The sequence below is a fragment of the Ochotona princeps genome, chromosome 22, assembly GCF_030435755.1.
Source record: "Ochotona princeps isolate mOchPri1 chromosome 22, mOchPri1.hap1, whole genome shotgun sequence".
Lineage (NCBI taxonomy): Eukaryota > Metazoa > Chordata > Mammalia > Lagomorpha > Ochotonidae > Ochotona > Ochotona princeps.
In genome coordinates this window covers 32414854-33568286 of record NC_080853.1, presented here as the reverse complement: position 1 = coordinate 33568286, position 1153433 = coordinate 32414854, and the positions used below count along the sequence as shown (strand labels likewise).

At 41.5% G+C, this 1153433-nt stretch overlaps 3 protein-coding genes and 3 pseudogenes across 4 annotated transcripts; 4 read left to right on the top strand and 2 right to left on the bottom strand.

The window, feature by feature from the left end:
* Positions 1-188595: 188595 nt before the first annotated feature.
* On the bottom strand, positions 188596-238181 carry HAO1 (hydroxyacid oxidase 1). Its single transcript, XM_012929286.2, has 8 exons — positions 238045-238181; positions 230898-231049; positions 216371-216626; positions 207049-207224; positions 198851-198942; positions 191461-191619; positions 191284-191353; positions 188596-189115 (listed from the first exon to the last, which is right to left on the bottom strand). Exons 1-8 carry the CDS (start codon positions 238179-238181, stop codon positions 189045-189047), a joined length of 1113 nt encoding a protein of 370 aa, XP_012784740.2. The 3' UTR covers positions 188596-189044.
* Positions 238182-240922: 2741 nt separating this feature from the next.
* LOC101524118 (cytochrome c oxidase subunit 7C, mitochondrial-like) lies at positions 240923-241112 on the top strand (annotated as a pseudogene).
* Positions 241113-260888: 19776 nt separating this feature from the next.
* On the bottom strand, positions 260889-289504 carry TMX4 (thioredoxin related transmembrane protein 4). The gene is made up of 8 exons (XM_058679899.1): positions 289120-289504; positions 285414-285529; positions 281114-281159; positions 279472-279600; positions 277267-277312; positions 265865-265966; positions 262936-262993; positions 260889-261223 (listed from the first exon to the last, which is right to left on the bottom strand). The coding sequence occupies exons 1-8, from the start codon at positions 289299-289301 to the stop codon at positions 260889-260891; spliced, it is 1014 nt and encodes a 337-aa protein (XP_058535882.1). The 5' UTR covers positions 289302-289504.
* A 68219-nt stretch (positions 289505-357723) lies between these two features.
* Positions 357724-358086, top strand: LOC101517261 (large ribosomal subunit protein eL30-like; annotated as a pseudogene).
* Positions 358087-388279: 30193 nt separating this feature from the next.
* PLCB1 (phospholipase C beta 1) lies at positions 388280-1005070 on the top strand. Of its 2 annotated transcripts, XM_004593351.2 has the most exons (33): positions 388280-388418; positions 403961-404038; positions 604527-604595; positions 800900-801037; positions 820922-821001; positions 823244-823297; positions 824598-824673; positions 831181-831281; positions 833154-833320; positions 854724-854870; positions 865855-866012; positions 878043-878125; positions 884201-884285; positions 885506-885683; positions 889677-889744; positions 891895-891991; positions 893502-893586; positions 896254-896378; positions 897826-897980; positions 900385-900549; positions 902228-902327; positions 902716-902820; positions 904131-904240; positions 914181-914313; positions 916228-916281; positions 919776-919995; positions 930214-930394; positions 938438-938514; positions 938621-938710; positions 939131-939188; positions 940083-940169; positions 950347-950464; positions 1001950-1002082. In XM_004593351.2, the coding sequence occupies exons 1-32, from the start codon at positions 388320-388322 to the stop codon at positions 950443-950445; spliced, it is 3522 nt and encodes a 1173-aa protein (XP_004593408.2). In that variant the 5' UTR covers positions 388280-388319; the 3' UTR covers positions 950446-950464; positions 1001950-1002082. The 2 variants fall into 2 exon arrangements, with proteins under 2 accessions (XP_004593408.2, XP_004593407.2); XM_004593350.2 differs by lacking the exon at positions 950347-950464 and having other exon boundaries at positions 1001950-1005070.
* LOC118760202 (U1 spliceosomal RNA) lies at positions 751343-751480 on the top strand (annotated as a pseudogene).
* Positions 1005071-1153433: the final 148363 nt, after the last annotated feature.

The window sequence follows — 1153433 nt, the reverse complement described above, 5'->3', positions numbered from 1 at the left end:
TTGCTCCTGTGGCCCCCACTCATATTTCAGAATAAAACCAGATATCACCAACCTTTAGGAATTCAACAGGAAAATCACCTAAAAGTCTCAACAGCCACCCACCCTTTTGTTTCATGCAACCATTCCTTACATCATTTCAGCTGTTTGGCATGTAGCCCTTCTGAAAATGAGGAAAGTATGACATATCCCATGGATCTTTGAAATAACAGAGGAACGGTGGCCACAGAATCCCAGAAAGGTGCTTTCATCGATCTGGAGCATTCTGATTCCAGCACAGCGAAGAATATTCTTGCAACCAAAGTGTGAAGTTCTAAATGGACAAGTGCAGTGTTGTGCAAGTTGGAGTCAGGTATGTACCCAGGCAGAGTCCAATTTGATAAACGGGAAGGAGTCATAAGCAGAGCCATCTTGAATAATGTGCCAAAATGTTGTTTCATTAAGTGCCAACCAAACACAGAATGCCCATATTCTCATCAATCTAAGCAAATCTGAGCAACTACTTCAGTTTCCAACTAGAGAATTCTAAAATTTGTTAAGCTATGTTGAACTGAAAATGGCTCAATTTTAAGTCTCTGGAGTTGGGAATCCCACTAAGAAGTGTCAGCAGCCAGAATCTTGTGAATAGTGAAGTGTATGCAAAGGATCATTTCCTGCTGTAATGACAAGGTGTGGCTATTTTCTCATCCAGAGGTCCTGCTACTGCCTTTTCATTATTATTCAAGGAATCCTTTCTCATATGTAAATTCGATGGATGAACACTTAAGAAATTATTTGGTTTCATCTTTTGTGGACTATAGAGATTATTCCGAAAAATAAGCACACAAAACATCCAATATTGATTTTTTTCTCCCACTGAACAGGTGTTCATTCCTAGAGACTGCAACATGGAAATCTTGATACATATTACATCATCAAATAGTGTTGAATATTGGTCAGAGGGCATTGGAGACATTTGTATGGCTCTTCCAGCACATGTGATACAAATTACCCATTATGCCATGAGAGAACTAAATGTGAAGAAAGAAGGTTAGCATTTTTGCACATATCTCTACATTTTAACCATTGTTACGGTTATTTTTCCAATTTGCTCTCAGGTTCTCTTGAATTCTCTCAAGATTAGATTTGACACTAGTGTGTTCTTGTTTATTAAACCATGTTCATTTTTTTACATTTAGACAGTTTTCATCTCTCAATAGCTAACGACATCATTTTTGGCAGGAAGCACAGCATAGGAGTTGAAGCAATATGGATTTTATGCAAGGTACATTCAATACTTTCTCCCCCAAATTAGAATAGTTTCCATTCCAAACTCTGAAATCTTCCATTATTTGATGCAGTAGTAACAAAATGAGAGAGAGAGAGAGAGAGAGAAACTTCACATGCACCAAAATGGGCAACAAGAAACCTCAAGTTTATTTTCAGTCTTAATTTAAGACAGTCTTAATTCTCATTCTGAGCAATTTCTTCAAAAGCAAGGGCTGTGTACTTGATTTTGCCTTTATTCTTCTCAGCTGAATTCACTTTTGGAAGGGTCATTGCAATAGATAAGACAGTAGAAACAGAAAAGAATGCTGATAGACTATATTTTGTGAGTGTACATAGATACAAGTATGTGTATTGTGTGTGTGTGTGTGTGTGTATACATGTGCTTATGCACATAACCAAACTGCTTCCTACTCTGCTGTTTGCAGCTCTAACACTTGCTGTGTGGCTCCTGTGGCTGGCATGAGTCACAACTCCTCCTGCTACCACTGAGTGTTCTAGTTCAGGTTTTCCAAATTACAAGTCAGATCAGCACACTGGCTCAAGTCCTAGCCCTTCCACTTCCAATACAGCACCCTGCTAAGGCACCAGGGAAGGCAGCAGAAGATGGCCCTAGTATTCAGACCCATCATATACACCTTAAGGGAGCTTCTGGATCCAAGTTTCCATCTGGATCAGCTCTTTTGACAGAGAACCACCAGATGGAAGATCTGGAGGGGGGTCAAGTGGGAGTGGGGAGGAGGGCAAGGAGTCTGTCTCTTCCTTTCTCCCTTCTTCCCCATCTGTTTCCCTCTCCATATCTGTCACATTGTCTTTCAAAATAAATCTTTTTTTTAATCTGATAATGGTCATTTCCCCCCTAGCATTCTATAGATATACTGTCCTTCAGAAATTTACACTAGGGAAAAATTGGAGACTACAAATCAGAAAACAAACAAATTCAAGTAGAACAGTCTAGTCCACGAAGTATTGCACTGACCAAATGTGCTTATTATATATTTAAAAATCTTTCATCTAATGATATTTTAAAGAAGCACTGCATACTTAGACACATTTTTTAAATAAATTATATACTAAAACATATAAAAAATCTGGCAGTTGAGCAACATCTCAAAATCATGCAATCAATTGCTTTCATATTAAGCATCCATCCTTTTTGAATCCTAGATGATAGATAAATTAAAATGAAAAAGCAATGTCTTCTTCACCAGATAACATAATAAAACACTGACTGTAAGCCTTCCAAGTTCTTAAAAAAAATGGATACAAATATGAATTCCCGTCATCTTGGAGGACTTCATAAAGACTATAGATTCTATACAGGGAATAGGACAAGAAGTAGTTAGGTAAGAAAAAATAAAAGAAATAGCATATTGAAAGTCATGTATGATACAATTGAATAGGATTTGTTACATGGGAGGAAAAATGCTAATTCTTAGTGAAGAATTGAGTAGAGGGTCATATTTCAGATGGCTTTGAAACCCAGACCATGGTATTTAAGTTTTAACTGATAGGAAATAGAAACAGTTACAGACTTTTAAATCATTAAATGTTATAACAAGCATGTAGTTTTCCACAGCACCATTTTGTAGCAGCAGACAGACTTTGGGTTCAAACTCAGGAACTCAGGCTCAAAAGCCTGTTATTTTAGATTCTACTGGGTTGCCAAACAGGTCCTCCAATGATAAATACATTTGGTCAAAATAAATGTATCAATCATCAGAATTTGGATGATATGTTTCTTCACAGGACTTGCACCTGTGGGAACATGGAAGCTGATGCGTGGATATTTTGAAAATGATGCAGAGAGAAAGCTACAGATCTATATCCTGGTCATATTTGACTGGAGTTCCATGAGCTCACCAAGGTCATAGACCTGACATTGAAGGAATTTATCCAGCTGAAACAAAAAGCAGAAACTACGGAATTAGCACCAAAAGCCTGAAATATAACCAAACCCAGAGATTTCCTGGCAAGAACAAAAGGTTATGGAAAACTCATCTCTGCTTGTCTGGTGGAGTAAAACTTGACTGAATTACTAGAGAAGGTTAAAAAATTAAAATAAATGCTCACTTTGCAGGATACCTAACAAGGGAGTATTTGTAGGTTGCACCCAAAAGCAAATATGAGAAGTACATTTGATTCCAAAACTTTAGATAAATTATGAAACCACTTGGAGAATTACAGCTGGCCATTGGAGCTCTGTTTGGATCATAAACCAAGATATCCCGTTTGCCCAGTGCACACTGAGTTCTCTGGCCCTGTAGAGCATGCTCATAGGTCTGTGTCAATGATGGAGCAGAAAAAGCTAGACTGAGCACGTTGGCATTGCTTCGCCTTTGGCTAATTTTCTAATTCTTTCCACCATTTGTCTTATTATTTTTCTTTTTATTTTAAAAAAACAAGCTTATTATGCTCAAGTAAATGGAATAGGTCAGAATGAGTATAATTGCCAGCCTGTACACATTGGCCATTGTCTATACCAAAGTCAACCGTGCCATTTGTGTGTGAAACGAATGAGAAGGAGGAAATGAGCTTGAGAACTGCTAGCTGGAACCCGCATATACTTTGAATAACATGCTTTTCCCCTGTTGGATCACCAAATCTACATTTGTTAAATGACAAATGAATGAGAATATTTTCCGTTATCTTTGTGTCAAAAACTGTGACATGACCATTTTTATTTACTACCTTTCTGGCTAAAATTCTAGCACAACATGTGGGTAACTTCAAAATAAAGAGATAAAAAGTCTTGAAAACAAGAAAAGTTACCATTATGAGATCAAAAATACTCAGCAATATCTAGTATACTCTCACTGATAATATGTTAAGAGTGGCTGCCATTAATTTCTCACCCCAAACTGAAGTCTTAAATGCATGTTCATTAAAAGGCAGCATTTACCTGGAAGGTGCTGCTAGAGTGAGGAGTGAAACTTTTATTAGGGAACAGATCAGAGGATGAGTCAAGAATGAAAAAGAGAATATACAAGACTTCAGAAAAAAAATAAGTTCCACAAAATGAAGGTAATGAGATGACATTCTAGTAACAAGAGAGAAGGTGCAACAGACCTAGAAGATGTATACACCAAATGTAGTATTCCCCTAGTGTGCGTGCAAGGTGGTAAAATAGCAAGAAAATTGAAGGCAGCAAAGATGGTAAACATTGGCTCTCACCCTATTTTGAAACTAAGAAGTTAGATTGACAGAATTTTAAGAATGCTTGCCAGAGCTACAGGAGTTCTGGATCCCAGAGAGAAACCCTGGCACTCATAGCAGAGCAATCACATGACCATCACTGTGGTTCTGCCAAGTATCCCTTTCTGCCAAGTACAGGAACATCTCACACATGGGTCCAGACAGAAGACTAATCTTATTGTGTAGTAATAATTACCTTATTTAATTTTTCTCGTTAAGTAAGCCATTATCAGATGTTGTTTATCACCTTAAGAATCAAATGTTTATCAGTATCCATGAAGTACTATTCATCATTTTAAAAGCGCCTGCCATGGTAGGTGCTGAGACACAGCACACTGAGCCACTATTTGCAACATTCCCATTCCACATCAGACTGCCTTGCTAAAAATCTTGGCCGCTCCACTTCCAATCCAATTCCTTGCTAATGCACGTGGAAACGCAACAATGGTTCAAGTATTTGAGTCGCTGTAACCCATGTGGGAAACATGTGTGGAGTTCCTGACTCAGACATGGCTAATATGGCCACTTACAGACAGAACCAGTGGATGGAAGACTTCTCTCCACCATAAATGGTTCTTTCAATGTTGGCATCCTATGCTAATTAGTGTCCTAAGAGTCCACACACTGTGTAGGTGTTTTAGTTCCCATTATCTCAATGAGAGAAACTGAAGCTCAGGAAGCTTAAATTATTCCTCTGAGGTTATACTGGAATCAACAGCATCTGACTGAAAAAACACGTCACGGTTTTATGGGAGACTGCACATACTCCTTTCTAAAGATGTCATACTAACATTATGTTATTGTCAAAAGTTTTCACACAGTATAAACATGCAATTCATATTTTCACATACAAATTAATGTTTAAGTACAAAGTGGACTTGTATGTTTAGAAATGATAAAGTAGCTATTGTTGCAAATAAATGTTAGCCCATTCCATCATGGCCCCTCGTTTTACAATAACTAATAGATACAAATCATAAAGCATTAATTTTCATACTGATCTTTAAGAAATATCTGACAGATGCTGCTGCTCTAGATTTTCAGCAGGAATTCAATGAAAAATGCTATTATAATATTACTCATTCAATGATTGCAATAAAATTAATAACAAGTAGTCTTCATCTCATCTAATGTGCATGATGATAAAATATGTAACTACACACTAAGAAAACTATTTCTAAACTGATGTGATTATTATTGATTATTCTGGATGCTCAAGTTGCTGAACTGAGACTAATATTTCATCGCCAGAGTCATATTGTGATGTGTTCATATCTAGAAATATTTTCATATTATTTAATCTTTCAATGTAGAACTTAATGACACTAAATATTGATAGGCATAAAACTCTTACCATGCAATAGCCCACAGTATTGAGGTTTACTCCTAGCTCAACTACTATCAACAATTAGCTTTGGAAAACCGGACAAATTTATCCAATTGTATATTATTTTTTTCTGAAATATGAACATGTTGGAATACTCACCTGTTCATTGGGAACTTTTCTCTTTCAAAAGAAGAAAACTTTGCTTACACTGAATCCCAATAGAAAACATGTTAGTCTAGATAATGAGGAGTAAATTGATTGTAAGAAGTTCAATTACTAGATATGATCAATCCCATTTATTTTCTTTTCTTCATCTACAGGTCATACCTCCTCCATGTAGAAATAAAGATGGGACCTTAGTTTACCCAAAGGATATTATTCTCAGCGTCTATGGTTTTTTAAGTGAGAAAAAAATCTTTTCAAAAGAAACACATCAAAAGTCCTGAACTCAATGGATCTTATGCCATGGCTCTGATTGGCCAGACCTATCTCAATGGTAAGATGTGTTGTAAGTTCTCTATGAACCATAGCAAGACAGTGAAGGAGGAATGACATCCCTAAGGGAAGAACTTGGCACCACTTTCGTAAGGGACAGGGGCAATAAAAAAAATACACAATGTCTGTACAAGATACGATCTCATATGCATTCTCCAGCAGTCAATATTAAGTGTATACATTTATAGAATACTGCATGTCATACCATTTATAGTATCTGAAATGCAAAGCTATATGTTAAATAAATGAAATGCTCATTGTGGGAAGACATTGTATTAGAAGATCAGCACTGGGGACAGTGTTGTGACACAACAGGTTAGGTCATTGCCTGTCATGGTCAATCCCATATCAGAGCTTTGGTTAATGTCCCAGCTACTTCACTTTGGATACAATTCTCTGGTAATGTGCATGGGCAGGCAGCAGAGGAAGACCCAAGTACCTGGACCACTGCCCACTTGTGTCAGACCTACTTGAGACCCTGTCTCCTGGCCCAGATTCAACCATCACATCCAGCTGAATGAATCCAGCATAAGGCAGATGTTTCTCTCTCTCCCTCTCTCTTGTAACTTGTCTTTCAGATAAATAAAATGAAAATCAGTGCTTGTTTCATATCACTCAGTTTACATGGGTCTTTATTCTTACCCAAACGGAATTTTATTTATATAGAAATCTACTTTGTGAAGTATGTGCTGTGGATAGCTGTAAGACTAAAGGGCATGACAACCCTTTAAACTGACTGCAAGCTGTTTTAGGGAAAGTGTCATGTGGTTTTACAAGCAAACAGAACAATTTTGTGTGCCCTAGAGACCAAAGGAAAACTTGACAGACTAATGTTGCTTAAGCAGGGCCTGTTGTCAAATTTCAATTGCATTTAAATGACCTTTGTCAAATGTTTCCATTTTTAGAAAGATGAGAATCAATAAGAGAAAACGAAACCTTTGCTGGTGACTCCTGTAGATTGTTCCCTCAACTTTATTTTGTGCCCTGGCCGTGGTGCTGAATACTGGAGGGCCACAACTTGGGCAGGTCCAGGCTGGCCGAAAAGTACAGGTTCACATTGTGAATTTAAGATCATGACGGATTTTTTTTTTCTGAGACAAAGAACCAAGTGGTATGTCCTGTGACTTTACTGAAAAGGAGTTGTGATGTAGGATAGAGATTGAGTGGAAGGAATTCCACTTCACTGACTACATCAGGAGGAAACATTTGTTTATGCCGTTGTGTAAAATTATGTCTATTGCATCACACTAGCCATCGTTTAAGAACATTAAGTTAGTTATAGGACTAACTTGCAACAGCAAAGGAAAACATCTGTTTATTATCTTAATGAACCAAAAAAAAAAAAAAAAATTCTATCCTAAAGATGTAAGCTGTTCAAAGACGATATTTGCTTTTTGTTATTGATTTACTTTTGTATGTTTTTACTAGACCCTAGTTGATGAAATTTTACTTCACAAAAATGAAAGTGCCATTTTTTTGTTTGAAAGGATTTTTCTACTTATTTTCTATGACAGTGAAAAACTCAATATCTTCTCATTTCTTCAGTCATTTCATTTGTAACTTGTATCTGGGTTTAGGGTGATAAAATGACTAAATAAAGAATCTTACAATGTCATTGCTAGCATTTCATGCAACAGTCACTAAAGAAGAAATAGTACACATTATCCATCACAATAGGAATTATATACTTATATCAACTTTTAAAAATGAGAAAGCGCTTTTTTATTGCATTTCATTTTATGACATCGTTTCATAGGCTCTGAGGTTCCCCCAACCCCTCCCCATATCCTCCCCCCATGGTGAATTACAACACCTTATTGCAGTATTACGGTTCAAATCCAGTCATGCTTCTTTCATTGTGAGCATGTGCCATGCATAGAGTCCAGCAACTTATTGTCCAGATAAATTCAACAGTTTCTTGGGGAGACCATCTCTGGTCTAAAAGCAGAGCTAGCGGAATATCGTCCTGACCAATTAAAAGCCATAACGTAACATCAACAACAGTTTACAACATTATGGAGTTAATTGACATGGTACTGAGTGACTGATATGTTAGAAAATGCAAGTTCTGGGCCCGGCGGCGTGACCTAGTGGCTAAAGTCCTCGCCGTGAATGCCCCGGGATCCCATATGGGAGCCGGTTCTAATCCTGGCAGCTCCACTTCCCATCCAGCTCCCTGCTTGTGGCCTGGGAAAGCAGTCGAGGATGACCCAAAGCTTTGGGACCCTGCACCCGCGTGGGAGACCTGGAGGAAGAGGTTCCTGATTCCCAGCTTCGGATCGGCACAGCACTGGCCATTGCGGCTCACTTGGGGAGTGAATCATCTGACGGAAAATCTTCCTCTCTGTTTCTCCTTCTCTTTGTATATCTGACTTTGTAATAAAAAATAGATGAATCTTTTAAAAAAATGCAAATTCTTAACCACATCCTGTGACTACTTCATTGACATTTCAATTTTAGTTTATATGCAACCGGCTTCTATCCACCTTAAAATTGCTATTGGATGCTATTCAGCTGTCTTGTGTCTAGAAAATATGCTTCTAGAATTCCTATAACTAGAGTACAGTGCCTCAACATTCTAAAATAAGAAACATTAGAGTCTTTGCACAGCATGTTTGGATCACCAAGTTAATGCTTGAAGCCATTTTTTGAAGCGTTATGATTTGAAAAAAACAATAGCACTGGAATTTTATAGACTCACCACATTCTTCTGTAATATGCAGTGTGAACTGCAAACAACACTTGAAAGGGAATTTTAAAATAGAATATTTAGAACCTCTATATACCTAATATAAAAATGTATGAAATAATTCAACTAAGTATCCAACAGCAGAAAGATCATTGGAGAAATAGTATGGAAGTAATGAGGCAGGAGAAAGGCAGAATTAAAAATTAGATGTGTGAAATCATACTTAAGGAAGAACATTACAAATAAAGTTATTTGGTGCATTCAAAACTCTCTATTTAAACTGAAGGACCACATACCAACAATGAAATTTTGTCAATTTCATTGGATATGACACTACTTACATTTAATATCTATAAGCACAATTAATTAAGTTAATATTTAGTTGAAAAGAATATTCCATCCACATCGTTACCTAGCTTTGTGGCCATGTGATCTAGTTATTTTATTTCATTTCAGAAATATTTGCCAAAATTTTTTTCAAGTACTTTTATCACTAAACAAAAATGTAATTCTGTTGTCCACATTTTAAACCAGTGAATTTTATGAACTATAAATTACATCTCAACAAGGATTTTAAAAATATCTTTGTAGATTAAAAAATTGGTAGAATATTTATATGGAAAATTATAATAGATTGATGAAATAACTTGAAGATGATCTAAATTTGTGACAGGAGTTTCTACTTAATGATTTAAGAAGACTCAGTATATCAATTCTTCCCATCTTAGTCTAAAAATTCAGTGAAATCATTGCATAAAGTCATAAAACCTGCTTTCTGGGTGAATAGTGGCCAACAAATTCCAATATTTATGTGCAGGGGTTGGTGTCCCACCTCAGAGCATGGGTTCAGTCCATGTTGCTCTGCTTCCTATTCAGCTGTGTGTTTGTGCAGCTGAAAAGCAACAGAAGGTGGCCCAAGTACAAGGGCCCCTGACACCTACTTGTGGGACCCTGATGGACTTCCGAGACTTGGTTTTGGACTGACCCAGCCCTAGCTCTGTGTCCATTGGAAGAGTGAGCCAATGTTGGCAAGTCCTCGCTTTCTCTGTTCTGTCTTCCAAGTGCACATATTCTCTCTCTCTCTCTCTCTCTCTTTCTCTCTCGCTCTCTCTCTTTCTCTCCCTACCATTCAAATAAATAAAGCAAATTTACAAAAAGTGTTATGCAAAATGAATAATGAATTCAGCCAATGTTATAGTGAGAAATAAAAGCAAATGACTCACAGTAGAAAATAACAATTGACAAAAAGCTATTATAACTAAACCGCAATGTTATTAGAAACATAAGAGATACTAGAGAATGAAACAGACTATAAAACCAAATTAAAACAGCATTAATATGCACAATGGACTTTTGACATACATGAGAAGACTTCAATATATAAAAAATCTCATATATGGATATGATAATGAAATGAAACTTGACTTAAACTTCACACAAAAATGAACTCAACCACATGGCGCAATGGCTCAGTGTCTAATCCTGCCCTTGCATGTGCTGGGATTCCTTGTGAGTGACAGTTTGGTCCCTGCTGCTCCTCTTCCCATGCAGCTCCCTGCTTGTGGTCTGGAAAAGCAGTAGCGGATAGCCCGAACCCTTAGGATCCTGAGCCCTCATGCAAAACCCAGGAGAAGCTCCTGGCTTTGGATCAGCTTAGTTCTAACTGTTGCAGCCATTTGGGGAGTGAACCAGCAGATGGAAGGTCTTTCTCTCTGTATCTCCTTTCTGTATATCTGCCTTTCCAATAAAAATTCGTAAGTTTTCAAAAAAAACAAGAATAACTCAAAATTAATAATGTATAAGTAAAATACGACATTGTGAAACTGTCAGAAGAAACACACAGGAGATAATTCATGTGACTTTATTTGGTAGGAGTTTATATCAACACCAAACATAATCAATGAATGAAGAAGATTTTATTGAAACTTAGTCTCACTCTGTAAAGGACTCTATTAGAAACTTGAAAAACAAGTCAGTCTGTGAGAAAATAAGTCACAAATACTTATTGGAGTATCTGAGAGTTCAATAATATTCCTGAAACTTTTCTGTACAAGTACCACAAAATTTTTGTTTGTTCAATAAAAATGTAAATAAATTAAAATGAACAAAGATGTTCTTACAATTTTAAATCTTTTCATCAGAAAGCTACTACAGGTTTTGGGGAGGGTTGTGACGTCAGTTCATTGATAATACTACTGTATTTCTCTTTGAAAGGCTTAAATTCCACAATGCTAGTTGTGATTTTTCAAGTCATCTGCCAGCAAGAGATTTATTTTGCTATTATTCAGTTGTAAGTTCAAACACAAATTGACCATTGATAGTGATTTGCTGTGCCAAAAGTTATTTTTACACCTGGCATCGAATCAACAAGGCTAGAAGATTCTAAACTCATATAAGGCTGAATTTGTTTCCAGCCCATAAATAAGTAGACTTCGAAAACGTGAGGATTGTAATTTAAAAATACATATAAAGTATTTAATATGTGCAACAAACTGTTATGAACTAAATCAATTAATGTTCTCATGCAAATCTTCTGAGGTAGATATTAGTATTATCTACACATTAGCATTAACTTCTTGTTAGTTATAACTATAAAAATAGATATGTGTGTATCATGTATATATTTGTATTATTTATAATACATTAATTGCCATTTGAATTCACCCAGGCCCAAGTAGTTCATTTCCCAAAATGTCTTCTTATAAGGATGTTATGGTATGCCTTAATTGGAAATAATCTGTTTTACGAAGCTTGTAACAGTGATTTTTTTTCTCATTTTTAGCTTTTGTTAGCTGTTTAAGCAACTTTCAGAAAGTTAAGTTGAATTACTAACTTTCAAAGCAGACATCACATTGTTAGAACTCTCACCATCAAGATAAATAGATCCAATCACATTTGAGAGACATAATGCATGTGTCAAAATGACCTAAAAAGTAAAAATTTTACAACTTATAAATGTTCGAGTTAACCAACCAAAAGTCGCATGAGGCTAAGAACAATTCTCTATTAAACAGAGATCTTTGATCTGTGAGTTCACTCCCCAAATGCTTAAAATAGCCAGGACAGGGCTATTCCAAAGTCAAGAGCTCAGGACCCCATCTGGGTCTCCACGAGTGAATAGCAGGCATGCAATTATTGAAGCATCATCTGCCATCTCCCAGGATGTGTGTAAGCAGAAAGCTGGACAAGAGGCAGAAGCAGAGGAACCAGGACTTGGACCGGACATTTCAATATGTGACGTAGGGATTCAAACTCACGTGTCCAAACTTCACTCTTTTTATGGTTTTACATGACTGACTACCCTCAGATGAGATACAAAAAAAATACACTGTAGTTTGAGAAGAGAGAAGCATTCAGGTTAATCCATGTGCATTTCATGGTCACCTAGTAACTACATAAGCTATTGCTCATTAATTCCTGCTTCTAACTTGAATATTCTGGAATCAGATAGCAACAAACAAAGGACCACTCTTTATCTAAATACTGTATTAGGAACCAGTAGGTAAACACACCTCCCTTAACACTGGCATCCTGTATGCGTGTTAGTTTGTGTCTCAACTGCTCAATTTCTGATCTAGTGCCATCCTAACCCCTGGGCAAAAAACAATGGATGATGAGGAATATGTTTAAGGGCCTGCCAGCTAAGAGGGAAGCCCAGATCCCGTTCTTGGTCTTGCCTTTGGCCTTGATGGCTGTGGCCATCTAGGGAGTGAACCAGTGATAGGAGATGTTCTGTCTCTCTCTCTCCTCATCTCTCTCTCTCGCTTTCTCTCGTCCTCCCTCCCTCCAGTCTCTCCTTCACTCTCACTCTCTCCTACCCCCAAACTCCGATTTTCAAATAAATCCATTTTTAAAATTGTATTAAGGTTTTAGAGACTTTTTTTTCATTTTATTTTTGCTGAAATAACTCTTTTAAATAGTGATTGAGAATCTGTGGAATTTTTAATGTAATTCAAGAATGATGACTGGATAAATGAGAAACAAATTTGTATATTTTAAATTTTTATTGTGAGTGTAACTAAATATATTATTTTGCATTGCAAATATTAATCCGAGGAGAGGTACAACAGAAACTTAGGGAAAAAAAAAAAAACAGACTTAACACATTCTGCTGTATTTGCTTCAGTCTTTATGAAGTCAAGTCAACGTCTCACCATTTCATGTCCAGGTTTACTGTTATCTTGAAACTGATGCATAGCCTTCCCTACATGTTTTTCTAATTTTATCATATACATGTAAATATAGACACTGAGAACAGCCAATTTCTAAAATTTAATATGGTTGGGCCCGGCGGCATGGCCTAGCGGCTAAAGTCCTCGCCTTGAAAGCCCCGGGATCCCATATGGGCGCCGGTTCTAATCCTGGCAGCTCCACTTCCCATCCAGCTCCCTCCTTGTGGCCTGGGAAAGCAGTCGAGGACGGCCCAATGCATTGGGACCCTGCACCCGCATGGGAGACCCGGAAGAGGTTCCAGGTTCCCGACATCGGATCGGCGCAGCACCGGCCATTGCGGCTCACTTGGGGAGTGAATCATTGGAGGGAAGATCTTCCTCTCTGTCTCTCCTCCTCTATGTATATCTGGCTGTAATAAAATGAATAAATCTTTAAAAAAAAATTTAATATAGTTGTAATTTTACATTTGTGCCATTTCCTATACTAATTTAGAACTTCAAATGTATCCACACGAATACACTTAATTTTTAGAAATCATTTTAAGTATGCTAAAACTCTCCCACATAAATGGCTATTGTGTGGTGTCAACCATATCTTACAGACGTTTCATTGTGATAAGAGACTATAGCTTACTTGTGAAGATTTTTTTCTCTGTCTCTCTCTCCTGAGGATAAAGTTTGACTCTCCTTCCTAAGCTGTTTTGGAGTTTGGGATTACCAAAGATGTCCTGATGAGAGATGACTGGTCTGAGAACTGAGGCTTCCCCGCAGGCTCCTTCCATGTCTTCCTGCACGTCCCAGGGCTGTGTCTGCAGGGAGTCTCTTTCTGCAGCTCCAAGAGGCAGAGTTCTCTCTGAAGGCCAAGAAGAGAGTGGCGCATCCTTAGAGACAGGAGCTGGGCTTCCCACGAAACAGAATGCGAGGTTGCATCAGCAGGATCATGTCCACAAGCCTGGGACTTAAATTGTACTAATTTATTGTCACACTGAGTTTGTCTTTCTACTGATATTATGCCTTATCAACTCATGTACTTTTCTTTCTCATCTCCCTTTTCAGTGATCAATCTTTTTTAGAATTTTATTTTAATTTTTTAAAGATTTATTTTATTTTTATTGCAAAGTCAGAAACACAGAGAAGAGAACAGAGAGGAAGAACTTCCATCCGATGGTTCACTCCCCAAGTGACTGCAATAGTCATTGCTGCGCCAATCTGAAGCCAGGAGCCAGGAACCTCTTCCAGGTCTCCCACGCGGGTGCAGGGTTCACGGCTTTGGGCCGTCCTCGACTGCCTTTCCAGGACCACAGGTAGGGAGCTGGATGGGAAGTGGAGCTGCCGGGATTAGAACTGGCGCCCAAATGGGATCCCAGCGCATTCAAGGCGAGAACTTTAGCCGCTAGGTCCTGCTGCCAGGCCCTTATTTTAATTTTTAGAAGAGAAATGATGATAGAGGTCTGAGCATTGTGCCAATTTGCAATTCTTTGTTCTTGAAAGATTAAGTAGCATTTCCGGCACTGCTGGCATTTGGTTTTCTCCTTCTTCTTTGCCTTGTTCATTCATCTGTTGACCTTTTTCTATCAAATTATGGATTATTTCTCCTTGTTTCAGAGGAATGCATGATGTATTTTGGCTACTAAGCCTTTCACAGCCATGTTCATTGTTAATATCTTCTATCAGTCTGTGCATTTTAACTTGGTTCGCTGTGCTCCTTTCTTTACCCCCACAGAATTTTATTCTTTTTATTGTGATCGGTTTGTCATTCATTTCCTTCAAGTCTCGTACGTTTTGTCTTGTTCATAAAATTGTCATTCTGAACAGTGTTCCGGCTTTAGCCTCTAAGCCTATTTCATTGCAGTGGTCATTAAGGACATACTCATGGCTCCATGTTTCAATCAGTTACCCTGACACGAGGCAGTTCAGCTCATTTCCAGATCCTCACAAATTCTGGCCTGCATACTGAATCCACACTATCGTAGGTTAACTAATGAGTGCAAGTTTGTCATGCTTGCCAGTTTTTTTCTCTGCATATTAATGACATAGAAACACAGGGACGGAGATAGAGATGTTTTATCTGCTGGCTCACTTCTCACATACCCACAACAGCGGTGGCCCAGACTAAAACCAAGAGTCCAGTAATTCAATCTGGATCTCCTATACTCAGTCATCCGGCCATCACTTGGCCTGTCAAAATACAGCTTTGCAGGAAGCTGTGCTGGAGGCACGGTAGTTGGGAGTCTGAACCAGGCATTCTGGTGTGTGACGCAGGTGTCCCATGTAGCAATTTAATAGTGTCATTAAATGCCTATCCCTAATCTAACTTTAATTCCTTCTGTATTTCTAGAGTCTTCCTTCTGTTTCTGAATGCCATGCTCATGCAGCAATGCGTTTCAGCTAAAATAGTTGTGTGTTCTGTCTTTACAGTAGAGATGTAAATCCACATTTCACTTCTGGAAAAAAGAAAGGAGGGAGAATCAGGTAAAGGAAACGGTGTAATTCCGTAATTTCTCACACACACAAGGCAAAAGAAGGAAAGGAAATTGAAACAGGGTGACATGCAATTGCGTTAGGTTACAGGGAAGAATTTGCAGACTGTGAGAACAATTATTGGAGTGAGCTAGTCCATAAATCTTCTCCCACCGTCTCCTTAAAGGCTGTTAACTGCATCCAAAAGCCTACTTGTGAGGAAGCCCTAAGCTTCTTCCCGACCGTGTGTTTCCATAAAGCCAACTTTTCAACTTTTTTTATGAATAACTTTGTAGCTCACAAATTTTAAAATACAAAATGTAACTCCAACAATAGACTACCATAGATTTTTTTTAATTTCCCATTCAGGAAATTAAGTAAATGACTTTTGCTCTACAGAATATTCGGACTCAGTGCATTGTGTGAAAAGTCATTTTATTTATTTCTTTGTTAGACATGATTTCTTTCCCTTTTCTCACCTGTGCCTCTGTACCTGGGGTTTGGTGCCATGCCCATTGAGAATCCATTGTGACTAACAATGAGAATCTTTTTTTCTTTCAACTTAAGTTTTTTAGAAGAGTATATCAAATCCTGATTGTGTGTGGGTGTGCATGCGTGAGTACATTAACATGATTTACTGAGAGTGTGCTATCAGAAAACATCTGTAACCAAATAAGAAAAATAAAAGCATGAAGAAGGTATGCAGATGGGTGTTCCAGTTGAAGCCCACGCTCTGCCTACTGCCATAGGGGATTTTAATATGTGCACAGCACTCCAAGATTGTTTGTAACCAAAAGCAAAATTTGGTTTTATTCCACCCTCCAGACATCTTTCTCAATGACAATGCAACTACTTATGCATTGCTGAACAAAATTGTTTTAGTTGGCCACGGGGAAAGTTTGAAAAGAGAAGACAGCCATGAGTCATGAGCACCTGGCAGGTAAGTTTCATGGAAGTTACATGTAATCTTCATAATATATTCACAGCGCCTCCTGAGGTGCAGTTCATCTTTGTGTCACTGCACAAATGAAAAAAAAAAATGGATCTGTGTGTTTGGTTTCTGTCTGTTCTTTTCTTTAAGTGGACTTACCAGAATCAACAACATCTACCAACATTCTGAAGGGTATTTTAATGACATGTGATTATTTGATCACTACTTCATCTCTGTTTCTTTGGCTTTGCTATATTTCATATTTACTGAAAATAGCTGCAAGTGTGACTCTGAAGGTAGAAGGGGTGACTACAGGAGTAACTGACTTACCTTCTTGCCAGATCAAAACAGGCTCATGTTGAGGCCCCGCCTCAGCTCAGGACTCACAGGCCTGAGCTCTGGTCCTCCACTGCGAAGAAGCTGAGCTCCATCTGTGGACAGCATCACATCTGAGGATATCTTTCCTATGCGTAATGAAGAGAGTTACGGCAGGTGTTTGGAGCTGGGCAGAGTTAAATGTTGCTTTAACTCGTTTGTGCTACTATAACACAGAAACCAAGACTGGTCAATTTATGAAGAACAGAGATTTCTTAAGAGTTCTAGAGTCTGGGAAATCCATGCTGCAGCATGCCGTGGCAAAGGGGAAATGGGGGAGAAAGCAGGGACAAACGCACAAGACCAAACTCACTTGTATAACCAGCCACTCTCAGAAAACTTCTCCCGAATGCTTACAATAATTCAGTTGATAGTTAGATTCAATTAGCAATCCAGCCACCTCTTTAAAAATCCCACCTTTCAATATTATTGCATTGGGAATTAAATAGTCAATGCACGAAATACGGGGAACACAGCTATACCATAAAATGTTTGAATTCCTCTCACTGGGTCTCGGTTGTATGATTTAAAATTGCCAGCTGGATGAGCCACGGATTCTCTAAAGTATTTGAACATGAACTTCAAAAGAAGAGTTCATCAGATAATCCTTTACAACTAGCCCCTCATTAAGAGCTCACTAAATTATAGCTTTCCCGTGTTTCTTTTTCAGCAAGTCGTATCAGCCATGAGAATTCCCCTCTGTCTGTGACTACTAAGTCAACAATTTACATTCACAAAAAGACCATGAGGAATGGTAAAATGTCAGGCCTGTGGTTCTACATGCAAAGAAACGAAAACTATGGAGAGAGGACACATGTTTGCTCATTTCCTTACTCAGGCTGTACAGCTCTAGCCTCCTGAAATTCCTAAAACATCATGCACAAGCAAAGATTTTCTAAGTTTCCACATTCACAGACAATGAGGGCAAGGATCCAATATTCCACACACGAGCGCTGTAACATGAAATAATGTACGGAAATTACTAGCATTGCTGATGAACACTCCCTAAGTGCCCAAGGCATTTTACATTAATTTTCAGGTAATTTTTTGAGTTCATTTTATTCAGTCTACATCGTGGTACACCATTTGAGTAAGTTCATGTTAGATTTGTAGTTGACACGTTGTCAAAAAAAGTCCCATTGCACCATCTAGAAGAAGTGGAAAATATAAAAGACAAGCTTTATGCATTTTACAGAATTTTTTATTGATCTACTCCACATTTATTTTTTTGAATTGTCATTTCATATAGATTCTTCGATGGCAGTTTAACATGTTTGTGCTCAAAAGAATCAGGTGTTTCTGGGGCTTGTTGTTAAAGATAAACTGCAATTTCTACACTAAGAAAAACGGCTTTTATGTAGAAGAAATGGATACAAAAATGTATCGAGAAACATAAACGTTAATACTTCATTTGTGATCTCAGAATTCACACCCGAATTTCCTATATTCAAATTTCATTCCACCACCTGCTAGCTAAATGATATGAAATGTAGTCGGTCTCTCCACTCTTTAGTATTTTGGTTTAAAAATAGGATTCAGCATCTAACTCAACAGTCATGAGGATTCAGAAGAATACCACACTCAGAAAAATGCCTGAAAAAAAATAAAGAGTAGGTGTCATTTATCTGTTATTGGATGCATTATGTTACCGGACCTTCAAACCTTGTTTTGTGATATTTTCCTTATAATCAGAAATCAAAGACATCAGGCTTAAATATTTCCATGTACATTTTGGAATAGGTTTATGATCAAAGAAAAACAAGGTAGCATTTTGTTGCTGTTTCTTTATTCTACTTCCCAGCTCATTAGGCAAATAGAGAGTGATAGTCTACTCTTGTTAATTCTGGTGGAAGCTGCATTCTGATCCTTTGATATCGAAGATTAAAAAAAAAACATAATGGCAAGGCAATTGCTAAATAAATCTAATAATAAATAACTTCTCTTTTGCTTCCTACAAGCCACATAATCTTTATGACCCTCTCAACTGTTCACCACGAATTCTCAGGAGATATGCCAGAAAATTGCTCACCCAAGTTAAAAATAGGAAAAATAAGTTACAAGTTCTACTCTGAAAAAAATGCTGATTTTTTGTGTTAGCAAACTCTGAAGGGTGTTCTTATTCTCATTTTACTTTCATCTATTTGTTTTATTTATTTGAAAGGCAGGGAGATCCCATTGCTGAATCTCTTCCTTTTGAAAGTTCTTTCATTATAATGATCAGTGCTTTGCAACTTGCAGCATGCAGAGCCTAAGAACGTTTTCATTATTTGAATGACAAACATAATAACCTGTAATACTCATAACAGGTGCTTTGTTATTTTTATTAAGTTTTTTCTTTCTTCTGAAATGGTTGCAAATGGTATAGTACCTTCAGACTGGGTATCCTCGGGCTCCTGTTCTTTTTTTTTTTTTTTTAAGATTTATTTATTTTTATTGCAAAGTCAGATATACAGAGAGGAGGAGAGACAGAGAGGAAGCTCTTCCCTCCAATGGTTCACTTCCCAAGTGACCGCAATAGTCATTCCTCTACTTCTAAATTTTATTTACTTTGAAAGAGAGAGAGAGAGAGAGAAAGAAAGAGAGAGAGAGAGAGAGAGAGAGAGAGAGAAAGAAAGAAAGAAAGAAAGAAAGAAAGAAAGAAAGAAAGAAAGAAAGAAAGAAAGAAAGAAGAAAGAAAGAAAGGAGAGAAAGAAAGAGAAAGAAAGATTCCATCCACTAGTTTATTCTCCAGATTTCTGCGGCAGTCAGGACTGGACGAGACCAAATCCAGGAGCCAAGAGCTTCATCTGGGTCCCCCACTGGCTATTAGAACTGAACCACTTTGGCCATCTTCCGTTGCTTTTTTCCCAGGTTATTAGAAGAGAACTGTTTCAGAAATGAAGTGGCTGGAACGTTATGGGGGGCAACTTTATTCACTACTCCTCCACACCAGCTCCCACGTCAGTTTTATACACCTAGAATATATCCCGTTTGTGTAAAGTCGCATCAACTCTCCAGTGAAACTCCCTAGGTCTGGAAATTTTATTGAGTATTTTTGAATGTCCAATTTAATTCCTTAAGTGAGTATGCACTCATTCTGATTATTGCTTTCTTCTTAGCAGTTTTTTTAAGGAGTTTATCCATTTCATCTAAGTTGTTAATGTTAAGCATGAAGCTGTTCACACTAGTAACCAGATATTGGATATAGAATCTGTAATAATATCTATTTTTATTATGAGGTTGGTGGATTGTCCCTTCTCTCTGTTTCGTCAGTGTTGCTGAAACTTACCGGTTGCATGCATATTTTTTCAGAGACTGCCTTTTTCCGATGATCACTGCTTTCTTGTCACCATTTTCACTGTCTTGTGATCCTCGTGATTTCTTCTTCCATGCCTGCGCGGAGCTTATCTTTTTGCTTATTTTCTAGTTTCCAGGTCATATTATAATTTGCAACCTCCCATTGCTCTAAAATGCATCTTACATTGTGGTAACACAAGAACGACTGTTGTTTTATTACTAATAGCTTGATGGTACAACATTCTCATCCGTTTACATGAAACCCACCTGTGTTTGCTAAAGCCTAAGTGAAAATGCAAAGAACCCATGTTGTGGCATTGTGTTAGGCAGTCCAATCCACCCAATTCAACTTTGTAATTTCTGTATTTAAATGATTTACAATTAATTCAAAACTTAAATCTTTAGTTTTATTATTTATTTTTCTTTTATTTCCCACTTATTGCATTTCTGTGTTTCTTATCTTGAGTTTTGATTAACTAGATTTTTTTCCAAGGGTCTGATCATAATTATTGCTAGTGCATCACATATTTTCTCAGTGATTTCTATGACTTAACACGGGCTACTAGGATTAATTATCCACCGCTGTCTGTGAAACATTGGGATCTCTTTTTATCTGGATCTTGTTGCCTTCCCTGTTTTTAAGCACAGTTGTCTCAAGTATCAGATAATGTTATAAAAATGTTTGTTTCAGTTCTTCATAAAGGATTAATTTACACATGCTACCCCTGGGTGCCATGTATATCCATTAAAGGCTGCCGTGGGGATCTAAGTTGCTAAAACCCCTTCTCTTTCCAGAAAAATCCAACTTGTAAAATGTGGACATGCCTACTGCATTATGATATGTCTTAATATTTAAGTGAGATAACACATGCACAGGGCCTTTGAGACTCTCAGAACTCATGAAGTAATAGTTGTATTCATGAGACACTTGTTGGTCATAAACGAATGCCCCAAATAAATAGGCAGCAGGTTTTGTTGATTTTATTGACACAGTATGCATAGATAAAGCAGAATGAACCCATCTGTGAGCTTGCCAAGATAATTTTGCGGAGTGCTTAATACTTGAGTGCTTTGCCAAAACTGAGCTAACCCTACACAACTGAATGCTCAGCTCTCATTCAAGAACACAGGTTGGATGTAAGGAGGATCTTGCTGCGATATCCGTGACCCATTCATCGCCAGAGTTGACTCAGCTGATCTGGCTGGCTGGGTGAGTGTCTCCTTTCTCCCTCACCGCTCCATGTGTGTCCCTCCCACGCACTGGGCAGAAGATGATGGGTCTTCCCTCAAGGGTATACGAGCAGCTGTGCTTCCCCATGAGAACCTCCATAAATTAAAATATTGGTGTAAGATGGAAGAAAAATCAGGTTGTAAATAAGATATAGAATAAATAGATCATGATTTCTTGTCTGGTGCATCTGGAAAGGTCAAATATTTTTCATTTAGAGTTGGTCATAATAATCATAGCCCTCATTTCAGCAAAATAGTCTTACACAATGCTAGAATGTTGCTTCAGTTTTAAGTAACCCGAGAAAATATGTGAGTATAATAATCAAAAATTTTATTCTAGTGATAGAACTAATTTAAGATGACCCCAATCAGACGTCAAAAAGAAACACAAACTTGCTTACATGTTGAAGAGAATGGACTGCTTTAAAAAGAAGTCTACAAGAACAGAGCCTGATCCGGGGGAGTCAGGTGGTTTCCAAGAAAGGGGAACAAGGAAAGCAAATGGAGCAAGCACAGTCTCTGAGAAGAAATATGGTCTTAGCTGGGATTGGTCTTCAGCCTGATCCCAAAGGAAGCGGTGAAGAGTGAGGTGAACAGATGTGAAGCTTCCCATAGCACTGAGACAGGACTTTGGTAGCTTGTGTCAGAGATCTCCTGCATGGAGGGTAATTCTTTCATTTTTAAAAAATACGGATTTACTTTTACTGGAAAGGCAGATTTAGAAAAGACAGACTTTTTAAATGCTTATTTTTCATTTTTGCTATTATTTTTATCTTTTTCATTTTTTATTATTATCATCGTTTTATGATACAGTTCCATAGGCTTTGACCCATATATTTTTACAAAAGTATAGGTCTTCATGAACAGTCCTAAATCCATCTTTGCAGGCATGGAAAGTCCAGCATCCTGTTATCAAGATATATTTAACAGTTTCATTGGGAGTCCATCTTTGATCTGGAAGTAGAGATGCATACTGCATTGTGTTCTCACATCTAGATATGTTAGTTTCCATTGCACAATTGCTATACATCCCCTTAAATGAAAAACCACAAAACAAAATCCAATACAGGAAGAAAAATGGAAATTTACAATTCCATGAAGTTAAATAAAAGCTACTTAATGATTAATGTGTCAGTGAAGAAATGAAAAAGAAAATCAAGAACATTTTGAAGAAAATGATGTTACTGTATGACCCATGATTCAATGAAGAATTTAATATGATAAAAAAACACCAGGTTTGAAAAAATAAAACTAAACTCAAAAAAATCAAAATCCATTAGTCCACTTATCCTTGTTGGTGAGGTGTGTCTACTGTAGGAAACAAATAATGGGTTTTGTTTTTTTTTGGATCCAGTTGATTAACTTAAGCCACTTACGTTAGGGTTAATATGATTAGGAGGTAATTTGATCTTGTCGTTTCAGCAATGGATTGTTCATTGTTTAATTTAGTCTTCTATTAATATTTTACTAGCATGTCCTTCACATTTGCCTTTGGTTTTGATGGGTGTGATTCCTTTTTTCTGTCAAGAGAACATATTTAAGTTTCATTTGTAGGACAGATCTGGAAGAGACGTGTTCTTTGGACTTTACTGTGGAAGAATTTTATTTCATTTTCAATACAAAGGACAGCTTTGCTGGGTATGTTATTCTGGGCCGACAATTTTTTTTGTTTTTAGAATCTGGAATGTGTCACTCCATTCTCTTCTGGCCTGTAGAATTTCCTGTGAGAGGTCTCCTGTGAGTTTAATTACCATTCCTCTATGTGTCAGTTGATTTTTTCATGTGCATATTTAAGGATCTTTCCTTATGTTCGATTAAAGAGAGCTTGATGATCATGTGTGGTGATGAAGAATGCTTTGGTCAACCCTGGTGGGAATTCTGTGACACTCCTGGATACATTCTGGTACCCAATTCTTTTTCCATATTAGGAAAAATTTTCTCTAGTATTTCATCAAATACATTTCTAAACCCAGCTTCTTTTTCTGAACCTTCTGGAACTCCCATAACTCTTTTATTCGGCCTATTAGTAGTGTCTCTTACTTCTTGAATATTTTTCTTAGTTTGACTCAGTTCCTCTTCAGTGCAATTTTTTTGATTGTTTCACCAATGTGGCAAGAAATGTTTTCCGAATCTGAGATTCTTTTTCTGCCTCATTCATTCCATTATGGAGACTTTCCACTGAATTTTTAATTTGCTCCACTGTGTCCTGTGGGACCAGTGCAATGCACTGTGTTGGAAGTGAGCTAGCTCTCAGCTCAGTTCATGAGCAGCTCACTGTTGCCCCTACAATCTCAAAGCCTTTCCCACACTGCATAAAATGGCACCTGTTCTACTGATGGAATTTTGCTGGTCATTAGGTCCAGGGGTTACTCAGCCCTATTTTGGGTAGATCCTGTGGGATGCCACAATGGTGCAATGTACTGATCCAGAAATGTGTTCTCACCCAGCTCAGTGCATGTGCAGTCCCATTCCACAGCTTTTGCCTCCCTGCATAAATGGTACCTGATGCAGCTCTGGCGGATGTTTGGGCTATGAAATCTATCCTGTTCCCACACAGTACTTCTGGGACCTGCCGCTCAGTCTCTGCTCCTGGTCAAATCAAATAACTTAGCGGGACAGGCAGTTCTTGGCCTGGGTTCACCTGCTGAGCTCCCAGTGAGCTCTCCTTCCCACCTGGCTGCTAGTGGAGCTCCAGCCTCCAGTGCAGCCCAGATCACCAATTGCTGACTGTCACTGGGGTGTCTAGTCACAGCAGTACCACACCGCTACTTCCCTGTGAGTCAGAAAGATTTTCAAACTACTGGTTCACTCCCTAAAAGGCCACAACGGCTGGAGCTGAAGGTCATTCTCTGGAACTAGAAAAACTCATAATTCAGCTGCTCATGGCAGCCCATAATGATATCTATGGTAGGTGGGGTTAGCCTCACTTGCTTCCAAAGGGATTCGGGTAAGTGAAGAAGGAGGCTATGCCTACGTAGTCACAAAGCAGTACTCCTTATCAAGAAGCGTTGACTTTAAAGAAAGATAACAATAAAAGCAGAATAATATCCAAATCCTGGCCAAGAGAATTTGTGTTTGGAATTCTCAAATTGTGTGGAAACATGGATGGGGAGCTGGGGGTTATAAAGTTCAAAAAACAAGACATGCTAGAGACACCAAGCACCACTGTGTCCATGCTCCATGTCTGCACAGAACTTTTCAGGTTCATGGATCTCCTGATGAAACCTATGCATGGATTTTGAATTATACGTTTTTTTTTTTCCTCTGGACCACTTGGCCTCGATTTGGTCTTTACACTAGTAATGGTAATCAGAAGAAGAAGGAAAATAGCAAGGCAAGATACAGATCTACACTGCCAGAACAATTGACAGACAATAGTTGAAAGAAAACAGTCATAATTCATAATTAAAATCCACCAGACAAGTTATCTCTAGGGACATATTGGGTGGGGAAAGGTTTGACCAGCCATGAAAAAAAAATGGGGGAGAGGGCTGTTTTTAGATCTTATCTCTTGGTGTGCGCTGTTCTGCAGCTGTCCTCATCCTGCCCATAAAGAATAGTGGATTCCCACCCTTTAGGGAACATGATAGTCTCAGTTTTAACAGAACTGCAAGCCGTCACTTCAAACAATAGGTAGTGGTTTTGTACTTCTTTGATTAGATGCCACCTTCATTATCGTTTCACTTCTCAATATGTAGGAACAATGAAGACTAGCAATGTCTCATAACTTTTGTTCTCCCTTTAGCCTATTGTCCTTGCAAAATGTTGCCATATTTTTAAGAATGTATCCTCTGCAGTGGATGTTCCAAAACCCAATTTTAGGGGAAAAAATATCAAAGGTCATCAGAGGGAAGTGAGCTTTAATTGGGATCTGAAATGGGCTAGATATTTAATGATCATTTCCTTCCTAAGCGTAAACAGGCAGCAGGCTTTTCTTTTTATTGTCTTGCTGGCATAATATGCATCTATCATCATATAGGTGTCATAACAGTGAATTTTCTCTAACCGAGTATATTTTGGATAACCTCTTCCAGGTTTAGAAATTAAACTTCTCTTGCGTTTTATAAGCTGCCTTGAAGCCCATGTTCGGGACCACAGTTGTATCAAATACCTTTTATACTCTTTTTTTTGGAAGCAAAGCACAAGTCATACTGAAATTAATTCCAGAAGGCATTGCCTCTTGTAGCTAACCTGTTCTGATATTATCCCTGTTTCCTCTGAATGCTTTTCCTGATGTCCCCTTTCCACTCCAGAGATGTGCCAGTCCTGGCAATGAATACCTCCCGATAAGAGAGTTCTCACCTTCTTTTCCAAGTCATGCCCTGTGTTGTTTTAGCTTCTTGGCATCTGGAATGCTGGCCATTAAAATGGGAAGCAGCAAGGATGCCTATTCATCCTGACCTTTATTTAAGGATCAGTGAAGGGGTCCTTGTCTGGGTAGGAAGCCATCTATCTGCAAACAGGATGGGGAGAACTGATCACACACTGATACCCACCCCCTTGGACGGGCCAAGTGCAAATCTGGGAAATATTAGTGACTTGGGCAAGAAAGCAAACTGAGACGTTCATCGGATCTTCTTCACTGACTTAGAACCCAAGAGTAGATGTTCTTTCGCTGCTGTGAAATGTAATGACAGGGCGTCAGATAACCATGCCCAAATCCGGATGCTTATCTAAACCAAACCTGCCTGACTGGAATCCTTTTGACTTTCAAAAATAGAGACTGAATTCATGCAGAGCTCTGCTTCCCAGGCAAAGTAGGGCAGTTCCTGTGTTCAGTAAGGAATATTTCTTAAGAAAAGACTTCATTTCCTCCCCCTCCCCTTTCCTCCTGGTTAAACTCAGACCGCAAAGACAAATAGAGGTCTAACTTTGACTCACAAGAAAAAATTATACGGGAAATAACGAGTGGAGGTGTTGCAAAAGGAAGAAGTTGACATTCTGGGTTTCGCTGATGAATCTTCTATTATTTTGTATATCTCCTATTTATATCAGTTTCTGTTTTATTTGGAGGGGAGAATTTTTCATCTGCTCGTTCTATCTGCTGCAAAGACTGACCCTGGATTAATTGAAGCTCAATTTGGATTTCCCAGATAGCAGGCAGGGAGCTAAGTATTTGAATAATCATTTGCTGACCTTCAAGGTATACATCAGCAGGTAGTTTGGGCCGGAAGAGTTCTGGAACCCAAACCCAGGCACTCCTGTATGGCCCACTCTCATCCCATTTGGCATACTTCTGTTATTTGTTGAATAGAAGTATCCTTAAACAACTGGACAAGTCTGCAAATTTGTGGCAAGTTAATATTTTAAGATCAGAATGTTATCGTTTGTCTCTCAAAGGCAAGTGGTGCCTTTTGTTTCATGCATTCCTTTTCATTAATTCTTTTGTTATCTTCGTTCATTCCTTTCTGCTGAATACCCACTTGACTGTCTTTAGCTAAATATCTTTGTCTTTCAGTTATTCTCTTAAGAAATTTGGCAAATCTGTATGAACCCACTCTTCCAAAGGAAAAGATCTCTGTGTTACTTTAATAATCATGAGACAAGAAACTTTAAACTCATTATAAATTTCTAAGTTCTATCTGAAGACTATCAGAGCTCAGCACTGTTAAATATGAGAGGTAAATTTAAGCTGCAGACTCCCAGAATCCCACCTGTTCAGCACATAATAGTAGAGCCGTGGGCCCCACGCAATAGCCTAGCGGCTAAAGTCCTCACCTTGAACACGTGGGAAACCCTAATGGCCAGGATCCCATATGAGCACTGGTTCTCATCGCAGCAGCTCCACTTCCCATCCAGCTCCCTGCTTGTGGCCTGGGAAAGCAGTCTAGGATGGCCCAAAGCCTTGGGATCCTTCACATGTGTGGGAGACCCGGAACAGGCTCCTGGCTCCTGGTTTCAGAATGGCTCAACTCCAGCCGTTGCTGCCGCTTGAGGAGTGAATCATTGGACGGAAGCTGTTTCTCTCTGTCTCTTGTCCTCTCTGTGTCTCTGCCTTTTCAATAAAAATAATAAATCTAAAAAAAAAAATCGTAGAGCTGTTCCTTGCCACTTCAATGAAAGTAATGCTGATTGAGAGATCATTTAAATACACACAAATGGGAATTGTTGACTCCCTCTTTTATTTCTTCTCATTTTCTACATTACAACCAAATCCCACATACCCATCAACTGTGATTTATCATCGAAACCTAATGGCAGTCACTTTGTTGAAAACAAGTTCAGATTCTTCAGGCGATGTTGAAGAGCCTTTGGTTTCTGTCTAACTTTGGGGGTCTTACTTCTCATCTCTTTGCTCCATATTTCTGTCATTGACACTGGTTGACATTGAGGGCATAATCTTGAGCCTATGGAACTCTATGACGAAAAATATATGTATATATATTTTAAAGTACAGTGCTGAAAATTAACTGAGGCGGGGAAGATCCAATGGGAGATCACCAAATAGTGCAAGACTCTGGAACGAAGATAAATGCAACAGAGGTTAAAGAAACAAAAACAAAAATGAAAAACCTTTGTTGTCCACTGATGCTTCAAACCGGAATTCAGAGAAATAAAATATTAACTCCCAATAAATACATCTTGAGTTCCTATAATGATTTACTGTTTCTCCTGACATAATGGCAAAATTTCTGTTTAACCACTTTGCAACAAAATGGAATAAGTAGATTTGTAAAATGTCAATGATTAAAACATTATTTCTGAAATGATTGATCAGAATGTTTATGATGTAAAAGTGATGACGCATTATAATTTAATAATTATTTTTGTACTTCAGCGAACATTAGTATGTCATAGTAGAGAGTAACTAAACCAAGGAACTGAGGGGATTCCTCTCTGTCCATTCTCAAGATAGCAGCCAATCCCTGGGTTATTTCTCTACATTTTTGTATTTTCAATAACATACAAAAAAGCAAAACCCACGTGATTCCTTGATTAGCACTGTTGTAGGAAAAATCCCTGATTGAAAATGTTTCTAGTAGATATCTTTGCCTATAGTTGATAAATCCATTTGAAAATTTAATATGCTTAACAATGATAAAAAAGTCGAATATTACCAAAAAGTAATATTATGTTATATTACTCTATCGTCATTTTAAATACATTGTCTGCAATTTCCTCCATATCAGCAATGTGATATTGCTAGTTCTCACTATCTTAAGGAGATAACATAAATGTAATCTGGAAGCTTCTTTTTTTCTGTAAAATCTTAGAGTTTAATTATAAAGTTCTGCTATGAGAGGCACGAGAGAATACATATTTAAAAATAAAATCATAAGTTCAGTGCTTTTGACGAATAGCCAAAGCGTGGCAAATGGTAAATTTCATCAATTGCATCAGTTTTTTCTACGGAAATTTGGCAATATTCTCTGAAATCATCCTTTCCTCTTCTAGACAATCAGACATTTTAGCCAGGCTTTTGCGTGTATTGGCGTGGAGTGGACAAAAGCATTCTCTGCAATACTTGTGATTTTCTCTTTTTAAAAATTTTCACATTTACATTTATTTTTACTAGTACTTTTAGTTAGTGGTTTTCCCTGTTTTCTTGGCTTTGTTTCTTTCTTTTGAAGAAGCAGCTCTTGCATTGCTCATTTTGTTAACTGTCTTAATTCTTTACTCTGTTTTCTCTGAACCAGTGCCCACAATTTAAAAAAAAAAGAAACTCCCTGCACTGAATGATGACATTTTGAGTAATTCCATTTCCACTCTCTGATTTACTGAACAAAATAAGTACTGAGTTACTTCTAGTAATCAAGACTAAATATTTTCCTCTGTGAACCACTTTAATCATGACTGCTTCTTATGTGTAAACTTTGATAATAAATGTGACTATCATAAGAACATTTAATTTCAGATTTTTTTAAAAATTATTTATTTATTTTTATTGGAAATGCAGATATACAGAGAGAAAGATCCTCTGTCTGCTGGTTCACACCCCCAGTGGTCACAATGGTCAGAACTGAGCTGATCCCCAAACCCAGGAGCCAGGAACTTCTTCTAGGTCTCCCCTTTGGGTGTAGGGCTCCAAGGCTCTGGGCTGTCCTTGACTGCTTTCCCAGGTCACAAGCTGAATGGGAAGTGGAGCAGCCGGAACACAAGCCGGAGCTCATATGGAATGCTGGCACAAGCAAGGTGAGGACTTTACCACTAAGCTACCATGCCCAGCCCCTAATTGCTGATTTTTTTAATATCCAAAAGTTCATACTTTTTTTCTAAACTTTTTTTGTGTTGAATTTTTTTATTATTATAAATTTTTTAGACTTACTGCATTTTGAGACTAACTACATTATTGATTTTCTGGACTTAATATACTTTCATGGAATATCATTGAGATATTTGCATGGTTAATTAGCACAACAAACAACTTTGTAAATAATCCATGGGTACATGACAAAAAGGCACATTTGATATTTTTGGATCTGAATGAAGTGAGCAAAATTATCTCATGACTTTTTTTTTAATAACCCTTGTATGTGTATCTTTTGCTTTCACATTTTTGAGACGATATTATTTGGCTTATTAATTTCTTGATGAATATTCATTGTGATTCATGCCTTTTTAAATTTCCAAAATCTACCCCTGTCATCTGACTTTAACCAAACTTAGCACTATTCTCCAGGATTTTTTCTTTGTCTTTTTCTCTGTGACTTTGAGCATCTTCATGATTTTATTTTTTACCACAATTTTGCATGTATTTCCTATAAAGAAATTCTGCTGGGTTCTGAGTTTTTATCTGATTTGCAAATACTTTTATGAGAGTGTTTGTTTTATATTTTTCCTCGCTAAGATGAATGCATTGTCTTAGTTCTATCCTATCTATTACATCATACGACCTCATTTCTATTTTGAATGGTGCATTTGCTTTCTTAACTACTTGGGCTGTTAATTTTTCTGTAATCTGAATTGTTTTTGCTTTTGTATAATGTCAAAGATTCATAACCTTCAGTTTTTGTTTCTTATCATTTTCAGATGTGTTCAGAAAACACAGAGGCACACCTGCTATATTTAAAATTGAATTCGAGTAGCAATACTTACCTCTCTCTCTCTTTCTCTCTCTCTGTGATAAGTTGTTGAAAGTTCCTTAAAATGCATGCTTTGAAAGTTGTTTTTCAAAACCAGCAGAATAAACCTTACAAGCATGAGGAGCAGCAAAGATCACTGAAGACTCAAATTTTGCATCATATAGAGTATTTCTGCTTTAATTTTTTATATGTTTGTTAAATGTCCAATTAACATAAAAGGCGTATGACTAAAATCATTTTCACAATAAGCAATGAAGGGAATCTGAAGGTTCTCTTTTCTGTTCAGAGAGAAGTACAGACAAACAGAATATCACTTTAAGAAGAGGACATAGCTCCCGTGTTCCATTGTCTAATATGTTCTGCAACTTCATGATTCCAAGTCTGTAAATCCAGGAAATCAAACGGTAAATGATTGGTGATTTTAAGGTTCAATGATTTCAGTTCCATCTTGTGGATGCAAGTTATAATTATTAAATATGGTTCACTTAGAAAAAAAACAATTAATTTGAAGATGGAAAAGAAAATATCAGTTAATGTAAATTTAGTCTACATTTTTCTGGGTGTTTTTCAGACTTCATGGAAGGTTGAAGAAAAATGATCAGTTTTTTGTTTTTTTTTAATGATTATGCAGACAAGAGCTTCAGTATTTAATCATTCGTTCATTTACATTTACCAAAGACTTGCTATGCACCAGGAACAGGACAAAGGGAAGCCAAAAGATGAACTAAAGGAATATGCTGCCAGTAATTCAAGATGACTTGTTCATTTTTTAAAAAATTTATTTACCTGTTATTGGAAAGGCAGATATACAGAGAGGAGAGACAGAGAGGAAAATCTCTTCCAATGGTTCACTCCCCAAGCGGCCACAACAGCTGGAACTAAGCCAATCTGAAGCCAGGAGCCTCTTCCAGGTCTCTCACGTGGGTGCAGGGTTCCAAAGTCTTGAGCCGTCCTCGACTGCTTTCCCAGGCCACAAGCAGGGAGCTAGATGGGAAGCAGGGCCGCTGGGATTAGAACCGGCGCCCGTATGGGATCCTGGACTTTCAAAGCAAGGACCTTAACCGCTACGCTATCGCGCCGGACCCAATTTGTTATTTTTTCCTGGGAGAAACAGCATTGATGAAGATAATACAGAGCCTGGTGTGTGGCACATGGCATAAGCCACCTGTTCCCCTGGCATCCATATCTGAGGGATAATTTGAGGCCCAGCTGCTCTGCTTCTATTCCAGTTTTCTGCTTTTGTATCCGGGAAAGCATAAACAATGGCCCAAGTACTGTTATGCTGCCCATAGAATAGAACAGGATGAAGTTGCTGTCTCAGGTCTATCCCAGCCCAAAGAGTTGTTCCATTTTGGGAGTGAACCAACAGATTGAAGGGATGGAAGATTTCTTGCTTGCTTGCGCATTTTCTCTTTGTCTTCCTCTCTACCCTTCTCTGCCTTTGCAATCAATAAGCAAATTTTTAAACAAAGATGAAGTTCAAAACTCAAGGTGTCACTGGAGTCACACTCCCTTGGGAGCTCCGGGGAAGGTTTTGTCCCTGCCTGTTGCAGGCACATCACTCAAGTCTATGCTCACATCGCCTCCTCCATTCTTACCTACTTCCCCTACACCTGTTTGCTTTGAAATCCCAAGCATGGATTTTGAAATGATGTCATAAAACATATGAAGTGACAGATTATTTCTTAGCAGAGGGTTAATTTGTTTAAAGGAGACTAGATAATAGTTAATGATTTTAATATCATGCAAAAAATACGTAAACAATTTGGTTTCAGAAACTGAGGAATGAGCACTCTGCAAGATGCTTTTGTCAAACTTCGATGTAGTGATTGTCTGAAATGGTGAATGGATATTTTAATTGGAAGACAAGTTGCCACAAGGACATTTGGAGGAAAAAAAGCCTTAAAACTCGTTGGCTAATGGAATAGCAAATATAACCTAAAGAAGAATTCATGCTTGCCTATTAATCTATGTTGGGCATAAGAAGTATAGTAAGACCATTTGACAGAGATCAGAGAACTAATTTACACTTACCAAACACACCCACCTCAGCCAATTTTAAGCTTTCATAACATCACTGAAGCAGCAAAGACAATGTGCCCAAATATTCCTTTGAGGATTCGTAAAACAGGACCGTGGATACTCAGCATCCTTCTCTGCTCAAAGCCCACATTCCGAATGTAAACTCTATTGGTACAAGATCTGCAGCTGTGACTCGGAAAGCGGCATGTTTACTTGTGTGTTTGTTTGTAGCAATGATTGTTAGATAGTCTGACATCCACTCCTCAGTCTTACTGACCTATGTGTTGGTCATCTATGCGTGGTGTGCACACAACACACCCACAGGTGAGCATTGGACTGCACTCTTAATTCCTTTGTGTGTTAAAATGAATAGCAGTTCTGGAAAATGACCTTTCCTTCATTCTGAGTCCAAATTAGAAGTCATTTGCATTTATCATCAGACTACAACTGAAGAACCTAACCCTAGCCTGGATTTTGTTGCAAATGTGGTTTGCCCGATTTGAGTTGAAACCACCTCCCCCTAAGCTTAAGAATCTCAATTGAAGGAACAGGCATGGGGCTGGAACAATGTTGGTCAGTCAACACTCTCTCAAATTCTGGTAAGGATGAAAGGGTCTGGAGCTCCTTTTTCATTTTTTGTGACAGTTAAGCCCTGTTTTGCTTTGCTCTAACATAGATTTATCCTGGGGCCTGTTCTTTTTCAATGCAATCCACTTGACCGCACCCATCTGGAAGAGCCTATTCCACTGGTCAGGGTTGGTTTGGCTGGCTGCGTGCTGGTTGCTACATTCTTTTTTTAGAGCTTGCCAAATGTGGGACAACGGGTGTGTCTTGTTGACATCCTGTGGTTCATCAGATATGCAGGATCAGTGCAGGACAACCTCTGTAGCAGCTTGCAGCTGTGCTGGGAGGACCAGGTCGGCATGCCTAGGAGGAAGTTTGAACTCTGATTAACAGTAGATGCCTGACACCAAGGCAGAACAGAACGCACCTTGCTTTATGAACTGCAAGGAACCCTCCCTATCCGGTTTAGTGATGGATTGTTGTGGGTGTTTGCCAGTCTCTGCAGATTCTAATTTATTTCAAAGATAATGGTTATGCTACTTAGAAATTCAGATAGCAAAACACACACACACACACACACACACACACACACACATTTTCTCTCAGGCATACGGGGAATATTAGTGTCTAGTAATCTATCTCATGGAAGATACGAGGACATAATTGTGTCCCAGAGGACACAATTTTGGACTGAAGCAGGTGAGATTCACCAGAATTTTGTCACACAAATGTATCATCAGCCACACTCACACACATCATCTCCCCAATACAGATTTAAGGGAATTAATAAGTTCAGTGTGTGCATACATGTTCTCTCTCCCTGATGGTGAGAGTTCCTTCCCATTTTATCATGAAATATTTCAGTGGTTCCATGATCTTTCTCTCCGTGTGCCTGGACCTCCTGGAAGATCTGTGTGAGTCCACGTGCATGTTCATGTTTGTGTGAGCGTTTCGTTTCCAAAGACATCGCAGACAGTATCACCTCCTCTAAACTGAACAAATGAAAATGCTAGGGTATGCTGTTGATGCTATGCTACATTCTGGGGATTTTTTTGTATTGTTTATTGTTATTGTTATTTTCTATGGTACGATTTTGTAGGTTACAGGGATTGCCTCTTCTCCCTCCCCTATTTCCTTCTCCGTTCCCTTCCCCCACTCCCCTCTATATTGTTATAACAGTATATGTCTTCAGCAACAGTCACAAGTTCAACGATCTACTATTTAAGCATACCACGGCATCTTAGACATTGGCAACAGCGCAAAATCCAGTATCATATTGTGAATGTATATTTAGCACTTTCCTTGGGCGTCCTCATTTTATGCACAAGTACAGATGCATACTGCAATGTATCTTCACTTCCCAATATGCTAGTCTCCATGATCCAGTTCATCTGGCAGGCCTTCAACATAAAGGAAACATAAGGAAATACAAAATACAAATATAAATGCTACTTTCAAGCTAATGTTGATTTGAGTCATGGATATAGGTTAAAATGGTTCTTTACACCTTGTAAAATGGGCAAGTATTTATTCCAAATTTAGAGCTTAAAAATACTTGAGGGACCTTCAAAAATTTCATGGAGAATAGAATTAAGAGATCAGCTTACTCTGATGAAAAAAAAAATTTTGAAAGCCACATATGGCTTTTTTATAATATCAACATTGAGAAGGCTGCTCATATAATTAAATTTTATCCATGATCTGGAAATAGTGAATGCTTTTAACATGAAACATGTACTGTGGGAGAAACAGGGAGATGAGTAAGTCAAATATGATGAAAGCCTAAAAATGTATTCATCCTGGTGCCAGCTTCAGCAATGTGTTTTACCACTTGTGTAAACTTTATGTGGGTTTAATTTTTTCAAAATATAAATTTAAAATATGTTATCTCAAAGAGGAAGGGAGGAAGGGAGGGAGGAAGGAACAGAGGAAGGAAGGAAGGACAGAAAAGAAAGAGAAATGGAAGAAAGGGTGTTAGGAGGCAGAGAGAAAGAGGAGGAAATACATTGACTCTGTTAAAAACTAATTAAAATTTTAAAGAGAAAGAATGCAGTAAACAAAACTCACTCAGTGGTTCTACAATTTGTGTGGTTATGATGGGGTTGGATTAAAGGCTCGCATAATTTATAGCCACTACTCCCACTCAAGGGCAATGTAACACTCCAAAGGGATCCCAGAACCAGGACCAAATGGGCATGAATGGAAAAGTTGAAACAGAAAGTGTTAGGTTTTAAACGCACTTAAATTTCCTAAAGTTCTTATGTGATTACACGCAGCTAATGCCCGCAGCAAACTTCTCCATTCACAACGTTTGCCACAAGCCAAAATCCCAGACGCAACAAGGTGCTTAGTAGGTCCTTTATTCCAGAGGGTAGGAACGGGAGCAGGGATGGAGGGGGAGAAAACTGGAAGGGACACATCTCCTGCCATGGTGCAGGATGGGGGCTGCCAGGGCAGGGGAAGGGACAAGATGGAGGAGGATGGGGAAGAGCCAGGTAAGAAGGGAAGGGAAGAGAGGGGGAAGGAGTAGGGAGGGGCTGGACCCCCAGGACTGGGGACTGAGACCATCTGAGCCACAGGTAGGTGGGTGGAGACTAGGGGAGGGGCCAGAGATTGGGGAGTGGGATTCTCAGGTAAGGCGCCAGGTTACATCTGATTGGTGGATAAACAGAACGGTGGGAATTTCGGGAGCTGTGGGGAAGGGGAAGCCGGAAGGGCCATCTAAAAGTAGAATGGAACCAAGGGTTTAGAGAGTTGGGAATACAGCACTGAGTCTTGTGGATTTAAATAAACTATCAGGCGCTTAAGGATCAAGGCAAATTGAGACATTTCTCATCACAGCAGGACAAGCGGCACACCCAGAAAGCATGCTGCAGGAGATCCACGAACCTACTTAGAAGACCTACCATACCATTCAAACTTGTGCAAACGTTACATGAGTCTATTTTTTTTTCAAAAAGGATTTAAAAATCACTAACAGACAATAGCTATTTTAAACAACAAAACGCTGTGACAAATAGGTATGACCTAGTTGACCACTATTAGCTGATATCCTAGAACATATAAAATGAAAATACTACTAATGGAAGAAAAACTGTATTAGATAACTGTGGCTCAGAAAGAATGAGCTGCGCCCTTCAATGTGAGTTTTTGAACACTATCCAGTTTTGGGTTGAGTACCATTTTAAATTCCCTCCCTTGAGTCCTGCTCACTGAACAAGCTTTAGTTTGACCCAGGTGTGACTGTTTCTGGAAAGATTTTGTTCAATACCGTCACACTCTGTCATGGGTAAGCAAATGTGCATTGGTCTCTGTCCCTAAATTAAAAAGAGGAAAGAGATGCTTTCCGGATCGCACCTTTCTGCTTGCTTTTGTAATGCCTTTCCTTCTATTTAATAAAACTCATAGAAATCATACTGATTCCTCCAAAGAAAGACAAGCATGGAAAAAGAAACAGCTTCAAAGTATCACTTTTTCTCTCATATGGAAAGATAAGATGTATTTAAAAGGTGAAATTTTCATCACCTTATCTTTCCTCTCCTACTTACTCATACGTGTTTTGGAAATACATTCTCTGTGAATGTGTTCTGAGCTATTCCTGAAATTACACAAGTCTACAACTTTGTGCTATTTCAAACTTGAAATGGAAAAGGATAAAAAAAAAAAAAGCATAAACTTTGGAGGGAACCTAGTCTTCACTTACAGACGAAATTTAAAGAAGTAAGAGGGAGAGGTTAGGAGAGAAAAAGGGAGATGAAAAGATGGAGGGAGGAAAGAAATATCACCATGTTCTTACAATTTTATCTGCGAACTATACTGAACCTGTTAAAAGCTACAAAAACTAAAACCAAAATAAATTTTAACTTTAAAAATGAATAAAGTCTACAGACTGAAAATGCCCTTCTACCAATAAAAAAAAAAGGGTAAAGAATAGTTCCAAAAATATGACTCAGCCCCTCCCTGCAGTATCTCCCCAATCCTAAAGTGCAATCTTTCTGTTCCTCTGTGCACATTCATAAGGATTCCACACCAGGGCAGTTCTTATCACATCTGTGCAGTCTTCAAGGTCATGCCCCCTAGCCATTCTTCCCTGTCCCTGCAGTAATTTGCAGAATTGGGTGTAGTCTGGTGTATGCTTGCACTTTGTTATTCTCTATTGCAAAAGGTCAAAGTATCATATGGACAGTTTTAACTGATATTTGACTCCATTGAAATGAAAGCAACCTAAAATTGCATGTATTCTTCCAGCAACAAAGGCAGATACTAAGCCCAGGGGAACAGGCATGTCCTCCGATAAGATGCAGAAACTACTGTGACTTAGTCACTTGGTGTTCCATGTTTCAACAAGGTTCTCTGAGTCTAGAGAGCAAGATGAATGGTTTCCTCGTCAACTTCTGCAGCGCAAAGAAATTAATTCCTCCAGCAAAGTGTCAGGCTTCAGAGTGTATGACTAGATATGAATAAGATAATCAGCATCACTTGCTTTCGCCCTATTTGGCCACTTGCTACCAATAATTTCTCAACGTCTTTGAAAGTAAGATAATACCAATTTGGAAGCCTAACCATCTTATTAGCATCTTTCGGTAGGAACACACAATTTTTTGGATTTTTGGCATAATTACAAAGCTTTCTTGTATTTTTATAATCCAATATACTCTAACAAGTTGATGGGCTTTGACATGATTTTTAAATTATTTGTTCTTTCTCCTTGGAATGTTTACAGAGGTGCATAACCGACATCCACACAATAAGCCTCTATTTGTGAACACTAACAAGTACCAAACTTTGCAAACAAAAGTTGTGATGACACTGCTCACTGTGCCCAGGAGTTTTGTTCTGAACATATCTCACCAGAATAGGAGCAGTGGTGTTTCAGGCTAACCCTCTGCCTCTAGCACCAGCCTCCCCTGCGGGCACTGGTTAGTGTCCCAGCTGCTCCGCTTTTGGTCTAGCACCCTGCTTAAGGCCTGGGAAAACAGTGAAAGTTGGCTCAAGTCCTGGGGTCCTGTACACATGAGGGGAATCCAGAAGAAACTCCTGGTTCATAGCTCAGATCAGCTCAGCTCTGGCTGTTGTGCCTCGTTGGAGAGTTTAGCAGCGGATGAAAGACCTCTTTCTGTCTCTCCTCTCTTTTCCTCTCTGCCTTTCAAATAAAAAATAAAATAGATCAAAACAAAAAACAAGAGCATGAACCTGGGCCAGCACCGTAGCACAGCATATTAAACCTTAGCCTAAATCCCATATGGGTGGCCAATGGAGTCCAGGCTGCTCCAATTCTGATCCAGCCTTCTGTGAATGTACCTGGGAAAACAATGGAAGATGGCCCAAGTGCTCAGGCCCCTAAACTCATGTAGGAGACCTGGAAGATTCTCCTGTCTCCTGATTTTAACTTGCCTGGACCCCAGCAGTTGTCACCATTCAGATAATACATGATGGAAGATTATCTTCTCCCTCTCTCTCTTCTACTCTCTGTAACTATATTAAATAATTTTTAAAAATAAATATTTAAAGAAAATATCATGAGTCTATCTAAAGTCAGGTACCACATGTTGCTCATTTTCATGTCTGGTAGTATGCCCAATATACATACATATCAGACCTCTGAACCGCTGTGTTCTTAATTCTGTAAAAATATGTCTGTTGGCCATATTTGCTATCATAGCAGAGGGCCAGTGACTAGGGGGGACTTACTAAATGTGCATAATAAGTGAATGGTTCAAGTTGGTTAATTCATTAACAAAAGCAAAGCTGTCAACGTCATGGCTGCCTCTGTACATAAGTAGAAGGCAGGGCATGTTATGCACACTCAAAGGGGCTGTGGGAAGCCATTAAATACACACAGGGGAAAAGAGACTTGGGAAGACGGTTATTTGAGACATGCTGGTACTTTTCATACAATGCACTGGAGAAAGGATATAGCTGAAGCAGAAAAAGTTGAACATATCTAAGCTTAAAGATGAAAGAAACAGAGAGGATTTGTCTTATTGCAAGGGTTTCTCACTCATTTCCCAAATGGCACAGCCACCAGGTCTGGGCCAGGCTAAAGCCAGGACTCCAGGTAGGTCTCCCATGAGTGCAAATACCAAAATATTTGAACTGCCACCCACTACCTTTCCTGGCACGTTAGCTAGAAGCTGAATCCTGAGTAGAGGAGCTGGGGTCCAACCTGTCACCCCCCATGTGAGGTGGAGACATTGTAAACTGCTCTTTGTGCCACATTGCTTCTCTTGTTCATTCCATACAACTGATTTATATTACTATATATGAATTTTCTTCTTACTCCCTTAGTTGGAAACATTTAGCTATTCCCCACTTCCTAATACAGCATATTAACACATTAGAGAACAGCAGATATACAAGTAATACTCACTTATTCCTGAGTTCATCATGCCCAAATTTATGCCTGCTCTGTTCCTAAATAAAAAGCCATATTGGACTTTTGTGATGAAAAGCTATTGTTTCAGAGGCTACTACAGATCTGTACCAGCTACAGTCCTGTGAACTTCCTCAAGCTCAGCGATAAATAAAAGCATCTTTCAAAAAGTTACAGAACATAGAATCCGAAGATGTTTATTTTAATGAATTTCAAATCTCTTCCTGATTTTTCAAAATACACACATTCCAGAACGATTAGAAGATCCTTTGTATGCATAGATTTCAAAGTTATTTTTCACCAAACTTCCCACTGTGTTGCATTTTCTATTCATTGTTTTGAAGTACACTTGTGCCTCCAGCTCAGTAATTTCTGATTTCTGACTGAGATGGGGCCTCTTGAGGGAACACTGAGTGTATTAAATATACTCATAGACAGAAGGGAGTTTTTCTCCTTGATTGGACTCATCTGGGATTCGGCACTGGGCCTGGGAATGTCCTGCCACTGCTTCCTAACCAGCTTTCTGTGAAGGTGCACCCGAAGAGGCAGCAGGTGGTGCAGGCATCCTCAAGGAAGAACCAAATGGAGTTCCTGAATTTTGCATGGCACTGTTGCCTGTAGATGAAGCTTAAATCAAGGGGTGAGAGGTCTCTCCTTGTCTACCTCTGCCTCTCACTGTGCAGGCCTTATTTTATCCTTTACGTCTTTAAGCCATTTTGAGCACGCACCGCTTTTACTGTCAAATGTTTGCAAGACCAATGTGAAGTTTTTGGATGACATAAGCCTGTAAATCCTTCAATTCTTGATTGTTTGCAAAGAGCAATCAACACATTAAGATTTTAATTCTGGATGTATATATACTTAAACAGATTTTTTTTAAAAAAAAAAAAGCAATGCAGGACATGTATTTTAGAAGTTCAATGGAAACATGAGTGAGCTGAGTAGAAACACCATCTGAGCTGCCTCGCTGAGTAGAGAGTTCTTCATTACTGCGCCCTTGAAACCAGCTGTCTCTCGAAGGGGTCATGCTGGTTATGCAGGTGCACCTGTGAGTTGCAGCACACCAGCTCCTACAAAGAAAGAGTGAGATCCCAAGGCAAGACCCAAGATCCTTGATACAGAAGAACAGGTGCAGTGTTGCCTGAGCATCTGGTTACCCAACATTGTATTCAAAGGTAGGATTCTGACTCCAATCTATCCAGTCATAAAGTAAAGATGTCAGAAGCCGAGGCAAACAGGTTTGATTCAAAGTGTTCTAGTCACAACCTGTCTCCCAGTTCCTGCACCTGAACCAGCCGGTCAGTAATCATATCCAGCAAAGGAACATCTTGGAGATGGAGTCTCATGAATTGAGTGAGCATGAAACATGAGTGGTATCAGCCTGATTCTTGGTGGTCGTGATGCAGCTCAGCAGACACCTGAGCCACCGAGAGTTCAGAGCGTCTGACCGAGAAAGTCTGTAATAAAAACAAATTGACTTTCAAATTAAAGATCCAGGTTGAGATCAAAACTTCCACAAATAATGAAGTAGTTCAAAAGGAATAGAGGTTTTTCTGGGGTTTTGTTTTTTATTTTTGTTTGTTTGTTTTGTTTTGTTTTCCTTGCTGGTGAGATATTATGGAGATAGGTCAGTGAATAAGCATTGACCATCAAATCCTTAACTGAGTGGCTAAAACCTCGATTCTCTCCAGTGTTAGTCAACATCACAGAAGCTTCTGTTAATGGGCTGGAGATGATAAAACACTGAGAATTTACATTAGATAAAACCCTGCTCTTATTATATCGCTCCCTAAGAGCTACTTGGAGATCATCCACAAGATATCACATTGATACCTTATAATTACAAGCAATCTATATTCTATAAGAGGTAATATCTCAAAGGCCTATCTACTTGGACTTATAGTTTTGCTCCTGAAATAGCATGTAAACTCTCTAGGTGGTGCGATTTCCGAGATATTAATTAAACTTGGTATTAGTTTTAAATGAATTCATTCACTGAAGCATTTTGCATGGTAGTTAGCCAGTGCTTAATGTTTAATAATGATACATTTTTATTTATTTGTGTTTCACTGTGTGTGTCTCTGTAACTAAATCAATGCCATCTGTTCTGTGAAACAGCAGTGAGAAAATATAGCAAAATTTCAGTGAGTTCATTTTCGCCTGTATTATCCGAGAATTGTCAGATAAGCAGCAGAGAAACACACAAAAGCCCCTTTTGTATTTTTTTTCTAGATGAAATAAGATTCGCCATTCACCATAATCAGCGAGGCAAATTAAACCTTGAATTATGCCCAAAGAAGAGAAGGCATCCACCATAACTATTCATTGACTATGTTAGTGTTTTCTAAAGATCCTTTTAAATGTTTTACTCCACAGTCAAGTTAAGAAACAGAGAGAAAGAGAGAGTAGTTTACACTGACCGTGGAGCCAAGAACACATCAGCAAATTGTGATTGCTGACAACCTTGGCTAGCCTGCTCACAGCACCCATGACCAAGTGAGCCTGCCAGGGAACTCCTACAGCATCAAGAAGAAAAGTGTTAAGGCAAGATTTACTGTGACCAGATTATCTGAAATACTTCCTTTCCCTTCTTTCTCTTACAGCCCTTCTTTTTTTCCCATTAATAATAGTTTCTGAAGTATTCATTCTTACGGTGATAGCTGCAAACAAAATATCCACTGAAGTTGTCTAAGTTATTCTTTGGTGTGAAACCTGGAACATTTAAGCACCTTTCCTATGTCAGGGCTATTCGAAGCCAGCCAGTCATATTTATACTAGATCATCTCTTTTGTAAAAGACCTGAAGGATAAGTGGCCACAATTGGAGTGTGAATGGAACTCTAAGTCAAGAAAAAATGACAGCCAGCCTTGGCGCTGAAGTCACAAGGCTATTACAAAGATCCCTGTGATGTTCTTTTCAGGAAGCTTATGAAAATACAAGTATTTCTATGCAAAATGAATTGTTTTTTAACATGGACAAGGTGAAAATGCTTCTGACTCCCTGAAGGAGTCAGAAGGAGCCACTGTGATAGGAAGCCGGGCAGTAGAGGGTGTAGACAAATAGGAGGAAGGGTGTAAGGAGAGTTCTCTGCCACCTGAGGGCTTCTGAAGGCGTCCATCCTCCCCATGCTGCAGCCTTTTTAAACTGAGAATGAACTTGCTGCATGCTGCTTCCAAAACCCTCTTTCGATATCAGACCTTCCAGAGTGCCATGACTCATCCAGAGTCAATGACTCATACCATACAGGAGCAACAATCTCCACTGAATCTGAAGTACAACATGTGCCTGATACATATTTATGGATAATTGAAATGAAAGGCCTATGCCCAGTGACCTTCCAATTAATGTAGTAACTCTTCCCATATTTCCTTTAACATAAACAAAGATAAGTAAGCAGGTATGTGACCAAATCTACATGATGCAAAAGTTATTCTTTCCAAATGGAAAATAGTTTTGAATTTCTGCTAGTTATTTTTTCCATTCTCTATATGTGCCAATTATTCCTTCTATCTGCCTACATTGTCATAGTAAACTCTGAACATATGTTAAGAAACATTCCACAAAATACAGAATTACCAAGGCACTTTTGGGTATTACAGGAGTAAAAAGCAACATGGTCTTAAGACTGAGAAGTTAGCAATAGTGTATGCCTTCATCTGTATTCACAAGTCTGAATGCCAGGAGTAAAAAAAAAAATCTTATCCAGGTAATGATTAATGCCTGTTATCAAGTAATAACATAAATTTTCAATTTTCATTGATTCTTTACTTTTGCCATTCTTCAACAAAAACTCCAGTCCTTTTAAATATGCTCCAATCATTGCCTAAATAAATTCATCAGAACAATCAAGGTCTTTTAAAATATTTGTTTACATTTTTAAAATAGTATACACAGAGAAAGAGAGAGGAAGGGAGAAGAACAGAGCTATTTTACTTGCTTGTTTATACCCTAGATGGCTGCAACAAGCAGGACTGGGTCAGTCCAATGCCAGGAGCCAGGAGCTTCTTACAGGTCTCCCAGGAGGCCAGCATGGACCCAAATATTTGGGTATCTTTCACTGTTTTTCTCAAGCCATTAATTTGAAGCTGAATTGGAATTGGAGCAAGTGGAACTCAAACCAGAACCTATGTGGATGCCAGCATCAGAGGCTGCAGCTTAATCCACCTCACCACATTGACCCTAGCACTAAAAATTTTCTGAAAGTGTTGCATTTAGTGATTAAGCAAATCCAATGAATTGAGGACATAGTAAGCAGTGGACTCCTGGTTCTAGAATCTGTTCTTCTATGAGACTCTTCATTGGTCTCCACTAATATTTCTCAGCCTCCTGATAACTGATCAACCCAGATGCTGGGAGACCCTCTGGTGCTAAAGTCTATTCATAAGCCTGTTAGTGCCTTCTCTTTTAAGCCTATAGGTCTATTTTACATTGAAACATCACTTCAATCTGGAGAACTCAGATTGCCCTTTCCCAGTGGGTCACTGGCAACTTGTGTCATCATGTGCTTTAGAGGATGGTGAGCATTTTACCATCATCTTTAAAATTTACAGAAATAACTACAAACTAAACTAGCATGTTTGCAAACAGCAGCCTGACTTACATGAGATGCATTGTAATTGGAACACATCTTCTGTAGAGAAATTCTGATACTCTAAAACACAATATCTCCAGAAAGTAATTTTAAAACCTGTGGAAAACGACTAACTGGATTTTCATTAAGAAATGAGGAACTCAACGCATTGCGTGTTAAATTCCCTGCAATTCTTTGACAACACATTCAGTGTGTGATAAGGGGCTTGCGGGTGAGGCATAAAGCCTTCAAGGGCTTTTACCGTAATCATAGCTATATTGTCACAGCCACCTGAGAATCAGAGGTAGCAGAAAATTACAGCAGGTTATGTACACACACACACACACACACACAGCCAGATGTCTCTGGCTCCTTGGAAAGATCTAGCAACACTAGACTCAAAGTTTAGAAAGCTACTGATTTGTAGAATGCTTGTTTTAGAAATGTGAAGCTTCTGAGTACCCAACATCGTCAACACAGCTTTCAGCAATCTAACCCGCTGGTTTTATAGCCTGCCTCATCCATGTAATAACCTGAACTTAGGCTGCTATTATTACATAGACCTGTATACCCATGAATTTAGTATCATGAATTCAAGAAAATGAAAACCAAACACTTTTTTTTTTAAGTTGCATTTGAGGGCCAGAATTGTGCTTGAAAGTTTTAAGCTGCTGAGCATCCAATATGACCACAGATTGGAGTCCTGACTGCTCTGTTCTGTTCTAGCTTGTTGCAAATGTACCTGCAAATCTGTGGAGGATGGTCTAAATGGTGGGCTCCACTACCCACCGGGGACACACAGATGAAATTCTAGGATCCTTGTTAGGCTGAACAGAAGTGGCTCCTAAAGGAGTTGGGTGCACCAGAAGACAAAAGAACTTATCACAAGCCAGGAACACCTGGTATCCTTGGAACACCAAGCAGCAGACCGAGTCTCAATGCTTTCTCTCCTTGCTGCCTCCCTCCGGCCACCAACAACAGGCGAGAGCCTCACCAGCCTCAATGCTATCTTTGCTGAGGTCAAACAGACACTCTCATCCAGAAATGTTTCCAATGCCAAGTCTGCACAGAAAATCAACACCTGCCATGATCATATGTCAGGGTCACAAGCATGTGCAAACTGAGAAGCTGCCACCTTTCCCTATCTCGCACACCTAAAATGTGTAAAAGCCCAGTGCTGTACACCCTGGGCAGCCATTACTCTCACATGGTCACTTTGCCATCTGGAAGTGGTCCCAGGCTGTCTCCCACCAGGGAGCAGTCTGTCAAACTCTTTCTCTCTGCTCTCTCCTTCCAATGGACACCTCCCTTGTTGAAATAAAAACCTCCGGTGCGACTTACTGAGTCTGACCTTTGGGTTTGTGGTTCAAAAAGCTAACAATCCTGAATTCAAGTAAAGCAGTAGATGAAAGATCAGTGTGGGTGTGTGTGTGTATGTGCATGCACGTGCATGTCTGTCAGTTTATTCTGTATTTAACTCTGCCTTTTAAATAGTTTTTTCAAAAAATCACTGTACTGAACATGCACATTTTTTCCCTTATCGTTAGCCCCTAACAATACAGAATATTAAGAATTTGCATAACATTTATATTGCATTATTTGTTACAAGTAACCTGGTGATTTTTTAAAGGATGGAGCGGAAAATTGTGTAGGTTATGTTCAAATACTGAGCCATTTTATGGAATGGACTTGGATATCCACATTTTGGTATCCAGCATGGACGGGAGACTTCCATATATACTGAGAAACAAGCTTTCCATGTGTGAGTTTGCATATGTGTGTGTGTATGTGTGTAATTTGAATATGGAACTAAGCATCACCATTTTTAAATTTGTTTACCTAAATATTAGAAAGAACCCTCTTCTGCACTCCAATGGTCCACTTTTCCACTTTCCAAAACCTGCAAAACAGCAAAGTAGATGCAGAAAACAAGAACTGCAAACAGGTCAGCCATGCTTGAAGCAGCCCATGACTGGCATCATTTCACCCTGAAGAGTTTTCCTACACCTATCTGGAAGCGTTCCAATGCCAAGTGTTTTCCTGGTTTTCAAATTCACATGCTTGCCTAACCACCTGTGTATGCAATTGATTTGGTTTTAGCTTTGAGCCTCATCCTTGAACCAGAACTGGCACCTGCAGAAGAAAATACCAGGGATGAAAACAGACCATGCAGGACCACAAAATAGGGTAATATCCTCCCAGTGTGGTTCATATGGGATGCTGTTTCAAGGTGTGCATTTCATCTCACTAGACTTCAGACAACAGAAGAGCTAGACAAAAGGAAACCATGTGAGGGAGATGTATTTATATTGCAGTCTTTCCAACATTTCAGAAGAGAATGGTTTACAGATGTATACCCACCAATGACATTTGCACATCTATTGTTTTCTTAACCCCACTCCCCATCTTATTACACGATTCTTTTTGTGAAAAAGATTACAAACTGTCTCATGATTTTCTGTGACAAAGAGCACATGTCCTTCTGATTACAAGAAAAGCAAGATAAGTGGTAGGCGGGGCCAAGTGTTAATTTCAGAAAAAATGAAATATCTTCATGATTACTTAAGCATTTGTATTTTCATGCCATAAATTCTTGCTGTCTGAAGCAGACCACTTAACCCAGCCTTCGAACATCAAGCAGCTAATTTACACAGTTTTCTCACAGGAAACCCTCTACAGCAACAGAGGAACAGTAAGGAATTCCAACGGAAGCCCATCTGGACTTGTGTCCCTGGAAGGCAATTTCTTCCTAATCGTCCAATAATGAGTGACGCCATAAACATGAGCTACCTTCTCTTGGTTGTAAATTTCTAAGAGAATTTACCAATAGTTTCTTATTTTCTCAACTTTCCACAACTATTTTCAGTGACTTCAATTATCAACATTTAACTTACTCTGTCAACATTTAACTTACTGTCTCTACCCTATTATTGTCTCTCAAAGGATTGAAAGTGTTTCAAACTTGTAGTCATTGCTGTTGGGATTCTGAATCTGTCTTGGAAACCTGCATTGTGTTAACGTAGGCTTCTGGGTTCCTAATGATAAAATATCTTTTTTAGAGTGTGTTTGAGGAGTGGCTTTTCTGGTCATTTTAACTCACCACACATATGAAATATTTGAAGATTTTTTTCTTTCTCTGTCATTTTGCTACCTTAGTTCCCTTGTCTGGGTTCCTGTCACACCTTCTCAGAGAACCTTTAGCATATCTTATTTCATGGGGTCATCTTACCCCAACTTCAGTTCTAACAATCAATCCCCCTCTCCCATTTTATTTCATTGTAACATGAATTATCATCATACAGTGTTTGGACTATGTTTAATTATTTTAATTAACATTTTTACTTAGCATCTTTAATCATTTATTTTATTGAGCACTTGTTTGAATGTGAGCTCCAGGAGAGCTGGGTGGTCTACTAATTTGTCCACTTCTGTGTTCCTAGAACTTAGAATGGCACCTGTCTCAAAGTAGATGTTGAAGAAATGTTTGTAGAATGAAGGGTTAGATAAGAAGAGAAAACAAAACAAGACAAGGGTGTTGGGTCTGAAACCAGGAGCAACGTGTCACTGAGTGCTCAAATACATTTTTGCTTAATGAGCAGCATGTGGATGCAAGCGTAATAAAATTTTTAAAAATAAGTCAAATAAAGAAAAAAGAAATGAGGTTAAGTTTCTTATACATGAGACAAAGTCATTAGAGATAACTAAATCGGGGTTCTGAATGCTGGCTTTTCCTTCCAGAACAAATCGGCTAAACAAGAGAATAGATGATTAGCTCTCAGTTAAGTAACCATATCCCATATTGGCAGAGAACCTCAATTCAAGTCCTGGCTTCTTCTACACACTTCAAGCCAACACATATCCTAGGAAGCAGCAGGAATACATTCCTGATCCCCACATGAGAAACTTGGATTAAGTTTCTGGCTCTTGATTTCAGCTGGGCAGAGACCTGCCATGGCAGGTGATTGGGGAGTGAGCCAGCAAATGAGCACTTGGTACAGGTAACTTACTCCCTCTCTCTCTTTCAAATATATGTATTGTAAAAGGGAAAAATAGAAAGTGAAATGAGAGAAACATTTAATGATAAACTAATATTTCAAAAAAACAAACATGATTAAATGTACTTGCTATGCAACTTTTCTTATTAAAAGTGATTGAGACTAGATACATAAAGGAAACAGAAGAAACTCATTTTGTCATTTTACATCATAGCTTGTGAATATTTATATTACATATACTTATTGCATAGCTATAGGATCACTGTGCAATAAAAACATAATGTACATTATTCATAAATTTTTAAAGTACCCTTTTAAGCACTCAGTCCTCCATATCTCTAGGCCCCACATTTACAACGTCAACTATTAACAGAAAATCATGTTTTGTTTTGTTTTTCATTTATGCTTGCAATTGACCATGTCCAGATACTTTTTGTGGTCATTGTTTCCTAAGCAACTAGAAAACAAACTGTTTACATGGCATTTACATTACATCCATTATTATAAGTAATCTAAAGATGTTTTCTAATATGCAGAAAGATGAGTGTGACTTATATGCAAACACTACAGCACGTTGTTGAGTTCCAGATAATCCTAGGATTTTGGTATCCGCAGGATCCTGGAAGTATTCTCCAATGGATGCAAAAGGACAATGAAACATATGGACACAGACACACACATATACACAAAAAGAGAGATGAACCTCTATGGGAAAATATGAATACACAAATCTATTATTGTAGAAAAAAGTTTACATATTAAATGGTAACGGGCAAATGGCATTCCTTGACCTGTTAAGATGCCGGTTAAGGCGCGGTGGCCTAGTGGCTAAAGTCCTCACCTTACACATACTGAGATCCCATATGGGCGCCGGTTCTAACACCAGCGGCCCTTCTTCCCATGCAGCTCCCTGCTTGTGGCTTGGGAAAGCAATCGAGGACGGCTCAAAACTTTGGGACCATGCACCTGCATGGGAGACCTGGAAGAGGCTCCTGGCTTTGGATGGTTCAGCTGTAGCTGTTATGGCCGCTCGGGGAGTGAATCATTGTATGGAAGATTTTGCTCTCTGTCTCTCCTCCCCTCTGTATATCTGACTTTCCAATAAAAAAAAAATGAATAAATCTTTAATCGGTACCTGGCTCCATCTCCTGACTCCAGGTTCTGCTAATCCAAGTCCAGGGAGGCAGCAGATGATAACCCAAGTCCTTTAGTTTCTGCTACCTTTCAAGATCCTGGCTTCAGCCTGGCTCACTCTTAGCTGAGGTGGGCATATGGGAATGGGCCAGATGATGGAATTGCACTCCACTTTCCGCTGTGCCCCTCACAAACACACAAAACTGTTACAAAGATGACAAAACCAGTGTGGTGCAATTAGTAAGTTAGTGTGATGCTTTTTTAAGAAGATAAATTTGAACACACACACATGTACGCCTTTTCTTCCACCCAGAGGGCGTCTGCAAGTCCCCACATTATTCACAGGATCACTGATCCTAATCCCACCAAGCGTGCTTTTTCAAGCTATAACTTGTTAAAAGGCTGATTAATTTTTGACCACTCCTATTGGCACTAATGAGTCATGTCGGCAACTACATTACCATGAACCCCCTAATATTATTAAACCTTATATTATTAACCCCCTAATATTCTTATGAAGGTACTGGCACTGTGGCATTCTAAGTTCAACTGTGCCTAAAGTGCATGTATACCCATCGGGCACCGATTTGAGTACCAGCTGCTCATTTCAAACCAGATACCTGCTAATGTTCCTGAGAAAACAGTAAAGGATGAGCCAAGTGCTTGTAGCCCTGAATCCACGTGGGAGACTCTGAAGAAGCTCTGGTCCCCTGGCCCAGCCTCATGCATTGCAGAGTTGGTGAGTTGAGCAAACAGATACAAAATCTAGTTCTTTCACCTGTTCTCTCTCTCTCTCTCTCTCTCTGTCTCTCTGATTCTACAAAAACAAATAAATAAGATTTTGGAAAGATATGGCATAATAAATTATCATCACAACAAGCTACTATTACTACAATTCTTTATGAAGAAGATATACTCAAATTCTTTTTGATACTATATGGGAAATGAAACCACTGAAGTATTTATGCTTCAGTCACAGAGGAAAGAATATATGGAGAGCAAGAATAACTATAATTAGCAGTTTTTAAAGATTAGTTTTTGTGGCAAAATAACCTCAACATTGAGCCTGCTTCAATTTGCAAGTTCAAAACGAGAACCATTAAATTTCCCACTCACTTTTCTCTGGCAAATCCTGAATCCACAGATGGTACAGAGACTTGGGCATTCTAAACTACAGCATCTCTATTTATGATTTTGTCTTGGAAGTCTCTTTTGTGGTTAGACCACATTTTGTAGACTTCCGATGGCAGACCGAGAAACTGAGTTAAGCCAAGCAAGGGCAAGCCACATGAAACATCTTGAAGCCTGGAACAGACAACTGCCAAGAAGTGGGAAGAGACAATTTTATAGCTCATGGAGAAAATGGGGGCCCCACTCAAACAACAAAACATTAAGGGGCCATAAAAGTCAGTATGTGATGCTCATACAGGGCCAATATGGACCTCAAAGGAAACTTATTTACATGTAACAGAGAACTCGGAATACCATGTTTAAACTAGTCTTCATCAATAAGGGATGAACAAAAGCTGGTGAAGAATTAACTTGTCTTTCATTTTAAAAATTACATTTTTAATAAACTTTGAAATTTTGTTATGTAGCAAAGTATTTACAGAGCATTACTGAAAGATATGTTCTTTATTCTTTTAAAGAAATTTTCCTTGGGCCCAGCACAGTAGCCTGGTGGCTCACGTCCTCCCCTTGCCCATGCCGGGATCCCATGTGGTCACTGGTACGTATCTCGGCTGTCCTACTCCCTGCTTGTGGCCTGAGAAAGCAGTTGAGGACCTTGCATCTATGTAGGCAACACAGAAGAAACCTTGGCTCCTGGCTTTGAATAGACTCGGTTGCAGTCACTTGGGGAGTGAACCAACAAATGGAAGATCTTTCTCTGTCTTTCCTTCTCTCTGTTAATCTGACTTTCCAATGAAAAGAAATATGTATTTTTTAAAATTCCCTTGCATCAGCCATAGTCTTGTGCTGGAACATGGTATTAAAAAAAAAAAACTCTCAGCCATTAAAAATAATGAAATCATACCATTTGCAACTAGATGGTCCCGACTAGCCATTATGCTCAGTGAAATGAGTCAGTCCCAAATGGACAAATACCGTATGTTCTGTCTGATATAAGCAGCCTTCATGTAAATCGTAAGATCAATAACCTTTTCCATGCTGTTTTTGCTGCAACCCATGGGTTTTGATATTTTTGCTTTTATTTTCATTTCTTCCAAATAGTTTCTTTCCTTTTGTCAAATTCTTCACTGACTCACAGATCATATAGTAGCATCATTTCAACCAAGAAACTTTTCTGTTTTCTTTTACAGTTCTTTATCGACACATTTGTTATTCATATAGTAGTTATTCAGTGCTGCAAGTTTGTTTCGTTTTTTTGGTTTTTTGTTTTTTTGTTTTGCTTTAACTCCATACCTGTTGTTGACTTTGTTTCACGGTTTCTCATTTAAGGGAATGTATAGTGATGGTGTAATTGAGGCTATCATATCCAAATTTAAAGATACAATGCATCTTTACTTCCAGATAAAGATAGGCTCCCGATGAAACTATTGGCTATATCTTGACAATAGGTTGCTGAACTCTCTGGCATTGTCTGTACCAGAAATATCAGGACACACATAAATAACAGGCTGATGGACTTATAACTGCTTATGAAGGACTATACTATTGTAATACTATGGGGAAAATCAATCGTGGGGAAGGGAGTTTGGGGAGGTGTCAGGGAAATCCCAGACCCTATGGAATTGTACTGTAAAATTCAAAATAATTTTTAAAAGGCTCACAGAGCACATACATCATTAAAAAAACTATTTTTCATTTTCAAGTATGTAGGTTGTAAATTAATGGTGTTAGTGAAAAGTATAGCACCAAAGATTGAAATTATTTGTCAAGATGTGTTCATATTTGGGCTATTTGTTTTGTTTCAAAAGTGTTTTGCTTCAAAAAAGTATTGAGTCAGATGGTGATGTCAAGTCAAGTCCAATAGAAAAAAAATGGAAATGGTAAGCATGATCTTGTCTCTTTTTATTTTGAAAACAAGAAAAGAGAATTTATTATTTAAGACAAGATCAGAAAATTATGACTGATAGTCTAAGGTGGTTTATTGAAATACAACTCACATCATTGGTTTAAGTGTGGCCTACGACTGCTGGCACAATACGTTGGCAAAGTTGAACAATTTGAAAAAAAAAACACCTAGTATGGTTCAAAGATTTAATATCCCCCTGTCTATTCCCCACTCTTTATTGAGGAGCAAATAATTTATTTAAAGAAAAATACAAAGAACCCATTGAGTTGACAACAACTGTAGAAATAAAATATATAACAATTCACTCAAGGAATAGGAAGCCACAATCTAGATTGACCATTAGCAAAATCCTGACATTGTATTGAATTGGCCTGATATGTCTAGATACACTGAATAAAGACACATACTCTATACCTTAGAAAACATTACCCTAAAATTGAACCTAAACCTATAGCCAATAGTGGAGACAAACTTAAAATTAAGATTTATTTGGTAAACAAAACTAAGGAAGGACTGAAGAAAACAGAAAAAAAAAAAAAGACTATGTGCATTACTGACAGTTTAAAACAAGACTTTGGGGCCCAGGGCTATAGCGTAATGGTTAAGGTCCTCATCTTGCATGCACCGGCATCCCATATGGGCGCCGGTTCTAATCCTGGCAGCCCCGCTTCCCATCCAGCTCCTTGCTTGTGGCCTGGGAAAGCAGTCGAGGATGGCCCAAAAGCCTTTGGACCCTACACCCACGTGGGAGATCTGGAAGAGCTCCTGACTCCTGGCTTCAGATCAGCTCCCCTCCAGCTGTTACGATCACTTGGGGAGTGAATCATCAGATGGAAGATCTTCCTCTATGTCTCTCCACCTCTCTGTATATCTGCCTTTCCAATAAAAATAAATAAATCTTTTAAAAAAAACAAGACTTCGGGTTTAAACCCATGCAGATCAATAACAATTCTGAATGCAGATGGTGGAATAATCTTTTTAAAGGTAGCTGTTTTCAGACTAGAAACATGAAACTTCTATCTACTGTAAGTCCACCTTAGATAAAAGGATATAAATAGACTAAAAGGAATAAATAATACACCACACAAACATATATCGTAAGAAGGCTGGTTGGCTACATAGAGGATGGTAAGGTCGTATGAATACAAACTCTAGGTACATGACTGATACATGATATGAAATGAATTTCATATCATGTGTTTCTCTTTCTCTCTGTGTGTGTACATGTGTGTGCACATAATTTCACAGAAACAAAAATACACAGGAGTAAGAGAAAGCCAGCTTCTATTACTCTAAGGCACGTTAGGCTAGGGCTTCAGAATTTAAAGAAAGATAGTAGAACAGAGTCTGTACTTTTAAAAATACACTGAAGTATTTATGGGAAATTCTAATATTTGTTATCCACAGTATAGATAGGTTTACAAATTTGAGGAAGGGAAGTTGAGTGCCAAGCCAAAATCTGAACACATTAAGATGGTATCAATTTAAAACCACTAAGGTTAGAATTAATATTAATGAAGCATCTTACCCACCTCCTGCTTCCAGGAATAGTCACATACAGTACTAACGGAAAAACAGCTATCCATCCTTCCTAAAAACCTTCATTTTCAGGAAACGCTAATTAGAACATCAGAAGAAATTGTTTACTAGAATTTTGAACTCTTCAGCTTTTACTACACTTTCTTAGTTACAGAAATTTCCTGAGAGAAGTTGTGGGTCCCTCTCTGAATGTGACTCATGCTAACCAATGTGATGCCTGGATTTTGTGTGTGTGTGAGAGAGGAGAGACAGGGAGAAAATTGTGATGCCCTGCCGGACAGCATAGTCTAAGCATAGATGGAGAATGCAGGCTGGCAGGCTGTGAGGTGAGAATTCCAGTTCTGGCATTTTCTAGCCTGTGTGGTCCTGAGTACGTTACTATATCCCTCTATGCCTCAGGGCCATTTCAATGTAAATGGGGATGCCTTACTGATATTATAAGCAACAAATGGCACCATATTTTTAATGTACTTAATACAGTGTTTGACACACTAGAAGTTCAATAAAATTATTGTAAAAAATTACAAAGATCTATGCAATGTATGTATATTTCCTTTTTTAAACCTTGTGGAATGATCTTTTTCTTTCTCTTAAAAAAATCAGTTTAAAGGGGGATTTAAAATAGGAAACTCAAACAATGGCATTGACAATGGAGATGCAGTCTTGTAAAGTCATGGCAAGATTATTACTGAGTATAATCTAGGGAAAGACACATGCGTGTTTCGTTCCACGTCCTCCAGCCTGTGGGAGCTGCTACTCACAGGACTCCTGGCCCATGGGCTGGTCAAATCCATGCGCTTCAGGATGTCAGCTCTGCATCTCACCAGGGACAATCATGAGTACTTACATTTAGGCAGGAAAGCAAAAGGAAGAAGAACAGACTCCATTTCCATTGGTTGCTGACATTTGTGTATAACACTGAAAAATCAGAAAATACACATGGCAGAGGAAGAGGGCATACTGACTGTGCCTTCTCCTCCAAAAGTGACTGACTTTAGGGTGAAGTTCACAGTGAGGAAGAATAATATAAATGCAATTGGCACCATACTTAATATATAGAAACATTTTTTTCCCACCTGATGAAGACATAGGTATCCCATTGTGATTGTCTCTTCTGTCTAAATTCTCAGGCAGCCATATTTCACCAATCATGGCATCCCACGTGGCTACAAATCAAGATAATGAGGGAATGTACACCACACACATTGAGAATAAGAAGTTTGAATGAAAACTGTGAGGAGCACACACATGCCCTTTGTACATGCTGGTTTTAGGACCAGGATGTGTAGGGCACAGAGGTAGGAGATATTTTAAAATACAACAATTCCATGTACTGCATTGCTAAATAGAGTTTAAAAAATGTATCACCTGGCTTTTGGCAATACCTTTATATTTTGAGAAGTTGTGCTTCAAAGAATTTCAGTAACAAGTTTCTCTGGTTTGCAAAGAACAAATGATGGATTTGAAACCAAGTCAGTCACCAACCATATAAACTGTTACTGTTTCAGAGTAGGTGTCTAATCTTTATCTATACAGTGTTCACGTTTCACAACATGTCTTCTTGGACCAGTTGTGATACAGTAGTGTATATGATCTGGAAGAGTTGCTTCACAGCTATTTCTAGACCTAATGCCTTGCTTTAGGGTCTTTCGAAGACTTTGCCTCACTCAACCAGGACTAATGTTTCTCCTAGTGAAAAATCAAATGATCAGAGGCATTTAGCAAGTTTTGGAAATGTCTCTGAGAAAATCCCTCAGTTAGTTCCCACGTTAAGCTCTCACTGGTGTTGTCTGAACAACACGAAAGTGTTCACAAACTTTGTGAAAAACACAGAGTATCTGTTATTTCCATTTGTCCATAACATTTTAAAATCTGTTTCTGCTATCTTATTTTAGATAGCATAGGAGAGAGAAGGCTAGAGTTTCACAAATCAGTAGATACACACTTAAGCATTAAAAGGCCACGAAGAGGAAAATTACTAGTGTGTCATATCACTACTCTTATGTAGTAACCATAGCATGTATTAGCAGGAAAGATCATCCAATAAAGCTCTTTATTTAACTTAAAAAATTTTTAGCCTTTTTTTAGTTCTTATTATTATACATGGTATGGTTTTGTAGGTGTAGGGTTTTTCCTCTCCACTTTTTTCTTTCCTTGCCCATTCTCCACCCATCACTACCATTTCTGCTCATGCTGTTACAATTCTGTAGCTCCTCAGCAATAGTCACAAGTCCAACATTCAGCTATTGACGTGTTCCATGGCATTGTAGGCATTGGCAATGGTGGAAAAGCTAAGACCATATTTTTAAGGTATAGTGGGCGTCTTCCTTTTATTTGTGAGTAGAGATATATATACTACACCATATCTTCTCTTCCCAATGTGCCAGGCTCCATTATGCAGTCTAGTTTTGAGAAGATGTGGATATACATGTTTACCCATGTATCTACTGTCTTATATTTTGCATGACTGTTGCATTATATCAAAGAAAACGTGAGATTTTTTTGTGATTGGCTTATTTCTCTGAGAAAAAATGGTCTCCAATTGGAACCATTTTGTTGTAAATGGTTGAATTCTGTTCTTTTGAATGACTGGGTAGTATTCCACTGAGTAGATGTACCACTTTTTCTTTATTTATTCCCTTTCCAACAAGTGTCTGGATTGTTTCCATGTCTTCATTATTATGGATTATGCTGCCTTAAATACAGTGTTGTAGGCCCATTTAAATGGCACTTCTGAATTCCTTTAAAAATGCTAACATATCATTTTTCTGATAATGCCAGGATCAACTGTCAGAAAACCTCTTGGTTTTTTTTTTATACAATATGAATAGATTTCTGGTTCATTTAAATTGATTAAAATAAAATTGAAAAAGAAATACAGGGAGTTTCAAAATTCTAATATATAAGTAAATTTCACACCATGGAAACCTTTGGCTATCACTCTCAATTGTCCTACTTTACTAACCACATAACTCTAACTTTTGGAGAGAATATTCCTGACTCTCTATTTTACCAAAACAAAATGTATACTAGGGAATTTTATGGTATCACTGTAATCAACAGAGGAAAAAAGCAACATTCAATTTCAAATGTCTTCTGTGAGCTAATATTATATTTTATAATGTAATACAATTATATTTTACATCTGTACTCTCCAGAAATAAGGATCATGAAATTATAGAATGAAAAACAAAATAACTATTGAAGAGTCTAAAAGTCATGACCACGTGAAGAACTAGGAAATTGATCATCCTGGTCAACTGTTGAGTTTAGCCCCTTGGTTTAATGAACACAGATTCAAAAATCTGAAAATGCCCCCAAAAGATTTTTTTATGACAGCTACTTCCATCATCCCACCCCAAATATGTCTGAAAATTATCTCTGGAGTGCATTCACAGTAGTAATAAAGCAAAGACAAACAATTGCCTACTTATCAGCATTAAAAAGACTCCTCAAATGTTTTGAAAAATGCAGTCTTTGGGCTACCATGAAGTCTGTTGATTTACATCAAGGTGGACTGGTATTAAAGTTTTTTAAAACTTCATGTTGGTCAATATGAGAAATTCACTTTATTTATGAGTCTTAGGAATCATATGGGAGCAATAAGATTGATACAATGATACTTCAAAAAGTTTCCAACAAACGAAATTACCTTATGCAGATTTTTTGAAACCTGGACATCTTTGCTAATAGCACAAATTTTCCATGAACTTTTGAAAACACACTTACAAGTGTTCCTGTCATGTAGCTCTTGTATATACTGCACCCCCTCACCTAAAATCCCAGTAAATTGCAATGGACAAGTCTAAATACATTTTTTTCCAAAATCAGAATTATATATATTTGTTAAATTATGGGAAAGGTTGACTTAGTGGGCTTCGTCTCACATGAGGCTCCAACTGAAACCATAACTGACTCAAATAGGGAAGAGTCCTATCCTACATTTACTCTCCTCCACCCTTCCCTGTAACATCCTGTCTAGATACAAATGATAGCAGGTTGCAGCTTTTACCTTCTTATAATTCAACAACCTGCATTATCCTAGCCCTTCGTTTGCATTAGGAAACAGTGTCTTCATGAAGGCTTTGAAATAAAAGAAAGATAATTGAGAAAGGGCAAGCAGTTAGATCTCTTAGAGGAGCTGATTGAGACTATCCAGGTTTCACTGAATGGTCTGATGGGTGAGTACAAACATTTCATTATATACATAAGGATGTGTGCAACAGAAAGACCAAGTGAATTTGTCATGGTCACACAATAGATCTTATAGACCCATGACCAGCAAACATAGCACAGGATGAAATAGAAGGTGTTTTCTGCTGAGTCTGCTACTATGAAAGATCATTTAAACTCCATAAACAGATTAGCTATTATCCTGGTAATATAAACAAAAGGGTGTCATTCAAAAAATGTGTTCACTTTTAAGTGACACAAACAAAAAGACATGGGTACATTTTATAAAATCTGATTATTCAGTAAAGATCCCAAGAAAACACACACATCACTGAAGAATGGCAGTTATGTGTCTGGGCTTTGCATTTGCTTCTATATATTTCCCGGTTTCTTGCACTTGGATTATCAAAAGTTAGGCTGAAAATACCACAGAGAAAAGAGTTGCTCAAATTGCTGTCTTCCAGATGACAAAAATGCATTCAGTCATTCTGAGATATTTTCCTATTATGTGTGGAGGGATTGGCCAAGTACACAGGAGTTCCCATAAAATCACACCCAAAGTGCAGGAGCAGAGAGCCAAATGGGGGAGAAAAAACCCAGGGAGTGACATCTCCAGATAGTGGTTGAACTCAGCGCTGCCTGGCCAAATCTGAGGTTGTAAAAATGACACATCCACAATGAGGCTTTCCCTAATATACAGCAAGAAGAGAAGAGGAAATAGTTCTGCTTTTCCTTCAAAACTGTTTGAAATGAATTTCTAATTCTTCTCTTGCAGCCAATTACCTAATGCTGTGTAACAATCTACCATACACAGAGAGCTACAAAGCCACAAACGCATTATGCTCACAGGCAGGTTTAACAGCTGTGGCACATCTCTGCTGCATTGTGAATCTCCATACAGCAACACAGGTGGCTCTAGCTGAAGTGCACTCTTCCAACGCAATGTCTTCATGCACATACCTGCATCAGAATTGTGGTAGCTGAGGAATGAACTCAGCAGCAGCACTCAACAGGAATACCTAGATATGGTTTCCGTGGCCTTGTGGTTTTAGGTCAGCCAGACTTTGAACATGGTACCTCAAGGCAACAGAATGAATCTGATGAGTAGAGAAAGGCAGAGCTACATCAGTTTTTACAACACACTGTTGGGAGAGAGTGTATTCTTTTTTTTTTTTTTTTTTTTTTAGCTCCACATCACTTCTACTAAACTTTACTCTGTTGTTTGAGGCAAACACAAGCCCACCCAAATTCCCTGGAAAAAAGCATGGAGTCTGCTTCCATATAAACATAAAAAGAATGCATAGACCTTTTTTTTTTTTTTTAAACAAACACTCTTGGGCACAGAATAAACCAAAGTAAATAAAGTAGAAGAAAATTCAAACAAGAATGTAAGAAATAGGAAGCAATACTGGACAGCAGCACAACACTACAGCGTTGTGCATCCTGAATCATCGCCAAGTGAAAAGCACTGAATGTCTCACAAGGTCTGTAGAGCAAAACAATCATGGCTCCAACAAAATGTTCCAGCTTCCCAAAGACAAAGGAGGGATTATAGGGCAACCCTTTGCCTCCCCCAGCCATTAAAGAAGAAGATCATATACAAATTAAATGCAAATCTAGGTGAATTTGAATTTTGGGAGGGCAGTCTTTGGTTTGTCTAACACCTACACAATATTCAGCAGCTGCAATCTGCAGTGATGGCTGACTTGCATTTTTCAGCTGAAATGCTGTCCCCTCTCTCCAGGTATGGTGAACACAAACTGTTATTCAAACATAAATCTCTCTTGCTTCCTGCTGGCCCATCCCCTGTACTCTGCATATTGTTTCCTTTTGTTCTTCTTTCAATCAACTCACCCCCTGGCTTACAGACCTTTCTGTTTTTTCGGCTTACTTCATGGTGTTCGCCTCAAATTCCAGTGAAACCTTTCAGCCTAAAGCAGCTATTACAGTTTGTGTAGGATGTGGTGAGTGGAGCAGTGTTCAGTTACTGCTTGTAGACCTCCAGACCTCTCTGTGGTGAAGGGAGGAGGACCCTGGCCACTCTCTCGCTGGGACAGATGACTAAAGGGAGGCACATGACCCAAATTAGCAAAGGAAGGAGCAGGGACACATGGAAAAAATTTCCTTCAAACAAATAAAAGTTTTTTTGGACTCCTCTTTTATGATTCAACCCTTCTGTTATTCAGCTACAAGTTGGAGTCATAGAAAATACAGAATTGCTGATGAGTGGATGACCAAAATATCTAAAACTGAAATTTATCACCTTTGGGTGAAAAGCAAATAATATGAATGCATATTCAAGGAGTATCTACACACATTTATTACATAATGACTTGCAATTACACGGTCCCTGTGCTGTCCTCTATTTGGGGTTCTCTTTGGGTTAGCATTAAAGTTTTCATAACCGCAAGGCTTATATTTTATGTGCAAAAAGAAGGCTCTGGTGGCTGTCCATTTGTCCTCTGATTAACAACCACACAAAAATGTAGCAATAAGCTTTGCTAGGACACAACTTTCCATTCAATTATACACTGCAGGAAAACTGCAGATCTCACAGCCCGCTGCTGACCACCATGGCAAATTAAAAGTGTGTGGAAGCTGGCATAAAGAGAGTCCTTTAAATTCATGAGTATTTGACAGGTTTTGGTTTTAGGGAATAACTGTTCATCGAATTATTGGGAGAAAAAAAGAAGTTAATGATTTCCAAACGATCATGTGTTTCAAAAAAAATTTTTTTGGCGAAAGTACATTATACATCCAGCTCTCCGAAACACCGCATCCGCACAAAATAAAATATGTGAATCCTAATTTTGATGAGTTGAGCCCTCTGCTTCTGATCCAAACCCTAAGCCTTGATGTTGTGTGGCTAGTGTCAGAGGTAGTAACTGTGGTGGCCCGTTACTTCACGAGGCCGGGGGGAATAAGGCGGGAGGGTGGTACCATCTTCAACACCTTATTTTTGCCTTCGGCTATATGCTTTTTTACTTAAAAAAATAATAATAATACTTTCTTTTAAAAGTGATGACTTCACTTACTCAGATGCTCATTTGTTTTGAATATGAGCTTTCTAGAATAAGAATCACCTGTTTCAATTACGCTGAGGATGTAAAATATTTTGCACATGTCCCCACTCTTTAGGTTGATATCAAAAAGTCACGAACTGCAAGCGTAATTGGAGAAACTGAATGTGTGCATGTCCCAATCAAACTGAACAAAAGAGAAAAACACTAATGGGGTCCTATAAATGTCATGAAAAGGGTTATCTATAGAGGGGCTTTCATGATACATAAATTCAGGCAGCTGAGGACATTTGACACTGCTGTACCAGTCCCCAGTGACAGATCAGCCTCATAAATTCTGAGTGTTCCACAAGCACCTGATTCTCTTCTGCCACAAGCACACTTCACTGTTCTCTCAAACCCGCATGGGCAGAGCAGTTTGTGGAGTAGCTGTCGCAGTAGCACCTGCTTGGAAATACTCACATGGGACTGAACTCTTTAGCAAGGTTTTCAGAACTGTGTGTGTGTGTGTGTGTGTGTGTGTGTGTGTGTGTGTGTGTGTAGGCTCAAGTTGGGGAAGCCCTGGAACAAGAACTCCCTTTCACACCTGCTGTCTAGAGGAAATGTGTAAGACATCTCACACCTGCTAACTAAACAAAGGGTCCGCTCACCTGCAAACTGAGACAGACAATATTATATAAACCAAGCCCCTCTGTTAATGGAACTTTGGAAATTCCTGAGCTGTGAGAAGGATTAGTCCAGAAGCTGTGGTTACCAGGCAAGCTGAAGACCCAAACCACCTCGGAAAGATTCCAAAAGCACACTCTGCACCACAGTTTCAAAACGAAGCCAGTAATATTTTAATCTGCTTGCTACAAGAGCATGTCTAATACATCTCATCATGAGGCCAGTGACTTAGAGAAAGGAATCTGGGCTTTCCAATTTCTATCAGCTTTTGATATTGAAAAAAATAAACCAAAATTGATATGAGACTCGGTAGCCAATAGGAGCAGGCTGTGGGCAGACATCCAGCACTGATGGTGACGTAAGACCACGCCATGGGTTCTTAATGTCAGGCTTCCCAAACCATGTACTTGATGATATTCCACAACACTTAGAAAATCCCTTTTAAAATTACCATAACATTCATGGGGAAAAAAAATCAACAGAGCTGATCATTATCCCCAGTGGAGTTGAGGATTTGGGAATCCTGACTGCAGGTTCCGAAGTCACCACTGCTTTACTTCGTGATGGGAGCTATCAACAATCCTCTTAGGAGACTGTTCCCTTTTCCTCTGAATTAGCAGCTGTATACAAAGAAGTTCACGTGTGCAGCAAGGCCTGATAAAGCAATGGGAAATAAAGACAGATACATTTTAAAAAGTCATTCTGATTGTGAGGGTTGAACTTACTAATTTTTTTCTACAGTTGAACCAGTAATTAGCAGCATACCACCTCTGTTGTCATCAAATGCATCTGCCCCACTTGTAATGGGTCCTTGTGGTTAATGCAAAATAAGATTATGACTTGAAACTAACTCTGATGTCTCGACTCTTCCTTACTCCCACATAGTTATTCTTAATCTCAGGTAGGGGTAGCTCTTGTACTATAGCCAGCAAGAGTCCCTCTGTTCCTTTCAATGGAAAATTATTTTGGCTGGTATTCTTAAGCAATTCACCAAATGGGCCCGGCACAGTAGCCTGCTGGCTAAAATGCTTTCCTTGCATGAGCCAGGATCCCATATGGGCTCCAGTTTGTGTCCCAGTATCCCTGCTTTCCATTCAGCCTCCTGCTCATAGCCTGGGAAAACAGCAGAGGACAACCCAAAGCCTTGGGACCTTGCACCCATGTGGGAAACCCAGAGGAGCCTCAGACTCCTGGCTTTGGATCAGCTCAGCTCTAATCTTTGCAGTCACTTGGAGAGTGAACCAGCAGATGGAAGATCTTCCTCTCTGTATATCTGACTTTCCAATAAAAATAAATAGATCTTTCAAGAACTCACAATTTTTTTCCTTTGAGTGTTAAGAAATATTTTAGCAACAAGTAGTAGTTGGAGTATTTGAATCTATTCTCCAAAGCAACTAGCTCACTGCCTTCTGATTTCTTTTTATTGAATTTGGCCTACTGTATTCCCATTCCACCCAAAGTGGCCAACATGTTGTCCTTAGCACTGAATGCCCTTTGTTCCCAGGAGCCTTTAGGCCCAGGCAAGCCAGACTACTTAATCACCCTAAATATCCCTTCTCTTCTGTTACTGTATCCCCACCTAGGTCCCTTGCCTCCATTTGCAAACACACTCTTTCTGTTCGCTGTCACATCAATGCTCTGTTCTCTTGCTCTGTATTCTTCCCTCTCTCTCCACACCTTCTCTCCTGTTTCATTTTATTTTTTCCTTATCTCCATCCATGAACATCAGAAAGTGGTTAGTGTAAAAAGAGCCAAGTTAATTGTCAAAAAGGTTTTTCTGTTTCTTTAGGCCAAATGCTATGAGAGGTAGGAGTTTGCTGACTGGCAGGTAGCATGAGGGACTACAGGTTGTGAAAGCCAGTCCACTAAGGTAAATTGAGGGTGAAATGGTATAAAAATGTGGCCTGCACTTCCTAGACAGGGGCCTATAAGGTCAGCGTGCAAGCTACGCTGTAAGTCTCGGCTGTGTCCCTGATGTGCGTATCTCACATCTTTCTCTGCAGATCAGGGGAAGTAGAAGTGGAGCTCTGTGTTGCTCCCGTTCCAGAGGGTTTGTAGGAGAAAGCAGAACGAGAAGGGTCAATCATAGTCATTTATGCTTAACCTCAGTACCACAAAAAATTGTGAAAATGTTACAAACTATTAATCACTCTTTGGAATCAGAGAGAAAAATCAATCCTATAACTTAAATGGTCTTCCTTCAAAATTCAAGTGTTCGAAGTTCACGGTCAGTAGGGTAGTGTGAAGGAGGAGGGGCTAGAAGAGCTGATTAGGTGCTAATTATCTCCTCCGTTGGAATTGAGGCCCCTAATACAGCACTCTGTGCACCTGCCTTCTGTCCCACAGCCACGGACGGCAACATTCTCCCCCTGTGGAGGAATGTAGCAGCAAGATGGACTCTCAGAATCAGAAAGAAGCCCTCACCAGAAAACCAGACCACGTGTAATTTCATCTTTTTTATTCTTTTTGCCCCTAAAGTTTCTTTGCTTGTCTGTTTAGGAGACAGAGAGCATCAGTGAGAGAGGAGAAAGTTCTCCCATCTTCTGATCAACTCTCAAATTAGTCATGACAGCCAGGTCTGGGCCAGACTGAAACCAGGAGGCAGAAACCCAATCTTCTGCTGCCTTCCCAGGCACATTATCGGAGAAATGGCTCAGAAATGGAGCAAGAAGGACAGAAATTAGTATTCTGTTATCAGATGCCATATTGCAACTGGCAGCTTAACTTGCTGTACCACAATACAGGCCTATGGGCCATGATCTTGAATATGATATACAACTGTGAAAATAAATGCATGTTCTTTATAAATACCCAATTTACAAAATTTTGTTACAGAAATAAAAATGGACTAAAAGACTATTTTTGAAAAAAAATAATGTTTATAAGTATATTAAAATACACTTGAAAACCCCAAATAAGTTGTGCCAAAACACTACAGCAGAATTTCACATTGACTTTGTTTAAGCCATCTACTTTGAGGGACATATAATATCTTAATGAGCAACACATGCTGACTGAACATTTGTTCCCTCCAGTATAGAATAATACAGAGTTTGTGTGTGTGTGTGTGTGTGTGTGTGTGTGTGTGTTATGGAAAATATCAGAAGTTGGTGCTAAGAACTGACAATGCAATTTAAAAGCTGGGATATGCATAGGAATCCAACAGAGATCAACACAATAGGTGTGAGACCTAACAGTACCACTCAATAGATTGGATTCTCGTATACAGAAGAAAGAAGATTGATGTAGCCTAAAGAAACTTGGTACCAGAGCAAAATTTGGTATTCTTTTTTTATTATTATTATTATTTAATTTCATTAATTACATTGTATTATGTGACACAGTTACATAGATACTTGGGTTCTCCCACCCCTGCCCAAACCCTCCCACCATGGTGGATTCCTCCACCTTGTTGCATAACCACAGCTCAAGTTCAGTTGAGATTCCCCCATTGCAAGCATACACCAAACACAGAGTCCAGCATCTTATTGTCCAGTCAAGTTCAACGTCTTCTTAGGTATACCCTCTCTGGTCTGAAGACAGAGCTAGCAGAGTATTATCCCAGTCAATTGAAAGCTCCATCATACCATCAGCAAAAATTTACATCATTATGGAATTAATTGACATAGTAATGAGTAACCAACATGTTGAAAGTAAATACGAGTTCCCAGCCACCTTCTGTGACCACCTCACCTATACTTCAATTTAGTTTATACACAACATATAACATTCAAAACATAACATGTTATACATAACATCATATCATCTTAAATTAAGGCAAACATGTGGTATTTAACCTTTTGGGATTGGCTCATTTCCCTTAGCATTATGGTTTCCAGTTTGGCCCATTTGGCCACAAAGAACTGCATTTTGTTTTTTTTACTAGCTGAGTAGTATTCCATGGAGTAGATGAACCATAGCTTTCTTATCCAATCCTAGGAAGTTAGCAGGGGGAATCACAGTTCCGGACCTCTGGACATACTATAGGGCAGTGGTTATCAAAACAGCGTGGTACTGGCACAAAGATAGAGAGGAAGATCAATGGAGCAGAATAGAAACACCAGAAGGAAACTCACACAGATACAGCCAAATAATCTTTGACAAAAAGACAAACGACAATCCAGGCAAATGGGAAGGTCTGTTCAATAAATGCTGTTGGGACAACTGGTTAATAGCCTGCAGAAACAAAAAAATAGATCCACATCTCTCACCATACACTAAGATCAGATCTAAATGGATAACAGATCTAAACCTACATCCAGAAACCTTCAAACTTTTGGAAGAAAATGTTGGAAACACACTGGAACACTTAGGGGTAGGCCCTCACTTCCTAAAAAAGACTCCAAATGCAGTAGAAATCGAGACCAAAATAAACAATTGGGACCTCATCAAACTAAGAAGCTTCTGTACAGCTAGAGAAACAATCAACAAAGTAAAAAGGCAACCCACAGAATGGGAGAAGATCTTTGCACACGACATAGGTGATAGAGGGCTGATCTCCAGAATATACAAAGAGCTACAAAACAACCAAAATGTCAAAACAAACAAGCCACTCAAGAAATGGGCACGGGAAATGGGCAAACACTTCACAAAGGAACAAACCCAAATGGCAAATAAACATATGAAAAAATGCTCAAGTTCCCTGGCAATAAGGGAAATCCAAATTAAAACATCAATGAGGTACCACCTAACGCCAGTAAGACTGGCCCACATGAATAAAAGCACCAACAACACTTGTTGGCGAGGTTGCGGGGAAAAGGGATCCCTACTCCACTGCTGGTGGGGCTGCAGGCTGGTACAGCCTCTATGGAAATCAGTATGGAGAATATTCAAACAACTCAAATTCAACATACCGTATGATCCAGCAATAGCACTCCTAGGAATATATCCAGAACAATTGTTTTATGAGAAACCAACATGCACTCCTATGCTCATAGCAGCACAATCAGTAATTGCAAAATTTGGTATTCTTAAATGTTATCAGCAAATTCTCAAGAATATTATTGGAAGTATCAGAATACTGATAATAGTGTTTGGGAATAGGTGTGTGATGCAAAGTGAAGACCATGCTTGGGTCATCCTCATCCAGTATTGAAGCCCCAGCTCTGCTTCTGATTCTAGCTTCCTGCCAATGCACACTTCGGAAGGCAGCAAGTGATGGCTCTAGTGTGTCAGTCCCTGACAGCCAGGTAGGAGGTCTGGATTGTGTGCCATGCTTTGGGACTGACTCTGGCTCAGCCTCAGCTGCTAGAGGCGTTTGGCAAATGAATCAATGAATGCTGATAAACAGCAAAGCTTGGATCCAACACCCCTTCCCTCCTCAGAGCAGAGAACCATGCCACAGCAACCAAGAACACTGATGTTGCTACTAGCTTGTTAGACAAGGATACTCTGTGCTAGCATACCAAGTAATTCAGCTCTCATCACAAGCACAGAGTTGGCAAGAGAAAGGGTTCTAAGTGTCTGAAATATCATCTTATTAACATATCCTGGCCCTGACTGCACCAGAGAAGATCAATATTCGACCATGTAGCTTTAATACTCCACAGACAAAAGCTAAGAATTCCCCAGGGCAAAGTCATACAAAGCCTCTGCCAAATTGAAGACCACTGCCCAGTGCCATGAGAGTACCCAAAGGTGTCCACACCTGACCCTGATGCAGAGATGGCCAGTCTCACCATCCAACACTGCCTCTGCCTGCCAGTGTGCAAGCCCTGCTCAGCCCTTGCTCTAGTGTGTGATATGGAGTTTTGTAATAAACATTCAAGAGGCAGAAAACTTTGAACTCGATTGTAGCCAAATGGACTGATAAAAATAATTCAGATTTCTGTTATTGGTGATTTGATAGTAAATGATAGCACTGAGTGGCTCTCCTTTCATTGCTTATGCATTACTATGCTGCAGGCTGGCATTTCAGTATTCTTTTAGATGTTGAATCTCGATTGAAAACTCAAAGGAATAAATTAAAATATATGCTGTAGCGTTGAGTGCTATGATTTCTTAGAATTTTAAAAACATGATTGGATTTTTAAAAATAATTAATTTCATTAGTACTTATCGGGACATTCTTTCGTGTTTCAGTGCTAAACATAAAGACATGATACCCAGATAGATAGGCTCTTAGTGAAACTTAGAATCCAGCTACAATCCTTAGAGGAGAAACAGATGTTCCTAATCCACAGAGAAACATGCTGTGGAAAGCGTGGGTCTGCATTTCATGGGACAAGGCTGCAGGATTGGGAGGAGCAGGTGGAAATCCCATGGTTCGTCAACTATCATGAACATGGATTGGTAAAGACACGACACATTTATATACACCCATTGTATCTAAAATACATCATTCCTTTCCATAATGGTGGCAGGCAACAAACCACAGAGCGATGATCACAAAGCAAATATAGATGTTTTCAAATCACTGTCATGGAACCTATTTACAGATATATTTGATGTTTAACATCTTTTTTTTTATTTTATTCTTTATTGGAAAGTCCGATTTAAAGAATGAAGGAGATACAGAGAGAAAAATCTTCCATTTGCTGATTCACTTCTCAAGCAGCCACAACAATTGCTGCTGAGCTGAACTGAACCCAGGAACCATAAGCCAGGAGCCAGGAGTCCTAAGGCCTTAGGTCATCATCTACTGCTTTCCCGGGCCCCATGCAGGGAGCCGGAAGAGAAGCAGAATAGTTGGGATATACACTGGAACCCATATGGAATCCCAATATGTGCAAAGCAAGGACTTTAGCCACAAGGCTACTGAGCTGGGCCCGTTTCACATAATTTAAACTACTACAATCTATAGATGTTCTAAAGCGGTTACTGAGTTTCCCATCTTTAACCATTAATAAAGATGCATACACACATCAAAATTTGTTCTACCCAGTATTTCGGTACAAGTTGTTTCATCTACTTGCATTTCAAGCACAGTTTTGAGAGAGGGTCAATGATGTAATTAGATACCATATTAGGTGGTCCTGCAGAGGGAAGAATTCTTCAGGAGGTGAAGGGTAGATGCTCTGAGGGCTGGGAGCAATTGGTGGATTGTAAATGGAGGAAAACTGGAGGGAAGTCATCTCTAATGAGGAGAGTGGTGTTCCAGGAGCTGGATGAGCATGTGAAAAACTAGAGCTATGAGCAATGGGAGAGACAGAAAAGGGGTCCAAATCTTGGGACTCAGCCATTGAGAAAAGGAACAAAGGGAAGGCATACAGCTAAGTAAAGGAAGCAGTGGACAGGGTCTACGAGGTCTAGAGAAAAATGCAAAGGAATTTGAATTTCATCTTAAGATACTGGGTAGAAAATAAAAACTTTTTGGCAAAATATTTGAAATCATTCATTTCATTTACTAAAAAAATTATCCAAAATAATTCTCTTTTAATCTCATATCTTCAATGTTTGAAATAACCATGTAGAATGGAGCCCAACATTTCCTTGTATACATAGCATTTTAAAAAATTTTACTTATTTTACTTGGAAGTCAGAGTCAGAGAGAGAGAGAATCTTCCATCCACTGCTTTGCTTCCCAAATGGTCGCAATGACCAGAGCTGAGATGATCCAAAGCCAAGAGTCAGGAGCTTTTCCAGGTCTCCCATACAGGTGGATGGGTCCAATGACTTGGACCAGCTCAGCTGTTTTTCTCGGACTATAAGTAGGGAGCTGGATGGGAAGTGAAGCATCTGGAATAAAAACCCTTGCCAATATGGGATGCTGGCATCTCAGGAGGAAGATTAGCCTGCCTGACCTCTGTATGAAACATTTTGAGTGACATCCCCCATGATTGGTTTCATGTTTTTACGTCAAATTGATGCAGTATAAGCAATATTTCCTTTACCTGTAGCTGTATGGCTGCTCCTACCCACTGAGGCTCTCCGTACTCTATCTCCTTCCTCTATTCACATCAGGGGGATTCTAGCTGTCCTATGGGGAAATAACAGAAGGGACAAGTGTATTGGGAAGGAGAGTGTTGCTGTAACAAGATACATGATACTGAGTGCTTCATAAGGAGAAGTTTTCTCTAACTTAGAGAGAGCATGGCCTGCTCTTTCTGAACTTGGCCAAGGAATGGTATCCGTTCCTGCTATGTTAGGATCTATCGTGACCTATGCTGTAAATTCATTCTCTTCCCCAACAAGATGTCTGCTCATGCATTCCACTTAGTCCCAGCTAGCTTGCTTAGGTCTCTCTGCTTACATCATGAAATTCTTCCTTTCCCTTCCCCCTCCCTTCCCTTTCCTTGGTTTCCCTTTCCTTTCCTTCCCCTTTCTCCATTCCCTTCCATCTTTCCTCCCCTCCCCTTCTCTTCCGTCCTTCCCTTCCCTTCCAGTCTCCGCTATTAACTCCTCTAGCCAGCCACTCAGTGCTTGTCCACACAGTAAGCTCAACCCAAGAAGCCTTCAACATAAATGTTTTACTTGTGATGATGCAACAGCAATATTAGGAGAATTGCAAGCCTCAAAATTTGACCTGCATTCAATGCTTTAGCTTCCCTGCCTTTGTGGTTAAGGAGAAATATTACTCAGATTTCTACAAAGCTGAATGCTTTCTCACCAATTGCCTGAAAGGCCCACAGAATGCTATTTACATCAAAGCCAGGTTTAATGACAGAGGACACCTGGCCATGGCAAACATAAGCATCTCTCAGCTCCTCACTTCATTTGGCAAAAAGCTATTTCCATCTCAGCCGCAATATAACAAAGGACTAATTGATGGGAAATTTTTTTTCCATCTTTCAAAAAATAAATTGAGCCAACCCCACATGCTCCTCCAGAGGAATTAATCAGGGAATAGGAAATCTCCAAAGCCATTCTTAAATTGAGATTGAACAAAGCCCAAGAAGCAGATGGCTTTTCATCTGCATTCTTTAAAACCTTTAGCACTCTGCTAATTCCCCTACAGGAATGGGGGGAAAATGCTAAATGAATTGGAGCAAAACATTTCACCAGGTGTTCAGTTCCCCTAAGATTCCTTTTACTCTATAAAAAAATAGGCAAAAAGCAACAGGTATCCCCTCTACTGATATTATAATTACAACTGTACATGTGAACTCTTCCCCAAGGGCTCATACAAACCCTCTGCAGCATTGCTGACTACCAAATGGGGGAAGGGCTCTTCCTAATTGGTGCAGCTGATCACGGACAACTGCTCAGAGCACAAGGACTATGTCAACACACTCAAAGTCAAGTCAAGAATGAGGTCATTGCTCAAGCAAAATAGTAAAATAGGCAGCAATTTTGTTTTCATATATCCGGAGATTTCTGGGGCAAGGGCTGAGAAGAGAGGGCTGCATTATCCCAATAGTTGAGTCGATTGGTTTTACATGCAGATTTGGCATACAGAAACGTGGTGAAGAAGAGTCTTTGCCTTTGCACATGTCATATAATGCTGTCCTACTGGGGCCCCAACAGGGTGGGTTGCCAGGACTGATCTGTCCAAGTATACCTAAATACTACGTCCCATGAGAAGCTGGTAGACTTTTTTAACCGCATTTCTTTTATTTACCTTATTTTCAATTGAAAAATGAATCGTGATATTTAGCATATGTACAAAATGATTTTAGATACGAATATAATTGCAATGTCAAATAGCAAAACCAAACTCATTAGTTTGTGCTGACAAAATGGCCACGTGTGTAGTGAGAACTCTGAAGAACTACTTTTTTCATATATTTTAATGCTAAGATACTGATCACCATTTCATAACATAGATTTTTTTATCTTATTTCTTCTGTCTGCTTGAAACTTTGCAACTTTTCGCTGGTATTTTCGTCACCTTCCTCATCAAAGCGCCAGCCCCTGGTAACACCGTTGTGTCCTATATTCTAACAGAACTACACTCCCAGACTCCAATGTGGATGAGCTCATTTTCTCTTTGTCTTTCTGCGCTTGACTGAATTCACGTAGCATAACATCCTTCCGGTTCATCCATGTTGCCACAAATGACAGCATTTTCCTCTTTATGGCTAAATCATTTTCCAGTGTCCATATTTAACTCCTTTTCTTGACCTATTCACCTATTTGTGGAAGTAGATTGTTTCTTAGTAATTGTAATTTTAGTGATTATGGATAGTGCTGCAATATACAGATATGTGTTGGATACACTGGTTTCATTTCCTTTGAACCCATCAGGATATTTTAGAAGTTCATGGACAATAAAATTGAAAAGAATATTTATTTTGGTGTGAAAATAAATCATGCAAATTTTTGTAATATACAATTTCCATATATATAGATGATAGATAGATATAGATAGATGGATAGATTAGATAGATAGATAGATAGATAGATAGATAGATAGATGAAGATCTCCCATTCATTGGTTCATACTCCACGTTGTTGCAACAACCAGAGCTGAGCCAATCTGAAACCAGAAGCCAAGAGCCTCTTCCAGGTCTTCCACTCAGGTGCAGGGTCTCAAGGCTGTGGGCCATTCTTCACTGCTTTTCCAGGCCATAAGCAAGGAGCTGAATGGGAAGTGGAGCAGCCAGGACATGAAATGGTGCGCATATGGGGTGCCAGCGCTTTAGGTTCAGGATTAACCAGGTAAGCCACCATGCCTGCCAGACAATATGCACTTTCTAGGACATTTTTAAAGTACTTTCAAAAACCTACCTTCCAATGACTTTGTTATATCTTACGGTAGACTTATTTTTAGTTTTTCTGAAGAATCCCCCATACTGTTTTTCCACAGTGGGTGTACATATTTACAATCCCTCCTATGTTATACAAGGATCCTCTTGTCCACATCCTTGCCAACACTTGGATCTTCTTTGATAACAGCCTTGTAAACAAGAATGAAGCAATCTCTCAATGTGATTGCATTTTACATTTCCCTGCTGGGTAGTATCATTGAACATCTTTCAAATGCTTCAATAGTTTTTATTAGTGATACATTCTATTCATAGATTAGGCATATTAATTTTATTTTGAAATTTTAATAGCACTAGACTATTTGAACATGCATGTATGACTTTTTTAACAGTCTTGATTAAGCAGAAGTCAGTATATTCAGACTGAATCATACAAGGGAGGGTCCAATAGACTAAGAGAACTCCAGGATAACACAGCTCTCATAGAGGAAAATGATGATATATGGATTAAAATACATGCAGAGTAATTCTGGGATAGAGGTACAAAAGGAAAGTGAAACAAAACAAAACAAAACATCTGAAGCCATCAGACGCATGAATAAGGGGATTTGCCTTTGCATCACTCAACTCTATCCCCAAACCACTCCCAAAGCAGACCTGAGACCTGAAGCCCTCGGTGAGCTGCCTTCTTGCTTGCCAGACACCTGTCCATTAGAGTTGGCTGGCCTTGTTCCATGACACCCAGCCTCCCCAGTTGGCTCTACCCTGAACAAAGTTTTGGTAATGAAGTGGCTCACGTTTATTATGATGTAGATAAGAGGATTTAAGACTGAGCAGTTGTTTTGTTCCAGAATGGAGGACTTAACATGAAACTTTCAGGAGCAAAAGTTATGCTAGTATTAAATAAATCAGTGTAGTTTCACAGACACAAGCCCAACCTATTGGTTATGATACTCATTCATTCAGTAAACAGGTGGCAAATAGGCATTAAGGGTTTTATTCTCCTTCGAGGGAAACAGTCAAAATCTCCTGGTTGTGAGTCGGAGGAAAAGATGCAAGTGAAAACCAGCATAGACTAAATTGCCAATTGAAGCCTCCCTGAAGTATGAGTTTGGGAACTGGTATTAGAAAAATAAATGGATGTTCACTGCAAAAGAAATGACAAAGGGTAGAACTCTGTCTAGTGAAGCAAAATGGTGTAAGCAAAGACCCAAAGAGCAGAACAAACTCAACATATCTTGGCAATTGAAATAAACCTGTGTACTTCGAAGGAAGTCAGCAAAGAAAGAGTGACCAAGGAGGCACGAAAGGCTGGAGGGACTCCAGAGGCAGTGAAGGAGTCTTGTCTTGGTGTTTACCAAAATTAGGCATTGAGACCCCAGTGGGAGCTGATCCCAGAAATTACCAGCAGAGCAAGTATAACACAAACAGGGGAAGACATCTAACCAAGAATGGGACATCAGGGGTCACTGCTGTGGGACAGTAGTCACATCCCTTACTGGAGTGCCTGGTTAGAGTTCCAGTTACATCACTTTAGACTATTTGTTGCTAACAGGCACCCAAGAGGCAGAAGTGATGGTCCAAGGTGATGGTCCCTGTCACTCACACAGAAGACTGGATTGAGTCCAAGGCTGTTGTTTCAACTTAGCTCAATTCTGGGTTCGATAGGCACTTGGAGGGTGAACTAACATATGCAAGGAAAGAAAGTCAGGAATTACTAACAGAGATATATGTCTTCTAGGGCATATATCTAAAGGACAAGCAGCTATTATTCTAATCCAAGAGAGCAGGCTGTAATCTGTTTTCTGCCCACTATGCCATAGTGACATGAGGACATGATGGCATGGTCTACAGGCTTGGTTAAAAACTTCATCGTAATTGACATCATAATCCATGGGTGGAAACAACACCTTTTTATTTAACTTAGTCCAACTGACTGTTAAGTATAACAGAATTAAGTGTGAGTGTTAATTAAAAAAAAAAATGATGGGCCCAGCACAGTGGCCTAGAGTTTAATGTCCTCTCCTTGAATGCGCCAGGATCCCATTTGGATGCTAGTTTGTGTCCCGGTGCCCCCAGCTTCCATCCAGCTCCCTGCTTATGGCCTGGGAAAGCAGTTGAGAATGGCCCAAAGTCTTGGGAACCTGCACCCATGCAGGAGACCTGGAGGAGGTTCCTGGCTCCTGGCTCCTGGCTTTGGATTGGCACAACACTGGCAGTTGAGGTCACTTGGGGAGTGAGTCATGCGATGGGAGATCTTCTCTGTATCTCCTCCTCTATGTATATATGACTTTGCAATAAAAATAAATAAATCTTTTTAAAAAGGCACTGAAGAAGAGTGCAAAGTTACAGAATTCAGTACTGTCGATTATGTAAGCAGTCCCTCTTATGAAGATAAACACATATTTGAATAATAGAAAATAACTTCTCACACACCAGTACCAAAGATCAGATGTCCCTTTGGCACAGAAGAGCATGCTTTAGTGTGACTTCATTCTCTGATTTACATATTGCCTATTGACAGGGAATCCACTCCATTTGGGTGGCCAGAGCGCTGATTTTCCTGTTCATTATATATCAAGCCTTGAACATCATCAAATCATCTTGACCACTGAAAAGTGAACGTCTCCATGCCTTTTTGCTATGCAATGAGATGTGGATGTGAGGAATAACTTGGTCTTCAAAAATCTAGTATTATATAAGGGAAAAGGAGAAGCTGAAAGCTGGAAAGCAGACTTTTCTGAGTGTCTATTTTCTGGGAGGCTTTGATGGGCCTAGCAACCCTGCCCTGCAACTCCCAACATGCCTGACTCCATTTCCTGCCCTGTACCATTCCCCAGTAATTGTTTCCCAAAACAACGAGAAAGTATTTTTGCTCTCATGATAACTAAATACTGCTTTCAGAGAAGCTATGGCAATAACAAGGGTCAGTACAAGTTCTGAAGAAAAAGTGTATGAAACTTGGAGAATGATTTTGCCATGATTTATTTGAATCCATTTTAAATTTGGAAGCAGGAGTACATTAAAACTAAAGTCAGTATGAGGGACTTTTTTTTTTCAGAATTTATTTCTATTTTTGAAAGGCAGAATTACAAAGATGCTGGGTGGGGAGAGGAGAAAGAGAGATCTTCCTTCCATTGGTTCACTCCACAAATGGCCCCAACATCTGAGACTAGGCCAAACCAGAGATAAGAGGAGGGAACTTTCCCTGGGTCTCCCAATTGGATGCAAGAACCCAAATAATACTTAGTACCCAGTCCATTTTCCACTGATCTTCCGGCTACATTAGCAGAGAGTTGTGTAAAAAGTACATCAGTTAGGATTCAACCAGAACCCATGTGGGAATGCTGGTGCCACAGGTAGTACTTGTTTCTGGCTGCACCACAATGCCGGTCCCAGTGGATAAGATTTGTATAAACTAAAATTGAAGTGTAGGTGAGGTGGTCACAGAAGGTGGCTGGGAACTCGCATTTACTTTTAACATATTGGTTACTCATTACTATGTCAATTAATTCCATAATGATGTAAATTTTTGCTGATGGTATGTTGGAGCTTTCAATTGACTGGGATGATACTCTGCTGGCTCTGTCTTCAGACCAGAGAGGGTATACCTAAGAAGCCGTTGAACTTGACTGGACAATAAGATGCTGGACTCTATGTTTGGTATACGCTTGCAATGGGGGAATCTCAACTGAACTTGAGCTGTGGTTATGCAACAAGGTGGAGGAATCCACCATGGTGGGACGGTTTGGGGAGGGGTGGGAGAACCCAAGTATCTATGTAACTGTGTCACATAATACAATGTAATTAATGAAGTTAAATAATAAATAATTAAAAAAAAAAAAGGTTTGTACCACTGATGAATTTCAAAAGTCTATCGCACTGCCTTGGAAGTAGCCAATACCGGTATTAGAAATCTTAATTTTGTTTTAAGCAAGTTTACTCTGACTTCAAGAAACCTTATGCAATGTAATAAAATGCCCACTAATGATGAAATCCAAATTTTTGTTTGAGCATTTTGTAACTTGTGCTCTATAAGAAATTCCAAAAGAGCTACTTAACTTAAAATTCAAGAGATTATATATTTATCTTGTCAAGCATGAAGTGCTTTCCTCTCCTGATTTTTTTACACATTTAAGGTTATTTAATGAAAAATATCTCTGTTGGGACTGGTGTAGTGCTGTGTGTTAGACCACACCTAGTTTGCGTTCCGACTATTCTGTCTCTGATGCAGCTCTTGTTAAAAGCACCCTGTAAAGCAGTATAAGATGACCCGAGTGCTTGGGACTCTGCCATCCATGTGGAAAAACAGGTGAACAGCTAGGCTCCTGGCTTAGCGTGGTCCAGCCACAGCCAATGTGGCCAACTGGGAGAGTGAACCAGCAGATGGAAAGATGGAAATTCTCTCTTTCCTTCCCTCCCCTTCCATCCCCTTCCTTTCCCTTTCCTTTCCTCTCTCCCACTCATTCAAGAAAATAAAGCATATCTTTATTTATAAAAATAATATTTAGCTTTCCCCATAATGATGCATTGCAATTTCACATTTACTTTCTTTACACTTTATAGTAGTTGCACTCTTGGAAGCTGCTTTGGTTCCAATAAAACATACATCTGCTCCACTTAGTTAAATTATGAAAGTAAAGAATACTTGGAATGCTGCCAATTACTTATTTAACAAATCCTCTCCCAGGATGCTGTTTGATCTTAGGTTCTTCTCCTACAGAGGCCTAATACGTTTCCCCAAGAGGCCATGTCTTACGTCCCTGTCATCCTCTGCATCTGAGAGGTCCTCTGTTCTCCACACCAGCGTGTGGTCATGGATCATGGAAGTGGCTCTAACACACAGCAACTCATTGCGCTAAGTAAACAAGATGATGGGTGCTCCCGTTTTGAAAATAAATGGCCACCTGCTGTTTTTCAAATGTTCTTTATCTGTTTTGTGGGCAGATTATTTTTTAAAGAAACAATTGCTGTTCTAGACATTTGTGGATATTGTGTGGTTTTTGTGACTGACCACAAACCACATTTTTTACAAACTCTGGAGAGTTTTTACTGTCACTCATTTGGCGAGACTTTCAACAAACAAATTGTTTCAGAACATTGACGTCAGTGAAGTGTGGTGTGCTGGGTGATGAGATATTTATTTTACAAAGAGTACCCGACATATTGCTCACTCTTCTGCCAGAGCCGATAATCATTCTTACTGTAGTAGCTAACGAAAGGATATGTGAGAAAAATCTTTCCTTTCAAGAGGATTTTAAATTTCTCACGCATTCCAAATGTTGAACAGAAGCTATAAAATATTTGAATATGGAGAATGTAAAACTCAGACCTCAGTTAAGATCTTAAGATCCTGTATATTGTCCATTGAAAGAAAATTAAAACGCTGAAGTTAAAGTGCTTTTCATCAGACCTGTAATTATAATGTACTCAGAAAAGTCTTGGCTTATGTCTGATTTCATCTTTATGTCCACTTGCCTGAGGATACATCATGACTTCCATTTTACGTGTAAGGACACTAAATGTCAGATGAGGACATTGTATATAAGAGCCTTTCCACACTTGGAATCATTTGGAGGGATTAAAGATTCTGATGCTTTGGATCAGAAAGATATTTTGGATTATTTGTTTTAGAACATACCCAGGCTTTGAAACAGTTTGATATTTATTCGTTTATTTACTTCTTTGTTTCTTTGGCTAGAAGCACACCAGAGACACAATGATATCTTCCTTCTACCTGTTCACTCCCCAAATGTTGGCAACACCTGGAGCTGTACCAGGCTGCAGCCAGAATCCAGGAATTTGATTTAGTAGGCAGGACTTTACCACTTGAGCCATCATCCACTGCTCCCAGATGATGTTAGCAGGCAGCTGAGTGGGATGTGGAATACCTGTGACCTGGACCCACACTCTGTTGAGACATGCAGATCTCCTAAGCTGTGGGTTAACATGCTGCACCACAACATGCTCTCTGTACTTGGACCGTTTAAAAGAGCCCACAGTAGTCCTAATAAAGACAGATTTAGAGACCTGTTGATAGCAAACAAGAACCATAGCCTCTTGGATGGGAGTTCTTAGAAGTAATCAATAGTGTACCTTTCATTAAATATAGCTTGAGATATTAACTAGAACCTTCTAGAATTTCAGGATCTGTAATTCCTGTTCTCAATGCCAAATTTTCATCAGAGGGACATTCTTCTCATTTCAGCTTAGAAACTACACAAATATTTATTTCATGCAGTAGTACTGTCATGATACATGATGACAGTAATATTCAAAAGTAATTAGCCCTGACTGTGCGTGCATTTTAGTGCTTCCATAGCCTTATATGAGCATCTATTTACAATGCAAGGGTAAGGATGTGTCTGAGGCAGAAAGCGGTGATAAAATTTGCAGAAGGCATCAAAGATAGGTTTCAGACCTAAATCTTCTTGGACCTATGACCTATATTCTGGATCACCACATACAACATGGCATAAGTTTCTGTGCAAACAATTGTTTCTGCAAAACAATTCCAAACAGAGCTGAGTGGCACAGCTAATAGTCAACTGTCCTTGCCAAATTAATCATTTGGTTGTAAACATCTTTATTGAGGCCTGAGGCCTTCCTTCATTCTATCTCAAAATTGCCTGATCCTGTTTCCTGCTTTTCAAAATACATAATTTTTTCACTGCTGACCACAAATTCATTCAAAATGAAAGAGAAATAAAATCGATTCCCTGAAGTTACAGCCATATGGGATCTCTGTCACATACAGTCGAAATAATTTTTAAATGTATTTTTTTTCAATTTATGTGATACAGAAAGACATATACAGAGAGATAAAGAGGACGTTTCCATGTGCCCAATTCCCCGCAATGGTGCAGTGCTGCAGGCTACAACTATGAGTAAAGAACACAATCTCCACGTCTCACATGAGTGAGAACCCAATCTGCTGAATCATGCTTACTCTTTCCCAGGGTCTGCATTACCATGAGTCAGGAGAATGGCCAGGAAGTGAGCACATGCACTCTGGTGTAGGATGTGGGCCTTTTAACTGGTAGGTAAAACATCTGCCCAAGATCATTTTTTAAGTATGCACAGAACATAACATTAGATATAAAAAAAAAGTGGCTAGCCAACTGAGGGCACAAAACTTCATGTAAAACTTTGGGAATTATTTACATAGTAACTAACTAGAGGGCAATAGGCATCCTGTGAAATTCCCCAAAGTGCACAATGGATTTAAAAGCCTTTCAACTATTCCCTGTGGTTCATTAAATTCAGAAATGATTTTTTCAAGAAGCTATATCAAAATGTAAACATTATATCCTCTTTGGAGTTAGGTATTTGTATGTGTATTTAATATACCTCATAGTATCTGACTCAATGCATTTCAAATACTTTCAGATGTAGTAAGACAGAATATTCCCTATAATTTTTAAATTTGTGTGTGGACAAAATTCAATGACATGTGAAAAATTAAAACCATTCAGTATAAAGGACTCTGAAAGCATTGGACCATGCATTGTCTATTAAATAATATTTCCCTATGGAATCTCTAACTCTCATACCTTATCTAATTAGAAAGATGTACTGTTAGTAATTAATTTTACATGCTAAAGTCACAGCTTTATTTTTTTTCTTCTAAATCAATGAAATAAATAATAGCGTATATGAAATGATTCAAATCATTTGTGAGGGTTAGAATTAAGAAGTGAGTCTAGGGCACAGAAGATTAAACCCCTGCTTGGGATGGCTACATGTGCCACGTCAGAGGGCCTGGTAGCTCAGTGCTGCTGATCCAGCCTCCTGCACATGCGCCTGAAGGAAGCAGGCGATAGGTCAGATCTCTTGAGTTGTTCACAGCCACCTGGGAGCTCTGGACTTAGTTTATTGCCTTCTGGTTTTAGCCTGATTCCAGCCTCAGCTGTTGCAAGTATTTAGAAAATAAAGCAGTAGTTGAAAATTTCATTCTCTCTCTTTTTCTCCCACTCTCTCCTACCACATCACTCTTTTAAAAAGTGCAATGCATTTACTTACGAATGATTTTATTTATTTGTCTGTTTATTTTTAGGTGAAAGGTAGATTTTTACAGAGAAGGAGAGACAGTGATCTTCCCGCCACTGGTTCACTTCTCAAATGGCCACAATGACCAGAGCTGAGCCAATCCAAGGCTAGGAGCTTCTCCCAGCTCTCTCATGCAGATGCAAGGGCCCAAGGACCATCTTAAGCCACTTTCCCAGGCCACAAACAAGGAGCAGGATGGGAAGTGGAGCTCCCAGGACATAAACCAGCACCCATATTCAAGTTGGTACTTGTGGGCAGAAGTCGAGCATCATATACCACCACACCAGCCCCCACGTTGCATTCATTTTTATACCAAAATATTCTGAAATCCATTCAAACTAGCACAAAGAGTTCTCAAAAAATTGAAGAGAAATATTATGAAAAACATGCATAAACTGCAAAACAGTTTACAACCCCCCAAAAAATCATAATAACTGAGAACACATCTGCTCAGCATCTAAGCAAGGTAAGATATCAATCTGAAAAGAACTTGAGTTTTCCTGAAATTGCAGTAAGTGTAATCATGACATCCGAGCTGAAGCACTGGGAAAACAGCCTAGGAGGAACTTCTGGGGTTAATACCTCTAGGGCAATAGGCAGTTTCCAAGTGGATCATCCATTTTAAGATGTATTTAAGATGATGACAACAAAACCCCCAAGAGAAGGCCATCTATGTTAATTTTCAAGAAAAAAAATCGCATTCATACACTAAATGTAAAGGAACAGGATTAACACAGAGAAAGTAGGCAATTCAATACTTGGTTCAATTGCATAATTATGAATTTAAAATGCAGAGCAAGCTTTCTGTTCAATTGGCGCTGCAGTGTTTGCAGCCAAATCAGTTCAGCATGAACGAGGAAATCAACAAAAATTCTAAACAAGGGGAGTCAAAATCCAGAAGCACCTCCGTAAAGAACTGCAGCAGGACATGAAACACAGCCTTAGCAGTATGGTACCACAGACAAAGCACGGTTCAATTAGTGACTACCAAGAAGAGGAAGGGATCAGCCAAAGCGAAGGTGGATGAGTCAAGAGCAAATGCCTTGCCAGCAGGTGTTTGGGATGCTCAGAGCATTTTACTTGAAGACTTTCTGGAAATCCAGAGAGCAATAACATCTGCTGATAATGAAGCTTTGAGAAAATTACCTAAATTAGTTTTCAGAATGCCTAGCAAACGTTAACATGAGAGTATTTCATCATCAAAGCAATTATTTCATAAAACAAGGACAATTTTGTGAGAATTTGCATAGAAAATTATGAAGCATCTGTCTTGATTCCTTATGGATTCTTTTGGTTTCCTTTAAAAGTCTCTAAGGGACACCCATGTTTTCTTCAGTTATTAATGTAGAAGGGCTACACTGATGTGGTTAACTTCCCAGAACTCCCAGTTTCTGTAGTGACAAATGAAATCGCTGATTTTATTGCTTACAAGTGTGTTTTGTATTTGACAGTATTTCTATTGAGAAATAAAGATTATATATATATTTTTGTATCACTTTATTTGTTCTGGAAGCTATTTGAAGATGCCTGTATTCCCCCAGAAAACTTACAGAGGTTTTTGAAAGGTAGACTCCAAAAGTCATAGAAACTCAGAGATAAAATAATACTAGGAGAAAATACAATAGTCAGAGAAGTAAGAAGCAAAGACATTTACTGCTGGCTCTGCCTTCAAACCAGAGAGGGTATACCTAAGAAGCCATTGAACTTGACTGGACAATAAGATGCTGGACTCTGTGTTTGGTATATGCTTGCAATGAGGGAATCTCAACTGAACTTGAGCTGTGGTTATGCAACAAGGTAGAGGAATCCACCATGGTGGGAGGGTTTGGGGAGCGGTGGGGAGAATCCCAGTACCTGTGAAACTGTGTCACATAATACAATGTAATTAATGAATAAAAAAAATTTTAAAAAAAGAGCTCATGGGGGAAAAAGTAGATCACTAGCAAGCAGATGTATAATGAATTTGTTTCTACAATTCTTATTTCTTTAGTTTTTATTGGAACGTTAGAGAGACACAAAGAACACCATCTGCTTATTCATGCCCCAAATGTGTGCAGTAGCCAGGACTGGGGCAGGCAAAAGTCAAAAGCCTTGAACCTAATCCCGGTCTCTCACGCGTGTGGTAAGAATTCAAGTACTCAAGCCATCTTCTTCCGCCTCCCAGGAGGTACAGAACCAGAAAGTTGGATCAGAAGTGGAAGTAGCCAGATTTCAAACCAGACATTCTGATACGGGATTTGGACATTCAAATCAGCAATTTAACACCTGTGCCCCTCACCTGCCCATGCTAAAATGAAGAGAGTAAGAACATTCAGTTGAAGAGCATAAGGGTACTAGATGTTAATAAAAACAAACAATATATTTTGCATTGTTTTTACGATAAAGATAGCATTTTTACGAAGGAAAAAAAGATAAGGAGAACTAGCAAAAGCCAACCAGAATATTCTTTCACATTAGTGCATGATTGGAAGCATTTCAATTTCAGGGTGAAAACTTATGGCTCAAGAATTTTTTTTTCACTTCAACCACATCAGCATTCACTAATAAGGGCAGAGGGAAGTTTCTGGTCAATAAACAACTGAAGAACTATGCAACTCATTTATGTGTCTTGAAAAAAAAATACCCAAGGAAGTGCTTTACTCAACCAAGAAATGAATCAAAACCAAGAACTTAGTTCAATTTGAGGGGATGTAGAAACAAAAAGAAAAGGAATGGAGTAGCGATATTAATGTAAAATTTGTGTCTGAGTAACTGTTACAGGTATAATCATGAAATGGGAACAATAGCAAAAAGTAATCCTTAGATGGGAAAGAATATACTATTGGCTAGGTAACTAATGGTAACGTCCAGTTTTATTTAGTTCTTAAGATTTGTTTATTTTTATTGGAAAGTCAGATAGAGAGAGAGGAGGAAAGGCAGAAAGAAAGATCTTCCATCCACTGATTCACTCCCTAAGTGGCTGCAATGGCCAGAGCTGAACTGATCCGAAATCAGGGACCAGAAGCCTCCTCTGGGTCCCCCAAGTGGTACAGGATCCCAAGGCTTTTTGCCATCCTCGACTGCTTTCCCAGGCCACAAGCAGGGAGCTGGATGGGAAGCAGGGCCTCTGGAATATGAAACAGCATCCATATGGGATCCCAGTGTGTGCAAGGCGAGGACCTTAGCCACTAGGCTACCACACCGGGCCCACTATATTTTAATGTTTATTGTTTTCAAGGCAGTGGAGGAGGAGGAGGAGAGACAGAGCCAGGGAGCTCAACGCTGGGTCCCCAACGGGGAAAACAGTGAGCCAAGTACTGGATCCCCAAGTCCACTCTCGCAGAAGCTGGAATGAGATATGGAGCAAAGGACCCCAGGTTCTGTTCTGGGACTCTGGCATCCCAAACTGTGTCTCAATGCATGTGCCAGAAGCCAGCCTCATCAAGTGTCATTTTCCAGAAAACTGGGCAATGTCACTACTGAAAAAGAGGAAAGAAGGAAAGTATTCTAAATTTCCTTCTTATCCGATACTCTAAGCCAACTCTGCTCTATCAGTGTTTATTGATTCGGCTCTCCATTTGGCAAGTAGTTGAGAAACTGGAGTAATTGGCTCTGTTAAAAGATCTAGCGCAAAGCAGAGTAGAGATCAGTAACTAGAATGACCCTGCAATATCATGTTAGTGTGAAAATAATCAAATTACTACATACATGTGTGTATACACACATATATACACATATATACCTATACACACATTTGTGAACTTAAAAGAATTCAGGGGAAATGCACTATAAGCAATATTTTAAAATTTGAAGTGATAATATGACGTAATAAACATTAAAAATTATATAACTGATCATGAGAACGCTCAGTAAACACATAGATTTAATATCTGTTTAAAAGAAAGTAACTTACAAGCTGGCAGAGCAGTTTAAGCTGCTGGCATCTCATATCGGTAGTGGTTCAAGTTCTGGATGCTGCATTTCTGATCCAACTCCCTGCTCATGTGTCTGGGAAAACATCAGAGGATGGCTCAAATGCGAGGGCCCATTACCCATGTGGGAAACCCACATTCCACATGGCAACCCAGGTAAAGCTCCTGGTGCCTGGCTTCCTGATCCAGTCCTGCCATTACAGCTATTTAGGAAGTGAACAAGCAGATGGAAGATTTCTCTCCCTGACTGTCTCCATGCTACCCTGCTTAACTGTGACCCTTGAATAAGTAAATTTTTTTTAAAAGAGAGTGACTTATAGGTTATAATAATAGAATAGAATAGAATAGAATGACACAATTTTAGAAAAACAGTAGGATATGCAATTTATGACAGGACACTAGACAAATAAACAGCAAAGGCCATGAGAACTGTGAGAAAAAACGCAGAATTGCAAGGCAAAATAAATGAACTTTCTCCAAGATGGAAATTTGATATTTAAAAAACATCCTTCACTGTGAAGAAATTATAGTCAAACTGCTAAATATCTGGTAATATCCAAAATAAATTTCAAATTAAGTAATATTAACATGAAGGAGACCTCTCAGGGTGCCCATTCAGAGGGCACACAGCTGAGATCGGCGTTGTTGTCTTGGGTGAGTTCTGTTTTGAGACATGTTACTGGCCAGTGACCTTCAGTTATCTGTAATGTTGCTCTCCAACAGAATTAGACCCTTGGCTCCAGGAAAAGATCAGCAGGTTGATAGGGCTGTGAGGGCTGCATTGTTTGGGACATTTGTCTTCTTTTCAACTATCTTTGATCCGCTGTCTCAGAAATCAGAAAGCACAATTGAACTATCTCAAGACTCATGGTATTTGAAGGCTGTTTCTTTGAAGTGGAAATTGAAGGTCATAAAGTTATATCTCAGTTCTAACCAGATAACTTTCAAAAATAGTCTTTGAGAACATAAACAATGAACCAAAAGTCCTTATTAAACAAAAACAATTGTGTCACATTTCCTAAAAGTGATATTATCTCTCTATCTCTCTATATATGTATGCATACCTTTCACTGATAATAGCAGAAGGGTGGATTATTTCAATGTACTTTAAGGCAAAGGGTGGTCAACCAGACTTAATGTGGAGCTCATTCAATACGAGCCTGAATCATGCTATCCTTTGTCATGCCGCTGCGTCTGTCCCCAGAACGCTGCCAACGGAAGTAATGTCGGTTACTCCCAATGTTCTGGAATTTCCCAAACATGTTTCACAGAGCTCTATTTCCTTTCCCTGACTCACTAGTTCATTCATTCATTTTGCAGACCCATATCGAATACTTGCCATATACCAGCAGCTGCTGTACACAGTGCAGATCCAGCTGAGAACTAACGCAGTGAAACTGTCCTTATGGAGTTGATCTTGTGTTGAGATCTACATAAACCGGTCACTAAGCACCTGCTCTGGGGAACACAAATACCTGAAGTGGACATCAATTTCTGGAATTAGGGAAAGGATATACTTTTGAAGTGGTATGATGTGGGTAGGCATCACTCAGCAGGTGACATATGGACAAAGACTTTCAGACAGCAAAGCAAGGAGGCATGGAGGAGCAGGATAGATCTTCCCAGCTATGGCAGTGGCAAACAGAGAGAGTGTGAGAAGTGAGAGGAGGATGTTTAGGTGCTTGTGTGATATTTAAGGCCTTTGAGTCAAATTTTGAGTAACATAGAAAACTATTGGAACGTTAACAAATTTTTAAGAATTGACTTGATTTTTAACAAGATAGCTATCTCATATTGATCATAAACTACAGGAATAAAGATTGAAGTAATTTGATGCATTAAGATTATTACAACAATTCAACAAGATATACATTGCCTTAGGTTATGGTGTTAACAGCAAAACTACTAGAATGTAACACACAGTCTATATGTAGAATCAGAATGATTTACAAACCAATTGAATGTTACAGTCTAAGAAAAAGGGTAGGATGGAGGTTAATCCAATAATTTTAGCCTGAGCATTTGAAAGGTAAGTTTCATATTTACTTTTATGGTAGAGACTAAGGGAGAGACAGGTGTAAGAGATAGCTCTCCCCACTACTGGTTCACTCCCCCAGTTAGTTACCTGCCATAGCAAAGGCTGGGCCAGGACCAAGCTGACAGCCAGAACCTCAATCCAGATCTCCCAATTGGACAGCAGATTCTCTGCTGCTTGAAGCTTAGCCTGCTGCCTCCCAGAGCACACAATAACAGGAAGAAGGGTTTGAGAGCAGAGGATTTGGAACTAAAACCTAGGGATCAAGGCCTTGACCTTTGCACCAAAAACCAGCCCTAGAGGCACATACATTAGAGAGAAAATGGAGTTCAGTTTAGTCCCTTTATGTTTAATTTGTTTTTTCATAGAGATCCATAATGAGCAACCTTTATTTTGTTAAATATGTAAAGAGAAATGTCATGTAGCAAATTGATTTAGGAGGACGTACAGACTGGTAATGTCCATATGAGAGTTAGCCAAGAGATGGTGCTTTTGCTGTAAGGCTGGGTGAAGTCTCCGAGGGAGGGGTTGATATCAAATTTAAAGTTCAAAAACTGAGCTCCGAATTATTTACCACTGAAAGCTCAGGGAGATAAGACAGACAAGTCAAAGGCCAACTGAGGAGGAGAAGCCAATGAGTTAGGAGGAACCCAAGGGAGATGATTCCTATTCCAGCCAAGTGAAGAAGCAGTTCAAGATAGTGCCAGAACAGTCCACAGGTCAAACCAGTTGGAGGACAAGCATCAAAAACTGAGTTTTGCAAGATTACAAGTCATCGTGACCTGGAAAGGGTAATTTCAGTGGAGTGGTGAAAGGATAGTCTTGCTTGGAGGGAATCCAAATCAGAATGGGGAAAAGATTGAGACCATGGAGAGATAACCATTTCCAGAAATGTTGCTGTAATGAGGATCAGAATTGCGTTACAGAAGCTGGAAGGTGTGTGCAGTCAGTAGGGCATTTTTAAATGCTGCAAATGAGAGTATGCTTTTTTGTTGTTGTTTGAAGAAAAGATCTAGGAGAGAGAGTGAAAAAGGACGCAAAAGATGGAAGACACACTTGAATTTCACGTTTAGAGGTTTAATCAACTTTAAAAAGTAGAAATACTTGTTTCACAAACACAGAAAGAAAATCATCAGAAAGAAGGGGAAAAGTGTTGAGACTGGTATGTTGGTAATTGTGAAGTTGAGAAATTGGGTGATTTTCTACCTGCTTGCTTTTAATTTCTTGATGAAATAGAAACCAAAGGTTATAAACTGATTATGAGTTTGGAGACTAAGAAGAAAGAATAAGTTATGGATAGAGGTCTGACTGTTACGCCCAGTAATAGCCAATTTGGAGGTAGTGTTTACGCATTTAAAGTGAAACCCATCAGTGTGGCTTTGGTATTCCTTTTTCAGTATTCATTGGCATAGGTGTAGTACATACTACAAGAAAAGATGGATGAGGTTTTGAATAACAAAGCAGTCAATTCAAAAAAGTTAGAGTTGTGCAAAAGCATGTTATGATTGGCTATGGATTTTATCTGGATAGGAGAGCAGTGAGTGAATTTGTAAAATTATAAGATTGATGAACTGTAATGCCTAATAATGATCAAAGGATGATCAGAGCTTGGCCATTTTGCACCAGTAAGTGAAGAAGAAATAGTAAAATTAGAGAGTAATATGCACTGTGAATCCATTATGTGTAACAAACTATCCCCACAGTTTAGTTGTTTAAAACAGCCATTTAACGATTCTATCTTGTAAATCTGTGGGCAGCCTTTAGCTGGGAGGTTTTTCTACTCCACGTGGCTTCACCAATCCAATTTAGCTCAGGTCACGTGCCTGCTACCTTGGTGGAGTGGGCCAAAAGGCGCTGCACACTGGGACATTCTCTTTCAAGTAGTCCCAGGTCTTCTGGTGTATTCTGCAGAATGGGTGTTGGCCTTCTTATACGGTAGATGGTAGCTCGGCGCTCCAAAGAAGATGTTTTGTGGAGCATGAAGTGGAGGCTGCCAGGCTCTCCTGGCAGGTCAGGCGTAGGAAGTGGATACAGGTTCACCTCTGCCATATGCCCTTGGTGAAACCAGTCATAGGGCTTCCTGAGACACAAAGGAAGAGTCGAAATTCTTGGTGCAATTAATTTATATGGTCCAAGGCACTAAATTCAGGCAACTCTGAATTTTCCAAGCCATGGAAGTATTGAGTTTCCTGCCAGTAGGCTATGTCAGTCTTGCTAACTTATTTTAAGAAAGCACAACATTTGAGAAAGATGTAGTCTTCGTCTGAAAAAGCAGTGAGCTCACATTCCCTTTCCAAGGGTTGTGTACCTGCAGATTTAGCCAACTGGAGATGAAGCTGTATATTAAAAAAAAGAATAGTAGTGAACATATACAAACTTTTATTTTTGTCCTTGTTTGCTAAACAATACAGTATAATGAATATTTACATAGTGCTTAACTTGTGTTGCGTGTTACATGTAATGTAGAGATTACTTAAAGTGTACAAGAATATGTGACTGGATTGTATGCAACTAGAAGACAATTTGATATAAGGAACATGAACATTCATGGATTTTGGTATTGATAAACTTCCTAGAGGCAATGTCCCATGGAAACTATGGGGCAATCTTGGTCCATCTTATAAAATTGCTATTAAAGCTCATAAGTAACACTACATGTGCTTAAACCATTCTCATGTCTCTATATTCATTCATCAATTGTTTTTCCATACATTGATATTTTGTTGCTGTTATATTTTAGATTTATTTGCCCTAAAATAGAGTTTAATTCATCAGTTTTTCCATTCATGCATTGCAATATTTAGTATTTGAATTTTTACCTACTCTTAGAAGTTGCTAAATTAGACTTTCTTCCGGTATTTGATAGTTTACTTTAAAATGTCAACATAGAATACATTCAGAAAATTAACCTAAATTAAGATAAATAATTCAAGTATCACAAATAAGATTTCAGGATTAGAATATTGAGTTCTGCAGAAACCATCCTACAGTCCTCCACCAAGCACTAACCCTTCCCAATTACATACTCTCCCCTTCTGATGTCAGTCATTTCTTTTCTTCCTTGTAGCTTTGACACCTAAGCATGCATCTCCAAAAGTTATTACTGTTTCCCAAGTGTTCACATGTGCAGATGCATTTAATTTCATGTAATAATTTGCTTTGTATTTCTTATGACCTGCTAGCTTCAAACAAAATTGTGAAAGCCTCTCTAATTTTAATCATAGCTTTGGTTCATACTTGGTCACACTTGCATGTCTAACTTTAAATGAGCATATCACAATGCACTTATTCAGTTACCATCCACTGGGGCTGTGTTCATTTTGAGATTGTTATGAATAATAATATGAACTGTCTTGGTGCATGGGCTTTTGAAGTGGTATGAAAACGGAAGTAGGTTAAGCATCTTTAATGTGGTAGCTGAATATCAAATGCTGTCCAAATGTGGTTGTACTGACCAACAGGCTCACCACTGCAGAGTGAAAGCGCCTTCAGGCCTCCTGCAACAGCCAAAATGACGATGAGTCACTGTCATTTCATCCTCCTTTAGGTGGGTCACAGTGTCTCACTGTGGTTTTAGGTTAAATTTTCTCTGAGGGCGAAAGTCGTTAAGCACATTTTCACATGAACCAATGAGACACCACAGATCATTCTAATTCATCTTGTACACATTGTGGCTCTTTTTCCTACAGATGGGTAAGATTTTCTCTACAAATATTGAGGAAACAAAAGCTTCATTGAATACATTACTCTTTTTTCATGGCTAAATAAATATATCTTGCCTTTTTGCTTTAAAACCACACGTTCATTTGCAAAACTATGTATACATTCCCCTGTATTATCTTCCAGAACAGTTGATATGTTCCTTTAACAGTTGTATTCACAATCCATATGAATGTGATTATTCCTTGTAACACAGTTATGAGTTAAAATAAGTGATTTCTCAAACACATTTAATTGAAAAATCACCTTTTACATTCTTTTCTACAATAGCATAGATTATAATATAGGGCTTATAAAAGTAGGTATGTTTCTGGATGTTGTGACATTTGTATGTCTTTCAATCATGTTACTATAGAGTAAATGGTAAAACACTTAGAGCAAGTCTTTGCTTCTTGTAAAGAAGATCTCCCTACCATCTTTTTCTCTAAGAGGTTATACTAATTGATACTTCATCATTTCACATAAATGTTGTAATCAGCAAAAACAATTCTTACTTTTAATTGTCCATTTTGTTTTGGATTCTACTGGAACTCTTGACTGATTTGAGAATAGCTGATCCATTTATACACAGAATTTTCTAAATGTGAGCTTAAATTATTCTCTCATCTATTAGCTCTTTGATTCCTATCAGCACTGGTTTACAGTTTTGCATGGAGAATTCTTGTGTTATCTTTCTCAGCTGCTTTCCAAGGAGTTTGGCATTTCCAAATTTTGTAAATAGCAAGTTTTCTATTTCATTTTTCCATTTGTGTCTGATATAAAAAAAATGAGTTTGTAATGTAGAAATAGCGACCTTAGATCTAGAAATCTGAACTTGCCCAACAATCCAACTGATCAACCTTATAATTCTGTTGATTTTATACAATAAAAAATTACGCTATTTTCAAATAAAGACATTTTTATGTAGTTCTTTCAAATCTACCTTATTTATTCCTGTTAGTTACTTTCAGTGTTTCATGTTGAAGAAAACTCACGCAAATAGAATAACCATCTTCTTCTAGGTCCTTTCTTCCACCAATTCTTTTTCTTTCTCTTTTCTCTTCCTGCCCTTTTTTCCCTTCTGTTTCTGTTCCTTTGCTTTTCTTCTCTTTCTTTTTACTTTTCTCTTTTTTCTCCCTTCCTTTCTTTTTCTTTTTTCTTTGTTTTTCATTTTCAGCCCATATTACAAAACATACAGTTTAAAGATGTAACAATTTTTCACGATAGATGCGAAAGATGTCTTAGTATTTTAGGTGAGTTTTTGTTTCAACAGTATTTTATGTAAGATTTTCTGATTTCAACATAATACACTAACAACTATAGTCTACCCTTTTTCACTTTTTCCATTTCAACTTCTCCGGAATCTTGAGTTGCCTGTTCTTAGTTTTGTTTTATCATCTTAACTCTAGTCTGAATATCTGTGTCTTTGAATCACAGCAGATTTGCTTAATTCTTGCATTTACTGTTTGTGTTGATATTCTTGATTTTTCATTTAATTCCATTACAATGGTAACTCCTTATCTTACTTTTCACTTTTTATTCTTTATTTAATATAGATGAGACTTTAAATAAGCATATGAAAGACTTGGACAATGGCAGGGAAATTTAATCTGTTTGATCTCTTATCAGTCATGTGATTTTCCTACCTCTTCTATGACATTATAAATTCAGTGATTTGATATTTTAAAGTGACACAGATACTAAAACCAGGATGCAGTTTCCTTGTACTCACCTTGATTTAGAAGCATGTTGAGCTAATATTTAAATAACATTGCATAACCAAATTGTCACAAAGAAATAATGTAAGTATAAGCTCTCTGATTGAACATGAGGATACACAATGGTAACACAAATGTGTGACACAGGTATAACTACCTAACATCATACAAAAACCCTTCTGCATTGCAACTCAAGAGTTTGCTTTTCACATCTGCCATTGCAGCTAAGGCACTGGGGGGACCCAGGCTTCGCAAAGCAGATGCATCAATATAACTCCAAGTCATAAAAGAACAAAATGTAGAAGGAAACTCCAGAAAGAATCCATCATTCAAAGAAAGAGCTGGTGATTTTTCTTTAGGAAACTTCTAGTATCATCTCCCAGCATCCATGATACCAGTTAGTTTCTGGATCCCAGCAGTGGGTTCTTTGTTGTAGCAACACCCAGAGTATTATGCAGATTACACAGATATGCATAACTCAAGTATCTAACCACCTAGCTCTCTTCTACATTCTCTGATTCATCAAAAAAAATCTTAGTCAATATCATTGTTGTTTAGACACCGAAAATGGACAATGGTCCTGCCACTAATGGAAAGAAGAAGATAAGCAGCCTCTCTGGCATTTGTATGGAGCAGATAGGAAATTATTGAGGTCCTCTGGCCACCTCTGCATTTTACCTGTGCATAATGACTCTATACTTTTATACTCTGATTCAACACGCACTCATGCCTATGATGACTCTCAGCCATCACACAGATGTCATAATGAACATGCAGATGTTGAGTTCCACATGCGATCAAACCTTTCCAGAGATCATCGCTTGTACTGAACTCTACCCTAAAGTGCTCCATTTGTATATTCAGCTATGGCACAACCCTTTCATCTTTCATCTGCAACTTAATTCCCCCAAAATCTACAGCAGCAAGGGAGGGACGAGGCTGAAGCCAGAGAGCTAGAATTCCATCTAGATCTCCCAATTTGGTGGAAGGGAACCAATTGAGCCTTTGCTTGCTGCCTCCCAGTGTACACATGGGCAGGAAACAAAATTCAACGCGGAACACCTCAAACACAAATCAGGCATTTGAACTTGGAAGTCTAGTTGTTCCAAGTGGTAATTCAAGCTGTTGTGCCAAAAGTCTAAACCCTTAGGTTTTCAGTTCAGCTAAGAATTCAGATCATCTTTATTCCCATTATTTTAATTAAAAACAAACACCACTTCTCAAACTATTACTCCTAGTTTTACACAGAAGACAAAGCAGTTTAAAACGTGGGCAAGGGAATAAAAAAATAAGGTGGTGTAACTATATTCATGTTTGGCAGTAAGACCTCTTAAGATGAAGATTTATCAACCTTGGTACTATCAATGCATCCGAACACTTATTATTTTTTATTGTTAGTGGCTGTCCTGTGTAGGGTAGGTTGAACAGCCTCCCTAGAGTGCACCATGGAAACAAGTAAATCTGTATGCTGCTTGTGCAACTAGCAGCATCTCTACACACCACTAAATGTCTATTTTCTGCAGGGGTGGGAAAACTTTCTCCATTAGAGGACTACTGATGTAGGTACAAAGAACAGTGAATCTTTTTACAAGAACTCTTCCCCACTGCCTTAGTCACATACATTAGAGTTGCTGATAGTGTTTCACATAACAATTTCCTGGCATGTCAAACAAAATCCTACCTGTAACTCTACCACAGTGAGGGCCTGAATCTCTTAAGCCAGATTATGCCTCAGACACAAATTTTTACATCAAGCTCAGATTTATAGATTCTGCAGTGGTTTGCGCATTGCCCACTCTGCTTCTCTTCTGTATCTAGACAATAAATTGGTCTTCGTAGAAAACTTGCAGGACAGTATCAAAGGGCAGGGTAGTTGATGCTATATAGCAATGATCTCAATAACCGTAAAGGATACTTCCCTGCAAAGCAGTAGAAGAGTTTGTCACTAGAGGAAAACCCGAAGGTTCAAGGAGTAATGAAGGTGAATGTGCTGTTTAGTTCAGAATGCCGTTCTGTATTAGAATGAGACTCAAATCTGATGGACAATTCAAACAGCCTCTGACAGTACCTCCTGGTTTCTCACTAATTACAGATTCCCTCTGCCCCACCACCCTACAAAAAAGTAACCCTGCCAAAAGTGCAACCCTGCTGTAGCTACAGGGGATGAGAAGGAAAACTGACAGGGGGATGGAGAAATTCATGACTGACGAGCAACACCCCTGGGTGCTGACAAGGATATGTTTTTTCAAAGTTTAAATAAATGAATACTATTATCTATACCACACGAATATACTGAATACTCACATACACACATATATATTTTAATTTAATTTTTCTGCCTCCTCAAGCCACCTCACATACATATTTTCTTAAAAAGAAAAAAATCCATACACTTGGCGTGGTAGCCTGGTGGATGGGGTCCTCAGCTTGCACATATCAGGATCCAATATGAGTGCTCGATCTAATCCCAGCAGCCCCACATTTCATCCAGCTTCTTGCTTGTGGTCTAGGAGGGCAGTTGAGGATGGCCCAAACCCTTGAGACCTACATCCGCATGTGAGGCACAGGAGAGGCTCCTGGCTCCTAGTTTTGAACCAGCTCAGCAGCAGCCATTGAAGCCACTCGGGGAATGAATCAGTGGATAGAACATCTTCCTCTCTGTCTCCCCCTTCTCTCTGTATATCTGCCATTCCAATGAGAATAAATCTTTTTAAAAATTCTACATGCTTTGGAGTGAAAGTCTTGTTGTTAATGATATTTGGTTGCATGGGAGCACTGTTATATAAAATTATGAGTGGAAAAATCATTATTCATGTTATTTCAGGTGTGACAATGTTCAAGAGATAAAACAAATGTCTGAATCCATTGTCCATTCCCAGAGAAGCATTTTCAAACGCTTGTACAACTGTGCTCTTTAGTGCATCTCTAGACTGCTGAGGGGGGCTTCTATTGCAGCCATTTTTCTGACGTGATAGCAGGAGGAAAGGTGTTGAGCCCTTGGCTTTAGAAAAATGAGAACTACTTGAAGAAATGAAATAAACAAACAAGAAAACGAAATGAAATATAATATAAATGCAATCCAAAAAGCATGCCAAAGTTGGAGAATACAGCAATGAGACAACGTGAGGAGGAACAAAGGATAGTTCAAGTAATCAATAAGCTAAGCAGAGAACACTGTTAAATATGTTCCTGAATCTTCCTAGGAATAAAGGCAGGAGTTTTCAAACAATATGCTGCCCACTGAAGGAATGGTAGACCTCCTAAATGACACCCTCCATTCGAATCTGTGTACAACTTAAAGAACAGCTGATTTTCAATCTCTACAATCCTTAACATCTAAATTATACTATTACAATAAAATTGAAAGGAAAGATAAGGAAGACTGAGTAAAGTCAGATAAAATGTGGGAAAGTTCACTATTTCCTTTGTAGAGGAAAAATTTCTAGGTTTTTACCTTAATAAAAAATAGAAAATGAGTCTTAAACCACATCCAGTTATTGGTATCAAAATCATGAAGATGGATGGTCAGTATTAGAGGGTTCCCTGGAGTCAGTTTTCTTAACTAATCTGAATCTGTTCCCTTGCACGGAAAATGTCAGTCTACCAAAAAAAATGCACAAATTTATGTTATAATTAATATATGAAAAAAATGGAAAGTGATTAAGGCAATAAATGTGGCTAGAATATGAGGCATCTCATTAATCATAGCCCAGCCAGATCTCAACGTTAACAAAATGCCTCATCTTTAATTTCATAGTTACCTTCCAATCCAAATAGAACAAAACATACAATTAAGCCATTTAAAATAGTTGGATTAGGTCATTGGGTTTTTGGTCAAACCCTTTCCTTTAAAAGACAATGAATTTCTTCATGGGAAACTCCTGTTGGCAGGCCTACTTCTGAATACTGCCCACTGGTTTTTGGATCTTCCGTAAATGGGAAAAATTCCCAGTTGCCCCCTAAATAGTCATTTCTTCTTGAGGTAACATTATTAGAATATAAAATATATGATTTTCCACGGTTCCTAACCTTAGAAAGTTTCAACATTTCATTACAGTGTGTATACTTTTGTTTTGTTTTTTTGTTTTGAGACACAATTTATCAGAGAAGGATATCCATTTAACTCCTTATTAGCCAACAGTTTCTTCCATATGAGCATTTAAATTTAATCAAACGAGATTTCTCACGATCATCTGGTTATTCTGTTGATGTGATGAATTGCATTGATTTCCAAATCTTAAGCCAACTCAGGCTTAATTGTTGACCAGACCACTTTGGTCATTATATGTTTCCATATAAATCACTAGGCACTACTCTTTTAACAATTTGTTTACAATATCTGAGACAGGGATGAGTAAATAACACATGTAACACTACAACATATTTATAGCCTCCTAGATGTCTATAATTAATTTCAACATGTTAAGTTCACTGAAGGAGTCATAGAGTTTTCCTCTATGTTTACAGCACACTTGAACTACAGACTCAGTTTATAAATGGGCATGAGAATGGTCAAGCTTCTTTCTCTAAGCACTTTTTGAACAGTGTTTTCCATAAATGTTTGTATTTTACATATGCTCTCACATGTATTAGCGTAAAGTTGCTCATAATACTATGTTGGTATTTCTACAGTGTCGCAAGAATCTGGAAGGATGCTCTCCTTCATCTCCTATACTGTATCTTTGTTTCTGCTCTCTCCTCCACTGGTCTTTCCAGTTTAACTTGATTTTAATCTTAGAATCATATTTATGTTTTTCTGTTACTTTAGGTTTTTATTCCATAGACTGCAGATTTTTCTATATTTAATTATTGGTATTTTCCTTTTTAAGACTTGCTTGTTTATTAGTTTTAAAAGCAGGGTGACAGAAAGAAGGGAATGACAGAACCTTCCGTTCACTGTTCATTGCACACAGGCTTGCAACAGCCAGGGCTGGGCCAGACTGAATCAGGATCCAGCAACTCCATCCTGGGCTCCTTGGCCATCACCTGCTGGCTCTCTGGCACATCAGCATGAAGCTGGATTCGAAGCAGGGGTGGACAAATCAATCCCAGTCACTCAGATCAAGCAGGTAGAATCATTCCTGTGGCAGCACAGCCTACTGAACCACACGAATATTCCTATCTGTTTTTCCTGTTTGAGCTTAAAGGCTTAGTTTTTTTTTTCTTTGTACTATCATCTTGAGATGGCTTTGTGGATTCATATCAAGTGGCTCAACTTATCAAAGAAATATAATTTTCCTTTAACTATATTTGTATCTGGACCCGATTTGTTACATCATGTCATTTTCATGCATCTAAAAATAATATTCAAATTTCCCTCGAGATTATTTTTAACATCTAGATTTTTTAAAGAATGTTTCTTAATTTTTGAATTATGATTAATTTTGAGTTTAGTTCCACTTTGGTAAGAAAATATACTCTGAATTGTTATATTATTTTAAGTTTATTGATATCTGTTTAATGACATGATGTTTGGCTTATTCGGTGATTTTCAATGTCTGAGGGAAACATGCACACATATCAGTTGCTGATTTACTCTGTATTCATTACTTTGATTATCAGTTTGGGTTGACCAAGCGTGCCCCATAGAAACATCATATCCTTGCTGAAGAAGAGGTGGCAAGGTCTCTAACCATGATCACAGGTTGTTCCGTCACTCCTGCTCTATAAATATTTACATCAATTACTTTAAAGCAATTTGTTTTGTCTCATGCCTCATACAGCAATATTAACTTTATTTTTGTTCAATGTACACCTGAAATACATTTTCCATATTTTCTTTCACACTTGCTGCAAATGCTATATTTACTTCCTATCCTTCTTCAGTTTTTATTTTCTTTAAAGCAGACAGAGATATTCCATCTGCTATCTGATTCACCAAATGACTGCAGCAATCAACACTGAGCGAGACCACAGCCAGGAGCTCAGAATTCCAGCTGCATCTTCCACGAAGGTGGAAGATCCCGAATGCTTGAACCATCTCCTGCTCCGTCTCAGCGTGTGCATTAGAATGAGGCTGGACTGGAGGCAGAGAGGCTAATGACCAAACTGTTCACTTCACCAGGGTACAGGCTCCCATTCAGCAAAGTTAACCGTGAATCAAATCCCTGGTCTGAAAATGTATCCTTCGGAAGCAGCATCTTTGTGTAAATCAGAGAACTTAAGAACACTCACACTTCACGCGCCTGATATACTTGGATTTAAATGCTTTTGCTAGCGTAATATGTAGTTTCTCCAGTTCTGTACATTTGCACATGATTACCTTAATTTTTCAGTTTTTTTAAGAGGGGAGTGGTCTATATGAGTTTCAGGATTGCTGTATTTCTATGAAAAACTGTGTTGCAATTTGGATGGAGATTGCATTGAATCTATGTGTTCCTTTGTGCATCATGGATATTTTCAACAATATCAGTTCTTCCAATCCAAGAATTTTTTCATTGACCCTTTCACTTATTTGTGTTTTCAGTTACTTTGATCCATGGTCTATCATTTTAAACGTACAAACCTATCTTCTGTTTGGTTAAATTTATCCCTTGCTTTTGCAGCCTTGCAAATGGCATGGTTTTGATTGCTTTTTGACGGTTTGGTGTTAGAGTGCAGAAAAGAAGCTGTTAAACATCTGCATAGGTTTAAGAAGCATTTTAACAAAATGCAACAACAGAAAATGAAATCTAAAATCGTATCTCCGATGCAACTGGGATAGATGAAGTAGTCAGAACATGAAAAGGCATCAAACTCTACCATTAATTCTTAGGTGCGAAAATGATACTGTGACTGTGCTTTTGTCAATGATTTCAGTTCTTATTAATCAGAAAAACAGCAACTGGCACATTCATAGGTAAAATCAGAAGATGTTCAAGTTTTGATTTGAAATACTATAGTCCAGGAAGAAAAATTTGCACATGCACATATTTATGCACGGATTTTTGAACGAAGAGTAGAAGGATGATAAAATTCTGAGGTGTTGTAGAACCCAAGTCAAGACTCAAGGCAGAACACTGGGCCTTTTTACCTGTCAAATTCTTCCCTATTGCCTTGTCAACCTGCAGATAGTAAGTGGCTGTGGTTAAAGATTGGTCCACCTTGTCATTATAAGAATGTAACAGCTTCTTATGAATGCCCAATAAACAGTTTTTATTCTTCAAGAAAAAAATGTAAGCCCAATTTAGACTTTTTTTTTTTTTTTTTTTTTGCATGGGGAGGCTCTATTAAGACTCTTCGGGCCCAGCGCAATAGTGTAGTGGTTAAGGTCCTCGCTTTACACACACCAGGATCCCATATGGTCGCCGGTTCTAATCCCAGCGGCCCTGCTTGTGGCCTGGGAAAGCAGTGGAGGACGGCCCAAAGCCTTGGGACCCTGCACCGGCGTGGGAGATGAGCTCCTGGCTCCTGGCTCCTGGCTTCAGATTGGCTCAGCTCCAGCTGCTGCAGCTGCTTGGGGAGTGAATCATTGGAAGGAAGATCTTCCTTTCTGTCTCTCCTCCTCTCTGTATATCTGTCTTTCCAATAAAAATAAGTAAATCTTTACAAAAAAAGATTCTTCTGACACTATGAATTTTGATAGTATTGGTTGTTGTAAACAGAAGTGAAATGCATAGTCATTCATTTGAGAGACATCAGAACAATTTCTATATATGCCACAACAAATGTTCTTACAAAGCTTCAGCAACTAAACAACCTTGGACTTAGAATACATGGCAAATACCAAAGAGTGGAGAAAGAAGCATGAGTAAAAGAAGGTACAAACACGAAAAAATAAATCATTAAAAGTGAGACTGATAGCATCACTTGCATTCAGCGCATCTCATAAACATTATCAACAGTAACAAGAGCAACTTGCCAGCTATCGACAGATGAGGGTGGAAGCGCTGGTTTCCTAGCTCTACTCTTTGGTAGGGCACGCTACACTTTTATTCTCTTGTGTTAACATCTGAAATCTGCAAGACAAATGGGAGATTTTGGAAAGGGTCCTGTTGGGTGTAATTTTTAGATGTGGAAAAGATGGGTTGGATGTTTATTTTGTGTTAAGTAACATAAAATTGGCTAATGCTAAACTTCAAGGATCTAGTTTGCAAGTTATTTCATGTTTAGCTTGAAAATCCTGTTGTACATCAAACATTAGTTAATTATTCCAGGGGACCTTTACACAATACTGTTTTCCTTTAAAACACTGTCTAAAATATTAAATATTTACTGTTTCAAATATTTAGTTTCTGAATTCAATTTTAAATATAATTACTCATAAAACATTAAAGATTATGAAACATTATATAAAGACAGAAATATATACAAAAAATGTTCCATGTTCATGGATTGTGAGAACTAACATCATCAAGACATTCACACTACCCTGAACAATTTACCGATTCCATGTGATTCTACTTAAAACCCCAAGGACATTCTTCTCAAATCTAGAAAAGAATAGCTAAAACAAACTTAAGCAACAAAACTAGAGGTCTCACTGTACCAGATTTCAAGCAATGCCAAATTTCAAAATATAATGAGGGGAAGTTGGATTCAAAACAGCCTTGCCTTGTCACAAAATGGGCATATAGACCCATGCAGCAGAACAGAAATCTCAGAAACTAATTCACATGACTACTAATCTTCGAAAAATGAATTAAAATCAATCTTTGGACAAAGGATGATCTCTTCAAGTATCATTGCGTTCTGAGTAATACAGGTATGAAATGCATAAACTCTGTTGACTTTATACTAGTAAAACAACTACAGTAAATCAGTATATAAAATAGACTGTGGAAAGATAGAACAAACAGTGAGAATTTGTTGCTAACTTTCCCTGATAGTCTCCTGTATTTTTCCAAACACTTCCTAAGAAAATTGACAGGTATATAAAAATGGATCTGAACCAGATCATTGGAAAAAAAACAGTTTCAATGGTATTTGACATAAATGAAAGAATTAGAATAATATACTACCAGTGAGAGCAATAGTAATCAACCTGATGCTAGCTGGTGACTAACATGCCAAACTCAGATTAGGGAAGAACAAGAGCATGGTCTCTACGATGTTGGATTTGGGTCAAGTTCATGCTGTCCTCTCCCAGAAGGATGGAAACGGTAAGTCCATCCTGCTGGAGAGCAGTTCCGTTTTTCTACTGAAAATGTGGTTCATCTCCATGACCGTTTCTGAGAAAGGAGGGGCTGGGTGTTTGAGGAGCTGAAAACACAAGTCATTCTGGACCCAAACTAAATACAAACCCTAAAACAACGAGCCACTGTCTGAACGCAGGTCTTTTGGCTGCGTTAGTCAGAGTGGCACCTTCTCCTTTTTTTTTTTTTTTTGTAGCTGTCCTGAGCTGCCATGTCTGAGGCCAAGAAATAACATCCACATCCCTTTTAGAGGGCTAGGTGCTGGTGAAAGCAAAGACACAGGAAACTTTTTGTCTCTCTCTCTCTCTCTCCATCAGAATAGGTACAAGAACCTGGACCATGACTGGGGGGCATCATATGAATCCCCTCTTGCAGATCATACAGTAGCTTCAATGCTCATCGTCGTCCTTTGTTGCTGTACCGACTGTACAAACAGACCAAAGGATTTTTTGCATGCTCATTGCTTAACAGTCCACTCAAGGATTCTTCCAGGCTCCAAGCCTGTGGTCACAAGCGTCGGTAAGGGTTAGAGACAGTGTATGTAAGGCCTTAAACAAAACATGTGATCTTTGTCACAAACAACACATGAACAAGTGAGTGTAGCTTTATTTCAAATAAACTTTGCCGGCACAAACAGCAGTCACTGGATTTTTGGATTCAAATGTAGGAGGCTTGACTTGATCAGATTTGCTATTTCAGTTGACTGGGACCCAGCCTCTGTGTGTTTCTAGTAAGAATGATTCAAATGTTGAGCCTACAGAATTGTAAGTTTATTTGAGGACGGAAGAAGGGACAATCCAAAACTTTAGAATATTATTGCTTGGTATGTCTTTCCACCATTGTGGCTCTAACTTTACATGTAAAATCTTATTCTAATATTCCTTCCCTGATGGAAATATATATATATATAAATTATATATAATCACTTACATATATAATCATTTTTGATAAATCATATAAATAACATTAATCCTTGATATTTTCCATGTATTGCTTTACATATAAATATTTATAAATACACATTTGTATGACATATATATTTATATCTAACATGTTAATAACCTTCTGAATTTAAAATTTTTTTCTTTTGATTAGATCATTGGAAAGTAAAGAGACAGAGACAGAAAGCAACAAACAGACAAAGAGCTCCCATCCACTGGTTCCCTTGCCAAATGCCCAAAATATCCAGGGCTGAGCCAGTCCACAGCTCAGAGCCAGAACCTCAATCCAAGCCTCCCACAGTGCTGAGCCAGTCCACAGCCTGGAGCCAGGACCTCAGTCCAAGCCTCCCACGTGGGTGACAGGGACCCAGTGACTTGACTCTTCGCTGCTGTCTCCCAGGCACACATTAGCAGGAACAGAGCAATAAGAGCAGACCCAGGACTTGGACCCAGATACTGTAATAGGTACCATGGGTGAGTAACAAGCAAGTTAAATTCTAGGCCAACAGAGCTGCTATTACAGTCACCTTCGCAGTGAACCAGTGGATGAAATACCTCTCTCTTTCTCCTCTCTTGCTCTCTTATTAAATTGATCAATAAATGCTAGGCCAAATACTGCTTTTTCTGAAAGTTAACTACTGGACATGTAGCACAAACACCGGGAGAGATGCGTGGAAATCCTAAACGCTTGATGCTCCAGATTAAATGTTCATTTTGTCTAACTCATTTCCTCTGGTTCCTTCCACATGCCACATGCCACATTCCATCAGGGAATGCTGGGACACAGGCAAGTTCCCACGTCTATTGCCATGCTGTATCAGTCTGCTTAAGCACAGTTCCTTCATAACAGAGGTCTTTAAACATCTCCATCCTCCCTAAGCCTGTTCCCCTTCCAACCTTGCCCACAATGTGGTACTACCATTAGCTTGCTCCGCTGGTTCAAAACCTTAGAAGCTTCTTCGACATTTCCCTTAGCACCACCCCTAACATCCAACAAGCGGCTGATTCTCACCAGTGCTACTGACAGCTGTTTGTTACTGGGCTTCATTGTCTTCAGTTGCCTCGCCTCTGTAGTTCTCTCCCCTAGTCCCCACTTACCCCATGAATACTGCATTCAGCCACAGATGACTTTTCTTAAAGATGTATATCCTTATTTCTGATCTAAAAATACAGATGACTTTCTATTACTGGGGAAATAAGATCCCAAGCCAAGAAACCACCTAAACTACACATGCACACTCGCATCACTGACTCATTTCTACCATCCCTACGTCTATAAGTCACTCATTTTACACAGCCTTCTGTTAGACTACTGTATTTCCACGGGTTCCAACTCAGATTCAAGTCTTTCCAATATAATCACAGAAGTCTGTTCTTTTATCTTTCACTGTTTCTTTTTCAAATTAACATACTTACACTTCTTAGGAATTAGTCAACGGCAATGCATCTAGTGATGTAATCTGACAGGCTTGATTTTGCGCCCAAAGATGGACATACACCACTTCTGTGACATTTGCTAATTGACTACATGAACCTGCTCTATGTACTAAGCACAATACTATTTATTCTCCGGGTTTTGTAGGTTTAAAAATGGGTGAAACTGGTCTGAGAATCATTTGCAAAAATCTTATAACATCATTTCAATATGTATGAGTTTGCCTTCCAATTAAAATCATTTCATGAAGGATTGCTTTTGGCCTTTCAGAATCCTTTTTGGTAACAGTCTTGTGAAGAATTATCTACCCTCCTCATATCCAGTCTTGGTTAGGATCTAAGAACATGATCTCCTGGGCCATGATGGACAAATTGGATTTTGTTGTTGGGCTTTGTACCCCATATTTAGTAATTGAATGGTGATTGAGAAACATGATCATTGAAGTATGTTCATTCCAACATTGGCGTGTAGTCAGTCACTGGAATCCAAGAGCTGACTTACTTCTTATCCTAGCATTTTCCTTTCAGTTTTTCCTTCACTTCCACATCTTCCCATCCTGCTTTCCCAAGACCCTCTCTGATTTTCCCTTGTGCTTGAAATAACAGAATTAAGTTTTGTTACTTATAGACAAATAACCCTAACATAGCAGGGTTAACTTCCAATAACCAAAATGTGATGTGTAATACTTACAGATATTATGTTTTCTAGTATAAAAAATAAATAAATAAGTAAACTTACATTGCCTTTTCTACATTCACTTTTTTTGGAGATTTACTTATTTTTATAGAAAAGTCAAATTTACAGAGAGAAGGAGAGATAGAAAGATCTTCCATTTGCTGATTCACTCTTCAAGAGGCCACAATGACCAGAGCTGAACTGATTTGAACTGGCAAGCAGCTTCTTCCAGGTCTCCCACGTGGCTACAGGATTCCCATGCTTTGGACGGTGTCCAACTGCTTTTTCAGGCCACAGGCAGGAGGCTGGATGGGAAGTGGAACAACCTGGACACAAACCGGTGCCCATAGGGGATCTCGGTCCATGCAAGGCAAGGACTTTAGCCTCTAGGCTACCACACTGCCCTCCACATTGACTTTTTAAGGTTATATACTCAATTCCTTCATAAACCACAATTCACGCACACTGTGAAAATTAAATATTTACTCCTAACATAAGACAATTTAAAATTATGCAATATACTGTAAAAGTACATAGAAATCTGCAGCAACAAAGGAAAATTTAAGGAGACTGTTCACACAGTAATAAAGCCAACTGAAAAACACATTACTTAATTATAAGATTAATTCATTTGGAACATGTGATTTCTGGTCTAAAGTTTTCTACCCTAATTTTTCTTTAGATCTACCGGGGAAGGCTGGGTTTGTTTCCTTTCAATGAACCACAGCTCTCATCAAAGATTAATTTGATCTGAAGTTCCGGATATAAAATTAAAAATGCAATCTTTTTTGTGTGATCCAGTTAATTCTGATAAACAATGACGGAAAAAGTCTTGAGAACAATTATTATGCATGATACTTTGCACACAATGTTCCAATAACAGCTGTCAAGTACAGAAGGAAGTGCTCTAGACCTGAGAATAAATCCATGGAGTGTGAAGCCCTGTTAAAACAAACTCTCTTGAAAAATACTAGCACTCTACAATTATAGTTTCATCAAAATACAATAATGCCAAGAACACACCTCTTCCAGGTAACAAAGCTTAAATGCCCAAAGTGAAATTGTCAGGCTACTCCTTCAAATAGCATCTGTCCGGTAGGCAGCTGGATGTTTGAATTTGTTTCCCGTTTCTACTTGGTTAGAGCTCATGGGTATTTTGAGAATCAATGGGTAATTAGGAATTGAGTGCCAATTTAGTTATTTGATTTGGAAATCAAACCTTTGAAACCCTCAGTTCCAAATATAGGGCAAGGCCCTCCTATTATTGTATCCCAGAAACTGGTAGTAAGAACACTGTGAAAATATTTATAAAAGTTCGAGCCAGAGTCTCTGGGCTACAGGTGGAGGATACACAAGTGCCAGGAAAAGACAGACACCTGCTGTGTCCTTGAGTACATGTTGGTGCATCAGGAAAGTGCAGAATAGAGTCTGTAGTAACATAAATCCAGGAATAGATGATTATAAATAAATGACCATTTGGGGAAACCTTATTGAAAAGGCACACAAAATGTCCCTGACATTTAAGGAATCAAATCTGCAGGTCCAATGTAAGTTTCATGAAATGAAAAAAGCTTCTAGAAATGCTACATTCCTGCCCCAAATTGGGCATTAACACCTCATGAGACATTACTTCATCAGGCACATAGTTGGTTGCTCATCTTGGTCAGTTCAGCAGATCTTTGCAGAAGTCTATAGGTGAGCTGACGCTGTGCTTGCTTGAGAGTCATCAATCACCAACCTAGAAGTGAGAGAGGATCAGTGAAAATTCCATGAAAAGGTAACTCAATTCTAACTATTCTTATTAAACAGAATTGTGGAGGAAATCCCCATTTCTGCTGGCATTCTGGAACACTTTTCATGCAGGTGATCTGAAGACAACACTTAGAGAAACTCATGAAGAGTGACATCATGTCTCCATTGAGGGAAAAAAAGGAGCAGAGGGTTGTACCTAGAAAAAGAAAATGTGAAGAAAATTTACCTCTGGATGGGGTGGGGTTGATAGTATAGCTAAAGTAAGGCAGCCTCAAAAAACAGGGAGCGATGAGGTGAGTTCTGAAAGCAAGCATATTACAGAAAGTCATGAAAGAAAGCCAAAGGGAAGAGGAGGCAAGAGCACACAAAGAAAAAAAATCTCAGCATCCTAAAACTTAGCCTACCATCATTTCTGGGAGAGCAGCAATTTGGGAAGCATGAAAAAATTCCACTGACCGAGTGTAACTTCCTGGCAGCATCCCATCAGGTGGTTTAGAATCACTGTCTTGGGCCCGGCGGCGTGGTCTAGCGGCTAAAGTCCTCGCCTTGAAAGCCCCGGGATCCCATATGGGCGCCGGTTCTAATCCCGGCAGCTCCACTTCCCATCCAGCTCCCTGCTTGTGGCCTGGGAAAGCAGTTGAGGACGGCCCAATGCATTGGGACACTGCACCCGTGTGGGAGACCCGGAAGAGGTTCCAGGTTCCCGGCATCGGATCGGCGCGCATCGGCCCGTTGCGGCTCACTTGGGGAGTCAATCATCGGACGGAAGATCTTCCTCTCTGTCTCTCCTCCTCTGTGTATATCTGGCTGTAATAAAATGAATAAATCTTAAAAAAAAAAAAAAAAAAAAAGAATCACTGTCTTTACTAGGCAAGAGCTACAACCTGCTAGTCCTTGGTTCTACTGCGGAAGTTATCAACACACCTGAGACCAGTTTGGACCTTTGATCGATATTGATACCCAGGGTTTCTTATACAACCAAAGGGGTTGGGGAAGGATCTGGACTTTGGGCTTGTTCAAGGCTTCTAGCAAGAGTTAAAAGTAATGCTATGGAACTTCATTTTTTTTTCTTCCAACGTGTGGACATGTCAGGATTACCCAGAGAACTAATTGCAAACATAAGTCATTAGGATTTAAAGTAGGGTGACCACTTTTTAACCTCTGAATGTTTTGTTACTGTAGCCCAACTCACAAGCAGAGAACTGGCCCATTCCTTTACACCTCGATTTTCAAAGTGACTGTGACTCTGTACCTAATCATGCCCCACAGGCAAAGCACTCTTCAGCAAAGGAAACTTGGGTTTTATTGCTTGAGTCTTGGTTTAAGTGGGGTATTTGATAGCAGGTTATAGCCTGGTCTCACCTTGAAGAATGATGTAATAATACTACTGAGAGCGTCACTCCTTCCAGATAACCTACATCTAATATGATACAAAATCTACTCTGTTTTCTGACTGAAGCTCCTCTTCATGCACCAGTAGCCCTGTGGCAATAGTCTCTTCACAGACACCCCTGACAAGCTCTTTGTGCTTTCATAGTGGAGGAAATCAATAATAAACTGGATCAGGACCTCCACTCCCACCAACAGCCCCTGGCCATTTTCCTAACTTACATTAAAAAAGGAACTGCATCAAAAATTTACCTGAAAAAGGCAAAGTGGTCATTTCAAGTCCTTGTCTTGTGATCAGTAATTAGCAGTTCTGGAATGCTTTTTCTCATGGTCATATTAAATATGTCTGAACCACAGCCACCTATTCAAATCATCTCAAGACATTTCAAAAATGCCAATATCCACTTCCCACTTCAGACCATTCAGATAAAAATCCTGGAGGTTGCCTTCAGCCTCATCATTTTCTGAGTCTCACTGGTGTCCCTCATGCACAGGCAGGTTTAAAAAAATACCAGTGTCTTAATGAGCTGTTTATCAAAGTCTTGCATGCATTAGAATCAGCCAGAATACAAACTAGAATACAGACAGCTAGGTCAACCCCAGAGTTTCTGATTCTGTGGTTCTTGAGTCAAGATCCAAACCCTGCAATTTTGACAAGTTCCTGATTAATACTAAAGCCAGCACTTTTAGTAAAGGGGTCACATTTTGAGACACAAATAACTATAGAAGAAATACAGCACTCTACATTTTATATGTTTACAATTCAGAGAATTTGGGTTAATACAACCAGCCATCCGTAATAGCATTATAGAGGCTTTAATTTAGCAAACTAATGGAAATACCAATTGCAGTGCCAAAGAGCATGCATAAATGGCTTCATTTCCCTCCCAATTACACAAGAAATCCAACTCATAAACTATAACTCAGATGTTTAAACAAACCACTTATGGGGTACTTAGGTAAAACTGTGATTCTTGTAAAATGGTACAGATTGTACTCAATTTCATTAAGTATCCAGTTCATCACACACGGTTCGCTTGAACATTTGAGCAGCTGGAACATCCAACAGAGACTGCGCAATCACACAGTGATTAGCAAGAAGGCCAAACTGGAAATATTTATCTCTGCTGTTTTTATCATTCCTTAGGAAGGCGTTTTCTTCCAAATCATTGCAAATCTGCAATGTGTCAGCTGGGAGGCATCACACTGATTTCCTTATTTGATGAGCATATGTCTTAGTATTATTGTACCAAATCTGCCTCCCTTGTTGTGGCTTCATTTTTTGATAAGTATATATATATATATATATATATATATATATATATATATATACAAATGCCTATATTAAATAATACTTTAAACTTGTCATAGATGGATGTTGCACATCAGCTATGCACAATTCAGAAAACCCCCAAACATTACAAGTTTTCATCAATAATGGTGAATAATAGCAATCTATAGTAACTAAGAACTATATTGCAAAAAAAAAAAGCCCTAGTTACTACACCACATTACATGATGGCACATTGGGTCAGAGAACCCACACAAAAACAGCTCATGTTCGAAAAGTATGGTTCCATTAAATGTAGAATGCTAGCTGGGTTGAAAGGAGTTGTGCTGACCGCAAGGGAGGCAAAACAGAGTCACCTGTGATTCTGAAGATGTCTACATCTTTTTCCCCATAGAAAAGTGGATTTTTGTGTACAAAAGCAAATGTTAATTGGGCTTAAGTTTTCTACCATTCCTATGTTATAACTAAACTGACAATTCTCTTTGCAAAATTTCATTAATATGATTCATCAATTTGCGCTAGCTATTCTGGAAGCCCAATTCAAAAGTTGCCAGGAGGTTGTAATTCCGTAATTGTTTTTGACAAGCATAATATAGGAAATAGCTCAAAAGACTAGTTTACAAACTTCAATGTAAATGTAAAAGATTATTTATTTCCTCTTCTTTTAAGGTCCCAATAAAATAAGAGGAAGGTTAAAAATAGAGAGAGAAAATTAATCAAGGATGAAGAGGAGAGAAGAGATCTTTTGTCAATGCACAAGATCTCCACAGTTTTGACTGACAGAAAACAAAGAATAACTTACTCCACAGACTTAGAAAAATACAACCGAAGATCACCACAAAAGACACAGGAAAAGCTGTAAGGATAGTTTTCCCTGAAAATCCCTGGAAAGGCATTGCATTCAGAGATAGCAAAAGTAGAGGCTAAAGTGGACAAAAGAGGCAAAAAACAAAGTCAAAAAACAAAAGGCTTCCATGAACTAAAAGTGTGTTTGGGAATGATGGAGATATTTCCAACTCACATGCTTGAGGTAAATAAAAAAGTTTTGACTCTGAATGGAATGCAGGCTCTTGAAGCTAAACATTCTACCCTGAATCCTAATAATGCAAAGACCCCAGGACCCCACTGAAGGAAATAAAGTCACCAGTATACTTTAGTACCTAGTACTTCATATGAAATTGACAAATAAGGACTCCAGACATTGTAGTGTGCTCTCAGCTTAAACGAGAAGAATCAAAATAAACAAGGCGGGGAAAAAAACAAACCCCAGAAGATCTGGAAAATGCAAAATTCCTCAGAAATGCTAATTGATCTGTGCATTTAAAAATAGTGTTGTATTCATGTCACAAAAACAGTGTGTGGTTTTAAAAACTAAAGAAGAATCATTTTTGATAAATTAATCACCAAAAATAAAATTAATCGAAAGTAATTTCGGAAACTAATATCTCAGAAAGCACAAACAAAAAAAGAAAAAAATATGAAGCAGACAGTAAAAAAATGATGACACTAATGTGAGAAACTGAGTTTTTAGATTGAGAGAAAAGAGCAAGAAGGAAAATACTAATGCATGCGCACATACATATTGCGTATGTCTGTGTCATATTTAACAGAGATAGAGGACACATACTTCCATTAATTTTTTTATGTATATAGGAGAGAGAGAGTGTGAGAGTACACTTCCATCTCCCCATCTTCTAGCTCATGAACACATGCCCGCGATGTTCAGAACGACCCTCCAGGAGCTAGGCAATGGTGTGGTGTTGAATTTGAGACTGTTTCCCATCACACCAATCACCAGGTCAACATAGCCATGAACTTTAGCAGCAACACAGCAGAGTGCATGGCTCATGCGGAGTGACATTAAAAGAACACAGTCGACATCTTGTCCAAGCCAGTAGCCCTCAGAAAAATTCACTCCTAGCTCTGTGAGGCTATTTTATTTGACTTAGAAGTTACTCGGGGTGTAATGTGGTGTGGGGAAGCAATCCTCAGGCATTAGTGCAAACAGTAAGCAGAATAAGTGTCTGCAAGGAGCATTTTAATGGTTTACCACTAAATCATACCAACAAAGTGATAATCTCTTAAAACCATGCCTAACAAACAAAAAGAAAAGCAAGAACTTTTTAAAAATTAAGCCTAGAAGAGCCCACGTTCTCACACCACAGATGGCCACAGAATTTACAGGACTTGCCCAGGAAAGCAGCAAAAGAAAACAAGAACAGTGGTAGCATATTGGCAATTCCCAATAAAATGAAGAGTTGGCGTCTCGTTACAACCATGGACACCAGAGAAGAAATGGACTGATGGCCTCAAGGAGGTAAAAGAAAAAGACAGTTTACAGAGAATTATATACTAATGATGAATTCCTCTCCGACAGTGAAGGAAGACTTGAGAATGCTGTAAGGTTACTAAAATAAATAAATAAAAGCTGAGAGAATTTGTCAGTAAACCTGGCCTAATAGAAACGCAGCAGGAGCAGGCCACAGGCATTGAGGGTAGAGTCAACATGTGCAGTGTCAGCAGCCCATGTCGGTGCCGGTTGGAGTCCTGGCTGCTCCACCAATCTGGCTGCTCCAGATCCAGCTTTCTGCTGAAACACCAGGGAATACAGCAGAAGATAGCTGAAGTGCCTAGGCTCCTGCCACCCACACGGGAGACCTGGAAGAAACTCTTTGTTCCTGACTCCAGACAGCCCAGTTCCAGCCATTATGGCCAACTGCAGAGTGGGCCAGGAGATGGAACATTTCCTCAGTGACACAGTGATCATTTAATAGTGTGTTATTTAACTCCGTGTTGTTGTAAATTTTCATTTTTTCTCCCTGTTGCTGATTTTGTTTTATGGCTTTTCATTTAAGATAGTAACTGTATATGAGAGACTATCATATCCGGATATGAAGATACAATGCACTGTGCATCTCTACTTCCAAATCAAAAATGGACTTCCAAAGAAACTGTTAATGTATCTTGACAATAGAATGCTGGACTCTGCCACTGTCTGTACCTACAATGTCAAGATATACTTAAATATCATAATGATGGACTTATGACTGCTTGTGAAATATTATACTATTGCAATAATATAAGGGAAATCAGTGGGGGAAGTGGATTTGGGTAGGGGTAAGGGGAAATCCCAGAGCCTGTGAAACTGTATCACAGAGAAAAAAAAACTTCAATACCTGAAAAAAATAAACTGAAAAATTTAGCAACGGGCAAGAAAATATACCATATTGTTTTAGTTTGTATTTCGTTGACAGAACATGGGAACAATTTCTATTTTATAAACATTTATGGGTGATTGAATGAATGGATGGACATTTGTGTACCTGCGTTTTGTTTAATTAAAATAGTTAAGTCCTTTGTTCCATCCTGTTTGATAATATGTTAGTATTTTAAAACAATAAGAGGGCACACAGCTACACCCATATAACAGAAGGGAGATTGGCAGGATAAAAGGTGCAACAGGTAAATTAACAGGTTAAATTGATCAGATGTTTACATGAAGTGAAAAACATCAGAAGTGAAAGACCCAACAAACTGAAGGGAATGATGCATTTCCACCTTTAGACTCGATCAAGAAAGGACAGCCATGTAGACATGTGAATGAACATAAACGATATGATTTTGGACCCAGAGGACAAACACTCCAGAGCCCCTTCTGGAATGAGAAGCACAGGAATAAACAAAGTGGGTAAGTAAACCAGAAATGCTGGGGAAGCTCACACAACATCTTTAAGTTGTATGATTTGCATGTTAAGGGGTTCTAATTCCTGGGGGCTGTCTTAGGGAAAATAAATTCTGATTTTTTGCAGCCTACCTTGAAAGATGAACAGTGGCATAAGAAAGAAGGAAAAGAATGTCACATAGCGATGTTGCTTCTGAGTATCCCCCGTACCCATCAATCAACACACGCAGCACGGGTCTGAGTTGGTAACTGGGATATCAGAGTGTATGATTCAACTCTGGCTTTTCCACACATCCATTCCAGCTTCTGCTAATGCACCTCAGAGGTAGCAAACGATATTTCTGCCACCCGCATGGGAGGCCTACTTGGAGCTCATGACTCTTGGCCTTGCATTGGCCATTGCAGGCATTTGAGAAGTGATCCAACAGATGAAGGATTAAAAAAAAAAAATCCCTATACCTTGCTTTCTCTTTCTCTCTCTGCCCCTAATCCTTTCAAATAAGATAATTAACCTCCAAAAAATAAAAAGCCAAACAAGCAAGAAAATAGAGGCAGCAATATGTTGCAGAAAGTCAAGGCATTGACTGCAATGCCATCATCCCACACGGTTGCTGGTTTGAGTCCCATCTGCTCCATTTCTAATTGAGCTCCCTGCTATTGTCTGGGAAAGGAGTGGAGCATAGCCCAATTACTTGGTCCCCTGCACTCTTATAGGAGACCCAGATGGAGTTTCAGGCTCCAGTTCTCGGCTTGGCCAACCCTGGCAGCTGAAGCCATTTGGGGAGTGAATTACTGGATGGATGCTCACTCTCTCTATCACTCTCTCTGTCTCTGTGTGTGTGTGTGTCTGTGTGTCTCCCTCTCTCAATAACTCTACTTTTTAGATAGATAGATAAATAGATCATAAGTAAATCTATAAAATGTATTTGGAAAAGACTAAAAAATTAGACAGACGTATAAAATGATAGTGATGATAATATTAAAGATAAGTACTCAACATTCCCAAATACCATACTTTGGAGTGGTATTTCCTGAATGGTAACTGTCTTTCTCCTTTGCTCTTGCTATTACACCATCATCATTATCATCATCATCATCATTATCATCAAAGCAGCAAGGGAATGAATACTGTGCACAAGCCTTGGACTGTGCCCTATATGGTACTCATGTTAAATGAGATGTATATGCAAACTTGCTTCCTGTTAGTCTGCTTTCTGCCATCTCCATGTATTCTATAACTTCATATGGTACACCATAACTATACACTAAAAATTGACTTTTACATTTGTAATTGGATTTGTGTGTCATTTAAATTACAAAATGTTTGTCATCATTCTATTAAACTGATGATGAAATATAGCAAATGCACATTATTTTCAGTGTCCTCTTTTTTATTTATTCTTCCTTGATCCAAAATTAAAGGCAATGTAAAGTCACATTGATAACTTTAAGAAGTGCACCTAATAGCTCAAATATGCCATATGTTAGGCCAGATTTTCTAGTGATTTGTTGGAACCATAGGGGATGCTGACGCATGACAAAAGTTTAAAGTTGATGTAGCTATTACTCAGAGGCAAATACAGCCCCATAACATTGACAAAGGTTCAAGCTTTTCCAAAGAAGGTACAGAACAAATATATAAGCCTTAAAATGCTCTACTTTAGTACCACTACCTAGATTGCCAAAAAAATGATTTTGTGAACTTCAAAAAGATAGTCTTCATTGTGTTCAAGAAATTTTTCCAATACCTTGCACACTTTCTGAATTCAATAAACTTTAATATAAACTCATAATCCTGAATAAATATAAGCTATGAAAATAAAAAGGCAAACATTTATGAATATGACACTTTTCAGTATTGCTGAGTGAGCTAGAAGTGACAGAGGCAATCTTTATGGATTTCAAACTCCAGTGGTAAGAGAAAAATAAAGTGGTAAGACAGCATGAAGGTGCCCAGATTCCCTTGCAGGTGTCAAGGAAACATGGGGTGCCCAGCTTTCTTTTCCAGGGTCAACAAATTGCCTGTCCATCTCTGGGAGCCAATCCCAAAGCTATGTTCTATTGTCAGTCTTCCTCAAGTACTGCATTGGATGACAAAACCACCTTGTCCAACAGTGTGTGCCGCCTTCTTGGGCAGCTGCTCCATTAGCTCATCAATAGGTGATTATGAAAGCAAAGCCTCCTCGCCCTCGTTGAGTGAGCAGAAAGGGCCCTCTTAGATTCAGTTCTCTGCTGCTTCATTGGAGTAGCACCCTCCCATTGCCCGCTTCCACAAATGTTGATTTTGTCAGCATTCCCGGTCAATGGGATACTACCTGTATATTTCTGTCTCAGAGAACTAGCCGCCCAATATCCTATCAATGCTCCCACTTTGCCAAGCTCTGGCATGCGTGAGTCCACATAAGGCACTTCTGGTTTTTAGTCCAGCAGACATAGCTCTGCTAGCATTATAACTATTTTTTCCTATTCTTTCATGGCTGGGGCTCATTTACCTAAATGAATACTTCTTTGCTTCTGTCAAGCCAAGATGCAGGTTTAATCCACTCTTGTAAACCTTGAAGAACTGATTTCTTGTAGATTTACTGTGTCTCTCTAACTTTATTATGTGTTTCATAGATTGGTAAGCCCAGTCAGGATAACACACGTGAATAAATGATTCCTCAACTTCTCCGACATATTTCTGAGTAATTTTGCTTGGAAAATGCCTGGTAAAGCATACGTCCATTCAACTTCAAGCATTCAAAAGCAGCTGAAAGTCACCTAAGTGAAAACCTGACTGTGATGCTGCTTTTTAAATCAAAAGAAAGATTTCAGCTGCACAGGATGTGGCAGCTTGCCAGTTGTTTAATATCTGAGGGACAAGTCTACCGTCAGGAGCTTCTCAGCATAATTGACAAACCAAAGCCCAAAGCTGCAAGGTTAACAATCCATTTCTCTTTGGACACACAACTGTTATTGTGATAGTCTCCCTCTGTAATAAATCACTCTCTGAGCCATTAGAGGGCTGCTAGGCTTTTCCAGAAGACAAGCTACAACCCTCCACACAGCTGAGCTGTTAAGAACAAGGTGCAGGATGGGTTAACGGTCACACTGGTGCCATAATCATTTTTCTTCCTTCTTGCTTCTGAATCTGCCAATTCTGATGGCGTGAAGGCAGAGCGTTTGAATTCTATGCAGACAATACCACAGACTCATGAATTGGATCAGGAAATCAAACATCAGCCTATCTTTGGAAGGCACAGAAAGTTTGCAGAAGTTGTCATGTTATGTTTTGCCAGTCGTACGGTCTGTGAGATCAATCATTGCAGGAACTGGCCAGCATTGCTACAAACCTCTGGCATTCAGAGATGGAGGCTCCTCACTGTTGCCATCATATGTGCCTCAAGACACTCCAATGTTCTGTTATCAAAGGAGTGACAGAAAAGACAACCAGTTCAAAAGTGAGAAATGCTGATTTAAAAAGAAAAAAACTTCTAAAAGGAATATTATTAGTTATTTTATTTTGTATTCTTTACTTAAATAAAGAAAAAATATAAGCTGGCATTTATCATGCCTATGTCTTAATCCTTCATATGTGTGTGTATGTGTCTGTGTGTGTGTGTGCGTGCACATGCAATCTTAAATAATGCAATATTTTGTATATAATTCAATGCCTTGTTTATCTCATGAAAGAGGCATAAAAATCATTTGAAATTTTTTGGTGAAAATCATTTGAAATTTCATAATCTGTCTAAGTTTATACAATGAACAAAGTGAAATTACTAGGATTTAATGTGTGTTGTAATGACTTCAGATGGTGCCGGGGAGGAGGTGGCGAAGCCGCCACCTGAAGTGTGCTGACAACATATAAGGACACTGGGTGGAGGACAAGCTGCTCCCCACTGAGGCAGCCTCTTGCCTGTGGCCCTGCCGCCCACGTGTGAGATCCAGAAAATCCTGATTCCTGGCTTCAGCATAGACCTGAGTTAGCCACTGTGGACATGTGAGGGAATCAACCAGTGGCTGGAAGAATGTGTTTCTCTCTGTAACCCTTTTAAAATAAATAACTCTTCAAAAAAAGTATGATATTCCCACCCAGGCCCTAATTAACTACTCTAATCTGTCCCATCTTGCTAGTTTTCTTCTTTCCTTTTAATTCATGAAATGACTCATCCTGTTTCTATTTTTAACACTTCTTTTCACATGCTCACAGAGAGACACAGGAAGAGGTTTTTCCATAAACAGTGGCCAGGGCTGTGTGAGAGGTACAACCAGGAGCAAGGAACATTATCAAGGTCTTCCACATGGGTGGCAGGAATCCGATGTCTGAGCCACCACTCTTGTCCCCAGGAATCTGCAAGAGCAGGAAGCTGGAGTCAAGAACTGCAGCTGGAACTTAAATGTGGGATGCAAGAATATCAGCAGCTAAGTTAAACACCTGCTCTCAGTTTTCACTTCTTTCCTCAATGGTAAACTTCTCGACAGAGCTGTCTATTTATAAACAGAGTCATGTTATGTTCAAGATTCTAACAATGGAATACACCAAGATTATCCTACTTTCATTATTTCGCTCAAGGTTATTACACACAAAGAATTGTTGTACACAAATATTCATATACCACATACATGCCATTATTTAAGTCTGATTTATAAGGATTAATTAGTAAAAACCAAAGAGCACCTTTAAAACGTCAATAGCATTTGCAACCATTTATAAAGTGTGTGTGTGTGTGTGTGTGTGTGTGTGTATACATGTATCTATATGCAGGAATGGGAAATAACTCAAGATCACCAGGATGCTGCTTGCATGAAATTAATCGTAAATAAAAATGAAAATCATGACCATATCAAACTGCTTCATAATGATTAAAATCAAGAGTTTGGGGGAGTTTTGAAAATCACACATATTATTCCAATTCTCTTTTAGCCTGGGTGTATCCTTTGCCATGTAACTGCTCAGCCCTCACCTAGGATTGACTGATTTGTGCAATCCCTCATCTCCGGCTCTGTCTGTTGACTTGCTTAGGCCATTCTCATGTCACTAAGCGTGACTAGCAGAAGGCTGAAATGAGTTTGTTCCTGGGATCTTTGCCACTGCTACCAGACGATTGTTGAGAAAGTCTGTTGCACTTTGAATATAGATCAAACAGACCAAGTTGCTCTGGCTGCCGCAGGATACGTCAGCAGGCAACCAGGCAATCCTAGACAATGAAGTCCCCAGCCTGATTTTGCAGAGCCACACAGCCAGCTCTAGTAGACTTACCTCTAGAAACAAAAAACTCAAATATTCATTTCATATGATACTAAACTCATGTTACTATTGTAACACAGCAGAACATAAAAAATACATCTAGCATGGGAAGGGATGAGAAAGCAGACAGATGAGTGACTCCATGAATGATAGGAAACAGGCAATACAGGGGGTTTGGAATTTTTGAATATGTTGAATATCAAAGCTGCAGAATGCTAAAAAAAAAAAAAAAAAATCATCTAAATGCCCTGACCCAGAAATCAGTAAAGAGCTTTAGAACAACTAAAAACGTTAAAAGAACACTGGCAGCAGTTCCCCCCCCCCCCCCCCCGCAGAACAGCTCTCTAAGCCAGTCCTGGTGCTGGGAAGCCCGGCTCAGCCGGCACGCAGTCTAGCAACCTTCTTCGTCTGTATGCTCCCTGCGCATGGGTCCTTACAAGATTGTTCCAGGTATGCGTTTTTTCCTAAGAAAATGGATATCTTTCTAAATGTGCATTTATTTGAAAGGCAGAGAGAAAGATCGAGATGTTCCACTGGTCCATTCCTCAAATGCCCACAGCATCTAGATTAGGCCAAAGCCAGGACCTGGGAATTTCATTCAGATCTACTCCCATCACACCACAGAGAGAGAGAGAGAGAGAGAGAGAGAGAGAGAGATACCATTGCATCTGAACAATGGGTGTTATCTGTATATAATGCATTCAATATATCCAGTACTTACATATATGGTTAATGCCTAAAATTTCCATGAAATGCTTCGGAATTGGCCTTGAACTTTTCCATTTTCCCATTTCATAAAACGAAATATTTTCCTAGGAAATGTACAATTCCCCAGACTCCATGTAGAAAATCATTACCAAGCATTATCTTCAGCTTTTAAATGAGATCAACCCAGTATAAATAAATTAACCATGAAGTTTGGAACATATCAGGCAATTTTTTAAAAGTATAAAATGATTGGCTTATTGTTCCATCCAAGTCTTTGTTATGAAACACATTAGTCAAAGCTGGTTAAAATCATTCAGAGTATTTTGGCAATCTATTTTTTTCCTGCCAAAGTTTTCTTTGTCCATAAATGATGTGTTATTCCCTGCTGATTTTCTTTCTTTGCTTTCTCTGAAAATCCATATGGCAAACAGTTGAGAAGAAGTTCTAGAGCCAGCCCAACTGAGATCAAGAACATTGATGCTTTTTAAAGTTTCTGTTTTGTTTTTGCATATTTGAAATGCAGAAAGACACAGAAAGACAGCTCTTTCATCTGCTGTTTCACTCCTCAGATATTTCCAATAGTTGTAGTTGGATCAAATCAAAGCTAACAACAAGAAACTCAGTCTGTTTCTACCAATGGATAGCAGACACTCCAGTACTTAGACCATCACTTCTGTATTCCTACAGTAAGAAACAGGATCCTAAGTACATACATGACTTGACTCCAAGTGCTTTCAGCCGGGATGCGGGCACCAAGCACCTGCATCAGCAGGAACCCTACTACGACTCCCACCTGCGGACACTACGGCAAACACAGCGCAAACACAGCGCTTCACCCTAATGTGATGAAAAAAATTTGACCCTTAAGTGCTTTCAAATGACTCTTGTAGTTTAACATTTTACTTACAAAATATGCATAAAGAAGAATGTACTTTTAAATAAGAAGCCAGGGGAGAGATAAAATATTGACCTTGGCTACTAATTATCACAGGTCTTGTTTTGAAATTTCTGTTTCATATACTTTGTGCAAACTTCAAGGAAATAAGCAAATTATATAACCAATATTTTAAAAATAAAGTTCAAAAATAATCTAGTACCCAAAATTAATTAACAAAAATCAACAGCCATAGTGTATGCGAACAGCCCCAAGATGGAAAAAGACTTAACCAGCAAGATACCATTCAAAATAACAGAGAAAAGTATGAAATATCTGGGAATAAATCTAACCAAAAATGTAGAAGACTTATTTGAAGAAAACTACAATCTGCTTAAAAAAGAAATTGAACAAGACCTCAAAAGATGGAGTAATATCCCATGCTCCTGGATAGGTAAAATCAATATCATTAAAATGTCTATACTGCCAAAAGCAATATATACATTCAACGCAATCCCAATCAAATTGCCCAAAATATTCTTCATGGAACTGGAAACAATGATCCAAAGGTTCATCTGGAAGCACAAAAAACCACGGATAGCTAGAACTATCCTGAAGAACAGGAAGTTAGCAGGGGGAATCACAGTTCCGGACCTCTGGACATACTATAGGGCAGTGGTTATCAAAACAGCGTGGTACTGGCACAAAGATAGAGAGGAAGATCAATGGAGCAGAATAGAAACGCCAGAAGGAAACCCACACAGATACAGCCAAATAATCTTTGACAAAAAGACAAACGACAACCCAGGCAAATGGGAAGGTCTGTTCAATAAATGCTGCTGGGACAACTGGTTGATAGCCTGCAGAAACAAAAAAATAGATCCACATCTCTCACCATACACTAAGATCAGATCTAAATGGATAACAGATCTAAACCTACATCCAGAAACCTTCAAACTTTTGGAAGAAAATGTTGGAAACACACTGGAACACTTAGGGGTAGGCCCTCACTTCCTAAAAAAGACTCCAGATGCAGTAGAAATCAAGACCAAAATAAACAATTGGGACCTCATCAAACTAAGAAGCTTCTGTACAGCTAGAGAAACAATCAACAAAGTAAAAAGGCAACCCACAGAATGGGAGAAGATCTTCGCACACGACATAGGTGATAGAGGGCTAATATCCAGAATATACAAAGAGCTACAAAACAACCAAAATGTCAAAACAAACAACCCACTCAAGAAATGGGCACGGGAAATGGGCAGACACTTCACAAAGGAACAAACCCAAATGGCAAATAAACATATGAAAAAATGCTCAAGTTCCCTGGCAATAAGGGAAATCCAAATTAAAACATCAATGAGGTACCACCTAACGCCAGTAAGACTGGCCCACATGAATAAAAGCACCAACGACACTTGTTGGCGAGGTTGCGGGGAAAAGGGAACCCTACTCCACTGCTGGTGGGGCTGCAGGCTGGTACAGCCTCTATGGAAATCAGTATGGAGAATATTCAAACAACTCAAATTCAACATACCGTATGATCCAGCAATAGCACTCCTAGGAATATATCCAGAACACTTGTTCTATGAGAAACCAACATGTACTCCTATGTTCATAGCAGCACAATCAGTAATTGCAAAAACATGGAAACAACCAAAATGCCCATCAACAGAGGATTGGATAAGAAAGCTATGGTTCATCTACTCCATGGAATACTACTCAGCTATTAAAAAAAACAAAATGCAGTTCTTTGTGGCCAAATGGGCCAAACTGGAAACCATAATGCTAAGGGAAATGAGCCAATCCCAAAAGGTTAAATACCACATGTTTGCCTTAATTTAAGATGATATGATGTTATGTATAACATGTTATGTTTTGAATGTTATATGTTGTGTATAAACTAAAATTGAAGTATAGGTGAGGTGGTCACAGAAGGTGGCTGGGAACCCGCATTTACTTTTAACATATTGGTTACTCATTACTATGTCAATTAATTCCATAATGATGTAAATTTTTGCTGATGGTATGTTGGAGCTTTCAATTGACTGGGATGATACTCTGCTGGCTCTGTCATCAGACCAGAGAGGGTATACCTAAGAAGCCGTTGAACTTGACTGGACAATAAGATGCTGGACTCTATGTTTGGTATACGCTTGCAATGGGGAAATCTCAACTGAACTTGAGCTGTGGTTATGCAATAAGGTGGAGGAATCCACCATGGTGGGAGGGTTTGGGGAGGGGTGGGGAGAACCCAAGTATCTATGTAACTGTGTCACATAATACAATGTAATTACTGAAGTTAAATAATAAATAATTTAAAAAAATATAAATTAAAAAAAAAAAATAATCTAGTACCCAATCCTTGAAGCTAATATGTTTCAAACTATTATAAAGATGTTCAATGTTAAGTGAATGTGCTTTACATGTCTTAGAAACTCTGTATCAATATACATATATTTACTCAGGTTTATTAGAATAGCAGAGGTTGCTTAGTTTTTTTCTGCAACAAAATGAAATATCAAACTAAAGTTAGAATTTCTAAAATACTGATTGATATCAGTAACTTTGCTATACTCACTTTTATTAGTGAAGACTGAATTAGGGACATTTTATTGACACTTTTCATAGCCCCTCCCATAAACCAACAGCTACAGCAAAGTTCTCAGGTTTTAGCCAACTCTACTATTTTGTCAAGTATTGCTCTTGGAAAAATTTGCTTTAAGAAATTAAAAGACCAGGGCCCAGCACTGTGGCCTAGCGGCTAAAGTCATCGCCTTGAAAGCCCCAGGATCCCATATGGGTGACGGTTCTAATCCCGGCAGCCCCACTTCCCATCCAGCTCCCTGCTTGTGACCTGAGAAAGTAGTTGAGGACGGCCCAATGCATTGGGACCCTGCACCCATGTGGGAGACCTGGAGAAAGTTCCTGTCTCCTGGCTTCAGATCGGCACAGCACTGGCCAGTCGTTGCTGTCACTTGGGGAGTGAATCATCGGATGGAAGATCTTCCTCTCTGTCTCTCCTCCTCTCTGTATATCTGACTTTGCAATAAAAATAAAGTAAATCTCTTAAAAAGAGAAATGAAAAGACCAGAAGTTATGGCTAACAAGCCAACAATAAATATAACCTAATCACAGTTATGATTTCGAATGCTGGAGAGAAAAAATTCAATCCGTATCAAAATTGAGCAGAAGAAAAAGCTATTGAAATAAGCGAGTTCTTCCATTTCACCACATCCTGGAAGTGGTCTCACAACCACGGAACAATACTGAAAGTCCTAAATCTCCACTTGACCTCTTCTTGATGCCTCATCACAGCCACATGAGTGTGGAAACCCCAGCTGGTGTGGTCTCCATTCCCATCGAAGCACCAGTGTGAAGCTGTGGAAGGGAAGGGAAGGAAACTGTCTTGTCAGTTGATGAGGATGAAAAGTCTAGAACGCTTTCTGGCCTTCTTCAGTCCTCACTACGGTTTGAGAGTGGCATCATTAGTTATTCTTGTGGTGTATGGCTAGAAGTCATTGCAACTTTTTCTAGGTCCTTTTCATTGCTATTATTTAGTTATGTTTATTTATTTTAATAGCTAGGGCTGCGACAGGCTCATGCCACAAGCCTAGAGCACAGTTCAGATCTCCTACACAGGTGGAAAAGACCCAAGTGCTAGAGGGTCACTTATTTCCTCCCAAGGCACACTGTATCAGAAAGTGCAGCCAGTGAAAATCTGGAGCTCTGACACAGGATGCGTTTGTCCCCAAGGGTATCTAAGCTGCTCCAGCCAAGCAACCAGAACCCTTTTCTTGGTCTTTTGAACAAAGAGGAAAGTTTTATGAGTGAGAGCATCTTGTGTCTGCACTTCTTGTAATTTCGTTTTGTCCTCTCCGTCACTACGTCTTACACAAGGGAAGCAAAAATAAACACCAGGGAACTCACCACCAATTTTCCTTCATTCTGACATGGCAGCCTTGTTTGCACCATGCAGAGTCCTATTATTTTGGTTTCTGTGTAATATCAAAAAGTAACACAAAATATTGCTTTCTTAAAAGTTCTCTTTCAATAGAAATTAATCATCTTGAAAGCATTCAAATATATCCCTCCCCTGCTCTAAAGAGCAGAATGCATTGCTAATATATTTAAATAGAGAAATAAAATGTGCAGAACATTGCTTATCAGTATCTGAAAGTTCGGGCCACTTGTTGCTTAAATAATTCAGAGTTGCAATGATTAATCTGAAAATTAAGGAAACTATTTACTTTTGATGTTTCTTCTTAGTGCAATGTTTAAAACAGCAAAAGGTGCTTGAAATGCCACACTGATGAAAACATATAATGGAATCTTTCTGAGAAACTTTATCCTTTTTCCTGCAAGTGTCATTTACTTACTATTTAATTACTCTCATATTAAAATAGGTTGAAAGGTATTCTGCAGCAATACTGTCCCCTTTTCTGCCCTATTAATAATATCAGAAATTAAGTAGGTTGAGAAGGATAGCTAGTTACAGCCTCGCGGCCATCACTCTGAAGAAGGTATTAGGTTTCGTGAAAGCATCAGAACAGTCAGCTAGGAACTGAATGGATGCTTTGTAATGTATCAAAAGTGAAACAATAAAATCTACCCTGCACAACAAGAAAGCAATAGCAGCTAGAAGTCCCATATTTTTTATTTCTCCCCAAGTTCCCCAAATTGAAAATGCGGTTTTTTTTTTCTCTTTTGAAAGCCGTTCGCTGACAGGTGCTTCAACTGGCATTTTTAACCCTGCTTGTGGTTCCAATGAGTCTGATTGTCGTGTATTCATGTGTACTCTCTGATTACTTTTAAGTTCCTTACACTTCATACAAACTGAGAAAACGGTCTGTTTCTCAAATTCTATTCTCTGCTAGACTTGTACCTTTTGAAAACATACACCCCGCCCCCCCCACATGGAAATTTCTCCTACAGGAAATGGTCCTCTATCACACTACACTTCGATCACAATTTGATAATATTTCATGTGTTTTAAATTACATGTCTAAGTCCTTATTGATTTGTTTATATTTGTCCATAAACTATCCATTATACTTTTTATGATGAATATAATATGCATAAGAAAAAACATTAGTTAAAAGAGAAACAGATGAGAACATGTATTTGATTTCGATGCACAGCAAAAGACACTAAATACATACTGACAATAGAATGATGGACTCTCTGCCATTGTCCATTTCAACAATGTCAGGATTCAACTAAAGAGCATAACGACAGACTCAGGATGGTTTACTCTTAAAAATAAGATTCTGTTCATTCCCTAATCAGAAACTGCTCATACACAGAAATCATGCATGTACATATTCAATGTAGTTTCCCTTTTCTTGCAAACTGTGACCTGTTGGATAATTCTAAATATGTCTGAGTGTTTGTAAGACTTTCATGATTCTAGACAATGAAATGGGCTTTAAACAGTGCCAGAAACCCAATGACTTTTAGCTAACCTTCATCTCCTTGAGAAACCAGAGCCAGGGCTTTTCCTCCCAAAATATATTAATAACTTTCTCCCAAAATATAGCAATAACTTTCTGCTTGTCATTGATTTTTAAGCCATACAATCTCATTTAGTTTTCATTTGTTTAATCAGTAGCATACATATTTAAATACTTTCTAGGTTTTATGTTTTAATTCAAATCAACCTGTCACCAACAGAAAAATTTCCCTTGGGTGTAGGAAAGACAGAAAGAGAAGCGTAGAGGAAACACTAGCACCTTTAAACAATGATTTTAAGAAGTGTCCCTGAAAGTGAATTCACAGACATAGAATGGAATCCACAAAGTCTGTGTGAAAAACTGATTACTGGTACGAAAAAGCACTTTACGAAGTATAAAAGTGCTGGACTTTCTGTGCCTATAATGTCAGGACACACTTCACTAGTAGCATGATGGACTTATGACTATTTGTGAAGGAGTATGCTATTTTAGTATGAGTATGCCATTGTAATGCATAGGAGAAATCAGTAGGGGTGGGGCCTGGAGAGAAGGGGAAATCCCTGAACCTAAGGAACTATATCATAAAAAAGATTATTTTAAAAAGTGAGAGTTTTTTAGGTACAAGTGCAGTGACATCAAAATTCTACTGATTAATCAGCATTATGTAATTGCTTCTTCCTTCTTAATTTGTAAAAATCAAAAGCACACATATCTTATTTAACAATGAGCACAGAAATTTTTAAAGTGAATTTGTGGGGGCAGCATGGAGACATAGTAGATTAATCCTCCATCCAGAATCCCATGTGGACACCAGTTCGAGTCATTGGTTCCTCCACTTCTGGTCCAGCTCCCTTTCCCTGGCTTGGGAAAGCAGCAGAGGATGGCTTAAGTCCTTGATCCCTCTGCCCATGTGTGAAATCCAGAAGAAACTTGGCTCCTGGCTTCCAATGGGCTCAACTTCAGCCACTGTGGCCATTTGGGGAGTGAAACAAGAGATGAGAGATCTCTCTCTCTCTCATTTCTCTATCCCTCCTTCTCTCTCTGTAAAAACCTACATTTCAAATGAAAATGAGAAATATCCTTTTTAAAGGTGACTATTTATCATGTGACTACTCTGTCTTACCCCATTTGTTTAGTAACTGTTTTATCATTCTGTCCATCACTCCAACTCATTCACAATTAAAATGAAGACAGTCAACAGTTGTTAGATTATTCACAAAAGTGAGAAAGCATGAGACCACCCCTTCCCAAAGTAGAGCGATAGACAGGAAAATGCAAAGAATCACAAATTATTAGACAGAAAATCACAAGCAGTGACCTGTGCAGAAGGCAGCTTTGGGTTAAACAAAAATGAACATTAATTGACTGACTTCTTCAGGGTCAGAGAGGAGCAGACAGAATTCAAAAGATCCAGCATGACCCAGTCATACAGGGGCTCCGCATTTTTTTATTCTTTAAAATTTTGTTTTGTTGATTAGAAAGTGGTAGAGATCCAGAGAGACATCTTCCCATCTGGGAGCTCACTTTTCAAAAGGGTGCAAGCACCAAGTGTGGGAGTGCAGGGGTTAAGCTGCTACTTGGGACCTGCATTCCACATGGAGCCTGTTTCAGTCCTGGCCGCCCGACTTTAAGTCTAGCTTTCTTTCATGGCATATCCTGGGTGGAAACAGTAATACTTTGATGAGTCCATCCTCCGCTCACAAGGGATATACTTTCTGACTGCTGGTACTGACTGAGCCCTACTGATCTGCCTTTCAAATAAATAAAACAAGTAAGCTCAAACAACAAGTAAATGGATGGAGAAAGACATGGCATACTAACAATAACATAGAAGTTGCTATACCATTCAAGCCAAGTTCAGAGCAAGGGACATTAAGGATAGAGGAGCACTGACAATCATGCTAAGGTCAATTCTCTGAGAAGATAAAGGACTTTGTAAAACACACGAACACATCAAGTCAGCATGCAATATATGATATAAAACTGATATAAGGAAAGATAGATGGATCTACTAATACAGCTGAACACTCCCAACTTTCTCCCACCTTGAAAAATATAATATTAATTATTATTTCTACATAGTCAATAATTATAGAATAAAAGAAACAAGAATGAATATGCATAGCAGATATAAAATAAGTGAGAGCCTAGCTGAACTCAACACTCCATCAGCCAATGAACGGTAATGGATTTCTAGAGTTGATTTCATCCAGACAACAGCACAACATGTATTCTTCTGGTGCTTGCACTATCATTTGCCAAAATAGACCACATTCTATCATATGAAGCATACTTTAACAAACTTAAAGAATAGGAACCATACAATGTCTATTCCCACAACAAAATGAAATTAAGTTTAAAACCAACAGCGGATATACGTGTGTATATGTACATGTATTCATTTTTAAATGTTTCTGCTGTTTCTAAAGTCTTTCCCCAACTAGGCAGGCATGGTCAGACGAAGGCTTCATCAATCATCAGTCATCAAGATTGTGGGATGATGTGGCTGGCCTGCTTACTAAGTCACCCATTAAGGAATCCCTCCAGCAGGTCCAGTCTGACTTTGTGTAGTTTTTGCCATCACCTGGCATTTCAGATTACAAGTTGTGACTCCCCTGATGCTGGAAGGAGGATTGGAAGCAACTGTGTAGCTCCTGTTAGTCATGTGTTTCTATGGTTATTTGTAAATATTATGACCAACCTTAGTCAATATATGATGATTACAAATTATTCTTTTATTTCTAATTGCCAGGAGCTGTTTTCTTCCAGGGGTCATTTAGAAGGGCTTTCAAATTCAGTTGACTGTGATGAATGCAGCTTAACAGACAGAAAATAGTAATAAGGCCAAGACTTTGGCAATGAGTTTGAGATTCAGCCTTCAGCTTTCTGTGAGGAATGAGAAAAAGATGAATAAGAGCAAAAGGTAGCCCTTTCTGACCACATGTGATAGCCAAGCATGGGAACAATAACTCTCATGAGAAAACACTCTATACCGTGTGGACTCAGAGCCAAGCCAGCCATAACATGTTTCTTCTTTAGGTCTAAAGGTACACAGTCTAGGTTCTGGAAATTTCTTATATCAGACAACAAGAGTAAAGCCCACTCCAGCACTTTCAAGGCGAGGACTTTCGCTGTCAGGTCATCTCGACTTGGGACCCTGCACCCATGTGGGAGACCTGGAGGAAGTTCCTGTCTCCTGGCTTCGGATCGGCGCGCACCGGCCGTTGCTGTCACTTGGGGAGTGAATCATCGGAAGGAAGATCTCCCTCTCTGTCTCTCCTCCTCTCTGTATATCTGACTTTACAATAAAAATAAATAAATCTTGAAAACAAACAAACAAAAAAGACCACTCTGGCTACAGGCTCACAAAACAGGTTGGATGGTAAGCAAATACTGAATGGGGAAGATAATTCAGCAGAAATTTTGGGTAGAATTTATCAATCTAAATTTGGACGACTCCCCAGACTTCAATCAACCCAAGGCTCACAAAGCACACACTGGAACTTCAAGAATGTCAGATGAATATAGCAGAGTTAGTATGGTCATGTGCCATGAATGATATTCAGGTGGAAGATGGGCTGCATATATGGTGATGATCCCACAAAAGATTTCACCTGGTCACTTCCTACTTGACGGTAAGTACCATCCATGACATTTGCAGGTGGAGGGAAAGCAGGAGGAACTCCCTGTGGTCTAAGTAAGTGGCTGTGTTCTGAGACTTTAAAAAAAGTTCAATCCACACATTTCAAAACACAAGGTAGAACCTGGAGATGAGGAGAAAAGTAAGCAGATTATGTAGGCATCTGTAGGCCATGGATAGAAGTGTGGGCTTTGTTGTTGTTATCCTAAAAAAACTATTTAAGCAGAGAAATGACATAACTGGATTCTAAGGATTTTTTTTTAGAGATGCATTTGTTTCTTTGAAAGAAAGTGTATTAGAGAGAAAGAGAGAGAGAGAGAGAGAGATTGATCCTCCATCTGCTGGTTGACTCCTTCAGTAGCTGCATCTGCCCAGGCTGTGCCTGGCCACACCAGGAGCCTGGAACTTCACAGGAGCCTCCCAAGTGGGTAAACAGGCCCAGGAACATTGGTTATCTTGTACTGCTTTCCCAGCAGCATTTCATGTAAGGCCCTAACACTATTATACATTTATACCAATTAAAATAACCACACGGGGGCTGGCACTGTGGCATAGCACGCAAAGATATTACTGGCATTCCAAATAGACACTGGTCAAGTCCTCCCTGCTCTGCTTCCAATCCAGTTCTCCATCAGTGGCCTGGGAAAGTAGCAGAGGATGACCCAAGCCCTTGGAACCCTGCACCCATGTGGGAGACCCAGAAGCACCTCGCTCCTGACACCCACCTGCCTGGCTCTGGGGAATGATACAGCAGGCAGCACAATGCTTTCTCTCTCTGTCTCTAGCTCTGCTCACTCTACCTCCTTCTCTCTCTGTAGATAGATAGATAGATAGATAGATAGATAGATAGATAGATAGATAGATGATAGATTACTGTATATATATATATATTTCTGCTTTTCAAATAAATAACAAATGTTTTTAAATAAGCCAACTTTCTGAGACTTCATTATTTTATTTTTAAGTAGGTGGAGTGTTGAATCCATACATTGTCAAGGTAATCTATAGGGCACGCTTCTATGGCCTAGTAGCTAGATCCTTTCCTTGTAGGTGCTGAGATCCAAGTGGGCATCCTTTTGTGTCCCAGCTGCTCCACTTACCATCCAACTCCCTGCTTGTGGCCTGGGAAAGCAATAGAGGAGGCCCAAAGCCTGGGGACCCTGCACTTGTGTGGGAGACCCAGAGGAGGTTCCTGGCTCCTGGCTTCAGATCAGCTCAGCTCTGGCCACTCTGACCATTTGGAGAGTGGGCCAGCTGATAGAGAATTTTTCTGTCTCTGTTTTGCACTGTGAATCTGCCTTTCCAATAAAAATGAACATGTTTTTTCTTTTTTTTAAAAGTCATCTATGAAACAATAAACTGCATTTTAACACTTCAAAAAATATTATTAAAGAGCAAATTACTATAGAGAAGAATTCATTGTCATTTTAAAGATAACGTAAGGTTAGGTGAAAGAACAATTGCATCTATTAACTTGGTTAGGTAGATAAAAACCTTCAAAATTCAATAGCATACAGCAGCAAGCATTCATTACTAGTCTCAAATTATAGAGGGGCAAGGATTATCTCGCAATTGTAGTCAACCATGGTCATCAAAATTCTCGGATCTGGGATGGACTTTCTCCCATTGCTTTGGCAGGCCAAGCGAAGTTGGGTTTGGATGCGAAAGAGCCCAAGATTTCGTGTATCCTAGGATTTGAACAGCCACATTGCTGATTCTGCCACATTCCATTGACTAAAAACAATCATAGAGCCAGAAAAGCAGACAAATGGATCACATCTCTAGAAGGGAAAAGCTTCAATGTAACATTACAAAGAATATGAGAACAGTAAAAATTGAGACTACTTTTTGTAATTAGTCTCACGCAATTGAGAAAGGTTTCAATAAACATAATGAAAAAGAAGGCAACACATTCATATTTATGGTTGTAGAGAAAAAGAACATGGATGCGAAACTCAGCTTCGGGCTGGTGTGGTAGCCTAGCGGCTAAAGCCCTCCCCTCACATGAAACAGGATCCCATATGGGTGCTGGTTCGTGTCCCAATGGCACCACTTCTCATCCAGCTCCCTGCTCATGGCCTAGGAAAGCAGTCGAGGACGGCCCATGACATTGGGACCCTGCACATACTTGGGAGACCTGGTAGAAGCTCCTGGCTCCTGGCTTTGGATCAGCGCAGCTCCGGCGGTTGCAGCTGCCTGGGTAGTGAATCATGAGACAGAAGATCTTCCTCTCTGTATCTCCTCCTCTCTGTATATCTAACTTTCCAATAATAATGATAATGATAATAATAAACTTAGCTTTACCAGTTTATAAATGTTGATCTTAGAAAACCCACATTGACTTTCTACATATTCATTTTCTTATCAGTAAAATACATTAGAAAAGAGTACCCATCTGGCAGCATGACTGAGAGAATGAAACTACGAATCTAAAGCCTTTTCCAAAATACACTTTGCATTGTAAATAAGCACAGTAAGTGCTGGCTCTGTTATTTCATAAACAAAGGCACAAACTGGGCATTCAAGGAGGTGAGGAGTGTTCTTTGGCCGGGGTGGTAGGATCCATTCACAGAGAACAATTCAATGCCAGCAGACTTCATGACTCTTACAGTCCTATATTGGAACCAGAAGCCAATGGCTCTAACCATAAGCATCTATCATCCAATACCTTGACACCAGACCAGCTACACTCTCACTCCTTGGAGCATGCTGTGTACAACATGCCTGCTTCCAAGAGATAGGGAACACCACAGTAATAATTCTCACTCTTGGTCTTTTATCGCACACATACACACACACACACAGAGTGTCTCCTAGCGGCTGTCCTTTTCTTTCACATAACAGCACTTCTACAAATCTTTTTTTTGCGGGGGGGGGGGCTGAGGGTAGCGGGGGAGATGCTAAATCTGTATTCTAGAACTGCTAGGCATTATTCTGGAGACCTGAGAGCAGGAAAGGCAGATAACAGGGTGAGGAAAAAAGAACATGAGCATGAGAGCAAAGAAACTTGCTCTTCCGTGTGATGTGTGTCATCTGCCTAAACTCCATTACTAATAGTAAAGCTTGGGTTTATCAAAAGAAAGAAAATGAAAATTGCTAAGAATAAGTCGATGGGTCAGCATTGTGGCCTAACAGGTAAAACCACTCACTGCCCGTAATGCTGGTATCCCGTGTGAATGCCAGTTGAAGTTCCAGTTAACTCACTCTCAATCCAGCTCCTGGCTGATGGCCTGGGAAAAACAATAAAAGATAGCCCAGTCTGGTGCCCCAACAACCCATGTGGGAGATCTGGATGAATCTTCTAATTCCTGGCTTTGGTTGGAGGCATCTGGGGAATAAACCAAAAGATTGGAGGCTCTCACTCTCAATCTTCCTCACTCTCTTTCTCTCCCCCACACCCCTCTGTAAGTCTAACTTTCCAATAAAAAATAAATTTTACTAAAAGATAAATCAAAAAAGATACATGTCAATCAGAAAAAGTGAAGGATCCTGCAACCCTTTGGTAAAACAAAAGGATAGATGTAAACTGGCCTTCATTGTCGTCATTATGTGGTAATTAGATTTTACCCTTGTTCAGCCCAGCTGAGCACCACTAATTTGATTGGTATTTCTTGGAACGCACCAAACTTGTTCTCAAGTAAAGCCTTTGTTCTTAATGTTTCCTTCATCAGGAAATCTTTTTCCAGATGTGTGCTACTTCTGTTCCTCTTAGCCAAATATCGCTTTCTTAAGGAAACCTTCCCCCAGCCATACTATTTCTAATGCCAATCCTTTCCTTTGAATCATTCCCCATCTTCATTCCGCATGTAACACCAGATAAGCACATTTATACATTCAATATCTTTTAAGCTATAGGGAAAAAAGATTGTTACCCAATTCCATCTATTCTATATTCCTATTACCTAGAACAATGTCTAATATAATCAAGAGATGAATGAATTCAACTCTGCTGAAACTAGGTTGGGGCACTGTTACTCAATTATTTGATTGTTTTCTTTGGATTTCTGAAACGAAAGCTGTCTTAGTTTTCCTTTTCCATGGACACTTCAGCTGCTATTTCTAATTTCAACAGGAAGGGGATTACATTGGTGCTAAAGGCATAGTCAAAAATTGTCAGTAGTCATAATGAACAATTCAAGGTGTATTATAAAAAGTCAAGAGATGAATCTGTTGCAACAGCTATGGCCAATGGGAAGGGACATTATATATATATATATATTATATATTATTATATAATATATTATATTATGTATTATATATTATATTATATATATAATGACAATATAATATATATATAATGACAAAAGAAATTGAGATGAAGAGGGAATTCCTAGGTCAGCTGCCCAAGCTTTTGATAGAATGAGAGATGGGTAGACAAAGAAATGAGTGGGAGGACAAGATGCTATAGCAGTACAGCATGAGCACCAGGAGCATTTACATGAAAGTGTAGACAGGGATTATAACCAATGGCAATGAGAAGTGAGAGAGGCACCAATATTGCTTCCCAATTCTGGGGTGCGTGGGGTTGGAGAAAGGAAGCACGAATGCTGGGAAGGGGTCAGGGAAAAGTGTGCTCTCGGAGGGCACTCCTGGATACATTTAAGGCAAGCAAGATGAATAAATACCTTGGGAGAATCTCCTTTTCTAAATGATGTGGTTTTCAAAGTTCCTAAGAGTGCATCTTTTCCTGCCACCCAGCATGCATACCTTACTTATTTCATTCATTTCCTGCTATGTGTGTAGTCTCTGGCTTTCTCTCCAGCTTTATTTGCTATGTGCTCCCATCTCCTCCCCAACCTGAGGACAAGGTTTACTCGTAAAGCTCCCTATCATGGCTCCAACAGTGATGCCACAAATCCTGCTGTCTGACTACCCTCCACTGCTGTGATAAATGGCAAAAGAAAGTAGACAAAGACTCCAAACAAAAGGCGGAAAAAAAAAAAGCCATATTGTACTCTGCTCATGCAGTTATTGTGTTGTTCTGAATGATGTGCTTGAACTAGATTCTAAAACCCTAAGTGCTTTTGCACAGCTTATAAGCTAAAGTTCATGTGTGAGTTAGAGTCACATCTTCAAAAGGCTGTGAGGCTGAGGTACAGGGTTAACAATCCTTTTCGCTGTAACACTAGACTCACCATTACCCAGCGGAGGTTGAACTTGACGGATGAGTTTTCTGTGGTAGCCTCCGGACACTTAATCCTAGCCTGATATTGATGTGTTGAATTTATTATGGCTGAGTTCTGAAATGAAAAATAGCCATCTGTGGCACATGTGTGTGGTGTGTAGAATGGTAATGTGTGGTGGGCCAGACCCACATGAAGCAAAGGACATGACAATGAAGACAAGGCCTGCAAGCTCAACCCCCATACGAGTCAGGCAAGTCAGTCTGGAGGACACTGGGTCTGGCCTCTCAGCAGGTATCTGCTTTCTGAGACAACATGCAGCATATGAGGCACTCACTAATAATTTCTTCAATATACCTCTAGTACAGGTTGGGCAGTCTAAGTCTGGGAATGCACTTTATCTCAGTGAAACAGAAATCTGTTGACTACAACCAAATTCTCGAGGGAAGAAAAAAAAATCACAGGTGTCAGACAAAAGAAGTGGTTTCCTTTAGACTGGAGAACAAGACATCGATGACAGTCAGTGTGCACAAAGGTATTCTGTGGGATTTCCAAGTAGATGTGTGGGTGAAATCAGGGAAAGGTATATGTATATTTTGCAATCCCCCCTCCAAATAATAACACTTTCACTGCAAAATGATGCATTTTTATCGTTGGATAAAAATGTTATCAAATGTCTACTGCACACCAAGCCCTCTGAGCCTTCTCAATGTAACTATGGCTTGATCAGCACACTTACCAAAGTTGTGATCTCTCATTGTCTAAGTGATAGAAAATCACAAATACTCTGATTCACAAGAGAGTCAGTGTGTATTTACAGTGACATAACAGACAGCCAATGCTAATCATGTGCTGAGAAAACAAAAGTGCTACGAAAAACAATGTGCACAACAGTCTGCAAAAGTGTGCCCCAGATACAGTACACAATGAGATGTGCTTAAATTTTAAGGGATGCATATATATTCAGTACATGTGCATCAACTTCTGAAAACAAATATAGCTACAGGAATATTTTATCAGTAGCTATTTAATATAGGATCATGATTTAGTTTTTAGTTTGATGTTGGCAGCTCTCTTGACTTATTACTGCTTCGTTCATGTGATAATTTCCTGCAAAGAATGCATTCCCACCTGCTGTTTCTTTCCTGGAAGACTTTCCACAAACAGGACTGGGCAGGACAAAGCTGGGAGCTGGACTCCCAATGCCTCCCACGTGCACAGCAGTCATCCTATTCTTTGGCATGGACTGCTAGAGGCAAGCAGAGAGCCAGATATTGAACCCAGGTTCTCTAATCTAAGCCAGACACCTGCCCCAGCAGAATTTTGGCCTGGCCCAATAGCAGCTATTGCCACCATCTGCGTAGTGAACCAGAAGACAGATGGCTGTTTGTCTCTCTCTCTCTCTCTCTCTCTCTCTCTCTTCTCTTTGTAACTCTTTTGAATAAATATTTAGAAGTATCATATGTGTTCCTTTTTATATAAATAGAAAAAAGCAAAGAAAAGAAAACATGAAATCCAGCACCTATTTTACCCAAGCTATTTATGAATTCCCATCTGTGAGGGCATCACTACCACAATGTTTTGTAGTACTTTGGACACCAAGAGATAATCCTCATTGAGCTAATGTCTCACAGTGAAAACTAATTTCTTCTTTATTTTCAATTTCAACATATAAGTGGTGCTTCTTTTCACATGGAGGCCTCCCATTTTGGTCTAATGAATGGGAAAGGGATTTGAAACAAAACTAAATTATAAAAATGCAAAGACTATTCAATGGCCAACTGACAGATTCCATTTTTAAATGGGAACTTTGAAACTACTTTCTTCTTCTTTGGGAGGAGAAGTAGGTATTTACTTCGTTGTACAAGCAGTAAATGGCAGCCAGGAATCTGGGGTATTAGTCTGATTATTTCTAAAAGGGCACTAATCAATGTGAAGGAAGATAATGAAAGATTGAGTCATGGGGAAAATAAATGGTGGAAAAGGCAATTATTCACTTACCATTTCTATTTTCTTTCCTCGTAAGACAGAAGAAAAAGAACATGGGGAAATGTCAAGGAAAGATTAAAATCTGATTAGCTCCATCAAATATTTGGTTGCTTAGAGACTAAAAAAATAAGAATGTCCTACCCCAAGTGAAAAAAAAAAACAAAGCAAATCCTATGGAATCAAAGTCCTTCCACTAAGCGTTCAGGAGGGTAATTTATACCAGTAGGATCTCAGCACTATAATAAAAATGGGTAGGTATATTTAACAGTTTAGATTTGGAAGTAGAGATGTATCCTGCGATGGATCTTAATTCTCAGTAAGATAGTCCCTATTATGCAGTTAGATGACCACATTACATGCATGTTTACCTCTATATTTATTGACCTTGTATTTTGAATAAAGGTTGCCTTATATCAGAGAGAACATATGATGTTTGTCCTTTTGGGGTTGGCTTGTCTTGACAATAGGATGCTGAGTTTTCTGCCATTGTCTATACGTGTAACATCATGACAAACTTAAATACTAGAAAGATGGACTTACGATTGCTTTTGAAGGACTATACTATTGTGATAATATAGGGGAAGACAATGGGGGAAAGAGAGTTGGAGAGGGGGTTGACCCTATAGAACTACATCATAAAATAAACAACTTCAAATTTAATTAATTAAAAATAGGAAAAGAATTGGTAAATGAGATTCTACTAGAGGCACCATTGCAGATCTAAGTTGAATCATGGGGCCGAAGTCCTTTAAGTAGAAACAAGGCTAAAACTTACCTATAGTAGTAGAAGTAGAGTTAGGATATGTGCAGAAGCCAGGAGAACCCAAAGGGTATTCCAAACTTTAGTGAACAAATACGAGCCATAGTCTGAGCCATGGCCCTTGGGAATTAATCAGGAGCAAAGTAATGGAAACCAGCACACTTACACTGTCTTCCATAGTTATTTGACTTGACATTCCAGTAAGGGTTAGATCTCTATGAAGTTAAGGGTTAACCCCATATTCCTACAAGGAACAGCACTTGGAATTTTTCTGTCACCAAATAGCTGGTAATATATAAATATATATGTATATAAAATATATATAATAGATATTATATTATATATACAATATATAATATATATAATGTTTATAAATATATATATATGTGTTTATTTACTTATTACATTTCCAACAGACATTTCTACCCAACAAAACAAGCGCAGAAGGTTAAAATTGCCTGAGACTCTCATTTGTATGACTTTCACATTGTTTCTACACTGATAAAAACCTGCTTCAATCTCCCAATTTATCAAATTGCTTTAAGGTCCTTTATATGATCAGATTCATAATTAACAACAAATTACAAGTAATTTGTAAGCATATATGTCAGATAATACCCAAAATGTCCACGTGCTACACTAAAACAGCTGTATGTGATAACACTCATGATGGATTTCAAGAAGTCCCTGGTAGCAATACCAAACTTTAGAAGATATCAAAATGCCCTATCACCTTTGAGATGTTTGCTACCACTCAGTAAGGTTTATAAAGTCAGAGACTTCCAGTCACAGTCCAAGTAAGAGTTGATCTATACCAGTTTAAGTAAATACCCACAAGTTTTGGAAACTACTGCCACCAAAAGCAAGCTGCATGTCTCTGTTTAATGCATCTCTATGGGCTGCTGGATCTTTTGCCAATGCTAGAAGGCAGGTAAAAAATGATGTTAATAAGGCCTCAAGGTGCATCACAAGGCTTAATCCTTTCAATTGCTCTGTGCATGGAGGCAGTTGCTTTTATAAAGTTGAGTTAGCCTGTTAAGAAGTCCAACTCTCCTGAAGCAATATGCTGAAGGAAATGGAGAACTCACAGCACTCCAATGCGCTACTCGGCTTGACAGCTGCAGCTGAACGCTGAGCCAACGACTTGGCAACACCAGCCAACTTGGTGAGAGTCACCTCTGACTTGCAGCCCAGTAAAGTCTCCATGTGGTTATAGCTCCAGTTGGTATATAATTACAACCACATGACAATCCCAAGTGAGAACTGCCCAAACTCTTCAGGCTTCTAATCGAGAAATGGCTAAATAAAATAAAATCACTGTTAAATCTGACACATTTGGGGGTATACTTATGCAGTGACAGCTAATTGACATACCATCTGATCAAATCCCTACTCCAAGATGAATCTAGGATTGTATGACTATTAAAAGGGATTTCCATTTTACATGTTAGTTGGGTTTTGAATAACGTTATTTTATTTCCATTTTGGAGCAACTCTTCATCTTTCTGAAAGCCTCAAACAAATACTGCAGGTTGATCCTCCCTGGCTTATTAAACATAAATTTGGCCACACAGACACAGGTGCTCTGCAGGTGTCTCTTTGGTCTTTTCTCCTACCGGAGAACAACACCCTATATTTTCAGTCTTGCCTCAAAGGATATGGTCTTGGAACACTCTGCCTCCCTCTGAACATGCTCTAATAAGGAGCCTTATAATGCAAGTGATTTGACATTTTAATCCATAAATATCTCAGTAGGACAAGATCTGGGGAAACTGTATTTTCTATAACCACTATTGTGCTAGACACAGTGTTTCATTAGAGCAGCTTAAGATTGTGGTAGTCTATTTTCCTAACATCATACCATTGGCTTATTTTATGGCTGTCGTCAGATGGAAATCCTAGAACTTTGCCATCTGTACAACAGCCAAGCCAACTCACTCTCAGGTAGCTGACTGTCTGGACCTAAGCAGAATTCAAAACTTGCCTCTGCTTACTTGCATTGTTTTTGACCTGATGTGTCTGCCAGCTGACATCACATTGATTCTTGGGCCTGTAACTTAAAGTCGTAGTCGTACACATCCTCACTTCTAAGAGTCTACCAAGATTATCAACGTGCACTCAGGCAACAGGATAACAAGGCATCCTGGTTAATTTCCTTTAGAAAACTAGAGCTATTTACCAACAGACAACAGACATGGGATGAGTCTCAGCACCTCCTACTCTCACGTGATGATGTTCTTGCAATGAAATATGGTCAGCAGTATTGAGGTAATGGAAGTAATTGTTACCTATAGTGTTTTCAGTCCTCCAGGGATTCCAACAAAATATGTAATCATATGTATTTCAAATGGTTTATTTTGAATAATGTCAACTTCTAGAGCTAATCAAAATCACCACCAAAGATTTGTACCTGCTGCAGAATGTTGTATTAAGCAAGATTAATTAATTAATTTAATTAATAATGCCCTTGAAATGTCTTCTTGTTGTGTCTGAAAGCTACTAAAAATTTTCGAATTTTAAATATTTATCAGAAGATATTTTTTCTGGTATTTCTTACAAATCTAGAAGATAGCTATGTTACATGAGAAAAATAAGTGTATATTAAGTGAATTAACTATTTCAAAGTTAATGAAAGACACATGAATCATTCCATTTTCATGTATTATTTTCTTCATATAGTTTATCACACTATGTAATTAATTAATTATTCGATTTACTTGTAGTTCCATGTCCACCTCAGAGTAGAATTTATCTGCATTTTTAGTACTGTGTCCACAGCATCTAAAATTAATCCCAAGGCATAAGACAGCCCCAGAATAGAGACTTGTGGTAAGAATGAGGGAAGATATTTAGGATATGTAAGGCTTAGGTCTCAAAGTCATCCAATTGCTCTATATTTCTTCATGGTGATTAGTCTATCCTTTTCCTGGCTATGAAAGAAAAAAGAAGTTTTAGTGAACTTAACTGATACACAATATTTCAGTTTTCTTTTCATCACATACTAATGGGTCTCCAAGAACTACTTTATTTGCTTTTATTTTTATGTCAAATATTCCTCCAAAATGAGCTATTTGGGTTCCCCCAGAAGCCAAATTCAGGTGCCTGGCAGGAAATGCTAGGAGAAAGTAGTGATAGTAAGATAGGCAAAGGAAGAAACATTCAAAACATTCAAGAATGACTCCCTGAAGCTTCAGAAAGAGTTGTTTTGACAAACCTTGAGAGTGGTGGAGCAACATATTTCAGTGACCTCATTTCCAGCGTGTTCCCCACTTTCCTGAACAGTGCGATGTTCTTACTTCAGTCCTCCGGGGAGACTAAAATTTCTCTCCTGCAAGTCAACATATACTTAGATGAAACATCCATGTACATCTGACTGTTGTCTCAAAAAGAGACGCTCACTGCTTTAAGTTATTACTTTCTCTATGTGTCCATTGTCTTATAATCTGTTAGAGGAATACGAGACATGCCTCTATTTTAGAACTAGAATAGCAACATGAATACAAATGCATATCAAACACATAAAATGAGTAATAATTATTACTACTTTCATATTCAATCTTAAACAAAATAACTATTATACACTTAATGACACCAAATATGATTATTGTATTTTTATTGAAAATTAACATTTTAAAGCAGTATATAAAATAATATCTCATTTTATAAAACTCTGTGTGGATAGGAGCAATTTGAAACACTTCTAGGGCCCAGTGCTTTAGCCTAGCAGTTAAAGTCCTCACCTTGAACGCATCAAGATCCCATATGGGTGTGAGTTTGTGTTCTGGTGACCCCACTTCTCATCCAGCTCCTGCTTGTGGCCTGGGAAAGTAGTCAAGGGTGACCCAAGATTATGGGGCCCTGCACTCACGTGGGAGACCTGGAAGAGGCCCTTGGCTTCAGATCGGCTCAGCTCTGGTCTTTGCAGCCACTTGGTGAGTGAATTATGAGGCAGAAGATCTTCCTCTCTGTCTCTCCTGCTCTTTGTATATCTGACTTTCCAATGAAAATAAAATAATAAATCTTAAAAAAAACTCAGTTCTATAAAAACGTGTGTGTGTGTGTGTGTGCTAACGCAACTTGCTGCATCATAGGAAGTCATAGGAAATAGAATCTTGGTGAATTTTTCTACTTACTTGATTTCCTTTAAAAATACATTCTAATGAAATATTTTGTAAGTGAATAACATTATTTGTGTAATAATAAAACCATTAGTAATTTACATTGTTAAATGAAAAACTTTAGACATATTACATTCAGCAGTTGAACTGAACAAGAAATAATCTGCCCATGGTCAGCTGAAGAGCCACAGAGCCAGAACAGGTCCAGGGCCACTGCAGCCCACCAAGAGGAAGAGGGGTATACTCATAGCTGGAGAAAACAAAGTGACATAGAGCCAACAGAAGTGGGGTAGATAGCCTGATGGGTGGTAGTTCACCTCTACACTATTTGGACATTGTCTGAACAATTAGAGGCATATGATTAAGATACAATTACTTGTTATCAGGGTAGATTACAACCTTAATAATAAGTAAGATTATAGCTTACTATAAAAGGAAAAACTTCTGAAACAAACCTATACATATGAGACAGCTCTACACCAAATTGAACTCAGCTTCATAGCATAAACAGATACAAAACAAGGATGTTTGAAAGTGGAGGATTGTTCAGTTGAGTTTTTGTGGCAGCCCTGGTTGAACATTTTTGAAAAAAGTTTTTGTGACCATATAGATATCTATAAACATTACTTTCAAATCAAACATCCTATGTGGGCACCGGTTCCTGTCCCAGTTGCTTCACTTCCCATCCAGCTCCCTGCTTGTGGTCTGGGAAAGAAGTGAAGGATAGCACAAAGCCTTGGGACTTTGTACCCACATGGGAGACCCAGAAGAAGCTCCTGGTTCTTGGCTTTGGAATAGTTCAGCTTCAGACATTACAGCCATTTTGGGAATGAAACAATGGAGGTACTACCTTTCTCTCTGTCTCTCCTTCTCTGTGTAAATCTGCCTTTCCAATAAAAATAAATAAAACCAACTTTTTAAAGATTTATTTTATTTTTATTGCAAAGTCAGATATACAGAGAGGAAGAGAGACAGAGGGGAAGATCTTCCATCCATTGATTTACTCCCCAAGTGACTGCAATGGCCGGTGCTGCGCCAATCCGAAGCCAGGAGCCAGGAACTTCTTCCAGGTCTCCCACATGGGTGCAGGGTCCCAAGGTTTTGGGTCATCCTCGACTGCTTTCCCAGGTCACAAGCAGGGAGCTGAATGGGAAGTGGAGTTGCCGGGATTAGAACTAGCGTCCGTATGGGATCCTGGCACATCCAAGGCAAGGACTTTAGCCACTAAGCCATTGTGCCAGGCACATAAAACCATTTTTAAAATGCAATCACTAAAGTTCAACTTGACAAGTGCTTTCATTTTTCTTTCTGAAGTGATTTGATAATCACTAAGTATTACAATAAAGTGCATATTTAAATAAAAGTCAGGTTTCAGTGTTTAGTCTCCTCACAGTTTTCCCACCTATAGGATCTGAAAATCTTGAGTAAGAGAGAAGACAAACGAAGTGGTAGAAATTCCTATTAGTTTATTTCTGGTCCCCAAATTTGGCTATTTCCTTTGAATAAATAATTTTAAAAAATAAACACTAGAAACTAAGTAAATAAAAAAAAAGTAGCTGGATTGGTTATTGTTAACTAATACTTGATCCTCATTATTACAAGATTATCATAAATAACAGCAAAATCCCCAGGTACTAGAAATTAAAAATAGATTACATTGGTGGCAAATTATTTAAAACTTTTCCTAAGTACATGTTCTTGTGTGTAAACCCCTGACAATATTCAGAGAAAGAACTCGTATGGTGCCTGGAAAGCAGCTCAGGACGTGTGAGACAAACAATCATTCTTGGCAATAACTCAAAATTCCTCTCAAATTCCATCACAAGATGGAATCGAGAACATCAATTCAGCTCTACCTTTCTCCTACACCACCTTTTATGATAAGCGCCTTTGTGATTCTCCACATTCCTTCCAAGGCACGAATATCTGGGGGTAAAATGGGATGCACTTTGAAGGCTGGGCCTTTGGCCTGTAGATATTCTGCTGGAGATCCCCAGATCTCAGAGTCCTGGCTCGAGTCCTCATTCTAGCTTCCAAGGAGGTAGGAGATGATGATGTAAGTGTTTGGGTCCCTGCCATCCACATGGAAGACAGGTTCAATGGCTTCAGCCAAACCCCCAAGCCCAACTGTTGCATGCACTTGGACAGTGAACCAGCAGGTGGATAATCTCACCGTCTCCCTGAGATATTTTCCTCCTTTTTCACTCCCTCCTCCCTTCCTTCCTTACTTCCTCCCTTCCTTATCTCCCCTTTCCTTCCCTTCCTTCCTTTCTTCCATTCTTTGTCTTCTTCTTCTTTCTCTATTTCTTCATATGTAAAATAAATCAATGAATATAAGTGGAATTTTTAAATGGATCATGCCATAAATAAACTGCTCCCAATACTGAATTGTTCACCTATTCTCAGTTCACAATTTACAAATTAGAGCAGAATTTTTAATCACCTGCATATTATTTCCAGGAACTGTACAGAACTCCTCTGTCAATATGATGACCCTGATCTAGAATTAAATATAATTAAAAATCCAGTTCTTTACATATAGTTGTACTAGCTATATGTAAAGGCTCAATAACCAGCTACAGTTAGTGATTAATATGCTAGGCAATATAAATGCATAATTCTATAATTGCAGGAAGTTCCATGGAGAATTATTATTTATATATTAAACGTTATTCAATTGTTAAGATTTGTTCAATTTTTCATTATACAATGATTTCTGCGAGAACACTGAACACTTGGCTCGTAAGCCAGTCAGCATTTAGATTAAACTCTCCAGTATTAATTATTGCTATGTAATAAATCCTTTTAAATCTGATTTGCCTTCAAGCATTCATCAGTATGTTTTTGTGATCCCTGTGGGCCAGGAATTCAGGATGAACAAGACTAAATAGTTCTGGATTATGATGATCCATCATTAGGGATTCCTTATACAGTGGCAATCAGATACTAGGGGATCCCAGTCACCTAACGATATCCATTGTGCTAGATGACTCATTTTAAAGTTGGCTCACTGAAATGGCTGACAGGTGGCATCCCCTCCATAGGACTTCTTGAGCATCTTCACAACTGCAGTAACTGATGGCTGACTTCTAGTAGAATCAATGATCCAAGAGACTCAGACAAATGCTGTAATACCTTTCCCAACCTAGCCTTCTACCACACGCAGCGGGTTGCACAAGTCAGCTCAGAGAAATTCTATCTGGAGATGACAACCTAAGGGCTTATTAAGAGACACCTGCCATTGAGGACATCTTGGGGACTAGCCACCACGCTCAACTCAGAAATGAAAAGCATTCTGTCTCTGGTGTCCAGGCACGGATTTACCTACGGAGTTTCCCAAGAAGCTCTTTGTCTCATTTACTCCATAGCCTTCAAATGATAAACCCTTTCTTCCTGTAGCCTTTGCTACTTGAAGCACATAAGCACAAGAAACCTCAGAAACTTGAACTTCCTATGAATGATCTAGAAATCTTTTTTAAAAATGCTGATACCTAACTCTTCTCAGAGATTATAATGTAATTGTTCTTGGTGCAATCTAAACATTAGAAAATCGAAAAGCATCCCAGGCAATTGAAAACTAAACTCTTTGGAATGTTCTTTTTGAAATCTCTCTCCTTTTATTTCTTCAAATTTGCCTTACAATGTTTGTCTAAATTCTGGCTCCTGGTTTCTCAGCTTAGAAAACTCTTAACTTCTCACAAGTCTTGAACAATTTCATATTCCTTTTCAGTGTCTAGATGATCTAATAATTAAAGATCCAACTGCCCCCTGCAGACTTCCTCCTAACCCACTCCTCCCCCTAAAAATCTTCCCCAAGCCTGAGAAGAGAGCAGAACTATACATTCACTTCTGTCCTTGACTATGTATTAATGCAGTTACTTTTCTTGTTAATCGCATAAGGAACAGCACACCTTGTCAACAGGACAATTATTATTTACCAGAAACTGTGCAATCTAATCTAATGTGATAAAACAAGTCTGTCTCTCTAGTCTCTCTTATTACCACAACGTTGACCCTGTTTCTGGCATAAACAAATAAACAAAAACCAGCAGCCTGTTGGTGTTAAGGACATCAAACTCCTCCAAAACGTGCCTAATATTGTAAGAGTCATCATCACAATAAAGGTTTTACCCATACGGACTCGAGCTGTCCATCCCATATTCCCTTTTCAAACTCATAAATCGGTTCTCATGATGTCATCAACTAAACAGCTGTATGTGTCTAATTCCAACAGGTCTTTAAAGAAGAACAGCTCTAAATATCCATGGTGCTCAAAATCTAACATGCCTGGAAACTACCTAAGGATCATACTTAATTCAAATTCTGTGTCCAGTGTTGAAAGTGAGATTTTGCACTTCTGAGCTGGCCATGCAGCCAATGTCCAGGCCACACTCCAAGGATCAGGCACCTAAACAGTCACAGAAAAACAAGGCTCATGCCTGCAAAGTGCTTTTCATTTATGTTCCATGCTTGTCCACAAGATTAAAATCATATCCACCTTATTCAAATAATCTATGATATTCAAACAATTCGATTGCTCTTACGTTTTCAATTTCAGTGCATTTTGTCACAGAAAACATTCTGGGACTTTTTTAGATTACAGATGATTTTGTGAGACAAAAAAAAAGGACTTCAAGGTGCAAATTCTTAATGAAATAAAATATATACCAACAAACATTGTAAATTCACCACACTGCTTACCACACCAATCACAAATACTAAAGCCCACAAAATGAAATTCAATCTACTTTAGCAACCAGGCTATCTATTGCACAAATGTTTGTTTTTTTTAGCATTGTTATCATAAAACACTTGGGATATAACGCTTACAATACCCACATGACTCATGCCCACTGGTGTTTTGGTTACATGTTAGTTGATATTTAACCTATTAGCCAATATATTACTCGGGTCATTAGAATACAAGGGGAAAACTGGAATGTAATTCCTCCCAGTTATGAGGTGGAAAAATTGTGTGTGTAGTCTAATACTTATTGTTCTATTCATTTGAGGCATCCTCAGAGTTATCATAAGCCCTTAACCAGTCCCATAGATTCTCTTCAAACATAAAGCCAGCTAAAAGATCTTCTGGACCCGCTCCAATCAAATCATGCCAGTTTCAAGGTTAAAATTGCAGGAAGACTTCAAATAGTAATTTCTTTGAGTTAATAACAAGTCACGATATTATCTTTTTTCTTTTATCTTTTATAGTTACAGAGTAAAATTCTGCTTTAGAAGAAGGAAAAGCAAAATAGAATATTAAAAACTCTTCTGGCCAGTCATTCCAATCAACTGAAGCGTTGAAAAAGTGCATTTTGTACCACAAAGCTCTTTTAATGATTGAAAAAAAGGCACCAATCTTACACAATTTAAGATCAGATGAATTCTATTATTCTTGAAATTGTGTTGTGCTCACATTATTCCAAAATGTCTCCAGCTAATATTTCTTCTGCTTGATTCACATTTGAAAATTTTTACTCAAAAAATCACTATGAAAGCAGTTTTGTGTACAGTGTTTCACTACAGAAGATGAATTTTTAGAAAGAAACGTTGTTTCTTTTGCACTGATATTAGCTAGTCTAATCATGCAAGATTTTCAAACTACCAGCCTGGAGTAAGCAAATGCATGAGATGACGTTGCTACTTTCGGATACTCAGGGTTCACAGAATGTGATTCCTTCACAGAAGTCACTCTTACCACAATCTTTACCTTGGAAACTACATCTCAAGTGGAGATCAAGTCCTTCAAACAGCAGATGTTGAAATTTTAGTCCAACTCCATGGCAACAGTAGCAATGTTTATTATGCTACTTACCATTTTATAATAAACATAAGGAACTTTGGGCATAAATACTTGGCAACAATAAATTAGTTGCCCAACTGTAGTGACTGTTGTCCTTTTGGTTCCTGGGAAACCATCATGAAATATGAAGATTAAGTAACTATGCTCTCAGTTAGAACCTGGAATTAAACTATGTTTTAATAGGATGACTTCATTCACCTGGGAGTTGGGAGATGTGAATTCCTGACCTGTTTTGCCAATGACCAATTGTCTGGATCTGGATGGGACAATCAACCTTCCTGAATCTCCATTCATTTATCTGTGAAATAAAAAAAAAATAGTTTATTTCAACAGATCTGAATTCCTTCTCACCAAGAAAAAACATGAATTGTTGGTCATGTTATGTTTCAAAAGTAAATAAAAAAACTATATTCCTTCCCCATTTCCCTCTCTTTTTATTGTCTCATTCTTCACCAGAAGTTATTTGGAAAATTTCAGACACTAACTCTGAATTACTAAATAAATTCCTGGCTCCCATCCCAAAGAAATGGACTACACTCTAAAAATGTAGTAGACTAATTATTAGACAGCAAATATTTACTGAGAAACCTCTACAGAGAAAGAACTAAATACACAGAACTGATTAGTATTAACGGCACATTGAAAACTAGCTACAAAACCACTGGGCAGTGCTGCTTCCTATGTCTTGCATCAGGATTAATGATGAAGTTTGCAGGTGAGGTGTTAGAGAGTAGAGTGTGCTCCCAAAGAGCTGCTAACCCTCCATCTCAGCCTCAATAATTCCCAGATGGAAAGAAGAGGGACCACATCTAGTGAACACCTTACAATCATCAGACTTTCCCAAGGAACATTATATGAAGAACTGGGCTTCTCTCCTGTCAAACTTTTATTCTTTCTCTGTCATCCTCCTTCTTTTATCTCTTATAAAAACAATGAACTGGGACAGGCACTTGGTGCAGCAATTAAGTCACGACTTAGGATACTTGCATCCCATAGCAGAATTCACAGTCTGAGTCCCAATACTCTGCTTCCAATCCTGCTTCCTGCTCATGCACACCCGTGGAGGGAGCAGATGACTTAAGTACTTGGATCTTTGTCACCCCAAGTAGGAGACTCAATGGCGTTTGAGGCTCCTGACTCTGATGTGGTCTAACCCTGTCTGGGCTATTCCTAATTGTTGGGACCATCTGAGAAGTGAACCAGTGAATGGTTCACTTTGGGGGATGCACATAGAACATTCTCTCTCTTTCTCTCTCTCTCTCTCTCTCCTGTATGTATTTGTTTTCGTAATGGATGAATAGATGGCATTTGGCAGGTATTAAAATAGAGAAGCTCAAATAAAGCAGTAAGTATGTTGGTTGTTGATTAAACAACTCAGTACAATTTTAAAAGGAATGAGACTAAAAGAAATAAAACTGGAACTGAAATGGATTCCAGATAAATCAAATTACCAAAACACATTAATTCACCTGGTCCTATACAATGGATTATGGGAGTGATTAAAATTTCTTAAAACGTAATGAGGTGGATAAAAGTTCAAGTTTAACAAGTGTATATGTGACATATATGATCACACATGAAAGAGTCACACTGTAAACTATACTTAACTCAAAAGGTTACAGTGTAATACTTGGAGCTTCAATCAAAGAAATCACAGCGCACAGAGGTAAGGCACTTGGAGGGAAATGACTAATGTTTACTCACAAAGAGCCGAGGGGAGGGATATGGGGCTATACATGAGTAATGGAAGGAGAAATAAGAATAGGGATCACTCAAATTCATCCAGTATCTTTCCAAAGGGAGAGAACTTGGCTTTCACATGACCAGCAAGTCAACACCAGCAGAACCTCGGCCATCAGAGCAATAGCCAGGAAGCTACTGGAGCCACACTGAACTTAGAAACACACATGTCTGGGTTGCTGTGTTATTCCCAAGAAGTGTCGGTAGTCTTTTCCCAACACCTCCCACTGTGAGGAGTGGAAATGATGGTGACAAGGCCAGCAGCAGTGACTGGACACAGCAGCTGAGTCATAACATCTGGTGGGGACTTTTCTGCTATCACACAACCCAAGGGATTCTTCAGAGTCATGCTGGTTTCCAAGAGCAGCTTTTTCTACAGGACTGTGAAACAGCCTCAGAATCCCAGTTCTGGAGAAAGTGTGCCTGCATAAGTTTGTGTGTATACACACATGTGCATTTTCAAAGCAGGGATCAGACATCAAATCACTCGGCCTTCTGAGCTGAATGTTTTGGTGATGCAGCTTGGCACTGGAGCCTTCAACAGAGCTGAAGTCCACTCCTTCTCTTTCTGCTTCAGTTCAGTGTTTTGCTTGAATCTGAGTCATAAACTCCTTAAGCTGGCAGGAAGTGGATGGCCCGGCTGGCAGCTGCATCTCCCCCAAGCAGAAGGAGTGTTTGGCTGACACCTAAGCAACCTTTTCCATCCCCAGACTCGTAACAGAACCAACGAGCACTAGTAAAACAGAAGGTTGGGCTACACTCAGAGTAGGAGAAAAGAGAAGCCATCCTGGTGCAATCCATTAGCTCAGTCATGTTTTTATTTTTTAAGTGGCTAATGGCTTGTGGAATGACCTCAGCCATTCAACAAACCCTTCACATGCTCTATGTACATCCCCCATCACTGGTCGACAGGCACTCAGTAACGTAGCTCCCGCCTAGCCTCGGTAGATCTTTGTCATTAACTTGTGCTGATCCCTCCTACAGTCTTTATCTTTCTCTCTACTTCTCTTAAACCACATCGACTCCAACAGCTACACCAATGTTCTCAGAATTGGCTCTTGCTCATGGGCCACAAATAATAAGGTGTAATCTGAAGGATTCAAGGAAAGATCTCTTCCCTGCCCAATTCCCCTAGAATCCCTACTTTCCTGTGGTAGGAACAGTAAACTGTGATCAAAGAGGGAGGAAACCATGAAGCATTATCAACCACTGACACCACAACTCCAATTGCTTGTCAAGCTAACTCCAGTAAGGACACACACAAAGAGGGAACCAGATTTAGGGGAAGCAGTAGGAAAGTTAAAAAAAAAAAAAGGTGTGTGAAGATTGTACAGTGACTCCTACACTGTGGGTGACCGTGTACGCTGTAGTTGAGGTGAAGGAAAAGAGGCTGAGGGTCTGGACACCTGGATGGAGAAAATCTGCCAAAAAGAGCTAAGAGGTGTTGACAAGCAATGGCAGAATTTTGGAAAGAAGCCCTACCTCCTTCATGGCTTTTTCTTCAACCAACCTGGTTACTTAAGTTCAGAACTGAGCCTTGGCAGGCTTCCTGCATGCAGACCCCAATAGAAAAATTCTGTCTCGCCCAGTCCAGTGCCAACATTCCACACACCTATACCCTCTGCTTCCCATCTCCTCTTTACAACCTCGCGCCACCACTTGTCTTTCCCCTGGCTCTTTTCTACCGCATCCCCTCACTTCTGATATGTGACAAGACTCCCAAGCCCAGAGCCCCATGGCCTGTTTTCCACATAGTGTTCTGCTGTCCCTTCCTGTCTGCACCATTGCCAGTCAAGTACCTGCCTCCAGAAGGAAGTCTTCAACCATTCAAATTTAAGGGACGTCAAAACAATAAAGGACAAAAAAAAATTCGTAAGATATTTGAAACAGGTTCTGTTTGGAAAGTTACAGCTGGTGAAGGATGCGTATGTAAAATAAGATTTCCTACTGTCCTAGAGAGAACTTTGCAAAGCCAGCGTATTTCCTATATTAGAAATCTATGCAGTTTTGTTATGAATTAGGCTCTTTCTTTCCACAGACACTAGCTCTTTGTTTATTTCAGATATGAGCACTCCACAGCTGCTCCCTGGCTCAGTGTTTGCAACTTATTAGTTATGAGAGATAACATTGAATTACTAATATAAATAATGTGTTAATACTGCCACACCTGCATGTGTAAAGGGGCTTGGAAAACAGTCCCCAGACTTGCTTTAAAATGGGAATCAGAACGAAATTTCCATCAAGGCAATGAAGGCACACAACTCATAACCTCCAGGCTCTGGTAAGTCCATTTCTCCAACAACATGTGTCCTCCTGTGTTTCTCCAGGAGTACATTCTGAACATTTGATGATCAGGCTAGTTGACTCGATATTAATTCAATTACAATAGAGACTTGTGTGCTGCTGTTTGAACATCACTGATATTCTCTGAGAGCTTTGGTTTAAGAATATACAGGAGTTCTAGGATTCAACCACGAAACAAACAGCATAATCACAAACTTTGATAGGAAACAGAAAATACTGCAGCAATATCTCAATTCAAAGTACTGAGGGAAAGACCAAGCCAATGAAATGTGACTGGTAGAAGACTGGAAATAATACAGATCTGAGAAGCTGAATTCCTATTATGTCTCTAATTTGATGTACAGCTAAAGCAGATTAGGGTATTTTCTGAAGTCCCATACTATGAGATACTTTTTCCCACGAATGAACTACATTTCATATCCCTGCATTTAACTTCAGAGAAGTGTTTCAGTCAAATGAGCATAGCCTGTGCAAAAATAAACTTTTAAAACAAATCTGTGTTAACATTGTATTTCTAAATTTCAGGCTTATATAGTTCACATCCCATATTTTTTTTTTATTTTTCGCTTGTTTTTTTTCCTAAGGCAGAAAGAGAAAGACAAAAAGAGATTGAGACAGAGTAAGAGAGAGAGCCTGCTGGTTAACTCCCAAAATGCCACAGCAGCCAGAGCTAGGCTAGGACAAAAACCAACAGTCAGAAGCTCATTCTAGATCCCCTAGACGGTGTCTGAGATCTAAGCTTTTGAGCCATCATCATCTGCTTCCCAGGCTGCATATTAGCAGGAAGCTAAAGTCAGGAAGTGAGCCAGATTTTGAACTTACGCACTCTGATATGGGGTATGGCCAACTTAAGCGGGTCTTCAACAATATGTCAAATACCCACCTCTATCTGCCTCTTTGAAAATCGTGTCACACACACTTTTTAACTTTTAAGAGGCTCTTTGTGTGTGTGTGTGAGAGAGAGAGAGAGAAAGAGAGAGAGTGTGAGAGAGTATTTATAACCACTACTTCATTCTTCAAATGGCTAAAATAGTCGATGTGTTCCATTCTGATCTTCCACGAGGATGGCAGAGCCTGAGGACTGGATCATTTTGATCTTCATCCCCAAGTGCATTAGTAGGAGGCAGGTGTGGAACAACAGTAGAAACTTGAGCTAGAATTCCAATAAGGAATGTCAACATCGCAAGCATCAGTTTAACCCTCTGCACAACAGCACTGGATAGGACAGAGGACACTGAGCATTACTTAAAGAACAACAACAAACAAACAAAAATCTCCTTTCTAGTCTCAACCAGTGACATAAATACGAAAACCACGCCCACGGCACTTCCCTCAAGATAGTAAGAGGATATATCCTCCCACCTTCCTGACCACAGAGATTTACCCCACCCTCACCCTTCACTGCTTTATCCCTTAGTATGGCAACTGACTGCATATGTTAATCCTCGCCCTCCTCCTCTCACTTCTTGAGTCACATCCTTCAATAGCCGAGCTCTAGTTCTTCACCACCAATGCCAGCACTGGGAATATTCTGTTCAAAAGGCAAAAAGCAAAGCGTCAGAGCTCTGTTCTTCACATCTAAGACAAAGAGATATTGCCTCTACTGTCTTACTTTCCAAATGCCTGCAGCATCTAGGGTAGGGTAGGAACAAAACCAGAGACGAAAAACTCAGTCCAATGCTTCTACACAGGTGTTAGGAACCCAAATACTTAAGGCACTGCCTTCTGCCCACAAGGGTGTATATCAGCAGGGAACTGAAACCACAAGTGGAGCCGTGTGCTCCAAGGTGGGATGCAGGCAGCCAAACAGTCTGTTGAAGTTGTGTCAGGGTCCAGCACGGTGGCCTAGCGGCTCAAGTCCTTGCCTTGAATGCACCAGGATCCCATATGGGCACCAGTTCTAATCCCCGCCCTACTTCGCATCCAGCTCCCTGGGAAAGCAATCAAGGATGGCCCAAAGCCTTCGGACCCTGCACCCACGTGGGAGACCTGGAGGAAGTTCCTGGCTCCTGGTTTCAGATCGGCTCAGCACCGGCCATTGCGATCACTTGGGGAGTGAATCATTGGACGGAAAATCTTCCTCTCTGTCTCTCCTCCTCTCTGTATATCTGACTTTATAATAAAAATAATCTTTTTAAAAAAGAAAATAATTGTGACAAATATCTATTTCCTTTTCCCTTATATTTTATGACTTTTTGGTTACTTTGGGTAAACAAGCAAATATGATTTTTCCTAACTCATTTTAGCCAAGGAAAAGCAAAAGTTCTGTCAGCTCTAGATTCAACAGAAACTCAGGCTGTATTTGGTGAATTCAGTTGCCAAAGATTCATAGTTTCAGATACGTATCATGGCTCTTGTATTACCTAAATTGGATCTCAAAAATGGTCCAGGATACTTCATTATGCTTGGTGTGTCAAACACACACACACATGCACACACACACAAACAGAGCAAAACAAAAACCAAGCAATCAGATTACAAAATGAATAAACTTGAACAACATTTCTCAAAAAGAGGACATTCTAATAGTCAATTTATGTATGAAAAATTATGAACATCACTAATCATTAAGCAAAAATAATAGCAGATATAATGAGCTATCACCTCATCCCAATTAGACGGGTATTATTAAAAAGATAACAAATAATAAGAATTAGAATGTAGATAAAATACTGAATTTACAGTACTCAATGAAATACATAAGATTTTCTAAAATTTACCATGGGATGAACTTGATGTTGAATGGGTTTTCCCAACACGAGTTTGAAAGACACACTCCAAGCATGCTCACAGTAGGGTGGGCTATTATATGGTGTCTGATGATGGCATTTAGCCTCTCCCAAAAGGTATTAGCTTGTAGGAATTGTAAATACCACAAAAGTGGTGCTTTCCAATAAGAGGAATTTGTTTTTTTCACCGTTGAAGTTCGAAGTCATGGTGTCTATTTGTAAATACCATGTGATTGTCATTGTAAGCCTAATCCAAAGAACTAAGCTTCTATTTTACTCTGAAAATAAACTCTTAGGTATTTCTGTAATATTTGATGTAACACTATCAGCTAACAGGATTTTCTATGAACATAATTTCAAGCATTTGTTCTTAGTGATTCTTAAAAATAGTGCCAGGTGTTCAATTCTAATACACCTATAAATGACACTTGGCTGAGGAACAAACAGTATTTTTGCCACCTGTGCAGAAGTCACTTGAATGCCAAAAGGGAGAGATTTTACTACTTTATATGCAACAGAGAAAGAAAGACAGGTCTACATAGAATTATAGCTAGTGCCCAAACAGCATCAGTTATCAAAGTCTTCCCTGACTTCAGTAATGGTCAAAACGTAAGTTGTTTGACTTTGAATGAAGTATATCCACTGTGAATGCATATTTAGCTTTTCAGTAAAAATACATATATTTATATACACTATATACTCTCTGGGGCTTCTGTCTTCCAAGCTACAATTCCCTCTGTCTAGACAATTGCACCCGATTTCTGTACGTGGATTGACCCATTCTTTAATTCCCACATATCCAGCTACTCCACAGGTCACAGGCCCACTCTTGCATGATCAACATATTTGAAATTTAATGGAAAAACATCAGAAACTGAATCTTTGTAGCCAAATCCCACTAATGGCATCATCTGATATATGGTGCTGGGGTATCTCACAACTTTCCTTTAGCCTCCCATTTCCAAAGCCCGCAGAGGTCAATGTTGCTTTCATTCTTCAGAATACTTAAGTATTCTTTCCTCCTTCTAGTCATTTGTTTCTGTGGCTTAAGTCAGCCCCAAAGTTGTTTGATTTCTTTTCGCTTTGTTGGCTTGAAACCAAGATAGTCTTAATTAACACAATTCCCTAAGAAAAGTTTCAGAAGGACAAGAAATTAACTTTAATTGCCTCTGAAAAAAGATGAATGGGACCCATAGTCCTGGAGCTACAGAAGGGAACTTCCAGGATTACCTTACTCTGTACCTGTGAATTCTGTGTTGTTTTGATACCATTTAATTTGATTTAGGATGTTATTTTTATACCATGAGCATCTATTAATTACATGTTTTTCTCTGGTAGGATTAATGTGGGGGGTTTATTGTTGTAAAGGAATCTTGTGATAATGACATGGTAGGGCTTGACAGCTCACCTCGATGCCTGCTGTAGTCTGACTCCCTCATTCAGGCATGGACAAACTGAAACTAGAGTAGTTAGGAAGCGAGCATTTCCTTGTCAGCCCAACCATGTGGTCACTATTTTCAACTAGCCTAGACTTAAAGCTATTTTATTGTAGAGTGAATAATGATTTTATTTTTCAGGGCAACTCATTTACCAAGCATCTTCCTATTAAATTCCCGTTGTGTCCAGCACCTGCTGCTGCTGCCACTGCTGCTGCCATCCCAGTGGGTGATAACAATCCAGCAGAGCTGGAAGCAAGCTGAAGGCAACAAGCTTCAACTCAGCAGTCTAGAGCTCAGATGCTCCTGTCCACAAAATGATAGGCCAGAAGGGAGCCAGTTTGCTTCAGTCTCTAAACATGTAGAAGACCCCAGCTAGAAAGCACCTGTTCCACAGATATATGACAAGGAATGGAAGAAGCAAAGATTATTTTAAAAAAAAAGTTCATTTTGCCTTCTTTCCTTCTACATAATACTCCAAATTCACTCAGTTTTATAATCTTTCTTATTAGTCTATTCATTTTTTTTTTAAAAAAATGACATCTGATAGATTGGTACTGATCACTTCAATGTGGATTATCTCCGTCAGGCTGAAGTGATCTGGACACCCGAGCAGTTATTCTCACTAAAGGAGCTGGGGATTCTGATGCATCTGTAACCATTAAACTATCGGAAGTTACAAGGCAATACTCTGCGAGCTCCTTCCTCCAGCACTGCTGCTTACATAGAAAACAAATACAATCAGAAAACTTCTTCTTCTGCAAGAAAATTCGCCCAAGTCCCGTAAAATGGAGCAAATTAGCCAGCTGTGGAAATAATTCATCCTGGGAGGTGACCTCTGAGTGCTTTGTCAAGGAGAGAAAAGAGTGTCCTGTCCAGGAGGACTGAAGAAACCTGGCCCAGAGTGTCAGACTCGTAAAGGAGCAAACCGCGCGGTTGTATTTACCTTGCCTGGGATGATGTCATCGCGCTTTAGCAGCTGATGTTAAAGTGAGAATCAGAGTGTAGGAATGTATTCCTGCTTGTCCAGGACTGCCTTGAGAAGCAGAGCACCGCCTAGGATCCCACTAATTCTACACAAGGGATCACAGAACCCAAGACAGACAGCAGGTGTTTCCTCCATCCCTAAACTTCATGAAAATAAGGTCACAAGAAGAGAAAGATGGAAAAGAGGGCAGACAGTGGGAAAATGAGGGATAAAGAAAAAGGGGGAGGAGATGAAGAAGAAGCCTCCTCACTAACAAGCAAGCTTGGCTCTCCAGGGAGTCCTGCCTCTTCCTCCCTGACCTTCCTCACCTGTGATGGGCCATTTTAACTAACTGCTACAGACTGGAATAGCTTCAGGTGTGATCCTAAATACTGAAGCTAACAGCTCTGCTTCAAACACAAGACTGATTGTCCACCTCTTCTGGGATCCTGTGGTTTATCTGTGAAGTCTTGCCCCTCAGGAGCACTCCTGCGGGTGCCTGCTGTTTTCGTACTTGCAGGTCCCCTATGCCTTGCTTTTTCACCCTGAACCGTCTCCTTCTCTTAAGGGGAATGAAAAGCGTATGTTTCAGTCATCAGTCCATTTGTGCCGACGGGTTTCACTCGCTTTTAGCAAGGAAGATCTGCTGGATCTTTCTTCTAGGTAATCATGTGGACCTCTCCATCAAAGATCAATTCAACACAGTTCTAGTCAGATGGCCTCCAGTTCTCTTAGCACACCTGTCTGCCCTGCGTGAACAGTGAGCTCATACACAGGCAGTACCTTCTCCCATTCTGTGGATGCCGATCTCACACGTGCTTGCAACATACCCTTCAACATACTTGAAGTCATGAACAAATCAATCCTACCATTAGGAAAATTAACTCCAAGACTTGGCAATAACAACAAAAAAATTGTGTCTTTGCTGTCTTAATTCTGTAGATTCAGTTGTTTTGCAGTGCGAGTGATTTCTGCCATAGACACACAAATGAATTCTATAAATTTCTGTAAGTCAACATCTTGTCCTGTTTTAACATCCAGCTCAATGCATTGTCTATTCAAGAGTTTATATACTCTTAAACATACATTCATATTATATCTGAATGAATTACAATTTCAATGGTTTTGAAAATTATGTTTAACACCAGAACAGAACATCTTTGTACAACATATCTCTGCATGAACCACCACATAATATAGAGACTGTTTTCTATTAAACCATGTGACAGTTGCAAACCAATGTGGAAATGAAGTCAATAAACCTGTCAAAATGGCAACGCTAAATTTAGACACCAATGGAATAAAAAACCAAAACCCTTTAAATCAGATGATTTCCCAGTTTGTAAACACACTCACAGGTACCTCCATATTTACATCATATGTGTACACAAACAAAATGCACGTATATGTGTTCAATGTAACTGAGATATTATAGTGATATATTTTCCACTCCGTAATTCTACGTTTATAGGTTTCTGTGTCACGAGCCTACGTCACATGCTATTAAGCATGTGGTCATAAGGGTGCAGTGTTAGCTATGTTGCTTAACTCATTGAATCACTGTTACTCACTCGGGCCTGTTATTTGCTTTTCCATCATTCTCCCTACTGAAGTCCATGCATCATTCCTCGCCTCTCCTCACTGCCAGACATAGTCCCACTTAGTCAAGGGGAAACAGGAACTTCTCCCAATAAAGCAGTGAAGCAAACCACACTGAGAAAAAAAAATTTCCAGACCTAATGACCCATTAGTCATAGTCAACAGACGAATCCCTGACATGACTGACCAGGTAACTAGGTCAGGGAGCTCAAGGGAAGGGTTTACTAAGCCAGTTTAACATCTCACTGGGCATTCATCTAGGAGTCCTTCCCTTCCATAACCCTTATGGATGCAGATCTAACAAGATATGTGCATTAGGTCGGGCTGCCACATAATCTCCTAGCATGGGAACAGTCTTCCCTTCCCCAAACCCAGGAACCACAGCCTCAGTCTCCATTCATAAAAAAAAAAATAATAATAAATTAATCAAGATGAATGTGGCTCCAGAGTCATGCAGCTATTATCTGAGGCATGTGAGTTTCTCATGGAAATGCGCACACTTCAGAGGACTCGGTGTACCCCTCGCCCTATGATGGAAATGTTGATTCTTACTAACCAAAGGGCATTGCAAGACCACCAAGCTAGTACTCAGGGTTTTCCAAAGCAAAACCCCATTTCTTAAGACACATATTTCATATGATTAGAAGCCTATCCTCGTTTTCTCCGTTCCTTGGCTGGCATTCTCTGGAAGGGATAAAAATTGAAAGCATGTCCACATAAAAGTCCATAAAGAAGTATGTTTAAGTGTCAGATTAGAACTGACAAATGACAGGAAATGGAATTGGATGCCTCAGCTCAGCCCTGAACTTGCCTATTGTGCCCAGGGACCAAGGAGTCAGGAAAGAACTCTCAAGGTCAGAATGGGACATTTCTGTTTCCTTTCTCTGCTGAGATATTAAACTTCAAAAAATATTAAGTTGACAAGAAAGCCACAAGCACTCATAACCCACAGAGGTATTCATGTGTGTAGTTCTATGGCTTTCAAAGGCATGCTTCAAACTCACACTTTTTCAGAAAGAAATTCGTTGCCTTTGTTAAACTCCTTATCCAATATATCTATTTTCTGGCTACATCGAGTCCTTTTCCTTCACAATAACTTCAAAAGCAGAAAAAGGAAATATGTCAGAAGTAATAAAAAGGAAGAACTTCTTATAACAATCATCCTACCTGCTTAACTTGTAGCTTTCTTTTATAATGAAACCACTAACCTTAGATTCAAGTTTATTTTTCTTATCTAAAATGGTCTCCAACCTTAGATGCGATTATTATTCTCTTATTTTTGTTTTTCTAGTTTCTTCTTTGGAAGGCGGAGAGACACGGTTCCCATCCCCCTGGTTCTCTCCCCTCATGCCTGCAACAGTCAGGGTCAGGTTAGGATGAAGCCAAAAGTGAAGAACTCAGATAGTGTCTCCCATGTGGGTAGCAGGGACCCAAGTACGCAATTCATTATTTGCTGCTTCCCTGGAGATTCAGTATTAGGAAGCTAGAATGAACATAAAACCAGCACTTGTACCCAGCCACTTAGGGAGTCACCAGGTGTGCCCTTACCATTGCACCCAACACCTGCCCCAGGCATGGTCTTAAAAACTCTACAGTAACCAGACATTTCCCCAGCTTTTCTGCAGTTAGAAAATGCACCCCTCCACAAGGATGGACTGCCTGCAGGTATAATACATCCCTGCCTAGAATTCTTTCTCCTCCTTGCTGAGACAAACAATACATTCGTTGTTCGGACCAAAGTATAAGTTATATGGTGTACAACGTGGTTGTGAACCGTGATCTTGTTGAGGAAAGTGGCAAAGATGGTTAAAACTCCCAGTGCAACCTAACAGCAGGCCTCCTTGGAGGAGACACACAAGATTCTACTGACTCCAGGTCTGCGAGCGCTTCTCTGTGATGATCTTTATACTCCATGAATTGACACAGATGTTCCAGCTGAGTTTTTTTTTCTCTCCACTTAGGAGAAACAGAAGAGTTCTCTCCCAGTTGAATCTGCAGAGAAAGCCTGCCCCAGGCTCCTAAATAGTCCGCAGAACCCAACCTTGTTTCCTACTTCTACCAGCTTGTCTCTTGTTTCAAATTCCAAAGGAAATCCTCCTTACTCTTCCTATGACCAAGAAACACAAGGCCCTTCTTTCTAACTAATGGTAGGCGCAACAATGTGAGGTGAATATGAGTGGCATTAGGACAATCGTAGAGGTTAAGCAGAAAATAAGCTAGTGCCCTGTCTCCATCAGTGAACTACAAGCTTAAAATCATTTCCTGATTGCAAGGTAACCACTCACATCCCTTTTTTTCCATTCTTAAACACACATATCCTTTGCACATAGGCCTTATGAGAGGTGAGGTGGTTCAGACGTCCCCTTGAGATGCCCTTAAACCAGGTAGATTGAGTTCACATATCAGTTCCATTTTTCTATTCCAGCTTCTTACTAAGGTGAACCCTGGGTGAAAGAAGCTGATAGTGTCAAGAGCATGGGCTCCCGTCTCTCAGGGGAGAGTCTTCGGTTGAGTTCTGAGCAACTAGCTTCAGCTGGCCTTGTCTTGGTTGATGAGGGCATTCAGGAAGTAAAGCAACGGATGCAGAAAATGTCTCTTGGCCTCTTCCTGTGGGGACAACATTCCAATGTGGGAGCAGGTTTATTTCCAAGCTACTCCACTTCTGATCCAGTTCCCTGTTTATGGTTGGGGAAAACAGCAGTGGATGGCTCAAGTGTTTGGGTTCCTGCAAACATGTAAAAGACCCAGAAGAAGCTCCTGACTTCGGATTGACCCAGCTCCAGCACTGGTGGCCATTTGCCAAGTCAACCAGTGGATAGATCGTTCACTGTATCTCATTCTCTCTGTATCTCTGCCTTTCAAAACATGAAATTTCTTTTTAAAAAATGATGTCTCCTTCCTCTTTGTCTTTCAAATAAATTAATAAAAATTGGAGAAGGAAATTTAGGCATTTAGAATAATATTCTACATAACTCCTTTACAAATAGCTGCAGACTGCAGAGAATGATAAAAACTACCCAATAGCATGTCAAACTATAGATTGATCATACAAGTGATCATCAAAACTGGCTGAATCTTGAGAATAAAAAGGGCAGGACAAGTGTTAAACTGCAATGAACACAAAGACAAGAGAGGCAAATTGGGACTACAACAGGCTCATACCAAAGCTTTATTCATGTGGGTAACAAACAACCATAAATTTATCGGCCACCTGCTGATCTGAGCCAGGCTTCTCCTGGGCTCTCTAGGAATCCTGAGGCACTGAGAAGCTAGTGTGTCTAGGAAGATATTAGCTGGGACAGCTGTTCTATACTCTGTTCTCTCCTGTCTTCCACTGGATCACACCTCGCTTTGCACAGAGAAGGAGCAGAGTTTTTAGAGAAAGCAGGGGGTGCAAGGTTCCACTCTGATTTTCAACAAATTGTGTTCAGCAAAACAAGTCTCTAGGTCTTCCCCAATGTAAGAGCAGGAGTGGAGAATTAGAATTACTCTGCTACTTCTGTCATATAATCATAAAAAGGAGAGTGTAAGGGCTGGGACAGTGAGATCATTTGTGTCCTTTATGAATATATAGGAAGTTTTTTTCTATTTTATTTTCAGCTATTCTCTTCTCTGCATGTATCAGAAGAATGTTCAAGGAACTCTGTTTCTGAGTTTACATTAGACTAAGTGGGAGTCCTTTGGAGATTCCAGGAAACACATATTGTATCACAAATTGATGTGCTGCTAACCTGGTTGGATCTTTGAAAGTACCATTCAGAACAAGAGTTTCTCCCTTCTCCAGAAATTTTGGAAAAGAAGGAGGAGAATCAATACTTTCCCAGCTGATGTCTGAGGATGAGTTAGCACGGAGTGTTGCTTATCTTAGCCCTGCAGTAGTGGCTAAGGAAGTGGGTACTACATTGTGCTCCAACCATCTACTTGAGATAATACTTGTGTTTATGTTTAGAAAGAAAACTCTTCTGCCACCTGACCATCACATCGATAACCCTGCTCTGAGTTCGATAATACCATGGAGATAAAGGCTCAGTATTGCATTTTACTGAATTTTTTTCCCTTCTTTTCCTTTCTTAACCCAAGGGGGACTGTACCTAAGGGAAGGTATAATGGAAATGCAGCAGGAATAAATGTGTCCATAGGCAGAAACAGAGAGAAGAACATCCCCGTACACACAACACAAGGATGGGCTGTCTCATAGTGAAACAACAAGTAAGCCCCTACATTGTTGGGAGACACCTCAATGGCTGCATGGAGGACTTCTGAGGGTACTAAAAAGACACTTACTGAAAGACTGGAGAGGAGAACAATGGCGGGGTGGAAACCCAAATGCATCAAAACATAAAGAATTTTTTTAAAGAGAAAACAAAACAAAACTCAGAAAACTTGTGACTACAGTGATACTTAATGAATGAGCAAACAGAAAAAATAAAATGAAGAAAAACCTTCCTAGGTAGTGCAAAAGAAATTATAACTAATAAGGAAAAAGACACATAATTAAATCAGGCTAACATTAAAATGAGAATTTGTATTGAAAACATTTTTCAATCTGCATTGTGCTTCAGCACACTATTGCCTGGTCTCAAATTACTAACCAATGAACTGAAGAGAAAGAACAGCTGAGAACAGTAAAGAAGCCTAGTTTTCTCTCTATATCCCTTCCATTCATGGGGTTCTGCATGAACCCATTATCTGAGAGAAGAGGGATTTTACAACTGGCAAAATTTGGACAGGAAAAAAATGTCACCTTCTGAAGCAGAAATAATCAAGGCATACTTACACGGAGCTACAACGAAACCACTTCGAGAATTCTGAAGCAGGAAAGGAAGAGCTGAAAAACAGTTTGCAAACTCTGGACCAGGAGCTCGCTAAGCATCTCTTGAATGAGTAAATAAATGAACGAAATGATAATCTGTCACTTCACAAAAACTTTGCGTTACACAAGACTGAGTCCTTAATGCGATCTTCTTGTTTTCTGTTTGTACAACCGGACAGGGACTCAGGGCTGAGCCTAAGTCTGGTTAGAAAAGGAAATGGGAGAGAAGCAGATCTCCGTGTACAAGATGACGGCCCATTTGGCCTAAGGACTTTTTCCTGAGATCAATAATTTCTGTTTCATAATTCTTCATATTATCAACTGAATTATAAGAAACTGACTAGCTGGACTGGTGAATTAATGTGTAGTGGTTGGAGTGTTTAAGATGATATGTGACTTGCTTATCTCCTTTTTTTCATTTTCATATTCCTTCGTTTTCATCTGATTCTGAAGAGCTGCTGCTGCTTTCACAGCTGCTGTCCCTGCTGTAGTACTTCTGTTTTTCCATTGTTTCAGTGCTCTCGGGCATAGAACACAGTGGCTAAAATAAAGGATGATTTTGAAAAGCTTACTAACACAATTACCTGCTATTCGTGAGGCCCCTCCTTACGCTGGCAGCCTAGCATTGGAGGCTAGGTTACACTGTTGCTGAGCCTGTCACACTATTCACAGTTCTGTTTCTGCAAATATTCTGGCCTATATAATATAGCTCAGCCATGATAAGGCAACTGCTATTTCTACATGATTGAAATAAAAGCACCACAGTATTCATACATGGGGAAAACAAAGATAAAGGAAACCCATCTAAGATGAAAACTCTCTGGAACAGAAACAGATATTCTTCATTTCATACTTAGAGATCACTTGTCAAGACTTAGTGATATCGGGGCCCGGCAGTGTGGCCTAGCGGCTAAAGTCCTCGCCTTGAAAGCCCCGGGATCCCATATGGGCGCCGGTTCTAATCCCGGCAGCTCCACTTCCCATCCAGCTCCCTGCTTGTGGCCTGGGAAAGCAGTCGAGGACGGCCCAAAGCTTTGGGACCCTGCACCCGTGTGGGAGACCCGGAAGAGGTTCCTGGTTCCCGGCACCGGATCGGCGCGCACCGGCCCGTTGAGGCTCACTTGGGGAGTGAAACATTGGATGGAAGATCTTCCTCTCTGTCTCTCCTCCTCTCTGTATATCCAGCTTTCCAATAATAATAAATCTTAAAAAAAAAAAAAGGACTTATGATATCCTTTTGTTGTATCATTAAAATTCAGTCATAGAAAGAAAGAAAGAAAGAAAGAAAGAAAGAAAGAAAGAAAGAAAGAAAGAAAGAAAGAAAAGAAAGAAAGAAAAAGTCTTCAACCTAATCTACTCCAGATCTCCCAGGACCGTGTTAAGTAAACCCACCCACCAAAGCAATGGATAAAGTACCTCAGAGAGCTTGTGAGAGTGGAGTGGACAGTTACCACTGACATTGCAGTGTTGCCTGGGGCACTGGGGCACACACACCCCGTGTCAGAAAACCAGCTGTGTCAGGTCACAGCTTCTCTAACCCAGCTTCCTGCTGATGCACAGCAACACAGCAGGTATCAGGTTTCTGGTTAGGTTTTTGTGTCTCTGCTATCCAGGTGATAGACCGAACTGAATTCTAAAGTTCCGACTTTAACCTGGCTCAGAGTTGACGTTGCAGCACCTGGTGAGTGAAGCAACAAATGGAATTTCTGCTTCTATTTCTGTATCTGTCTTGGTTTCTCAGCACTTCGATAATCATAAATACTTAAAAAATGTCAGAAGAAACCTTATCAGAGCCACTTCAAAACTTTTGAGATGATGCCTGGCGAGTAAAACTCTTGACCTTCAAAGAGTGGGAAATGGGACAGCTGTGTGTTCGTCTGCGGGTTAAAAACATCAGTGAAGTCTGCTGGTCGCGTCTGGTCAGAGGCCAGCCAGACACTACCGGTTCCTCTTCCTGGGCACATAAATTCCAGGCCTCTGACTTTCTGCTTCTAGGCAGGATATGTGGCTGATTGCTGCCAACAAATGTAAGCAAAAGATGTTCTTTTTGGTCTAATACGGGGGTCAGAAAATCATGGCCAAATTTTGCCAATCATTTGTCTTTGTAAATAAAGTTGTGTTGGAACCCAGCCACCGCAATTTATTTAGGTGTATATGGCTTATTTTACACAAAGTTACATAATTAGGTAGACTTTATCTGAAAATAGGGGACCCATAGTACGTAAAATAGGTGTTATCTTTTGAAGAAAAAGAAATACCAGACTTTTTACATCAAAGTGTGGAAGAAATGATAGTGGTTACCACTTTCTACATTATTAGGATGAATTAGAACAGAATTGCCAGAAACCAATTCTTTTTTTTTTTAAGATTTTATTTTATTTTTATTGCAAAGTCAGATTTACAGACAGGAGGAGAGACAAAGAGAAAGATCTCCCATCCAATGATTCACTCCCCGTGTGATCTCAACAGTCGATGATACACCGATCCAAAGCCAGGAACCAGGAACTTCCTCCAGGTCTCCCACAAGGGTGCAGGGTCCCAAGGCTTTGGGCCATCCTTGACTGCTTTCCCAGACCACAAGCAGGGAGCTGGATGGGAAGTGGAGCTGCCGGGATTAGAACCGGTGCCCATATGGGATCCCAGTGCATTCAAGGCAAGGACTTTAGCCGCTAGGCCACTGTGCCGGGCCCTGGAAGCCAATTCTTCACAACTTAAGGTCTTCCTCCTATGAGAAAGGAAAACTACAACAACAACAACAACAAAGAAATGCATTTACATATATCAAGGCAATTAGCATCCTAGACACTCTGGAATGAGTTCTGGTAAAAGATGGGTAGATAGGTCTTAGAAAAATGGAAGGCAGCCTAGTGTTCCCCCTTTGCTTGGATTTGAAGTGTGACTTGGAGACATTCTAAGCACACGTCAGAAACAGAGTGCCCTGAATTCAGACACCAAGATAGTCCTCGCCTGCAGCGTCCTCTGTCCTTCACTACTGTGCCAGCTCCTCTTCACCACAAATTTTCTCCCCAAAATCTTTCAACTCCATCCTTTTTTTTTTTTTTTGCTTCTAGAACCCATGCAATTAACAGATGTTTTAAGGAACATTTATGATTCTGCATTTCAAGTATAATTTTACATTACTACTGTCTCCTACAAACCTTCAGGCCACAGCCATTTTGTAGTACAATTTCTACAAAAGAGGACATGTTCAATAAGTATTTTTTGAATTCATCAGATACTATTCTCTGAGTCAGTGGGTCACCCAAATGAGATTAACATCCCAAATCACTTGAGGAACATACAGATATGTATCCCAAGACCTTGCCAATCAAAATCTTCAGGAGTAACACCATGAACTTGTATTTTTCAGGAAGTGATAGTGGAGTATTGAGTTGGCTGGAATCAGAACACTTTCCAATTCCAGGAATCTAGTTGAACATCAGTCTTTTTTTTCCTCGGTGGCTGTTCTGGAGCCTCAGAAGTGTAACGGGAATGAGGCTGGAAAGGTTTGCTCGTTCATGATGTCAGTTACGGGGTGTCTGCTATGTTTTAAGCTCTTCTGTGGGTTCTGTGGATAGGTTAACAAATAACAATTACTTTCAACGGATAAAGAATACCTGTCATTGTGCATTTTGTATTCTGGGAGATAAAGCAAGACAAATACATAAAAATTGCACTACATTTGTAATGAATGCTGAAGAGAAAAAATTAAACCAAATACAGGTTAGGAAGTGTCAGAAAGGGGTCAAATTTGCAGGTGAGTGATTGGGTTAGGCCACCATAAGTGACAATAAATAAAGATGTAAAGGAAATGAAAATGCAAATCATGCCTTGGGAAACCATTAAAGAAGAGGAGCAAATGAACTGATCCTAGCACAGGGGCATCCCTGGTAACAAGAAAGAGGAAACGGGCCCAGTGCAGTAGCCTAGAGGGTAGAGTCCTGGCCTTGCACACACCGAGATCTCATGTGGGTGCCAGTTTGTGTCCCGGTAGCCCTGCTTCACATTCAGCTCCCTGCTTGTAGCCTAGGAAAGCAGTTAAGGACAGTCCAAAGCCTTGGGACCCTGCACCCGCAGGAGAGGCTGCTGGCTCCTGGTTTCGGATTGGCACAGCTCCAGCTATTGTGGCCACTAGGGGAGCGAATTATCGGCTGTAAGATCATCCTCTCTGTCTCTCCCCTCTGTATATCTGACTTTGCAATAAAAATAAGAGAAAGAAAGAAAGAAAGAAAGAAAGAAGGAAAGAAAGAAAGAAAGAAAGAAAGAAAGAAAGAAAGAAAGAAAACCAGGACTGCTGAAATGCAGTAAGTAAAGAAATGTGGGACCTAAAATAGAATGCAAAGGACAGAACCAAATGCGACCTTGCCGGCCATGGGGAGGGCATTGCTGTCTTCAATGCGATGTGCAAGGTCATTGAAAGATTATTGACAAAGAAATGATGAGATCTAACTTTTGTTTCATTTTAGCAAAAAACTGAGAGCTTTCATCTCATGGTTCACTTCTCAAATGCCCACAGCAGTCAGGGCTGGGCATGAATCAGTCTGAAACTGGAAACTTGGAACTGTAATGTAGGTCTCCCACGGGGATGACAGGCAACCAAACTGCCTGTGTCGTCGTCACTGCCTCTTTGGGTCAGCCTCGCAGGAAGCTAACGCAGAGATCAGACGCAGGCCTGGAATTTGACTGAACAAAATAGGCAAGGCTACGGGGCTTCACACCTGCCTCTTTCCTCTGTTTTACTTACTAACAGCATCATGGTGGATATCATGCTGACACGAGATTAGTAAGGGAATACGCGGTTTAAGCAAGGAAATCTGTTTGAAAACTGTTGTCTTAATTCCTATAAGAAATGATAGCAGATTAGATTCGGATGTAGCAAGGGAGGTGGTAAGATGTTTTAAGAATTTGAGTATATTTTAAAGGCAGAACCAACACATTTTGCTAGAAGTGACAATGAAACCAAAGTGGGGGCGGGGGTGTGGATCTCACTGCAGAACATTTGGCATTGTCATTTATCAAGATGAAAAAGGCAAGCTACCAGGTGAATTCGGTTGCTAATCAGGTCAGCTCAGGAGTTGTTAAGATGAAACACCCCCACACAGATCTAAACAACAATAGCAGTGGGCATTAGCTTGAGTCCTAACTTTGTGTTCATGTTCGTTTCATCGGAAGAACAGAGACAGAGAAGCAGGCAGACAGGTCCTGACTCCTTGGTTCCTTCTGCCAAATACCCACAACACACAGGGTTGAACAATCCATCCAGCTCTCTCCCACGGGCCCTTGAGATTCAAATACTTAAGCCATTACCTGCTGTTTCCAAAGTACACTTTAACAAAAAGCTGAAATCTGAAATGGGAGAAAGACTCGAACTCCAGTATCAGATACAGGTGTCTTCCCAGCAGGCTCCTAACCACTGTATCATTCCCTGCCCAAACTGCAGGAGTGTGAGCCTGCTGGTCTCCTTCTCAGGGAACCCCTCTGGCCCTAACTGAAATCTCCGTTTGCTAAGGAAAGGGCCAATTCTCTATGTGTGTAAAATCACTCTCACTCTCCAGTGAACATCATTACTACTGATGCCCTGGAATCCCTGGAGGAGGCTCCAGAAGGGAATTCCATTTGCCCACTGAAAAGCCAAGTGAAAGGAAATGCGCATGTCCATGACCCTCAGGGCTCTTGGGGCTGTAGGAAAGAAGGCATGACTTTTTTGCAAGTGAATACAGCAGCCTTTTTGGAAACTGTCCACAGGTGGCTAAACTTTTGAGAATTCAGCAATCATTAAATCATCGCCTGAGGCTATGAAGCAACAAGTCATCATACAAACCCACCTCTACCCTAACTACATTTTGTGAAGTTAGAGGGATGATGAGCTCAACCGAGATTATCTGAGCTCCAGGGGGTTCCTTTCGAAAACAACCAGGGTTCTTTCTTGAGATGCACGCCCCACTTCCATCCCATCCCACAACCACCAGCTCGGCCGTCCTCAAATCTCAGTAGAGACAGCTGTCACCACAAAAGTCATACTGGACTGGACCAGGACAGCCAGCTGGCTCTGTGATTCACAGACAAATTAACCTTAGGGTTTCATTATGGAGAAAGGGGCTTCCTAGCCTGGGTTCTTCGTGGCTGTCTGTATTTTTGTTCTTGGGTAAACAACCACCAACTCCAGTGTCCTACCGAACTATATTGTGGGCTTCCTGGGTTGCTGCCATTGCTTTTGTTTCCGCCCCCCATTGCCTTCTGTTATCAAAAACCTTTATCTCTTGACACGTTTTGTAGTGAAGACATATGCCAGTTTAAGTGACCCGACACCTACCTGGTAATTTGCTTCTCCAAGAGCAAGGAGGGTGAACAACTTTGGCCTTTCTCAAAGTACTGGCTCTGTGGAATTAGATGACATAATAGATTTCAGGAAACCAACAAACACATGTGTTGCAGCACAGCACCATCTACTGACCAGACAGAGAAAAAATGTCTGGGAAGAAGGGAAGGAAGACAGGGTCAGAAAGGCTGGAAAGGTCAGGGACCGGGCAGGGAAGCAGGCAGGAAAGGGGAGCAAACAGGGTTGTAGAGCTGTTAACATATTTCCACATTTTTATATAAACGGCTCAGAAAGTTTGGTGTCATTTCCTAAAGGGGTGAAAGACTTTCAGATCTCCTGTTAAAAAGAAAATTGCCTTTACATTTTCTTCCTTAAAAGAAAAAAAAAGTATTTATTTGAAAAATTCAGAGGTGCAAAAGAGAAAGATCTTCCATCCTCTGGTTCACTTCCTGCAAGGCAACAGCCAGGGCTGGACCACAACCTAAGCCAGGACCCAGGAACTCAACACAGATCTTCGACGTGCAACTCAGGAACAGGACGACGTGAGCCATCAACTGCTTCCTCCGCGGCGCTCATTTGCAGGAAGCTGATCCAGACCCCCTACCCACTGGGTCTGGTGGGTCCCAATTTGAATGGCCTGGAGCCTTGAGCACACCTAGAACTAGGATGGGGTGCAGGAGGGAACAAGTTGGACCGCATCACTAGCCAGTTCATACTCAAGCCGGGACTGAAGGCTGACTCCACAGCTGAAGTACCCACTGGTGGATGCCGAGGAAAGAACAGCCATGTCAATCTGGAGGTGGTGGCTCTCAGGTCCGCGAGCCCCAGGGGTGGGGGTTCAGCTTAAAGCTAGGTCTCCTGGCCCAGGTGTTAGGACCCATCTACATGGTGGGTATCAGGCCCGTGAGCTCTGGGGGTTGGGGGATTCGGCTTGGTCCTAAGTCTCCTGGCCCAGGTTCTAGGGCCCACCTACATAGAGGGGGTATCAGGTCCGTGAGCTGTTGGGATGAAGGGTCCAGCAGAACCTGGGTCTCCTGGCCCAGGTGCTTGGGTCTGCCTATGTGGTAGATGCTAGATCCATGAGTCATGGGGGGTGGGCAGAGGGGTGGGTCTCCTGGTCCAGGTCCTTTGGCTCTCCTGCATGGTGGGTGCCGAATATGTGAGCCCCAAGGGTAGGGGGTTTGGAGGGTCCTGGGTCTCCTGGCCCAGGTGACTGAGCCCACCCTCATAGTGAGTATTGGGTCGATAAGCCCCAAGAGTGAGAGATCCGGCGGGTCCCAGTTTGAATGGCCCGCAGCCTTGAGCCCACCTATGTGTTTAGTGCTGAACCTCTGAACCTTAGAGGTGGAGGATCCAGCTTGACCCTGGGTCTAACCAGATCCTGGCCCACCTGTGTAGTACGTGTCAGGACTGTGAGCCCCAGGCGTAGGGGGTCCCGCAGGGCTTAGGTCTCCTGGCCCAGGTCCTTGGGCCCCCCTGTGTGGTAGGAGCCAAATCGGTGAACCCCAGGGTTTAGGGTCCTGAAGGGGCCTGTTTCTCCTGGTCCAGATCACCAAAAGCACCTGAGTGTTGGGGGCCAGGACAGTGAGCCTCGGGGGTGGGGGTCTGGCGGGTCCCGGGTGGCATGGCTCAGGTCCGTGTACCCACATAGGAGAACTGGTCCTCCTCAGTGTAGAGGATGGAGTGCTGGGCGGCAGACCATGGTGCACATGGAGGACATGGTAGCTCACTGGGGCCTACAGAGAACATCTGGTACCACAGCAGAGGATGGAGAACAGAACATATGGACAACTACCCCAGCCAAACAATGACAGCAAATATCTGGGCGATTGGAGACTATAAAGGCGATGGTGTAGGTCAATGGACATTGGAAGGGATATTTCATCCAAAGATTGGCAAAAACTATCACATCCACCTGGGTAGAACCTGCAGAACATGAGTGTTGTGACTCTGGCTTGATATCGGGTGGCTTTTCCCCATTCTCGGGTACTGGGATGGTTGGGAGGCTGTGTGTGGCCTATCTCCCTTTTTCCCCCACCTCTCCCCAGAAATGCGAAGAAGGAGCAGGAAACTTAGAAACAATGATCATATCTGCTTCTCCCTACATCCTTTCCACCCTGGTCAACTATGTAAACATCATCTAAAATTTTTAAAAAGAGAGAATTAAAAAAATAAATATCAATGAAATAGAACACTGTCTAGACATGGAGACACTGTCTAGACATGGCTGCTCCAATTCCCATTCAGCTCCCTGCTGTGGCCTAAGAAAGCAGTCAAGGATGGCCCAAAGCCTTGGCACCCTGCATCCACGTAGGGGACCCAGAGGAGGCTCCTGGCTCCTGGCTTTGGATCAGCTCAGCTCTGACCTTTGTAGCCACTTGGGGAGTGAATCAGCAGACGCAAGATCTTTCTCTCTGCCTCTCCCTCTCTCCTTTAAAACAAGAAACTGTCTTTGCAGGAAGTAATTGGATAAACTGTAGCATATGAAATATTATGGAACAGACAAAAAGTGCAAAGATAAATTCGCCTGACAACAGAGCTGAATCTGAAGTGTATTGTGTTAAATGAAAAAAGTCGGTCACAAAGGGCTACAGATCGCATCGCTCCAGTGAATGCCATTCTGGGAAAGAGAAAATGGAGAGGGACAGGCAGCAGATCAGAGATTGAGGGAAACTAGATAACAAAGAGACAGGAAATTTTGGGGAAATGAAGACATGTTTGTCTTGATTCAGATGGTGATTCTATGACAATGCATTTGTCAGAACTAGAAGTATGGAATACAAAGAGTGAATGTTACTGCATTAAAGCAGTAAAATAAAAGTGTATTTCAATCAACAAATATGATGAAAATAATCTGTTCTCACACATTATTGACACCAACCAAGTTGTTTCGAAAATAAAACATTTACTAAAATAGCATGAATGTTTACGCCTGCTTCTAACACATGAAGCAACACATTCTCAATTGGCCTATATTTAGTGCAAGGTAAACCGTGACTTTACGGATATCTTCGGCATCATGACTGATCATGAAGGGTGGTTGGGCCTTGATGTCATGCGATCTTTGAATACTCTTCAAGTGTGAAGTTTCATGTGAAACACCTCTAGAAATTCTATAGCTGAGATTTCAAGCACAGTTCCAATGCTGACCGTTCTTTTCACCCGCCAAATGATATTCTTATCTGCCTTCTTATGACATCTTTGTCCCCAAAAGAGTTCAAATATTGCCACCTACAGGAAGACTACTTATTGTATGTGATTTGTCATACCAGCATCAAGGATCAACCAACCAAAAATGGGGGAGAAGCCACGAAAACCTCTACATCACCGATGGCCATCTTGCCACTGTAATATTTACAACATCAGTGATCTTATCATTGCCTTTGTTTAGATCATTCTCCAGCTAATATCGCTCTTGGATATTGGAGTTTATTAACAATTATTTCTCTTGTGTGTGTCAGTTAAGGAACTTGCTTTCAGCAGCTTATCATGGTAGGGAGTTACATCCTATCAGAAACCATGGCACACTCATATCAGAACATGATGGAAAACTCAGACCACAAGACCAGAGGCTAGATTGCCTAAATGGAAAATACATGGTTTGTAATGACAACAAATATGAATCCCTCAGCATTAACCTGTTTGATGATTAGTGACCATCCGTTAGCCAGTTCAGTTGAGGAATATGCACAGTAAGAGAAGCAGAGCTCTAGAGGTTTATAAAGTTTTCAGCTTTGTAGAATCTTGAAATTAAATTTGCAAATTGTTGTCAGTTTAGTAAAAAAGCAAAGTATTGTAGTCTCCATGTCCCTGTCTAGTCCTGAAACTATACACATTTGGAGGCAAACTCTAACTAGACTGATTTCTAACTGAAGTCATTTTAGAAATAACATGGTGATTGCTTAATTTGTATGGATTTTATGAAATAAAAATACTTTCAGCACTTGGTCTTGTTATTCCTTTCACAGAGGTTCATCATTCATTCACTCATTCAGCAAATCTTTATCGAATGACCATGATGTCCCAGCATCCAGAATCCTCACTGGTGCCACTCACTTGAGTAATCACGGTCATCAGTCATATAAAAGTCTGAAGTTACACATAAAATTACTTACCCAGTAGCTTAAATGCTTAGGTAAGGTCTCCCTCAAACCTCAAAACCTATAATAAAATGAGGGCTGAAATGTCACAAACCAAGCCATATTTTTGATCCATGCCATTTTTTAATATAGAGTTTGAATAAATATTATTCCTTTAGTATGCCACAAATTTACTTTTCTATGGTTTCAATGGTTCAGTCATAGTTTTACAGTGTTCAGTTTTAGTGAATTTGTCCATCTTCAACCATAAATCTTAGCCCCCAAAAATATTCAAAGTAAATAATTCAGAAATAGCATTCACTTTTTCCCCTGCTTGCTACTGTTTTCTTTCCTTTTTAGTTTAGATATCATTCCTCCCCAGTCATCCAAAGATCAACCTGATGTTTAATTGTGACCCTGACTTGAGCAATAGACCTGAGTGACGTTTTTAAAAACAGCTCCACCATTTAAAGTCATGACCCAAAAGCAACCAGATTGACATTTAAAGAGTTTAAGAATGACCAGAAAGCCAGAATTTGGATTGTTATTTTAGGTAAGCTCATCAATAGCATCAAGATTATTTATGTTCTATATATGTCCCTTTGATATTCTCCCAGCTATTCTTATAAATGTTTAGCGGAAATCATTCATTCAGGTCTTTGTTTCCTTTGGGCACAGGTGCACCATGAAAAGGAATATGAAGATATCTCTTCATATGAATATTGTATCATTTCAGACAAAAGTCCTCCAGATGAGTTGTCTCCATGAGGGTCTTAAAAAACTGAGTAAAACAACCAAAGAATCAAAGATAAAAAATGGGAATATATGTCAGTTAAATCTATGCACACTAAGTAATCCTTCCCTACCTAGCTAATGGTCTAATTTCTCACTCACTGTTCCTCCTTTTGGAAACCAAGAGAAACAGAGACCTGAGAAGAAGTCTCACGGTTACATTGATAAGCCAAGAAATGAGGATAAAAAACATGGAAATTTTCAGGTTCTGTCCTCTTTGCTTTGGGTAGTTCTTGTTAATCAAAGCAAAATAAAGATAAGGATTCTAGGAAGTTTGGACAGTGGTATTGTTTATCCTTATTCTTCATTATGTGTATGCAACATGCCTTCCGAATTAGCCATCCCAGCATCATGTGTAGAAAAGAGTATCTTCAAAAAGCCACTGACAACTCCTAGGGAATCTACAGAGATTTTGTTCAAGTCTGACTCCCAAATCTCACACTTGACTTAAGAGTTGATATCCCCATCACAAATTTTCTTGCAACTCTTGGTAGTCCTGAGACAGCACATCCTCATTTTTAAGACCCCTTAGGACTAAGAATTTTGTGGGAAGAATGAAAATGAATACCTTCCCTGTGATTTCTATAAAAATCTCCACAAAAGCCAACTTGTTTTTCAGTAGGTCTTATACGATAATGTCTGCTGTAGGAGACGTGACTGGACTTATTTCAGAACCTCTTGGAAATTCTCTGTCGTGGGTTCATGTTGTGACAGTTAACCCAGTGCACTCTCTAACACCAATTAATGGACAACCCTTAGCCAATATCTTACTGTACAAGGCTGTGAAAGTGCAGCTTCCTTGTTCCAAGGGTGGACAAACCATCATCTACAACTATGCCCCAGGGCTTCTAGAAGGATCTTGCTCAAGCTGGAATTTCCCTTGGCTGCCTCCATGGATTCTGCATGTGGTTTTCTCACTGTGATTTCCAAAGGCTTCCTCTTGGTTTTCCTTCCTGAAGCCCACATGCTCCATTGTCATCTCTGTGACAAGTTTCTTAGGATTCCCAATGAAGACACCTGCTTCTCTGTGGGTGTTAGGAAATCACAGTTTGCATCTATCAGTGAAATGTGCAAGGCAGCCACAAATTGTATTTTGGCCAAATTTTTGACACTTTTGTCCTGATCTAAAACTGACAATAGTACTACTTGCAAATAGAAAAGCTCTCTTACCTTGGTGAGTTTAGGTTTCCACAGCATGAGGTCAGCCTGAAGGCAGCATGGCAGCAGAAGACAACGGTAATACTTGTAGACAAGGACACAACAGGAGAAAAAACATAAATCACAACCAATCGTTTCTTCCACGGTGCAGCTCAAGAGAATTTAACTTCTAACATAAAACTAAAAGCTCTAGTACGTTTTAATGATTGTTTCGCTATGCCATTCAGGAGAGTTGTTGAAAAGGAGATTATTTTTATACAAGAGATCACCCAAACATTCACCAAAAAATGTGCATTATCTTCTAATTTCATTTTTTTCTCACACATCTTGAACTATCTTCATAAACTTCAAAATATCTTTTTTTTCTAAAATTGAACTCTACACAGCCTTAACCTGGACTGGAATTATTCTTTAAAAATATCTGTGTATATTAAACTCCCCTTCATGGATTTGCTCTTTCTTTGAACCATGGAAGTTACTATAAAATCAGGGGCAATTTGCAATAATTTGCAAAAAAAAAAAAAAAAGAGGTAGCTCTGTATCCTGTATATTTGATTTAAGAAATGGGTTTCCTTTTCAGGACCCCACGACTCTACACGGTTCACACAAAGTACGGGGCACTAATGAACAGGCCCTGCTTTCCTGTGTGGGGCCCCTACGCAGAATGACTTCATTCAGAGCTACTGCTCGCGCACGGAAAGTGTTGGTAAAAAATCCCACAGAGTTCAGACGACCTTTTCCTAACTTTTGTTTTTTTTTCCCCCTGTTTGTCTTTCGGGTCTAAGCCAGGGATAACATAAATATTCATCAGCTGATATTTGCAGTAGCTGTGAAGTTATGAATGAGGCCATGCGGCTTCCCTCCTATCCCCTCTGCAGAATGGCAGCTTCTCCACTCAGCTCCCAGCCAAATGACACTTTCCGAAATCCCCAAAGTGTACTAGTAGACATTTCAAATTCAGTCTTTTTTTCCCCTTTAATGCTCAAAGCAGAAATGCTGTCTGCTTAATGTTTATCCTGGGATTCTAGAAGAAGAAAAAGGAAAACATTGCTTTGCCAAGCTTTAAACTTTCAGATGCCTTGACGTAACAGGCAAATGTGTTAGCAGCTCAAAATATTGGCTATATATATCAAGGGATATGACTGTGGCGGGTTTCTTTTTCATGACAAACACTAGACAGGTACCTGGGGCATTTGTTGTGTGAAGAATCAAGAAAATAACCACAACTTCGATCTCTTTCTTCCGCCGTGTTAATTATCTGGACAGGTGTTACAAACACATGTTGGAAAGCACTTTGGAATAAGACAACTTCAAACAGATTCTCAATACAGAGATGTGAAAGCAGTAAAACCATGCCTGTCTCGGGGCCTGGGGTAGAGCTGGTCTTTCTGTAATCCAGCCTTCCCACACATCGGGGCTTTATAACACCTGGAATCTTTTCATCTTCCAAGCTATTACTTCAATAAAACTTTACTAGAATATGAGCTGTGAATAGAAGTAAGAGATTGTGTAATTAAACACAGGGCCAATCAACCAATCAATTAATCAACCCACATTGGTAAATAAGCATGAATCAAACATGTCCTCATAGATACAGGTCAAGTGTGTCAATGCATAATATTATTCTTTGGCTACTGGTCATGAGTGTGTTTTGTTCAAAAAAACATTTCTCTTTCCCTTGCCTCATATCTGTATTATGAATTAACTGCATAATTCTAGGACAAGAACAGGATTTGAAAAGCTGTACAATGAATGCCACATTTGGAAAAATCTCACATATTAAAAAATCTGAATTTTATAGCACAGCTACAGATCAAGACTGCTTAGAGGCACTTTTGTGTATGTTTTTCAACAGTTAGCCATCTCACTCATATTTCAGAGTGGAGGTCAGTGTCTATACCACCAAATCATAGAGACAAAGAGCAGGATCTCAGGTGCCTGCACAAAGACCAGATTGTAGCCTGGCAAGGAACCTAACTGGAACAGACATCCATAGCTGAGTTCCTGTGTCTGTCTCCCTCCTGGAGTCCAGCCTTGCCAAGCCCAGAAAGGGAGCCAGAGGCAAGTGTTCAACTGTACTCCCCCAGGCTGCAGCCTTTGCCGGAACAAGACCTGATGGGGAGCTACTGGAGAGAGTCAAAGGTAATGACCTTCTACAGGAAAACCAGACAGTAGACAGGAATGATGGATTATCACACAGACCCAGAGACCTTCCAGGGGCCAGCTGGTGTGAGTGCAGGTAGAAAAACATTTCCTCTCCCTCTAGTCTTTGCACCATACTGAGCATTCTGAACTGGAATGAGCAGACAGCAAAATTATTTGTTGATCTTCCCCAGTAAAATTCTTTTTTTTAAATCACAACAGATCACAATGTCAAAAAGTATTCCAATTAGATAGTCATCACTCCTGGGTTGTCAAGAGAGAAACATACCTGATTCAACAAGCATGTAAAATTCTGTCTTCAAATGATCCTATTTGAAGCTTGCACACAAATGAGCAGTGTTTTATCTGCTTAATTTTTTCTGTTGTTAAATGAATATTTATGTGTGAACAGCCACTACCTGTGTTCCTGTCTTCCTTTCATTATTTTCGCTTCTCTAGACAGATTGTGTTTTCCCCATGAATACTCCATCTTACCAAGCACAGAGCTAAAATTCTTACTAGTACAGAAGAATTTCAGATCAGTTGAGTCACATCAAAAGTTTAGTTCATATTGCACCATCCTCATGGCTCATGTAATTTATAATCCATCTGGGGGAGGTTTTAAGAGTAAACAGGATATTGTTTGCTATGCTGGGAGAATATTTGTAAAATGGGTAGGAGTCTGATCACCCTACACATGAATTCTTTTCTACTCAACCTCCCTTTTTATTCTCCATGCTAAGTCACTTTCCTATAAGAAGAGTTCATTTGAGGGCTAATCATAAATATGTAAAAAGAGAGACAGATCTTTCATTCTCTGGTTCACGTCCTCCATGGATGAATCAGGCTGAAGCCAGGAGTCTGAAATTCCATCTGTGTCTCTCACATGGATGGCTGGGGTCCAAGTACTTGGGCCATCTTCTGCTGCCTTTCCAGGGGCATTAGCAGGGAACTTTATCAGAAGCAGAACAACCAGCTATCGAATCAGTCACTGATATGGGATGCCAATGTTTCATAATGCCAGCCCCCAAGGGAAATAACCTTATGAGATCGTAACAAACCGAGGCCCACAGATTCTATTTTTAACTGATTAGAAGAATTCTGATAGGAATTCTGTCCGTCATATGACCCAGCTATTACTCTTCTGGGAATATATCCAATGGAAATGAAATCTGCATATGAGAAAGTGACCTGTAATCCTATATTTACAGCAGCACAATCTACAATAGCACAGACATGAAGACAACCCAGATGCCCGTCGAAAGAGGAGTGGATAAAGAAACTGTGGTACATCTACTCTATGGAATAACACTCCTCAACCACTAGAAAGAATGAAATTCTGCCACGTGCAACAAAATGGTCCCAGCTAAAGACCATTATGCTCAGTGATATAAGCCAATCCCAAAAGGATAAATACCATCCTTCATGTGAAATATAAGATCAACAGAAGTATAAGTAAACATGCATATACCTGTAGTCATCTAGAGGAATTATATAATAGAGAGCAACATATCAGGTTGTGAATATACATTGCAGTATTCATCTCTACTTCTGAATCAAAGATAGACTCCCAATAAAATGGTTAAATGTATCTTGCCAATAGGATACTGGATTTTCTGCCACTGTCTATACTTACAATGTCAGCCCACACTTAAATAGCAGAATGATGGACTTGTGATTATTTTTGAAGGACTATACTATTATAATAATATAGGAAAAATCAGTGTAGGGAGGAGAACTGGGGAGGGAGGGAGGAGAACTGGGGAAGGAGCGAGGGAAATGCCAGAACCTATGGAACTGTATCCTAAAGTAAATAGATTTTTAAAAAGAAAAGTATAAGTATATGCTGCTGAAGCAAGCATAGAAAAAAAGAAAAGTATAAAAGTTAATTCAGAAAAAGAATTCTAACATGGATTTGCACTAAGAAATCTGTAATCTCATATTAATCTTTGCTCTATGTTGTTACTAAGTTTATCAATTATGTGCAGCTCTGCTGCTAACATTGGGTAAATCATAAACTTTCTGGGTCACTTCCCTTAAGGTACACATGAAGGGATGCAATGGTTAGCATTTCTCAGAGAATTCTGCAGAACTCTAATTCTTTCTTGTGTTATTTGTATACACATATAAGTAACTTACAGGAAATACCTGGTTTATCAAAATAATTAGGATTTTCAATATAAAACTTAAGCTGCCTTAACAGGCAGATGTCAAACAATAAGAGAACTTGAGATTTACATTGTTAACTTAGGCACTTCAACAATAACATGAATATTTGAACTAATTAGTATACTGGTTTTAGAATAAACATTAAATTTCCATCAAATTCTGTGGCCTTGAATTAACACTATGCTTCTAGATCATGGATGTATGGTTGAGCAAACAGAAGCACCACTTACAGTGAGACTTAGGGCAATTTCATAGTAACTATCAAATTATCCAGTTTCCATGTGGTGCTGTACTCATCAGACACTATAATAGTAAGGTAGAAGAACTCCTACATTTGCTCCTTGAGTTCTGTGGCAAATTGGTTCCTGCACACCCCTAAATACCAAATTTCACAGAAGACCAAGTCATTCACATAAAACGGTACATTACTTGCAATTAAGCTATGCGTGTACTCCCGTATAATTTAATCACCTTACTGATCAATACAAACATAATGTAATTCTGTGTAAATAAAGTCATACTACCTAAAAATAAAGGTGAAAAAACTGTATATATTCAGTACAAAATATATTTTTGAAATATTTTTACCCCATGGCTGGTTGAATCCATAGATGGGGAAGCCTCAGACACAGAGGTGGCTTGTGTTTCCTAAACTTCTTATTTACGAAAATACAGACACTAACCCTCATTTAGTTACCAGGCTTACCCCCATACACCCACAAAATACAACATGCCAAATTAAATCTGAATTTCAATGAGCAAGAAGTAATTTTGATGAAACATATATCAAAAATATAGCATCAATGTTCTTAGCTATTGCTGTTAAACATTATGATTTAACATTTTCTCATTAGCACAATTCACAGCATTTCATATATTTGATTCTAATAATAGAATGCCAAAGTTGGTCTTTAAAAATACTCATAATATGCCTGAGAAGTTGTCAACAATTTTTAACAAATTTTTGTTGAACCATTACAATATTTTCATGCAAGGTGATGATACAAACAGTATTGGGAAGACAATCACATTATCTCTTTCCGTGGGCTTGATAAAACAACTTATAGCACCATTTCCTTATAATTTGTTACTATTGGTGTAACACAATGTTACGTTCATCCATGTGTCTACCTATCAGTGTGTAACAAAGTAGAGATCAACACATGTCAATCACAAGACTACAGCACATCCCACTGAAGACCAGACCTACAGTGAAGATGGTGAGAACTGAGCCCATGCTTCATAGTAGTGAAGCTTTTGTCTTGAACACTGTACAACATTTCTGTCAAGATAGTAAAGGAATAAGAAGGACATTAGCAATCGCCTTCTGTAAAACTGATATTGGAAGTTCCAAAAAAGGGGCTCTCAGTCAGGAAGCCAAAGGACTGACACTCAGACTCCAGTGTTCACCAGAGCATTTAGCCACTAACATTTCGGCAACCTTCAGAAAGTAGCAGGTCATATCCAAAGAGTCATGCCCCTTATCCATTCTTCTCATCCTCAGTATGGAACAACATCTATTGAGCAAGGTAAAGATATTAGAGGACGATGTGAATCATAAAATCAGGAAGGTTTGAGTAAGCAATAGGAAAGTGAGTATTTATTAAAATTGGTAGAGATCACATAATTGGAATTAATCCACCACCATATATAACTTAATTAACGTATTAAAGCACATTTTGTTATTTTGTCTCTCTGAAGCCTCAAAGAAGAAGCGTTGGGGTTAGGGTTAAGGTTAGGTTTAGGGTTAAGGTTAAGGTTAGGGTGATGGCCAAGAGGATGTGGAGCAGAGGGCCCTGGGAAAGGGACATTTCCAAGGGAAGATGGTTTGGACCATCGCCTCCCTTGCCCTTTGGACCACTCTGTCCCCGAGAAAGCCCTAACCACTGCACAATGTGTCTGGCTTTCCAAAGACGTTTCTTTCTGTGTTTATTCACTTGCATTTGCATCATTTTCTCCATCATTTCCCTGCCCAATAAAGGATGGCTAAGAGACGGCAAAAGATTTAAAGGCCGATCAAGCCATTCTGGATAAATTGTTAACAGACTCAAAATAAGATCAGCCAAGAAATATTTAGCCAGTAATAAGGTTTGGGGGAAATCTGTGGATTTCATTTAGATTGTGTTTACATGACAACAAAGCATCTGGTCAATTTAGTGAAAAATAGGCAAATTGTTCATGCAGTTGTTTAGACAAAACTCCAGCTGATTCAGGGATTGCCTTTTCAAATTTATAATTATGGCTTTTGTGTATACTACCATGTCCATGCGTCATGAATATTTAATAGTTGAATAAGCTATATGTGTGTGTATAGATAGATAGATGATCAGCATTTATCTGGTTCCTGATATTTCAAATATTATCTTTTTCGCTGAGATAGTGTCTTTTATAGATACACATTGGTTGGAAATTTTGGAGACAGTCAATTTGAAGCTTATTTGATCAAATGTTAGAAGAATTTCCCTAAAAATGCTTCTCCCTGACTACCATTTGAATGAGTGCATTAAAACAATATTATTGGAACCATAGTGACACCAAGAGATATGTTATCACAAATACAAGTACTCAGTGACTCTCAAAAAAGATCTGAGAGGTATTGCTTTTTAAACATTTAAACCATATTGTATACTGATAATATTAATGAATCTTTAAATTAAAATTTGAATCAAACTCCTTTGTTTCAAGGAAGGTTATTCTGGTACTTTTATCTAGAAATACTCCTCCAAAATTGAGTTTACAAATCCATGTTAACACAAGATGTGGAGTACCAACAAATGAAGAGAAGCCTTAAGAGTACCAAAAGTGCATTCTTGACTTAAGGAATGTTACTTGTTCATACGATAAACAAACTTGTGTTCCCAGGAATATAACAAAATTCCTTAGAGGAAAGCCCTTATAAGCATCAACTTGCTATCTAGGATATAGCTTTGTCCATTCTACCAAATATATTATACTATATATAACAAGCTCTGTTCATTATTCTCAGATTTCAAGACAAAAGCCATTAGCCAACATATCCTATATTCTCATTACTATTATTTTTCATAATTACATATGCATATGCTATTCCTTGTCACTTAGAAGGGCATAATTTAAAACTATATATATAATATATTCTATTCATTAGCAGTATTACTTTCCCACCTTAAAAATAAAAACTCACATTCATGATTATTTCCTCAAAATTATATGTTCACTCAGTGTGTGGGATGGACCATAAGTAGAACAATGCAGGAAATTCTTTGCAGCTTCCCAATAAGCTGTAATTTTAAAGGATTAATAAGAAAACAATATCATAATTTCTTTCCATTTAATTTTTAAAATTATTGTATTAACCATTCTATGTATAGTCCTCTTAAACAGTACAATTTACAAATTACATTATATTGATTACTGCAATGTATGTGCTTACCATAGGCCTATGAGTAAGGAGGAACATCAAAATGTTTGTAGAAAACAGATATATTAAATGAATTTATTTTGGTACCAAATATTTTTGAAATCCACATTTATAGGAGTCTTCAAAAAGTTCATAAAAATATATATGATGAAAAATATGCATGAATTTCAAAAATATTTGTACCAAGATGAACATTTTTTCCATGACCTTTCTACACTCTGCTGCAAGATTCTATTTTTCTTTTTTTATTATTATTAATTACATTGCATTATGTGACACAGTTTTATAGGTACTGGGATTCCCCCCACCCCTCCCCAAACCCTCCTCCCATGGTGGATTCCTCCACCTTGCTGCATTGCCACAGTTTAAGTTCAGTTGAGATTCTTTCATTGCAAGCGTGTACCAAGCATAGCATCCAGTATCTTATTATCCAGATAAGTTCAACAGCTTCTTGGGGAGACCATCTCTGGTCTGAAGGTAGAGCCGGCAGAGTATCATCTCGATCAATTAAAAGCCCCAACATAGCATCAGCAACAATTTATAACGTTATGGAATTAGTGGACATAGTATTGAGTGACCAATATGTTTTTAAAAAATGCAAGTTCTTAACCACATCCTGTGACTTCTTCATTGACATTTCAATCTTAGTTTATATACTACCGGGTTCTATACACCTTAAAATGGCTATAGATTACTATTCAGCCTGACAGCCATAGCAGATAGATTTTCTGACCTGTCCCGGATGACCACATAGCATAGCTGATCCTTCCGTACCAACCTTAAGTAGATTCAGTGAGATCTGTGTGCGTGTGTGCCCAAGGATGTGCTTCATACCTAGACTGATGCTATCCAACACATACCAACAAACTACACAAAAATTTTAAACATTTAAATGAATGGAAGAAAATGAAGCATGTCAAGTGTACAGAATAACTGACTCTGCTTGCTGCATCACACAACAAAATACACATTTTCATCATTATCAGAATTACCAAACATTCATGGAGTGGATCCAGTCTGGATAACTGAGGTCCTGAAGTTTGTTTCCATAGAACAACTCTCCAACAGCTTGTGAGAGTCATTAGGCTCAATGCTGTTAAAATACCATTGGTGAGGACAGCACAGATACTTAAAGGACAGGGTGAGTATTTACAGGAGATGTTCAGAAACCGCTAGGGGTTTCTGAGCTCCATTATCGGAACTCAAGGCCCTGCTCCACTCCCATTCCAGCTCCTGCCAATATGCATCCAGAAAGACAATCAATTGATAGTTTAAAAAACTACAGTCCCCTATGTTTGGTATACGCTTGCAATGGGGGAATCTCAACTGAACTTGAGCTGTGGTTATGCAACAAGGTGGAGGAATCCACCATGGTGGGAGGGTTTGGGGAGGGGTGGGGAGAACCCAAGTATCTATGTAACTGTGTCACATAATACAATGTAATTACTGAAGTTAAATAATAAATAATTAAAAAAAAAAAACTACAGTCCCTCCCACCCACATGGAAGATCTGGATTGAGTTCTACAATCCTCACATCAGCCTGGACCCATTCCTAGATGTTTTGAGTTAGCTTCCAGATGAAAAATTGTATGTGTCACTTGCTCAAAATAAATAAATAAAATAATTAAAAGGCAAATGTATAATTTTTTTAAAGAAACACAAAAAGGGGCCCGGCATGGTGGCCCAGCAACTTAAGTCTTCTCCTTGAATGCCAGGATCCCCTCCGGGCACTAGTTCTAATTTCGGCAGCCCCACTTCCCATCCAGCTCCCTGCTTGTGGCCTGGGAAAGCAGTCAAAGATGGCCCAAAGCCTTGGGACCCTGCACCTGTGTGGGAGACTTGGAGGAAGTTCCTGGCTCCTGGCCTCAGATTGGCTCAGCACTGGCCATTGCGGTCACTTGGGGAGTGAATCATAGGACAGATTTTCTTCTCTGTCTCTCCTCCTCTCTGTACATCTGACTTTGCAATAAAAATAAATAATAATGAATCTCTTAAAAAAAGAAAAAATACAGAAGGCTAAGTCATGAAAATATATCTTAATGACTGATTTGAGCTGCAGACTGGCTGAGATCTTTAATGTATACTTAAACTAAAAATAAAATACAGCATGCTAGCAGGGTCTTGTTTTAAAACTGTGAGACATGTGTCGCTTAGACAATATCTTAGCTAAACTTATGACAATTTAGAGATCGAAAAATAGCATTTTCAACCCAATTTTGTAGGATAAGGGACAGATTAAGCTGACATGAGGGTGGGAGGATGTAGGTTGGTCTTAGTTCTTTGCACTAAACTTAATGCCAGAAGAGGATCCAAACATCTCCATTGTTACAACATCTCCTTTTTGAAAAGACATAGGGCCTGGTGCAATCACTCAATGGGCAAATCCTTATCTTGTAACTGCCCGGATCCCATATTGGCAACAGTTCATGTCCTGGCTGTTCATCCAGCTCTCTGTTTACGGCTTGTGAAAGCAGAAAATACAGCCCAAAACCTTATGACCCTGCACCTTCATGGGAGACCTAGAAGAAGCTCCTGACTCCTGGCTTTAGTTCAGCTGAGCTCCAGCTCTTGCAGCCACTTGGGGAGAGAACCACTGGATGAAAGATCTCTCTCTCTCTCTGTGTGTGTGTGTGTGTAAATCTGATCTGCCTCCAATAAAAATAAATAAATCTTATTTTTTAAAAAGACATAATCACATTAATTTCACTTTTCCTGTTACATTCATGTAAAAATAATTTCAAGATTTTACTTAAATGTAATATATATTGTGCAGCCCTTTTTAATAGGTCCAGTTTTATCTGCTTACCCAGTCACTCTTTCTTGTATGTGTCGGCAATGTCTAAGTTAATATTCATCTACTACATGTAAGTTGATTCCTTCAGGGAAATCTGTGTTGTTTTTAGTTTTAATCTGGTGAACTGCTTCAAATCCTAAACTATTTTTACCAAAGAGTTCATTTTTTTCTTCTAAGATAATACTACAAACTTTAAAAAAAAAGTAGAACTAGCTAATGTTAGTAAGACTAGTTAGTAAGCTAATGTTAGTAAGACTAGTTAGTAAGATTTTCCTTGGAAGGTTGATTTAGCATTCATGATGTGGTCCCAACCTACTTCACTCAGGATGTTGATAATGGCCCAGGGAAGCATCAGTCACTTCTGTTCTCATTTTACATCCAGGAATCCAAGTGTTCTAGAGTTAAACAGTGGTTCACCCGGCTGAGTGCTCAGATCTTCAGGGCCCTACCCCAGAGCTTCCAGATGGATGAGCCCAGGCCTTCCTTTACTGAGGTCACTAAGGAAACTCAAGCTTGTATCATAGATCATCTTACCATAAACGACTGTAAGATCCCACTTTTAGAAACAAATTTGGCTTTTGGCTACCATGGGACATAAGTCGGCTTCAAAGATGGATGATCTGGCCACGGACGACAGGTGGGAACCTAAGCCAGGCTCGTTTCCCTGGGGAGGCTGGATGAAACGAACAGAGCAAGTCAAACCTGCTGCTCACTTGAACTCCTGCTCTTGTTCTGGCTTGAGTCGGGGTCACATAATCCTTGGTTTTTTAGAATATCCTGGAAAATGTTCTGTGGAACTTGTGCTTTTTATCAAAGTTCAGAAAAATAACAGTGGAGAAGCCTACAGGTAACTGGGCTATTAAAAGTATGTTTATATCCCCCAAGTAACCACGGGCAACCACATATGGGAGGATAGTAGATTCCTATTGCTCAAGTTAGATTTGGCAAGGACAGGAAGTTGCATCTTTTAAAATAGGTAAAATTTCCCATCGCATAAACATATAATAATAGTGTCCTATCATTTGGGTTAACATTTATATTATCTAAAATAAACTCTCATCCTGGTGTCTTTCTGTAATTGGCATATGACAGTGTGCACTTTGAAGCAAAAGTAAGCTCAGAAAGCAACCTCTGCCTTTACGTTCTAAGAAATCTCCAGACTTTCCTAAACAGACAAACTTTATTTTGTTGCTATGCAACTGACATGCAACACAATCCATCAGGCAGTAAATAAATTATGATTTTTACAATGAAGAAGAAAGTCTTTTCTCCCTGTTTCAGAACAAGCCACAACTTCCTTTCATGCAATCCTAATCCAGCACAGCCCTCTAAAGCTGTTTCACAAACACAATGTTTTGGCAAGATAAACAAGCAAATGAATAACACGGCCATGACACAGATGCCATTTGCAAGCTGCACGCTAAGAAACATCAAAACCATTGAATTTATTCCTACAGGCCTGGGAACCTGGGCTCTCCAAGCCTGGTGGAGAGAAGGAAGTTTATTTCACACCCACATTCTTTTAGAATATAAGCAAGCTTAAACAAAGGAGATTCTGACCATGTTTGTGAAAGGCAACTGTCAGTGCCCCAAGTCTCCCGCAGAAGAGCCACCCCATCCCTGGGGAAACATCTGTGAGCATAAGAAGTTTCAGGTCCTGAAAACCTGTGGCTCAAAGGCCACGTTCAGCCTTAACGTGACTGTACTCAATGTTCAAAATGGCAAATATTTGCCAATCTTGAAGATATTTACTAAAAATCCAGATGCCTCACTTTTCCTGAAAAATCATAAAATAATTCAAAAAGTGGTTTTTATTTCTTAGAAATGTAGATCTATGCTATAATGTTCCACTGAAGCGAAGTTCAAAGCACCCAAAGCCAACTGACGGAAGTGGACGTTAGCAAGGGTTTACTCATGGTAGAGGATGATGGGACCTCTCTGTATCTAGATCTGAGGAGTGTTCACATATATGTTATATCTGTAATCATTTATCCAGCTTTGCTCTTGGGTATGAGAAATTTATATACCCGATATATGCAATTTATATTAAAAAGGGAATTTGACAGTATCATCAATTGACTAAGGAGCAGCTGATATTTTCAGGGAGTCTTTCTGTGTCTAACCCACAGCTAACACCTGGCTCCATCAGGAGATCCAAAAGTCTGTTTGAACAAGCCAGATGGGTGATTCTGACACACACTGAAGTTAGGGACACTCTGTTGCTGTGAGTACATGAAATACCATCCTAGCAAAACAGAAAGCTTGTATTAAACCATCTATCCCCTGAGACGTTCTTCTACAACATACTGTAAGAAACCCCAGAACAGAAAATAAGTTGGCTGTCTCGATGAAATTCAATCAAATTGTAATTAACAAAACCCCATGAAAAGTACAAGCAGTCAACTCCATTTTTCTTTTCCATCCGTAAGATTCCTTTAGTTCTAGTTTTCTTACAGCTGCTTCTTGGTCACTCTTACACATACACACATACATACACAAACACTTTGTATCTTGCTGATGATAAACAATCAAATAAAGAATTCAGATATTTTCCAACTCCAAAGATATAAGTGGAAACCAATAATCAACAAGGTAGTACAGTTTAGGGGTCATAAAAATATTGGAAAATTAAGAAACAATTTCACTAATCCAAATTTTCACTGTCATTTTCATAAAATATCACCTGTTAATTTCCATTTTCTGAAGAGTTATTAGTATTTTAGCAAGCAACCATCCAATACCATGTATGACATGGTCAAAATAGGCTTTGGGGGTCCAGCACGCTAACCTAGCAACTAAATTCCTTGCCTTGAACTCGCTGGAATCCCATATGGGTGTCAGTTCTAATCCTGGCAGCTCCACTTCCCATCCAGCTCCCTGCTTGTGGCCTGGGAAAACAGGAGAAGATGACCCAGAGCCTTGGGACTCTGCAACCGTGTGGGAGACCTAGAAGAGGTTCCTGGCTGCTGGCTTTGGATCAGCTCAGCTCTGTCCATTGAGGCCATTTGGGGAATGAATCATCACACTGAAGATCTTCCTCTCTGTCTCTCCTCTCTGTATATCTGAATTTCCAATAAAAATAAATAAGTTTTTATTTTTAAAAATTGGCTTTTGTGAATTTCCAGAGCCAAAAACTCAATCCAGCTCTCCCAGCAGAGACACTGGGATTTGATCACATGAACACCACTTGAGCAGGAGTGAGAGTCAGAGACTGGACTGCAACCCTGACAGTTTAGTATGGGATGTAGACATCCTAGGCAGTGTTTAACTTGTGTAAAAAAAAAAAAAAAGAAAAGAAAAGAAAAAATACCCACCACCAAAATAGATAGAAGGAGCCAGCAGCCAAGGCATTTATGAATCTGTTTGGGGAATTGGGGAGGAGTTGTTTCTAATACATACCTATTCATTAATGTCAACTGAGAAAAAAATCACATTATGTGACAATAATATACCTTCTTTGCATCTGAAGAAAAAGTTAAGAGGCAACTATTCCTTTTCATCAGAATAAGTGTTCTTTCTTTGTCATAATGAGATAGAATTTCAGAGAGAAAAACTGCTTGTATGCCTGCTAATGTGTAGAAATGCTCCCGTATTGAGGGAGACAAGAAGAGCCTCAAAATCACGAAACAGAAATCGCACTGAAACATAATAGCATAATCATAGGTTAAGGTAACTATTATCCCCATTGTTTCACTTGATACCTCACAGTGTTTGAACAACCAGAAAGATGGTGAGAAATCTACCATCAGTTAACCTCCGATGATTCCAGTGCTTGGCTAGACATTGAGGAACAGGGCTTCATGAGCATACCCCAGCGCAGAAGCCAGCAAGCCGTATCTAGAAGGGGTTTCCATGCTTGAGACTTGAACATGGTGGTTACGGGCTTGAAATATTTGATCACTTTATCCGTGAGTTTTTGTTTTCAAACTGTAGTTCAGTGAGATGATGGACTATGTGCTGGGGGCTTGGAGCTTGCAGTATCCACTGTCCTGCCATATCCTTACCTTCCAAATCCCCAAATGAGGTCTTGCCTGCTGGCTCACCCAAGCTGCCCAGGGTTCATTCTTTTCCACCTCTGCCAGATCCTGGCATGGGCACAGGAAGGGTGGAGGCAAGTTCCAGGGAAGGACCCCAGCATCTGAGAGGGTACACCCTTACCCCCTGGGTGTCTCCACGACAAGGAAACATTACATTAAATACCAAGCACATCATGACAGATGAAGAGAAAAGTTGTAGGGTGTTTTTTTTTTCCTTGCTGTTTGAACAAGAGGCCCTTGTGGTCCTCACAAATAGTTGAACTGGCTCTGTCTGTGGCTTTAAGTGAGAATGAAGCAACAGGATTAAGAAGAAAAATTCCAGTGTAGTAGAATTAGCAGGGCATGTTCATGGGAACAGAGAGAATTCAGATCTAGAGATATCATTGGTTGAATCCCACATTCCTACAAACAGCACAGATGCATTCTTTTGAAAACGGTTTATTTCTTTCAGACACTAAATATTTGATTGGAGTCTAAACTCAGACAAGTAATATTGCTTCAGGTGATAAAACAAAAACCAAGTATAGAGAAAAAAATCACAATTTATCACCATCCATCCCAGTACAACCCAACACAACCTCCCCAGTGTCATAAGCCTAATGCCCCTCTTTCTCTAGGCATTCCTAGCAGTGGGGCCTGAGCTACAATCAAAAATTACTGTTTTGACTCTATCTAACATAAGGCCGGTAACACACAGTGAAATGATTCTCTTTTTACCTAAGTGTTCAGTACCTCCAATTTTACCAAAGAATATCTTTTGTTTTCCAGTACCCTAGCCTGCCAGAGGATGACGTTGTCTAAACACATTTTCAATGTTTTCTTTTTAACAGTTAATATATTTCCAGGATGCAAGTCCATTTCTTTCTAAAAAGGTTCCTAGGACACCCATTGAAAAGTCAGAAGCAATGAAGTTAAAGGGATTGCTATTTTGTTGGAGAAGAACGACACCCTTTGTATCGAAGTGGGGAATTACAGCCTGTGGTCAACCTCTGCACAGTGTCTCTTTGTCAAGTAATACATGCTGTAAAAAAAAGAATACAGATGGGAAAATATTGTGCAGTGTCAGATCTTGGAAACAGCCAAAGGATTTTTCCTCACCAATGTCTTGTCAATGACTTGCACATTCTGGCACCCTGAAAAAATAATGCATACATTTAATATGAAATGAATGCAATAATAATCAGGCAGGTAATCGTTTTCCCAAGGAATGTAAAACTTGACAAATGTAAGGTTTATGATTCAAGGTAGGCTTGCCAAATCTTATGTGGCAAGAGACCATTTTTATTACCTAAACAGTCCTTAACACAAAATGACTGGCACATATTTTTATTAACACAAAGAGTATATTCTTTCTGCCACATTTAATAGTGAGCCAGTGACTGAAAGCTCTCTTTTAGGATATGTCTGTAGCCAATTAGAATGCACAGGGAGGATTCACAGAATGGCATTCTTCTCCAGGAAGCTCTGCCTGCAGAAGTAAGAAGACCATTTATCTCGGGAGTTTCATCTATGCAGACAGCTCCATCATATGTGTCGCAGAAAATCAAATGTCTCTTACCTTCAAAAACAGGGTAATTAACTCAAGGCCATTCTTAACATCTAGAGGTTCATTCTGAGTTACATTCAAAAATAGTCGCTGTTAACCATGGCATGTATTCTTTCAATAAATATTTATTATTTTCGTGCCAGGCACTGTTCTAGACCCTGGAAACACTGTCATGGGGATAATAAAGAACATTGCCTCACTACTCTTCATTTTACAGGGTAAGACGACAGTATGTAATATATGCCATTTTTAAAATAACTCATATCACAGTTGATATATAGAAAATGACAGGTGCTGTGGAAAATAATAAAAGTAGGGATAGGAACTGAAGGTGAATGGAAGACGGATTAATTATTGTAAACAGAGAAGTCATTATGAGCCATCTTGAGAAAGTGCAATTTACATGAAATTTTGAAGGGTGTGGGAAGTTATTCACGCAGCTGTCTGAAGGAAAAGCACTGCAGGCACATAGAGTAGCCAACTCCAAAGCTGTAGGACTGAAACACGTCTGACATGGCCAAGCAACAACAGATTATACGGTGTGACCTGGGTGGCATAAGAAAAGGTGGCAGTTGTAGGAGTGGTGGTTAGAAACATAATAGGGGTCAGACCACAAAAGGTTGTGGGAACCATCGTAAGGACTTTGTTAGTTACTCTGAGCAGGCAAGAGCCACTGGAGGGTTCTCAGGAGCCAAGCAGCATGGTCTGAATTAATACTTCAAAGGAGCGTTCTGGCTGCCCCAACAGATCAGAGGTGGAAGCAGGCAAGGATGGAGGGGAAGACCCCAATATTCAAAAGGAGGGAAGTGGTGGTGACAAGGATACAGAGTGAGGCAGGGCAGCTTCTGAGAGGAAGGGAGAGGAAACTGGCCAGTGCGATGAGTAAGTGCTGTCAGATTCTGATTGATGACCAAATTCCTGGGAATGTGCGAATGTAACAGAAAAAAAAGAGAGTCAAGGGCAACTCAAGATTGTTGGTCTGAGCAACTGAAAATACGTATTAAGATGAACTGAGGTGGGGAGACTGCAGATGGAGCAGGCTTAAGAGAAGAAGTGAACAGGTATATTTTGGACAGAATTTGAGCTGTCATTTAAACATCCAAGTGCAGATGTTGACTAACAGTTACATTTATGTTTTAAGAGAAAACACAGGATACAGCATTTGTCATTAATGTACTCGGAGTCATCAAAATATTCTTAAAAAGACTATCAAAAATACAGGTTCAGTGACTTCTGCAGACATTGCAGACTGCAGAACTCCTTAGCTCACGGTGCTCTGCTCTGGCACTGTGAACAGGGCATCCACAGCCTAGCGGCTACAGTCCTTGTCTTGCATGAGCCAAGATCCCATATGGGTGCCGGTTCTAATCCCGGCAGCTCCACTTCCCATCCAGCTCCCTGCTTGTGGCCTGGGAAAGCAGTCAAAGATGGCCCAAAGTTTTGGGACCCTGCACCCACGTGGAAGACCCAGAGGAAGCTCCTGGCTCCTGGCTTCAGATCGGCTCAGCCCTGTCCATTGCTGCTACTGGAGGAGCGAATCAGCAGACAAAAGATCATTTTCTCTATCTCTCCTTCTCTCTATATATCTACCTTTATAATAAAAAAATAAATAAATCTTTAAAAAAATATGGAGTCCACAGCACACTGAGAATGCCCCCAAATGAATCTGTCTTATCCTCATTGCTACCTTGTCAGCAAGCGAACTTTAAGACCATAAAATCAAAGAGCCTTCCACATCAGAATGTTGAGCCTTACCACTCAGAGCCATAGCCAACCGGAATTCTTCCCTCAATATCTCCAGGACATCATGGACACCTTTTTCCCCCTAAGCAAGTGGAAAGGGAAAATGACTGAGTCAGTATCACCATATCCAAGTACTTATTTCACTGATGAATCATCCTGTTGTATACAGATAGATCTTTGTCCAATTACCTGGAAAGCTAATCCCCAAATAATTGGTCTCCCCACAAACACAGCCTTGGCACCCAGGGCCAGAGCCTTCAGGACATCAGTGCCTTTTCTCACACCTCCATCGAGGAAGACTTCCACCTTCCCTTCCACAGCCTCCACAATTTCTGGCAGAGCATCAATCTGTGGAAAGAAGAGATCAAGGAGGTGACACTGGACTGCTGCTGAACTGTTATTCGAAGACCACTGATTCACCCAACCAGGACTGAGAGTGCAGGAAGGTTAAGTCAGTTCAGGGCTACAATAAAATCATTTCTTTAAAAAAATAAAAATGAAAAAAAAGCCTAATCATTAAGAATGCAATACCTAAATTTGGAATTGGCTAGTTTATTTTCTTTGAAAGTCCAATGTTTTTCTGTTTCTAATCATCAAGTAAAAAGTTCATGCTTAAAAATTATGAACATTATTTTATAATGTTCTCTAGAATTTCACAAAGTTTATGAAATTAAATAAGCCGTCTTGATATAAATTACTCTTCTCATTTGTTCTGATTCATATTCAATTGATAAAAGAGCAGTGGCATATTGGAGAAATAATAGATTTCCCCATAAAACATACTTTGTATCTGGTCAAATGTTTGGTGACATTTTTCCTGGTTTTAAAGGCATATTATTACGTATGTATTTAATTAATTAAGAGATAGGTAGGCCCAGGTGAGTATCAGAGACTCCCAGAGGCACACAGACTCTGCTCTTTCAAATCACATTACTATTTCTGATCCTTTACACCCTCTGATTATACTTGCTTTCCAAGGAAACTGCACAGCTTTTCCCAAGAAAAGAAATCAGACTGTGTTTCTCTTCTTGACTGTGGCCTTGGAAGTGCCAATAACATACGAGCATGGATGATGGAGGGCTGTTTCTGGACACAAGCCTTTAGTAAATTCCTGTGATTCTATTTGGCTTTGCTTTCTTTGTCATTTTCCTTCAGAAGAGCATCCTCCTAAGTTACTGCCACGGGTGTCACACTCAGTAAGTGAGCCCCACTGGACTTGTAACAGGTAGCACTACCAATGAATAGAATCCCTATTGATATACCACAAGTAGACCCCACTAACACACCACAGGTAGACCCCCACTGACACACCACAAGTAAATTCCCATTGACACAAAGATGAACAGATTCCCATCGACACAATGTATCAAGGAAATACATGATAGTTGGTTTCAATCACTGAGTTCGGGTCTTTTGTTTTCTAGCATCACGAGGCAGTAGCTAATTCAATTGTTTAATTCGACATAAATCTTTGCATTCAAGAACAGAAACGTTTCTTGTAGGTGCAAACTGGTAGAAATGATACAAAATCACCCCTAAATGCTTAAATTCAAAATTAAGGCCATGCCTCATTAAAACTGCATTCCACAGAAGCTACCAGATGGTCAAGTGCACTTTTTCCAGGAATAATTGTGCTGATGTCACTCTGAAGCTTTCCCACTTCTCCCCTAAAATTCTAGATGTCAAACCTAAACAAAGTTTTATGTAAAAGACTGAAAACCAAACACAGCTACAAATGTGGAGGAAGTGAAGAAGGCAGGACTTGGCATGTGGTCCCTAAATGTTTGGCAGGTAATATGATTTTCCCCTTTTCCTTTTGGCTTTTCTGCCTCGCCAAACATGCTCTGGGTCCATTTACATATGTCCCTTTACATAGTCCTCCTTTTACATTCAGGCAAGTTACATCAACAGAAAAGTGCTACAATTTCCAAGCGATGAGTCAAGTCATAATTAAGCATATTTCCCTATTTGAAACCAGAACCAAAGAAAAATATTAGCTAGCTTGGATTCAGTATGATTTTCAAAGTAACACAAATCAGGTCGGTTCAGGTTATTTCCAAAGTCTAACCTAACCTAAAAGTAAACTAATATAGATACTTTAAATGTGAATCTTGGATTTTAAGCAGCTCAGATAGGAATTCTGTGAATGAGAGTGTTCTATCCATTGCCTAACTTTCTTAGCCTCTGCTTTCTTTCAGTAGCTGCAGTTCGATGACATGCATACTATGATTCTGGTCAAAACACACCAAAGACGTTCACTCTGGTGTGGACCTTTCCAGACTTTCTTGAATGTTATGCATCTCTAAGAGCATTTACTTCAACTGTTCTTTTCTTTATGCTTCTTTAGACAACAAGAAAACTCCACTGGAGTTTACCTGTAGCGAATAAGGTAGGACCCATATTTGGTATTTCTCACTCATTTTTCCTTATACTGCTTTATAAAGCACTGTGTTAAGGATCTAATATGTTTGATGTTCCCATATTAGATAATGTAAGAGCTATAAAAGTCATCTCAAAGATCAGACTTACAAAAACAATCTCCTGTCCAATTCCTGTTCAAGTCATAGTCTTTCAAAATGCTCCCTACTCACCACTCCACAGAGCATTATTCCCATCCCCATGGCACCCACTGCTATTTCCTTGATTTCTGACATTCCAGATATGGAATCCTTTGCTCAACACAAAGCAGTTGAACATCATCGAAGTCAGGTAGAAGGAGAACTGCTGTAATTAAAAGTATAAGAATCCGAGCCCAGGCACTGACCGTGAATCCTCTCCTGCTGTTCTTGCCCACACTATCCATCACAGTTTTCCAGACACCCCTGGGGAGTGTCTGGGAAGCACACTTTAAAAAATCACTGCCTGCCGCCCATTTCCATGATTGTTGGCCATTGCGAAAGTGGTTGCAATAATGTCCCCCTCTATCTTCACTGCCTTGAAACATTGTGAGTGGGGAGGCTGCTGTTTCTGAGGCCCAGCAACCTGAGCTGGGCTGTGACATGGGTTCCACAACAGAATGTGAAGGAAGCCTGCACTTGAAGAGGTTTTGGGTGCTCCTGAGCAGACCTGACGCCTCCCATGGCCAAGCCCAGCTAACGTGCTGGGAGATGCAAAACGACACAGGGTGGTCTGTGGAGGACTTCCACCCCAGGATGTCCTTTTAGGTTTGATGGCAGGACCCAGATAAATATGAATGGGCCCAGGGAAGGCCAGAATTCCCCTACCCCTAGCTGACCTCATCCACAAAACCATAAAATGAATAAATGGCTATTGATTTTTCAGTCAGTAAATTTCAGAAAGTTCTGCTGGACAGCAAAAGCCTGCGAATATATCAAATATTTATTGTAGACAGAACTGCACAGAATCCTTTGTAAAAGAAAAAAGAAAATCCCTTCTATCTCACCAAGCATGCTCAAGGACGTAAGAAACACTGACTTAACACCCCAAATACTTGTTCTATGTTGCAGTTGTAATTTTCACTGGGAAAAAAAAGCCATATTTTTTAAGCTTGAGGTAATTTGGGTTCAGTTAGCATCAAAATGAAAATATGAAACTACAAAACAATACTCAAGATACTCCCTTTAGATCTCAGTTTGCAAAACTCTAGTACCGTGGATTTTGGAAATCAATATGATTCTACAAGGTAACTTCAAAAATTTATAGAAATGGAATTACAGTTAAGACTATTTTGGTGCAAAACATCTTAAATGCATGTAAATGAGGAGTTTTCAAAAAGTTCATGGAATTGTGCATTATTTTAAAAAATGGTCTCCAAGCTCTTGTACCAAAATAAACTTTGAATTCAATTTCCACGACTTTTTGAAGTACTTTAATGCTAATTTTCTAATTTTTCAAGACCACTCTGAGTTGCGTTATTAACACATGATTGGGGCTTTGAGATGTAATCTTTTATTATTATTATTATTATTATTATCATTATTATTATTATTATTATGGAGTATAGCAGAGGCCTGGCAACCATTCTCATAAGCAATGGATTGAGATAAAATGAAGCTATGTTTTGTTTGTAAAGACATTTATGGTTTTATTGATTTGAAAGGCAAAGTGAGAGAGAGACAGAGAGAGAGACAGAGACAGAGAGATCTTCAATCCACTGATTCATTCCCCAGATGTTCATGGCAATTGGGGCTGGGCCAAGTGGAAGCCAGGAGCTCTTACATCCACACAGGCTTCCCATGTAGAGGTAGCAGAGGCCCAGGGACCTGTGCTGATGGTAAGGTGCAGAGGGCAGGAAACTGGAGTGAGAAGAGCCAGACTCCAGATCCAGACACTACCACACTGGAAGCAGGCATCACAAGCATCATTTGAAAAAAAAAATTTTTTTTTTTTGGCCAGTGCTCCCCGCAAGATGAACTGAACTTCAATCCCCGTTTGAAAATTCCTGGGGACAAGTATTTCTCCATGAAAGGGAACTCTGACTTATAGAAATGTTGAAGTCATATAATCCATCCACTTCAGTGCTACAGGCAACCCAGCACCCTAAAGAGGCCACTGCTTAAAAGTCTCCGTGACCGGCTTTCCCTCCTTCACTCCTCCAGAAAAGCAAGCCAGAGAATGAAGCCCAAGACTCCCATTTCAAAGCTCTCCCCATGACATCACACTACTTCTGTGGCAGCAGAAACTTGAAGACAACCATCTTCTTGTGGCATGACAACCTCCTTGAAGCCATCTTCTGCTCACCTCAAAGCCACACACATGGAGGCAGAGCTACCTCTCAACATAAAATGCATCCCTTCTCACATGGCCCTCATCATCAAAGACCTTAAAGTTACTCTGGAACATGCAGCAAAATCCAAGTCACAAATTCCACCAAGGCACACAGAATGCAGATGGCAAGGTCATTGTTTTTAAAAACAGTCTCAGAGACCTCAACTCAAAAAAAAAAATCATTTTAGATAGTTTCTATATCCCCTTGGCCAGAAAGAAATAATAAACTATACCATTTAGATGTTTTTCCCTGGAAATTTAGTTTGATTTTGGTAGATTTATATTTTATTTTCAGAAATCAAACTTAGGTTGGCCCACAGATTAAGTACGTCTTCATACACAAGCACGGCATAAATCTAAAAAATAAAGCAAAATAAAAATCATTGACCTGTGAGCAACTTCTCCACTCTGCTCAGAGGGCTTCTCTTTCCACCTCTATTGAACTGCGGGCCACATTTATTATCACCAGTAATACATGTCAGGGAACCAAGCTGAGTTGGAAAGGTCTGATATCTTGAAGTTTCATGAGCTTAAACCGTTGTGTTATCCTACAGTGTACACCAACATGTCTACCACTAGGGATGTAGGAACACTGAGAGCTGATAGCACCCATGGGTATTCCCCTGCCTTGGTTTACCGTGCCATGAGCAACCACACCATTGGTCTATGGAATGAGCTGAATCAACCTGCTGGTTCAATGAAATAATCATGCAATTGTACTTGGCTAACTTACTTGTTCAAATCTATTCCGGTTCCTTGAATAAATTCAACTTGTTATCCCATTGCAGCCATTCATAAAAAAAAAAAAATAGGTGGTTGAATGGTTCTGATCAAAGAGGGATAATAACAGAGGCAAGTTTGCCCTAGCAGTCAGATGTCTACAACCTACGTCAGAGTACCTAGGTCAGCATCAAATTCCCGACTCCAGTTTGCTGCTAGTGTACAACTCAGGAGAGAGCAGGGATGGCCAGGACCTAGACTGAGTTCGTGCTTCCCAGATCTTCGATTTGATCTGGGCCCTGCCTGAGCTAACCTGAGCCTCACAATCATGAACCAACAGATGGGGGGTCTCTCTTCAACTCTTTCTCACTCTCTCTTTCTCTCAAATTAATGTGAAAAAAAAATTTTATGAGGAAAGGAAAATTAGTGAGTTTATGGCCCCTTTTGGAGTGATCTGCAAATCCATCCACATTGTTTAGTAAATACAATTTTCTCAACTTTTTACATGACGCTGATTTTCTTAGCTCATGATAACCAAATTACAAATTATTACAATTTAAAGGGAATAATGAAGTCTACTCTGTGATGATGAAACTATGTTTTGGAGTACAAACTGATTCCCTCTGACTCTCTGCTGTCAGTTTCTCCCTCCGACTTTTCTTGGCTATTATTGTCAAGACCACCTGTTCAGTTTTCCAGCAAAACCTCATTTATGAGATTCACGGTTGGAATCTGACTTTGTGGCACAGGAAATCAAGCTGTCATTTGCGTCCCCAACATCCCATACTGGAGTGCCGGTGAGAGGCCAGGCTGTTCAGCTCTGACCCATGTCCAGCGGAAGGCAGTAGATCGCAACTGAAGTGCTTTGGCCTCTGCCAGCAACAAGGAATTGCATTCTTGATTCCTGGCTTTGGACTAGCCCAACACCAACTGTTGTGGGCAGTTTGAGGATCTCTTTTTTTGGTATGTTCCTCCCTCCTCACTGTCACTTTGCCTTTCAAATAGATAAGAGAAATTTTGTTGTTGTTGTTGTTGTTTTTTAAAGAACAAAACAAATATCCGCAGCTGCTGAATTCATGTGTCATTGATGTTGCAAATCCTATCACGCACAACATTCAAGAACTTCCTTCTGCATCCATCTAAGCGGGTGTTTTTCTCATGACCTTCAATACTACCAGACACTTCAAGCAAAAGAGACTACTTGATATAAGTACTACAAAAAACACCCCTCACTTGTACCTACTCCACCTTGAAGTTCAGAAATCGAAGAGTGGGATTCTGCATGAGGACAGAGCAGGCATGAAAATAGCTGCCACCTCGCTGTCTTGTATACAAGAATCTTGGCGCAGTCTCTCCATATGTGGGAATCACTTTTTAACGTCTCATCCATAACTTACAATGCCCCTGCTGGATCACAGATCTATGGAATCCATGCAAGACTGTGCATCAGTCTCCAGGCCTTTGATCCCCTTCTGGATCCCCAGTCCTTGAACTTGCCCCAAGCCTCTAACAATCTTGTCTTGGATCCTCTTGGCATTAAGCGCTCACTGCTGCATTCTAACTCAGGCCTACACCTTTCAGCACAACTCCGCTTGCTTTATATTTAGACACTGAATTCTGATTTGTCTAAAATACGGTACACATTGCATGAAAACCACAGCTACACGCTGGAATCTCCTGGATAGCTTTAAAAACCTTGGTGCCTAGGCTCTCTTCTAGAATCTCTGATGAACTGATCTGGGGTGCAGTCCTGGCACTGGGATTCTTTACACAATCTCAAACTCTATAAAAGGTTTTGTAGTTACAGCATTCTGTTCATGGCTTCGGACTTTCATGGCATCACCTTTAATAACTTTAATTTATATTCTATCTATGGTTCTATCTCTGGTTAAGATACATCCTCATAGTTACATTACTTGACAGGAACTCTGATAAGTGTACAAAAACATATTTATGAAGTTAACTAAAATTGAATTTATTAACAAATGTATATAGTTAAGTGTCACTAAATTTAAAATCCAAGAAATTATATATTACTCAAAAGCACACATGAAGAAGAGACAGAAAGCAATCAAAATTATGATAGAAACGGGAAATCCGAAGAGAAATGCCAGTACGCAGCAACACTCACGGTGGCAGGCACACCATCCAGTTGCCGAGCTCCGTGATTGGATACCAAGATCCCATCCAATCCGTGTTTCACGGCCTCTCGGGCATCATCACCTAGATAGAGTAAGACAACAATTTCAAGGGTATTGTCACATGGCTTTGGCTTTAGCGTCTGCAGGTTCATTGGCCAAGGGAGGCAAACCCCAAACTGGGACAACAGCTGAGGGCTAGGAATTCATTCCAAGTCTCCCCGTGGGTGACAAGTTCTTGGGCCATCATCTGCCAGCTCCTGGGGTTCACATAGCAGGAAGCTGAGATCAAGAAGCACAGCGAGGCCTGGAGCCTGGTCACTCAGGTGGGGGCGCAGGCATCCCAAGGCATACAGTAACCATTGTATCAACTGCCCATTCCAGCTCTAGTTTTCTTCTAAAATTATGGATATTTGAAAAGTGTTAAACCTCTCTATGGACTGAATGCTCTGTTTCCTTTAAGAAATAGTAGGTCAAAGCCATGAATCTCAAAGTGATGGGCTTTGAAAGTGACTCCTATGGACGGTTATTGGCATTAGATAAGTTTATCTAGGTAAGTTTATCCCTCATAACAGGACTTGTGCCCTCGAAAAGAGACACTGAGAACCCCTCTAGTTGTTTTTCTTTCCTTTTTTTCCCTCTGCTTATTTGAGACACTAGAATATTCTCAAGGTCATCAAATTTTTCGATTATTCTGCACAAACTATGGAAGTCACCTTCTTCCCTTCCTGGGGACAAAACCCGGGTCCTTGCGTCCTTCCTGCTCTGTTCTGTAATGGTTACTCTCACAAGGCCCAAGATCTGGCTTCAGTCTCCAAGGGCTGATTCTTTTCTTTCTGGGTTCAACATCCTGTAGCCTTGTGTATGTCCTTATTTGATTTATATTCTCATTTTTTGTAATACATTCCTTTAGGTTTCCTGCAATCAGGTAAACTTTTTAGAGCACCTGAATAACCTCTCTAGTGTTGGAATGATAACTGGATACTGGGTATAATACTCAAGTTTAGAAAATTCCTCAGAATATTAAATACATGACACCATTGCCTTCTGCCATCACTTGTTGACACAGACATTAATGTTGGTTTCACTCATATTTCTCTACAGGTAATGTATATATTTCCTCTATTTCTAACAGATAACTCATTTAAAATCTCAAAATAAATGTAATAAATTGTAATCTTTTTCCCAAAGACTTATTCACCAACACCCAAATATTTTATCTGACACCCCTAACAGGTGATTAGTGGACATTTTTAAGTAGTCTTCATGTATCTGATTCGGCTAATCATATTTTTCCATTTGTCTTATCACTCTTGTACATATTGAGAAACACCAACAACACGTGTTCAACCATTTTATTTCTAGGATCAGAAGGCACATTGTTAGAAATGAAAGTTCATTCTATGCTTAATTTTCCTTTAGAAAAGAAATGAATGTCATATATTTCATCACAGGGAGATTGTTTGCTGTACCCTGCTTTTGTTTCCATGGGAGATTTTATTTAGGCATAAACATATTTTCAAGTTTATCATTTGTTTTTTCTTGTTTTGGTTCTTTGCTTTGGGCTTGCCTTTTCTACAGATTTATCTCACACTTTCACATATGAATGTTTCTAATATGCTTTGTGATACTAAAGTTTCCACTTAAAAAAAAAAAGACTGAAGAGCTGCTATGAGATTCCTCGACTGTTTTGTAAGTCAATTTCATTTCTGCCAAGTCTTTGCTTGGAATATAAATCGCTTTTTTGGATCTCCCTGTGGGAAAAGGCAGGAACTGTCAAGTAAGAAAACGGGTGAACTCTGAGGTCCTCAGGTGTAGATGCTCCCACCCATGTGTCATCTCAGCCCATCCATCTGCTTCCTTAGAAAGGCCCAGGCTACTACTGTCTCAAGGAAAGGTGAATGCCAAGCTTTCCATTGTTGGCAAAAAAAAGGTGAAGAGTGGGCAACCTGGACAGCTGGCGCAATAGTTTCATAAAAGATTTTCAGTTAATCACATTGCATTCCGCAGCACCTTCCCAGCTCTAGAACCCAGAAATGTTATCACATATTTTACCACTGCGGCATGCAGAGTCCCTGAGAGCCTATTTTTAGGGTCATTTTCTTTGTATGCCCACCCTCTTTTAGTCTGTTCCCTTGCATTTTGTTTCTTCATAAGTTTGATGAAATTTCTTGAAATTTTCCTGTTGTCATGTCTGTTCTGTAGCTTTAATGTACATGGGGTCTTGGATTTGATGAAGGTTCATATACGGTCACTTTATCATTCTGAACCAGACGTTCAATGAATTACCTTTTTTTTAAGGATTTTTTTTTTTAATCAGAAAGTCAGATATACAGAGAGGAGGAGAGACAGAGAGGAAAATCTGCCATCTGCTGGTTCACTGCACAAGTAGCCGCAATGGCCAGAGCTGAGCTGATCCGAACCCAGGAGCCAAGACCTTCTTCCAGGTCTCCCATGTGGGTGCAGGGTCCTAAGGCTTTGGGCCGTCCTTGGATGCTTTCCTAGGCCACATGCAGGGAGCTGGATGGGAAGCTGATCGTGGGGATTAAAACTGATGCTCATATGGGATCCTGATGCGTGCAACACAAGGACTTTAGCCACTAGGTTACCACTCTGGACCCAATGCATTGTCATGTAAGACATACTTTGCAAATGGTTCTATAAAGGCCAGCATTGTGGCCCAGAGCATGAAGCCCCCACCTGTGATGCTGGCGTCCCCTATGGGTGCTGGTGCTTGCCCTGACTGCTGAACTTCCAGTCCAGCACTCTGCTCTTGGCCTGGGAAAAGTAGAAGACAGTACATGTGCTTGGGTTTCTGTACCCAGAAGAAGCCCCTGGCTCACCCAGCTTCAGTTTGGCGCAGCCCCAGCTACTGCTGCCCTCTGGGCAGTGAACCTACAGACGGAAGATCTCTCTCTCTGCATAGATAAAAGTCTGACTTTGATAGAAATGTTCTAGATATGTGAACACCCATATGATAACCAGCAACCATGTGTAACCATTGAATAAGTCAATGTGACGGTGTGAGTTCAGATGCAGAACGTTACTTTTATTTAATTCTAATTTACTTACATGGTTATATGGGACTACTGGTGCCTGTATGTAAAGTACTCCTCAAATTTCACGTTTGCATGAGTTTCTTTATTCCAGCGTAGAGATGCTATTGGGTCTATTACGCATAGATGCAGTATAAATAATATTAAACAGCATAAAGTGTTTAATTAAGCTAAGCCATTGGACCACTTGGATGGCAATCTAACATGGGCTACTCATTTGGAAAGCAGGAAGTGACTTGTCTTGTCACCACCGTCCTACATCAGCAAATGAGGACACCACCTAAGATGAGTTTGTGGATTAAATGAATGGGATAAGTGCCTAGCAGGTGCCTGACACATGTTGAGCGTTCTATCCAATATTAACTGTTATTGTTATTTTCATCTGGCGGATCAGGGAGTTTAAACTAGAAGATGAGTAGGCAGAGGAAGATGTGTTTGCTGGGTGCTTTTGGCAAGTGTATTTGTGTTCTGTTTATAATGACAAAGTTTCATCCTAGCAAAGATTACAACTATAAAGGGCAACCCAGTAGAGGTACATGCTACTTAAGCAACAATTTGTTATCTTCCTTCATTTTAAGTGGTTATTCATGTCCTCTAGGCATAGTGTGAACATAGTAGGAGATGACAGAAGGGTTTGCTCAAATGATGGGGTTATGAATTGCTAGACAAGCAAACACAGTAAGAATAACTTGCAAATTCCCCAGTTTCACATTATCAAATTGTTTTAATTCGGCATATTTTTCTTTTTAAAAATGATCTGTCTACTTATCTGAAAAGAACAGATTTCATGAATTTTACACAGAGCTTTAGAAAAATAATAGCACCTCTTTCGTTTGCTCCTTCTTCCCCACCCTCTCTCTTTCTTCCTTTCTTCATGTTATTTTAATTCTTGTGATTATACACTTCCAATTTATATTATAATCACAAGCTTAATCCTTCACAGAATAAAACATACAACATGAAACAGAAAGACTCCCATTCCTAATGGAGCAAAGACTATAAACAACAATCAAATCTCGCCAAATGGGCCAAACTGGAAACCATAATGCTAAGGGAAATGAGCCAATCCCAAAAGGTTAAATACCACATGTTTGCCTTAATTTAAGATGATATGATGTTATGTATAACATGTTATGTTTTGAATGTTATATGTTGTGTATAAACTAAAATTGAAGTATAGGTGAGGTGGTCACAGAAGGTGGCTGGGAACCCGCATTTACTTTTAACATATTGGTTACTCATTACTATGTCAATTAATTCCATAATGATGTAAATTTTTGCTGATGGTATGTTGGAGCTTTCAATTGACTGGGATGATACTCTGCTGGCTCTGTCATCAGACCAGAGAGGGTATACCTAAGAAACCGTTGAACTTGACGGGACAATAAGATGCTGGACTCTATGTTTGGTATACGCTTGCAATGGGGAAATCTCAACTGAACTTGAACTGTGGTTATGCAATAAGGTGGAGGAATCCACCATGGTGGGAGGGTTTGGGGAGGGGTGGGGAGAACCCAAGTATCTATGTAACTGTGTCACATAATACAATGTAATTACTGAAGTTAAATAATAAATAATTAAAAAAAAAAAACAATCAAATCTCAAGAGGTTAATTTCACTCATAGATTTTTTTTTTTTTGTCTGAATGAGAAAGTCAAAATGTTCTGACTTGGAAAAATATCCACACACCTTTTCTTTTCATTAATCCTTAGAGTTTCCTGGTGTGACATTCCATATATACTATTCCAAGCAGTCACTGGTCGGGAAACACAATAGACATTAGCACCATTTGCAATATTATTGCCTTATTCCCACAGTTTATTGCAAAATACCAATGCCAAATAAAAGTGTTCAAAATTTACCCTTATGCTCTTAAATCTTTGGACTCAGTGCCCTTTCTAAAGTGCTGGCTCAGAGGAGTTTAGTGATTATAACTTAACCATGAGGTGCTTTAAAAGTGTTTACAAAACCATGTGTTCTGAAATAAGTATGTATAAATTTCAATTTTTTGACAGAAAAAAAATCACTTAGCTCTTTTTTCCATAAACTTTTTGAAGTCTCCTCCACATGGAAGCAGTTTTGAGCACAATTCACAAACCTTGGATAAATATTCTTTGAAAGTGTCTTGAACAAATGTGTATATAAAAGGAACTAATTAGAGAATAACAACAAAGAAACCTCAGTGGTTATAAGTCAACTTCAGCTGAAAAGGGGGAGAAAAGAATAAAAAAATGAAGAAAGGAAAGAAGGAAGGACAGAACTAAAATGAATTATGCTTTTACTCATACCACCTATTTGCTTATTAGTGCGAATTCTGGCAAAGACCAGATTCTCCGATGAGTATGCTTAGAGCTGGTGCTCATGGGACAGAGTTTAACCACAGTCAGGGATTATAACCTGCATTCCAATTTGTGTTCACTAAAATGAAATTCTTAAAATGGTGGTAAGGGTAAGACATTTCATCTACATATTTCTGGTTGCTCATGACTTTGGTCCTGCAAACTTCTGGATTTTCTGGTAAAAGGAAAATGAAAGAGGATGGATGCCTTTCCTTCAATCCTTCTGAACAAAGACTTGTGAACTATTAAGAACTGAATCTCCCAGCACTGAATTGCCCACAGCTTCCCACTTCCAGACTGAGTATATGTGTTACTTAAGGTAGTTGTTGTCATAGAGATGATTCTTGTTTGTTAAATAAATAAAACAGATAGTTACAGAAAGTTAGCATAAACTCTACATGAATAAATAAGTTATTTCCTTTCAAATGTTAAATGCCCCAACTTCCCTTTGCTTTCGGAACTCTAGCTATATAGAGTCACATAATTTTCACTGAGGATCTGGCTCAGTAAACACTATTGTTATTCTCTATGGGCTATACATTATGAAACCATGTGGCAAGCCAAGGCAAATGCAGGTGGGACTCAAAATTCAGTAAATCTACAACAGGCTAATTTTTAAGTAGACAAATACATATGACCTGTAAATGGTTTTATAAACGTCAAAATGGCCCTTGGCAAACAAAAAGGTTGGTCCATGCCTATAGAACAACTTCATTTTCACCTGGGCATAGAGCTCCTCAATGCCTTCCCTAACAGCACTGTTGCCACCTGCATACATGACATTTGCTGTGCAAAGCATGATCTCTTAAAATGCTAATATGATAAGAACACTGACCTGAGGAAGAAATATCAGTGGTTCTTAACCACCTTCCCCTGTCCATTCTGGAGAATGATTTATATATTGCAGAATTTATTAGTCATAGTTGAATCATTCTGTCAGAATTTCAGTCTGAAGTGTACTCTGTTGATTTGATATCGTAAAAACCCAGCATTATATTTCAATTTGAATTGAAACCTTTTCTAACCTCCTGTTGTGTCATTGTTCAACCCATACTTTAAGCCATACTCATATAGATTTCTATCACATCTTTAACATGTAAAGTCTATTTGTATATATGTCTCCTCTAAGAGCAGGTTCCTCCTTGGGTAGGAAATTAAATTACTTTTTATTACAACTTGGGCACACAGCAAGCAATATAAATTCCTGTGGGACATATGAGGGAGTGAGTACATAAGAGGCAGATGGAAGAATGAGGGAATGCATGGGCCAGCATCTTCGGGCTGACGGTCTTTCGTGCAGATATCTGTATGTGGCCAGACGCGACTGCACTAACCATCAGGAGTACTGATACTGACGCAAGGAAGATGGGGGAAACTTGTTTCAGACAGTGTAAATCAGGACACATTCAGTGAATGACAATTCCCAGAAGTTGTGAGCCAGGATATTGACAAATAGGAAATAATGTATAATATTTTTAAAAGTATAAATCAATACAAATTTGGATATAAATATATTTCTATTTCCTACAACCCTTGTTGAGCTTCTTCTCTTACTGTTATAAGCTTAATTGTCACATGCATAAGTTTGAACAGTCAAAATAGCATGTCTAGAGCTTTGTAAGTAGGGGCCACTTGACTCACATGTGTTCAAATAAAACCCATACAGAAGCTTTGATGCTAAGTCACTGTTAGACTTTCAGACAAACAAATAGATTCTCTCCTCCCAGAATCACTCACTCAAACATTTCTGTTTTAAAAGAAATGTTTTGGGCAGTTACTGACATAACCATAATTTTTTCAAAAAATACATTTTCAAAGAAAGGAAAACATTTTTGTGGGTGGACAAATTTACACTCCAAGATTATTGTAATCATCATGTTCTCCCTATGGGATTTGAGTATGGGCAGATGCTGGGGATACAGCAAAGTTCTGAGATGCTCACCACTTGGTAATTGAGGATTTTACTCTCCTGCTCAGCCATTTTCTAGGGAGAAGTAATGTGGGTTTTTACCAAACTAAAAATTTAGTCATAACAATTTGTACTTGGAGAGAGGAAAAGAGAAAATGCTCTAAAACCCAGTCTAGTATAATACATTCTTGGGACTTCTCTTTCGTCTTGGAGCAATTGTCTGTGTCTCTCCAGCAAAGCAGTGAATTAATGATGTTGTAACAAGATTTTACTAAGCCTCATGCTTTAGTAACAGCTCCCAAAATAAGGCAATGGCATCCCAATACTTTGAAAAACGTTACCCTCTACTTAAGAGTTTTTCTGTTTCAGAATATTACCTAAGATGGACATGAAAGGCATTCGCTAATACTGAAAAAAAAATGAATATTGCAACATCTCTCTTGAACTCCATGTTAATTTTCCCTGATTAGTTATTTTCCTTTTCAAATAAAACCAAGGGTAGGTGTCCGGAATAGTGGTGATTTTCCCGCTTGCTCTGTGTTGGAGCAGCTCGTTTAAGTCCTTGTTCTGCTGTTGATGCCAGTTCCCAGTTAATGTGCACCCAGAAAGGTGGAAGATGGTGGCTCAAGCAGTTATATCCCTGCCACCCATGTGGGATACTTGAATTGAGCTCCTAGATTTCAGCTTTGATCCCAGCCAGGGGACAACTGGACAGAGGACAATTGAATCAACAAATGATCATTCTTATCCTACCGTGTGTGTGTGTGTGTGTGTACATGTGTGTCTGTATGTCTTCCTCATAAATAAATATGTTAAAAGCTCTATCATGACCCTATTCACATTTAATGATAAAGTCAATAAGGATTTAAGAAGGGAAATCAACAGACCTCTCAAAATGCCCTTTGCAACGATTGGCAGTGACGTCAGTTTTCTCAGCCATTTGATGTCTTCCCAGCTGATAGAAGGATCAATGGCTTTAGCCACATAAGCAGCAAGCCCACTGGTTTCTCCAAAATTTTCCTTAGGAGAAAATGCTAAATCACTGGTTTCAAAATTTTTCAGCCTGAAATAATGAAATACACACAATAAGAACTTTCCCGCAGTTAGACGCGTCTTTAAAATGATTTATTCAGTGATAAAACTTACTCACTTGGTAATGACTGGCTCTTCCCTCCTCAGCCATGGACAGTCATGCTACATGGTTTCATGTAGGACTTCAAGCTAAAAGCAATGGCCTCATGGTTTGATTGATCAGTAACATTTACTTTACATTCTACACTATGTCCATTTAAAAAAAAAAAGAAAAACTATCTGGCCATGTCAGAACTTCCTATTTTTAAGCTAGTTTATGGATTTAGATACTATATTTGATGCAATGAGAATTCATTACTAAATATTTGAATGTGCTGTTTAATTTAAAAAGGGCTTTCGTAGGCCAGTATTAGAGCAGCTTTTCCTTAAATAACTTTCAGAATGCAAAGTTAATACACCATGATTCTTACCCTACATAAAAATTGAAACAGAAGTATAGAACAAGATGTTCCACAGGGGAAAAGAAAGAAAACCTGATTTATGCTAACATCTGAGCCCCAAGGTAGGGTCTTGACTTCTAATTACATTCTCATAGATATCGGTTCCATTCAGACCATCTAACTGACCACAGGAGACCTACTTAATGTTCTTGGATAATAGTCTATGGCAGGTTGGAGCTGCAATACCAGGGTTATCACCTTCTGGCTAGTGTCACTATTGACCCTTGCTCTCCTGGTAGTAATCTGAAACAGGGAAGAAGCTAGAAATGTTTCCCAGCAAGTGAACTGCTAACTGCTGTGTTTCTCCACTCTGTGGATTTCTTCTGTCTGTGTTGAGTACTTACTCTACTTTCCCTAGTTACCCAGATGACTTTTATAAGGGCATGTGCATTCCAATGATCAACACCTTCATTTTGATCCCTAAGTTGCTGCCCACGTAACAACACACTAGACAGGGAAGTGTCTGGAGTGTTGAAGTATAAACAACCCAGCACCCTCACCTCTAGCTAAACTGCCTGCAAGATGAATCCTGCCTGACCTTTCAGACTTCTCAACCAGCACTAACCTTTAGTGCTGAAAAAAAGTTGGAATTTTGCTTGCTGCTTTTTCTGGCTTGCACTGTGTCCTCACTTCCACTACAAATGTTTCCTTCACTTTCCAACGAGTTTCTTACTCCTAAATCACAGCTGCTGCTGCCTTCTTCTAGTTCTAACTGTGCCTTCCCAGTTCAGCCTAGCTATTTCTTTAACTCACATTTAAGTAATTTTTTTGCTTGTTTTTTTAATTATTGGAAAGGCAGATATGCAGAGAGAAGGAAATACAGAAAGATATTTCACCGAATGATTCACTCCCCAAGTGACTGCAATGGCTGAAGCTGAGCCCATCTGAAGCCAGGAGCCAGGAGCTTCTTCTAGGTCTCCCATGTGGGTGCAGGATCACAAGGCTTTGGGCCGTCCTCTACTGATTTCCCAGGCCACAAGCAGGAAGCTGGATGGGAAATGGAACAGCCAGGATACAAACCATCACCAGTAGGCTATCGTACCAGGTGCACTCACATCTAAGATTTTGTGGCTGGCCCACCCTATACCTGTAATCTTTTCTTTTTCCTGAAGTTCTTAACATCCTTACAAGGTTTTGGCAGCTCCCCTAAATCAGGGCACAACCTTCTCTCCCCGAGCCTCTGACCACCAGCTGAAAAGATAGCCATTTTGACACACTATGCATGTGGCAGGCTTCCCCAAATCCAGCTGTGAATGTCACCTCCTGAAAAGCTGTTCTGAAGTGTGACAGTGACGTAGATGTACCTTGCTACACTGCATACTTTAAATGACCATCCCTGCCAATCTTCTTTTGAGGTTTGACGTTCAGCTGATATCTGCTCTCTGGCTCTGTGCTAGCTCTTTCTTCCCCCGAATAGACTCAACAACTGAACACAGTAAAGACTTCGGGACTGTGACTATTACAAATCCTTACATATATCCAGAAGTCTCCTACTAAACTATTTTTTAAACAATTTTACCTACCCTTAATGCAAAGCTATGTTTGATGGTTTTTTTTTGTATTTTAGTGTATTTCAGCTAAAATTTTGAATGATACAACTTGAGTGTTATACATTATCATAAGATGATGAACGTTGATAGTCCATGTAACTTAAAACCTTTGGCAAAATTTTCCCATTGGACAGTTATTCCTATAACTTAATGGATTGAGAAGCCCACTAAAGATTATAGAAATTCCAAAATCATTAAAGTTACACAGATGCATATAAAATTGTCAGTCTTTGGTATAGATTTAGCACAAAATGGGTGAATATTTTGTTTTCATCAAACCACTTATGGTTGTACGTTTTGTCATACACGTTGGTCTTTGTTGATTACTCTAACTTGAATGAACTCAGATTTCTGTTCAAAAAACATATACTGCTTGTGGAGATCATTCCATTACTTATACATGATATCAAATTCCAAACTTTTAAGTAATATTAATCATAAGGAAAAAGTCAGTCTTTTGATCACTTGCAAAACTGGGGAAGGGGGAGGGACAGGAAAAAAAATCTGCGTGCGTCTACTCTGCATGGCCCACGCCCATCCCAAACAAGCCACAGTGTTCAGCAGGGGTGAGGTGAAAGGGTGAAATGGATAGGGAAAAACAGAAACACGGATAAAATTATATAAATAACGGCTGTTATTCTTGGATGGTGACACGCAGATCAACACTTGAATGAATGTTGCCATACAGAAATCTCAGCGCACAATGAAGCCTTGTTGTTACCCTAAGACTTTGTTCAAAACCAGAAGCCAAGAAAAAGTTTTCAGATATCTTGACAGAGACCCACGACGGAGTATTTTACCAAAGGCTCCGAAAAAAACCTCATTGAAGGCTATTTTTATTCAGATTATGACATTTCTACCAAAAAAAAACACTTAAATCAGCTTCTGATAACCAAAGTACTCCATTTCCTAAGGAAACAGAGTGGCAACATCAGAATAATAACATGATTTCAATCAGAATCACAATCTGTTTAAAAGGAGAGAGACAGAACTCCTTCGTTATAAGTTACTCATTTTGCCCAGAATGATCTTTAAATATACTGTATAACCTAATACAGGAATTGATTTCATTTTTTGAAAGCCAGCAATGCAAAAATGGCAATACGTACTGAATGAAGTTATACATTATTAAATGAAAAATAATACTAGCAAATATTGAGTAAAATCTGACATTGCTTATTATAAATATTGACAATTTTTAATAAAGTCATATCCCTATGCTGGGGAAATAAAATAAAATAAAAAATGACCAATAGAAGCTACAAAATAATGATACAATACGAAAAGAACTTTAGAATCCATCTTTGGATTGGGGTATGGGTCACCAGGCTTCAAGTCTTTCTTTAGGAAAACAGTTAAATTGAAACCAAACAGTCACAAATTTTTTTCACCAATATGGCCAGGCAGTAAGAAGAAATGTTCAGGCAATGAACTTCAAGTTTGAGCCAGCATCCTGGTTCAACTTGTTTTGTGTGATATTACCTTGAGAAAATGTCACACGTTACAGTGTATTTCTATGATGAATCCAACAACTACAGATTGAGCACTTATTAATTGCTAATATTTGAGATATTTAGGATATTTAGAATTATTTTGAAAAAATCTCCCAGGATAAATACAACCAATAAGAAAACGATAACTGTTAAATTTAAGAACCAGAGAAAGAAAAACATTGCCAGGCAGAATTAGAGTGAAGTAAACTGGCAGAGGCTCCAGCTGAAATTGTAAATACTAAAGGAAGGTTGGCCTTTTCAGAAGCTATTTCAAGGGGCAATTGTTTCTTCTTTGCTATTGCAACAAATAACCGCAAATGGGAGTTATATATATAAATACATATATTTATACACACAAATATAAATATATACGTTTAGTCCAAGAAGGTTAATGCTGGACCCATGGACTCAAGTGATGTATATATGCATACATGGATGTATGCACAGATGTATATATACACACATACATACATATATTCTAACATATATACACTCCAAATTATATATACATATATGTGTGTGCATGCGCATATGCATATGAACACATATATTCAACATGAGCCCCGCTGCACCACACTCAAGGTGTCCACAGGCTGCGTTCCTCCTTGAAGTGCTAGTGGAGAATCAATTTTCTTCCCTTTTCCAACCTCTGAAGTTTGTCAGCCCTCTGGTTCCTGAGGACATCTCTCAGACCTCTATTTGTATCATCTTACCTCCATTGATTCTGACACTTATAACTCCCTCTTTTAAGGGTCCTTTTAATTACATGAATCCTTGTCAGATAAAACAGAGTAATTCCCCCCATCTCAAAGTCCTTAAATTAATCATTTCCATAAAGCCTATTTTCCATGCAAAATTGCCACACTTCTCAGTGTCAATATTTTCCTAGCCAAGGGACTGAGAGGCTACCTAGTCATATATCAACATCCACCAGTCTCTATCCCCTTCCTGCACCCCTCCCCTTGATCAAAGAAGTCTCCATTCTCTGCCATCCATCTTACAGTGCTTTCCCAACATGGACACAGGTAGCTTCATCCCTAGTGTGCCAATTTGAAAAGCAGCTGATGAGGTACTAACTGGGAATTGGGATGGGGCAGGGATGTCATAGTCGGAGGGAACAGCTGATGGCAAGATTCTGTTCTCCAGCCATGGTTGGCAGGAAAGCCAGAGTGGCAGGGCAGAGGAGTGAGGCTGCAGATGCTCATCAATGAGGCAGAGAAGTAATGGGGTCCAGCTCACCACAATCTAATGGGCCACTTTCATCATGAGAGCCCTGGGAAGGTGGTAGAGACCTACTCTGTGTTAGTGTGAGCTCTGTCTGCTGGAATGAATCATTTTGAGGCTTAGGACAGCATCAATGGGCAAATCACAGAAAGTGGAGCATGTTGATTTAGGCAAAATCAGAAATTGAGGGGTTTTCTCCCTTTTTAAATTTCCCTGGTTTTGCACTGACAATGCAAATGTTAACTAGGGGAAAAGGAGCATCTTCAGGGGGTTGTGGAGAAAACAATAGGTCCCTGGGGCCAGAGTTGTAGCTGTTGCCTCAACACTGTCATCTTGTATCAAGCACGGATTCAAGTCCCCGGCACTCTGCTTGCTATCCAGCTCCTGCCAATGCACCTGGGAGGCAGTGGAAGATGCACCAAGTATGTAAGCCCCTGCCTCCCACGTGGAGGACCCAGAGGGAAAGCCCAGTTTCTGGATTTGGCAGACAGCCCAGCCTGGCAGTTTCAACCATTTGAAGAGTGAATCAATAGACAGAAGACCTTTGTTACTCTCCCTCCTCACTCACTGTCACTCTTTGTTATAAACAAATAAACAAATATCTGAATGTCAGGAAACAAGGAAAGAAAAATAAAAAGAGGGAAGGGAGGAAGGAAGGAAGGAAAAAGAGAAAAAGCAAAGACACTCTTAAAAGTCCTAGGAGTCAGGCTGGTCAACTGGCTTCATTCCCCACTTCTTTGCAGGGCTGATGAGAATTCTTCTTACTCCCTCTCAGCTTCAGGAACTTCCATGCCATTTATAATGTACACTCATACATGTGTTTTGTATATAGACCAAGCAGAGATTACCGAACCCTTTAACTCTTGCTGCTCCCTGATGCCAAGAGCAGAACCCTCCCCCCAGTCCAACAGGGGAAGTAGCAAGGGCTGGAAGGAGCCACTGCTTTACTGACTCCTTCTCTTCTGGATTTCCTGCCTTCCCTGCCTGCCAAACCTCACTTCTGAAAAAGCCAGGCTTTGCCTTCCATGAGTCAGGTCAGCTGCGGAAAGAGACCGACTTCCTATGAGGCTGGACCAGATGAGCTTTTGGGGCACATGCAGCCTCGAGGGGAAGCCTGCACCTCCCATTGGAGCACCATGCCACGGAGAACTGAACGAGACTGCGGGACGAGGTGACCAACCAGAAGCTGTTGACTGCCCCGATATCTCCCAGAGTAAACAGCAATACTTGTGCACTCCGGGCAGCTGGGGTGCATCCAGGGCGGTGGGGGGAGGGGAGGAGTTGTGTTACTCATGTTCCCCACAGGCTGGATCTATTGCCCATGATGTGTTCATCTTGAAACGGGAGATGTGACAAACAGCGGGGCAATGGCGGCCACTCCTGTGTACATGAGCAGCTGAAAGGGGTCTTTGTTTCCCAGTCCTTCACGTCATCTGGGCAGGAGCCCAGGAGCAAAGAAACGAACAGGGGAAAGAAGCATATGAGCCTTCCAGCTCCTCCCGGAGTGCCCCAGCCAGAGGTTACAGCAGTGCCATCTCCCCATCTTTCCATACCTCTGGCAAATGCATTTTGCTATCCAGAGCAAAAGAAAAAAGAACGTTTCTGGAAAAAAAAACAAAAACTCCTTCCTGTAGATTTATTTCTAGTATTCTTATCATTGGTTTTAGTTAGTAGTAGGGGTGGAAATAAGGAGAGGAGGAAAAGGAATAGAAAATGACATTTCAAATGGCCAAGGAGAAATAACAAAGAATCCATGTTGTAAAAAGTTTAGATGCTGGGAAACTATTTCGGGAAGTCTTTAAAACAGAGAGGAAGGTTTTTGGCACAAAAGTTAAGGTTTCAGTCTCTGTCTGTGATGTCTGCATCCCATGTCCATGTGCCTGGATTGGAGTCCTGGCTCCACTCCCAAGTCTAGCTTCTTGTTAATGCAGTTTCTAGGATGAAGTTTTGTCCCTACCACCCAAGTGTAGAGACCCAAACAGCATCTAGGCTCCTGGCTGCCTCCTATCTCAGCCCTGGCCTGGCTGTTGCAGGCATTTTGGGGAGTGAATTAGACAATAGCAGGTGTCTCCATGTCCTGCTCAATCTGCCTGTCTCCCTCTCTCTCTGCCTTTAAAATGAATAAAATGATTATATAAACACTTTCAAACTACTGTAGTCACAATTGAGAAACAATGTAAATAGTTGTGAATAAATAGGAAATTTGTAATCATCTGCTTTCTGGTGAATTTGGCGATGTTTAAGATAATGCCAAGGGCTTTGGCTGCATTTTTAAAAATTTCACAGAGTGCTTGGGTAATTCTGTATCTGGGGTATGTGGGCTGTTTTATCAACAGATCTGGCAAGGAGAAGCTTTTCTCCTGTCATTGATCAACTACAGATAACAAATACAGAATGACATCCTCCACTCACCTGGAAAGAATCAGAAGGTGGCTTCCCAGAGCTAACGAACTCAGGGTTCAATAGCAATATTTTAAGTGTAAAAGTTTATGATCACAAAGGGAAATGCACAGCAATGTCACATGACAATTATGGGACACTGTGAGGTTACATCGGGCCTATGTGATGGTTGGGTTACCTTCCAGGGTGACTAAGAGTACATGAAATCTGCCCCCAACAGTCTCCTGTTCCTACATGGAATGCTGGTTTGATTCTGATTCTTTTAGTTCTTTAATCACTCTAGAAGAGCAAACAGAACTTGTCTACTGTGGTTTCCTTGTCTTTTGTCTTTCTTCAAACTTCCCAGCTCTAGTTGCTCCAGAACAATTACAGGGTAGGCAGAGGAAACGATGATCCATGTGAAATTAGGTCCTGGCTCCCCCAAAAAACCTCCTCATCTCAGTTACACTGCTGAATGCTCTGGGGTACCATTATCAAATGTCCTTTCAAACCAAGATTTTGATCAATGTTGAAATCATTTAGCCGTGAGGATTATCCCACATCTGTAATACAGGCATAGGAAAATCCCAAGAGCATATTTTGATGGGAATCAGAAGAAATTCCATGGAGACACAGGTTTACAGTATAGAGAGACTAGGGGTCTTCACAGTCGGCTCCATTGTGTTCCCAACTCTACCTCAACATGATTTAAAGGTAAAAGAAAACAATTCCCTTCTGAAGGACAGGCTGCATGACCTGGTAAAAACATTCCTGACTGGGCCCGGCGGCGTGGCCTAGCAGCTAAAAGTCCTCGCCTTGAACGCCCCGGGATCCCATATGGGCGCCGGTTCTAATCCCGGCAGTTCCGCTTCCCATCCAGCTCCCTGCCTGTGGCCTGGGAAAGCAGTTGAGGATGGCCCAAAGCCTTGGGACCCTGCACCCGCGTGGGAGACCCGGAAGAGGTTCCAGGTTCCCGGCTTCTGATCGGCGCGCATCAGCCCGTTGAGGCTCACTTGGGGAGTGAAACATCGGACAGAAGATCTTCCTCTCTGTCTCTCCTCCTCTGTGTATATCTGGCTGTAATAAAATGAATAAATCTTTAAAAAAAAAACATTCCTGACTGATTTAATGTTATTGGATCTATTGCTTTTGTTAAGGGGAATAAGAGAGTGAATGACTGAACGCATCTTAATCATGATGAACCTCTGAAAAATGGACGATGACCGAAGCGAGCAGAAGACAAGGGATCGAAGATGTGGTTTCTTTTATCTTTACCTTTCTTTTCTCTTTTTCAATCTTTCCAGCCCTTCTTTTTCCAACACAACTAAAAGTGAAGTTTGTGTGGGTGTCAAGTTGTGTCCTGTGTTCTGGCTTCTCCACTTCTGTTCCCTGCTGATGCACATGGACAGGCAGTGGATGCCCAGTGCTTAGGCCCCTGGAACTCACAGGGGAGACCTGGAAGAGGCCTCCGGATCCCAGTTCAGCCTGATCCATTCCTGGCTGCTGAGGCCAATTGAGAAGTGAACCAGCAGAGAGCAGATCTCACACTCTCTCGCTGTCTCTCCCTCTCTGTGTAACTCTGTCTCTCGGTTAAATACATAAATCTTTACTTTCAACAGACACAGAAATTCAGTCCCAGAATCACAATAAGAAACTACTGTCTGGGCTAAGTTACCTTCCAGCTGTATGGAAATTCACTTTTCAAAGCCCTGGTATATACACATTCTTGACTTTTGTAAATATACCAGCAATTCCTGTACCCATTTTACAGCTCCAAGGAAGGATACCCACAAAACAGGTATGCTTCCTGGACATTGTGTAGGTATTGAACAGTGACACTATCTATAAAATCCTAACTAGGACCTGTAGGTTCATGTTGCCAAGACTGCTTTCTTGCACACTTTAGGAGTCATGCTTTGCTAGAGGTTAACTTCTCAGGCACCCCTTAAAAAAAAGACGCCTTTGAAACTGGCTCACAAAAAAGCAGAGAGAATGAGCAAACAGGTGTAGAGCTCCCAGGATCAAGGTTACCTGAGTTGTGGTGGCAGCTTGAACCTGTTACGCACGTCGTCAAAGCGGTTGCCCAGGTAAGGGGTATCCACCGTCACAAATATGGCTTTATACCCCATCCGTTCTGCGCGCCTGACTAGCTGCTTGGTGACCTCCCGGTCCTTGTAGATGTACAACTGCATCCAGCGAAGAGCAGCAGGACCAGCCTCTGCCACTTCTTCAATGGAGGAGGTGGCCCAGGAACTCAGCATCATGCCCGTTCCCATGGACTGACAGGCTGAAAAAGAAAAGAGTTGATAAAGGCAGGCCAGCCTGGAACGTCTGCCTCCCAAGCCTTCAGGGTGTATCTCATTCATAGTGTCGTGATGCTTAGGTGGACGGTTTGGCAATATGAAGCTAAATCTTTTAAAAATTAGAAATATGTGTTGTCCTGCTAGCTAATTTTATGTGTTAACTCAGCTAAGCCATGGCATCCAAATATTTTATAAAACACATGTGCATGTTGCTCTGGAAGCATTTGTGGATAAAATTAATATTTGAATTAGGAGGCTTTGAGTAAAGCAAATTACCTACTGAAATTTGCATTGGTCTTATCTGATCCATGAAAGGTCTTAAGAAAAGGACTGTCCTTCCCCAAAGAAGAGGAAGAGAAGATTCTGCCAGCCGAGCGGTGGCAGACTTGAGCTATGACCCCAACTTTTCCCTAGGTCTCTGCGCTGTTAGAGACCTAGAATCTGTAGGTCTCTACAGGTGCAGAACTTAGCAGCCTCCTCAGTCACATAACTCAGTTACCTAAATCTGTATCCAGGGGGAGATGGGATGGGTCTGTTTAACTGTTGCTAGAGAATACATAGATACACAGATGCCATAGGCTCTCTTCTCTGGAGAACCATAAAGATTGCATGTATAAAAGAATACTCACATACATAGAATGATGTCAAAATGTACAGAACTATTTAAATATTACAAAACAGCATGCTTAGCAGGCCTCCACAATTGTATGAATGTTATTCACACTGGAATCGGAGCAAATTCAGTGCAAAAGATAGGTTGGATGATTTGGGGTGAGTTTAATTTATTATTCATTTTAATTTTAAGGATTATTTTTCTTTCAAAACTTTACTGAAGACTTATTCCACCATTTACATTACCTTTGAGGTTTTTTAGGCTATGTTTTTGCTCAATTACCTTAAGTGCACTAGAGTAAGATGGCAAGAAATAAGAAAAGGAATTAAAAACATTAGAATCAACAAAGCAGTTTTTAGGGAGCTAAAGAAAGCACAAAGCTAGGTATGCCTCCAAAAATAGGTAGTAACCTGATACTATGTTTGTGTACCACATATAGAATGTCAAGAATAAACATGTACAACTGACAGTTTGACTCAAGGTCATAGACTTGCAGGTACCCAGTATGGATCGAATGAGAAGAAATACAGCTGTCAGAGGTACATTCACAGGACGAAGCTGAGGTTCAACTGAGGGGCTCTTTTTAAAACTGTACTATGAGAATAAAAAGTCTCCACCTAGCTGAAGCATTCCCAGAGGGCACAATTCCCTACAAGAGTTGTGAAAACAGATTTCTGGGTTCCACCCAAGGAGTCTTGGACTCAGTAGACCTGAGTTGGGCCAAAGAATCTTTCTTTCCAACCAGCTTCCTTCCATAGGCTGCCGCTGTCAGTGGAGAATGGCACACCAACAAGCACACAGCATCACATTGTGCAGTTACATGCTGAGTTCAGTTGGCATTCAAACGGATTTTGCTTTTGAGAAATACTACTTCAACATGCCTTTGAAGGTATTTTCCACCCATGCTCTCCAGGACTCTCCAGCTACAGAAGACTTGAGCTGTGGGGCACTGATCGGTTCCTTTGAAAATGTCTGTCCTAAGTTCTCATGACTTGCAAAACAGTACTCCCAAAAAATCCCCACATTTGTCTTATAACACATACAAACATTTGGACTTCTGTATGACTTTCATTAACAACTGGAAATGTGGAAGATAATTCCACATCAGTCACTTTTATTTGGGGAGGAAACCAAGAGGCATTCATTGAGTGCTTGGGTCAACCTCCAGTATAACTGAAAACATGATGCCCTCAAGAGGATGTGACCATGAAGATCATACAGAGGTGGCACACAAAGTGAAAACTCAGTCTGTCTGATCATTTTTTCCAACACAAGGATCCTTCTAGAACTCCCAGAAGCCATGATGATTCTCTGACTCCAGCTACTGGCAAATGTACTCCCTCCCAAAGATAGGAAGCCCATAATCCCCAAAGAAGTAGGCTGTCTACGTGTGTGAAAGTTATCAGGCCAACATCTTTGGGAGGTCACAGAGACTTCAGATCCAGTTGGAATATCTGCCCAGCACCAGTGCAGTGTTACTGCACCACGAGGATCAGTCAGGTGACAGAGGTTCGGGGGGTAATTTGCAAAAAGGCATCATGTGCACTTGGCTCTAGCTCTGCCAACAGGAACACCAAGACCCACAGACAATCTCCTTGGCTCACAATCCACATCTAGAGATATTCCACAAAGAATACCAAACTTCTAGAAGTCACAGCCACTTTACTCAAACCATTGAACTTGGCAGAGGGTGTCAGCCTTCCGAACTATTCCACCCAAAGCACTTGGGAATGTACATCCAGCTGGAAGCCACTCCACAATGTTTATTTCCTCCATCTACCTGCTCTCACACAAATGTCTTTTGGCATTAGTGGTTTATTTTCCAATAATTCAGTCGTGAGGAACTGTAATTTACATAAATTGCCCCAAATACCAAATTGCCACTGTGAAGCTAAGTTATGATTTTTTTTGACAATGGAAACTTACTGATAATTTATAACAATTATTTCTAACAATAGTTTTTTGTTAATAAGATGAGCGAAGGGACCCAGGGATGTTAAAGAAAAACTGTTTAGAGAATCAATTAAAATTTGGCTTATTCCAATAAGGAAGAATCTGAGATTAAGTTTATGTATAACCATATAAAAATTATTTTCATTAAAATAGTGATACACTTCCATGCCAGTGCATAAACGGCCCTGACCTTGAGTCACCTCAATGTACAAATCTGTTTCAATGTGTCATTATTTCATTCCTCCCTCCAAGGCAATAGCAGACTTGACTAAAATCAGCAACTGGAACATTCACGCCTAGTAGGGCTCAAGGCACCCAACCATGTTAGAGGACCAGAGACCCGCGTGTAAGCATCTCTTCTTTCGTGGCTCTGGCAGCTTGATATTCCAAATATCAAGTTTTGGTTAATAGGTCAAGATATTCTTTTCTGACTCACAGCACTGTTTTGGAGACAATAATCGTAAACTTTAAAATTGTATACATGACCCAGCGTTAGCAGATTTTGTTTACAAGTTCTGGTTACATTTACTCTAATTCAGAGCTTGAACTCACAAATGATTTTGACATTCTTTTACTCTTCCTATACATGTTACAGAATGAAATTCTCATCTCTTGTTCTCAACAGTAATAATTGCCAAATTTCATTTTTAAAAGGAGGGGAAGAGAGTGGTCAGCTTTCAATATTCTTCCCCATTTGTGATTCTTTGATGTACGAATACTATACCATGTGTTCATCTTCACAACTCCTGCAAGAACGGAGCTTACTTCTGAGCTGGATATTGACATCCAAGCCAGACTGGACTCTTGTCAATAACAAAGCTTCCTAACACTGTTCTCGGTCAGCACATCCTATGGATAAAATATCCAAGTGCCTACAGCATTGATATCATGTGACAGCCAAGGGTTCTATTCCATTGCTTCTAGTCACCAGCTCTCTAACATCTGTAAGGCACATCTTTAAGGATCAGCATCTAAACTTACCAATACACACAAGAAGATGCATTCAGGCTTTGTTTATAAACAAGGGGCCTTCCAAAACCTCACAGAAAATGCATGTATGACAAAACTATGCAAGGATTCAAATTTTTTGCCACAATAAACAGATATTCTAACTCCATTTGTTTCATGAGCTTTCCGCAATACTCTTATAGTTCTTTCTATTCTTTACTTAATATCATTACTCTAAGGGAGGGGAATATGATGTACTTGCGCTATCACTGTCACTAGAAGAACCACTAGTCAGCTTTTAGCTGGGACACATTGAAGAGAAAGCGATGAACATGACCCAGCAGGTAACGCTGAAATGTCACAACAACAAGGTGAATGGACTGAGAACCAGAAAGTCTGCACTACAACCCCAACTTGCCATTTGTACTCCACCCAAAAATGGTTATAAACACAACTGCCCACTGAGCAGCTGCAAATGTCCGGCCCGTTAAGAACACTTCCTATGTAGATTATATGTGTAATCAAGACATTTAGCTAAGAGGGTGCCTGCTGCGTTTTGAAAGAGAATTCCCCATACCTATTTAAAAGTTCACAATTTTTCCAAGGACTGTTATTTCTTAACATCTGTTTGTTCCAGTTCTCTTATTTAAAACTACTCTGAATACATCTGTCTCCACTCTGTTCCAGTCTGTTTCTTACTTCCAACTCACTTCAGGCAGTCACCCTGCGATCTTAGAACGTCTTCAGAAGGGACTGATATTTTTACCACATCTAACACTGCGTGATGTCTGGGGGTATAAACTATGCCTTTGGCTGACAATCACTGACAACTCGCACACCAGTGTCTATCCAGTGTTTTTCAAGTTTTAATGAGCATACAGAGCACATGGGAAGCATTAACAAAATTCAGAATGTGACCCAACAGGGCTGCCATGGCTCCAGAGATCATAATTTCCAATAAGCTCGCATGTGGTGGTGCTGCTGCTGTTCAGAATAGTAAGGTAAATTCTTTCCCAGGGATTCATCCAAATCCATGGAATGTGTGTCCTCGCCTTGGTTCCAGAAGCACCTTGTATAAAACAAGAGGGAAAACCAAGCGGTGGTGATGGGGTGGGGTGGGGGCGGGTGGTGGTTGTCCTCCCTGGAGAAGCATGCAGGGACATGAACCACACGGTCTCACAGTCAACCCTCACTAGTCAGAAAATCAAAGAGTTGAACAATGTCGGGGCGGCAGACATTCAGCACATGTGAGTGTTGGCATGTGCATTTTCTAAGCTTCTTCTGTAATATTTCCCCAGCATCCTAGATTTCTGAAAACAAATCAAAAGCAAAGTAGGTCGCTAAACAAAACCAAAACATGAGAAAATGAGGAAAAACAGAAGTTGCCTAACCCTGAGAAGGCAGAATTTATAAATTACAGCAGAGCTTCCAGAAGTTCACGGTCAGATCCAACAATCTGGCACCCCAAGTAAGATACTGAATTCATCAACTAAAATTAAAACCCATCACGCTCTCCGAATTATAACACACATGAAAATGATGGTTATCCACAACTACCATCACCAGCACTTGAGCAAAGATTAGCCAACACATGAGTTATCCAAGAGGGAAGTATGTTATATCAACACAAATTCATATCGAATAAATCTTCTACCTGAACTAGAAGAGAACCACTCAGCAATGTGCTGCTTTGGGTTCAAATGATTTCTGTGAAAACAGCTATGGCAAAGGACAGTTGAGTTACTGAAAGTAAAGTTCTAAAGGTAAGAGGACTAGAGGATGGAGGGTAAAACACTCAAAGGGTTTTGTTTGTTTCGTTTCCGTTTGTTAGGTGCTTTTGATAAAAAAAAAAAAAAAGCATCTGCTAAACTTAGTCATCCAGACAGCTGCTCACACTGAAAATAATTTTGTTGAGAAAAACGAGCGTTGGCATCAGCACAGGAAGTCGTGCAGTAGGAACAACTATGTGATGACCCAGTACAAAACAGTCGTGTGGTTCTAAACTGGGGGCCTGACACACTAAAGTATTTGCGTAAATGTGCACCGTGGTGTCCCACGCTGGGGCCAGCTTTTCTTTACACTAGAACTGTCCTTATGCAAATTTGCTGACGACACAGCTCACATGGTGTGTGGAGGCCTGACATTAGAACTGAGCTCATCCAGAAACAGTTCTAAAGTCTGTGATCAAAAGAGGAAAAAAAAACCTACTTTTACACGAGAAATGCTTAGAAGTAGCCAAAAACAAATCTGAATTTATGATGGAGGGAACTTGACCAATTTAAGGCACTGCCAAAAATGGCCAGGAAACCAGAGGTAGCATTTCCCGTGTCTGCAGCTACATGATCCTGAGCGATCACACAGTCACTGTATCGCCAGACTTGAGTTCACTATGAGAACACACTTGAAGGAACAATTAGCTCTGGCAACATCCCTTCCTCCACCCCACTTCATCTCAGGAGCAGAACTCCCTAACAGACTAACACATTCACTCTACTGTGATTCTCAGGGTGGTACTCCGTCCATCCGTTGAGCTGCCACGTCCTGGAGGAACTAGCAGATCATACGAAGACCACACCACAGTGAGATGCCTTTCAGAGGTGGGTTGAGAAATACCAAGTTTGCTCACGGCAGCTTCAGTCAACCATGCACAGTCCAAGGGCCTCGCTGCTGGGCTGCACGGAGGAGATGCGTTCCCACAATCACTCCTCTGATTTTCTCATGCTTTAATGTGATCAAGCACACTTAGAATTCAGATAAGAAGCAATCGTACATTTTCAGAAAAGCTGCCCCACAGTTTAAAATTTTTATGCAAAATCCTAGAAATTGCATCTTTTGATGATGATCTATAACATGGCTAAGAATCCATCATTTTCATTAGACTGAAAATTTATCTTCATCAAAAAGACATTTTAAGGGTCAGCACAGTAGCCTAATAGCTAAAGTCCTTGCCTTGCACATGCCAGGATCCCATATGGACACCAACTCTAATCCCAGCGGCCCCACTTCCCATCCAGCTCCCTGCTTGTGGCCTGGGAAAGCAGCTGAGGACGTTCCAAACCCTTGGTACCCTGCACCCATGTGGGAGACCCAGAAGAAGCTCCTGGCTTCTGATCGGCTCAGTTCCAGCCATTGCAGCCACTTGGGGAGTGAATCATTGGACAGAAGATCTTCCTCTCTGTCTCTCCTCCTCTCTGTATATCTGACTTTCCAATAGAAATAAAATATTTTTTTTAAAAAAAGACATTTCATAGATGATATGGCATAAACGCCTGTATGAATAAGGTCTATAATATTTTAATACATAGGCATGTTCTATGTACCTGTAACATGTTTGGGGTATGTATACATGATTCTGTACACACACAAAGAGCATATCCACTGTTTTAGATTATGGGGAAAAAGTGCAAAACATAAAATTGAGTTGAAATTGGTAGAAATGGAGGTGAAAAAGGATGAAAACTGATCTCTTCTTACTCCAAAGTTAGCGCCCTTCCAAATTCTTAGCTCATACAACTTTGGATAAAGCTGCAGTGAATTCTGAATCCTTTGTCCTTCTTTACCCTCTGCTTTTGTTTATTTTCTTAAAAGTGGATAAAATGATAGGTAGATTAAGATAAAACTGGCCAGAGTCTAGTTTCAGACAGACTTAGGTTCAAATGCATCTCTAGCGTCGGGACTCCCCACCCCTCCCCTGCCCAGAGAAAAGGTGTAATTCCCACAACGGGTTCAACTTGAGGCTTAGTTACAGCTGTGCCAGGTCCTAGCATTGGAGCAAAGGCACAAAAGGCACTTTGCTCAACAAAGAGTAGAAGTTAGGCCAAATTGAGAATAATGAGGATATTTTCCTAGTAAATATGCTGAAATGTAGATCTACTTGGTCCCCAAGTGCAATACATAAATGCATAAATCAATACAACTTTCCGGAAGATAGCATTTAGGTTTGGAGTTGAATGGTCTTTGATTCAATGTTAAGGCTGGTCACTTAATCTTGGAAAATCCAGACAATTCCACAGCTAAAGCTCTCACCTACATCCTAAGTCAGCTCTTTGGAGTCTGTGTGGCTCTTTGTGGGACGGCAATCTGTTCCACCTGCACCTTAATAGGTGGTCAAGTCCTAGCTGAGGCGCAAAACTTCACTCTGGAATGTTCTGGCCTTTCAGGCTCAAAAGGAAAAGTGTTCAGTTTTAATGGTTTTATGGCCCATCAAATCCTGTGTGGTAGCCTCTAATTGCATCCAGGGGCAGGAATTTCTTTCAAAACTTTTTTTTTTTTTTTTTTTGACAGTTTAATAAGAATTTGCTAATATGCGGAGCATTCCTGGAACGCATTAGGGGAGTTTTTATTCTATTTGAGGTCCCAGCACTCCCTCTTGTGGCGTTTGTCCGCATAACAAGCCAGAGCAACAGGGTAAAATAATTGGTTCTCCGTTTTCCTAATTCTTTTTGATTTCCTAGGCTCAAGAGTTTAAAAAAAAAAAAATCTCCAAGAAAAATAAAATGTTATAGACACTGTGTGTAAAACAAGAGAGCTTGATACTGAGAATGTTATTGAACATCACGAGGCAAAGTAAGCATTTTATTGATTCTTTGGGAATCAGAAATGCTCAACTTACCCCGCAGATCGAAACCAACCCCCGAAATGACATTGTTTTATATGCTGTCAGCACTTATGCTGGCTACCACTGCCTCCAAGGGTGTTAAATACGTACAGCAAGGATTCTATGCTCTTCCTTAATTTAGGAAAATAACATTTAAAGGGGAAAAAAAGAGTCTGCTGGAACTTCAAATGGATGTGACATTATATGTAGAAGCATATGCAGGACAGTTCAAATATTATGTAACAATGCTGATTATTCAAAAATCAAATAATGTACCGCAATCACTCTTTTATTCATAATTTCACATATGACAAGCTGTTACCCCACCCTGTGGTGTCCAACTATTTTTCTACTGTTTTAAAGAGTTTCAAAAATGTCACTTTTTGTTTATAACCCAAGGCTCTGTTTATGTGTCCAAATTTTACACCCTGCTTGTATTTCTTGACGAGTTTCATATTCTATAGCTTCTTCCATCTTCTCAGAGTTAGAAGGATAAAATTGCAAGGACAGAGAATATTTTCAATTAGGATTCCAAGACTAAGAAGGAGAGTTTGGGATTCTTGCTTCAGCAGATGTCTAAAAACAGCAGTGGGGGACCAAGATACCGTGGAGCGCATCGCCTAACTGCTCAGTAACTTTGAACAAAGCATTCAGCCCCTCAGAGCCTCAGCTCCCACAGGAGTTAAAGGAACACTCGTGGGACTTTGAGGTCACAGAGTTTTAAGATCATAGTAGGCAGAGAAGATGAGTTCAAATTACGTAGCACACATTAGTTGCTGAATAAGTGATAGTCGATCTTCATTTTTTCACTAGGTTGGGGAGTTCCTGTAATATTTATTAAATGCCTATGTATGCTTTCTGCAAGTCCCAGAGGAGGAGAGCAGCTTCCTCTACCCCAGGAAGGCAGGATGAGAAACAGAAATCAAACGCATGCAGGCGTCCACGCCCCTGGACAACCTCTCCGGCGTTGGGATACAATGCAGTAGTAAAGAGGTGAGATTGCAGGGGGAAAAAGAAAGGTTTTTTGGTTTGTTTGTTTCTACACTAGGAAAATCAGTAAAGATCGTCTACTTCTGTTGGGAGTTTTCTTGTTTTGTTGTGGGAGCTCCTCCTGCCGGAGCAGCAGATCCGTCTCTGAGAACACTCGTTGGAAACGCCGCCCTCCCGGACAAGTCGCTACACGCCTGCATTCCCTCAACTCCCTCTGGAACAATTTCAGCCCCCTTGTGCAAAACCATGGTCTTGTTACAGCAGCTCCCTTTACCAATGAGCTCACGTAACCCTAGTGAGGGAAAATGACCTGCGACAAGAAGCCAAAGGAGCTAAGTGGTGAACTGACGCATAAATGAGATGCCCCCACCCCTGCAGCCCAGGGGACAGTCGGGAGTATTTGCTTTGGCCCACACATTGTTGTCCCAAACCATGTTTCAGAGAATTTTGATTTATTTGCTAACATATAAAAACAAGGGATTGTACATAAAAATTAAGATTTCTGGCTTCTCTTAAAATCTTTGAAGATTGGGCCACTCCACCTCCTCAGTCCCCTGGGAGGAGGTTCAGTTGCGACACAACCTGCCCCTTGGGGGTGCCCCTCACTATCTCAGAAAGACGGGAACAGAAGCAGGAAGCTCGGGGTCTCCCTGAGGAGCGCCCAGCGTTGTCTCCTTCACTTCCTCCCTCTTGGACATTAATGTTACAAGCCTGGCTCCCAGGAGGGGTGCGTGTGCGTGTGTGTGTGTGTGTGTGTGTGTGTGTGTGTGTGTGAAGTCCCTGCAATAAAGCCTAAGACTGAAGTTTTTCTAACAGAGAAAAAGGCAATTTTCATTCACACAAAGGTGGAAATGGAGTTCACCTTGCTGAAAGCGAGGGTTTATGTAGGAAATAAAAATGTAAGCCACTTAGGGCTCTGAAGGACAAATAAGAAACGTTTCTGGATGTTTTTCCAGAATGTAATTCAACAATACTCCAAGAGACCTTGGAAATAAGAGGTCTTGTTCATCTAGGGTTGCTAGATACATATGCAGGACCCCAAGACACAAAGTATTTTTCTGAAAACTAAATATTAATGTCCCCCCATATTTTACCTGGCAACCATCATCATTTTGAAAATGGCACTTAATTTTTACTTCATCTGCTTTTCAATAGTAAGATATAATGTCTATTTATTACATTTCTCGATATTACAATTTTTAGAAATTTTGCCCACATTTTAAGACACTGAATTTTTTCCAAACTCTATTTATGCACATTTTCCACCAACTTTTCTCTTATTAAAATTTAACACAGGCCCCAGCGCGATAGCCTAGCAGCTAAAGTTCTTGCCTTGAACACACCAGGATCCCATATGGGTGCTGGTTCTAATCCCGGCAGCCCTGTTTCCCATCCAGCTCCCTGCTGTGGCCTGGGAAAGCAGTCGAGGACGGCTTGGGACCTTGCACCAACGTGGGAGACCCGGAAGAGGCTCTAGACTCCTGGATTCAGATTGGTACAGCTCCGGCTGTTGTGGCCGAATTGCGAGTGACTCATTGGACAGAAGAACTTCCTCTCTGTCTCTCCTCTTTTTATATCTTACTGCGCAATAAAAACAAATCTTTTTAAAAATTCATACAGGTAGGTAAGGGCATGAACCTGGCGATTAAGAAGTGTGAAGTTCACATCAGCGCGGCGTAGTTCAGCTGCCAGCTAGAGCTCTGACTGCAACTTCCCACCACGACAGACCTCTACGGGCCACCGTCAGGGCCAAGGCGCATGCTTTCCTGCCACCCTCACGGGAGACATGGACTGAGCCCCGTTGGGAAGAGAAGCAACAAATGAAAGTTCACGCCCTCTGCTGCTCAGATAATGTAAATAAGCAGGATTTTAAAGAGTAAGGGAGTCAGGAAAACTGGCACAGAAACTTCTTTTTTTTTTTAAGATTTATTCATTTTATTACAGCCAGATATACACAGGGGAGAGGAGAGACAGAGAGGAAGATCTTCCGTCTGATGATTCACTCCCCAAGTGAGCCTCAACGGGCCGATGCGCACCGATCCAAAGCCGGGAACCTGGAACCTCTTCCAGGTCTCCCACGCAGGTGCAGGGTCCCAAAGCTTTGGGCCGTCCTCGACTGCTTTCCCAGGCCACAAGCAGGGAGCTGGATAGGAAGTGGAGCTGCCGGGATTTGAACCGGCGCCCATATGGGATCCCGGCGCGTTTAGGGCGAGGACTTTAGCCGCTAGGCCACGCCGCCGGGCCCAGCACAGAAACTTCTTACCCTGTCATTTACAACAAACACCACATGAAATTTATCTCCTTAGAAACTGGACACACGGTGGCCAATTATTTTCTAAAAAAAAAAAAAAAGAGGGGGTTCCATCATGGTCTTTTACATAAATGCACAGCTGAATGATTTGAATGTTGTCATGGAGACCGAGACCCTGCCATCCTCCTCCTCCTCACAGCTCGCAAAATTCGCCCCAGTCCATCTGTCCACCAATCAGATGTTACCCGGCATTCCACCTGAGACTCCCACCCTCAGCCTCTCCAGGGCCCCTTCCCCAACCAGCCCACTTACCGGTCATCCCTAGGCATTCACCTGCAGTTGCCAACCCCTGGGAGGTGCCCTCAATCCCTCCCAGTCCCCGCCCCCACACCCTGCGGGAGCACACGGACATAAAGAGAGCCCAGGTACCATTTCTCTCTTTTTCTCATTGCCCTCCCATCACCTCCACCTTGTTCCTGCCCCGCTGCAATAAAACTTCCTAAAGCTGTGTCTGGTGATTTTGGCTCACAGTAAAAGAACTAGGCAGCGGGATTTAGCTGTGCCTAATAACCTAAGAACTTTAAATGTGTTAAATAACTGAAATTTGGTGCCGTGACTCGGACTTTTACATAAATGTTAGCAAATGCACAGCTGCCTGCTAACGTCATCACATTATGGATTTTTTTTTTTCATGTTAGGGTTCCATAGGCTCAGCAATCCCCCCTCCACCCTCCCTCGCACCCACTATTTTTCCCCGTATTATTACAGGGGTATGGTCCTTCAGCAACAGACACAAGTCCATCATTCTGCTATGTAAACTAACAAGCTGTTGCCAGAAAATAAAATATCCAGTTATAATTTACATCTCCTTGCGACACTGAATATTCTACTGCTCATTGGCCATTTTAGAATGTTCATTTCCGAATTTCCGATTTATACCTCGCGTCCACTCACATCCTTTTGTCCTTTTTGTGTCAGTTGTTACAGAGACAAGACATTAACATTCTGCATATCAAATTCTTAGCCCCATTTTTTTCTTACTTTTTTGTTCAATTTGCCATGTGCTTTAAATGTAGGAATTGGAGAGCCCCGAAGTCTTACACTTTTCATGTGTTTACTGTTTCATTAAGAGGTTGTTGCTGATGGTGTCATGATTAGGAAGACCTTCCTAACCCAAGCTTAAAAAGCTAACTACCTACTCACTAGTTGTCCTTTGTCTTCTGCAAGAAGCTGTGTGTGGTCCTGGAATTACAAAAGCCTCCTCTGCCTGTCACCCTGTGACCCATGCCTGTGTCTGCCCAGCACACCCCGTTATGCAATTCGGATCTCCCTGGAAGAATGTTGTGGCGGGACATTTCAAGGAGAAGCAAATCCGCAAAGACCCGGAATTCCTAGAACTAGAGTGCTTTAAAGTAGTTTCAGTTCCTTCTGGCCTGCAGTTATTCCAATCCTAAGACAGTTGGAAATGCTCTGTGAAATTATGTGAGAAACAGAAATAATGGGTTCTTGCATTGTGCTAATCACCTTGCTCTGGGAGAATTACCAGGGCTCTGAGATGCGGGGGGGAGGTTGCCATTATCTAGCTGTGGCCCCAAGCAAGTCATTCCCAGACTTTCGTATTCTGAAATCCTGATGTTAATATTCACAATGAAATTAATGGCCATTGAGCTACTACTCTGTGCTGGGTACTTTCTGTGTGTGAGCTCGTTCAGTCCTCACAGTAACCCAGCGATGCAGGTACTGTCCTTGTCCCCATTTTCCAGTTGAGGAAACCAAGGCCCAGATGGAGCATCTTGGCTAGCATCAAGCAGCTGGAAGGGAGAGTAGGACATGCGCGCAGCTTAAGTATTCTGAGTGTAAGACACCATATCACTGGACCCGGTGTGATCGATCAACTGGTTAATCCTCCCCTTTGGAAGCGCTGGTTTGTGTCCCCAATGCTCTGCTTCCCATCCAGCTCCCTGCCTGTGGCCTGGGAAAGTAGTCGAGGATGATCCAAAGCCTTGGGACCCTGCATCTGCGAGGAAGACCTAGAAGAAGCTCCTGGCTCCTGGCATTAGATCAGCTCAGCTCCGGCCATTGCGACTGTCTGGATTGAGTCAGCAGATGGAAGATATTTCTGTCTCTCTCTGAAAATCTGTCTTTCCAATAAAAGCAAATAAATCTTTTTAAAAAGGGGATCATATGTGAAACATGGCAGCTCTAGAAGTAAAGATAACAAAAGTTCTCTGTCACGTGTGGAAGCTTATAAGTAAATAAATATTCTAATAAGCAAATGAATATTCTAAATACCAAATAAATGTTCTAATGAGCAAATAATATTCTAATGGACAAATGAATATTCTAATAAGCAGATAAATATTCTAGTAAGCAAATGAATATTCTAATGAGTAAATGAATATTCTAACTTAGAGCACAATATCCATTGAAATGCAGAATGGTTGGTTGACGGTACCAAAATATGCTTAGATAAAAATGCTAAGTTCTTGGTGTTCTCAGCACAGGGGAGGAAACAGGCTTATTGTACACGTATCATAGGAAGGAATATATGAGTATAGCTGAAGGCTCCAAACAGAAAACACTAACAAGGAGAAGAAAATGCTAATTATCCTGATTTTATCACTGATCATTGTATACACATTTGTTGAAGTATTACACACCACATGAGCAGATACAATTAAGTATTAATCTATTTTTTCAATGTACTTCTATCACTTGACAGGGAGAAGCAGAAGCATCCCCCATTTTCCAGTTCACTCTCCAATAGCTAGGATCGGGCCCCCACAAAACCCGAGTGCCAGGAATTCTATCATGTTTCCCCCAGCGGTGCTTGGGCCCAAGCATTCTCGTTGTCGCCCAGTGGCTCGGGCACCTTGGCAGGAAGGTGAGCACCTGGTTCTTACCTCGCACAGTGGCCAGCTCCCCGTCCTCGTGAGCCATGCACTGCATGGCCGTGGCCCCCACGCATATCGGCATGCTGACCCTCTGTCCTAAAACAGACGTAGACAGGTCTATGTCAGCAGCGTTGCGGAGCATCCGTGGATAAAGTTTCCACCTGTAATGAAAAAAAAAAATAGCCTTTCGAATTTCAAACTTTAACATTATATTCTATTTAAAATAAGAGATACTGTTACATTTTCCCTCTAAGAATATTAATGTATAAAACTAAACAAAATGGAGATTCTTTTGCCAAACTAAAGCTCTTCCTGCGCAGCAAAGGAAACCATCAACAACACACTGAGAAAGACTTACAAAGTTAGAGGAAATATTTGCGGGGAGCGAACCAGCAGATGCATGATCTCTCTCTCTCCTCTCCCAAAGTAAAATAAATGAATCTTTTCAAGACATTTGCAAATAAAAAAATCTAAAAAATATTTGCAAATCATCCAATCAGGGGCTAATAGTTAGAATAAATAAAAACCCAATCAACATGAATAAATAGCTAACTAACATAATTCAACTGGGCAGTTTATAGTCACAGACGATTGTCACAGGAAAACATGGAAATGACCAACAGGCACATTAAAAAAAACACTCACCATCATCAATGAACTGAAAATGCATTTCAAAACCACAATGAGACATCATCTTACTCCAGGTAGGTTGAATATCGTTCAAGACAAAAGAACACAAGATGGATAAAATCTAGTGGGGCTGGAGCAGAACCCTTGCAAACTGCTAGTGGGAATGCAAATTAATACAACTTTTGTGGGAAACAGTAGCGATTTCTTGAAAAACTGAAAACAGGGCCCGGTGCCATGGGCTAGCGGCTAAAGTCCTCGCCCTAAACGCGCCAGGATCCCATATGGGCGCCGGTTCGAATCCCCGCAGCTCCACTTCCCATCCTGGTCCCTGCTTGTGGCCTGGGAAAGCAGTGGAGGACAGCCCAAAGCCTTGGGACCCTGCACCTACGTGGAAGACTTGGAGGAAGTTCCTGGCTTCTGGTTTCGGATTGGCACAGCTCCAGCTGTTGCGGTCACTTGGGGAGTGAATCATCGGACGGAAGATCTTCCTCTCTGTCTCTCCTCTGACTTTCCAATTAGAAAGAAAGAAAGAAAGAGAGAAAGAGAGAAAGAGAGAAAGAGAGAAAGAGAGAAAGAGAGAAAGAGAGAAAGAAAGAAAGAAAGAAAGAAAGAGAGAGAAAGAAAGAAAAACTGAAAACAGAACAGCCACCAGACCTCTGACCTATATTCAAGGGAAGCGAAATCAATCAAAGAAAAGTGTGCACTGTCATGGTTATTGCAATGTTGTTCGCATTCGTCAAGATACGGAAATAGCGCCAACTCATTCATGAGCAGATTCTAAAAAAAAGGAGGCATCCAGACACAGCGGACTATTAGTCAGAGAAGAGGGTGAACTCGTGGTTTGCGGCAGGCAGACTAGAATAAGGTCATGGTGGTAGGTCAAAGGTGCCTCACGCTAGGAGTGACAATCGCTCCTCTAGAAATTCTTTTGACTAGGGGAATCTCAACTGAACTTGAGCTGTGGTTGTGCAACAGGGTGGAGGAATCCACCATGGTGGGAGGGTTTGGGGAGGGGTGGGGAGAACCCAAGTATCTATGTAACTGTGTCACATAATACAATGTAATTACTGAAGTTAAATAATAAATAATTTAAAAAAAAAGAAATTCTTTGACTACCCTTTTACAGAGCCCCTTTGCACTTTGCTCTTTTTCCCTTTAGCATAATGCATTTGCGTTTTATGCGCGTTATGGGAAGTATCAATTATTTATTTCTTGTTCTTGGTAAAATCATGTATCCCTTCTCGAGCTGAGTGACATTTGACGGGTTCCGGTTTGAGGCAATCGTAAACACAGCAGCACAGACACTCCCGCCCGTGCTTTTGTGTGCACGTAACTCTCATCTCACTTCCTCCAGGTCGCTTTGGAACATAGTGTATTAAGTCCTCGAGGTTTAGGAAGTGTGTTATGGCTACATTTTCTTCATTTCCTGTAGTAGACATTTGCTTCGGGCAACTGCTTTTCAAATTTATAATGTGGCTTCTTCAACATCCTCAGGTTAAATACTGTTTTCATTGAAGTGTGATAATGAGGGAATTTCGTGTGTGTGTGTGCGTGTGTGTGTTAGCTTAGTTGAACATTTCCCTGAAAGACATTTTTTTTCACAGAAACTAAACTGTTTCGCTTAAAGAGGTCTGGACCCCTGCAAACTATTTTGAAATGATTTTTTTCTGTAATTCTGCGTTGAAACAAACAAACAAAATATCCATAAACTAACCACCAAAAATCCCAAATTAAATTCACAGGAGAACAGTTCTCTTACTTCTGAAGAAAATTCATTCTGCCTACTTGTGTAAGTTTGTTATCCTTCTCATTAGTAACTGGTTAGCACTGAAGAAAATACAGCCAGATGCCAACGAGCATGATTCGGACATGTGCTATGTAGACACACATGCACACCCAACCAGCACCCGTTCAACTTGGCTTCCGGAGAAAGCCATTTCTTAGCAAATGTAGTGAAGGGTGATTTTGTAATGAGGTAATCAAAACAAAGGTCCTTCAGTGAAGCGTACTTCTTCGCAGTGGGAGACGTATATTGCCTTGTGGAGAAGCTAAGAGTCTGCAACCCAACCCTGCCTCACATAATAAAGTAGAAACATCCAGTCTCCGAAAAGCAGAACAGAGAAGTTTTACTGTGTGATTTCTATGTTATTCCTTTGAACATCATAATTGTCATTATTTCATGTCACACCACATGCTTGGCGGCTGGAACTTTTTTCTTCTCGCCCGACCCTCGCTACAAGAACTCTTTGATCTCCCTTTGGAAGGGGGAGAGGCAGAAGCCTTGAAGAGAGTTTTTATTACCAATCATCTCTAAGTGTTATTAGAATGAGAGGGGGGAAAAAAGGTTTTAACAGCAGCCATTGGCATGCCAGCCTCGGAAGGCATAAAACTTACTTGGAACTGAAGGAACAATGAAGGCTTTTATGGAGAGAACACAGAGAGCTGCAGCGCATCTGCTGTGTGTGTGTGTGTGTGTGTGTGTGTGCATGCGTGTGGGGGGATAAAGCAAGAGGGATGGTTTTAAATGTCAAATTCCTTTTTATTCAACCCAGCTCAATCCGGCCATCTTGACAGTATTTCCGTGCATGTCCACTTGGTGGCGCAGTCAGCTTTAGAACTGTGTGCTCCCGTTTCCTGTTTGTTTCATGCACTCGCCCATCAATAAAATTCTTAGGAAAACTTAGATTTTAAACAAAGATGGAATGATAAAATGTCGTTCTTTGAAGAACCCTCCACGTTTTGACATTTTCCAAACAGCAATTATCATACAACAAGTCTCGAGTTTTCCAAGCTCCATTCTATCCCACCTTAATTTTATGTTGCTTTCCCACAATCATAGGGAACATAGTATCTCTTCATAACCTTGCACGGTGTTCCAGGGAGACCTCCCAAGTGGAAATAAAAAAAAGATACGAAGACTGGTGAAATAGTTGAGCCAATTGAACAGTAAATCTTCTTCAAAATATGAGAAACAGAGGAAGTGATGTAAACATGAGGATCTGACAGGATTTCTGCCTAACACCCAAAAAAGGTGACAGACACGTCCCGCAGAATGAGGTGTTCTTTGACACCCAGGCATCCCTCAGTCACTAGATCACACCACGCTGAACCCAGTGAATTGAGGCTTTGGCAGTACGATGAGGCATCTTTTATGTTATAAAAAATACAGGTATCAGAACATTGGCATCAAAAGAAATTATCTTCCATTGTCATTTTTCACACTTTTTTGAACTACACTCCTCCCACACTGCATTCCACGCTGTGAGTGTTCACAACCACAGGCCACAGAAGTGCCCTCATTCACCTGGCATGGATGTACATCTCATGACAGCTGTGATCAACGGAAGAAGACTCCAGAGTGACACTGGTGACATTATTTTCCTTTTTCAATAGTAAATTGAGAAAATGATGAGAGTTTTCTTTGTTGGCTCTTTAAAAAAGAAACTCACTCATTTCCAGAAGCGTCACTAGGTGTAGTGACAGGCATGAAGGCCTACATCCTGAAATCCTGAGGGATTTTGGACATCGGTAATAGGTTCGGAAAACACCACAAAAGACACAAGGACCATAGCAGGGCACGCTACTTAAGCTAATGTGGAAGAGCAACGCAGCACTGTGCCTCTTCGGATCAAAACGCAGCAAGTTTGACATCTGTCCTGTCCTTGTCATGATCCCAACAGGAAACCTCAGGCCACTGGGTCATTCCACTTATTTGTTCTTTTGTAATTTTTTTGAAATGTCTCCAAGCAACCCTAGGTCACAGAAGAAGCCCCCACTCCAGAAGGGACAGATACGGTTGTCGGAAGTGAGTACTGAGATGAAAAATACATCACTCAAAGTAATACTTTGTTATACTTGATGGTAGAAGATTATACATTTGCTAAGACTGTTTGAAATATCATAATTTTGTGCCACAACGAGTTATCTGAAGCTCGTTGTTTACACTCTCTAGATGAATCAAAATGAGGAATTTCAGACTGATTTTTTTCATGCAGTTCCACAAAGCCAGGAGAAAATTTCTTGTAGTTCCACGTAACCCACAGAATGACTCAGGTTCCAGCAAATTACAAAGCAAAGGAATATTTGCAGTGTTAGATAAGAAACTCCCCTTACACTTGTTTCAATAAAAACACAAGTACTTGGGGCCTGTGCCATGGCATAACGGTAAAGCCACCCCTTGGGGAGGCCCACTGGTATCCAGTGTAGGTGCCAGTTCAAGGCCCGGCTGCTCCACTTCTGATCCAGCTTCCTGCGAATGCGACTGAGAAAGCGGCAGAAGACAGTCCAAGTCCTCGTGCCCCTGTACCCACGTAGGAGCCCCAGAGGCAGCCCCTGGCTTCAGACTGGCCCAGTTCTGGCCATTGGGGCCGTTTGTGCAGTGAACCAGTGGATGGAAGAACTCTCTTTCTGTCCCTCTCTCCCAGTAATTCTGTCTTCCAAGTATAATATGTAAATCTTTTTTAAAAAAAGGGAAAGAAAAGAAAAATAAAGGCAGTGTAACAAACTATCCCTAAATGACTGGGTATACAACCGAGATGGCAATGCTCAATTGATCACGATGTATCTTACATAAGCCATGAGTTCCATGTCACCAAGCCCTTGATATCATGCAGTGTGGCTAGGATTTCCACGGCTGTGGAGAGGCTCCATTTGTTTTTGCTTTAGCCCTCTGCTTCTTCTGTAGACCAGTTTTTGGGGGTACACTGACATCAGTTGCACCCCCAGATTTATGGAAGCTGAAGATCAATGTGTATGCATTGGAATGAAAGTTTCTTGGACAGAACTTTCTTGTGGGTCCCTAGTGTATTAGTATAGAGTGAAGTCCATGAACAGCCAGCATCGGAGAAGCAGAGTTATTGGAGAAAGAAGATTGAATACAAATGGGAACAGGTAGTCTACAGGGCAATGTTGAAACTCCAGCCACAGACCACTGTCCAGGGCCTGAAATGATCTTGTTTATAATAACCTATTTGGGTTAAGGTTTTTTCCTTTACCTTATTTAATATAGATCCAGGAAGTTGATAAGAGCAGAAAATTTTGAAGAGGCCTAAACTTTTAAGAGTTGATTAGAAAGGCCCACGTGGAAATGTGAAGCCCTCTACACTTTCTCAGCTTTCACTTCTATGAAATCCCCCCAACATTTGTTGAGCTTGTGTGAGTTCCACAGACAGCCCAAGACAACATCAGCACTAGTAGGCATTGGAGAATAGCTCTGTCCTTCATCCCAACACCATCCTGAGACACTTCCATGGATGTGAGGGAGGAGAATCAGAGTTGCTTGCTAGGGATCACCCTGGTTAGAAGGATTCCATTTCTCTGGAGCCAGTGTTGTGGTACAGTGGATTAACCATGCTGCCAGCATGTGGTTACTGGCTCATGTTCCAGCCGTTCCATTTCCAATTCAATTCCCTTTTAATGGTTTGCGAAAGCAAGGGAAGATGACCTGAGTGCTTCAGAACCCTGTCACTCGAGTGAGAGACAATCCTAACCTTCGTAGCCATCGGAGAGTGAATCAGAGGATGGAAAATCCATTTCTCTGTCTCCCATTCTGTGTGTGTGTGTGTGTGTGTCCCTCTGTGTGATAACTCTACCTATCAAATAAACATTTTAAAAAAAGATTTCATGTATCCTAGTTTAAATGAAGAAAGATAAGTTTGCTCTAAAGAAGAAATCAGGAAGGAAAAGTTTCCCTCTCACTGGATATTTAGTCCCCCCACCGCCACCACCTTTAATGAATCACTTACAAGTCCAATATTTGTGGCCTCTCCTATGGGCCATGAGTAAGAAGAATGAGACTAAAAAGAGTACAGTGTATTCACAGTCAGCCTTTCCTAGTCCAGCTAATAAACTGATCTTGCAGAAAGAATAGCCAGTTGAAGCTATTTTATTACAAAATAAAAACATAAGCTGTGACACACACCATCTTGTGTTTTGAAATATGAAAGTCACATAAACATCAGTTTGGAAAGAAATATGAAGGTCTTTGTAGGAGAGATGAAACGGTGGAGTTGAAAAATGAACGCTGCCCAGACACAGTAAAACCAAAAGTGGGAGTTCAGACAGCAGTGATCAAAATGAATGATAGGGCGGAAAGCCATCAGGATGGGACACTGCAGGCGACAATCGGCGTGGTTCAGGCAGATAAGACAGCTTGTATTTAGTACCAATCCCCCCACAGTAGAAAGACAAGCGGTCACTGTCACATTCAGAGAAAGAGAAAACACCGCCTTCCGCCTTTGTCACTGGTTTTATATGTAGCCAAACTAATTATCCTCACGGTCCCCAGGGAAGAAACAAACATGGGGTTGGCTTTTTCAGTCTGTTATTCAAGATTTCCAAGCTTGAAAAATACTTCAATTATTAAGATTCCAAAATTTCTCACAGCCCCGGGGACTGTTCCCTTTCTATTAAATACAAATGTAGGCAAACAACTCCATTCTGTTAACTAAGAGTAAGATCTTATTTTAGTACAATGCCATTATTGCGTATCTATAACATACAACTTTAACAGAATCCATTGTCTTACCTAGAAAATGCTGCCACATTATCAGCCAAGGTTTCCTGGTCATTTGCCCCAGATCTGTAATAGTCATAGATGGACTTTTGAAGGACCAGTTTAGCATGTTGCTCATAGTCATTGATGCAAACAAGTTGGTTTGACATTTTCATGGCTCACTACAACCCGACACTCTTGTCCCCATATGTATTGCCTTCTACACTCCAACAATTCCGTTACTTGTAAATTATTAATAGACTTTTGTCAAAGTTCAGATTTAGTTCCCTGCTGTTTATATAATATGAACAAACAATGTTTAGACTTTGAAATTTCATCTTCAACCCATTTGCTAAAGAGCACCATTTGCCAAAGGCCACCTGAGCCATAAAAGATGGACTAGAGAGACAGCAGGGTGCGCGGACAGGTGTCTGTTGTTTTAAAAAGGCAGAGTAATGAGTGAAAAATCAAGGACTTAAAGGGTCAAGATGCCCTTGTGCCACAGCAGAGTTCCTGGGTTCAAGTTCATGTACCAGCTCTTGAATCCAGCTTTCTGCTGATGCAGACGCTGGGAGACAGGGTTGACAGCTCCAACACTGGGCTCATACCACTAGTGGGGGGGCCCTAGGCTGAGCTCCAGACCTGGCCCAGCAAGACTCGTTGCAGCTTTTGTGGATTAAAACAAGATACATAAGTTGGCTGACTCTCAATTATTTTAAAGGACTAAGACAAGAACTTGAAAGAAACCACTCTTGGCTCCTTCTTCTCATGGTTGCACCTGTGCGTTTTGCTTGGTCCAGAATGGGCCTCTCAACTCATTTCCCTCAGTGTCTGGTCACATACTCTTCACATGAAAAGAGCTTGTGAAATAAGTGATCTATTTAGTAAAGACAAGGCAACTACTGAACACGTGATTCTACACGTAATCCATGACTGAGAAAACAACATCTTGGGCAGCCGCCGGATCTGAGTTCTGATCCAAGACCCAGCTGCTCACCAACTAAATTCCAATCATCTACACCAGTACAAGAAGCTTCCCTTAAACCTGAGGCCTGCTTTTCTATCTGCCAGCATGCTGAGAGGTATGCATTGAGGATCGCAGGGAGCAGTTTTGCAGCAGGATTTGCAAGGGAGATGGAGCACCACATACAGCCCTTGCATGTGAATGCTTGTGTCACAGTGTCCTTTAGGAAATATCCAAGCAATAGCAGGTGTACCAACAGATTCTTAGGATTCTAGAACATCATTGCTATTCTTTTTTAAATGAGTTGATCTTATGAGCAGCTCTATGATAGATTTGAAGTTAGGCCAATTTTTTTCTACATACTTAAGATAAACGTTTTTCTACAATGTCATACAGTCACATACTCAGAGCTCACTGACACCTGCTTTACAAAGCCCATGCTTTATACAGGCCATGTTTTACCCAGCTCCACAGAGGAGAAAGAACAGGATGTGGAACTAGAGTATTTGACAATGGATAAGAGGCCTCTACGGTTGTTTCAGAGAAAGAAAACAGCCCAAGGGAAAGCAGAAAACTGGAGCTCCAAAGAGAACTAATGAGTTAGTTCGACCTGTGGCCACAGAACACACACAAGGCGTATCAACTGCCACGTAAAATCCCTACTCTGCAGACATCCACAGGAGCAGGCCACATCCCTAAGCCCGTCCCTGCTGTCACACGATGGCAGAGCCACAGTCACGGAGATGTCACCTGTTTTCCACAAGGCTGGGTCAGCTAGAAGCCGGGGCAGAAGCTAAGCTGGTCATGCTCAAACTGGCACCAGAGCATGAGCATTGTACATGGCAGCTTAACCTGCTAACATGTAGTTCATTTGTCCATCTGAGTTGACTTTTGAATATGGTTCAAAATTACAGCAAGCTAAAAAGCATCCACACAGCAAAGACACAAAAGAAATTGAAAAACATCAGCAAGCAAATGGGCTGAAAAAGGGTTAATATACAGAGTGTGTGAATAATACAGACATTTTAACAGATAAAAAAGATCTGATTTAAAACTGAGCAAAGAGCTGAAGAGACATCTCTTTAAAATAAGATTAAGAAAGGACTAGCATGTTTATGACAAATGGCAGGCATCATTAATCATCAGCACAACACACTGTTAATCTATTACAATCAGAATGATTTTTAATTTTTTTTTACCACAAAAAAGGATAATAAGCAAGGTGACAGATAATTACTTAAATTTTAATTGTTACATAATATATACTAAGAGGCTTCAAAAAGTTCATGAGAATGGAATTAGAAGATAATGCGCATTTTCCCACGAACCACGAACATTTTTTTCACAGGTTTCTTTCCTTGTAAGGCAGAGTTATAGAGATAGGCGAGAGACAGAGAGAATCCCCGTCGCTCATTCCCTAAATGGTTGCACTGACCGGGGCTGGGCCAAACACAGGAACCTCATCTGGAATTCCCACATGGATGGTAAGAGTCCGAACACTTGGGCCAACTTTTGCTGGCTTCCCAGGAAAATTAGCAGGAAACTGGACTGGAAGTGGAGCACATGGGACTCGAATCAACACCCACATGGGATGCCTCAGTTGCCAGTAGTGTCTTGACGTGCTATACCACCACGCCAGCCTTGGGACAGGGGTTCCTATAGTACAAGCCAGTGCTAGCAGCAGCAGCTTTCCTGGGAACTTACTGGAGATGCGAATCCTTGGGTCTCATGCCATTCCTTCAGAATCAAAAACTTGACAGCTACTTGTGCTGTGACAAGCCTTCTAAGGAACACTGATACAGAAAGGTTTGGGCAAGAAGGAGCATAAAGAATTTTTGAGGGCCCTCACCTACAGGAAAAGACAAGTGAGAATAAGGGAGAGGCTTGGGGCGGCGCCGCTGTCTCTCCCTGCCTGCGGTCTCCCTGTTTCAAGCCTGCGACAGTGCCATGCTGGGACAGAGCAGCTGGAGTTGGATCACCTGCGCGGTCTGCAGGCACCACTACAAGAGGTCCAGGGAAGAATTTGCTGTTTTCTGTGGAAAACAAGTGGAGACTGCTGGCGATATTGACTTTGTATTTTGGGTCTGAATTTGCTATACCATTCTTTATTGTCCAGTATCAGCTGCTTAAGAAATAAGGTTCTTGAGGGCCTGGCGTGGTAGCCTAGCCTTGCATGTGCCAGGATCCCACATGGGCACTGGTTCATATCCCAGCGGCCCCACTTCCCATCCAGTTCCCTGCTTGTAGCCGTGGAAAGCAATAAAGGGTGGCCCAAAGCCTTGGGACCCTGCACCTGTAGGGGAGATCCGGAAGAAGCTCCTGGCTCCTGGCTTTGGATTGGTGCAGCAATGGCCATTGTGGCTCTCCTCCTCTCTGTATATCTGACTTTCCAATTTAAAAAAAAAAAAAGTTCTTCAGATGACATCATTTCAAGAGATGCAGTCTCTTTGGAAGATGAATCAAACTCTTGAACTCAGAGCATACCAGATGTGATTGGGAATAAACATCTGATGTGAAAAAAAAAATTTTTTTGCGAAACATGAACTCAGAAAAAATCAGACTTCCCCTCTCCTTCCCTACTATTGCAGCTTTACAGTTAACTTGGCGTACCAAGGTAAGCCTAAAATGTAGTCCCAGCATCATATGATTCATCTCTTGGTGGATAGAAGTATAGACATGGTTCCCTTCTAGAACCGCTTGTTTACTTGTGAAAATCACCTCATTTAACTATCTCACAGCCTCTCTAGGCCTCTGTTACATAAGACGCTAAACACGCACTCCATGGCAAAACAAGCTGAGATCTTGCTCAAGCTGCTAAAAGCTGCCTTTGCACACAAGTGCACTCTCCCACGTCCGACTCAGGGATTGGCTGGGAAGCACCAACGTGCAAGGTGACTGTTGGGTTCAGGCCCTCTCCGTCGCGTTGGGCAAAGCATAGGGTTGTTTGAAGTATTGTTTTTTTGTAACATAACTATTTCCATTTTATTTATAACAGACAGAAAAGTCTTGAATCTGCTGGTTCACTCCCCAGATGCCTGCCACAGCTGGGGCTGGACAACGCCAGGGGCCCGAGCGCAGCTCAGCAGTCACCGCTTGCTGCCTGTCAGCGTAGGTGCTATCAGAAAGTTGGACTCAGATGTGGAGCTAGGATTATAACCTAGACAGCCAATACAGGATGCAGATGTCTTTACTACTTTGTCCAACTCCCACTCCTTGTTTTATGTTTGTTCGTTTGATTTGATTTTGTTTTGTTTCATTGGTTGGCGGTTGTTTTATTTTTTTTAACACTGGACTCTGTAAAATTTTAATTTGCCTTCAATTCTCCTTATCATCCCAATAAAATCCTCTACAGAATACAAAACCCTGGATCCTCACAACCCTTGCGCATTCCCCAAACCACAGGCCCAACTGAGGAAGTCTCTTCTTTATCACAGGAGAAACTGAGGCATGACCAAAAGGAAGCTCTGCATGCCCCATTTCCTCGGCTAGAGACTTACTGTCATTGGTCCTCAAGACACAATCAGGACTACCGGATGGAGAATGTTTTATTTCTCCTTCGTATCAAAAGAGGCTTTGGAGATTTTAAATGGCCAATAGTGTGTGATGGGCCAACCTGGTCACTAAAGGAGACCAAGTTTTACAGAGTGAGATACAAGAGCATCCCGGACAGCAGAAACAGGGTCTCTCCCAACTGGGAATGCTATCTTACTGTGGTTTTACTTGGCATGCCTCTGGCTTCCTTGACTTTGAGCATCCCACATGTTTATTGGCCTTCGACTTGTCCATTCCTGTGGGATCTGTTTGGCCATTCTTCCTTTTTTGTGCTCTGGGCACAGATCTTGTTACACGTGTGCATTTCGGGTCCATGTTTACTGTTATTGTCTCCTCCTGCCAGGAATGCCAGTCATGGAAATGCTTGTCTCAGAGGTGCCAACCTCACGGTAAGCAGCTACACGCCTGCCTTCTTTCCTCTGAAGCTGCATGTCTTCGTTCTCTCCCTCCTCTGTCCCTCTTCTCTCCTTGATTTTCACTTCATTTCATCTTTTCTTCTGCCCTCTCCTCTTCCCCTGGTTCCTAATTGTATTATTCTTGGTTATTTAGACTTCCTCTCTCTCTTTCCACGTTGCAGTTAGATTCCAGCCCTAGACAGACAAGTTGCCTCTAGGTAAATGGGTTTTCTTTTTTTGGTTTGCCCACTAACTGTGTTGCTGCTCTTTGAGGTCCTGGCTTTGAGCTGGGATGAAAGGGTATACATGTGGCTACAAACTTCTGGGGAAAGCGCCTCCTTTCAAGATCTAGCACAGCAAAACTTGGCAGTCACCTGGGGTGGGTTGGAGGGAGAGATGAGGCGTGCAGACAACTCCCTTGAGCTTCCACTCCAGTGAGTTCATAGCCTTTGCAGTACTCACACTAGAGTGATGAGGTTTGCCTCAAGTTCCTTCAAGGTCCACGAAGCACTTAAAACTAGACCTCCTGTGGGAAGCATTTGACACAGCAGTTCAAAAGCCCCAAATTCCAGGTACAGGTGCCTGTGTTTAAGATCTGGCTCCTCTTCTGATATTAACATTGTTCATCTTCACCCTGGGAGGCAGCAGATAAGGGCTCAAGTAGTAGCCATGGGAGATCCAGATGGAGTTGCAGAACCCTAGTTTCAAACTGGCTCTGCCCAGCCTGTTATGGGCACATGGGTAGAGACACAGTGCATGGGAAGCTCTTTCGATTCATTCTCATTTTCTCTCTCTCTCTCTCTCTCTCTCTCTCTCTCTCTCTCTCTCTCTCTCTCTCCCTCCCTCCCTCCCTCCCTCCTTCCCTCCCTCCCTTTAGGACAGGCACTGGGTTCCACACATTTTGTTGGGAGGAATTCAGCTTTGGGATTTTCCCTGCTTCTGCTGTTCTCAAAGACTCTGGCCTGCTTCTTTGTTATTATGAGTATTTTGAAACTCATTTGGAAACATGTTCACATTTCAATCAACAACTCATGTTAACAGGACAGCTGATCTGACATAGTTTAGATCACTCAGTATATATATGTATGCAAAAAATATTTTGAACATTAACGACCGGTCATGACTCCTATACATAGGGATGGACTTTTTTTACTCCTTACATGATCCCGTGGTTCGAAGTGTGGCCCTACAGGTTCCGTGTTTCTGCGAAATCCTAAGGGGTAGGATCCTCGTCTCTCACATTGACACTCCTCAGGGAGGGTCAGGACTGGATCAATACCTTGGGAAATCTTCTCATTTAGTGCCATTTGCTGAGAGCTGGGGTTTTTACTGCCTTTCCATGAATCTTTGTTTATTTCTGAGTTCTTAAGAATGCCCTTTAGTTTCTGTTCATTTCGGCAACACATCGTAAAATCAGCTTGTAATATTTCCTCTCACATTTGTAGGTGTATTATGAAAAACTTTTTCACAAACTAGATCTTGTATTTCCAAAAACTTCAATTATGAGTCTTTGAGTGTGGGCTTTTTATTATATATAAATCTAAATGAATATAGTCAAATGTATCAGCAGTATCCTTGATGGTTTGTTTGTTGGTCTTATTTGGAAAGTTTTCCGGAGATCTTAGAGGCATTCTGCCATGTTTTCCTGTGTCTGGAGCCACTCTTGGTACACTGTGGCAGTCAGTATCCCGCCTCTGGATGTAACATGGGCCAGATACTTTGTTCAACAAGTTAATTCGGCTCTTCTCTGACAAGCACATGGTGAGGCTCAATGCTGTGCTTCCCTTATGCATGGGGCCATGTGGGATCTGGCCATTTGACCAGCAGTCCCTAATGATTTGTTAGTGTCTGACGATTGTCAAATCGAGGTTACAATCAGCAGAGAAACCACTCTGCTCTGCTCACAATCACTTTGCCAGCCTGGATCATGATGATAACGTCCCACAAAAACACATCGTTAGCAATAGTGCAATCAGAGAATGTATTGTTGTCATTCTAATTTGTAAAACACCCTCCAGTCTTCATAAAGATGCTTACAAATGTGCATCGAAAACTTTCCTTGTCATCTTATTTTGATGCATGAAGATGCTTTGTTCAATAGCATAATTACAAAACAAACAAATAAAAATATTCTGACTGTGTACCCCAGCCTTCCACATAGACATGAACCCCAATTGCTGCAGCAGGGTAGTGTGAAGGTGACTTTGGCTTGAGCAAAGGAGTCCTTGATCTTAGTGAACCCCTCCAGCACCTGTCAAGTTCCAAGATTCTTTGAAACGAGATCATTGTTGTTCCAGCTCTTTCCTTGACAAATAATAATAATAAAATGTAATGTTCTCAAAGTGTTTTACCAGATGGCAATAACCAATTTATAATCAGGAAGCAAAGTCGGCTTTTCCATTTCTCTGTGTAGAATACAAGTGACCTATACTGGGCAACTTATGGTAGAATACAAAGCGCAGGCACAATTTCAGGTGTGCAACCCTTGAACTCAATGACAGATAGCAATCAACTTTTGTGAAAAACAAATCACAGGTTTTTCATGGTCAGCTTCCTTTCCAAGCTGGCACGCGATGAGGAAAACCTTGTAGGCTATTCTGGTCTACGCCATACTCTGCTGTTGCAGCATTCCTGAAAGTTAGACGCATATGTGGCATGTCCTTAAGAATCCTACTATTCGATGGGCCCGGCGGCATGGCCTAGCGGCTAAAAGTCCTCGCCTTGAAAGCCCCGGGATCCCATATGGACGCTGGTTCTAATCCTAGCAGCTCCACTTCCCATCCAGCTCTCTGCTTGTGGCCTGAGAAAGCAGTCGAGGACGGCCCAAAGCTTTGGGACCCTGCACCCGCATGGGAGACCTGGAAGAGGTTCCTGGTTCCCGGCTTCGGATCGGCGCGCACCGGCCATTGCGGTCACTTGGGGAGTGAAACATCAGATGGAAGATCTTCCTCTCTGTCTCTCCTCCTCTCTGTATATCCGGCTTTCCAATAATAATAAAATCTTAAAAAAAAAAAAAAAAAAAGAATCCTACTATTCGGGCCCAGCAGCGTGGCCTAGCGGCTAAAAGTCCTCGCCTTGAATGCCCCGGGATCCCATATGGGCGCCGGTTCTAATCCCGGCAGCTCCACTTCCCATCCAGCTCCCTGCTTGTGGCCTGGGAAAGCAGTCGAGGATGGCCCAGATTTGGGATCCTGCACCCTCATGGGAGACCCAGAAGAGGTTCCTGGTTCCCGGCTTCGGATCGGCACAGCACCGGCCATTGCGGTCACTTGGGGAGTGAATCAGTGGATTGAAGATCTTCCTCTGTGTCTCTCCTCTCTGTATATCTGACTTTGTAATAAAAATAAGTAAATCTGTATTTTAAAAAAAAAGAATCCTACTATTCTTCCACATGAGAAGAATCACACACACACACACACACACACACACACCCCTAAACACTGAAAAGAATACAGTGAATCTACAACATACAGGCAACGAAACCACAGAATCCATCTTAACCCCGTGTCTTAACCCTGTCTACACCATGTCTACAGCTAGAGCAGTTGTCCTCTGAGGGATCTTAAGTCACTCCTGAAAACAATACAGGGATAAGCAACCTCTGGTATTTTCTCAACTTCCACCTTTTTTTCTCCTTTCCTAATCTCCTCTGTGAGACAACAGTCAGGCAACATCGGGAAACACGCCAGCTCATAGCCCGCAGTCCTTTTATCTTAATAGGATTTTCCAGAAATCATGTGGCTAGAGACCATACAAATTAGTCTGCTCCTGCAGCTGTCAGTAAGAGGAAAGTGTGTGTTAATGAAATTTCAGTGTTGATAGATTCCAGCATTTTCCAGAAAGGAGATGGCATCATTTTCAATGTGCAGGAAACAATTTTTCAAGGGATAGTCGGGTTAAAAAAACACAGGAAATATTAAGTGATAGAGTTTAAACTTTCAGTTTTTAAAGGCAAGTTATTTTTTTTAACTACTACTTCTAAGCACCAATAAAATGCAGGATTTTTGTGGTTCTTTCACTCTACAGACAGTAGCAACTGCTGAAAAAAAATCAAAATATATTTACATTAAGCCATTATTGCCAATAGAGTTTAACTAGGCTCTCAAAATGTTTGGCTACCTATAAAATAACCAGTACCTGGAATTCCAGTTCTCCCAGTAAGCCACAGGATCTCTCTTGCCTTTTTCCATTTCCCTTGACTGGCACACTCACACAAGGCAGCAGCGTCTAAAGTCGTTTCCCAAATTGTGTTCCATAAATCATTAATAATGTTCCTTTAAGGAAAACATCCTTAATATACATAGAAAAGCAATATATGCTTTAATGGAAAACTATGTCTGTTAGTATCACATCCTTCTGGGTTCTACAATCCTGTGCTCTCATTGTCCTTGAGAAACATTAAAGTTTTATAAATCATAGAAAATTTGACAGAAATACAAAATATATATTCAGTCCACAGTAGTAGTCCCACTCAGTGGTTTCATCTTTCATGATCATTCAACCAGGTGCTTAAGCTAAAACCTGGGGAACATGACTCATTGTTCTCATTTCCTCCCATTGTCCACATCTAATCTAACAGCAAGTCCTACCAACTTTCACATTAAATTAGATCTGAATTCCCACCAACACACAACACATGTATTTCCACCATCGTGGTCCAACATGTGATTGTCTGTCATTTGAACTGATAATCAGATGATGAATTCAAAAACTTAAGCCAAGTCACATTATGCTCTTGTTTTCAAACTTTCAATAGCTTTTCGTCACACTTAAAATTCATACCTCTTACCAGGGGATCTTCAGTTTTTAAATAGTAACCCCCTTCCCATTACACATACACAGAGACATGCAAGCACACACACGCCAACTCTATTGGTTTTAGATTGAAGAAAGCACACACACACACACACACACTTCATCTTCAGTTTTCCCTTTCTCATTTTGGCTTGAAAATGTCACTCTTATTCTAATTCCAGAACCTTTATAATTGTTCTTTCTTTCCCCAAGAAACACAACTGACTTCTGCAACAGACTCATGATTTTAAAGCTTTGTCACAGACTCATGATTTTAAAGCTTTGTCACATGCCATCTTCTCAGAGATGCTTTCTGTGACCACACATTTTGTAATGCTCTCATTATTCCCCATCCTGCACTTGTCCTGCTTCGTTTTCTTCACTGTATATAACAATTACCCATTTCCATGCCTACATTGTCATCAGGGAAAGTTCCAGAATCTGGTCACAGATCTACCATCTTCATGGTCAGATCTCACATGTCCAGCACTAAGTATCCCACCCCAGATGCTGCTGTAGGCTGCATGATATTGTTCTATTGGTATGTATGTTCACACTTCATATCCCAGAACCTTTGAGAATGCTCCAGCACTTGGTAGATTAGATTGCATTAAGATGTTTTGAGAGATTAGCCTGGATTATCTGGGTGGGTGCTAAATGTTATGATGAGGATTTTTTCTTAGTTCATTAATATATTTGAAAGGGAGAGTTATGGGGATGGGACACGGGAAAAAGAGAGTGAGAGGGAAAGAGAATTTTCATCCCTTGGTTCACTCTCCAGTGGCTGCAATGGACAGGACTGGGCTATAACTAAGCCAGAAACCTGGAACCCCATATGGCCTGCTTCCAGATCTCCCATGTGGATGCAAGGTTCCAAGTACTTGTGCCATCCTATGTTGGTTTCCTAGAAACATTAGCAGAAAGTCATGTCAGAAGTGGAGCAACTGGGACTAGAAGCTGCATACCTATGGGATGCTGGCATTGCACACAACTGGTACCCTGCGCACCACGATGCCTGCACCAAGATGGTGAGGGTTTACAAGGGGGAGTTAACATGGCCAGTGAGGGAAAGACAGTAACATGATGATGATGAAAGCAGGAGAGTAAAACAACAAACAAGGAACCAAAGAGTACCAGCTCCTTCTAGAAGCTGAAAAATCCAAGGAACTTGTCTTCCTCTACATGCCCAAGGCATAGAATCTTTCATCACTTTGGTGTTAGTCCCTGGAGACACAACTCCATTTTTATTTTCAGTTAATTTGAAAGGCAGATTAACAAAGGGTGAGAGGAACAGAGACAGACAGATTCTGCTCCACCCACCCACTGGTTCACCCCACAAATGCCCACAGTAGCTGGGCAGGGCAAGAGGACCACGAGCCTGGATTCTGTCCATGTTTCCCACAAGGGTGTCTGAGACCCAAGCACTTGGGTCATCACCTGCTGCCCCTCCCCCAATATCACACACAATAGCTGGACGCACTAAAAGCACTAAATGCACTAAAAGCAGTACCCTAACTCAGCTAGGGTGATGGGCATACCAAGTGGCATGTGAACCACTATGCCACAACCCTGTCCCTTGAGACTCATAACTTCTGACTTCCTAAGGTAGTAATTCTGTGTGGTGTGAAGTCACTACGTATGTTATGCTTTGTTACTGCATCAATGGCAAACTAACACACATGCATTCAGGTAGACAGTCACTTAATGAATCTATTCAAGGAAGCAAAGTAATAATAATTTGGAGGGGTCTTGCTGTGGTATAGCAAATTAATCCTTCACCTGCAGTGCTGGCATCCCATATGTGCACTGGTTCGAGCTCCAGCTGCTCCATTTCCAATTCATATCCATGCTAATGAGCTGGGAAAACAGCAGAGGACAGCTGAAGACGTTGGGCCATGCACCTATGTAAGAGAGCCAGAAGTTTCTGGATCCTATTTCAGACCAATTCAGCTCTGGCTGATGCAGCTATTTGGATGGAAGGCTACTTTTCACTCTGTTTTCTCTCTGTGTCTATAACTCAAGTAAAATAAACAAAAATGTCTTAAGGATTAATTATTCAGAGCACAGACTATAAACTTTTGGGTTAAACATCTCATTTCATCTCTTATGAGACGGTGCGTGTAAAGCACTTTATGTAACCATTACTACAAGAAAGCTCCTAACCCCTGGGTCTTACACCGTGGAGGGCAGTGCCAACCTAGACTTCCTGTACCCTGACTGCATGTTCAAATCACCGGAAAGAATCTGACACACTCCTGCTTCACCTCCGAACGGTATGGCCAGCTACATAACCGCAGGACCTCATACAAAGGAAGACTCCTTATCCACAAAGTATTGTCATTTCAGAACAGCAAAGGCCCAACATTGAAAACCAGCTGGAGTGTTTGTAAGGGAGGAGGCTGTACAAGTCATAGCCATGGCGCACAGCTTGACCGAAGGACTCTGAAAAACTGTATCTATTCTTGCTTCAGTGTTTACAGCCAAGTTACTCTGGGGTAAAATCAGATGAGAACCAGTGTCATTATCTAACAAATCAAAAACCCTATGCTGCATCTCCAAAATCTCTCACGTGACCTGTGCATAAGACAAAGTTGAGCTGATTGTTTACCATAAGAAGACTCATCACACCTTGGGTTGCTTAGCTGCATCTCCGAGAAAGGGGGTAAACTGTGATGTTTGCTGACATTGGCAAGTCTCCTTTTAAGCGTTTCTGACAGTAGCTGGGGCTAGGTGAGGACTGGATATGCAGAGGGCTCCAGCAGTATTGGATCAGTGCATGCAGCCGGAGGAGTTGTCATTTGATGCTTCGACGGACGATTTTTCTTGAATTTTAGCTACAGATTTTGTAAATCCAAGAAGTCGGCCCATATTTTTGCAAATTTCAACAATGAGAAGCTGTTGTAATTTCTCATGACTTTGGGTAATTTTCCAGAAGGAAAGTAATTAACAATGTTTTATTTGAATGGGAGACTTGCTTTTTTGAGTTGATAAGGATATAATGCTAGCAAAGCTGCCTCCCTGGGGAAATATTTACACATAAAATTAAATTGCATACAAAAATACATTAATCTTACACACCCTTTGCTGACAACTTATGATGGTGACACAAACAAAAACAAAAAACACAGAAGGAAAAGTCTTTGCCTTGCTGGAGCAGCAAATATGAAATTTTATTTTCACTACTTTCTTAAGGTTAACTTTTCATCAGACATGAAAAACGTAGCAGAATCAGTATCAGTAACTTGGGAACTTCCTGTATCTTTCACTCAGATGTGTAAGTTGTTAGAAAAAATGTTGGGAAAGGAAAAACATTTTATTTAGAGTGAAGAAAGCATCCATTTTAGGGAAAAATAGGAAAAAACTCAACAAAATATATCAGCTATAATTTATTGCTACCGCTGGCATGTGGGGACAATATTTTAATTATACTTAATGATTCCTCCCCAATTCCAGGAAGGAATAATAATGTTTTGTCCTGTTTCCGTCTGTCCTTCTCCATCATCCTAGTTCTTATTACAGATATTCAGAGCAGCCTGATAAGGAGGTGAAACAAAAGATGAAGTCCTGAGAAGTAACGATTGAGATTTGGCAAATATTTAAACTTGGAAGGGTGTGAACAAGAGCATATGGGAAAACAATGCAAAAAACGAAGTTTGTGTCAAGAAAGACGGGGGACTGAGAAAGAGGACGGGAATTCAGAGAAATAGAGAAATTATATCTCAGTTTGTTGGGCTGGTTTTCATGAACTGAAAATGAATTCAGAGAGCCCTGAATTAAGAAGGGTTACATTCTGAGAACCCATCTCCCAACCTCTGGGTTGTGATACCTAGCTGTATATATCTTGGATTAAAGCATGAACTAAATCAATAGTGCATTTTGTATCAGGTCCAGACTCAAAGGAATAAAGATGTGAGACTAAAAACAAATTCTTGAAATAATCCCCGAAATCCAGTTAGTTGAGATTTTGATAAAAAAAGAAAATAAAAATGAGGTGGTGGGGTCATGGGGTCAAGGGTTAAGGGTGGTGTTGAATAGCTGGTTCCAAGTTTGAAGTCGAACTTCGGAAGCAATACAGTGTACTAAAAGCAAGGTCAATGTCTTTCAAGATAAACTCCCCTTGTGAAAGATAACTTCCACGGTCATCCAATTATTAAGAAATTATATTTGATTCTTAACTGAAAGGTAGCCTCTTTCAATCCTGCTTGGAGCAGTCAAAAGTTGCTGCTCTGTTCCACTCACAGGGAACAGATTTATTCCAGAGGAATCTGGCAGCCGCCATGGAAGCCAACAGCAAGCAGACTTTGGAACAGTTGGAAGACGCTAACAACTCGCAGGAGTTTGAGAAATTTCTGGGAAGTATCACGCCAAGGAGGGGCCAGATCCAAAGTCTCCAAACTGTGACTTAGGCATTCCAATAAAATGACACAGAGATGCTTAGAGGGCTGAAGAACTCAATGCAATGCAGCAGGTGGACCACAAAGTCAAAGCTAGAAAAGCTGACATTCATGTTTTTCCCGAGAGGGTGCGTCCACGAACGGTAAATGGCTGGAATGATTCTGAGTGGAACACCTGCCAGTAGTGATGGAATGAGTCGTGGTGAATATCGTAGTTGGAGCTGAAAGGTAAGATATGATTTTTTCTATTTTAATTCCCAGAGCAAAAATCACCTGAATTTTCCCTGATGGTGAAGCTGCCCTAATGTGAGGCAGAAAAACAATGGTTTGCAATAGTCTGCAGGACCATGACATGGGGTTCACTTCAGAAGCCTCAGATTTATGGAGGTTGAAGTGATAAGCAAACGTACCCCAACTTATTGACGCCTTCTTACATAAGCATTAACAGGCTCCAACCAGAGACCCACTCAGGGAGAGTCGTTCCTAGAGACTGGATACCAGCTGGGCTCCTGTGATGAGATGCGGAAGAACCCAGCATGGCTGAGTCCACAATCACTCCCGCCTATCTAAGCAAACCTGGAGGACTGGACAAAGCCAATGCCAGCTTCTGTTGCCAAGAAGGGAACATCTAGTAGCATCCACCACAAGCATGTTCTACAGCCAATCATCCTTTCTAGCGTAAGGAACAGAGACTACGGGGAGGAATACGAAGATTCTTCATTATATGAAGAGGTGAGAAGAGTGAAAGTAAATCCTAAATCTGGTATGTTGGCAATCAGGGAGTTTTCCCATTGTCTGCTTCCAAAGTTTGTGGAGAGGTCAATTATGCATTTGGGCAGAACTCTGACATCTCCTTCTGCTAGAGTTGTCTGATGGAAATTCAGACTACATCCAGGAAAAAAAAGAGCAATCAGGATTGTAGACAGCAGCAGCTGGAAAGTGCAACACATACACACAGTTACTTCTGAGAAATATGTATCCATGTTCCTCTGCCCAACTTGTCTCCCAACAGGAAGAATTTTGGCAATGGCACTTGGCACTTACCGCTTTCCTGCATTGAGCAGAACCGTATGATAGAGTATCTATATCAGAAAGGATCTTCTGAAAAGAAGAATCTTTCCTCAGAAAGACTAAAGAAGGAGAGGCAGTGGTTGGGACAAAAGCTACAATTAATGTGCAATCTTGGAAATACTGTAGAGAATTTTTAGCAGTATTGTAAATAAAATGGGAAACACACCAGTTCAAGTCCCTGCTGCTCCACTTCCAATCCAGTTCCCTGAGAAAGCAGGAGACGGCTGAAGTGCCTGGGCTCCTATACACCCGCAGGAGACCCAGAAGCAGCTCCCCACTCCTGGGTTCAGCCTGGCCCAGCCACAGATCTTGCACAATCTAGGGAGTGAACCAGTGGATAGAAGATCTCTCTTCCTCTCTCTGTGTAACTCCAACTCTCAATTAAATAAATCAATGTTTTCAAAAAAAGTTACCTTCCTTAAAAAAAAATGACCTTCCTTGGGTATTTTATTACAGTCCAACAAATGAATGAGGGAGGTTTGGTTAAAATTGTCTACTGCTTCTTGATGGTTATGGAAGTATGCTGTGCTCCCCACTGCAAAGACAAGGCCTAAATAAGACAGCCAGCTTGCTCAGTTGACACCACCGTTGAAATCTATGCAGATTTTTTCCATTATATATTTTCCATGAATATTTTGAAGATCTCTCATATGTTTCTTTTTGGTGATCAAAAAGATTTGGAATATCGTGAGAAACATTTTGATATCAAAATAGTCCACAGAACATCTTACAAGTAAAATATTCAATAGGCTAGCTAAATAAAAATACTCTACATATGGGTCAGTAGTCTGGATAAACAGTGTGTTATACTCAACAATGAAACACTACACTATAAAAAGCACTGAAAAACTGACACATGAATGGACATAAAATAAGTTTTGAAAAAATACTTTTTTGAAAAAAGTGCCCTTATTCATTAGTGTTGTATGCTCCTTTTGTTTAAGTTTCCTATTTAATAACTTTACTTTCTAAAGGACTTAAGCAATTTTCATCCCACTCTGTAACGAGTAGTTTCCTTTTGTGATTTGCAATTTTTGATTTCAAGTTCACCTCAAACAGGGTTGTAGCTACAGAATTCGTTCGGTCACGGTGAAGGTGTTTTGCAGACTTTTGTATTTGCCTCTGCTTCTTCCCCACATGCCACTCCATTAACCTCCTTCTAAAAGGGTTCTTTTTGTTTAGAGCCTTGTAAGCTGACTAACGCACTACAACTTTAAACCCCAAGCTGCAGGAGACCAGGCCCATGAGTATGTCCAAGGGAAGTCTATTGTCTTTTAGTGCAGAGACCAGAACAAGGTAGATAGTTTTCTTGTAGTTTTCATGTGTTAATGACCCAAATTTTGTTTCAACAAGAAATGTACCTGGGAATTTTACTTCATCTCCATCTTTTCATCTTGCAACTGTCAAGGTGGAGCTTACTATACACTTGCATGGGCAATAAAATCCAGACTCTGGTCACCTAAGGCAGTAGCTCTCCACCACCATCCTTAACTCCACTGCAGGAGTTTTGTCTTACGGTTTGGGGTCCCTGTGAATTTTTTCCTATTTTATTCTTAGCTTGGCTGTTTGAAACAATGATGTAAATGTGTGTTACTCTACATCTCAAGTTTTTGTAGTATTAGGGTTTTCAAATCTTTTGTTCCTCAGCATTTCCAAGGAAGTTTTGAAAATGCTGGAGATTAAATTCCTTCTTGGGTGTTCATATCATGAGCTAACACTACCACATTAAAACCCTTCTTGGCATAATGCAAAAGATTTCCCCCGACTTGGGTTGGGTTTGGCCCTATATCATCTGTCTGCATTTAATGCATAACGAATTTTTCAGCCAGAGATAGCATGGCCTATTTCTTAGGGGTATGACTTTAACCTACAACACGGCTGTGTCTGAATCACAGGACCACTGCAGAGGGAGCCTTATCTCTCTGCAACACTAACAGATCTACTGACTTAAAACAAATGCCATTACTACACATTCAAAACACAGGAGAAACAGAGATCAACTCATGCTATACCAGTTAAAGGAGGCAACTTTCTCTGAAAGGGATTTCTACTTCTCTAGCCTCTGTGGAACATTCTGTAGCGTCAGATGACCTGATGTTACGCTGCCCAGAGTTGCTCATGGCATCATGGCAATAGGACATACCCCAGTCTTTCGCTCCGTGTGCTCCTGTAAACAAGCACTCTCATACAAAACATGAACATACATGAGGCACGTTTGCCTATTAGCAGTCCAGCTTTAACATCTCCCAGGAATGCTTCATTTTCTCTTCCTGACCGCCTGGGATGAAAAGGGCCATAGCCACCCTGGAGGCCATACACTGGAAACCAAAACACCCTCCAACCTGGTTCCCAGAAAAGCCGACACCAACCTAGCCACTACTGCCTGGGATGCCTGACTCGGACAAAGTGAAGAGTAATACAATTCTTGTTCTTAAAGCTTTCGATGTGGAGTTTGTTAGCACAGCTTGGATACAAAAAGCTCCTGTTCATCAAAGAATTCCTTCAACTGTGGACCGTGTTCCTTAGTGCCTTCCAGCTTAGATCAAAGTAGGTGCCTTTGCAGTACAGCACAGCTGACTTCAGAAACTGGAGGTTCTGCCATCACCGAAGATGGAGAGCAACTTGGGCCAGGCTGACAGAGAACGAGGCACACTCCTCTGGATGGGCAAACACCCCAGTTCACTCCCTGAGGCAGCAACTCGGTAGAAAATAAATGTAATCATTTCTGTGCCTTCCACAGGGTCGGAGGGGAATGTGGTCACATCCACTCTAGTGGCTGAGAGAGTTAGGTGTGGGAGACAACTCGGTCAGTCTACAATATCCTGGAGTGGCAACAGCACTAGCCCCCGGCTGCTACCTGGACGGCAGGCCAGGGACCTGAGAACCAAGTGCGGCGCGCTTCATTCAGTGCAGTCAGGTGCTGTGTGCTTCTCTGTGCAACACAACGGACAGCCTCTGCATCTGATGCTCATCCCTGAGTTGGGAGAAGGCATGCGGCTCAAGCCGCACCAGCCTGGGGGCAGGGAGGCGAACAGACAGGTGGAGGCTAAACACAGAGGAAAAGGATTTTTAGAAAATTCTTTTTGCTGCTCATGTAATTAGCCTTTGTGAAAAATTCATATGACATCAATACACCACTTTTTTTAAAGTATCAGTATCATTAGTTTAGATGAAAACCAGAAATTTACACTGAAATGAAAACATATAGGTCCAATGAGCACATACAGTTCTGTGAACAAAAGAATTGTAATTCAGGCAATATACTGCCAAAAACAGATTTTTGATTTCTACTTCTGGTTGCTGCAGATGCTGCTTTAGGAAGCAAATACATAGGAAAAAAATACATATATAGATATACTGGGCATTAACCCAGATTATTACAAAGACTATTAACAACATTGTAATGTATCACAGTACAAATAAAGTGGGCTTTTTTTTTTGTATAAAAGTTGCATTTCCATGAAGAAGCCATCTAATAAAAATCTGCTTAAACAACACCGGAGACAGGTCAGAGCTGAACGAGTCACAAATACACAGTACCATCGTCCACATCACCATTTTTGAGAATGAATCATCTCCCGGCCACGACCTGGGCTGAAGCGCTCAAAGGCCTTTCGCACGTCTTCCTGCTTTGGGCATGCACAAAGCTGTCCCCGCAGGCTGCATCAGACCTGCTCAGCTCACACCTGCCTCTTGAGGACAAGCCATCCACCGGTAAGAATGAAGGAAAGAGTGACTACACAAAGGTGCTCTTCCACTGACACAAACGGTTTACCGGCACACTTTTCAAGAGGTCGGTATGTTTGACATGATGAGTCAACCCCAGGTCTACTAGTGGCAGAAACAGCACTGCAGCTCTGAGCTAACCGACAGTGATCACACACAAAGAACACGAGCAAAAGCACCAGTCTCTGCCTCTAAGGCTATTTAGTGACATGTCACAAGTGCCCTAACTTTTCCACATTTTTAAAATGTTTTTTCTTTGGGCTGCTTAATGTTTTCCATCCTGTGAAGCAATAGGCCAGCGCCACTTCCTAGACTTCAATGTCAAACGGCAAGCGTTTGCCTTCCAAAGGATTTCATCATCTACACCAAAGGTGGTACAGACTGCAAGTTCAGAACACTGACATACATCCAGATCACATAGCAACGTCATAAGCTATCCAGAAGTTTGGACCATGCAAAGTCCAAATCTGGCTTTTTCCATTGTCAAAAGCCAAGTTGCTCTATCTAAGAATGCTTACCTTTGCAATAGTTATTTTGAAAATTTTTGTGCATATAAAGAGGACTATAAGGTAAAAACAGGGGTCATGTGCACAAGACGCAGTGCTAAATAACTACCTATGCAGTAAATCTCCAGCGAACTGAATGGGCTTTGTGCCTCACCCCATTCAGTTACTGTATTTCCCAGAGAAAGCAAGAAGTGAAACTGTCTCTATGTTGCTTCAGTGTAAATATATCTAATCAAGGTAGACAGTTTTAACATCGAGCACGAAATGAAAATAAAAGGAGCTTCAAACTTTCCTTGTCACGTGGCAAGGTGCTCCATTTCAACTACCCGTACATAACCAACCACTGTGCACCTCCATTCCAAAATCCACTTTTATTTCATAGTTAATTTCACTTCACGTACCTAGCATTCACTAAATACCTTTCTGTAATGAAATAACTGATGCTGCAATAGAAGGACACATGATTCCCCTTGGTTTTTAAAATCATGGTTTCTTTGTCCGGGTTATTTATATTAAATATAATATGCACAGGAAAATCCCATGAAGTCCTACCAATCAAATTTTAAGTTTAAATTACACACTGACCTTTCTCCTTGAGTTTCATACTCAGCAAGTATTGAAAACAAACTCAAAGCTTCCAATGGACATAAATTAAATGTGCAAACAGCAGCTATTTGTAAAAGCATTGCCTTTCGCTAGGGTGCTTCAAAAATAAAGGAGAAAAAAAATCTTTAAAAATTACCAATATTTAAACTTTGATAACTCCTGCTTCCCCAAAGATACTTTTTTCCATCTCCATTTAAAATCACGAATTGCTTTTTCAATTCTAAAGTTAGAGGCTATTTTGGGAACAACTAGAACTGGCACACATCTGACAGAGCGGTTAAAGTGCCCACCTCGCGACACCTGCCTCTCCCATCTGGGCGCCTGGCTTGAACCACGGCTCTGCTTCGGATTCTGCTTCCTGCTAAGGTGCACGCTGGTCAAGTGTCTCACTTCCCTGTCACTCACATAACAGGCAGCAAATGAGTCGGGGATCTGGCTTTCTGGCATTGTGGGAGTGAATCAGCATACAGAAGGGTTTCTCTCCACCTTTCAGAATAAAAATGAAAATAAAGACATTTTATGTTAAGCCTAGCAAAGTTGGGTGATCCAGAGCCCCAATCATAGTAATGTCAAATCAGGGGAAACACAAATTTGACAAGTAGACACTGCATACAAGTGATGGGAAATGTCACTGTGCGGCCCACAAATGTGCAATGGATGTTAATGCATGCTTTTATTTCTGTGTGTTTGAAACACAGATTATACAGGGAGAGAAGGAGAGACAGAAGGAGACAGAGAAAGCCGTTCCATCTGCTGGCTTACTTCTCAACGGCCACAACAGCTGGAACTGAGCAGATCCTAAACTAGGAGCCAGGAGCTTCTTCCAGGTCTCCCACAGGGGAGTAGCAACACAATGACTGGAGACAATGCCCACTGCTTTCCCAGGCCATAATCAGGGAACTAGATTGGAAGTGGGGCAGCTGGGACTCAAACAAGTGCCCATATGGGATGCTCTCTCTCCCTCTCTCGCTCTCTAACTCTGCATTTCAAACAAAATCTTTTTTTTTTTAAAGCAAAAGTAAAATGTGTATTCTTTATTCCTTCCTCCTTTGTAAAATAGCTTTCTAAATAATTAATAGTACATACTTAAAGTGTATAAGCAGAGATTACACAGGAAAGTCAACCTTGAAAAATTTCCCATGCCTTTGAACTTAGTTTCCTTTGAAAATTTTACTTCAGCAGATTTAAATGAAAGAAATTCAGCGACAGAAGGGCAGATCCACTTGACCTCTGACCCAGGGAAATGTGCTGGCATCTGGGAGGAAGAAGCACCCCTGAAAACAGTGGCACTCTGCATAAGGATGTGTCCTGGGGCAGGACACAGGCACCAGCCAGGGCTCCCCAGCTACAGCGCTGTGATGGCGTCAGGCCTCAAACCAGAGTGACACCGTAGAGGGCACAGCCACCGGCAACAGCTGAGTAAGCCTCACTGCACTGGGGCTAAAGACAGTTAGCTGGAAAGACGAACAGTAACCAAATCTAAAACCTTCCTTTGTGCAAAGTCTGCAGTGGTCTCATTTAACCACGGGAGGACACCCGGCACTCGTGAGCCCCATGCTACAGCTGATACCAGAAAAGCGTTATTTACACAGGCATATTGCTCTTTAAAGATGACAGAAACGTCTTTTGAATTTCATAAACCTGCACTTCTCATTATTCTGTCTGGACCCAAGGGACACAAGGTTGACTTTCAGAGTTTTCATACACTGAGAATCTAATTTTATGAATTTACCCTAAGACATAAATCAGGTAAGAGGGATGTGGACGGATGGAATTTTTTAAAGAAGTTGGGTTCTCTGGGTACTTGGAATATATTGAGTATTGAGAGATTTATAAAGATACAGTTCTCTAAGAGATTAGGGAAGACAGAAACAAAACCAAATCTTTCACTTCCAGATGCTGACTTCCATTAATATTTTCAGGAAAAACAGTGGTCAAGGAAATAAGAAATGGTTTCTCAATTATACTACAGTGGTGTAACAGCCAGGGAGCCTCTTAAAATAAAACCAAAACAACGCTATATCAAATTCACAAAAATACCTTGTCCTGGCAAGACTTTTGGCTTTAGAAAGAACACTGTCAAAGAACTTTTGGGGGGTAAAAATGCCATTTTAGTTCCTCAAAAGCAAAAGAATTCTGTCCTATAAATTCCCGATTTCCTTTTCAGTCTCTGAAGGTTACAGCATTTCATCCTAGATGCCTGGCATTCACGGCCTTGTGAGCTGTGGGCACTGACCATCAACACTCCTAAGTCAGAGTAAATGCGGCTGTGCAAGGCCGGCTACTGTCTGAATGAGCTTTGTGAAGACTCGGAGGAGCCCACAGGTCCAGGTGGGAAAGACGGAAACCCAGGAGCTAAGACATGACCTAACAAGGGAGACTGCGGGAGCCAGGGTAATTAACAAGCCCCCTCTCAAGGTCTCTCTCTAAAACAGTGTTTGTGCAGTGCAGTACCCAGGGTTCCTTCCAGGTTGGCAAAAAATAAATACTAGCAAAAAAAAAAAAAAAACCAGGAAGCAAAACCTCGGCCACCCGGTGAGCGTGCTCAGGAGTAAAGACTGCCCTGCCTTCGTTTATGGGGCTGGCTGCCTTGTTACTAGAAGGTTCCAATGAGGACAGGGCTGCCCCCTCAGGCCAGTGTCCCCCCCACCCCAAGCTCCCAGACACACACTAACACCATGTTGTCCTTCTGACGTCACCATTGGAAGATTCCCCTCGGGAGATATGAATCCCATTGCCTGAGATCACATGACCAGATGTCATCTTTTAAAAGAAAAACTAAGAATCTGGTTTCAACGGCAGACCAGAGGGAGGCTTTTTGTTTTTGCCTTTTTTTCTGCCTGTATTCACAGAAAGAGCATCATCACTCCTACGGCCGGCTTCTACGCTGCCTCAAGGCGTCTTCGGCAGCCTCGGGGGCAGGGGCAGGGGCAGGGGGCTGCTCAGCCGGCTCTGCAGGCTCCTCGGGGCCGCCCTGTCTCAGCAGCCCCTGGTCAGCTGTGTCATTCCTCTCCTCCACATCGCCAGCTGCGTGGTCCTCCTCCTCTTCCTCCTCCTCTTCGTCCTCATCGGCAAGGTCTTCCTTCTCTTCCTCGTCATCTCCAAGACTGTCTTTGTTTTCTTCTTCATTCGAATCCTCCTTTTCCTCCTCTGCATCCTGTAACTGTTGGGCCCTACGCGTGTCCTCTGACCTCTGATCTTGCTCTGCAGAAGACACACAGAATCATGCTCTAACTAGGCAGGGCTAAATCAGTGATAACACTGAGCAGGCGTGTGGGCGCCGATGAGAACGTGAGGGCAGGGAGTTTTTCTCTACAGTGAAGCTACTGTTTCACACAGGACAGATTCTCCGGGCAGTGCCCTAACCGCATGCAGGGCTTCTCCATGCATCCCTCTGGAGACCTGCCCAACAGTGTTGACTCTGGCAGACTGCGTGGGCACAGAGAGCAAAGGTTCCCTCATACTGTTTATTTTGTACCATGTGAAAGGCTCAGTGACCCACTAGTCATTGCAACTGGTTCAGAAATAAAACTTCAGCTGGGCCAAGCAGAGAGCCCCTGCAGAGCCCGGACAAGCAGCAGGGCTCTGTAGGGACTGGGGCCTGCTGAGAACCACTACAAGAGTCCTGTGGAAAGAGAATCCTAACAAATCATGTTGTGCTTGAAGCCAGAACATCCTGGTCTTCTCACACAGATGAAATTTTCATTGTTTCCCATAAGATGATTTATATTGAGTTTCTGTCATCTTTTTTAAAAAACAGGCCAATTTTAGGTCCAGCATGGTAGCCTAGAGGCTAAAGCCTTAGTCTTGCACAAGCTGGGATCCCATATGGGTGCCAGCTGTAATCTCAGCAGCCCCATTTCCCATCCAGCTCCCTGTTTGTGGTCTAGGAAAGCAGTCGAGGACGGCCCAAAGTCTTGGGACCCTGCACCCGCGTGGGAGACCTGGAGGAGGCTCCTGGCTCCAGGCTTCAGATCACCTCAGCTCTGGTGATTGCGGTCACTTGGGGAGTGAATCAACACACGAAAAATCTTTCCCTCTGTCTCTTCTCCCCTCTGTATATCTGACTTTCCAATGAAAATATTTTTTTTTAAAAAAAGAGGCCAATTTTGCCTCATAGCTTTGTTTGTTCAAATTTTTTTTAAAATTCATTTGAAAGGACGCTCTTCTAGTCACTGGTGCGCTCTGCAAATGGATACAGAAGCCAGAGCTGGGCCAGGCCGAAGCCAGGGGCAAGTCACTCCCCTGGACCGCCCACAGAACGGCAGGAGTCCAAGCATTTGGGCCATTCTTTGTTGCTCTTCCAAGGGCATTATCGGGGAGCTGGATCACAAGTAAAGAGCTGTGACACAAACTAGCGCTCCTTCGGGATGCAGGCATTGCAGTCAGAGGCTTAACCCCCTGCGCCACAGTGCTGCCCCAAGTTGTACCATTTTTAAGATTTCAAAGGATCATTACAATTCTTTAGTTGTTGTCATCTATGTAAGTCTCAAAGCTTCCAAAACTTCCACAGCCCCCGCTCCCCAAAAAAGATTATGGTTTTGCATAAACTCCCACGTGAAATTCAGGGCCACCCGCATGCAGAGGCAGTACAGTGCAGGACAACGAATCCACGACCAAGCCTGGCTGCTGACACACAGAAGACACAGCAGACGCCAGCCGCCCTCCTGCGACTCTCATTTCACTTCAAATGAAGAAAAATGCAACACAGCAGGGACGAATAACCAAAACCAAGCTTCTTACCTTGAGAGACATAAAAAAAAAAGCTTTTTATTCAATTCTAGCAAGAGAAGCTATCTTAACAAATTTGGTAGTGGTGCTGGTCTGTTCACCTAAGAATTCTACATCAGGAGAGATTTCAATTCTAAACCTCAACATTCCCAAAGTACGGTATTGCATGAGCTTACCATACTCACCAGAAGGTTCAGCCAGATCCCTTGGCACATAGAAACATTCTGATATTACCACCAAGATCTAGAAGGAAAAAGTAATTGGATAATGAGTAGATAGGACATTTATTACCAAAGGGCCTCAAAATTAGGCCTTAGCTTTATAAACTAGATATTCTTAGACAAATAATTAGGAGCCGGTCAAAAGTCTTCAAAAGGGACAAGGACATAATTAAGAATTTCCTACTTTTCAAATGTGACAGAATACAGGAAAATACAACTAATTTTTAGAACAGGGATCAGAAAGTCCAAATCTCCAGAGGCCACTCTAAGTGGATCAAGCATGTGTAAAAAAATAAATACTGACAGCCAAGTCTAAACAATGCTTTGGCAAACACTGCTTTGAACAAACTAAACCACTTTCTATACAGAGTTGCTTCCTCCCCAGCATCAGTGCATCAACTCTGAATAACAGGATTTCCTTAGCGTCCTATCACCAACTTCCCAAGAGCTGGACTGATAAAGTATCTCCAAAGATGGGTGTGAACTGATCCCATTTTAGACAGTGCTGCTCTTCTGATCACTTCTGCTACGCAAGCCACTTAACACTGCAAATCACCGTGTCTGCTGCTGCGACACAGCGCAACCAGGACCAAGCCCACACTCCCCAGAAGGACCCACAGTGGCCACAGTGATGAAACAGGCTGCGTCATGGAGCCAGAATGAGCCAGAGCCGCTTTCCATCTGTGAATTCTCTTTCCCCTGGAGCAACACACAGCACGGAGGTCCTGCGCTAGAGCAGGAGGCCTTCTTAGGAGCTCACACGTTCCTTCCGGCACCTGGCTCACACCAAGACTATGGCTTCCCTTTGAGTAATAGGCTTGCCTTTACAATAGGAATACCACTAGCACATTCGTGTTTTGCAGACAGTCTGAAATTTAAAATAATCCAAAGTGATAGACTTCTTGTTTCAGTTTTAAAACACCAAGTGAGTACTGTTTAGAGAGTTCTCACTACCAATATAAACATGTATTAATCGGCTCAATATTTGGGTTATTAAGTTCAACAAGATACCCTGGTAATATCTGAGGGGCAGAGGTCTTGCAAAAAAAAAAAAAAGAGAGAGAGAGAGAAACAATGGCAGCCTAGTTATAAAGCAATGTGGAATCTGAATCTCATGGAAAAAAATGAATAAAGACCTTTAATACTTAAGGTATAAACATGCTATTCAGGTCTGGGATGCATAAGGATCAAGAACAAACGAGAGCCTGCAGAAGAGCACCTAGGGCTCTGGGCAGAGTCAGGAGTCGGGAAGGTCTAAATGATACCACAGAGAATCCCAGCAGCCCTAGGAGGGGGAGAAATCCCTGAACAACCAATGTATGAGAGCCAGGTGCAGTGGGCCAATCGGCTGCAGGCAGGCTCCGTGGGTGGACTGGGGGGCAACACAAGCCAGCCCTTCCGTGTATTTAAACAGCAGGGAGGGAAATACTTCACATGGAAGGACAAGGGTTGAAAACCTTCCACCTTTAATGTGGCAGTCACACATTTACTAGCCATTCATACACTGGCAAGGGCTGTGCAGTAGCCTAGTGGCTAAAGTCCCAGCCTTGCATGCGCCAGGATCCCACATGGATGCTGGTTCATATCACGGCTGCTCCACTTCCCTTCCAGCTACCCTGCTGTGGCCTGGGATGCAGTAGAGGATGTCCCAAAGTCTTGGGACCCTGCACCCATGTGGGAGACCCGAAAGAAGTACCTGGCTTCTAGCTTCAAATTGGTTCAGTTCTGGCCGTTGTAGCCACTTGGGGAGTCAACCAGCAGATGGAAGATCTTTGTCTCTCCTTATCTCTCTAAATCTGACTTTGCAATAAAAATAAATAAATCTTTTAAAAAAGAAAACATTATTTTGTTAAATGCAATGATGTCAAATTCTTATAAAACAGCAGTCTGTGGCTCACTTCATCCCTTGAAAAGAAGGGCCTTGATTCTCTTTCTTGAGATCATGCTTGCCATAACCTCCTTCCTGAACTTGTTATTTGCATCTGTTTTCATATCAACTTACAGCACAGACAAGTATAACTGAATTTCTTAGAATTAAAGTCAAACTCAAAGATAAGACCCTAAGCTTCCTATTCTAAGAAGAGTTTCGCTGGTCTCTTTGTAGATTCACACTCAACTTGCAATGCCCATGGGTCCACCTGACTGCACCAGGGTATCATGAGCATCAAGTTTCTTTGGGTCTTTAGAGCTGTGACTTTGTTGTACCAAATTACAGCTGTCTGTAACATCAACTGCTATACTTTCACTTTTTGAAATGTCCATTTTAAAAGACTCTTATTTAGGGCCCGGCACAGTAGCCTAGCGGCTAAAGTCCTTGCCTTCAATGCACCGGCATCCCATACAGGTGTAGGTTTTAATCTAGTGGCCCCGCTTCCCATCCAGCTCCCTGCTTGTGGCCTGGGAAAGCAGTCGAGGACGGCCCAAAGCCTTGGCACCCTGCACCCACATGGGAGACCTGGAAGAGGTTCCTGGCTCCTGGCTTTGGATAGGCTCAGCTGTGGCTGTTGTGACCACTTGCGGAATGAATCAGCAGATGGAAGATCTTCTTTTCTGTCTCTCCTTTCTGCATCTCTGACTTTCCAATAAAAATAAAAAAATCTTCAAAAAAAAAAAAGACTTTAATTTGTCCATTTCCTTCAGGGCATCCTGATTTTTAAATTTAACCATCCGAGAAGTAGCGAGAGAGAAACATGCAATAATGCAGAAGCAGTGAGAACCCCAATTCTTGGTGCCCTCAGCAACTGCCCGTCAAGAGGCCAGGCCAGCAGCGCTGTCTCCCACCTGAGGGGCAGGGGCCTGTGGAATCAGCAGGCAGGAACGCTCTCTGCCACTCAGGCTGAGAAAGGCGACGTAAGTCATGTACAAAGACTTTCAGATTGGCATTCTCTCTTACCAGACCCATGAGAAGTCCAAAAGCCAAGGTTGCTATGATGAAAAAGAGGTAAGAACACCACGCAGGGATCCCAAGGGTCACGGTGAAATAATTGTGAAGATGCTGAAACCAGAAAAAAAAAAAGATTTCTTACAATAAGGACCAAAAAATTTGAACCACCTATTTTTAGCTGTAATTCAGTCTGCAATTTGTCTTTGTAAATGTAAGTTCCCACAAAGCTTTATATATTTAAGTTATTTAAATGAGCAAATCAAATTATATAACACTGGTACAATCAGAGTAGTAACCATGCGCAACCTTAGTAAGAGTTATATTTTCTTGCAATTCGTGATCTGGAAAAAAAGGTTTTAGAGGGCAAGCTTCTTCTGCACATAACAGGAGATTGTTTGGTTCCCCTCCTCCTAATTTTTATTCACAATATAGCATCCATCACAAATTATACTTCCTGTGTCCTTATCAATCTTAAGTAGAATTAACAGTTACAGACCCGAGCCATTGGAAATGTCTCCACAGTCCCCTTTTCTAATCACTCACTGCTCTCCCAGGGCTCATTCCGAATAATTACACCAAATCATTATAAACCCTACAATACGATATTAGTAGGACGGTTTTTCTGACTGATTCATTATGAGCAAATTTCATCAGTGTTTGAGAAAACATCCCCACTGAAGTGGGGCCCCTCGCCTTGCCAGGACCCTCGCCCACTGCCCCACCAGGACTGCTTGGAATGACAGACACTTGTAAAAGTGAGGAAATCTGAGATAGACCTTATTTACAATCCCAGTTTAGTCATCTGGTTTACATTTTAGAGCTGCAAAAATAGCCATTAGCTCTAACCCAGGCAATTACTGGCACAGGATAAAAATGGTTCTGCATTAAATATCTCTCCCAAACAAAGATAACGGCTAAATGACTTGCCTAGAACCAGGAAATCTAACTAAAATTCACTCAGTTTTACTTTAACAATTCCCAGAATTTCGATCACTCCCAGGGATTTCTTTGTTGCTGTTCATAGAACTAAACAATGTATTTTATTCTGGCATTATTCTTAATGATACACATAAAAGCTTGTTAGCTCTCTAGGATAATCTGAGATCTCCCTCCCTAAGATGTTTCTGTATTTATTATTGTTCTTTTCTGGGATACAGAAATTTTTATATCTAAAGGGTTCTCCTTCTCCCCTTCCTCTTCCCTTCTCCCTGGTCTCTCCCCTCTCCATCATTTCCCCCGTAATTTCTTTTTATTTTCACATGAGATAGTCCTAAAGATACAGCAAACACGGACATCTATAATCAAAGCATTCAATCTATATTTGTTGAAAAAGATATATCAAATGCTTAAGTTATTCACAGGAAATGTAACCAAACCTTGATTTGTAAAATTGTCAACTTCCTTCTCTGGTGCTCCTGTTCATCAAACTGTTCAATTGAAAGCTCAGATTGTGACAGTAATGCAGCATTCTACAAACCAGCAGGTGAACATGTTTGCCTTAATTTAATGTGATATGATGTTAAGCATATCATGTTATGTTATGGATATTATGTCATTTGTAGTATACAAACTAAAATTGAACTGTGAATGGGGGGTCACAGAAAGTGGTTAAGAAATCGCATTTATTTTTAACATGTTGACTGCTCAATACCATGTCAATTAATTCCATAACGATGTTAATTGTTGCAGATGGTATATTAGTGCTTTTATTTGACCGGGAAGATACTCTGCTGACTCTGCCCTCAGACCAGAGAGGGTCTACCCAATAAGTAGTTGGACTTGTATGGACTATGGGATGTTGGACTCTATGCTTGGCAAATACTTGCAGGGAGGGAATTTCAACTGAACTTGAACTATGGTTATGCAGCAGGGTGGAGGAACCCTCCATGGGGGGAGGGTGGGGGGGAGAATCCCAGATTCTATGTAATTACAACACAATGTAATTAATGAATAAATTAAAAAAAAAATCCAGCAGGTGAAAGAGGTACCTGACTTATCAAAAACAACTTTAAATAAACATTCTATATATTGATACCTAGTTCAGGAGATACTGCATCTGGGACCCATATTGTAGCACAGATTGGGTAAAGTTCAAGTTTCCCCTCTTCTGATTCAGCTACCAGCTAATCAACAGCCAATGGGAAAGCAGATAAGGATGTCCTAAGTGCTCGATCCCTGGCACCCATGGCTCTCGCCCGGCCTTGGCTGTTGGGTTGATTTGAGGAGTAAAGCAACAGATGCAAAACCTCAATCCCTATTTCTCCCTCTGCCTCTGGCAGAACAACGCCTTTATTTATTTATTTTGATCACTCAGTGCCACTACCAATATTAATGTATCAAAACGAAAATATGTTAAAAGGCAATTCACCACCATAGTCAGTCTACACCATTCAGACCCATGGATATATTCTGGAACCTTCTTTATGACTATTTGCTGTCTTGCTTGTGCACAGTGCACAGCTGGAGTCCCTCTGGACACTGTCTTTTGCCCTTCCTGCAAAATAAATGATGTAAGCAACCTTAAAGGTGATTTGCAAATTTCAGCAAACTACCTCCTTCCGATACATTGATACCTAATCCCAACATTCAAAATGTCCCCTTGTTATAAACGCCCCTTGAATCCTCATGTTTCAACTTACAGGGTTTATTTCAACTGCTCAGAGAAACCCTGCCATCTTGTGGTCTGTTCGGTAATTATTGCTAAAGACTCACCGATCAAGTTGTGTTTTCACAACTACAGACAAGAATGTTTATCCGTTACTTTCTCTGAATCCATAACAGCTTTCGAGTGTCTTATGTTAAGATTTGTGCACTATGTCCTTTAAGTTTTAATATACGTGTATCAAAGTAATTACTAATTAAAACTGATCTTAATTCCATTTTAGAAAAAAAATTGGGGGAGTGGATATTGCTATGTAATTGCCAGATAAACTGCTTTTATCTGTGGAATAAACAGATCCCTGGGGCCAGCTTTGTGGAGTGGTGGCTAAAGCTGCCACCTGAGACACTGTTGACTCATGTGGGTGCCAGTCTGAGTCCTGGCTGCGCCACTTCCAATCCAACTCCCTGCTAATGAACCTGACAAAAGCAGCAGCAGATGGTCCAAGTGTAGGGGGCCCTGCCACCCCTGTGGGGGACCTGGAAGGAACTCCAGGCTCCTGGCTCAGCCTTAGTGCAGCCTTGGCCTCTGCAGCCGTCTGAAGAGTAAAGCAGCAGGTGGAAGATTCCCTCTACTCCATATATTCCTTTCTCTGGTTAACTCTTTCAAGTAAATAATTAAAAAAGAAAAACAAAATAGAAAATACAGATCCCTGACCATCATTTCAGTACTATATGTGCTTATTACAAGGAAGTTGCCCACTCTGTTTACTGGAAATGTACTGAAATATCCTGTGGATACAGTATCTTATTATACCAGATTAATTCAAGGCAACTTGTGGCTACACAGAGTTGAGAACACCAAATGAAAACTTGAGAACTTTCTGACTAGACCACAGCTCCCATGGGCAGTACAAGAGCTGGGGCTGGAGGCAGGCCAGACCAGCAATCATTAGCATTTGTGTGAGCCAGGTCTGATGATAAGCCAGGTTGGGCAAGTTACAGCACCCGCTGGCACATGAGAGTCATGACGGGTGTGGGTCATGCCCAGGTGGGCTAGGCTATGACACCTGCAGACTATGGGCAGATAATGCCAGACTGGGTCAAAGTGTACCCACCAGTATGTGAAAGATCCAGAGCTAGGAATGGGCATGGATGGGGAACTTTGAGGACTCTCCTGCTAAGCTGCAGCTCCACTGGAAAATGTGAGAACCAGAACTGTGGGCACAACTGGGCTAGGTTCCAGCACCCAATGGTGCCCATGAGACCAGAATGCATCTGGGACTGACTGGGCTAGGCTATAGCACCCACCAGGTCACATAAGAGCCGGGCAAGCTGGGCTAGGCTATAGCACCCATTGGGAAGAGCCAGAATGGGTGAGGGGCAGTTAGGCTAGGCCACAGTATCTGCTGGTGAGTGCCAGGACTGGGGCACGCTATGTCAGGTTGGGCCATAGCACCTTTCAGCACTCACAAGATTCAGGGGGAAACTCAGGAAACTCCCCTGCTAGGCCACAGCTCCCTTGGGTGAACACGAGAGCTGGGGCAGGGGGCTGGGGACAGGCCAGATCAGGCTGGGCTGCAGTATCCCTTGGCATATGTGTGGGAGGGCCTTGTGGTGGGCCAGGCTGGGACAGTATACAGCACACACTGGCATGAGCAAGAGATAGGATGTAGGCCAGCTTAGGCTGAACAGCAACATCACCAGTTCACATGAGAGCTGGGGATGAGAGTTGGCCAGGCTGAGCTAGGCTGCTGCATCCACTGGCATAAGCTGGGACTAGGTGCAGGTCAGTCTGAGCCAGACGGCAGCACCTGCTGGCAAATGCTGAGACTGGGGGGCAGGCCATCTCAGACTAGGCTGCAGTACCCACTGGCATGCTCAAGATGCAGGGCTGAGAGTGGGCCTGGTTGGGGTCTATGGGAACTCGCGTAGTGGGTTGCCTTTCCTGTTGATGAACATGAAAGCAAGGACTAGGGACAGGCCAGGCTGATCACGTGGCAGCATCATCTGTCAGCCCACATGTGGACCGGGACTGAGCTAAGCTGCAGCATTCAGGGGTGTGTACAAAAGCCAGGTGGGATGCAGGATGAACCTAGTAGGCTGCAACACATGCTGGCACACACAAAAAACAGGGCTGGGGTGGGGTGGGCCTGGTGGGGGTACTGGGGTACCTGCTGGTGTGTATGAAGACCAGGCCTGTAGTGGACTGGGCTGGACTAGGCTGCAGCACCTAGGTCTGCATGAGAGATGGAGCTGGGGAAAGAACTGACCAGGTAGCTGCATCCACCAGTTTGTGCACTGGCTGGTGCAGGTAATGGACCAAACCTGACCCTGCACTAGCTGGCACACACACCTGTCCTACAAAACTCCTAAGGAAGAATATCAGGAAGAGAAGAGTCGCCACTACCTCAATCACAGGTGGATTTAATATTATTTATAAAATACACTTTGTTACTCTCCAGTCTTAACATTCATGGCTTTCAATCAAGAAGAAAAACAAAATTCACCAGAGGTTGTTCCCCTGAAAGATTTAATACATCTAATTATAGGTAAAAAGTGCCATATGCCTGCATCATTTCATGACAACAGCAATATTTAGGGAAGACAACTGGCATGTGGTAAATCTCAGGGAGGAGTACAGTCAGCAAGTCCAATACAATCTCGCTTTAAATATATTAATGCTAAATTTAGTTAGCAAAAGTACAAATATTGTACAATTGCCATGCATCTCTCTTCTTAGGCCTGCAATCAGCCTTGGTTAAAAAAAAAAAAAAGCTTGAACATTCTGTTACCTATTACAAGAAAGGAAAAGTAAAATAGTGAGGACAACAAGGATATTAACATATATAATAAAAGCGATCATCAAGCACATGCTGGCTGCCAGGTCCTGTTCCAAGGAGTCAGTCTAATGAGGACAGCTGAGGGCATCAGAGCACAGTGCAGAGACAAGCATCTGAGGTGGGGGAGTGCTGGCGTGCGCTTCTGCAAGACAGAACAGTGCCTCTCCGCAGCCGACCATGGAAAGAGACGACCATACAGAAGGCTGCAATCCTCCCACGCTACAACTGGTCACTCTACATCTTTGCTTGTTCTTTGTTGCTATCTTCTTTTTCTGAAACTTGTTACACTTCTAAGGTTGCAGCCTGCTCCCCCTGGCACCCTCTCCCTCCATCATCAGAGGCACTGTATCTTCTGTTCACAGCTACGCTGACTGCACTGCCATTGCACACTATCTAGAAATGAAATAAAAGCGATTGTTTCCTACAATTACACATTTGACATCAATGTGAGGATTCTAGGCAAATGAGAGAGCTAAATAAGCTAACTATACAGACACGGCAGTCTGCTTAGGACGATTAACCAAGTGACTCATTGTATGGTCAACAAGGCTGGACTACATCTAGCAGCTTAAGCTAGACTTCACAGGAAGTCAGGGATTGGGTCTCAACAAGCCAGAGATCATACACACTCTAAGACGGCAGGGCCAGACAACAGAAAACCCAAGGATTAGGACCTATCAAGACATATTAGATATATTAGAGTAAATATATTCGTGATACCTATAAATACCAATGGAATAATTCTCCAAACTAACCTTATTGTTATGTGCTCTACACAGGCTAATTTTAAATATAACAAGAGGGTTGAAAATGAAAAAAAATCTAGAAAATTGCTAAGAAAAATAACAGTATTTATACCAGATAAAAATTAACCTTATAAAATGTAGAGTATAATTATATCAATATTAAATTTTACAGTTTATCTTATAAAAATATTTTTATATTAGATAAAACTGTTTTTATAAAATGTAAGGCATAATTACATGGGTATTAACTTTTATAGTTTATACAGAATATATATATGTGCATCTATATATACAGATACACAGAAAGAAACTTAAAATACATGCACACATATCACACACTTTCTGTATCATGAGGAATCGATAAGAAGAATATTCAGTTATTCAGAAGCATCTAACATTGTATCTTCCAAATGATTCCCTTTTTACCGTTCACTGCATCCCTACAGAAGCCATCTGCGTGGCACACGATTGAGTGCAGTGCTTACAAAGGCAAAACACAGCCTGGCCTTGAAGTATTTCAACTGCCAAAACACTGCAATGATTAAATTCTAATAAAATGTTTTGAAAACCTGTCAATTCTTACTCAAATTCTTTTTAATCTAATAAAAGAATGGCAAGCTACATAAGTCCAATATATGTATGTGTATGCTATATATATATATATTTTTTTTACACAAATAGATATTTTTATATCATTTCATTATTTTAAAAATTAAGCAAATTGAATATAAAAAGAAATACTGCAACACAATACAAGCCATGATTGACAAATGCACAGCTAGAATAATACTGAACAGGAAGAAGTTGGAAGCATTTCCCTATGCTGTGGAACCATACAAGCATATTCAATTTCACTATTGCTATTCAATATAGTTTTTTTTTATTAATTATTTTGCATTATGTGACAGTTTCATAGGCTCTGGGGTTCCCCCCCACCCCTCCCCATGCCCCTCCCCCACGGTGGACCCCCCCACCCCGTTGCAGCATTACAGTTCAAATTCAATCAAGATTCTTCCCTTGCAAACAGATGCTAAGCACATAGTCCAGCTGCTCATTGTCCAGATGGAATGTACAGCTTCTTGGGGAGACTATTTAGCTGCGATCAACCCCTAGTGGTTTTAATATTTCTCTAGTTATGAATCACTGCCAGTCTCGCCACTCCCAGTTCGATGAGGTCGTTGTAGAGTTCACTGGTTGACACTGCCCATCATAGAGTCTTCATTCGCCCGGTTTTCGCTGCCAACAAATATCTGAGATGGTTGATTGACCCGTTCTGTCCTCTGTCTTTTCTTGGCTAGGGTTCTGAGTCCAGCTGGTCATCGCCACAATCAGCTTGTAGGTGCAATTCCTGGGCTGGTTTGTTTTCGGACTGTAGTTGCTCTGCAACCAGTGGGTGTTGCAGACTAGGTTGGTTCTGCCTAGCACATACTCGGCACTTGCGTCAGCCAGTGGAGGCTGCGGCCTAGTCGGGGCGACCCACAAAACCCCCACCAGACCCGCCCCCTATCCTGGTTTGCCTGTGTGTATAGCAGACTAGTCCAGTCTGTCCCACATCCCATTTAGCTCTTGTATTTGTCCCTGGGTTTTAAAGCTTAGTTCTGACTAACCAGCTCGGCCATCCAGCCCCCACAGATGTTGTTGGTGTCTAGCCACCCCAGCCCCCTTCCAAGTTATCATGTCCTCCCGCGAGAGCAGTGACCCGGGGGGGGGGGGGCACTGTTTCCCTCCTGGGTCATTCACTGTCCCGGTTTATGCACTTTTCGGGTGGTTCTGCGATTTGACTTGACAGTATTAGTCCCCAGAGCCAGCTTCTGCCAGCTGGTATAGCGGCTAAGTCCTTACACCCCGCATCCATTCTAATTTATGCTTGCCCCAGTAGGAGATAATTTGCTCAGTCTGGCTTTTCCCTGGTCTAGTTCCCATGCGGCACACAGGTGTTGTAGCCCTGCTTAGTGTGGTCTGTCCCCAAACCAGCCCACGCTCTTCAGTGGGAGTAGCTGTCCGGTGAGGGGACCAGCCCCTAAATTTCCATGCCGGCTCTGCCCCTCCTGGTTCTCACGTGTGCTGGTTGGGCGCTGCAGTCAAATCTAGTACCAGTAACCTCGCCCTGACATTCCACATTGTACGCTGGTTTTGTCGCAACCAAACCCGGCCCAACCCACACTCTGTTCTGGTGTCTGGATATGCCAGTGGACAACATGCACTGATTCAGCCTGGTCTGTTCCTGTCATGTGCCAAATGTATGCCCGTGGGAAATTTTCCATGGCCTATTCCGGGCTGTTTCCTATTGTGCTTCTTGCGCTGACCTGGAGGGTCTGTATCTTACCAGAGGAGTTGCCCAGGCACCTCCACATACAGATATTTCCTCACATTACCTTCGAAAGCAAACTTTCCCTTCAACAATCTGTGAAGACCATGATGAACTTCACCTAATCTCCTCTTAACCTACAAAACATATTTATCTCCTGACCTGCATTTCTCAAAGATTCTGTGCTAAGATCCTGCTGTCGGTGCTGCCTGACATCTATTCACCACAGTTATCTTATGACTCAAGCATTACAATTCTGCAAGCCAAGACAGCTATCTGGTTATACGACTTGGTCAACTTTAATGTCAACCCAGTTTGCAGTGCATAATGTTCAGCCCTCAGTGAAACTTCTCATCTACTTCAAGAGAACAGAAGGAAAACCATGTAACAGTCAGACTCTTTGGAGTGAGGGAAAATACTGCTTATTATTAGTTCATGTGGGAAACAATTAGTCCCTTCCTAGATTTGAATGCAGCTTGAATAAAAAAGATAGAATTCAAGCTTCAGATTAGCCACTGCTGTAAAAATCCAATTAAAAAAAGATGGAATATGTGTATGTGTATTCATATAACATTTATATATTTGTATATACATATATGCAAATGGATGTATAAGAGATTGTTCTTACTTTACCCCAACAACTATCAGTGTGCATGAGAATCCACACGAGCTCTTTAAATATTCCAAAACTAGCACAATGGCCTGTGACCATAACTTACAAAAAGCAACACTGGGACTCACTTATAAAGATTTTTTGAAATATTTTTGACCTATGTTAAATTTCAAAGCGATTTTATTAAGTCTGCTTGGCTTTGTTCCCCACTGTAGAGAACAAACTGTTGTGAGACATAATCAAGATTCTGTAAAAGCTCCCCAATGCACCTCCTACCTGCTGGAGCTCGCAGAAATGACTTAGTGAAATCAGACAGTCACACAAGCTAGAGGGCCAAACAGTTTTTCAGCATGTTTCCTAAAGACCAACTAGTAAACATTTTATTTGCATCAGCCACAGCTCTGTGTGCCTCAGTCATAATTACTCAACACTACCTGGTGTAGCACAAAAGCCACGGTGCGTAAGGAGTGAATGCAGTTGTGGTCTGAAACTTTATAAAAGCAGGTGGCTCAGACACTGTGAGTAGCTGGCTGACCCCCAACATGAGCCACTTTCAGGCTCAATGATCTTGATCTGTAATGTGGAGAAAAGGTGAAGTGAAGGACAGAAGCTCTTTTGTTTGGCTGACAGACTTAATGATCCAAGGGATTATGATCTTCATGCTAAGTTTCATCATTCTGATCAGTGTATGACTGTCTACACAGACTCATCACCTGGATCCGCACACCACAGAAGTGGGACTTACAGAACAAAGTGGAACTGTAAGTTGATGGAGGCCATGCAGTAGGTGTGTATAGCACGAAGGTGTGAAGAGAACAGCTCCCTGACTGGCAGGGCCCGGGGAGCTACCAGCTGCTTAGCAGGGCTAAGTGGATTCATCTCTGACCACCTTGACGCAGTTTTCACTCCCCTTCGCATGGACTCTCAACCACCCCACTATGTAATCTATTGAGGCATTGTCTGCCCCTGTGAGATGGCTTTTACAACCAACATGAGCTTAAGAGTTAATGTTACTGAGGATGTCCTGGTGAGTGGGCCTTTAACTACACACAGGAGTATAATTAACTCTGTGCTGTTTACCCATTGCCATAAAATCTGGCCCAGATATTTATCATGCTTTCCGGGGAATGGCTTGATAAGAGGAACTCTAAAGTTATCCTGTTACTGTGACCTTAAAGGTCATTCTGCTATGACAAAGAATATAGTTACTATGACTCTAAAGGCCATACTGCTATGACGAAGAATATAGCTACTGTAACCCTGAAGCCTATCCTGCTAAGGCAAAAAATATAGTTACTGTGGTCTTAAAGGTTAGCCTGTCCTTGCAATTCTTTAGAATATAGAAAATGTAGCTGTTTTAGTTGTTTTCATAAATTTTTAGCTAAAGGAAATATAGGGTGATTTCACTAACATCATAAAGAGATATTTTTGATTATTGTTTGATCACTTATGAAGTTGTAGAGCCTGCAGTTGTAGAGGAATGTAATGTTTATAACTTTTTGTTTTAGATCTTCATGTTTTTTCTCTCTTGATGTATTTCTCCCATTTAGTGATAGATAAGTTGTAGAACAAGAATTGTATTAGGAGTGTATTACTGCATAAGATGTGTTGTCTATTGAAAAACTCTTGGTTGCAACGTTGGAATGGATAATGCCTTGCCTAATACTGAAACAATTTGTAGAATTGTCTTTGGAAACACTCGCTCATCCATTGTAGAGTTGAAACTTAAATAGAGTAACTTAGCTCATTGCTAACTGCAATTCTTTCCGCCGTTTTTACCCTTGCTTTACTTGTTTGGTTAACAAACTGTGAGCTTACAGACCTATGGCCAACTAATGTCAATAACCCTGATCCCCACAGACCAAGGCCCCAGTCCTTTTAACTCATACGTAATTCAAGGTAGGGGTCTGGTTGACACAGATGGCGCCTAGGTTATAGCCCAGACCTGAGGAGAGCAGATGAAGACTGGCAAGCCAAGATAAGCAAGGAATGTGGAATCCTTCCTCAATCCTTCCTCAGGAAGTTGTAAATTGTGCCCCCCTGAAGCTGTGTTAATATGCCCCTAAGAAAAAACTTTGTACTGCCTCTGTATAAATAAAGCGGACAGCTTTCTCGCTTTGTCCACTACGATCAAGGAATCTGGTGGTCCGTCTCCTTTCTTTCTCTCTTCACGCCTCATCCACGCACCCTTCCCGAGCTCCGAACCTCGGCTGGAGCTGGACTCCGGCAGTAAGTATCTATTTTCCAGTACTTAATATATCTATATTCTTAGCCTGAAAAAAGTTTCTTCTGAGATTACTTACCCATATCTTGCCAGAGATGCTAAAAAGGCCAGCCATTCCAGACATCCTGAACAGAAATGAAGGGAAGAATCATACATCACGAACCTCAGGATTACCACTCCTCTCCCAGGTACACACAGTGCTGTCCCTCTGGCATTCACGGACATTCTTAGTTTCAATTTTGTGGACATAATCTGAATCACTCTGCTGCACATACATTCCAATTTTAGTATATGTGCTGTTGAAGCGAGCACATGCACATACATTCCAATTCTAGCCCTAACCCTAACCCTGTAGGGCTTCGCGGCGCACTCTTGGAAAACACCCAATGAACAATGGGAAACATCAAAGAACCAGCTGATTGTTCTGGCGGCTTCATAAGCCAGCCTGATTTGGACAGTCAGGAAAGCCCGGGCCTTATGGCAGGTTTTCCTTCTGTAGGGTCTGAGGAAATAGCTGACTGCCTCTCCCCTCTGAAACTTAACATCTGCATCCCCTCTTCCCGTCAGTGATCAGGCACTGCTCCTACGTCACTGTGAAACTAGAAGCCAAATGTACTCTTTTCCCCTCTCACCACCAAATCTGAGCCTGGTGCGCAACTACATCTGCCTGCTTCCATCACAATAGAGAAGGGCTGTGCGGCTCTGTTCTACCACCAGTTCTCTGGCCAGCAACAGGGCCCTGTCCTTCCCTGTTATATCCGCAATTCTCCCTCCCACTTGCTCAGGAGCGCAGAAACATGCTCTGCTCCTTCCTGGTCCTCATGTGGCTTTCCAGATATACCGACAAATTCCATCAAAAAGCAATCGGCACTTGCTCATTTTTCTTCCTCAGCAAGTGTGTAACCCATTCAAAGCTGCTTCTGAGACTAACTGTCCACATCTCAAACTAGCTCTCTTTATCTTTAATAATACGGGACACATGTGACTGCTTCCTCCCTCTCAAACAAAGTAAACCCTTTACTCAGTTTCTGGAAGCCTTGGATAATTATTCCTTCACTCACCTCCTGATCTGAGGGCAGCCAGGGATTCCATCTTAAGTACTCCTGCTCTTCTTTCCAGGTGTTCCCCTCCCTTCGGAGTCTAAACAGCCCCAATTTGTGTTCATTTGTATTCTCGAATTCTCCATGGAGTCGTTTTGTATCATGTACCCGAGCTGACATCCCTATTGCCTGCCTCAGGAGCTTACCATGTCGCACCCACATCAGTGACTGGATACAGGTAATTGATCAGTGATTGATACAGGAGTCACTAAGGATTCAAAGCAGGAGCCAGTTTTCACCTGTGAGTACTCAGCTTGTCTCCCTTCAAAACATCAACACTCATATATGCCACCCTAAAACAAGCTCTGATCACTGACTAGCCTGTAGCTTTTGCGTCCTTCATCTTGCTGCCTCCCTTTGAGTTTTCAGAGGAAAATGGAAGGCTCCTTTCTGCCAGGTTCCTTATTGAATTCCTAGCACTTACAAAACATGTGACACAGAATTAAGACACAAACAATTACACAAGGAAATGCTGGAGGTAAGCTGGTTTTATAGAAATTTGTGTATTTTTTGAGTATTAATATAGATAGCTATAGATTATTATATATGACCATAGACTATCTAGTCCTGCTATATTGCATAATTTGTTTCTATTTGAGGAAGGGTATTTCATATGCTTATATGTGCTCAAAATTAACTACAAATGACATTTTATTCAAAATTATAATCAATCGTGAGCACTGTTACTATGATTTAGACTAATTCACCTGAACAAATAAGATACTGCCTGCCATTGTGGCCAAATTTTCTCAGCAGTGCTAAGCTAAGCAGCTGGCAAATATACTATAAGACTTTATTTTTCACATCTGAGCCGACTATTCCCTACAATGACTATAATAAAGAGAAACTTTCCGAGCTTACCAATAAAATCAAAAGGAATAAGGAAGGGCAGATGGCATTTTAGATGACATACTGTTCAGAGAAAACAGTTGACATGCCTTAATGGAAAAGCTGGAGGAAAGGCTTTCTGTAACCTGTCCACACCTAACTACTTCACTCCCAGTACACTGAAATATGTGTAGGTCACAGGGTCTGAAATACTGCCAAGGCCAAGCACGGGCATGTGTGGTCTGGGTAGTTGGACGAGAACATGAAGAGAAGCGCAGGGGTTCATGAGAAACAGGCAAACCTGGCACCTCTTGTTTTAATAGCAACACCTTGTCATTAAAAAATTAACAACTTACGTCAAAGAAGCTGGGGATTTCCAGCCAGTCAGAGGCTCAACTGCTTGCCATTTCTTCTCTAAGATGTAATTCTGTAGGTCTTCAAAGATTCCTGGGCCCCGGTAACGGCGGAATATCCCATCCTTTGCGCTATAAATTATTAACACAAGTAGAAAATGAACCCATCAAAATAACAGTTTAGAGATAATAAGAATCAAAACAGCTATCAAGCATTACATGAATTTCACTTAAATGTTTAATTGGTTCAAAGGAAGAAAATTATGTGGCTAGGGACAAATCAGAAAGTGGGCATTATTTTGAAGCTGCTGTAAATGAAAACCTATATAACTAAAAAGCACTGAGCATTCTAGTACAATCTGTGATTCCAAATTAAATTCTGGACAGTGTTTTAGGTGCCAAATTACATTTTACTATTTTTGTTATAAGTTACTTTAACTTATATCTTACAATAGTAAAATAGCCATCATTACCAGGTTAAAAACGCTGTATCCACATTTCCCAAGTCATGTCTTCCCAGTCCGTGCTCCATAATCCAACATCTGCCTTCAGCACCCCACCTCATGCTCTGTAGTTCAGCTTGCCAAGGAAGAGCCCATGCTCACCTCACCATTTTCTCCATCAAACACTAGCTGCTCCACAAGAATGATGAGGATTCTCTCCCCATGACTGCACTCAACCTCTCTCCAGTGGCTCCTGCATGCCATAACCATGGGCACTTGCTTCTCATTGTCATGGGCACTGCCCACTACTCAGAACCACTGCCTTCCTGCTTCTACCTGGCTTTGGACATCTCTAGATGTCCTCCTCTCCTAACGACTATCCCTTCTCAGTCTCCTCCATATGGTCTTTTCTTGGCAGATATTCTAAGGCTGCTTAACCTCAAGTTCTATTCTTGGTCTTCGTAGGTAGATTTTCAGGATAATATTTCAACAGTTATCTCCCTAAATGCTGGGGAAATCTCAATGTGCATCTCCAGTCTAGATCTTTCTCCTGAGCTATTGATTCTGACATCAAACGGTAACTTACGCTTAGCTAGCATATTTGCCTATCTGATCTCCATTTCCATAGCTCATCTTATTTGGAGGCCTGCTCACAGCACTTACTAACTGTACATACTCTGTTGATAGCCAGTGAACTGACAGCTATCAGTCACCGAGCTCTTACCTCCTAAGTAGCTCTGGAGACCATTCTTTCTATTCTCTTTTCCTACGACCACTGGAGCCTCTCTCTGCTCCATCCAGCACAGCTGAACCGCAGCTGATGGCTGGCCCTGCAGCATTGGGCACTTCGAGTACACAGAGGGATCTCATGTTCCCTGGGCTTTGATATGCTTTCTCCTTTATCTAGAAAGACTGACCACCTGATGAACTGAACCCATCCCACCTTATATTACAAATCACTGCACTTTTCACTGTAACAGGAAGTAGTCATCTGTCCTCCCGCTCCAGCCTGATCCTTCCTGATACTAGTTCTCTTTCCACAGCACTCGAAGCTTCTCTCCCTTCTAACATATCAGGACAGACCGGTTTTTCCCTCGTACATCATGTTGAATGCATACTGGACATGGAAGACAACTCAGAATTCTCAGTGTGCATTAACTGATTTCCAAACTTCGCAAGACCAGAAAATTATTCAAACTTACTGAAAAAATGCTGGGAGAGTAGTGACAAAGAAGCGGCCACTGAGACCTACAAGAAATGAACACACACACACACATGTTACAAGTCAAAATTAGAGTAACCCAAGGATCTAAAACTCCAAGAACGTGCATCTTTGAGTTGGCTTACCTAATCAATTATTGAAATTGGTGTAATTATTGATTCAAGTTTACCAGATAATTAAACTTAAAAAAAATTTTATCCATCTTCATTAACCTAACATTTTTCAGTTGCTGACACACAACTTATGTTCAATGGTTACCTTGGAGTTTTCTGGCTTACCTGTCAATTGCAATAGAAAGAGGCTGAAATGACAGATGACAACGACAGAGTATACAGCTGGGTGAAATGCTAACTAGCCCACTTACTAGTTTTAATGCTGTGCAAAAATAGCTTAACACTTCTAGGCCTCAGTCGCCTGATGTGTAAAAAATGGATATATCAAAACCTAAAGGAATTATTCTGAAGTTAAATTAAATCATATGTGAAAGCACTTAGGAAGGTACCTGTATTAACCACTTGTAGGTATTACTATATAAGTTATCAATTTAAAAGAATAATAAGGAATATAAACTAACTGAAATCCTATTTGAGGCGGTCTTCAAAAATAAACGGACAATATATATTATAAAAAAATTACACATGGATTTCAAAACTTGTTGAACAAAAATTAACTTAATTCCAATTCTGAACAAACTGTTTTCAGTGCCATCATAGAGTCTGGCACATTTATAAAATCAGCCAAAAACTGCACACAATATATGTGTATAAGCCACATTTTTTATATCTGTCTTAGTAAATTCCTACTAACACTAAATTGCTTTAAAAAAAAACACAAATATTTTTGAAGATTTCTTTCCTATCACTGGAAAGACATGTCAGATTTTACAAAGAGAAGGAGATACGGAGAGGAAGATCTTCCCTGTGCAGGTTCACTCCCCAAATGGTCATGACAGTAGGAACTGAGCTGATCCAAAGCTAGGAGCTTCTGGGTCTCCCGCATGGGTGCAGGGTCCCAAGATTTTGGGTCACCTTCGGCTTCTTTGTCAGGCCAGAAACAGGAAGCTGGATGGGAAGTGGAGCAGCTGGTTCACACAAGCCGGAACACCCGTATGTGATCCCAGCACATGCAAGGTGAGGATTTAGCCAATGAGCCATTCCTTAAGCCCTAACACTAAATTCTAATACAAAGTATAAATGCTATGCTACCAAAAGACAAAGATAAATAAAACCTTCAGTCACTAAGCAGATATTTATGAAGATCCTTAGTTCCAGGGACTATGAAAATTGCTCAACACATAAATGAACAAAAATATAAGGCCTTTGTCCTCATAGACAGAACTTACAGACTCCTGACAGAGGGAAATCATTTTATAAACTAATTGTGATTATGGCTATGAAACAGGCACAGATTGTGAGACTAAAGTTGATCACAGACCTGTACCTGTTACATTTCTATAAATGATATTTATATGAACATCACAAGTGAGTAAAAGGAAGAAAAGCTAAAGAATTGAGGGGAATTCTTGGATAGTATGGAAAGAAAACAGAAATATCATCACTTTTCATCACTTCTACCTTTCTTACTGAAAAACCAATTGAACAAAATCAATTGCCATCCAAATCAAGGGCTCAAATTTTACATACCTGTGGTCCCTTACAAATTAAAACAGTGGAAGCTTTAAATAAAATGGATAATTTGTGGTTTTATATTTTGTAAGTTAAATCAATATTTAGTATAGTCATTGAGTATCCACAAAAGACGATCACTTTTTTTTTTCTCATGCCAACCAAGCACTCTCAAAACATCCCAAGGTTCTTAAAAAAATATATATAGTTCTTGGTTAAATTAAGTCAACGTCATAGGAGAAACAGTTGCTATATAAATGTGTCATTATACATTGAAAACAACAGACACACAGAAACACAAAGACATACATACAATCTATACACACAATAACATAAACATGAGGGAGACACAAGGGAGGAACAGTGGCTGGCTTAGCAGTTAGGATGCCCCCATCGCCTATCAGTGTTCTTGCGTCTGCTTCCTGGCTCCAGAGTCTAGCCGTGCAAACCCTAGAGAGGCGATGAAATAGGCTCAAGCACTTGGATTCTTGTCACCCGTATGGGAGACCTGAGATGAGTTCTCGCTCCAATCTCTGCTCCTAGCACTGTAAGAGTTGTTGTAGGCATTTGGGGAGTTTAGGCATTAAGCCAAGGATGGGAGCTCGCTTTGTTTCTTTCTCTCTCTTCCTTTCTCTGCCCATCCTCCACCCCAAATTTTTCTATTATTCTTTTATAAATGAAAATAAAGGTGACTTGAGCCAAGGTTAACTGAAGCCTGTAAAAGCACTCTAAAGGCATTTTCATCTGTAACACTGCTTAGATTCAACTTAGTAGGGAACAAAGGATCTTGTAACGCATTTCCTATTCCAAATATTTAAGGGAAAACCTACTGGTGGTTCTCAGTGTTTGAAAATTGTCTTGGGCCAGTGCTGTGGCATAGCAAATGCAGTGCTGGCCCCCCATAGGGCACTGGTCAAGTCTTGGCTGTTCCACTTTCAGTCCTGCTCATGAGCCTGGGCAAACAGTGACAGACAGCTCAAGTCCTACGGCCCCTGTACCCACGTGGGGTCCCAGATGAAGCCCCTGGCTCCTGGAGTTGGCCCGGCACACCCATCCACTGTAGCCATTTCAGGAGTTAATCAGCACACGCAAAAGCTCTCTCTCTAAATCTCACTTCGCTCATGCTGACTCTCTCACACATATACTCTCCTCTGTAATTATGCCTTTCAAGTAAATTTTAAAAATACTATTAAAAAAATATTATAGGCTTTTGGTTTAAAATAATCAGTACTGAGTGTATCTCATTTCTTTTCTGACTATACGTTCATATAGACTATTCAAAAATTTTACCTAACAACAGATAAAGAGTATAAGGGAAGTATAATTCATATTTAAAAATTTTTTAAATGGAGTGAACAAGTTAATGGAATCTCACCACCTGTACTCAGATTTTACTTTTATCATGTTATATGGAGGATTTCTAACAAATTTCTGACAGAGGTAAGATCATTGTGGATCTTTAACCCTAAAGAATAATTTCACATCTTATTTGCTTATTCCAAACATGTGGTGTTTCTTCTCATGGAAACAGAGTCACTATTTAACTAGGTACTCAAGCTTAGTCACTGGTGGTGACAGTATGAACCTGAGGATGAGTTTCTTAAACTCCCAGCAGCACCTCTGAAGTACTATTACTATGCAGGAGACTTGTCGTGGCCAACACTGCCATGGAGACTGGTTTTTCCAGCGTCCTGGAGCTGCAAGATGAGGCCTTTGAGACATGGCCTCGCTCAGGACTGAGTTCCTGCTCGCATGGGACTGCGTCAGTTACCGAAAGGTCGGTATGTCGCAAAGGGAGTCTGGCCTCCTCCACTCATTCTCTTGTGCCCACTGTCACACATCGGTTCTCTTCCACAAACACTCGTGCCCCCTTGCCCTTTCCCATCCAGCACAGCATTGCAGCCTGCAGCAGCATGAGTCAAAGTCGGCCTTTCTTCTCACAGAGTTCCCGGCTGCAGGTATTTTGTGAGATCAACAGCGAGGAAACTAACACTTGTCAGCAGGCCAGCTTCCAGCTTGCAAAAACACAAGTTCAATGTCACCATACAGCAGGGATGAGAATCATTTTTCCACAATATCATTTGTGTGACATACAAAATTACCAACTTAAAAAAAAATTAGCCTGCCATAGATCTATTGAAGTTTGAGTTCCACCTGCAGTTGCCCTGGGAGGGCTAGACCAAATGATTTCACCAAGGGCTAGATAGTCTCTATCCCAGAAGGAAATTTCTAAGTAATCCAGAGTCTATGTCACGAAAAAGGGGATGGGTCAATTGGGAAACTGCAGATTGAGAGAAACTAAAAGAACCTAACAACCTTGAATGAATTCTAATTAAAGAAAAAATCTGTTAGAAAAAATTAGGAAGCTTTTAGCACATTAGACAATTAAGAATAAGGTATCAAGATCTCTGAGACTTACTTTCCATGACTCAGCAAAGTAATCACAATATAAGTATGTAAATGCATAATAATGATGTAAATACATACATTTATATGTATAAGCACACAGCTACATAAACAGATGCAAATATGCCAAAATGTAACCTGTTGACTCAGGGTAACCAGATCACTGACTCAAGGTAACAGGAGCACTGTGCCCTCAGCGTCCTCATCTTTTGACTGTTTATGCTTGCAAGGAGTCCATGAGGACAGTACCCGGCTCTTGGATGACATCCACCTTCCCCACGCTGATCTGCAGGACCTCTCCATTCTTGGCGAACGTCTCCCACTCCGAATCCGTCTGCTGACAGGACGGACACCAGGGGGCGTAACTGCAAAAGGAGAACAGCCCATCAGCAAGGCAGACAGAACTGGACGCCTGCACATGGGATGGGGCTGGAGCTTTTTATGTCACTTGACTAGCATGTGGTTATACGAGGACACACCGGCACACGAAGGGCAACAGCCAGCGATGCCTAAGAGGTCACCCCAAACCTTGAAAAGCTTCTTGGCCCTAAACGCCTGTGCCACAGTGTGGCAAAGCATCAACGAGCATCTCTCGTGAAGCAGCACCTGAGCATCTTCTGACAACCGAGCATCCTGCTCTGCCCCACCTGGACTCTGCTTCCTTCAGAAGTCAGCTGACAAGCAGTCCCCAGAGATCAAGACTACCTCACCAGTCACTGCCTTCCCCGGGCCCCAAACCTGAACCTGACGTTCAATCAACAAGCAGGACAAGCCACCCACATGCCCTTACTGACTGGTACAGGTAAGTTAAGGCAGGGATGTCCTTCCAGAAACAGGAAGGACAGTAGAAGGACAACATCATAATGTCACATTTCTAAGGAACACGGGCTTTGTAGCACACTCCAGGCATCAGCTGGAACAGGAGCCTCCCAAGAAAAAACCAAGAAAAGCAGTGCTTTCCAAAGAGCTTTACAAAGTTTCAAAGAAATCTTTTCCTCTGGATATTAGTTAAAAGGTAGCAGGTCAGAATTTATCTAGTTAGATGTATCCACAGGACAGATCATAACGTGGGCCTTCATACTTCAAAACAACGGTGGCATTCTCTCGGTGGTATTCTCTCAGACTGACAGAACGCCAGCCATACAAGTGTTTAAAACAGCAAGAAGCTGCAGGTATCTGGAGGACAGGACAAAGCAGTGGGAATAAAGGAAGCGCAGAAGCTCCTTCCCGGATCAAACTGTCTTCCTGTCTCACAGAAACAGAAAACTTCTCATCAGCGGTGAAGAGGCAATGCAGTTCATCAAGCCAGCTGCAGTGACACAGCACAAGCAGGGACGACCACTGTGACACAAGGTACAAGGTACAAATGCAAACAGGAGAGACACTGAGCGTACAACAAAATTCAGTACACACTAAGTCCACAGACTTAATAAACACGTGAGTAGCAATGGAAGATGCTTTAGATCTTTAAAACAATTTCAGACGAGAAATCCCTCACTGCAAATATCGACTTTAAGAGATTCTCTCTTAACACAGAAGTGCGTTTTTAAAAGCAGAACTGATGTCGCAGCTCAAAGAACTGACCATTTGAAAGACAAAGAAAATACAGCAAATTAAATTTTATAATAGAAGCTTTTCCCGTCTCAGAGCAGACAAACACTGCTCCTTCAGAGTAAATTATCAATACCAATAATGCATTTTGAGGACTTTGTATTAGTTGGAATATGAAAGAAAAAACTCCCAGAAGAAAGGCAGCATATAAGCAAATAGGCAAAGGACTGTCATTCAAAGTAATGTCGAACTTTTAACACAAAACTCAGTAGCTCACCACTTAGAGAAGTCAATGTCTCAGCTACGGATTGCTGATAATCTCCACTTTATTACAGCCACGCCTCTGGAACAACGTTAACAGCTTAGGCAGTAGCAACACATTTTGTTTATCTCTCCTATGCAATTAGGAGAATAATCTGGTAGCCCAATTCCTGGAAATTTCTATTAGGCATATAGTGTTACAGAGACTATAATGGACCGCGTTGGATTAAGCTGTTGGATTTTTTTTTCCAAGGAGTGGTAACTACAGAACAACAACAAGAAACCAGTCCTAAAGCAGGCAAGAGCCACATATTTCTGCAGTAAAAGGATTCAGGCTTCAGCAGACAGAAGCAAAGTGGCAGCACTGCCCTCAGCCCTCTCCTTGGCAGCCTCGTGTCCACCCCCACTGCCTGCTCCTGAACGGCCCCACGCCCCCCGAGTGCACCCATGGCCCGCTGGCGGCACTGCCCAGCTTCTGGGACTGCGCCTTCCCAACGAAGGACCATAGGAACCATAGTCACGGGAGGTGTTGGCTGTCACTCATTTACACGCTTTGGGGGCTCACACTCACCAAAGCTCAAATGCTCTCAGCTATTTTACTTGAGATACAGCAATTCCAAAAGGAAGCACCAAGGTATTGACATCATTAGGCACAGCAAGGCCTTTGTGCCCTGTCCTAACACCACACGTAATGGGGAAAGCCAGCATCTCAAGTGACTCCCAAGTGAGTAAGCATGGCGGAAAAGAAACAAAAAAAAAAAACAACTCTTGCATCATCTGACAAAAGGTACAGCTTCCCTGTCCCTTCTAAATATTGCTCACCTGCTAATCCTACCCTAAAGCTCCTCTTGCTTTGAATGTTTCTTAACTGGAACCTGAGGGGCCGGTGTTGTGGAACAGCTGGGTACTAGTTCAGGTCCCAGCTACTCCTGATGGAGCTCCCTGACAATGGTCTAGGAAAAGTGTGAGGCTGGCCCAAGTGCCTGGGCCCCTGCAGCCCATATCACAGCTGTGAAAGAAACTTCTGGCACCTGGCTTTCATCATGACAAGTCCTGGCCATCGAGGCCGTCGGGGGTGTGAACCAGCAGATGGAAGATCTCGTTCTGCCTTACCCTCTCTCTCTTAATTATTTCAAATAATTTGTTAGGTGACGCAACTCCTGACTTTGAGCTCGTATTAAGGTTTTCATCCCCTATGTACCTGCCTACAATCTGAACTGAAGAAATCAACAATGTTGGCTTTAACTATGAGTCTATATTCCCCATGTGAGCTTCATTATCAAACAGCAATGACCAAAGAAACACATTTCCAGAAACCACAAAGAGACGCAGTCTCAACCACCATTTCTACATTCATATACATTTTTTCCTTAAAAAGCCACCATTGTGTCACGGTCCTGGGACTAACCTCTGCAGGGTCCACCTCCAACCTTCCTCCAAATGGTTCCGTCCTCCACTACAAATTCACTTTGCACTCCAATCAGCAACCTCCTTGCCTGCAACTACCTCAAAACTACTTTCCCATCTCCTTCAAGTACAAGTATTAGCCACCTCCTCTGGTAAAGGGGCAAGCCGTTAATGCTGTTCCAGAAGACCCTCACTCATTTAGGACATGTCCCCCCACGCCCAAAGGCCTCGCTCTAAAACTGTCACAAACATCAGCATTTAACTGCAGTAGTGGCTTCTACACAGAAGGCAGCCATGCTTGCGTGTCTTTCACAAGGCCACCTCGACGTCTTCCACAGGGAAACGCAAGTTATTCCACACCAAGTGGTCTGCCTGCCCCTTTCCGCAGCATCCATTCAGCAACCCCTCCCTGTGCTGTGCTGTGCTCTGCTGTGCCAGGGGGCAACAGCCCCTTGTCCGCCGCACGCACTCCCCACGTGTAAAAGCACAATTTTCCTGCAGCTTGGCCCCCCTCTGCCGTCGCCCCCTTGGAGAAGCTGACCACTCCATCCCCAAAACACTTGACTCCCCAGAAAAGCCTGGAGGGAGCTGGCCCGCAGCCGCGAACTCGGCGCCCGCAGCTGTCAGCGCCGGGGCCGGCGCGCATGCGCAGGTCGCGGGCCCGCGGAGGCGAGGCGGCGCCGGAGTTCTCGAACTCCGGGACGCGGCGGCAAGCGGGGCGGGCGGGCACACTCACAATTTCAGCATCCACTCGCCCTCCATCACCAGCGTCCAGTTGGAAGCGGACATGGGTTGGACCCGGCTCTGCTCCGCCGGCACCGCGGCCTGCTCGGAGCCTGAGGCGGCCGCCGCCAGAGCCAGCCAGGCGGCCAGGAGCGTCGTCAGCAGCGGGCCACCGCCGCGGCGCCCGCCCGCCATGTTGGCGTCTCCACAGGGTGTGTGTGTTTGCGTGTGTGTGGAGAGGGAAAAACGGCGGGGCGCCCGGCTTCTGCCGACCGACCGCCCGCCCGCAGTAGGGAGCCTCCGGAGGCCGCGCGGGAGGAGGTGCCGCGCCGCGCCGCCCCGCCCCGCCGAGCACCCGGCAGCGGTCGCCACGCGAGCCGCCGGCGCCGCCTCCGACCAGGCCCGGCCCGCGAGGCCACGCCCCGCCCGCGAGGCCACGCCCCTCCCCTGTGCTGCGGTTGCCCAGGGAGCCGGTTACCGTGGCAACAGTCGCCTCTTGCCCGTGCCAGCCGCGCTGACAAGGAATACAGGACCCAAACTTGTTTACCTTAGAACCTGCGCTGTGTTCCGAGCTCGGGGTCCTGGGAGAGATGCAAAGGGGACGGGACGAGGGGCTGGGCTGATGGGTCTTTGTAAGACCTGGCCAGTCCTGCCTAACCCACCTGCATTTCAATGGTGGTAGCTAGGGATTGCCCAGTAGGATGAATGTTTCATGAAACAGGAAGGAACATCTCGCGCATATATCCACGCAGCATTGCCTAGATGCAGAGCCTAAGTCGACCAGACTATATCACTGCATCTTCTTTACAAAAAAATGAGTTTAATTTTAATAGAAACCTTTTAAAAATAGGACTGACGGAAGGAGTCACATAAGGTGGCCAGTTACCTATCAAATCGTCCTCCCTGTTCTCAGCTGTGATGTTGTCAGATATAAAAGGGGAGAGCATGACTTTCAAATCTCTTTCCAGATACACATTCCGTGCACCTGTTGCCTGAGAGCGCCGAGCCTTTAGTGTGTGAGGCTGGATTGCAAATAGAAGGTGGGTGCTTTTCTGCAAAATACGCACTTTCCGGTGTGCTAAGCATGAAGCTGATTGTGGTTTACTGATTATGAAAAAGATGTGGTTTCTTTCCTGGAGTTTAAACAAAAAGCTGCACAAGTGAGAGTACGTCAGGGCCCATGAATTCAGTCTCCAGCCAGTAAGACAGAACAATTTTTACTTGTAGAGAAGATCTTACCTGCTTTAGGTGTCAGTAAGTAGTAGCTGAAAGCTACCCGTGAACCCAGCCCTGAGTCATCGAAGTCCAACATTGGAGGGCTTATCAAGTGTTGTTGTAAATTAAGAAAATGCCTTGGGAGAGATTAAGACTCATTGCTGCTGTGTGCACACCATGCCTACAGTCCGTGGGAAACATTTTACTGTGCTTACAAAAAGAAATGGCTCCCAAACGGGAAATCGTTGTTTTCGGGGCCACCATTTAGGAACAGGATTGGTTTTGAAAAGTTCTTAGGGTAGCAGCCGCTGTTTGGGAATTACTGGTTGTGATGAGTGTCGTCAAGATGTTAGGACTCTGGGTTCCAGCCTTAACTGGTTGTAGACAGGGAAATATTTATGGCTGAATGAATATGATGTCTAGAATTTGTTCTGAAAGACCCCAAAAATAAAATGTTGGTCGCAGAAGGAAGATGGAGGGAGTGGGAGTGGCACGAGTCGCTCTTGAAGCTAAGTTCCTCTTTCTGCTTTGTCTACTGTTGTGTTGAAAGTCAATGAGAAAGAACATCAGAGGCCCACCCTTGACCGCAGACACGTTGCTCAGACACTCCATGTGCCTCCCACTGACTGTGCACTCCAGCTTGCACTTTCTGGCCTGCAGAGTGAGAGGCCCGTGGGGGAGGCAGTGAGGAGGCACCTAGCGGGGGCCCAGGGCCACTGCAGTCAGATGTGCCCAGCCCCTGCATCCCAGCCCTGATACCTCCTAGGCAGGGGATTCGGGTACTACCACAAGTCAATATCAAGGGTCTCTTTAGTTGCAGATGGTAATACAGTGTGCTCCAAATGGTTTCTGTGAAGTAATGAAGGATTGCCCACCAAGCATGGTTGGATTCAAATGAGTGTATGTATTATTTGGAAGCAGCAACATACTGTAATGCTTCTAGGGTTGTTATTTTTTTGCCATGTTTAATGCACTTATTATTATGCTTGTGTGTGGTTCGCTCCCAGCTCAGCTCTGCCCACCTGACATTCCAGCCTCTGGTGTTTCAGTAACACAGAGTTCCTCCCCAGTGTCCCAGCACGTTACAGACTTTTCTGCCTCCTGACTCAGGTCAGAATACTCTTCTTCCTTGTCTCCCAGCCTCCATCTTGGCAGGGGTTTAGAACTCCAGCAGCAGGAGTTGCAGTCTCTTCTCAGAAGCAACAATGCTTCTGTACAACTCGGCATTTCTTCAGTATTGTGAGAGTTAGATGTAGTCGTCATGCTCTCCCCTCATCCCTTCAACCTACTAAAAATTCTTCAAAGTATAGGTCTTCACTTTATGTATCTCTGTGCATAACAGAACACAGGATGCATAGCAATAGTAGGGGCAGGCAGCTTCAGACCCAAACCCCCAACAAGCATGCTGCCTTTGTGTGGCCAGGCCTTTGTCTGATCATCTTTGGGTGTGGTCTGGGTCTAGTGGCTCATTTCTAAAGTATAGACTATGGAAATATCACTTCTGTGATCAAGTTATACAAAAAACAATAATAGCTTCCATTAGGCTGGGGCTGTTTCCCTCTGGCTGACTTGCTCTGAGATTCTATGCGGAGAGCCCTAAATGATAAAGAACTCAAGAGAAACTGTGGCTTCATTCTGGCACCACTTAAAGAGCTGATTCTTCAGGTAACCATTGATAGAAGTGAATCCTTGTCCAGAGCTGCTGAGATGACTAAGGCAATGAATGACCACCTACAGGGTCCTCCACCTAGAGCAACTATGAGGTAACCCAGTGTGGGTGGATTAAACCTCTGAGAGGCAAGATAAGTGGTTATGCAGCACTGGGTAGCTCACAGTATTATCATTTTCAAATTTAAAGTATGGATTTAGAGTTTTTAAATGATGAGTATCTGATACTAGGTGAAAGAGCTTTTAGTGTCCAATGGTAGCATTGTGATACAGCCATGGTTAAACAAAAATACATGGGTGCTAGACTGGACCCTGATGAGATGACGTCATAGAAGGGGAGTTTGGAAGAAGATGATTGGTCCACATGCAGCTGTCTATACTCCGTGAATGTGTTTAGTCAGTGAGTGGAAACAAAGGCAATGCGTGCATGTCAATCCCAGCTTACAGAATCAAATCGAAGGTGCAAGGTGCTCCAGTGTTGCTCCTGCTGTGCATATTTCAGGGCAAAAGTCATTGTTAAGGAATAGCTTGACTTGCTGAAGTGTCTCATGGAGAAGAAATGATCTGAATATATTCCTGGTTTCTCAGTGGACTTCACACAGACAGGTTTTTATTATAATAGCCTATCACATGGGCTATTTTCACATAACTATTCATCCAGAAGCTTCATTCCCATGGTCTCGGGGTTGAGGGACTCAGCTGCACTAGTTTTGTTTGTGTCCCCCCTCATCTAGTGGCAGCTACTTGCCGGCTGAGGCAAGAGCAAGCTACGTTCTTCACAGATACCTTGCCTGGCACCTGGCGCCAAATAGCCAGAGCAGCTGAGCACTACTCAGAAATCTCTGTTATCCAAGCAGCAAGAATTCTAAAAGCAAGAATTTCCAGAAGCTAGTATTTCTTTCTTTCTTTTTTTTTCTAATTTTTATTTTGAATCTTATGATACAATTACATAGAGTCTGGGATGTCCCTCCACCCAAAAGTCCCACCCTCTGGCTGATTTTCCCCACCTTGTTTCAGTAGTATAGTTCTTCATAAGGAGTCACGATTCCATCAGTGTGCCTCGACATTGCAGGTACAGACAGTGTCAGACAGTCCAGCTCTCATTGTCTACACATTTCCAACAATTTCATTGGGAGTCCATCCTTGATTTGGAAATAGGGATGCATATTGCATTGTGTCCTCACTTCTGGATATGATAGTCTCCATTACTCCATCACTATACATTCCAATTTGCATGATGGTTTCCTTATACTAGAGAGAACATATGGTATTTGTCCTTTTATGATTGACTTATTTCACTGAGCATAATGGTCTCAAGTTCTTAATGGGACCTGGATACACAGATCTAAGAGTGTCACTTTTGCTGTATGCTATCAGCAGTAACAGTCAGCCCAGATCCAGAGGAGAGGAATTCCTTGATAAGAATCCTCCAAATCAGTCTGCCTAAGCCAATGGCTTCCTTATCTCCCTTATTCAACTTAGGAGGAGCCTGGGGACCTTTGGGGGACCGGGTGTGGTATTCCAGAAAGCAGTCAGGCAGTGACTTCTCCTCTTGGACCTTTTCTGAATGGGCCTTGTGAGACATTTGTTTGGGCAAAAGGTTTCTGGAAATAATGATCTTTGATCTTTTGGGCGGCCAGATGGTTTGGAATTGTATGATTTAAGTATGCATGAGACTACAATTTTGTTTTGTTTTGTTATATTGGCTTAAAGAAGAGAGTAAAAGGCTATTATGAGACTTATGTAAGCAATTCTATCAGGATCATAAAACTATCTTTTGTACTTGGAACCTCTCTTCCCCTTAATTATGGGTATAAAAATCCAATTCACCATGAGAAATAGCAACTTATTCTTTTTTAACTTCATTAATATTATTGTTATTATTATTACTATTTTATGATACAGTTCCATCGGCTCTGTAATCTCCCATCCCCCTTTCCAAGTCCCCCCTACACACACACATACACACACATACACACTGATTTTCCCTCTATTTTTTTTATTTTTTTAAGATTTATGTTATTTTTATTGCACAGTCAGATATAGAGAGGAGAGGCAGAGAGGAAGATATTCTGTCCACTGATTCACTGCCCAGGTGAATCACTGCTGAGCCAATCCGAAGCCAGGAGCCAGGAGCTCTTGCGGGTCTCCACAGGGGCACAGGGTCCCAAGACTTTGGCCTGTCCTCAACTGCTTTCCCAGGCCATAGAGAGCTGGATGGGAAGGGGGACTGCCGGGATTAGAACCGGCACCCATATGGGATCCTGGTGCTTTCAAGGCAAGGACATTGGCTGCTAGGCCACCGTGCCAGGCCCTCCATCTAGTTTTATAATGTGTGGTCCTTCATGAACAGTCATTAAGTCCATCATGCTGTTATTGAAGTGTTTCCCCACATAGCAGCCATGGACAATGTCAGAGAATCCAGCATCCTACTGTCAGGACATATTCAACAGTTTCACCAGGAGTCCATCTTTGGTCTGGATATGCAGAGGCGTAGTGCACTTTGTCTCCGCGTTGTCAGTCTCCTCCCTACCTTTATCATACGTCCCCTTAAATACAGCTTCAAAATCGCAGTCCACAGCAGGGAGAAAAACAGAAAATTTACATCAATGTGAAGTTAAACAACATGCTGCAGAATGACCAAGTGATGAAAAACATCAGAAACCTTCTTGTGGAAATCGATTCTACTGCATGACCTGTTTAGCGCTGAAGAGATGACAGTAGAGAACACCAATGCCCATGAGATGAGGCAAAGACAGTGTTGAAAGGGACATTTACAACATCAGGTGTTTACAAATAATCAAAATGTGTCTTACGAATGATCTGTTAATGAATTACAAGGACTTACTTTTCAATAAGTTTCTTTCAAGACACAAAGGAATAGGAAGTGTGAAAAGATAAAATTCACAGCAAAAATCATTGGATTTGAAACCAAAAAAACTGAAACAAGGTCCCTAAGAAGATGAGCAAAAAACCCTCAGCCATATTAACAATGTGCATCACAAGAGAACAACTACTGAAAATTAGACATGAAAAAACTTATATTCTAATGGTAGACCCTTCTAATACATAGTTAGAGGCAATGGTTTTGATATAGTTGACTTGTGAGTTAGTTTTAAGAGGATAATTTATGAGAAATAAGGAACTATATAATAATAGGATGTAGAAACACTATATAATAGTTCTCTTATCAAGTATGGTAAAACCGGTATGGAAATATTAAATAATCTAAGCAATGTTGTAAAATTAGTTCATAAAGTAATAATAGTACAAGAATTTAATTACACAAACAGATTTGCTAAATGCCTTACAGGAACAAGAGGTGTAAGGGAGGATTTAAATAGGACACATTAAATGTCCTAGAACAGATGGTAGAAGAAGCCATAAGGGAAAGAAATGCATTGTACTCAGGCTAGAGACTAGGAAAAATTCCAGAACAAGATGTAACAAGGGTTATCTCTTGCTAAAACAAAATAAACTAGTTTTTTCCAAACTAGTAAGTGAACTCAGGAAAGGAGTAGCTGCACAATAGAGAAATATTCAGGGGCCCAGCACGGTTGCCTAAAGTCTTCGCCTCTCATCTGCGGGCATCCCATAGCGATGCCGGTTCTAATCCCAGCAGCCCCACTTCCCATTCAGCTCCCTGCTTGTGGTCTGGGAAAGCAGTCAAGCCTGACCAAAAGCCTTGGGACCCCATACCTGTGTGAGTGACCTGGAAGAGGATCCTGGCTCCAGATCGACTCATTCCCAACCATTGTGGCCACGTGGAGAATGAATCAGTGGATGGAAGATCTTCCCTCTCTGTCTCTCCTCCTCTCTGTAAGTCTTTCCAATAAAAATAAATAAATCTTTAAAAAGAGAGAGAGAAAAATACAGGAGTCAATTCTCTTCCATTCCATAGAAACAAAAATCTTTTAAGTTAGAAGTACACAAGACATAGGGAAAAAAACTGGAGTAATCGCTATGACGTAGATGTCAGTTCTCCCAAATTAGTTTATAAATTTAATGTGATCTCATTTTGAAAAAAATCTGCAATTTGATGGTATTCTAAATGTATATGTTCAGCTAGTGCTTCAGACTAGCCAACAGGTGTTTAAAAAACAGCAATGATGTAGGACTTGGTCATTTTAGCTGTTAAAATATGCTTGGAAGTTACAAAAAAACAAGGAGATAGTGGCTTAAGAAGAAGCAAAATGATAAAGGGTTCATATTAAAGCTCAAGGGAAAAAACTATATGTGTATTAGTGTTACTGTATGTTAGACACCATAATAACAAACTCTAAAACCTCAGAAGAAGCATGACTCATGAAATTTGTTTCTCTATAAAGAAAAATCTATTCAGAGATTTTCTATTCAGAGTCTCCAGGGAAGCTGTGCACTGAGCAGGGTCTACACAATACAGGCTGCTTTAGTCTTTGAGTTTTGCTATCTCAACAAAGGACCTTTTCCATGGTCATAGCAGAGATAGAGGGATGTAAAAGACTGCACAGAGCTTATTTCCCCAGTGCAGGTGTTATACGTATCAGTTAAGTCAGCAGCCAACTGGCCAGAAACGATGACACCCTGAGCAGAGGCAGGATTGATCTACAGAAAGTAAGCATTTGATGGAAATAATAGTATCAAAAACCGCCTTTTAAACTAGCGGGGAATATTGTCAGTGGTAGCACCTTATCTTCTTCATCAAGAGAGAAAACTACCCCTGTGATTAGTGGTACTCACACAGGAATTCCAGGTGCACATCAGTAAATATTTTCAGAGATTTGCTCTTTCTGGAAATAAGTTTCATACATATTCGTGACAAAATTTAAAATGCTCTTTGAAAAAGTTTTGGGGAATAATTTTATAATCATTTGGTGGGCAAAGCCTTCCTATATAACAGTAACATCAAAAGGAGACTGGGAAATTTGCTACACAATGAAAAACATCAAACAAAGCCCAACTGGACAAAATATTAATTATACAGTTTTAATGTCGCTGAAATTTAAGAATGTCTACAAATAACTAAAACAGATAAACCCAATAGGATAACAGAAAAGAACAAAAACACCTGCAAAAGAAGAAATAACAAATAGTATTAACAAACACCACCCTAAAGTGGTTGAAGGCATTGTAGAATCCCCAAACTGGGTCAGCTCATTCAACACATAGAAAGCCATTTGTTGACTTTGGGTGCTGAAAGAAAGTAGAATTTATTGCCAAACGCAGAGCAAGAAATCAGTTATTGCTTGATTCCTGGGCTCCCCAGGGAGTTAGGGGTGAAGATTCTTATGCATTGGAATTGGGACTGACGGCTGCTTGAATCTCTTGTGTCCAATATTGGTTGCTCAGTGGAGCTTACTGAGGGTTTGATTGCAATGGCAGATGAGTACATGTTGCTAATGCAAATTGCTTATCAGGGAGGTACATTTCACAGTTACTGATAACTTACGTGATGACTCCCTGTGATCCAGGCTAGGATTCTACCAACTCGGATTAGCCACCCCATACTGTAAAGTCCTTTGTGGACTCGAGTACAAGGACTTCCCTTTTGTACTTCTTGCTTCCCTTTAGCTTATGATTATAGTTGGTGTTTGGGAACCTGGCATGTGTGTGCCCATTTTTAAATAATACTAAGTTTTAACTGGAAGAGAGGGAGGTACTAAAGTTACTCTATAACAGTTGTGTGCTTCAAATGTGGCAAATGATCCATGAATAAAGAAAAACAACTTAATTGAATGAAAGTTACACAAAGTAACTGAATGTCTTTAGCAATCACCAGGCTCAGGAAGTTGCAGCATAACAACTGGTGCCTTCATTTGATTAGTAAATTCTGGTGGGCACATGTTGTGCATGGATCTTGTACTGATGCCTTGAGAGATTAAAGGAAGGAGGCATTAAATGATTACAAATTCACAAATAAGGTAGCTCTTGGAAACAGTAACAAAGAAGAAATGAGAACGTGTTAAATGAAAATATCCACATATAAGTGGGAATTTTAGAACAGGAAGGCTAAGAATATACCAGTTAAGATCCTGAATTTTAGAACTGCTTGGTTATACAGGAAGACAACTGTTGAAGAGATGGGACAGAGAAAATCAGGTGGCAAAAATGGCATGCAAGAAACTCAAAGTTTAAACTTTAAGCTGAAAAAAAAATCTAAAGCTTATTATCTTAAAAAAGCTATCTCTGCTTGTTTCTTGGCATTTGGAGATCAAAAATTCCTGAACTGTATTTGTGTACCTACCACACTTATTCAAGATTTATCTTATTGAACACAAGAAACTGGAAAGGAACACAGATGTCCATTGAGTTTACTTCTCTGCTCCAAAGCGATAAAACTAACTAAACCACCAGCTCTTGTGCATCTACTAAGAATTTACTTTGCTTTTTGGATCTCATTTTAGGACACGTTTCCAGATATTTCAATAAAAGATTTTTCAGCAGATTGAATAATCTTCAATAATTTCACTAGAACGGTGTTATATAAAAAATGCAGGAATTCCTTATTTTTTGCACCAGAATGAACTTAGCTTTGAGGCTAGCATCATGTACAGTGAGTTAAGCCTCTCTTTCCTAAGCCGCATCCCATCTTGGAGTGCCAGTTTGAACTCCAGCTATTTTACTTCCCAACCAGCTTCCTGCTAACGCATCTGAGGAAGGTCGCACACAATGGCCCCAGGGCTTGTGACCATGTCACTCATGTGGGAGACCAGGTTAGAGTTCCTGGCTTCTGGCTCCACTGGATGCAACATGGGGTTTATTCTTTCAAAAGAAATAAACATATTTCTTTTGAAAAGACAGCTTTTATTTCATATTATACAAGATTTTTGAACTATTCAAGTATTTCATATATTTCTTTTTTTAAAGATGTATTTATTTTATTACAAAGTCAGATGTGCAGAGAGGAAGAGAGACAGAGAGGAAGATCTTCCGTCTGATGATTCACTCCCCAAGTGACCGCAGTGGCCGGTGCTGTGCTGATCCGAAGCCGGGAACCAGGAACCTCTTCTGGGTCTCCGATGTGGGTACAGGGTCCCAAAGCATTGGACCATCCTCAACTGCTTTCCCAGGCCACAAGCAAGGAGAGCTGGATGGGAAGTGGGGCCGCCATGACTAGAACCGGCACCATATGGGATCCTGGGGTGTTCAAGGCGAGGACTTTAGCTGCTAGGCCATGGTGCCGGGCCCCTTCACTTGAAATTTTGACAATCAAAATTGAACGCAGATACGTATTAAAATATTAGCTAATGAACATATGACTTCAACCTTTTGTACTTCATCTAAAATAATGTTAGGTAATTGCTTGACACTAATTTTTGTGTTGCTGTTAAAGGTCAAAAAAACTGAAGATGTATTATTAATGGTAAGGAAAACAATATACAAATGAAGCAGAAATTGGTATTTCATATAAATCGGTAGTACAATTCACTATGAAAGCATTTAAGATGATTAGACTTTAAAATTGTCACTGCTGTAGAAGACAACTTTTGCAACACCATTTGTCCTATGCATTTGTAATATTTTTCTTGTGCTGCTAAGGATGTAACAACCCACATCTCACCGGTGGGGAGCTCTGACTAGATGAGTTTGCTGGTTCTCGTGGGTTTAGAGAATCATTCATTCCCGAAGTGGTTCATTCCCCAAGTGGCCACTTCCATTGTGTCTGATTCCAAAGTACCAATACCCCAAATGACCATTCACTAACTTGTAAGATTTCTGAAATTTATCAATGTGTTCTTGCAGTCCAGGGAAACCTGACTCTTGAGCAATACTGTAAACACTGGCAATCACATACTAATTTTTAAGAAGCATAGATTTATCTATTTTTATTAGAAAATCAGATTTACAGAGAAAAGGAGAGGCAGAGAAAAAAGATCTTCCAGACGCTGGTTCACTCCCCAAATGGCCACAAAGCCAGAGCTGAGCCAATCCAAAGCCAGGAGATTCCTCTGGGTTGTACACATGGATGCAGGGTCCCAAGGCTTGGGGCCATCCTTGACTTCTTTCCCAGTCCACAAGCAGGGAGCTGGATGGGAAGTGGAGCAGCTGGAAATCTAACTGGTGACCACATCTTTACTGGTGCATGCAAGGTGAGGATTTAGCCACTTAGCCATCATGCCAGGCCCAGCACACTAAACATTTAACCCTTAATTTGTTTAAGTATTCATGTCATGGATAACCAACTCTGGCATACATTTATAAAATATATGAATATCGGTGTGTTACATATTTATGTACTAGAAATAATATACTTGACTGAATCTTACCCCATTTATTTCCATTAGATTTCTTTGATCACTAACCAAAAACATATGCATTTGAGTGAATTCTTAAAAATAAATGTAACTGGTATTGAGTTACTGCTTGCATCTCTTTAGTCATATGCACACGCAAGGAGACACACACACTTCAATGGAGTTTTTAAATGACGTGATTTAGCATAGGTGCTCAGGCTGTGGTGGTGGTCCTATTTCCAGGATAACTAAGTGATGCCTTTTTCCCGTAAAAGATTTATGGCACTGCCTGATCACTAATGAATCATAATTTTTTTTTAAATCACATAAGAGGCAGCATGTACTTTAAAACATCTGTAATATTACAGCAGCACCGTATTGTCAAGTTTTTAGCATCTACCTATTTTTTACCAACAAACTGAAAATAGATTTCTCATACTTAAAGGATCAGAAATATGAGGCTAGTCCTAAAATATTTATTTTGAAAATAGAGCTATTTTCTCTACTGCATTTATTTTATGCTATGTCAGAAAGAGTATTTTCATCTAATCATGAAAGATATCTGAGGTTCCTCTCTATATAGAAGTATAAAAGGCTCATTGGATACAGAAACTAGAGGATGGAAGTGACCTTAAAGATTTGGATGAGTAGCTAAAAACACTCCTGGGAGAAGATTCACAGTGGCCCGACATGTGCTACTTATGGTAAAAGTTGGTAGCTTCAAGCAAAAATGATGTTGGAGGAAAAACTGTTTAGCTTGGCCTAGGATGCCAATTAGGACCCCACAGGCCACGTTGGAGTGCTTGGATTGGGTGGGAGGCCCCAGCTGTTGACTGCAGTTTCCTGCTCATGCATGTCCTGGGAGCAGCAGTGATGGCTCAACTTAGTTGGTTTCCTGTCACACTTGTAGGAGATCAAGAGTGAATTCCCACCTTGTAACTCTCTCCTTGGGTTAATGCTAAATTATTGGAGGAATTTGGGGATGAATCCAGAAGATGGTTGTTCACTTTCTGTCTTTGTCTGTAACTCGAATAATTGTGTGTGTGTGTGTGTGTGTATATATATGCACTATTGTAAGTACTGGTGGATCCTTTCATCAGACAAGTGCTCGTCCTGGCAGATGCTGCTGCCATGACTACTCATGTATGTGAACCTTGGATCGTGTCTATGCCAGTTGTTTCACCTTAAATATGAATGTGCAGGAATAGAATGTTATAACACAGAACAGGTGTATTTTCAGTTCTTTACCAGCAGAACGTAGAATCTGTTGTGTGACATGTTTTCTGATATTTGCCATTGTCAAACCTTAACATTTATCAATCTGGTTAGTCTGTAATCATCATATGTGGAGATTTTTAACTTCCGTGTATGTGATAATTAACCAAGATCGATAGTGTTTATAAATGTTTATTAACCATTCCACCTCTTTAATGAAAACCACATCAGGTCTTTATTCATTTTTTTTCCCTATTGAGTTCCTTGTGTGCTTTTTTTTTCCTTTTTGCTTGTAGAAGTTCTTTACATATTCTGGAAGTCACTCTTGACAGAGGATATGTGTTCTTTCTTTTGAAAAGAAAACATTGTTTATGTGAAAGAACTAAATGAAAGAGAGAGGAGGACGGGGAGAGAGAGAGATCTTCCATTTGGTGGTGATTTTTTATTTCCTTCAATTTAAAGTGCTATTTTAAATAGTCTATTTCTTCTCACTATTTTTTGTACTAAAAAACACACAACTTTTTTTTTATATATATATATATATATGAAGGTGTATGGTGAAGCCCCTGAGGCTGCGGCTCCCTGGTGCACCTGCCCCCGACTGTGGGTGTAACTTGTGAGCCTGAGGGAATATGCTCTGTGGTCAGGGCAAGTCATATAGGAAAAAGCCATGGGATTTTCGCAGATGTTATCAAGATCTCCAGTCAGTTGACTTTGAGTTAATCAAAACTGGATTTGTTTCAGGTGAGCCTGATGTAATTATCTGAAAGCCCCTAAAGGAGAGACCAAACTAACCTTGAAAACCACAAAGGCATACTGGGAAGACGGTTGGGCTCTGGCAGCCAAGGTCTCTAGTCTTCAGTGTGACAGATGTGCTGCATTTAAATAGTGAATTGCAGGCATTAGTTGGTAAATACTGCTTAGGCCTCACAGTCCAGATTTGCATGTGTTATATAGAGAAAAGTAAGAAGTGTATAAAATACCAGGCTCAAAAGTAATGTCAAAACAACTTTCCAGTAGGCATTTGGCTTGGAAGTTGAGGTACCAGATGGGATGCCTGTATCCCACAGCAGAGTGCGTGGGTTTGCTCCAAACCTTTGTTTCAGATTCCTATTCCTGCTAGGGGGCAGGGAGCAGAGGAAATAGCAGATGGTAGCACAATGGCGTGGGTGCATACCATACATGAGCTAGAGCTGGATTGAGTTTTAGGCACCTGGCCACAGCCTGTTGCAGCTCTGGCTGTTGCAGGCATTTGGGGAATAGTTCAGGGGTGGATAGTCTCTGTCTACCTCTGTTTCTCTCTCTGTCAAAAAAAGAAGAAGAAGAAGAAGAAGAAAGGAAAAGCGAAGATAGGGGAAATACATTTTAAGCAATGCTACCTGTAGTACTTCTTAAATCAAAACAAACAAATCAACTTTGTCATCCCATCCAAATAGCACATGCTTCAGAGCTGCTCTTAAGTCTCCCCCCACCTCCCCAGCCAGGTCACACCCCCGTGTGCCCAAAATAGAAAATCTCTTTTCTTAGTTCTTTGTTTCCTGTTTCTCTGGGCCTCAACAGGTGCACCTAAAGTCACAAACTCACAGGAGTAATGAGAGGCGAAGAGACTGTATGAAATAAAGTGGGCTTCACTTCAGCAACCAAGGAGAAATCCCAAAACTCATTCATGGGCCATGGGATTCGTTCTAAACATTAATTGACCACACCATTTTTAGACAAAACTCAAGACTTATGAACAGGACCCATTATACATAAATAGGAAGCTATTTTTAAAAGACATAGAAATGCATTTACAAAAATATTTTACATGAATTTCAAAAATTTATTGCATCGATGTAAGCTCATATTTTAATTCTATTTTTTCACAGATTGAGTTGTGCTCAAATTTGGTGATTCTTGTATTTATGAGAGAGTTTTTTTTTTTATGACAGTTTAGTAGGCACTGGGATCTCCCTTCTTCCTCCCCCAAATTCCCTCCCTTCCCCACTGTTCTCTATTCTTACAGTGGTGTCTTTTGTGAATTTTCACAAATCCATCATGCTGCCACTGAGGTGTCTCCCAACAATGTAGGAGATTATCAGCCATTTTGCTGTAATTCCATCCTTGTACGGCATGCATGGGGACATACTTCACTCTATTTCCACCTATGAACCTATCAATTCTTGCTACTCTTCCCTTATATATCCCCTTAAGTACAGTCCACCACAGAAAAAAAATGGTGAACCTTCATCCTCATGAAGTTGACGAACAGGTAACAAAGGTACCAATGTGACACTAGGGTGATGGAAAGGTTTCCAGCGTCTTCCTGTAGGAGTAAATGCCAGCTTGTGTGCCCAAGTGGCACCTAGGAAAGTACAAAAAGAGAGCTTAAAAAAAATTTTTCCTATGATTTGATTTTCTTTTCAATAGAACAATTTTCAATTTTGTAAAGAAGATTAGTTTTCTAAGAAACAGATTTTTATAAACTTTACTGTTTTTTATGTATCAGATTTTACATCTTTCAGAGTCATTTATTTCAAATCACCGTCTTTCTGGTGATTTACAGATGACTTTGCTGAAAGTATACTAAGTAAGAAAATATGTATGTGCAGTATGTAGCTCAGTATTAAACACATAAAAGGTGACTCAAAAGTGCAGCCTTAGCTCTTTAGCTGCCTTTGTAAGCTGTAGTCATGTAAATTTATCTGCATAGTTTTATCCTTTGTGTATGTCATCTTACTGGCACCTCACAGACTCAGACTTGTAAATGTTTAGCTAAATGTTTTACTAAAAAGAGCCCCATAAAATCAGTTGTAGCTCATTATCAGAAACAAAAGTTATGTTTCACTCTGTATCAGTAAGGGAAAGTATTTTCCAGTCTTTACAGTATAAAACTAGAATATATACAGAATCTTTTGTTGTTAAAATGGAATGCTGTTGCCAGAGAAGTTACGAATTCAGGAGGAGGTTAGAAGAGCAGTCAAGGCTGTCTTGAGTGTTGTGCAGCGGGTGCATCCACTGTGTGATGAGTAATTGACCTGTAGACCCAGGGTCAGCACACTGTCCTGTGTGTGTACATTGCTTCACTTCAAGCACTCAAACATATCAAATTATTAAAGCTATTAACGTACGATAATTTTGATCATATTAAAAAACTAGTTTATAACATAGCACATGTAAGATCATATCAGAAAAATGCGTATGTTTACTCAGTCACAGAGAGAAAGCACTTGGGCGTGCCTGCTTTTCTTATCAGAGTGCCAGTCCAAGTCCTAATTGTTCTGCTTCCAATCCAGCTTCCTGCTCATTTGTCCTGGGAGGGAGCAGGTCAAGTATCCTTGAGCTCCTGCCACACGTATTGGAGACCTGGATGAAGTTTCAGGCTCGTGGCTTCAGCCTGAACAAGCCCTGGCAGTCGCAAGCTTTGGGGGATAAACCAGAGTGTAGAAGATCCATCTCTCTCTTGCTGTCTCTTCCTTTTAAATTAAAACGCAATTTTTGGAAGGGTATACCTGACAAATTTCCTATTGTTTAATAAAATAGAGTGTTTTGTTGTAGCCAATTGTAAATAATGCTGTTTCAGCTGTAGCTTTCTCGTTTCAAAGATTTTATGTACTTACATATTTCTGCAGCTTTTCCTTGATGGCATTTAAGTTGTCTCTAATCTTTCACTGTTGTAAACAGTGTTACAATGAATAATCTTACTTACACACACTATTGCGTGTTTGCAAAACACTGTGGAATAATTTCCTAAAAGTTGAATTGCTGATATAAAGAAAATACGTATTTATAATGTTGACAGCCATGATTTCCCATATCAAGAGTACCTTATAAATGTTGACTCGACTTTTCCATTTCTGCACAAATGCCGATTTTAACATATCTCTGCCAACACTTTATTTGCATTACTTTCTGGTAAATTGCTTAGTGTAGAAAATGTAAAAGCCACATAAACAATTATTTTGTTAGTATTATGAATAAGTTCCTCATGTTTGGGCATTTTTTGACTTTGTGTTTAAATTTTTAGGTAAACTTGGAAAAAAATCATGTTATACAGCAATGTGTATGGTATACCGCTTGGTCTAAAAATGTTAATAGAATTTTGTATTCATGTGTATACATAAGAATTTTGTTAGAAGTTGATCTAACACCCAGCCTACCACGGGCCAGAGAGATATTTCCCAATATCAGGATACTCGTAGGGAGATCTCTCTCCAGGGAACACTCATAGGATTGAGAGTTCTTCTCCTGTTAATACTTAGTTATAGCCGAGCTGCAATTTTCTAGAAATCCCTGCCTCAACAATTCTGGACTCTAGTATCTTCCATAGGCCGTTCTTAAGGTGGCTACCCTCTGAGGGCATTTTAGGAAACTGTGTGTCTTCCTCCTGAAACGAAGCCCCACACTTGTCTTTCCCAGGGGGCATTTAGGGAAGTGAGGCAACCTAGCTGGGAAGAGGCTAAGCTGCAGATTTTAGACTTAATGTCTTTGTGGACCACATGAACGTAGTTACTCTTTTGAAAGTGATCAAGTAAATACAGTTATCTGACGCAAAGTAAAATCATGCAAGAGAGCATGCTATTTCCGGATTCCAGTTCTGTCCCTCTTCATGGAAAGTGCTGCTTCTATTCTGTACTTTAAAATCCTTTCCAATTTCATTTTGGTAATGGGGTATTTGGCACAGAGAACACGGGGATCGAGATAGAGGCTGTCACAAGATTAAAATCCTTTGGCAAAGATCAGTACGGCTCCTTGTGCTTGGTTTCAGTGACTTGTCTAATAAAAGTCTTATCTTTTCTCCTGAAGTATGTTAGAGCATTTTATGTGTTTTCCAAAGGTATTAGTCACATTGCTATTTTAAAATTTGTCCATTCTGTTTCATTGTGTTTTATGAATGAACAACCAGGCTTCAAGATGTTGCCTAATCTTTGTTGCCTAGTTGCCTCAAGGAAAACATAACTCTTATTTTTAATCTAATGTATGGAGATTGTGTGATCCAGTGAAGAAAGCCTGGCAGACTTAGGGTTTAGGCTATAGTCAGCCTGTCCCTTGTTATTTATGTGATTTCAAAGTTACTCAACCTCTCTGAGTTTTACCAATGTTGTTAGTTATATATTTACTATTTATGATTAAAAATTGAGATATTTTTAGGAAAACTTATGTTCTTTCCCAATCTAGTAAATTTGCATCATACTAAAAGGTGTCACAGAGAAAGCTGTTTCTTTCTTTACAATAGCCGCAATATCTTCTTGACTTTTGTTAAAATGAAAAAAAATCAGAGTACATGTTAGCCATGCTCTAATTTGGTTCCCTTTTGTTTACAGCCAAAAGTGTAATTAGATACATAACCTAGAGGCAGTAATAGTTGGCTTACTTCAGGAGACAATAAGCTTTTGATGACTTTCTGAGAATCAACTCATCCCAAGTGGTGTGTTCTCTGTGGGAGAAATGAGTTTCACCAACATCTTTGGGCACACGCATTTAGATATTCCCAGAAAAGATGGAAGAGTACTAGCCTGGAATGCCTCACTGTGATAGGATCTTGAGCCAGGTATCTCATAAAGTGATGCAAGGGGAAAGTTCTACAATTTTATTTGAAAGGCAGCATTAGATGGAAAGAGAGAGGAATCTTCCATCAGCACGTTCATGCCACACATGACCTCAACAGCTGGGACTAAAATCAGGGGCCTGACACTCCATCTGTGTTTCCCACATAGGTAGCCGGAGTTGTAGTATTTGGATCTCTTCTGCTGGTTTCCCAAGCAGGTACATTAGCAGGCTGACAGATCAGAAATGAAGCAAGTAGGACCTGAATCAACACTGCTTTGAGGTGCGGATCTTTTTTATTGTGGTGATTGTGTTTGTTGTGATGACAATGAAACGTAAGACTTGGACAATGGATCAGCTTATGCCTGTAGTATGAACATGCTGAGGAGAAAGTGATGATTTGTGTTTCTATGTGAGAGAGAGAGAGAGAGGGAGGGAGAGAGAGAGAGAGAGAAAAGCAGGTATTAATAAGGACTGGAATGTTGCAAGTCAACCAGATCTACCCAGGAATGCATTGGAGACAGACCCTTAGAAGCTCAGGAGTCTTCATTTTCAGGCAAGTGGACTGTCCCATTCCAGCACATGTGAAGGGGGGAGTAGCCCCGATCAGTTGTGTTAAACAACGATCATCTATTCAGCCAAAAGAGCACTGGCACTTGATGCAATTCAATCAGCCAAGTTTACATCAGTGCACAGATTATGCAGTCAAGTTAGTGGTGCGAAACAGACACCCATTGAGTTTAAGCATCGTGCAATTGAACCAGGCAAACAGATCTTTCTAATTCTACATACAGAAACCAACTTGGGGCAGTCATCTTACTGCATGAGCTGTCAAAGAAACACAAGGGCTCATTGTGCAATGGGATGGTTTCCTGCAGTAAGCACTCTCACTCATATTCCTGGGACCTTCTGAGAACCTGTTGTCAGCATGGTTTACTGTCTAGGCTGTCACATTGACAACTCCGATGCAATTTCTTAGCTAGCACTTTAAACTGTCCTTATTGCATTTGTGGATTCTCCACCTCAGCTGTACTAACATGTTGGATATTTTTGATTTTGATAGTTCTTTTTGTGAGAGTTTGTCTTGTGGATTTAAGATGTATTCGGCATAATTCGGCACCTGGTCACTGTGTGCCGAGTTCCATCTCTTCAGCCTTGAAAATCGAAACTGTCCACAAACATTGGGAAAAGATTCCCCGGTTGAAATACTTGTGCCGTTCCTGGCACCTTGACCCATTTGTGACACGCCAGCGGCGTTCACGATCAGTGCTGTCATCCCATTGGACAGCTACCCTGCAGAGCTTTTCAGGCAAAGGTTCTTAACTACAGAATAAGACCGTGTGTTTCCAAGTGCACTGGTTGATAACTAGGTGCCAACAGCAAGGGGCATTTAGAGCAAGCAAGCAGAACCGCCAATAGGTGGGTAAGCAGGTTCCCTCCTTACTAGGGGCCTCTGTTTCACTTTGTCAGCCCCATGCCCTGACAGAACATCACAGACTGAGTCGCTCATCTGGAGGGAAAGGAGTCATGTAATTCATAATAGTTTTAAAAATCATTTGCTGAAAAAAAAAAAGAGAAATGGAGCATTGAGGAAAGAAAGTCTAATGTTTGAACTTCTAAGTTTTTGGTTGGGCTAAAAAGAAAACATACTATGTATTTTATAGATAATATAGAAGATAGTAAACGAGTGTCAGCAGATTTTTTTTTTTTGCTGCTGTCATTGCTATTATTTTTTTGTTCTTGTTTTTTTTTTTTTTTTTTTTTTTTCGAGAGACAAACTGTGGAGTTTAAAGTATAGGAAAATCGAGCAGCCTTATTGGTAAGGAAAACCATAAGCACTGACACCAGCACAGAATTCAACTCCAAGAATGAGATGACTTGCATTGGATAGATGTGCAAACACACATTTTAAAACACAAATTATTCTAAAAGATTTATTTAACTTAAAAGGTAGAGCTTACAGAAAGAGAAAGTGAGAGACAGAGAAAAAAAAAATCATCTATACTCTTGTTCACGCCCCAAGTGGCCAAAACCTAGAGCCAGGAGCTTTCTTTGAGTCTCCCACTTGGGTGCAGATGCCCAAGCACTTGGTCATCCTCTGCTGCTTTCTCAGACACATTAGCAGGGAGCTGGATGGGAAGTGGAGCAGCCGGGACTTGAACTAGTACCAATATGAGACGCCAACATCACAAGTGGTGGCTTGCCCGGCTGTGTATGCCACAAGGCTATCTAAACTTCCTTGTTTTGATGTTCACTGGTTTTTCTGTTTGTGTTTCTTTTTCTGTTGCAGGATCTAATCCCAGATCCCACACTGCATTAGCTACTTGTCCATTTGGCTTCCTCAAATCTAAAGCCATTCCTCAGTCACCCCGTGGTTTCCATAGCCTTGGGAGGCAGGTCCCCAGTTGGGATTGATGTGATACCCTCCCTAGGAGAGGCAGGTCACAGAGTGATCCTGTGCGCTTCTCAGCACAGCACGTGGAGGGCTTTGCCATGAACTTGTGTCTTGTTATCCTGGAATGTTATTTTTACTCCCTGGCGACCTTGGTGTCTGCCAAGTTTCTGCACTGTAAGTTTACTGTTTTCCTTTCTGCATTTAATTTATATCTGGGGGTAGATTTGAAAATTATGCAGTACTTCTCAAAATTGGCCTGCGAAGTCTAGCAGTTGTAATAGGATCTGACCTGCAGCAATTGTTGCTCTGGTATTTGCATAGTGATGATTTTGTGTGTGGCCTTCATTCTTCTACAAGTACTGAAAAATGTTTGCCATGACTGATTTTTCTGTGACTCCTCCATTTATTCATTTATGCAATGGCTTAGTCTCAAATGTAGAAGTACAAGCATGTTTTCTTTTAGGAAACGGTTCAGTATTACCATTTTTTAATTCAATTGCTTGCATTGTCCTAGATTTGACTATTGGAAAACATTTATTTATTCATTTAAATTATTAATATGTTATTACACAGTTTCATAGATTCTAGGGTATCCATAGCCCTTCCCAAGACCCCTCCCACACACTGATTTCTCCTATATTATTACAATAGTATATGGTTTTGCATAAAGAGTCCTAAGTCCATCATTCTGCTATTTACGTGTATCGTGACAATGCAGATACAGACAATAACAGAAGGTCCAGCATATTATTGTCAAGATATTTCTGGACCCAGTGCAGTGGCCTAGCGGCCAAAGTCCTTGCCTTCAATATGCCGGGATCCCATATGGGCGCCGGTTCTAATCCCGGCAGCTCCACTTCCTATCCAGCAGTCGAGGATGGCCCAAAGCCTTGGGACACTGCACCTGTGTGGGAGACCTGGAAGAAGTTCCTGGTTCCCGGCTTCGGATTGGTGCAGCACCACCCATTGCAGTCACTTGGGGAATGAATCATCGGACAGAAGATCTTCCTTTCTGTCTCTCCTCGTCTCTGTATATCTGACTTTCCAATAAAAATAAATAAATCTTTTTAAAAAGCGTTAATTAAAAAAAGATGTTTCCAACACTTTCATTGGGAGTCCATCTTTGACTTAGAAGAAGAGATGCATACTGCATTGTATCTTCACATCTGGATAGGATAGTGTCTACCATAGAATTACTATGCATCCCCTTAAATGAAAAGCCATAAAACAAAATCAACAATAGGAAGGAAAAATAGAAAATTTACAACAAGATGAAGTTAAATAAAATGTTCCTGAATAACTAATGTGTTGCTGAAGAAATGAAATGTAAATCAAAAGCCTTCTTGAAGAAAATGATACTAATGTATGACCTATGACTCAGTAAAAAAAAATTTAATAAGAGAAAAACTATTTTGGAGAAATGAAGATAAAAACAAAAATATTGAAACCCAATAGATGTGGCAAAAAAATATTGAAAGTGCTATTGATCTTGTATTTTGTGAGAAGGTTGCCTTATATCGGAACATGTTATGTTTATCCTTTTGGGATTGACTTGTTTTACTGAGCCTAATGTCCTCTAGCTGGGACCATTTGGATGCAAATGGTAAAATGCCATCCTTTTTAATAGCCGAGTGTAGTATTCCATGTAGAAGATATACCACTTTCTTCAAAAAGTCAATGACAGCAAAACAACCCTGCGAAGATGTGGGTGAGAGAAATGAACATTTTTCAAAAGAACAAACTCAAATGTCTAATACATATAAAAAAATGGTCAGGCTCCCTAGCTGACAGGAAAGTACAAATGAAAACCGCATTGAAGTTCCACCTAACTCCAGTGAGAGTTAGAACTGCATTCAGAACTCTGTTAATATAAACACCTGCTGGCGTGGGTGTGAGAAGAAAGGCACCCTCCTTCCCTGTTGGTAGGAGCGTAGGCTAGTACAAGCACTGTGGAAATCAGCATGCAGAGTGCGAAGAGAACAGAAACAGTGACCCTGCGGTATGGCCCAGCTGTCCCACTGCTGGAATATATCCGTAGGAAACGAAATCTGCATACGAGAGAGGGATCTGTAATCCTATATTTAGGGCAGCACAATTTACATGAGCAAAGACATGGGAAACTTTCAAGTCAATACCTATGTCCTAACATGCTCACTTCCTTTTCCTGAATGTTTATTTTCTGGCACTAAAAGGGCTTCCTAACCCACCTTATATTTTATTTTCTTTTTTTTTTTAAAGATTTTATTATTATTGGAAAGCCGGATATACAGAGAGGAGGAGAGACAGAGAGGAAGATCTTCCGTCCGATGATTCACTCCCCAAGTGAGCTGCAACGGGCCGGTGCGCGCCGATCCGAAGCCGGGAACCAGGAACCTCTTCCGGGTCTCCCAGGCGGGTGCAGGGTCCCAATGCATCAGGCCGTCCTCGACTGCCTTCCTAGGCCACAAGCAGGGAGCTGGATGGGAAGTGGAGCTGCCGGGATTAGAACCGGCGCCCATATGGGATCCCGGTGCTTTCAAGGCGAGGACTTTAGCTGCTAGGCCACGCCACCGGGCCCCACCTTATATTTTCTTAAACAAAATCCTTTCTCACTTTGAAAATGCAGACTGGCAGGATTTTAGTGCAGTTGATTAAAATTAAGAGGATATATGCAAAAGCTGTAATTATGCCAAAAGAAAATGATCTCTAGAAGGAAGGCAGAGGTGTATTTGAGGATAAAATTGTGAGAGGAATGCAGAAAAGGGTAATGAAATTATGCAAATGAGAGGCCAATTTGAACATACAAGGATATTTTTAAAATTTACAGAAAATGGAGTTAAAATACATTTACTCTTTGCAAAAAAAATTAAAAGCAAGGTATAGTTTAATGTGATTTTTCCATAACCTGAAAATTTCTAATACTTGAATTTTTTTCCTTTTTTCTTCAGAGAGAGAGAGAGAGAGAGAGAAAGAGAGAGAATGAGCACAGGTTTTCCAACTCTTTTTTTCCCTGACAACTGTAGTGTCAGGCTTTGGCTAGCCATCCTCCATTCTCATTCTGGTTGTCACCCTGAAGGTAGCAGTCGTAAGTTCTGGTTCTGGACTCGAACAGGTGTTTATGCGGTGGTCCTTGACAGCCGAGAACGCCTGGAGTGGCTGTGCTTTTCTGCCCACGCCCCTGCAGCCTATGCAAGAGCTCAGTTCCAGATCTGTCCTCCCCTAGGGAGCAACGTTGAGCTCCCAATGACACACAAGTTCATCAGAAATGAAGCTGTGTTTCCACAGCAAAGTGCTATGGCGGACTCCTGTCCATGCGGAATCTTCGTGTAAGAACAAAGCAGCATCTCCAATCCCTGGGCGACATGATGGCTTGTTTACCAAAAGATGCAATGCCAGAACAATGGGCAAGCGTTTGAAAGTAAAGTTGGATTCCCTCCCGACACTGTGCCATCAACTGAGTGGGGAAGGGGCAAACAAACAATACTCAAGCACAAACCTTAAGTTGAAAATGGGTGTGTTTGAACACAACCAAATTGCGGGCCGGGTGCTATAGCATAGTGGTTAAAGTCCTCGCCTTGCATACGCAAGGTCCCATATTGTTGCCGGTTCTAATCCCAGTGCCCCTGCTTCCCATCCAGCTCCCTGCTTAGGCCTGGGAAAGCAGCCAAGGACGGACCAAAGCCTTGGGACACTGCACCCACGTGGGAGACCTGGAAGGAATTCCTGGCTCCTGGCTTCGGATTGCCTCAGCTCCAGCCATTGCGGTCACGTGGGGAGTGAACCATCGGACGGAAGATCTTCTTCTCTGTCTCTCCTCTTCTCTGTATATCTGACTTTCCAATAAAAATAAATAAATCCTTTTTTTAAAAAAACAGTTCCTTTGCAGCTTACCTTAGTCAAAGCTTGGAAGCAGTTAAGCACTTACCAGACATCCCTAGTTTATGACTATGAATACATTCAAATGCATAGGGAAATGGGAGAGCATCCCATAGAAAAACAGAAAAAAAATGAATAAACACATCACACTTGAATGTGATGTGTTGGAGGAAGTTCCTGGCTCCTGGCTTCAGATCGGTGCAGCACCAGCCATTGCGGTCACTTGGGTAGTGAATCATCAGGCAGAAGCTTTTCCTGTCTGTCTCTCCTCATCTCTGTATATCTGACTTTCCAATAAAAGTAAATAAATCTAAAAAAAATGGTTGCCTAACAAGTGGAGATATACTTTATCACGACAAAAATAAGATTCATGGAATGCAATAATAAAGACCTCTTTTTAGCAAAGGAAAAATACAAACAATGTAAAGTGTTAGCAAAGCTGCAGTGAAATGACACCTTCCAGCCCGTCACGTGGAAAATTGAGCAGCACAGTTTTCTGAACACAAATTATTCATTGCTTTATGAAATTATATGTTCTAAAATCCTGCAAAATACTCCTGAAAATATACACTCTGGAAACTGTTGCTTAAGGGTCATATACAAGAATGCTTAGCTATCCCAGAAACAAGAGATGTATGCAGCATATGTCTCATTCCCCAATAATAGTAGAATTCCAATTATTATTTTTAATTGCACTTCCATATTAGGTTACCTTATTTTCTTCCTTTTCCTGCACCTATAATGTCATGATACATATCAGAAAGTGAAGCCTGTTAACGGTGAAATGAATGACTATGCCATTGTAATAACTGGGGGACAAATTATGAGTGCCTGTCAGTCAGTATCCAGGGGAAAAAAACACAAGTCAATAATTATATATTTAAAAATGTAAAATGTAAAATGTCTGTAAAAACCAGAGGAAGAGAGAAAAAAAGAAAATGCTTATCTAATCGTTATTTGTCACTCCAAGACTAGGCAATCTGCTTGAATGTAACATGGCGAATGGAAATAAAATTGCAATGGATAGTGTGTAGGACTAGGGTTAGACATGCATAATTGCAACAGCTAATGGAGTAGTCTAAAAGACATTCCAGGTAATAAGTAAGGAACTGGATGGAACAGAATAAAATACTGCAGGCAGATGGGCAACACAAGAGAGGAACATCGCACAAAATAATGATCGTGTCCGCCAAGCAGAGTGTGTGAATGTTAGAACTCAGCATCCGGCTAAGTCAATTACACAGTTTTGTATTTTCCCCAATGCAGAAATTGTATTCTGTTTTTTATATAGTACGATCTGTCTTCACCCATCCCTCTGTATGATGAATAAACATTAAGGGCAAAGCAAAAGCAAATGTATATACTTTGCATGCCCTGTTTTGTACTCAGCAAATTGAACAAATATATTATTGAAAGGTGGGCTTTGTTTCTCGGTGTATTAAACTACCACTTGGGACCTGAATTTCAAATCGGAGTTTTCGGTGCTGTGCCCCACCTCCAGCTCCGCTTCCCATCAAGCTTCCAGCTAATGTTCCCGGGAGGCTTTGGAAGATAGCTCAAGTGCTGTATCCCTAACGCCCGCATGGACGGCCAACTGTGTTCCTGGCTTTAACTCAGCAAAACTTTAGATAGAGGCGTGAAAATCTTTCTCTCTGTGTGTTGGTATATGTGAATGCCTTTCAAAATTAATATATAAAAAGTTCTCTACTGTAGTGGTAGGCATGCATGCTTAGAAATTTCACAAGTTAGAAAATGTTGAAACATATTTATTCACCCACAAGGCCAGATTAAGGTTTCTGTGGCTCTCAAAGCTAAAATGGCATCTTATCAATAACGTGCTTAAAAAGCTAGAGTCAACTTATACTGTATTTTTTCAGTTAGCTCTTTTTCACTGGAGCCAGTCATCGCCGTGCTGATTGCTACCAAAATCAGAGAGGAGTATAGAACACAACTCCTATAATTTCAAAACGCTTAAATAACAATCATAGAAAATTGTTATCTGTTTATTCGAAAGAAATTGTTATAAACATAACTTGTGGAGCAGAAAACATCTGCAGTGTGCTGAGAGTACAATGGACAGTTTCTAAAGTGATGGTAGCTTGATTTTTGTCATCACATGGCCATAAGTACGACCACGCTTTATATTCTGTTGACTTGATTTCCTGTCATGCCTAACCTTCAGAAAGAGAGATGTCTAGAACTAATCTGCTAACTCCCTTCTGTACTCATTCTGCTGCACACTAGCCAAGAATCAAGAAACATCTTGCCTATCTTTCTGAGACGTGTACCCTGCTGCTCGGTTCTAAGCCAGCTTAAGATCTTGGCCACTAGATGGCGACAGAGCTCAAATTACACAGTTTTGCAGTGTTGAGATCTGTGCAGTAATTTAGTAATCAGGTATTTAAGTTGCTTATTTTAAAATGTTCTCTACTATTCACATTTTATCATGATTCAGATAACTATAAAGTGCTATGACTTCATAGAGAACAGAAAAGCTTCTCTATTTTGCGTCATCTTTAATATCTCACCTACACATATTATACGTTTAAAATATGTATCGTGTACATGCATCAATCATATAAACGCTAAGTGATATTAAACAAAGAAAAATTTAGTAATAACATATGTACCTTTGTTTCCTGTCATATCAAAAGTAGCAATCCCAACATTCAGCAAACATCAAGACCTCAAAAAGCACTTGTGAAATAAATAGACGTGTTTAGCTGGCTTTCGTTCTCAGTTCGTCTTGTCAGCGACATGGCATTTCCGGGGTGAGCCTTCTGGTGAAGCTGCACACTGGTGTCCATAGGTTTAGTGCCCAGCTCCGCCTCCTGAGTCCCGTTCCCTGCTGGTGCAGGTGCCGGGCAGCAATGGTGATGTCTCCTGCGCTTGTCTCCCTGTCACCTCCGTGGGACACCAGGATTGCATCCTGACTCCCAACTTCAACCACGACAGGCATGTTCAGACTACAACAGCAGAAAGGAAGTCATTCTCTGGCTCTCTCTGTTCTCTGATAGATTAAAAATAAAAGAAAAATTTTATATTTTTTTTAATTGCAATTGACTATTAAATGTCACACCAGTAGCAGGATTAAACATTTCATCATTTTACCAAGTTAGTCTTTGTTGTGTCTCTGAAAGCAATCATTCTTTTAAGGTTTATGTATTTGGTTTTTTTAAATACTTATTTTACTTTTTATTGGAAAGGCAGATATACAGAGAGGAGGATTCAATTCCCAAGTGGTCGCAGCGGCCGGAACTGAGCCAATCCAAAGTCAGGATCCAGGAGCCTGTTTCAGGCCTACCACACAGGTGCAGACCAGCTGGGACACGAACCGGCAGCAAATGGGATCTCAGAGCATACAAAGCGAGGACTTTAGCCACTAGGCTATCATGCTGGGACCAAGACATTATAAACTTCAGTTTCCCTGTCGTAATAATCAAAAACACAGAGAAGGAACAAACAACAACAGTAAACCCTACAGCCTATCGAGCACCTAAAGAACGAGGCTTAAAAATGCTCTATGGAATTGCTAAAAAGACAACATCTGCTTGGGGCCTGTGACTTACTAACCTGAGAAAAGAAATCCTTCAGCATCACTCGTCGCTCCTGCCATAAGTCAAGAGACTCGTTGAAAATATGAGAAATGTGCAGCATCTTTGGGCTAGGTTGTGTGTCTCCTATAATGCCGTCTTTTCCTTGGTGAACAGTCCATTTCCCATCGAATCCTGAATTGGGGATTTAATCTCCATGTGTGCTCAAATTCTTCTCACTCTTCAGATTACCTTTTGTGCCCAGAGAGGCCAGCAGCAGCTGCTGATGCCCCGCCCTTCCCTTGAGGACTGGAGTCCTGAGGCCTGGGGCTCCTCCTGGGGCCCAGGTGCTCAGTGGGTCCTAGCCCAACACCTTGCCTTGATTCCTGCAGCTGCTGGGGGTGACCATCGTCTCCCATCATTCTTTGCTCAGGGTTCAGTGGGTGTCATTTTCTGTCTGTTGAGAAACACTGCCTGATAAATCCTTCCTTGGCCTGAAGTGTTCTTAACATTTTCACTGCTGAAATTGGGACACATTTCTCATCCAGCATGGTATGATAGGAATTCATCCGGAGTAAACATCTCTGTTTACTCTGAAATGGAAATAAAAGACCATCCTAATGACAGAAGAGAAAAATCTCAAAGGCAAATTTAGCAAACATTCCAGTTATTTTTGCAAAGTGTATATCTTCATGCTACAGCAGGAACTTCTTGGAAATACAACTTAAATTGGATAGAATGTAGTTCAAGGATTTCAAACAGGGAAAGACATTTTTGGACGCTGAAACAGAAAACATCGGTGTCCTGCATGAGAGTCAAAGAAAGCTGGATGCGTTTAAGGAATTCTGGCCGCTGCCGCTTCCGTATGATTTGCAACAACCAGGCGTGTTTTAATGCCTTGCGTCTCAGGAATGGAAGGAAAGCATGTGGACATTTTCTTCTCCAACAGCATGACTTCTCCAAAGAGGAGCCGCAGTTTAGTCGGAATGGAGTGCTGTCAGAGGAGATTCAAGTTCAACAATTATTATTTACGTGCTTTGGGAGGTTGTTGGTTTTTTTTTCCTGTGACATTTCTCTACAAGAGCAGCAGCTACTGGAAGAGCTGGCTCAGTCTTATTCTGCTTTGTTTAATGAGATGTCCAAGCTTCCTTGTCTTATTACTACCTAAAAGTTACCATGGCTACTGCATTTCTGAAGATTCAAAAAAAAATTTTTTTAAATGAACATACTTTTACTGAGCTTATGTTTTTTAATCAGGTTATATAAACAGTGCTTGATGTTGAAAGTGAGAACATCATATTATATTGAAGAAAATAAAAAATTGCTTGACCTTTCACTATCCTGTTATTATACACTCATAGTCATTTTATGTAAAATTGGTGATGAGAATTTACTTTTTTGTCACTTTAAAGAACTCTTTGGCATTGCTTTGTGTGGGTACTGGTAGATTCAACAATCCCAGCTCTGGTTAAATGCAATGAACAAAACTGACCACATGCCCCAGGAAATACACACAGGGATGTCTCTAGTAGCCTTGAGGTTGGAACGGCATACTTGTCATCAACAGGAATGGAGAGAACTAACCTGTGGAATGATGCACAGTGAACAGTTATGGAGCACTTAGGAGTGATGGAACTACCTCTTGGAAACATAGCTAACATGACTGTTGAAGAAAACAAATTGCAAAGATGACTATAAGGCAGTTTAAATGGACGTGATAAAGAAGAAAAGCTAAGTGTTGCTTATGGCTAATTGCTTAATCATTAGACAAGAGAAAGGCATGAGAAAACATCATAGTTGTTTCCCGTCTCCATCATCCCTTCCTTATCCCTCTCTCCCTGCTCAGATGCTGGTGTGTGTGCTTCCATGGAGCTTGCACTGCTGGGAAACCATGCGCTGCTGCTGGGAGGCATGCCCTTCACTGACTGCCCCCGGGGCTGGACCTGCAGAGCCCATCTCTTTCCATCTGCTTTCCAGTTGCTACTGCACTCTTTCTGGGGCCTACCCTCTCCAAAAACCGACCAGCATGGGGAGGCCAGGTCGCCATTTGTACTTCCCACAAGACTCAGTAGACAGCCTGCTCACTCTGTTAGGTTGGCCGGGAATCTGGTCATAATCTAAAACTCTTTCCACCCTAACGGGCTTCCTTCCTTTTTTTTCTTTCTCACAGGTGGATTACACTCCCCTAATCTATTTTATTGTTAAAGCTTATCTGAACATATCTTCCCCAGGGACATGATAGAAGCACTTACCTTTCCTTTAAATACAAATTAAATACAAATTCACACATTAGAAAATTTAGCATTGTTTAGTTTACCAAACTGTCATATTATCACATACAACTCTATTTTGCATTTCTGACTTTACAAAATAACATGGATGAGTCTGGCATGCAGATTCAATGGATAAATCCTTGCACTGCATGCGCCAGGATCCCATATGGGTGCCAGATTGTGTCCCAGCTGCTCCATTTCCCACCCAGCTCCCTGCTTGTGGCCTGGGAAAGCAAGAGAGGACAGTCCAAAGCCTTGGGACCCTGCACTGATGTGACAGACCCAGAAGCAACCCCTGTCTCCTGGCTTTGAATGGACTCAGCTCCAACCATTGTGGCCACTTGGAGATGGAAGATCTTTCTCTGACTCTCCGTCTCTCTGCAAATTTGCTAATCCAATAGAAACAAAACAATCTTTAAAAAAAAAAAATAGCATGAGAATTCTTCTGAGGCCATCATTAGAGTTTAGTTTCCTTTTTTTAATGGCCACCAAACAATGGATGGCATATGTTTACCTTGGTTTCTCAATTCCCCACCGGTGGGATTCCCCCCCCCCCCTTTTTGCACTACAAAACACACTGTTAACATACTTTTATGCTCATTCTCAGGTAGTCAGTTTCTTATTTCAATAGGATAGATTTTCAGAAGAGCTTAGAAACAACAAGTGTTTGTATTTTGCAATAACACACTACCAACAGTTCGAGTCCTAGAGCAATGAATTCTCACACTGTGAAATACTCAGTTACGTGAAAATACTCAGCTCTTTTATTCAGCTATGGATAAACGTGCCCCTTTGTGTACGTTTCTGCTCGCTGCAGTTGATGGTACACTCATTGATTTTTTTTTCCAGCCCAAGAGTTACAAAGCGATGCAACTGTTATCTTTCAATTCTCCGACAGCTTGAAAAATTGAACACTTTCCATGTTTATTGTTCATTTGCCTTTGCTCATCTAGACATGGCCTTTTTCACATTAATAGTGTTTATCCTGAGTCTTAATCATTTGTACTATTTCATTGAATGACATAACAGCATACATTTTCTTCTGCTGTTTATTTTTTCATTATTCATTTTATTTTTGATTATGTTTACACAGTTGAGAGGGACATATGCCCGTCTGGACCACCAGTTAGGGTTGTTGGGAGGGTTTGAAGAACAGGGAAGTGGATGAGACAACTGCCCCCAGTCTTCTTTCTTCTTTCTATATCTGGGAAAGTCAGAAGAAAAGGGGCCACTCCCAGCAGCCCAACTGCATCAGTTCCCAGGATCCGGGCATGGCCACCTGATGTCATTCCAGGGTCCCTGATGTGGAGTATGTTCTATGGAGACTGTTAGTAGTTTTGAGATCTCCTTTCTGCCCTTTAAATTCTGCCTTTTAAATTACAATAATTTTCTAAGCATTTTTTTCCATTAAGCTTGTTTGTTTTTTAGTTTCTGGACGTATCTATCTCAACTTGTCTGGCTAAATATAAGGTACAATTCCAGTCTAACATTTCAGATGTACAATATTCCATGATCATTTTTCAAATGCATGACATGTCTCTCTCACTGTTTTCCATGTCATTCTTGTAATTCTTCACATTTTTTTTTTTTTTTACAAATAATCTGATACATCCAGGAGATGTCTGATGGGTTATATTCTCTACGTTGTTTTGTTGGTAGCAGCCTTAAAGTAGACTTCAGTATTTGAGAAGTTATACTTTCTTCTTTGTCATCATTTCCTGGCTGATTTTAATATTTCTTGCATCAGGTAAATTTGATCTTAGGACTTTGGATGGGATTTTACAATTCTTTTAAGCCCTTTAATTTTCTTTTTGAAATTATTTACAAATAAAAGTTTTGTAGATATTATCCATAAAGTGCTGATTATTTTTAGTGGTTATTCTGCTTTTTTTGTACTTAGCTATCTAATTTCCTTATTTTCAAGCAAATATTTGCTAAGATGCGTGACTATTTTGAAAATAGTGGTGTTTTGCTTTCTTTACTGGATTTACTAGATATTTCTAATAGCAAATGATAATAATAATAGTAAGCATCTATACCTTTTTTGCTTATTTTAATGGAGATAGAGTTAGTGTTTCATTAATGCAAATGTAGGTCCTTACTTCTTAAAGTTCTAGAAAATTAAGTAGCTCGTACTTTCTCCCTGTTGTATTTAGATTTGCATTGTGAAAAGCTGCTTAATTTTCTGAAGTCCCTTTTTAATGTATATTTGTTGTGGTTTTGTTTTCATTAACAAAAAGTTCAGAGATTTTTATACTTTACTATTTGTTTATTTCCAAAACTCATTGTGTTTCTTCTGTTGATCATTGTTTTTAGCATGCGGACTTCATGAAATGAAGAGGGGGAGCTTTATCTATCATTAAAGTTAAGACTGCTTAATTTTAATTTTATTTTAATGAGAGAGAGAAGGAAAGAGAGAGACTTTCCATCTGCTAGTGCAGTTTCCAAGTACCTACAACGGTGAGCCCTGGGGCCCTGGGCCAGGCCGGAACAAGAAGCTAAGAGCTTAATCCCAGTCTCCCATTTGGGCAGCGGGCAAGCAAGTACTTGAGCCATCACCCACTGCATTCTAGTATCTGCCTGTCTGTGCACAGATTTATAGATGCATAGATGTATTTGTAAATTAATATATGTCGATACATTGATAAATATAAGCTTGCAGTATGTTATCTGTCATGTTATTATGCAATACAAGAGACTCTTTTATCTAGTTATAATTAAGTTCTGGCATTTTGAATTGTTTTGCACACTTAGTTGCTATGGTCAGTCATTTGTAATCCTTATATTTTATTCATTAGTGTACTTTGATTGTATCTAATATCCCATTATGCTGCTAGTGCTACCAACTTGGAATTCTCTCTTGTCTACTAGCAATATTATAAAACTTGCATTAGTATTTTTATTATTGTTTGATCTACAGAAACAGTAGGGATATTTCTCCTCCCCTCTTCTTGGACCAATCTTTTTCTTTCTTTCTTGAGGCTTATAGAAATTTAGTGTCACAATTTAGAATTTTAGTCAGAATATGCCGCCCCGTCGGGAACTCATTTCATCCTTTAACTATACAGATCTATTTTTCCTCTACTCAGTACATTTTTCTCTATTACTTAATTGTCCTTTCTTCTCCATTTGTTCATTTTTTTCTCTGTTTTGAGTTCTTATTAATTGCACATTAGTTTCCTGGAGTTGTACTCCAAATTTCTTTTGGTTTACCTTAAGATTTCCAAGATTTGTAATTTGTTTTGCATTTAGGGATATTTATTAGACAGAATCTTCCTGCCTGATGTAATTGGTCTGCTATTGAAATATGAAATTTTTTAAACATTTGTTTTTGTTTCCGAAACAACTCTATGTCTTGCAATTGAGTACACTCATTTATTTATGTGCTTATGCATTCATGCATTGGCTCATTTTGTTAGGTAGTTAAGTCACCATCTGCTGTTTCCTGCTAGAAGCCACCTGTGCAGGATGCTCAGGCCCACTGCCTTCCCTTCAAACTTCACCTCATCCCTCTCTGCCCTACTTGTAGATGACTCACTCTTCAAAGAAGGTTCTAGAAGTCATTGCACAAATCTATGAGCTACAGGGTGAAACTTCATTCCATGTATACAACATGGAATGATTAACACGTGTACTTCATTGATTCTACCCCATAAAACATATGCTTAGAGCATCTTTCTTTTTTTATAGAGTACACACTAGGATCTTATGAACTGTAGTCCTCTTCAATATACTATGTAACACTAGGTACTATGTAACACTAGCTACTCCCTCAATCAACTTCTGATGGAGTATCCTATTTTCAAACTTCCTCTCTCCTCCCTATCGTCCTAATCCTTCAGTAACTCCCAGGCCATGTTCAGCTCGTTCTTTTTGGCTCCCACATAGGAGAGAGAAGATAAAGTATTTTTATGGCTGAGTAGTAGTTCACTGTGTGCGTGTCTAAATGTCTCACATTTTCCTTATTCACTCATCGAGTAAAGGACCCCTTATTTGTTGGTGAGGCTGTTGTGAATAGTGCTGCAGTAAGCAGAGCAGAGTAGGTATCTCTTTGATATATGAAGCCTCAGCTGTAGTAGGCATTTGATATCTGAAACATTCAAGAGAAACCATACTTACCAGTGAATTATCACAGCAATGACTAGTAGAGGATGGACAGCTCCCAGCATGGTTCTTGTCTTGGCAACCGGAGTCGATGAAATACAATTAAAAAGAAATGCATTGATTAGGAAGGAAATGAGAAAGCTGGCATTGTTTCCAGGTGCCCTCCTCTGCACCCCAGTGCCGGAATCTGTGTGTATAAAGCAAGAAATTGTTAGAAACAGCATGAGAATGTCTCAAGGTACTCCAATGTAAAATGGGTCTGAAAAATCTCTGGCAGCATCTCAGAGCGACAGTAAAGATCCTGGGACATCTAGGAGGAGACTTAGCTAGAGAAAAGGCCTGTGTGTGAGCAAAACATGCCACGTGTATGTAAAGAAAGACTTAGATGAGAAAATTCAACAGTATAAATACTTTTAGTTCTTCACACAATGACATTATAAATTTAAGCAACAATAAAACTTATATAAGTTTAGGCATGATATTTAAATTTCATTCAAGAGAAAAGAAATAAATGAGGAAATCTAAGATACTTTTAATAGAAAGCAAAGATTAGAATGAGTAACTAAAGTGGTCTCACACCAGAGCTTTGTTCTAAATCTTGTTATTACAAGAGTGTGATAATAATAGAAAATACAAATAAAGAAGTGGAAATAGACTCATAGATCAAGTGCAGACCTGTGTTCAATAGAAAATTCAGCAAGATTTACCAATAAAGATCATGGTTTAAGTAAGAAGGAAAAGCAGGGATTATTCAGTGAAATCTGCGGCTGTTAATTCTGAACAATGAACAAAATAAATTCTGTTCTTGTCTTTGTCTTCAAATTTGCTGCAAAAATGGCTCCCAAAATGCAGTCTTTTAAAGTTAGTCATTTTTGAGAAAGAGAGAAACAGAGCGCCTCTCTGCTTGTTCACTCCCTAAATGCTCACAGCAGCTAAGGTTAAGTTGGACCCAACCAAAAGCAGCAGCGGGGAATTCGTTCAGGGTCTCCCACATGAAGGACAGGGTTCCAACCATTTGAGATGTCTCCTGCAACGTTGCAAGGTTTGCATTAGCAGGAAGCTGGAATGGGGTGTAGAGTAAGGACTTGAATTCAGACACGCGAGTGTGGGGTGAGGCATCCCTGCCTGGGAGCCTCACCCCTGAAGACAGAGTCTGTTAGTACAAGTTCACGGGTGGGGGGGGGAGGGTGCCCTGAAGATCAACACAGGAGAAGGATGGGAGAGAAACAGTAGTTGCAAGAGGGAGAAGCTGAGCTGACACTGAGGCTCTGGAGGACTTAGCCAAAGAAATGGAAGCTGGAGGTCTCTTCAGAGCTGCACAGCACTTCATGTTGATACAATTGTTGCAATGCCCTTTACCTGGAGAATGCTCTGTGAACTTGGCCTAGGTGGCTGTCCCTGACTTCACAAAATGAATTACAGATGTATCTAAACTCATGTTGAAATTAATTGCAAGATGTGAATTAAAAAAAATAACACACATTATCTTAATGAAATGCTACAACGGATAAAAGAATTTGACAAAGATCAAGAAGACCTATAAATATATTGTAACTTAAAGAAAATCTAAGGACAGTTTGGGGCAAAATATTAATAATGTGTTTTTTCAATGACAAATTTACATTTTGTTGTCATTGTCGTTTTTCTTTTTTTAAGCCAGCGTTACAGAGAAAATAGAATGAGATTGCGAGAGAGTTCTTACATTTTCTGGTTCATTCTGCAGATGGCCACAAGGCCTGGGGGCTGAGCCAGACAAAAGCCAGGCGGTGGATCACATTGCGTGCCTTCCCCGCAGCTAGGGACTCTGCCATCTGTGACTGCTTTCTGGGGCATGTTCTCAGGGGGCTGGATCGGAACTAAAGCAGTCGTGACTCAAAGCTGCTCCTAGGAGGGATGCCCGCGTATCTGGTGGCAGTTGAATCCTCTACATCAGAGGGCTGTCCCCTGCACTGCATTTTAACCAGAATATGATGCATGGAATATTAAATTTAGACAGTAATTTTACTTCTATTTCCAATGGATATCCTAAATGTTATTTGAGTAGAGGTTTCTGTAGGCCCCTAGACTTCCCTTACCTGTATTCGCATTTAGGCAAAAGCAGTCATTTTAATCCAATTGAGTCAGCCCTTTGCATTTTCTTGCAATAAGGTTTATCCATTCTGGGCTTTCATGACTTCATTTGTGTTTTCTAGAACACCTCTTACCCTCTGGCCAGCTGTGGCTTCGGTCCTGTATGTCACAGAAGGAGGACAGCCCTACTCACCCAGGGATGAAATCTATCTCAGTAGCTTGTGCTCAGGCTCTTACCTTTGTATAAAGGAGAGTCACACATGAGAAGCTTGATGGCTCCTTGGAGACCCCTGCGGTCGGTCTTCCCAGCTCTGCCTCCAAGCCATCCAGTCATCTCTGGCCCAAGCTGCCAGACCACTGGTGGGTCACTCCTCAGACCCCTTCTAGGAGAGTCCCTCCTTGCAGCTGGTCTAGGCTCAGCAGGGAAAGGCTCCTAACCTCACCCTGACTGAGAAAACAGTCACTTTCCAAATGAGTCCTTTTACTTTCTTATACCTTCTGGAAATCTTGAGATGGCAGCAGACAGTAGTCCACTCCCTGCAATCAGCAAGTCAGCCTTATCCATGCCTTGTGAAGGGCCTGGAGAGGCCCTGGGTGCTTGAGGGGAGCCCCCTGGGGTGGGGGCACTAACCCCAGTTCCTAAGAAACACCTGGTAAACTCCTCCCCATCTTCTCAACTTCTAGTGGAAATGATTATCTATTTGTTTCAGGTCCAAATGTATTCTTTTTAAAAACATAACTGAAAACTGATTAGCACCAAGAACAGGTAAAAAAAAAAAACCTCAGACAATTAAAAAATTTTAAAAAACTGCACAATGGAGAGATGTGTGGATTGTACACAAGTCAATTCACAAAGGCAAATATCAGGGGACATTTAGATGAAGAATAGGTGCTCAAAGCCATTGATGATCTATAGAAAGGAGATCAACAGAACTCATTGGGCACATGAATTATCAAAATTTAAGATTTTGAAAGCATCTCTTTGGTGAATGTGGGAAGCGGATGCTGCCATTTACTACAGTGGAGATGGGAACTGGAAATTTGACGAGGACTATCAAAACATTGGAGTTTATTCAGCAATATAAAGTTCCATAGTTGAGTCTAGTGGAAATGATTACATTAGATACCAATTGAGGTACCAGCACTGTGGTATAGTAGCTGAGCCTCAGCCTGTGGTGCCAGCGTCCCATAGGAGCACTGATGTGTGCTCCAGCTACTCCACTTCTGGTCCAGCTCCCTGCTTATGGCCTGGGAAAGTAGCAGAGGATGGCTCATGTCCTTGGACCCTTGCACCTATGCGAGAGACCCAGAGAAAGCTCCTGGCTCCTGGTTTCAGGTCAGCCCAGCTCCAGCCATGCAACCATTTGGGAAGTGAACCAGTCGATGGAGGATATACCTCTCTCTTCTCTCTCCTTCTCTCTGTAACTTTTTCAAACAAAAATGAATCTTTTTTTAAATAAATCTAATGGTAAGTAAAAATGCATTGTGAGAAATCCAGAAAGTATATGCAGTTGTGAAAGATTTATTTTCATAACATTTGATTTGTGACTATCAAAGTCATATTTGCAATATGTGTTGTATCTGCTTTATTACAGTGAATGAATTATAATGGCAGAGTTAGAATGGCATTATTGTATATCCTGCTTCCCTAGTCTCATTAGGCAATTTCCTATATTCTTTCGGGATTAAAAGTATCAGTTAGAATGTAATTTTTACAATTAAAGTTGTTTCCATGGCCAGAAACAAAAATTTCTTTCCCCAGCCAGCTTATATTAGAGTCATCTTCTAATTAAGAGGTCTGCTCAGTCAGTCCGTTTCCTCTCTCCCAAGGCTGCCTAAGACAGTTTCAGCCTCAACAATTGTGCTTCTATTGTGGGATTCTGCTCTAAAGCTGATCGGATCTGAATGGTCACATGACCCCAGTTCTGTTAGGCAAAATATCTCTCCTTGGCATTCGAAAGTGCAGTTGGGAGGCATTGGAGAGTTTGTGCTAGTGGCTTACACAGAGCGCAGTAGCTGCAGAGACTGGGCAGCAGTTTGAGGTTAAGTGCCCCTAGCTAGGTCCAACTGTTCTGTAGGAGTGGGAATGTTAAAGCAGACACCTGAGAGAGAAGCTGAGACAGACAGGAGTCAGTCCAGTTCATAATACTTTGTGTTGGAAAAAAGCGTTTATCGGCAGCAGCCTTTACCGACGCTGTGTGCCAAGAACAGTTATAACCGCTTTACAGTCACGCACTGTCTTTCTCAAAGCTGATAGCAGCCAGATGGCCAAGCCCTCTTAGCAACCCTCTGTAGGATCCCAGCATCTACATCTGTATTGCCCTTGAGTAGGCAATAAAAAGACATCTTACAGCCTGAACCATACTGAGTGACTCAAGAGGTAAAGTTTGCTGGTTTTTTAATTTCAAATTTAATCTGTCTTTTATTTTCCCCCAGGTACTTATGATTAGAGCACAGTGCACCAAAGTTGCAATCAATATTATATATATTGTAATTCTGTTGCCCAACTTCTTCTAATATGTTTAATCTGAAATCATCTCGTGTTTTTTTCATTTTTTGTTTGTCTTTCTTTTTATCCTGTGACTGTGCACAGGAATCTACTGCTTTGTAACTCAAAATTTAGAGACTTAATGCCATTGGCAACACGGATATGATATTATAGGTCAGGAAAAATAAGACACCCTGGGGATGGCTTGATTTGCTTCACACTGCCTGATACCCAGCACTGGAATGGCTGTGGGAGCTTGGAACAGCTGGAGGTGGGACTCAACGAGGCTGCTTAATTCACACGTCTGATGCCTGGGCTGGGACAGCATTAGAAGTGTGTTTCTCTCTGATGAGCAGACACATGGAGCTGTTCACTGTGGCTTAGAAGTCCTCACAACATGGAAGCCTCAGGGTGGACTTCTCACATAACAGCTCCCAGCACCATCACGATGGTGTTATCATTTACCTTCACTCACCTGCAGCCTCTAGCTGACGTCAATTTTCCTGCAGTCTGGAGTTTTCCAGAAGGCCAGATACATGGATAAAACAATATGCAGGTTTTTTGTATTTGATTTTTGTCACAGTACATCTGGTGTTCCTTCCTGTTGCATTGATCGCTAACTCACTCCCTCTTATTGCTGAAGTCATCTTCTGTCGTATGAATGTGCCACCTTTGTTTTACCCATTTACTTGCCAAGGGAAATTTGGGTTGACTTCCACACAAAGGCTTTTTCCAAAAATAGCTGAAAAAGCAAAAAAAAAAAAAAATGAATCTTGCCATGGAGTCCTTAATTTCTGAACTCCTCTCACAGTTTCCAATCATTCTGAGCTTCTTATTAGTGAAATTTAGAAATCATCAATCAAATGGGGTAATGCAGGTTTGGGGTGAGAAACTATCTTTTTCTAGCAAATCATTTTCTTCTAAATCCTGGTAGAATGCAAATGTTCCCATTTCTCAGCCAGCATGTTTATGGCAAATGTTGCAAGTAACAGATGGCCTCATAACAACTGGATGACAAAAGGACCATGAGTGTGCAGAGCTTTTAGAAACTGGTCCAGGAGTCAGATAAGAAGAGGGAGCCTGTCTGTGGCTGTCTGAATCCTCTGTAAGGATGCTTGATTAGACGATGGTGGACCAATGTGAAGGATGGAAAGGCAGGGGCGGCAGGAGGTACTAAGGAAGAAAACGGGGATATGCCTGCCTTTGCCATGATCCAGCCCCCTCTGTGCAATAGTTCAAATTGAGTCATTTCACATTCTGTGCAGGCTTTCAATAGGTTAGAACTAATTTTAAATCCATTTAAAAATGAGCCCGTGTCAGCATTGTCTCCATGACCCTTTGCCTTTACAAGAGCTAAGAACAATGCTGCCGCACTAGCTTTTTCCATGCTATTGTGTCATTTGGCATAGAACAGGTGCGCCTCAGACTTTCATTGCCAACTCAACGTAATGTAGCTGCACAATTCTCTAATTTCACTGTCAAGGCAGCAATCTTTTCTCCTTTGTTAAACGGCTCTCAGAATCCCTGTAAGGAATGCCAATGCATATTGAACTTGAGGCAAATGATACCTTTGCCATTCCCACTACCTTTGAATATTTAAAAAGCAGAGATGAGCTCCTGGATTGAGTCTCAGGATGTGAAATTTCTCTGGTTTTGTCTCAGTAAATGTTTCAAAAAAAGAACAGACTTTTTAAAAAAATTCTTACAATGCTAGAAATACCAACTTGTATGTTTTGTTACTTTCTTTTTACATTTTAGTTCCTTTAAATCAATAACAATTCCTTTCTGAGAGAGCTTCCATTAAAAAGTGAAGTATCAACTTTGGCTCCATAGGCTAGTTGTCTTCCATTTCCTTCTTTCACTTAAATCCTCACTAATGCCGCTTTCTTAGTAACTCCCAGCAGTGCACTGGCCAGCTACATACCTGAACACAGATTTATTCACAGGTAACTCAGAGAGGACCACAAGACACACTCTTGTTTATCCAAACTGATTATTTGTGGACAATGATTTTCTAAACATATTATGTTGGTGTATATAAATAAAACACACATATACATTATAAAATAATGTAGTAAATATGAGTTGACCTCAAAAATTTCAAGGAAGGTGGAATTTAAAAATAAATTTATTTTGGTACAGTTTTTGGGGAAAATATCCGCCTTCATTTATCTGAAGGACAAAGATATTCTACCAGCTGTATCACTTCTCAAATGCCTGACATAGCCAGGGCTGGATCAAGCTGAAGGCTGGAGTGCTAAAGCCCATCTGAGTTGTGCATGTGAATTGCAGGCTCCTAACCTTGAGACTCAGCAGTGGCCTCCCAGGGCATGCGCATTCAGAGAGTTGGAATCAGAAAACAAGCTGGCAGTTGAGCCCAGGATGCAGGTGCAGCAGGCTGTGGCTTGACTGCTGGGCCAGAAACTGGCCCTGCTAAATGCTCTTTGAAGTACATTCTAAACTCTAGCAGTATCTATTTCCCAAGACATTTATAAAATATGTATCCTCATTTTTTTTTGAAGGCAGAGAGATGGAGACATCTTCTTCCATGGTCACGTTCACTCTCCCAAGTGCCTGCAGCAGTCAGAGGGGTCAGGCTAAAGCTGGGAACCACAGTCTCCTTCGGGGTGTGTCCTTTTCCTTATACTCAGTCTAGCTAGATAGGCAGGTTTTTATTTTATTTTGTTTTTGGCTTTCACTCACATGGTAATTAGAGGGACTTGAAACCTTTAAATTTTGCTGGCAAGTAAGTGTTTCAACTCATATAAGGCATTCCTAATGTGATTGTGGGAATTAGAGAATAATAATGGTATATACACACATATAACTGGATGAGGGAGAACCACATTGGAAAAAAAAAAAACTTGTGAAAACACTCACTGTGATGCCAAGCAGAATTAAAGAGTTCGACTAATATCATGTATTATTGTTGCTTTATAAAATTGAACTAATACCGTCAACAGCATAGTGCGAATCTTTGCTACTAAGAATTCTATTTCAAATCAAAATGCAAAAATACTGCTGAGTGAAAAATAAAGAATTACTTTGGGGCCCAGCATAATAGCATAGCGGCTAAAGTACTCGCCTTGAACGCGCCAGAATCCCATATGGGTGCCAGTTCTAATCCTGGTGACACTGCTTCCCATCCTGTGGCCTGGGAAAGCGGTAGAGGATGGCCCAGTGCTTTGGTACCTTGCATCCACGTGGGAGACCCAGAAGAGGCTCGTGGCTTCAGGCTTTGGATTGGCTCATTTCTAGTCGTTGCGACTGCTTGGGGAGTGAACCATCAGACAGATCTGCTCTGTCTTTGCTCCTCTCTGTATATCTGCCTTTCCAATAAAATAAATAAGTCTTTAAAAAAAGAATCACTTTGCTAGAACCAATAGAAAGAAAAGTCACTAAAACAGAAATAAATATGTGAAATTAATTAGGTTCTATTTTTTAGTGCAATTCACCTGAGGCTCATTTTCACAGTTATGACCATGAGTGTTTGTTGAGTCATGAAGAAGAGTATGGACTAACCTGGGCAAACTGAATTCCTAGAGTCACTGGATTGGCTTGGCGGAATGGCAACACCAGAAGTTTGTGTCTGACCCAAACCCTCAAATATTAGTAGAATTTATTGCAGTTGAAGACCAGAAGGTCAAAGCAAACAATTAAAATAATACCAACAAAAGAACTTATAAAATGTTGCATATTTAATGTCAAGGGATCTAAAGGTCTAGAAATAAAGACGTGCAATAGATGTGTGGAGGGATACATCCTGCAAAATTATGAAGGGGGGTCCATTGTGATGAATGCTGACTATCATTCTGGATTTTGTGCAGTATCCTTTCTGGAACTGCCAAATGATTCTGAATTGAGAAGTGAGAGAAAGTGTGCCATACTGTGGAATCACAGTTGTAGGAGGTGTGCACAAAATGCATGCAGTGGTTTTAGAGTTGAGAATAATAACAAAACCTTAAGGATTTGTAAGGGAAAATTTGGTATGAGAACTTTACTGTACTTGATAAAAGACAAAGAGACCATCAACTGGAAATATATTTTTGTGACACACATGATAAAACTTGAGAACTTGTTGGAAGAGGGGAGTTGAAAATCATACAAAGATGGTACTGAGGATTTTAGGCTAATGTTAGTACTTCCCGATTCTTAGAAGGATTAAAAGGACTCAGTAGAGACCCTATTTAGGAAAAAGATGATTAATTATTTTGAGAGTTCCACATGTTGATAGTTTCTTCTACTTTTGTTAACTTAATGCAGACAGCAATTAAAACAAATGAGAAGTCAAAGGAGGAAGCAATGTAGCTATAACTGAAATATTTACAGGAGAAAAGATAAATTACAGCAAGGAACAGAATGACAAATAGTTATAACTGTGGGATAAGCTGATAAGACAACCAAATTTGGACAGTGAAATGACAAGTGCAGACTTCAAAAAAAAAAAATCACCTAACTTGGCATAAAAGCATAATTAGCATGTACATATTTACTAATTACTATGTTAAATAATATAGACACATTCTCAAATTATTCTCACGCATACATATATGTATATATATTAAATTATGTATGCAATATATTTGTGTATTATGTACTGTATATAATATGAATTATATAATATAGATTATATAATTATATATTCTATATTATAGGATTATATTGTCTGTATTAAATTATGTGTGTATGTTAAATATTTGAATATATTACATATATATACATCTATCCATCTTGGCATATTTATTCCAGCTTAAAACAATTGATAAAACCATCAGCACTAGAATATGAGAACAATTGAGAGAAATCACAGTGCCTAATCTACATTCATATTTTCAGTGCTTTTAACATTGGAAGAGATCTACCAAATGCATTGTCTTCTTAAGTTATTCTTTTGTCACTTGTATCTTTTACTGTAACTGAGGCTACAAAACACAACTTAACATTACATATTTACTTTTGTTATTTAAAGGCAGAACTATAGATGGAGCAAGATGTAGACAGAGAGCAGTATTTTTCATCAGCTAATTTACTCCTCCCGAATTCCCACAAGAGCTGGGACTGGAGCAGGTCAAATCCAGGATGAGGAGCCAAAGTCTGGTCTCCCACATGTTTGTCAGGGATCCAAGTACTTGAGCCACCATCTTCCTCGAAAATGCGCATCACCAGAAAACTGGATGAAAAGCAGAGTCAGCCCTTGAACGCAGGCACTCCAGGATGAGATGCAGGCATCCCAAGCCAGGGTATAACCTGGTTACCACAACAGGCACCCCAAAGCATGTACTGAACAGACACAAATACCAGCGCCTCTCAATCGCTTCATCATAGTCATCCGGAAGCCCTCCTCTTAATTCACAGCAGCTTCTCGGTTTGTGTGCTACCTTTTTCCCTCCTCAACAATGACTACAGCCAAACACACCCATGGCTGTAAAACTTAACCTGCATTGCACTGGTGAGTGCTGTATCCAACAGATACATATCTAAGGAGAAAAAAAAAGTGCCTATTGCAACTTCAGCATTGCTCTGCTAACTATGAAATGCTAAATAAGCATTTCATGTACTTCCTTTAACTCAGTAAGTGAATTCTTTGTCTTAGGATTAGCCACCAATCCATGCTCATAACACTCCTAATTTTTCACATCATCAGAGCTTTTGACATCGTGTTCCATTTTATCAGGAAGGATGCTGAGCTCATAATATAATTATTTAGCTAACCTCCCGGTGAACTAGCTCTGCTGGCACTGCTAAAATTCAGGTGTACTCATGGTTTTGACTCATTTCTGCTTCTTGACTTCCATCTTTTAAGAACAGACCTTGTTCTCAAAAGTCGACATTGTGAACATATAAAATGTACCTTTTTAAAAGAAAATCCTACCTTTGCTTTTAACTATTATTTCCCATTCGAATTTGTTTGTGGTATCCCACACAATTCAATGCTAAGATGGGAGGCACCAAGGATAGTTTGTCATCGAGAGAAACTCCCTTATGCAATGTTGTCTCTCAAGATGAAACTAGCTGATACTTTATGTTAGTACCAGAAAAGTCCCCAGGATTGAAAGTTAGTATATGCATTCCCTCCACTGGTCTCCAACCCCAAAATATTCCCTACCAACATGTGAATAAACACCTCAACACTGTCTCTATGTTTTGATCTATTCTCTGTATATTAGAAGTGTTGCTTTGAAAACTCATTGTTGTGTGTGTGTGTGTGTGTGTGTGTGTGTGTGCTTTAATAGTACATAATTTTCACTTCAATGAGATAAATTCTTACTGGAATTGCGTATGAAACATAAATGATGGGGTTTCAAAAAGTTATTATTTGGGGCCCGGCGGCGTGGCCTAGCAGTTAAAGTCCTCACCTTGAACGCGCCAGGATCCCATATGGGCGCCGGTTCTAATCCCGGCAGCTCCACTTCCCATCCAGCGCCCTGCTTGTGGCCTGGGAAAGCAGTCGAGGATGGCCCAAAGCTTTGGGACCCTGCACCCGCGTGGGAGACCCAGAAGAGCTTCCTGAGTCCCAGCTTCGGATCGGCGCAGTATCGGCCGTTGTGGTCACTTGGGGAGTGAATCATCGGACAGAAGATCTTCCTCTCTGTCTCTCCTCCTCTCTGTATATCTGTCTTTGTAATAAAAATAAATAAATCTTTTAAAAAGTTATTATTTGGAAAATGGAATTTGAAACTAAGTTTATTTTACTGCAAAAAAATGGAATCCATGCACAATTGTTTCAGAATACACACTTTTCATTCGCTTTCTGGAGACTCCCCTCCTAAGTAACCTACAATGCTGTTATGTTAGTGAAATAAGGCAGAATGTTTCAAAATAGTTATTTGGAAGAAACCCAGAGCTTAGATGGACATTCTTACCTTAAATCACATTGTTTCTCTGCAATAGATTTCTGTTCCACTGTATTTCTAGATGTCTTGAAATATGTTTCTACTCTGAGAGAAAACAAAGAAAACTGTCTTTGGAATTCCTGAATAAATATGCCTTAAACAGAACTGTCCATGTGAAGGAGGAAAAAAAAAAAGACAGAGAAAGAGAAAAGGAAAAAACAGATTTTAATACTTCTCAACACTGAATTGTCTTGAAAAGATTCCAGCAATAGAAATCATAAAGCCATGAATAAGGCAGCTTACTAAAATTACTACACATGAAAAACTTCCTCTACAATATGTTCCAAATGAAAAAATATATATATTCATATTTCAACGTTAGTCATACATTCACTATGTAATCTGTTCCATTTTCTTATAGAAATGTCTTCCACAACCTTCAGAGCCTGAGTCTTTTTATACACTGTACCTTTAAGACTGTACTTTTAGTATTGGCTCACATTTTCAAAACATATGATTCAAATGGCCTGTAGGCACTTCTATTTTTAACATCACACTATGTATGTTATGGGCATACTATATCGTAAGTGTAATTACATGGGAAACACTGCAGTGTCCTGCTTAAAGAACTAGAAGTTTATTTCTTACTCTTCCGAAGGTCAAAGTATATTTCTCCGTGTTCTGTCGTTCAAAGTTTATTCCTCACTTTGATGAAGTTCTAAATAGGTTTCTCACTTTACTGAACACCGTAAGACAAATAAACAAATCTTTAAAAAAAAAAAAAAACTACCAGGGGGTAGTAGAGACGAAACACACTGTGGTATGTCTCCTAGTGAAAACCAATCATGTCACTAGAGTTTCCACAGGCTTTCAAAACAAGTAGCTGGCATGTGTTACTTAAGCTATCTGCACTGTATTAAGGCATTTGTTAATGGCTTTAGACGTGAAGAGTGTACCTAAGCCCATTCTAATTGTGTTCACAATCGTGCTGGTTGACTGAAGCTATGGGGAAGAAATTCCATGGCTCTGACTGCTGTGAGGCCACCATAGGCGCAGATGACAAGGTCAAGGACAGTGGAGAAGGTCCTGGGCTTTCAGCACTTCAAGGTCACATTGTCCACTGCATCACATTAGGTCGAGACGTTCAGACTGATTTTTTTTTTTTCAGTGTGAAAACCAAAGCAACAAAGCCACAAAATCAGTCTGTAACTCAGTAAAATGACTTTGCAGGGAAAGATTATCTTTAACAGGACATAAAATTTTAGAGGAAACCACAGGTTTTTAGTGTAATGTAATAGTTTCCATCTGTAGCTGGCTATGTAGAAACTTTTTGGTGGGTGGGCTATGAATGCTTTGCTTTAGAAGCTTTATATAGAGAATACGTGGCTCGAAATGTACTTGTGAATTTAAAAATTTTGGACATTTTACTTAGAAAAGTTTGTAACACTAATAGATGCTCATCTTGTCTTTATCTAACATAGGAAAGAACATGAGTCATGTTAAAACATGGCTATCGGGTCCCAGCAGAGCAGCCTAGCCACTAAAACCTTACCTTGCATGCCCCAGGATCCTGCATGGGTGCCAGTTTGTGTCTCGGCTGCTGTACTTCCCATCCAGCTCCCTCCTTGTGGCCTGGGAAAGCAGTAGAGGATGCCCAAACCTTGGGACCCTGCAATTGTGTGGGAGACCCAGAAGAACCTCCTGGTTCCTGGGTTCGGATTGACTCAGCTCTGGGCACTGTGGCCACTTGGGAGTGAACCATCGGACAGAAGATAATCTCTCTCTCCTCTCTGTAAATCTGTCTTTCCAATACAAATAAGTGAATCTTAAAGCAAATAAACATGGCTATCTGCTGGTTCACTGCTGAAATGCCTAAAACAATTGGGGTTTGGCCAGGCGTAAACTGATCACCAGGAACTCAATTTGGCTGCCCCACAGAGGTGTGACAGAGACCTAACTATTGAGCCATCACTTGCCACCTTCCATGATGTGACTTAGAGGAAATTAGAACCAGGAACAGAGGCCTGAGTCCAAACTAGAGACTTAACCACTAGGTCGGATGACTCCCCTTGGGTGTTCCTTTTTTACCGTCTTCTTTCTGAAAAAGGACATGAACCCAGCACAAAGGCAGAATTGCTAATCCTCCATCTCCAAGTGTCAGGATCCCATGTGGGTGCCAATTCCTGTCCTGGCTGCTCCACTTCCCATCCAGTTCCCTGCTTGTGGCCTGGGAAGGCAGTGGAGCATGGACCAACACCTTGGGGACCCTGTACTTGCATAGGAGACCTGGAAGAAGCTCCTGGCTCCTGGCTTCAAATTAGCTCAGCTCCTGTTGTTGCAGCTGCTTGGGGAGTGAATCAGTGGAAGGAAGATCTTTCTCTTGGTATCTACTCTTCTCTATACATCTGCCTTTCCAATAAAAATAAATATATCCATAAAAAATTAAGAACAAATAAGTCCGTAAGTCCTACATGTTAAATGTTATAAACTAATTTTTAAAAATTTTAAAGCAGTATACATGTATTTATTTGACAGAGATACAGAGTGTACCCTCGCTCGCTCGTTCCTTTCCTCTAAATATGCAGAACAACCAGTTTGGACCAGACTGACAAGAAGAGCTGGGAGAACAATACATTTCTCCCAAGTGGGTGACATGAACCTAGCTGCTTGCACTGTTACCACTTCCTCCCAGGGGCTGCATTGACAGGGGCTAAAATCAAGAGACAGAATCAGAAATCAAATGTAGGTGTGCAATGTGAAATATGAGTATCTCATCTAGCGTAAAAGCTTTCTTCCTGTTTCTGTTTTGTACAGCAATGTAAGTGGATTGTTTTTGCATGTCCCTGTTATGATTTCTCGATTAGAAGGAGAAGATCAGTGTAAAAATACAGAAATCACACCTAGGGTAGGATGTAGTTATTCCAAGAGCTTTTCCAGATACTAAATCTGATCTTCGATTAAAGCAGAGATTTCCTGAGGTTGGACAGTAAGCATATGTTTTACAGGAAGTTAAAGTGGATGGCCATGCCCTAAACTGGGAAAACTGTCATTCACTCACCAAGAAACGTTTTTGAGAATACTACATATATGCAGGAAAATGCACAAAACACTGCAGGAACAGGTATGGCTGGGCCATAACAGACTCTGGTGGATCCACCAATTCTCTGTTGACACAGTAATACTGCATACTAGTACTCCTCAACCTGGGTGGCATACAGCAGTACCCTTTCGACTAAAGTTTGTGTGTCTGTGACTTCAGGCACTCTGGTCTGATCTCGGTTGCCATCTCCTGGACTTCTTGATGTGTCTGAGGTCAAAGTATTGAAAAACAGGGACCTCCCTTCCATGCATTCACATTGCCAAATGCTGACAACAGAAACTGGGTCCTATCAAAGTCAGGAGCAAGGAACTCAATCTGGCTTTCCCACATGGGTAGCAGAGACTCAACAGCTTGAACTATAACCTACTGCCTCTTGGGATGCCAATTAATAGGAGTCTGGAATCAGAAGCAGAATCAAATATGTAACATCCAATATGGGATGTCCCAATTTCCTAACCATGGCACCAAATGCCTGCTGAGCTATTAAGGATGCACTGCTGATCTTGGTAGGACTCGGTCTTATGGGTGGAGCCTGGCTAGTTGATTTTAATGAGGCGTAGTCCATTCCTCAGTAGACCTCTCCAAGAATGGTCTCATTGCCTTGGAAGAAGCAAGTCCAAGAGCAAACCCAATTGCACAAGAGTCTTGAAAGTTTCAGCTTGTGTCCATTGGCAAAAAAACAAATCTTACATTCAATCACTGTGTAAAAATAGAAGAGTTTAACATATCACAAGGTAAAAGCCATGGATACTAAAAAGGGTTGAAGAATTAGGGCCACTGATGGCAATTTGGAGATTAAGAGCAGATCTGGGTAAACTCAAGCTCTGATGGGCTCATGGATAATTGAGTTATAAGCTTGAACAAAGAGGTGCATGTTAGAGAATTTCAATAGGATACAGCAGGGCAGAGACACGGTAGTAAAGCAATCAGTCAAGTGGAAATCTGGTATCAGTTTCACTCCAGCACTAATTTGCACTCAGGAAATGGCAAGAAGGAAGAAGACTGAAGGTGAGAGAAGGGATTATTTGAAATCCTTAGCTAAGGAATCTGAATTTGATCTTTAAGTAATAGGAACTTGAAAATTCGCAAGGAGAAGCGTGTCTTTCCTAGGATAGCTGACATTTCAGGTGGGTCTTGTATTGCTTATACAGATTTGCTACTTATGCCCAAAGTATTTATTAGACCTAACCAGAGCACCATTGCTACATAGAATTTCTTTCATTTTATATGATAGAGGTAGATGTAGTAGTTTGGGTAGCTACTAAGAGAGATCTCATGGAATTATAGTTTTAATAAGCTACATTATAATCTTAATTGTATATAAGACATCATAGGAGAAGAGTGTTAGGAGTAGAGTAAATACCATCAGACGTCTGACTACGTCCCTCTAGACTGCTGGCCTACTTCAAATGGCATATATCTGCAACAGGCTTCTGGAGGGCTCTCTCCAGTGTCCCTTCCAAGCTTCACTGATGTCTCTCTGTCCTTCACTGTCCATGCACATGGCAGACAAAGTTACAAGGAGTTAGAAATGTTGAAGAGTGAGTGGCTCATTGTTATCCCTTGAGGATTGATTCTTGCATTTGGCTTGCTTGTGCGTGTGTGTTCTACACTGTCCTTCAGAGATGCCTAGCCATGTTGAACTTCAGAAAGTCCACAGTGGTGACTTGCTTGGTAATATACCATCTTTTGGCTTCTCTTGTTCCACTTCCTTACTCCTGCACTGATAACTTCTAGATCATGTCCAAAATAAACTACCAGCTCAAATATTTATTTCTCTGTGTAAAAATATAGGAACCCAGATGAACACTAATTGATTCAGTGTTAGCCAGTAGTTATATTTGACTACAATTGTAGACCACACACATATGCACATATAACTTATAGAAATGAGTGGAGAAGAATCTACTATTCAACTAAGTCATAATTTTGCTGATTTTTCTCATAATATTTCTAGCACTTTATTTTATCCTTATCCACAGATTTGGAATAATATTTTATTTTATTTTATTTTATTTTAATTTAATTTTATTTTATGGTCAGTGATATTCCATGCTAGCTCATTGTAAAAAAGTTTGCCAAATTTGCTTTCTTAAACAAAGATTTATTTATTGTTGTTATATGTATTTTTTTATTGGAAAAAAATTTACAGAGAGAAGGAGAAACACAGACCTTGCATCTGCTGGGTCACTGCCCAAGTGGCCAAGCCTATCATAGCCAGGAGACAGGAACTTCTTCCAGGTCTCCCACACTGGCACAGGGTTCTAAGATCTTGGGATGTCCTCTACTGCTTTCCCAGGCCTCCCACACTGGCACAGGGTTCTAAGATCTTGGGATGTCCTCTACTGCTTTCCCAGGCCACAAGCAGGGAGTTGGAAGAAACCAGCCTTAGCCTCATTAGATTAATTTCAATTCCTTGTAATTGATATCCTTCTCAAATTTATGAGAATAAAAATTCAGCAATTACTTTAGAACCTAAGTTTTTTTTTTTTTTAGTTTTAAAGCAAGATTTATTAGAAAATTTGAGAAAAGAGGCTCCCATCCTAGTGACGGGAGGGGGCTCTGAGCTAGGAAGGACCCTCACCCCCTGCCGTAGTGGCAGGAGGAAAGAAAGAAGACCCATGTAAATGGTGGGGAAAGCACCTTTTCAAGTTTTACTTCAAAGGGGCTCTCCAAGGACAAAAGGAAATTCTTAGTCCCCCTGGTATCTGGCTTTGGGGCAAAAGACCAGACAAGTGTCAGACATAAGTATTTTTATGTCACTTTTTGTGCCTTTGTTCTGTGGCCAATTTTATGTATTAAGAAAGAAACATAAACAAATACGGGTAAACCAATTCTAGAAACTCTCAATTATTATCTGTTCTTTCTTTGCTTAAGGTCAAGACTGAAAGCAAAATGTCATTAGATCACATGGGAGTTTTCATGGTCATGAATGGCTTTGATACCATCTCACTAAATCATTCAACAGGACAATAATTCATACTTTTATCTGCTTCCACTACTATATCGTTTCCTTTATTTATTTGGCTATGTATTTGAAAAATAAATGGAAAAAAGCATAAATCATCAATGCATTGGAAGTATTTTCATGTTATTACTTACCGTCTGTAGAGAAAAATATGATATTACATCAAACCCACTAACTAAGGAAGTGGGCAGTTAACCCAGTGGTAACTGTTCAAGTGATTGGGTCTTGGTATCCAGGGTGGACTAGATGTCATTCCTGGCTCCAGTCCTACCGAACAGGAGCAATAGTCTCAGCATGGTCCTTTGGCAAAGTTGCTGGTTTGAGTTGTGAGGAATGACAGTCCAAAGGGCTTCCTGGTGAGTAGCGCGGGAAGGACATCCGCACCTACTACACTTGTAAATGATGCTGGAGAGTGATTGTCTGTAGGTCAATCCACATTCGGTGCTGGTCATGCCACATTGGTGGACTCTTTCGGGTAAGTGGAAAATCTAGCATGGCTGTAGTCTGATGTTCCATAATCAAGACTAATGTTGTAAAATAGGATTTCTATGAGTGGTACTGTTGCTCAGACTGACTGTATTCTACATGGTGCTGCAAATAGGATTATATCAAACTAAAACATTCCCACAAGGTACAGGAGATGACCAATTGAGTGATGAGATCACAAGCAGAATGTAAGAAAATATTTGCAAGCTGTGCGTCTCATGAAGGATTAATATCACCACACTTTCACTGGACATTTCATAGGAGAACAAAAAAGTTAAGGAGTTTAATTGGAAATGGAAACAGATACACATTTCTACTCTACGAATTTTTACTGATATTAAAGTACATTCTGAATCCCCAAGAAGGGTGATAATGAACACAAAATTACCATATTTAAATGACTGTATTATGTGGGCATTTTTTAAAGATTGCTGTTTCATGGGCTCACTTTAATATATTCTGTTATGAATTATTAAGAGAAAATGTATAGATGCAATTAACTTATTTTATAAATGTGAATTTATAATTTGAAATATGCAAATTGAATAAGTATATAAAATTATACCGTGCTATAACCAAGGTGAGTTTAAGCTGCAATAATAGATGTATATGAATATTTCATAATCTTACATTAAAGTAGTAAAGCTACATATAATCGTTAGTTCCAGAATAAGCACTTGCTAATCTACATTCACTTGTGATTTAAAGAAAATGCATTAAAAATAGAATACTTTTTGAAGTTCTGTCAAAAAATCTTGATCAAACACCAGTTTAAATGATGAAACATTTCAATATCCCCTCAAAATTAATTATAAGGCTCTCTATAGTCATATGCTTTCAATGATCATATTGGATATTTTGGCCAGAACAAAAGAAAAAGAAATGAGACCCATAAGCATTTAAAAGTAAGAATTGCATTGTTTTTTATTTCCATTAGATGTTCATTGCTGTGGAAAACATGAGAAATTCAAAGAACATTTGTTAGATTTAATAGTTTATGAAGATGTTTAGTCATAACTTTAATATAAAGTCATTTGCATATTTATATAACTAAGACCTAGAAAATGCAATTTATGAAAATATAATATACCATAACATCAGAGAGTATCACTTGCCTAGGAATAAACCTAATTGAATTATTTTAAGAAGAGAAATTTTAAATTTATATTAAAAGACATTAAAGAATATTTAAATAGATTTTCATTACCATCAAGAGTCAATATTAAGAATATTATAACAGACTTATAACACGTATTCTACAGATACCATGCAATTCTAATCAATGTCCCAATAAAGCTTTACTTGGAAATTGCAAAGATGGTGATACGGTTTAAAGAAAAATTTAACTGACCAGTAACATCTAGGACTTTTCTTAAAAATCAGCAGGGAGAGAATCCAGTCATGTTATGGAACAATGAAATTGAAGATGATCCCAGTGCGATGTGCGATGGCTGAATAGGATAACCCTCAACTTGCATATGCCGGGATCGCATATGGCCTCCAGTTCGTGTCCTGGATGCTCCACTTCCCATTCAGCTCCCTCCTTGTGGCCTGGGAAAGCAGTATAAGGTGAACCAAAGCCTTGGGACCCTGCCTCCATGTGGGAGACCTGGAGGAAGTTCCTGACGCTTGGCTTCGAATGGACTCAGCTCTGACTGTTGTCACTTGGGGAGTGGGCCAGAGGATGCAGGATCCTTCTTTATAAATCTGATCTGCCTTTCCAATAAAAATAAAAATAAATCTTAAAAAAAATTTTTACGATTTACTTATTTTTAATCTATCTGCCTTTCCAGTTAAAATAAAAATAAATCTTTCCAAAATGTTTGTTTATAAAAAAACTGATTTATTTTTATTAGAAAGAAATATGTACAGAGAGAGAGAGACAGAAGGAAAGATTCTCCACGGGCTGGTTACTCCGCAAAAGGCCACAATGGCTGGAGCTAAGCCTAAGTGAAACCAGAAGCCAGGAGTTACTTACAGGTCTCCCATGCAGGTGCAGGATCTCAAGGCTTTGGGTCATCCTCAACTGCTTTCCCAGGCCACAAGCAGGAAACTGGATGGGAAGTGGAGCAGCAGAGACACAACCAGGCACCAGGCACCCATGTGGGATCCTGGCACATGCAAGATGAGGATTTAATCTCTAGACCATCGTATTGGACCAAAAAGAAAAAAGTTTAAGACAAGAAAGTCATGACATAGGAAAGAAATATTAAACAAGGGCATTTTTCAGAAGCATGATGAGGTACCTGAATAAGTGAAGAGCCTTGGTTTGTGGGATGTATTATTTGAAAATAGAACTGGAAAAAGTAGTAAACCATTTGGAAAATAATGTAATTGGTTTCATATCCCACATCATATTAAAGAAAAAATAAACTGCCGTCTAAATCTTAACAGTTTATAAGGTGTAAGTAAATGTCAGCGAAAGAGGACCAAGGGAAATTCTGAACACAGGACAAAGGATGATGGTTACTGCTAGGGATGACCACTAAGGACTCAGTGAGAAGGGACCATCCTGAGATTCTTACCATTGGAGCACTGACTGATGAATATGTCCGATGTTTATTTACATGACAAACACAACCTCTCAAGTATGCAATCATCACAAGTGGGACATCGTGGTTGCTCAAGCTGCGTTCCTAATGCAAAAAGAGTATTACGTTTTGAAATAATCACATATCAAAGCATTACGTCTCAACACATGAATTTCAAAATTGTTTGCATTAAAATAAACTGGTATTTCCTTCTATTTCCCATGACTCTTTGGCCATACTCTAGTATAAGTAAAGCAAACAGCATGTCATAATGGTATGACCGTGAACTTCGGGGTCAGGCATCCATGGCTTTTCATGCTGAATTTGCTCATTAAAACTGATGAGCTCCATCCAATTTCACAAAAGGATTGTAAGATTTCCTTCCTCATCCCTAAAAAGTGAATCAATGTTGCTTTGGGTGATCTTGAGGTTTTAAAACAGGAACCTGAAATCACCAATGCCTCAAAGAGGGCAGGGACTGAATAGTTTTCAGAAACAATGTCCTACAATCATAAGCTTTTTTGGAATCTGATCTGCTGTCTCAACAGCAGATTTTTAGGTCTTCTTTCTGAAACTTTAGATCATTTATCATCAGGGGGATTTGGAAAATTAAGAAAACTCAGATCTCAATTTTTGCATGTGTGTATGTGTGTATGTCCATGTGCATGTGTGTTTGTGCATGTGCGTGTGTGAGAGTGCACACGTGTCCGTGTGTCTGTGCGTGTGTCCTTGGTTCTGGGCTTGAGGTACCTGCAGTGAGGACATGTGAATCGACATTGATTCCCCCCATCACTCATACATGAAAGTTAATATATCTCCCACCCTTGCCAACATTTGAACTTTAAAATTCAGCTCAAAAGGCTGATCCTCCACTTTCCAGGACCAGCATCTCACATGGGTGCCAGTTCATGTTCCAGCTGCTCCACTTCTGATCCCATTTTGAATTTTCTGGCCTGGAAGGGCAATAGAGTATAGCCCCAGGCCTTGGGACCATGAACCCACTTGGGAGACACAGAAGAGGCTCCTGACTCCTGGCTCCTGGCTCTTGGCTTCGGATCAGCTCTGTCCTGGCCATTGCAATATTTGAGAAGTGAAACAATGGATGGAAGGTCTTTCTCTGTCTTTCCTTCTCTCTATACATCTGCCATTCTAATAAAAATGAATAAAATCTTACAAAGACTAAAATTCAATGAAGTAATGTATTGATCACATTGATATATGTGATATTTTGAGATCTTTTAGTTATATTTTGTGAAACTTTCTTGTCAACTGAGTTATTTAGACAGCCTGTATGTTTATTTAAATTGTGTAATAAATTGTCTTTCATGTGGCCATTCTAGTTTTAAGAATGATGCACATCATAAAATAAACCTTTAGCTTTTACATGATTTTAAAGTATCAATTGTTTTCTTTATAATATTCAGTAATTTTTCCAAACTAGAAACATAATTTCTCATTTTTGCTAAATTTTGTATGTATATATTAAGAGAGTTGGGTGTTAATCTAGCTGCAGTAAACTTCTGTGAGTGGTGGTGGTAGATGGTGTTTGAACTTTTTATTTTTCCCAGATGGAAATCTCTTCTTTCAGTGTCATTTTGTAAATACCGCATTTCCTCATTGCTAGGAAATGCTACCTGTTTTACCTCCAAACTTTTCAAGGATGCATATTTATTCTTTAGTCTCTCCTTTGACCCATTTAATTTTTAAGATCACAATACTTACAAATATCTGAATTTAGCTATTATTGGTAAAAGTTAACTATGATCTTCGTTCATTGGACAGTGCTTACTGAGTGACTCTTTCGTGCCATGACACTGTATCAAGCCCCGGTAGAGAACAAATGAGCAGAGCAGGCTGGGTTCCCGTGCTCGTGGCTGCTATGGTTTGTGTGAGTTGCTCAGTCTGGAGAATGTCTCATAGCCAGTGAGTACGGCGAGAACTGATTGCACAATGTCCGGCTTCCAAGCCTGTGATCTTTATACCGAATTAAACAAAGAAAAACAGAATCATTTTAGTTGCAACACGTCTTTAAAAAGATATGTTTTGTTTGATTCTGGCTTATTTCAAATAATCCATGTCTAAATTTTGCATCAGGGAAAATTAATGAGCAAAACTGAAGTTAAAGAAAATAACATATGAGAAAGGCTTTTTAGTCAAAATATTTAAAGCCTGTCCTGCTAAATGAGATGTAGACACTGCAAAAGATAGGATATCGATGGACAAAAGGAATAATAAAGGAGTCTTCAAAATAGTATGACATTCATTTTCAAATGAATAAGATAAAACCATAAAAACCTGCCAATCTGAAGAACAAGGACACTGTGATATGGAAGGATTGAGTCAGACTCACAGTATTCTTGACCTGGCAAAATTCTTACTTCTTGGATCAGTTTTCCTGACATACAGGAAAGGATTTATGTAATTGGTGACTTGGCTCTCTGGAAGGGAACTGGAGCAGCCATTAAGTAGAAAGGAGCTCTATTGGATGCTGTATACATCAAGAGATAGCGAAAGCAAGCTGAGCAGCAGAGGACCAGGCAGGCCAATGCATGGGTTCCATAAGCCTGTAGTCCTAGAAACCCCGTGCAAGACTGCCTTAGATAAAACTCTGACTTTTCTTCTCACAGTTCCCTTGCTTCCCAAGGTGTCAATGTCCCTCGATTGAGCTTTGTTTGTGTGTGCCTTTTGTAATTTTGGATACTCCAGAAATTCTAAGTATTTTTTTTCTAATTTTCAGCCCCCAAGGAAAAATGAGATGTCTTTGCATAATGTGTAACAAATCCAAAGATGACCTATGTGTGTCAGCGTGTTGACTCAACTGGCTTAATTGTTCACCTCCAAGTCTGGCATCCTTTATGGGCACCAGTTCATGTCCTGGTTGCTCCACTTTCTATCTAGATCCTTATTTCTGGCCTGGAAAGGCAGCAGAGGATGGTCCAAAGCCTGGGGAAACTGCACCTGTGTGGGAGACCCAGAGGAAGCTCCTGATTGTTGCCTTCAGATCGGCTCAGTTCCAGCTACAGCAGCCATTGGGGAATGAACCAGCGGATGAAAGACTTCTCTGTCCCGCCTATTTGCTGTAAATCTGCCTTTTTAATAACAGTAAATAACTCTTTAAAAATGGCCTATCTGCATGAATTATCATGAGCGATCTTAAACATACCTTTCTCATGAAATACATTTGCATTTAACATAATTTTCTCAGGGGTTCAGAAGACTGAAATCCGCTGGCTCTAAAATATAGGAAGGGCTGGCATTTAGGATGGTAGTTCAAATGCTGTCCATGTGGGAGAGCTCAGTCTTACTTCCTGGTTTTGCTCTTCTATCCAGCTTTCCATACATGCACACCCTGGGCATGGTGACACATTCACTTTGGTTCCTACCACCCAAGCAGGAGGCCAGGACAGAGTCCCTGGCTTTGGGGTGAGCCAGCAGATAAAAATTTTATTTTTAAGTATGTGAGACTTACATGTTCTGGGATAGTGTGGGAGAAGAGAGGGGAACTGCAAGGCCTATAATAGCCTCTAACGGTGTCCAGTGACCTTCACCTCTGGATGTACATTTATTTATCTCATCGCCCTGTTCTTCACCGTGTGCTGGAAGTAATGATTTGCTTTGACAAAGGTGATGGGATGTTACTTCCAAGTTGGCTTTTCCAAAGAAAAGTTTCCATCTCACTTGGTTTTCCCATCACATGCTCATGCTCTGTGTTTTGCTCACAGGTTGTGTAAGACAACCACCCACTGTAACCTGCACTATAGAAAGGCCCATCGGAAAAGAAAATCAAGCAGGACTCTTTCACCAGCCAGTGGGAAAATTAATGCTGCCAGAAACCACAGGAGTGAATTTTCCTCCAGTTTCCTTGAGATGACCACAGCATCAGCTTGATGTCAGCCTTGTCTGATCACTGAGAAAAGACCCAGATTAACCACACCCGGCTTCCTAGCTCCCAGAGCCTGGGAGACAAAAAACTTGTCTGCAGCCACTTCAGCTCGAGTAATTTGTTACCCATCATTCATAACTAATACCAGCCACTTCCCAGTAGAACATTCTGTGAATATTAAAAGATTATACTGATGGATCAGAACAAGATGTTATCCAGGAGTTGGTCATCACGCTTGGTCTACAGTTAAGTTTCCTGTTTTAAAATGTCACCTCAGAAAGTTGAAATGGAAAGTGTCCACAGGAGCGTGCTCCGAGACCTGATAGCGAGTGAAAGATGGCTCTTCAGTGCAGTTGTAATAAATACACACAAGTATTTTGCTTCTAGAAAAGAACAGGACAGCTCTGGCAGATTGCATAGATATGACAGTGACTGGGATTCTCTAGAAGCAAGCTTTCACAATGATAATCCAGCTCATAAAGTTATCTGTGAGCTGCTCTTCATTAATAACAGGCATGCGACAGCTGCAATACATCTTGGAATCCATAGCATTTCCCAACTGCACAGCCAGCAAATTGAAGTCATACAGCAAATGCAGTGAAGCAATTCATTCAGCAGCAGCTGTGGAAGACTGGACTGCTTCAGCATGCTCTAACTGGAAGGTAATTGAAAAAGCCCCGCATCCCAGCATCCTTTATGTCACTGGGATGAGTGATAGCTTGCTCTTAACGCTGTGGAACTCATCTCTACGCCATGAAAGCTCCTTATTGAAATCACCTGTTGCTCTCTGATCATGAGATTTAATTCTGACCCAGGGAAAATAGAAATGCTGAAGATAAAAAAGAAGACTCTGAATCTAAGTTTCCATAAATATTGGACCAGTAGTTGGAGTATGTATATATACCATCACCCCTTGCAGTTCTATTGTTGTAATTCTAACGTACTTTCGAAACTGTCTCCCAGGGTTTCTCCTGCCATATCTGAGCAGCTGCTGTCCACAGTTGTCACTGTTTGGTAATGCAACTTACCTTCCTCAGCTTACTTTGGTATGGCACTATTAGTGTTTCCTTGTAATAACTGTGAGTTGTCTCTAAGATCACTCAAATTATTTGACTCAGATCCGTATTTTAAGTTCACTTGTTGGAGGAACACAGCCTAAGCAAACTTTTTGCCAGTTAGACACTTCAATGAAATATCATCCTCTGATCTGAAAGAACTTAGAAATTTCTTTGTATTTGAAAGGCAACTTTACACAAAGAAGAAACAAAAGAGAGAGTCCACCCATTGGTTCACTCCTCTGTAAATGCCGCAGTTGAATTGATCCGAAGCCAAGAGCCAGGAGCTTTTTCCAGGTCTCTCATATGGGTGCAGGGGTCCAAGGACTCGGATCATCCTTCGTTGCTTTCCCAGGCCATAAGCAGGGAGCTGAATGGGAAGAGGAGCAGCCAGGACATGAAACAGTACCTGTAGGGGTGCCAGAACTTAAAGGTAGAGGATTAACCTGTTGAACTATAGGACTTGATTCCCACCCCCCAAGAAGTTGGTAAATTCTATATCCATGAAATGCACAGCAATATTGTACACAAAATGCAACTAAGTTTCTTCAGTTAGAGATCCAGAGCATATCTGTGATATAACCTTATTTTATGAATTGTGATTGCATTTTTGCATTCCTATCTTCACTCTTAAGGTGGTGCTTGAAGTCCACCCATGTATATTACAACAGAGATGTCCAGAATGGTTTTTCAGTTTTTATAAAACATAAAGTAAAATATCATACTTTTCAGGCAAGGATAACGGGGTCCATAACCTTAAAAATAAAAATGATTGCTGAGTCCTTGTTATGCAGGAAATGGGCTAAGCACACTGTGTTTGCTCTTTCTCTGTTTGAAATCACCTGACCCTTTAGGTACTCCTCCTACATTTTTATTTGTCTTTTTGTGACAGATTTAGTGTTGGCATAAAAACTTCATGTTTTTAAAGTGTGCAATTTAGTAAATCTAGACGTAAGAACCTCCCTACATCGCCGTCGTTACAGTCATGAAAGTAACTGTGTAATTCCCAGAAACTTTCTCATAATGTCTCCCGGTCACCTAGGATTGAGTTCTTCTGTCCACTTCGCAGGCAACAAATTGGTTGATATTCTTTAGCATCTTACTGTCCTCTTAATATCTGATTTCTGTCTCTCGACTGATTTTGAGTACAACCATAGTTTGTATCTAGAATTCACCAATATTAATTGCCAACTTTTTCCCCATTGTCTTAGATGTGTTGCATTTTGAATATCCACTCACCTGTTGAAAGACTAAAATCTGTTGATCCATTATCTGTTGATTTGTTTTTCCAGTGTTTAATTACAAATGTTAGCATTCATATACCAGATTTTGTGTGAAAAGATGCTTTCAATTTCAGGAGGATCCTTACTCGGAAGTACATTGACTGGATTTTCTCAGAAGTGTGTATGTAACATACTAAGAAATTGTCATTGTGGGGCCTGGCATGGTGGCCTAGTGGCAAAAGTCCTCACCTGATATGCTATGCGATCCCATATGGGCGCCGGTTCTAATCCCGGATGCTCCACTTTCCCTCCAGCTCCCTGCTTGTGGCCTGGGAAAGCAGTCAAGGACGGCCCAAAACCTTGGGACCCTGCATGTGTGGGGGAGACCCGGAAGAGGCTCCTGGCTCCTGACTTTGGATTGCCTGAGATCTGACTATTGTGGCCAATTGGGGAGTGAATCAGCAGATGGGAGATCTTTGTCTTTGCTTCTCTCTGTATATCTGCCTTTCCAATAAAAATAAATAAATCTTTTTTTTTTTTTTAAAAAAATGCCATTGTGCTGCTTTCTATTGCTGCCAGCAATTTGTGACGTTTGTTTTCTCACATTCTTGCTGAGATGGCCTGGCCTTTGATTTCCACACTCCTGCAGGTTTGTAGTGGTATCTCAAGATTTTATATTTCATTTCTTTAACTACTAATATTATGTATTTTTTCCATACCCTTATTTGCCCTCTGTTCATCTTAGGTTAAATGTCTATTCAAATCATGTTCCCACTTTTATTCGGAAGGATGTATTTATTATTTGGGTTTTGAGTGTCTTATTTATTCCTAACGCAAAGATATTATCTGCTATGCAATGAGAAGAAATATTTTCTCAGTTTTATGTCTTCATTGGGTTAGCATTACTTGTTAAAAATAAGAATTCTGATTTTTTAAAAACTTATTTATTTTTATAAGAAAGATTTACAGAGAGAAGGAATGAGAGAAAGATGTCTCATGCACTGGTTTACTCCCCAAGTGGCCACGATGGCCAGAACTGAGCCAATCCAAACCCAGGAGCCAGGGGCTTCTTCCAGGTCTCCTACGCAGGTGCAGGGTCTCAAGACTTTGGGCCATCTTCCACTGCTTTCCCAGGCCACAAGCAGGGAGCTAGAAGGGAAGTGGAGCAGCAGGGATAAGAACTGCTGCCCATAGGGGATTCCAGTGCAAGCAAAGTGAGGGCTTCCGCCACCACGCTACCAGGCCAGGCCCAACTCTTACTCTCAGTCATCCAAAGTTTGTCAGTTTATTCTTTGGAGGGTCATGTTTTAAGCATCTTATCTAAGATGTTATCAAACTGAAGGTCTTGAAGATTTTCTCCTGTGTGTCTCTAGAAGCTGTAATGCTTTTAAGTTTCACGTTGAGGTCTGTATTTCACTTTGAGTTATTTTTCGAAGTGAGAAGAGATTTTAGTCAAAGTTTATTTTGTTTAGACAACCAGTGTACCTAGAATTATGTTAGAATGATTGTCCTTATTTCACTGATTTTTGTTTATACGCATTCTTAAAATCCGCTATCAATACACGCAGGTGGTTCTGTTTGTGAAATTACTATCCTGAGACGTTGATATGTTTATCAAAATAACACAAAGATTACACTGCCTTGCTTATTTTATCCTTAATGAATATGGAAGTCTGAACACTAGTCCTCCAACTGTTATTTTTCAAAGTTTTTTAGTTATTTCAAATCGTTTGAATTTACATATGAATTTCAGGAGAATCTTGCTAATTGTTACAAAATAAACCAGCTGAGATTTTGATGAGCATTGAATCTTAACAATTCTAAACCTCCTAAGCCTTCTAAACCTCCTTAGATCTTCTTTAATGTGTCCGAGGATATGTCATCATTAGGTCTGCAAGCTGCTCTGCGGTTATCACCACAGCAGTGGTTGAAGAGACCAGATTTTTTCCGCAGCTGATCTTCAGTTCTCTTGCCAAAGATTAGTTGGCTATATATGTGTGAACTTACTTCTGAAGTTTCTATTCTTCTATTCTGTTCTATTGATCTTTCTTTTAAAAAAAAAAGATTTATTTCCATTGAAAAGTTAAATATACAGAGAGGAGGAAAGACAGAAAGATCTTCCATCTGCTGATTCACTCCCGAAGCGGCCACGATGCCCAGAGCTGTGCCAATCCGAAGCCAGGATCCAGGAGCTTATTCTAGATCTCCCATGTGGGTATAGGGTCCCAAGGCTTTGGTCCGTCCTCGACTGCCCTCCAGGTCACAAGCAGGGAGCTGGATGGGAAGCGAAGCTGCCAGGAATAGAATTGGCGCCCATATGGGATCCCGGCGCTTGAAAGTGAGGACTGTTACTGCTAGGCTACCGCACCAGGCCCTCTTCCCTTTATTTTAAAATCAACTTTACTGAAGAGTTAGTAAACTGTAAAAAAAATATTTTATTTTTTATTGTAAAGTCAGACTTACAAAGAGAAGGAGAAAAAGAGAGAAAGATCTTCCATTTGCTGTTTCACTCCCCAAGTGGCCGCAATGGCCAGAGCTGAGCCGTTCTGAAGCCGGGAGCCAGGCACTTCTTCCAGCCGTCCCATGGGATCCCAGGAGATGCAATGCAAGGACTTTAACCACTAAGCTGTTGCGGCAGGCCTTCTTCTCTGTTTGTGTACCAATACCAGATTGTTTTATTACTTTCCTATAGTATGCCTTGAGACCTGGAATTGTGATTCTTCCATCTGTATTTTTTTTTCCTTCGGGATAGCTTTGACTTTTTGGCAAAACTATCCAGGATAAACTTTCCCATCAACTTTCATATTTTGAGAAGACTATTGTTGCAATTTTGATTGGGATCACACTGAATCTGTATATTACTTTCAATAATATGGACATTTTGATGATATTGATTCTACCAATTCAGGAACATGGCAAATTTTTCTATCTTTTGATGTCTCCTATTTCTTTTTATTATTATTTTTTACTGTTTGGTAATTTTCATCATTGAGGTCTTGCACACCTCTGGTTAGGTTTATTCCAAGGTCCTCGAGTTGCTTCTCCACTATTTTAAAGTAGAGTGTACTTACAAGTTCTCTCTCGGCCTTGGAGTTCTTTGTGTATGCTAGGGCTATTGATTTGTCTGCACTGATTTTGTACCCTGCTGCATTTCCAGATTCTCTGACTGAGCTCCAGTAGTCTCTTCAACGTGTCTTTCAGTTCTCTATTGTCCTTCTCAGATGAATCATGTCATCTGTAAAAAAGGACAGTTTGACTTCCTTATTTCCAATTTGTATACCTTTAATTTCTTTTTCTTGCTTGATTGCTCTATCAAGGACTCTCAATACTACGTTGAATAGAATCATCCAGATCTTAGTGGGACAGCTTCTAGTCTTTCCCTATTCAGTATGATGCCGGCACTGGGTTTTTCGTATATTGCTTTGATTTTGCTGTTCCTTCTATGTCTATCTTGCCCAAGATTCTTAGCATTGAGTGGTGTTGGATTTTATCAAATATCTTTTCTGTATCTGTTGTGCATCTATCTTTCACCTTATAAAAAATCAATTCTCAATGGATCAAGGACCTAAATCTACACCCAGAAACCTTCAAACTATTAGAGGAAAGCATATGAAAACTCTAAAAGATATAGACATTGTTAAAGGATTCTTAGAAAAGACACCAAAAGCACAGGTAGTGAAAACCAAAATAAGCAAGTGGGACTAAATCAAACCAAGCAGCTTCTATACAGCGAAGAAAACATCAACAAAGCAAGGAAGCAACTAACAGAATGGGAGAAAATCTTTGTGCGTACTATAGAACAGATGGGGACTATATCAGGATTTTACAAAGAACTTCAGAAACTCAACAACAGCAAAACAGCCCTGTTGTAAATAGGCAAAGGGCATGAGAAGGTACTTTTTAAAATAACAAATTCGAATAATAAACATATGAAATAATATTCCCTCCCAAGCTATTAGGGGGAAGTTTAAATAAAAATCACACTGAAGCTCCACCTAACAACTGTGAGATTGGCCTACATTCAGAAATCTGCTAAAACACCTCCTGGTGTGTTTGAGGGGATAAAGTTACCCTATATCCACTTTGGTGGGAGTGGAGGCTAATGTAGCCACTATGGTGTAAGAATGGAGAGTGCTGAGAGAACTGAGGATTAATCCACAGTTGACCCAGCTATCCCACTCCTGGAAATACATCCAAAGGAAGCAACATCCGCAAACGAGAAAGGAACCTGCAATCTTATGTTTACAACAGTACAATCCACAATAGGGAAGACATGGAAACAACCCAAAAGAGGACTGGATAAGGAAACTCTGGTACATTTACTCTACGGAATACTATTCAGCCATTGAAAGGAAGGAAATTCTACTATTTACAACAAAGTGTTCCCATAATGGAGGCCATTATGCTCAGTGAAATATGTTTCTTCCAAAAAGACAAATATCATATTTTTCTCTGATACAAGGTTACATTCATGCAAAATACAAAACAGATATAAAATAAACGTGTGTGTGTATATATATATATATATATATATTCTCATGGATGAACCTTATGATGGAAACTAGTATACTGGAAAGTGAAGATACATTGCAATACACATCTGTATTCCAAATAAGAGGAAGACACCAATGAAACTATTAAACATACCTTGACGATATGATACTAAATTTTCTTCTATTGCCTACAGCTACCATGCCATGATAGCATGATGCTGGACTTAAATAGTAGAATGTTGGACATGTGACTGTTGCTGAAGGACTGTACTACAGTAATACAATGGGGGGAAATGGTATGGAGGGTCAGTGATGAAAAGGGAGGAAGGGAAGGTGGAGGGTGGGACCCTAAACCTACAAAACCATACAGTGGAAAATAATAAAAACAATAAAAATATTTTAAAATGAGAAAGGATGTATTTCCATTAGAACTGTAGTAATCAGTAGTTATGACTTTCACATTTTCATTCAGGCTTTATCTTAAATATTTAACACTGTGGATGCCACAGTTATTTTAATTTCTAAATTCTCAGTACTGATCTTATACAGGTTCATTGTGTATTGATATTATGTCTTGAAATTTGAAAAAAGTCACTTTTCAGTTCTGGAAATTATTTTTGGTAGATTGCTTCACATTTTCATTATAGATTGTCTAATTCTCTTTAATTAAAGGCAGTTTCCCACCTTTACAATCTGGATCATTATAATTTGTTTTTGTTATTTAGTGGATCAAATCTCTGGTATGTTGTTGAATAGAAAGGAGAGAATGCAAATCCTTCTCTTGCTCCTGATCTTAAGGAGAAAACACTTAGCCTTTCTCCGTTACCTATACTTAAAATATGTTTACTCCAGATGTCCTTTATCAGGTCAAGTCATTGCCTTCATATTCCTAGTTTTTGAAGACCTCCTGTTGGGAATGGATGCTGGATTGTGTCCAGTGCAACTATAGAGATCTTGGAATTACTCTTTCTCAGCGTAATATTATGATGAACCACACTGATTATGAATCACAGGCGTGTGATGCATCGGTGAGGGTGTTCTGCACTGCTGTGCCTTGTCAAGGCTGTCATGGCAATGTGACGAACTTGTTCTCTGGAGACAGTGTGAATGAGGGCCACATGATTGTACAGAACTGCATCAGAGGATAGGGAGGATGGGTGGGAACATTTTTACCACCTCGCTTCTGGCAGATCTATGAAATTATACAACGGGCTAGCTTAGAGCAATAACTATCTAGGCACAAAAATGATAGACTGAGAAGTGCCATTTTAACAATCCTTCCAGCCCTAGGATTATGTCTAATTAGTTTTAACCATTTCTCCATGAATTGCAATAGCTGGCAGGTAGTCCTCCTCATTTGGCAGGTAAGAAAGTGATGTTTATAACAAACCTTCAAGTGGGAGAAAATACTGAAATAGTTCCTCTTCTCCTTCCCAAGCTGCCTGCATACAGCCAGAGATTAGAATTAATTTTGTGTAAAACAGCTGACAAAATGCCCGGTACAGTCATTTCCTCATAACTTGAACCTTGTATGTCTATGAGTGTAAACGTGTGGTAGAAGAAAATATTATTTGAGAAAAGAATAAACTCAATTAGAAAGGAAAAGAAAGAATGGTTGAGGGCAGTATAGTGTGGCACTCAGAATAATTTTGCCTTCACTAAAGAAGTAGGAAAATGACAGAAAATAACAAGCAGGAGGAACATGAAGGTAAGATGAGCACCCGATCAGGTTTGGAGTACATACATTTCTCCCATCATAACATTTCCCCATCTGGGATGATTTCTGATGGCTCTAATACCTTTCTTTAATTTGCTTACTAATGCTTCAATTAAAAAAATCTTGCCTATTTAGTGTCATTCATACAGAAATTATGTTTATGAAATACCACAACTATTCGCTTAGTTCAACAGACAACTTTTTACAATAACCAGTAAGTTGCTATTATTTTTTTCCTCTAAGAAATTAAGTCTCCTTTGTAATATTTAAACTGAGATTTGGTGTTTTTTTCTTACGCAAGTGATAAGTAGTTCTGTTGCCAAACCCCCAGTACTAAGTCACTTACATCTATAGTCCCACTGTGGTTTTGTTTTCATTTTTAATGTAATAGAAAGTATGATCATGTCAGGCAATGGGTGTTATCTGAAAGTCTCAAAGAGACACAGGTCCTTAGATATACTAAATATTTTAACAAGACCCCAACCATCTATATTCAGCAAAGAATTGGAAATAATTGAGTGGCCACTTGCGCAGATTATTTCTGCAGTTGCAAAAAAAATTATTCTGGAGAAATTACATTTTCTTCCCGTTCTTATCATTTAATAGCAGGCTTTGAAGTGCATACAGCCCTGGAAAGATCTGCTCTCATTCCAAAGGACTTACTGCCAACAAAGGGCCTACTGATCCTTTCCACCAAACCCACGGCAACCTTTTCCAAGACTGAGGTTTTTAAAAATTATATATGTATTCAGGTTTGAAATAAAAAATAAATGGTATCCATGGCTAAGTGACTTAGTAAACAAATGATGGGTGGAAACTGCTTAGTCGATTGTCCCACAAAACTGGCTTAATGAGAGGAAAACGGCAATTAACTTTTGCCAATGATCATTTCTGAAATTCAGCATTCTGTTGCAGAATGTTAGCTCCACAAATCCTTTGGGGGTCAACATTACACTCTGCAACTAGAGTTTGAATGATCTCATTTTCTGTTTAATATCCCTTCAGTATACCTCTTTCCACTTCACAATACTAAGCTAATGAGCATTGTTCTGCTCCAAAAATGCAGGAAAACACTGTATTTAGAAATCTAAAGGCTTCAAAAAATTCTTTGCCTCTATCTGAATGAGAAGAACCACAATGGTCCGAAGATGTTGGCATTAGGAAACAAGAGAAATGGATCTGTGTTTTCGTTCTTACCTCCGCCATTGTGGGGCAGTAGGCATAGTCTCTGCTTCATTTTCTGTAAAATGGAAGTATTAAGGCTTCACAGATGCAAAATGCAAGACAAAAATGTCAATTCATTTGGTTCACGGTAAGCACAGGACTGTTAGAATTTCATTGATTGCCAAAGATAGAGAAATGAGGGTTGTGTTAATATTCACTGCCATGATTTATGGGTTGCAATAACAAGTGGGCCAATTTACTTTTCCTTGCTGGGCAGATTTTCTCTAAGGAAATTTCATCATTCATGTTAGTATTTCTCAATGCACAATAGTCCTGAAATCAGCAATCAGCTAACTGTTTGGACACACACACAGAGGTCTGATGGTTTGCTCAAAGCTGAGCGGATTGTTTGATTAGGCCAGTCTCCCTAGGACAATGCTCCGATTTACTCTACATTTTACTTTCAGATTCCCTAAAACCATGCCTTCCTCTCAAATTCTATTTTACCCAACATTTAAAACCCAGTCAGAAAGAAGCAATTTGTGCATACCACCCTTAAAATCTCTTATTTATGAACTACATGTGCTTTCTGCTCCACCCACCACCATCATGACAAGGTTTGAGGCCCCTCCCACAGCTAAGGCAGGAAGATGGTGGCAGCCAAAGATGAAAAAGCCACTGGAGTCCATCAGCTTGAGGCTCTAGCTGGCAATGAAGAGTGGACAATACGTAAATATGTGCTGGGCTACAGGCAGCCCCTAAGGATGATCCGACAAGGCAAAGCAAAGCTGCTCATGCTTGCCAACAATGGCCTGGCCTTAAGCAATGTTGGCCAAAACTGGTGTCCATCACTACAATAAAGAATTGAGCACAGTGTGTGGAAAATCCTACAGAGGGGGCACTATTTCTATTATTGACCCAGCTGACTCTGATATTGTTAGAAGTATGCCAAAACAAGCTGGTAAAAAGTAAATCATGAAATTTTTTTCAATAAAACCCCAGAGCTTTTTTTTTGAAAATTACATGTATGTACCTCTGTACTAATGCAATCTCCACATCTTAAAATATTATTAAAATAAGTGTAGTCAAAGTTACAATATTTGCTTTTCATGTTACAGGTCTTCTTATACCTTCCTTGGCAGGTCTTTTTATACCTTCCTGTTTGAGATAGGACATTCTTTTGAAACTTGTGCAATGGTAGAGAATGAAAGAGACAGAACACTTGATTCAATGACTAGCTGTTCTAATGACTATTGTTTTGCTAACTGTTATACTTTTTTTTTTTTTGGTGGGGCTAAAAGTTGGCCATATTTTGGGTGTGGCATTTTTTTTCCCTTCTCATTTTATAAGCAGTCAAGTCAATGCTAACTTTCACAAATACTGCTGCAGACTGGGCTCTTGGCTAATGGCCCCTGCTTCACTTAGCTTTTGGGACCACACAGTATGTGTTGTCCTTTGAGATTTATACAATTGACTTGAATCCCCACATCATCTTGGGCAAATTTCTATGTCCTCTCTTAAGATTTCCATAAGTTCTGCAAGAGTTTATATTCTCTTGAATACCTCTTCTTCCATTATTTTATTCTTGTAACACTCTCGGTATCTTGGTTACTTCTTGCAGCTCTCCAGGAATTCTCTCCTCCTACTTTGTGTCCCCTCAGGAAGAACATGGGCAACCAGTATGGGAGCGGATAAGTGTTGTATTGCATACAAAAAAAGAGATATTTAGAAATTAATACAGCTTACCTGTGATCTTTATTCCTTTTTATGTTTGCTGATGTATCATAAAGGATTATGCCATGGATACATGTGAAACAGCAGATGGAAGAGATGCAAATAGCAGGGCAAAGGTGAGAGGACACAGAGCTTCCATGCCTTCTTGGGGCTTCATCCCCCAGAAGCCTCCAAGTGATCCACTAGCTGGTCAGAAACTTCATCTTCATCCTGTAAGAGCCATCTGAGCTTTAGATTTCCTTTTAGATACACTTGAGCTTTTGCTATGGTGATGCAACAATCTCCCTGAAGATCATCTGTTCATCATCCATTCATCCATTCATAACTACTTTGTACAAAGTTTTTCAAGTGGCGGAAATACAGGGCAAGAGTGTGTGTGACTGTGTGTGAGTGTATGTGTGTGAGAGAGAATGGAGGTCAAGACCAGAACTGGGTGACAGTACTTCACATACCAATGATTATTCTTGTATTATTTCATTGATATGTCAGAATCAGTTGTGAAATACAAGTCATTTATTTCTAGCAGGCATTGCACAATATTATTATCAGAGAAAAAATGAATTCATAGTTATTTCCTTTAAGAAGATCATTTTATTCCTTTGATTAGTAATGTGGGTTCTAGAGTAGGGGGAAGAAGGAGGGAAGTGCCCAAAGTGTGCGAGGGGTTGTGGATAAACAGCAGTCACCATTGCAGCATCAACAGGGGAATGTTGAGCCTCACTTCTCTCACGCAGTGAAACTTCACTGTGCAGTCAACAGTTAAGGAGACAGGAAGATAAACTGGTGTAGCAAAAATAAAATCTTACAGCTTCTATTGACAAGTGTTATTAGCCCATGCTAAAATTTGTGGGATTTTTTGGTGTATGTATAATGCATATTCAACGGTTTTACAACATGGCCATGGAATTCAGTCATCAGGAGAGGAATCTGAGTCCCCTTTCCTTGATTTTTCAAATCGTCAAGGAAAGATCCCATGTGGACACTCTAGCTATCCAAAGTTGCAGCTGAACCCGGACCAGCATCTGTCATGTGATCAGAGAACACTTCAGATGATACCAAAGCTCAGAATTCTGAGTAACTTCCAACTGTTTGAAACTTCCAAATGATACCCTAGGCATTATGGAACCAAAACAAACCATTCTTTCCAAATTCACAGAGTATAAAGATATATGGAAATATCTAGGGTTAATACTATTTTGTTTTGTAGTGACTTTTCATATAACAATATAAAATATGAAATCTAAACATTAATATAGAGCCAGGACTAATGCATGCCTTGTGAGGCAGCATATGACAGCTCAAGTACTTGGGTCCATGCCAACCACATGGGGCGAACCAGATTCCGATCCTGGCTTTCGTCTGGTACAGTGCCAGGTACAGCAGGCATTTGGGGAATTAACCAGTGAGTAGAAGATCTCTCTCTCTATCTCTCTTTCTCTCTCAATTTCTCTGATCCAAATAAGTAAACAATAAGCAAATAGTTGTTTAAAGTAATGTAAGTCAGCGTTTTCTGTAATGTTTACAAAGATACTCAACCGGCATCACGATTCAGTTTCAGAATATTTCCATCACACCATAAAAAAAAACTTGGTGATCATTAGTTGTCATTTGTCAATATTCCCACCTCTAAGCTTCTGACAACCAGTCACCTTCTTTTCCTATCCAAGGATTTGCCCATTTTAAACATTTTGTATAAACGGAATCATGCATGTGGACTTTGGTGTGTAGTTTCTGTCACTTCATGTAAAATTTTCAAGGTTCATTTGTAAGTACTGCAGCATGTATCAACAGGTCATTTACATTTATAGTTGAAAATATTTCATTGTATGTATATATCACGTTTTATTTATCTACTCACCAGTTTATACATGTGGGTTATCTCTACTTTTTCACTATTATCAAGAACAAAAAGGAATGTTTATGCATAAACTTTTGTGTGATGATGCATTATATTACCTTGACAACTCTTCATTTAATTTTCAAGAAATTTTCTGTTTTCCAAAGAGACTGAGCCATTCCCTCCAGCATGCGTGAGAGTTCAAATTCCTATACATCCTCATCAACACTTTCTGTCATCCTTTGTGTTATCCCTCTTTTTTTGTTATAGTTATCCTAGGAGTTTGGAACTACCACGCTTCTCATTGTGATTTTTATTTGCATTTCCCTGACTGGCCAATAATATTGAGCATTTGCTGTTTGGTCATGATTGACTTAGATTTAGGTTTTGGCAAGATTTGCGTTTGCTTTCATTATCAGTCCCCATTCCTTCCCTCTGCACACCCTTGCCCCCACCACTAGTGCTTGGTGTACAAGAGAAGACACAAATCTATTTGATAAGTGGACAATTAATCAGGTAAATTAATGAGCTAATAAGGCCAATGTGGACTCCTCTCTGTTGTCAGTAAAAGAACTCAAAACATTTAATAGTAATGGTATGGGAAAAGAACAAGATATTTCACCAGTTTCCCTAGATTCAATTTGCCTCAAAATCCAAGCTCAGAATTTGTTTCCAGTATAATGAATACAATAATTAGTGACAATACAATCCGCTCTATTTAGTAGTCCAGTCAGTGTATCCCAATGTATTGCAATGAAGAGAGAGAAATTTAACTCATTTATGATCAAATCTGACAAGGATGTTTGCTGTGGCAAAAGATTCCAAGATAAACAATTATCGTTGAATCTCTACACCAGGATCTGCCTCATTTGATTAGAAAGCCCAGTGGTGGACTATAATTAAGGAATCCTTAATTATACCTGTTCTGCTAGCGTCTTAGTTGAGTTGAAACTGGAGAATACCCCCTTAAACATAGTCAAAAACTGAAGTGAAAGAATAGACAGGTCTATCATAGAGATGGATACTTTAAAATCAGGGGCCTGAATAGTTATCTTAGAGCACTGAAACTGTGAAATATGTTGAAGAGTTGCCCCTTTTTCTTGAGGATTCATTTCAGGATCTGCCAGCAGATGTCTGACCCTAGCCATAGGACTGAAACCTGTAGATCTGCGCTGAACTGTTGCATGAACTGAGAGGATAACTGAGATGGTGCAAAATTTCATTATGATACTCAGAATAACATGCAGTTTAAAACTTGTAATTTTTTCGGATGTGTTCCTTTAATATTTTGGCTTTGCTTTTGAACAGATCACCAAAACCCTGGAAAGCAAAACTGGGTGAAGAACTGCTGTGCCCAATAGTACTGTCCAACTATAGGATCTAATCAACATTTTAAATAGCATTTAGTCCAACAGCAGGATACACAGTCTTTTCATGAAGCATGAGACATATACTAGCAGATACCCTCAAACATAACACTAAGCACAGGAAATTGAAAATAATTGAACTTGTATGGAGTGTGTTCTCCAATCACATTAGTATCAAGCTAAATAGAATTCACTCTGTCAAAGTAGCCAGCCAGTGGAAATGTGCACACACACACCTAGAACAAAGTAAACTTCTAGCATCAAACAACCCAAGCTACAATTTGCAGAACACAAATGATGAAGAATAAACTTACAGAAGGAAGGAAATAATAAAGTTGAAAGCAGAAATTTATGAAATTGGAAACAAAAAGGCAATTGAAACTACGTTTTGAAAAGTTAAGTCTTAGAAAAGAGTCAGTGAAAATACTTCTAGCAAGATTGATGATGGTCCACAGAAGACAGATAGAAATGCTCAAATAATGAAAACATCACATCACTACAGACTTCTAGCCATAATAAGAATAGTAAGGAACTGCTCTGAACAACACTGCAGACATAAATGAGCATAAGCTACTAAAATCACCCAATATGAAGCAGATAATTCCTTCTAACTAAAAAGGAAATTGAATTTGTAATTTTAAATCTCCTGTAATAGAAATCACTAGACCAGATGGTCTCACTAGAGAATTCAAGCAAATATTTAAAGAAGAATTAACACTAATTCTACGCACTCTCTTCTAGAAAATAGCAGAGAACATTTCAACAAATGGCATCCCATGATTCTAGCATTACATAATATCAAAACGAGAAGGTTGGGGAGACAAAAGAAAATTATAGGCAAATAGCACACATGAATATGGACACATAATTCTGTAATGGGATGCTGGTGAATACATTCAGCAATACACAGTAAATATTATAAACATGGTCAAATGGTGTTTATTCCAGGGCTGCAAAAAATCAAATAGGGACTTGGTGTTGTGGCACAACAAGCTAAGCTGCAGCCTGCAACATCCATGTAGCCATACCTGAGCTCTGGTCAGAGTGTCAAACGGCCTGTTTCCGATCCAGCTCCCTGCTGATACACCCAGGAAAGCAGCAGGAGGTGGCCCCAATACCACCACCCACGTGGAAGATCCAGATGGAACTCTGCACTCTTGCCTTCACCTTGAGTTGTCCGTTGGGGTCATCTGGGGAGTGAACCAATCAGTGAAGATCTGTTTCTGTTCCCTCTGAGGTCTCTATCTCTTTTTCAGGGAGGGAGGAATACCTTTACCTACAAACCTGCACCATGGAAGATAATAATAATAACATTCAAAAATAATAAAATGTTTTGAACAAAAAACAATTGTTTTTAAACAAGATGTTAATCATAACAGCATCATATAAAAGGTTTTGGAAAAATGATCGCATGATAAAATCAATCCAAAAATCTGGGCAGAAAACTCATTTAACTAAATTCATATCATTTCATGGAAAAACTCTCAGGAAAAAACAAAAGTAGGGGGAAGTTCTCCCAATTGGTAAAATTTTACCTTAAAAAAAAAAAACCCTTATAGATAATAATGAAAGGCTGAATGCTTTTCCCTTCCCATCAGGAGCAGGACAAGTGCATACACTCCTCATCAGTATGATGAATTCCTAGCCAGGGCAGGAAAACAAGGAAAGGAGACAAAAGTCACATACATAAGAGCAAATAAGAAAAAAGAACAAAGTCATGTTGACAAGAACTAACCCTATTTGCCATGGACATGATTGTCTATGGAAACTATCCCAGAGAACTCACAAGAAACTCCTGGTACCAAAGTAACCAAGGTCCCATGTTAATATCTACTGTGTTTGTGTACTAGCAATGAGTACAAAAGTTAAAAATGTAACACTGTCTATAATTATCCAATAAGTGAGATACCACAATGTTAGAAACAAATGTATTAGACTGTTAAAAAAAAAAAAAACTTGTATGGAGTTTGAACTAACAACTAAAGTTGAAATGCTTCAACTTTGGTTGGTTTTTTTAGTTTTTTTTAGTTTATTTGACTAGTTATTTTTACAGTTTCAAGTAACTACTCAAATATTATTTTCTTGTTTCTGATGTCCTCAGTGTTCTTGAATATCCCCTGTATTCCACTGTGCCAAATTTTCAAGTAGAATTTTTGGAAATCCTAATGGACTGTTTTGTATGTCAGGAAATAGCTTTCGTTTTCCTTTATATTTGATTGACATTGGGCTGTTTAAAATCCGGGGTTCAAAATCCGGGGTTTTCCAAATTTGGAAGGAATTGTTTTATCACATGGCATATATTGTTATTGGTGAGAAGTTTGGTGTGATTCTCACCTAGGTGTTTGGGAAATAAGCATGTCGGTGCTTTACTTTGAAAATGTCTGAGCACTTTAAAATAAGCAGTTTCATATGGGTCATTTTTATTTATCCTGATGTCAATGAGCCTTTTGACCACCATGCACATGTGTTCATTTGGAAATACACATCTGTGGTCGTTGTGGTTGTTTCTGCCAGTCCCCAGTCTGCCTCCCCCGATTTCTGTTTTCTATTTCTGGAACTTCTTTCATGTGCACATTGTAGTTACTCCACTGTCTGTTGATGATTTCAAATAATCTTTAAAATGGCTTCCTTTTTTTATTATCTTTGTGGTTTATAGTCATTGCATTTTGTAATTTCTTCCCAGCACAGTATTTATTCAACATCAGCAGTGGCTAACATAAATCAGACTTTGACATTCTTCTCCCAATCCCTGAATAGTATCTCCATTTCTCTGAGAATAAGACAGTCAGGTTGGCACGAAAGAGTGCCTAACACCGAGTAACAAATACCTTCTCTTAGTTCTGAAGGCTAGAAGTGTGAAGTCAGGGGGTCAAGGGACCCACATCCGGGGGAGGTTCTGTGGGGAGTGCGTCACAGAACCTGCGATGGACCAACTGTCTCAAGCCCTCTTACAGTCAGCATTGATCCATCCCCAAGGGCTGAGTCAGATGACTTACATGCTTCCCACATTAGATATTCACTATTAGGTTCTGCCTCTGAGAGTTGTTGCATGAGGGATTGGATTTCCAACACACAATTACACAGTCACACTGTAGCAAAACCCCTAGGCTGTACCTGATCTGCCTGTAGGACTTCTCTGCCTTCATCTCATTACTGTCACTTTTCTCATTCCATTCCAATGACGCAGCCCCTTTGGAACTGCTACGTTACCCCAGCACACTCCCACTACAGATGATTTTGCACAAGTTGCTCCTTCACAGTTTCCCCAGATTCTCTTTTGACCCCACTCATTCATCTCCATCAACTTGGTTTTACAGTGAGACTGACCTCTGATAGTCTCCTTGATTACCAAAGCCTTTCCATTCCCCAGTATTCCCAGTGTCTACAGCCTGTTAGCTTATTTGTTGCACAATATGCTTTTCCACTTGTTTTCTTATTTTGCTCGCATTTAATTGTATGTCTCCTGCAGATACTAAGGTTAGTTCTGCAAGGATGAGATTGATTTTGTTGGTTTTATTCACTAGCGTAACTTAACATTTAGCATGTAGTATTAAAATAAGCCACAAGTTAATATTCATTGCATGAATAACTTGTGTCTTGGAAGATTAAATGATTTTTTTCCTTTTAGCTCTTTAAAAATTTTATTCAGACATTCTATTTTGAATTTCCATGAACTGTTTTTCTCTTCAAGTGTTTCTTAATTTCAACTTCCTATTTTTACCATTATAAAATCATCTAATACTTCTCTGAAAATAGTGCTTATAGAGTTTTCAAATTCCTATTTTTGTGAGTTTCCTTAAGAGAAAAAAAAATGAATCCTGATTTTTAATTCATTCATTTCAAGTTATATGCCAATATATAGTACGTTTTGGTTGTTCAGGGCAAATACTCAAAATTATCTTAACCAAAGGAAGGATTTTCTTCCCTGTTAATACAGTTTGAAACTCTGTCTATATTTATCTTCACTTATGACTAAATCACATGTTTATTTCTCCATTCTTGAATAGATGTTTTTGTCAAGGTTGACGGTATGGGTATCATTTCCTAAGATTTAAATTCTATCAACTCTAGTATCATAAGATGTTCTCTACTGATGCTTGCACCAGGAGCACCTGATGGGCCCAGTTTGTGTCTCATAGCTAACCGAAGCCAGGTGTGCCCAGTTGTTGGATTCTTTGATTCAGACCTAGGTGAGCAACTTCATCTAATCTACATAAACAAAAGTTCCTGAAAGAAAGGGATTGTTCCATATTGTAGGAAGAGAGAAGGTAAAAATATATACAATAGATAAAATCTGTCTGGCAGTAAATAGTTCATATTTTTATCATTTATCTCTAGCATAATGTTATGTAAAGATAGTTAAGATTGTATGTTCAAGAATAGCCAGATGAATACAATTGAGTAACTGTTTTATCAATTGCTTATTGAACTGGTAGCATATCTTCAAACTCCTACCTGGGCAGTTATTTACAGCTCAGGCGAACCATCAGGATTTCATTGACTTTGTGACTTAATCATTATGGCCTATCCTAAATACCTTTCATGAATATTAAATTAGTTTCTTATGATTTTGTATTTGATTTATTGGTTCTTATTTCTTTAAACCTATGTTGGACACACTTTTTACTGGAATGTAATAAAATCATTGTTGTAATAATGCTTTAAAAATTTAAATACTATAATTAACCCACACTAAAAGGGTAAGTAGTAAAGCAAGTAGCAAAATAAGAGGATACAAAATAGCATTATTGTAATAGTAATGGTAGCATGATGCTATCATACGGTTTCTGTTGAATATCAATAAATGTCTCAAAATATTTTCATCTGTACCTTCAGATCATCCGACATTTCATAAAGTCAGCAGGAATAGTACTGTGCCCACTTACAAAACAAGAAAAGTGAATGTCAGTGCATGAAAATACATCAGTGGTACATATTAGCATAGGGTTTCTATCCCAGTGAACCAGAGACCTGCGTTTCCCTTAAAGATTGTGAGTTGAAACTGTATCACATGGGTTTTGTTGTTTTCTGTTGGTTGCATCTCTTCAAAACACTTTCTTCTGATTAAATCATTCAATGACTCATAGACCATACAGTGGCATCATTTTCTTCAAGAAGGTTCTTGATTTTCATTTCTTCAGCTACACATTAGTCATGTAATAGCATGTTATAGTGTTGTTAATTTCTTTTTTCTTCTAGATGTTGATTTTGTTTTGTGGCTCTTCATTTAAGGGAATGTATAGTAGCTGTGTAATGGAGACTGTCATATCTAGTAACATGTCATTTGACTTCAGGGCATTGTAAATTTCTATTTTTCTTTCTATTGTTGATTTTGTAAAATGACTTCATTTAAGGGGATGTACAGTAGCTGTCAAATGGAGACTAACACCCAGATGTGAGGATGTAGTGTGGTATGCATTTCTGCTTCCAGACAAAGATGGACTTACAATGAAACTGTTTACTATATGTTGGCAATAGGATTCTGGACTCTCTGCCATTGTCCATGCCTTCAATGATGGACATATGACTGAGTATGAAGAACTATATGTTAGTAATGATATAGAGGAACTAGATGGGGAGAGGGAATTGGGGGAGGGGATAAGGGAATTTGGAACTGTATCATAAAATGATAGCAATAATAATAAAATGTAAAAAAAGATTGTGAGTTATGTGACAGTGCATACGTTGCATTATTTATTTTTATATTTTCTAATCTGTACTTTGACAAAAATAACTAACAAAAGTGAAGTTATTGTGCTTTTAGATACAGCACAAACACTGTTCATTAAAATGTAACACATCATGTGTTTTTAAGTAAGTGAACACAGTGACTTTGAGTGGATCCAGTGAAACACCGTCCAGCATGCCATGAGTCAAGGGCCCAGCAGGAAGCACATGACACGCTCATGCTACAGAATCCAGGAGGGCTAATCAGGGAACTATGTGGGTACTTCAGAAAGTTTATGGGGAATGCACATTAGAATGTGCATAATATGTACAACATATCTGCCTATACTAACTACCTTGGCAATAGGTTCCCACGATAGCGTACTCCATTCTCAACATTATACTAGTAAACTTTTTCCTTCATAAGTGGAAATAAACTTATTTTAAATCCATTTTCCATGAGCTTTTTGAAAGTTACTGTGGTATTGTAAAGGCTAGAGAGAAAAACCCGAACTATTTAGTCCACACTAGACTGAAGACTGAAGGGCCTGATGTACTTGGAAGGACCTGGTGTTGCTAACAGGGTTGCTGTCAATCTTTGGAAGTGTAACTTGTTCTCGTCACGCAGCCTAAACAGATGGGATCCATGGTTTAACTCACTACTTCCACTGTGTGCACCTGTCAGTTTTAGCAACAGTCATGAGTTCCGGAGGGTTTCAGGATGAAATCTGTATCCAAGATTCTCTTTGCATAGTAAGTACTGGCTCAGTCTAGCCACACGGCTAGTATCAAAGCATATCCTTCATTAATTGAATATGACAGTGCACTTACCCCCGCCTTTTTTAAGAGAACAAAATACTGATTCAAAGATTGTTCTGACTGTGAACTCGAAACAACACACACCAGAAGCCAATGAATCAGTCTGGTCTATTTCTTTATGAATAGATTCTTCTGTGTGGCTGGTTATGTAGCTCTAACTTGCAAAGTCTTGATACTGTTGCCTTGGTTGAGCCGGCAGTACACTTCCCTTTTACTTACTTGGCATGGCTTTTCCTCTTGGGCTATGATGAGTTCAGCTCTATTAGTGTGCAAGTTGTACAAGGAACACTAAAGAAATGACCTCTTCAATCCCTTTTCAGTAGAGGGTCAGGTTCAAGCTGCTATTGGCCAAAAATGAGGAAGAACACATCAGGTTTTATTGTGTTATGACCCTAATGGTTCCATTAACTCCTCCAGAGTTTGTTATTTCATTTAATGGAAAAAAAGGCATTTAACTTCTTTTTCTACATCTTCAGATTATTAAAATATCTGAAATGCTATGTAGTTAAAGATTTTATGCTACATAAATAAGTATTAAACATCTGAGAGTGTCCATGTGGCTTTTGGTTTCACAGAATAGCTCATGAAGTGGCATGAATGAACTGTACCAGAAGAAAAGCTTTTATTTCACACTGTCATGAAACCTCATGAAAATGGAAAAGTTTCTGGCTGATGTTAAGGTTCATATTTCCCATGCAAGATGGGAATGATAATATTTACCCCATAAGTAAAAGAACAGAAGAAGTTTAAAAAATAAAATGCCATAAAAAGGAAAGTTATTTCTGACACTAGCATTTAGGGTGAGTCATGACATTTGATATGTCAGTTTATTTTTTTATGTTACATAAATCATGTTTTGTTATTCTTGACTAATATTAGAATCAGAATTCTAAACTGTGAAAATTAAAATTTTCAGGATTTCTGCAAAGAACATGTGAAAGTCATAACTTGTTTTTGGCCAAGTGGAAGCAAATTGCGGAATGCAAGGAGAAGAAAAAAACCACTAAATAATTGACTAGAAACAGACAAATGAAACCTTTTGTCAGTCTAGTAGAATTCTGGTTGAATTGTGGAGGAAGCTAACACTTACATCATTTCTATTTTGCCACAACTATGTGTTATTTATTGCCCAAAGCATAGTAGTTTAAACAACAGACATTCATTGTTGTTGATAGGATGTTAATCAGACGGACAGGTGTTTGGATATTGACTGGACACATTCATATGGCTGAAATCAGCTGTGAATTCATAGTCAACTCTTATTGACCTTGGCTGAGTGATGTCACATGTTTGGGAGCAGGCTGGCTCTAAGCTCGTCAAGGACGGCCACAGCTGGACTATGCTTTTCTCCCTTGCTTTCTCATCCTTATGGTGCCTTGGCTTGTTGAGGCACAGGCTCAGAACTGACCTATCCTACTGCAGAAACATGCTCTGGGTAAAACAAGTCACTAATGCAGCTCAGATGCTTGCAGTTGGAAAAGATACTCCATGGCTGGATGCAATACCACTGTGCTAAGAGTGTGGATACACGGAAAGGTAGAAAGTTGTGTCCATTTCTGCATTTAGTCTGCCATGTTACTTTAGTTGAATTTCCTTACAAGCAATAGTGCAGGCTTTATAAACATCTGGGAAGCTTCAAAAGTTTGGACATTGCTACACTAGCATGACGCTACACTAGGCAGACTATGTAGAGCTAGCCAAATTTGTACTTAGCGGGACCAAAAGACATGCCAACTATTTTTATGAATGTGCATGTTTGGCTGATATACGTTGCCTGAAACACCCCATTTCTGTGACATGAGCCATCAAGTCCAGTGCACTAATTGGTGTGATGACTGTTCAGCTATTCGTTTCACAAACTACTTCTTTAATTGCTATTCAGTGGGTTTAATTTACAGAATAAACATCTCATTTTTTCGGAAGGCTTCCAACTCACCTGTATTTTTAAAAGGAGAGTTGTCTTTTCTTCCTCATGCTGGGAATTATGAAGCAGGTTTATAGCACATTTATTTGTACCTCAAAATCCTGAAAAGATTGTATGCAGAGGAATAAGGATGTGTAATTCTTTGCTTCTTCAGAAGTAGATGATTTCTTCATTTTAACATGAAGCTCTGAAAAGGTATCTAGGTTGACAATCAGATTTCTTAGTTTGTCCTCAGAAAGCTTTTTCCTCATATAAATATTGAATATGGAGAAAACAGAATTAAAGAATATTATTGGGAAAATAAAATGGCTAATTACAGTTAAAACACTCAAATAATTTACAGAGTGTAATTTATACTCCTGATGGTCAATTGTTTCAATTCTAATTTTTATTCCTTTCAAATGTTCTATCCCTGCAGTCTACTTAGTCGCCTTGGACTCCAAAGTGCTATACAAATCTAAACAGCATATATAAAGCTGAAACTTGTGCAAGAGCTTTGAAAGTGTGCAAATTGCTTCTCAGCCTTTGGGCTAAGATCAAGTGTAGAAGTTATATGCAGGCTTGTTCTATCAGCATTACTTACTATCTAGCCTCATTTCTTGTCTAAATTCATGCATTTACGTGGGATATTTATAACATTTTAAAATAATGTTTGAATCCTGTGTTGGAAAAAGATGAGTTTTGTATTCAAATCCTAACTCTTACATTACTAATTATACAAAATTGATAGGGGGATAACACACACAGGGAGCTGGAAGGGAAGTGGGGCGCCAGCATTAGAACTGGCGCCCAGATGGGATCCTGGCATATGCTTGGTGAGGACTTTAGCCACTAGGTTACCCCACTAGGCCAATCCTGATCATTCTTATTCAGCTTCTCTGTCTTTTTTTTTTTTTTTTCTTGATCAAATGGTTAGCATCAATTGGCGGTGAAAGATTATCGGTTGTTTATTCAACATGAAGGCATGGAAAATAGGACAAAGCAACTTCATGGAATACAGACCGGCTATTAGAAAACTTGAAATGTAAACATAGTAGATTCACTTTAATGAAGGAAATTCGAGGCAAAATCAAGATGCTGTGAGAATGACCTTTCCTGGCTGGCACGATGGCTCAGCTGACTAATCCTCTACCTTACAGTGCTGATACCCAATACAGGCACCAGTTCATGTCCTGGCTGCTCCATTTCCCATCCAGCTCCCTGCTTGTGGCCTGGGAAAGCAGTGGAGCATGGCCCAAAGCCTTGGGACCCTGAACCCTTGTGGGAGACCTGGAAGAAGCTCCTGGATCTTGGCTTTGGATCAGCTCAGCTCTGGTCAGTGCAGCTATTTGGGGGCCTGAACCGACAATGGAAGGAGAATCTTTTTCTCTGTCTCTCTTTCTCACTGTGAATCTGCCTCTCCAATAAAAATTAAATCTTTTTTTTTTTAAGAAAATGATCTTTCAGAGAACTTTTCAAATTTAAAGACTTAACAACAAATATAAGAATTGAACAAGAGATAGAAGAATTGAAAGGTAAATTTGGAAACGCAGTAGAGAGGAGAGCAAAAGATAATGTCCTGGAAGATAGGAAAGAAAATACAAAAAAAATAGAGAAGCAATGTTAGCAGTCCAATATCCAAAACCAAAGGTATTCCAGAAAGGAGACAAATGAAGAACTGGAAGTAACCAGTGAAATGACTTAAGAACATTCCCCAGACCTACGACATAATTTTCTAAATTGTAAAGGCTCAGTGATTGAACAGCGAACGAAAGCAATCTGAACCAAAGTCCAAAACCCACATGAATTCAGAGTATTATAAGCAAATACTTTTCATATGAAGAATCAATAAACACAACCACATTTTGCATTAAAAATAGACTTTCTTTTAAAAATTATTTATTTTTATTAGAAAGGCATATTAATACAGAGAGAGTCATAGAAAGAAAGATCTTGCATCTGGTGGTTCACTCTACAAATGGCTGCAAGGCTGGAGTTGAGCCAGTCTTGAGCCAGGAACTTCTTTTAGGCCTCCCATGTGGGTTCAGGGGTGCATCCTCCCTGCTTTTCCAGGGACCATCCTCCATTGCTTTACCAGGGAGCTGCATGGGAAGTGGAGCAACCAGGACATAAGCCAGCAGCCATATGGGATGGTGACACTTGCAGGTGGACAATTGGCCAATTGAGCCATTTCCCAGGCCTCTGAACGTGATGGTTTTTTCCCTGTATCATCATCATCATCATCATCATCATCATCATTTTATGATACAGTTCCATAGGCCCTGGGATTTCCCCATCCCGTTTTTTAATACCTCGCCACCCCCACCCCCACTGAGTTCTCCCATGTCGTTACAACAGCATAGTTCCTCATAAACAGTCATATTTCCATCACTGTGGACATGGATAATGGCAGAGAGTCCAGCATCCCATTGTTAAGACACATCCAACAGTTTCACTGGGAGTTCATCCTTGATCTGAAAGTAGAGATTCACACTGCACCATATCCTCACATCTGGACATGTCAGTCTCCATTACACAGTTACTATACATCCCCTTAAATGACAAAAAACAAAACAAAATCAACAACAGGAAAAAAAAATAGAAACTTACAATGCCATGAGGTTAAATAACATGTTACTGAATGACTAATGTTTTGCTGAAGAAATGAAAGTCAAGAACCTTCTTGAAGAAAATAATGCTACTGTATGATCTATGAGTCATTGAAGAATTTAATGAGAAAAAGTGTTTTGAAGAAATGAAACTAAAAACAAAAACATCAAAATGCATGAGATATGGTTTCCACTGATCTTTGTTGGTGAAATATGTCTCCTGTAGACAACAAATAGATGGGTTTTGTGTTTTTAATTCAGTCTACTAATCTATGATGTTTGATGATGAATTTAAGCCATTTATATTCAGGATTAATATAAATAGGTGGTAATTTGTTCCTGTCATTTAGCAATGGATTGTTCCTTGACTTGGTATTCTGTTATTACACTGGGATGTTCTTCACATTTGCCTTTGGTTTTACTAGGTGCTATTCCTTTTCTCTGTCAAGAAAACATCTTTATTTTATTTTTATTGGAAAGTCAGATATACAGAGAGGAGGAGACACAGAGAGGAAGTGGCCACAACGGCCAGAAAATGAGCCCATCCAAAGCCAGGAGCCAGGAGTCTGCTCCAGGTCTCCCAAGTGGGTACAGGGTCCCAAGGCTTTGGGCCATCCTCGACTGCTTTCCCAGGCCACAAGCAGGGAGCTGGATGGAAAGCGAGACTAACAAGATTAGGACCGGTGCCCATGTGGGATCCTGGCGCCTGCAAAGTGAGGACTTTTAGCTGCTAGGTTACCACACCTGGCCCTGTCAAGAGAACATCTTTAAGTATCATTTGTAGGGCAGGTTTGGAAGAGGCATGTTCTTTTAACTTTTCTTCACTGTGGAAGGATTTTATTTCATTTTTAAAGACAAAGGAAAGTTTTGCTGGGTACATTATCCTGGGCTGATAATTGTTTGTTTTTAGAATCTGGAATATGTCATGCCATTCTCTTTGGCCTGTAGAGCTTCCTGTGAGAGATCAGCTGTGAATTTAATTGTCTTTCCTTTGTAAGTCAGTTGATTTTTTTCACTAGCACATTTAAAGATCTTTTCCTTATGTTCGATTGAAGAGAGCTTGATTATGTGTCATGGTGTAGATCGCTTTTGCTCAGCCCTGTTGGGAGTTCTTTGCCCCTCCTGGTTGTTGTTTCCCAATTCCTTCTCCAGGTTAGGGAAATTTTCCTTTATTATTTCGTTGAATATACCTTTAATCTCAGCTTCTCTTTCTGCATCTTCTGTGACTCCCATAACTCTTTTTTTGGCCTCTTAATAGTGTCTTTCAATTGTTGAATACTTTTTTGGCTTTACTGAGCTCTGCTTCCAGCTTTTTTATTTTTCCTCCTGGTGACAAGAAACATCCTCCATTTCTGAGGTTCTTTCCTCTGCCTCCTTCATTCTATTATTGAGACTGTCCATTGAATTTTTAATTTGCTCTATTGCATTCTTCATTTTCAGTAATTCAGCTTGATTTTGTTTGATTGTTGCTATTTGCTGTGTGACATATTCCTTAAATTCCTGCATGTGCTTCTCATTGTTGACAAGAAACTTTATAACAAATGTTTTGAATTCTGTATCCTCCATTTTCTAGATGTATTCCTCAGTTAACTCTGAGGTTGACATAGGTTTTTGCTCCTTTTCAGGGGAGTTTCCAGTAATATTCATTGTGACTTTGTCTCTTCTTTTGCTCTCGGTCATTGGTCATCTGGTTAGCAGATTCTTCTCCTTAGAGCAGGTTTCCAAGCTGTATCACTCACAGGTCTGCAATCTGATTTTACTTATTGTGGTTGGTACATGTTTCTTTGTAGTCACTTGTGTCACTCCCTTCAGCAAGTTTCAGATCTGGGCTCTTATGTTAGTCTTCCACCATGGTCTCCATAGCCCAGCTCCTGGCTCAGCACTCTACCTCTTGTGATCCTGTGCTGTGGCTGCACTGTTGTCTGCACAACGTTTCTCTCACTTCGAGTTTACACAGGTCCCAGGATTAGGGAAATGCCAGGCGTCCTAAGTAGCTAGGTTGTTGGCAGTGCCGATCTTGCTGGAACCTGTTGGAATTCAGTCTGAGGGTCACACAGACCTATTTTGAGTTGTAAGATGTCAAAGTCAGTATTTTTTTTCTGTGTGGGACCAGTGCAATGCACTGAGCTCGGCGAGTTCATTCCCAGCTCAGCGCACATGCAGCGCACCATTGTCCCTGCAGTCTCAAAACCTTTGCCACACTATACAAAATAGCACCTGATGTGCCACTTATGGAGTTCTTGATCTGCTGGCCACCAGGTCTGAGGACTACCCAGACCTATTTTTGATAGGAACCTGTAGGATGCCATGTTGTTGCAAAAAAAAAAATGAGCTCACTCCCAGCTTAGCGCATGCACAGTCCTTTTCCATTGCCTTTGCCTCCCTGCTCAAATGGTGCCCAATTCTGCTCTACTGGGGAGTTTGGGCTGTGAAATCCACATTGTTCCCACACTGCCTGTTTGGGATCTGCTGTTCTGTCTCATCTCCTGGTCAAATCAAACAAACCAGCAGGTTGGGCAGTTCTCTGTCTGATTTCACCTCCTGAGCTCCAGGTGAACTCTAGTTTCCATCTGGTTGCTGGTGGAGTTCTGATTGCTGCTCGTTGAATGCTGTCAGGTCATCTAGTCACTGCAACATCACACTGTTGTGTCCACTGCTTTCCTGTGTCCATCAGTCTCCAGGGGTCCCTCTGCCGTTGGTCTGCCCTCTCCTGTTTTCTGGAATGTGCCCTCTCTGCTTCACCCTGGCTAGTGTTTCTCTGTTTAAAGATGTTCTCACCCTATTCCACCATCTTGATTCTAAAAAAAAAATAGACTTCGTAAAAGACACTGGGAGAAAAAAGCTTGTCAAATTCTGAGAAAAATTTGACTTCTAAGCTAGAACTTTTCTATTCAACCAAGACATCATGAGGATTAGATTAAAGGCATTTTCATACATGTCTGTTCTGAAATTTACCTTCTTTTTAAACGTTCTCAGGAAGTCACGTCAGAGGAAACACAGAAGCCGAAAGACTAAGCACAATGAAGATCAGAACTAAAAATTCCGATACGACAAGAACTCAAGAGGAATTTGCCTGACAGTGAAGCCGAGCGTATGGAAGACAAGGGGCAGAGGTTCGGGGACAGAGAATCCAGTTTGAGGCAGCTTGTCCAGAAAAGGTCTCGTCAAGAGATGGAGAGTCTGCTCCTCTTGTTTTCCTGTATTGCAAGATACTTCTAACAACTGAGGCTGCGTCAGGCTCAAGTTACCGGTAAGCACAAAACAAGCTGATCAAATGATGAAGATAAGGCATACAGAACACAAACATTGAACAGCAAATGAAAAAGTAATTACGGCAGTTGTAGGCCCAGTGCAATGGCTCACCTTGGAAACATTGGGATCCTATATGGGTGCTGGTTTGTGTCCCGACTGCTTCCCTTCCCCCCAACCCCCCAGCTCCCTGATTATGGCCTGGGGAAGCAGTAGAGGACAGCCCAAAACCTTAGGCCCCTACATCCATCAGGAAGACCTGCAAGAAGCTCCTGGCTCCTGGTTTCAGATCAGCTCAGCTCCTAACCATTGTGGCCATTTGGGGAGCGAACCAGTGGATAGAAGATATTTCTCTCCTTCTATCTCCATTAATCTGATTTGACTTGCCAATAAAAAAAATCTTAAAAAAAAAGAACTATGGCAGTTGCTTACAAAACTACCTTGTGAATATCTATATGTCTTTAAAAGAAATGAAATATTATTGCTAGTGATCACATATATCAATATTATAGAAAATATTTAACTACAATGTAAACACGAAATGTTTTACTTAAGCACAATTAGCATAAATCCATAATCATAGTAGCATAATGAGAGCAGCATTGAAAGATGGTGCAAAAAAAGGCATTTCCTCTTCTGTTTTGAGAAATCAATAGATAGTGGAAAGAGTGAATCAGTAAGTAGTAAAGTAAATTATTATTTAATGAGATGGGGTGGGACAAGCATTGATGGGAATAACTGAAATAGAATTTGATAGAATTTGGATAGAATAGGCAGTTGCTTCTATCTACAAGAAGTACTTGATCCTTAAAAATGAAGTTTTGAAAAATATGATGAAAATAAAGTTTGAATGTTAGGAATAATAAAATCCATGGCTCTTTTTTTTTTAATATTTATTTATTTTTATTGGAAAGTCAGATATAGAGAGGAGGAGAGACAGAGAGGAAGATCTTCAGACAGCTGATTCATTCCCAAAGTGGCCATAATGGCTGGAGCTGAGCTGATTCAAAGTCAGGAGCCTCTTGCGGGTCTCCCACACAGGTACAGGATTCCAAGGCTTTGGGCCATGCTCCACTGCTTTCCCAGGCCACAAACAGGGAGCTGGATGGAAAGCAGGGCTGCTGGAATTAGAACCAGTGCCCCAGCATATGCAAGGAGAGGACTTTAACCACTGGCCTGCCACACTGGACCCAATTTCATTACTCTTACTGGTTTAGTGTTTTGTAGGAAAAAAACAAATCTTTCCCCAGATAATCAGATTTGCAGGAGCTCCTAAGCAAGTGCACATTCACACACACACACACACACACACACACACACTGACATGACTGATATCAGCAAATATTTCCAAGGTGTAAAATGCATTTTTTTCCATGAGTACTGCAGTTCTTTGTCTAGCATCTATCCGTAGATTTTATCACTTTTTTTTGTTTGTTTGAGAAACCAAACCTGTTAAGCAACTTTATAGCTAAGGCCAGCCAGTCAACAAGAAAGCAGTGCCCAGTCTTCTTCTGCCTCCTTGCCCTTGAATAAAACTCAGAATACAAATAAAGGATTGATTCTAGAGCTGATAAAATGTTTCCTGAAATACACTAAAACAGTAATTGATCTCATCAAAATTTATTAAGGTCTTTACCTACATATGAGATGAAAATTTAAATGCATTTAAAGGGAACAATGATTATATAATTAATCTTAATACTTAGTAGCTGACACTTATGTAGTATCTTTTTGCTAAATAAGTCTGACTGGTCTTCATCCTATGATGATGATAGAAACAAATTCTCTTAACATTCAAGCATGAGCAAGAAAGGGGCTATTATGACAAGTTCGTTCTCTGGGTGTGAAAATGAAGCAGTGAATTGGCCATCTCATATGACTCACCCTTGGTTATTCCGCCATAATACTAAAATATTCTAGCATGAGTTATTAGATAATCAGTGTGTTACTGATTTAATGAATCCATGATAACAATATGGATTACAACCCCGTTATCAGTTTGGAATTTTTTCCCCCAATTTCAGTACTCCATCAAAGGACCGCAAGTAACTCCACTCTATAGAGTTGGCCTTCACTGTTCTCGAAAGAGCACATGTCTCCGGAAACAAGGCTGGAGAGTCACACCCATGATGATTTTATGCAAAACAAAATAGCTGGGTTATTTTTGATACCCAGAAATTTCTTGATAACCTTAGTGTATCATGTACATGTGCACTAATAGATTGTGCAGATGCTTGCTGACTCAACTGTCACACTGTCCCTTGGAATTCTCTCTGGAATGGACCCTTTGCTACAGGATCCATTTTGGGGCCAGAGCCCAAGGTTCTCTGTCTCCGTGAGCTCCCAAACACTGCTTATGATAATGGTGTATGGATCACCGATTGGATGACATGGTGCTGTGCTACACAGAGTCCGTTCGCTAGAATTCCAGGTTTTATGAGTTGGCATGTCAAAGAAAAATCTGATCCTAAAGTCCAGTAGGAATGCAACATCTTCTGTATATGTTATCATTGGAAAAGTGTGGAGTAGAAAGAAAGCTTCAGGAACAGAGGTCAGTCTCATCAGTGAGAGGTAGCCTATGACCTATAAGTGCTTCATACAATTTTACACTTGTTTTTATCCAGTAAATCTAATGAAAAATGCTATTTTAAGAACTGCGTTTCTCAAGTGTTTTCAGAGAAGATACATTTGCACATTATAAATTAGGCACTTCAAGCATTCTTTTATAAGGAACATGTGTTTTGTGAGGTGGTTTCCTTAGGTTTTTCTGTTATGGTTTTTGCTGCTGCCAGGCAAGGTTATATGCACTCTATGATTGTTATGGGCCAAAATCTTATATTTGCTTATCTTTATCTGGATGAACCAGATTGCCTTTTTCCTATAGAAACATATTCTAGTTCTTCTCTGTTGTTTTTTTTGTGGACTCGCTTAGTTTGGGCTGCGTTGAAGGCTATGAGTTACTCTGAAAACATGTGCAATTCCTGAAGCCGAGAGTCCCCAGCTGGGCGCCAGGGACTTAGCTATTGACCTGTCATCACCTGTTACCTTCCGAGGTGTTCTTGAGCAGGAAGCTGGAATCAGGAGATGCAGCTGGGCATTGCAACATGTGCAGTACCCGTGTCTTCAATCAGTGTCTCAGATGCTACGCGTAGTTCTTCACTGCATACGGGTACTAGTGGAATTAATTAAAGCTATATATTTCACGCAACAGAAAATAAATGATAAAGCTGTAAGTCATCAAACACTAAGTGAAAATTTAAAGGACACTGTTTAAATTTCAATAAATCTTTAAACAATGCCTTACAGTAGAACAGCGGTTGACAAACTACATACTGGCCAAAATCAGTCTGCCACCTGTCTTTGTAAATAGATCTTTTGGGAACCAAAACATGCTCTTTGAGATACATGCTTTTACATTACTGTTTTCCATCTACAATGACGGGAGATGAGTAATCTGTGGCAGAGGCAACGCATAGCCTAAACATTTTTCTCTGATTCCTGCTGAAATATTTGCTCATCCTTCCCAGGCAATGAATGGTCATCTTTTTCTACTACAGGAAGCTAAAATCTGGAACTGAGTCAGGCTCCAAACGAGACAAGCTGATGAAGGCTATGAGCTTCCCAAGTGGGACTTTAACTACTGAGTTACCCACTCCTGGATGTAGCATCATTACGTTTACCTGGTAAGACTCAATTTTATCTGAAGGTTGTAAATCTTACCTGTTCCATTCTTTAGAAATGCTGTGCTAATGTAACCCAAACAAGGGAACATAATTTGGACAGGGAGAGATTGCATTCCATTATTTAGAACTTATTTGCTTGTGTGTTAATTATCACTTCAGAGCTTTTCAAATGCTGTCTGATGTTTTTCCTCTTCTCTGCAGTCAAGAAAGGGAGTATTTGATACATCTTTACATCAATGAGTTGACATTTTTGTTACAATTTTGAGAGTACCACTTCCAAATTATTTTTTTAGTCTGTATTTTTCTTTGCTATCTAAAATCTTATTGCCTTATGTTGTTTAGCTTAGCTATTCTTTCCTTCTCTTTCTACATGTTTTCGGTGCATATTTGACTTTGAAGATGCGCCAGTGGGGGTAATAGGCAGTAGGGAAATGCATTTACCTGCAGTTACTCAATATAAACAAACACCAATTCAGTTCAACTCAGTTGATTCAAAAGTTTAATGCTTTCAGCTGGTAACCAGGCACCTGATTTTGTGAGTGCAAAATCCCGGTTCAATATTATTTTTTAAAACATTTCTTTATTTTTACTGGAAAGATATACAGAGAGGAGGAAAGACAGGGAAGAAGATCTGTCCATTGATTCAATCCCCAAGCGGCCATAACAGCCGGAGCTGAGTTGATCCAAAGCCAGGAGCTAGGGGCTTCTTTCGGGTCTCCAACGTGGGTACAGGGTCCCAAGGTTTTAGGCCATCCTTAACTGCTTTCCCAGGCCACAAACAGGGAGCTGGATGGGAAGTGGGGCTTCCAGGATTAGAACTGGCACCGATATGGGATCCTAGGCATGCAAGTGAGGACTTTAGCCACCAGGCTACTGCTCTGAGCCCTTCAATATTATTTTTATGATTTTATGATTTAGTTTGTTATTGCAAAAGTTTATCAATTGTGCTGTGGGATTATTTAGTTTTCACAATTTTAAGGAAACTGGAATAAAATGTCCAAAAAGATCATTCTGTCAATTTCCTAGGTAACAACATTCATGCATAAAATAGTATTCAAGCGAATAAAAAATAATTCCTAGCATCTATTGGTATATCACATTAGACTGACATTAAATGTGATATCCGCTTTAATTATATATATATATATATATATATATATATATATATATATATATATATACTATATCAGTATGCTAGCTCACTTCTTACCCTGAGTATACCTAATCCTTTGAGTATACCTCCTTTCCATGAAAACCAGTGTTTCTACATTATCACAGAGAGTTAAGGGCAAAGTTATTTCAAATTTTCATGGGATAAGTGAGAAGCAGCAGTTCCTTCAAGAACTGATCTCAGGAGAAATACATGGGGGAACAAAAGACATATTTCCCAACCTGAGGGCATGGAGGGTTAAAAGGCAATCAGGAAACAGATGTGGAATACAGCAGTGGAGCTAGAAGTTACCAGTGCTCAGTCAATTAAGGTTACTTGCGGTTGCAGAAGATGGAAATACCACAAATTATTAGGGTTTAAACAAGACAGAAACTTATTTCCCCCCTCATTTAAAATGTAGGTGATCCAAAGGGGCTGGTTACGCTGGCTGCGCGATCCAAATCCTTGTGTTTTGCTCCTGGGTTTTCTTCTCAAAGCCACCAGTGGCTGGGGCTTTAGTCAGCAAGGGGGCATTCCAGGCAACAGGGAAGAAGACGCAGGGAATGTCAACAAAACACATGGCCAAGTTCAATGTAAATCATGCCGTACTACCCAAGGATGGTTGGAGAATGGACACTGGGAACCAGCTGGACGTTACTGGATGCCAGCTAGTGCTCTCCAACAATGCCTATCGCCTTTGTTCATGGGCTTTCAAGTGAACTCCAGGAATAGCTTCGACGTCACACTATCGCAGCACTGGCCAACATTTGCTAGGATGGGATGGCTCAAGTGAAAATAAGGAGAAATCCTGCTCTGATGCAAACCATGTGGTTTTTGCCAAAATTCCTGGGAAAAAAAATCAAAAAGGATGGTAATCTATGCTTTAGAGCTGTTATTGTATCAAGAATGCTGAATGAAATCTTCGAATAAGAGAGGGAGTAGAGAAATGTAGAATTAAGCTTCACCTTAAGGTCTTTCCTCTCTTGGAACCACCTCCTGATACTGCGGCTGGAAGTTTCTCTCTTTAATAAATTCTGTTTTGCTCACTGAAAAAAAAAAGTAAATAAATACACTTCAGCTTAATTTGGGAGATGAAATGTGAAAGGTTTTTGCTCCCAAACCAATCAAAGGCAAATTAAAAAAAAAAAAAGAAAAAAGTGAATCCATTCACTGATATCCAAACATGTTAGAATATAAAGATATTTTCTTTGCATTTTGATTTCTACATCTGGAGCATGAATAGAGACCCCCCAAACGTGGCAGGTTTATTTGAAGTGAAGGAGATTAGGGATGTGATGGTGTTTATTCAATTTTTTTTTTTATGGAGACCAGGGGTGATGACAATCTAGAACATCAATGACTGCCGTGTTGATACTTATGTATTCCCGTCAGCAGGTGTGAGGGTTCAGAGATGGGTAGACAGGAGGGAAGCGGGAGGCGCGTGAGCCCTGTCTATCTGTGGAATCCTTTCATGACTGTCCCCAGCCTCGCCTTCATTTTCCGTGAATTTCGCATTTGGCTCAAGGTGTTTTTCCTTAAGTATCTTTTGGGCCTGAGATTCCAGATTGCTTTCTGACATCATATTGAAGGCCATTGGCCAGATTTCAACAAAGGTCTTGGCTTTGCTTGTGAGTGGCAAGGCAGACCTTGTTTTTCAAGGAGAAAAGAAAAATGAGAAACTCCACCATGTGGGTAGCAGAACTAAGGCAATGTGAAAGATATGTTTGCTTTTGTGTGACATTAATTAGGGGAATCTATTGCACTATCATGAAAAGATTTAACTGAGAGTCTCTAGAAGGGCGAAGTGTAGTTATTTTCCATGTGTTAGTAACAATGTTAAGATATCTTCTTCTGGATCTCTGCCCATGTCAAGAATTTTGCTTGATAACAAAACTCATGGAGTCAGATATTGGCAATTTCATAACGATGCATTTTATTATTTACTATCCATAATGTGTAAGACTAATTATCTCTTGCATTCATGTGAAATGTAACAATACTCTTGATGCCAATGACATTTAGTTCTTGGCTCATCCTTGCTCTAAGTGTGTTTCTTATGCAGACAGCAGTACTGGGCAGGTGCAGCAGTCATCAGAGCGGCCTTCTTCTGCAGAGCTCTCCAGGGCCTCGGAGAGCTCCACCCTGGGTCCCAGATCACTGCAGTGGGCAGCTCTGTTCCAGCCTGTCATGGGAGGAGTGGTGGCAGCTGGCCCCAGGGGAGAGTTTTCTATGTCAAAGACCATTTGCTGGAGTCCACATTGACTATTACATAGCTGATATAATTTATTCTGACATCAAAAAATGGAGGATCTGTGATTGCTAATTTGCAATCTGGGGTCATTTATTCATGATAGAAAAGAGCTTTTAAATGTTAGAAGATTAGAGAGGAAAATGGATATGATTGAAGTTTTATAGGTTTAATGCAAGCAAAAAAAGTTGATTAGGTCACAGCCACAGATGGTGATGCTGTCTTTGAAAGAGTTATTTAGAGCACATAAAAGCAATAGGGTACCATTCTGGAATACGTGTAATTGTGTTAACTACTATCAACACCAACCTTGTGGGAAGGACTTCTATAGCATGGTTACATTTGATCTTTACAGTGACTGTTTAAGATAGCTTAGTGTGATGGTTAACTCTATGGTCAATTTTCTTATACTTGAGTTATGGATCTTCCACTTACTAGCTGGAAAATTTGGAGCAATCATCTTCACATTCTCTGACTCAATTTCCTTAACTAGAAAGTGGAAATGGCAATAGCAACTCAGTAGAATTAATGTGAAGATGGAAATCCATCTTCCAGACAAAAGATGGATTCCCAATGAAACTGCAGGAAATGTGTAGACAATGGAAAGCTGGACTGTTTGACATCGTCTGTACCAGCAATGTCGGGGTACACTTAAATAAGAGATTGATTGAATTATGATTCCTTATGAAGGACTATGCCATTGTAGCAAAATGGGGAAAATCTGTCAGGGGGTGGGAGTTTGGGGGGAATCCAGTCTATACAAAATTGTACCACATAATTCAAAAATTCAAAATAAAAATGTAAAAAAAAATTAATGTGAAGATGAACAAAATAGTAGTATACACCTTTAGGAGGATACATGGTATATAGTCAGTTTTCATTATTAGTGGTTCTTCATTTACATGTCAGGCTATCATATTTCAGAAGCAATGAGACATTTTGCCAACTTACCACTAGTCATCAGTAGAACCGGCTGTCAGGAAGTGCGTGTCATCCACTTAGAACACCTGTCCTTCCCACTCTAGCAGATCTAAAGTGAACTCTGGACAAAAAAGGGACTGGCCTACCTGTTACAATTTACTTTCTGGAAGAATTTGAAACGTGCATATTTCATTGTGGTGAAAAAGCAGGATGAAACTGTTTGTGTTCTAGAGATGCCTTTGATGATGGTTCACAATCAAGATCCTTGGCTCCAGATTGTATTATCTTGAAGGGATAATACTCCTTTCTATACTTCAGCTTTGTAATAAATAAGCTGGGGATGATAATAACAATGTCCATCAGATCAGCTGAGAGTAACACTAAGGCATTTATTACTTTAATTTTCAGAACGTCTAGAGATGGTTCAGAGGGTTAAGGGTCTGAGGAAGGATTAAGGCTCTCTGCATCTCTCTACTCTGGTCCCCTGTTACGTAACTGCCAAGCCATCATGACACAAAGGGAGAATGAAATGACTACAATGGACTTAGATCAATCATAGTTCACTCCCTGCAAAGAGGAAAAGCCATCTTCCCTACTCGCAGCCGCCATCGGAACTAAATCAAGATTTGCCTATGGAAAAAGAATGGAGAGTGCAGTTGAATTATAAGGGGTGATTCTGAGTATCTGGCAAGTGCTTAGATTACTGCTCTGGCTTCCAGTGAGATCTCAATAAAGCTTAGCTTTGCCAGTTCTCAGGAGCTGACATTCCAGACGGTAATTGTGTGTTCTCACAAAACACAGACCTGCCTCTTGTCCCAAAACAGAGCAGAGCACTGAAGTTGACGGATCACAGGCCCTGTTCACATTCTGGATGTTCTTACAGGTTGCTTCGCATGGCAGAAGTCCCCACAGTTTAAAAACATTTCTGTCTTGTGTTGTCAACCACAAGTATGGACAATGAGAGAGCTGAACCAAGCTGCTCCAGGCCTCATCCTGTGTGTTAGAGACATTCATCCTGCAGTTCTCTTGCAGCAGGCTGCATCTCTTGACTGGCAGAGAAACAGTGTCACGTTTGTCTTGGAGACAAATGCTGTTCAAAATTGTGCAGCTTCCCTTTCTTCTTTACGTTCACTGCAACAGGTGGGAAGGATCAAAAACACCTGGTGAGATACTCAGCCATTCACTTAAAGGATGATCATGCATGAAAAATGACCACAACTCAAGGGCTTTCAAAGAGGACAATTTATTGCCATGGTCAGGATCTGTAGGTTTGGGTTCCAGCAGGTCCAACATGATTTCCCCCTGCCTTTGTTCCAAGGTTCAAGCTGGGCCTAGATCTGCCCCATGTCTCCTTGGATTGTGGGCTCTATGAGGAATATTTGTCTTATGGCAATGGTTACAAAACCAAAGGGAAGATCTAACCTCTTGAGCACATCCCAAGGCTTTGCCTGGATGACATCATCAAACATCCCATTGGCCAAGGCAATTCACATTGTTCAACATCAACAATCCATGGTGTGCCTAATTGAAAATGACCTGGTCATAAGGCAGAACATGTGGGCACAGGATGGGGAAAGGAACAGATAGCAGTGAGACGAGAAGCTGATCTGTCATCTAACCCTCTAAATTCCCTTTTATAGTGAGCACAGCCCACTTTGACAGGCAAAACCTCTATGGCCAATACTCATGAAAGCAGGTAAGGAAGAGACTGAAAAAAGGGAAGGTCAGGGCTGGGTGATCTGGTAGAATCATTTGTGAAGGCAGTTTCATGAAGACCTGGAATCCTGGAAGCGAATGTCGCGTTCTCTGAAGTAAAGCAGCTCAGCGGGAGAATGGAACTGCTCCCTTCCGTGTGCCCAGCAAGCCATAGCCGCCAGCTGCAGGCACCACAGAGCATGCAGTCAGGTTTGGTGTAGGCAACAGAAAGAAATCAGCCAGTCAAAAGTGAAATTCCTTGTAGGAATTAGTCTCCAAAGAGAGCAAGAGTTGGGGGCCTTGGTCATCAAGCAATTTGTGGTGACTACAATAGGGCCTGGTATATGACTGGTGAGCAACACATATATTTTGAATGCACTGAAATATTTTGGTAGCAAATATTTCCATCAGATACCTGGTAATCTTTTGGCTGATTTTTATTTTTTTAATAAACATTCCCCTGAAGACTCTAGGGGCAGTGAACAGGGAACAATAAACCTTACTAAAAAGTCATGTCTTTTTTAAAAAATAAAAATAATTTTTCATTTGCTGTTTATTTTTAAAATTAAAACTTTCTTTGAGATATACTGTACTGACAGTAAAGGGCACTCATTTTAGATATCCAATTCTGAGGTTTGCCCGAGTTAGAAACATGTGGTAAGCTTTCATTTCTTCCCCAAAAGTCCTTCGGTGATCCCTTTCTTGCTCACCCGAAACTAAGGAACTGCTTCTGTCCATTTAGAATAGCTTACCCACTCCAGAATCGCTACAAGTGGCGTGGCACAGCACACAGCCTCCTGTGTCTGACCTATTTTCCTACCCTTAAAATCTGCTCGATCCTTCTTGCGCCCTAGCATGCCCACCGCTCCTTTTCATTGTGGAATAATATTCCATTGTTTGGGCATACCGCAGGGTGTTTGTCCATTCACCTAGAGGTTGACTGTTGTGGTTTCTCCCTGTGGGACTCTTTTGAGGAAAACCATCAACATACATGCCTTTGTGTGCACAAGCTTTCATTCTCTTGGGAAAAATCCTAGAAGTGGCATTTGGGATTGAGAAGGAACCCTTTTACTTCCGGAGAAGCTGCTCTCCCTCGTGTCTTTCTCATATCACGCTCCTCCAGCAGCAGGTAAGGGTTCCAGTTGCTCCACCTCCCCTCAAACACTTGTGTTATCCCTCAAGATTTTAACCCATTTGCTTCCCTTTTCCCTTCTCCCCTCCTCCGGGAATGTTTGTTGAAAGAGGGAAATAACAAAAAAATCCCCCGGACCTGTGTTTCTAAATGAGCAAATCTCTGTGAAAACCGCAATCTCTCCCTCTCCATACATTGGGGGCGGGGCAGGGGGCATCTGAGGAACCTGCTTTCCTCTTTGGGAAATAAGCCTTCTTTTATTTCAAGTCCTGCTTTTTCTCCCTAACCTAATCGTTTGCTCCAGCGTCAGGACCGTGCTGCGAATCCTCAGGTGCGCTCAGGTTCTCCAAACAGCTCACACTCCACGCCTCTCAGCTGTTCTCTTGTCTGCTACTAAATAACCCTTCTCTTCGCGAAAAGCTGGTTTGTGGCTGGCGCTGGAGGGCTCCAGGAAGGGAGAAAAGCTGTGGGTCCCCCTTTCCCATCCACTTCAGGGCCAAATTCCCCAGAACCCCCGCTCCCCCTCACCGTTCCCGGACCTCCCTGACACCCCTGCGACCCGGGCACGGGGCATGCTCAGAGGGCGCGCGGAGGCGCAGGCGTTGGCTGCAGTGGGGCCGGGGAGCCGGGAGGTGCCGCTGCGTCCCCGCTTCCCAGCGCCTGACCCAGCGCGCAAAGTTGGGCTGGGAGCCGCGGGGGGAAGGAAGGACCGTTCGAGCAAGGGTGGCGGAGAAAGCGGGGGGGGCGGGAGGCGGAGGGAGGAGGGGGAAGGAGAAAGGAGGGGGGGCGCCGAGCGTGTGTCACTCGCTCGCTCGCTCGCTCTGTGTATAGAGGATGTGCTGAATGGTAGGCTTTGAGGAGGCGGCGGCGGCGGCGGAGCAGGATCCAGCGGAGGCTGCCAAGCTCGGCCGCACAGCTCGGCTTCCCTGCCTCGTGAGGCTCGGATCCACCCAGGGCTCCCGACCCCGTGTCCCGCCCGGGGCATGGCCCGGCGCTGCGCCCCCGCGCGCCCCGCCTGCTGAAGCGGCGCCGGAGGGTGGTTCGGAGGCCAAGAGGCCGGGGGAGGCCGGCTGGGGGAGAGGAGTCGAGCGGCTCCAGAGCCGAGAACAGGAGCCCGCGCCCGGCGCCCCGCGCTCCAAGCCCTTTCCCTGCCGCGCTCGCCCGGGCCGCCCGGAGCCCCGATGAACCCAGATGGCCGGGGCTCAACCTGGAGTGCACGCCTTGCAACTCAAGCCCGTGTGCGTGTCCGAGAGCCTCAAGAAAGGCATCAAATTCGTCAAGTGGGATGATGTAAGTAATGGGGCGGCCCGGCTTGGGACGCGGGGCCGGGGCACCGGGCAGGGAGGGTAGCGTGGGGGTGGGGCGAGGGGGCGCGTTATGCAATGGGCGCGCGGGCAGGGCGTACAGGTTGGCATCTGTCGAAGCGATGGCAAGGGGGCAGGAGCTTTGCGCGCGCTTCTCTGTCCTCCGTATTTAGTAGTTGACATCCTTGCTGGGGCTGGCAGACACCCTCTGAAGGTCTCAAATCTCTCAGTCAGCGGGGCAAGACAGGGTTTGCTGGCTGCCTGGTGCTCGGAGTTTGGAAAGTGAGGAGTGTGAAGTTGGGTCCAGCTGGAAAGCTCCGTGTGTGAACAAGATGCGCCCTCTCCTGCAGCCGCAGTCCTTGGTATCTGTGTGGCTGGATTTCAGAAACGTTCCGCCCTCGAGTCCACAGAGTGTAGGTGTCTCTTGATCCCTCCAGCCTTTCCGTGGGAATCCACGCGGCCGAGGACGCGGCGGTCCAGCCGACAGGTGGTCGCTGATGCCAAACTTAAGCGCCTGGCTCCGGAATAGGGGGCCTGGAGTGGCAGAGGAAAATACACCTGGGGGGAGGGGTCAGGGAACAGAAACTGGGAGAGGGAGAGGGGGCTTGCTGGGTTTAGGATGGCCTCGTGGGCCTGACGGAAGGCAGAGAGGGTGAGTTTGGGGAGAACTAATGGCTGTAGTTCACTTGCCACAGGCACAGAACACTTCACCACATGGCTTACTTGCACCTTCTGGCAGGTGGGCTGCAGCCTGCCTCAGGCCCCGGGGGTCACCAGACCCCAGGATTTTGGATGGCCTGTTCTGGCCTTCCAACAGATACTGTAATGAATGGCCTGAGAGCGTCACCAAGGGATGCAAGTGTCATTCAAAAGGCTTCATAAGAGCGACTGCCGGAGTAGCCCCGAGGTGCCAGGACTGAAAGAAATTTAGGTCCAAATGACTAATATGGCCCCGAATCAGAAAGAATTACAGGAGACTGAGGTGTTCTTGCTGAAAAGGTTTTTCTACCTAGTAAATTACAGCCTGTTATCCTTCAGGGTGCTTTTAATCTTCTTAAGCCAATTTCCAGTGTCTAAAAACAATTTAAATATTCCAGGTAGCGAATCCAATTACTTAGCCGAGTGTGTGCCTATTTTGTCCGCTTGGAAGTGCCGATGGAACTTGGCGTGTCGGCCACGGCTTGCTTGAAAGCTCATGCCAGTTAATAAACGGTGCAGGCAGGGCTGTAAACACGCATCCGTCTACCAGGATTCACACCTTTGTCCGTTCCTTCCCGGGCTCATCAGGCCGGATGTTTCTGTAAATGTGATAAAAATCTACAGTGGAGTAAGTTCTGACACAGGTTTCACTATTCTGTTTGTGTTAAAGGAAATACAGCAAGAAGATGCGGTTAAACAGCTAATAAAACAGCCTTGTCCATCCTATGTTTGAATAGAGAGCTCGCGTGACAAGGACTTACCAAGAGCGGGAGGAAAGAGGGGATATATCAGAAAGAGATGTTACAAAAAATAAATGGGGGAAGGAGGTGGTGTTTCTTACACATCCTGGATTCTTTATAGTAATTATTTAGAATTCTAAAACATTCTCTGTAATTTCTTATTCAGGAGAAAATGGTCAATGCCACTTTGGAAATGAAAGTCTAAAAGGGAGCCCCGTTTTCGGATGTCCAGCCGGGGGGCTTTTATTTCGTGTAGTTATGGAAGCCTGTTCATGCTGCCCTTGGATTGCAGACTGAGGTGGTATTGAACAAAGTAGACCTGAGTGCCGCTGTCACAGACCTAAGGTGCTAGAATGAGGCAGGCATGGTTGAGGACCCCAACCAAGTGAGGTTACAGGGGAGAGGGGAGAGACTCTGGGCGCCCTGGAGAAGGAGCAGGGGGATGACAACTCTCCCTGAACCCTGTGGCCAGCTCTGAGTGCCTGGAGAAACCCTACCAGAAGGAGGTAGGCCACAAGGAGATGCCAGTCACACTCTCAGATCTGCTTTTTTTTTTTTTTTCTGTTTTAAGAAAGAAAGCTGCCCTAAAATGCTGGCTCCCACCACCCCAGCCCAGAGTTTGCAGGTCTTTTTTAAGTGCAATCCCAGAAGTCAGGTGCCCTGGGATGGGATGGACTCACAGGCCAGTGTTCATTGGAGTAGGAAGGGCCCAGCCTATGCTGCTCTCCATGCTTCCCAGTTTGTTGTGTGCTCCTCTGGGATCAAGTCAGTTCAGGGTAGTGGTCCCCTTTTTATTAAATAGTGTGTCCTTAGTGAGCGTGTGTGTTGAAGACAGTGCAACCATGCCTTGAGCCAACGGCCTGGTTTTACCTGCTGGTTGTCTCAGAAGTTCAGCTCTGTGACTTGAGGCAAATTATTTGGCCCCTCTGAACCTTTGCTGCTGCTTGTGCAGAATGATGGTTTCCCTGCAGCTTCCACACGTGTCTCCTGGAGCAGCCAGGAAGAGCTGGGGGCACACACGGTGCTTCTTACCCGGGTGTGCATCTGAGTTGTATCATGAAGTATCCCTGATGCTGAGCCAGGCCTCCCTCAGATTCAGACTTTTCTGTTTCATTTTCACCCCCTTCTAGTGCAGTTGTTCAAAAAGGAAAGGAAAGAAAGATGGCTCGCAGAGGCCACCTGTTTCACTCTGTGTGTCGTGCACTTCTGGCCTTTTCATTTGATGTGTTGAGCCATGTTTGTCTCCCAGCATGTGAGATCTGTAATAACAGGGGTTTTGTGTTTTCTTTTGGCACCTACTTTGAGAGATAGCTACCCCTTCCTACCTCAGGGATGCATGTCTAGAGGAAAAGTAAGTACTGGCAACAGCTTAAAATCTCTCAAATAGCTGGTCTTAGTTAAAGACCGCAGGGCCCTGGTTGGTGGAAGGTCTGAAGAGGAAGCGGGAAAGCTCCAGTGTCTCCAGTGTCCCATGACAAAGTAAGACATGTAACAGGCAGTTCAGAACTGATGAGCTGGGAGGCTGATGTGATGGCCTAGCCGGCCAATCCTCTGTCTGCAAGCCCTGGCAACCCCATATGGGTACTCCTTTTTGTCCTGGCTGTTCTACTTCCCTTCCAGCACCCTGCTTGTGACCCGGGAAAGCAGTGGAGGATGACCCAAAGCCTTGGGACCCTGCACCCACATGGGAGACCTGGACGAAGCTCCTGGATCGGCTTAGCTGTGGCCATTGCAGCCATTTAGGGAGTGGATAGGAGATCTTTGTCTCTCTGTAAATGTGCCTTTCCAATAAAAATAAATAGATCTTCAAAACTGTTGAGTTGGGAGTGATGTGGGGTTGTGAAGAGCTTATTGATGGTTCCTTTAGTGATTAAGCCCTACCGCCAGTGGTCCTGTTGTCTTGAGAACAGTCTGGAGTGCAGAGTGCCACCCAGAGCCTGCACTGCAGCATTGTGCACTTTTGGTGACCTAGAAAGGTCATGGTAAGTCTCTGGAGAACTTTGACTAAGTTCTAACAAACCACCAGCAGGCAGCAGGTGGAGACCTGGAGACACCCAACCTGCTGCCTGATCCTAAGAAGGTCTGGGGTCCCCTGGGTCAACGGGCATGTGAGTGGGATTTGGAATTCTTCAGTGGTTTGAAAGTAGTCTTAGAATCCGTGGTATGAATGTCAGGCTAAGACCCTCCTCCTGAACTTCTCAACCAGACAAAGGAATGACCTGTCTTGACTACCTGTTTCCCTAATGAGATTAAAGGATACTTTGCTTTTGTTTTGCTTTGATCTGTTATCAGAGGCTGGTGCTGGGAGCCAGGTGTAAAGGGCTTTGGGCATTCTGTGAGAACTCTGCTGTAAGGACACTGGAAGGGAGTTACTTTGCCGCAGCTGTGGAGCTGGGGAGATTGTGCAACTGGCTGCTCTCCCTTCCAGCCCTTGCTGTACTTTATATTGGACAGGATATGGAAGGAATGAAGGGGAACGGACAACTTCATGGCAGGCACAGTAAGCCCGCATTTGCCCTCAGGCTCAGGAATGGTGCCTTGTCTCTGGGAGATGAGAGGGTTTCCTTTGTTCTGTTTTTTTTTTTTTCATCTTTATCTTCCAAATGCAGATCCTACTGTGGGCAATTGGCTTAGTGCATTCCAACCTCTATTTCTCTGTTGACTTGTGTAGATTGCAATATTTCCTGCCTTGCAGAACAGCCCCTCAGGTTAAATGAGCAAATGCTTGGGCACTGCTTTGCGTAGTGCCTGAAGCATAGGAAACTCCCAAAAAGTATTTTAAAAGGTTGTTGTCCTCCATAGTAACAGGGCCTTGAATTTTATCAAGGTGATCAGTTTGCTATAAATAACCCTTTTGTTCTGTATGTAGGGAAATTTTAGCTGTTCCAGAGGAAACGTATGTAAGTTCAAATAGGACTTGCTTGCTCTTAATTTCTTAATCATGCACAAGATTTCTATTTAAATTCTGTTTGTGTAATCTCATATCCTGTCTTACAAGCATCATCTTAGTGAAAAGTCAGAATCGCTAAGTTTGCGAGGGGATCTGAAGTTCAGGGGTTTGGATTTGCATTAATGCTTCTGTCCCCACCAGTGTAGCAGCAGCCTACACACAGACTTAGTTAGAACTTCTGCATAATGTGCAGCCTCAAATTCCAGCTTCCAAAATGATGACACTGAAAGCTTGGTTGAGGAAGGGAGCTGAGAGGAAGGGCTTGTGAGGTGGGGATTCAGCAGCATTCACTTTGTGACAGTTATGGGAGGAAGAAACCAACGGAGTCAGGGGATTAGGTTGGGATCTCCTGCAGGGGCCAACTGGAGCTTGGAAGGGTAGCAGGTACCTCTTCCAGAGCCGCTGAGATGTGCCCAGAATGAGCCCTGCATTTCTCAATGACAGTCTGCTATTATTGTATACTAATTGTAAGAATATTACTTTTTCCAAGTGAGCTATGTTAATTTTTGTTGCATTGTGACCTCATACCCCTATCACACAAATGGGTGCAGCTGGGTCGGCTTTCATGCGTGATCCTGCCCACATCACCTGCACAAAATCAGGAGCCAGCACCAGCAGCTGCACGGTGCTCACATGTTCTCTTAGCCTCATGCTAGAGAGTGGTTTCACCTGGTTGTAATCTAATACAGCTATTTTTATTTTTGACTGAAAACTAAGTCAAACCTCTTCAGCAAGACTATTTTTATTATTGCTGAGTTGAGTCTCTTGAACAACAACAAAGGTGACTTATCTTCGGTTGTGACAGCCTTTTATTAAGTCCTTATCAGTGTGGAGGGAAAGTTTGGGAAGTGCAGCAGGTGCTGTAAATGCCCTCAAGGAAGAAACAGTTAAAAGCTAGTAATTTAGCAAGGAAATGTGATACCTTCAGGCTGTTATTGGCAAGGCAAAGCAAGATTTCAACCTTGCTGTTACCAGTATATAGGTTTCTCTCATAGTTTCTTTTTTTTTTTCCTTTGAATTTGTTTTGCTGTTACTCGGTTTTTCTTTTAACTTTAATTTTATTTCTTAAAAATGTTTGTTTGCAAGTGGGAAGGGGAGGGAAGCGAGAGGAAGAGCAGTGGGGAGGGGAGAAAGAGAATACGGGAATGCTGAACTACTAAGTCACTCACCAGGTGCTGCCTACTGTCAGAGCTGTGCCTCCTTGCAGCAGGGAGCCAGGAGTGCAATCTAGGTCTCCTTTTGGGAGGCAGAAACCCGGAAGCCATCATCAATGGCCTTGTTGGAAGGTAGTAAGAATAAGGATCCAGGGCTGGCAACTGAGCCCAAGTACTCTGATGTAGAGTATGTTGAGATGAAATTTATCTAACGTAAAATTAATGCTTTTAAAAAAATTAAATTCAGTATGCATCTCTACTTCCAGACCAAAGATGGACTCCCAATGAAACTGTTAACTATATCTTGACAATACGATGCTGGACTCTCTGCCATTGTCCATGCCTGCAATGATGGACGTATGACTGTTTATGAAGAATTATAGTAATAATATAGGGGAACACAGTGGGGGGGAGGGGACTAGGAGTTGGGGTAAGGAAAATCCCAAGGCCTATGGAACTGTAACATAAAATGCTAATAATAATAAAAAATTGTAAACAAAATAAATTAATCTTTGAAAGAGTTACAGAGAGGGGAAGAGACAGAGATCTTGATTCCTCTGCTTTGCCCTCCAAAGGGTCTGTTTCCAGAGTTGGGAGTGGGCCCGACCCATCGGGGTCTCCTACAGTTTCGGCAGTCGATCCAAGCACTGGGACTGTCTTTTGCTTTCCCAGGCACATCAGCAAGAAACTAAGTTGGAAGCAAAGGATTGGGGACTTGAACCAGCACCTCCATAAAGGGAGGCTGGTTTAAGCCTCTGTGCTACAGTGCTGGCCCCCAGATTCGTGATTTAAGTTAAACAATCTAAGGATACCTTGTGCACTTCCAGTGCTGTTCTAACAATCTCCCCTCTGGCTCCGTAACACCCGGTGCTGACATTTCCCACCTGCGGTGTATTGGGGTAATTGGCTTTGTCTATTAGAATATCCTGAATACTTCCCTTGAATAGGCTTGCATGTCAATAAATAGCTTCAAATTATATTTACCTGCAGTGATATTTAACCGGAACAGAACATTCTGCCTTTTTCAACTGAACTTGGTAACCTGTAGTTAAATGCTTCCTTATCAGAATCGGTTCATGTTATCATGAGCAAGAAGTGCCAGCAGAAAATGGAATGGGGTTGATTGTGGTTTGTTGGCTAATGCTACAGGTCTCCGCTTAAAGAACAAATCCTTAGTCATTGAACATGTTGGCTTTCCTGTTGCTTGAGCTAATATTAGGCTCATGCGGCCTTTCAGATCCTGTCGCAAATTACATATGCTCTGGCAGGTTTTACAATCTATTCCATGTAATCCTTTGCTTGTCTAGTCCAGGTCTGGTTCCCTAATAAGAACCATGTCCTCCTGTGCATCATTAGGTCAGGGAACCAGGAAATCCTGATGAGGTTATTTACACGTATAGCAATAAAGGAGCCATCAATTTTTGTGAAAAACGAAGTGAAATTCGTTATATTCTCTGGAGATTTTGTTTTTTTAGTTTTTCTCTGTAAGGTCTAATGTTTGATTTGAAGAATCTTTGTTATGCATTATTTTCAACTTCAGAATTTAAAAATTTGTATGTTCTGTGTATCTGGATATATGTGTTTATTAATGGATATTGCATTTACATTTGTCAAGGAACTAAATTATAGATAATAATGTATAGTTGAGAATACACTATTTTATAACATAAGAAACATTTTGTATTAAAATGGAATTAATAACATCCTACATCTGTTTTTCATTTCAAGAGCTTTGTAGTTTGTCATGTTTCTTTTATTGCCTTGCAGATTTATGGCAAAGGAAACACTTCCGCCTAAACTAGTGTTGGTGGATGTCAATACTGCAATCTAAACGGTTAAGGGAGGTTTTATTACAAAAATCAAACTTTGCAGCTTTTCCATTACATGTATATTGGCAGGTTAGTTTTACTTAGTTGGTAGAAATACCCATATGAATTGTCAAGTGCATAGCTGGTCTAATAGACGGGGAACAAACTGAAGGACGCTGACCCTCATCTTCCTCAGGGGTGCTGTGTTGGAGATGGTTGCGTCCCCCGACCGGCCTGTCCGGGTATCCTTGCGGTAGGATTGTGCATGGCAGAAAGTCTGACTCTTTAGGTCTATATTTACCAGACTCCCTTGAGGCTAATATTTCTGGCTGCAAATTAAGTTCCTCGAAATAGATGATGCATGCACCTGTACTTTGAAGGTTAGAAATATGACAGTGGCTGCCCTCTGACATCTTTCTGTTTGTTTCTGAGTTTGAGGAAGCTTGAAGACGTGGTATTCCCTGCGATCGTTCCCCAGTGCCCAAGAGGCATTGCTGACAGTGGCCACTCCTTGTTCTACGCTTTTTTCTTCCCTTGTCTTCAATCATGTCTCATCACACGTGGGTCCCATTTGTTTTCTTCTTAATTTCTTGCTGAGTGTGTTAGCCACAATACCGTTCCTCATCCGTGGTCTGTGATCATTTGGGCAGAATCTAACCACAGCCCGTTTCTCAAACCCTTCCAGTGATTTCATCAAGGGATTAATTATCTGTATTAAGTCCTTTAATGTTCAAAATTCCAAAAAAGATTTCTATTTCATGCAGCAAAACCTTCTCAATATAGCCTTTTATGGCTTTGGGATTTCATGGCTTTTAGTCCTAATGGGCAGTAATCATCTAAACATACTATGCCATTTTCTCCTTTAATATTACATTTAAGGAAAATGGGATTTTGCTATGATATTGCCTTTGGAATTTAATACTGAAAGTGAGCCTTTTGCACACATATTCATTATTCCTTTATGTCCATCTCCATGTAGTTATCAAACATCTTGGATGGTGAGAAAAAGAGCAACTGTTCTCCATTTTACAGAGAAGTAAGTTGAGGTTAGTGAATGAGAGACTTTTCCAAGGATGCATAATTTACTAGATCTAAAATCTTAATTTAAAAAAGTATGTCTTAAAATTGATCCACCATGATGTCCCTTTTGGTAACAGAGAACTTTATTAGTAGAGTTCCAATGAATGCAAACTGATTTTAAAGCATCTCCCTGATTTTGGATGATTCATGCAAATGAGGTTGGGTCTGTGTTTGGCTACTCTTTTCAAAATAACTATTTTTGCCTATCTTATGCAGGATGTGGAAACACAGGAAAATTTCATTACTGCTTTGATGTATGGGGGTGTTATACACCTATTTTTACTTATTTATTTTTAAAGGTTTGTTTATTTTTATTGGAAAATCAAATTTACAGAAGAAGAAAGATCTTCTGTCCTCTGGTTCACTCCCCTAGTGGCAGCAATAGCCAGAGCTGAGCTGATCCAAAGTCAGGAGCCATAAGTCTCTTCTGGGTCTCCCACATGGGTGCAGGGTCCCAAGGCTTTGGGCCATCCTCCACTGCTTTCCCAGGCCAAAGCAGGGAGCTGGATGGGCAGCAGAGCAGCCAGAACATGAACTGGCACCTATATGGGATCTTGGCACATGCAAGACGAGGACTTTAGCTACTAAGCTACTGTGTTGGGCCCTGCTATATACTTTATATACCTTACTGATGTTCTTGATCAGTCAGTGTAAACTATATATTTAGAAACAGATATTTGGGCCCAGCACACACACACAGATTCAACCTTCCTGGTATCGTTAAATCATGGCTTAATTATTACCCACTACCCTCCTCTTCCCTTGTGACAATGTCTGTGTGACTTCTGTTCTAGCTCTCTTAAGAACATAATCAATATGGTTTTAGAAATAAAGATCCAGCCTCAAGACCAGCATCCTGCCCTGAGTCCTGTATGGGCCTTCTGTGACTGGCTTCCCTGCCGTCTTCTTCCCATTTCCATGAGAGTGTAACCTACAGTCACCTTTCTAGTTCATGCTGCACCCTTCTATCTCTACTCTCATAGCTCCCCACCTCTCAAAAATGTGTAGCAATGCAATTCACATGTGTGAACACACACACACACACATGGTTTTGCATCCACCTGAATACATAGTTATGTATTAGCCAATAATATTGAATGCCTGAAAAATGTTCAACATTACTCATTGTCATAGAAGTGCATGTTCATTGTGCAAGTTAACATCCACTTTATACCCAGCAGAACTATCTCTTGTTAAAGTGACCAGTTTTTTTTTTATCTCTGAGCCCCCACTAAGCAATTGAGCATCTGGGGTGTTCAGATATTAGAGCTTTCATTCTGTATTGAAAGTATTACGTAGTGTTGCAAGAAGTACTTGTATTTTTCTCTCAATTATAAGGGATTTTCATCCTTGTTAGTTCCATTTACACATTTTGATGGTGCTTCTTTCTACTCTTTTCAGTTCTCTGCTCTGAGCCTTCTTCCTTCCTTTGCTTTTCTTTATTTTGGGACATTTCAGATTGGACACATCTGCAGCTGGGAGGTTTTTTTCCTTCAGTGATCTTGATTTTTTTTTATTTTTTTTAATTCATTGATTACATTGTATTATGTGACACAGTTTCATAGACATGGAACTTCCTATGGTTTTATTTTATGATCAGGCTGTGCTGCTCCTGTTTGATGGGTGTGACTTCTGATTTTCTGTGACTCCTCAGGTTTTTTCCTCTATTGGTTAGCAATCCCCCTCACCCCAGTATGTATATTTGCCATACTGGTCTCTGCTCATTCCTAATGCAAGTCTTAAGGGATCCCTGAGGAACATTGCTTGTTTTTCTTCATTGTTGACTCTGTTGATTGAGTTACAAATTTATATCACCGTTGAGATGCATATTCTTGGAAAGAGCACGTTAAAATCACTGTGGAAGGAGAAGTACTTGTTTAAGTACTCTTACATGTGCTTGTGGAAAAGCCAGTTAACTTGTAGAGGAACCCCAGCCAATCAGAATCACAGCTGAACTCTCAGAGCAAACCTTACCAGCCAGAAGAAAATGGAGTGATACAGTCCAGATCCTAAAAGGGAAAAATTGTCTGCTCGGGATATACCAAAGAAAGCTTTCTTTTGTATTTGAAAATGAAATAAAATACTTTCAAAGAAAGCAAAAAAAGTAGACTTTGCCTCTAGTAGGCTTTCCCTACAAATGTTGCTTAAAGATGTGCAACAGGGGTCTCATTCAGCAAGAGGAAATCATGATGATAAATATATTAAATATACGTGCACCAAAAGCCAGGGTACCTACTTACGTGAACCAGGGATTACTGGATCTAAAGGAAGAAACTCCCAATACAGTAATAGTGGGGGGGGGGGGGAATTCTAACACCCAACTAACTGCAATGGACATCAAACGAGAAAATCGTTTTGAGGTTCATTACTGGCCCAAAGCAAATGTTGGAACTGTCTCGGTTATTATCCTGTCAAGAGGATTTGGGGAACCTATGTTGTGGTATTAGAAGGGGGCTTGGACTTCTGTGCTTTTTTTTTTCTGTCCATGTCTTTAGAATTTATTACTATTGGAAGGCAGGGTGGAAGAAGGGAGGGGGGAGGCAGATGGTGAGGGGCAAGGCAAAAGAGAAAACTAGATTGGAAGGAAGGAAGAAGCAGAGGGAGAGAGGGAGGGAGGGAGCGGGAGAGAGATAGAGGTATCCTGCTGGTTCACTCCAATGCCTGCACCCTCTGAGACAGGGCCAGTTTAAAGCCAAGAGCCACACATTCCTCTGGGTGTCCCACAGGGGTGTTAGGAAACCAAGGACTTGGGCTGTCACTGGCTGCTCCCTAGACATGTTTTCAGGAAGCTGGATTATAAGGTGGGACTGGATTCCAGGCTTTCAAAAGTGGGATGACAGCATACCTCGTGTTTGCCTAACCTGCTGTGCTACAACACCCCCCTGGGGATTTATGTCTGTGTATGCATGATGAAATCATTATAATGAAGAGTTGTAGGCGTTAGACATGTTAATGTTGATTCTGATTATTCTTTGTCATTGTAAAAACTCATTTGTTTGAAAGACAGGATGTATATGAGAGAGAGAGAGAAAGGAGAGAGATCGTCTCTCCATTGGCTCATCGCCTCAGTGGCCACAGAAGCCAGGGTTAGGCCTGCGTGAAGGTAGCAGTCTGAATCTTCCTCTGTGTCTCCCGTGGAGAGACAGGGACCCAGATATTTCTGTGCTTTCCCAGGCATGTCAGCAGGAGTGGTAGCCAAAGTAAGGCAGCCGGGACTTGCCTCTGCACTCCTATCTGGGATCCTGATCATTTGAACCTGCTGTGTCACAATGCTTGCCCTCCAGGGACTCTTCTTATTGAAATGTTTCTCATTCTTTTGGATGTTGAGGTTTTGTGCAGTCCTTCCCTTTGTTTCTAGGAAGACTCTTGGAGGGTTCCTGTAATTGGCAAAGCAACTGCTTCTTCATCACATTATTTTTCACTACTGGTGAGGAAGGGATGAGAGTTAAATGGTTGCTATCAAATAAAGAGGAATAAATGGAAGTTTACATGATCTGCTGTTGCTAACTGAAGACATGCATGCGTATTAGAGTTCTCTTTGAAAAAGAAACATTTCTAATAAATTTCTTGTAATTTAAGTAAATGGTCAAAGGTGAAGTTTTAGAGGATTTACTTAGGTTTTTGGTTCATTCTGTGGTCTCTGGTGCTTCTTGGAGGTTTCTGTCACTGCACTCTAGACCCCAAACCTTGGCCACTGTGTGTCCCCATCGTTGGCTCGCCTGTGTGTCCCATGGCCTCTGAGCACCTGCATCACCAATCACAGTGTGGGTGCTAGACTCCATCCCCAGATCATTAAATGAGACACTTTTGGGAAGAAGGCCCTGCCATCTGTTTAGAAAAGACTTCTCGGCGAATCAGGTGCTCGCAAAGTTTCTGCACTACTCTCTTGTGGAAGCATGTCACGCAGATGTTGACATAGAAATAGAGAATACAATACAGACCCATTCAAGATGTCTTCATTATTCTGCAGTAATAACGAAGGATTCACAACCATCTGAATTCTATTGGAAATGAAAGACGGCTGTGTGCTTCAGACATCAAACCTGCACTTGTGCTCAGACAAGAATATTCAAGATGTAGATTGTAGGGCTACTTTGGTATGGGGAGATCATAGATACTTCTGACGAAGTGGGAGGTGAGAGAACTGCATGGAATTAAAAATGGATATTTTTGAATTTCTGGGTCAAATCCTTCCTTGCATGGCAATGATGCCAAGTTCTGGCTGATGTTGAAATGTCTGAGGCGATTATGGAGGTGGCAGGCAGGGAGCCGAACTAAGTGATCCTTTCCCCAAGAAGCTGTGGTTGGAAGAATAGAGTCAAGAAAATACTGAACAAAGGAGGTGAAGAAATAAGCTAGGAATGGAAGATTCTGCAATTTGTGGGGCAGACGACTAAAGCGTTCCAAAATACAAATTTGAGCAGCTTTACTCTAACTTAAGTAGTTGATCCTCTGAGATTCTTATAGTGAGTTACCAACCAATATTTTGAGTAGAATCTTGCTGGTTGCTTCCATATCCAAGGAACTGACTTGAGAATTCTGTTATGTCTGCGGGTGAATTTCATCCATCTCGCAGTGGGAATGTGTACAGTACACGGTTTGCTGGAAGCTTTTATGTTGTCCACCTCTGGAAGAGAGGAACAGGTTGGAAAGTGTTGTTGTAACTTACAGGAAATATTTCTGTGAACTATTGTGCATGTAATATCATAGATGAAGCCTGAAATAGTTTGAAATTTTTTTTCCAATAGAATATCAAATTTGTTTCCAACTCTCTTTCTTTTGACATTTAAATTTAAAGATAATGTAGGAATTTAAAAATTCTAGCTAGTCATTCCATGCAACGACACAATCTTTAGGGAAGTTATTTTTTCAAACTACATGTTCAGAATATGTGTTAAGAATATCAGAATAAAACAGGGTGGCAGCTCCTCAAAGAAAAAAGCAGCTTACTACACTGCAACTCAGCAGTGGCATTTCTGGGTTTATACTGAAAAAGACTGAAGGCAGAGATTTAAATAGAATCTCTATCTTCCTAATGGCACATTCACAATTGCAAATTGAGGAAAACAAGCCAAATATCTATTGGTAGATAAATAGATAAACCCAGCATGGTATATGCATAAAGTAGGATATTCGTTTATTCAATGCAAGGCATTTGATACATGCTTATATATATATGGATGAACTGAGAACATTAGGCTCAATAAAATAAGACAGGCCAAAATGGGTATATCAATTTGGCTCTGCTTTTATGAGTTATTCAGAATAAGCAAAGTTATGCAAAAATAGAATGGTGTTGCATATGGCCTTGTGGGGTAGCAGGCTTAGCTGCCATTTGTAATGTAGCATTCCATCCCAGAATGCCAATTTGAACCCCAGCCTCTCTACTTCTGATCCAGCGTCTGACTGTCGCACCTGGGAAGACAAAGGAAGCTGCCCCAAGTTCTTGGGTCTTTGCTGCCCTGCCCAGCTGGGAGACCTGGATGGCATTGTTGGTTTGCCCTCACCCAGTCCTGGATGTGGGGACTATTTGTAGGATGAATCTGCTGAAATATGATCTCTGGAAGTCTCTACCCCCTCTCTCTCCATTGTCCTGTCTTTGAAATAAATAATTACAACTTTACAATAAGCAAACTAGCAAAATATTGGAAAGCAAGCTGCAGCACCAGTACAAATATAATAAGAAGAGTGAAATAATACTAACAATGTATGTAACAGGTTGGTATGGGCCAGGCTAAAGCCAGGAGCTGGGACTCGGTCCAAGTGACCCACATAGGTGACAAGGATGCATGGGCTGCATCCCTGCCTGCTGCCTCCCGGGGACACTCAGGATGCCCAAGTGGGAGTGGAGCTGGGACTTGAAGCCAGATACTCTGGGAAAGCGGGTGGGTGTTCCGTGCAGCATCTGTAGCACGAGGCCAGGCATCCTGCCACAGGTGGCGTTTAAAGTCTGGAGTTTCAGTCTGAGAAGATGAAAATGCTCTCAACCTCAGTCTACTGTATGCTTATGTCATGTATATTCTATTGCAATAAAAGATACCAAGTTATACCTTCATCTATGATAACAATAACAAACATTTTGTGGTAAACAATTGTCCAGGACTTTACCCAGGTTATTGTGCTTAACCCTGGCAACAAGCCAGATGGGTTATTTTTTATGTTGTGTGAAAGGAGGAGCTAAAAGGGAACAGAAAAGAATATGAATCCCAGCAGACAGTTCCTAGAGCCAAGCTCTGTAGATGAAAAATAAGAAACAATCGCAGAATTCTAATTGCCTGTTCAGGTGCTAATTATCATAACATGTTTTTTTGATAACATAGAAGCTACATTATATTATAATTATAATATGTATGAAAAAGTAAAATGATAGCCAAATTATGTATCTTTGAAAAATATAGTTCCCACAAAGGCCTGAGTTTTTCTGCATAAAAAAATCTATCTGGTGACACATTTTTTTTTGTCTAGGTGGTATGTATTTCTGAAAATTTCTACGCATTTTACAAAGGTTTAATGTTCCAAATACCATGCATGCAACATTTATGGTATAATGGGCATATCTGTGATGTTTTATTTTAGCATTTGTGACAGTTCTGTGTGTTTCTTTCCAAATACAGAGAAAATGGCCTTATTTACCGTTACCTTGGAAACAACAATGCCCAAATGCTGTGTTTATTCTCTTTAGCATAATTAAAAAATCATTTTAGGGAGAAAATGTAATTTTCCATATTATCCTCAAGCCTTAATTTTAATTAACGGTAGTCATTTGAAGTGTTCAATGATGGTTAATGTTTATTAAACTCACATGAAAAACTAGATACAGATTTTTAATAGAAAACATGTCCAATGCCTTTTAAAACTTGTGTTTATCAATAAATACACCACTTACCATTCATTTATAAGTTATATGCAAAGATTCTGATTACTGTTATTTCTTTTGCATTCAATAATCCTTTGAAGTTAAAAATGCTAATTTTTAGAATTTCTTTCTTATTGAAGACTTCAAAGAAACCAATTTCTATTTTTTAAGTAAATCTTGTACATGTCTTTCTACAGTGATCTGTGCGGATGTACTTATTTTTTTCTTGCTACATTTTTAGGACTCCACTATTGTTACTCCAATCATTTTGAGGACTGACCCTCAGGGATTTTTCTTTTACTGGACGGATCAAAATAAGGTAAGAAATAAAATTTAAACTTTCCGGTTGTCTCATGATTTGCAAAGCATGTAACTGTCTTATTCACATGTGTGTGCCAAAAGCACAGATGAATTCTTAAAAAATTATACTTTTAGAGGTCAGTTCCATTTTAGAACATGGTAGGGCTACCTGTTTAAGACACTGGAGTAATTGGTATTTTTCAGTTCTCCTTATGGTAGGACAAGAATATGGAAATGTAAGTTGCATCTGATGTGAATTAACTAGCCAACGGCACAGATTTAAGTGAAGGGGAGTGGCGAAGTCACCTTGGAGTCCAGCGAATGTCCCAATGGCTTGTTCTTTTTCGTGCTTCCTCCCTGTGCTCTTTAACGTGAGAAGAGTTTGACTTTCATCATTTGCTCATGTTAGATAATGACGGATCAGAGTCCCTTAATTTATTCCTGAAGTTTCCAGGAATCTCTCTCCAAACCAGCTTTCTGCTCACAATACTATAAATGCAGTATACCATTATTGTGAAATCAATGGAAGATTCCCTATTGAATTATTAACAGGCAGACTGTCTGGAGAGCACAACATTTATTTGGAGCTTTATGAGCAGTTAGAGAGGCATACTCATAGAAAATGGTTATTATTCCAAGAAACTTATGCATAGTTTCACACTTGAACCTGAAAGACCGCAGCATACAAAATACTTAGATCTTGCATGTTCTTTTGGACATGCCAGAAAAAATTTAGTTGGAGTGCTCTGTTGATGGCGAAATCAATACACTAACCAGAGGTTGTAGTGAAATTTTTGACGCTTCCAAAATAACCTCTAAGGCCAAGGGTCGGTTCAAATGTTTAACCGTTTTGAAATGCTATGTTGTGTCCCTATTTCCAAAGATTTTAGATCTGCCACTCTTGCCTTCTGCCTTTGGGACTGGCTCATTCACACCCATGCGCAGTGGTGTGGTTTTGAGCCATGTGAAGGTGTGGTGGGGTACATCCTGTAAAGGGCCTGCTTATGTGTCCCCCAAAAGGCAAATCTCAGCTTTGTGGTCCTGGCATGATTTTTCTAAACCCTGTCAGAGCATCTGCAAGCATCTCTGGCCACAGGTGTGTCTGTGGGGGAAACCAAAGACCCCATCCTACTCTCAAAGCTGCAGCAGAGCAAGAATTCATGCTGCATGTTCATGTTTATTACTGGGTGTGTTAAGCATTTTGGCTTAGACATTCTGTTTGGTTTCCTGCTGTTATGCATAAAACAATGGCTTGAATGGGGTTTTTCGGTTTTGTTTTGTTTTTTCTCCCTCCTCCTAGAAGCTATTTTTAGAACTGGTGAGGCTATATTCATGAAAGATGTATTTATAATGCCTACAGCATTTCTAAAGGTTGGGTATTTGTATGAGAGACCAAACTGTCAGTTCGATTCTTCAACTTGTAAATCAAACTTCTATAAAAGCTACAAAAGATATTTTGAGGGTTTTAAATAATTCATGGCAGCTCATTTAAGCTCCCCTCAAAGAGGAATTGTAACTATTTCTTTGCTTAAGGAAGAGACAAGGTTTAGGACCTGAGGCTGTTTGAGGCTTGTCTGTTGTTCTGTGGACCCGGTATTTTCTGTTCATTTTGCACACCAGACACTTTCTTTTGGTTGTTTATAATGCTGTGTATGGCCAATCGGAACAATTAATGAAGTTATCAGTCCCTGTTTATCTTCTTAGTACGTTTTCCTGATTTGTTCATTTGATAGTTGTAGCCAAAATGTGATCCATTTTTCTTTGCCTCTTTAAAGTCCCACAGCATTCCTCTGTCATTTATCAGAGTTCAGAAGCTCACTTTTTAGTCAGTGATCATATGTCTTATGATCCACAAGATGAGAGAATTTAAAAAAAAATAATTAGATTCACTGTGCTTTCAAGTTTTCTGTCTTCTTTCTGGCTTGAAGCCTGATCTTGGAAACATAACAAATGGTGCATCGACTTTTAAGAGATGGACTGCTGTAAAAGAGTTATTGCAGTATGCTTGAAGAAGTGGTGGATACAGACGAAGGCTGGCATGCCAGGCTTGTAGAGGATGCTTTTACCCACGACCCTTCGAGTTTACGTGGCTGAATGTCACCATCATGATGTACCATCCAGTAAGGAATTCTTTGTCTCAGTTGTTAGTCTAAAGTGATCTCTCACTTGTCTGAGAGGACTTCCAAAACTTCATGAAATATTGAAATTAAATAGGAAGTGCAGGGTGGCTGTTTGGCTTAACAGCTCAGACGCCCACGTACAGAATCGGCGTGTGTGGGTTTCGTGCCCTGCCCTGGGTCCTTACTCCTGCTGCCCATCCTGGGATGCGATGATGACGGCTGCTGTAGGTGGCTTCCCTCAACTCATGTGGGAGACCTGCATTGAGGTCTCAGTCCCACGCTTTGGTCTGGCTCATCCCTGGCACTTTCAGACATCCGGAAGGTGAACCAGGGAATCAAAGTTCTCTATCTCTCTCTAGTAGGTAATCAAAAGAAATAGTAAATAGAAAAGTTACTTTTTTGGCCAAAAATTTTTGCAAATCCATGTATAGCTTTTCCATCCACATTTTCCAACACTTTTTGAAGACCTGGTGTATCATAGAGATCACATCAGAGAAGAAATGCGATACTTGTAGATTCATTGATTTCCTGTATCATTTTCTGTTAGAAGTGAAGGTTTCTTAGGTATTTGTGGTAATTCACTTCTCTTCTCCTTCTGGCCGTTTTTTCCTGTGAGTTTTCCCTTTGGTCCATGATGGTCATAGGTGAACTGCAAGGAACCCCTAAAAGAGCCTTAGGACAACAGCGCCATCTTCTTGGAAAAATGTCACCTTTCTCAATGTCAGCCCCCCCCTCCCCAGTGTCCTTCTCTGTACATGTCTATAGCGTACCATGTACGGGGCATTGGTTCTAAGTCGCTGTCTCTTGCAAAGCTCTCCTTTCCTTTGAAATCACAGACATGGAAGGTGACAAAAATATAAACCACATGTGAAGGAATTCATCATTGAAAACAAGAGTTTTCAAGTCATTTTTAGTTAGGAAACTGCGCCTCCCTGAAACCTGGAGCAGGTTTGAGCTTGATGGAACAGATTGTTATGAACATCATTCTTAGGGATTAATATTCAGATTTCATACTTGTTCTGGGCTTCTTGTAAAGATTTTTTTCTGCTTTCTGGTTGGCTCTGAAAAAAAATTGTATTGGATGTAATTAGGAAAAGCAGGTTTCTGCATGCGACTGTTTTCAGATGATGGTTTTCCTAGGGTGGTGGAGCTGATGACAAGAGGCTGAGCTTATTTCTGTGTCTGGGTGGGAGGGAGCCCCGGCACAGCACAGCCTGAATACTTGCAGGCTGCCTGCGTGAGGCTGTGGTTTTTCTTTGGGTCTATGCCACATGGGCACCGGAAACCAAAACAGGAAGCGTTAGCTGTGAAAATCTTGTGAGCTACAGGAATCCACATCGTAATTTTGAAGGAAAGGTGAAAGAAGAAGAATTTAAAAAATGGGGGAGGAGTTAAAAATAAAGAAGTTTTCAAAATGCACCCTGCCAGAGTGTCAGGCCACAGAGGAGCCCTCTGCCGTGGAACCCGATGCCCTGCGTGAGTGCCGAAGTTGGTGTAAAAACAAAAGCAGCCACTAGCAGGTCGGATCCAGGAGTTGAGTGTCACTCAGTTAGCTCTTCCTTGTAGTCCCGGGGAGGGGAGGGCGAAGGGGCAGAGTGTATCGAGAAAGGAATGGCAGAGGACACATTTGAAAAGGACTCCTATATACTCAATCTTTTGTTGCACATTTCATTTATTTTTAACTTTGCAGACCAAAAATATATTCTGTTTCTAAGAGAGCAGAGCAGTAGGAATATCCTTAAGTTTCAGCCTCCTTTGTGTCTACATAAATGTAATTTTTGGAGAATTTACATTTTCATGATGCTTACTAGATCTCACGGTAGTGAATATATGAATATGTATTATGGACATATTTTGTTTCTCTCATGCATTAGCTTAAATAATATCATTATTGCTGTTCACAACTTCTCACTTTATGGTATGTCTTAGAGAACTCTTCATTTAAGTACATTCTGTATATGCTTCATTCTTTTAAATTGTTCTGACGTATCCCAAAGGATGAATTATCAAGTTATATTTGCTGAAAAGAATGTCACAGATGGACTCTTGGAGTTTGTATTTATTTCTTTTTGCCCTAGGAGTTGTGGGAAGTAATCCCAGCAAGCAGGGCAGTGGTAAGCCTGTGTACTCCACTCTGGGTATATGGGTCACGGACTCCCGAAGGGAGGTGCTTAGAAGTGCAGCTGCTGATTTGAAAACTATACATGCACCACATCTCAGTTAATGACTGTGCCATTTTACAACCCCACTCGTCTTAGGTTAGGGGAATTGTTTTCTCTATTAGGAAACATTTTTAATTGCTGGGAAACCATTGTAGCCATCTTATCTCAGATTTAATTTGCCACGTCTTGTGCACTGTTAAACTGGATGTCTGCTCGTTCAGTTTGTCATCATTTTTCCCCTCTTCTCTCTATAGCTTGCCTTTCTGTGTGTTGTTCTTTGTGTATCAGAAGTTAATCTTTTTATGATTGTTATCATTGTTATAAATGCTACCAATTCTTTCTTCTTTATGAAGATCTTTAATATTTTTTCACATGGAATTTACTCAGGAGAAAAGATGAATTAAAACTTTAAAGTTTGCTATAGTCACGATTAACTTCTTATTCCTTTTGTGTTACAACCTTCCCCATATAGCCTCCTTATCATCATCACCTTTACTAATCTGGATTTTTGACCCATGTAGCAGTATACTGTGTCTGAGAGCTGTCAGTAGGTGCAGCTCTAAATTGAATTTCTTCAATTGGGTGGTTATGGAAGTCTGTGGCTCCTTGTACTTTCTGCTTGTCGCTGCTGGGAAGGTGCCCTCTCTCTGCCTTGGAGTGAGCAGGGTGTGGAAGGTGGGAGCTGCCATGGCAGGGGGACTCATGCTGAGGCCCCCTCACCGCTCATGGGACAGATCCCAGCCTGGCTTGGCTGGCCCGCAGGTCACCTTCCCCGGCTGTAGACCCGAGAACTTGTGGGTTGTTATGTCCCACGTCATTCTTCTCCCATGTATTTTCTTCTTTCAAGTGTTCTGATCCAACACATCCTCTTTTGCTTTACTCGGGATCCCTAGACAAGAATTTCTGCTTGCATGTTTCATTCTTTCCAGGGACGTGGGACAGGCAGCTTCTGCTGTACCATATGCCATCTTGCTCTTGACTCTGAATTTCCATGAGACATTATGTGACATTCTGTGCAGACAGAGTAACAGTTAGTATCTCTATTGATGGCAATGATAGGTCAACTCTTAGGGTAAATTAAATTTTCTACGTAGAGCTCAATAGCAAAGCTTAACAGCTCAATGTTTACTTGAGCTATGATGGCATCTTTCAACATGAATTGAAGTTTGAACAGTGTTTCATAAAACCCAACAAGGCAATGTAATGATTTCCTATTGAAAAAATAAGCAAACTAAAAGCAAAATAAAGCAAAAACCCACTGGTCTCTCTAAAGAACCCCTGTGTACCACACATTTTATTTGTAATTGTTGAACCAGGAGATCCAGCCTCGAGACACAGTTCTGTGGTGTATGCCAGGAACACCAATTTAACGCTTCCTGCAGATGGTGAGTGGGGGTGAGGCAGTGAGTTACTGAGCTAGTGCTTCTGCACACTGGAGTGAGTGCAGGTTAAGACTGTGGTCTCAGGCCCTTTTTATTTAGTAGTGTCCCTTCGAGTCTGAAGCAATAACAGAAATTACCTTAGAAAACCACAAAATTCACCTGAAATTGCTTAGTGAGGGCTGTTGTCGTGCCTTGGCTGGGGAAACTAGCCAACCATCAGTGTCACGCTGTACTACCCCATGATTCTCTTCACCATTGCTGGTGATCTCAGGGCCTCGAGTGCAGGCAGTGATATCGTATGCCCTTGCCTTTGCCAGAGCACGGAGCACTGGGTGGACTTCTGGTGCCATCCCCCACCTGTATTCTTTATTCTGCCCATTTTAGTTCACTTTGTTACCTAAGTCCAGAACTTCTAGCAGTTAATATTCATTCTGATCACTTGAACTTGAACCCAGCTTTGTCCCCTCTCAGGTGGGATAATTCAAAGCTGCAGGCTCTGTATTGTTTCCCAGAGCTGTTCAGTGAATTGAATCTGATCATTCTCAATGGAAACTGACTTTTGACGGGCTTCCTTATTCTCTCCTTCCCCTACCTTCCAGTGCATCCTAGCGCCACCAGTAAAATAAACTGCTTCATTCGGAACTGTTTCACACAAATGCATATTGCTGAACAAATTGATATAAATACCTGCTGATTAAGGATGGTCAAAAGATTCCTTGATTGAGGCAGTGGAACATGTTAATTAAATAGGTTGTTTTAAGCCAGGCCTGTTTTTCTTGACACAGTGCTCCAGTGGGAAACCCGAAGCCTGGTAAGCGAGCCAGCTGTGAAGTTCTTGTGGCAGAGGCAGGATTGAATTCTGACTCTGTCCTGTGTGTAGTGACTCAGCTCCAGGGAATCTAAGACTCGCTTCAGTTGGTGATAAAGGGGAGCTGCAGGCCCAGCACGGTAGCCTAGAAGCTAAAGTTCTCACCTTGTACATACTGGGATCCAATTTGGGTGCCTGTTCATGTCCTGGCAGCCCTACTTCCAATCCAGCTCCCTGTTTGTGACCTGGGAAAGCAGTCGAGGACCTCCCAAGGCCTTGGGACCCAGCATCCATGTGGGAGACCCAGAAGAAGCTCCTGGTTCCTGACTCCAGATCAGCTCAGCTCCAGCTATTTCAGCCCCTTGGGGGAGTGAATCATCGGTTGGAAGATCTTCCTCTCTGTCTCTCCTCCTCTCTATATATCTGACTTTTTAATAAAAATAAATAACAATTAAAAAAAGAACTGCTTTCTTAACATTGTTGGGAGGTTACATGGTGAACATGGAGTGCCTCACATGTGTGCTAATTTATAAACTCTCAGTTCTTGCTGGTGATTGTAATTGTTGCTATACAGTTGATGTCTGGCTAAGCAATTGTCCTTAAATAATGGCTAAGGACCATGAGGGTGCTGCTTTGAAGGTGCAGTGACCCTTCACTTATGGGGATTTTTTTTCCTGGTTTTTCTCTTCACGTCACCAGGGACTTGTTTTTCATTAAGGCTGTGTTGCAGTCCTTTGATCTAAAGCATTGAAGCTTAGTCTGTTTGGGCAAACAAGATGTTTACTTATGTATTTCATAATGTTTTGGGAACAAAGTCATTGAAGGCAAAAGAAGAGATTTATCATTCAAAAGACTTTTCCTCTGAGAATCACTTGCTAATAGATACGCCCCCCTAGGTGCGTGTTCCTTGGACCCCCGCGAGTCTCGCGGAAGGAAGCGTCTCGCGGCATAAGCTACCAAGATGATTTAAAGAGCTTTTTCGGAGGCAATCCGAGGCACGCCTGGTGGTCTGCTCTTTCATCCTAAGGTGATCACAGTCACTCCAGTGACAGGCAGCTTCTCCTCCATGCTGACAGGACCCTCGGAAATTAAACCTGGGGTCTCGAGCCTGTTTTCGAGAGCAATAGGTCAGGTGGCCGACGAAAAGCTGTCTTCTCACAACATCCACTTCCAGGTTATTTTATGGCTTTAGGAACACTATCTTCTTCTTCTTCTTCTTCTTTTTTCTGATACCACAAGCTCGGAGGATTGTACTCGGTGAACTCTGGGTAGTGTAGAATAAACCACATGTGGTGGTTGCTTTGCCTGCACAGCTACAGCATCAGACTTGAGTTGTATATGAAGCTTTGGAGGAAGTATTCATGTTTTCTTGGTAGGATTTCTAATCAAGTATATTCCCTTGAAATACATTTTAAAATCAGTCTGGTTATTATGAAATGGCAACATTGTAATTTCTTTGCAATTATTTTTAGAATGTTAATGCAGTAATATTGTTTCTATGTGACTATCACCATACTTCATCACATGGATAACAATAGCAATGCTATTTTTTTAAAAAACAGACTTATTATTATTATTATTACCTTTTATTTTTATTAGAAAGAGAGGAGGAGAGACAGGGAGGAAAATCTTCTATCTGCTGATTCACTCTGCAAACGGCCACAATGGCTGGAGCTGTGCTGATTCGAAGACAGGAGCCAGGAGCCTCCTCTGGGTCTCCCAGGTGCGTGCAGAGCCCAAGGATTTGGACTGTCATCAGCTGCCTTCCCAGGCCACAGGCAGGAAGCAGGATGGGTAGCGGGGCTTTTGGGATAAGTACCAGTGTCCATTGGGATCCCAGGACATGCAAGGCGAAGAATTTCGCTACTAGGCTACCATGCTGGGCCCTATGTAATTTTTAATGCAGAATTATAGAGGGAAAGAGAGAGGGAGAGAGAGAGAGGATTTTTCATCTTCTGGTTTACTTACAAAGTGCAGTGGATCCTAGAACAACATCTGGGTTTCCCACATGTGTGGAGGGTGCAAGGCCTTGGACCATCTTGTGCTGTTTACCCAGACACACACATTGACAGGGAGCTGAATTGGAAGTGGAACAGCTGGGACAAGAATAGAAACATGTAAGGGATGCTAGAATTGCAGGCTGGGGTTTAACCAGAAAAACTACAACACTGGGCCCATGAGTGCTTTTTTTTTTTTTTTTTAAAGATTTATTCAGTTTATTACAAAGTCAGATATACACAGAGGAAGAGAGACAGAGAGGAAGATCTTCCATCCGATGATTCACTCCCCAAGTGAGCCGCAACGGCCGGTGCGCGCCAATCCGAAGCCGGGAACCAGGAACCTCTTCCGGGTCTCCCACGTGGGTGCAGGGTCCCAAAGCTTTGGGCCGTCCTCAACTGCTTTCTTACGCCACAAGCAGGGAGCTGGATGGGAAGTGGAGCTGCCGGGATTAGAACCGGCGCCCATATGGGATCCCGGGGCTTTCAAGGTGAGGACTTTAGCCGCTAGGCCATGCCGCCGGGCCCCATGAGTGCTTTTATATGCATTGTAGCAAAAGTTTAGAAATATGTAATATGGTTCCTGGCGCAGTAGCCTAGTGACTAAAGTCTTCCTTGCCTTGCATGTGCTAGGATCCCATACAGGTGCTGATTCATATCCTGGCTTCTCTACTTCGCATCCAGCTCCTGCTTGTGGCGTAAGAAAGCAATGAAGGATGGCCCAAGAGCTTCCAACCCCGTATCCACATGGGAGACCTGGAAGAGACTCCAGGCTCCTGCCTTTGGATTGCTTCAGCTCTGGGCATCATGGCCACTTGGACAGTGAATCAATAGATGGAGGATGTTTCTGTCTGTCTCCTCTCTCTGTAAATCTGACTTTTAATAAATAAATAAATAAATAAAATGCAATATATCCCAGGTTTTAACTAAAAATTCAGGGCTCCTACTGTAATCGGGGCTCAGTTTTTCTTGCTTCCACGGAAGCCTTCCCAGTGTAACAAGATAAACCAAATTGGGCATTCTTGGGCTATGAAAGTATTATAATGATGCATGTATGCTTTTTAATACAAAAATGCCTTAAGATATGGACTTGAAGAATACATGGAGAAACACATTCTGTGTATTAAGCAGGATTTTTCTGTCCTGTAATGGGGAAAGAACATTTGTTCCTTGTGAATGGAGTGTACTCTACATTGCCTTATTGTTGCTATTGTTAATACCTTTGCGTTATTGTTAATGTTATCAGCATCACGGCCCTAATAATAACAAACACATATATGATGTTTTCCACCCAGTCTTCAACTCATTCATACATATGAATGTTTTAATAATGTTTACAAAGAATGCATACATATGCACTAATTTCTAGAGTCCCACAGTGTAATTCCCGGGGTATGCTGCAATAGTATGTAATAACAAATTACATAGACTCACATATGTGCATGTGTGCACACTACTTAGTCACTTTCCGAGGTGTGTGAGGGCTGTGTCATTCCTACGGTGATGTGTGAGTGAGTGAATTGAGTGTGTGCAGTGTGGTGTGTGGACCTTGTCAGAGCAGTGGGTCAGGGGTTGAGGCAGAGCAACCTGCTTGTGTGTTCTGACTCTTCACTTTCTGCCTTAAAACCAATTTCTTTCATGTGTGAAGTTTACTGGGAGCGTGTGCTTTCTTGAATTTGTTTGGAAATGGAAACTTAAGAGGCATGTTAGGGTTGCGTATGGAGCAGCGTATTGAAGACATCCCAACTTGGGCTGATCACTGAAACCAGTTCCCTAAACTCATGCTACTTTGGATTCACCTCTTGAGAAGCCGGACATAATTGGTTTTGTTTGTGGGCAGTGAACTTTTTTTTTTTATCCTCTCCTTATTGAATCTAATGTACAGGCATGGTGAACACTTGTCTAAAGCGAGTTTACATCATCAGATAACCCAGTAATCTGCAGAAAATGTACTCACTGTTTCTGTCCTGTGTAATGGCCTTCTTTCTGTTCTAAGCAACACATCCTGGGAGCCCTTATCAGCCCTATAAGGTTGTGAGTATAATTGGGTAATATGTCCCACGTTCTACTTAATAAGGCAGTGAATTACTAGTGAATTTTAGTAGGATTCTTAGTACCCAAGATTGAATCTAGATAGATTTTGTTTTTATGTTCAGGTGACTAAATTTTTTTAACATCCCATTCTCTGAAGACTCCACATCTTATCTTCACCAAGCATGTCCTTAACACCCTATTTATTAACTGTTATGCTCTTCTAGAGTCTCAGGTCAAGATGCTTTTTCAATTTTTCGCTAATGAAATTAGCTGTACTCTTCCATAAATGGGATTTCAAGAGTGACTTGATGCATTTTATTGTATGTATAAATACATGTGGATACAGAGGCAAATATCATCTAAATTATGACATTATATCATCTCTTATCAATATGTGTGAACCTCCTTTTTGTGACACACATACCCATTAGATAGTAACTGAGAATTTTTCAGAATAATAGAAAGCGTGGCATGTTGTTATCCCTGTAGAGTACATTTGAGAGGAGTAAAATTCAGGGTTCACCCTTGGGGATGTTCAGTTTTTTCTCTCTTCCTTGTGTAGGGAGATAGTGATCAGAATGATTTTGTATGAAATTTCTGTCCTGAAATGTGACAGTTTCCCTTTGACTCAGGAAACTGTCATCATGCATCATGGCCAGCAGTGCACCTGTGGGAGAGGATTGTTATAATGCAGAATCTTATGGGGCAGAACAAGTTGGCATGCTAAGAAACCTAATGACTGTGCTGCTATACATAATAGATTCTATTTTTAGACAGACATTTGTTCCTATAGCATGACTTCATTATGCAAGAGGATGGCAGTTTCAGCATTGTATGGTGAATGTTGAGATATTAGAACACTGGAGTAAATGCAATCTTATATGTGCTATAACTTTTTCATAAACTAGCTCTGATACAGTTCATAGCTGGAGAGAGAACAAAAACAAAATACCTACATCATTTCTAGTGTTTGTGGAGTGGTCCAAATGTAAAACAAACATCCAAGCTCGAGTGGTTTCTTTGCAAGATCACCCAAGAGAATATAGACCAGGTAGTGGAGGTTGGCACATGGAAGGGAAGCCATTACGTTAGTCCTGAAAACCCTGGGACACAGCACACAGGGTAGTAGTGTTTACTCACCAGGCTCAGCAGTCACTGATGAAAAGCATCTCTCCGCACTTCCAGCTCTTTGCCAGAATCTTCCACTGGCAAAGCAGGGTGTACTGTGGGTGTTCATGCCTGAGGCTGGGACACAGCCCTCAAACCTTGTTGCAGTTGGAAGGTCTAAGTTGGCATACCGGGGTCCACCTGCTGACTTCAGGTAGTGTTCCATTGGTACATTAAGTAAGTTAGACTTTATACATCCATATCGTGGGGCTAGCATAGTGGCTTAACCAGTACAGCTGCAGCCTACAGTGCTGGCATACCACAGGGACTGTGACTTGTATCCTGGCTGCTCCATTTGTAATCGTACTCTTTGTTAATGGCCCATGCTAAACAGAGCAAGACAGCTCAGCTGTTTAGGCCCATTCCACCCAAGTGGGAGAACCTAGATGAAGTTGCTGAATCCTGACTTTAACCTTTCCTGGAATGGCCATTGGGATCTCTCTTTCAGGATCTTTCTCTAACTGACTTTGAAAAACAAAAAGATATTTTTGATAAGTAAGTCTTTATCAAACTGAAGTTTAAGCCTTATTTATAAACATGTCTTGCCAATTCTCTACACTGCCTTAAACATAGAAATAAAAATTGCCGGCATTTACAAATCTGAAGACTGCTACACACATGTAGATTTTTCAGTAAATCAGAAAGCATGTCCACAACAGCCGTCTCAGCTCCGGGGCCTCATTTGCTGGCCACAGAGCTGCCTGCTTCACACAGGGCATGCAGCATCCGGTTCACCACAGTGTCTGCCCAGCCAGCCTATGTCATTTACATGGCCATTTAAGCTTCTGTAGACATTCGCATGTCACTGGCAGGCTTCTGTGCCAACGTCCTAGTACTAGAAGCCTCAGCGAGCTGACTCCAGAGGATCATGTGGAATGAAGTGAATTCGCCACAGTGGACCCATTGGAGTGTTGTGGCCAACAGACAGTGTTACAGTGGAAGACTCGCTGAAAGTCAGTGTGTCCCGGTCCTGCTCCTAAGTGCCGTCAGCAGAGCAATTGATGCCCCATGTTCGCTGCTTCTCTATGAAATATGAATCTGAGATGTGCAAGCCCTGAGGTCCCACAATGCTTTTAAAGGCTATTTTTCCAAAGTGACTTTCATGTGGCATTGTGCTATGTAAGATTTATAGCTATGACTACTTGGCAAAGGATTCCAAATTGAATTGGTTCATTAATCCAGGGGGAAGTGAGAATGGTGGACTTTAAGACACCAGGCAGAATGTCTTCCTTTGGAGCAATGAGTGGGATTGACTTCACTTTTGTGTTGTGGTTTAGCTAACCTCCCTTCCCTTTCCACAGAGCTTGCTGTGTGGTAGGCAAATTCCAGTTTTAATTAGAATTACATTTAATTAACAATTCAGTTTCATATGGGGTGCTCCATAGTGTGTATGGATGTCATTATAGAATATTTCCATCCTTGCAGATGAATTCTGCTGGATTTAAAAGATTGATTTATTTTCACGGGAAAGGCAGACATACAGAGAGACGGAGATATGGAGAGAAAGGTCTTCCATCTGTTGGTTTACTTCCCAAGCGGCCACAACGGCCTGATTTGAAACCAGGAGCCAGAAGCTTCTTCGGGTCTTCCATGCGGATGTAGGGTCCCAAGGCTTTGGGCCATGCTCAATTGCTATCCCAGGGCAAGGAGCTGGAAGGAAAGTGGAGCAGCCAGGATTAGAACCAATGCCCATATGGGATCCTGGCGTGTGCAAGGCAAGGACTTCAGCCACTAGGCTACTGCACTGGGTCAGTTCTTTTGGGCTTCATGGAAGGGATGTTCAGAGCCAAGATGGAATGTCCTGGCAATAAGCAATTTCCTTGAAGCTATGGAAAAAGAACCTTTCTTTGTTTGGTTCTCATGTGCTGCGAAGAGGTAATATCTGCACCTGCCTTTGTTCCTTTGATTCCAAGAAATGATGCTTGTCGGGGTTAATTCACAGGCCATTTTGGTATTTTATTAAGTTAGCAGTATATTGGCCATCCTCATCTTGTGTTGAGGAAACTGAGACTACTATAATTAGGGTGGTTCTTTCCCTGGAAGGATCTCTCCCACTCAGTACGGAATGGAGCTCCCTCCTTTGGGTTGCTGGAATATCTGAGCCTTTTCATTCATCTTCGCATTTTCAATTCTATCTTCATGTTCGCTGCTTTTAATTGCCCAATCAATGACGAAGTCCTTGAGTTCAGAAATGTCACATCTGCTCAGCATTTCTTAAGTGCGTGCTAGCATACAAGCTTTGCTTAATGAGTGTTGGTCACAGGAAAGGGACCTGGAAGGGCCTTGAAGCTCTTCTCAGGTTTCAGACTACTTTGTGAAATCCAGATCAAAGTCAAGGCGCATTCCTAATATTACTCATTCGTTAAAACCTTCCAGCCCTTGTTTCTGTCTCCACTCACCACATTGTCTCCAGCACTTGTGATTTCCTTCATCCTGGATAAGAGGTGGCCTCTCTGCTGCCTCTTGCCTCCAGCCCTCCAGGTCCGCTGTCATCTTTACTTGCTCTCACCTGCTGTTGGCACGGTTTGCAGACCACCCCTGCCTTTGTGACAATACAGCGTGATTTTTCAGTGATTTATCAGTCTCATGTGTTCCTTCTCTTCCTGTACTTCCCAATGCTTCCCCCATAACCAGAGGCATTCCACCCGGCCTTCCTACATCTTCTGTTGACCTTCCTTGGATCAGGTGCATTCCGTAAGTTCTGCTTTTCTTTCACCGCGGGCTTGTTGAGAGTCCTGCATGCATTCTCTCCATGCTCTCATTGCACCTGTTCTTCAGTCCGTGTCCCCCTGGGCTTGGCACTGCCCACCCCTCTAAGCTGCTGCTTCTGAGAATTCTAATGCACTTTGCATGTCAAAGCCAAATTCTCTCTTGATGTTTGATCATTTATTACAGTTTTGTAATACCGAGTGCTCCATTTTTTTATTGAAATATCTTCAATCTTCAATTGCTCACTCTGAATTTACTTTGTGGGCTCAACTCACACTTCAGGGAATCTCACATGTACTTAGATTTCCAATTCTCACCTGTCATCTTAACTCCTTGTTTTCTATTCAATATCTTGTTCCTGAGGTACATGACACTGAGTACCCCCAGGTATCATATCATGTTCTTTCTCCTTTTCCTCCCTCATCTGGTTCTGCTACCTTAAAGACACTACCCCATGACTGATGTTAGACTCAGCAGTTAGGACCTCAGTTGAGATGTCTGCAGTTCATGTTGGAGAGCATCTTGGGATATGGCAGGTGATGGTTCCAGGAACCAAGTGTCTGTCATCCGAAGAGAAGACCGGTTTGATTCCTGGATTCCAAGCTTTGTCCTGGCCTTGGTTGAACTTTCGCAGGCATTTGTGGGAATGAACCCAACAGGTGGGGGGCTCTTTCTCTTTTGTCTACATCTGCCCATCACTCTATCACTGTTTGTCCCTCAAATAACTAAATGCAAATTTAAAAAAAATACACTGCTTTTCATAGTGTTGTACAACCCTGAACCCTGGAGATCTTCCTCAATATGTCGTCTCCACCTACCGCTCAACTTCTTGGCAACTGGGCTTTTGTGTTCCAGCCACACACATTAATTGATTCTCCTGCATTTCTCCAGACATGGAATGGTCCTCCTTGTTTGAAGCTTTCCTAGTACTTTTGTCCTTGGGATATGTCGTCTCCCTGGCTTTTCCATACTTCCCACGCTTGCAGTCTAGCCCTTCCTGTACAGGGGTCCCCCAGGGCTGCTCATGAGAGCAATAGTCCTTTGTTGTCCTATGGTAACTAGGAACAAGCAGCTTTCTTTTAGGAATAAGTGATTGTTAACATTTGCTGCTTTCCAAGGTGTAAATACTGCCACTGTGTCTGATCTCAAGCTACCAGGACATCATCGCGTAAGGGAAGCGAAGGGCACAGCTGGCTCTCTCATGTTTACCAGCTCACTCCAGCATGCACACGGGAGTGGATCAATGTCTGTCCTTTTTACTGCTCTGTCCTTGTGCCTTGAGGCAGTGCTTGCCACATTTGGAATCCTCACTGGCTATTAATTAGAGGGATAAAATGCAATGTTTTCATTCCTTCTAAAGATGTGGCTGAAAGTGTTGTTATTTTAGGCAAACATGACATAAAATTCTTCATTTTGGAATTGGTCAAAGCCTTGATGCTTATTGCATCCAATGCTTTAATTTTTCTTTGTTAGAACTGGCATTCACGAGAGTCAGATTTTCCAGCAGTCCCAGAGCTAGCCTGTAATGAAGCCTACATTCAAACGCACATCTTTCTTTTTTTTAGAAATTACTTATTTGCCATTGATTTTTTTTTAATTTATTTTCTATTGGAAAGTCAGATGTACAGAGAGGAGGAGAGACAGAGAGGAAGATGATTCACTCCCCAAGTGACCACAGTGGCTAGTGCTGAGCCGATCCAGAGCCAGGAGCCAGGAACTTCCTCCAGGTCTCCCATGCAGGTGCAGGATCCCAAAGCCTTGGGCCGTCCTTGACTGCTTTCTCAGGCCACAGGCAGGGAGCTGGATGGGAAGCAGGGCTGCCGGGACCAAAACCCGGCATGCCCAAGGTGATGACTTTTGCCACTAGGCCACCGCACCGGCTCCAAAGGCACTCTTTTAACTACTGACCAATATTTCCTCCAAGTATCAGTCATTGCCAAAAAAAGTTATTTTGTATTAGTGATGCAGCACAGGTTGTTGTCATGCAAGATACAGTTGACCATGTAAATGGCTGTGCTTTTGGAAACAGAAGCAAGGGTTATGGTTTGGGACATTGGTTAGTCAGCTGCTTGGGTTGCCAGCACACCAATCTGCGAGCTTGGGTTTGAGTCCCAGTTCTGTTTGTTTGTTAATGTGTATTTGTGGAGGTGGTAGTTCATGGCTCACACAGCTGTTTGCCTGTCACCTATGTGGAGTTCTTGACTTCCATCTGGCCCTGCTACGGCCGTTGGAGTTATCTGGGGAGTTAAAGAACAGACAGGGGAATACTTTCCGTCTACTTAACTCTATCTCTTTGCCTATCAAATAAAATGGTAAAGAAAAAGAAAAAAATCAGTTCTACTGATTTCTTTTCAACTATTTTCTCCTTTTTTCTCTGCCTTAATTATCTGAAGTTAAATAGAGAAATTTGATCTTGCTTTATAGCGAACTATCCCAACATATAATGCTGTAAACCAATAGCTCTCTATTTAGGTCACTCTTCTGTGATTGACAGTGTGCTCTGGGCTCTGGTCACAGCTGGGTTCCTTTAGCTTTGTGTAGTGGTTGCTGGATAGATATGTCCCTCTGCTGCTAGCTTAGGCCCCTTGGTGTTGGGCCCATCTGGGCTATCATTCTCCAAAAAGACTATTCCAGCTTGTTCTTGTAATGCATTGGCACACTTCTAAGAAAGAGAGGAAGCCACCCGGCCCAAGAAACGGAAGTGCCAAACTGGCGTCTCTGCCGTATTTCACAGGCCAGAGCAAACCATTCACAGGATGGGGAAATAGATGCCACCTGTTGATGAGAAAACCTGCAGTCACTTGGCAAAGAGGTCTGCACGCATGGAGGTGAGTTCTTTGTGGCAGGGTTCTTTTTGCAGTCAAGTACAGAAAATAAATGATTCCCTCAAGTTACTAGAAGTTTCTGTGTGTGCTATTGCAGTGGTTTTAAGGGCAGCTTCAACCATTGGCTGTTTTATCTTCCTGAAATATTGAAGCCCAGGGAAATAGTGCACATAGGGAACTGTGTTGGTTGTGGATAGCTGGTGGCAGGCACGCACACTGCTGTGAGGGAAGCATCTTGATCCGTGTCTTTAGTTTGCAGTCCTTCAATAAAATGATGAAAGAAAAAGATGATGGTGAGACAATGGCAGATTAAAGCCACAGCTAACATGGGACATCCTCCCAGCAACAGGTGCTAAAGGAGTAGGTGCCCCCAGATCTATGGCGGAATCAGGTTTTGGGGGGGCCATTGTGGCAACTGTGGGAAACTTCATGTCTTCTTTTTTTAATTTAAATGTACTTTTTGTTTGAAATTTATTTATTTGTTTAAAGGGAAAGAGGGAGAGACAGCTTAGAGATATCCCACATGCGGGTTCATGCCCCGAATCACCACACCATCTGTGGTGTTGTGGGGTGCAGCAAAGATCACACCAGACAAGTCTTGTGTATTACTGGTCTTTATTAACCAAACTTGGTGATAACAGGGCCCACTAGAAATAGCAGATCACAAGTCCATGTTGTAATCCAGTCAATTGAAACCCTGAGAGGAACAAATGGTCATTACCCTGAAGTCCATCTGTTAAACTGAAGACCTATGTCCCAGCTTCCCCAACAATATGTTATCCTAAGAGACGAATAAGAGCGAATAATCTGGGCACATTTACGAAGCTGCAAAGCTGCCAACGTCCACCTTTCCCTGGCTTCTCTGCCCACATTCTATTACTGCTAGGCCTCACCTCTCCTGGAACTCCTGATAGTACACAAATCAGAAATGCGAAGCATCTTAATATTGCTGGCTATACTGTCCTGACGAAGCAGTGAACAGCGGGTGAGGAATACAGACACACAGGGGCCATTGTCAGGGGTTACCTGTCCTTGGAGTCTGTCTGCGGGAAGCCAGAGAGTAAGCGAGTACTGGGGAGGCCAAGAGTGGGCTTGCCAAAGCTATAGAAGCACAGCACCAAGACAGCGAGCCTCTCCCTGTCATGGGCTTTATGGGGGCTTGTGAGGGGTGTGGTCACACAACAATGCAGTGCCACCCCTCTGAGGTTCCAGGTGCTGACTGGTGAGCATCACAGGTGGGCAGGAGGGAATGCCTGGGGTTGGGGAGTGGCTTCTAAGTTGGTAACCCTGAACTAGCTGCCTGTTCCACCACAGTGGCTAGGCCAGGCTGAAGTGAAGAACCCAGAACTCAATCTGGGTTTTTCACAAGAGTGACGGGAACCTGTGTGCTTAGATTATGAACAGGTGCCATCCGGAGTGTGGCTTAGCAGGATGTTGAGTTCAGAATTGGATCTGGCATTTGAATCTGAGCGTTGGGATATGGGATGCAGGCGTCGCAGTGTCATTGCTGTGGGAAGCACCTGCCTGTTTTCCTTTGCCGTGAGGGTACCAGTTTGCTGGTGTCAATCTTTCACTTTGTCTCCTGGTTTGCTTTTGTCTCTTCTTTTCCCTAAGTGATTTTGAACTGATTTTTATTGTGCCTCACACAGATTTTTGTTTGCATGCTTGATGTTTTTTCCTGTATCCTCTTTTTTTTTTTGAGAAACATGGAAATAATTCAAGATCTGTAAGGTTATTGGGAAAGCGGAAGTTAAACCTCAGGATTCTTCACTGGTGGAAAATGATCATGAGGAATTTTCCACAGTAGAAAAGTGGAACTCATTTTCCAGAACCCTTCTAGCCTGACCGTGCAATATGCATTTTTCTGGGATGAGAAGCACACGAGTTGGACTGAGGCTGAGTTGGTTGGTTTTGTCAATGAAGCATGGCGAGGGATCAGGCCTTACTCTGAGCTCATCTTTTTTTTTTAAGCTGAGTGTGCTCCTGGAAGATGCAGACATCAGCTATTTCTGTCTGCCTGAGCTAACAGGGCAGGCGGTTGAAGCAAAGGAAGGCCTTGCTCTAAAAGGGGTTTGAGGTGGGGAGCCCCCGCGGTGAAGGCAAGCACCATTACCATCTCTTCACTAACAGTCAGCCTGTGCCCTCCATCGGGGGGGAAGGTTTTGGATCAGCATTTCCTCCTCTGCCAAAGTGGGAATAATAATAAATCTATCTCATAAAATAGGGATCTGGTGAGCATTGACACACCACAACACATCACAAACATTGGGTGCGCACAGCACCCAATGGTGGTAACATTTCCACATCTGCTACTTACTTTTAATAGATGTCTTCGTAAATCTGAATTTATACTGTGTGAATTTGAACAGGGGTGGGTGTTCACATATTTCTGGCTCATATGTTATTTTTTTTTTGCCCCAAATTCAACTGAAAAATAGGTGTTTCCATAAGAAATGCCATCAGATTTGAGGAAAGTTCCTTCACTAACTGCGTAGTGAGGTTGGATGTCGCCAGATGGTAGAGGACAGACCTTGTCACCTTAATTCTGAAAGGACATGCTGAAGGACTTTCGTTGCTCCTGGCCCCCTGAACCTTCAGGGAGGGATGGTTGAATGGGACAGGGTTCTGGACCAGCCTGGAAGGCTGGCATGCTGGGCTGCCCCTGGAGAGGGAGGGTGCATTCTCTCCTTTTGGGTAACCAGTGGAATCTGTCTGGTCCTGGAAGCATTTAGCAAGGCCTCTGATGTTGAAAGAATGGCATTTGGATCTCTATCGGGATGGCCTGAGGCAGTCACTTGGGTTCCCTCTGATCCCTGAGCATTCATTTGTATATTAAAGGGCCTATCCCTGGCTTTCTCTGTTGTAGCTGAGAATTCTGGTTGGCAATGTCTCCTCATATTAGTAAATTGTTCTATCTGTTGCAATGAAAGAAGATCTTACTGCCTCTAGGGAAAAATGTGAAATATTTTTTTTCCCATAAAGGATTCTAAAGTCTGAAGTAGCTCCACTTGGCTGTTGGCAGAGCACATGAAATAAACCATTTCAAAACGAAAGCGAGCCGCTGGAGTGGTGGCTCAGCGGGCTAATTCTCCTGCTTCTGTTTTTTCAACCTGGATGAAACGTATTCTAATAAAAGGTTATCCTTCAATTCATAGAATCAAGGTGATCTTTAACCCTTGGCTTCATATAAATGTAATAACCATGAATTAAAAGCCTGGTTCTTTTTTTTTTTTTAAGAAAAGAAATAGTTTATTTTTGCTATTTGTTTATTTTTCGAGAGAGAAGGAGAGACAGAGAGAAAGATCTTCCATCTTCTGCTGGTTCACTCTCCAAGTGACCACAATGGCCAGAGCTGAGCTGATCTGTAGCCAGGAACCAGGAGCCTCCTCCAGATATCCCACATGGGTGCAGGGTTCCAAGGCTTTGGGCCAGTTTCTTGCTGCCTTCCCAGGCCACAAGCAGGGAGCTGGATAGGAAGTGGAGAAGCTGGGACATGAACCGGCGCCCATAATGGAATCACTAAGCCATCATGCCAGGCCCCAAAAGCCTGATTCTAAGAAGAAAAAAAAACAAAGAAACCTTGAATCAGTTATGTTGAAGCATAAGAAAGTATCATAATTTTAGGTCAAAAAATGGTCCAACACAGTGTCATGTGATTGCATCATGCATTGGATCTGGACAGGCAGCCGTGTCACAGTCAGTAAATTGACTCCTGAATGATCAGAGTGGAAACTGACAGGGATGAGTTTTCTGTTGTCACTGGGTATGATTTCCCCCTAAGCAGGAGAGGATGTGGTGCTTTTTAGAACTCCGCAGGCTTCTCATGTTCAGCATACATGTAAGAGGATACAAGCAGAGATTTTGCAGAAAGGCCAGCTGCAAAGGATTTTAAGGAAGATAAACTTCACTTTAGTTGGTCACGTGTTTATTCTTGTACTTGCTCAGGTATTATGGTTTGGGAGGTCAGGGACCGATTGCTTCTTTTGCTGCGTATTGTCGTAGCCAGAAGCAGAGGGATTTGAAGCCTAGCTTTATCTCTGTAAGCTGTGTGATTTTAGACAAGTGTCTTAACCAATTTGTGCCTCAGTTTTAATGGGGAGAAGGAGGGACATCATTAGTGTTTGCTTGTAAGATTGTAAAAAGTCACATGAAATAATGTTTAGTGATTGAATCAATGCCCAACACATGTGAAGCACTATGTATGCATTTATTGATATTATTTTCCATTGGAGTCTCCTTTGTGAACTTGTGTCCATGGGCCATCTGAAGAAAGATTCCTTCAAATAGAAAGAAAGCTATACTAGCCCTCCTAAGGTCAAAGAAATTCATCTCCAGGAAGATCCCTTTGTATTAGTATTCATATCCGCCAGGTAAGCTAACAGGGAGCTTACATTTAATGAGAGTTGGCTGGTGGAATAAATGGTCCCTGATTGTTCTGTTGGCTAGCAACTCTACCCCCTGTTCTTGTCTTTTCTATGTTCTAACAGTTTCTTTTCAGAGATGTTCTTTCTTACAAAGCGGTTGAGTTTCATCATTCTAGACCACAGTAAGGGTGGGTTCTATGCATTGGTCATGCTATGAGTCATTCATTTGTTAGCCTAATTTTGTTGGGTACCTGCTAAGTAACGGGCCATTCTTCCATATCATATTTATTACAGATACTGCCTAGTAAGTCAGGCTGCACTGAGAGTGATGCTGTGCAGAGTGGTAAGAGTGACAGAAAGAGCTGTGGGACCAAATGGTCTTCTTTTATGCAGGTGCTTGAGGAAGGCATCTGATAAGCTGGTCTGTGAGCAGACATTGAAAGTTCCTGGAGGCAATCTGGAGGAGGAATATTCCACCTATGAAACCTGGTAGGGTGAAGCTGCAGGTCTTGGGGTAGTGAGAGGAGCAGTACAGAGGCCTGTTGCTTGCGGTGGAGGAGATGGTGGAGGAGAAGACAGAGCTAACTGAAAGCCAGGGAAGGCAGTGCCCGTTTGCCTCGCAACTGGAAGGACATTGGTTTTCCTCTGAATGAAATCTGAAGCCATTATAAGCTTATGTGTGATCACTCAGACTTGTGACCCAAACATGATGGCGGAATTGCCTGCTTTCTGTTCTCTGCCAGACACGTCGTAAGTCATGGAAAGAATGCAGGAGGCAAGTGGGGAACCCGGAAGGTGGTATAAAGTACAGCAGAGTGGTCTTTGATATCAGGAGTGGGTGAACTGCACAGTGCCAGGGATTCCTGCTTTTCCCGACTCTGCAGAGGAAGGTGACCCAGGCCTGACATTGCACAACACCATGAGCACAAGAAAGCTCTTTCTCTCCATGCATGGACCAGAGTTCATCAGTGTTACCAGATAGCCTAGCACCGTGGGCTGGGGGACTCATCAGCAGTCTGCTATTGGTAAGTGAGTGGGTACTTTGTTTTCTGGCCAGTCCTGAGACTCCTCTCTCCACCAAGAAACATGACATGAAATTGGCTGTGTCACCCCTGCCAAAGAAGCCCATGACAGTAAGTGGCCTGGCTTGGGATATATCTTGTCTTAGGTTGACGCTTCCCCGCTTAGGGACCCTGGCGTGGGTGAGTGACACAGTACGAGAGTTTGCACTAGAGCAGGCACTTGGCCTAGGAAACCTGTTTCTTCTCTGAGATTCCCAATCTTGAGCAACAGGCCCTGGAGGGATGCACTGTAGAAGCCCTCTGCCCTTTTAGGTGTGGAGACCTGGGAGACTTGGCAGCATCACATAGATGCCAAGGACACAGCCAAGGCTCTAGAAATGAGACCACCATTGGAACAGTGGCCCATAAATGTAGACCAGAGTCATGTGAATAAACCAGAGTATCAGCCTGCTAACATAGAAGTTTTAAATAGCATCCAGCATTTTCTAAACTAACAGATAAAATGCTCTGGGTGGCATGGTATGCCTGGAGCCCAGGAGGACCGCAACATGAGTGGGAAATGACAATCACTAGCTGACCTCCAAAACTAAGCTGACATGGGATGATAGTCTAAAGGTCTTAAAAGAGCAAAAAGAAAATGCCCTAAGAATCAATTATGAAATCTTTCAAATCAAAGCAAAAGAAAATCTCAGTAAAGAGGTGCAGCGTGATAATCGCTCTGTGGCTAAATCCTCATCTTGCATGTGTCAGGATCCCATGTCAATGCCAGTTTGTGTCCCTGCTGCTCCCCTTCCTTTCCAGCTCCCTGCTTGTGGCCTGGGAAAGCAGTCGAGTGTGTCTCAAAGCCTTGGGACTCTGAGCCCACTTGGGAGACCCAGAAGAAGCTCCTGGCTTTAGCTCAGCTCAGCTCTAGCCGTTGTGGCCACTTTGGGGGTGAACCAGTGGATGCAAGATCTTTCTGTCTCTTTTCTTCTCTCTGTAAATCTGCCTTTGCAAGAGAAATAAATATTTAAGAAAAAAAAGAAGAAAATCTCAGCAAAGAATGAGAAATTTTAAAGAGAAATGAGATGATAAAGATAAAAAATAAAATGGACCAAGTAAAATAACTGCATTAGATCAATAGTGGAGATACAGGTCAGCACTGGTGAATGGACAGGTTCATAGAATGTATTTAGTTTGAGCTGCAGAAATAAAACAGATGAGAAAGAATGAATAGAGACCCGAGAACCTATGGAACAGTAGCAGACTAACGAGAAAATGGGGCTGACGGGTACTCAAAGAGGCAATGATGGAGAACCCCCTCAGCTTGGGGAAAGGTAGAGACTCGCATAATCAGGAATCTAAATGAACCGTATTCAAGTTAAATCCAAGAGACTCTACCCCAAAATATAGCATGTAAACTAAAGGAAAGAGTGAATCTTAGAAAGTGCCAGGGAGAGATGAGACCTTAGTAATAGGAAGCCATCAGTTTGTGGGACGGCACAGGTGTCCCATCAGAAAACGTGGATGCCAGAAGGCAGTGACCAATGTTCTAATCAACGAGAGAGCATTGTGTCCACTGCAGTTATTTCTAAGGAATCCTTCTAACGTAAGAATAAATGGTTATGGAGCCCTCGAAGCTGAGTGTATTACTCGTAGAACTAAAATTGTGTCTGTCTGCCATATCTAAATCTTGCTACAGTGATGAAGTTTATCCAGGCTTCTTTCTCACTTTGCCCTCTTGGCCACTAGCTTCTTTGGTTAGATAATTATGTTGTAAGGTTTCTCCTGTGTCATGAAGCTCTGTGGCAGTACTTGAGGTTTTTAAGAGATTAACTGCTGGAAATCCATCAAGCCAATTAAAATGGAAAATGAAAAAAACATTCAGATGTAAAAATAGCAGCAAACCCAGTCATAATAGTAGAAATTCAAGTTATATACATACCAAGTTTCCATTTCTTACCTATCAGCTTTTCAGGTAATAAAAGTTTGACTATACCCTGTGGGGAAACAGGTTTTATCATGCATTCCTGCGAAAAGTGCAATTATTTGGGGGATACTATTTCAATATCTACCAGCACTAGAAATACATTTACTTCTTTTTGAAATACATACATCGTGTTATCCATGTGTATGTATAAACATACAGACGCACACACAACATGAACGTACACACTTACACACACCAAATGATACACGTACAAAGTGCTTAATCTCAGAGCTGCTTAGAAAAGTCCTCCTTAGAAACAACTTGTTGAGGGCCTTCTAGAGCATTCACCTGCCGGAACTGTGTTGAGGCCAGATGGAGGAAACGGCCTGGAGACGAGAGAGGAGAACTCCAAGTGGATGTCCAAACGACATCAAGGTTCCTGTATGCAGATGGCGTGTCATGAAGGGATTTGGCAGGAGTTTCTTTGTATTTGGCCAATGAAGCATACAAATGATTTTACAAAGAGTTTAGCTGATAATGGAAAGGAGTAGGACAGTAAGAAAACTAGCTGACTGCTCAGTTCCCTTCTTGATATTATTTTGCTTCATGAATCAGCGACTATTGCTACAATGCAAAAGGTAACCATTAACTAAGGGGCTCAGCATTCAGCAGGTGCCTTTGTCTGAGTCTCTGCATTCATGACTTGGTTTGGCTGCATCTTGTCTTCTAGTTAATAAGAAGGGAAGACTGAGGTGGTTGTGTTTTCTAAATTTCCACATGAATGAAAACACTGGTCTCACAGTTTGGTGTGTGACTCTTCAGGCGAAAACTTCAGATTTCCTGGTTTCATTTGTTTCTACCTCAAAATTTTGTTTTCTAGAATGGAACTGTGGGATATTCTCTCTCTCTTTTTAAAAGATTTACTTATTTTTGGGAAGTCAAATATACACAGAGGAGGAGAGACACAGACAAAGATCTGTCCCTTGATTCACTCCCCAAGTGGCTGCAATGGACAAAGATGAGTTGAGCCAAAGCCAGGAGCCTGGAGCCTCTTCCGGGTCTCCCACGTGCATACAGAGTCCGAAGGCTTTTGGCCATCCTCGACTGCTTTTCCAGGCCACAAGCAGGGAGCTGGATGAGAAGTGAGGCCTGCCAGGATTAGAACCAGTGTCCCAGTGTGATCTTGGCATGTGCAAGGTAAGGACTTTAGTTGCTAGGCTACTGAACCAGGTCCAATTTTCTATTTTTTTTAATTTTATTATTTGTTATTTTTACTTCATTAATTACATTGTATTATGTGACACAGTTACATAGATACTTGGGTTCTCCCCACCCCTCCCCAAACCCTCCCACCATGGTGGATTCCTCCACCTTGTTGCATAACCACAGCTCAAGTTCAGTTGAGATTCCCCCATTGCAAGCGTATACCAAACATAGAGTCCAGCATCTTATTGTCCAGTCAAGTTCAACGGCTTCTTAGGTATACCCTTTCTGGTCTGAAGACAGAGCCAGTAGAGTATCATCCCAGTCAATTGAAAGCTCCAACATACCGTCAGCAAAAATTTACATCATTATGGAATTAATTGACATAGTAATGAGTAACCAATATGTTAAAAATAAATGCGAGTTCTTAACCACCTTCTGTGACCACCTCATTGACATTTCAATTTTAGTTTATACACAACATATAACATTCATAACATAACATGTTATGCATAACATCGTATCATCTTAAATTAAGGCAAACATGTGGTATTTAACCTTTTGGGATTGGCTCATTTCCCTTCTTATTATGGTTTCCAGTTTGGCCCATTTGGCCACAAAGAACTGCATTTTGTTTTTTTTAATAGCTGAGTAGTATTCCATGGAGTAGATGAACCATAGCTTTCTTATCCAATCCTCTGTTGATGGGCATTTTGGTTGCTTCCATGTTTTTGCAATTACTGATTGTGCTGCTATGAGCATAGGAGTGCATGTTGGTTTCTCATAAAACAATTGTTCTGGATATATTCCTAGGAGTGCTATTGCTGGATCATACTGTATGTTGAATTTGAGTTGTTTGAATATTCTCCATACTAATTTCCATAGAGGCTGTAACAGCCTGCAGCCCCACCAGCAGTGGAGTAGGGTTTCCTTTCCCCGCAACCTCGCCAACAAGTGTTGTTGGTGCTTTTATTCATGTGGGCCAGTCTTACTGGCGTTAGGTGGTACCTCATTGATGTTTTAATTTGGATTTCCATTATTGCCAGGGAACTTGAGCATTTTTTCATATGTTTATTTGCCATTTGGGTTTGTTCCTTTGTGAAGTGTTTGCCCATTTCTCGTGCCCATTTCTTGAGTGGGTTGTTTGTTTTGACATTTTGGTTGTTTTGTAGCTCTTTGTATATTCTGGAGATTAGCCCTCTGTCACCTATGTCGTGTGCGAAGATCTTCTCCCATTCTGTGGGTTGCCTTTTTACTTTGTTGATTGTTTCTCTAGCTGTACAGAAGCTTCTTAGTTTGATGAGGTCCCAATTGTTTATTTTGGTCTCGATTTCTACTGCATTTGGAGTCTTTTTTAGGAAGTGAGGGCCTACCCCTAAGTGTTGCAGTGTGTTTCCAACATTTTCTTCCAAAAGTTTGAAGGTTTCTGGATGTAGGTTTAGTTCTGTTATCCATTTAGATCTGATCTTAGTTTATGGTGAGAGATGTGGATCTATCTTTTTGTTTCTGCAGGCTATTAACCAGTTGTCCCAACAGCATTTATTGAACAGACCTTCCCATTTGCCTGGATTGTCGTTTGTCTTTTTGTCAAAGATTATTTGGCTGTACCTGTTTGGGCTCCCTTCTGGTGTTTCTATTCTGCTCCATTGATCTTCCTCTCTATCTTTGTGCCAGTACCACGCTGTTTTGATAACCACTGCCCTATAGTATGTCCAGAGGTCCGGAACTGTGATTCCCCCTGCTAACTTCCTGTTCTTTAGGATGGTTCTAGCTATCCGTGGTTTTTTGTGTTTCCAGATGAACCTTTGGATCATTGTTTCCACTTCCGTGAAGAATGTTTTGGGCAATTTGATTGGGATTGCGTTGAATGTATATATTGCTTTTGGCAGTATAGACATTTTAATGATATTGATTTTACCTATCCAGGAGCATGGGATGTTACTCCAATTTTCTATTTTTAAAAAAGATTTATTGTACTTTTATTTGAAAGGCAAAGTTAGAGGAGGAGAGACAGAGGAAGATCTTCCATCCACTGGTTCACTCCCCAAATGGCTGTAGCGGTCGGAGCTGGGCCAATCTGGAGCCAGGAGCCAGGAGCTCCCTCTGGGTCTCCCACATGGGTGCAGGGGCCCAATGACTTGGGCCATCCTCTGCAGCCTTTCTAGGCCACAAGCAGGGAACTGAATCGGAAGTGGAGCAGCCAGGACACAAACTGATGCTCTTATGGGATCCTGGTGCTGGAGGGTGGAGGCTTAGCCTACTAAGCCATGGTGCTGGCCCCTGAACTGTGCCATTTTCACCAAGTGGAGTTTTCACGTTTGTTTTTCCCCTCTGCTTTTCCTTGTTGATATGTTGATTATTTTTCTGCGGTGGAACAGTTAACTAACAATAGCTTATGTCCTAATCTTTTCCTGACGTTTTAATTTTGTGGGGATGGTCCTTTTAATGTTCTATTCTTATATGGATGTTAGCTTGATTTCCAACTTGTAAAGAACAGATTCAGGACGGTAGTTCAACTTTTGAGAGGCTTAGATCAAAAATTCCCTCAGAAAATTAAAACAGTTTTTTATGATTATGTGAATCAAATCAGAATACTCATTAACTTTCTACTCATTTTCATCTGAGGTTGATATTTGCCTTCTAACTCTTGACATTGTTTATCTTGTCAATTGCATGAATGCTATTTAATAGGTAGTTAGGCTGTTGAACGACTGTAATCTATATTCCTACCCTATAAGATCTTGCGAGGTCAATTTCCAGGTGTCCTTTGGTACATCTCCACTTTCCCCCCCGCAGACTTTCCAAACTCAGTACTTCACAAAGAACAGAGGCTCCTTCACCCCTCCCTGCCTCCTTCACCCCTCCCGCCTCCTCCCCGCCTCCCCTCCTGCCTGCTCCACCTCTCCCCGCCTCCTCTATCCCTCCCTGCCTCCTTCACCCCTGTCCATTGCATCCTTTATCTCTCAGTTCGCCCCATTCCCTCCCTTCTCCTTTTCATGTACTCGTTCAGTCCTCCATATCTGCTCCTCCTTTGGCCGTATCCTTTGTGTGCACCTAAAATGCCAAGCTCAGATTCCTTCTCCTTTTGTGTACCATGACAGTTCTATGTGTTTCACTGATTTCTCTTTATAACCCTGTACTTCAGCTGCAAACTGCCACTCTAAGTCCATCTGCTTCCTAAAGGTAGTGACACACAGACATCACTCCATTTCCTCCAGTTCCCCGTGTTCATCTCCTCTTTCTCCACAATTTTTGGCACCTGTGCTTGTTGAAAATGTTAGAATCTGTAATGGTGAGTGCTGGCAGTTTTGGTACGTCTACTAATCAGACGCATCCTGTGAATTGTACCCATTTATGGTTGGCAAGTTCCAGATACCAGAGATTGCAACTCCTCCCCACCATAGCTACACACGTTGCGTCCAAAGAAGATGAGTAAATCAGTAAGCATCTCCAGCCATTGTCTGGAGTAGTAGTGGTGCTGTGTGCCTGTATATGAGTATGCGCCTCTTGCTGTGTTAAGATTCCATGGAATAAAACTTTACATGGGCGATTGCTTCTATGCATCAGTTATTTAGGTAAACGATAACCACGTTTTAAAAAAAGATTTATTTATTTTTGTTAGGAAGTCAGATATACAGAGAGGAGGAGAGACACAGAGGAAGATCTTCCATCCACTGGTTCACTCCCCAGGGTGCCAGAATGGCCAGAGCTGAGCCATCTGGAACCAAACCATTCGAAACCAGGAGCCAGGAGCCTCTTCTGGGTCTCCCATGCAGTTAGGGCCCCAAGGTTTTGGGCCGTCCTTGACTGCTTTCCCAGGACTCAAGCAAGTAGTTGGATGGGAAACAGGCCCACTGTGATTAGAAACAGCTCCCATATGGGATCTCAGTGCTTGCAAGGCAAGAATTTGAGGCGCTAGGCTACAGCTCAGGGCCTAGTGCATTTTCTTGTAGCCTCTAAAAATCATCATTGTTTCTTTCTCTGTTGTCTGTGACTGTGTTCAGAGCTCATTGATCCTGCAGACTTCCAGTGTGCCTCACTTTAGGTTGTGTTAGATCTGTCTCGGGCCTGACTGTGAATTAGGCTCTGATTTTCCCCACAGATTTTGGGGCTTAAGAGCAGACAGCCGCCTGGAAAAGGTTCCTATTGTGGCTCGATAGAGCAGGATCTTAGGAACTCTTCACTTACACTAAGTGTGACATTATTTTGGCCAAAGTAACATGGCCAAACCCCACATCAAAGTGTCTAGTGGGAAAAAGTGTAAAAGAAGTAGGCACAAGTAGGGCTGAAGAACTGGGAACAATGATGCAATCTGACACAAATAGGATGGTTGCTTTTCATAAACACAAAATAGCGCTTAAAAGAAAAATGAGCCCTGTTGGGTGCATTATGTGTTTGTGCTGCATGTTTGCTTTTAATTAGGAGATAAGTTGCACTTTGCTGATGAAATTAAACTAGAATCTGGGGCCTGGCACGATAGCCTAGCAGCTAAATTCCTTGCCTTACATGTGCCAGGATCCCTTATGGACACAGGTTCTAATCCTGGAGGCTCTGCTTCCCATCCAGCTCCCTGCTTGTGGCCTGGGAAGGCCATTGAGGATAACCCAAAGCCTTGGGACCCTGCACCTGCATGGGAGACCTGGAAGAGGCTCCTGGCTCCTGATTTTGGGTCAGCTCAGCTCCAGTAGTTATGACTGCTTGGGGAGTGAACCAGTGGACTTTAGATCTCTCTGTCTTTCCTTCTCTCTATAATCTGCCTTTCCAATAAAAAGAGAAATCTTAAAAAAAAATGGAATGAGAGGCATCCCAAAGTGTGACTGTTGAAGGTAGTGTTTAAAATACGTAAAAATCATGTCTTAGTCGGCCACTCTTCTTCCGTCCGTTTTCACTGCTGCTTTCCTCTCTTCTCTTGTTACATTCGACGCGTGTGTGAGGTCATACAAGATATTTCCTTCTGTCTGGCCAATTTCACTTAATGTTTTCTCAGTACTGTATTTAGCATTTCAGCTAAGTTAGTGGATTCGTAGCTGCTTTGGACCCTGGGGCTTGCATGGGATGCTGTATGTGAGGTGAGGGTTATGCTAATTGATTTCACAATAGTAGCTATTTTTCTGTGTGTTTGTATTCCATAACATATTACACATATGGAATACATAGAAAAAGGGTACTTAGAAATAGCGCTTGAATGAACATGATATAGGTTTTCTAATTGGTAAAATGATATTTTTTTAATAAGTTTGTCATTTTTATAAATAAAATGGAAAGTTGATTTTATAGGTAAAGCCAGTGTAGAGAAAGGGGGAGGCAGGGAGGCAAGAAGGAAGGAAGGGAATATCATTATATTCTTGGAACTGTATTTATGAGTTGTATTGAATGTGGTAATACTGAACAGTTTATTTCTCCTAGAAGATAACAATAACAAGAAAAAAAGAATAAGCAGTTGAGTAAACGAGCCCACAGACAGTTGAGGCTTTGGAAACGCTGCTTTGGGTCCTTGGTTCCTGGTTCAGAGGTCCTGATTCTAGATGCCGCTGAGACACAGCAGGTGGTGGCTAGATGCTTTGAGCCTTGTAACCTGTAGGAGACTGGCTTGAGTTCCTGAGCCCTGGGTGTGGCCAGGCCCATTCTTGGCCCTTGAGAGTGTTTGGGAGTGAACCATTGGATAGAGGACCTTTCTATCTGTTTCTTGTACTCTGTGTCTTTGTTTTCCTACTTTTCAAATAAATCAGCTAAATAAAAATGTTCCAAAATGTCAGCTTATTTTGATGCAAAATTATACTGGAATCCATGTTTTTTTTCAAAATATGCAATTTCCATGACTTTTTAAAAGAAAATAGTTATTTATTATTTTTTTTTATTGGAAAGAGTCAGATATACTGGGATGAGAAGAGTCAGAGAGGAAGATCTTCCATACTCTGATTCACTCCCCAAGTGGCCACAACGGCCAGAGCTGAGCTGGTCTGAAGTCAGGACCCTGGAGCCTCTTCTGGGTCTCCCGTGCAGGTGCAGGGTCCCAAGGCTTTCGGCCATCCTCGATTGCTTTCCCAGGCCACAAGCAGGGAGCTGGATGGAAAGCGGGGCAGCTGGCACAGGAACCGGCACCTTTATGGGATCCTGGTGCGTGCAAGGAGAGGACTTTAGCTGCTAGGCTAGAGCACTGGCCCTGCATTTTGCATGAATGTTTTGAAAAATGTTAGGAGGAGTCTAGTTGTGTATGTAGACACATTTCCAGTTGAATATAAAGTAGAGTGAAGATACTACCAGGAAAAGAATTCTTTTATTTGTATACCCAAGGTATTGGCAGACACACTTTTACAGTCATGAGAAACACAATAAACTTACAGTTCTAGAAATTCTATCAACTTGTCAAAACTATAATACATTTATCATCCATATTATCTTCAGAAACATGAATATGGCAGAGTAATTTTCAGCCACCCAAATTTTCTACAGTTGTATGAATCATGGTGAAAATCTTTTAACAAATTTATCTGTTTCAACCTGGAACACTTCAGGAAATGACAACTTCCCACCTCTGATATTTGTCATCCTTGGAATCCCTTGGAAACTTTCACCACTTACTGTGTTTCAAGACAGTGTTTCTGCTAAGGAAAAAAAAAAGTAATGCAGATGTGAAAGGGAAGGACAAGTATAATTTTGACAGAATATTCCAGGTTCAAGATCGTAGGCTGGGTTTCAGACCTAGTGTTGTAGGTGATGGTTAGGGGGACCTTGGGCCCCACACTCTGGATTGTGGCTTCCTGTGATTGGGCGGGGTTCAGGTGACTGGTCTCCCGGATGCCTGGCTGTTGTGTGCAATTGGAGAGTGACCCAGCAGCTGACGTTTGTGACTCTCTTCTCTCTGCCTCCCACATAGTTAGGAATAAAAAGGACGCATGATCCCGATAGAAAAACTAGCTGCCGTGTTCCCTTCCGTGTCCTGAAAGAGAATGAACAGGTGGCTTTGCTGACTTCCTTTTCCTCAAGTAGCTAGAGTAGTATGTGTGAGATAGAGATTGCGTTGCCAGCACTAAGTCCGTCATTCTTGCGTGAGGTGTCTTTGCTAAGCTAAAATGAATGGCGGGGACACTAACACCAGTGCTAGTGGAGTGTGATCAGGGCTCCCCCCCTCTGTTCTTGGTACACATTCTTAACGCCCTTTTTGTAAAGCCTGGTTAATTATTAAGAAGGTCGGAGTGTAGGAACTATTTGAACTTCTCTGAGCAATGATCTCTTGGTATCTTTTTGTCCTTGTTGTCAAACGTAGCTAGCATTCTCCTTTTTTTCCTGATCATGTCAAACTGTTTAATTCTTTGTGTTTTGTTCTAAAGCTGTTGTTCCTCTGTACCTATTGCCGAGATTTTGAAATTCGAAATAGCTTCACTTTCTGCATCAGGGACAAGTTATGTTTTGAACTTAGTGAGCTAGATTCCCACACATAGCTTGGTGCTCATGGTGGCAGAGCCAAGGGGGTGTTTCCAGTGGTCCCCTGCAGGGACTGTTGTCCCTGTGCTTGCAGAGTAAGGAGTGAGAGGCAGGTACGACTGCAGGCAGCCTGTTAATTGTACAGTGCTCTGGGCACCTTCCATTCTTGGCACCCAAGCAGTCTCCTGCGCCAAGTGCTGGGCATTCAAGGGCATTAACTCTTGTGGGTCAGCTGGGAACAATTTAGTCGGCAGTCTGAGGCTGGGAGATGTTCATGTATTCTAAATGCTCTGGTCTTGTTACTGGTGGAGTCCACTGAATGTCTCTCCTTGGTTTCAGACATTTAGTAGTGTTTCCCCAAGTGAGGGAGCTGGTCCAGTGGAGAAGCTGGCTCACTTTTATTCGTAGTCAGCCAGGGCATAGTAAACGAATCAACTTCATACTGATTGTATCCTGCGTAAGAAAAAAAACACAGGACAACAGATGCAATCGCAATTTAAGAGCCCCAATTAAAACTGAGTTATGATTAAGGAACCTCATCAGACGAGAGAGAGAGAGAGAGAGAGTGTTTGTGTGTGTGTGTGTGTGTAAAGCTTTTTACATTGATGCGATTTTAAATGAACTGATAACTTCTACACTTGATCTTAGCAAAAGCCAAGAAGCGATGAACAGAAAATCTGTAAGACTAAAATAAAGGACAGCTCTACGTCTTTCACACATTCACTGATTATTTCTGATTATTCTCATTTATGTTTTGCTTTCTCATTCTCCCCACTGCATCATCACTGTATTAAAAAAATGGGAGGTTGCAGCCATGACACCTGTTGGACTCCAGTTCAGTAGATATATTTTGAGAATAAAGTCTCTCTATTTATATAACCATGTTGCATAGTTGTCAGGAAATTTAGTAATGCATGCTATTATGTAATTGTGGGTAGATTTTAATGAATTACATTATATTTAGAGAAATAGGAAAATGAAAGAAAATGGCTACAATTCAAATGACTATAGCATTAGTTTGCATTAGAGCAAGTAATTATGTTGTATAATAGTGAAATAAAGCTGACTTCATTATTTAGTGTCATACATTAGGCTAGATTTCAGTGATAAAATCCAAAAGTGTATTATTCAAAAGTAGATTCAATGAGGAAATGAAGGTCACTTAATAACTCGTTTGCATAATGTAGTCATTTCTCTGGTTCTTGCTCCTACCTCATGCCTTCCTAAGGAGGCAATCATTGTCGCGTGAACACAACTTTAGCCTTGCATTTGTAAAGCAGACTAAAAGATGTAAGGGAGTTTTCCTTTGGCTGCAGTGCTGAACCCTAACTGGATGTCTTGGTGCCCTGCGTATTCAGCTCTGAGTATAGAATTTTGCATGACTATAATTTGCATACAATGAAAGGCTGAAAAACGTATTGTAAAGTAAGAACAATAAAGCACACTTCGCAAGTAACAGCGTAATAATATTAGTACTGTCAAATACTGTTAGAACTTCGGATTTTTAAAAAAGATTTGTTTATTATTTTTATTGGAAAGACAGATATACAGAGAGTAGGCGATAGAGAAATATCTTCCATCTGCTGGTTCACTCCCCAAGTGGCCGCAATGGTTGGAGCTGAGCTGATGCAAAGCCAAGAGCCAGGGGCTTCTTCCAGGTCTCCCACACAAGTGAAGGGTCCCAAGGCTTTGGGCCATTCTCGACTGCTTTCCCAGGACACAAGAAGGAAGCTGGATGGGAAGTGGAGCAGCCGGGACAGAAACCAGAACCCCTATGGGATCCTGGAGCATGCAAGGTGAGGACTTTAGCCACAAGGCTGCCATGCCAGGCCCAGGATTCTGGATTTTTAAAAATGCCATCAATTTCATCTTTTCTAATGATGTGCTATTGCAGCATTGATTGAGAATGTTAAATTCCTCTTCGTAGTGCACTGGAAAGATGCACCCCTTTTCCATCTTCTTGTGTTCATTTTAAAACATGAGGTTCTTATGCCTAAGAAGCCAATTCAAAAAACCTGCTAATGGGATGATACTGCTGGCTCACTTGCCCTTCATGTTGCTTGGGGGAAGGGGGGAAAGCAGTTCTTAGCATTCCAAGAAATGGTATAAGTAGAAATATGACTGCAGAGCAACAAATAGCAGCTTAATGGTGGCTGACTAGGAAGGGTGAGAGCAATGTGGGTATCCGTATCTTTAGTTTGTTGCTAATCCTTATGGAAATTAGAGATTTTCTTTATAGAGAGATGCCTTTGAAATGTACAACTACAGATAATATGTTGCTAAGGCGTGGGCTCTTGTGCACCTTCCTAGAGTGATCTGTAACCCAGGAGTCTCTACGTTTGCACACAGAGATTTTGAAATATGTAAGAGGAAACAGTAAAAAGCTGGCAAAGAATTTGCAAGATACACAAGACGGTTGACTGGACGCATGATTGGCAGGCGAGGGCATAGGAAACAGACGCGTGTCAGAACAACTGGGTGAGATGGGGCTGCTCCTGAAAGGGCAGCTTCAGTGCTTGTAAATGGAAATCAAATATTTTACCTAGGGTCCATAAAGTCACAGATCTGGATGTGGAATATTATGCAGCTATAAAAGGAATATTCCAATGAAGAGGGAGGAGAAGCAAGAGGGGGAGGAAGGCGGAAGCAGGGGAGCAGGAGGCAGAGAACACGCTGTAAGCAGGGATTTGGAAACAGCTCCTAGAAGGAAGCCAAGGATAATTTCATTTGCATATTCTTGCATACAAAACTAGAAGTAGACAGAAAAAAGCAAATGAGAGTGTTTCGTGGTGGGTGGAAACTGGCAGATGGAGACAGGGTGGGTGGGAACATCTTCACTGTGTAAACTTTCTAGACTTGAAATTTTTTGAGCCATATTCGTGTATTAGTTAATGAAGAAAACAGAGAAGAGGACTACTGTGTTCTTTTTTTATTTTTGAGCTGTGTTTTTCACTCTTTAAAAATTTATTTTTATATGAACAGCAGATTTTTATAGAGAGAAGAGACAGAGATCTTCATGCATTAGTTCATGACCTCTAGATGGTTAGTTACATTGGCCCAAGCTGAGCCAGACAGAAGCCAGAAGCCAGGAGCTTCTCCCCAGGAACCTCTTCCAGGTCTCCCACACGAGTGCAGGGTTCCAAGGGACTGGGCCATCCTCTATATTATTCCCAGGCCACAAGGAGGGAGCTGGATGAGAAGCAGAGCCACCGGGATACATACCGGTGTCCATCTGAGATCCCAGCGCATGCAAGGTGAGGACTGTAGATGCTAAACTACCGCACCGGGCCCACCTACTATGTTCTTAAGCGAATGTCACGAGCTTATAAGCATCTACCCCAAGATCTGTTCTCTTCTGATTTCTAGAATTCCAATAATGCTTTCTAGCTTCTCTTACAGTTCTGAGACCAGTGAGGTGTAATGAGGAGTGCATCTTCTCTCTCTCTTTCTCTCTCTTTTGTCAGTGTTTATTTGAAGTGTGCTCCAACCTGTTGCTTCACTCTCCAACTGTGTGTAAAGGCTGGGGCTGAGCCTGGCTGAAGCCAGGAGCTGAGAGCTCAGTCCAGCCGCCCCTGGGGGCAGCAGCAGCACAATTACTGGGGCATAAGCCCTTTCTCCCAGGGTCTGCAATTACTAGGAAAATGTAAGCAGGTGCTGGACTTGGACTTGAATCCAGACTTGATGTTCATTCACCACAGGGCTGGGAAGTGGTGAACCCAGACATTCTTACGTGGGTTACGGGGATCCCAACAAGCAACACCAAGAAGACACCTTTGTTTGCTTTTTAAAAGAAGTATTTATTTATTTTTACTGGGGAGGGAGAGAGATGGGAGGGAGAGAAACAGAGGATGTCTTGGTGATTTTGACATGAATCTCCTCAGCCAGCACGGTCTTTCTTGCCCTTTTTTTCCCTTCTTCCTGAACATAACGTTGACATCCACAGACACAGCAGACCGTGTGTGCCCAGAGGGCTGAGGTCCTGATGACCCTGTAGAGCCCATACTGTCTCTGCTCCTGCCTATGGGAAGCACTCGGGGCTGGGCTTTGTGGTGGTGTTGAGACCCTGGGTTCTATGTTAGTATTTGTCCCCAGTGCAGGAGAATCACGGCTTCCTGCAAGATCTTCTGATGTGCCAACTTTGACGGGGTGCTGGACACCTAATCAGTTCCTCTTTGCCCTCTTACGATGGCTGTCGTTAGAGCTTGTCATGTGTCTCTGGAGAATGAAGAGCTATGACCGCTGTCTGTCACAGTGCAAAGTGCCATGTTGGGAAAAATTTCCATAAGTATAGCGTTATGTGCAGATGAGATTTTAATATTTCATATCCAGTTAAAATCACCACACTTATGTCAAAACACATGTTCACATTCTTGGTCATGGCCTTAGAGATGTGGAAAGAAATTGATTTAAGAAGCACATATGTCTCTTTTATTACCAGATCCAGAGTGGAATAGAAGAGGATAGAAGGAAATAGCTAAAAGATTTTAGAAACATAGATGGCATGTACATTTTAGATTCATAGGGGTATTTGCTGAAGTAATTATTGGAAGAATTGTTGGAATTGTTAGCCAAGACATTTACTAATATGAGTACAATAAGTAAATTATTTAGCAAGCATTAACTTTTTACTTCAAAAGGATTTAATAATAAAAAAGATATGTCATTATCCTATCCCTGGGATACATACTTCCCTGAATACCCCTATGAATCTAGATGTTTTTGACCTTGGAGACCCCTGAGGAAGTTGTGGATAGGCTGTGAGCACTGGAAGAGTCACAGCATGAATACACTGATTGATAGATGACACAGACATGGGAGTTAAAGGACAGTGATGGCAGGGAAATGGCCAAATAGGAGTAAGGAAGTGTGGAAGACAGATTCGATCAGTGTATTTTTTTGTTGATATTTTAACAGTGACCAAACACAGTAGTTCCTTACAGTTTTAAATTTGTGTCAAAGTTGCAAAAAAGAGTGGGCTCTTACCCTCTTCACCCAACTTCTTCTAAGGTGGGTACCTTAAAAGACCATAGTACAGTTTTCAAAAGCAGGGCATTAGCCATGGTACAATATCATAGACTGCAGACCTGAGTTGGGCGTAGTAGTTTTTCAACGGATTTTGTTGTTGTTTTTGTCTTTGTACGGCTCTCAGTGATCAGGTTTCCTGAGTCTCCTAAAATCTCTGATGACTCCCTGTCTTTCAGGTGTTTGACACCTTTAAAAATATTGGTGTTATTTTAAAGAACGCCTCTCCCTTTGGGTCTGTTGGGTATTTCCTTGTGGTTAGATTAAGGTTGTGCATTTTTGGCCAAGAACTGGCAGTGATGCCGTGCCCTTCTCCATGCATTATGTCGGGATATTTTCCAGTTCCATTTGGCAGTTGACTCTGATGAGTTTGTTTCTAATTCAAGCTTTGCATCACCATTGAGCAAGCTTTTTGTGGTTTGGAATTTTAGTCACCTAGCCTGTTTTTTTTTTTTTCTTAACTCATAAGTGCATGGAAGAAGAAGGGAGAGAATGGCGTTAACATCCAGGCTGATGTTTTTCCTGCATATGTTGAAATGGGAAGTTGAAGTTCAATATCTGCATTCTGTGGGTGTTCCTGTAAGGGAGATTGGGAAGACTGGGAGATGAAGCCCTGCACGTGGAAGAGGAGGGATTTGAGAGCCCTCTGTTCAAACAGCTCTAAATTAATTCCTTTGAAGAAATTCCACTTAGCCGAGGGAGAACCTCTACCCCTTTTGTGGGAGTCATCTTCTCTGTGCAGTTTACACCTGTGAGGTGATCAAGGGGAAGCAATGGCAATGAGGCATTCTGGAAGGATGCCTAGGGCGAGTGTGTGGCCCCTTCAGCTGGAAGAGTAGTAACTAGCTGGTGCAGGATGAATTCACTTTCCTCGGTCTCAGACCATATGAATTCCACCATCAAGGGGAGTGCTCTGATTCCCATGGGTCTTGTTTCTTGCCTCTGCCCACCTCTCCTCCCTTCTCCTCCCACTGCTCCTGCCTTGGTCTTGATACTGACGGCTTCAGAAGCAGAATGCTTGGGGCTCATGCTCTTTCAGAGGAGCAAAGCAATTTGACAGTGGTCCCAGCAGCTGCTGCCTCAACAATTCCACCCGTTCCTCTCATTGGAAGGATCAATGGACAGTTTTGGATTACCAAACTCTTTATTAATTCTGATACAAATTCTTGGCCGAGTGATTTGGATTGCAAATGTCTTCTGTATTGGAAGTCTCTATTCTAGTTTTTATACTTTTGGGAAAAGTTTTATTTTTTTAAGTTTAAAACATCGGTTTGGGCCCGGCGGCGTGGCCTAGCGGCTAAAGTCCTTGCCTTGAACGCCCCGGGATCCCATATGGGCGCCGGTTCTAATCCCGGCAGCTCCACTTCCCATCCAGCTCCCTGCTTGTGGCCTGGGAAAGCAGTTGAGGACGGCCCAAGGCTTTGGGACACTGCACCCACATGGGAGACCTGGAAGAGGTTCCTGGTTCCTGGCATCGGATCGGCGCGCATTGGCCCATTGCAGCTCACTTGGGGAGTGAATCATCAGATGGAAGATCTTCCTCTCTGTCTCTCCTCCTCTCTGTATATATGACTTTGTAATAAAAAAATAAATCTTTTTTTTAAAAAAAACATTGGTTTACAGAGAGAGGCGAGACAGAGATGTTCCATTGGCAGGCTCACTCCCCAAATGATTGTTACAGCCAGAGGTGTGGTGATCCAAAGCCAGAAGCCTGGAACTTCTTCTGGGTGTTTTACATGGATGCAGGGGCCCAAGGACTTGGGTCATCAGTTGCTGCCTTCCCAGTCACATTAGCAGGGACCTAGATTGGAAATGGAGCAGCAGATGCTGGAACTGGTGCCCACATAGGTACTGGCATTATAGACAGATGCTTAACCTGGTACGCAATGGCTCTTGCCTCCATGCTAATACTGAATATGCAGAACTACGTTATTGCCATTGTATGAGCCTGATAACATGGTCCATTTGATCAGTCTTTTCCATAATGAGTTGTGGTTTTGGTAGCTTGATTAAACTATCTGTCTTATCCCATGAAAGCAATGTGCAATACTTGCTCTCCCAAATCTCCATATCCATTCTTAACTTTCAGAGCTTTAATGTACATGCAGTAAATTTCTATATTTGTCATACAGTAGAAATTTAATTATAGGACTACCAATTTTGTAACAGAAGGTTATACTCTCAAGTTATATGTATTAATACAACAGTTACACTTTGGGTCACATATTTTGTTTTTTGAAGCTTTTAAATTTTATTACAAATAATAAAGTCATTTTGCATATTAGCTTGTCAAACTGGCTAGTTGAGCACATAGGGAGACTGTAGAATCTCAGTATTGACTAGTAATCAGGTAATTGCTCAAGTGTCTTTTGAATTGTAATAGATTTTCTGAAGGTTCTTAATTTTTTTTTGGTTATCTACAGTAGTCCTTTTCTTTTTGTTCTACTTACACAGTAAAGGTCACCTTGCCCACAATGTATGAAACTAATCACCTCTCTCCATCTTTATACAGTTTAGATATTACATTTTATTTTATTTTAGTCTTTGCATTTCAGACACATAACTTGATGTTGGCATATGCATAATCAGTGTAGGGTTATGAAATTCTATGGCTGTTTTTAGTAGAAGCCTCAAATATATTCTTCATGAAACCAGCTGGGCTGCTCAAGAAAATTTCTGTAGATTTCAGGCTTCAAATAAACTTAAGTATCTAATTCGGCTGTATCCATCCTTAATGCAGAAGTCGGGCTTTACATCACAATATAAATAGAAGATTTGATTTGGGAATCTTTCCAACCTCCATAGGCTCTCAGCTTGAACTGGGATTTACCTTAGCACATAGTTGGATTTCACAAGCATGCTGAAGCAATGCATAGACTGTACAGAAATATGTACAGTAATATGTACAGAAATAATATCAACACTTAGATGATCGCTGCCTAGAGTTGATGAATATGTTAGACCGAAAGTTTCTAGAATGATTAATCTTTTAGAGATATTTGATCTTTTGCTTGAAAAGCAGAGTGACCAAGAAGGCTTGGAGGAACTTGGCAGAGAAATAAGGAACACTAATGAATGTTGGTCCCTGTGCTGGTTCACTTCTCAAACTGATGCAAGCCAGGAGCTTGGAACTCCTGCTGGGTTTTCCTGTGGGTGGCAGGGGCCCAGGTGCTTGGGGCACCTTCCACTGATTTCCCAGTGCATTAGCACACAGCTAATTCTGAAGTGGAGCTGCACTGATTAGAACCGGCACTCTTGTCTGGGATGTTAACCCTGTAAACTGCAGCTTAACATGCTCTGCCATAATGCCTGGCCCCATTCTGCTTGGTTTTAGTGGTTTTCTTCCTCCCTACCAAGTATATTCAGGAAGATAACAGAAAGTAGTTCTGTTGGCATTAATGTACTTTCGTTCTTCTTACATTGTTGGGAACTTCAACGTTGCATGGGTTGCATGTGAGAGCCAACATATCTGATAATGCTTCTGCAGTGATTTCTGATTGTCAATCCTGTGATTTCCCGAATGTACAGACTTGTAAATGCGGAAGACGTTCAGGCACTTCTTGGGCTTAGGTATTCCAGCATCACACATAGCAGGTTACTAGCTTCTCTGTGTTATTCAGCGGCATGTACTGGGACTGTACTATATGTCACGCAGCACAGTATGTTCTGGGGTCTACTGCAGAGTTAAATATTTGCTAAACGAAAGACCAAAATGATTCATCTACAACGACCATATCAAGCAATATGACTGAAATTCCAAGTGCCATGAGTAACGTGTTGAGAAAAAGCAGGAAAGGAAGCAGTGTATTTCACAGGGCTTTGGAGGTAAATGGGAGAATGGAAATAATGAAGAACACATGTACAAAGTAGAATTCTTTCTAGGCCCTAAAGGAAGCATATTTCAGATAGGAACAAGAAACCATGAGGGCACGTTGCTTCTTGGGGGAATTACAAATAATGTAGTGTAAGTGGTTAGCCAGTAGTGCTGATTATGGAGCAGGAAGCGTTAAGCAGAAGGGCTCATCAGTTCTTATTTTTTTGTATTGCATTTATTATTATTAATTACTCTATCAATTCATTATTTATTAACATTATTGTTTGCATTTATTGCTTTTATTTGATTTAATACACAGCAGGGAAGAAATCTCCCAAATGCTTGCAACAAGCAAGCCTAGCCCAGGCTGAAGTTGAGAGCCCAGCAGCAGTCTGGGACTCCACCGGGGTGGTGCGACGCACCTACGGTCTGACCCCGTGTTTCCCAGGGTATTCCCTGGCAGGAAGGTGGGATCCAGAGGAGAGCAAGGATTCCATCCCAGGCCTTCCGCTGTGGCATGGGGGCTTCCCAAGCTGTCTTCATCCATTCCTAGTCTGTTTTTATGTTAATGAACATGGCAGTGACATGAAAGATGGCTTGGAATCTGGAGAGTAGAGATCATTTCTAACTTGAAAATTCAGAATCCAAAGGAGATGGAATTAATATCAAATTTAATAGGAGAAATAAGAAAGAGGGAGAATCAAAGACAACGTGGAAGGGACTAGTCTGGTTATACAGATGAAGTTTGTTTCACTGATCACCTGAATTCCTTGCCTTTGAGTTGGCACAGTTCTAAAACAAGTTCACGTAGTCTTCCGGAATTCCTCAGTGGGACTGTGCCTTGGTGCTCACAGTAACCCGTCCATTGCCTGCCTTCCCGTCTGTCTGCCTTCTCAGCCCCTCTCTGGTAGTTGGTTCAGGTAAACCTCTCAATAATCTCTTTGCAATCTGTCCTTGCATGGGTATCTTCTTCTTGGGGGAGGAAGACTGAAGATTATATGGAAGGTTAGGGTTGTTTTCCTCCTAAGAAAGTAAGAGCAAAATGAGAGGGAAGGTGACTGGTGGCAGAGAAGGCGGAAACCCTGGGAAGGAGGAATGATGCGATTAGGAAACTGATGCCCTTCCTTCCTTGAGTCACCGATGAAGGCACTGGAATATCTGATGTTCTAGGTGTAGGTCTTGTTGATCTTTCTTCTTGCCCTTTCCTTTCGGAGACAGTGCTGTTTTTGCACATCTGGCTCTTTGAAGCACCCTATGATATTCCATTTATCCTACAGCTATTGTCATACGGTCAGCAGATATTTTCAAAACTTTCCATCCTGAATGATTTCCTCCCAGCATCCCTTTTCACCTTCCCCTTATTTGACAACACCAGTTACTCGATTGTTTTTGACACTGACTGCATTTAATTTTGCTTTGTTTTTTTTTTTTTTCAGTTAGGATGATAAAATATGATCCTCAGAATGTGTTTGAATTGAAGCTGACTATCTGTCTTGCAGTCGAACCCTTTGTAGTAGATTTCCTTTGAGCGTAATAATCCGGAAAAAGAAAGTTACAAAAAAGCTCTTTGAAATAGTCAAATTAATAATGTTTCTACGAAAGATAGCAAACCTCTCTTGAGAAAGTAATTGATGACTTAAAACTTTCTGAAATAAAGCTAATGAGTTCTTGTCTGCTTTTCTTATCTGGTTCTTCTTTGCCTTCTATCTTTATTGGAATGCATATATTACATATAACATAATTAAAAGTCTTCTTGATATACTGCCTGTGAAGTAATCTTGCCAAAATTAAATCAAACCTGAAATTTATCAAGCACTAGATTCAACTGCTGATTTATTGAAAATACTCTGTGGAGAAATATGCTACTAAGTGATGGGGTTTGCAATGGTAGAATATAGAAAGCTTCATGACAGCATAATTCAGTTAACAAATAAATTGTAAGAATACAATAAGAAATGGAAATTATAGTTTAGAATACTTGCAGGGTGTTTCAATCCATTGGAGTGGGATTTTATATAGAGTAGAGTAGGATTTTAAAAATCTGGCATATATGAGACGATGGTGTTACATAGTTTGCCTTTAAAAGCTTTTGTTATGGGCTGGAGTGGTGGCAGGGTACGCTAATCTTCCGCCTGCAGGTGCAGGTATCTTTATGGGCACCAGATCTTGGCTGCTCCATTTCTGATCCAGCTTTGTGCTTATACCCAGGGAAAGCAGTGGACAATGGCCCAAGGTCTGGGACCCTGAGCCCCATGGGAGGCTGGGAGGAAGATCCTGGCGTCAGCTCCGGATCTGCTCAGCTCTGCCTTTGTGACCAGTTGGGGAGGGAAGCAACGGACGAAAGACTTCTGTTTTCTCTGTTCCTGTCTCCGTTGACATCTGCCTTTCAAATAAAAAATAAATCAGAGCAAAATTAAATCTCTTGGTATGTAGCAGCCTGTTTTTTCCAGTTCAACCGATTGTTACAAGTAGGGTTAAGCAAATTCGGCGGTCAGATAGACGCAAGGAGGCTGCGCCCCGCTGCGGTCAGGAGGGACCCCGCTCAGAGAATGAGGCAGAAGCGTGTATTGGCCTGTTTTTTCCATTGCCTGCGACTTCAGTAGATGGTAGCACAGTGGCTTTCTTTTTTTCTTAAATCAAGTTTCCTTCACCTTTCCCCTACCTTCTTATTATCCTTCTTAGCGTTTTAATCATGAAGGCATATTGTCAACATTTTAATAAGAGTTATATGCCTTCGATAGTGTCCCTGAATTAAATTTACTTCGTTTAAGAACTGAAGGATTGCATCAAGTGAGGCAGGAATGATGGGTAACTTAATAATGGAATAGGAAGCCCTGGTCATCATTGTTAGGTTTTTGAACAAAATTGGAATTGCAAATCTTTATCACTTCCCGTAATGATTTGGTAAAATTAATAAAATTTATTTTTGTAGCTGCATCTTGATTTGCTCTGTCAAACCTGATATAAAATATAAAAAAGTAATGACTGTGCCTTGTATTTTTCTTAATTTTACATATAAATATTTATTTGAATTAAAATGTTGAAATATTTTAATCATTTTTAATCCTGATAAAATTAAATATTGAGAATGCTTAAAATTATAAATGTGTCCTTAGAAATTTTTCCAAAGAAGTATAAAAGTAAATATATACAAAGATAGTGTAATATCTTCAAGAACTAAAACATTAGATATTAATTCAATGATAAGCTATAAAAAGTAAATCATTAGTCATGGTATTTCAACAATAGGAGTTATACCATTATGATGAGAAATACATTTAACAACTGGAGCAATAAGAAAATGTTTATATTTGAACTTACAGAAAAATATGAGTGAAAGATTTCTTCACTCTGGAAATAAACATGAAAAATATGTCAGTTTATACAGATAGATTAGCATAGGATATTCAAAAATAAAGCCAGCTGTTACATTGCGGTGTTATTATAAGAACCATTTATATTCTCTCTGAATTTCCCTATTATAACTTAGAGAATTTTTTTAAAGTGCACAAAACAGCATCAAAAAGTTCTTGATGAAAAGCTAATTATATGCACAATACAGTCAAAAGGGAAAGACAAGGAAGATCAATTTCCAGTTAATCCTAATGAACGCAACGATTGAGCTGCAGTGTATGTCAACGTCTCAGTAGCGGTGTAAGAGATAAATGTGGTACAGGGAAGCTCAGATGTAACACAGCCTGGGCCCTGGGTGTGTCGTTACATCACAGAGGGAATAGGCTTTCCGAAGAGCTCAGCTCCTGGCTGGCCCAGAGTGTGTACTTCCCATAACATTTGTGCAAAGTCCAGTGGGGTGCTCAGGAGCCTTTGCGTTGTGTGCTGAGTGCCTTTTTCAAAAGTGGTATTTTCTATCAGAATGTCAAGTTTTATTTTCTGTATTTCCGCGTCATTTGGGATAGTTGCTTCCTTCCTCGGCTTTCTAAACAACTTCTAAATTGTAGATAAATGATTTCAAGTGCTAAGCATGGAGTCCTACTTTGCTTCTGTTCCTGTGGGGCGTTTGAATGCTGATGACGAAGGAAGGGGGGGACATAGCGCTGGACTGGCTGAGAGCTAGGGGTTATTGCCCTGGAAGGCAGTTTGAGAACATCTGGCTGTTTGCTTCCAGCTGTCAGGATCCTAGAGATTATGCATCATGAACAACCACTTGTTAGGTTTTGTTTAGTTTTCTGAGTGGCACTCTCTGTATTTTCTCATCTATTTGTGAGACACTGTAGGTTGCATTGCAAAGCACTAGCAATTTCTTCCATCGACTTACAGAATGCACTGAGATGTTGGGACCAGAAGGCAGATCATGTGACAGGACACAGTGTTTCTTTGGCATATTCCATTTTAACACTACAATTAGGCTAAACTTGGAAACTTGGAAACTCTGGCTGCTTTTTGGAATGAGATAATAGACGTAACCTTTGGCAGGGCTGACAAAGGAAGGGAAGGGTGGAGGTGGTCATTTTTCTAGATTATCAGTAAACCCGGGACATGTTTGGTTCATTCCACCACCAGTTTACTGCTACTGGGGAGCAAATAGTGCCCTCTTCTTGTTTATAGAGTGCGTTTTTTTTTTCAAGTGAATTAAAGGATTTAACAGGCATTATCACACTAAACACACAGAAGTCTTAACAAAATGTAGAGCTTTATTTAGTATCATTACATCTGTCCTGGAGTTATTAGGCTGGAGTTGGAAGGCTCTTGGACAGCAAAATTGCGATTTCTTTCCCTAAGGTGTTTATATATACTTTTTTTTAAATGCACAGGTAACAAAAAGAAGGAAATATATAAATCAGATTATAGATAAGGACTTAAGTGATATCTTTGCACTTACTTCAGATGATTCAAGCCAATTTAATAAAACCAGAGAATATTCCATTAGATAAAATAGTGTACTGGTGAATTAAAATATTTTAACCACAGGTACAGATACTTGTTTTTTTAAAAGCCTAATAGGGAATGAGAACCGAGTGGCACCGTTGGCTCAGTTTTGTCTTGGCCCTTTTGCTGTAGATGATTTTCAGATAGTCGTCATAGTCTGAGTGTGTTTGCCTCTGAGATGATTGAGAGGCTGATCAATGGGGCGGACGGAGCAACGGTGAAGAAGAGCTGGGCCCTGCACGGTTTGGTTGCCCGACCGCGGGACCTCGGGCTGCTCTTTTAATTAAACTTGAGGGCAGAAGAAAGGAAACTTAACAAACGTCAAGTGTTAGTCTACACGATGTGTTTGACCTTGGAACTTGTCAACAGGTGTAGAATCAATGGACAATTTGTAGGAACATGCCAATACAGAGATTTTCACTTCTGCAATCACATGATTTTTTTGTTGTTGTTGTTGTTCTAAGGGTAAGTAGGAAACAACTTTTCTTAGAAAATGTAAACATGTTTCTCAGAGGAGTTAGCTATTGTCTTCATATCATGAGTATGTAGAAAATGTCATATAGCAAAAGGAGTATGCAATCTTATGGTAATTTTACCGTGAAATACATTGCTTTGAAAAATTATTTTATTTCCTCACATTTTCCCTTGGCTTTTTAAATGACAAAAGTAGTACCTGTTGAAGGTGCTTGGAGATGTTGTTAATGCAAACGCTGTCATCTTTCTTGGAAAACTCAAGGAATTCAGAAGTATGCTAACAGGAAGGGCGCTTTTACAGAACAGTTCTTCTAAGCAGAGACAAACACGGGCAAGCTAAGCATCATGCCTGCCATTCCTGAAAGTTTATTGCAGCCCTCCCCCTATGTCAATATTTTTACACACACGAGCCACTTCAGGTTCACAACCCTGGGTAATAATTCCTATTATCAACTGCCAATTATTAGATGGGAAAGCAAGACAGGAGGAAGTTAGAAGTAAAATTTCAGTAAGTCCTACAGCTAGGAAAAGCCAGAATTGGAGTTTGAACCCAACTGCATAGTCTTAAAGCCAAACTCTCTGTTACTGTGTCTATCCTTAAATAAGTAAATCCAGTGTCTCTAAGGGCCTAGATGCGTAGTTTTTACTTATTTACAAAATGGTCACTCCATGAATTATTTTTTCAGGTTTATTTATTTTTGATTAGAATGCAGAGTTATAGAGCCATCTTCCATCTGTTGGTCACTCCCCTAATTCCTGCAAATGGCTGAAGTGATCTTATCCAAAGCCAGGAGCTGGGAGACTCCTGCGCGTCTCCCAAATGGGTGCTGGGGACTTAAGGTCTTGAACCATCCTCTGTGGCTTTCCCAGTCCACAAGCAGGGCACTTGGATTTGAACGAGTGCAGATACGGGGTGTCAGCTCAGCAGGGGGAGGCTTACATTACTATGCCACAGCGCTGATCCTTTCACATTTTTCTTTTCAACAATAAACAATGTGTTCCCACACTTATGTTTATCACATTATTCCTGAAAGTTTTAGCGTTTTTAATTGTTCTATAGTTTATATCATTCTTTTAGAAGAGACTTTTTTTTTCTACAATTGAAGGCAATTTTGTTTTTCTCTTTTATTCCTATGAAAACAGTGCTATGCCGGTCTTTGGCAGGTTTCTTTGTCTGTTCTGAGGTGCTGATGCCATATAGTTTTAGAAATAGAGTTGTTGCATGCAGAGTGATAGCCTGGTGGTTAAATCTTTGCTTTGCATATACCGGCATCCTGTATGGATGAAGAGGCTCCTGGTTCCTGGCTTTGGATGGCTCGACTGTGGCCGTTGTGACTACCGGGAGAGTGAACCAGCTGACTAAATATCATTCTCTCTCCTTTTTTCTGTAAATCTGTCTTTCCAGTAAAAAAAAAAAAAGTAATAATAAAAATCTAGAACAACAAAAAAGAGTTGGTTTCAAGTTAAAACTCAGCATCTGTGTTCTTATGAGACTGAAGAATCTCAAGTATTATAAATGTTATTGACAAAATCATTGTTTCCTAATAAGCAGTTATGAGATATGTGATTTTTTGAGTTTCAAAAACACAATAAAGATAATAAAATAAAAATGAAGACTTCATTGGAAATAGTGCTCTTAGTGAGGTGTGACACTCGGAAAAATCAGTGCATCCTCAGATGTGAAAATATGGCTGAAATAAAATACAGCTCACCATCCATATGAGTTCACTTCCGTTCCTAGAAATCCATATCTGGGAACTATACTAATATAAATAAATCAATGCTGTAGAGATAGTTTCACAGCCAGACACTGCAAGTCTTTAACTTCTTTATGAACCAAGCCATAGTAGTGTTTCCCGAAAGCCATCTTATTACTGTGCTTGCTTAGTGTTTTCTTCTAGTTTATTAAATCAACACAGTAGGTGACAACCTGACTTGTGATAGGATTTGCTAACCACTGCTAAAGTCTTCAACTTTCTCAATTTCTGGGGAAATCATCAAAGGAACACTGTACCGTTTACCCTTTCATCCAAAGGCATTATGGCTAATATCAAAGAGATTGGAAAATTGGAATATTGGTAACTTCGGTATGTTTTTGCCCAAACAATATTCTTTTTAGAAAAAAAAAAAACTTTTACCACATACTGATGTTTATCCAAACTTCAGAGCATTAGGTTTAACTTAAAAATGTGTGAAAATATTCTTCACAATATTTGATTGGAAAATCCAAACCATATTGTTATAAAAATTCTGGTTTTGGGAATAGGCACCTCCATGATTTCTACGGAAGAAGAGGCAGTTGGCATGAACACACACTCCTGTCACCTCATTACACAACATATGTGAATGCTGACCGCATGTATGGACCCAGAAACACCCAGTGCATCATTCGTGGTTTGCAGTGTGTTGGATGAAGGTGGAGTTTTACACTCCATGTTTCATATTCTAGAAGCTTCTACTCCCATAGATAATGACTTGTATGGAGTGATTGAATGAGAGAAAGGGTTTTCCCTTCAGTGTGTGTGGAGGGCACCATTGAAGGACAGTGACAAGGGAGGAGGAGCAGCTGTGGTGTTGTACAGTCTTGAACTCACCAAACAGAATTGCCTGAAAGCCTGCTGAAAAGAAAATTCTCCTGGCCCATGTTTCTCATGGAAATTTGTAATGTTCACTGCAGTGCTATATTTGCTTGAATAACACCTTTCCTTTTGGCATGTAAAATAGATATGTTGTTTTATCTTCATCTCATATGAAAGGCAGAGAATGAGGCGAGAGGGAAAGAAAGAATTGAGAGACAGAGAATCTTTGTCCATTAGGTCTTTCCCAGATCCCCCACAATTGCTGAGGCTGCATCAGGCCTAAACTGGAACCCAGAAAATCCAGGTATATGGTGTGAGGGTGGGGACAGAAGTATGTTAGCTAGCATCTGCTCCTTCCAGGGTGTGCATTAGCAGAGCTGGGATTGGAAGTGAAGGTAGGTCTTGAACTCAGGCTTTCTGATGCAGGATGTGGGCAACTTAGGCTTTGTTTTCACTGTGCTGTGTCAGATGCCCACTCCTGTATTCTAATTAATTTCAGTGGACAGGCTGGTTGACTGCTAAGAAAAAAATGCCAGCCAGGAATATGCATAATTTACGAACTTCACTGAATCTGAACTTTTAGGCAGTCCACACATAATGATATAATAGTTAAGCAAAAGTAGAGGAAATGTGGATTGGTATTACAGGTTTCTTTAATTTTTTTTTTTTTTTAAAAAGGAAAGAAAAAGGATGCAGGACTGGAGTTTGAAGTGTGATGTGAATCAGGGGACAGAGTTTGTGGCCAGCAGATCAGTGTCTTGGGTTGATCATGTTCTTTGTTGAAGTGCCTGGGATTGATTTCTGTTCCTCTACTTCTGATCCAGCTACCTGCTAATGTGCCTAAGAAAGCAGCAAAGGATGCTCCAAGTACTTTGTGCCACCTGGGAGACCTGGCTGGAACTCCTGCCTCCCAACTTTCATGTGACCACGCCCCAGCTGTTGCAGGGATTTGGGGAATAATCTGGGAGATGAAATGTATTTATTCTCTCCCTCTCTCTCTCGCTTTCTCGCTTTCTCTCTCTCCCCCCCCCCCTTTGTTCTTTCTGGCATTTTGCTTTCAAATAAATAAACAACAAAGATTTTACAATGACTATTTTTAAAGGGAAAACAGATAAGTATTAACCATACTGTTTTTGGTTGCATAGAGTCTTTAAAATAAAATTAGCTTTGCATTTTAGGATGAAAGATCTGTCCACTCTAACGGCTGTGCCGTATAGTATAATTCTTCCATGAATTGTGATTGAAAAAGATTGCAAAAAATCTCTTCACATATCAGTTTTCCAAAAATAGATCACTAGAAGCACTTCATTATCTATAATTCTATCCCGGGTTAAAATAAATGTCTACTATTTAGGTCAGGCTTCATTAGGCTATTAATATCCTTTTTACATTAGAAGATGCTCAATTTCCTTTATTAGCAACTGCAAGTAGCTAAAATATGAGTGTTTCTGTTTTGAGTGTAAAGTGATTGCTGCGGGATTCTTTTTTTTCCCCCTAAAGTCAGCCACATTCCTCCTAGCACAGGCAGGTACAGCTATCTGTATTTACTGAATTGTGTTTATGATTTTATTTTAGTTCCTGTGGTAGATGGACCTGTTTGCTGATTTGCACTGCCACAACATTCCAGAAGTATCATAGTAACACTCTATGGTGGAACATTTAGAAAAGGCTGAATTCATTCTGCTTTATATTTAGGAAAATAAGCACTGCTTCCAAATAAATGATTGAGACCACAATGTGCCAAGTTTGGTTCTACATTTGTTTAGTTCCTTGTATTAACTGATGCATCATTCCCTCAAAAATAATAGCTAAACATTTTCTATACATCTCACTCTAAATCAAGTTCACATCCAGGCAATGTGTCTGGTGGAGATGGTGCTAGAGCGCGGCCTGCAACAGACTTCTCCTTCTGTCCTGCGACCTTTGCCAACTGAACACGTCTCTGAGTCATTGTGTTCTAATTTATAAAATGAAGTAGTTGAGTCACACTGGTTTAGGATTATAAAAGCAGTCCAAAATTTTGTGAAACAAAAACTGTGTAGATATATATGACACAGAATTCCACACACAAAAAAGCAATGGCAGTTATAAATGTTAGTCACTGCACTGTGCCCTGTTTGCTGATGACCTAATGATACACTCCTGGCCGGTTGTGCCATTGTTTATGTACCTAGTGAAGGGCACCTTCGGTGCCCTTGAAAGTCTGAGTGCACTCCACACTTAGAGATACTCAGAGCATTCTTACACAGCTGTTAGAATTTTTATGTGAAAATGTCACAACATATGTGAGCAATTAAATTTTCATGTTTGGGGCCATGAAGACCCCCCCTTTTTTTCTTTTTACAGATTTATTTTATTGGAAAGGCAGATATACAGTGAGGAAGATCTTCCATCAGCTGATTCACTCCTCAAGTGGCCACAACTGCCAGAACTGTGCCAATCCCAAGCCAGGAGCTCAGATTTTCTTCTGGGTCTCCCACGCGGTTGTAGGGTCCCGAGGCCACAGGCCTGCTTTCCCAGGCCACAAGCAGGGAGCTGGATGGAAGCTGGGCTGCTGAGATTAGAACCTGCGCCCATATGGGATCCCAGAGTGTGCAAGGCAAGGACTTTAGCTGCTAGGTTACTGTCCCAATGCCACATAAAGATCTTTTAAAAATGGTGGACTACGTAGGTGATTTATTTCTTTTGAAAGACGAATGTGAAAAACACAAGACCTCTCTCTTGAACTTGTTCTTCATTTCTAGGTACCTTTGGATTGCACATTACATTTCTGTGGGAACTCTGCAACTTTAAAAAGCTTGTTGATGATAAAATGTATATTTGCCATGGCATAGTATGCCACCTGTGGCTTCATCATCCCTATGGGCACTGGTACGAATCCTGGTTGCTCCGCTTCAGATCCAGCTCCCTGCAGTGATGGACTGGAAAAGCAGTGGAGGATGGCGCACATCCTTGGGCCTTTGCACCCATGTGGGAGATCCGTAAGAATCTCCTGGGTCCTGGCTTTGGATTGGCTATGCTCTTGGCCAGTGCAGCCATTAGGGGAGTGAACCAGTGGATGGAAGACTTCTCTTTCTCTGTAACTCTGCTGTTCAAATCAAAATAAAGTATTTTTAAAAGGAATGCCTGCTCTCTGGGTCAGCTTTGATCAAAAGCTGAAATACAGTAGTGAAGGATTTAGACCTTGGTGGAAACAACATGGGGTGTTGTGATGGCGTGCGATTGTGTTGACAGAGACGGAGATGAGTAAATGTGATAGTACAGCTTGTAATAAAAATGAAAAGAGTGCTTAGGTTTTACCAAGTTATAATCTTGCTTATTTTATATGAATGAATCATATAAATGGTTAGTTCATAATTTGTGGGAAGCAGTTTTCTTTTTAATAATGCAGTTATTTTACAGCACACAGGCTGTAGATGCTGGTAAAGTCATCCTTCATGGCAGATTCTCATTCCATTTTAATGTCAACAACTACTGCCATAGATTTTAATTCTTAACTACTTGGCCAAAAGATAGACAATACCGTGTGTGTTTTAACTTTGTTTTTACTGACTAAGGTTATTGAAAAACAAAAGTTAAATGAGGTAAAAATACAGAGTGGATTTAAATGTTAGGTTTTAGCTGTGGGGAGGTTTACAAATCATGGCTTTGTAAAAATGAGTCCCGTGGATGCTGATGAAGGTAGCTGTTCTTTCGTTTCTGAAAGTCTGGGAGCGTGCCTGCTGCTGCATTGCGAAGCTTTGCTTTCCCACCATTGGGACTGATGACTTTTCCTTGCAAAAACTGAGATTACCACACTGCTTTTTCATGGGCTAGTATGCTCTGATGTGGTCTTTGAGCTGCCTGTTAAACAACCATGGGGTTTGGGACAGTTGTTTGGAAGAGTCATGCTTTTTACTTATTTATTGTTTTTGACTCTCAGGGATCCAGGCAGTGCCTCTGAGATCTTAGGGTAGGATATTTGAGCTTTTTTTTTTTTTTTTTTTTTTTTTTTGCCAAGTGAATTGTATTTGTCGAGAGGCTGAGACAACTAGAAAAGCTATAAGTTATTCAAAAGGGTGTGCTTACGGCTGAAACAGCAGGGCACTTCAAGAAGTTCATGGGCATAGAGTTAAAAGACAAGTTCACTTTGCATGTAAAACAGACTAAAAAATGAAATCCAGTAATACAAGAGGTTATTTAATAAGTTCATGGGTAGGGGCTGGGGTATCGCTTCAGATTCAGCTGCTGGCTAATGAGCCTGGGATGACAGCAGGTGGCATTTCAGATTCTTGAGTTTGTGCTACCTAGGTGGAAAACTCTGGATGGAATTCTCGGCTGCTGGCCTTTTCCTGCCTCAGCCCTGGCTGAGGAGCGACCTTGCAGACTGGAGGTCTCTCCTTCTCTCACTGACTCTGCCTTTCAAATAGATACAGAAGGTTTTAAAAGCATAAATAAATTGTATAGTTGAAAGAGGTTAATAGACACCAGGCACCAAGTTAGAGTTAGATCAGGGGAACAAGTTCCTATTTTACACAGTGCAGTTGGGTGGCTGTAGTTCAAAGTCATCTGGTGAATATTTTACGAGCAAATAGAAGAGAAGGACTCAAAGCTTCCAGTCATGCAGTGACATCAAAGAGAGAGAAACACTGGCTACATTGGTTTGAGTAGTCCACATTGCACTACTGTCACAGATTCGTCCATAAATATATACAATTAATGTTCATTAGAAAATTAAACATAACAAGAAAGAAAAATAATCCTCCGAAAATGGTATAAAACATATGTAATAAAAAAATAATATGTACCATTAAAACTTTACTGTTGTTGTTCCCAAATGAACTTCCATGGACTGTTTGAACTCCGCTTATACTTGCAACACTACCTAATTCCTTGGTTGGTAACTGGCTGAAGTTTACCAGTTCTGCTCTGGCTTTCCCAGGACAGTCCTATTGACACAGCAAGGCCAGTAAAGAGGCCTTGTGTTTACCATGTGAATTGGAGGCCACTTCAAAGATTATTTTGTTTTTCTGATCTCTTGACCTTCTGAAAGCTCCCATAATACCTTTCTCCTTCCACCTTCCACCACAAGATAAATAAAAGCCAACCCACAGGCACTCACTTGCATGTTATCTGTTCTCAAATGACTGGATCAATTTGTTCATCTCAAAAGGCCGTCAGACACTGGAGACCTGAGTAGTTCACAGAGAAAGAGTGTTGAAACAAATGATGACATAGCTTTGTAGTGAGGATGTTTAGGCAGCAGCTTTATTTTCTGGGATTAGGGGAGGCAAGGTCATGTTGCATGGCATTTCAGGAGCTGTAGTTTTTTTTTTTTTTCTTGTTGTTGTTTTTAAAGGTAGTGAAGTCCTTCCCCCAGCCCCTTTAAATAGCTGACAGCCTTTAACTGCCCCTGCCTCTCTGGAGACTACAGCCAGAGATTGTGCAATTTGTTTGGAATTCTTGTTCAACAGCACAAGTTTGAGGCTAAGGTTAGAATGAGAGCATTGGGGGTTTTAGTCTTGACAAACTTGAACTCATTGGATGCTTTGTGGCCATCAGTACTGCTTTGGTTATATAGAGCAAGTGTTTGGGGCTTGAATCCCAACCTTTCCTCAAAACATAGAAGGAAGATCTGCTTAAATAGGGCAAAATCATAGATGATCTACCATATTTAAAATTTTGTCTTTGTCTTGGATTTGCACATATATTGAATATACAAGAAATATATGTACCCAGAGTTAAATGAATGATACCCTATTTTTGAAATTTGTTTTTGTTTTCAGAAGCTATTTATATAATTTTGAAGAGTTTGTTAAAAGTAGCTGATATTTTAAGATCCTTCTGACATCTTGCATGGTTTTTGGACAGGAGGACATAAGTTCAGAAAAACTGGAAGGCTCTCACAGTTGGAGAACTGCCATATTTGGGAGTCCTTGGCAAAGCTTCATGTAAATGTTATGGTCTTTACTTGGGGAATCTTTATAATAGAATTAAAACTGTCCATCATACTTTGTGTATAAGCTTCTATTTGCAGAATAAGTTTAATGAGCCTATTGAGCAATATGGAGTTTTAGATTACAGAAAAATATGAGACATTATAGATTTCAGACTTTCCATGGAGCTGCATGATTCACTCCTGAAGTTAGAAACAAACCCAGATCTGGAGTTAGCTGGAATTCTGACCTTCTCTTCTAGGGAGCCAAGACAGAAGGCATTGTCCCTTGTTTTGGGGTTCACTGTTTGGGAGGTACTTCTAAACCATAGACACAGTTCTGCAACGCATTTGAGTTTGAAAATATGGTCCTAAGTGAAGATTGGAAATAGGTACTAGCTCCAAGACCCTGCATAGCTGTTTTTGTAGACTTTTAAGGATTTCTTTCTATAAATTGATTTGACAGAGTGATAGAAGGAGGGATGAGAGAGCGGAGGTACCTGGGGAGAGATAAGGGGTAGAGGAGGAAGAGAGTGGGGTATCTGATGGCTCACTTTTCACACGTGCGCAACAGCCAGGTCTGTGGAAGGTCAAAGCTGGGAGCCCAGAATTCCATGTTGGCCTTCCAGATGCATGATAGTGACCCAAATACTCAAACATTTTTCAACCACCTTCTTAGTGCATTAGCAGCAAATAGAGTAACTGGGACTTGAACTGTTATTCCAGTATGGGATGTTGGCATCTCAAATGGTGGCTTCACTCAGTGTGCCTTAATACTCATCCCGACGGTAGGTTACTTAATATCTCAATTTCTTTATGTCTGAATTGGGAGTAATAGTAACAACAACAGCTTTGTCCTAGAATGATCTTGAAGTTTAAATAAGCTAATACTTATAAAATTTCTTAGTGTATAGTAAACACTCTATTGATCAGTAAAATTCAGTGATAAGGTAGACAAAGTCTCAAATGTAATAGAGAACAGAAAGTGTTAAGTATGGTCTGAGGAGTGAACTAGAATATGCTTTAGAAATTATTTGGGGGAGGGTACTTTGGATTGTCCCATTGATTGGGGAAATGTTGGAAAGGGTCAGCATTTTCTTACATGTATTTCAAGTTTTCCAACAGGCATAAACTTTGAGGAAAATGGTTTAAAATGATCTGAGTTTACACATAAATCAACTTCTGTTTACTTGAGAGCTTTTTAGTTTTATTGAGTTATGGTTTCAGAGTTGCATTATGCATTGGTATTCCAGGACTGTAACTACCTTGTAAAGGGGGAATGATTGTAATTTGTTGAGTTGCAGATGTTACCAAGAACTTTTCCAGATTCCAGAATGTTACAGATGCAGCACCAGGCCTACCATGTGAATCCAGTGTAATTCACCTTCACTGGTATGCAGCACCCTTAATCTTCTTCCTTATTTGCAAAAGAATCTGAAGACTACACTCAGTCTAGAAAAGCTGTGGACAAGCAGTAATACAGGACAATGCAGATGCTTTCAGAATGATTTACCTTCCTCATATTTCTTTATATTACTGTAAGGAACCTCATACTGGCTTTTAAGATACTACATCAGTGGCTTTGTGGGTTACACTATCAGATAATTTTATTTAAGTACAAATATTGGGGCTGATGCAGTGGCTCAATTGGCTAATCCTCCCTCTGCAAGTGCCAGGATGTGCTATGGGTGGCCGTTTCTGTCCTGGCTGCTCCACTGCCCATCCAGCTTTCTGATAATAGCCTGCTAAGGCAATGGAGGATGGCTCAGGGCTTTGGGATCTTGCACCCACGTGGGAGACCCAGAAGTTCCTGGCTCCTGGCTTTCAGTTAGCCTAGCTCCAGTGAACCAGCAGATGGAAGATCTTTCTCTCTGTATCTCCTGCTCTCTATAAATCTCTTTCCAATCAAAATAGATAAATCTTTGAGAAACAAAAAGCAAAAAGCCCACAAATATTTGCTAGGGTCAGAGCTGGGACTGATGGGTAGGAACCAGGAGGATGGGCAAAGATGCTGTCAGGGCTGAGGAGCTAGGTCAGTGGCTGCTTTCTGCAAGGGAGTGACTGTCACTTGGGAGTTGGTAGTCCCAGCTTGCCATGCTCTGGTTTGTTCCTGTAAGATGTTGACAGTTCTCTTTGAACAAGGCAGGCATTGGTGTGAGTCTGTTGGAGGACCACCACTATTCCTGAGCCAGCAGCTTACATTTATGCCCGAATCTATTGACATGCACACACAATTATAGAGTTTCAGGAACAGTTGCTAACACAAGAGTGTTCATTCCTTGATTTCTCTAGAACATGAGAGCAACATTATTTGACAGATAGACAAGCATGTGAATTACATGTTTGAAGCATGCTTTTTCAAAGGCTTAATGCATCAATATTCAAAATTAATATACACAGCCTACTTAAATAATGCGAAAGTTTCATGCATGGTTTTGTTAGTTTAGTTGCAAAGTATTTGTGAATAGGGAGAAATGTGAGAATTCCTTTGTGTTCTGGAGAACTAATACAATGACTGGCATAAAGAAGGAGTATGACCCATGCATGATGAGGAATGAAACCTGTGTATGCAACTGACTGGTGTGAATGTGGGAGAGGAAACTGTAATGAAGTCACATATTTTAGATTAGCCTTCAATACTTGTCCCTTGAGTTTTGAACTTGGGTAAATGACTTAAAATATCAGTTTCATCATCCAAAAGCTGAGGTTGATAAAATAAAAACCCAGATTATAAAAATTGTTTTTAAGAATCAAGGGAGAGAAGACAGATGCAACCATTTGAGGTACAGAAAACACTACTAACCAAACACCAGGTTTATTAATTCCCTCAAAAACTATAAAAACAAATTTAAGTTTATTTAGAGAATACTGGTACATTAACCAAGGGTTTAAAGGATTCAATGTTGCTCTCACCTTAAGAATTGGCCCTTATTTAGATTTTCAGATATAATTATTTAAGATGAAGTCATACTGAGTGAAGCTGGGGCCTAATTCCAGTGACCAGAATTTTACAGAAAGAAAAAGCAGACACAGGGAGACACAGAGAAGATCAACGACATGGTCATGGCAGAAGCTTGGTGCAGCGCCGACTAGGGTTGCAGAAAGCCACTGGAAGCTAAGAAGACATGGAGAGGATGCCTTCCTGAAACACAAAGAGCCAGGCCCTACCAACCATGGCTTTGGACTTGTGTCTTTCATAACCCTGTGTGAATAAATTTATTTAAAGTAGAACTCTTGGAAATTAAAACAAGGGGTGGGCAATTCTTTTTCTCTTGTTAAGAAAAGAGAAGAGATGAAGTCATGCTTATGGAGATTTTCCATTTATCTGATTCCTCATTTCATGGTGGTTTTCTATTAGTTAGATCAACATACATGCTGAACCCCACAAAATAATGATATAATTTTGCATTAAACAGCTCCTGGCTTCCGCCTTTGGAATAGCCCAGCTCTAGCCCCATTGCAGCTATCTGGGGAGGGCATCAGTGGATATAGATATTGTCTTTCTGTAATTTCTGTAATTTCTGTTGATTGTCATTCATTCTGGAAGACACAATCTTCATTTTCTCAAACATGAATTCTGTTATTACTTGTAGTACAGATCTGCTGGAAAAAATTTTTCTTCATTTTATTCTACTTGAATGTGTTTTGCCTTCACAATGTTGTGCAACTGAAAATATCATTTGGAATGACATTTATTTCCTTTCAATTTGTTAAAATATTTGTTTACTGATTCGAATTGTTAGTAGTTGTTCAAATTCGTTGTTTACCTGTGTGTAGTATCTTGCTTTACTCTAATGACTTTCAAGATTTCCTATTTAGCTTTGGTTTTTTTCATCAGTGTTATTATGGGGCTACACATAATTTTCTTTGTATTTATTCTACTTGGGTTTTGCTGAGCTGGAAATTAACATCCTTATCAATTTTATAAAATTTTGACCTTTTTTGCAGATATTTTCTGTATCCCTCTAATATATCATTACTCTAATTAGTGATTAATCTGCATAATTATCTGTCAATGTGTATCTTTGAAGCTATAAATAGGTGCTTGTAAATTAATTGGTTTCTAGTCTCTATGAAATAAAACCCAGTCATTTTCATGAGTTATTACTTGTTTCTGCTTTGAAAGGATAAAAGGATACTGTCAAGCTTTCCAATAAATTTTTGTTCCTGGTCTCTATGTAAATCTTCCATAGGGATAGTATTTGGCTAACTTTGAGTTTCTATTCGTAAATGATACACATGAATATGTCTTTATCTTCATTGACTATTCATCAAATCACTCTGTCTGGTTAAAGCAATCCAACTTTCTCCCAGAGGTAAGTGATCCCTACTTACTGTTACTCTCAGTGTTGCCCCTTTTTGTGGAATCCTGTTTCTGTACCAGGCTCATGAAACTTTCCTGTTGAAGTCACATACATGGATTTGGTTGCATGTCTGTTGCAGAGACCATAGTGTCATCCTAGGCAGTCTTGCCCTTTTAGGGAATTTGTGCTTTAAGTAGTTTGGCAAAACCTAGTCCTTGTTGGAATATTTATATTGTCTCCCAGCTCTGTTTGGAACAGGCTGTAAGACCTCTCTGTCCTGGGCAACACTTAAAGACTCATTCTTACCAGCCCATTGGCAATTGCTCTGGACGGCAGCCATCTGGAGGAGCCTAAACTGAAACAGTCCAGCCTGAAGGCTTGGTACAATCCCAGCAGTGACCTTTTATGCTCTGCCCTTCTCTCTTTTGCTTCCTCTCGCCTTCTCCATTTCCCCCCCACAAAAAAATACAAGAAAGGCTATTTAATATTGATTGCAATATGTATCAAGCTTTGAAATGCAGCATTGAACACTAACCTTGTTTTACAGTGCACATTTGCTTTTGTTGAATGAAGTCCAGATCTCTTCATTTCCCAGGGCATAAAAACTTGGTTAAATTCCATGGGAATGGATTGCATTCTGGATATATAAACATCCAACCAAATACTTGGTAGAATTCAGAAAGAGCATACTTTAGTCACAGTGACTCAAACTCATACATGTAGACTAAACCTCTCTTCAAGGAAGTATGTTGTATGAATACTTCCAGAAATGAAGTCTTCCCAATCTGATGGAAGAGCTTCCACAGAATAGAATGGATTATTTACCTTCACTTGAGAGGGTTGATATTACGCTTAAAATTCTTGCATGATGCTCAGGAATGACTCTCTAGAAAATGTAAGAGAGAGAGAGTCAGGAGCTAAAGTAAATTGAGACTTGGCACTGGCAAGGGTTAATGAAATGTTCAAAGTGAAGTATTTCTTGCAGTTTAAAATTGTTTTCATTTTTCCTTCTTTTGGTTGAAAACAACTAAAAATTTAAACAAGAAGCCTTCTTAATGTAAAACAAACATGTGATTTAATTTGCACATTTGTTTGTTGCTTGTTTTGGAAATCACTGTGGTAAAATGGAAATTTTCACAGAGGCTTCTGAGCTCACTATCTGTGGGCTTGCGACCCGACTTGTGACCTCTGAATAATTTGCTTGACCCCATTTACACCACAATTTCCTTTTCTAAAAGTTAGAAGTTATAAGCCCCATCCTTAAGGTAACTAAGAGGCCTTACAGTTCAGCTAGCATCCAGTGGCTCTTGAATGAATGCTTTGATTGGAGAGCATACAGATGAGCAAAGACTGAAACATTTTGTTTGTGACTAATGACCTCTACCTTATGTTGTTTTCATGGAGCTGGTGCTGAGTTGAGACAATTGAGATTCTATTTTGAAGTATTTGTATTGTGAAATGTGTACCATGGATACAATGCATCAGCCATAAATGTAAGATTTAATGGGTATAATAATAGCAAAATCCTCTAACAATCACTCAGTATGTAAGATTAAAAAAATTGAAAGTATTTTTGTGGTATTATATAAGAAGTATATTGGGGCTGATATTATGGCATAATGGGTGATGTCACCACCTGCTATGCCAACATCCAATATGGTGCCCCTTCAAGTCCCAGCTGCTCCGCTTTCAGTGCAGCTCCATTCTAATGGCCTGGGAGAGTGGTTAAAAATGGCCTAAGTGTTTTGGACTCTGCACCAGTGTGTGAGACCCTCTTGCTAATGTCTTCAGCCTGGCCCAGCTGATGGAATATATTACTCTTTGTGTCTTTCTCTCTAGCTTTGACTTTTAATAAAGAAAAATCTGTTTGAAAATAAGAAAAGGATATGTACTATAAGTGTACAATTCCAACTATTCACAGACTGAACAGACCTTTATGCATTAGCCATCCATCCATTTCTCCCACTCACTACTCACCCCTACAAAGGAAATCATTTGCCTGGCCTATGTAACCTGGGTTAGGTTTTCCTGTTTGGCACAGGATGCACATCAAATCATAGTGCCTACTCATTCTTGTTTGACTTCTCCAGTTCAGTGAATTTCTTAAAAACCTTATTTATAATGGAAGGTATCAAATGTCCACAGCTGGAGAGAAAAAATCCCAGTGTGACCATCACTCCTTTAAAACTGTCATAAACCTAGAAGTACTGTTTTGTTCATCTAAATATCTGCCTACTTTCAATCCCATGAACCCTGGGTGATTTCCCTAAATGTCCTCTCATTTCAGCCATAAAATTTCAGTTTGCATCTCAATAAATATATATCATACTTACATCTGAACAGGAATTGCATGGTATCGGTGTCCTTCCGGGGACTGGTGTTCCCCATGGTCCTGTAAAGGGTATTTCTGTGGTTGGACAGTTCAGTGAAGCATGCAGACACCTTTTAAAGGCTTGTTTGTTTTCTGTTTGTATTTGATTGGCATGTGAGAGTAGAATGACAGTTCTTTATGGCTCATAGAAATAAAAAAAATAACATTTTTAAACCAGATCTATCATTTCTGTTTACAATAAATTAGAATCCTAAACCTTGAAATTGTCTTTTAATTTCCTGATATTTTGTGTCTTGACATACTTCAAATTCCTTTTGCAGTTAAGGAGGTGAATTCTTACCCTGTTTTTTTTTTTTTTCTTTCTCACTGTAAAGTACGTTTGTACTATTTTGCTCCGTTGGTTTTCTTGCAAAGTGACAAGTACAGTCGGGCTCTCTTAGCTTGTCACTTAGATTAAATTCATCACTAACAGCTGAGACAATCCCTTGAAGGGAGCTATAGAAAGAAAGCCAAGGTGTTCTCTCAAGCTGTCACTTCTCCCCGTGGGGCTGGAGAGCATGGCTGTAAGGATTTCACACTGACACTGACACCGTCAAGTATTTGTTCAAATGGTCTCTTTCTGTGTTCTCTTCCCAGCTGTTATATTCTTGATCATAGAGAAATGCTCAAATTCATGGCTTCCAGTTGAATATATCTCTTAGCGTTTTTTCAGTTTAAAACTTCTGCAGTCTTCACTTGTGCTTGATTGAGGCCTCTGTATTGTTTGATGTCAAGCTGTTCGGTGTGTATGTTTTGAACACTGTGTCTTTGAGGTCATTGTTGCCACTTCGGGGTCTGTCACCGGAGCAGCTGAGTTTACACGCTGGTCGAAAAGCAGAGGCACGATAGTGATGTTTGTGGAAGCTCTGGACCAGATTTGGATGCTTTTTCCACCTTCTGTGTTTTTCCTGAAGGGGTTACTAGGACCATTTTGAGCTCTGACCTCTCTGTCTTTTATAACTGCTACTCCTTGTTTCATCGAGTTTTGTTTTGTTTTGTTTTCAGTCTTCCAGGATTGATTGATGATTTTATTTGTATTATACATGATCACATTAAAAAAAAAAGAAAAAGAAGTAAAATTAGTTTAATGTAACCCACACAATTAAGATATTATCATTCATCTAATATATAATCAAAATAGCTTCTGGGCTTCCTTTTTTTTCCCATTGTTTGGGAGGAGCTGTTTATAGTGTTATTGAATTCTCCTGTACGCTGTACTTACAACATATTTCAGTTAGGACCAACCGATCTTCAGGACTAGGGACTGACATGTTGGCCAGCGCAGGTCTAGGCAGTCCATGTGTGTGAATATAGAATCCTCCAGATAACAAGTGAAGGAAAAACAACACACAATCTACCTTTCACAACAAGCGTAGTTCGGGCTGCAAACTTGCTCTTCTCAGTAACCATAGCCTGCCCATGACCGCGATCCCCTGATGGATGTGCAGTGTGAAAATAGCTGAAAGAGCTGTTGATAACTGGAATTGAACCTCTGGTTTCTTTTCACAATGGCCTTGGATGAAAACCCATGATAATGTTCTCACCTCACTGCAGACACTCAGCCAGTCCTTGATTCAAGAAGTGGCTACAAGTAAGACTAAGTCTGTGCTATTGCAGCATTCATTCAGTGGGTCTTATTTTATGTTATGTTATTTTATTAATTTGTGTGTGAGGCGGGGGAGAGAGAGAGCAGGAAAGAGAGACATTTCCATGCACTGCTTCTTTTCCCAAATGCCTTCAAGAGCTGGCCCAGCCCTGGGAACAAGAAACTCCACCTGGGTCTCCAGTGTGCCTCGCAGGAAGCCAGCTGAGGCGTTGTGCTGCCTGCCAGTGCTTCTGTTAGCAGGAAGCTGGAATCAAGAGCGAGATGTATTCCTGGAACACCAACACTGCAACTCTAATGTGGGATACGGGCATCCTGATCAGTGATTAACCCCTAGGCCAACTGCCCAACCTGGTGGTTCCACTCCAGTTTGCCCACTAGCAGTGCTGGCAATCAAAAGGAAAAAGAAGAAACTCTGTATTGAAAGTGAGCATCACCAGACCAAACTGCAGCCTATCCCAAAATTCATGAATGAGGGTTGGAAACAATTGGCATTATTTTTTTAAAATTCCATTCCATTCCCTGCCTCCCTTCCTTCCTCCCTCCCTCCCTCCCTCTATTCCTCCTTTTCTTCTTTCTTTCCTTTCCTTTCTTTCTCTCCTTCCCTCCCCTCTCTTCTCTCCCCACTCTCCCCTCCCCTCTCCTCCACCTCCCCTTTGCTCTGGTTTCCTCTCTTCACTCCTCTCCTCACCACCTACTCCTCCCCTCTCCTCTCCTCCTCTCCTTTCCCTACCCTCTACTCTCCCATCTCTTCTCTTCCCCCTCCCCTGTCTTCCCCTCCCTCCTATCCCCTCCCCTCCCCTCCCCTCCCTTCTCCTCCCCTCCCCTCCCCTCCCTTCTCCTCCCCTCCCCTGTGTTCTCCTTTTCTCATGGCAGAGACTCAGAGTCGGTGTCCAGCTGCTGCCCTTCCAATCCAGCTCCCTGCCAAAGTTCTGGTAAAAGGAATGGAGGATGGCTCGAGTGTTTGGCTCCCTGGCACCCATGTGGCAGACCCCAGCAAAGCTCCTGGCTACCACCTTTGGCCTGGCCCAGACCTAGTCATGTGGCCATCTGGGATAAGAACCAGCAGACTGAGAATTCTTTCCCTTTAATTCTGTCTCTGTCTCCATAACTCTGATTTTCAAATATATTTTTAAAAATGTTAAAAAGAAGACATTTGGGACTCAAACTTCGATATTCTGATATGATGCACACATCCTAACAGGTGTCTTAACTATGATGCTAAATGCCTTGTGTGTGTGTGTGTGTGGTTAGAATGATTCCTAACTCTTCTGTAAAACTGTATCTAATGGTATGTGATGCTGGTACATGAAAATCATAAAACTATTCTAATCTAACTATGTATGTTATACCTCTAACGAAGCCTAATAATAAGCTTTTGAGACCTAAGCACATGCTTTGTAAAGGAACAGATGAAGAGTAATTTGCCTGTATTTCTGTTCCAGCCTGAGGATGTTGGGTTCAGTAACCATCTTGGGGTCCTGATACAAGTGTCACCGTACCCTCAGCCCACACTCACCCACTCAGTCCTCAGACTTGGTGAGGTGACCCACCTGTGATTCCTCTCAGCGGTGTACTTTTTCATTTCCTTTCTCTACTATGCTGCTGAATCTCCAGTGACTTATATTGTGGTTTTTTTGTATGTAATCAATGTTATGAATTCGCACAAATGAGAACTTGTGATATTTGTCTTTCTGCACCTGGTTTATGTCACTTCACATAAAGTCCTTGGACCCTCGGGATTATTGTCTCTGTGTCATTCTCAAGCAATGTTTCAACTCTCAGTGCAGGAGGAAAGTTGTCCTTGCAATACATGATAGTCCAATGTTATAAAATTTTATGCAAATGAATTGTCAGCAAGATTAATTGAAAAACAAAACCACTAGATTTTAATATCCCCTGTAGACTCCCCATGGCTGAGAACTAATACCTTGAGTTTGTGAACTCGAGGATAAGGAAGGAGAGTGGCTCAGGCTCGAGGGGACACTTGTGACTTGGAGCACTTGGTACACCTACCGCATGCAATTTGTCTTGGCTTGGCTCAGATGTTGAATGAATGATGGATTGGAAAATCTGTCTTCAGCAAAAGTTTTCTTTGTTGTTTTTGCCTTCCATCTTTCTTTTTTTAATGTTACTTCTTTTTAGACCAAATGGCATTTTCTTATGTCTGATTCAGTTTTCTGAGTGAACCCGCTGGCCAGGAGAGATTGCTACACAGAGGCCACACTCATGGCATCTCCTGTGGCCAGTTGGTTTGTTGGACGGATCCACAGTACAGGGGTGGATAGAATCACCAACTTCCTAACCTAGTGTTAGGATGGAGTAATTTGCAGGTGGTAACTTTCTCATGTTCGATTATTTTAATGATGAGTCAGAATTGATCAATCTATCAGTGTTTCAGCCACGAAATTTCACAATCTGTGAGACAAATGAAAGGTTATGCATTCTAAACTCCCTGTGTTATCTGCACATTGGAAAACTTTTATTAGGCCCTACTCTGATCATTGTTAGAGTCCTGAACGCACATTAATGTCTGAGACCGCATCATTTACAGTCAGCCTAATGCAGAGCTCCACGATGATGATGAGCAATTGGAAAGGCCCGGCCTTTGCATCATGCTGCTAGCTCTCCCACCAGGCAGTCTGCCAGCACTAGAGCCATGTGTGGGCATGGTGACACAGCTTGGTAAGTCATCCAGCCAAGTATAAAAGACCCAGAGGATATGCCATTCGGGCTTGCAACAGCTGTAGTATCTGGTTTTCTGAACTTCCTGATTTCCTTGGATTCCAACCAGAGCCTCTCCCACTCCCTGTTATGAAAGTCCAGATTTTGAAATATTTGTTGTCTGTGTTGGACACTGTTTCAGCCTGGAGGTCCCTCACATGTCTTCCCAGGCCTGGTTCTAATTGCCATGGCATTGCCATGTCCATGTTCTGAATTGGGTAAAGGCTGTCTTGGAGTAGCTTTTTTTCTCATTGCCTTCCTAGAGATCATGTTGATTGCAGGAGGTGTGGTCTGGCATACTCTCAGCCACTGCTGCTGCTCCTGGTGGGAAGCCTTCCCTGTGCGAGGGCTGGACTGCAAGTGAGGAGTCAGACCCATCTCAGAGGAGCACTCCAACACATCAACTCTCCCGCTTCAGAGGTGCCTGCTGCAACCCAGTCAACACTTGTAAATAAACATAGGCACCATTGTTTATAACTGCACTGTGGTTAGTTAGATGGAGCGGGAAACATGACCACCAAGTCAGCTGGGATGCTACTAATTGCAAAATCATGATGGCTTGTTAAGGTCATTTATTTGGTCCCATGAAATATGTATCAGATATCCACCCTGGAATAGCTCCTATTATGTCCTTTCTGTTTCTGTTCTGGGAATAGAAATGAGGCAAAAACATCTTTACCATACTGTGATAGTAAAATTAAGTATTTTTTAAAAACAATACTTTTAATACTAAGTAAATACTTTTTTTTAAATGTTCATACTCTGAACTCTCACAGCCACTTGAAGAGAATGAAGTAGACAAGTCTCTAGATGAGAGAAATCACTTTTAAAAGTTGGCTCTTGGCTAAAGTGATTATTTTTCCTCCTCTACTTCTAATTGTAGTATAAAGCACAATTCAAAAGCACCAATTTCCAAAGACCAGAGCTCTGGCACTGGCACCGTCGCCTAGAGGGTTAAGCTAGGACCTACAGGGTTGGCATGAGTTGGCATCCCTTGTGGCAGTGGTTTGAATCCCAGCTGCTCCACTTCGAATTCAGCTCCCAGCTAATGCACCTGGGAAAGAGCAGAGGATTGCTCGTGTTGTCCGGCCCCTGCCACGCATGTAGGAGACTGCCAGAAGCTTCTGGCTCCTGGCTTCGCTGTGGCCCAGCCCTGCTTGTTTCAGTCATGTGAACCATCAGATAGAAGATATCAGTTTCTGTTTATTCCTAATCTCTCTGGTAACTCTACCTCTCAAGTAAACAAACATTTTAAAAGCTATATTCATTTTTTATTGAAAAGTCAGATATACAGAGAGGAGGAGAGACAGAGAGGAAGATTTTTCCATCCACTGATTCACTCCCCTAGTGGTCACAATGGTCAGAGCTGTGCCGTTCCCAAGCCAGGAACCAGGAGCTTCCCTGGGTCTCCCATGTGGGTACAGGGTCCCAAGGCTTTGGGTCATCCTCGATTGCTTTCCCAGGCCACAAGCAGGGAGCTGGATGGGAAGCAGGGCTGCTGGGACACAAACTGGTGCCCATATGGGATGCCAATGCATACAGGGCTAGTATGTTAGCTGCTAGGCTACAGCGCTGGGCCCAACAAATAAACATTTTTTAAGAAAGAGTATAGCTCAGTGAGATCAAACAGGCTGAAACCATCCAAGTAACCAGCACACTGGTCCCCAAATGAAGAAGTGTGATGTTTTCAGCATCCCCATCTTCACATCCCCTCTGCTGTACCCTGTGCTTCTCCTCCCAGGGCTGCCACCCCTCTGTCCACTGTTGGCTGAAGTGAGCTGCTCCTGGCTTGTGCTTTGTGTTGAGGTGGGTGTACAGTTGAGCTCATTGATGTGTGTATCTGGTTGTTTCTGGTCAACATGGTGTTTGTGGGAATTTACTCACCATGTTGCGTGAAATTTCAATTCTCCTTGCTGTATAATATTCCACCGTGTGAGTGATCTAACAATGATCTCATCTGTGGTGAGGACTGAGGCTGTTGCCAACCTTTTGGCATTAATATAGTGTGGTTACAGGTGTGCATATCTTTGTGGAAATGGCAAGGGTGATGTAGTTCTTGCTGAAATCGCTGAATTAAAGGTAGTTATGCACTTGAATATTATATCAGGAGAAGGTGCACACAAGCGCACGTGACTCTTTAGGAGCCAGCTTGCACACCACTGCTAACGGGGTGCGTGTGTCAAGCCTTCTTAGGCACTTTCAGTTTCCGAAGGTGAAAGTTGTCCAGGGTTGAGTTCTAAGGAGTAGGCAGGAGTTAGCCAGAGGGTTAAACCAAAGAAGAACACTTTGTAAAAAGGAAGAGGAGACAGATGTTAGAGAAATGCGTAGTGCTTGATTGTCAAAAGCGGTGTCCCCTGATTTCAGTGTGTGCGTAGATTTGGAATGTGTGTGCGTGGATTTGGAATGTGTGTGCGTGGATTTGGAATGCGTGTGCGTGGATTTGGAATGCTGTGGGCTTTTTGCCTGATTCTTTTCCAGCATTTTCAGTCACCAGTGGAATGTCATACTTCTTGAACTTCTTCTTTCTCCATGCAGTATTCCTTTAAAGGTCAAGTGTAAAATTTCCACATCCTATTAAATACCATTCCTAGAGCCGGATTTAATATTTCAAAATGCTAGTCCTGTTCACAGGCGCACAGACACATCGCGCTTGTCATGGAAGGATTTGGTGAACATGAAATGCTTTGTTTGAATCTCCGGTTCCTTTCTTTTCCCTCCCCATTGTCTCTGTTTTCACTTTGTGGATCTGGCAGCCATTGATACATTGTTTTGGAACAGAGGATCACTAGATCAAAAACAGCATTTCACTAAAAATAGACCTTCTCCAGAGACAATATGAATGTCTGTTTTTTTTTTCTTTTTTCTTTCTTAACCATAATGTGAAGTATATTCCAAAGCATAATGCTGGTACTAGCTTAACACCTCCCCCCCCTTTCTTTCCCTAAAAAGTATGGTTGGGTTTAATTTGTGTTTTAGAGTTATCCCAAAAGGATGTTTAAAATCACACAATAATGGGGACTAGTGATTTTGAGGCAATCATTTTTAAAACATCATTTCCCCTCAATGGTAACAAAATGGTGCCTTTTCTCATAGCCAAATTGAAATTATTTGGACATTTCTACATGTCTGCTCTCAGGGAATTTGCTTGGAAAGCATGTGTCTGAGCGAATTCAGAAATATTTATGAATCTTAAAGAAAATCAAAATATGTATGGGTTATTTACTGGTAATTCATATCATACATTCCATTGCTAAACTAAGCTGCAGAATCATCCTACTGAAGGATAAGGTTGAACGAATGTATAGATAAAATCTAACAGTATAATAAAAATAAATTAAAGCATTGACATTGAAATGTTTTCATATTTTAATATTAGAGAACGTGCCCATGCAATCTTTTTTTCGATGGACAAAAAGAAACATACCATGGGTTCATACTGATGAAGTAATCAGAAGATAATGGGATAAGATCGTACTTACAGTGATTTCTAACACTCTTACACATTAGGAATCATTGGCTTTTAACACAAACTAACATATAAAAATAACATGTAAGAAAGGTAATATAAGGGGGCATTTTACTTTAGTTGAGAAACATCTAAGGATATTCAGCGTTGGACCTGGTACAGTAGCCTAGTAGCTAAAGTCCCCACTTGCACATGCCGGGATCCCATATGGGTGCCAGTTCTAACCCTGGCAACCCCACTTCCCATCCAGCTCCCTGCTTGTGGGCTGGGGAAAGCAGTGGAGGAGGGCCCAAAGCCTTGGGACTCTGTACCCATGTGTGAGACCTGGAAGCGGCTCTGGGCTCCTGGCTTGGGATCGGCACAGCTCTGGCTGTTGCAGCCCCTTGAGGAGTGAATCAGTGGATGGAAGATCTTCCTCTCTGTTTCTCCTCCTGTCTGTATATCTGGTTTTCCAATTTAAAAAAATCCTGAAAAAAATGATAGAAAGGAAAAAGAAAGGATATTCAGTGTCATACTGATTTTGGAAAATTATTCAATAGCATGAAAAATACATAAAGATTTGATACTGATTTGATTTGCAGAAGACATAATTGCCTGACCTGAAAACACATAATCTACTAAAAATTAATCCTGTTGAAGAATCAATAGGGAGGTTTTTTTTCCAAAATGAATTATGAAGTAAAAAGTTTCTTTTGTCAGTAATTGAAAATTAGTAAAACTGGCACAGAAAGAGTTTAATTCCAGACTTACACTACCTATATTTTAAAAATTGAGTGTCTAGAACCATATATTTAAAACATTGAGGGCATTCCAAGGCAATAAAAAATCTAAAAATAAACATATTACGTATTTATATACAGAAACAATTTTAAAGATAATCTGTGTAAGTTTAAAGAATGGAAAATCAGCTATAGTTGAAACTTTTTTTCCGTTGGAAAGCAGCTCAACTTGGCAGTGTTTGAAGAAATTGCTTGTGAATCCTAAGAGTAGATTATATTGACCAAGCTTTCAAACATAGTGTAAAGCAGCAAATAGAGCATTTTATTGTGATGGAAAGCAGGACATAGTTAAAACAGAATAAAACAATTTAAAAACATTATTTTGAAAATGAAAACACAGTAATTAGATTAGTTGGGTGAGAACTATTGGGGCTGGGACAGGGGCCTCACAGGCTAATGTTCCACCTTTGGCACTGGAATCCTGTGTGGGTGTCAGTTTGTGCCCCAGCTACTCCATTTCGGATCCAGCTCTCCGCCTGTGACCTAGGAAAGTAGTGCGGAGTGGTCCAGAGCCTTGGGACCCTGCACCCACGTGGGAGGTCCAGAAGAGGCTCCTGGCTGCTGGCGTTGGCTCGCCCCACTTTGGCTGTTGCAGCCATTTAGGGAATGAAGCAGCAGTCGGAACATCATTCTCTCTGCCCCTTCGCGCTTCACATCTGCTTTTCCAATGAAGATAAAGAAATCTTAGGGCCCGCTAAATAGCATAGTGGTTAAAGTCCTTGCCTTGCATGCGCCGGGATCCCATATGGGTGCCGGTTCTAATCCCGGCAGCTCCACTTCCCATCCAGTTCTCTGCTTGTGGTCTGGGAAAGCAGTTGGGGATGGGCCAAATCCTTGGGACACTGCACCCACGTGGGAAACCTGGAAGAACTCCTGGCTTCAGATTGGCACAGCCCCAGCTGTTGAGCTCACTTGGGGAGTGAACCATCGGACGGAAGATCTTCGTCTCTGTCTCCCCTCCTCTCGGTATATCTGCCTTTCTAATAAAAATAAATAAATCTTTAAAAAAAAAGATAAGGAAATCTTCAACAACAACAAAGAGATTCTGGGGCCCTGCTATGGTAGGTAGCTTCGGCTAAGCCTCTGCCTTCATCCCATAATGGGTGCTTGTTCTGATCCTGGCTGCTATGCTTCTGACTCAGCTTTTTGTCAGTGTGCCTGGGAAAGCAGCAGAGGATGGCTCAAGACCATGGGCTCCTGCATGGGAGAGCCAAAAAGAGGCGCCTGGTCCCTGGCTTTGGATCTGCTCATCTCCAGCCATTATGACCGTTTGGGTGTGAACCCGTGGATAGAAGATCTTGCTCTCTCTGCAAATCTGCCCACTAATAAAAATAATTAAATAAATTAAATATGTTTTTAAAGAATGGATTGTTCATGAAGAGCTAGAATACACTGAAATGAAGTAAATTTGTAACATTATTTTGAATTATTGCTAGATAAAAATCACAAATTAAAAGAATAGATCAGGAATGGTATTTGTAAAAGAGATGACATTTAGAAGCTTTAAATCTTTATTATGTAAGTAATCCTTTTAAGTATCAAAGAGTAAAAATCAGAGAAAAATCAATGAAATATATGAATGGGCAATTATCAAAATGCAGAAAAGAAATGAAATGTAAATGAAATGACCAGCTTCACTCTTAATGATACACCAATTTAAGCAATACTTATTTTTATGTATGAAATTTTCTGTTTTCCTAAAACTAAGAGACCAGTTGTTAGTATTTGGTAAATGCCGTAATAAAGAACTAGTAGGGGATTTCAATAAATTCCAGTCTCCTGTAGCCTTTGGCAAACTTATCAAAACCATGAAAGTCCTCAAGAATTAATTCAGCAGTTTAATGTTTAACATATTAATCTATAAAATGATGAAAGTTGCCAGATATTCCAGAGAAATTCACTGTCATTCCGATCTATGGAACAACACATTAGAAAATAAACTACAAATATTCAAGGATAGGAAATAAGTTAAATATTTAGGATGTTTATCTTTAGTGAGATATTATGCAGGCATTAAGAATGATCCTGTGTAATGACATAGGACATTAAAACATTCATGCTCCATTGCCAAGGGAAGCACACTACAAAGGAAAATGAGTAGAACTGTATTAATTTTTATTTTTTTTAAAGAGAAATCCTAGAAGCAGGATGGATACGCAACAAAACAGCAGTGGTTTAATGGGCCGTGGGGCTATGAAGGATGTTAATATGCATACTTGCGTTTGTCTCAGGTTTGCAGTGTTTCTCATTACAATGAGCCTGCATCTCTTTTGTCATTTTTCATGATTAAATCACACGTCATTTCATTTTAGAGGAGATGTGTTTTGTTTTCTAAAAGCCAAGGATTGTATAATTAAAGCTGTTAATTCAAGAGTTGAAGGAGGAATCATTATTCGCTGGTTTCTCTATTACTATTTAATTGGGTAATCTAGTTTTTCATTTATCCTAATGTAGACACAAATGGAACGTATAGCATAATCAGCCACCAACCCTGGGATAATTACCTACTAATTACATAAATTGGATCCTGGTTTAGTCAACCATTTATCTGTTAGGAATGACTTTTGTTTTGCTGAAAAATGACATGCCAACTTTAAAGAATTAACTTTGGAAACCTTTTGCCAAAAAAAAAAAAAGTATCTTGAGGAAAGCTTTAGAATACACACAAAAGATCACTTGTGGAAAGTGGAAAGATTTGGATTTAAGTTTTATCTCCTCTATAAGGACTCAGACTTATTCTCAAGAATGAAAATGAATGGTCTGAAGACTCGACCAAGTATCTTTTTTCTGAATTAGGCATGCAGAATGGTCTTCTAGAAGTTAGAGATGAAAATGATGAATAAAGAATGGTTTCTACTTTCAGGAAACTTGCTGGGAAAATGATACTGGGCAATATGTCAGGCAGAGTTTGTGTCCTGCAGGGGAGCAACATAGTCGGGCATTAGGCGGCAAAAGCTGAGAAGCCCCTTTGGCCCTAAAAGTAGGCATGCATGGATAATCTTTTAAGCCTCAGAGCACGTTGCTTAGTGGGGGAGGAAGAGGACGACTTCCTGGGAGCAGCTCCAAGCAGAAGCCCAGTGCCTACGGAAGCACGGAAGAGTATGAATTAGGGAACAGCAACATTAGCTAAGGGACCTTCGTCTTCATTTAGGGGAGAGTAAAGCTTATTTTAATGTAAAGTAAAAGAACAATGGGAGAGGAAAATACAGAAAGTACAAAAGAAAAGAGAGGGGATAAATGATTAAAGAGAAATAAGCAGGGGATACTAGGGCAGGACCAGCTTCTGCAAAGGCAAGAAAAAAAAAGCGATTTCTTAGAACCGGGAGGACTGTGAACTGGATAGGGACTGACTCCTTCTAGAAGAAAAAGCTGGTTGCGGGAGGCATTGGCCCCAGCATGAAATGCACTGGAGATGTGAAGAAGAGGGAAGAGACCGAAAGTCAAAAGCAAGCTGCTTGGTCAACTTTCCGCATCCTTAGCCATCCTGCCTCAGGTCCAGAAGTGATGATAAGCTGTGTTAGTGTTATTCTAAGCAGCCCTGACAAAGTGCTTTAGTAAAATCCCCACCGATGTAAGGCAGAGGGGCCAAGCTAGAGGTGTCTGCTGATAGTCACACTGAACAGCATCCGTGAATTGCAGAGAACAGCAGCTACACTCAGCACGCGCGGTGGCATCTTATTTCAGGTGAATTGTATTTTGCTTTGCCAAGTGGTGCTTTAGTGCTACCTTCTTGTATCCTTCTTGTTACCGACACTTTAAAGAGGAAAGTCATTTTGTAACAGAATTGGCAGCACTGTTCTTGCAGCCCCTTCAGATCCGAAGAGCCCTAGCACTCTAGTCGCAAATCTGTGAAGCTATTTTCACTTTTATCTTACTTCCTTTTGAGATGAAAGGTAGCTTTCAGTCATTTGCATATACATCAGAAATGATCTCAGAAAGTAGTTAAGCTGAGAGAGATTTCCAAATGATTAAAAAAATCTATAATTTTCACATAAACATGGTACCGATAAAGGATTTGGGGGTTGTGCGGATTTTAATTTTAAAAAGTAACTCCAAAAAAGTAACTCCAATTATGAATGTAATCCTTGTACATCTTAATATCTTAATACTAGTTCATTTGAAGTCAGGGTTGCTCTTCTCATCTCTTAGCCTCCCGGATGGTCACAACGCCGTGTAAAGGTAGCTATATTATCAATGTGACTTTCCACACTTCTCAAGGGTATGACATACATACAAAAAAAATGTGATATGCTTGAGTGAGTGTTCCCAAAGTAGCAGTGTAATTTTTTGCAGCCTGTTTTTTATTATTGAATTATGAAGGGATATGTGTGTTATTAGTCTTCAGCCTGCTGTGCTGTTGATGGTGACATAGCACGTTTCATCAGGTGGCTGCCCTGTGGCTGGTTTTACATCATTCTTTACTGAGGCTTATTTGACTTGCTTAAAACCAAGCTGAACTGTAAAGCCTCCTTGTGCACAGGCACCACATCTCTGGAATACCTACAGAGAGTTAGGTTCGTTTTAAGTTGGAATCTGTGTTGCCAAGTTAAGTTGCAAAGCGCTTGCCCCAGTCGTCTCTCCCACTGGCAGCGTTTTAATTTTAGAAGTGAGGAAGTTGACGCCCAAAGATTTTATTGTTTGCCAAATATAAATGTTTAAGAATCCTGTTGTCTAGTAATCTGCAATGTTTTCCAAATACTTAAAGGAAATAATATGTGATTTAAAGTAAGTGCCTAACACTTCGCTTCATAGCTTTCCAATCCTTCACCAACTTTGCAAAATCTGTTCTGGTTGGTCATTGGAGTCAAAACAATAGCACAGTTATTAAATTATACATTATGATAAGCGGCTAAGAACACAAGAGCCTTTGCTTAGGTGATTTTAAGGATTTATTGTATTTATTTGAACAGGGGAGTGACTGAGAGAGGGACAAAGAAGCAGAGAAGCCTGCCGCAGCCAGGACTGGGGCAGGTGGCAGCCAGGAGTTCCACGTGACTCTCCGACAAGGGCTGCAGGCTCTAAGCCCAAGGGCCAGCTTCCGTTCCTTTCCCTTGCACATTACCAAGGAGCAGGTGGAAGCAGAGCAGCTTGGACCTAAACTTGCTCTCTGGTATGAGATGCGGTCATTGCAGGAGTTGGCTTAATGCACTGTGCTAACATCCTGGCTCCCAGGGATGTGTTTTCAGTGTGCTTCCTAGGTATGGTAATCTTACGATCTCACCACATCTGCCAGCATTTTCTTGGTGGAGATGTTTTCTTAATCTTAGTGATATTGTCCTGTCTTAGAAATTTCATTTTCATGGGCTCAGGGCAATGGCTCAGTGGTTAAATCCCTCACCTTACACTTACTGGGATCCTATATGGGTGCCAGTTTGTGTCCCAACTGCTGCACTTGCCATCCAGCTCCCTGCTTGTGCTGGGAAAGCAGTAGAGATTGGCCGATAGCCTTGGTTGCCTGCACCCACATGGGAGACTCAGAAAAAGCTCCTGGCTCCTGGCTTCAGATCAGTTCAGCCCTGGCTGTTGCAGCCACATTGATGCAGAACTAATAGATGGATGATTTTTCTGTCTCTCCTTTCCTCTGTAAGTTAAGTATGTGTTTCCAGATTTACAGATCTTTCTTTTAAAAACTTAATTTTCATCAACTCAAGAGCATTCTGTGATTATTAATTAACAATCATGATTTTTTATTTCCTTATTGCTGATTATTCAGATGTGAATTAACACAGCCAGTGAACTAATACAGTAAACACCTTGAAAAATTAAGTTAAGCTTTTACTTTTCTATTACAGAAAATATTAATGCAGTTTGTGTTTACAATCATGATTCCTTCTGTGTCCAAACTAAGTTTGATTACTTGTGTCTAGGTCATCTTTACCTCTTGATCTGGACGAACACAACACTTGGGCTCCTTTATTTAAGGGTAACGAGGAACACAACATATATATTTTTGGATGACTAATGTGTCTTCATAGCTACTCGATATCAGCTTGATGATGAAGCAAATTCTTTAAAGAAAATTACAAATTACACAATGATGTACCATTGGGCACAGAATATCTTTTGGGTTAGGCTAGACATTTCATGTGTATTACCCGTTATATGCTCACAGCAAATCCAGGTGGTGAGTTTTATTTTACTTGATTTTGCCACTAGGAAATGAAGGCCCAGGAAGAGAAGGGTAACACAGCTGATAAAGATGGAGAGCTTTCCACTTTTCTGCTTCTTTGCATCACTCCGCCGCCTCCTTTGACATGAAGCGGTGGAGTGAACATCATGCTCCCTTTTGCAGAGCCATCCTGATTCAGACACCAAGAGACAGGCTGGTGTTTGACGGGAAGGAAGATCAGGTGCAAAGGCCCTGAGGAACACAGGCACACAGCTCAGGTGTTTCTGGTTCACATTTGCCTGCTAGAGACCAGAACTAGTTTCAGTTGGCTTTATAATACACTTTTGCAGTGTAAAGAGCTTTGCCAAGATAGTCTGTAAGAAAGCAGCAGCCAGAAGCCGGTTTCAGGAACTGAGATGCTTCCCTTATGTGTTTGGAGGGCTTCTCTGCTTCTCTTGACCTTCCTGGAACATGTTTTTTCCTTTTTTCCCCTCTTTTTTAATTTCTCGGACGAATGATTTTTTTCGCTCAGGCAGCTGTGTGGTCACCCCAGCCACAGTAGCGATGCATCGCTGTTGGGTCTCACAGGCCCGATGCCTACCTTTGGCTCTGTAAGCTGGCACGAGGAGAAGTGGCTTTATGTGGCCTTTCCCTAGGCCAGAAAGCAAGGTGACACCATGGCAAAACTGAAGTGTGGTGGTAGCTGGTGATTTTTGTCCAGTGAGGAAAATCCCCACATGTGATAAATACTTATCATAGATAGGATGGACAGGGGAACTTGCTTTTTTCTTGTTTAATATTTTCCCCCAGAATAGAAGTTTATAGATACGGGGACATCAACCCTCCTTCTCTCTCTGTCCTCCTTCCATAGATTCTCCTTCTATTATTTTTCGCCAAGTCATTACAATGGCATATTCATTAATTTCTCTGTTACACATTAACTTTCTGATATATACACGTATCATGGCCTGGCAAGTGTCGGAAAAGAAAGTGAAGTAATATAATGTAATTGTGTAATAAAATATAATAAAGGGAATCTTACTATTATTTGACAATAAAAAGATATGCTGTATTCTTTCACTATTTTCTAGTATGTTGATCTCCCTTGCAAAGCTTATAGGGTTTTTGTATACTGTGTGTGTTAATTGTCACATATCAGAAAGCACATATGAAAATTTGTCTTATGCCTGGCTTATTTTACTAAACCTAATGGTTTCTATCTGGGGTCCATTTTGCGGCAAATGGTAAGATTTCATTCGTTTTATAGCTGAGTAGTATTCGATGGAATAACGTACCACCTTTTCTTTATTCAGTCATCTGTTGATGGATTCTGAGCTCTTTTTGTATCTTAGCTGTTGTAAATTACGCTGCTGTAAGCATGGGGTTTCAGGTACCTCTCATCCACAGATTTTGCTGCATTCTGACATATTCCTAGGAGTAAGATGGTTTGGTCAAATGGTAGATCTGTTTTCAGTTTTCTGGGGAATCTCCATGCTGATTTCCATAATGATTACAGAATGAAGGATCTGCTTTAAAACCTGTGCCAGGCTCATGGATAGTAGTGCCCAAGTGCACCTTAGCCTAAACATATGAACAGGAAAAGGTTCGATTTCTTTCAAACACGTCACTAAATGTGTCATCCTTTTATACCAAAAAAACCCCTTCCATTCCCTGATGCAGGCAACATTGGTTTGAGAGAATGGTGTGATTTGCCCAAACTATGATTTCTTTTTTGAAACTCTGCCAGTTCCTGGTGGAAGCCAGGAAATATATTTTTAGGCTTCTATAACTCGGACTAAGGGAACTGTGTACCTCCTAATGGTTGTCATCTAATGGATATAAATAGATGCTTTAAAAAGACAAGCCATATGCTTTATAGTGGTTACTTTTTTAATTCCTGATTTGATGCACTAGCATTTAAATTCCTAAAAACCACTCTATTTAATTCATTGGGACTTCACAGTATGCATAGGAATGCTTTGTATCTTGGCTGTGCAATTGTAAACAGGAATGCTTACTTCCCCCCAAACTGTGATGAAGTCAAATGTTAGGGCTTGTACTGAGTCATTTTAAAGCTCATTTTTAGAATTGAAAACAAAAGCTTTCTAAAACACAAAATGTAGAGTAACACAAAATGTTTGTAATGTATTCATGTAGTGCAATTTACATTTTGTCATCATGTCACCTATTGCCTGTATTTTAAATGTGGTTCCCTGATTTTTGAAGCTTTTTAGCAGTATTTTTACTAATTGAGATCAGATTTACATATATTTTAATCAGATTTTTTTCTAGTAAGAATTAACTTCACAAATTTACAGTGGATGTATTTTACATTAGTCTTAAACCCAATTGCATGTTCATGAGGTTCACAAAACTGAAAAGTATTGACAGTATCTTTGACAAAGATGAAGATAGCTGGAATTTTCATGCATTGCTGGTGGGCATACGCCTTGGTTGCATCTGCTTTGCAAAACCAGTTTATGTAGTGTTTGTTAAAACTTCACCTGTCAGGTGTGGCAGTGTGGCCTAGCGGCTAGGGTCCTCACCTTGAACGTGCCAAGATCCCATATGGACACCAATTCTAATCCCGGCTGCTCCACTTCCCATCCAGCTCCCTGCTTTTGGCCTGGAAAAGCAGTTGAGGATGGCCCAATGCTTTGGGACCCTGCACCCGTGTGGGAGACCTGGAGGAGGTTCCTGGTTCCTGGTTTTGGATCGGCACAGCTCTGGCTGTTGCGCTCACTTGGGGAGTGAATCAGCAGACAGAAGATATTTCTCTCTAGCTCTCCTCCTCTCTGTATATCTGACTTTGTAATAAAAATACATAAATCTTTAAAAAAAAAACTTCACCTGTCTGCTGTATCTGTTGTATGCACTGAAGGCAAGTGTGGATACATGTCCAGGAGAAGACATTTATAACACAATCACACACAGGTTTATTCATAATAGTCTCAAATGGCAAACGATCCCATTATGTCTCAAGAGGATAGGTAAGCAAGTTGCTATATGGATATATTCATAAAACAGAACATCATTCAGCAGTAGAGAAGGAATAAACTCTTGGCACATTGTGCAATATGGGGGAAATCTTCAATTCTATGTTGTAAAGAAGGCAGTTGAACTAAGAAATGATTCCTTTGGTGAGAAGATCAAGATGAGTATGGTATCGCCCCACTCTCCTCCTGAGGAATGTGATGCCCAGCAAGGAGCATCTGGCAGTTCCTGGGTGGGGTGAGAGTGTTCTGGAAGTGCTGCTGTGCTGTGCTTCTGGGATGTGCACATACATGTGTTCTCACCCAGCTGTGCACCTGAGGTCAGAGCACATCCCCCTGCAGCTGCCAAGCCTCATTGCATCCCTGAAGAAACAGAAGAGGAGAGGCAGAGAGAGAGAGAGAGAGAGAGAGAGATAGGTAGAGAGAGAGAGAATCTTCCATCTACTGGTTCACTCCCCAAATGGCCACAGTAGCCAGAGCTGGGCCAGTCTGAATCCAGGAACCAGGAGCTTCTTCCGGGTCTCCCACGTGGGTACAAGATCCCAAGTCATTGGGCCATCCTCCATTGCTTTCCCAGGCCATAAGGAGGAAATGGGATGGGAAGTGAAGCAGCTGGGACTCAAACCGGTGCTTTTATGGGTTGCTAGTTGTTGCATGTGGAGGATTATCTCATTGAGTCATCACTCTTGCCCCAGATGGTTTTAAAATGTAAAATGAATCATATGTATGCATATGGGTTTTCTTAGTGCAGTCTCTTTTGTTTTAGATTTATCTACTTGGGGTGGGGAAGAGATCTTCTATTCATTGCTTCACTCTCAAATGGCAGCAATGAAATCTGGATCCCTGAGCTCCATCTGGGCCTCCCATCTGGGTCACGGGGCCAGAGCTCTTGAGCTGTCTTCTGTTGTCTTTCGATGAACATTGGCTGTGAGCTAGACTGGAAGAGGAGCGGCTGATGCTCACACTGGCACTCTAACACAGGCCACTGGTATTGTGGCTAGCAGCTCAGTGTGCTGTGCACAGCACCAGCCCCAGTACCTTACTTCTGCTTACGTTCTCCCTGAAATTTCTACCCCTTTCACATCACCTGTTGTTGCTTTTTATTTTTATCACAACGTACTGCAGTCCTACAGTAATGTGTTTATGCTTGCGTAATAAGACACGATTATCACATATACGTGTATGCATAAGTACATAGGTACATAGGTATATGCTCATGGATATGGACTGCCGTGTAGAAGTACAGATTTCTTTGTGATACAGAAATGGCAGTATTTTATACAGTTATATTTTTACAAAAAATATTTTCCTTATCTTGTTTTCACTCATTGCATAAAATTGCTTTAACATTCCTTTAAGTCAGCTGGAATAGCGTAGTGATGGTTCCATGGCCCATGATATGGCTATACCTTAATTTATATAACAGGTCCTTTGTGGATTAGAAAAAAGAACTGATCCAACTCCCTGCTGGTGCACCTCAGCAAACAACAGGAGATGGCTTGTTTTGATTGTACCTCTATCACCTACAAGGGAGACCCAGTTAAAGTTCCAGACTCCTGGCTTCTCCCTGGGCCAACTCTGCATTTGGGAATGAAATAATGAATGCAAGATGTTCTCTCTCTCTTTCTGTGTGTAACTCTGATTTTCAAATAATTAAAGTAAATCTTGAAAGTTAAGAAAAATCAAAACATTGATACTGTTTTGCCACTTCTTTTGTCTGAGCTGTGTTGTTCTCTAACATCAATGGACAATAAATTGACACCTACTTGTCTACTCATTTGTAAGAATAAGAGACTCATTTGTAAGAATATACCATAAGAAATAAGAGACGCATTTGTAAAAATGTACAAGACTATGAAAAATCAGCAAATAGCCCATGGAGATGAGGAGAATGAGGAAACTCTGTGTGGATTTCCAGATTTGTGAACCCAAATAAACTTCTGCTTCAGTTTTATTTTTCTGCTTTTTGTATTTGAAATCTATTTCTATAAAGATGTTTTTCATGTATTTGTAACATAATAAGACTTTCCAGCCTCCTTGTACTTAATTTGTGGTGTGATATGGAGGTCTTATGTGTCCTCGAGGGGGCGACATTGGGTGACATTGGTTAAGCTACTGCTGGCCACAGTGCTGGCATCCCACTCTGGAATTCTGTTTTGAAAAACTGCTGCTCTGTTTCCAATCTGCTTTCCTGCTGAAGAGTCTGTGAAGGCAGTGGGAGGTAGCTGAACTGCTTGGCCCCTGCCACCTGCTTGGGTGACCTGAGTAGAGTTCCTGCCTCCTTGGTTCCAGCTTGTCCTGGGTCAGATTATTACAACAATTTAGGGAAGGGAACCATGGAATGCAAGATCTTTTACTTTTTCTGACTCTGTTACTCAATCTTCCTTGGAAATATGTAAAATAAGTCCATTTCTCTGTTGGAAGAAGAATGTGCATGTGTGGTATTTGTTGTGTGAGCCTTTAACTATATTCTAAAAAAAGAGTTCTGAGAGCTTTAACTGTATTCATGTAATCCTGAAAATAAGGAAATAAGATAGTATGTATTGTTTTTCCCTTTTCCAGATGAGAGAATTAAGAAACATGGGGATAATTTGCACAAGGTCGGCTTACCTCTCTGTCTTCTTCCTAGGGCACCGTGGTTTTCTCAAGTGAGAAAATCATTGAGATTGAATAATACAGTCCTCAGAAAATGATGTGATCATATTCTCTCTCTCTCTCTCTCTTTCTCTCTCTCTCTCTCTCTCTCTCTCTGTTTCTCTCTCGCACACACACAGAAATCAAAACACTAAAACTTAATAACAAAAGATGAGACTGGTGTGTTGGCATATCAAGCCTGTGCTGTGCTCCAGCATCCCACATAAGTACTAGTTTGAGTCCTGGCTGCTTCAGGTTTGGTCCAGCTCTCTGCTTATGACCTAGACAAGCAGTGGAGGATACCCCAAATTCTGGACCCCTGCACCCATGTGGGAGACATGAAAGAGGCTCCTGGCTCCTGGTTTTAGATTGACTCATCTCTGGCTGTCACAATTGGGGGAAAAAACCAGCCGATGGAAGATCTGTCTGTGCCTGCTTCTTACTGTAACATCTATTTTTAAAATAAAATACATCTTAAAAGAGACATGGGATATATATTCAAGTAGCTGTTTAAATATAAGAAGTTGTCCCCAAATGTAGTGATTAAATACCGCCTGTGGGTTCAGCGGCAATCTGCAAACCGCCATCAGATCTGGCCTCAGCTGGGTGACTTTCTGTTTCAAGTGGACTCTCTCAAGCATCTGTGATTAGCTGCTGAGTCGGCTTGAGAGGCTGTTGTCTGGGATAATAGCAGTTACTCAGCCATGAGGGTCTCATCTTCTGGTCGGATCTATCAGGTTTACATAGAAGGCTGATGGAGTGGGATTTAAGAGGAAAAATAAGAAATGTACAAGAACTGTGGAGGCTTACAGGTGGAATTGGCTTCATGTGGTTCCCATCTCCAGATCAACACAAGTCATGAGTTGTCTACAGATTGAACTTTTTAAAAAAGATGTATTTATTTTTATTGGAAAGTCAGATACACAGAGAGGAAGAGAGATCAAGGAAGAATTTCCATCTGGTCATTCACTCTCCAAGTTGCTGCATTGGCCAGCGCTAAGCCAATATGAAGTCAGGAGCGCAAGCTTTCTCTGGTTTTCCCACACAGGTTCCGGGCCCCAAGTCTTTGGGCCATCCTTGACTGCATCCCTAGGCCACAAGCAGGGAGCTGGATGGGAAGCGGGGCTTCTGGGACGTGAATCCACAACCATATGGGATCCTGGTGCATGCCAGGCGAGGACTTTAGTAGCTAGGCCACTGCACCGGGCCCCAGATTGAACTTCTTAATGTAAATTGCTGCCAATCACATGATAGTAGGCAAAGACGGAGAGTGAAAATTGCAACTGCTTCAATCAGGGTGGAAGGCAAAGCAAACACACCTGTACCACATTAATTGCATAATACAAATCTTTATTAGTGTGGCATAGATGTGTATATGTATACATGCATATATGCAAGTGTATTCTGTGAATACTCTTGTATGTATCCTTTTATTTGCAAGGAGCTGGGGAGTTCATTGAGGGGGATGTGGATTTTATTCTGAGCTAATGGCTTGCTTGCTCTTAGTTTTTAAAATACGTTTTAGAATTACCCTTATATTTTTGCAGTCCTTCTGTGCCACGAATTTTACTCTTCTCAGATAGTCAGAAGACACAAGATTTTGCTGTAGTTTTTCAAAGTAATAGGATTTACTGTTACAATTTGAGTATCAAAACCAAATTCTGTTACCTGGATGGTTTATAATACACGTAAAAATTTTCTGAAGACATTTGTGTTTGGTTTGCAGAATAAATAGTGCAAGAATTTCTTTTGCATCCTCTTGGTTCCCCTCCCCCACCATCTTTCTGAAGAAAGACCATGTCTTTCTCCCATGAGCACAGTGTTATATCAAAGTATTTGTCAGTTTCATGCTGGGTTAATTGACTGGGATTTATGAAATTTTTTGGTTCTTGGCCCTCAGCCATGAAGATTGTCTAATTTGATTTTCAAATTGTTCCAAGTTTTTATAGGAACCATGTCTCTCGCTCTCTTTTTAAGGCTTAGAAATGAAACCTTAACTCATCTATTCAACCTGACAGCTCTTTCAGGAGGCCTGTTTTCATGGAACCACGATGGTGTCTTTTTATAAGAAATTTAAGAAAAACTGTGTCACATTAGGGTCTTAACGACTGATCACTGTTTCCTCTGTTTAGTTTTGTTTTCTGTTACATGGCATAGTAAATGCAAACATGGATTCGGGACACAGCCAGATTTTTGCATTGAGATAGTTGAATGCAACTCACAGCCTGCACCCATGCACACACATCATCCCTGGAATGGCGGTTTAAGTGCTAGATAAATGTTTATCACCGTAACTCTTGAAAACAAGGGGCTGCGTAGCACATGACCTGCTTCAGTCAGCTCAGGAGAGCAACCACATAGCAAGTGGATTACTTGTGCTCATGTTCAAGTGCTTCTCTACCTGAATGTTGCTTTTTCCTTCTAGCGCCCCGATGGTGCGCGTGTGACCCTTGGTGAAGAGCCAATGAAATAATTACATGCTATGTCTAGTGTAGGGTCTGGAAAGAGTAACTGCTCTGTAAATATTAGCTTTCTTCTTCTCACACTCCCTCCCCTGCTGGGGACAGTTCACTCCCGAACACACCTTTAGCTTTCAGATGGGTTCCTCAGAAGCAGACTCAGGCCAGGATCGTCTACAGGTGATTTGTCAGGGAAGGATTTCAGAAAAGAATGGCAGAAAAAGTGGTGGAAGCAAAGCGAAGGGGGAGAAGTTCCCCACCTTCCTCCATGCGCTGCTCTGTGGTAGCAGGGCTCTCAGGTCCTGCTTGAGGCTCGGCAGCTTGGCTTTCCTGTGGCTGCACAGTCATGACTGTGAGCCAGCAAGTGGCACAGGACTTCCCAGGCTTTCGGCTCTGCATGCCTTTTGGACGGTCGCAGTAGCCTAGGGGAAGCCCTGACGATGTTACTGGTGCAAGCTTGGTGGAAACCAAGTCTGCAAAAGCAAGGAATGGATATGCAGAGCCTGCAAAAGGGGTGGAGGTGACAGAGATGTGGGTAAACATATATGTAGGTTTACATATATATGTAAATAGATAGATGAACATATATATATGTTCCTATATATATATACCTGTTCTCATAAATGAACTGTATAATGGAAACTAGCATACTGGGAAGTGAAGATAATGTTGCAGCATACATCTCTGATCCCAAGCAAAAAGAAGATTCCCAAGGAAACTGCTAAGCATATGTTGACAATATCCTAGCAGACTTTCTACCATTGTCTATACCTACAATGCCATGCTACACTTCCACTGCAGAATGTTGCACTTGTGACTGTTGCTAAAGGACTACACAATTGTAATAGTATGGGGGGATAGTATTGGGGGGGTGGAGAACAGGGACAGAAGAAGGGGAGAGTGAATCCCTACACCTACAAAACTTAATCGTGGAACATGATAATTTTAAAAAATTTAAAAAGGGATAGCGGTCTTCAGCCAGACATTGTCTGAATTTTCCCTGTCTCATGAAAGTATTGTACAAAGGAAGACAGTGTGCAAGAGTAAATTTTAATAGTACCCGTAAGGGCCAACATAGTAGCTTAACTGGCTAATCTTCAGCCTGCAAACACCAGCATCCCATATGGGCATGGGTTCGTGTCCCAGCTGTTCCATTTCTCATCCAGTTCCTTGTGTATGAAAGAAAATAGTATCCGCAGTGGAATAAAAGAATTGGTGATTGCTTCTCAAGTTTTATGGAATAATTCTTCCTAGAGAATGGAGGTACCAAGAGCTTTACTTGTAAAGAGGAAAAGGCTTTTATCTTTCTAAGGCTTTTAGGAAAGACCAACTGAGAGGAATGAGAGGCATTTAGGAAAATTTCAGAATTCAAAAGAAATTTTTAAAGTCTTTTATGAAATGAAATATTAAGTGGATCATTATATTTGTTTAGCAATGAAAGATTTTGAATGCAGAGATCCTCACATGTAGGTTTTAATTGGAAAATGCAATAATGAAAAAAATCAGAGAATTCAGTTTGATTAATAAGTGGAGTTACTAGAAATAGTCTTTGACATCCTAAAAAAAGGCATTTATACTTGAGAAGTGATGATCCGTATTGTGGAATAATCGTTTCTGGTGTGCCTCCTTCGGGGTCTGTTGGGCAATCAGCAATCGCTGGTAAGCAATTTTGAGGACTTTCAGAGTATTTTAAAGAAATACCTTGTGATTGTGACTCATTATCATTATCCTTGGTTAAGGGTGTGTGGATCCTTAACTGGAATAATTGCAAAGAGAATTGTAAGCCACATAAGAACTGGAACTAGTCTTAGACATTGACTAGTGACATGATTCCAGCATGTGTTAAGAAAGCTGTTGAAATGAAACAGCCATCTTTGAACCCATTTTGATGGACAGAGAGTTTTGTCAATGGAGAACTCACTCTCCTTTGGTCTGTGATGTCCTGTGATATTAGGTCATTCCATCCTAGAGCCTGGGTCTCCACCAAAGCCATGCCTTCCTGGACGCCAGGCTGAAGCGGCAAAGATGGGACAGCCTGCCTGTGTATATGACTCCTGGGAGTCCCCCAACCGGAAGGCCTGACTCTAAGCTTGTTACTTTGGATTATTGGCAGATTGCTGTCTGTGACACATCCACTTGGTGGAAGTGACTGTTTGAATGTATTAGCTGGTCCCTCATTTAATTATCCATGCTTCCAGTGTGGCCCGTTTGGAGTTTATCACCATAAGGGCAGTGGATTAGAAGCCTAAGGGATTGAGGCTGAAGTCTGCTGCCAGGGATGTACTGTCATTGTTTTCAGTGCAAAGCATTAACAGCAAGGCCAAGTCCCTTCAGTTTCGAGCTTAGTACATTCAGTGGAGAATTATCTGAGAATGAGTCCATGTTCCTCAGCACAGCTAGGAAACACAGGGAATTATTGGAAACCGGGATCTGCATTAAGGCTGTCCTTCCAAATCTGATGGTATGATTCCTAGATCTGTGCTAACCTGACCCTGAGGATGTCCCATGCAGGCTTAGAAGGACACAGCCAGGTGGTCCCAAAGGTAGTCTTACTCCTTTAATGTTTCTTCTGTAATACTTTTAAGTTTCTGTACATTGATGAAAGAGATCATTTAATCACCATATAGCTTAGACTGCTGCTGTAGAAAGCTGTATCCTGTATGTGACAAATCTTTTATTTTTGCTTTATTATGTTATCTGTCGATGCTGGTGACTTTATGCCTTGATTGACGTTGCACCTAGAAGGTATTTTATTGTTTCCTTTGTTGTATCTTATTCCATCTTTGAGTGGCTTTTTAATGTTTTATGTTCCAACTCCCCTAATCTACATCCTAAGTTGGGAAAAGCTACCAATAGAGGATACTGGTATAAGTTCCATTTTCAACCTCTTGGTGAGCAGATACATTTAATCTTCCTTTCTTCCTTGTCAGTCAACAAATATTTATTGAGCCCCAACAACATACCAGAGGCATTGCTGGCTGCTGGGTCAGGAGAACAAGAAATACAGTGGATTTCATCTTTTCATTCAGGCTGTCAGTCCACAAATATTTATTGAGCCTACAGTATGCCCAGACCTGGCCAGCCGCTGGGGTTTCAGAGATGTGAACGCATAACTTCTTTTTATTCTCAGAAGTTGGAGAAGTGGCACAAACCAAAGTGGTAGATATAGGCTATGTAGTCTAAGTGTTTAGTCTGTCCAGGCAGTGATAATAAAAATACATTAGACCAGGTGATTTCTAAAGAAGAGAAATTTTCTGATCCCAGGAATGGAGGCCAGGGAGTCCGAGATCAGACAGCCAGCGGACTCCATGCATGGCAAAAGTGACACCTGTGAACTGTGTGTTAACAAAGCAGAAAAACGGGGAGAGATAAACCCCTTCAAACCTTGCTTATATTGGGACAAATCCCAATCCTGTAGGGGAATCTCTCCTGTCACTGTTAGTGCCCCAAGGCCTCCCCCTTTTAATTCTATCATAATGAAGATTGAGTTTCCTCATTTGAATTTCCAAGATACAACATTCTGTCCACAGCACTGATGGAGAGGCAGGCCAGGGACAGTGGTATCTTCAGGGAGAAATACTCTACAGCTACAGGCAAGCCTGGAGGGTGGCCTTGGGGCTGATGCTTGACATTTACAGAGGGGTTTTCCCCAGGATACAGGATATACAGGGCATTATAAGGGGAAAGGATAAAGTCAGAAGCCCAGGGACCAGAGCTTCTGAGTTCCTGGAGAGCGATGCCCAAGTTCAGGAGAATCTGAAGATGAGAACTGTCATTTGCTGGGGGTCAGATCAGACAGAGCAGGTGGATGACATTCAGAGTGATGCCTACATTTCCTGCAGTTGTTACAAAGCAGTACGCCTAGGGGTCTTGCTGTGTTGTCAAGAGAACCAGAAATGGAATTTGCCAACTCAGCATACATGTTTGCACGTGAGACACAAGCCCATCTCTACTTGCTCCCAAACCCTTCAGGATGTGCAGATTTTGTGATGACAAAGTCATTAGTAACATCACTTGTTGGCTGCTTCAAACAACTCTGAGAATTGACAATGCCCATAAAAGAAAGATCCAGCCATGGACTTAGTCATCTGGGAGTATTTTTCACTTGTGAATCGATACTGACAGCTTCCAGAGGTCTCTGGGCCACGTTTTACTTGGAAGTTCAAACAGATATCCAGATGTTCAAGACACACATGAGAGTGATGTCAAGGTAACACATGAGATGAAGGAGGGAGAAAAGAAGCTTCTGACCCTATTGCCCAAGTCCTTAGAGGTCTTGGGTCCTGGATGACTCCTGCGGGGCCTTGCATCTCGTGGTCTCAGCATTCTATGAGCATGTGACTCGGGCAGCCCTGCTCATCAGACTTGGGGTCAGTATGCCTGACTACTGATGAAGCTTGCATGGGGCTGATCCGGGCTGCTGTCAGAGAGGCCGTTTCTTGCTGTACTCCTTCTCTTATCCCTGTGGAGTGTTTGGAACAGAGGAAGAGAGGATGAAAAGCAGGGCATATCACTTGATAATGACTAATTCGAATTCAGTGATCTCATCTAACATGAGAATAAATGTGAGCTTCATTTTGATGAAAATTAGAGTTATATTAAATAGCTGTTTCATGCATAAGCAATGTAGCAGGACCACACCATTTCTAAGGTTGCTTTTAATAATACCTCATTAGCACTCCAAGGCAAATTGAATTCTCACTTGATTAACCCTCCTACCATCCCTCATTCATCTTTTCTGTACAGAGCACTGTGGGGAGAATTTCAATGGACAACATCCTTACTGTTTCATAGAGAAGTTTGTACACAGCACTGTGTCTTCCTCTCATGGATATAGTATCAGTTGCATAATCTTGAGGCAAAATACTTTTTTTAAAGATTTGTTTATTTTTCACATGGGTTTGGTGCTGGGGAGAGAGAGAGGTCTTCTATCTGCTGATTCAAATGGTTGCAAGGGCCAGAGCTGCGCTGATATGAAGCGTGAAGCCAGGAGATTCTTCCTGGCCTCCCACATGGGTGCAGGAAACCAAGGCCTTGTCCACCCTCTGTAGCTTTTCCAAGACATAAGCAGAGAGCTGGATAGGAAATGGAGCATCTGGAACACCAACCAGGGCCCATAAGGGATGCTGGCATTGGCAGATGGAGGGTTAGCCTGTTACGCCATTGTACTGGCTCCAGAATACTTTCTGTTTTTTTAAAAGATGTATTTATTTGAAAATCAGAGTTATACAAAGAGATGGAGAGACAGAAAGGGAAGAAGGAGGGTGGGTAGGAGGGAGAAATGAAAGGAGAGAGGGAGGGAAGAAGAAAAGGAGAGAGGGGGAGGGAGGAAGGGAGATACCTTTCATCTTCTGTTTCACTCCTCGAGTTGTCCACAATAGCCAGTGCTGGACCAGGCCCAACGCCAAGAGTTAGGCGCTCCTTCCAGGTCTTCTGTGTGGGTGGCAGGCTCCCAAGTTCTAGGGCACGGTCTGCCGCTTTTCACAGGTGCATTAGTCGGGAGCTGGATTGGAAGTGAAGACAGCCAGGACTCAAATTAGCACCTGTGTGGGATTCTAATCAATTTAATTTTAGTCCTCAAATTGAATTTAATCCCCAAATGCCTATAGCAGTCAAGGCTGTTCCGAGTGGCTGGAACACCCCACGGGTCTTTATGTGGTTGGTAGGGAACCGGGCACTTGAGCCGTCACCCGCTCTCTCACAGCATGCACGTTAGCATGAAGTGTTATTGGAAGAAGAGTTGAGTTTGATATTTGACTCCCTACACTGCAGTAGGCGGTGTGAGCATCCCAAGCAGTGGTGTAACTGCCACAACAGACCAATAAATCTCTATTTGTGTAGAACCTTATCTATTCGTTTGCTGTTCATGGATTCTGGACTTGATAATTTCTCTTGACCTTGACTCGAAGTGGTAAGTTTTAAACCATTTGAAAACAGCAGACTAGTAAGGTTGAATTGTTTTATATGGCATGAGAAGCTGGTTGGTTCAAATAATGTGAACATTTTCTAGAGAATACCTACATATCATGCGTCCAAATCTAACTAAATTAGGACATGGGAAAATGTGTGGTGTCTTAGAGGCTGAAAGTTTAGTTAATCTTGAGTAATAAAATTACCAATCTACCTGGAATTGAACTTAATTGCACAACATTGTATTTTCTGTGCCAATTAGCCCAATGCAAGTTTGAGGTAATCTATTTGAAAAATGCTTGGTAATCTGTGAAGTGCAAGGCAGTTGTTAATTGTTGTCATGACTGTATTGGAAAAACTACCTGTGGCCGTTCACAATGGAGAAAGATGTCTTAACAGTGAGCAAAGAACAGCTCAACCCTTAGGCAAGTGTTTTATCATCAAGATGTTTTGCCGTGACTGTGATTCATAGCAGATGAAAACTAACTCCAGTGTTGTTCAAGCTCGACAGCTTGACCCATGAGTAGGTTGTGAAATCAGTGTATTGACTAGGGACCAGCATTTAAAGAAAAAGGGCAGACAGAAGATAAGAGAATATAGACAAAGATAACAGCAACAATTGCAACTTGCAATCATACATGTATAGATAAGTAAAAATTGATCTGCATGAAAAATGGATGGAAATATAAAATGTTCTAATTATGAATTATTGCCTAAAAATAAAGCAAGTGTGAAGCAACGTTATTTGCCTAATCATTATTCTAAAAGATTTTAAGATCATTAAAGTTGTCCTTGGATTTAGCAGTTGTTATATTTAATTTAAATTGTCACCAAATGGTAAAGCTTTTATGCAACACATGCTCATTATTGCTAAATCCATAAAGACATTAATGTTTAGCCACTAATATCCTTCTCATAAACACTGAGTGATTAAAGGCTTCTGGGTATCCAGTTCAATTCACATTTGTTGAGTATTGGGAATATACAAGAACACAACAAGGAAAAGAAATTAAGATCATGTAGTTCTATTTTATGTTAAATAATAGTTTATTTTCTTCTGTAGCATGTAACTATTTCATAAAGAATTTATTCTTAAGAGGATATATACATTTTAAAATATGATTTGGTGATCAGTCCATGTGTTTCTGTAACAGATGCTATCAGTTAACTCACATTGTATAAAAAAAATCATCCCAAAACATCAACCACTTGTTGCTAATTTTGTAGCTCAGCAGTGTATGTGGGACAACCCTGGGTGACTCTTCCAGTCAGTAGTGACCGCTGTAGGTCTGCGGTCAGCCATGTGTTGTGAGGGCACAGTGTTCTGCGAGCCAGCTGGCTGTTGGCAGGTGGGGGACTACTTCTGTTTTTCTCTGCCCTGATGGTCTTTCATCCTTGACAGATGAGGAACCAAAGTACTTGAGGCCAAGCCTTTGCAGACGACAGAGGCCAGGCTACAGGAGAGTGTGGAAAGCAGGTGGAGGCTTCCAAGGGAACTGGTTTGATGTGACAGGATCCTGCTGGCTAATGCAAGTCACAGCCAGCCCAGATTTAAAACGTGGGAAAAAAACCGACTCTATCTGTCAAAGGGAGAAATGGCAAAGTCACCAGGCAGTGGGCAGAGGCACAAGGAGGCCATTAATTGGGGGCATTCGATACCATCAATGTGCAGTTAGCATTTTCCTTCCTTTTCCACTGGAGCTATAGAAAGGAATCCATGAGATGGATCATTCTGAAGACCCTCTTGCTTGCTTAGGCTGAGCTCACAGTAAAAAAGATTAATGTGAAAATTAGTCTCATTCATGTATTAATAAGTAGAGCATTTACTTAAACTGGGCAATTTTTTCTCTCAATTTGATTATAATGAATAGTATATTGAGTCTAATATTGCAACCAGAAGGATTGTATTTGCGCTGAGATTGTCTGCAGCTTGGGTATTAAACCAGGTAATTTACCAGAAGCATGTGTGGGTGAATAGAATTGCAAATCCAGTCAAATTCTATCTGTTGAGCCCGTGATGTAAAGGGATCCTTATACATGTGTTTTTCTTCCCTGGGTGCTTAAAATCCTAGTTGATGGATGTTTTCTGAAACAACTGTAGGGTGTACTTGTAATATTCAACTCAAAATTTGGGCCAGAATGGCTAGCATGATTTTTAAAGCTTCAGGATGAAATGAATGTATTCTGCTAAGATTAGGTTCGTTGGGAAAAGCAAGAAATACCAGGGTGGTGCTCGGGTGACTTTTGCCTAATCATTTGTTTGTTGTTGAAGCATTTAGAAAGGAAATTACAAATGAAATTAGAAACCATCGTGCTACATATCGACTCAGGTAGTAACAGTTTTATAAGGAAAAAAGCCAAGCTAAATATGTCATCTGTGTGTACTGACCTGCCCTGTGAATTTTGCATTCGAATACAATTTGCAAGATAATCTTACAGAAATATTTAGGATGACTGACCGACTCCGATGACAGACTGCTTGACTTTGAATTTGTAACTCTACTGTGTGTAATCTGTGTGCTCCTGTGTGTTGTTCTCTGTTACTTCATCTTCCCACACTAGCCAGTAGAACCAAGGTATCTACTTTGTAAGGTTGTTGTTCAATTAGTCTGTGTGTGTGTGGTGGGCACACACAGTGACAAGTACATGGTAGATACTGTTTAACTCTCATTGTTGGCTTTTGTATCAATATTCATATATTGTCGCCAATTCATTCCACACTAGTTTGAATTCATGTGCGGGGGGTCATGGGGTGGAAGTACTTACCCAGGCATTTGAACGTCAGGCAATCACCCCAATCAAGCCCTCAAACACGCAGATGGCTGCAGCGTTCACAAAGGGGATGTTAGGCTTGAGACTCATTCATAAAGTCTGTGAGAATTGCTTGATTCTTTAAACGCGCATTGGCTCTGTTTACCTGAGAGGGGAAGACACGGAGGTAGGGAGTGCCACTCTGCGCTGATCCTCTTCTCAGACAGCCTGGAGCAGCAAGGAGCTGGCCAGCTCCCGTGTGTGCAAGGCGCTGAACGGCTGGAAACTGCACCTGCCTTCTCATCAGGTACCTGCTGGAACTGGGGACTGGAGGTTGGATCTGAAAACACACATTCTGATACATGGTGTGAGCATCCCGAGGGCCACCTTAACCACTACACCAAATAATTTTAGATTTTCTTCTCCCCATCCCAGCCCCCCAAAGGAAAGTCATTAGACGCATCCATATGCTTTCTGAGCAGAAGTGCGCAGCTTTTATGCTCTTAACTAAAATGTGTTGAATTAGCTGGATTTACTACAGTTGAAACATAGCCTCTCTGTTTCCTGAAAACAGAGATTTCCCAACATTATGGAAGCCAGGCCTTTCAAGAGCAGGTATATATAAGCAGTACGTGAAGTCTAAAAAAGTGACACGTTCTTCCCTGTTGTAACATTGCAATCTTTTTTTTTTTAAAGATTTATTTTTATTACAAAGTCAGATATACAGAGAGAGGAGGAGAGACAGAGAGGAAGATCTTCCGTCCGATAAGTCACTCCCCAAGTGAGCCGCAACGGGCCGGTGCACGCCGATCCAATGCCAGGAACCTGGAACCTCCTCCAGGTCTCCCATGCGGGTGCAGGGTCCCAATGCATTGGGCCGTCCTCAACTGCTTTCCCAGGCCACAAGCAGGGAGCTGGATGGGAAGTGGAGCTGCCGGGATTAGAACCGGCACCCATATGGGATCCCGGGGCGTTCAAGGCGAGGACTTTAGCCGCCAGGCCACGCCGCTGGGCCCAACATTGCAGTCTTAAAAGAGAGGATTCTGATTATCTCCTGAAATATTCCAACCATAATGTTGATTGAATTCTTCCACAAAGACAAAAAAGTGATAATTATCTTCTCTGTAGGTCCTTGACGCTCTGAAGAATGTTGATTGGCTGTAGCGTTTGCAGGGAGAACAGGCAGTGTGAGTCCAGCGATTGTCTGTACTCTCAACTTGGTTACTCTTGATTCAGCCTAATGGTGGATTTCCGTTCACTGTAGAAACAGCATACTATATAGTAATAAACGTTGCTAAATGCATTTCATTTACCCACTTAATACATCCATTCTGTGTTCAACCTTTCCCTAATAAGTGGTGCTCAAAAACAGTCTTATTGGTAGACATTAGAATTAATAAAGAAGCGTCTATCACACATTAAAATTAATTATTTTTTGAAGAACAGAAATACCTTGAATTCAAAATTCTGATTTTGGCATGTTCAAAATGGGTAGGATTGTCACAGTTATCAATAAATGTTTCAACCTAATTGATGCTATTCCTGGCATTATTTTGCAGTGTGTCTGTTGCTAACTTGTGCCTTTTATTTTCTATTTTAAAATTTTGGATATAACAAATAAAAACACAATTTGCCTATGTAAGTCTACATTTTGGTAAGCTTTACATTTTGTTTATACTCATGTGGAATTTAGAATTGCCTTTCATCAGTGGGAAATTTAGTGAGATTGCTCTCTCTAAAACAAAAATGTTTAAATGTTCAGTTTCATTTTTTGAATTTCTTGGGTTGCCCTAAAATTCATGGTCTGTTTTAGGTCTACCTGCTATGACACAATGGCGTGTTGAGTGTCCTAAACAATAGGCATTTGTTTCTCCCATTTCTGAAGGTCAGGAATTCTGGGGTAAAGGTGCTGCAAGATTTGGTTCCTGACTTGGCAGTTAGGTGCACGTTAGCAGACGGAAGCAACTGAGGACTGAAGTGTCTTTAAAGACTTCTTTATGTGAAAGTCAGGTTCACAGAGAAAGGGAGAGATCAGCCTTTCACGAGGTGGCTTATTCCCTGGATGGTCACAAAGACCAGGGATGGGCGGGCATGAAGCCAAGAGCCAGAAATCTCACCTGGGTCTCCTGCCCAAGCTTTGAGGACACGGGCTATGTTCTGATGCCTTTCCTAAGCCATTAGCAGGGAGCTGAATTGGAAGCGGAACAGCAGGGGCACACACTGGAGCCCATAGGGCATGCTGGTATCAAAGGCGGTGGTTTCCCCGGCTCTGTCACTATGCTGAACCCAGGATTGGCAATAAAAAAATATGCATTGCATTTGTCTGTAGTGTGCAAAGACCATTTTTCCTGTTGTTACCACCTAAACAATGCAGTGGAAAATCGACTTGCATAACATTACATTGTCTTAGATTATATGTTAAAATAATCTGGAGATGTTTAAAATCTATATGCATATGTTATATACAAGGAATTCCATTTTATACCAAAGGTTTGGAAAAATTCATGAAAAATATCTAACATGCCAGAATTTTAGAAATTTTCTATGCCAAACCACATTTATCTTTTTATTGCATTTTCTGTGAGCTTTTGATTCCTTTCCTGTAAGACACGTCAACACCTGTAGAGTTTTGTAACTGCAGGTGTTTCTGGAATCAAGAGACAAAGCTGTGTACAACTGCCTTTCACAGTGGAGTTCCATGACTTTCTGTTTGTGGGAGGATAAAGGAAAACCTGTTTTCTTCTTCTTGTTTTTACAATTATTTATTTAGAAGGAAAGACAAAGAGAGTCTTGCATCTGTTGGTCCACTCCCCACATTGCCACAACGACTGGAGCTGAGCTGATCTGAAAATGGAAAACGGGTGCATCTTTCTCGTTTCCCACATTGGTGCAACCGGTCCAAGGACTTGGGCCATCTTTCTCTGCTTTCCCAGGCCATAAGCAGAGAGTTTGATTGGAAGTGGAACAGCTGGAACACAAGCCAGCAATCGTATGAGATGCCGGCACAGCAGCTAGAGGGTTAGCATACTTCGCCACTGCTCTGCCCCCATTTTCTGCTTATGAAAGGCCTTTCCTTATAACCAGCAGGAGAGTTCTATCCTTATGACCTAATATAAACCTAATTACTTCCCAAAGGCCCACATGGCAGATACTGTGGATGAACATTCAGTCCATTCCACACTGCAGGTGTAGCCAGAGGTGTTGAAGTTAGCATCAGAAGCAGCTTGTCTGCATGTCCACTTCAGCCGTGCTGCCGACTGAGTAACCTTATACAAGTTCCTTCTACTGCTTGTCTGATATGCTTTCATTCTTTCCTATTCAAATTATAATTTAAAGAATCATCAGTTTATAGTGCGGAGGGTGTTTCCTCATACTGCGTCTGTTGATTGAATTTTATTCAGTAGAGATTGTAGCTTATCTTCTATGTACCAGAAAAGTGGAGGATTCAATTCTCATTGTGTGTGTATGCAGCTGTCAATATGTGTATTTCTCTGCTGCTTGGTTAGGATTATTGATTAATATGGGGTAGAAGGTCAAGATTTATCAGCATTAAAGAGTATTTTTACATCAGCAGAGGATGGATGTGAAGTTCCGTTCCGAAAACCTGGAGTTTTTCTTTAGCTTCCTTCCTGTAGCTCTGGGGAAGTGTGGACATTCCTTGTTTTCTGCCAGCATGTGCGGTTGGGAAAGCAATATGGGAACTGGGGGACTGTTAGCAAAGAGGTCCTCATCTCGGAGAGAACCGATGATGTTGAATAACTTCCATTTTCCTCACAGTGTCTCTAACTTTGAATATAGTTTACAGTGGCAGGCATACCTGGGTTCAACCACAGCTCTACCAGTTGTATAATCATGATATGTGTGATATAGAGTCTTACTTTTCTCATCCTCAAAAATGGGAATAGCAAGGCCTGGCATGATAGCCTAGCAGCTAAAGTCCTCACCTTGTACACGTTGGAATCCCATATGGGTTCGAGTTGTGTCCCGGCTGCTCCACTTCCCATCCAGCTCCCTGCTTGTGGCCTGGGAAAGCAGTCAAGGATGGCCCAAAGCCTTGGGACCCTGTACCCATGTAAGACACCCAGAAGAAGCTCCTGGCTCCTGGCTTTGGATTGGTGCAGCTCGAGCCGTTGCGGTCACTTGGGGAGTGAACCATCAGTCAGAAGATCTTTCTCTCTCTCCTCTCTGTATACCTGACATTCCAATAAAAATAGATAAATATTAAAAAAAAACATGGGAATAGCGGTGTCTAGCCTATAAAATTGCTAGGAAGATTATTAAAGGGAGGGAATGCGTGTGGAAACCCTTGGTCCTGAGTCTGGCACAGTGTCGTGCTAGGCTAGTTACTGTTGTTGGGATTGTTCAACTGGAAGCCATTTCATTCCACAAGGGGATGACAATGTGCGATTTAAGACTTGCCAATGGGCGGGGGAGCTATTTAATGTCCAAATAATGACATCACTGACAAATTTTTAAAAGTAAATTCTAGTTGTGACATATTTTTTTTAGCTAGAAAGGAACTCAGATTGTAGAAGCGGGATTTCACAAATGATTTTTATCCTTTCATTTGTGCTTTAAAAAATGTTTGTGTCAGGCGCCACTTTTACTTGGTAGCTAAACATACCCCAAGTTTATCTCTCAGTGTTTTCTTCCAGGCTTTCTTTTTGATTCTGAACTGCACGAACTTTAGTCATTTCTGAATGGAGAATTGACGAGTATATGCACATATCTCTGATTCTAATCAAGTTTGCTAGCTTCTATCATTGTTATTATATTACTACCACTACTACTACTACTGCTACTGCTACTACTACTACTACTAACAAAACCATAATATTCTTACTGGAGTCAGTTACTTCACAATAACAACATGTACTGTGGGAGCAGGAACAACATTCAGAACTTATGAACCCTCATTTTATTCTTTTTATTTTTTCTAATGTCACTATTAGCAAATTGTGCAAGCATTCTTGTAGAATAAATCATCAGATTAAGGAGAATTAATTTATGTTGCAATAAAACAACATTGCTTGCCTGCATATTAACTTAGAATCTAAGTCATGTGTCTTGTCGTCTTGGATCCCATTATTTTGTCAAATGCAGAATTAATTCTCTGTTGAGCCACTGGGTTCTCTGTCGATGTAATTGCTCATGCATGGTGCATTGGCTACTTGAAATTTTGTCAGTTAACTATTGTGGTTATAATATTGCTGGATAAGAAACCATCATAAAACAACAGGCCTGGAAGACCAGTTATTATTTCTAGCAGTACAGTGGCATTGAACCTGCCTGTGTCTCAGCAGAGATTTAGCTGTGAGTTAGCTTGCTGGTGCCATTGAACTTGCCTGGGTCCTCATGCAAGCGTGGGACCTCTGCTGAGAGAACCGAGCTCTGCTGCAGCTGCTACTGCATCCACACGCACGCGCACACGCATGCAGGATTGGCTCTGGCATCTTCTCAGATTAATTCTTCCTATTCTCATGGCAGTCACACAGCAAGCTCCCCCCCAAACCCCCAGAACTGACAAACAGTTTCATACAAAAGAAAGTATTTATCTATATCTTTTTTCCCCCTTGCAACACATCATCTACAATACAACTGCCCAAAGCAAATCCATGCACATGGCAAGAGCCGGAATACTAGGGACTTGCAAAGTTAACAGAGACAAGTTGTAACTACATAGACAGTGTTAATTGGACCATTAATCAAGTCAATGCACCATGGAAAGAATAGACCCATCTCCCCTGAAAAGGCACCATATTTCAAGATTTTCCCAACTGGGCTTTTTAAGTAGCCGTTGTCCCAATGCCTGTTGTCTTCTGGACCCTGTAATTTGCTATGTAATTTACATATGACCAGATAGGTGTCCTGATGCTGTTACTTTAAACAAAAGGAGTGATCAGTTGTGTAGCCAGGAAACATCCATGCTACTGCCTTCATATAGAAATATTTTGCACACATTTCCTAATGATTTAAGGAGAGGTGACTAATCCGTGTATAGCAAGCAATGCTCATGCCTTGGGGGCTGGTGTCGATGCTGTGCCCAGATCATATGGTTAGTTATTGCCCAGTTCCTGCTGCTGTGATTTGTCTTGACTCATAACTGATTTCTTCCTGGAGAACTGTTAGACCACAACACTGCGGGCCAGCCTGTGTGGCATAGTGGCAGCTTCCCAGCGGTCTGTGAAGTATACTGCAGGCTCCTCGCGTCCCCAAGACTCAGACTTGGCTTGGAATCCAGTGGAGACACCACCTTGCTCAGTTCTGGCCCCTCCCTGCTTCTGCTCCCGACCATCCCCATTCCTGGGACCCCTCTGTAAGTCCATCACATGCAACCAAATCTCTGTGTCGGATTGATTTTAGCAAACGCACCCTGTTGTCTGTCATTTTTCATTAAATTGAAGAAATAAAAGCGACCTCACAGAAAAGAAAATGGAACAGATGGACAGAAATTTTAATCTACTTTAACATTTCAACCTTCGGGCCTGGTGTGGTGGCCTAGTGGCTAAAGTCCTCGCCTTGAGCACGACGGAATCCTATATGGCCACAGATTCTAGTCCCAGCAGCTCCATTTCCCATCCAGCTCCCTGCTTGTGGCCTGGGAAAGCAGTTGAGGACAACTCAAAGCCTTGGAACCCTGCACCCGCGTGGGAGACCTGGAACAAGTTCCTGGCTCCGGGCTTCGGATTGGAGCAGTGCTGGCTGTTGCGGTCACTTGGGGAGTGACTTATCGGACGGAAGATCTTCCTCTCTGTCTCTCCTCTCTGTATATCTGACTTTGTGATAAAAATAAAATAAATCTTAAAAAAAAAAGATTTCAACCTTCTTTGAGAATTCTGTGTGCGTGTGAGAAGGCTTCAAAAAGCTTATGAAAATACATAGTATGGAAAAACTACACTTGGATTTTTAACTATGATGAGCCAACGTGAGCGGCTTTCAGTTATACTTTTCGATAAACCTTTTGAAGGATTGTACTAAGTCTTGAGGTAGTTTGGAAGAGGAAAAGTTAACAATCTTTCAGGGAAAATAAATGTATGCCCTCATTCTCCCGCTCTGCCACTAACGGGTCCTGGGAGTTTCGCATGATCTTTAAACTTGAGTCTCCACATGGGGATACTGAGTAGAGCTGTAGAAGACGATGTTGAGTTAAATGAACTAATACATGCCAGATGACTTTATTTGTTGACGTCATGTATAATTTAGAGTTTTTAAAAAATCAAGCATAGACATCCAATGCCAGTAAAGTAGACTGATGTGGAAAATTGATTGTCTTCATTACTTTTTAAAAAAAACTGAATTTTTTGGCTTTTTTTCCCCTGAAAGTATGTTTTATTGCTTGTTGTTATTTTAAAAATAGTTTTGTTACTTACAGTTTTGCTCAGTCAAAATTGAAACATAAGTTCTGAATCTCTACCCAGGGGAGATGAAGACAGATATTTGGCTTTTCTTGCATAAGCACAGTCAGATAAAGGAATGTTCACTTCGCGTTGACATTATATTGTGACTTTCGCTTCTCAGAACTACTGCAGGCATATGGCAAAATAAGCTTCCCAAACTATTCAGCTTTGAGGAGTAAGTTCTTTTGAAGATTTATTTCTATTGGAAAGTCAGATGCATAGAGAGGAAGAGAAACAGAGAAAGATTTTCCGTGCAATGGTTCACTCCTCAAGTGGCCGCAGTACCCAGAGTTGAGGATATCTGGAGCCAGGAGCCAGGAGCTTCTTCTGGCTCTCCCATGCAGGTGCAGGGTCCAAAGGCCTTGGGCCATCCTCGACTGCTTTCCCAGGCCACAAGCAGGGAGCTGGATGGGAAGTGGGGGCTGCTGGGATTAGAACCGTTGCCTATATGGGATCCTGGCTTGTGCAAGGTGGGGACTTCAGCCACTATGCTACTGTGCTGGGCCCAGAACATTTCTTTTATAAGAATCTTTTTTTAAAAAATTCTGTTAAACTTTTAAGATGTTATGATTAGCAGATTCTGGATTCAAGTTAAAACATGACACTTTCTTGGTACTTTAGTGGTGATAAAAAAAAAAAAACATCTACTTTTAGGTCACTCCAGATTTAACTTAGAAATAATGTTCTTTAGCATTGTGGCATTATCAGCCATCTTTATAAAAATAATCGTCTCTTCTTAATGAAAACCAAATGCTAAAGTTTTCATGTAGCAATGTAATGCAGATTCACACATCCATGCAAGGAATATTAGTTTGTGAAAATAACTCCCCTTGTACTCATTTTTAAATTTACAGTGCATTGACTTTCTTCATTTCTTTCTTTATGTTTTAGTCTTCTAAAACACAGACTATGTTTATTTCCCGAAAAACTTTTTTTTTCTTTTGGTTCAAAAATATTTCCTTTAGATATGTGAGAAATTCAAGGGAAGAAAAAATAGTTACAGATGTAGGTCCCAGTGAAGGTTGCTGCCGATCCCTTTGTGAAGTGGCTAAGCCCTACTTCGGAATGAAAATCTCTAAGATACTGTGCCGGATTTGGGGAATTTTGGACACAAATATTTCTTTATATTATAGCACCTTCATTGTGTCTGGGAAACAATACATGATTATGTTGATGAGTAGGTTTACTAAGCAACAGAGCAATTAATATTTGGAAAGCAGAAAAATTCTGCAACAAAAACTCTATAATAAAAATTGTTAAGTTAACATTACCGAAATTTCTTTTTTGGGTGTCTACCCTCTACTGTACATGGATCCTGAAATCTGTGATTTAAATTTAACTTTGGCTTTTTTTCTTTTTTTGCAAGTGAAAACTGTCAAAAGATTCTCATTTATTCCTATTTCTAATTGTTTAATATCAGCGGAATTTAATAAAAAATGTTACATATTTTGTTATGTAATCAGTTTTAATTGTGTTTTGCTTTCTTCTTGCTGATGTAGCAAAAGCAATCCTACCTAGATATGGAGACATTATCCACAGCTCCCACCACCCCCGGACCGCTCAGTAGACATCATTGTTGTGCATAAACTCATACAGAAAGTTGTGAACATTCTTCGACAAGGGGCCTGTGCTCAGTCATTGTGTTTTGTTCACTAGTTTACCAAATATCTTTACTGTAAGTCAGTGAAAGTTGTAGACATCATTCTGTTAAACATTGGTTTTCTTAGAAGAAGTGTGGGAATGAAAGAGCGTGATTCCACTCTGACTTTCTGATTTTTCCTCCTGCAATTTAGCCTCATCTCATCTTTGGGGAGTTTGCAGTATTACCATGTTGGGCATTCAGCACTCAGTTACGTTGTTGAAACTGTTGGCCTCGGGTGCTTCTGTGGAGTTTTTGTAGCTTCCCTATCATCACAAAATTCTGTTGTTTCACAATATCTTGCTTTAAATTACTAGTTATTATTTGTTCCATATGTTATCACTAATCTCTAACTTTCGGTCTCTGGGAGAGAAATTTCTGCACCTCTTCATGCAAGAACTACAGGCCTAGTACCAGGTTAGGCATAAGCAACTTTGACTTACAAAATGGTTGATGCATAGAAAAAGACTCAAGTCAGAGTCTTGTCTTTAGCGATAACATCCTTAAAAGCATGTAAAATTAGCACCCGAGCCTCTTGAAACCCAACAAGATTGAAATAAAATTAATATTTATGTAGGCGTTTAGGCTTAAGCAGCCTACAGTGTGATTACATAACAAGGACAAAATAAGGTAACCTTGGTATAACATCTTGTAATAAAAGCAAGGCTTTATAATTAGGTTGCATTTATCAAGCAGCACGACCACCTACACGGGCGCTGAACAAAGAAGGGAATTGGGAGGGAAGGATTGGAAGGAGTAATGACGAAAAATGTATCACACATGCAGTGGTAGCATCCTTCCCAAAGTATTTTTTTCCTATTTTTTTTTTAACATCGTGCATCACACCAATCAGGTGCCTGATGACCTGCAGTTTTATTCTTTGTGGACCTTGCTCACAGTAGTCCTTCAGGTAAAAATAAGAACTCAGAGATTTGGGGGCGACCCAGTGCCTACTTTCAGATTCAAACCCAAGCGCAGAAAGAGCTAAGTCAGAATATATGTAGGCAGATGCTCAGCTTTAGTAAGTAGAGCTGTTAGAGCAGTGGAGAACACATCTTTGTGACATTGGACTGTGTCAGCAGATCACCCTGTTGTGGCTGTCGGTGCTGCAGTCAGGCAGCAGGTGTGTGATCTAATTCATTAATCCAACACATCTTGGGAAGGTAAAAAAAACAAAGAAGAAGCAAGATATCAGGTAGCTGTGTGACAGTGACAGTAATTGTGGACAGTAAGTGCAGTAGAATCATTCCTTTAAAAAAAAAAAGATTTATTTTATTTTTATTGCAAAGTCAGATATACAGAGAGGAAGATCTCCCATCTGATGATTCATTCTCCAAGTGAGCCGCAATGGCCGGTGCTGTGCTGATCCAAAGCCGGGAACCAGGAGCTTCCTCCAGGTCTCCGACACGGGTGCAGAGTCCCAAAGCATTGAGCCGTCCTCGACTGCTTTCCCAGGCCACAAGCAGGGAGCTGGATGGGAAGCGGGGCTGCCTGGATTAGAACCAGCGCCCATATGGGATCCTGGCAGGCTCAAGGCGAGGACTTTAACCACTAGACTACTGCACTGGACCCGAGTAGAATCATTTCAGCCACTGCTCACTGTTGTCCCACAGGAATCTACAGACCTGTGCTCTTAAACCTGAAACAACATTTTGCCAAGGAAAGTACATTTTGCTAACTTTTGCTGAGTATATCCAACCTGCAGGATGAACCTCCACACTGATTTCCTGGGTTGTTTTCCCCTCTTTTCTTTTAAAGATTTTATTTATTTTATTGGAAAGGCAGATATACAGAGAGAAGCAGAGAAAGAGAGGAAGATCTTCTGTCCGATGGTTCAATCCCCAAGCAGCTGCAATGGCTGGAGCTGAGCCAATCTGAAGCCAGGAGCCAGGAGCTCTGCTGGCTCTCCCACGCTGGTGCAGGGTCCCAAGGCTTTGAGCTATCCTTTACTACTTTCGCAGGCCACAAGCAAGGAGCTGGATGGAAAGTGGAGCTGCTGGGACTAGAACCGGTGCCCATATGGGATCCTGAGGTGTTCAAGGCGAGGACTTTAACCACTGCACTATCATGCCGGACCCTCCCCTCTGTTCTACAATGTCAGTGTTTCCTGAAACACCCAGGGAAGGATTCTCTACACAGCTGTACCAGACACCCCACTTTAGATGGCATTTGTTTGCCTAAAATCTATTGTGACAAATTTTGGTTAAACGCGTAAATGTGAAAGTTCCTGTTCTGTGTAATTGCTGAAAATCTAGTGTTGCAATTGGCATGTACTTGGCCAATCATTTTTGGTGAGCATCCTTCAGCGGGAGTTTTTATTCATGATAAAATCTTGAAAGTTAAAGGATGAGTAAGGTAAAGTGAAACCCTGACAATGACCGTGTAATATCAGTTCCCAAAACATCACTGATTGATCCTGGTTGGAGAGGTAGCAAACAGGGAACAGAAGAAGTGTCACAGACCTGAGAAATGCTGCCTCAATTCCTATCCCTTCAGAATAACCATTATCAATGCCGAATGAACTCAGTTTTAACAGGAAAACTTCGCAAACAATCAAATCCACACCCAAAGAAAGTGTGGTGGATAAAGTAAATGTGTGTAATTGTGTCCTGATTTTAGGGCTTGATTTTTTTAAAAGATGTGTTTACTAAGTATTAGAAAGGCAGAGTCTGTTAAGGACAGAGAGAAGCGGGAGGCAGGAAGCAGATAGAGCAAGAGAGAGACAGTGACACACAGAGAGAGTATGAATGGATCTTGCACCCACTGTTTCGTTTCTGAAATGGTTGCACCAGGCAGGCCTGGGCCAGGCTGAATGCTGAACCCTGGAACTGCTCCCAGAGAGGGGCTCATGCATTTGTCCATTTTCTTCTGCTTCCCAGGCCGTGATTTCAGCATGTGGCTAGTTAGCATCATAGTAAAATCAAGTCAATGTTCTCCATCAACTATCTAAAATGCTTTTTGTATTTCTAAATCACTTCTCTTACTTCTCCAAATTGGCTCCATTTAATTGTCCAGCTCTGTTCAAAATTTATTTTGGGAAGAGCTCACAGGTTTGTGTGTTGATGAAATCTCCTGTATTTTCCAAGCTACTTGCCTTAGGCCTGAATATTGCTTTATCTTGACAGGGTTTCCTAGGGTCAGATTGTAACCATTGCCCCATGTTCTCTGCAGACCTCCAAGGAGAATCTGTTCCCTTCTGTCCTGAGTGATTTGCTTTTATGCCTGCATGCTTACAAAATTACTTCCTTTATTTCTCTTTGAAGAAAGATGCTTTGCATAGCTTCTTTGCCCTTTTTTTCCCATCTTGCTTTGATGGTGTCTTTCAAACGTAATCTTGTCTGGTGAAGAATTAGCCGCATCTCGCCTTTCTTGCCCTGAGACCAAAGTGCTTGCTGCTCACGGACTCCACGAGGTGAGCGTGTGAGTTTCATCCTGCTTCATGACTAGAAGGAATACTCCTGTCATCCATTCCCAATCCTTCTTAGCATGCCAGATCTGTCTGCTGTCGTGTGTGTGTGTGTCCCCTCCGGACCAAAAGAGGGAATTCTCCTTTTCGTAGGGACGCACCTGCACATCTCCGATTCATTCTGAAGCACTGGCTGGGTTCACCCTGGAATTCAGCAACCATCACCTCTCCCATTTCGCTGTTGCCGAGGCATTTGTGCTAAATCCCAGACATGGAACACAACCCAGACAGCACTTCCATTGTTGCACCTGTTTTCCTCCCAGTCTGTGATAATGAACAGAAATGTTAGCTTTGGTTTACAGAAAGGGTGAGTGTTTGGGGCTAAACAGTGACTGTCAACTCTAATCGCAGAAACTTGTGATTTTTTTCATAGCTGTCAGAGTATTGCATTGTGTCAAGCTATGTTTTTGTTGTTGTCGTTTGATTTTGTATTATTCTATTTATAGGCGGCTTCACTTTTTTTTTTTTGACAAATGTATTTTACAAAGAAAGTTTTTGTCCTCCATCATTACCTGGACGTCAGTGTGGTACCTTTCTCTTTGAAACAATATAAGGTAGGTTATTTGATTTGATTGATTTTATTTTACTTTATCAGAGAGAGAGAGAGAGAGAGAGAGAGAGAGAGAGAGAGAGAGAGCGCGAGGGAGCAACCGACCTCATCCATTGGTTCATGCTCCAAATTGCATCAGCAGTTCTGACCAGGCCAGCTGAAGCCTGGAGCTGGAGACTCAGTGCAGGGTTCCCGTATGTGTATCAGAAACCCGACTGCTGAAGCAGCATGCTGTCCATGAGAGCATGTATTAGAAAACTGGCATTTGGAGCAGATCCATGGTTTGAGCACCAAGTCCTCGGACCTGGATGCCAGCCCTAAATACCTCCCCCCTTCCCTCCCTAGAACAGAATTTTGACCTAATCCAAGAAAATTGCTTCTGTTGTCTCTGAAGATGGATTTCTTTCCCTGTAGAGAAGCTGTATGGAATGAATAGTCACATGTGAGCCTGGCTTATCAGCAAGCTATTTAACGCACACCTGCTGGCTTTCATTTTTTAGTGTAGTCTTGTAGGTGTCAGGGGCACTGTATTTTTTCTGTGTTTTTCTTGTCACTGCTTACAAGCTGAATAAGAAAAATTAAAAAAGCGTTCATGTCTGAGTGACTTTCTTTTTATTGAGCAACTCTTATTTTTCCTTGATCTGAGAAGGTTTACAAAGCTAACGAGAGCAGGAACATTCAGATAAGATGAACTGTGAAGGTTGTTTTAAAAGCCCAACATCTTTAATGTTTCAAAGGCATAACTGAAAAGAAAACAAAATCAAATCACTAAAATCAGCATGGCACTGCTTGCCTTTCCCCATTCTCACTGAATGCAGAGAAAATTCCTTCAGGTCAGCGTCTGCAGATAAAGGCTTTGTTTTCTGTGTTCTGCTTCCTAATACGATCAGGGCTAAGGGGGTGAGTTTGAACACCTTTCTCTGCACATACATGATGTTCACATGGGAGAATAAAATGAATGGCATCACTGTATGTAGAATGCTGTTTGCAAAACCTGCCTCACACCGTGGTTATGTGGAGTCAATGAGTAAACACATAGAAAGCGCTTGAATTTAGTTTGCTGGATTTTTGCTGTGTTTATAGCTCTTCTCCTATCATCCATTGTGATCTCCTCTGAAGGATTTGTCCTTATTGAATGACCTCTTAGAAGTGATAAATACTTAGGATAGATTTTCACAGGATTCTTCAAGAACCAATCCCAGTGGTTTTGTTTTGTCTGGCAGGTGTTGTGTCATCAGTTGACACGTGACGTGGGTGATGCTGAAGGACTGTGGTGGGTGCAGGCGTCGACTGCCTCCTTCCTGTTGCTCCCTCACAGTAGAGTCCTCAGCCTTTGTTAACAAGCCCATGGTCGTAAGATAACCACAGACCCAGTAACACATCCACAGCCACTGCAGGAGATAGGCCACTGAACTTGAGGATCTGAGTAGGTACGTCCTTGAGTTCAGCTTTGACGCAGTTCCTGTGCTGATCCGTTCATTGCTTTGCTGGTCTCTGAGATATGATTCCCCTTGCACATATGAAAAGCATTCATGGATTCATATTGCATGAAGAAAGCATATACCAAAGTACCCTCAAAAGAGATGCTTCAAAAAAAACCTTTTTAGATGATGTTTGCATAGTTGATCAGGGTGGCAAGGACCCAGGATTAAGGAAAAGTGGGTGTGATCATTGTTTCCAAATTTTCTATTTCTTTTTCTTATTTCTAAAGGGAGGTTGGAGATGAGGGGCGCAGCCATATCCAGCCTCCCAACCACCCCAGTACCCAGGAATAGGGAACAGCCATCTGACATCAACCTAGGGTCCCGAACGTGGTGCATTGCCCAGCTGGTTGCAGTAGTTCTGAAATGCTGTCAATCTTGCCAATCCATGGATGAGGAAATCCTTCCAATGCTGACACAGTCTACCTCAAAGTCTCCAGTTGCCCAGATATTTGCTGTCATCGTTTAGCTGGGGAAGTTGGCAGTATATTCTGTTCTCCTCCCCCTGTTATGTTGTCAGATGTCTTCTGCAGGTCCCACTGGCCTCCCATGTTCTCTGCGTGTATCGGGCTCTGCCAGCCACTACTTTTCAGTCTTTTCAGCTGAGGAGGACCAGTTCTTTCAAGTGGGCCCAAGGACCCAGGACAGGTGACGCAGGCCCTGCCAGAACCCCTTCCCTTGGGGCTCATGGACCTAGCACCTACCATGCAGGCGGGACCAAGGACTAGACCAGAAGACTTGGGGCTCTGCCAGAGTCCCTGCTCCCAGGGCTCATGGACCCTGCACCCACCTGCCCCCAGACTGGCAACCAATGGGTGCTTCAGCCTGGTCCAGCCCAGCCTGCCCCCAGTTCTAGCTCTTCCCGGTAGGTGCTGCAGCCTAACCCTGCCAAGCTAACCCTCAGTCCCAGCCCCAGTGTGAACCAACCCTCCACCTCGTACACCTGTCCTGGTTCTTAGATCGCCAGTGGATGTTATGAACTGGTCCAGCCTGGCCTGCCCCAGACCTGATCCAGATGTGTGCTGGCCTGGTCTGGGCTGTTCCTTGCCTTGGTTCTTGTGCTCACCTGCAGGGACTGTGTGCTAAGGAGTGCCCCAAGCTCCTCTATTAGGAAGAGGTGCTATTTTGAATTTAGCAGTCTAAATCTGGAATTGTTACATTACTTTTTCCTCAGTGATTTGCTTTACATTTCTTTTTAAGTTGTTGCACATGTTTCATACCATGCTGGCTACTCAACCTTATTCCTTGAACCTGCAACTTTGGTCTTATCTGTGAGTTTGTCAGAAATTTGGAATCTGTATATTCAAACCTACTGAGTTAGAATTTTAATTTTTTTCCAAATCTCTTGAAAATTCATATGCCCATTAATGTTAAATGTTTCAATGGAGGGCCCAGTGCAGTAGCCAGGTGGCTAAAGTCCTTGACTTGTACACACCGGGATCCCATATGTTCATGTTTTGGTGGCCTATTCATGTTTTGGCGGCCGCGCTTCCCATCCAGCTCCCTGCTTGTGGCCTGGGAAAGCAGTTGGGGACGGCCCAAAGCCTTGGGACCCTGCACTCGCATGGTAAGCCCAGAAGAGGCTCTGGGCTCCTGTTTTTGGGTCAGCTCAGCTCCAGCTGTTGTAGCCACCTGGGGAGTGAATCAAGGGATGGAAAAGCTTCCTCTCTTAATCTCTTTGTGTATCTGACATTCCAGTAGGAATAAATCAATCTTTAAAAAATTTCTATGAAAATTAAGCTTAACCCTGTATTTATAAATCCAGAATATGAAATAAAAAAGCAAAAAAAAATCATGGGCATACAAGAGCTTTAAACAAACACATATTCACTTTTTTTTTAATTGCCACTTGAAACCACAGCCAGTACCACTTTTTTCCCTGATAGATGGATTGAAATCCATAGCAATGCAATCTACTTGTGGTTCACTTGGAAACAGGAACTTGCATTGCTGGGAACTGGGAGATAAACACACATAATCCCCAGGGATTATCTATCAATATCCTCTTTTTTAAAAATCCAGCAACCAAACTCCTGACATTTTCTTCTCTAGATTTGCTTGTACAAAGACATTCATTGCACCATGATTTGTAAATTTGGTCACAGGGAGATCACCAATGGCTTGTTGCAATACATATTGTGTCAGTATGGAAAGGAATATTATGCAGCAACACAAAGCAATGAGAAATCACTGTACTGATTAAAGAAATATTTGAAAAATCTATCGGTAAGGTGCAGCAGAATGTGTAGATTATTATTTTTTACATTAACCAGGAAGTGACACACACAAAAATTAATTAGAGGGCTTCAGGGCTTCAGAGTTTTTATTAAAATAAAATTAAGGGACTGGTGTTGGTGCTACAGCAGGCAGTGCTGCCAACCTCCAGCCATGGCATCCCGTGTTGGCAGTGGTTCCAATCCTGGCTGCTCCTCACCCAATCAGGCTCCCTGCTGAGGCTCCTGGATTGCACGGCTGATGCTCTGGCTCTCAGATATGAGGCCGGACCAAAGCGCCTCGCTTCTACATCCAGTGGGTGTGGCCCAGCTCCAGTGGGTGTGGCCATTTGAGGAATAAAGCAATAGTTGGACCATCTTTCATTCTTGATTTTTTTTCTCTCTTTCTTTCAATGTGCATTTTAATAAATAAAAAAACTTAGAAAAATGAAATGACATGGTCATATATAATCTTATTGCAAGGAAGAGAGCTTGTGTAGGCTCTAAACACAAACAAAACATGAAGAAACAATAAGGCCTGCTTGATTGGTTCTGCTATGTGTATTGTAGAAATATTGCCATGTACATCATTAAATGTACATACAAGTATTTGAACATTAAAATTTTTAATGCAATGATTTTAAGAGAGAAGTTTATTTTGTGCAAAAGCTGAAATGAATGCTGATTTTTTTTAAATGTAAGTGCATTCTCATGAACTTTAGGAGATTCTTTGTATTTTTAAATTACCCTGCACAAGCATTTTTTAAAAGAAGTGCCAGCCTACAGAAGGAACAAATTCTGTGTTTGCCATGCATGTCACTCCTGATTAGCTTGGCAGAACATACATGGAATTTCTAAAACTACGTAAGAAAATGACAGATGAAAAGCCCTGGGAAACAGAGTAAACAAGGATTATTGAACACACGGATTGTCCCATGCGAAGCACCATCCTTTAAACAGGATACCAAATATTTAATACGTGCACGAGAAAGTGTTCCACATCGTTAACAGCAATGCAATTTCCTACAAAATCCCCGTGTAACTATGAAATGACCAACATTTAAAATCCCTAAAATAAACATGGCTTTGTTAGAAATACAAGGATGAACCGAGTGACAGTGTGGATGGCTGGTGGGGGTGTGGCCTCTGCGGGACACAGAGCTGGCCATAGTTTACAAATTCAAACATAGAATGACCGTGCATCTAGCAGTTACGCCCTGAGCTGCGCTTCTAAAAGAATCCAAAGCACGAACTGTACCAGCTACCTGAGTGTTTGTTTTCTCCAAGAGTATTGACAGTAGACCAAAGAGGGACACTGCTCAGATGTCCCACAGACATGGATTAGCAAAATGTCATGTATATATACAGTGGAATCTTATTCAGACTTAGAATGAAATTCTGATATTTGCTAGGATATAGATGATCCTAAGAAACATACTAAATAATGTATGATCCTACTAATGTTAAGTCAGAAGAATATGAAAATTTGTAAAGATTAGTAGTAGAATCTAGAAGTTACAAGGCAGTGGGGAGAGGAAGAGGTGGGGACTTATTATCATTTCATGAGTACAGAGTTTCTTTGAGGATGACGAAAGTGTTTTGGGAATAGATGGTGGTGCTGGTTAACACTGTGGATGTGCCTAAAGACACTCCACCAACCTGTATGATTCAAATAGTTAAAATGATAATTTTGGGGCCCGGTGCAGTCGCCTAGCAGCTAAAGTCCTTGCCTTGAATGCGCCAAGATCCCACACGGGCGCTGGTTCTAATCCCGGCACTTCCTATCCAGCTCCCTGTTTGTGGCCTGGGAAAGCAGTTAAGGATGGCCCAAAGCCTTGGGACCCTGCATCTGCATGGGAGACCTGGAAGAGGTTCCTGGCTCCCGGCTTCGGATCAGCACAGCACTGGCCATTGTGGTCACTTGGGGAGTGAACCATCGGACGGAAGATATTTTGCTCTTTCTCTCCTCTCTTTCTCTCTATATCTGACTTTGCAATAATAATAAAATAAATCTTTAAAAGTGATAATTTTCATATATGTTTTGTCACAAAACAAATTTTAGCATGCTTGTACAAAATGTTTTACAGCAACGAAAATATCACTATTATGAATCTTAAAAATACAATGTTGAATGAGGCACACTGTTAAATGTATGCATATCCATTTCTAGAAAGTAATGGCAGGCGAAAGCAATAAGGCCAAAGGTTGAACCACAGTACAGACAGGCAGGGTAAGAACTGCCATAGCAGGGCGTGCTGGGCGTCCGCAGTGAGCGGTGGGTGACGACCGGGCTTTAGAGTAGAGTTTCTTCCGAGCTTTAGAGAGTTTGTAATAAGTTTTCCTGGTTCCTGGCACTGTTGTGTATCTTGATCTGGGTGTTCACACTGGAATGAATTTTCTCCATGTTTAAGCTGTTTGATTTCATTGTAAAAGCATACTTCATGGGGAAATGGATTTAAAAAACAAATTTACTTTGGAGTGAAACATTTGAAAGTTTATAATAGTGTTTCCATAATACACATTTCATATGAAATTTTTGAAGATCCCTTTTATATTATGATAATATAATTAGAAGAAACTTTAAAGGCTTTGTGTGGCCATACGGTGAGGGTGATAATGGAGTCAACTTTTTTCAAATTTTATTTTATTATATTAAATTTTTCTATTTACATCACTGTACCACTATACCAGTGAACTATCAAACAAATAGGTAACTTCAAGACATTTTCATTGTACAAATGCAATTTATATAGCATTGCAGAATATATAGTCTTATTTTATATACATTTAAAAGTCATGTCATATATAAATATTGCATTTGGTTTATCATCAGAAGTCGACATCCCGTATTAAGTTCCACTTTGAGAACCTGTTTTTTGACATACATCATTAGACATAAATCATTTAATTGTTACAAATGGAGAGTAAAATGTAAAGGAAGACAGGTTTGTTTGATTCTGTTCAGACTGAAAAATTCCAGAGCGAAAACTGAGTGAAGAGAGCAGTTTTCCCCATTGGGGTGTTCCTGCAGCCAAAGGAAATTCCTTGTTCGGATCACGCATTCCGCCTCTTGAACAGACTCGTGGTACCCAGGAGGATCAGGAAGTGTGGGTGTGTGGGAAGACCAAGCCTCTGTGTTGGGATGTTGTCTGTTCCTTGGGCTCCCTTGGCAATGCACTGATTTTCCTGTTCCACGTGCCTTGTTCCAGCATCCCTCTTCATGGCTGCACAGATACTACACATCTTTCTGAAAGCACAAACCTTATTTGCAGGTAGCATACAACCTTGCAAATTGAAGACATCTTATTTTTCCACTAAGATCTGTTTTCTTTTTAGACTCATTTTGTCTGTCCGCTTTTACACACTACATAGTTCAGCTGGGTGATCCTTCTTTCTTAAATCCTTCGTGATTTCGGCTCCCCCTCTCCCCAAAAGGAAACTCAAGTATTGGTGCATGACAATGTTTCCTAGGATCATTTTCTCATATATTTTTTTAAAGATTTATTTATTTGTTTACTTGTTGGAAAGGCAGATCTACAGAGAGAGGGAGAGCGAGAGAGAAAGTTCTTCCTTCCCCTGGTTCACTCCCTAAGTGGTAGCAATGGCTGGAACTGAGGTGATCCAAAACCAGGAGTTTCTTCCGAGTTCCAGGTGCAGGGTCCCAAGGCTTTGGGGCTCCCTTGACTGCTTTGCAGGCCACAGGCATGGAGTGAATGGGAAGTGGAGCAGCTGGGTTACAAACCAGCGCCCATACGGGATCCTGTCGCTTTCAAGGCAAGGACTTTAGCCGCCAGGCCTCTGCACTGGGCCATTAGATATATCTTATAACAAAGTGCTCAGGTTACTAATTCATGTAGCATGCTTTGCAATTATTATGTAGATTGCATCACCATGTGACCTCCCGTGAGGACATCCTGTTTATATTAGCACAGTGTAGTGACCATCAGTCATGTTAGTGTTTCAGTACCGAGGTAGGGAGCACAAGGACTAAACCAACAGTCTAAGGTGTGTGTGTGTACAAGCTGCTTTCTCCCCTTCGACGCTAACTTTGGCTTTCATTGCCTGCCTCCTTGGAGAGCAGGGCTGGGTAGACACACTGTTCGCCCTTGTCAGGCAGCTGGCCACGCTCCGTGGAAGTCAGCCTTTCGATTTTAAGTCATCTGATCATTTAGATTCCCATTTGGAACAATGCGGGATTATAATAATCTCTCCCTGTAGAGTTTGAGGAGAAAAGGGAAAATATACTCTGGACATTTCTGGAAGTTACACATATCAATTTTATGTAAATGTCATTATTGGTGCTCAGTAGTACAGAGAGTTACTGGGAAATTTTATTTGCAGTGAAGGTAGGCATGGGTCCAGGTAAAACCAGTGGTTCTCTTACTACAGGAGCAATTGTAGAGACAGCTGATAACATTTACCATAATACAGAAATGAATGCAGAAAAAGTATAACCCATACTATTATCCTCTAAAGAGTGGCACCATTAGCTTTTGTCATATTTCCTTTCATTACAGTATGGCATTAAGTGTTTCTAAACTGGTTTTCACAACATCTCCTGTTGTATTTTTGTTTAACTATATATTCAAACATTGTGTTAATACCACTGACAGTATATATATATCATAATGTATTTAAATGAATTCATGTTTTGAGCCTCTGGAGATTTTTCCAGGTATGTTCCAAAGACATCAAGGGATCTAAAAATGTCTGATTTCTAAGATTCTGAAATTGAGTCACAATGATTATTTCCAGATTTTAAATGTGTTTTTCGAAATTACCTCTAAGAAAAATGGCACAAAGTTATACCACATTTCGCTCTCACGCTCACTCCCACACTCAGATCTATGACTATTTGCTAAATAAACCTTTTCTCCTTGCTACATAATATGGGTGTTGACATTATTTGTTAGTTTGATGATTAGTATTATTTTAATTTCTATTTGTAAACATTGAAGCTTAAAGAAATCTCTAATAAGTTGTATATCTGACCCAAGTTTCTTCTATATGCCATTTATCTGGTTTTACCCATAAAATATAAGAACAATCTCTAAAGGATAGGAATACAGTTTATCTTTAGTTATGTTTGACTATTTTCCCAGGTTGGAGTTAAGCTTCAGTTTCAGAAAATATTTATAAAGCTGCAAGTTTGTTCTATTGCTGTATTTAGAGTGAATGTTCTTTCTTTCTAGTTATCAATCAGTAACTATTTGATGAGAGACTGAAAGAGTGAACAATTAGACTTATGGCTGCATTTGCTTGTTGTTAGTGCTTACTGCTAAATCCTTCCTCTTTGAACCAGAATTCTCCCATTTTTCCTCTTTACTTTTTGACTTGTTTCTTGATTGACAGATGCTTATATTTTAGCAATACATTTGAGAAAGTATTCATTCACATTCAGCTTTATGTGCCCATCTCGAGAGCAAACGCGTGTGATTGTATGGGATTCTCTGTTAGCTGTTTCCCTTCCAAGCTCTGTGGACCTTCTTATCTCCTGGCTTTTGAAATGAGAATAGTCTGTTTTTTTCTTTATGGCATTCCAAGAAATTATTTCTGACTTTGTTTCATCTTCCTGGAAGTTCTAAGGACTTTGTTCTTTCGGATCTATGAAAATAAAATCAACTCAATGTAATATGAATGGGTGGATATCGATAACTTTTCATAACTTGCTCCTTGAGTTATTTAAATAAACAGACTTGGAAACGTTCCCTTCGACTCCACTCTCCTTGGTCATTTCTCTGGGACGTGCTTGATCTCTTCCTTTGGAGCGTTAGTTTCTGCTATTTGGATTTGCTTTTCGTATCTTCTGTGTTTTTTACATGCTATTTTTATCTCTGTGTTCTTTTCTGCCCTGTATTCCAGGGGAACTTAAAATGTCCATTCCTTCCCCAGTGGTTTGGCTTATCTCGCCTGGCGAATGTATGTCTGTTGTCCCTTAAAGATTTACAAGTTGATTTGCTGCTTTTCCCTCTCAGTCTTGTCTTCTATGCCTCTTCAGACCTTGCTTTCTGGTGGATTGTCTTAGCTTCTGCTCTATCTCATTTTTGATAGGGCTTTTGTTTCAGGGAGTCTATTGATTGCATACGCATATGCTTCGCTTGTGCTTGCTTTAGTAAATATTTTCCCAAACGTTGCATTCTTCTCCTCATTTTTTTTTTCATTTAAAGAATGTGTACTGCAATATATTTAGGGCTTCAGCTTTTACAACATTTTTGTTTTGCTACTATTTGTTCATCCTCGAACAAAGAAACATCTGTGAATTCAGTTTGATATTTAACCACAATATGAAATAGTGAAGATTGGGTCTTAGGATATTTTTTTGCATCCTGATATTTATTGACATTTTTATTTTCCTAGATTCCTTTCTCATTTTTTTAAAACCTGGAAAACAGGATGCTATATTCACATGTTTTTATCATAGGACCCAGATGCTTGAAGATGTTTCTGTGTGTACCTCTCTTTATGGACTGGTCTGAATGACAGGTGTAAGGTGTGACAATGCAGGACCCTCCTCGAAGCGCCATGTCAGGAAGATACATCCAAGTTTTGGGGGAGCTGTTCTGTAAGCCTGAGGCCTCTCCATGGTGGCCTACTCCTGTGGCCTTCTCATTTGCACCCACCACTTAGGGGGCTTCCTGAGACCCTGCAAAAATTCTTTCTAATAGTGATGTGTTTATTTGTCAAGAAGGAAACATGCAAGATGCTGGTCGGATCTCCCTCACAACAGCTTCTACCCTCAGTACTCTGTAGCTGAAATTGATGTTTCTGAAGTACTATGGGTGTTGTTTCAGGGTTAATAGATCATTCCCTGCCTGATATTGTCTGTTGATCATTTTAGATTGGATTAGAGAGACATAATGTCAGAAGGAAAGTGGTGTTTTTCTCAGGTTTCTCTCTTGCATACAAGTGTCAAGTTTGTATTAATTTCATCATTATGTAATATATTTCCATAGTAGTTGATTTTTTGGCCAAGTTGGTTTTAGTGAGTTCTTATTTTATTGTGAAAATGACATACACATGCAGACATGTCCCCCTCCCACTGCTGAAAATCAGTGATGTGCTGTGTTTAGCTGTGGAGTGCAGGTGTAGGTCCTGGCTGGGGTCTCCCGAGCTGTTGGCAGTGACACAGCCAGGTGCTGGAGGATGCTCCTGGGTCCTGGAGGATCCAGGCAGAGTGCCTGTTGCCACTAGGGCAGCAGTCCTGAAGGCCCCTTCCATGTGAACCGAAGGGGTGTGTTGCCTGTCCACTTCCCCTTTTGTGAGTGCGTCATGTGTTATTGCCATGCGTAGTCACTGACCATTACATGTTCAAGAGCTTGCATATTTGGTAGAGATGCTCTTTGGTGAAAGTCAGGGCTGAATTTGCCAGTTCTTCATATCAAGAAAATTATTTCACAGTAATACAAATAACTTTTTGTCCATTACATTTATAATCAGAGAATTTCCTCCTTGAAAGGATCATGGTTTGGGCCTGAAAGACATGAAAAGTCTGAGGACTGTTGAAATTTTCTTTGAGCTCCTGTCTGCATGATTTTCATTTGCTTTGAATATAAAAAGGCCACCCACATCATATAGCTAATATTCACATCCACATTTATCATCACTTCACTATTTTAATGTTTAAATTTTAATCCAAGGAAAATCTGTGATGAATGACTCAAATGAATGAGATTTTTGTCAAATAAAATAAAACCTAATAGAGCTGTCTACTAAATATTTCTTTCCTCCTTATATATGACTTTCCTTAAATTATTACCCAAAAGGTCACACCCAAAAATATATATGTTGTATATATTTACAGCTTATATAAGATATATTTGTATGAGATATAGTGTTCTCTTACATATTTTTTTGAGGAAGCTTCTAAAATTTATGGAAAATAAAACTAGACAATTTAAATTTTCCTTGACCAGCCCGAAGTCCCCTCCTAATATGATATAATGTTATCATTTAGGCAAGTTGTGTTATAAATAGCTAGTACATTGTTTCAGTTGCCAGGGAGATTTAATAGTACAAATATTACAACTACAATACAGAAGGAGACCAGATGTCACCCCAGGTACCTCCCATTTGTCCCCAGGAGACTGGCTGAGGCACGCAGGGGAGGGACAGAGAGCCAGACGGTGCTTGTGGTTTGAAGTCGATAATTTCTACAAGGGTGGAAAGCAATTACTCAGGGCCGGTCCCCGGGGAGATGCTGACAAGGCAGGCATGTTCCCTGCATTCATCTCTACAAGGTGTAATCATTAAGCCAGCAGAATCTTAGCATCCGCCTGATGGCTGCACAAAGAACCAGCATGGGCCCTGTTGGCTTGTTCCGCACCTCCGCGTCACCTACGCAGACTAGTAATTACTCAGGGAATTTGTGGCATTTACATGTGACAATGATTTTTGCTGCATGAATACCACACAGACCTAGAGGAGAGCAGGCAGCTGAAAGCCTGTTGGAAGCCAGCAAGTCTCAGGCCTGAGGTGTAGGTTGACGTTGGCCTTGTGAAGGAGTTGCAATGTCTTCATTGGGAAGGGAATGAATGTGTGAGGGCAGTTCAATACATTTGTGGACGGATTGTGAATTCTGTGCATTTGAATGATCTAAATGGGACTCATGGAAAATACACATTATAAAAAAATCCATGTATAGTTTTCGGAAGTTGTCCACGAGATATAAGCTTTCCTTGCAATTCCAGCTTTCCACAGACTTTTTGAAGTTCTGTGACATGTTCTGGACTGGCCAGGTTGATGTAGTTAGCAGCAGCTTATTCAGTGTCCATGAGGACGTTCCTGTTGGAGGTACAACATGGATCATGTTCCTCTCCCCTCTCCACTCGGGCTAGTTGCTGGAGACTCAATAGCCAAGCAAACTTCGCACCAGTACATTGGAAGTTCTTGGCAGATCTTTGCATTCCCATCCAGAGACCTCTGTAAACTGAAACAGGGTTCTGGTTACCCAGCCTCCTCTCCTTTCTGAGCTACAAAAAAAGGAGGAGTGGCCATTACAGGATCTGGAACTCTTGACATGGGATGGTGGCAAAGAAAGAAAATGTATTCTCTTAAGTTGAGTTCCCTAAAAGCAGAGCTTGAACTGGGGATTCTCTTGTGAGTGACTCACTGAAGGAGTGCTCTTAGAATCAAGCATGTGAGCAGAGCAGAATAGAGTTTGGCTGGAAGCTCCAGATGGGTTGGAGGAAAATAGAACCCTTCTGCCTGGCCCCACAGGGAGTGTGAATCATATCACCCAGTGGACCTGCAGCTAGGCCACGAGACCAGACATGGGTACTCCTGTCCAGTTGGCCACCAGCAGCTTCTCACTCCTGGTGATGTGTACAGAACCTGTCAGGCAGCTCCAACCAAGCTGTACTCCTGAGCAGGTATGGGTTGTTTGTAGCCCACACCTGCAGCATTTTGGGGATGAATGTACCAGCCCACAGAAGGGGACCTGCGTGTGGCAGTGAAGTAGCAACTACAGTTCCTGATTTGGCTTTTCTTCCTCTGGCCCCTAGCACTCTGCCTCTGGGAAGTACTGTTTTGTAAAACTATAACACCACTCTCGGAAAATATCTGCATGTTTATGGGTATGCTTATTTTATATGTTCGGTCTGTTCTCCAATAGATCCTATATGCTTTGCATCACATTAGTATTGCACCACCAGTTTCTAAATCTAATATTGTCTGGTGAATAGTAGTTCCCCATAACCTCCATTGAATGTGAGTGAATGAGTGGGGATAGAATGACCTATGACATTTGGAAATCTGCATAGGCCAACTACACTGTGATTGGGGCTCCATCTAGCTCATTTACTTTCATGTTTCCTGTCTTCTGCCTGGCAACACTTTTCCCAGATACCTTCTGATCCTCTCTTCAAAAGACAGCACTTGAGGGACTACCCCAGGTGTCAAAATGTGTGAGAGGGCCCAGCAGCGTGGCCTAGCTGCTAAAGTCCTCACCTTGAAAGCCCCGGGATCCCATATGGGTGCCGGTCTTAATCCCAGCAGCTCCACTTCCCATCCAGCTCCCTGCTTGTGGCCTGGGAAAGCAGTCGAGGATGGCCCAAAGCTTTGGGACCCTGCACCCGCGTGGGAAACCCGGAAGAGGTTCCTGGTTCCCGGCTTCGGATCAGCGCGCACTGGCCCGTTGCGGCTCACTTGGGGAGTGAAACATCGGATGGAAGATCTTCCTCTCTGTCTCTCCTCTCTGTATATCTGACTGTAATAAAATGAATAAATCTTTAAAAAAAAATGTGTGAGAGTTTGCTCCTGGCCAAGTCTTTAGCCATTGATCGACAGTGTATGTCTGGAAAGTTCAAGCCCTTGGCCCCAAGCCTGAAAACACTGGAGACTAATTTATGCTCCGGAGTTTCCACCAGAAGCAGGCTGAGTCCAGAGCATTGCCTGAGACCATGACTTGCTTTGACTTCTTTTTGCTCTCCTCTCTGTCTGCCTCTCGTGTGTCTCCCATGAGCATTGTATTGCTACGTCACAGGTGCTACGTACCTGCATCTCAGGGTCTGCTTTTGGACAATGATGTCTTTCTTGCACCATCTCATAAATCCACAATAAAGACATTTGGTAAATAGCTATAAAAAGAGAAATCACTAGTGTGCTTGAGGCTTTTTCCGTGAAAGAATGTGATTCTTGGAGACCACTGAAGGCTTTCCTGGAGAAGGAGCTTAGGACTCGAGGCTGTAGCTAAGATTGTTTGAGCCCATGCAGCCTGCCAAGCTTGGCTTGAAGTACTTGGCATGCATTGTGTCAGTGGCGTCTCAGGCTTTGATGTCCACAAAAGTCCCCCGGAGCCCTTGCTGAACTGCAGGCTCTCTGTCAGTGATTCTGATGAGGGTGTTTTCTACTCAGGACCCCTGGCAGTGCTGATTCTCTTGTGTCTAGAGCACATTGTGAGTGGCTTATTCATAATAGCTCTCTGATAAACAGACAGGAATGATTTTCTATTTTTGCCAGCGAGAAAAGAGAGACGTGGAGGAGTTGAACACTTTTCTCAACGATGCACAGTTGGTAAGAGGTGGCGAGCTGGGATTTGAACTCTGTCAGCCTACCTACCAAGTGATGTCATCTGCAGTGCTCTGATGTGTCTCTTGAAGAGTGAAGCCATTCATGAGGTGGTCCAGGGCAGTAACTGAAGACCATATTCCTGCATGGCTCATCACCAGATAGCCTCCTGGCACCACCCCAGGGCATGTATGCAGATTTGTTGAGCTACCCTTTGTCAGCTTCCAGCAGCTCCAAACCTGTAGGTTGCATTTGATGGTATTTCCTGATGGCTTCAAAGTAACTAATGAATGAGTGCCGGGGCCTAATAGAGCTGAATGACAGCGATTGTAATTTCACAAAACTCACTTGATCTGTCTTTTATGATATTTCAACATATGATATAAAATAGCAGGCAACTGGAGATTTGTAACCTGATTGACTTTCATGGATTTCTTCATTTCCCTGGGTTTAATTTTTACTGTGCACCCTAAGATGGTGCAAGAGGCCTCTTAACAGCAAGCTGTTGGAAGACAACCTTTTCACAGTTTATGAAAAATTAAGACAGAGCTTTTATTTGGTAGTTAAATAAAAATGCATATTTGTTGTTGCGGTCCAGACAGAAAAGAGGGACACTGACCCTGGATCTCAGCAGGAGACATGGCTCACTGCCTTCACTGGAGTTCTCCCCAGAGCAGACCAGCAAGAGTTTCAGTGCTAGCAGTGTCCCTGAAGGGTGAGTGCCAGGCAGTTCTGCCAGGAATGAGTCAGTGGGAGAGACAGGACCAAGTCACTTCCACTGTGGGCAGCTGGCGCTCATTCCCTGGCATCCTCTGGGAGACGTTGCAGGTCTTAGAGTTATCTCAACAGAGAACCAATCAGCTACCACGTCAGCATTCGTGGTTCGATCCTAACTGCCCTCAGCCTTTCTGGCCATATGCCTAGCTGTCTCTAATGGCCAAAGACAACTTGTGATGCGGGAGATGGAAGGGCTTGTGCTGGGAGCGAGAGGGCTGGGACCCCATGGCAGTGGTAAATGCCGAGAGGATGTGGGAACAACACCTACAGCACTGATGGCAAGGTCCAAATATTAATGTGTGCTTCTCACTTTCCACAGTCTCCCAGTGACTGCACCCCCGCTCCCAGGCCAGATCTCAACTTTCTTCCTTCTCACCTCTCATGAAGCCCATTGTCTCGACTACCTGACATTTAATGAAGGTAGTTGTCCATCTTGTGTTTTATAATAGTCTAGCAGAGTTAGAAGATGGTAAGTTAAATTATGGCTGTAAATTACAAAAATATTTATAATTATAGAAGGAAAGAGAAAGAATCTTCAGTTTATTTACAGTGTTCTTTGTCTTGGCTTCAAGTGAACCCTCAGTAACAATTTTTTTTTGATGAGATAAAGGAATGCCCAGCCAAACTGAAAATGTGCCAGAAGTTTATGTTGCAGTAATTTTTAATGGGTTTAAAATTCAATCTTGAAAATGCAGCATTCAAGGTTAGCGTTTCAGAGGCGAAGGAGGGATACCCAAACGCACCCTATGCAGAAGAGAAAATAAACCCGGTTCCTTCCGGTGCCAGCTGCCTACAGGGAATCATGCCCTTGATCTTCCGCCTGGCACCACTCCCGCTGTCATGCCGCCTCCCAGGCCAGGCTGCTCAGTGTGCACCTGGGGGTCTTACTCTTTCCTGAGGCTTGGAAAAACAACACAGAAGCAGCGTGGCTGCTGAGGGTGGGCTCAGGATTCTGGCAAGGCTGTGCCCTCCAGCTCTGTGGTTCCCGTCAGGAAGTGACACACCGGAGTCCAGGAGCAGCAATTGATTCATTTGTTGCCCTTAACCATTTCCGTGGAAATCTCATCAGTCAGTCAGCACGGCAGACCAGGCAGACGCTTTTGGGCTCTAGCTCTGATGTAGCGTTTGAGCCTTAGACATGTGTGCTTGTCCTTATGTGCTGTTACACAATTAAGCCCCATATTTCCATTTTTTTTTTTTACTTTTTTAGATACATGATTTTACTAATCAAATTTTTTAAAAGATCTTATTTTTTAAATGGAAAGTCAGATATACAGAGAGGAGGAGAGACAGAGAGGCACATCTTCTATCTCTTGGTTCCCTCCTTAAGCAGCTGCAGTGGCTGGAGCTGCACTGATCTGAAGCCAGCAGCCAGAAGCCAGGAGCCTTGAGCCTCAAGCCTCTTCTGGGTGTGCCACATGGGTGCAGGGTCCCTCGGCTTTAGGTCATCATTGACTGCTTTCCCAGGTCACAGGCAGGGAACTGGATGGGAAGTGGGGCCAACAGGACACAAATCAGTGCCTGTATGGGGATCTTGGTACGTTCAAGACTCAAGGTGAGGAATTTAGCCACTAGGCTACTGCGGGGGGTGGAGCGGGGGCGGGAGGAGTTTTTAAAAACAAAGAATACAACATTATATAAATCCAAAGCTTACTTTTGATACTAACACCTACAAGTTTGTTTCTAGTAACAATGCCCCAGGCAAGAAATTAAACCAGATAGAGAGAGAGAGAGAGAGAGAGAGAGAGAGAGAGAGAGACAGAGAGAGAGAGAGAGAGAGAGATGGGGTTTTAACTACTGGTCACTCTGCAAATGCCTACAATGGCTAGAGCCGAGCCGGGGACAGAGCTGTTAACTCCACCCAGGGATCCCACACCTGCTGCCTCCCGGGCTCTGCATTAGCAGGAAGCTGCAGTGAGGAGCCAGAGGCAGGTGCTAAATAGGGCTGCTCTGTTGTAACAAACAGATGTCTTAGACACTACTATGCCAAACACCAGTTGTTTGGTTCTGTTGTAATTAGCAAAATCACCATGCTCACCTCATACCAGGCAGTATTCTAAACACTTTGGCAAACGAAACTCATCTAACCTTCCTAGCTTTGCCATGCAATAGGAACTTGTTTTTACCCGAATTTTATAGATCTGGAAATGGAAACAATGAGACGTCATCATGGTCAGTAACGTGCAAATAGTGTTGAGGTTGAAGAAATACGTCTATTAAGGTATTTTTAAAAGATGCATGGCAATTGAGAAGTTTATTTTGTGCATGTAAAATGCATGCATGATGTTTCCATAACACATGTTTTCCCTGAGCTTTTTGAAGCACTCTGAAGTTTGCTCATTTAATTCTTAATCTTTCTGCCTCTCCCTGCCAGGAGACTTGGAGGATAACTTCCTATACATATTAAAGACTCGTTCTGTTCTCTAGATTCTTACACTGTTGCCCTAGCTCTGTTATAATGAGGGACAGATTGCAAAGTTCCCACAGAAGGAGTGTGCGCTGTTAAGTGAAACCATGTATTTGCCATAACATGGAAAATACTTTTGCACACTTCCACAATACTGCTAACATTTAATGTGCAGTGAAGTCTAAAGATGCTGATGTTTTATAACGACAGAGGTTGACAGAGGAAAGAAATTTCCCGAATCAGCCAACTTATTAAGATAACTGTCAAATCCCTAGTGGTGGACTGGGGTCCGTTTGAATGAATCAAAAGCTTTTTGCTTCCCTGTAGAATTGATTCCACTCCATGTTCGCATCAGGGTTCTTTAATTTTAAAGCAGGATACTGGGTTTATTTATTTCCCTGAGACTGGAAAGCTCTTACTGTAGTGTTAATACTGTAGCAGTAGTGATTTTTTTTTTAGACAATACAGTCCAAGTGTTAAAGTCTCTCAGTAATCAGAAAATGTGAATGTGACTTTCACCTGTTCTTGACTATTTCTCTGACTCAGTTGGAGAAAAGTCCTTGAACCCCAGTTTCTGTAAAAGCAGGCAAGATAATCTATACACCTGTTATCAGATCATTCCTTGAAGGATGCTGTCAATGTAAGATATTCTTATTATTATAGAGTCTAATACGGCATGTAGTAGTGTTCCGAATAATACCACCATTATGAAAGGACCTAAAAAGGGCCCGGTTCCATTACTTGCAAGTTTGTTATCTTAATTAAACTACTCAAGTTCCTATATCTTCAATATCTTGAATTGCAAAGTGAGGTCAATATTACTTTTCTCATAGTATGATTACGAACAGTTAATATGTACAGAACTCCAGAACAATGTACGTGATGTTTGTCTGCTTTCACTCCTCCCAGAACCTTCCACATAGCAGGTGGTTTAAAGGATTGGATACATGAATGAGTTGTCTGTCAATAGCCACAGTATGGAAGGGCTTTTTATATTAAAATGTGATGTTTTGGCTACTATTATAGGTCCAGAGACACACTGTGTGTTTACAGTTTAAGTTGGTGTTGTTTGCGGTCATGGTCATTAATGTCACCACTGATGTTATCAGAAAAATCATCAAGTATCAAGAAGCTTTCTGTTTCCTGGTGGTAGGTACAGATTCTCGAAGCTTCTATTATTTTTTGGAGGTTTTAATTTTATTGCTGGTGACATATATACTGTTATTTACATTCAAGTGACAAACTCACGTCACTCATCTTCAAAAATGTATCTGACCGGTATCCAAGTCTGAATAAGCCTGGTTTTCTTGTCAGCGTCTCTTTCAGGTCAACGTGGTGTTGAATGGGAGAATGACTAGCTCAATTTCAAACTAAGTCTCCCCAAGTGCTGCACTGCTTTGTAGGTGTGTTTTATGCCTTCCTCCCACTTTGCCACAGGAATGTTCCAAAGCATCTTTTTAAAGAGCCAACATTTAATTCGATGGAAACTTTTACTCCTTTAAGAAGGATGCTCTTGAAGTTTTGTTGCTGTTGTTAATATTGAGTGTATAACGGGGAGCAGTGCAGTGGCGTCTAGTGCACTAGTAGCTTTACAGCCATTGTCAGGGTGCATGTGGGAATGCCAGCAGTTTTAGCCAACATTGTCATCCTGTCCCACACCAATGTTACCACAGGTAACAAGAAGGGCCAAGTAGGACTGTGACATCATGTTGATCTTTTGGCCGTTCTGAAAGTGTCCTGGTGAAACTAGGAGACCTGCAGGCCATTTTCTGAGAATCCATGACCCCTAAGAAAGGCCCCATAACTAAGGCAGGACTCCTGTTCCTGACTGAATGTAAGAATGGGAGCCCAGCCCCAGGAAGCCTTGGTGCCCATTCTAAGAAAATGGGGAGGCATGAATGCCAACTGCAGGGAAGGGTCTGACAGAGATAAAATACATTTGCTGCGAGCTGAGTTCCATCTGGGGATATGAGTCAACCAGTGTATCTCCCGCTTGAGTCACTCAGCAAGGGACGGTTTGTACCAGAAAGGTCTGACCACAGCTTTCTCATGCTACAAACATCTTCTTTCATTCGGAAGTCTTTTTCATGGTGAAAGTGTGAGCTGCACTGGGGAGTGGCCTAAATTATACGTTTAGAAAAAAATATTTTTAAAATGTCACCCAAATCAAGACATTGGCAAAGTATCATGGTTTTGGGAAAGATGACAGTTTCCCTCCTGTTTCCCTGCAATGTTTTTCTTCTACCCTTTATCCCCAGCCCAAGCAACATACACAGGCATTCTAACCTTTATAGCAATGAGCGAAATGTAAACTAATACCACAGCAAAATGTAAACACAATAGACTCCAAAAAATTTAAAAGCCAGACAATACTAAAGGATAAAGAAGATATGGTGTATCCGAAGTGCTGTTCTCTGCTCAGGGGGAAATTGAACTGGCATCTCCATTTGGATAACAAATTCACAATCTCCTGTGAAATCAAACATTCTATTCATCGTAACCCAGAAAGAATACGGTTGTAAGTATATCCATGGCTAAAGCTCTAATAAAAATGCTTGAATGAAATTGCACAAGAAAGTTGCCAACACGCTCATAATGGCAGAAAGATGGGTGGAAACAAAACAGAAGAACTCGGAAGCTCATCGTGATATAGTACTTAATTAACAGTGAATGAACTGTGGTAGGTAGTAACATCTTGAAATATTTAAAATACAAGATTAAAAAAAACCCTTCAGATGTACAGTGTGCAATATGATATGTGATCACAAAGGCTAAAGCAGTTATGTTAAATATACTTTGAATGATCCGTTTCTTGGGACAACGACCCTAATATGAGGTTTTTTCTGGAAGCAGTGGGGTAAGGGGCAATGGGACCTCTGTACTACTAACTCATAATTTTTGTTTTACTCACTTAAAGCTATTCTGAAATAAAATGTTAAAAATAAAATACAATTAATAGATATATACTTATTTTATAAAGCTACAAGAAATAAGTGTTTTCTCCTAGTACAGGTATAGACAGAAGATGTGTTAGATCACTGTAATTTTTTAATTGTGGAAGAGTGAGAAATAAGTTTTCATTTGACTGTAATGATATACAGAAATCTATGATGTCTGTATTTTTATGCACTGTTGCATTTATCACAAAAATATTAAAATCTAATAGAAGGAAAATGATTCCTTTTCCGTCTTTGCCTCAGGCAGGAGTAACCTTTGTCTTTGCTGTGTTATAGGAGTCCATCTGCATGTCTCTTGATGAATTAAGAGCTTCTAGGGCAAAAGCTTCATGGAAGTAAACTTCAGTTCTTAACCATGCGAAGAAATTTCTAGAGTATGTCATGCACCAAGTGAATCTACATTGAGTTAGCTCATTAAAATGAATGAATAAGTATAATCTACTCTGCGGATTACTCTATAACCAAAATAATTCACTGATACTTTATTTGCATTCTTGACTTAAGAACATTACCTGTGCTGTGTGGTTTAGTTGGTATATCTATTTAGATATAAAATCTTCAGTAATTTTTCATAGACTTCGAGGTACAGATTGTGAAGTGTACTAGCGAGGAGCAATTCTTTTAACATTGTTATAGATTTCTTTGGGTGGCAGAGCCTAGGCAGACGTGGATGGAGGGTCTGTTTGCTGATTTACCCCCCACGTGCCTGTAATACCCAAAGTTATGTGGGGGCCAGTGCTTGGATTCAGGAATCCAATTCTGGTTCCTCACATTGTGGCTGAGCTTTGATTACGTGGTGCATCACAGCTTGCCTCATAGGATCTGCATTAGTGGGAATCTGGGAGCAGGAATTTAGCCAGTCATTGAATCCAGGCACTCTGGTTTGGGAGGGGGGCGTCTTAATTAAGCACTCCCTCCGAAGGATGTCTGTTTCTGTATTTGGTTAGAGACGTTGTTCAACCTAACAGAACAATGAATAGTCTTCACATTTTTTTTTCAGTAGAAAACTTGCTGAATCAGATGTCACTAAGGACATTGAATAAATGTGCCACAATGAAATAACACGAGAGATTGACAATTATACTAAGACATGTCCTACAATTCTCTTCCTGTTAAGACTCGATGTCAGAATGATTTTACATTTTAAAAACAAATATGTGGTACCCTGTCAGTTTCTAGTCGTTGAAGGTGTCCACTGAGTTACACCATGGCCACCTGAAAGTTGAAGGTTTGCGTAGTGCTCAGTTACATAATGATGATATGTGTGTGTATTTCCACCCATCCAACCTCTAAAATGATTTGGAGCCAATTCAGTGCTCCAATTGAGTGTGTTTTTTAGGGAATAATATAGATTATGAGTCTTCCAAACTGTGTCCTGCGTCTCTTAGGTTTTTTTTTTTAAGATTTACTTGTTTGTTTGAAAGAGATAGATAGATAGATAGATAGATAGATAGATAGATAGATAGATAGATAGATTCCACCTTGATTCATTGCCTAGATGGCTGCCCCATGCTGGGCTGCCATAGGGCAGGCCAGTAACCCTAAGCGTGTCTTTCCTAGGAGTGATAGGGCCCAATAAGCAGCACATGTTTATTTTACTGCTTTTCCAGCTCCGTTAAGGAGCTGGACCTGAAGTGCAGCCGCTGAGATGTGAATTGGTCCCCATACAGGATTCGGGCCTCTCAAGTGATGGCTTTACCTGCCGTACCACCCCACTGGCACTGTTCATCTTCAGAATAGTCTGGAATAGTGGGAGCAAGCATGCAGTGTTTTGTCGAGCTGAGGCTGCTGCACCAACTTGTTAGCCTAGGAAGCGTCGTACAGGTGCCTTTTCCCATTAGCTTTGCAGTTGTGAACGGTTATCTTGAAGTGAGGAGGAAATCTAATGTGAACGAAGAGTTCAGACAGGGCAAGAAGTGTGTACGAAGTCATTTCTTACTGAATTAAATCGCCCTGTCTTGCATTCCATTCTCCGAGTGTTTTGTGAAGTTGGCTGTAGTTAGTGCCCGGCTTCTATCAACCCGCTATCCCACTGACATCACATGGTACCAATGTGGTTCCTAGAATTGCTGGGAATACTAATAAAGCAGAGTTGGTCTCAACACAACTTAAGCAAAGGCACAAGGGTTTTCACATGATATTGCTTTATTTAGCAGTTGTGTCCATATAATGAGACTATGTTATATAAGTATTTTTATTGAATATGAGAAAATTTTTTTTCTTTTTTTGGATAATTGTATTTTTTTTCTTTTTTTTATTAATTACATGGCATTATGTGGCACATTTTTATATGCACTGGGATTCCCCCCACCCCTCCCCAAACCCTCCCCCCACGGTGGATTGCTCCACCTTATTGCATTTCCATAGTTCAAATTCAGTTGAGATTCTTTCAGTGGAGGTATTTACCAAGCATAGAGTCCAGCATCTTATTGTCTTTGTAAGTTCAATAGTTTCTTGGTGAGACCATCTCTGGTCTGAAGGTAGAGCCAGCAGAATATCATCCCAATCAATTAAAAGCCCCAACATAATATTTACAACCAATTACAACATTATGGCATTAATTGACATGGTATTGATTAACCAATATGTTAATAGGAAAATGCAGGTTCTCAACCACAACCTGTGACTTCTTCATAGACATTTCCATTTTGGTTTATATTCTACCGAGTTCTATACACCTTAAAATGGCTATGGATTGCCATTCAGCTGTCTCCTGTCTATTTTAGTTTTAGTATTTAGCAGTTTATAGCATTGAAGCATGGTTTCTGTGAACCTGGCTGTTTTTTGGGTAGTCTAACTCTATAACAAGACATATGTCAACAGTTTAGGTGAACAGTTATAGGAGGGGTGTGCAGAGAAATCTTCAACACCCCAGTGAGGAGTAACTGATCTTTGTGTTCCACCCACTGAGTTATAAGTGCATCCCCGCTGACCGTTTCCTGTTTCTGAGCTTTTCTTGTTGTTCGAACATGAGAGATTTTTAAAATTCATGTTCAAAACAGTATAATTGTGATTCAGATAGAGCCTTCCTTTATTACCATATCATCTTTTCTGTTGCTTTAAAAGAAGTTCCAGGGACTCTATGTGCGTGGTATCTGTATTGATAAATGTATGTGTATATACACACATTATATATGCATACATGAGGATAATTGAAAAAATATGATCAACTGAAAGTAAAAAGTAAATGGCAACTTTGTATTTTGGTGCAGAGTCACTGAAGTTCATTCATTAAGGATCTTTAAAATATGATTTTTCAGGCCTGGCATGGGGGCCTGTGGGGGATGTCCTCGCTTTGCATGTGCTGGGATCCCATGTGGCCGCCAGTTCTAATCCCAGCAGCCCCACCTCCCATCCAGCTCCCTCTGGTGGCGTGGGAGGGCCGTCGAGGACGGCCCAAAGCCTTGAAACCCTGCCCCTACATGGGAGACCCGGAAGAGGTTCCTGGCTCCTGGCTATGGATTGGCTCAGCTCTGGCCATTGTGGTCACTTAGGGAGTGAATCATCATACAGAAGATGTGCCTCTCTGTCTCTGCTCCTCTCTGTATGTCTGACTTTCCAATAAAAGCAAACAAATCATTATTAAAAAGTAAAATAAATATGGTTGTGAGTTTATATGATAAAAATTGAGCATAGACTCAAAATTTTTGTGCCAAATTAAATTTACATTTTAACTTTTTTTCCACGTATTTTTTTGAGTAGCCTCATAGACACCAGTAGGGTTATATATATTCATATGTCAGCATGTTCCATATGTTTCTGTGATATATATCTGGACATTCAGATATGGTTTTTTCTGTATGTTTCTGTGTTTATATAGATATGGATATGTAGAAAATTGAGGACAAGATAGCCATGCTGTGCAACAATACCATGTGATTTTGCTGTTTCTGTTAAACGCTATCAACCTTTCTGCTTTCTCCAGGAAAAATTGAATTTGCAGTCTGAAGCAGGTGATTAGTCATTTTAATAGTAATGTTCAGTCACCGCAGCGCAGTTGAATCCATTGGCATCCAAAATAATTGATATAAAAGTAGAATGGGAAAAGCCACTAAACAGCACGGTCCATTTAGCTGTTGATTGATAAAAAATTGGAGCAGAAGTGGAGAAAATGGGGAAAAGCAATTGAATGTCAAGTAATAATGATGATCGTGAAGGAACAGCTGAAGACAGATACTATTGACTGGCCAAAGAAGACTTTCTTGGGATTCTGAGTGTGTTGGGATCATTAGTGCACAATCACTGGGAAATATTTAAGCGGCGAGGAGTAGAAAGCACTGTTAGAAATAAAAGCATGATGTGTTAAGGAAGGTTTGTGGCAGTTTTGTCAGGAAGGAGCTACTGGTTTCAGTAAACTCTTCCTGTATAACAGGACGCCCTTGGTGGGGATGCTTTCAAACATAACTCTTAGTATTCATTTGCTGTTTTACTTGATACCAAAACCTTCCAATGGATGGCTTTACTTCTTACGTACTGCTCAAATAGCAGTTCCACTAAATGCTTATGTGCAAGCATGGGATGAAGCAGGAATTTGAATTGTTGTTGTACACCTCAAAACCTAGTAGAGTGAAGAGTTGACACTGTCACCTTATGAGTGTCTATGACTATGGATGCTGAAACAAACACACACACATACACACACACACATTTTGTTGGTCTTTATGTTGCTCCTTATCTTAGAAATGTTATCTTGATCGTATGTCTAAAATCCTTTAAGGATATTGTACCGAAAACATCAGTTATTCATCGACTGAGAAAAGGGTTCCATTAGGAAGTGAAATCTGGGTTACTTTCCTCTTAACATGGATTGAGCCATGCTGGGCTAGTGGTTCATTATTCATTGAAGGATTTAAATATTGTTTTGTTTTTTCTTTTTGATTGTGTAATTTTAAATTAATGACATGTAAAATCTCCTTTGTTATTGAAGTATTTATTTAATACTCCTGTTTTCAAGGCTCTGATGGGATTCCACACCAGAAGAGAATTTAAAGGCAATGGGGCATCCAAAACATAGACAGATCTGTGGGGCATGAGTTATGCCAATAGAAAAACCTACCTAGGTGCCAATTTAACTGTAAACATGTTCCTTAGGACTCTAGATGGATGGGTGGAGAAATGAGATTCATTTAATCATTTGCACATTTTTCATTGATGAAGCAGAAAAATGGAGCCTACAGATGGCCTGAGATGTTCTGCAGGCAATGCTCCCCACCTCGGCAGCTCGCCCTCGCCTCTAGCGTCCCTCCGTTGCTCTCATCTGAAACTTCTCTGCTCTTCAGGATGTCTCCAAGTCCTTTCTGATGGAAATCAAGTCTTGGGTTCAATAATCTGACCAACAGATCAAGGGCAACAAAAGCCAAGCTGTCTCATACTTATATCTTCAAACGATGTCTTGGCATGTGGGGCTTTTCTGTTTTTGGTTTTGATGAAGTCACAGTAAAATTTGTACTCATTATGGATTTCGACATACCGAACACACACACGCACTCATACACCCAAGTGTACACAGCATACTTTAGACTCAGATTTTCCTTTTTAAAAAGATTTATTTCTATTTACTAGAAGGGCAGATTTGACAGAAGGAAGGAGGTAGAGAGAGATATTCCATTTGCCCAAAATTGCTGAAGCAACCAGAGCTGGAATGATCCAAAGCCAGCAGCCAGGAACTTCTACCCCATCTCCCACATAGGTGCAGGATCCCAAGACCGTCCTCTGTTACTTGCCCAGGCCACAAGAAGGGAGCTGGAGCGGAAGTGGGGCAGCTGGGACACAAAAAAACATTCATCTGGAATATTGGTGCTGTGGGTGGAGGATCAGCCAACTGAGCACCACCCCGCACCCCTTGCATCCTCGATGAGCACTGTGGCTCATAGGTATGTCATTCAATTGTGAAAATACAGATATTCTGCCAAGTGCATATCATATTTTCTTCCAAATAACCCTTCTGAGTTTAATCTGTCTGCCTTTTACTTGCATATACATGTCACTCAGGCCCTCTAGTTCTTCACCTGGCATTAAAAATTTAGTTTTTATACAGCCCCCAAGTTGTTCCTCTACCATCCTTCATTTGAAGTACTCATGTAGTTGCCTATTTATCTCAATGATCAAGGAATGCCACCTACTCTTTGACTCTTCTTTAGTGCTCAACTTTAACACTGTCTTATCAGTCGGCTATCTCCTGCCATACTGATAGTGTTCAACAACCACAAAATCTCAATGTGACACACAAAAATGGGACATGTTTTTCTTGCTCAGACATTTGGTGTTCACTTTGACAAGACTGGTCTTGGTTCAGCTCACTGGTATCTGAGGGCCAGGAAACCATGATCAGATGTGACATGGCTTCAGCTGGAAAGCTGGGCAAGCTCACCGCCTCATCATCCAGCAGGTGCTGGAAATGTTCCCTGGGGGTGGCCAGGAGATGGGAGCACAAGGAAAGACCCTGGCTCCCGTCAGTGTCACAGTCTGACCCAGCCCCTAGTGTCCCATGGCCAATCCGTGGCCAGCCCAATCACAACTTTTGAAAATGTACTCATTTATTTATGTGAAATACTCCCCCCCCACACACACACACGAGAATGAGAAAGAATCTTTCTTTGTCTGGTTTACGCGACAATGGCTGAAACAGAGCCAGGCTGGGAGCCCAGCACGCCACCTGGTTCTCTCACGTGACATGAATCACAGAGATTTAGGCACTGGAGATGTCTTCTGCTGCTACCAGTGCATGTTAGCAGGAAAGTGAACTGGAAGTGGAGCAGCCAGGATTCAAACTGGAACTTTGCTATTGGATGGCCCCAGTGGCAGATTAACAGGCTGCAGCAGACCCACAGACTGTATTCTGTAGCTTAGGATCGAAGGACAGGGAATTATCTTTTGGTTTCTGAGTGAATATCTACTAATTCCTTGATCGAGTGACATGTGTAGAAGAGTATGAACCGAGGTCATTAGTCACCAGTCTACCTTTGCGGATTAGAAAATGACTCGCAGCACATTTACGTACTCTCACGCTCCCTTTCTGTTAAATGCTGCATGTTTCACTTGGTAGAAAGTGGGATTGTTTTTCAGCCCTCATACTTGCCAGAATCAGAAACTGTGATAAAGCAGCTCCCTTTTGTTTAGTTCTTTGCAGAGATAAAGTTACAAGGTCCAGCTCCTTGTGAATGCCTCTTCCGTGCCTGCTATGTACGATACGCAAGAACTGACGGTGGATGTTTCTCTCAGCTCTGCTCTCTCCTCCCCCTGACCCCAGACGTGGGTTCTGTTTATTTCTGTGGGTAGAGAAAACTTCAGTCGAAATTTAGTCTGTCTGCCCCAAGGTCTCTGATATCAGGGGTCCTTCTGAGAGTTGCCCTGAGGCTGTGATGTTGTTGTCCTGGACCAGAGTCTGGGACGGAAGTCAGGGCAGCAGTATCGTCTCACACATGGCTTCCTGCCTCCTCCTCATTAGACACTGGCCTAGAATTACGGGTCCCATTCAGAGGAGAGAGGGAAACTCCACATTCTCCCTGCAAGTCAGCTGTCCCTTCCAAGGATGTCACGGTCCGCAGTGTATACCCTGATAATGTCCTGCCCCACGCTATCATCTTCCATGTAAAGGTCACAATTGTGAGTAAAATTTTCTTGCAGGGCCAGGAAAATAGGTCCCTTTGAAAGAGCTGGGTTTGGCAGCTCGCAAACAGTCAAATCATTTGTTCTCTGCTGTGAAAGATTTTCAGAAATGTTGAATCCTAGGAATTGCTGAGAGCTCTGTAATACTTTTTTGTTTAAACGAAATAATGAACAGAAGCACCGTTGACTACTTGGGGAGTGAACCGTTGGATGGAAAATCTTTCTCTTTGTCTCTCCTTCTGTCTGTAAATCTGTGTTTCCGAAAATGAATAAATCTTAAAAAGAGAGAGAGAGAGATGGGCCCAGCGGCGTGGCCTAGCAGCTAAAGTCCTCGCCTTGAACGTGCCAGGATCCCATATGGGCGCCAGTTCTAATCCTGGCAGCTCCACTTCCCATCCAGCTCCCTGCTTGTAGCCTGGGAAAGCAGTTGAGGACGGCCCAATGCTTTGGGACCCTGCACCCGCGTGGGAGACCTGGAAGAGGTTCCTGGTTCCCGGCTTCAGATCAGCACAGCACTGGCCATTGCGGCTCACTTGGGGAGTGACTTATCGGACGGAAGATCTTCCTCTCTGTCTCTCCTCTCTGTATATCTGACTTTGTAATAAAAATAAATAAATTTTAAAAAAAGAGAGAGAGAGAGAAGAAACCAGAGAAGACCAACCCTAACCCTATAACCCTTTGTTATAGCAAAGCAAATTAAGTCTCAGCCGGCAGTGATGGCACCCTGTATGGGCTGGTCCGAGCTGCTGCACTTCTATTGGAGCTCCCCGCCATTGTGCCCTGCAAAGGAGCAGAGGACGGCCCATGTGCCTGGTCCCCTCCACCCACCTGGGAGATCCAGAAGAAATTCCAGGCTTCTGGCTTTGGTCTGGCACAGCCCCAGCCATTGTGGCCAAATATTTGGAAAGTGACTGGTGGATAGAAGATTCTCTTGTGTTTTTCCTCTTCTGTCTTACAGTTGAGCCTAAAAAAAAAAACCTTAAAAAAAACTCTTTAAAAAAGTAAAAAATGAAATTCAATGCAAAATGTGGTTCCTTATATGTGAATGTTTCTTCTTTTTCTTCTTGCCATTGCTACCACTTGAAGGGTCGGTGGCAGCTCTGTTCTTCTTCATCTTCCTCCTCCTCCTCCTCTTCATTTTCCTTTTTTCTTTTTTGCTGTTTTCTGTTTTTACTCCCCACAACCTTTAACCTAGAGCTTTGGTTGCATTTGCACATTTGCTTACTTGTCGGGAAAAGTAATGGATGGTCTTCCTTTCTTCTATAGCAGAATGCATGCCAACTCTCTAATTTGGAGGACAACTCCCGCTTCATCATAGCACCTGCAGGTGCCATGACAGCCATTCAAGACCCTGGCCACATGCTATGGCCCGGATTTGTGGCAGATTTGAAACAGGCTTAGTTAGACTAAGTTAGCCTTTGGATTATACTTTATCTACTGTGAGGAGCTGTGTTGTTCTTTGCTTACTTACAACTTCAGCTTTCAATTAGAAATTTAATAGCGAGGCGTCAGTGTCTTCTCACTGCGTGCTCAGAATGGAGCGATCGAAGTTTTCCCTGTTGACATTAAGGACCATCCTAATCACAGCTGTTGTCGGAACTGCAACTTGCGTATTTCAAGGTCTCTTTCAATTTTTGATGTTTTAATTTTAGTTTTTATTAACACACTCCATTCATATGCATAGTATATCACAAGATAGATTCTTTATCTTCTTTTTTGAGTAAAAGCAAGGGTCCTTTTATTCCAAAGAGTAATTTCACTCCTCCAATATTATGCCATCAATGTAGCATTGGATATGGAGATGGAAATTGAAAGATGATTACATATAGTCTAAGTAGAACAAGATTTCACATGAAATAGTTAAGTTGCAACCAATTCTATCAACTGTACCCGCTTTCCGTGCTTGGTGAATTTGGAGAAAGTGGTGGCTTCTATGAGGACGATGAACAACAGCCAGGAGTGGCATTGCTTGCCAAGGTAGATTGATTCCTTCTTATGTATCCTGTGTATGTCCCTGAAATAGTTGTTCGGCTTGCTGGCTCAGCTCCTGGAAACCCAACAAGAGTGTCTGGGGTGAGCGAAAGTTTCCTTTGCCCCCTTTGTTTGTCTGCTGTGTGGAGAGCTCTGGAGTTTCCGAGTGAAGGTCAGGGTTTTATCTTCCTAATTGTTTAGTCTCAGGGTCACGTTTGCCATCAGAGCAAGGGTTGCTGGTGTTTCTTAGCACTTTCAGAAGAGCCAAACTTGACCCTCTTGTGTAGACAGAATCAAGAAGAGTGCTGTAGGGATAGGCACAGACTTGTTAAAGTGTTTGAATGAGAAACAAAGGCAATTCACGGCTAGCACATTGTTACCCTCTGTTAAACACAGAAGGCATTACCTGGAATTGGGCGTTCTACTTAAGTGGTGTTTTATAGTCCATCATATGCACTGTACGTTGCGTTTTCATAAAAGGACATGCGGAGTGTTACATAAAGAGAGTAATTGGAAAATCTCCCAACACTGAAAGTACTTATTTTTCCCCTTTATTTGGCCTTTGATGCTCAGTTCTAGGTACAATTTTGTTCCCTTAGTAAAATCGCCTGGAACTTCCAGGTGGCTGAAATCCACTCTGAGCATTGTTGCTGCGAGCATTTATAGCACATTGTTCAGGACAGAATAGCTGAGAACAGCAGGGTCCCTTCAGATGTGCCTCATCCAGCCCCAGACTGGAGACAACTTTTTTTTTTTGTCATTTCGGAGTTTTCAGCAATAGGATCTGGGATTCAAAGCAAATACCAGCTCCTAACTGAACCCAAGCCTTAATTAATTTCCAACAGGAAAAGAGCAATTGCCAGTAAGCCATGAATGAAAATGGAGGAGTGCACCAAGGACCAGGCTCTCATCTCAAATGAATGGCATTTCTTGCTGTTGTCTGAGATTATCTCAGACCAGGAGGTGAGCAAGCTGCCATGACCGTGCCCTGCAAGGGGTGAGCTGCATGGGCAAGCCTCAGGCAGTAGGTCCTGGCCTGGCAAGATGGGAATAGAATCTGCGGAGACTGAAAGCATTTAATCAGCAGCCCCATCACGTAGCAGGTACCGTTTGTGGAGCATCTGTCCACTCACCTGCCTTCATTGTTTCTGATCCTGTGCGGATGCCTCAGTCGGCGGAGGGTTGTTTAAAGTCGGCGGTTTCCAACAAGCAGGTGGTGCCTGTGATGTGCTGCGGCTGCTTGTGCTGCGGGTGGGTTCTGAGGCTGTTGGCACACCTCTTGTGGCTGGAGACACACTTCCCATTGAAGCAGTCTATTTCATCCCTCCACAGCTCTGTTGGTTTCCATTTCTTCTCAAAATAAAGCAAAAACAGATTCGCTGGGGACAGTTGATTCCTGAGGGCCAAGCACAATGAATCAAAAGTCTTATGCTTGATAGGTCTTTGATAAAAGGGAAAAAAAGGTCTCACTCCTCTGTGGGCAAAACTTCTCTGCACCTCCCAAGCCTTCTTTGATGGGCATGGTTTGTGGGCATGTCCATTGGTTCTGATGCAAGTGACACTTGTTATTAAAGCAGTGAATGGGTGTTATTTATGTAGTGCATTCAGGAGGGCATGCAATGTTCCAAGTGCTTATGTAATTTGATGACTGGGAATCCTGGAAGCTTATCCCACTTTATAAGCAAATGAGGTGTAGGGAAGTTTAAGTAGCTTGCCCACCTGGGTCTGAATCCAAACGTCACTTTGCAAACCACAGCAACCTAAAGCTTTGCATGTTTTTCTTCTTTGTCTCTTTCAATCATGCTGGTCCTGAAGACGCTCTTTCTGATTTCCCATGGGAAGTTGTCATGTCTGTCTTCTTCTGTGCACTGAATATACATATGCCGGGAACTTTGGCTGTGTCCTCCCAATGAACCCTTTCAGCACCTGGCAAGCATCATCAGCCCTAACTCTTGGAGGGCAGTGAGGAGAAATGGGCTCAGAGAGATTAATGATAATGTTAAGTAATAGAGGATCTGAACTCTGGAACCTGTGGATCGAGACAATGGCATTTCCCTCCTACTAGCTCATCTAAAAGTCTGTTAGATGAGGGGCTGGTACTTCCCAACAACTATAGTGAATGAATGATTTCCTGGGAGCAGAGCTCAGCTGGCTCTTCTACTGCCCTCTAGTGGTATGGTAAAGAGGGTGATTTTTCTTGTTTATTTACTTTATTAAAAATTTATTCTATTTTTATTGGAAACTCAAATATACAGAGAGGGCCCGGCGGCGTGGCTTAGTGGCTAAAGTCCTCGTCGTGAACGCCACAGGATCCCATATGGGTGCCGGTTCTAACCCCGGCAGCTCCACTTCCCATCCAGCTCCCTGCTTGTGAAAGCAGTCCAGGACAGCCCAATGCATTGGGACCCTGCACCCGCGTGGGAGACCCGGAAGAGGTTCCAGGTTCCCAGCTTCGGATCGGCGCGCACCGGCCCGTTGCGGCTCACTTGGGGAGTGAATCATCGGATGGAAGATCTTCCTCTCTGTCTCTCCTCCTCTCTGTATATATATATATTTTTAAGATTTATTCCGTTTATTACAAAATCAGATATACAGAGAGGAGGAGAGACAGAGAGGAAGATCTTCCGTCCGATGATTCACTCCCCAAGTGGCCTCAATGGCCAGAGCTGAGCTGCTCCGAAGCCAGGAGCCAGGAGCTTCTTCCAGGTCTCTCACACGGGTGCAGGGTCCCAAGGCTTTGGACCACTTTTGCCTGCTTTCCCAGGCCACAAGCAGGGAGCTGGATGGGAAGCGGGGCCTCCAGGATGTCAACGGCTCCTCTATGGGATCCTAGGGCACGCAAAATGAGGATGTTAGCTCCTAGGCTACAGCGCTGGGCCCGACGACGGGTTTTAATTTGTGGTTTGATTTCAGGCATTTGGAGACCAAATACCCAGGTAGTCTTCTAAATTTCTATAAGCCTCACTAATCACATCTCCTCAATTCTGAGGCCATTACTGTGTATCTGCTGAAATGTAGGAGGGCCAGCCCTTCACGGCTTTGAAGAATTCTCTGCCTGATGCTCATATGTGTGAGGTACTGCAGCCATTCACTTAGATTTCTGTAGTGATGCGTGCAGAGGGAACTTGAGAGCAGAGAGCTTGACTTGTGGTCCACCAGCCGTGACGGGCTGCAGGAGCAGTCAGGGTGGGCGGGAGCCCTCCCTGGAACGAGTTCCAGCTGCATGCCTGAGGTGCTGTTCCCTTACATTGATTTCTGAAGAGATGTGTAGGGATCTGTCTAGAATTAGGGCAATCTGCATTGGAGGCTTAGACGCTCTCACAGGATGTGAAGCCCATGGACAATCCTCATTAGAGAATGAATTGCTTCATTGAGTTGTACTTTGCAGAGATCAACTTCAGAGAATAAGTGATTTGTTGGAAAATGAAAAGCCAAAAAAAAAAAAAAAATTCCAAGGCTCCGTGTCTCAGTCTCAGAGCCTTGCCTCTCCGTCTGAAATGAACTTGCTGCGACTCTGAGGCCTCAGCTGGACTCGTGGAGAACACATCCAGGCTGTGTATGCTGGGGGGAAGGCGGGGGACACGGTGTCAGGAAGGCCACGTGCCTTCACTGGCCATATCAAACTCTGGAATTTTAACACAAGTAAAATAGAAGAACTTGTTCCTGTTTGATCAGATCTGTTCAAGTTTCTGATTGATCCCAGTTGATTTCGCACTCGGGGCAGAGTCCTCTCGTGCCTGCAGTGCTGTGTTCCTAGACCAAGCAGGCAGACGGTGCTGCTTCTGGAGGCTGTCTTAGACTGTACAGAAGAGACTGGAGTCTCGGGGCAGGTTAACCTTCCCTCTTTGGCGCTGGCATCCTATGTGGGCACTGGTTCTAGTCCGGCTGCTCCACTTACACTGCGGCTCCCTGCTTGTGGCCTGGGAAAGCAATGGAGGACGACCCAAGTCCTCGGGCCTCTGTACCCACGTGGGAGACCCGGCGGCTCCTGGCACTGCAGCTACTTGGAAAGTGAATCAGCAGATGGAAGATCTCTCTCTCTCTCTCTCTCTCTTTCTGTAACACTGACTTTCCAGTTTAACAAATACATCTTTAAAAATAATGTCTATAACCACCCAATACTTGCATAATCAAGGCTCAATAAAGGTGATTAGATAATTATTGTTTTAGGACTATATTTTGGATTTCTTGCAAAGCAAGTAAAGTGTTCTGTTATTTTAAGTTTTGGTTTTTTTTTTTAAACAGTTTCATGGGTGAACAGTGTAACAATGCGCTTAACATTTTAAAAATGCTGGATTTGGAAGCTCTAATTCTTTACAAACTCAAACCATAAAATAGCATCAGGAAAGAAGTGCTGTTTCGGTTTACCAAATCCCCAAGAATTGAACTATACCCAAGAGCATTTTTAACAAGGTAGTTTGGAGTTTTCAGACACATCTGTATTTCTTCAGCTCGTTTGCAAATACTTATCTCTGACTTAAATCATTCCAGTGACTTTAGACGCACAGTGGAAGCAGAGCAGAACGAAGTGTTTCTAACTGTCAGGTGTGATGGAGGATGAGGTAGAAGGGGACCCTGAGCTGCCGCCCTGCATGGTCCCTAAATAGAATGAACAAAAGCATCCACATGTCAATGGCTAACCGCATTGTTTCTGGTGGAGGAAGAGGTCGCTTGTCTGGAGACCCAAGGGGGCCTTGTGTTGGGAATTTAGGTGCTTGTGGGTACGAACCTGGCCATTCTGAGGCAGTCACTTCAAAGGCTCTTGGCAATTGAGTCTAGTTGGCTCTGTAAATATAAGTGACGTTCTTGTTGTCTCTGGTGTCAAATGCCAGTGTACCATAAACACCGATTCTGCAGAGGTGAAACTGGCTGAAGAATGGAACCATCTGTTGGCTTATTGCACGTCATCAGCTGGAATAGTTTGTTGAAGAGTTGACTCCACTGTTTCATGGTTAGACAGGATCCCAAAGCTTCCAGGTTTTGAGTGTTTGTTTTGCGTGCCCTTTGTTTTTGGAGAGTCCAGCATTTCCTCCACACAAACCCAGTAATGGTTAATAATGGTGTTAGTTGGGAACACATGGACTTGACTTAACGATGGTTTACTTCTTTTCTAGAGCCACTTATTGTTCATATTATAAGAGGCTTTCTTTTTCTGTTATTGGTGGAAAGACAGATATACAGAGAGGAAGATCTTCAGTCTGCTGATTCATTGCTCAAATGGCCACAATGGCTGGAACTGAGCTGATCTGAAGCCAGGAGCCAGAAGCTTCTTCTAGATCTCCCAGGCGGGGTCCCTGAAGCTTTGGGCCATCCTCTACTGCTTTCCCAGGCCACAAGCAGGGAGCTGGATGGGAAGCAGAGCAGCTGGGATTAGAACCCGTGTTTATATGGGATTCCGGTGGATGCAAGGCGAGAATTTAGCCATTAGGGTATTGCAACAGGCCCATAAGAGGCTTTAAATATCAAATTGGTTAATGTAGAACATGTAACTCAGGTGTATGGAGAAAATATGTTACAGATTTATACGAAAGTTCTTCCTTCAGTCTTTGGACAGTTTTTATAGCCAGAAATGTAATGTTCACTGCATGGGAAGAGCTCACTGCTGTTGCTTCTGAGTAAACACATGCTCTTAATTTATCATTTAGTAAACATATGTAGCACCAGCTACCAGATGGTTTATATTCCTTGGAAATATTAACTAATTTAATCCTGCTGGTGTGTTATGAATAAAGTACTTAAGTACCCTTTATTTTACAAATGAAAAAAACTGAAATCTGGAGAGAGAGATGGTGTAGCTTGCTTTGGTCACATCGACAGTAAAGAGGGGAAGGGAGGATTTAAACCCATGAGCCTAAGTGCTCTATTAGCATTTTTCAGTCGCATATCTTAATTAAATGTAAGGATTTAAAATAATGACAATAAAGCCTAGCAATTTTAGCATTTCCATTTTTTTGTTTTGTTTTACAGTGCTGTTGATTTTGAATCCCAGAGATTCACAAACAGCTTTCTTTTTTACATTTAAAAGTCGGTGATTTAAAGTCCTAACAGAACTTTAAAAAAATGTGTACTTCGTACAGAGGGTTACTGCAAAAAAATAACTCTGACATGATCCATGGGACTGTCAGGTGTTGTGGCTGAAGGCATAGCATTTTCTTCCTGCTTGGTATTTGGTGATGGAGGGGGAGGTGGTTGTCATGGGGTCCCGGATCCTGAAAGAGACTTTGTGCCACCTGGGAAGGTGGCTGCCCACTACAAGCCCAGGGTATGCTGGGCACTTTGGCCAACTTGCCTTCAGAAGCCGCAGGCCATGGGCCGGTTCAAGGGCGTGCTGAGGTATCAAGCCAGCTGATGGTCTTGTGACTTGCTTCATTCCCTTGTCTATAAATAATGACGTGGCATTAGCTTTTAGGAGGAGCCTGATAGGTGCTTCATCTTGAACAACTAGAGCAAGGAACCCCTTTGCAGGAGTGTGATAACTACGTACTCCTCGCGGCCTCTGTGAGATGGTAGAATGATGTACAAGGCCATCGCAGGTTGGGAAGTGTACTGCTGTTCTCGTGGCCTACACTCACAGGGGGCTTTTCTCCCAAGCCATCATGTCCTGCCATGCATGGGAATATTCCCTGGATGCATCTTGGACAGGGAAGTGGTGATGATGTGCGTCTAATGATACTCTGGCTGCTACTGATACTGTGAGCTTCACATAGTCAAATGAACCAATCCTTTGTGCAATTGAATTGTGTATTTCAGTCCAGACCAAAAGAAGAACATTTCTGCCACCCTTGATGGTTTCTTTGTGCTTTTCCCTGTTGATCTTCTCTGGCTGATGGCAAATGCCACTGGTTTCTAGTACCATGGATAGCTTTGAATTTCACAGAATGGTACCCCATGGTTGGTACAGAGTGTTGGTAAAGAATGTTAATCTCTTTACTTCATACTACCTATAATAGTTTATGTTGATTATGCTATTTTGTATATCATTGCTAATTTTTATTATTATGTGGTTTCCAGAACTGTTTTGTTTTATTTTTAGAAACCAATGTAGTTTCTACTGCATGCTTCTTTATTGACATATTAAAAAAGCAACCAAGGAGTAGAACTAGACAACTAATGACTGGAATTTCAGAATAGCAATGAAGATATGCACCGTTTCTCTAACCCTACGTTAAAGTGCCTACCAGTTTCTGCTCGGTGGCAGATCAGCAATGCAACCAGCATTAATGTGGTCTCCCATCACCAGTGATAATGAAAGAAAATGCTTAGCCTAGGGCAATTGAAAAATGAAGTCATTGCTTCCATCCAATTGCAGATACCCTCAATTCTATGGATGCGATATTAGAAGATACCTGAGCAGTTCTCCACTCTGTTCTTAGCCTTCTCTCACATGGTTTAGACTTTTGAAATCCCTGCACACTCATCAGGGCAGGGACAGTTGGCTGTGTCTGTTCCCAACTTTCCTGCCTGTATGATAGGAATGTAAGCCAACAAGTAGTATAGAGTCTCTCTTTTGTTTAAAAAGTTAAAATGTTGTCCATGGTAAGCTTTTTGAGTAGCCTGGAGGAAGCACTTAGGTGGAGAAAGAGTTCTTTCAACAAGGATGGTGTCAATTTTCCATGACTGCTTTGATTACTCTTAGGGGTGGCGTTCTCTGTGCCCCTGCAAGAATGCCCAAGGTCTTACTAGACCATGAGGATGTTGCACGTAGAACCGAGGACCCATGCCCACGTAATGGCTGCCCAAGAAAAGCACTGATTTTCTCATTGGAATAACAAAACATTGATTTTTTTCAAGATCTCTACACATCTGTTTCTTATAGCTAGAAATAGTAACCAATGTCACATTTGTATGTCTGTAGTCTAAATGGATAATAGTTTTGTCATCCTGGGGTTACAGATGAGAAATAGAAATCCCCTGATGGTCTCTTCCGTTCCAGTGTCACGTAGAAGTCTCCTGGTTGAGAATGAAGGGGAGCCCCAGGGGGAGAGGAGGCCTGTGTCCCTAGCCCTGTTGAAAACAGTTTTCCTCTTGGCTTTGAGTTGCAGCTCATCCACTCCCTGCTGGCTGCCCTGAGCTCAGCCTGCCAGGCCCGGTTCCATAGCCCTGATTTACATACCAAACCTGGACTTGTATTTTTGTGTTTGCCTCACACATTTCCAGTGCTAAATGTTCTTCTAAGAAAAGAGATTAGCATCCTAGCCAATTAAGGGAGTTTGCCAGAAAGAAAACGCCCAGGGAACGGTTCTTGAGGTTATCAGAGAGCGTCTATGCCTGAGACCTGACAGCTTGAGTCTTCAAGATCAAATATCTACTGTGAAATATGTAAGCTTTTTCCTCTTTTTAAATCTGTCTTATAAGTAGTTTTCAGTGATTATAATGGAGGTTTATTTTTGTGTGTTGGGATTTTTGTTGTGGAGCACCAATGGATATAGGGGGAGTTAGCCTCGGATAATTTTTGTTTTTGTTACAATGGATCTTTCAAGTAGAAAAGTTGTGTCTCCTTTGCTTAGGGATATAACCTTTAAAATCAAAATTATTGTTTCATTGTTTAAACAGATCCTCTGAATTCTCTGGATCAGTATCCTAAAGAGCTTAAATCACTGGCTCAAAAGCTGGAAAACATTTGACTTTGCAATGAATGTTACACAGCATTGCAAGAGGGCCTAACACAACCTTGGTCATCAATTCCCAAAGCATGATACCGCGTGAAGGAGGCTTGCTACACGAGACTGTGTACTGTTGGATTTCATCTAGGTGAAATGCTAGAGGAAGTGACATTAGTCCATAGGAGGAAAGGAATTGGTGTTGCTTCTGATCGTGTGGGCAGGTATTTCGGGGGAAGAGCATGTGGGGCTGTGTGGAGTGATGGGAACAGTCCAGGCTTTCACAGGGGTTTGAGTTATGGGACATGGGACATAACCGGTGAACGCATACTAAAAAAAACAATATTACTTTGCCATGAATGCATCTTAGCGCAAAATACAAGGAAATTGCTACTAAGCAGTATCTGTCTCGGATATTTAGAACAGGTAGAAGCCGAGAAAAGGTGGTATGATTCATGGACGTCGAATCACATTATTTGGAGATTATGTATATTTATTCTGCAGCTTTCCGATGTTTATCTTAATTTGTAGATCTGTTTCGTCCCTTTTCTCTGTAATTCTTTCCAATAAACTAAATAAATCTTTGCAAAAGGCCAAATAAGTGCTTTTAGAAAGCATTACATTCATTTTTAGTTTTATATGATCAGCAGGGTCTTGCTTGAGTAGAAAAGCAACCTCCACTTAGATTCATTTTAGGAATGAGAGAAAAGCATCTTGGGTTGTGTCTTTGGGTGGCATTTGATATTCCTGGTTCTTGGGGCAAGCTTAGCTTTTCTCTGTATGATTTCCATTATTTCTCAGACATTAACATACCTGATGATTCAGAAAGGCCTCGTGGGGTAGCAAAAACAAAATAAACAAAACCATAAACAGACTAAAAAAAAAAAACCTGCTTTCATGGCTCCAGAGTGAATGCTTGCCTTGAAGCTGTGCTATGACTCTTTTAGAATGCCACTTACACTTGACCAGGAAGGTGAGGCGGCATTGCCTAAGACAGGTGAGTCTGATTGCTAAACCACGGATTTGACAGTGGGCAGAAACACACGTAAATTGTGTGAACTTAGCTTTGGACTGATGGAGAGCACCCCGAACAGCGCACACTGTCTTCACCTGGCCAGTGGGTGTAGGGCTCCACGCTGGTGGTAGGGCTCACAGTTGCCTTGCTTCTCAGAGTATTATTCTCAGTTGGTAGAAGCTATCTGGCAATGAAGGTTGCCAGATTCTCCCGCTCTTCCCTAGCCAAAGATTTGTCTTGTCACCGCATGGTAGGGAAGACTCGGCAGTGCTATCCGTGTTCCAGAGTGGTCTGTAAACTCAGCTCAAAGTCTGCATTGGAACATACACCTTCCCAATACCCTCCAAACTTCAGAGAGCCCAAAATACCCATCGTAAGACCTACGTGGGGACCAGCGTCATGGCACTATAGGCTGAGGAATAGCCTGTAATGCCAGCATCCTTACAGGAGTGCCAAGTCCTGCTTTTCCACTTCCAATCTAGCTCCCTGCTACTGTGCCTGGGAAAGCAGCAGAAAGTGTCCCAAGCGCTTGGGCCCATGCACCCATGTGGGAGAGCTGTAAGGGATCTCCCAACTCTGGTCTTGCCCAGCTCTGGTCATTGTGGACATTTGAATTTGAAAGAGCAGACAGGAAATTCTCTCTTACACTCTCTGTAATTCTTCCAAATAAATAAAACAAATCTTAAAAAAAAAAGACTGAATCAGAGATAGCCTCTAAGAACTTAGATGTGAATGTTTGTGCTCTCACTGGGTGGTTTCTAGTTTGGTGTTTTGCTGCTCTGAAGGTCTGTGTGTGTTCTGCACAGAGAGAACAGCTCTTTACAAGAGAGCTGCAAGGTACCACCCTGTCACCTGTGAATATGGGAGGTGGGCAAACAGGAGAAAGCATGCTTTTAACGTGATACAACTCTTGATTCGTGCATTCACTCCTGTAGAAATTGCAACAGAAGGAACGCCTTTTGAAGAAGGCTTATAGATAGTGACCTGCAGTCATTGGAACAGGACAGAGCATTTGTAACTCTTTTAAACCAAGACCAGTGTGGCTGCCATGATGGATCAGCTCTCTGGTGTTTCAAGTGCCATCCGCCATTCAAAGCGTGCCTCTTGCCTTCAAAGCAGCTGGGATTATGGAGTCCTGAAATAATACGGCTCTTGACTCTGTATTTACCTCTAATAAAAGAAGGCTAATTATATTTTTATTTAATGAACCGTGAAAAGAAGAGACAGTGTTTTCTTTTGAAAGTCTGGCTGCCCTCAAGGACTGTACTGCTTGCCTACAGAATGTGTTTTATTTAAGGTAGAATGCAATGACAATTTTTTTTTCAATAGGGGATGTGACAGAAGAGAACTGTATCAATTATCTGTTTCCAAAATAGCATGCTGTAGCAAGCCACCTCAAATTGAATTAATTAGTACAGCGATCTATGATTCAGCAGTGGAGTCAGGCCTCACGTGGCAGTTTTTGGGTACTGGATGAGCTCACTCCTGTGCCTGGTGGTTCACCGGGACGATGGGGACAACTCTAACACATGCCCTGTTTTCCAGCTAACTAGCTGGACTGAGTTGACAGAAAAGCAAAGAGCAGGCAAGGTCGTTTATCCCAATCCGGTTCAGGCTGCTGCTGTGTCATGTTGGTTGAGATCTAAGATGACACAGTGAAACCCAGGCAGTTCCCCGGAAAAGCCAGTGCTCCAACACTTGGAGGAGCCAACATTGGGGACACTGAGGCACTTTGCCCTGTACAAGAGCCCATACAAACGCACGGATGAAATGGTTCCAAAGGAAACAGGAAACTGTGAGCCAAACCCTGTACCTCCAGTTATAACTTTATGCTTTCCTCCTAGCTTCTTTTCAAACCCTGGAACTTTCTGTTTTTGTCACCAAAAGTTTGCACATTTCATTTCTCTGTATTTTAATGTTGTTTTCTTTTCTTCCCGAAGGCTAAGTATTTCTCTGAGCCCAACTCAAATCCATTACTTCCTCCATTGTTCCTCATTGTTCAACGCTTATATTCTACTTTATACCAGTGATAACTTGATGTGTATTCAGTCTGCAAAGTTAAAGATCATGCTATATTATTAACATCCACACGTAGACGTTTTCATCGAGTCAGATTCTAATAATATGTTGACTAGCAAGTGGTTCTTTTTTTTCATACTCTATACTGATATTTTCTCATTGTTTCTATCAACATTATCTTTAAATCTGTGATAGCATCTTTAGTATTACCCTGAGGCATTCAATAGCAGCTTCAGAGAACTGTTCCATAGCCTAAACTGTGAGGCAGAAACATTAATAATGTGTGTCATAGACGCAGGAGGGAACAAGTCGTTCACACTGGGTACCAAAACTGTTCTTAAGGCTTCTTTGGGTAGTGTTATGTTTCCAAACCTGGGAGAAGGAGTGGTACTGATATCCACTGGAGATAAAAAAAATGGTGATACAAAATACTTTAAGATTACGAAAAAGCATATATTAAGCAAAATCATTTAATACGAGGCAGTGCAGTGCTAAGAATGGGGCCTCCAGCCAACCAACATGACTTCAAGATCCAGTCCTCCTGATTCCTAACCTTATGCTTTGGAAGTTACATGAATTCATGAGGCAAAGGTGTCTTGTTTTGAGAATGCAATGTGTTAATGTCATAAAACATACATAATGTTATTCTTGGGCCATATTGAGCATAAAAAATGCTATCTTTTATTAGTAAACAGGGGTTTAATGTATAATAAGTAAAACTGACATTTGCATTAAATTAGGAAATAATTCTTAATTAGAAATTTTAGCTGAGAATAGTCGGTGAGAGGAATTGGCGTTATTGAGCCTGGATCCATCAGTACGCGTCTTCTGAGACACCTGGTATGACTCAGTGGTGGCTTTATAAGCCACTGCGACCTGTTTTAAGACAGGTTTCATTACAGATGCAGAACCACTAACAGGGACTTTTTAAAATAAAGACTTATTATTTTTATTGGAAATTCAGATTTACAGAGAGAAGGAGAGGCAGAGAGAAAGATCTTCTATCTGCTGCTCCACTCGCCAAGTGCCTGCAACTGCCGGAGCTGATCTGATCCAAAGCCAGGATTCAGGAGCTTCTTCTGAGTCTCCCACATGGGTGCAGGATTGCAAGGACTTGGGCCCTCCTCTACTGCTTTCCCCGGCAACAATCAGGGAGCTGGACGGGAAGTGGAGCAGCCGGGACACTAAACAGCATCCTTATGGCTTCCTGGCACATGCAGGGCGAGGACTTGAGCAACTAGGCTATAGCCTTGGGCCCCACTGATAGGGATTTTTACAGCAGTGAGACTTCATACAATGTTGGCGGCTGTTACCAATGAGTCTGCTGTTGTCATATCCGAGACTGGAGCTTAAAGCCCACAGAAAAGCGAGATGGAGAACAAGTCTTGGGGAGCAAGGACAAACAGGAACGTGTGTGGGAATCCAGGAAGAAGACAGGTATACATGCTGGGTCTCGCCTCAGTCTTGGGCCAGGATGGAATCTTCCAGGATATGCCGCTGTCTTTGGTCAGTGCAGTAGAGTACGTGTCCGATGAAGCCGGTGAAGAATAGGAGGGGGCAGAAGGTGGAGACTTCATTGTGTATCACGTAGGCTGTGAGTAAATCATGACAGTGGGTGCGTTCTGAGCGTGAAGAGCGATGTGCCCGCCTCTTCCTCTTCCGGCGCCGCAGATGTTCTTCCGTCGCTGCTCTAAGCGGAAGTTCTGGGAAATCTTGTTCAGCCTAGTGATGCTGACATCATGCAGCATCCCCACGCATAGTTGGCGGCCATGTGGTGCTACACAGCAAGAGAGCTTGCATTCAAATCAAGAGGTCTGGCCAGGGGATGTTATAGTTTCTCTCTGGATTCCAGGTCTGCTGGATTTCATGGGAAAGAACAGTAGCTCTGTTCATCTTCACGGTCCCTCCCAATTCATTCTCTAGAATTTGGTTCCCTTACATCTGCCCTCCAGTCAGTTCTGTGCCTGCCAACCTGACTGATGTATTTGTTGGATTATGTCCAGCATTTGCCACTAAACCAAAGTAATCACTCCGCAGCTGAAAGGACCCCACATGTTTGCTTAGGCTCTCAAGCTGCTGAAGTCAAATGTTGGGGGGCAAAGGGCAGCGTAGGTGATGGAATTAAATATTTGCTGTGTTAACCATCACCACTCATGCCTTTCAGAGAAAGCTGTCCATAGTTGACTGGAGTTTTCACTCCATTTTTTTTTCTAACAATACGCAATCTTGACTTCATTTGCAAGCTCTCAGGGGTTGAAGGCTGTTCAGCAGCGTTCATGTCTTTGCCTCCTTCCAGTTACAAGCAATTATAATCTTGGCAGTTTTATTTGCTCTGCAGAAGCACTTGGACGCTTGATTGATATCTGGCAGAGCTGACTGCTTTCTTGCAAAGACGCACTTCTGCTTTCCACACTGCTAATTTTCCAAAGTGCTCACGCCGTACACAACATTGGTCTTGCATTCTGGACAGTGAGGTTATGAATGAATGCTCCGGAAGAGAAGATTCCAAGAAAGCGCAAGGATATGGCTTTTTTGTGCCCTTCCCCTACGTGTTTTTACCCTCTCATCCAGAATCCGTGACTCGACTTGTTCCATGAGAAGCAAATTAAAGCTTCAGGATCCTGTGTTGATCCTTTTCTTTCTGAGAATGGTCTTGGCTGCAGAGAACTCTCTTACCGATAGCCGTGACCCCTGCCTACAGCGTACATCCAGGGAGTATTGATTCCAATATACAAGACCAGTCTTGGCAACCCTGTTCAGGAAGAGTGTAGGACCACTTGAACTTGTAGCTCCATGAGGTTGGCTGAGACCTCTTCAACCCATTGTAGCTCATCCTGAAATTGCTTGATTTCATTCTTTTTCACCCTTCCCTTCCTTAGTATTAGCCCTGGAACGCCTCCCTAGTAAATGCCTGTACACAAATATTTACATTAGTGTCCTTTTCCAAGAAACTAAAGCTGTTAACTACAGTGCAGAAGAGATCAAAGTTCAGGAGGCAGGCAGACCTGGGGTGGGAGTTGCTTAGCAGCTCTTAGATTTACGGAGTGAGTTGGGCTTCTTGCTTGATTCCTAAAATGGTCTTTGGAAAGGATTAAAGGTGGCTCAGTAAGTACAGATCTGTGGGCCCTGCTGGCGATGTGAGCTTTTTATCCCACTGTAGCATTTATCACTCACTCCCCTATATGGTCTACTCATGTCTTGTGCTTCGTGTTTTGCTTACTTTCTGTCCAACTTCGATCCCCTGCTCGTAGAGCCACAAACAAGAATTTCAATCCCACAAGGTATGGACCGCGGTTGTATTCATTAATGCAATTCAAATGTACAGTGGATGTCAGACAATAGTAGAGAAGACGTTGAGTGAAAGGACAGATAAAGGCCAGGGGGCCCGGAGGGAGCTGTGGCAGCAACGTCGGCGAGCAGCCAGAGAGACCCAGTGACGTCCGTGAGTGGCAGTGAGAAGTGGATGGCTGCTAAGATGGGGCGAGAAGCAACGCACAACTTGAGAGAGTATCAGATTCTCTGACTGCACTTGTGAAACTGATTCTCCTGGGCTTCACCCCAGACTATCTGATTCTGGAGGCCACGGTCAAAGCCTCACATGGGGAATTGTTTCCTGAGGCAGATAGTAAGACCTTGGCAGCCTCACCCAGGCTGTCCAGCATCACGTGGCGGACTGCTCTGCATCAACAGTATTTGTTGAGTGATTTGTTGGGCTGTCCTCTACTGCTTTCCCAGGCCACTAGCAAGGAGCTGCATGGGAAGTGGAGCTGCTGGGATTAGAACCGGCGCCCATATGAGATCCCGGGGTGTTCAAGGTGAGGACTTCAGCTGCTAGGCCACGCCGACGGGCCCTACTAATATCATCTTATAGAATCTCCATGGTTTTCAAAATATCCATCAACCTTATTAAAGATGTATATTTTTCTTTTGACCTTATAGTGTTTCAGCATCATCATTAATTGTTAGTGCGATTTCATAATTGGGATTGTGGCATGAAACTTTTATTTAATACAATGTACCTGAATTAAGACCATTTGAAAGAAATGTTTGTTTTGCATTTACTTGAACGGCACAGCAAGAGAGAGGAGTAGGGAGAGAGAGAGACCGTTGCATGTGGGTTCATCCCTAAATGCCTGCAAAAACCATGGCTGAGCCAGGCCAAAGCCAGAAGCCCAGAACTGAGGGCAGATCCCCTGTGTGAGTGCCAGGAGCCCAAGCCCGTGAGTGACCATTTGCTGCCATCCAGAATACAATCACTGAGTCAGGGCTCAAAAACACAGATCCTTTAGGTCTTCTGAACCTTTCATTTAAGGCTATGCTGATCCAACAAGAAATGAGTTACTGCATGGAGAGTTCACCTTTTTATATCTGATTTCTTGCTATGTTACCTCATGGTCGAAGGAGACAGGATAAGAGAGCTGAGAGGGAGAGAGAACCCACATTCATGCTTTTGCGGAGGACCCATCATCTCCACAATAATGAGCCTGCTTCCTTGGTAATCCATACGTGAAAGATTAGGTTTCTATCACTGAACATTTGGAGAGACATTCACATCATAGGACCAAGTAAGAAACACTTATAAAATAATGCTTTTCATGGACAAATAGATGCTGGCTTTTGTGTGTGTATTCATGGTCTGATTTTTAAGCTGTGAGAGTCAGAGGCCATAAGCCTTACAAATAATGATTGATTCTTTGTTAAAAGTCAGAATAGTGTTCCTTGTCTTCTATTTCATATATGATCATAATTTTTCGTCATTTGCTCAAAGTGGTATCATCTTTACTATTCCTTCCTGAAGCTAACCTATCCTGCTTGAAGTAGCCGTTGCTTAGCTGCATGGTGTCTAACTACCCAACGTATCTTTTCATAAAGATGTGTTATATAGGCGCACTTACAATATGCATTCTAACTTTGCAACGACTGTGTTTTTGCACCTTTGAGAATATCAGTTTGGTGTCACCTAGTCAGCTCTCATGTTGATATCTTACCTCCATGCCATGGCATTGGCTATCTATTGCCAAATAATATCGCATACCAAATTAGGCCCCAAACTCAGTGGCCTAAGACAATGAGCATTTCTTGAGTGTGTAGCCTGGAGGGATTGAAAGGGATCAGCTGGGCAGTTATGATCTTGTGGTCTGAGTCATTGACACCACTGGCACTGGGCTATCTGTATTGACAGGGAGACCAAGTCTTGTTTCTGTCAGTACCCAACAGTCACTCTTGGCTTGTTTACATGATGGTTGGGCAGGACTCCAAAACAGCAGGTAGTGACCACAAAATATTTGAGGTCTAGGCTCCACTTGATACACTGTTGGCCAAAGACCATCACAGAGCAAGCCAGAGTCAAGAAGCTGAGGAGTAGACCCTGCTTTTTAAGGGCTCCGAGTCCAGGTCGAGGGATGGAGGTGACTGAGGATGACATGTGCAAGCCCACCAAGGCTACTCCTTCCCAGGAGCACTGGGGGCATTGACTCCAAGCTCACTTCGAAAACGGAGGTCCATGTTGTCCTTCTCCTTTAACGGTGTATTGCTCTGGTAAAAGAAAGATTCCCCTTGCCGCTCAGGCCTGTGTGAGGCAGCTGGCTTGGTGTCACCATTGCTAGCCTCAGTTTCTTAGAAGTGCTGGCTGTGTGATTTGGGCAAAGGAGGTGAGATTTGGAGATCAACTGACCCAGCAGATTGACTGCCTGGGTACCCAGGAATTAGCAAAGCACCTGGAGCATTGGCTGAATGCTGAATGAAGACATGTGCTTCTATGTAAGCTGTTACTAACAGAGTGTGTCTTTGTTATGAGGCTCATTCAGAACATTCTAGAAACGTGTATTTATGCAATGGAGCACAAGGGTACCCACTGTAATACCTGAAGGTGCACGGTACAGCGATTAACACTTTCTGTTGCATGCCAGACTGTTCTAGACACTCCCTGGTAGTCATACATTTAATTTTTACGAGGAAAGTATCAGGCACTACTGACTTCCCTATTTTGTATATGAGGAAATTGTTTCATAGAACCCTGCTTGATTTGAAATGTCCCGAGTTTCCTGCTCCCAGTCCCAGGATGAATAGATGACAATGGCAGCATTTGCCCTCGGGTGGAACAGCTGTAGACCCAGAGATAAACCACTGTGCTGCGGCACTGCAGCTACCTCAGGGCTTCCTGAAGTGGTCACCCTTGTCCCTCGGGTTTCCTTCCTGTAAGCTCCTTTCAGAGAAACAAAACTATGATTTGTAAATCACGTAAACATGATTTCACAGGTTGCCAAGGAATGCAAAAACAGTTAACTGAAAATTGATTTTGCTGTTGGTCAAACAAGAAAGGAATGAGGCCCTGGGCAAGGGCTCAGTGACTGAAGTCCTTGCCTGGCACGTACCTGGGTTCCATTTGGGTGCCAGTTCATGGCCTAACTGCTCTATTTCCCATCCAGCTCCCTGCTTGTAGCCTGGGAAAGCAGAAGAGGATGGCTCAAAGCCTTGGGACCCTGCACCTACATATGAGAGCTGGAGGAAGCTCCTGGCTCCTGGCTTTGGATTGGCTCAGCTCTGGCTGTTGAGACCACTTGATGAGTGAACCAGTGGATGGAAGGTCTTTCTCTGTATCGCCTTCTCTCTGTAAATCTGCATTTCCAATAGAAGTAAATAACTTTTTTTTTAAAGATTTTATTATTATTGGAAAGCCAGATATACAGAGAGGAGGAGAGACAGAGAGGAAGACCTTCCATCCAATGTTTTACTCCCCAAGTGAGCCGCAACGGACCAGTGCGCGCTGATCTGAAACCGGGAACCAGGAACCTCTTTCGGGTCTCCCACGCGGGTGCAGGGTCCCAATGCATTGGGCCGTCCTTGACTGCTTTCCCAGGCCACAAGCAGGGAGCTGGATGGGAAGTGGAGCTGCCGGGATTAGAACCGGCGCCCATATGGGATCCCGGGGCGTTCAAGGCGAGTACTTTAGCCGCTAGGCCACGTTGCTGGACCCATAACTTTTTTTTTAAAAAAAGGGATGAAACAAAGGAAAGGAAAAGGATAAAAAATCAGGAAAGAATAAAGGAAAACTAGAAGAAGGAAAGGAGGATGGAAATGAGAAAAATGTAAAGGGTGATGGTATTTTTTCATTCATGCTCAATGTTTATTTCATACACTTATCACTCTGCTCTCTGTTGGTTAACATTAGTAGTGAGTAAATTCTACGTTGTTAAAAATACTGGCAGTACTTGACTTTTTTTTTAATTTATGCTGAAGTATGCTATGGATATATATCTATGTTCCCTGTTTATAGGACATGTAGACACCTGTGAGAAATTCTGATTCAAGACAGATTTTAAAACAAGGGGTCCTTTGGCTTGCATCTAATTGTTAATGATCCAGCAGCTGTTGTGTTTCAGGTGCTTGGTACATTTATTTTTCAGTGAACCTCCACGTTCTGCTTCCTATTGTTTGGCATATGTTGATGAAATTGACTTATAGATAAACCTTTCTGTTGCCCTGCAATTTAGGAGGGCCCTTAAAGATGGTGGAGGGGGTGCAACACATACTCACATAGAAGGAATTGGCCTCTGAAAACAAGCCAAAAAGGGCAAAAGTCAGGTCGATATTTTGTAAGTACTCCACAGGTCTCAAAAATCACTTTTGAAAAACTGTGTTGGTGCAGAAACAACAACAAAATTAGACAGGCTTTGTTTATAGTCCATACTCTATTGCTTCTCGGCCTTTTGGCTAAGATCAAGTGTATAGTTCATACTCTAAAATTGCTATCAACTCACCAGAATGTCTCTCAATAAGTTAAAATACCAAGTTAGAGGCCACTCCTCGTATGTGGCCTTTGCTAAGCGTGTTGTGTGTGCAGCAGGACTTTGGCCACCATGCACATGTGTCACTTCAACAGTCAGTGTGTACGGGTAGCTGTTGTCTCGAGTCCTTGTGGCTTTTTGTCCCTGGTATTTGTCTGGCTTCTGGAATATTCTAAGCTGTGTGTGGGACAGGCTGGGAGTAGTAGGGAACTACCTTGTGTCTGAAAGCTGACCTTTAGCAATGACAGATAGGGTTTAGGAGAAAGTAACCCAAAGGCCCTTGGTTTGCAGTTGTGGCAGGTCTGAGGCATGACCTCTGCTCCTCTGGAGTTCTCCAGCAGGTCTGAGTCCCCCTGACCAACGACCATGCCCAGTCATGCCCAGTCACTAACAGACCCAGTGTTGGCTCCCTTCCCTCCCCTGTACTGCCTCAGTGCTCACCTACCACAGCTTAATGGGATGACTTTAGCCATTGGAAGTGATCATACTTAATAGGGCGCATTTCTAAAGGCACCTTCTAGAAGACATACACCATTCTACTAAACAAACAAACAAACAAATTACTGAGTCCATTCTAATTTTATTTTTGTCAAGTCTTTCTTTCCTCCTCTGTCTATTCTTCCGCATTTTTCTTTTCCTGCCGCATTCCAAGATCACCTATTGGGCCCGGCTGCGTGGCCTAGCGGCTAAAGTCCTCGCCTTCAAAGCCCCGGGATCCCATAGGGGCGCCGGTTCTAATCCCGGCAGCTCCACTTCCCATCCAGCTCCCTGCTTGTGGCCTGGGAAAGCAGTCGAGGACGGCCCAATGCATTGGGGCACTGCACCCGTGTGAGAGACCCGGAAGAGGTTCCTGGTTCCCGGCTTTGGATCGGCGCGCACCGGCCCGTTGCGGCTCACTTGGGGAGTGAAACATCGGACGGAAGATCTTCCTCTCTGTCTCTCCTCCTCTCTGTATATCTGGCTTTCCAATAATAATAAAATCTTTAAAAAAAAATTTTAAAAAAAAGATCACCTATCCCCAACCTGTGAGGTCAAGTTCTCTTCACAGCGGCTAAGAAATAATAAAGTAAGAAAAAAAACAGGAAACACCACCACACTACACCCGGATCTTAGTATTTCTTATGAATGATGCCATAAAGGAAAAAAATGCATTAAGTTCCAAGAAAGGAGATGGTCATAAAAATAGGAGAAAAAAACTAAGTTATTCTACAAATATTTCTTAAATGAGTGTTATTAAAAGACCCTTCAATCATCAAGCAGACACTTATCCAGAATGACAGGTCAGTATTTCTTGGACAGTAAGAGAGCCCCAAAATTAAACTCCAAAGCTTTGAATTAAAAATGACAGAATCAGGTGTAAAGCAGAGCCACTTCTCACAACACTCCTTGGGCAGCCAGACAGCCTGTTTGCGTTGTCAGAGGAAGGAAGGCAGCTGTTACTACCCAGGCATGTTTTGAATTGTCAGGGGCCATCCCTCATGTCAAAGTTGGACAGAACTGACATAAAAAATATACCTTATGTTACATCAGCATTGCGAGGAGCAGCACCTGTTCATTAGCAAAGGGAAACTCTCCAAGAAAGCTGTCTGCGGCAGTCAGGTGCACGGCTTCCCGAGTGAACGGCTTTGGAAGCGTGTTCGCAAGAGAGATTCGAAGCCAGTGTGAGCATCATGGCACATATGCTTGTAGAATGTGGCCTTTCTGATTCTTTCTGACAGGTTCTATATCCTTTCTAGAATATGAGGGTAATTCCAGAAGTTTACGAAAAGTGGAATTAAAAGTTCAATTTCTTTCAGTGCAAAATAGTTTTCAAAATCTTTAGTATGCATTTTCAAGAAGCCTATGAAGACCTCTTATAAATCTATGCGGATTTTAAACAAATTGAACACCAGGAAAGACTTCTCCTTGACTTTCATCCCGCACGAACCTATGGAAGTCATGTATAAGATCTTCCTAGGAAAATTAATTTATGAAGAACACAATGTTTGAGTTATCAATTACTGTGCAACATAGCGTCCCAAACTTAATGGTCTAAAACACTAACATTTGGAGGTTGTTATTGTCTATTCGAGTTCCCAAGCTCCACTAGACACAATTAGGTAGTGATTTCTAAAGGCCTCCTCTTACTCTATAGCTGGGTGGGAGTCTAGGCTGGTTCTAGAAGCTTCCTTCTCAGTTATCTCTTATCTTGACTGGAAAGATTAAAAAACTGGGCTCTGGAGCCTCTGGCTCACCTGGGCCTTGGTGCTGTCCCTGTGTGCTCTCGCTAGGCGGTTGAGAAAGTCAGAACAGCTGGGTTCTTCCCTGATCCTTCCCCACTCAAATGGTTCACATCTCCAGGGCGGTACCAGGCCATGGCTGTGCTACTGGTCAGGATCCAAGCCTCTGTGCATTCATCTAGGGGAAGAGTATGATGACAACTGGAAATTCAGAAGTAAGATAAGCAGGGTCCCAAGGCTTTGGGCTGTCCTCAACTGCCTTTCCAGGCCACAGGGAGGGAGCTGGATGAGAAGCAGCATCGCTGGGACTAGAACCAGTGCCTATATGGGAGCCCGGGCATGGAAGACGAGGACTTTCACCAGTATGCTATCGCGCCGCGCCCAGCATCAAGAAATTTTAGTAAGAAATAATTGTCTCTGAGAGTTATACCCTCCGTGGACTGGGCCTCCTGTGATGTTGCTCTTTCCTTTCATGGAAGATTTTAACTGGCATCTGTGAGGGTAGCGACCGAGCAGACACTCAGATGGCACTCACCATGCCCCAGGCATTTGCAAATTCACAGTCACAGTCCTGTGTAATAATATTGTCAGCTTTGGGTGTAAGACTCTGGGAGACATAATGCTGCTTGAGATCACACGCATATCGTGCAGCACCGCACAGACTGTCATTAACCAGATGAAAGGCTCTGCCCCCAGCTGGTTTCAGGAAGTCTTTCATGAATCAGGAAGGAGGGGTGGGCAAAGCAGAGTTAACAGGGTAAGGTGGTCGAGTGCGAGGTTCCAGAAGTGCCTGGAAGGGCCGAGGAGCAGAGACTTGCAGGCTCCACGGAGGACAGCACCCTTGACCTGAGTTAGAAAGGGCACTGGTCATTGAAAAATTGTTTCCAGGAAACAAGATATTTCAGAAGATTTTGAAGATAAGTATGAGGCTACCAGAACTCCTACCTGCTTTTTTTTTTTAATGTGAGCATAATTAAATGTTTATTCTTTTAAAAGAGACCTTTTGGGATTGTGGAAGTAAATATTTTGCTCTCTGGTAAGTGCTCCTACTTGCAAGAGTAAATACCTACTAATGTGCTTACATGGATCTATCAAACTTTCGAAAGATCCCAAATTTATTTTCTTCTGACTCAGTGTGCTAAATGTTAATTTTCTGCGCAATCATGAAGTGATATATTGATGTCTACAGAATAGACTTAGCACAAGCTAACTTATGTGGTTGTAATTGTGTGCTGTTACTCATTTGTCCAGCTTGCTTGTTTACCCACAATCAGAGTGTATTAGTCTGGGATTGGGAGGTTGGCTGTGCAGCTCGGCTTCTGTAGCAGAAGACACTAACGCTGTGAGCTGGAGGTTCTCGATCATTCTTCATCTTTCTAGGAATGATAGTTAATGGCTTTTATTCATCTGTGATTTATTCAGCCTTAAAAAATACATTTTAACCCATGATGCTCAGAGTTGTTCTTGATATAAATTATGTGCTTTTTCAGAAAGCTTACTGATGATGTAGTTCAATTACTAACCCAGAACTATTCAAATTGAAAACACTTTCATCATTCATACCCTTTCTTTAGGAAAATCCTAATATCTTTGTCTGTTTAAAAATATTATTTCAAAATTAGAGTCAAATTATATTTTATTTTACTTTCATGACCTTTCGCAGAAGTACACCAGTTTACCAAGACTGCAACACTACACTGAAATAAAAGAATAAAAGCTGATATTTTCCAGAAAGTCAGCATGCTTGCTTTCATGTGGCCCAGATGTGTGTGACCACAGCAATATAAAAGATGTACCCATGGCTTTTTGTTTTGTCTTTTTTTTTTTTTGGAAGTCATGTTTTAGTGTGAGTTCGTGGGCAGGTTAAGCTGATGCCATGTAGTTGTCTAAGAATTCAGGTTTTCTGTGTGTGTTTTCCCTGTGTGCTGGAGTATTCCTGTGGCTGGCATGGATCGCAGCCCTTCAGCCTCAGCCCAGCAGTGGAAAGAGAGCAGAGGGCCCGACAGCGTGGCCTAGCGGCTAAAGTCCTCGCCTTGAACGCCCCGGGATCCCATAGGGGCGCCGGTTCTGGTCCCGGCAGCTCCACTTCCCATCCAGCTCCCTGCTTGTGGCCTGGGAAAGCAGTCGAGGACGGCCCAAGGATTTGGGACACTGCACCCGCGTGGGAGACCTGGAGGAGGTTCCTGGCTCCTGGCTTCGGATTGGCACGCACCGGCCCATTGCGGCTCACTTGGGGAGTGAATCATCGGACAGAAGATCTTCCTCTCTGTCTCTCCTCCTCTGTGTATGTCTGGCTGTAATAAAATGAATAAATCTTAAAAAAAAAAAGAGAGAGCAGAAAGCACCAGGAGACAGCTTCCTCTCCCGAGGTGATGGAAACTTTACAAATTACTGACGCTCACAACTTGGCCAAAACTGAGGTAACTGACCAAGCCTGGCTACCAAGGAGATGGCAGCCAGTAATCCAATCAAGACCCAGGAGCTGCTCGTAACACAAAAGACGACGGGAGTGTGGACCCTGGGGAAGGGTTAGCATTCTCCGCTCTGTACCATGGAAGGTCTGCTCTTAGTTCAATGAATGTGGGTGTCTTTCTAATGCTCCTTCATGACTGTTTTTTTTTAAAGCTCATTTTATTTTTATTAGAAAGGCAGATTTATAGAAAGAGAAAGAAAGATCTTCCATATGCTGGTTCCCTCCCTAATTGGCTGCAGCGCTTGGAGCTGAGCGGATTCAAAGCAAAGAGTCAGGAGCTTCTTCCAGGTCTCTTGCGCAGTCAGGACACAAACTGCGCCCATATGGAGTGCTGGTGCTTGAAGGTGGAGGATCGGCCTCGTGAGCCTTGGTGTGGACCCTTTGTTTATGACATTTTGATGGTCCGGTTTTAATGCCACTGGGCTTCACTTAGGCCCCCAGGCATTTTTTGGAGGTGTTTGTGAGTGGCGATTAATTTCACATGCTGTGTCCTTTAGTTAGCATATGTTTACATATAAATAAATCATTTTCATATGCATTCATATACACTTAAAATACACACACATATATACATGACACCTATAACTTACTGTAGTGGGGGTCTTCATGGATATGTATATTCTGAAAAAAAGCAGTGCTTAGATATTAAAGGTGTTTTACACTAAAATGATCATATCTTTTGATTCAGTTTTTCCATAAACTTCTCAAAATATCCTTGTATACACACACACACACTTCTTCTCTGAACGTTGAAGCCCATGCCCTGGTGCCCTTGTTTGGTTCTGTTGCCCTGAGTGTGGCCCTAACCATTGCATTTGTGGTTACTCAGCGTTGTTTTTAAACCCTGTGTCTCCTTTGCTATTTCCTTATTTCTGGATGATGAATAAATGTATTCATTATTTATAAATGAGTTATATAAATTTCACAAATCCAATGAGTCTGTGTGTGTGTGTGTGTGTAGACACCACTGCCACTCTGGTGTGCTCCTGTGAGTCTAGCTGAGTTGATGCCTTTGATAACCTCCTCAGAGACTACCCAAATGCACCAAAATAAGATCCTTAGGGGAGTAAGTGAAGCGGGAAATTTCTCATTGAGGAAATCTGGATGATAAAAAATAATGGGCATGGCTAGCTTATCATGGACATCTAGTCAATTACCTAGTTGTGTTCAAGACACTTCTGATACAGCCTCAACAGGAAGCTGTCCATCTTAGGGAGCCCCAGTACCATCAGAATTCTTGTCTGATGCTGTCACTGTCCCCAGCAACCAATGAGAATACAAGTTTCACATGGTATTCCTGACGAATTATCCTGGTGCAAGTGGTCGGCTCCAGGAGGTCAGAAAGGACAAAATCTAATATGTATTTTTACTCTTGTCTTTCTCTTTCTATCTAGTGTTCTGTAAAAGAAGTCTGACAAGAAGACTTTTCAATGTGTTTCTCTGATTGAACACAAACCCCAGGCTATTTCAGACAGTTCTAAATCTTAACCAGCTTTTCTACCAGTTGTACTTGGAAGTATTTGATTTGGAAGGTTCTCAATAAAAAAAAAAAAAAAAAACCTCAGGTCTCAAGTATAGACAGCACTGTCCTAAAATAAAACTTGCTTGTATCCACAGCATCCGCAACCATTATTTCTTTCTTGCCCTTGGGTGCAGACAACAGAAATATTTCCATCTTTCAGCTGCCAAACAATTAAATGACCCAGGTTCTTCTCTCAAGTTGCCATACTTCACCCAAGTGCAAGAAGATGCTTTCTTCTGTTAGTGGAACCCAGAGCCACATGAAAAGCCTTTTCTGCACTGCTCTCTGATTAAAATCGTGCTGTTTGAAATGTGGGCCTTTTATAAATTTTGCTTCACCAGAACTTCTGTGCAATACTCAGAACGATGCCCCTACATGTTCAAAACAGAATTAGGTCCCTTTGACTTTAGTCAAGTGACTTCCTGAGAACCGTGTGTTATGAATTCCATGAAGTCGCCTAGGCAGCAGAGCTTGGCATTACAATCCCACTGCCTTGGTGTTTCTAAAGGAACTGTGTTCCAGACTTCCCTCTTGTAATGAAAGGATGACATAATTTACAATTGAAAATAGAAAAATAGTAGGTGGCAGAAAGGTATTCAGGGACAACTCTTTCCTGAGGCAAAACCAACTAAGGTCACCTATCCCTGCTGCTGCTAAAAGCTGTAGGATTAAACCATGAAGCCTCACAATGAATGGCAATGGTGATATCAACTCAATATTAGCTATTAGGTGTTAGTTGTTTATAAACAACTGCCCATGTTCTTAGCAGTGTACACCGTGTCAACTCACTATGTCATTATAGGAAATGTAGGAAGCGCATGTTACTTTCCTTTTCAGATAGGAAGCTGAAACAAAAATATCTTGACACTACACCTCATAGCTATCTTGATAAAGCCAAGATTTTAAGGTAGGCCTTCCGGTTCCAGAGCCTGTCTGCTTAACAATTGTAACAAAGACAAGACTTTTCCAAATATTGTATTTCTTCTTTTTTTTTTCTTTTTTAAAAATTTATTTATTTATATTTTTGAGGGGAAAGTGGGTGAAACTATTTTTTCCAATTTTCTTTTTCTTCCTCCTGTATCTTGGGGAAAGGGGGGAGGGGATAAGAGGAAATGCCACATCCAGCCTCCCAACCACAATAATACTGGCTATGGGTGACGGCCACCAGATGTCATCCTGGGGTCCCCCGATGTGGAGACCTGAGTCGCCTCTGTATTTGCTGTAAGCAAGCCCAGCTTGATCCTTTCCCAGTCCCGGCTCATGCTGGTGGGTGCTGGAGCCCAACTCAGCCCAACCCAGCCAGCCCCCAGTCTTGGCCCTAATGTGAACTGGCTGGTGTTGTGGCTTGAAACCGGCCTGCCTTATACCCTGTCCTGGTTCTCAGATCTGTCAGTGGGTGTTATGAACTGGCCCAGCCTGGCCCTCCCCGAGACCTGAGTCACATGTGCTGCTGGGTATGGTAAGCTGACCTGGCCTGGGGTGCTCCCAGTCTTGGTCCTGTGCTCACCTGCAGACACTACCACCCCAAACCCGCCACCAACCAGCCCACCATCTCATTGGCTGTCTCACTAGCTGGATTATCTGCTCCTGACACCCCAACACACACCAGTTCATTGGTTGGGATTATCTGTCCCCACACCAGCTCACTGGCTGCATTATCTGTCCTCCTTTCCGAAATTCAGACCAGTGTCACCATGCCGTCCCCAACAGCCATGCTCATTTCTGTGGATCTTGTAAATGCACATCATTCTGGATCTTTCTCCTTTGTTCACAAGAGGCTGGTTAATTATTCCTAGTTTCTCGGTACCACTCAAGAGATCATGCAGAGATGCTGGTGTTCTGGAAGTCTAATTGGAGAACAATTTTAATGGCATGCAGCAAATTCTGAAAGATTGTGCCTTTATTGGCATTTTTTTTTACTGGCTGAGATGAAGGAATATTATTGGTACTTCATGGTTGCATGTAGGTTCTTTGCTGTATCATAAAAGATGAGGAAAAATAGAATGAAATTGTGAAGTAGAGGGGATAGGGATGAGTATGATATTATAGTCTCTCATGGCATAAACTAACTTCTTAATATACATTATAATAATTAATGTACAGAAAACTTCTGGAATGTGTGCAGGTGAGTCATATGAAATTTGATTTTTGTAGGCGAGAATCAGCCAACGGGCAGAAATGTCATCCCTCTTCACACACACAAATGCAGACTAACCTGTGTTGCACATGTAAAGACATATACTAGACACCCATTAGACATGTATTAGACACCCATTAGACTTTAGCATACTGAATGCAGAGACAGTGTAGAGGATGCATTCTTTGTGTTCTGCTGTAGTGCAACAGGCTGAGCTACTCCCTGGGAAAACTGGCATCCCTTGTTGAAACACCAGTTTGAGTCCTTGCTGCTCCACTTCCAATGCTGCTACTTGCAGGTGCGCCTGGAGAAGGCAGGAGAAGAGAGTCAAGTGCTTGTATCCTTGACATTCACTTAGGAAACCTGGCTCCTGGCTCCTGTCCCAGCCCCGAGTGTTATAGCAATGTGTATAGTCAACCAGTAGAATGAGAACCTGTTGTTTTTTCTTCTTTCTCTCTGCCACTTTACCTTACAAAGAAATAAAATAAATAATAAATGAATTCTGTCAGGGGAAAAAAAGGTTTTTCAGATTAGCAGCTTACTTTAAGGGAAAACTGATAGCTTTCAAAGAGTAAGACTAGATATGGGTGAATCTTTTATTTTAATATGGAGAAGGATATTACCTGTGCTTGATGTTTTAAACATTTTTTTAATACTGTTTTTGCTGAAAGCAAGGCCTCTTCTCTTGGCAGGTGGATGATTTGGCAAGGTATTTTGGTCAGGGCCATGCTTTTGGTACCGTGGTATCAGCAGTTTTTCACATGTCATCTTTTTGACAGAAGTCACTGAAGCATAGAGTTTGAGCCCACTAAGCTGTTACTGTTTTTTTTTTTTTTTTTTAGATATTAAGCACCTAGCTGAAACAGAGATTGTGCATTTTTTTTCCTAAATAAAAGTTCATTGTAATTAAGTTGTGGTGTTTTAATTTATGAAGTAATTATTTGTGGAAGGAAGCAATCTCCCCTTCAGTTTGGCAGAATTTACTGTGAAGATGTGTTTGTGTTTGGGCATGCTTACCACCTTTCTGAAAGACATGCGCTTCGCTTCTTAAGTTTGTCTCATGTGGCTTAATGTTTTATCCCGTTGAATTAGGAAATACAGCCAGGAGTAAATAGGGATTTTGGACTCAAGCCTACCATGTACCCACTGACCTTTCTGGTCAAACAGAAGGATTGAAGACCATGATCTGGAAGGTGGGATCCAATGCTGGGTTTTTGTTCTTGGCCGCTGGCTTGGCAGAAGAACACACAGTGCCCTTGACCTTGCTTCCTTCTTTCCTAAGGCACCACGCCACCCTTGGTGTTGAAATGAACATGGTTCCCCTGACATGATGCAGTGGGCTTGCACTCTGCTTTCCAGCCCCAGGATGGATGTATGCTGATTCATCGACACTTGGTCTCCCAGATGCCGCCACGCTCTGGGTCTGCTATATGGAGTGAAGCAAATCCTCCAGTCAGTGATAGAGTTAATCTGTTCTTTGCAAACAGACTCAGGTGCAAAACCTAGATTCCAAAATAGATAGAACTTGAACATGATGCATATTAGGCATCATGCATGTGGAGATTCTGCCTGTTATCACTTAGTCTATAGCATCAAAACCCACCATTTTCTGGGTACTGTTTTAAGTTCTGTACATGTACAATCATTTAAACCATATGACCCCCAACATTCAACTGTGATCTAATGATCTCCAGATAAAAAAGTAAAACGTGAAGAAGCCAATTTGCTTTCCCAAGAACATGCACAACCACTCACTTATGAAGGCAAAATGTAAACCCAGGTGGATCCTGTGAGTGCTGGTGGTAGCGCAGAAGTGGTGCAGAAGTTATGAGTGGTGATCGCATTGTTCCTACCTGTTCTGCTTATGCTCTAGCTGCCTTCTGAGCTAGCAACTCAGAGACAATCCTGGGATTTAGCCCTAGACTCTCAACCCCAGGGCACAGGAACTATTTGTGTCCAAACTTTGCCATATATGAAAAGCAGAAAGTAACACCCACGTAGCTGGAATCAGCTTGGCCCTGCCTAGAGGGTTCCTATTAGGCTGGTCTGCCTATCTGGCTGCTAGGAAGGGTGCACAGCTCTGCATCAGGTGGTCGGAGGAACATTCAAACACAGCTTGCCCTTGTGTGGCCAGGCTTGTTCCTGGCTGGTGTCTTCCTGGGAAAGGACTAGGGACCCTCTCTCACAGTAGAATGTAAGAGCATGAGAAGTGTTACTTTTAGATCCTCCTGTTTGTCTTGGAAATGCTGTGCTACCATTTCTGAATATTTGGGTGATTTGTATAGAACTGAGATTTCTTTCTTCTGGTTTGGAATGCTGACCAATTAAAGGTGAAGAGGCCTGTGTCTAAGAAAAATCTTCTGGGCCCGGCACGGTAGCTTAGTGGCTAAAGTCCGCACCTTGAATGCGCCAAGATCCCATATGGGTGCTGGTTCTAATCCCGGTGGCCCCGCTTCCCATCCAGCTCCCTGCCTGTGGCCTGGGAAAGCAGTCAAGGATGGCCCAAAGCCTTGGGACTCTGCATCCACGTGGGAGACCTGGAAGAAGTTTCTGGCTCCTGGCTTCTTATTGGCTTAGCTACAGCCTTTGCGGCCACTTGAGGAATGAACCATCAGATGGAAGATCTTCCTCTCTGTCTCTTCTCCTCTCTGTATATCTGCCTCTCCAGTAAAAACAAATAAATCTTTAAAAAAAATCTTCCTCCTTCATCTCAGGACAGAAAGCAGATGATGTCACAGGGTCAGGAGACAGTAAGAGAATAAAAATGCTTCTTGCTTTTGCAGTTAAGCCATGCCTAGTGAATGACATTGGCCTGATCCTGAGGGTGGTGCCCACATAAGCTAATCACCTCTTTATTTTTGTTTATTTATTTGAAAGGCAGCGTAACATGGAGAGCTAGAGCTACAGAAAAAGTGAGGGAGAGGGCGACGGGAATCTGTCATTCAGTTCCCAAATGCCTGCTGCAGCTGGAGCAGGGGTCAGGAACTCCATCTGGGTTTTCCCACATGGTTGGAAGGAACACCTGCTCTTGGGTCATCACACGCACCTGCCCAAATATGCAGAAAGCTAGGTTGGAAGTGGATGAGGTGATCAATCCCAGAGACTCTGATATGGAACACTGCAGTCCCAAGCCATGGTTATGCCTGCTTCACCACCGTGCCCAATGCCAAGTCAACTGGAAGTCTCACCTCTCCACTTTGTTGCATTAGGTGTTAAGTTCCTTACTCATGAGCTTTGGGGGCAAATATTCAAACTATAGCACTCTCCATCTTTTTCTCACTCTCCTGTTGGAGAGAGAATTCTGCTCATGTGTTGAGGGTGAAACCAAAGATATTTGAAGCTAAGTTCCTGAGTGATCACCTGTAGGAGAGCCATCAGATGAGCTATACCATAGTGGCATGTCACATCACTAGGAAGTAACCTTGTAATGATTTAAGGCATTATGTTTTTTCAGGGTTACCTGTTAGAATGGCTTTTTTTAACCTAAATATTATTAAAAGCACAGTAGAGGACCGGGTGCAATAGCCTAGCAGCCAAAGTCCTTGCCTTGAACACACTGGGATCCCATATGGGTCCTGGTTCTAATCCCAGCGGCTCGGCTCCCCATCTAGCTCCATCCTCATGGAATGGGAAAGCATTCAAGGATGGCCCAAAGCCTTGGGAGCCTGCATCCCCGTGGGGGACTCAGAAGAAGCTCTGGAGTCCTGGCTTCGGATTGGCTCTGTTCTGGCCTTTGCTGTCACTTGGGGAGTGAATCATCAGACGGAAGATCCTCTTCTCTGTATATCTGACATTCAAAAAAAAAAAAGAGAGAGAGAGAGAGAGCCTGATAGAAAGTTGCCCTTGACTTAATCTATGCCACCAAATAATCAGGGATCCTGTGATGGCCCACCTTTAAAATGCTGAGCAAATTACTGACTTTGGCAATGCCTTATGTAATTGTTCAAGAAGAAAAGACCAATTTTGTCCTACCCCCTCCCAAGGGACATTGAGTTAGTTTTAGAGATGTTGTGGTTGTTACAACTCGAGGGCCAATGCAACATCTACTAGTAGGAGCCAGGGACACTATTTAACACCCTCTATTGCACATGACATTCTTCTCATAACAAAAACATTATCTGGCCCAAAAGTCGAGAAACTGTTGCAAACACATGGCTGTGTGCTTGTGCCATACAGCTTGCTTGATGTGGTGAATTGCCCTTTGCACTGTCCCTGTGGCTCGGATCCTCGTTCCTAGCCATAGTATCCTTCGTGCACTCCCCTGAAAACAAGATTCTTTAAGTTCCCAGGTAACATTTTGTGGTAGAATAAAATACTTGGTGGCCACAAGATATTGGCTCCTACTCTGGAAATGTACATTACTAGCTTTATGATGTTCGGCAGGTAGTAAACTCGGCAAGCCTCACTTTCTTCATCTGTACATTAGAATAAGATCATCCCACTCCTAGGCTCCTGGGTACAAAATAGAAATGAGACACATTTCCTAAATCCATGACATATGATAGGTGGGGTAAATATTCTTTTCCTTCTGAGGCCCTAATAATTTAACAAAAACAACTTGTCAACAAGCTCTGGAACCATACAATAGAGTAAGACATGTCAAATCATGTTTCTGTATGGCATGATGTTAACACTGTATTTTGCTTTATTTGTTGAATAAATAACTGATCTGTAAGAAAAAGAACAACTAAAAACTATAGTTGACATTCATGTGTAACTCATACAGTTAGAGTTTTAATTCCACACATTTGTTGAAGAACCCTCTCCCTACTAGCAGTGACTTGGTACCTTGTTATGGCTCTGATACAGGTTAAAGCACTCGTGACGTACCTGTGATATTTGGATCCTCTTTCACAGCTTAGGGTAATTTGTGTCCTAAACCTACTTCTGCCACGTGCTATTCTGTTCATGGCTGTTGATGTTCTTACAGCAAAACTCACATATTGGAGCATCTGCAATTACAACATTCCCACAGTAGTGGAGGTTCTAGTTCCAAGTGTTCCACCTCCAACCTAACTCCATGTTAATGTGCCTTGGGAAACAGTGGAATATGGCCAAGTGGTTGGGTGCCTGTGACGACTGTTGGAAATGCAGATGGAGTCCCAGGCCTCCAGCATTAGCTTGGCCAATCCTGGAAATTGTGGCCATTTGGGGAGCTAACCAGTGAACAAAATGCTCTTTCTCCCTCTCCCAACCCTTCCTCTTTAGTAAAATATTGACACATCATGGTAGAATATTTTTGGGTGCGTTTGGCAGTGCTTCCAATTTTAAACACTGGCTTTCAGAATCTTTTTGAGCTTTCCTATAACCGTGGCTGTTTAGCAACAAATAACTTCTGTACTAACTAGTATAATGCTTAGCCTTAAGGATTGAGAGTTCACCCATGAATGCTTCTGCCATAAATGTCTACTTGTTGCCTATGCAGAGTGTTCGTTGTCCCAAAGTTGTGATGGAGTAATGCTTTCCCAGCCGCCCTTGGAAATCCACAGAGAATATCTTGTTTTGCAATTTTATCATTTTAATGCTCTTGGCATGACATACATGGGATCAGTGTCATATATAGGCATATTATGGGTGCTGGTGTTGATCAATAGTCTATAGCTCTTGCCTAACCCAATTATGCCGATAGGCAAATGTCTAGAAATACCTGTTACAGACATGCTAACTTGCTGGGGAGCTGTGTTCTGGAAAATCTTGAAGTTGAATCATAAAAAAAGACAACCTACCTCGATGTGCTACACACTTTCCTCTAAACTTCAAACTCGTAAATATCCCCTTAACATATTAGCCTTTTTAAAATTTTCTGTGTTGTTGTATTGATTGCTACCTTATATTTAAAAGTTTGATTTCTGTTTCCTGATGGTCTCTGTGAGCTGCAGTTGAGTTTTCTGCATTTGCACGAGCAGATCAGTAGTGTGGAAGCTTGTTCCCCTTCCTCATGACTTGCTTGGTGTCCCTGCGTTTCCTCTCTTCAACCACGATGCACATTATAATAATTCTCTTCTGCTTCAGGAATAGCTATTGAATTCTGCGCAATTAATATCATTACACAGCTCTTCCTGGCATCTCCACTACATTTGGAAGATTGCAGAAGGAAAGCATTACAGTAATTTATGTGACTTAGGAGGGAAAAAAAAAACTTTCTTCCATGACTTCTAAAATGACATTTCAAAATGAAGTCAGTAGCCAAGAAGAAAATACTCAAGCAGCACACCACTGATTGCTTATAACAATGCTGGTCAGGGAGAACTGGGTTTTGATGTGGCTTCTCAGGGTCCTGGCGATTACATGAGCAGCTCGATATGAAGTCGTGGTGGTAAAACAGCAGGAGCCGATGGAAACCGTTGGGACCTCCTGCCTGGGTGAAAGACGTCCAAGGGAGGAAGGAAACTATTTGCATCATTCAAAGGGAGAATTGGTAAAACTGATCCTGAATTCTCCAGCCAACAGAACTCAGATTACAAGGTAGAAAGGGAGCTGCAATATGAAAGGCATCTTAAAATATGTTTGAAAATAGGTTACTGATGTCAGGAGTTGATGAAAGTTTTCCAGAAGTTTTTTTCAGAAACCCAAACCCAAACCTGGGTATACACTTATATAATGCATAGTTTATATTATTTCTGTTTTAGGTGTATGAGGGTACTTTAAAAAGCTCACAGGAAATGGAATTAGAAGGTGAGCACAATTAGCTGAGAGCCAGGAGACAGAGCTCCTCACCTGCTTTCAGTGGCTGGAACCAGAACCATTCACATGGAAACCCAGCCACCTATGTCACCATTGATGCCTTTTAGGGTCAGCACAAGCTAGAGTCAGGAAATGGAGCTCAGTGTCAAGTCCATGTACTCAGAAAAGGACTCCTCAACGGAGGTCTTCACCACTAGTCTCTGACCCATTACATCTAATTAGTTAACTGAATAGTTATCTCGTATGTTTCCATGAACTTTTTGTGCATTCTAGCAAAAAATGGACCATGTTCTGTATGTTTTTCTTAAACACAAAGATAAATTTGCATTCCGTATCATGAAGACGCTGTATTGAGAATGCCTAGTAGGGGGATTGATGAGTGATGCATCCACTCTGAAGGCAAGCCGTTGGAATAGCCTAGGTCAACATCTCCTGGGCATCTCGTTAGAATGCACTGTCTGTGGCATGTGAGATAAAAGGGGGGGGGGGTCCAGGACTACATTTCAGGGAAAGGGGACTTAATGGGGTCTCTGGCACTGCTTTGAGTAGAAGTCAGCCTGTGGTTGGAATGAACCATCTCCCATTCCCCGCATAATTTGCAGGTTTTATCCTCATTACTTGCACATCTGTGGGACAGCATGTTGATGATGTACAGCTGTGTTCATTTAGTCTCATCATTACTCATCAGTCCTTTTCCCTCTTTCTGTGTTTTTGTAGCACAGCTTGCAGCTCTATGAAGATCTCTATGAGTATGGCTTTCCTGTTTGAATATCTAAACCACTCACTCTCCTTAACCTCCACTGGTTCTGAATGTCTTTAGAAATGTCTGATAGGCGTAGGAAGAATGCTTCAAAAGATTCAGGAGAATGTGAATTGTATTTCAAATCCGTTTGTCCATGAATGTTTTGAAGCCACTTCTTCTCTATCTGTGTATGTTAGGATAATTTCCCTGTGTCTAAACTAGACCCCACACTAATAGGATTACAATGCTAGTTTGGGGAACCAGAATGAAAATAACAGTAGCAACGACAACAACAGCACATTGGCTTTTAGGCTACATACTGGCTCAGGATTTTGCAGCCATTGAATTCATTAACATGAAATGCAGAGCTATGAAATTTGGCATTGTTGTTATTGCATTTTATAGACAAAGCAAATGAAGTATGTGCAGAAGAAGTAATTGGCCAAATGTCACCCAACTCCTAAGTGGTAGAGTTGGGATTTGAACCCCAGCAGTGTAACTTCTTGGTTGAGGATCCTGGCTACTCAACCCATGTGGGGGAGAGGTCATTGGTGCAATGCAAAATGAGGTATTACCTTTAACTTTCATTAAAGTGTGGATTTCATTTTATTACCATGATGGTACTCATTTTTGTAGGTAAATTAGGCTTTTACATATCTAATTCTTGGTGGTTGAGACAACAGTCTTGGCACACCCAGCCTGAATTCAGTAATTCAGCCTGAATTCAGTAATTCCAGTACGGTTATCTTAGACACATGAAATCTGTTGGAATAATCAATTTGGGTTTTGTGAAATAAAACTTAAAACTGTACTTGTAAGGAGCATTTGAGATTTTGTAAACTCATAGTTGTCATTTATCGGTACTAAAAGTAAATACTTGAGTTTTCATATTGTGTGAGTGAATTTAAAGTTTTTGCAAGATTATTGCTCATGCCCCAGATATTCCATATCATTACAAAGAGAGAGGTTAATGGAAATAAGTTACTGCTTCTCTTAAAAAAAAAGTTTACCATTTACTCTGTAATATTTTTAGTAAGAAAAATGAAAGGGAATACTTAATTAAAGTGAATTTCTGGCATCTCAAGCAACAAGAGTTGTCCATATCAAGAAGAATTTTCATTTCTGCAGCATATGGCAGTTGCCGGAACTTGGAGAGAAGATGGGCATTGAGAAATGAATGGGGTTCTGCAAGGTGTCCGCGGGAAAACTCCGGTTCTCTGGCCTAGGGTCAGATATGTGCGGACAGTCCTCCTGGAGCGAAGCACAGCTCCCATAACTAGCAGGAAATCTTTGTCTTAAATACTGAAACTTTTTGAATTTTAATAACAGATAATGCTTTTAAATGGTTTAAAAATCTAAAGGGTGAGATTTTACCCACGAGGGGTATGTTCCTTGCTCGTGGGAGAAAGCCGAAGTGCTGTCTTGTTTCCCGTGGGAGTCTGTTTCGCTGCTGGAGCCCAACCTCTTCATTATTTCGTGCATGTTAATGACATGTGCGTCTTTTTACTGGTACCCTTTCCCAGGAAGAAAGTATTCAAGTGGGCTGGTGCTGGGTTGATCATTGTGCAGAAAACACGGTTTTGGTACAAGTTCCCCATGTCTTAGCTTCTCTTGCTGTGTAGTAAAGCTCAAAAAGCTAGGAGAGCTGGGATGATACTTTTTTTTGTAAGTCTTCAAATATAAGAAATCGTATCTTGAATATTGATGGTTCTGGGAACTGAGAGCCAAATGCAGGTCTTCTACCTGGGTATGAGGGACTGAAGCCATTCTCTCAGGATGCACATGGACAGGCAGATAGAATGAGAGGAGGAGCCAGGATCGAATCCCCAGCAGGGTGCTTCATGAGGCATCTTGACATGTGCACCAAAGGCCCAAGCCTTGCACGGGTATTTTTATTGTGGACATGCGTCTGTTTCTGTTTCTCCTGGGCAGTTCCCTAGGAGTGGACTTGGTGTCATGTTGTAGGTGTCTGTTAACCTAGACAGAAACTCTTAGATTGCAGAAGTGTTCATTGTGAAACATATCAAAATGTATGTAAGAACCAAGATGGTCATGGTCACAATCCTGTGCTGTCACTCACTTATGCTGTAGTTGCACCAATTTGTACATGGCTGAGGCCGAAACAGTGGGAGTAATGGGCCAGGGAAGAAGGGCAGTGGAATGATAGGGCGAGCCCGTTGGAGAAGTAACGGGTGCTTCTTTTGCCAGCAGGACAAGCTCATTTACTCCCAGAACCACTCCTGAGCCCAGCGAAGCCTGCCAACCTTCCATTAAGGGTCACACCATGGGCAAACTGGCTGCGGGACAAAATTAATTCCAGGGCTGGCTTTCAGCCCATCTGCACCTTCACCTCATCTCTGCTTGTTTTCTCTGTGCACATACTGTATGCACCAAGCTTTTAAGGCAAACAACAACGAAACGTTTCTTCTGATTTTGTTCATTTGCTTCGTTTATCCTCTCATCGTTGAAGCTTTGTGATCATGAGTTTGGTTCCTTAATTGGTGTGTGATGCTAGGTGTATGTTCTCCAGACTTCTTTTTCCTTGTCTATAGGGATAAGAATGTTGTATCAAAATATTTTCAATGCCTACAAAGGGCTCAGGCCAGGGATGGGTACATGCCATGTGTTTAGGAAATGAGTGGTTTTTTTTCCAGCATAGTTCCTTCCTTATTGCTTCTTACCTGTGATTGGTTTTCTATTCTGTTAGGACCTCTTGATCGATAATTTTAGAAAAAGACCCTCCTGAGAACGGTCCTGGGAAATCCTGCTCAGGCCTCTCACTTTCTGAGGTTCAGCCACAGTTACTCAAAGTCATCGTTACGATGAGCCAGGCACCATTTCTGTAAGACTTCAAATGTTCCTACAAGCTTGATGTGGGGCTCTTGGGAGCACCTGTTTTATATTTCCCAGGATGAACATTCAATTTAAGGATTCTGTGATAAAAATAGATCTCTATAATGCAATTTCAACAATTGTAGTTTTTGGTGAAACCTCCTCTCCTTTAAGAACTCACACGCCTATTGCCTGACCACTGTCAGTCCTCATTCCTGGAACCCCCTAAACGTCTAGGATGCCTTTCCTCTTTCACGACAGACAGGATGCTGTGGGCTCTGGGAACAGAAAGGATGCTGGTTTTATCCTGAATTCTGTCCTATAACAGCTACTTCCTCAGTCCCTTGCTCTTCCTCTTGCCTTTCTCATGCCTGATGTGCGCTCACCAGCCTAGCTCTTGGCGCTTAGCCCCAGCTGCCCCTTGTCACAGTGTCAGCCTTGGGCCTCATAATCCTGTGCGTGGACTTTCTCTTGTACCACTGTGCACTCCTCAAAACACACATCTCCTTGTTTCCCTTGCTTGTCTTAACTCAATTCCCCTCTCCCTGGCTAGTCTGTCATCTTCCCAAATATGACATCAATATCTGTTCCCTCCCTAACCTTGATGTTCTTCATCCGGGTCCAACTTTTTGAAGAATGGTTTACACACTTGCAGCTTGTTCTGCTTGAACTCTCTTCCTAAATTGCCACAGGGTGTCTTTTTGGGAGCTTAAGCTCCTTGCAGAGAGTGTCCCAGTCCCAGAGCATTCTAGCAAAGCAACTTCCATCACCGGTTCTCCATACTTGCTGCTTAGTACATGTTTTCCATAGCACTGAAATTGTTACTCGCTTATGGCAAATTTCACAGGGGCGGCTTGCCACGATCTGATCGATCTGATCACACATTAGCAATAGTGATGGTTGGTGTCTATTCATGACCTGCTTATCTTTGCGTTTACTCATCTAGAACCCTTGCCTATTATCCTATGGGGCTATGGTCTTTTTGCTTTTTATTTGAACTCTTTATTTAGTAGAGCCATGAAGCCTTTGGCCACAATATAAATTAAAAATATGTCCAGTCAAGTTCAACGGCTTCTTAGGTATACCCTCTCTGGTCTGAAGACAGAGCCAGCAGAGTATCATCCCAGTCAATTGAAAGCTCCAACATACCATCAGCAAAAATTTACATCACTATGGAATTAATTGACATAGTAATGAGTAACCAACATGTTAAAAGTAAATGCGAGTTCCCAGCCACCTTCTGTGACCACCTCACCTACACTTCAATTTTAGTTTATACACAACATATAACATTCATAACTTGACTGGACAATAAGATGCTGGACTCTATGTTTGGTATACGCTTGCAATGGGGGAATCTCAACTGAACTTGAGCTGTGGTTATGCAACAAGGTGGAGGAATCCACCATGGTGGGAGGGTTTGGGGAGGGGTGGGGAGAACCCAAGTACCTATGTAACTGTGTCACATAATACAATGTAATTAATGAAGAAAAAAAAAAAACACACAAATCAGAAAAAAAAAAAAAAGAAAACAATGGTCTCACCCACTTTCCTCTTGGCCCTTCACACCCTAATCAAATATGTAAAAATTATCAGAAATAAAATTTATACAATTAAAAAAAATAAATTAAAAATATGATCTTAAGAAACATAATTAAAATACAAACTTGAAAAAACAGTAGGTCTTGTGTATTTTGGAGTAAGAATATATTTTCCTATTATAGCATTTAAAGGATAAGGTGAATGTTTGCTTCCTCATTAATGAATCAGTAATCTAGGAGGAATGGGAATAGCTTCCTAATTAGAACCAGGAATGATAAGTTAGTTTGTGTTAACTTTGTTTGACTCTGTACTTTATCATTGAAACCATGGCCTTCACAGATTAGTGCCATTGGAAAGCAGGTCATAAAGTATTTTGCAGCTAGAGAGAACAGGTGTTTGCCACCTGCTTGGTTGTGTCTCTGGGGCTGAACTTTGCCTTCTTGAATACACAACACACTCTCCTGGCTTGTTAGGACTCCTGTCCACTGTTAATCTGTGGCTGCCTGACTGGCACTCACTCAGGGCCAACCTACTTACAAACCCCAAGTTGGGGCTAACGTAGACTCAGGAAATCCCAGCTCCATGCTGCTGCGAATCTTTGTGCCATATTCATCTCCTGCCTGTGACTTGCCATAGAAAAAGACCCGAAACTCAGTGGCAGTGGCTGTGCTCGTGAGCTCAACACAGCTGTATCCACATGTTAGCACTGTGTAGGAAGAACACAGTTAGAGGGGCTAATGTGTAATTCCACAAGAGGAAAGGGCTTTATGATTCAGCTGCAATAGACTCTGAGCCCTCAGATCCCAATAGGCCCATAACTGGAGCCCACATGTGTGTTTGAGGGTTTGTTTTCTACAACTACATTATAAATCAGATGGCGACGGGAGGAACTGCTCACCAGTTACCCACACACGGGCCCTCCAGTATGCACTGCTTCCCACACTCTCACAGATGCTCCCACTGTTAGGGCCTTCTTTCTCCTGGTCAACCAGGCAAAATTTGTATCTCTGCTACACACTGAGCCTCTGAATCACAGTTGGTTTCTGAGCTACCAGGCACAGGTTAGGCACAGAGAGTCTGCATTTCTAAACAGCTTCAGGGCTTCACCCAAATATTTGTTGCATAGAAACAGCCTGGAATAGCACCTGTAAGAACACAGATATTCTAAAGTTATGGCAGTGAATTCTGACTCCATAGGTCTCAGCTGAGGCCCCGGAAACCACACTACTAACAAAAGGTGCACTCTGAAAACTACCAACCCAGATTATTGTGGCGGCCTCCGACTGGTGTGCCCTGGCCGGACCTTCGCTTCCCTCTGCCACAATTTTATATATTCTGCTGTGAGAGCCCACTCCACCATTTTTCCAGGCTGCTAGCTGCAAGGGTTATTTGTTGGTGCCGACATTTGTTTTGTTAGAGGAAGTTTGTCCCTAATTCTTTTTCTTTGAATCTGTAAATACTCCAAGTGCAGTCCATAACGAGGCTTGACTTGCTTCCAGAACTCTCTGCCAGCTGCTGGCTCCCAGCTTTACTAACCCACCCGGGAGATGGGCTTTGTGGGTTTGTTTGGTCCTGTGGTTTCTGCCAACTGGGCACCATGTCCTTAGTCCACCTTCTTCTTCGCACACAAGAACGAAAGGGAACATTTTATTTTGCTCCTTTGGATAGGAACAGTCACTGTTTTTATGGGGACTGAGTTAAAAAAATTTGATTTCTCTGTGGCATGACACTCTAGTTTTAACTGTAGACTTCCTTATTTTTTTTTTCCAAATCAGACCCAAGTTCTTATGAGCTCCGACGGTGTTTAGCCCTTCACGGCCTCTGTCTTGCTTTCCAGCTTCCCTTCATTGCACTGGGAGAACATCTCCTGTCATTCCACCAAAAGCTGAAAGCTTTGCTAGCTCCTGGCCCTTTATTTAGTAGTTCCATCTTCCCCCAGATGCCATCTACTGCGTCTGCTTTCCCAATGCCTGTACCTCACTGGGTTAAGCCCACACAGGCAGGCCTATTTAGATCTTAAATTAAATCTTGTCAAGCCCAATGGAAATCAGGCAGTGTGTCCCCCAAAGGCAAGGTACTCTGAGTCCTCTCACATTCCCGTTTGCTTGGTTTCCACAGGAATGTTCATGTGAGGGACAGGAAAGGTATTCACTGTGGGCCAATGTTGGAGCGTTTGGAAAGAGTTAGGGGAACACAGGATGTAGGGGTTGGTAGGCGTGGGTACAACGGATGCACATTAGGGATACCGAAAGAAAATGTTTGCTCCTGAATCATCTTTGCTGTCTTTTTGCAACCATAACCCAAGGCATTCGGAAGCACAGCATTGCTCTAACTAAACAGACAATTATTTTTATTTTTATAGTTGGTGCATTATGTTATCACCATATCTTTAGGGTTTTTGAAAAGCAAAGAATCTTCAAAACTGTCAAACTGCTATTTTTTCATTGTTCAGAGTTCCTTGGGAAGAGAAAGAGCTGGGCTGTTTGCACTATGTTCTTTTATGGATTTCAACCACATTTCAGCTTAAAACTCGAATTTTTTCTATTTTTTCTAGTATCTTTCTCTCTCTCTTTTTTTTTTTTTAACTCGTGGTTGATGTTTACATAATCAAGTGAAGGCACAGGCTTCAGACATTCAGGTTTTGATAGAAATACTATTGGATTAGGCAACATTCATCAGACCTGGTGTTTAAAAACAATTATTATTTAAAAATGAAACAACATTTTTTTTGGCGAGAGGGAATGGGAGGGGAAAGAAAACAGAGAAAGGTCCCATTGACGGCTCATGCTGCAGATGCCTGCCATGGCCTGGGGTGTGTTAGACGGCTCATGCTGCAGATGCCTGCCATGGCCTGGGGTGTGTTAGACGGCTCATGCTACAGATGCCTGCCATGGCCTGGGGTGTGTTAGAACTAAAGCCTGAAGCTGGGAACCCATGTAGGTTGGAAGGAGCCAACCACTGGAGATATCACTGCCTCTTAGGATGTACCCTGGCAGAATGCTAGAACCAGGGGCAGAGCGAAGACACATACAGAGGCCTCAAGTATGGGACTTGGGGGTCTTCACTGGTGTCTTTTTACCAACCAAAGTCCCTACCCCTAGAATAGTTCTTTTTTTGTCACGCACATAGTGAGGCTCTGGCATGGAAAGCTATCCGTGCAGGACAGCAGCAGTTGCCTCGCTAGACTCCCTCCAGCTCCAGCATATGGGCTGCCAAAGTGAGCTCGGACCTCCAGCTCTTACAGGTGCTCGCCTTGTCCATGTAGCTCCTGCCTTGTCCTCCAGAGTAACAAGCAAAATTTTTCTTCACGCTGCCAAGTGTCTGAGGCTGAGGAATGGGCTTGTGGGGGTGATGGGCAGAAAATTTGCAGCTCATAAAAAGCACTGATCTGTGAAACCTGCAAATGCTGGACAGTGGCTTCGTCTCACACCTAAACTTAGGCACCAACTGGTCAAGAGATGATCTGAAAAATAAAGGGTTTTTGGTAGTATTACCATAACCCCGTGTATAGATTTTTCTTTTCCATGAAACCTTGCCAAGTGTCTGACATGGTGAAGAGGGCGGGTGAAGCTTCCGCTTGGGCCTCTTGCAGTTTCAAGTTCAGGGCTCTCCATTCCCACTGCAGCTTTCTCTAATGTAGCCACTGGGAAGTCGGCAGCAGCAGATGACAGTATTCGCCCATGGGGGAGAGCCAGAGAGACTACCTGGTTCCCGACTTTGACCCGGCCCAACCCTGTCCGGGCTGCAAGAATCTGGGAAGTTCACCAGCCAATGACATTGCTTGCTCACTGGCTCTCCTCCTCTCTCTCTGCCTTTCAGATAGAGGGAAATAAGCATATATTTATAACAATGAACAAAAGGGCAGAGGAGAGGGACTGCCATAATTTTTAGTTCCTAGCATTAAGACCCAAGGATATTTGTGTTTAGCACTGGATTACACCTAACTACAAAATAATAAAAGAGGGTTAATAGTGCCCCCAGAGTCTGCCGTAATTTTTTCAAGGAAATACTTAATAACAGCCTGGTGTTAGAAAATTCAGGATAGGGCCCGGCGGCGTGGCCTAGCGGCTAAAGTCCTCGCCTTGAAAGCCCCGGGATCCCATATGGGCGCCGGTTCTAATCCCGGCAGCTCCACTTCCCATCCAGCTCCCTGCCTGTGGCCTGGGAAAGCAGTCGAGGACGGCCCAATGCATTGGGACCCTGTACCCGCCTGGGAGACCTGGAAGAGGATCCTGGTTCCCGGCTTTGGATCGGCGCGCACCGGCCCGTTGCGGCTCACTTGGGGAGTGAAACATCGGATGGAAGATCCTCCTCTCTGTCTCTCCTCCTCTGTGTATATCTGGCTGTAATAAAATGAATAAATCTTAAAAAAAAAAAAAAAGAAAGAAAGAAAATTCAGGATAGTTCCACTCTTGGAAACATCACTTGCAAACCAGAGGCCTGACTAAACTCATTTAAGTCTTTTTCTGCGAACAAACTTGACCCTTGTTCGACCTCTCTCTCTCAGGTGTTTTCTGCGAAGGCAACTCAGCCCTTCGTGCTTACCCATGATGGAAGGTCCGTAAGGATAAAGATAATTAAGCAAGCCTGACTTCAGGATTTGAAAAAATTAATAACTGTGATTTTGACATTTTAAGAATGTTAGGTTGACCTTGTTCTTGAACAGTCGGGAGAATTAGCTGCAGGAGGTGTGCAGTGGCGCAGAGCCCCTAGCTTAATATAGATTAACTTCATTCTGTTTCCTAACGTTCTCCTATCTTTAGTTGACACAGCCCATAATGTACCTTTTCCCAAAGTAATCGTTCATTATAATCTGAATTCTTAAACCCACAGCTCTTTCATCTTGCATTTTGTCATTACATTAACCAAAGGAGTCACAAGCAAATTCTGTCCTAAGCTGTTTTCAAATAAACTAATGTTAACTTTTTAAAGAGCCATTAAAACAAGCCACTGGGTGAAAAGCCTTCCTCTGTCCCAGGAGCTCCAATTGAGTCCAACTGTTGTCTCTAGAATTCTGAAGAGAACAGCAACTGTGGCCGTTATCCCTGGATGACTTCTCTGCTTCCAACATCCAGTTTCCCTCCTCTCTACAAAGAAACCAAAGGGCAAAGCCAATAAGCTTCTGAAAGAGAATGCAAGAAGTAAATGACCCTGCTCACTGTAGAGCTAATTAGCTGGAGAGGGAAAGAGAGGATGCAGAATTTAGAGAAAATTGAAATTGTAACGTATTTGCGTGGTGGTGATATCTGTAAACAAAGCCAAGTGCTAAATATAGAAACCACGGAAATAAATAGCCCGTGCTCCCAGGACAGCCATAAGCTTTGATGTTAAACAGCAAGGCAGCTCCAAAAAAGTTTCTGTGCTATAAACAGGAAAGGATTAAGAATTTGCTGATCGAGAGAAACAACGTGTTTTACCTCTGGATTTTGCTATTTCTGGCGTACAAGGAATGTCAGAGCGAGCACTTTGTATAATAAAAATTAGAGATTATGGGTGGAACTATAAGGTATATGCTATATGGTCTTGAATGGCCTATTCTGGAATTTGTTTCAAGGGAGCTTTAACAACACAGGTGCCTTATTACAATAGAACCAACTGAAAAGCGAGGAAACTCCGCGTGAACTCAAGCATGACTGAAAGCAGATCCGAAGGCAAAACAGGGAAGGAATTAGAGTGAGATAGAATCTCCAAAATCAACTTCATTTGTGCCTTTCTTTTACAATTCTTTGTTTCATTGCTCGTGAGAATTTTCATTCCTTGTGTGACATCCGTTGAGGAGTAGATAGAGGTTCTTGGTTCTTTTGCTGGTAAGTCGCGAAGGCGAGTGTTAGGGGGACTGAAATCATGAACGCAGGTGGAGTTGTCTAACAAAATGCTGTTAGAACTTTGGTTTGTGTTCAGGGTCCTTACAGCGCTGCTATTATAGAAGATGGTCTTTGGCCTTTAAAAGAAGATGAAATAGAAGGATGAAAAAAATTTAAATATTGTTTCTTTTAATTTTGTTGAAAACACTTGGTCAGTCTTCTGGGCAGAGTACACACGACAAGGAACCAGATAAGTAAGGCTAGCTAGGACCTGAACCAGCAGTCCCATAGGAGGGGTGAGTGTTCCAAGCAGTGACTTAACTGCTATACCACATAACTACTCCAGAATGATACAAGTTTAAATAGTGATTTATTGGAGCAGTGTTGTGATGTATCAGGTTAAACCACTGCCTGTGACACTGACATACCAGATGTCTGCCGGTTCTAGTCCTTGCTCTTGCACTTCTGGTGTATCTTCCTGCTACTCCACTTGGGAGGCAGCAGAAGATGGTCCAAGTTCATGGGCCTTTGCCACCCGCATGGAGACCAGGTGACCTTGCTGGCTCTTACCTTTGACCTGGCCTACCTGCAGCTGTTGCAGCCACTGGAAGGTCTGCTCCTCCTTCCCTGTAATGCTGCCTTTCAAAGAAATGATCTTTAAAACATATTAAATGACAATTGAATTCTATGAAGAAGTATTCATAAATCTCAGGGTTGCTTTAGCTTCAAGTGGCTGGAAGATAAAAGCCTGGGCGTCTGTTAAGGAGCCAGGCAGTACAATGATATATCATTTTACAAGCAAAAAAAAAAAAAAAAAAAGTATGGGGGGTAGTGAATATTTTTCAGCTTTGGGAAAGAAGTGTTTGTGCTCATAGTCTAGGGGTGATACTCAGAAGTAGAGAAACCTGGGACATGAGGCATAGGGCAATTTCAGAGAGCGGGGATTGTTGTTTTAAAAACTCTGTTATCTTTCAGCAAATGCCTGCCTTTTATTATGGAACAGATCATTTGTGCTGGTACAAGCATGTAGAAAGACAGGTATTTCTTATCAACACGGAAAACCTGCTCTCAATTTACCCAGTGCATTGTGTCCCAGCATTTCTTGCAACTAGACACACCTGTGAGGCTAACGGCTGGCCCAGAGGAATAAATAGGGATACCTGTGAGCATTTCAAGCCGTTCGATGAAGACGCGGGTTTGTGCTTCTCTCTCTGCTGCAAGCAGAAATGTCACCAAGATGAGTCGTTTTGAGTCACCATTTCTACCACAAGGTAGGTACCGAGTGCCTAGGGATGGGCAGGCATCAAGTATCAACAGTTTGTGCCCTGGTGCGATAGTCCTACCTGATTTGGGCATATGTGAGAGAGAAATGCAAAGGTACTTCAAAAGAGCAGAGGAAAATGGAATTAAACGTGCTGAGTTTGGCAAAGAAATTTTGAAATCTGTGATTCATAGTTTTTTCATCACACATTCCCCAAAACTTCTTATACATGGGCTTATTTTTAAAAATGTCCCAAAAGAAATGTATTGTCTAGGATACACGGGCATTTTGAAGTACCTTCTTAAATTTTTACACTTATTAAGCTATTGCTGTGTAACCTGTCTTGTACTTCTAGCTAAACTTTTTCATTCTAATTCAAAGCAGAAACGAAAGATATGTAACTAATATTTAGCAGTTGTTTGGCTTCTCCAATTCAGAGAAACTAGGACAATATGTTTGCTTAAGTCAGAATTCAATCAAATGTAATTGATTTTTGCATGAATTTCCAAGATGTGTGAAGTGGAATTTGGGCCTTCCAACCACTTTGTTCAAAGAAACAAAGCCTTAAGAAACTGTACACGGAGAAACAGTGTGTATGTACAGAGAAACACAGCTAAAAAGTCACTGGGCAGTATAGGCAGTATAACCTTATGAGATGGTTAGTGTAGGTACAGACAACATTGACTAAAATGTCATGAATACTAGATGATTGTATATATACATTCACACATGCGTGTCTGTAACATATGCAAAATACATATGTAATGATATTAGCACTCCATCTTGTAATGATTCATAGTCGCAGTGGTGCTGGGAGCAAGCAGTTAACACAGAGAATCAGATCTTCAAGCGTTCGAGGAAACAGCTGAAAGAGATGGGCGTTTTGGCAAGGAACCTGGTTGTGAAGGTTAGGCGATTAGGCAGGTGGCAAGAAGTTGAATGCAGTCAATAGATTGTCAATAAAAGGAAAGAGTTTTTAATTTGTTACATTTGTAGTTAAAATTGTGGTTAAAGGTTCTTCTGTGGGCGCTTCTGTGATTCAGATGCTTTGGATGGAAAGCTTAAGTTACCAAGAGACCTCCCAGCAGCATGTTCTGGAAAATTGTGCAGTTTTCAATATGGCACTCCTTACTGTAATCAAAGGAGATGTGTGGGTGATTGAAGTGGACGCAGGGCAGGTAACACTCGGGCTGTGTACTGGGGCCCTTGCTGGTGCAGAAGGGAAGATTGGAGTCTTTGAAATGGTTGAGTAAATGTGGTGGTGTTCAGGAGCCGCTAAGATAGAGAAATGTGCAAGCAGCTTTTATGGGTCTAAATGGAAGATGCATACCCTGGGAAGGAAAAGCGTGGGGGTCCGAAGGCCTATGAAAAAGGCAAAATGAAAGAAAGTCACATTTGTTTGCATTTTTCTATGCAGGAAATCATTATATATAATATATAATGTTATAAAATAATATATCAATATATAATGTATAAAATATATATAACATATTGTATATCCTATAATTTATTTATATTATATATTATAAATATATAAACACATACATATATATACACATACCACATATACACATATATATATTCCCCAAGCTTTTGATGAATGAGTTAATTGCTTTTCTGCATTGCAAAAGTAATTGTAATTTGAGATTGGAAAGTAAATGCGATTTAAAACAATAGCATAAAAATGAAATCTTTTGAAATAAATCTAATAAAATTTCTTAAGGTTATATAAGTGGGTTTCTACAAAACAATGATAATTCAAATGGGTGTAAGAAAACGGGGAACTAGCCCATGTTTATGTGTGGGCTTAAAACATGGGGATATCATTTCATCTCAGTTGAGCTACAGATTCAATGCAACCCCAGTTAAACACTTTGAGATGCCTACACTCTTGTTTTAAAACTCATACAGTATTACAGGGTGTAGAAAAAAGCCAATGTAATTCTAGAGTGGAAAAGCAAAGTTGAACTTAACATGGATTTAAGGGATTTATAACTGCAATGATCAAGAAACATGGTGTTAGCAGATGGGTAAATACGGAGATCAAGTAACAAAGTCCAATATACGTCCATATCTGTATAATACACCACTTTTTATACACATTCAAGAATTCATTGGGGGAAGGGATGGTCTCGTTACAAAATGGTGCTGGAACAATTGAGTGTCCATTTTTTAAAGAAAATTAAAAATGGTCTTAACCACAGAGCTTATACCTTACAGAAAAATGACCCAAATGCAAAGTACTAGTGGGAAAAGAAAAGTGTGGTCCTGGATTTCTGGATGAGCTTTTAAATATAACAGGAAAAACATGTGAAAGAAAAAATTGATAAATTTAACTAACTTTGTTGTACAGGAACCATTAATGGGATGAAAAGACAGAGGCAGGAAGAACATATTTGAAATATTCCTTTTGAACTCTATATTTTTTTTTTTGGTACAGTTGCATCGTCTCAGGAATTTCCCCCTTCTCATTTTGCCTCCTCCCATTGATTTCCCCTATGTTATTACAATAATGTAGAACTTTTTTTTTTTTTTTAAAGATTTATTCATTTTATTACAGCCAGATATACAGAGAGGAGGAGAGACAGAGAGGAAGATCTTCCGTCCGATGATTCACTCCCCAAGTGAGCCGCAACGGGCCGATGCGCGCCGATCCGAAGCCGGGAACCTGGAACCTCTTCCGGGTCTCCCACGCGGGTGCAGTGTCCCAAAGCATTGGGCTGTCCTCAACTGCTTTCCCAGGCCACAAGCAGGGAGCTGGATGGGAAGTGGAGCTGCCGGGATTAGAACCGGCGCCCATATGGGATCCCGGGGCTTTCAAGGCGAGGACTTTAGCCGCTAGACCACGCCGCCGGGCCAATAATAATGTAGAACTTTAAAAACAGTCACAAGTCCGCCGTACTTCTTTGTAGGTGTATTCTGACATTGTAGGTATGGACAATGATAAAAGCTCAGCATCCCATTGTCCAGATGTAAAATTTAACAGTTACATTGGAAATGCCTATTTAATTCAGGAGCAGAAATGCATACTGCAATACGTTTTTAGAAAGATTGATTTATTTGAAGGGCATGATGACAGGGAAAGACAGAAAGCTCTTCCACCTGCAGTTTTACTCTTCCTGGAAACAGAAATGTCCAGGGCTGTGCTAGCTGAATCCAGGAGATAGACGCTTCATTTGGATCTGCCACCTGATTGGCAGAGGCTTAAGGTCATTGTTTGGTGCCTTCCTGGGCACATTAATAAAAAGCCAGATGAAAGGCAGAGCTGCCAGGACTCAAACAAACTTTATAAATAGGATGTGGTACAGCTTATCCTCATGGCATCATAACGTAGGCTATGGAAAGTAACTTTCCTGATAAAAATAACAGTATCCAGAATGTTTTTTAAAAAGTCAAAATGGAACAAAAATAATTTAATTAAAAATCTGAGAAGACATTAGCAAAGAAGAGACAATGATGGCAGATACACACACGAGAAGATGTTTGATATAATCACTCACTTAGGGAAATGTGAGTTTAAACCCCAGTGGAATACCACTTCACAGTGTCAAAAAGGCAACATCCAAATAAAACCAAAAGTCACCAAAAATGATAATACCAGTTGCTGGCTAGGCTTCACAGCAGTGGTGGCTCATGAATGGGAATACGAAATGGTATAATCACTTTGCAAATAAACATTTAAGGTTTGCCCATGCCTTTGCAAGCATGACTTAAGAGCTGATTTCTTCATAAACATTGAATAATAGGGCATGTTTATATGAAATTGAACTGAGTCAATTTCACATTCTGAAAACAAAGCCATGCAGACTGCAAAGCATAGACAACAGTAGTTGCTACGGTTCGTAGGGCAGGATGAGCAAATGCAGCACAATTGATTTATTTTGTATGATACATAATGGTGATATGTGACCTTTGGACCTCTATGTTTATGAAACTCCACAGAATGTTATATGAATGAACCTTAGGGAATTCAGATTATTTTTACAGTTTCACTGGCTCTGGGGTTTCCCCTCCTCCCCACCCCTCCTCACCTCTCTCTCTCACACACTTTCTCCCCCTACTGATGCGAATTCAATTTCAAAAACTCAGAATGTCAAGAAATCCTAGGATAAAATGCAGATTGCAGCAAAAGAACGAAACAAACAGCCTCACTAGTAGTAGAGGTTAGAGTTGAAGGAAGGAGGGAAGTACGTGTGTGTAGATATGTAAATATTACGTATAATATGGTTCACTCCCCAAATGACCATACGGCTAGAGCTGAGCTAACCCAAAGCTAGGAGCTAGGAACTTCTTCTGGTGCAGGGCCCAACACTTGGGCAATTCTCTGCTTTCCCAGGACATAAGCAGGGAGCTGGAGAGTTCACATGTCTGGATTATACTTTCTTTATATATGCACTGATATGTCTCTCGTGTGTGTCCTAAACATGGTGCTTTACAATTACGTGTTTTGTGTAAGAATAGTACTTCAACTGCCAATAATATCTATTATCTAGGTAATACATGATTATTTTTCCTGAATGCTTTAGGGTTAATATGAATATTCATAAGAGGATTATTAAATAGAGGGAATACCCCTGGTATATTTGTTACCAGTCACTACTTCTGGTCCAGAAAGGTGTCGAATTTGTGCAACTTCAGGGAGGAGGACTGGCTTTGGTGGTGAAGATGCCCACGTATCAGACTCCCTGAGTTCGATTCTCAGCTCAGGCTTACTGCTCACCTCGGAGGCAGCGGGCTCTGTTGTACAAAAGCAGGTCCCAGCCTCTCCTGCCTTTGGAATCCTGGGTTGAGGCCTTAGCTGCTAGTTTTGTCTCAGTCCAGCTCCAAGCATTGCAGACCTTTGGGGATGGAACTTGAGATGGGAGCTTGCTGTTGCTCTTTTTGCATTTCAGATAAAAGTATCTTTTAAATAGTTTGGAGAAAGCAGTTTTAAATTCAAGCAGTCCTTGGACTGAACTTGATGTTTCCCAGCTTTTGCATTAACGATAACAACACAGAAGGGCACACAGTGCCTAAGACCTGGCGTATTTTTGTTCCGTGATCGTGAGGCAGAGTAGTTCCACTTTGGGTGTGTGGAGACGTCTGTGCCTCATTTTGACTGACCCACATAAAGCAAATGTGATTCATCTGACTTGAAATTGAAAACCCAAATACCCCAGCTTGTGAAACACAATAGGTCGTTACAATGCAGCTTAAGTGGAAACACATGAATTGTCAGGCGAGTAAGACTTCTTGGGCCAAAAACATGTGGGAAAGAAGTTTCCCAGACACGAAGGAAAGGGCTGCCAAAGGAAAACCAACGTAGAATATTTTCTCAATTGAGCCCGGAGTCTGAGTTAAATGGATTAATTTTTTTGTGTGTGTATGTGTGTGTGTGCAGGGAATTTACTTTCTTAATACAGGAGAAGGAATTTGGAGCAAGATTTATTTTTAGGTTTTACTTTCATCTGTGCAAGAAGAAATATACTGGGCGATAATCCAAAGTGGCCTGTGCTCAAAGCTTAGGTTAAGGATTCATGAGTTATTTATTTAGCAAAATGACACATCCAGACACCATGACCCTGGTCATTATGTATGCTTCCTTCTCAGTTGTAAACTAGAGGATAAAATAATTTATTGTAAGATTATTATTTATGGAATGAATGGAGCAACGTCACAGTAGGTCTTTTTATTTTAAGCCAGGGGCTGCCCGGAATCTGCCTAGAATACCCACTTCAAAGGTGAACAGTGATATTAACCAATAATGTATTTCTTTGCGGAGATGATTTGGAACAAAAACAGGACCTCCCTGCCGGGAAGGTATAATGTTCTAATGAAGAAGCCAGTAATCGTCTCTTAGGATAATCTTGCTCTTGGTGAAAAATTCTAATACAATTGTTTTGGTCACGTACGTTTACCAAGGCGGTGTTGAAGATGTGAATGTCTTCTTGGGAAGGGAGGCGAGTGTTGAACGTGTGTCCTGCATTCTGCCCATGGCAGGTTCATTCAGAACTATTTTGTATTTTCAAATATCACCATCCAAAGTAACATTTCAGAAGAGATGCTGCTTTCCCCTCCTACTGTGGTTGTCTTTCTGCTCAATGGCTTCCCTGTTCTCAAGGGGGAACTGCAGAAGGTGAAGTTCATGTCTAAACAAGAGCAGAAGCCCAAGAGCAAGTACATTTCTTAGTCTTCCAGTGAGCTTCCGGGAACCCTTGCCATCCTTAATCACTCACCACTCCCCCAGGAGAGACGAAGCAGGAAAGCATCCTTGGGCACCTGCTGGCTTGTTCTCCTTTCCCAGTTAACACTCAGTGTCTGTCTAGGAAGGGCTGGCTCATGGCTTGATGCCCAGTCTATCTGCCTTTCCTGGGGTCACAGTGCCCCCAGCATGCCAAGCTCTCAGGGGTAGCAGGCCGCATGGCTCTCTTCCTCGCGTTATTCCCAACAATTTTCATTCTCCTTTCCTTTCACACCAGTGTTTGTATCAGCATACTTGTGTTATATGAGGAAAAGGTATAGAACCCAACAGAAGAAAAATCTTCAATAGTTTTGGTTTAATTTTTGGAACGACCCCAAGGCTTGTGTCATGTATCTCATCAGGTAATTCAAAAGTAGAGGAGTTTGAAATGCAAGTATTTACTGCCAAAAGAATGAAAGAAATGCATTGATGAGAGATGTTCCTAACACTTGTGACTAATGAGCATTATGAAAAACACTGTTGATTTCAAAACTTTTCCTCCCAAAATAAACTTCGCTCTTCATTCCATTTTCTGTAAACTGCCTGGAGAACCCTTGTGCTTTGGTCTTTGGGGTACACTTTTATTCAACGTCAGCTCTGTCACTCGGACGAACACTCTCTTCCTCATTTCTGTCTTTTTCTCTCTTCCAACTTCTCCTTTGATTGTTTTGAAGATTCCATGTTTCTTACCACTTCCTGGAGATGAAATGTTCCGTGTTGTTGCTTTTTGACCTTTTTAGTGACAGCAATAGATGTAAGAATTCTGTAGGGAATTTCTCCTGAAGGTCAATGATGTGAGAGAGAAAGAAAAATGCCTCCCATCACTGACTGGTGTTTGCTTTCTTCCACCTGTGGCCTGAGACGTAGCTGGCCGCGAGTGGAAGGCTCTGGAATATACTGCCTTTACCCAACACTGCTTTCTTATTGCATTGGAGTGCAAATAGGAAGCCTGCAAGAACCTCTCTCCCTAATTCCTCTCCAGAAGCAACAAATCCCAAGTGGTTTAGGTACTCTCTCTTGGCAAAAGGAATCATTTGCAACTTCCTAAAATGGGTCTTATCTTCCGATGACTGGAATTCCCACACTTTCTATTTAAAGCATTTAATTAAGCTATAGAAATGTCATGAAAAATGTCTTCCTGGGTACAGTAGCACCATAAGTCCTATTCCTGTAGAATCACTCAATCCCTGCCTCCTGTCTCGTGCATGTACCCTGTGTGAGGGCAACCCTTATAGAAATCGTTGCTGTGAATTCAGATTTAATCATCAGTGAAAATATTTTGTTTGATATCTATTATCCATCCCTTTTTTTCCTCTTATAGGCTTCTCCTCTCAAAAATGCTGAGTGTCTTATTTTTAGTTTAAAATATTTGTATGTTTATGAAATACAAAGTGATGTTATGATATGTGTATTGTGGCATGTTTATTGAATCAAGCTAGGGAATGTGTTGGCTACCTCACCTGATTACCATTGCTTTGTGGCTTTTAACCATTTTGAGATATTGTGTAAGTCCTTCACTCCCTGGCTTCTGTGCCTTGCATTTCAAATCTGCTATCCCACCCTGGATTGACTGCGCTGACTATGCCTGACACTTTCCCCACTCATAGCAGGAAGGGAGTGAATGGTGCTATTACGTTTGTTTTGAAATTATTTGGAAGGGTAGTGTTATGTCAAGACTTTAAGACTCACTGTTACTCATTTTAAAGTCTTGATGAATGAATCATTTTTTTTCCTTTGGACAATCATTTTCTCCAGTTTTGCTCACTTGTGAACAGATTACCTCTTTAAGTAAGGGAAGCCTCAATGGGTGCTGGGGAAATGGAACAAACCTTTACAAGAAGGTTAAAATCCATGGTTATAAACCTATTTTATTGTGGATCCTGATATGACCCCATCAAATGAACTCTGACTTGGGAAATACATAAACTGGTGCTTTTAGCAGTCTTTTCCTCGATAAAAATTATGTTGCCTTTAAAATCAGTCATTGTTTCCGTGGTTATAAAATGAAAAATCTTTTGAGAAAACTATCTGTGTATCATACTGCACAACACAGATCTATACCCCGGAGAATGTCTGATTAAGAAAGATGCAGGGTAAATATGACTGAGAAGCAACTGAAAGTTTCAAAGAATGCTCATGTAGTGCACATTCCTAAAGCTATTTCCAAGAAAACTTTCCCAAGGGTCTAGCACGATGGATCTGCCAGGATCCCATATGGATGCCGGTTCATGACCCAGATGCTCTACTTCCCATCCTGCTCTCTGCCTGTGATCTGAGAAAGCACTGGAGGATAGCCCAAGTCCTCGGGACCCTGCGCCCATGTGGGAGGTCTGGGAGTTTCCTGGCTCCTGGCTGAAGATCAGCTCAGCTCTGGCTGTTGTGGCAACTTGGGATGTGAACCAGTGGATAGAAGATCTTTGTTTCTTCCTCTCTCCTTAAGTCCTCCTTTCTGATAAAAATAAATACTCCTTAAATTTTTTCAAAACATTTTTTCAAAAATCAGATATAAATTTACAGTTCAAGAATGACTTTTTAGAAACCATGCATGATTCAGAATAATTTTAATATTAATGTTTTGCATATTAATTACACATGACAGCTCTCTTGGATGGTGTCTTCTGAGTAGCCCCAGATGCAAAGGGATCATATGATGCAAGTCAGTAGGAACTCCCAGGAGACAGTGGAAAGAGAATGGGCGAAGCAGGGAAGGGTAGGAGCCAACAGAGGGTGAGCTTTGAGGTGAGATCCGAGCTTCAGCAGTTGTACTGGGAGCTCCTGGACATCAGTTCCTCCTGAGAGCTGGCTCAGCTCCAAGCAAGGCTGCTGGCCCTTCATTTTCCTGCTCTGTCCCTTCAGCCATGAGCTGTAAGCTCTCTGGGGGAATACAGCCTTGCAGGCATTTCGTGCCCTCTGCTGCTTTGGGTACATTGGCTCCAGAAGGGAACCTGTAGTCAAAAACTCCCAGTGTTGCTTGTTGGGACTAGAGTCCACAGACCCCGGAGAATGTGTTTGCGTCTGGGAGCCAAGGAAAGCAGCCACAAGGCTTCCTGCAGAAGCTTGATAGCAATTCCAGAGTAGCTGAAACATGGTCTTGGGTTTAGTTTTCCAGTCATTTCTGGTTCTCGTTAAGAACAGTGAGCCTCATTTTGTGTCCTTGTGTTCGTGTTGTGACTGATCAGCAGCTGAGTAAAGAGTTTGCGTCTGGTGAAGTTCAGTACTTGGTAGAACCTCAGGGTTTGTGTATTGACCAGAGCAGAACACGGTTTCCCTGGGAGATTCATCATGCGTGTTTACTCCTAGACACATGCAACGTGACTCACGCATTAGCATGGGGAAGCACTCAGTGGAATTCCTGTATCTTGCCTGAAAACAGAAATTGATCTCTAGGAGCAAGTTTACTTTGAAGAGAAAAATTCATGTTATTAAAATCTTGTCACATCAAAAGATCTCATTTGGGAAAATAAATTAGTTCCTTGCATTATTATGGGTTACTGGAAAAGGCTGGGAGAGGTTTGGTAGGGTAAAATACAAAATAAATTTGAGCGAAATGAGTTGTAATCTGGTTTTGAAATAAGTGGTTGAAGGAGAATGAGGCTGTTGAATTAGGTTACAAATAATGTTTGTTAAGGTGAGGCTGGGAGGAATGCTGGAGTGTTGCACCCGGGCAATGTAATGTAGGGTGCAGGCGTCTGAGTGATGATTTCCGTGCCCTCCGCCAATCTGTAAGCTGGGAAGTCCCTGGGTCTTATCATTAAAGTAAGGAACAGCTGACTAACCCACCTACATGTTTGACTTACATTGCTTCCTTGTTCCTGATCAGTGATTCTCAAAGAGTAGTCAACATCAGGCAGGAAGAGGTGAAAAATGCAAATTCAGTGGTCTTACCCTAGCTGTACTGCATGGGGACGCCTGCAGGGAGCTCGACAACCGATTTGTTACTGTTCTGTGTTGTTAAACCAAAGGGTGACTTTGCTGCAATTTGAGGTTTAAGAACCGCTGCACAAGATATGGCAGAAATTATGAGGACTCGTAAAAGAATAACAGACCAGGGCTAGACCTGTTGTGGGATAGTCTGATTTTTCAACAGGCTGCCTAGATCCGTTTGTAAAATGTCTGCATCAGGATCCTAATAGGAATCGGAGAGCTGCTAATGTTCTTGAAAATCCCTTCTGCAGACTGCTTTGTTCATCAGTAGCATCAATATTACCCATAGATTAAAGCAGCATTGTGCCCCTTGGGCCCTGGAGGCCATCAAAGTCCAGGAGAAGTCCTAAAGCTGCCTGGCCTATTTTTGGATGTTCTAATTTAACTCCTTGCAGTATGAATCTGGGCTGGCAGCCAATGTACCTTCTTCCTTTCTGTCTCTCATTTACTTAAGTGACAAAGAAATAAACTTTAAATTATAAAACATTGGCAGACCTCATCCGTCTGGCGTCTGATCGAGGCTGGCAGGTGCATAGAGAGAACTATGTGGCTGGCCAGGAAGCACAGAGAACCTAGGCTGAATTCAGCACATATGACCAACCCCGCCCTGGAGGACAAGCTTCCAAGGGCAAGACACCAATGACCTGAAGATTACTCACTGCACCCACCTGTTAGGGGTCTCATTTACATCCATTCTCCACCTTTAATACATCACATTGACCGTACCATTAACCTGAAACCTTGGGATTTAAAAGGCTATATTTTGAAGGGCCAAATCCAGTCCTATAGTTGGAACCATGACAGTAAGCAAAAAAAAAAAGTGTTCAAATATTAAAATAAGGTTGAGGGAATATAAATGACTTGCACTGTCAGATAAGAAAGCTTGACTGGCAGTTCCGCCATGGTGACATCGTTGTAGCACTTTAGATGATTCAGAGTGGGAAAGCTGGCTACATCTAAGTCATCTGGACTTTTCAAATGGAAACAGCTTGTTTGTCTGAATCCGTATCATTTCTACATTTCTCTCCCAAAGACCTTTCACGGAAACCCAATTTCATGCTCAGCTTTAATATTCATAAAAATAATTTTCAGTACTTGCAGAACTACTTTGAAGTGGTAGGTGATTCTGGTTAATCTGGTAAGCCTGTAGTGAGGATGTTTGCTTTGTGTTTATCACAGAACGTAGCAGGATGGTAGTTTACACAGTCAGACATCTAGCTGGTTTTGTGGGAGCAGCCCATTTGATAGTGCATTTACTGTGTTCTTGATAGGATCAAAGTCAGACAGCGCCTAGTGTATTAAGTGGAATATCATTCATTCCCAGAACTAAGATGGAATATAGCTTCTGCTGGGCTCCATGTTCAAGCGTATAACACAGGTGTGTACAAATGGACACGAAAGACCAAACACGCTTTCTCAGGAGATTGACAGTTCAGTCAAGGACCACATGTCGGTAGACAGTAAACAACACTTGAGTAGGTTTTTTTTAAGATTTATTTATTTTTATTGGAAAGACAGATATACAGAGAGTAGGAGAGACAGAGAGGAAGATCTTCCATCTGATGGTTCATTCCCCAAGTGGCCGCAGCAGCTGGAGCTGAGCCAGTAAGCAGCCAGGAGCCAGGAGATTGTTCTGGGTCTCCCACACTGGTGCAGGGTCCCAAGGCTTTGGGCCATCCTTGACTGCTTTCCCAGGCCACAGGCAGGCAGCTGGATGGGAAGTGGGGTCACTGGGATTAGAACCGACGACCTCCTGACGACCGTATGGGATCCCAGCACATTCAAAACTTCTTTTTACTTTTATTTTAACTTAGTTATGCAAGAAAAGGTATCAGTTTTTGCTAGAGGTTGCTTTTTTTTTTTTTAAAGATATTGTAAAGTCAGATATACAGAGAGGAGAAGACACAGAGAGGAAGATCTTCTGTCTGATGATTCACTCCCCAACTGGCCGCAACGGCCAGAACTGCTGATATGAAGCCAGGAGCCCCGAGCCTCTTCTGGGTCTCCCACGCAGGTGCAGGGTCCCAAGGCTTTGGGCTGTCCTCCACTGCTTTCCCAGGCCACAAGCAGGGAGCTGGATGGGAAACGGGGCTGTTGGGACATGAGCTGGCGCCCATATGAGATCTTGGCGCGTTCAAGATGAGGACTTTAGCCACTAAGCTACCGCACTGGGCCTAAGGTTGCTTTTCTTTATAAACTATCTATAGAGTACTAAATTTTCAAAACCTTTGCTCCTTTTGTTTGCTTTCTGTGCTTTTCCTGTAGTAATGATAATGTCTACTTTCCGTATTAAAATCTTCCTTTTTACTAGGCCGAGGAAATGTGGCCAGTGTAAGTTCCTTGGATGTGTTCCTTCCTGCTTGCTAATTGGAGATCTTAGTCCAATGTCTCCGTCGATTGAGCAGCAGTCCATTGAGGAAGATACCGCTAGTTGCTGGATTCCTGAGGGCAGAGGAGAATAAGGGGAACTCACACAGCTAGTTGATCTCAAGAGATGACCTAGAAAGGGAGCTTCCAGATCGCTGCATTTTGTCCTTTGTAAAGATTGAGTGTGTTTACATTCTGCACTGACAGGTCGCCCCTCTCCGCTCCCTGTGGTAGCCTTGCATTGCCATCACTGTTTTCCAACACTGAATCTCATTGCAGATCATGAACAAGAAGATGAAAACCACGCTTGGGGAACAGGTGCGAGGCATCCCAGGGATTTGGGAGGGCTACACTGCACAGCCCCTCAGAAATGGAATAAAAATGAGGAGCATGGATGACTCTAAGTCCATCCACTCCTCTTTAAATTAAAAGCCTTCGTAAGAATACTCTGAGACAGTTTTTTTAAGTGTACGTTTGAAAGATATTTGAAAATCAATAAAATATATTCTACTGTTAATGAAGGTTGAACAGCCTAATGAATAAACCACATGTGAAGAAGGTATATGTGATCGGGCCACACACACTAGCTGTTAAAATCCTGGCTGTGAAATGTTTATGAATGGAATCAATGCACTTATACACACACACACACGTATATATACAAACTTAAATGCAGATACTCATGTATGTTTGTCAATAAACCTGAAGCGTCTTACTACATTGGGTGGCTAATGGGATTCAATAACGATGTAGCGAAATTGGTATTCCAGAAGAGAGTTGAGTTTTAAATTGTCTTTCTTCCTGAGATTTCATGGCTCATGCACCTCACAGTAGGTTTGTGGCTGATAGATTGAAATCTTTCTGCTGAATAGTAAGCATTGGAGACTGTCAGATTTACTCAATACTTGAACATTTAAAATAAAAGTGTCTTTGACTGCTGTTAATTCAGTTTCAACGGTCCGGACAAGAAAGCAAACATTTTAATGCATGTATCAGCATTGCTACGATTACAATCCAGAAGCTTTGCAGGTTGTCAGTAGGAGTCTTGGAAATAAAGAGGTTTGTTAGTTTGGTTTTTTTTCCTTTTCTGATCAGCTAGGCTGTGCGCCTGTGGGAACCCCAAAGTTCTTTCAGTGGTTGAATGGATTTAGAGGTTAGCAGTTTTTCTCTGTTTTTTTTCGGAAGATGTTTCTAATAGCATAGAGTATATGATGCAAAGATTGTACAGTAGAGCATTTTCAGAAAATAAGACATGATCACAGTGATTGTTTGAATGTCTGCGAGGGCAAGGTTATGAAACAGTTAACTCTGAAGCAAAACGAGAAATGGACCATTTCACTGCCTCATAATGATGTGTGAGTTGTTACAACTATTATGAGAAAAATGGCCCAGAAAAAGTTTTAATGACACCAGTAACATCTTAGCAGTCCCGTGTGTCAGGTTCCCCATTTCCTTCTCAGTGGAGGAGAGGAAATGTTCAATCTCAGAGCAGTGGCTCTTGCGTGCTAATAGAAGTGGAAGACACTGGTTTAATCACGGATGGTTTTTCCACCTGTTTTTCTGCACGCCACATTGCCCGTGTTGATAGTGCCCTGCGGTGGTTTTCCTGAACACATGGCTTTCCATGCCAGGGAGAGAAGGGCTTAGGCTTCGTGGCATAGAAATGAATCCCCAGTGCAGCAGGCATTCACTAACCCTCCAAAGCTAAGGCAATGAACTTTTCTATTGGAGCTGAAAGTTGAAAGCAATATTCATCATCTGAAATAACAGAAGTCCACATGTTGCTGCCTGCTGTGATCTTGGTGTCACTTTGGGCTTTTTTAAATATATAATCAAGCAAGGAAACCTTCAGCCTATTGTTTATTTCATTGGGAAGAAGTTGAGTAGAAAATAATGCCATGAAGTTGGGTAATTGACATTTGTGTGGGAGAATTTTGTATTCCTATGGGTGAAATATCATGTAACACATGGAAAAGTGTGGCAAACGTAAATATTTGGGTTTTAGGAATGATGATGAAGAGGATACCCACGTAACAGCCACTGAATTCTCGATTTTTATTGTTGAATTTCCATCCATACCTGCTGCATATTCAAAGTGCGGTCTGATTTCCTGCCCACAAGCCCAACCTCTGCACAGTACACCTGTTTCCTTTCTTGTTCCACCTTCCCCACTCCGTGCACACAAGTTACAAGTCTGACAAACTCTTCTTCTCCTTACTGGCTGTCGGCTGAGAAGCTGCCTTTGCCCTCGATAGCCCTTGTCTGCAGGGTACTTTGAAATGCTTGGTGGTGAGCTCCTCCATGGAGGACCTTAACTTCGCATGTTTTAGTTTAAGCCTTGGAACTGGCCTGTTCCTGATGGCATTTGTAGACCTTCAGCTAAAATTTCTCAAGTGAATTACTGAGGGGCATTTCCACTTGGAATACACTATCCTTTTGTCCAAGCTTCTGAGTCCAAGTGAACTTGAGACCCCAGTGCTGTTCGCCTCTCTTGCTCTGGACAACCCTTGCTGTGTTTCAACTTCTTATGTCTTCTTCCTACTTCATTTTGCCTTCCATTTCCCTGGTCTCATCTCAATGCCCATTTTCTGAATTAAGCTCCTAGTTTGATTCCCTGTTTCACCTCTTGGAGCAAACATTTCTGTTGTCATTGCTGTAAAGAGAGAAACTTGAATCAGATCTGAGAAAACTATAATGCATTTGCCTGTATGAAACATTGAGTCCTGAGATTGATAAATTGTTTCCTAACTCTATTAGGATTACCTTCAATACTATAGCTCATATGATCTTAGGGCAACTATGGAACACGCCAGTTACTTGTACTGTACGGTTCTTGCTAGATGCCAGCTATCATGCTTTGTGAGGGTTTGCATAGGGCTATGCACAGTGAAATCGGTTGAAGAATCCTCTATAATTGGAGAAAGGAATTTCAGGATCAGGGCAAGCAAAGGAAGGGACGCAGTATTTCCCATGATTCCTTAATCCTTCAGCTGTGCTGACCTCCAGTTGCTGTGCTGAGCCTGTGGTACAGGTTAGCATTCCAGTGCAAAGATTCTCCCTCCAGTTTGACCCTTATTGTACCACAACTTGGATGCCAGGACATCACTGGACTGTTTTGTATCAGACATTTGGAACTGGTGGCAGGTGTTTGAAGAAGTTGCCCTGGAACACCAGATGCTGGTACTGAGTGATTTAGTGGCCTGTGAGAGGGGCCGCCCACTCCTGTGCAGATGGTTTAGTGGTGGGAATTATGATGCAGTCCCTTCTGTTGGGAGAAGTTGTCCAGATTCTGCCACGCAGCTGGCTCCTTGTCAAGGAACCAGAAGTTGGAGTTACTTTAAGACAACCTTGCACATCACACCACATCCCTTTGCGGCTTCACAGTTTGTGTGTCTTATACCCTAGAGTCATATGTACATCATGGATGTCCAGCAGTGGGTTATGAACACATGACAAGGTCAGGCCATGAGAATGGTATGCAGAAAGCTGGGGAGTGAGGGAGGGAAACAGACTCATATTTTTATCCTGGCTGAATAAACAAAATGTGGCTCTGAGCTGGAGGGAGAATCTCCATAACCCCTTCTCGCTCCCCACTGCCATCCCCTCATGCCCTCTGTTACACTCAGAGCAACTCGTAGGATTATATTTCAACAGTAGAATGGGAAGACTTGGTTCATCATGATTTAAGAATGGGTTGTAGTAGGGGACCCAGCCCATACACTGTTGACTTCCAAAACGTGTTAGGATCTGTCTTGAATTAAGTTATTACTGGTTAGTGATCATTCTATTTGATTCCAATGCAACTGAGATGTGATATAAGAAGCAAAAATAACACCCCAAGTAGAAATAAATTTTCAGTCAAGTCTCAAGACTGTTATTTTAAAGTGATGTTTATGAAACAAAAATAAGCAAATAGATCTTTACAATTGCTTAAAAGTTTCCCAATGCTTTTTTTTTTATGTCTTCCAGGAGACAGAGCTGTTGGATCTCAGCCTTGTCAAGGATGCCAGGTGTGGGAAACACGCGAAGGCGCCCAAGGTAGGAGGCAGAGCGCTGTGCACCCGCAGGACACTGCCTTGATTGTCTAGTCATGTCGTGATCTCCAATGCCCCTATTGAAATGTTCTCTGTTGGAAATGTTGCACAGTAATCCATCCAGGGTACCTTAAAAACTGCATTTTTATCGAAAGATGAAGACTGTGAAAGTAGATGCAGCAGGGCCTTGCTTTATGTACTCTACTTTTACTTTTGTTTGAAAACCAAATGATTGCAAAGTTACTATTGGACAAAATGATTCTTCCTAGACATATGTTAAGTAACTGCTAGACATGACAAAGATCCCGTATAACTCAAAAGTTTTGTAAGTGCGATAATTCAACCAATGGAGTAAAAAATGATGAAGTCCTAATTCCATAAACCTCACTGCTCAAGGAGGGTTATTTTGGGATCGGTTTTGTGGAATGCTGCTTGTTTTGGTTTGAAAAGTTGCTGAGAAAATATTGAAAGACACGTTTCTGATTTGTTTATTTTGGTAAGTCTTTTTTAAATGTTGGACAAAAACCAGACCTATGTCTTCTCAGCTTGCATTATCTGGTGGGTATAGTTGGAGAATGTGTGGACTTGCCATTGAAGTTACAAACGGTGCCTTCTTGTGTTTAGATTTTCATACATTAAATATTTTATTTCCCAGTGGAGAGGGTGTTAACAAATGGAGAAAAGCACTTGCCATGCCATTGCCGTATGCTTTCATTTCATCAGTGATGTAAAACTCGGGCATCTTTCATCAATGTTTTCCTACACCTTGGGTTTTAATCCTTTAAAAGCAAAAATACTTTCCTTGGCATCTGAAATACTCTGTGGCTTTGGAGATGGGGCAGGGAAGAATTGACATTACAAGGCTGTGGTACCTTTTTATCCAAAGAATTAAAATGAAAAATGGCAAAATGATAATTTTTTTAAAAAAGTTAAAATGAAAAATAAGAACTGTTTTCAAAAAGGCGTCTTAAGCTTTTGGCTGTGAAAGTTGTCCATCACCTGCATTAGTCTCCCGTTAATAAGGAATTCCAGTTGATTGGCCTTACCATAATGAATGCTTTTTTTTTTTTTTTGATATCTCAAAATTGTTGACAGTTTCCAGTGGAGAAAAGGAGCAGTTTTCTCCTCCTTCCAACAATGTTTCAGCCAAAGTCCTTAAGCTCCAAGAACTATATTGGAAAACAAGTGGTAGACTTTTTTTTTTTAGTGTGCGTTTAATGGCTCCGCTTGAAATGTTGGTGCCACCATAGACCAGCCTGGGCTGTGGCACTGTGCGTTCAAAATCAGCTCCTGCGCCATTTGGAGTGTATTCAGTAAGACAGATTCGAGGCTGCAAGAAACACTCCAAGTGGTGGAGGTGCGTATCGGTGAGGTGTTTTGTTTAAGGGTGCAGTTGATCTGTGTCTGAGTGTTGATAAAGGAACAACAGCTGCGTCCATGCAGTGGACAGGTGATGAACCATGGCTGGATCCTGAAATGCCCGTCCTGTGAGGCTGGGCACTCCCTGTGACTTGGACTGCTGCTTCCATCAATACTTCCTGTGAGGGGCCATTGCGTTCTCTGTGGATGTTTGTTTGCTTGTTGATGGCATTCGCGATCTGCCCTGTTCTTCAGTATTTTCAGAGTCTGGTTCTGTTGAGTCTCACTCTTCCGGAGACTTGGGCCTCTTTCCCGTTAGTTCATTGGTGATCATGAGCAGCCTGCAGAGATGGAGCTAAGGATTAAGTGAAATCATTCATTTCACTTCTGCAAGGAATATCAGAAACTTTCAGTAAGGCCGATGCTGTTCCCAGTGCAGACACTGGGACCACAAGAATCTAGCTGTTCTATGTGCAAAAAAGGGGCATCAGGATTTTGAAAACTGCAACAAAATTTGAGCACCAATGGATTCATTTAATTATGATGTGCAATAAACACTAAACATTTGTCACTATCCATGTATCATCATCATTTTTGTTATAAAAAAAATCCCAAGTCAGGTTTACAACAATTGTTTTTTATATCATGAACTGAATATGGGAAAGTTTAAGCTATCAGGAAGCATTGGGCACATGAGAAGTTGATACTGATGGAAGTTTTAAAATCTTTTTTAAATTGGCAAATAAAGTGGCAGCTCAAGTTGAATGAATAAAATTTAGTTTATTGAACATATTTGAAATGATTTGAAAATTGCTATGGAAATGCTAGAGTCAGGCGATGTCAGATTCAGTGGCTCAGTTAATGTGGCCAAGGTCTCGGCTCCTTTGTCACTCACCAGCCTGGCGTCTGTGGCTTTTCTGGCTTTGGCTTCCTCCTGGTGGTGGCCCTGTGTGTGCTCTGCTGGCTGGTTCCTGGATGTCCCCTAAGACAGGAGTTCCGAATGGCAGAGTGGAGAGGGACAAGCTGTCAGCCCAGGTGTTCTGGAACGGATACAGGAGAGCATCCTGTAAAATAACGGGTTTAGCCGGGAGACAGACAACTAAATTAGGAGACTGAAGTCGACTAGAAAAAAAGCAGCAGGACTTGGTGTAGAACAATGGAACCATGCAGGTATCAAAATGGAAGGAAAATTGATGCATCTTAGGACAAAAAGACAATGCACTGTGAGAACAGATGGAGGGCACTGCTTGTGACAAGGATTGTAGACCATGAGTGGGGGAAACATGTGGTGTGTAGATTTACTAAAATACCCAGGCTTCCTGCAAATATTTATGTGTGCATTTCCATTGTTTTTGTTTTTCGCCGCATCTCATTAGATAAAAATTCAAGATGTAGTTGAAAATGAACTGTTTTCTAGGCCTGCTGTGATCTGAAATAACATTTATAGGAAATGAAAGAAGATTTCCATGTGTTGCTGTGTTAATGAATGTAAATGTCTTTTCCCAGCGCAATACATGGAGCTCCAGATCTGCTGTTCGATATATATAGCCTTTGTTCAAATTGCAAGTTTTGAAATTCCTGTTGGAAATCTGGAAGCCTTTTTAATCCAAACTCAAAGACCAAATGATGAAAAAAAAAATAATCTCATCCCCCGAAATTTAAAATTTATCTGTCCTTTTTCCTCCTCTCCTCCCTCCCTCCCTTTCTCCCAGTAGGGTAAAACACATGTTCAGTGCAAGATCCCACACACTAGACACAGGCACACGTACCTTATCTGCTACAAGGGTGTCCTACTTTCTGGATTGTCATTTGTAATGGAACTTTACTTTTAAAAAGTGTGTTTATCACTGTAGCTTCTGATCTGTTAGGAGTTCCTGACCCAGCTGATCAGTTAATGGTTTAGGAACAACATAAATAAAAGAGAACAGACTTGAAGTGAATTGAAAACTTCAGGGTCCAGTGTGAAATTGTTTTGTGAATCATCTTTTTAAAATTGTGTGAGCATAAATGCTGATGCACAGCATAAAGTGTGTTTCTTACCTTGGGCCATGTCAGAGAGGTCTCAGCGAGGTTCCTGGGAGAGAGAATGTCTTTAGGGTGCTCTGGAAGTACTGCATCCTAAACATATTGAAAAGTGAAAATTGAAGATATAGGTTCAGATGTTACCTTTGCCATTAATGAGCTTAAGAGGAAGTTGGGCTGTCTGTCTGGGCCTTCACATCCTTGTCTGTGTATTGCGGTGGGAGAGGAATTGGAATGAGTGGCTTTAGATGTGTAAGTTGAGTGATCTCTTGACTGCAGCTTTCAAATTTGAATTTCAATCTAGCCAACCATCTCCATTCTGCAGATTCTATATCTACTAGGAAGCAAGTTTCTGTATGCTAAAACTTCTTACCTTGGTCATGGCAAATCAGGTGAACTGGGAAAAAAAAAGAGAATGAGGCCAACTCTAGCTAAGAGAAGGCACTTTGCAAACAAAGAGAAGGTTGCATGTAAACCTTTCCTTGTGTCCTCTAAACATCAGCCACACTACTGCAGAGGTGATCCCAGTGTCGGCACCTGGAAATGAGCGCTCTCACCACTTGGCGCTCGGTGATGCATGCAGAAGTTTCTTTACTATGTTTCCACAAATTTTCCCCTAAACCTTTTCTATTTGGAGGAAGCTTCTTCATGTGTTCATTTACAAACAGTCCATTCTGTTGGTAAAATGGACTCGAGCTGTGGTTATGCAACAAGGTGGAGGAATTCACCATGGTGGGAGGGTTTGGGGAGGGGTGGGGAGAACCCAAGTACCTATGAAACTGTGTCATATAATACAATGTAATTAATGAATTAAAAATAATAAATAATTTAAAAAGTGGACTAATTTTAACGTGGATCACTCATGAATATCTATAGTGCAATTAAAGATGATAGATAATATCAGAAAAAATTATGTGGGGTAGCATAGAATAAAATTAAAATTTTAAAATTGACTAGCACTTGTTTTCTTCATTTCTATTAAAAATAAAAGATGGTATTTATGCTGATTCCAGTCCCAGCAGCCCCACTTCTGATCTAGCTCCCTGCTGATATGCCTGGGGAAGAATCGGAGGATGGCCCAAGTACTTATGCCCCAGCCACCAATCTGGGACATCCAGATTTCGATGTGCTCAGACCCAGATGTTGTGGCCTTTAGGGAATGAATTAGCCGATTAGTCTCTCTGTCTCTAGCGTTACCTTTCGAATGGATAAATTTTTTAAAACACCCTTTACACTTTGGCCTTCATTGATTTGAAAGCTACTGCTGGAGTAAAAAATTTCTGCCAGGCACTGTTACAGGTTCTAGGAACAAAATAACAATGAATAAAAAAAAATGACCAAGAGCTCTGCTCTCACATAACATGCTACTTAGGAGTGAAGAATGATGCTACTGGTAAATCAGGTCTTCAGGAAAAAAAAAATCCTGATTTTTTTGTTGTTGTTTTTCTATTGTCCTTTGGGGAACTGTTTCCACCCTGGTAGATTCATTTTTTAAAAAATATTTAACCATAAAGTTGGAAGCAGAGATGAAAGAATAGTTATGGATCTTTCATTCTGTGGTTCATTCCCAAGATGCCTGCCTGCAAAGAGGAGCCAGGAGCTTCATCTAGGTCTCCCATGTAGGGAGCAGGGCTCCAGTCACTTGAGGGATCTTCTACTTTTTCCAGGATATTAACCCAGAGAGCTGGGTCAGAAGTGGAACCGCTGGGAGGCTGGCATTGCGGGCTGCAGCTTTACTTGTTATGCCACAATGCCAACCCCTACTCTGGCAGATTTCAAACTCACAACGTGACATCACTGGATAAAAACTTAGTAAGCAATGGATTCTATTGCTTGTGGTCTCAGGACTGGGTTCTAGGAAACATCAAAGATGTGTCCTACTGATAGGGTCCTCAGTCTACCATGGTGTTTTATTCGTAAGTGATGTCCCAACTTACTGTTTTATTGATGAGATGTGATCGTATGAGTAAAGATACAAATTCAGTGATGGAAAGACCTCAGTAAATCTATTGTAAGAGCGTGCGTGAGAGCAAGAGCAAAGGCCCTGGGTCAGAACCTGTGATGGCTGTATGAGAAAAACCAAGGAGGCCACGATGGCTTCAACAGAATGCACACCTCAGCAGGCTTGATAATGACCTGTGGTTTACCTCTGCTGCAAGTGCAGAAGCATCTGGAAGATCTGAGCGCAGGGTAACAAGCATCACTGGTGACCCCGTTGAGTACAGACCAAGGAAGACAAAGAGATAGATAAGTAACCCAGTGAAACAGGCCATTTCGGACCTTCTGGACAACATAGTTGTGGTGGTTTTGATGAAGGGAAGGTGTTGAAGTGGCAAAACAAAATGGCAAAATCCGAATATGTCTGAAGATGGGGAGTTTGTCAATGAGTCAGATTCAAGAACAACCAGTAGTATTTTGATTGGGGAAATTGTAAGTGTAGGGGTACCATGTCCTGAGATGAGAAAGACTAAAGGAGCACAGCATATTGAACCAGAAAACTTAAGCATTTTGTTTGCTCATCATACTTTGAAGTGCCTGTTAAGTTTCTCCCTTCTGATGTCATAGAGGCAAATGAAGGCGCACATTTGAAGCTTAGAAAAGACTGTCAGCCCCTGGAATGTGACTGAGGGTATTTAAAGCTCAAAGTTTAGGTGAAATCTTCTAAGGAATGTATATATGAAAAAAGGAGCGTGAATAAGGATTAAATCCCAAAATGCCAGGTTTTTTTTCTTTTTTCTTTTTTTTTTTTTGGAATCCAGGTCATAGTTACCACAAATCAGGGGAAATGTATTTGTATGGAAATGGCTTTTTTCCCCACTAAGCATAATTATCTCCGGTTGCGTACATTTTGTCACGAAAGACAGAATTGCATTCTTTTATGTGGCTGAATAGTATTCCATTGTGAGGCTGCTTGTTTTTCATAGCACTTGCCTATACCACTAAGGGACAGTGGGCTTTTCTGCTTAGTACTTGTTGAGTTGTTTGTTTACTGGAGGGATAAGCTTGTGAATATTTCATATGGCGTGCCTTGATTAGTCACATCTGTAGACAAAGTGTGATGGCTGCCAGGGCCGTGGGAGGGGAAATTGAATGGGTACAGAGGTTCAGCTTGACAAGATGAAACAATTTTGCAGGTCTGTTTGCTGATGGCTGCACAGTCGTTGAACTGTAAATGTTTTAAAATTGTCAATCTTATTTTACACTATTTCATTACTATCCAAACCAAAATCAAAAAACGGAACACCAGAACGAGTCCAGAGAGGAATAGCCAGTGAAGAAGTAGAAGAAAAGGTGTATTCTGGTTGTGCCGCAAAACATGTTAAGAATGAGGAAGTTAGATGGTGAATTGGGGTTAAATGGTACATTTATTTTTTTTATTTCTACTGAGGCTTCATTTTGCCCACTTGTCGTTTGGCTGAAAAGGCTAACTTATGTGCTTTAAAATTCCCATATCATGAGCATTTCCTGCTAATATTCAAAATAAGCAATTTATTTAAGGAGTGTCAAATCTCTAATAGCTCATCACGGAGGCTGGCTGCCAACATATAAATCTTGTAATGAACTGTTATTTGGATGTTATACAACAGTGGTTTCAATGAATCATCCATGAGGGCCGTAGTGGAAACGACTGTTTTATTTATGGTCCCCCTCTGCTGACTGTAAGTTATCCTGCCTGACTTTGTACTGACTTCCCCATTGTGCGAAGCCGCAGATCTACAAATCTGTGGCAGGTTTATGAGGATTGGGAAAGAAGACAATGTGTTATACCAGAAAACAAAGGCTTCTTCCTTCCTCACTCGATCGCTAATGAGATCAACCTTTGGCCCTTGTATTTGGTTCCAACTATTTCCTAATATACCTAACATCTTGCAATACTCTTTTTTTTTTTTTCGGTTTGTTTGCCATTGCATCGCTATAAATGTGTGCTTACCTGCTTCTTCATGAAATGGAGCAAACTAGCGCTAAAATTCACAACATTATCTGTGTGCACGTGTTGTGATTTTGACAGCCATTCATGTTTATCTCCAGATGCAAATTACATGGCATAGTTTCTCTTTTATGTTCATTACATTCCATAGATGTCAGTGGTTTCCTTGGAAACAAAACCTTTATATAACTAGTCAGGGGCTTGGTAGTAGAAATACCAAGATGCTTGGGTTGGGGGGCTGGCTGTGGAAAGATTCCCTTGGTGTAGGTATTTATGTGGAACAATTTATAAATCTTACAGCGTTTCTACCTGTTCTGTACCTTCAAGGCCACTCAATAGTGGATAAGAGAATATTTTCAAACCTACCATTGAAGTATACAATACCTTCTATAATGTTGAAAAGCTTTCCACTCCTCAAAAGTACTCAGGTGTGCTAAGACGTTTCTGGAATATTGGCACAGTTTCCTAAACGTGAGAAGAGTTTGTATGTCTGGTGTCAGCAAGCTTGTATATTTGTGCGGTGCCTACTCAGTACACACAATACACACGTGTATTTGTCCACCTATGAAATACGCAGAACTGAAGATGTGTGTGATTAACTCAGTGTGCTAGCTTGGTTCTGTCTTTAACTAATTGCTTATCTTTCTAGCTTATTGCCAAAGACATTAAAAGGCTTTCAAGATGTTGGAGAGCGAGTGAGAGGGAAGCTCGGGTTCCGCTGGAATGGGGCGGGGAGAGAGCAGGTGGAAGCCGCCTCAGCAAGGCTGAGCCGACGGCTTGCTGAGGACAAGGTTGTAATGTGCACTAATTAAATTCTAGGTCTTCTCAGAAGATTGTGACTCCTTGGATCATTGCTTCTCACTAGTGTGATTTCAATATAAATCCAGCTTTTTGTACATGCAAGGGTGCAAATTTGGCATTTTGAAAACCTTTCTCTATGTGAGTTCTTTCAAATGCAGACATACGCCATCTTGTGGATGTTTCTAATGTTAGTTTCTTAATTCTATGTTTCAAGTTTTGCAAGCCAGCATTTTCACACTCAGGTTTAAATATAGAGATTAAGAAAAGCAGTTGAGGAGCTTTTAAAATCTTGGTGTTCAGGCCATACCTCTATTGATTAAGTTGAATTGTCTGATGTGGGGCTCAAGCACCAATGCTTACTTGACAGCCCCCAGGAGTTCCAATGTTCTGCCAAGACAGAAACGGATTGTCTAAGAGAGAATGAATACCACCTTAAATGGTTGATATCTTTTATAAAACAGGGATTGTGTGCAGAAAAGCACTGTGGGTTTCCTGATAAAAATGTGCTGGTCCAAAAGACCACTTTTTTTTTTAAAGATTTATTTTATTTTTATTGGAAAGTCAGATATACAGAGAGGAGGAGAGACAGAAAGAGCTTCCATCCTATGATTCGCTTCCCAAGGGACCACAACAGCCGGTGCTGTGCCGATCCAAAGCCAGGATCCAGGAACTTCTTCCAGGTTTCCCAGGTGGGTGCAGGGTCCCAAGGCTTTGGGCCATTCTCGACTGCTTTCCCAGGTCACAAGCAGGGAGCTGGATGGGAAGGGAGCTGCCGGGATTAGAAGTGGCACCCATATGGGATCCCAGCATTTTCAAGGTGAGGACTTTAGCTGCTAGGCCATGCCACTGGGCCCCAAAAGACCACTTTTCAGTCTCCTCTTTCTCCATCTTGAGCTCTGTACTTAGAAGATGCTCTGCACCCCACCCCCAATGGTGTTTGTATTAGTCTTCTCAGCTGCTGTGCAAACTACCAAGAACTGAGTGTCTTGAGCAAACAGCATGCGGCTCCTGCAGGTTTCTACCCTTGGGAGCCTCTCTCATCACCCGGGAGATGATTGTCTCCTCACTGTGGTTCCATGGGGGCTATGCTCTGAATCTGTCTCTCTTGATTTCTTCTTTGAATAAGAAGAAACTCACATTGGACCAGCACCTACCTTAAGAACTTTGTTTAATCACAGTTATCCATTTGGTTATCGTCTAGATGCTAACGGTTAAGATTTCAGCATGGGGATTTAGGAAGGTACAGTTCATCCTGTAAACAGTACATGCTCATTATAAAGTAAAGATCAGGTTTTGGTACACAGGTTGGGATGTCACTTGAAATGCCTGCCTCTTATACCCACGTGCATGGGTTCATGTCCCAGCTCTGCTTCCTGTTCTCACTCCCTCCTAAGGCATACCCCGGTGGGAGCAGATGATAGCTCGTGATTTTTAGTTCATGATATGTAAGTGGGAGACACAGATGGGGTCTAGGCTAATGACTTTGGGCAGGTTCAGCCCTGGCTCTCGCAAGTACTTGAGAAGTGAATCAATGCCTACAAGGTCTGTCTCTGTCTTTGTCTCTGTGTCTCTGTCTTTGTCTCTGTTGCTCTGCCTTTCAAGGAAAATGAAAGTGAGCACATTTTTCTTGAAAGCCAAGGTCAATATTTACTTCTTCATAAAGGGTCACAATCACTTTCAGGTTATTGTTCATCTGATATGGGGGGAGTCCAAAGACCTCACCAAAAAGTGTGCATCTAACTTTGATTTAATTACTTCTTAAAGAATATTAATTCAGGTATGTCCATAATTTTTGTGTGTTCAATAGGATTGTCAAAATCGATAGAAATGTGTAGTTGGGATCATCTTGGAAAATAGTGTTAATACTTCTATGGAATGGGTTTTTTGCAGAATGTGTTTTGCTATCATTGGCACTCAGTTCTATATGCCCCCGAGCTCCCCACATGCACATCCTCATGTATCTTAAGTCTGAGACGATACAGTCACTAGGGTACATGCTCTGGGGTCAGAGAGCCAAACCTCAGATCAATCAGAAGCTATATAAATCAGCAAGTGATTTCAAATCCTGAGGTTTAGTTTCCCAACCTGAAATGCAGACGTAATCTCCATGAGTGTCTCGTTTGGTTGCATTCAAAACAATTAAGCCAGCTGTCACAGACATCACACATACTCAACACAATTTTAGCTGTTGTTATTAGTGGATTGTATTATGAAAATACATTGTGTAGTGGATGCCCATGTGATGTATTGGGTAAATACAGGGTGAAGGTCCATGATTTACAGCAATTCCATGCACCGCCATGGACTGCTTAGCGATAAGAGATTTAGACTTAGGTGGCTCTGGTATTTATCCCTGCCTGTGAAAACCTTCTAAAACACACACCAAATTTAAGTGCATTTATCTTTGCAGCTAGCCATGTACCTCAGGAGAACCATCCAGCAATCCTGTTGTAGGAAGATGTACAGTTCTTATTTAGAAAACTGTCCAGGTTTGCTAACAGTTAAATAGATTTTTCCCCAGCAATCAAATCAGTTTTACAACCATTTACTTTCAGTTAGGAACATGTTGGTATCTTTCTCTGTGCTATGGAGCTGTTGAGGCAAAACCCAGAGTGCTCTCTTGACATGAAATACCAAGGTTTGGAGTCAAAGGGGCCTACGTTCAATTCCCAGAGTTGGAATGGAGGAGAGAGCCTGAGAAGGTTTGTGGTTTGTCTGTGAGTGATGTCTCCTGCTGGATAGAGCTGCGTGAGGGCCTGGAGCAGGCTGGGAAGGAGACACAAATCATGTGTGACACAGTTCAGGAGCTCACTCCTCCCTTCGCATCTCCTCCCTCTCCCACTCCACTTTGAGTTCCCAGTCCAGGTTTGTCTCTAAAAGGCCGATGGATAACTATGCCTCTGTGATACTTGAACTGCCTCCATTGGGAGATTAGGTTTTAAGTTCCTTTGACGTGAAATTTGACACAAGGATCTATCAGGGGAACAACACTGGGACACAGTTTAACACATGATTGAGCATAGGAAAAATTGGGACTACCATCCCCTAAAAATGCATAAGTTTCTATGGTTTATTCCCAGCCTCAATTATTTTGTTACAGCACAGTTGGACCAAGGCGGTAAGTTTTCATTTGGGATCTGCAATTGATGGAATAACTTAGAAGATGTGTATAGCTTTCAGGAATGTACTTCCCACCATTCTGTGAGAGGGAAAACATATGTTTGTGTATTCCTCACATTGGTTTGCCAGGCTTAGTATGTAATATATTATCAATTTGGGTGACATGTTGCTGGAGTGGGAAGAATTTAAAGAGCAGCAACGTACCACTTTATTATGAGAGATGAACTCTTTTTTATCTTTGGGAAGTGCATGAACATGTTGGAATTCCTTCCACCTACCTTTCAAATGTGAGATCCTACATCATGACCTTGAGGTGACACCTGACACACAGTAGGAGACCTGTCCACACAGTAGGTGTCTTCATGAGTGAGAATTCTTTCCTCACCACTCCTCTCTTCCCTGAATGTGGGTACATTAACCATTCTTAGATGTCAAAACTGAACAGTAAAGTACCTGCAGAAATTGCATGGATTTTTTTCTTTTATAAAAATGTGAGTTAAAAGTCAAAGGTAAAATGCTAGCTGCTTGACAGATCTTTCTTCTCAACAGAAATAAACTAATGAAATTAATGTCCATATAGATTGTATGAAGATGGAAATGCCTAATTAATTAAGCAGCATATTTGTTACTGTTTAGCTGGGAGGTAGTATTATTGGGACTAACAGATCAGAAAATTTTACTCATTCAAATAATGTTTTCTTCCAGACCTTTTTGGAGCTTATACAGATTAGTATGATATTTTAATTTGTAGCCATAGGCTATACTACCCATTTCAGGGGGAGCTGAGAAGAGACTTTTCTCATCTCCATCACCAGGAGTAGGGATAATCCTGGGAACTTTTCCCTCTGACATGAAGACCAAGAACTGTAAGACTAGAAGAACTGTAACTCAGCATTTCCCCTGGCATGCTGTTAGGTGAAATGAAAGTTTGCCTGGTCAGGTAAGTTTGAAAAATACTGAGATTTTTTATAGGACTTCCCTGAGCCTTTCATGAGTTGACATAAATTGTGGCCATTCTCCCCTATTTTTATTTTAGATTATTGTTGTTGTTGTCATTGTTTTAGCTGCAAGCTTTTTGTTTCAAGCATGTTGCAGCATTAATGTTCTGCTAAATTCGTGATCATCAATAGCAATGATAATCTGTTTTTATGGAGTTAGTCATTATCCCTTTTGGTACTACAGCACCAGTTTAAGAATGCTTCTGTCCTCTTAAAATAAAAATTTAATTTTCTCTGATGGTATCCATCATTTTTAGTTATGTTTTTTAAAGTATGTTCATTGAAAGGCAGACTGACAGAAAAAGAGACACAGGGAGAGGGCCGGTGTGGGAGGGAATATGAGTAGGAGAATGCTCGAATCTGCTGTTTCATCCCAAAATGACTGTAGCCCCCAGAGCTCAATCAGGCCACCATCAGAAGCCAGGGTCTCCATCTGGGTCTCTCCCGTGTGGGTGGGAAGAATCCTCATACTGGGCACATCACCTGCTCTCTCCCAGTAGAGTTAACAGACAGCTGGATTGGGAGTGAAAGTGGGCCGGATCCCAGGCACTTTGCTATGGAGTTTGGGCGCCCCAAGCAGGCAGCTTCACTTGCCTTTTCCCTTTCATTTCTAACACCTATTCTTATTATGAGTCCCATTTATTTTTATAGTTTGGTTTTTAAACCAAGACCTTGGTTTATGAAAGAAACCCATCAACATTGCCCATATATTTATCCAAAATACAAGAATACAAGAATTTCCAGTGCCTGGATTCAAGTTTGGCATTTTGCTTGAGCCTAATGCCTACTAGACTACCAGGTGTGGGATTTCTTGTCTACCAATGTGGGAAGCCATGTGGCTGGGACTTTGCATCTTATCACACAGAAAACACTGATTCGACTTGGCTTCTTCTAGAAGATTTTCACGTGAGATTTGAAGTCAGACTAAAAGTAGGTGAAAGCTATTTGAGGAGTAGTGGTTATTAAAAGTCTTGGTTTGTGTTTGCATGTATGCAAAGAGATTGCTTGCATGCCCCAAAAGTGAGGCTTTGGTTGGGATTTCTCATGCAGTTTGAGACATATTGGTTGAGAAGCTACCCTAGCGTTCCTTGGGTGACGATGTTCAAGTTGCTCTGCTTCCCTCGTGATTTTTTTCTCAGTACAATAAAGCTAACACCATTTCTCAGGGTTACTGTGAATATTCCATTCCGTAAAGTGCTGTCCCATACTAGGAGCTGTATATGTGATCACTACTGTAATTGTTCGAACCAAGTCATTACTAAACATGACTAATGGTTAGAATCATGGTTTGACAAAATTAAGTTTTGCTAAATCAGCCATATGCTGACTTTTTTCCTTTAGATGTTTGCATTTTTCCTGTTTGCCATGTAGGATTTTCTGTCCCTGACATAACTTTAATTTTAAATGTTATCTCTAACACTATTTTTCTAGCTTTGCTCATTATTCATATTTCAAAAATACTTTGTATTTAAACATGAGTTTAATGTCTAAACTTTTACATTAAACTTCTTATTGAGATATTTCAGATTTGGTTAAACTTGGTTAAAATTGTGTCCCAAACGTAATCTTTTATGAATGTGTACTAAAATTAGTTTACTGTATGTCATGGAAATTAAATGACTCATTTGATATTTGTGTGAATTGAAGTTGCACTTATTCTCATAGTTACTTGTGTGAATTTAATGAATTAAAGATGTTTCTTAGGAGAGATTTTTTTAAAGATTTTATTTATTTTTATTACAATGTCAGATATGCAGAGAGGAGAGACAGAGAGGAAGATCTTCCGTCTGATGATTCACTCCCCAAGTGGCCAGTGCTGCACCGATCTGAAGCTGGGAACCAGGAACCTCTTCCGGGTCTCCCACATGGGTGCAGGGTCCCAAATCTTTAGGCCGTCCTCGACTGCTTTCCCAGGCCACAAGCAGGGAGCTGGATGGGAAGTGAAGCTGCTGGGATTAGAACCAGGGCCCATATGGGATCCTGGGGCGTTGAAGGTGAGGACTTTAACTGCTAAGCCACGCAGCCAGGCCAGGAGACATTTCTTAAAAATACATTTCTTAAAAATGATGCAGAAAATTTAACAACTATTGACTTCTTTTGTCATATCTGTACTTTTCAAAATAAAATTAAGGAGAGGCATTTTATTTTTTTAATTTATTTTTTATTGCATTTCATTTTATAACCTTGTTTCATAGGCTCTTATGTTCCCCCCTCCCGTCCCCGTGCCCTCCCCCCATGGTGGATTGCTCCACCTTATTGCAGTATTACAGTTCAAATTCAGTTGAGATTCTTTCATTGCAAGCATGTGCCATGCATAGAGTCCAGCATTTTATTGTCCAATTCAATTCAACAATTCCTTGGGGAGACCAACTCTGGTCTGAAGACATAGCTGGCAGAATATCGTTCCGGCCAATTGAAAGCCATAACATAACATCAACAACAGTTTCCAACATTATGGGGTTAATTAACATTGTATTGAGTGGCTGATAAGTTAGAAAATGCAGGTTCTTAACCACATCCTGTGACTACTTCATTGACATTTCAATTGTAGTTTGTATACAACTGGCTTCTATCTACCTTAAAATGGCTATGAGGATGCTGTTCAGCTGTCTCATGTCTATTTTCATTTTAGTATTTAGCAGTTTATTGTGTTGAAGCATAATTTTTACTGAACTTGGCAGATTTTAGGATAGTCTATACTGAATTATAGCTTTAACAAGGCATATGACACCAGTTGAGGCATAGAACATGTTGGGAGGGGTGTGCAGAGAAATCCTCCATACCTAGTTAGGAGTAATTTATTTTCATGTCCTACCTAGTAAGGTATGTGTGAGTCTCCACTGATCATTTCCTGTGTAGTTCTAAGCTTTCCTTGTTGTTCTCTGTCTATTCTAATTTTTTGTTGTTGTTTGTTTCATTTTTTGGGGGGGGGTTCTCCAGGGCAACCCTGATGGTCATTGCAAGAGAGGATGGGGATCCAGTGTTGGAACTAAGTAAGGACCAGAGAAAGCTCCTCTCCCGAGTCTCGAAGAGAGTTTCTTGTTCTTCTGTTTTTGTAGACCACTCAGGGCTCCTGGCTGTTGTTCCGGTGACATTGGTCTCTGCGAGGAGGGATTTAGACGACTTCTATCCCATGTGGGAGATTCAAATGGGAGTGGATGACCTCAGAGTACTTAGCCTCCGAAGGCACTCCAGTTTCCCGTGGTCTCCTTGAAAGTTGGGTTGTAGTCCTTGTTGCCCATACTGATAGTCCTTGGTGAGCATCCGGGAGTTTCCAGGGTTTGGATACCAATCTCCTCTTGTCCACCTGCTCCACTCTGAGATCCCGCCTGCTCTGTGCATACGACCTCCTGTTAAGAGGTTGTCATGATCGCTCTTGATACCCCCTGTGTCTTTGTGTTTTTACTATTGTCTAATGCTGATTCAAGTCTGTTGTCTGTAAGTTACCTGTTATGTTCTTGATAGGTTATGCTTTACGTCTGCCTCACACATTCTAGGGAGATGGAAGGTTTCTCTGCTCTCCCTCCTCATTGCCGAGAAGCATAGGGTCTTAAAAGTGCATTAGGCTTTACAGTTCTTAGATGTAGGTCGTGATCAGTCTGCCTCACATTGATTGTTGGTTCATTGATTACATCACAATATGTTGCATGAGATACAGGTTGTTAGAGGTCGAAATAATATTACAATTTACAGGTACCATTTTTCAGATTGACAGCATTTCAACTTCAGGCAAACGTGGTATCTAACCTTTTGGGATTGACTCATTTCCTTTAGCATTATGGTTTCCAGTTTGGCCCATTTGGCCACAAAGAACTGCATTCTGTTTTTTTTAATAGCTGAGTAGTATTCCATGGAGTAAATGAACCATAGCTTTCTTATCCAGTCTTCTGTTGATGGACATTTTGGTTGCTTCCAAGATCTTGCAATTATTGATTGTGCTGCTATGAACATGGGGTGCATGTAGCAGGTGTTTTGGATATATTCCTAGGAGTGCTATTGCTGGATCGTATGGTACGCAGATTTTCAGTTTTTTGAGTGTTCTCCATACTGATTTCCATAGAAGCTGCGCCAACCTGCATTCCCACCAGAGTGGAGAAGGGTTCCCTTTTTCCCGCATCCTCGCCAGCAAGTGTTGTTGGTGATTTTTTGTACATGAGCCATTCTCACTGGCGTTAGGTGGTACCTCATTGATGTCTTAATTTGGATTTCCCTTATTGCCAGGGAACTTGGGCACTTTTTCATGTTTGTTTGCCATTTGGGTTTGTTCCTTTGGGAAATGTCTGCCCATTTCCCGTGCCCAATTTTTGAAAGGCATTTTATTTTATGAAACTCTGAAACATGCTTCTGTGATATTTCCTTACAGTATCACTTGAAGATTAAGGGTTGTTTAGAAGACACCATGTATCAGAATAAAATCTAAATAAAATTAATGTTAAGATTTTTATATTAGCTCTGTCCCACATTTTTGTTAAAGAATGTGGAATTGCTTAATGAGAAAAACTGAACTTTGTATGTGAACACATTTAAAGTCAGCAGGGCTTTCAAATAAGCTGCCCGTATAATCCAAGTTTTAGAATATAAAAAACAGATGATTAAGTGAAATGTTTGTCATGAGTTATTTGATACCTTTTAAGAAGTATGTTCAAGAATTAATCACATATGTAACAGTTAACTAATTCCGTATTCATTTCTTTACAGTTTTTAAATAGTGTATCTGGAGGATGCTGTAGAGGAATTGAAAAGCTGTGAAAGTGTTACAGGAGCCCTATATTTTGTCTTGTTTTAAGGAAAAGTAAATTGTTGTTGTATATAAAATAGGGAAGTCTGATAGATCTCTATAAATGTTTCCCCTGGCATTTCACTGTACCATCTTACTGTGTATTGTTTTAGCTAATTTATAGTATTGTTCTCTATACCTAGAAATGCATTAGTTGCCATTAATTGTATGTGGAAAAAAATTTCATGCATGGCTAAATCAAGTACTACATTGCAGCATTAAAATTTTGCAAACTTGGCACTGAGTCAGTTTGGCTATTTGACAGAGAATAGAAAAACTAATTATTTAAATGGCCAGACCTGAATCATTGCCTTAATAAAGCCTCCAATAGTGGAAACTTACATAAAAGACAGCTTAAGAATAAGGTAGCAGGAGCGACAGAAAGGCATTGTCTTTAGTTTTATCAAAAGCCAAAGCTTTTACAAAAGAATTATTTGAAAACAAATTCTAACCAAGTGATTTGCCTTGTGGGTTCAGTAGTTCCAGATATGCCCATGGTTTATTCCCCAAACATAAAACTCTGTTCATCTATGTATTCACATACATGGCATTTTTAAAGATTTTTTCCAGTTACCATGATATTGAAACATAACCACTCCTTCCTTCTTTGTGAGTGCCTGTACAAAATAATTCTAGACTATGAATATTTGGCTCTAGTAAAAAAAAAATCTACTAGAAAAAATCCAAGACTTCTATGTAGTTCTTTGTATTTCTAAGAGCATCTCTAAAAGTGTAGGAGAATGCATTTCTAAAATTGTCGGTTTGCCATTGAGCCAGTCATTTACACATAGCTATAATCAACTTAAAATACAATTCTTGTTTGGAACTGTAAAATACCTATGATTCAAAATTGTATAAATGAAAATACTTGGAGAAGTCTCTCTTCCATTTCTTTTACCCCATTCCAATGCACTTCTGGTTATCATGTTTCAGTTTGCAAAAATAAACACATACATGGTTTATGTGAAAGTTCAGCCTTTGTTCTGTATAGAACCTCTTTCACATAACTCGTGTTGACATGAGTATCTGGATGTGTTTCTGAGCTGTTGATTCTTTTTCACTCTTCAGTCTGCTAATGCTTATTGTTAACAGTTGAAATCCATCTGTTATAAGAAATTGGATTCGAAATCTAGAACAAGAAAACCAGAAGTCATCACTTTCTGTGAACTCTATCATGGAATTAAATGGAATTAAAAGGTAAGTTGAAGGGACAATGTTTGGCACAGTGGCTTCCCTCGCCTTGTGGGGTGCCTGCATCCAACATCAGAGTAGCAGGATGGGAGTTCCCAGCTACTCCACTGCTGATGCGGTATCCTGCCAAGGCACATCCTAGGGTACAGCTGGTGTGGCTCAAGCGCTTGGGGTCTGAGAGTTGTGTGGGAGACCCAAGTGGTGCCAAGACCCCTTCCTGACCTATATGGGCCAGATCTGGGGACTCACAGAACTGTTTGGAACCAGCAGATGGAATTCAGTCTCTCTCTCTCTCTCTCTCACACACACACACACAAACACACACACTCACACACACACACAGTACTTGAAATGCAGTAATTTTTTCTTAACTTTTAAAAATTTATATAAGGGCAACAAATTTTATATAAAGTTTTCAGATCGTAATGATACTTCCTTCCCACCCTCCTCCTCTTCTCCTTCCTACCTTATTTTCTAATTTTGACAATGCCATACTTTGAATTTACAGTAGAGTATCAGCCTAACGCTCCAGTAAATAAAGAATTCAGCAACAGAGACAAAGTTAAGTTGGACCGCAGACATAGACATCTATTCATAATCCGTTTCCACAGCATGTGTCGTCCATGAACTTTGTGGCGATTCCTTATATGTCGAAGTGTACTGTTCGCCTTTGCTTTTAATGACCATCCCCCGTGGGCACGTGTTTTCTCCAAGTGAGTTTTGGCTCACCTATCTCATTTTATTTTTCATGTAGCTGCAGAATCCCACTTCCTAGTTTCAAAAACTTTAATTCTTTCACCTTCATTTCTGCAAAACCCTCAGATTGAACATCAAAATCATGAGGAATTAAGCAGTCAAAGTCTAGGAAATCAAAACAAGGGAAGGACACTTGTGGTCACCCTTATGAATTGGACTTTGAGAAAGCTGGGCCGTTGTTCATTCTATAATTTCTGAGTGCATTTTAGGTAAAAATAACTCTTGTGCATTATTCATGCTGACAGGCCCTTTAAATAGCTGAAAAGCAAGTGGGAGCAGATTAATGCTGCATCTGCCCCATGCTTTTGAAGTCAATCCATTTTCTGGGCTGGAAATGTTTGCATAATGCCAGAAGCTGTCTTACATTCCTGGCTGCCTGTGGGGGCATGGGGAAGTTGGTATCTAAGCTGCATTATGTGGGGAAAGTGTCACATTTTCTGATTGCATTCTTACCTGACAAGGGTAAAAGCTGCCAGTTTCATTTCCTAGCTCTTGTAGAGATATTTCCACTTCAGTAGACGTTGCTTTAAGTGGCTGTGAGGACCACAAGGGTCTGCAGCCTGCCTGTGAGGCTCCTGTGTCCCACTTGTTCTTGATGCTGATGGGGAGGCACACGGCATCTTGCCATCACGATCCTGGGACAAGGATGGAAGGTGGGTGTTGATCTGAGTCTAAATACTTGATTTTGTGCATCTGCTGAAAAATAAATTCTAAATAAATAAATCCACCCATCCCCCCATCCCTCATTCCCGTTTCTTTTGCGTCTTCACAGGTAACAGTTCAGTCACTTTCAGAAAATCTGTTAATGGTGGCAGATGGCCAAACACTATTGGAACTCAGCAGTATATCTGAAATACATCTGCGTGTTAGTCTCCTGTCTGTATCGCAGTGTAAAGATTTTCACCCAATATGTAGGTTATCTCCACACTGTATAGTGGTTCTTCTGCTGTAAAGAAGCTTCTTGATTTGATATAGTCCGCCCCCCTTCTTTTGGGGGGGCTTTGCCTGCCTGTGCTTTTTGGTGACTTTTCTAAGAAGTCTTTACCAAAATCTGTATATTATAGAGTGCTTTCTGTGTTTTATTCTAATAGTTTGATGGTTTTGGGGTGTAGATTTAGGTTCTTAATCCACCTGGAGATAATCTCTGTGTAAGACAAAAGGTGATGGTTTTTTCCTTACTTCTGCAAGTATTTATCCGATTGTTCCAACATTTGTTGAGGAGATCCACCTTTTCCCCTGAGTTATTTTCAATTCTTCTGTTGAGGATTAGTTGGCTTTGCAAGTGCTCATTTCTGGGGTTTCTGTGCTGTTTCATTGATCCTCTCTGTTTTTGTATGAGTAGCAGACTGTTTTGATAACCATTTCTCTGTAGTATGTTTTAAGGTGTGTAATTTGGATTCTCTCAGTTCTAATTTTATTCTTTAGGATAGCTTTGGTCTCTTGTGTTTCTTCATGATTTTTTGAATCATCTTTTCCCGCTCTGAGAACAATGTTGTTGGGATTTTGATTGTGAGATCATAAAATTTGCTAATATGGACACAAAATTACCTGTTCCTTCATACTCTTATCAAAGTATGTTAGATAATTTCATTATTAATTTTGAGAAGGTGGTTCATGAACAATAATTGATAGCTAATTTGCATTTTTCTAAGTGGAGAAGAAACATTTCTTATGTTCTAGTTGTATTTCTAGCCACAACCTTTGCCCATTTTCCAAAGGATTTTTGTTACTCTTATTGATGCTATTTTGATGTATTTTAAGAGTTATCTGTCATCTGTTTACTCCAACTTTTAGTTCTGATTTGACTTATATGATTTTTACTTTTAAAGTTATATTTTAAGTCAAATGTACTAGGTCTTCTCTTTCCATGTTTTCTTTGTTTTTTTAAAAAGATTTATTTTTTATTTTTGTTGGAAAGTCAGATGTACAGAGAGAAGAGACAGAGGGGAAGATCTTTCATTCATTTATTCCACAAGCGGCCACAATGGCCGGATTGGCGCCAATCCAAAGCCAAAGCCAGGAGCCCGGAGCCTCTTCCGGGTCTCCCAGGTGGGTGCAGGGTCCCAAAGCTTTGGGCCGCCCTCGACTGCTTTCCCAGGCCACCAGCAGGGAACTTGTGGGAAGCAGGGCTACCAGGATTAGAACTGGTGCCCCTATGGGATCCATGTGTGTGCAGGGTAACCACTGTAGCTGCTAGGCTACTGGGCTGGGCCTACTTTCCATGTTTTCAACTCAGGCTCCTTAGCACTTTGTGCCTTCTCCAAAGAACGTGGTTTTAATTTTTATGGTTGCATCTTTGTGCCATCTGGACCTTATTGTATGGTGTTGATAAATGAATATTTGTTTGGAGAGACTTGGTAACAACAGTCCATGGTAACAACCCCATGGGATAGCATCTCAAACATCTCTTAATTTACTCAAGATGTGAAAAAGGTCCCTGTATTGTCAACTTAGGCAGTCCTGATGGTCTCTGTCTTGGACTCCGCCATTTCAATGGGTGAATTTTGACTGTACTGTGTCAGGAGAGAACTAGCGAGTGAATTTACGATCTCTAGCAAACCCCCTGAGACTGAGTGGCATAAACATGTGCTGTTGGGGTGAACTTGAACTCGACTGGGTGCTTCCAAGGCTGTCTTCCAAGCCTCCCTTCCAAGCCTCCGCATAGAGGAAGCAAATATTCCACGTTAACTTTCCCTAACTGTTTGAAGTAAAATCGCCCACCAAATTTCAAGTTTCCTGGGAAATGAGATGCTTATGTTCCAGAATTTTATAAAGGACAGCCAGTGATTGGTGATGTAGAGATTTTTCCATAACATTATTTTATTTTCTCATTCTGGAGAACAATAAAAATTCTCCAAAAGTAATTACTGCACAATCTATTATTTTTCCTCAGTGACGTGACATTATCTTGGCAACGTGGAAATTCTTAGTACTTTCATGTTTCACTCTGCTACCGTTGACCTGAAGATCTATCTTAACCCAGACTTCATGATAATTATTATAGCTGTGTAGTATTTATATTATTGGATAGAGGTGCACGTATTTTAAAAACTTTTGTGTGGGTTTCAGAACTAATTCATATTCTTATCCTAAAAACCTTTTTGAGTATTGGTATTGTTGTATATGTTTAAAGTAATAATAATAGTTTGCCTTTAGCATACTGAATAACTATCCAAATATTCATGGTTAGCAGGTCTTTATCTTGGTGGTCTTTTATATACTTTGTGAATATCTTCATCATATAGAAATTATACAATGAAAGTTAGATATTGCCTGAATATTTCATCATTTTCATGCTGTTGTGAATAGAGCTTTGATTGCTTTCCCTGATATCCTTTAATTGAATAAATAATGTTGGGGTGTGTGTGTGTGTGTATGTCTAAGCATAATCTCACTATTAAAGGGTTTTTCTTAATTCTAGTAAGTTTAATAACTGTTTCATGAGTAAAAAGTATTATTTTCTTATTTAAGTTATATTTTTATTTAGTTTTAACTGAGGTTGATACCTTTTGACAGTTTGCTAAAGTTTACATCATTTTAAATTAGCACGATTTGATCAATTTCTTTGTAGTATTTTATTAAAGTCTTTGTGATTAGAACTATGTTACATAATAGAAATATTGAATATATCCCAAAGGAAAATCCTGGTTCAAAATTGTATAATAGATTAAAACAAGTAACTTTATTTTATTCTGACATTTGAAACTGGAGGGCATAAGGGAAAGATACAACTGAATATAATATAGTCAGTTGTAGCGAAACATAGAACTGGGTTGCAAAGTGCTTTGGGTTGATGAATGTTAATTTGGTCCAGTGGTCTGTGCCTTGGGTTTAGCAGGACTGTTACGAGACGGGCAGGTGTTCACAGAGGAGGTGATGCTTGAATGATATGCTGATAGTCTTTCCGACAGAAGATGGGCTGGGGAATATGGATGTGGGCATGGTTCCCTGAGGCCTTCAGTGTAGACTCATTTTATCTACACCTAAACCAGATCCTGCCCTGGGCAGGCAATTGTCTTTTGAAGCTGTTACATATCAGAATGGCTCGCTAGTCACTTATTTGTGAGTGACCATTTTATTGGAATCCATGATCATTTCATTCTCATTCATGAAGAAGTGTCCATTGTTGGTGATCGCCTTATTGCAACTACAATAAACTCTTTAGACTTGGAGTTGGAAGGCTTGATTCGGAGCCTACCTGTTACTCATGGGCAGAACTTTGCTACTTTTAAATCCATTTTATCAATCAAAAAAGAATGTGCCATTACTTTTGTAGCAGATATAAACTGTTTCATTTTAGACCAGTGCTAAGGAATGTTGGCATTGACTTTTGAAGTGATAAGTTTGGTGATTTTATAGACTCCGTCATACTCTGTACTGAGTTAACTGACTTGAGCTTTCATTTCAATGTTTTGGCCAAATTTCTGATATCTGTGACATAAAAGCAGTTTCCTAGTCTGTAAGGCCAACATTGAAATGACAGAATTCCCTTTTTTTTCCCATTCTGGAATTTTCTACTCAATCTCAATTTTGCTTTGCTTATCAAATGGTTTGCATTTTTTCTATGTAAAACACATTTGATACTGGTCTGAAAATAAGGAATCAAAAGCACCTAGCACAGAGAATGAAGGCAGTGCTTCCTAAGCTACTTTTGCATTGGTTTCTTTCCTTCCTTTCCCTTTTACTCCCCTTGGAAGCCAAATCGCAAACTCCTTGGGCAACTAACATTTTAGGAGAGGCAGTTTTCTCTTAATTATAGAATTGAATGGCTTAGGCTTGACCTGATACCCTAGTGGTGAATGTCCTCACCTCACATACTCCAGGATCCCATGTGGGCACCAGTTCATGTCCTGGCCGCTCCGCTTCCCATCCAGCTCCCTGCTTGTGGCCTGGGAAAGCAGTTGAGGATGGGCCAAAGCCTTGGAACCCTGCCCCCATGTGGGAGACCTGGAAGAAGCTCCAGGCTCCTTGGTTCAGATCAGCTCAGCTGCAGCTGTTGCAGCCACTTGGGGAGTGAATCATTGGATGGAAAATCTTCCTCTGTCTCTCCTCTCTGCAAATCAGACTTTAATAAAAACAAATACATTTTTAAGAAGAAAAGAATTGAATGACTTAATGCCAAAAAGAAAAGCATCATATGTTCGCTGTGACGTAAGACAAATTTCATACAAAATACAAATTGAAAAGATATATGTAGTATATATATATATAGTATATATACACACACACACAAGTATACAATTGAAATCTCATAAACAATGTTATGGTGACCGGTGTACCAGGAAGCAAAGAACTGCTGTATATATCTATACTCAAAACTGGGGCCCAATAAAACTTTTAAATATACCATGACAACAAAACACTGGGCTCTCTGCCATTGCCTATACATCCTGTGTTGTCACGCACGTAAAGAGCGATCTTGACATGTGCAAGGTGAGGACATTAGCCGCTAGGCTACTGCACAGGGCCCTTGTATCTCTTCATCCCTACCTCTTGCCTTTAGAATATCCTCCTCTGAGTAAAGAAGTCTTCTCATCTAGCCAGCGTTTTTTTTTAATAGTTCATTCTCCATACAGAAGGTAAAATTCATGCTTTGTCTCAAGTCTTGGCAAACCTCCCTCAAGCTCTGAGGCGTCAACGTTTGTTGCTGGTTTTGAGTCTGTAGTCAGCTGGGGATCCTGGCTTGGACTGGGTTCATTCGTGGTCCTTTCCCTTGCTCGGTGGGTGGCTCTGCTGATGTTGAGTGGACTGGCTCCAGGCTGGTCTGCCCTGGTTGCTTCTCTTCTCTATCTCACATCCCACAGTTCAGACTCAGAATCAGCCCTTCCTGAGCATGTTGTCAAGGTGCGGGAAAGCAGCAGTCATCCCAACATTGTGCCGCCTCCTTGGGACCAAAGCAAGTCTTTAATCAGATGTAAGGGAGGGGGAATAGACCATTCTTTAGCAGAAGGAACTAGAAAACCACATTGCAGAGGTATGAGAATACAAGGGCAGTATAGAGTTTTGACTATTTTTTAGTCAACCTAAACTCAGTTTCCTTGGCAAGAACTATTGCTCCCACCCCAGCAAAAGCAGCTCCCCTGAGATTGGACAGTCCAGCACCCTGAGACCTTCCCCTGGAAACTCAGAATAGTTGGCTTGCACCACCATCCAATGCCAGGTCATCATACCTGTTAAAATATCTAAGCTTAAAATGAAATGTGTTAGATGGGAAAAGGGATAATATTAAACCTATCACTCTTTGGTTATTGTTTCATTATTGTCTAGGCCATCGAGTTCATTTCCAGGTATATTGTTTGAATAGCAAAAATGCTGTATAATGATGTGCAACTAAGCATCACTGCCCAAGTATGTGCTCAGTGATGCTGGAACTCAGCAAATGATACCCTAAATTATGGCATTCGGGCATGCAGAGTCCTTTGGGCTGGAGATAATTCTTCGGAACAGCCTCATGAGCAAAGCGTCTTTTTTACTCTCTTCAGTGTCCATTTATCCCTTAAGGATGACAATAAAAACGAAGAATTCTTCCCCAAGGTGAGTTCGCAACCCTTTCCTTAAAGCCAACCATGAAGTGCTGAGCTAGCATGCTAACACCTGGGTCTGCCTACCATATTCCTCTGAAAGAGCCAGACCTAAGGAAAGCCTGAATGTCCTTGTGTGCTCATGAAGTAGACAGTTCTCTTTCAAGAGGAGCCTTTGCCCTGTACTCTGGAGGAAAGAGCAGCATACATTAAAGTGGGGAAGAATCAAACCAATAGACCTTTCCGGGTTTACTCTTGAGTCTGTAGATCATTTCTGTCTAATTACATTTCTATACAGAATCTAAGCATTAGAAATGTGTGTTTTCTCATGGAATTTTTGGATTTATAATCTAAGCAGCACTGTGTCCCGTGAAACATGTATTCTATTTGGCATGTTTTTCTCTGATTCACCTGGCTTTTGTAGCTCCGCCACTGGCCTAGGGTGACAGTTTTGCTTGGAGTATTTATTCCGCTCACAGGCAAAAGAGGAGCACTATGTCTTGTCTCCTTGTTCATGGAGGCTGGGGTTATTCGGTTTCCCATGTCATATGGGTTGCATTAGCCTTCCATTCTAGTACAGCAGAAAGTTATTCCATTTATGAGGCTGAGGAGCTACCTACTGTCCTAACAAGGCACCTTGTTATTCCACTTACAAAAGATGGAGCAGTGATATCTCACTGAGGAAGTACTAGAAGGTTAAATACAAAAAAAGTAAAGTAGAAAGTTTTTAAAAAGTACTTAGTACTGCTCATATATTCTTTGATCATGCCAACTTCAGAATAAATTCCCAGAAAAAAACAATAATTGCGTTGTGAGAGTGTGTGTGTGTGTGAGTGTGAGAAGGATTAACTTGCCTGGGCTGTTCTTTAAGTCCATTTGTTGGGGGGTTGTTTTCAGAATTGTTGAAATGTGGTATTGCAGATAAACTTTGGGGAAGTGATGTTTCTGAGAGGGGGAGCAATTTGTAATCATGACTAACTGAAGCAGCAAACTCCCATCGTTTCTAAAATAATCATCTTTACTTTCCGTGTAACTTCAGAGACCGTGGAGCCCATAGCTTCCTGACATCTTAATTGGTACAGACTTCTAAAGTGGGAAGGCCAGAATGAATCACCTGACATGAAAATGAGAGCAAAAACCATGTTTAGTTGAATAGAGACACACACAGATAAACATAGAAACAGTTACATACATGTGTGTTTCTGCTGGTCAGTGAATGGTGTATAAAACTTGTAAATCTTTCTGCTAAAAAGACTGATGGACACTGCACAGGACCAATGGACAGGGCACATGACAATGCAATTTGTGCATCCTAGCCCAGATTTTGGTTTTCTTTTTTTTTTTTTAATTATTATTTAACTTCATTAATTACGTTGTATTATGTGACACAGTTACATAGATACTTGGGTTCTCCCCACCCCTCCCCAAACCCTCCAGATTTTGGTTTTCATAATAAATTATATAATACTATGTCTTTTATAAATCAAAATTTAAACTAAGTGTCCAGACTCCCATATTGATATAACTAAATCTAATTCTATATTAAATACAAATGAGTTAATTTTTAAAATAGGAGAGAGATGCAGAATTTAGCACATAAATCAATCCCAAATAATTTGTGTAGATAAGCCCACAACTTCCTAGAATTATAAGAGTGGTCTATACAGCTCCTCCAAAGAGCATAATGTAGTAAGGTGGAAGTGTGATAGTGGAGAAATCAATTCACTCTACCTCAGGTGATCAAGGCTAACATCATCTATGTAAATTCGACCATCCATGTAATTGATAGTGTGTCCCATTCACTTGATATGATGACCCTTGATCTTGTGGCTTCCCTTGCTCAAGTCAGGAATTCCAGTCTAATCATCAACACTTAAATAAACTCAAGTTACATTTCAACAAAATACCTGGACAACACTCCTCAGAATTGTCAAGCTTTTAAAAAGTAAGATTAACACATTGTAATATAGATGATATAGGTGGGGCAGTTATTGCTGTAATAAAGCTGCATGACACAAATCCTTCCAACACAGTTTACACTGACTTTTGTTCATTTTATTTTCCAGGCGTGCGTGTGTGTGTGTGTGTGTGTGTGTGTTTGAGAACTATGATAGCTATGCTGAATAATGCTGTTTGCTGGCTGAGGTTGACTTGCAATTTCAAAATGGATTTACATTTTCAGTTTTATTCTCCATAATCCCCCGAAACCTACCTGAAGCTGTTCTTCCGCTGGCAATGTCAGGAAGTCCAAAAATTGCATAAAAACAAACACTCTCTTGCCTGCTAAAGTTTGTGATCAGATCTGTTATTCTCTTCCTGCCGAAATCAGTGCCATGTCAAGCCCACAGGTGGTGAGGTAGGGAGGTTGGCAATAGCTATTCAGCCCTACTGTGGGGTCCTGAAATAGGAAGGTACCACACTCATAGAATGACCCACCCCATCTCCCACCCACAAAAGCATGGTTTTGCTGTTCTAATTTGCTTTCTCCCTCAGAGCACATCCACATTCGTTGGCCATCCTAGCATGCAACCAAATTCTGCCACTGAAGTGGGAATCAGACAAGTAAATAATCCATCATGCCTGCCATATAGGATTTTATTCTGACAGAGGACATAGATCCATTATTTAATCTTGTGCCTCCTTGTGAAATAGAAACAATGATACTTCAGTTTTCCACAGCTATCCTGAAAATTCACAGGTAATGCCTAGAGAGGGTGGCACATAAATATTACAAGATTATAAAATCATAGTCTTTGTCTCTATTTAATTGTCCATATAGCCATTCAGTCTCACCTTGACCTCAAGAGCATGTTATGTATGTGCAACTGGCACAGAAAACACCTTTAAGAACATGGATGAGCATGTTAATACTGTTACATTTGGGTGTGGTATTACCTCAAGGATGTACTGCCACCAAGGCACCCTCTTTAGGATGACCTTCAAGGTTTTGTTTACTTTTTTTTTATTCATTTATTCATTAATTATACTATATTACATGACACAATTTCTTAGGTACTGGGATTCTCCCCCCTTCACCCCAAACCCTGCTGGCTCTGCCTTCAAACCTGAGAGGGCCTCCCCAAGAGGCCATTGAACTTGACTGGACAAGTGGGATGCTGGACTCTGTATGGTGTGAGCTTGTAATTAGGGAATCCCAACGGAACTTGAGCTGTGGTTATGCATCAAGGTGAAGGAATTCACCATGGGGGAAGGGTTTTGTTTACTTTCAAAACTCAACACTGTTTACATTGAACAAGGATCAGTCTGTATTTTCCTTTTCAGCTTATTAGAGTAAATAAGTAAAGGCCGTGTTAGGTTTGAGAATCTGCTTCTTGCAGGCAAGGTATGGAAATAGACCGAGTTTCGTGCTGAACTTGTTCCACACCTTGGTTTAACTGTCTCAGTTACTTGTTACTTTTCAGACTTTCTCAAGATACTGGAGCTCAGGAAGAAAGGACTGCCAACCAGGCTGCTGCCACTTCTTCCCACCACAGAATTAATGAACACCAATGAAAGTGCAATTCTAGATCCTTCTCTGTGCTCTTAGGATCATTTTGACATTTTCAGAATCTCTTCATCTTTAAGAACTTCCCTTATCCTGAATTAGATTTAAAAACTCAAGAGTTGAAAGGCCTGAACCAATGTAATCTCACTGCCTTCCACTGAAGTGTTGCCTGGGGTCTGTTTTGTCACCAGTTGTATCTAATTCTAACCAAGCAGTTCTTGCAGTATTTGAACTTTGGGTATATCTTTATGTTTCCAGAAGGATTTTTATCATAACCAGAGCTGCCTTCTAGGACTATAACAACTTAGTTGAGAAGAAAACAAGCAGTTTTCCTGCGGTGTTTTCAAGTATTAAAAAGATAAATGACACCATGAGTCAGTGAAGGATATGATGTTAATGAAAATATCGATTGAAAGTGTTATCAGTACAAACACATTCCAAATATTTTTATTAAAAGAGCAGTGTTTTCTTAATATACTAAAAGATGAGTGCTATCTGCCAATTTTTATTCCACTCATTTAATTGAGATACTAAGACAAATGGGCATGTATGCTTTGGCAAATTTAATGAATTCTTCTCCTAACGATTTATCTGATTGGCATACTTACAGTTTACAAAATGTACAGATACAGGCTAGAAATAAGGACAATATGAAGAGATATTGTGTTGATGACCCATGTACTTTCAAACAAATATTTAAAACAATTGGATCCATAGATACCATTGAATTCCCCAAATTCCCACCTTTAGGATCCTGTAGAAGCAAAACAAATCAACTCCCCCCCAAAAAAAACCCTCCAAAAATATAGTGTGTAGTTCCCATTACAATGACTCAGGCAGTAAATCCTTGCCTTGCATGCACCAGGATCCCACATGGGCACTGGTTTGGGTCCTGGCTGTTGTTCTTCCCATCCAGCTCCTTGCTTGTGGCCTGGGAAGGCAATGGAGGATGGCCCAAAGCCTTGGACCCTGAATCCATGTGGGAGACCCAGAAGAGGCTCCTGGCTCCTGGCTTTGGATCAGCACAGCTCCAGTCATTGTGGCCACTTGGGGAGTGAACCAGCAGCAGAGAGATCTTTCTTTCTGCCTCTCGTCTCTGTAAAATCTGCCTCTCCGATAAAAAAAGTAACACAAATAGAGTATGCAGTGTTGGATTAATGTAACTGAGAGAGTAGAAAGGAAAGTTTAAAAGAATCAACACTCAAAAGTGCAGTATCTAAGAACATTGATGTTTAAAACCTTGATATCCGATGAAGCCTTCTGCACTGTTCTCAGATGACCTGCAACTGTGTTGTTCGATGTAACAGTATTATCTGCAGGTGACTGTCACATAGTCGAAGCTAGATTGCTGTGAATAAGGAACTGAATTTCCCATTTTGTGTGATTTTTTTTTTTTAATTTAAAAACTACTTGTTCACTGTTTTCCCTCAATAGACTGGCTCGGTAGAGCAGCATCAGTGTTCTCTGGCAGTTTATTGGAAATGTAGAATTTTGGCTCTTATCCAGACCTACTGACTTGGATTGTGTTTTTTAACAAGCTCCCTGGGCAAGTGCTGTGCTGCAGGATTGTTGGAGAGGTAGGACCCTCCAGCAATTCCTACTCACTGATCAATTGCTCATTCGGTAACTCTGAGAACTCTCTATTTTTATCCAGGGAAAGTGAACATAAGCAATGTTTTCACTCATCCACAGGAACAAAGTGTAATCCATTGATCGATCTACTCATTCCTCCATTCATGAATCAAATCCAGTGTCCATATGTGGCAGATGCTGTCTGAGAATAGGGAAGGGTTGTCTTTGTGAGTGCACGGGTCCAAGGCCTGGGGCCATCTCCTGCTGCTTTCCCAGGTACATTAACAGGGAGCTGGATCTGAAGTAGGGCAGCTGGGACTTGAGCTACACCCATAGGGAATACTGGCACCACCTGTGGAGGTTTCATCTATGCCTCTGTGCTGGCCCCTGAGTCTGTGTTTTATGTCCCTGTAGGGGTAGAGGATGCAGAAAAGAAGGAAATTAACATATTATGGAGTTCAGTCTTGAGAGTAGGATTTAAAACAGCATTAGAAATGAATAGAGTGAGGGAATTGGAATAAATGCTAGAACTAGAGGATGACATGGCTAGTTTATTGTAATTGACATCATAGCATGTGTCTGAAATTTAGAATCCCCTAGACTTTGACCCTGAGACAGGTTGTATACCGGAGACTACCTTGGAAGTGATCTTGGGAACTCCAGTGAGTGGAGTGGTTGGCATGAAGCAGGGAAGTCAATCCAGTGAAAGGTGCCTTGATGAGTGACTGATGAGAACAGCTAAGGCTGAATCGCTCTTGGGGTCATCCTAGAAAGGGTGACTGCGTGAGGAGGACATCAGCCTGTTTGAAAAGTGCCTCTCTAGCTGTGTGTATCCCCTGGAGTGGAGAAATGAGGTAATCAACAGGGTATGCTACACGAGATCAGAAATTGTTCATGAACAAGCTACGCGCTGTATGTGAAAGAGAAAGCTTATCCAAGGCTGTTCGGGAGTGAGAACTACAAACCAGGACACCCAGAATGTACTCAAGCTTCCTGCTGGTTAGATCTAGGCAGATCTCTCTGGGTCACAGAGTATAACAGAGGCCCTGGACTTTGTAATCACAGAGGTTAGTCCTGTTCTGGGTCCAGATTCAACTATACTATTTCTCATCACTTTGCTTTCCTGAAGCTCATTTTATCTCTATTCTTTAATGAATATTAAAAATAATGTACTGGATAAGGACTCTTGAGACACACTGGCATGAAATTTCACTGGACTCATCTGTGTTTCCCTCTTATGACACTGGTTGGAACATCTGGGTTGATTGTTCATCATTGCTCCTGATCCCAGATCCCTGCTCATGAGACCCTGCGAAGCAATGGTGGTAGCGCAAGTAGTTGAGTTCCTGCCGCCCACGAGGTAGTCCTGGGATAGAGGGCAGTCATTGGGAATGCGTTCTCTCCCTCCCTTCCTACCTCTCAAACAGATAAGCCAAGAAAAAAAATGAACTCAAAATATTATGAATACTTGAATGTTGTTTGTAGAAACAAAACATTGAGAACACATAGTCACATAAGGGCAGTTTGTTCTGTTGCGTGTAGTTATTTACATTTAGGTATGTGATCCGAAACAGTCTAGGTACATAGTGCAGTGGGTTCTGTGATAAGGAAAGTAGGACTAAAAAGGAATTGCTGGGGAATGGGTTTGGTGTAGTATTTCAGTTGGCGCTTCAGCTGCCCACATCCCATGTCAGAGCGCCAGGGCTGAAGTGCCAGCTCTACTTTTTATTCCAGTTTTATTCCAGTTTTATGCTCATTTGCACCCAGGGAGACGAGGCCTGATGGCTCCCATAGTTGGATACATGCCTCCCATGCACAAGACCAAGGTCTGAGTTTTTGGGCTCCTGCTTTTCCACCTGCCCCAGCCCCTGTTATCGAGGGAGTAAACAAGCCAATGGAAGATTTGTCTCTAAAAAGTAATTTGTAGAGAAAGCTTTTTATATGTCAAATGTTACATTAGGTTGCGTTATATACAAGTGTATTGTCTCCTAAATAAAACAAAACTCTAAAAGCTCTACATAGAAAATCTAAATCGTGCAATCATACTAACTATGGAGAGTGTCAAGGAATGCCAGTAACCTTAGAAAATGTACTGTCTCTTTTGAGAGGCAAACTATATATCCCAAAACAGGTAAACCAGGTTAAAAAAAACATTCAGAGTTTTGCATACAGCCATGTGAATGGGGGTTGGAGGAAACTCTGATTTGTCGGAAAGAGGCATTATATATAGCAATGCATAGGAGTGAACATAGTTAATGATGACTTGCTAGGAAATGCAAGTTTCTGAGCCAGGTTTTGAAATATGAGAGCTATGTGCAGAAACTTTCTACACAGTATAGGGCCTATATAGAAAGCCTGATTGAGATTATTTGTAAAGTAAAAGAACATAGAGTGGCAAATACCAGGGCATAACCTGCATGCTAGTCAAAGGACTTTAGAGGACTGGCCTTTGATGGGGCCTCCTGTTCTCTCTAAAATCGAGCACATATGTTTGTGTATTAGAATTCTTTTTAACACCAGAATTCCATTGTTCCTAAAGTTCTGTTTCTTTTTTTGGGAAGGGGTCTATATTGAAAAGTATCAGTACTGCTTTATTAATGAATGCTTGAATTTCTTTGCATTTCTTTTTTAAAGACTTATTTATTATTTGCTTTTATTGGAAAGGCAGGTTTACAAAGAGAAGGAGAGCCAGAAATATCCTTGATCTGCTGGTTCAATTCCAAATGGTCGCAGCAGCCAGAGCTTGGCTGATCTGAAGCCCGGAGCCAGGAGCCTCCTCTGTGTCCCCCAGAATCTCAAGGCTTTTGAGCTATCTTCCTCTCCTTTCCCAGGCCATAAGCCAGGAGCTGGAAAGTCTGGAGCAGCCAGGATATGAACCAGCATCCATCTGGGATGCCTGCAATAGAAGGCAGAGGATTAGCCACTCAGATGATTGCACTGGTCCCTTATTTACACTTCTTGAATATCTTCTACTGAAACGATATATAACATTGAATAAAATATGTTCTCTTTTAGTGGAACCCACCAGAAAGATAAATGAATGCTTATACTTTACTGCAGTGAGTCATAATAAAACTGCCCATGAAATTTATATGCAGTCTAATTCTAATCAGATTCTCTAATTGACTTGCTGTTTAATTCTTGGCTTTCAATGGAGTTACATATACTTTGTCAAGAGACAGAATGTCTGAGTAGAAAATCTTGTGTGTCAGATCCTGGAAACTATATGTGATTCAGGAATAATAATTGATTCTAACCAGAGTTCTTGATGCAAAATGAGTGAGCCAGCAGATTGAGCTCCGGGAAAGTGCATCCACTGCCTTGCACTGTATACAGTGTCACTCCTGTAGGGTCACTTGGCTATCACAGGGCAGCAGTCTTCAGTCCTCCGTTGGCCAGATCCCCTTCCACTTTACGGAGCCCAAGGCCTGCCCTGAGGGCAGATCCCTGTTGAAGAGCACCTCAGTATTCTGTAGATAAACTGCTTGAAGACTGGAACTAGTGAGAGTCAGACTTAAGGTCTGCTCTGTCCCTCCTCTTTCCCTTCTGCTTAGCTTTGTCACCTGCCATCCAATAGTCAAACTAGCAGATGCAAAGCAGCAACCTCCCATAAATGCCCTACTCCATTCCATAATGGAACTCAAACTCTGCTCCCCTGATCGTGTGCTAGCAGTCTTACAGCTTGGCACCTTGCTGACATTAGAACTGCCTTCCGGGACTCAAAATTACATGCCGTGCAGCTTTGTCTTCAGAATGAATAGATCTGCTCTGCCTAGGCATCATCAATGAATATGGAAAGGTCTTGGTCTGTTCTTAGTTACTGTAAAAAAAAAAAATTGAGACTAGATCATTCTAAAGGACTAGCAATTTGTGTGGCTTGTGGACCTAAAGGCTGAGAAGTCCGAGAACACGGTGCTGGCATCTGCTGGGTCTGGCGAGGACCTCACTGCTGCTTAACCTGGTGAGATAGACTAAGTGTGCCAGCTCAGGTCTTGGGATATAGAGCCATTGATGCTGTCCTGGGACCCCACTTCACCTGCTCATCCAGTCCTCGTTACCTTCCAAGGGCTCTACCTCCATAAACCATTAACATATGAGTTGGGGATTAAGGTTTTAACATGTGAACTCAAAGGTGAACTCAAACCGTAGCAACAATTATATGTGAATTCTTATTTTCCTGAAATGTGCTAGGAGTAGTGGCAGTCTGTTATCTATTAATGAAGTACCTTCCAAAAACTTTCTTCGTTTTTTTATTATGTATGTAAATTTGGAAAAAAAGCATTTGCTAATGAAAACAACTGAAGTCCTTATGTTTTCATGAAGACAATTGCTTTGTTCTTGAATTTCTTATCTAATTACAGTGTGATTCTCATGCCAAGTACTCTGGAGGCAGATTTGGCAGGAACACACAGATAGCTTTATTTGCACCCAGCCACCCCAGAAAGGTTCAGATCCTGCTGGACACATTGAACCTCATTCACCCCTTCCTGTGGAACCCCACTTCATTATCTGTGCCCAGAAGGAAGAGTCAGCCACTGAACTTTGTTGGAGTTGCTAAAGCTCTGTGTCTCCAGTTGAGTCTATGGAACGTGTCTTGAAGACTTCTGCCCAAGTTCGTTCACGTAGCTTTCCCATGATGAGTGCAGCTAATGAGATGTAAGCATTCCTGCTCATGTGAAAAATTAAAGCTATTAAATTAAAACATTGACACTGATGTAACTAATAATTGCTTTGAGAACACCTGTGTGTTTAGAAACTTTCCTTACTAAATTGCAAAAAAAAAAAGTGGAGTTATTATGCCTTTCGTATATAAATGTAAACACATAATACTTAAGTTTCCTACAATATGTAACTGCTTTGATGGTACTGTGTGCCCTGTGCATTTGTCATAGGAGAGGTCTATGGACTGAGACTGCCTGGGTTTTCAGAATTGTGTTCCCAAATAACGGGCTGCAGCAGTGCTTAATGAGTAAAAAACACTTGGAATGATTAGTACTAAGATGATTTTACTTGGGAAAAATATCAGGAGATAGAACCCCCTATTCAAATGTGTAGCTTAGGGCACAGCATGATAGCCTAGTGGCTAAAGTCCTTGCCTTGAATGGGCCAGGATCCCATATGGGTACTGGTTCTAATCCTGGCAGCCCCGTTTCCCATCCAGCTCCCAAAACCTTGGGACCTATACCCATGTGGGAGACCCGGAAGAGGCTCCTGGCTCCTGGCTTCGGATCTGCTCATCTCTGTCCATTGCAACTGCTTAGGGAATAAATCAAGGGATGGATGATCTTTCTGTCTCTCCCCCTGTCTGTATTTATCTGCCTTTCCAATAAAAATAAAGAATTCCTTTTTTTTAAAGTGTAGCTTAGTTCTAATATAGCTTTCTTATGTATCCAATCTGCTTAAAACATTGGGAACTTTTAAGGTAAGTGTGGTGGTTCTATGTTGTGGTGGGCTGAGGATGGCCCTTGACTTGGAGCCCTAGCTATGAATAGCTGTTTGTCTCTCAGGTAATTGCAAAGGGATTCTTACATTGGAAGTGTGCCTGCCAATGTTCTGTGATTAAACTAGGTCATGGCAGAGTTCTGATTAGTGGAAGTGATTCCTGCCAGTTTCTAAGGATGGCAGCAGAACTTAACTGCTACCCACTTACTAACGGCATAGGCAAGTTCCTTACTTGTAAGATGTAGGTGGGAATCTCTGCCGTCTAAGCTAGGGATTGTAAAAATGAGAACGTGCCTGATTTAGTGAAATGAGCCCAAACAAGCAGACAAGCAATTGCCTGTCTGAGCAACTTGTGCCTGCCTGCAGTCCATACAGGTGCCTGGACTCAAATTTATAAATTTAAATCATTCAGTGAGCCACCAGGTTCATTCAGGTTTATTTGAAGCTCCTGCATACAGGGGTCTTCAAAACATTCATAAAAATGCATATTATGAGAAAGTTACATTGATTTCAACTTTGTTGCATAAACAAAAGATTATCATTTAATTCCATTTGCCATGAACTTTTTCAGCATCCTCATGTTAAATCTAACTTTTAAAACCCCTATTTTGATACCTTCAGCTTTATACCTGAGACCAGTGTGCTTATAGCTAAACAAGAACATCATAAAATGACCAAAAAAAAAAACTTTAGAAATTCTAAATGGATTTGTGAGACTTAACAGGAAGCTGCGAATCAGCAAAACTTGCTATTACCATTCAGAATCTCCCAAGCTTAAAATGTTTTTTATTTTTAAATAGTCTAATGGAAGAGATCGATTTGACAGTTCAAGAAAGAAAGGTAAAATCTCAGCAATCATGCAGGTATCATGTCCTGACCAAGAGACACAGTAAGGGAAAATGCAACTTGGAGGAGTAAGACATGGACTCAGCTTTCCTGCTAGGTTGGGGGAGGAATGAGCAACCCTGGTCAAACAGATAAACTGAATGTCATGATCCAGGTATCGCTTGTGAGGCCCATTGATGCAATGAATCGGCTTATGCCATTTATATGTTACCAGGTTGAGTGTGCAGCCCAGTTCGACTCATCAGTAGGTAGTAAATTTCCAAGGGTGTAAGTGTTCAAAGTTGGCCACCTCTGAAAGTCTCTGGAATCGTCATTTCAGAAAGGCAAAAGCAAAATACAAATAAATTTTTGAGTATTCTTTTTTTATTAGTGATTATTGTTACAGTTTCATCAGAATGGGTAAGAGCTCCCATCTGGTAGGTTCATTCTGCAAGCGCCCACCATTACTGGAGGGCCAGGGCTTGGATCCGAGAATTCCATCCAGGTTTCCCACAAGAGTAGCAGGGAACATGAGCATTCAGCACAGCCCACTGATGCCTGTCTCAGCAGGATGTTGGAGGTAGGAGCTGAAGCTGGGAACTAAACAGAAGCATTCTGAAATAGCTCTTGGGCATCATAAATGGCCTCCTAACCACCAGGCCAACGAGCTGCCTCAGGATTTCTTTCAGAAATGCTAAACCCTCAGGGAAACTTGTTGGGAACTAACAGAAGTTTAGTTTGAGCTAGGACCTCTCACCCTCTTACAGGGTCCCTGGACAGGTGCTCTGCAGAGCAGGGATTCCGTGAGCCAACATGTTTGAGAAGTTTCATATGCTTCAAGGTTGTCTTGGAGATCGACAACTCGTCTTAGCATATTAAAGGAATTTCTGTAGTAAGCAATGAATTTTACATTTAATTCAGTAGCTTCTAATTTTTTTCCAAAAATCATTTTATCAATTCTTTAAGATAGGGTTTAGAGAAAGCATTTTGGCATGGAAATGAAATTGTATATTTTCATATACTTTTTGAAGTACCTTCATACTTGTCTTGTTAGATTTTTTTTTAAAAGGAACAATTCCAATAAACTAGCATCAACTGCTGCCATCATCTTAGTTTTATTTTCCCCCAAGCAGTCATTCCCTATGTAAGAAGCTCTTTGTCTAGAATCACTTTCTGTAGTGTTGTCAGACCCCTACCCGTCAGCGTCACAAGGCCCGAGCCACACAGGACTGCTCCCCAATGGCTGAGCACCTGCAGCACTGAGTGAGACAGTCGCTCCGTGTACCCTGAAAGAATGAATAAATGAGCCATATTTTAAGCAAAGCCAGTCTTAAGGAAATGAGTTCCATGAACAAATCTTATTTTTCTAAAGAGTGATTAGATTATTTTGTGCCTGTTTTATGCGATGATAAGGAAACAGCGTTCTAGGTCTGAAGGAGCTAGTTTGATAAACAAGTAGCTAGAAAAATAAGAAGGAGTCATTCAGTGAAAAATCTAAGATGTGGCCCTCCTAGGCAGCTGAAACTGTTAGCCAAGCCCTGCGACCTGCATGGTGGGAGCACATCACCGGACTTGAAGAGTGTGCATAGAGATTTCCTCTGCAGAAATATTGCTTTAAATACTTCCAGGTGAGCTGGGGCTGAGTGAGCATGGTTGACATACATTTGCTCCTTCAGGACAGTAGATCCACTAAGATGAAGCAATTTATACTGTAGTTGGGAGGAGAGCCAAATTCACTACAGATAAATTCTGACCTTCAAATTTGGCAAATGTTGTATTTCCATTAACCCCAGCACCTGTCTTCCGAATTCATGCGGAAGGAACATAATCACATTTATTGATGCGTCTCCCAGACCCTCCCAGGTCACTCGGTACAAGTATATAATTAAGCTGGCTGAATTGAATTTTAAAAGGTAGAACACTGTAAGCTACCTAATGTCCAGCGTTTCAATTAAGGGCTTAGTCCTAGGTTCGTCTGGGTGTGTTGTTGTTTTGTTTTGTTTGTTAATGTGGGCTGTGCTTGCAGGAAGGACAGAGAGGTCCCCCACACAATCCACTATTTTGATTTCACAATTCCTTATTGACGATGCAAAACCTGTAGGTTATAGTTACAATACATACACACATACACACACACAACACACAGAGAGTGAGTGAGCAATAATGACAATGGATTCATTTTGGTAACATTTATTTTAAGATAAACCACTTAGGGCCAAACTACATAGCGCTGCAAACTGTTGTGGTGAAGATTCCCATTTAAGTGAAAGGACAGGAATTCCACTATTTATGTCTAAGGAGCTGACATAACACATTTGTAGGTAAAAGGTAGCTGGATAGCTGTTCAGTTACAGTTAAGTGTTTAATTACTTTGTTGAGACCACTGTGCTTTGCTTTCCATCCTGCAACACTGTTTTAGGATGGAGACACTCAGTTTAGCATTTGCTAAGTTTTTTTTTTCTGAAAAAAAAAAAACTTTTCAGGAGAAAAAATGAGTATCAGTTCTTATTAGGAATATCCTATGGCCTGCGTGTCTCAGATTTTTTTTTAATTTAATTTGCTTCTAGGCTGCCTTCTCTGGGATCATTTCCATAAACCAAACTGAGCAAAGGGAGTCTTGTTTTGACTTTTTGGAAAGTGAAGGCTAAACCTTTAGCTACTGCTCCAATTCAATCTGATAGTCTCCCCTTGTCTTTGGAGACATGCTCTAAGACCCCCCAAGGATGCAGTACCAAACTTTATATGTACACGTCCAGAACATGCCCACATTGCTTCGTCAGTACCCTGGTGTTGCTGAACAAGTGTTGATCCAATAAATTCTTAAGTAACCACAGGGTTACTTGGATTTGATCAACCGAGAAGGTCAATAAATAATAAACATATAGGAAGGGGATTCAGAATTCCTGGTAGGACAGGTTGGGATGGTGTGAAATTCTACCATGCAACTCAGAATGGCACACAATTAGAAACATAGGAAGTTCTAATTTCTGGACTTTTCCATGCAGTATTTCCAGACCTGGGTTGACCAAAGACAGCCGAACTCTCCAAAGAAAAATGAGGCTCCTGGGGGCTGCCGTGCTCTCAGAAGCCTAAGTCATTTGTGCTAGTGTTTCTTGAACTATAATATGCATCGAGATTCCTTAGAGAACCTTTTCAACAGGGTCAGTGGGGTCCGAGATTCCCTGCATCGCAGCTGGTTTCCAGGATCACACTGTGAACAGTAGACATCTAACAAGACAGCGTATGTGTCACTGTCCTCAAACATAACCCAGCTTTTCTTTCTTCTCTTTAAGAAAACTTGTTCTGCTCCTGAAAGTGCAGTTAGATATATAAGCACTCCAGCCAGTGAGGCAATCCTTGGTTATCCTGAACAGATTGCAAGACAAATGGTTATCCTGCACCATCAGTTGCTAGGTCCAGGATTGCTGAAGCCTTGATTTCTGGATTTTTCCTTCCCAGTGTGCTGCAGACTTGTGTCTGCCCTGTATTCAGTGTTGGAAAGAAGAAAAGGTTTTGATAAAGTTTCTCCGTGGGAGAGAACTTCTGGCTTGTTTTGAAAACTCCCTTCTCATTTTTCTGGTATCTCCTAGCAGGCGGTAGGGAAACCTGCAGAAGCTCACCCCTCCTCTACTCTGAGCTTTGCGCTGACACTTTTCTGGCACAGACATCAGCACAGCCAGCATTCATGCTGAGTTGGAAGTAGCACGGAAGCACTGCCTCTTTTCTGCTTGGAAGAGCCAGGAAGACAATGAAATGTGATTTTTTCCCCACCAAAACACGGAGGGATGATTGGTGAAAAATGAAATGGCACAATGAACATTCTTTAACTGTCTCTGCTGGTAGTTTCTAGACAACGCCTAGAATAAATCAAAATCTTGAAAGAAAAGTCCTGTTGCTTTTCAGTAGTATGTATGGAAATGAGGAATCTGTGACCTTTTGGTTTTTACTCTGTTCGTCGAAACCGAGTAGGAAGTTTTGTTTGTTTCTTGGCACACACAGGTGTATCCAGCATGCAGAGAAGAATTTGAAGCACACAACAGAAAAGCAATGTAAACTTCTTTTGCAGTGTGGGCTCCAGATTTCAGAAGAGGAAGAGATTCAGGTCAAAGAATATGGAGAAAGAGCTATAGAGTGCCAGGCTTTGGTTATGATTTGGTTCCCAAACTTGTAAGACGTTGAACTTCAGCATCTTAAGTGTAGGGTACTAGGAGAGTGCAACTAATTCCGTGGTGTTTAAGAGGTGGACCTAGTGCAGATCCTTGGGTCCCTGGGAGTGTTCCCTAGGAATGCAGTTGTCACAAGAGGTTGCGTAGAAATGCCTGGGCTGGCTGAGTTGATCCCTGCTTTTTTGCTCACCGTGTGACCCTTGCTCTACACATTTCCATCATACTCATCTAGTGTTTTCACCAGAAGCCGAATGGGTGAAGCCACCCAAGCTTGAACGATGAGTCAAAATAAAACTCAACTTCACATGTAACTTGTCTCTGGTATTTTATTGTAGTAACATGAAGCTAAGGAATATGTTCAGGATGACCATGTTTAAAGGTCCGCTGCATTGCATCAGGACTATAGGTAACAAAACAGTATGGCATTGGAATAGTTGATAATGCAGACTTTAGTTGTTCTTGTTATTTACAAATGTAGAAGACGATAGAGTTGTTCATGTGTTTGCCTGTAGTCTCCATTTTACAAAATATATGCATATATGCATGTAGTCGAAAAATTTTACATTCAACTTATCTATGAATTTCATGTTCATGAACTTTCTGAAGTACCCTCACATATGTCCTAGTCATATTGTGAAATTCAAGTAAAAATAATTTGATTTTGTTTTAAAAATGTATACACTGAAATCTTTAGAACACAGAAAAAAAAAAGTAGACTGGATAGGAATGAGAACGTGCTGAAGGTGGGAGGAGGGGTGAATCCGTAACATACCCAATAAGGCACTGAGTGGGATGCCCACATCACGAATTGGAGTGACTGAATTGAGCTCTGCTGTTGTTCCAGCTTCTTTTTTAAAAGATTTATTATTTTTTTTAGTTGGAAAGTCAGATACACAGAGAGGAGGAGAGACAGAGAGGAAGATCTTCCATCTACTGATTCACTCCCCACATGGCCACAGTGGATGGAGCTGAGCTGATCTGAGGCCAGGAGCTTCTTCTGGGTCTCCCATGTGGGTGCAGGTTCCCAAGGCTTTGAGCCGTTCTCAACTGCTTTCCCAGGCCACAAGCAGGGAGCTGGATGGGAAGCAGGGCTGCTGGGATTAGAACCTGTGTCCATATGGGATCTCGGCACATTCAAGACGAGGACTTAAGCTGCTAGACATGTGCGCTTGGCCCCAGCTTCTTTCTCCTGCTCACCCTGGGGAGCAGTAGTATATGATCCGGTCATTGGAACCCTACAATCTAGATTCAAGATCCAGATTCCCCGGATGGTGGCTTTGATGTGGCACAGTATTGACTGCTGTTGGGATCAGGGAAGTGAGCTAGTAATGGGAGATTCTCCTGCTCTCTCTCCTCCTTACTCTCACTCTGCATTTCAAACAAATAGGTAAACAATGGCTTTGACTAAGAAGATTATTAAATAGTGTGATTTTGTAACAATGGAGAACAGCAATGCCACCAAACCACATGTGCAGCTTAGACTTTTGGGAGGTGAGTGGCTAGTTGATTTCCCCAGAAGAAAGTCTAAAAGAAGTCTGGTCTTCCAGGACTCGAGATTTACGCCATGAATTCTGATTCTGTATCCAGCAATGGCCTTAGATGAACTAGCAAATAAAGGCCCCTGAGAGCCAAAGAGACAAAGAGAATGTTGGGTCCCACCCTCAGGACGTTGGCTTGTTACTTTTTCAAGAGCTTTCTCCAAGCACAGTCCCATTGCAAGTTGGACTTTCTATGTATGGATTTTGGTAGACAGCAGGTTCATCCCAAAGCAGATGCTAAAATTCATCATTTCCACTATGCCAAATTCTTATGTACTATGGTTTGCAGCCATCTTTTGAAAAAACAAAAACAAAACAGCACTTTCTTTTAGTTCCATGTTTCTTCTCTAAGAATTGTTTCCGTCATGACCACAGTGACTAGAATTTACAAGTGACATTTGAAGTTGCCAATGTTAAACCTTTGGAGTAATCCACACAGTTGACAGCTGAACAAGGGGAAAAGATACTGTGCATCCTTCCAAATTCTAGGCTCAGAGGGGCGTAAGTCCAGCTGGCACAGCACTCACAACCTCTCCTGAGTGAAAGCGAATGCTGAGCCCCAAGAACAGGATGCTTTTTTCCCAGAGCAGCTTCTTCTAACGTGGCTCTCTATAGGTTATCCCATCACCTGCCCAGACTTGTACAAGTTTCCTGGATGAAATAACAAGTTATCTGAAGTCCTAATTAGGCAAGGAATGGTATATTCATACAGTTGGTTTTAATGGGCAGACAATTGCAACAAGAAACAAATTTTTCCAACAATTAAGACCTTTTCCTAGCCTTGTTACTTGATTAAGAACATCAAATCTCAGAACCAGGGACATCTTTCTTAAGATCTGGGAATTTAACATCCTAATAATTAAAATTTTAACAGTAAACCAAGACTATAAAATAAAACTTGACTTTTTAATAATGAGGCGCAACAAGGGATTCTGGAAAAATTTTGAAAACTCATTAATGTAGTGCTAAAAATTTTGTTTGTGAAGAGCATGATTATTTTGGTGTGCAATGTGGATGGTGCCTTTGCCCAGGCTTTCCAAAGGCTGGCTCTGGAGAGAGAGGATCCCATTACAACGTCAAGTGCAGGCAATGCACTGAGATTGCTGATTTCATTCTCTGGGTGGCCTTTAACGTGTCACCTGTACCTCAGTTTTCTCAGGTAAAAATGGAAGAAACATTATAACCCTCACAGTTTTGTTGCAGAAGTTAGATCGGAAAGATGTCCAGAGAGCACCTAAAAGGGAAACTGGTTCAGAACTTGGGTTCAGTAAATGATGCCATGAGCACCATCATCCTTTTCAGTTTGTGTTAGCCAACTGTGAATGATCCACTGTGAATTGCTGCCTGGGAAGGTTGTAAATAAAGTCTGTGCCCCAGGGTGTTGAATTCTGCCAGGATGACATAAAGAAGAATTATGGGTAGCCCCGAAGGATAAGCTGTTTTCTCTGGAAGACCAGTACACTTTGTTATATTAAAAAAGCAACAACAGCGTAAGTCCGCCTATGTGTTTTTCCCCCTTATTGCCAGAAAATTACAGGGTGATTTTCAATAACAATGGCTATTGGTTCCTGTGACTATTGTGCGTCTTTCTTCCATTCTTAGGAGTTTGATTTTCTATTCTTAAGCTAAAAAGAACAATTTGTGTGACTGTGTGTTGTGCTTTTTCAAATGAGGCAGAAGATTAGTTGAGAATTGTTCAATATGCTTATTGATTCTTATGAATTTTGGATCCTCATTTCGTTCTGGCATTTAAATACTTTAGAAATATAATGCCTATCTGGTTATTTTCATTTATTCACTTATCCAATGACACAAAAAACCTACGTGCACACACAACATACTAAGTTTCCATAGATAAATAAGACCTGGTCTCTCTTGTTAATGATGTTAGTATGTAACACAAGCAACAATTAAACTTAAAGTAATATCTGTGATATAAACAGATGTGTAAGATATCTTTTTTTCTTGGTATTGTGCACTGTTTTATCTCGCCTCCTAAGGTAGTGCCTAACAGTGAATTACTGTGCTAGGCACCTTACATATATTGAAACATTAGAAGTGATGTTAATTAAATCTGGCTACGACCTTAATCTTACCCAGCCTTAGAGCCTGACAGAGGACCCAGGCTGTGTCCACACATGCAACTGAAGGAGACATGTCATGTTTGTTGATTTTTAAGTTGCAAAACTGGTACTGATTTGTGATACCACACTGAAAGTCAAGTGCTTACTTGTGGGTGACACACTAGTTTTAACCACCCCCGCTCCAGGTCGGCCAGTCTCCTGTTTCATTGATGTTTTTGTTCCTTTAGCTCCATTTCTCACATGGCAGCTTTGGATTCTTTTCTGAAAGTTCCTATCCCTTCTTTCCCATGATGTAAACTCAAAGATAACTTTTTCAAGGAAGTGATGACTGGCTAAAGCACTTGTTTGAAATACATGATTGTGGTGACTAACTGCGGAGGGGGAGAGGGGCTCTGCAAGCCTTCAGGGGTCTCTGCTGGAGCAGAACGCTGCTCAGGAGAATCCATGGAGAACATAGACTAGCATCCCTCCCCACTGAAAGAGAGTAATGGTATGTTCGTTTCTATCTTTTGGAAGTCCCATTATTTTAAATATTAACTATGATACATACACGTATACTAACTTTTTGAGCATTTGGTATTTCTGCCCCATTAAGCTCGAATTCTCCATTTGTGTTCAGAGAAGCAAACATTGTGGTGGACACTTTGACAATGTGACTAAGTAAGACTTTTACTAGCAGATTAATTTCTTTGAAAGGGTAAAATAGAGCTAGTACCAATTTGGGATGCCTGATATTGTAGGTGATGAATTAAGCAACTTTGCCATAACGCCAGCCTCAAAAAGAGATCTGTAATGTAAAAAATGTTCTTCCATCAACTAATGACTTTTTAACCCTTAACTCTTACTATTATTCCTCCAAGTATTTTTTTAAATCATTTTTGAGGTTTTGATATCTGTTATTTTCTGTCAAGGAAATGTCTTTCTCTGCTGTAAGATGATATCCTCCTATCTCTGAATCCAAGAAGGATGTCTGGGTCTGCGTGTGTCCGTGACAGGCTGGTGTATGCACTTTCCACTGAACCAGCTTCAGTGTCTCCATCAGCACTTTTCCTATCCAGCAGTCAGGGATTTCAGTGATCTGTCAAGCTCATCCTGTAGCCAGGAGGAAATCCCGCCTCCCAAAGCCTGTGCCTAGTTCAGTTTTCAGACAAGTGGAAATGGCTCCATTTTTCTTTCATTGGAATACCCCCCAAAAGGAGTTTTTCTTGCAGTGGAAGTTGGGAAACCAACAGAATTTTTCCAAAAATGGAGGCGTTTTAAGCTAAAAGAGACTGTATTTTAAAACTTGTGCTGACTGAGTTATACCTTTGTGTGTAGGAATAAACAATAGTAATGACTAGAAATTTTTTAAATTGATGGAATGCATGAAGAGTAGCAACATGAGATGCTATTTCATTCTAGTGTAATTTTTTTCTAGGAATTTTACTAAGTTATGCATGAGCCCATGAACTCAAGTCCATCATGCCATGAGCAGTACAGTTAATATACTGTTCCCAAAAAGCCAGTCATCAAGTCTGTAATGACATCTCATTGTGTTTTTTTTTACAATCTATTCTTTCTAGCTTGATTTATGTTTCTACCATTATTTTGTGTTTTATGGCATCTCTTAGAGAAGATGAATATCAAAAGCAAGTTGTGAACTCTATCAGTGCCCACAGGAATGGCACAAAAACATTCTAATAGATGTTAACATGAGTCTTTAACCTAATCTCTGAAAATTGTTGAAGTGCTGATCAAGGGAAGAGTCAACGTGACCAATTGTGCACCTTATTAAGTATTGGAAACTTGGTGAGCCATGAGATGTGGTGGTCAAAGAACATTGACAGGTGCAGGAAAAGATATTGCAAATGAGTAATAAGAATACATTTTCATGCAAACTGACATGAATAGGTAATCATGCTCCCAAACATAAAAATGAATGTATTTAGCACATAGGTATATTTGTGTATTTATATTCCATTTGTGTGTGCTTCATATCTTGTACAGACTTTCATACAGTTCTATAATTGGTAGTTAGTCATATAGTTTAATTGACATTCCAGATTAATCAGAAATTACATGTTACGCAAAGGTGTTGAATCAATGGGTACCCACATAAAGTGTGGTGAATTCTGGGACCTTACCTTGCATTATCTAAGAAAATAAATCCCAGAACTGGAATAATGGCACTGAATGTTAAACCTCCATTTGCTCACATATCAGAACAGCAGTTCTAGACCTGCCTCTTCTGGTTTTGGTCCAGCTTCCTATTAATATGCCTTAGAAGGCAGTGAGGAATAGTTCAGTTACTTGGATTTCTGCCTCCCGTGTTCGACACTCCCACGGTCTCATGGCTTTGAGTTAGCTAGTTAGGAAGTGAAGCAACAAATAGAAGGACTGTGTGTATCTGCCCCTCTTTATCACTCTGTACTTCAAAGAAGTAAATGAATATTTTTTAAAGGAAAGAAACAGAATGCCATACCCACAGCCAGAGACCATTCAGTATGCTGAGAAATTTTGAAAAAATAAAAAGACATTCCAGATGGAATAAATATGTAAACATTGAAAGAAATCCAAAATTCCTAGAATATGCAGGAAATATTTTTTTATAACTTTGGAGTGAAAGAATATATTTCAAGGCACAACACAAAATCCAGAAACCATAAAAGAATGCATGGGCAGATTGTATACCACTAACATTCGGATTAACAAAAGATAATGATAGACAAAGGTAAAATGCAAATCATAGGCTGCTGGAAAGTATTTACAAGACTTATCGAAAGGAAAGTCATATGCCATGCCAAACATGCAAGTGGCTCATGTAATTTGATCAGAAAATGAAGTTTTCGGGCATCTGTGGAAACATGTGGCAGTTTTCTCTTAACCACCAAGTCTGGGGCACTTCAGAAATCAAATAGAGGCAGTCCTTCCCCTGGCCAAGTGTCCTGGGCTGTGCAGGATGAGGTATACTGATGTTGGGGGCCACGCTCCTTGCCCCTTTTCTGACCGTGGGGGAACAGAGGCTGCGGCCTTTACCCTCTGCTGCAGGAAGAGCGTCTCCTGAACAGCGGGAGCCTGGGTGGCGCACCTGGCCCTGCGAGGGAGGAGGTTGTTCACTCTGCCCTGCTGAAGTGATTTGGAGTCACCCAGCCTTGCTCACATTCTTCAGGCATTGCTCTTTGCCGTCTGATTACCATGCTTATTTCACAAAGTGAGCTTGTGGGCCGAAGGAAGGTTTCAGGCATCTTTCCAGACTATTCCCTTGTCCACTTCCTTCAGATTTTCTGTAGTGCTGAAATCTTAGCCCACCTTTGAATCTTCAGTGAGGTACTCAACATGGACAGTCAATACATATTTTGGAGGAATAAGCAAATGATGTTAACAGTGGACAGAGGGCAAATGGCTGAATTGCTGCATCATTTCCATGCATGTGGTTTAGGGTCGATGGCGAAAGTCATTGTTTGGTAAGATGCTAAGATTCTGGACCCGTAGGAGGCATCTTCCTAGTGAAACAGCTATTCAGAGTGAAGAATATATGCTTTGATTGGATCACTGCAAACACTCCCTCAAGAAAGAGCCTCTTGTTTTGGAGATAACTAAAGACAACGGGATTTTTTTTTACATTGCACCCGTTAAAAACAAATATTAGATTTCATAAAATTTGAGGTACAGAAATACTTAACCAATGAAGCTAGAATTTAGGTCTGATTTTTGGGATGATTATATGACTCTCTTCTGTTCAGGCCACGTCCTAACTAGGCATCCATCATTCTTTAAAGATGTGTGATATTTAGATATTTATATTTATGATATTTAGATATTTGAGCAGATGATATTTGCATGGTCTCTAAATAAAATGGGTTATTGCTAATATTATCCTTCTCCCACCACATTTTCCAAAGTCTGATTTATTTTTAATTTAACATTTTCCCCTTCTTTACCTGGTTGGGCTTTTACTTCCCCCACCCCCCATGATCACTGCTGTATGTACAAGCATAGAAGATGTCTCCTATCAGGCATCAAAGTTCTTAACATTTGAAACACTTCCTTTCACTAAATCAGCCTTTGCGTACTTATTAAAACTCTTATGATCTCTCATTTTAATTTTAATGAGCAATATTTTAAACTATTCAGTCTTACAGTTGCATAAATGTCATCTTATTAAATGGACAGAACAGAGTCGTACGTTTATGTTCCTTTTGAGGAATGTTGAACCGAAAGGATAAGATTTTTAAATGGCAACCTTCCACACGTTCAAAATTTCTTTCAAAGAGTAGTTAAAATGTGGAAGGACTGATCACATCAGGTCAGCATTTAATGGGACGATTTAAACTGGTTGTGTTTGGATGTCTCAGAGCTGCAAAGTCTGCCATCAGTGACTGGGAAATGTATCTCTAAGTCTGGAAAAGTGTTTAAGTTATAGCCAGTATTCCGATAACAAATGAATCTTTAAGTATTTGTAAGGTTTCAAAGAATGAAAATAAAAATGATTTTTAAAGCATATCATTATTTCACTTTCATTTATGCATCTAAATATGACTTTCCTTTTGGATTTTATTCGTGTTTTTATTGTCCAAGAAAACAGCTAAATTCTTGTAGCTGGATCATTGAAGAAAGGATAGTCAGCTCAAATGCATCCCCAGTGGCTGGATCTGGTGCCTGGACTTTTCTGTAGTGATTGATTGCTACATCCTGTTCTAGCACGTACCAGTGAGCCAGCAACAATATTTGTTTATGTGTCTAACAATTGAGTATTTTCAGTGATTAATCCTGTTCCTGTGTATCTTGAAAATGGGAATATTACTGTTAGCGTGTAAGAAAGTGATACAGCCTCAACATTTTTTTTTATTAATTACGTTGCATTATGTGACAGTTTCATAGGCTCTGGGATTCCCCCATCCCCTCCCCGGGCCCTCCCCCCATGGTGGATTCCTCCACCTAGTTGCAGTATTACAGTTCAAATTCAGTCTAGATTCTTTCGTTGCAATCATATACCAAGCATAGAATCCAGCATCTTATTGTCCAGATAAATTCAACAGTTTCTTAGGGAGACCTTCTCTGGTCTGAAGGTAGAGCTGGCAGAATATCGTCCCGATCAATTAGAAGCCCCAGCACAACATCAACAACAATTTACAACATTATAGATTTAATTGACATAGCATTGAGTAATCAATACATTATAACAGTGCAAGTTCTTAACCACCTCCTGTGATTACTTCATTGACCGTTCAGTTTTTGTTTGTACTCAGCACCGGCTGCTATACACCTTAAAGTGGCTATAGGGTACTATTCAGCTGTCTCGTGTCTGTTTTCATTTTAGTATTTAGCTGTTTATTGTGTTGACTCATAATTTTGCTGAACTTGGTAGATTTTAGGATGGTCTTAAACTGGCTTATAAATCTAACCAGGCCTTTGTCTACACTTGAGGTGTAGAACAGTTTTAGGAGGGGTGTGCAGAGAAATCTTCCATACCCTAGAGAGGATTAACTAATCTTTGTGTCCTATCTAGTAAGGTATATGTGGATCCACTCAGATAGTTTCCTGTTTGGTTCTAAGCTTTCCTTGTATTTCTCCGACTATCCAGTTTTGGTTTTTTGGGGGGAGGAGCCTCCGGGGTGATCCTGATGGTCATTGCAAGAGAGGGTGGGGATCCAAAGCGGGAGTTAAATAAGGACCAGAAGAAGCTCCTCTCCCTAGTCCCGAAGGAAGTTTGTTGTGCTTCTGTTTCTGCAGATCCCTCAGGGCTTCTGGCTGTTGTTCCTGTGACCTTGGGTCCTGTGAGGAAGGATTTGGGCCTCTTCCCATCCCATATGGTAGATCCAAACGGGGCTGGGTGACCTCAGAGTTCTCGGCCTCTGAAGGCACCGCTATTCCCCGTGTTCTCCTTGGCAGTTGGGATGGCACCTCGGTGCTGGTACTGATAGTCCTTGGTGAGGATCTGGGAGTCTTCAGGGTTGGGATACAAGCCTCCTCCTGTCCACCTGCTCCACTCTGGGGTCCGCCCCTGCTCTGTGCATATGACCTCCTGTTAAGAGGTTGTCAGGATCGCTCTTGATTCCCCCTAAATGTCTTTGTTATTTAACTATTGTTTAATGCTGATTCGAGTCTGTTGTCTATGAATTACCTGTTATGTTTCTGGTAGGTTATACTTTACGTCTTCCTCACACATTCTAAGGAGATGGAAGATTTCCCTGTTCTTCCACCCCATTTCCGAGTAGCTTAGGGTCTTAAAAGTATATTAGGTTTTACAATTCTTTGATGTAGAACATAAGCAGTCTGATTCACATGAATCAGCCTCAACATTTTACACTAGAAGTTCTGGAAACTAATTCAACAGATTGCTTTTATGCTGCCACTCAGTAAAATACTTTCAAAAGGGAAACATCTAAGAAATTTATTGTATACCTGCAGATAAATAGCCACATTCATTCCAATTTTTGTTACCTATAGTTGAAGTTAAGTCATTGGTTCTAACTGGTACATTCCAGTTAAAAGTATTTGCTCATTGGCATCAAGAATTTGACTAGCTCTGTAACATTGGAGTGAGGATTTTTGCCCATGTATTTCTTTTTAATAGAAAGTAAATAGGGAATTAAGTCAGATCCTTTAAATGGAACTGTCAATTTTCTAGCATAGCACAAAATAGAGCACAATAGAATGTTTACAAAAGAGCCAGGTAGCACTGGCAAGCAGCTTGACTCCCTGAATGTGGTGTGAATTTCTCTGAGTGATTTGCTGTAATGCAGAATTGCTTTGAATCCATTTCCAGCTTCGACATCTGACACCTGGTAATGCACTAGTTGCAAGATATTATCACGCTGTGAGAAATTTCATTGTTATAATTCCAACCCATGTCAGTAAGAAATAAATACTCCTTATTCTGGAGGTATACTGCTTGTTTAGTATTTAATCTAAATATGGATGGTTTCGCATGGACCCTAGGACTTCAGGGAAAAAACTCTTTGCTTACTAACGAACCTGAACATTAGCTTGGAGGTGATATCTCTGGCATTAAGTCTTCAAAAGCAAGAATTCCTATAAAGAAATAGATGGTGACCAGAGACAGATCCTCTTAGGTTGCCTAGGGGCAGTCTGACTATTCCTTCTGCTTGCCCAACTCTGAGACTCTGTGTCTGAACCTTGCCAGACATTAATATGCGCAGTAATCCGAGAGGATTAACTGAGAGAAAACAGCAAAGTGCTTATATATTTCATATAAATAAGCATCTATTAAGATAAATGAATTCAGAAAGCAAAGACTGTCTTCAGTAAATATACTTTGCTTTAGTTTTGATTTCAGATAACACAGAATGTACATTGAATATAATCAGACCTGAAATAATGCAGAAAGCCTGTTGACTGGTAAACAAAATAGGAAATACATATGTGCAGATTTTGTTTGCTACCCTGCCCCCGTTGCTATGGGACTGAAGGTTTGAATTATTCGTGTTCCGCAATCAGCTGACTTCCACTGGGATTAGACAGTGAGAAGTAAAGTGGCTGTTAGAGGGCAGGAGGAGGGAGTTATCACTATTGGTCCTCCTCTCCAGTAGAAGTGACTGCCTCCCACCTAAGCTCCCAACAGGTGGTCTTTCTGTGGCTCAGGGCCTCTCCTGTTGATGTAACTGTTTCTCTCACAGTTCTTCCTGCCACCCACAGCTCATCCCGTCTAGTCCCGCTGGCTTTAGTGGCTGTGATTTGGGTACACAGATTCCTCCTGTTCTCTGTATCTGCCCAGACCTCAGAATTCTCACTTCAACAGAGACCCTTGGCGCAAGTTGACTTTTTCATTCAAAGTGGGATCTTGACCTACAGGATGGGAGGCACTTTGGAAAAAAGATATCCAGAACTCAGAGTCATCAGGCTAGGCAACAGAGTCAAACAAATTAGCCCCTTTTACAATCATCTTTTATGGATAAGTATTTGATTATGCCTTAGTAATACTTCCTCTCTTTCTGATCATTTTTTTTTATTCCATGAAATTATCTGGAAAACTGTTTTCCAGTTTGATACACTGTTTGGAGATATAATGAAGTCACTGAAGGATATCATTGGGGTTTAAAAGGGATTTAATGATTCTGGATGTTTAGAATTAGAGCTTCCTAAATTGTATGTATTATTTTAACTATGCATGTGAAAATGAATGTGCCAACATTGAGTAATTTCCTTTGATCATACATCCAATATGGAGCTACATAATTCCACTGTTTCCAAATATTTTGAAACCAATCAAAAGACAAATATATTTATCCTGCACCAGCCAGACCATATCTGGAGCCAGGTTTTCATGTGGGTCATGATTTTAAACAATTGAAAAACCAGGGAAGTCATGTGACAAATCGTTCCAGGCTCAGGTTTGAACTGCAGGATTTTAGAAACTGGATTTGACATTGCCCTCCCTCCCTCACTCGCTATGACATTTAGACAGCCAGCTTACCTCAAGCTCCCAGTCTGGGAAAGGGACATCCTAAGTGCTGAGTGATATTAAGTGAGGAGATGAACTTAAACGATGCTTGATTCATCCTTAATCCTTCCCAAAGGCTAGAATACTACTGGCTACTGTGAGTGATGTTCTCTGGAAGCCACAGGTACAGTTCGTGCATCTGGGCACAATATAGCTCATAAGCAAAGTGCTGTGAGGGGGAGAGTGGTCTTTTCTACAACCATCAAAGTATTTCCCCGTAACAAGAGAGAATTGTCATGGGAAATCAGAGGATACACTCAGTGAAAGTTACAAAGAGACATAATGTGGATGAATATATTCTTTGTTAATTTCTAGGACGATTCAACAAGGAAACAGAATGAAGGGCCATGTCTTTTTGTGCCATTTGTCAGCAGAAGGTGGATAATCACTATGTAGCCTGCGAATTTTTCCGACACTCCTGAAGCAGGGCTGAGTGGCAGAAGGGCAAGGCAGGTTGGACAACCTCACCGTTTGACTGGATGATTTTGCTGTATTTGTGCTGCGCTTTTGTACGTGAGCCTTTGGCAACAGTCCTTAGACACACCCCACGTTGTGTTGACAAACCTACCTTTGTTTTTTGTTTTGTTTTGTTTTGTTGCATGATACAGTTCCATAGGCTCAGGGATGTCGCCTCTCCACCTCCGCCATTCCCCTTCCTCACTGATATCCTCTATATTATTACAATAGTCCAGTCCTTCAAAAACAGTCAGAAGTCCACTATTCTGCGATTTAAGTGCATTCTGACATTGTAGGTGTAGACAATGGCAGACAACCCAGCATCCTATTTATCAAGATATATTTAACAGTTTCATTGGGAGTCCATCTTTGATTTAGAGTCCAAATCAAATCCTACCTTTGTTTTTCTGTCAACAATGCTTGTCACTTTGCAGGGGCCTGCCTTAGTTTCTGTGGTACCATTGTTGCAGATTTCTTGGAGAAACTTATTTTTTGAGGATAGCAGCTTCCTTCTGGAACAAATCTCTTGGAAAAAATGCAACATTCGTTTGACTAGAATGAATGAAAAAGACATTGAGCATGGATAGAAGCCTGCAAATGTCTCGGCTTTCCGTTGCCCTACAGGGTATTTTTCTGCAGTTGAGCAGGCTCTGCAAGCCTTAAACACACGCGTCTTGGGCCTTTTCTCTCTACCTCTAGTGGACAGATGCAGAAGGCAGCACATGCCCCATTTTTTTAATGGAAACAGAGCCTGTGTAGGGCAAAGTGGCTGATAGGCCATTAACTTGAATCTGTATAGGTGTTACACTGGTGTCTGAAGGCACCACCAAAGAGGAATAATGTCTCCAAGATTATGAAAATCCTGTCTTTCAAAAAAAAAAGGTTGTTTCAACATCAAGGCTGCTACTGGAACAGAAATAGCAATGTCTACCATTCTGCACAAATTGAAAATGTCAGTGCATCATCTCAGAAATAATTCACTTTAAAAAAAGAGTCCGTCCTTCTGCATACAGCATGTGAAGCATTGTTGTCTTCTGAGATTGTGTTTTCCTCCCTGGTTGGGTTTTGGCTGTGAGAGTTGACGATCAAAGACAAAGAAATAGATTCTACACCAACCAGTCTCAGTTATCTAAGGTCACACAAAGGCTTCGAGAACAGAAAGGAAATTACTGCTGAAAAGCACAGAAAAGGCTGTTGAATAGGATGGACTTGGGAGGTCTGTTCCAATCCTAGGATTGTGTGATTTCACTATCATTGAAACTTCTGGTGAATGGGACACTTGATAACTCATCCATGGGCTGTTTCTTGTGCTAACTTAAGTTAAAAAGAAAATAGAATACTCTTTAAAAGTAAACCCTTACAGCAAATTTGCACTAATAGAAATTTGACATATTTCCTCAGGCTTATGAACATCACTGGTACTGAAGCAGATGATTGGGAATAGGAAATTAAGGGATAACTATTGTCTAAACACACTTAACACGCTGCTTGGCATACACATACCTGGTGCCTGGGACTGATGGAGTCCTGCCCCCACTTCCAAGACAGCTTCATGCTAATGTGCACTCAGACTCAGCAGGTGATGACAGAAATATACAGGTCCCTGCCTCCCATATAGGAGTTCTGGATGGAATTCTTAGCTCATGATGTTGACCTGGTCAAACCTCACCTGTTGAAAGCATTTGGACAATTAGCAAGTGGATGAAAACTTTCACTCCATATCTCTCTTTTTCTCTCCCTCTCTTTCCCTCCCTCATTCATTCCTTCTTTCCTCTCAAATAAGTAAAAATGAATAAAGTTAAATTAGTAGAAATGTCAACACAAATTATACTTACGGAAGAGTTATAACATACCAGGCGGTATGCATTATGGGTTCTGTTATTGTTACCATTGACGAATCAGGAAACTGGAGGTACTAGATACTCAGAGGTTGTGTCATGACATTGACACTAAGCAAACCTTCTCTCCATTGTAGCCTCTGACCTCTCTGTAGCTGACATTGGTGAATCACCACACAGTATCCCTCCAGAACCCGTGTTTCAGTGCAACTGTCAGAAAGAATTCATTGGCTAGTACCAGTGCTGCACTTTCTTCAAGTGTGTGTGGGAGGAGATGATGGAAGACTACTCAGTAGACAAGTGCAACTTACAATGGAGGGTTATTATCCTACCCTTGGCTTGGTGCTCAGTCAGTGAAATGATACAGAATGGTTTCTGTGTGAACCAGTCCCTTTGTACCCAGGAGAATAGTTCCAAGACACAATTTCCTCTGATTACCCCCAGCAAGTTGATAGCTCCCCTCATCAACACTCAAGTGGTAAGGATTTAATGTCTGTGCTTTCTTGATCCCTCCTGCTCCCTGTTCTGTTGATACCAAAATTCTCATTTCTGCTTCCTGGAATCACTCCCAAATAAGCTTCTTGAAAGCCAGTGTCATCCTAAGTGTTTGATTTTGGGGGAAGGGTGATAGACTGAAGGTACAGTCTGACCAAGTGGGGTTGCTGTATTTGTAGACATAATCATGCTAATGCATTGCAATGCCCATCATTCCATGGGGTGACTACCACAAAAATCCCAAGCTTATCAGGTAGTATTTCAGGGCATCAAATGTTTAACCACAAGTTAATACCTTGAAATTTTCTGTTTTGGATTCAATTATTAGTAAAATTAAAGAGAATTTCTACCGCACATTGGCATGAATATTTCAGCACCATTTTTTTTTCTGGGCTTTCTCCTAACCCATTCCCAGAAACACTCAGCCATTAATTTCCTTTATGGTCTTAGATGAATCAGAGAGTGCAGATTAAATGATTTGCTGCTTATTGACTTTGAAAACATTTACAGCAAATCTGCCTCAGTCTTTTTTAAGTAGAAAAACTACTGGTTTTCAAGAGGACACTGAATAATAGTAAAAATCTCAAAATATCAATTTTATTTATATACATTGTAGTTTTTCTCTGTATTTTAGTTACCACAAATCAGAAAAACATGATTTGGGGGGAGATTGACATACTTTACTCAGCATAATAACCTCAATTTCCAATCATTTTATTGTGAAAGAAAGTTTCATTCTTGTTTATGGCTAAGTCATACCTTAGTATACATATATATCACAATTTCTTTATACAGTTGATGTATCTCTGGCTTGATTCCATATCTTAGCCCTTGTGAGTTGACCTAATATAAACATAGGAATATAGAGAGCTCTTTGATATGCTGATTTTGTTTTCTTTAGATCAATTCCCAGCAGTGGAACGGCTGAGTCTGATGGTAGATCTATTTTCAGATTTCCAAGGAATCTCTACTGACTTCCATAATGACTGTATTAGCTGACATTCCTACCAACAGTGTACTAAGGAAGTTTTTTCCCCATATCATCACCAGACTTTGTGATTTTTACTTAGATTCTGATACCTAATATTTAGTTGAATTGATTATGACACCTGTATTGATAAAGAGAAGACTCACTGAATGCAGGAAAAAATCATTTTTTCAGGTTCTTGTTATTCTCTGAAATGAGAGACAGCTTGAATCATTCATCAATTGTGAGATAATCCTAGTCTAGAGTGTGGGCTTGCCACCAGTTGTCTCTGGATAATTCTATCAGTGACCTGCTGCTTTCTTACTGTTTCTGATCTCTTCCGTTTTTGCTCTTCCTGTGCATCTAGTGTCTTTGCTCGGTGCCTCCAGCAGACTAGAGCTTGTTCAGCACTTGTTGGTTCACTTTATTAGGAAAGCTGGATCCCTTGTTAAGGACAATGTGTTTGATGTATAATCCACCAAATGTCACACTTTGCAAATTTCATTTGAGAGATTTTGCCATTCTACATTCATGACACATGACCAACTCAATAAAATCAGGTTGAAAATATGCACTGATTGCTACAAAGTAGTGGTGACCCCAGTTACAAAGATTTGGGTTATACCCTATGAAAACAATTGGTGAGTTTGTATGCAGTGAAGGCCAGATTGTAACTGCTGAAATCAGCAACAGCCATAGCAGAGGAGGGATAAATGCTGAATCTTTGCAATAATGTGGAAGTTGTGCACTGGTTTTCCATTTATTCCAACACATTGTAGATGTTATAAACACATGATAGTCATTCAATAATTCCATATCCAGCTATGCCTATTAATGTGCATGTCAAAATTATTTTTTTGGTTAAAAATTTGCTTTAGCCATTTGATAAGAAATGAAAGGTTAGTTCAGTGGAAAATGTTAAGTTTTGACTCACCCTGTGAATTGCTTTCTGATTGCTTTCTTGACATAAGCAGTTAAACTTGCTCCTTAGCACCAGTGCCTTCCCTGCGTCCTCTCTATCCTTTCTCCCCCCTGCCCTGCCCTCCAATCTGTCCGGTCTTTCCACCCTGTTTTATTTCCTCCTTTCTTCCCACCCTGTTCTTCTTTCTTTGCCTGTCTATCTGCCTTGTGTTCCTTCCTCTCTGCCCTCTCCTTTCATCCCACATTTCACTCATCTAAAAAGTGAAGTGATCCTTTTAGTGTTTATATTCACTGAAATGTGTTTGAAACCCTGTCAGAGTTCTGCCCTATATTCATAATTAAAACCACCTGTAGTAGAGACACAAGAAAAAATGGAAACAATTCTGGTTGTGATTATTGTGTTAAATTGCTGGTATTCATGAAGTGAGCTCGAGATTTTTCTCAATTTGCAAGGCATTAAATATTTTCATTTGTAACTGTCTATATTAATACATTTGGTAAAAGATAAACATTCTCTGGTACAAAGGAATCATCCCCTCTGACCTTTTATACTTTTTTATTGGAATGTCAGATACACGGAGAGGAGGAAAGACAGAGTGGAAGATCTTCTGTCTGTTTATTCACTCCCCAAGTGACTGCCATGGCCAGAGCAGAGCCAATCCAAAGCCAGGAGTCTTCTGGATCTCCCATATGAGAACAGGGTCCCAAGGCTTTGGGCCATCTTGACTGTTTTCCCAGGCCACAGGCACGGAGCTGGCTGGGAAGCAGGGCCGCTGAGATGAGAACTGGCACCCTATGGGATCCTGGCATATGCAAGGCGAGGACCTTAGCTGCCCTGGACCCTCTTTTGTACTTTCAATCTTACTTCATCTATTGACATTTTTGCTAACACTGAATATTTAAGAGAGAAGTAATCAGAACACGGTGACAGTTTGTTAGTCATGTTGGCACATATGATAAAGTGATTTAATGGGAAGCAACATGGTGTATTGGAAAAGATTGTTGAGGTAAGGCTTTGATTCATATTTTAGTTCTGCCATTCATTAACTGGTTTCGAAAACCCATTAAGGTTTCCTTTGAAAATTGAAGTTAAATTTCTTAACACGCATTGTGTTCCTTCAGGCTGATAAGCATGAGTTAGTGCAGTATTATTAACATATAGATGGGTGATCAAAATGACTGATGACTTGTATGCTAGAAAATAGCCGTATTCCATTGTGATACAGGTAGTGCAGTCAGGGTGTGCAATCCCAGCGTTCTTTATGGGTGCTGATCTGTGCGCGAATGTTCTACTTCTTTAAAAAAGAAAAGAAAGAAAAAAATCTATTTACTGTCTCAGTTGAGTTGCATAATGAGGGAGAAAAAAAATCTCCCACTTACAGATTCATTTCCCAGATGGGTGCAACAGCCCGTGTCTAAAACATTGGGAGACCCAGAAGAAGCTCCTGACTCACAGCTTGAGTCTGGCCCGGCCCTTGCTGTAGAAACCATCTAGAGAGAGCAAACCACCTGATGAAACATCTCTCCCTCATGTCAACTTTCACATAAAGTCTTAAAAAGCAAATAGTCAGTTCTGTAAGGAGTACTCCTATTAGCAGAGCTGACTGGGTCAGAGGAAGCTAAAGAGAAGAAATGACACTTGATTTGGATTCTGAAAAGTGAATAGGGTATTATCAGGTAACCATATTGGCCAAAAGACATCCTGGGTGGATAGTATGAATCCAGCAACTGTAGGACTTCGGTAAGCCTTATAAGCGAACTGACTCTACAAGATGGAAAGTAGGTTGGCAAATTGGTGATCTATAATCTACACAGCCATGTTTGATCTGTTAAATGTCCCCAAGGATAATAGCTATCATGGGCACAAGTCCAGCTATGAGGATTGCGCTTCCATTCATTTCAGGCCTAAATACCACTCAGCTCTCCTTGACCCTGCATGGTTTTGCACTGGATTTTCTTTTTTTTTTTTTTCCTACTTATTTATTCCTGTGAGCAGGGTAGCTCAGTGGCGATTGTATTTCTGCCCCAGCATCCCTCCAAGTGGCCTCCTCCCCTGAACTACCCTTCGGCCACATTCTCAGAAGTCGTGCTGTCCTGGGTTCCAGCATTCCCTTGCTGAGCCTGGCAGTCACAGCTGGATACCATGGAAGGTCAACAGTAACAGCTTCTTCCATAGCCACCTCAGAGAGTTCTTGGCAAAGAATCCAAATGACAGCAGGTGCACCGGATACTCACTTTGTTAGGACCACGGACTTGGATGTGCATCCTGGTCCTCACCAAGTGAGTCCAAGTCAAGTTATTTAACTTCTTTGGGCCCCAATTTCATCTTCTGTGTGCGGAGGCTAATAGCACATTGTTGGTGGAACTGTGGTCAAAACTTTTCTGCAACAAACGTAGATTGAATGTTTGTTATAGTCACACAACTCTTTTAGGGTCACTGAGAATGGCAGAGGGGTGGAAGAATGACAGTGGGTGAAGGATGGCAGAGGGAGGAAGGAAGAGAAAGCCTTGTGCTGAGAGTTTTAAGGGAAAGCATCGTACATATATGGGATAAGGAAGTGGACTATTTCCAGCTCAGCTCAGTCAAGGGCTCTGTTACTGGCAAAATTATGTCCCAATTCACGTTAAAGCCTCCAATGTGACTGACCTTGAACATTGCATCTTTTTTTTTCTTGAAGACTTATTTGAAACACATAGTTATAAAGAGCACAAGCGAGAGAGAGAATCTTCAACCCATTGGTTCACCCTCCAAATAGCTACAATGACCAGGGCTCAGACAGGCCAAAAGCAGGAATTTCATCTGGGTCTCCCCTGTGGATGCAACAGAACTGAGTATTTGGGGTATCTTCTGTTACTTTCCCAGGTGTAATAGCAGGGAGCAGGATTAGAAGTGGAGCAGCTGTGTCCAAGCCAGTGCCATTATGGGATGCCAGCATTTCAGGTAGCAGCTTAAGCCACTATGCCATAATGAAGTTATTCCTGTTGAATGATATCCTAAGGGTGGGCCCTAATGCAATGGCTTCATTGTCCCTATAAAGGCAGCATAGTTGACAGAGCTCAGTCTTTCTGGACATTCAGGGCAACATCAGCCATCTCGCAGCCATAAAGAGAAGCCTCGTAAGGAACCAACCCTGGAAGATCAGCCTCTGTCTTTTGAGGGTGTTCACTCGTGCTGGCTCTGAGACTGACATGCCTTGGCATGTGGTTGCTGTTGAGTGATTGTGGGGAAAACATGCTGGAAAGTGAAGTGGAATACTAGTCAAGACTCCTCAGCCATGATCTATCTCTATAGCCAGGGTTCAATGCCAAGGGACATGGGTGCCAAAGTCACTGAAGCAAATGCTTTGCCAAGTAAAATGATGGGATGCTTACTGCTACACAACTCCTCTGGCTGCTGGGTAGAGGACTGAGTTCAGGAAGGAACTCCCATCCTGAAGACTGGTTAGGGAGATACAGGCGTGGTCTTAGAATGGAGGTTCCTGTGTCTTCCTGTGTGGTCACTTTTGCATCTGGGCCTCCCCTCACCTGGAACCCCACTGTCCCTCCATGACCCCCCACCTCTACCACTTCTCTGGAGCACTCATCCGCATCTTCACAATGCTTTCTTTACTGGTTCTTTGTCTTGCAGAAGGCACCCGTCGTGAAAGCATGTATTTCTGTTTATAGCTTTTTGCTTTACCATGTGTTATACATTGTCTGGCGTATGACAGGTGATCAGTCAATGCTGACTTACTAGAGGGATGAATGAATGGAAATGAATGAATGAATGAGTGGTTAAAACTTGGCGAAGAAGCACCAGGCACTGTACCCTGAAGCTTACCAACTGGTCACATGGAAGTGTGTAAGAGGTCGTGACTATTTGGTGAAACAAGATAAGGCAGAAACAGTAAGAAGCAGATTGCTTGCTACTTGGTAATTATTATTCCAAGTATTATTCTGTTTCTAAGCCCTCTGCATCTACTTCTTAATACATTTTGACCAAAAATGTCTGGTACTTGTAAAGCTTAATTCTGGGTCTATACAGATATGAATTTGAGGACAACGGGGTAACCACAAGCTCAAAGTTGTCCCTTCACAGCCACTTCACCATTTTCAAGTGAATGGGCACTTGTATGATCCTTCTGTTTTCTTGTCCCCAGTCTGTGCCCTGAGTGCTAATTCCCTCCAAGGACTACAGTCAAGCAGACACATTATTCAAAGTAATATGGATTGCAAACGCAAAATTTTTTATAGCATAATCAAAACCATGCCCTAAAGTGTAAGAAAACATGATATGGTTTAATCAATGAATCTGACCTTGCATGACACAAAAAGAACCAAAGATTTATTTGAGAAGTTTATAGCACATTATGAATTTATCTCATGTAACGTCGCATGCTATTTATTTTTTAAGTAACAAGATCCTCTCTGTGGCTTACCATAGCCTTCCTAGCACATGACGATGCCAAAGAAATTCTCCTTCACCCTTGGCCTTCACTTAGTGTCTTGAAGGATGATCTGCCTTCTGGAAAGAGCAAGAGCCAAAAGGGAAAAGCTCCACGGAACTTACGTCTAATAGTTTTCCGTAGATTCCTTCCTTTGCTGGGAATTGTGAGTGTCATCTTTGGGGTAATTGTGTTGTTTTTCACTAAAACACAGACTAACTGTTCAGTGGCATTGAATTTTTAATTTTGTTTTGGTCTTCATAAAACATAGAGTAGCAGTAAAGAAGGAGGGTGATCTTTTAAGTTGTTACTGTTTGAGAGACAAAGAGGTGCAGCCCAAGAAACAGAGATCTAGCTCCTGTTTGCTGGTTCTCTCCCTAGATCCCTCAAAAGCCTGGACTGGGCCCGGGACAGCAGTGAGCTGGTAACTGGGTGCCATAGCTGAATGGTAAGGGTGTAAGGGCCCGACACTTGCACCGTCAGTTGAGGCCCCCAGGACTGCATTAGGAGGGTTCCAGAATCCAGAGCTGGGGTACTTGAATGCAGGCACTTTATTGTAGGATGTGGGCATCTTATAACTGACATCTTGGCAGCTGGGCCAAATGCCCACCTCAGGTCTGTCCTTGAAAGCATGTATTTTCTACATTTAATACACATATTTCATGAGGAAAAGTCCCTAAGCAAATATCTTTTGCCATGAATTAACACATGGTGAATAAAAGCTTAATGTGGATAGAAGAATCCCTTTATCTCTGTCTTGGTGTGTTTGGGTTGTCATAACAGAATGCCACAGTCACAGAAACTGATTTCTCACGTTTCCAAGATGGCTTTGGGGCCTCTTTCAAATGCGCAGCAATTTGCTTCAGATCTCCTGACCTCATCATCTCCCAGAAGATCCCACATCCTAACACCGTCACATTGGGACTTAGGATTTCAATGTAGGAGTTTGGGGGAGAACACATACTCAACGCATTATAATTTATGGAACTAAGGCAAATTTTATCCAGCATTATTCTCTGTGGACTTCTGGGAATATAGGAATATTTCTTATCTAACACCTTTGGATATAATGACATTTATACATGAACTAGCCCTCCTCACTCACTTTTCTTCCATGCCGCTTCGACGCTCAGCCGAGAGCTATGCCCTGTCCTGTCGGGTGCTGCTCCTGTGTCTGCCCAGGACGTTACTCATGCAGTAGGAGTGACACAGCTTTGCAGGCATTGCATGGACCTCATGTGCTGCCTTGACCATTTCCCTGCTTTCATTCGTTGTTGTTTATTCCCTGTGCCATCCTTCTCCATGAGCAATGCCAACACAGAACATGCGAGGAGTCTCGGCTGCACTTTCTCACCACACTTTCCCTGCATTTCTTTCCTCCTTTACGAATGTCTGTATCTTCTCCGTCTGCCATCTGGCTTTTGGCATTGGTTTCCTAAGCAGACTCAGCCTTCTGGTTATACCAGATTCTATCCATCTCCAACTTTCTGATTAGAGACATATTTCAGAAACTCAAGTGCAATCAGTCTTACTAGCCTCATTGTTAATTTCTTGTTTAAATTGCCAATTATTAAACTGTAAACTGATAGACCAGCAAGTTAGTCATTTCTGTCTTCCCTCCCCCCCCACACACACACCATTGCTTGTCCACTGACTTGTGATATTCTGAAATTCTTCTGTCATGCATGGTTTTCTGTCTTTGCTCTTTTTTTAAAAGATTTATTTATTTTCAATTGCAAAGTCATATATACAGAGAGGAGGAGAGACAGAGAGGAAGACCTTCTGTCTGATAGTTCACTCTCCAAGTAGCCACAATGGCCGATGCTGTGCCAATCTGAAGCCAGGAGCTTCTTTCTGGGTCTCCCATTTGCATGTAGGATCCCAAGACTTTGGGCCATCCTCAACTGCTTTCCCAGGCAACAGGTAGGAAGCTGGATGGAAAGCAGGGCTGCAGGATTAGAACCAGTGCCCATATGGGATCCTGGTGTGTTCAAGGCAAGGACTTAAGCTGCTAGACTACTGTGGATTGGAAGTGGAGCAGCCAGAATATTAACTAATGCTCATATGGGATGTGGTGCCACAGAGAAAAATTTGCCTGTTAGCACCACTGCTCCAGCCCTATAATTTTGCTTTAATGTGCACATGTGGAAGTAGGTGAAGCCCATACTACCGGCAAGAAGCAGAGGCTCCTAATTTCAAGGTTGCAGGGGGGAGACAGGCCGTTGACTTGCATTTGACAGAAACTCAAAGGCAGGCAGACAAGCAGGGCAACTTTAGAGTGAAACAAAGGGTAGGTTTTGGATGCTCTCTAATGCGGATTGCTCATCTGGGGAAGCTGGACTTGAACTTACACTAGAGGGGCCATCTCTGGTGGCTGGTTCAGAAAAGCAGCTTGGTTTTCTCCAGTTGTTACTCACTTGGGAAAGAGAAGATGGCTGTCTGATCAACTCATGACTCCATGAACTGATAGCTAAAGAATCCGAGGTGTAGTCTTCTAACTGGCTCCTGAAATATTTGTGGTCAGAGTTCGATTGTCATGTGTTATCTGGCCAAGATCCATGTATGTATGTGATTTCTCAAGCCCAATCAATTTTTGTTGGGTTATTAAATGAAACTTCCATCTTGGTAATTCCCTCCTTCCCAGCCTAATGGTAGAATTATAATGCCCCAATTTCTTTATCCCTCATCTTTCTCCTTTTTAATATGGAGGGGGAAAAAGATTCCCTGTCAGCCTAGGAGTGATATGTGAAAGAGAAAGTAGAAGTTCCCACAGCCTTGTCCACTTTGCTATATCCCCATTCTTGTAAAAAATAAAAGTTGGAGACACAAGGTCGCTCCTCATTCAGTTTCTTCCCATTGCAGCTCTGATTTTGACTACATGTCTTCTTAATGATAACTCCTTGGGATCATTTGAGAATTTTATGTAACTTCTTGCTTTACAGATAAGTAAGCTGACCTTCAAAATGAACTTCTCCCACAGAACAAGAATAATAATATGCCACCCACCCCAGAAGGGAAACATGCAGATGAATGAAATAATGTTTGCACAGACGTTGGCACTGCAGACAATATCCTAGTAGCACGATTCTTGATTTTTGAAGTGTTCAGATCCCACTTCTATAGAATTCAAAGCCGGTGCAGAATAAAATGAATTTCCTGTCACGCTTTGCGTGGTGGCACATGGCTATATGATGACATTAGACAAATTAAGAGCTAGGTTCTAGCAAAGTTTCTGACAGATGGGGTTGGCTTGGTGGCGGGGGTGTGATGGTGGTATGCATTCATATCCTCCTTGGTAGAAAAGCAATGGGCTAAGGCATCAACCGAAAACACTTATGCAGCTAAATTTACAGAAATATCTCTACTCATCTGCTAGGGAAAGCTTCGGCTAAGCAAGTTAATTTTTGTCCTTAGGTATTTGCATAGTAATTGTATTGAGTCTGAATACGCATCTGCATAGAAATAGTTCTTTTTCTCTCCATCGTATTCTTTGGAAAATGATGAATATAGTTCTTGGCAAGTCATTTAACAATAGAGTATTGATGCTGAATACTTGATTGCTTTTTTAGGTCTGAACGTTTTTATAAATTGGTGTTTGAGCCCCTAGTCTGCTGCATGTTGATGTCGGTGTGTTTATTGTTGTAACTAGGTAAAATTCCTTTGTGTTTTCTGTATGCACTTGGTTTATGGGCATTAAAATGTAATCTCAAGTAATGAAATGTTCTAAACATCATTAGAAATTTGTCATTACATATATTTGTATGGGGGATGCAGTGTTTAAACACATACTTTTTTGGACTGCTGCGATGCTCATGAAAAGTGGGATCATTTGAGCTGTCTGCAGGGATGGCTCCAGAAAACATTAAGTGACCTCAGGTGTTAAGCCATTGCAGGATTTGACCAACCGTGGAGTTTCCAACTTTCTTCACTTCCCCAGTGTATCCAAGGACATTTCACACTTCATATGCTTTTACAACCATCAGGGTTTCTAGAAATTGCCAAGGGGATGAAGAATGAAACTCTGTTCACTGGTACAATTAGCTGATCACATATAGTCACTTTACTTGGCTAGGTGCGTTTTGAATGCACGTGTTTCTTTCTATATCAGCTTAGGGACAATTTCCAGTTCAGAAGTTTTGAACAACTTTTTGTCTTCCTGAATGAAATTGTTCTCTGTGCCTGTTAGAAACTCATTTGTCCCGATTCCAGGATTTGTTCTCTTTGAAATTTGAAAAATAGCAGAAATTATTCTACTGAACTCTAGATGGAAATGAGGTGATATATTAGCATGATGACTTTTTCTGGTAGTATCTTGGAACTTTTTCTTCAGTCTTTTTTTAATTTATTCATTTTTTATTGGAAAGGCAGATTTACATAGAGGAGACAAAGAGAGAAAAATTTTCTATCTGCAGTCCCAAATGGCTGTAATTGCCAGAACTAAGTCATCTGAAGCCAGGAGCCAGGATCCTCTTCCAAGTCTTGTACAGAGATGCAGTGTCCCAAGGGTTTGGGCCATCCTCCACTGTTTCCCAGGCCATATTCAGAGAGCAGGATCAGAAGTGGAGCAGCTGGTACACAAACTGGCACACTTTGTGGGCGTTTGTGGGAGACAGGCACTTGCAGGTGGAAGTTTAGCCTGTTGAGCCACCACACTGGCTCCTGCTCTAGATGTTTTGCCTACATTGACAAATGAACACACCATCCAGTGTCAGGGAGTTCTAGTGGCACACTCCTGGCACACACCCAAAATCTGAGTAGCCATCCTACTCATGGCCTAGAACACCATTTTTAGTTGTGTGGCCATCAACCTGCCAGCATTCTAGTGCACTGCCTTAAGCACATCCTCATCTGAGCTTCATGATGACATCCTGTGAGTCTCTCTAGAAGCCTACTTGAGGCTTACAGGAAACACTGACTCTTCCCCAATGTGTGGCAAATGTGTTACCCACGTTCGTCACTGTTCAAAAAATTCCATCCAAAAGAAACTTTAACCTATGTGGCATCTGTGTGAGGATCAACACATGGCCGTCCAAATGTGATGATCATTAGCTCTTCAGAATATTTATTTTGGATCTGAAATTCCCCCTATAGTTTTCTAAATGTTCCTTTTTGTTTGCTTCACCCACCCACCAGCCCACACATTCTACTTGGCTGCAAGTGCTTTGGGAAGCTTTTCTCTGTAGCACCCCATTTGCGATGTTAAAGAGCAGGCAAGTATGAATCACCGTTATTATTCTGTCTAGCTCCCAGCTCACAGGGATGATGTAGAAGGCACACTTCGCGTTGCAAGACTCTAGGAGAGTGCTTTAGTTTTCCTTTTCAATTTATTTATTAAGAGGCAGAGATAGACAGAGAATCAGGATAAACTGCAACGTGCAAGGCTGGCTAGGGCAAAGTCCAATCCAGAACACGATTGAGAGCCCCCACACAGGTGGTGGGACCCTAAATACTTGAACTGTTGCCACGATTTCCCAGGTTCAGCACTAGCTAGATTGAGGAGCTGGTATCAGATATCAAGCCGTCATTCTCTGTCATGGGATGCAAGCATGCCATAGGCTATGCACCCACTCCACAATAACGAAGGAAATATTCCGTATTCATGCTATCTAAGCCAACAAGCATCTGCCACATAGGGTTAATGAGCACTTGAAGATGGCCAGTATGGCTGGGGAACTTACTTCATTCCATTTAGTTTGATTTAAATCTAAGTACCTACGTGTCATATTTGGTTATTCTTCATGACCTGATTAAGGTCTTTAATATCATCAGCTTTGCCCAAGAATGGCAGTCTTGTGGTTGAGGACTTCTTACTCATCCCTGAGTTACCAGGATTGGCAGAGGGCTAAGAACTTCATGGTGTGTAGGAAATGACATTTCTGCTAAATCTATTCTTCATGCATGTGGGCCGATGCATAGAACTGTCAACTTATATAAAGGTTTGAATCAACCCACAAGACACAGGAGTTAAGCAGTTCTGCCTCGACCAATTACAGGGTAATTTCTGACAAGTCACGTAATCGTTTTAACTACCAGTTTCCTCATCTCAAAATAGCAGTCATGGTTATGGCAACACAATACCTATGTCAGAGGATTGTTGACATGAAATTTGTGGCAAATCAATTTTTTAATGGGATTTGCTCTACAAATACTGGATTTTGAGATTGCATCAGTATGTGTTCTTCCCTCCCCTACCTGCTTGCATTTTTGGCAAAAAAAATAAAGATGCCTTATACAGACAGAGGGTGATTGAGTTGAGAGGTGAAATTATAATACACAGCTACATCTTCAAATCTTTCCTCAGAAGGGTGAAGGAGATGGGCTTTCATAAATTTTACTGCATTTTTCTTTTTATAGAAATGAACATATTTGAAGTATAGCATTTCGTCTTGTTTGACTTAAGCCATTCATAAAATAAGTGATATAAATACCTCACTAAGTGTGATTGCAATTTCATAATTCCAGCTCGTCTTAAATATACCCAATTCCAACTTGCCTAAAACCTAAATTTCTCATCTCACTGACGACTGCATTTTCTCATAAGCAAAGATGTGTGGAATAGCTTCTATTTTTCTTAGTCTTTGTTCACACACATTGATTTGTTTTGTTGCCCACTTCATGGAAATCAGAAAACTCATATAACTGAACCTTCAGCAAGTGGGTCGAGCCCCGTTCTAAACACCGTGTGTGTATAAAGTCGCTGAGTTTTTATTGACACTGCATAAAGCTTGAAGCTCTTTTACTGTCTGTTGCTGCACTCCCTGCCAGAAATATTGATGTCCTCTAATTTCTGTTGCTGGCATGGAAGAGCCACCAGCGCCCTTTGTGTGGTCATGATTTATACATGGGTTATGCTGGTCACTTCACCAAGGAAGGCTGAAGAAGACAAATCAAGGCATGTCTGGCAGAGCGCAGATGGATTTGTTTCTTTGAGTGTTTGTAGCTTGTAAACTGTGTTTATGTATCTTAAACAATCTCCACAGGCCTTCCTAAATAATTTAAATGTTTTGTTTAAAACTTGGTGCTGCAGTGAGCCTATCTTCAAGCTATTTGTGTTCATCAACGTTTCCTTTATGTACCTTTTAACTGCATGTTTAAAATCTAAAGTCCATTAGTCAGTTTGGATCAATGTGAAAGTGAAACATGTTAACCACCTCTGGAAACCCCATCACCATTGTGTTCATTGCAAGATTCTGTGGCAGAACAATCCTTTGGGGTCACCACACCAGCTCCCTGCTTTCTTTCCTGAAACAATAGGGCTTGAATGCAAGACACTCAGTCATGTCTCAGACCACTGTGACCAGGTTGTCTACTGCTGAATAAGAGGCAGAAAACAACTTGGAGAACAGTGTGTGTGTGTGTGTGTGTGTGTGTGTGTGTGTGAATAAATAAGTCAAAGAATTGTGTTTAAATATTTGTATTTGTTTTTTTATTGGAAAGTCAGACATACAGAGAGGAGGAGAGACAGGAAGATCTTCAATCTGTTGATTTACTCCCCAAGTGACCACAACAGCCAGAGCTGTGCCAATCCAAAGTCAGGAGCCCTGAGCCTCTTCAGGGTCTCCCACATTGGGTGCGGGGCCAAGGCTTTGGCTGTCTTCAACTGCTTTCCCAGGCCACAAGCAGGGAACTGGATGGGAAGCAGGGCTGCTGGGATTAGAACCGGCGCCCATATGGGATGTGGGCATGTGCAAGGTAAGGACTTTAGCCACTAGGCTACCATGCCAGACCCAGGCAATGAATTTTATAGAGAACGCTTTTGTATGTTATTTGAACCTTGAATAAATGAAAATTTCTTTTATTTGACTTCTTTTTAAAATTTTATTTGGAAGGCAGAGTTAACAGAGAAGGGGAAACAGAGAACGAGATAGAGAGATCTTCCATTTGATGGCTCACTTCCCAAATCACCTGAAAGGCCAGAGCTGGGCCTGTCCCATGCTGACATCTGAGAAATTTCCTCTGGGTCTCCTGTGTGAGTACCAGGGCCTGAGGTCCTAAGCCATCCCGCACTGCTTTGCAGGGCATAAACAGGGAGCTTGATTGGAAGTGTAGAAGCCAGGACACAAACTGGTACCCATATAGGATGTTGGAATTGCTTGCTACCTCCAGCACCTCACACCACTGACCAGCTCCTCTTGGACTTCTTAGGTAGGCTGGTATTTTCTTTTCAGAACATGTTTGTCTTTTTCTGTTTTCTTTCCTTTAAAAAAAAAAAGATTTATTTATTTGAACAAAAACACAGAGAGGGAAAAATCTTCATCCACTGATTCACTCCCCATATGGCCATAAAGGCTAGGGCTTGTCCACACCAGCAACGTGCGCCAGGAACTCCAGCCTGGTCCCCCATGGCAGTGGCAGGGTCTGATACACTTGGTTCTTCTGATGCCTTCACATGAGCGTTAATGGAGGGCTGGATCAGTAGTGGAACAGCCAGAGTTCAAACCAGCATCTTAGGAGCTTATCCTGCCAAAGCCTCCCTGGCCTCTGCAAACATCAGGCTTATGATTCTTCCAGCCACAAACGAGCTGGCTGAAGGAACATCAGTTGAACTAATATAATTCTGAGCTAGTCAAAAACGTTCCGCCATGATTAGGCATACCACAGCATCATTTTCAATCTGCTTTAGACCCTCACCTGTGGCAACTGAAGATTCTGGCGTGGAGCTGAATCCTTGACACCTTCCTGGCGATTAAGCCAGGGTGTCTCTCAGTTATGCCGGTTTTATCTAAAAGTGTGTTGTAACAAAGACAGCTGCAGGCTTGAGTTATCTCCAGGGACAGCAGCCACAGGCTTGGGTCTGCCTTTGTGCCCTCTCTCCACATGTTCTAAAACTTCCTCTCCAACGTGGACTGGCCTCAGCCCTTGTCGGCTTGAACCCTTTGAGCATTTATCATGGTACTTTCCCAATGTTGGCTCAGATATTTATCAGAGCCCATGACCTTGAACTTGACCTTGAGCTTGCACACAAGAAAAGCTGCCAGTGATGGACACATCCCAAGCTTCTTGTTTAGTTTTTTCCAATTCAATCACATTCCTTAATGTGGACTCTCCAGTCTCTGCTGTCTGTGTCATGAGAAGTATTATCTTTTTATGATAAAATATTGTCCTGTAATATTTTATTAAATATTACCTTATATATTATATAATATGTTTTATAATGTTTCTTTATTATACCTTCTATATTATAAAGGTATAATTATAATTATATACAATATTTTAGATATTATATTATCTTCTAATAGAACATTATCTTTTTTGCTTCCTTATCCGTCAAATGTATGAATTTTTATTTAGCAATGTGAATTAGTACACGACTACCACACATAAAAGGTAGGCTCATTCCATGAAGATCGTGTGGGATACATGAAGGCAGACACAGGAAAAAGCTACCAACTCAGTGGTCCCACTTCTGGAATGTTTTCAGAACAGCAAAGACTGAATGGATGATTCTGGAAGTCAGAGTTGAGTTTGCTTCTGAGACGGGGGGACGTTAGCCAGGAGAAGGCATGGAGGATCTTCACAGGACGATGTTCTGTGCCTTGATTCCAGCAGGAAGAACATGGCTGTGAAGTCATCACACCTGTGCACTTTACGTGTGAATAAAGTAGAAAACTCATTTGGGTGACAAGTGCTTCGAAGTCTGGCTTAGAGGTATTAGATATATCATCAGTGACATCAGTATAGCATGGATGATTCAGGACATTTTCATCAATGGTGCAATGAGAACAATAATTTATATTTTTTAGATTTCTGTATGAGGCTTAAGTGGAATAGCATGCAAAAGTCACTTAGCAACATGCCAACCACAATACGCTAAGCAAATAGGATTTAGTAGGATTTCTTCCCAATTTAGAGCACAGCTTTGTACTTGAAATCTCCTGTTATTGAGAGGAATGACAGAAATCATTCATCCAATGTATTTTTTTATTAGTTGCTGATTTGTGGATTCATTGGTAATTGTAATGACATCTTGCATTTATGCAACTATTCAAAGTCTCCTTTCCTGGGCATTATCTAATTTATTTACCCATTATGATGATGGAAAGGTGGTTGTTAATTTTATTTTCATTTTCCCAGGACAGAACTTGAGACTGACATTGGAAGTAACATGCTTACTGCCCAAGTCAGGAGACATTAGAGCGCATTATATCTCGCCACCACCAGCCACCCCTGCTCAATGTCAGGGTCTGTGAGGATCACTTGGAGAGCCAATTAAATTCCACCATCCCTGCCCCACACCAGCTCATCCCAAAGGCTGGGGGTTCAGCAGGTTCGGGACTCGAGGTGGCAAGCTTCCCAGGCAATGGGACAGCTGACCCCACTTGGAGTAGCAGAGCTCAGCAAATGAATAAAGCCAGTGTGTTAGACCAGAGCTCTGCTCTCAAGAGTTTGCACACTTTTCTCTTGTAAAATAGCACTGTGGTACAAAATCATCATCATCATCATCATCATCATCATCATCAAGGTAGTTTAATTCCTGAAGACATATTGCTAGCTGGAAGGAAAATTCCATGGAAGAAGAGAAAGTTAGGGTAAAATATTCAAATTACCTACAAGAGGAGACTGGTGGGCCCGGCTGCGTGGCCTAGCGGCTAAAGTCCTCGCCTTGAAAGCCCCAGGATACCATATGGGCGCTGGTTCTAATCCCAGCAGCTCCACTTCCCATCCAGCTCCCTGCTTGTGGCCTGGGAAAGCAGTTGAGGACGGCCCAATGCATTAGGACACTGCGCCCGCGTGGGAGACCTGGAAGAGGTTCCAGGTTCCCGGCTTCGGATCGGCGCGCACCGGCCCGTTGCGGGTCACTCTGAGAGTGAATCATCGGACGGAAGATCTTCCTCTCTGTCTCTCCTCCTCTGTGTATATCTGGCTGTAATAAAAATGAATAAATCTTAAAAAAAAAAAAAAGAGGAGACTGGTTAGGACCTGCTCAATGGGTGCTGCTCTTAGTATAGTAGTTTCTATGCCTGGGGGGTGTGAGGACATTAAAATAAGTTCAAAACTCTGAGTCTTGTTATTTTCATGTCATTACATGGAGTAGTATTTTTAATGTTTCATCTGTATGTTGCAGGTCTTTGATTGAGGTGAAAGTTACTCTTAATGCTATAAACCCAGGTTTGTCAGTAGAACTCATCTGAGTCTTTTTTATTTGTTCCCTAGCCCATATTAATTTAAAGTGCCGGAGAAAAAAACAAAAGGAACACAGTGATTAAAAGAAAAACTGTGAGCAGTTTTCCATTTTTCTCCAGCTTTCTTTTGTCTCAGACTAGCTCTTAACCAGAGCTTCAACCAGGAGCAAATTAATTTTTGGAAAGTGTTTGTTGCTCTAATATGTGATTCACATTCCATACAATGCACTCCTGTAAAATACATAATTCAGTGATTGGAGTTTACAGAGAGGAAGAGAGGGATGAAGAGAAGGAGAGAGGGAGGGAAAGAGACAGAGACAGAGAGAGAGAGAGAGAGAGAGAGAGAGAGATGGGGGTAGGTCTTCCATCTGTGGAGTCACTCCCCAAATGGTCACAGGTGCTGACATTGGCCCAGGCCTAAGCTCATGTGAGTCCCTTTTATGTGTGAGAAGAAGCCAAACACTTGGGCCATCATAGCCTGCCTTGCAGGATCACTAACAGAAAGCTGAGCTGAAATTGTAGATTAGCCACCACTTCAGTCAGGTACTTTGATGTGGGGTTTAAACATCCCACCCAGAACCTTTCATTATTATTTTTATTATTTTATCTCAGATGATAGTTGATCAAGGTGGGAAGGATCCAGGGTTAGGGAAAAGTGGGTGTGATCATTGTTTCCAATTTTTCTATTGCTTCTTTCTGTTTCTGGAGGAAGTGTGGAGCTAAGGGGAGAAGCCGCACCCAGCCCCCCAACTGCCTCAGTCAGGAGAGTTCACCCGGTATCAACCCCAGGTCCTGATGCAATGCGTGCTTCACGCATTCTGCCCAGGTAGTTTCAGTATTTCTGAAATGCTGTCAAACTCATCGATCCAAGCATAAAGAAATCCTTCCAAGGTCCATTGGCTGACATAGTCCAACTTAGAGTCTGCATTCGCCCAGATTTTGCTTCCTCATTAGGTGGGAGTAGTTGCCCAATTTGCTTTGTTGTTGTTTCTCTGCTGTGGTACCAGATGTCCTCTGTGAGCCCCAATGGGCCGCTGTGTCCTCTATATCCAAGTAGCGTCTTGAAACATTATGTCCCACGTCCTATATGTACTGGGCATGTATAAAGACTTAAAATAAGCCAAAGATAATACTACTTACACTAGCTTTCCATTAATTATTATGTCTTTGAAATACTTGCCAATTTGAAAGCATGACACTTAATGTGTTAACTGGCTGTCACTACATCCACTTGTACCTTAAATGGAAATTTAGGATAGTTTCATTACATCCGTAAGAAACCCTGTATCCAACAGCATCGTTCTCCAACTTTCTAAGCCCTAGGCAGATACTTACCCTCTTCCGTTATGGATTCGTTTAACTTGGGAATTTTGTATAGATGAAATCATACAGTATGTGATCACTTGTTACTCCTTTTTCTTCCTTTGCATGGAATTCTTCAGGCTCATCTATATTGTAACATATCAGCATTTCATTTCACTTCATGTTAGATAATATTCCACTGCATATGCCACATTGTTTCAGTCATTAGCTCAAAGATACTTGGTTCTTTCTACTTTTAAGTCGATATGAAGAATAGCTTCATGTGCAGTTTTTATGTGTGCATAGTTGGATGTTATTTATCTTGATATCTTCTCAGGAATGCAAATCCCGAGTTACATGGAAACTCTTTCAGAATTGACAGTGTCCCTGAAGGGCTGTGTGTGATGTCTGCAATCTCTTGGCATACTTACCAACGCTTATTAGCATCTGCCTATTGGTTTATACCGATTCTAGAGGTTGTATTCCTCTTTATGGTTTTGGTTGTATCTGTGTAACCCCAATGATCTTTATATGTGCTTTATTGCTATTTATCTCTTTTACCGAAAAAGGTTATTCTGATCCTTTAACCATTTTTCAATTGTAGTTTGTCCTTTTCTGAAATTGAATTCTACAGTCGAGTAGAACTTTGTTCTACTTTGTTCAACTTTGTCTTTTTTTTTTTTTTTTTTAGTTAATCTGTTAGTTAACTGAGCTGGGTATTGGGTGAGAATGTGCCGTCACTTACATGACAGTGAAAACGGTAGAGCTGGGTAAAAACAGGAGCGAGGAAGGAGTGAAGGAGGGAGAACAGAGACCACACAGAAGTGAACAGTGTGGAGCCATGGCAAGCTTAAGTAAGCTTCCACAATAATGAGGACTAAATCGGTATTTAGATTGGAGTATACATGATAACTTTACAATTAGCAAATATCATTTGTAATGCATATTTAGTGTCACCATTTCCCGAATTATTCCTTGGAATGTTTATATCAAAAGGTTATATTTTTTTTAATTTTAAAAATCAACAAAATTAAGATATAAGTAACATTTACAGTCAATGAAATGCAGAGTTCTAGCTAAAGGGTATCTTTGAGGCTTTTATATGTAAATTAAAATTGTTTCCTTGCTCTGGAGGAGTGTCAGAAAGGAGTAGAGATCTTTTTTCTTAACCTCTTCTGGTACTTGAGTTCTGTGGACCACGTGGCATCATTGTTTTGAAGATGTTCGTTTACCACAATGCATTGCCCTGGAGAGTTCTCAGCATAGCAGCAGGACAGGTATGAGGGCTACCCAAGAAGCAATAAGTAATGCATTTTTGGTTACACAGTGACAGTGGATATGGAACAGGCCAAAGGAAAGCATTCATCACGCAGAAGGAGCGAGAGGCCTAGGAGGACTGGAGAGTTTGCGATTTCCCCCCACCACCTTGTGTGTTTGTTTTTCATTAGACTTCATCATTGACCTCCTGCTAGGCAAAGTGGATTCTGCAGGCCGGCTCTGTTAGAGAATTCTAAATTGAGCACATGCTGCTGCTCCAGGTGCCAACTTAGACCCGTCTCCCATTGGCTATGTCTGCACTGGCTGGCTGAGATCTTCTATGAAAGTGCATTTACTTCTTCCAAACAGCTGTAGCTGAGTTCTGGGGAATGTTCTCACATATGTAATATTTTGGTGAGCCTACTATTTTATTAATAAACTGAGGCAGAATAGAGCTATTGCTGGAAATAAAAATTAAGTGTTTTGTGATTACTGGCTGCCTTATCACCTGCCCCAGAACCACAAAATGTGGCTGCCTATGCCACGTCATATTACTCCAGGTTGATGTTTAATAGACTTTTAAACTTCCATGTTCAAATACTTTTCCCTTAAGCGTATTAGCCATGCGTTCGTTCGGAAGTTGACTTCTTTTTTCATGTGTTAGCATAGTAGAATTTTTTTCTAAGGCAAACTGAGCATAAATTACTTGATTCTGAAAATACTTTTGTTTGTAGACTTTCATGCTTTCTATTTTTAGACCGGATGAAATAATTACCTCTACGAAATGGTCCTTTTTATTTTTGTTTGTACTTTTATTTGATTATATATAACTTACCATTCATTTTTTATTTTTGCTGTTTGTGCCCAGAATGGAGTTCTGATGGTCGTTCAGTCTTATTGTCACTAGGAGCCGGGTGATTCATTAGCAAATATCAACCTCTACATAATAGTTAAAACAGTCTCAGTGCTGCTGGCACTGTGGCAGAGCCAGCTCAGCTGCTACTTACCGTGCTGCCATCACATCTGGATGCTGCTTTGTGTCCCAGCCGCTCCACTTCCAGACCATCTTCCTGCTAATGGCCTGGGAAAGCAGGGAGATGGACCAAATGCTTGGGCTCCTCCCTGCTGCCCACGTGTGAGGCCCGAAAGGAGATCCTGGCTCCTGGCTTTGACTAGCCTGGCTACTGCAATTACGGTCATTTGGGAAAGGGATTAGTACCCGGGAGATCTCTCTATCTCTATAATCCTGCCTTTTAAATGAATAAATCTTTCTAAAAAATAGTAAAACATAAAATGAGCTCAAACATCCAGCCTGATGATACATACATCATTGTTCTACAAAAGGATGCTAGAAAAGGTGTTCCCTCATCATTGAGCTCCAGCTCATTTGCAGAATGGAGTAGTCATAAATCGCTGTGCTAGATTACACTGAGTACTGCAAGAAGGAGGTTTAAGCAGAGAGCCATAGTCCTTCCTTGTTGTGGGTCCGTCTTCTGCATTTATGTCCTTCCAGCTCACCCTGCTAGATTGCATCAGAACAAAAAGGATTACCAGTGGAGAGTTTTGTGGACACATGGTTTAACTCACCATCTACTAAGTCGGTCACAGGGACACAGGTTAATGCAACATTGGGACATGTAGTCCCACCATATGCTCAAGAAGAAGAAATTCTGTAAACATGAAACTGTCTCTGACATGCAGCTGAGTATTTGCATTTTTATATTTATGATGTTGAAGTTAATCTGAATAATGAAGCAAAGTTAATTATCTCCAAGGGGTGGGGGTGGAGACTGTGCGTAAGCACAGTAATTATACATTTGAGTACCAGCTTAATAATTAATATATCAACATGTTAAATAATTTCCTTAATAAATTATCTTCAAATTAGTTCAAAGATATGTTTGGCATTCCTGGAAGGCAAATTTTATTGAGCAAAGGATCTGTTCGCCATTTGTAAAACAAATAACTCATTCTGAACTTTCCTTAAGTGTTTGGCTGGCTGAGCATCACACATCTAGAAAATAGATTTTGACAACCCAACCTTGTTAGTTATGATTTCAACAGGTACCACTAGCAGGGAGCTCTCGATGCCTGCTTAGCCCAACTGCACCCATGGGAAGTGAATGGTCATGCAAGCATCTGGCCTCCTTTCCAAAACAGAAAATGAAATCATGTCATTGGTTTTGTCTGAAGTGCTCAATGGATGAAAATGTGCTTCAGATGAGGTTGGGCATGATGTCATTGTTCCCAAAGCAGATGGATGCTGGTGCCTTGCCAAGGCTGGACACTAAGAAGCATTATTCTTGGAACTGGCAGAAGTTCCGAACCTGGTGCAGACGGTGACCCTGACTTGAGCCATCTAAGTAACGTTTTTCGCAAATGAAAACATGGCAGAGAGGAGGAGATTGTTGATAAGCCAAAAATCAAGTGCTCCAGAGCATCCCTGGTACATTTAAATAATAGAACTTGTGAGACTGACCATGAGTTGTCTGCTGTGGTCTTGACCTGGCTATGTGTTGTAAACAGGTAGGAATATCAATATGAACCTGCCTATTCACTTTGATAGAAGGGTGGGACTTGGAGAGCATTTATTTTCCTTCTTTTCTCTCACTCTCCCTCCCCCTCCCTCCCCCTCCCTCTCTCTCCCTCCCTTTTCTTCCCTCTCCTTCCTTCTTAGTAAGTTCTGAAATAATGAAAAAATACGAAATACGATCATCACAAGTAGTTGGACTCTTATCTGAACATGAATAGCAAAAACACTAACAGAACAGTGAAGGGCAGTGCCGGTTTAGTTGAGGCTTCACAGAGCGAATGGAACCTGACTAGGTATAAGATGTCCAATGTTGGGCCCGGCATGGTGGCCTAGTGGCTAAAGTCCTCACCTTGAAAACGCCGGGATCCCATATGGGCACCAGTTCTAATCCCGGCAGCTCCACTTCCCTTCCAGCTCCCAGCTCGTAGCCTGGGAAAGCAGTTGAGGACGGCCCAAAGCTTTGAGACCCTGCACCCAGTTCCTGGCTCCTGGCTTTGGATTGGCTCAGCTCCAGCCATTGTGGCTACTTGGTAGAGTGAATCATTGAAAGGAAGATTTTCCTCTCTGTCTCTCCTCGTCTCTGTATATCTGACTTTGCAATAAAAATAAATAAATCTTTTGAAAGAAATGTCCAATGTCCATTTAGAAAAACTTGAACAAAGGGAAATTAATGCACAAAAGTGCCAAAACTAATATAAATGTTCAGTCTTAAATATGTAGAATCACTTTCTGGTTTCCATTTCTAATTTCAGGCCCAGAATTTTCATATATTGGGCGAATTGTGGAAGATCTAATTATTTATTGAGAAAGATATTGCACTTTGAAAATAAATGTCTTAAATGATTATAATTTTCATTTTTTTTTCCTGCAAGAGAATGGTGTGTAGTAGTCATTGTAATTCTGGAAAAAAAATTGTCCTGCTGCTATTGTTGTAGATCTACTAATTTCAGCAGATTTTTCTAGAAAGTGAAAATATCTCAAACTTTTTGGATGTTATGTAATAGTGTCTTATGAATTATATTGTATTTACGGAAAAACTTCGCTACATTATTTCAAAGCTAATTGTATAGACCGGCCATTATGTGTATTTCTTTAGATTATTATCATTATGATTTTTTCTTTGTGGGAAAATTTTGCTTGCAGTTAAAACAAAATAAATAAATATTCTCCATTTGGGGGATATATTCCTAAATTGTGTGTGTATGTATGTGTGCGTGTATATATATATATATATATATATATATATATATATATATATATATATACACACATATATATAAAGTAAACCAATCCAATCAATGGTAGGATATAAATCAGTATGCAGAAGCAGCACTGTTCTACATATATATGTAAAATATATATATATTAGAAAGTATTTACCTATTCATGTAAATCATATGGCATTGTAATAAGAACAAGAGACTTAATCATTGAATTTCTTGCTGAAAAATAATCTTTCACAAAAATTTAGAATTTTACCCCCAGAAGACTAAATTGCAATATATTTTTAACTTTTCAATAAATATGCATAGAAAATTCTACATATACATGAAATGCTATTTGTTGCATTACATAAACATACTGTGTATCCTTCTCAGGGAAAATGTTTGTCTTTTTAAGAATATAATATTCTTTGATAGAAACCTCCATAATTCTTTTAAGAGATGATTATACAGTACACTAAAGTTATTATCGCCACCCCACTTTGCAGTAGCCCTCAGAACTTCTTACTCCTGTGTGAATATGACCTAGTAATTCTCAATCTTCAACATTCCCCGCTCCCAACTTCCCCTCCCACCTTTGGTGGCTGCCACTGTGCTTTTAACTTCTATAAGATCATCTATTTTTCATATTCTAATATGAGTGAAACTGTGTGACATTTGTCTTTCTGGGCTTGACTTAACTCACTTGACATATTGACCTTCACTTCCATCTATGTTACAAATAACAGTGCCTTTTCCATGGCTGAGTAATGTTCGACTGTACATGTGTATCACAGTTTCTCTCTCCCTTTCCCATTAGATGGGGATTAGAGTAGTTTCAACTTCTTGAATTTTGAATTCTGCAGTAAACATCAAAGGTCAGTGACAGATTTCAGTTCACTTGTATATAGACCCAGAGTTGGAATTTTTGAATAGCATAGTGAATCTAATTTTAGTTTTATGAGAAATCTCCAAACTTTCCCCAATGGCTGTACAGGAGAGAGTGCAATGGTTTCTTATTCTCCGCATCCTCTCCTCATCTGTTATCCTTGTCTTTTTCACAATAGCCAATCTTCCTGAGGCAAAATGGTAATTCATTGTGATTTTGATTCGCAATTTCTTAATCATGACCTCCAGTGTATCTTTTAATGTTCCTATTGGACATTAGCATTGCTTCTTTGAGAAATGTCTGATTAGATCTTAGCACCTTGCAGAAATTGGAGTTTTCATCTTTTTGTTCGTGATTCCTTGACTCCTTCTCATAGTGTGGGTATTAACTCTTTGCACACATATAGCTTGCAAATACTTTTATCCCTTGCAGTATGTTATCATTTCACTTATTGAGCTGTTTCTTGTGCTGTAACAAAAGCTCTTTGGTTTGATGGAATCCCATTTGCCCAGTTTTGCTTTTATTAACTTTACTGATAGTATCTGATCTAGAAAATTCTTGCCAGATCCTATGCCCTGAATTGGTTTCCCTATATTTTTTCCTCTAATAGCTTCTAAGTTGCAGATATCACCTTTACGGTTTTAGTACATTTTGAGTTGGTTTTTTGTACATAGTTAGTAACAGGCATCTAGTCTTATTCTTCTGCATGTGGATATCCAATTTTTGCATCAGAATTTGTCTTGAAAACTATTATTTTTTCAATGCATGTTCGTAGAGTATTTGTCAAAGGATCTTTGGCTGTAGATGTGTGGGTTTGTTTCTAAGATGTCTATTGTGTTCCATTTGTGTATAGGTCTGTTTTTATGCCAAAACCATGGTGTTTTAATGACTGTATTTCTGTAATTTATACATCACAGACAGTATTATGCCTCCTGCTTTATTGTTTTGATTCAAAATCTCTTAACAACTCAGGTTTCAAATTGTAGTAATTTTTTCTGCTTTTTCAAGTTTATGAAAAATGTCACTGAGATTTTGATAATGATTACATTAAATATACATCATTTTGGTAGTGTGTATTTTACAGTATTGATTACAATGGATGAACAGAGGGTGTTTTTTCTTATGTTTCTCCGGTTTCCTTCATGAATGATTGTACTTTTCACCAGTAAAGGTTTTTAACCTCTTGGGTTGAATTACTTTTGGAATGTGGAGGGTTTCTTGTAATTATTGGCAATGGGAATGCTCTCTTGATTGTTCTGAGACTTTCACTGTCTGCTGTAGAACAGTGCTGCTTCTGCATACTGATTTCTATCCTACCATTGATTGGATTGGTTTATTTTTAATCAATATTTTTGTTGTGGTTTTTGGGGTTTTCCCTATATAAAATTGTATCATTGACAAAAGAGATGATGCCTTTTGTTTCTAATTTGGGTTCCCCTTGTTTGTGTCTCTTGATGAATTGATCTGACTGGAACTTCGGTGTTGAATTCAGTTGGTGAAAGTGTGCATTTTTGTCTTATTCCACATCTTAGCATGCCTTCCACTTTTCTCCATTCAGCTCACTATTGATTTGTGGTCAGGAATTACATAGATGGTTTCTAGAAGCTTTCTTAGTAGTTGAACAGCGGATGACGGAGGGTCTTCCTCTCTGTCTCTCCTTCTCTCTGTATATCTGCCTTTCCAATAAAAGCAATAAATAAATCTTTAAGAAAAAGATAGCAGCTCAGCTCCATCCAGAGATCCAGAGGTAGGGCACTCGGGCTAGAGGCACCAAGCACTTCAAGATTCCTTAAGCAGGACTAGCTCCTGGACAGCAAACCAGGGTGCGCCCTCTGACACACAAGCTAGGGAAAGGATACAAGCAGAATGCAATCATGCTCGTATCCACCAGGGAGGCATGAATTGGAGAATAGTGGCACAAGTCTTGAGTTCAAGAAATGAAAAATGCAATAGGCAGTAAGCTCTGAAGCATCAGAAAAACATGTCAGTCTCTGAAACTGAGGTTGGAGAGAGCTGAAAGGAACTAGGCCAAAGGGTGTGTTGACATTTATTTTTGTGATGTAATTGCTAATAAACCATATTAGGGATAATGAACATTAATTTAATAATTTACCAATTTGGGATGGCTTATAATACATATATCTTAATTTTAAAGCATTGGTATTTTTTCTGGAATTACTAATACTCAATGTCCATTTTATTTCTTGGTTATCAATGTTTGCTATATGCCCTGTACTTCCAAGGTAGGGCATTAGGAATTATGATCACATGTACTTGTTTGTATTTGCAAGGCAGAGAGACAGACAGATGGGGAGAGATCTTTAATCCATTGATTCACTCCTCAAGTTCTCAGGACAGCGAGAGCCATGAAAGGCTGAAGGCCGAATATCTCAGTGTGGGTGGCAGGCATGCCTAGCCGAGCTGTCATCTGCAGTCTCCCGGGGTAGACTCCCAGCAGCCAAATGGTCAGGATTCAACTGGGACCCTCTAATATAGGGAGTATGGTCCTCTCAAGCCACATCTTAATCACTCTGGGAGATGCCCACCCTTTTACTTAATTTTACTGCACTGATTGCATCAAAAAATCATGTCTTTCTGCTTGACTATCCCTTAAGTTGAGTTCATTCTAGGTAATTCTCTCATACTTAATTACATGCTAGCTTATATATAAGAGTATTGCTGTTGTAGAAAGGGAGTTTTTTTATTTACATGTTGCTTTTTCTCAGCTATATCATGTGTTTTTTTTAATCTTTTCCATACCTCACCTGTATGAGAAAAATACAACTCTAACATATATTAAGCATTGGCCAGGTAAATAATTTGAATTTTTTACTTTGAAATTCACAGATAATTAAACTTTAAGTGAATGCTTTCTATGAATAAACATTTCTGCAGCTTTTTATCAGATTGAAGATGGAATCTACTTGCATATTTGTCCCTGTGAAAGAGCCAAAATTAAATACCAGAATAACTTTCAGGCTTAGAATATAAAACATTTCATAGTGATAGGAATCTTCATCAACATCCACAGCCTAAAGGATTACTTTAATTTCTCATTTATTAACAGTTTAATGAAACCTGTGCTTCTCCGTAGCTCAATTTATTTTGTGCTTGAAGGAAATGATAATAAGACTGTGATTCTATAATCCCATGATAAAATTTGTATATTTTATCCAGTTTCACAAGTTGGCATATCCATGAACACATAGCAATGAGTGAAAAGGATATTGCTGAACTGGCAAATTTCTGTAGCATTCTCGAACATTCTTCTTGTGTAGAGTAACATTAGCTTTATTTTCACAATTACTGAAATGTCTACTCGGTGCCTTACATTCCAAATAGAGGAAAATGTGCCCCACTTAAAAGTGCTGTCTGTCATTCTTTTATACTCAGAGAAATAAGAAATAAATCAATCATATACAGAACATGCTTTTACATATTGAAAAAATACGTACATTCTGACTGCTTGCCACATGGGAGCATGTGCAACTGAGTGGGATTTGAAAACTTGTTTTCCAGACACGATCTGAATGTCACAGGGCATAGGGCAATTATTGAGGGCAAATAGATGTTTGGCAGTCATGCCTGTGTTCTTTCTTTTTTAACTGGCTTTTCTAAGTGTCTGGTCCTGAATTAAAGGAAGCTATTTAGGGGTGAGGATGTGATGGTGGGAAAAGTATGGGAGTAATTTCCTTCCCGTTTACTTGGAACCTTGATTGTTACAGAAGCAATGAGAAATGAGAGGAGAAAAACCTCATTTGATTAACAAAGCTGTTATTTGAGATTGATTCTACAGCAGTCTTATTTTCTGTTGAATAAATAGTAACATAAACATGTTAAACAAATAAAAACATATTCATTCCTCCTCAATTCTGCCTTTATACAAATCTACCCACTGATGAATGCAAACTATTATATATAGCAGGCCCTTCGTACATGTTTCCCTCAAGTTTGCTGGTTTTCCTAATGCATCAGTCACGTACACAAACACACATTCATTTTCATAGTTCCCTTAGTCATATGCTGACTCAGCAGCTTCTAATTGACCAAAATACTACAGGTAACACTAGTGAAAAGAAGTTGATCCTCAAAGATCAGTGTATGCTATGTACTTTCATACTGGTTTGTTGTTCGGTGTTAGTCACGTAGGGAAAGTGTTGAAGATGTAGATTGTAGACTGGTTTTTGTCATAATAGTCCAGACATCCCTAGGTCATATCTGAGTGGCTAGGTTGGAGTCCCAGCTTCTTGCTAATGCAGAGTCTGGGAGCTAACAGGGAACAGCACGTAGTTAGGTCCCTGCCACCCAATGGGAGACCTAGGTTGAGTTAACCCAGGTTTGGACATGGCCCACCTGCAGCCATTGCAGGCATTGCAGGACTGGACCAGTGAGTCTGAAGGAGGTGCCCCACCCTGCACATCACCCTTTTGTTGTTGTTGTCTTTAGCATTTTTCTTATCGTTTGAAAGATTTACAAGAGAAAGAAAGACAAAAAGAGGTTTTCTATCTGCTGGTTCACTCTCCAGATGGCCACAATAGTCAGAGCTGAGCCAATCTGAAGCCAGGAGCTGGGAGCTTCTTCTGTTTCCCACATGGGTGTGGGGTACAAGGACTTGAGCCATCCTCCACTCCTTATAAGCAGAAAGCTGGATAGTAGTTGGAGCATCCAGGACATGAAACAACACCACTATGGGATATAGGCATTAGCAGATGGAAGATTAGCCCATTGATCCACAGCACCAGCTCTGTCTCTCCAATCCTTGTATGTCTTTTCTCCTCCTCTTCCCCTTTTTATCCTCCTTCTCAAATTTGAAAAAGTGTAGCTGCCCCCACACTGTACTAAACTTAGAAATATGTGTGAAGAGATGTCATTCAGACTGTCCCTAGAAGTTAGGGTTACACTGAAATGAAAGCAGTGCACCTGAGGTGTCTGGGAGAAGTTGGGAAACCACACTAGATGTATTCACTTACCTGCTTCACGTAATGAAGGGCTTCAAAACATAATAGAACCATCGTGCTATTGTTATCACCAGGACCATGGCCAAAGCAAGTGGACAAAGGTTAATCTCAGCTCCACACTTGTCTGCTCTGCACTTAACTGCAAACACGATGGGCTGGAGGTGAGCAAGCAGCTTCCTTTTTTGCTTTCAGAGGTTTGTCCAACATGGTGACCTCAAGTTGTTGAGCTGGTGGTGGATTGGGTGTGTTCTGGGATCCTGGAAGCAGAAGCTGCCAGTCTCTAAAGGCCTGAGCCCATGGGCCAGAGCCCAGCTGATTTTTTGTGCTAAGGCTGTCACAGAGCCCACCCAGAATTGGGGCAGGTGACACAAACCCTTCCTCTCCTATGACATATGAGAAAGAATTTATTAGTCTTTTTGGTTTACCACATCCATAGAAAGACAAACAAAAGCCTTGAGGAATGTTAACGTCTCAACCTTAGCCGTGTTCTTTATTCCCATAGGGCATAATAAGATGCAAGAGTTGAAGTTTTATAACACAAAAGATTGATTCTGTGCCATCAATTCCACATTTACAATAGCTTGTCTTAGAATAGTTTGTTTTCAATAATTTTTTGGGTAAATGTGAGTAAGATGGGATTGGTAATATTGTAAGTCTTATTTTAAATTAAGATGTTATGGATTCATTATCAATTTTTTGGACATGTAACAGAAAAATAAGTTTCAATGTCAAAATAAGTTCTCAGTGTTACATTTAGATATGGAAATGTTGTTGAAATTGCCATTTTCTTTTGAAAAATTTGAGAGGCAGAAAAAGACAAATAGAAAAGACAGAAATTCCATCTGCTGCACAACTTTTATCTGCTGTGTAACTTCCCAAGTACCCACAACAGGCAAGGCTGGCCCGGAGCCAGGAGCAGGAAATGCAGCACCTGTCTCCCACACTGGTGGCAAGGCATCAGCTACCTCAGCTACCACCTGCTGCTTCCCAAAGTGCAAAGTAGCAGGAGGCTCAATCCAGAGCTGAGCAAGGATTCAGACAGGATTGTGGCGGATGGGTTCTGGATAGGGAGTGTGGATATTCCAACTTGCATCTTAATTACTAGGTGAAGTGTTCACCTCAGGAAGCTTCTGTTGTTGAAGCCCCAAATTGTGTTCTAATGCTCTTTTGGAAGAAAATGCAGAAACTGAGCATTAATGAATTGACTAAAACTGTCAGAATGCTTGGTGTTTTGTGTTAGAAAAGTCAGCAAAATTAGAAATTGAATGGGATTAAGAAAACTAATTTGAGTATGAATATAAAAGGATCTGGTGCATACCAAAAATCGAAACTAAAGACCTTACCAGGTCAAGGCCAATGGAATTGCTTCTGGCACCATATTCTATCCAGTTCCATAACAGTACTTTAATACTGCCAGAGTTGGAATAGGCTTGAATGGTGAACACCTATGGTTGAAATTTGGAGTGTAATTTAATGAGCATAGCAGTCTGTAGGAGTATTTCCCCCATGCCAGTGCATTTTTAGTACATTAATAAAAATGGTTTTTTAATACTTGAAAGGGAGAAAGAGAGCAAGTGAGCAAGGCAGAGACAGACAGCCAGAATCTTCCATCGACTGGCTCACTTACCACATGCCTGGAGCAAGCCAGATGGTGTAGACGAAGCTGAAAGTAAAATCCTGGGATTCCATCCAGACTCCTCACTTGTGTGGCACAGACCCAAGGGCTTGATCCATCATCTGTTTCCCCCAGCCCCGTTCCCACAGTGTACACATGATCAGGATGCTGCAAAGAGCAGAGGTGGGTCTTGAACTCAGAACTCTGATACAGAGACTGGGTTTGCCAGTGCAACACAGTCATGCCTTCCTCCCATGCCAATGCATTTTAGCTAACAGGAAATTAGTTCACTTTTATAAGACTTTAGCCTGTTTTCAGATTTGCAACCAAGAATGGAAAGGATGTTTTGATTTGTTTATTCACAGGCCTTTCATAAAAAGATATTCAGAACACTCCTCACCTCCCAATTAACTGGCTGATTTATCACTCACACCTCTCTAGCTTTTAATTTTAGGTGGCATACAAGGTTTACTTTGCTTTATGTTGAATAATGAGTCAACATAATTGTATGTTCAACACAATTCTTGCGATTGGCCAAAGCTTAAGAAGTGTCTTGGAGATCAAAAACCAGGTAGCAAACACTGAGGTGGCTGAGACCAAACCAGGCGGCATTTCCCTACAAGTTCAAAGAATTGCTTCTCTATTCAGACAGTTCTATGTGTTTTATTTATTAGAAGCGACTATTATAAATATCTCTAATTCATGGGACTTCTTAAATGAGGACTTAGGATTTGACTTAAGCATTACTGTGAGCTAAGAAATAAAGGCCAAATGCAAGAAGATGTTGGTTGTTCACAATCAAATTATTGTTATCTGTAATAAGTCAATCTACTCTAAGTTATTTCCCCATGTTACTCAAAGCCTTTCATTGCACCATTTATCCATCAGCTACTTTGCAGTAAGGAAACGAATTTATTATTAACTTTCACAGGATACACTACAAATGTTCTGGCAAGATACGCCTTTCTCTCTCAAACAAATGTTAAGAGGTTGAGACCATACAATTGGCTGATGAAATCAAGAAACTTGAGTATGTGAGAAGCCCTCAGAGGATATTTCTGAGAGTCTTGTATAAGCCTTTGTGTATGAAATACCACAGATTCTACAGGCTTTTATGGCTGAAGTGTGTAAGGGTGGCACATTGAGAATAACCCTTCTTTTGATGAGTAAACATGAAACTTCTGTTCTCCATAGGAAGTAATAGAAGGGAGGCTGTACCGTGGTTTCCCAACACACATAATTTTGTTCTTCTAAATGATTTTCTGGTAATACAGAATTTGTTATAAACTTTATAAACACTGTAATACACACACAGGTAAAACACAGGATCTTTGCTCATTGTGGTATCTCCAGAATTTAAGCTAATGCTTCGGCATATAAATCCTCAATAGATGTGGAATAATGGTGGCAAAATTTGGAATTAATATTTGAACTATGTATATAATTTAACCAAAACAAATTGAAGATTCATGAAGTGATCGGTCTGGGGCCAGAGCAGTGGTATTGTACGCTAATCCTCAGCTTGGAGCTCCAGCAGTTGTGGGCACAGGTTCAGTCTTGGTTGCTTCACTGTTGATGCATCTCGTTGCTTACGACTTGGGAAAGCAGCAGAGGATGGGCCAGGTTTAGTGTTGGAGAACTAAATGAAGCTCCTGGCTTGTGGCTTTGCATTGGATTAGCTCTGGCAGTTTGACTGTGTGAGTGAACCAGCAGATGGAAAATCTCCCTCTCTCTTCTCCATAAATCCAGCGTTTCATATAAAAGTGAACAAATATTTTTAAAAATAGGCTCATCAACCTGTCTGGGTTTACCAAGCAAAAAGAATCTTTTCTGTTCAAGATACATAAAGAAGATAAAAAGACAAATTCTCATCAACTATATCTTCATTTATCTGTCATTCTAACCTCTTGGGATACATGTAAATTTATCAAATGTCACACATTTCCTACATTAGACTGTCAAGTTGGAAATTATTTCGAGATTTGCATGATGATATAACACACATGTATTAAATGAACTGTTCATTTTTTTCCTCTATTATTTTAAAAATCTCTGCGGAAAGTCACTGGCATTCCTTCAGGAATGTTTAAATAAATTCTATTTGTGTATTGACATTCTCTATCAAAGTGCTTTGTAAAACCCTTTATGTTCATGATATGAATAATAGAAATGTAGCATTGAATCCCAATGAAGACCTGATGCAGGGACATAACCTTGTTTCATGGGGGCTTGTTCATTAAGAGATTATCAGTACCTTGTATCCATGCTTTTGGGAAATGTAGCGAGGACTCCAAATTCTCTAAGACTGGGCTTTTCTCGGAGGCCAGCATTTGCCTGGAAATCCCACTTGTGCCCGCCTGAGTTGCAGTGGGTCCTCAGGAAATGATTAGTGAACTAGGATTCGGACCCTACTCCTTCCCCTGGAATGGCTGAACTTCCTCAATCCAGGAAAGGAACTCAATCTGTTTTTTTCATGAGCTTGAGTCACACAAAGAGATGGTGTGTAAAGCTGCTATATTTGTGCTGTTCTTAAACTGCCTAGAAAATGTCTATAATTAGCCTGGATCTGCTTAGATAAGAGAGTGCTTTTGATAAAATTACCCAAAAACATAACCCACTCATAGTGCATTTTGAAGATGTGTGGATGGAAGACACACTCGTTTTAGATGTCCAGCTATTTCACTTTTGCTAGGCTGCTTTGTCCGAACTCTGTGCAACAGTAGTTGTTGAATGTCACTGATTTCCCTTGCATCCCTTTCAGGGTGGCACACAGCAGTGACTGACTTACCTGAAAGTGTAAACCTGTGGCTTCCTTGCCTGTAGGTGGGACTTTTGCTGCACAGTGCCCCAGGGAGTGAGACAATCTAGATTCTAACCCTCTGCCTAGCTAACATCTTCTTCATCCGTATCCTGCTTAGAGATTTCTCCTGAGGACCTGCCTTCTGTAAATCACATCACAAGTATCTTTATCCCAGCTGCTGATTTCAGCAAACCCATTTGAGATAAAAATAATACCAATAACTGTAATCATATGGAGGATTAAAATGCCTGAATGTGTAACCAGGATTGCCTGTTACCCAAAGGCTTATCTCTGAACTGAGCTGAAGTGCTTGGAATAATAATTCTAACCTTTCTGAATATTTGAAATTTCTCTAAGGAAGCTTTAATTCACTTTAGCAATGGTTGAGGTTTACATTTCTTCAAACTTTCAGATCGCTTAAATGCTCTAAAAGTGACAAACAGGTAGTTTTGGAATTTTTCCTTTTCGTCGTTGTTATGTAATGATCACAGATTATTTGAAACAGTTTGTGGAGCTGCGTTGGTTACTGTTTTTGCTATTAAACATATTAAAATCCAAAATGGAGGAACTGAGTGAATCTGTGTAGATTCTCCAGATTTTACAATGATTTTGCACTGGACTGTGCTGGACTAGAGATCAACACTTAATTGATAGCGTATTTTATGAAAAATGAAGTGCAGCAAAGGTTCACAGTCCTATTTTTACTCAGCAGTGATATTTAGGAGACAAATGAAAAATAGGAAACATTTTCCTAAATAAAACACCTCATTTTATGTGACACCAATAAGGAGTGTATGCATCATTAAACAATTTATCCCTCAAACATTTATTGACTGCCTTTAAAGGTCTGCCCAACTCTGTTTGAAATGCACTCCCAATATGAGAGAATGCAAGAGTGCTTCAAAAGGGTTTGCTGAAAATAGAATTAAAAATCAATTTTGTTGGATTCCAAAAACATTTTGAACTGTATGTGTAAGTTTTCATAAATATCTTCAATATTCTGAAGGTGTTCTGTATGCATGGCTTCCAAAGGATATTTGTTCCCAAATGCACTCGTTTGTAGTTCCATTATGCATGAGCCTTTTGCAATACTGATGTATGGCTCCTGCTCCCCAAAGTACAAAGGTATCTCATGGGGAGATGTGAAGAGGTTGAGGTCAAGCTTTCACTTGTAAATAATTGTGAGTAAACATGTATCTACCAGACTTGTCTGTAACAAGACAGAGAATATTGGATGTGACTTGAGCAGTGGCATGGTCAGACAACTAAGAGAACCCGGTAGTAAAGCTCCATTGGGAAGCAAATGATTTTCTTCTTAAGGGTGAATATTGCATAACTAAAGTATTTCAACTGGATGATGTAGAGAGATAAACAGTCATAATAAATGAAAGTGTCTTCGTGGATTTATATAACTGTCTGTTTTGTCAGAACCATAACTTGGCTGTCTGCCTTTTCTCGCTGCTTGGCCCTCTTTTCCCCAGAATCCAAAAGGTATCTTTGATTTAAGAGATTTGAAAAAAAATGTTTGCGTTGTAGCAAGTTCTGGTTTGGGTCAAGCAGGTGATGAAAATTATAACTGCCTCCAAAACCAGGTGGATTAAAACCAAGGCAACAGCGCACAACTTGGCAGGATTTGGTGCCTTAAAGTCAGCCAGCGTACACACGCAACACAGTCAACCATTGTGCCAGTATTGGCTCCAAGAAGTTCCTACTTTAGGGAAATATTGGTTGAAGAGAAGTGTTTTTATTCATGTTCACCCCAGAGCCTTGAGTCCAAAGGGAAACTAACATCTGCGAATTTAGATACTCCAGAAAGAATGGGACTCAGGTAACATACCTCTCCGTTAAGTCGTCTTCTTGTTTAAGGAACAGCCATTCCTCTTTATTGGAGTCCTAGGTCACTTTCACTGTAATCCATCATTTCTGAAGGTAAGACGAAAGGAATCCAAGCAAACACAATATAAAACACTCTTGAGCCTAGCAACAGAAAATTGTAGTTACAGGGCAGGCTATGTTGTTATCAAAATATGTGTTGCCCTTCACAACCTGTCCTTCCTCAGCCTTTCTTCAAGGAGATTGTCCTTCCTACCGCATTGCTATAAGGCTTGAACACACAACTTGGAGTAATAAAAAGTAAAGGAAGAATTTCAGTTTCTGAACAATTAAAGGATTGGAAGCCATAGACCATTACTCCTGGATCATCTCCTAGGTTTTCCAGCTGGAGTCTAAAGTGGCAAGCAAAGGCACTCGTGCTGGATGTTGGGTTAGCAGAACGTGCACACTGGTTAAGAAGCGACTGGTGCTTTCAGTTGTCTCTGCAGCATCAATTTTTTGATGCAAAAAGTGTGAATCCCAGGTTACGATTTGACAACCAATGATATTTGTGTACAATTCTTTCTATATAGAAATATGCTTTCGTTTCTCCTAGATAAATTCCAGGCAATCATGTAGCTGATTTAAATGGCAGGGACTTGGTCAGCTTTTAAGCAATGGACAAACTGTGTTACAAAACAATTGTGTGAATTCACAGTCCACCACCAATGCTTGAGACAGGCAGTCGCTCCACATTCTTATCAACACTTGATATAAAAATTTTTCTAGTTTTTGCCACTCTGATATATGGATAGAGGTATTGAGTAGTGTCTTAATTTACATTTTCTTAGTGATGAATGACATAAGGTATCTTTCATCTTATTTACAATCCAGTATTATTCTTTGCGAAAGAGCATGTGCAAATCTGCCACATTCAAGAGGATGCATTATGCTCTGATTGTTACATTCTGTTATTTCTTGATGCTTGTGTGTGCGTGTGAATGTGTGTGGGCAGATGGATAGATAGTCTGGGGAAAAATCATTTTCTAGATCTATATCTCAAGTATTTTCTCCAAACCAGTGTCTTATTTTTCTGTTAGCATTGTTTTCAAAGAGAAATGTTTAATTATGTAATCTAGTATTTTTTGGTTTATGCTTAAGTTTACGTCTGATTGTGAGAGGCGTGATTGTAGCATTTTTTTCTGATAGTGTGTGTGGCGGTTGGATATGGATTTCCAGTTGTTCCTACAATACCTGTTCGAAACACTTCACTGAAGTCTCCCTCCTTTACTCTTTCCCCTGAATCTTCCTGGATTCACAGCAGGATCCCATCACCTCTGGGTCCCTGGGAGTGACCCAGATCCTTCTGAGCTCCTGGACTACCAGCTCTCTCATGCTGACTACAGAACTCACCTCATCTTCACTGTTCAAGGACCACTTTCCCTTTCTGATCTTATGTTCTGTATCTTAAAAAATAGAGTTATCCCCTATATTTTCTCAGTATTTGACTATTGATTTGGATGGGAGGGTTGTCCCTGTTCCTGTGTTTGTACTGGAAGTTTAAATTTATAAATTAGTTCAAATACTTAATTCAAAGTGTCATGGGCTGAAGTTTCTCCAATTGTTTCATTTGTCTTGGCCACATCATTTACCGGGAAATCTTATTTTAGTAAATGGTTGCATTTCCAACCTATTTGTTTTTTTAAAAAAATACTTCCTGTTGACTTACAGAGTTTACTATTTAGGCTTCTGAAAATAGTCTTACTTATAATGAACTTGACTGTACATGTGAATCAGCCACTTTTATATATTTTGCATTCCATATTACATCTTCTAAATGAAGTTCTGCTAATAAACTGTTCAAATTGATTTCTGCAAGCTTGCATCAAAGAAAGTTGAATAGCAATGTTTGGCATGCTTATCTTTTTTTCATGTGTATTTGTTTGAAAGTAATGTGACATAATGCTAAATAGTTCAAAAAGGTAAGGGAATATGTTGTTGCTGTTGAGCCATATTTCTTTATTATTCTTTATTAGTGATTCTTTACTAGTGATTTAGTAGGCTATAGTTTCAATGTGATAAATTGAGAGAAAATATACATTTAATTTTGCCTATATGATCACTAAAACAATACAAAATCAGAATCTTTTTCTTAGGTTCAATTTTGTATTATATAATCCAACTACTACCATCTCCACAGGCAGCTGTGTCTTATACTGGCTTAGAATTGCATTTGGAAATTTTCTGCTTCCGTTTCTACACAGCCAGTGTTATTCTCCTGTCTAGGCTATGCCCCCCAGAAGATATCCTCGGAAGTTAGTTTAATGTGACTGCATCCCAGTGATCACCCCAATATCTCATCTGGGTTCCAGCCCTGCCACCTTTGACGTTTGACTGCTCATGGACAACTCTCCTCTTTGTGGCAAAAATGAACATTTACCTACTTTTAGATAATATATTCAAAAACCAAGATGAGCTTAAACAGAAGAAAATATATGATGTGTTAAATATGCTTGTGTGGGATGTAAAATTAATTTTCATCTAGTGGCAAGATGAAGCTTGTATGTCACTAGGTTTTATCTAACGGTTTAATTTTCTGACAAATAGTACCACTTAGGGCAGATGAAAAGCTCTGCTTTGTACCTCTTGAAAGTTTACTAAATCTCTCTGTTTTCTGAGTCTAATAAGTGGGAATATAGTGATGCTGAATTTTCATCAAGTTTTCACAACACTGTGTGCCTTCCCAACAGAACCTCTGGTAAGAGCACTTCAGCTGGCTCTAGGGGTCTGTTTGTTTTGTTTTTGTTTGTTTGTTTTTTCAGAAGAATCCAAAACGAAATGAAAGAGTAGACTCTTGATTATTCAGTTAACTGGGAAGCCGTATGAAAGCATCCTAGGACATTATTTTCCTTCTTTTGAAAGTTTTTCCATTTCTTTTTTTCTCAATTTTTTTCTGAAGATGTCCAGAGGCATTTTAGATTGAACTAGTATGTAAATGATGCTAAGACATAGTTGTCAGATAATTAACTCACATCACAATAGAACGTGTGCTGGACAAGACATGCCCTGTGCTGTTGTAGTGGAGAAAAAGCCTTGATCCATCACGATATTTCAAAATTAGTAAGATATTTAATGCACATCAGGTTTGCCACTTCATTTCAACAACTGGCTTGCTCTTAAGTCCAAAAACAAAAGCCAGTTGCCAGAATGAATGAAATGTTTTAGGAGCAGAGAAGAGAAACTAGATTTCCTTCAAGTTGTAATTCTAGATGTTCTTAAATGTGTCAGAATGTTCCTTTTGTTAGTTTTTCTGGTGGGGGGGTGTAAGTTTCTACCTGTTGCTGAAGAGATCCTTATTTCTCCTAAGTAACTCAGTGCTTTGCTCCCCTCTCCCTTGCTTGCTTCATTCTTTGGCTGCTTCCCTGCTTCTGTTCTGTCATTGTCTTCCCCCATCCCCTCTCCCTCTCTTTCACTTTTCTTTTGCCCTCTCTTCTTCCTCCCTCACATGCGTGTTTGCTTCTTTCCCCACCAGTTTCAGTTTATTAACTTTCTTCAGCACTTTTTTGTTTTTGAGCCTGGAATAGCAACCTAACTTTTTTTTAATTTATTTATTTCATTGGAAAGTCAGATCACTCATAAGTGGATTTAAAAAAAAAAAAAAAGTTACTTATTTTTATTGGAAAGGCAGATTTATGAAGAGAGAGAGGATCAGAAAAAAAGATCTTCCATTTGCTCATTCAATCCTCACATGGCCACAGTAGCCGGAGCTGAGCTGATCCAAAGCCAGGAGCCAGGAACCTCTTCCAGGTTTTCCATGTGGGAGCAGGGTCCCAAAGCTTTAGGCCATCCTCTGCTGCTTTCCCAGGCCACAAGCAGGGATCTGGATGTGAAGAGGAGCAGCCAGGACATGGAATGTTGTCTATATGGGATCCTGGCGGGTGAAAGGCTTTAGCCACTTTAGCCACTAGGCTACTGCGCTGGGCATGGCAACCTAACTTTTGCTTTCACTTTTATGTTCTGTAGCATGCAGATACTGCCTACCTATTTCACGTGGTGGTTATGATTTTTATATGCAACAGCATTTGAGAAGGTCAACTAGAAGGCCCTAATAGTCACCGTACGTTGTCTTCCTTTTTTCTCCTGCCCTGAGATTTCTTTCTTCCATTGTTCTTCAGCTCAGACATGTTTTTCATCTTACAGACAGCAGGAAGAGGCGTGAATCTGAAAGCTGACTAATGACAAGAGAGCTGAATATTATCAACATGTGGCCCTTATTTGGACTAATTGCATCTTAATCCCTTTCCTTACATAAATGTAGGCAATCTCAACAGAGTTTTATGCAATGAGCACTCTCATTTCGCTGAGAAAATGAATACTTACATTCAGACAAGATGATACAGCCAGGCAAGCATGGGATCAAATACAGATATCAGTATGTGTCTTGAAACTGTTCTCTAAACTCAACCAGGGTTTGGGATGAGGTCTAACCACCATCAGTATGAATCCGGCTCAGCTTCATTTGGCCTCGTTAGCCTTTATTAACCATGACATAGACCTGCATTGCCCTTGGATACCCAGCCTCCTTCCTGCCCCTCTAGGCTTTGTCCTTGCTTTCCCATCTCGTTGGAAGTTCATCCTGGTCTTGCCAACTCAGCACAGTGGTTTCTTCCCCATTATGCTGTCTCTGATCACCCTATTCAAAGCAACCTGGGACCCTTCCACTACAACTGCTGCCTTGTTCATATCGTTTGCTCTATTCAAAATACGCAGCACATTAAGATACCATCTTCTATGTTTGCGAGCTTCTCTTCCTTGTTTTCTAGCTGTGAGCTGTAACAGAACACAGGTTCTGCTGTCTGTTTTTGAGACTACCTTCAGTGCATAGCGGTGTTTCCTCCTCGCACGTAATACGTGGTTTGGTGTGAACTGAATAAGACTAAATGGAAGGCTTAATTGTTATGCTGTGGTGAAGCTGTGTCCTATGCTTAGAACACCAAAAGAGAATTTACTCTCTCAACATACATTGATATCCAGGCTTTGAAATAGGGAAGTTCTCATGTTGTTGTCTTTCTTGTGGGCCACTGGGGACATCTCTATGGAAATACAAAGTTAAGAAGCCATCCCTAACACCAGTCTTGGGGACAGATTTTCTTCCCCAGGTACCTTTTGGCATGCAGTTGTCTTTAATGCTATCTTCCTTGGGACTAGAAACGAGAGCAGGGAAAGACTGTAAGAGAGTAGAGGTTAACTCAGTGTGTGAAAATAATTGTTCTGTATCCCACAAGAGGCATTCCTATGTTCTGTAATATAGCTAAAGCAGCACCTTCATATTCTTAATGAAACTTTAAAACTAAGGTTAGATAAGAGATGATATCCTCATTTATTGGGTAGAACTGGGTCAAGAGAAGTAAAGGCTTCCATAAATAAAAGCTAGGTTTTATGTTTTCCCTGTCCATTGCATCTGAATGATTTCCATTGTATTGTAAGCTAACAACACAACATTTTTTAAAAATTTAAAAATTTTGAAACTAAGTTTCAAAACACTTAATGTTCCAGTGAGTAGCATATATTTAAGAAGTTATATATTTATGGTATACTATATGTAACCAGGAATCTGATAATCATACATTTATATTACTACTGAATTTAATTGCTTGAAAATGAAGATGTAAATCTACAACACTTTGAGTCTCAAGCATTTTACATAGAAACCCATCATTGAAACTTGGAAGCGGAAAACAAATCTACATCGTATTTGGCTATGACTATGACCCCTATGTAGTTATAGCAAAATATTTTATTTTTAAAATTTATTGAATGCATTGTTAGAGTTTCAAAATATGCATCTGATATTTGTTATTGAACTTTTAAAATGATATATGAGAACTTATGCGAATACCAGCTGTTCAAGATTAATTTTGGAAAGTAATTCATAAGATAATATTTTGGATTCAGTTCTGCCAGCAATTATTAAATATGTTTCGAGGAGGAAATTGCCATCCAAATGACACGACTCATCTTTGGCATTTTCTGAAAAATAACACAATTTTTTTTTTTTTACCTTGAAAGGCTGCTCATAACAGTTATGTACCAATTAATTATAAAAGATTTGAGCGTGCATTTGACCATGAAAGGGATTGGTTGTGGCTGGTTGGGCTATCGTGTTAGATAGTTTTAAGGAGATCCAAGAAGTTTTAAATTTCTAAAATGTATGCTAGATGAACAAATTCCATGTGTCTTATGCAGATTTAGCAGCACAGTGCGGATTCCCACCCTTCCTTCTGTTCCCTTCCCATTGCCCATCATGCCTCCTTCCTTCCTTGTTTTTTTTTTCCCTTTAATTTTTACAATGGCATACTTTGAGTTTATAATCACAAGGTTAGTCTTCCACTAGGTGAAGAATTCCACAGAGAGTAGAAAAAATAAAAACACAGACCCCCCCTGTTAATTACAGTGATTATCTGTGTGAATGACTTTTTTGGAAGTGAGAGTAATAAAATGTTTTGCTGCTAAAGGTACAAAATGTGTTTTGAATAAGCACTCAAGATACGGGGAAATATTCTAATCCTTCATGCATTTTTAAAATCTGTTTATAAGCAGCAAACCTGCAAGAAGCTCATTACTACTCATTACTACAGAAATTTATCTTCACTTGTCAGGAAGTACTTCTTTTTAGAAAGTGTATTTGTCTGCTACATTAGTATATGATAATTTTTTCAAGACCATTTTTAAGACCCTTATTTCTCATTTTGTGAGATAATGACTTTCTGAACATCATTTTATTTCTTGATTATCATTTCTCTTTTTGAAAGATAATAAAACCATCAGGAAAATCGTTTCCTATAGTCAGCTAAATAGCCAAGAAGTAATATATGTATTTTGCTGTTTTACTTAAACTTGAAGATTATGGAATGCATTGCTTTATGTATGCCATTAAGCTTGCTTGGGTATCTCCTTAGAGCTTGGTATTCAGTGGTAAAGTAAAGTTTTGAATATTCTCATTAAGATTAACCTTCTCCTTGGGAGGAACGTGACCCAAAGGTAGTCAAACCTTGTGCTGTTCTGCTAGGGTGATGGATGCTGTAGTGCTCACTAACCCATGTACAGAGGGTCAGCTGTGGCTCCAGAAAGAGCTTTTCCTCAGACTTAACCGTTTCAGCTGGCTGAAGTTTTAGATGAGTGTATCTAATGTAGATCAGACCAAGGTGAATTCTTTATAAGCACTTTATGTGATGGCTGTAAACTTTGAGTTTGGTTGCAGGTTGGCTGAGGGTGACCTCAGGGGACATAGTCTATTTCTGCATCACAGACTCTCTCCGTGTCTCCTGTTCTAGCCTTGAATCTAGCTATTTGACATTGTGGTGGCAGGGATCCTGGGGACAATAGGGGGCATGTGGAAAGCAGACATTCTGGCATTCATTTCATTCTTTTGACTGTGTATATAATTTACTAAATTGCTCATAAATCTTCCTGTATAACTTGTCATATTGAAATCCAGAACAAAAAATAAAATTCATCCTGCTCCTACAGTGATATTACTGAGCTTTTCAGAGTTGATCATCATGCCAAACTATGTGTGTGTGTGGTTTTGAACCACTATGTGATGTGGTTTTCACCCCCCAAATAATAGATTTTATGTCAATATTCCCATATAGAAAATATACAATAGGTTTAGTGTTAATACTGTATTTTAAGCAAAGACAACAATTCTGAGAAAAATACAAATCCTGCAGTTGCCATTGTATTCTGTTTCTTTTGTACAGTTCCTGGAGAGATGCCTTCCCATATATCCATATTCACCTGGACTGTTGAATAGTGATGCAATATTAAACACAGCAAAAGCATCTGCAGCCGTTGCATTGGTTTAGTAACTGAGCAAGTGTGTAATTTATTTTGTCATTAGGAAACAAGAAGGGCAGATAGGCTCAGTACCAAATACTGTGTGCCAGATGTGCAATGAAGAGATTATAAAGAGATCAGAGAGAGAGAACCTTCCATTCTGTGACTCATAAAATACAGAGGATGTTGGTTGTTATAAATGTGGAAAATCTTGTCGTTTTCAGTTTGAATGCCAATATTCTTTAAAATGAATTGCACAGACATATTTCAGTGATGTTCAACTCTCTTACCTTTATAAAAATGGAGTATTTTGACAAACTAGAAAAACAGATAAAGGTGAATATTTTGTGAAAAGTTTTCCATGATTTTACAAAGGTTTGCTTTTTTAATATAGTTTTATTCCATCCATCAATAAATACATAGGAAATATTTGTTACAAGTTAAGTGCCATGTCAGGTACTGAGGATGCCTTTCTGCATACAGATGGTACTATCTCTGTTTCCCTAAGCTTATTATAATCTTTAGGTAGAATAAACAAATTCTAGTACATTAGATGTTATAAACAAATCAATAATGCTACTTTGTAAAAAGTAGATAATGTTTTTGATATAAAATAGATAATATTAACTACTAATAATATTTTTTAAAATGTATACAATGTAAGAAATTTGTAAGTTTTCGGAAAAGATGGCATGACACAAATTGAGCCGGAACCAGTATTGCTATGTATGTTTTTTTTTTCCCTCAGAAGTTAATTATTTAGGAAAAGATAATATTGGTTGGAAATAGCCATAACAATAGTCTACACAGTAAAAAGGAGCTGAACAGGGCCATGGAGACAGACATTTTAGATACTTTTAAATTCTCTTTTGTTATTTAGTTTAGAATATAGTTATTTTGTAACCAACGCAACAACTACTTTGATTCTAGAAGGTTTGTATGGATATGCTTGTAATCACTAAAAATGTGAAGATTTTAAGACAAACAAGTTCATAGAGGGACTTGTGTTGTGATGTAGCAAGTAAACTGCTACCTGAAATGCAGGCGTCCCAATATGGGTGCCAGTTCTTCCCCAGCTGTTCCACTTATGATCTGGCTCCCTGCTACTACACCTAGGAAAAGCAACAGTGGAAGGTCCAAGAGTTTGTGTCCCTGCTACCTATGTGACAGAGTCGGGTGAAGCTGCGAGCTCCTAGTTCAGCCTGTCTCAGCTCTGGCCATTGAATGAGTAAAACAGCAAATGGAGTATTTCTCTCCTTCCCTCCATCCCTCTCCAGAGCTCTTTCAAATAAGCAAATCAATTATTTTTTTAAATGTATGAATCTCTTTTTTAAAATTCTAGAAAAACAATTAAAATACAAGGTTTCTTTATCTGCAAAAATTTTTGAAACTCATGTACAGTTTCTTTCCATTTAAAAATATTTAATTGAAATACAGTATACGTATGACGAAATGCCAGTAAGTATACAAATAAATGAGTTTTTGGTTCCCTGATCACACTCATCATAACCAATATCCACATTAAGAACAAATCATCACTGGTACCTCAAGAGTCCTCAACGATTACTCATATCTACTTCTTTTTTTCTAACATGGGAAGGAAACCTATATTGTTTTTCACATGACAATTCAGTGAAACAAGTTCTGCATCATATACCAAATCTTATGACATCCACAAAATTTGTGTACATTCTCTATGCATTAGCTGCCACAAAAAAAGAGAAGGCATGTTTATTTCTAATTTTTGGTCTGGCTTATTTGATTTCATTTCATGGGATATCCAATTGCATCCATATTATTGAAAATCTCAAAAATTCATTGTTTTTCATGAATACATGTATGTACATATGCCACATTTTGTTGATCTAATCATCAGTTGATCATAACACATGTTTTCCATGAACATTTTGAAGGCTCCTTGTATACTAAATCAACTTGACTTCAATGCTACCAGCTTTGCCAAGAACAGAGAACATAGTGTGCTCCGTTATGAAATGAGCAGTGAAAGTCAATATGAGTCTCAACACGAGAGGAATCCAAATTGGAGCCGAGTGTTCACCATTAGTGTAAGTGCTGCCTCTTTTTGCCTCCTAACATTGGGAAGCCAACTTTTACCTGAAATCATTGTTGCTAGTCGTCGTCTTCCTTTCTTTCTTAATGATTATGAATCCATGTTCAGATGTGGTCTTTCCTGCATCCATTGTCCTACAGTCACTCCTAACTCTAATGAGCCTATGCAAGTGGCTTCACCCCCCTGAAACTCAGTTCCCTCCTTAACAACATGGAGTTGATGGGATAGGTCTGAACTGGTGATAAGGAGATCATAACACTTAATGGAAATCATGCCTAAATTGAGTAACAACAGTGTCTGGTGACTAATAGTTGATCTAGCAATGTTGGCTATCAGTGCTTATGTTCAGATGCGTATTCGAAATGGAAGTTTCTGAGCCAGCATAATAATTCACGTAGACATCTAATTGATGATGCGGAGCCATGTTTCCTCCTTTTCACATCACCAGCTGTACTAGAATAGCATGGACCAACCAGTGGAAGCCAGGGTCCTTGGGACAAGTGATTCTGATGAAAGGTTATGGACTGATGTTCGCCAGGTGCCTAGCATGGGGCCCAACCCACAATGTTTGCTGTGTGTGTGTGTGTGTGTGTGTGTGTGTACTCAAGAAATAAATGAATACACAGATGAACTATTTTAATGGAAAGCAACAGTCTGGAGTTGTGGGCCCCCTACATTGTGCTTTCCCAAGACATCTTAATTTTTTTATATAAATACATTTGGAAAGGCACAGTTAGAGAAGACATGCACTCATGCAAATGCTGAGAGAGAGAGAGAGCGAGCTAGCGAGCGAGCGAGCGAGAGAGAGACAGACACATCTTTATTTACTGGTTCACCCTCGAATGGCTGCCATGCCTGAAGCTGTGCTAAAGTGAAGCCTGGAACATTTGTGTCCCCCAAAGGGGCCCAAGTATGTGGGCTTGCTTTCTGAGACACTTCAGCAGGGAGCTGGATGAGAAGCAGAACAGCCAGGACTCGAGTCAGTGCTCATATGGGATGCTAGTAGCACAGACCACTGGCTTAACTCATGCCATAATTCTGTACAGCATGACAGCTTCTGAATGGATCCATTTCCTGAAGCCGCCCCTACTGAGCATCCGGTGCCAGCTTGTGGCTAGTTCGTAATGAGCCACTAGACAGCAAACTTGACCCTTTTGAATTTCCAGGCCATAGGAGCAAAACGCCGGTCTATGATAGAGTCCATTCCATAGGCTCTAGGAGAAGCCTCTATATAGTTCCAAGCCCCTGCACACTAAATCATTGACCATTGCTTATACTCTGTAGTCAAAGGACGAAGCACATATTTGCAGTCTCCCTTAAAAGATTAAAAAGTGCAACTGTATGATGCATTGGTATTTTTATAGCATGTTCTTTAACTTGATGAAAATCTACTGTTTTTCTCCCTGTTGTGGGCAGTGTTTACTGGCTCTGTATTTAAGGAGATGTATGATAGAAGTGTAGCAAGACTGGCATGTTTAGATGTGGAGATAAAGTGCAGTATGTCTCTGCATCCATACCAATGTTGGACTCCCAGTGAAACTGTTGAAAAATATCCTGGCAGTAGGATGCTGGACTCTCTGACATTGTCCATGCTACAGTGTCAGGAACCACTTCAATAACAGCATGATGGACTCATGACTCTTCATGAAGGACCACACATTGTAATATTAGAGGGGAAATCAATTAGGTAGGGTGAGAGAACTTGAGGAGAGGGATGGGAAATCCCACAGCCTATGGAACTGCAACATAAAATTTTTTAAAAATTTAATGAAATAATAAAGTGCAGCTATATATGTAGTATGCTACTATATTTTGAGAAAAGATAGGAAACATACTTAAATATTTCTGTTTTATATCAATACCTTAATAAAATGTTTTATGTTTAACAAAATACATGATTGTATTAAATATTTACAACACATAGCTTATTAAATATTTACATGTATAAATCTTACTTGTAGTATTCAAGTTCATACTTCCTTCTGAGGAATGCAGTTCCAAAAAGCAAATAAAGTAAAATTTATGGTTAACACAGCTTCCCTTCATTTTCTAACGTATTAAAATAATTTATCACTTTCTTACTATTGCCATTTTTAATATATCTGATCACTTCAGCATCACAATTCATTTTAAAAATGAACTAAAGCTAAAATTAACATTGTTCCATGGTTGACTCTAAAGATAGAATAATTGTTAAATATGCATGTTCTTAAAGCTTTCTAGGAAGGTAAAACACTTGGTGGAACTATTCTGACATTTAAATTTTCTCTCATTCTTGTCAGCACTGTCACATAAGTGACAAAGGTGGTATTAATAGCCATACAATTTTCTGAAATTAATTTTTAACATTTTTCAATTGACAGCGAAGAGCGGTATTTTCACAGCTTGAAATCTCATGTTTCATTATTATTTTACGAATGCACATCTACCATTTTAGGAAATAAGATGCATTTTTACTTTCCACCCAGTGGCTTATAAATTTAATTAAGTACAGTTTTTTCCTCCTTAACTGCATTTATCCATTGAACATTGTCATGTTGTAATTATTCTTTGAAAAACTGCATTCTTACGGGCAAGAAAAGTTTAACGTTTTTCTACTTGGTGACCTGGTAAATATGTCATGTTGGGTTATGCATTCTTTTCAGTGAGTCTGCAAACCTTGGAGAATAGATTTTCTTCTGCATCCATCTTTGTAGAATTGTGGAAAACTTGCTGGCACAGTAGTTAGACAAAACACAAATTGCTTATTACCTATAGTCATCAATACTGGGCAAAGCTGAGGAAAGGGCAGAAATACGAGATCCTTCCACTGACCAGCTGTATGATAGTTGAACACAGGGGTTGTTCATTATTTGGCCAAAACTCTCCTTGGAGTTTAACCTGAAGATTCTCTTGATTAATCAAGGGGAAGATTCTTTAGAAGGCATACCACATGGGCCACCAGTAGTAGCAGGAGAAATATTTCTAAATGCCAATACTATTTAGCATTTATGCAACACACCTTTACTGATTATAAGGTGTTTACACTCATTAGAATGACTTTCAGATCTGCCCAAGCAATCGATGGACATTGTTCCTGTTAACTAGAGACATTGCAAATGGTACTTCTTGTCCCTGCATTTCCTGGCAAGACAGATTCGGTGCCATTTGCCTCAACTTTTCCCAGTTCTCTCTTCCCTCAAGTGTTCCTGTTTGCCAAGTGAATGCACAGGAGCTGCACTGCACAGAAGTCTCCCAAAACAGAAGCTTTCAAGCAGGCATTGTGGCAGGTCAAGTTAAGTCACTGCCTGGGACTCTTGCCCTCCATATAGGAGTGCCTCTAGCAATGTCCACCTCTACTTCTAATCCAGCTGCCTGCTGATGCAACTGGGAGGCAGCCAGTTCCACCCAGGTGGAGTCCTTGCCTTTGGCCTGTCCTGGCTAACCATGGCTGCTGCAGTAATTCAGGGAATGAAGCAGCAGATAGAAGTGTGTGTTGCTTCTTTCTCTTCCCCATCCTTCCCTCTACCTGTGTCGTTCTGTCACCTTGCAAATAAATGCAGATTTAAAGGAAAAAAATACAGCTTTTTCCCATTGAACCCTACATCTGTATATTATTTATTGTGCAAGGAAAGACCTTTTTTTCTTACCCTGCAGAATTTAATATCCTACTAATTTAATTTTCCCTTAGTAAGTGTCAGTAATCTAGATTATCACATCTGTAGATAGTCTTTTGAAGAGATCTTTTGAAATATAGATAGTAAGGCACTATTTTAAAGAAAACTTCTGTGTTTGTTTTCATTTTATATTCACCTGTAAACATCTCTGAAATAAGGGCTTGCGTTCAGTTGTCGTTTGGGATGCCATATCCCACATTGGAGTGCCTGAGTTTGAGCCCAGCTCTGCTCTCCTCTCCCACTTCCTGTTACACACACTCTGAAACGCAGCAGGTGACGCTCAAGGGTTGGACTCCCTGACATCCACCTGGGAGACCCGGGTTGAGTTCCTAGCTTGGACCTGCCTTGACCGTTGTGGGCATTGGGAGGGTGAACCAGAGAAATGGAGTCAGATAGGAAGGAGTTATTTTTGTTGTTGTTGTTTTAAACTAAGCATTGGTTTCTCTTGCTTCATGGAACCTTAGTTCTCAACTAGATATTAAATAATTCAAACAAACATTTATTTGGAAAAATTAAAAGTGTAAGGAAGTTGAACGAAATTCTCACTCATTCAACTAGTGTGAGTTACCCGATTCGTAAGCTTGTCAGAGGCAAGATAACGTGCCTAAAGTTGTCACTAGTTCCAGCCCCTCGTTCTGCTGTTTCTCCTTTATGCAGGGTGACAATTCTGATATTTCTAGGTTGGAGCAGAGATGATGCAATAAGTCAAGGGACATAAAAAAACGTTTACTTGAAAAAACATTACTTTAATTGGATTTTGACAGATGGGCTTGACAGAAAAAAAAATGTATTTCTCATTCCGGCTACAGTGCCATTTTGGGTTGGCGGAACGCTGTGCCCTGTGTCACCTGCACTCCAAGGGCCAGTGGCAGAGCTGCCACCGTTTGTTACATTCCTCATCTCTGTAGCAGAAGAAAAGAGCAAGTGACAGATCATTCACTGGCCCTTCAAATGTCACCAGGAGTGACTGGGGCTTCTTCACCTGACAGGTCCTTGGTCAAAACAAACCACATGGCCACACTGAACTCCCAAGTGGACAGAAACATCCAGTACCACGTGTGTCCAGAAATACTAAAAATGAAACACATCGCACTTAGATTTACTGATAAATATGTCAAGTGGACTTCCTTTTAATTTTCCAGCTAGTTATCAACTGGGCCATGAAATATTTTGATTACCTGTGGCATTCACAGTTAAATCTCACCAGGAGAGTGTGGCCCAACCCCTGGGCTAACTTCTTCCTTTTTTTTTTTTTTTAATTCTTACTGTCTTTCCCTCCTCTTGTGTGGTTTTCTTTGACCTCTGACTAAAAACATAACTCTCTGCAAACTAAGTACAAATATAAAAGCAGCCCTCTGAAATATTTTGATTCATAAAAACATATTGAAATAAAAGAACTTATCTAATAGTGCCAATATGACCTTGAAAATTTCACAGTATTGCTGTTTTGTGTCTGTTATTTTGTTAGGTCCTAAAGAATCCTGAACCACAGACAAGGTCCACATGCAACAATGCAAAAGCAAAGAAACTTTATTGCTAGCTCGAGCTAGGGTCCATGTCTCATCCATCGCTGTGGAGTCTTGACAAGGACCTCGCTTGTCTTTTGTGAACCATTTTTACCCCCTCTTAGTCACGTACAACATGTCTCTAGCAAGCTGTGCAGTCCTTACCTTGGTCACATGTAGCTCATATTGATGTAGGCCACATTCCCACGCAACCTGTACCATTTCAGACCACATTCCACTTGTGGACGTGCAGATGTTCCTGATTGGCCCATCTCCAAGGTTGTGGGCCCCTGCCAACTCCATCACTCTGAGGGAAATGAGACTTTGAAGTGAAGTGAGACTTAGGCCTACTCCCTGACCTTAGGCCCATCATGGCGTCGGTCCTGTTCTTGATGCAGCCAAGCCCAGCAATGATTGGAGAAGCCAAATAAAGCGGTTATGCTAACAGTTAAGAAACTCCCTCATCACTCCTGTTGTTAAGAGTAAATCCCTGCCACCCAGCCTTGTACCCCCAACTCTGCAGTTTATCTGATTGAGAAACAGAGTGGGCTCCCATCTACAGATTCCTTCCCCCAAATGGCCACAACAAAGCTAGGACTTCAAGCAAGGAGCTTTACCCAGGTGCCCAATGTGTGTGGCAGGAACCCAATCATTGGAGCCATTCATGCTGCTTCCTGAAGTGTTGGCTGTCAGGGGCCAGCGCTGGGAATCAATTCCACACAATGCAAAGTGAAATGCAAGCATCTCACCCGCTGGACCCAATGGCCGTCTCAGGCTTCCTCTTGGGAGAGGAGAGGGTGGAGGATTCATAATGTGGAAAAGACTTGATGAGTTTTTCTGAAGGACTCATGGAAAATTCTTTCTGCTCTTCACTGCCAACAATATCTCTACCAGGGCCCATTCTGTTTCTTCAACCTGTTACCTCTTCCCTGAGCAAGAAGCTCTCTTGAGACTCAGAAGTTTGCCCCCATTCCAGCCACTGTGACTAATAGAGAAACAGAGTGGAATGTGGAGACAATGTAATGGATATTGGGCTTAGCTACCCCTCCAGAGACATTTTAAATGCATGAAATTGGTGAAGAGAAACAATCTGATGTTTTGTTTTCCCATTAGAAAAGGAAAAAAGTAGAAAACAATGCCTAAGTATAGCTGAGTAATGAATGTGATATTAAAAAAAAGAGAGAGAGAGAAACTCCAAAACTTGTTGCAGTGATAGATTCCTTGTTACTGGGCTATCAAGTGAAACACTCCATTGAATATAGCTCATTTCGCTAGATATGTTGTGGACAATTTTCTGAAGTTGCTAAATTGCTCAGTGATATTAACTCTTCTCCCAGAGACCACTGGAAATTTTGTCATTCAGACGATTAGGGAAGGAAAATACAGTTGGCTCAGTTGGAAAGAAATCTCTTGGAGCTGGTAATTATATCACATCTGTTTGGAGAAACAAGTTGGCCTTTATGAGAATGAATGGGGTAACAATTTAATTAAAGGCGGGTTAGATTACATGCAAATTATGTGCTATTATTATTGCAGAGAATCTGTCGAAATGGACAACTGGGAAAGCTCAGATTTTCATGTTTCTTAAGGGAATCGCTTTTTGGCACAGCTGGAGAATTTTATGTGCTTTTTCTGACCTGAGCTTTAGCACGGGTGTGGAAATCATCACCCTGGGGTTGTGTATTCCCCGGTTTCTCATTTCTTCTTCCTTTCTTACACTGATACTGTTTGTAATGTAACACTTGTGCCAACACAGTATTATCTGGTGCGCGCGGTAGTATCCTTTTGTTTGCAAGACTTTTAGAGACAGTCATTAACCTTTAAAAAAATGCCTGATTTAAAAATATTAATCAACATCCGGTTAGTAATTCTAACATATTTTTAGCTCTAGGCACTTGAACCTAAACCAACTCAACTTCCTTACCTAAGAATGCCTCATTTTGTCGATGATAGTAAATTATAACCAAACCCTTTTCTCTCAGTGTGAAATAACCTATAGCAGTCTTTTGGATGGCTTTTTGGGCCCAGCACAGCGGCCTAGTGGCTTAAGTCCTTGCCTTGAACACGGTATGGGCACCAGTTCTAATCCAGCGCCCTGTTTGTGGCCTGGGAAAGCAGTCCAGGAAAGCCCAAAGCCTTGGGGTCCTGAACCTGAAGTTTCTGGCTCCTGGTTTCAGAGTGCTAGCTTTGCAGTACCTCCCACTGTGGTCCCTTGGGGCGGAGGGGGGGGATGTGAATCGTTGGACAGCAGATCTTCCTCTCTGTCTCTCCTCCTCTCTATAAATCTGACTTTGCAATAAATATTGAAAAAAGAAGTTCAGCATTTTAACATGCCAAATTAATAAAGTATGTTCTATGCTGAATATAAAAAACTACAGATATTTCCATAAACCGAACATGTTTCAGATAAAATCAGTTTTATTAAAAATTATAGATGTGTTGTAAAAGACACTGGCTCTGTTAGAAATGAAGTTCCCACATATTGGGCTAATATTTGGCAAGTATGTTTGAACAAATTAGTTCAACTAATTCATCTGAGCATAACTAATCTTAAAATATCTTCCATAAGCCCAGGTTATGAACGATGACCCAGGAAAGGTCTTGTGGCACAGTGGGCTAAACCACAGTTTGCAATGTCAGCCTGCAGAGCAAATGCCACACTGAGTCTTGGCTATATTGCTTCTGATCCAGTCTTCATGATGGCCCAAGATTCTGAGTCCCTACCATCTGAGTGGGAGACGCAGAAGGAGTTCCTGGCTTCTGGTGTCGGCTTGGGGCACCCTTAGCTGTTGTGAACTCCGTCTGCAGAGTAAGCAGTGAATGAAGCACACACATTTCTCTTTCACTCTCTGTTCTTTCCTCTTTCCCATCGTGTGAGTGTTCTTGTAAGTGTGCAGCTCCACCTTTTGTATAAATGGTTTAAAAAAAAAATCATGTGTTTTTCCCAGGTTTTTATAGGCTATAATTGTTAGAATATTATTTTAGCAATATTTTGATAGGACTCATACACAGGCATTGTAATCTAACTTTTTTCATAATAATGTAACTCAAAGGCGGGATGTGCTGGACAATCAGTTTGCAAGGTCAGATTGGCTGTACAAGGTAGCATGTTGTTAATAAGATAGAAGTTACTCTGTGTCTGTCAAGACTTGAGAAATAACTGAGAAGTAACAGTTGCCAGAGATCGGAGCAACACACACATGACAGAGCACGTAAGACGTGCTTCAAGTGGTATGTTTTGCCGTGTTGTAGAGTCACGAGTAAGCAAAGATCAAGACTGAGGTGGAATGAGAATTCCAGGGGTCAAGAGAAACACATCTGAGCAGCCGAAGAGGCAAGCCAAGAGCCAGAGTGAGCGCACATCACAGGGACAGCAGATTGAGAATGTCAGGCCGTAAAAATGGACGACAAAGTTGTTCCCAAGGATACCGGAGAGTCAGACATTTTTTTTTCTTGGAATTGTACGAATTGGTGCCAGAAAGTGGAATTGAAAAGTTAAGGGGTTAAGGAAGTGTTATTTAAAACTAAATGCATTTATTGGGCCCAGTGTGGTGGCCTAGCAGCTAAAGTCCTCACTTTGAACATGCCCACATCCCTTATGGGTGCCGGTTCTAAACCCAGCAGCCCCGCTTTCCATCCAGCTCCCTACTTGAGGCCTGGGAAAGCAGTAGAGGGTGGCACAAAGCTTTGGGACTGCACACCCACATGGGAGATCTGGGGGAGGATTGGGGCTCCTGGCCTCGGATCGGCTCAGCACTGGCCGTTGTGGTCCCTTGAGGAGTGAACCATTGGATGGAAGATCTTCCTGTCTTGCCCCCCAGCCTCTCTCTCTATATATATATGACTTTGCAATAAAAATAAATAAATCTTTAAAATAAATAAATAAATAAATGCATTTATAAAAGGTGCAAGAAATTTAATGAAACAATGGGGAAGGACTAAGAAAAACATCATCGTTAACAAGTATTTTAGTGAATATTAGAAGTATAAATTTCTTCTCCTTTATTGTCAGAATTTTGAAGGTCATTTATGTGTAGTTTTGAGAACTTTAGCCACAAGTCTACCACACTGGGCCCAGACTTTTACAAGATCCAATACCGTTACCTCACTTGCCGTTATACTTTGGTTTATTTGACTGACAATTTCAGAAGGAGGGGATTTTAAGTATGCCACATAACTTTTGATACCTCTTTAGCGTGGGGTTGAGGATAATTTAAATTTTTTAAATTAATTCAAGTTAACAATATCAAAGAAAACTAGTTAAGGAAACCACAAAATTAACCCTGCTACCCCAAAAATCTGTTAATATTAAGATGTGATAAAAATGATTGTATATTTGCATCCGTAATCCATTTTACAACTTCCCATCCATCCGTGAGGCTAGGATAGTTTTATTGAGACTACGTTCTCAAACAAGAGGGTTATTTTAATGGGACTTGAATTATTACAAGTAGAACAGTATGTGGATCTGAGTTCTAATAGCAGTCCAAACAGAATATATTTGTTCATTTGCATTCTAAAAGTTTGACTCCTCAAATGTTTGAGTTCATAATTTCTGTATTTCAAATTTTAAACACCAATAAAGAAGTAGTAGTCACGCTGACTGTTGAACTTGACGTGACTCAAGTTCCAGCCCTTCCTCTGTCCTGTCACTGCACTCTCCTTACTGCTTTTTCCTCTCCTGTTTAAATTCTGCCACATGGCCAGGAGCAGAGCGTGAGACACTACCTTTGAACAAAGTGAGGAAATGAAGCCAAACCTTTTCTTACTTCCTCTGAGCAAACACAGTGTTGAGTCTGTGTGCTTCAGCTCTGTGCCGGGGTCAACTGCAAGTTCAAGTTGTCTGAAAGATGTTAGATATGCAATGCAATGACTGTTTCAAAATGGGAAATAACCAGGTGCTAATTTGCAATGTATATACTACCTTAAATTATTTAAATGAAAGCTCAGCCATAACTCCAGCAATTACTTAAAACTATAACCAGGAAAACACTTTGTTGAGAGGAGACATATTTCACTGATAACATTATTAAGAATAACCAGGGAAGGATGATAATGAGAAATAGCCAACTTTTAATTATAATCTTAATAATTCCATCACGTACTGCCTCTCTTTATTACCGGCTGTCAGATTAAACCCTTCTCTTCATCCCACACCTAATATACATAGTTTTATTTTTCAATTATTTTTTTTCTTTTAATATCAATGTGAAACCTGTAGTTCCTTGACCACGGAAGGCTGTTCCTCATAAAGCAGTAACGAGAAACCATTAAACACTGACTGGCTAAACAGATGTTCAGGTGAGCACTTACGACACTTGGGTCTCAGCTGGGTTTTTTTTTTTTTAAAGATTTATTTTATTTTCATTGCAAAGTCAGATATACTGAGAGGAGGAGAGAGAGAGAGGAAGTGGAGCTGCCGGGATTAGAACCAGCAGCCATATGGGATCAAGGCGAGGACCTTAACCACTAGGCCACGCTGCCAAGCCCTCAGCTGGGTTTTAAGCCCTGGTCCAGTTCCTTGGAAATGCCAACCTCTGGGGGCAGTGGTTATGACTACAGGAACTGTGCTGCCCCCAGCCCTCTGAAACACATGGCTTGCTCCCCCAGCTCCATCCAGCCTCAGTCTCAGGCACTGTTGAGTGGAAAGGCAGTTTTTCTCTATTTCCCAAGTTAGAAAAAAATTAATTTCCTGGAAAAATAAAATCAAAGATAGTTCATATTTAAGAACAAAGAAACAAAAAATCTTGAGTGGCATCTGGCATTTTGGGTCTTTGTGCTGTATCCTTGGTGATGCCAGGCTACACAATGGAAATGGTGCCAAGACAGATCCTAGATGGACCATGAGACAGAGAGCACTGAAGCATCCGTCCCATTAAGACCCCTGGGAAATGAAATCGTACTTTTGAGGTGAAGCTGGGAAGGTTATTGACCATAAGTTCCACGTGCTTTGACAATATATGCAAATTCACATGAAAAAATCTGCAGGAAGCCCCAATCAATGCAAAGCAAAGGAAGTGAATGGCTCCATTAAAAATAATATTTACTTATTTTTATTGGAAAGGCAGACCTGCACAGAGAAGGAGAGACAGAGTGTAAGGCCCATCCAGGTGGGTGCCTCCCTATAGGAGGGAGGCAGATGGGAGAGGAGGCTGGATGATGTAATCAGGCTGAGGGACTATAATACCCAGAGACATCCTGTCTAGACTGAATGATGCAGTCAGGTGAGGGGACTACAGTATCCATAAGCCCCTGCCTGGACTGGGAGTGTGTATGGGCTCTACCAGGCCCGAGTGAACGTGCAATTATTCACTTTACTGCATCAGGAAAAGTTCTTTCCCCTCCTAGGCCCCACCACACTTCCTGTTTCGACCTGATTATAAAAGCCCAGGTTCAGCATCCCCGATCTCTGGGTGTGACTTCCTTGGTCCTGCTTGTGTGCTGGACCCAGTGAACGTTATCTGGGAGTGCTCCCAATAAAGCTCACTCTAAAGCGAACTTTGACTCATGTGGGTTCTTTTACCTGGGACTTGGATTAGATATTATAGAAAGATCTTCCATCTGCTGGTTCACTCCCCAGGTGTCCACAATGGCTGGAGTAGAGCCAATCCAAAGACAGGAGCCAGGAGCTTCTTCCGGGTCTCCCATGTGGGTGCAGGGTCCCAAGGCTTTGGGCCATCCTCAACTGCTTTCTCAGGCCACAAGGAGGGAGCTGGATGGGAAGCAGGGCAGCCGGGATTAGAACTGGCACCCATATGGGATCTTGGCATGTGCAAGGTGAGGATTTAACCACTAGGTTACTGCGCCTGGACACCCATTCTGTTTTTGCTTGAACATCAACAGCAACAACAAAGCTCCCCAGGGGTATTCATCCAAGTATGTTCTTCCTCAGTCTTACATGATGAAGATTAAACTGGTGGTGACTAGATCTGTGCAGAAATGTAAAGGATTCTAGTGTTTGGCGGATGGCTTCCTCTAGAAGAGACTTTGGGATAGTAAAGCCATCAAAACTGCTAAGTCAGGAACTTTGCCAGCATCTGGGAGGGGCATGACTTCGCATCCCAGGACCCACAGTGCTCTAAATTCCAGCTTCGGGTTAAAACAGACCTTGGAGGCAGTAGGTGATGGTTGAAGTATTTTAGATACCTGCCTACTACATGGTAGACCTGGGGTGGGGGGCAGGGAATTAGGGTTCCTGGTGTCAAGTTCATGCAGCCTTCACTGTGGTGAGTAACTGGGAAATGATCCTGCAGATGGAAGATCTCTCTTTTCAAGTAAATTTTCAAAGAAAGTAAATTAAGCTTTAAAACTGAAAAATCCGTAAAAGTTAGTATATACAATTATTTTCACAGAATTAACTCCATTCAGGTGAGCAAACCTTAGGTTTCTTTCTGAAGACTCAGGAATAATTATTTTTCAAATGACGGTTTCAGTAACAAATTGATTTTGTAAATTACATATTTAAATTGCTAAGTAGCAGTCACCTAAGTGTATGGGCTGCTGTGGGCTGTTGTGTTACATGTGTATGCCAGAATGGTTACCTCAAGGCTCCTCAAAAGCCTGTGGGGGGACAAAGAAGCCTTATCATTGGTTTCATTTATTGCAGTTTTGCTTGCTTAAATTTTTCTTCAAGGACCAAATCACAGAACACTTAACTTTCACCTCTTTCCTAGCAATGACAATCATTGCTGATCAACTGTGGGTCTTGACTGATTGGCTGATTACTGTAGACAAGTGGGCAGGAGAATGTATTCTGAGAATATAAAAATAATTATTTTGTTTATACAGTCTGACACTTGAAGACCACTGTGTTAGTAACTTTGGAGTAACTCAGGCATCATGTATAATGATGCTGTTTATTCCACCAATCAGACGCCTACTCAACAGGAGACAAGCTGTTTGTACCTGCAGAATTTTCCAATCCCAATATCTAATCCAAAACATGCATGCTAAAAATAATTACCTGGGTGGGTTTTTTAGGCTAATATTGACCATATGTAAATGGAAATTTAAGATCCATTGTTCTCACAGTTGGATTAAATTGTTTTTTAATTACAGCTCGGAAGAAATAATTAAGTTTTTACTGGCTAAGTGTTGAGATTTTTGCCAAGTACTCAGCTGATTTTTTCAGATAATATCACCATCTAAAATTGTTTTCATATATATGGATAAATAATAATTACATTTGTGGAATACAATGAATATTTTAATATATAGTATATATACACACACTGGTGTTGATATGCGTGTAATTAGGATACCAATCATTTTTTGGCAAAAAAAAAACCACTTGAAATTTATACTTAGCAATTTAAAAATATGTTATTATTAACTATGGTCATCATTCTGTGCTGTATATCTCAAAAGCTCATTCCTTTTGTTTAACTGAAACTCTGTTTCTCTTGAAAAATTGCACCCCAGTTTCAGGTAGTCACCATTCTGCCGTCTACTTCCAGAAGTTCCATCTGTCTAGTCTATAGGTATAAGCAAATTCAAGGGTATTTGTCTTTATACATCTGACTTGATTCTTAGCATAATGAAGAGAATTAACAAGTCTGGCAAATTAGTATTGTGGAGTATCAATGTATGAACTTTCTTAGTTTTCTCCCATAACATACGTATCTCTTAATTCCAAATAGATAACAATTTTATTCATTTGTCCATTGATGGACACTTAAGTCGATGCCTTATTTTTGCTATCGTGATGAGTGTGGCTATGCCGATAGAAATAGCAGCACCTCTACAGCATACTGATTTTAATGCTTTTAGGTGTTTAACCAGCAGTGGAATTGATGGATCATACGGTACTTCTAGTTGTAACTTTTTGAGGCATTTCCATATTGTTTTCTATCATGATTCCCCTGAGGTTTATATTTCCACCAACCTTGTACAGTGGAGTCATTTGACTTCCAATCCTTGGCAGCACATGTATTTGTTGGTGTGTGTTTCTTTTGTGGGGGCTTCTATGCTTTTGTTTTTGTTTTTTGATGTTATAAATTCTGTGAGACTGTATCTCATTGCAGTATGCCTTTGCCTTTCCTGAAGACTAGTGTCACTGAGCATCTTTTCATAAAACTGTGGGTCTTTTGTGGTTCCCTTGGAGAAATGCCTTTGTCTGTTTAATTAGATGATTTGTTTTTGTTCTTGAGTTGTTTGGGTTCTTTATATATTGTGGATATTAACCCCTTATCTGATTATACTTTGCAAATATCTACTCCCACTCTGTGTGTCGTCTCTTGGCACAGAATGTACGTTTGCAGACTGTCTCCAAGACAGCCATTAGTATGAATAGAAACAGGAAAACCTTTGTGTTCCAAAATCTCAGTCTGCGTGATTGAATATTTGCCAAACTGGAAATGAAACATTTACAGCATTGGACTGGGATTTAGTGATCCATCTATTTTTGGCTTTAAAACAGTAATGTATTTTTAATCAGAAACATGCAAAATTAAATGCACAATCATCACGTTGAATACATTTCTGATTTATTGAAGTAGTGTAAGAACTCATGGACAAAACTTTGTGTAAATAAGCACTCAACAAGGCAGTGTCCCAATATTATGATCCATGATTTAGCTATATATGCTATATTTAGAATTTCTCAGTTGTTCTGTTTCATGTAGTTTTAAACTAATGTTACAGAATGGTTTAATTTGCTTGCTTTTTTGTGGACGAAGGAGCAATTGAAGCTTTGTAAATGCAAACTTCTGACAAGTTCACACTTTTTTTTTTTAAGTTTTAAAAAATGTATTTAAAAGTCTTGGAGACAAGGAAAGAGGGAAAGAGAACTCCCACCCACCATTCACTCCTCAAATGGCCACAACAGCCGTATCTGGGCCACACCAAGCCAGATGCCTGCCCTGCACCTGGTCTTCCACGTTGTGTCAGTCCCGGTACGATAGTGTGGAGCTGGGCTGACAGTGAAGTGGTATAGCTGAACTTGACCCAACGTTCTGAAATGAGATGCAGGTAACACTTTGAGTCACAAGGTCACCCTTCCAAACTACTTTTTAAATGAACCATCTTTTTTTTTTATTTAAATATTTCAGATTTTTTTCTCTTTCAAAGACTGTGGCTTCTTTTGAAAATTTTTTGACTAATTATAATTGCATAAGATGAAAGTGTTTTAAGTAGGTGTGGGAAAATGAGCGTGTAATTTATTTCCATGTAAGAATTTTAAAATACAGGGGTCTTAAAAAGTTCATGGACAATGAATATTATGAAACAACTGCATAAATTGCAAAGTGTTCTGTACCAAAATAAAGTTGATTTTGAAAAATTTGTTTTCTTTGAGGCCTGGCCCAATAGCCTAGTGGCTAAATCCTTGCCTTGAATGTGCCAAGATCCCATAAAGATGCCGGTTCATTTCCCAGCAGCTCCACTTCCCATCCAGCTCTCTGCTTGTGGCCTGCGAAAGCAGTCGAGGACAGCCCCAAAGCCTTGGGACTCTGCACCAGGTGGGAGACCCGGAAGAGGTTCTTGGCTCCTAGGTTCGGATTGACTCAGCTCTAACCATTGCAGCCAGTTAGGGAGTGAACCAGTAGATGGGAGATCTTTGTCTCCTTCATTTTTGTAAATCTGATTTTCTAATACAAGTAAATAAATCTTTTTTTAAAAAATTGTTTCTTGGAGAGGTAAAGCGACAAAGCGTTCTGATCCTCTGGTTCAACCGTAACGCCTGCCATGACTGTGACTGGATGTGAATCTCAAAGCTCAGGGCTGGGGACACAGTCCCTGCCTGCAACCTTCCAACCAGGAGCCCAGTCACCTGCTCCAGAGTCGCTGCTTCTGTGGTCTGCCTTGGTGGGAAGCTGGAATCAAGGGTCAGAGCTGGGAACTGAAACCAGTGCTACAACATGGGATAAGAGCAGGGGAAGCAGGGCCAAATGCCTACTCCCAAACTTCTCTTTTTGTTTTAAGATTTATTTATTTATTTTAAAAGCAGAGGGAGAGGAAGAAGAGGGAGAGAAAGAGACGCAGACAAAACAAAACTTCCATCTGCTGGTTTGCTCCCTCAAATGGCTGGAGCCAGGGGTGGTCTAAAGCCAGGAACCATGCACTTATTCTGGATCTCACGTGGATGTCAGGGGACTGAAGCACTTGGGCCATCCTCTGCTGCCTTTCTGGACACATTAATAGGAAGCTGGATAGGACATAAACCTGTGCCTATATGGGATGCCAGCACTTGAAGGTGGAGGATTGACTGACTGAGCCATTGTGCCAGCCCCCTGAGATACTTTCAAATGATGTGATAAAATACTCCAAGAACTAAGGAAACAAAAGTATATTATCACTTAGAACAACAGCAACAACAAAACCACTTTGTATTCCGTAACAAAACAAGTAACTGTACCCTAGATATAATTGTTCCTTGAAGACAACAGCTTTTTCTATTTTTGTTGTGTTTCTCTCCGAACAAAGAACATTATGGGGAAAAACACCACTTGGGATGGGTTTCAGAGCTGGGAAACTCCATACTTCAGATCCAGCCTCCTGCGGATGTGTCTGTGATGGAGTGGATGATGGCTCAAGGACTTGAGTTCCTGCTGCCCGTGTGAGACACCCGGATGGAGTTCTGGCTCCTGGCTTTGGCCTGGCCCAGTGTGGCTGTCATGTACTTTTGTAGAGCAAGCCACTGTGTGGAAAAGTTCTCCCCCCTTTTAAATTAATGAATCTTTTATACAAGACATGCATAAATGGTAGAACAATACATTTAGTTGATTCCATCACTTATTCTTTAGAGTACGTGATGAATGAATATTGATCCATGATTGTCTTGTTTCACGTGTGAAGTGATGGATTTGGGTACCTAAGACCAGTGCCTCTCTAACATTAATATTCATATGAATCACCTGAGTATCTACTAAAACAGTCCACTGCAGCAGTGCCAAGGTTAGGCTGAGACGTTGGGGTTCCCACCTGTGCCCAGGTGAGGCTGATGTTGCTGGCCTGGGTGCACACCACACTTTGAGTGACAAGACCTTAGATTAAAAGATAGACACATTGACATTGCTTAACTTTTGAAAGTCTGTCTATTTCTGTCTCTCCCTGTCACACACACAGGAGAGAAAGAGAGAGAGAGGAGAGAGAATGGGAGAGAACCATGTGGAAGGCAAAATGTCAGTCAAGGCACCAAGTTTTGCTGCATATGAACTATAGAACTTTCACCGTAGCCTTAAAGTGGCTTCTCCATGCATTCAGCATCCTGCCACATGTTAGCTGCTTTTTTTTCTATAACAACTATCATCATAGACCTTCAATTAGAACACTGTTTTCATAATAGCACCTGTTTTGTTATAGCGGCAGTTTTATTAAAGTAATAGCTGTTAGGGCTTGGCAGCGTGGCCTGGTGGCTAAGGTCCTCGCCTTGATCCCATATGGCCGCTGGTTCTAATCCCGGCAGCTCCACTTTCTCTCTGTCTCTCCTCCTCTCAGTATATCTGACTTTGTAATAAAAATAAAATAAACCTTTAAAAAAAAAAGTAATAGCTGTTAGCAGGAAGATACCATTATCATAATCTATGTTTATTATTATGGGAGTAAATATGCCTCTGGTTGCATACCTTTGGTAGAAACCTCTGTGATCATTTCCTTGTCCCTCAGCTTTCCTCCTGTCCCGGAGAGTCTGCACATTTGTATAAACCTTTGCAAGCTTTTATATATAGGTCTTTTACTGTATCCCATACAAAGGCTCAAACTGATGTATGATCTCTCCAGGAAGTTCCCCTGATAGCTCTGAGAGCATCCCCAATCTGGGTGAATTCAATGCATATGTTCCAATCAGAAATAATTCTGTGTGTAGTTGTGTACAGCTTTGAGGAAGGCACAGTGTAAAGGAAAGTTCATATAAATACACATATGGTAAATGGTGATGCATCACAAATACTCTGTAGTACAGTGGCTTGGGCTAAGAAATTATCACTCTCATCAGGTCAGGTGGAGGACCGGTGACTGGTAACTAGTATGCCTATAGACTGTGCAGTGCTGGAGTAGATTAGCAGAGGTGGCTGTGAACCACACAGGGCCAGTGTGCCTCCTCCCAGTCCGTGCAGCCTGCCTGGCATTAGTCCACACCCAAGAGAGCTGTCAGCCATCACAGCACATTTCTAGCCCCTGGTGTAGTGTCTCTGCTAATGTTACATTAGTTCAGCCAAACATCTGCTCACTCACGATGTAGCCAAAGCAAGCCCGGCGTACGTGGAGCAGACACGGGGCACCTCCCGTAAAAATGAAAGGGAAAGAGATCGTTTCAGACCCTCTCAGAGGCAGTTTCCCTTTTATTATTAGTGTAAGTGCAAGTAAGGTTTGGATTCTGTTAGTCAGGCCACAGCTGTATCGAGCCAAATTAGTAACGTGACATTCGCTTGCTTGCCTTTAGAGTCTTAGGTCTTCTTATATTAAGAAATTATGGTCTCAATATCCACTGAAGTGTTGTATTTTATTCACATACTGTATACCACTAGATATACCTGTAAGGATTCTAAATTCCCAAAAGTGCAGTAAATAAAGCCTTTGACAAAATAAAGGTACTGGAGTCATGGTCAAGGTGACAAAGCCATTCACACAACCAGAGAACCATTCATCAAGAGATTTTCTACATCCCTTTTTTATGACTGTGAAGACAAATGTAGTAGAGAATTGGACTTGACGAGTCTTACAGTGTTTTCAGACAAATGAATGAGGCCTGCAGCACAGGCATTAGGTCATCTCTGTCTGAGGTACCCGGGGAGGGTGTTAAAGGGTGAGAAAAAATTCATCAGGAGTCAAGAGCGAGACATTCTGAATAGAGAGGTGACATCATACTGTCTTCAGATAGCCTTGTTATGAAAGTGAGATTTGTGTACCTTCTTTCCTACTGTACACACCCCAAGAGGACCTATGTAGTAAATTACAAACTAATCAGGATGCAAGCAAAGCATTTACTGGGAAGATTAAACATAGAAAGCAAAAGTTGGTCATGGATGTAGTAACTATATTTGAAGTGATTCATCATCAGTTGGGGCCAATAACTCCTTGACAACCTTTAGAGAATTGTCTTCCTGTGAGTGACCAGTTTGATTCTGGTTGGAAGAAATGGAGACAGACCCATTATCTCTGTAGGGTGATGTGTGAGGAAGTGCTGGCCAGTGAATGTGGATTGAAATGGTGATCCCCATATCTAGCCCCAGCTCCACTGTTGATCAAATGCAGAGGATTCCAAGACATAGGACAAAGAAGGGGAAATGGTGACTTGTGGGGGTGAGAGAACTGAGCTGTACCAACACATCAACTCTCCTGTAATGCTAGCAGTTAACTTTTAACTTTAACTAGCTGTTAAGTTTGGAGGTTATTTCTAAGCATTTTATCAACCTACAGTGATAGACAAAACCAGACATCTTCATTCAGCCTCAAGGTTACAGTGTGTTTATAGATGAACGTGTCTTTCATAGCTTTAAAGGAGGTGGGATATAAACAGGCTTGACCAGGGAAAACCCAGTTTGCAAGAAACTAGCAAGTGAGAATCACAACTCTCTTAAGAAGGCAATACATGTTTTTTTCATGTTTTTACTCAGACTCTGTTTCACAGGGAACTTTGATTAGTTCATTTATTTATTCATAACATTTATTTATGCAGTACTGAATGGGCATCTACAGTGGTATACCCGGCAATGTACCTGGTGAGGTTACAGAGTGAACAAAAATAGACACAATCCTGCCTACTTGACAGCTTGTAAGTTGGAGAGTAAGAATAACTGAAATTGTGATGTTGCAAGGGAAATTCATGTGTGAGTGCATCTTGTATGGATAGAAGAGAAACCAATGGAAGATCAAGAGACTCATGATGACAGTTGAAGAGTAAAAATAAACTAAACCAAAGACGTGGATTAAGGAGGAAGCGACAGATTTAAAATGAACTCCCCACCATGGGGAGAGGGTGTGGGGGAGAATCCCAGATTCTATGTAATTACAACACAATGTAATTAATGAATAAATTTAATAAAAAAAATAAAATGAACTCAAACACAAAATATTATTTCCACCCTGTCCATAGTGGTGATTGAAGATTGAAGTAGAGAATCTTAGTATTTAATTTTTCAAAGCTTTATCTCATATTTGTAGCACATAATGACAGAATGAGAGAAGTGGAGAGAGAGAGAGACAGACTGACCTTCTATCCCCTCGTTCACTCCTCAAATAATTGCAGCTGTACCTGTCTGAAGCTGTGAGCCTGGAGCTCCATCTGGGCCTCCACTGTGGTGGCAGACTCACTCACCTTCCCAGGTATATTAGCAGGAAGCTGGATTGGAAACAGAGCAGGAAGTAACTTAAATGGCTGCACCATAATACCACCCTGGGACCTGAAGATGTCTATAGAATCACTTCTGTTTCCTACTATTTCCTGGTTATTCATTTACTTTGGCAAGCAAAGACAATAATAGACTTCCTAATAGCCAAAGATATAATTCTGTAACCCTACCCAGGAAACAACTGACCAAATGAAACGCTAGTGATATAGTATTTTGTTTTTTTCCCCAAAAATCTCTATGTAAAAATAAATATTCTATGTATACTCATTAAATTTATTAACTTCAAGGCAATATTTGGACCGCATTTATTGCATCCTGAGTAATACTTAGCTTTCAAAAATTTTTACTTGCTATTTTTTGATCCATAGCATCCAGGAGCCTGTGTTACTTGACCAGAAACATAACTTTTTATTTTTTGTATCATAAAATAGCCAGAATCTGGCTATTTAATATAGTTTCCATTTTAAAGCATGAATGCTCTGGAGTCCATGTTTTAACCCATAAAGAATTACATTTTCTCAAACTTGGCAGGCCTGGAGAAAAGCTGCTTAGAAATCACACTGAGGTGATAGATTGATGTGAAAAGTTCCTCTATGGACCAGAACCACTTTGCCTGTAGAAAAACTGTTGGTGGCTCTTAACTTTTTAACCTAAAGAGACAACATTGTCGACAAATTCCTGGTGAAATCAAGACTAAATGACACAGCTTATTCTGGAGTCCCATCTAAATAATTCCAAGATATCCCATTGGTTAAACTCAAACATATTTATTGCAGTTTCCACCACAATCAAGTTAGCAATAAATCGGGGTAAAGACTGATTCTGGCTATATATTTTGACTGATTTTGATTATATATACTAAGCTTTTCTCTGACTCTTGTGCCAGTCATCCATGCCCAGCTAATTTCTTTTGCGTTGACTTCTCTGCAAGGTGAGAGCCAAACACCAACCCATGCACCTTTCTCTCACAGTACTCTTTATTAAGGCACAGTTTACCTTCAGGAAAATGCATGGATGATACATGTGCAGTGCAGAACATGAATGCATTAAGCAGCAGCCCAGGTCAAGACAAGGAACATCAATAATCCCAGTGAAGTCCCATGGTGCCCGTGGTACCAACTGACCATCCCACAGCCGAAGGAACTCCCGTCTAGAGTGCCAGGCCCCCAGAAAGCTTCAGTGCTTTCCTGAATCTCTTATCAGTACATTTCCCCCATCTTTGGTGTCTGGCTTCTTTTGCTCACCATCCGTGTTTTTAGAATATCTGATGTGTGATGAATAACCCAGTGTTTTTGTAGCTATTGGGTGAAAAAGTGTCAGGATTGAAGTGATGAGAAAGTGTTAACCTGGGAAGGGACTGTGTCTTAGGTTTGCTACATTATTAAGACAACTCTCCCAAGAAAAGGTAAAAGTAGAAATACAGGTGGCTGTTTCATCTAGCAGTTAAGATTCGAAATAGATGCTAGGCTGTGTTCTATATTCCATTTTCCTGCTAAGGTGGACCCCTGGGGACAGCAGTGATGGCTGTCGCTGTTACGGTCACTACCAGCCACCCAGGACACCCTGACTGAGTTCCCAGCTCCCAGCTTGGGCCCAACCAGAGCCAAAAGGTAAAAGCAACCAATGTTTTCTCAAAAGAAAACCAGAAAACATGAAAGATACGTTTACTTTCTCATATATAAATAAACTTTTCTTATGTACCCTAGAAGTGCTAAAAAAAAAAAACCTCACTAATTATAACTTATTTTATTGTAAGTTATTTTATCACTGAAATTTGCTCCCTTAAGGGTCAATTTAAGATAATGCTTCATTAAATTTGTCTCTATTATTGTTTTTGAATTTTAAAAAATTCATTTACCCCAAGTGTTTGCTAATCCTCTCTTCTTTAGTTGTATAGACTAGTGAACCATCAATCGGTATGTGGAATTACAAAGAGTTACTATATGACTTATGAAAGGGAAGTCAGAAAAGTAAATGAGCTGATTTTCCAAGGTGCTTTCTGCTATTTTAATGCATGGAATTCTTCCAGTAAATAGTGATACACGATCAGGTACATGCAGTGGAGAACAAGTACGTCGGCACTGGTACGCCAACAGAGAATGCAACCGAAAAGCTCAAGCCCAGCTCACTTGTTCTACTGTTTTTTTAGTATAGGCCATATTTTGCATATGATGTACACCTGTTATGTATGTGATATACTGTGTTATACTTCAGTGGCATGAGTGTAATAAGCTACCCCAACAAGTCTAAAAAGCCAGCGATTATTAAGCAGCACCTCCATTTTTTTAATCAATACTAAATGGAAAAATATTGATCATTATGATGATGTATGACTTTCCAATTACCGATGTTAAAATACATGAAAATCGTAGAATTGGTGAAACACAATAGTTGAGTATGCTAAAAATTTTGTCAAGCATATAGTCAAGAACCAATCACCAGGAAAAGGAAGGAGCAGTGTTGTGGGTTAAATGGCTGCTTGCAACGCTAGTGTCCCATATTAGTGCTGGCTGTTCCATCTATGAGCCAAATGTCTACTGATACACCTGGAAAAGCATCCGAAGATGGTCTAGATACTTAGTTTCCAGGTTGGAATTCCTGGCTTCAGTCCAGGTTGGACTTCAGCCAGCCTGAGTGTCACAGTCATTTGGGGAGTGAAACAGCAGATGGAAGGCATTTTTGTCTCTCTCTCTCTCACTCTGCCTTTCATCCAAAAAATAAATAAATAAGGAAGTAAATAAATAAATAATACATGTTTAAGAAAAAAAGCAGTTGGGGAAAAGAGGAGAAGCAGAAACTCAGGACATCAAAATATTCATCTAAAGCTATGTAAGGTAGTGGATTCTAGAGGATGCTGTTTCCCTAGGGCCACAACAAGCCCCCCCCCCTCCAAAGCAAAAAGCAAAGGAAAGGGTGAAATTGTGTTTCAGTGTTCAGAACCTAAACAGTGTTCAAGAGTGCAAAATGTGTACTCTTTCTCTCTCAATACCAGATTTGTTGGCATTCTGCCTAAACCACTCTGCTGTGTGTGTGGGCACTACAACTTCTAGGAATGTCTCTTGAAAGTGATGTAAGTGTCCCCAGGTGACACTACCTTCTCCAGAGGTAATAGCAAGTCCCCTCCTCCCCAAACGTGCTGGGTCTCGTGTAGAGAGATTGTGATCTCATGGTATAAGCCCCTCTGCTTGACTTAAGGCCAGGCTGACGCTGAGAGGCACTTGACATCCCAGATCTCTGTTGGGGATCCAGCTGAGACAGCTGGCCAGAACAACCCGTGTGTAACTGGCTCCTTCCTCTCCTCCTCCCTTCAAGAAATAGCCCTCTAAGGATCCCCATCTCAGACTCTGCTTTAAGGGACACGACCCAAGATGCCCATTTCCCTATGGCCGTCGTTCACATCCTGGACTCTGGTAGACTAACCTTTGTCTTCTCCCCGATTCCCACCTAGAAAGACAAAAAACATTTGTGAACCAGTCATATTGAAAATCCATAGTTGCTGCAGCATCCCATGTTGCAAACTTTTTACTCCTCTAAACACACATGAGAGCACAGTGTCCTTTAGGGACTAGAGACATTAAGTTACAAAATGATTTTGCAGTATCCTGTCCCCAAAAAGCAGACAGTGCCTTTGAAAGTCTAAAGAATCAGAAAAACAAGGCATTAAATATTCTTAGCTGCATAGCATATAATAGGATTTTTAAAATAAGTGTTCTAAGACACAAGGCAAGAAAAACTGTCATCACCTGCGTGTTATTGCAAGCAGTATAATTAAATAAGAATATAAAATGAGAGCTTATCTTCATATGAGATTAATTACTAAGGCGAGAAAGTTAACAGGGTGTCTCTGCTTCTCCAATGAGGAAATCTCCATTAGAATCAAGGTCAGTCATGGACTGTTTAGATTATCTTAACTGTGCTGGCCAGGCTGTCCAGTGATGTGTGGGACACCAAGTATGGCTCCTTGCACTCCGTGCGGCAGATCACAGGGGATGAGATCATTGGATTCTCAGTACCTCTAGCAGAAGAGATGGAGACCAGTGTGATGCCCTGACTGCTCAGATGCTTGAAGTGTCATTTAGTTGGTGAACACAGAGGCTAGGCCCTGTACCTGCCTTGTTTTCTGTTTCTCCATCTGTTTAAGCAGCACTCCAGCCAACGTTTACTAAGTGCCTACTTTGTGCTACACACTAGAGATATGGTGGTGAAAGACGTGGATAAGGAAGTTTGTTCTTTAGCAGGTATACGAATGGAAGAAAACCAAGTCCATGGAAACAGAAAGTAGATGAAGAGTAAGTTCTGTTGGGTGGGCATTGTGTCACGATGAATTAAATTGCTGCTAAGACTATCCCTCATTTCCTCTTAGAGTGCTATGCTGGTTCAGCTCTGGGGTCTCTGGCTCTGATCCAGGTCCTTGTATATTCATGAGAATATACACATGAGAATCGGAGGATGGTAGCTCGAGTGCTTGGGTTCCTGCCACCCACACAGGAACCAGAATGGAACTTCTGGTTCCTGGTCACAGCCTGGCCCGTCCTGGGCTATTGCAGGAATTGTGTCCTCATATTTCATTCATCAGATTAAAACATCTGCAGATCAAAAGATTTTTGGAAAAAAATGTTCATCTGTCATGGACATATGCAATTTTTCTTCCTCAATGTTGTTGCCTCAACAAGTACAGCATGATAACTGTTTCTGTGGTGTTTGCATTATCTTAGATGTTATAAGATTTAATAGGTACAATAACATGTGCTTAGGTTGTACGCACATACGATGCCATATTGAATAAGGAACCTGACCATCAGCAAGGGTTTTATGTCTGGGAGGTGCCTGGAAATGGTACCCCTGGACAGCGTTTGCATGTATGTGGTGGTATGTTTAGCAAAGGGTGTCATTGTGCAAGCACCATAGCATGAGTACTTTCTCCTACTACAGCACTTCTGATGTCGCAGGAACCATCAGACAGACAGTGTGTTTTGATTTGATTAAAAGCCTCAGAGAGGCGACAGATACCATTTGGATGATTAAACTACCAGTTTAAATCCACAAAAAATGGACAAATGGAAGTTATACGGGGCTTCTAGATGATCCACTTGTGCACAGAGTGCAGGGATGGCTTGGGGACTTTGAGCACCTGAGGAATGCTTGGGAACACAGAGAAGAAGCAGATGAAATGGCTGCCCAAAGGCCCCCCCACAAAGTATAGGATATATGAAATCAACATAGCAGCGTTAGAACTCAAGACTAATGCTAGTTTAAGTACGGGGTCGGTTGACTGAGTCGCTGATTATAAAATACCAAAAAATGTATGTATGTGTGTGTCACATATATATTACATGTCAATGTTTGACAGAGTATAAAAACAACAGTAAGCAAAAATACAATTAAAAATGAAAATTCCACTTGTTTCAATGCTATGTATTGAAAGCCTTCTTATCCAAAACAATGTAATATTGTCACTACTTCTACTCCAGTCCCAATTATAACATTGTAGAATGTATTGCACAAACTAGTATTAGAGGAGACACTTGATGAGTAGGAAATTATTAAATGTGACTCTATGGCTCTAGCAATTCAGAAAGTCCTGTATATCATCAGAAATGAGCTTCTCTGAGTTTTGGATGTGGGGAGCCTGAAGGGGAATTGTGCATGGCTGTGTGTCTATGTCTTCCTCTGCAGGCTATGTCAGCCCAGGCAGTCTCTTTCTGTAACTCCAGTTTGCTGAACAGTCCTGTTACTTGCTTCCTCCTTACAGTGATCATGACAGTGTCATTGTAAAGGCGTCTGTCTTTTCGAGGTTGTGTTTGGCCACGTGTCAGTCAGGGTTTCTTTTTCCCTCTTTACACAGGCAGCAAGGATCTGATTAAATATTTATGAGTCCTATTGGGTACATTAATGGAGCAGAATATGCAATTAAGAAGTAAAACCAAGCATCCCTCTACAGCATATATTTAAGTAGAACAAGATGTTGGAATCTTTGACAGTATTTATATACTGGAATCGGTTGGTTTGGCATGATAATTGGACAGTGTTTTCTAATATGATTAACAAATGTTAGTAAGTCATCTTAAAAACATTGTTTGAGTAATCCATGCTCTCTGCAGTTTCTGTGGAAATGGTTCTCCTACTTCCCTGGAGGGGAGGGATGACTGCCATAGCTGTGCACTTCACCAAACTCCCTGGCAGAGCACCATCCCAGACCGTTTGGTGCTTGCCAGGGGCAGCTGGAGAGGTGCGAACAAAGCCCAGCAAGAAGAGAAATGTCAAAGTTGCAATTCACAACATATATCCCTGTGGTTGCCTTTACAAATCTTTACAGTACCCAGGAGGAAGTTGCTGACAGTGACATCTGCATAAAGGAAACAAAGGTAGAGTTTCTATCTGTAAAATTTGCCGACCAGCAGGAAAAGAATATATCAAAATCACTTAGATGGCCTTTATTCCAGGAATCTGTGGTCACGGGATTCCCTTCCCTGTGCAGAGGAAAGGCAGAAGTGAAGGAGGGGGCTACAAAGGGAAGAAAAGGCTGGGAAGAGCCGTGCAAGGGGGTTGTTAACTCCCCTTAACATGGAAGCTGGAGCAAGGGTCAATTCAGTCCTGTATTGGCACAGCCTCAGGGACCCGCCATAATTTCATGTCCTTTCTGGGTTGCAGCCTAGGACTGGGCTCCAAGCAAGCTCCTCCTCATTCCAGTTATGGGGCAACCATCACTATCTGATTGGAAAGTGATAAGGAAATTTCAGTAGATCTGTCATAAAATAACCTCTTCATCCATAACAGGAGTCAATTGCAGGCTAATTACAGAAGCTTGACCTTGGCAAACAGGACTGGTATTCAATAATAACGAATATTAAGTATTCATAAACATTTTCAAATTTCGCATTCATTGGAGATTGAAATGTCTTAAATATTTGTCTACATGATCATGTTGTAATTAGTGTTATTATATTGGTAAGGTTATGTTTAGGTAATCAATCTCAATTAGCCTGTTTAGTTTCACACTAAAAACTGTGCTGAGGGGACACAATTTGCTTTACTTGACCACATTGTGCCTTTGGGCACAGAGAGTTCTCAAAAAGCAGACCTTAGGGAGATCCCCTCACACTGATGTGCAGAAACTAACTCAGTTTTCATGTCTTACCAGCCACCTATCAATTGCTGTCAGATGGACCACACAGAATTTCAAAGAAAAATCAACTCTGCTATCTATCAGTGGTACCTGAATGAAGTGATTTCAGGAATTTACATTAAAAGTGGAACAAAAAGCCGGGGCTAGAGGAGGACCTTAAGTTTTCTCAGCCGCTTTATTCTTTTAAAATTGACAAGAAGAGCCTTGTGGTTCAGCAGGATGAGTTGTTGTTTGGACACCTGTATTCCATAACAAAGTAGCGGAGTCCCAGCAGCCTGGCCTCTGACCCAGCTTCCTGCCAGTGCCTCCTGGAGGCAGCAGAGGTGGCTTTAGGCCCCAGAACCTGCCATCCCAGGAGGGACCCTTCTTGGAGTTCCTGGCTTCAGATGAGCGCCCACCTGGCTGCTGTCACTTTTCGGCAGTGAACAAACTGATGTGAGACTTCTCTCTTCATCTCAAAAAGTGATTCTTATCTTTCAATAAATCTATAAAAACAAGTGTTAGGGTATTTGATCAACTCCCCTGACACAAGTTAGGAATGGATAACAGTTTCATTATGTTTTGTTTTGTTTTCCCAAGACATCAGTGTTTACTTGAAGTCTTGAATTGCTATGAAATGTTTATCCTTAAAGTGTAAGATGTGATAGTGGCTGCATTTGGAGAGGATTAGAAACCAGGAAGAGGCACAGGCATGGCTTCTAAACACAGTAAAGGTTCTATAACATGATCTCGGTGGAGGTATCCCCAAGTGTTCACTTTCTGCAACTTCATGAACTTGTCCTGGGAGGATTTATGTACCTGCAATTCTACTTCTATTTATACTCTTAATTTTTTAAAAAGTTTTAAAAGCAATTTACATAAAGCCAGTGGGGTTCTTAACCCTGATTCCAGTAAGTAAAGCTGCCGACACAGGCCTGATATTTGAGTTGATTGCTAGCTAAATCATTTCCTGTTCGTGATGATGTTTCTCTGATTCTTGCATTTTTATCCAATGGATGCAATTTAATGTTTCTTTGCTATGTTTTACAACCATTTCTGTGGGACTTTGTTCTTGTAGTATGAAAACACATTTGCCATTTCCAACAAACTGTATCTTTAAGTAGCTTCTTCCTACTTGGGGTGGCAAAACGCCTTGGATGAAGTGATATCCTGCGCTTCCGTCTTTCATGATAAGCCCTGCTTGTGGCTTATCTTTCCCTTGTACTTCCTTGGTTGGCGGCTATCCTTATCCTCTAATCTGATAAAATGCTCAGTGTAACAGTTGCATTTGCTCATGGTATGCTTTTTCCATCCATGTCATCTGTGTAAGATGGCCTGCTGCATGTATTCTAGTCCATACAGTTTTGTCTTGGGGTACTAATTGCATTACAAAGGGTAGGAAATGACTCCAATAAGAAGTATTATGGCCAGCTATGGTTTGGAATCTTAACATCTGCCTACTGTTTCTATTTGCTGCCAAGGCTTCTAATGACTGAAGGACGTAGTTCAGAAAACAATGGTGATTGTATTTGCCATTAAGCCAGCTTTTGACCCTTCATCTCTGGCAGCTTTTCTTAGGCTTTTATTTTAAAAAGAGAGGAAACACACACACACACACACACACACACACACACACACACGGCAGCATAACTGTCTTCTGTTGCTTACGTAGACTGTTATTCATAGTGTTTGAGCACTTGCAATTTTAAAGAACTAACCTCCAGTGAACTTGAAAATGCGGGTTATGAGATCAAAAGCAACTGGATAATGTCAGATACAGTTGGTCATGCATCCTGGGACAGCCAGACTGACTTTGTGAGATTTGGCAAAGTGATGTTTTTTCTCTCAGCCTCAGATTTCTTATGTAGAAAATGAAGTTCCATCTGTGAAGTAAGCTATTAACTGGAATCAGCAGAAGGATTTCTTTAATTAATTTATTTTTTAAATGATCTTACTTAATTGATTAGGGTACAAAGGGTCAAGGGCTACAGGAAAGTGGGTAATATCATTGTTTCCACACTAGTATCATTTTTTTCCCTGTATCTCAGGTCAGGAGAGAAAAAAAGGGAAAAGCCCTACCCAGCCTCCCACCCATCCCAGGTCCCCGACATGAGGCATGCTCCAAGGGTCCTGCTCAAGCAGTTTTGATAGTTCAGTAGGTCTGAATTGCTGCCACTCTCGCCGTTCCAAGCACGATGAAACCTATTCAGAATCCACTGGCTGACATAGTCTCTTTATGGTTGGGGTTCTGACATCAGTAGTTCAGTTGGAGGGATCTCCAAAGAAACTTCATCTGAGATGATCCCAAACCTGATTCTTGTGTGAATTTGCCAGTACATGGTCTGGCACGGTCCGTCACCCCAATCAGCTTATGCACATGATGGTCGTTGCATTGCTGGGTCAGTTCTGTTTCCAGCCCTGTCATCCACTTGAACATCCAGTGGGTGTTGTAGTCCAGCTCGATCCTACCTGCTTCATACCCGGTCCTCACGCAAACCAGGTGGAGCTGCAGCCTAGTTGGGGCAACTGCCCATAACGCCCCCTGCTCCCTACCCTGGTTCCCATGCATGCCAGTATGTACTGCAGGCTTGTTCAGTCTGTCCTACATCCCATTTAGCTCTGGTACTTGTCAATGGGCATTGAAGCCTAGTTCAACCCAACCAACCTACTATCCAGCCCACACACATACTGGCAGGTGCCTTTCTGTCTAGCCACCCCTGCACCTGTCCTGGTTTTTGTGCTCTCCAATAGGAGTGGTAGCCCATGAGGGAGGTGCCTACTATCTCCCTACTAGGCCTCTCCAACTTCTGGACTGTGTACTCTCCAGGTGGTTCTGGCATTTAACTTAACAGAATTGGGCCCCAGTGCCAGCCTAGCGGAAGGATTTCTAAAGTTAAAAGGCAAAAATTGTATTTCTTTATGTGGCCCCCAGCCATTGAGTTTTATGCACATGAAAGTTCATTGGACAGTATACTTGACATCTGTGTATTATAATGTTTTAACTCAGTAACAGAGAAAGGAGAGCCATTTACATAGTATTTCTTTAAAAATATCCACAAGATATTAACTAGTACAAACCTTTAGGAAATTTAAAAAATCATTGGAATACTCAGTAATCCTGTCTACTATCTCAATTATTTTGTTACAAAAACTACTCCACTAAAGTAAAAATTATTTGTATGAAGGCGTTCATTGAAGCACTTCCTATAAAACCGATATTGAAAATTCTATGAATTAAATGTCAAGTAGCCTGAAAAACAGTTACAGACTTGATGCATGCATTCCAGAATTGTGCAGTCTTCAAACATAACTGTGTGAGCTGGGCCGTTTTACGTTTTGGAGAACTCCCACAGAGGGCTTTAGAAGCTAGACCTGCATTAGCCTAGGCCCTAGCAATTGCGCTTCTGGCTTTCTCCCAATACAGATGAAGACATATGAGTTCACGGAAAGTAAATGGATTAGTGTTCATTGCAGCTTCGTTCATCATAGCCAAAACATGAGAATAACCTGAATGTACATTAATGGAAGACTAGATGAAGAAATAGCAGTATATTCATCTATGGTAGCACGCCCTTAGCTATTACCACAATGCGAACAAATCTAAAAAGAAAAATAATGTTGAATGATAAAAGGCCGAAAGATTCTCTGCTGTGTAATTCCATTTGCATGGGTTTTCAGAAAAGGCAAAATGAGTCTGTGGTGATAACTATTAAAACAGTGAGTACCTGGAACTGATAGATGGCAGATTGTCAGTGCCTGGCTAGCATGTCATCTTTTGACCTTGAGTATCTATCTTCTCAGTAGAAATTTTGAAGTATCTCAGTTGATGAGCTGGTCACCGAATACCAGCACCCATCTACTTTCAGTCTTAGGCAACACAGAGTAAATGCATTTTTGCTCAACCCATTAGAGTTAATTCTATGCTAGAAGGAAAGACTGCTGGCTTTTCATTAGTAAGGAAAGAGTTATTAAGGGAGCAGTCAGAATTGCAGAAGCCTTCTGACACTCATCCTGATATTTGCAGTATGATTGGCCTGGATGGGACACTGGCATTCACAGAGGGTGCCACCAAGCCCAAACACTTACGTGTCTAATCCTGGGACACACATGGCCAAGGTTGGATTGTAGGCATCCAAGTGTCTGTTTCCTTAATGGAGGAGAAAGTAGAATGTAAATACTACACTTCCCAGAGAAATTGAAAAGGATATGGATGTTACCTCATTTAAAGCTTAAAGAGCAAAAAATATGAGATCAAAAGGACAAGAAGAAGTTGGTACTATTTCAGCAATGACAAAACAGAGACAGGCATTGGGTGCAGCAGTTGGCACTGCTTGGTACATCCGCATCCTATACTGGATAAAGTTCAAAAATATAAAAGTTCAAAACTTTTATTTCATGAAGTTCGAAACTTCTCTTCCTTGAGTACCAAGGAAGAGTCTTAAGAAAAATTGATCTTATGGGAAGAACCTCAGCAGAGATCAGATTGCCATTTGTATTTATCAGCAAGTGTTCACAGTCTGTTTTCTGAAATGTCACCTGTTTTAGAAATCCTATACACGCACATATTTTCTCTTTGTCAGATGAGCCTGTCAGTAGGAAATGACTTCCACTGCTGGTCGTCGTTTCCCGTGTAATATTGTCAGCTGTGCTGTTGCTGAGCCTAAGCTTGTGCAGTCCTTTTACATGAGAAAATCATACTTTTAAGCCAAATTTTTTTTAAGAAGAAAATCTTAATTCTTGACCTGAAAGTACAATATTCCAATTCTGCAACCAGATATGAGATCATAAATCATGACTATTAATTTTTGCATTACCCACTTCATTTTCATAGCTGATTTAACCTTCATTCCTAAGTCATGAAATATTTCATCACATTTTTAATTTTGTTTTAAGTTCATAATAGCTAAACTGAAATGAAATTTAGGATTAATTAATTCACCTACATGGCAAATGGAACTTTTATAGGAGTGCTGGGACTTGATGTCAGGAAGACTCTAGAGCAAATGCTCTGGGGGCAAAAATAACCAACATTTATCTCTGATTTTGTAAACAGTCTCCAAAATTGTATATTACAGTCCATATGTATCGTATAATATTACAGTCTGTACATATTCATATATATTCACTCATTCAAGGACTGAATCAGTCAACCCACTCAACAAGTTTGATGACTATTCTGTATACATTAATGCTACTGGAAACACACAAGTTAAGATGGTAAAATAGTTAGAGGACATGGAAGAGCACAACTGTATTATTTGCTGATGTGTTAAGTCCACCAATGCATATGGTGATATTTGACATGAACTAGATGTTAGATCCCCACGCTGTTCTTCATCCCCCTCCTCCCTGACGTTTTCCTTCCCTTTCTTCCTCCCGTCCATTTGTCCATCTACCTATTTTTTGTTATTCTTTTTGTGTGTCATTAATAAAACACGAAGACGGATGGACATAAACAGGAAATTAGATCATTGAAAGATTGAAAGTTTAGCAGACCAAGGGTTGAGCTAATGCCCTTCCATGTCTTAGCAACCCTCATGAGGGTGTCATCTTATTCTTCATTGACCACCCCCCCGCATTAGCACTGTGACTTGATAAAAGTAATCAATAAATAATTGATATCAAGTAAACACTTCAGTATCCTTTCCAAGTAGGATAACAAAGTCACAGAAACACATGGATATTATCAACATGTAAAAAACATTTTATATTCAAGAATACAAAAAGGTGTGAAACTTTTTTTTCTATGTATCTGAAGTAGTGTTTGACGTGGAAGTACTCATTTTCACATGACAGCTGGTAGTTGAGCCATAACTTGATATTCTTCTGCTTTTTCCATGGCCATCTCCTCTAGAACGCAGCGTAGAATGTCCCTTTTCTGTAGCTTTTTGATTGTGGTGAAGTGTCTGGGAAAACATCTTCTCTCATTTCTAACTCACTGTGCATGCAAACAGAGGCTCACAGGTGGAAGAAACCTAACCCAGTTGTAAATCACAAAATGGAACACTTCCTGCATATTTGAGAAAACAGAGAGGACTTTGTCCTCCAGCAACCAGAAGCCCATTATCTCTCACAAAGTCTGCCCTTAGTACCTGTCAGCCTGAATGGATCCTTTCATACAAATGTTTCTGCTAGTTCAGTCACAGCAGCCAAACAACTTTCATTTTTCAAATGACCCCACATGTCTTCATTTTCCATTGAAATATTTCCAAACCACTGGAGCACACATCATCATAGACCCCTATTGATGAAATGCAGGATCGAGGTTGTGTCAGATATAACTAATGATTACAGGTATCCTCACTTTCTCCATATTGTTGACAGGCAGTGAATAAAGGCAATTTATTCACTACAATTGATCCATTGAAGTTGGTTTGACTCATGAAAATATAACCTTTCTCTAGGGTTATTCTAAGCCAGTGATTTAGAGCTGAAATGCCCTATATTTATTTATTTTTATGATTTCTTCCACTGCACATGCAATGGGTCGTATAATTATTACTATTGCAACACCTAGCTCTGCGCAGGACATGTGTGGCATTCACTCACACACACACAGAAAGGCACGCACAGTCAATCCCCCATTGCAATTGAGGAAGAAACAGCACTGCAGCTCTTTTCATCTCTTCCTTCTAAGTAGTGATAATCTAATTTCTGCATCAAGTATAAATTGAACATTTTTAAAAATTATAAGAAAATAAAACTATAAATTTGTCTTGTTGCAAAACTTTCTCTTTGCCTCATCTTTTTATAAAATACGTTTTAATGAATTCTTGAGAACCCCTCATATGCATATATTCAAAACATTCTTGTGTCAAAATAATCTTGCCTTCTAATTCCATCTCCAGAAACTTTTTTGAAATACCCTTGTGTGAAATTAGGAAGCTCTTCAAGCCAAGCCCATCTGCGTTGGTATTTAGGCTCCCCCTTTAACTCGGTGACTTCTGGCTAACCCTCTTGCAATGCTGAGGAAAGCTTTGAATGTAGTCCCAGTGTGTTTACACTTTCCCAGGCAGAGAGTTTTCATGGTCTTGGGCAAAAAGAGTAGCTTGTAGAAGAAAGAGTTCAAGATAACTTGAAAAGGGGAGATATCAGTGGCAAGAGTTATAAGCCTTCGTTTTACTCCTGAGCTTGCAGCAGTATTCTTACTAGTAATTCTGTAGTAAATGATTGGTTGAAAAATTATTCAAGAAAAATAATGAAATGGGGTCATGTTGGCTGACAGGAGTTCATCAGGGTGTTTTAAATAATTCATGTTCATATTTGAATATGAGCTATGTGAAATACATAATATACTTCATATATCATTTAATCTCTTCATGATCAAAATGTAATAAACAACATTGATCTTTAAGCAATGTCCCAATCTGAATGCTGCAAGCTTCCTTAACTTTCAGCATACCATTTTGAAACTGCAGCACAGTTTGGATGGGATGAAGTGAGGTAGTTTCAACCAGCTGTGAAGCACACAGGTGACTTCATTATCCAGCTGTGAGGTATTTTGCTTCCTGTTGGTGGCAGACATTGGAATAGACTGTGACCGTGTTCTGTGCAGGTGCTCACTGACATAGCTCTTACGGTAGCCACAGAGGAGTCGCCTTTGTCTTTCCTTGCACTGCTCGTCCTCTCTCTGTAACCAGATAAGCAGTTCAGAAGTAAACAGACTCTACACTCTTGTGTTTTTAAACATATGAAACAGACCATGTGATAAAGGTTCCACTGTATAAAGGGATTCATGCTGGAAGGACAAAACTCCAGCTAACAAATGCAGACGTAGAGGCCAATAGGGCTGTTGGAACAGACGGCCACTTTTTGTTTTATTTATCAACAAATGTGTTTCTTGACAGAAATCTTCCTGGTGTTGATTCTTTAAAGTTCCTTATGCCTACAAAGGGTCTGGGAGCTAGTTTTCATTTATGTAATCCTCAGTACAGAACAGTCCCAAAATCACATGCTGGAAGCTCTTGACAGGAAATTGCTTAGAGCAATGGGGAAAAACAGCACAGCACTTAGGAATAAAATAGAAGGGTTTCCGTGACATTTACAAAATCTTTCCTTTTGATTTTGTTGGGAGAAATTATTTTTCAGATTCTAGGGGATGACTGTTGCCATATGCCTCATGGAATAATATTCTTTGAGTCAGAAAAAAAACCCTTAGAAATGATACTAAATACCCTTTGTGCAGAACAACAAACTAAACCTTAGAAAAGGCAGAGGACCTGCCCTGGTGGTGACAAATGCATAGATGTATGTGGCACTAGTCATCTGTGGATGAACTGCCGTGTGTGGCAGGCACTGTGAAACCTGAGAACTCACAGGTAAGCAGTGCAGGGTGGACTCTGCCCACACTGGTAATATTAGCTCTTGTACCCTTCCTAGTCAGAATATCTCCTTGTAATTAATAGTTTGTTAGAAACGCATCATCTCACCCCCACACCAAGCCAACCAAATAAGAATATATTTCTAAATGATGTATCTTTGATTTTGCAAGCATATTCAAGTTGAAATGCAAAAGTAAATTTAAAAACGAACACAGAAAGTGTGTGTGGTGCTTACTGGAGGGTAACATAAGACAGTTCACGAGGGCAGACTGCCCAGCGCTCCCAGGGCCATTTCGGGACATGGGATTCTTGTTGTTCTGACTGGAAAGAGAGTTCTGGAAAAGATACATGGTATGATCTGCCTCAAATCTAAAATACAAGTGCACAGCTAGAAGACAGAAAGCAGTGCCGTGGTGGGGACTGGCAATGGAGCACACACTAGAAAGAGGTTCAAGGAATTTCTAGAAGCAATAAAATTATTCTCTATCTCAACTGTGGTGGGATTATTCCAGTATGTGCATTTGTCTAAACTCATCTGTTTTTATACTGAGAATGAGTGCTTGCTGTCATATGCAAATTATTCCAAAAATGTTAAAAGGGGAAAAAATATGTAGGCATAGTACAGCCAGGATGTAACACAAATTCTATAACAGAAAGAAGTCAGTGAGAACATAGTTATTGCAATGTATAAGCATCTAAAACCAAGTGTCTGTACTAGGGGACAAGTGGGGATGTGTCTGAAGGATCATTCCAGAATTTCCCAAATCATGAGAACTTGCAGAGTAAGAGGGAGATACTCAAAGCAATACATAAATGGGGGAAAAATAAACCCTCTGCATCGGGCTACAGAAGGTAGACCCTATGTCTTGCTCCATTTATACGACTGTCTAGGTTGGTGACCTTGGATGTGTTAAAACCTTCTCAGGAAGGCAAGTTTCCTTTCTGTCTAGCAGCAAAGCACCTGTCCCACGTTGCCGCATTAGAGTCAAGAGCAGGGTGAGAGCTGGGAAATTGCTTTGGAAAGTGGAAAGCACTGTGTATGTGTCAGACCTTCATTCAGATCAGTGAGATGAAGAAGTTAGAAGGAGCTCTCCTTGTCTGAGGTTATTCACACTGCCATCGCTTTAGGGAGTGAGAAGCTATCCTGGTGTTCATGCACAGTTGCACTTGTTACAGGGTCTGATGTGTTCCTCAGACACACCTGCAGGTCTAAAACATCCTCATGTAGAGTCATTCTTAATAAGTTACAAATTGATGAAAGACAAAATGTCTGGAGTATATGTAACAAATTGGAAATCATACAGTTTATCTTTTATATAATTTTACATTTATGTAGCCAAAAAGTAGAGCTATTCTCCATAATGGATGAAATGGTGAGAGAGAGATTAAAAAGGCCTGTTGTATAAAGACAGAGTATATGTAACAAATGATTTATATACTTTTAGGTCCATATATTCAATAATATTTTCTTCAACATTAATAAAGACATGAATGGATATAAAAAATGAAGACAGCCTTGTCAATACTAAGGAGTTGACAATCCAGAAAGATGGATAAGGCAGGTCTAAAAATAATGTAGTAAATACTTGAATGTAAAACATATGTGGAGATATTATGGGGGGAAAATGCAGTGTCCTAGGTTGGAAAAGGGGAAGGACGATGTTTCTTGGAAATCTTCCTGAGAGAGGGTGCTGGAAGTAGGCGCTGAGGAATGAGAAGGAATCTTCTAAGAACAAGAATACACTCTTAGGATCCAGGTCACAGAATCAAGACACTTATTATAAGATGCCGGGAGCATCTTATAATAAATCTCCATCTGGGGGAGAGCTTGCGTTCGAGGTGTGAGACCAGCCTGAAGAAGGTGAATTGAGGATAGAATTATGGAGGGCTTTTCATGCCAGCATTTTGGCCAGAAATGGGAAGCCAGGGAAGAGTCTTAGCAGAAGTGTGGCAAGATGCAAACTGTTGATGAAAGATCTTTTGGCAGCTCTGTTGAACATGCATTCGTGCTAGAGAGAACTACTAGACAATAATGGCAATTCGTAAGGGAGAGAAAAATCCAGATTTCAGCTGGTGTCATAAGGAAACTGTCAGATGTGCATAGATGTATGTAATAATGGTGTCAAAAAAAAAACAGCTGAACTTTCAGATCAGCTGGATGAGCAAGTTGAGGAAAGAAAATATCAATGATTTTCAGATTCTAGCGAATGAGAAAAGCCATGGAAGAGTGCATGATGTCAAAGGTGGTGCGTTTACTTTTAAAACGTGCAGAACGCACAGTGCTAGTGGGTCAGTTATGCTATTGGGTAGTTCCTTTAAACTTCACACATATCATCCTGTTTAATCTCCAGATCATTTTCATTATAAGAGTTAGACCGTTTCAGTTTTAAAGAGAAAGATTGATGGCTCAATTTGTAAGCACATTGCCTAAGGTAGCAGAAGAGAATGTTGTATTCGTTGTCACCATTGCAAGAAATCGAGCAGACAGTGGGCCTGCAAACAAATTGAAATGAGAGAACAGGAGAAATCTACAACGTGGCTGTATCTGAAGTTACCCATAAAGTGATTTTGTTCCCTTCTGTGACATATCGTAACGCACTATCAAATCTGCCACGTGTGTTCACGTGGTCTTTCTGAGAAACAGAGCTGATTTCCTGGTCCAGAACTCATCTCCAACCTACAGCAAAGATTCTCTCTAGTGAAGTTTTCAGCACCATGTTGCTAATATGTGATACCTTCACAAGTTAGTTTCTAAGCTCTATTTTAGGGGAAGATATTATGGTTCCGAATTTTCTTGTATTGCCAAGTAGACTACTCTGATCCCATGTGGAGACTTGACTCAAACACCTAAGATCTTGGGGAGAGAATTAAGGTAATTCAACCTGTTTCAGAGTACAAGCACTCCCTAAATAGGCAATGCTGTAAAAAATAAGTATATTTAGCATGCCTCAGATCTTTGACTAAAGTTATCAGTAGATGATATTGCAGTAAATATCATCACCAGTGTCTTGTTCTAGCTGTTTCTTACTCAAGTAGTTTGTTTGCAGGAAACAACTCTTATTAAACTTTGCTGACAAAAACACATTTCTGTTTTCCAAATATGTGTATTTTATGTCACGAGAAATGAATTGTTTTAAATTCAGCTGTGCTTTTCTGAGTATTATCTTCTGCCGGTGGCCCTGCCTTACCAATCTTAGGCTGTTTTCAGATAATGTATTTTGCTCTATGTATCCAAAGAGGTACAGTTGCACCTCTTCTTTGGGAATCAAGGCTTCACATTAATTAATAGTTGCTGGTGAAATGGTCCACTGATGAAACAAATATCTGCATTTCCAGAATAATAATGTGAATTCTTCTCTGAAGAATCCAAACCAGCAGGCTGTCACTTTGCAGAACTTTCTGCTTATAATAAAACCAGCTCACTTTTTCTTCAGGCTACTAAGCAACAAGCAATTTGTTTGCTGTGCTCATTCTGTCTGTGGCTCACTCTTGAATTTAGCGAAGCCTTCAGGCATGTTCTACAATCACTTGTTTTGAGGTGAACAATTATGGTGTCTTCAAATTTGGATATGAACACAGGAATGATCTAACTGTTCATCACACATTTGGATCAGACAATTTTTCCTCCTAGTAACTTAGGATTCTATCTGGGAAGCAAATCCTGCGTGGAGATAAACCTCAAATGCATTTGAACACAATCCTCTTGGTTTTAATGGCGTCACCTCCACACATCCACTTGTCCAAGCTGGGAACTCAGGCCATCGTTTCTACCTTCCTCTTCCTTGGCCACATCCAACCCAGACTGTTCTGAAATAGTACCCCCACTGGACCCATCCTGTCCTGTTATGTTCTTGAACTCATACATTCTTTTTCCAGTTGCTCCCACTTCGTGTCCCTTGATGTTTTGCCTGTCTTCCTAACTGTCTCTCACCACTCACTCCCACTGCGCTCTCTTCCTTCCTCGATAGTTGAAGGCAATATTGCCGTGCATAAAGCTAGCTTCCTTTTTAAAGCCCCAAGGCAATAACCCTTACAGTGACCTTCAAGTTTCGGCATATTCTAGTCCCCTCGCTTCTCTCTACACTTTACTGCCATTTTCTTGGGAAGGAAGAGACCCCCTCCAGGGAGAGGGCTTCTCCTCTACAGTCGTTAGCCCAGATGACAGCTTGGCAGAGAAGCCTCCTTGATAATTCCACGCACCTGTCCTAGGGATCTATCTGCCTGCCAGCCTGTCTGCCTTCCTCCATTTATCTATCAAACATCTTCCTACCTACTTATATTTCTTAATACTATTTTATTTATCTGTGTCTCTTACATATTTTCATTACACCTAGATATATAAATATATATATACACCTGTATATTTAAATATATTTTTGTATACTCAGTAGGACTGAATCTCTGTACCTCAGAGCACTTGTTTCCACTTGTAATCTTTTATTTGTATTCACAGTCTTCACTCCTAGGCTATAAACTCCTCCACCAGAACCATGATTGCGTCTGATACTGCTTAACTTTATATGCGCAATGCCAAACTCAGTGTCTGGCATGGGTTAGCTTTCAATAGATATTACCAGAATAAGTTGAAATATTTTTGCAAACTGTAGGGATCGAAAAGAAGCAACCACTGGCAAAATACTAGGTGACAAGAAAACGAAGCATCTTCACATCTCTCAGCAAGCGTTTGTCAGTGAAGCGGGGCAAAAGGCAAAAATGATGTGTGGCTACCTAAGGAAACAAAAAAGGGAAATGGGAGGCAAGTGAAAATCACATGAAATAAGCCTGTTGCTTGAGCCTCTGTTCGATTTGAAACAGGTCCGGTGGAAGCCGCGGAGCATGCGTAGGCCCTGGATGCCAGCTCTTGCTTTGCTCATTCTCAATGCAGTCGGTACTACCGGAGGAGCAGAGGAGCAGCTCCGGATCCGCTGGAATGTCCAGATGGCTAAATGATGGCGCACTGTTTGGTTTTGATTACCAAACAAGCCCTAACTCAGGCATTTCTCCCAACCCCCTGCTCGTTGTTTGCGTCATCCTGGGACCTTGAACCTATCTTTAGAATCAAACTTAAAACCAGTGTTATGCTTTTAAGTTTCTTTTATGTTTTTTTTTTGCGCACTTTATTTCAGATTCACCTTGTATAATAAATTCAGACAATTCCTAAGAGCTAAGAGGTTGGTGAATTTCACCTGTTCTCTCTTCCCCCATCATATATTCATATTGTCTGTCTGTCTCTCTCTCTCTCTCTCTCTCTCTCTCTCTCTCTCTCTCTTCTACCAAAGGAAGATTAGAAGATTACCAGTTTGGGAAGTCAGACTGTATAACAGGAAGTGGCAAGAGGAGCAACCCAAAAGAGATTAAAATACTACATCTAGTGAACCTCACAGCTTATTTTTTTGTTCCCATAACCTTTTCCAGTGATTAACAGGAACAATCAAATTAGGTAGAATTTTATAAGATATTAGTGACTGCATCCCACTATAAATTATTCATAAATGTCTGTTGTAGAATTGGGCATGATCAGTTCAGTATAACTGGTGGGAATTTCACCATCGACTTGTCTGTAATAATAGAGAAGGGAGTTGTCCACATTGTGTGCAGTAATCGCACTCTCCTCCTTGCTGCAGCTGAAGACATGCAGCTTTCAGTTTTCTTGGTTGTCCTTTCTTCCAAAGGCTACAAAAGTAGTTTGCTTTGAAGGTGTGCTCTTCCCCAGCTTGCGCACACTGGCTGTCATCCAGTACCCATACCTGGATCTCTCTGCCTGAGGGCTTCCGTTGCTCGATCATTCTGTAGAACGCATGAGTGCATGAGCTGTCCTGGAGTAGTCAGCCATCTCTGGTTTTGCTTTTGCTTTGGTTTGGTTTGGGTTTTTTTTCTCTATCATCCTGAAGGTGGCTACCTGATGCCATCTGCGTAACGGCCCCAGTGATGAATCCCCATGTGCCTCCAACTGGTGGTCTACGTAACAGCTTGCTCTCTGTCATTCTCTCCCTTTCTGTTTCCCACTCTCCTGAACCAGACTTGCAATACTGTCCCTGTGTTAGCAGTTAGGGAATTTTCAATTCCCACAGCACAGTATTGCTGTGACGGTCACCAGTGTCTTCTCATGAGTCAACAGCAGCTGAGAGCCAAATCCTGCTAAAACAAGACCTTCTCCACTGTGTTCAGCACCAGCTTTCCAGGATAGTTGGATCACCTGCTACGTACATGGTTAAATATATATTAATGTCTCTGGTTAACTAGTTGCCACATGGCAGATTTAGAACAGAACTCTTCCTTGAGCTGTTGTGTAGAGAAGACCTTGAAGTTGTATTCTTCTCAGGTTTTGTTACTTCTCTCAATGAACAACCTTCTGCTATAGGTGTCCAGTTGGTACATGGCAGATCTTAAAGGAAATAAATTGATGAAAGGGATAGAAAGAGGAAAAGAAACGTTCTTAATGCTGGGTTTGTGGGAAATTGTGTGAGCATTTCAGTTTGAACTTGTCCTACAGATTGTTGTCTCTGTAGTATTCATACCACACTTAGAAACTGTCGAAGGCCTCCTGCTGTGCAGTGGATCGGATGTCCCTGAGTCTATGCTCATGTCCTTGCCGCTTCGCATAGATTCAAACATCTCAGGCAGAAAGAAATAGAGGGCCAAAGGTCCCTCACATGTACACATGGAGATGCAGTTCCATGACGCGCATTTCACCCAGATTTGCGTAGTGGCTGAAATCCTAGACCTCACACCAGCTGCCAGAGCTACTGCCTGTACTTCAGCCCTAAGACATTCAGACACCTAACATCTAGTGCTGCATGGACCCATCTATTTTATGCCTGGAAAAGCTTTTTCTTCCTGCTGATTTCATGGTGATGATGACTTGTCATTTCAGAGATGGAGTGAGAATTCCGGATAAACCTGGGTAGATGAGAAAGGGGCATGCATCCAATTGATACCAGTTCCTAATGCACATCCTTAATGTGTTCCGTGCTGCCTGGAGACAGTCTCACTTACTTCCATAACCGTGTTGTGAGCAGCAGGATGAATGTATCATAAGTGGATTCTTGTTGCAAATGCTAAAGCTACACACACACACACACACACACACACACACACATATGAATCGGTTACTTTATAACCCTCACACACACACATATGAGTCAGGGTTATTTTATAACCTTCATGCATTTAATATCTTCTTGTAATATAATGATCACAAAATTCAACAAGCACACTTTTCCAAGTGTAAAAAGGCCATTTCAGGGTTGTTTTTGGTTCCTGCTTTTGCAGTGTTTAGATAAGTATCTCACTATTTAGATCTGGTAGAATGTCAAAGATGTCAGTTGGCATGTGTCAATAAAAGATGTCGACACAGCCCCTCCAAGTTCCTGGCAGAACAGCTTTTTATTTTTTTAAATGAATCAAGCATTTGGTGCCGGGAAATCCTGTTTTAAGATCCACCAACTTCTCAGTTCTTAAAATGGCTTTATTTTTCAGAAACAGATTCTTCTTATGTAAGCATATGAGTTTTCTGTTATGTTCCTGTTTCTGACACTTGTATACATATAAACTGCAAGGGTTTTTTTTTTAATATATTTTTATCTGTAACTGCCAACAGCATTTTGGGAGTGGAAGTTTTTACAGGATCACAAAAATCCAGTGAAGAGGTGGGCCTCATGGGGATATCCATGATCACACATTGGCTGGGCTAGACCAGGCTAGGCTGTAGCACCTGCTGGTTCGTGTGAGATGGAACTGGGATGGGAATTACCACACAGCTGCACCCACTGGAATGTGAGCTGGCTGGTGTGGAAGACAGACCTAGTCTGACCTTGCACTAACTGGTGCACACAAGTCAATTTTGAGGACCTCCCAGGCAAGGTTTCTTGGGGTACTTTCCCCAACTACGCTGCTGGACTTAAACCCTGTCCTTATAGAAAACTACGAGTTACGTGGTTCGACATTGGAGTGCCTTCTCAGTTGCTAACAACTCTCTTGGCCAAGCTTTACAGCAGGTGTCTGCGTCTGTGGATGCACTAAGTTGGACTTGGTTAGCCAGTAGACCTTGGAAAGATTTTTCTGAGCCCTGGTTTAATGAAGCTGATAATGTCTCAGAATTCTCAAACCACTCAAGTAACACCATCAGAACATTCTTGCCCCTGTCAGGGTCTCTTAGGCATTATCAAATGACTATTCCTCATCTGCATGTGCTAATGCAGTTTGACAACAAGGAGTGACCGCCTCTCCATCTCCCACTGTAGGTGCTGGAAAAGCAAACAAAACAGAACTGAAATGTGCGTCACACTCAGTTTGCTAGACACCCTGAGCTTCCCCATCCTAATCAGAGACCCACATGGGTACACATCTCTCTCAACTATGTAATCACTGTTAAAAAAAATTAAAATAGGACCTGGCATGATGACTTAGTGGCTAAATCCTCCCCTTGGAAGTACCAGGATCCCATGTGGGTTCCAGTTCAGATCCTGGGTGCTGCACTTCTTATCCAGCTCCCTGCTTATGGCCTAGGAAGACAGTGGAGGATAACTCAAAGCTTTGGGACCCTGCACCCAAATGGGAGACATGGAAGAACTTCCTACCTCCAGATTAGCTTAGTTCCAGCCACTGAAGCCATCTGGGAAGTGAACAAATGGATGGAAGATTTTTCTCTTTGTCTTTCCTTCTCTGCATAAATCCATCTTTCCAATAAAAATAAATAAGTAAATCTTTTTTAAAAATTAAAATAATTTTTAAAATCAAAAATTTCAAACAGATAAATTTAGAAAAAAATAATTGCTCTCATCATCCAAATGGATTTATACTAGACATTCATTAAAATGGCTAAAATTACAAGAAAAAAAAAAACTTACAAGACCAAATGTTGAAAAAGTTATAGGGTAGCCAAAGCATTCATACAGTTGTGATAAAACAGTGGCACAAACTATTTTGAAAACGTTGTTAGAAATTTCTAATAAAGGCATTTCTCCCTTTTCTATGATCCAGCAATTGAATTCCTTGGTATTTACTCAAAAGTAGTAAAGCACATATCCATATATTGATTTATAAAAGAAGGATCCTGGCACCTTTTAGAGAAAAGGTATTTACCAACATGACAAACAGGAAAGGCGAGGAAGAGACACAGTGGCAGGTGGGACTTCTGTCCATCTTCTGGTTCACCTCCCCGATGCCCACAGAGGCCACAGTTAAAGCCAGGAAGTGGGGACTCTGCGGGAGCTCCAGCACTGGATGCAACACTCCTGGCTCCCAGAACCCTCAGTAGGAGTCAGCAGGGATTGGGGCCCAGGGCCAGGAGAGTGAAGCTTTGGCATTACAATGTGGAACGCGGGCATATTAACTGGTAGGGGAGATACCATGATCACCAAGGTGATTTTCCAAGGGATGTCCTGACACCTGCAATTTCCCCAAATGTGGGAAATTTGACAGCATAATTGTGGTAGTGGGGGACTGTGTTCATGCTCTCCCCTAAAAAAAACACCTGATAATCACCTGCACTTGGCAGCTCCTGGTTTCATAGTAACTGAAAACAGAATATGAATCAACTGAGAATGAATAAACACAGTGAGGTATATTCATAGTCCATATGATGGAATACTGCACATCTATAAATAGAAATGAATATGGCTATATTCAACAAAATGCTTGAATCTGCAAAGAATAAAGCTACTAATGCGAATTGAACAGACATGAAAGATAGCGTACTCAGAATTTATACCAAGTTCAAGGACAAGCAAAATCCTTTATAGTACTAAAAACCAGAGTGGAAGCTGACTGGAGTGCAAAAGACTAATTGAAAGATGATAAAGCAAGTTCCTTTAAAAGAGGGGACATGGTTTTCATTTTGGCCTAGACATTGATTGCGTGGTCCTATACAATGGCCAAATCAAATTGATCTGTGTACTTAAGATGGGTATTGTGTAGTTCAGGTGTACCTGAAGTGAGTGTGTTAGCTTAAACAAAAGCTGTTGCCCGATTTCTGGGTTCCTGCTTGACAACTCTGTCATTTTTCTCCACTAGCTCAGAAGCTAAATTCAAATTCAGAATACAACAGTCTTACTTATTCATGAAATCACTGACACATGCACTTTTCCATGTAAGGAACTGCTCCAAATAGCTGAAGCTTTCCCTTCATACAGCAAACCTTACGGAAAAAGACCTCTTACTTTGGTAGAGTATTAAAGTACTGATCTTGTGTGTGGCATTGACAAAATGTTCCCCACAAAAAATAAAAATATCTTCCCACATTTTAACATGCATTCAGAAGGCAGCTTATACAAGTGTGTGTTTTTTTGAGCAATACTTCATTTTTAGAAAGATTTTTCACTGTGTGCCATGTCCTCTAATCCTTTTCTCTTAAGTCTATTATAATCAAACATTTTTTCTAAGTACGCTTGGGCCATTTGTCTGTATTTTGGGCAAATCATATAGATTTGCAATTGGAGATTCTGCCAAAAAATTTCTTGAAGTCCAAGACTGATCTTAAAATGGTAACTGAGGTATGGGAGAGCGCTGTGATGCTGCCTTCATGTTCCCTGAGGAATCCATCTCATCTCAGCAGAAGTCGGGTATATCCTGGGAGCTGTTGGAAAGCTCTTGGGGAGACAGGGGTGGTGTCCCAGGTATGGAAGGAGGAAGTGGAGCTCTGTCTGGAGACCAGGTGATTAGAAGACGGGGATTAGAGACAAGAGGTGACCTGGCATGCAGCTGTTTTCCAGATAAAATGATCAAGATTCTTAGTAGCATAAGTACATACATTTTGAATGGGAAGCCTTTAGCACACATTTTATCATATTGTTGTGGTTAGTGGATGTATCTTCTAGCCTGAAGGCTTGAGACTAGCTGAATCCTTCCTGTTGGAAACATCATCCTTTTCAGTATAGCAGATAAGGTGATTATGAACTGTATGGATAGAATTTGTAACTTGAGCCAGGTCGTAATATGTTAATGGTAAGATATTCACTCTTCTCTGAGACAGATGGGATATGGCAGCTTGAAACCCCTTCTGTTAGTTAACTCAAGTGAGTGCCAATTCCCAAGCTTTGGAGAGTTTTCAGTACAGTAGAGCTGACATCTCGAACAGAAGTCCAAGGCCCTATTTTATTCTTTCCTGATAGGCCATTTGTAAAGACCTGCAATGTCTTAATTCTACATGAAAGGACATTTTTTCCTGCTTATCCCTTCCTCGTTTCTTTTCCTAGCCATCATTTAGTAAATTTCCTTCAACCCCTTTATTTGCATTAAAATTGAATTTTATTAGCAGATGCAATCAGTGCAGGTTATAGAATCACTCTGCTTTCTATTCTAATCTAATTTTTCTTAAAAAATGATAGTAGCAATGTGATTAACCAGAAATTCTTAAAAGAAAGTAAGTAATTGGGCTTGGTGGTGTGGCCTAGTGGCTAAGGTCCTCGCCTTAATCCCATGTGGCCGCTGGTTCTAATCCTGGCAGCTCCACTTCCTCTCTATCTCTCCTCCTCTCAGTATATCTGACTTTGTAATAAAAATAAAACAAATCTTAAAAAAAAAAGTAAGTAATACAGCTAGTAGTAGCTTTTCCAAAAAAATTAGAAGGTTTTGGTTCATCAATATATGTGAAATTAAAAGCCTAGTCCCTCTGAAGCTGAAATTTAAGAAGTCGATTTGATACTCTAGTGGGAAAAAGTACCTCTGTGAGATGGAACCAAGTTTGATGATGTCTGATGACTTGCTTCTTTTAGCAGATCTCCCCTTAGGTGAAAAACGATGGAAGGGAATGAAGGGTGGTTTTCAAATTCACTCCACCTTTTTGTCCATTCTTCCTCAGAGCTCATGGGACACTGAAACCTGCTCTTAACACATCCGATCCATCTGATCATGGGCCATGTTGAGCAGAGACTCTTCATCCTGGCTGCATGTTGGGATCCCCGAGAGTGCTCCTAAGCTTCCAATGGCCAGACATCACTCTGCAGCTCTGTTTCCACAGTGCTTTACCCAGCCACAGCTAAGGGGATGCAGACAGACTCTGGAAAAGAGGAAAGAAGGTTCTCCCAGCACAAGCTGTGCTTTTTTTTCAAACAGCAGTTTAAATACCCCTGGCTGCCTATTTAAGTAATAATGTGCCAAGGCAATCTCATTTCTCTGGTTGCAGGTCAATGACTAGTATTTATATAAAACCAGCCTTCCTAACAGAATGGTGTACAGTCTTTTAGCCAAACAGTATACTGACTCCTCGAAGGACTCATAATTGCTGTATTGAAAAAGTGCATGGTGTTTCTAAAAAGCATAATCTCAATTTAAATATGGCCAACTAACGTTCTAAGTAATTTGGCAATGTGACTGCACGTGGGGCTCATCTTAACATTAATGATGCCTGGAGTGAAGTAATTCCTCAAATATCAAATTATCACCTTTGGTAATATTATGGATGCCGCCCTATTTCTATTAGCTAGAATAACACCTAAACCAGAAAAAGTACAGAACTGAGGTATGACTTGTGGATCAGCAAATGCATATTGATGACCAATCTGTAGCCAATAAAGACATTATCTGTACCACTAGTAGGAAAGTGTACTGATTTGATTGATGGCTTATGTTGTATTATTTGTGACAGTTGAAATGTTTAGATCCATGATACCAACAGCATATTAATATTTTTGGAGATAGCGTGTAAATTGGTAAATAACTTTCAGGTGAAACAGTCCTTGTATAAGTTGATGCATCGGGCTTCCACTCATGCAGTAAAAGCAACTCACTGATGCATTCAGAATGATGTGTGTCAGGTAGGCACTAACATAATGTTACTAATCGAGAAAAATAAATCAGTTATGTAAAAAGTTCTCATTTGAAATAAATGCAGTTCCCTAGAGCGAGTGAAATATGGGTCCTCTTCTCTGTCCTCCCAACTGTCCATTTCCTGTCGATGTGTTTCATTGCCTAAGCTCCAGGACAGGCCAGAGGGGTACAGGTTGGCTGATGCATAGCACAGAGTTAGACTATGGAAAGTAGATCTGAATGTCCCCCCCCCAAAAAAAATACATGCTTTACATTTGCTGCACTCATAGCCTCCCTCTCCTCTTTTCTGGCACAATAACCAGCAACTGGGCAAAGCCATATGGCCCATCTGACCAATGTGATGTCAGTGAGAATGCTGAGGAGTTACTTAAAAGAACGTGGTTTTTTTCCCCAGTAGTTGGGACCAGTGGCTTTTTGCCCATCTTCCCTCCCTCTTTCCTAATACCTGGAATAGACCGAATCTGAAATACCAACCACCACTGTGAGCCATGAAGCAGCCTAGGGGAGAGAAGTCATTGCAAGGGATGATAGATCATAGATTTACAAAGGGCTGGACCACGAGCAACTGAAACCATCACACCACCCGTGGTTTATACTCCAGGCCTGCTCCCCAGGAAGGAAAATTAATCCAGAATCCCAAAGTTTTATTTCATTATTTGCTATCATTTACGTACTGAAAATGTGGTGTAATATGTTGAAATTGTTACTGTTCGTTTTAAAAAATGAGTTATAAGTCCCAAATCTATTTGCATTTTCCAAGAGGGTATCTGACTGCTTTTCCATAGACCACTATCTGCTTAGAAATTGTACTTTTTTGAGATAAATTGTTTGGCTTAGATGAAAGGCAATTGTTATACATTAAGAAAGTCAGCTTAGTGTATCAAGCGAATGGACGAAGTATCCCGGTTGTATGGGTTCTTGAGTGTGTGGGCCAAGTGCAAGCTTCGTGTAATAAACAGTGGAACAGATAATAACTGCAAGGCCATATGGCACTGGGAAATGATGTCAGATTTATCCCTGCTAATGTGACAGACATTTCTGAGGAAACACATGAATATAAATGAGATGATGATCATTGTTTAAATATCACCAAATAAACATAACGTTCTGTTGAGTATATTTTAACCAGATAGATTTTCCGTGAAACATATTTCAGCTGTGGTAATCACAGCACTGAATTTAATTAATAGACATTATTAAATTTCCATTGGAATATCCTGATGATGAAAAATACATTTAAGGCACAGTTGGCTTTGATACATGGCTACTTACCTGTAATACCTACATAGGAGGAAATCTGCTGTAGATGCTCTCGACTTTCTCCTAGCTTGAGTTGACTTGAGCATATAAAGCATTGTACTTAATTTTTTAAATCCGCACATTCATGAATTGCAGCATTTATACGAACACTGTGTCTGTAATCTCACCAACGTGAATTGTTAATGATTTTACTACAGTCAGTTGTACTTGGCTGTTCTGGGATTGGTGTACAGTATACGCTCAATTCAGTTACAAGGAGCAGAAGAAAAATAACAGTGTTTGTGATTATGGATATGAGCTCCGTAACTTAATCACACCACAACCTAGTTCTTCTCAATGAAGGCCTTATTAGCATTTTGGGAGGTTGGTTGAGGCTGACCTGGGTGTCAGCCTCTTGAACACAGGAAGGCACGAGGAGCTAGCGACAGAACTACGAATTTCTCAGGCAGCATCCTGACATGAATGTTGCTGACCTTGAGCTGCTGGGAGGATGGGAGAGGTGTGGCAGCCAGTACTAGAGCGTGGGAGAAGCATCGCAGCTAAAACCAACAGGGAAGGTTACTGACACGGTCACGCTTATGTGGCTTGATGGTGATTTAATTCCATTTTCCCTAATGTTTTAAACCTTTGTTACTCAATTAGATGAACCGTTTTTAGCCTAAATTATACAGACACCCAAAGTCTCCACTTCGCTTTTTCCCTTGCAGACAGCTTGACGCCTGAGAACATGATGTTCGTAAATTGAAAACACTAAGATTATAATGGAAGATCCTTCTAAGTGATGATGGGAAAATCATCTATTCAAATTTCAAATATTTCAAGTGAATATCATTATATCCGTAAAATTATGTTCATATTTACACATCAGAAACTGCTTTCAGTACTTGTAATGATTATTGCTGATCTATTTTAAATACTAGTGGATGATATAGTCCTACGCTTCTTAAAAACAACCAGTGTTGAAATTTCCATGTGAAGTTGTTGAAATTTTTGAAAAACATTATTTAGAAGTTGTGGCAAACAAAGATATGACTTTGAAGTAAATTTCTACTTTAAAGGGAATTTAAAATCAGTTAAGTTTTCAGATCTCATATCCTACTTGGAAATTTGATGTAGTCGGAAGTTCTAAAATGTGAGATTTTGAAAGAGCATTCATCTAAAGCTGTGTTATCAATTTGAAGGCAGGAGGTTACTGAGGAACCTCAAAAATTACTGTAAAGTAAAATGAAAAAATAAGCTTTGTTTGCAAACCAAAAAACCACAACCTTTGTAAACCCATGCATGATTTTTTGAAACTGGACATTTTAACTTTTGAAAGATCCCTCAAATTTGTGGGTATAAAAATTATAGCAAATAGAGCTTACTTTTCATTCTGTTTTTCCACACACTATTAGCTGTACTTTCAGATGCTTGGAAAACACAACATCCACGCAATCTGCAAAACACCATCTAAATTCCAGTTGAACTTCAAACAGCCCAAACCAAATATATGCTGGGTAAAAATATAAGGTGGTTGCTGGAAGACTAAAATATGAAAAGTTCCCATTATTCTTTGTATTTTACCTCTGAGAATTTTCTAGCCAAGATTCTATTTGAACCAAGGTCAAAAATACCATTACTATGTGAGCTTTTCATAAGAGAGGCATTTAATGAAAGGGCCTCGTTATTGCAACATGTGCTGCCTTCATTTCCGATGATTTTCTTAAAGCATGATGATTAAAACCTAGGTAGAAATAAATCTGGTCTTTTAAAAAGTTCTCAGAGCACTTCACAGAAAAAAAAAGTTATGAAGCCACATGTGTAAACACATAAATATTCCTTTTCACTTGGAAAAACATTACAAATCTGTTATTTTTGTACCTTTTCTTGAAAGTCTGTTACCAGTTTTGAACTGCCAGTATGCAGTGCACAAAACATTCTTATTTATTTCCTCTAGAAAGGGAAGTGCTTTTAGTAAGTAGTTTTAAAGACCTAAGTCATTACAATATAATAAATATCAATACTTGGTTTCCTTAGAGGCAGAACCTGAAAGGAGGTGGTTTTGACTACAATGTGCTTATCTGCAAGATTATACTAATCAACAAGTAGTACAGGAGCAATGGAAGAAAACATAGCCCGTAGAGTGAGTTAGCAAGCAGCTGACCCCTGGGGATAACTGGGACCCACTCTGACTGAACTCCACTGGGCAAGAGTAGAATTTCAAGTCATCCTTCTGAACATCCTAATGAACTGATCAAGACTCCCATCTCAAACACTGATGTCGTGAAGTCCGATTTCAACATGAGGTTCTGAGGGTACAGCCATATTAAAGCCACCGCAGAAAGGAAACGGAAATTAAAATGCTTTCTGGACATAATAAGTTTGAGAAGCTCATTAGTCACACATGAAAACCCAGTTACCTACCTGCAACAATCAAGGGCTCCTTAGCCAGGGGTAAGAAATGGTATTAAACGTGGTAGGATAGGTATTGGTTTTTTTTTTTCTGTTATATATCTCTGAACACTTTATGGAACTAAAATCCAACATGATTAGTGTGGGTTTTGCCAGTCATTATTTTGTTCAAATGCTATCTTAAAGCTAACTTGGAACATGTAGATCATATAAAACATCAAAAAAGTATACAGTGTATACTTCCTAGTTGTACATACCTATGTATTTTGCTGCTACTGGAAAAATGAAAAAAGGCTGAGCTGTCCTAATTCAGTTGTTCCTGTTAACAGTTCAGAACAAATGCATATTCCTCCACCACTGGCTACTTTCTGCTTACAGCTTACAAATACTGGAGGGAAAGAAACTATGAGTTGCTCTCCTTTCCCATGTCATGGGGTGGATCTATACAGTAAGATCAGCATTACTGATTATGCACATCTCTTAGACTCTAAGTGCCTTCTTTTTCTCCTTGTGAAACAAGTTCTGTTTCTAATGGAAACCAGCTTGGCTTCATACAGCTCTCAGTGTTTGTGTGCATCAAACACCTTGTACATTCTTGGCATCTCACTGGACTTTCAAGCATTGTAGAGCCACAGAAATGCTGTGCCTAGGAGCGTTGCAAATGCTACATGTGATTGTGCCAGCAAGGGAGAAAGGAGACACACTGCATGTATCCCCTGGTCTTGTGTGTGCATTCCCCATTGTCCCTTTGGACTCCATTGGCAAAGTGCAAGCGTAATGATAAAATGTTTAGGAATTTCAGGACAGTGTCTACAGAATACAGGCCACATCTGGTCCCTTCAGAGAGCTTGCACCTGTGTGCTTGCACAGGTCTCACTCTCAAGGCCAACTCAACATTCATATGGATGTGTAGGAAGCAGATGTTGGATCCTGGATTTCTGCCAGAAGATCATTGTGGAAAAATAGGAATTGTTAGTATTTATGCATTCTATGTTTTAGGTCAAAGACAAGATGAGACCACCTAGGAGATGTGTTCAATTGAGACTATGACCCTGAAAAGAATCCAAGGCACTGTGGGATTGTGCATAACAAGGAATGCACCCGCACAGTGTACTGGGAAGTGGTGGCTGGCTAAGCAAAAACACTGGAAATCCTGCAGAGGGTCCAATTACTTGATGTAGAGGCGTACTGTTGCCTACAGTGATGCCACTAAGCAGCCAAACAACATGACAAGAGATTTGGCACCAATGAATTTGGCAATGTGTTAGTTACTGGCGACCTTGACGAAAGCAGCCTTTTTGAAGAAGTAAGGGCAGGGATATAAGTGAAAACTCAGGGACCCAAACAGACAGAGAGCAGTGTTGACAGGGTTTTTTTTTTTTTTCTATTTCTAAAAAACATTTATCTATTTTTTTTTAATTGAAAGAGTTTACCGAGAACAAGCTCTTCCATCTGCTGGTTTACTCCCCAAACGGTCTCACTAGTGCAAAGCCAGCAGTCATGCAGGGGTCCAAGGCCTTGGGCCAGCCTCTGCTGCTTTCCCAGGCTGTTATCTGGGAGCAGATTTGGAAATGGAGAAGCCGGGACGTGAAGCAGAACTTCTATGGGATATTGGTGCCACAGGTGGAGGATCAACCTGCCACCTCAGCAGCTGCAACGTAGATAGTTTTTTAAATAACTTTCTCTAGGAAAAGAAATTTAGAAATTGGATAGTGTTTGTTAAAGCTGTGTTACCAAAGGAGTGATAATAGTGGCTATAGTGAAAATTCGTTTTTATTCTGTATTCCATTCTCTAAACTTAGTGTCTTACATAATCTTTCTAAATTCTTGGGCATTTGGACAATTCCTAAAGACTTCTGTTCATTTCTTACCAGTTATTCTATGATTGTTTGTGTATACATATATCTTTCTTTGCCAACGTATTGTTCCATCAACAGGAACAACAGTCTGCAATGATTCTCATTCTAATTCGCGAATGTGAGACCATGGCTAAATTATTTTGCTGCCCCATCTGTACAGACTCTTGATTCTAAATGACCTCACTTTGGGTTTTTTATCTCCACTCATCAGTAAAATTTACTGTAAGTTTCCAAAGGCATAAAGAGCTTGCTGTTCTTCCTTTTTGTTTGTTGTTGCTCTGAGCAGAACTCCAGAGTGTCAATGGGTGATTGTAATAAGAGTTTCCTTCATAGCTTTCAGGCCGTGATCAGATGAAAACAAAATAAAAAGACAAGAATTCCATGCCTCGGTAAGCCTGTTATTTCACAGTAATTGAGCATTTCCGTTTCTGCAGTTAGTGGCTAATGGACATCATTTCAAGGGTAAATGGGAATAAGATAAATGTAGATCTTTTTAGAGTTTCCTCTAAGACTTTGTTTTTAAAGTCTGATTCATGTTTGAAGCATAAATTAGATTTCAAACGATGCCAACAATCACTTTACACGGCAAAAGAAAAGCAATCAAGACCAAAGAACGATCTCATTTAAAAAGCTAAGGTGAAGAATTGAGAATCCTATAGTCATGGAATTTTAGAATCATTAGGGAAATTACAGAAACAATAAGTATTACAAGTCTTAGTTGTTTTTTTTTCTCTCACAAAACAATGGGAGCTGTCTGGATTTGAGTTGTCCAGTGTGGGTTGCCAGTTAAGAATTTGAAAAGAATAGTTTGTTTTGATGAAGTTCCGGGGAATAGCATTGGAGATCTGAGAGAGTGAGGTTTGGGGGCAGTGGGAGTCAATAAGGAATGTGTCACCATGGGTTTCTACTAAGAGCAACCTAAACCAGAAAAACTATTCAGTGTTCCTCATAGTTCCCCCGGCTGATGTACAGAGCCCTGCAATATTTGTCCATCAACTTCCTCCAGTCATTGGTCGACAGCTATTTCAGGAGACTGTCATATCTATGGCGCTTGTAGCCTACGAGGGCCTCAGCAGGAGCCAGCCATTGCAAAATCAGTCCAACCAAAAAGATACTAAAGCTGACTGAAAGTCAAACTTAACTGTGCTGAAGAAGCAAAGGATGGCAGGACTGGGAAACCAGCAGAGGTTGGCAGAGTTTATAACACTGAAAACAATTTCCGCTCATATTTGCTTCTCATGCCTACCCCATATTGGAAATCACCAAAAATGATCCAACTGATTGACTGGTTTCAAAGACAGAGAGGTGCCATGATATTTAAATATTTGCTCAAAGATGCACAGATATGGAAGAAAAACCAGGCGTGTTGTATTAACATGCATTAACATTCAAGTGGAGCATTTCTTTGATAATTTTCTCCAGTCACGCTTGAAAATGCTGAAGCCTAGAGCAGCAAGATCCTGCCTCTTTTCCTTGCACCAGAAGATACTGGTATTGTGCCCACAGAACACGTCTGTGGATATGTGAATTCCACATGATTCTCACATTTCTTTTGATGTTAGTTATAGGAAATTGCAGAGCCTCTCTTTGGAAGCTAGGCCAGCATCAAGCAGTGACACCATGTTGTCAGCTGAGGTGGGGATGGGTTCTCCTGCTATAGGGTTCTGCTGTTCTCCTGGGTGAACAGGTTTGACCCACCCTAAGTGAGAAAACTCATGGCTGTTTTTCCATTTGCACAACAGAACTGGCACAGGAATACCATTGACCTGACTGACTTCCATGCTAAAGTGCGTTAGACTTCAAAACAGAATTTCAGCTTGAAATCATCATGATTTGGTTGCCTCCAAATCAATTACAGTTTGTATCTATGCCAACTTCCAAGATTGTGATCTCTGCTACTCATTTTGTTCCAATTTTTTGGTTTTTGTTTTGTTTTTTGCTGGTTTAAAAAAAAAATTATTGGAGAAGTGGAGAAAGAATTTTCAGCTGTTCACTCTCCAGCTTGCCCTGAGAAGGCCCACGATCAGAGCCTAGATCCAGGAACACAGTCCAGGTATACCTTGTCGATTGCAGGGTCCCAAGTCCTTGAGCCCTCACACACTACTTCGTGGCAGGAATCTGAACTCAGAAGCTACAGCCAAGAATCCAACTCTCCTACACGAGCAGGGCAAATGCCTGTACTATCCTTTGGTTTTAAACTAGCAGTAAACTCCAAGTTGTACATCAGTCACCATTGGAAAGTAATCAAATTGTAGAAGAAGGGAAGGCCCTGGGGCAAGCCACCATCTGTGACCTAGGGATCCCATGTGAATGCACCTTGAGTCCCCACTGCTCTGCTTCTGATCCAGCTCCCTGCTGATGCGTCTGGGAAAGCGGCAGGAAGATGGCCAAATGCCCTGGCCTCTGCTACAGCTGGGGATCCCCGGATGGAACACCAGGCTCCTAGCTTCAGGCTGACCCATCCCTGTGTCTGTTGCAGCTATTTGGAGACTGAACCAGCAGAATTTTCTCATATCTTTCAGATTTTTCATTCAAATATATAGAACAGAATCATTGCTAATGGCTTGTTTATTTATGTGAAAGTCAGAATTACACAGAGAAAGAGACAGAAATGTTTCAACCATCAACCAGTTCACTCCCAAGATGGCCACAGCAACACTGAGCCAAAAGGACCAAATATTCAGAAATTCTTCCATTACTTTTCCAGCCCATTAGCAGGGAGCTGGATGGGAAATAGAGCAGCAGGAAAACAAACCAGCTGCCCAGTATGGGATGCCAGCACAGCAGACAGGAGCTTCACGTACTATACCACAACATTGACCCCATAAAAATGAATCTAAAAGAAACTTCCCACTTTATGAGTGATAAACAGCCTTCAAATATTTGCATAATTAAGTCATAAGAACTTCATGCTGATTTATAAAATGCAATCAAAGTACTAACCTAGTTTTTAAAAAATCACATATACAAGTAAAGCACAATAAGCACTTTTTTAAATCGCTTAGACATATAATTTATTTTTTAATTTTGTAAACCACTTCCCATTTGAGCAAGATAATAATGGAAAACAATCTCCTGATACTCCTTATTATTAAAGGTAGTAGTTTATCCTGTCCTCCTAAACCACTTAGCCTGATTTCCTGTCTTAATAAAGAAATGCTATGCAGGTGTACAGGGCCTGTGCCGCACCATGAAGAGCATTCGTGAGAACCCATCTCTGTTATTGATGAAATTCCTCCAGTCTGGATGAACAAACTAGAAAATAATAAATCAGAGATCAAGGAGAAGAAAGAACCTCTCTCTCTGAGGAGGCAGGCCTAATTCTAAATTTAGCTTTGTAATCTCTTCGTTTAGTTTCTGCAGAAGGTTTGGAAATGATGCTGCCCAGTGACATATTTCCAGGCAATATTTTCAGGCAGCAATGTAAGTCTGTGACCTCCAGTTCTTAATATAAGTAAATGTATACACAGAAAGAATATGCAATTATAATGCCTTATAGAATTTGTAATCCCTAAGATGCAAGCTCATGATTAAGGTATTTGGGGAATATGTATCTTACAAGGCAGCAGACTGCAACTCATTACTCATCTCTTAAGAGCAAATTAACTTCCTGACATTTCTCTAAAGAGTGTCCTTAAGTATCTATAGGGTTTTTTTTTAATCTAGGTGAATCTAAGTTTAATATAAGACTGCCTCTATTCACTTTTTATCTTAGTATTTTTTTAATTGTAGCCCTTCAAGTCATGCTGGGCCTTAGGATGGTCTGTACGTTACCTTTGTAGGGTTTTTCAAGGCTTTGTGTGCGATGGTGGGTGAGACCTGAGGTTGAAGAGTGGGGGAAACCCAAAGCCGTGCAGGAAACACAAAGGCCATAGTGGATCCTTGACCTGAAGTCTTGGCCCGGTAGGTAGTAGCGAAGCCCAGCAAGGGGTCCAAGGCGAAAGGCAGGTGGTTGAGTAGAACTGTGAAGAAATACCAACCCCAAACATGTGCAAGGGTTGTATGAGCATACTTTAAAAAGCTCCTCAAAAGTGCAAAGAAAAGATGCTGTTTTGATTAAAAAAAAAAAAAAAAGAAGAATCCTTTATAATGCTCACATGTGAGGGACTTGAAAAAATTATGCTTGAGTTTGAAAATTTTGCAACAGAGTAATCATCTCTTGAATTCACTTCCCACAGACTTTTCGAAGCCATATTATCTGTGCATATGCAAGAGATGCTTTTCCTAAGATCATTTCACATGTTCCTTGATGACCTTCTGATAAGCACTAATAACTTGCAAAAAAAATAAAATTAAAATATATAAAACATTCCCCTGTGATACGTGCCCTAGTTTCTTTTACACACCTTGGTATATGAAAGGTCTTAGGAAAACTGACATGTGAAACAAATGTAAAAGACTGAAAACGTAACGTATGAACAATAAGCTGAGCAAGTCCTGTCCTCTTAGCGAGTTGTTAGATCATAAATTCCTTTTTTAGTTTTTCCTCTGTCTTCCTTGTTTTTGTTTTCAGTGTTAAAATATGAAGGAGCCCATTACTACTTCATTATTTGATTGCCTTGTAAGAACCACTTGTGTTTTTATATATGCCAAATTCTCTTTGAAAATAGCTCTTAGCATGTGGTTTGTACAGCCTCTATTTTATGAAAATATCTTTATCACAGTTGTTCCAGTAACTTATACACGTAACACTGCAGCCCACAGCAATGTTTGCCATCCTTGTTCTAATAAAACTTGCTAACAATTAACTTTTAATTCTAACCTTCATGAGCCTCTGTAATTTATTTTTGATATACTCATTTCTTTTTCTTCACTGATTAATAGCATAATTAGTGGGCCCAGCACAGTAGCCTGATGGCGAAAGTCCTGGTCTAGCATGCCTGGGATCTCATATGGGTGCCAGTTCATATCTCGGCAGCCCCACTTCCCATCCAGCTCCCTGCTTGTGGCCTGGGAAAACAGTTGAGGACAGCCCAAAGCCTTGAGACCCTGCACCCATGTGGGAGACCCCCAAAAAACTCCTGGTTCCTGGCTCCTGGCTTTGGATTGGCTCAGCTCCATTGCATCCACTTGGGGAGTGAACCAGTAGGTGGAAGATCTTTGTCTCTCCTTCACTCTGTAAATGTGACAATCCCATATAAATGAATAAACATTTAAACAAATGACATAATTAGGGCAAGGACCATGCAGAATTTTGAGTTGGGAGGAGTAGTTCCAAACATCTGCCCAGCTTGGCAAATATGAGATCTGCACTGATATTTTTGTTGATTGAACCACCTATCTTTGAATGAGCATGAGCCAGCCACTTCTGTATCATAAATTCTTCATCCCATGGGAATTAAAAAGATATCTCAATGTGAGAAGGTTATATATGATCAAATCTGAGTAGCCTTTGTTCTGTGAAAATAAACCCTTGTTCCATGACAGTAAGTGAAGGGAACAAAGCTGCTGACCCCCCAAAAATGGGTTAATAAGAAATAAACTCTATTGAATGAGAAAATGCAGTGTAACAGCATTGATTGACTCCAAGCATCACAAGTATAAGTTATGATGGAGCCCGTGCGTTAAAGCTCCTTGTAAGGAGAATAAGCAAATTACTGGTAAAAAGGTTCTAGGAAAAGAATAGTTGCAGCTAACACTGTTGAAAGAACTACCTGGAGTACCAAAATTTGATTAAAATCTTCAGGGGAACAGCCTTTGCTTGTTTTCCTCATTATTTCTTCGGGTTTTTTTTTTTAAACACAGCCCATTTCCTCTTTGCACGTTGCATCTCAGGGTCATTAAAAAGGAAATCAAACATGAGCTGGATTCCCAAGGCTTAGTTTCCCACTGTTTCCCAGCCCCTCACAGTGGAACTGGAAGCAATACTGCAAACTTCTCAGAATAGACCATATATGATCACAAGTGTGTGGCTCAATATTCATTTCACACAGACCTGCAAATACATCGCAGTCACATCTTGACAGCCTAAATATGGCTTGATGGAGATTACGTAATAAATCTTAGTCTGAATTCCCAAGTGTTATTACAGATGATAGAAAATTATTCTTATTTGTTTCAGAGACCCTACTTTTTAAAAAATCTTTTTTAAATTTATTATTATTATTATTATCATTTTATGATACAGTTCCATAGGCTCCTGGGATTTCCCTTATCCCAACCCCAATTCCTCCCTCTACTTAGTCCCCCTATACCATTACTAAAGTATAGTTTTTCATACACAGTCATATGTCCATCATTGTGGGCATGGACAATGACAGAGTCCAGCATCCTATTGTCAAGATATAGTAAACAGTTTCATTGGAAGTCCATCTTTGTCTGGAAGTTGAGATGCATACTGCATTGTATCCTCACATCTGGATATGATAGTCTCTTTCACAGTCACTGTACATCCCCTTAAATAAAAAGTCATAGTACAAAATCAACAATAGGAAGAAAAATAGAAATTTACAATGCCATGAAGTTAAATAGCATGTTACTAGATATGACAGTCTCCATTCATTACACAGCTACTATACATCCCCTTAAATGAAAAGCCACAAAACAAAATCAAGATCAGGGAGAAAAACTTACACCATGAAGTTAAATAACATGCTACTGAGTGACTAATGTGTCACTGAAGAAATGTAAAAGAAAATCAAGAATCTTCTTGAAGTAAATGATGCTACTGTATGATGTATGAGTCATTGAAGAATTTAATCAGAAGAAAGTGTTTTTGAAGAGACGAAACTAACAAAAACAAAAACATCAAAATTCATGAGATACAGTTTCCGCTGATTTTTATTGATGAAATGTGTCTCTTCTAGACAACAAATAGGTGGATTTTGTTTTTAAATCCAGCCTACTAATCTATGACGTTTGATTGAGCTTAAGCCATTTACACTCAGGGTTAATATGTAATTTGGGCCTGTCATTTTAGGAATGGGTTGTTCATTGGTTTAGTCTTCTGTTGTCATTTTACTGGAATGTTCTTCACATTGCCTTTGGTTTTGGTAGGTGCTATTCCTCTTCTCTGTCGAGAGAACATCTTAAAGAATCATTTGTAGAGCAGGTTTGGAAGAGGCAAACTCTCTTAACTTTTCTTTACTGTGGAAGAGTTTTATTTCATTTTCAAAAACAAAAGAAAACTTTGCTGGATATGTTATCCTAAGCCAAGTTTTTTTCTTTTAGACTCTGAAATATGTCACTCCATTCTCATCTTGCCTGTAGAGTTTCCTGTGAAAGGTCTCCTGTGAGTTCAATTGGCATTCCTTTATATGTCAATTGATTTTTTTTTCATGTGCACGTTTAAGGATCTTTTCCTTATGTTCGATTGAAGAGAGCTTGATGATCATGTGTCATGGTGAAGGTCGCTTTTGATCAAGCCTGTTCGGAATTCTGTGCCCCTCCTGGATCTTGTTTCCCAATTCTTTCTCTAGATTAGGGAAATTTTCCCTTATTATTTCGTTAAATATATTTGTAAAACCAGTTTCTCTTTCTACACCTTCAGAGAGTCCTATAACTCTTATCTTTGGCTTCTTAATAGTGTCTTTCAATCCTTGAATACTTTTTTTGGCCTGATCCAGCTCTGCTTTCAGCTGTTTGTTTGCTTCCTCCTGATGACAGGAAATACCTTCCAGTTCTGAGATTCTTTCTTCTGCTTGCTTGATTCTATTTTGGAGTCTCTCCACTGTACTTTTAATTTGCTCTGTTGTGTTCTTAATTTCTGATATATCAGCCTTGATTTGCTTTATTGCTGCTATTGCTTGTGTAACATATTCCTTAAATTTTTTGAGCTCTTGTATGTGCTTCTCATTGTTGATCAGAAGCTTTAAAATGAGTTTTCTGAATTCTGTGTCCCCCATTTTCTCGAAGTCTTCTTCAGTGAGCTCTGAACTTGGCATAGAGTTTTGCTCCTTTGCAGGGGAGTCTTCAGTAATATTCATTTTGTCTTTGTGTCTTCTTTTGCTCTTGGTCATTGTGCTTCTGGTTAGCAGTCTTCTCCTTGGGGCAGGTTTCTAAGCTGTGTCACCCATAGGTTTACAGTTCAATTTTACTTATTGTAGTTGGTACACAGCTCTTTGCTTACAGTCAATTGTGCCACTCCCTCCAGTGAGTTCCAGGTCTGGGGTCTTATGTTAGATTTCTACCCTGGTTTCCGTAGCGCTCCTGGCTCACCACTCTCCACCTCCTATGATATCATGCTGGGGTTGCACTGTTGTCTCTGCAACCTTTCTCCCACTTTCGGTTGCAGCAGGTCCCAGGATTAGGGAGACACCAGGTGTCCTATATAATTAGGTTGTTGATGGTGCTGATCTTGCCGGAATCTGTTGGTCCTTAGGTCTGGGTGCCACACGGACCTATTTTGAGCCATACAATGACACAGTCAGTATTATTTTCCTGTAGGACCAGTGCAATCCACTGAACTCAGTGAGTTCTCACAAGCTCAGCACATGCGCAGTTCACTGTTGTCCCCTGCAGTCCTAAAGCTATTGCCACACTGTACAAAATGGCGCCTGACATGCTCCTACTAGAGTTCTTGATCTGGCCATCAGGTCTGAGGGCTACCCAGACCTGTCTTGGGTGGAACCTGTAGAATGACATGTTGCTGCCGTTCACTGAGTCCAAAATGAGTTCACTCCCAACTCAGTGTATGCTCAGTCCTTTTCCTTTGCTTTGCCTCCCCCTTCCGCAAAATGGCACCCAATTTGGCTCTAAGAGACTGACTGGGCTGTGAAATCCACCCTGTTCTCGCACTGCCCATCTGGAATCTGCTGCTCTGTCTCTGCTCCTGGACAAATCAAACAGACCAGCAGGATGGACAGTTCTTTGTCTGGGTTCACCTCCCAAGCTCCCAGTGAGAGTCTCTTCCCAGCTGGTTGCTTGTGGGGTTCCTGCTACTGGTGGAGTTCAGATCACAATTAACTGAATGCTGCTGGGTTATCAGTCACTGCAACACCACACCGTTGTGTCTGCTGCTTTCCTGTGTCTGTCAGTCTCCAGGTACCCCTCTGCTGTTGTTCTGTCCTTTCCTAATTCCTTCCTGGAATGTGTCCTCTGTAGTTCATCTTGATTAAATGTTTTTCCATCAGTTTAAACATGTCCTTACCCTATCCAGCCATCTTGATTTGAACCAGAGCAACTATTTTTTATGCATCCTTGCTGGAATTTCATTTGTTTAAAGACCAAATACATGGCTGTTCCCAGTTCTTTGCTACCACCATCTCCTTGTATCCATGCTGATAGAGAAGTAATCTTGTAATTGCCTTCTGCTCTCCCTCAGCCATGTGACTCACATCGCAAATGAGTTAGTGAATGTGTGTGTGTGTGTGTGTGTGTGTGTGAGAGAGAGAGAGAGAGAGAGAGAGAGAGAGAGAGAGAGAGATGCCGTTGAACAGTCTCTTAGGCTAGTACCTAAGGCAGCGAGAGAGGGAAAGGATCCAGGCTAACCAATGGAGCAGAGCTGAGTATCCACAGTAGTCTTGGACAAAACCTCCCTGTACAAAACAACAGCAAGTTCACTGCAGACTCAGTCAGCACTGACAGACGCATGCAGCTCACCCAGAAGTGTGGGTTGCCCACAGAAGCAAATACCTGACAACTATGTTCAGTGAAATGGTGCTTATCATTGATATGACAATCCCAATTGCTATACTGTACCCTGATTTCTCGACATAGAAATTTTATTCCTTCTTGTTAAGGGTTATTAAAGGAACATAAAGACAACAAATAACAAATTCTTGAATGTATCCATAATTCTGAAGATATCTCAACTTAAGTTAAAAATCTGTGAATCTAATTCTGCTGTCTTGACTGTACAGATCCTGTGTAGACTGCTTGATGGCTCAAATATTTGGATTCTGATAACCATTTAAGAGGCATGGATTGAGTTACAGCCATCGTGTTTTTAGCTTAATAGAGTCCTGGCTGCTCAGAACATCTGAGGAGTGAACCAGCAGATGGAAGATATTTTATTTCTCTTTATTTCTCTCTCTCTTTCTCTTTCTCTTTCTCTAGGTTAATAGTATATAGGGACTGTATTTTTATCCTTTCATTTGTTTCCCACCATAAAGGTCAAGCAGCTACACCCAAGGCCAGCTGACCCTTAAAAGCTCCATTTTCTCAAAGTTAGTCAATAACCCAGACTTCCTGAGCCATGGAAGATTAAAAATAGGCTTTATTATAATTCAAGTCTGGGGAAACCACCAGGTCAGGAGATGACTACCACTGGGAAAGATCGCCCTTAGAGTTCGCAGGCCGAGGGAGCATAACACGCCACGCTGAGCTGCCCGAGCTATGCCAGGGTCATGAGGCAGGCAGAGCAGGGGAAGCAGTGGGCAAGATCCTCAATGTTTGCACAGAAAAAAAGTGGGAAAGACAGCATAGGCGAGATCAGGGCTCGTTTGTTTGAGTGATTTCAAACAATTTAAGTGCTTGTGGTCTGCTACACTGCTCTGTGCAATCGGGGCAAGAGATCCTGACAGGGATGACAGCCTGACAGAGGAAGTGGTGGGCAAGTAGAATCTGGACTGATTAGTTTGTGTTTAGAAGATACTCTCCAGTTGTTCATTATCTCTGGGAATCTGCCGACCCAGGGAGAGGCAGTTCCTCCAGTGTCAGCAAGATCGGGTCTGGTGCATAAGAAATACAGAAAATAAAAATAAAATAAAAGGTATGATTCGTAATCTTTCTCAGTAATAAAGCTCTAAAACAGTACTACTTTAGTGTTTCAAAAAAAAGAAAGGTCTGGGGAGTCAACTTCATAAAATTATGTATATTAGATTTAGATTGGCTCTGCTAATGTTACCAATGACCACAATATTCTCAAAAATTTTTAAGAGTTTCCCAGGCTCAAGTGAGGTTTACAGCATTCACTTCTCTAGGACTTTCTTTCTAATAATCAATAATAATGTAGGGATTTCTTAGTCTTCTGCCAAATATCCAGTATAAATGTGTGTGAAAACATATAGGGCATGTTTCCTGACCTTGTCAATGGTTTTTTCCAAGGGAAGGAAGCACAGAAAAACAGAAGACTTCATGCATTTTAATGCTTTATTGGGCATCTACTGAAAGTACTAGGAGATTTTAGTCAAATGCCACTTACATTCTCAAGGGGCTTATTGTTAAATGAGCACAAATTACAGGAAGATAAATGAAAAACAGGGAGGGGCATCTCTAGAGAAGTTGGTCACAGGTGGCTTCAGAGGATGGCTTGAGGGATGCATGTGACAGGACTGCCTGGAGGGGTTCAGGAAGAGAGACCGTGCAAAGTCAGGGAGGTGGGAATTAAAATATCGGAAGGACCTACTAACACTTTCCACATAAACATCAACCTAGGTTGCTTAGGGAAAGTTGGGGAGAAGTTAGGTTAAGCTGGAAAAAAGTTTATGAACAAGGAAAATCTTGAATGCTATGCTAAGGACTTGGGTGTTATCCCACTGACAATAAGGAATAATTGATGAGACCAAATCAAAGAAATCGGAGGAATAATCTGTTATTTTCAAACGTTACTCTGGGTCTACTGCAGACAACACCGAATATTTTCCCGGGGTAAGGATCCTCTCTTTCCTTTTGCTGTCTTCAGCCCAGTGCTTGTTAACTGGCCTGCCTCTTGGGCTGTGTTTATGTAGCCGAGACTATGGTGCTAGCTTAATGTTTCCCGGGCTGCACCTGTACCACAGACAGTCCCAGAGGAACATATGCAGGCAGCACTCCATGGGGTCTTCCAAAGTGACCCATCACCCAACTTTGCTCAGGATGTAGGGATCTCCGTGAGGGGGTTGCAGGAGAGTCTGTCCAGATGGTTGGCCACTTCGGGACTGCTGTCCATCACGCATGCAAAGAGTAGATGCTGTTTCTTTCTCTTCTGAACTTAAAAATTAGAGACAAGTCCAGATTTCGGGCCTGAACTTCCATTCAGTTATATTGACAGTGAATCCTAATTCACGAATGTAGGCCAGAAAATGTGAATGCTGAAAAGTGGGAGTGTGCTAGAACTAGTTCACAGCAGCTCACAAAACCGAATTTTCCTTGTTTATTCCCAACTCCCAACATCGATTGAGTCAGGCTGATAGATTGAAATCAAAATGTACACAAATTGGCCAAGGCTATAAGTCAGGGCTTCTCTGCCGCCATTTACCTCATTGTTTTCAACTGAGTTGAAATGCTTTGTAAGACATTGTGCCGTGGGGAAAGCCCACTGTGGGCACTCTTGATCCCCTTGCTGAATCCTGTTACACTTGGGAGGTGTAGCTGTCCGCAAGGCTGAAAGTGCCGAGTGCTGTCACGCCATCACGTTCCTCTGATGAGAGCTGTCTTGGCTGGAAGTGCCTGGAAAGAAATGCCCAACCTGCAGTGGTGGCCTGTACCTGGTCACTGGCTCAGAGGGGTGTGTCAAGTCATCCCTTTGATCCAAAGTGGGGCTGCATGGTGGTGCCACCCACAGGCTGGAATTCGTCTAGCATTGAACTAGTTTCTAGTTGAAACTATGTCCTTCTGAGCTGCCTCCAGTTCTGTATCTTTCTTCCGTTGTTCCCTTACATGTTTCCCATCACAGCCTCCCCTAGTGAGGCTGAAGGATAATCATCTTGAGCTCTGCTTCTGGGAAATCTGACCTACCATACATTGCCTAGGAGAATTTCTGTAGAAATGACTATAAAATCTCGAAGGTTTAGCTCTCGTGCTAGCCAACAAGCTCTTGAGAGAACTCTGATGTACATGCTTACTTTGAGCAGAGTATATCCCTTTAGTTCCTGAGCTTTCTGGAATATCATGATGCGGTCTCCCCCGCCCCCCACCCCCCGTCTCCTTCTGCACACCTGGCAGCTGTAACCTTGAAAGCACCTTCAAGGCGAGTTCTCAGTATCGCACTTTGAACTCTGCCTATGCTTTTCTTCACGTGAGAGGAAGAGAAAATGCAGTTCCATTCTATTAGCATGACATTTAAGGTGGAGAAATTTAGCAGCAGTTTGCAGTCATGTGGAGCAGCCATTTATGGCTGAATTATACTATTTGCAGCTACTTAACATGCCGAACCATTCCTCTCTGTCTGGAAAAATCATAAAAAGGGGCCCGTCAGCACTCTGAGTCACTGCTAAGAAGCTTCTGCATCCTCACACCTGCATCTAAATGAGTGTTTCCGGGGCAAAAAATAAGGACCTTAGAGAAATGAAGCGAAGCACTCTAGCAGAGAAAAACAATATTGGTTTCCTTCTGCATTTGCAAATTAACTGTAGGAAGGACACTTAGGGAACTTTAATTATTAACAGCAATCTGTGTTTTCATGAAAATGCAAAAAGATTATGTAAGAAAGCATGGTAGTGAAGTGGTAAGATGTGATGGTACCAGAAGTGTAAAGCTGCTGATACTGGTATATGGAGCTTTATACCGAGTAAGTCCCACCAGTTTTTGACTAATAGAAAGTCATGTCCGGTGTATGACTTAGAATAGAACTGATGACTACCTAATCTTAGTTCTTTCTTTCTTATATTTCACTGAAGGTATGACTTACATAGAATACTCTGAGTGAATCCAAAGTGCATATATATTGTATACATTCCGCTTTGTAGAAATTGAGTTTCTAATATACCAATGGATTTCTCAGGACCTGCCTGCCCAGATGTACCCACCACCCTGGCCTTCGCTCACACAGGTTTTCATGTTTCTGTGGGTAACAGGAGTAGTTTCACCCCAGTGACCCTTTGTAGCTTTCAATAATTTTTTTTTTTTAGTGTAGCGTGATCCCAAGAAAGAAGTAGCTCAGGGCTGCATATCCCACGTTAGCCACTCGCTGCATCTCCTGGTTCTCTCCCAAAGTGCATGCAAGCGCCAGAGCCATGCTGGGCTCAGGGTAGGAGCTGGAAACTTAATCTGTCTCTTAGGTGGTGGCAGGAACCCAAATGCTTGAACCATCACCGCCACAACCTCCAAGGGAGTGCATTCACAGGAAGCTGAAGTGGGGAGCTAGAACTGGCATCCAGCAACTCGAATATCTCGGGTGTGGGCATCTTAACCACAAGGACGCATAACCTCCCACCCCCACCAAAACATCCCTTATTTATTTCCTACCTAAGAAACACCGTAATTCTGGATCACTGGGCAAACTCTAACCCTTGATTTTCTTTCCAGAAATGCTTGTCATAAAGTAGCAAATTTGTTTAATGCTAATAGTTATTATTGCCATAATAAAGAGGAAGCACAAATTAGCATTTAGAAGCAGATCTGAGGGAGGAGGGCCAGGCTGGCTAATTACTTCAGTCTCTTCCTTTGCTGGGTGTTACAGAGTTCAGATACTCCGTTCAGAGTTGATAGACCTTTATGGGTCACTCACAAATATGAGAAAAAAAATAATCAAGCTGGAACATTAAAAACAAGATAGTACATCTGCAAATTCAAAGGGTCACCTCTTCGTAATTTCCTCCAAATTCACTTTGCTATAAACTGTCATTTATTTATGAGTACATAACCGTACTCCCTAATCTGTAAATTGGGTACTGTCATCACTCCCTCCATTTCTTTGTTTGTTCTCATCAACTTAAATTCCGAAATCTGCAAGTACAATTGTAATAATGCCCTCCTGTAATAGCAGTTGTGTCTTTGAGATGTCTGAGTGTGTGGAGATAAGGTTTTGGTGTCGTTTCAGTAATCATACTATTTTTATTAAAGTTGCATGCCTAAAAAATACCATTCAATAGATAAAAGTACTTTTAATATATCAGATTTTATGTATTTTAAGTGTTAAGTTTACACAATTGTACCACAATTCTCAGGAAAAAGAGACATATTCTCTTTGCTGTTGTGCGGCAGAGGTAGTTATCAAATGTAAAAGCCATGCCTGAAACTCCAAGAAGGATGTTGTAGACTCTACTCAGCTTTGAGCAGTATCTACAGAGAACTCTCTCAGGGTTTGTACTAATGAGTTGGGTTATTATTAATTAGTGAGAATTAAAACAATTAGCAGATCATGCACTATACCATCCCTAATGTAGACTGCCTAGGGACTCTCGTAGGGCAATCGTGGCAATTTGACTCTTTGCTTTTTTATATAATAACACCATCTTGGCCCAAGCGAGTAGAGTGCCAGCAAAAATAAACCAACGGATCCAAAGACCTCCATGACATTCTAAAGAATTAGGAGAGCAAATCTGAGACCAGAGTCATTCCTTATGACTGTGTTTGTAATTCACTGGGCTCGCCCAGATAATCCAACATCATCACTTTATCTGAAAATCAGCTTAGTAGTATCTTTAATTCTGCTGCAACCTTCATACAATGTTGCCACCTTGCATTCCCAGATTTTCACCCATTCAATGAACAACAACAAAAAAAAAAAACCTGAAAAATTATTTTAGTCTTTATGATTTAAATGAGCACCTGATGCTTGTACTTAAATCTAGCTTTCAAGGTTAGTGTTGCGCTGTAGGGAGTCACACGGCTGCCTGTGAAGCCAACATCTTATTCAGGCACCAGTTTGAGTTCAGGCGACTGCACTCCCAATCCAGCTCCAGTTAAGGTGTGGGAAAGCAGCAGAAGGTGGCCCACGTTCCGAGGCCCCTGCAGCCACAGAGGAGACCTGGGTGAAGCTCATAGCCCCTAGCTTCAGCCTGCCCAATCCTGAGCCTTGCAACCATTTGGGGAATACAGCAACAGGTGAAAAATTTATCTCTGCCTTTAGCTCTCCACGTTCTTTCCCTGCTCTGTGTATGTGTGTGTCTCCCTCTCTGTAATTCTGCCTTTCAAATAAATAAATAAATAATAAAACCAAGCAAGCTTCTCAGGTTTTTTTTTTTTTTATCATTTTAGCAACACAGAGTAGTGTCCTTATAAAACCAGTGCTAGCAGTTTAACAAAACTGCAATAGCTAAGACTATCAAATTCGTTTGTATGTAACTTTTGAAAAACTTTTCATAGCTTTGTAAAGCTTTTATTACAACAAGAAAATGCAGGCCTCCAAAAGGGCAGTGCTGACATTCAAGCCCAGATCCCTGTTATTGCAGAATTTCTTCTTTGTATATTCCATTTGGTGTTTCCCAAATGTAACTGAAACTAAAACTCTGTTAGCAATTTGTTGACTTCCCAAGGATTGTGAAATTGGTTCTGCAAAGAAGTCAGAGATGGAACTTGGGCATCTATATATTTTTTTAAAGATTTATTTATATATTTGAGAGAGTTACACAGATGCATGAAGAAAGAAATATTCTCCATCAGTGAGTTGATTCACCAAATGGGTGCACCACCCAGGGCTGGGCCAGGCCGGAGCCAGGAGTCTGGAACTTCTGAACCTCCCACGTGGATGCAACAGCCCAAGATCTTGGGCCATCTGCTGCTTTCCCAGGTACATTTGCCTGGGTCAAATGGAGCCACCCAGTCCTGAATGAGTGGCCTGAGGGGATGCAGCTTCCCTGTTAGCCTATGCCACACTGCGGCTACAGGGAATCTGTATTTTCAACATTGTTTCTCTGGGATTTCTAGGCTACTCTGCCAAGCCATATGAAGAAACATCAGGAAATTTATTGAAAATGTGAATTTATTTATTTTTTTATTAATTATTTTGCATTATGTGACAGTTTCATAGGCTCTGGGGTTTCCCCCCACTCCTCCTCATGTCCCTCCCCCACAGTGGACCCCCCCTCCCGTTGCATCATTACAGTTCAAATTCAGTCAAGATTCTTCCCTTACAGATACCAAGCACATAGTCCAGCTAATCATTGTCCAGATGGATTGAACAGCTTCTTGGGGAGACTATTTAGCTGGGATCAACCCCTAGTGATTTTAATATTTCTCTAGTTATGAATCACTGCCAGTCTCGTCAGACCCAGCTCGATGAGGTCGTCGCAGAGTTCACTGGTTGACACTGTCCATCATAGAGTCTTCATTCGCCCATCTTTTGCTGCCAACATATATCTGAGGTGGTTGATTGACCTGTTCTGTCCTCTGTCTTCTCTTGGCCAGGGCTCTGAGTCCAGCTGTTCATCGCCACCTTCAGCTTGTAGTTGCAATTCCTGGGCTGGTTTTGTTTTCGGACTTGAGTTGCACTGGAACCAGTGGGTATTGCAGACCAGGTTGGTTCTGCCCAGCACCCACTCGGCTCCTACATCAGCCAGTGGGGGCTGCAGCCCAGTCGGGACGACCCGCAATATCCCCCATTAGGCCCACCCCCTATCCTGGTTTGCCTGTGCGTATAGTAGACTAGTCCAGTGTGTCCCACATCTCATCTACCTCTTGTATTTGTCCCTGGGTTTTAAAGCTTAGTTCTAACTAACCAACTCAGCCATCCAGCCCCAACAGATGTTGCTGAGCTCCTCTCCGTCTAGCCACCCTGGCCCCCTTCCAAGTTATCATGTCCTCCCGCGGGAGCAGTGACCCAGGAGGGGGGAACCCATTGTTTACCTCCTAGGCCTCTACCTGTCACGGTGTATGCACTCATCGGGTGGTTCCGTAACTTGGCTTAACAGAACTAGCCCCCAGAGCCAGCCTCTGCCAGCTGGTGTTGCGTCTAAGTCCTTACAATCCTCATCCATTCTAAATTATGCTTGCCCCAGCAGGGGGTAATTTGCTCAACCAGGCTTTTCACTGGTCTAGGTCCCATGCGGCTCACAGGTGTTACATCCCTGCTTGGTGTGGTCTGTCCCCAACTCAGCCCACGCTCTCCAGTGGGAGTAGCTGTCCAGCTAGGGGACCAGCCCCTAAATCCCCATCTCTGCCCTTCCCGGTTCTCACATATGCTGGGTGGGCGCTGCAGTCAAATCTAGTACCGGCAACCTCGCCCTGATATTCCACATTGTACGCTGGTTTTGTCGCAACCAAAACCGGCCCAACCTACACTCTGCTCTGGTGTTTGGATTTGCCAGTGGATGACATGCACTGATTCAGCCTGGTCTGCTCCTGTCCCATGCCAAATGTATGCCTGTGGGAAATTTTCCATGGCCTATTCTGGGCTGTTTCCCATCGTGCTTCTTGCGCTAACCCGGAGAGTTTGTATCTTACCAGAGGAGTTGCCCAGGCACCTCCCTCTGGGCCTCTCCCTTTGCCAAGTTATGCGCATACCAGGGGGTTTTTGAGCCAGCTCTTCTCAGCCCACCTCCCGTCCAAGCAGGAACAGCAGCTTAACCTGGCTGGCTTTCACCCCATTCTGGTTCTTGTTATAGGATGTCTCAGCCCAGCCATAGCTCGTCCATACCCACATGCAGTTCACAAGTGGCTCAGTAGGGGTTCGAGACCTAGTCTAGCCAGTCTCATGTTTACCTTGGTTATCCAGGACACCAGACAGTGTTGGGGTCTGGCGCAGTCTGGTGCATCCTATCCCAGCCCACACTAGTGCCCTGGGAGACCAAAACTATCTCCAGGCTAGAACACATCCCCCACTCCAGCACACGTTTCCCCCGTAGGGAGCCTCAACCCAGTTAGGGTATCCCCTTGGCTCCCAGACTGGGCCTGTCACTAGCCTTAGATCATACACCTGCCAGCAGTTGCTATGACTCAGCTTGTTATAGTCCCTTGTTTGTCCTGGCCTCAGCTTTAGACTTTGTGGCTTTGCATCCTTGATTCAAGCAGAGTAGCGGGTGCAATGGCCCAACTTGGCTTGATCTGTGCTCTATCCTGACAGGCCTGGGCACAGTTCGCCTTGAGCACCTGGTAGCTGGAGTCAGGATCTGAGCAAGACGCCCCATCCTGTGGCACCCCAGCAACCTCCTAGCTGCCGGAAGTTTGAACTGACGGGCCCTAGATTGCGCAACTTCCCAGTCCCATTCACCATCCAACGAGGGCGCTGGGTGTGTTGTCCTAGAGATTCAAGCCTCTGTTCCTGGATATTGCAAGGAATCCTGTCTCTTCTATACCAAAGTTGGGCCTATTGATGGGTGTCCCCAAATAGCTTTCCATATCGTAAAAACCTCTGAGCTCGCCACCGGGAGGCCAGAAGGAAGTGCCTGGCGCCACTTGGTGCACTGGCCGTCCAAAACAGACGACTCGCCCACAGCCTCCCTGCTGCGGGTTTGGTGAATGGAACTCACCCAGGTCATCCTGCTCCCAACTTACGGGAGCAGGGTGGAGCTCGGGTCTTAGCTGGGCTCCTAGGTGGTCCCAATAGCTGCTAACCTGGGGACTCTGTTGCCCCCTGGGTCTGGGGGGACCGAGAACGCGCCTGCAGGGTTTGGCGCCATTCTACGGCCAAGTTTCAGCAAATAGGGGCACCCCCGGCAGACCGCCAGCTTGCCGAGGTTTCAGTCTGCCCCCACTCTAAAAATGAAACTCACCCAGGTCGTCCTGCTCCCAACTTAAGGGAGCAGGGTGGAGCTCGGGTCTTAGCCGGGCTCCGAGGTGGTCCCCATGGCTGCTAACCTGGGGACTCCGTTGCCCTCTCGAAAATGTGAATTTAAAATAAAGTTCTTTTGAGGTACAAAAATGTCTTGAAATCCATACACAAAAAGAGATTTCAAAAAGTCCAAAGGAAAATGATTAAGTGAGATTAAACATGGAATTCAAAATTGTTGGGTATCAAAACAGAAGCTTACGTCCTTAAATCCTTTATCAGGAATATTTTAAAGTAACTTTATATTTTGTCTTAGAGCAGAATGTCTCAGAGCTAATGAACAGTCTAGTCATCTGGGGATCTTGTTAAGATGCAAGGCCTGATTGGATGGATCACAGGTGGGCAGGCACTGTGTTTTCTCACCTGATTGAGTGGATCCGAGCTGGGCGGGGATTCTGTTTCCTCACCTACTGCTTGGGTAGTGTGATGCTGCTGGGTTTCTAACATTTTGAGAAATATGAGGGTCCCAGAACCCACTTAAGTGTTCTGAGAGCAACATTTTGGAAGCATTGTTGATTTTCTGCTCATCAGAGTGTCCTCTGTATATTTATTTGAAAGAAACCCCTTAGTATGTCTTTGAGGAAACCAAACATTTGCACTTTTTAGACAACGCTGTCAGGCTGAGCTGGCTGTCTGAGGTGCAGTGACCTGGGCCCTGGGATTGGGAGGGAATGGAGACAGTGGAGACGCTGAGTCCCTGCTGGTTCGCCGTAGGGCTGCTGGGTGGTTCATCTCTCTCCTGGAGTGCCTCTGAGCAAACGTTCTGCCTGCTGGAAGAAAACAGCAGTGTTGGTATTTGTTAGCAGCATACACATTGTGGACTAGACATATTGGTGGTATTGGAGCTTAGACATTAGCGGAGGACCCCTTTAGAAATGCAAAGTCCACCTGCTCTCCTGGGTGGTATCTCACTCTGAGACTTGCCCCATTGTCCTGTGTCAGTTCTCTCCTCTGACTGACCCCCTCCCACCAGAGCCATTTCTTCTAAATCTGTATGACACACAGGCGTTAGGCGATCAGATGTCCACCTGATGTCACCATCTCATTTTGTTTGGGGCTCCGCATTTTCTACAGTCAGAAAAGCAGGCAAGTTCTTTGAAGAGGCCAGTTCATCTCACATGAGACAAGGTACCCTTTCCTGGTACCCATGAGATGCTTGAAGGGAAAAAGAGTATTTGATGTCAAGTTCTTTTTCTAAAATGAAACAAAGGCAAGATTGATTCTTGATAGTCCCAGAATAGAGGCTTTTAGAACAGAACTTAAATTGCCTTGATCTTAAAGTAGCTATAGAAGATACAAAATGGTATTTTTTAAAGATGTGGAGATATTAATTAAAATGGGTTTACTGAAATGCCAGGGATGTCATCACTTGTGAAAATTGAATTGAACCCTGAATATCAGTGCTTCATTAACAGGAATAGACTTAACTGTCCACGTTCAAGTGTATTTTATCCACAAACTGTGTAATCCATGACGATTAATCAGAGGTCAGAGATTCTAGCTGAAACCCAATCAGATGCTTCAGAATCGCAGGTGAGGGATGCATTGAGGTCAGAGAACTGAACAGAAAAACTTCCATCACTTAAGGGGCAAGCAGTGAGTACCTCAGCTAGAGAAAATGTAAGACCCACTGTCTGCGAAAAACAGCACGCATGCTCTAGCAAAAAAAGTGAACTTGGTTTTCCAAAATACAGTCCATAATTGCATTTGTTACTTAAATAAGTGCTCTGAAGGAGTGTTCTTTTTCTTTTTTCCCTTTTTCTCATTGGCTTCAACTCATAAAGAAAGAAACCTGTCACTAAAAATACATTTCAAGACTCAAGTACCTCTCCCTTGTATAAATCTGTGGCTAAGACAGTTGGGGAAGATTGTCAAAGTGGCTCCAATCCAAGATCAGATTAACATTTGCAATGTCCTTGAAGTACAGTGCTCAGAGGCACCCCAAGCAACCTTTCAGGCAATCCCCAGTTGGTAGGTTTTAGCATTTCCAGCTGGCTCCTTTGGGCCACTGCTCTGCTGTGAGGAACACGAAGCCTTAAACACAGTCCTTGCTTGTCCATTCATCTGTGGCTGAATTCACAGGCCGTGCTTCTCAGGGTGATCTTTTAGACCCATGATTTCAGCATCTTCTGAGACGCCGAGCGTCTTCAGGCTTTTGCTGAATTAGAACCTGTGGGCTTGGGCTCAGCACAGTGTGTTTTAAAGAGCCCCACAGGAAATTCTGGTGCACAGTTAGGTTTAAGAAACACTTTTGGGGGCCAGCATGGTGACAAGGCAGGTAAAGGTACAGGTGATGCCTGCTTCTTGATCTGAGTGTCTGTGTGCCACTTTTAATCCTATTCCCTGCTAATGCACTGGTGCTGCCAAGTGCTTTGGACCCCTGACACCCAAGAGAGATATCCAGAAGGCTTTCCAGCTCCTGGCTACAGCCTGACCCACTGTGACCATTGGAGCAGGGAACAAGCAAGGGGAAGATTCTCTCTCTTTCCCTCCTTCCCTCTCTCTCCTTCTCTCTCTCTCTCGCGCGCGCGCTCTCACTTTTGCTGTGTACCTGATTTTCCCTCTCAATCATTCCTAACCCTCAAGTAAGTAAGTAAATCTTTAACAAAAAGGAACCATTTTTGTTCCTTCTAATGCAGATAATATTCGTCTGAGCCTGTCATTCCACCATTTAACGAGAGCAGCTTTCATTTGTAGTCGTCTGTTGAGCGGATGGTTTCAGCTCCTCTGATTGAGGTACAGGGTTGGAGTTGGAAGACACATCACGTTGTGGAAATAGAGGTGTTGGTTGTACAACTAACCATTTCAAAATGGTCAGTCATATGGTGTGGGATTTTTACCTAAAGCTTTTTTTAAAAAACAAATCATCTAACAATGATTTGAAAGCCAAGTACCCTGAACATGCCAGTCTAAATAGTAAGCCTGCAGCTCTAATCCATAACCATTGCCAGGTTCATTTTTAACACATAGGATCATGGGATTGATTTTAATTACACAATTATTAAAGGTCCCCAACTATACATGGAAAGAGTGCCATAAAATTATGATTTGAGTGTTTTTCCATGAGTTTCAGTATACGTAGTTGGAGAGGGAATGGCATTTGGCACAGTGAGGATGATGTCATTTGGGATGCCTGTAGATTGTATTGGAGAGCTTGGTTTTATTCTTAGCTCCTGGCATTGCTGCGACCCAGCCGGAGTGTTGCAGACATTTAGGGAGTATGCAGTGGACAGAGGAGCTGTGTGTAAATGTGTTATTTTCAAATAAATGAAAATAAATTTTAAAATGACAACAGCTCAAAATTTTAATCATACGCCTCACTCAAATACTTTAATCTTGGTCTTGGACCAAATATCACTTGCAAATGTAAAGTTTCTTTGAGAATGAGCTGTGGAATTCTGTGAGGAGTTTGAGCTCTGTCAAGTGGTCAGTAAACAAAACCGCTCTCTCTGCTCAAGGTAATAAATAGACTTTGAAGTGAGCTAGCAATCAACTCTAGCTTAAAGTAAAAGGGTAAGCCCACAGGGATGACTTGTTGTGGTTCAAAAACTATTTTATCATGTCATGTTCCATTACTCACCTAATTAGGTAGCCTTACATTACCATGTGACATTTGCTGAATATCCAAATCAGTTTGTATAATGATGCAAAGATTTATACAGTGGATTCTTGCCTGAGACACTAGTGCCCTTTATAAAATCTTTCATAAACGCATTTTATAAAAACACAAATATGAGTCAGTTGGCATGGTGACATGCATAATGTCTCAATATTTTCTTTTTTTTCTTTTTTTTTTAAAGATTTATTCATTTTTATTGCAGCCAGATATACAGAGACGAGGAGAGACAGAGAGGAAGATCTTCCGTCCAATGATTCACTCCCCAAGTGAGCCGCAACGGGCCGATGCGCGCCCATCCGATGCCAGGAACCTGCAACCTCTTCCGGGTCTCCCACACGGGTGCAGGGTCCCAATGCATTGGGCCGTCCTCGACTGCTTTCCCAGGCCACAAGCAGGGAGCTGGATGGGAAGTGGAGCTGCTGGGATTAGAACCGGCGCCCACATGGGATCCTGGTGTGTTCAAGGCGAGGACTTTAGCCGCTAGGCCACGCCACTGGGCCCAATATTTTCTGAATAAATAAATGAATAAGAGAGGAGAGAGTAAAATTATTACAGGTAATTCTTTGAGTTTTAAACAAATCTTTTCTCTAGGAAGAGTTGCTAATACTTACATGAATTCCATATACTTTCTGCCATCATCAGAAGATGATTATCCATGAACTCTGGAAACGCTTGGGGGATGAATACAGATGCAGATGATAATCTTTTAAGTGCACCTGAATCAACCAGAGTTCACATTCCCCGGGTGGCTGTGTGACAAGGCCGTCAACGATCTCTCTGCTTTCGCCAAAATAAGGAAAATGCTATTGTTTTGCAGTTCTAATTTCCTTCCACTTCTTTGCCCTACTCACTTTCTCATTCATTTCCACAGCAGGCAAGTGAGCTGGTCCCAAGCAGTGTAGGCTGCTGGAGATTCAGCTGTTGGTTTGATATATATATGGGTTGTAAATATACTTGTTTCAGAGATGATGGATTGGACTCAAACATTTGTATCCATGCTTTGAGCATATCAATGAGGACATTAAACATTTGGAAACTCCCCAGGATTTGAGTGAAGTGGACGGTATGAAGTATTGAAAGCCATTGCCTCAGGGCGCATAGGCCCTTCCAAAAGTACACCTGTTACAAATGCTGGGCCCAAAGGCAAGAATTGGCTGAATTGACCACCCTCTTTCTTCCCAATCCATCATTTATCATTAGATCAAAAAAATGTGGTCACCACCAAGAAAAATATTTTGAAGTTTCTTCACAAACACCTTAATTTCCATGATTTACAAAGTTTTTTTCATAAGCATGGTATGCCTATCAGAGGGTACATGACACCTTCTGATAAATATCCATGTTTACACACCAGTCCATTAGCCCTTGTAAACTATGCAATTTGTTGAATTTCAGGATTGTTTATATGTATCCAAACTTACACAGCCATTAGCAGTATATAATCTTAGAACAGTTTCCTCAGGAGCCATGCAGAGCACCGAGATCCCATATAGGCACCAGTTCATATCCTAGGTGTTCCATTTCCCGTCCAGCTCCCTGCTAGTGGCCTTGGAAAGCAATGGAGAACAACCCAAAGCCTTAGGACCTTGCAGCCATGTGGGAGACCCAGAAGTTCCTGTTTCTTGGCTTTGGATTGGCCCTGTTCTGGCCGTTGTGGCCATTTGGGGAGTAAACCTGCAGATGGAAGATTTTTTTGTCTCTGTCTCTTCTTCTCTCTGTAAATCTGACTTTCCAATAAATACAGAAATCTTTTTTTAAACATTTCCTTGCTTCAGAAAGCACTAACTGATAAATTTTCATCTCTGTTCCTTCCTCTTTCCCTGCTGAGACAACCATGAATAGTTCTGCATTTATACATTTGGCTATCCTAGAAACTTCTCATGAATGTGATTACTCAGTGTGGCCTTAAGTGACCAGACTCTCTCACTGAGCTTAATATTGTCATGTTTCAGTCACCCTGAAGCATGTAGCAGTGTTTCTTGGTTTTGATGGTCAAACAGTAGTCCATTGCAAAACCACTCTGCTTCTGTATTTTGTCCATTCATAATTGTTGAACATTTGGGTGGTTTCACTTGTCTGTTATTGAAAAGGATGTTATGAAGTTTTATTTACCAGTTTCTGTATAGACATGCTTTTATTTCCCTTGGATGTATAACTTAGAGGTGTAATTGCTGGATAATAAGTATATGACATGTGCATATGTCAGCTAATGCTGTGGCAAAGTCCAACCTACCCACATTCACTCTGACTTACACATGCACCAGTAGGAACAGTCAACCCAGCCTGGCTTTACCCTAATCCAGCTCCCATGAGTCCAACAGGTATTGTAGCCCTGCCTGGCCTGGTCTTCCCCCATCCCAACTCACATTCTGCAGTGGGAGTGGTGGTCCAGCATGGGAGCTCCATGCAGTTCCACTACCAGGTTCGTCTCATCCCCGCTGGGTCTCATGTGTGCTAGTTGGGCACTGCGGCCCAGTCTCTGGTATGGTCCACCTCACTTCAGCGTTTGCCAGTGGGTGCTATAGCCTGGCCGGGCATGGCCCACCCCCAAGTCCAGCTCATACTTGTGGAGGCTATGCCTAGCCCAGGCCAGTTGGCCCCAATGTGAACTGGCTTGTATTGCGACCAAGCCCAACCCACATTCCATTCTGATGCTCGGATTCGCCTGTGAGTGATGTGACCTGGCCCAGCCTTGTTCTTCTCCAACCTGCGCCCCATGTAGATCAGTGGATACCATTCCTGGCCTGTTCTGGGCTGTTCCCTACCATAGTTTTTGTGCTCAGCTGTAGGGACTGTGTCCCAACAGAGGAGTTACCCAAGCTCCTCCATCACAACAACTCTTGAGCTAATAGTGGGGCTTGTATTTCCATAGGGTTTGGCCCACATATCCCCCACAGAATCTACCCCCAGACCTGGTTCTCTTGCGTGCTAGTTATTGTCATGGCCCTGTATAATGTGACCTGTCCTCTGTCCTGACATACAGTCAGGTACTGGGTTCTAAGCCCTGCTAAACATGTCCTCAGCCCTAGCTTTTGCATGGACTGGCATGTCAGCAATGTTCCATGCTAACTAGCCCTACTCAGGACTACCATGTAAGCTCGTGTATCAGTCTGACCCATACATCTCTTCCAGTCTCTCCCTTCCAAACCACCAGGTCTCAGTCCCCTTGCTAACCTGCAAGGACAGTGGCCGTGTCATTTGGAGTCCCTCCAGATTCATTCCTCACCTACATGTACAGTGGCCTTATCCATGGATGTCCCTAAGCAGTGATTCCATACCCCCAAGACCCCAGAGCTTGCCACCAGGTGGTCAGCGGGCAGAACCTGGTGCGAGTTGGGGTTCTGTCTGCCCACAAGCCCAGGATTCACTCACCACTTGGCAGCAGTGGCTGTGGCCATGGCCCCAAGCATTTAGTCTGACCTGGCTCAGATCCCCACAGCAGCCGCCACGCTGCTGGGTGCTCCATCCACCCAAAGCCAAAGTCAAACTCACCTTGGCCCCTCCCACCTAGATGGCCGGCATGTTTAGCATCTTATGAAACTGCAAAATGTTTTCCTAAGTGACCTGCACCATTTTACATTCACATCAGCAGTTTAAACACAGATTTCAATAAGTTCATTAAAAGATATGTTTATTTTGGTTAAAGAACTCTTGAAATTCATGCATATGAGAGCTTCTTAAAAAGTTCATCAAACATGTATGAAGAGAATTATTTGTTTTATTTTTTTTTTGCACCAACAAAAGTGGGTTTTTACACTCTGTATTTAAGAAAGAGAAAGGAAAGGTAGACAAATCTTCCATCCATCCACTACTTTCCTCCCCACATGCCCACACTAACCAACGGCCGGGGTGAAAGAAAGCCGGAAGTCCAGAACTCCATCCACAACCCCCCTGAGTGATGGGAACTCAGTCACCTGCGGCATTGGTGCTGTCCCACAGCGTCTGTGGGAGAAAGGAGGAGTCAACAGTTGATGACGAGCATTGGATCCAGGCCCTCCAATGTGGGATGCGGGAATCCTAAGCCCGAGGCAAAGCTCTCACCTACCACATGTCTTGTCATTTCATTCTTCATATCCTTGAAATATCCTTCCACCTGATAAGGCTCTTATTGTATAGGACTTGTGAATTTTCTTCCATTCTGTTGGTTTTCCTATCTCCATAATAACATAACTGGTGTGTAGTTATTACTTAAAAAAAGATTTATTTATTTTTATTGGAAAGGCAGATTTACAAAGAGAATGAGAGGCAGAGAGAAAGATCTTCTGTCTGTTGGTTCACTCCCCAAGTGACTGCAATGACTAGAGCTGAGCTGATCTGAAGCCAGGAGCCAGCAGTCAGGTCTCCCACATGATTGTAGGGTTCCAAGGCTTTGAGCCATCCTCTACTGCTTTCCCAGTCTACTAGCAGGGAGCTGTATGGAAAGTGGAGCAGCCAGAATATGAACCAATGTCCACATGGGATCCCAGTGGTTGGAAGGCAAAGATTTAGCCACTAGGCTACTACACCAGGTCCATAACATTATTACATTTTATGAAATGAATTTATTGCTTTTTTGTCTTTTGCTAACTATTATCTATGAATGTAAAAACTCTTTGCCAAAAACAAAAAACAAAAAACAAAAAAACAAAAAAACTCTTTGCCAACCAAATGGTTTATACATGTCCATCTTGAGGCTGATGTTGTGGTATAGTTGGTAAATCTACTATCTACAGTATGGGTTCCATGCCTGCGGAGGAGTACCAGTTGAAAACCCAGCTGCTCCACTTCCACTTCAGCACCTTGTGAATGCACCTGAGAAAGCAGTGAAAGATGGCCCAGGTGCTTGGACCTCTGTACCCATGAGGGAGATGTGGAAGAAGCCCTGGCCTCCTGGTTTCAGCCTGTCGCAGCCTCCATACTGCAGCCATTGGGGAGTGACCCGGTGGATGGAAGATCGACTGTCTCTCCCTCTTTTTCTGGAGCTCTGCCTTTCAAATAGTGATTACATCTTTGAAAACGGAACCGCAAAGATTTCCGCCTTTGTTTTCTTCCTTTTTAAAAATTTATTTATGTGAAAAGCAAAGTTCCAACAGGGAGGGAGGTGGCCAGGAGAGAAAAAGGGAACGAGAATCTTCTACCCACTGCTTCACTCGACTGATGGCCACAATAGCCAAAGCTGGGATGGGCTGAAACCAGTTGTCAGGAGTTTCTTCCTCATTTTCCCACATGAGTGACAGGGGCCAACATGCTTGCGTCATCTTGTGCTGCCGTCCCAAGCCATTAGCAAGAAGCTGGATCTGAAGTGGAAGAGGTGTGCAGGGTCTCCCCCACAGAGTCCTCTAGTACGTGAAAGACAAACAGCAGCAGGGGTTCTGTCCAAGCAGTTCCAGTTTATCTGGGAAATATTTATATATGCTCCTCCAATATACGAATAGCGGGCAGCCTCAGGCACAAAATTCAAGGAGTTCCAGAGGAGGAGTACTAGGGGCCAATGGTAACCAAGGTCTACACTGCATAGGCCAGGGGCAGGTGATGGCCCTGGCCAATCAGTCTTGCCTTAAAACAACTTGATCCCTATCCTGGTTCAAGCTCAGGGCTCTGCCCTTGGCCACCATCTTGTTCGCCACGTGTAACACAGTGACCTTGACTGTTAGTCACCATCTTGTTGAATCAGCGACCTATTTGCCTTTGAGCCTCACAGAGCTCAGGCTTGGTGCCCATATGAGATGCCAGCATTACAGGAAGTAGCTTTACCTGCTCGACCACAATACCTGGCCCCTAAGTTTTCATCTGAAATCTTTATAGCTGAAATCCTTAAGTGTAGGTGTTATTCATTGTCAGTTAATTTTTACATATGATATGAGGTAGATGTCAGATGTCAGTATCATACCAGTGAGAAGTTTTATTTTAAATATTGTATAGAACTTTAAGAAAGTTGCTACTTTAAATAGGAACTCTTAAATAAATAGCACACCATAAGCATTGAATATAAGTATACTGTATTTTATTCAGGCTTTCGGGAAAAGTCAATGTAGATTCTGTGTTATTGAGGAATTTTTTTCCTTAAATTTTATTTATTTTGTTTGTTTTCATAAAAGATAAAGTCGGAATAAAGGAATGGGGTAGAAGTTGCTACCTATATTTATGGTGCTTATTCCAGGTGTCCTATGTGGGTGCAAGGACGCAAGAACTGGGTCAGCTTCCTCTGCTTTCCCAAGTGCCTTCTCAGGGAGCTGGATCAGAAATGGAGCTGCTGGTTCTTGAACCAGCACCCAAATGGGATGGGGTCATTGCAGGCAGAGGCTTAATCTATTACTCCACAGCACTGGGTGGTAGATTTTTATAGGAGAAAAACACACCATGCCAAGTGTTTAGTCAAATGACACATTTGGAAAAAAATGCAACATATATTCAAGAAAGTGTGTCAGAAAAATAAGTTGTAAATGAGGAGTACCTTATTCGAGTGTTAAATGGATCTCACCAGAAAAGTTGTATGACTAGCCAAGAAATAGAGATGTTGATCACCACTAATGCTTAGTGTCTATTTCCTCCTGATTTTATAAGCACCACCAAGGTTTCTGCACATCCTTGTGGTGCATCGTTTATTTTTTCAAATCATTGTAACTACATCAGCTAGCACAATGTCAGGTAAAAAGGAATTTAATCAACAATTATTCTGTTTCTTTGTTTTGCTTTGTTCGCTTTTTGGGAAGTGTGATATAAGGTACTTACCAGCATATCACAAAATATACCATTCAAACCCTTTATTTGATACTCAGATGTTGAAATGACCCAATACTAGGAAATCACTAGATTGAAGTAAAGCTGTGAGCAAATTTTCTTCCACTTGCCTAACAATTTCTTAGCTGTATTTCACACAAAGGTGTGGAAGTGGTAGTCATTAGAGAAATTAGAGTATAAGCATTCAGATTCCCCGAATCACATCTTCCGTGCTAGAGGTCCCAATGCACCTGAAGCAGTGTTTGCTCTCAATTCATCACAGAGCAAATATTCAATTTTCAATTACACCAAGAAGTGAAATAATTTGCTTGAATCATTGATGATAGTATTGTTTGGAATCTCTTGCTGCGAACCTGGGTTCAATGCATTTCACATCCAAATATTTCATGTATTGTATTCCATCCTGGCAAATTATTTGTCTTCCCATCTTCCAGCGGATTTTCAGGATCCCCTGAGAAAATCATCAATAGAGGAAAAAAGATGGCTGAGGAGAGGGAAAAGGAAAACAAATGTGAGGATAAAGAGATTTGAGAATGAAGGAAAAACAACAGTTGCCTAGTTAATTAGTATCAGCCAAAGGGAAAAATGAAAAAAAAAGGGACTATAGGAATGCTTCCCATTCTTGTATTAAAAAACGTGATATGACTTAATCTACTCCTTCATTTACTACATTCATTTATAATTGTGCTCACAACCCCAGTGATAGCTTTAGCCAGCACTGTGGCATAGTAGATTAAACCCCTCTCTGCAGTGCCAGCATCCCATATGGGCACCAGTTTAAGTCCTAATCACCTTCCTGCTAATGTAACCGGGAAAACAGTGAAAGATGACCCAAGTCCTTGGGCCCCTGCACCCAACTAGGAGACCCAGAACAAACTCCAGGATCCTGGCTTCAGGTTGACCTAGTTTCTGCTGTTGCAGCCATTTGGGGGATATAAGCAGTGGATGGGAGATCTGATCTCTCCCTCTCTGTCTCTTTCCCCCTATCCCTCTTTCTTCCCCTCTCTTCCTCTCATCCTCCCTACCTCCCTCCCTCTCTCCATCTTTCTCTATAAAACTATCTTCCAAATAAAATTTAAAATTAGTTTTTAAAAAGATATTATCAACTTACCTAATCTTACTGAGTAGATATGGTCACAGAATCCTAAAGAGATTATTTTCTCAGTGAAATTTGAGGATGTGATGTTGAAAACTTTGGTATTGTGTATAATCTGTTCAAGAATTTAGAAGATACTTTCTTACCTTTTTTGTAAATTATTATTGGAAAGAATTACAGACAGAGGATGAGAGACAGATCTTCTATCTGCCAGTTCACTCTCCAGATGCTTGCCACAGCCAGGGCTGGGCCAGACGGAAGCCAGGAGCCAGGAGCTGCTTCACAGTCTGGTCTCCCGCGTGAGGGCAAGGCCCAAGGTCCTGGGCCATGTTCCACTGCTCTTCCAGACACATTAACAGGGAGCAGAATCAGAAGAGCCAAGATTCGAACTGATGTTCACATGCAAAACCTCAAATCCACAACACCAACCTCCCACTTCCTTTCTTTCAAAGAAAACCACTCACATAAAAAAAAAAATATTTTTGACAAAACTTAGATGATATTAGTTACTTTTCATAAAAGCAGATTTTTCCCCAAGTCTTTGATTTGCAAAGGACTTGATACCCTGTGATTCTGAAGACAAAATACATTACTTATCTTTAAGTGCTACATGATATAATCAACTAATGTTTATCTAGAGAGATAAAAAGGGAAAGTGATGTTGATAAAACCCAAGAAATAAATATGAAATCAAGCAATATTTAAAATATTTTAGAGCATTCGGAAAGCACAGGTTCCCATTTCTATTCATTCATTTATAAATTAGCCACTTAAACTATTTCAATTATCTGTGGCAAACTGATGGAAAAGCATTCTTTTAACTTCTATAGTGAGTTAAAAATTAAAAAGGAAATGATAAGCAGCTAATATTTACTGCTATTCATGGCATCTTTAAAATAATCAGCCATGTCTGTCACCCTGGGAATCTGTGGATTTTTTGCATTCATGTAACATGTCACAGTTGGCAGGTCTGTCCTGCGGCATACTATGGCTTTAAGGAGAGTGGATAAGTCATCCTCCTTGGCAGGAAACTAAGCTAGAGTTGACGAAACAAGTTGCTTGATTTGCAAAGCTGGTTGACAGGAGAATGCAGAAACTCCAAAGTTCTAGAAATGGTAATTTATCCTTATATTCTTCCCACTGAATAGTGAATTGGGGGGAATACAATTGAAATGTACATGTTTAGCATATAGTCCAATACACAGAAGTCAGGAATAAAGGCAAACACAGAAATTCATCACATTGTTTTAAATGGCATGGTGAAGTCTCAAAGCCACAAAGACTAATGTGGATCGTTGCTACTTCCTCCCTGGTGTCAAAAGTCAATTCTGCACTTTACAAACAAAGGAAATATCATCTGCATTTGTTTTAGTAAGAAATTGTTGAGGGGACCAGTGCTTAGTATACTGGGCTAAGCTTCCACCAATGGTGCCAGCTTCCCAGGTGAGCGCCACTTTGTATTCTGGCTGCTCTACTTCGATCCAGCTCCCTACTTGTATACTGGGAGGGCAGCAGAGGATGCCTCAGTCTTTGGGCCCCTGCACCCATGTGGGAGACCTGGAGGAGATGCCAGACTCCTGACTTTGGATCTGCTCAGCTCTGACCAATGTAGCAGTTTAGCGAGTGAACAAACAGACTGAAGCCTCTGCCTCTCTCTCTCTCTCTCTCTCTCTCTCTCTCTCTCTCTCTCTCTCTCTCTCTCTCTCCTTCTCTCCCTCCCTCCCTCCCTCCCTCCCTCCCTTCCTCCCCCCTTCTCTCTCTCTTCCATTCTCTCTCCTTCTCTCCATTGATCTTCCTTTCAAATAAAAATAGTAAAATAAATCTGAATAAAAGAAATTTTGGGATCTCCTTTTTGAAAATAGGATTGATTTTCAATTACATTCTGATGTTCTAGTATTCCGGCTGATAACGTGTAACTATGACAAAGTGTTGTGAAGGGAAGCAGGTGTCATTAGATATTAAGTAAAACAAATCTCACCAATAAGAAATTCAGCCAGCGAGATGAGGCAAGTTCACTAAGAAGATCTGTGCAGTTTTTAAACAGGCAGGCCTCATTATTCTCCAACTTGAGCATATTGACATTGAAAATGCTGCACACACTGATTTTCCCGGGAAAGTTGAAGGGGAGTGGAATGCATTTCATGGGAAATAGGAGATATAAGCAGGAAAAACACCTGATGCCTCATTGTTTGCCTTGCACACATGGGGATACCTAGAAGTGTTTGAATTTTGATGCTCTGCAGTGGTAATGGTCCCATATGTCAGAGAAGACTGGGGGTTTCTTAAAAGTGTGAGTGACAAAAAGTATCAATATTTTAGAATGCTTACTGTTGGTGAACGCTGGCCAGGTTAGGAAGAAAAACATAGCTATTTTTTTCAATGACTTTTTAAAGATACATATTGCTGTTTATTTCATGAATGCTAACATTCAGTGAAAGTGAGGGTAGGAATGATTAAACTGGATCGTTTAGCTTCCACCTGTTGGTTGGAAACCAAGTGGTGACATCAAACCCTATTTGCTTCCTTTGTAATTTCACATGTACATCACTTTGTATTTTCTTAATGAACTGCCTAAAATAACAGTACGAGAAAACATTTGAATAGGTTCTGATTGACTTCAATTTAATTGAATGTTTTGCACTAGTTTAATATAAACTCAGTCAAATTGAATATGCTTAGTAGCACAAAGGAATACAGATACAGACAGGGTTTGGGTGTTACAATCAAATCTGCTTTCATTTGGATCTCACTTTTCCTCATTTGATAAAAATGAGCAGCTTCCTTCAACTTTCTGCACCTCATAAGAAAAACAACATGACAAGTGCCGTCTCTGCGTTAGTTGGCAAGAGCAAGTGTGGTGCTTGGAACTTGGTCACGTGTTTGCTTTTCCTGTTTAGAACTAAGCAATTAGGAATCTAGTGGCCTCCCTGAGAAAACCCCATCAACAGTGGATCTTTGAGAACATACTTAAAGTGATCACCTTGGAAAAAAATTTTCCAATTTGCTGTAGTTGCTCCTTCAGCACTGTAACAGAACAACCCAATCCTCAAAACACTCCAGTGCTTTTAGAAGAATTCTTACTAACTTCTCTGTGTCCTCGTGCAAGGACAACCAGCGTCTTAGCTCTTGAATATGACACCTGTGACCAAAGGGAATATCTTTCTTTTAGAGATTGCTTTTACATGTCTTCTGAAGTGTCTGTATGTTTTGCTTTTGACGTTCATAGTGTGCTTGCTTTAAGCTCAATCAACTCACCCCTGGCATCCTCAAACCATCTCTTTCTTTGGATGGGAGTGTGTGGCCATGCTAACTACTTTTTCCCTTCTCCACCGTAAAATTGTATGCTTATACCCTGAGGCCCCTGATGCGTGGACTAAAAACTTTTTGAACAAAGTCATCCCCACCGTATGCAAAGCGAGTCTGAGTCCTCTTGTTATGACAAGCTGCTGTGAGATGTGCAGGGCAGTGGGTTGCTCTGTAAGCAGAATGACTCCTCTTCTCAAGTCCTCGTGCGGAAGAAATCTTGAAATGATATTCACGAGGATTAGCATGGATTCAAAGGAAATGTATCAACCTGTGTTTTTTTCTTAGGAGACAAATGTTGAATGAAAGATCTTAATGGAGAACTAGCCAGGGCATCCATGTATAGTTTTCCTTTACACTTCAATTAAAATGAACAGAACAAGGGTTTACTCTGCCTTCAAAGGAGGAGACTTTATTATTATGAAGCTCCGCCACATAAATCTCAACACACAAAAATCTATCCCTCATATCCGACTGTTGTACTGTTAGAAATAGTTTATTTTTTTCTGTTTTAAATATTTTTTAATTTCATTTTATGACACAGTTTCATAGGCTCTGGGATTCCCCCAACTCCTCCCCGCGCCCTCCCCCCGTGTTGGATTCCTCCACATTGTTGCAGTAGTACAGTTCAAATCCAGTTATGATTCTTTCATTGCAGGCATGTGCCATACATAGAGTCCAGCATCTCATTGTCCAGATAAATTCAGTAGTTTCCTTGGGAGACCATCCCTGGTCTGAAAGTAGAGCTGGCAGAATATCATTCCCTCCAATGAAAAGCCACAACATAACATCAACAACAATTTACAACATCATGGAGTTAATTGACATGGTATTGAGTGACCAATATGTTAGAAAATGCAAGTTCTTAACCACATCCTGTGACTACTTCATTGACATTTAAATCTTAGTTTATACAAAACCTGCTGCTACACACCTTAAAATAGTTATAGGGTACTCTTCAGCTGTCTCGTGTCTATTTTCATTTGTATATTTAGCAGCTTATAGTATTGAAGTGTGATTTTTACTGAACTTGGCGAATTTTAGGATAGTCCAAACCAGCTTATAACTCTAACCAGGTGTATATTAACAATTGAGGCACAGAACAGTTTTAGGAGGGGTGTGCAGAGAAATCTTCAATACCTTAGTGAGGAGTAACTGATCTTTGTGTCCTACATTGTAAGGTATATATGAATCCAAGCTGACTTTTTCCTGTCTGTTCTAAGCTTTCCTTATTGGTCTCTGTCTATCTGATCTAATTTTGGGGGGTGGGGGCGGGGAGGCTCCGGAGTGACCCTGATGATCATTGCAAGAGAGGGTGGGGAGCCAAAGTTGGAACTAAGTAAGAACCAGAGAAAGCTCCTCTTCTGAGTCCTGAAGGAAGTTTACTGTTCTGTTTCTGAGGACTGCTCAAGGCTCCCGGCCATTGTTCTGATGACATTAGATCCTGTGAGGAAGGATCTGGGCTTCTTCCATCGCATGTGGGAGATCCAAAAGGGAGTGGATGACCTCAGAGTTCTTGGCCTACGAGGGTCTCCTTGGCAGTTGGGATATAGCCCTTGGTGCACATACTGATAGTCCTAGGTGAGGATCCAGGAGTCTCCAGGGTTGGGATGCAAGCCTTCTCCTGTCCTCCTGCTCCACTCTGGGGCCCCCCCACCCCCACTCTGTGCATATGACCTCCTGTTAAGAGGTTGTTAGGATCGCTCGTGGATCCCACTGTATGTCTTTATAGTTTTTGCTAATGTCTAATGCAGATTTGAGTCTTCTGTCTGTAAGTTGTCTGTTATAATCTTGATAGGTTATACTTAACATCTTCCTCACACACTCTGAGAAGGTAGAAGATTTCTCTGCTCTCCCAACCCATTATGAAATAACATAAGGAATTAAAAGTATATTAGGTTTTACAATTCTTTGATGTAGATCATAAGCAGTCTGACTCCCACTGATTTTTGGTTCACTAAGTACATCACAATATCTTATTGCATGTGATACAGGCTGTTTGAGGTTGAAATAATATTACAATTTACAGGTACCATTTTCAGATTGACAGCATTTCAACTTAAGGCAAATGTGGTATCTAACCTTTTGGGATTGGCTTCTCTCCCTTAGCATAATGGTTTCAGGTTGGGCCCATTTGGCCACGAAGAACTGCATTTCATTTTTTTTTAATAGCTGAGTAGTATTCCATGGAGTAGATGAACCATAACTTTCTTTTTCAGTCTTCTGTTGATGGGCATTTCGGTTGCTTCCAAGTTTTTGCAATTATTGATTGTGCTGCTATGAACATGGGGGTGTTTGTTGGTTTCTGGTGTAACAAGGGTTTTGGATATATTCCTAGGAGTGCTATTGCTGGATCATATGGTATGCAGATTTTCAGTCATTTGAGTGTTCTCCATTCTGATTTCCAGAGGCTACACCAGCCTCAGTCCCACCAGCAGTGGAGTAGGATTCCCTTTTCCCCGCATCCTCGCCAACAAGTGAGCTATTCTTACTGGCATTATTGGTACCTCATTGATGTTTTAATTTGGATTTCCTTTATTGTCAGTGAGCTTGAACGTTTTTTCATGCTTGTTTGTCATTTGGATTGTTCCATTGTAAAGTGTCTGTCCATTTCCCATGCCCATTTCTTCAGTGATTTGTCTGTTTTGTTGCTTTTGTTGTTCTGGAGATCTTTATATATTCTGGAGATTAATCCCTTATTTCCTGTGTAGTGTGCCAAGATCTTCTCCCATTCTGTGGGTTGCTTTTTTTTACTTTGTTGGTTGTTTCTTTTGCTGTATAGAAGTTTCTTAGTTTGTTGTAGTCATGGGACCTATTTAGCCTCTATTTTATAACTATTTGGGAATAGATATGATCCCAGATTTGAAATAGAGTGAAATTACAGCTGCCATGACTTTCAGTTGATCTGGTTAATTCCAACAGTGGAAGCACAACTTGGGTATCTTCTGTTGAAAATCGTCCATAAGTGACAGTGTAGTGGCAATATGAAATTCCAAGTTCACTTTTTACTTTTTTCTAAGTTATATTCTATAACGTCAGAGAAATTGCTTCACTTACTTGCATTCAGGAAGTTTAAGAGATTTGTACTGATTGCAGAGCAGGTTTGGCTGTAACCCCAGTAGGTCCAATCTATGAGAAATACTAGGGCATAAACCTCCTTGGGAAAATACATTAGGAAAGGGAGAGGATTGCATGCAAATTGTCCATAGAATTTTGTCATTATAGTTCTATTTATTTTTGAAATGCAGACATCCATTTTTCCCTGACCCAGGAGTACCCTATCCAGAAGTTTTCAATATTCATGAAATCACTTTTACTTACATGATCTTCCAAAACCATGTTGACTTTTCGGGGGTGTTTTTCCAGATGATCAACTCTGTACTTGTTCTCTGATGATCTGGAAACTATGGACAACAGGTTTTGGTGTCTGAAGGGGCGCTGACCTTGTCTGTATGCTCTATATAATGTGTCCTATAATGAATTGTGTTCAACATTCCAGCAGTTAGGAGTGCTGGTCCCAAAAGTGAGATGATATCTAATAGAGAATTCTAGCTTCATGTAGTTTGCTATTGATAAAAGGTTAAATACAGGAAAAAAATGTCATTTTAAGGGGATGATAAGTGGTAGAAAAGAAAATGAAACATAATTTAGCTTTTTTAATCTGACCAATTGGAAGAGTTACATAAGACATGTCTTCCATCTGCTTGTTCACTCCACAAATGAACAGAGTTAAGCTGGTCCAAAACTAGAAACCAGGAGCTGCTTCTGGGTCTCCCATGTGGGTGTGGGGTCACACTCCACTGTGTTTCCAGGCCATGAGCAGAGAAACAATTTGGAAGTTGAGCAGCTGGGGCACAAACTGGTACCCATCTGGGATGCCAGTGTTACAGGCATAGGAATAGCCTGCTTTAGAATTATGCCAACCCCTAAAATATAATTTAATGTATACCTTGATAAAAAAAATGCACATTAGTAAGAAATTTGAGTAAGTTTGTATGCTTTCTCTCTTTATATCCACAACTATTATAACTCTAAAATATTATGGTTTGATTCTTTTGAGATAATATTTTCCAGATATGATTGTTTCTTCAGTTTGTGCCCCATCATGCTTTAAACATTCTTCAGACCCACACAAACCCATTCCAGATGGATAATGAATCCCCAGTTACTTACCCCTCAGAGTTCTTCATAAGCATCAAGACAGGTGCTCTATGTGCCTACTCCCAGACATCATTTCTAGTTATCCCAAACTTGTAATTATTTTGAGACCAAGGTGATAAAAATATGTTAAATAAATGATAGTAAGTTGGAAAATTTTTACAAACAAAAATGGCACAGTGATTTGATCCTCTTTCATATGAATTGTAGGTGGTACCTAAATCTGTTTATAAGAGACCATGAGAATCCCAGGACCCCATTCCAGAATTATTTTCTATTCCAGGCACCTGCACTAGATGGCTGTAAATGCTTGAGGTTCATTTATGACCAAGATATCTCAGGGGAATCCTTGACTCCCACACTCAGTCCTTGCAGGTGTGAGAGGTGTCACTCTTACAAGCCAACTACGTAATTACTGAGCTAAAGTCATGAGAATGAGACAATGACGAAGCATTGACTGGACAAAAAAAATGCCTGGAAGAGACCAACAAGCCAGCAGGTACATCACAGAACTGTCACTGGAAGAGAGAAAAAGAAATTTAGTTTATCTCCCAATGTTTTCCAAGTGAGGATTGAAGAACTCTGTATTAACTGATTGAATGTTTTTGATTCATGATTACATCTATCAGTACATTTTAAGAATCATATTTGACTTTTAAATCTATGCAAAACAAAATCATAAGCGCTAATCTAGTATCTTCTAACCTTGCCTCAATGGTGTCCAGAATCTATGATGCAATGAATTCATCATTTCACAGAGCAGCTGGTATTGCTACTTAATTACCCTTCACATAACATCCATTCTTTCTAAACATTCTCCTTTGATCATTCATGCATTCTAGAATGCTGACACTTTGCCTGTTACTGCTTATTGAGTACAATTGATGCTGTATTTTTTTTCCTGGGTCATGTAAATTGATTTGGGGGGCAGGTAGCATTTGATCTTTCTAGGAGGCCTAATGGACTTACTAAGTTCTCCACTCATTATTTGACTTGAGATTGCATTTAGATTAGGTGAAGCTTTCCAGTGGGCTTTCCTGTCTCCATTACTTACCTGAAAATGTTCCTCTTCATCCTGACCAAAGGAAAAAAAAGAAAGAGGAGAAAGTTTTACTCATTGAAAGCATTAATGGTAGAAAATGAAGTAACTCAGCCACAGAGGATTGGTTTGCTTTTTCCGCTTGGCTTTTGTAAACCTACTTTGCCTCTGAAAGGATGGTGTGTGTGAAAACCTCAAAGGGGAGATCAGAATAACCAGCCTAAGTCATCAGCCCCTGTTGACCCAGAAGTTCCCTAAATAAATAAGGATGTGAGTGTAGCCCTTGCTCAGAAACTGGCTGCAAATTTGCTAAGTGATTGATTTGATGCTAATTTGCTGCCTGGACTAAGAAGTCCTCCAGGGCCTGTCCTTTGGGAGGAAAATAAATTTAGCCAAATTGAGGCCTATTTTTGGTTTGACTTTGAGCTCTGAATGTTTGGGAGCCTCTTTTTTTTCCCCAGAAAGACTGTGTGTCTGAGGGATGCTCACTTAGGATGTTCCAAAGGATACACGTTCTGCAGGGATTACCCAAGTTCCCGATCTCCAACTCCCCGTGAGTTCTTTGGCTCAGCCCGCCGCCTGAGCCTTTCTATGGGTGCCTTTTGCTGAATGAAGTTCCTGCTGCGAGACTGGGTTAGGTTTCTGCTGCAACCCTGGATAGCTTGGTAGTATTTAGACTCCACAGGCACCCCGTTCTTTGTCTTCATGTATGCAAGAATGGAGAAGGAGGATGGAGAATTTTGATTTCAGTCTGCAACTCTTGGGATAACAGGAGAGCTTGAAGGGAGAACTATTAACACCTAAACATGTGTTACCAAATGACAGGATGACAGAAAGAGCAAGTGAGGGAAGGCCATAGTCCTGAACTAGCACATCCTTTTCCACAGCCTAACGCAAGTTGTTTCCACTCTCTAGGCCACTTGGTGGGGTATGTAGCGTCAACTCTTACCATTTTCTAAGAATAGAACGTAACTATTTTAGAATTTTTAAGGATTACTTATTTATTTCATTTGAAAAAGTGACAGAAGAGGGTTGAGGTGGTGAGAGCTTCTATCTGCTAATTTGCTCCCTAAGTAGCCCTAGCAGGCAGGTCTGAAACAGGCCAAATCCAGGACATAAAACTCCATCCTAGTATCTGACACAAGATGTGGGGGCCCGGGTACTAAGGCCCTCTTGCGCTGTTTTCCCCAGGCACATTTGCAAGGAGATGGACTGGGAGCAGAGCAACTGGGACTCTAACTGGCCCTTGGGTGGGATGGCAAGTCACAAGCAGCAGCAGTTCAAACTGCATCACAGCACGCACTCCTAGAAGACAGATGTTTTGATGAAGCCGTGTTGGAATCTCTAGTTATTGATTAATATTTCACAACCTTTATTTTGCAGGACCCCAAATTACGCGAACTCCTGGACGTGGGCAATATCGGGCGGCTGGAGCATCGCATGATAACAGTGGTGTATGGACCTGACCTGGTCAACATCTCCCATTTGAATCTTGTGGCTTTCCAAGAAGAAGTGGCCAAGGTATGCTGCATGCAACCTCATTTTCTTGATCTGATTCCCTGAGATTCTGTGCTGAGGCCAGTGAAAAAACTGATTTTTTTTTTTTTTACCATGGAAGCATTTGTCATACTTTTTTAAACAAATGCCAAAATTCCATCTAAACATAATTTAGCTTCCAATGTAGATGCAATTTAAACATTTCCTAGCAATGGCATCTACTTTAAATTATGGAGAACTTTTTCATTTGGAATTAAGCACTAGGTATAATTCCTTTGTAAAGAAAAATACAGACAGAAACCACATTGCACTTCACCTAAATACCTCATCTCAAGTCATTTTTATTTTGGGCCACATCTCTGCATCAATTGTAACCATCTATCTTTTATAACCTTGTGCTAGAGGGAGACATGTTCAAACCCTTTTCAACCTCCTTTGACTGCACAACACCTAGCCAATCACCCTCCATGTAGTAACCACTTAACCTTTAAAATCTGTAACAAGAAGCTGAATTGGCTCTAACCCTTCCATGAGGAGTTGCTGATCTAAGATAGCGGTCTTTCAAATGCACACAGAAAAAAAAAAAAAAACTAGGAGTGCAATGTAGTAACAATCATATGAATATCTGGACCTTTTGACTCCCATTTTGAGCAGAATTTTCTTTCACTGTGTTTGTCCTAGCAAGGATCCATATAATTTCCTCTAAAAGTTAAGGATAGCAGGTGGCTAAGGTGCTGCAGATGCCTGATAATGCAGATTGCTGAAGGCAACAGCAAAAGCTCAAGAGGCTGGGTTGCTGTCACTCATATGAGAGACCTTCATTAAATTCCAGGCTCCCAACCATGGCCCAACCCAGGCTCGGGCGTTACCAGCAATGGAAGAGGCTCTCTCTCTTTTCCTTTTTTCCTCTCTCTCCCCTCCTCCCTGCCTCCCTCCCTTTTTCCCTTTCTCTTTTTTCCCTCCCTCTTTCTCTCCTCCTTTCCCCCTTCCCTGTCTCTGTTTTTCCCTCTCTCCCTTTCTGCCTGTGAAATAAATTCATTGAGTCAGAATTAAAGGTACGAATCACAGACAACTTGACATCTGAGCAGCATACATGTATCCTCTTAGGATCAATACTTTTTGTGCATTGTCATCTCTGGATCTTTAAAGCCTTTAGAAACTACTGCCTTACCTGTGTGTTTGATAAACGTAATCACTTCCACATGATGGCTCATGTTTCCATTTGGTTCCACAGTGTAACTTGGGCTGGGAGGATTCAATTCAGTGAGACACTGTCTGTAAGAACATTAGGTTGCTCTGCACAAGTTCTTATCCCAATGCCCGGTTGGTATCCTGTGGTTACATACAAGAGTATCAGCATATGAGTGGGTGTTTGGCTGGATAAATGAACACAAATATGAAATATTTGTGAACTACTTTGAAAATCTCTTCCCATAGGTGAAACTGTTCCTTTAAAAAAAGATGACCAATCTATGATATTACAGATTGTCAATAAGTGTCAGTGACTTTCAGGAAGGTATTTAATGAAATGGAACAGAAGTTTCACATAGGTTAAATTGCCGTAAGTCTTTGTGCAGTTAAGTTTAAAATGAAAAACCAATGCCCTCCTCTCTTTGAATTGATACCCACCAATTTTCCTGAGAGCATTTATTTATGAGCCTGAATAATAGTCCCCATCAGGACAGCACCTGTGGGGATTTTTTCCGCAGCTATTTGATATCCCTGGTATATTTAATGATGCCATAGAATATCTCTTGCCAGTGCTGGCTGTGATAGACTGTAAAGGGTTTTACCCCTACTGCAATTGCTCAGCTAGAAAATTAAGATGTGCAAACATCCTCTTACTCTGAAAACTGACTTCCGTTACTTCTAATTCTCAACATCCCATTTTCCAGTTCCTCCCTGAAGCTGAGGCGCCTGATGCCATGAACAATGCCAAAACCAAATTCTGCAAATTGTGCAGAATGTCTAATTGACACCTGAGGCTTGCCAGACGTCTCCAGAAGGAATTGTTTATAGATGGATTCTAGCTCATTCATTTACTCGGCACTCACTTTTTGGGCAGGTGCCTTCTCGGTGCCGGCCACATTTCCAGCATGGTGGGTACGGTGATAAGCAAAGCTTTTCCCTCTGAGAGCCAGCATGGCAGAAAAAAACAAACAGATAAATCAGGATTAGGCAGTAGAGGTATCGTATGTCACTTGGAAATTCATGTGCAAGAATAGAGCAGGTGGGGAGGGGATGGGAGGGAGGGAGAAGGGAATTGTACCTCTTTGTGGGCTGGTCAGAGAAAGCAGACACCTAAACAAACTTGCTCAATTGCAACCATAACATAGATTTAAAATTTAGAATCAGACCCAGCACTTAAAGCTTTCTCAAAGATGTTATTCCAGATTTGCATAGTCTTTATTCTTGCCCAGCTCTCTTAGAACCGAGTTTCTAAGTAATTCCATTAGACAGGGAACCTTTTAAGTGGTGAACATTGGAAGAAACCTGTGTCTTTCATCTGCTCCGTCTGTTGTTGGGCTACAATGCCGTTATCTCTTGCTATGAAATAGCAATCGTACGTTTGTTGCACAGCACAATTCCCTGATGCCTTTATACCCATAGGATCTGCCTCATCTTGCCCTCAAGCAAGCAGTGTTTCTTTTGAAAGTATTTGTCAAACGGATGGTTTGCTTGCAGTTTACTCTCTGAGAGGAGTGAGTCTCCTCACCCCTCCTACTTCCCTGAGGACGAATGGGGCATTGCTTTTGCTACCACTGGGAATCCCACCTGCACTGGATACCCCACCCTCTTTAGAACTGTAGAGTATAGGAGGAAAATACGAGCATCCTTCCCACTCTCCTACCCTTGCTTCCCGGTGGTTCCCTTGGCTGTTGACTCAGAATAAGGACAGAAATCCCAAACAAGGAAATGAAAACACAGGAAGATGGAAAAAATAAACAGCACAAGGGTATACTAAAAACTTTCTGGGAAAAAAAAGGAATTAAAAATATTTGAGCTTATTTTGGTACAATATTTTTAAAATCCATTTATTGTTTCCTAATGTACATTTGTCACATATTACGAGAAAGTAAAAATATTGGCACCAAAACAATTTTATGCACCAAGCTGAAATTATAATTTTAATTCTATTACTCCTCAAACTATTTGAGGTATTGTCCTGTGACTGCTGCCTCCTAGACCAAAAAAAAACCCAGAGGTGAAACCCAGGAACACCTCGACGGGGGGTGGGGGTGTCGCCTCAAGGGTACACCCCAGATGTCTGGTTGCTTCTTAATTTCCTCCATGAGTTGTTCCTGAATAGGCCATGACTCCAGTCTTCAACCTCATGCAGTAGAGTAGTTCTCTTTACTCATGTGTTTCTTTCCTTTTGGTTCCAATTTCTCATCTCCCAGTATAGACCCTGGAGCAGAACACACACCCGGGCACAGCTGCCACATCTCACTTGTTGAGTCTTCAGCTCCAAGGGGGTTGGGGGTGCAGCACAGCCTCGGGCACTCTAATGCCTCCCAGCAGACAGTGTGAAAGAGCCTTTAGCTCTCCAGGTCTGGCCCAGTCTGATAGCTCCACTAACAAAGAGTGCAGTTGTACTCCATCATTGCCCCTGCTCAGCCAGCCATTGGCTCTTGGAGCAGACACAGGGGGAAGGGCAGTCAGTAAGTGTCAGAGACGGCAGAGGCTGGCTTATGGCTGGACTCTGTAAGGCAGGAATGGGTATATTCATAAGTGAGTAGCTCAGCGGTGAGGCAGGAAGGACTGGGAGTGGGGTAGAGGTGGGAGCATCGTAGCAACTTCCCAATCCATGTTGGCAGTTCTACAGAGTGTAGCCTACTGATGAGTTCCTGCCAGTCATTATCTGGGAGTAGCGATTCTAAAATTTAGGTACCTTTCAGCATCACCCGCGAGACTTGCTGCATTACAGTGTATAGAGTGAGTTTTTGGAACAGTGTTTAAAGTGGCAGGCACTCTCCATGATGGAGAGGCAATTGTCAGTTCCAGCTGCCTGTTTCTTATCCAGCTTCCTGATAGCACCAACAGCCTACAAGGCAGCGGCTGCTAGCTCAATGACTTGAACCACTGCTGCTTATACAGAAAAGCAGGATTAATGTCTGAGCTCCTGACCTAGGCCTGGCCCAGCTCTGTTTGTTGTAGGAATTTTTGAAATGAATCAGCAGATGGAAGATTTCTTTATATGTCTCTCACTCTTCTTCTCTGCCTTTCAAATAATTAATTTTTTAAAAAATGAAAATCATTAAGTAATTGAGTATTTAGACTGAGTGCCTGACTGCAGTCCCAGCATCAGGCCCACCTACCCTGGAGACCCCAAATCTTTGTATTTCTGAGTTCCTGGGTCATACTGATGCTGTAGGTCCTGGCACTGCACAGGTTAGGTTCTCTTCTTTAGACGTGAGTGGGCTAAGGGCTGCCAGAACCTTAGATTTTCTTCCAAAAGGAGCCAGAAAAATCAATATGAGATGTCAAAAATTTGGAACTTTTTATTTTGGAAGAGCTTGTGAAACAAACAAGACACAGCTCTGGACTGCTTAAGACTTGACTTGACGGCGTCGAGTTGGCAGCTTGAATTGAGGAAGACAAGCCTTGTCCAAAGTAAGACCTCAGGACCTGGCCACCGATCGTACAGGGTGCATGGGGTTTCAGTTTTCAGAACAGAATCTGTACTTGATGCTATATATATTTTCATTCTACAACTTCCAAATCATTCCAAAGTCCTCTGGGTACCTGAGACATGTGACATCTCTTCACAGCATTTTTCAGAAGCTTTTCAAAAACCAGTCATCTGCTAAGTAGCCATGCTGGGCATTTCCTGAAAGTTCTATAGAAGCCATTTTTCTGCACCTTAGATCGTATCGTAGACTTGACTATGTATCTCCATGCTCAATAAGGAAAAGGAAGGTAGAGTAAGATAAATGAAATCTTCTGGATACTTCTAGTCTCCATGTTTAAACACGCAACTTGAAAATTAAAGAAGAAAAGGATAAATCATTGCTTCAGTAGGGCAAAGTTAAAAGAGTACAAATATTACACAGTGTCCTGTAAGCTTACCTTACAGTAGCCAAGCCATTGATCAAACAAACACAAGCCAAGCCATTGAGACATGGCTGCTGAGAGAGACAAATGTGGACCATTTGCTTTCTGTAGAATGTTACACACTCCCTTGTAAATGCAGTGTTTCCTTCTGCTGAGCCACTGTTTTGACTTTGTGAGAAAGGGAACCAACTAGAGGAAGGACACGTGCTGGTAATAGGAGTCCTGGAGAACAAGCACTGGTCAAGAACCTTGGAGAAGAGGGCTTTACATCAGAAATCACAGCTACACTCCCCTGCCACGTACACAGGAGCCTTCAGGCCCCCGGACACTGGGGCTGCTGCCTTCATCATCCGCAGAAGGAAGAGTTTGGTGTCGTTTGCTCATTTATGCAACCAAACTGTATTGAGCTCCCCGTAGCGTGCCGAGTGCTGCTCTAAATGAGGGGGATAAAGCAGATAGAGACCCTTGTCTGTGTGCAGCATATCATCTAGTGAGGGAGCGCGATAAAGAAAAGAAATAAACCATAGATACTAAGTGACATCAACAAAACTGAAACAGGGGTGGGAAATGCTGAGGAAGTGGACATTGAGTGGGATGGTCAGTCCAGTCACCTCTGAGATGATGACATTTGAGCAAGACTTGAAGAGGGTGAAAGGACAAGGCATCTGGAGGCAATGAGGAGGATAATTCAGAGGGGGAAGCAGCAAGTGCCAGAGAGCATCTGGTGTGCTTCAGCAATAGGAGCGGTCCAGTGTGGCTGGAGCAAAATTAGACTGAGAAGAAGATAGAGCAGAGAGGGTGAAGGCAACAACAGAAGTTGATGTCCAGCAGAGTGGTTTAGGCTTGGGAATCACTTTGGCTTTTGTTGTGAGATGAAAACCACCAGTAGGATTTGAGCTGAGGACAGAAATGTTCTGACTTAACCTTTAGGCAATAATGCACTGCCAGGAAAGGGCAATAATGAAAGGAAACTATGAAAATGCTGGAGGTGAAGTTGCTACTGACTTAGACAAAGGGAGAGATGGGGAGGAGATGAAAAGAGAGGACCAACAGCATGAACTGCAGGTTGCAAATACGAATAGCAGGATTCAAGCATGATGTTAGAGTTTTAGCCTAAGGCACAGGAAGGATGGAAATAACACCTTTTAAAACAGGGGAAATCTGACTTGAGTTTTTCTTTGGGGGGATGTCACAGGGGTTCGGACTTGGATTTATCCTGTTTGAGATTATTAAATCCCCATGTGGAAAGAATGCACAGGCGGTGGATGTTCAGGGCCTATAGATGAATGCCAAATGTATCAATTTGGGAGTTGTCAGGTATTTAATGGTATTAAAATCCATCATAGTGTTTAATGAAACCAGATGAGATCAGCCAGGAAGTGACTGCAGAGAGGGAAGAAGTCCAAAGACTGAGTCATCTCCCAACACGGGGAGATAAGAATCATCAGGAAAAAGGCTGGGAGGGAGCAGTCAATGAACTAACACGCTAGCAAGTGTTAGTTGGGAGTCAGGTGAACAGTGAGGAGTGAACAGTGAGGAGTGACAGTGACAGTGACCCACCGGGTCAAAGGCTAACCAGGTAAACAAAGGGGAAGAAGTGCCAACTGCATTTGATAACAGAGGTCATTGGTAGTCATTTTATGAACTAACATTAGTGGAGTGGCAGCATAAAATCCCAAATTGGAACAAGTTTCAGGGAATATCAGAAAAGGCAGATGAAGAAGTCATTGTGGGACTGGTGTTGTGGAATAGGTGGTAAAGTCACCACCTGGATGCTGGCATTCCATACAGGTGCTGGTTCATGTCCTGTGGCTCCACTTCTGATCCAGCTTCCTGCTAATGGCCTGAAGAAAAGCAATAGAGGATGGCCCAAGTGTTAGGGTACCTGTACCGCATGTGAATGAAGCTCTGGCTTCAGCCTGACCCAGTGCTCGCTGTTACAGCCATCTGGGGAGTAAATCAGCAGATGGAACATTCTCTCTTTGTCGATCTCCCCTTTCTATAACTCTTTTATATAAATAAATCCTTATTTAGAAATAAGTCAACATGGATTTCTTTTGAGAAGTTTTGATAGAAAGGGCGGCAAAGAAATAAAAAAAAGCTGCTAGAAAGCAAAGTGAGGCCAAGAAACAGTTTTAAGAATGGAGAAATAACATGCTTGTGTACTAATAGGCATGATGTTGTAGAAGGAAACCAAGCGCTGATATTGGAGAGTAGAGTGGTTGGAACAGTCATTGGGTAGGTGAAGGCAGTAGGATTTACCTCAGAGCTTGATCCATGGGCCAACTTGTAACACCTCACCTGTTTTTATAAAGAATTTTATTGGGGTACAGCAACATACACTTGTTCACACATTTTTTATATTTTCATGTACATGATGGGATTGAGTAGTTATGATATAGACCATATGATCAATAAAGTATATTTACTATCTTATTCTTAATTTTAAAAAATTGACCGTGGCAAGTATTATGTAGGAGGCAGAGGGCTTCTCTTAACATGTTTCAAGCAGCAGAAGAGGAATAGTTTAGTGTATGATTGATGAAGATGCTTGTAAAAGTCCATAGGGTGGGGGAATTATAGAATCCGTCTTCTGATCGTTTTCCCTGTGACAAAGGAAATACAGGTCATTCTCTATGAGTAAGGATTATTTGATTTCTCAGTTCTTTTCAGCATTGGTTGTTGAGTTTCTTTTCAGATTTGACTGAACCAGAAAAGGCAGATCATTTAGATCTGGCACAAAGTGATTTTCTGCAGATTAACCAACCACTATCAAATTTTCGGTTGATTGATGAGTCTGCCTGCCAACTTCTAGTCTCTACTTCAATATTACATGAAAAATGTCTTTTAAAAATAAAACCTTCAGACCTTAATATTCTTAAATTCTTCTCATGCTCTATTTCCTACAAAATGAATCCTCTATAGCCTTCATTCATTCTTTCTTTGAGCAAATGTTGATTGAGTTTCTAGTAAATACCATGTGCCTGTTGCATTAGGAATTCATTGATGACCACATTTGGACACTGATGGTTACCCACTTTGTCTCTTGCCCCTTTGCTGTGGCAGCTCTAACTGCCTGGAGTTTTGCTACCTTTATCAATTCTAATGCCTTTATAACTTTGAACTCTCCAAGACTGCCCTTCTCCATGTTGTCCAGCTGAAGAAATCCAACCACAAGTTCCTTAGGGACCTGGCATCCATGCAGGTCCTTGTCCCCATCCATCCCATGACTTCTAGGAGTAGCTCTCTGTTCTCTCCTGTGTTCTTCCATGTCACACTGCTCATTACCTATCAGTGTGTCTGCAACGCTTCTCTGCTGAAAGTGAAAACAAAACTAATTCTACTGCTTGATCACTTTTGTGGTTCCAGTGTATGTCTTAGTGTTTGGCTTACAGTAGGTGCTTAGTAAATATAGGGGGATGAGAGATAGCATGGACTTTTGAGACATTGAAAACAGCTTAGAGGTGACATACAATTTTACATCCAAAAGGGCTTTGACAATCACGTACCTGGATGCCCTCATTTTGCAGAATACAAGAAGTTGAGGCCCCTGGCTGGTTGGTTGTATGTGTCAGGCTTCTTCCCTGACAGCGTAACAGTAGACAAAGCGCAACTCCAATCACTGTGGCTTCTGTCCCCATTCTCTTCTCTTCCTGGTCCAGTTTTGTCATGGCTCAGAGAGTTCCTGTAACTGCCGCTCTCCCTCCCCATCAGTCACCATACGATTTCACAGTTACATGGAAAATCGCTTCTGTTTACCAAATCATTGCTGCTTTATAGACAAAGGCAATAATAAAAGTCACAGAGAAGAGACTTCAAGGAAACAAAAATCTATAAGGTGAGATTAGAAAATAAGAAGGAAAGAGGACAAATGAAGGAGGCAGCCCAAGCTACTGCTGGGCCATTCCTATTATAGGAATTGATTCATCAAGGTTTTGGAAAAATTTCTTAGCTATCCCTCCAAGGTAATACTGCTAGATATTATAATCTGACCTCAGGAGCCAAAAGGTTTTTTCTATTTCATCTTACTCTGAGAACATAAACATTAAGGTCATCATTTTGAATCACTGACCTATATTCTAAATGAAACTTGAGCTCTATCATTTTTTGAACCTAGTACTAATTTATAGTAATTATGCCATAGCAATATGGTAGACTTTTCTTTAAACAGAATATGATTGAGAGGAAAGAGAAGAACACAAGAGATATTGGGAAATAATGGAAAGTTGTACCTTTCCGTTGGGTAGAATATAAAAAACTAAAATAGTTGCTTTTTACAACATGAAATGTTAGACCTCTTAGTTGGATTTTCTGGTATCTTCTGTTTCTGAAAGTCCGGATCCCTTCATATTAACGTGTATATCACCCAGGACTACTCCATTACTTACCCGTAAATAAGGACCAAATTCTTACTGGTCCAATGCAGGGCACTCTTAGTCGTCAGTGCTGTAGTTGTGTTGCGATTCACCCCATGTCCTATACTCGAGTGGTAGGTACAGGGTGCCAGACAGCTGAAGGACACACGACAGAAGCATTTACATTATGAAATGTCACCCCTCTGGAATACTCATATGAAAGTCTGAAGGATCAGAAATCCAAAAAGAGCAATGCATAATAAAACGAGAAATTGAAAGGGTCCAACTTGGACTTCAGTGTCCTCCTGACCCCAGAAGGAGCAGCAGCTGCTCTGCTGGTGGCTGTGGGTGAAGAGGACCTGTCTGGGTGAAGAGGGGCCCGTGTCTGTCTCCTGGGGGCTCTCCTCTGCATTTGTAAAGTAAAAGATCCTTTGCAGCAGGGAAATGTTCAAGGGGTCTCTGAAATGAGTGAGCATCAGTTGGAAGGGCAAGTACAGACTTCCAGCCACGGAAATGATTGGCATTTTCAGGCTGAGTGCTCCCCTGAAGGGAAGCAGGAAATGACTCCAGCAGTACCATCCAGCCAGGAATAAGGATCTTCTCCCTCACTCTTCTGCCTTCTGATGCCTTACAGCTGACTTAACCTCGGGTTGTGTCAGCTCTGCACACAGCTTTGAAGGAAAAGCACAGACACCAAAACCAAAAGGCATGATTTTTTTTATTATTATTATTAAAAAAGAAGAGCTCTAAGAAAAACTAGCCTTTTAAATTTTTTTCTCTCCACATATGAAATATTAGCCAAAAATATCAGACATCCTGTGAGAGAAGCAGGTTGGCATTTTGCCTTCCACCTCGATATCAGTTGCTATGTTTAGTAGCTGAGCCAAATGCTTCCAGCATTTAATCTGTCACCAAGGACAAAAACTCTTTCTGAAATTGCTTTGCTAGCAATTTTCCTAATCATGGTATGATCATTTTCCTTTATTCAATAAATGTTTAATTGCCGACGGTGCATCAGATACTTTTGAGTCCTTGGGTACAGAAATAACTACATAGATAAAAATGCTTGTCCTCAAGCGAGTGGGGGCAGATGGGCAATAAAATCCATGCGAGAGAGTTGGCTAGAAACAGAGAAAGTGAGACACGTGCAAGAGACGGATAATGTGCATCCGTCACTGAGACAAGGGCACAAGAGATTATGACATTTGCAGAGGACCTTGAGGAAGCTGAGGGTGGGAGCCAAGTGGGCGTCTGGGTACAGAGTCGACGCAGAAGGAGGTGTACGCCCAGCATGTTGGCCAACTGCTAAGATAGCAAAAAAGAACATGTTCAAGAAAAGAACATTGGAAGCGAGTAAGAATATGCATGATGAGTGGCTCAAAATGTGGTGCATGTTAGGTTTTAAACCCACTTAAAGTTCTTATGCACAGCTGATTTCCCACAGTGCAAAGACCCCCCTTCGCGGTAAGTTTACTGCCAGCTGAAATGGCAGGTGCAGTGAGGTGCTTAGGAGGTCCTTTACTCCAGCAGGATAGGAAGGGGAGCAGGGCGGGGAGGGGGAGAGAACAAGAAGGGAAACGTCTCCTGGCATGTAACAGGATGGGGGGCTGTCAGGGCAGGGGAAGGGGGCAAAATGGAGGAGGACAGGGGAGAGCCAGGAAAAGGGAGAAAAAGGGGAGGGGGCACAGGTGGAGGCTCACCTGATACAACCCAACTGAGCATGCAAGGTGTGGGGGCGTGGGGAATCGGTTGGGAGGGGCTGCGGGTGGACCCCAGGAACTGGGTGACTGAGATCGTCACAGGTGATTGGTAGGTGGCTAGGGATTAGGGGAGGGGACTGCGAGAGAACAGTGGGTGAGAATCTCGTAGGACGTCATGAGGTTACATTTCATTGGTGGCTAATGTGAACTGCGTGAAAGTGATGGCAGAGGTTCAGAATGGCTGAAGCCTGCAGGGCCCATGTTTGAGTCACCCCTCACAGTGCACGGACACGGTAAACCGTGCCTTGCTCCAAGCAGTACAGCATTTAGAGGAAAGGATTGATCTGCTGTGACACGTTTTAGCATGATCACTCTGGCTGCTCTGTTGAGAAGTCATTGTAGGAATACAGAGACAGAGAGATCAGAACTTCTAGGCTTGAAGTGGTGAAATGTAGTTGGATTCTGGATCTACTCTTGGGCTTTGAAGTTGATAAAGAATAGAACAAAGGATGCTTCTGTGCATGAGAAAAGTAACCAAATCCATGGAGCAGAGGGGCGTCTACAAAACATTTATGAGAAATATACATTTAGAAAAAATGTGCATATGGGCCCGACGGTGTGGCCTAGCGGCTAAAGTCCTCGCCTTGAACGCCCCGGGATCCCATATGGGCGCCAGTTCTAATCCCGGCAGCTCCACTTCCCATCCAGCTCTCTGCTTGTGGCCCGGGAAAGCAGTGGAGGATGGCCCAAAGCTTTGGGACCCTGCACCTGCGTGGGAGACCCGGAAGAGGTTCCTGGTTCCCGGCATCAGATCAGTGCAGCACCGGCCCATGTGGCTCAGTTGGGGAGTGAAACATCTGATGGAAGATCTTTCTCTCTGTCTCTCCTCCTCTCTATATATCCGGCTTTCCAATGATAATAAATCTTTAAAAAAAAAAAAGAAAAAATGTGCATAGATTTTAAATTTTTTATACTAGATTTACCTTTTAGCTCCATTTTATATAAACATTTTGAAGTACTGTCATAATTTGAATGTAAAGCCAAAGGACTTGATGATGGATCAGATACATGACCTGAGAGCACAGAGCTGAAACTCATCTCAGGAATTTTTGGAACTGCGTTGATTTAGATGGAGAGCCAGTTGAGGATGCAAAATCAGAAACTGAGAATTTTGAACATGTCATTACTCTTAGCCCAAAGCAGCAGGATACGCACAGGTGTGACCTCTCATCTCTTAAGATGTTGTGAAAATGACAAGAAACATGAACACCCAATGATGAAGTGAATCAGATGGGCCAGTGGATGACATGTTTTAATACGTTGGCAGAAGAAAAATATGGAGAGAGAAGACAATCTGATGAAACAAGGTAGGGAAAGCCACAGTGGGAGTGACGCTGAGAGCTGCATTTAAGGAGCTGTCATGCCCAGAGAGATTTAGAGGATTCAGAGATCCCAGGGTTGGGGACCACTGATCCTGTGGAACACAGAGCAGGAATTGAAGGGGAAAACAGGGACAAAGAATTCAAGGAACATGGATCATGCCTTCAGCCTCTGCTTGCCCACCTGCTGCTCCCCCTGCAGAATCATTCATATCCAGTGACTTCCCATGATACAGTGTTGAGGGATGTTTTTATTGTATCAAACTATTTGAAAAGAATTGTTCTGTCTTAAAGTCCTTTTAGTTTTAGCATCTGCCACATGACACCGTATTGGCAATATCCATCAACATAACTGCTCTAAGTAGAAGTAGGCAGCCCCATAGATCTCACTCAAATACTCAGAGTTGCCGGTTATACAAACACTGGTGTGATTTGAAAAATACAAGTCAACAGCAAAATATTTGGAGGTTTTTGAAAAATCCTTCAGTATTGAATGATAAAGGAGGCAATGACGAACAAAAAGAGAAAGGATATGGAAGACACGGGGTAAATGAGGAACCAATGACTTGTTTTCAAGAGATGTGGGAACGTAATTGTATGAGTTAGTTTTGGGGCAGGTGAATGTTCTCATTGAGTGAAACCGCCACTCCTTGATGGAGCAGAGCATTTAAGTACCTTGCATGAGAATGTAGAGGTGATTGGGGCGACAATGAGACTCGGGAGAAGCATGGATGGTAGGTGGAGATACAACTTCCTCAATCTGCTGCCTATCAGTCATCACATTCTGACCGGCCAGTCAAGAGGGAGCCTGTGGAAATGCCAGCGGACTCTCCAGACACTTAAGAACATGAACCCCAACTGTAGTGGTCAAGAAGCAAAGTTAGCAGAAGCAGTCCTCAACAATCATGAGCTTTCATGACAGCCAGCTAGGGTGATCTTTTTTTAAGTCATGTATTGATTTGAAAAAGAAAGAAAGATCTTCACACCCGCTGGTTTACTCCCCAAATGGACAGAGCTTGATTCAGTCTAAAACCGGGAGCCAGCAGCCTCTTGCAGGTGTCAGATGCGGGTGCAGGTTCCTAAGGCTTTGTGCCATCTCTGCCTCTTTCCTAGGTCACAAGCAGGAAGCTGGACTGGAAGTGGAGCAGCCAGGAACAAACACCTGCATCCCCCATCTTGCACTTGCAGACATGAGAATACTTTCTTAGATGGTCAGGGCACCGTGTATGTAGTACACGGTTTCCGCACTTGTCTAGGAAGCGAGCTGGGGGGCAGTATTTCGGAGTGCCATATGTCTCTGTAGCCAGCAGAGATATCCTAAGTCCTAACCCAAAAGCACTAGAACACTCCCTTCACCCTCAGTATTCCATCTTAGAACCTGTTCTTTCCACAGGGTGTGTATAACAGAGGAAATGTGTAAATCCAGCATCACAAATCCAACACCCAAGGATAGTGATAGAAACCAGTAAAAATGGCAAAAGGATACATGTTTCAAAAGACATGATTTATATAATGTGCAAGTCCATCATTTGCATACTCATTCACACAATCAGTGAGTATGAAATCATTGCCTGCCTTTTTTTTTTTTTTAAGAGTACAGTCAGTGCGAAAGTAAGGGGTCCCATATGAGCTATCAAAAGCACACAGCATGCTTTTGTGTCTGCTTTTCCACAGTATTCCGGGATAATGATGTTTCCTGGAGTTTTGCATCTGTCTGCTTCCTATTCCTTGCCCAGTGATGTGGCTCTCATGAGTATTATTAGGTTCTGACCTGAATGAACTGTTCTGCAGGTGAATCTGACTCTTGCCAGTGTTCTTGCTGGTGGGAAGTGTCGTAAAAGACAATTCTTGATGCAGTTGAGGCCATGGGGGAGAATCATTGCTTAGGGAAGAGAACAATGCCGTCAAGAAGACCATGTCAGGCTAACACATGCTAAGACACTCCTCCTTGCATTCAGGCTCCTGCTTCTTGATGGTCCTTTATTGCAAAAACATTCTTTGCTTACAATTTGTCGAATGTTTGCTTAAATTACAGGAGATCGTCCAGCATCCTTGATAGATTTTTGTCTCTGAAGTTGGTTCGAATTGTGCTTTTGTCAGCTTTAGGCTGAAGATATTTGAATCATGTGAGCTAAAAGCAATTATGTACCCACCCTTGATGCTGACATCATTGGGGTAATATGATATGCCACAGTGATAGGATTGGGTCCCAGTATGCGTACTGTTTTGTGTGTGAATTATTGTTACCTTGGTAATTGTGTATGGCTGGCAATCATTTTCCTTTGAGCATGAGATAAAAATAGAGTATTTTAACTAATATAGGATCTTCACTGCTGTGTAATATAGAGAAAATTGTTCCAATTTTCTAAACATACCCTGTATGATCCTACTACTCGGAGAGGTCTTTCTGACTTGAAGAAAAGATTTTACAGCTCATCTACCATCTTTCACCATGAACAGATTCTTGGCTAGTCACTAAGACAAATTCAGCAGGATAAATTCCAGTGCATGCCACGGGCAGGTGAAAGAGACCTGCTAAGCCACCTGAGGCACTTCTGAGTGGCCCACACAGTGTGCCTGCTGACTCAAATCCAAACGCACTCCCTGCTTATGAGGGGAGCTGATTAAGTCACCATCATCGACAGCAGCAGGAGCATTAAACCAATTTTAAAAGTGAATATGTAGGAACTCCATCTCACCAATATTCAAATATTTTCATTTTAACTTATTACATATTCTGGCAAACTTTTTAAAATTAATTAGATAGGAGGAGGAACGAACAGGTGGAAAACAAATTTGCAGGGCAGTGAAGCTACTCTGTATAATGATATCTGGTGTTATATATTTGACCAAACCTATAGACTATGCAATGTCAGGAGAGACTTTTAGTGTAAATTACAGCGTCTAGGTGACCATGTAGATTCACTAACGTAATAAATCTATCTGTATGGCAGGGAGTTAGATGGTAGGGGAGGCTATGAATGTGGGGGACCAGAAATAGATGGATAATCTCTGTACCTTCCACTCAATTTTGCCTTGAATCTAAAATGACTGGATTATGTTACCATTGAATAACCATTTTTACATTGACTGAAGCAACTATGAGTTCAACTGGTCACTACTTCCTTCAAAACAATATTGGGACCTTCATTCTGAAACTTGTCATACTGGCATGCCGTATCAGGATGACAGCTGAAGTCCCAACTGTTCCACTCCCATCCAGCTACCGGTGAACGTGCATAGAAAAGCAATGTGGTGTGTTGGAAGTGTGTGGGTCCCTGCTGCTTACATAGGAAGCCCAGGTAGAATTCTAGGCTCCTGGCTCAGTAGGGTTCAGCTCTGGCTTTTGTGCCAAAGGAGCTAGGGACTCCGTGTCTCCTCCTCAGACCCTGAAATTCTGTATCAGTTTTTCAGCAAGATGCCCAGTTATTCATATGCACCTAAAAGTTTGAGAATGGCTGCTCTCAAATGAAAGTAAACCAATTTCTCTTTCTCTCTACCCACCTCTCTCTCTCTCTCTCCTCTCTCTCCTCGTGCCTGTTTGAAACAAATCTTTAAAAAGAAAGCCTCCAAGGCTTTTGACTTTTTTTTTTGGCTGACCTCACCCCTGTCTCCATAATCATTTTTCCTGTCATTTCTGCTCTACTTTGTTTACTTCTTCATCATAACACAGCACCAAGGTGTCCTGTTCTAGAAGCAAACCCAGTTTCCAGTGTCTATCGTGCTTAAAGCTGTCTGCGGCACCTTATCGAATATCTCCGGACCCCAGTTTTTCATTTATAATACGGAGTGACAATGTAGCATAGGCTAGCGGTAAAGATTCAGTTAGCTAATAATTTGCAAAATGTCACCACGAGGAATGGACCATGATTAATACTAAATCAATGCTACATAAATAATACACTAAAGTGAATTTAGCTATCTGTTATATCTTGTTCAGCCAACCCCAAATTCTCCAGAACAAGATGATGAAGAGCACAGCATCTAAGAATGCAGGGTCGGGAGCCTAAGAATCCAGTCATCTCATCCAAGACACTTTTATTAGCTCTGAGACATCGTAAGTTTTACTGAGTGCTTGGAGTCTTCTGTAAAACAAGAGCGATGACTACCTGCATACTAGAAACACGTTGTGAGACCTCGTTATAGTTTGCATAAAACCCTGCTCAGAATGCAACAAATACTTAGTAGCTACAGAGCCGCTGGTAACTGTGAAACAGTACTTAGGAATATTAAACAAAAACATCAAAAGCTGTGCCAAGAACCAGACTTCAGTCACTAACAATAAAAACACACTAACCTTGTTATGACATTGGAAGAAACTTGGTATCTCTCTCGGTGTTAAAATTGTACCTCGGTAACCATGCTAGCTCCTGCTAGGTGAATTGCAGAAAGAATCCCACAGATTGATCTACATGCAACTGCAGCCACAATCCATGGAGATTGAACTTTAAAACCGTATTCTCTAATTTGGGTCATGAAAACAGATTAATCAGAAGGCCAGTAATGGTCATCAGAAAAGCCTCAGGGGCTGGACCAAAGGTAGTGGCAATCATTAGAACTTTGTCTCTAAAAGTAGAAAAATAAAATCCTCCAGATTCAATAAGAAGATGCCCTGACGTTAAAACCTGTCGTATTAACCAAAGTCTAATACTGGATTTAGGAAAATGCTGCTAAGATGAGATCTGCTACCTTGCTGCAAATCATGTTTCATAATCCCTTGATGGGTTGCATCTGCTCTAAGCTACTCCAGCCTTGTGGATCTTAATATAGCTGTAAGGTCTTTGTGATTATGCAAAAAGTCATAATCAAATTCATTTCTTGTTTTGCCTGGCAAGGTTGAAACAGACTGAATTCGTGTTTCTTTAGCTGAGTTCTAGAATACCCTGCTATTCCCAATGTTATCTTCAGCCTCATTTATGTTCAAACCCTTCAATGTGTAAATTACACAGGAGTTTGAATCAGAAGACTTTGTGCAGAATCAAAACATCTACATTTCCAACAAGCTTTCCCTCAGTTCCACAGGTCGTCTGCAAAGCATGGTTCATCGTGACATGGTCTTATCACAGACCTCACTTGGGAACTCCTGAACCTACAAGGTCTCTGTCACCTCCCCAGACCGAGTGATTCCAGCAGCAAGACCTTTCCCAAGTCATAGGCACGTGAAAAGTTAACCAAAATGCAAGCCAGTTGTTTCTTCAGCCTCCGATTCCATATGCCATTTTGCATCAGGTAGATGTCACTGGTGCCCAGGAGTCCTGCACAATCTTGCCATAGCAGATCTCTGCAGTCCTCTGCCTTATCCCCTCTAATCCCTTTGCTGTTTGCATGTACAACACCCCCAACATCCTATCCTCATGTCTCTTGCTTGACTTCTCTTCGTAGAAGCTAGAACCCCCTTTGCTGTTCGCAAGGTGAGCAGGAAATCTCCAAGTATCTCTACCCTCTCCAGCAGCCCTTAGCTAAGACATGCAAGCACAGCAATGGTGTCTGTATTCTGTTCTGCTTATTCTTGGTCCAAAACCACCAATTGGGAGAATGTTCTACCCAGAAAGGATTAAGCAAGTGTTATCATTCATGAGGCTGCTATATCTCATGCTTTTTCCTTCTCCTTTCCCAGCCCTGTTCACTCCTTTTAAATGTCAACAAGGAACACTTTATTAAAAAAAAAAACACAATTCCTCCTAAGTCCATCTCTCGGAATCTACTTCTGGTGAACTCAAAGTAACACATATGGTGTTTTAGCTCAATGTGATATATGAGAGTACTTGTAAAATTTCATAAGGAAATAAGTTAAGTGTAAAAAAATTTGAAATTCATACATGTAAGGGATCCTCAAAATGTCCATGGCAAATTCCTACTATGACAAAACAAACAACCCTCCCCCCCCCAAAAAAAACAAAGGCGGGTCCAGCCCTCACTGTGGCTCAAACAATTTACTCCTCTGCCTGCAGCACCAGAATCTCATATAGACGCTTGTTCTAGTTACAGCTGCTCCACTTCCCATCCAGCTCCCTGTTTATAACCTGGGAGAGCAGCAGAAGCAGCTCCTGGCTTTTGAGCAGCCTGCTCCAGCCATTGCAGACATTGGGGAGTGAACCAGCCAATGGAAGATCTCTCCTCTTTATAAATCTGCCTTTGCAATAAAAATAAATCTTGAAGAAAAAAGAAAAAAACCCCTATGCATGAATTTCAAAATGTTTTCCAATGAAAAGCCTTTAATCTCCTAATTCCATTTTCAGACACACTTTTTAAACTACCCTGTATATAACCTGAGACCAGCACCCAACCAACACTTTGGGTTGTTTCCAAGTTTCCTTTAATCAGTGTTGCAGTCTTTGAATCTGTGGTTCATCCTTGGTTAATGTGATTAGGAATGTCACAAAAGGACAAAGAAGCCACTGGGGAGTAGGAATTCCATTCTTGGAAATCCAGGTGCTCACATTCTGAAAATGTGAATGAAAATGTTTTGCCTTGTTTTTTTTTTTTAATTTAGTCTTATGTATTTGAAAATGAGTGAAACAGATAGACAGAGCTATTCCACCCACTGGTTCACTCCAGCAAAAACAAACACAACAATGATGCCAGGCTGAGGCTACACCCAGGGTCATGGAACTCATTCTGTGTCTCTCAAGGGATGGCAAAGATGCCACAATTTGAACCATCCCCTGTTGCCTCCAAGGGTTCTTGTTAGCAAAAATCTAGAATCCAAAATATAGATGGAAGCTGAATGCATCATCCAGTGGCCCAACTTCTATGCTGTATGTCCAGTGCAATGCCTGCTGTGCATTCGAAATCAATACTTTGAACAAAACTCCAGTACTTTAGTGGAACTGCTCATTTTCATTTGTCAAAAATCAGATGAGATCACTGGTTAGTGATATGGTATGGGCAAAAGTGAAGATTGGGGAGTACTGAGGAATTCACAGAGTTCGGGGGGCAGCTGAGGAAAAGGGTACCATATACTGCATGACAGGGTGACTTCCTGGAACTAACTTTCCAAGATCTGCAGTCTGGCTGCTTTAATGTGAGTCAGAAAGCAGGAATATTGTATTTATAGTCCTATCCAAAGTACATTTGAAAATACTTTAAACTTTCCTATTATGGTTTGTTTATAATTCAAGAGAAATTTTTAAAAAGCACCAAGTTATTCAAGGGACAAATAGCCATTTCTTATCTGTAGGGATTTTGAAAAGCAGAGAAACTTAATATGTAAAGAACATTTCCTTAGAAAAAGGGTAGTCACTCAGGGATTTGAATTTAATTATGTCATTTTTTACTTTAAAGAAAAGAGAGGGGAAAAAAAAAAACCTTTGGCATCCAAATGGAACTAATTGGTTTTCCTAGAAGCTAGACTAAACGTGTGTGACTAATGACTGTGCAGGATTGAAGCTAATGCAAGTATGATTGATATTTTTTCAGGAATGGACAAATGAGGTTTTCAGTTTGGCAACAAACCTGCTGGCCCAAAACATGTCCAGGGATGCATTTCTGGAAAAGGCGTAAGTCGCTCTAATTTTATTGCTATTGCTTTTTCTGAGTCAGTTTCCTTTCTTTTGGGTGAGTCTTTTGTTTATGCTACACTGGCGTCTCACATTGACAGACATAAATTTCCCTTTGGGATTTGTTAGAGAACTGATACCTGGCCTCTTCAGCGTGAGAAGACGTCCAAGAAAGCTCGCTCTCCCTTCCCTCTGCACATGCTCATTGTGCCTGGGCTGAGCTTGCCTGAATGCCAGTGCCTTTGACACACAGTCGGAAGTTACTTCCACATCCAGGGAGCTGTGTTCCAAACTAGAAGTTATTAATTTCTAAGCATCCTCTGCTTCTACACCTGCCTCTGTCCTATCAATTATTAACCTGAGGAAAAGAATGAATGGCATATGTTACTCAATTCTCTAGAGTCATGGACCACTGACAGATGCTACAGTAACTCCCACCTGCCAACTTCATTCAGTTGACTGATGCCCTGCCTCCCGCCCTGATAGACAATAACTGAAAAAAAAAAAAAAAAACTTGGGGGAAACTAAAAACAGAAAGGATATGGAGGAAAGAGCAAAGGGAAGACAAATAGAAGCCAAACAACTGGGCAGATCATTCTGGAAAGCAGCAGCCTTTCTCAAAAATTTTTTAACTAAGAAAGATAAGGAGGTAACCTCGGGCCTGCAGCAGGAGCAGCTGGTTGTGTTCATCGTGGAACCTGTGGCTGGTCCAGGGTTTTGGAAAACTTAACCAGAAGCTCAGACAGCACCATTTGGTCTTTACATTTGACTCAATAGTTCATCTCTTGGCTCCTAATGTAAGACCCACTCCTGACTCTAGACAACACCCTTCCACCACATTTCTTTGATGCGGAGTCAGTAGCTCACAGGTATTTGTCTAAATGCTTTTCTATAAAGTCATCTCCAGGTTTGCTTTGTTAAGAGTCCTTCCCGGATGCCTCCCCTTCGTCCTTCTTTTCTGCCCTTGCTTTAAAACAGCAACAACAACAAAACTGCCTTTGTTCTTATTTCCTTTCATTGAACAACTATCCAGGAAAACTTAGTAGAAGGGGACAGAAAGCTAAGATCATTTCCCTAAAGGTTGGCATACTAGAACCACTTGACCAGTTTTTGTCTGTTACAAATGTCTAATCCAGATATGTGTCTCCCTGAGAATAGATGCTTTGGATATTCTGGAACATTTCTTTGGGTAACACATTTTATAAACATCTTTATTTCAGACACACCTATCTGTGAGATTTCTGTATCATAATGTGTATACTTTCCTAATGTAGTATAAGGATACTCCAAGTTCACATAAATAGAATTTAAAGACAAACATATTTTGGTACAGAAATTTTGAAACAAATATCATTTTTTCACAATATTTAATTTCCAAGAAACTCCTGGAGGCTGTTGCATGGCTTTGCAGCCAATCCTCCACCTGCAGCACTGGCATCCCATTTGAGCACCAGTTAAAGTCCCGGCTGCTCCCCCTCCAGTCCAATTCCCTGCCTATGGGAGGCAAAGCAACCAAGTTTGACTCAAATCCTTGTGCCTCTGTACCCACGTCGGAGACCTGGAGGAAGCTCCTGGCTTTGGATCAGCTCAGCTCTGGCAATTGCAGCCGTTTGGGGAATAAATAAGAGGATGGAAGATATTCTCTCTCTCTCTCTCTCTCTCACTTCTTTTTTTTTCTCTGTCTCTCCCTCTTCTGTTAGTCTGTCTCCCAGAAAAATACATGTAAATCATAAAAAAAATCTTTGAAGACGCTTGTAGTTCCAGTATACACACCCATTAGGAGTGTTTGAAAATTCTGTTGCTTGATTTCTCTACCTGTGTGTCCATCAACAGTTGAAGAGATAAGTTGAGTGGCTGCATTCATGACATATGATAATGAAAATATATAATAATAGGCAAAATAGATGGGTTGGAAAAGCACAATATCGAGTAAAGAATACAGACACAAAATCATATGATTCCATTTATGCAAGGATAAAAGTAGACAAAAATAGCTCATGTTGTTTAAATTCAGGATAATAGTTCTCTTTGGTGGATAGATTCTGGAAGGAGATGCAAGGGACTCTGGGGACATGGTCTAAGTGACAATATTCTGCTTCCCCATCTCCGTGCTGATTCTGGAGCTCTGGCAGTATATAAAAGCTCAGCAGACTATAAACAGACTTGAGCCATATTCTGTGTATTTTATTTTGCAATAAAAATTTAAAAAAATTCAAACCCTATTTTTCTGCTTCTCCAACAGGTATACTAAACTGAAGCTGCAAGTCACTCCAGAAGGGCGCATACCTCTTAAAAAGTAAGCTTTAGGAACATTTCCCATGATTCGTTTTCTTTTTCTGGAAGAGTTGAATCCATGCCATGACTCTGTTTGTTTCTCAAGAAGCTTAAGTGGGATCATGGAAATACGTGGCTTTCTCAGCGCATGTCTCAAGCACAGCCGGGCTCCTCACACACCTTTCCGTGGGGCGCCCTTTCTTGTGGCATCATTTTCAGTAAATACTTAGGCAGCAAGGGAGAGAGTTGGGGTGGAGGGAACCTTGCAGCTTAAACCCAGAAAGCAATATGGGATTCAGGTCTATTCTAGTGCAAAATCAGAAGGCCTTGGTGCTTTGTTCCATTAACATTGGTGCTCATCATTCATAAGCACCTGCATATTCAGATACCAACAGGAGCCAGGCAAGTTCGGAATAGCAAGAAAATCCAGCAACAAAATAGTATCAAAGGGCCAGAGTATGCCATGTGCAATTAGCTCCAGAAACCAGATTGTCTGATATTTCATGATCTTATGCTTCAGTTCTGTTTTTTTTTTTTTAATCAGTGACCAATAAAAGTACACCCCTAGACCACATCAACCAAATGTCTTTAACTTTGACTTCTGAACTTTCAATGCACTTCTGATAAGCTCAGCTATTAATAATGCAGTGTATACCTGTGTAGCATTGGATGAGGGAGCACAAATGGACAGTGTTGGTATGGATGTTTGTTTTAGTGATGACTATTACAGGTTATTGAACACAGCAGTTTCAACTGGTTTGTCACCATTGACTCAAAATATTCAATTTTGACAAGCAAGCACATAGATATTTGAGAACCCAGATGCAGATGTGTGGAGAAGTGAGTATTCTTGCTCAAAGATGAGTAACAGGGCCTGGTGCAGTGGCCTAATGGCTAAAGTCCTCGCCTTACATGCGCCGGGATCCCATATGGGCACCGGTTCTAATCCCGGCAGCTCCACTTCCCATCCAGCTCCCTGCTTGTGGCCTGGGAAAGCATTCGAGGACGGCCCAAAGCCTTGGGACCCTGCACCCCTGTGGAAAACCCAGAGGGGGATCTGGGCTCCTGGCTTCAGATCGGTGCAGCACCAGCCATTGTAGTCCCTTGGGGAATGAATCATCAGCTGGAAGATCTTCCTCTCTGTCTCTCCTCCTCTCTGTATATCTGACTTTGCAATAAAAATAAAATAAATCTTTAAAAAAAAATAAAGATGAGAAACATGCAAGTGATTCAATGGGAAAGTATGAGTGGGCAGCATCCATAAGTGTTATGACCCACGTCCTTTCTGAACATCCTCTTATTGCTGTGTTTTCACTTTGCAGCATTTATCGTTTGTTCTCAGCAGACCGGAAGCGAGTGGAAACTGCCTTGGAGGCTTGCAGTCTTCCATCTTCAAGGGTGAGCCTGTGGCCTTGCAACAACAGCAGAGTAACATGTCCTTAGAATTCCCAATAACTCTGTACCGCCTCTGGGTTACCTAAGGACCATTTTGTTAGAAGCTCATAACACGTTTGTTAATATTGCAATGTCTGATTATGACTTTACTCCCTGATTATCTTCTTTACTCCCATAACATCAGTATTTCTACCTAAAGTGACTTAAATTTTGCAGATCAAAACCCAGTCATCTAGTCAAGGAGTATAGAAAAATTAGGCAAGAAAAGTCAATGTAATCAAGAAGGTAGTTTGAAATGTAGACGCAAACGTATCCTGAACAATGAATCCTTTTTTGGATTCTCTTGATATATTGAAAATATGAAGCAATTATGTTTACATAGATATATTAAATATTACTTTTATTTAATCATTTATAAAGTTCTAGTTTTAAGAGTCATGAATTACACAGCTCTTTCTGGGGTGATAATTTGTGTATGAATGATTGCAATGAATTTACAAAGTGTACAGGGCCACACTCAAAAGATTTTTACTGAGAAGTATATGAAAAAGTTGAGAGACCACCTGCTTAGCTCACGTGGTAACAGAGAAGAATGTGACAAGCTTTTGTAAAGTCTCTGACCTAGACTAAAGTAATTTGCATTCATTTCCATTCATTTCTACATAACAGGCTGTAAAAGTGATTTGTTCCCATTGTTTCTCAGAGAGGGATCTATTGCTGAAAACCATGCCTCATACCATATGTAGAACTCTCCTTTCCATTATCAAATCACTTTTATCCTAGTATCTAAGCAACCAGAAAGCGGTTACCTAAGGGTACCACTGACTGCATAGGAAGAATGCTCAGCTCTTTAAAGCACATTAACAATGAGAAAATTGCACTGAAAAAAGTCATAAAGCCACTCTTAGAACTTCATGAGTTAGGAACAACAAGTCTGTGTGATTAAATTCATCAGTCAATTCTTGTTGTGACTACTTTTCAGCAATAGGAAGTTTATTCACTACTTTGGAAAGAGAGGAAAAAAGCATGTCTCCCCACTACCACCACTTGCTCTGCAAGGAAAATAGACAAATGATGCTGCAAAAGCTGGTCAGAGCTGTGCGTCAACCTCCTGAAGCTTTTTACCCTCACTTTATGTGCAAAATAAAATGCTTGAACTTGCCCCCCACTGCTCTTTTGCTAATCCTTTGGAGTAGGAAAGATAGAACAATTAAGGTGCTAGTATGTTTCCTCCATGCCTGGAGCCTCCCCACCCTAATCAGAGGCCCTTCTCAAGGGCCTACATCCTTCTCAACCATGTAAACAACATTAACAATGCAAAAAATTAAAGATCCTGGTATGAACCCATCTTATCTCTTGAGCTCTTACCAAGTGCCTGGAGGTATTCAGTATATGATGGTGAAGGAATTGAAGTCCAGGTTTTAAGGGCCATACAGTTTCCTGGGAGAACAAAACTATAAGTACATCAACAAATGCATTTCTAAATTGGAGGCAAGTGAAGTGGAATATTCATTTTTCTTAAAGATGGAATAATGCCACGCAGAGTGAGGGGAGCTTATTCTAGAAAAAAAAAAAAACAGGAAAAGCTGTGCATGAAGCAGTGAGGTTGGGAAGAAAATACTGGTTTTGAGTAGATCAGAAAAGACCCCTGCATTCAGCATGAAGATCATGCATGATAAATGGGTTTGCAAAGATTTCTTTTCCTTTGCTATCACTTTCAATTTTAATTTTCCTGGCTAACATCTTACGGAATATAGGGACTAAAAAATTTAACTGAACATTATAGATTTAGCTAAGAGGAAGAAAAAGAAAATGAAGCTAAATAGAAAATCAAATTCAGCAACCAATTCTCTGTAAATTGTAATTTTCTGAACAATTGAATCCTGAAAATTCACTCAACAAGCATAAATTGAGTCTTAACAATCGGCTATGTCTATTATAGGTTCAGACTTTCAAAACAATAACAACTTGGAGGCATTTTGAAAGTAAAATGAGATTCAGATAGCTCAAGTTATGCTTAAATTGGGGAAAATGTATTTATCTTTAGCCAATTGAATATAATGGCAGTTTTCTGGAAACAAACGGGATATTTTTAAAAATATAATCAGCCTCAGTCATTGAGTTTTGAAAGACTATTATCCATAGTAAAGTATAATTTACTGTAAGGTTTTATAGAATTACAACGCTTAAAAAAAATGTAAAACCCAAAGTCAGTTTCAGAGTCAGGACAGAAGTGTTTCCGTGAACTGACTGTGGTGCATCAAAAGTGTATTTTAAATCTGTTCAGTAGTTTCATATTTACATACAGTGGCTCTAAGAAATCTGCACTAATTAGCAAGAAGATTTGGGAAATATTAACGAAGTATGTTGAACATTTCTCGGAAGCAAAATGCTGTAAAAATGGAAGGTAGCTCTGTGTAACAAGGACCCAAGTTCATAGCCAGCTTTTATTCAAACTAGATTTTATTGTGTTCTGTAAATAGGTACATTACCAGAAACAGTGGATATCCTGTTGAGATTGTTTTAAGCATTATCTGTGTGCACATTGTTAGGAATAATTAATTCACTTGAACTTGTATCCTGGCTAAGATGATCCATTGCAATAACACATTCTTTTAGACGGTACTCCTTTAGAGATTACTTTCTTAGCCTAAAGTTACCTTAATTGTTAAAAAAAAATTGTGTGTGAATGTGAGCCAAAGTAATTAGTATCCTTCTGTGAATGATCTGAACATATTTTGCAGTGAGATCCTTTGGAAGCCTTTTCATATTCAGAGGATTACCACTTTGTCTACAAACTTTCTGAGGACTGATAATAGTTTACTTCTGTTCATACAAAGCTGAACTAGTTATTTAAGATTTTAAAAAATCATAGGTTTAACAAATAATGTATAATAAGAATAACTTTGGGACTGGTACGTGTAACTGTGCTGTGTTATCTTTGTTCTATGCCTTATATCCCAAATACAAGTAAGAAACAAAATTGTCTTTAAAATTGTGAATCTTAGAAACCAGTAATGTCAGCATCCTATACCAAAACCATGTTAAATACTGAGTTGATTATGAATGATATGATGGGGCTAATTTCTAATTCTTAGTCATAGTTTCAGAATTTTAAAAAAAAGAGAGGAAAAGGTTGACTTTTTGAATTTACTAGAAAGAATTCCTTGACGTGCCAAGAATAATATTTGTATGTCAGCTCTGTTCTTTACAGTCAACTTCAGAAACCTAGTGTATTTGAAACGACATTTTTCTGAATGTTAAAAACATATCAGTCATATAATTAGTTTTTAATTATAAAATATATATAAAGAAGAACATGCAACCCACCACCTCGAAGCTAATATGAACAGTTCCCTACTTCACGGGGAGAGTTAATCATGCGATACAAAATATACCTTCAGCCATCCTGAACTCACCCACGGCCTAACTAAGAAACCTTATCACATCTCATTCTGTGACTGACTGTTATAGTGGGGTCCCAATGATGCCAGTTTGGAAGAGTTGGCATGAGAATTAATTAAAAATATTCAAGTGAGGCTAATAGAATTGTATACTAGGCATCAAATAAGTACTAAGTAACTGCCTGTCCTTAATCTCCTTGTGAGTATTTTTTAATTTGGGGACATCTGTATCTGTGGGTGGTTTTTGTTATTATTAAGTTGGCCTGTGTGTAACACCCACCAGGTGTTTAGAATGTAAAAATGCAAATGCTGCCAGGCCTACTAGCAACAATTTCACAGATCTCTCTTGTGAAATCCCTTGTAAACCAGCATGAAGTTGAAACGATCACATATTTTGCAGTCTGTAATGATTTGCAGTTTCTGGAATAAATGGACCTGATTTAGATTTTGATTCAAATTATACTTGCCTTCCTGATTTTCCTTTCAAAAAGTTTAAATAATAATAGCAACAAGTGCTCATGGACTATCTGTTTTGTATTAGCTACCCAACCTGATGAACCAAGCCCTAGATTGCAAAACTGAAGACATGAGGTCTGGCCTAGCTTCTGGATTCAACCAGTAGACACTGATTAGCCGTCTGATTATGCTAAGCACCCTACGGAGAATACAAAGGAATTAAATAAAGATGGCCATGTCTCTTAATACTCTATCTACAAAACTAGGAATATAGTTTTTTAAAGGTAAACTGTCATGGAAGGAATAATGCAGATACATAAGGGTGAATTGAAACAGAAAGAAAAAAAATGTGTCATCACCAGTTGGCATGGTCAGGAGGGATTCGGAGCAGAATAACAACACTTAGTGTGTTGGATCTTGGGTTTCTTCCTAGTATACCAAGAAAAATGAATCAATGTCAACCCTTGACCAAGTCGTGAGATCTAGGGAAAAAATTAGTTTGTGAATCAACTTTGTGTCTTTTAGCCTTGTGGAAAATGTGAGACATTGGGAGTTTTTCCATAGCTTTTCCCTAACTAGCTCCCTTATCGCAGTTCACCGTAGCTTCCAATCAGGCTCATTTATTTTCACTTTGTTCACTTACTTTTGTCTTCCATTTTCACCCACTGGCTCTCAGGACTTCAGCATATCCCCATCAGTCAGGTTTGGCCATGAGGAAAATGAGCCAAAGGAAAGTCATCTGTATCAAGATAACCTGTTTCCTTCCATGTGCTAACATATAACTGGCAATGAAAATAATGTTGCATTTATTTAGATTGCCTTTCGTAGAAAGTCCTAATTTATAGCTGATAATCAATGGTTAGATTTTAGTAGTGTGTTCAGTTAAAATATGTATCTGGGCTCATACAGATTGACTCTCATTAGTCTGATATTCCATGTGAAATATAACACAGGTTTTATATATATAGTTTTATATATATATATATAGTTTAATATATATATAGTTAGTAGCTAGCAAGTTCAACCATTCTCATTAATTACACTCATGTATTTATTGCGTATGTATTGTACGCCTACTGTATATTTTGTCCTCAAAATAGAGCAGGTAAGAAGCAATAAACATGTCCTAACTTGTATATATCTGCAGGTTGGCAAGGATTAGAGGGGGATGTACATCTGGGAGCACAGTCAATGAAGAAAGTGTTGAAATATGAGACAAGGCATGTGAGCATAGCACAAATGGAGACAAATCCAAGCCCAGGAGGAAGGCTGGGCTTTCCAGAGAAAGAGACTAAGGAGAGAAAAAGGGAAAAGAAAAGAAAGAAAAAAGACCAGTAAGAAATGAAAGGCAGATATAGGTAGCTTCACATAAAATCAATATATGTGCGCAGTAAGGCGGTACAGCCAAGCGGAGCTTTATTAGGGAAACTCAGACGACATAGGCAAATTGACTTGAAGATATTTGGGTTTCTATTCTCTAATAGGGCAGCACTAAACAATGCTGCACCCTCTAGCCATATGGTTTTCTCTTTTTAACTCAAATGGAGTTTGGCAAACTTGTTTAGAAATTGTACTTGCCCATTTTTGTAAAGCAGTAAAATAGAATTTCCCACTATTCCCAGATGTCACTCCTTAAACTTGCTACTTCACAGTTTTGTATCCAAGTAGCCTAGTGTCATGGTATCAGGCATTTCACAATGCTTAATGATCGGTGTATGTGAATGACCCGAAATTCAACTTTGCAGAATAGACTTGTCCCTCTTAATAAATGGATTTAATTGTTTGCAACTTCTTGTATAGGGCTACTTCTGTCTACCAAGGCTGAGCTGAAGGCTCTGATCTGTTAGCAAGCTGCATGCCATTTCAGACAATAATTCAGACAGCTTTATAGAAATGTCTTTAGAAGTACATTTCAAAACACAGCAATATGGGTCTTCTTTAAGCATGTGAAAATAAAAATATAAACCTGCAATGAGCAAACTGCAGCATGTTGTTCCTGTAACCCAGGTTTGAATGCATGCTTCTGGTTTCCATGGCAGCCCAGCCACACACAGAAATAAGCCTTACAAGTAGCTTTTATATCGATGTCTTCCTGCATAAATAATAGGACCAGGAACAATCGGTGAAAAATGGTGGCTGGCACTGTCCTACTTACAAAAACTATGTTGCAACTTACCAATTTAATTTAAAGTGGAAAGAGAGCTGTTTGAAATACAAAGGCACATTGGGCTTTATGTTTTCATTTTCATGATGTCTGCCTCGGGTCATTGCTTTTTTAAAAAACACATATTCACTCAAAATACTGTGAACCTCAAGATGCATGTAGTTCATATGCTTTAAAATGGTCCAAATACTGCATTTTATGTTAAGTCTATTTTACCACAATAAAAGCAAGGTTCAATACAGAAAAAATTCTGAAGAGATCCTCTTTCCGAGGCTTAACTTATTTTTAGTAAATAGACTTAGAAAATTACCTTAACATTTCTTAGAAGGAGAAAAGCAACGGAAAATGAGAGTTTGATATTTCATATCCAGTGTCAGGATGGACTGGCCACACAGATGTGTTGGGATGGTTACTGAGCAGACGGCTGGAGGGAAGAAGCTGAGGAAGGAGGAGGCCCTGTGTTGACCCTGCTCTTTTGTTTCCTAGAATGATTCAATACCTCAAGAGGACTTCACTCCGGAAGTGTACAGAGTTTTCCTGAACAACCTTTGCCCTCGACCTGAAATTGATAACATCTTTTCTGAATTGTAAGAGGACATACTTTAATCCTTCTTAAAAAAAAAAAAAATATATATATATATATACACACACACATACATACATATACACACATACACACACACTTATGTATTATATTTATTTTATTTTATTTATTGGAAAATAGAAATGAAAAGAAACAGACCGATAGATTCTTATGCATTGGTTTACTCCACAAATGCCCACAGCAGTCAGGGCTGAGTCAGGGCAAAGTTGGAATCCAGGAACTTAGCTCAGGGTCTCCCATGATGGTGGTGGGGTCGGGGAGGGGCAAGGCTCCCTGTGCTGAACCATCGCCTGTAGCTCCTCGAGGTCTCCTTCAACAGGAAAGTGGATTGGAAGCAGAGGCGAGAATCCAACTCAGGTACTGTGACTGGAAGTGAGGGAATAAGCAGAGAGGTAGTAGCCCAGTTAGAGGGCAGGGGTTTTCGTCCTGCAGAGCGGTCTCTTCTTAAGAGGGTTGTTGGGGACAGGGAAGCATGGGAGAAGGAGGTAGGTACTGGCATCCCCAGGACCCTGGTTAGTGGGTGAGCATATGCAGAAAAGCTCATTCGTGAAATTTACAGTGCATTGTCTCAGCAGTTTGAAGTGTCTCCAGGCATAGGACTGTCCTGGAGCAAGGAGCATTTCACTAAGCTTGCTTTCCATTAAATCTCTGTACCCAGTCCCCTGGGGGACTGGGTATCCCAGTCCCAGTATCCCAACAATGGGGCTTTGCAAGGCAGCATCTTCATGGCTACACCTAGTGCCCACGCTCTCTTCTTGTCACTCAAGGTGACTGAGAGGATTTGGAGCAGTAACAGGGAGAGACAAAAATGGTCACTCACCAAAGTTGCTCTCCTGTGTGATCTGAAATTGGACTTGTCTATCCCGGCTCCTTGGTGCAACCACGGCCCGCTTACAATGAGCAGAAGTTTGGTGGGCTTTCTTGCTGGTTTCGTTGCTTCCATGTGCTCAGATGACTGGTTGGAAGACAACAGAGAGAAAACACGGAGGCATCATGGCCTAGGAAAGATAGAATCACATAGAGAGACCTCCGGCCTGGGAGCTAGCATTTCCTCTCTGCACTGCGTGAGTTAGAAAGTGTTTGTTTTATGTTAGATGTTATTAACTAATAGGAAGATTACTGTTTCTGATGAGTGGAAAAAAAATTGAAAAAAAAAAAGACCAAGGTAAATCTGGAGAAAGAACAAGTTACCTTTCTTGATATACTTAAAACCTACCCAAGGGCAGAAAATCAATCCAAAAATAGAAGACAAGGTAAGAGATGACATAGACACCCAATGGTGTTGAGAATGGCGTTGTTCACTGCAAGCTCTTGCTTTGTGACGCTCATGGACAGAACTACAAAACAAATGAACAGTTTAAACCACACTCTACTGCAGTGCAGTATAACTTCAAGGAAGTTAAACATGCTCATGTAGCTATATTGATTTTTTAAGTAATGAAGAGCAAAATATGCCTTCAAATGATTAAATGGAATAAGGAAGCTTTAGGACTAAATCATAAATTTAGTGTCATAATCAAAAACCAAACGAGGCCTGTGTTCAATTTAGAGTGCCTCTATGCACATATAAGAAGACACTGTTTTCCTACTGTCAGTTCTCCGTTGTGTTTGGTATCTTTCAGCAGCGTTGGGATTTTGTGGTGGGGAATGCTTTGTATTCAGGAGACACTGCATGGCTCGTGCAGTTTTAGAAAATGTGCTGGTGCAGCACAGTGTTTTTAGGGCAAGCTAGGCATTTATTGTAGGCTGCTCTTAGCAGGTGTGGCATGATTTTTGCCTTCTACTAGTTAAAAATTTGTATGAATGAGTCTTTGCTGGAAACAAATTCTGATTGGTTGATTTCACATGCTTTCAGTGGTGCCAAAAGCAAACCATATCTTACCGTTGACCAGATGATGGACTTCATCAACCTCAAGCAGCGAGACCCACGGCTGAATGAAATACTTTACCCACCTCTGAAACAAGAACAGGTACAAGTGCTGATCGAGAAGTACGAACCCAACAGCAGCTTGGCCAAGAAAGGTCAGTTCTCTGGTTCCACACCTTGGGAAGCGCCTTTTCCACTTGTCATGGCTCACCCTCTGCTACTGAAGCATGTCTGGGTTTAGATCAGTTGCTTCCATATTTATGTATTTTTTCTGTTTGAATCACTAGTAGATCAGCTTACAGTGGATTTTTACAAACTTCATGTGATTTATATCCACTGTTGTGCCTTTGTCTGTATACCATATACGTTCAAATATCGAATTCCTTTGCTTTGTTTCAAATTTGCCCCACAACTGAAATACATCTTTCCCCTACAGCAAATTCATCACCTTTAAGGTCATCCTGTAGTGTCTCTCCAAAAAAGCTCTGCAAAGCAATTCTCAAAGTTTCTGAATCTCTAACAGATGAGAATGACCCTTATTCTGGCTTACACTCTGATGAATGTCTGCTTTAGAGGTTTGGCTTTCTGTGTTTTCTCTAAATGTGCAATAGAAAAATTTGATATTAGAAAGATGGTTTCAAGGTGATGGCACCTATGAACAAATTTATGATTTTGATTTTGGAGAAATAAGTTACCAAAATAACACCATTTAGAATTAATTACTCCAAATTTTTAACTTGATGTGGCAGAATTGCCTAACAAGCTCTTCAAAGACTTCTTTGCTGCTATTTGAAGTCTTTTCACTGGGATGACACAGACATACCATCACTAATGTTGAAAATTTTCTAACTATTCCATGGTGAGGATGATAAGTAACAAATAACCAATTATGGAGAAGAAAATGTTGCATATTAACATGCAGGCAACTTATGAGGCATCAGAAATAACTCTAGTAAGTTGATCATGAGTAAGAATAGTTAACACACATGTAGATTAAAATGGTTTAGGCTACTGTATTTATTCTAGATTTGATCCTGTAACCAGAAAGCGAAAGAGCTTGTTATGTCTAGAAGTACAATCTCATTCTATTCTCCATTCTCCATTCTCCATTGTGGCCAGTTGGGAATTTAGAGTTGACTTCTTTTTAGTGTCATTGTCATATTAATTATTGCTGTGGAGGTGAAGACACAACTGTCACAACAGGGTGTCTTGATATTGCAAGTTGGGCCTCTGAGCCTACTAAAACTCTAAGCTAGTTCTTCCCTAGTGCCACAAGATGTGGCATTTCTTTTTAGCGCTGGATGTTATGCCTGTGTAGCTTCACAGTTTCCTTATTAAATTCAGGGTTACACAAGAGTTTGTGAATTCATGAATATGACCTAAAAACAGTGAATTCATGACATGAGGAAGACAGGGGTCCTTGATGAAGCCAGGGCAGTAACTCCCAAGCTTTGGGTTCACCTTCTCATCCTCCTCCATGCCATCAGGCTGCTGTTGCTGACGTGTGCTTCAGTGGCTCTGTGATTCCCCCACACAATGATCTGGATGGGAAAGAACCCAGTGGGGTGAATTGTGATGGGCTGTTGTAAAACACTGTGATCCAAAAGGAACCAATTTGACACTGATGCTGTCGGGAAATTGACATGAAGGACAGAGGCAACCTGGGTTCTTGTCTCATGCAAAAGAATTTTCTTGCAGACAATTCAGTGAGCAAAAATAGATTAAAGATAGAAACTTCCTGCCACAGAGAGCAGGAGAGGTACTCCCAGAGGGGGAAACCCCAGAACATGGTAGAAATAGTGTTACAGTGGAACTGACCAGAATAAAAACTAATAAACAGTAAGAGGGCAGGGCCGAAACTGTTCAGAAGGCCAGAGTTGTAATCCTGGCTGGCTTGCACTTGGTAAAACAAAAAGCTTTCAAAACTGTGCGATTGGTAACTTCTTTCCACTCCTTGCTACTCTCATGTTAAAACTAGAAACCAGCAGTGGGGTTGGCATGCCGTCTTGCGAGAAGTAGCTTTGGGGATAAACTATCATCTTGTACACTTGTTAAAAAACAAAAAAAAACCACTCCCAGATCCAGCCAGCTTCAGGTCACCTGGCCCGGGTCCTGGGACCTGCCTGCAAGGGGGTTGCCAGGTTCGTGAGCCCCAGGAATGGGCAACCCAGCAAGTCTTGGGTTGCCTGGCCTGAGTCCTGGGGTCCACCAGCAAAGGGGTGCCAGCTTCGTGAGCCCTGGGGACAGGGAATTTCGTAGGGCTTGGGTCACCTGGCCTGGGTCCTTGGCCCACCAGTGAAGTGGGTACCAGGTTTGTGAGCCCGGGGAATGGTGCATCCAGTGCGGCTTGGGTAGCCTGACCCGTATCTGTTGACCTACCTGCGAGTTTAAAAAGGTGGAGCAGTGGACACAAACCCTGACGCACATAGAGAATATAGCAGCCCATTTGCACCACAGCAGATGAAAGAGAACAGAGCAAATTGAACAACAACCCTAGCAAACGATGACAGCAAAAATTTGGGTGAATGGAGACTTGAGGTCAGCCAATGGTCATTGGGAGGGCTGCCTCACCCTTGGATCGCTGGTTGGACAGCATTTCAGAACTGACCAAACCACATGTTCAGAACCCTTGGAACATGCACCACATTGGGGCCCTGGGTGGATATCAGGTGGCGGTTGCCCATCCCTGGGTGCTGGAACATTTGGGAAGCTGGGTGTGGCTTCCCTCTTTATCTTTTCCCTTTCCCCAGAATCGAGCAGAAATAGAAAATTTGCAAACAGTGATTTGACCCCCTTTGCCCTAACCTCGATCCTTCCCAGCCTGACCAAACATGTAATCATCATCAAAAATTAAAATTAAAAAACAGAATTATGAGATATGTGGCCATTCTGCCTATTAGTTTAAGGCCTTGCACTAGCATTTTGCAAGATTATTTAGTGCCGTTTTGTAAATGTATGATATTAGGAATTCTACGAGTCCAGCAATCCCACAAAACCCAAGTCTTTCTTAAAACCAACTTCATTTTTTCTGTAACTTAAAAAAAAAAACGTTTTACTATACTTGAGAGACTGAGAGACATGGGATGGGAGAGAAAGAGAAATAGAGAGAGAGACAAAGAGACAGAGAATGAATGTCTCCCATTTGTTGGTTGATTGCACAATTGCTTGGGGCATTCAGGGCGATATCAAGCCAAAGCTGGGGGTTGGGAATTCACGTCCAGGCCTGTCACGTGAGAGCAGGGACCCAATTACTTGAGCTATCAACCTGCTGCTTCCCCAGGAGGCATGTTAGCAAGAAACTGGAGTCAGGAACTAGAGCAGAGAATCCAACCCAGGTATTCTGAGTTGAGACGCAGACAAACTGCTGCATTAAACACACACACACCGTTATCTTGACGTTAATATGATCTTGGTCATGAAGTGCTTTAGTAGCAGCGTATAGAAGTAACATAGAAGAGCAGTTCCACTTGTAGAATTTCAAAATGCAATTTGCTTCCTTACCTCTCTGTGCCCGAATTAGCTCATCTTCAAAGCTGAGGGAAGGAGTATCCTTTTGATTGATGTATTGTGATTTTTAGTTGAGGAATAATTTCAGAGTATTTACGAAGACATTTGATGCAATGAATGAGTATTAACTCTTCAGTGTATAACTTAATTCCTCAGAGGTTTTCTTATATTTTGTTGGGGAGGTCACAGGAGTTTTCTGAGCCTTAGGCTTTCTTTAATGTCCCCTAGCACTTTGAAAACAGACACTATCATGATGAAATATTTTGAATACTAATAGGCATGATTTAATCATTGGCAGATGCGTCTATGCCCCAGGTGATTTGAGAACATCCCCTTGTTCATAGAGGAATGTGGACTAGGTGACCTGTCCTTCAATAGCTCATCTGGTCCGTAAGAGGCACTGGAGTCCAGTGCTAGCCTAGGTTGCTGTCATTGTATATAGCTTATGCACTCTGTCATCTTTTTATGGAAAAAAAAAAATTTAATTCTCCATGAATCAACTAATCTAATTCTAAAAGTCCTTAGTTGGGGACCATAGCACAGTAATCCTCCAACTATGGTGCCGGCATCCCGTATGGGTTCTAGTTTAAGTCCTGACTACTCCAATTCTGATCTAGCTCTCTGCTTGTGGCCTGGGAAAGCAGCAGAGGATGGCCCAAGTCTTTGGGCCCTTATACCCATGGGGGAGACTGAAAGAAGCTCCTGAAATCTAGCTTTGGACCAGCTCAACTCTGGCCATCGGGGCCATATGGGGCGTGAACCAGAAGAGCGCGTTCTCTCTCTGTTTCTCTCTCTCTCTGGACCGTGCAACCTGGACCCTGCCGGACCCCCTGCTTCTGGGGCCCTTGGACCCAGCATCCACCATGCAGGCAGGCCTAAGGACCCAGGCCAGGTGACCCAGCCCTACTGAATCACCCTCCCCAACCCAAGGGCTCACAGATCTGGTACCCACTGTATAGGTGGGCCTAGAGACCCAGGCCAGGCAACCAGGGCCCCCATGGACCCCCCCACCCCTGGGACTCACAGACCTGGCACACATTGCACAGGCAGGCCCAGGGATCAGGGCTAGGCGACATGGACCCTGCTGGACCCCCTGCCCCCAGGGATTAGAGACCCAGCATGCACTGCACTGGCAGACCCAAGGACGTAGGCTCTGCCAGATCCCTCACCCCTGGAGTCACAGACCTGGCACCCACCTCACCCAGACTGGTATGGCTCGCTTCACCTTGGCATCTTCAATGTGGACAGACTGCTGTTGTGGCCTGACTTGCCCCCCCTTCAACACATCCTGGTTCTCAGATCTGCCAATGGATTTTATGAACTGGCCCAACCTAGCCTGCCCCCTGACCTGACCCACATGTGTGCCAGCAGATACTATAACCTGGCCTGGTCTGGGCTATTCCTTGTGGTTCTTGCACTCATCTGCAGAGACTGCGTCCTGACAAAGGAGTTTTCCAAGCTCCTCTATCCAGTCTCCTCTGAGTTTCAGATCTCACCCACACAGGTGGGTCCTGGGCCGAAGTTGACTTAGTCCACCTCTTGTCCTGGCAGAAACAGTGTCCTTACCCAACTGGTCCACACGCATTCTGGTTTTTACTGTTGAGTGCTACAGTGCAGTTGTACATGGTCCACACCCAGACATAGCTCTCACATGTTTCAGTGGGTACTGAGACCTAGCCCATCCCATTCTACCCTCCCTGGCTCTCATGAGTACCAGTAGGTACTGGAGTCTATGCCAGTCTGGTGCTCCCCAGACTCAGTCCACTCCCATGCCGAGGGAAACTGCAGCCATGTCCAGCCTAGACCACTGCCCCCATTCCAATCCTTGTACTCACCAGTGGGAACTCCACCCAATCAGGGCATCCCGTTAGCTCTCCAACTAGGCCTGTTCCCAGCCACAGATCTTGTGTGTGCCAGCAGACTTTGCAGTTCCACAGGGGTGGGACTCTGACTGGTGGGTACTGTGATCTAGCCCTGCCAGGTAGGCCCCCAGGTCTAGCTCTAGTGTGCATCAGTGGGTGGTGTTTGGTGCTAGCTACCCCATCTCGGGTGTCTCATGTATGCTGGTGCTTTGGTCTGACCTTAGAGTTTCTCTCATTCCTCTGTCCAAACCACTTGATCTGAGCCTCTCCTTTACTGGTAATTACAGTGGCCTTAAAATAATATTCCAACATACTTATTAAAGCAAAAACTCAAGTAAGAAAATTTCTCACCTGGTCCAAGCTCCCAGGGCAAGCTGCCGCCATCTAGCTGAAGCCTGTGCTGGACTCCCCTTCCCAGGGTTCGAGCTGCTCAGTTGGCCTCGCTGCACATGTGTGCCAAGAAGGGCCTAGTACTCCACACAAGCCTCTGCTGAGTTCCCCTTGCCTGGGGCTGAGCTCTCTCTCTCTCTTTTCCACTCTTTGTGATCCTGCCTTTCAGTTAAAAATCAATACTTTTATTTTTTTAAAAAAAAAGAATGTCCCTAGTAGTCATTTCAATTCCAAGGCATGTATAAAGAAAGGGACTTAGGGATAACTTGTTTGTTTAAAGGCTAAATAGGGACTGGAAATGTTAATATTTCCTTACCAACAATGACTATTCAACAAATGGTATTAAATTACTATTATCCTTAAATAAAGCCTGCCAAATAAATAAAGCTACCAGAAGAAGCAGTCATTCTCCGATGTGCTAATCTTGCAAACTGCAAGTTACAAGCTAATCTGCATGCGTCCATTCATGACTTTGGTATTCAATCAATCATTAGTAAAAGGCAAGAATCTATGGACTGTGACAAATCTGAAAATAAAAACTAAGCCACTACAGGCCTGTGCTGTTACAGAAAGATGGGAAATGAATCCAAAGAACTGAATATCGCTTCTCCAATCTCAATGTGCTCGTGAGTCCCCTGCAGCCTTGTTAAAATGCAGAGTCTAGATTCTGCCTCCTCACCAGTCTCTGAGGGAAGCTGATGTTGCTGGGTGTAGAATTGAGCTAGAAAATGGAGACATGTCATCCTGCAGGATTCTTGGAGGAGGTAACATTTGGGCTGAAATGACGTCAACAGAAATAATGTGGAGACTTAATAGACACCATTATTTTATTCACTTATCAGACATTTCCTGAGCACTCATCTTTTAAGCACCAAAAAATTATAATGTATAATTTGTTAAAATATTTTTTTTTATTTATTTGAAAGGTTGCCATAACTGAGATAGAAGAAGAGACAGAGCTTTTTTCTTGCACTGGTTCAGTCCCCAGATTGCCTGCTACAGAGGGTCAAAGCCAGAAGTGCTGAAATCTGCCCTGGGACCAAAGCACTGAGTTCCCTTCTACTGCCCCCCCGCCCCCCCGACACACATTAGCAAGGAGCTGGGCTAGAACACTCAGCACTCAAACTGGAGCTCCCCTGTAGGATGCCAGTGTTACAGTCAGCAGCTTACCCCACCGTGCCACATTACTGGCCCTTTGTTCTCATATGTCTGAAGAACCCTGGATCCAAGGGCCTAAACGTTTCCCTCATTTATTCATTAAAATATCCAGAGTGAATCTTGTGTTTCAGTCAAAACATACTTATTAAAGCAAAAACTCAAGTAAGAAGATTATATTGAACATAAACTCTTCATAGCAAGGCATTTTATTTGCCGCCAACATGGTTTTATTGTGTTAACTGTCATTTTATTGTCAAAGGCTGACAATTTTTTTTTAATTTTTATTTTTCATGATACAGCTTTTTAGGCTCAGGAATTTCTTTCTTCTCTCCCATCCACCTCCCCCCTCACTGTTTCCCTCATATTATTACAGTAGCATAGTTCTTCAACAACAGTCACAAGTACATCAGTGTTCCATTAAAGTGTGTCCTGGCACTGTAGGTATAAACAATGGTTAGAAAGTCCAGTATCATTATTGCTTATTTTCTCCAGTAGATTTTTAAAATCCTGTTTTCCAATAGGCCATTGTGGTACAACAGGTAAGGCCATCACTTAAGACTCTACATCCCATGTCAGAGCGCCAGGATCCAGTCCTGCTCTGCCTTTGCTTCTAGTCCACATTCCTGCTCAGGCACTTGGAAGAAACACATGGTGACATATGGGTAGTGCTGCCACCCATATCAGAAATGGAGGTCCTGGATCCTGGCTGTTGCAGACATTTGAGGATTGAACCAATGGAAAGAGGTTTCTCTCCCTCCCTCCCTCCCTCCCTCCCTCCCTCCTCTTCCTCCCTCCCTGCCCTCCCTCCCTCCCATCCTCTCCCCCTTTCTCCCCCTCTCTTTCTCTGACACTTTCCCTAAATGATTAGCAATGTTTGTGATCCAAGCTGTATATTCCTTGTCCTGTCACATAGTCATTCTGGCTACTTTGGATTTCCATTAGCAGACATCCGTGAGGACTTTTGTGAAAGAGACACAGCACCAACTGTTCAGATGTGAGCAATGGGTATCTAGGATAGTGCTTTCCAAACTTGTCCTTCACACAGCATCCCTTTAATTTTTGTTGTTTTTCATTCTTCCATCAAAGTGTTACAGAAAGACTGATATGCAGGCAAAGCCTCTTGAAATGTTGTTCAGTTGAGAAAAACCTGAAATACATTAATCAGTGGTGTACCCTACTCTTGTTTTCTGTCCCTCCCCATGCCATTCTCTGCAAAGCACTTTGACCAAAGCCTCAGGAGATCATAGATGCTCAGTTTAAAAGCCAGTTGTCTAGGGGGAATATTGACTGCTCTAAAGATGTGCCTCACAACTAACATAGCATATATTTAAGTATATTTATGCAGATTACCTGCATGCAAAGAGAGGAGATAAAAGAACTGAAATGAATGATCGAAGTCAACTCAAATGAGAAAGATTTATCTTCCAAAAGATGAAGACAGATGAAAACTAGATGATGTTGCATTCTTTTTACACCCTCATTAAGTTACTACCTTGAGAACTCTTGAAAGCCACTCTGGTGTTTATTGATCAAGAGCCTATTTAAATTCCATCTATTGACTTTGTAGCCTCAATGGAAGGTCATTGAAGATTGCTTGTATGTCCTCTTAACATTGTGTTTCTTTTGTAGAGTATTTGAGAGGGGCTAGGTAAGAACACTAATTTTTTTTTCAGTGTAACAGCTACATATCCATTGTTCATTGATTGAGTTGATAGCCTTTCTCACTTATATTTCCCTTGTATTTCCTCCATAACCTGGAAGAAGGGCCGGGTCCTGGGAGGTAAATGCCTAGGGCGGAGAATCCTGGATTTCAAGAGAAAGGCTCGAATCTCTTTCAGCGTCTGCCCAGCAGCACAGCCCAGCCAGAGTCTAGTCTCAGCTGAACTGCTCTTTGATCAGAAAATAACCAGACAAGAAAAACGTAAATAGTAAAAGGCGAAGTTAAATGCCAGTCTTCAGGGGGTAGGGAAGCGACCATGGTATATAAACCCATTGCACAGTCTGCTGCACTGGGAGAAAGCCATTTTCCTTATTAGTAACACCTTCCCCGATGTCTTACCATTTTCATGTTGAGTCATTTAGAAAAACATGAAGCTGTTTATTTGCTGTTTCCTCCCCTGGATGTAACCCCCAAGCAAAACATGGCCCCAGCAACCATGGACTTTTCCCTATCATTGGGGACCCAAGGGACTTTGGCTCAATCAAAAGGAGCAGCATGGCAGGTTGCCCTGGTGCTGGGAGAAAGAGAAAGGTTGCAAAGCCACAGACAATCAATCTTAATTGACTCTGCAATTCCCAGACTCTACATTTGTCATGTACAGTTTACACCAAATACAGTGGAGGGAAAGAGATCAAAATGCAAAGACAGGAAGAAAAAAATTGTTCCCAAGGAAACCACGTTAAATCTGGACATTTGCCCTCGTATTTAATGGAATCACTGGAAGTAGTCAGGTCCTCCAATGATCTGGAGATTGCATTGTGGAGTTTCTGGGCACACCATCTCAAATCTGAATCCCTGCACCCTCCAGGACTCCAGTTAAAAACGCTTCATTACCCCCAAACTAAGGATGCCATTATTTAAATGAAACCTTCCTTAATAATGACAAACAAAAATCAACCTTTTCACCCTGACCTCTTGCCTTACCTGCAGAGAATGAGCCAAACTGAGTAGTGATGTTGCTTTATGCCTTTGCTGGGATTTCCTCAGAATCTGCCTGGGAGGCAGGATTTCAAATACAAAGAATGTACTTAAGAGGTGGTCCCAGGAAGCACTGACAGCGCAGTATAAGGTGGGAATGAGCAACCGAAGGCAGCCCGTCTGGATAGTGTCATTCACCAGTTATCCATTTCAGTGCCAATGGCTTGGTCCTGAGGCCAACAATGTATTTGTACGTAGAGCTGACACATTCCCACATTTCCCAACTACAGTTATTATTGAGCATTCTCCTAGACGATACTTATCTTCAGCTCTTCCAGCCCACTAGACGTAAACTAAGCCTTTAGGCAAAGACATGACTATGGAAGTCCAGCCCAATCATGTCTCCTAGCATCTCCAACGTCTCTTGTAGAATCATTACCAACAAAGTGATAATCACCTCAGCCAGTAGTATAAAAAGGAATTTTCTAACCAGTTTCACAGCTTGTACCAGAATATTTAACAAGTCAAGGGAAAAGTCTTCCAAGGTGTTTAATGTTCTTTGCACCTTTTTTTTTTAATTATTCAAACTCAAACATGATACAAGTGTAAAGACATTTTATTCCAACATGTGGTGTGCAAATAACTTCAAAAAACATTAGAAAGTAGAACAAAATGAAGATGCAATTTTCACTCTCAAATCTGCACTTCTTAAGATGATATTAAAAATAAATAGAATATAAGATAAAATTGATACATCTCCATTCATTCATCCAGCAAATAGCTGGTGGTGTCTCTCATGTGCTAGTGAGAATTGAAAGAAAAAGGAAGTTCTAATTGTTGAGTTTCTGGGAAGTTTCGGTAATAGTTGCTTGTTTTTTGCCTACTAATTATCTAATATAAACTCTGTACTACTTAGGTGCTATGCGTCCATATTATTAGCCTCATTTTGCAATGAGAAATTGACTGCAGATGGCCAACTGAACTTTGTTCAGTAGGAGCAGTATGCTTTTGGAGGAGTTAGTGAGACGCGAGCCTGAAAGGAAAGGACAATATTTGTGACCTGAATAATGGAAGCCTTGATGCCATCTCATTCATCTGTGTATTTAGTCCAGACATATTTGTCCAAGTCTCACTGCCTATACTAGCCCTTGAGCTGGACAATGAAACAATGCTGCCCGGCTCTCCACTTGGCAGGGTCCATAGAGGGAAGAAGGGTGTGCTGAAATTTATAATAAGCAAAATGAGGGACTCATTAGGATCAGATACTGTTTCAGAGGCTGAGATAGAACATGTTTTAGGTAGTCCATCAGAAGACAATATAAAGTTCCTATTCCAGATCTGCCTTTGTCATAAATAGGGGCAAAGATGAAAACAGCGTGAAGTTCGTGGTCCTGACCTTTAGAAACCCAGTGTTGATTGTGAACAAGGAGCACAGCATTCTGGTTAAGGACCTAGAACATCGGCTCCTCTTACACATGGTGATCAGGAACCATTGTGGCAGATCTGCTCTAGAGCATTGTCAAAGTCCACTGATAAAACCTAATAGAACTTGTTTTTCATCTCATGACAACCATAAACGGTAGATAAGGGCAAGTGTTTGATACAGCAAAGGTGCCACACCCCAGATGGATGTGTCTGGGTTCAGATCCCAGCTCTGCCTTGGAGTCCAGCTTCCTATTACTGAACATCCGGAAAACCAGAAAGCAATGGCCCAAGTTCTTGGATTCCTGTCACCCATGTGACAGACCCAAAGTGAGTTTAGCTCTTAGCTTCAGCCTGACTCAGCTGGAGCCGTTGTAGGAATTTGAGTTCTATCAGCTGATGGAAAAATATCCCCATGTCATAACATTTTTGTAAAATAATGAAGCCCCAGCATGGTAGCCTAATGGCTAAAGTCCTTGCCTTGCATGCGCCATGATGCCATATGAATGTCAGTTTGTATTCCAGTTGCTCCACTTCCCATCCAGCTTCCTGCCTGGGGCCTAGGAAAGCAGTGGAGGATGGCCCAAAGCATTGGGACCCTGTATCCACACAGGAGGAAGAAGCTCCTGGCTCCTGGGTTCAGATCAACTCAGCTCCTCGTGTTATGTCTCTCCTTCTCTCTGTAAATCTGACTCTCCAATAAAAATATATATCTTTTTTAAAAAAATAACAAAATGTCAGCCAGTGCTTAGATAAATCTAGACTCCACATACAAAGGTAGTATTGTAGATTTTGCCTTTATCTTTGTCCAGTTGAAAGGGCTAATAATTTCTCCCAGATCACAGTTTATCTGTCTTATTAAATCATAAAACTTTGTTCTACCTACTAAACAGAAGAGTAAGAAGAAAATGAACTCCAAAATGTGACAATATTTTGGAGGAAAAAAGGGAAAGTGTTAAATCAAAGTAGGTGCTATTAAGAACTTTCACACAAAATGACATCAACAAGTACAACTTAATACCAGATGGGAGAAGTGGCTAGCATAGAGAAAGCTGTGACAGATCGGGCAGGAAGATGTGCACAGGTTGCAGAGCAGACCCTAGAGGTGCAGGAGATGTTATCACATCACAGCTTCCCCGTCGGTTTGCACGAAGTTATTGAAATAAAGCAGATTTTGTCATCAACACGGAATAAGAACGTGTGACACTTTTCAACCCGAGATAAAATAATCACAAGAAGATACTGTGCCTAGTCCCTTTTCCATGACTGAAACAAAACGCTCAAAGCTTGATGATCTTATACAGAAAAGTCGTTTGTTTTGGCTCGCAGTTTTGGAAGGTCAAGGTCAGCGATCCGCACCTTGTCTGATTACGGAGGCACAGTGTATCACTTGGGAGGAGATGGGAGCCCGCGTGTGCACCTGTGCAGTTCAACTGGCCTCTCTTACAGATCTCCTTGCAGTCTCTGTCCTAATGGCCTCATCTAATCATAGCTACCCTCACAGCCTCACCTCCACACACTATAGACAGGTTGGTTTCTCTGAAAGTTTAACACATGTAAGTTTTTAAACCCATTCAAACTATTTTCAAACCATCACACATGTATAATTCATAGTGAAATGATCCCAGGGTTGAAAACAAGGTGATAAGGAAACCAGAGAAGTTCACTCATGACACAAAAGCACAGAGTTTGTTGGCATAGATGATAAGAAAGTGTGTGCCGGCACAGAGATAATTGAAAAGGGAACATTTAGTGGATTGTTTCTGGAAGCAGGCAAATAGATTTTGGTGAGCCATGAGATGCTGACACCATCTGCACTTACTTCCTCTGAGCTGGTCTAGCAGAATCCACAGGAGTCACTGCACCCAGAATAAACATGAGCCCTCGTGAGCGTCTCCATGTTGTGTTTAGAAATGATTTAAGGAGGTGTTAAGCCATTGATCTGGTAGTGTTTCATGGTGCTCTGGTCTCATTATAAAATGAGGATTGGAAGGATGACGAGTTGATTTTCAACCAAGGGGTCCCAGTGACATCTAAGCATGAGTGCCAGATATATGTAATTGACATTTGGCTCAATCAAGCGAGACTGGTTCCCATGCTGGCTGGCAGGCACGTTGTCCAGTTTGCCCATCTTGACTGAGTGGTGATTCTATGTGGATTTATGGGCCATCTGTCTTCCCAGGCAAAATTTCACTGTATAGCAGGGCTTTGAAGATGTCATTTGCATGGATTTGGCTGTCTTTTTTCCCTCAGCTAACCTGCATGTTTTTTTTTTTTTTTACAAACCCATAAAACAAGGTCACCTCTTCAGTTTAGCATTATTCGTGTTGCTCACATTGGCAGAACAAGTTTCCTGTTGTATTTTGTTTTTCTTCCTAAAAGCTGGATTCATTGATTAGAGGAGAAAATTGCTAGAGGATATCTTTAAATGACTTGCAGAGATTAGAATGTAAATTAAGTCTGGAAAAGGATTTTGGACCTTGATAGGCAAATTCAAATCAAACCTAATCCCCAAGCTTCTGCCAGATGGGTCATTTGTCCGCCAGCACCCAGCTTGTTTTTTAGCAGAAAGATTAAAGTCACACGTTTTGGAGAGATAAGTAAGTCACTAGGAAAAACTCTTCCTGGGTCACATGCAGGACTATTTTTAGGACTAATGGAGAGTGGCCAGATTGAAGCCAACTGCCACGAAGGCAAGACGCACACCTTTTCATTATCTCTGTCCCCCTAGGAGAATTATGTGGGTGAGCATCCTCCCTGACGCCCACCACCAGCTATCTTCTTCTGAGGCAGTCTCCAGGTTCAGTGTTCATAGCGAATACCTGTATGGCCACAGTTACTTCCCTAAGCTCAAAGTGGGAACGGACAAGTATTTCTCACATAGCGTTTCAGTGCCTGTGCTCAGTAGCAGTAGCTCCTAATATCATCATCATTGTTGTGTCCCTTCTATCATTCGGCAGTGCATGACATCCTCCATGGCAATATTGTTTGGGATAAATGGTATACAACACAAGCCCTGACTGCCAGGCTCTAATCTGAATGCATTCCCTTAGGAGTTATGTCCCCTTGACCATGCTGCTTGGCTCAAGTTTCCCTCCTATGAAACAGGCGTAGGGGCTAAGGTTAGGCTATAGCAAACACAGAAGTGTGCTCATTCGAGTCCCAGCTGCTCTGCTTCCGATCCAACGTCCAGCCACATCCGGATAAAGCACCTGAGAAAGCAGAGGATGACTCACATACTTGGGACCCTGACACCCACGTGAAACCAGGATTCAATTCTTGGTTCCTGGCTGAGTCTGATCTTGACTTGGTTGTGTGCCAGTTGTGAGGTGAACTAATCAATGGAAAATACATCTCTCTCTCTGCCTATTAAATGAACAGATGAATGAAATAAAAGTCTTTTAAAAATAAGCATAAAAGTAGTGCGTGGCACTGTAAGGATATAATGGGTTAATATTTACATATAATAAGCAGGAGATAAACATGTGTTAAACAATATCCTGGAAGTAGAGGCCGCTGATGAAACTTATGAAAAAGGTTCTCTTTTTTATTCTGTGGATACTTACGCCATGGCATTTCCTTTCAAGTCAGATGCATTATTTTAAAAAAAGAGTGCCATGTGCGTAATCAGCTTGGCCAGCCACATTTCTTTTCACTGAACGTCCACAGCTTTCTTTCCTGCACCCCCGCTGCCTCACATTTGTTTTTAGGGGTTACTTAGGAGCAGTTGCTTGTCAGTTATTTGATGCCATAACGGGATCATTTCCTTCATAGCCGTCCCTGGTAAGAGGTGCATACCGAGAAAGGAAGAGGTCTGCATGGGGAAATTTCTAGATACCTTAGTAATGTGATATGAAACTCATTTAGAGATTAACTTTCCATAGTGCCCTGTACTATGGAAGAGGTTAACTTTCCCTCCCCTGTCTCAGGTTGCTTGAGGAGCGCCTGGTGCTAAGGATTCACCCCTTGGATTAGATGTTTTCATTAAAGGTATTATTGAAAGCCATGTTCATGAGCTGCTTCTGGGTAGAAGGTGAAGGCCTATGGACTTATTTCCAATATAGTATTTATTGTTAATTTAATAGGGCACTCTACCAGAGCTAAGCAAAGGTAAGAGGAGTCTGAACCAATCATGAAAAGAAATCAAGTAGGAATTTGACACACTGTTCCTAAGTTCTTGAAGGTCAAAGCTGTAGTGGACACATGCATGATTGCTTTCAACCCAGTGCAAATGAACTTGACTCTTAATAAAATTTGTTCATCAATGATTGCTTGCAAGGAACTCCCCAGCTCCAGGGTGAATCCACAGCATCTTGCTTTCCCTGAAGAGACTTAAACTGAAAGCATTTTCCCACATCTCAGGACTAGGAAGGTCAATCAAGAAAATTCTGTTGGAAACAGGTTTTTTAAAGTGAGTAAATACAGAGATCAGGACCCTAAAATTTGAAAGAACCATTTCAAGAAGTTCTGGAACATTTATCAGGTCTATTCCCCAGAACTGTCTGGGCAAAGATTCTCTTTATTTCTTTTTTTTTTTTTTTTTTTTTTTGCATTTTGTTTTTTTTTAATAGCTGAGTTGTCCCCCAACTTCTCTTTATTTCTTAATTCTCATCAAGATCAGTGGGATTGGCCCCAGGTCTACAGATGGCATCAAAGTAGCTCTACCCCAGTAAATATTCAAGGACATTTGTGTGCACTTTTAAGCACTGTGTGACTTCTAGCAACATGTCTTTGTGTCCACTCTAAGATCTTGAAGTAGAAGTTTAACTGTATCTGGAAGGCAGGATTTTTTTTTAATTAATTATTTTGCATTATGTTACAGTTTCATAGGCTCTGGGAATGGAAGGCAGGATTTTGAATGGATGTCTTCTAGCATTTTCAGGAGCCCATTTGTAGAGCCTCAGCAGTTGCCTGCCCTAGGGAAGGAGACAGCCAGAACAAGCAAGCAGTGCAGTGAATGGCCATGGCATTTGTGCAAAGCCCTGTGATAACTGCGAGTTTCTTCACAAAGATAGTGCCAAAGAATGACAACAGATGGAATTGGCCACAGAGAACCATCCATTTGTCATGATCATTCCCTCTTACGTCTCTTTGAAAATGATTCCTTCCCATTAAGGTCAGATCTTTTCTCTTGTGCAACACAGTCTCTATTTCATTAACCACCAGATCCCCTTTGGAAATGAATCACAGACCAGTGCTCTTTCCATTTCTTGAAGGATTTACATTGGCCCTTGCTTTGCATAGAAGTACTTCAATCTGTTTGTATACTTACAGGTGATATGTTTGTGACACATCTAACATAAAGCATATCCATCCTGTATTAAAATACATAAGAGACTTTAGTTTTAGCCTTCTTAGCTTACCTTATCCTTCTGCGCTTCCTTTCCCCCCCTGTTGGTTTTTCTCCATAAAATGGTAGTATTGCTTCGCACTGTGCTTTGATGCTGCATAATCTCATTCTATTAAGGGATAATTTGTCTTAATTAAGCTTGTGATTATCTGTAAGACTTCAGCCTCCGAATTCATAGGATTTTACAACTAGAGGAGACATAAGGGTGATTGTAGTTTATTTGTCTGTGGCCAAGGAATTTGTCCTTTGCCAGTTGTTGCTAGCAAGAGTGGAAGTTAATTTTTTTGTGCTGTTGCTAATACTACTTTAGGAAAGGCAGTGTGTTCTCCTACCTCAGTTTTCCAAGTGTTTCATTCTTCTGTGTTCCTCAGGGGTTATACACACTCACACACACCCCACTTTATGTAAAGCAATTTTATAAAGAGTGCAAGGTTAATTTAAAAATTGGTGCATTTAAGTTGATAGAACAAAAACATTCCAGATATAAAATCTATGGAAAGGAGAAAGTCCTCTGAGAGGCTGTTCTCTGTCCCCAAGAGTTTACTAGTCAGAACTGCTTTTCGAAACTAATTTATTATGCCAAAACATCTGCATGATCCTCCTGACCCCTTAACTGCAGATGAACTCCTGACCCCTCAGTTGATACATGAGTTGCAAGCTGACTGCACCGAAGTCTCACTTATTTGTTGATTTTCTTGGACTTTGAGGTATCTCTGCCTGGTCATTTGGTGCATCAGAACTCTTGAGCATTGGCCCCTTGGGTAGGAAAGTGAGGCTCGAATTCTGCAGCCACCTGCGCTCCCTCCCCGGCCCCCTCTTTGTGTCAGACAAAGTTTGGCAGTTTCCTTCCTTGAGGATTCGTTATCATGTGTTTCTCAATGACACACTAAGGGACCTAACTCGTCTTTCTAATGAATGGTTTTAATCTGTGCGAAAAGTGATGTTAAGATATTTAATTCCCTAAAGATAGCAAGGGTGGAGAAAAGAACTCAGAATATTGTGGCTTAAATGGCATGTAGAATATGGACTAACTTTGTATCTAATTTAACACTATTTATCAAAAAGCATTAATATGCACATATAATTATATCAATGTCTTACAGCCTCCCAAGTGCTTTATCATCTTGCTGATTTAATCACTTAATGAGTTACATAAAACTTTGACATCATCTTTGAAATGTTGCCAATGATATTGTGGCCTGAACTGTAGTGTATCCGCTAGAGCATGACAACTACATGACTCGTATGCCCTCGTGTTTCTGGCCTGCTCTTATGACAGGCCTAGAAGTTAATCACTAACATGGTGTGAGTCTCCCTCTGCTCCAGGGCCCCAAAAATCACTAACAATAAATTGGAAATTATCCTAAAATTTAAATGGATTTGTCATCCTTGCCCTTTTGATGTATGTTTTGCTTTAATTGTTTTCAAAAGTTTCTGATCAGAGAAAAGGGCACTTATTCCCGCAAGATAACGGTTCTAACCTTATAGCTTTAGGGTCAAGTCCTACATCATAAGGCTGCATGTTAAGCCACTCAGTATTTGATTGCTTTACTGTGATTTCCATGCCTTTAGAAGAAGCTTACATTGACTCTAATTATCACCAAACTGGCAACTAATTCACAGCTTCTCTGCCACCGTAGGCACATCCCTCTAGTGATTATCATACTGGATTATTTTTTCTGCTCTCTGAAAAACACGTGCGACAACGCCCTGCTTTCCTGAAGAGACTGAGTTGTGTGAAATTGCTGTTTTGTAGGATTCAAAGGCCCAATGTTAACAATCTCATATGACTCAATCTATCAAAAAGCAGGAATCAAACAAAGCCACCATGTCGATGTTCTTCCAGTTTTAGCCAATCCATGCAGTGCTAGAATCCCATGCTGTTGTCTATTCAAGTTATGGCTGCGCTGCTTCTGATCCAGTTTCCTGCTAATGCACCCGGGAAAGCAGCAGCAAATGGCCCATGTCTGGGCCCGTGTCACCCATGAGGAAGACCTAAAGAAGCCCCTGGTTCCCAGCTCCCAGCTCTGGCCTGGCCCGGCCCCTACTGTTATGACCATTTCAGGAGTGACCTAGCAGCTGGGTGGATCCCTTTGTCTCTCTCCCCTTCTCTCTTTCTGTAACTCTGTCTTTCACATAAATAAATCCAATCTTTTAAAAAATGTTTCCCATTTATATAACACATTCTTTCCTTATCATTCAAGAAGAAGTAATGCGCCAAATAGTTGGATTCCATGTTTTGTTTTAAAGATTTATTTTTTATTAGAAAGGCAGATTTACAGAGAGGAGATACAGAGAGGGAAAGATCTTTCTGGTGGTTCTCTCCCAAATTACTGGAGCTGAGTCGATCTGAAGCCAGGCACCAAGGTCGTCTTCTTGGTCTCCCACATGGGTGCAGGGTCCAAAGGCTTTAGATCATCCTCTACTGCTTTCCCAGGCCCCAAGCAGGGAGCTGGATGAGAAGTGGAGTGCTGGGACATGAGCTGGTACCCTTATGGGATGCCTGTGCATGCAAGGGGAGATTAGCCATTGAACCATCATGCCAGGCTCAGATACCATGTTTTAGCTGTATATGTAGTAACTGCATGGAAAAGTTGTAAAATAGGGGCTTGGCGCAATAGCCTAGCAGCTAAATCCTCAACTTGAATGTGACAGGATCCCATATGGGCACTGTTTTCTGTCCCGGCTGCTCCATTTCCAGTCTAGTTCCCTACCTGTGACCTGGGAGGGCAGTAGACGGTGACCCAAAGCTTTGGGACCCTGCACCCAGGTCGGAGACCTGGAGGAGGCTCTGGACTTCAGATCAGCTCAGCTCTGGCCGTTGCGGGCACTTGGAGGGTGGATGGAAGATCTTTCTGTTTATGTGCCTTTCCAATAAAAATAAATGAGCCCTTTAAAAAAAAATAAAAGTAGAAAAATAGAAACATTTACATATGTAATTTGTGACCCAACTGATGAACTTCAACTTTAGGATATTGGTTATATTTATTAAAAGCCTTAAAAATATGTTAGCATTCTAATCAGCAGTTACATCTCTAGAAATTCATCCTAAAGGAGTACTTAAGGGCATGTAAGATTGAACTATCTGAGTATTTAATGTAATATCATTTCTGTTAATGAAAAAAATTGAAACAATTTTCATGAGCAACAGTAGCATATCAGAGTCATTTTATGCTTTTATCCTATATGTTGATTCAAATATAAAGTATATTCTTTTAGTTACATGTCTTCCTAAAATCAATTTCCATATGAAAATCTTTATAACATTGTTCAGTTAAAGTGAACAAAGGTATTTCAGTTAAATAATTACATGTGCATGATTGAATTTTCATAGAATTAGACACGTCTTTTTTTTCTGAAAAAATACAGAATAAGATTCTAACACTAGCATTTTTAATGGGAGAGCAAATATATTCAAAAGAAAGGTTCCTACTTCCTCACTGCTTATTTTCTGATTTTCCTTTGATAAACATGCATTAGCTTTATATTAATACAAAGAAGAGAATTAAGAAGTGCTACCCTCCAGGCTTGGCTGGCGATGTTTTCACTGCCCACAAATATGCTGTTGTTTTGAGGTTTTAGTGGAGTTGAAAATACAAACCGTGGGTTGAGTCAAAATAGTTGACATATCTCTCTGTCTACTCCTTCTCGCCCTCATCCTCCCCCATTTCCCTCTTTCTCCTCTCTCACATTGGTAACGCTTACTACAATAACAAAGAAGAATTGCCTCAACCCGTGTGGCAAGTTGTCAAGTTGTTCATGGCAAATATGTATCATTTTTGACAACTGTGCCTCGACAAAGATAAAACAACATTCTTTTCTCAACATGTAGCGTTCATCACCTCTGAAAGGCTAAAACAATAGAAGATCTTCTACATAGAAACTGAGTAAGTCAGAGGTATTCCTAGTTCTTCCATTTGAAATAAAATTAAATAGTTCTGATAAACCTGCAGGTTTTTATGAATATTCAAATTTTATTATGAGAAAAGGCTCATTTGTAGGCATCTATAGTTTCTGTTCCATTAAAAAAAAGATAATGACTTGAAAATGCCTTCCTGGCATTCTAAATTGTAAAGCCACTTCAATATAGCTTTTTAGATTATAAAAGTAATATATAAGGTCACACAATAGCATGGTTTGCTTCAGGACGTCCTTTGATTTTCTTTTTCATTTCTTCAATAATACATTGGTTTCCGTTGAACTTACCTGGACAATAAGATGCTAGACTTTATGCTTGGTAAATGCTTGCAATGAAAGAATTTCAACTGAATTTGAACTGTGGTAATGCAACAAGGTGGAGGAATCCACCATGGGGGGAGGGTTTCGGAAGAGATGGGGGGAATCCCAGTGCCTGTGAAAAACTGTGTCACATAATATAATCAATAAAAAAATAATAATAATACATTGGTTTCTCAGTAGCATGTTATTTAACTTCATGTTGTAAATTTTCTATTTTTTCTTTATTGTTGATTTTGCTTTATGGCTTTTCATTTAAGGGGGTTTATAGTAACTGTATAATAGACTGTTCATATACAAGTGTGAAAATATAATGCAGTGTGCATCTCTATTTCCAAATCAAAGATGGATTCCCAGTGAAACTGTTGAATGTATCTTGATAACAGGATGCTGGACTCTCTGCCAGTGTCCATGCCTACAATGTCAGGATACACTTAAATAGCAGAATGCTGGACTTAGGACTGATTGTGAAGGACTATCTTGTTGTAATGACATGGAGGAAATTTGCGGGATTGGGATATGGGCAAGGAAGAAGAGAAATCCCAGAGCCTATGAAACTGTATCATGAAATAATAAAAACTAAATTAATTTTTAAAAATAATATATATTTATACTAGAAAGTTTGGAAAATTGCCCCAAATTCTATCACCCAAAGATTAGTACGGATGATATTTTGGTGCCTATCCGCAAAGCTAAGCTGAGTTTTAATATGACAGCTGGAGATTGAGTTTAGCTATTTAAATCCTGGGGGAAAAAACTCAGTGGCGATCAGATAACTGCATTTTTTCCTGTATCTGTGGCATCCTGAGATAACCATAGTATAGGCAGTGTGTTCCTACACTAGGAATCACCCACATTAACGTATAATTATTGTCACTGCCTTCTGCATTCTGAATTTTTCTGACCAAACCATCAAACAAAAATTATACCAACCTGGTGCCAACAGCCCACAAAAAGAATACATTCACAGGCTCCTCAAATCTTGTTTTCTCCAGGGCAGATATCTGTGGATGGATTTATGCGTTACCTGAGTGGAGAAGAAAATGGAGTTGTTTCACCTGAGAAACTGGATTTGAATGAAGACATGTCTCAACCCCTTTCTCATTACTTCATTAATTCCTCGCACAACACCTACCTCACAGGTATGAATTTCTAGTTCTTTGAGAGTTTCCCCACCTGCTCTCACCATCTGTCACACTCATTGAGCGGTAAAGGTGTACCTTCTCTGAGGGGGGCTCCCAGCATCAAACTCCCCACCAGTAAATGTGTCCACACCTGTTGAGAGCCCTCCTCATCTCCCACAAGCAGGTTTCCTAAAGCGTGTTTGTATCCAGTGCCCTCAGAGCAGTGGAAGTTTAGTATAGCTGAACTGATTCTTCAGTGAACTTCAAACAATGTACTACCCACCTGGTCCCCTAGGCTGTGTTTCACAAGGGGGTGCCTGACCCAATGAGTGTGAATTGTTTTTGCTCCAAATGGAACAGATCTTTAGAGAAAAACAAATTGAGCTTTCATTTCCAAGTATGAAAAAAAATGGGTTAGCTAATTAGATACTAAATGGAGCATTTTCATGGTTTTTAATACATATCTCTAAATAGAAAATTATTAAAATACAGAAATGTACATATTACTTCACCATAATTGAGAATTAACTTTATAATAAACCATATTTTCATGATCAAAATACGTTGATTCCAGAATAGTTTCTGAATAGCAGGGTTCTTTTTAAAGATTCATTTATTTATTTGAATGAGTGAAAAAGCAACAGAAAAGAACCTTCCACCTGCTGATGATCACATAGCCATGCCTTGGCAGGATTAAGCCAGGAGGCAGGAACCCCAGTCAGGTCTCCCACAGGGGTGGCAGGAACCCAAGGACAAGGGCCATTGCTTTCTGCTTTCAGGCACATTAAGAAAAAGTTAGAATGGAGCTGCAGAATAGCCCTGACTCAGGAACCCAGGACTCCAGTATAGAAAACAGGTGTGCCAAACAGTGGCTTACCCCTGTATGGCTTCAGAACCTTTGTAGGAAAGGCATTGCTGTATATCACACTCTCCTGCTGCACCCAGTGCATCCTGCAGACATCCGACGTGGCCAAACCACAAGGCACGGAGTCCGAAAGCTGCGCAGGGACTGTCTGGCAGAGATGTTCTATGGTGTTGGGGCTGGTTTGGCTGTCCTTGCAGCTCATTATTGAAGGAGGTGTGGACCCTATGTCTTATAAACCCCCAATGGCATACGTGGAAAGACCACGGAGATAGACCACTGGATAGCCAGAGAGGTGGCCAGGGTATGTCACAAGGCTGGCTGTTCCCTTAGAATTCCTTGAAGAGATCCCTTCTTTCCGCACCCAAACACAAGCTGTGCTGATGCTGAGCCCAGCAGGAGCCAGCAATAGAAGTGAATCTCTGATGGAGAGAGCAGCAGAGCTCCCGGGGAGACAGAATGAGCTGCCACTGGATAATCCCTTATAAATCAAGACCCTGTAGTCAGTGCCAGGTGTTCTGAGTCCTACAGCTGTTTGAATTGCAATTTCAGGAAAATCGCAAGACTACCAAGCCATCTTGTTACTTGTTTTGACTGCTTGTCTGCTAAGAAAGATTCTTGTCACAAAGAGATTTGTCATCTTCATCTTTATTCTAGTAATTTGCTGTTGAAGAGTGAGTTATTTTAAGATTTAGTTGCATAAAACCACCACCATTTTAATTAATTAATTTATTAAGGATCTATTTTATTATTTGAAAGGCAAAGATAGAGACTTCCATCCACTGGGCCACTCTCCACAAGTGTTTTCAGATTTAGAGTGATGTAAGATAATAGATCTGTATGTCAGAGTATCAAATTTTCAGTCCTGCTGTAAAACCAGGGCAGGTTCCTTAATTTTAACAAAAGAGTGTCAATTTAGGCCACTTGGATTCTGTTCCTCTGGACAAGTATGAACATTTTTCAGCTCCCAACCAACTTCACAAGCCTTTGTAAAGCATCTTTTTCCATCTTAGGGGTTTTTAATTTGACTTAATACCATTGACCTACTTAGCAGTCTACAAAAGCCCATGGACCCATCTCAAACTGTGAAATATATAAAACAAAGTGCCCGGGATTAAAGAGGAAACAAATGCCACTGAAATATGTTTAGCAAAAATTGTTAAAGAATAAAGAATATGAAAAACTGAAATAATAATATATTTTATAACATATTTTAAATGAGTATAAGCAATATGTTGTGATACTTGCAACAGTTGGAATATGATGTAAAATTATCTGTGATCGACAGGGGACGAAAGTCACAGATCAGGCAATATGACTGTGGCTCGTGACCTATATTCACAACTGAAGAGAATGTTAAAGATGTAAACTTTTTTCTAATCCAAGTTCAAGGAATCTGTGGAAAATCAAGCAGAGTCACAACCTTGTAGTTGAGATGATCTACAGTGCAACTTTTAAACCCTGGGGTCATGTTCGGCACAGTGGTTACATGTCATCTTGGGAGTGTCCTGCTATGGACGCCCTCATCCATGTGGGAGTGACTCAGGTCATGTCCTGGCTGTACCTGGATACCAGCTTCCTGAAAGTAGACCCTCTCGGATGCAGCAGCGGGGGATGGCCCAAATTTTTGGATTCCTGGAAGAGCAAGATTGAATTCCAGCTCTTGGCTTCAGCTTGACTCAGCTCTAACAGTTCTAGGCATTTAGAGAGTAGAGGGCAGATATCGGTCTTTCTCCCTGCTTCTCCTTATCAATAAATGAGCATTTATAAATACTAAGATTTTAGCGTATTGACAGAGTCTTACATTTATTGTATACCTAGGACAAGATTCATGGAAATACTTATGTTCAGTTGAATTTGGAATATTGTGCATGGTCTTATCTACCCGATGGTCTCAATACTCAGTAATGTTACTCCCATCCGATTAAGTCCAAAGATGCCTTTAACTGATTCTTGACACTCTAATGTATTTGCCCTGTACTAAGGCAGCATTATCAAAATGATTGAATGGCAAGATGAAGCAGATATTCATTCTAACCTTTCCAGCTTTCAGTTTCTCTCTCTGAATACCATATGAACTTAAGCTTTTCAGATTTTTTTAAAGGTATATTTTATTTGAAAGAGCTATAGAGAGGAGAGAGATAGAGAGATCTTCCATCCATTAGGTCACTGCCTAAATAGCCAGAATGGCTAAAGCAGTGCCAGGGAGAAGCCAGGAATCCAGGGGTTCGTCCTAGTCTCCCATGTGAGTGTAGGCAACCAAGCATTTAGACCACTGCCCTCTGCTCTCAGGGGCATTAACAGGGATCCAGGTTGGGAGTGGAGCTGCCAGGACTCCAGCCAGTGTCCGTAGGGGATGCCAATTCTGCATGCAGCAGCTCCGCACACTAGGCTGAAAAGCACAGCCCCTAGCTTTTCAGATTGTGTGTGTGTGTGTGTGTTCATTTGATTATAGTCACCGTTTTCTGTCTTTGTCCGAGACAACTGGACAAGTGTAGTCTGGAATCCATGTTCTCTTGACACGACCCAAGATTTTGGAAAATATTCTTGATTCTGGTTCAGAAAGAGCTCCCAGGCCCACCGTATTCCTTTATGACCCAAACAAGGAATCAGGCATTTTCCCAACAAGCCCTGGTTCCTTTTAGGTGGAATGAAATATAGTGTATGCAAAGGTAATCTTGCCCCTGCATGTTATTTCTCAACTATTCCAATGGACAAGAAAAAGCAAATATTCTTATTTTTTCTTAGTAAAATCATGAGTTTTCACAGATATTTCCATCACTGTCTTCTGATTTAACTTCCTAATTCTGTAGCTGTGCTTCTTAGCAATCCAGATACCTGACAATTTATACATAATTACTCATTTGCTTTCCTGACAGTACAATAATTTTAAGAAAATTGGTCAACATAAATGCATTAATGCAAACCGAAAACTACTCAAGTTTTTTTTTCCTTTTAAAAATATGTATTAATTTTCATATTATTTGAAAAATGTCTTCCATCTATTGGTTTACTCCCCAAATGGTTGCAATAACCAGGGCTGGACCAAGCCAAAGCTAAAAACCAGAAACTCTACCTGAGTCACCCACGTGTGTGGCAGGGCACAAATACTGGAGGCACCTTCTATTGCCTTTCCAGAAGTGCTACCAGGAAGCTAGAGCAGCCAGGATTCAATCTAGCACTCCAGTATGGGATGCTGAAGTAGCAAGTGGTGGCGTTACCGTGCTGGTCCATAGCTCCGGTGCTTAGTAGCACCTTTACTTCTTGCCAGTGCTATCTCAGCATCACTACATAACCTCCTTCCCTCTAACAGGTGAGGGAGAAAACGTGGCTTCGTCTGTGTCACACTTGTTTCAATGTGAGGAGGTTAGCATAGAATCCTCCTTAGACCTAGAGATCAATTTTGGCTTTATTGCATACGTTATTAGTACTATCATTAGTTTAATTACAAATAAAAATACTATGAAACATTTCTCAGCGGTCTTTGGATAAATTTAAACATTTATGATATGCATTTGCAAACTTCTCAAAATCAATGAAGAATATCATTTTTCTATAATAAAAACCATAGAACAAAATTAAATTTTAAAATTAATACGTATGGTCCATCACTGTTGTATAGCAGGATAAAACTCTGCTTATGGCACCAACATCCCATACGGGTACGGATTTGTGTCCCCAGGAGACTCCACTTCTGATCCATCTCTCAGCTCTGTAGTCAAGGATGAACCAAGTCCATGGGACCCTGTACCCATGTGGGAGCCTCGGGAGAAGCTCCTAGTTCCTGGCTTCAGGCTAGCCTACTTCTGGCCATTACAGCCATTTGGGGCATGACCCAGCAGACGGAAGATTTCTCTCTCTCTCTCTGTCTCTCTGTCTCTCTCTCTCTCTCTCTCTCCTTCTATGTAACTCTCTTCCAAATAAAAATAAATCCTTAAACATTTTTCAGATAAAATCAATACCTTGAAAATATGCTCAATTTTTTACCAATTTCCTGAAAAGTAGAAATTTTCCTATAGACATTTGATTTCATATAGGAAGTATTCATGAAAAAAAAGGAAAAGTTTCCTATTCCACTGATTTTAAGCAACGGTGGCTACAAACTAAAATCAGCCCCTGCTCTAGTAGAATATTTTATAATTTTGAAAGTTATCTTATTTCTTTGCAAACCAGATAGATAAGACACACAAAGATCTTGGATCCACTTGTTTGCTCCTCACACTCCCCCTGAGGCTCCAGCAGGACCAAGTTTTAACCAGGAACCTGAAGTTCAACCCAAGTCCTCTATGAGGGGGCATATCACCACTGTCTCCCAGATGCACTTCATGCAGGAACAAGAATCAGAAGCGGTGCACATACTCAGCTGCAGACCCTCCAAGATGGGACCTGAGCATCACAGCAGCATGTTGGCTCCTGCAGCAGGTGCACACCTGACTGGAGTGTATTTGAATGTGGGAACCAAGGATCAGAGATTGAATTGTTAAGGAGAAGACCAACCTTACTTTTCGCTTATCAATGCCCTCCTTTTTGCCTGGGCATTATAAGAACTTGTGCTTCTGAGAAATATTGGTCCAAAGCAGGAGGATTTCAGTATGTAGAATGTTTGAACATTAGCAGGTGTTATTAAAATTAAATATACAGTATTAAACACCAATCATTTTAATTTTTTAAAATTTACTTTACTTTTATTGAAAAGTCAGATATACAGAGAGGAGGAGAGACAGAGAGAAAGATCTTCCATCGGATGTTTCACTCCCCAAGTGCGCACAACAGCTGGTGCTGTGCCGATCCAGAGCCAGGAACTTCTTCCAGGTCTCCCACATGGATGCAGAGTCCCAAGGCTTTGGGCCGTCCTCAACTGTTTTCCCAGGCCACAAGCAGGGAGCTAGATGGGAAGTGGAGCTGCCGGGATTAAAACCGGTGCCCATATGGGATCCCGGGGCGTTGAAGGCGAGGACTTTAGCCGCTAGGGCCCAAACACCAATCATTTTAGCAGTGCATTAGTAGTATTATGCCTGGTCTTGAACTCATGAATGCCCCTTTGTTGAATACTAAGGATGCCCTGCGGGGGCAGGGAGGGAATATAAATTGAACCATTGAGAAAAATACACATATAGAACTAGCTTTTAATTACAGTGGTCATTTGTTAGAGTCCTGGATGGTCTTACGGTACACCCAGCAGTAACCGTGTTTTAATTCATTGTTTTGCCTTGATGAATCCACCCTGTGACTCAAGAAAATAGCCCTGGAATGAGCAGTGTACAGTCATTTCAATGTACTCTGCCACTCTTCAGAAACTCTCTTGTTCCAGATTGTTTGGAACCTGATTCCTCTGGATACAGTCAGGCAATGTGGTGATATCCAAGCATAGGAATGTCTTTATTCAGCTTAGAAAAAAGGCACTCATGTATCAGGCTATCTAAAAAAATTATTTTTATTTGAAAGGCAGATTTTACAGAGAGAGAGAAGGAAAGACAGAGAGAGGAGGGTCTTCTATCTGCTGGTTCACTCTCCAAGTGGCCACAATGACAAGAACTGAGCTTATCCAAACCTGAGAGCCAACAGCTTCTTCCCAGTCTCCCGCATAGGCGCAGGAGCCCAAAGACTTGGGCTATCCTCTGCTGTTTTCCCAGGCCGTAAGCAGAAAGCTGAATATGAAATGGGGCAGCTAGGGGCTCAGCACGGTAGCCAAGTGGCTAAAGTCCTTGGCTTACATGCACTGGGATCCCATTTGGGCCCCGATTCCTGTCCTGGCTATTCCATTTCCCTTCTAGCTCCCTGCTTGTGGCCTGGGAAAGCAGTTGAGGATGGCCCAAAGCCTTGGGACGCTGCTGTCATGCAGGAGACCTGGAAGAAGCACCTGGCTTCCGGTCAGCTCATCTCCAGTTATTACAGCCACTTGAGGGAATGAAACAGCAGGTGGAAGATCTTTCTCTCTGTATCTCCTTCTTTCTGTAAATCTGACTTGCCAATTTAAAAAAAAAAGTCTCTAAAATAAGTTATAAGAAAGAAATGGGGCAGCTGGGACATAAGCCAGCACCCATTGAGATACTGGTGCTAGTAGGCAAAGAATTAGCCCGATTCGCCACAATGGCAGCCCCAGGAGCACAGTGGCTAAGACCCTTCAGATGCACACATGATCTGTTATATTGTTTGAGTTATGTCCAACTCTACTCCTCATTGCCGCGTCCTGCAGGTGTTTCCCCTGGAAGATAGTGTTAATGATCCACGTTGTTTGGTTTCTGCCACTCAGACAGAAAACAGTACACTAACACTAACAATAAGGACTTTGTCCCTTACTTATACTCATCTCCCCAGCTAAATGATGAGGATATAAAAAACAAAATTCTGCTTTCTATCCCATTACCTGTACTTGCCTGCCATAAAGACTGTCTTTGGTAAGGTGTACAGACACTGGTGAGGAAACCCCCCATAATTAGGTATATGCTTCAAGTTGTTTCCCCAAGGCTAGGAATGGCTTTGGGCTCTCACTGGACACTTTTGTACCTAAGCTATCACAGGACAGTTGATTCGGTGTTTCAGACAGCACAGTAGCCTCTCTGGGGCAGCAGCAGAGACTGGAAATTCAAATCCACTGAACTGCTGCCTTCGAAGACGTTCAAGTGAGCCCACACCTTCCCTGTAGTTTGGGTGGTATCCTCACGTTTGAGAATCGTACACCCCAAATGACTGTCACAGAATGGAAAGTAAGGGAACCAATTCCCTTCTCATTGACTGAAGGAGGCGGTGTGTCTGCAAGAAGTCCACTGCATCATATTCTAGAACCTTCCCACCCTCGGGGGTTGCAGGGAGGACAAGAAATAATGATAAACTGGAAGTGTTTGCTAGATGTTGAGGTTTGATAAGAGGAGTGTTATTTTCAGTTTTCTGGGCTCTTCCATCTGTTGATGCCTGGGGTCATTGCAAGAAGCTACGCTGTAGTAATGGTAAGAACTGACCGGCAAGTGAGCTTCCACTCCGAAGCTCCCTCAAGGGCTTGGAATGTGTTCACAGCCAGCAGAGGGGATGCCAAGAGTTGGAAGTGCCATGACAAATCACAGATTCTGACACCTGGCATTGCCCTAGCCCCAGAAGCTTAGGTTTATTGGCTCCGACCAAAGAGAAATACAGTACTAGAGAGGTTGAAACTGTAGGGAAGAGAAAGAAATAAACCAGCTTTGAGAAAAGGAGAGAAGAATGAAGAAAATTAATATACATGTTTGAAAAATCTTCATACATGAAGTAAAAACATACTCAGAACTTAATGTGCATTCCTAGGAATAGGAAAAATGTGAATAAATAAGGATTTTTTTCAAAGTCACCTTTCTCTAAGGTCTTATTAGTAAAATATTGCTTTTATGAATGAACAACAATGTTATTGTAGAGGAATTCTGTAGGTTTTAGGAGTTGGGTTATAAACACAAACATACTCATTGTTTGGTTCTATTTGAGTTCTTTTAGAGCTCACAAGTGCTACTCCATTCTGAAAATGTTTTCTACAGTATTAACTGGGAGCAGGCAATATGATTCCATATACGTATCCTATGTGAGAGTACAAAGTTGAGTCACAGCTGCTCCACTTCCCATGCAGCACCCTGCATACGCTCCTGCGAGGCAGTGGATGTTGGTCCATGTACTCACGTTCCTGTCCCCATGTGACAAGATCGTATCTGCAGTTCCTAGCTCCTAGCTATGGCCTGGTCCTATCCCACCCCCTATGGCCATTTTGAAAGTGAACCAGCACCCGCTCTCTGTCTCTCATTCTTTCTTCGTCTTTCTGTCTCTTCCCCTCTCTCTCTTTCCCTGCCTTTCAAATAAATAAATAAATCTTTAGAACATTAATTTTTCTATACTTCAGAGGTAAAGCAAATGTCCTCTCATTGTTCTTTGAGTGACAAATAATGATTGTAAGCAGTAAAAAAACAAATACCTCTAGAAAATATCTCATGAGAGACATCCGACCAATCAGATAACTATGTACTTTGCTACACTGTAGAATCTGATCTAACTTTTAAATCTCTGGCAGCATGGCCATGAAAGCAACACTCAGGAAGTATGAATAAAATAGACTCAGTGACCACCCACCGTAGGATAGTGTTGGATATAGAAGATTATCTAAAATATATACATGCAAAAATATCTACTCCATGGCACCAGTGAAGTTGTTGGATGGCAAACAATTCTATTGAGTTAACCTGAAAAATATTTGAATTCTATACTACCTTTAACTAGCATAGCTGTCCCTTCAGTTTAGGAGTAAGATACTACTGCTTATGTTTTCTTCTGTAGACTGTCCCCTAGAACTTTTTACATCAAAGACCTTTGTAAATCCTTGGCATGATAGTCAACTTGGAGGAGATTATAAATGGAAAATTGATAGTCTAGCACCACAAACTTCTGCGGTAGTTGTGCCAGCATTTCTGCTTTTGCCAACGCATTTGTGTGTTTAAAAAAGACACCCTCTTTTTCCAGGAGACCAAAGTGATTATGCAAAGGGGCTTAATCAGCCAACCCAGTGCACCAACTGAGGCTTTTTAGAACTCAAGAAGGTCATTCTTTTGTTATGCTGATGGAGTGCTGTGACATGCATAAAAAAATAAAACTAAGCCTGGAAGCTTAAACCCACTTCCTTTGGCCTGTGTGTCATCTTGACAATTTCCATCCGTGTGTCATCTTGTAATTGACCAGCAAAAATGATGGAGGCTTTTAGAGTATAAATCCAAGAAAATCTTAATGTGGAAAACCAAGGATTTTAATGTGTGTGCTGTTGATGCTGTGTTTATTTTAAAATTTTGTTTGTTTGTTTATTGTACTCGTCAAAATATTGAGAAATTAGTGGCTGCCATTCACTCCTTCAGGGAAATCGGAGTAGTTTGGTTTCCACGCTCCGTGTTTTTCTGCCCTCATACCTCTCTTAGGTGTTTTGACACAACTCCCAGCACTTCAGTAGGGTATCTCAAACCCATTCACCAAAAATGTAGATCTTATCTAGTTTGTCTTTTGCTGCCTGCGCTTTTTGTGTCATATCTGTCAAACTGTGCCCTAATTACTGTCCCATGAATATATTCCTGTGTTTTCTCCTAAGAGTTCTGTAGTTTCATCTTGAACATTTAGGAACACTGTCCATTTTGAGTTAGTTTTTTTATGTGATGCGAACAGTGATCTGACATCATTCTTTTGCATGTGACTGTCCAATTTTCCCAGAATATTCAATGAAAATACAATTTTTCCTGTGTTGAATTAGCTTGGCAACCCCACTGAAATCATGGACCCTAAATTGAGGATTTTTTTATTTATTTCTTGAATGCTTAATTCTAATCCCACTAACCTATATGTCTAACCTTGAATCTGTGGATCATTTGGGAAGCAAAGTCATCATAACGACAGTAAAAATCATCTACTCCAGGAACAGAATCCTGGATCTGCTACTTGTTGGTTTTGGAAATTGGGGACTACTTTGTACCATTTTCGCTATCTGGAATAAGTGTCAAAAATTGGTTTTACCAGATAGTCTTGTGAAGATTAAATATATATTTAAAAGTTTTACTTATTTTTATTGGAAAGGCACATTTACAAAGAGGAGAGACAGAGAGAAAGATCTTTCATCCACTGATTCACTCTCTAAGTGGCCATAACAGCTGGAGCTGAGTCCATACAAAGCCAGGATCCAGGAACTCCTTCTGGGTCTCCCACATGGCTACAAGGTCCCAAGGCTTCGGGCCATTCTCAACTGCTTTCCTAGACCATAAGGAGAGCTAGATGGGAAGTGGAGCAGCTGGGATATGAACTGATACCCATTCTAGTGTGGCAGGATCCTTACAAGGCAAGGATCTAGCCACTGAGCCATCGCACCACGGCCAAAGATTGCGTATTTAATACACATAAATCTACAGATCCATAAGGGCACATGTTCAACAATCAGTAAACCTATGCTGTAATTGCTGTTTGAATGTCCTTCTCCCTCCTACAACCCAGTGCAAGGGAGCCACAGCTCCATGTGGGATTTACCACCACTTTCTGGTAGTCTGAAGCACACGCTGAGCTCCTTGTTCTCCTGTAGTTGGTGAACCCTTCTTGAATGCTATCACTGTCCTTCTTGCTCTGCGGAACTCTAGGGTTTGTTTTGTTGGTGTCTTGTAGCTGGCCAGCTGGCTGGAAACTCCTCCGTGGAGATGTATCGCCAAGTGCTGCTGTCGGGCTGTCGCTGTGTGGAGCTGGACTGCTGGAAGGGACGGACGGCAGAAGAGGAACCGGTCATCACTCACGGGTTCACCATGACAACTGAAATCTCCTTCAAGGTAGAGTGCACGAATGCTCCTGGGGGAGATGGAGATCTGACCTCTTTGGGGTCTTAGGTTCATGTAATTGGAATTAAGTTCAGAGGTGGTTACTCATCTTGGCAGTTGCAGACACCACAATTCATCATAGTATCAGTGGGTACTTGCCATTATGTGAATTACTTCATCCTAACCAAATTCTATGGAAAATGTCTTACCAAACAATGTATATCACCTTGTTTATCTTGTCTTGTTTAGCGTTCTTATTTTCTTACACTTACTATTGCAATCGAAAATACATAATATAATATGCGAACTATTTGTATGCTTTAGCTAATGAGTATAAAGTGTACACCAATTAACTGTACTGCCTAACTCAAGTCACAGAAGCACACTGGTGCCTGGAAGCACTGCCGTACACCCGTTTCCATCAGAATGACCAAGGGCTGTCTCCAGAGGTGACCAGCATCCTACTGCAGTAACTAACACTCACTGCTTTTCAGAGTTGTGCAAGTACAGCTTTAAACAGCGCGCTTCACTACTTCGTTAACTTGCTATAAATTAACTCAGACCATAGTAGGCATTACCTTGTGTCTTGCTCCTCTGACTTCATATTGTTGATGATATTACCTGCTGCTAGTTAATTATTATGTAAAATTCTATTCTGTTATGCCAGCTTTGGGCATACTGATACCCGTTACTCTAAGATCCCTGTGAACACACCCGTAATAGGAATTGGAATTCTGTCCTCCTAGGAAACAGGAGTATTTCAGTTAGTTCGTTGAAAGCACTTGTAAATTCTTCAGTCATTCTCATTAGCTAGGAATGGAAAGTGTTTAGTCTTTCTACACTTTCCAATATTGAGACTATTCCACAAAGTTCTCACATCATGTATATGGACAGCAAAGCCCGAATTTCCAACTTATGTCCGTATCTGCTATATAGAGTCATCCCAGGGAATTGGAGTCATCAGCGGGGCAAAGTTGGGGTCTCAGATACTTGCAGAGTTATCTGGAAGGGGGCATGTGTGGACTTCTCACCTCTTTGGAAGGGGTGAGTTAGGACCCATTCCAGGAACCCTGTAACCTAGGTTACCTGAGTCTCAGAGCGGAACTGGCTCTGGGTCATGAACTCTTGTCTAAGCAAACCAAAGAAACAGAGCTCAATTATCTGTGTAGCTAAAGTTACAATGGAAAGAGTTCTGAGAAGCCAGAACACCAGATGTGTCCATGTTAACATCAACAAGATGGGTAGCAAAGCTTTAAATACAGAAGGCAACAAGACTCTTGCCAAATTTTTTTTTTTTCTGAATTGAGGAAAGCTCAGTAGATGACTGAAACGAATGGATAAAAACTGGTTTGGTATTTTCAGAAGATTGATGTATTTCAGAAGTAGCTTGGGGAGCAAAATTATTCCAAACCCCAGCATTTTGCCCTGGAGCTCTTGAGATATGAAAGAATAAATGGCTATTACTTGAGAGAGCAGCAAAAGTGAATCAAGATTTTGAAGAGACAGCCAAGTTTCAGGTTAGACAAATGGGGCTTTCTGATCAAAGCTACTATACACAACAAAAAGGAGAATGTGTCCAGAAATGGCGTCACTCACACTGTCAGATATGTTTTCTGTATTGCATCCGGGAGATTGGACTTCATGATTTCTTTAAAAAAAAAAAAATCATTTTATTGAAAAGGCATATTTATAGAGAGAATTAGACTGAGAGAAAGATCTTCCACCTACTGGTTCACTCCCCAAATAGCCACAACTGGCAGAGCTGTGCTGATCCAAAGACAGGAGCCAGAAGCTACTGCTGAGTTTTCCATGTAGATGCAGGGTCCCAGGGCTTTGAGCCATGCTCTGTTCTTTCCCAGGCAAGCCATAGCAAAGGAGCTGGTTGGTAAGTGGAGCAACCGGGACACCAACTGGCGTCTGTGTGGGATCCCATGCTTGCAATAGGAGAATCAGTTGAGCCTTCATTCCGGGCCTGACTTTGTGGTTTCTTAAACTTGGGCTGTGATACAATTATTATTAGAGAAAAATGGTATCCTTTACTACTTTCTATAAAATTTTGAAAGTGCTAGACTTAATTCTGACCCATATCTTTAAATGATATGTCTGCTTTTAAAATTGACTATTCTGAAGGTTGACATTTTTCTTAAATAGAAAAATCAATGACTTTTCTGTTTTAGTTTGGGTTTGTATGCCTCATTTGCATAGCCCCCTCCACCTCTGCCACCAGCTTCCACTGGTGGGTGTCCTTCTCTTCTTACATAAGATTCCAGCCTATCATAATTGAGTTCTTTAAGACATGGTGGAGACTGGTGAACCTGGCCTGGGGACTGTGCGGCTTGATCTTATCTCTCTGCTGATAGGTGGAGATGATCATAGAGAAGCAGAGACAGGGAAGGCCTTGCCCTAGGCTCCCCACCAAGAGGACCTGCCCCCCGCCTTCAGGCCCCCACTCAGAGTCCTCAGAGCCAGGAGCAATTCCATTTTCTGCACATCTGAAACCCCCCCGGAGTTCCTTGGGGGAGAATAAACAAGCAGCACGTTTGAAGGCATATTTATTTTCTGCTTGGACTCTGCCATCGAGTCTGTGTGGAGTGATTCTCCTTGTGTACTTGACTGTACAAGTGGCTCTTCAAGTCACATCTTTTAGCTCAGAATCACTGACTGGCTCATTGAACATCTCAGAATCCAGAAATCCAGCCTAAATCTAACTCAGGTTGATGCTTCCCTTTTGTGCCTGCTGGATGCCAGGTGGAGAGGGGAGTAGGGTGGGTACAGAGAGAGCCAGCTGCTCATGTCCCTGAGTAGGATTTGTGGATTGGGTGGTAGTGTGCAGGAATGGGTTTGTGCAGTAGAAATGCCAGCCCGCGTTGGAGCAGTTATACAGCGAGAGGGGCTCTCTGTCCTGGGACCTAGCCTACCATGAGACGGGTAAGACATAAGTCAGGGGACAGCTTCCCAACCTCATCTAGTCCTAATCATCTCCCAAAGCTTCCACCACTAAATGCTACCTGCATAGGAACTCGGAGACTGTTTCTTCTTAAATGTACACTTTTTTACAAATTTTTAAAGCTTTCAAGTAACATGTATACATGTACGTTCTATGGGATACCATGATTTGTTTATCAGATTCTCTGCTTATGGTGTTTGTTTTTAAAAATATATATTAATTTATTTTGAAAGAGTGAGTGAGAGAGAGAGAGAAAAAGACCTCCCCAAATGGTTTTACTCTCCAAATGGCCACAACCACCGGGGCTCACCCAGACTGCACTCACACCACACTGAAGTTACAGGAGCTTCCCTGTAAACGCTTGGGTCATCTTACACTGCTTTTCCCCAGGTTGTTAGTAGGGAACTGAATTGGAAGTGGAGCAGCAGGAACCTGAACCCCTGTGCCATGCTGGCATACAAGGCAGCAGCCTTAGCAGCTGAGCCTCAATGCTGCACCCCTGTTGTGTCTGTTTCCATTAGCATGGAAGCTTCACAAGAAAATGGACTCTTTGTTTTGTTCCCTGCTCCTCCCATCCATTTCAATAAAACCTGCCTACAGGAGCTGTTCAAAATTTTTTTTCTTTTTCCTTTGAAGAAATAACTTTTAGACAAAGATGAAACAAGGGAAAAATGATTTCTGAGTTTTCCCATCTCAAAGCAAATAGACAGAATAAACATAATAGTGCCTCTAAGTCCCAGCCTGTTTCATTCTGCTGTTACTGAGTACTATGAGCTGGGTAATTTATGGGGAAAGAGTTTTTTGGTTTTTTCGACTCACAGTTCTATAAAGGTAGTGAAGTTATAGATCAGGTGGTACATCTGACAAGGTCCTTCCGGTTCATAGTGATCCCACCAGGCTCCAGTATATTACCCAATACCACATGTTGGAAGACTGAACCACTTATTCTGAACTTCTTAGAAAGCCACAGTTGCATCGGATTAGGGCTTCCCTTTTAGGGTCTTATTTAACTGAGTCATACTCAAAGGTACCACCTTCAAACACCTTAACCAAATACTTTCGAATAACTCAAAGGGATGATTAGCTTCCAGGAGAGTTTCAAGGGAATATTCAAACCACCGCACTTCATTGTCAATCATTTAGGTCTTTGCTCCTAAGTGAATTTTGTCTCTCTGTTTTGCATGTGAGATTCCATGCACTTGTATTGGTAGGCACTGAGAAGATTCTCTGAGAGTGGGTCAGTTTGGGCTGACCCTTCCAAGTGGGCCTAATTTTGACAGTATTGGTCTACACTCTATAGCTACAACCTAGAGTATGTGACAGTAGCACAATAAATTGATTTGAAAGTTCATCCTTTTCCTGTCATGCAGTTTATCTGCTTTCAGTGAATATGGTCCAGAAAACACTGCCTTATATCCTCCCAAACGAAGCATTCCTGTTGACATTTGCCACCTTATTTATTAGCTGGGTCAGCCAAGTTTCACGTTAGACAAATAAAAGGTTATATTCTGGAAAGAGGACATGCCGTAATTCAGTCTCCTTATGGAGGGCTTTCTTTGTTACTGTCCGGCTTGATTTGTTATGAACCCCATGCGTCTGCTGTTATGTTTCTGTTCCACATTCCTTAGCTGTTCTGATGGCCACACTATAGCAATTGGCCATTTGTTTGTCATTTTCCAGGGCCCCACAGCATCCCCTTGGTTTCCACATCATAGCCTCACCCCTCCAGGGTCGTTGCCTTTTAAATTGCAATAAATACGATGGAGAACTGGGTAATGCAACAAAATACATGATGCGAGTGTGTTAAATGTGAACATGATGTTAAACCAAGCATTTCTGAAAAAAAGACTCCATTCTCCACTGCCTGAGAGAAATAATAATAATTTGGGATGTAATTTTACTGCTGCATTAGGACACATAAAATGGATCTCCAAATATACCCTGCTGGTTTTTTTTGTCAAGAGTGAAGGATTTCAAGGGCAATTTTTCCTACTGGAGGTTAGTAATTGAACCCTCTGATTGATAGATTATTGAATGCAGGACTAGGAAGCTGTGAATACTGGTTTGAGCTTGATAACTGTCATGTAGCGGAACTGTGTTTTCACATCCAATACCCACTAATTATAGCACTCAGGAAAGAATTAAAATGTAAACTTTTAAATAGTTTTCTCTTCGGAATGATCATACTACATAAAGTGTTTCAAGGGCACAAAGGAGACGGATACCCAATGAAACGTCTGGAATTTTCAAGTTGCTCACAAATAAAATGGAGTTGAAATTTAGTAAAATTTTTTTCTGGTTTAAGGGCTTGAGAAAGTTCCCTCAGCTGATAGTTAAAGTTATAGCAGTGTTGTAGGGGTTTTGACCCCAAATACGGCAGAATCCTCAATTCATGTCTCGCAGGAAAGAAGAATTTTCATGCAGATGCAGTTTAGTTTTAAAGCAAGATTTATTAGAAAAGCTGAGAAAGGAAACTCCCGTCCTAGTGACAGGAGGGGGCTTTGAGATAGAAAGGACCCTAGCTAGATAGAAAAGTGGAAAAAAACCCTAGACCTCTGCCATAGTGGCAGGAGGAAAAGTGGAAAAAGACCCTTATTAATGGTGGGGAAAGCACCTTTTAAAGGTTTACTTCAAAGATGTTTCTCCATAAACAGAGGAGAATTCCTGGTTTCCATGGTACCTGGCCTTGGGACAAAAGGCCCAGAAAGGTGTCACCAGCCAATCCTTGGTCCCTTTTCATTGATAAGGAGACCAGCCTGAGGCCCCCCCCCACAATGGCAGGAGAGAATGGGTGATACTTCAGGTTAGGAATTGATATGCTAATGTTGCCCTTTTCTCTTGGGAAGTGTGTTCCAGATCTGTTAAAATGTGCACTTGTCTCAGGAGAGAGGTGATCTGGTAAATCCAAGATGTGATGGAGAAAATACCCCTTTATATTTGAAAAAAAAAAAAAAAAAAAAAGATGGCTTTGGGATCCAGAATACCCTTACTGCCTACTACCCAGTCTAACTCCTCTCTCAGCAGAGATGGGGAGACAGGGACAGAAAAGATGAAGTTGAGGGCATGGATGAGGCTACAGTAGATGAGGAATGTGCTTGGAATTACTGCCAGTATTCCGGTATCTCCCTCCTTGTGGCTGGCAGACCTGACCTGGGGAGGTTCCGTTACCAGAAAAAACTTCATTTCTTATCAACAGAATGGAGATAATGCCAGCGCTTAGCACTGAGAGTTCTTGTAAGTGCCCATTAGATTTACTTAATACTCAGATAATAAGACAGTCCAGGCCATGCAGTCAGTATCCCATAATGTTAGATGTTGACATTATAGTCAAAACCAAAAACCCAACTTAAGCTTTCCTTTTATACATGGAATGGGGAGGGAGACATTATATAGGCAAGGAGTTCTTAGTAGCCAGTGCGAGGGGAGGGGGATTGAAAGAAGACATTTTGTAAACCTGCCATGGCAGAAACATGCATGCCCTCAGTACTCATTAGGTGGCATTTACTTCACCCCTAGGAAGCCACCAGGAACCCAAACTGTATGGAAAATTGGCAGGCCCAGCTCTTGTTACGGGGTCTAGACATGGGTGCCATGAAGGGTGTGACACTCCATTGCGTATAAATTGAGTCAAGCATAGAAGATGAAAAGTGCACAAAGCCAGAGACAGAAAGGGGGAAGATATAGGAAAAGTAAGACAGAAGCTTTAGGAACCCCAAAGACCCAGCTGCAGCTCAGGCCACCCCTCAGCTGTAGGAAGGTAGCCAGAGAGGTTAGAAAATAGAAAGCCATGAATTCCCTGCAAGTCTGAGAAGCAGGTCCAGAGAAGCACTCAAATGTCATTTGCCAAAGATAGAGACAGTCCCTTGGCCTGAAGCCCAACACCACTTCCTAAGGGAGATGGGGCAAGGGTGTCACTTCCCTTTAGATCTGACTTTCATTGGCCCAAATGTCCACACGGTCAACTCCCAATCAGCTTGCCTTATTAAAAGCAGTAAAACAGTTGGAAAATATCTGAGGGATGGCAACCATCATCAACAACATAGCAGAAACCAATCACACTGCTGCTAAGCGTGTACATTTGAATGGCTTTTTTTTTACATGTAGAAATTACATTGATTGGAAATTTTAACCAATTGGGTGAGAAATCAATGCTCAAATTTCTATAATATCAACTTATATTTACCTTTACATACAATAAAGCTTTAAATCAATGATCAGATTAGTCCAGTGGTCAGCCAGATTTCTTTGACAGGCTACATTAACACTGCTACCTGATTTTGTGAATTAAGTTTTCTTGAAACACAGCCACATCCACTTAATTATACTGTGCCTACTTTGGACAGTGCATTTGTCTAATAGAAAATTAGATGAATAGATAGGTGGAAATATATACATATGTGTGTATATGTATATAGAGAGATTATGACAAATTATACTATGTAAGAACGTATACATATACTTCTGTATAAGTACTCACATGTGTATATATGTTGCATCTGTAATATGTATAAAAGAAATAGGATTTGAGATTATAGAGAATTGGTTTATGTGTCTAGAGAGACTGAGCAATTCCAAGATCTCCTGATGTTAAGTATTCCCAATGGTGTAATTCCATGAAGATCTGAGAATCAGGAGAGCCAATCCAAGTTACAAACAAGTTGATGAATGCGACTCAGGGCAGAGCTTCTTTGCTCGTGTTGTCCAGTTGTCCCAGCTCAAAGGTGGCCAAGCAGAGATAGCAAATTCTCCTTTACTCTGACTTTTGCCTCTGTTGAGGCCCTCGGGGAATTGTATGATACCCATTCATCCATGTTCGAGAAGACAGCCTGCTGGATGCAATCTTCAGATTCAACCATTGATCTCATCCGAAACACCCCTAAAACGATGTCCAGAATCCTATTTAAGTAAATATCTGGGCACCCCAGGGTGCAGTCAAGTTGACACACAGAGTCAGCCATCACAAGCTACAAATGCCGAGTTGAATGATTGTTGTGAAAATCACATGGTCAGCAAAGCTGAAGCTCTTTCATGGCCTTTGGTGGAAACAGCATGCTAACCTCTGAACTACTCAATGGAAGAGTAAAAGGGGACACAAGTAAGAGAACGCACAACTCTCTTCTATCTTTTCGAAATATTGTGTGAACATCGGAGCACTGACATCCTTACCCTCACCTTATACTCTGGTGGGTGAAAATAGGTCAAAATAAACACGCAGATATGGTACGTGGACACAGACCCTTAAAAGCAGCAGGAATCAGCAAGGAAAGAAAAGAGGGCAAAAAGTAGGATTTTTCAAAAAGGAAGGTGGTTGTAGACCTCTGGAAAGTTGATGCCTGAGCACAGACTCCGCCTTTCCACATGAGGGAAGGAAGTCATCCATTCAGATAAAAGTAACCCTGACCTTCAAGAACAAGGTGCAGAGTAAGGAGATGAAAGGATGCCTGGGATATCCAGGGAAAGGCAGCAAGGTGGAGGGACTGCAGCAGGGCGCGGCAGGGACGGAGGAAGCAGGGGGTGAGAGTTGGAGATGAGAGGTGACAGATCAAATAGGCCATACACATTCTGATCATGGATCTCACTGCGAAAATGAATGGCCAATGAAAAGCCTATAATAACAAAATGCAGCTAGCAAGTCCTGATTAGGAACAGTTAGTCTGGCTGCAGCATGAAACACAGGAAGCAAACCTAGAAGCCAGGAAGGCAGTTGCAAGGGTCTGTTCGCCCATGTCTGCCAGGGTTTGCTGCAATAACAAGAAACCTCAATCTCAGTGAGTTACAGTCATGGTTTTTTGGTTTTCTTTTCATTTGTTTTCCCCACTTGGTTTAGAGGCTATCTGCTCACTGATTCGTGGCATTTGGAATCCAGATAGAATGAACACACTGCATCTGGGATCTCACTGGGCTCATGGCAGGAGGGAAAGGGAAGTGGCAGAACCACAGGACAGGTCTTGAAAACTGCTCAGCAGCAGCTCATGTCACCTTGACCTGCAACCTGCCAGTTACATCAAGCCGTGCAGTCAGTGGAGAGCAGGGTTACCATCAGTTAGAGAGGGTTGCGTGGTGAGTGGTGTGGCAATGGTGGGACAGACCAGAGGACTCACTGCAATGGTTTGGAATCAGGAAGCTAGCGTTGGGAGAGCTGGGTTATGGTTGCCTACTGGGTACATTTGGTCAAGATTATTGATGCACTGAAAGCTGTGACAGGAGCTTAAGAGTAGCTGTGATAGGTTTGACATTTATCTGATTCTCTAGGGCCAAATTTAAGAAATGAACAAATATCTAACCCTTCTGTATTTTTTTCGTATGCCACACTTACCCCGACTTCCTTCATGACATCCATCGTCTGTTCTTCAGAAAACGCTGCCTTCAGCTGTCTGAAGTAATTAGCAGTGTGGGGGTTACTGCATGGTTAAAATGTAGATTTCAGAGTCTGATATACCTTTGTAGGTTTTAATCGTGGATTCTGCTTTCTGTGTCTTTGGGGGAACTTTGTTAACATCTCAGCATTTGCAATGTATAATCTTTAAAGTGTGAGGTAATATCTTCTTTGTGAAATGTTTCTGGCATGAGACATGTGTCCAGTGCATGAAAAGCTTCCTTCTTTCCTCTCTTTCTCTCTCCCTCTCTCTCTCTCTTTTAAGGCAGTTTTAAGGTGAGTGGGGAGGGAGACACACCGTCCTTTCCTTAGTTGACTTGGAAATCTATGCTCACAGTGAACTGGAGCCTTTTGCTCCTCAGAGAAAGCCTCCCTTCCGGTGCCTGCAGGGGGGCTTACCGCCCCACTCGAAACTCCGTGGCCCAACTCACTCGGGCATCAGGAGATTCTGCCAAAGACATACGGCTTGCCAGTCTAAGAAGAAAGATTCGCATATATAAGTCAGTTGGGATCCAAATCTGTGCTCAGTAAATGAAGAATTCTAAAATTTGCTGTCGCTGCTATTTATGGTGTACTTACTTTTGATGGGCTCAATTATCATAAAAGTTAAATTGATTGTGTATTAAAGGCATTCTGAGAATTCTCTTAAAATAAAAAACAAGACTGGTTCTTTTTGCTCCATGCAGTTAAACCCTTCATAGAGGATTTATGCAAGTGTAGTACAGAATTAGAAAGCATTATTTGTATTCTGGGTCAAGAGAGGTCACTTAATGGTATGGTATAAAGAAAGTTACGTATTTTTTTTCAAGAAGGTCAAAAAGCTAGTGGACTAACCTTAGGCATAAAGAAGGGGAACAGAAACTCCTACTTGAAAGGAGGATATTAAAAAATAAATGCAATTAAAAAAACACATGGAAATATGAAATCTCAGTATTGTTGACAGTGATACGATTAAATAATACATGAGATTGCAATTTCATAGGGGTAAGTACATGTTTTGAAAATTTCTCAAAGCTGGTGAATATGCATGAATATCTGAACTTCACATATTATTCTGGGGAAAGTGGAAAGTAATTTTGATATACATGAGAAACTATAAAATGTTCACATTCTTTAATTCAATAACTTCCCTCCCGGGAACGAATTCTTAGAAAGGCATTCAAGATAACAGAAACACGATGTTTGCAGAATAATTGGAATGATAATTCTTAAAACATATCCACCCAAGAAGAGAATTGTTCATTATAAAACTTCCTTTTCCTAGAATTTCATAAATATATTGAGATATATAATATAAGCATGTGTTTAAAAATCACAGATTGACAAATCGGTCACTGATACGTGTAACAACATCGATGAAGTTTGAAAGCATGCTGAAAGATGCCAGACACAAAGACCGCATATGAATATTGTACATAATTCCATTTATGTAAAATGGTTACAGTGAGCAAATCTATGGATAAATTAATGATTTCCAGGGATGAAGAGGGAGAGAGTGTATAAGTATGGAAAGTAACTACTAACAGGTGCACAGGTGATAAAAATGCCCTAACGTATACTGGGATGATGGCTACATTGACTGAACACTGAATGTACCAATAACCAATGAACTGTACACTTTCAATATGTGAATTATTTCTCAATGAAATTATACCCAACTTAGAGACACACATGAAAACCCAATTAGAAATGTTATAGTTCAGAAAATGAAGATTTTTGCCTGCTCTTACTGATCAAAATTTTTGTAATGTGACTTATTATAAAATAAATAAATTATACCTATGTAAAACTCACCAATTAATAGAACTCTTCTCCTTTGGTTCTGACTCCTTTTACGCCAACATCCAGTCTTCCTTCTTTCTTGTTATTTTTGAGATTTATTTATTCATTTTTGTTGGAAAGGCAGATTTACGGAGAGAAGGAGAGACAGAGAGAAAGACCACTCCCCAGGCGGCTGCAACAGCTGGAGCTGAACTGATCCAAAGCCAAAAGCCAGGAGCTTCTTCCGGGTCTCCCATGTAGATGCAGGGTCCCAGGCCTTTGGGCTGTCCTGGACTGCTTTCCCAGGCCACAAGCAGGGAGCTGGACAGGAAGTAGAGCAGCTAAGACATGAAATGGTGCCTATATGGGATCCTGGCATGTTCAAGGCCAGGATTTAACCACAAGGCTACCATGCCAGGCCCTATTATTTCCTTTTCAAGTTTTGTTTGTTTGTTTTAAGAAAGGCACAGTTAGAGGATTGAGAGAGGAGAAAGACATTTTTCATTCATAGGTTCATTTCCCAGACAGCTACGACAGCAGGCCTGGGGCAGGTTAAAGCCAAGAGCCTGGAGCCTCATCTGGGTCTCCCACATGGGGGCAGGGGCCCAAGCACAGAGGCCATATCCCACTCTCCTCCGAGGCGTATTGGCAAGAAGCCGCTTGGGAGTGGAGCAGCTGGGACTGAGAGAGGCGTTCTTACAGGTTGCAGGTGTTACAGGCGATGGCTCAGTAACCTCTGCATCACACTGCCAGCCTGCAGCCGTCTTTCTTTTTGTCTTGGAGAGCAACGAGCAGAACTTTTATAGGCCAGCAGCCTTCACACACCTTGCTAACCATTTCACACCACTGCGTTCCGTGAGTGAAAAAGACAGGCAGATTAATGCATGTAGCCCAAAGGAAAAAGCTGTACACGTGACAAGTCCCAGCAACTTGAATATCTCTTTGTTTTTTCTTGCAGGAAGTGATAGAGGCAATTGCAGAATGTGCATTTAAGACGTCCCCATTTCCCATTCTCCTGTCCTTTGAGAACCACGTGGACTCGTGAGTACCAAAGACATTCACGAAGGGGTCTATTGTCCAAAATGAGGCATATTTCAAAATCGTTCCTCAGATTTAAGAACATGTGACATTGTATTCTTCAATTTCATCAGGAACTTTTTCCTTTGAGTCTTGTTAGCATTATCTGTTGGACTTCTGGAAGCTTCTTTTATGCCATGTTGGTTTTTTTTTTTAAACCTCATCCTTTTTATAATGCAGTGGCATTGTGTTCTGTAATGTATGTCTCTAATTCAGACCATGAATGCAGTAGGTCATTTTCATAACCCTCTTTCTTTAGCTCCTTCTGGGACACATTTCTAGTCAGTTTGAGCACCTTAACCCGGGCAGTTCCCTCCCTCTAACTCGTGGCCAATGGCTGGAAAAGTGTGTGCTCTGTTCTGCCACTTTGCGCTCACACAGAATCCGCTGCCGCTTCCTTCCCCATGGTTCTCCCCTGGTTTGTTAACATTTGTGAATACTTTCCAGTTTCAACATTGCAGCACTTATGGCTGAGCTACACAACGAAAAGGGACTTTTAAACTAACTGGTTTCTGTTTGCGTATCACAAAGCACCAGCACGAGACACGCCCACATCAAATCCATGTAGATTTGTGTTGAAAGTACTGCTCATTTCCAAGTGCTGCCAAATGCAAGATTTTCTGTCTTGAGTCAAAGTTCGCGGAACCAAAGTGCTTGTCCCTGGAACCAGCATCGAAAGATTGAGTGCTCAAGAGCCTTCTCTCTCGTCTCGGCCAGGCTTTCCAACTTCCAGCCGGCAGCACCTGGCCTAACTTGGCCCACAGGTGCCTTTAACCTTTCTTGTTGCTGGGAGCCTTGCCACATCACTGTTCTCTTTCCCAGCCGATTTGCAACACTTGCTTCTGCTTATTCATTACAGAAAAATTCACTAAGTCTTAAGGCACGATTTGGTCACTATCAGTCGCCTAAGTAGTAGTTAAACGGACACGTGGTAATAGCTATGCAGATAGAGATCTTATTTTAAAGTAAGGTTTTTTTTTTTAATTGCCAATATTTCTGCCTTGCCCTTGGGAGATCCATATTGCATTCCTTGGCTCCCAGTTCTGTTTCATTATGAAACATTTGTCCAATGAATGACATAATTGTTTGGCACTCAGTCCTTAACACTTCTGAGGGTCATTTGAAGAGGGAAGACTGGATTGTATCCTTTGCTGTTTCTCTTCCTACAAGAACACAGCACCTCCTCGGTGGCTGGGGTCGGTACCTCACTGGTGAGGACAGCTCCAATGTGCAAGTGAGTGTTTGGGAGCCTTCTGTCATCCCTACCCATCTATTGGAAAGTGGACTTTAAGGTAGCTGTGCAGCTTTTCTGGAAGGCAGTCTAGTTTCCCGGCTGCAGAATTTCTTTCTTTCTTTTTCAAACAAAAAAAGGCATCTAACCTAATTTTTAGAAGAAGTGTTTCCATTTAAATTCAGTAAAATGGAGAGCGCAGCCGCCGCTTCGCATCACCAAGACACCAGCTACCTTGAGAAGGACGCAAGGCCACCACTCCTCAGGCCTTATCACAGCTGCCATTTATGGAACACACTTTTTCTTTCAGTATCAGGCAGTGGCCCAAGTATTTCCTATGCCCTAACTTTGCCACAAACTCACTTGGCTCTAAAAGAAACTAGGATGTGTTTTAAAAGTTCATGGAGACATGTACTTAAAAGTTATGTTCACTTCTGTGCATTAAAAAAAAAAATCTGTGCATGTTTGTTTTTTCCTTCTTGAAGACCCCTCTTATTATTATCCTTATCTTATAGTTGATGAAACCGCATCACAACCTCTTTGTGACTAACTGGGTAACTTTCCCAAGGCTGTACCTCTTGTGCGTGACAGAGACAAGATGCAAACCCAGTTAGTGCACTTGCAAGATTCTGGCGCAACAAACACCTCCATTCTCTACACCTGAACAAAAGCATCATTAGCTCTTAGACACTGAGTGTAGACAGCCGGGGCGGGGGGCACTACAGGGCAACTGCCTGCTAAGGTTTCCCTTTCTGTGACTCAACCTCAGGCACAGGTGTTTTGTTTTTGTTTGTTTGTTTTACATTCACACACACTCATTCAGAGAGCCAGAAACATGATTGCATATTAACTCCTGCTTCTTATGCAAAAGCGACCAGCAGAGGGCTGGCGCGATGGCACAGTGGATGAAGCCTCCCCTTGCGGTGCTTGCAGCCCATGTCACAGCGTTGGTTCTAGTCTCCCTCCCCCTCCACCCCCCTCCCGCCAACTGCCCTGTTTCCCACCCAGCCTCCTGCTGATGTGCTCAGGGAAGCAAAGGAAAATGGCTAGAGTGTCGGAGCCCCTGCCACTTAGGTTGGAAAGTAGGATGTTGCTCCTGTCTGCTGGCTTCTGCTCGGCCCACATCTGGCTCACACAGATGTTTCTGGAGTGGCAGGTGCAAAAAAGGCTTGTTTTTGTTTTGGTTTTGGTTTTGGTTTGTTTCCTCCTGTGTGCGCTACATTTACAAGATGGTCAGATTCAGAACTTAAAATAATATATCTTTTAAAGCCCTGCTTTACTTTACTTTTCCACTTAATTCTTTTTGGTGAACTCTATACTGAATTTAAGTAGAATAACCGCTAGCCTTCCTTTGGCTACAGATGGCTGTGAGATTTGTAGCAAAGGCCCTTGCTTTCATGGGTTACAGATTTCTCATCCAGTGGGCAGCACGTTGGCTAGTTCCCACTTGGGGCATCTGGACTGCCATTTGTTGAATCCGGCCTCTGCGTCAGATGTCTGTGGTCTGCATTTTAGGGATATTTTGATATATTTGAAATTTGTCTTGTGTGGCCCCAAGCTTACAGATAGGTCTTGTAAAACTTTTTTTCCTGCTCATTTCTTCCCCTTAGGAGCTGCTGCTGTTGTTCTAAACACTTCGGGATTTTTCTTTTCCTAACTGCAGTTTGAATTCTTTTGATGTTGGCAGTTCTGACCCACAATTAAAGTTGCTTTGTTTTCTGCCGACGCTTTCTATTCAGCCTGCCCTCTGCTGCAATGTAGTTCCTTGTCAGGTGGGCACATGCGCTGCTGGGAACATGAATAGGCTGATTACCAAAGAGCTCATTTTGCTTTTTCTCTGGACACCTACTTCTTGTGCTGGCTCCAAATCGGTTGTTTTTGAGGCAGGTTTGAAAAGTTCAAGTTAACATATGCCTTTGCTCAAGTTCAAGTTCGACACCTGCCTTTCCTCTTCAAAGTCTAATCTTTGGACCAGCAGAACCTGCAACACTGGATGGCTTTTTAGAAATGTGGCAGCATTTAGGCCCTGCCACAGACCCTGTGTTAGCATTTTCATTGCAGTGAGAGCCCAGGGTTATTTAAGCATTAGATTGCGGTTGTTAACACTGTGGTTTATTGGAAGTCCGCTCACCATCAGGAAGCTGCAGACAAAGTTCGGCAAAATTAACAGCTTGGGAGACTGTTTAACTTAATATTCATGTGATTTATTTTAAAAACGGATGGAGGTGAGGGTGATAAAAAAATCTGCTAGCCACTGATTCACTCCCCAAATAGCAGCTACAATGGCCAGGTCTGCAACTCCATGTAGTCTATCCATGGCTGCTGCCTGCATGGTTAACAGGGGCCCAAGGACTTGGGCCTTTTTCCTGTGCTTTCTTAGGCATGTTACCAGGCAGCTGGAACAGAAGTTGAGCAACCAGGGCTCGAGTCAGAGCTCTAACATGGGAAGCTGGTGTCTCAGGTGACGGCTGAAACCATTGCACCGTCATGCTAACCCCGACTGTCTTTATCATGATCAAACGTCTCTAATTACTTGAAAGACTGAAGAACAGAGGTTGACACAGAGATCATCCAGCTGCTGGGAAACTCCTCAAATGCCTGCCATGGCTGGGGCCTTGCAGCCTGAAGCCAGGAGCCCAGGACTCAGTGCAGATAGTCCCATCTGCCTGAATCCCCACCATTGAGTTATTCTTTGGTGGAGTCGAGACCTACGGGTCCAGCAAAATCCTTCTTGGAACATGCTTTGGGGACTGCTTGATGGGGCACACCTGCTTAGGACCTGAGCCTGCAAGCAGGACATTGGGGTACATCCCTCCCCTCCCCTCAAAACCTCTACTCAAAGAGAACTTGGAGATGCCGAGTTCCAACCCTTGGAAGAATTGTTTCCTACATCAGAACCTGCAGATTGATTGCAATCTGTCAGGGCGATTTGACCTTGTCCATGCCTCAGCATCAGGAGGACCCGTGCTCAGCACCAGCATCACACAGGAGTGTCATCAGGAGGCCTGGTCTCCCTGGGGACTCTGGCTGTGCGCTTCTGACAAGCTGCAGGAAATGCTCATGCTGCCTGTTCCTGGCCCACACTTGGAGTAAAAAGCAGTAAAGTGTTTCACACAGGCATTCTCTCACAATGAAGTCTAGGGTGTGGGCTGGTCCAGCGGAAACGGGTTTGTCTTAGGTGAGGTTCGCAGAGCGGGATGTTGTTCCTGGAGCAGGAGCATACGAACTGAAAGGTGCCCACCATCTCTTCGGCCATGGTAGCCGCTTCTCTACCCGCTCCCGAAGAGCCCTCCCACGCTTTTGGTGAGGACCAGTTCTCTAATGAATAGTCATTCCTCCTTCCCTGATATTGCCGTATGGGGGAGACGGAAGTTGATCCCACGTTCTGCCTAAGCAAAATCTCTCAACCAAGCGTCGTGAGAAAGCACCAGGTGAAGAGGCAGGGCTTGGCAAGTTCTTTGAATCCCTCCTTTGCCTCTCCCAGTTCTTCTGAGAAGCAGTAAGCTCTGGGGTTCCTATCTGAAGCCTAAATAATTCTCTGCACCCCTAACCACATACTTGATATTTTAAAAAGATAAAAAAAAACCATGAAAAGTGTGTTTTCCTTTGTGAGCCGCTGTGACATGATGTGACCCCCATCCCAAATCAGATGTCCCCCTTCCCAGAATACAGCCCATCGTCCAGGCTTGACTTCATGAAAGAGAGAATGAAATCAAGAATCTCATGTTACAACCTATTTGAATTATCAAAAAGAAGGCTTTCCTCACTGTTCCTTTTGTCTGCTCAGTCCTATTTGGGCTAAAATGCTTGATTCTTGCAACAAGTACAGTTCTTGGGACTCAAGTTCAGCACACTGTAGATCAAAATCGAAATGATTGGGTATTTTTCATGATATCTGTGACTCCACGGAATGAAGGAAGAAATGTATTCTATTTTAAAAGATCGAGGAAAATGAAGCATTTTGCAAGAACAGGATGTTCCCTTGAAGCAACTGTGTTCACAGGTTACTGGGTGCAAGATGTGTCTAGTGGAGCCAGGGGCCACGGCCTCCAGACAGTAGGATCTTGTTATAATCACTTGCTCTTTACATAGGAAAGGTGTTGGCATCCCCTGTCCTTTCTAAGAACAGCTGGGATCAGTAGACCCAGAGCCGTGCAGAGTCTGATGCCCAGCCCAGGCACGCTGCAGGTCCAGCCCCATGCTGTCACATCAGCTTCCGGCTGCAGAGGTCTCGGCCCTGCTGTGCTGTTTGGCAGGACCCTCTCCACAAGTGGAGCAGTGTTTCCCTTTCTTGTTCCACATTTGAGGAGTCGTCCTCCCTCCCTCTACTCCTCTCCCCTTCCCCCAGTCACTTCCCTTCCTCATTCTTTTACTCTTATTTCCTCACCCGCCTCAATACTCTCCTGATGCAACTCCCTGTCGGTTTCACAAATTCCATGCAAGAATTCATCCAGGGCCGCACGCGAGACCTTCCCCTCTGAGTGTCTTGCAAGTGAGTTAGTAACAGGCAATTCCACGAAAAGGCCTGAGTCTCTAACTCTGGGGTTTGCATGATGTCCGTGTGTAGCTCTGCATCCGACCCTACGAATAGCCTTCAGCAGGCCAGTGCCTTCTCTGTCTGCCTGTGTGTTAAATGCAAATCCACGCAAGCTAAGGGCATGCAAAGGTGAACATGGATCCTGAGTGGGGGGTTTGGACAATTGTCTGTTTTTAAGAAAAAAAACAACTTAAGGCACAAGGGACTTGGTGTCAGGCTCTGGAAGGAAGCCTCACTACTTGTTTTTTCTTTGCTTTTCCCATCCCCACAGTCCGAAGCAGCAAGCCAAGATGGCAGAGTACTGCCGGCTCATCTTCGGGGACGCGCTTCTCATGGAGCCCCTGGAAAAATACCCGGTAAGCCTCTGCAGGAACACCCGTGCTATTTATGATCGGGGCTAAGGGGACACTTACTCACTTCCTTCCCATGTTTATGTATCCTGGTAAGATTCATGCACTTGATAATGAGTGCTCTGACCAAGAGCACCCCAGCAGTGGGCCCCACTGAGGATGGAAGACATGCCTCTGTTCTCTTCCTTTTCCCAAGCTGACGTGATTCATGGGTCGTGGAGCATCGCAGCAGTTTCGCAGTCAGCCATGGGGAACAGCCTAGGGGAACTCTGTTCCTCGCGCAAGGAGTGTTGTCCCATTAGGCCCCCCATGAAAGCAATGTGCAACTGGACGCTGTAGAGGGCACCGAGACTCCTGGTCTGGCTCTGCTGGCTGCAGAACTGAAGCCTCCTCTTGTCATGGGAACATAGCTGCTTTGGAACAGAACGTAGCAGAGAGATGCTAATGTAGCTTCTCCTTGGTCGGACCGTCACGTCCAATCTCCGTGTGTCCCTAAGTGAGTTCATGCTGGGCCACGTCTTCCCAGCTCATTGTAAGCAAAGAAGAAAGTTGGATCGTTCTAAAAATAACCCATCTGTTGACTTGCACGCATGCTCTCTGATACAATGCCTATTCACCCTCTCTCGGGAAATTGACATTCTCATTAGGTGTGTAAGTGGGAAACACTGGAATCAAGCTTGAAAACAAGGTAGCTTGAATCTCAGGGCTGGAAGAAAGTCTAAAGCCCTGGGCCACGTTGCTGAGACATGCAACTTTTTCCTGTTTTCAGGCTGTGGCTGAAAGGTGGATTCCACAGGCGCACTTTAAAGCTACCAAGTGTCTTTGCCAAGCCCACACCTGTGCCTGACTTTCTGTCTTTAAAATTCAGTCCAGGGACATCTTACACATCCCACATCAGGATAGGTTGATTTCTGTGATTCATGGGAAAACTCCTGGAAGTTTGGGCTTCATCTAGCGAATTGATAAGTACATTTCTTTGATCTTCGTGTGAATTTTGTTGTGGAAAACTGGAAGTAATTAAAATGTGTCTGATGTATGTACTAAAAAGAAATCGACATCTATTAACCAGGCCCTCCTGCAGGCACACAGATCAGTGAGCCATGTGGAGGGTGGCAAAGAAGGCTTAGCTATTCTAAGAACACAATCTGGGCTGGCTAGGGGTTTGGTGCAGCAATCCGAAGGCAAGTCATGGTGTCGACACAGAACATGTTTCTTTTTTTGCTCAGCTGGAATCCGGAGTTCCTCTTCCAAGCCCTATGGATTTAATGTATAAAATTTTGGTAAAAAACAAGAAGAAATCACACAAGTCATCAGAAGGAAGTGGCAAAAAGAAGCTCTCTGAGCAAGCATCCAACACGTACAGCGACTCCTCCAGTGTGTTCGAGCCCTCGTCCCCCGGAGCCGGTGAGGGGCTGGTGGGGTCTCCCTCTGGTGGTCCGGGTGGGCATAAGAGTCGCCGCCCAGAAACGTCCTATTTCTTCCCAGTGCTGCCTCGTTGGTTTTCTGTGCTTGTTATAGACACTCTTTATAGCTGTATTTTCCTCTGGCCACATCTAGGAAATCTCTGTTTTTCATTAAGAACCCATCCAGTTCATTCAGCACACCCCTTCCCCAGTCGCCACCCTTCCCCTCTCACATCTGCGAAGCACCTTGGGTCGTGCAAAGTAAATGTGTCCGGGGGACACAGGTATCCCGGGAAGCCATGATTCTGGCTGCTTCATTAACCAAAGCATCTTGGAGTTGATCCTGTGGATTTGGACTTCTTCATGGGAAACATGAACCAGAGGATTCATTGTGGGCTCTTGGTGGCTTGCTGGATAGTTCTGGCTGTTTTGATCCAACTGTATTTTCTAGAGCTTTTTAGAAATGTGCAGTGGAGCAATTATTTTAATTATCTAGCAAAGCTACAAAGCGGTGCTTATTATCTTTAGTTTTGCTTTTAAATTTAGGTTGAATTAGACTGTTGTGGTGGATGAGAAAATAATTCAGAGTGGGCACTCATTTCCTTTATCATCTATAATTGTGTCTCGTGTATTTCCTAAGTTCAGTCAGAATCTTGACAATCTAAAAACCGCATTGCCAAACTCCTCTGATTGGAAGGCGATCAAGAGGAGGAAAGTTGAAGCTTAGTTCCTGGGAAGCTCTTCAATGAGACGTTCAGCTTACATAGGAACAGTCACTATGGGAAACTGCTTAGAATCTACAAAGGCTGGATGTGTGTTTCCTGGGCAGTCTCATTCCCCGGATGTTGAACCAGCAAACGGGTGTTGATGTTTGCCAAGAGACCTGTTGGAGAAGCCTTGAAAGCAGTGACGGTCAGACACCTGTTCATGGCTGAGGGTTGTATTCACACAAAGAAAAAGCATGTAGCAATGAGAAAGACAGTCGGCTACACCTAAATCCTATCTGAAGGACAGAAGGCAGCAGCCCTGGGCTCTGCTGTTGCCAGCCAGCTGCTGCATAATCCTCACCTCTCAGTGGCTGATGAATCTTCAGTTTTTCTCTAAGTTGATATTTCCTTTGATTGTCTAACATCCTTCTCAACAAATATCACATCGTTGTTTGCAAGTGTTTTGTTCTGTAGCTCTTGGATATGTGTTTCAAATGTCCTTATGCAACTCTGGCTCATTTCTCAGGAACAGCTTTTGTTTTCAGTAAGAACGTTCTTTTGGAAATGTTTGGAGGCATGTCATCAGGAGACCCTGTCTCCTGACAGAGCTGCGTCCCTTGGAGGCCAGTGAACAAGCCACATCTTCCTCTGTATGTGCGGGCTTGGTTCTTCTCCATCTCCGCTTCTCACTGCCCTTCCTCTTCCCCTTGCTAGCAGGATGTACAACACTCTGATTTTTGCGGGCTGTGAGCATGATTGCTTCATACAAAGACGCGATCTGTTAGTAATTTGGTAGATTTCCTAAGCTAGTCCCAGAGTCTGTTGTGCAATAATAATTTATTTCACTGGTGATTTTGTACATCTTAATGGGTAGGTAGACCTTTACGTTAAAGGGCACTGCTCATGGGCCACTTAATTTGTAGATGCTTGTAGTCCTGGGAACCCAGAGAACTTGAAAACCATGAAACAGGTCCCATTTCAAAGCCAGTTTTCTTAGCATGGCCCCTGTTGGCCAGTTGCCTGGTCCAGGATCCAGCTGTTTGACAGTCTCCCTGTCCTAAAGAACTAGAGCAAAGTAAAATGATTTTTTAATAAAGAGGTATTCATTTTTATTGGAAAGGCAGAGTTCCAGAGAGAGACTTTCCATTCCCTGGTTTATTCCTCTACCAAATTGAACTTGACTATTCTGAATCCAAGAGAACCAGAAGCTTCTTCCAGGTCTCCCATGTGGGTGCAGGGGCCCAAGGTCTGGGGCCATCAGCTGCTGCTTTCCATGGTACATTAGCAGAGGGCTGGATCAGAAGTGGAGCAGTTGGAACTCAAACCAGCACTCATATGGAATACCAGCTTTGTGGTGGGAAGCTTAATTTACTATGCCACAGCACCAGCCCAGCACCCTCCCTTTTTAAAAATTCAATGAAATTCACTCAAATGCTTCCAAAAATTTACAAAGAGTTCCATAAGTATGTGCACTTACCATATGTTAATTTAAAAACTAATAGAAGTTTTTCTGCATCTTATGAGGGGGAAAAAAACTAGATCCCTGTGCTTATAATACTCTAAAAGGAAGACTAAGTTCCCATTTCCTGTGTGATAACATGTAAGTCAGTGATTCTGATGTGTCAGTAGAAGACACTGATACCTTGTGTCCCATGAAACACTTTATAAACAGTCTACTCACAGCTTCTTAAATTGCTTGATGAAAAGAACCTTCTCTCTGATTAAAAAAAGTAATCGAAAATAATAGTAAAACTTGGAACAAAACTTTGGTAGTAAAATATGTAAGTGGCCAGACCCTAAAAAAATGTCCCTCAAACGAGTTACATTTTTCTTCAAAAGGATAATTGAGTCACTTTGTTCATTCGCAAAAACAAACATCCTAAAATGAGTTTATGTGATTTTCTTAAGTAAATAAGTCATAAATAATAACCCTTGTTGGTCCCCAAGCATTTTCCTTGCCAAGTATTTCTCCGTAAGGTATTTCATAAATACATTGATTACAGATACTACTCAGGCATTTGTTAGTCAAATGGAAACCTGAATAATGTGGGCCCTCTGTTAAGTTTGAGGGAGCCAGCTAACTTTCAGGATGGTGACATGTGCGGGGAGGTACTGGGCAAGCAGGGTGCCCCATAACTTAGCCTATACCGCCCTCTACTGAGCTGCTTGTGGTACTACATGAGTGAACCCCGAACGCTAAAAGTAACTCAAGCAACCAATTTGCCTTTACTCTTTCCTTGAAAAAAATATTTGTTTTATAGCTGATGTTATTGGTTCCAGCGGAAACCCAGGCCCATATGATGACAGAATGGTGTTGTAAATGTAAGCACAAATGTGATTATGTAACTTGGCAGAAGCGTCCATTGAGCTAAATGTTGAACTCCGTTTGCTTGAATTATATTTTCAAGCGGGGTGCTATCTAAGGATTATTTACCAACCTCGCCCTTTCCTTTGAGATGTCATGTTGTGAGTTTGTAGGTGTGTGCATTGTGTAGAAGGCCATGGACCCTACACAATCTTCCCGACAAATAGTGGGATGCCCAGCAGTTCCCATGTGCTTGTTTGCGTTGCCACGGCCCCACAGCTCTGGCAGCCTTACAGCTCTGAGTCCTCTGAGTTCCTGCAGGAGACGCACGCGAGCTCGCTGGGTTACGGGCAAGCACTGGCTAGTCAGAGCCTGAAAAACGAAGAAACAACTTGGCCACATCAGGCTGTATCCGTTTTCGGATTCACAGAAATTAAACCTCCCCCAAAGAAATTGGAGAGTTCAAACTATGGTCAGCATACCCTCCCTGGGAAGGGAGCAACGTGGCATTCTCTTTACTATTGAAACCATATACAGAAAAAAAAAAAATGTGCAGAGAAACATGGTTGGTAGAACTTGAATATTTTAAATGGTATTTATGTATGAATCCTATTTAGAAAAAGCTACCTGCAGCCAAGTGTCGGGGGCCACGTGCCTCCTGTCATAGGATGCTGTGTCCATCGGTGGCCAGCTCCCGTCCTGGCACGCCCGGAAGGCAGCCCTGTGACGGCCAGTGTGGCCGAGCCTCTGCCTCCCACGATCCCGACACAGCCCAATTCATCTGGGAACAGAACCAGGGGAGGGGAGGCCTCTCTGCTTCTGAAAGAACTCATTTTAAATATCCCTAGATTCTCCATCACTGATACCATTGAAAACTTTTTTGGGGAAAAAAAAAAAAGGATTTTTCGGGGAAAAAAAGTGTCATACTTGGGGAACTCTTATGTGTCACAAGAGCTTTGACTGTGTTATTTCCACGTGACAGGGGAAGCTGACACAGAGAGCGATGATGATGATGATGACGACGACTGTAAGAAGTCTTCAATGGACGAGGTGAGCGCAGGGCCTTGCAGCCTCCGTCCTGGTCCAGCCTCCTGAGCGTATCCCGTGGCGTCCTTCTGCCATCTAGTGGCCAAAAGAGTACATGTGCGCGAGCCGACAGCGGCTTCAATTTTTTTAGGCATTTGGTGGAATTTTCGGTTTAGTCCAGAAATGTCCAGAGTTTGGACAGAAGTTCAGAAACATGCAATTAATTCCATCATTAGCCTGAGCGTCCTCAACCAAAAAATATTAATGGCACAGAAGAAAATCAAGGGCACATCCCCTGGGGGTTAGAATTTCCTTTGGTGGATTCCTGGGCTGTGTCTACGGGACTTGCCTTCAGATTGTGGGAAGGTCTCTCTTGCAGTGCCGGTAGCCTCACAGTGCAGCTTAAAATAACGAGTCACTGTTCGTGCTTGTTCTGCCTTTCGTTTCCTGTAATGCAGTCTAAACTTGTGATTCATTATGTTCCCCCGATCCATTTGTACTTAATTCCCAAGTAGACTTTACAAGTCTCGTAAAATATATCTGCCTGAGAGTGACTTCAATTGTACGTGATTTTTTTCATTGATGATTCTTGATTGTTTCAGAACTGCCTTACTAATTGGTCTATTTGCAAGTCCTTATGTCGCCGTTGGTATTTAACCTAAACATTATAACTAGAACCCTCGGTGGAAAAACTGATACGAGGAAATATCAGATCTCTGCATAGAGTGGTGTTTTGTGCTCACCTGCCATAGTTTTTTTTTTTTTTTCTACTTTTTTGAAATCTGTATGGGACGCTCATATCCCATCCTGTAGTCGCTCTGTTCTGTGCTCTGGCTTCTGGCCGATGTACCCGCTGGGAGGCAGCAGGTGGTAACTCACTTATTTGAGTATCTGCTACTAGGCAGAAGGCTTCAGCTGGGTCCCCCGTGCCTGGCTTGGGCCTGGTTCTGCCCTGGCTGTTGGGGGAATCGGAGAAATCTTGTCCAAGTGGCAGATCTCCCTATACCCTGTACAGGAGCTATGTCAAAGCACGTCCAAGTGCTGTGTGGCTGGCAGGTCCACTAGAGTGAAAGGAGAATGTCCTGGGCGCGAGGCGATGTTTTGAGCACCTTGGTACACATGAACTTAGATCATAAGAAAGCTCCTTAGACTCCAGGGGCTGGTGTGATCCTAATTCTGGTGTGAAGTTACTGATCAAGATTGCAGAGTTTCTAACCCACCATCTGCAGCTTTAAAAATCAGACAATTTGTTCTAGAATGCAAGCTCCTGACCCCTACACTGCCCATCCTGCTAAAGGGCTCAGAATGAACCAAAAAAGGGAGAGATTGAAAAACATACAGGACAATAATAGTTATGTAGGTATCTGGGTCCATTTCCCCAAGACATGTTATTATTAATGTTATCGCTAACAATCTTCAGTTCATCCAATGGCTACCTTCCTCATTTTGCTATGTAGTTCTGGAAACATTAACCGTAAATCTCGTTGACAGATGGTCTGCTGTGCATGCTGACATACACCTGAGTGATTTCCAATGAATGTGAAGTTGAGTCCTCTGTTGAAATGCAGAGTCCGACCTCCCGAGAGTGGCTGGAGGGGGTCTGTGTTTCGGCTCTCAGGGGTCCTTGTCCACACTGCCAGCAGCCTCTAAATTTCCCTCCCTGCACCCCTCACTCCTGTAAAATGAGGCATACGCTGAGAAGCCCTAAACCCCACGCCCGAAACTCAGGATGCTCCAAAAGTCAAAGCGACAGAGCACTGATGTGGCTCCATGCGTGGAAAATGACACACCATGAAACTTCGTTGAATGCCAAATCTTACTGAAAACAGTCTGTAAGATGCCTAGGGGCCGTGTGTAGGGTGTATATGTGAAATAGAAGTGAATTTCATGGTTAGATTTGGATCCCATCCCCAAGACTCCTCATGATGTAACTGCAAATATTTAAAACTCCCAAACCATTGCAAATCCAAAGCGTGTCTGGTTCCAAACATGTCAGAAGGGAGAAACTCAACCTTTATGTTTTGCGTGTTCTTTCTCCTGCAATGATGTTCCATCGGTCACTCACCATCTTCAGAATGGAGCTGAGTTTCTTCCTGTTGGAGTGGCATGCACCTGGGCAGGAAAACGAACCCTAAGTCTTGGTAATGCAAGCCTGACTTGTCTTCCGCTTACAGGGGACCGCAGGGAGTGAAGCCATGGCCACAGAAGAAATGTCCAACCTGGTGAACTATATCCAGCCAGTGAAGTTTGAGTCATTTGAAATTTCTAAAAGTAAGTTTTCGTGGAGAAAAACCCCTACTGGAATATTTAGTGGTCATGTGTTATATATAAGACAGTTGAATCAAACAACGTTGCCTGCAGTAGAACTATTGGGTGCTGAAATCTTAAATGTGTAACCTTGTTATCTTCACGCATCTAGCTATGGAGAAGGTGTCCCCTCAAATACGTAACAGGGCTAGAGGCCATTCGTGGTCTGAAAGGTATTAAATCAGCAGGCAGGACACTGAACATCTTACCTTTATGTTTTGTTTGCAACAATATAGAATCTAAATGAGAGAGAGGGGACTAACTACCCCATTTTCCAGAACTCCAGCCATGAAAAATAGAACCGATTCACCTGTGTGCTTGTGTTCATTTTGAATGTTTGGGAGAATGAATAGTTAACTTCACATACAACCACACATTCCCCACTGCATGCAAAGGAAAATATCCTCTGTGTGTGTGTGGAGAGAAGAGTGTTTTCCTGAATGTTTTTATTTGCATGGAAATAAGAGATGCTGTCACAGCTAGGGCACTTTCAGGACTTACCTGTCTCGTACAAGGATCTCCTCTTGGAAACCAAAACCCTGCCTCTGGGAATAGATGGCCTTGGCAGAGCCATCTGGATCCACATAGCACCAAGAGCCTCAGCTTAGTGGCTCCTGTCTAGCTCTCTGCAACAAAGAACTTACCTGCCAGTGGCGATGCCAACATTTTTGATGTTTAAAATACTGATTCCCTCCCCCCCCCCCGTAAGGATGGCTAAGTTTGTAATATCCTAAAGTGGCATACCACTGGGACCTTGCCTGGCTGCCAAATCACTGTTCCTGGTTATTAGTGCAAACTACTAGACCAGCAGGCACGTGTGAGCAGGAGCAGGTGCATTTGCGTGTATCAGAACCAGACAGGCTCACAGACAAGATCTGTCTTTCCTGTTTATCATGTCATTTTCCAGTTTCAAAAAGAATACTGAAATATTTCCCAGAGCACTCTGAATTAACGTTGATTTCACTAACAGCTTAAAACAGCTAGAGGAAGGTAGATTTACCATACACCGAGAAGTTGAGTGAACTGGAGGAATTCGGTGAGGCTGTTTGGAGCCGGTTAAGGGAAGGAATGAAGAGCAGAGTCCATTCATTTTAAAGATCATGCTGAAGTTTTCCAAGAAATGTCACAACCACAAGGGCCAGTTTGTAGGACCAATTTTAAGGACTACTTGTGTGCAAAGATCCCAGCAGCAGAGTAAGTGGTTGGAATCCGGTGACACCTACATGCATTTAAGATTCACTCATGTTCCCAAATTGCGCAGAGGAGGGAGAGCTGATCTGGGTAGTCAGTGCCACAAGCAGCAAACCAGCAGGTTCAACCTGTTGCGTAGGTCAGTGGCTCCCAGAAAAGGTTGCGTGTGAAAATCATGTTCAGCGTTAGTTACCCTTCGTGAAACATGCCTACTTCTTTCCGAACATTGTAATTTGTTTCGTTGTATTTCTCACTTTCATGTTATTGTTATTATTTCATCCAGAGAGAAATAAGAGTTTTGAAATGTCTTCCTTCGTGGAAACCAAAGGACTTGAGCAGCTTACAAAATCTCCAGTGGAATTCGTGGAGTATCCTTGATTTGACTACTTAATTAACACAACGGAGTCTGTGTGTTGCCTGCTTGATAAGCACGAAGATGCCTAAAATGACTGGGCACGTGGCAGTGTGGTAGCCTGGGGTGTGAGAAGTGTGAACTAGCCTTGGAATAAGGGAACTCAGTGCCAGAGGTGCCAGCTTTCACTGCCATGCCACAACGCCAGCCAGAAGTCCAAACTTGAAGGTCACCTTCACCTCGTTCGTTCCTGTGCCCTTTGAGGATTTATTTAATCCTTATTTCTGTCATTCACAAACAAAATAATTGTCCTAGCTTTATCATTTGCTGCCTGCGTTAGTTGTAATATAGGGAAGGGGGGGTCTTTGTACATCATGTGTCTATAAGATGTAGTATACATAATACATTTACATACTAGGCAGGGCACCTCACATAATGTGTGTGTTTTCAAAATAACTGGCAGGGGGAGCAGTGTCATGGCCCTGCAGGTGAAACGTTTGAGTTTCAGTTTGAATGCTGGCCACTCCACTTCTGCCCCAGCTCCCTCCTGGTGCGCCTGGGAGAGTCGTGGAGGATGCCCCACATACGTAGACCCTGCCGCCCATGTGGGCGTGCTGGGTGCAGTTCCAGCCTCCTGGCTCCTGCCTGACCCAGCCAGGCCGTTGTGATCCACTGGAGAGTGAACCACAAGATGGAAGAGTTCTCTCTCTCACACTGTCGGTCTTTCCCTTTCTGTGGCTGTCTTTCCAAATTTTTTAAAAATCAGATAAACAGAAGTAACTGTGACGCTGATTACATTAATGTAAATAAATGTAACTGACAATGGCTTCGTGATTATCTGCAAGAAGTTTATTGTTATTCATGAATCCAAATAAAACAAAGCATGCCATTAAAATTTTTTTAAAAAATATTTATTTTTATTGAAAAGGCAGATTAACAGAAAGACAGAGAGACAGAAAAAGATCTTCCATGCACTGGTTTACTCCCCCAATGGCCATAATAGCCAGAGCTGAGCTGGTTGGAATCCAGGAGCCAGGATCTTCCTCCAGCTCTCCCACATGGGTGCAGAGTCCCAAGGCTTTGGGCCATCCTGCACTGCCCTACCAGACCAGAGTTGAGAGCTGGCTAGGAAGTGGATCAGCTGGCATAGGAACCAGTGCCCATATGGGATGTTGGCAGTTGCAGGCAGGGAATTAGCCAACTGAGCCATCACACTGGACCCTGAAACTTTTTTTAAAGTAAAATACCACGGAGCCTGGTGCGGTAGCCTAGTGGCTAAAGTCCTCGCCTTGAACACACCAGGATTCTATATGGGCTCCAGTTCTAACCCCAGTGGCCGCTCTTCCCATCCAGCTCCCTGCCTGTGGCCTGGAAAAGCAATCGTGAACAACCCAAAGCCTTGGGACCCTGCACCCATGTGGGAGACCCAGAAGGCACTTCGGGCTCCTGGCTTCAGATCAGCAAGCTCTGGCTGTTGCGGCCACTTGGGGAGTGAATCATCAGATGGAAGATCTTCCTCTCTGTCTCTCCTCCTCTCTGTATATCTGACTTTGTAATAAAAATGAATGAATCCTTTAAACAAAACACCACAAAAATTTCCAAAGACCTCAATTTCATGAAGTCAGTCCTACAGTAACAGTTACCTAGATAACAATAATAAGTAAGCTTGTAGATAAAGTCCTGTTCTGACGATCACTATTGTTAGTGTCTATTATTGGCTGTGTAGTGGAGCTTTTATTATGTGTGTCTTAACCCAGTCCTCAGAATCATCCGATGATGTAGTAACAGTTAAATCTGTTTGCTCGATGAGACCAGTGCTTGAGTCCCTGACACCCTTATGGGGGACACAGGTGTAGCTGCTGGCTTTTGGACTTGCCCGGCCCAGCCACAATGGTTACAGCCATTCCGGAGAGTAAACCAGCAGAGGCAGCCCCTCTCTTGCTCTTCACAATAAATAAAGGCAGAGGGACAGCGAGAAAGAGAAAAATCTTCCATCTGTTGGTTCACTCCCCCTGTGGCCACAATAGCCAGAGTTTTGAGCTGATCCAAAGACAGGAACCAGGAGCTTCTTCCAGGTCTCCCACGAAGGTGCAGGGTCCCAAGGCTTTGGGCCATCCTTGACTGTTTTCCCAGGCTACAAGCAGGGAGCTGGATGGGAAGAGGAGTCACCAGGTTTAGAACTAGCGCCCATTTGATATCCCGGTGCGTTCAAAGCAAGGATTTAGCCACTAGGCTACCATGCTGGGCCCAATAAATCTTAAATAAAGACCATGTGGAATTGTTTAATATTCCCCAGTTGCTTAAGATCAAACGAATGATAGGAAGCAGGATCAGAAACTGCTGTGCTGCGTTTATCTTGGTATCAATCGTGAAGTCTCACCCCATCCCATACCCAGCACACCCCCATCTCCTCTGTGCACCTGGCTGTTAAGAGCACACCCAACACACACCACAGCATCCCACTGACTCAGACTCCGTCCCGTTTGCAACTTGAGCAGTTCTGCCCACAAGGCTGTGCCAAGGCGATGCTGTGCTCCTGTTGTAAGAGCTCGCCGGTTGGGTTTCTTCAGAATGGTTTTGTGTGTCTCCCTCTCCGGCGCTGAGAGGCCACGCGACGTAGACAGTTGGCTACTAATACAAACTGCTTGTGTAATTGTATTCACTACTTAACGTGATGGTCCAGATATAACAAGATGCAGCTTAGTCGGATCTACCCCAAAGGGACGCGCGTGGACTCCTCCAATTACATGCCTCAGCTCTTCTGGAACGCAGGCTGTCAGATGGTGGCTCTCAACTTCCAGACCGTGGGTGAGCGGCCCGGGTCATGCTGGTGGTGATGCTGTCACGTGCTCAGGAAATGGTCGCCACACTGAAGGGACAGAGCTGGCCACACCAAGAATGCAGATTGGGGAAACTGAGGCATTTTCGTGAATGATGTACCAACAGGGTTTTATTTGTGCTAGGTTTGCATTGTTTTTTACAGAATGATGTTCCTACTTTTTAAAGGAAATATAGATTTGTTATAGAAAAATAACAAATCCAAAATGGTACAAAGAAAAAGAAAAACAAAACTACCAGGAATGGTGCTGTGTTAGAATACCGTTAATGTGTGGGCTTTTTGAATATGTATACATGATTTTCCAATAATTTCTTGACAAGTCATGTATTTATATACTTTTAGATAGTATCCAGAAACCATGGATCAATAGTTCTTGTCTCTTGGAAAAAAATCAGTGTGTAAATAGATTTTGATTGTAAGTAATCATAGAAATAAGCATTTTTAAAATAATTTCTTTCTATGCAGTAGAAACCAAAGAACTATAGCATCACCTCTGAGTGGGAGTGCAGACATTCATCTTTAAAACTATGCCTTTGTAGAGTAGAAATCAGTTTAAGGAGTAAGGCTTTATCCTAGAGATTTGAGATGCACAGCTCCCATGTGTGAGTAGCTGGCTTCAAATCATGGCTCTAGTTTCTGGCTGTGGCAGACCATGGCAGGGGTTCAAATCCCGGCTAGTGTTCTGGCCATCGTAGCCCACTGTAGGCTGCAGTGATGGCGCAGGTATTTGGGTTCGTGCCTCCCTCCCGGGAGACTGGACTGAGTCTTCGGCTGCCAGCTCCAGCTTCTGGTCACCCATCATGAGCGTTTTGGACGTGAGTTGGCCAATGGGACCATTGTCTATGTTTTTCTGTATCTCAGAAAAATTAATTTAAAAAAGATTTTTGTCACCACAACAATATTCAATAAAATATATGCCTGATCTTTCTGTGTTTAGTTGTTGAAGGTTTTAGTTAGTAGAGCCTTTAAGACTTTAATACAAATGTGAAGTGTTATTTCAGGGAAATCATAAGTAAAATATTGAGCTAAAAAACTGGAAAAATTGGAAGAAGCATAACTTTCCAAAAAGTGAATTGATCAAATATGCTTTATTCCAATATATCTATTCAAAGGAAACCCATGTAGCTGACAAAAATAACCAGAGAAATATTTAATGAATGTATTGTGTGTGAAAAATCTCTTTGAAATGGTCAAATAGATATACACTAGCCCATTGGCATGTTTATTACTGAAACTGAATGATTTCAGCGAAGTTATTACAGTTTACAGCTCAATTTTTTAAGCCTGCATTTCCTACACTTAACTGCATGCCTATTTCTGTCGTGGAAATGGACTGTGCTACCGTCCTGATTGACAATCTTCCCTTCTTGTTCCAACTGTAAAGTCATTCACAAGGTTTTCATTTTTGGCACTCAGACCTGGCTATGCAAATCAACATGGGGATGTACGAATACAATGGCAAGAGTGGCTACAGGTTAAAGCCGGAGTTCATGCGGAGGCCGGACAAGCATTTTGACCCGTTTACCGAGGGCATCGTGGATGGCATAGTGGCCAACACTTTGTCAGTTAAGGTATGTACCCTGTCACAAAACTGTCCCTAAGGAAAGCTGGCATCTTGCCTACCTTGCACGAGCAAGTACCTTACCCTGTAAAAGTAGTGGATGAAGTTGTTAACAGCTTTGCAGCTGGTTAAAAACATGAACAGCTTTCACAGGTTGGAGGAATGAAATAAAGGAGCTAAAGTTTGTATCCAGGTCAGTGGTTGGTGAAACTCACTACTGTGGACACGTCTCTTTTCGTGTAGCTATCCCATCAGGAAATGCATGTGAATGTTACTGACATAAGTTGACATTTTCCCCTCATTAGCTCCAAGCAAACTTAGAGGAAAAAAGTATAAGTTATTAAATATTAAACGAAGGTTCATAGTTTTCATACCATGATTTTGAAAAATCTAGCAGGCTGCTCAAAGATTTTGAAGCATGTATTGATGATAAGAAAGTGTTGTCTTACTAAGTATAAATTTGTGACCCTAAAATTAATTCCAAATCATTTCTTCTACCATTAAAATGGTTGTTACAACAAATATGAATTTCTTAACTCTAAGAAAATAATATTAATGCCACAAAAGGAAATAATGTTTTTGTAAAAAGCTTTATATACAAATTTCATAATCGTTGGATGTGGAACTATAATTTCATGTAACTTTTAAAATACCATTTATTTTCTGCTAATAGAATAGCTGCAGCACTAAGAAATTTTTTATTGGGCATAATTCTGTTTTTTGAATTGACCTTAATACAAGGCATTTGAAAAACTTTGAAAATATTTAGTAACATTTTCTATCAGAGTAGTTGAACAATGTTCATCTTAAAGTTGTGTCACTTTATATCAAAGGTTTTGAAATAAAATTCCAATAGACTATTTCACAGTTATGTCATTTACCAATGACATAAGGAGTGGAGCAGGCATGAGTTGAGCTTTATAATTATATTAATAATTATGTTTGTTTTAGGGAACTGTTTTCAACCAAAAATGCTTCATTCCTGTCATGTGTGATTGAGATAAACTTATAAGCATCATGTCCAAAGAAAAGGCTGTTTTGGAATCCTTGTCAGTTATTGTAGATGGCATGAATTCATTATGTTTTCAACTTTGCAAATTCATCTTGTTTTGTCTGTAGTTGCTTGAGTATTTTTGGTTGTGAAAATTTTGTGACACCAGAGGCAATGATAAGCAGTTACACACAGTGGGGGAAACATGTTGGGTTGTAAAGGAGAACTAGTTGAACTCCAGACACGTGTGACTGGCTGCTTCTACCCAGAATACGTAACTGGTCTGTATGTGTCAGCATGCCCTGAATGCGAAGACCACACTACAGTGGAGCCCTGCCGGCTTTGAGTAGGACAGCGAGAGCCAATGCGTCTGTCCAGTTGGCCTTCATTTTGACTTTGCAACTTGGTTGTATGCTGCCCGAATGGACTCGTGACCTCACATAGTCCTCTGCCATTCTGTCTCACCAATGACAATGTTGTGACTTAGTGTCCATCGCTGAGGACTCTTCTTTGATCAGACAACTTAAGCGTGTGAAAGTGTCAGTGCATCTGATTTTCCAGTGGGACTTACATCAAGTGAATCTTCCAAAGTTACTCAGTGACATGCTTGGAAACACATGCCAAGTGGTTCTCGTATGGGTCCTCTGGTTCAACAGAGGTTACTGCTAGCAGCCTCACACAAAAAAGTCAAGACCACAACCTAGGGCAATGCATCGTACCTGGTCTCGTCCAGAGATGTCTCAATGCCTTCCCTCTAACTTATTTAGAGTTTCTAGCCATCAGAGCATGGAGTTGGTATTGACTTAAGTCATCTTCTGATGGCTGTGTTCATGCTTCTGTTGCCTCTCATCTTTGGCCCAGCCATAATCTGGGAAGCTTTCTTCCTTTCACTGACTTGAACTTAAAAGCAGCAGTAAACTTAGTTCCAGTTACAACCCAAATGCACCCGGTTGGGTCCTTCAGCACCTCTCCTGGGTGCTACCACCTCTAGGATGAAGCCTCCCTTTAACTGTGTGATTGACAAATCTCTTTGATAATGAAAATTAGGTAAGAAAAAGAGCCAGACTTGGGAGACATTTTGTGAATGGAGGTTTTATCAAAATGTCATTTGAGTCCACTGCATTCATTAGTCAAGGGGCAAAGCAAAGAAAATCTACAGTTGTGCAAATATCCAACAGGAGCAGTTAAACACCTTATAGCTTAAAGCAGATCCTTTGCCATTAATTGCTGTTAACTACTTTATATCAGTGACTCTGTTCTGATTTTCAACATTTCTGTGCTAACTCCTTAAGGAAAATAGAAATCACATGTCTACGGTTGCTTCTGTTTCGCTTGTGCTCCAGCGTTGAGCCAACAGCATGTATGCTCCTGCAACAATCTTTATCTTCCATTTGTCAAGACTTCCTTTTCCATTGCTTTCTAGATTATTTCTGGTCAGTTTCTGTCTGATAAGAAAGTTGGAACTTACGTGGAAGTGGATATGTTTGGTTTGCCAGTGGACACACGGAGGAAGGCCTTTAAGACCAAGACCTCACAAGGAAATGCTGTAAATCCTGTCTGGGAAGAAGAACCCATTGTATTCAAGAAGGTTGGTCTCATGTTCTTGGTCTGAGATCTAACTGCGTTTTTCAGGTGTGCTACAATGACACCCATCCCCACCCGCTGCCTCCGTCAGCAAAGCATGTAGAGAGAAAAACGGCTATATCGTTCTGGAAACTCTCTTAATCACCAATTTGTATTTTCAAAATACTTCCTTAAATAAATTAATTTTAGTAGGGTTCATTTGGAATAGGAGAGTAACATGGAAGTGTAACTCAGATCAGCCCAATAGGACAAGTGATCTGTGAGACATTGTCTCTAACTGCAGCCAAGCAAGGTGAGAAGTAGCAAACCATAGGGGGCTGCAGGGAGGAAGCCCATTCTTCCCTTAGAAAGAGCCCTGGACCCAGTGTGGCAGCCTGGTAGCTACAGTCCTCACCTTGCAACCTCAGTGACCCCGTATGTGTACTGGTTCATGTCCTGGCTGCTCCACTTCCCAACCAGCTTATGGTTTGGGAAAGCAGTATAGGATGGCCCAAGGCCTTGGGACACTGCACCCATGTGGGAGAGGCAGAAGAGGCTCCTGACTCCTGGCTTCACATCGGCTCAGCTCTGGCTTTTGCTATCACTCGGGGAGTAAATCAGCAAATAGAAAATCTTTGTCTCTATCTCTCCTTCTCTCCGTAAATCTGACTTTTCAGTAAAAAACAAAAAATAAAATCTTTAAAAAAAGTATCCTAATTAAACTTTGACTCGCCGTCATCCTGCCTTGTCTGAATTCTGTTCAGTTAAAATCCTTGACCCCCACTGAGTTCTGTGTTCACCAGAAAGCAGATTTTTAAGAAGATTTATTTCATTGTCTTTATTGGAAAAGCAAATTTACAGAGAGGAGATACAGAGAGAGATTTTTCGTCCACTGATTCACTCCCCAAGTGACCGCCAACAACTGGAGCTGAGCCAATCTGAAGCCAGGAGCCTGGAACTTCTTCTGGGTCTCCCACACAAGTGCAGGGTCCCAAGGCTTTGGACCGTCCTCGACTGCTTTCCCAGGCCACAAGCAGGGAGCTGGATGGGAAGTGGAGCAGCCGGGATACAAACTGGCACCCATATGGGATCCCTGTGGAAGCAAGGCTAGGACTTTAGCCACTAGGCTACTGTGCCAGGCGCAGTAAGCAGATCTTTTTCACAAAAGTCTGTCACCTACGGAATTCTGAAAATAAGACCAGCAGAAAGCTAGAGTAGACAGCCCGTTACCTTTAACATGCCACAGTATCTACGCAGGTGGCCTTCTGCAAACGAATGATCTCTATCAAAGCTGTCTACACTCCGGCTTGTTTTCCTATTCCAGCTGAAGAGTCCTTGAGTAAATAAATACAATAACAACATTTAGGAAATAGCTGACAGGTGAATATATAATTTCTATATAATCGATAACTTATATATTTTATTGTATATTTGCATAGAATTATAATATCAAATTTCAAGAGATAGTTGGTTTCATCAACTTGATATGGGATTTAAAACTGCAGAGTGATAAGACCACACAGCCTTTGTGTTTGGGCTCAGAATATGTAAGAAGAAAATGGCCTAGTTTTTCAAAATCAGAGTAAGTCAGTAGAAGCCTCTACTTGAATTTGGAAAATGCAGAACCCACCTCAACAATACTTTTGGAATCCTCTCTTGAAATCCCTGATTCCCATAACCAGGTGACTTTCCTGTCCGCACAGGTCGTCCTTCCTTCTATGGCCTGCCTGAGGATAGCAGTGTATGAAGAAGGGGGTAAATTCATCGGCCACCGGATCTTGCCAGTGCAAGCCATCAGGCCAGGTATGCAGAGTGCGTGGAGAAGCGTGTCGCATCATCACTCCCTTAGATGAACACTAAAAATTCTGTAAGAAACCCTTACTGATTGGTCATTTTGTTTTGTAACCAGGGCTGTCCGGTGATTCAAATCTGACAGTCTAGTGTCTTTGTGGCATGTTGCAGCATGTTGATTAACTCCTCGCCATACAGATGGGCAAAAAAATTCATTGAAAAAAAAAATACCAGATTCAATAGCATTTTCCTATCTGGTGAGGAAATTAATACCTTCTGTCTCAAAACCATGGGATTAAAATGAGAAGGAACTGATCTGTGTGTCAGACTCAGCGTGCACACCTCTGCCTCACTCATGTGCAGAAATGAGGTGACGCGTGGTGTCTTCCTGTGCCCCCAGGCTATCACTACATCTGCTTGAGGAATGAGAGGAACCAGCCCCTCATGCTGCCCGCGGTCTTCGTCTACATCGAAGTCAAAGACTACGTGCCGGATACATACGCAGGTAGGCCAGCCTCCCGCAGCCACGTTTCCATCCAGTCCGTCCGGGTATCCGTGGCTTAGCGGAAGAAAAATTGCACCACACAAAAGCTTTACATGGGCCTAAGAATCAACTCTGTTTTTATGTGTGTGCTTTGAGATAAATGGCTCAAGCCTTTGAGACTGAACTTGAATTCTATGTTTTCGTTGAAATCCCGATTCCTCAGTTTTAGGCTAATTTGTTCAAGGATAGCCTTATCCCCCAAGAGCCCAGCCCTTCCCAAGGGACCCAGCACGATGGGCCTCTCATCTAGCTCTGTGTGTGGAATGTGCCTTCAGCTAGCTTTAGAACACTGATGCTTTTGATGAGTGAGAGGTTCAGGGAAATTAACTTAATGATAATGTCAACCAAAAATTTTGTATATATATATGTATATGTGTGTGTGTGTGTGTGTGTATATATATATATATATATATTTTTTTTTTTTAATTCGAGAGAATGACACAGACCCAGCTGCGATGTGCTGATTCACTCCCTGATTGCCCACAAGTTACAGAATATAATTCAGCCTGAAGCCAGGACTCAGAACTCACACGGCTGGCAGGACCCTCCACGCTGCAGCCTTTGCCACATTCCCTCTTCCGCCTAATCAGGCTGTGCATCAGCAGGGAGCTGAAGCTAAGACTCACACTCAGGAAGCCTGACACAGAGCCTGACACAGATTCCAGATGTCTAAAGTGGTGTCTCAACCACTAGGTCAAAAGCCTACCCCTAGGGATCACACATTTCAGTGTTTGTAGCACCAAACTGGTCTTGACGTGGGACGCTGGGGACTACTGCAAATGACAGCAAAACTTGGAACTTACAGTCCACCCTAAGATAGAAGCCAGGCTTCACTCTGGGTAGCTATACTAGCATCCCTAAATCAAAGGGCAGTTCCAAAAATCTATGGGAATTTTGTGGGAAACGTCTCCATTTATGAAAGACCTTTTGGTTGAAATAAGACACGTGCATGGGCTATTGCTGCCGTCAAGGAAACTCCCCCAAAGAATTGAGCGACTCTGAAATATCGAGGCATACCAAGTGAGTCTGACCTATTTGGCTATCAGCGCTGAATTCCTTTGGCTGGGTCCTGACTCAGCTAGTTCCACAATGTCGGGTAGGTGAGGAAACAGTTCTGTGAGGAGGTGAAAGGGTAACACTATAAATGAGTGGATGGATGGGTTGGCAGTTGGCGATGAGTGAATCCGCGGAAGGAAGGAGGGAGGTAAAGAGGCAGAATAAGCAGTCAGCACTCAGAGGCCTGGGAGCTGAAACGTCTCGTCCTGATTTAGATGTGATTGAAGCTTTGTCGAACCCCATCCGCTACGTGAACCTCATGGAACAGAGAGCCAAGCAACTGGCTGCGCTGACACTAGAAGATGAGGAAGAGGTGAAGAAGGAGGTGAGTGTGTTCCAGCTGTCCTCATGGCACTAAGTGCCATTTCTTCACTCGCTTGCTGGCTCCGCCTAAGTGACGTCACGCCTTAAGAGAAGTGCGGTGGAACAGCACGCCCGTGAAGTCCGGCATCATGTGACGGAACGCCTACTGAGTGACAGCATTTTTTGTGTTTCTTTTCTGTGGCATGCTGTGCACGCCACGTTCCTTTGTGGCCACACTAAGGAGCTGCTACACCGGCCAGAGCTCTGCTGCCCAGATCTCCCACAAGCCAGCCAATGCTGCAGATGGCTCTCAGGGGGGAATCTAGGCTGCTAGCAACCAGCCTGCCTGCCTGCAGGTACCTGGGCAGCTCTCCCTGGGAGGGGAAGATGAGCAGGTGAGGAGCAGGCTGCTCCGTGCTGCCATTCACAGTGTGAATGTACACCATCCTGAGGGGTCAGGGTGTAGGGGACGTCCCTGAGGGGTTGGGGTGTAGGGATCAGGGTGTAGGGGACGTCCCTGAGGGGTTGGGGTGTAGGGGACGTCCCTGAAGGGTTGGGGTGTAGGGATCAGGGTGTAGGGGACGTCCCTGAGGGGTTGGGGTGTAGGGATCAGGGTGTAGGGGACGTCCCTGAGGGGTTGGGGTGTAGGGATCAGGGTATAGGGGACGTCCCTGAGGGGTTGGGGTATAGGGATCAGGGTGTAGGGGACGTCCAGCGACATTTCGCTTTCCTCCGGAACGTGTCACGTCCCTGCGTTTTTATCCTAAGAACACTCTCTCAGAAACCACACGGTCATGAACCCCCCATATGCAATCCTCTGCTTCCAGGGAAACCAGCAGTGTTGAAGAGCTTTCTAACTAAACACACACCTTCTGAATTTTTGTTGCTTAGAAAGTGGAATTTAACAGTTTGGCAAAAGTTACATTTTTAATTCTGGTGTTTCCTAAGTTCTCAATTCTATAAATATTTCAATGAAGCTGACACAGCTGCATGAATAGAGATTGGAGATTATAATCTGGAGTCTGTGTATCATTGATTGTCATTAAGAATTTAAACATGGGGGCCTGGTGGCGTGGCCTAGCGGCTAAAGTCCTCACCTTGAAAGCCCCGGGATCCCATATGGGCGCCGGTTCTAATCCCGGCAGCTCCACTTCCCATCCAGCTCCCTGCTTGTGGCCTGGGAAGGCAGTCGAGAACAGCCCAAAGCTTTGGGACCCTGCACCTGTGTGGGAGATCTGGAAGAGGTTCCTGGTTCCGGCATCGGATTGGCACGCACCGGCCCGTTGCAGCTCATTTGGGGAGTGAATCATCGGACGGAAGATCTTCCTCTCTGTCTCTCCTCCTCTCTGTATATCCGGCTTTCCAATAATAATAAATCTTAAAAAAAAAGAATTTAAACATGAATCATCCTATGTGCTTGGTATGTATATAAGCTGGGCTATAATAAGACGTTGGTCAGACATCGTTTCAAGCTTCACACAGTAGACAAAGAGGTGGCTTTCACAACCGGCTCAACAGTTACTTCCGGAGCCAAACTCTTTACGCAAAAGCTTCCGTTACATGGCGACTGCATTTTGTTAGTGTTGTACATGGTTGTTCTTCCAGTTGAAGACTAACCCTCCTGATGTGGGAGCTGCTGTCACCTTGCAGAGGGCCAGAAGTCTTGCGGTTTCTTGCTGCTGATGGTTTCTCACTGCATCGTGTTAGAACTGCTGGACGGTTGGAGTCTGGTGGATGCCGTTAACCGTGATGAATTTTCAGAGATTTTCAACCAATCTAATAATTCGCCGATTACTTTTATCCAAGAACTCCCAGAACACAGTATTTGTGTCAAAGCTACAATCAGTAGTGTATTTATTGTTCAGAATGCTTTTTAGGTTGCACATGGAGTTTGCTCCCGTGAGCACCAGAATTAAGTCAGTGCTTCTCTTAAGGAATCCATCGGAACCTCGGAACCTCTTTGCTCTTTTTCCTTAATGATGTGTTTTTTTAAAAAACATGGTCCATTATCAAGATATTTTAGGTAAATATAACTAAATCGCTGTTTGGAACAATCTCTGATTAGAAAACAGAAATCTCTTCAGTCCACTGCGTACATTTTATTTCAAAGAGAGAAAAGTTTTGAAGCAAAGTTTCACTATGTAGAAATAATATTTCTCCTATTATTCACGCACGCAGCTTCTACCTGCTTGTAAGCCATAACCCCTGAGCAGTAAGTACTCACTTCAGGAAGATACTCCAAGACACGTATTTCAGTTCACATAGCACAGCTACCAAAACCAAGATCCCCTAATGGAACATTTTGCTGATTTTTCCACAAGAAGATGAATTCTCTAATGATTGGGGTTGGAGGGAAGTCACAGTGAGAACTGGGCGACCCTTGTCCTTTGGGAGTGCAGGAAGCACCTTGGCACATGTAGGTATCCTTTGAAAACCTCATCTTTGTATCTGGCATTACCCACCGGTGCTCGGCACGGAGGCCAGGTGCTGCTTTCAGAGCCACCCGCCTCCACCCTCAAGTCACACGATTCCCCCCAGGATTCGTGTCCCAGCTATCCAAGTTGGGGACCAGATCAGAGTTCTTGACTCCTGTCCTCGCTCTTCGTGTTATCTCTCTCTCTCCCCACACCCTTTCTCTCTGCATTCAAATAAATAGCTTTTAGAAAAATCTGTTGGGAGAAAAACTAAGGGATATCAAAATATAGAAATATAATTTCAGGTCAGAAGTCATTTCGGAAGCCTTGAATTGCACAGATCCCATATTGGTCTAATACAGAAAATACGACTTTTTTTCCCTGTGACATCTAAGCCCGTGAAAAGTTTCAGTTTTGAAACTCAAAGAAAGTCATTTGCCCTCACCATGTACTCCTAGCAAAGGAAAGTCAGTTTCACACCTTTGAAGGCTGGTGTGCCCTTCATCTGTCTCGCAGTAATGTCCGTTTGTTTCAATGAGGCCACTGAAAATAAGGAACAGGGATTCTCTCTAAAGAAAATTCTATCTAGGACATGCGGGGCACTGCAGCGGCTATTTTAAGCAGCAGTCTTTTCTAGTATGATCCTTTTAACGTGACACTTCTAAAGGTCATTTCTATTTGCACATGAAGACACTTTTGGACTACAAAACAATACCACATTTTTAATTGTCTAATAAATTCTCTTCCACCACTAGCTTGCAAACCAAATGGAAAGTTAAATTCTTCCTCTGTGACTTGAGAAATACACATTTATTTCAAATCATGGGAGAGACATTATTCAGATTATAATCTTATTAAGCATATATATAATTGTATATAAAAATATAATTTGATTAAAAGTCAAGGACTTATAGATTCAAGTTAATGGATTTATCTTGTCTCATACAAAGTTAGAACCTAGGGTGGTGTGTTAGTGAAGTCGAGAGACTAATAGGAATCCTAACAAAGTCTTCCTTTTCATTTATTTATGTTTGACAGACAGTAGAGTTGGAGAGAGAGAGAGAGACGGAAAGCTACACAGAGAGCTCCCATCCTCTGGTTGACTCTGCATGCTCCCCCCACAGCTGGGCTGAAGCTGAGCTGGAAGCCCAGTGCAGGTCCCCCGCACAGGTGACAGAAGCGACCTGAGCCGTTGTTGTTGCCCTGCAGTAGCAGGAAGATGGACTCGAGGCCGGGAGCCAGGAATGGATCCCAGGGCCTTCACTGTGAGACCCAGGCATTTTTAAAAAAGATTTATTGATTTTTTTATTGCAAAGCCAGATATACAGAGAGGAGAGAGAGAGAAAGATCCTCTGTCCGATGATTCACTCCCTGAGTGATCGCAATGGCTGGAGCTGAGTTGATCTGAAGCCAGGAGCCAGGAGCTTCTTCAGGGTCTCCCACATAGATGCAGGGTCCCAAGGCTTTGGGTTGTCCTCGACTGCTTTCCCAGGCCACAAGCAGGGAGCTGGATGGGAAGTGGGGCTGTTGGGATTAGAACTGGCACCCATATGGAATCCTGGTGTGTTCAAGGTGAGGACTTTAGCCGCTAGGCCACCATACCAGGCACAACACCCAGGTATTTTAACTGGCATTAAATCTGTAGACTAAAGGCCTGCTCTCATAACAAAACCTGTACAGAGTTTCTAGATTTTTTTTCTCTAAGTAAAAAATAACATAGAAAGATTTTAAGCTGTAGTGAACAGAAACAACAAGCAAGTAAAACCCTTCAGGAAACCTACAGCTACTATTGGCATTTTGGTATATTCTAGCCTCTTCTATACTGACTTTTATTTTACAAATACTTTTTAAATATTGCAAAACTCAAACATTTTTCATTAGAATGACCTACCAAAATATAAGTAAATGTTTTTGTTGTTCCTAGTTTTAAGACACACCTGCATAGGAAAAAAATATTTAATGCATTGATTAGAAAATAGTGACAATGTTAATGCCAACATGCAATATTTGAGCATGATTTGTTTTAGCAGATAAGAGGAGTGGAAAAAATAAATAATCAGCTTTTAACTGAGTGCTTTACTAAGTGCCTGAAGTAACTGAGCCCTGTCATGTACCAACTCACAGAAGCTTAGGCATCCATGTTTTTGGTTGGGCATTTGGTATCAAGGTTAAAATGCCACTTGAGTTGCTTGCCGCCCATGTTGGCTCCCTCCCTGCCCCCCAAATCCAGTTCCCTGCTAAGGTATACCCTAGGAGGTGGCAGGTGACAGATTAAGTACTTGGGTCCCTACCACCCACGGAGGAGATATGGATTGAGTTTTTGGCTTCTGACTCGAGCCTGCCCCAGCATCAGATTTAAGAGATATCTGGGGAGGGAATTGGCAAAAATAAAAACGCCTTTCTTTTTTTCTCTCCCTTCCTGTCCCCCGCTGTCTCCTTGTCCTGTTCTTTCTCTCCTCTCCCTCTCTCTCTCTTTTTCTCTCTCTCTCTCCTCCTCTCCTTCCCCTCCCTACTTTTAGAGAAATATGTCCTAATTGCTAATATTATTCCCATTTCACAGATCAGCAAACTGAGGCTCCTAGGAGGTCAGTTCTTTGCCAGGGCCACACCATCAGTGAGTCACAGAGTTGGATTGGAACACAAGCAATCCAGCATTATGCTGCTTGTTCTACATCAGCCCTTGATCAAGTGTAATGTAATGACCAGGGCATCATGAGGAAGTGCCAGCCCTAATGTCGCAGATGAGTGGCACTTGCCACAGTGCCTGAGGCGAGGCAGCACACCCTGAGGGACAAGGGTCTGTGCCCTGCCACCACGGTGTGCTGAAAGAAAAGCTGCCGTTGTCTCATAACACTCAGCCAGGACGGGCCCTCCATCCATCTTTCAGCCTCTGTAACGGGTCACGAGGACGAGTGAACCGACACGCGGGATGCTTGCCTGCCACAGAAGCAGCCTTCGGAGTGGATTTTGAGTTGGAACAGAATGTCGAGAACTGCCTGCTGAAATCCCTGAGGATGATCAAAACGTGTTCCTTGGCTACTGAGGTTTCTATAGTGGGTCGTTTGGTTAGATAGTCCATTGGTTAGCCCAAATGTCTACCTCCCGACATAAGAATCCGAAATTACAGAGAATGTGTTCACCTGCCAAGCAGTGATGGCCACCCTGGAGAATGTTCTGACCCAAGACCTTTTGCTCCCAACCTTGTCCAGCCCCCGAGGCAGACAGTTGGGAATGCTCGTCGCTTGGTGCTGATGGGGAAGGAGAAAGCTGTCAGTAGATCCTCAGACTGCGTGGATTCCAATTCTGCAATTACAGGATCGGATCTCTGTGTGGGAGCTGAAATTTTCCTGAAATGGGCTGCGGAGATTCCCCCCTTCACCGTGTGATTCCATGGGCATCTTCCACAGGAATTATTTGAATACAGATGCAAATTTCAGCCGCAAAATAATCCATCAGCACAAGAATTCAGGGTGCTGCTCTCACAGGACTACACTCGGTTGGTTGTTGGATATTGTTTCATTTCTCTGAGATGGCTAAGCAGGGCTTCATCCACATCACTGAAGCGAAAGATGAAGATCTTTTTTGAATTCCTTTCCAATAAATATTTCCACCCTCATATAACAACGTAGCAGAATATCAGCCTGTAGGAGCAATTGCTTATCCAAATTCCTGAACCTTACAGGCTCCACCAAAGTGGGGAGTTTGCCTTTTTAGGAGATGTGGACGTATTCTCGAAGGTCATCCAACCTACAGAAACCTGAAGGAGAGACTGGCCTTGCATGCGATGATGCCCTTTCCTTACAGAAAGGCTAACTACCCAGGGCACACCCGTTGCCCACGTTGGAGTGCCACCTAACGGAACAGCGGATGCTACTCATCATATTCTGGAAAGCTGACGTCCTCATCGCTTGTCCATCTGGTATCCCAGTAAATGTGCTGTCGCAGAAAGCACTTGGTTGGTAGATGAGCCCGGCAAACACTGCCCAAGCCAGCACCTGTCATAGTCTGTGCATATACCCAGCATTCGAAAGACCCTGCCAGACACCCAACTAAATTGTCTAAAACCCAATTCCCTACGACTATTGCCTTAGACTCCTGTTTCTAAGAATATTAGTTGAAGGCAGAGAGAGAAAGACAGCTCGTATCCATTCCCCAAATGCCCACATTGGCCTGGACTGGACCAGGCTATGCAAGGAAGCACACCTGAACTTGGTCCAGGAGCATAAACTTAGGAGCCAGAGCAGAAATTAAACCCAGCTACTTTGACGTGGGTCACAGGCATTGTGCCTCTCATGTCAACCACTAGAGCAAGATCCAAATTGTGCCAACCAAGATCCAAATTGTAGCTGGCCAGAACGGAAATGTTTTTCAACCAGCATAATAAATGTCTCCTCCTCTTTTCTGTAAAACCTAGTCCTGTGACCTATTCAACAAACATTTTACTGATCTCTCTGTGTTGTATTTTCAAGACATTTATATTCAATTTGGAACTAGGTGTAATTTGTTTCTTCTAAGATCTTAATCTTTAAATTATGCCAAAGGGAAATTATGATAATGATTTCTTTTGGCCACTAGAGGGCAGGAGCTTACTTCTAAGGTTCTTTCAGCTCTTTGCACCCAGCTAAGCAAACAGTGGTTAGAACATTTGAAATATTATCTTCTGAAGCTGGTTTCCTTTAGATGGGCTTAATTAGATTCTAAACATTAATTAAGTTTTGAAATGTCGTATGTGTTGACGTCTGATTCTTGTGAGTGGAATGGGAATTTGGCTCTTGTATTTCACTTCATATACTCGTACAATGGAAATTATTCAAATTTTCAATCCTTCTATCAAGAAGTTAAGTTTTCGACTTACATACTGTAGCCACGTTTCCCCCACTTCTTTTCAGTTCTTGATTTTTATTGTTTCACTTAACTTTTTCTGTATGAGTGCCTCTGAGGTAAACAGGGAAATGTTTTATAAGATGTGGAAACCAATTGCTGATGATTCACTATGGATGAATAGACCTGTGTTGCCAGACACAACTTTTATTTACAGATTTATTTATTTATTTATTGGAAAGGCAGGGAGAGAGAAAGAGAGACACACACATGGAGAGGGGACTAAAGAAATAAATCCTTACTCATTCAATGGTTCATTCCCCAAATGGCCACAGCGGCCAGAGCTGGGCTGGTTTGAAGCCAGGAGGCAGAAACTTCTTCAGGGGCTACCATACGGGTACAGGGGCCTGACACCTTGAGCCATCTTCCACTGGTTTCCTAGGCATATTACCAGGGAGCCAGAGTGGAAGTGGAGCAGCCAGGACATGAGCCAGTACCCGTACGGCATCCCGGAATGGCAATGGGTGGCTTACCCATGACACTACTTTGCTAGCCCCATAGATACAAGAAAGAAATCCATTTTTAAAACGGGAAAGTCCCTTTAAGGTCATCAAGTAAACCCACGTTGCCCTGTGACTCTCCAGCTTCAATGTCTTACCAAATGACCTTGGCATATGGTTCAACGGAGATGTGCTGGTGGATGCAAGTCAGAGAAATCCTTTCTCAAGAAGTAGATCTGTCCTGGTGTGTGGTGGTGACACCTCATTCCTTGTTCAAGGTCGTGTCCCCACATGACAAGCCGTCTTCCCAGGCTTCCTGTCTTCTCCCTCTAAACCAAGAGCCCTCAACAGGCATGGCACACAGGCAGGGTTGGCTTCTGTCACAGATTAAATTAGTTTTGCAGTCCTTGAGTGAAAGATGCCTTTGGGGAGAGGTGGGAGACCGCTGGAGACAATCAGCATCGCTCAGCATCACTCGTGTCCCTCTTGGGCTTTGTAAAAATGTCACTGTATGACAGTCTGCCAACTATGCCATGTTACAGTGTTGGATTACAGGTGACATCCGGGAACTGTATTTCCTGATTGACTTTCTGCTGGACAGTAGAAGAGGGTGTGTTAGGCTGAACGCGCTGTCTCTAAGAGCAGCCCAGATCCAGAAGATCATTTTTTAAAGGAATGAGTGGACTTTCTGTTCATTTTTAAAGGTTTGCTGATTTTTATTCACATGAAAGGCAGAAAGAAAATGAATGCATGAATATATCTTCCATCCACTCTTTCACTCCTCACATGTCTGCAAGAGTTGGGGCTGTGGCAGGCTGAGGCCGGGAGTCAGGAGCTGCTATCACAGCAGGTGGCAGGGGCCCAGGGGAAGTCAGCAGCTGCCTTTTCGCAGGGTGAGAAGCAGCAGGCAGCTGTATCCAAAACAGAGGCAAGGCTAGATCCTAAGCACTTCCGGATCAAAGGTGGCATCTTCCACAGTGGTTTAACCTACTGTGCCGCCGTATCACTTCAGGAAACAAGCAAGATGCAGAGTTGCGGAGCATTTAGAGTTACTAAAAACCTTGAGAGAGTATGTCCTCCTGGGACAATTATTCTCAAAAAGCATTTACTAAAGACTTAGCTTGTATCGAGGCAGTAATCTAGCTGCCAGGAAGCATGGAGGTGGAGAGTCTGTAAGTTGCAATGCATTTCTTATTGTTAATAATTGGTAACATCTCATCGGTTTAACCAGTTACCCATTGTTTAACACATGCCTTTACTGTGTGCCAGGAACGATTGTAACAACTTCATAAACATCTTTTTCAGTCCTGTTGAGAACTATGCAAAACAGATAATTATGCTATCTAGTAAATACATATTGCTGAGCTGTGCAGATAATGAAAGTGAAGCACATACAGTTAAGTGACTTAGTTAGCATCACATCACCAGCAAATGGCAGGGTCAGAATTTGAACTCTGGTAATTGTGGCTCCAAAACATACACTTTTATTTAAGTCTTATTTGAAAGACAGAGTGACCAGATGAGAGGGTGAGCAGGTTTTCCATATGCTGGTTCACTTATCCAAATGACTGTAGCAGCCAGGTCTGGTCCAGGATGAAGCTGTGGAGCCAGGAACTCCATCCTCGTCTCCCACGTGGGTGGCAGGGCCATCTTCCCCTTCGTTCCCAGTCCATCAGCAGGAACCTCAAAGCCTGCACTCTTACCCACCACATCAATTTGTTCCTGCTGTGAAACAAAGAACTTCCCAATGGAATGACCTATAGCATCAACTAGTTATTCGTTTTTGTTGAGTCATGTGAAGCTTGGAAGTTTTGCTCATGTGATATGTGATGGTCGTAGGAGCCAGGATGGCTCATCTCTTTTCCACATGGTGTGAGGATGAGGGCAATGAGGAGGAAGACTGTCCATCTCTTGGCCCATGCTCTGCTTGAATCCAAGTGACAGTGTTCCCCTATGATCACAGTTAGGTTCAGGATTCATGTGGGAGGACCCCACCACAGGCTTGGGCATAGTCTGCTGTGAAAATTGGGACCCTCAGTGACTACAATGCTGGTCCCATACCTTGCCATTTTACCCTGCTAGCCATGAAAAAATGGCCGACTAGATAAATCAGTGTCCAGAGATGGGAATGATAAAAATGCTATAAATTACAGCCATGTTGGTTCAGGAAGGCAATTAAAGAACAGTAAGAACTGTAGGAAATGACAAAGGTCCTTGTGAATTCTAGGCTGACCCTGGAGAAACACTATCAGAGGCACCGAGTGAAGCCAAGACGACTCCAGCTGAAAATGGGGTGAATCACACCTCCTCCCTGGCCCCCAAACCCACCTCACAGGTTCTGCACAGCCAGCCAGCTCCAGGTAAGTGACTTGAGGATCAGGGTTTCCTGGCCCCTCGAGGAGGTCATCTTAATCCAGGTCTTGGTGGCTGGGGATGGGGGTGTCAAGTGAGGGGATAGGCATGGTGTGACAGGTGCTCCGTGAGTGTCGGACGGATGAAGGGATGAATGGCTGAGAGCCAAAGAGGGACTCACAAATGCTCAGTGGATTTCAGGGCAACTTTGGAAGCCTCTTGGGTCTGTGTTTAGTACAGTATTGGATCTGCGTGCTGGCAAGCTGTGTAAAGAGGGTGTGTTCTCGGTCTTTCTCCATTAATGCCTCTCTCAAGAGCACACTCCTCCTGTCTCTGACTTCCTTTCCATGAGCTCTTGTGTTGAATCTGTGCCGACTTTTTTCCTTGGACCTTCCCGTGCGTTCGTTTTCCCCACAGGTACCTGGCCTAGGAGTGCAGATTTTATTGTTTGGATAAGCTGCACTTTGGAGCTTATGAAGTGCCTCACCAAGACCAGATAGCTGGGCGGGAGTGAAGTCGGGATGGGCCCAGTTCCTCGTGTTTTTGAAGTCCTTGCTTATTTTAGCAACTCTGAAGCCTCCCTTTCCAGACACTTCTGAGCAGCCAGTTATGACATCTAACCTCACCCTGCTTTCTCTGAGTTTTCTTCCCTCTTCCCAGGGTAGCTACTAGGCTTCCTAGGGTAGGCCTCTGTTGGACACTTCCCTGGCTCATCACGCAGGATTGAGAGAATGTCTCTGAAAACTTTGTGTTCCCTTGGTTACCAGAGTAAATAAGAGGAATAAAATTGTCCTTCTGTGAAGGTGTGCCTTTAGGACCCATAGCAGTAAGACACACGGCCCTTATTTGGGATACAAGAATACATTCCAGGGTAGACAGTGAGATTTAAAAAAAAATGAACCATTTAAGGGAAATTACACTTGGATGTACTGATCGACATTGTTTCGATTTTTGTTGAATTATTTGAAAGGAAGAAACAGAGACAGTGTGTATATGAGAGAGAGAGAGAGAACACATCTCTATTTGCTGATTTACTCCCAAAATACCCACAAGGTCCTAGGTCAGGCTTAGGACCTAAGCCAGAGGTTGAGGCTTCAAGCCAGACATCTCACCTGGGGATGTCAAGAAACAAAAGCTTGGGCCTCCCAGGACCTGTATCAGCAGGAAGCTAGAATCAGGGACCAAACTCAGGCATTTTGATATTGAATGTAGCCATCTTAACCGCTAGGCCAGGCATCTTGCCCAAGAGCTAGAGTTTTAAGAGTGTTGAACTCAGTAATAGCAAGAAGATGACTCTATCATAAACAAGCGGGAACATTTTCAAATAAAGACTTCCCTTTCCACTCCCCCCTCACTGTTTAACCTCACATTATTACAATGGTACAGTCCTCAGCAACAGTCACAAGTCCACCATTCTGCTATTTAAGCATATCATGACATTGTAGGTATGGGCAATGGTACAAAGTCCAGCATCCTATTGTCAGGATATATTTAACAGTTTTGTTGGGAGTCCATCTTTGATTCAGCAGTATAGGTGCATACTGCAGTGTATCTCCACTTCACGATATATGTGCCTCTATTATACAGTTACTCTAAATAAATATATGCTTATGCATAATTACCTATATATCTATTGGTCTTATATGTTGCATGAAGATACCTTATATCAGAGAGAGCAAATGATATTTGTCCTTTTGGGATTGGCTTATTTCACTGGTCATACTGGTCTCTCATTGGGACCATTTTATTGCAAATGGTAGAATTTCATTCCTTTAGAAGTAATTTTTAATAAATATTTTTCTCGCAATTTAATATTTCTTGAGAAAAAGTGTCCGATCTTTGTCGTTTTGTTGTTTTCATTTTTACAGAAAGAGTAGAATGTACACATTCTGATTTGTTTCTACTGTATGCTTACACTGCAGGCTCTGTGAAGGCGCCTGCAAAAACAGAAGATCTGATTCAGAGTGTTCTAACAGGTGAGCGTGACCCTGTGCGCCTGTGAAATTAGGAGCTGAATTCTACAGTGTCTCTAGAGGAAAAATTGTCCATTGATGTCTCAAAAATAACATCCGTAGTATTTCTTCTTTTTTTTTTTTAAAGAAAGATTCTGTTGATTTTACTTGAAGGAATTCGAGAGAGTCGTCTGTCCACTGGTTCTCTCTACAGTTGGCCAGTAAGGCCAACATAGGGTTGGTCCAAAGCTGAGAGCCAGGAGCTTCTTCCTGGTCTCCCGTGCGGGTGTCAAGTGTCCAAGGACTTGGGCCATCCTCTGCTGCTCTTCTAGGCCGTAATGGGAAGATGGACTGAAAGTGGGGTAGCCAGGATTTGAACCAGCACCCATGTCAAATGCTGGTGCCAAAGGCAGAGGATTAACTTGCTGCAGCATTTGGTTTTAAAAGTCTACAGACAGTCCTAGTTTAGATCTGTTATATGATGTAATCATAGAGAATTAGCCATAATTATTGGGACATGCTGACATAGAACTGGTGCAGTTTTACAAGACAGCTATGTTGTAGTTAACGGTGTGTTTCCTCGTGAGAACACGACCCAGTGAACTGGAACGCATGTCTTCCCCAGAGCCAACAGAAAATTGGATTCAGGGTGTGCAGAATACGATCTGTATGCAAAATATGATGTGAAATGCAGTGTGTAAAAACTGTGACACAGTTTAGGAACACTTGGTGTTCAGTTATTAAAATTGGCACATATCTAGCTCAATGCACTTATCTAGACATAGTAGTCGTAATTTTCAGTAGTTAATGCAGAACAAATAGGTGCATAAATGTGCATCAAAAATAACATCAATCCTAAGAGCCCAAGTTTGTGGACAGCACAAATGCCCATCAATAGTAGCACAGACATATAAATAAATTGTGGTATGCTCACACAACATGAGCAGTGATCAATTCACACAATAGAGTAAGACATCAATATAGAAATACAGAAACTGTATCCGGGCACAGCTGCAATGAGGAGGAAAGGAAGGACACGGTCTGTGTAGTTGCATCAACACGGAGCTCAGCAGTGGGCAGCGTGAGTCCGTGCCACGGGAGTCCAGGCTCGCGTTACAGGGAGACCTGGAAGCAAATGGCAGGCTGCTGGGCGTTAGCCAAGCTCTCAGCTTTCTCCAAGTTCAGGGGCTGTCCATTTGTTCTGTGTGTACTTCAATACGTTAAATGTGTATGTATGATTCAACAAGAACATACACAAAATGTGTACGGAAAAATTGCTTGCGGGAACGTGTTAATACATGCTTTAGCAGACTGAGGGGAAACAACACATTAATGTGTAGCAGAGGTAAAACAGATTCAGTATTCTCTCAAGGTTTACAGATGCACAAAATGGAAGGCAGGCGGGGTCTAAACCAATAGGTTAGCTGTTGTTAAGCCTGAGTAGCTTTTGAAAGAGTGATACTTGAGTCTTGAAATAAATCCACATTATACCAGCAGTGTATCCAAAGAATACTTTTTCATCTTTAAACTTTCCAAAAGCAGTAAGTAATCTAGAGGGAGGGTTTTTTTTTTTAATGTAATAGGATAAAATAGCTGAAATTCCATTTCTGTACTGCTTGTAGCTGCTGTGCTTCAAACCTGCTTTTATTTATTTTTCTTTTAAGATTTATTTATTTGTATTACAAAGTCAGATATACAAAGAGGAGGAAAGAGAGAGGAAGATCTTTTGTCTGATGATTCACTCCCCAAGTGACCACAACGGCCAGTGCTGTGCCAATCCGTAGCCAGGAGCCAGGAACTTTCTTTCAGGTCTCCCACATGGGTGCAGGATCCCAAAGTATTGGGCCGTCCTCTACTGCTTTCCCAGGCCACAAGCAGGGAGCTGATGGGAAGTGGAGCTGCCGGGATTAGAACTGGCGCCCATATGGGATCCCGGCGTGTTCAAGGCGAGGACTTTAGCCGCTAGGCCATGCTGCCAGGCCCTAAACCTGCTTTTAAAAAGTAGGATTGAATTCATTAAAAAAAATGCAGCAGTTCCTTAGCCTTATAAATTCTTAATGCAATAACTTATTATGCAGTCCTAATGAGTCCATTTGGGCCTGAGAGAAACCGCTTAATACATGTACCTGGTTCTCTCCACAGCTTCCTTCTCAAATGGATTTAAATATCAGGAGAATAGGCACACGATAAGAAAGGCTTATTTTGATTGCTTAAAGACCTTAGCATTTAGGGATATAAATTATTATTCTGATTCTAATGATTGTCCCCTGGACAATCTCATTTTCCATTCAAGTCTGTTATTCATGGCATAAATTATTTCTGAATCACTTGACAATTCTAAATATTTATGGTAACATTTTTTTTTCATTCCCAGAAGCAGAAAGTTCAAAGCCAAATGAACTGTGACTCAGTGTAGGTCCGAATGGATGCTAATTCAGTGGCGCTAAAATATCATCATTTATGGGGCTCCTTGCTTTTCATAAATCACGGAGACAGGAAGGCACTGAGGCACTGTGACACCTGATGTAGGATGCATCTTGATTTCAGAAACGTCAACACATTCTGAAAATGCATACTCCAGAACTGATGGAATATGTCAGTAAGAGGCAGAACGTGTCAGGTCAGGCTCTGTCACATGAAACATTGTCTCAGCATTGGGTATGAGACTGCTAAGCGTTCGGGTGCCTTTGTACGAAATGGATGAATCTTTTTGAAGATGTTGTTTTGTTATGTGCTGTGTGATAATGGTGTAAACCTATAGGGCTCACCTAGTGTCAACCTATGTCAAGTTGTGGCTGTGTGAGACAGAGCCGTGGGACCTGAGCAGTCACCTGACCAGCTGCTCAGGAACATTGCCAGGAATCATGTCAAATACTGCCCGTGAACTGAGTTACTCTCTAACTGTAATAAGCCCATAGCATAGTGGAAGTTCTTAGCATCAAAGCAGGTGCTGTGGGGTCCCCAGGCAGCTTCTCTGCGCACTGGCGTTCGTGTCTCCCAACTGTGCTCAGGGCTGACTGCTAGCAGTCTAAACCCTCAACCACTGGGATACGTCCTTCCCACAGGCCATATAGCTGACTCTCTGTCTCCAGGGACACCAGTGCTGTGTGGACATGGACACACCAGGGCTCCCGAGGGCAGAGAAGCCAGCTTCCTGCTGGAGGCCCTGACTTGCTCAGCTACCCCCACTATCCCATCTGCTTCCCTCACTCACTGATTCTGACAGCTCCTCTGTCAACAACACCACCCACCTCATTTCATCCTTGGGTCTCTAGTTTTGAGGAATCCAATCTTTGGAAGGCATAGGGTTTTTAAGAACTTTGGCAATCTAGTTGTGGAGTTAGCAGGTGACGGAGCCAGAATGTCGGACATTTGGGCTGGGCTGCTTAGCCCCAGGTGGCTGGGAGAAGACAAGAGCTAGCTGGTCAGCAAGCAGGTCCCCGCTTCCTCTTGCTTGGGGACCCCAGGGTTGTCCGTGTCCCTCCGTGTCCCTGAGCTCTGACACTCATGTGTTGCAGAAGTGGAAGCACAGACTATCGAAGAGCTGAAGCAACAGAAGCCATTTGTGAAACTTCAAAAGAAGCACTACAAAGAGATGAAGGACCTGGTGAAGAGACACCACAAGAAGACCACAGACCTCATCAAGGAACACACCACGAAATACAACGAAATCCAGAACGACTACCTGCGACGGAGGGCGGCTTTGGAGAAGACCGCCAAGAAGGACAGCAAGAAAAGGCAAGTTGAGTGACTCTTGGGTTGGGTTTGTTTTATGATATGACAGAAGAGAGTCGTTTACATGGCTTATGGCTTTGCCGTGTTTTGTGTCACACAAAAAAGGTGCCTGAGAAGTAAATATTATCAGAAAGCAGAGGGTGAAATTTCAGGAACTCTTGAAGCAGATTAAGCTTTTAATTTCTTTTTCCATAGACGTTGTGAGGTACCATTGTGTTTTGGGACATACGCTGACACAAGGGGTCAGCCAACCTCCTTCATTCGCCACAGAGTCGTCGCAGCTTGATTTGGCTTGTGGACTGAATTTCTTTTTTAATTTTTAAAGATTTATGTATTTTTATTGGAAAGACAAATATGCAGAGAGGAGGAGAGACAGAGAGGAAGATCTTCCGTCCAATGATTCACTCCCCAAGTGACCGCAACGGCTGGAGCTGAGCCAATCTGAAGCCAGGAGCTTCTTCTGGGTCTCCTGCAGGGTGCAGGGTCCTAAGGCTTTGGGCTGTCCTCAACTGCTTTACCAGGTCACAGGCAGGGAGCTGGATGGGATGCAGGGCTGCTGAAATTAGAACTGGCAACCATAAGGGATCTTGGCATGTTCAAGGCAAGGACTTCAGCTGCTAGGCTGTCGCACTGGGCCCCTGAATTTCTTTATTGAGCAAAATTGTGAGGGTAGATGTATAGAAAGTCCCTCTTTCAGTTTGACCCTCTGGGTATCATACCAGTGGGCTGGTTTACCATATTACAGAAGCTGGTCTTGCAGGCAGGACATTTTGCCTGGTGTTCCCGTGAGCTAGCTAGTTGAACAAGCATATTATCTTATATGAAAGAGAAGTTTCAACTGTCCTTGGAAGCCTTTATCGAAACCCTACAGTGCCCTGGACATATTGCGCCTGTGTTGGTCCCCTCAGGGCTCTCTGGGGCCGTGGTGAGGGTGCTGGAACATCCCTCGCACAGTCATGCCAGCAGTGTTCATGATATGTTTCTGTGTCCTGGGGGACACCACAATTAACACGACTGATGCAATTCACCTCCGCAAACAGCTAACGTAGTCAGACAGGACAATGAGCAGTAAACAGGCAAGGATTCCACCAAGTGTCAACCTGTGACAAGCACCAAGAGGGAAAGGCAGACCCAGGACAGTGGCCGAGAGAATGACTAGGGACCAGGGAGCCCTTTTGACATGTTGCTTCAGGATAAAGTGACACAGGAAGATTTTAATCTTTCATTTTTAATTTTCATTTTAATTTAGCAGAATCAGCTGTTCTCAGATCGAGGGAGAATTATTGCGGGCTGAGAAGGAAGTGCAAAATCCTTGAGGCAGGGGGGAAAAATAAGAACTCCTTGTAGGAGCAGTGAGTGTGGGGAAGTGGAGTAGACAGCAAATCAGGAGTAGATAGACTAAACAAGGTCAAGTCAGAGAAATGGTCTTATAAGAATGCATGGGGGGCCCGGCGGCATGGCCTAGCGGCTGAGGTCCTCGCCTTGAACGCGCTGGGATCCCATGTGGGCGCCGGTTCTGATCTCGGCACCTCCACTTCCCATCCAGCTCCCTGCTTGTGGCCTGGGAAAGCAGTCGAGGACGGCCCAAAGCCTTGGGACCCTGCACCCGCGTGGGAGACCAGGAAGAGGTTCCTGGTTCCTGGCTTCAGATCGGCAGCACCGGCTGTTGCGGCTCACTTGGGGAGTGAATCATTGGACGGAAGATCTTCCTCTCTGTCTCTCCTCCTCTCTGTATATCTGACTTTGTAATAAAAATAAATAAAATCTTAAAAAAAAAAAGAATGCATGGGAAGTGCATATGAGGGAAAAATAATGCACAAACTTCCAAATTCTTTGGTGCTAAAATCATCCAATTAAATAAAGAAAAGATTTTATTTATTTTTATTGGAAAGTCAGATTTACAGAGAAGAGACACAGGGAAAGATCTTTCGTCCACTGGTTCACTCTCCAGATGTCTGCAATGGTCAGAGCTTTAGCTGATGCGAAGCCAGGAGTCAAAAGTCTCTTCTGGGTCTCCCACGTGGATACAGGGACCCAAGCGCTTGGGACATCCTTTGCTGCCTCCCCAGGCCATGAGAGGAGAGCTGGATGGGAAGTGGAGCAGCCCGGGACACAAACTGGTTCCCAAATAGGATGCCGGCACTTGAAGGTGGAGAATTAGCCTGTTGAGCCATGGTGCTAGCTGCAAAATCACGAATCACTCTATTTTTTGATAAACTCTTTGAAGTACCATTGAAGGAGGCAGAGTCATATGACTCACTAAGTTCTTTAGGGCCTGGCCAAAAGACAGACATTTGAGAAGTTATTCTACAAGTGACAAAAAAAAAAAAAAAAACCTGGAAAAAATTAAGTTGAGTTGGCATAGACCAATTTATCTTCTCAGACAATAGCCGCTGTGGGGAGATGGACTGTGGGTCTGTGCTTGAGCGGTGGGATGAGTCCCCAAGGAGCTTGGTTGCTGCGGGTTCTGATCCTGCAGGGCTGAGCTGACCCTGAGCAGCCCTGGCTGGTGCTGATGTTGATTCATAGACAGCTCTGAGCAGTGCAGACTGAGGCTGTACCAGCAGTCACAGGGAGCCCCGTTGGGAAGCTTTGTCACGAGCCCAGCTCAGTAGTGATGGGGATTTTGTCCGGGATGATGGAGTAGAGGTAGAGGGGCAGGGAGAGAATCCTGATTGATTTTAAAGAGGAGATAGGCTCGAAGGCTGGAAACCCACTGTGGGAGCACAGTTCCCCACTGTCCCGGCGGGGCATGAAGCCCTTACTCTCATTGGCTGACTCTGAGCCTGGCACTCTCTTGGCTAGATCATGCCAGTGCGCCTCACATTTCAGTGTGCATGAGAAGCACTTCAGTGCTTTCTGAAATCCCTGCCCCACTGGGCAAGGCTCAGCCTGAGAAGTTGCATTTCCAGAAGCTTCAAGAATCTGCTGATAACATGGCTCATAGACTTCCCATTCAAAAATTAGATTACATCATCAAGGCCCTCTGTTCTCATTCCTGCTAAGCTTCCCGGCCATCTGTCTAGCATCCTACATGAAAATCTACAGTCTGCTGAGATGTCACTAATGTCAGCAGACACTCAAACCCCCAGGCTCTGAGCCCCTCCTCCTTCAGTGGCCAATCTCTTCCCTGAAGACTGTAAGGCCCACCTCTGAATCCTAGAAAAGGCCTGCCTGCTGCTGTCAAACTTGCAGGTTTCCCCACATCCCACCTGCGGGCTGCTCCCTGCAGTTGACCCCTGGCTGACCACCAGGGGCTTCCTCTTCGGTCCCCTAGGAAGGGGCTGTTCCCATACCTCAGCAGCCATTCTGCTGAGCCTCGAGGAAGTGTCAGGCACCAATGGGGTGACTCTAAACAACAGAAATAGATTCTCTGGTAGTTCTATGGACTAGGCATGCAAACTCAAAGCTCCAGATGGGCCATGCTCTCAGGGAAGGGTCTCTCTCTGTGGCTGCCAGTGGTCCCGTGCCATCCCTCAGCTTGTCAACGCAGCACTGTGGTCTCTGTCATCCTGTGAGCCTCCCTGCAGGGGAACAGTTGGGTCCAAGGTTCTCTTATCCACTAAGGGCAACAGACATGAGGTTAAGGTACCACTGTTACCTCACCTCAATGATGAGTGAAGAATTAGAAATGTCTAGAATCAGATTTCACATTGTGAAGGGACTTTGGAACATTGCATACGTATGAGCTGTCTTGAGACTGAGAGCCGTGGATAAGCGTAAATTCATTTATTTATGTCTCATAGACAGCCAAACACATAGCCTGAAGGCAGTCGCCTCTTACATTTTTAGTGTACCTGAGTTCTCACTTAGTCCCGTTGCCGTCATCTCACCATTGTCACTGTTGTGTGAGTGCTCACTAGATTCAAAAGCTGTAGTGTTTAAGCTTTGGATAGTCAGATTAGGGGAGCTCAACCTACGCTCCATGTGCATCAACCCAGTTTCCAAGTAGAATCACAGGCTGAGGTTCCAGGCAAGGTGTGAATCTTGAGGGGAGGAAAAATGGATTCAGTCAAGCACTTACACCAAGCTGTGAGATGCACTATCTCACGTATTTCCCCCAGCAGAACTGAAGCAGGTGCGTGCGTTACTCACACTGGACAAGGAAGATATGAGTCCCAGTGTAGCTGTGTGCCCCAGCCCACTGCACCCGCAGTGCCTGAGGCGGGTGGTGCTGCCGCAGGGTGCTACGAGGACTCCAGCGGTGTCCTTTAACAGTAGGTCTAGAGCCTACATGTTTAGCGACACCTGCCAGCTTCCTGGGAGCGTTCTCTGTGGTCCGTCAGAAGATGCAGCCTGACCTCTCTGCCTCATTGATTGCCTCTACACTGCACATGGTCCTGTGCAACACCAGGACCAAACACATGTACTCATCTCTAATCTCAGAGGCTATGAAGTGATTCCTCTGTGTTTAGACTACTGAACGTTTCTAGAACATTCTTTATGGGCTCCTTGTAGGAACTGAATGACAGTGATTCATGTTTTGTAAATTAAGCTCTCTAAGCAATATTATTGTTTTTTACATAAAAATTCATTCATTAGGGAAATGGAAATGAAAGTAATTCTATGAAATTTTGGTGTTTAAATTTGTAAAACCCTTCTTAATTTTTTAAAGATTTATTTTATTTTTATTGGAAAGTCAGATACACAGAGAGGAGGAGAGACCGAGAGGAACATCTTCTAATCTGTTGATTCACTCCCCAACTGGCCACAAAGGCTGGAGTTGAGCTGATCTGAAGCTAGGAACCAGAAGCTTCTTCTGGGTCTCCCACATGGGTGCAGGGTCCCAAGGCTGTAGGCTGCCCTTGACTGCTTTCCCAGGTCACAAGCAGGGAGCTGGATCAAAAGTGGATCAGCTGGGACATGAACTAGTGTCCATATAGGATCCCGGTGCATGCAAGGCAAATATTTAGCTACTAGGCTACTGCACCAGGCCCACCCTTTACATTTTTTAAATCCTTTTTAAATTTTGTTTACTGAACACGAAGAAAACTTTATGCAAGCCATTGTTCTAAAATCTTTGTAAGTTATCAACTCACATCAATCCTAAAAATAAAACATTACTTGTAGTATTAAAAAGTGTATCATTTTCAAAAGCAAAAATATCTTCTAGTTCTGATGCAACGTACATTTAGTGTTTTAATGAACAATGTCATCACACAGGTAAGAGAAGCCTTTTAAAATCATTACTTTCTATAGACACTGTATACAAGTTACTCTTACCAGACAGTGAATTTTTCCTAAGTTGACTAACAAATGGAGAAAATATACTAACAGTTTCAGAGATCTTCCCGGCCATCGGGAGTCACGTGGAGAGGTAGTCGTGTGGTCATTCCAAGCTTTGTTTGGAAGCGTCGTCATTGGCTTTCTTATCAAAGAGTCTCCAAGGGCTTGACTTGCCATACTTGCCTCTGAGAAATAAAATTTGATTCCATAACTGTGTATTTTATAAATCACTCAAGTTCTGAGAGCATGCAAGCTCCCTGTCAGGGAGCCAAAACTACGATAGGTCACTTGAGGTACTTAAGCTTGCGACAAAAAGGAATTAAAATGTTTACTTTGGTATGAATTGTTTGGAAGTTAGGCATGGTTTGTTTCCAAGGCACATTTTTATAAACTTTCTGTAGGCCCCGCTACTATATTCCTTGGTTGGCTTCCTTGCTGAAGAATCTTATCTTAACGCCAGGTTACCAAAGGAAATGAGGTGCAGGTCAAAGATCATGTATGTCATATGATTTTTGTTAAAAGATTTATTTATTTTTAGTGCAAAGTCGGATATACAGAGAGTAAGATCTTCCGTCTGTTGATTCATTCCACAAGCAGCCGCAATGGTCTGAGCTGCGACGATTTGAAGTCAGCAGCCAGCAGCCTCTTGCGGGTCTCCCATGCGTGTGCAGGGTCCCAAGGCTTTGGGCCATCCGTGACTGTTTTCCCAGGACACAGGCAGGGAGCTGGATGGGAAGTGGGGCTCCCAGAAATAGAACTGGTGCCCATGTGGGATCCCAGCACATGCAAGGCAAGGACTTTCGCTGCTAGGCTACCGTGCCGGGCCCTATGTCATATGATTTAACATGTGCCAACTTGATAACATCATCAAAGCCAGCAGGTTCTAAACAGCAGTGAAATCATCATTTCTTAAAGCAGAGTAGCCTTTGGAGCCTTCTAGATATAACTGGTGACTACCCCAAGGAGGGAGGAGAAGTGGGGGCTAAACCCATGAACATTTTCCTGAAGGTACACAACCAGTTCAAGCAGAGTTTGATCTAGAACATCTCCTAAGTTTCTATTGTTGTGACAGGTCTGCCTCCATTTTGTTTATTTGCTTACTTACATGTCAGACTCTGCGGACTTTTGATGAAATATCAAAGTAGCATCACAGAATTTCGTGCATGTAAAAATCTTAGGAAAGGAGAAGACACATAGGATACACACAGATGACCTGGATCCCAGCTGTTCAGGCCGTGCCTCCAGTGCTGGCACAGGCAGTAACATGTTGTTACTGAGCCCTTGACTTGCAGCCTGTTGATTCAGAGAGCGGTTCATAGCGGAGCACAAAGTCTATTCCAGATCTCTCAAACTTTATTTTAAAAGAAGAGGAAAATAAGGTGTTGATCTTCTATATGCCCTTGATTTTAATTGCATGTTGAAGTCATAATATTTGGGATGTATTAGGTTAAGTAAGAGGTTAATAAAATTAATCTCTCTTTTTAAAATTTTTTATCTGTTTTCATTATATTTCAAAGATATGAAAGAAGAAGGAGGGAGAAAAAGGAGGAGGAGGGGAGAAAGAGAGAGAGAGGAGGGGGGAGATAGAAGGAGCTCTTCTCCCCAGTGGTTCTCTCCCCAGATGCCCTCTGGGTCCAGGCTTGTGCCAGTCTGCCTGGCATTCTGACCTAGGCTCCCATGTAATGGGCAAGGACCCAAGCACTTGAGCCATTGTGCCTCTCAGGGCATGAATCTGTAGCAACCTGGATTTGAAGCAGAGTAGCCGAAATGCAAGCATGTTCTCCGACATGGCGGCAGCTGTCCCAAGTGTCCCAGCTTAACAGCTGTGCCAAGAGTCTGCACCTGTACTTACTTCTTAAGGAGGCTACTGAGCATTCTAGATGACATATGTGGAAAAAAATCACATACACAGCTCATATCGTGTTTCCACTGGCAGAATCCAATGTTTAATGCCATTTCAAATGCCCTTGCATACTGAGTTCAGCCCTTCATTTCTGAGAAAAGGAAATGGAGGTCTCACCATTCTTAGCCAACTGAAGGAAGCCTGCCTTTCTTCCAGGGAGACATTTTCACAGCATTAAATCACCACAGAATTTATGTCATGGATCTCAGATGAGCGACATTCACAACAGGGGAAACCCAGCCTTCAGCTCTGGTTTTAAAGAAAGTCGAGAAACGTTGTTCACATGGTTGCTTTTAAAATAATGTCCCTCCAGAAAAAGACATAAAAGCCACAAAGTGTGTAGCATCTGAACACCTGTTAGAAGAAACCTATCTTCAAGTTGCAAAGATATTGAGGCCTAGCAAGGCCTGTCTCTTGCTCCCCCCTTGGTTATTTGGTGAAACCCTGATGCTACTTCATGCTAACAAATGGCATCACACCAGTGGATCATTTTCTTACTTCAGCGTCCTTTACCTCAACTGGGCTTTCCACAGACTAAAGAATAACTCACCCATAACTAGTTTGTCCAGCCATGGCATGCAGTGGTTAAGAGCAAAGGTTTCGGCTTGCTTTTTTTCTTGTCCTCGATGACTGTGCTTGGGCAAGCTACACTCCTGTGGCCCATTGACGCTTCCCTGGTTCGATGGGTACAGTGAGCCTGTTATGCCCAATGTAAACTGGACATGGCCACACCCATGTGTCAGGTGGCCCTGCGTGTGCCTGGCTCATGGCGAATGATCAAATAACGTGAGCGGCCACCACTTTCGTGTCTGCGAGGGATGGAAGAAACACGTTTATTCTGGCTGTGCTGAATTCTCCGTGTCGCAGGTGCTTAAGAGTAATTCAGCCTCGTGAATGAGATATTCTGGGTACATGGGAATGGGCCCTAAGTACAAATACAAAACTTACTCATGTTTCATTTATGCATGATGTGCATAGCCCAGAGGCACTTTTACACTGTATTTGCAGTGCACCTGCATTTTGGCTGTTGCTACACGAGGCCAGAGGGGGACTTTCTGCTTGTGTTACCGTAGCAGTGCTTACACTGGTCCAGACCTTGGAGCATCCCAGATAAGGATTTTGGGATTCACAAGGCCGTTCCTATCTCTGTAAATCCATGAGCCTTACAGAGATTTTATTTTCACTTGGCATCACACATTTTTTTCAAGATTTAATTTGTTTTTATTAGAAAGTCAGATACACAGAGAGGAAGAGAGACAGAGAGGAAGATCTTCTGTTCACTGATTCACTCCCCAATGTCCAGAACTGAGCCAATGCAAAGCCAGGAGCCAGGAGCCTCCCCGAGGTCTCCCATGCAGGTGCAGGATCCCGAAGCATTGGGCCATCTTCGACTGCTTTCCCAGGCCACAGGCAGAGAGCTGGATGGGACATGGGGCTGCTAGGACATGAACTGGCACCCAGATGGGATCCTGGCACATACAAGGTGAGGACTTTAGCTGCTAGGCTAGCACACTGGGCCCCCATTAAAAAAAAAAAAACTTTTTAGAGAACTCTGCATCCTTTATTTGACAAAAGAAGACTGTAAGTCCAGCGCCAATGAACTGCTTTTCGTCATGTAAAGCCGTTCCTGCTGACCCAATTCAAAGCAGTGGGAAGTCAGCAGATTCCAAGTGCATTCCTCTACTTACGGCCTCCGCAGCAGGGAGGAACGGCACATGGAGTCCAGTCTATTGGGTGTTGCAAGTGCTGGCTTGGCCTCCTTTCTCCAGAGCTCCAGGTACTGAAGAGAGTATTCATGCAGTCACACTCATTCCCTTGCTACGGCTTCCTGCCAGAGATAATACAAGTTCAGAATGTTAGGGATTCGCACTGTGAGTCAGTGATAACTGCTTCCATATCTGCGTAATACCCTAAGAACAACAAGAACACCATCCTACTTGGATGAAGCAATCAGTAAATATTTTAGAGTGAACTAAGCCATTTTTCTCTACCCTTATAACTGAAGCATTTTGAGGAGACTGACATTTGAGAAGGATGCAATGAATGTTATGCAACCCTCAGCTATTAGGTGTCACTGCTGTTAAAAATGCCATTAAGAAAGCAAAATGAAAGGTTGGTGCCATGGTGTGGTAAGTCAAGCCTCTGCCTACAGTGCCAGTATGCCAGGTGGACACTGGTTGTGGTCCCAGCCGCCCCACTTCTGATCCAGCTCCCTGCTTCTAACCTTGGAAAAATGGAGGATGGTGTAAGTCCTTGGGGTGCTGCACCTCCATGGCAGAACCGAAAGAAGCTTCTGGCCCCTGGCTTTGGATCAGCTCAGCTCCAGCCATAGTGGCCATTTGGAGAGTGAAGCAGCAGATGGAAGTGCGTGCGCGCTCTCTCTCTCTGCTCCTCTCTGTACACCTGCCTTTTGAATGAAAATAAAATCTTAATGTACACTCCATATGCAAACTTCCTCAGCTTTCCCCTAAAGTATCAACTGATAATAGGGATGTTTTAAACAAGGGAACATCAGGGAATGAGAATGGCATTACACATGCCATATTAGAAAAAAAAAATTAAGGAAGCAAGTGCTTAAGAGGTTAGGGCACCTGCCTGTCATATCTGAATGCCTGGGCTCAGTTCCAGCTGGGGCTGTTGACTGCAGCTTCTTGCAAGACAGTCTCGGGTAGGTAGCGATAATGGTTCAAGGAACTGGGTTCCTGCCATCCTCGTGGGAGGCCTAGATTGAGCTCTGGGCTGTTAGGTTGCACCTCAGCCCTGCCCTGGCCGATGCAGGCATTTGAGGAGTGAACCAGCAGAGGAAACGCCTCTCTGTCTTGCCACCTCTCTCTCTCTCTAGTTCTCATTCCTATGCTGTCTTTTCCCAAAGGGGCGTTGTCATGTTACCAGTCCTACCATCACCATACCATCATTAGTCCTCTTCCCCATCCCTCCCGGGGACACTGAGCCACACAACGGTCCACCGCAAGCCGCTTACCAAAATATTTATTGTAAGCACAGGACCCTACCGAGGAGGCGTTCTGTTGAATCACCTTCCTGACACCTTGCTACCACCTGCAAGTTTTCTGAGTCCAAATGTGTCTTTGCAGATCGGAACCGAGCAGCCCTGATCATGGCTCATCGGCGATTGAGCAAGACCTCGCTGCCCTGGATGCAGAAATGAACCAAAAGTTAATAGACTTGAAGGACAGACAGCAGCAGCAACTGCTTAACCTCCGGCAAGAACAGTATTACAGTGAGAAGTACCAGAAGCGGGAACACATTAAACTGGTAAGGCCTCTGCCATGATTTATACCTGTGCGTCTAGAGCCCTCTTTTCTAGAGAAAAACAGCATGCGCTTGGATAACTCAAAAGAGAGAAGGGCAGGTGTGAAAGTCACCAACCTGGGGGCTTGCTTAGGACACACCGTGTCTACCACACTAACATTTAAAGCCCCTGCTATTTTAGCACAGTGTCTCCATGAGTTGACACTGTAATGTTTTGGTTTTTGTACTATCAGTATGTTTTATCACTAACCTTTGGAAGAACTTTAAAAAGTTGTAATTTGCTCTCCTACATTTATAAGAATATCTGAATATGAAATGTTGTCTTTGCACTTCCACGTGCCATCCTCTCTGTAAATGGGGGTTCTGTACCCCAGAATGTGTTCACAAGAATGGTGTGTTCTCCAATGTGTCAATTCCATAACACATAGGGGACTCAATAGCTTTTTGAAGACAGGTGACTATTGTAATTCCACAATAAAGCAGCTGTGAAAACAAGCGTATGCCAAAACCAAAACAAATGAATAATTTTGGTGGGCATTAAAGAGGTAAAGGGAATGGAGTTTGTGTGACCTGTATCCATTTCCATGTGGAGAGAATCCTGAGGCTGTTCCTGGTGGTGGGGCTGGACATCAGTAGAGTTCACTGTCACTGGGGAATGGGTGGTTCAGCATTCTGTGATGGTGCTATGGGAGTGAGTAGGTGAAACGCAGCATGAAGTGCTGTCAGATTCCATAGGGTCAGGTCTCCTCAAGCTGAACAGATCGTTAAGATCAATGTCAAGTTCCCAAAGGGCTGGTGTGAACTGTGCTTCGGAGCTCAGGCACCACTGGATGACTAACCTAAGCCTAGAGATTGGCTTTCAGTTAGGGTCACCTTGTTTCTGCATTACGGGGGCAAGATTGGAGCAGTAGCAGGATGTTTAGGAAGGGATCTGCTTTTGGTTTAAGGAGGGAATGAGCTTGACATGCTTGGAGAAGGTCAAAGTGAATGTTAATGGGAGACAATGGCTTAGAGACCCAGCTGCCACCACCAAATTAGGAAGGATGGCTTGTAAGCTGTTGTCAGTCTTGTCATTTATGATGGTGTTGATACTGTACACAAGCTTGTTCTAAAACTACTGGCAAATTCCCCGCCAACAAAGACTCAGGAGCACTTCCTGCAAGTGTCTGATATCCAAATTGGTTAGAAATGTTATTTATCAGGCCAGGCATGATAGCTTAGTGGTAAAAGTCCTTGCATCCACCGGGATCCCATATGGGCACCGTTTCTAATTCCAGCAGCCCCACTTCCCATCCAGCTCCCTCCTTGTAGCCTGGGAAAGCAGTCGAGGACGCCCCAAAGCCTTGGGACCCTGCACCCACGTGGGAGACCTGGAAGAAGCTCCTGGCTTCAGCCTTCAGCTCAGCTCTGACCGTTGTGGCCACTTAGGAGTCAGCAGATGGAAGATCTTCCTCTCTGTCTCTCCTTCTCTCAGTATATCTGACTTTTACAAAAAAAAAAATCTTAAAAAAGAAATATTATGTGTCTTTAATTCCACTGCTTTATTTCTGACAAAGATGTTAGTATTGCCGTATATAAAAATAAGGACCATTTGTTATTTTTTTTAAGCAAACTGCCTTTTCATCAATGCCGCCTTTTTCTGCTGTCTTCTCGTGACCCAGTGCTGCACTGTTATTGCTATCATTAGGAGGTTCAGTCAGCTGGAGACTGTTGAATATTCTTATGAAATCACTCATTCATCCAAATTATTGAAGGCCCACTGTGCTTCACATCCTTGCGGAGGGATTGGTGTGCCCCAGACTAGCTTGTGGTTCCCCTCTTCAGAGAGCAGGTTGGTAAAGTCAGACTGCCTTCCTCGTACTTTCTATCAGTTCTGTGCCATAACAAATACCCCAAGCTGTATCAGCATCAAACACAGGCGTCTCCGTGGCTCATGATTCTGTGTCAGCAGTTTGTACTTGACTTCACCGGAAAATTCTAGTAGGCTTGAACGGCTCACCCGGAGGTTGGTTGGATCTATGTTCTAACCGGTCTCCTACTTGTCCCACGCAGCCGACTCTCCTGAGCTAGTTCAGGTGGAATGTGCGGGATGTCTTCGGAAGTTTAGTGACTTCTTTCTCATTATTTTGTCATAAAGCCTGCCCAAACTAAGTGTTAGGGAAATAAACTCTACCTCTTGTGTAAACGGCATCAGTTGAAAATGCAAAGATTGTGCACACGGGAACATTGTATAAGTGGGACAATTTTTCCAGGATTTCTTCATGACCCTGCTAGTTTGGAAGTGACACACAGTTAAAATAATACATGGAAGCTTAATAGCACCAGAACATCATCATTGTCCTTACGAAGGAAAGTTTGAACGGAATTTAGGATAAGGAGACATGACGTGCATTTTTATTTATATATACTTTTAATGCTACAGCTACTGTGGGAAACAATTCAGCTTTTTGTTTGTTTGTTTGAAGATTTTAAAATTTTTATTGGACAGGCAGATTTACAGAGAGAAAGAGATACAAAGATAAAGGACCCCTGTCTGCTGGTTCACTCCCTAAGTAGCCACATAGCAGGAACTAAGCTGATCCGAAGCAAGGAGCCAGGAGCTCTTCTGGGTCTCCCACATGGGTGCAGGGTCCCAAGGCTTTGAGCCATCCTCTTCTGCTACAAGCAGGGAGCTGGATGGGAAGTGGAGCATCTGGGATGCGAACTGATGCCCATATGGGATCCTGGCACTTACAAGGCAAGGGTTTAACACTACTGAGCCATTGTGCCTGTCCCAAACTTGCATTTTATTTTTTTTTGTAGTCTAATGCTTTAAATTAATTAATTAAGTAATTTTTAATGTAAAATTCTCCCTTTAATTGGACTCAAATCCAGTTGCCAGACTTCAGTGTGGGCTGCACCTCTGTTCTTTTTTTTTTTTTTTTTATGTTGCATAATGTGACACAGTTTCATAGACTCTGGGATTCCCCCAAGCCTTCCCCATGCTCTCCCCACATGGTGGATTCCTCCACCATGTTGTTGTATTACAGATCAAATTACAGACTTGCATTTTAGTTATACAATTTTAACCAAGTTAGTTCACCTCCTTGAATGGATTGTTATTTATAAAACAAAAAATCTGAATGTTTTTAAAGACTCTCTCATAATGCAGTGCTAGTCTCCCTTAAAGTATGCAGCTGATCCAACTCTCAGTTGTATTAATTAATAAAGGATTTTACTGTAAAAACAACTGACTTTTGCAACACTGGTTTCATAGTCTTAATTTTTTTTTATGGTAATAATTGCTGAATAGGAAAGATTAGGAGGAAAATGTCAGGAATGACTTTAACTTGCATCAGTGTAAAGAAACTGGGGAAGAGAAAGCTTCGGTGGCAGAATCCATAGTTGGATCATCTAGCCTGTGCCCTCTGGAAGTGCCACATCAATGGCATGGCATTTGGTGAGGCTTGGCAGGATGATGTGTTCTGCATTCAGGACAAGAGGCATTCATCTTCGTCGCAAGTATTTCTCACTCCAGCTTCCAAAATCACTCTTGCCCACTCTAGATTGATGATGCCGGTGAGGTTGGAAAGCACCAGGCAGCTCATGTGTCTAACAATTATAGTCAGGGCTCGCTTTGTCTTCATCGGACAACCTCCACTTGTAATGTGGTCCCATCATCCTTATCTGGGTGGGAAGGACTATTTACTTAGATTGTTATTAACTGATGTGATCCTCACATTTTAGCATTAGGCAGTCATATCTTAAAACGCTAGTGATTTTAATGTTTTTGATTGGTTCAATCAGACATTTAATTGGATCAGCTCTATTGTCTCTTTTAATCGAGGAATTTATAATTGTATCGTTTTTGCTATTCTACACCTATTCCTCCGTGTTTAAATTCTTTTTCCGGGTTTATTTGAGAAGCAGACACACAGCAATCTTCCATCTTCTGTTTCCTTTCCTTCATGGCTGCAACAGTTAGATCTAGGTCAGCCAGCACCCTGGAGCTGGGGAGTTCCATGCCAGTGTCCCCCTGTGGATGGTAGGGAGCCAGCCCCTTGAAGTGGCACTGCTGCTTCGCAGGGAGCACATTGGCAGGGAGCTAGAGTCCAGAGCAGAGCTGAAGCGGAAATGCTGGGCCTGCACCATGAGATGCGGGATGCTAAGTGACAGCCTTCCCACTGCGCCAAGTGCTGGGCCTGCACCTGCTTTTCAATAGCCCTGACAAATACCTTCGCTGGTATTCTTACTTACAAAAACCTAATTCCCTGGTCTGCTATAAATTCTTCCTTAACGCTGTCTCAGTAAGCCACTGCAATGATGCTGATTTCCTCATAAAAAGAAACACATAGGCCTGCCTATTCCTATTTATCATGTTTAGTGGGTCTTAAAGCGTTATTGAACTCTAAAAACTGACCTAGAGCCATTATTTAGCAATTTGTCAAAATAATTTTAGGGATAATTAAGTCATCATAGTTTTTCTATGACTTTCTGAGATGATGGCGTAGCCCAAGCCCTGAAAACAGCTCACGCAGAAACAAGACACTCCAGCCTGACAAAGCGAAACTTCCATGCCGCAGCTCCCTTGTTCCAACCTCCTAAGTAAAAACAAGGAATTTTTTTCTCTCTTTTTCTGAAAATTATTTATATTTTTCATTAATTACATTGCATTAATTACATTGCAGTTTCATAGGCTCTGGGATTCCCCCAACTCCTCCCCGTGCCCTCCCCCCTTGGTGGATTCCTCCACCTGTTGCTGTATTACATTTCAAATTCAGTCAAGATTCTTTCATTGCAGCATATACCAAGCATAGAGTCCAGCATCTTCTTGTCCAGATACATTCAATGGTTTCTTGGGGAGACCATCTCTGGTCTGAAGGCAGAGCTGGCAGAATATCATCCCAATCAATTTAAAGCCACAACAACAATTTACAACATTATGAATTATTTGACATGGTAGTGAGTAATCAATATGTTAAAAAATGCAAGTTCTTAACCACATCCTGTGACTACTTCATTGACATTTCAACTTAGTTTATACACAACCAGCTCCTATACACCTTAAAAAGGCTATAGGGTACTACTCAGCTGTCTCATGTCTATTTTCATTTTAGTATTTAGCAGTTTATAGTGTTGAAGCATAATTTTGCTGACTTGGCAGATTTTAGGATAGTCAAAACTGGCTTATAAGTCTAACAAGGCATATGTCAACAACTGAGGTGCAGAACAGTTTTAGGAGGGGTGTGCAGAGAAATCTTCAATACTTTATTCAGTAACTAATCTTTGTGTCCTAAGTAAGGTATGTGTGAATCCACTCTGAGCGAAAAACAAAGAATTTAAATCTCTCTCACACTGTCTCCCTTTGTCTTCTGTAACTCTGACTTACAAAACAGTAGCTTTGGGCCTGGCGGCGTGGCCTAGCGGCTAAAGTCCTCGCCTTGAAAGCCCCGGGATCCCATGTGGGCGCCGGTTCTAATCCCGGCAGCTCCACTTCCCATCCAGCTCCCTGCTTGTGGCCTGGGAAAGCAGTCGAGGATGGCCCAAAGCCTTGGGACCCTGCACCCGCATGGTAGACCTGGAGGAGGCTCCTGGTTCCTGGTTTTGGATCAGTTCAGTTGTGGCTGTTGCAGTCACTTGGGGAGAGAACCTACAGACAGAAGATCTTAACTCTCTGTCTCTCCTCCTCTCTAAAATCTGACTTTCAAAGAAAAATAAGTCTTAAAAAAGCTTGTATTGAAGGTGGTTAAGAACTTGCATTTACTTTTAACATATTGGTTACTCATTACTATGTCAATTAATTCCATAATGATGTAAATCTTTGCTGATGGTATGTTGGAGCTTTTAATTGACTGGGATGATACTCTGCTGGCTCTGCCTTCAGACCAGAGAGGGTATACCTAAGAAGCCGTTGAACTTGACTGGACAATAAGATGCTGGACTCTATGTTTGGTATATGCTTGCAATGGGTGAATCTCAACTGAACTTGAACTGTGGTTATGCAACAAGGTGGAGGAATCCACCATGGTGGGAGGGTTTGGGGAGGGTGGGGAGAACCCAAGTACCTATGAAACTTTGTCACATAATACAATGTAATTAATGAATTAAAAAAATAAATAAAAAGAATGAAATACAAAAAAAGCTTGTATTTTGGAGCACTTCAGAATACAGGATTTTTCTTTATTATTATTATTAGAAATGTTTGACTTGTATCTGGCATGTTATATTTGCTCAGTAAAATTCATTGAGTGAATAAATGAATACTTCTCTGTTTCAAGGGCCAAGACACACCTAAGTAAACATCCACCTTGATTTTAAGTTAATAATGTGTTCAGTCTGTATATCACTACTTACTCGAAATATATTACACATTAATTCAATGCAGAAGAAAAGTTAACTACTTAGAGTGAAAACCGTAGATGAGATGCTTTGCCCAGCTGACAAGGAAACATCTTTGCAGATGCGCATGGAAAGGGAAGTGTGTTGTGTCTGCAGTGTAACTGTTTTATGATCACTTCTATCCCCAGCTTCCAGTTTTTGTCCTTAGAAGAGATGACACGGGCCCATTTCTGTCCACATACCTTTGATCCCTTTTTGAAATCTCATCCAGGAATTAGCCTCTTCCATGGAAACTATTTCTAACCCTCAAATGACTCAATCAAATGAAACTTAGCATGAAGTTGAGCACAAGTCTGAAATTATCGTCCCTAGGGCTTTCTTTTGACTCCTTAAAGAGGCTTAGGACATTGAGTAAGAATTGTCACGAGTGATAAACAAATAGGCACATAATTCTCTACTGTTCTGCAGCAGTAGACGTGTGTGTGTGTGTGTGTGTGTGTGTGTGTGTGTGTGTGTGTGTGTGAAGTATTTGCTGTGTTCCAGTTCACTTTGTACTCTGTTGGTTTATCTCCTAGGAGTTCTAAATTAGTCCGTGTTTATTTTCCACTTACTTTTGGTGAGTTTGTGGCTAGGACATGATTGATTGGTCCTCTGCATAGAATCTGCCACTAATAAATACACCACAAGTTACCACATTTTGCCCATGAGTGGTCTGCTTTACTTAAAACAGCACTTCAATCACTGTGTTACAAACACTTTGATTTTGTGTCAGATTCTCTTGACTCCAAGCCGTGTGAGCACATGTTGGACTATTTGGCCCAAAGTAGTAACACTAGAAAGATACACGGAGTGTAGCATGTGAGAAAGGGTGGACTTGGAGAAGGGAGTGGTTAGACAAAACCGTGTTGGTTTCATTGATTTTAGCCTAAAGGTGTAGGTGTTGGAGAGGGCTAGGCTCAGGTGCCTTGTTGGAGTGTCTGGTTCTGGTCCTGGTCCTGCCACGTCCGATGTAGCTCTCTGCTCACGTACACCTTGGGAGAAAGCAGGTGCTGGTTCAAGTGCTTAGGTTCGTGCCCGACTGGGTTCTGGCCTCCCAGCCCAGCTCGAGTTGGTTTCCAGTCGGTTTCTCTGCCTTTCAAATAAAATGAAGATACAGAATGTTGAAAAACTTACTAGGTTCCAAAGGCCACTGGAAATGTGAAAATTTTAGGAACTCCAGAATAAAGAAATTCAAACCCTGAAGAATTAACAGAAATGTAACTGGAGGATATTGGTTTGTTGTTTGTGGCTTTTTTTTCTGTCTTAACACAAAATGAGATTTTCTGTGTTTGGAGCATAAGTGAGATGATGCACTTGAAGAATGTACGGAAGGGGCGTGGCCTCTGCAGGGACGGTTCTGTTTTCTCAAGGTCAAGGGGAGGAGCTTGGGATTTGCATCCGCAATGTCAGTTGTCTACCTTTTGAGGCAGAGTACAGACACGAGCACACAAGCTCATGAAATCTGCCTCATTTAAAACAGATTAGAAGAATTTCCTTAGAAATCCCTTGGATGTCGATGCTGGGATGGCTTTAAATCCCACCTGCATTGCTGCATTAGATATCTGGCAATCTTAGCTGTTATCCATTATGCATTTGCTAGCTACAGGTACTGTTGTTTGTGGTGGGGCCTGGAGGAGGAGCTCAAGCTGTGCTCTTGGAAAATAGCAAAGTGGCATTTTCTTTCCATAGCTCATGCAGAAGTTGACAGACGTCGCCGAGGAATGCCAGAACAATCAGTTAAAGAAGCTGAAAGAAATCTGTGAGAAGTAAGTCTGCACTCCTGTTGCAACTGACACCTGTTTGTAAGCGGAGTAAACCTCAGTTACTGCAGGACTTGACATCCCTCCCCACCCCCTCCTGTTTCGACTGCAGGGAGAAGAAGGAATTGAAGAAGAAAATGGATAAGAAGAGGCAGGAGAAGATCACGGAGGCTAAGTGCAAAGACAGAAGCCAGATGGAAGAGTGAGTAGGAGAGGCGCCCCCATCCTTCCCCTGAGTGCAGTTAACTGTTGGAGTAACAGGTGCTTAACCGCACTGAGACCCCCTCTGCGACGTTGCACCTCCAATGAACCTTTCAAAGGATCCCTGTCCTAAAATGCTTGACAGCAAACTCTCCTACCAGGGCAGATCCATAAAGGCCTGGGGGCACCAAGAGCATTCTAGCTAAGTCCTGAGCTGGTCTCCAGTGCTGTCAGGCAGCCTTCCTGATATTTTTTGTGAGAAAAGGAGCTCTGGGCTCCTGGAGGAACTTGACCGTTTGACCAGAGGCCAGCGCCCAGCATCTGCCACGCAGCAGCTGTCGGGAGGCTGGGAGCTCTGTGACCGTTCGTGTGTCTCTGTGCTTGCGTTGGGGCAGTGAGCTCTGTATCCTTCGCCTTTCAGGGAGAAGACAGAGATGATTCGATCCTACATCCAGGAGGTGGTGCAGTACATCAAGCGGGTACGTGGGCACAACTCGCTCTTTCCTTGGCATTGGTCAACCCTATCGTGAGGTCCTGCCAGTCAATGCCAGGCCTGGGGACTGTGCTTCCCTAGCACCCAGCACCCAGCACCCAGCACAGCTGCTCTGGGCAGCAGTCCCTCCATAGTCAATGTTTCTACAAGTTCAGTGGCAAATCACTTACACAGGTGTTTGCCTAAAGACAGCCAGCCAAGAACCATTTCCCTCAGAGGCCCTGGAAAGTGATTTCAGTGGGAGGCTTCTAAAGAACCTTTAACTCTCATCATGGGTGAGAAAAAAAACTTTCAAGGGCCACCTTTTTGTGTGTGTTAATTTGATGTTAAGCAAATGCCAAACATTTATGCAAATGTAAATAATACGGCCCCTTGTTCAGCACTTCAGCCCAGGCAACCCCAGAACCCACACTCGCCTAGTCTCCTACAGTTGTAGGGACAAGTTTCCTTTAAAGATTTATCTATTTTTATTTGAAAGGGAAATTGTAGAGAAAGTAGAAGAGACGCAGAGGGATAGGTCTTCTTCCTCTTGTTTACTCCGCAAATGACCACAATGGTGGAGCTGAGCCAGTCCAAAGCCAGAAACCAGAAGCTGCGTCCGGATTTCCCACATGGATGCAGGGGCTCAAGGACTTGGGCCATCCTCCACTACCTTCCCAGGCCCCCGGCAGGGGGCAGAAGTGGAGCAGGTGGGACACGAACCGGCCCCCATCCCGAATATGGGTGCTATAGGTTGGTTAGATTGCCATGCTACTACCATGCTGACCCCAGGCACAGTATTTGATGAGCAGATGAAATAATTGCATTCTGTAGTTTGAGATGCTTTTGCCTTTTTAAAAATGGGCACTTGAACGTGATTGTCCTCATAACTGTCTTACAGTTAGAAGAGGCACAGAGTAAGCGACAAGAAAAACTCGTGGAGAAACACAAGGAGATCCGCCAGCAGATCCTGGACGAGAAGCCCAAGGTAAACTGAACAATAATCGTATATAGTCAGTTCATTGAGGACCTCACACACAACTGCAGTTCTCACGTGAAACTCATGTGTTCTTCCCAAGGAAAACCAAAGTCTTCATAACAATTCTCAGCACTGAGTTATCGACTGGTAAGCTTTAAACATTACAGATGCACAGTAGTCTCCTCGGGAGACTTGATGTCTGCCGGCCTGGGGTGTGGCTCAGGCACAGGGACTTGGAAAGCTCTGGCTTGCCAGCTGATTCTAGCAGGTACCCCTGAGACCACTGGCCAGCCAAGCCTCTTCAGCGCGGACCTCGTGCAATGTTGTAATGACAGATTCTTTCCAGCAGAGGGAGCCTCGCACCAGATCACCCCAGTTTTATCTAAGAACAGTCTCATTGTAACAGAAAAAAAATTCTTTCTTCCATAGTAACATTTGTTTTCTGGAGTTCCATCTTCAGACTATCTTATTTGCATTGTTTTATTGAAATGAACCCATAAATAGTAACCTATAAAACTGAATATCCATAAATTTTATACTTTGGAGAAACGAAGGGGCATCTCAATTTGAGAACACTTTATCCTTTTGACTCATTACTTAATATGTTTCTCTATGACAAACATGGTTTTCAGTTTCCCTGCCCTTCTGTCTCAATATATCTATCCTAAATGCACTGCCCCTTCACAAAGCTCAAATACGTTCATTTTATTTAATTGTATCGGTTATTTAACACCTTGTTTCTTATGAGTTAATTGTGGTCAACCTTAACTATTTCTCATGGTTATTGCTGCGGTCATGTTTACTATATAGAACACCTATTTGATTTTTTTTATTTTGAAGTTTCTTTGGTTTCGCAATATAGATCTCAAGCAAAACTATATAAATTCTTTAGCTTTGATTGTTGTGTTTCACTATTCTGTCCAGACGATGAGGCTTAAGTAAAATGGAACCAGTTTTAGCAAACTTTTAGAAGTTGCTCCACAGTAGTCTCCCCCGCCAATCTTTCTATGGTTTCAGTTTCCTCCTATCCACTCTGGTCTGAAAAAAATTAAATGGAAAACTCCAGAAATAAGCAGCTCCTACGCATTAAGTTACTAACTAATCTCTTCTCCACTCTGTCTTACTTCAACGTGAATGAACCCACTGTGCAGCGTAGCTGTGCAGTATATGCCACCCTTGAATCACCTCTCTAGTTACTAGATGGACTGCTGTGCTATCACAGTGCTGTGGTCCCATCACTCTATCGTTTAACTTCATGTTGTCCCAAAGTGCAGTAGTACTGGGGTGAGGGAGGCACCAGGGTGTAACATTTGGGAGGATAGATTTCTCTGGTATTATGTGACAACATTGCTGGGCATACATCGTAGCCTGTAGTGAAAGCTGTGCTACCCTGGCTTCAGGCATCCTAAGGGGGTTCTCAGGACCCCCCAGGAAAAGAAACACTCTTTTCTCTGAACGATGAGTCTTCTCAAAGTGCTCAGGTATTTGAAACGAATGATCCAGGTTCTAGCAAAATTTAAGGAACATCTTGACAATAATCAGTCCTGTGAATGCCTGCGGTATCCAGAGCTGGGCTGAACTGGGCAAGGATGGAAGCCAGGAGCCAGGAGCACAATCCCGGTCTCCACCGCAGGCTGCAGGGCCTCATGCCTTGAGTCAGCACTACTGCCTCCCATAATGCTCATCCGCAGGGGCTGGAGGGTGAAGCCAGAGCTGGGTTCTGGTGCTGAGGCCGGATGCTCCAACACAGAATGCAAGTGTCTTAACCGGCGTCTTCACGATTAGGTCAAATTCTGACCTCTAGTATCTTTGTTGTCTCTGCTTTTGAAGTTTCTACAATGATTTCCCTTTGCTTTTCTGTGGTGAGGATGCTTTTTTTTTTTTTTAAATCATTATCTTGTGTCTGAATTTGAAGGTGGTCCTTGAAGGTGGCTCGGAGATCAACAGTGCTCTGCTTTGGAACCATGGATTTAACAATAAAATAAGAAGTCTTGACTCTGCTATTGTAGGCCCCGTACTAGCAGAGGGAAGTAAGAGTGACCCAAAGAACAAAAGAACACATTAGCCTAACGGCAAGGTCATGTGTGAGGCACCTGGACAGAGAGCAAAGCATGGGGCAACAGGTGGGCGGGACAGGCCCGGCCAGCGGAGTAGTCATGGCTGCTCCCGGGACTGTGCGGCAGGAGAGCACCCTCTTAACACCCAGTGGGTCAGTCTTTGAAAGTTGACAAAGGAAGAAGGGAGATTAACAAATGTAGTCAAGAAAATAAAGGAGGCACAGGGGCCTTTCCAGAACAGCTCCACACATACTCTGTAAGAAGTTCAGAGTCAGTTCCATCCAGTCAGGAAGATGTGAAGGCACAGTGATGTTCTGATATGTAAAAATTGTAAGCCAGTCCATCAGTGAGTTTTGGAGGAGGAAGTTGACATTATAGCAGAAAAAGATAATTGCAACTTTCTGACAGAAAAAAAAAAAAAGCCTGCCGGATATTGCCATTAGCAATGCAGGATGCAATTTCTCCTTCAAAAATATACGAACGGGGTCATTTGGTAGCTAGAAACTTGTACTAGTGGATCTTCTGCTTACAGCAAATCTATCCACTGCGTAACGGGACACTTCTTCGTATCCTTCAGTCTCCTCCTCCCCTCCTCCCCGCCCCCGCCGTGCTGCTGGGTGTAATGCTGTACTCCTCTGAAGTCACTTGCTGTAATTAATGCAATGATGCATTTGATATTCCCTATCTTGTCCTTACCAGAAGGAAAAGCAATATTCCATTACTGTTTTCCTCCCAATGCTGCTTTGAGTCATTCTGATCTTCCATTATATCTGCATAATTTTCTAAGCCGCTGATAAGCCAACACCTACCTCCTTTACAAGTTGACAAACAGGAATAAAAATTTTTTAACAAAAGAGATTTAAAATGCCCGTTGCTGAAGGGCAGTACTTATCAGTGATGGTTAGATCCAAAACAATCTATGAAGATTAACTCAGAGTACACCTTGCTTAGCTAGTTACTGAACAATGTGCTTGTGAGTTTTAAGGATCAATTTAAGTCCCAATCGGTTGCTTTGTTTGTTTGTTTGTTTCTTTGTACAAAAGAACAGTCACTGTAGAATATGTCTGGATAAAAACCAAAACAGACTTCCACTGCTTTTCCACAATCGGCCAGCATCTTCAGTACTGTTCACCCATTCAGCAGCTCCTAGGAGCCAACCTGGTCCCATCACAATTGTGAAAGTCTATTTTAATTTAAAATTTTGCTTATGTTACTTGTTGGAAAGAGAATCGAACACAAAAAGAGCGTGATCTTGCACCTGCTAGTTCATGCCACTTTGAGTCCATCAGTCAGGGCTAAGCCAGGTCCACACCAGCAGCTTGGAACGGAATCCAGGACACCCCAAGTGGGAAGCAGGCTCCCAACTCCTGCACCCATCCCCAGCTGCCTCCAGGGACACCTGGACAGGAAACAGAAGTAGACCAGAATCCTAGGCATGCCAACATGGAAGCTAGGGTGAGCATTGCAGTCAGTGTCTGAACCACTGCTCCAAAAGCCAACTTTAGATCGGCTCAGTTTTTGGCAGGTGTCAAGTATATGTCCTCTGAGGAGTTCATTTCTGCTCATTCAAAGAGAGATGAAGACACTCAACAGTTTGTCATTTTTTCCTGTCATTTTTGAGGACACTGGGAGAAAATGGAACTAAGTGAGAGATTGGACAGTTTATACAATAGCTAAGTATTTCGGCCCTCAGCTTGACATAAAGTCATGCTGTATGTTGGTGTCCATTAGGCGCCACAGAAATGCAACTTTTGTGGACTGTAGATGCTCTTCAAAGAGAATTCTCAGCTCCTTTTCTGGGAGTAATGTGCAGTTGTCTGCTTCCTAGGAGCAGTAGGTGTTGTCAGTCACCAAACACCCACCGCCTTCAATTGTGTTGGATGTGCCTTTTCTATGAGCTTCGCAGCTGAAGGGCTGGTTACACGCAGGGATGCAGAGAGCATGGGCAGTGCCCACATACAGGGACCTGTTGGCTTCCCAGGACTGTGACACATGGGGACGCATACAGTACCTGCCATCCCATCACACAGGGACATGTTAGCTTCCCAGGACTGTGACACATGGGGGTGCACAGAGTACCTGCCATCCCATCACACAGGGACATGTTGGCTTCCCAGGACTGGAACACATGGGGACGCACAGAGTACCTGTCATCCCATCACACAGGGACCTGTTGGCTTCCCAGGACTGTGACACATGGGGGTGCACAGAATACCTGCCATCCCATCACACAGGGACCTGTTGGCTTCCCAGGACTGGGACACATGGGGGTGCACAGAGTACCTGCCATCCCATCACACAGGGACCTGTTGGCTTCCCAGGACTGGGACACACGGGGGTGCATGGAGCACGGGAAATCCCATCACACACGGGCATATTGGCTTTTCTGGGATTTGCATTCCTGGATTTGCCAAAACCTACAGGATGCAGTCTGCAGGTGCCCAGGAGCCACGCCCTTCGTGGCCCTGCTCAAGTCTGAGTTGATCCGGTCTGGAAAGGTTCTTGTGCCTCTTTTCCTGGGTATTTCAAAGATAGACTTTATGCCGTTGGGATGCTGTTCACCAGGGGTCGCCCTGTATCTGCTGCACATGTTGCAATGTCTATTGGCCATTTTGCGGCATCTGAATTGTGGTACATGAATCATCACCTTTTGAAGCGAGATTTTAATGAACTGTCTCTCCAACCTCATACAACAGTCGATAAATGTCTAATTTACTTTTTTGCCCTGACACTTAATTTGTCTTTGCTTCTGAGAACACAGGGTTTTCTGTTTTCATTTAGCTCATCATCAAGAGAGAATTCCAGGAAGCTTTAGGGCATTTTAATTTATTCCCAATGAAATTTTCCTCAGGTAGCTGCCTCGCCCCCACTTCCACCAGAGGAATACAGTCTGATTTCCCTCATTTGCCCTCTGCCATCTTTGTAACAGGGTTCGTGACTCATGCCCAAGTGAAGTGAGCCTCATCACACTCACTGCTGGGTGCTGTGACAACCCTATGTGTGCCTGGCATTTCCCCGCAGTGTTCAGGGTGGGGAAGACAGGCATAGGGCTAGAAAGTACAAAACTTTTCATTTCATGAAACGCGATTCATGCCTACATTCCCTAACCGCGTGCTACCTGATGGGCAACGTGCATTCTACTCACAAACGTCTATGGGGTGAGGGGGGTCTTCAGAAAGTTCATGGAAGATATGTGTTATAAAACTAAAAAAAAGCATGGATTTTAATAACGTATGTTTCAGACTTATCTGTTCAATTCTGGCTTTTCCTTTGATCTTCGCAGAGAACATATTGGAACTTCTTTCAGAAGCTAGACCGCAGATCAGGAACTAGACACAAAAGCACTGCATGTTGTTCGTTGTTAACAGGATCACCCCTTGAACGGCCACAACAGCCAGAACTGGGCCAGTCCAAAGCCAGGAGCCAGGAGCTTCTTCTGGGTCTTCCATGTGGGTTCAGAATCCCACGGACCCAGGCCATCCTCTGCTGCCCTCCCAGGGACATCAGCAGGGAGCCAGACTAAAAGAGGAGCAGCCAAGACCCAAATCTGACACCCAACTGGAATGCCAGCACCATAGGCAGCGGATTAGCGCACAACACCACCATGCTGGCTCCCACTGCAACAGTTTTAATACCACTTCCTCACACTCACTCAACTTATTTTTGAAATTCCTTGTGATCTTATAAACGTCAAGCTCATAAGGTCTTATCATTCTTTGGGATGCAATCCATGTTCATTTATACTTCTCCCCAAGGCCGCGAGCATCTGTGATGACCCTCCTGTCATATGTCTGTCTGAGACTGTTGTCTTGGGGTTCCTCTACAAATTCCTGTCAGGCAGCCTCCTGGAGATCATCTCCGTGTGTATATGTTCTGTGCTGGGATAACATTCCCACTGGGAACAGAATCTTTTGCTGGCAGTTACTTCTTTTCGCTCATTGAAGACAAAATTCCACCCTCTTCTAGCTTCTAGAAATTGCGGTGGTAGGACATTAAGCATTGATCTTCCTGGGATGCTTTGGACCATGATTATTTTTGTCCCCCTTTTGGTCTGTGTTTATAATTTTTTCTTTGTATTTTATGCAGTTTTCCTATAAGATGTCTAATTGTATGTTTGGGATGATTGGATAAGTCAGCTCCACGATTCTGAGATCCCTCCGCGCTGGGCAGGCCTTGGGCACAGTGGCCTAGCTGCCCCGTTGAAATGCGGAGAGCCCACACAGGAGGCCTGCCCCAAGTCCTGGCTCTTCACCTGCCTGCTGCTATGGGAGGTAGCAAATGACATGTCAAGTACTTGGTTCCCTGCCACCCAGATGGCAGACCTGGACTGAGTTCTGGGGACCTGGCTGCAACCTGGCCTTTGGGAGTGAGTCAGGCTTAGAAGGTCTCGTTCTAAGAATGAAAAAAATCAATAAAAAGATAAAAAAGAAACCCCCAGCAAATATTATACATGATTTTCCCCTTCCTTTAGGATTTTATGTATTTAAACATAAACTTCTGCATAAAATTCAATGAAATTTCTTATTCCATTTTCTCTTTGTACACTTCTGCTCAGTATTTTCTGTATGTTGGCCTTTCTCTGTTGTCCTCGGGGAAACTTTTTTTCTCAAAGTATGCTAATTTCTTGTTTAAACAGGGATTGTACTCCTCCATGAATTTTGAATGTTAGGTTTTGTGTTTTGATTCTTAAAGTTCTGCTTGGTGTATGTTGAAACCCATGATGTGTGTCCCAGCTCACTGCAGGGAAGACGGGGTGTGGTACCCCCACCCTGGGAGCAGAGGCTCTTTCTCCCCCAAGGCGGTCAAAAGATGATGACAGCAGTTAAGACCCATCGGAAAAACCAGCACCCTTGCTTAAGGCTTGCTTAATATTTGTCAGCGTTCCCTTCAGTTCAGATCTAGACATTGTTTAAGTTTGCATGGTTGTTAGAGTCTTTAAAGAGGATAGTCTTTATAAGGGGTCCAGCTTTTCAATCTGTCTCTTGTTGGAGGAATGGTCCAAGTAATTATCTGACATAGAAAGTTCCCTGTATGATGTTTCTGAATTTTTAGGAATGAGTGACATCTGTATTGATTGGAATTCAAGCGGAAGAACTGAGCCAGTGGGAAATTGTGTGTGTGTTATAAGGAACTGACTCATGTGCTGTAGGGGTGTTGGGGGTTTGCAGTCTCCTGAGACTGTCATGCCCGGGAATGCAGATCATGGCAGGGAGAGTTCAAAGGGAAGATAGTGAGCAGGCTTGGTGATGACAGGCCCTTACAGAAACGAAGGCATTCTTTCATGGAACCAAAACATACACAAACACGCACACACCCTTACACCTGTCTCCAAAGTCAGACAAGTGGAGCAAGGCTCCAAGGGAAAGCATGGTGATGTGTCAATAAATCACCAACTCTGTGTGTGTGTGTGTGTGTGTGTGTGTGTGTGTGTGTTATAACATGCCATCTGCCTCCCTCCCTCCTTAGTCCTCCTACCACTAGGAGTCTCCCAGGTAGCCCGTTAGAGCTGAAAAGAGAGATGAACTTGGGGAAGCCAAGCTGAACCTTACAAAACCATCACAGTATTAATGTAAAAATCAGAGACTTATTGATTTGCAAATATTCACTGTGTCCTAAAAAATAGATGATATGATTGTATTCTAAATACACAAACAAATCTCAGGGGCTACAAGAAGATACCCCTGAGGTCAGCATGCTACTGCCAACCTGGCTGCATGGATTTCTGTTGGCAGTTGACCACACTGGGCAACAGAATTTGAGCCTTATTTTGTTTTTCATTATTTACCGGAGAAACAGAAAGGTAGGGGAGAGAGACAGAGTTTCCATCCATGGTTCAAAACCTCAATGCCTAACTGGGAATGCTCCAGTTACCTTGAGCCATCACCATTTCTTCCTAGAATGTGCCCTGGGAAGAAGCCGGAGTCAGGACCAGGCATCCAATATGGGGTATGAGCACCCCAACTTGTAGGCCAAGTGCCCAACACTGAGTGTGAACTTGAAGTAGACTTGCCACTTAACTATGCAAGATGCCACTGCTTTCTTCCTATTCCCTTTGTCCCAACTTCCTTCACCTTCCTTTCAACACTTGTCTTTGCTCAGGCAGGAACCATGTAGGAGTGTTGACACGTGCCTTAAACAGATGTCAGAGAAACAGAAAAGAGACTCACCACCTACTCAAGTAGCTGGTGCAGGTGATGGTAACTTTAATACCTTTAGTTTGTGTCTGGCCCTCTTGCTCTAGTATGAAAAATTCCACACAATCATGAATGCAAAGCCTTTTGAGTTGAATTCTACTTCCATGTATCTGTCATTGTGCATAATTATATGCATTTTCTCGTACGTGTTAAATGTTTTATTCCCAGAGTGTCTGTAGTCTGTGGCTTTAAGCCCTACTTTGGTCAAACTCAGACAATAAAAATAAACCAACACACACTGCAAGCACTTTTCAAAGCAAAGGATGTAAAAATGTAACTGACCTCCAGAAACTATGACCTGGTTTTATAGCCTTCAGTGTTTTAAGGGAAAAGATGGCCAAACTCAAACCATAAGAAATAGGACAGGGAGGAAATGAGTGAGTTGCCTTGACATATTTGATGAAGCAGTATGTGGAGAGCGGGTCAAAGGTTATTGCAGAAGAGCCAGCAGAGAACCAGCAGGCTGGAAAACACTGCAGTTCCAGTGCAAACTGGGCCAACCAAGAGCAGGTGTAATGTTCTCTAATGTCCACGTGTGCTGCCTAAGACCAGATCAGTGTGATAAACTGACCACTTGAAGTCTTTACATGTTTTCTGTCAACAAACATCAGTGGACGTCAAGATTCTGTGTGCATAAGGAGGTCTTTTGGTTTGTAGTGAAGACCAAAGCTCATCGAATATTTTCATATTTCCATTTCATAAACATATCCGCGCACTCAAGCACACAGATGCCTGCATAAGGTGAGAGGGTGGATTCGCAAGTTTCACCATATTTGGTATCAATATGTCTTTTTCCCCTGCATTTGGGCCTTCGTATATGGAAATCCCTGTCCAAGAAAGTCTGTACATATTTTTAAGTAGACAGAACAGGAAATACATTTTCTTCTATCTTTATCTGAAAGTGATTTGTTTCCTTTTCACTAGAGTTAGACAAGTAATTAAAAAAAAGTGCCTCCTTGCTTTGGGAAGTATAAAAGGAACTGTTAAAATTCTTATAGTTTTTTTTTTTTAAGTCTGTCTGTTATAAGCAAGAATTCCTAGGACTTGAGAAATATTTTGAAGCCATCTAGGCATCTTGGTCGTTGTTACAGTGCTAAGTGCGGTGTAACCACTTTGGCCAAAGGCAGCACCATCTCGCCGGTCATTTTCTAGATGACCCCTAGCAGGTCTCCTGCTGTTGTGTGTATCCCTTGTAGTCAGTCCATCCCCAACATGACGGCTGGTCAAGTGAGTCCCAGTGAAAGCTTGCAAGATCCGACACAGCAATCCGCTTGGCCACTTCTTCCTCTCTTCCTGTACTCATTCCCCACCTTGCTGGTCCCCAACAAGCCAGGCCAACCTGACCTGGGACCGTTGCCTGGACTCTGCCTCAACTCCCGAGTGAATGCTTTGGCAGCCTCTCTTGCCTTTCAATTTTTGTTCAAATTTCTCTTCTTAACACATCTCTCCACGGCCACTTATTTAAATTTGCAATCTCTTTTCTACTCCTCCCTTCCCTACTTCCCTCCGTCATTCTGTTCCACTTCATGTGTTTCGTAGAGTTTATTACCTTCCCTCGTTAGGTCTCTGAGGTCTCCTGGATGTATCATTCAGTATCCTTCAGCATTGGCTTGGGAGCTGCACAAAAGCAGAGCTCTTTCTATGGGTGAGAACAGGAGATCCATGGAACACAAATTCATTGGCCCGCATTGTTGAACAAACAACTGTTGATAGTTTGACTCCATCTTTTCTGAGGTTTCTTGATAGTAGTGTGTTGTACAGGGACCAGTTCTGTTGCACTTGTGGTTAGGCCCGGGGCCATGGCCCCCTGAAGGTGCTGAAAAGGCAGGGGAGGTTTTAAATCTCCATGGTAGAGACCTCCCATACAAATAACTTCAGACTTAGACATCTCTTTCATTGTCACAAAAATGACAGCCTCCCTTTTTCTCCACACAGGGGGACGATTCCTCCTCATTCTTGTCGGAAAGTTGCCATGAGGATCCCTCTGGTCCCCCCAACTTTACTCCCCCCAACCCTCAAGCTCTCCAGTGGTGACCACCGTCCCTCTGGCCAGGTAGGACTGGATGGGAGGGGCCGCTTTTGAGAGAAGGGTGTCATGTGGCCATCCACTTTTCAGGCGTCATTGGCTCTCTGCTTTGTTCCTCATCAGCCATTTCTCTACACCGCGTCGTCTCCTTGTTCTCAGCCACACTCAGGACACGGGTGTTGTTCCTTCCTACCTGCCCCCTGGTATTCTTCCTCAATCTTCATTCTCTTCCAGATGTAAAAATTCCATTCCTTTCTTCTTTCTGTCTCTGCTTGGAAATACTGATTTCCTTTTTATGCTTTGTCTTTCTCTCCTGAACTCAGATTCCTGTTTCTACTTTTGAAACATTTTGTTTCCCACGGCACTGTCTCTTTCCTGTGGTCCCAGAGTCTTAAAAAGCCAAGGGGAGTCAAATTAAGTCTCAGGGAGTCTTCTCCATCTACTCCACCCTGCTTACATATTCCTCCTCTTCAAAGCTTTCAAAGATCATTGTATTCCCACATAAAATTTTGAGTTAAGGGGACAACTCAGGATTTCTTGATTCTGGAAGAAGAAGGGCTCTTGGAAATATCTCACTCCCAGGAATGCTTGGGCAAACAAACAGTGATTTAAAAACCTAGAAGGCTTTCACTTTCTAGAAGAAATGCGTCATGGACATAGTTATACTCTTACACTAATAAGAAAGCTGGCATGTGATTCTTGAGTTGACAAGAGGTATTCTTGCAATTATAAAGTAAACTTCTATAACACAGTAGGGAAACTATGGTTGACATTTGCCGATTGCAAAATAGTGAGTGGAAAGGGTTTTGAATATTACCGAATCCGCAAGGAATGATCCTTTTTTGAGGTGATGGATCAAATCTGATCACACTGCAGGCATTTGAGAAGAGAGGAGAGCTTCTTCAACTCTCCATGTCTTTCAAATACATAAAATAAAAATTTTAAAAGCTATGTTTACTGTGATGCATTTTTGAAATCCATGGCTATGAAGTTTTTTTCACAGAGTTCACAAGAAATGTATGAATGGAAAACTATGCATGGATTTCAAAAATGTTTCGCACCAACATAAATTTATCCCATAATACCCTTTTCTCATGAGCTTCTTGAAATACTCCCATAACATGACCTTAGAGGAGAAGCTGTAGAATGCTCAGTGTCTGAAAATACTGATGACATTGCTTTAGAACATCGTAAATCCCTGCCGAGTAGCTGTTCCATGACTACTTTATTCTAGAGTATGCCAATTTTAATAGCAAGCTCCAGGGAACGGAACATAACAGTTCCTACCAACTTTAAAATAATCAAGGGAGCTTGAGATGTTGGAGAGTTTTTCTAACAAAAATGACTAAAATAGCAGTTGGCATTTGATGAGCACTGACCAGATCACAGATATTGCCTCCTTATTCTTGCTCTTGTATGCTGGAGGAAACCGAGGGACATACAAAAAATGCCAAAGCCTCAACCCTTTAAGTAAGTACCTAAAGTTGTACTTTTATGAGGCAGAAGACAGCCTGTGTGTCATGCCAACATGGATAGGTAGGCAACAGGGCTACCCGCTGTGCGCCTTGTCAAGGTACTTAGTCTATACAAAGGAAAATCTGCACCACTCTTGGTTAGGGTGGGTGCGTCTCGTTGGGTGCCTGGAAGAGAGAGACCTTAGACACGTGTACTAACAAGCTTCCATCCTCCATGTACTCCTCACAAAGGCACCTAAGTTGATGAGAACAGTTCAAGACCATAGCTGTCTCAGGCAGGGAATTCAGGGCGCACATAATCACTTCTTATTTTATAAATGTCTCAGACAGTAACCTCTCCCAAGACTGGATTTGAAAAGCTTACAGCGGGACTCACCTCTGGAACTCCTCCATGGACCACATGTGCTACCCCTGAGGCGCAGGCAGCTGTTTCCTGGGTTTCTGTCATTGGGAGGGAGGCAGTGGCAGTCAGAGGAGGAGAGTTGGGGTGGCTTGTACAGATGGAAGAGGTTTTGACCGAAGCCTCCTTCCCACACCTGCTGAAGATGCCAAGTCCCCCTCCTAAGCAGGTGGAATTGGGCTGTGTCTCCCTCCACCTCCTTTTGCCTGGCCTTTGCTCCCCTTCTCCCTTCGCCTCTAATCAGGTGCCTGTCAGGTTCCTAGGTCAGTGCTGAGCTCAAGCGGGCACTCAATGGGTTTGTTCCCCTAAGACCTCTCTCCCGATTCACCCAGCTAAACCTTCGCTTCCCTCAGTCCCAGAGCAGTGCCCTGTTACCCCAGCTTACTGCTGACTGCACTGAGCTTTGCAACAGGCCTGCTTCTGTTGCCTAAGCAATTGCTTTGCCTTTGGATGTCACATGTTCATTCAAACAACACTCACTGAGCTCTTATGTTTACCGCTGAGCATATTAGGAAGTGCAAAAGCACATCCTGGAAGACAAACACCTCCTTTCCAAGTGTATTTACATCTCGGTCCTCATCCATGCAGGGGCTTCTCTGGAAGCTTCTGACTGATGACTTTGATTTTCTTTTTCTGTGTAATTATCATCAAGGGAACACTTTAGGTTAAACTTTGAAAAACTTAAAGGAATAAGAAACTTGTCTAAGAGTAAACAAAAAAAATCACTAAATATCAAAATAGGTTCCCAAGAGTTGCTTTGTGTAACTTCAAAGATGTAGGAATGCAGAAATGAAAAGGTCAGCTGCCAGCAGTGGGGTGTATATGACCGAGTGACCTTTCCAATGATTTGCTTTGAGTCCATGAAGGATATGATTAAAGGCAGAAGTTTGCCACTGAAATAATAGGTATGGGATCCAGAAAATTCAGTGTGTTGGAAGACTCATTAAATAAGGTTGCATAAACATCATGCTGGAAGATTTAATGAATGCATAGGGTCACTTATAGAACAATGAAGGAGAGATGACCTAGAAAAAATAAATTAGTAACAACTATAGACAGCTATGTTACCAGATGGGAGATGAATTCTATAGTTATATTGTTACAATGCACATTGGTATTTTTTAAAATGGAAATCAGCTGGTTTCAGTTTGTTATTTGCAAATGATAAAAATGAATGTCTATGTGCAGGGACTTCTGTTGTGGCTTACAAGGACCATGGCTTCTTAAGTAGCAGTGAGTACAATTAGGTCCAAGGTGGTAATGTAACCATTAGTCCCGAGTGATAATCCCAGAGCAGGCACTGAGGTAACGCTGCAAAAATGCACCCCACCTCAAGTTAGTAACCATCCAGCTCACTGATGTCCAGCAGAACTTTCTGGAGTGCCGTAAATGCTCCTTGCCTGAGTCTCCGGTTCAGTATCCACTATCATGGGTATTCGTGCACCATTTTAAATGGGGCCAAAGCAACCGGGGGCTTCAGTTTTAAACGTTGAGACTTACAGAGCAACCAGCTCCATGTTTCATGCTAATTTCTCGCATCTATCCCATCATTCTGTACAAGATTTGCATTGGAACCAAACTCTAGGCTCTTCATTGCAAGAGAGCTCTTTACTGACACATACTTGGAGAAACCTGGGAGGGCTTCATGGAAGGGGCAACCCTGGAGGTGGGACATCAAGGGTTGAGTAAGTTTATCAGAGGAACAGACAGTAGAGGATTCCTTGTGAGATGAGAAGGGCCAAGATGGATTTGTCATGTTAGGCAGCTGCTGTTCCATTCTGTTCAGACTTCCGTCACAAAGTCTTGAGATAACCCACTAACTTGGAGGGTGATTAGCTTAAACAGTGCAGATTTATTTTCTGATGGTTGTAGGGCCTGTAATCTGTGATCACGTTACCTGCGAGTTTGGTTTCTGGTAAGGCTCCCATCACCAGGCCGACTGCCCCTGTGGGCAAGAACCTGCAGAGCCTCTCCTCTGAGCACAGGGGGAGCAGTGACAGGAGCCAGAGAGTGGAGGACAGGAAAGGGGGAGAGGAGACTCAGAGGCAGAGCTGTCTTTCTCTTTGTTGCCTTTTGCTTTTTTGTTTTTGTTTGAGCATTCCACTCCAATGGATCAAGGATTTAATCTTATGATCTCATGTAACCTGACTTATCTCGGTAAAGCCCTACAAAATTCAGCCTGCAATACGTGTTACCCTGCAAGCAAATGTCTTTCCTTCTCCTCCCACTACCCCACCCGACTCCGCGACCTAGGAAAGCTCCCACAATTAATATGGCAAATGATCACCATCGCTGTTGACTTACATCTTGATAGATAACAGAGTTCTAGAATATCAGCAAGTGTAGAAAAACGTCTAATCCTAAAGTGTCCACCTCACAGAAGCAAAATGTCATTCAATATTGCTTAAGCAAATATTCATTTTCCTTTGCTCTTTGAGAGCAAACCAGTAGTGAGTTGGAGCTGGCTGCGTTAGCTCGCTGGAGTTCATGTTAGAACTTGATGGGATTTTGTGTGCTATGCTAAGCACAGCCATTATTAAACTTAAATGGTGTGGACTTAAATCAGTAAGTAATGCTGTAAGTATTAAATCAGTAAGGACAGGTAACACATACCCAAAACTCTTCCCTTACACATCACTGAATACTGTGCACAGAGCCGATGCTCTTGGAATCCTTTCCGTTCCTGGCCTCTCTGTGGTGGCTACAAGGTCTGCCATTACCCACCTCCCCTCAGTTCCTTGTTCAGGCTCAACACATGGGTAGTTGTAGCTGGCTGAGGTGCAAGGATTCAAAACACAGACATTCCACAAACTGAATTGTTTGGATCTTCTAAGACAGACACTTATGAAATGTTTGCCAGCATAGTGTTAACACAGCCTTGCCGTATGTTGGCACAGTATTTGCCAAGGATATATGCAGTATGTCTGCAGATTGCCATACTTGAAAGCATCCTTACCTGCTCCGGCCAGCAGAGCCAATAACGTGGACACAGAGAGGGTCTGGGGATGAAGCACTGATAGCAGACTTGGGGAAGTCTCCCTTTATTGCCCCTTCACCTCTCCTTATATGCTCTTCCCCCCACATCCTCATTTAGCAGGATATTGGATACAGATGAGTCCAATTAGTCTAGGTGTTTTTAGCCACAAGCCCAGTTCCTGTTCCTGCCCAGACCAAGGAGCACTAATCAACTCCTTAGCCCACAACAATTACTCACCATCTTAGTCTGTTTTCTGTGTCTAATAACATAGTGCCAGAGATTGACCAAATTATTTTTTAAAAATGAAGTTATTCAGCCTCAAGGGTGAGGGGTTGCATCAGGCCATGGCCTGAGGCTAACACAGTTCCTGGGCAAAACAGAGTGTCACGTGTCAAGTAACAGGGAGTTCTCCAGAGAGGCAGCCAAGCTGGCATTTATGGCAGGCCCACTCTCGAGATAACCCATTAACTTGTTAGCCATGTCAGTGGACTGATCTTTCATGAAAACCACCTCTTACAAGTTCCACCTGTTCCCCCAGTCAGTATTCCATAATGGGATGAAATTTCAGCATATGTTTCTGAAGGGAGAAACCATATTCAATTCATTACTCCAATGTGCAAACACAAAACCATGGTTCCTTTTCTGTTTCCTATGCCAGAGAGACCTACACAATTGCAGACCCTCAGTGTGACATATTGTGGGGTCAACAGCACAAGTCCCTTTAAACCATAACTTAGTATGGATGGCAGTTTTCAACTGACTCTACAATGTCTTCTACCTGAACATGGCCTCAGTTGTCCCCTAACTCCTGCCCACTGTGAGCACAAGCTTATAGCTGATATTCAACTAACATGTGCCAACTGTACTCTTCCCCTACTGACAGATTCACACAGCAGTAAAGGCACTGCAATAAATTCTGGGGTGAACAGCAGTTTTCAGATTCAATTTTCTTACCTGTAGGAAACATTTTTCTCTGGTAACCCAGGAAATTAAAGTGACTTTCCAAGGTTACCCAGAGGATAAATGACAGCATTCACCTTCCTGTCATGGTCGTTGAATTCCAAAGTACACCACAATATGAATGTGGGTCTTACTAATTTACTAATTTAAGTCTCACCAGAAAGCCCTAGCCCTGTCTACTTGGGAAGTGAATTAGTGCATGCAAGATGCCCACAAGATCTCTATCATTCTGTCTTTTAAATCAGTAAGTCTTCTAAAAAAAAAACCAGAGGAGCAGAAAAGTCTGCTGCATCCAACCCTAGAATTGAGGAGAGAGAAGACGTAGGGAGGGTATGACTTTATTACTTCTGTGGCTTCTGCTCTCTAGGCCCAATTCTGGAAGATTCTGGACAGGATTAATGGCTCCCCATATTAGGTGTGTCTCAGAAGTCAGGGAAGTTTCTACAGAGGGTGTCAAGAAGCCTGAGGAAATCCTAGCAACAAGATAAGGAGGTGCCTTCTCGTGATGAGCAGACCATGGTCCCATAGAGACTCGTGAAGATACACAGGGAAGCCTGGCAGGTTAAGGCCTTCTGCCTCTGTAGCGTTGGAGACACATGATGATCTATGTAATAGATTTGACTGCCGTGTGGGGACCTGACAACTTTGCAAGACTTATGTCTTCCCAAGGAGACTGACTAGCGTGAGAAACTGTAAGGCTGGCTTTATAGGAGGGCAGGAGTGTGGATTTGCAGAGGAAAGTCATGAAGGAATTGTCTGTTTTCTTGAACTGCCAGGGAGGATAGACCAGCTTCCCATTATGTCACCGTGAAGTGCGGCCTCTGAGCATTCAGGTAGTGTTCTGGGAAGCGTTTCTGCCGTGACTTCAGTTACAGCCATTTCCTGATTTAGGAAGCTCAGGGGATGCGGTGGACTGTTCCCAACTCCTCAGAGTCAATTGAAAGGGAATTGGGCACCTGGGACTTTTCTAACCTGATTTCAGGTTTCCTGGACACCATGTCCTTTCCTGACCCAACACCTGCTGTGACAGATACATGTTTGTAATGAGGTGAATAACAGACAGCTTCCTGAGTCCCAGGTCAGCTGGGAACAGACAGGCTTGTGGGGGTGGGGAAGCCACCGCTGTCCTTGTCACCTCTCAGAAAGCTTTGCAAGATGTTTCTGACAAAGCACAGCCTTTTCTAAAGAAACGTTTGCTGTTTCATGACTAGGAAATTGACACAAACCTGTGAGTTACAGTCAGACTTTTTTCAATGTCTCTTTCATATGTAAACAGTTACAGTATCCCAGTAAGCTCAGCTCCAAAATAAAATGTTCCAGCTCACACAGACCCATCATCATCATCAGGAAAGGTGTGACCCGCAGATTTTCCCTTTGCCATGATAGCCCTGCCAGAAGCGGCGCTCAGCTGCCTGCGCTAGACAGGACCTTTCTCTTTTCACTTTAGACTGAAGTGTTAAACCAGTTTAGTTAGAAAACCTGGAGACTGCCTTTAACACGTTGGAATTCCCATACTGACTAATCAAGGATAGAGTAAAACATAAACCTTTCAATGTCTTTCATCGCTTCAAACGAGATATTTTCTTTTCCTTTCTGTGTGAAGATGGGAAACATTTTTAAAATTAGACTTACTAATTTCTTTGGTACAATTCTCTAATCCAAAAAGCCTGTATTTGTGCTTGGAAGCTTATTGTCGGCGAAATGGTAACTCCAGTAAGGGAGAGGACATCCTTCCAGACTCTCTCAGTTTCTTTGAATCTTGTACCGCAGGGATTCCTTGTCTCCTGCATCTGTTAATCCCCTGTGACAATAGGAGCCAGGGGATGGCTTGACTTAGCGCACCACTAGCTCACACCAGAGAGTGGTAATGGCCATCACTGAAAATACATGTCCCTGGATTTCTGATCATGTTCTTCCCGTATGCACGTGTTGGATAGAGAAGTCATTTCGTTACTACTGTGTTACTTATTACAGTCTTCTTTCCTCTGGGCTTCCTCCTTATTCATTTTTAACTCTTCGGAATTTACACACAATTAAAGAGGGCAATCGTTTTTTCAAAGATTTATTTATTTTTATTGCAAAGTCAGATACAGAGAGGAGGAGAGACAGAGAGGAAGATCTTTCGTCTGATGGTTCACTCCCCAAGCAGCTGCAACAGCTGGAGCTGAGCCAATCCGAAGCCAGGAGCCAGGAGCTTCTTCCGAGTCTCCTGTGTGGGTGCAGGGTTCTAAGCTTTGGGCGATCCTTGACTGCTTTCCCAGGTCACAAGCAGGGAGCTGGATGGGAAATGGGGCTGCTGGGATTAGAACCGGTGCCAATACGGGATCCCAGTGCGTGCAAAGTGAGGACTTTAGCTGCTAGGCTGCCACACTGAGCCCAGGGGCAGTCATTTTAATTGAGTAATTGCTTGTCTAAAGGTGAGGGCTTTGTTCTGATTACTTCTAGGATCCATAAGAGGCACGTCCCCAGATTTATCTTGCCTCGGTACAGGAATTTTTTCCTGAACTTTGGCAACATTTGGTGCCCAGTCTATAATGCTGTGTTCAACTGTCTTCATTATTCATACACAAACATGCTGATGGACCATGGATAAGTTAGATTCATAATCATTCAGTGGTGAACATCATAAGTAGGCAGTGAATTTTAGAAAATTCAGAGGGTTTATCCACTAGGCTATTGTGCCAGGCCCCAAAAGTATAACGTGCATCAGTGAGTGGGAAAGAATGAATGCTCAGAACACAAGATTCAACTGAATACTTTAGTAATTCTGTAGTAAGGTAGGCAAAACAGTAAATCTGTCCTTGACCTTGCAGGCATCTGGCATTGAGATTAGTGCTTATCATGGTGGGTGGACAGAGGGAGAACAGGAAATGAAGTCCAAATGATGAGTGCAACAAAGCCCCTGTCCCTAAAGCTTAAATCCAAGAGCTTCATAGCCTGAGTGTATGCATGAATAACACAGAAACCTGTTGCTGCAAGGAACTGCAAGAAACATCATTGCAGTCATCATGGTGACATGGGCATCCCATACAGGCGCCAGTTCATTTCCAGACTGGCTGCTTCCAATCCAGCTCCATGCTGATGCCTTGGGGATAGCAGCAGAGGACCATGTTAGTGTGTCGGCCCCTGTCACCCAGGGGGGAGACCTAGAAGAAGCTCTTGTCTTCTAGATTCATCCTGGGCTCAATCCTGGCAGTTCTGGCCATCTGGGAGTGAATCAGCAGATATAGGAAGATTCTCTCTCTCTCTCTCTCTCTCTCTCTCTCTCTGTAATTGATTCAGAGGCACAGAAGATAGAAGAGGAAAGAACAACAACAGGAAAGTATTGAAAGAGACTTTCATTATTGATGAAAAAACATAAGTCACAGATTCAGGAATCCGAGGAGGATGAGTTTTAAGTAGTGCCATTTACAGATATATCATATTGAAATTTCAAGAGCTCAACTGTCACTTAAGAATGAGAGCAAGAAGGACAGAAAAAGGGTCAGACACATCAGGGGGCACCGTGGCTTTGCAATTTGCTCACGTTGCTGAAGGAACTCGCAAGTCTATATGCTAGTCAGAGGAAGAACAATTCAAAATAGAAACACAAAGATCAGCGAAACTGCATATAACTAAATAGGTCCAAGCAAGCATTGCCCCCCAAAACTGAAGCTATGTTATGCCTTTAATAAAATATAAGACAATACAATATAATTCAAAAGAAATTGTTGGTCTTATAGTATTTTTTTTAAACATTTATTCAGTTTATTACAAAGTCAGATATACAGAGAGGAGGAGAGACAGAGAGGAGGATCTTCCGTCCTATGATTCACTCCCCAAGTGAGCCGCAATGGGCCGATGCGCACCGATCAGATGCCGGGAACCAGGAACCTCTTCCGGGTCTCCCACGCGGGTGCAGGGTCCCAATGCATTGGGCCGTCCTCCACTGCTTTCCCAGGCCACAAGCAGGGAGCTGGATGGGAAGTGGAACTGCCAGGATTAGAACCGGTGCCCATATGTGATCCCCGGGGCGTTCAAGGCGAGGACTTTAGCCGCTAGACCATGCCGCTGGGCCCTGGTCTTATAGTATTTTAAAGCTTGTGTTCTTCAGAAAGATATTGACTAATCCTATACTATGATAAAATTACCTAAAATATCAATAAAAGAATAACAACTAAATAGATTCAATAATTGCAGAGGAAAAATGTGAGATTAGAAAACATAATGTAGTCTGCGGCCATACCACCCTGAACACGCCCGATCTCGTCTGATCTCGGAAGCTAAACAGGGTCGGGTGTGGTTAGTACTTGGGTAGGAGAAAATATGATGCAAATGAAAGCCAGAAAAATAAGAAAATAAGCATAGAAAGGAAAGTCAAGAAGCATTAAAATGAGATGATCGGACTGAATCCATTAGTTTTGCTAATTACAAAATATGTAAAAATGTTCCATTTAAAAATACCAAATACTGTCAGCTTGTATGTTTTTAATTCAGCAATGTGTTTCTTTTAAAGGGCATTGTCTAGAACATAAGATTTTTAGAAAAGTGGTAACACATAAATAAAAAGTAGACCAGATAAATACTAAGCAAGAACCTGCCTTGACTATGTTCATATTAGAAAAAAAATGCATCTTAAGGCAAAAACCAGAGAAGCTGCTCTGTAATGACAAAGCGTTCAGTTCTGCAAGAGGATGTAACAGTTTCAATTTGTGTGCAGACTGTAATGTCCTCTTGCAATGTATAAAGCAAAAATATTGACAACACTGAAGCTCTATCGTACAAAATGTTCAGATTACTTTTTCCGATGACAGATGTATCTAGCAGTCTAGAGCAATATATTATAGAAGCTATTAGAAAAGTAGAAACTTGCTAATGTGTGTATGTATATCTCACAAAGCAAAAGCAAACCCAAAGAAAATCTCATCATGGAAATTTTCCATTACATAAAGATACCCATTTATATCTTCCTACCCAGTGTTGTTGACAAGAAAAAAAAAAGTTACAGCGGGTCACATTAAATAATGAAAAGATTAATTTAGAAATTAAATGAATTTCTATTTGATAAGGAAATTAACATTAGTTGTCAAGCAAATACAAATATAAACCACAGTGTTACGCTGTTACACCCCTTCGGACTGGCAGTGCTTTAAGCTGTTAGCTATCTAGTGATTTGCAAGCACATGGTACATCTGGGACAGCTCTAAACTGCTATCGGAGTGGAAACTAGAACAGTCTAAAAAACAATTTGGGACTATCTAGTAAAGTTGAAGATGCATAGTCCCTCAGGCCAGACTTCCTTTCCAAGGTAGACACTCCCCAGAGAAAAATCAGTGCATAAATGCATGAAGGAGAGTGTGAATTGCATTTTGCACCACAACCAAAGTGGAAACAACCAGCTGGACTTCAAGAGCAGAATGAAAAACAAAGAATGACTTGGATAAATGTCAGCAATGCAGTATTCAATGAAAGACGAGAGCCAGCGTGATTCCACTCTGTAAGCCTAGAAGTACGCAAAGGGAATCGACGTGGTATAGGAATACAAATCTTGTGAAGCGACAGTGTGAAAATGCTGAGTCAGGAAACTCAAGACTGCCACCCCTCTGAGATGCCGAGGAAGGAGCTGCGAGTTCTTGACTATAAACTGCTCAGTTGATGTTTTTCATTTCCGTGTGCTTCCTATCTTTTGAATATTTTACAGTTACTCATTTTTTTAGGATCAAGTTTTTTTTTCAGAAAGAAAAATTCTTTATATAATGTTAGTGTAATTTAGCAAGATGAAGCATATTCATGTCAGTATTCTTTGTCATTTTTCATTCTGTTGGGATGATTCACCCTCATCACGTCTAGAAAGTGGAGGATCATCCTCAGGTTGGGCCACTGCCCTGCTTCCATCATCTGTGGGGTTCTCAGAGTGCTTAGGGCCAAGTCCATCTTCTTGCCAACTTTCTATGTGGTCTGGTCCTGGATCCCTCTCCTCCCTGTTCCTTCCCCACTCACACACTTTAGTCATGCTGACACCCAGCCATTTCTTCTGTTAGACCACAATTCCTCCATCCTTCCTCTTGCTGGTCCTTTGCCTTTAGAACTTGGTCAAAGTGTTCGTGCAGAGAAAAACTTCAGATTGCAAATTAGACCCTCTCTGATGCTATCTGCTCTATTTTATTGGGGGCACCCATCAGTCTCTCAAAATGTCCCATTTATGTAGTTTCCCACATGGCACCCACACAGGGCCATGCCTGTTTGTTTCTGACCAAGCACCAAACATATTGCAGCCACTGAATGCTATCTGGATTGAGCTATTACTTTTTAGCGTAAACATTTGATTAATGAAAAGTTCTGTAAATGTAGGTGATATTTGTTTGTTAGTTGTGCAGATGCACACTTCTGAATGGCTTTGTTGGCATCTCATCGAATCGGTCATGACACATCTCTACCGAGGCTACAGGCATGGGTTTGGCATCTTACCTCCTTGCTTGTTGGAACAGATGTATTCCACACTCAGACAGCCCATGCCACATGTAAGATAACCAGTAAACAAAATCGCATTATTTTAGATCCTTTTCATTTAATACTAAACCACAGATTCGGGGGCCTGTAAGTAGGTCACACATCACACCGAGTGCTCTGTCGCTTCTTTACCATCTGGCTGCATGAATCAATGTCAGATGCGCACAGATAAATCTCTGAGAGAGGACCTCAGAAAAATGTGTTGCCATCCAAGCTCAGACCCAAGATGATACCTTCTCACAGAAAGACATTTTCAAGGGAAAGCCAAAGACATCACAGCACTGGTTTAACTGCCTGATGTGATTTCTCTCTGCCCTATTTTCTTTGAAGAGTAGATTCTAAATGGGCCCCATCTCTGCTTCATTCGCCTGAATTTTATTACATGCCCAGATATCCAAAAAAGCAAGGGGTAGCAGGAAAAGTTCACAATGCAAGATGTAAGTAACTTTAAGGGTGAAGAAAAAGAAGGCTGAGCCAGTGAGGTGTGTGTGTCCAGTTGACTGCTGGGTGGTCAGCCACCAGAATTGGTTCTCAGTTTGGACTTTAGAACATTAGCAGCCCAGTAAGAAATGGTATTTATGAATAAAATTATAAATGACATTTATTCAAAGGTAGCTTTGTTCCCAAGCAGGGCCTCAAAAGATGAAATTGTGTGGTCCATAGAATAAAGATGAAAAAGTGAATAAAATAAGATCAGAAAAGTATGTTGGAGGCAGGAGGGAATGAGGTAGCAAATTACTCACAACCCACACTCAGTAACATCCTAAAGAATGCTTGGTTTTGAGACACAGAACCCACTGCCATAGAAGGAAAATATCCCTGGAGTCGCTTGGCATTAAAATTTGTATGGGTATTCTATCCTTCCTCATTCCATTTTCTCCATATACTTACAGTATCCCTGAATTCTTGTGTCACTTATCCATTCATACATTTCTTGAATGTATTCAGTATGCCAAGATTCAGATCATGTTCCAGAAAATGTAAATGTAGCCTGCTATGGCAGAGCTTACGGAGAAGTCAGGAAAGAAGCCGTGATTAGCTGAAGGGACATACAACTATAAACTGAGAATAGTTATCTGAAGAGAAGAAATATGGTGCCAGGGAAAAGTTATTAAAAAAAATCCAACCCATTCTGGATGGAGTGGAAATGGGGCATTGAAGATTAGGCAGGACATCTTGGAGCAAGTAGTGTTTGAATTAAGAACTGAAGAGTAAGAATTAGCTACATAAACGATGTGGCATTCAGTGGAGTGCAGAAGACTGTATGGGTGGGAGAAAGCACTTCCAGATAAAGAAAGTGCTAAGGCCCTGTGGGAGGAAGGCCCATGACACGTTCAGGGAAGTGGAAGGCCGTGTAAGGATGGCAGAGATAGAAGAGTATGAAATGGGGCCACAAAGGAATACTTGGTCGCTGCACTAGCAGTTTGGCTTTTATCCTAACGAGTTAAGTCTGAGGGGAGGCATGGCATGATCGCATTAAGTGTAGAAACCATTTCTATTAAGTGATGTGAAGAGCAAATTAAAGGGTGGAAGAGCGAAATGAGATTCAAATGATCAGTTCAGGACATTAGTGGTGCGGACTTGGTTTGTGGGAATGGCGATGGAGAAAGGTATAGGGTTGTGAGAGGCAGAGCTTGGTTCTGGGAGGCTGTAGGGTGCAGAGGAAGGGAGGAGGCACCGAGCCACCTGTCGTTGTGGCCTGTGCAGTGGATGGGCAAGGCATTCACGGAGACAGCTCCAGTGGGAATTAGGGAGAGAACCGTGACAATCTAAGCATGGTTTGATGGAGGACCCTTTGGGGCATCGAAATGAAGCAGTCACAGAGGTGTCAAGGTAACCCCTTTGAAAACGAAAGGAAAGGCCTTGTTAGGAGTTCAAAGACTTGTGAGTCATTCATATCCACGTGGAAAGACAGGATAAAGGGATGACAGTGAAGGAGTACCCAAAAGGAGAATAGAGCCAGAGAAAGAGACCTTGAGCAGAGCCTGGAGGAGCTTGCAAGGATCAAGTTGGCCTGAGGTTCCTATGATCTTTCCCACCATTTAGTTTGACTTCTTTCTTACTGTTTTGTGATTCAGCAATCTTACTCTATGATTTTCTTAGTTAACCCCAAATCACTCTTCACATGTTGAGCAGTACAAATCGGAATATTTCACCATAAATAAGATGTATCCAGAAGAAAAATATAATCAGGTCAGCTTTTTAAATTCTTTTTTACAATTTATTTTTATCTTTTGATTGGAAAGTCAGATATACAGAGAAGAGGTGAGACAGAGAGGAAGATCCATCTGTTGATTCACTCCCCAAGAAGCAATGGCCAGAGCTGCACCGATCTGAAACCAGGAGCTCAGAACCTCTTCTGGGGCTCCCACACAAGTACAGGATCCCAAGGCTTTGGGCCATCCTCGACTGGTTTCCCAGGCCACAAGCAGGGACCTTGATGGGAAGCAGAGCTGCCAGGATTAGAACCGGCACCCATATGGGATGTGGGTGCAGGCAAGGCGAGGACTTTAGTCGCTAGGCTACCGCACCAGGCCCAATCAGATTAGTTTTTAATAATTCAGAGTTAATAGGTAGAATAAATCATGTATGTTACCAAACCCACTTAACTCTGATTTCTATTCCCATCATATATTGGTCAGATTTTTTGGCCTTGACATATGAGGTCAACATGAAGTGTTCCTGATAGATGTGCTAATTTACTATGTGATGACCTGGAATTTCTATATATTGTCCTTTAATTAGAAATGATCACTTTTGAACATTTCAGAGGTCACATCTCTGAAATCGGGATTACGTGTCCAGCATTGCAAGTTGTCTGAATGCAATATGGGATTTTGTAACAAATGACTAGGAAACTCAACAGAAAAGTCAAAGTTTGTATCATACAGTAGTTTTCATGATGGAATCCTGAAAAATCCTTGAAAATTCCTGTTCATTGTAAGGCATAGAGAGAGTTCCTTCGTCAGCCTTTGTTCACTGGACAGTCATGGAGTGTCAGTGCAGGGCTGCATTGTCCTGTGTGTGTGTGTGTGAGGGTGTGCTCTCCAGGACATTTGCACGTGCTGCCTAGGTTTGCTCGTGTTCACCAGGTAATATTTAAAATGGAGACACTCTTGGTCATCTCCCCAGTGGGAATGCTAACTGAAACCATGAAAGGCTTTTTCTAGTTCACGTAGGCAGGATTCACATGAACATAAATGTTCTGGATATTCACGGCCCAACAAGGGACCGTCTAGGCACTTAGGATGATACAGAAGCAAATAAAATCAACTTAATGTCCTCAGTCCACCAGCCATGTTTCATGTGTCGCACTCTACAACATCAATATGAAGTTTGTCCACTACCACAGCAAGGTTTGTGTAGGGGTGTTGAAGTAGAACAGGTGTTGGGTCCCGGCCATTGCCTCTTTCTCACACAGTTTAGGCTTGCATGGTAAAATACCCGAAAGATCATCAAGAGAATATTATGTCAGGAAGCATGTAAATCACTCGAAATTCACATTTTGATGTCCTTGAATAAGGCTTTCTTGAACTCAACGAGGGGCCTCCCTTTTAGCTAGCACCTGTGTCTTCATGCCACCACGACGAACTTGGATGATGGCAGACACGGGATAGCCCGGATATCAGGAAAATGTACTCACCAGCCCTTGAGCTGCCAGAAGGGAAGGAGCAACTTCTCAAGTCACTTTAAGAGAGCATACTCTGGGCAGTTTTGAAAATGAGATGAATGAGAGAGGAAGATGTAGCCTGAGCTCAGAACCTGGTCTGACAGCTGTGTGATGTGAAGGCAGCAGAAACACTGGGCATAGCCTTCCGTATTGATTCCTCGATTTTCTCAGGGTCTTCGTATAGTTTTAAAAAAATACATTCCTAAGGCCCAGCACAGTAGCTTAGTGGATAAAGTCCTCGCCTTGCATCTGCCAGGATCCCATATAGTTCTAATCCCGGCAACCCTGCTTCCCAACCAGCTGTCTGCTTGCAACTCAAAGTTTTGGGTTCCTGCACCCACATGGGAGATCTGGATAAAGTTCCAGGCTCCTGGCTTCGGATCGGCTCAGCTCCAGCCATTGCGGCCACTTGGGGAGTGAATCAACAGATGGATCTACCTCTCTGTCTCTCCTCCTCTCTGTATTTCTGCCTTTCAATAAAAATACATACATCTTTTTTTTTTAAAAAAAAAATACATTCCCAGCATACCACTTTTCTGTAATCTACTGTCTTACATTGCCAAAAGCAAATCAGGGTCTCTTAAAAGTTTGGCAGTGGAAAGCAAGGAAAGCCACTTGCTCTCCTGACTGCAATGCCAATTATGTTTTTAACCTTCTGTTGGGCAAATGGCTCAGACAATGAAAAAGTATTTTGCAACAGGACCTGAGCCAACCTAGTATCAGTTTGCTCACATGTGAAGAGGATAAGCTCTGTAGGAAGGAACCATTTCTCTTGTTGGGTCAGGCAAAAATATACACAAGGACTTCAGTAAGTCATCTCTCCAGCCACTGAACACTTCTGCAGGACAGGGTGTCTGTCTCCTCTCCCCCAGGAACCCCAGCCAACCACTGGATCCTGCTGATAGATAAAACTGGGGAGTGGACAGGAAGCAGCAGCATTTTATTTTCTTTCCTCGTATACTTCAAGTTATTTTTCAGAGAAGAGGAAAGCCTTCATTTTCTCCTGAATGTATTCTGTTTTCAGGGACTCAGAAGAAATTTATGAGCCCAGGAGAGTGAGTTTGAAAAAATAAAACCCTCTTTCCCTTGAAGGGCTCATGTTTAAACTCCCATGAATCCTAGTTCACAAAACACATGGGAGAGTACTTGTTTTCATGTCTGCAAGTTTCTTTGAATTGCATCCAAAAAAATAAATGGGATAGACATATGGCTAAGGCAGGTTTGGTAAATGTTTATGGGAAGATCTATGCAAGGGATGTCCGACTTCCCTCTATAAAATTTTTTTCAGCTGCTGCATATGTTTGAAGATTTTCATAGTAAAATGTTTGAGGGGAAGAAAAGTCCTCCTGAAATACATTTCTGCTTAAGCTTCTAATTCCTCAGCCTTAGCCTTAAGCATAACTGACTTCAAAAGAGTAAATCATCAGAGAAAAGTCTGTGACTCAAGAAGTTTTCTTGAACAGGGAGCACAGGAGATCCACACCTCGGCTATGCAACCTCACATGTGCCAGGTGCTGCTCACCGACTGTTAGAGATTTATTCAGATTAACATTGTGGTGCGGCACAAAGAACGTGATGAGTTAGACTTGATAACAGCTCTGTACCATCTTTCTGTACAGTTAAACAGATGCGTGTAGGAGTGTTCTGTAGGCTGGTCTAAAGACTTTGCTGATACACACCTGGAAGGAATCCATGAGCTGATCGTTCCATAGCCAAAAGGAACCACAAGTCTGCCATTCTGGCATTTGGATTTCCTCCTAGCATATGTATGTTTCATTAAATATCAAACAGTAAAGGTAGAACAAACTGTTCAACCATGTATAGACCAGTAAACTAAAAAAGAAAAGGTGCTCAAAAGAAAAGTATGCATTACTGAAAGGATTTGTTCATTTTTAGCGTGTTCTTTTTTTTTAAGATTTACTTATTTTTTATTGGAAAATCAGATTTGCAAAGGGAAAGATCCTCTGTCTGCTGGTTCATGCCCCAAATAGACACAACTGGAGCTGAGCCTATGTAATTTCAGGAGCCAGGAGCTTTTTCTGGGTCTCCCCCATGCAGGTGCAATGTCCCAAGGCTGTGGGTATCCTCCACTGCTTTCCCAGGCCACAAGCAGGGAGCTGGAAGGCAAGTGGAGCAGCCAGGACACGAACAGGTGCCCATATGGGATCCTGGTACACACAAGACAAGGATTTAGCCACCAGGCCATCATATTGGGCCCAACTGAAAGGATTTTAAAGTTACTCCTGAGACCTCTGAAACAAACTGTGGTGGCTTTGGATTGCTAGGATTTGGTTGGTTGCTTTTTAGCCACATAGACTATCCAATTCCAACTAGATAATTCTTTGTGAAAATATCATGATGTCGGTGCGACTTTAGTAATTGGGTCTTCAGAAAGTTTATGGAATAGGGTGTTGAGAAGATGAGTTACCCATTCATTAAGAAAGGCATAGGGGTTTTTTTTGTTTTGTTTTTTGTTTTGTTTTGTTTTGTTTTGGAGGCTAACATTTTAATTGAGGATTGCTTTTGAGAAAAAAATACAGACTTTTAGGTCCACAATTGCTACTACTTGGGTCTCCATGGCCACCAGACGTCCTGCAGATAGTGGCTGGTGGCAGTAGCAGGAACAGCTGAACTGAGCAGGAATCAGTCAGGTTTTGACATGCTGGGTCAGTACCTGTGCTGACAGGAATGTCTTGATGTAAGCAGAGGGGTTACCACTGCGATTCTGTGGTTACTGCAGGAGGAGCATAGAGTATAGGCAAAGAACCAGGGAGCGTGCTGCTGCAATGAATACTTTGAATAATAAAATGAAAGTTTGATCCATTAAAAAACAAAGTTCATGGCAATGGGTCATCAAAATATTATGCATAGGATTCAGAGATTTCAAGATTTGGGGCACCAAACTCAACTTTTAATTTTAATTTTTCATGTTATAAATTCCCTCATATACAAATGTAAATTTATTCTTAAAATATTTATACTGTCAGCCATCTTTGATTGACAACTGCTGCACCAGGAAGTGATCCTTTAATAATTAGTGAGTAGAGTGAGAACTCTGGAATTTGTAGAGGGAAGTTCCTGAGGGCACAGTGAGGGTAGCTGTCCAGAAGGGAATTGGGAGAAGTCCATTACAATAGAAAGAAGTTACACTGAGGAGTGAGTGGGGTCAGAATGTGCAAGACCATTGTAAGAAACATTAAGGACTTGGAACTTTACCCAGAAAACAATAGGGCCTTGGACATTCACGATCCAACTTCTGTTTTAGTAGAATTGGAAAGAGGAATCAGAGCCAATGTCAAGGCTATGCCTGATATCCATTAAATGGCTAGACTGCTCTCATGTCCATGAAAAGAAAGCATGAGTAAGAACCACTGAACGCATGCTCAGCAGAAAACTCCCAGTCCACAGATTGTACAAGAAAGCAATCCTGCCCACCAACTCATTGAATTTATTGGCTTTTTTAAACTGTTTTTTATTTTATCATTTCTTATGATACAGTTCCATAGGCTCACGGTTTTACCAACCCCCCACCAATGATTTCCCCTATATTATTACAATAGAATATAGTATGATCTTTCAACAAGTCACAAGACCATCATTCTGCTATTTAAATGTATCCTGACATTAGTGTAGGTACAGACAAGGGTTGGAAGTCCAGTACCTATTGTCAAGATATACTTAACAGTTTCGTTGGGAATCCATCTTTTATTTAGAAGATGCATACTGCACTGTATCTTCATTTCTTGATATTATAGTCTCTATTTGTGTGTCATAGTCTTTGTGTCAGATGAAGTACTGTTTATATTCTCAAGAGAATCTACTAAATTTGAGTCTTTACGTATGACTCTGTAATGAAATCTGTTCAATTACTGACTTCAGTATATCTAGACAGGGCATTTCATGTACCCCAGTTTCACATGGGTGACCTAGGGGGTTACAGAACCCCTCAGTTTCAGATATAACTTTTAGCAGTCAGGCTGCTCTTCACAGATGGAGACTACCACTGCTGTCACTCACAGGTGCTCACACTCAGAGCAACTGGACAGCAAACAAAGGAAGCCTTCCTGCACATGTTTTATGATGGACAGTCACAGCAGGTTCATTAGAATACTGACCACAGGTTAAGTAATAACCCTTTCATTTTCTCTCTAAACTCTCTAATCTCTTGGATTTCACTTCTTTTTAAAAAGTTATGACCTATTATGTTTGAGGGGCAGAGAAAGAGAGAGAGAGAGAGAGAGAGAGAGAGAGAGAGAGAGAGAGAGAAAGAGAGAGAAAGGAGAGGCATTTCCTGAAGTCAGCTGGCTCACAACCCAAGTACTAACAAAGGCTGATGCCACAAATGCAATCCTGGTGTCCTCCGTGGGAACTGGGAGGTATGTAGAATATGTAGATAAATTAGGGAACTCCTCATCCTTTAAATTGCCTGAGATAATGCTTTGCAAGAATGAAATTTCACTCAAAAGTTGCAGGCTTCCTGAATCCCAGAGGAAGGAGAAAATGTTGTTGTGGGATATAGAGACTCGTGCCTGGGTCCTTGCCAAGTCCTCGTGCTAAAAGCTGATCTTGGTGTGTGCTGACACCTAGCCCTGGGTGCAGAGTGCAGCTCATTCCCTTCTGATGGGTTAGAGCACAGGGACAGCTTGTGAGCCAGATTAAAAGAATCCCTATTATAAGATGATGAGAAAAATGTTGGCTCATGCTCTCAACACGTGATTTCCTCATCCTCCCAAGTAAAGTATAGCCCTACTAACACCTTGATTTCAGACTGCGTAGCCTCCCGAATTGCGAGAGAAAAAACATTTTTGTTATGTGAAACCTTCCAATGTTTCTGAAACCATGATGGTATTCACAGGAATCTAGTACATTGGCAAGGAATTCTAGTCTACCTCCTCTCATCTTCCTCGTCCCTCTCCCTTTCTGCCCCCTTTCCATCCTCCCTCCCACTCTTCTTTCCCCCTCCAACCACCTTCTTCTGTGCTCTTCCCTCTCCCATCCCATCACCCTTCCCTCCTCCTCTGATCTCTCATCCCTCCCTCATCTTTCCTCCTTCTCCCTCCTCCCTCATTTCTGTTCCTCCTCCTCCATCCTCCAACCTCTTCCCTTCCCTCCCCATCTTCCTCCTTACTTGCCCTCATCCTCCCTCTTCCCCATCCCTTCTTCCCCCTTCCTCCTCCTCCATTCTCTTCCCTGTTCTTTAGCCCTCCTCACTCCTCCGCCCCCTCTCCCTCTTCCCTCTCACTCCTCCTCATTGGTCTTTCACGTCTCTCCTCCCTCCTCCCCCACTGCCCTCATCCTCCCTACTCCATCTCCTTTCTCTCTCCTCTTCCCTCCTGCCCTCCCTCCTCCATAATCCTCCTCACTCCTCCCTTCCTCTCTCTCCCTCCTCCTCTTTCATACCAAATCTCCCTCCTCTTTCGTCCTATTTCCTGTCCTTCCCTCCTTCCTCTTCCCTCCTCCCACCCTCCTTCCTCCTTTCCCTCTTACTTGAAATCATCTTATTAGCAAATTCAGATATGATTTTAAAAGGGCGTGGACCTGGCGTGATGGCTCAGTGGCTATAGCCTCACCTTGCGTGCACTGGGATCCCTTATCGGCACTGGTTCATGTCTCAGTTGTCCCACTTCCCACTCAGCTCCCTGCTTGTGGCCTGGGAAAGCATTTGAGGATGGCCTAATGCCTTGGGACTCTGCACCCATGTGGGAGACCTGGAAAAAGCCCCTGGCCATCTTTGTAGGTGAGCAGTCATCGCAGCCTTGTGGAGTCAACTCTTCACCCATTGAGGAGTGTGGCTGGAGGAGGGTCAGACAGCATTATGGAGGCTAAAATGGGTCTTTCTGACACGCATCTGCAGGTCTGGAATAGGGCCTGCCAGCCTCCCCTAGTGATCCTGATGCAAGCTGCACACAGGGTATGCCCAGAAATATAAATGCAAGAGAATCAGAGCTCAAAAAGACTAGCTCCCCCTAGTTTCTGAGTGGTATAGTCAGAGCCTAGAGTCACACTGGGAATGTCAAATAAGGAGGCTGCTGTGCTTTCTCAGATAAGTGATGCTTTGGGGGCTTGAAAGCCAAACCCTTGGACTCCAGCACTGTCCATTCCAGGAGTGCCTGGAGGCAGGCACTGACAAAATGGGAGAGATTTGGGCTGACTGCAGTGTGTTTCTCCAGGATCTTTCTGTTAAAATGCTATGGTCCTGTGTAATCCCAAAAGCAAACAGGAAAATCACTTAAGTGCATACTGCTTCTTCCCAGGTCCCACTTCCACTGAAGTTAAATCCTACTTGGCCTACAGGATTCTGAACTAATGAGAGCTTCTATTGATTGAATACTTACTACCTGCCCAAGCCCTGATCTGTCTCTTGTCATCTCTAGAAGGTCAACTGCAATGTCTTCATTTTATCCAGGAAAATTGATGCGTGGGAACTGGCCACAGGTCCATGCTCATACAAGCATTCAGTGGCAGTTGAGACATGAACCAGGCAACCAATCCCTAGAACTGATTTTCTCAACCCTGAATTGCCTCTTAAAGTATATTGGTGTCAATGGGCCAGAGATGCTGATCTTCAGCTATATGGCTGCCAGATGTTCTTTCTTTCACTGGAGAAGACGGCATGGAATGTACGCCATTGGCATAGCCAGAGCAGAATGCATTGGTTTTGGGGCAAGCCACACACCCAGACATCTCAATAGGTGCTCATCTTTCACTTATGTTCACAGAACCAGGCAACGTGATGAGGGATTTAGGAGCTGTATTAAGTGTCTGAGCTGCACCAACTGGAACCTCCAGTTCTGCATTTACAGGTGCTTCTTGAAACAGACATTCCTTGGAAATCAGGCCACACTCCCTTTACTTGGTTGGGAAACAAGACTGCAGTTCTCATGGCATTTGATAAGTCATTCCCACCCCAAATCTCCGAAGCCATTAGACGAGAGATTTCCCTGTTGCTGTGGTTGAAATGTGTGTCCCCACAGCCCCAGCAGTTAACAGGTGGAAGGGCCTTTCGGGGATAGTGACTCTGTGTGCCTTTGCCATCAATTAATGTCTTTCGAAAACAGTTGGAGGAAGGTTGTTAGACACTACTCTCCCCCAGCCCCATGTGAGAATGCAGTGCACAGACGCACCCTTCTAGAAATAGATCAAATTCTTGCCAGACACCAACCTGCTGGTACTTGCTCTGGGTCTTCTTAGGCTCCAGAACTATGCTAAACAAAGTCCTGTTACTTAAGAACCACCCAGTCCATGACAATATTCCATCACCATAGCACCTGTTGCAGGAGGCTGCCTGACCATCCCCTTCTCACCAAGACTCCAAAGTTAGAAACTGCCACATGGACGCCCCTAGGGTTCCCCGTGCACACAATGCGAGGATTTTGTCACTGAGCTATCACACTGGGCCTGCCATAAACTTTTTCATAGTGCAAAAATGAGTTTCCCATTTTTCTACCCAAGTCTATCATAGATTTGATGCTTATTCTTCAATTTTAGCAAAAGTCATGTTGCTTTGATAGGGGCTCTTGTCAAACTGTCATCTTCCTTACCACATCAAACTAGCTGCTGGTCAGACCTGTAAGGTAGTCAGTTCATGTTTATTTTGGTTCAAATGTTGTGTTACACCCATGGATAGTTGTGGTTGTTGCTATTGTTGCTTTTAATGACTCATACTCTTTCCATGAGGGCTTTGGAGGTCCTTTATATGGTGCCAATCCAAGGTGTCTGGGACCTCATGTTGAAAGATTCCAAGGCTGTTTGTGCTAACCAGAAATACTGCTCCAACAGCCTCTGGTCACCATTGCTATTCTGTCCTTTAGAAGGCATCAGCCCACACTTCACTCTTCATTTACTTTTTCTCTAAGTTGTGCTTCTCTGCTATTTAGCTGTATTGTAGGAGTTAAGGTTCCATTTTTAAGCTGCAGCTACTCACATGGGTCGATGTTTCCCCAGTAGGACTCCCAAAGTGAAGTCAATCTTGTTTTTTAACCCCTAATCGAAACACTTGAGAATACTGCCCTGATGCCAAGTATTCCTTATCAACAACCAAGCACAGGGAACACAGCTCACCGGAAACCAACAGGAGCCTAATGGAGGCTGTGGGCTCTTCCCCTATGGTGAAAAGAGGTGCTGTGTCCCCCTTTGCTTCATTGCCCATTCCCTTTACTTTGGGCCTGACATCAGGTGCTTGTCCCAAGAAGTAGAAAAGACCCCCAGAAGTACAGGATCCCAGCAGGCTGTATCCTGGGGAATTAGCAATCCTCACCCTTCCCTGGCCCCTGGAAGCCACAAAGAACAAGCTGTGTGTCAGGAGGGATTTGACTAATTAAGGGTGATACCCATCACTTTTACATGCTAACCCTGGAAAGCAGTGATCATTACAGGGCTCTACTAACATTGCTTGCTCTGGGATTTTTTTTTTTACAGCATGTTCCCCTCTCTATGATGCGATGGCTTTCCTTACTGAAAACACTCACCAATCATTTTTACTTTGCCTATAGTAAATAGTACAGACCTGCAAGCCCAGTCCATCAGCACGAAGACTTCTGCCCAGTCCCTGGAATGAGCTCTTATTTTGAAAGCAGTGACATTATGTCTGATTACAGTGTGACAGTTTGAGTAACCAATAGAGAGACAAGGACTGTGGCATGGGAGTGGGGGAAGCAGGCAGCATGGACATTATTTCCCAGTAGGGATCACAATATGGAAACAGATCTATGCACATTCAAACTTCTGAGAATGACCAATTCAGAAAAAAATCAGTTTCCAAGGCAATGGTGGGCCTCTGCAGAAGTTAATTCCATAGCTTTGGTCATGATAATTAATGTATAAACAAAAGAAAGTAGATGATTTTTGCATAGGTCAACTTGGGGTAATTAAATGCCCAGATTATAAGTATACTCATAAGTTTTTGTTAAACACTCAACAACACTCAGTTAAAGATTTAAAGTATCAGCACACCAGATGTGCCCTTCATGCTACAATCAGGGTCATGTGTGTCCGGAGGTAACAACTATTCTGACTTCAATACAGAAAAAAATTGTTAAGCTCCTGTCAGTGGACATACACGGGCTATGCTCTTTTGCATCTAGCTTCGTTTATTTGAGATACACAGCTGTCACTGGGTGTTTTTTGTTGCTTAGAATTTCTGAATACATCATAATTGAACCATCCAGGCCACTGTTAATGGGCAGCTGTGTTGTTCCCCACTTTTGACTATTCAAAGGAATGCTGCTTGAAATACTTGGACATGGGAGAGAAATGCAAAGATAAGCGATCACTATCTAAATCGTAACATCAGTTCAAACAAGGAAAAGAAAGCATTTCCCTAAAAGGATTCTGTGTAAACCTCCTGAACAATGACACTCCGCATGGGATACTTCTTGCTCTTTCCCCAGTGTCCTGTGTGAAGGTGTTTTCTGTGATCATGTGGGCACTGCTCAAAACACTGCTGAACACCATGGCGTGGGCAGCAAGCATTCCCAATCCGTTCTCGTACTGTTTCACCACTAGAGGGCAAGAATGACTCCACAGTGCTTGGCAGCTCTGCAGTGAACATGATGCATCCAAGAGAGAGGGAGAGAGAGAGAGAGAGACAGAGAGAGAGAGAGACAGAGAGAGACAGAGAGACAGAGGGAGGGAGGGAGAGAGAGAGAGAGAGGGAGGGAGGGAGAGAGATGAACGAACAAGTCAGGATGCAGTGACTGAGGTAGTGCAGTATGAAATGCATTGTTCATGAGTTACTTTCTATCTGCCTTCAGTGTACCCCTTCTTTTTTCAGTGGTTTTGTGTGTGTATCTGTGTGTATGAATTCTGTTTACCATCACTTCCATGCCTGTGAAAGGGTAGACCTAGCTCAGACAGATCTCAGCGTGTGTTTCAGCACAGTACCAAGCCTTGAGTGTTCAGTAGGCAAACGATCCTGCAGATCTCCAAATCCCCAAGAGCTCTTCAAGTGCTATTTCTCCCATTGGAATTACAGTGCTTATTGGAATTGTTACACTGGGATGGGTGCAGAGGTACAACACTTGGAACACTCGTGTCACTTGCCCAAGTGTCTGGCTTCGAGTCCTAGCTCCTGTTTAGGGCCATGCTTCCTACAAGGAAGTAGGTGAGGCCGCACTACTTAGGGGCTGTCACTCACTTGGGAGACTCGGTCTGAATTCTGGGCTCCTGACTTCAACCTTCTCCAACCGGAGCTATTGTAGGCATTTGAAAAGTGAACCAGCAGTTGAGCTAGCTTCCCTTCCACCTCCTCTGCCTTTCAAATAGAAATTATTTTTTTTTAAATCATTGCACTGTTGTGTAAGAGTCCCAGCTGTGACACCTGTTTTTATTTCCTCTCTTCCTTCATCTCTGTTCACCCCCTCTTCCATATCCCACAAATTTACCTAATATTGCAGAACAAACTGATTTTCATTCTCTCTTTTTCTCTTTGCTGGAAGAGGCGAGGTTGGGAAATTAGTGGTGATGCCAAGTTGCCTTAAAACTATTTGTAATATAAAGTTCAACTAGAAAAGGCCTTTTAGCTGACAAGCACTTTCCTTTGCCTTGGCATGAGCAAACACAGTAAGAATCTAAAATGAGAGCCGAGGTGCAAGGCGGAAGGGTGTGCAGCCGGAGCATTCTGTCTCCACGGCTCACGCTGGCAAGTGACAAACCCCACAGGGGGCCTCCTGAGGATTCCCTGGCCTCGTTAGCTCCCTTTCTGCTCTGAAGGGCTGAAGAAGCCTTCGCCATGCGCCAAGACTCCTGCGCGCTTCAGCTTAATTTTCCTCACATAATTTTAAATACAGATCATGTCTACAGTGCAGCAATTAATGGATAGCCTAAAGACTTATTATTTCAGACTAATTGATATGTAGGAAAAGTTTAAATAACATGACAGGGATTGGGGAAATTTTAAATGATGTGTGCACAGTGAGTTTAGAATTTGCTCTGCCAAGTAGCAAAAAACATCTAGTTAATACGGAGGTGTGGCATACTGTAGAATCCATCAGGAAATCTACAACCCTTCGATATTCTTGAGCTGGTATATAACTGAAAGGAAGAAAGGTCTAGACATTTCAGAAATGGGGTGAGATTTTGCCCCCACCCCTGCTGGTTCTAGGGGACTGTCTCACAAGATAAGGCGCAAGGGAATGTCGAAAAGTTCACTTAAGAAGTGAAATGAAATGATAATGCATATTTTCCATGAATTTTTTGAAGCCATTTTATACATTTTGAGACATGCTCTTATCTAAATAAGGAATGGGAAAAACAATGCCAGGATTTCCACTGTAACTCAGGCCAGATCCTCATCTTGTCATAAACCTGAAAGGAGTAAGTTCACCCAGCTGTTGCAGCAACTGTTCCAAATCACCAGTACTCCCTGACCCAGGATTCCCCCCAAGTTCTCTCAAACGTGCTGCCATTAGTCACCCCACTAGGAAAAAAATGTTCTTGTTTCCCCCTTGCCACCCAGCGAATGTCAGAGTAAAGTTCAGAAAACTCTTCCTGAACAAACACGCCTCCAGCAGGAGAGCCCAGGAGTGTTTGCAGCAGCTGATGACAGTGTTTGCAATAGCAGGTGGCACTGCGGGGACACAGAATTCACTCTCAGCACAAAACGTAGATGGGAAAAACTACCTTTAAACTGCACTGTTTTCATACTGAGTTGATGTCACACCAATGTTTCAGGGACTTCTGACCAAATCACCTAAGCTGTGTGGTCTTCAATCTTTTCAAAGCTGCCACGTGGACAGCTCCTTTCTCAGACCCTTGCAGTCCTAACCTCCTAGTTTAGATCACTTTATGCATGTTTTGACAATTGGAAAAAGGAAGATTCTTAGTTTAGGACACCCTTCTCATTGGTGAATGTGGGACATTATTAGCATGATTTAAAATGTGTGTCCGTGACATAATTAGCAAGACAAGAACTAGACTGCTGAGTTCACTCTGATTCCCTCTTTTGCTGCCCTCTGCTTTCCAAGGTAACCATGAACCTGAATCTTAATTATGTAGTACTTTTGTCTTTACATAGGGTTAGTAATGCAGGTAAAAAAGATTGATAGCATTTTATTGTTCTAATTGTTTTGAACTTCTTAAAAATATCAAGTTAGAAGTATCATAATGAAGGAGGATAATAAGTAACCTATGGTTGGTTCTCCATATCTGAGTTCAACATCCATTGATTCAGCTGACATTGGATTGGAAATATTTGGGAAATATACGTAGTTTTTACAGTGGATTACCTGATGATAGTAATCTACAGATGACTTCAGGTATACGGGGGGGGGGTAATTAGTGGTTATATGCACTTGCTAAGGGTTATGATCATCCCCAGACTTGAGTACTCTTTGGGAGAAAGGAACTCTGTGGAACCAATCCACAGTGAATACCTAAAAGTGACTGCACTTAAGTACCATGCTGTAATATTTTGGGAATTATGTTAAATATGTTAAACACAATAGACAGGTGTACATATAGTCACCAAAAAAAAAAAAGCATGCACTAAACTGTCCTAGATGCACTCTTTATAATAGCTGCAGATTGGAGCTAGTCAAATATCCATCAGTAGTTTCATGAAGAAATTAGTCTATTCATGCAGTAGAACCCTATATAGAAATGAAAATGAACAATCTGCAATAACACATGCCAGAACTGATGGTTTTTCACAAAAGAAATTGAGTGAAAAGAGGAAGGCAAAAACTAGATGTTGATTAACATTCTATTTACATGAATTTTTAATACTTTTTAAAAAAGATTTATTCTTACTGGCAAGGCAGATTTACACAGACAAGCAGAGATGGATTTTCCATCAGCTGGTTCACTCCCCAAGTGGGCACAGTGGCTGAAGATTAGTCGATTTAAAGCCAGGAGCCAGGAGACTCTTCCAGGTCTCCCATGTCCATGTGGGTGCAGGGTCCCAAGGCTTTTGGCCATCTCCTACTTTGGGCCACAGGCAGGGAGCATGATGGGAAGTGGAGCAGGCAGGACATGAACCAGTGTCCGTATGAGATTCCAGCACATACAAGGCAAGGATTTAGCCACTAGGCTATCATGCTGGGTCCTATTTAAAATGAATAGTAAATAGTAACTATTAGCTAAAGATATAGCAACTAGTAGTAAATGGTACATAGTAGTTAGTAACTAGAAATTGACCAGACCAGAAAAGAACTTTTGGAGAGCTGGTCATCTTGACAATTTTTTTAAATTAGAGATTTATGTACTATATAAAATAGGCAATGTAACAGAAATGGGAAAAGGCATACTGAGAAATCTTTTATACACGGGGTCGCTCCCCAAATACTCCCAAGCGCTGGGAATGGTGCAAGCCTTACTTTGGTGCCAGGTACGTGGGCCATCAACCTGCTGAGCAGGAAGCTGGATCAGAGACAGAGGATCCACACCAGAACCAGAAACTCAGATATGGAAGGCGAGTTTCCCAAGCATCACACCACCTTCCCCAGTCTCTATGCTTCATTTGACTGCTGGTCAAATATGTTCATTTTGCGAGGAAAATGACCAATCTGCAAGCTTGTTGTGTCAATTAGTTACTGCTGTATGAGAACTACAACCTCCAAACTCAGTGGTATAAAACAAGAAGCATTCTGGGTTATTCACAAGTTGGTGAGCTGGGAGGTTCTTATGGTCTTGTTCATTCTCACTCTGAGGTCTAGAGTCAGCTGAAGGTCAGGCACACAACTCTACTGATGGTATTGACTGACCATGTTTCCTGTTTGGGGGTCAGCTGTTTGTCACCTGACCTGAAGTGGTCTTAGATGCAACAGTTGGACCTCCCTGTAGCTGCTAAGAGGCAAACCAGGCCTGTCTGTGGCCTGGTGTCAAGGTTCCAAGGGCAGAATGGAAGCACAGGAGATCCTCAGAGAAACACTCAGAGCTGGCACTGTGTCACTTGATTCATAGTCTGTTGAACAAAGCAAGCCACAAACGAGGTGTAAAGAATTGTGTTTTTTCTTTAAATTAATCTGCCATACTTCTAATACATGCACTTACTTCTATGCACAATAATGAAATTCCTTCAGTAAAATCACATACTTCTATGTATCATTTATGTTGTTGACTATGGCTCCAATTAATTTCTGGTTTCTCTACCACTTGCAATTCTATGAACTCTTTAAAGTTGACTGATCCATGATTCTCTTGATGAACACTACTAGTGATTTTTCCATTTGCCACTGTTTTGAGCAGACTTGCCGAGTTTTCTTGCAAACTGTGCAGGTGTTTCTGCACACCAAAGTGTAGAACTGTTGTCTCATAGAGAAAATGAATGTGCAGCTTTAAAAGATGATGCTGGATTTTCTTCCAAAGTCTGCCACTTTATACTTCCTTCAGTAGGGTATGGAGAACTAGTTTGACATCTTCTTGCTATTGATGAAGTCAAATTTCCTACTATTCCCACACCAAGACAGGTACACAATTAGTGTCTCATCATGGTCTTGATTTACCTTTTACTTGATCAGTAAGGAGAGTAGAGTGATCATCTCTTCTTTTATATTTGTTGTTATAATGTTGGTTTTGTTCCTAAGTAGAATGCATCTTTAAAAAAATCTGGGTTTTGCTGTCTTTGTGCTTATAATAGTTCTTTATAGCTGCACCTCAGAAAGTAGATAGATGTGGAATTTAAAGATACGTGTTTTCATTAAAAAAAATTGAAATCTCTGCGTAGTTTCCTCATGATATGCATTTCTATGCATTTTTTGAAGTGCCCGTGTATTCTAAATGCTATTTGTCAGATGTGGTATAAACACCTTTCCACAGCTTATAACTAGATTCTTACTTCATGACATTATTTTTTAATATTGGACTTTACATTTTTTATAAGCTATGTTTAATTATTTGAAAAGCAGAGTTACAGCAAGGAGAGACAGAATCTTCTGCTGGTTCACTCTCCAGATGACCGACACTGGGCAGGGCCGAAAGATGGGAGCTCCGCCACCTGGGCCTCCTGTCTGGGTGCAAGGGCCAAAGGACTTGGGCCATCTTGAGCTGCTTTCCCACAGGCATTAGCAGCAGGGAGCTGAATTGGAAGTGGAACAGCTAAGATTCAAACTGGTGCTCAAATAGGATGCTGGTGTGAGCAGTGGCTGCTTAAGCCACTGCAGCTCAATGCTGAGTCTGTTTTAGTGATCCTTACCAACCTTAGCTGATGCCTCTTTATGTAATCCTTAACTACACTACGGTATGAAATGCTTGTTTATATAGTCTTCAGAAAGTACCAACGTTTTGGATTTGACTTTAAATCTTTCATTCACTTTGCAGTTCATGTTTGTGATGGTGTGTATTTAGAATCTAATTTCATACCCATTCATGTAGGTAACTATCATCTTAAGCTTTGTAATAATTGCGTTTTCTCCTCCCAATTAGCAATGCCAACACACTCATATATCAGCATTGCACACATGATTGGGCCCAGTTTCTGGGCTTCTCCTTCCATTCCATTGGTTTATCCTTTTATCTGCAGCAATCTCTTCACTACTATATTGCTATTGCACACTCAGCATTTGGCCAAGATGGCCCTCCCTATTCTTAGCAATGCTTTCAATAATCTTTTCTCCTCATTCTCTCATTGGAACTAAGGAGTCTTTTCTTATAAAAAAGCTTCTTAATTTGAAATTTAAAGTTCTGAAGTCTACTTTCCTTTAATTTGTATTGAAAACACCCTCAAGATAACATTTTAATTTTTTTTTCTCATTTTGGAACTGATATTTGATCCTTTCTGTAAATTGAGTGCAGCCGTGACTGATTTCCATTTCTCTACACACACACACACGTGTGTGCATGCACTATAGCCTTTTTTTTTTTTTACAAGATTTTCAAGACTGCTTCTCCTATATGAAGTATTTAGGCTTGTCCACAATAATAGGCTACCTGAGTCTGAGATATGTAGACACTAATTGTCCTACAGGTCATAAGAATAATTCAAAAGCCCATTTAGTTTTCAGCAGCAGACCCTGGCGTTGTATGGAGTTGGCCCCAGAGGGGATAACATGTGAATGATCCCAATAGAAAAGGATTAGAATGTGGATGCAGAATTACAAGCAAGACACTACTTCAAGGTGTTTTGAATTTCTTAGTTTAAAAAATCATGTTAAGGAGTTCCCTAATTCTGGAATGTTGTTCAGCTATTTATTGTTAGTCTTTTTTTTTCTTTTGCATTTTTAAAATTCTAGATTGTGTCTACTGGATTAAGTTCAACAAAATTGGAAAAGTTGGTTTATTTGACATAATAAATGCCTTCCAGTGGAGAGAACTGGAAAACTCCATGGGAATAGGAGAGGGAAGGAAAATCAGACACAAAGTAACATCCTTTCTTTTCTCTGCCTACCATGGCATATGTATAAATGTGTATATATGTATGTACATATGTATGTGCAAAAGTTTGCATTCTTTCTTCCTTTATTATCTATAAAAGCTTTCACCAACTTTTTTTTTAATTTCACTTTATGACAGTTTCACAGGCTCTGGGATTCCCCCAGCCTTTCCCCAAGCCCTCCCCCCATATTGAATTCTTCCATATTGTTACAGTAGAGAAGTTCATAATCAATCATGATTCCTTCATTGCGGGCATGGACCATATAACGAGTCCATCATCTTATTATCCAGATTAATTCAAGTCTCATTGGGAGACCATCCTTGGTCTGAAAGTAGAGCTGGCAGAGTATCATCCCCTCCAATGAAAAGCTACTAACTACACAACTTCAACAACAGGAAGAAATATGGAAATTTACAGTATCATGAAGTTAATTCACATGGTATTGAGTGACCAATATGTTAGAAAATGCAAGTTCTTAACCACATCCTGTAACTGCTTTATTGACATCTCAATTTTATACACAACCAGCTGCTATACACCTTAAAATAGTTATAGGATACTATTCAGCTGCCTTGTTGTCTATTTGCATTTTTATATTTAGTAGCTTATAGTATTAAAGCATGATTTTAACTGAGCTTGGCGAATTTTAGGATAATCTGAACAGGCTTATAACTCTAACAAGTCACATGTTAATGATTGAGGAACAAAACAATTTTAGGAGGGGTATGCAAAGAAATCTTCAATACCTTAATGAGGAGTAACTGATCTTTGTGTCCTACCTAGTACGGTATAGGTGAGTCCAAGCTGACTTTTTCCTGTCTGTTCTAAGCTTTCCTTATTGATCTCTGTTTATCTGATCTAATTTTGTGGTCTCCTGAGTGACCCTGATGGTCATTGCAAGAGAGGGTGGGGAGCCAAAGTTGGAACTAAATAAGGACCAGAGAAAGCTCCTCTCCAGAGTCCCAAACGAATTTTACTGTTCTGTTTCTGAGGACTGCTCAGGGCTCCTGGCTGTTGTTCCGATGACATTAGATCCATCCCATGTGGGAGATCCGATAGGGAATGGTTGATCTCAAAGTTCTCAGCCTAAGAGGGCACCCAAATTCCCTGTGATCTCCTTGGCAGTTGGGATACAGTCCTTGGTGCCCGTACTGATAGTCTTTGGTGAGGTACTAGGAGTCTCTGAGGTTAGGACACAAGCCTCCTCCTGTCCTGTTCCACTCTGGGCGCCCTCCCTGCTCTGTGCATCTGACCTCCTGTTAAGAGGCTGTCAGGATCGCTCGTGGATCCCACTGTATGTCTTTATAGTTTTTGCTAATGTCTAATGCAGATTTGAGTCTTCTGTCTGTAAGTTTTTTGTTAACATCTTCCACACACACTATATCAAGATTATAAGTATAACCTAAGAAGGTGGAAGATTTCTCTGCTCTCCCGACCCATCACAGAATAACATAGGGTATTAAAAGCATATCAGGCTTTTCAGTTCTTTGATGTAGATCATAAGCAGTCTGTCTCTCATTGATTATTGGTTCATTGGTTACATCACAATCTCTTATTGTGTGTGGTGCAGGCTGTTTGAGGGCTTCCACCAACTTTTAATTCTGGTGAGTCATTACAGGAATATTGATATATGAGGCTCTTAGAGCTAAAGCCTGGTAGGAGAGGAGGTTATTATACATAATTGAAGATTGTGGAGTCAGAATAACTTTGAATTCTGGCTTCATCCTTTGCCAGCTGTGTGACTAGCTGCTTCCTTAACCCTAAAATGCTGACAGTATTTACCCCAGAGAATAATGGTAACAACTCAAAGAGGTAAGACATACCAATCATTTAACGTAGCTCTCAGCACATAGTAAATGCTCAGTAAATGTTCATAATGGTCCTTATTATTCGATATTGATTATAGAATAGCTCTTCAGGGTCCAATAGGAATAAGTCCTCATGCATCAGACATTGGAAGTTAGTTCTTTTGGTTTTACTGATTAATTTTGAAACTTTGAGATGTTGCTGAGTTAATCACACCCATGTGTGCACCACTCCTCTACAATTCAACCTGTGACCAGCTGATATGAGGCTTTCTTTTGTATCACCAAATGTTTAAATTGATAAAGTTTTAGAGATAAAAACTCTGCAAACTATTACACATAGAGTGGATTTTAGTACATAGTTATTTCAGTTGTTAGTTGAAATAACCCATGGCACCTCAGAAAGAGGAAACCTGGCTGAATCAGGAGGGACATTTTAAAATCTCTTCCTCTTTGAGAAACTCGTATGTTTTTAGGGCATCCTCACATGTTTCTTAACTTTAATGTCCCTAATTATCCAAAGACGACTCACAGAGACCGTTCATACAGTATCAGACTGACGATTTGATTTTCAAACTGCTTTGAATTTGAAACAGCCTATTCATTTGTCCCTTAACCATCGCTCAGACAGAACATTTTCCTGCGAGAATCACTACCATCATTGGGCCCAACTTTGACCTGATACTAAAATAGCACAATTTTTGTCTCTTACATGTTTTTAAAGGTATAATTTTTCAAAGGTGTTGTTTATCAATTTATTGAGTAGAAGTATATGTATATATGTGTGTATATGTATGTATATATGTGTGTATATATATGTATATATGTGTGTATATGTATGTATACATACATACATACTGTAGGGAAATGAGAGAAGGTGAGTAGAAATTTGTGGACTCTGCAGACACAGTAGAAAACAAGAATCTGAAACATTGATTCCACCCGCCTCCTTCCAGACCTGGAGCCTCCCCACCCCAATCAGAGGCCCGTTTGGGCATGCAGCCCCGTCAATAAGTAAACAACGCTAAACATTTTTTAAAAGTCTGAATGAATAAAGAGAACTGAAAGCAGAATCAGCAATTCCCCTGGAGTATATTTTAACCCAAAAAGCTAATTTTAAAACAGATTAAAGCCCTTAATTAAAAGCACTTCCATCTGAAAGATAGAAATTACACTTGGGTGAAAATGAGTAATTGTCAATATACTTTAAAAAGCATGCAAGTTAAACTTGTATATTTGCATTAATGACTGACCAACACACGACTTGTAAAAAATATGCTGTAGAGCAGAAAAAGACTAATTCATTTGTGAGTGAATTACATCATTGTCATTGAAAATAAGCATTTGATTAAAATCACATTCTCTATAGTAATAAAAGTTTTTAAAGGTATAGGCTAAAGAGAAAAATATCAATGAATTTTAAGTATGGAAAACATTGAAAAAGCACATTGTGACAACTGACAAATATTTAATGTGTGCTTGCCATTTTAAAAATACCTTCTGTCCTTGGCATTTATTCTATTCTAATTCAAAACCTGTTTTATAGATATTGTATTTCCACTGTTGAATGCAATGCATAACACACTTCCCACTGCAAAATACATTCAGTCTTGTTTTGATGGGATAAAACACTTTTGAATATACTCACCATGTCACGTATGATTTATTTATTTCACTGTTCAGCATTATGTCTCTTGACAGCATTTTCTTTCCCTTGAAATGTGATGTTACAGAAGCACCATGACCATTTGGCGTTCTCGTTTATCTGTCTGTTCCGTATGCTGTCGGGTGAGGAGGAAGATGAATGTGTGCCATCACTATGCAGAGCACATGCCACCTGCCAGCTCCTTCTCTCCTGTCATCAGTGTCTCTTTCCCCACAAAGATGGTTTTGTAGTAGGATAGAGCTTTGTCACATTGTATGTGACCATTGAGGTTAGGCTCTACCCACTGCAGTTGCAGACATGGTCCGCAGTAACCCCTTCATTCCGGGTGTCGGCAGCATTACCCTCCGTTGATTTTGCAACTCCAGTTGGTTGTGACCTGTGGAAATGGACAGCTTTGCCTCAGAACCAAGGCATTCAGTGTCGAGTGTAAGCTAAGTAGAAACAATGACCTTGAAGTCTCATGTGCAGAAAGTGGTGCCTCGGGATGGAGGCCACCTGCCCTGCTTTGCAGTGGACTCAGAGGACAGGTGCCCAGACATGCTGTGTTCCTTGTAGGGATGGAGAGTCAGCCTCTGTTGTATTAAGTCGCTGAGATTTGTGGTTCTTTTTACACTACCACATAATCTAATAGATTCCAACTAGTCTAATTATCACACATAACTGATATAGTAAAAAAAAAAAAGAACTATCATGACTTGGTAAAACGTGACCAAATATAAGCCATATTCAGAAATTTCTGTCACCCTGCATTATATTTGGGGTGGGAGAAAGGTGCATATATTAAATAGGAAACTAAAAAATGTTTGAATTGTAACTTACATAGCTATTCGAGTTTAAGCTGCTTGGAGACACTTGCATCTGTATTAACAATGTAATGGGTATTTTCAAGCTAAATAGAGTCAGTGGACAACTTATGCTAGAGCCCCAGCATGAACAGTCCATCAGGAAGCCGAATAACGATAACATGCATCAGGGAATAGGCCACATCAATCCAAAACTGATACGAGTGCCATGCAGTTCAAACTAAGTGCTAAGCTAGTATTTATTTTTTGTTTGATTTCCCTAGAAGCAGACCCAAAGACAAGGATTATAGTTCAATTAGTGTTTTAGGTGCAATAGGAGAATGAAAGATGTGAACCAGAACCAGAAAGGAATCCAATAGAACATGGGGTTTTTGTCAAGTTGATTCCCTGCCATAGTTAAGTGACATTCAGTCCCACTAGGGAACTCTGGGAGACTATAGAAAATGCATGTAAGACTGAAAATGCATGTAAGAGTGGTTCCAAGCAGAAAGAAATGGGGGCAGGGTGTATAAACCAACTGCAAGTATCACTTTCATTCAGGTTTGGGCTTGCCGGATGAGGCAGTTGAAATTAGCATATGTCCCAAGGATATTCCCTGAGGTGCTGCCCATCACACTGTGAGACGGGCTGCCATTTACAACCTCATGGGCTGTATCTATTTTACCATCATTACCAAAAACAGATTGTCATAGTGTTCTTATTAAAAAGATATTGAAGAAGTTTGGAGATATAGTTCAAATTGCTTTTAACTCAAAATGTTGAGGCACAGAAGTTCTCCCACCTCCAAAGAAGTCAGACAATTCATGGTTGACATCTTCTATTCAGTATTCGTTTTTGATGAACAGATATCGAAAATGATCATTCATAGGACAGACTCACAGGTAGAGATTAGGATAGGTTTCCTGAGTGACTTCATACAGCACTTTGAAAATACATCATCGCATGCATTTTTTTTATTAACAGGTCATTTATCTCTGTTGTTGTGAGGGATATTTCCAACCTGTATGGTATTTTCTTCTATGTAGCCTAGAATATACCCATATATGGAATATATGCTGTCTTCTAGCTTTAAAAACACTCCAAACTGTTGTTTTTCCTTTTGATCATGTTGCAATGCAATGCAATCAGTTGTGCTGCAAAGATGAAGTGGAAGCTATAGGACAGGCTTGTGATGAAGTTAAGTGGTAGTTACCTGAATGAGCGTGCCAAAGAGCTATCCTCCAGTGATGGCCAACGTTCCTAGCCTTAGATCATTGCAATCATGTGATGCCAGGAAATAGGATCACTCTCTTCGTACTACCATTGGATGTTACATATAACCATTCTATGCCATTTACCTCGGTGTATCTCATTTTTTGTGGTACACATTCTCTTGCCAGGCTAGAAATGCCTTGGAACCAGGATGGGGTCTTTCTTATGTCTCTATGCCAAGTTCATGTGCTTCACAATTTGAGTAATACCCACAAAATAATTACATAAATTAATGAATCAAAGAATGTGTGAAGGAATAAACGCAAAAAATATTATACCTGAGTCACTGTGTAAGTCAGCCAAGTATCTGATCAGTGGAGGGAGCATAGCGTGGTTCTCTGTATGGCAGGACCAGCTGAGAACCGGAACCAGAGCAGGCCTCACAGAAGCTTGTAGATTTTTCTCTTGCTAGATGGGCAGCAGCTTCCGTAATGCCATGTAGCCCAGTGTAACAAGGAATGCCTTTGGATCATCAGAAGAGCTTTTAATTCCCTACTTTGAATAATTTGAAGAAATTCTTGCCATTTTTTGCAAATAGCCCCAGAATCAAATTCTTCAGCAAATGCTTTGCATTTTAGAGCAAGATCAAAAGCTAATGCTGGGATGTGGAAAGTGTCTTCCCACACCGAGTTACTTTGCTTAGCTTATTAAAGACTGAAGACCCCAGCACAATGTGGAAAGGGCCAACCCATGTGACGAAGTATAGGAGGGATACCGTTCCTTGCCTGGCAGCCCCCCAGCAGAACTGAGTGGTTAGCCATCAAGTCCAAAGTCAAAATTACTGATTGGCCTGCTTGGTGTTTTCTAAAACTGACAGAAGAGTCAACATAAAAATCTAGACTTCTGGATTCTTTTGGGGGAAAAAAAATCACATGTGGTACCACTGGGCAGGCTACTTTCACGTGGCAGCAGGAGTTAGTAGCTTTTTGTAAACAAGTCACTCGGCTACATTCACCATGCACACTCCACTCCTGTCATGTGTTTGCCTTTCCAGCTGGCTGTGTTGCCCTTGCCTCTCCCCGAGAAAATCCCATCAATCTAACCTTGGCTGGAGGATTCAGGTCTGAAAATCAGGCGTCTCCCAATGCCTGCCAGGCCAGGAAACAAATGTCTAGCTTGCTTTCAGATCCAGTCGTAAGTGGGCAATCTAAAACCACAGCAATTTAAGCAGGAGACATAAACATCATGTTTAGAAGGACTGACTGTATAATTAGGACATACTCACTCCCCAAGCATCAAAATCAATTATCCTGATAAAACCATAGGACAGCTAACCACCCTTGAAATATACATTTATAGAAAGAAAAAGAAAAACCAAAACTAATTTGAGGTGATGAGGAGCAGGGCGTTCCCCAGGGACCCAGCTGAGTTCATTCTAGGGCATTGAACACAGGCTGCCTTGGGTTTTTCAGATGTGATGTGCAGGCTTTAAGAGAGAAGAGTTGTAGCTAGGACACAACTTGGGTAATTACGAAAGCTCGGTGAGTCTTGAAGGAGTTCTAGTGAGGCAGGTGTTAGGGCATCGCATATTAAGCTGCTGTTTGCGATGCTTACATCCTGTATGGAAACGCCTGGTTCAAATCCCAGCCTCCTTGGTGTTGGCTAATGCATCTGAGAGATAGTGAGCAATATGCGCTCCTGCTACCCAGGTGGGAGACGTGCATGGAGCTCCTGGATCCTGGCTTTGGCCTGAGCCCTAGGTGCTGCAGCCATTAGGGTGTCAACCAGCCAGCAGATCTCTCTTCCTCCCTCTTCGCCTCACCTCCTCCTCTCTTCCTGCCTCCTCCCTGTCCCTTCCCCTCCCCCCCCCCCAATCTTACAGAGTTGAAGGTTTGTGAGGGTCAGACAGTTCAAACCAAGGCCCACCCAGGGCAGGATCACCCTGTGAAGAAGCCTTAAAAGACCCCAGGCTTTGCCAGAGGAATGTATCACTGGGGCTTGTCTGATGTGGGAGCTGGTTGCATGCTCCATCAGGCCATAGTGGCATTTGTTTCTCACAGGCCTCTGTAAAAATTGAACTCACAATGTAAGTTCAATTCTTCCCTGTTGGCTACATTCCATTTGATTGAAAAGAAATACACACTTCATCTAAAAATAATTAGCCTTTGAACAGCTTGTGTTTCAATTGACTTGAGGCTTTTTATTGATTCTTTTAAGGTTTATGAGGTTGAGAGAATGAGATTCTTGTGATGTTCTCTTCCTTAGCCTCTCCCTACTGGGCATAAGCTCCCCCTCTATCCTCATGCCCTGACTCCTAATATTTCATCTAAACCAGGGACCACAAACTAGAGATTTGTAGGCTCAGCTGAGCTTGCTTTTGTAACTCCTGGAATATGTTAAGATTTCTGAATGTGTATTTTTAATGATGTTGGCCGTAAGTCCTGCTATTTCTCTCTTTCCTTTTCAACATCTAAGTCACTGGTTTATGTTGTTCCTAAGACTCCACAGTCATTTAACTCAAAACTGAGATTAGCGTGCTAATTGTTAATAAGTGCAAAGCCATAGGAACAATACCTATGCAATAAGCACTTGGTAAGTTGTTTAGCGCTACCATTATATTATTATTTTTGTGATTTTATATTGCTATTTCCTAGAAATATTTACTAGAATGGCTGTACTCTGAGATTTTTTATTTATTTTTTAACTATGAATTTCCTCATTCCAGCTTTGGTTTTTAAATAGTATCTAATTCTTGATAGAAATAGTTTAATGAAAATTAGACCACACTTAGGGGAAATGGAAAAACAGTCAGCTTACCAAATTAGCATCCTAAACTGAAGAATTACAAAGTGGGTACCTGTGGAAAACCAACACTCAAAACATGAGACTGAAATTTAAAAACCCAATAAAAGTTTAGGAAAAAAAAAAAAACCTGTTTAGTTGTATTAGTTGCAACTAATGGAAAATCTTTACTGTTTTCCAAAAACATCATAGTGTTATTTTTAATATCAAAATCATGGAAAATATGTTAATAATTCTATAGAACAGACAGACTCACTGGCATATAATAACATTTAACTCATGAGTTTGCTAGAGTTCGCTGATAGTGGCTGAACTGGGCTGAGCTTCCCGTGCCTGTGGTTCATTGCCATTTTGATTGGTGGCTCTGTTGACTTTGAAGGAACCTGTTTATCAGTCGGTGTCAACTGGATGCTGACTAGTCTAGGATGACTTTGGCCATGTGACCGGGTAACTCAGTTTCCTGTATCTTATCTGCTACCAGATTAGTCCAAGCATATCCCTATGAGAAGGCTGCGGAACAAAAGCAAAAGTTAAACAATGCTATTCCAGGCTTCTGTTTGGGCCTTATCCACTAACATCCCATCGGCCAAAGTCAGTCACATGATCACCTCCTGTTCACATACTCAATAAAATCAAGATCTTTAGTAAAAAAGAACATGGAGTCATGGACCAAGTCTGTGAATACAGCAGGTGGAATTTTGGGGCCGTTGATCCAATCAAAGGGGAGAATTGACTACATTTTGCTACTAGCAAGTCATACCCAAAGAAAACCACTCCGTTCTCTGGGCCACAGGTTTGTACCAAGTAAAAATAAAGGGTCTGATCCTATAATTACTACTGCCCTTTCCAAGGCTCCGAAGTCTTGGAGGATTTGACTATATAATTGCTGGTGTTCCTCTCCAAGTTTGCTAGAGTAATCTCCACATGCCTGTGAGATGATTACAGGAGAAATTCTGAATACATCTCAGAGCTTTACATTATGAGCTATGTCAGGAAAGCACAGTATGTTAGGAGGGGTAAATTAGGAAAGGGATAAGGAAGGAATAGGTATAGAATAGGGGAAAAAGTCACAGGAGTATGTCATATTCTTGTTAGATTTCTACAGCAACTTTCCTCTATGGCTGTTTCATGCGGTTATGTGTAAGCTATGTCAGAATGCATCTGGATTGAGATTGGAAGCAAAATTTAAAATGTAAATTTATGTGAGAAACTCTGTGGCAAATGATGCCAAGTTATAGGTTTTCCCTTTACTCAGTATTTGGATCTATCCAGCACATGGCCCACCTTGTCAATATCTCCTCCATCTTTACTTTCCTAAACACTGAACACTCCTCTTCGTGTCCCTCCCTAATAGTTTCCAGTGATCACTTTGAATCCAAAAGTATAGAAAGAGCTACAAGATACAGAGTATCTAAAGCCTGGAATGATGGAGAAGGACAAGGAAGCACAGAACTAACACTGTTGGAAGATCTTTGAAGAGGTGCTGGTGAAAGTCTGGTCCCGACAGCGACAGCAGCATCAAGGAACTTGATAGAAATCCAGAATTTCATGCCCCACTCTAGATCTCCTGAAATAGAAATCTGCAGTGTAACAAAATCCTTGAGTTCTTACCAGGCACGTTAATTTCTTAGAACCAAGCTAAATCTTACCCATGTGGTCGCTTTTAACATAGAATCATCTTCTAAAGAAGTGTTTGCAACCACAGAGTACATGAGGATCCTTTATGTCAGCCCTACAGTCTCAACGTTTGCACATACTTGTATTCTGTTCATTTAAAGGATTATTTGTTCTAAAAATCAGAATTAGGGAGAGACACAGAGAGATTAATTTTCCATCTTCTGGTTAACTCCTTGGACAGCCTGAACATCCAGCTAGCATCCAGTCAGTACCAGGAGAATCTTCAGAGTCTCCCATATAGGGTGTCAAGGACATACATACTGGGGCATCTTTAACTTTTTTCCTAGACCAATAGCAAGTAGCTGGATCAGCAGTGGAGCTGCCGAAACAATAAGCAGAACCTGTATGAAATATCTATTTCAAAAGGGATGGCTTTACCCACCATGCCAGACCCTGTATTATATTCCTTTAGATTGAGTGAGAAAGATGGAAACTTAACCTAGAGAACACTGTCTCCCCACAAAGAATGGCATCTATAATATGTCCCACAGAAAAAGGAAAAGCTTGAGAGCTTCTGCACAAAGATAAAGGCCAAGAATATTGGCCACAGAATATATATTACTGATGAATGCTTCCAAAGTGAGCAAACCAAAAATATCTAAGCATTATGACTGTGTCACATTTACCAAAAGCAAGATCAATCATACAACTGGAAGAAGGACCACCTGTGGCCTTGGATTGGTGCAAGGCCCTGGGTAGGTGCTGTACAAATGGAGAACTATGGATCCATCCAAGGAGGCAAGCATGGGGAAAATGAGATGTTGGGCTGAAGGTGCTCCACACAAGACGAGCTGAAGATGTTGAAAATGTAGAGCAGATGGCACCTTACAGTGCTATGATGCTCTGTGGAGGGGACTGGATATTATAGGATCTGCCAATATTGACTACCTGTGTGCAGGAGTCTAAATGCTTTTAGCTACAAATCCTTCTGTTTCTCTCTTTAGAAATAGGATTGTATAATATGAATTAATGAGCATTCACATTATGTTAAGCATTTAATATGCATGATCTCATTTAAATATTTTACTATAAGCCAGGGAAAAGTAGTCATTTTTTGTTTTTACACATAAGATAATTGAAACTCCAAGAGCTTAAATAAGGTTACCAAGATCATATTGGCTAAAATGCAAGCATTACAGACCCTCCATGGAGAAAGAAGTAAGTTATCCAATTACATAGATCTATGGCAAAAGTTTGTATTTATTTTCTTAGCCCTTTGTCCCAGACTCTATTGTTTTTCACATAAGGACTATTACTTTTTAATTTTCAAGCAAACGTAACCTAGGACAATTTGCCCCAAATATAGACATGCACCATACTGCAATACCTGGTAAGCAAGAAATAGAATGAGTGTGAATTAACTGTATTCTTCCAGGTTGGCATGAATCACCCAGTTTGCTGCTTTTCAGATCTGAAGTGTTTCCCACTTTGACCTAGAAATACTGCTCACCGTTTACTGCATTCTTTCTATTTCAATCGGCAATGGCAACATTGAGTTTCAAGGTAGAATAGCAGCTATGTTTTACTTGTATGATCGGTAATTTCAAACTTCAGTTTCCGTTGGCTAGGATCTGTGTGTCTCCAAGGGGTCACTTCTGCCCTGGCTTACGACGAATTGAAAGAGTCTGTGAGATTCTGTGGATTTTGTCCATTTGATCTGTTTGTTGTTTGTTTTTGCTTTGATCTCTTGGCATTGGATACCCAATATGCATTGTGTGGGATCTGGAAACGACTCACCCTGGTTTGGGGTATGGGTTTCCAATTCCCTTTACAGACCTTTTCCTTGTAGTAGGCCTCATGAATCACTAACTTCTTTGCTTCATCTGAGATGGTAAAGTGGGATTTCTCAGTTCCTGTTCCCTGGGCCACCCCTGGCTTTGGGGGGAGGGGAGCTTCAACGTGAGCACTCCAACACCCCACAGTCAGAGGCCACCCTTGTCTGATTGTGTTGGAACATGGGCATACCAACCCTGCAAGGTGGCGAGCCTGCTCTGCAACTCCGGATTCTTTTTTCACTAGAGTTTCTATGTGTTTCTTTGGCTTAGGGATTTCTTCCTGTATTCCAACTCATCTCTAAGTTCAACTAAATATTTATTTTGTTTGATTCCTCATTCCCCTGTGTTTTCACTGCAGAAAGAATTTCTCAGTCATACTGACCCAGAGGTCCATTGCAATGGATTCTAAGGAAACTTAGAAGAAAATGAACAGCAAAACTCTGCAGTGTTGAGGCGATAGCTACGGGCCCGTTTTCTCACATGCCTGTTTCTAACATCGCCCGGGTAGCCTGACTGACCTCACTGTGTAATTTTCATTGGATCTTATTTCTATTCTTGGTGAAAGTAAAATTCATGAGATTATTCTAAAAATAAGATGAGGGCTTTCAAGGTTGCTTAGGCTAATTTTGAAACTACCCATTCCATGAATATATTTCTTAAATGCTTTTACCATTGTTTTTTAATATACTCTTAGCTAAGTGTTGATTGTGAGGTTAAAATTCCAGAGTCCCTGCAATAAGTCTTCACAAAATTTTCCTGGTCATCATATCCCATGTACAGCGCTCTGCAGTTTTTAAAAAATATTTTGGTTTCATTTTGGAATGCAATTTTCATGCTAAAAATAATAATCATGTTACCATAAAACAAGAAAAAAAATAAAATTATAAGGCCAGTTTAGAGTTTAGTGTTTCCTTTCAGTTCTAGATTCTTGAAAAATATTCTCATAATCACAGTCCATTTATAACTTTAGGTAGATGATCACAATATTGCTGTAATTATAACATGGTTCATATCATGTCCTAAATACTTACATATTCTAAGATCATTTATTTGCATTTATTCATATATTTCTTTAATGCTTATATTTATATAATTTCATTTTGATGTTATTTGCACCTTTTCCTCTTTTTCCCAGTATTCAATAAATTTCAAAATATTTTGAGGAGGGTAATAACAATGCAGTATTACCAAACCTGTCTGACAAAATCCTAGAGCTATAATCTTAAAGTGTGAAATTACCATGAGGAGTTAAATTTTAAATATGCATTGTAGGAGAAGGGACTGTGGCACCTAACCTGGACCCTACCATACTGGAACACCTGCCTCCCATAGTGAAGTTGCCGATTCCAGTTGGCTCCTCCGTTTCAATCTAGCTTTCTGTTAATGCATGCTGGGAGGTAGCAGATGATGGCTCAGGTGCTTGGGCTCTTGCTGTCCACATGAGACACCAAATGGAGCTGCAGGACCCTGGCTTCAGTCTAGCCCAACCTGAGCTGCTGTGTTGGACATTTGAGGATCCAACAGTATGTGCAACAAGCAAGACAGTTGAAATTCACAAGCAGCTCTTTTCATGAAATGTATTTCCCCCTGAACTTTTCGACACAGAGTTCCAGCAGTTTTCTTTGTTATCCCACTATAGTTTATTGCTCTGTGAGTTCAAGTTGCTTCCTCACAATATTGGATTTGATCATATCTGTATAACAACCCTGTAGTCTGACTTATATTTGCAACCCATGTATATTGTATTGATTCTTGGAGTTGTTCTGTTTGAAAGCGAAGCTTCATAAGCAGCCTTGTGCTTGAACTCTAGTCACAGCTCTGCAAAAACTCCCTTATCTAAATCAAATCCCTATTTTTAATTTTTTAAACAAATCTGGAAAGAAAATGTCAGAGACAGAACACAAAACCTCGAACAATAGGCAGAGTCGAACGTATTTGAACTTGACTGTGTTGCCTTTTTCCACTGAGCTGTCCAGAGTTCACAAAGGCAATGAGTGGGCAATGTCTTTTTGAAATCAAGTTAAAAGAAAATCTTGGAAATTGAGTCTGGCTGATCAAACTGCAGAACTCTGCCTAGAATAAAATGAACTTTATAACCCCTTATTTATTGATGTCTGTGTATAATGTAACAACTCGCTTTGAAATGTGGAGATTAAATTTAGCCACGTTCTTGCTTTTACCCATTTTCCAAAAGGGTATTTTATAAATTTGGGAGTGACCAGACTCAGTGCTGTTTCTTTTATTGTTATTTTCCATGCTAGTTTTGTAGGTATAAGGATTCCCTCTTTCCCTTCATTTTCTCCCTCCCCATTCTCCATTCCCACTATTATCTCCCCTTTATTATAGAAATATGGTCCTTCAGCTGCACAGTTCCAACATTCTGCTATTTATGTGCATCATGACGTTGTAGGTATAGGCAGTGGAAGAAAATTTAATAACAAATTGTCAAGGTAAATATAAGTTTTATTGGGAGTGCTTTTGTTTCTGCCTGTTCATATTGCACTGTAGAATTTGTAAGACATTACCTACAAATTAGATTTATTTTGAAATAAATCCTTCCTGTGATGACATTTCCCTACTGCAATATGGTTTAAGGTCACGGTAATGAAAAGATGGAGCCAACTGATTCAAATGAGCGTTTCATGGGAGAGGGCCTTGTAAGAGAATCTTATATTTACCTTGCTCTTCTGTCAGTTATTGCCATAATACTGCTGCCCAACTTCTTGCAATATTCAATGGCATAGTGGAGCAGGGGGGCACTCCAGAGTGGAGCAGGTGGTAAGGAGGAAGCTTGGATCCCAACCACGAAGACTCCCAGACTTTCACCACAAACTACTAATACGAGCAACAAGGACTATACCCCAACTGCAAAGGAGGCCACAGGGAATTGGATGCCCTCAGAGGCTGAGTACTCTGAGGTCACCCACCCCCAACCGGAGCTTCCGCAGGGGATGGAAGAAGTCCAAACACTACCGCGCAGAAACCAACGTCATCGGAAAGACAACCAGAAGCCCTGAGCGGTCCGCAGACACAGAAGAACAATAAATGTCCTTCGGGACCAGGGAGGAGAGCTTTCTCTAGTCCGAGCCTGGCTCCACCGCTGGACCCCCGCCCTCCCTCGCGGTGACCATCAGGATCACTTCGAAAACCCCTCACAGCAAACAAACAATCATACAAACTAAAAAAAAAAACCTAAAATACATAGACAAACAACAGAAAGTAGAGCTTGAAATCTGACAGGAAAGAGCTGGCGTGGATTGGCTCATGCCTTGCTGGGTGGGACACAAAGATTAGTCACTCCTCACCATGGTGTTGAGGATTTTCCTGCACCCCCCCCCAAAAAAAATGTTCACCTTAAATGTTGACAAATATCTTGTTAGAGTTACAAGCCAGTCTAGATTATCCCCAAATCTGCCAAGATCAACAAAATTATACTTCAACACAACAAATGGCTAAATACTAAAATGAAATAGACACGAGACAGCTGAATGGTACCCTATAGCCGTTTCAAGGTATATAGCAGCCGGTCCGGTCCTGTATATAAACTAAAATTGAGATGTCAATGAGCTAATCATAGGTTGTGGTTAGGACTTATTTTTTTGTTTGTTTTTGGTTTTTTTTGTTTTTTGTTTTTTAACGTACTGGTTACTCAAAACCATGTCAATTCCATAATATTGCAAATTGCCGTTGATGTTATATTGGGACTCTTAATTGACTGTGATGATATTCTACCAGCTCTGACTTCGGACCAGAAATGGTCTCCCCAAGAAACTGTTCAACCCATCTGGACAATAAGTAGCTGGACTCCATGCTTAGTATATGTTTGCAAGGAAAGAATCTTGATTGAATTTGAACTGTAATGCTGCATCAAGGTGGAGGAATCCACCAGGGGGGAGGGGAGGGGGGGGATTCCCAGAGCCTATGAAACTGTCACATAATGCTAAATATTAATAAAAATATAAAACATAATAAAAAAATATTCAATGGCAAAAAAAAAAAGCCTCGATTGAATTCTCGCAGTGATGATTTGAACCAGGTAGTGATGGTCTGGACTGGGCTCAACTGATCTCAGTAGGCTTGAGTTTGCTAACGTTTAGTTGGGAGTGGGGTGAGGTCAGCTATTGACTGGCAGATTTACCATAGCTCACTTTCACAGCTGATGGCCAGTTGTGATGAGAAAGGCATCCCTGGACCATAAGTCTCCTCCACCTATAAAGTAGCCAAAGCTTGTTGACATGCTGGCAGAGTAAGCTTCCACAGAGAAAAAGCAGGTATCTTAAGGCGCACAACTGAATACTGATACTCCTGACACATTCTCCTGGGCAAAGAAAAATGACAAAACTGCCTCAGTCAAAAAGCACATGCCTCTCCCACGCTTGCCGGGATGACGTGTAAAGCCACACTACAAGACTGTGGCCAGGAGCCAGGGTGACACTGAACCCCAGCAGAGAGGTGAGCAGGAGGGAGAAAACCCCACTAACTAGCATGGAAGAAGAATTCAGGTGGATCCAGACTGGAATCCCACAGTTGAACCCAACTTCTGTGAAGTCAGAATAAAATCAGCAAGGGCTACAAACTTTCCATGTTCCACACGGGGCTCATGAATAGAATTTGAACTATCCACAAAAAGCAAAAATTCCATGTGGAAATATAGATCTGTGACTTCCCTTGTCCAACAGGCACCCAACAGGCTGCAGACAGAACTCAGCTGTGGCCACCACGTTCAGAGGAGCCTGTGGCTGTCCAGCTCCTCCTTCCCCACTCCTCCCTCCTTACCCATAACCTGCTTCTCATTTTCCCAATGCCCTTGGCCCCTGTGAACGCCTGGCTTGGCAATCCTTTGGTTCAACTTGCTCTAGACTCCCGAAGGATGAAACTTAATGGTACTTGAGGTACTTTTTCACATTTTCTTACAGTGAACAAATATTTAGCTTAGAAGAAGCAAAAAGGAAAGAAGCGCTAACTTGAAATTTAATAAATACAATTTTGAAATTTATTAATAACTGACCTTTTAAGAAGAGTTAAATGATAGTTAATAAATATGAGGCAGTGATTCAGTTTAAAAGACAGTGAAATCTACAGTCCCATGGGGGGAGCCCACTACAAAATTGGTTGGTTTTATAATTATTTTTTAAAATTATTAAAATTAAATTCTTGAATATATTAAAATATTTGAAAGTATAGGCTTACATAGTTGGCATTTCTCATTTTTTATCTAATGAATACCAGCATTTATTGAAATTGAGTACCTTATGGTCTCATTTGCCAAAAAAACACTAAACTCAATCAAATGGTCTCCAACTTCAGATGCAACATGTCCTTAGCTGAGGGTCTACCTGTGCAGCTTACAGTGATATGCTGCTCTCTCTGAAAAGGAGTCCTTCCTTGTGTTTCTCTTTTCTTACCATCCCTGGAAACAAAATTTGAACGGCATCTCCGGCTAGATTAAAACTGAGGTGAACCGAGGAGGAGGAGGAGGCCTCAGTGGCTCTGAATGGGAGCTGTCAGACCCCACGCTGAGAGAGTTCACTCATGCAAGAGTGCAACATTGTAAAAGTCCCACTGGGAGACAAATGGCACCTGTCTGCTTGTTGGATGCTCTGTGATTTCCACATGATTCCCACTGGAGCCACGCAGTGGGTTCGTTCAGGGGCTTTTGTAGCACCTCAGTGGGACTCAGAGCTCTGGGCATCCCTCTCATGGTTGGTTTCCTCCTGGGCTTGTTAGAATTCGCATACTAGCGTGATCTGTTCAACAACACTCCACATTTCTCTTTGGGGGCAATTGTGGATTTGCAATAGTCTGGTTAAGCCATTTTTATCAGACACCTTTTGATATGAAAAAAATTACTAGAATAGGAACTACAATCTGCTGTTGTAGATTGAGGAGCATTATTTCTCAAAATTCATTATTTTTTTTCTGTTGCGGTAAGGAGATATAATGCATGCACCAGAAGCATAACAATCTAAAATAGCCCCTTGCAATCAAGCAGAAGGCTATGTCTGTGGTAGAATGCATGAGCAAAGGTGATAAATCACTGTTGTAAAAGGCCCAAGTCCACTTATGTCAGTGAGTGTGCCCCAAAGGTAACAAAAACTGCTCAACCAAAGAACCTGGGTGCTACAGAATTACAGACAAAGGATTAAGTCACACAAATGAGATGATTCATACAAAACATCTGTAGCATAGAAGCAGGAGTAACAGCAGTGGACATAAAATGTTTGTAAGTTGCTGACACTGTTCTGAAGAAAGTCAAGAAATAGAGGGGCAGACCCCCCCTGAGGATGGGCTCCAGTGATCCTGCATGGTCCAGGGGTCAGGACAAGCCCCCAAGACTGCATTGAAAGCTCCTGCTGCTGGAGAGGGTGCAGCCCAGAGAGATGGCAAGAACTTGGGCTCAGAGAGGACCCTGGGCAGGGAGACAAGGGTGGCCCCAGTGAGCTAGTTAGGGGGATACCACAGCAGATGCTGAGAAAAGCAGGATCTCAGCCACACCACTCAAACCTGTGGGCCAGAATGAAGGGCAGGGATTCAGGCAACCTGTGTTCACCCTGGAGTGGGAAAAGTGAGGATGTGGGTGAACACAGTGGTTAAGACCTGATGTCTGCAACCATTCTAGAGAGCCTGGGCTCAAGTTGACACTCCATTTGCAATCCCGGCTTCCTGGAGGAAGCAGGAGATAAATCAAGCACTTATGTCTGGTACACATGTGAGGGACTTTGCATCCTGCTTCTACGAGACTCTCAGGTTTACACCGATTTTAACCAGTAGGGCCTCCATGCAAGTCTTCCTTGGAAGAAAGTTGCCTGAGTTTAAAAGGTCTGAAAATTCCCCATGGCATGGAACAGGTCAACTTTAAAGACAGTAAAAACATATCTGAAACAGTTTAAAAAATAAAGCAAATAAAAATCTGAGTGGCAGGAAAGTAAAATAACAAGCAGAGATGTAAAACTGAAAGCTAAAGTTGGTCACCAGAGTTGTGCAGGAGCATCCCAGCAGGACCACTCAGCACCCGCTTCCCAGGCACCTGCAGCTGCACATCCTGAACGCCATGTCCTTCCAACAGACAGCCCAGCGGCTCCCAGCCCAACTCGAGGCCAACCTTGGAACTCTTGATTGTCAAAAGCTTTCAGTGCTTAGTGTCAGCATTTCAGACCATGGTATGCTATTCCCAGAGACTCTTAACGTGTGTGTGTGTGTGTGTGTGTGTGTGTGTGTGTGTGTGTGTGTGTGTGTGTGAGAGAGAGAGAGAGAGAGAGAGAGAGAGAGAGAGAGAAAGAAATTGCTGGTAGACATATCTGTTTTATTCCAGATGTTTAGCTCTGTATTGCTCCCCATAACCTGAACCTGATCATCAGCTATGGAAAAATGACTTGTCCAGCTAAGCTCTGTTTAACATCCCTAAAACAGTTTGTTCCATGTCCCACTTTGTACAGATTTTTCCCAAGAGTCTCTGCATGGATGTGGGTATAGAAATGCAAATAACCTCAAATTGTTTCTTAATGTCTCCTAGCTGCAGACGGAGCTAGAGCAAGAATACCAAGACAAATTCAAAAGACTGCCGCTGGAGATTTTGGAGTTTGTACAGGAGGCCATGAAAGGGAAGCTCAGCGAAGACAGCAGTCATGGCTCCGTCCCTCCTTCGGTGGCCTCAGACCCTGGGAAGGTTAACCACAAGCCTCCACCCAGTGAGGAGACGGAAGGAGACAACCCCGGCAAAGAGTTCGATACTCCCCTGTGATCGCTCCTGCCAGGCCTTTAGGGTATGCATGGCTGCGCAAGCCCCACTGGACTCTTACCACACAGATCACTGCCCAGGACTCTCTTCCTAGGAGACATCCCTCAGCCTACCATTCACACCTATGGGAGTTCCAGAAGGAATCACGCAGAGACCTCACGGCCAGGTTCCATTTGTCACATGGAAACTACTGCAAGCCTGCTAGGGAAGAGTGCGCATACAGGTGGGATTTCTGTTTGCTCGTCAGTGGCAAAGTCAAAGCAGGGGACTTCTGCATTTAATGAAGGGCACTAGCTTCTTTAAAGGAAATTGAGCTTGTTTTGACTTGAAGCTCTGATGTAAAGTAACTCAAGGTAATAGAAATAGTTTGATAAATGCATAGCACTATTTAGCACTCTTGAACAGCCAACTTTGAGCATTTTTCCCCCAACTGTCCCTCAATTACCATCTCTTCAAGTGAATATGCGTATTAACTTGCTTCATCCTTTGCTTTGCAAGCACTGGTGGCTTGCAGTTTTCTAATTTATTTATCATACAGACATCGGTATTTGTTGCTGACATGGCTCTGTTAGATACCATAGTGATGCCAATACACTGATTTTCTTGCTCAACAATATCCCTTGATTGCCCAGTGAGGCCATCCCTAAGACTGAGCAATACAAATTGATCGACATTTGGCTGCAGGAGCAAGCTGGTTGTGCATTTCCAGGCACTGTGCTCCTTGAACTGACTCTGCACTCCATGTTGGGATATTCATTGATCGTTGGCCTCCACATGGTCCAGAACGACATACAGTCCATTCTGCTACATAAAAATGAGCTGATGTAGTGAACAAGTTCTGGTGGTAATTTTGCAGTCTGACATTCTCTTATGGTCCATTTATTTTTAATAAAGAGAAGACTGAATGTTTATCTAGAGAATCCTTAGAGCCACTATAAATGATCTATATTATCTTCATGGATATATGTTTGCACTCAACCAGTTCAGCGCATATGTGGAAACACACTAAGTATAGATGTGTGTTTAATTGGCAGTGACTCAAATCTCTTCCACAAGGGTAAATAGAGAAAATGTCCAATATGTAGTTTAAAATAATAAATTACATGAAAATACTGAGAAACAATCAATGGGACCAGTGATGCAAATTCAGGTAGACTTAGACTGTTAATCTGATATGTTATTTTGCAGGATCCAAACATTGAATTTTAAGCATTGGGTTTTAAACTTACTTAGTGGTTATTAGAATGTATAAAATGTATATGATAATAAGAGTTTATGGTATCTTCCATAATGTTAAAGTCTGACAGATGTTAATTTTATTCTAACATTTTAAAAGCAGTTTATTGTATATTTCCTATGTACATTTAACCCACTTAACTGTCTTTTTACATTTCTGTGTTAGTTGGCAGAAGAAAAGCTATGATAGTAAAAGTGGTCTAAAATATTATTCAAAGGTCTAATCAAGAAAGAATAATTATATAGAGGAAAAAAATATAATGTAGAGTGTAACATAAAGAACTTGAAGTTAAGGGCCAGAAGCCGGATGCTCACAGCTTTATGTTAATTTAAAAGAAACCTGTCTGTAGCTTTGCAAGACATTTTCAAACACAAAAACCAGTGTGTCCTGAAAGTTGTGTTTTAACAATTTAATATTTTTATGGAAATTATTTATCTTTAAGCAATAACAATTACATTTTCATCTAAAGGAAAGCTTAGTTCAAGCATTAGGAAAGAAGTGCTTTAGAAAAAAAAATCATGTCCTCTCTGCAGAAGATCATATTTTGATTGGGTAGACTTGGCCTGTTAGATGCTTAACAACACTGAACTTCCACTGAAAAAAAAATTAAGTCTTTTTGTAAATCATTCTACTTTTGCACTTTGAAAGGAAGGCATTAATCATAAAGAAGCAAGAATGGTCAAAATGGAGCGCTGCGTTTTTATAAGCAAAATCAGACTGTCTAAAATTGAACTGCGAGCTAATAGCATTCATAAGCAAATACAATGATGGCTATCACACAGTGTTGCATCACATTTTAGTCTAGAGACGAACAAGGGTTGGATAATCATGACTTCCACAAAACTTCCGTAGTTGGATTTCATTCTCTTAGGTGATCTAGTCCTTTTACAATATGTTTGTATTTGGCCATTTACTGTAATCACATTTTTATATCGATACAATGACACTTTTTGCAGTTGTGGGGTAGTGTGTAGCACTGTCCATCTTGCATCAATGAAACTACAGTTATATTATCATTAACTATTAATATTACTTGAAATAGACTAAGAAAAGGATCTATATGATGTGCAGTTTTGTGCCTTTCTGTATTTGCCTTTTTGTTGTTGTTGTTGTTGAATGTGTGAAATTCTGTACTGTGGTTTTTTCCTATACTAGGCAGTAGAGCTGTGTACTGAATTAGACCGTGTCCCTCTGATAACTTTACACTACTGAGAATAGCATGGTTTGGGCCGTGCAATCCAATCTTCGGAGTTCTATTGACATGCCATGTGTTGGGTTTGTAGCATTCTCACATTTCAGCATCACCCTCCACTAACAGAATAGCTCCTGTAGTAAATAGTCATTAAGTAATTCTCAAAGAAGGGGCCACTGATTGCTTGCAGTACTTTGAACTCAGTGTTGTGCTTGTACACTGTGCCAATATTGTTTGTGACGGATTGGACATTGTGACTTTCACCTTTTAAGAAGAAATGACAAGATAGGATGAAGTATGAAGCTCTTTAAAATGTACATATTTTGGTTCCTCTATCTCAAATTATTTAAACTGCATAATTCACATTTTTGTAATAATTCTATGCAATTTTGTGGCATGGTGTTTCCTCCACTTGTAATTTTATGTGCTTTCATCACAAATCCAAAGGAAACAATAAAAATTTCTTAACACAACCCAGCTGTTATTTCTTGGTGTCAGCCAGCCAACCAGCCTCCTTTTAACAGGGAAGAAGGGTGAGAATGAGCAGAGTGCCAGTCTTTGAGGCCGTGATGCCACCCAACAGAGCACATCCGTGTACTATGGGAAGTCAGACCCTGTGAAGGCTTGTGTTGGGGGGCACAGTGGTCCTCACTGTCACCACCACCTCTTTCCAGCACTGACACAGGACTCGTCATTTCTTCCATATGGAACTCTTCCCTGGCCTTCTAGCCTCCTTCAATCAGCGCTAGGAAGGTAAGAACAAGGATTTCTTGACAAAAAGCAGAAATGTAAGATCTTACAAAAAGACTAAAAGACAAATTTGCCACATAAAGAAATGTAAGGGGGAATGTCAAAACATTTAAAAATGAATTTGAAAAGGATAACTCTATTGGTATAAAATGGAGAAATCTATGCATAATGAAGCTATTAGAAAATGGATATTTTGTGCTCGCTTCGACAGCACATATACTAAAATTGGAATGAAAATGGATATTTTGAAAAGCCTAGCTATAGAATTCAAAATATTTGCATCAAAAGAAACTTATCTTGAAATCAATTTTCCCTCAAACTTTGAGAAGTTCTCCTGTGTGAGAGTTTTATGTGACTATCCCAGAAGCATGCCAAGTGTAGTGTGTTTATTCTCTATTTGTGTTTTATAAATGACTGCAATATCTAGTATGTTCAAACAATCTCTCCCATCCTTCACAGCATTTTGGGGTCAGGACAAATCAGAGAAAAGAGAGCTTGGTCACTATATGGCAGGTGAACCCCAAGGGTAATCTTCCCAAGAAAGCAAACAAGAAATGCTGAACACTGTACAGAATAACATGATGTCTTAGACTCTGTTCCTTGGTGTAGCCACAAGCTCCCTCCCAGATTCAAGGTGAAGTAACAGACATAATCCCTGCCCCCACTGAGAAAGTGCCGATCACACCAAAGAAAACTATGAAGTCATGGAACAAATACACCACATGCCCAATGATGGAAAACATAATTTCTTGCATGTTTTATGTACCAAGTTGAATGTTACCCTCCAAATCACTCTCTTTACTTTCTGAATCAATAAACAAGCCAATACGAATCTAGTTGCCCAAGCCAAAAGGGCATTTTCCTGATCATTCACACACTTTGAATGAGCAAGACAGACCCAGTCTGACGCCCACACTCCCTCCAGCTTTATGTATCATCACACTCTCGGGCTGTCCTCTTGATAGCTTACACCTTTCTTTGCTTCACCCTTCTTCTTGCAGCTTTCCCCAAAACAGACACACATTAATCTTCATATCCCTCCTTCCATGGTCCACTCCTATTCACTTCTGGTTTATAGCATAAATGTCACTTCTTGGAATCTGTCACGTTCCATTTTTCTATTTCTATACCAGCATACCTGAGAGTGGGTCATTGACAAAGAAAAGCAGATTATTCATCTCACAGTTCTGGAGGCTACAGCTCAAGCTCTGGGGACAGCTCCATTCTGTTTCATAATGTGGCCTATGAAGGAAGAACTATGAGTACCTGTGAAGTAGAGGAAACTCCAGGACCAGCCTTGCTTTGTAAAGTCCCACTTGCAGTATATAGTCTCTATTTATAAGGGCTCCACTCTAGAATTCAAAAATTTCCACTACAGCCCCCACACCCCAATTTCAACATACATGATGGAATACTACTTGGCCATAAAAAAATAAATCCCTTTTCAGCAAAGTGTATGCAACTGGAGACTGTTGCAATCACTGAAATAAACCAGACCCCCAAAACCAAGTGTTGTATGTTCTTTGATTTGTAGAGGCTAATATAGAGTAAAACGCGATTCTTGTGAATGAAACTAACATCTTGAAATCTGAATATTCCTTACAACCCTTATCTCTACTCCTAAGAAGTAGTGGTCTCTATACTCTCTACTTCCTAAATTCCTTAGTGAAGAATTAAGTCTGATTATAAAGTAAATTACAGTTAAAGAAGGAAAGGAGAATAGGAAGTAGCATTCTGTGCTTTAAGTTGCACGTATGAAATCTGTTCTCTTTTCTGTAAGTTAGAAAATGAAAAGCAAAGCTTTGCCGCATTGAGGAGTGAAGTTTCGCAGTGAGATTTCTGATTATGACAGAATTCTGTGAACCCCGTCAGCTTCTTCCAGCTCCTTCTATGCTCCCGTTCCATCCTCTATCAGTAACTTACAGCTGCATATCCAACAGCAGAGATGAATGCTCTGCACAGGCACTGCTTGCCTTTGATGGTGAATCTGCAGATGGATGGATGGCTCTGTCTGTGTGGGTTGGGCAGGGATGAGCAACCGGGTCACTTACACATTTACTACCATCTGAACTGGCTGCTGGTTGACCCTAGCTGAACTTTCTACAGTGCTGGTTGGAATAACTGTTGACATGGTTCCACACCATGATGTCTTCCTCTTTATGAGCCTCCCAATGGCTTTTTCATATATCATAAGCAGGATTCAAAAAATCATTATTTCCAGTATTCTGTTGGTAAAAGTAATTCAAAGGTAAGACAAAGACTACAATACACTCTAATATTACAGAGGAAATGGTAGGGACACACAAGGGAAGTTCTTAATGGTAGCCAGCAAAGCAACCAATCCACCAACGCATATACTTTCAGTTCCAATGCAATGATTGTCTTACATACATCTTTCACTAACACCTTTGATAAAGTATTTTACATCATTCACAACTGAAGAAATGATCACAGAATGGTGAGTGTGAGAATTCAATTAGTGTTAAATGTATTTGTAAATTTAAGAGTGTAAGCAAATCCATTTATCTAACAATTTGTGCCAAAGTAAAGAGAAATCAATGGTTTCATCTACATACTGTGCCACTACCTTGAAGCTCTAATATTGTTTAGATGCTTTGAGTCAACAATCCTGAAACAGTAAAGACAACCGGACAGAACCCACACTTTGACTCACAGCCTCATCCTCAAATACAGAACATCCAGTGACCTGGGAGTCAATCACCAAACAATAGCTGAAGACATTGAGGAAGAAAGCAAGGTTCATCTTGGACCCAGAAGTGCCATCCAGCAGCTGTTCTTGCCCTGCCCGCCACAGACAATCCAGCTGTTTGGCCTAAATGCTTACTTTCCTAGCAACAGCTTTATTGAGCTGTAATTGGTACGCTTGAAAAGTTCAGCAGCTTCACAAAGGCATGTCCGTGATCTCTAGTCACCGATTGTTCCTCCATCCTCACTAACTCCAAAACACTAGAATCACACCAAAAAGATACGCTATACTTCTTAGCAATCACTTTCCATCCATCCTCCCCTCACCCTCTTTGCCCTCAAGTCCTTGGAAAACACTAACCTACTTTGTTTCTGGGCTGATCTATTCTGGGCATTTCATACAATTGGAACTACACACCAACTACTCTGTTGCAACTGGCTTCTTTCCCAGAGCAGAAAGGCTCCAAGTTCACCTGTGTCCTGCACCACTGCTTCATTCTTCATGATCAGATAATATTCCACTAACACACTCCCTATCATTGACAATGCATGAACATTTGAGTTGTTTGCAACTTGGGTTACTGTGAATAATGTTATGAGTGTTTGTGCACAACATTGTTTGATGTCTGATGGGAATATTTCACTTCGGTATGGAATTCCTGGGTCTCCTGGTAACCATGTTCACCTTGGAGGAACAGCCAATCGATCTTCCAAGGGCCCTCACCCATTACATTGCCAGAGGTGAGCAGAGCTGCCGGTTGTGCACAAGTGCACACCATTTTCATGTTTCTGATGACTGATACCCATGTGCAAACTAACATCCCATTTTGTGGGTACTTCTTTAGTGACCAGCACTGTTTCATCTGTTGACTATGTACGTGTCTTCTTTGTGGAAATGTCTCTATGTAAATCCTCAATTTGTGATTGATTGTGTAAGTATTTCCTAAAAATAGGAATAAGCATTCTTAGTCTTTGGCCTCAGGCCCCTTCAGTGGCTGTCCATTCCAGAGCACCATTCGAGGAAATGTTTTCAGTTAGCAATCTTCCTAGGGCTACAGAACAGCTCACTGTAGGCTGTTCAGGAGATGGTTCTGCTTATTTTATTTGTCATTTGTCCATTTATTTATTTTTATTTATTTATTTTGACAAAATAAATAATAACCCCTGGTTTATCCCTGGTTTCTCTCTTCTCAAACAATCTGGGTGAAAAATTAGTCTGAGAAGTGTTTGCTAAATTCACTCCATGCAGAGAATTTCTGATGGAAGGAAATTTACTAAAGACAAGGGAATGTTTCAATATTTGGAAGGAAATATTTTCCGCATAGCCTTTTAAAGTTGAAATGAATTACATAACATGTTATGCAACATGTGCCATCAAGAAACTTAATATGACCGGGAGAAATATACCAATAGCAAAGAAAAAGTTCTTGTAAATTATGGCTTCTTATCCAACGTGACATCCCAATTTCAGAAAAGTTAGAAACAAAAGTATACCTCAAAATCAATGAAATGACAATTTTCTTATTTCCAAGTACTACCTGTTTCATGACTTCAAGCTAATATATTAATTTACTTAAAAGCAATGGAAAGGCCAATATCCAGGCAGTGTTGTATTCAAAGTTCTAGCTGCCCAACATAAAAAAAATGAAAAGGAAAGATAAGTGTGTACTGAAGTCACTATAAAAAGTATTAAGAAGAGACCTGTTGCATGCCACAAAATCTGCTAACATTCTTTCTTTCCCCCTCTCTTTCTGTTTTACATGATTATCAGATAAAGGAGCTGCCACCCCATTTTCCTTCAGAACTCAGGTTTTTACCCAGCCTCCCCTCACCTTCATCTCTGGATTTTTGAAACAGAATATTCGTTACACTGGAAGAGGTCATTAGTATGCCTTTATGTTCATAACTTTTCCAGCAACACATGCATTCCACACATATATCTAATAACCTCCTGCTGTGTTCTAGGCACTGGGTCTGCCCTTACCTCAGTCTGATTAAAGGTTCAAGTTTCTTGGTCATAATCATGACCAGGTAAGCATATTTGGAAGGTTGCTGTCTCAATCACAACCTCAACACAACACAGGCAGATGAAGGAACGCAGAGACACGTGCACGTGAGCCTACACAGACCCCTAAGACTAGGTCGAAAGCACCCAACAGCCTTTGACCTTAGAAGAGTTGCTGAGTAGCTCCAAACCTTCATTCAACAAAAGGCAACCCTTAGTTTTTAGAGCTAGGAGCCAGTCCATAACCCAGTGAGAGAAATTTGAAGCACCAAGGCCTTTATTTGGAAAAATAAACTCATTCTAAAATCTGAAGATAAACCACCATTCCAGGGTGAATTCATAATGCATCACAAAGTCTCTTAAAACTAATTTTCCATTTTTTAAACTCTGCTCTGAATGTGATTAGCAGAGAAAAAATACGCTCCTGCAATCTTTCTCAGTTCTCTGTAGTAACTTGATTTCCTCCCCCTCCCCACCCCCAGTTTAAGTGTAAGAATGTGAAACCAAGGAGTCTTTGGATAATAAGATTGTCATTTTGAGGGGTAGGGCACAGTGGCAGCAACGCACCTCACAGCTGAGCCACCATGGGGGGATTCTGGGGTATTCGTCTGTTGGTGCTCACCACACAGTGCCCGGGGTCTTTTCCAAGATAATAGTTCCTTAGCGCCTGTGATCCACTCATCCTCTGGTTGATTGCACTCTTGCAGTAACAAGCATCCGAGGTAGAGATGCCAAGGACTTCACAGGCAGGTCGACTGCTGTTCTTAGGGGCCCTCTGGGCCAGCTAAGGGCTCAATCCCCAAACACTCACACATCAAGCAGAGCCCCACCATATCGGTATATAACACACGCCAAGTAACAGACTTGGTTGCAGTATTAGGCAATGAGGTCAAACTTGAACATCTTGAGTTGTCAGATCTCAAGCTGCCCCTTGCCTGACCCTAAACTCATAAGTACAATTATGATTTTAGTTTGGCCTATGCTCAGGGAAGAGGTCTTTACCAACTCTAGAACTGGGCATGGGGCCACTTGAATCAAAGATTGTTGGGTACCAAGCATGATCTAAGCATCTTCCTGGTTACAGATGCCCCTGGCCCAGAAAATACCTCATCTCAAAGGCAGAGCAAGAAAAGGGCCATAGTGTGGCCCACTTAGCATGGCACCTATGGCAAGAATTCCCCTTGCCTGATTCCAGAGCAGTGCTGCTTCTAAATAGGCACTACTGGAAAATTTGTAAAATATCAAAATTTTCCCTAAACTAGTTCCCCCATATGATCTTCTCATTTATTCAAACAGCTAAGCATTTCTGTATTCTAGGTTTCGGGGAATGAAGCAGCCAGGTGGCAAAGCTGCCAGTCCCCAGTTCTGTCCAAAATATTCTAGATTATGGGAAGCATTTCAGTTATGGCCAGAATGCATATAGAAATCAGTACTGTTTGAGCCTGTTCTGGGAGAATGAGAGTGACACAGGGGATGTATTAAGAATCTCAATGTCAGAGGTTCCCGAGGAGAACTTTGCCTCCTTGTTCAAAGCACCAAAACAAAACAAGAACCAACAAAAAGCCCACAGGGACAGTCAACCTTAGCAAGTTGCATTTGGATAGCTTCAAGAAATCCCTGTATCCCAGTGTTGTACGGGAACAGAAAATTTCCAGGACTCCCAAGGATGCAGCATATAAAACAGAAAACTTGAGCTATAAATGAGCCCAGAGGACAGCCACAAGGCTAACAATTGATGTCTCTGTGGATGCTTGGTAGAAAGCTGACACTGAAGATCAACAGTCCTTCCTCTGGCATATTTTGGCTAAGAGGTCTCCTAGAACTTCACCTGTATTAAAAATAATTATCTGGGCTGGCATTGTTGTATGATAGGCTAAACCTCCGCCTGTGGTGCCAGCATCCTATACGGACACCAGCTCATGTTCCAGCTGCTCCATTTCCCATCCAGCTCCCTGCTTGTGCCCTGGAAAAGCAGTTGAGGACAGTTCAAAGCCTTGGGATCCTGCACCCATATGGGAGACCCAGAAGAAGCTCCTGACTCCTGACTTTGGATTGGTTTAGCTCTGGCAGTTGAGGTCATTTGAGGAGTAAGGCGAACATAGATCTCTCTCTTTCATTCCTTTTTCTCTGTAACTCTACCTTTAAATGAAAAAATGTTATTAAAAATGAAAATATTTGAAGATCTGTTTAGGACAAGGGTGTTCAAAGCAGTGCAATGTCTTCTGAATTCATGAAGATAATATTTTATCCACCCCTCCTCCCCTAAATGTCCTGTAATACCTGGAAGAGCACCCACTTACATGACAACTGTTCCAGTGGCCAATTAGAAGGAAGAAAGAACTCCTGTGGCGGTTCCCACATTGGCAGAGATGGGATATTGACTCAGATGTTGCCCCTTCCTTGCTGCTGAAACCCAAGCACACCAGAATTTTCATACGAACATATTTGACATTATTCTATCCTCATACCTTACATTGGCATATGGTCTAGTTTATGGAGTTATTCTATTGTTTGAGATTTATTTTCACTTGAGAGGCATATTGACAACAAGGAGGGGAGAGAGATCTGCCAGCTACTGGTTTTTCCTCCAAGTGATTGTAACAGCCAGAGCAGGCAATCCAAAGCCAGTAGCTTCCTCTGAGTCTCCCCATGGATGTAGGGGGCCAAGGACTGGAACCATCCTCTGCTGCTTTCCCAGGCCTTAAGCAGGGAACTGGATCAGAAGTGGAGCCCCACTGAACTTGAACCAGCGCCCATATAAGATGACGGTACCACAGATGGAAATTTAGCATACTATGCCACAGTGCTGGGCCCGAGATAGTTGTATTTTATTATGTGCTAGACTGCATCTGAGGAAATAAAGACAAGTCTATACTTATTGCTTCATTTATGACTTAGGCCCTGCATAGCTTAAGGAGAAGTTGGACAATGACAGTCCAAGTGATAGGGTAATTATTTATTTATATAAAGGGAACTTTTATAATACAATTTTCAGAGCATAATGATACTTCCTACTCTACCTGCTTCTCTTCATTCCCTTTTGTTTTTCTGATGGTGGTTTTCAGAGCTACCTAGGCCCTCAATCTAAGTTTCTGCCTAAGCTCATTCAGCATATTGATTTGCACACTTCACAATTCTGACCAATCTTGCAGCTCACTGATGCCCTCCATTCTGTTCCGTCCCATCTGTTGCTCAATGTGTTTATTGAGTGGCTTTTTTCTAATCTCAGTCATGAAAGTGTTTTTCATTGCATTTATTTTTATTGGAAAGTCAGATTTACAGAGAGAAGGAGATACAGAGAAGAAAGAATTTCTGTCTGCTGATTCACTCCCCAAGTGGTTGGAGCTGAATTGATCTGAAACCAGGAACCAGGAGATTCTTCCACATCTTCCAGATGGGAGCAGGGCCCCAAGGCTTTGGGCCATTCTCAACTGCTTTCCCAGGCCATAGGTAGGGAACTGGATGGCAAGCAGAGCATCCAAGATATAAACCAATAGCCATATAGGATCCTAGCACACACAAGGAGAGGACTTTAGTTACTAGTCTACTGAGCCAGGCCCTCAGTCATGGAAGTTTTAAACTGCTAGATGCTTTCTTCAGTATTCTTATGAAATTGCAAAATAGATTTTCATACTTTTCTATCTTCCAAAGATTGTCTGTGGTTAGGTTTGTTGTTCCTTTTATGAATAATCAGTTATCTTCTATCAGGTTCACAAGTTGGATTCTACTAATTATTTCTTATTTTACATTTTATTTATTTTTGTTGGAAATTCAGAAACACAGAGAGGAGGAGAGACAGAGGTAAATCTTTGGTCTGCTGACCCACTCCCCAAGTGACCACTACAGCTGGAGCTGCACCCATCCGAAGCCAGGAGCCAGGAGCCCATCTAATGCAGGGTCCCAAGACTTTGAGACCCATGTGGGATCCCTACACGTGCAAGGCAAGGACTTTAGCCCCTAGGCTATCGTGCCAGACCCAGATTCTACTAGTTATTTCTTATAGTGATTTATTTTCTTGTGTATTTAATGTTTACTATATGAGGCTTATTTTCCTTTAGAAATTTTTTAACTTTTTTTAAAGATTTATTTATTTTTATTGCAAAGTCAGATATGCAGAGAGGAGGGAGACAGAGAGGAAGATCTTCCGTCTGATTGACGCCCCACGTGGCCACAACAGCTGGAGCTGAGCTGATCCAAAAGCAGGAGCCAGGAGCCTCTTCCAGGTCTCCCAAGCAGGTGCAGGGTCCCAAGGATTTGGGCCGTCCTCCACTGTTTTCCCAGGCCAAAGGCAGGGAGCTGGATGGGAACCGGAGCTGCTGGGATTAGAACCAGCATCCATATGGGATCCTGGTACATGCAAGGTAAGGAATTTTGTTCCTGGGCCCCTGCCCTGGGCCCTCCTTGAGAAATTTATTGGAATCCTGAGTGCTAGGATTAAAGAGCTACTTGATAGGAAGAGTGGATATTTGCTTCTAAGTAGCTCTTGCTGGAGAATCCAGCCCACATCACTGTAGTATTTGCAATTTGGGTTTTTTTTTGGGGGGGGGGTGTTTTGTTCTATTTTCCTCATCTGCGTAATGGGACATTTGAGAAAACACAAAATTATTTGAGGCCATTTTGTAGATATAACCAACTTGAAGAACGAAGAAAGAGACACCTTGGCAGTCTGTCACCAGGACATATCTAGGTGGATTCCCGAATTTTCCTTATCTCAGTTTTGAAGCCTTTCGGATCCTCCCTTTCTGGCTAGTGGGCGTCCTGCTGGACTACTTTTAATGACTTGGGGGCTTCTGCTCTTACAAAGCCAGCCCAGCCACGTGCAAGGAGTTCCCATTTCCCTTAGGGGGTGGGGCCTCAAGGTGAACACCGAGCTCTCTACATCCTGCAACCTCTTCTACTGGAATCTTATATTTTCCTGCTATCTTTTCCCCTCATGCTGTTCTAAGAAAAAATTTGTTTCCCACTTATCTAGCTTTTTTGTTGTTGTTCTTAACAACAGACATAGGTTTATTTTGAAAGTTGTTAAGTATTTTCCTGAAAACTTGATTTGATACTACCCAGACCAGGCCTTGCAAGTGGCCAACAAGAGAATTTTACCATCAGTCCCCTAGGGAAGGCAGCCAATCAAAGTCTAAAAATGAGATGGCCCATTCGTTGTTGGGGGTCATGCTGTAACCTCGCCCACATCTCTCAGCTGCAACAGCATTACCTGCTAAAATGTCAGATAGAACTAAAAATTCCCTTTAGCATCTAAAGACCTTCAAGTTGTCAAATGTATGCATGATATCCTGGTAAGTTAAATTTAGCAGTTAGAGTTCCAATTTCTCTCCGAGGTGTGTAGAAATTCATTGAGTCCAACAGTTCCCTGTTGGCTACACCTTTGAGAAGTCAATTATTCCAACCAAAGCCAATTTTAATTTATACACCCTAAATTACTCTGGAATTTCTGGGAGAGTTTATTTTTATAGAAGGTATAATATCAAATTTAAGAACTCTGACCCTGAAAACTCACTGCATTTTGAGACATCTTTGGATATTTGGTCACTGAGAAGTAAGGACAAGTGGACAAGCATTTGGTCCAGAAATGAAGATGTTAGAGTGTCACACTGGAGCCCCTGGCACCGAGCCCCAGCTCCACCTCCGCATTCCAGATTTTTGCTAATGCAGACCCTAGGAGGCAGTAGTGATGGCGCAAGTGACTGCATTGCTGTCACCTAAGTAGGAGATGTGAACTGCTGCCTCCTGGCTGCAGCCCTGGCCTGGGCTCATGAACTGGCATTTAGGGGATAAATCAGGTGATAGGATCTTATTTCCTCTCTCAAATAAATAAATGCATGGGGTTTTAATTTTTTGAATAAAATAAAAATGAAGTAGTACAAGGTTAAGTATTATTCTGTATTCTATCCCATGTGTTTACAGTAACATAGGTCCAGGCACAAAACATAGCATCAGTAAAAATTTAATGAATTGGCCTGGCACAGCAACCTAGTGGCTGAAAGTCCTCGCCTTGCACACTTTGGGATCCCATTTGGGTGTCAGTTCTAATCATGTTGGCCCCGCTCCCCATCCAACTCCCTGCTTGTGGCCTGGGAAAGCAGTGGAGGACTGCCCAAAGGCTTAGGACACTGCACCCATGTGGGAGACCCAGAAGAAGCTCCTGGTCCCAATCCATGCCAAAGTGGAAGAGAAAAGCCTCACCTATAACCTAACGTTCTGCAGTGGACCAGAGAACAAGGGCACCTGTGAAGCTGGCAGTAGCTAGGGCAAATGCTCCTGGCTTCGGATTGGCTCGGCTCCAGCCATTGCAGCCCCTTGGGGAGTGAATCAATGGACGGAAGATCTTCCTCTCTGTCTCTCTTCTATATATCTGACTTTCCAATAAAAATAAATATATTTTTTAAAAGTTTAATGAATTAACAAATTAATCATCTTGTGATTGGCTGATTGCAAAAAGGTTGTTAATCCTTCAGTTTCTTGCATTTTTTATTTATTCTTAAGGATTTGTTTATTTGAAAGGCTGATTTACAGAGAAGAGGAAAGACAGAGATCTTCCATCTACTGGTTTGCTCCCCAAACAGCCACAACAGCCAGACCTGGGCTGATCCTAAGCTGGGAGCCAGAAGCTTCTTCCAGTTCTTCCATGTTGGTACAGGGGCCTAATGACTCTACTGCCTTCCCAGATCATAACCAGGGAGCTGTAGAGAAGACAGGGGAAGCTAGGACTAGAACCAGCACCCCTATGAAATACTAGTGCTGCTGCTGGAGGATTAGCTTACTAAACCACTGCGCCAGCCCTGGTTTCCTGTATGTTACTCTGCATATCCCACCGGCAAGAGCCCTATCCCTTAAATATCCATCGACTTTAGAATGGGCACTGGCCATGAGAGTGAGATTACTAATTTATTTCACTTCCTGCACTAGGGTCTCTATCTTTGGAAATCCTGGTATCACCAGATCAGATCTGTGCTAGCATGAAGGACCCCAAAAAGCCAAGGTGACCTCATTTTCTCAACTAATGCCAAGCCACTTGACTAAATAACAGCTGTATACCATGGCTAGCTAAGGTATCAGAGCTGTCTCAAGTAAGCTTCAAGCTGGTAAGCATAAGTGGTGGTTTTAGCAACTATGCTTCTTTAAAATGGTTTGCGACATTGCAGTGACCAGTGCAAAATTCAGGATAGAAGCTTTCCTGAAGGTGTCTGGGAGGAAAAGACCCTGGTACTGAGCATCAGAATTCCTGAATTCCAATCCATCTGGTCATGAACTAGCCAAACCAGGACAAAACACTGTCCTTACTCTGTTCCTTTAGGCTGTGATCTTATCATCACCTGAAATCCCTCAAATGCTTTATTCTATATTCCTGCCATCAACAGTCCAGTGAGGAAAGCTGATTTTTAAAATATAGTTGACCATTTATTGTATCTTCAAGGGATTTTTATACCAATATAGGAAATCCTAGAAAGTTGACTTGATATCTTATTACGCTAAGCCATCTTTAACAGTATATTCTGAAAACAAATTCTTACTGGGAGCTCTCTGTAATTTTTTTCTCTCCCTTTGTTTTTAACATTATTTTCAAAGTAGAAGTCAAGCAAAATCTATAAAAACAAGCATTCTTGTTAATCAAGTTTTTAGTGGATTTTGTATTTTACCATCACCACAGAAGGAAAAAAAAAAAACACAGACTTAACAATGAAACCCTCTACTCCAATCTGATTTTTCTCCGCTAATCACATTACTGGAGGGGAGATGATTGGACCTCACAGTACTCAGTTCAGGAGTATATAATGGATTCACACAACAGAAATGGACAAACACACCAATTTCTGTTTACTAAGAGAAGTCCATGTGACAGTGATTTTTCTTTTAAAGATTTATTTTATTGGGCCCGGCGGCGTGGCCTAGTGGCTAAAGTCCTCGCCTTGAACGCCCCGGGATCCCATATGGGCGCCGGTTCTAATCCCAGCAGCTCCACTTCCCATCCAGCTCCCTGCTTGTGGCCTGGGAAGGCAGTCGAGGAGAGACAGAGAGGAAGATCTTCCATCCGATGATTCACTACCCAAGCGAGCAGCAACAGGCCGGTGAGCGCCAATCCGATGCCGGGAACCAGGAACCTCTTCCAGGTCTCCCATGCGGGTGCAGGGTCCCAAGGTTTTGGGCTGTCCTCGACTGCTTTCCCAGGTCACAAGCAGGGAGCTGGATGGGAAGTGGAGCTGCCGGGATTAGAACCAGCGCCCATAGGGGATGCCGGCGTGTTCAAGGCGAGGACCTTAACCGCTAGGCCACTGTACCGGGCCCATGACAGTGATTTAATAAGTGGGGAGAAAGGACACTTTGAAGATGTAAAAATAGAACCACCCATTATTCAGAAAGTCACACGTGTGTATACAGTGATTTTTTTTCATGCTTTCTGCTTGCTTTGTTGGCACTTTCAAAACACTGGAGATACACCACAGACAGAAGTTCTAGAACATGCTGCTGTCCAACAGTGCGTGAGGTGCACCGATTCTGTCCAGGGGCATGGAAAGCACGTTCTTGTCTGGGGCAGGCTACATACTGATCCCTGACTGTTGAGTTTCCAAGCCCAATTCTCAAACCCTTACAGATCCCATGAGCTATTCAATGCCCTCAATATATACTGTGTCTGCAGCACACAGCTTTGAAATAATAGATTTGGTATGCAATTCCAAGATTTTATAAAATCTTCCAGGGGCTGGCACTGTGGCATAGTAGTCTAAGCCTCTATCTGCAGCGGTTTGTGTCTCTACTGCTCCACATCCAATCCAGCTCCTTGCTTATGGTCTGGGAAAGCAGCAGAGCATGGCTCAAACCCTTAGGCCCCTGAACCCATGTGGGAGGCCTGGAAGATATTCCAGGCTTTTGGCTTCAGACTGGCCCAGCTTCTATTGTTGTAGCCATTTGGGGAGTAAACCGCAGATGAAAGATCTCTTCTCTCAATAATTGCCTTGCAAACTCTTTTTTTCAGATCTTCTGAAGACCATGCAAGGGTTAACCTTTAGACTATTTAGATGTTCAGAGAATTCATTTCCAGATAGATTGGGTGAAAATGTAATAGAGGATGGAGTCACTTAGGATTCTTGATTCAGAAGAATGGTCAAGTAGGCAGTGTTGGTTGTAGTCTCTTCACCACTAAGCTCCTAGTCATCGAGTGGCAGATCGTGTCTACATCCCAACGTGAATCTAGGCAAGACTGTTACCAAGAATGGGACAGTAGCAATGCTGTGTGAATCCCCATGCCAAATCAAACAGGACAATAGATACAGCCTTTGCATTAGATGATGGGACACCTGGTGTCACCTTGTAAGAAGTTTGACTTCTCATAGGCCTCCATGCTGTGGGCTGGTTCCAATCACACACACAGGGCACTGAGGTGCTCCAGTGGACAGTCCCTGCTGAGATCCCAGCTGCAAGGCAGCAGCATGTGCCAAGCACAGCCCAGGATCTTCCTAAGCATCAACTCTGGAGAATAGATATCCACCAGGTCCGCCCCAGGCAAAATTGTAGTGTCATCCTTTGGGACATCTAAGGTTCCAAATAATGCAGTCTCTAGAGACAGGAGAATTTCAATGAGCTCTCCGGGAGCTTGGCTAAAATCAAGTCAGCTTACTCCATTGCCTGCCTTAGATATCAGCTGATACTGGCTCTCCAGCAGGTTCACCTTGGGTACAGCTATCAGCTGTATCAGGATAGCCCATTAATGTCAAAAGCCTCTTCCAAGTCAGAATTCCTGACTGAGCTGCAGCAAGCTTTTCTACACCATCTGAGTGAGGGAGTTTGAAACTAACATGCTAATTTACATCCATGTCCACTCAGGCACAGAAAAAGAATCATGCAAATCATTAACTACATGTATTAGTCAGCGATTACTGTAGCAACACTATAGGACAAACACGAAAATAACATAACTAACAAGCATTAATATCAGAATCGTAGACTTGGGGGATAACTCATCCAGGCTGGGCTCAGTGTTTGCTTTTAGAATTGGGCAAAAGGAAATAGCCTCTACCCAGCAGTGGCTTCTCTCACAACACTTCAAAAGACAAGAACCAAGGCTGGCTGTGTAAGTTCAATCCAGCTACCTGGACATTGCACATTTCACTGGTCAAAGAAAGTCACACAGCAACCCAAACTCAGAAGGTTCACGGAGTGTATATTCCATCCATCAAGGAAAGAGGGGGAAAGTAAGTACATTCTGAAATGACTCCAAGCCTTCCTGTCCCTATCTGAGTAACCTTCCAAACAACCTCTCCACCAGGCCTTGCTGGCTCCCTGTAGAGCTTCCTCACTGTGCAAATGGTTTTGGTCTGCTTTGCACAAAACCTCGGTGAGTGGCGGCAGGTGCCGAGGGCTCTGCACTCTCAGGACAAGAGGTCTAAATTAGGAACAAAGCATTCCATGGCCTTCGTCAAAACTTTCAAAACAAGCCTTGGCTCCTTGCACCACTAACGACCTTGCTGAGGACATTCAGCTGCCTCACTTAGCATTCAGCAATGACCACGAGGTTTTTCCATCCCCTCTGTTGTCCGGGTCCTGTGCTTATGCAGCTTTCTTTTGACTTTCTATTTAGTAATGTTTGCTTTTCATGAGACAGAATGTTCGTGTCAGTACTGCAGTTATAATGTGCACAAAACCAGCCCCTCAGGCACACATATGGTCCTCACTCTAATGTAAAAACTCCTATAAACGGATCAAGTCTCTGGGTGATCTCTTTGCTGTGTTGTTGCCTTAACTATTTAGAGATCTAAGAAAGGAGAAGCCATTCACCATCATACTGAGTATAGAAAGGCAAGCACCGTAGCCCAGAACATGGGGGATAATCTGTCATACACTCTGATCACAAACTCCCTTAAAAATAGCCTGTGTTGAGTGTAACCATGGAGCAAGGTGAACTGGTACCAATCCATGCCAGAGTGGAAGAGAAAAGCCTCACCTACAAACGAAGGTTTTGCAGTGGACCCAAGAACAAGAGCACCTGCGAAGCTGGCAGTAGCTAAGGCAGATGCTCCTGAGCTCCTAGTTTCTGAAGTGCTGTGTAACTCACAGGTAATTGGAGTACCTCGTGGCGAATCTTGGCAGAGGATGACATTTCAAAGAAGCCAAGTCCCTCCCTAAGGAAAGATAATCTAAATCTTCCAAGAAGATTTGAGGCGATAAAGGCAGAAGCAAATGCTATTGCATAACCTGACACTTCCCAAGTTTTTGAAGCCCTACATAGTCAGCAACTGTTTAAACCAAACAGGTTTCCTTCCCATTTTTCCTGTGTATTTTCCCTAAAAAAGTGTAAGAAGGATCTGTACAGTTAAACAAAGGGTAACCTGGCAGGTAGAATGTGAATTTATAGCAACATGGATACAACTGTCAAGGTTGACTTCTACCCCTCAATTATAAAGCAGATAACATACCCTACACTTCAGCATATTATGGAGTTAGTGAAAGATTAACATATGTGTACAATGAGCCTGTGCTGGTTCTGAGAAGCAGTCAAGATGGAAAAAAACACTTTTTGAAAAACAAATTTTTCAAATTTTTTTTCACTTTCACATTATCTCAAAAATGATGTTAAAATTTCCTGGCTGCTGTGAACCACAAGCAAGCCTTAGTCCCTAAGGTGAGGGTGTTTGTGGGTGGGGCCTCTGGAGGCTTACTAGACAGTGAGGGTGCCGAGCTCATTATGTCAGTGCTCTTCTAGGGAGATGCTGTATGTCCAAGTCAGGTGAGGGCTCAATAACGTGGTCATCTATAGCCCAGCAAGAGGGCCCTTACCAAACACCACAGCTATGGCCACCTTGGTCTTTGGTGTCCATTCTCCAAATGGCGAGAAATGTTTGCTGTTGAATTCATGGTGGTTTTGTAAAATAGGACGTCGACTTCTATGGTGCAAGTCTACCAAAGCACAATGGCCTTTGACAGGCCATTCAACAGAAAGATTCTTTTGCATGCTCTAAAAAAACGGATTCATTAAGAAATGGAGGAGGGAGCTAGTACAATGGCTCAACTGGCTAATCCTCTGCCTGCCAGCACTGGCATCCTAATGGGCACTGGTTTGCATCCCAGATACTTCACCTCTCATCCAGATCCCTGCTTATGGTCTGGGAAGGCAGGGAGGTTGATCCAAAGCCTCAGGTCTCTGTACCAACATGAGAGACCCAGAAGAGGCTCCTCACTTTGAACAGCTCAGCTCCAGCCATTGCAACTATTTGGGGAGTGAACCAGTGGATGGGAGGTCTTTTTTTTTCTCTCTGTAAACCTGCCTTTCCAGTAAAAATAAGTAAATCTTTTAAAAAGAAAGAATGAGGAAAAGAAAGGAAGAGAGAAAGAGAGAGAAGGAAGGAGGGAGGGAGGGAGGAAGAGAGGGAGGAAGGGAAGAAGAGAGGGAAGAAGGAAGGGAGGGAGGGAGGAACAAAGGAAGGAAAGAAAATAAGTGGACAATGATTTCGAAGTACCTAGAACATCTTTCTCCCAGAAAAAACTGATAAGGAATCAGCTACTTGCTCTCTGGGAAATACCCTCCATCAGCAGTCCCCCTGTGTAGATTTACCATATTGGTAACTTTCATAAATAGATAAAAAATTGATTTGTCTCTGCTTATATTCATTGATGAGCCAAGCAGTGTGTGAAACTCCTGGGCCCCCAAGAGCATCGAGCAGGCTGTCTAGGGTGAGGATTGGATTGTCAGTTATTTGCAACATATCTCCTGAACCGCAGGGATTCAGAAGTGCAGCCTGGCCTTCCGTCGTCATGGCTGGCACCCACCCAGGAAGTAATGGCGGGTGAAATGAAGCCCTGAGTCATGACAGGAGGCTGCCGCTCTGTGGAAGTGAGGTCTTCTTTCGTAACTTTGATATCTAGAGGAAACATGTTTTCTTTCACTTTGTGATTCTGAGACATTCTGTATGTGCTTGTGGGAGTTGAGCAAACCTTGCTGTTGTTGAGAAAATTACATCAAGCAGCACATCACCAGAACTCCTAAGAGGGAAGATACTGTTCGGTGGATGACAAATTATCACTGCTCTTAAGACATTCCAGAGAAGCCGTTACCAACCCAGAAAAAAATCCTAATGGACATCTACAGTCCAGATCTACATATTGAATAAGTGGTGGCAGAAAAAGTATACACTATTTAATGCCAAGTTAATCTTCACAGAAGACTCAACCTGGCAATTTGTTACAAATTAGCATCTTCGTTTCTAATTCACTTTGGTTTTTCTAACTAGCCTGAGTTTTTTGGTGACCCCTTGTCAGTCAATGTTAGACTTTCTCCTCTAGCAAGACACCCTCCTCCCCCCACCGTCAGAATCATGCTCATTGGGACACACGAATCCTTTGTCATTGTGTCCCTGCGGTGTTGACACTTTCAATGTGTTTGCAGGCAGAAAGGTCTGCTCAGGCCACATGATGAGTCAGGACCATCCCTTCAAAATGGACAGAGAAATTCTGCAACAATCTGTTATCAGAGTTGCCACATTGCTTACAGATTTGCTTCTTGCAATAGAACATTGAGTTTCTGTCTCCCATCCCAGCTTAAGGACATTGTCTTGTTTCTGTTCCAACACCTGAGACAGAGCAGATACTCAATAAGTGGTTGTTGATTTGATGAATGACTGAACTCAAGCTATGTTATTACTTTAGAGTGTTTCATTTAAAATCTCAACATCAAATTTGTTCTTTCAGAGGTCTAAAATTTCCTCTAATGTTGGAATTCTAAGATACAGTGTACTTACTATGGTAAATAATCTTAGACTATGTAATATTGATTATAGAAAAAAAGAGTATATTCTCAATGAAACATGTTTTATACAACTTGGTGTTTTCCTCTGTATTAACCTGTAGATATATACATACATATATAACATGCACAAACATGCAGATTCCCTGTTACTTCTTCTGCATCCATAATACATAAATAATCACTGTTAAAAATCAGGAAATAAATGGAATTTGTCATAGTTTTCAGCTGAGCAAGGTGTTTCAAGTATCACCTTTCCCATCCAGCCAATAAACCACGAAGCTATTTCTCCAGTCCCTTCTCTATGGTCATCGTTCTTATTACACATGTGGATTTTCAACCCTGCCTTAGACCTACAGAATCAACCAATCTGGACTAGCAGAATATAGTTAAACCAAGACTTGTAGTCATTGGTGATGTGCAACTGTTTTTAGAGACAAGAACTCTGCATACTGTGCCCAAGACAAGACGTCTGCATACTCCTCTCCACTCCCAGCTTCTGTGTCCTCCTCCCGGGGTCTGTAATGAGACCAGCCAATGCTAAACTATCTGGTCTCACAGCACTGTTGACTAGGACAAAGTAAGCTCCCCAGATGAATGGCTTTTAGAAATATTGATCCTTCAGCAGCTTATGAGATTACCTCCTCCTGCGTTTTTTTTTTTTCCCTCGGTGCCTGTCCGCTCAGATTCTCTTTCTTAGAATGAGAAGGCTGTTTAGCTTGTTCTGTCTTTAACTTTTCAGAATTCTTATGAACATTTAGTTGCTAGTGTTTTCTTAGGATGATAACGATAATCACAGTGAGGGGAATAATAAGCCTGTTCCATGTGATTCTGACCCATCTGCTCAGAATTCCAAGTACCCAGTGTTTGCAGAGTCCCACGACCCAAGAGAAACCTAGGGTTGCCAGGCAGGGACAGAGTTGGAGGCAGCCGTGGCTGTGGTCCTTGGAGAAGGAGGTTCAGAGAAAGCCTGATTATATGAAAACAGATCAAAGACCGAAGAAGCTTCTATCAAACAAACTTTCTTTGAACATGAGATTATTACTGTGGCTCTACAATTAGCAATCCGGAAGTACCAGGAACAACGGCTTTTCTGGGAAGCAAAGAGACATTTGAGAGAATAAATTATACTCGTGTTTCAGCTAGAGGCATATTTTTCAGTCCACAAGAGATGGGAAGAATTTGTCGGCATATTTCAGATTCAGATTTAGGTTTTAGCAATATCAGGAGATGTTGTGACAAGGGAAATACCCAAAGTAATATTTTTAAAGTTTCAAAAGCCCCAAATTTTCTGGAAGAACTTGACAATCAGGAAATGACCTGGAACAGTATTCCTGTGTAGGTACATTCCAGGTAAGGCAATTCAATTTTTTAAAAAATTCTTTGAATATATTAAATTTTTCCTGGAGTTAAAGGGACATGTTAGGCACTCCCCTGTAAACAGGATAAGAACAGAGGGAACAACAATGATTATATGTGGTTTTGAAATGGCTTTAGCATATTTCCCAAAGATGTTCACAAAATTTCCTCCCATACCTGTCTCTCAGAGTGATGGTAATACCTTTTTCACTCAAGGGTGTGATATTGTCTTCCCATGAACCTGAACAGGCATCTCATGACTGTCTTGATCAATCACATTTGGAAGAAGTGACATGACATTTTCAAGACCAGGTCACCAAAATGACCTTCACTGCTGGCCAGGTTTCCTGGGACATTCACTACTAGAAATCACCTATCATGTTATGAGGAAGTCCTGACCCTATGGGGACACCAGATGAATTCCCAAACAGCCAGTTTCAACCACCAGATACATCTACATGTTCAGAAGACTTTAACCAGCTCTAGCTTCAGCTAAACCTAACTGCAGCCTACAAAGCATAAATATATTTCCTTCTACCCATGTTAGGTTCATTGACTGAGAACCTGTATAACAAAAGAGTCACAATAGAAAAGTTTTACATGACATGGCAGTCTTCATTAAGCCTTCATAGAAATCAGACCTGCTCAAAGTAGAATGATTTTTGTCGCAACCTTTCCATAAAGAATGAAAAAGTCATGGAGAAATGAGATAGGGCCAAGAGAAGATGCTAAGAATTACAAATGAGGGAGACTTAGCAAGGCCTTTTTGCTCAGATTCTCCTTAAGCCGCCGAGTTTTGGAGAGAAGGACTCTCTTCTGGGTTGAGGAGGTTGCTTCTCACGTGAGTCTTGTTACTTGATTCAAGGGAGTAAGGTCAGGGAAAGTCACGAAGACCTTGCTGCGTGCTCTTCTCTGAATTTCTCTCAGCTTAACACATTCCATGTGCCACAGCCACAAACTGCCATCAAGCACTGTGAGCCCAGTCAACCCCCAGAACCATGAAAACAGTAAGAAGATGTTTCTGATTTTATGCCACTAGTTTCAGAGTGGTGATGCAGCATCAGGTGACATACTCAATACCTTTTGTTAACTAGAGCAGAAGACCCTGGGTTGAGGAGCAGTCTGACCTGAGTGGTGAACACTTGAGAAGCAGAGGCAAGTTGCATTGTAATGGCTTGCATTTCCCAAGAGGGCTGCCTTGATGTAGTTGCACAGCATTTCACTCTCAAAAGTGGCTCCTTTCCCTAACTTTGAAAATATTAAGAGTAACAGCAGTCTGCTTGGGAATTTTCAGTTATCAAAATCCTTTGATACTTAGCACTTTCGGTGTCTTCTAAATTCCCTCATGCCAATATTCTTTAAGTAAATTAAGCTTCCAAGCTTCCCAATCTCATATGTCCAGTCCACTCTACCACCAGAATGGCCATCTGAAATACTAAGCAGATCAAAATGGGCCTTTAGCCTAGAGGCTTACACTGCTGCATCCCTTGATTCCATTTCCAACTCGAACCCCAATTCTTGATTCCTGCCAGTGCAAAATCTGGGAAGCAGTGGTGATGGTTCAATGAACTGGCTTCCATCACCCTACTTGCAAAACCTGGACTGAGTTCCTGAATGCTGGCTTCGTTTGTGCTTAGTCTTGCTTGTTGCCGCTACTTGGGGGAACCAATGTGAGTACTCACTCTCAAATTTTAATGAAAACTACACTTATCACATCTTTGTCAAATCCAAAAATCAGCTTTTTATCTCTTGATAAAAAATATCCCAATATTTAAACTAGATATGCAACCCAAAATGCAGATAGGGACCAGTCACATCTTATAACAGGTGTAAAATAGGGAGTGGTGGGAACTGCAGAAAAATTATACAGTCTTTATAAGAAAAGTAGATTCATCTAATATTTCCTTATTCTATGATTTTTTTCCAAGAGAAGATGTGCAAAATTTGAGAGAAACTGCAGTTTTCAGTGTTGGCATCTGACTCGGTTTATTTTTACTGTGTAATAAACCATGCCCAAACTTAGCAACTTAAAGCAACAATCTTTTACTTGGTTGGGGACTCTGAAAAAAAATAAATTTGAGCTAAATTCAAGAGGATATTTTTCCTGATCTTTGCCAGGCTCCTTCTGGGTCTGCTGCAGGGTTGGATGAGGTGGAGGGATGGGGCAGGTGCCCTCAGAAAATCTACAGCATGAAGGCTTATCTTTCTTTACTCCATGTGTCCCTCTTCCCCCAGCAGGCTAGCCTGGGCTTTTTCAAACAAAAGTGTCAGGGTTCCAAAAATAAGTGGTTCCATGTAAGGTCTTTTGAAGCCTATGCTTACAGCTAGCTCACCATCATTTCCTTTGCATTCTGTCGTGTGGAACAAATCAGGAGGCTAGACCCTATTCACTGGGGGAGGAAGCTGACATCTCATTGATGAGAGGAAATAGAAAATTCCCTTGCAGAGCAAACAACTATACCAGGGAGAGAAGAATATTAAAACAATTTCGAAATTCTGACGGTGGGTGTCAGGTCTGTGAGCCCTAGGAGTGTGGGTTCCAGCAGGGTCCGAGTTGCCTGGGTCCTCGGCCCATCTGTGCAGCGAGGTGTCAGGTCCGTGAGCCACTGTGGTAGGGGTGTCCAACATGGCCTAGGTTGCCTGGCCCTGGTCTCTTGACCCACCTGCATGGTGGATGCCAGATCCCTGAGCCCCAAGGGGTGGGAGGTCTGGCAAGGCCCAGGTTTTTTGTGTACCTGTGCAGTGGATGCCAGGTCTGTGAGCCTTGGGAGCAGGGAGTCTGGCAGGGCCTGGGTCGCCTAATCCAGCTCCTTGACCCACCTGTGAGAACTGGTGGTCCTCAGTGGAAAAGACAGAGTAGTAGACAGCTGGTCCAGGTCCACATGGAGGATATGGCAACCCATTGAGCCAGGCAGTGGACATCTGTGCCATCCCAGAGGAAAGAGGACAAAACAAATTGAACAGCTACCCCAGCCAAACGATGACAGCAAATAACTGGGTGAATTCAGACTCTGAGGTTGACTATGTCAGCCAATGGACATTGAAAGGGTTCCCTCATCCTTGGATTGGTGAGATGAACATTTCAAAACTGTCTAAACCACCTCGGCAGAACCCACAAGAGTGTGCCACATTGCCCTGGGTTGATATTGGGTGGCCATTCCCATCCCTGGGGACTGGGGCAGTTGGTAGGCTGGGTATGGTTTCTCCTCTTATACCCCTTTCAGCACCCCTTATGTTCCCTTCTTCTGTCCTCACTCTAACAGCCACACGTTCTCCTATATGTCCTCTTTGTCTTTATTACTAACTAACCGATGGACTCCCTGCCCAGCTTCCAGCAGGCCTCACTTATTCCCATTGTCTCTCCTACTCATTTTCATATTTCATATACCAGCTCTTTTATCAGAAATGACTTGTATTACTTCTGGATTTCACGATCTCATTTCCTCAAAGGCCTTCTGAGATTTTTCTCCAAGAAGTGTTTGTTGAGTGCATCCCACTTAATCTCAAGCCAATAACATTAGCAATTGTTTTTTTGCACTATTCTTTGGACTTCAATTGATCTTATTTCCTATTGCCCTTTGATGTTTATTTTTATGTGTACCTTGTTCTCCCAGCAAAGTTGTAAGTGTTTGGGTCAGAGAAACATCATGTAATTTATTCTGATAATCATGAATTGGGATGTGCAGTTAGTTACTGTTACATAACAAAAATCCTACCGTGTATGTGACCTAACAGTAACCATATTTTTAGCTCACAGCTCTATGGGTTAGCAATTCATATTAAACTTCCTTTTTATTTTGGTGACCTCTCTTACATGAGCTGGTTTTACTAATCTTACACTCTCTTCATGTCCGTGTCCTCAGCTGGGACAAATGCACACACATGGCTATCCCTTACATCAGCTCTCCTCCTGCAGGCTATTCTGGGCTTGTTTATGTGGCAACAGAAAGATAAAGTCATGGGGGCTCACAAAGCTTGAGTCTAGGCTCAGAACTGGCATGCTGTTGCTTCAACTCAATTGGTTCAATGCACTCATAAGCCAAGCCCAAATTCAAAGATTGAGATATGTCTCTTTTTTAAAAAAAATATTTTTAATTGGAAAGTCAGACTTACAGAGAGAAGGCAAGACAGAAAGACCTTCCATCTGATGGTTCACTCCCTGAATGGCCAGAACAGCCAAAGCTGATCTGATCCAAAGCCAGGAGCTGGGAGCATCTTTTGGGTCTCACATGCAGGTGCAGGGTCCCAAGTCTTTGGGGCATCCTCTACTGCTTTCCCAGGCCACAATCAGGGAGCCAGGTGCGAAGTGGACCATCCCATATGGGATCCTGGCACATGCAAGGTGAGAACTTTAGACACCAGGCTGCCAGGCCAGGCCCAAAGAATGAGATATGTCTTAAGGAAAGGAGCTATGTCACATCCCAAGAAGTTTAGAATACAGACACTTTATGAAATTTACCAAACAATGCTGACCTGGATCCTAAGGATTCTTTGAGGAATTAAGTTAGTTTTAATCCATCTCGCTCTGAAATTGGTCTTTCCTTAATCTGAACTAATTAAAATAGGACTTGTATTTTCTCATATAAATAATGCTTCCCTGAACAAAACGAGTAGGTAAACATTGGGCTCCTGCCCCAAATGCCAGTCCCTTTGCCTTATCTGCATCCTCACATCCACTTCTGCCAACAGTGACCTCTAAGATTGGCCCAAAGATTGGCACCCAGCTAGGAGGAGCTCTCCAGGCTTTCCCATCTTTAAACGATGACAAAGAATTTTCTTCTTTGTTCTTACAATAGAAGCTTAGTCCTACTTGTGCCTGTGTCAAGTCATGTGCAAAAGCCTAAATAGTGATGCCAGAATTCTGGGGGGAAAAAAAGACAAATGAAAATACAAGAGAGCCCTGATAGCGTCAGGGTCCCACTTCAGCTTCCTTCCTGCAGGTTAGTTTTATGGAGAAGAAATACATGTGCCTTTTCTTGTGCTTGTTCAATTTGAGTTTCTCTCACTTGCAAGTGAAGAGCTCTGACTAATGCATGAGGAAAACCTTTCAGCGTCCAGCACAGTTCTAGTGCCACCATAGGTTACTTAGCACATGTTAAATTCAAGTAGAAATCAACACCATGTGGTTTTATGCAACCCAAAAGAATGACTAAATTTATAGAAAGAAACAAAGCCAGTTTTGTCCACAATGACAGTTCCTGGGATTTCCCTACAATGCTGGTGAGAAAGAAAATGAACAGAGGCATTGTCAAGCATCCAGCAGTGTTCTACTGCTGCAGAATACACATGGATACCACAGATCCCAATGGTTCTAACAGTAGGTAGATTTGTATTTTTGTAATGAATGTATGTTCGATAAGCCATGAATAAATTTTAGTATGAATCAACAGCGATAATTTGTCATGGATTCATGCCACAAAATATTATGTAGGTTGTTGTCCCTGCCTATCCATGAGTCCCACCAATGGGTGTGAACTATTTTTTTTTTAAGTATTATCTGTACTGAACAGAGACTTTTGTCATCATTCCATAAATGATACGGTATAGAAGCCGTTTACATTGTTTTCGGTATTCTAAGTAACCCAGAGATGTTTCAAAGTGTACAGGAGTTGAAGGGGGGAACCACAGTGTCTGGACTCCATTCCCCACCTAGCTCCAGAGTCCAACTTGTTGTTAATGTGGACCCTGGGAAGCAGTGATGAGGACTCAAGGACTGTGCTGCCACTCACAGAGGTTGTCTAGGTTGAATTCAAGGCTCCAAGCTTTGGATCTGGGGGTTATGAACAAGCCAGAGCGAATGCTTCTTCTCATCGCCTGTCTGCCTTTCAATTATTATAGTTTAGGTATACAGTAGGGCATTACAGGATACATGCAAATACTCCCGCACTTAGTCAGGGACTGGCACATCTGAGGATTTGGATATTTGCATAGTTCCTGTAACCAATAGCAAGGGACTACTTATACAGAATGAATAAAATCCAGCTAAGGTAGACATGTGACTAACAAGATAAGCAAAATCAAGTCAAATATACAAAAGTACCTACTGTATGATTTTATTTATAAAGTGCATAGCTTGTGCTGCTAGATCTGCAGTCACTATCCTTGTTGGAGAGTCATTACTGCAAGGGACATGAGGACCTTCCATATCGGTTCCATGGGCACAGAAAGCTTCTGATTTGTACCTTTCTGCATAGGTATGTTGAACATTCATCACAAGTTCAATGAGACTAAGGAAATGGTCTTATGGTTCTCTGGGTAGTTGTGTGGCAGCCAAGTCCTTCATCTCCTTCGGAATGCTGTGCTCGGGGCTCCCTTCCTCTCTAGTAAAGGGGAGAGGGGGCGAGAACTGTGAGAAGCACAGCTGGCCCCATAAAGGAGCAAAGCCATCCAGAGAAAACACTTCTGTGACGAGGGAGAGGCATGCTCCCCGACTTTGCCCATCTGTCACACCATATGCAGTAGCATCCACCGACACCCAATTTACTCATGCAGTTGAGGACATTCCTGCCATGTGGGAGGATAACTTGCCCCAATTAGATCTGAAGATTAACATTTTTGTATCTTGAGGCTCTGTGAGTGAAGTCATTATCTCAGGCAGCCTCCACTGAACAGAATTAGATTCTAGACTTAGCAAAACCCAAAACTCCACACCTAATCTTAAAGTCTAATCTCAGACTTCAGTCTTTGAACTTTTCTTTCTTCCAATTTTGTGCTTCATTTGCATTTTGACTTCCTATGTCATTCTTTCAGACATTAGATGCTCCACAGCTACTTCTAAGCGGGGTGAGGTCTCTACCCCCAGCTTAGGAATCTGTTGACTCCAATTAACTTCCATTGCCTTGTTTCTTTGATCTTCAATCATATCTTCCTGGAAAAACCTAGTCCCTACCATTCCAATCATTGTAAATTCTACAGTAGTGTTTTCATCTTTGCAGTCTCATTGTTTGAAGACTCAGTGAGTATAAACTGCAACCCCATTATTTCACATTAATGCTGCCAAACTAATGCTATGTTTTCTTTCTGGTCCAATCCTTCTCAAGCCCATAGATAGTTCTCCCTGCAGTTTTTCATATTTTCATGCACTCACTCAGTGAAGCCACCTCTTATATTTCCATGAGAAATTTCCTCTGATGGATCTCCCACCCGCAGGGCTGGCTTTGTGATGTAAAGTCTGGGTCCTTACACATCCTTCAGAAGAACTATGCAAGTGGCACAACGCTCTGCTGTCACCCTTAGCCTCTCCCAGATTGGGGGTGTTTCATACTATCTCCCGTTTGTTATTCAGCTGCATGAAAATTGCTCATAAATCCCATTCTACATCAACTACTGTGAGGGGGCTAGTGAATCAAGGATAACAGTGAGGGACTGGAGGTGAGATCCCCTGGAGTTAGCCTACCATTTGCTTAATCAGCAGCTTGACTCCAATGTTATATCGCTTCTGTCATAGACGCATTGTAAACAGCTACAATTCAGTTATTTTCTTCTGTATAATAAGATGCTCCCAGCTACTGAGTTTAAACCCCCAAGATACATATATTTATGATCCTATTTGCAAAAATAAAGTATCACTCAAGCTATTGGGAGCCTTGTAAATATTATCCAGGATAAAGTTGATTATATAAACCTCGTACTGGTGGGGGTGGGACAAAACCAAAAATAATTCATGTTTGGAAAGGTTTTTAGTTTTTAGGATTTGCGGGTGCCCTGTGGTAGGGTGTGAAGGGGAGGCAATAGTTGAACTTTAAAGAGAGGAATGGTCCTCCTCAGTGAAGGTGTTTGAAGTTCTTAGGGCTGGGACACACCTAGCAGTACAAGGTCCTTGGCCTAAGAATCACCAAGCATTCCCTGGAAGGTGAGCAACAGGCTTAGGTGTCACCTTCACACTCCTGTCCGAGAATCATGCCAGCGAAGAACTTCGCCAGCCTGCACTGGAGAAGCTGCCACTTACACTGCCCAAATTTGCTCCCCAGTCATCTCCTCTTAAAACAGCATCGACACAGTTGGCCTGGGAGCAGTAAGTATCACAATCCGGTCCATCTCCACAATCAGTTTGAGCTCAAGGACCTCAATTGGCTTGGCCGAGAATCCCAGTTCTGAGATTCTTCCCAGAGGCAGGCACCACTCGAGCCCCTGCTGGTGGGGCACCTTGGCATTTATGGATACTATGAAAGCAAGAATTGTTTCCCCTGCATCAGCTTCTGCCCTGGTAACTACTCAAGGACAGCTTCTACCCAGCCAACTGATTCTCTCCAGCTGAGTCCAGGTACTAAGATGGGAAAGAGGAGGGCACCATCTGCTTGAGATACATATCTAATACAAGGATCCTGTGCAGTCACTGCAGAGGACACTGGCATAGGAGGACGATCGAGCTGACCATTGTTCTGTCAGCTATCATGGGCATTTGGAGGTCAGAAGCAGAGACCAGGAAACAGTTCCTAAAAATAACAAGTATTCCTTCTGCAGGCCACATTGTCTTTGCCATGCCTATTTCTTTCTGCCATTTCAGCGAGCATCATTTGTAACTGTTGTGGTGTGGGTACCACACAGCTGGATATGGCCTGGTGGATGTAGTTAGCCAACCCAGGATTGGACATAGCATTGAAATTCTTGATGTCATCACAAGATGTGATTTACATGAAGATTCAATGCAAACTGCACAGGGAAACAACACAAATAAGTAAATGCTAACCTTCACTGTTTAGGGTTGGTTAATCCCTTCCAGTCACAAGCACAACAAAAGGAAGTACACCCCCGAGCAACTGGGTCTTTTCTTACTGATTTTTTTTTTAAAAGATTTTATTATTATTGGAAAGCCGGATATACAGAGAGGAGGAGAGACAGAGAGGAAGATCTTCCATCTGATGTTTCACTCCCCAAGTGAGCCGCAACGGGCCGGTGCGCGCCGATCCGAAGCCGGGAACCTGGAACCTCTTCTGGGTCTCCCACACGGGTGCAGTGTCCCCAAAGGTTTGGACCGTCCTCAACTGCTTTCCCAGGCCACAAGCAGGGAGCTGGATGGGAAGTGGAGCTGCCGGGATTAGAACCGGCACCCATATGGGATCCCGAGGCGTTCAACGTGAGGACTTTAGCCGCTAGGCCACGCCGCCGGGCCCATTCTTACTGATTTTTAACCGAGTTTAAAATGGTCCCAAGCTCTAGTAATGACTGCATCAAACACTTCAGGGCTCTAGAGAATGGCCTGGTTGGCAGTATTTGCTTCTTTGGGGAAGTAGTGCTTCAGATACAATAAGTGAATTAGGCTCATTACAAGCAGTGTGGCACAGCAGGCAAAGCCATGACTTGCAGTGCTGGAATCCCACATGGGCACTGGTTTAAGTCTGGGCTGATCCCTTTCCAATCCAGCTCTCTGCCAATGTGCTTGGGAAAGCAGCAGAGGAATAGATCAGGTGCTGGGACTCCTGTACCTTGCTCCTGGCTACAGATCCACCCAGCTCCAGTTCTTGCTACCATCTGGACACTGAACCAGAGGACAGGAGATCTGTCTCTTCCCCTGTCTTTCAAATAAGATTTAAAAAAATAATAAGTACATGATCATTGTGTCTCCCATGGGTAGCTTTGCCACCCTTTTTTAAAGGTTAAGCACAGGTACTTCACACAGCATCATAAGAGTTTACAGAGTATTGTAGGGGTAGGGGGAGGCAATCCAATGGCAAAGGAGAATTCTGATTGCCCTAGTTCATGATATAGGATGTGTTAATCATAAGCTTTTTATCTTTCAAAGACTTATGCTCCTTCTAGAATTGTAGTGAGAATTGTAGTGAGAAATACTTGACAAGGGCCATATAGAGGACTCTTTGTGATGCTTGTTGTTATATTCTAAAAAGTTGAACATCCCTAAACCAAAACCATAAAGCATCCACCACCTTCCTGGGCACATTAGCAGACACCTAGATGATATCTGAAAGCAGGCCTCAGTTCTAAGCATTCTGAAATGAGATGTAGGCACCCCAAGTGATGGAAGCATACCCAACCTAACCTACTATGTAACAACACCCAATCCAGAAAAATGTTCTTAATCTCCAAGTACATTGCATTCATAGACTAAGCAAGCATTTCCTGAAGCTTCAGATGTGTCTCCTGGATGTTGTAAGATATTATTTCTGAGGAGCTTTGTTGGGAGAAAAAAAAAAGGTTGTATTAGTTGGGCCTTTGTATCTAGCATGGGAGACTTGAAAAAAGTTTCTGGCTCAACAGTCAGCTCCACTCTGACCATTGCAGCCATCTAGGGAGTGGAAGACACCGAGTGGAAGACTTTTTGCTTGGTTTCTCCTCCTGTCTAAATCTTCCTTTAAAATAGAAATTTTGTTTTTCAAAAAAGATTATGCTACAGAAGGTTTTCTTACATTTTAGTGGGGTGGGGGATAAACCAGGATTTCCAAGTTTGTGTAGGGAAAAATTTTGCTTCCCACTGAAAGTCCTTCTAGAATGCAGATATGCTAGGTGGTGGTGGCAGTGGCGGTGGCGATAGTGACGCTTATACTCAAGAAAGGGAGAAGGATCCAGGTAGAAATAGATCGATGACTCAGAGCCTATACCTCAGGGTGGCTTCTGCTCTATGACGCACATGAATCGGTGACACCTGCTGTTATTAATTAAACTCTGTTAGTGATTTTCACTGGAACAAAGAATAAATATTCTCATTTTTGGCTTTGTATTGGCAAGTCCAAACACACACACGTTGTAGCTATAAAACTTTTTCCTTTCTCTTGTGTGATACAGGCAGAAAGTGCCAAGTGAGCCAGTAAGCAATAGTACCCTGTAAGAAATCTCAGCAAGATCGTATTACCCTTGTCAACTAAAAGAAGTCATCTTTGGTTATAAAAACCATAGGGGAAAAAAATGCAATCTTACTAACATTACCTGACTTTCAGTGATCTGATATCTGGTTAAAGCTAAAGAAAGCACCACAAATTTGGTGGTATTTCTTTCCCAACTACAGAGTCCTGGGAGTATACAAATATACATAAGAATAGAAATCTAATTCTTAACAATGAGAACGGAGTTTGTTTACTAAATCAACTGAGGGGAATCATACTTATACTTCTGTTCTCAGCTAAAATTCTTTGTTTATTTGGATGTAGATGCCATTTGGCCCAGATTCATGGCTACAGTGTCAGCCTATCACTCTTGATCTCACAAGGGGTTCCACACACACATTTCTAGATGGGAGAAGTTCAAGGACACCAGCAAACAAGAACTTGGTTCTGAAATTCCTGGCATCGAAGACAAAGAGCAGGCTATAGATTTAGGAGCTGACACTGGTTTTGTCTTAGGTCAACACTTGTTAGGAACTAAGCTCCAGTGCAGTGTGGGTATTTGTGAAGTAGGTGAGGTCTCCCTCCAGTCACAGCTTTGAGCAGGCTACTGATCTTGAAGCCTAGGAAGTGGAGTCGGGGGACATCTCTCAGCCAGTGCCACCAGGACACTGTGTTGCTGCCAGCTGTCAGTCTGTTAACTCCCTTTGGGACACCTGTGAAGGTGTGTCCAAGAACCGGTTCCCTGGCAGGAAGAAGCTGTCTGCCCCAAGGTCCCCTCTGACTCTGTCCAATTCCTGACTCTGAGAGTGAGAGTGCCCAACAGCCACTTGTTGCTTTACCACCTCTTCCTTCTTACTGGTTGGAATAATGGATAGACACAGAAAAGGACCTCGTTGTTCAATTAGCCCACCCAGGAACTCAAGGATCTTGCCAGTAAGGAAAGTGGAGGAGGAGCTGCTCCCCGTCTGCTGCCATGTCCTGCCAGCTACATTGATCTGCCCAGTACACACGGATCAGGACAAGATATGCACAGAGCTGTCACACACAAAAGCCCACTTCCTTCTTGCTAGTGGTGAGTCTTTGGAACCCCTTCTCACATGACTGGGGAGCAGGTGCATTTCAGTCCACATATCCTATAGGGGGAGTGTTTTGTAAACCTAAGTAACAGATTCTGCAAATAACATTAATACTAGGAAATCACAGATAGCTTCAATAGGAATACATGCACCACAATAAACTATGAGTGTACTCACAGAGACCAGGGCAAAAACAAGGTTTAAAAAAGGTTAATTTTTATTAGAAATGCAAACTTACAGAGAAGAAAGATCTTCCAAATACTGGTTCACTCCCTAGATGGCCACAATAGCCACAGCTGAGCTGATGCAGTCAGGAGCCAGGGTTTCCACATGGATGCAGGGTCCCAAGGTTTTGGGCCATGCTCCACTGCTTTCCCAGGCCACAGAGAGCTGGAAGGGAAGTGGAACAGCCAGGATGCAAACCACTGCCCATATGGGATCGCAACACTTGCAAGGGGGAGAATTAGCCAATTGAGCCAACATGCCAGACACAGGAAACTTTCAAAGAAAAAAAAAATCTCCTTGGCTTTGAAGAACACAAAGTTTTAGGTTAACCTGTAGAAGAATTCTGGCCCGGCCAAAAACTCTCTCCCCTTCTATTTCTAAGGTCACTAGAGGGGTTCTCGGGTAATGTGGTTTTTATCAGGCACACTCCATTGGGAAACTCTGGTCCTACCAATCATCTGTGAAGAGGGACTGAGAGGATTCCCAACTTCTTTGGCCCCTCCCCCTCTGGGGATGAAATGGACACTCTTCATCTCCATCCTTCTGGCTTGCTGCATGCACTGTATTTAGTCCCTAGCTTAGATGCTGGCCTCTGCTGGGTGCCACACTGGGGGCTGGGATTACCCTCCCCCATAGCAGTGTCCCTTCTATATTTGCATTGTCTACACTGGCAAGCAACAGCCAACGAAAAGCTACCTGCTTTCACGTTGTTTTCATCCTTCTCATGTTATGTCGCATGTTGGTTGTTGGTTAAAGGTCATCTTTATCTATCTCAGGACCGATAGCTAATTTCTGAAACTTTCCATGAGTCCAGAAAGCTCTGAATTACAAACCTAACTGGTATCCACCTGGGACTCCTAAACGCACTGTCCAACTCTCAAAGGCAGAGTTTTCCTCCAGTTTTTTCTTGAAACTCTAGGAGCTTACTCTAACTCAGGAGGTGGGAAAGAGGCTATTTCTTGCATGGCAACATTATCCTACAATGCTCAAGTTAATCTCCATAGGCCTTTTGGTATGTTGTCCTAACTTGTGGTTGTCAATGAATCTGATTTCCTAAGTGGCTGCTACATCTTGTTTTCAGGTTGATGGAGAACCACCACTTATATCACTTCTTGGCCTTTTGGCTAAGATCAATTGTGGAGAACTGTCACTTGTCTTTGACCTTTAATATTACCTCCTAATTATTACAAATCAGAGGTGGTAAATAGAATATGTTTAAATTTGCCAATCTTCCTTCCTCATCTGGAAACTGGAGAGGAGGCACATTTGTTTCTCCAAGTCTTGTAGGTAGTGCTCCGCTGAGCAGTACTGGGTATGCTACCAGGAAGGGGCGCTAGGACACCAGATAAGCCATGTCCATCGATGGAGCAGGTAAATGCAATCTGACTCAGGCCTTAAGATATACTGGGAAGTCATATAACCAAGAGAGTTGGATTTAGGTAAGAGGGGCACTTAGAACACTGGCAACCCTGAAACAAGTTTTGCCGAGGATGCTCCAGGAAAGCTTTTCTTGAAACACTGTGATCAGTGGCATAGCAGCAAGAGACTGGATCAGGAGTGCTAGTAACACTTGATCCCAGCAAACCAACAGAGAACATAGGGTCCTCAGAATCTGGTTAACCCTATTCCACAATGCACATCCAAGTACTTTGAGGCTCACCGGGTTAGCTCTGGGTTGAGTACGAGTTGTGTACAATTCAGAGAATGGCAGGAAAAATGACAAGTTGGTTGTGATTTAACATGACCATAACACGGATGGATTATAGTTTCACAATGGCTTTCACTATCTTGAATCATGTTTCTAAGTACATATTTATAAAGGTGACAACTGGCAAGAGTTCGCATTCTTAAATTTCAAACTAACTTTTTCTCATCAGATTTGTGACTTTGGCAAACTATTTAATCTCTCCGTTGCTACCCAAACAAATGAGCATGGCAATAAAAACACCAGCTCCCACACATAGTTGAAAGATTAACTGAATATACATACAAAGCATTGGGAACACAATGTAGTATGTAATAAAACTCCATCTACTCATTAGGGTTGTTTGGACAAGCGAGTGACTGCGACATTGCACTGTAACAAACCAAAGCCTGCGAGTCGGAAAGCCTGAGGTTGAAGGCAGATATCCCCTATCTTATGACTGTGACTTGCGCCAATCACTGCACTTTTGGAAATAAAACTTTCCAAAGATGAGAGGCACAACCTCTGTGCCCCCTCTTCATATCACTCATGTGAAGGGTCAAGTGAGAGACAACCATTGCATGTCTTGATCAACAGAAAGATCAGAGATCTCGAACCATTCTGCCCATGTGGGCACAGGCTTCCAAGGCCTTCCTCAGAGGAGGGTTATCATCTGGCATGTTTATAACAGATTTTACTAGCTTTTTTATTTAAAAACGGAGCTTTTAAACTGTCACCTGTGTGGTAAATATCCAGTGCAGATAAATGACTCATTTGTTAAGAGTGCTGTGGAACTGTAACCTCCCAGCACTTTCTCCCTTGTTTAGAATCATATAACAAAGCAGAGATCATTAAGTTTCTCATCAAAAAGTCTTAGTGAATTGGATCCCTGCACGTATGTCCAAGAGGATACTTGATTACAACTCAAAATGTGCACAGAAAAAAAACATGGCTGCTTTCAAACAGAAAGATACATCATTGATGTTCTGCTGTTTGGAAAATGATCTTCATGGTGGACAATAAACTAACGCTACTCATCAACCTTGTAGCAATTAGGAAAAGTAAGTTAATAGGAGAAACTTCACAGTGAAACCCACAGCAGGAAGGAGTAAATGTTCTCTCAGCCAACAGGATGGATGTATTACAGGAAAGATTATGAATATTGCACACCTAGTGGAAATTTTTAAAGGAAATCAACCCTGTAATGTCTAGTGTGTTTCATTTTTGATAGTCTATGAGAGATCAACTTGAAACTCAAAGTGGAATTCCCTCCCTGCCTCTTCTGCCTTACCATTGTCTTGGGAGCTCACCTAAGCTCTTTCCACCTTCAGATTCAGAATAAACAAAGGAGGAAGGGGTGGAAAGCTAGGACATGACAAAGTTCCCTGGTGTATTTATCATACAAATGACCCTGCTTCTCATGTAGTACAAGCAGAGGTGTGGTATCCAGCCTGGATCATGTGGCCGGTCGAATTTTACCTCTCCTTCCCCCCTCCAATTATAGAAAATTCTCACACCTTACTTGCAAATAAGCATGACTTTCCATTCTACCGGACAAAGGTGGCAAGAATTATACTTTGGCAATCTATCAACTGTAGACATTGCCAGGTAGAAGTGGGCCTATTTTGTGCACGTGTTTCCTTCCACTTTTATTCAATGCAGAGGGTAGCTCAAGATTCATCTCCTCTAATAGGAAAGAGGCGAGAATACATTGGTGAAATTGATTCCAAAACAATTAAATGGGTTCCAAGCTTTAATGTGTCCAAGTGCATATCATATTGAGTGAGAATGTATTGATTACTATGGAGAAGTATATTAAAGGCCCAGTTATTTTTTCCCTCTTTATTCACGCCCCTTGTACCATGACTTTGCAATTTCTCCTACTAGAGATCGAATCAATTCCCCAAGTCCTTAAATCTAGGCTGTGTGAAAGGACTGCTCTCATTGAACACACTGTGGTGGGGAACGAGGATGTGCTGCTTTCTAAGCCTTGGCTGCAGGGTGTGTGCTTCTGTTTGCAGTCTTGCGCCCATTATTACCATGACAACATTTTCAGACTGACCTGCTGGAGGAGGAGATTCTGGAATCGACTCAAATCACCCATTCATTCTAAGCAAGACCAGCCAACCTAATACCGGACACGTACTTGAGTCAAGATCAGCTCTGCCACCGTGGAACTTGGCTGGCCCACATGTGACCAGCCAATTGTTTGTTGTATATCACTGTGGTGGTGTGGTTATGTTCTTGTGTATTCTTGTAATACCGATAATTTTCTACCTCTGCTTCACTTAATCACTATATAAACTTATCACGTGTGATAACTGTTTCATTACTTCCACTGTGAAGATGAAGAAGAAATTTTCCCCAAGTTGCAAGACAGGGAGATTTATATCCGAAGCAGAGAGCTCTTTCTAACACATCATATGATGAACTGAGAGAAAATAGAGAATTTTTTTAATAACCATAAACTGACCATGGGTTAAAATCTTGACCTTCCCTCTTAATACATTTGGAATATTTTGTAAGTGTCTTGGCTTTTCTGAGCCCCCATATTTATTTCTGTAAAATGAAGTTAAATAATCAACCCAGAAGGTTGTTCATTCCATTAACATTTCAGTGATGGCTACATGCCAGAAATTATTGTAAGTGCCGGGGATCCATTACTGATCAAAAGTACACAGACACTGATTTAGAAGTTCAAAGATACTGCATTAATGTTTGAGGAAAAATCTAAACTCTAAAAAGCAAAAGTTCATGATTTGGGCAAAATACAGCCCTTAAATTGAAAGAATTTCCCTTAAGGTTCCTGACTACATGTGCCACTTTAGGATAAGGGTTAGAGAATTAAGCTTGAAACAGACCTGGAACCTTAGAACAAAAAGGAACAATATTTTACACCTCGATACTTCCGTTGTGGGTGACCCATTTGTGGGAAGACACAGAAAAACTCCCACGAACTCAGCATAGCAAAACAAAATAATTAAACGTTGTGATTCTTGCTACAACGGGCATCCCATTCAAAGCTGTATCAATGCTGGAAGTAGCATCCTCGCCCTGCTCTCCAAGTTTTAAGAAAGTCATTCTAGAATGCTAGCATTAATTCTGGAAAGAGATAATGTTAGAAACTTACCGTCAAAATACAAATCATTCTCTTAATTTTGTATAACTCAAAATAGCTTTTCCACTCAGTTTTGAAGGCTTAGTGTCACATACTTTAAAATTTAACTAGTGCCATAATTGTGTGGAAGAGATGTTAGTTTGCAGCCAAGCTATGTGCTGTTTGTCCCATCATAAGATGAATGGCTAGAAAGCAGTTACAAAGAAAAAGATCCCCTTTCCTAGAATGTTACACATCTATCTAATCAAGGTCGTTTAGTCAGTTTCCACCAATAGACTATGACTAGAAGTGATTTGTAGCCTTTCTAGACTGAAGCATCTTCTGTTATGTCTTTTTCTTTTTTTTTTTTTTTTAATGTTATGTCTTTTTCCATTGTCAACTTCCTGACGCTTCCTGATCCTTTCATAGAAGATCCACCTTCTGGCCAGCAGAGCACAATTACACCATTATGTGAGAAATCAAGGCTTGGAGGCTTCTGACAACAAATACTGTTGCCCAAATTAATAGAAAAATCACTTCCACAAACCAAAAAATGATCCAAACAATGAACAGCTATGTTCTGAGACTAACTCCTGAAAGAATTTATTTGTCTTATGACTAAGTGTAGAGTTGATGCTGGTTAGAATTCTACCAGAAATAGTTTTTGCATAGAAGTTGTGTGTGAAGGACTCAAAAAAACATCACTTGGAGAGAATCTTCAGGTTTACCAAGAACACTAAGATGTAAGCATGAAAGGGCTCAACTTAGTCCCGTAGGAATCAAAGTTGTAGCCAGATATAGCAGCAGATTCCTGCTCTAAAACCTTGCTGTGCCTGGCATGATGGTTTAGTGGCTAAAATATTCACCATGCACCTGTCAGGATCCTATGTGGGTGCTGGTTTGTATACCAGCTGCTCCACTTCCCATCCAGCTCCCTGCTTGTGGCCTGAGGAAGCAGTTGAGGATGGTCCAAAGCTTTGGGATCCTGCACCTGTATGGGAGACCTGGAAGAATCTCTTGGCTCCAGGCTCCAGATCAGCTCAGCTCTGGCCATTGCAGCCACTTTGGGAGTGAACAAGCATATCAAAGATCTTTCTGTTTCTTCTTTGTATAAATCTGCCTTTCCAATAAAAATGTATAAGTCTTTAAAAAAAGTTTTGGTTATTGCAGTCAACAAAGCTGTTGGAATGTTTCTTTAAATGCATATGCTTAAAAGTTTATTTACTTGAAAAGCAGAACAATGAGAAAGAAACTTTTCTTGCATCTGCCAATTCACTCTCCAAATGCCCGCAATAGCTAGGGCTGGGCCAGGTCAAGGACAGGAGGCAGGAAGGCTCTCCAACTGAGTGACAGGGACTTGGCCTTCATCTGCTGTTTCATATGGGTGCCTGCACACCAATGGGAAGTTGGACTGGAAATGGAGTCAGGTCTCACTTCCAGGCACTCAGCTACAGAATGCAGGCATCCCAAGTGGTATTTAACATGTAACACCAGAACAGCTGTTGCAGCTTGCTTTTTCTTAAGCATACATGCATTGCATGAATTCTGGTTCCTAAAATGAATCATGTGGTAGCTTCAGAGTTGCCTCGTGGCATGCCCTGTGAAGCAAATGTGAACATCACCTTTAAAGCCCACGAAAAATGCAAACTGTAATTCAGAAATGTGATTGGATTGTTCCTATTAAACCTGTTGGCTCTATGTCTTTTTAATTATTTTTATTTTATTTTTATTGGGAAGGCAGATTTACAGAGAGGTGACACAGGGAGAAAGATCTTCAATCTACTGGTTCACTCCGCAAGTGGCTGCTACAGGCAGAGCAGAGCCAATCTGAAGCCAGGAGCCAGGAGTTTCTTTCAGGTCTCCCACACAGGTGCATGGTCACAAAGCTTTGGGCCATCCTTGACTGCTTTCCCAGGCCACAAGCAGGGAGCTGGATGGGAAGTGGAGCAGCTAGGATACAAACCGGCACACACATGGGATCCCGGCACACGCAAAGTGAGGACTTTAGCCTCCAGGCTACCATGTCAAGCCTGGCTCTATGTTTTTTCTTAGTTGAGTGTTTACCTTGCAAATTTTCATTCAGCAGGAACCATTGACCTTTTTTTTTTTAGAGCTGGACCCTGCTGGACAGAGGCCCTAAAGATTTTAGTGACCCACCCAGTGTCAATATTACAGTACAGGTGATCAACTGTGCAAGTTGTGGCCATTAAAAAATTAATCACATGTTGCCAATTAAGAGTCTCCATTAAAAGAGATCAATAATAAAACAGTGAGCCCATAGTTCAATCTACACAATGTATGCTCAAGAGTTTTAGTGAACGATTCCAATTGTTGCTTCACATTCCTCAACAGTCACAAGTATGAAACATTATAAACCAATTGATACCACCAACAATAGAATAACTCTAAGTTATGGTTTGTTGACACAATGAAATACTATTGAATCCAGCCCCTAAACGCCTTTGATATGGACTTCATCTCCTCCTAGCATCTCTCCCACAGCTTGCAGTTTCTCCCTTCCTTCTCATGACTGCAAGTCAACTCCTTGCTACAGATGAGCTCAGAAATGAGAGGCATCAGAGGAAGGCTGGCCCTACCAGGTTCCCAATCAGACTCAGAATTCTGTAGTCAGGATTGCAGTGCTAGGCTCCATGCTGAGATCTCCACAGGAACCTTCAGGTCCTGATCAAATAAAGTAATACCCAACTCAACTACACAGCCCAGACAGGTAAGAGACGAATCTGCCATAACAAAATTAACCTCCTATCACTGCCTAATCAAAGAATAACCAGGAGCTCCACATACATGTTAATCATGCACTGCTCAGGTCCCACTTCACAAGATTCACCACTGTTCACCCCTAAGCAGGGTGCAGGAATTGAGCCAAAACCATTGGTCTCCTTACTCTGAGTACTGCAAAATAAATTTTCTTCCATGGCCTTGTATTACTTGGGTTGCTGAACTTGGCAAGAGGAGACTTAATGTTAGAGTTCTATAGCAGTTTCCCAAGCCAGTTCTCATACTGCAATAAGAATGAAAACTTCAGTCACATCTGATCATATCTATGAGTTTGAAACATAATAATGGGTCACAAACTCAGCAAGAGAATATGACATGTGTGTCTAAAATTCATAAATAAGACAAGTTTGTTGGAAATCTGAACAACAGCTACCTTTTAACATGAGTAGTGTAGAAGAAGGTCTAAACAAGCTTTTGGAGAACTGCTATCATTCTGATTTCAGACTTTGCCTCTGCTTCCCCGAGTGTGGTTAGTTTACAGAAATCCACCAACTCATACAGTAACGGTTAGGATACTATCTGTATATGGGATGAACTGCAAAATTTTAATGCAAACCAAAAATCTACAGGCGCTTTGATGTTTTGAGATTTGAGGTAACAAATTACACCTTGAATTCATACCTGCACTCAGGCGTGTGGTTTGGACAGATGTATTTCAATGTACTCAATCTTTATTGAAAGCAAACATACACATTTTAAAGCTGCTATGATATTCTGAAATATACCTCTAGTTTTAGTCCTTAGTTTTGGATATGCAGCTCTTAAACCCCTTGGAGTCTCTGGAGTTAACAGTGTCTTGAGTGTAATTATTAGTAGCTGGTGACTTCTGGGATGGGGACCTCTCATGAACAAAGGTAGGATTAGATGGGACTTGCAGCCCTGGCTCCCCAACCTCCAGGGACAGGAGGAGGACTGATGCTGGAGCACTCAGCAAGAGCTGTTAGGAAGGGCCCACACCTAAGTCATGAAGCCACCACAGAGAAGACCTGCTTTCACGTGTTGCCAGAAAGCTGAACAAATGACAGCTCTTGAAGGCAAGAACATCCAGGAAGACATTCATATTCCCCATCCCTTATATCTCCACTTGGATGTTCATCTGCTTCTTTGATTGTATGTTATCAGTAAACTTGGAAATGTAAAGTAAGCTTTTCCCGGAATTCAGCAAGAAGCCCGCACAAATTAGCCCAAAGAGTAAATGTGCGGTTCAGTTGCAGGTGACTGCAATCAATGAGCAGCGCTGAGGTGGGGGAGCAGTCCTGTAGGATGAGCCTCTCAGCCTATGAGATCTGACATACTCTTCAGGTAAAAAGGATCAGAGATTAGTTAGGAGCAAATCGGCCTGTGCCCACTGCAGAATGCTTGCTGCTGGGGAGAAACTTCCACATGTTTTGGTGGTCCGACATAAAATGAAGTATTCTGTGTCATAATGAGTGTGCAGGCAGGAAAAACACAATCTGATTTTTGTAGCCAGGAGTGTTACAAAGGAAAGGGGTCCAGTAAAAAGCAGAGACTTTTTAAACAGTTTGCTTGCTTGAACTTGGCTTTCAGAAAATTATCTTAAACTTTGTACTCAGAGGGGACCAGATCACCATGACAAGGAAAGCTTTGAGACCAACAAGAGTCAGATTTCCAATGACAAGGTCTCTCAAGGACAAAAGGGCGTCCTGCCCCTCCTTCTCTAAATCATGGACGTTCCCTAATGCTTCCCATAAAAGCATTTGGAAACTACTTCATGGGGAGGCAGCTTCGTTACAGACCTTCCCATTTGCTGCACAAATAAACAACACTTCTAAGCAGTTTCCAATTGTGATTATTTGGTGATACCCCCAGTGAATGGAGCTCGTGTGTCTTACCATTTGCCCTGTGTGAAGATGGTTATTATTGTTTAGAGAATATTATAACTGAAAAAAACTGCCTCCCACAGCCGAGCAGGCAACAAAGACTCAGACCTCAACACCATGGTTTACGTCACAATGGTCAGCGGAATCTCCATCACACTGCTGTGGTTCTCACGGTAACCAAATACAGTATTATCGCAAGTCTCACCTCTGGACCTATGTCTCAGAACTCCATCCACCAGTGAGCCTAAACTGGCGCATCATTCAGTCATAAAATTGGCAGTGTTACTGATAAGGCCAGAAAGACCAGGATGCTGTGCAGGGTGCTAACTCTTAAATGCAGGGCATGCTTCTAGCCTAGCTGGCTATGAATTTCCAAGTGTCTAAAATCTTGATATGTGAATATGTAGAGGAACTGCTTCCTTCTTCAGCACCAGGATTCCTTATCAGTTGGGGCAGTAGGCATTTGCAGACATTGAAATGATGCCTACTCCCTTGCTCTTGCGACTACAGGTTCTGGCCATTATTCCTGCCACTGCTGGTTGTGTGATAAGTTATCAAGCTCAGCAGCCTCATTTATGTGGGGTTTTGTGGGTCGGGGACAAAGGAACAGCCTAGCTAGGCAGTTATCTCCCGTTGACTAGGCTGAAGTAATCTGAAGGCTCCACTGGGTTTGACATCCAAGGAAGTTTTCCTCCGTGACTGGCAGGGGGTGCGGGCTGTCAGCTAAGCTCAATAGGGCAGATATCTATAGACATTGTTTCCTAGAGTGTAGGACTCTTTAACATGGCACCAGATTTCCCTTTCCCACTGAATGTTCCCTGAATATGCAGGGCATGTCTGAGAAGTCATAGTACTGCTTCTGTTGCTCACAAGGAATCATAAGCAAAACCAAAGTCTAGGGGAAGATTTGGAGTACTCAACTCAATGGAAAGAATACCAGGATTTCCAGCCTTAAAAAAAAAATTGCCACACTTTGTAACCAGTGTGTAAGACAATGAAATGTGATTATCTTCTTTATACTGCACTAGAGTCTGTACCTAGACTCTTCCACAGAGTTATGGAAATACAAATCAAGTTAGTCAATTGAATTATCAAAGAAGCCACAAGATCGTCACCTTTAATGAGATCTAGTTTTTGTAGACCTGTTCCTCAGTTCTGTGGAAGCCTTATTTGTTCCATTTGAGAAGAATTCTGGAAGATCACACCATGACCAATTCAGTTGCCGGGCCATAATATGAACTTATGTTTTCTAAGTAGAACATTTACACTTAAACCAGTTGGTTATTTTACTATCATTCTATATCATGTACCTCATGTTTTGAAGATGAATATGTCTTTTGTCCAAACAATTTCTTGGGAAACTGTGACCCATATTTTTAAGCTGGTCATTGTGTTAGCACCAATGGAGTGCATTGCTAGCCCATCTATACACATTCAAATATAATTGAAGATTTTTTAAATGTACGGAACATAATTTTTGTTCTTATTCCATATCCAATACAGCATAAGAACTACTTATGTAACATTTATATTAGGTATTATAAAAAATCTAGAGATCATATAAATTACACAGAAGGCTATATGGAGGTTATATACACATACTTATCGATTTTATGCAAGAAACTTGAGCACTCATGGGTGTGGCATCAGTGGCATCCTGAACTAGTTCCCTGTGGAAATCAAGGGAGGACCATATTTTCTACTTTGCTGATCAAAAAGAAATAAACAATCTTTAGAACTGCAGCAGAATCAAGCACCCAGAAAGACAGGAAGTTACATTCAGAATAAAATTATCAGTTGCCTGGCCTGAAGCTCTGAGGATTAATAAGGATTAGTCTGGCAATCAGAATGAAGCTAGATGGAGTTGCTGAGGGCTCATGGGACCAGACTAGAATCCAATGTCATCCTGGGAAAATCAAGAAAGTCCGCTTGCTAAAAAATGAGATAAAAATGCAGTGATAAAATGTGGAGTAGCTCATCTTAACAAAAACTCCAATTCCTACAGAGAGGCTGGAGCAAAGCTGGCCAGACGCAACAGCAGACACTGGCACCACTCAGGGACCTGCCTGTGATGGGAGGAGTCAAATACCAACTGCAGGTGTAAGAGCTCTTGGGCAAGACTAGAAAGTATTAGCTCAAAACTGCAGGGACTTCTGACCCCATTTTCAAACCAGATTAGCGTCTCTTACATACACTCAAAGTTCTATTACCTTTTTGTTCGTGAACTTTTTTACTGCCATTGTAACAGCTTTGATATCATTCTGTGATTCCAATCATCTCCTACACCATCACCACCCCAATGGTCAGTTCCAAGAAAACCAAGTCCGGAGATGTTGCCAGCATACACACATTGCCTACCACCTGCCCAGTGTGAAACTCTCTTCACTTTTTATGAAACACATGGAGTGAAAATAACACAAAGAACTGACAACTTATGAACCACTGACCAAATTCAATTCATAGCTTGTTTCTGTATGGCCTAAGATTGATTTTACATGTTTAAGTGACTGAAGAAAATCAAGAATATTTCATGACAAGTTGTGTGAGACTCATAAAGATTTATTGGAACACCATTCATTTATTATTCATGCCTGCTTTACTACAAGGAAAATGGCAGCCTTTATTTATAACAGAGACCTATTGCCTAAAAAGTCTGAAATTCTTACTATTTTTTCCCTTAAAGAAAAAAGGTGTGATTTGATAGATACAATCAGGAGTACCTAGTCTAAGCTTGTAGCTGAAGTATAATGAGTTTAAAACAATATTTCTATACTGAAGTATAGAAATAGCTAGTTTATTTCTAAAAGATTGAAGAGAATATCATTGCGTTGTTAGAACTGCATCAACAACATCATATTGGATTTATTAAGTACCAACTAAAACTCAAAAAAAAAAAAAGAACAAAGTCATTAAAAAAACTGCACAGGAATTATTGAGTTTTTGAAGAACTATTAAAATGAAGATTATTCATTGTAGTGATTGGAAACACTCAATTATACAGATGGAGCTGGATTGAAACCCTCATTTTTTTCCCAGCAAGGTTCTGCATTAATTCGTCACTTGCGGTACAGCAGCACAAGTGGGTGCCTGTTCATGTTTCAACTGCTCCACTTCTGATCCAGCTCCCAGCTAATGGCCTGGGAAAGCAATGGAGGATGGCCCAAATGGTTAGCCCCATCACCCACATGGAGGAACTGGAAAAACCTCAAGGCATTTGTAGCCCCAACGGCTTCTCAAAATGGAAGGCAAGCAGTCATTTTGCTTTGCTTTTGCTTGGGGCCCCTCTCCTCTCATACAGTAACCAGCAGAGTGTCTCAGGAGCCCCAAGTTCGAGTTTGCACCCAGACTTTGAGCTGGGTCTGGAATGATGTGGCTATTTACTCACTGCTTTTTGACCACACCTGAGAGCTCCACACCTTTACTGGGTGGGATCGCCTGACCTACATGCAGGCCACAGCTCTTCTAGACCAGGGAAGACCTAATGCTCCAGAAGTCTGGGGAGTCCAGGGAGAAGTTGGGCAGGTGTCACTGCTCAGCCTGTCCAGGTTTCTCTTGAAGACCCATCTGGTTCTCGCCCACTTGAGACAACAATTTTGCAGCCAAGGTCTCTTGGCTACATGTACGCATGAGGAGTGTTTTCAAATAGGCACAGGTCAATTTATTTACTTAAGCTCTCTCCCTAGGCCCTTCTGAGGGTCGTCTGAGCTGCCCAGCATCTGTTCACTATGCCCTCTTCTGTCTCACACAGAACATGCACAGGGCAGGCAACTGCCCTGTTTTGCAGCCAAGGCACCTGCTCTCCAATGGCCCTCCCTACTGGAGGGGTTGACATGGTTCCTTCTCCTCGCCTCCTTAGCCCCCATTTTGAAATGACGTGAACTAGAACGCTACACAACAGGCATTTTTAGGCTGCTGATTCACTCCCCGCCCCTGCCAACAGACCTCCCAGCAAGTCCAAGCCTTCCGATTGAACCTGAAGTGTTTTTGTCTGTTTTTTGTTTTTGTTTTCCTAGACAAACAAGCATGGGGCACAGTGCACATGTTTTCCCACTTGTTAAGTTACAGAATTTGTCCATTTGGAGAGATCCAAGGGGGCCTAAGGATTTTTTGCATTATCCAGCACTAAACATTGGAAAGCCTTCAAGCGCCAGGTGGTCCTGCAGATAAGGCCCTTGAGAGAAGTCTGCATCCTACCAGGGACCCTTACCGGACATGACGCCTCTTCTTCGCATGAAGCAGCTCTGGGGCAGCAGGAAAGCCAGGACACAGCATCTGAGCTTTCTGCTTAATAAGTTTCTATTGTCACCCTCTGATGGCCTTGTTTTGAGCAAGCTAGACAAGATTAAAGATCCCTGCCTTCTGCGGAGTTTTGAGTTCCCCACTCCACCCCCACCTTAGCTGGCTGTTACATTTTTTTTTCTCTCATTTAGAAAAACTTAACCCTCAAACACCCTGGTCTTGGTCCCGAAGGTTCCTCTCCTGACTGCCACAGTGGATGGTTTCTGACTTAGTCCAGCTTTGCTCCCTGATCTGTTCTCATGGAAATTCTTTCCTGGAAGAAACTAAGTAGTCTGTGTCTTGCTTGCACCATCTTCCCCCGTAATGCTGGTGTACCCAAAACTTCTTCCTCTCACTCATGTTCCCTAATTCCAGCAATAACTTGTGCAATCTTTCCCACCTTCCCACCCCTGGCTGTTTTAGGTTAGATCAAACCTAGATGCCTAGTAGCAGAGGCTGGCTTAGGCTGACTTATTTTTCCCCTTCTAGAAAACTGAAAATAAAACCTAGAAATTCCTGTTAAACTCAGTTGAGGCACTTGAAGTGGAGTTGTTTCTCCAGGCCAGAAAGAACCATGGTTTAAAAGAGAAGACAACCATAAGGAGAAAAAATACAAGATTTTTTTTTTTTTGAAAGTGAGCAGCCCCAGGTGTTCCTCTTAAACAGACACAGAAGAATTGCATGACTTTCCACAGGCTTTTATTCATACCAGGAACCCTATTTCCTATCAGTGTAACGCTCCTGTGGGGCCTTTGCTTATTGACCAGTCACCCCCTCATCCCAGAGGTCCCCAGGTAGATCCTGGCTCACCCTGAGAGAGAGGAGAACAGAACACATGGCCAATCTTGCCAATCATGGATCTTGTTAATGCACTATTACTTCCTTAACATCTTCCACCATCAGACACCTACGCTGCTCTGTCTCTATCCTTCTCTGGCTGCTGCTGGTGCTGATTTTCCTAATGACCTCATCATACTCCTGCCTCTGATGGCTTCTGCTTGTGGCTGACTACTGCTTTTCATGCCAAACGCTGGAGCAGAGTTTTATTCTCAACACATTTCATTTCTACCTGGAACTACTTTCCATGTCTTGCTTGCTCTCTCTCAGGTGTAACATAGACAACTGTCTGTCCTTGGTTCAAGAAAGTAATCACACAGAGGATTTCGGAGCTGTTCAAATTTCAGACTTCCATCTCAGGTGCTGAGGTCAAAATCATCCAGTGACAGATTTCCTTCTGTAAGAGTGCCAAGGACAATGAATGATTTAGTGTTCCCTGCTCCCAAGGTACAAATGAGGCCAAGAATCTTGCTCTTTTGTGGCCTTGGACACTCATTCCCTGGCCAACTTCCTTCCACAAGTATGATCAACTGCCCATGGGTTACTTAGGATCAATTGCTCAATACACAGAGGTTTATTTGGTTGGAGTAAATGGGAGAAGTAAAAACTGTAAGACTAATATAAGTCCCTTGAAAGACATGGATTTGATCCAAGAAAAAGGAAATATTAGGAAAACAAGCCTCTAGAGAACTCTGGAGAAACCTTAGAAAAGTCCTTTTGGCTAGAGAGATAGCCAGTGGCCAGTCAGTCCATGGAAGAGGTGGCCCAAAGCTAGCAGAAACACTGGCTGAGAGGAGAGGAGAGGACCTGGCATGATGACTCGGCAGTTAAATCCTCACCTTGTATGCACCAGGATCACATGTGGGTGCCCGTTACTGTCCCAGCTGCTTCACTGCCCATCCAGCTCCCTGCTTGTGACCTGAGAAAGTGGTAGAGGATGGTCAAAAGCCTTGGGACCCTGTACCCCTGTGGAAAACCCAGAGGAAGCTCCTGGCTGCTAGCCTTAAGTCAGCTCAGCTCTAGCTGTTGTGGCCACTGGGGAAGTGAACCTACAGATGGAAGCTCTTTCTCACTGCATCTCCTTTTCTGTAAATCTACCTTTCCAATAAAAATCAATCAATAAGATTTTTTTTAAAACAAAAAAGGAGACCTAAAAAAAGGACTGCTAGATTCCTTTATTTCACCACCCATGCTCATGGCCTGAAATTCCAAATGCTTCCCCGTTCAGGTTGGAAATCTGGGAATTTCTACTTGAAGAAAATCCTGAGACTAGTCCACAGAACTGGATTACTAAACGCCATCCTAAACAAAGAAGAGAGGCAGCACTGAGACAGAAGGCGGTGTATGGGGAGCTCCCTCCAGGCCCTCATTCAGTCATTAGAAAAGGTGTTCCTGTGGCAGGGATGGGAGGGGGGCTACTATATGCTCAATGTCAAAAACTCAGCCTTTAATGCCACAAAGATCCTAAGCTTTTGCACTGTGCACTCCCTCACGAGAAAATCATGCAAACAAACATGAAATTGCCAATGTGTGATGATTAGGAAGAAGGCCATTCCCGAGGTGCTCTGCTAAATTTTTTTTTTTTTTTTTTTTTGCCTGCCGGCACCCCTCCTCCTGGAAGGTCCAGCTCGAGAGGCATTGTGGAATCAAATGCCAGCAACACCACTCCCTGCAAAGAGAATCATGGGCCAGTTACCAGCTGGTAACGGGACTTGATCAATGTGAAGCACCTTCAGGAAACTGGAAGGTCAAACTTCGAGAGTTGCCTGGTTCTCCTGCTTATGTCACTCTTCTAGAATTCTCATGGCCTGAAGACCAAAGTTCTCTACTTTCGCAAGCACAATAGCCCCTGTTGAATTCCTGAAATATTTTCTTTACTAAATATCCTTCATCCACCATCTTTGAGAATACCATGTACTGTATACTTGGCTTTGATTTGGGCTGATAATAATGCTTAGCCCTTGATAAGCCTTCTATAAACAGAAGCTAATGTTATTCAAGTGTGACATAGTTTGGGATTTGTTACCATTTCGTGGAACATGTTTATGAACCTCGCACTGGATATATATTGAGAGGAGGCAGCCAAACTCTTCCCAAACTCTCTAGGAACACATCAAAGGAAGATAATACAAGTTAGGACTCAGGAAATACTGACATGAAGCAGCTATTCATGTATGAAGCAACAAGAAGTTTGGTCAGTGGCAGCTTTTGCCTCACGTATACGATGACTTTGTAAGAAATGAAAATTCTGTGGTTCTTTTGCAAATAATGAGAAAGTGGAGATTTTGCAGGAAAAAAAGTTAGCCAAATTTGAAGCTCTTCTTTACCCACTTAGGTCAGAAACTATCCCCCCAGGATCCTCCTGCCCTAATCCTTTAAGCCTTCCTGGCCTTGGAAACAATGTTAAGCTTTGGGATCAGGCCCTTCAGTTTTTATAATCCATGGGAATTTCAAGATGATAAATGTGGAGACATTGAAAGTTCCTAACATGTAATTGGAGCCCAAGGGGGAAATAATTAGGAGAGAGTCATGTAACTCCATCAAATCTTCTGGAAGGCTCTGAGTTATGTAATTCCCTTGCTGTAGCTTCCCTCCTCTGCCTGCCCCAATTTGCCACAGAACAGAAAAAAAAAAGTAATGAAAGAAAGTGAAAAGGCCTGTGCAGATTATTAATTTGCATTTTTCTATGGGAAGCCTGCTGAGGAAAGAATTCGGATGACACCAGGAAAAGGCAGGAATAACTGAGAGAAGGAATCTAGGCTAGGGTTCTGCTGGCCACCTCCACCCTAGGCTCTCCTTGCCAAGTATGACCACCAGTTATACACAAGCAAAGCACTTTGGGGCTACTCTTACTAGTGCTATTTGTTCAGGATGGCTAGTCTTCATTTATGGTGGTTTGGGCTTCACTACAAGTAAGAGGCTGAATAAGCTATCACTTTCATTATAAATAGGGCATCAGCTAGAATGGACTTCTGTTGGTTGGTCAAGCGATGAACTGTGAAATATTTGAGCAAAATCTCAAAATAAAATCACTTTTTGGTTTTCTGATTTTTTAGACGCCCTAACCTGAATGTGCTAGCACATTTGTGCCAGGAGCAGAAGTCATACCAAGGCGTGTATTACTGCTTTTGCATGAATATGGCTGGAGGTTTGCAGCGGCAAGTTGCAGCTGGAATCAGGACACCTCTTATTCCTTGGCCCTTCCTTGGGTCTGCTTAATCTCCTCTTCCCCCACCTGCAATCTGAGAAGACATCATCTGACTCGTTTTCTCTCCCAGATTTGATAGAAGTCTACAAAGAGCCAGAAAGGAAAGATCACTCAAGGTCAACCTTGACTTTCAAGCCCAGATGGCTCTCAACAATAATTTGCACCAAGTGAATGCTCACTATCACACACAAATGAAGTCAACATGCAAGATTTCACTGAGGAGCAGGCCAATGCACACTTTGGGATCAGGCTAGTACAGCTATATTATGGGATAATTTAACCTAACCATGCTCCCAATGGGCTTTGCAACCTTGGAGAACAGATCCAGCCACAAGCAGAGATGGGTCTGGTGAATTCAGGCATCTAACACAATGGGAAGGATTATTGAAAGTGCTCTATGTGCAAGATTTTGAAATTCCATCATCAGGGAATCCGCAAAGGTAGACAAGCTTGCCTTTCCAAAAGAATTCCATTAGGTGTTCTATGAATGCACACATTTTTCTCAGCCTCTAATTCTTTTTGATCCAGGTTATCACTGTACAGATAAGAAAATGTAGTCCGTGTCATTTTGATGTTCAACCAAAAAGTTACATATTTAAGAGGCAGAGAGAGAGAGAGAGCAAGTGAGTGTGCTCCCATGGTCTGGTCCACTCCTGAAATGACTGCCATGGCTGGAAACAGGCTGGGCCAAAAAGGAAAACTGGAATTGGGAGTAGAGCAAGAACTGAAAGCTAGGTACTCCAGTCTGGGATGAAGATGTCTTAACTGGAGCCCTAAGCACGAGGCAGAGCAAAAGTATCATGCAGAATATTAACTTGCTTTTTGGGCAATTTCTTCCATTGCAGAGCTATGGGGCGTCTCATGCCTGCTGGGTGGGGAGTTAGAATGAAATTTATCTGAAAACTCCAAAAGTACTTGGCTCTCAGCACACGACATATTCTGAGTAATTTAGCAATTTAGTCTTAAAAATAAAACCTGGGTGAGTATTAAGAACACGTCCTGGGGCTATGTCTGTGCCCTCCACCATAAAGTCTTCTAATGCAGCTTTCTTTCCCACCAGTTAGCAGATGTGAAAGCTTGCAGTCTCATCGGGGAGACTACCTCGTGTCTCCTGCCAATCACGCCACTGTGCAAGCAGACTTCTTCGACAAGCTTGACTGAATTTTCTGGTTGGAAAGTTTCCTGGAACATTTCTATGCAGAATATGTGGCTATAGCCTCTCTTTCAAAACATTTACCTACACACAAGCAGACACCAGGGAACTTAGAAGACAAAGTTAAAGAAGTATTGCAAAGCAGATGTTCTGGAAGACTACAGCACAGGTGTGGAAGATGGCACGTAAATAAGTTAAAGAGTTATGCTCATCAAAATAATCATAAATGATACTGAAGATGCAGGTTGAAAAGGTACCCAACTCCACTATTTGTTGAATTAAAACTAGGACAATCAATATGGAGGACAACGCGGAGATTTCTCAGAGACATGAAAATAGATCTACTGTCTGACCCAACCATCTCTCTCCTGGGAATTTGCCCAAACTAGATGAAAGCAACATATGAAATAGTTATTTGTACATCGTATTTATAGTAGCTCAAGTCACACTGGCCAAGTTATAGAAGCAACCCAGATGTCCAAGAGATGACTGAATCAAGAAAATGTGGTATGTAAACCATGTAATACTACTCCATCATAACAAAGAAATTCTGTCTTTTGCAATGAAATGGATGCAATAGGAAACCATTCCATAAATTTTTAAAATCTCCAAAAGACAAATACTATGTTTTCCCCCAATATGTGGTAGCTAATACAGAGTACAAAAATTAATCTAAATGAGCAAGATTGACATAAAGAGATTTGACTGTTCACAAACTTTGCCTTATATTCTTGAGGGATAATAAGGTCTTCTTTCTATTTGTCAGGTGTTGAAAGCTTTACCTAGTGGAGTGTGAAGCCTATGATTGAAAAGTGAAATGAAAATATTCCATTACAAAAAGTTAAAGAGAGAGAAAAGGAAGGAGGAGGGTGGGCAGAGGATGTGGGCAGGAAGGGGGGTGGGTTGGAAAGTATCACTGTACTCCTAAACCTGTACTGCAAAATACATGAAGTTTGCTCATTTTATATAAATAAGCTATAAAATAAAGAGATCTTTCCTGGGCAACATCTGCTTACTCAGAATTTGTCTTTTGATCTGTGTCATCAAAATTCTTCATTGTATCTCACCTCTTGGCTCCTGTGTTGGAGTGACATGGGCTAATAGATCTCCAGTGTGAACATCACACTGTCAGTTACCCTGCACCTGAACACACTTCCTCATTCCTGTTCGGCAGTGGCACATCCGGGAAATTCCACATCTCACTCTGACCTAGATTCATCCCATCATTCTTCGTCTGGGCGTCAAGAAAGAGCTCTCTGAGATTCTCTAAATTCTGGTACTGAAGAACAGTCAAATCGCCAACAAAAACACCCCCTAAGAGAGAAACACACAGCTCAGAAAGCTTTGGTTTCTTGGCGATATAGGTAATATGTTATACCAAAAACCCCCAAACCGAGTGGTTTCAAATGACAGCCATTTTAGGTCCCACCTTTATCTGTTGGAAGCTGCATTTGAGTAGCTGGAAGTTTCTTCTGGTTAAACAGCTGAAGAGGGATGCTCATCGGTGGGCAGCTTGTGTCTAAGGGGACCAGCGAGTCTAACACAAATCCCACTCGTTACTGCGATTTGGATATGGTTCGAGCGTGTCTCCTGAGGTTTCATGTGTGAAAACTGAATCCTCATTGTGAAGTATTATGAAAGTAGAAGCTAGTCCAATGATGATGATTATAAGTGGGATCACTGAGAGATAAGGAGGATTAGATAAGGTCATCAGAGCAAACCCCGAAGATGGACCACTGGTGGCTTTACAAAGAGGGAGAGCGCTCAGAGAATACACACACATTTTCCCTGTGTTGCTGTGCCCCACACTATGCCATCAGGGACTCTGCCAACAGGAAGGCAATCATCAGAGGGTGGACCTCCAAAATAAACCTCTGCATGAAGCTACCTAATCAGCATTCAGTTATCACCAACATGCAACAAACTGACCCACTCATGTCTCCTGGTTGGATCACTCTCAGCTGGGAGGTTATGGGAGAAGGAACCCCGTGTTCCTTCCTCCAGCAGGAAAACCTGTGCTTGTTCATAGGGCTGCTCAAGACCACTCTCAGGGAGACAGAGAGCTTCAGCATGGAAGACTTCTTACTGAAGCAAAGCCAGCACATCTTTTCCACTGTACATACGAGGTCAAAGAAAATCAAAAGGCCAAATCACAGTTAAGAGTTGGGTAAACAGACCCAACTTGGTGGAATGTGCTACAAGCAACTGTTGATACAAAAAGGAGTAAAACTTGTGGCAGAGTGGATTAAGATGCACCTTATAATACCAACATTCCATATGGGAATGCCAGTTCAAGTCCTGACTACTCCTGATCCAGCTGCATTGTAATGATTCAGAGAAGGTGGTGGATGATGGTTCAAGCACTTGAACTTCTGTTGCCCATATGAGTGAGCAGGATGGAGTTGTTGGCTTTAGGCTTTGGCCTGGCCCAACCCTAGTTGCTTTTGCCATTAAGGGAGTGAGCTAGCTAATGGAAAGTTGATTCTGTCTTGCTCTCTCTCCCTCTGTCTCTCCCTGTCACTCTGTCTTTTGAATAAATAAGTTCATCCATTTTTATTTGGAAAAAATACAGAATTTAAGGGCATTTTTACTTGATTCAGAGAGGAAGTCCAATGTCCAGAGGATAGAATCCAATGATCAAAATATATTCTTTTCCTGGCCCTATCAGACCCATAGCTTATCCTCTGAGTCTGCATGTTTTCAGTGCAGTCAAGGACCTGGATAAGATTTCATCTCTATAAATCAGCTCTCGATAGCATCTCTAAAGAAAAGTAGTTTCTTAAATGAATTGTGATGCCAGTAGTCACAAAAATTCCTCATTACCCATCCATTCCCCCAGTTTACAGCTGCATGCACTCACCCTGATCCAAAATAGGCCAGTAGTTGTCATTTCTGACGCCTGTGTGGCCTTGCTTCATAATACAAAATGTGCCCGGTGAGGTGTGTTTCTTGTGCACTTGAATTTGGAAGCAGGAAAACAAAGGTAGTGAACAGCAGGGTAGGGACTGAGAGAAAGCAGCCCACATCTCCATGAAAAACAGCCTCCAGCATATGACAATGGGCGTCCAGTGGAGCTCACAGGACTGACTAACCATCATGGGATGCTTTGAACTGCATCCTTCTGAATGCATGATGCACAGAAGAAATGTGATCAAAATTACCTTTCAGCAATTCACTCACAGAACCATCTAGACAATCCTCTACCCTTTCTAAATCACTGGGAGAGATTTTGAACATTGCTTTGGGGGAATATTAACGTGTACCAAGTACTCTGTATTTCAGGATGATGTGAACTGTTCCCAGCTGCGTCCTTCTGCCTAGACCTGCTGTTTGTTTCTTTACTCCCACAGGGAGACAGCTGGAGACCCCTTGGACTGACAACAAGGATGGGTAAATAAAACCCTCTCACTTGGTTTGGTCTTTCAATTTTCTTTCCTTTTCCCTTGGGTCTGGAAATAGTCTTTGCAGGTAGTAGGACATAAAGTCAAATGCCTACTCATTTGAAACACTGGGTCAAGTCGAGTCTATGCAGGCTGCTACAATAAAGTGCCATAGATGGTTTGCTTAGGCACAACAGGAATTCACTACTCACAGTTCAAGAACAAAGCTCTATTGTCTGTTGAGAATGCACCTGCTGGTTCATGGACAACTATCTTTTCAGCACAACCTCGCATGGCAGAAGAGGTGAGGAACCTCTGTGGGACCTCTTTTAGCAGAATCAAAACTGCACTGCCTCACCCATTCCCCAAGGCTCTGTGTGCTAAGACCATCACCTTAAAGAGTGAAGATTCCCACCAGGAGTTTCTCAAAAGGGTATATACATTCCATCTGCTGCACCAAGTAACAACTGCTCAGGATGTAAGCAAGTAGCTCACTGCCACTGCTCTGCTCTGTGCCCAGAGCCTCTCACCACCCACATCATCTAAAGCTGGGAGGACACCTCCTTGTGGTCCCCTCGGCCCCTCACCTGAAGTGTCTGTTTCATAGCTTGAGCTTGTTCTCTAGTGGTTTGCAAGTTTGCTCAGCCTACTTGCCATGCATCCAGGAAGTCAAGGGTTTAATGCCTCCAGGAGCAGCCTTCAGCACACCAGAAACTGGAGTTCGCAAGTGAAGGCCTCAGCCTCTTCCTTCCTCCAAGGTGAAATCTGAAGTGTGTTCTGTCCAAGACCCCAGTGAGGCAGGCCCCACTTCTCACAGCAGAATCTGTCTCCAAATCCAGTCAGCTGCCACTGAGTCACCCTATATTGGCTATATTCTTGACCTGTCTTTCTTCCCAACCCCCTTACTTTCTTGGAGTCATCTGCCAGAGAAGCCACAGGTACTTAGGACTCCATCTCAGAATGTGCCTTTGGGGGAACCTAAAGTATTAAGTAGAAAAATACAACCCTTCTCCTAATGCCCATTAACTTTCTCCTAAAATAGTGCACCAAGCAGAAGCTGAAAATAAGAAAGAATATAATTTTCAGCAACTCGAGACACATGGAGGAGCTAAGGTAAAAAAATCAAGTTGCCGCAACAGTAATGAGCCTATGAGAAGTCTTTAGCTAATTTCAAAGAAACTTTGCTGTCAGGCCAGTGACATTGTATATCAAGTTAAGGCTCCGCCTATGGCACCGAAATCCCATAAGGATACCAGTTCGAGTCCCAGATGCTCTACCTCCAATCCTGACCCCAGGAAATGGCTTGGGAAAATATGAAGAAAGGCACAAGTGTTTGGGCTCCTGCGTCCATGTTGCAGATTGTAAGAAGTTCCTGGTTCCTGCCTTCAGACCAGGTTAGTCCTGGTCATTGTGGCCATTTGGGAAGTAAATCAACTGATGGAAGCTCTCGCTCTCTCTCTTAATTCTGCCTTTGAAACAAAAATAAATACATCTTAAAGAAACTTCACTTCCTCAAGACTACTTTCACCTGTTGAAGCATTTTATAACACAAGATACTTGGCTGTCTATCAGAAGACATTCATAATAAATGCAAAAATGCATAAAAGCTAAGAAGTAAAGATTAGTCCTAAATTTCCAACTTCTCAAACCTGATAACTTTGCCTTCATTTTGGTTTCAATCCCAATTCTTTATACAATTTTAATTTACTCATTCACCAGAAAGACAAAAAGGTAGAATCAGGCACATATAAAGAGAGATCTTGTATCCACTGATTTATTTCCCAATTTCAAACACTGGGCCGGAGCCCAGTGTCCGGGTCCACATTTTCCCCGTGGGTGAGAGAGACCAACTACTTGAGCTACCACCTGCTACCTCCCAGGGCACACAATGAACAGCTGAAATCAGGAGCATATGTGACTAGAACCCAAGAAAACCATTATGTGGTGCAGGCGTCCAATGCAACATGTTACCCCCTGTGCCACACCCTACTATAATTCCAATTCTTGTTTTTTGGATCCGCAGGCCATGGTTACTGTGCTTCAATTGTAGTAAGAATCACTATTACTTTATTTTTTGCCCTTAAGCATATCAAAAATAGGTCTCTACCCTTGAAAACACAAGATTCCTAAGTCATCTGCCCAATTATGGTAGAATCGGAAGGACCCAAAGGACCAGTGGTGGGATCAGCTCCTAGTTCTAAGATTTGCTGAATGGGGCCCGGTACAGTGGCCTAGTGGTTAAAGTCCTAGCCTTGAATGCACTGGGATCCCATATGGGTACCGGTTCTGATCCCAGCAGCCCCGCTTCCCATCCCAGCTCCCTGCTTGTGGCCTTGGAGAGCAGTCAAGGACGGCCCAGAGCCTTGGGACCCTGTATTCATGTGGGAGACCTGGAAGAAGTTCCTGACTCCTGGCTCCGGATCGGCACAGCACCGGCCGTTGCGCTCATTTGGGGAGTGAATCATCACATGGAAGATCTTCCTCCCTGTCTCTCCTCCTCTCTGTATATCTGACTTTATAATGAAAATAAATAAATCTTTTTAAAAAAAGATTTGCTGAATGGATATTGAGGAATTCTAGATAAGACACCATGTAAATAACTTAGAATAAACCTACTTACAACTAAACCTGTAGCGTGTAATTGCTAGTATAGAACAGATTTTAAGGGCATGTCTTAAATTTAAAAAAAAAATGTCCTTTGTAATAGGTTGTTAAGTGATAATGCCCCAAAACAACATTACCACACTCAGTGACTTAAAACAACAAATATTTATTTTACTATCACAGGCCCACCAATTAGCTGTGGTTTGTTATTTTTACTTGGGCTAACTGCAAGTTATGAGTCAAGTTCAGTATGCTCTACCTATTTTACTCTAAGATGAAGACTTAAAGAACATTTCAAGTTCATACAAGTTAACAGGCTCGATTTTATCATTCTGCAACATGTCTGCATTTCTTTTTTATGTATATATTTTAAAACATTATTTTGTATGTTATAAATATATAATAATTTATCATCTAAAAATGAATACATGATGGGGCTAAGTGCCATAGTGCATCGATCCTCTGCCTGTAGCACTGGCTTCCCACATGGACATTGGTTTGAGTTCTGCCTGTTTCACTCCCAATCCAGCTCCCTGCTAATGGCCTGCAAGGGCAGCAGACAAATTCCCAAGTCCCTGGGTCCCTGCACCCACATGGGAGACCTTGAGGAAGCTCCTGACTTCTGGCTTTAGAAAAGCCCAGCTGTAGCCACTGCACCCATTTGGGAAGCGAACCAGCAGATGGATGGTTCTCTCTCTTTCTCCCCCCCTCCCTCACTCCCTCTTTATAACTCTGCCTCTAAAAAAAATACATCTCAAAAGCAGATTTTAAAAGGCTATATAGAGATTACATATATGAACAGAAATCTCCACTGGAACATTGCCCAAGGTAGTTACGCTCATATTCCATTAACCCAGCAATGCCTGTGGACTGAGTCCCTTGTCTGAGGATAGAGGTGGATCAGTGCCTAGCTGTTCGTGCAAGGACATGCAGAGATAATTCCATTACTTAGAGGCAGTAAAGAGTTGGAACTCCACCACAATATAGAAATTCTGCAGCACAGCCAAACGGAGACAGAATGTCATAACAACCCCCAGCACACCTGTCACATCAGGGCAACAAGCACCTCTACTAATCTTGCCTCACACCTCCTCACTCCCACATCATTTCAAGGCAAACCCTGCATTTTATGAGTATCATTTAAAAGAATCTTAAAAATCTATATTTTTGAACGAGGCATTGTAGACATCAAAGAGTTTATAAAACAATAAAAGGAATTTACTAGTAAGATAACATGATATGGAATAAAATGTAAGTACATATTCAACAACAATGAAGAATAGTCAATTCCAAGAGGCCGTGTATGGGCGTTTGGCACTGAATATTGATGTGTTTTATATTTAACTGCCTAGTCTAGCTAGGATAATGAATACCACCAAAAAAAAGTAAACACCCACACTTTATCTAGTTCATTAATCTTAGTGACAGAAGAGGAGGAGAAAGAAAAATGGAAAAATGTACAGTAACAATATTTCAAGCTAGAAGCCAGGGTTATTTTATCTGTGGATTAGAATTATACTTCTTTGGGCAAATTTGCTTTTTCAAACCACTATCTTCATCTGTGGAAATATAATATATGACCACTATAAAAATAAACTTCCAAGCAGTTATAAATATCAAAGAACAAGACTTCAAAAGTTCAAAAATAAGAACTATCCCATTGTGTCAAAGTAACCACCAGATCACTTTATTGCAATGCCATTACTTTAATACGTAAAGTAGCATTCCAACTTCTGAAGTAATGGGCCAGAATTGAGCCAATCTGAAGTCAGGAGCCCAGAGCTGCTTCTAGGTCTCCCATGAGGGTACAGGGTCCCAAGGTTTGGGCCATCCTCTATTGCTTTCCCAGGCTATTAGCAGGGAGATGGGTGGGAAGTACAGCAATCAGGACATTAACTGGCACCAAATGAGATCCTGGCACATGCAAGGTGAGGATTTATCTACTAAGCCATTGCATCAGGCCCAGGAAAATACATTTTTAAAGTCACGTATGTGATCAATAAAGCCATCATAAACTACCAGAAAGGGTGCTGAAACAACCGTTCTTCAAATGTTTTTATTATTTATTTAAAAAAAAAAAAAACTGTTAGGGAGGGAGGGAAAAAGAGAAGAGAGAACCAGAAGGAAACAGAGCTCCTAATGGTTCACTTTCAAGTACCCATAGAAGAGAGGACTGGGCTAGAACAGGGCCAGGAACTGGGAACTCGGTGCAGGTTTCCCACATGAGCGGCAGAAGACCAACTACGCTAACCATCTCCTGCTGTTCCCAGCATCTGGTTGGAAGAAAACTGCAACCAGGCAGAGAACCAAGGCTGGTGTCAAACCAGGTACTCCAGGATGCAATGCAGGTGTTCCAGACAGCATGCATGCCCACCCCAGGAGCATATTCCTTCATCGTTCTGGAAGCTGAAAGTGGAGACTGTGAGGAGTGATTCCAACATCCCATAATGGACTCTGCACCTTTTCCTGCATCCCCTTCCCCACAGCTCACAAAATTTGCACCATTCTGGTTATCCACCAATCAGAAGTAACCTGACGCCCTACTGAGAATCTCTCAGGTCGCTCCTCCTAGTTTCCACCCACCTGCCTGTGGCTCAGATAATCTCAGTCACCAGTGGTGGGGGGGCAGCATGCAGCCCACACGGCCCCTCCCTTCTCCTTCCTCCTCTCTCTTCCCTTCCCTTCTTACCTGGCTCTTCCCAGTCCTCCATCTTGTCCCCTGCCCTGCCCTGGCAGCCCCCATCCTGTCACCATGGCAGGAGATGTGTCCCTACCAGTTTCCCCGCCCCCCACCCCTGCTCCTGTTCCTACCCTCTGGACTAAAGGACCTACTAAGCACTTTGCTGTAGTGTTTTGGCTTGCGGTAAACTAATCCTGAAAAGAGGACTTGACTGCGGGAATTAGCTGCTTGTAACAACCTAAGAACTTTAAGTGAGCTTAAAACCTAACAGACCAAGGTGTCCCGAGCTTTAGCTTCCCTTGAAGCCTTTGTCTTGGCTTGTGGGTAGTTGCTTTCTTACTGTAGCACCGTTGTTTCTGTTCCTGTGTGGTTGAGGATGGTCCAAAGCCTTGTGACCCTGAACCCACGTGGGAAACCTGGAAGATGCTCCTGACTTCAGATTGGCCCAGCTCTGGCTGTTGCGGCTGCTTGGGGATTGAATCAACAGACAGAAGATCTTCCTCTTGTCTCTCCTCCTCTCTGTATGTGACTTTCCAATAAAAATAAAACAAATATTTTAAAAAATAGACAATCCCCTGGAACATGGCACTATAAGCTAAGCCTCAGGCTGCAGCACCAGCCTCATTGTTGGGTGACTGTTGGGTTGAGTCCTGGCTGCTCCACATCTGATCCAGCTTTCTGCTTATAGCCTGGGAAAGCAGCAAAGATGGCTTAAGTCCTTGCGTCCCTTCTCCCATGTGGGAGACCAGAGGAAGATCTTGGCCCTTGGCTTTGGATCAGCTCAGCTCCACTCCAGCCAGTGCAGCCATTTGGGGAGTGAACCAGCAGGATCTTCTGATTTCTCTTTCTCTCCCTCTTTCTTTCTGCTTCTCGTTCTCGCTGTGTGACTCTGCCTTTCCAATAAAAATAAATCCCTTTTTTTTTTAAAAAAAAAAGGTGATTCACTATAGCTACACACAAGATGATGTTAATGGCAATTGAACTACCGCAGTTTATGGGGAAATGCTTAACTTTGTGTCCTCACTGAAGAGGCCTGATGACTAACAGAAGAAACAAAAATGAGGATCACAACTCTGACTGAAGAATTAAAGCTGACCACCCTGCGTGGTCAATGAGTGCCAATATCGTTAGGCACAGAGGAGCTGCAGATACAAGGAGAGCTGTTGATACAAGCTTCCAGCAAGTAGGACCGAGCTGCTGGAACATGTCTTGGAAGCACTGTGACAACAGACATAGTGTGGCTATCCTGCTGTGACCATGTGGACAAAGCAGGCCCAGCCCAGAAAACCGACCAAGAGCAAGGGTCAGGACCAGAGCCCTTAGGGAGGGATACTGAAGGCATTTGGCTTTGGACTTTCTGAAGAACCAAAGCACAGTAACAGCTGCTTCTGGAGAGAGCTTTTGGAATGCTGGCTGAGGTCCCACTGAGTCTTGCCAGCATAGTTGCTGATCCATTCCTCTTACCAAAAGAAGAGCAGTTTCTGGAAACTTCTGATGTGTTCATTAGGTTGTCAACATCTTGATGAGGCTTCTCCTGACTTCTTTCGTTTTCTTACCTTAAGAAAACCTTGCAAGGGTACTCATTTGTTGTTGTTGTTGTTAATGTTTAAAAAAAGCAAAGAAAAAAAAAAAGAATGTACTGATATGGTTAAATTCTAAGTTCTGAGGCCCCTTGATTCTTCAGGAATAAACTAAAGGGCTGATGCCATCACTTGTGTCTTGATTGTGATGGAGCTTATATTGGGAAGTAAAATTGTATTTATGCGTACATTAAATAACTGTACCAATTTTTAACAACTGAATTAAGCCTATGCCATCTATTTAGTTTCATTTTCCATGAATAGGCTGAAACCTCCTTGTATAGCACTCACTACATGGTGGGATCACTTCTATGTCAACTTCTCTGAAACTTCAAGCAATTCTGTGACTACTATGTGGAAATACCATTTCCCACATTTTAAAGGTGAGAAAAATGGAAGCACAGAAGAACTAAATAAAGAAGTAGAGGAAAGAAACCAGATAAATGCAATTTGCCCAGTTACATCTGAATTTCTGACCAGCAAGGAATATCTTTTTTGTATATGTATGCTCCAGATACTATGTGTGATAACATTATTTGGAAATATTATAAATCGCTGACTTGAAATTAAAATGTAACTAAGCATCCTGAGTTTTACTTGCTAAATTGTATAACCCTTAGATAGACACATGCATTTCCTATATTCAATGTATGTCTTTTATGCTACTGCAGCACTAGGTCTTATATTGTTCCAGAGACCCCAGAATTAGCAAGAGATACATGGCAACCAAGAGGATGAATAGGCAGGTTCCCTCCTTCCAATACACAATCTGCTTTATAATCTTTTAAACACATACAAAAAAAAAGAGACACATTTCCTGAATTTAAAAAAAAAAAAACAGAATTTTGCAGAACTACTCCATTGCTTTTCCTTTTTCTCTGCTTTTTAAAAATTAATTTACTTTTGTTGGAAAGGCAGATTTACAAGGAGAAGGTAAGAAAGATCATCCACCTGCTGGTCCACTCCCCAAATGGCCACAACTGCCCAAGTTGAGCCAATCCAAAGCCAGGAGCATCTTCGGGGTCTCCCACATGGGCGCAGGGTCCCAAGGCTTTGGGCTGTCCTCTACTGCTTTCGCAGGCCACACGCAGGGAGCTTGAAGGGAAAGAGAAGAGCCAGAACACAAACCAGCACCTACATGGGATGTTGGTGCACGCAAAGGACTTAGATGCTGAGCCATGGTGCCTGGCCCAGAACTACTGCTTTTCAACTAAAACTAATTCCTGGGTATTTGGTTTTGTTTTTTGTTTAGAAGACCCTTTTATATGCAGTATTTCACCTTTGTCTTTTGCAAACTCCATGCTTTCTTTCCCCAAATAACAAAGAAGATCAACTTGTTTGTTTAGAAAACTGTGCAAAGAATTTGTGACCCATGGCCCATGGTCTACAGGCTGACCCAATTTTTATAAAGAATGTTGCCATGAAGCCCAGCATCATCCACTAATCTGCTTGTTAGCTATTGCTGCTTAAGTACAACAGAGGCCATGTGGTCCAGAGAATAGAAAATAATACATCATTTACCAAAAATCTTGCTGACTCCTAGTCTAGAAGAATTTGCTTCTAATGGCTGATGCGGGTAGCTTAGAAAAAGTTCTTATGAAGGTTTTTCTGAGTTTAGAGCAAGCAAGATGAATTGGTCAGACTGAATTTCTGTGATAATTTTTAATTACTTCATGTCACTTAGAAAAATTGTTTCATAAGATAGCAAAGCCATCAGACAAAATGTTTCCATCACAGCCTTAGTCACAAGGATCACTGCTGGCACTGACCTAGAGTGTTCTAGAACAAAAAAGATGAAACTTTTACAGGGACAAAATCTATCAATTTTCTTTACACTGTTTATGGCTCTTTCCCAAAAGGAACTGCAAAGCAGATGTCCAATTATTTCTTCACTGCTTTCAGATCACTCTGGGTGAGTTAACTTCAATTTCCCGTCACCTACAATGTTAGAATCCCAAATAAGACACTGAAGGCTGTTGGATGTTTGCAATAATCCCAGCATCAGCTCTGTACATTTTAATACAGCTGCCGCATCTTTGAAATTCATATCTCAGTGGCATGTTAGTCTTTCATGGATAGTTATTCATAAAAAGATTATCTCCCCATTCCCCTAGAGAATTATTATACTACTGCCTCATTTGGTATTTTAAGCAGTTATCTTCTGTACTCTCCTAAATTCTTTCCAAATAATCAATAGCTGTAATTATTTCATCGTTATGAGGAACTTGAGGAGGAATAAAGCCATTTAGAAAAATGTTTCTCTTTGAAAACTTAACTCTACATTCAAAACCAGACTGTGGATCTATCTGGAACATTCAGACTGGTGATAATTTTATGCCTTTCACTTCTTTATAATTTCTTGTGATGGGGATTATTGTGACAGAAACCTTTAGAAGATCTGAATATATTCACAAAGTATCTTAATAGCAAGCTGTTATCAAGTTTGACTTAAAGGACCTCAGGAAATACACACGTTTAGCCATATTCATTGAAGCAACAGCTTTTGTATCATTGTCATGGGTCTCCTTCCTTTGCAGGTTTGAAAAGATCCATAACTGTTGCATGTCTCAAAAGTATGTGTGTCTATTAAAAGTCTGGAGGCGACTCTTTTTTGTCTTTTGATGTCCACATCATTTATGATGTACATTTATTATAACAGAAAGATGTTATAAACTACCTCCCCATGGAATGAGACATTCTTTTGGTCCAAACAAGGTTTAGTCATTTTATACTGACACTTTCTCAACCTACCAAAAATGTTTCAAGTGTGTGGGGTAGCTAGAGAAGCCAATGGTACCATCTTATTTGATCGGTGTTACCTATGTAACCTTGGCAACACACAGTGTTTGCAGACTCATTTGGATGATGCAGAGCCTTAGAGGTGCCCCTTTTTGATGAGGCAAATTGTCCAGGGCCTAACAGTTTCTCCCCAGGGTCACAGTGAGATACTTGTGGATTTCCAGATGTGCTAAGTTGCCAGCCCAGGAGAGATGAGGAAGCCATCCTCATGAGGAAAGAATGGAAGTTCACGTTGTTCCTCCAACAAATACTAGCAAAAATCAATGACTCGTGGGCATCAACAGTGGGCATGCGGAGACGAGAACACTGCCTTAGTCAGCAAGTAAATGGCAGAGACAAAAACCTCCTCGGCAAAACCCCCTGGGACCCTGCACCTGGGTGGGAGACATGGAAGAAGCTCCAGGCTCCCGGCTGCAGATTGGCTCAGTTCCGGCCGTTGTGGCCGCTTAGGGAGTGAAACAGGAGACAGACGATCTTCCTCTCTGTCTCTCCTCCTCTCTGCAGATCTGACTTTATAATATAAATAAATAAATCTTTAGGGTCCAGTGTGGTAGCATAGTGGCTCAAGTCCTCACCTTGCATGTGCTGGATCCCAGATGAGCTCCCATTCCTATCCCTGCTGTTCCACTTCCCATTTAGCTCCCTGCTTGTGGTCTGGGAAAGCTGTTGAGGATGGCCCAAAGCCTTAGGACCCTGAACTTCTGTGGAATACCCAAAGGAAGCTCTTGGCTCCTGGCTTCAGATTGGCTCAGCTCCAGCTATTGAGGCCACTTGGAGGGTGAACCAGCAGACAGAAGATCTTCCTCTCTGTCTCTCCTCCTCTCTGTATATCTGACTTTCCAATAAAAATAAATATTTTTTTAAAAAGGCAGTGAGAGGCATAGACGTGCCAGCCACGGAGTGTGTTCTCGGTAATGCATTCCTACCGATGCCAGCTAAGCCCACGCTAGTTGGGTCATCAGATCTACACCAGCTTTCAGTTAGCCAATGGTTCAAGTGAAACCAGAACCAAACACTGAATACAGTCAAATAGTTAACATGCAAATGCAGTATTTTAAAACACTATTTTTTTCTGACGCTGAGGGTTTGCTTTTTATTTTGTTTTTATTTTTGGTTATTTGTTACCCAGCTTTGTTGTAGCAGTGGAAAATGACAGACAACTGGACAGATGAAGTCCTGGAGAACAAGACAAGCATTGGATGAATGAATAAACAAAGGAACAAATGTGCTATTTTTTAAAAAATGGCCAGCATTAAGAGATACTGGAATATCATACTAGGGGGAAAGAGAATGAATTAGGGGCTACATTGTGCCTTTACTTTGGGTGGTGAAAAATGATGTTGACATTGAGGTGACATTCAAGTTAAAATCTGAATGAAAGAAACTGCCAGGCAAAGGTCAAGCAAAAAGGCAATCGAAACAAGATTAGTTGATGCAAAAAGAGGGAAGGAATCTGGAGAGTTATAAGAACTGCAAAAAGGGCCCAAAGCTAATGTGAGGGGAGCTGGAGTACAAGACACAGCAAGAGAGGGGGCCACATAAGAAAGTTACAGAAAGAGCCATGTCTCCCCACCAGACAGCCAAATGTCTTGTGGAGCTAGCCGTTGCGTACCTGCAAGAGATGACCTTTACTTTCTCAGGCCTAGGCCAGGGCACTGAGAAAATGCTGGAAGAAAGCCCTCTCATTCTTCAGTGAATGGAAAGGATGGGATGAAAAGGCAACGGTTCCTGGGGTGGGGAGAATAAGAAAGCAGGGAACAGACGAGGCAATTCCCTGACACTGGGCAGCACACAGAGTTCCCAAGGTATGTGCAGCCAGGATAGAGCCAAGGCTTCATCATGAATGGAGCAGAACCAGCTAGTGTGGAATCAGGACCAGGGACTCCTGCAGCTAAGGTTGAATGCGTGCCCTAATCCTGCCGCAGAGGAACAGGGCTGTGCCATAGGAACCTAAGACCGGGCGACTTGAGTTTTAGGGAAATTAAAAGTATCATCTGTAAACATGGTGTGGCATCTAAAAAGCCAAAATATGAAATTTGAACCAAGAGTGGTTTCCTCCAGGGTAGGCGTGGGCAAGCAGTGACTTAAAGGGGCATGAAGGAACTTTCTAGAATGATGGGAATGTTCTCTTGATTGGCATGATGTTTCACACAACACCAAAAAGTGTGTGCTTCAGGTGTGCCGGTTTCATTGTATGTTAACTGTGCCTCCATAAGGTGTTGACTGGGCATGAGTGAACAAAGCAGGAAAAAAATAATTGTGCCCCAAACCCTGGCTGATCCCAGGATTCCCTGCCTGATTCACTCCTGCTGCACATTCACTCCCACAAGGAACACAGAAGCCAGGAGATAAGCACACAGAAGTCATCTCTGGTCAGGGTTAGCTCCCTCCGTCCACAGGCAGAGGCACTGAGCTATTGTAGGAGGTCTGGGGAGGATCTGGAGGGGATGGGGTAGACAGACACGGGTTTGCAGAGATCAGAATAGCCCCACACATGGCTCCTCCCCCTCCTCCAGATCCAGAATTCAATGTGACTGTCTCCAAGCCCAGACCTCACTGTTCACCATGCCTGAGCTAAGCACTTTGCAACTAACGCTGTTGCAGCTCAGACACTCAGGATTTCCAGAAACACGAACTCTCCTGAATCCGTGCAGCCACAGCTTCACCCCCTGGTGCTAGCAGGTGACCGAGTTTCCCAGTAGTTCCTGCTGAACTGGAGCAGAGGGAGGAGACCCTTCCAGATCCGCTGTTTCAGGAAGCGAGGGACACACGGCTTCCCTGAGGACACTTGGGAAAGTGACATTTCCTCAGGCCCGAGGACGGCACGAGGTGACTTTCCAAAACACTGGACTAAATTGTTTATGTTTCTCAGCTCTCTGCAGGAAAAAAAAAAAGGCAAAACCCTCTATCTGGATCTTGATGTCAATAAAAGAGGGCATGTGAGGCTTGTAAACACGGATTCACGTTATGGGGGGATGGAAGAATATGGTGGCAACACTGAAGGCCTTAATGGTACCACCTGCACACAGCCGTTGTGCTGTCCGGGTGCTTACAAGCTCAGGAGCTTCTCACTGCTGGCTGCTCGGTGCTTTGCTCTCAAACACTCAGCAACCACCAGTTCCCCTGGGTTTACATGAAAATGTCCCCAGATGCCATCCATCAAGGGTCTGGAAGCAAAACGTATCAGCCTTTTCCAAGATAGGATTTCACACACACATGTATAGCTGAGGTTATGACACTATTTTCAAGGGGCAAAATTTTTTTTTAGTTTATTGACTATTTATTTGAAAGGGAGGGTGAACACAATTCCATTCTGTTGGTTTGCTTTGCAAATGCCTACAACAGGCTGAGCTAGGTCAGTGCCGACACCAGAGTTTTCAACATGAGTGGCAGTGGCCAAAGTGTTTGGGCCATCTGCTGCTACTTTGCCAGGTACATTAGCAGGGAACTGTGTAAGCAGTGGACCAGCAGGAGTTGAACCAATGTTGCAATCTGGGATGCCAGCCTTGCAGACAGCAGCTTAACTTACTGTGCCATGCTGTTGACCCTTACATCTCTATTCTAAGCAGGAAGTGGGAGAAAGATAAGGGGAGGTAAGGAGGGTCCACTCTAGCTATTTGTATCCCTCAACAGAAAAGTTCTTAGAAGTAGAACCCAGGGGCCCAGTGTGGTAGCATAGTGGCTAAAGTCTTCACCTTGTATGTGCTAGATCCCAGATGAGCTCCCATTCCTATCCCTGCTGCTCCACTTCCCATTTAGCTCCCTTCTTGTGGTCGGGGAAAGCAGTCAGGGACGTCCCAAAGCCTCGGAACCATGCACCTGTGTGGGAGACCCAGAGGAAACTCCTGGCTTCTGGCTTCTGGCTTCTGGCTTCAGATTGGCTCAGCTCTGGCTGTTGCGGCCACTCGGGGAGTGAACCAGCAGACAGAAGATCTTCCTCTCTGTCTCTCCTCTCTGAAATCTGCCTTTTAATAGAAATAAATAAATCTTTCCAAAGAAAAGAAGTAGAACCCAGAAATTCTGCATTTTCTTAACGTTTACTTATTTATGTATTTGAAAGGCAGGGTAATAGAGAGGGAGAGACAGAGAAAGAGAGAGAGATTCTCCCTCCACATTTCACTCCCCAAGTGCCCACATCCTGGGCTTGACTGGGTCCAAGCAAAAAGCCAGGAACACCAATAGGGCCTCACATGCGAGGAAGCAGCTTTCCTAAGGATATTAACAGGCCGTCGGGCCAGATGCCGCACAAGCGGGGCTGAAGCTGGCTCTCCCACATGGGCTGTGGCTTGTCCCAAATAGTGGCTTTGCCCGCTCCTCTGCTTACAGTTTTGTGCCCATGTAACTGCTCAAAACAACGTCCTCATCCCACCTTTGAGCTCCTGCTACAATTGTGCTTATTCCCAGGCAAATTGTTTTATTTGACACCTCACTTCATGACCCTCCTTCTCATAAACTTGTCCAATTCCAGATACAAAGCAAAGTCAAACTCTGACAACCCAAAGAAATATCAAAAATGCTTTGGACAGCATTGTATAAATTCTTGAAAAGAATCACACATTATGTGTTGAGAGGCTCACAGATTAACTTGTCTAAACTTATCATTTCACAGATGAACAAAACTGTGCCTCTGCAAGGTAGACTTTCACATCCCCGAAGACAGGGAATGGAACCTGAAAGAGACTGGAATCGAGCCAAACCTTCTCCAAATGGATCCAGAAGCAATAACTTCATGAAAGACTCCATGGAAAGAAAGAACTCCATGATGAGAGATAGGCAGCACACTGGAGTTTGCCATGGTTTCTTTTTTTCATCTCCAATCCCAACAGACATGCTGTTTATCACTTTGAATGGGTTCTCAGAATAATAAAAACAAAATAGTTGCATCTGGAGTGAATTTGGTTGTCACGTTTCAAGACTTATTCCAGAACCTCAAGGCCTATTCTACTTCCTGCCTGTGGAACACAGCCAGCCCAACGTTAGGCTTCCATTCTCACCCGAGGAACGTGGAGGGGCTCCAGAGAGGAAAGTGGGGGTGAGGGAAAGCAGAGTATGTCTGCCTCCTGCTAACTTGGTTAACGTGTGTGCGGATGACACCATTTTCAGATTCTGTGCATTCTGAAAGGAGGCTGCCTTCCCCAACACCAAGGTCGTTCAAGGGAAAATGGTCATCTCCAGGTCTGAACACACAAGCGCCCAAGGGTGCTTCCCTGTACGCTGACCACAGAGACTGCCCTGATCAGAGCGGGTCACTCCCTTCCTTACTGTGGACTCCTGCCAAGACAGCTGCAGTTCTCTGGCAGCTGTTTAAATAATCACTTCGACCGATAAGGCCTTGGCTGGCCTTTGTTATTTCCTTGGAACTCTGCATTCAGGAAAAAGCAGCCTGGACTCCTGGGAGTGGCCAAGGCGGGAACACAATGGAAATCAATGTGGGAAGGAAGGGAGCCACGTCAGGAATTTCACCTGAATGAGGCAACAAGTTAGCAAGGCCCTGGGTGGGAATCCCCTGGAATACTTTAGGAATTTTGATTTCAAGAACAGAAAGCAATGGCTTCCACAGTTGTCACACCCAGCCGAGGTATAAAAAGCCAATGATGTCAATATGCAGCCACGCAGCACTGTGGTCAAAGACAGGCTGCATGGACAGTGGAGGATCCCGAGATTGTTTCAATGAGTGGTATCACAGCTCTTGTGTTTGCATACTCTGATGTTTGCACTGTGCTAAAGTCACCTAAGACATATTTCTTATTTCCTCTGATTCACTCCACAAATGGCCACTATGGCCAATGCTAAGCTGATCCAAAACCAGGAGCCAGGAGCTTCTGGGTCTTCCATGAGGGTACAGGGTCTCAGGACTTTGGGCTGTCCCTGACTGCTTGCCCAGGCCACAGCAGGGAGCTGGATGGGAAATGGAGCAGCAGGGACATGAACCAGCACCCATGTAGGCTCTTGGGACATACCAGATGAGGACTTTAGCCACTAGGCTACTGTGCCAGGCCCTGATTTTTTTGCTTTTAAGATTTATTTATTTTAGCTGGAAAAGTTAGAGAAGACAAAGAGAGAAAGACCTTCCATACATTGATTCCCTCTCCAAAAGGCTGCAATGTCCATATCTGGTCCAGTGCAAATCTGGCAGCCAAGAACTTCTTCCACATGGGTCCAGGGGTCCAAGCACGTGGGCCCTCCTTGATGCTTTCCCAGGCCATTAGCAGGGAACTGGATCAGAAGTGGAACAGCTAGTACACAAACCAGCACCCAAATTAGTTGCTGACACCACAGGCAAAGGATTAGCTTGCTATACCACCATGCTTACCCCTCTTCTTAATTTTTAACACTGAATATTAGCCATGGCTGGAGCGTTATATGAGGTCTTGATAAAAAGCAGGAATGATTCAGATTAGCTACCTAGAAAAGTTCTAAAACCAGAGCAATATTTTTGCTCTCAAACCCATGCACAACATTTAACCTTGAAGCTTTAACTCAACAGGACTAAGAAGGTAGCAGCTTAATTCAGTCCCAGTGTTTAGAAGGTAGGCTTTTTGAGAGGTCATTCCATCACTGGGGCGTGTCCTTGCAAGGTCTGAAGCCTAGCTTCTGGCTTCAGCTCAGCTCACTCTGGTCAATGCAGCCACTCGAAGAGCGAACCAACAGAAGGAAGATCTTTTTCTCTGTCTCTCCTTTTCTCTCTATATTTGTCTTTCCAATAAAAATTTTAATATCTTAAAGAAAAACTAAAGACTTCTATCCCAATGCTGTTTTTGTGTGCTTTTTTTTTTAAAGCCTAATATTTGGAGTCTAAATGGCAGGTGGCTTCCTGGTGAATCCCAGACTTCCAGAGCCGCTGTTCATCTACTTCAGTGTGTGTGCTCAGGTAGGCACAACAGGGCTGTGGGGGGAGGAGGAAAATCAGCTGTACCTTTTGAAGCATTGGTCCACTTCAAAGATTTTGGTAGAGAAAATTCAAGCCATTTTGTGCTAAGTAAACAATGTACCACAGAACAGGGAGCAAAATTCACATGAATTTCTGAGATGAGACAGGGGACTTTAAAGAAATTGTGGGCTTTCAATAAGCTGTGTTTTGTTCTGCCCAGAAAAGTCCTGGACAGAATACAAAAGAAAAAAAAACTGACATAAGACGTGTTCTTCCAGAATCCTGGCAGTCAGAGAAGAGGAAAGGAAAAAGACAGAAGCTTATGTTTTGGAGACTAAATAGTAGGAGGGCCCCTACAACTCCAGGGGTTTGCTTCTTTTTTAAAGCCGAGCTTCTGAAGTTGAAAGCTGCCAGGGTCTTGATTCTGCAGGACTGTAGTGGGCTGCAGGTGTCTGCAGTGCTGACAAGCTCCTGGACCATACTCAAAGTGCGGTGCCTGCAAACAAGGATAAAAGCCCAACTGCCCACCTCGGCTTCCACTAAGTTCCGAAGATGGATTTTCCAGCCCAAAGGAGGGGGAATGAGGATGGAGAGAGAGTACCAATCCTGCTTCAGAGCAGCTGTGCTTAGAGGTTCTGACCCCCAGTAACAGCCTAGATACCAACCTTACTCTTCCCTGTTCAAAGCAACATTGTAACCATGGCCTTGTTTTGACCCATGGGGCCAGGAAAAAGATGATTGTTGGATAAACCTCTGCACTGAGCGAACACAGAGGTCCGCTGATAGCTCCCCACAGTCAGCACAGATAGCTTAGGAAGTCTGTAAGGAGTGACTCGGTCACCCTGAGACTGACCCAACCATCCTGGACTCAGAGCGCCCTGAATGCCTTGAATGCCGCTTACCCAGTGCTACCTTAAATCCCCTAGTTCTCAGCTCCCTTAAGGCCTAATTGCCTAAGTAAGCTTAGAGATCTTCAGGCTTAAACCCTGCACTCCACCAATCCCCTGAGGCATTTAAACCGGGAGTCCACCCGCGGGGGAGGGGGGCATCTGCTAATCCCTGACTCCCACTCCCCATACTCAGCTCGAGGCTGGAAAGATGTATCTTTCTTTTCTTGCTCTCTCTGCCCTATTCTCCCCACCCTCTGTTCTGTTCTTTTATCTGTCTCTCTCCTCTCTTTTTCTCTTCTGCTCCTCTCATCTCCCCACTCCTGTCTGCTCTTTCTCTACTCTGCTTTTCTCTCTGTGTGTGTCTCTCTGCCCCTGTTTTCTCTCTGCCCCATGGCTACTTCCCCTGCTGAAATAAAGACCTGCTTGAGAGACTTATTGAGTCTGGCCTTTGGTTTCGTGGCAATAAAAGTCAACAAAGGCTGTCATTTTTAAAAAGTCTTAAAATATTTCCCCACCAGGGAATAAACAACTGCTACCCCATGCCCACCCCCTTGGTTGCCGTGTGTCCCTTCGTGACCGCAGCTGTGTAGGCCCCTCTGATCTGCAACAGAAAACCTGGCCATCTGGACCTGCCCTAGATCTTTCCTCTGGCATGCAGATGCTTGTAAACAGGATGTAAAAGAGTTTGAATATCATCCCTGCCTGCAGGAAAGACAGAAGATGACACATCTTCTAGGTAATATGTTTTATCGACTGAGGCAAAATTAGCATAAAATTAGCCAACAACCCTTTTAAAATGTACAATTCAGAGGCTCTCTGTGAGAGGCCTAGGAGAGTAGAATGGACAGCCCCAAATGCCTGGGCCCCTGCAACCCGCATGGGAGACTCTGACGAGACTGCTGGCTATTGATCCCAGTCTGGCCTTTTTGGCCATTGGGATAGTGAACCAGTGGTTGGAAGATCTCTTTCCTTTTCTTTCCTCTCTCTTTGCCTCTACCTTTCAAAACTAAATAAATAAATACATCTAAAACACACAAAAAATTTTTTTTAAAAAGGCCAAGTACTGTGGCTCAATTGGTTTCAAGCACCAGCATCCCATATGGGTTCTGGTTCGTGTCCCAGCTGCTCCCTGCTTGTGGCCTGGGAAATCAGTAGAGGATGGCCCAAAGTCTCCCTGCACCCATGTGGGAGACCCAGAAAAAGCTCCTGGCCTCTGGGTTCAGATCAGCTCAGCTCCAGCTTTTGTGCACATTTGGGCATTGAACAAGCAGATGGAAGATCTCTCTGTCTCTCCTTCTCTCTGTAAATCTGCCTTTCCAATAAAAATAAATCTAAAAAGTACATAAAAGTTATAAAGTTTAAAAGAACATACACTTGAGTGGCAAATAGTACATTTCCAGTGTTAGACAATCATCACCTCTAACGCCAAAGGAGAACTCATACCACAAGGGCCACTTCCCATTTTCCTTTTGCTCACCCTTTGGCAACCACTGATCTGCCTTCTTTCTTTACAGATTTATCTCTTCTGGATATTTTGTGTGAATGCAATCATACACTCGTGCTTGCTCACTTAGCTCAATATTCTCTTCTTTCACGTAGCCCAATATTTTCAAAAGTCAAAGATACAGTAGCATGCAACAGAACTTCATCCTTTTCTATGCCTAAATAACATTTCACCACTGAATAGAACCCATTTGTGCTGCCATTCTCCACTCAGAAGACATCTGGATTGTCTCCACATCTTGACTGTTATGGGTTGAAACTCCAGTGAAACTGTTCTGGATCCCTAGGAGAAAAGAGAGCTCTGTCCTGTACTGAATGAACCTCCTTGTTTATTAGAGATCTAAACTAACATTTGGCATGGTAAATCAATTCACTGAATGCACAACTAATGAAAATGGTGTACCCTGGAGATATCAACCCAGTATTCTGCGGGTTCTAAAGGAAGTGGAAGAAGATTGGCTCCCAACATGTTGGTGCAATGACAAAGCAAGTGGAACAAAAAGTCACCATTCAGCTGGCTCCTGTTTGGCCCTGAACTTGGCTCACTGGTTCCTCTGCTACCCAACACACTTAAAATCTGTCAGACCTACTCCTAGCTGTCATTTGTGCATGCTCACCTAATAGAACTTCCTCTATATCAACCTTGGCGACAAGAACTTGGAAGTGATCTCCATAATAATGGAGAGGGAGGTGAAGTGAGACAGAAATTAAGAAAAGGTGACAAACAATGCCCTCATTGTTGCCATTGGGACAGCTGGAGTTCTATCTTCTAGGAACCCACTGCAGAATTAACGCCCTGAAGAATGAAGGAAGCGGACCATTTTATCCATTGAATCCTATTTTTCATTAGAAAACTGCTCCTGGACTCATGAATTCCCTGACTGGTCAGGGTTGAAGGCACTCCATCCTTCCCCTTCACTCCCCGTTCCTGTAATGGAGGGGACCCTGAGGCCAGTTGAGCAGCAGGTGCTAGAGTAAGGAAGCTGTACATTTGTGCAGAAACTGTTCTCAAAAGCTGCAGAGATCCTGGGCAGGGTCTTCAGCAACGCTCATTTGTGGGTTCTGACGAGCTGAAGCGAGCAAAGGAGAACACCCTTCACTGAAGGCTGCACTTGGCCAGAAGAGAATCCTTACTGGGGAAGGCAGACACTCCCACCCCAACCCCTGCTGGGCCTTACCAAGACAGGAGGGGGAGAAGCATTTTCCAAGGATTTTGCCTAATGCAAAGACACTAGGAAAACATTTTTTTTCTCATTTGGGTTGCTCCACCAGGCACTCAAGCTACAAAACTGATGGCTTTACAAAAGGGCTGCAGAATTCCTGGGCACTTGAGACTCTCTGTGTGCAAGGGGAGGGTGGAGAAGGAAAGGAAGCCCTTGCTTCCTGCCCCTGGGGTTTCCTGTGGTGTTTCAGGCTTCCTGGGAACCATGGAAGGAAATTGGATACCCGGGATAAGGAGCCCGAGCAGATTTCAGCCTATTGTTTTGTTTCTTAATTCCTCTTCAAGGGCTTCAGGAAGTTTTCCCTAATATTCACATTCCACACTGTCAGTTCTATCAGAATGGTTTATTTCATGATATAAATTCAGGGCCTTAAGTCCTCAAGAGTTAACAGTTCCTTACCGGAAAAAAAAAATGCGTCAGAACCTTGCCACATACTTAAGCCTGGCCACAGGCAGGATTCCAAAATGTGGTGCCACAGACAGGATTCCAAAACGTGGTGCCCTAGCCCTTGGGCCTCCCCAGCCAACTGGGGGATCTTCAGATACCCCCTCTCAGAAGAATAATGTTGTAATTGCTTTTATTCACCTTGGTGAAATAAAATCCCCCTGGTATAAATTTCACCCAGTGAACGTGTACAATTTGATGCGTTTTAGAATATTGACTTGAATAGAGTTGAATAATCCTCCCCAGCATCTAATTGAAGGACATTGTTTTCAACCCCAAAGAAACCCCAGGTACAGTAGCAGTCATGGCCATGAGCCCGTTTTTCCAGCCCCTAGGAACCACTAATGTACTTTCCATTGCCATGGATCTGCCTATTCTGGAAGTTTCATACAAGTGCACACATAGCCAGTGCCTCTCCGTGAGAAGCTTCATTCATTCAACATAATAGTTTTCAAGTTTATCTGCAATAAAGCACATATCAGTAATTCATTCAGAATAATATCCTATACACTTAATTTTTTAAAAAATACTGATTTAAAAATGAAGCAACTTATTGGAAAACAGTTAAAATAGTTTTAAATGCAAATTTGTGATACGAATTTTATTCATGCTTTAAGTAATCTGCCAAGCTGGGTGCAGTAACTACTGTAATTATTAAGTAGTGAAGAATCTAATATTTTGCGAGGGCAGCGACCACTGTCATAGGGAGAAAGCACATATGCTGTTTACTGATGTCAGCTGCAGGTTCTGCAAACATTGCTCTGGTTTGCAGGCTATGTGCACAATAAAAGGAAATGCTGTAGTTCAGTTAAAAATTGCTAAAAAGTACACTGTTTTCTGCATCTCCTGCGGAAGGGCTGCCCTGAATTTCACCAAAAAATCCATGGTCAAGAGGGAGGATGGTGTTCTGTGGGGGGAAGTGAGGAAGTCCTGATAAGATTAAGAGTTGAACTTGGAAATCACATTATGCCTAATTTTCAATGTACATTAGCCATTTCCTCACCATGTGACCTCATCCAAATTATGTAATCTCCCTGTATGTCATTCTTCTTTTGCAGAACAAGTGCAATAAAATGTTAAGATATTTGGGTTGGGCCTACTTCCGCAGTGGGTGCTGGGTCCACTGGGTCCACCTGGGAGACCCAGTCGGGCCTGAATCACCTGGCCTGGATCTTTGGACCTGCATGCACGATGGGCGCAGGGTCCATGAGCCCTGGGGACTGGGAGTCCACGCCTCCATGGTGGGTGCTGGGTCCATGAACCCTGGGGCAGGAGGGGGGATTAAGCGGGACCCAGGTCACCTGGCCCAAGTCCGTAGGACTGCCTATGTGGTGGGTGCCAGGTCTATGAGCCCAAGAGGGAGGTGTTTTGGGAGGGAGGGGCCCAGGCCGGCCCGGGGCCATAGGCCTACCTGCATGGTTGGTGCCTGGTCTGTGAACTCCAGGGGCAAGGGATCCTTAGTCCCACCTGCGTGGTGGCCAGGTCTGTGAGTCTCGGGTGCAGAGGGTCTGGCGCGGCCCAGGTCATCCTGCCCTGCCTGGATCATTGGGCCTACCTGCTTGACCTCCTCAGTGGAGGAGACAGAGCACTAGATAGAAGGGCCAAACACACACGAAGAAATAACAGCCCATTGGAACCTGTATTGGACATCTGGTGCCATGGCAGAGGAAGGAGAACAGAGCAAATTGGACATCTACTCCAGCCAAATGACAACCACAAAATTCAGGGCAAATGGAGACTCTAAGGTCAACTATGTCAGCCAATGGACATTGGAAGGGTTTCCTCATCCTTCCATCAGGGAAATTGACAGTATTTCAGATGTCACTATAAGGTCAGCTTGTAGACATCCATCACTTTACATGGTCGACAGCATTCCCCCATCCTATTTATCCTAAAAATTTCATATCACAAGTGCTTGCACTCCATAAAGCTTACTTTAGCAATGCAAGCTGATAAGAAGGAAGGAGCAACAAAGATTTGGAAGGTCATGACTTAATTTCGCTTCCCCAAGATCACAGCCTAAGGACTTGGAATCAGGTGCCCAGATCTATTGGGGAAATACGCTAAGACTGCAGAGGGTGAGCCAAAGACACCACCATGTAGGGTAGAGGAGAGGACTGAGTAAGAATATGGATTCAGTTGGAGTTCAGCTTGAGCCTGATCTCACAGGAACCCTGACAACATTGACATCCTTCTATGTCAGTCACTGACTGCTGAATGCTGGAGATGGGAGGTGGAATGGGAGTGATGAGGTCATTCAATCTTCAGAGACAAAAGACATGTGAGTCACTGCCAGTGAACTACTGCAGCAGCTGGAGAGGATGCATGGCCAGGTGATGGAGATAACAAGTGGGGCTCCAACACTACCCACGACTGGAATCACCAAGCTTTTCTGTAGTGCACCTGTCAATGAGATGAGGCAAGAGGCCTAACCTTCTCATTTCTACTTTGTGTGTGTGTGTGTGTGTGTGCACATGTATCATGGCTAGGCATAGATACAACAGTCTGCTCATATGTGTCAGAGATCTTTAGGCATATGAAACAGAAATCAACTCATTATGGCTTATTAAAAAGCAATTCACTGGTGTTATGTGAGAAGTTCAGAGTAGTCTAGATTTTTGACCACAAGGAAACAAGTGTCTAAGCTTAATGTTCTGGTATGGGCACCATTCATGGAATAAATGTGGGTCTACTGCCATAATTTTTTTTTATTGTTGTGGTTTTTGCTCTGTGTTTCAAGGCATCCTTTTTCGCCATGATATAGGTATGTGCTCTGAGTCACAAGGGTTATGGGTATCTGGTTTGAGACTGCGTTGGTCATCCTGAGCTAGGATAAGGCTGAGTAACAAACATCCCCAAAATCTTAATGCCCTGCAAAAGCCAACCATTTTTTCTCATTCACAGCCTTACAGTTTGATCTTCCCCAGAGTGAAATATATATATGTTCCACCTTTCTTCCCTTCTTGGCCAAAGGAGCATTAACTACAAGGACATACTTTTCTCACAACAGAGGCCAAATGTGTAAACTGTCGAGCAACCTTGATTTTATAAGCTCCTTTCGAATATGGAAAATGTCATGCTTGCTTCTATTCCATATCCAAATCAAGTCACATAGGCAAGCTCAACACCAATAGGGCGGTGAAGTACCAACCCCATGGAAGGCATAGGGGAAAGGGAATATCTACCGAATAATAAAATAGAATAGCACAAGAATTTCCTGTGTGTGTGTGTGATAGAGAGAGAGAGAGAGAGAGAGAGAGAGAATGAGAATGAGTCAGGGCTCTGGCTCCCACCCAGGCTTTAACTGAAGTAATGTAACTTTGAAATGTTTGCTCTCTTGGGCTTGAGTGATATTTTATTTGAAAGAAGTGTTCCCTCACTTTAAAAAGTAGAGCTGGGAAATCACTGATTCCAAGTCTCTTGTTTTGCCAACAAAGAATCTGAGGCCAGAGAGTAAATACCTTACTGATCAGTATCTGCCAGGACTGAGTCCACAGGATTTGAAGTCAAGCAGATCCAGCTTTTTAATCCCAGCTGTTATTTTCTAGCAGTCATACCTTTACCACATTCCTCTGCGCTCCCACTATCACTGCAGGGGTCTGTCCAGTGTCTCATGCCCTTGTCTACACACTGAAGGCCAAAGGTCGAAGGTAAGACTATGACATCTTCCTGGGGAGAACTTGGGATGAGTTCTATGATCTCAGCTGTATATTTTCGGCGATTCTAGCTAGCTTTTTTGTTTTCCATAAACATACAAATTCAGGAATGATTTTCTAGAAATGTTAATAATTCTTAAGACTAAAGAAGACATTCCTGTGCCATGCACTGACTCATTTGCAGAAACTGGCCCCAGCCCCAGCTCAAAGAGTCTAGAAACAAAGAAACATTAAGATCCAGTCAAAAACCATTATGGTCATTGACTCTGATTTCAAATAAGCAGAATAAACAAACTTTAGTCCAAGTAGGAACTGGTTCTACTGTCCTTTTCTTTTAAGCCAAGTTACAATGTTTGACTGTCTCAGAAGTTTCCTTCTATTGTATACTCCAGATGGTCAACGGATGGTAGGATAGTAAGTTGGCATGCCTGTTTTAAACTTTTGCTTCATTTGTCTAGCACTTTTCTTGCAACACTTGTGCAAATTATAGGAAAAGAAGTGTAGTTATTATATTGTTCTTCAATTTATCTAGCAATATTTCATAGATATTCTTGCTCTAAGCACTATGACTGTGGTTACAGGTTGACAAGGGCAGTGGGTGTATGTAAAAACACATCCTCCTCCACCCACACCATGGCAGTCAATCATCTTCCACTCTGAATTTCAACAACCTGTTGATTGAAAGACACGTTTTGAGGCACAGTGTAAGGTTTCCGTCCATCTCTTTGGTCCTTAGATTTCATGTGATGTGTTCAAACACATTTAACTATTCTGTGTCCAACTCTTTGCCCTGTATGTGCTCTTCTAGGACAAGGATAGCTGATGCAACTACCTCATTATGGAAACACTTTTTCTCATTCTATACAGTTAAACAAGAGAGTAGAAACAAGAGAGTGGGCCTTCAATTCCCAGTGCCTGTGTCTACTGCAAACATAGGCATTGCTCACCAAGCATGGTTGCTTGGCCATAAGCTGGACAGTGCAGCAATGCCTGTCTACATCCAGTGTGTCTCCTGGGTGAACAAATTTAGCATTTTGAAGTCATCAAAGAAGAAGCCTAATCCATGCAGTGAATTTCAAATACTTTAGGCATCAGGAAAGGAGAACCCAGGAAAATGGCCCAGATGTCACCCTTAGAAGCCAAGATGGCCAAAAACAGAATTCTAAAGAATAGAGCTCTCTGTTCAAGGGGAGAATTACCTCTTGGCTCTACTCACTTTCATGATAGTGGGCTTAGGACTGACACTGCAAGAGAATGCATCTGAATAAAAATATTCCACCTCCAAACCTGGCCTTTAAGTCCCAGCTCAGATGCTCTCTTTTATCTAAAGACATTTCTGTCCTTTACTATCATATATGGCCCATTCTAACCATCTCTAAACCTTAGGTTGCCCCTATTTCAGCATTAATTATATGTCAAAGTCAGTTTTCATTTTTTCTGTCTTTTATATTACCCTCTGGCTTCCATGAGGGCAAGGAGAGTGCTAACCTGCCAAGGATCTTAGTAGCTTGCCTGCTCTTTGGAACAAAATCATAAGAACCAAGATGGTAGAATAGGGTGAGGACATGTTTAAATGGATGGGGAAACATTAGCCAGGGTGAAGCAGAGAAGGCACATTCCAGAAAATAGGAGGACAGAATGACAGCAGAGGGGGACCTGGAGACTAACGGACACAGGAAAGCAGCAGACACAATGGTGTGATGCTGCAGTTACCCAGTGGCATTCAACTAGTGGCAATCTGAACTCCATCAGCAACCAGGTGGGAAAGGGAGTTCACCAGGAGCTTGGGCAGTAAAACAAGGCAGAGAACTGCTGTCCTGCTGGTTTGTTTGATTTGACCAGGAGCAGAGACAGAGTAGCAGCAGACCACAAATATTTGGTACAAGAAGAGGGTAGATTTCACAGTCCAAACCACACTAAAGCTGAATTGGGCACCATCTTGTGTTGAGGGATAATAGCTATGGGATGGAACTGTGCATGCACTAAGCTGGGAGCAAACTCATTTAGGGCTCAGTGATTGTAACAACCTGGCATCCTTCAGGTTCCACCAAAAATATGTAGCCCGCAGACCTAATGGCCAACAGATCAAGAACTCCACGAATTTCACATAAGGTGCCATTTTGCACAGTGTGACAAAAGCTTTGATACTGCAGGGACAACAGTGAGCTGCGCATGCACTATCATCCTGAGAATTGCTCCAACCAGAAATGGCAGAAAGGCTGTATAGACAACGGCACAACAATAGTGTGGGATCACAGGAGGTAGAGACTGGTAAGCCAGGAGCTGGGGCTATGGAGACCACAGTGGAAGTCTAACATAAGAGCCCAAATCTGAAACTCACTGGAGGGAGTGACACAAGTGACTGCAAACAAAAAAACCATGTACCAACCACAGTAAGTAAAATCAAACTGTAGACCTGTGACAGAGCTTGGAAACCTATCCCAAGGAGAAGAATCTGCTAACCACAAGTACAATGACTAAGAGTAAAAGAAGAGACAAAGGCACAATGAATATTACTGAAGACTCCCGGCAAAGGAGCAAAAGCCTTTGCCAACCTCAGAGATAACTGAGGAAGACATTGAGAAAATGGGGGATAAAGACTTCAAAACACTTGTTATAAACTTAACAAGAAGCAAGTAATACAGAAGTTCATGAAATTTAAAGAATATGTCACACAGGAATGAATCTAATGAAAGCTGATATATCAGAAATGAAGAACACAGTGGAGCAAATTAAAAGTACAATGGAGAGTCTCCAAAATAGATTGAATGAAGCAGAAGAAAGAATCTCAGAATTGGAAGTTATTTTCTGTCGCCAAGGGGAAACAAACAAAAAGCTAGAAGCAGAGCTGGGTCAAGCTAAAAAAAAAAAAAAAAAAAAAAAGTATTCAAGAATTAAGAGACACTAAAAGGCCAAATGTAAGAGTTATGGAAGTTCCAAAAGGTACAGAAAGAAAGACTGGGTTTAAAAGCATATTTAATGAAATAATAAGGGAAAACTTCCCTAATCTGGAGGAGGAATTGGAAAACAACATCCAGGAGGGGCACAGAATTCCCAACAGGGTTGACTAAATGTGATCTTCACTACAACACATGATGATTAAGCTCTCTTCAACTGAACATAAGGAAAAGTTCCTCATGTGTACATGAAAAAAAAATGACATATAAACAAATGCCAATTAAACTCACAGGAGACCTCTCACAGGAAACTACAGGCAAGAAGAGAATGGAGTGACATATTCCAAATTCTAAATGCAAAAAAATTGTCAACCCAGCATAACATATCCAGCAAAGCATTCCTTTGTCTTTGAAAATGAAATAAAATTCTTCCACAGTAAAGAAAAGTTAGAATATACATCTTTCAAACCTGCTCTACAAATGATAAAGATTCTCTTAACAGAGAAGATGACACAGAAGACTAAATCAATGAACAACTCATTGCTAAATGATAGAACCAAATTACCATCTTTTTGTATTAACCCTGAATGTAAGTGGCTTAAACTCATCAATAAAATGTCATTGATTAGTAGACTGGGTTAAAAACACAAAACCCATCTAATTGCTGCCTACAGGTGATACATCTCACCAAAAAAGATTAGCACAAACTGTATCTCATGGATTGATGTTTATAGCTTTGTTTCTTCAAAACACATTTTTTCTCATTAAATTCTTTAATGACTCAGATCATACAGTAATATCATTTTCTTCAAGAAAGTTCTTGATTGGGCCCGGTGCCATGGCCTCGCAGCTAAAAGTCCTCGCCTTGAACGCACCGGGATCCCATGTGGGTGCCGGTTCTAATCCCAGCAGCTCCACTTCCCATCCAGCTCCCTGCTTGTGGCCTGGGAAAGCAGTCGAGGACGGCCCAATGCTTTGGGACCCTGCACCCGCGTGGGAGACCTGGAAGAGGTTCCTGGTTCCCGGCTTCAGATTGGCGTGCACCGGCCCATTGCAGCTCACTTGGGGAGTGAATCATCGGACGGAAGATCTTCCTCTCTGTCTCTCCTCTCTGTATATCTGACTTTGTAATAAAATAAATAATCTTTAAAAAAAAAGAAAGTTCTTGATTTTGTTTTTCATTTCTTTAGCAACACATTAGTCATTCACTAGCATGCTATTTAACTTCATGGAGTTGTAAGTTTCTCTTTTTTCTTCCTCTTGTTGATTTTGTTTTGTGACTTTTCATTTAAGAAGATGTATAGTAACTGTGTAATGGAGACCATCACATCCAGTGCCATGTTGTTTAAATTCATGGCATCGTAAATTTCTGTTTTTCTTCCTGTTGTTGGTTTTATTTTGTGACATTTTATTTGGAGGGATTTATACTGAGTGTGGAGACTGACATGTCCAGATGTGAGGATATGCTGCAGTAGCAATAATACAAAAGGGAAAAATATGAAATAGAATAAAATTATAAGGTAGCACAGGAAATCATCTCGGTCTCAATAGATCGTGGCTTGCCAAAGTAAAACAGGGAATCAAGAATTGCAGCCCATGTCTGATTGTGTAGAACTTGTTTGCCAGCCTCTTCTCAGCTTAGTCTGATCCTGTCCTGCAGCTATCCCCCATCGTTCAGGGTAACAGGCATGCTCTCATTACTCAAGTTATCCTCTTCCCCGTGTCCCCCTGGCCAGGGCTCATTGTGGCTTGGTCACTTAATCCACAAGGAGGAGAAAATCAGATTACATGACTTTAAATTTTGAATGAAAAAGCCTAAAGTTGCAATCACTTGATATTAATCTCTGTATCTGAGCCCACATAGCCTAAGGATGAAGCAGCCATTTACTACTGTGCGGCACGTATGGCAAGGAATGAGTACAGAGGGAGGGTGGACAGAGAAGCTGCAAATCTTCATTGTCTCCAGAGAAAAGCCACAGAGGGTAATGCCTACAGCTTGTTTTCTCAATTATTCTCCCCTAAAATACACACTGTTCTCTACATTTTGAATTTCATAACCAACTATTACATCATGTAATCAATTTACTTTCACTAACTTGTGTCTTGTTTTCTCATTTCAGTTACACTCCTAACTAAGGCACCATGCTATGTGGAAATCAACTTTGACCTAACATATTCATTTTTGTTATATACCCCCAAATTGAAGCTTGACTAATTATATTCAGAACAGTGAAAAACTTGTGCAGAGCCAACCTTAACTACAATCTTAACTAAGGAACATTTTGTATCACACTGTTTCTCACGTAAATCCACCCATTACTAGTGGCAATAATCTGAATTCTACTTCCAGTTTGCTCATTTAACCAGTAATCAGTTTAGAGAAGTTAAACTACTTGACCCATTAGCTGCTGCCTCCCATGGCACACACAGCAATATGCTGGAGTTAAAAGCACAGCTGGGACTGAAACTCAGGCACTCACAGCCCTAAAGTAAGGAGACCATATTTTTATAATGAAATGCTAGGTACAGATCACCTAACTCCAATAATTGTCAACATAACCTTAGTCTAATCATAACAATACATTGAGCAAACCCAAACTGAAAGAAACTCCAAATAATTAATGAATACCCCCTCCAAAGTATCAAGGGCACAATGACAGAAAAGACCCAAAGACTGTCACAGATCAGAGGACACTAAAGCAGTGCAAAGCTGGAACCTGGTTGGGCTCTGGAGGAAAAAAACCAAATAGAGGAGAAAACAGGTGCATTAAAAGAAAATCTCTACATCAGATAACATTAATGTACTATTTGATTTCCTAGTTTTGATCCTGCATCATGGTTACATAACACGATAGTTAAGGGGGAAACCAGGCAACATAAATCCATGTCTTCTGGACAAAAGAAAAAAAAAAAGGTTAAACTTTTCACCAACTATAAATTGTCTCTAGGCTTAAAGCTGATATTTACCAACATTCTGCTATTGCCAATCCACCATCTTCTTTTTTTCTTCGTTTTTTTTTGGTTTGCTTGAGCATTTTCAAGCAAATGCCTTAGACAGGATAAAATTTCACCATTCGGTGTGTGACTGATAAGCACTCAGCTTTGTAACATAATTGCAATAACATGGCCACACCTAATAAAATTACCTATAATTCCCTTAGATCAATTATCTAGCACATACTCTATTTTTCTAAATGTCTTCCAAAAAGTGCCTGTTTAACATCTTTTTAGTTCAATCAGGTTTCAAGTCAGAATCTCATTCTGTACTGTTTCCTATGTCCATGAAGTCTCTTCACCTGTGACAGTCCTTGCCTCTCCTCCTTTTGCCATGTCATTTATTTTTAAAGAAACTGGGTCATTTTTTTTCCTGTAGAATTTCCTGCATTTTTCTTAGGACAGCCGCCAAGTTGAGGATCAATTTTTTATTGTAGAAAATGGGTACAATAACACTCCAGTAAGAACATTTTCGTGAGGCTTCAATATTAAAAATACACAGGTGGAAAACAGCCCAGAGTTTAGCAAATGTACTTCTCTAAGCTCTATTTAACAATCCCTCCTCCAATACTTTCCTCTGGTTTATAATTTATTTAGTTTAGAATAGTCACCATGCATTATCAAACTTATTCTCAGATGAGACTCACTAGTTCACAGATCTGTTTTCACAAATGTAGTAGTAAAGATTTGACTCCAGGGGCCCGGCGGCGTGGCCTAGCAGCTGAAGTCCTCGCCTTGAACGCCTCGGGATCCCATATGGGCGCCAGTTCTAACCCCAGCAGCTCCACTTCCCATCCAGCTCCCTGCTTGTGGCCTGGGAAAGCAGTTGAGGATGGCCCAGAGCTTTGGGACCCTGCACCCGCGTGGGAGACCCGGAACAGGTTCCAGGTTCCTGGCTTCGGATTGGTGCAGCACCGGCCGTTGAGGCTCACTTGGGGAGTGAATCATCGGACGGAAGATCTTCCTCTCTGTCTCTCCTCCTCTCTGTATATCTGACTTTGTAATAAAATAAATAAATCTTGAAAAAAAAGGATTCTTATTAAAAAAAAAAAAGATTTGACTCCAGAAAGAGACTCAAGATTTTATCTCTCCTCTTGCAGTGACCATGGGACCTTGCTACCCAAAGGATGGAGACGTGTGCACCACACCAACAGAGCACCCCCTGGGAACGTGTTAGAAACACAGAAAATTGGGCCCCACTCTAAAACCACTGAATTATATATGTATCTCAATAAGATTTCTGAGATGTTCCTCTGCACACAACAGATTAAGAACACCAAGAGCATTTAAAGGTTGCTTCGGTTCAGAAATTCCGCATTCTTCTTTCTTCACCCCAGTGAGAACATCTGGTCTGCTTCCAGGTCCTGAAGCCTTAAAAGGTCTTGGCTCCCGGTTCTCTGCTCCTGCCTCTCTCCCCACATCAGAGAATAACAGAAAAGGAACACATTCTTGCCTCTCTTGCTTCATGGTCTCTTTTGAAGCAATATTGAAAACAGAGTTTCTTTTTTCTTTTTAAAGTTTATTTTACTTGAAAGGCAAAAAGAGACCAGCACCACAGAGACTGTCACCTGCTGGTTCACTCCCCAAATGCCTGCAACAGCCGGGCCAGTTCAATGTCAGAAGACAGGAACTCAGCCTGGATCTCCCATGTCATATGTCACTGGCAGGGACCCAACCACATGGGCTGTCATCTATAGCCTCCCAGGGTGCACACTGACTGAAAATTGGAATGGAGAGTGGAGTTAGGATGCGAACCCAGGCACCCAGATGTTAAGATACCAGCATCCCAAATGTTGTCTCACCACTGTGCCAAATGCCAGGATTATAGCATTTGTGGAAATGATCCACCAATGCTCACACGCCTGTGATATGTTAAAGGAATCTTTTGAAAAGTGCCTGCAGGTTTTGGCCATTTGGAGCTGCAGAGCGAATGGGGAGATCCCTGCTTTGGTGTAAAGGGGTGCTTGCAGAGGTTTCCCAAGGAACCGGGGCCTTCCCGACATCACCTTGCAGGGGAAGGGTGCCGTGTTTTGATTGCATCTGAACCTATCAGTCCCTGCACATTTTTGGTTTTAGAGAAATTTGATTTTACTTTAACTTGGAGTCATACTAAACACAGATAACAAATTTTAATCTTTCTCCAGACTCCAGGGTAGACAGATCAAATTAACACTCTAGGTGTTTCAGCTTGGGGGAAAAAAGATTCCTTCTCAGTTCATAAACAGAATACAAATGTGTTGCAGTATTTTAAAGGAAGTCTGAGACATCATATATTTTTACTCAAAGCTGCTGAACTACATATCCCTAAATGAACGCAGACCCCCATCCTGCAGGAGCAGGGTTCAGCCTTATCCACCGTTTCTCAAAGGCATTCACTGACCTAAGAGAACCACCCCGCTGGCCTTACATGCTTCTCATCACAGGAGTCATTTGCTCCTCCAAAATACAAGATCCTCTATGACCAGTATTGTACTCAGGTGATCTGTGCAGGGAATTCCAAGTCTGGGAAGAACACAACTGCCACATTCAAGCAACCCCCAGACACACTAGAACCCACCTGTTCATCACCAATTCCCTAAACAGCATGGCATCACTGACCAGTCACAGAAGGTCACAAACTCCACAGACCAACAAGGAACTTGGACATGAGTTGATGACTCATCTCTCAGCCCCAATTTCAATGTATAAGAATCTTCACCTTCCAACTCCTCAGGTAGCCTGGGAATTAAGAAATAGCTGTCTGGCTTCTTGCTCTGTGCTTTGCAATAAATACCTACTTTCTTCCACAATCACTGACTTTCTGTGCATTGGGCAAGCAGACATAGTTTGGGGGCTCAGCAACAATGCCTCCAACCAGTTTGAGTTGTTAGGCAACACAACAAATACAGGTTTTTAAATCATCAAACTAATAGTCTCATATCAAAATGAATTGCCAATACTCCTTAATATATGTTAACACTAGTTCATATTCAATTTTCCCAGTCTTCTCACATATTTTGATTTTTACAGTTGGGTTCTGGAGTCACACTCCAAACTCCACAGGGCATATTTGGATATTGTGGCTCTTAAGTCTCTTGTTAGTTGAGGATCGTTTTCCATTTTTTTTTTCCGTTATGGCCTTTGGTGTGCTGAGCAGTCATTTGCCTTGTAGGATTTCCCCGAATCTGGGTCTGGTCCACAGTTTCCTTGTGATATCCTATCACACAGCTCTCTATCTCTGTAATTTTTGTCAATGGTTCATCAGAAATCATGTGGCTTCAAGAGAGGCAGTAAGCAAGAAAAAGCTGAGGGCCCAGTCCCTCCCTACTGCCCAGGCTGAGCTGCAGCCCCACCTGCCCTGCTCATACTCCTTCCCTTGCCACAAAAACATCTGTAAGGTCATTGTAATAGAATCATCATGGCTCACACCCACAACCACCATGAACGGGCAGCACAACATACATAAGTTCAAAAAAAAAAAAAAAGGCAAAGAAATGGGCCCTATTCAAGCATACCACAAACCCACCCTTTATGAATATTCAATTAAACTCCACCCCAGACACACCCTCATATGCCTCCGGCTGAAATAATGGAATGGCCCTGAACTTTGCTGACAGAGGCTCTTCCCCACATTCCTTGCATTTGCTTTTGTTTGCTTCTCTGCTGGTCTTTACCTATGTCTCATCCGCAAATATCTTCTTGCCTCAGAGATGAGAATCTGGATCCAACCACTCGATGAGAGTTCAAATTTGTTTCGGACAAAGCACAGTTATTATGAACTAAATGCTTCCCCAACCCAGACACCCATGGGTAAGTTTACATGTGGAAACCCAACTCCCAATGTGGCTGTGTTAGAAGATGAGGCCTTCAGAAAGTGTTCGGTCATCAGGTGGAGCCCTCAGGGTTTACTGACTCTATAAAACAAACATCAAGGAGCTTTATCTTTCCAGGATGTGAAGATGCGATGTGACGTGAGCAGTGTCGAAATCCACAAGAGAATTTTCACCAGTACCAGGTCCAGGCGGCACCTGATCTCCAGCCTCTAGAACAATTAGAAAGAACTTGTCTCTTGTTTATAAGCCACTAGGTCTGTGGCACTGGACTGTGTAGCAGCAGCTCAAACCAGCTGAGACAGGGTCTGCCCCAGCAGAATCTTGGCGACAGCCTGACTTTGAAGGGCTGCTCTGTAAACTGGGCGTGCAAGCTGACTCAGTGAAACCATGACTTCTCATGTTATTCTTGCATTTCGCCAAGAATGTGGTAAACGCGAGAGGTTACTATGAAGAGTAAATGTTTGTGAAACTCCTGTATACATAAGTGTTTATTTCTCCTCACACATCTCAGTAGATAACTGAGACAGTCAATTAAATTAACATGAGGGGCTCGGCGGCGTGGCCTAGCGGCTAAAGTCCTCGCCTTCAACACCTCGGGATCCCATATGGGCGCCAGTTCTAATCCCGGCAGCTCCACTTCCCATCCAGCTCCCTGTTTGTGGCCTTGGAAAGCAGTCGAGGACGGCCCAAAGCTTTGGGACCCTGCACCCGCGTGGGAGACCTGGAACAGGTTCCTGGTTCCCGGCATCAGATTGGCGCGCACTGGCCTGTTGCAGCTCACTTGGGGAGTGAAACATCGGATGGAAGATCTTTCTCTCTGTCTCTCCTCCTCTCTGTATATCTGGCTTTCCAATAATAATAAATCTTTTTTTAAAAAAAAATTAGCATGAGACAGTCCACTGTTTTACTTGGACTCTCCAACAGAAGAGGTTTAGGAGTCATCCTAGGGCCTGGCATTTTGGCACAGCGGGTTGAGTCACTGCTTGCAATGCCAGGATCCCACATGGCCATTGATTCCAGTGCCAGCTATTGCCTTGTGACCCAGCTTCCTGCTTATACACCAAGAAGGCAAGCAACAGAGCCTAAGGATTTGGACCCTTGCATCCATGTGGAAGACCCTGATTTCGGTCTGGTCCAGCCCAGGCCAGTGTGGCCATTTGAGAAGAAAGCCAACAAGTAGAATATCTCTCTCTCTCTTTCTCTGTCTCTCTCACTTTGTCTCTCCATGTCTCTGAAAAAAAGATTTATTTGAAATTCCAAAGTCTTTTTAATTTACCTTTTCATCCAAGAAATATGCATTGTTCCCCTGACTATATGTAAACAGTCCCCTAGGAGCGTGAAAGATCATCAGTACATAGTTCTTCCTGGCAGGTCACTCACAGTTTAGTGTGGGAAGGAAATGAGCATAAAAGAGAAACTATCTTAGAGGCCCGAGGGTGCTGTTTGCTGTAGAAGGGCAAGAGTGGAAGCAAAGATGGTGTCAGCATTGAACTTGGGTTGGAGTAACAACCTTTTTGGGGTACATTTGGGCTGATCCAGTTCTCTTTCTTTTTAGCTATTCACTTCTGGCTGTTCTCATGACTGATAATAAGCTGGTGTGATGAACTGAGCAATAGCCAAGACAGAAACAAGAAATGAGACCCAAAGAGCATTGCTTGAGAGGAAGCCCTAGTACCCTCATCTCTAATGGGGGATTTGTCCAAAGTTTGTCTCCAGGAGTATATGTGTGGTACAGTGGGTAATGCATGAGGCACCCACATCCCACATTAGAGGAACTGGTTCAAGTGTTCTGGCTCTTTCGCTTCTGATCCTGTTTCCTGGTAAAGTGCATCCTGGAGAGCAGCAGGGGATGGCTGAAGTATTTGGGCACCTGGCTTCCATGTCAGACAATTCTGGCTTCCTGACTTCCAACTGACCCAACTCCAGCTAGTGCAGGAATCTGGGGACTGAGAGACAGACACAAAGGGATCTTCTGTCTGCTAATTATCTTTTTTAATAAAATGAAAATAAACACATAAAAAATCTTTTTTAAATAAGTAAAAATTCTGTCTCTGAGACCACCTTTGTAGGAAACTCCTTTGGAAACGTTAGGAGGGAATAATAAGGACTGTAGACAGTAATATTTTGGTTGTTAGGTCAAGCATAAAAGATGGAATAATAGGAGAAATCAGACTCTAAAAATGAAACACAGAGTAATGAATGCTTCATCTAGCACTTTCCCAGGTACTCAAGGGTACCAGAGTCAGTCTGACTAACTTCAGCTACATCAAGAAAGAGGCATCTGACCTTAACAAGCAGCTTCCTATTTCAAGATAGCACCCTCAGTTTTGTTAGACATGTATTACTTCATGCTGTGTGGTATGCACATAACTTCACTTACTTAAGAGCATGTAGTTTATGGACACCTGCCCATTCACACACACAGTCACACACACACAAACATACTAGGAATATCCTTGAAATTATATAGTATAATACAAATTGTGTGATACAGAAAATATTAAGTCTATGAGAGCCATAGAACTATGACATATAGCTGTAATACAAGACTGGGGCCTTATGATTCTTAAAAATCCATAAGTGTTGTCTATTGCTATTCTTTCCTCTCAAGCACAGTAATCACAAACCATTGTAGATAACTTGAGACAAACGTAAGTGCACAGAGGCCTCATAATGGATTTCTTCATTGACTTTCCCTGAATTGGAATTTTAAAACACCCTGAGATAACGATACAGTCATCTGAGTGACAAATGTTAGGCCTCAAAACAGCCACCTGCCCTTCTTCCACATGAGCTCACCAAAGAACGCATCTGAAAATACTACTCGGTATCCAGCAAGGAAAAAAAAAAAAAAGAGCAATGTGCAAGTATCAAAAGCTTTTAAGAAAAAGAGAATTGCTTTTTTTAAAAGTCCATTTCAACAGTTGATACATCATTGACACCTCATTTAAGGAGGAATAATTGAACTTGGGACAACTTCATCAGAATGCAAAACATATGTAACCAAGAAACCACTTTCATAAAGAACAAAAATAAGGAACTTGCATTGATCCATTGAAACATGCACTTTCCCTCTCAGACAATGGATTGGTGCCAGGGCAACAAAGAAAATACCAAATCACTCCCATTATGACATGTTTAGGAAATTATCGAAAAAAAAAAATTGCCTCAAACTTTGTCATCCTGAAATGAGGACTTGAGTGTACCATCAGAAAAAAGAGTAAACTTGAATGTAAACATTTGGAAGCCCTCTGAAATGACACTCTCCATTCCCAAATCTCTTTCACACAAAGGAAGATGAACCTTTTCAACTGAATGGGCCCTCATCATGATTGCTCAAGTCTGCTGCTGTCCTGTGAAATCACCCACAACAAACATGCAAATGAAGAGTATGACTCTACACCAACAAGGCATTGTTCACAAAGTAGGAGGCTAAATATGACACATGCCTTACATTTTGTCTGTATAACTTTCTACATTTCTAGCCTAGTTGCAGTGAAACATTTTCTTTAATAGGCACCCCCAGGCAAGAAAAATAAAAGCAAAAAAGCAAAGCAATAAACATTTAGTTAGTCTTAGTAACTGTATACCATGTCAACTTTTTGTGTTAAGTTTTAATGTATTATTTGAGAATTTTTTTAATTGGAGGGACAGAGGTGCTGTTATTTGGTATACTCCCTAAATTATGGCAATGAACCAGAAGTAGGAGTCAGCTACACAATCCAATTCTCCTCCTTGGGTGGCAAGAACCCAATTATTTGAGCCCTCATCCTAGGCCTGGAGTCATGAGCCAAAGCCCAAAACCAAGCCCAGGTACTCCAGATTGGATTATGGGTAGTTAAATGCTATGTTGAGTGTCTGCTCCTGTTTAGGGAGATTGGGTTACACCAATATAACTTAGAATAGACTCCAGTTTTAAAAACTTAGTCACAAGTTGAACCTGAAATTAGATCCATGATTCTTGATTTACTTCGTTGGGAAGTTTTATATTCTGACATTTGCATTCTGCTTGCAACTTCGGGTTTGCAACACCAAATAGATATGCCTCTGAGTTAATGGAATCAGCGGTTCTTTCATTATATGTATTTGATAGAATCAGCATCTGAAATGACAGTTTTTGTTGAATGTGCAGTCCTGAGATAGCAGCTGTCTAGTGAATTTGACCTGAATACAGTCTGATACAATTTGAGAACATAGTTTTCTGACTTTGTCTTCCATTGTGACTGTGAACTCTCAGAGGCTAGGGTGTACCACGATACATAATGAGAGCACAGGACATAATATAAGAAAGTTCAGTGCTATAATACAGTATAAATAAAAAACAGCAACCTTCCTCTGCATTTCATTCTTAATTCAAAAGTACAGAGAAGGGAGATGTAGTCAGTGATGAGTCAATCAGATGAATACCAATGCATGCCGGGACTAAATAGTGTTTGATACTGTGGTTCTCATTTGCTACTAGCCAAAGGGCTCAGAAGCAATACGGACACTCTGGCTCTCTAGGGGAAACATGGCCATGTTGCCAAGTACTATCTGGGGGCCTTCTGGTTGATGCAAGTAGGGTAGTGCTGGTCTCTATCAAGTAGAGACCTAGCACGCTACTTAACATCGTACAGTGTAAGAATTACCAGAACAATTGTATGTGCTCAAACACATCATCAATGTGAAACTAAGATATTCCACCCAAACCCCACGTAGAATACACTGCTGCTGTTACAGACCTCACTTTGGTACCAAAGCAGGGATTATGTAGTCTCCTCCAACATCACAGCATCTGTTCTCCAGAAAGGACACCTGAAGGGTGATGTATGTACCCCTGTGTAATCCTATGCCCAACAAGTGTCATGCCAGCCAGGAAGGTGTATACATTAAAGTTCTTCATAATGGTGGGAGTAGTGGGTGTGAGGGGAAGTATGACTTCCAGTTGTAACCTAGGCCCACATTGTGTAACTTAAATGACTCAGATACTTGGGGCATTTTCTGCTGCTTTCCCAGGCACATTAGCAGGGAACTGGATAAGAGGTGAAGCAGTCCAGTCTTGAATTGAGATGCTGACCCTGCAGGCAGTGGTTTTACGCACTATGCCACAGCACCAACCCCCTTGTGCACTGTGCTAGAAATTATAGTGTCTCAGGCAGTTGTGATGTGAGACCTCAACTGCAGATTTTACTAATTGCTGCAAAATCACAGTGGCCAAAATGTGGAAACATCTATGTGTTTATTGACAGATGAATTCAGAAAATGTGACGTCTAAATAGAATGGGATACTATTCAGCCTTTAAAAAGGTGAAAATTCTGCAGTATGCAATAACATGGATGAATCTCAACATTATGCTAAACAAATTAAACTGCTCACAGAAAGTCAAACAGACATCATGACTCTATTTATAGGTGATATGTAAACAGCATAATTCATATACATGATTGAGGATCAGAATGGTAGTTACTGAGAGGGAAAAGAGGTTGTAGAGAACTACAAATGAATGGACAGGAAGTGTCGATCAAACCAGATGATTAAGCTCTCTATCTTCGTTGTAAACCACAGTACAATGAGAATGTAGTAAAAAATGTATTTAGACAGTAGATTTTATGTTCACTATTCTTATCACAATAAAAACATGAACAACTTCTAGAGATCTGCTGTACAACCTTGCACTTGGATCACAATATTGTACTGTATACCTTAAAATCTCTTTAGCGAGTAGATCTGTTAAGTGTTCTTGCTCCAATTTAAAAAGGGGGGCTAAAAACCAAATCAAATGTTGGAGACTTTATGGGTCATAGCATTTTTCTCACAATTACTCCACTCAAAGCAGCCAAGGACAACATGGAAATCAATGGGTACAGCTGTGTTCTGTCCCACCTTTGCTTCTAAAGCAGGGAAAGCTAGAATTGGTCCAGTAGTCTGTAGTTTGCCAATCTCTGGAGTGTTGGATAAAGTGTCTTCTGGTTGGATCCTTAATCTCTTCCATTACCATGCCACCCCTCCCCGACTCCGCCAACCCGCCACCCCAGACTTCAGCCAGCAGTCAGCCACGGGGCACCAACCAGCTCTGAAAGTGCCCAGTGGGATTTGTGCATGCGCATGTACTCTCACTAATCGTGATAAGGGAGTATCAGATGGGGAAGGGAGAAAAAGTAAAGAAAATATTCACGGAAAGAAAGTATTTGAACTCACACAGATGATTCCAGAACTAACCAGGATTGCAAGCATTTTTAACTCCCTCCCTATCTGTCAATGCTTGTTTTGGGAATCACATGCTCCCTCCTCTCCAGCCTATTTGGAATTGTATGTGCCTCTGTAAGAGAAAGAACAGCAACACCAAAAAGAAAACAAGAAGAGCATTCAAAGGGAAATGGAGGGAGGCTGTGGAGTTTCTGTTCCTGCTTTTATCTGGTCAAGAGATCTGAGACCCTTCGGTGTTGCTGAGTTTCAGCTCTGACCTCTTAAGGCAAAATGCAATTTCAGTTCCTTGGGACTTCTGATCCTTCCACGCAAACAGATGAACCAGAACATTTTTCATAGAAGCCTTGTATTTTTAGCTGACTTCACAGGCCCTCAATCCATTAGGTAAGCGTTCATACTTCAATTTGTACAGTTCTACTACAATTACAAAGGGAAGGACAGGAATGAGGTAATCAAATGAGTTATTCACTTAGTGACCACAGAGTCACTTGCCAAAGGGCGCTGTCTCCTCAAGCAAGGGTCCCACATTTCAAAGTGTTAAACTGTTAGGACATTTGCATTATTTCCCATTTAAGGAAAAACCATCAATGCAATCTTCATATTGGAGGGTCATCTCAACAATTAAAATGAGAATCGAAAAGAAAAATAAGAGAATCTGAACTTAACAGAACTCTATGCTTTTCCATGCCACTACTATCTCATGTTCAAATTACATGCTCAACAAGCATCTACTGTATATTATATTCTCCCTGTACTTTCAGTCTAAGATGAATAGCGAAAATTCATGGGAGCAGTTTCCTTTTCCTCTTAGACCTGGGAGAGTGCAAAATTTATTAAACGCATGCCCAGATCTCAGAACCCAACAGACACTTCGATAATATTTCCTATATCAGTAGCAGCAATTGTCACAAACACGAAGGCACAAAATGGTTTGAAAATACAGCAGGTGGTTTTGGAAATTAGATGGAATTATTTATTACAATGTAATGAAGATCATACTACGGGTTAAAAAAAGTTTTCATGTTCAAGCATGAACTGGGTCTGAAAAACATCACATGAGCTCAATATTCCCCAAAGATACCAACAGCTGCTGAACTCATTCTGATCACATCGTCTGTGACTTGCACACAAGATTTGCAGAACAAATAAGGAAATGCCACATGTCAAAATTTAAAGAACAAATATAACTTACCCGTTGTCCTTCAGGGCATCGATTCCTGGTTCCGGGTCCATTCACTTCTAAGAGTCCAGAGATTGAGCTCCTCAGGCAGCTCTTTGCCTTGTTTGTCCATTTTGGTTTCACGTTTTTGTCTTTTATTCTGTTCTGAAGATCAAGGTCCTTCGGGGGAAATCTTCCTGGAGACTGTTCCTCAATGACATCAGCACAGTTGAGCTTGGGTCCAACAAGAACATACTTAATGGCAAAGCTCGGGGACCAGGGCTGCTATATATAAACGGAGTTCACCTTCTGTGCTTTGAATATTGGAACACTTTTTAATAGGCAATATCCTTTTTTTTTCATTATAACTGGGATTTTAGTTCTAAAGGGAAATCACATGAAAAGTAGGTTACCATATATCATTGTTCGTGCAAACCATATAGAATCATCCATCTTATTCTCTTGTTTCGTTTTTGTATTTAAAAATTGTTTTTCTTGTTCCAATTGAAATTTCATAGATTACCATAACTTTTATGTATGCTTCTTTTGGATAGACCAGTGAGGTAATTGACCTGTCAAAGTGTTAAAGTTTGCATGGTCTGTTTCACAGTAGACTATTGATTCCCAACTTCAGTTTTCAGGCACCAAGGGATTGACTCCAATTATATCAAGCAGTGTCTCAAAGCCCTAAGTTCATTTATTTTCTCCTAATTGAACTGTATATACACACATATAACACGGAGTGCTTTGAAAGCAGAGGGATGAGCGAGCTTTGTACAATGCAAGACACATGCTGACATAATCTGAAGAAACGACCATCACATCTACAGAGTAGAATCGACTGATTCACAAATCAGCTGTTTTCAAAGTTTCTTTTTAAAATGTCGGATTATATAAACAGGACATTTTCTAAAAGGAGCAAAGGTTTAACCTAGCATTTAAGAAACCTGTATTCACATCAGAGTGCTGCGTTTGGTCCACCCCTCTGCTTCCTGTCCCCAGGTGCCTGCCAGTGAAGTCCCAAGAAGGCAGTGGTGATGTTTCAAGTAGCTGGGTCCCTGACACCCGTGGGAGACCTGGCTGTGTTCTGGCACAGTCCCAGTCTATTTGGCATTTGAGGAGTGAAAAATCAAATAGGAGCTGTCTCCCTCTATCCTGCTGTCTCTCAAATAAATAAATGTTTCTAAAAATCACAAGAAGTATTGAAAGGTTTAATGTTGAAAGAATCTAGAGACCAAAATGTTAAATAAAATGCGTACTTCTCTTGTAGCCCCTGGGTGGGAAAAAATACTACTGTTAAAGTAGTGTTGATGCAATTGTCAAAATCTGTGCATTTTAAGGCAATAGCACCATATCAGTGTTGAATTTCCTCATTTTGATCATCATGATTTATCTTTGGCAATGCACGCAAAGTATTAAGAGTTAAGAGAACAGGTTATACAACTTACTCTCAAATGGCTCAGCACAGGCCTGGCGTGGTAGCTTTGTGGCTATTGTGGCCACCTGGAGAATGAACCAGCAGATGGACAATCTTTGTCTCGCCTCTGTAAACCTGCATTTATAATAATAAAAAAATATTTTGAAAAAGGAATATAAGGGGCCCGGCGGCATGGCCTAGCAGCTAAAGTCCTTGCCTTCAACGCCCCGGGATCCCATACGGGCGCCGGTTCTAATCCTGGCAGCTCCACTTCCCATCCAGCTCCCTGCTTGTGGCCTGGGAAAGCAGTCGAGGATGGCCCAAAGCTTTGAGACCCTGCACCCGCATGGGAGACCCGGAAGAGGTTCCAGGTTCCTGGCTTCGGATCGGCGCGCACTGGCCCATTGCGGCTCACTTGGGGAGTGAAACATCGGATGGAAGATCTTCCTCTCTGTCTCTCCTCCTCTCTGTATATCTGGCTTTCAAATAATAATAAATCTTTAAAAAAAAAAAAAAACAGGATTATAAGGACCCAGTCCAGTAGCCTGGTGGCTAAAGTCTTCACCTTGAATGTGCTAGGATCCCAAATGGGCACTGGTTCCAATCCCGGCTGTCCTGCTTCCCATCCAGCTCCTACCTGTAGCCTGGGAAAGCAGTTGAGGACGGCGCAAAACCTTGGGACCCTGCACCCACATGGGAGACCTGGAAGAGGCTTCGGGCTCCTGACTTAGTGTCGGGTCAGCTCCGGCCTTTGCAACCACTTGGGGAATGAACCAGCGGATAGAAGATAATCCTGTCTCTCTCTCTCTGTAAATCTGACTTTCCAATAAAAGATTAAAAAATAAAAAAGAAAGAGTAAATAATTAATGATGGAGGTAATGATAAAAATATTAGCAGCAATGCCACTCTGAAATCTTGGATGGTGAATCTCAGATACCTTTAAAAAAAATTTAGGGGCCCAGCGCAATAGCGTAATGGTTAAGGTCCTCGCCTTGAACGTGCCAGGATCCCATATGGGCACTGGTTCTGGTCCTGGCAGCTCCACTTCCCATCCCAGCTGGGAAGGCAGTTGAGGATGGCCCAAAGCCTTGGGACCCTGCACCCACATTGGAGACCCGGAAAGAAGTTCCTGGCTCCTGGCTTCGGAAGATCGGCGCGCACCAGCCGTTGCGGCCTTTTAGGGAGTGAATCATCGGACGGAAGATCTTCCTCTCTGTCTCTCCTCCTTTCTGTACATCTGCCTTTCCAATAAAATAAATCTTTTAAAAATTTACTTTTTTAATTTGAAAGATAGAGTTACAGAGAGAAAGAGAGGCAGAGATCTTCCATCCATTAGTTCGCCTCCCAAATGGATACAAGAGAGAAGACTGGGCCAAGTTTAAGAAGGGAACTAGGAGCCTCATGAGTCTCACACATTGGTGGCAGATGCCCAAACACTTAGGCTTTCTTCTACTGCTTTCCCTAGGCACATTAGCAGGAGCTGGATGAGAACTGGAGCAGCCGAGACAGGAACTGGTCCCCACATATGATGCAGGCATTGTAGGCGGTGGCTTTCTCCCACCACATCATAAGGCACAGCCAATAACTCAAAAGACTTTAAGAAAGCCTTACGTCTCTGATCCTAACTCTCTTCCAAGGTAAAATAAGTAGTTTTGACAATTTCTAAGGTTTCTTTTCTCACTGTGCTTTTAACTGAGCTGCACGTGCAGCAAACAAAAATCTATTTCGTCTGTGTTAGTTGAAAAAGCAAGGAAATAGAATATTAACCAACTCAAGCATTTGGTGCACTAGAGTGGGTAAGAAGGTATTTTTTTAAATGCAAATGAGGATTGAGACAAAGAAGGGAACCATATTGGGAGCAGACAATGAGGAAGGAGAATGTCGCACAAAGGAAGGACAGGGATGGGCACAGTCCAGCAACATTCAACTATAACCAGCTGATCCGAGGGATGCTTTTGTGAAACAAGCACAGTACTTTCTATTTGGTAAGAGAAGTGGTTTTAGTGGGGCTTAAATATGCTTCAGGTGGCCATGGTCCCTAACCGCCCCCCGCCCCTGATTATTCCTTCATGTGTCTAAATCCCAAAGGTAGAGGACAGAAAAGAATTTGAAAATATTGTGTCCAAGAAGATTAAAATGGTTAGCAGCTGCTTCTGCTTTAGTCAGTATCAAGAGTAGTTACTCTTTCTCGTTTGGGAAGAAATTGTTTAGTACGGCCCAAACTAAAATTTTTATGGAAAAGCACCCAGACTGGTGATTTTCTGGAATAATCCTGCACTCAACACCAGTGGAATTGTTTCATTTATTTCTCAATGTTGTTGCTCTTTCTATAAAGTTAATGGTGTGCAATGCATTTAAAACAATAGATTTCAGTTAATAGTTTTTAAAATAATCCAGACGATTATTAACAACTATTAATGAGATTCCTTTTAAGTTTTTATTTTAATGGGTTCTCTGTCCTCTCAACATGGGATTTTTCTGGGCAATTGATTAGGTAATTTTCATCCCTTTTTACAATTGTGAGATTTATGCTTGTTCACAGAACTTGGAAACCAGTCTTGCCTCTGTCATTTCCCCCTACAGTTGTAGATGAATAGTGGTGCTCTTTTTACTAAGATAATTCAAGTTTTCCTTAAGTGTGAAGTGCCAAGATGTCTTCCCTAAGCTCTATTTGTGCTTAAAATGACAAGCTGACCCAATATTTGCAGGGGCCAATGCTGCCCAGCTCTGCAAGCCTGGCCTAGAGAACCAAGAAAGGTAGACCGATTCCTGGAAATTAGGCTATGACGTGTCTCCTCGGGTGTCAGCAAGGCTCACAGTTATAGACAGGGCTGCACTTCACCACTCAGCACCCACAACAAATGATTTACCGTGGCCCCTCTAACAGACACTGCTGCTGCTTTGCCAACCGCCAAGCCCAGCCTCGCTCTCACATTCCCACCCTCTAGACAAAACTTACTCAGATGCCTGTAGCTTCTGGACAACAGCATATGTGCAGCTCATCTCTCTTCTTTTTCTTCCTGGGCTCTGTTTTCTTAAATGCTCGTTACAATTATCAGGTGAGAGCCTGGCATGATGGTGTAGAGGCTAAATCCTTGCCTGGCATGTGCCAGGATCCCATATGGGTCCCTGTTCGCGTTCAGGCTGCTTCACTTCCCGTCCAGCTCCCTGCTTGTGGTCTGGGAAAGCAGTTGAGGATGGCCCAACGCCTTGGGACCCTGCAGTTGCGGCAGACTCGGAAGAAGCTTCTGGCTTCTGGCTCCTGGCTCCTGGCTCCTGGCTTTGGACTGGTTCAGTTCCGGCCGTCGCAGCTCCTTGGAGAGTGAACCAGCAGACAAAAGATCCTTCTCTCTGTCTCTCCTTCTCTCTGTAAATATGCCTTTCCAATAAAATCCTAACCCCCATGGTGATGATAGTAAAACAAGGCACCTGGGGACGATTGCAACATGAAGATGCAGCCTTCTTAAATGAGAGTAACACCCTTATATATAAAAAAGGTCCCAAAGAAACCCTACTGGCTCTTAAAAGAATTTAAGACAGTGAGCAGGTGTCATCTATAAGGTGTTATAAGAGGTGGAGTTTAAGACAGTGAGCAGGTGTCATCTATAAGGTGTTATAAGAGGCGGAGTTTAAGACAGTGAGCAGGTGTCATCTATAAGGTCTTATAAGACAGGGCAGTCTGTCAGCATTGAATTTAGACTTCTTCTGAACCATGAGAAGCAAATATCTGTGGTGTATAAGCCACACGGCCCTTGGTGTTTGTTACAGCGGCCAAACCGACCAAGACATCCCACCGCACAAGCCCCCAACCTGTGAGAAACTCTTTCCAAGTCTTTTCAGTGCAGCCCCCAGGCTCCTTGAGGCTCACGCTCATTTGCCGCTGCCAGAATGCGGTTGATTCAGGATGTGTTCTTCATGGTCAGTGACCTTAAAGAGCAGGTTCTTCATATGAACTTGATTCCTGACATGGCTTGTTAAAGATCAGCCTATTTGGGGGTTTCTTTCTTACTAATTCCCACCTTGTTTTGTGACGCTCCTGCTAGCCCTCATCTGCTTCTCTGCCTCTGTTCCTTTTCTGAAGTTTATTACAAGGGGATGTTCCCACTCCCCAAGTTCCAGTTTTCCTGCTATAAAATGATTACATATATAAATATATTGCAGTAGGAATTGCTTTATTTCTACCAATATTCTTTCTATCTTTCTTAGGACTCAATTTAAAATATTTAATGATATTTTTAATATTTAGTTAAAGAAAATAGAGGTGTGATGGTGTGATGTTCCTTGTACATTTATCATACAATATCCACAATTTTCAATGATCTCATGACAACTTGGGTTTCAGCTTTATCTGTCATCCTAATTTCGCTACACTATTTTTTTTAAGATTTATTTATTTTCTATTGGAAAAGCAGATGTACAGAGAGGAGGAGAGACAGAAAGGAAGATCTTCTGTCCAATGACTTACTCCCCAAGTGAGCCGCAACGGCCAGTGCTGAGCCGATCCGAACCCAGGAGCCAGGAACTTCTTTCCAGGTCTCACACACGGGTGCAGGCTCCTAAAGCCTTGGGCCGTCCTCGACTGCTTTCCCAGGCCACAAGCAGGGAGCTGGATGGGAAGTGGAGCTGCCAGGACCAGAACTGGCGCCCGTATGGGATCCCGGCGCATTCAAGGCGAGGACTTAACCATTACGCTATTGCGCTGGGCCCTGCTACGCTATTTTGAAGCCGTGCTCAGACACTATATAATTGTATCCAGAAACCTATCAATGTGCTTTCTAAAACAAAAAAAAAAATCTTCTAATGTATTACATTTAAAGGTAGTAATAATTTATATCATCTAATATATTGCCTTTTGATTAGTGTTTCCTATTCATTCAAGAATAAAGATCTTTTGTATTTGGCTGATATAATCTACCCCTTGAGTATTTTGTCTTTGAATTTTTTGTTGAATGAATCAGTTCTTTTGCCCTTTCTTTCCACATTCTTGATTTTGGTGATTAATATCACCTAGATATTGTTTAGCATGTTCCTTTGTTGATTGTATTTTCTATGAATTCCTGTTAGGCATAAACGCTTCATAAAATAGGAAGAGTATTTCACAGTGGGAGTATGAATTTCAATTAGGAAACACACAATTCTTTGCTTTTATTTGGTCGTTGGCAAATACTGAAGAACATTACCCAGCTTTATCTTATCACTCAACTGATCTATTTCCTCTGCTTATATGTCTGAAACAATGTTCTATCAAAGGTTTTCAAGTTAAAGATGATTATGAATATTCATGAAGTTGATATAAGTTGCAAGTCCAGTAAATGAGAGCTATGTTCTTACATTTCCTCCCACACATTGGTCTGCTCTAATTACTACAACTAACAGTGACCGAATCTCAGTCATCAACCTAAGCAGTTCAAGCAACCATATCCAGTTCGTTAGTATCATCTTCTGTGGTTCAAGTATGGTCTGTCTGCCAACAGGTTCTCATCTGTAAGCTTCGTGCTTAATGGAACAGTGGATCTTTAAGAGCCTAGCAAAAGGTGATGAGACATTAAGGGCACCTCCATTGGAAGGAATTAACACTGGTCCTTCAAGATGGATTTAGATTTCATGTGGGTGGACTCGTTCTCAGGAGAGTGGTTTGTCGTAACACTCGGCTTTGACACACATGCAGTCACTTCTACATGCTCCTTCGCATGTGTCTATCCTGTTGGGGACCCCCTTAGGACACCAATGCCAACCTGTTAAAACCAAGTCTTGAGAGCCAAGTAAACTCCCCTCCAAAGGTATTTGGGAGCAGCACAATATGGACATGACACATCTCTGCCTCCGAGACTGTGCTTACTACTAAACCCATCCTTCTCTTCCTCACCAAAGAGGAGCTACCACCATCTACTCAGTCCCTGAAGGTGGAAAACAAAGCCACTTTACAGGCCTTAATCTCTTTTGCCTCCTGTATCCAATTGGCTTGCACATCTCATCATTCCATATCCCCAAGCTCATAAATTTATCTTCTCCTACTAAACCTTCATTTTTCAAATCTATGGCTTTAGTTCTGTGTCATTTCTTCCTTTAATTCTTACAGTGGCTACTTTTTTGTTGTTGTTTGTTTCACTTCATTTTATGACACAGTTTCATAGGCTCTGGGATTCCCCCAACCCCTCCCCATGCCCTCTCCCCATGGTGGATTCCTCCACCTTGTTGCAGTATTACAGTTCAAACCCAGTCATGATTCTTTCATTGGAAGCATGTACCATGCATAGAGTCAAGCATTTTATTGTCCAGATAAATTAAACAGTTTCTTGGGAAAACCATCTCTGGTCTGAAAGCAGAGCTGGCAAAGGCTACTTCTTTTTTATTCTTTAAAGCATTTCTTGTCATTTTGGCATAGCTGGTTTCTCAATAGATTGGAAGACAATCGAAGACACTTACATGGTTTATTTTCTTTATCTAATGAGCACTTAACAGAGTCGGCTGGCACAGAGAGTTGCTCAACAGTGGGTGAGAATCTGGATGCTCATCTCCATGAGGCAAGGAGCTCCATGAGCAATAATTTGACTTACCCTCAGTATACCATGGTGAGGTAAACTCTATTAGATTTCCTTTACCAAAGAGGAATTATAGAATTCGTTTAACTAGGAAGGGTGAAAACAAGAATACATCTCAGATATTTGCTGAGTAAATGAAAAAAAAATGTGAATAAATGAATTAATCGGTAGAAAGATTACTTATTATTCACTAAGTTTCTAATAATCCTCTTAACTATGCTGCTTTGAAAAACTTTTGCTTCCTCAGTGCCAGAGAAGTATCTGGAAAACCCACTGGACCTCGAAATAGGCCCTCCATCTTCTCACTAAAACCACAGATTTCAGCATCAGAGCACATTGCGCTATCTTGCAACTTTGCTTTTGTTAAGAGACCAGTGCATTGTGGAAGGGAACTGCTGTTATCACCCATTCTCCCATGTTCTGTAGTGTGGATGGTGAAGGTCGTAGAGATGGGGTTGACGTGGGTCATGAGGTTGTCTTCTTAGTTGGTAGAGAAAAAAAGAAAAACAGATATCTACTTTCTCTATGACTGGATTCTTTATGACTTTTGGTGCTAAATCTTTATGAGCTTTTATGCTTGTTTTCCTTTTTTAAATTAACACACTTGGATTGCCAAAACTGGAAATGAAAGATGAAAATCTACTTTGTCCACAAACACACTAAGGCTGGACAAAATCCCACAACACCAGAATTTATGAGATCCGACAAGGCCTGGCTACCTACCAGGAACTTTCCCTCCCGTGCTTGGGTGATAAATTACACTAACGTTTTTCAGGGGCCATTTGCTATAGAAAAGCAAATTAACCCAGTAATTTTTAAATTACGCCTCCGAGGCTTCAGGATGACACATTCAGCTTGGTTCTGTTTTGCTCCTGAGTCCCTGGCTTCCTGCTTCTCTGATTGCACAAGCTCCAGTTGCTATTTGATTTGGAGGGGGAATTCCACACAGCCACGGTAAAAATGGTACAAGGTTAGGCAGGGTGAACATTTTTAGTACATCTTAATTTTCTCATGACTTTTGTGCTCTACCTGTCAATACTTTTCCTTGAAGTTGACCCTGAAACTTGCATGTATTTTAAGACTTTGAGATACTTGGTTTTATTATCTTACTTGAATTCGTGTTCACGTGGAAGAGAAATGACAGCTTCTTCTACGGTTGAATGTCTTATGGTATAAACTGATGATTATAGTCTGATTATGTGGACTCTGCATCAGTATACATGGTTTTGAAAAGTAATGTCTTTTTGTTTTCACTATGAGAATACCCAAATTCAAACACCTAACTCAGCTTGGTGAGGCATTCTTTCCTCCTGTGAAGTGACTTGAAAAAGTTCATGAAAAATGCACATTATGCTTTAACTCTGCTTTTCCACAAACTTTTAAAATATCTTCATATTTAGATAAGGAAGGGTAGATTTTCTATCTATATGAAGTCCTTCACTTACTCACCCATCCACCCATGCTTTCATTCATTTTTTCATTGGATTAATATTCACTGGGCACCAAATGTGTCAAGCATGCTATCAGACAGGATGGAGACATTCGTGTTCTGTGGGTTTTTCAGAAAGGGCAACAGGAAAAAGCAAGTGCGGAGTGATCCAGAAAATGTAATGGTTTCATGAAGCACGAAAGAAACCCAGAAGGAGTTATCAGTCCTCTCTCTCCTTTCTCCTTTTCCTCTCCTCTCCTGTCTCCTGTTCATCTTTTCTTGACCACACAGGGCTTTCTCCCCTCCTGCATGTCAGCATCAGTCCATCTTTGGCCAGATAAGCTTTCTCGATATGGTAACCGACTGACCCATATGCATATTCTCACAGCTTAGCAACTCTAGTAGAGAGAAAACTGCCTCAACTGTCTCTTCCTCTGTGCATAAGTGAATTCCAGAAAGATTTTCCCCAGGACTTTGTTGAATCAAAAGCACATTTCTTGAACCTATCACTGTTTCTATGCAATGAGACACTTTTTTTTTTTTTTTTTTTTTTGGTCCTGACTTGAGCTATCTCCCCTGGGAGGGTAGGTGAGATAATGCTTTTCCATTCTAAACAGCCATCTGAAATGGAGAATATCCATCACAAAATGCACTCTCCCCAGGCCCGACATGGTAGGCTAATGGCTAAAGTCCTCATCTTGAACGTTCTGGGATCCCATGTGGGCACTGGATCTAATCCCGGCAACCCCACTTTCCATTCAGCTCCCTGCCTGTGGCCTGGGAAAGCAGTGGAGCACAGCCCAAAGCCTTGGATTCCTGCAACCACATGGGAGACTCAGATGAAGCTCCAGGCCCCTGGCTTTGAATTGGCTCAGCACTGGCTATTGTGGCTCACTTGGGGAGTGAATCAACAGACAGAAGTTCTTCCTCTTTGTCTCTCCTCTTTCCTGTATATGTGCCTTTCAATAAAAATAAATAAATCTTTTTTTAAAATGTACCAGCCCTTTTAGCCCCCTTGCCAACACCTGTCCTAACACTGTTAACTGTCAGTCCTAAATGTGCATGACAATAGAAACTGTGGAGAACACTCTGACCCTGACACAGCCACCAGAACTTTATGTCCTGATTCAGAATGAATATTTATTTTATCCCAAGGTAGTAATTAGCATTCTATATCATGTTTTCATTCGCCTTCTTATTATAGGCCAAGCTGGAGATCTTGAGGCATTCCTCTAACACTGAATTTTCTTCCTTCACTTCATAAACCTCAGAGCTATTTCAAAAGTTTCATTTTCCTGGGATTCAATGTATGTTTATAGTGAAATTGTTTTTGTTTTTTTTTTCAATGTGTAAAATCAGAGCAGTAGAACATTAATTTTTAGGATCCTTTCCTGCAAACCTAGATGATTAAGCCCTCTCTATTCAATGGTGAAGACTGTAAATGGTCACTTGCTAGGTTTTGTTCAGATTTGCCTCTATATTTATGGTTGAAGCAAGGGGCAACACATATCCATGGTGCAATTGCTGAAGGATCATTCCGTTTCCACCCTGCAGCTATGTGTGGGTAACAGGCCAAGTTATCACTTCCTGTCTCTGGGTGGAATCCATTCTTGGAAGCCACCAAGTGGTCAAGGTTTGCTTCTTATTTTTTAGCTCAGGATTTGTTCCACCTGTCTCAACAAAAATAATTTCACTATTGATAACTGACAGAGTGCATGGAGAAAGAAGGTTACATAATGAAAGGAAGCCCCAGAAACTTCTCTTTGGTTTTTCTTTTAAATACCTCTCCCTCTTTGCTGCCTATTTACTGCTCCTTGGTAGATCACATGGGAACAGTGCCTCAGTGCCTCCTCTACTGTGAATGGATAAATGTGGGTATGCTGCACTAAAAGTTTGAGAAAACTAGAGGTTTCTGCCATCATGCAATGAACAACACACACACATTCCTTGTTCCTCAATGCTAAACTGCATCTCACCTAAGAAGGACCCGGGAGAGCAGGTGTTTTATAATCACCTATATTAGAACATGGTCTTGTGATTGATTATCAATGGGCAATATTTAAGAGCTTTCAAATCAAGGCTTTTGAGGTTGGAATGTTTTTGAGGATAAGAATGCTTAAAGAAAAAAAATGTTAAAGTTTATTTATTTGGAAGGTAGAGTGATAGAGAAAGGAAAAGATAGGAGAAAGAGATTCCCCAACCTGCTAGTTCACTCCCTAAATGGCTACAACAAGGAGGGCTGGTCCATGTGAAATTCAGGAGCCAAGATGTCCATCCAAGTCTCCCACATGGATGGCAGAGATCTAAGCACTCAACTCATCTTCCACCTCTTTCCCAGGTACATTTTCAGGGAGCTGGATTGAGTGTGGAGCAGCTGGGGCTTGAATTGACACTCAATATTGGATGCCATCATTGCAGGCTACACCTGTACAACTGACTGCTAGAAGGAATTTTTTAATGACTATTTTTAATGACTGCAATATCTCTAACCTCCCCACATCAACATAAAGCCAAATAGTGCAGAGAAATATCTCACTCATGCGTGCAAAGAGTAAACACCCCCTGTGTGCAAAATATTACATTCATACTCTGTCCAGCATAATAGTAACAAGCCTTGGTCTCACAGTACCATACTCCAAGGGCTCATATAATTGGTTTGGGGACTTAACAGAAGGGGCAAGAAAATAAAAGTAGAACCTGTGTCTGATTTGAATCTCAAACTGTGTCAAAACATGAAATTCTTTTTTTGTGAGATGAAGACTGCGAAGAGGTTAGGTTTCTGAAGCTATGGAAAAGTTAAGGGAGAGCATATCTGAAAGATAAATATGAATGTGATGATAAATGTGACATTGGAGTCTGTATTTTTCCATCCCAATGGATATGGGATAAAAATAATAAAATCTATGCTGAGAGGAGACTTTGTGAAGACACAATCAATGGCCTTAGTCACTGAACTGCTTTACAAATAATAACAAAAATCATAAACATGCAGCACTGCTCAAACTATGATTTCAGCTTCGGCGTGCTAGTGGTCCAGCCACTGGAATGTATCATTCCAAAACTTACTCCACCAATCTCTGTAACAGCTGAGTCCAATGTCAAAAACTGCCACACCTGGTAGACTGTGGATCTTTAAATATAGGTGGACATCATGGTCAGAGTGTGAAAGGCCGTGATGATGCAGGAATTTACTCATTTGGCAATTAAATCCTAGTTCCACAGTTGTGCTGAGCTCCAAAGACAACACAGCAAACAAAACTCCCTTCAAACTCTTAAAAGGGCCCACGTCTTCCATAAAAGGATGAAAACATGGGGTTATAAGTGCAAAACTGGAATAGGGAACATTACAGATGTCCTCCAAGAGCTACTGGTTCCATGTTTTCAGCGGAAGGAAACCAGGGAAGACTGCTTAAAGGAAGCAGCTTTTGACCCTGGGAGGAAAAGACTATAATCCACTGAACAGAAGCTCTGGAGCTGCACATGTAGAAACAATAAGAGTTCATCTTTGTGAGAAAATGAAATTAAAATGTAAATTTATCTGGCTGTTAAAAAATACCTGGAATCTATGCATTTTTTTTCATACTACACATTTCCTGTGGACTGTGTAAAGGTCTATCCTATAGATACGGAGATGTCTATGCATATATTTTTCCCTACAAAGACATTCTGCTCCATTATCACTCAAATTCCTTGCTACATTATGGGATGAACATCCATCGTGCCTGTGTGGAACTTCATGTAAAAAGGATGCTTTGCTTGTCCCTAAAAGATTATATAATAGCCACTCAACAGAAATCTTCAACAATGTTTTTCTCTTGTTTGTTATATAAGCGGGTGTCCTTTTTTGCAATAAACAAAAGGCCACTGAAGATTGCAAAACTACAGGGAACATTTTGTGTGTTTTTAAACACTGCTATTTGAAAGGTTCGCAAAGGCCATCGGATGCAACCTGTGTCTTTGTTTTCTGCTGTGGAAAGACCTGCACCAGCCGGAACTATAGCATATTGTTACAGCCTGAATCTCTCTCAGCATTAGGTCAGTGGTACCAAAGTACTCAACACCTCGGGGCTGTATTTGTTGGACAGAGACGTGTAGGCTTTCAGTTCAGGTCAAGGTAGATATCCTTTGTTCTAGAAGCAGTCTACCTTGAATTAATACGATCATCACAAAATGTTACAGTAAAAAGGAGACAGCTTAACTAGTAACTACTAGTACTCATTTGGTTTTTTAAATTGTGTGATAATTTAAACACAAAGCACCAAGCGGTACAGCTACCGAGTAAATGTCCAGGCATTCATATTTTTTTGATATACCCACTATCATCCTGCGTTCTCAAGGACATTTTGTTTTAGAATGATCACCTAACTCTGTCTTTGGTGGAGTATCATGGTGTGTAATTTATGTTTGGTCTACATAATTCAGCAAAAGCAAACAAAAGAATTCTAAAGTAACAGAAACTCCTAACTACTCACTCATCAATGTGTCCCCTATGCTGAATCCTACGAAATTTTGTGCAAATATTAAAACTGTAGTTTTTGGGCTTGGCGGCGTGGCCTAGTGGCTAAGGTCCTCACCTTGATCCCATATGGCCGCTGGTTCTAATCCCGGCAGCTCCACTTCCTCTCTATCTCTCCTCCTCTCAGTATATCTGACTTTGTAATGAAAATAAAATAAATCTTAAAAAAAAAAACCCGTAGTTTTCTATTTCAAGGAAAATGTTTATATTTATTAAAAATCAATTGTGCATAATTTGAGGCTGAGTATAGGTGAAAGTAAAGGTGTGAAGGGGATTTGGAAAATCTGAACTTACATTATTGAAAGATTGCTACAATACAAGAGAACAGAATGGGGAGAGATGCAGCTAGGAGTATGGTATACAACCCTGAAAGACAGGAAAGGTAAAGTTATCATGTTCATTTTCATTGTCTATGGAGATTCTTTTCACAAAATAAACTGGGTGTCAGGTTGAGCAGGGCAGAAGCGACTGACACCCTGCTGAAGTCAAGCCGACACGCCCATCCAGGAATGTTTGGAATGCCAAGTTACCCTAACCTTGTCTCTGCAGAGAAGGCCAATAGCTGCCATGATGAGTACCCTGTGTACACGTCACACACACGCGCAAAATCGAGGAGCTGCTGCCTTCTCCCATACCCTGTGCTAAGACATATAAAAGCCCAGTGTTGTATTCCCTGGGTAGCCATGTCCCTCTGTGGTCACTCCGCCTTATGGAAGCAGTCAAGAGCCATTTCCCATGAGGAGGGGAAGGGGGGACAAGGCAGGGAGACAGTCCATCAGATTCTTTCCCCAGACTAATAAAGCTCTTTGCCGGAATTAGAAGCCTCACGCTCTCACTCTCAATGACCCCTAAACCTACCCTGGGATGACCAGTCCCTATGACAGCACAACATGTCAGTCAAGACAGCTATCTACAAGGCATGATTCATCATCTACCTGAAAGCAATAGTATCTTACCTACTCAACATCCCGGAAAATACCGTAAGGCAATGAAATTATCTTCCTTTAAACTACAACATACTTTTCTCTGCTTTCATCATGACAGATTAATATCGAAACTGAACCCCTGCCTTGTCTTTCATCATTTTGTCTACCGTACAGTAAAGCCTGTGCTCTACCCTTGAAATTAGTGTTCCATGGCACTGGGTCCTCTTGGAAAGACCTCCTCCTAATCACTTCCTTAATAAAGCTCTCAGGCTATGCAGTACCTCTATTTACCTCCCCGTGAAACTACATCAGGAACTTCACTGCTTTTCTGCAGCCTCAGACAACAGAAGCAAAAGTTAAGCACCAATCAGAATCACCTGGAGCAGGGTATATTCAATCACTGAGGACTGGTCTCCACCCCCAGGGTCTCCAATCAGAAGGTCAGGAGTGGACGGACTAGCTAGCAAGGCTTCAGGACCTGCCGATGCTGCTGGCCTCAGGGTCCTAATCTATAGGGCCTCAGGAAACCATTTTCCCTTTTAATTACCCTTTAGTTTGCAAGGGCTGACTTTTATAGACTTGAATGTATACCTAAAAAATAAATGGCAACTAACAGAGGATCTGAAAGGTTTATTTTTTTTTTTCTTGTTAACACAAGTGAGTTTCATTTATTGAATGGCATGGTATCATTTTGGTTTCTGAGAGGTCTCTGTACACCTGATGTCCAATGCTCTGTCCTGGGTGGTTCAAATTACAGAATAAATGATCACTAGCTACCCAGGTTGCCACTTGGCCCTAGGCTTTTTTGCACAATTTTCACAGACGTGCTGCGCTCTTCCATAGCTCCTCTTTGAGCAAATATTCTCCGATTTGCATATATGTAAAAATCTCTTCAGGGAAACCTATTGAAAATGCCAATTCTGTGTCAGTCCATCTGAATTCAACCTAATATTGTGTATTTTTTGGAACCTTCGAGGATGCTACTGATGTCGAGGTTAACAGTTCATGGGCTACACTTTGAAGGAAAAAGGCATTGGGCAGCATGAAGAAATCCAGGACTTACGCAAAAATGTTGACCCTGTTCTTTAATTTCTTAATGAATAATTGTACAGATTTGTGAACTACAGTGTAGCAGTTTAATACATGTATGCAGTGTGCACTGATCAAATCCGTAGAATTAACATTTCGCATTCTTTGGTGTGACTTTGCAATGAGAGCCTGGGCCCCTTCTATTTGCTCATGAATGATGTTACCCTGTATTGACAGAGTCTGCTGTACACCCATGTTGTGGTCATAATCAGGAGATATTTATTCAACTTCACAGCTATCTATCTCTGGCATTCAGTATGAACCAAACACCAACAAGCCTCTATTCCAGCAATAGCAGATAATTGTCAACAGTCTTCTGGAGGATCGGGGTACATTGCACTTGCACATTTCAAGGCAATCTGACATGCAGGACTCACAGTAAGATGTCCTGTGCCCCTGGTTAGGGGCAGCATATGCTCCTCACTCTTGAGCAGACCATTCTCCGTAATGCCCAAGGAGGATGTGAGCATTTGCAGCTTGTTAATGAAGAGCTCTCAGCAGAGCTGTAGGAGAGCAAAAGAGAACGGGAAAGAACAGAACTGTAGTCTTAACTCCAACTTCATCTGATGCTGAGGGCCTGAAGCATAAATTAAACAGTGGCGTTGTCAGGCCTTGGGGCAGATAAGCCAGCAATTTTGTACCCTTTTATTTCTTAGTCATTGGTCTCATAGCCAAGGGAGTGTCAATGTGCCAGGCAACTTCAGAGCAGGTGGTTCTCATCTGCGGAATGACTTCTCTAGAGGAGGGTGGTACTATGAACCTTGTGTGGCTGCTCTCCTACAGCAGAGGGACAAGCCTACAAGTCAATACGACTGAGGAGGGAACCAACACTGCCCAACGCATGGGAGGAAGACACGGCCCATTTCTGGATGGATGGATGGATGGATGGATGGATGGATGGATGGATAGATGGATAGTTACAGATTGCTCAGAATGGAGACTTTGTTCAGTGGGTAGATAGAGAAAGCCTGTCCTCACAAAAGGTTTTTAGGAGAAAGAAGGCAGCTCATGACAGAAAGAGATAGAGACAGAAAGGTGATGTGGAGAAACAAACTGTTAGCCCCTCGTGACCCAAGACAGAGGGGCACACCTATGGTCCAGAACAAACCTCAGAGTCTTTAGTGAGGCCTCGGTTAGGAACTCAGGGACACAGGGACATGTCCTGGGGAGTGTGTTGGCTTAACAATGCAGGCCCTGTTCCACAGAGCCTTCCCCAAGACAGACTGGCAGCCCCTGGCCACTCTGTTGGGGGTTTCCTTCTGTCACTTTTCCCCAGGCTTCACATTCCCCAAGTTCAAGTTCATGCACTCCCAGGAAATCAAAGAGGCCTCTGTCCTATCAGATGACAAATGCCTCATATTCTTGGCACTCCCCCAAGAATGGGCAAATACCAGACTTCCAGACGTTCATAAATGAAATTCCAAATTCTAGAAAATTCTTTCAGGGGCAGAAGGAAGAGATGAGGTGAACAGAAACTTTTTTTTTTCCTAGCACAAATGTCTGTACATTCTCTTTATCTTTCTGGCTTTAAGCAAATTTCTGCAAAACTTGGATAAGTTTATTTTAAATGTCCTAATAGACAATGTTTGTGTCCCCAGGATGTGCATTTTAAACATTTTTTTTCTGTGCTAACACCGTGTAATGCTTTAAAGTCTTGGAAGGTGCAGACCTTGGGGGATAACTACAATGTATTCTGTCTATTCACCACCTTAAAATTAAATTAGAGGAGAAAAAAAAAACTGTATTAGCAAGAACTGAAAGACGTTGTCTAGACGGCTTCCTTTGGGCAGAATAAACAATGGCCAGGACAGCTACATACTCTACCTACTGGGAAACGGGCCTTTGTAGGCAGCTGGGGAGTCTGGGAAAAGAGGGGGTGCCTGGGAAGACACCTGACTGTGCCAGAGCATGACAGCAGGCTCCAGAGTGTCCTGGCTCTCTCGAGTCCCACAAGGCAAGCAGCCACCAGATTTTGCGACAGTGGCAAACCCCTGTGTCACTGGAGTGAGAAGAGGTAGAGGACGCACTTATTCTTTCTTCTGTTTCTGAACTTAACTGATGTCTGATGTAACACCTGATCTACTTCCCAGGCCTGTTCCATCCACTGTCCACGTCCATGAATGGTAACCCCATTCTTCGAGTGGACTGCACAAAAATACTTTCAGACATCTTGGTTTCAACTCTTTGTTTTACAGCCTATGGCCAATTCCTCCACTAAGGTTACTAGCATTCCTTTTCAAGACAAGATGTAGAGTAGCCGTTTGCCCCAGTGGTTAAGGTATTTGTGACCCATATGTGTTCAATTCCTGACTCTGGCTGCTGACTCCAAATTCCTGCTAATGTGCACACTGGAAGGCAGCAGTAATGACTCCAGTGACTGGGTTCCTGCCACTCACATGGGGATCCTGGGTTGAGTTCCTGGTGCTCACCTTGGGTCCTTTGCCTGGGACCCAAGCATGGCTGACTCCCTTTCCGCAAGTGAGTCTTTCCTGAAATGTCACTTAAACTCCCTATTTAAATAGTTATCTCCAGCTTTGGCCATCATAATCCCTATCATCCTCTTGATATATTTTTCTCCTTTGTTTTCAGCATCTTAAAAACATACTGAAAGTTGCATTCGTGTCATTATTGTGCATTTTCCCCAGGAGAAAGTAGGAACTATGTGAGCAAGGATTCTGCTTGCTGTGTTCACAGATGGATGTATGGCTGCGCTGCACACACTAGCAACTATATGAACATCAACAAGAGTCTTGCAACCTGCCCAATACTCAGCCAGTCATTGTGCTGGGCACTCAGAGTAGATAATCAGCAAGCAAGCAGACAGGGCTCTGGTTTTACAGAGTCTATGATCTAGAGTTTAATGGGGCCAGTGTGGTGATATATCAGGCTAATCTTCTGCCTGTGGAATCAGCATACCATATAGGTACTGGTTAAATTCCCAGCTACTACACTTCTGATCCAGCTCTCTGCCTACGGAATGGGAACACAGTGCAGGGTGCCTAAGGTCTTTTGGATCCCTGCACCCATGTGAGGGACCTGGAAGAGGCTCCTGGCTCCCGTCTTCAGAGCAGCACAGCTCTGGCCATAGCAGCCGTTTGGAAAGTGAAACGTTGGATGGAAGATTTTCTCTCTCTCCCTCTCTCTCTCTCTTCCAGTAATTCTGACTTTCAAATAAAATGCAATAAATCTATAATCTAGAGTTTTCGTATCTCTAGTAGCCAGTAGTCATATGTGACTTTTCATGATAGATTAAAATTAAATAAATAAATATTCAGTTTTCAATTACATCAGTAACTTTTTAAGTAATCAGTAGCTAGACCTGAATCTAAATAGCCTTGATATTGCAGAGGTCTCTAAGAGAAATTAAAATATGAAACAAACAAACAATAGCAACAGCAACAAAAACACACCCCCTATTTAGTTTATGGTATAAATACTTTCCTTATTATAAAGATAGAATGAGTGTATTTGATTTTTCCTGCTATTGTCTGGACCCTTCTCCTAGTTGGGAAATATTTCAAACCATGTGAGGCTTGTGGAAATGTAGAGCTACACTCCAATCAAGAAGCTGAAAAACCCCAGATGGATATTTCCCTCTCCTATATCTGGCATCTGGGTGGTAGGATCATGAACAAGCTTGCGTAATCAGATGTTTCTACAAAGGATTGCCAATTATGATTTACAGGCACAAACTGCCACGGAGCAGCCACTTGGATCCCATATGGTCATTGAAAATGTAGTATGTTGAGACAGTTGATGGGCTCACATTCTATCTTGTCAATTTCAAATTTCAACCCTTTACCACATCTACCACATATCTGAGCTGGCAATAATTCCTAAGTCATTGTCCAACGGCAGTAAAAGTTGATTTGTATGGCTCGCAGCTGAAAAGTGTCTCTGATAAAATGTACTAATTAAATCCAAATCATTTGGTTTAATAAGGCAGGGGGGAGATCCTCCTTCTCTTCTAGGGTTTCCACTTGGAGCCTTATAAATTAGACTGACAAAGTCAGACTCAAAACACAACTGTGGTAAGTAGGTATCTTGAGGATCTCATAGCCAAGGTTATGTATCAACTTCACAAACAGCAGTAAATTTAAAGAAATGATAAGATAAAGGAAAAGCACTTTAGGCTTCCACATGTTGAAAATTTTAAGAAAGCCAATGTCTGAGGAAATTAATGAGAGAACCGCTGATCTTATCACAGTGTGTTATATAGACTCCTCTGTGCCACACCTGGATTGATGAGGGTCTGGAGTTGTCACCTGTAATTAATTATTGTCCTTTCCAAGAGGGAGTTGAGGATTTCTCTCGTATCTGTTTTTTCCCTCTGTTGCCTTCCACGCAAAACAATCCTTACGCTGAACTCGACAATTTTGAGGTGGCATCTTATGTTGCACTTCAAATGACATATTTCCTAGTATTTTTGTTCATATTGAACCTTGGACATAGATTCTGGCTTCTGTGAAAAACATAACTCCCAGCTGAAAATCAGCAGTAAAAGACAGCCTGCTCAGATATTTGGGCTTGTTTGTGTGGCAGAATTAGCTGATTCGACTGATTGTGCATTTGATGATGAAGGAGATCAGAATGTAAACATTTCCAGGGCCATGAGTTGCTCTAGCTTTGATCAGCCTGTCAGATTCCTGGAAAGCTGACTTCAAGTGTGAGGCTACATCGGAAATTCTGACATTAAATACTCCATTGTGACGTGTATGAGGTTAACCATCAATATGATTGCCTTGTTCTTGTCCACTTAGCACGTTTGTCAAAATGAAATGCACTGAGTGCACTCGGCTAGTAAGAGTGCTTCCCAAGACTGACAATACTGATAGCATAAGATTTTGGATGACTATTTAGCATAAAATCATATGCACATATGCATTTATAGTTAATTTATACTCCCCAAATGATTACACTTTTAATTTTATGTACCAGCCACATTGACTCAATTGGCATTTATAGACAATTTTACCTAATAATTGCCAATATATATTCTTCTCAAATGCAAGCAACGTGGGATTATGAAAACAAAACAGACTGGGGTATAAAAATACTCACAATAAAGTCAAGTGATTGAAATGCTACATAGTATGTTCTTTGCCCCTGATGGAACTAGATAATAACTTATCTAGAATAACTAGAGATGTTTGGAAGTTAGTGTACTTACAAAACAACCCCTAACTAAAAGAAAGCTCATACAGGGAGTACGAAATATTTCTAAACCATCAAAGTAAAGAGTCTAAAGGAATTCAAGTGGAAGAATCTTCTAACATCATGCCCCAAGATAATACTTATGATGAAATCCCATCTAACATCTGTACAACACTTTACTGTTTATATATAGTCTAACATTTTTTTCTTAATCGCCACTACAGAGGAACTGTAGCACGGCCCATAACTGTCAGCACGGCCCAGAGGCCCAGATCGGCTCCTTAGGGTATGATAAATAAGAGCCTCATGGGTAATTTCATAGCAAGATGACCTTGTCCCTCTAATCTGGCCTGCAGCCCCTCCCCATGCTGTCCCCATGCTCTGCCCCTCCCATTCCTGTATCTTAACATATTCTGTTGTGTCCCTTGAAGTGCGTAATAATAGCCAAGAGTGTGTGTATATGCACTTGCATGTCTACCTGTCTGTTAGATAGTTCAAACCAAAGGTAGCTATGACCTATCCTTTCCTCCTCAGTAAATAGGCGAAGACTCATCTAAACCTGCTCAGTCCAACTCCACTGCTTCTTTATTGTAGAAGCACATTGTGACCCTGGAAGGTCAGTGAGCACAGGATTACAATTGATAGGCTATTTGTATGAGAACAACTGAGTGGGTACCTCGGAACACAGTCCCTACAGGTGAGTGTAAGAACCACGATGAGGAACAACCCAGACCAGGCCAGAGGAAGATACCCACCATCATACATATGGTATAGGTGGGGGGCAGACCAGGCTGAACCCGTTCACATCAACTGCTGGGGAATCCGAGCACCAGCATTGAGTGTGGGTCAGACCAGCTTCGGTCGCAACACATACCAGTGCACATTAAGGAATGCCAAGGTGAAGTGAGCCATAACAGAGATGGTTACAGTGCCCAAACAGCACATGTGAGAACTGGAGGGTGGGGGAGGAGGCAAAGCCGGCAGTGGAATGTGGGCTCCCCTACTAGACAACCACTCCCACTGGAGAGCATGTGTTGGGATGGGGGCAGGCCAGACCAGGCAGGGCTATAACACCTGTGGGCCTCATGTGAGCTGGATTAGGGAAGGGCCTGATTGGGCTAACTGTTCTGACCAGTGCAAGCAAAAATTAGAGTGGGTGAGGGTTGGTTGGGCTTTGCCACATCATCAGCTGGCAGAGGTTGGCACTGGGGGCTAATTATGTCAAGTTAAATGCCAGAATCACCTGGAGAGTGCATAACCTGGGAGAGGAGTGGCCTAGTAGGGAGATAGTGGGCACCTCCCTTGTGGGCTACCACTCCCACTGGACAGCACAAAAACCAGGACAGGTGCAGGGGTGGCTAGACAGAAAGGCACCTGCCAGTATATGTGTTGGCTGGATAGTAGGCTGGTAGGGTTGAACTAGGCTTCAATGCCCACTGACAAGTACCAGAGCTGAATGGGACGTGGGTCAGACTGAACAAGCCTGTGGTACATACTAGCATGCATGGGAACCAGGGTAAGGGGGCAGGCCTGGTGGGGGTTATGGGCAATCACACCAACTAGGCTGCAGCTCCCACTGGTTTGCATGAGGACCGAGTATGAAGCGGGTAGGATCGAGCTGGACTGCAACACCCGTTGGTTCAAGTGGAAGACAGGGCTGGAAACAGAACTGACCCGGCAATTGCAACGACTAGCGTGTGCATAAGCTGATTGGGGCGATGGACAGTGCCGGACCCTGTATTGGCAAACTCACACAAGAATCAGGTTTGGCATATCTCAGATGAAGTTTCTTTGGAGAACCCTCCAACTGAACTGCTGGTCTATAAAGTCTGATGCCACTAATAAACTTAGGCTTTTGACCATCAGTCAGAGTCCACGCATGTTATTATCGGCTCCATGCACCAAGTCCATTGTTGCAGGACAACGACACTTTGTAACAAGATCTTGATCTTTGAATACATTTGGTACTGAAAATTTATTCTACTTCAAGTGGTGCCCCTAAATTCACAAAAGGTAGTAAAAGTTTCAATTAAAATGAAAGAAACAATTATCATGAAAGTGTTTACTTTGTACATTTTAAGCTTAAGTGACAATAGTTCTGTGTGAGTTGTTAGGTTGTTAGACTATACAGTGAATACAGTAACTTATGTGTATATAAATAATCCAGATATGAATGTGTGAACTTTACATATCTTTCAAGGTACATTTGATTTCTCTAACATGATCATTAAAAAGACAAAGTAAAATTCAGGATTTTTTTGCTTTTCCCAACGTTTCTTCTTAATTTTCGATATTTAAATAACTCACCTATAAGGTACACATCTGATCAAACTGTATCATTTCTTTTCTTCACTTGTTAATTCACTCGGTCTCTTTCTCATCAGATTGGGATTGAGGAGCATGCTTCAAAAAAGTTCACCAATGTTACATTTATTGACAGCATAAAATCCAGTGTTTTTTTGTAAGAATCTCAATTTTTTTGGTAATCGGTTACAATGTATTCACATTATACTGCAGAATATTCATAATCTCAGAGTACGGAAGATGATGTTAAGCAAGGAGAAACATTTATTTCGGAATTAACTTTACATGAGATACTTTAAAAGTTTATGAAAAAATGAATTCAAAGACAGATTTATTTTAGTGCAAAAAATTTCACATGCTCCTCCGTGCGTTAGCTTGGAAAGGGTCCACATCACTCCTCTCACATATCAAAGAAAGAACTTTTCATACTTTCTCCACTCTTCATGTTGTTTGGCTTCACTCTCTGCCAGTAACGCGCGAAGAAACCAACTGAAGACTCGTCCCAAAAGAATGGTGGTTTTCTCATTTAGAAAATCCATCTAGCCAGAGGCAAGGCTCTGACGTCTTTGGATTTTTAGCAATTACTCCATCTTAAACAGTATCCTGAGTAGAGCATCCATACACCACATGAGCTTACTGTTGAAATGACTATAATCTGTCCTGCAGTTCAGCACATTTGGAGCAGCTGCAGTGATCCCATTGTACAAAATTGGATGGAGGCCTGGCACCATGGCCTAACGGCTAAAGTCCTTGCCTTACACGTGCCTGAATCCCATAAGGGCGCCGGTTCTGATCCCGGTAGCCCCACTTCCCGTCCAGCTCTCTACTTGTGACCTGGGAAAGCAATCAAGAACAGCCCAAAGCCTTGAAACCCTGCAATCACGTGGGAGACTCAGAAAAAGGCTTCTGGCTTCAGATCGGCGCAGCTCCAGCCATAGAAGCCGCTTGGGGAGTGAATCATCAGACGGAAGATCTTCCTCTCTGTCTCTCCTCCTCTTTGTATATCTGACTTTCCAATGAAAATAAAATAATTCTTTACAAAAACTGTACGGAGTACTCATCTACGGGCAACAGTGCATTGAACTTAGCAAGGGCTGCCTAAGCTGCTGGAGGTGAAGAATAGAGCTGTTATCTCTCATTCTCAACAACTCATTCCCCATCACCTTGTTCTTGAGTCTGCTAGTATGCTCTCACTGTTCCTCCTGAGATCCTGGGAGCCAAACCTTAAAACCCACCACAGTGATTTTCCCAAGCTCCGCCATGATCATGTAATACTCAGTTGAAAATCCACAGGAGTACTCCCTGTCTCCACCCCCCCCCCCACCTTGACTTTGGAGATAAAGTCCTTTCTTTATCACAGTTTACAAGAGTTTTTTTTTCAAAATCTGGCCTCTGCCTCCCAGCCTCGTTTTTGTAACCCTGCAGGCCCTTCACTGTGTTTTCCAGTGGATCGGGAACCAATTTTAGCTCTCCAGGCTCGAAGCTCTGCAAGCCATGCCCTCAGGAACCACTGTGCTTTTGCAAACCTTACTCATCCCATCTGCATTCTTACCACACTCACTGCCCTTTTTGGCAAGAAAGTTGTTGCAGTTTGTGTTTAAAATCTGTGCTTCCATTTGTGTTACATGTCTGTTTGACATGCCCCAAAATGTACTCACTCATCTTTGATTGGTGTCATAACCTAATAATGTATTCTATATACTGTCATGCATAATGGGAGTACATTCTAAGAAAATATATCACCAAATGATTTTCTTGTTCAAGCGTCATAGCTTATACTTCCACAAATTCGGGTTGTAACTCAACAAGCAACATCATCATGTTGGAGCACTATTGTACATGGAGCCCATCATTGAGAGAATCATTGTTGTGCAGCATGTGGTTATAATTTTATCTCCTCGTATTTGGGGAATTTTTTTTCTAACATGTATTTATTGGGCTCAGCGTGATAGCCTAGTGGTTAAATCCTCATCTTGCATGCACCAGGATCCCATTTGAGCACCGGTTCATGTCCCAACTGCTTGATTCCCACCCAACTCCCTGCTTGTGGCCTGGGAAAGCACTAGAGAATGGCCCAAAGCCTTGAGAACCTGCACCCCTGTAGGAGATCTAGTAGAAGCTCCTGGTCCCTAGCTGCAAATTGGCTCATCTCCGGCCATGGCTGCCACTTGGGAGTGAACCAGTGGATGAAGATCTTTCTGTGTCTCTCCTTCTCTCTATAAATCTGATTTTTCCAATTAAAATACATACATACATACATACATGCATATATGTATCTTTTTTTAAAAAGCTGTATGGCCACTAACTACCTTTAGAACTGTATTATGGTATTATAGTGCTTGTCATAGACAACATGTTCAGTAAAATGAATTTTGAGTTTGAAATATTGGTCTTGATTATCTAAGTGGATACCAAATACAGTTGCATGTACCTATTCAAGAGGAACAGAGAAGGAGATTCCTCTTGTACAATGAAGGAGCAGTGTGAAAACAGACCAGAAACTAACCGGAGCTGCTAGGTTCCAAGGTTGGGATGTAAGGCTACAGACAGCTCAGAGCTCTCTAAAAGCATGAGTCCCAAGAAACAAATTGAATTCCAGTGTTAGGAACACTCAAAGTTCTATCCAATCACTACTTACAGTTCAGTTCAAGATCACAGGTGATGACATAGACTAATACATCCAGATGTGGCTCGTCCAATGATTATTATCCAGAGATAAGTTATCTCCAACCACTACATCACACAACACAAAACCAACTGTCTTGTGAGAGACAAAATAAACATTTCATTCTTAAAAGGACAAATATGAAACTCCGCTTTGTGCGCATAAACACCCTCCCCTACAAGCAGCCTGAAGGTAAGAGAAACTTCTTTGGTAGACTCCATTCTGGCTTAGCCCCCACTTGTGCCTAAGAAGTCAAGGAATCCTTCTTGTCCATAAACTTCCATGGCTGTCACTATGGAGCACAGTGGAGAGACATGCAACTTTGCTAGCCAGAGTCTAGATTTATACTCAAGTTCTCTGACAGTTGTATTACTGTTTGATTTTGGTTATTCTCACCACGCATTTATTAAGTTTGTGCTCCTTGTGAGAGTCTCTGTCAGGCACTGGGAACAGTGGATTAATACACAAAGTCCTTCTTCTCATACATCTTACATTCTAGTGAAGGCAGACTGAAGATTGTTTTAAAGTTCAAACAACCCAAAGTACTTCAGTCCTGGCTCCCAGTTTCTTTGGCAATGCAAGTGTTTCAAAAATTTAGTACGCTTACGTCACTACATAGTTCTGATCCTAAACATAGTTCTCAAATCTGTTTTTTGTTAGTTTGTGTCTCAGCCAAGTCTTTCCTTTTTAGCTAAGGGCAGCTATGTGAGGGCAGTGGGGGTTACTGGGAGGAGGGGGACAACAGACTCAGGTGAGAAGAAGGTAAAGTCATTTGTCTGATATTTGTCTCTCACTGAATCACTCTACTTAATCATGAAGGTTTTCTAGAAGGTTGTCAACCTAAGCCTTCCATTTTATCTATTATTAAGTAAGGGCCCAACACTATAATAGATTATTTTGATTTCCTTTGATACTTTAAAACCAGTGCTTTTTTGTTTCTCTTGTTGTGACATCCTAATAAGTTCCCAAAAAAGTCATTTATGATGGCCAGTACACAAGTATACGGACTTTAGCCACAGTGTGAAGCGTTGGGATCCATATGGGTACCAGGTTCGTATCCCAGATCTCTGTTTCCCAACCAGCTCCCTGCTGATGGCCTGGGAAAGCAGCAGAAGATGGCCCAAAGCCTTGGAACCCTCAGTCCACTTGGGAGATCCAGAAGAAGCTCCTGGCTCCTGGGTTCCGGTCAGTTCAACTCTGGCCATTGCAGCCATTTGGGGAGTGAACCAGCAGATGGAAGATCTTTCTGTCTCCTCTCCATTAAAAAAAAAATGGATCTGATTTTCTAATAAAAATAAATCCTAAAAGCAAAACAAAACAAACAAAATAGACCAGAAAAAAATGCTGACTTTTCTCTCTGCTTTGTCTAGAGTTCTCAGAATTTGTACCCAGACCAGCAGGATCTATTGGCTGGAAAGCTTTTTGAAACCCAAATTCTCAGCCCACTTTTCCTGAACTTGCCAGTGAGCGTGCAGCCCAGGAAGTTGTGTTTTCACAAGCCTCCCAGGAGGACAGAAACAACACACGCTAACAGTGACACCTCTGCTCCAGAATCACAGGGCTGGGCCTATGACTTTATAACCAATGGGGACATGCGTGGCTGGAAAAGAGAGGGATGATCAACCATTAGGCTAGTCATTTTCAGACCTTGAGAAAGCCAACCTGATGTTTCCTGAACATATTTCGTTAAGGTAAGAGTTGTGTTCTCCAGTAGTGTTGTGCCTGCAGTTGGCTTCCATAAATCCACTATAGACAATGTCATTGCCCTGCTGTTCCTGTCTGAGGAGTGCTCCTCTGTCCTTTGGGGCTCAGGTTCCTCTGTGTTCCGAATGATCTCAGAAGCACTGTCACTTATGGAGTTTTATGCTTTTGGTTATTAGAGGAAGTATATGCCTCAAGCCCAGCTGAACCCACTAACCTATCCCTATGACATTACAATTAGAGGCAAGGCCATGTGACTCAAGCACAGTTGGTCAGAATGTAATCAGAGCCAATGACTAATTGACACAGGGACACCAAAAGCCGCAGCTGTCTGTTCACCTGTCCACAAGGCTGAACCGGAAGCCAGGCTGACTGGGTCTGGAAGGGAGATAAATACTATATGCTGTAACCTAAGACTCTCTGCATTGTGTTACCTTAACACAAAAAGAAGCTATGTTTTTCCCCACGTAAAATCCAAGCTGGATGATTTGGGACAGCAGGCAATCTTCCACACACATCTTTATGGACCTAGGCCCTTTTCCTCTTGTCCCTCCGCCACGCTACATTTGACCCGCAATGATTCAGGCAGCCACACCTCCTCCCATGAGAACTCCCAGTTAGTAGCTGACAAAATGGCAAACAAACAAACAAAACAGCCTGCTGCTTCAAAGGAGAGTGACTCTGTGACTGTGCTCATCCTTCCCAGTCTCCTGCAGGACCTAGCCGAGGCTGGCCCTAACCGAAAGGAATCCTATCTTATTACCCTCCTGGAAGGTTCTCCCAAGAATCTCTCCAGTTCTACTTCTGAAGAATCCCTTCATACTCATATTCATCTTTTTTATTTCTATTGTGACTATGCTCATCATTTCACCTTTCCAGGCATCCAACTTTACTCTGTCTTTTTAACCTATCCCCACTAAGAATGCTTTTGAAGAACTTGCTTCTATTTAAAGGATTCTGTAAAGCTCTCCTTAATACTCAACTCCCATCCTCCACCTGTCCTACATCTCCACATTCTGTTTGACCCCTTCAGCCAAAGTCTTCCATTGGAGTCAGAGGTTTGCATGCCTGTCTTGCTATGTGAGGGTCTGTATATCTTTCATACATGGATCCTTCATACATAGAGTGATTTTCATAGATTTCTCTTCAAGATGTACATCCAAAATATGCTTGGGTGAGGTGACCTTAGCCAGTTTTAGGGGTCTTGAAGGTACCCCAGTTTACAGCAGAGCTAGCACAACAGAACAGAAGGATCAGGAAAGATTAATTTGACCCCAAATAACTTTTGAGCTTATGAGGACATATGGGACAAGGAGAGGAGTTAATGAGAGGGAGGCACTCGACTTCTATGAATTTAATAAAATGTTCATGCTTAGGGAGCCGGCAGCCTGGTTTTCTCCATGGTCAGTCAGATGATAAAAAGCACACAGCTCCAGGAGGTTGCTCATGTGCTCCTTCTCTGGTGGAATGAGTAGAGTCAGGCCATAAGTGAAACGCACCGTGACCTAAAAGCAGGAGAGGCCAGCTGGGGACAAGGGGTGCCAACAGAACTCCCCTCTCAGGTTCCCGTGAATTTGTAATGCCAGTACCAGGTGAGAGACAACTGTCCATGAGAGTGTGTCCTGCAGAAGTGGGAAGAATATGCCCTTGTGACATCTGACTTCTGGTCTCAGGACTTCTCCAGACACCATCAACAGAATCAGAGATGCTTTCCTTTGAATCAAGGGGGCTGTTGTTTATTGCCTGTTTTTTATTTTTAAAACCATTTTTATTAGCCAGGAATGGAATTCTCACAGGAGAAGCCACAGCTTCCCAGGTCATTACAAGTACAGTATTGTTTAAAGATACAAGCCCAAAAATGTCCTCCCACACACTTTTATGAGTGACTAATCAGGGCACTGGTCATTTGGATATATGGCCTAAGCCATTTGGTATCACTGTTTAAAGCCTAATTTTGACCTGAACGTCTAATGTATCTTATCTATAGCTTCAATTGTAAAAGAAATCATTATTTTATGTACAAGTGAGCCTTTAACATATCATTGATGAGTAGTAGCATTCTAGCTTCAGAGATATTAAAATGTGAAAAGATACATAATTTATAGCCAAAGTAACACAACAGTCTCTAGGCTTTGGTTAAGCACTCTGGTATGGAAATGAATTTTGAGTCAGGACTCAGATTTTTGCTCTGCTATTTATTAGTTAAGCAATTCTGGAAAACTTTCAGCATGAAATATAATTCTTTTTTAAAAAAAGATTTATTATTACTGGAAAGCCAGATATACAGAGAGGAGGAGAGACAGAGAGGAAGATCTTCCATTCGATGTTTCACTCCCCAAGTAAGCCGCAACGGGCCAGTGAGTGCCGATCCGAAGCCAGGAACCAGGAACCTCTTCCGGGTCTCCCACACAAGTGCAGGGTCCCAAAGCTTTGGACCGTCCTCGACTGCTTTCCCAGGCCACGAGCAGGGAGCTGGATGGGAAGTGGAGCTGCCGGGATTAGAACTGGCGTGTACATGGGATCCCGGGGCATTCAAGGCGAGGACTTTAGCCGCTAGGCCACGCTACCGGGCCCTATGAAATCTAATTCTTAGAACAAATAACAGCCTTTAAATTGCAAGGCCATTGGGGATATTTGATGAGCCAATACAGGCAAGATTTGTAGTACATAGTAACAGATGTTGACACATGTTCCGGTTGCCTATTGAACAAGCCGTCTTCACCACTAAGAGAACACCAAATGTTATTTACCTGCCTCCAACAGTCACATCTGTCAAGAGAATCAGGATTGTCCTGAAACCAGGGCTGGAATTATAATTTGCCCATGCCAAACTGAATTGTTTCCTCTTACCATGTGATTGGTTTAAGCATATATGTGTGACATAATTCTACCCTATGGGATAGGAGGGAATGTAAGGCTTTAAAAACGGGATGTGTTTGGAAGATGCTGTTCAGGTGCAAAACCTGGGATGAACTATGAGGTATGCAGTGCCATGATGCTAAGCATTACGGGGCAAAAACCAGGAACCTGTGGGTCTCTGTGGATACTAGTGAGCCATGGGGAATGAGTCCAGTAATCCCCTATCTTCACACTCCTTCCACAGAAAGTAATGAATGGCATCATTAAAACAACTTGCTTCAATTTTCTATTATTTTTTTTGTACTAGAAAAGGCCTGAAATTAATGTAATGATCATTAACTACAAACTTACGCAATTTTTGCTGCTGTTGTTATTTGATTCCTTCATCTTGACATTCCTAATTTTCTTCATCCATCATGTGGAAGGTAAGAAGACATTTACTTTTGAAAGTTGTCAACAGGATGGACACGACAATGCATGTGAAGTGCTTACCTTATAGGGAAGCCCAAAGAAAGTACTCAGTGAGATATAGTCCCTTTTTGTCCTTTTCCTCTTCTACCATCTCTCCCTCCTAGTATTATCAATGTATTATCACCATATGGGCCTATGCTACAGACTTCATCCTTTCTTCACAATTGCATCTTAGATCTGGGTCGGGTATACTTCACAATGAGCAGGGTACATCGCCCTGCTGACTTTTAGCTCAGCCACCTGTCTTCCTTTGAGGAGCAAAATGTGAGAAGCTGTAGCCTACGCCATGTCTGCCCAAATGGTTTGATTGTGTTCATAGAATTTTGCTCTCTCAAGTCATTAGTATTTGTCACAAGATGAATATGCCACACCTGGCCTCCATCCCCTTATCCTGGGCCCAACAACGAGAGATGTGGGGAGCAGATTTAAACCAAATGTTAGTCAGTAGCGGAGCTTGTCTGGCAACTTGCACAAACAGAATCCGAAAGCATAAATGTATAGTTCTTTAAGTCATCGAGATTTGGGGAGTATTTGTTACACAATAGTATTGCCATGGCGGCGGGGGAGGACTGGTTATGTGCCCTCCCATTCAAGAAAAATTAAGAAAAAAAATACAACAAAACCTTTCCAAATTTATTTACATTATCCGGGGAGACCCATGATTTTGAGATAGACAGAGAGACAGTGGGAGAACTGGTCAACCTGTGGATTCTAGGTTGTGCTATGCTAACCTAAGCTAGGAAAAACATCTCCTTAGGTGAGCTTGTCTCCCATGTAATTCAGCTGGCAGGCACCGGCCGGGTTATTTCTACAGCAGGGCCTCCATTAGTGGAGACAGAAAGGAAGTTGGTTGAGGTGAACTTCAGGGAAAGGGAAATGACGGACGTTTTCAGGAGTATCACTTAATGATGCCACAGTGAAATTAAATTACTCGGAGGGAGATGAGCCTGAGACACTGAAGCTAGAGTCAGATGTGGAAAACGCAAGAAAGTGAGCTAGTGAGATACAAGGAGAGATCCGAAAACCAGGAATCCAAGGTACGAAGCACGAATTCCAGCAAGGAGAGAGAGCCGGAGTTGAGATGTTCCCAAACAATCCCCTGGAAAACATCCGGAGCTGAAAGCAGCGAGTGAGGAGGTGAGGGAGAACAGCATCTGGCAGGTCCAAGCCGTGCTCCAATAGGTTTAAACCTTTTGTACTGGAAACTATCTGCTGTTGAGCTAGCAATGAGTGGGGGTGGGAAAGCTGTATCACATCCCAGGAGTCACAACGGTGGCTCCTAGGCTGGCTTCCTAACTGGCCCTCTCATTCGTGCCTCAGGGATTCAGGTGCAGAGTTCCTCACCCTCATCTTTGGCAAACTGAAGTCTGCCTTCAGCCCCAGCTCCTAGCAGAACCTGTGCTTCCTGGTACAAACCCGGATGTCTGCACATGTTGTTGCCAAACTCACCTCCCGTCTGCTGGTGTCCTGCTGCCTTTCCCCCTCACTGGTCTTCCCCGGGATGACCGCTGCATTGACCTGCACCTGCTGCCAGGCCTTCCAGCTCGTGTTCCATGTCTCACTTGGCCTCAGGAGCTTTCACATGTCCTGTTTAGTTCTCACATCCTGGCTGTTCTTCACCGACCTTGTTGTGGATCCTGCACTTCCAGCATCAGACACGTAGATGTGCCTCCTAGGTGACCTTCTCTAACTTCCTGATCTATGAAATTATACTTTTAGAGATGTGGCCCCTTGGCTCACAGTAAAATATTAATTCCCTGTGGGAGAGACCCTATTAAGTCTTGCAGGGAATTGCTAATTTACATCTTAATGTGAATGAGGTTATTGAATTTTCAGCCCCTCTTAAAGCAATCATTGATGGGGGAGGGGTTGAGCAGGAAGAAGGCAATCAGCAGGTAGTGATGTCAAAGGGTCAGAGGGCTATAGGGGCAGGGAAAGGAAATCAGGGAAACATGTGGTCCTTGGTTTCTGTGAGGCATTTATGTGTGGATAATTGTTCTAAGTTCTTCTCTTCAACCTTGATGAGTGCATTTTACTTTACTTGAGATTTAATTCTTACTGGCTTATCTCCGAGCTGGAGTGAAATAGTGTGTTTTTGATAGCAAAAGGATTATTAGTAAATTCAGATCCATCAGGATGAAAAGAAGTCAGCATTGGGAAGATGCTGAGCCTATAGGATCCTGAATATAAACAACATACAAAAATGTGTGGTTATTTTGTTGACTGTAGCTAAAGAAAATGGAGAGATTTCTCAGAAGGGCCTGATTTCTCTGCTGAGAGTATGAGAGTATGAGTGTGGTGAATACCTTACTGGATCATTCTAACTTAGGGGTCTGATCCGAGGTGCATATTTTTAGAACTCAATTTTGCTGTGCATGTGCTACATTAGTCTCAAAGGGCTGACTCATAGCTGTTAAACTCACGGGAACATGAAGAAAGAAAGGTACAAGTGTGTACAATGCCGTTCACCCTCACTTGCCTGCTTCTTGCTCCTGCAACCTAAGTGTTAGCCCCCCATAGCTGGTGGAGCAATGCATAGTGTGAAAAGGCTTAGGCGCCCCGCTGTAGGTGAGTTCCTAGGTGCCAGGAACCAGACTGAGCACTTTCTCATTTAAATGTCAAAACTGCCAAGAGGTAACTGTTACAGATGAGGGTTTTTATTCCCCTGGTTAACTAGTTAGAGGGATTCAGAGCTGGACTCAAACCCAGTTGAATGAGTCTGGCCAAACAAACTAGCTGTTCTCAGGTTTTCTGCAAAAAACTGAGAGTGGATCCAGATGTGGAAGAATGGTGATGTTGTAAGAACAAGAAAGGAAAAGAAAGAAAGAAGAAAGAAAGAGAAAGAAAGAAAGAAAGAAAGAGAAAGAAAGAAAAAGAAAGAAAGAAAAAGAAAGAAAGAAAGAGAAAGAAAAAGACAGGCATGAAGCATCCAAGAGGGCTCAATACAATTCTAAGTCTGCACCTCAGACTGGAATTTTGGGCTGGTTGGGATATATAAAACTGGTAGATAAAAAGAGGCTGCCTCTAGAAAGGCACTTGGCACTTTTTCAGACAACCACACTGATGTTCAGTAGGACTGTATGTTCCCTCCATGGTTCGACATTTGTGAAGTGAATCAAGGCGAGGGACTCCAACACCCTAACTTGATCAAAGTATCTGGGCTGGTTTAGCATATGTGTCACCACGTGTCTACTGTTAGACATTGATGAGCATTCCGTTCTTAAATTTTTCAGTTTCATTATTCACTGGAATGGGTCCTTTAATATGTGTCATTATCTGCAAAGTGTTTACATGTTTTGAAGCGACTGCTGTAAGTGAAATGTTAGTGTCAGAGTACATAAGTATTGCAAATTGTTTTCAGTAATATTGACACTGCTACCAGCTAGGTTGGAGTGTCCACTTCATCTACATTGTGTGGTCACTTCAGGCTACCTTTAGCAGTTCATACTGAAACACATCATCTTATTTTACATTTTATATGACTGTCACAGAAAACCATTTTCACTTCATTTATTTCTTCCATTAATTTTCTATTCCTGCCCCTTAAAACTATTTTCTATTTGAAAGTGACAGAGATAGCCAGAGCAAGAGAGAGGCTTTTCATCCATTGGTATACTACCCCCAAAGGCTGAAATGTCTGAGATTGGTCCAGTGTCCAGTCCCAAGCCAGGAGCCCAGAACTCCATTTGGGTTTCCCACATGGGTGGCAGGGGCCCAAGAACTTGGATTACATACTGCTGCCTTTCCAAGCACATTAGCAATGGGGCTAGATTAGAATCTGAGCAACTGGAGCTGAAACCTGAGCTCTGCTATTGGATGCCAGAATTGTAGGCAGCAACTTGGCTTCTGATGCCACAACACCAGCCCTGCCTGTTCATTTTTGAGACCATAACATCAGCCCAACCCTCCATGGTCTTCTAAGTTGTAGATCTCAAGAGATCTATAAAGTACAGAAAAAGCATATCCAAGACGAGTAATGAGTAATGAGTCTGCTCATTATTGAGGCCTTTTGCTTTTGTAGAAAGCATCACTTCTGGGGCCAGTATTTACCTCAGTGGTCAAACACCACTTGAGCTGCTGGCACCCTGTCGTAGGGTTGCCAGGGTTTAAGCTGTGGCTCCACTTTGTGTTCCAAGGTTCTACTGATGTCCACCCTAGCACGGAGCAGGTGATATGCTCATAACTGGGAACCTGCCACCCATGTAAGAGAACTGTGTTGAGTTCTAGACTCCTGGCCTTGACCTGGCTAAGTCCCACCTGTTGGGAGAATCTGGGGAGTGAACCAGTAGATGCAAGATCTTTCCCTCTGACTGCCCCTTCTTTCTCTCTGTCTCTTCTTTGCCTTTCCAAAATGATTATAAAATAAGAAATAATTATAAAAACAAAAGGAGTCACTTGGGAGAATTTTGCGATCAAGCTGACCAAATATTTAGGAACCATTGCCAGTTCTTCTATTCCAAGGCTTCTAAGAATGTTGGCTTCTAAAATGTTCTAAGGATGTTGATAAGAAGTATCTAAGTTTATAAAATGAAAGTTAAGTAATAATTGAAATCATCCATGGTAATCAGTGGTTCTACCACATGCTAGCTAAAACTTAGTCATCCCAGGACATCTAAGTGTTTATTTAGAGTCTTTGTTACTAGATACATTGTCCTAAGAATGGATTGGTTTCTTAGCTTAAAAAATGCTAACATTTGAAGATGAATAAAAGAGAAATAAAGTTACTCTAGAATGTTAACATAGTGTTATTTAAAAATGAGATGTTTTAAAACTCCAGGAAAATGTCAATGCAAAGAAAAACACAATAAAGTGTGTTAAGCACATCTGTTGAAATTCAGTGATGATGAGAGGAAGGGTTTAAGTTCAGACTGGGGTTAATGGCCAATTAGTAAGTCTCAGGTGATAGTTAGCTAGAGACTGGAAAATAATGAGAAACAAAGAGAATCAGCCTTTCTTCCGTGTCTCAATGATCTCAACATGAGGTAAGGTGTTGGGAGACACTGGTCATCACCTTGCTCAAACCAAGACTCTTTAAGAGAGAGAGTTCACTTTGTAAGTAATTAAAAGGCTGATGTCTGCCGTGACTTCATCTGATTTATTCCCAAGGAGACTTTACTGAGTTGGTGTCCTGGTGATTCACAGGGAAGGCACATCTTGTAGGTTCCATTTGATTTCTTCATTATCTTGGTAATTTCCAAATCTTGTTTAACAAGTCCAACGTTCTGTTTTTGTAAACTTTTCCCTCTGAATCTTTAAAAAATATACATGGCAAGGGGCCAGTGCCATGGCTCAACATACTAATCCTCTACCTACAAGTGCCCACATCCCATATATATGCTGATTTGTGTCCAGCTGCTCCACTTCCCATCCAGCTTCCTGCTTCTGCTTCTGGCCTGGGAGGCCAGCAGAGGATGATACAAGTTCTTTGGACCTGCACATATGTGGGAGACTCTGAAGAAGCTCCTGGCTCTAGGCTTCAGATTAGCTCAGTTCTGGCCACTGTGGCCATTTGGGAAGTAGCCAGGGGGAAGATCTTTCTCTCTGTCTCTGCTTCTTTCTGTAAAACTGGCTGTTCAATAAAAATGAAAATAAATCTTAACGTATATAATGTATACACGTGGAGCAACAGAAATTCTTATTCATTATTAGTAGGAATGCAAAGCGATACAGTCACCTTGAAAAACAATCAGGCAGTTATTTACAAAATGAAATACACTCTTATTCTAAAAGAACTCTGCTCGTTGATATTTAAGCCAAATGAGCTGAAAATTGACACCCACACAAAGGCCTGCATAAGGATGTGTATAGCAACTTTATCCATAATTTCCAGAACCTGGAAGCAACCAAGATGTCCTTTAGTGCTAAAATGAAGTGAGGCATCAGGCCATGAAAATGTGAAGAAAATTTTTCTATGAATATTATTAAGAGAAAGAAGCCAATTTGAAAAGCCTGCCTACTGTATGTGTTCCATTATATGACATTCTGAAAATGGCAACGCTGTGGAGAAAGTAAAAAAATCAATGATTGCCCAAGAAGGGAAGTGGACTGGGCATGTGGAATACAGGGAATTTTGGGGGAGTAACATAGTCTGAATGCTAGTACAATGAAAACTACAATGAGTATTATAATTTATCTAAGTGCATAGAATGTACAATACCAAGACTGAACTCCACTGTAAGTTATGGGCTGTGGGTGACAGCGATTTGTCAGGGCAAGCTAATTAATCATAAGGAATGCACCAATCTGGAGTACTGAAAATTGGGAATTCATGTGTAGCACGGGGGGTATGTGGGGAATGTCTGATTCTAGCAACTTGACAGTGTACCTAAAACTGCTCTAAAAATGCAGTCTGAATATGCACATTTATAAATAACATGGACAAGAATTTTAAACCACTGTTATCCAAGAAGCTGCAGAATACTTTTCCATAGAAAAACTAGAATTGGAAGATAATTCAAATTTTCCATAGGCTACTTACCTCCCCTCATTGTGTGTGTGCGTGTAGCTGAAGCATAGATTTAAAGTGATTTCTGTTTTATCCTATTAGCTATTTCCCAGGAGCTATGCTGAGTTGCTCCTCCCCTAGTAATGACATCCTGAAAAGGTTCTGAGACTTGGCTAGTGACTGGTTAGTCAGGATAGGGTAGGTCAAGCTCAAGTTAGAAGCAAAGCCAAACTTCTCAGTGGCTACATGCATGCGACATATTGTTCAACTCTAACAAGTCTCCCCAAAGTCTGGTGGCTCTCCTGGGCAGTGCATCCCAAGCAGTTGTTTTTCAGAGATCTGCCTGCTCTGGTCCAGTTGCATCATCCCAATGTAATCCTGGCTCTGGGAACTTATGTCCTTATTTAAAATTTCAACTTTTTATGTATCCTGGGGTTTCTTCATATTTATCTATGTTTTATATTAGCGCCCTGGTTAACCTGATTACTGTACTGTAGGCAGCCCCATGAATTTTGCACCTGAGACCAAAGGCCTTACTGGCCTCTCCATGGTCCTGACCTTGACTGGAAATCCTGTCTTGATTGGAAACTTGCCCTTGGGCTCTGGAACTTCCTGCTCTTCCAACATTCTTTTCAGCCGCATTGGACATTTTTGGGTTGAAAAAGACTCCCTTAGCTTCGTTTGTGTCTGACCAGCCACAGGCTTGTGCTTTCTTGGTGATATATTTGTCCCTGAAATCTAGCACACCGAAGATCTATTTGCCTGCTATCAGTTCCAAGCGACCGATGACCACTTTCGAGGTCTTTATTGGCCATGATTCTTTAGTCCTATCTTACTTCACTGATGTGTGTCATGCTCCATTTTCAACTTAATGAGGCCTCTCTAGAGCTTCTGGAAGAAGACTATCCACTCACTCCTACTATTACCTGGAGCTATTTTATTCACCTGGAGAGTCTTACTGGATACCATATTCTCGATCTTCCCTTTGCCTTGAAATCACTTAATCAATGGAAAATTCCTTCTGAAATTTTGTTGCATATTGTTTCACTTGAGTTTTTTTTTCCCTTTGGGCATTGGGAGCAGAGGGCCCTTTGCAAATCTGTGAGGCTCTGAATTTCTAGAATTCACTTCTTTCTATTTGCAAATTTGTAATTGTTTTCTGAGCTCATCTCTTTCTTTTCACACCTTTGCCAAATGCAACCACTAGCATCAACTCCTAAGGTTCTATTTTTCAAATCTCTTCCTCTGTACATCATGTTAGGCTCATGGGCTTCTCATACTAGGGAGACTAGAAGCTATGAAAAATGTCTGTATTTTATCTTCTGCAATATATGATTATACTATCTTGCACAGCAAACGGGAAGCAAGGTTGCAAATGGAAAAAAATTGTTGGAAGTGAAGCTTAACATAAAACACTATCCTGCATTATCTTGGTAGGCTCAACCTTAAACATGGAAGAGGAAAGTAGAAGCGAAACCGAGACATTAATTATGGGAAAGGCTGGGCAGGCTTTGGCAACAGAGGGAAAATGTAACAAGTCGAGAAATGGGGTGGATTCTGGAAGCTGGGAACAACTCGTAGTTTACAGGCAACAAGAAAATGCAAATCTCAGAACTATGCTGGCAACACCTTGAACTTTCTTAACAACTCAACTGAGAGGGGGGAAAAAGTGGTTGTTTCCTTGTGGCCTGCAGAAAGTTACACATCCTGGGACCAGCACCATGATGTAGTAGCTTAAACCTCTGAGGTGCTAACAATCCATATAGACAATGGTTCAAATCCCAGTTGCTCCATTTCCAAACTAGTTCCCTACTAATGGACCTGGGACAGCACCAAAATAAGGTTCAGGTCCTTGGCCGCTGCACCCACCTGGCAGACTTGGAAGAAGCTCCACGCTCCTGGTTTCAGACTGGCCCAACATTGGCTGTTGCCACCATTTCAGGAGTGAACTGGTAGATGAAAGGCTCTCTCTCTTCTCTGTAAATCTGCTTTTCAAATAAAAGTAAATAAAGCTTTTGAAAAAATTATACAGCACCTTGGCACCTTAATTTTAGCCTGTTGAGACTTATTAAGGCCTGCTGGATCATGAGACAATAAATTGTCATTGTTTTAAGCCTGGCTATTCATTATAGCAATAACAGAAATATGATAATACTGCATGTTGTCTTTAACAACTCTTTTCACAGTTATTTTGCTCCTGTACACACATCACTGTTAATTTCAGACTCTGATACATGATAGGTTACTCCCTACTATCTAACTTATAAGCTTTTACCTAATACTGTAGATTTCTATTTTTATGGCACCCTGCCTCCAGGATCAATTTCAACATTACTTGAAATAGGTAAAATTATTCATGCAGTTACAGATAAATCAGGAATCCCAGAAGCTTAAGAGAGGCTCAGTTCTTACTCATGGAAAAACCTGCTGTGGGCCCAGCAGACCTCAAGTGGTGACTCAGCTGTACCCTGCAGCCATCACACAACTTGTTTTTAATCTAACGTGTATCTTCCAGGGTGTAGGGAAAACACACGCTGGAGGCTTCTTGACAATGTCTGCTCCCACAGGTCACAAACGACATCTGCCCCTTTGGCTCATCATCTGTTGTCCAGAATTACAAACCACTCTGCTAACCCCGAAAGGGTCAAGAAATGCCATTCATGGGTGTGGACAGCCCGGAGAGCACTTGATAGTCACTAGTAGTATCTTGCTACACTTTTTTGTTGTTGTTTTCACTTGAAAAAGACTTCGGATTTGGACTGGACCGATCTAAACCTACAGTTTCAGTTGGTTTTGAATTACATCTGTTCAGAGATCTTCATATCTCCTACTCTGGAGACTCAGAGGCTTGGAAAGGGAAAAGCAACTGGATTACATCTTTTCCTGCACTAGCACCTAAAGAAAGGAAACACCTGGTTAACCATCTCTAGCTATAGAAAGAAAGATATGGAAAAATGCCAAAGCGGAAGGGAAGAAGTTGTTTCCTTAAGAGACTCTCAGTAGGATAAAGATGGGGTGAACCTTGGGGTACAGGGATTCCTGGATGATGCCCTGTTTGAGGTCTCTATGTAGCCCACAATTATGACTTTGTGGGGGACAACTTGCACAAGTGGGAGACTGGCATTTTGGGTGATGTTCTGCTGGAGCTTTACAAGAAGGGCAAATGAGCTAGGCAATGTAACACATGAAGAAGGTAGAATGGCCCCTAAAGAGCTCAATGCCAGTTCAGTCATCTACTGAAGAACCTATATTTTTCCTGACACGAACACAATTGTGGAGAAACTGGAGTGCTGCATGGATGGTCCTTACCCAGATCGCCCAGCCGTGCACACGGAATACCCCCTGGCACTAGTGAGTGCCTCATCTCTCCTTAATCTAACTCAACTCCTTTCTGCTTCTGTTTATTTTTATTTTTCTAAATTTAGCCCAAAGGCTGAGTCATTGAGTCATTAAGGCTCATAATCAGTTGGGTCTGGTTCACTGAAAAGTACGACTGTGCCCTTATGAAAATGACCTTCAAAGAGGCAGAAGAAAAATGTGCCCAGAGCCATTCACCAGATGGAGCAATGGTCAGGCTTCCCTGGGAAAGCATCCGTGCGACATTGGTAAGTCCTTGAGGGGCAGTGGGTAATAGCGGTTGTCTCCGTAGAGGCCATTGACAGGGACCCAGAGCTGCACTCTGGGCTGGGAGCTAGAGAGCACCTTCCAGAATGTCACTCGCTTCTGTGACATTTTGAATAGTTTTGAACAAAGAAAAACCTTTCCCACATGCCGGAAGCAGTTTTCAAAGAAATGGTCAGCCTTGAGATTTTTCAGTAAATCAATTCCTGGAATTATTATTGATTCTCTTTTTAAAAACAATGAGTTTGATTGCTTCTCGGCCTTTTGGCTAAGATCAAGTGTAAAAACAATGAGTTTGTTTATTTCTTCAAGGTGTCAGGGAATTTATTCAAATGGTAATGGAAAGATTACTTCTTTTAAAACATTTTACAAGTAATTGCTAGATTTCTTAGTTTGTCCGATCTTTGAATGCCACTTGTGTTAACTTGATCTTATGGTGAGTCTCCCAGTTTTCCATATGTTTCCTCTTACTTCCATGATAAATTTAGATTTCCAAAGGTAATTATAGAAAGACTCTTATTATCATGAATGTACAGGATTTCTGTATTTGGTCTTATGGTTTTCTTATTTTATATCTACTTATGTGTTTCTTCTATTTACTATCTATTTTATATTTTTACCTATATTTAAACCATATGGAGTACTTTAATTTCTATTTAAAGCCATATCTATATTTAATCTTTTATATGGTTTGTTAAATTAGAAATTCATCTGTTTTACTAGATTTTTAAATATTATGCTTTAAAATATATTTTATATCCTTTCTAAAAACAGAAATAATCAAAGCATATAACTATGAGTGATAATATCATCTTCTTTTTAAGTAAATATTGATTTGGGCCCCACACGGTAGCCTAGCTGCTAAAGTCCTTGCCTTGCACACACCAAGATCCCATATGGACACTGGTTCTAATCCCGGCAGCCCCCCTTCCTGTCCAGCTCCCTGCTTGTGGCCTGGGAAAGCAGTGGACAGTCCAAAGCTTTGGGACCCTGCACCTGCATGGGAGACTCAGAAGAAGCTCCTGGCTCCTGGCTTCAAATCAGCTCAGCTCGCTTGAGGAGTGGATCAGCAAAGTGAAGATCTTCCTCTGTTTTTCCTCCTCTCTATATCTCTGAGTTTCCAACAAAAATAAACAAATCTCTTTAAAATGTTTATCTATTTACTTTTAAGATTTATTTTACTTTTATCACAAAGTCAGATATATATAGAGGAGGAGAGACAGAGAGGAAGATCTTCCATCCAATGATTCACTCCTTAAGTAACCGCAATGGCCGGTGCTGCGCCGATCCGAAGCCAGGAGCCAGGAACTTCTTTTCAGGTCTCCCACGTGGGTGCAGGGTCCCAAGGCTTTGGGCCATCCTTGACTGCTTTCCCAGACCACAAACAGGGAGCTGGATGGGAAGTGGAGCTGCTGGGATTAGAACTGGCATCCACATAGGATCCCAGTGCATTCAAGGTGAGGACTTTACCTGCTAGGCCACCGCACCAGGCCCTAAAAATATTTATTTATGTGTTTTGGAAAGACAGATCAGATATATACAGAGAGAAGGAGAGACAGAGAGAAAAAGATCTTCTCTCCTCTGGTTCACTCTTCAAATGGCCACAACTGTCAGAGCCAAACCTAGCCGAAGCCAGGAGCTTCTTCTGAATCTCCCAAGCAAGTGCAGAGTCCCAAGGCTTTGGGCTGTCCTCCCCTGCTTTCCCACGCCCCAAGCAGGGAGCTGGATGGGAAGTGGAGCAGCTAGAACACAGACAGCGTCCATATGGCTTCCCGGTGCTTGCATGGCGAGGATTTAATCACTGAGTCATTGTCAAAATTGCCCTTATCTGTAAAGCACAGGTTTGTACTTCTCTCACAGGGATCAGGTACTCGTACACCTCAAGAAGTTGACGCTCAAATGTCAACTAAAGCTTCATTGTTATTATACAGAATGAGATTCGCATGACAAGCAATTTACTTTTTCCTTTGCTTCATTTATTACTCTGTGATAGACAAAATAACGCTCCCTGCTCCTAAGATTTCCACATTTTAAGCCCCCAAACCTAGAAAAGCTAAGGGGATTTTGCAGGCATGATTAATTTCAATATTGTGATATCAGATTGTGCTGGGGGATCTAGGTGTGCCCAGTGTAATCACTTAGACTCTTACAAATAGAAGAAGAGGAATCCAGAACATTCGGATTGTGGCATGGCAAAATTCCTTGAGCAGGACCAATCTCATTGGCTTTGAAGATGGAAATTAAGAGAGTGACACACTGGGGGAATGCAGGCTGCCACTAGAGGACTAGGAAAGGGAGACGGACAGACTTCCCCAAGACAGCGTCGAAAGGAACAAGTTCTGTGAGACCTTTACTCCGCTCACTGAGGTGTATTTTGATCTTCTACCTGGAGGACTGTGAGATAATATTCAGGTTGTTTTAAGCCACTGTGTTTGTAAGTGATTTGCTACAGCAAGGCCATGGCTTTCTTAAAATCACAGTAAACATTTATTAAGTAGTTCCCACATGAGACCCTAAAGGAGAACCAGGTAGAAGGTGGATAGTATTGCTGTTGTTTCTGTGCTTCAAAATTGCTGGTAAGGAAATATGTTGCTGTTCCCCTTGCAAATTACCTGAAAATCAATGGAAAAGAGAACCACGCGACTCTGTGATCTCTAGTAAGTACATGGGTATTGTTAGGAAATAGACACAGAGCAGAGATGCAGGGAAAAATAGGGGTAGAAATTCATGGCCAAATGGGATTTACTAACACAGAGAAAAATCAGTCCACAGAAGATGGCCACATGCTTTTCAGCAGCCTGGGCTTTTTATAGTTTGGATCTTGGGAGGTGTCCCTAGTGGTGGGAAAATTCCAAGAAAATGGAGTAGTGGGTGGAGACCTACTAGATTTGGCGAGCATTTTAATCAATCTTGATAGGTTTCACCCCCTGGGGAGGAAGAGGGTAGGGAAATGCAGACACGGGTGGGAGCAGGTTGGGCTGCCTTTTGGGCTGTGCATGCATCTCTGTTAACTCCCCAGAAGACAAAAGGTCAAACGTGTGTTCTTGCTCCCTTCAGGCATTTTATAAAATCCATCAGGAATGGAATAAACAGTAAGATTATTTGGAGGAAATTGCTTTTGTTCATAATGCCCATTTCCACCTCCCCACCCCGGACATTTTGAAGACCCTTCGTATATAAGCACTTGCTGCAACATTCGTGGGAGATCAAAGAAGGACACAGAAAAACACCTGACTGGGGTAAACCTAAGACTGAGAAAGGAGGGGAGGGTGTTCCAAACCACACGGCTTGCTCTGGAGCGGGGGGGAAGGGTTTTTTTTTAAAATTGAGCTATAATTCACCTGAAATTTTGTTTTTATTGTTAGGAAGGAGGCTTATCAAGAGTTAGCGCTTCCCTAGGCAGTTTGTCACAAGTAGGGTTGAGCTCAGTTGAGATGGCTCAACAGGCTAATCTTCCCCCTTACAAGTGCTAAGATTCCCTATGGGTGCTAGTTCCTGTTCTACTGCTTCTCTTCCCATCCAGCTCCCTGTTTGTGTCCCGGGAAAGTAGTGGAGGAAGGCCCAAGAACCCACATGGGAGGCCTGGAGTGGACTCCTGGCTCCTGGCTTCAACTGGCTCAGCTCTAGTCATTGTGGCCACCTGGGGAGTGAGCCAGTGAATGGAAGATCTTTCTTTCCTTTCTGCAAATCTCTTCCCAATAAAAATAAATAAAATCTTAAAAAAAAAAAAAAAAAGATTCAGCGTTGGTCAAGATTCACAAGCTGACTGTGTAATCCAGCAGAGTGGAGGAATAAGCACTTTATGGGTCAACAACTCCATGGTTACCTGTTTCGGAACTGGAAAGAAAGAAACGCAAAATTACTTCACAAAAGCTTAAGAAAAGGTGTCAGGGGGCACAAGAAGATACATCCATAGGGAAAAATTGAAGAGATTGAAAAAAAACCAAAAGCATGAGAATGAGGCCATAACAAGAAAGAGAAAAAAAAAGATTTGCTGAATAACAAAGTAGCAGACATGGGAAGATAGGACTAAGAAAACCCGAGCAAAATAAAATGTGAAATAAATAAAAATGAGAGACAAAATGATGTGTGGAAGGTCAGCAAAGCCAATCAAATGTACACACATAATCCCAGAAGCGGAAAACTCAAATAATAGGACATCAGAGTCATAACTTTAAATCTGAAACTATAAATCTAAAATCTAAACTTTATTTTAAAATCTTTAAATAAAACTTTAAATCTAAAATCTAAAACTTACCACTAAATGGGAAACCATTTAGTCAGCCCTCATACTTCCCCACAATCCCATTTCATCTTGAGAGTGACACCTGCAGTGTCCTTAAAGAAACAAAAGGTACAACAAACATCTTACACCAAGCCGAACAATCATTTAAATATACACTGAACAAACCAAAGTCGTGATGTCTGAGTATACATCCCTAATAGCTTAAAAATAAATTACTATCGGGCAAGCATCAGTGATCCAAGCAAATGGACCCTCAGTAAGGCCATTTCAATGCAAGATTAAACTTAAATCAAAAAGAAAAAAAAAATCCCAAGACATATAGCAATAATGTAAGCAACATTTAGGAAAGAAAGAGGAGAAAAGGCAAAAAGTAGTAAGTATATTTACCACCATTAGAGTTGGTTGTCAACTTTATAAATGTCTCAAAAACTTAATAATGAAGACATTGTTAACACTACTCAGGCCTAAGAAAAGTGATGTTGTAGCAACCAAAATTTGGATGCTGAAGAGGAGGAAGAGAAATGAGGACAGGCATTTGCTACTTTCCTTCTTTCTCATTGGAGATAGTGGTAATTAGCCTTACACCTGTAATATTCTACGGCATTATCATTCAATGGAATGACAAAGCTATTGAAGAGACTGAGGTTGCTTTACATACAAATATATTTCCAATTATTTGAAATACAGGAAGAAAAAAAAGAATTAAGAAGAGGGCTTCATCGAGTCCAACGAAAATCCCTATTATGAAGAAAATGCGTGGATTTCAATTTCTTAGTAGCAAAACCAGCTTGTCTTCTAGTTTTATTTCCGCAACTGTTTCAGAGTACCTTCCTATAAGTTTGTGCACATATACATGGGTAAAGCCTCACAAGGAAGCTGCATAAGGTGTAAGAATGTAACCTTTTTTTTTTCGGTGTTTGAATGCTTAGGAGGAGGTCTTCCTTGAATCTTGAATCTTGGGGTGCACTGCCTTTTTGAAAGTCTCTGCTGTTATTTCTTTTGCAAGGGAAAAATGAGTTACCGTTTCGCTTTTGGCCTCCAAAGTTTCACACTCTACTGGGGTGAGGCAGATAAACAGATAGCTCTAAAACAATGAGGTAAGTGCTATAAAATAGGAATGTACCAGGTGTTTGGGTGAAACACAGAGTCTTCATTCCTCCTCCAGGAGTTAGAAAAGCTGAGTTTTGAATGGAAAGAATGATTTAAGAGATATTTATAAAGCGGTGTCAATCAATACCACTTAATGACTGACTCGAGGTGTGATGTGAGGCTGTGGAAGAAGTAAAAATGACTCACTGTTTCTAGCTCCAGCCACGCAGTGGATTGCAGGGCCATTCATTTTTAGCTCAGCAAACATTTATTACTGCTTTGCTGTATTCCAAGCAGCCTGCTGAGCCCTGGGGATTGGAATGTGAGGTCCAATAATGCAGTGCAATAGACAGCAATGATGGCCATTATAGTGCTCCCCACCATCTCCGTTCACATCCCCGACAACACCCTCCCAAGCCACGCTTTGCACCTGAACGCTGGGTCCGACCCAGGGACTTTGCTTAATGCAACGGGGGATGAGCTGATGTGATGGAGAGACATGAAACACACTTGTACTCTGACACTTGCTCTTTCTAGAGCTTCTGCCATGACCATAAAGTTGAGATGGGGGAGAAAAAACCCTCTATGAACCCACCAAAGAAGATATACTCATTGCTGATTGCATTACCGTTGTTTTGGAAGGGAAGGGAAGCAAAAACATCACACAGATCCTCTGTGTTGATGATTTGTCTGTAAGTCTGGTGCAAAGAGCAGACTATTCTAATCATATATATGAGGGCGTCTGGAAGCTGGATCTGCCCCCGAGGCACCAGGTCTACGCCAAGGCTCTGTGAGGCTTAGAAAATGTCACCCCCTGTTTAATGCTGATGCAACCTCACGCCTTGGCCAGGGAACTCTTTCAAGCAGCACTCATCCCACTGGTCAGGTGACTTGGTCACATGGGGAGCCTGGTCTGCTAAGGGACAGGTCTGCCTGAGTTCTGCAGAGGTTTTCTTTAGATTTTATGGGATTCTGTCCTTCTAGACTGGGTCTTGTCCTGTTTGTTCTGCACGGGGTTGAACTGATGTGACAGTCACCTCAGGAACGGAGATATATTCTAAGCAACCCAAGAACATCAGGCAGCCTCTCTGCAAGTCAGTGTTTTCCAATTAGTTAAATTGATTGGGTCACCTGCTCCTCTAAGCCCCTCTTAGGTAGAAATTTATTTTTACACTTGATCTTAGCCAAAAGGCCGAGAAGCGATGAAATTTATTTTTAAAAACTCATTGATTTTGGTATGAATCAAAATGGCAAAACTGACTGAAAAAACAAAGTCAAAAATTATTTCTTAAACTTTTATTTATTTTAATTGGAAAGTCAGATATACAGAGAGGAGGAGAGACAGAGAGGAAGATCTTCTGTCTGATGGTTCATTCCCCAACCGTCCGCAATGGCTGGAGCTGAGCCAGTCTGAAGCCAGGAGCGAAGAGCCTCTTCTGGGTCTCCCACACAGGTACAGGGTCCCAACACCTTGGGCCATCCTCAACTGCTTTCCCAGGCCCCAAGCAGGGAGCTAGAAGGGAAGCAGAACTGTTGGAATTAGAACCAGTGCCTATTTGGGATTCTGGCGCATTTAGGGCAAGGATTTTAGCTGCTAGGATATCGTGCTGGGCCCTCAGAAATTGTTTTGAGTAGGTAAAAGATTTGGCTTCCTGAGGCATAGAGGAATTATAAATTTAACTGAATCGGACTTTTGTGATTCCAACCACACAGAGGCAGCGAGGGAAAGAATTTTAAGTCTTGTGGTGTACAACTAATATTTCTATTGTAAGTTAATGGATTTTTTTTCTAATCTTGTTGCAGCATTAGCAGCAACAGTAAGGGAAAAAAAATCATTGTATTTACAGGACTGTGAATTCATATGTAAAGGCTGGAAGAACCCATAGAATCATGCAATCATGCCAGAAGTTGAGCAGTCTCATTGAGTAGCATGTACTATTTCTGTGTACTCTCGTTTCAGTCTGTGAAATCTTGTCATAAACATTAGCTAAGCAGGAACAGTGCACTGATTGGTAAATCATGTCCCATAGGTTAAATTCTGATGCACAGTTTTTGAAGCTTCCGACTTTTATAACAGCACATATTTCTTCCATTTCAAGGGAATGTTTCGACATCTGAAAAATAATTTGTTGGAAAAATTTACTCCAGAAAAATCCTTTCTTTTTAATTTCAGAGCTGTCATAATTTGTTTGTGCTTCTTCATAAAACACTTAGAATTTACTTTCCCATGACACACAATAACCTTTATTCTCACAAAACAATCCATTAAACGAAGTTTTAAGTCCTCAGTAAGCTGCATTGTGCTGGTAATATGAAACTTACAAAGAAGTAACATAGTTGCATAGTAGACTTTCAGGGGCCTTCAAATGCACATTAAAATTTTATTTATTCTAATTTGGAGGCAGATTCACAGGCAGAAGGCGAGTCAGAGAGAGCACCCATCCTCTGGTTCGCTCGTTAAATGGCCACAGTGGCCAGAGATGGACTGATCTGAAGCCAGGAACCAGAAGCTTCTTCCAGGTCTCCAATGTGGGTACAGGGACCCAAGGCCTTGAGTCATCCTCCACTGCTTTCACAAGCCATAAGCAGGGAGCTGGATCAGTATACAGCAGTAGGATATGAACCTGAAACCCATATAGGATGCCAACACCAGGTAGATATTTAGCTTGCTATACTACAGCACCAGCTCCTCAAATATACTTGAAAGAAAGAAAGAAAGAAAAAAGAAAGAAAGCTCAATATTTTGCCATCGCAACAGATGGGAAAACAGATTTTATTATGTTTCTGTAATGACATACTTCAGCATAAGAGGGAAGAACAACAGACATGAGTACTATTAAGGATCACAGGCATTATCAGCAAAAGAAGCCAGAAATATTTTGTCTCTGGTCTCATGTATGAAGTCCTACACCAATGGAAAGCCATTCTGTGGTGTAAGAATAGTTTGACTGGTGTGGTGATGGTGGTGGTGGTGTGTCTGAGTATAGGGAGGGGTAATGACTGCGAAAGGGCACATATTCAGGAACTTTCTATGTAGGTGATGGTCACATAAGTGTTTATGTAAGAGAGCATTACTTGGGCTCTTACTTCAGATTTTTTGTTTGTTTGTTTCATGTGTCTACTTTATACCGAAGCAACAACGACCATCATAGAGCATGTTTGAACCTGTGCAGTCTAGCCCTATGCTAAGTAGGCTCACTCAAGGTCTGTTCTTCAGCAAGTAGTTTGGAATGGAATGGGATGAATGTCTCCATTGTATTTCTCTTTCTATTCTTCTTCCATACCCCAAGCGACAATTGATTTAACACACACCTCAGTGTTACGTTGTCTATGTGAGTTCAACCATGGGCAATTTGCCTTATTTTATTATTTTCTTCAGTTTTCAGTACCTCTAAAGAGGAAGTTGTAGTTCCACAGCATGCCATTAAACAAGGCACAAGGTTAGGGAGGGAATACTTTGGGGCAGAGGCGGCCCATGTTAGACCTGCTCGCGCGTTGCCCACCTTCTAGAAAACTATGGCTCTAACGAAGGCAACTGCACAATTAGGCCAGACCTGATCTCTTCCTTTCCAAAAGGTCAGCGTGTAAGGAGCTGGGTGGAAGCCGTGACTAATGTGTCACTTTAAATGGGGACAGGAGATGAACCGCCCTTCTTCTAAGGGATACAATGTGGTCTCTTGCTAATCCAGTTGAGACTATTAACCTTAAGGTCCTCATTGTTACTGTCTCCCTTTCTTCTTAGGCCAGAGTAACACCAAATAAGACTTCATGAAAGTCCAAGTAAGGGAAATAGCTGCCTTGGTGGTTTGTCTCAAGCCTTTGTTGTGGCGAATGCTCATTTACATAACAAGATGTTGCCAGGGACTTGATTATTGGAGTCAGCAGCTGAGCCCAGACTCATTCAGGGATCCAAATTCTAGAGAAAACTGTCACAATAATTGGGTCCACGAGTTACCTTACCTGCCTCCCTCCCTTGCCAACCTTGCAGCCTGGCTACAATAGGCAGTTTGCCTCCATTTTCCTTCTCCGGTTGCACACTGCGGAATGTTGCTAAGCTCCACTTTTTTTTAAGAGACTTATTTATTTTTCTTGGACAGACAGATTTACAGAAAAAAAAAGAGACAGAAGAGAAAAATCTTCCATCTGCTTGTTCACTCCCCAAGTGGCTGCAACAGCTGGAGGTGAGCTGATCCGAAGCCAGGAGCCAGGAGCTTTTGCTGGGTCTCCTACAGGGGGACAGGGTCCCAAGTCTTGGGGTCATCCTCGATTGCTTTCCCAGGGCACAAGCAGGGAGCTGGATGGGAAGTGGAGCAGCCAGGACATAAACCAGCCCCCATTAGGGATATGGGGGATAAACACCCAAACAGAGGTAAGAATTAGCCAATTGAGCCCTTCCTATATCTTCTAATGGACTCACATCACACATAGTCTAAAGCCTAATGTCCTTTTCTAACCCTAACAATCCCTAAGGCCACTGTGACCCCAGTGCTGCTCATCTCTGGCCTGTTAATCTGTTCCTTGATTATGCCAAGCCTGGTCAATGTTAGAGTTTAGGCTGCCCCTCTATTGGAAACACTGTTCCCCACGTATGCGTAGTTTTTTTTTTTCATTCTGTCAACACTCAAATGTTGCAAACTGAGTCCTAGTGAAAACAGTCATCTCTAGTCCATCCCAAGACATCTTTTCGTTTTCTTTCTCATGGTGATTCTTAGTATCACTTAGTGTTATACAAGATGACGCTTCAAAAGAGTTTATGAGAATGAAAATGAATACCATAAAAATACCATATACCAGGCCCAGGATGGTAGCCTAGCGGCTAAAGACCTTGCCTTGCATGCACTGGGATCCCATTTGGCCCAAAGCCTTGGGACCCTGCACCTGTGTGGGAGACCCAGAAGAGGCTCCTGGTTCCTGGCTTCAGATCAGCTCAGCTCTGACCACTGCGGCCGCTTGGGGAGTAACCATTGGACGAAAGATCTTCCTCTCTGTCTCTCCTCCTCTCTGTACATCTAACTTACCAATAAAAAAATAAATCTTTGAAAAAATAAATGAGTTATTTAAATCCATTTTCATAGAGTTTCTGAAGTGTCTTTACATTCAATTTTTTTTATTTATCTATTTTCATTTTAGTTGCAAGGCAGAGAGGGAGAGAGAGGGAAAAAAAGAGATTTCCATCTGGTGGTTCACTGCTTACGCCATCCAGGGCTTTGCCTTGGAACTCCATTTGTGTCTCCCAGGTGGGTGGCATGGACCCATATACCTGAGCCATCATCACCTGTGCACGTTAGAAGGAAGCTCAAATCAGAGGCAGAGCTGGGACTTGGACCCCCAGGGGGTGTGTAGTAACTGACTTGCCCAATGCCCATCACTGGTCTTGCATTGTTGGTATGTTATTTTGCATCTCTGGTAGTGGCAATGACTGTCTGTTGTTGACCTTACATCCTTGGTGGGCAAAGAATGTTAGCTTTTCAAAACTATTTGTTGAATAAATGGCAGTTTAATAGAGTAAATGTTAAATTGAAGATGTTACAGCAACAAGAAAAGACGGCAGGGATCTATTTTACCAGTGTATGCAATGAGAGCTGGAATTGATCTCTGAAACTGAGTAATCTGGTGGCATGGGGTTGGTTTTCCAGAAGCTGCCACTTTGTTTTGTGTCAGCTCCCACCAAAAGTGAAGTTCAGAACCTGGACATGGCCTCGTGGCTTTCCTTGCGCAGAAGAACCTTAGCCAACGTAGTATGAGAGATGATCCTGACTTGGGCTGCTCTTCCTTTGTTACTGGGAACCAGGAGCTCCCACCTTGAACAAAGGATGCTTCATAGAATTGTGAGCCGTCTAAGAATTACTATTTAAGGTGATTGCATTTGGGTGTGGCTTGTTACACAGCAAAGCTCACCGATACAGTGTATTTGGGAGCATTTTTGTACCATATTAAGTTCTACTGTTAAAAATCATCAAGACACGTGGCTCTTGCCTTCCAGCCCATCCACCTGCAGACTATGCCGGATGCATATAGGAACACAGCCAGCCGAGCGTCAACTTGGCTGCTTGTTAGTGGCCTCATGACCTGGGGCAAACTGCTGAACATTTATGAGCATTTGCATTCTCATACATAGACTTAGAAAACGGGTT

What these genes read in the sequence shown, in the direction of transcription:
- HAO1 (XM_012929286.2), bottom strand. Translation starts at nt 238,181, where the DNA reads ATGTCAAACCAACTTGTTTGCATCAATGACTATGAGCAACATGCTAAA. An exon ending in GGAGCTGGCCACTGTGCGAG is followed by an intron (nt 216,627 to 230,897) that starts GTAAGAACCAGG and finishes TTTCTTTTTCAG; the next exon opens with CCTGTCAGTCCATGGGAACG. An exon ending in TTTGGGGATTAGCTTTCCAG is followed by an intron (nt 191,354 to 191,460) that starts GTAATTGGACAA and finishes CCACTTGCTTAG; the next exon opens with GGGGAAAAAGGTGTCCATGA.
- TMX4 (XM_058679899.1), bottom strand. Translation starts at nt 289,301, where the DNA reads ATGGCGGGCGGGCGCCGCGGCGGTGGCCCGCTGCTGACGACGCTCCTG. An exon ending in GGCGAGTGGATGCTGAAATT is followed by an intron (nt 285,530 to 289,119) that starts GTGAGTGTGCCC and finishes CTCCTTTTGCAG; the next exon opens with TTACGCCCCCTGGTGTCCGT. An exon ending in AAATCCCCAGCTTCTTTGAC is followed by an intron (nt 277,313 to 279,471) that starts GTAAGTTGTTAA and finishes ATTTCTGTTCAG; the next exon opens with GATGTCTGGAATGGCTGGCC.
- PLCB1 (XM_004593350.2), top strand. Translation starts at nt 388,320, where the DNA reads ATGGCCGGGGCTCAACCTGGAGTGCACGCCTTGCAACTCAAGCCCGTG. An exon ending in AATTCGTCAAGTGGGATGAT is followed by an intron (nt 388,419 to 403,960) that starts GTAAGTAATGGG and finishes CTACATTTTTAG; the next exon opens with GACTCCACTATTGTTACTCC. An exon ending in GCCCTCGTCCCCCGGAGCCG is followed by an intron (nt 885,684 to 889,676) that starts GTGAGGGGCTGG and finishes TCCACGTGACAG; the next exon opens with GGGAAGCTGACACAGAGAGC.